Below are 1153433 nucleotides of genomic sequence, written 5' to 3'. Positions count from 1 at the left end.
CTAGTGCTTCTGAGTACATGTAAGCCATTACTTCTATGCATTATGTTTTGTGTCACCACGACTGTGACTGTAATACGTGGGTGAGTTAAAAGAAAACCTTAAATATCTTTTTAAATATTATATAATGTGCAGAAGTGGTACAAAACTCTATCACTTTTCAATATAACCTCCCCCACGCTCAATGCAAGTTCTCCAGCGCTTACAAAGTGCATAAACTCATTTAGAAAAAAATTCTTTTGGTAGTCCGCGCAACTACTCATGCACCGCGTGGCGTACCTCTTCATCAGAACGGAACTTCTTTCCTCCCATTGCGTCTTTGAGAGGTCCAAACATATGGAAATCATTTGGGGCAATGTCTGGTAAGTATTGTGGATGAGGAAGACACTCAAAACGCAGGTCTGTGATTGTTGCAACTGTTGTTCGGGCAGTGTGGGACCTTGCATTTTCATGCTGCAAATGGACACCTGCTGACAGCAATCCACGTCGCTTTGATTTGATTGCAGGCCGCAGATGATTTTTTAGGAGATCTGTGTTTGATGCACGGGTGACAGTGTTCCCTCTAGGCACGTGATGCTCCAAAATGACGCCTTCTTCGTCCCAAAAGAGAGTCAACATAACTTTCCCTGCTGAAAGTTCTGTTCGAAATTTCTTTGGTTTTGGTGATGAGGAATGGCGCCATTCCTTGCTCGCTCTCTTCGTTTCCGGTTGGTGGAAGTGAACCCAGGTTTTGTTCCCGGTAACGATTCTTGCAAGGAAGCCATCACCTTCTCATTCAAAGCGCCGAAGAAGTTCTTCACAAGCGTCAACACGTCGTTCTCTCATTTCAGGAGACAGCTGCTGTGGCACCCATCTTGCAGACACTTTGTGGAACTGGAGCACATCATGCACAATGTGGTGTGCTGACCAATGACTAATCTGTAAACATGCTGCAATGTCATTCAGTGTCACTCGGTGGTTTTCCTTCACTATGGCTTCAACTGCTGAAATGTTCTGTGGAGTCACAACTCGTTGTACCTGACCTGGACGAGGAGCATCTTCCACTTAAGTCACACCATCTGCGAACTTCCTAATCCATTCGTAGACTTGCCGCTGTGACAAACATGCATCGCGTTACTGAACCTTCATTCGTCGATGAATTTCAATAGGTTTCACACCTTCACTACGCAAAAGCCGAATAACAGAATGCTGTTCTTCCCTGGTGTAAGTCGCAAGTGGGGCGGCCATCTTTATACTGATACTGCGACGGTATGTGTGTATCTGCACTATACTGCCACCTACAAGCCACTCTGCACTCTGTTTGTAGCACGCTTACCAACTTACAGGATAACGGCGCGAAATTTCGACTTGTTATTACAAATTTAAGGTTTTCATTTGACTCACCCTCGTATGAGTAAATCGCTATTAGATGCAACACCTGTTACGAGTGTCCATGTACTACTTATCTCTGCAGACGACACTCAGCATAGTAACAGGAATATTCTAGTCACTATCGATGATGCAGACCTCTACGACCATCTTTGGCTCTACCAGTAGACAGTGACCAGCTATCCAGTCGCCCCTGTGTGGTATGAATCTGCTAATGTCGATTACAGTTGAACATGAATCAGGACACTTTCTAACACAGTTTTTTAAAGCTTGACAACGTAATTTATATTACGATCAGGTATCTCCTTACAAATTTAATGCTATGTGGTTTTCGCGATGAGCTACATCACTGTGTTATGGTGTACGTTTATTTTCAGTGTTTATTCATGGTTTTATCACCTGACGATAACGATTTCATATTTCATCTGCCATGACGCTGTGAATGCGTTTTTGTGAGTAACTGACATTCCATTACGTGTGTGTTGTTGTTGTTGACATTTACATCAGTTAACAGATTACTGACATTTTCCAAATATGAAGGAGGCGTGAGACACGAACTCCTGAAAAAATATATGTGTTTCAGACTGTTTACAGCTTTTCACCAAGTTAATGTCCCAAGAGAGAAATATGAAGAGGTTCGGTGATGATTTCCGCAACCGTATCGTGCTATTCCATGCACCGCCCTGTTTCTCTGCAAGGTCGCGCTGCTGCCACAGATAATGCGACGACCTTGGGTGATGAAGTCCATGCTATGGTACAACGTTTATTTCACGAGGGTGATGCTGTGTTCCCAGACGACAGATATAAAGCCCCTGTTCTTGTTTGTAATGTATTTTCTTGGTTATTTTTGCGGATTTAGGACTGTCGGACTAAAGTATGGTAGCTGTATGTACAGAGATTACGCTTCGTTACGAAATAAAACTGACCACGTATCTAATAGAAATGCGTATCTCTTATACTTTTCAAACATTAACGTTGTTCAGTTAAAGAATGGAAATTTACACTTTGAAGTAATAACTTTGTTTCAATGTCCTTCTAGCACCTAACAAATTCAAATGGCTCTGAGCACTATGGGACTTAACATCTGTGGTCATCAGTCCCGTGGAACTTAGAACTACTTAAACCTAACTAACCTAAGGACATCACACAAATCCATGCCCGAGGCAGGATTCGAACCTGCGACCGTAGCGGTCACGCGGTTCCAGATTGAAGCGCCCAGCACGTAACACATTTCTCCAACAACACCTACGCTCATCCAGTCTAGTATTAACAATTATGTTTCTTATACAGCTACACTGAAGTACCCATTGCTGCGTTGCGTTTCCACATTAATTATGCGGGTAATCACTGATCTGTAAACCTTTTCATTTACATTCTAATATCAATGTGTTGCTCCCCGACAGTTAATGGTTGACAAACACGTCACCGTTTGTACCGTAACTCTCTTAAATAAGCCCGCGCGCCTTTCTGCAAAGTACCAGAATTACTAAAATACTTTTCTTCTACAAACCGATGTAACACTATCAACTATTAATTCCTCTCTCTACCAGAATCTTGCCATTCTTATCCTCGATGCGGCTGTGTGCGGTCGCCACGTACTGGAGTCCACTCCAATTCTGCTTACGTACACCGTTGGGGCATTATTGTCACTATACAGCAAGATAATGCTCCCTCAGAGAGATGTCGCGCTCGGCTCCGAATAGTTCATAACACCGAAGGTCCTGTTCAAACAGCTCACATCGTCCAGCACTGGTTTTGTAAGCACTTTGATGAATTGTCGCATCTTCCGTAGCCACCACAGTAACCATATCTCCATTATTATTGAACCTTGACGGTCTACATTGGAGAGAACAGTGAGTGACCGCTAATCAACTCCATCACCCTTGCCTGAACTTGCCATTATCTTGCCTGGACTATGGTATAAGAGTCCGTTCAGTCATACAGAATCTGTACTTATCCATTCAGAGACAACTGGAAGATGTTTTGAATGCGATCAGTTTCTCCACTACGTGTTAGTCAAGGTAACGTGTTGTGTTATTGGTATTTCCTTATTTTTGTGCACCCACAATTCATCTACATCTACATGGTTACTCAGCAATTCACAAGTAAGTGAATAAGTGCCATACTAATTCTCTACCATCCCACTCTCGAATAGCGCATGGGAAAAAGGAACACCTAAATCTTTCCGTTCGAGCTCTGATTTCTAATATTTTATTATCATGATCATTTCTCCCTACGTAGATGGGTGTCAACAAAGTATTTACCCATTCGGAAGAGAAAGTTGGTGATTGAAATTTCGTAAATATACCTCGCCGCAAGGAAACCCGCCTTTGTTTCAGTGACTGCCACCCCAACTCGCGCATCATATCAGTGACACTCTCACCCCTATTGCGCGATAACACGAAACGAGCTGCCCTTCTTTGCACCTTTTCGATGTCCTCCGTCAATCCTACCTGGTAAGGATCCCATACCGCGCAGCAATATTCCAGCAGAGGACGGACAAGTGTAATGTAGGCTGTCTCTTGAGTGGGTTTGTCGCATCTTCTAAGTGTTCTGCCAACAAAGCGCAGTCTTTGTTTCACCTTCCCCACAATATTATCTATGTGGTCTTTCCAATTTAAGTTGCTCATAATTGTAATTCCTAGGTATTTAGTCGAATTGACAGCCCTTAGATTTGTGCGATTTATCGTATACCACAAATTTATCGGATTCCTTTTAGTACCCAAGTGGATGACCTCGCACTTTTCTTTGTTTAGTGCTAAATGTCACTTTTCGCACCACAAAGAAATTCTCTTTAGATAATTTTGTAATTGGAATTCATCGTCAGATGATTTTACTAGACGGTAAATTACACAGTCATCTGCAAACAATCTAAGGGGGCTTGTAACCTCCCCCTCACTTCCGAGTAATCTCAAGGAGTCCATTAATACTATCACAGTGGATAACTCAACACTGTCCATCATCACACGCATGTACTAGCCTGAAACTTAAAACAGCGTCTAAGTACATCGGCAATGACTAGTGAAACACACATTCATGAAATCTTACAGCTAGTTACACAATCATATTTACATTGCTTCATCTACTGTGACTCAGCTGAAAACTTAACCTAGCAGCTTGGATTTTTCAAGTGATTAATAATCAGTTACTCTTAAATCATTTAATCAAAATTAATTACTTATTAATTACAACTTCTTTAATGACCTCTTGGTCCGGCAAAGCATGGCAACATTTGCAAATTCTTAAATCTTACACTCTGTATTTACATACGTTTGACACACCGTCTACAATACTTTCCAATTCACTTTCTACACTATTGTCAATGCCGAGATTCCTCACATTACAGTAGTTCAAATTCATACCTACGTCAATAGCATCTGGCCAGTTAACAATGTGTATAGGCTGGTATTGCCTATGCACACCGTCTCATGCCTCGTCAAAACTAACTACTATTGTTTTATCTTGTGACGTACATGTCAAAATTTTGCTTTCGCAATTAATCACTGCACGGTACTTTAATAGCCAATCTAACCCGATAATTACTTCCGTAGTTAAATCTGGCACGACGACAAACTCTTGTTCAAATCGTGCCCCACATATCTCGAAGTTGACAAAAATTTATTTTGTGACCGGTTTACTGGCCTTCCCAGTAGCCCCGATAATTTTCACTCCTGTTACTGGCATAACTACGATACTAGGTCTGTCTTTCAATGACTGAAACATTTTCCCAAATACAGCACTCAATTCTGCACCGGTGTCAATCAAAACGTTTAATTGTATGCCGTGCATATTAACGGACACTATTATCTGTCTACACTTATCCTCGACTGTTTATTTATTTTCCCACAATTAATCCTCGTCTATATCCAGGTCATTCCAGAAAAAACCATCCGGCTTTGATCCTAAATCCGGCTTATCTGGCGCCATTTTCAGCCTCTGTTCACATACAGTTTTAATTTCAACACGTTTGTCCTGAGGCTTAGTCTGTAGCTTCGCCTCAAATACAGAAATCTTTCCCTGTAATTCGTCAACTAGTGAGTGTTGCTTTGCTATCAATTCACTAATTGTCACCATCGTTGATTCCTCTTTGGTGAGATTGATCTCATCTGCCTATCTACCTGGAGGAATGTGCCCTGTAGTATCTGCAATTACTTCCTCTGGATCTGCGCAACCCACACTGCTACCGTCTGACCGTATAACGTCAGCTCTAACCTCATACACGCTGTAATCTACGTGCCTTTCTATCAATCGTGTCCGGCTATCACTAAAATTTTCGTAAGCTTTCTCCTTAATTCTCTCCCAATGTTTAAACTGGAGGTTTGCGTCGGATGGGTGGGCTACTTCTACCACTATAACTTTCGGTAAGGTCTGCCGGTTAGGGCCAGAACTTTCCGTTACTAATTTAACATCCAACTCCTGCGGGACGAAACACGACGAATCTTGTTCGTGCTCCCCATTAACATCAACTATTTCTGGTAAAGTCTGCCGGTTAGGGCCAGAACTTTCTCTCACTTCACAAACACTATCTTCCTGCGGGGCGAGACGCGAAAAATCCTGCCCGCGCTCCCCATAAACACTTCTCCCGTACAGGCCCCTATAATCTCTTAGTTCGTCGTATAAGCGACCGAACTGCCTTAACCAGACCTTATCCCTCTCTGCATCCCCTCGCTCGATGACAGACGTGTTATCCGACATCCAATCTTCTCTCAACAATTGCGAACCATTCTTAAACTCAATTTCCTGTTCCGCTGTGGGTGTTACAGCTGCCACTTTATAATCGATTTCCGGAACACTACTTAAATTGTTCTCACTGACAGTGAATGTATTTTCTACTGCCGTGTCTACAGCTGATCTGCTACTTGTGGGCGCACTCCTTTCTCCTAACACTGGCACACTCTCCCGCCGTTGAACATTCCATACGGAATTTTCATAACGACGACACCTCGGTTTTCTACTGTTATTGGGCCGCCAAAATTTCTCCACGCCCGGTCGGCCCCTCAACCGGCACGGCTAATGGTTTCCCTGTCTCATCCCAGCAGATAGGCTCCCCGGATGCCGCTGAGGCGGCTGATCACACCCTCTGGCGTTATTACTATTCTGCGAAGCCCGTATCACGCTAGTATGATACTGGTTTCCGTCATTCCGGTTATTATTTGCATTGTACCGATTGTTATTACGGTCCGAACCATTATTGTTATTGCTGCCATGGTTGCGGTATGCATTATTCCCATGGTTATCGTTGGTGTGGTTGCTGTGGTACCCGTTGTTGTTACCACGGCCTCTACCACTGTCGCGATTATTGCGCCAATTGTCCTCATACTCCACTCTTTCCAGGAAATCATTTATTGTTCTGTAATTGCTTCCTACGTATCGTTTTGTATCACCTGGAAGCTTCTTGTAGAGTTCCCAGACTACTTCGGATTCCGTGCGGCGATCATGCAAATATTCCAACTTGCGGATCCAGCCCTCACAAAACTCCTTCATCGAGCCAAGCGAATTCGCATCGAAAGGCCTCGATACGACAAATTCGCGCCAAACACTTTGTTGTTTTTGCTCTGACCAGTATTCAGCCAGAAACAAATTTTTAAACTCGTCAAAAGTCAGGTTCGTAATGTTGAAGTTTAGGTCCCAGCGCTTGGCATCACCAGCCAATACGTCAATAACCGCATTAATTTTTCTCTCATTAGTCCATGATCTGGGTAAAACTCTTTCACAATTTTTAATGAAATCCGCCGTGTGTATACCGCCTTATTTTCAAGAGGTTGAACCGCTCCTCTTTCGTCAACAATTCCGAACTATGTGCACAGATTGGCACATAGTCTGTTTTTCGTCAAGTTTCTTTTCTAATTCCGACACTCGCGTAATTACTTGGCAACTGGTTGTCGCAAGCGTTTCCACTTCCCTCTTTTCCTCTTCGCAGGTATTAGTCTGCTTCCTCACTTTAATATCTACTTCGGACACTAAAGCCTTTAAAGTTTCCACCTTCTGTTGCTCCTCTTTTTTCACTAATTGAATTTGTTCCGTCACCTTATTCTCGATTATCGGAGCAACTGCTTCTCCTACACTTTTCTCGATTCTCCTAATTTCGGAATTACAACGAGTATTTGTGCTCGCAATTTCCGTCTGAACGCCTATCATTTCCTGTTTAAGATTACGGATTTCGGTACTAATTACAACAATATCTTCTTTCATTTTATCAACTTTTGTGTTAACAACTCCAACATTGTTGTTAACAACATTAATAGCTTTGTTCTGATTGTCTAGCTTCCTGTCAATTTTTTCAGACTGAGCTTCTTGCTTGGCAGACTGAGCTTCTTGCTTGGCTGCCTGAGCTTTAATTTATGCCGAGTGAGTTTCTATCTTGCTAGACTGAGCCTTCATTTCGTTAATCAAAACATTCAATAAATCAGCTAAAATCCCGGAAACCAGCGGTTTTACTTCCGTAGCTGGTGCCTCTTTAATTGTCCCTCCGTATTCGTCATCAAGGGGTTCAGATTTGATTATCACTTTCGATTCTGAAACATTTTCTAAAGTTTGGAATTCCGTTTCTGCTCTTTGTTGCGTTTCGGCGGTCGCGTCTTTCATGCTAGCCGCCTGCCCCTGAACAATGCGTACCGCGGTGCGCGTTTCCCACTGTTCGACCGATTGTTCCGTATCCAAGTCTACCAAATTTTGGTAATTGTTGCCTTCACTCATTTTAATAATTTTCAATATAAATGACAAATTTCAAATATAATTAGGATTACTCCCACTACTTATTCTCGCTGACGTAACGGCCTGTTCGTAACAGGTACTTTGTTACGAGATTTGCACAATGCAAAATTCGTGTCCAGAAAAATCTCAAATCTGAAGATTGTCCTGTCAGCAGGTCGCCACGTGTAACCTCCCCCTCACTTATCGACCTTAATGACAGTGAAAAATTAAACCGCGTGTACCTAATGGAAATTTGGGAAAAGCAATCGTCACCGAAGTTAATCTGTCGGTAAAGAGCGAGGAAAGGGTTACATCTAAATGAAAGGAAAAATGCAAATGAAATTGGCGGAAATCAATTTTGAGAAAAGGGTAAAATTAATAAAGAAAGTAAATGTACGGTCGTCACGTTAACAGTTAATTGGCGTTAATTAGATATTTGAGATTTGGGGAAAATTACGGTCGTCAGTCCTATGGACAACTACTATAATAACTGAAAAAGAAAGGTTATTGCACATATAATTAGCGCTAAAAGCGTGGCAACTGAAGGTTGACACGTGCTGTGTGAAAACTGAAAGTTTGTCAGAAGTAATAAATTTCACTACACTCTGAGTTAATTTAGCAAAATAATTAATAAAACCGGAAAATTGAAAGTTAATTTAGTGACTGAAATTAATAGTTAGATTTGTTTCTGAAGCACTACGAAATTCAGTAAAATAAGGTTAGTCTTGGGCTACTTCAACAATCATTTCAAAATCTACTTGATCTACGCAATTTAGAAATAAGATATTTAACTTTGAACTTGAATTAAATGATTCTGGACAATTAACAATAGTAACATTTAGTACGTACCAAGCTGAGCTGCAGTCACAGGTAAGCTAAAATATGCTAACAAAACTCGCACTCTTAATTTGTTCTTGTGTAATCTAAATATTGTAGCCAGCTATGAATACTTTAACTGAATTTTGAAATTAAAGCAGCGAAATGGAATGATATTACTTTAATGCTGGCGTCTGAATTTCAACGACACTCGGGTTCATTCTGGAAAAGGAAGGGACCCTGCTTGGTAAAGCAATTGGGACAATGAGCAACAAAGGTTCATGCTAAGTTGCTGTAATTTTGTGAATGGAACAATTTTAAAAGCTGAGGTTCTAAAACTTCACGTGCTTCCGGTCTTCCTTGTTGGTTGATTGAAGGTTTGAAGCCGTCGATCGAGGAGGTGGCGACAGTCACTCATTGTCGGCCGTCGCTGTTGCAGAAGCTGGATGTTGGCGCGCCTTCTTCTCGACACCGTCACCAGGCGAGACGGGCTCTTGATGTACGACAGCTAATGCTTCCCATCCACGACACCGTGTCAGAAACTATCATAGCAAGTCGAGCACAATTACATGCTGCCAAACCGCCAAAGCGCGGCAACTCGCGGGAGCGTCACTCAGCACACCTGCTCCACCGCCCTCCTCCAGCCAGACTCTGTCTGCTCTCGCTCCATGTGGCAGAGTTAACACTACCAAAGATCCTAAACACTTTGGTTCTCCACACGACCTATCGATGTAATCGTTGGATAGCATAGTTTTCCCTAGGCAAGACCCAGCGTAAAAATACAAATAATATTTACCAAACAAACCCATTACACATCGACATAAATGCAATTACAATATATAAAGACACAGAAATGTCATATCTTCCGGTAACAAAATAAGGAAAAAAATTATAGTACAATAGATGGAAATAGGAGGATATGCATTTCCGGCGTTACAGGCTGCTGTTCAGATTATCACGTAGATCATTTATGTAAATCAGGAACAGTAGAGGGCCTATGACACTACCTTGCGGAACGCCAGATATCACTTCTGTTCTACTTGATTATTTATCGTCTATCACTACGTACTGTGACCTCTCTGAGAGGAAATCACGAATCCAGTTACATAACTGAGACGATACTCCATATGTATGCAATTTGATTAATAGTCGCTTGTGAGGAACGGTATCAAAGGCCTTCTGGAAATCTAGGAATATGGAATCGATCTGAGATCCCATGTCGACAGCACTCATTACTTCATGGGAATAAAAAGCTAGCTGTGTTGCACAAGAACGATGTTTTCTGAATCCGTGTTGGTTACGTATCAATAAGCCATTTTCTTCAAGCGATAGAGGTGACGATTATCGTTCAAACAACAGGTTTTCAGTGAAACCGGTTCTTTTCGGCAATAGTTTAACCTGACTGTTGAAACCGCTCAAAATAACTGGTTTCTGAAATAACTGATTTTCTGTTTGTTATTGCTCCTACGACCGTTACAAACGTCGACTTCGCATAAAGATTAAAAAACTGTAATGTGGTTAAAGGTGTAAGAGATCGCAACCGATGTGGGGGTTGAGGCTGGGGCAGAAATCGGACTCACTGTCTCTACATCAAAAGATTCCGAAGCCGATGGAAGACTGGCTCGACGTCAGAGCGAGTGAAAGATGACAAGTTGATGACTTCCGGCCGTCGTCACTTCTGGATGGTATCAGTTTTCACCCTTCAGCAACCAGAAAATTAAGGTTCCAGTTACCAGCCACGCCAATAAAATTACAGCCATATCAATGAAACTTATCTTCTCTAACAAGGAACATTTCGGATATATTCTCCTTATATGATGTCTCTAGTTTGTTCTGCCTCCTCCCGTTTCTTTTTATATTTTAAAGCAAATGGAGCATTATACTTCTTTGTTACCTGACTGCGTAAAATGCTTCCAAACTGGGAATGGTATCATCCTGCAAAAACAGCCGAATTGCGAGGATGACAAAGAGAAAGTGTCGATAATGCAGGCGGTGGCAAGTCTTGCGCACTGTGCACGCATGTTGTCTAATAGGCGACGCAACACAGCAACACATACATTCTTGCTAGTGCGAAACTCAGCTTTCCCTTTTCTCAAATGATATACTGCGGATTACGGAAGAAGAGGAACATGCAGATTCGTTTTTTCTAGATTTCCGGAAAGCGTTTTACAAGGTGCACAGTTGCGGGCTATTAAAGAGGCAACGAGTGTATGGAATAGGTTCGAAGATATGTGATTGGCTCGAAGACTTCTTAAGCTATAGAACCCGGTTTGTTGTCCTCGACGGCGAGTGTTCATAAGAGACAAGGGTATCGTCAGGAGTGGCCCAGGCAATGTGATAGCACCGCTGTTGTTCTCTGTATACGTCAATGATTTGGCCGACAGGGTGGACAGCAGTCTGTGGTTGTTTGCGGATGTTGTTGTGTACGCTAGGGCTTCGCAGTTGATCAACTGTAGGTGGATTCAAGACAACTTCGACAAAATTTCTTGTTGATGTGATGAATGGCAGGTAGCTCTAAATTTAGAGAAATGTAAGTAAATGCTGAGGGAATTAGATTAAGAAATGACAAAGTAGTAGATGAGTCTTGCTGTTTGGGAAGCAAAATAACTGATGATGGTAGAAATAGAGAGGATATAAAATGTAGACTGGCAATGGCAAGGAAAGCGTTTCTGAAGAAGAGAAATTTGTTAACATCGAATATAGATTTAAGTGTCAGGAAGTCGCTTCTGAAACTGTTTACATGGAGTGTAGCCATATATGGAAGTGAAACATGGACGATAAATAGTTTGGGCAAGAAGAGAATACAAGCTTTCGAAACGTGGTGCTACAGAAGAATGCTGAAGATTAGATGGGTAGATCACATAACTAATGAGGAAGTATTGAATAGGATTGGGGAGAAGAGAAGTTTGTGGCACAACTTGACTAGAAGAAGGGATCGGTTGGTAGGACATGTTCTGAGGCATCAAGGGATCACCAATTTAGTATTAGAGGGCAGTGTGGAGGGTAAAAATCGGAGACCAAGAGATTAATACACTAAGCGATTCAGAAGGACGTAGGTTGCAGGAGGTACTGGGAGATGAAGAAGCTTGCACAGGATAGAGTAGCATGAAGAGCTGCATCAAACCAGACTCTGGACTGAAGACCACAACAATGACAACACTTAATGCGGATGAGTAGGAAAAACAAACATGTAATGTTCGTCCTGCTTGACACGTTCACGTAGTTTAAGTATCTGGATGTAACGCTGCAAAGTGAGATGAAATGGAGTGAGCATGTGAGGATTGTAGCACGGAAGGCCAATGGTAGACGTCGGCTTATTGGGACAATTCTGGGAAAGTGTGGTTCCTCTGTAAAGGAGACCGTATATAGAACGCTATTGACCTATTCTTGGTGTCTGCTCGAGTATTTGGGATCCATACTAGGTCGGATTGAAGTAAGACATCGAAGCAATTCCGATTAGGTTTGGTTCAAATGGCTCTGAGCACTATGGGACTTAACTTCTGAGGTCATCAGTCCCCTAGAACTTAGAACCATTTAAACCTAACTAACCTAAGGACATCACAAATACCCACGCCCGAGGAAAGATTCGAACCTGCGACCGTAGCAGTCGCGCGGTTCCAGATTGTAGCGCCTAGAACCGCTCGGCCACTCCGGCCGGCTCAGATTCTGGCTGCTAGGTTTGTTACTGGTAGCTTTGGACAACACGTAAGTATTCAAATGGGAATCCCCGATTTGCACAAGACACTCTTTTCGAGGAACACCATGCAGTAAATTTAGAGAACCGGCATTTGGAGCGGACTGCAGAACGATTCTGCTGTCTGCAACATAAATTACATGTAATGACTGCGAAGATAAGATACGAGAAATTTGGGGTTATACTAAAAAGAAAAAAAATTGAAAACCGCCCGAACAGGCCATGAAGGCCCAATGGTACCGACCGGCCGCCGTGTTATCCTCAGCCCTGGGGAGTCACCAGATGAGGGTAAGGAGGGCATGTGGTCAGCACACAGCTACCCAGACGTTGTCAGTTTTCGTCACCCCTGCCGCTGCTTCTCAATCAAGTAGCTCCCCAATTGCCCTACCAAGGGCTGAGTGCACCCCGCTTGCCAACAACGCTCGGCAGACCAGGATGCTGATCCATCCAAGTGTTAGCCTAGGCCGACAGGGCTTAACTTCAGTGACCCGACGTGATCCGGCGTTGTCATTGCGGCAAGGCCGTTGGCTAATTAGGGCTTATAAGGAGGCGTATAGACAGTTTTTTTCCCTCGTTCTATTTACGAGCGAAACAGGTACCCGCCGCCAAGAGCCATAGAATGGACTGTGGAGTATCGATGTAGATTTGGATCTAGATTGTCTCAGCAGTGCTGTAGCTTATATCATTCATATGTTACTAGTTTCTAAGCCTAGGCGTTGTTATTAAAATGGCTGTGATAACCTTTCTCTATTTGTTTGATAATCCATTGTTTCAAAGCAATGAATGTTTTATGAATAAAACAATAAGTTATAGCCCTGCTGCTATGTCAAATGGACTTGCCAGCTTTTTAGTCAACTATTAGCAAACAAAAAAACAAAACAAAAAAGTGGAAAAACCTGTTATAGCCACGCGGGTTCAGCCGAGCGGTCTAAGGGGGCTGCAGTCATGGACTGTGCGGCTGGTCCCGGCGGATGTTCGAGTCCTCCCTCGGGCATGGGTGTGTGTGTTTGTCCTTAGGATAATTTAGATTAAGTAGTGTGTAAGCTTAGAGACTGATGACCTAAGCAGTTAAGTCCCATAAGATTCCACATACATTTGAACAAACCTGTTATAACTGTGACCAAACAAATACCGAAAAATGCCGTTATTCAGTACTACAATACCGGTGTTGATAAGTAAAAAATTAAAAACACCTGTTATACGTGAGACCAAGCAAATACCGGAAAACAGCGATTATTCACAGCCGCGATACTGGTATTGCTTTTAACCAGTCGGTTTTACCCGTCCCTATGCAGCGCTGAATGGATTGTTGATGACAGGAGGAGGTAGACTCAGGTTTCCATTACAACTGTCGCCGGCTGCAGCAGACGTGTACGGGCTGCCGCCACACGCTGCCTGCTCCACAGACGGCGGCTCCTGGAGCGAGCATCTACAGAGCGGAAACACTCTCTCTGGGGCGTCGCGCGCGCCAGGTGGCGAGGCGTCGGACGGCCGCCGACTCGGCGGTCGGGCTCGCCGCTCTGGCCCACCGGATTAACGGCTAGCCGGCCAGTCGCGTCCGGCAGAGTCGACTGAGCCCAATCGATAGTATTTATCCTGGGCCGTGGGCGGCCGGCGCAGCGCCCGCCGTAATCCGCTTAGCCGAAATGAGAATCGCGGCGCGGCGCGGCGCGGCGGCTAGCGCAGTCTGCCGGCCGCTGGCGGAACCACTACTGTAGCTCTTGCTCCTCATCACCACCACACCGACCAGGCGGCCAGAGGCCTCGCAGCGAGAGCAACCCGAGGCATGCCAGGCTTCAGGTGCCGCCGCACCTACACAGGCGAGGCTGTTACTGTGGCGCACCTCCGACTATCAGTCTTAGCCAACCACTGGACTGCCTCGTTTGTTACCAGGCCACGTCGGAATAAAAGGCATATCTTTCTCCTTTCGTTGGGACGCATTTTCTCGCTCATCACAAAAGGAGTGGATGCTGACATCCAGGTTAATACAGTGATGTGACAATATTTACTGGATAGCGATAGACACATGTACAGTGGGATTCACGAAGGTATCCAAATGTATACTGTTATTCTACAAGTAAAACTAAAGAAAAAAGTCTCGATCCCTGAGTCAACAGATGGGGACGTTTGCAAGGCAACAACTTAGGTCCACAAATGTTTAGTTACGGAGTTACGGCTAATAAACGATTTACCCTGAAATTCAGCAACTTCACTAATACGAAGCCATCGCAAAACTGTACAAGGTTATAGTAAAGTACGATTTCCATTTATTTTGTTGTTATAGATCTGGTAAATCTAAACACACTACTGGCCATTAAAATTGCTACACCACGAAGAAGACGTGCTACAGTTGCGAAATTTAACCGACAGGAAGAAGATGCTGTGCTACGCAAATGATCAGCTTTTCAGAGCAGTGACACAAGGTTGGCGTCAGTGGCGACACCTACAACGCCCTGACATGAGGAAAGTTTCCAACCGATTTCTCATACACAAACAGCAGTTGACTGGCGTCGCCTGGTGAAACGTTGTTGTGATGCCTCGTGTAAGGAGGAGAAATGCGTACCATCACGTATCCGACTTTGATAAAGGTCGGATTGTAGCCTATCACGATTGCGGTTTATCGTATCGTGACATTCCTGCTCGCGTTGGTCGAGATCCAATGACTGTTAGCAGAATATGGAATCGGTGGGTTCAGGAGGGCAACGCGGAACGCCGTGCTGGATACCAACGGCCTCGTATCACTAGCAGTGGAGATGACAGGCATCTTATCCGCGTGGCTGTAACGGATCATGCAGCCACGTCTCGATCCCTGAGTCAACAGATGGGGACGCTTGCAAGACAACAACCATCTGCACGAACAGTTCAACGACGTTTGCAGCAGCATGGACTATCAGCTCGGAGACCATGGCTGCGGTTACCCTTGACGCTGCATCATAGACAGGAGCGCCTGCGATGGTGTACTCAAAGACGAACCTGGGTGCACGAATGGCAAAACGTCATTTTTTAGGATGAATCCAAGTTCTGTTTACAGCATCATGATGGTCGCATCTGTGTTTGGTGACATCGCAGTGAACGCACATTGGAAGCGTGTATTTGCCATCACCATACTGGCGTATCACCCGGCTTGATGGTATGGAGTGCCATTGGTTACACGTCTCGGTCACCTCTTGTTCGCATTGACGGCACTTTGAATAGTGGACGTTACATTTCAAATGTGTTACGACCCGTGGCTCTACCCTTCATTCGATGCCTGCGAAGCACTATATTTCAGCAGGATAATGCACGACCGCATGTTGCAGGTCCTGTACGGGCCTTTCTGGATACAGAAAATGTTTGACTGCTGCCCTGGCCAGCACATTCTCCAGATCTCTTCCCAATTGAAAACGTCTGGTCAATGGTGGCCGAGCAACTGGCTCGTCACAATACGCCAGTCACTACTCTCGATGAACTGTGGTATCGTGTTGAAGCTGCATGGGCAGCTGTACCCGTACACGACATCAAAGCTCTGTTTGACTCAATGGCCAGGCGTATAAAGGCCGTTATTACGGCCAGAGGTGGTTGTTCTCGGTACTGATTTCTCAGGATCTATGCACCCCAGTTGCGTGAAAATGTAATCACATGTCAGTTCTAGTTTAATATATTTATCCAATGAATACCCGTTTATCATCTGTGTTTCCTCTTGGTGTAGCAATTTTAATGGCCAGTAGCGTATATATTGTTATTCTACAAGTAAAACTAAAGAAAAAAGTTCACGTAAACATAGCTCCGCAAATGTTTAGTTACGGAGTTACGGCTAATAAAAAATTTTGCCCGAAATTTAGCAACTTCGCTAATTTGAAGCCATCGCAAAACTGTACGAGATGAAAGTAAAGCACGATTTCCATTTATTTTGTTGTTATGGATCTGGTGAATCTAAATTACATGTCCCTGCAGTATGTGCAGTAGTTTTCCAGAATCACACAGAGTAGCAAACACATAATTACGTAAAATTTTTACATTATTAACTACTTGGTCCAATTTCTTTTTTTTTTTTTATATATTCCAGACAATTGCACAAAACTTTCAACAGAAGTTGTAGAGAATTTAATTTTGGAATAATGATGGTAATAACGTTAACTGAAACTGTGTGAATGTGTCAGATAAGCTGCTTTTATTAATACCACACACACGTGAATCCATGTTAAACCGGAAAAACCAAAGCTCAGTGCTAAGGAAGTTGCACAGTGTACATACAATTTCACAATACATTCACAATATGAATGTTCAGACATGTCTCCACCGAGTTCAGTGTATGAACAGATCTTGTTGCTCTTTTCGGTTTCACAGGGTCATTTTTAATTTCGTCGGAATTATCCGAGTTGGATAACGTACGCGATATTCGTTAACTGCAGCCGTAGCTTTACCCTCACATTTGCCATAAACACCGTATCGGCGTATTCCTCTGTCGTAAATTTGAAAAGAATCCCTATTTCATAAATAATATAGAAACTACAACAGTGTTATGTGGTTTCACTTAAATACACTGTTGTTATTATGTTCTTTCACTGAGCAATGCAGAAAACTGACTCGTTTCAAGATTAGGATACGGCAGAAACAACTCACTAGCGGTTGCCAACAATGACATGATCGTTTCTACATTCTTCATGGAAAGTAAACTAATTTACTTGTATAATAAGCTTTGCTTCTCTGGATGTTCTGGAAAACTACTGCAGATACACATCTGGAACATGTTTTATTAGATTCATCAGACGAATAACAACAAAATAAACGGAATTCGTGCTTTACTTTAACCTCGTACAGTTTTGCCACGGGCTTAATATTACCGAAGTTGCTAAATTTCAGGCAAAATCTTTTATTAGCCGTAACTCCGTAACTAAACATTTGCGGACGTATGTTTACGTGAACTTTTTTCTTCAGTTTTACTTGTAGAGTAACATATTGAAATATTTGCGTATCTTCGTCAATCACCATGCTTAGGGTATGGGGCTAAATCGCATACACAAGGTAAAAAAGGCCGTGCAGTGGCGGAGCTGTTATTTGGTCTCAGGTGTTTCATGTGTGTTTGGAACCGTACGGCGGGACTTAACAGACTCTGAACGCCGAATAGTAGCTGGAACTAGGTGCATGGCACATTCCATTTCGGAAATCGTTAGGGAATTCAATATTCCGAGATCCACAGTGTTAAGAGCGTACCGAGCATACCACATTTCAGGCATTACTTCTCACCACGCACTATGCGGTGGCCGACGGCCTTCATTTTACCACCGAGACTAGCGGCGTTTACCTAGAGCTGTCAGTACTAACAGAGAAGGAACACTGTGTGAAGTAACCGTAGAAAACAGTTTGGGACGTACGACGAACGTGTCCGCTTGGACAGTGCAGCGAAATTTTGTGTGAACGGGCTATCGCAGCAGACGACCGAAGCGAGTGTGTCTGCTGACAGTACAACATCGCCTCAGCGTCTCTCCTGGGCTCGTGGCCATATCGGTTGGACCCTAGACGTAGAAAACCCTGGCCTGGTGGCCTGGTCAGTTAAGTCCCAATTTCACTTGGTAAGAGCTGATGGTAGTGTTCAATTGTGGCGCAGACACCACGAAACCATGGACCCAGGTTGCCAAAACGGCACTGTCCAAGATTTCGGTGCGTTCATAACGATGTGGATTTCGTTTACATAGACAGGTCTGGCCTAACTGAACCGTTCATTCACTGCAAATAGTTATATTCTGTTGCTCGTAGACAATTTGCAGCCATTCATGGTCTTCACGTTCCCAAATAGCGATGACATTTTTACAGATCCCAATGCGCCATCTTACAGGGGAAGAATTGTTCGCCATTGGTTTGAAGAACATTCTGGGCAATTCGAGCGAATCATTTGGCTATCCACATCACCTGGCAGGAATCCGATTGAACACTTACCAGACGAAATCGAGTATTCAGTTCGTGCACAAAATCGTACACTGGCAGCACTTAAACAGTTACGGATGGCTAGATAGGCAGTATGTCTCAGTATTTCTGCAAGGGACTTCCAGCGACTTCGACGTTAACTTGCCGCCTACGCCGGGTAAAAGGTGGTCCGACGCGAAATTAGGAAGTATCTCATGACTTTTGACTCCTCATCGTATTTCCATGCCCCCACGCGGCATCCAACACCCAATATAAATTCACAGGACGAAACGTTATTTACTTCACTGAAGACAGTACACACGTCACTTTAAAGCAGAGCAAAACTACAGGGTGATTGTAATTAAACATTCAAGCCGCTGTAGAAATAACAGAACTGGTCAAAATAACGTCAAATTGGAACGTAATATTATCGGAGAAGAGGGATAACGTATGCCCCCATGCGGCATCCAATATCCAGTATAAATTCACAGGACGAAACGTTATCCACTTCACTGAAACAGTACACACGTCACTTTACAGCGGAGCAAAAGTACAGGGTGATTGTAATTAAACATTTAAACTGCTGTAGAAATAACACCACGGGTCAGAATAACGTCAAATTGCAACGAAAATTATCGGAGAAGGGGGAAAAGGTATGGCAGAAGCAAAATAAATAGTTACGAAATAGCTGTAAGCATCATAATTTAATAGTGGTCGACTACAACTGGCAAATGAATCATACAACAATTTCTAAGGTGTACGTTTGATGGTAAACAAACTGTACTACTCAGTATGCATGGGTGTACAGGTGTGATACTGTCAGTTACGTAAGCCCATCCACCACGGCAAGGTCATATCACATCGGATGGGAAAAATCGGTTTTTCATTGTCCTGAGGCTAAAAACCGCATAAAAAGCGTCAATCATATCGGCTTTCATTTGTCCTGAGGCCAAAAACCGCATTAAAACGTCAATCATATCGGTTTTCAGTGGTCCTAAGGCAAAAAACCACATAAAAATCATAAATCACATCGGTTTTCAATTGCCCTGAGGCCAAAAACCGCATAAAAAGCATCAGTCAAAATCAAATAGGATTATTAATTTCCATGTGACTGGCCCAAAACATATTCAATAAGCTGTCCACCGTTTTCTGCGACAAGTTGAAATCGAGAAACAGCTTGTTCCACAACTGATCGAAGTGTTTCCGGGTTCATGTTCACAATGTGTAGCTCAATGCGAGCCTTCAATGCAGCTAACTTTGCATTCGAAGCACTGAAGACAACATCTTTCAGATAGCCGCACAGACAGAAGTCATACGAATTAAGATCAGCTGATAGGGACGACCAGGCTGTACGTAAATGGCGGCTGGCAATTCTAGCATTTCCAAAATGGTGCTTCAGCAGATGCTTATCTGGAATTGCAACGTGCGGAAGTGGGCCATCTTGCATAAAAATGATCCCATCCATACATCCACGCTGCTGGAGAGCTGAATGACGTTGTTGCGCAAAAGACACTCATAGCGCTTACCAGTGACGGTACAGGTAACAGGACCGGAAGCACCTGTCTCTTCCAAAAATATGGCCCTACGATAAATGATGCCGTAAACCCGCACCTCACAGTGACCTTTAAGGACGAATTGGTGCTGGGGGATTTGCGTGTGGATTTTCCGTTGTCCATATTCGACAATTCTGTGTGTTGACATATCCTGTCAGTTCGAAGTAGGCTTCATTTGTCCACAGAATCTTTCAAGCCAATCAGTGTCCACTTCCATGCGAGCGAGAAATTCTAAAGCAAAGGTCTTGCTGGCAGGTCAACAAGAGGCAACTCGTGCACATGGGTAACTTCGAATGGATAGCGCAGTAGGATGTTTCGTAGGATTTTACGCACCGGGCTCACCGGTATGTCCAATGTTCGGGCAATTCTCCGTGCACTACACGTTTGCACACCACCAGTCGTCCTGCATTGCTGTGACCACTGCCTCCACTGACGTCGAATCAATTCGTTTCCTCCCTCTACCAGGTTACACACCAAAAGAACCAAGTATTTTCGAATTTCCGAATCGTTTTCTCCAGACCCACGGCAGTCATCGGACCAACGCCTTTTTATCAAACCCTTCAGTGTCCGGAACGTCTGCAGAGCGATGTGTGCACAGTCATAATTCTTGTAATACAGCTTTACAAACAGAGTGCCATCCTGTATTGAGACGGTAATGGCGATCGCCGCAGACACGAAAGAAGGAAAAGCCTTGTACCCAGCGTGTTTATACCAACTTCAATGGGTCATGCGCATGACAGGTGTTTTCATTTACGTATTCTGGCACATACCTCACCGTCTAGTGACCAATTTTCACACTATTTTTTTTCTTCTGCCGTACGTTTTCCCCCTTCTCCGATTATATTCCGTTGCAATTTGACGTCATTCTTACTAGTGGGGTTATTTCTACAGAGATTTAAAAGTTTAATTTTAATTATAGTCGCCTTGTATCACCAAGCGATCACGTGACCTTCCATCAAAGACGTAAGTCACGACATTGCATTGGTGTATAAGATTACATACCAGTATGATACAGTATCGTACCAGTAACACCAAGAGGAGCCTACTGGCATCAAACATATTCCTCAATTTGAGCTAGAAATTTCTGAGAATGTGCGTTTGGAGCACAGCACTGAACGGAAGTGAATCATGGCAGTGGGAACAGAAGAGAACTGAATCATCTGAAATGTGGCGCAACACAAGAATGTTGGGAAGTAGGTGAACTGACGAAGTATAGAATGAGGAAGTTCCCCACAGAATCGGCGAAGAAAGGAACATATACGGAAAACACTGACAAGAAGGAACAGGACGATAGGACATGTGTTACGACACCAGGGGAAAAGCTCTATCCTGTTAGAGGGAGCTCTAGAGGGTAAAAATTTAAAGGAAGACTGAGATTAGAATACATCCAGCAAATAATTTAATATTTTGTGTTTAAGTGCCCAAGTACTACTCTGAGACCAAGAGGTTAACGCAGAATAGGAATTTGTGGCGGGCTGCATCAAACCAGTCGGAAGACTAAAGACTTAGAGTGCAGGTTTGTCTGACTGGCAAAATGGAGCTTCGTGTTTTGGCCTGCTGGTGATCGTGCCATGAGTGAAGTTACCGAATTTGTTGGTGTATCAACGTGAAATGTCTAATACGTCCACGAGGAACGGTGTATCATTCACACCCACGTAATACGGTCTAAGAAACGTGGTCGCTGAAATTTCCTAACCAGCAGGAGCCAGAGGCGAATGCCACGCGTTGTCAACGACAACTGATTTGAAACCCGACAGCAATGCTGCAGTCAGTGAATGTAAGTCCATGACAACTAGTTTCCGATAGAGCATTGGGAAGAGAACTGCATGCAACGGAGTCATGCACCTTGGAAAAGGCCATTACTCACAGTGTCTTCAGTGAGGCTAATAACACTGGTCCTGGACATTAACTGATTGCTGCGTGTAGCGAGCCGACGAGTCGCAAATTTGCACCTTTCCAACAGATGCAAGATGACCCAATGAGGAGTTCAACCCATCGCGTGTGGATGGTGTGTTTCAGGTGAGCGGTGGTTCTGTGATATTGTGGAGGAGCGTTCTGTACGGTGGTTTTTGCACACTCATTCAGATTACGTGAACCACTCTAAGTGACCAGTTGTTGCCCTTGCCTATCCTTATTGATAGTGTATGTGCTATGGACAGTCGTGTCTTCCAAGATGACAACAACTATGTTCACAGGGCATACATTCCTGGTCTGGCGAATACCGAGCCATCTTATCTCGCTTCGACTGGTGAGCTAGGTCAGCCTATGTTAATCCTACATCAAAGTCTGTGACTACTTGAAGAAGCAGCTAAAATGTAGAAATCGACATGTCCGCAATTTGGTAGCTCACCAGAATTTAGACCACCAATCAGTATTTTCAGCTGGATATTTATCAAAGATAGAGGTCGTTTTAAGCTTCTTGTCTCCTAGGAATCACTAACTTTTCATGCTGTGTTTATTTAGAGTAGGTTATACAGAGGGCATCACAAGGTTGAACTACAGGGCTATTACAAATGATTGAAGCGATTTCATAAATTTACTGTAGCTCCATTCATTGACATATGGTCACGACACACTACAGATACGTAGAAAAACTCATAAAGTTTTGTTCGGCTGAAGCCGCACTTCAGATATCTGCCGCCAGAGCGCTCGAGAGCGCAGTGAGACAAAATGGCGACAGGAGCCGAGAAAGCGTATGTCGTGCTTGAAATGCACTCACATCAGTCAGTCATAACAGTGCAACGACACTTCAGGACGAAGTTCAACAAAGATCCACCAACTGCTAACTCCATTCGGCGATGGTATGCGCAGTTTAAAGCTTCTGGATGTCTCTGTAAGGAGAAATCAACGGGTCGGCTTGCAGTGAGCGAAGAAACGGTTGAACGCGTGCGGGCAAGTTTCACGCGTAGACCGCGGAAGTCGACGAATAAATCAAGCAGGGAGCTAAGCGTACCACAGCCGACGGTTTGGAAAATCTTACGGAAAAGGCTAAAGCAGAAGCCTTACCGTTTACAATTGCTACAAGCCCTGACACCCGATGACAAAGTCAAACGGTTTGAATTTTCGGCGCGGTTGCAACAGCTCACGGAAGAGGATGCGTTCAGTACGAAACTTGTTTTCAGTGATGAAGCAACATTTTTTCTTAATGGTGGAGTGAAAAGTGAACAGACACAATGTGCGAATCTGGGCGGTAGAGAATCCTCACGCATTCGTGCAGCAAATTCGCAATTCACCAAAAGTTAACGTGTTTTGTGCAATCTCACGGTTTAAAGTTTACGGCCCCTTTTTCTTCTGCGGAAAAAACGTTACAGGACACGTGTATCTGGACATTCTGGAAAATTGGCTCATGCCACAACTGGAGACCGACAGCGCCGACTTCATCTTTCAACAGGATGGTGCTCCACCGCACTTCCATCATGATGTTCGGCTTTTGTTAAACAGGAGATTGGAAAACCGATGGATTGGTCGTGGTGGAGATCATGATCAGCAATTCATGTCATTGCCTCCACGCTCTCCCGACTTAACCCCATGCGATTTCTTTCTGTAGGGTTGTGTGAAAGATTCAGTGTTTAAACCTCCTCTACCAAGAAACGTGCCAGAACTGCGAGCTCACATCAACGATGCTTTCGAACTCATTGATGGGGACATGCTGCGCCGAGTGTGGGAGGAACTTGATTATCGGCTTGATGTCTGCCGAATCACTAAAGGGGCACATATCGAACATTTGTGAATGCCTAAAAAAATTTTTGAGTTTTTGTATGTGTGTGCAAAGCATTGTGAAAATATCTCAAATAACAAAGTTACTGTAGAGCTGTGAAATCGCTTCAATCATTTGTAATAACCCTGTATTTAGGTGACATCTTCACTGGATCTATCCAGGAGCAGTAAATGAAATATTTTATATCAGGTGTTTGATAGACTAAATTTTTTATTCTCAACGAAATCTATATCAGCCCACGTCGAAGTGACAGGTGACGTACCCACATTCAAATATTTGAAGGAAATCTAATCATTCCTGGTTAAGACAAATTACTGTGGGAAATTTACGAGTATATCGAATGTTTTTCAAATATCACATTCTCCTCAGTTATCTGCGAAAATTGGCTGTCAAATGCGTTGCTCCACGACTTGTCAGGCAGCGTTCTAGAAGTTAAAAATGTTCATTGCCATCTGTCTCTTGGTTGATCACACGCCAGGAAGTACTTTAGTCCTGTCGACAGATGCTTCACGATTCAGGATCGGCGTTGCTCTGTCGATCAACTCCACCAATAAAATGGAACTATCAATCGCGTGCAGACCTAAGATACTAACAGTAGTACACCTGAATTACAACCAAGCAGAAGAGGATTTTTCATGGTTTAATCCGAATCCGTGAGCGCACTTACCTTGTCAGTGGCTACTGATAACGATTTGTATTTACGTGCATGAAATTTAAATGAATTCTATGAGTAGTTTGTATTTTCTTACTTATATTTTCTTTTATTTTAATTACGAACATAAAGGGACCTGCTTGTGTAGATTAACGTACGCTGCAGTAGTTTGCGAGACATGGCGCTGTCCCAAACCCGGATCAGTCCCTTGTGGAAGATTAAAACCGTAGCTTTTGGACGATTTCCGAGGCTCGTTTAGGCAAATTCTGGACTGGACCCCAAATTTCACATCAGGAATACGATACGCTAACAGTTTAAATACGATAACAAACAGAATAGAAGTTTACGCGATTCACAGACAGGTGGCACACACGACTATCCTCCCTTGAGTTACGTTGAAGAGTGTGGTGTCCGGACAGGCCGACGACAGCAGATTTAAATAATAAAATAAAATTTGCCAAATCCTGGAACAGGGGACCTCCTACTAGAAGGGTTAAACCGTAGGAAGACGAAAGAAGGAGAATTTACGAATATAAGCAGTACTACAGTAACTCTTAAGGATTTTATTCGACTATCGAGTTGTCTAACGCTTATGGGAACTACGAACCACTGTACTTAATCTGTGACTGCCCACCTTCTTCTACTGATGCGTCGCTGTGCTACACATTCCGCTAAGTCGTCCTGCTGAGGTCATTTCTTAAAGTTTAGTCGTACCAAGCATTGGCTGTTCTTGGATCATCTGTATTTAATAAAGGTGCAGTGTCTCACTTAATTAACGTGCACCGACGGAAAAGAATGGCACCAACAAGAAGGGGTTGTGCGACATAAATGAAAGTTGGTAGGCGTGTTTCTACGTCTTAAAAATGATGTGTATTCAAATTTCGCGCCAGTCGCTTAAGAATGGTGCTAATGGCGCCAGTACGAGAATACAAACCAGGTTTGCTTTAAATACATTCCGTAATGATCGTGAGCGTTAGCCGCCTTCGAGACTGGACGTCGTGAACTGATGTTAGTCAAGAATCCAGTTAAGGTGACAAAGACGCCATTATCAACACATCATTGAGGTTGTGTAACAGGGCTACGAGAAGCTGGATATTGCTTGTACGATATCGCAGACAGACTTCGCAGGAATGTAGCCACTGTACGTAATTGTTGGCAGCGGTAATCATAAGAAAGTGCGGTCGCAAGCAGACCGGGCTCCGCTTGGCTACGTGGCAGTACCGAGAGGGAAGAACGTAGGGCTCTCGTTCATCGTAGTGCATCTGCAGTAGCAATCTGAGCAGCAGTTGGACCCATTGAGAAAAAAGGAGCTGAGGAACTATTGTACATCAATTACTTCAAGGGGAGCTCCGAGCCAGGCGCCGTGTAGCTTGCGTCCCACTAACCCAAAGTACCGCCACTGACGACTTCATTGGTGCCAAGCGAGAGCTCGTTGGGGGGCAGGGTGGAGGTCTGTTGTGTTTTCTGATGAAAGCTGGCTCTGCCTCGCTGCCAGTGACGGCCGTTTGTTTCTCAGGAGGACGCCATTTGGGGACCTGTAACCAACTTGTTTGCTTGTTAGTCACACTATACCTAACCGGGAGCCATAGTCTGGGGTACGTTTTCGTTTCACAACAGGAACACTCTCGTGGTTATCCCACGCATCCTGACTGCAAATTTGTACGTCAGTCGTGTGATTCGGCCTGTTTTGCTGATATTCATGAACAGCATTCCATTAGGTATTTTCCAACAGCATATCGCTCGCCCCCATACAGCTGTTGTAACCCAACATGCTTTATAAAGTGTTGATATGTTGCCTTGGCCTGCTCGGTCGACGACAGTTCCAGTGTCATCCGCATTCAGTATTAACCTTCTCTATATCGACAGATCAAGTGAAACAGACATGGACTCCAAATCCACAAACAGATATCCGGCACCTGTACAACATAATGCATGTACATTTCCATACTTGCATTCAACATTCTGGCTACTACACCGGTTACTAGTCTATCAGCATTCCACATTTGCAATAGCTCATCTTGCTCTTACATTGACCTACGATCGTGCAGTATGACTTAAATAAGTTGCCTAGACAAATGTATTCCCGAAATTTAATTAGTCTACTTTCTTGTGTGTGGCGAATTTTTTACATCAGTGTATTTATGCAGTGCCACTTTTCTTTAGTAATATTCTTCTACCGACATGACTCTACCCAGCATTGAATAATCCCATCACGAAGTTAGTGGCTGAATTGACAGATTACAAATGAATAACTTCCGTATACTACTATATTATCATCATTATTGCAAATAAATGTACGACTTTTAAGTCCAGAAGTTTTTATACTTTGTCCAGGAGTATTTTATACTTTACCTTTGGAGAATAAACTGTCACATACCGTGAGTTTTCGTTTATTTGTATGCTGCAAAATTAACCACTATTTTAGCACATTGTTTGACTTTTCTACATAAATCGTATGTTGCCTCATCATATATTATCATTCGCCTTGTCGAGTTCTCATCGTATTGAGCAATGGCCTTAAAATATCACAACACGAAAGAGGCAATATGGATTCCACTAAATGTAAACAATTGAAGACAACACTGCTGTCCGTCACCAACGCTGTATTTCCACCATCTTGGATTTGAATGATAATAATGACAACAAGAGAACATATACAGACAATTACAGTAAAACAATAAAAATTTTGCACAAAATTGACTTCAAAAATTGCAAAGAAACGTTTTTGAGACAACTGATCCGAATAAATTTACGAAATGAAACGGGGTTTGGCGGGAAAGCTGGATTTTAAATGAGCACAGCACCTGAATGTCAGAAAATGCTCTACGGTAGCAGGGTTTTCGCAAACACAAAGGATTCTACTCACTTTCTGTTGTCTTGAAACAGCGACTCGCAACTACAACTACGGCCTCCAGTTGTATTTTACCGTTCTGTTGGTAGTCACCAGAATATTTTCCACGTCAGTCTTTTCCAGAAAATTTCCATCTCCGGCCCCACATGAAACTAAAAACAAGAGCATTAGCTATGATTTTGATTCAAGTCCCTGTTCGGGCGTCACATCTGATGTCAGGAAATATTATTATTATTATTAAGCATCGGATTGAGAAGGGGAAGCAACATATACTTGCGTGGCTCCCTTTCCCGTTTAGAAAGTGCCGCGTACCATTGTGGAACAGTGAGGCTTTGTGCGAGCGATGTAAGATTTGAGAAGTGAAGTGTGCTAAGAAATTCCCGGACGTTACTCGCACTGAAAATGTACCTAAGGGACAGTTTAAAACTGACTTTGAAGAATATTAGAAGGGGGGAATATAAGTAGTATGTTAACGTCGGCCTTGAATGTTCTTTCCACACAATGACACGTCCGACACGGTTGGCTCTGTGAAAAAAACTTGGCACATAGAAAGTAAATGATAAGATTGTCCAACTACCAAAGCAAACACAAATTTAGAGTAATTGACACTATAATTACGAGCTTGGATTTAAAATACATATAACATGTTAACACTTACGTCAATAATAATGACAGATCCTGAGAGGCTTGAGAAGTTTAGAAATCACGTAGAAATATTCATTCATTAACCACTCTGCTTTTTTCACACATACTAGTCTCACATGCAACAAAATAACAGTGTATCTCTGTAGATTTAAAAAAATTACAAATCTTATAGTGACGCCTATGTAATGGTGCGCCCGTATTATACAGGAGATAAAAAGAGAGTGATATCGTCCGGCAGTGGACGACTGGTTGCGCGCTTTTTTTTCTTTTCTTTTTTTTTAATATTCAAATGTCTTCAGAGTCTGTCTTTAATGTCGATGTTTTTACATGCGCGTTGAATCAGTCTATAGTTTCTCAGGCGCGTCAGTGGCGCTGGATTCATTTCCCATTGTAAATCGTCAAAATACATCACTACAATGCGTAGTTAAAATATTATACATTGGCAAATAAAATGGCTTTTGGTCTCTTTCATTACTCAAATCAGTGTTTTACGTGACGAGATGTGGCCGTGTGGAAATACAACATTTCAGATTCCACCGACCACCTTAATCGGGAATCAGTGCTAACGTTATACCTCGGCGAGGAATTTTTGGGAAGTTTTGACGGTGAGATAACCTAATGGAAACAGAACAATCAAATTGGGACTCGTTTCCAAAACACTTCAGCAAAGAATAAACAACAATAAACGGTGGGGCAGGAACAGACGTTCTCCCAGCACAAAAGTCGCCAGCCTAATTAGGTATTCTTGCGTCAAGCAAAATGATAAAGCAGAAGGCAGTGCCAAGACTAACCTAAACTTCCGTGACACACACGCACACACTAAACTCTTTTCTTATATCTGTTACTACTACAACACATAACCTAACCTTGCAAATAAATGTGCTACTAACAAACAAATGGCCAATGAGACAGTAAACAGTAAATATATCTCTCAACAACATATACCTTAAATGAACTAAGTGTAACAGTTTGTAAACCAATTAGCGACTCACATGAAACTAGTGACAATACTGAATACGGAAAAGCTTGAAATGATTCTGAATTTAAATCAGGGGGTCTGCTAATGATCATAATAACTTCATTGGTTAGTACAGGGTCTCTATGCCTGCGCATTAGCCAAGTTGCATTAGAATAGACAACACAGTTAATAGATCCTTTTTAAACTCGGTTTGTGCTACTAAACAGAATGGTAATCTAGCTACACTGAGTCTGAGGGAGCCTTTACATTGCTTCAGTAAATAACTAGCTTAGTACATGAGGGCCCTTAACTTTCACGGTTTGAAGAACCATGCTCTTTAACAAAACTACAGCCGTATTTATGAGAAATGGTAAGAATTATTACCATTAATTATTAATTAAGTACAGCACAAAAAACTATAACTCTTTAAATAGCAAATGTTCCTTCATGAGCAGTCTTTTGACCTTCTTAGAAATTTAATTGGCTGTACAATGACAACATAACATTAAATTCAAGTTCAACCCACTTTCTCATAATAAAGTAGGACACGCGGAATTAAATTCACTAAGATAAGATTCCTGTCCAGGTTTGTGATTTGGGTTAATCAAGGGCGTAAGACAGAGATTTTAGCAACACCACGATTATTATTAAAATCAACCAAATTTCACAGATACCTGGTCCATTTACAGAGTGCCAAATGTAAACAATATAGTGGAAGACTGGTGGTACTGGTGGCGCAATTTGCAGTGGTTATTACCCTGGCGGCGATGCAGTTATAGCAATACTATTGGCCTCACCCTTTTGCATATCTCCTTGTCGTCAGAATTATACTTTTGTAGGGCCAAAACCATGCCATGGTAATGGTATCACCAGATGCAGCATCCGAAGCCCATAAATACTCCTCTTAAGCTCTTCTGGCCTCAGAACTCCAGGAATATGAGCCACAATGATCCGCTACTGGTAGCGAGATGTTAACCACTGCACTGCTCAGCCCAGACTCCTCACACATCGCAAAGGACGAGTCGCCACTTGCGCGCCAACCACACCTTTTCCACTCCGCCAGGCCACTTCCGTAGCTGCGGGGCTTCCCCACATCTTTTACATTTAACCCTACGTTCCCTAATTGTGGACCAAGGCATTTATAGTACATTACATAACAATCATTTCAGTAGTTATTTAAATTCAGAAGCATAATTTAAACAACGTCGTGCAAAAGTTCACAAAACTGAAATGTGTATACATAGTCAAAGAATTTCCACGACAGATACAACGTTTTATATAAGCAACACTACAAAATGACACAGAAATATTGATACAGATACAAAATAGGCCGAAAATAGGTGTTACACTGTGATTGGCGTGGACTTCTTGTCTATCTTGGCTTCTATAATGCGTTCAATATGTTGTTCATAGTAGCTTACCCGCATTCCTGTATTTTTTATTTATGATTAAACCGGCTCCTTCATACCTCCTTCTGACTTTGTATTTATGACCCTGTATTCACCTGACCAGACGTCCCTGTCATCCTGCCACCGAACTTCACTAATTCCCACTTTATCTAACTCAACTTATCTATTTCCGTTTTAAAATTTTATAACCTACCTGCCCAATTAAGGGATCCGTAGTATGCCGGTTTTGTTTCTCCTGATGAAGACATCTTCCAGAGTAGTCCCCGCTGGCAGATCCAGATGGGGGACTATTTTACCTCCGGAATATTTTACCCAAGAGGACGCCATCATCATTTAACCCTATAGTAAAGCTGCATGTCCTCAGGAATAATTACGGCTGTAATTTCCCCTTGGTCTCAGACGTTCGCAGTAGCAGCACTTCAAGGCCGTTTTGGTTGATGTTACAAGACGAGATCAGTTAATCATTCAGACTGTTGCCCTTGCAACTACTAAAATGGCTGCTGCTCCTCTTCAGGAACCAAACGTTTGTCTGGTCTCTCAGCAGATACCCCTCCGTTGTGGTTGCACCTACTGTACGGCTGTCTGTATTGCTAAGGCACGCAAACATCCCCACCCAAGGAAAAGTCCATTATTCATTGCGGGGGAGGGGTTAACGAATTAAAATAGTTTAATCCAATCTGCAATTATATTAACGCTTATTTTATAAATGTACTTTGTCTTTATAGTTATTGTAGGTATTATTTAAGAAGCTAAGACTTGACACGGGAGCACCTAATACTTGTCATATGTGGACGGTAGAACAGTGCAGCTGAAGGTATTAAAATTGTAGAAGCTAATTACTAAATGTAAATCTGTCAACAGCACACGACGCGGATAAAATTCAACGCCGGTAAAATTCATGAGCCTAACAATTCCTTAGAAGATAAAACATAATTTGTGTCGCAAGACATGCAGGAAGAGAAAATATCACATTTTTAAATTGTTATTGTCAGTAAATGAGAACAATTGAAGGTATGTGTACGTCTCATACTAAGGGTTTCCACTTAACTAAGACATGTAGCCCACTAGAGAGCATAGAAATAAAAGAAAAGATTTAAAAAGTTCATGTAAATTGAAAAATACTCTTGTCACGTATTTTCAGAAATAAATAACCTTTTTATCTCTTTTCGTCAGTGGAACTGCGTCTCTGGTACATGATTCATTGACCACGAATGATTTCAACGACCCTTTTTAGAACCACTATGGATGAATGAAAGGATCTTCTGTCCAAAATTACGTGAAAAACAACTCTTGTAGTTTTACACTTAGATTGCATACATTTCTGCTGATGGAGCACATACTTAAAGTTTAAGGACAGAGAAATCATGTACGAAAATATTCTTTGAATATTAGTATAATGGAACATGTAGTCATCTCTTTTTTGACCTTAACAGAGTGCTCGTCGTTTTGCTAGAAGATGATTTCAGGTCCGAGCTCCTTTTACTGACAAAATGAAGACACTTCAGTACGATATCTAAACATGTTTTATTTCACATTGTAACTTGTCACAAAAAAATCAGCTTTTAGCAGAAAGAGAGCTTTTTAGTCGCCACTTTGTGAGAAAAGAGCATTCTTTAGTGGTTCTGAAATAAAAGCTAGTGTGCATACTGGCTTCAATTACTGACTGACTATCAAGTGCGTATTCACTTCAATACATTAAAAAGCTGTATTTTTTAAAAATAATTATTATAATGACATCCGGTGTTAGAATCATTAACAATTTTATGTGAACTTTCCAAAAATTCAAAGGAAAACAATAACGAAAAATGATGGTTATAAAGTTGCAAAATAGTGATTCAGAGTTTCTAAAATATACCACGTGTAAATGACAATACTTATTTAGCTTTCATAAAATATTGAGCTATTTATATAAAAGTTAAGTGTATTTTTAGAAAATAATACCTTCCTGTTTAATGAAATATAAATTTCCATGAAATATCACGCAATTCCATGTGGAAAAATATTCGAACCCTCTGAAATTTGTTATATCGCATGTAAAGTGAAATATGTGAGATAACTGTCTTTTATGACCAAAAATTTTTAACTGAAGTATACAAATAGTGTCTGAATATGTTGCAAAATAAATTGAAAAACTGTAGAAGTTTCGTAAATGTTTTAGTGTAACGTGTTAATCCATAGACATGAATCTTGTACTTCATGACTACAGTTTGAATTAGCGTTACACAAAAAAAAAAGGGATAGGATCGCTATTTCCGGTATACTAATGATGCCATCACAAACTATACCTGACATAGGAATTCCGTAATTATGGTTTGTTATATGGCATAACTTTGATCTTTCACGATAATTTACTTTTCTCTCGAAGTACGAAGCGTGTGAAAAGTAATGAGATTGATTGTCTCTGTACCAAAGTATTATTTTTATTTTTTCGAACGATAATATTGATCGCTTCAAAGTAGTTCCCTTCTGCTGCTGTCACCGGCGGAGTGGTTGTTCCCACTCTTGGCAGCAGACTTCAACTGGTAGGGCCTTTAACATTCGGTCAAGTTCTTTTGAATGTTCTCCAGAGCCAAAAAATCACGTCTTTTTAAGACATTTTTAAATTTTAGGAAAAGAAAAAAGTCACAAGAGCTCACCTCTGGTGAATAGGGTGTCTATGGAACCACAGCAATGCCTTTCGACGTCAAAAATTCCGTGATGAAAGTGGCTGTGTGCCACGGTGCGTTGTCACGATGCGGCATCCACTTGTCTGCAGTGTGCAACACTTTGGTCAAAATTTTACGTACGGTGAAATTGTTTTAAGCTTAAAGGTCACCTGTGATTCTTATTGCTGAACGTTGTTCCTATCTCACAAGAGGACTGTTTTTGAAGTTGAAGTTCTCCATTGAGCGAAATTCATCTTCAACGTGTTCTCGACCTACCAAACTTGATTCCTGCCATCAAAAAACGTGTGTTCTTGATAGGGAATGTTCCCCATACGACTGTTTCAACTTCTGAAAGGTCACACTCGCGGATTCGGCAAGTTTAAGGCGGAACTTGATGGCATTCCGTAGCTCTAAATTCCACTATTCCATTTTCCTAACAGACAACAAAAACATCGCTGATTGCACTCTCAACTGTCACATGATCGGTCTACGGACTGAACATCCGGAAGGTTTGAGCACGTTGGTCTGCACAATTTGAAGAAGACAGTGTTTCAAGATCGCTCGCAGTGTTATTAAGTTTCTCAAATACCTCTTATACTTGATAAGAATTAATTAATCGTAACCGCCATTAGCTGGAGAATAATCACCCAAAATGCAATGCTGACTTAGATGAAAGGCTTCCTGTATGAATAAACAGATCAAAGTGTCCTCATTTGATGGCAGAGGTGCGTTTCGATCTGAGCTGTACTTCTGCAATGGCGCTTTACAGCACTCTTCCCCGGACGTAATAGTCCTTACGGCGCTGATGAGTGCGGGGTGGTGCCCACGCTTCCGTCTGCTGGCTCACGCGAGCGGTGAGCCGGCAGTGACGATTCCGAGAACTCTTTGCAGGCGGTCCGCGACAACGCGGAAGGCGACGCGACGCCGCGCTGTGTGCCTAGGGCGTTGCTTGCGCCCCGCGCCCACAATTAGCGATATTGGCTGGCGGCGAGCAGGCATTAAGCCAATGACCGACGCGCGGGCCCACACCTGCGTGCGGCGCCGCTCCGACACCCCGCGCGCAGTCCTTCCCTGCAGCATAAAGAGGCAGGGAAGCAAAATTACTGAGGTCAGACCGAGGGAAAGGGTACTCTGTCCCGCGTAATCGCTGTCACCACACGTTAGGTGTGGCCGCTACTCCTGCCACGAACACTGTGACGACGAGAAAAGTTCGACACTCCACTCCGTTCTGATCTCGTTACCTGAGCACATCTTTTATACTAGGCGTCCTTCAGGCGCCATTTATTATTCTACAGTGCCGCCTTTGTGGATCAGACTTGTGTTTTACTCGAAATACGCAAATACGAGATTTTCCCAGTAAGTAATGTACCACAATTTTTTCCTCAACCGAAAACAATGCTACGAATGCGAAACGTTACGCATGTATTATTTGAAGTGTTCTGAGTGAGCGCGCCAAGTTTCCGTCACTTCCGACAGATAGCGTAGTTGCAGAACAGTTTCAAAATGGCGTCTGTAAGTGGTGTACGTTATAAGCAACGTGCCGTCATTGAATTTCTCACTTCCGAGAGAGAAATTGAGGGAAACGTTCACAAGCACTTGTGCAAAGATGAGCATCTGGTGTCATCAGAAGTACAATTAGTGGCTGGGCACGGGAGGTGAGATCATCAGAAGGCGGTTCGGCCGAGCTCCACGATTTGCATCGCACCGGAAGACCATCCACGGCTGTCAAATCTGACACACCTAACATAGTCCCCTCGGACTCCCACTTGGTTGGGCCATTAAAGGATTGGATTGGATTGGATTGGTTGGGGGAGGAGACCAGACAGCGAGGTCATCGGTCTCAACGGATTAGGGAAGGAAGCCGGCCGTGCCCTTTCAAAGGAACCATCCCGGCATTTGCCTGGAGCGATTTAGGGAAATCACGGAAAACCTAAATCAGGATGGCCGGACGCGGGATTGAACCGTCGTCCTCCCGAATGCGAGTCCATTGTGCTAGCCACTGCGCCACCTCGCTCGGTCGGCCATTACAGGATGTCATTCATTTTGAGGACAATGAGGAGGTGATACACACAGTGAAGTACCGGCTCCGCCACCAGGACAAGGATTGGTACCGACAGGGCGTACACGCCCTTGTTTCGCGCTGGAGGAAGGCCGTAGAACAGGATGGAGATTACGTGGAAGAATACGGTGTGTAGATAAAACACCATTCCTTCGCGTGTGTAAGTCTCGTTATGTTCAATAAAGAATTTTTGAAAAAAATGCGGTACATTAATTTTTGGGCAGCCCTCGTAGTACACAAATCTCTTGTTCCCTTGCGGCTGTTTCGTAGCTGTTACAAATGCTAGTTCCTGAATGGATCATTCCACCCCTTTGCTTTCATTACAGACTCATTCAGAATTGATTATTTAACTACGTGCGCGTACACAGTTTCATGGGAAATTTCACGACTGGTATTTGAAGATCCTAGCATACAGTGCGTTCTTCCAGCTTTACATTCCGTTCGGTAAAGTTTTTGTATCTTAACACTGATCACAGCTTCAGTGTATTTTCCAGAGAGGTATACGAGTATCTTCATAGATCCATAGCTCCAAAGATCTGCAAGAGTTAAGGACGAGCTAGATAATGTAACATAAGACATTAACTGCACGGTGGAAATGAATGAAAGTGCGAGAGCATGTTTTCAGAGGTCTGCCAGTCGTGCGCCGAAACTTGGACAACGCATGAACTGAAATCAGCGTGACTGCAGGGCCAGATGGCGCTGGCCGCACACTGCTGGGCTGTTTAAGGAACAGGAAAAGACGGTGTGTGTCAGTCAGTGAGCAGTGACCGTCACTGTGGTTGTGCTCCTCATTACATATCTTGGAGACATTTGGACAACCTCACACGGGGAAGCATCACCGAGAGATCGGAAGAAGGACGATGTGTGACGACTGTAGCCCGGGAGTATGGTAGTATTCGTAGGATTGTTTTACGTGCATGGGGAGCCTTCCTAACCCGAGGAACTGCTGCCCCAAGGAGAGAATGTGACCGACCACGGTCAACTGCAGCAGCAGATGTAACAGGCAAGTAGGGACGAACGTAAAACAGCGGCTGCAGTTGCAACCATATATAACAGGACTGCAAGGCGCGAAATTTCACACTCCACAGTGTCACGGCGACTCCATGGGGGTGGGTATGGTCTCTCTGTCCAACGACGAGTACATTGTGTTTCGTTGTCACCCGGATGTCGGTGCACGGTTTTGGGATGGTGCCTAGAGCATAGGGACTCGACCAAAAGATGAGACCAGATTTCGTGTGAGTAGTATTTCTGGTATTGAATAGAATTGGGGAGAAGCGGAGCATGTGGCACAACTTGACTAGAAGAAGGGATCGGTTGGTAGGACATGTTCTGAGACATCGAGGGATCACCAATATAGTATTAGAGGGCAGCGTGGAGGGTAAAAATAGTAGAAGGAGACCAAGAGATCAATACAGTAAGCAGATTCAGAAGGATGTAGGCTGCAGTAGGTATTGGGAGATGAAGAAGCTTGCACAGGATAGAGTAGCATGGAGAGCTGCATCAAACCAGTCTCAGGACTGAAGACCACAACAACAACAACAAGTATTTCTGGAGGTACCCTCATATAGTGAGAAATGAGAACACGTAATCCTCCCAGGAACATTGTCGATCACGCTCTTTTTCTGTCTCCGGGTGTTACGGTATGAAAAGGCATAATGTTGCACCGGCGTACTGACCTCCAAATCTCTGAACTCGGTACAGTCACCGATCCACGATATTGTGATATCGTTCTCCTTCCCAAAGCACATATTTTCAGGGGTGCCTTCTGCCCTGACTTCATTTTTATTGATGACAACGTGCAACCGTACCGAACTGCGCAGGCTGAAGATCCCATTGAACTAGAGGATTTTCGGCGAATGGAGAGGCCTGCTCATTGCCCTGACTTAAATCCCATCGAGCACGTGTGGGATGTGTTGGGGAAATGTATTGGAGCATATCCACATGCACCAGCGACCATGAAGCAGTCACCAACGGCACTGATGGAGGAATGAAACGTCCTACCAAAGGGACTTTTTACAAACTTTGTGGCCAGAATGTCTGCAGAGAATGATTTGCTTTCCTTGATGATCATATATATACCCTACTAAGAACAATTTCCCGCCTTTTTTAACGTCCAGGGACTACATCTACATCTACATCTATACTCCGCGAGCCACCTTACGGTCTGTGGCGGAGGGTACTTATTGTACCACTATCTGATCCCCCCTTCCTGTTCCATTCACGAATTGTGCGTGGGAAGAACGACTGCTTGTAAGTCTCCGTATTTGCTCTAATTTCTCGGATCTTTTCGTTGTGATCATTACGCGAGATATATGTGGGCGGTAGTAATATGTTGCCCATCTCTTCCCGGAATGTGCTCTCTCGTAATTTCGATAATAAACCTCTCCGTATTGCGTAACGCCTTTCTTGAAGTGTCCGCCACTGGAGCTTGTTCAGCATCTCCGTAACGCTCTCGCGCTGACTAAATGTCCCCATGACGAATCGCGCTGCTTTTCGCTGGATCATGTCTATCTCTTCTATTAATCCAACCTGGTAAGGGTCCCATACTGATGAGCAATACTCAAGAATCGGACGAACAAGCGTTTTGTAAGCTACTTCTTTCGTCGATGAGTCACATTTTCTTAGAATTCTTCCTATGAATCTCAACCTGGCGCCTGCTTTTCCCACTATTTGTTTTATGTGATCATTCCACTTCAGATCGCTCCGGATAGTAACTCCTAAGTATTTTACGGTCGTTACCGCTTCCAATGATTTACCACCTATGGCATAATCGTACTGGAATGGATTTCTGCCCCTATGTATGCGCATTATATTACATTTATCTACGTTTAAGGAAAGCTGCCAGCTGTCGCACCATGCATTAATCCTCTGCAGGTCCTCCTGGAGTACGTACGAGTCTTCTGATGTTGCTACTTTCTTGTAGACAACCGTGTCATCTGCAAATAGCCTCACGGAGCTACCGATGTTGTCAACTAAGTCATTTATGTATATTGCAAACAATAAAGGTCCTATCACGCTTCCCTGCGGTACTCCCGAAATTACCTCTACATCTGCAGATTTTGAACCGTTAAGAATGACATGTTGTGTTCTTTCTTCTAGGAAATCCTGAATCCAATCACAAACCTGGTCCGATATTCCGTAAGCTCGTATTTTTTTCACTAAACGTAAGTGCGGAACCGTATCAAATGCCTTCCTGAAGTCCAGGAATACGGCATCAATCTGCTCGCCAGTGTCTACGGCACTGTGAATTTCTTGGGCAAATAGGGCGAGCTGAGTTTCACATGATCTCTGTTTGCGGAATCCATGTTGGTTATGATGAAGGGGATTTGTATTATCTAAGAACGTCATAATACGAGAACACAAAACATGTTCCATTATTCTACAACAGATTGACGTAAGCGAAATAGGCCTATAATTATTCGCATCTGATTTATGACCCTTCTTGAAAATGGGAACGACCTGCGCTTTCTTCCAGTCGCTAGGTACTTTACGTTCTTCCAGCGATCTACGATAAATTGCTGATAGAAAGGGGGCAAGTTCTTTAGCATAATCACTGTAGAATCTTAAGGGTATCTCGTCTGGTCCGGATGCTTTTCCGTTACTAAGTGATAGCAGTTGTTTTTCAATTCCGATATCGTTTATTTCAATATTTTCCATTTTGGCGTCCGTGCGACGGCTGAAGTCAGGGACCGTGTTACGATTTTCCGCAGTGAAACAGTTTCGGAACACTGAATTCAGTATTTCTGCCTTTCTTCGGTCGTCCTCTGTTTCGGTGCCATTGTGGTCAACGAGTGACTGAATAGGGGATTTAGATCCGCTTACCGATTTTACATATGACCAAAACTTTTTAGGGTTCTTGTTTAGATTGTTTGCCAATGTTTTATGTTCGAATTCGTTGAATGCTTCTCTCATTGCTCTCTTTACGCTCTTTTTCGCTTCGTTCAGCTTTTCCTTATCAGCTATGATTCGACTACTCTTAAACCTATGATGAAGCTTTCTTTGTTTCCGTAGTACCTTTCGTACATGATTGTTATACCACGGTGGATCTTTCCCCTCGCTTTGGACCTTAGTCGGTACGAACTTATCTAAGGCGTACCGGACGATGTTTCAGAATTTTTTCCATTTTTGTTCCACATCCTCTTCCTCAGAAATGAACGTTTGATGGTGGTCACTCAGATATTCTGCGATTTGTGCCCTATCACTCTTGTTAAGCAAATATATTTTCCTTCCTTTCTTGGCATTTCTTATTACACTTGTAGTCATTGATGCAACCACTGACGTATGATCACTGATACCCTCTTCTACATTCACGGAGTCGAAAAGTTCCGGTCTATTTGTTGCTATGAGGTCTAAAACGTTAGCTTCACGAGTTGGTTCTCTAACTATCTGCTCGAAGTAATTCTCGGACAAGGCAGTCAGGATAATGTCACAAGAGTCTCTGTCCCTGGCTCCAGTTCTGATTGTGTGACTATCCCATTCTATACCTGGTAGATTGAAGTCTCCCCCTATTACAATAGTAGGATCTCGAAACTTCTTCACGACGTTCTGCAGGTTCTCTCTGAGGCGCTCAACTACTACGGTTGCTGATGCAGGTGGTCTATAGAAGCATCCGACTATCATATCTGACCCACCTTTGATACTTAACTTAACCCAGATTATTTCACATTCGCATTCGCTAATAACTTCACTGGATATTATTGAATTCTTTACTGCTATAAATACTCCTCCACCATTGGCGTTTATCCTATCCTTGCGGTATATATTCCATTCTGTGTCTAGGATTTCGTTACTGTTCACTTCCGGTTTTAACCAACTTTCCGTTCCTAATACTATATGCGCACTATTTCCTTCAATAAGAGATACTAATTCAGGAACCTTGCCCTGGATACTCCTGCAGTTTACCAATATTACGTTAACTTTTCCTGTTTTTGGTCTCTGAGGACGGACGTTCTTTATCAACGATGATAATGTCCTCTCTGGTAAGCCGTCAGGTATTTTATCGTTTCGCCCAAGGGGGGGGGGGTCCCTCTAACCTAAAAAACCCCCGTGTGCACGCCACACGTACTCTGCTACCCTAGTAGCTGCTTCCGGTGTGTAGTGCACGCCTGACCTGTCTAGGGGGGCCCTACAGTTCTCCACCCAATAACGGAGGTCGATGAATTTGCAACCATTATAGTCGCAGAGTCGTCTGAGCCTCTGGTTTAGACCCTCCACACGGCTCCAAACCAGAGGACCGCGATCGACTCTGGGCACTATGCTACAGATATTAAGCTCAGCTTGCACTCCGCGTGCGATGCTGGTTGTCTTCACCAAATCAGCCAGCCGCCGGAAGGAACCAAGGATGGCCTCAGAACCCAAGCGGCAGGCGTCATTCGTTCCGACATGTGCTACTATCTGCAGCCGGTCACACCCAGTGCGTTCAATAGCTGCCGGAAGGGCCTCCTCCACATTACGGACGAGACCCCCCGGCAAGCACACCGAGTGCACACTGGCATTCTTCCCCGACCTACCCGCTATTTTCCTGAGGGGCTCCATAACCCGCCTAACGTTGGAGCTCCCTATAACTAATAGGCCCGCCCTCTGTGACTGTCGGGACTTTGCCGGAGAATCGGCCACTGGCCCAACAGGCGAGGCATCCTGTGGTGGCTCGGAAACGATGTCATCACCACTAGGAAGCACCCCGTACCTGTTGGAAAGGCAGCTGCCACGCGGCCAGATCCCACCTTTGCCTTTCGGCCAGGCACGCGCGAGCCCACCACTGTCCGCCATTCACCCTGGAGTGATGGCTGACCGGTAAGATGCTCACTGCCGGAAGACGCAGCGACATCAGCGACTATCTTAAATCTCCGCGACCTCAGCCTAACCACTATCTGTGACTAAAAGTAACGTATTTCTTTCAGTTGCTATTCATTGGTCACGCGATGACGTTAGCAATCCGCAGAAAACTTGAGATTCTCACTTTCTCTCTCTTTCTCCCTGCTTCTCTTTTCCTCTGTCTTTTACTGGTTTTGTCAAAGAACAGACGCGCCACTGATTCCGTCCCGCTATTGGGCCTAGTATATCAGTTTTGAACCTTACGCGTTGCTAAAATATTATTTGTTGTTGCTCCTATTGTAGAACTTTGATAAACTTTAGAAATGACATAACGTAACACCTCAAACGAGAGTTCAAATTATGCTTTAATGCGCCACCGATATCCGTCATTTCGACCATCCAGCACCTGTTATACAAAACTCAGGAACACAGAAAAATTTTAAATGCAATGAATGTTGAAACATTCTTTTCAACTGAAATTTTTCTCTTTTCATGACGTTTGTACACCAGGTGCTGTATATTCGAGTTGACCGAAACCGGTCGCACATTAAAGAATAATTTAAATTGATGTTCGCCGTGTTATGTGTTATTTCATAAGTTACTACGAACTACAAGGTAGGCTGAAGTGAGGGTGGCTAACGGGCATAAAAACCTTTTAGTTGAGCGTTCATGTTCGCTGGTCCCAGATAAATGGCAAGATTGAAGATAGGCTATCGGATGTAAGCGGATTCCTTCACCATTTCTATTTTATCCATGGCCGGCGTTCACACCATTTTGCCATTCCTTAACTGCCCCACCAACACCTGAACCTGTTAATTAGCTACAATCTGACACGTTTATCCTCTTATACACTGTCCGTCCAGAAGGTTCCGAGACCTGTTTTATTTCTGGCGTATAGGAGACGCCTGCGCAGTAACTATGGCGATAGCTTGAACAAACAACAGATATGCGATGGAGATCAGTTGTGAACAGGCAGTGTTAGGTAGTGAACGTGCAGCTGCAGTGTGGCAACGTTGTTGGGTAACAAAACACAAAGAAGCAACAGGTATGAATCCAGTCTGCAAAACGTTCTCCACAATGTTTTGAAAATGAGAAGTGTGCGCAAAGTTTCGTTCTCACACCTTTACTAATGAACAGAACGACGCATGGACGACAGCCGCTACTTTGAAACTCCTTTGTGTTTACTGAAACTGCTGAGTGCAACTGAACTTACAGTCCTGTTACTAATTTTTATCATTTCAACACTGACCTACGGAATTTTCCCTGAGAAAGACAAAACAAAACTTAACCTATTAATTTATTACCCACAATATACGAGCCCAACGCAATCTGACTGCTGTAAAATGGCAACATGAATTTAAATAGTTAACACAAGAGAATGGCCCTGAGTTGGATAAAATCCTAACAGTAACCCATACTTAAGTCTCTCACCTCACAGAAAATCTTCAGAACTCGAACTCCAGCAATTACAGCAAGCAGCAACTACAGCCAGCTAAATAAAAGGATTCTAGCTACTATAGGCTCTAACTACTAGGAGGCATATGGTTAGCAAAAGAAAGATTTTGTTGAACAGCAAACAATGTGTTTAGCTTATTTTACCCTATTCATGTGACATCGAGTTCCAAAAATTATATAGTCATCAATAATTTCACTACCCAAACATTAACAACTACATCCATAATCATTTTACAACGCATGTCCTACCAACACTGAGTCTCCACGAAGGACACGTGTCCAAGCCGTCCGCTCGCAAACTCCTAACTGCTAGTCCGTCCAACCATAGAGTCACTTAACCGAGGGTGCAGAGCGCTGTCAGCGATATTAATTACAGTCTATAGCGCTGCCAGCATTTAAAGATATAAACACGCTACATACAGCTTGACTTAAATCCAAAACGTAGGCGATTCTTCTCTGCAAGAAGTCTTCACACATGACGATGACATGACTTGGTGTTAACAATACGGACCCGTGTTTTACTGCGAGAGAAGCAACGGACTGTGTTTTGAATCCTGGAGTACTTAAAATTTTTTTCTGTTTTAGGATGTTAACCTCGTATTAACATATTCCACCTCTGCTCAGACACTGGGTACTAATGCAGCATTTGCCTAGGCGATTGTGAAAAATCGCCATGTCACACAATCTTGCACGCTGAGCGTAAAAGAACATAAGGAGAAACTCATCCATGCAGCTTTACGACATATTAACTCGTTTTTAAGTTAGTCTCTTACATTTATATTGTGCTGTCACTGGCCCCCACAATAGTAGACGGACAAATGGAAAATCAGTACTGGAAATCTTGTGGCCCTGTGCAATGTAAGTTTGCAATTGTCGTTAGTTCGAATATTAGTCATTGTGATTACATGTTTGTTACGAATTTCTGTTTATAGTTGCGAGGATCAGTGATTGCAAAATCCAATTTCAGGCTGTCAATTATTTATATGTGGTAGAGAAAACTTGGTATCTTATGTGTTCTCCATCTGAGGAACAGCTGTTTATACCTAGGCGTAGAAAGATAAAGATTAGAACACTATGCTACTTCAAAATACCTAGGAATCACGCTGGGTCGCATCTTACGTTTTGACATCGCTGTGTGAACACTGCTCTGTAAGTGGCTGCCAGAAATAATGTTCCCCAATTAAAAAGATCAACGTGAATAGCACAGCTAAAAACTCTGAGGACTTATACACTTGCTCTGTTCTTCGCTACGCATGCTCCGTGTAGTTCGCATCACACCATTTCTGTACAGTGGATATGTCGCAGCGTTACTTGGCGTCTATGACCCGCCTCTCTGTAGAAGCTACATCTATTTCCGAAATTGCTCATTCTTACATTCGATGAGAATTACTAGCCGGAGGAACAGAAACAACCGATGCTCATCCTCTGTTCAATTAGAGGGGATACGTTCCAGACTAAAGCCGAATAAGAGACTCCTTACGACAGCTGAGACTCAGTACGCAATGACACGGCAAATCTGAGGCGCTGCCACACAACTGATTTTGCTTTCGCTTCTTTCTCTGTTAATTCTGTAATTTACTTTGAAACAATTCAGTACTAGAGGTTCCATGGTGAGTGAGTCATGTTTAAAACAGAGATAAAACACTCTCTTCTTTTACAAACTGCACCCTGGTACACCAAGAAACTTCAACACATGGAGTGCCACCAGAAATATCATTGTAATGAAGACCATTCAGTAATGTAAAGACATTACTTTGAAAGTACTTCTTGCGTGGTGACTTAACCATTCCCCGCAAAATGACGACACCATTCTGTGAAAGTCCCAGCTCCAGGAGATCTACCCCAGTACGAAAGACAGGAGCACTTAATTATTAGAAAGGTACAGGTGGGGTGGGGGAGGGGGGGGGATGGGGCGAGGAGCTGGTTTATATAGTCGTCATTTGGGTCACGAAGGGGGCGCGGATGGCTCAGACGTTAAGAACACTGCCAAGGACACCCCAAAATCTGAGTTCTAAGCACTGTCAAGCAGCTAGTTCTAATTTCGCAATTGGTTTAAGTATGGTTGCTCTTTTACAGTCCAACTGGCCAGTCTCATCCGGGTAGGGCATTGTGTGATCCCTTTGAATGTGTGTGCCGATTGGTCTGTTTTCATTTCCTACTCTTTGATGATGCAGGGCTACAATAGCCTAGCAATTTAGCAGTTATGAAATGCACCTCAATGTATTGCACATTTGCATTGTTTGTTACAAGCTAGTTATTAACCCTCAAATTAAAATGTCTTTGAGATTTTATTACTTATTTTACATCTGTGAAGAGCATTCCATGTGAGATCCGTGACTGTAACTTTAAAAATGGTTCAAATCGCTCTGAGCACTATGCGACTTAACTTCTGAGGTCATCAGTCGCCTAGAACTTAGAACTAATTAAACCTAACTAACCTAAGGACATCAGACACATCCATGCCCGAGGCAGGATTCGAACCTGCGACCGTAGCGGTCGCTCGGCTCCAGACTGTGGTGCCTAGAACCGCACAGCCACTCCGGCCGGCTGTAACTTTAAAATATCTCATTTTTTGCTAATATGTATGTGTAACCTTGTTTTATGACATCATCATCATGCCTGAGGATCTGTTCAGTGTGGATCAATAAAAGAAAAAGTAAATCTATTCTAATCTTAACTAAAGGCATTTAAGTCTTGACATCTAGAGCGATACCACTTTTCACATGTCCAGTCTATACTTCTTTCGCCGTAAAAATGCCGTATGGCTAGGGCCTCCCGTCGGGTAGACCATTCGACTGGTGGAAGTCTTTCGAGTTCACGCCTCGTCGGTGACTTGAGTGTCGATGGGGATGAAATGACTATGATTAGGGCAATACAACACCCAGTCCCTCAGCAGAGAAAATCTCTGACCCAGCCGGGAATCGAACCCGGCCCGTTAGATACGACAGTCCGTCGCGCTGACCACTCAGCTACCAGGGGCGGACTTCTTTGGTTGTCACGTCTTACCACTCATTATCAATGATATATCACTCAAAACATTTCATAAGCTTTGCTTAGGTCAGTAATAATTCTCTTATTCATTCATGGTAATATTTGCTACACTTTGGTATTGATCAACCATTTTACGCTACCTTGCTTGTCAGTCTAGTATCTAGGAAGCCTGCATACTCGGATTGCTGGACAAACAATCAAATCAGTCGTATTTATGAGTTTTATTACTAAAATAATATTACAATACCTAGATTTTGCAATTACACAGATGTAACTCAAGCAAAGGGCGACATACAAAATAATCAATCTTCTTCAGTACAGACAATCCCAAGTCTGTGCTACATAGAGACAACAAGTGAAGTGAATAGAATTGACGCTACTATACAAATGCCTAATCTTGAAGCTGCTATACAAATGGGCCATCACTAGTCGGACGCGGCGGTTATGTCCTCTTCACACTGGGGCCGCTGCTGTTGCGTTGTCGTCCTGAAGGGAGGTCCGGGTCGTGTGCAGTTGGCTGACTTCTTCTCACAGCCTTCTCTTCCCTGTCGTTCCCGACTGGCGTGCCGGCGCTTAACTTTAAGCTGTAACAGTGAGACTCTTCTTTTGCCTTTTGCCATGTAACTATGTTTTGCTTTCGGTGTTGAAGTTCATTGCGATTTTCTTTTCCCTGACAAGTTCCTTACCAAGCTTACAGCATATTCTACTTTAATTTCAACATTTTTCTGACTGTTTCTATCCGGCCGGCCACAAATTTCTGTCTTGTGTCCACCTCTTTATCTCTGAGTAGCATTTGTACCCTACGTCTCGAGTCATTTGCTGTATGTATTCCAATATCTATCTTCCATTTTAGTATTTACCCTCGACAGCTCCCTCTAGTGCCATCCAAGTTATCGTCTGGTGTCTTAACACTTAGCATCCTCCCTCTACTTTTGTTTTCCCTATCCTCCTTTCCTCGTCGATTCTGCAGGGAACCTCCTCCTTCCTCATCCAGTCAGTGCACCTAACTTTCAACATCCTGTGATAGACCCACATCTGAAACACTTCGATTCTCCTCTGTTCCAGTTTTCCCATAGCCCATGACTCGCCACTGTACAATGTAGTGCTCCAAACGTTCCTTCTCAGAAATATATTATTCGATTAGGGCCGATTTTTGATACTAGCAAATTTCTTTTAGCCAGGAACGTCGTCATTGCCTGTGCTAATGCACTTTTTCATGTTCCCTTTTCTTCTTTCGTCATGTGTTTTTCAGCTTCCAAAGTAGAATCCGTTAACTTCTTCTACGTCGTAGTCTCCAATATTGAAGTTAAGTTTGTTGCTAATCAGATTTCTGTTATTCTCAACAGCTTCGTCTTTCTTCGTTTAACTGTCAGTTCATGTCCTGTACTCATTAGACTGGTCGTTCCATTCACACGCCGTGCAATCCTTCTCCACTTTCATTTAGTATAGCAATATCATTAGCCAATCTGCGACTCACGTGCGTTCACCCTGAATTTCAATCACGCTCTTGTCTCATCCTTTTTCTTACGATCGCCACTTCTATGTTTCAAACTTGAGCGAATCGGTTCAAACTTTGTAAGAAGGTAGACTGTTGTTGTTGTTGTGGTCTTCAGTCCTGAGACTGGTTTTATGCATCTCTCCATGCTACTCTATCCTGTGCAAGCTTCTTCATCTCCCAGTACCTACTGCAACCTACATCCTTCTGAATCTGCTTAGTGTATTGATCTCTTGGTCTCCCTCTACGATTTTTACCCTCCGCGCTACCCTCCAATGCTAAATTGGTGATCCCTTGATGCCTCAAAACATGTCCTACCAACCGATCCCTTCTTTTAGTCCAGTTGTGCCACAATCTTCTCTTCTCCCCAATCCTATTCAATACCTCCTCATTAGTTACGTGATCTACCCACCTCATCTTCAGCATTCTTCTGTAGCACCACATTTCGAAAGCTTCTATTCTCTTCTTGTCCAAACTATTTATCGTCCATGTTTCACTTCCATACATGGCTACACTCCATACAAATACTTTCAGAAACAACTTCCTGACACTTAAATCTATACTCGATGTTAACAAATTTCTCTTCTTCAGAAACGATTTCCTTGCCATTGCCAGTCTACATTTTATATCTTCTCTACTTCGACCATCATCAGTTATTTTACTCCCTAAATAGCAAAACTCCTTTACTACTTTAAGTGTCTCATTTCCTAATCTAATTCCCTCAGCATCACCCGATTTAATTTGACTACATTCCATTATCCTCGTTTTGCTTTTGTTGATGTTCATCTTATATCCTCCTTTCAAGACGCCGTCCATTCCGTTCAACTGCTCTTCCAAGTTCTTTGCTGTCTCTGACAGAATTACATTGTCATCGGCGAACCTCAAAGTTTTTACTTCTTCTCCATGAATTTTAATACCTACTCCGAATTTTTCTTTTGTTTCCTTTACTGCTTGCTCAATATACAGATTGAATAACATCGGGGACAGGCTACAACCCTGTCTCACTCCTTTCCCAACCACTGCTTCCCTTTCATGCCCCTCGACTCTTATAACTGCCATCTGGTTTCTGTACAAATTGTAAATAGCCTCTCGCTCCTTGTATTTTACCCGTGCCACCTTCAGAATTTGAAAGAGAGTATTCCAGTTAACGTTGTCAAAAGCTTTCTCTAAGTCTACAAATGCTAGAAACGTAGGTTTGCCTTTTCTTAATCTTTCTTCTAAGATAAGTCGTAAGGTTAGTATTGCCTCACGTGTTCCAACATTTCTACGAAATCCAAACTGATCTTCCCCGAGGTCGGCTTCTACCAGTTTTTCCATTCGTCTGTAAAGAATTCGCGTTAGTATTTTGCAGCTGTGACTTATTAAACTGATAGTTCGGTAATTTTCACATCTGTCAACACCTGATTTCTTTGGGATTAGAATTATTATATTCTTCTTGAAGTCTGTGGGTATTTCGCCTGTCTCATACATCTTGCTCACCAGATGGTAGAGTTTTGTCATGACTGGCTCTCCCAAGGCCATCAGTAGTTCTAAAGGAATGTTGTCTACTCCCGGGGCCTTGTTTCGACTCAGGTCTTTCAGTGCAAGCTCTTCACGCAGTATCTTATCTCCCATTTCATCTTCATCTACATCCTCTTTCATTTTTATAATATTGTCCTCAAGTACATCGCCCTTGTATAAACCATCTATATACTCCTTTCACCTTTCTGCCTTCCCATCTTTGCTTAGAACTGGGTTGCCATCTGAGCTCTTGATATTCATACAAGTGGTTCTCTTCTCTCCAAAGGTCCCTTTAATTTTCCTGTAGGCAGTATCTATCTTACCCCTAGTGAGACAAGCCTCTACATCCTTACATTTGTCCTCTAGCCATCCCTGCTTAGCCATTTTGCACTTCCTGTCGATCTTATTTTTGAGACGTTTGTATTCCTTTTTGCCTGCTTCATTTACTGCATTTTTATATTTTCCCCTTTCATCAGTTAAATTATATATTTTATTCTGTTACCCAAGGATTTCTATTAGCCCTCGTCTTTTTACCTACTTGATCCTCTGCTGCCTTCGCTACTCCATCCCTCAGAGCTACCCGTCCTTCTTCTACTGTATTTCTTTACCCCATTCCTGTCAATTGTTCCCTTATGCTCTCCCTGAAACTCTCTACAACCTCTGGTTTTTTCAGTTTATCCAGGTCCCATCTCCTTACATTCCCACCTTTTTGCAGTTTCTTCAGTTTCAATCTGCAGTTCATAACCAATAGATTGTGATCAGAATCCACATCTGCCCCTGGAAATGTCTTACAATTTAAAACCTGGTTCCTAAATCTCTGTCTTACCATTATATAATCTATCTGATACCTTTTAGTATCTCCAGGATTCTTCCAGGTATACAACCTTCTTTTATGATTCTTGAACCAAGTGTTAGCTATGATTAAGTTATGCTCTGTGCAAAATTCTACAAGGCGGCTTCTTCTTTCATTTCTTCCCCCCAATCCATATTCACCTACTATGTTTCCTTCTCTCCCTTTTCCCACTGACGAATTCCAGTCACCCATGACTATTAAATTTTCGTCTCCCTTCACTGCCTGAATAATTTCTTTTATCTCGTCATACATTTCATCAATTTCTTCATCATCTGCAGAGCTAGTTGGCAATAAACTTGTACTACTGTAGTAGGCATGGGCTTTGTGTCTATCTTGGCCACAATAATGCGTTCACTATGCTGTTTGTAGTAGCTAACCCGCACTCGTATTTTATTTATTCATTATTAAACCTACTCCTGCATTACCCCTATTTGATTTTGAATTTATAACCCTGTAATCACCTGACCATAAGTCTTGTTCCTCCTGCCACCGAACTTCACTAATTCCCACTATATCTAACTTTAACCTATCCATTTCCCTTTTTAAATTTTCTAACCTACCTGCCCGATTAAGGGATCTGACATTCCACGCTCCGATCCGTAGAATGCCAGTTTTCTTTCTCCTGATAACGATGTCCTCTTGAGTAGTCCCCGCCCGGAGATCCGAATGGGGGACTATTTTACCTCCGGAATATTTTACCCAAGAGGACGCCATCATCATTTAATCATACAGTAAAGCTGCATGTCCTCGGGAAAAAAGGTAGGCTAATACATGTAATTTATGGACGACCTGTTGTTTTGGCAAAGCTCTATCCATTTCTACGAAGTAAGCCACATGGTTGGAAAGACAATAATAAAACCTATACCGAATCAGCCGCTGCCGAACAAGAATTTACAGTGGTTGTCAAGCAATGGCGGTGTAACGGCAATGTTATGGTAGAACAGAAGATGGGCACAGAATGAAAAATACTCGCGTGAAAGCACAGAAAGAGCCAAATATGATCCGAGTAGGGTCATGGGACGGCGATATTCACTTATAGACATGGCGGTAATATCGCGTACACATGGTATAAAATGGCAGCGCATTGGCGGAGGTGTATTAAGGCGATTCACGTGGAAACGTGTCAGACGTGATTAGTGGCGCACGACGGGAATGAACAGACTTACAGCGTGGAATGGTAGTTGGAGCTGGACGCATGGAACGTTCACTTTCGGATATGGTTAAGGAATTCAATATTTCGAGATCCACGGTGTCAACACTATGTCGAGAATACCAGATTTCAGGCATTACCTCTCACCACGAAGAACGATCGTGAGCAGCGATATTTACGTGGAGTTGTTAGTGCTAACTGACAAGCTACATTGCGCGAAATAACGTCTGAAATCAGTGTGGAACGTACCCTTTAGGACAGTGCGGTGGAGTATGGCGTTAATGAGCTACGGCAGCAGACGACCGAAGCGAGTGCCTTTGCTAACAACACATCGCCTGCAGCACCACCCTTGGGCTTGTGACCGTATCGGTTGGACTCTAGACGACTGGAAAATCGTGTTCTGGAGAGAAGAATCTCGATTTGAGTTGTTAAGAGCTGATTGTAGTGTTCCAGTGTGGCTCAGACCGCACGAAGCCATGAACTCAGGTGGCTCCATAATGGTGTGGACTGTGTTTACATGGAATGGGCTGGCTCCTCTGGTCCGATTGAACCGATCATTGGCTGGAGAACGTTATGTTCGTTTGCTTTGAGACCAATGCTAGCTATTCATGGACTTCATGTTTCGAAGCAACGATGGAATTTTTCGGATGACTATGTGGCATGTCACAGTTATTTGAAGAACGTTCTGGGGAATGCGAGCGAATGATTTGGTCACCCAGATCGACCTACATGTATCCCCTACTGGACATCTATAGGACGTAATTGAGAGATCAGTTAGTGCACAAAATCCTGCATCGGTAACATTTTCTCAGTGATGGACGGTTGTAGGCTCAATATTTCAACAGGCGCTCCCAATCACTTGTTGAGTTCATGCAACATCGAGTTGCAGTAAAGGAAGTCCGACACAATATTAGGAGGTATCTCACGACTTATGTCACCGCAATGTATCTGGCACCTTCAAAGACATTTAAAGGAAAACAACTTGACATCTTAACGTTTCACACGAGTTAACGCTACCTTCGTGGTGCAATGAGCTCTCTTTTAACCAGCCCCATTACATCGTTACAGGCATGTGCTGTTGAACTGATTGTGCGATAGTTATTGCACCTACATGCTCCTCTTATCATGGGGGCTGTGTGGGTAACATTTTTCCCAAAGTCTTATGGTATATCTCCAGACTAATTGATTCACCCCTGGCAACCTGAATAGTCATTTGAATGCTATTTCCTCCAATAATTTCAAGAAATGCGAAGAAATGTTATCTGTTCGTTCTGCCTTATTTGATCACAAGTCCTTCAAAGCTCTACTGAATTCTGACTCTAATACTGGATCCCCTGTGCCTTCCACATCGGTTCCCATTTCTTCCTCAATCACTTCGTAAGATAACACCTTCCCCTCTCCCTTCTGCGTTTACCAAGGGAAATCCCATTGCACTCTTGATGTTGACACTACTTCAACCATATTTCAATGGTTGCCTGAGTGCTAACTGTTGTGTCGGGTACTGTGCGAGTCAGCACTGACACAAATAAGGAAGGAGAGAAGTTGCAATAACAAACAGCAGGAATCCAAAATGATCTATACAAAACAGTTGAGTATTAATTGAGCACAATATTTCTACAAAAATGAGAACCATTACTTAACTTACTGTATGTGCTACTGTGCCTCATACGCGCAGTTACTTATGCAGACCATTACTACTCGCAGAACACGGGCCAAGTATCGTCTTCCTAATAATACTGATGCTCCCTAAGTCTGCGACCGTACTCAACCGACAAGTGATGGGTGGCTGGTTCAATCAGTATTGGGAGGACGCGCTGAACTCTGTCTTCCTGGAGCTTTGGCGCTGCCTGCTGTTTCCATTGCCTTGCAGTCAGCGCCTTCTTGATACCGTTTCGTGTTGCTGCTCTGGTCGGCGTGCAGTCTATTTTTAGGACATTACACTAACCTCACCTGCTTGTCGTAATGTAATACTTCTACTCTCGCCTTGAATTGCCTTCCTACTCCTTTTCATTTTTTGTTTGACACGTAATTTCATCAGTACGAATTGTTAAGAGACATTCTACCTGACTGCACCCCAACTTTTCTAATAGCTTTATTACATTATGTTACATTAACCCTTGTTCTATAGAACATGAATATGACATTTGGTAATGATGTGGAACGTTTCAGTTTAACATAACGTTTGTTTACACCATGTATTTTAATAATTACTAGTACATACTTAAAAATTCATCTGTTGAGCAGAAGGAGTTGTAATTCACAAATCCCTTTAATTTGTTTTTAACTTCTTCTTCTTCTGCTCCTGCTTATCCATTAATGGATGTTAGAGATCACATGTTGTATCTTTGTTCTGTGAACTGCAGTATGTAATAGCTGGTCTACACCTCACAGTCCTGTCCATTGCTTCATATTGTCCAACCAGGATGTTCTCCTTCGCCTGTGTCTTATTTTTCCTTCAATCTTCCCTTCTACTATTAACTGCAGAAGCATATATTTTGTGTTTCGTACTATATGTCCTAGGTATGCAGATTTTCTTCTTTTAAGAACTGTCATCATTTCTCGCTGCTTGTTCATTTGTTCCAATACTTCGGTTTTGGTTATTCTTGCAGTCCATGTTATTTTACGCACTCTGCTATAAATCCACGTTTCAAAGGCTTCTAACTTCTTCGTTGTTGTCATATTTAGTGTCTATCCTTCAGAGCTATCTAGATGCACGGACCAGATGTAGAATTTTACAAATCGGACTCTAAGGTTGAGATCTAGGTCTGTGCTTGTAAGAATATTCTTAAATGTTATGAAGGCGTTTCAGGAGTTCTCTATTCGATATTTTATTTCCAAGTCTGTTCACCTGTCTTCACAAAGCCAGGTTCTGAGGTGTTTAAACTTGTTGACTCTTTGTATTACAGACCTTTGAAATCGTAGATTTGCATCTTTAAATGAGTCGGGCTCTCGTGTGACAATCATAAAATTAGTCGTTTTGATGTTAATAATCAGACCTATAGTATTGCTGTAATTTCCTACTATGCTGACGAGTTGTTGAAGGTCATCTAAATTATCGGCTATCTATACTGTGTCATCACCATAGTATATGTTGTTAATGTACACTCTGTTAACCTTTATGCCTCTTTCTACATCTTCAAATGCCTCCTGAAAAATATGTGTTAAATAACTGCGGTGAAAGTATGCCTCCTTGTCGGACTCCTCTACATATATTGACCAAATCTGTGACCTCATTATCAAATTTCACCTGCTTTGTCTGATTCCAATATAAAATCTCAATATAGTGGACATCTTTCTCATCTATATCTATTGTTTTGAGAATTTCCATGAATTTATGATGTTCTACTCTATCGAATGCTTTTTTGTAGTCAATAAAACAGAGGCCTACATTTTTATTTTGGTCATAGCAGTTTTGTACTAGAACTTGTAGTGCGACTTTTGCCTCTCTTGTACCTAAACCTTTCCTAAATCCAAACTGTGTCTTACCAATGAATTTCTCGCATTTTACGTATAGTCTTTGATGGATGACTGCCAGAAATATTTTCAGAGAATGGCTAATAAAACTAATGAGTATATGATCTTCACATCTTCTTAGAATGCTCTTCTTTCGTAAGGTAATGAAAGTTGATAATAGCCTTTTGGCAGGGTAATGACCAGTGTCGTAAATGTTGTCAAGTAGTTTGTGTAGGACTTTGTTACCTTCTGAATCAAGGAGTTTAATACGTTCTATTGGAATTTCATCAGACCCTGTGACTTTATTGGTTTTTTTTATGGCTTCCTCGATTTCTTCTTTCATGATTGGAGGTCCTGGTAAACTGTTGTTCCTACAAATCTCAACATTTGATCTATCATCTGAAAAGAGGTTCTTAATGCAGTCTTCCCATATCTCTTTCTTCTCAATGGTATCTAGAACTGTTTTATTATTTTTATTGGTTAATAAGGAGATGTTTTTTCTTCTATACATCCCAGCAGTTTCTTTTAACTTTTTATGTAAATTAAAATCGTCATGTGAAGCTTGCAAGCTTTCAATTTCTTCACAATCATTTTGTAGCCATTCATTTTTTGCTGCTCTAATCTTTGGTCTGGATGTTATTGTACTTAGTTTGATCTAACTGGGCTTTATACCTTCGCTGTTCATCCATCAATGAAAGTATTTCATCAGCCATCCATTTCTGTTTTCGATCTGTTGTTTTATATCATATTTTTTCTCAAGCAGTGATTAGCATAATATTTTTTATCTCTTTCCATACTCTGGTACTGTTTCCTTCGTCAATCGGAAGTTTCATTGTCACTGTTTTATTGTTGATGTCCTTGCTAACTTTTCTTCTTAGTTCAGGCTGTTTGAGTTTTTCATAAGCCGTCTTTCATGTTGAGATGGTTTTTTGTCTTATACAAGTTTTGTTTTAGTGAAGCTACTAGTAGTATATGGTCAGATGGAACATCTGCTCCAGGATAAGTGGATGCTACTGTAACTGAAGCTCCAAAACGCTTATTAATTAAAATATAGTCCATCTTGTTACGGACTATGTTGTTTCTGTTGTCAGCTGGAGATTTCCATGTATAAAGTAGTCGTCATGGTAATTTGAAACATGTATTAGTGAGTTTAATGTTTCCTTCTTGGCAGAATCGTAGCAGACGATCGGCCTCTCTTGTTTCGTGTTCCTAAACCAAAAGGACCTACGAGGTCCTCCTATCTGCCATTTTCCAGCTTGGCACTGAAATCTCCCATTATTAAATTAATTTCGTGATGTTTTGTAAGGGAAAACAGTCCTTTGACTTGCTCATAGAAAGTGTCCACTTCGTGTTCATCTGCCTCTGCAGTTGGTGCATATACTTGAATAATATTGAGGTTAACTGGTTTGGAACTGAGTTTTAACAAGGCAAATCTATCGGGAAGTGGCACAAAATCCGTGACGCTCTTGGAATAGCGCTCTGAGACAACAACGTCCACTCCTATGACTTCTGTCCTGAATCTCAGAACAAAACAGTGTACATCCATTTGGAGAACACATTCCACTGTCAGTCCACCAAGTTTCTGCTATACCAAGCATATCAATACTTAGTCGTGTCATTTCTTGGATAATGTTTACTAATTTTCCTGAATTCCAGGTTCCAATATTAATTTTCTTCCTTGTGTTCATCTTCAACGTGGATCCATTCAGAACTGCTCCCCCTGGAGGTCTGACTGGAAAACTATTTAACACTCCGGAACATTTAGAAATGAATGTATCCACCCATGATATTCTCTAAGAATTCTGTGGGGGGGATCCCATTGCCATTCCCCAAAACGTCAGCCACTCCTAACATGGAGAGAGACACTGTTAGCAGCCGCCCACAGACGCTGCTGAGCATGTTGGTCCGTGAGAGGTGTTTGTTTTCCCTCCTACCACCCATATCTTGGAGGCATTCCCCTATCCACCGCCTGGGGACGTGCTGTCTACGGGTTACAGGGTCCCCCATTTTTAAATTAGGCTTGGCTATTTGCCAGACTTTTAATGCTATTTGGCAAATGGCCTAAGACTTCTGTGCTGAAGTCACATTTAACCCACAATAGTGAGGATAAGCCTTTCTTCTAGGATTGAAGCTATGCACTTATCTCTGACTTTTGAATTGTGATGGGTTATTAACAACAAATTCCATGAGTGAAAATATACATGTTGTGAACGTATTGTGAATATCGCTAGTTCCTTAAATAAATGTCAGTAAAGTGATCGTGGGTGGGCCTCAGGTATTATACTGATTACATACACTTTTGTGCAAAAAACAAATTTTTCCTTAATGATGAATTACCCCAAAATATGATGCAGTATGAAAGCAGTGAATGAAAATGGGCACAATTGGCTGATTGATGGATACATATATCACCAAAATCTGTAATAACCCTAATAGTATAAGTAGCTGCACTCAAACGTTTCAGCAGATGATCAATGTGTTTCTTCTAATCCAATCTCTCATCAATGTACACACTCAAAATGTTGGAACATTCTGCCTTAGCTACTGACCTCTGTGAAACTCTGTATTTATTAACAGTGTTGCGGCATTTACTGTACAGAACTGTGTATACTGTGTTTTCTCAAAAGTTTGCGAGAGTCCATTTGCAGAGAACCACTTTATAATTTTCTGAAAGATATTGTTTACTATTTCTTTAGCTAATTCTTGTTTGTTGTGTGTGATTACTGTACTTGCATCATCAGCAAAAATAACTAGCCTTGTATCATTAGGATAATAGAGTGGAAAGTCATTAATATATATCAAGAACAATAAGGGACCCAAGACTGAAATCTGAGGGACACCATTCTGGATACCTGTTGACTTTTGCAGACTATCTGTGCTGTTAATTACAACCTTCTGCATTCTTCCAGCTGAATATGAAGTGAACCATTTACGCACTGTCCTATGCATACAACAAGACTTAAAGTAATTAGGAAGATTTTTAATGATTCACACAGTGTAAACCTTCGAGAGATCACAAAAAATTCCATTGTGCAACGTTCGGTTATTCAGAGCATTTAATATTTGATCACTGAAACCATATATAGCATTTTCTGTACAAAAGCCTTTCCAAAGACCCAACTGACATTTTGTTAGTATTTCATTTTTAGAAATATGTGAAGTTACTCTTGAATACATAACTCTTTGTAAACGTTTTTATAAAGCTGTCAGAAGTGAGATTGGGCAGTAGTTGTTAGCATTAGACCCCTCGCCCTTTTTCCCTGTTTCAGTGAGCTAAGCTTTTAGCACTCTGTTGGAAATGTCATCAGTTCCATACCAATCTTTACTTTTGACTGAATTTATTGTTTTTCTAATTTCAGTAGGAGAGATTCATTGAATTTCAATTTTATCAAATTGTATAGTATTCCATCTTCCATATACAGCCTCGCTTTTTCTAATGAACAGACGGCTCCTATTTTCTGTACAAAACTTATAAATTGACTAATAATGATACTTTCTACTTCTTACTTTCTGTTATAGCACTTTTCACTGAATTTCATAGAAATACAATCTTCCTATGTTCTCAGGTGTCCTGGTTCCCTTTTAACAATATTCCAAATTGTTTTACTTTCATCATCAGGCTTGCCAATATCAGACACAATACACGTACTTCTGGACTTTTAAATAATTTTTCTTAATACAGTGCATCAGGTTTTGTAAGTTTTGACTTTTACTGGATCATTGCTCTGTTAGTTATATGATACATTTTCCTTTTCTGTTTGCAAGATATTTTTGTCCCTTTAGTAAGCCACAGCTTTTTAGATGGTCTCTTGCAGTAATGTTTCGCTGTTTTCTTAGAGAAACTGTTTTCAAATTTAGTCTTTAAGGTATTGTGAAATAGGCTAAAATTCAAATTAGCATCAGGTTCCCTGTACACCTCATCTCAGTCTAACTGTTGCAAGCTTTTCCTAAAATCTGCAATTTTTACATTGTTAAATGAACACATTATTTTGCAGGAGTGTTTCGGATTTCTGTATGGAGATACGTCATATACTGTATCTAGCTCTGCATCATGATCAGAAAGACCATCAAATTTATTGTGGTCTACTAAAAGATTTTCTATCAGTGCACTGCCATCCTGTAATACCCAAGTAGGAAAATCAGTAACTCGTGTCAAACTGAGAGAACCAAGTAATACTTTAAGGTCATTCTTTCTATCAGAGTCTTTCAAAACATCTACAGTGAAATCCCCAAAAATAATAATTTTGCTTCCATCTGTCTGACAGATAGCACAACAAAGAATCTAAGTTTTTTTCAGAAATAACTGAATATTTCCCAATGGGAGCCTATACACAGCTGAAATTGTAAAGGTACTATTATTTAGTTCAAACTCACAGACCCCTGCTTCTATATGTCGCTCTACACAAAATTTTTCAGTTTTTAAATTTTTTACACTATGATAAATTCTTGTATATTCAATTATGGCAGCTCCTCCTCTCTCCATAGTGTCTATACTTACATATGCTGAAAGCATATATCCAACTATATTTACCTCATCTATATCAGTGACTATATGATATTCAGACAGGCATAATACATCTATTCCACCCGTAGTTTCTAAATCTTCTATTCGAACAAGAAGCTCGTCTACATTGTTTTTTAATCTCCTGATATTCTGATACAAGATGCAAACATTATTTTTCACTGTATTTTTATGAGAATCTTTTTTTCATTGTAATTTTATGAGATTCTTGTGATATTTTAAGATCTCTACTGCTTGCCTGCTTGACTGTCTCATTGGGCTTAATTTCATTCACTGTCGAATCATTGGTCACCGATCATAGGCTGAAAAAGGGGACTCCCATAGGTTTTAGTGTCATCTCCCTTAAAGTTCTTGCTATCATAAAGGGTAATATACCCTTTCCTTTCCTAATGAGATGCAGGCAATGCTTTGTGAAATCCCAAATACTGATATTATCGACAGAAACCAAACCTATGCTCAACAAAGTTGCCATTCGAAGCACCTAGTCTAACTCCATATTCACCCTCCTAACAGCCCTGTTCAGTTAGGGCCGACCATACTCCATGAAAGCAGGAGCCCAGCCAACATTTGTATGGTTCATTGCAGATGCTATTTTTACCAGGTCACTCAGTATTGTAGTCTTGATCCCAGCAATTCTGTTTCCTGCTCCACCCACTATCACAACATTCCTGCTTTGTAAAACACTTCCACAATTATCTGACGTCCTCAATAACTTCGCTTGATAAAACTTGTGAAACGATACCAGTCACTTTATTTTTCCTGCAGTATCTGGCCCACTCCTCTTCCATGGCTACTAACTATCAACAGAACATTTTTTCTGCTCTGTACTTTTACTGATGCAGTGTTTTTTCTACTGAAAGTCTGTGGCGTATTAATACCACTTACATCTGTTTGAGCCTCTTCCGTAGGTAACTGAAGTAGCAAGGCAAGTCTGTTATTTGTGCCAATGATGAAACTGTCACATATCGTTCTCTTTTGTGGCTCCTGTTCCTTGATAGCACTTCCCATTTGATTTCACCCTTCTCCCCCAATAACCTTACCAGCTCCTCCCTAGCACTACCCAGTAAAGCCTTAAGGACACATCCTGAATATTAATAGGCTGCATTTAATTTCACTATCATTATTTCAACTACATTAATATTTCCTTCACTTTAATGGACATCTATTATTCTACAATTGTTTCCAGATATTTCCTAAATCTCATAATGGTTTCAATAATCCAACGAGATTTCATATTTTTTATTACTCTTTTATTGCTCTCTCACATTTCTACTACCACTAAAACGTGTTACTGGATACATAAGTACTAACATTACCTGCTTGACTTAATGTCATACTTCTATACTCAGCATGAATGGTCTTTGAAACCCAATTAATTTCTTCACTGACATGTAACTTATTAAGTCCGATTTATCAGCTGCCATTCTGCATGCAGCTTAGCTTTTCTAGCACCATATATTACTCACACACACGTAGATTGTGAATATTACTGAGCTGCATTTAGTTCCACTATCATCGTAATTACAATTGTATTACTACGTTTTTCACTTTACAAGCATGTCTAGTACTCCTCAGTTTTTTTTTTCAAATGCTTCCTAAATCTCATAATGAGTATAATGATATGACGACACTTGTTTTCCTTATCACTTGATTTTCATTGTTCTTTCACATTTTTATCGCAGCGATTTCTTCCACATAAATTTCTCTGTCCTGTTGCATTATTCTGTTCCAAAAATTTTCCAACTTTATTGCATTCTACTCTCCGTCAGTAGATGGCAGCACTTTCGTCACTCTGGCTTACCAATTTTCTTCCTTTTTCACATCCGCTTCTCTCTGTTCTGCGCTCGTAGGTAGTACACCGCGCCTAATACACGTCCACCGCGGCCCTCTTGGGCCACAGCACATTGTATGTGTCCTGGTATTATTTGTATATTTCCATACCCAGACAGTCGTCCGCAGTACTGTCTGGTGTCACTTTCGCATTGACGTAGGTTTCAGAGCACCTAGTCCGACCGGCGGTTTCGAAATGTTTTTTCAAAACTTTTAAGACGATTTTATGATTTTTTTAAAATATGTGTTGCGGTGCGTGAAAATTATCTCTCGCCTCTTGCTATTTCCAGTGCGGCAGCTGAGGATGGGCTTAGGACAGCCCGAAACCGGTCGTGTTAACGAAATAAATTTACAACTGATGCGGTATTTTCAACCACTGGTCATTGCATTTCGATGTATACGTTGCTTATACCTACTCTTTACTCCATTATTAACACTTATTTCCCATATGTGTCTTGCAGGTTAACACATTTTACAAATGTGAAATTCTTTTAACACTTCGGTAATTCGACGTATTGTAGCTATCAGTTTCAAAGATACCAGCAGCTACAAACAGTACGTAGCTGTTAATTATCACACTAGGTGAGTAAGTTGTTGGTGCCCTTACCCGCATATATAAAATCTGTACCTGAGAATACATTTAAACGAAATGCTCAGTCATTGGGGAAATAAATAATTCGTGTCTAGACGCTGTGGTAGGTTGCCACCGTAGAACATTGTAACCAACAGGCACGTACTAGCGTATAAAGCCAGCTTGATACCAACCCTGAGAACAGCAACGTTACTAGGATCACGAGGGTTAGGAAGAGAGCGAAAGCAACTGTTGACCTAGCAGTCCCTACTCCGGGGAGCCCGCGGGGCGGGGCTAAATGACGTACAACAATAATGTTGCAAGCCTTATTTGGCAGAGCAGCTACGTTTAGCTTTCAGCTGAACAATGTTAATACCATATACGGACTTAGTGCAACTGCATTAACATCCCCGCCTTAGGAGCAGTAGAGGGGACCTAACTAAACAGTGATTGGCAAGTGCCTGGAAGCGACCTGCGGGACTGGCTGGGTGGCTTTAAGTGGGAAATACAGTGCCCCCACACGAGTCTTTAAAACCCCTAGATTCCGCATTTTGGCGGAGTTCTCAGTCAGACGATCTGGGCGACGAATCCGCGTCCCTCGCCTCCAGCCTCGGTCCAGCTCCACGTAAGTCTGCGCTCTCACTTGGTGCGCCTCATTGAACAGTGTGACATTCAATATGTTTTGTTTTGCAACTAAGTTGTTGCTTTAAGATGCTGCTAGTGTTTGCAACTGTGGTTAGTATCCATTCCTGGAACTTCTGCACTGGCTTCTGTTGTGACAGTGTTATTCATGCTTTTTCTAACCCTAGAACTAGCCTCCAGTGTATTAGTTACTCTCGTCTAGAATAAGCAAATATTTCAGAACCCTGCCGGCCGCGCTGGCCGAGCGGTTCTAGGCGCTTCAGTCCGGAAGCGCGCGACTGCCACGGTCGCAGGTTCGAATCCTGCCTCGGGCATGGAGGTGTATGATGTCTTTAGGTTAGTTAGGTTTAAGTAGTTCTAAGTTCTAGGGGACTGATAACTTTAGATGTTAAGCCCCATAGTTCTCGGATCCATTTGGACCAAATTTTCAGTACCCTGTTTGTCCAGCAGTCTGCAGAAGGAGTTCCCTACCAAGTCTCACCACCTGCATTTCTAGTAAATGCCTGTACCAGAGTTGGCTCAGATAGAAGAAAACAATCAAATGCTTTCACTCTGAATTGTCCTTCTGCCTTCTGCTCTGTACCGCTCGGGAGCGCAGACTTACCAGTAACACCTTTTCTCCCACTCCCACCTATGTCAGGACACGACAGAGTAGAGGAAAACTACGGGATGTGGAAGTTGGGGACGACGGGTGGGAAGGGACGGGGAGACACGACCAGGAAACATCCTGGCGGGACAAATTACAGTGGAGTTCAACGTTATGTCAATAAACGAGAATGAAAGCGAGTGAAGTTATTTATAATACTTAATTACATGATTATCAGGCTACTATGAATAAAAAAGATATATTACGTTTAAAATCCATTAACCTTATTGACAGGTATTTAGTATGCCTGGTTTGGAAAGCTGATTACGTAATGATAGATTTATTGCGTTATTTAGACCGAACATTAATCGTACATACGAACGGCCTCTAGATGGTGCAATGGAATTGAGGCACAACTAGTCTTTTACAATCTACCCTTTCGTATTATTAAAAGTCGTCGGTAGTTTCTTCATCGTCAGTGTTTAAAGAAATAATGCTCTGAAAAAACTGATATGATACATTTAAATATCGTAGGTTGATGTTAATTTTCGGCAGTTTTTACAATGGCTTAATTCCCCAACAGTGTATCGAGTCGCTTCAATCAACTGTTGGTGATGTACTACCTTCAGGAAACGCTCTTTGCATGTGATCTGAAGAATGTCGTCTTTCTTGTGATTCCAACAGTCATGAAATCGCTGGACTGAGATCGAGCGAACTTTCTCGCTATGGCATCTCTGTATGAAACATTCTCGGTTTGCTTGACGCGTCAAGCTCGCGTAAAATCCCAAGCTTTCGACGAAATCCTAAATCTTCTTCGTCAGCAAAAAAAGACTTTGGTGCCTGCTGTTGTCGTGACCATCCCACTGACGGCTGCCAGATATTGTGTTTGTCTCTGCAATGCCGGCCGGAGTGGCCGTGCGGTTCTAGGTTCTGGAACCGCGAGACCGCTACGGTCGCAGGTTCGAATCCTGCCTCGGGCATGGATGTGTGTGATGTCCTTAGGTTAGTTAGGTTTAATTAGTTCTAAGTTCTAGTGGACTGATGACCTCAGAAGTCGAGTCCCATAGTTCTCAAAGCCATTTGACCCATTTTTTCTCTGCAATGGCGTCGCCAGCCACGGACGTGTAGTAAGAGGGACTGTCATGACGCCACGAAGCTCTTCAGAGGTTCACGATGTTAGTTTAAGTGCTCGTTTTTCCGCGCGCCTTTCGAGAGTGGAACGGTAAGGAGACAGCTTGAAGGTGGTTCATTGAACCCTCTGCCAGGCACTTTATTGTGAATACCAGAGTAATCATGTAAATGTAGATGTTAGTAGACCAAAACATTAGTTTCTGGTGCAAACCAACTTTCCTCATTTCATTCATAAGTGGCCTCTTTCAAGTGATGATTTCTTTTGTGTGTGCGAATTTAGACCGTACTTATACTACAGTGGTTTTATTTCTGTCGTTTGTTTTTATACTTCCTGTCCGTCCAATTCTGAAAGGTCTGTGGTTGAGCGCTGTGAGAAGGACTGTATGGAAATCGGCCAAACTTAGTAAAACATGTTCTCACTATTTTCGGGAAGAGAAGTGAGCCAGTTCGGTGTTGGCTGGATCTCGAATACGATAGCTCCTTTTGGTTTTACGTGTGCTGTCCATCGCCTAATGTCGGCAGCGGCCGCTATGGTGGAGTCGTCGAGGGTTTTGGTAACGCTTCTTCTAGCACTGAACTGAGGCGCTCCCGGGGAGTCGGCCCAGAGAGTGAAACAGTGAACTTCTGCCCCATGGCTGCGACTTGTCGTCATCAGTCGATGTCTGTCTGTGGAGCTGAGTCTGCTAGGTGCCAGGGGCAAAGAGCTAAGTCATTTGTTGAGGTCGAACGTATTCGATTATTTTGGGACGAGGTGTGACATGGTATCCTCCACAGTATGGTGGCCGCAGATGAGGGCGTCGCTTGCGGAAACTGTTGACCCAAACCGCTGGACACATCGATTGGCAGGAAGCCAAACCATCAAGTGTGTTCGGTGCTTGAGCTGTTCACCTGAAAACGAGCTGTTAGTATGGGCCACTTTCTCCGAGTGTCATTATCCTAAGGATTCACCTTGAGTAACATTTCTATATTCTACTGTGGTTTTAATTATCAGTTACTGATGACAATTTCTTCTCTTCTTAAATTGTAAATTGAACACTAATTAGCATGCAACTACGCTGTTATGCGGCGGCTCGTTTCGGCCCATTCAACATCTGTCCATCAAGTGTAACGAGCGAGTAACGGAGTTTACATTTCATACCTGCCACAGCAAATTTGTGTCCATGGGGTCTCTATTCTAATTCGAACGTTTTACTTACGCTATACGTATTCGTTTCGGAATGTCGTTTCTACGTCTTCCGTTAACTATACGTGGTAAACATTATGAAGACAATTAATAACATTTGTGAAATACAACTTTATTTGCGGAAAACATAATGATGTTTGAAGTCGCCAGTTTTTCCACGACAAACGACTTTCAACAACTTATTATATGCATAATTGTTGCTAACTGATTGCCGGGAATTGTATATATATATATATATATATATATATATATATATGTGTGTGTGTGTGTGTTGCATGGCGCGAGATTCGATCCAGCGACCTTCGGATAACAAACCCGAGCGCTTACCGCTGCGCCACGACGCTGTAGAAAACTATTAATCGTAGAGAGTATTTCACCGCAACGGTTTCTTTTAACTTGATTTTCTCGACAACGGCTGAGAAGTGCATCTTGGTGCTTTGCCACACTACACCTCTGGCCATGAGCTTTTATTATGCGCAGTATGAATCGAATCTGAATTTCACAATTGGCGGCCTCCCCTTGTAAGTCCGTTCTCTGACTAAAAGCACAATCAAGCATTCTAACTCGTCGCGAAAGGACCAGTGTCGGGTGAGCGCTTACAAAACTCGTGCGCGGTACCTTTTCAGTGGCCGTCAGCCCGATTCACTGTCTCTACCTAAAAAACGGAAGCGACAACAATAATGCAAAAGCGAGCAGCGAGAACAGAGAGGCGATGAATCCCGATAAGCCAGGTCTAATTAAGCAACGCGGAGGCTCAGGCACGCTACGACAGATTCATTGTTCTCGCATTAAGGAAGGCTTGGCGAAAAGGGCACTGCACCGCCATTTTCGGCGCATGTGCTGTCCCGTGTCGCGTGTTAGATGTGCTCCGTAATGATTTTATATGACAAATCTCTTAGTGACGGAGTCAGTCTGTCACTGGAAGCATATCTATGTTCTTACTCGCTTGAAACCCTTTGGGCGTTCTCTAAAGTTAACGTGGTCCTGCAAACTGAAAACTTTCTGTTGTTACGTGGCATCATTGCTCGCGAATATAACTAAATAATTTATTTTACTGAAATAATTCTTGAAAATGTTGCACTAAGTATATTACTGGTGGACATGCGTTACCTGTCATTTACTACCATTCTTAACTATGATATGTCTTTGAATTGTTTTTCAAAAATAAAAACCAGTAAAGATAGTAAATAAATGTTTGTAGACTCTACGACTATTGTCGTGGATTAAACAGGTCGACCTAATACAGTTTTGTAGTTGATAACAATCTACATGTTTTACTCTACATGTTCTTAACGCAATAGACGGATTTTTATGTGTGATTTCCACCCAGTTTCGTTTCATATTTGATCCTCATATCTTGGTATTGATCTACATGTGTATTTCATGTTCAGGTGCATGAAATTATTTTCATTTTCCATTATTTATTAATACAAAAATGCAAAAATACACAAATGCAGCAAGTGAAGCATTCAAAAAGAAATACAAACGTCTCAAAAATGAGATCGACAGGAAGTGCAAAATGGCTAAGCAGGGATGGCTAGAGGACAAATGTAGGGATATAGAGGCTTATCTCATGAGGGGTAATATAGATACTGCCTACAGGAAAACTAAAGAGGCCTTTGGAGAAAAGAGAACCACTTGCATGAATATCAAGAGCTTAAATGGAAACCCAGTTCTAAGCAAAGAAGGGAAAGCAGAAAGGTGGAAGGAGTGTACAGAGGGTCTATACAGGGACGATGTTCTTGAGGACAATATTATGGAAATGGAAGAGGAGGTAGATGAAGATGAAATGGGAGATATGATACTGCGTGAAGAGTTTGACAGAGCACTGAAAGATCAAAGTCGAAACAAGGCCCCGGGAGTTGACAACATTCCATTAGAACTACTGGCAGCCTTGAGAGAGCCTGTCCTGACAAAACTCTACCACCTGGTGATCAAGATGTATGAGACAGCCGAAATTACCTCAGACTTCCAGAAGAACATAATAATTCCAATCCCAAAAAAAGGAGGTGTTGACAGATGTGAAAATTACTGAGCTATCAGTTTAGTAAGTCACAGCTGCAAAATATTAACGCGAATTTTTTACAGACAAATGGAAAAACTGGTAGAAGCCGACCTCGGGGAAGATCAGTTTGGATTCCGTAGAAATGTTGGAACACGTGAGGCAATACTGACCCTACGACGTATCTTAGAAGAAAGTTTAAGGAAAGGCAATCCTACGTTTCCAGCATTTGTAGACTTAGAGAAAGCTTTTGACAATGTTGACTGGAAAACTCTCTTTCATATTCTGAAGGTGGCAGGGGTAAAATACAGGGAGTGAAAGGCTATTTACAATTTGCACAGAAATCAGATGGCAGTTATAAGAGTCGGGGAACACGTAATGGAAGCAGTGGTTGGGAAGGGAGTGAGACAGGGTTGTAGCCTCTCTCCGATGCTGTTCAGTCTGTACGAGGTACATTCAAGTTCTAAGGCCTCCGATTTTTTTTCTAATTAACTACTCACCCGAAATCGATGAAACTGGCTTTACTTCTCGACCTAATCGCTCTGCAGACGTACACATTTTTCACAACGCTGACGCCATGATTCCATGGCAGCGGCGAAGGCTTCTTTAGGAGTCTGTTTTGACCTCTGGAAAATCGCTGAGGCAACAGCAGCACGGCTGGTGAATGTGCGGCCATGGAGAGTGTCTTTCATTGTTGGAAAAAGCCAAAAGTCACTAGGAGCTAGGTCAGGTGAGGAGGGAGCATGAGGAATCACTTCAAAGTTGTCATCACGAAGAAACTGTTGCGTAACGTTAGCTCGATGTGCGGGTGCGTTGTCTTGCTGAAACAGCACACGCGCAGCCCTTCCCGGACGTTTTTGTTGCAGTGCAGGAAAGAATTTGTTCTTCAAAACAATTTCGTAGGATGCACCTGTTACCGCAGTGCCCTTTGGAACGCAGTGGGTAAGGATTACGTCCTCGCTGTCCCAGAACATTGACACTATAGTTTTTTCACCACTGGCGGTTACCCGAAATTTTTTTGGTGGCGGTGAATCTGTCTGCTTCCATTGAGCTGACTGGCGCTTTGTTTCTGGATTGAAAAATGACATCCACGTCTCAAAGAAAGTCCCATTCATGCTGTCATTGCGCGTCAACATTGCTTGGCAACATGTCACACGGCAGCCATGTGGTCGTCCGTCAGCATTCGTGGCACCCACCTGGATGACACTTTTCCCATTTTTAGGTCGTCATGCAGGATTCACAGAAATGCCAACTCTGGAGGCGATCTGTTCAACAGTCATTCGGCGATCCCCCAAAACATTTCTCTCCACTTTCTCGATCATGTCGTCAGACCGGCTTGTGCGAGCCCAAGTTCGTTTCGGTTTGTTGTCACACGATGTTCTGGCTTCATTAACCTGTAGCACCCACGAACGCACTTTTGACACAACCATAATTCCATCACCACATGTCTCCTTCAACTGTCGATGAATTTCACTTGGTTTCACACCACGCAAATTCAGAAAACGGATGATTGCACATCGTTAAAGTAAGGAAAACGTCGCCATTTTAAGTATTTAAAACAGTTCTCATTCTCGTCGCTGGCGGTAAAATTCCATCTGCCGTACGGTGCTGCCATCTCTGGGACGTATTGACAATGAACGCAGCCTCATTTTAAAACAATGCGCATGTTTCTATCTCTTTCCAGTCCGGAGAAAAAAAATCGGAGGCCTTAGAACCTGAATGCACCTCATATATTGAGCAAGTAATAAAGGAAACAAAAGAAAAGTTCGGAGTAGGTATTAAAATCCATGGAGAAGAAATAAAGTCTTTAAGGTTCGCTGATGACATTGTAATTCTGTCAGAGACACAAAGGACTTCGAAGAGCAGTTGAACAGAATGGACATTGTCTGGAAAGAAGGACCAGGTTTGTGATTGGATTCAGGATTTCCTAGAAGAAAGAACACAACATGTCATTCTTAACGGTTCAAAATCTGCAGATGTAGAGGTAATTTCGGGAGTACCGCAGGGAAGCGTGATAGGACCTTTATTGTTTACAATATACATAAATGACTTAGTTGACAACATCGGTAGCTCCGTGAGGCTATTTGCAGATGACACGGTTGTCTACAAGAAAGTAGCAACATCAGAAGACTCGTACGTACTCCAGGAGGACCTGCAGAGGATTAATGCATGGTGCGACAGCTGGCAGCTTTCCCTAAACGTAGATAAATGTAATATAATGCGCATACATAGGGGCAGAAATCCATTCCAGTACGATTATGCCATAGGTGGTAAATCATTGGAAGCGGTAACGATCGTAAAATACTTAGGAGTTACTATCCGGAGCGATCTGAAGTGGAATGATCACATAAAACAAATAGTGGGAAAAGCAGGCGCCAGTTTGAGATTCATAGGAAGAATTCTAAGAAAATGTGACTCATCGACGAAAGAAGTGGCTTACAAAACGCTTGTTCGTCCGATTCTTGAGTATTGCTCATCAGTATGGGACCCTTACCAGGTTGGATTAATAGAAGAGATAGACATGATCCAGCGAAAAGCAGCGCGATTCGTCATGGGGACATTTAGTCAGCGCGAGAGCGTTACGGAGATGCTGAACAAGCTCCAGTGGCGGACACTTCAAGAAAGGCGTTACGCAATACGGAGAGGTTTATTATCGAAATTACGAGAGAGCACATTCCGGGAAGAGATGGGCAACATATTACTACCGCCCACATATATCTCGCGTAATGATCACAACGAAAAGATACGAGAAATTGGAGCACATACGGAGACTTACAAGCAGTCGTTCTTCCCACGCACAATTCGTGAATGGAACAGGGAAGGGGGGATCAGATAGTGGTACAATAAGTACCCTCCGCCACACACCGAAAGGTGGCTCGCGGAGTATAGATGTAGATGTAGATGTAGATGTATAAGATGAACATCAACATAAGCAAAACGAGGATAATGGATTGTAGTAGAATTAAGTCGGGTGATGCTGAGGGAATTAGATCAGGAAATGAGACACTTCAAGTAGTAAACGAGTTTTGCTATTTGGGGAGCAAAATAACTGATGATGGTCGAAGTAGAGAGGATATAAAATGTAGACTGGCAATGGCAAAGAAAGCGTTTCTGAAGAAGAGAAATTTGTTAACATCGAGTATAGACTTAAGTGTCAGGAAGTCGTTTCTGAAAGTATTAGTATGGAGTTTAGCCATGTATGGAAGTGAAACATGGACGATAAATAGTTTACACAAGAAGACAATAGAAGCTTTCGAAATGTGGTGCTACAGAAGAATGCTGAAGATTAGATTGGTAGCTCACATTGTAACACCCCATCCGTCACTTATCTGGTTTTTGCGTGTGTTCACCCCAGGTAATTGACCAACGGATCAACAGAGAGTGCAAAACTGCTGCAATATCGGATAAGGCAAAGAAAGTAATAAGGCCCTGTGACTCCTGATTGAACTGTGGGCGCAGTGTTGACATTAATTGATTTGATCAATTTTAATTAAACAGGGGTGCACATTGATGATATATTCAGCTATTGAACACCAGATTGAAAAGTCGAACATAAAATTAATTAAGAAAGGGACCTGGGATTTCAACTACTTGATTGAAAACAGATGCAGTCGATTAGCACAAATTTATTTTAACTCATAACCTTCATTCATCACATTACATGACTCTCCTAACAGGCAGTGGTAATAAATTGCGTTTGCGTGGAGTAAAGTGCGATAAGTCAAAAGTAGTTCCTATCGACTGACCCAGGTGTAATGCAAAGTGCGAGAAGAATTCTACAATACACGGCCCATGAAACCCTCGTGGAAACTTTTCCAATGTGATCCAACAAATTAATCAGTGGCCTGAGCGCAATAGCTCCGAATACAGCATGGCAGAGCGTCGTTGTGCAGATGTCGGCCTACCTCGTGGTGCTGCAATACTGCGCTCGTTTATTCACTCCTAGCTATCTTGCTCAGCACATAGCTGAACGAAAACTTCCTATCAACAAGATCAATCGTTCCATTTGCTAAGTTCTAAACAGCAGAGATGCTCACTCTTTCTCAGGCAAGCTGAGTAAAGAACACCACATCCGCACTCTAGGCAATCTGGGACTGGGAGACCACTATGGAGACTTCTCGTAGTCCGGTCTTCATCCCGCTTTCCCCTCCAGCAAAATCACTTACGCCAATTGCAGCACAAGTCGCGTTAATTGTGCGTCGCTTCCCAGCACCGAACAATGCCTGCTCTTGGAAGTGAACAAATTCCCACAAAATTTCCCTTCCTCTCAACTTCTGCTATTTAGCTCCTCCCAGGCCACTGATCAAGGTTAGCGTCTGCACAAACATCAATTTTTCCGGAATTCTGACTCCCAGGAGAGTACTTCAAATTCCTTGGTCCTCCGATCCTGTCGGAGGCCGGCGTCTTTCATTCTGTCGCTCTTCACCTGATTTACTTCAGACTCTGTGGACCGTGAATTCAGCGTGAAGTTGCTATAGTCACGAACACACATATTTTGACCTATGTTGAATGCTCCACCATAGCTTTGCGCGGCTTTCTCGCATGTTTCACTGAAGACGGGATGACGGATATTTATCAACAGGCATACAAGTTCTCCGTCTGCTTCTCGGTACACCAGCATGGGGTCAACCACCCACTCACTGTCACTCATCTTACGGCAGCTGGAGGCCGCGCCCCGTCACTGCTTTCTCAGAGCTTGACCCGCCCTAAGCTGCCAATTGTTGCTTCCCTTCGCCGCTCGCCTGCCAGCCACGGTCAATTCTGAATACTTCCCTGGAATAAACTAGCCTCCAGGAAATCGATACGTTTCCACAAAGTTTTCATGTTGTTTGAATTACTTTAAAACCATCACCCGACATTAATTTTTCCAATATGTCCATACTACACTCTCTACAAGGTGCATTGTGCCTTGTCAGTCATTTTCGTTCAGCCCTACTGTTCGCTCAATGTGAGTTAGGTGATCTTTAATGACTTCATGTAAGGGGCATAGTTCTTGCCATCTTACAAATCAAGTTTGTAGTACAGGTGATGATTCGTATGGTGTTACCATCTGTGGTACATAGTTAATATCTCCATAACTGGTATTTTTAATCCGTTCGCGTGATTTGTTATGGGCGATTGAGTACCACCTCCTCCTCTCTTATGCAAACTCCCACTCATTCCTAGGATACCTGCCTTCAGTGACTGGATTTACTGGTAAAGACGTGGTCATTATTTAGTCTTAATTTTACTTTAATCTCTGCCGATTCCTGAGACAATTATTGGTCAGAGTACTCAAAAGAAAACTACAATTATATTACAAGGACACACGTTGGAAAGGGCAAATACAAATGTTTAAGCACCTCTATGCTTGTCATGTGAATGGCAAGACCCGCAATTATAACTTAAGGTCCATTCACTCTCATTTATCCATCCCTCCTTGACTTAAATTACTGAAAACATACATGAACAATATTCGTGTAACATTTTGTGAAGTTGATAGTGGTTGCTCTCATTCATTATATATGAATGCCCATTTGACATTTTATAAATAAAGGTTTCTTTTGTGTCTCACTGTCTCTGGATGTTTATATTGTGCATGGTGTAAGTGTCATCTTTACACAATTCAACAAGGTCTGGCCCAGTCCAGTATCTGGATTTTGTACACACATGTACCTTATATATATATATATCTCAAAAAAACACAACCAAAATGACAAGAATCATTGCCTATTGAGCAACCACTGTTGTGTATTTGTAACAAGGTATAAGTATGAAATCTTATTCTAACACAAAGAGACGTGGCATGACAAATATATGACGTTTTAACAAGTGGAAATTTATAAAATCATAACCTACTTATAAAGTAATTCATAAACAGAACAAATGAGTACTTTACGTTCGTTGAGGTGCATGTTATTCATTTCAATCCACACTGATACACTCGCACACACGGCACAAGTTTCTTGCAGGAACGGAAGTGACATTAGTTCTGACTAGCAAGTTGAGGGATGGCTAACGGCTGAGAAGAGAGCAACGTCGATTACTGAGATGGCGCCACAGGCACCCGCATCTTCTTAAGGCAGGATGGCTCTCACCTAAGAGCTCGTTGTTGACATCTTGTCCGACAGGCCCAAGATTCCATCGGTGCATCTATGATTGGTGGCCTCTCGCAGCTCAGCCTCAGGTCATTGCTCCTTCTATAGACGCTTTAGGGCAAGGGAGGGACCGTGATCAGACGAGAGTCTATTTTTAGCTAAGGTCCTCAAAGTTGGTGTCATTAGGCAGAAAAGGTCAACTGGTCTGTCGCTCCACCTGACGTGGTGAGCAACAACTATAGAAATCTTCTTGGACCTTTTCATTGCGGCCCCCGATCCGCACTGTGTACAGAGATCAGAACCGACCTCTTTGTTGTACACAGAGGTGATGGACCTCACCTCTCCTTGGCTGCTTAGTTGACCACCGCCCCCGTCGATTCAGGGAGTGATCTCCATGCCATCATCATCGTCAGCTGTCGTCCTCGTTCCTTGTCAGCTCGTATGTGGTGTGCCAGGTGTCGTAGCTTCAACTCCCTCTCGCTCAGTTACGCCACCTTAACAAACTAAGACAACTAATTTTAGTACATGGGAAGTGCTGATGTTTAACCATCAGTACCACACTTTGTATTTTTTTTGAAGACAATGAAATTGTCTCATTACAAAAGGAATGATTTTCTTGTTTGTAAATCAACTTCAGGATGAATTAAAATTGAAATGTAACAGAACTTGTTTTTTATATATAAAAATAAAAAATTTACAAGACAACTTGCTTCACAGTCATTCACACACACACACACAATCAAGGGATAGGGAATCAAGATTATCTGGACAGGTTCCCATCACCATTTTGTAAGGTGTCAGGCAAATCCAATACCTTCCATGAAAACCCTGACATGATAAGCAAATCCAGTTGTACGTCACATAGCTGCGAATAAATCGGGACATTAAATTAACCAAAGTAATATGAGTAACGAGTGAGCAAATGGAATACCACAGACTAACACAAGAATGCCTAAATGCATGTCATACCTTCCCACCGTGAGAAAGACGCAGTTCCGAGGGGAGAAACGAGAACAGAAGCCGAGAACAGAACCGTGTTAAGCGAGAAGGCCCTACGATAAGGGACGGACGGACACCCACGTCGCCAGCTAACTGCTAGGACCACACCACCCGCAAGTTTAGCGTGAGACTTTTTCGCATGTCTGTTACGTCAAGACCACCCCCAGCCCATGTTAAAAGCTAGAGCCCTCCAGAAGAACAGCATAGATTTTACGATAACACAAAGAGGGCTACACCACCCGCAAGCTTTAGCGTGAGACCTTTTTTGCGTCTCTGTTACGTTAGGACCACCCCCCCAGCCCATGTTAAAAGATAGAACCCCCCAGAAGAACAGTATAGATCTTACGATAACGCTAAAAGGACAACACCAGCTGCAGGTATTAGCGTGAGACTTTTCCGCTTCTCTGTTACATTGCAAACTTAAAAACATTGCCCTACCACGAAATGTATAACGTTTCTTATTGGATAGACAGAATTTATGTAGGCGGAGCTTACGGTTAACATTGAGACCCTGATTGGTCAGACGAAAACACAGCCAGATAGTTTTATTTTAAACCAACTTCGGTAAATTGTAGTAAGGAGAAGTTAGGGCGGAGAGTTGTTTCCGAGAGGGCGAGCTGGACGGAGCTGCGCCGGTCGCCGCCTCCTGACAAACACCGACAAGGTAATGAAAGCACGCAATGCCGCATTTTTGAGCGCATGAGGCTTCACTCAGAACTGCAGAAGTCTCATCTGTTACATCCCCTTTACGTAATACTAGTGTCGATCGTCAATTAAAGCTCATGGTGTTCACATTTGCCACTTGAAGTAAAAATCTGAAACGCGATGATTTTTCCGTTAAATAGTTATTGAGAAGCCACATCAGCCACTGTAATTTACGACAAGTTAGATAAGTAATTAAACATAATTGATGGTCACTGTAGACCATTTTCATAGTTTTCTCTCTTGTGAAACTTAATTTAAACATAGATTATAGATGTGATCTGGCATAGGTCGTCCTTCGATCCATTGTAGAACTTGGAAACTCATTCAGGAAATATTCGTTCACATTTTTGTTGAACGCAGTTGGTTTTTACCATCCTGCATTAAAACATTTCCTTTTATCAATAGTGCAATTTATAAACGATGTTTTGTGACTAGAATAAAATTTCCAATGGTAAACTTAACTGCTTTCTCGACGTTATTTTACCAGCTAACTAAAAATAGGAAAGCCTTGAACCCCTAGCACTAAATTTACTTAGTGTTAAGATTCCTTCACAGGGAGTGTAGTGGAGCTGACGCTGAAATCAAAAGTATTTGGTCATATCATCGCTAGTCTCACTGAACTCTTCTGAATTCTACATGTCATGTGTGGTCTGACGTCTCCTTACCAGCAACAGGTCCCAGGTTCAAACTAGTCAAGTCCCTAAAAAACACGCTCAGAGTGTCGTTGCGCGAAAGCGGTAGGGAGACACGATATAGAACAAACAGACACCACGCAGAATGTGTAGAATTTCTAACTACCAGTTCCTACGACTAACACGGTGTTGGCCAACCCGACTACATATCTACTATTTACTACTTTTTATTTCTAATCTTGTTTTTTCTTCTGAATTCCCTATGTGGGAGACGTCCCTCTTATTGTGCCTGCAAACATGTATAAAATACAACAAACTTAGACATGTGTCAGTCTTACCAAGATTTTTGTTGGAAGTTCGGATAGCGTCCTTTATCGTGTTCTATTCCGACACCTCTTCTCTCCTCTGTTTTCTTGCCGTTTTTTCCTTTTGTCACGAATGGTTTTATAAGGCCTGTGAACATGTTTCGGATTAGCAATGTCACAATGGCACAACACAAATATAGCTCACTGCTCACTCTCGCAGTTGTTACACTGTCTTGGTATCAACAAGTACTTCTGGCGTATTAATTACGCCTGACTCATGTAGTACTATCACCGTCAGAGGGTGGTACGGGACTACAAGTCCCACCGCCACACCTCCAAAGTGAATTGCAGTGACGTAGTCACTGCCCTGTGGAAATTTACTGCCTCACCAACAAAGTTAGACCGCAATAGACCGGTGATGCTGTATTGTAACATATCACCCCGGACTACAAGTCCATTACAAAAAAAAAAAAAAAAAAAAAAAAAATTACTTCCAGTTCATTTTAACATCACTGGGTGCGCTAATTCACGTAACTGCGCGTAGCTCTCCACCTCCTACGTATTCAGGAGCATACGAGATGCATCGGTGCGTCCTCGTAACGACCTACGGGACTGGCCACCTTAAATATGTTCTATAATGACGGAGATACATTTATAGTGAACCTTCCTGTAATTTACAGAGTTCCTAATCTATCTTGTGCTAGAGGTACGCCCAGAAATACTTGATTTCCATTCTTTAATCATGTGTTTTTATAATGTAGTGCACTTCACTTTCTCAACATCGACAGGCGAGATATCATTATTAATAACAAAAACACAAAATATAGGCACATATGAACGAGACATTCTATCACTAGGATCAGTACATACACAAACAAACAAGACTTTCTAAAAAATCCTTATTCTAAACCTATATTTACTACGTCCGCGCTCTGGTCTAGTCATTCGTAATCCTGCGCGTTAAGGTGGGATGGACCAGGCTTCGGAGGGCGGACTTCGGTCTCATCCTGGTTGTTATTTTGGTAACCATTATTCCTGTTCCTTCCCGATTGCTGATTACCACCCCAAATCCTTTGTGATTTATTATATTGCACCGGAGAGTGTCGCTCTTCTTCCGTGTGCCTTCTTTTCGAGTTGCCATTACTCTTATCTTGATTGTGGCCGTTGAAGTTCGGTACTGGCCTACTATCCCTCTGGGGTCCGTTATTGCGACGGTTGTTATTTTGTTCACGCTGTCGGCGTTTCTCTCGCGCCTGTTGCTCTTGAAATGCGAATTCCAGTTCGCGCAGAATGCCCTTAAATACCTCAGTATCGCTACCACAACGACCGGCAAGTGATTGCTGATACGAGATGGGAAGTTTCATGTAGCATAATCTGATGATTTCCGCACCGCTACATCGGTTGTCTAGGTACTGGTTCCTTTTCGTCATATTTTCAAAAAATTTGACCGGACTCCGGTACCCTGCCCCTTCCATATCTCTGGACATCATAATATTTTGTTTGATCCTTTCTTGGGTTTCTTTAGACCAATACATGCCCAAGAAGGCATTTTTGAATTCTTCGAACGAGACGCTCGTCTTCGCTACATTTCTCATGTACTCAGCGGTCGCGCCCTCCATATGGGAGCACACAAAATCCAGCTGGTACATTAATGGCCAGTGTGGGGCAAAGATAACTCGAATTGTCGCATAAAAGTTTTTGGATGCAACCTATTACCTTCGTCTTTGTAGTGATGGAACTTTCGGACTGATACAAAATGCCTGTAGTCAAACTGGTCATCATTCCAGTTATCATTTCGCCCGTTCTTACGATTCGTATGAACTTCGGGACGTGGACTAATTCGTTCCGACACGCTAACGTCATCTCTCTCCCTGTGTATGTTCGACAGTTGTACGGTACATCTAATCAGCCGGCAGCAATTGTGCTCACTGGACTGCAGCGCGCCGTCCGTGTTTACCACGGTCGTTGCCTCAGAGCTGTGAATCAAGGCCTGGCTCCCGTTGCTTATAGTGTCAACTTTGTCACACCGTGAAGCGGTTATCTGTGTTCCGACAACTGACGGTTCAGTCGACGCAGTAATTACACCCTTCTCCTTTCCTGATGTCTCTCTAATGAGACGTTTTACGTCGTCCTCTAAATTTCTTTTTAACATCGCCACCTCCTCTTTCAACATGTCGTTAGGCCCTATGTCCGGTTGCTCTTGCTGCTTTTCTTCGATATCTTTTATCCGGCTTTGTAGCCTTGATAACACGACCCTTCCTGCTTTTGCCGTGCTTTGCGTGGAGTCCCGAGTTTCTCTCGCTATTTTCCTTGCACCTTTCGCAATTAATTTGGCCTCAATTGCCGTTCGTTTGATGATGGCAATCTCTTTCTCTATTTTGACGCCGAGATTCTTTACCTCCTCTTTTACTTGCTCTTTCAACTCCGAATTCGCCTTTTTAATTTCGGCATTAAGGTTGGCGCTCTGCTCTTTCAGCTCCGAATTCGCCTTTTTAATTTCAGCATTAGGGTTGGCGCTCTGCTCTAAGTTCACCGTTTGCATCTGTTGTAACAGGTCCGTAACATTTTTAAGAGTAGGCGCACTTTGATCTTCGTTCTGTTGTGGTTGAAAATGCGACTCTTCTCCTCTGTTCTGAGGAACCCTTCGATATCTAGACAAGTACCGTCTCTGCGCCCCCGTTGGATCACTTGTGAATGAATCGTTTGATAATGGTCGGACACCGTTTTGTTCCAACACACTCTGGCTTCTTAGGCTGGATCTTCCGTACCTATGGATTAATTCTGTACTGCCTGCGTCCCCCGAGCCCTCAGTATCACTGCCTGAATCAACGTCCTTGCTATTCAGCGAACTAAACCAGTCGTGAGACCCAGTTTCACGAAGTTGCTGCTCGCGTTCGTCACGCTCATCGGTAGAGCTTTCCCTACTATCACCCATGTTCATGTAACAATCTGATTATATTCTGCTGTTGTCTTGGCTTTTCCCCTCGTTATCATTTGCACTTTTATGTTACACTAAAACTCAAAACCCAGGTCCGCCTTACTCTCAATAATTAGATAACGCAAAACATATATCAGGACACAAATTGGTACACTGGGTGTGAGCAGTGACACGACAAACAGTTCATGAAGCATTCCCCCAAAAAGGCAAAAAAGGCTAGTACCATGATTGTGTTCTGTGTGCTCAGCATCGGCTGATTATGGCACTGCACATCGTAAGTACTCCAACAAATCACAAATACAATGAACAGGCACCTGTAACTGCCAGTTTCAAAGGACAGCACATGAAGAAGACAATATAACTTATTGTAACTAATGCTACCCGTTTTTCAATTAAAACTGGCTAAGTAAGGCAAAAAGACTAGTACCAACGATTGTGTTCTGTGTGCTCAGCATCGGCTGATTACGGCACTGTACATCATAAGTACTCCAACAAATCACCAATAAAATGCACAGGCCCTTGTCAATTTGACAGGACAGCACATGAAGAAGACAATGTAACTTATTGTAACTAATGCTACCCGTTTTTTCAATTAAAAATGGCTAAGCACTGGATCACAGGGAAATATTTCCTTTTTCAAGACTACTTCCTAGCAAATCCCAAAGTATCGTATCCTGGCAGGGTCGCCAAATGTAACACCCCACCCATCACTTATCTGGTCTTTGCATGTGTTCACCCTAGGTAATTGTCTAACAGATCAACAGAGAGTGCAAAACTGCCGCAATATTGGATAACGCAAAGAAAGTAATAAAGCCCTATGACTCCTGATTGAACTGCGGTGGCAGTGTTGACATTAATTGATTCAGAATTGATCTATTTTAATTGAAAATGGGTGCACATTGATGTTATATTCAGCTATTGAACATCAGATTGAAATGTTGAACATAAAATAAATTAAGAAATGGACCTGGGATTTCAACTACTTGATTGAAAACATATGCAGTCCATTAGCACAAATTTATTTTAACTCACGATCTTCAATCATCACATTACATGACTCTCCTAACAGGCAGTGGTAATAAATTGCGTTTGCGTGGAGTAAAGCGCGATAAGTCAAAAGTAGTTCCTATCAACTGACCCAGGTATAATGGGAAGTCCGAGAAGAATTCTACAATACACAGCCCATGAAACCCTCGTGGAAATTTTTCCAATGTGATCCAACAAATTAATCAGTGGCCTGAGTGGGCGCAATATCACCGAATACAGCATGCGGAGCGTCGTTGTGCAGACGTCGGCCTACCTCATGGTGCTGGAAGGCTGCGCTCGTCTATTCACTCCTACCTATCTTGCTCAGCACATAGCTGAACGAAAACTTCCTATCTCCAAGCTCAATTGTTCCATTTGCTAAACTGCAGAGATGCTCACTCTTTCTCAGGCAAGCTGAGTAAAGAACACCATGTCAGCACTCTAGGCAATCTGGGAACAGAAGACCACTACGGAGACTTCTCCCAGTCCACTCTTCGCCTCGATTTCCCCTCCAGCAAAATCACTTACGCCAATTTCAGTGCAAGTCGCGTTAATTATGCGTTGCTTCCTAGCGCCGACCAATGCCTGCTCTTGGAAGTGAACAAATTCCCACAAAATTTCCCTTCCTCTCAACTTCTGCTACTTAGCTTCTCCCAGGCCACCAATCAAAGTCAGCATCTGCACAAACACCAATGTTTCGGGAATTCTGACTCCCAGGAGAGTACTTCAAATTCCTTGGTCCTATGTTCCCATCGGAAGCCGGCGTATTTCATTCTGTCGCTCTTCACCTGGATCCTTTATTGTATAATTATGTGATAGAGGAACAAACACTGGTAGCAGTTATTCTGTAAAATATCTGGGAGTATGTGTGTGGAACGATTTGAAGTGGAATGATCATATAAAATTAATTGTTGGTAAGGTAGGTACCAGGTTGAGATACATTGGGAGAGTCCTTAGAAAATGTAGTCCATCAACAAAGGAGGTGGCTTACAAAACACCCGTTCGACCTATATCTGAGTATTGCTAATCAGTGTGGGATCTGTACCAGATCGAGTTGACGGAGGAGATAGAGAAGATCCAAAAAAAAGCGGCGCATTTCGTCACAGGGTTATTTGGTAACCGTGATAGCGTTATGGAGATGTTTAACAAACACAAGTGGCAGACTCTGCAAGAGAGGCGCTCTGCATCGTGGTGTGGCTTGCTCGCCATGTTTCTAGAGGGTGCATTTCTGGATGACGTATCGAATATATTGATTCCCCCTACTTATACCTCCCAAGGAGATCACGAATGTAAAATTTGAGAGATTCGAGCGCGCACGGAGGCTTTCCAACAGTCCCCCACGAACCATACACGACTGGAATAGAAAAGGGAGGTAATGACAGTGGCAAGTAAAGTGCCCTCTGCCACACACCATTGGGTGGTTTGTGGAGTATAAATGTAGATGTAAATGTAGATTTGCTTCAGACTCTGCAGACCTTGGATTCTGCGTGAAGTTGCTATAGTCATGAACACACATATTTTGACCTCTGTTGACCGCTCCACAGTAGCTTTGCGCGGCTTTCTCGCATGTTTCACTGAAAACCGGTCGACAGACATTTATCAACAGGCATACAAGTTCTCCGTCTGCTTCCCAGTACACCAACATGGGGTCAACCACCCACTCACTGTCACTCATCTTAAGGCTGCTGGAGGCCGCGCCCCATTATCACTTTCTCAGAGCTTGAGCCGCCCTAAGCAGCCTATTGTCGCTTCCCTTCGCCGCTCCCCCGCCAGCCATAGTCAATTATGACTACTTCCCTGAAATAAACTAGCCTCCAGTAAATCGACGAATTTCCACTAAGTATTCATGTTGTGTGAATTACTTTAAAATCATCACCCGACATTAATTATTCCAATATGTCCATACTATACCCTCTACAAGAAACATTGTGCCTTGTCAGTCATTTTCGTTCAGCCCTACTGCTCGCTCAACGTGAGTTAGGTGATCTTTAATGACTTCATGTAAGGGGCTTAGTTATTGCCATCTTACAACATAACTAATGAGGAGGTATTGAATAGAATTCGGGAGAAGAGGAGTTTGTGGCACAACATGACTAGAAGAAGGGATCGGTTGGTAGGACGTGTTCTGAGGCATGAAGGGATCACTAATTTAGTATTGGAGGGTAGTATAGTGGGGAAAAATCGTAGAGGGAGACCAAAAGATGAATACACTAAGCAGATTCAGAAAGATGTAGGCTGCAGCAGGTACTGGGAGATGAAGAGGCTTCCACAGGATAGAGTAGCACAGATAGCTGCATCAAACCAGTCTCACAACTGAAGACCACAACGACATCATTATATAACTGAGTACCCTGCGTTGTCTGGGTATTTGTGTATTCCAATTCTATTAGTCCATCTCGTCCTTCCCCCTGTCTCTGTCCATCTACTCCTTCTCAGTCTGTCTCATCTTGCTTCTCTCACTCTGTCTCGTCAGCTGCATCAGTTTCCACTGCCCATCTCCTCCTCCCCCCTCTCTGTCCAACTCCATCTGAAGCTGTCTCAATGTATCTCCTCCTCCCCCCTCTGTATATCTCCACTTCCTTCCTTCCTCTTTTCATCTCCTCCTTGTCTTCTCTCTGTCTATATCCTCCTTGTCCCTTTCTCTGTTCATCTTGACCCTCTCTCACTCTGTTCATCTGCACCTGCCCCTCAATAAATCCCCTCCTCCCCCTCAGTCCATTTCCTCCTCCTCCCTTTTTCTTTCCATCTTCTCCCCCTCCCTCTATCTCTGTCCATCTCCTTCTTCCCCTTTCACTGTCGATTTCCACCTCCCTCCCTTTCTGTCCACCTGCCCCTCTCTCAAGCAATCTTCTCCTTCCTCCTCTATCCATTTGCTCTTCTCTCCTTTCTCTTTGCATCTTCTCCTCCCCCATCTCTCCTTCCATCTACTCCTTGTTCCTCTCTCTGCCCATCTCTCCTAGACCCCCTCCCTGTCAAACAGCCTCCTCTTCCTTTCTCTGTCCATCTCCTCTTTCCTTTCTATTTCCATCTCCTCCTCTTTCCTTTCTCTTTCCATCTCCTCCCAACCCCTCTCTCTGCCCATCTCCACTTCCCCCAGTATCTGTGTCCATCTCATCCTCCCCCATTTCTCTCCAAGTTATCATTCGCAGTCCAATAGGAGATTGTTGGTTCCTATCACCACAGTAATTCTTACCAGATACGAAGTAATATGTGTACAAAGTTTGTTTGAAACTATTTAGGGGTTTAGAAGGAGCTGTCTACTTGCAGATTTTCCCTCGTACTCATGTCACATATTTCACATCCATATGTAACATAAGAAATAAATGACCGAGATTAAGCTGCGCCGGCCGAGGTGGCCGAGCGGTTCTAGACGCTACAGTCTGGAACCGCGCGACCGCTACGGTCGCAGGTTCGAATCCTGCCTCGGGCATGGGTGTGTGTGATGTCCTTAGGTTAGTCGGGTTTAAGTAGTTCTAAGCTCTAAGGGACTGATGACCATAGATGTTAAGTCCCATAGTGCTCAGAGCCGTTTGAACCGGGAGCCGAATCCGGGTTTCCCTCTTTACGCGAGCGGCCGCCTTAACCGGCACGGCTATCTAAGCATATCACCCGTCCGACCCAGATATCGATATGCTGCACGCTGCAGGGCAGCACTCCCTGCCCATTAATCCACTTGCTCGCAGCCTAACTGTACTCCCGCCAGTGTTCGGATACTTTTGGGTACCCACCCAGACGACGTTACGATATTTCAATGCGAATGTACAACGGTACCCGAACCACTGCGGGGATACGCTAAGAGCAAGGGGATTAAGGGGAACGACATGGTGACGGTAATAAAACTCGAAATGCTTTTTATTACGGAATTCGAATGTATATACATTGAAGAATTATTCCCCAAAATGTTATGCACGAACTCTAAAAAATTAACGACTCTGTGAGCGTTTGAAGCCGAGCGTGCACAATAGAAAACGCCATTGTCACGAGTCGTTTTGATCCCCGAATTGTCCTAAAAGAAAGGGCGGTAGATGGAGGCCTCTGAACTGCCTCTTGTTTTAACTATTTACCTTTTATAATTTACATAATTATCTTGAAACTTGGTACAGTTTCATTGTTACATATAATGAGTATAGTCTATCATCTTGACTTTGTAGCTTAATAACGAAGATTCATCAATATAACTCGTTTCACTGAATTTAAGTACGAAAGTCAGTGTATCCATAATAATTCAGAAAGCAGATGAAGTTTGTTCATGTAGATTTCTACCTTACGTTTTTGTGTTAAGCCGAACCTAATTCCAGAAGTAGAACTGTGTGACTTGAGTATTATACACTTGGAGTATTTATAAAAATTAACTAAATAAGAATTAAAAGAGGTAGCTTTCTGGAAACTTCTGTCTTTTGTTTCTACGATAAACTGCATCTAATTCCAAAAGTGGATGTTTCTGGCTTCAATACTACTTACAATTTTACAAAAAATGGATATTTTAAGTAACTGATTGGGGAACCATGTTTAGATCCAGAATATTAACCTTTTCATAGCCTCACAAGTTTTGAAACAATATTTCAGTATTTAATTTTATATAAGTGTGCTGTGTAACATCTTTGTTAGTGTGTCACACTATACACGAGGCACTCTGACTGACCTTGGCCAAACGACAGGGGAAAAAATTGATACTTTATTCACTTCACTAGAGCCAGCTTGCTTCCCCATAGTCAGATTGAAGAAAGACATCGAAGCATTTCAGAGGCGGGCTGCTAGATTTGTTACTAGTAGTTTCGAACAACAGGCAAGTGTTGGAGAGATCATCTATGAACTCAAACTGGAATCTCTGAAAGGAAGGCGACCTTCTTTTCTAGGAACACTACTGAGCAAATTTAGAAAACAGGCATTTCAAGCTAACTGCAGAACAATTCTATTGCGCCAATATATATTTCATGAAAGGACTACGAAGATGAGATACGAGAACTTAGTGCTGATACAGAGGCATACAGACAGTCGTTTTTCCCTCTCTCTATTTGCGAGTGGAGCAGGGAAGGAAGTGACTAGTAGTGGTACGGGGCACCCCCCACCGCGCACCTTACAGTGGCCCGTGGAGTATGTTTGTAGATCAAGGTGTAGGTGTAGACCCGTTGCCGGTGTGGGATGAAGGTACAAGAAAAAGTAATAATAAGTGATCGTCAAGCTCAACTGTTTCGTGCAGTGGCGCACTCTAGGTTATATGTGCTGCGAGCTCGTGCATTCGCTCTCCTTTCTACAATCTTACAATATACTTGGTCTTATAAGAAAATAAAGTGACGAGTTTTCGGTTATACGGGCTGCAGTGGAGCCTGGACAGTCGAGTCTCAGGGCAGTCAGAGACGGTGTGTTTGTAGATGATATCACACGACCCCGCTAGCGAGCTTAAAGCGAGTAAACAGACCTCATTTCTGATAGCTAGAGACCTCTCTACCATATGCCGCAGCGGGGTTTGTGGCAATAGTCTAGTTAATGATTCAAAATAGACGAAATATGGACGATATCTCGAAAAACAAAGACCTCTGGTCGATCGTCGTAACAGGCGGTGCGGGAAAGGCAGCGCTGATCCGCCAGTATTTTCGAGCCATACGTTACTCGCTGGAAACAGGATTTAATCATAACAGTAAATTATCAGGGAGCAAATTCGGTTATTATTTCGTAGTGGGCGGGACCCACCCCCAGCGTTTATTAACAAAGCGGCAATATCGCATTCAGTGCGGCCGCGGCAATCACCGCGCTTTGTCACAATGTTATATTAGCAATAACATTACCGACACTTCATTATATTCTGAAATGTGATGTCGCGCTGGGCGTATCGAATCCGTCCACGCCCGCCGCGCGGACACACTCGGGTGCGCTTCACGGACCACATCCTAGCCGGTTTTCACAACGCAAACCGCAGAACTTATCCGCACAAGTCTCACTTAACTCTGTTAAGGTATGACAGATTTCTTGGAATTAATGGGATTTCCGCACACACAACGGTGAATTTTTCCATCTCTTGGAGAGGTAACGGTGTTACAGAACGTAAATGTCTTCAGGCCTGTCATTCACTGTTTTATCTCAGACTGATTAAATTCGTTTTACATTAGTCACGTCAGAACTTTTACTTTTTACACTGTGACTGGAAACACCCTGTGGACAAATGTTGACGGATTGATAAGAGTTGTTACCCAACTCTTTTTACATACTACACCCGTTCTCCCTAGAAGTTCGTTAACATGGATGCAGAAAAACAGATATTGTGCAGTTGTAAAGCATCAATTGCACACGGACCAGATCAGCGCAGCGTCTCGAAATGGCATGAAGAAGGCGCTGACCCGCACACCAATGGAAAGAGCGGGCAGTGCCATACCTCCAGGAAAACAGAGTGGAGCGCCCACTGTCGACACTGATTTAACCGGCCGCCCATCACTGGTCGGCCCAGATCGGTCGCAGACGTGACAGCATCAGTACTGAGTAGTAGGAACATGACACTTGGACTGTGTCCTGCGAGTAGTAATGATGTAAAGTAATTGCATGTAGGATGCACAGGAAGCAACTCAAGTTATGTTTATTTTCCTTCTAGAAGTAAAGTGTTATATTAAAGTTTCATGTACAGATCATTTTGGATTTCTGTCACTGGATATCACTCCGTCTCTCCTTTCTTGATTGTGTCGGCGCTGACTCCCACAGTGGCCGACACAACAGATTTTCCGTTTCATGACCGAATATATCTACATCTACACCTATATCTATACTCCGCAAGCCACCTGACGGTGTGAAGCGGATGGTACCTGGAGTACCTCTAACGGTTCTCCCATCTATTCCAGTCTCGTATTGTTCGCGGGAAGAAAGATTGTCGGTATACCTCTGTGTGGGCTCTAATCTCTCTGATTTTATCCCCATGGTCTCTTCGCGAGATATACGTAGGAGGGAGCAATATACTGCTTGACTCCTCGATGAAGGTATGTTCCCGAAACTTCAACAAGAGCCCGTACGGAGCTACTGAGCGTCTCTCTTGCAGAGTGTTCCACTGGAGTTTATCTATAATCTCCGTAACGCTTTCGCGATTACTAAATGATCCTGTAACGAAGCGCGCTGCTCTCCGTTGGATCTTCTCTATCCTTTCTATCAGCCCTATTTGGTACGGATCCCACACCGGCGAACAGTATTCAAGCAGTGGGCGAACAAGTCTACTGTAACCTACTTCCCTTGTTTACGGACTGCATTTGCTTAGGATTCTGCCAATGAATCTCAGTCTGCCATCTGCTTTAGCGACGATTAATTTTATATGGCCATTCCATTTTAGATCACTCCTAAAACCTACTCCCAGATAATTTATGGAATTAACTGCTTCCAGTTGCTGAGCTGCTGTATTGTAGCTACATGATAAAGGATCTTTCTTTCTATGTATTCGCAGTACATTAAACTTGTCTACATTGAGATTCAATTGCCATTCCCAGCACACTGCGTCAATTCTTTGCAGATCCTCCTGCATTTCAGTACAATTTTCCATTGTTACAACCTCTTGATATACTACAGCACCATCCGCAAAATGCCTCAGTCAACTTCCGATTTTAGAAACGGTCCTACGACACTCCCCTGTGGCACACCTGAAGTCACTCTTACTTCGGAAGACTTCCCTCCATTGAGAATGACATGCTGCGTTCTGTTATCTAAGAACTCTTCAATCCAATCACACAATTAGTCTGATAATCCATATGCTCTTACGTTGTTCATTAAACGACTGTGGGGAACTATATCAAACGCCTTGCGAAAGTCAATAAACACTTCATCTACCTGGTTACGCGTGTCTATGGCCCTCTGAGTCTCGTGGACGAATAGCGCGAGCTGGGTATCCCACGATCATCTTTTTCGAAGCCCATGCTGATTCCTACCGAGTAAATTTATAGTTTCCAGAAAAGTCATTATACTCGAACATAATTCGTGTTCCAAAATTCTACAACTGATGGACGTTAGAGATATAGGTCTATAGTTCTGCACATCTGTTCGACGTCCTTTCCTGAAAACGGGGATGACCTGCGCCCTTTTCCAATCTTTTGGAATGCTACGCTCTTCTGGAGACCTACGGTACACCGCTGCAAGAAGGGGGGCAAGTTCCTTAGCGAACTTGTATCCCATCAGGCCCAGTGGCCTTTCGTTTTGTGAGCGATTGGAATTGTTTTTCTATCCTTCTGTCATCTATTTCGATATCTACCATTTTGTTATCTGTGCGACAATCTAGAGAAGGAACTACAGTGCGGTCTTCCTCTGTGAAACAGCTTTGGAAAAAGACATTTAGTATTTTGGCCTTTATGTGATGTCTCAGGATACCGTGACCACTTTTAATGTAACGAAACGAGACAGACGCTGTCTGGATCCATTCTTTTTTTTTTTTTGGATTCGTTTGTTACAAGTCGTCTTCAGATTCAGTATCTAACAAAAGAAGAGAAAGTGTTACGACAGTACAAAGTATGTGATACTATTTTTAACTGTATATTTCCACTGACTGAATTTTTATGTCACATTACTATCAGCTGCCGTATCCCTTTCTTCTTTCCTGATTAGAAACTGATTGTGAAGGTGACTTGAAATAAACGCCAAAATCAGTAATCCCAATGAACACACTAAGTGACCTAGACGTTGCCACCCTTTCTTCATTAGATTCCACATTCCTAGTTATACTTAAAGCATTTGATAGGGTACAGAACTTCAGACTGTTAGCGAAGGACTCATCATAGGCAATACATTACTCAAATAAGTGCAAATCCTTAAGTTATTTTGAGCGACAGCACCCAGTACAAATGTTGTCTGAGAACCAAAGCTTGAAGCCACTAAATATTTCCGGCACGACATCATGTTCCCTCACAAACAGCGTACCAGTTCGATTTATTCTATTTGCCAACACCTAGTCAACATTCGCGATAAGCCCATTGTCAACAATAAGACGAGAAAATGTGTAAAATAACGATATATATATATATATATATATATATATATATATATATATATATATATATATATATATAAACGTCTGGTAGACCGCTATGATTTGAGTCCATGCGATCAGAATGTTATAACCCAGAAGATGTTAACTAAAATCAAATGAAATCATATTGCACTTACGGCTCATTGCAATGAGAAGGAAACAATTACTTTTGAATGTGCTAAAACACTAGGATGAATACCGAATCCAAGCCTCAGAAACTTATATAAACACGTAATATTATGCGCCCGTTGTGAGTTCCATTACAGTACCTCTGGGTGTACTACTGAGTCATGTTAGGAAGTACATAAAAAGCTAAAATTCAAAAATACTCCACGTTTCGCCTCTGTTGCATTGGTGTATACTACTACTAGAGGAAAACTGTAGTAATATGTCATAAAGGTCGACTATTTTAGCTTTTTAAGCTTTTTGTAAGAAGACACAGCTGTACACACAAAAGGAATTTATCGAACAGAAACTATATTCCTCAATGAAGTTAAGGACCGTTCCAAATGATATCGATAGTGAGCCGTATCGTGTCGATAGGTCGCGCTACGTTGTCCGCACGCCACCTCTGCCTCTGTCGGTGGGCCAGCCGTTGCGACGTAAACAAGTGACAGTGCGAGAAGTGAGTCGGACGGCGGATGGCGGCGGAGGAGGATGCGCTCTTCAGATACGCCGTGTTGTGATTCGAGCAGTGCGATTTCTCTGTCGGACGACTGCACTTTGGTTTTCCACCTGGGGCCGCGGGTCCGACAATAAGTTTTCATCCTGGCGGCTCCGGAGAACGTGAGGCAGCCGGCGTTATTCCTACTGCGGAAGTCTGTGGTTGCAAAATGGTTCAAATGGCTCTGAGCACTATGGGACTTAACATCTGTGGTCATCAGTCCCCTAGAACTACTTAAACCTAACCAACCTAAGGACATCACACACATCCATGCCCGAGGCAGGATTCGAACCTGCGACCGTAGCAGTCGCGCGGTTCCGGACTGAGCGCCTTAACCGCTAGACCACCGCGGCCGGCGTGGTTGCAAAATCTTGGTCTTAGAACACTGGTGAGGTACCTTAGTTCTGTTGAGTGAATTTGGGGACAGTGTTTGGTTCTGAAAAAGTTACATTCTATTGTCTTCCCGAGTGCGTCGCCTTCGCCTTCACGGCTATTAGAACCCTAAAAATACCGCCTCAATCTTCGCGCTTCCTTAATCCTCCGTCATGGGTACGTTGGGTGTGAGTTCAAGAGGTCTGCAAGTGACTGCACCATCTACTTGTTGTACCAACCTAAACGTTGACGTCTGTAATTAAGTATGGCTGTGTTTTTAGCTTCTTACATATAATAGCTTTGTGGAATTTGGATTAAGTCAACTCATTTATTGCTTCGACTGTCTTTAATACTTGCTAGTTAGATTGTTAATTCTGGGAGAGTAGGATTCCTGCCAATTGCTTTCTTCCAACGTAATCGAAGTTCGTTTGCAACGGTGTCTATCCACAGAAATCATATTGGTTTTCCATCCGGCGTTGCGGCCCTTTCTAACATTAGGCCTTCGGACGTTGTTTTGAAACTGAATTCCGGTTAGTGGACGAATCTTCTTACGTCCTTGTTGAAGTTTTGGTGTGTGCTCAGTAATAAGTCCCGATTGTTTTCATGCTATTAATTCTGCAGGGCTCGGTTTTTGCCCCTTTATTGATAGTGGGTGTGCAATTACGCTCGTAGTCATATTGTGCTCAGTTTCGTGATTGAGGGGTTAACGGTCATTTATGATGTAATTATTTGTTCAACTTAAAGACAATTTTTTCTTGACTGGTAATACTAGCAGTTACTAGCACCATGCGCAGAATTGTCTCGATAGTCCGGGAGGTGTCTGTATCTGATTTACGCCGAGTAACTCCCTGGGGGTATGTAGTCGGTTGGATTCTGAGGTCGCGCGTGTTGCGCTGCCTCTTGATCAACAGCACTCGCGTGGGCCAAAGAACAAAACAAAAAATTCGTAATTATCTGTTTTTTGAAATTTGTGTGTCCTTTAGGGAAACAATGTCAATTTCTAGCTCATTGTTTTTGTAAGTTTTTGTGCCTTTGGTGAGTGGTGTTGTGGAATATTCTGTGATACCAAGCAAATTCTAAATCAGTAAGCTGGCTGTGAGAAAATACGATAAGGTGAATTGTTAAATTGTTTATCAGACAGATTCTTCTGGTGTTGAAGCACAGACACCTTGTTACATATTTGCGTCGTTCTTCTGTCACATACGCGTGTACCAAAATTGTTTGGTGTCCTAATAGTTACATGGTGTCTGATTATAGGAACTGAAACTTAGTGCTAAAAGACTAATTCTCGATGAACTGCTACAAAGTTACATGCCTCTGTGATGTACGTTGTTGAATGTATTTGTTTCCTTACTGTGATAGTTAAGTGCTGAGCGTATTTGTAGTCTATGAACACAGATATTTTCATTACCATACACAACATTTTGGGTTTTCTATCTTTTTAATAGTATAATGTGTCTCAAAGTGACAGTGTATTAAAGTCTTACTCGATGCAACGTAACACTACAACACTTATTCTGGGATGTGCATATTTATTAAACGTAATCGCTTTTGAGACTTGTTTTTGTTAAAAGGTATTATTAACGTGCTTTTAAATTAAATGTTGAAAGCTTACAAGTAAATTTTCCTTAACTGGTGTGATTTATTTTTTAAACACACCATCTTCAATAAATATTTTTCTCACGAATGATGTTCAACCCTCACTTGTGCTTAGTCTTCCACTTCCTAGACAATCCCATACAGTAGCTGTGTATCACACATGTAGCAGAAAAATATTGTGTGTCTGTATGTATGTACCACATTTCCTCCTAAACCATGCATCGATTTCAGCCTAACTTGGTACACACATCACTTACTGTCTGGAAAGAAAAACCACCTACTTCTCAAAGGGGTGGTGATCGGTTATTCTCTGTTTGTCGTTCGCGAGGGCCGGTTTTTACTTTGCCCCACACCGGGTTCTCCTGCTATCACAGCGGTAAGACGCTACCACCTGATACATTCCGCACAGCAGTATGCGTAGTGCCGCCACTAATCGTGTTAGCAGTGACAATTTTTATTGTCAAATGGTTCAAATGGCTCTGAGCACTATGGGACTCAACTGCTGAGGTCATTAGTCCCCTAGAACTTAGAACTAGTTAAACCTAACTAACCTAAGGACATCACAAACATCCATGCCCGAGGCAGGATTCGAACCTGCGACCGTAGCGGTCTTGCGGTTCCAGACTGCAGCGCCTTTAACCGCATGGCCACTTCGGCCGGCTTTTATTGTCAATCCGGCCAGATTACAAACTTTTAGCGCCCTCTCCCCAAACCATATTTTTCATTTTAGATTGGAGAGAGATCTGCAGAATGTGCTGGCCAGGGCAGCAGTCGAACATTTTCTGTATCCAGAAAGGCTCGTACAGGACCTTCAAGATGCGGTCGAGCATTATCCTGCTGAAATGTAGGGTTTCGCAGGGATTGAATGAAGGGTAGAGCCACGGGTCGTAACACATCTGAAATGTAACGTCCACTGTTCAAAGTGCCCTCAATGCGAACAAGAGGTGACCGAGACGTGTAACCAATGGCACCCCATACCATCACGCCGGGTGATACGCCAGTATGGCGAAGACGAATACACGCTTCCAATGTGCGTTCACCGTGATGTTGCCAAACACGGATGCGACCATTATGATGCTGTAAACAGAACCTGGATTCATCCGAAAAAATGACGTTTTGCTTTTCGTGCACCCAGGTCCGTCGTTGAGTACACCATCGCAGGCGCTCCTGTCTGTGATGCAGCGTCAAGGGTAACTGTAGCCATGGTCTCCTATCTGATAGTCCATGCTGCTGCAAACGTCGTCGAACTGTTCGTTCAGATGGCTGTTGTCTTGCAAACGTCCCCATCTATTGACTTAGGGATCGAGATGTGGCTGCACGATCCGTTACAGCCATGCGGATAAGATGCCTGTCATTTCGACTGCTAGTGTACGAGGCCGTTGGGATCCAGCACGGCGTTCCGTATTACACTCCTGAACCCGCCGATTCCATATTCTGCTAGCAGTCATTGGATCTCGACCAACGCGAGCAGCACTGTCGCGACACGATAAACGGCAATCGCAATAGGCTACAATCCGACCTTTATCAAAGTCGGAAACGTGAGGATGCGCATTTCTCCTCGTTACACGAGGCATCACAACAACGTTTCACAAGGCAACGCCGGTCAACTGCTGTTTATGTATGAGAAATCGGTTCGAAACTTTCCTGATGTCAGCACGTTGTAGGTCTCACCACCGGCGCCAACCTTGTGTGAATTCTCTGGAAACCTAATCATTTGCATATCACAGCATCTTCTTCCTGTCGGTTAAATTTCGCGTCTGTAGCACACCATCTTCGTGGTGTAACAATTTTAATGGCTAGTAGTGTATGTTCCGAATAGCACACCAAGCTCAGACACTCTGGTCCTTATTATTCATGTATTAAATCAGTATAAAATTAGACCACAAAAATGAGGTAGGTTCCTCTATTTTATCCCTATGAAGTAATCCTCATCGGTTAAATTTCGCGTCTGTAGCACGTCATCTTCGTGGTGAAGCAATTTTAATGGCCTGTAGTGTAATAACAGCACAGTGGTACTGTTTGGACGCATTTGGTAATAACGCAATCGTATTTCACGTTTCCGTAGTTACCGCACGCATATTGGAAAGACATAAATGACACACTCATCCTTTACCTACGTATCAGTGCTTATATACCCGCATCGGAGCCGTGCTACGCTGAAGCAATGGCCTCAAACAGAAACTTGTCGATTGCCCCTTACATAAACCGGTAAAACATTTTCGAGCCCAATCTTCCTTACCTGAGGAGGCTTAAAACCTCTTACGCAGAAGCCCTCAAAATTCCAGAAGCAATATGGTGATGTTACGGAATTCCGCAAGCATACTAAAGAACATAGAAAACAGAAATGGAACAAAATGTATCGCCTATAATTACAGCCTTTTGTTACAGAACTCGTAACAAATAAGCAAATAGGAATAGTAACAAATTTATTGTGGCTTCCAGGGCACAGTTACATCTTTCATAATCATGTTTAATTTCTTCACGAGTGGTTTCTAATGTTGTTATGAATCGATATTTTAGCATATCCAAATCTTTTTATAATTAGCTAAGTGCATAGTAGAATAACCATTTAGAATGATACTATGAAAATGTTAGATGACTGTATGGCGATGGCTAAGTGTCAATAAATAAAAGAAAAAATCGGTTCTGCAGTTGCCATAAGGACAACAATCAACTGCACTTACGTTCACCATCTGTCTACTATTTCCTTGTCATCATACTTTATGATTTATTTGCATTGTACAATATGTTCGACACACTGAGATCAACTGTAAAATCGAAAGAACTGGCAAGTGTTGCAAACATTGGATTCACAATTTGGAGGGCCAGAGTTCAAATCCCTGTCCTACTATACAGAGTTAACTATGCCGCAATTTCCCATATTCAGTTAAGGCCAAGGCAGTAATGTTTGCATTACAAAGAACCCATCAGATCTTTGGCTAATCCTTGTCGAACGTTAAGATGTGTTCTATCGCTAATTACATTACCATTGACAGATGTTAAACATTTCTTTCATGCTATATGTACAGAATGAAGAAAGGCAGACTTACATATCCAGCACTGGCAGGTTTAGAGAAAATTTCTGACATACTAAAGTCTGGAATACCCTCTTTGAAATTCTGATGGTAGCTGTGATAGAATATACAGGGAAAAAGATTACCTACAATGCATACAGAAACCAGATACCAGTTATAAAAGTCGAAGGACATGAAATGGAAGCGGAAGTTGAGAACGGAATGAGGTAGGGTTGCAGCGCATTCATTACGGTTTTGTTTCTATCTGCTGATAAAGCTGTGAAATGCAGGAGGTTGAAGTGTGACTCCTACAGCGGCTGGTCAATTGGGCTGCTGGTCTGTCAGGATGTAATATGAGTCATGTCTGCATTGGTGGTGGTGGCTGGTATCAAATGGTAGCAAATCAAATAAACGTCTCTTTTTCAGAAAGTCTTTCTTCATAACAGTTAAGGTGATGACATCAGACCTGGTGAGACATTAGTTGGCCTTTGTGACATAGGTGGCCACGGCCACTGAAGCGTGCCAGTGAAAGCACTTGTCCACAAGGAGGGCAGGTAGCACTCTGATGGTTGCTGCGGCGTCGTGCTGTAACCAACACAGCAGCAGAATGCTGATGCAAGGCAGCGGAAGCTACTGGTGGTGGGTGTCAGCATGCAGCCTTGGCTGCAGGACTGCTTTTCTAACTTGGCCAAAACTGCATCATGGCTCATGAAAGTGGCCTGAGTCCACTTAAGGCTATGAACAATAACAATGTACACCCGCTCGTAGTAGTGATGACTAGGCAGCTAGATGAACCAGAGTCAACGCCACAATCTACTGGAGAGGCAGCAATGGTCAGATTGTAGTCACCCTGCGGGTGCTGCGATGGTGTGACAGTGCCGAGCACAAGGCGTACAGACTCAACTCAGGCAGAGACCAGCAGCTATTGACAGCCAAATCTGATGGTGGCGGTTAGCTGCTTCATCTCAGAAGGCAAGCGGAGTTCTTCTCGTGACTATCACCTGGTGGTTACCGCTTAACTGGATATACTGTGTCCAGCTGGACGCTACTTAGATGAGTGTCTAAATTGGTTGATATATGTAAGTCTGCAGGCTTTCGTGGCCGTTGTCACAGAAGTTAAAATCTTCTGGGTTATTAGGCCGCGTCTTGTTTCTTCTAAAATATTTGACGTTTCGACCCCTCTGCTCGGATCTTCGTCAGGATCTTTTGGTGTCCGCTACTGCTACTAATAACCCAGAAGATTTTAACTTTAATTGATATATATCTGAATCAGTCAGGCTAGCACTTCTTAAACAGCGATGTTCGCTGTCTGGTCAGCTCCAGAATTAGGTGATACCCATATGAGCTGGGTAGCACTCCTGGTACGTAAGTCACAGCAGGCTGGGATGGCCAGACGTCGTTGTAGAGAAACTAAGACTTTGTTTGCATTGGTTTTCCTGTTGATGTTGTGAGGTGTCAAACCGCAAACTTCAGAGCCACTTGCTGTCGTCTTCTGCATTGTCAGCATGGTCAATATGTGTTCTTCCATACTGAATATGCAGTCTTGTGTCCTGGCACCTAGTTATCAGGCTGATGTGTGCTACTCTCCTTACGATGTTACCCTGCTAGACTGATGAATATGCCATTCCTTTTTTCTGATATACAAACACGTTGTGATACTTTTCTCGGAAAATGCTCTCGAAATTTCAATGGTAAACGTTTCCCTGTTGCACAAATACGTTGTGGCACTTTTATCAGAATATGCTCTCGAAATTTCAATGTTAAACTTTTCCCTGATGCACAACGCCTCTTCCCATGAATCTGAGTCCGACATCTGCTTTTCCCGTCACTTGCTTTATGGTCATTCGACATAAGGTCACCCTGGCTAGTTACTCCTAGATATTGTCTTCAGCGGTTTGTCATCAGTAGCGTAGCTGTACAGTAACGGGTCTCTTTTCCTATGTATGCTCAATATGTAACATTTATTTACGTTCACTGCCAACCGCCAGAGCCTGCACCATTCATCTGCTCTCTGGAGGCCATTCTGCAAAATCTTTTTATCTTCTGGCGTTGCTACTTTGTTATAGACAACTGCATCATTTGTGAAAAGTCCTAAAGTGAGTCCGACGCTTTCTACGAGATCATTTACGTATACTGTAAACAGTAACGGTCATATCACGCTTTCTTGGGGTACTCCGGAAATTATTTTTACATCTGTCCATATTGTTACGTTAAGAGCGACGTGTTGCGTTCTGTCTGCAAGAAAGTATTGAATCGGCTCCGATACTTGATGAACTCGTATTTTTTCCATAAACGGCAGTGCGGGACGGTGTCAAAGCATTTCTGAAGTCAAAGAACACATCAACCTGAGAGCTATTGTCTACGGCGCTGTGGATCTCCTGGAAGAACAGAGCGAGCTGCAGTTTCGCAGAATCTCTGTTTGCGGAATCCATGTTGATATTTATAGAGAGATTTTGGTTCTCCAAAAACAGCATAATTCTTGAGCATAAAACATGTTCCATTATGCTGCAACAGACTGGCGTCAACGATGTAGGTCTATAACTGTGTGCATCTTCTTAAAAACGGGAATGACCTACGCTTTCTTCGAGTCGCTAGGTACCGTTCGTTGCTCAAGCGATATACGATATATTACTGCCAGAATGGGAGCAAGTTCTTTAGCGTTATCTTCTTAGAATCTTGTGGGTATTGCGGCGGCGCGATTCCTTTCGTCCTTTTCACCAGCACCTACCTGTGAACTTACTGCAGCAGATCGCCGGTAGGAAAGCCGGGCAGAAACCTACCGTACAGCAACTCGCACCAGGCTGCATACAACGTAATTGTTCTAAGAATCGGGAAAAGGTCTTAATTTTTAATGAAAGGTGAAAAAACTGACAAAACATCGGTATATTCTGAAATCGAGAGTTAAAAGTTCACTGCCAAGCCCGTGCTAATCATAACACAGTCATGCATAAACCCTTTATTCACGGTAGCAATTTTATGGTAACGTGTTTCCCGAAATCTGAACAGCTGCTAAGAACGGATCGTTCTTAAATGAAAATGCTTGCCACACTATTAAGTTTATCGGTGTCTAATGCACTCAAGATTTTGATCACCGATCTGCTTAATATGCCAAGCCGAATTACTGTCTTTGCTCATATACCAAGTTACTTAAAAAATCCGCACTTTCTAAAAGACACACCAAAATCAATATGCCTTCACTTTAAAGCACTTTTTGGGCATGCAGCACAACTGAATCCGGCAAACTATAACTTCCTTCGGAGCTCGTACTACACAGGACCGTCACATTGAAAGGCTGGGCTCCGATTCCTTAGACTGCTGTAAGCATTCTCTGTCTCCAAGAGAAAGGTGTGCCAAGAATACTCCGGCCTGATTGGTCAGTTTTCTTTAAGGCTCATAAAAAAAAATTCTCCAGCGCCAGTCCGCGCTTTTCATGACTAACCAAACAACAAATAACACAATTTTGAACTGTATTTTTTCCCTAAATAAGTATTTAACATTCTGATATTTTGTTTAAATTTTATGTTATTAACTATTTTCATTTGCACTCGAATCAGCTTTCCTTTTACCACAAACGTACTTAAGATATTATGATACAAAATTGCCCGTCGTCTGCATTCACACTGTCTTAAAACTTTCTCACACTACAGCGCTCATTAGTAGAACAATGATCTACATATTTACTTTAGACGACACTCACGCATCATTCACACTACTAAAAACTAACTGAAATCTCCTGCATCTCCCGGCCATTTCCGCCATTATTGGCTGCAATTTATTGTAGCACTCAATTATTCTCTCTCCTCTCTCATTCGTAGTACCAAGCCCATATTCTCCCGTAATCCGTTCTTCTACTCCTTCCCCTATGACTGTGTTCCTGCCCCCATGTCTATTAGAACTTGATCTCCTTTTACATACTGAATTACCCGTTCACTTTCCCTATCTCTTCACCTTCAGCTTGCGACGTCGGTATGTATAATCGCTGACGGTGTTGGTTTCCCGACGATTATGATAAGAACGAGCCTATCACTGAACTGTTCATAGAGACTCACTCTCTTCCCTGCCTTCCTATTCATGACGTATCCAACTCTCATTACACAATTTTCTATTACTATTGATACTACCCTACACTCACCTAAGAAGAAATCTTTGTCTTCTATTTCACTCTGCTGACCCCCACTACATCTAAATTGAGCCTTAGCATTTCCCTTTTGAGGTTTTCTAACTTCCCCACCATATACCAAATTCTAACATTCCACTCCTCAACTCGTAGAATGTTATTCCTCCGTTGGTTACTCAATCTATTTCTCATGTTAATCTCGCCATTGGCAGTCCCCTCCCCCGTTGGCAGTCTGCGGTAGTATGTTGACTACTGGTCTTTACAGCACTGGCTGCAGTGACTTGTAGTACAGATAACTGACGTGTAACAGAAAAAGATTATTCCAGCATTAAGTTCGTAAAATAGATTAACATTTTAAAGTCTTATACTGCAGCAAAATAAAGTAATTTAATTATTTCGGTAATAACCAGTGGTCGCTCAGGTGTGGTGATAAGTGAAAAGACTAAAGCACTATCACACTAATGACTGCATATTTCACAAGTAGTGTTGAGTAGTTATTATCGTATCAGAGCATTTCACTGTAAGAAAAGTAAGAGGGAAAATAAAGAGAGAATAAAACTGGGTTCACCTCTTTCGTTCGGAAGCCTAGCCTAGGGATAATAACTCGAGTAAGCCGCTTAAAGGAGCTGCCAAGTTTTCAGTCATTAAAGCCCGGACCTCAATCTCTTCATTCAGATTCGCGTCATGCGCCGCTCATGGGGCCGCGCTTGTTTGTGTTGACTTTACGCAGCGATCCCTCGGGTTTGGAGGGGATGGGTAGGGTTGGGGGGACGCAGAAGTGGAAGTGGAGACACGGTTCCTCAAGCAGCAAGGCGGGCGGCCCAAGTTTCCTGCACCGTGCTCCTTGTCTGCCGAGAGCGTCCGATCGCAAATTTCATGCAATTCGTTCCTAATAACAATCAGTATTTAACATTTTTGAAATGTTAAGGATAATAAGTTGCCGTCTCCTCATCTAAGAATAGATGATGAATGCAGCTAGCCGCTGACTTTGTGTAATGTCTTGTCTGTATAGACGTGTATCTGTTGCCTTTAAGATCCCTTCACCTTCACACATAAATCTATACAGTAAAGTAAGGGCCTCCCATTTGTTGGCTGATCCGTGATAAGACAGGCGAAAAGTTAGACTAATGGAGGATTATTAGTATTATCTCTATTTTCATTCGCTCTCTCTCTTTCTCTAGCCGGCCGGAGTGGCCTTGCGGTTCTAGGCGCTACAGTCTGGAACCGCGTGACCGCTACGGTCGCAGGTTCGAATCCTGCCTCGGGCATGGATGTGTGTGATGTCCTTAGGTTAGTTAGGTTTAAGTAGTTCTGAGTTCTAGGGGACTGATGACCACAGCAGTTAAGTCCCATAGTGCTCAGAGCCATTTGAACCATTCTCTTTCTCTCCTTTATCTATGTACAGTTTTTAATATAATATTTCATTACGTGAAATCAGCCAAATAGTATCTTTGGTGGAGTCCTTCGTCTTGGTAATCAGCGGCTGGGTTCCTGTAAGAGATCTTTACATTTATTATTACTGTTAAACACTGCATTCAGTTGAGAGAATCAATCGTGTGGACAATTTGTTCCTTTTACGAAAGATTGCGAATTCCAGATGTGTACGAAGCGTTTTTGGACGATTTAACACAGACTCAGTGATTGCAGGCTCTCTTCGACACAGCTGAAACTTCCCCACTAATTACAGGGCCAACGTGACCATCAAATAATTCAGAAAAAACTCATTCGTTCATTCACTCCAGAACAAAAAAAGTCACAAACCTTATTTATGAAAGAAATTGTGTATTAAATCCATCTCCATTGCATGTCCAGATCTCCGGTGATTCCACGTCTTAATTATTTTCCGTTTACAGTCTCTTTCTCTTCAAACAAACCGCTAGCGGCACAAATGTTAATTGACTCGCTTTAGCGAGAAGAAAAGCGAAATATGTGTCTCTCAGAAACACGTCAATCTCTCAACCGATACTCCAGAAGCTGACCTAGTTACCACTCCAAAAATCATGGAGAATGCATATATGCATCTCTGTTATTTCAAAGAATAAACGCACTAGAAAATACTTTGGCGTCGTCGAGCTGTCGCCTCATATGTTACGAGAAAATCAGATCAGATACTTTTCCAAAGTGAATGAATGTGGATGGTTTGATTGACAATGATTAATTGGTGCGTGGTAGAGGGTATTTTCTGTGGGGACATTACAAGTGCTCTTTCTCGTGGACAGTGAAACATTTTCTAAGATAATTACGTTCACCCGAAAAATTCGGCTGCGACCGCTGTAATAGGTACACTCTTTGACATAAAACTTGACCGGCGGCCGGCCGCTTCAGAGGCTAAGTCCGCGCCGATCGCGACATGGGACAAAAAAACTGGCCAACTCGCTAATTCTCTAAGTCCGGTTATCTGCACAATCTGGCAACACTGTAGACTGCGGCACTTCCTGGAGGAAAACTTGTCCCACGATAGAGAAACTCTAGGCTGGTTACGCCTGTGGTCTAGCGATAGCGTGCGTTGTTTCTGTTCATAAAGTCAGTGGATCGAGAGCATCTGGCATAAAATATTTTTATAGCCTCTTCTGTCTGAATGCTGAAGACGTGAATGTAATGGTAGCGCAGACTCAGTCTATTTCGCTTTGTGACACACCGATATCAAAATTTTATGCAGTAACGATTTTGCGGCAGATTTCCTGCAGACTGTCCTCCTCTGGACGCTGTATGCGGCAAAGCTCCGGGATCCATTTGCTGGCTACTGGCAGCGGCCGTGGCGACAGCAGCGGCGCTGCACTCCCCCGTTCTTTATCGAAAGCGCCTGCTACCGCTCATCGCTTTTGATGATTTAAAACGCTTTATTATTAAATGTTGCTCCACAGAAAATTTCTACAATTTCCATTCACGCTCAAAAGCAACGGAGACAGACGCCCTGATTAGTAGGCGGGTATTATATTACATTAATCGGCAAGAGCTGAGTATGGCCCGAAATTAATTTTATAGACTGGGACGAAATGAAACCACCTCACTACATTCGATGAATTTATAAATGCTTCATACCTCGTTTCTTTTCCTTTCAAACTCAATTATTGGTGCAACTTTTGGTCAATGTTTGGATGTTTTCGTCAAGCCAGAGTGAGCGTCTGTGGTGTAAAGTGTATTACAGTTCATGTTTCATTCCTTATGGTAAGTCTATGCGATAAACTGTGTGAATACCTTGCAATGCATGCTCTGTAGCAGTGCAGGAACACTGCACATTTGGAGTTCATGAAGTATTTATTGTTGATCGGAAGTGATAGTTAAGGTCATCAGATTTAAGCCAGAAAAATTTGTCGTTTTGAAGGTTTCAGAGAACGGAAAGGAATTGCTAACGCCGGTGTTAGAAAACGTCTACAGTTAAATGCTATTGCAAAAATTTAGAAGAAGGGAACTGTATTAATGAACATGTGCACTTCATAAACAACCTTCTGACATGTGAGACCTATACGACGAACAAAGCTCAAATTTATATCGTTGACAGTCGGTTTGAATCTTTTCAGGGTCTATTTTACAGTGAAGCACCTTGGAATTTGTAAAGCAGAAATCCATGATATTAACTTAATTTACTAAGTCGAAATCGGACGAAGATTGATGTTTAAAGGCATTCTTCAGATTTCGCATAAGAAATTTTTACTAGCAGTTTGCAACTCCATTAATTAAAATGGAAAATAAAAGGTTGTAGTCAGCGGCTTCTACCGTGATTCGAACTGCTATGTCTTATAGTACAAGCACTGCAACGCACAAGGGAACCTCTGAGCTAACGACACACTGGCTGCCAAAGCCGGAATATAGTCACTGCGATGTTGCCTGAGCCTCAAAACGCAACCTTAAACACACGAACAGAGGAGGTGGAGATTACTGTTTTAACGTCCCGTCGACAACGATGTCATTAGAGACGGAGCACAAGCTCGGATTAGGGAAGGATGGGGAAGGAAATCGGCCGTGCCCTCCCTAAGGAACCATCCCGGCATTTGCCTGAAGCGATTTAGGGAAATCATTGAAAACCTAAATCAGGATGGCCGGGCGCGGGATTGCACCGTCGTCCTCCCGAATGCACACACAAACAGGTGTTACTTATGTGAAGAACGCCGTTCTTGGAGTCCAGAAATTAAATATACTTTCTAATTGTGTCATCTTGCAGTGGATTATATCCTACGAGTCTTCGATGTGGAAAACGAATGTCAAGAGAATTTAGCGAGGTAACGCCGACCTACACCCGGAAGTAAATGCACTATCAGAGTGTTGACAAATACTTGCTACGACGCTGCCATTTCTAGGCTCTCTGACGAGGCAGCTCTTCAGCGAAATGCTTGCCGTGATTCTCCGATACGGTTCTTCAGAGTGGAGACGCGCGCGCACGTTTGGTTTTTATGCGGCGTTCTCCCCTGATGGTTTCTGACGTCGCCTTGTGGGCTATGTATACATATGAGACATTCAATTATCATTAATCCAGAATCATACAAGTTTCAGCTTCCGGCGTGGAAGAAGGCTGTTGACGCCGACATTATATCATTTCAACGTAGGGAAAGCAAAACGGATCATTCAATGTTTCTCATTCAACATAAAGCATGTGAGATAATTTTCCGTAACGTTCATAATCATCTAAAAATACAAACGAAGTAAAAATACACCGGAAGCTTATTCGAATTGAATATAACGCTTTGCACCTCGATGTCGAATTTGTCCACTTGCAATCTTTTGCAGCATACACATAGAATGTCATGATTACCACGAGAATGAAGAAATATGTTGGTAAGGATGGAATCAAGAAGAGACGCAGTCAACAAATATTCTATTCCTCATGGCATTCATTTCATTTGACACGTAAGAAGAGGTAAAGCGGGAATTTACTTTCGTTAACACGAAAGATATGCCGCACATACTGATAACGAGGAAGTCTGCGTCTTCATACGTTTCCTCCTTGAAATCTGTATGCTCTATTATATACTAAGTAGCCCGATCATTGTTTCAGTAATGTTACCCTCTTGTTTGACCCCGTAACGATGAACAGATTCCAAATGCATGTCTCCCTTCCTGGGTTGTTTTTTGTGTTTTATTGCTTGGAATCCCTGAAGCAGACCACTGTGCCTTCTCCCCTCGTGGGTTAGGTCTCAAAACTAAACCGCTTTGTATCCAATGGCATAATTTATTCAGACAGCATCAGCGTAAGACTATCAAACAAAGCCTTCCATTTACAGTTGCAGCACTCTAACCAGCACTGACCAAAGTGTAATCCACGGTCATGGTCCTAAATTACCAGCTGTCTGCTACTGTGGCAAAGTCCGTACTACACATTCGATTCCGCAGCACCATTTTATCTGGTAACACTGTGTAGTTGCACAGTTGTGCTACCAGGTCTGTCCTCACACTGTCAACTTTATGTATCTCACTTCTCCTGTAGCGTAGATCACGAGGAGCCGAAGTAAATGAGTGTATTCTGCATGACGTAACATTGAGTATTCCCTTCTTTCATAGCCACTCTTCATGTGCATCGATACCAAATAGGAATGCGAAAACTCTTGCGAGTGAGAGAATGACAATAACAATCGTAACAAGAACAAGCAAATAATGAATGATGTTTATTCCAACGCAGAACGAGAATGGCTTTAAATATAAAAATCTGTATCTATATCTATATCCATATCTATTGATCTTTGAGTTGGCACAATGCAAATATATTCTTAGCATTTAGTTACTGAATTTAGTTCTGGATGTTTGCAGAGAAAAGGAAAAGTCGGTACTTCTCGCTAGTGTAATATAATGTGAACCAGCAACTACCCTTTCCTTAGAACACGACTCAAGCAGGTCCTCAAGTAGGTAGCAAGGCACTGCTGCATTCTGTTCCCTGACATTGCTCTGATGACGGTTAATGCAGATAGTTCCGATTATGAAATACAAAACGTATTGCAGGTTAGTTCCTAGGATAGTAACATTAAATTTGCGTTGTAGACGGCACATGAACGTGACGACTATCCATATTACTCATCAATATGAAAAGACAATATTTTGGGAATTTAGCAGGATTACTCAAACTGAATTCTGAAATTGGGTGACTGACTGCACAGGTGCTAAACGTCGTCAAGAGTATACGATGTCCTAATCGCATAAGGAATATGAAGATCGTCTTCGACAGCTCGCAACTTTCACATTGCTATCTCCACCCTACTCCAGACAGCCCTCGGTGGAGTTGCACTACGTTGCCGATGTTATGGAAGGCCTTCAAACCGACAACAGACCACATATTGAAAAATACAAGCGAATTCTCTTGCAGCGTAAGCTTATTGTAACTAATCTAAAAATTATTGGAGAGGAACATTGTCCTATTCAAAAAAAGTAAAATGTTAAACACTGTTGACGTCAAACGGACATTATCTATGTCCTGTCTTGTGTCCTACTCATCTATAATATCAAGTGTACTATGAAAATGATTGTATATAATGGATGATAGGGTAATGCATTGATACCAGATGGTGGGGGCCGGCCGGTGTGGCCGTGCGGTTCTAGGTGCTTCAGTCTGGAACCGCGTGACCGCTACGGTCGCAGGTTCGAATCCTGCCTCGGGCATGGATGTGAGTGATGTCCTTAGGTTAGTTAGGTTTAAGTAGTTCTAAGTTCTAGGGGACTGATGACCTTAGAAGTTAAGTCCCATAGTGCTCAGAGCCATTTGAACCATTTGAACTATTTAACACAAAATGACATTAAAAATTAAAGTTATTCACGAGCAGCTAGTTGAGAATATGTATGAACATTAAATGACACGACGAACTGAAATAATATGACGAAGAGTTCAGCGCTCACTGGGAATAGAGCCCCACACATATCGTTGTTGACTACACACAAAGAGACGTCAGCTACCGAATTTTTCTCCACCAGCTGCTCAGAATAGCATCTTGAACTTACAGTCATCTCGCAAATAGTTCTGTGTCTCACTGGGAGTTAAAAGCGTCAGATATCGTTAGTGTTGACAACGAATGAAAATACATTAAAAATCAAAATTATTATCCACCAGCAGATAGGTGTTCTCCTGATAGAGCTTGATAATACATAATTAAATCTTTAGTGCCGGGCCAGGATTCGATCCCATTCACGCGTAATATGTGAAGGTGTTGAGGAATCTGCAGTTTTGAACAAACAACAAATTGTAGCCGAGCTGTATTGCCACGAAGGGATCAAATTCCGCGTTAAGGGCGGTCTGAGTTGCATTCCCAGTTTAGAACCAATTTTATCGACATACAGAAGCTCAAATAAAAGATGGAATAAGTGTCCTGTGACCATACATAGCGTTTGTGTCGTCACTTGAAATAAATAACTAGTATAAGAAAGGTTACTGGTGATAGAGTTTCTACATGTCGCCACTCCAGACTATATTGTGGTTCAACCTACCGTCTACGTGGTAAAGAAGGAATATCATCTTTAATGTGAATTTTCAGACCACGCAGCCATTATATCTCCTTCACTTGGTGTAGCCAGGAGAGAATGGAATCTGTCTCTCCCTATCTAAAATCATTGACGGAAGTGGGAATCGAACCCAGACCATAGGTATAACAACCTACCATCCGTCCAACAGACCACGAAATCCTCTTCTCTGCGAGTCATTTTTCTATCGTAACGCAGTTGCGCCACACTGGATGAGAATTCTGACACACAGGCTCCCTGTAGTAATTTGCAGCATGTTCAGTAAATTCATTTACTTGGTTGACCGAATCACCATGAACTAGCTGCCTCGGCTACCCAGTGCATACATTCGACTATTTTGTAATCACAGAAATAAAATCACATAACTGCCACCTACACACAACTGCCAACAGTGTAGGATGCAGAAGTTTAAATAGGAAGTGTTCCTTTCCACTTGAGCTATTCTATTGCGCTATCTGTTACTAGAAAACGTCGTTCAGTCCAAAAGAAAAGCTGTAACTGTTTGTCTCTCAGAAGTCAAGACCTGGCCATATGCATAATCTCACAGTGCTGTGGAATCCAAAAGTTCTGGGGGAGTAGTTGCCGAGCTCTGGAGCTTATGTAGCTACGTGTCGGCTTGTAGCATAGATAAGATGTCGCGAGTTCGAATACATTCAGTGCTACATTTTTTAAAACGCAATTCTGCTCTCTGCTGAAGGTATCAATCTAATGGAACTTTGAACATAATTCCCTTCACTTCTCAACCCAAACTAGTCGCATGTGGAAAAAGGGCTAACTACTGTGACATTTTGTTCTATTCAGGTTTAATAGACAGCAGGCAGCAGATGCATCTCGAAGATGTGCAGGGAGAGCGCATCGTGCCATAATATGTCAGAAAAGTATTTTCTACATTAGCCGTCGTGTGGTAGTGATATTTTATTCTTCTTCAAACTTTGTTTGACAGCTTTAACTCAGAACAAGTTTTCTACATGCATGTAATCAATAAACTGCATGTGCTTTGTCAGACTGTCATAGGTAACATCAGAGAATTCGCATATATCGTTGATGATTAATTTCTCTCTCATGTTTACTATTGTTTTAACAACACTAAAGGAAACCTTACGAAAATTGTGCACTGTATTATAAGAAATGAAATAAAACTAACCATGATAACCTTACGACGAAAGTATCTGTACACAAGCATGCCTCTATCGACACGAATTAGTAAAATACTACTCACTTAGATTTTGATTGGGTCTGTGTTTAATTGGTATGCTGTGTCATACTCAAGAGGTATGCAAATGTGGCAATTCATAAATATAGTTACGTATTCCTAGAAACCCAAAATTCGCTTGGCAGCAGCGGAAGTAGGCCTTACCTGTTGTGCAGCATTGTAAGTTTTCCAACATTGCACTATGAGCTGAAAGCATTTTCTTGCGATTTCCTTATTGATGTTTGATCTGACTGCTTGTAGCTCTTTCACAGAAGGGATAAAAACGTTACAGTCAGTGAGACTGGAACTGCGAACCGTAACAGACGCTTTTTCACAGGTCAGCACGTTACCACAGAGCTGGCGAGGAGGTATGGGTCTGAGCTTCCTATTACGAGGGCAATAGGAGCTCGAATTCGTAAACCGCTATTTGAAGGTCGAGATTAGTTGCGGTTTCCACCTGCAACGACTTTCCTGGGCTGAAAACCGTAAATTTTCAATCTTTTGTTACCCTTCAAGCGATAATAACTCAGATTATTCAATGGAAATGACAGGTAAAATCAAGTGAACTTTGAGGCTTAATTCCGTGCACACCAGGAAGTAACTCGTCGATCACAGAGTTGCCAAACATACGTTGCCTTGTTGCCAAATCTCAGTTACAGTACCAGCAGGAAGAAGACGAACCGATGTGATCCTACAGCGGTCTGGGAAGTGACCATAGCTGGTGTCTCCAAGTCGCGGCTGCTACGGCCTGGAATACGTAATGCGTCTGATTCGCTTTGTGTAACTAGGTTTAGGGACTGGAGCGTAGTTACTAATAATACTCAGAACTGACTGCAAACTGAGCATCATAAATCAGTAACTCTCATTGTTGTTGTTATATTTCTTTCGTAAGTGTACTCAAAACTAAGAAAGTCATTCACAGGCGTTTTCGTGCCTCGCCGATGGTCGAGCACAACATACAAATAAAAATAAATAAGAAAGTGTGTGTGTGTGTGTGTGTGTGTTTGTGAGAGAGAGAGAAGGAGAGAGAGAGAGAGAGAGAGAGATAAATAAAAAGCAATGAGAGAGAGTGTAAAAAATTGTTGTAAAGAAATTGAATCATGGTATTTAAAGAAATCTTTCATTAAAATGACACGTTCCACATCATTACGAAATTTCGTATTCATGATCTATGGGACAAGAGTTAATCTAATCTAATCTAATCCAATCTAATCACATCATATTGATGATTAGCCATGAAGAGTCATGAATTACCGAAATTTTGGCCCATACCAGTAACCAAATCTAAACTTGAAAATAAAAGACGACAATTTTTGTAATAAACCGTGACTCCTATCAAGACCCTTTCGTCCCTGTTATCTAACCACGAAAGATGTCTGATATACCTCCATTCTGAAGTAACAAAGTGTGCGTGCATTTAAAGATGAAGTGCATGATGTGAAGTTCTGTGACGGAGATACGAACCCAACACGTAATCCGATTGTTAACTAAGAAAAATCAAATGTTACGTATCGGTTTTTCTTACGAGCCGCTAGGTGTCTGAATCTAAAATAAGGATACAAACTTTTGTGCCTAAGCGGCAATCGAACTGCACACCTACCGTGCATCCACGAATATAGCTTAAGTATCAGTTGCTTACTCATGAACAGTAAGATGTGTGCGTGTTTGACCAGAAATAACGACACCTGTTGCGATTGTTGGAAACACATGAACAGACATTGAAATTGCGCGTTAATTTTCACTAGCAGGTGGGTGGGCACTTGATAAAGCTAGAAATGAAATTATGAATATTTTTGTACTGGATCAGGTTTCAGACCCACATACTTACCTTTGGAGGAGACCTAGAGAAGATTGCAGTCTTGGGAAAAGGAACGAAATGACTGAACTATACTGTTCCGAGAGATTCAGATCCTCGAAAGAGGAGATACGAGTTCGAATCACAGTCCAGCACCAAATTTTTAAACGTCTCTAGTTCAATCAAGTACAAGTAAAATAAGAGCCCTGTCCCTTTAAATGGCTATCGGTTCATCAAATAAAATAAAATTTTCTAATGTAAGTAAGCTTACTGGCGACTGTATTTCTGTTTACCATGACTTCCGCTGTGTCATTTCCCAACGTAAACCGGCTCTGGCCAGTTGGTAATGAAGGAACATGATGTTTAATGCGGATTCTGGATTATAACGTCTTTCTCTTGAGCTTACCACAGGTAAAATAAATCTGTTTGTGCCTCTTAAAAGTAAATGCCTGAACCCACGCATTGCACCTGTGATAGCTCGTTCCACCATACCATTGTGGCCACATTACCCAGCCCCAAGAGTGTGCTGTAACGGATGATGTGCTTAGCTTACAAAATTAGTCACGGTGGAAAAAATGCGAGTCTATTAAATGGTCAAGTAGAAGCAAGCTTCTGACGCAGAGATTATGCTATTCTCATGTCGGCAGGATGTAAAGACTCTTCTAGGCATCATAGGCAAATATTGCGAAAATTTTGTACTTGGACAGCTTAGAATGAAAATACTTCTGTTTATTTCAAAGGGAAACAATAGATTTTCTAAAACACTGCCTGTCATACACAACTTGAAACAGGTCATGTCGACCAAATCATGTGGAAGAACTAACAGCAACGTATATCGGAAGGCAGTAAGATCTCTTGCCTTTTGGTTCGTCAGTACTCGATAGCCGTTTCTAGGCAAAAGTAAATGAAGAAAGGCAGTGCGTTTTTGTTACCAAGTAACGTCTTCGTCAATTACTTTAGTTTTAAAGTAATCTACGAGTAATTGCTGGTGTTTGATATTAACATGAAAAGGATTCCGTAGACAGGGAAAGAACCTGTTCTTGGGAAACTACATCTATAGTGACCAAAAGGCATTAAATGATGTTCAAGCACTTGTGTTCCAGCAGCGGTATGAATAAAATGATAGTAATAATAACAGTAATAATCGAATTATCCGGCAACTTCACACTTCACAGTGGATTTTCTCGAACTAAGAAATTTGCTGAATTTGTGAAAAATCAAAATGGCTTCACATCCAGCCTATGATGCCTAGAAGAGTCTTTACATCCTGCTGACATGAGAATAGCATAATCTCTGCGTCAGAAGCTTGCTTCTACTTTACCATTTTATAGACTCGCATTTTTTCCACCGTGACTAATTTTGAAAGCTAAGCACATCATCCGTTACAGCACACTCTTGGGGCTGGGTAATGTGGCAACAATGGTATGGTGGAACGAGCTATCACAGGTGCAATGCGTGGGTTCAGGCATTTACTTTTAAGAGGCACAAACAGATTTATTTTACCTGTGGTAAGCTCAAGAGAAAGACGTTATAATCCAGAATCCGCATTAAACATCATGTTCCTTCATTACCAACTGGCCAGAGCCGGTTTACGTTGGGAAATGACACAGCGGAAGTCATGGTAAACAGAAATACAGTCGCCAGTAAGCTTACTTACATTAGAAAATTTTATTTTATTTGATGAACCGATAGCCATTTAAAGGGACAGGGCTCTTATTTTACTTGTACTTGATTGAACTAGAGACGTTTAAAAATTTGGTGCTGGACTGTGATTCGAACTCGTATCTCCTCTTTCGAGGATCTGAATCTCTCGGAACAGTATAGTTCAGTCATTTCGTTCCTTTTCCCAAGACTGCAATCTTCTCTAGGTCTCCTCCAAAGGTAAGTATGTGGGTCTGAAACCTGATCCAGTACAAAAATATTCATAATTTCATTTCTAGCTTTATCAAGTGCCCACCCACCTGCTAGTGAAAATTAACGCGCAATTTCAATGTCTGTTCATGTGTTTCCAACAATCGCAACAGGTGTCGTTATTTCTGGTCAAACACGCACACATCTTACTGTTCATGAGTAAGCAACTGATATTTAAGCTATATTCGTGGATGCACGGTAGGTGTGCAGTTCGATTGTCGCTTAGGCACAAAAGTTTGTATCCTTATTTTAGATTCAGACACCTAGCAGCTCGTAAGAAAAACCGATACGTAACATTTGATTTTTCTTAGTTAACAATCGGATTACGTGTTGGGTTCGTATCTCCGTCACAGAACTTCACATCATGCACTTCATCTTTAAATGCACGCACACTTTGTTACTTCAGAATGGAGGTATATCAGACATCTTTCGTGGTTAGATAACAGGGACGAAAGGGTCTTGATAGGAGTCACGGTTTATTACAAAAATTGTCGTCTTTTATTTTCAAGTTTAGATTTGGTTACTGGTATGGGCCAAAATTTCGGTAATTCATGACTCTTCATGGCTAATCATCAATATGATGTGATTAGATTGGATTAGATTAGATTAGATTAACTCTTGTCCCATAGATCATGAATACGAAATTTCGTAATGATGTGGAACGTGTCATTTTAATGAAAGATTTCTTTAAATACCATGATTCAATTTCTTTACAACAATTTTTTACACTCTCTCTCATTGCTTTTTATTTATCTCTCTCTCTCTCTCTCTCTCTCCTTCTCTCTCTCTCACAAACACACACACACACACACACACACTTTCTTATTTATTTTTATTTGTATGTTGTGCTCGACCATCGGCGAGGCACGAAAACGCCTGTGAATGACTTTCTTAGTTTTGAGTACACTTACGAAAGAAATATAACAACAACAATGAGAGTTACTGATTTATGATGCTCAGTTTGCAGTCAGTTCTGAGTATTATTAGTAACTACGCTCCAGTCCCTAAACCTAGTTACACAAAGCGAATCAGACGCATTACGTATTCCAGGCCGTAGCAGCCGCGACTTGGAGACACCAGCTATGGTCACTTCCCAGACCGCTGTAGGATCACATCGGTTCGTCTTCTTCCTGCTGGTACTGTAACTGAGATTTGGCAACAAGGCAACGTATGTTTGGCAACTCTGTGATCGACGAGTTACTTCCTGGTGTGCACGGAATTAAGCCTCAAAGTTCACTTGATTTTACCTGTCATTTCCATTGAATAATCTGAGTTATTATCGCTTGAAGGGTAACAAAAGATTGAAAATTTACGGTTTTCAGCCCAGGAAAGTCGTTGCAGGTGGAAACCGCAACTAATCTCGACCTTCAAATAGCGGTTTACGAATACGAGCTCCTATTGCCCTCGTAATAGGAAGCTCAGACCCATACCTCCTCGCCAGCTCTGTGGTAACGTGCTGACCTGTGAAAAAGCGTCTGTTACGGTTCGCAGTTCCAGTCTCACTGACTGTAACGTTTTTATCCCTTCTGTGAAAGAGCTACAAGCAGTCAGATCAAACATCAATAAGGAAATCGCAAGAAAATGCTTTCAGCTCATAGTGCAATGTTGGAAAACTTACAATGCTGCACAACAGGTAAGGCCTACTTCCGCTGCTGCCAAGCGAATTTTGGGTTTCTAGGAATACGTAACTATATTTATGAATTGCCACATTTGCATACCTCTTGAGTATGACACAGCATACCAATTAAACACAGACCCAATCAAAATCTAAGTGAGTAGTATTTTACTAATTCGTGTCGATAGAGGCATGCTTGTGTACAGATACTTTCGTCGTAAGGTTATCATGGTTAGTTTTATTTCATTTCTTATAATACAGTGCACAATTTTCGTAAGGTTTCCTTTAGTGTTGTTAAAACAATAGTAAACATGAGAGAGAAATTAATCATCAACGATATATGCGAATTCTCTGATGTTACCTATGACAGTCTGACAAAGCACATGCAGTTTATTGATTACATGCATGTAGAAAACTTGTTCTGAGTTAAAGCTGTCAAACAAAGTTTGAAGAAGAATAAAATATCACTACCACACGACGGCTAATGTAGAAAATACTTTTCTGACATATTATGGCACGATGCGCTCTCCCTGCACATCTTCGAGATGCATCTGCTGCCTGCTGTCTATTAAACCTGAATAGAACAAAATGTCACAGTAGTTAGCCCTTTTTCCACATGCGACTAGTTTGGGTTGAGAAGTGAAGGGAATTATGTTCAAAGTTCCATTAGATTGATACCTTCAGCAGAGAGCAGAATTGCGTTTTAAAAAATGTAGCACTGAATGTATTCGAACTCGCGACATCTTATCTATGCTACAAGCTGACACGTAGCTACATAAGCTCCAGAGCTCGGCAACTATTCCCCCAGAACTTTTGGATTCCACAGCACTGTGAGATTATGCATATGGCCAGGTCTTGACTTCTGAGAGACAAACAGTTACAGCTTTTCTTTTGGACTGAACGACGTTTTCTAGTAACAGATAGCGCAATAGAATAGCTCAATTGGAAAGGAACACTTCCTATTTAAACTTCTGCATCCTACACTGTTGGCAGTTGTGTGTAGGTGGCAGTAATGTGATTTTATTTCTGTGATTACAAAATAGTCGAATGTATGCACTGGGTAGCCGAGGCAGCTAGTTCATGGTGATTCGGTCAACCAAGTAAATGAATTTACTGAACATGCTGCAAATTACTACAGGGAGCCTGTGTGTCAGAATTCTCATCCAGTGTGGCGCAACTGCGTTACGATAGAAAAATGACTCGCAGAGAAGAGGATTTCGTGGTCTGTTGGACGGATGGTAGGTTGTTATACCTATGGTCTGGGTTCGATTCCCACTTCCGTCAATGATTTTAGATAGGGAGAGACAGATTCCATTCTCTCCTGGCTACACCAAGTGAAGGAGATATAATGGCTGCGTGGTCTGAAAATTCACATTAAAGATGATATTCCTTCTTTACCACGTAGACGGTAGGTTGAACCACAATATAGTCTGGAGTGGCGACATGTAGAAACTCTATCACCAGTAACCTTTCTTATACTAGTTATTTATTTCAAGTGACGACACAAACGCTATGTATGGTCACAGGACACTTATTCCATCTTTTATTTGAGCTTCTGTATGTCGATAAAATTGGTTCTAAACTGGGAATGCAACTCAGACCGCCCTTAACGCGGAATTTGATCCCTTCGTGGCAATACAGCTCGGCTACAATTTGTTGTTTGTTCAAAACTGCAGATTCCTCAACACCTTCACATATTACGCGTGAATGGGATCGAATCCTGGCCCGGCACTAAAGATTTAATTATGTATTATCAAGCTCTATCAGGAGAACACCTATCTGCTGGTGGATAATAATTTTGATTTTTAATGTATTTTCATTCGTTGTCAACACTAACGATATCTGACGCTTTTAACTCCCAGTGAGACACAGAACTATTTGCGAGATGACTGTAAGTTCAAGATGCTATTCTGAGCAGCTGGTGGAGAAAAATTCGGTAGCTGACGTCTCTTTGTGTGTAGTCAACAACGATATGTGTGGGGCTCTATTCCCAGTGAGCGCTGAACTCTTCGTCATATTATTTCAGTTCGTCGTGTCATTTAATGTTCATACATATTCTCAACTAGCTGCTCGTGAATAACTTTAATTTTTAATGTCATTTTGTGTTAAATAGTTCAAATGGTTCAAATGGCTCTGAGCACTATGGGACTTAACTTCTAAGGTCATCAGTCCCCTAGAACTTAGAACTACTTAAACCTAACTAACCTAAGGACATCACTCACATCCATGCCCGAGGCAGGATTCGAACCTGCGACCGTAGCGGTCACGCGGTTCCAGACTGAAGCACCTAGAACCGCACGGCCACACCGGCCGGCCCCCACCATCTGGTATCAATGCATTACCCTATCATCCATTATATACAATCATTTTCATAGTACACTTGATATTATAGATGAGTAGGACACAAGACAGGACATAGATAATGTCCGTTTGACGTCAACAGTGTTTAACATTTTACTTTTTTTGAATAGGACAATGTTCCTCTCCAATAATTTTTAGATTAGTTACAATAAGCTTACGCTGCAAGAGAATTCGCTTGTATTTTTCAATATGTGGTCTGTTGTCGGTTTGAAGGCCTTCCATAACATCGGCAACGTAGTGCAACTCCACCGAGGGCTGTCTGGAGTAGGGTGGAGATAGCAATGTGAAAGTTGCGAGCTGTCGAAGACGATCTTCATATTCCTTATGCGATTAGGACATCGTATACTCTTGACGACGTTTAGCACCTGTGCAGTCAGTCACCCAATTTCAGAATTCATTTTGAGTAATCCTGCTAAATTCCCAAAATATTGTCTTTTCATATTGATGAGTAATATGGATAGTCGTCACGTTCATGTGCCGTCTACAACGCAAATTTAATGTTACTATCCTAGGAGCTAACCTGCAATACGTTTTGTATTTCATAATCGGAACTATCTGCATTAACCGTCATCAGAGCAATGTCAGGGAACAGAATGCAGCAGTGCCTTGCTACCTACTTGAGGACCTGCTTGAGTCGTGTTCTAAGGAAAGGGTAGTTGCTGGTTCACATTATATTACACTAGCGAGAAGTACCGACTTTTCCTTTTCTCTGCAAACATCCAGAACTAAATTCAGTAACTAAATGCTAAGAATATATTTGCATTGTGCCAACTCAAAGATCAATAGATATGGATATAGATATAGATACAGATTTTTATATTTAAAGCCATTCTCGTTCTGCGTTGGAATAAACATCATTCATTATTTGCTTGTTCTTGTTACGATTGTTATTGTCATTCTCTCACTCGCAAGAGTTTTCGCATTCCTATTTGGTATCGATGCACATGAAGAGTGGCTATGAAAGAAGGGAATACTCAATGTTACGTCATGCAGAATACACTCATTTACTTCGGCTCCTCGTGATCTACGCTACAGGAGAAGTGAGATACATAAAGTTGACAGTGTGAGGACAGACCTGGTAGCACAACTGTGCAACTACACAGTGTTACCAGATAAAATGGTGCTGCGGAATCGAATGTGTAGTACGGACTTTGCCACAGTAGCAGACAGCTGGTAATTTAGGACCATGACCGTGGATTACACTTTGATCAGTGCTGGTTAGAGTGCTGCAACTGTAAATGGAAGGCTTTGTTTGATAGTCTTACGCTGATGCTGTCTGAATAAATTATGCCATTGGATACAAAGCGGTTTAGTTTTGAGACCTAACCCACGAGGGGAGAAGGCACAGTGGTCTGCTTCAGGGATTCCAAGCAATAAAACACAAAAAACAACCCAGGAAGGGAGACATGCATTTGGAATCTGTTCATCGTTACGGGGTCAAACAAGAGGGTAACATTACTGAAACAATGATCGGGCTACTTAGTATATAATAGAGCATACAGATTTCAAGGAGGAAACGTATGAAGACGCAGACTTCCTCGTTATCAATATGTGCGGCATATCTTTCGTGTTAACGAAAGTAAATTCCCGCTTTACCTCTTCTTACGTGTCAAATGAAATGAATGCCATGAGGAATAGAATATTTGTTGACTGCGTCTCTTCTTGATTCCATCCTTACCAACATATTTCTTCATTCTCGTGGTAATCATGACATTCTATGTGTATGCTGCAAAAGATTGCAAGTGGACAAATTCGACATCGAGGTGCAAAGCGTTATATTCAATTCGAATAAGCTTCCGGTGTATTTTTACTTCGTTTGTATTTTTAGATGATTATGAACGTTACGGAAAATTATCTCACATGCTTTATGTTGAATGAGAAACATTGAATGATCCGTTTTGCTTTCCCTACGTTGAAATGATATAATGTCGGCGTCAACAGCCTTCTTCCACGCCGGAAGCTGAAACTTGTATGATTCTGGATTAATGATAATTGAATGTCTCATATGTATACATAGCCCACAAGGCGACGTCAGAAACCATCAGGGGAGAACGCCGCATAAAAACCAAACGTGCGCGCGCGTCTCCACTCTGAAGAACCGTATCGGAGAATCACGGCAAGCATTTCGCTGAAGAGCTGCCTCGTCAGAGAGCCTAGAAATGGCAGCGTCGTAGCAAGTATTTGTCAACACTCTGATAGTGCATTTACTTCCGGGTGTAGGTCGGCGTTACCTCGCTAAATTCTCTTGACATTCGTTTTCCACATCGAAGACTCGTAGGATATAATCCACTGCAAGATGACACAATTAGAAAGTATATTTAATTTCTGGACTCCAAGAACGGCGTTCTTCACATAAGTAACACCTGTTTGTGTGTGCATTCGGGAGGACGACGGTGCAATCCCGCGCCCGGCCATCCTGATTTAGGTTTTCAATGATTTCCCTAAATCGCTTCAGGCAAATGCCGGGATGGTTCCTTAGGGAGGGCACGGCCGATTTCCTTCCCCATCCTTCCCTAATCCGAGCTTGTGCTCCGTCTCTAATGACATCGTTGTCGACGGGACGTTAAAACAGTAATCTCCACCTCCTCTGTTCGTGTGTTTAAGGTTGCGTTTTGAGGCTCAGGCAACATCGCAGTGACTATATTCCGGCTTTGGCAGCCAGTGTGTCGTTAGCTCAGAGGTTCCCTTGTGCGTTGCAGTGCTTGTACTATAAGACATAGCAGTTCGAATCACGGTAGAAGCCGCTGACTACAACCTTTTATTTTCCATTTTAATTAATGGAGTTGCAAACTGCTAGTAAAAATTTCTTATGCGAAATCTGAAGAATGCCTTTAAACATCAATCTTCGTCCGATTTCGACTTAGTAAATTAAGTTAATATCATGGATTTCTGCTTTACAAATTCCAAGGTGCTTCACTGTAAAATAGACCCTGAAAAGATTCAAACCGACTGTCAACGATATAAATTTGAGCTTTGTTCGTCGTATAGGTCTCACATGTCAGAAGGTTGTTTATGAAGTGCACATGTTCATTAATACAGTTCCCTTCTTCTAAATTTTTGCAATAGCATTTAACTGTAGACGTTTTCTAACACCGGCGTTAGCAATTCCTTTCCGTTCTCTGAAACCTTCAAAACGACAAATTTTTCTGGCTTAAATCTGATGACCTTAACTATCACTTCCGATCAACAATAAATACTTCATGAACTCCAAATGTGCAGTGTTCCTGCACTGCTACAGAGCATGCATTGCAAGGTATTCACACAGTTTATCGCATAGACTTACCATAAGGAATGAAACATGAACTGTAATACACTTTACACCACAGACGCTCACTCTGGCTTGACGAAAACATCCAAACATTGACCAAAAGTTGCACCAATAATTGAGTTTGAAAGGAAAAGAAACGAGGTATGAAGCATTTATAAATTCATCGAATGTAGTGAGGTGGTTTCATTTCGTCCCAGTCTATAAAATTAATTTCGGGCCATTCTCAGCTCTTGCCGATTAATGTAATATAATACCCGCCTACTAATCAGGGCGTCTGTCTCCGTTGCTTTTGAGCGTGAATGGAAATTGTAGAAATTTTCTGTGGAGCAACATTTAATAATAAAGCGTTTTAAATCATCAAAAGCGATGAGCGGTAGCAGGCGCTTTCGATAAAGAACGGGGGAGTGCAGCGCCGCTGCTGTCGCCACGGCCGCTGCCAGTAGCCAGCAAATGGATCCCGGAGCTTTGCCGCATACAGCGTCCAGAGGAGGACAGTCTGCAGGAAATCTGCCGCAAAATCGTTACTGCATAAAATTTTGATATCGGTGTGTCACAAAGCGCAATAGATTGAATCTGCGCTACCGTTACATTCACGTCTTCAGCATTCAGACAGAAGAGGCTATAAAAATATTTTATGTCAGCTACTCTCGATCCACTGACTTTATAAACAGAAACAACGCACGCTACCCCTAGACCACAGGCGTAATCAACCTAGAGTTTCTCTATCGTGGGACAAGTTTTCCTCCAGGAAGTGCCGCAGTCTACAGTGTTGCCAGATTGTGCAGATAACCGGACTTAGAGAATTAGCGAGTTGGCCAGTTTTTTTGTCCCATGTCGCGATCGGCGCGGACTTAGCCTCTGAAGCGGCCGGCCGCCGGTCAAGTTTTATGTCAAAGAGTGTACGTAAGAGAACAGATGGTGAGTGGAGAGACAAACTGGTCGGTCCCAAGCAGGGCGAGATCGCGCGTTTCAATAATACTTGTCATCTGATAAAGTGATCTGACTGCCCAGTACTTACAAGATTCTACTGCAATCGATTCTGAGGTACAATTCCTTTATTTGGATTCCCTCTCAAGAAGACACGATAACTGGCACCAAATGAATTAAGACATGCCTTGGTAGGATTGTAATAGGTCGGGATAGCACATACGCTAACACAAATGGGAAACCTTGGAAGAATCATGACATACTTCTGGCGAGACCCTGTTGGGTAAATTTAGAGAATCTATGTTCTAACAATACTGTGCGACCATCTCTGCGCCACGATCGCTCACCTCGCTTAAGTCTCATGACTTAAGTGACACTAGAGCTCTTACAGAGGCATATAGGCAGTCATTTATCCCTCACTGCCTGCTCCCTTAGCCGACTGGTCTACGCGTCTGACTGCCATGCGGAAGGCCCAGGTTCGATTCCATGCTGGGTCGGAGATCTTCTCCTCCTGGGGACTGAGTGTTGTGTTGCCATTATCATTTCATCATCACTCACACGCAAGTCGCCCGGTGTGGCCTCAAATGACAGGGTTTGCAACGCGGCAGTCCAACGCCCCCAGGTGGGGGTGACCATCAGTTCCATACGATCATTTCGTTTCATGGAGTGGGACAGAAAATCGATAATATTGGTAAGATGTATCCTCCTTCAGGCACTGAACAGTGGTTTGTCAAATATATATACTGGGTGTCCCATGGGGAACCGTTAGTATTCATGGAGATGACAGTAACGACCATTCGGAGCAAAAAAACTCCAGTAAACATGAGCTTCATACTGTGAAACAAATCTCTTCTACTGTAATGTTCCATGTTTTGAGAGGTGGTAGTATGGACCAAAACAAGAAAAAAGAATCCAGTCAACAAGGAGCGAGAATGAAGTGCTCCGTTTAAAATAGGTTTAACACAGGGGTGTACTCCTTAGCTCTACTTTTCAGCCTATGCACAGAAGAAGCAGTGACAGAAGTAAAAGAAAGGTTCAGGAGTAGGATTAAAATTCAGGGTGGGAGGCTGTCAATAATTAGTTTTGATGATGACATTGCTATCATCACTGACAAAGAATCAGGCAAAATTAAGGAATTATGCTAGCTTGACAGAAAAGTAACACCTCGTAAACCAAACAATTCAAATGGCTCGGAGCACTATGGGACTTAACTTCTGAGGTCATCAGTCCGCTAGAACTTAGAACTACTTAAACCTAACTAACCTAAGGACATCACGGACATCCATGCCTGAGGCAGGATTCGAACCTGCGACCGTAGCGGTCGCGCGGTTCCAGACTGAAGTGCCCAGAGCCGCTCGGTCTCTCCGGCCGGCTCGTAAACGAAGCAAGGAGGACATAAAAAACAGATTAAAGCATGCAAAGAGGGAATTTCCGGGAAAAATAGGTCTGCCAATATCAAACGTAGCATTTAACTCGAGAAATAAATTTCTTTGAATTCACGTGTGGAGCAGAGGGCTTTATCGCAGTATATTATGGCTGAGGAGAACCAGAAAAATGAATATCGAGATTTGGTGCTATAGGAGGACGTTAAAAGGTAGACAGACTGATAAGGAATGAATAGGTTCTCCGTAGAATCGTCCTCGGAAGCAACATTTGGACAACAGTCACAAGAAGCAAAGCCAGGTGTTATCATGGAATAACTTTCATGGTACTAGATGGAGTTATAGAGGGTATAAACTGTGGAGGAAGACAGAGATTGCAATGCATCCAACCGAAATTCAGTATACACGAAGTGATAATTACACAGAAACGCGATAAGACAGTAATTCGGTCACTAATCTGCAAATTCCATATTCAGCAGAGTTTTAGCAAACCAAGATATCAGGGAGATAAAAGACACATTTTCTGATTTCGTCTGAAGGCCCCTATTTATTACGTAAAGTAGTTCCTCGCAGTTATTTGGGGACTTACGCTGTAGTATGTTACTTATTTGTTGGAATAACCACCACAAGACTCTATTCTTCTATTCTTTTTAGCAGCAATTGTGCGCTGTGTGGATCCAATCAAGTAGCTTTGGCTCAGATATTCCAGAGAATCTAAGTGAAAGTGAAAATAAGTAGTACAAAGTGAACTGGTACTTACCATCCAAGACAAAAATAAATGAAAAAGAAAAAGAAAACCAAACACAACGATTGAATTATCCCAATGAGACGTAAATCGGTAGCTGTGATGATCATGTACTAACAAATAAATCATTACAGTTTCTAAAATATTTGCTGATTTTTTCAAGATAAAGAGCTTCGTAAATTGAACAAGTCAATAACGCATTGATCCACCTCTGGCCGTTATAAAAGCAGTTATTCGGTTTGGTACTGAGTGACAGAATTGATGGATGTCCTCCTGAGGAATACCGTGCCACGTTCTGTCCAATTGGCGCATTAAATCGTCAAAATCCCTAGCTGGTTGGAGGGCCGTGCCCATAACACTCCAAACGTTCTCATCTGGGGAGACATCCGGCGACCATACTGGACAAACTCGAAGACAAGCAGTAGAATCTCTTGCAGTGTGTGAGTAGGCATTATCTTGCTGGAATGTAATCCCAGGATGACATGCCGTGAAGGGCAACAAAACATGGCGCAGAACATCGTCGACGTACCGCTGTGCTGTAAGGGTGCCGCGGATGTCAATCAAAGGGACTCTGCTATGAAAAGAAATGGCCCACCAGACCATAACCCCTGACTGTTAAGCCGTATGATGGGCGATGATCAGGTTGGCATCCCTTCGGTATGTGGGACATGACTGGAGTAGAACTGTGTTCAGTGATGAGTCCTGGTTCGAACTGAGCTCCAACGAACAGCGAAGACGTGTGTGCAGACGCCCCAGACCGTGATGCTGGAGGCCACAGTTTAACCCCACCTGCTCCAGTGTCTTTTTGACTGCCGCCTCCACTTTGGCAGCCGAAACCCGCAGCGCTACAAGTAGTGTGTTGCGGACAGTGTTATTTTGTATTTATTTATTTCTTTTATTTATTTATTTTTTTACTTATTAGGTGACGACAAGTCATGTGTCTTCCGCCAGATGTTTAACTGCTTTGTATGCTCAGTGTGAGAAAAGTAAACATCTATATTGTTCGAAAGCGTGTAAAAAATTTATATTAGTTTGCAGCATGTGGAAACTGCAATGTATTTTATCATAAGCCAGGAGTATGCATCATTGTTGTGAAATATGTAAAGTTGTAAGTATAATCATTCAGTGAGAGGCTGCAGTAAGACATGTCATGTTAGTGTTATATCAAAGTGTTCTTGTCGCTCTGTTTTGTTGTCTTGTTCGCTGTTTTCTGCGTAACTGGTAGAGGGTCAAACATGACAGTGTCGTCGATACCTCAGTGGGCTACCCTGGACAAAGCACTGTTACTTTTAGTAGCTCAAGTAGGCAAGTTACAACCAGATAGTGCAAATATATCTTAGGAAATAAACGCTGTGAAAGAGAGCAGGGCTTAACTCAGCTCAGTTAATGCTGAGTATGAGGAGAAGAGGCAGGAAGATTTTGGTGGACCAAAGCAAGTACAAGTATCTTTCTCCAGCGTTATGGAATAGTAGGTGTTTGGTGAGGCTTGAGAACTTAGATAGGTGTACAGAAAACAAGGGGAAAGAAGTTAACAGTTTGAGTTTAATTGGTCCACAAGGTAGCAACGTTATAAAAGATGAGGAAAATAACGTGGGTTCATCAGCTTCAATTCGTTGTGGAAATGTGGTACATGAATCATCTGTAGTACCAGACGAATTAAAAGTGTGCTGTAGTGAAGTGAACGAGTTTGTGAGTAGCAACATGGGTGATAATGATTTAAGTGTAGTAGCAATTGATGATCATGGATGTCAGGTAGAGGTCGTGGAGCCTGAGATTTCCAAACTGATCCTGCCCGAGGTCGGCTTCTCGCAGTTTTTCCATTCGTCTGTAAAAAATTCGTGTTAGTATTTTGCAGCCGTGGCTTATTAAACTGATAGTTCGGTAATGGTCACATCTGTCAGCAACTGCTTTCTTTGGGATTGGAGTTATTATATTCTTCTTGAAGTCTGAGGGTATATCACCTTTCTCATACATCTTGCTCACTAGATGGTAGAGTTTTGTTAGGCCTGGCTCTCCCTAGGCTGTCAGTAGTTCTAATGGAATGTTGCCGACACCTGGGGCCTTGTTTCGACTTAGGCCTTTCAGTGCTCTGTCAAACTCTTCACGCAGTATCATATCCCCTATTTCATCTTCATCTACGTTCTCATCAATTTCTATAATATTGTCCTCAAGAACATCGCCCTTGTACAGACTCTCTATGTTCTCCTTCCACCTTTCTGCTTTCGCTTCTTTGCTTAGAACTGGGTTTCCATCTGAGCTCTTGATATTCATGCAATTAGTTCTCTTTTCTTCAAACGTCTCTTTAATTTTCCTGTAGGCAGTAACTATCTTACCCCTCTTGAGATGAGCCTGCACATCCTTACATTTGTCCTCTAGCCATCACTTCTTAGCCATTTTGCACTTCCTGTCGATCTCATTTTTGAGACGTTTGTATTCCTTTTTGCCTGCTTCATTTACTGCATTTTAGTATTTTCTCCTTTCATTAGTTAAATTCAGTATCTCTTCTGTTACCCAAGGATTTCTATTAGCCTTCGTCTTTTTACCTATTTGATCCTCTGCTACTTTCACTACTTCATCTCCCAAGCTACCCATTCTTCTTCTACTGTATTTCTTTCCCCCATTCTTGTCAATCGTTCCCTAATGCTCTCCATGAAACTCTCTACAACCTCTGGTTCTTTCAATTTATCCAGGTCCCATCTCCTTAAATTCCCACCTTTCTGCAATTTCTTCAGTTTTAATCTACAGTTCATAACCAATAGATTGTGGTCAGAGTCCACATCTGCCCCTGGAAATGTCATACAATTTAAAACCTGGTTCCTAAATCTCTGTCTTACTATTATATAATCTGTTTGACACCTTCCAGTATCTCCAGGCTTCTTCCATATTTTATGATTCTTGAACCAAGTGTTAGCTATGATTAAGTTATCCTCTGTGCAAAATTCTACCAGGCAGCTTCCTCTTTCATTCCTTAACCCCAGTCCATATTCACATACTACGTTTCCTTCTCTTCCTTTTCCTACTATCGAATTCCAGTCACCCATTACTATGAAATTTTCGTCTCCCTTCACTATCTGAATAATTTCTTTTATCTCATCATGGATTTTATCAATCTCTTCGTCATCTGCGGAGCTAATTGGCATATAAACTTGTACCACTGTGGTAGGCATGGGTTTCGTATCTATCTTGGCCACAATAATGCGTTCACTATGCTGTTTGTAGTAGCTTACCCGTACTCCTATTTTTTTATTCATTATTAAACCTCCTCCTGCACTACCCCTGTTTGATTTTGTATTTATAACCCTGTATTCACCTGACTAGAAGTCTTGTTCTTCCTGCAACCGTACTTCACTAATTCCCACTATATCTAACTTGAACCTATCCATTTCCCTTTTTAAATTTTCTAACATACCTGCCCGATTAAGGAATCTGACATTCCACGCTCCGATCCGTAGAACGCCAGATTTCTTTCTCCCGATAACGACGTCCTCCTGAGTATTCCCCGCCCGGAGATCCGAGTGGGGGACTGTTTTACCTCCGGAATATGTTACCCAAGGGGACGCCATCATCATTTAACCATAAAGGAAAGCTGCATGACCTCTTGGAAAATTACGGCTGTAGTTTCCCTTGCTTTCAGCTGTTCGCAGTACCAGCACAGCAAGGCCGTTTTGGTTAGTGCCACAAGGCCAGATCAGTCAATCATCCAGACTGTTGCTCCTGCAACTACTGTACAGGCTGCTGCCCCTCTTAAGGAACCACACTTTTGTCTGGCCTCTCAACAGATACCCCTCCGTTGTGGTTGCACCTACGGTTCGACTATCTGTATCGCTGAGGCATGCAAGCCTCCCCACCAACGGCAAGGTCCATGGTTCATGGGGGGGGAGGGCTTACTACAGAATTATAAATGCGACCATATGACCAATTTATTTCCTCTTAGGATGATATTAATGTGGTAGGACTCAAACCGGGCAACAGTTTGCAGTACTGGATGGATCGTTATAAAGAATCTGCCCAAATAGTACAACCACTTGTACTTCTAAAACACATAAGTAAAATATAGTTAACAAACACACAGTAACTAAACACTGGACTTGCATTCGGAAGGACGATGGTTGAATCCCGTGTCCGGCCATCCTGATTTAGGTTTTCCGTGATTTCCCTAAATCACTCCAGGCAAATGCCGGGATGGTTCCTTTGAAAGGACACGGCCGACTTCCTTCCCCATTCTTCCCTAATCCTATGAGACCGATAACCTCGCTGTTTGGTCTCTTCCCCCAAACAACCAACCAACCAACAGTAACTAATTACATCAAAGCGACAGCTCTCTTAAGTTTCCGAAGTTACACTTTACGTTATCCATGGCCAGAACGACATTTAAAAAAAACATTCAAGATACTAATAAATAATTTAAACCTTCAAATAAGAACAAGAGTAACTTAACACAATACTTCTTGTATCTGGCTGCAGTAGCTCTTAACTTGTGAATAGTTAAACAACAACAGCAAGTTCTGGTAAATCTTGAACAAGCGTAATACAGTTAGACGGAAATTTGCAGTAAACAGTTCTGGAGAGTAAAGACCAAACAAATAGAATCAGGCAAAGGTAAAGCTTCAGTTAAGAAGAGTTACAAGGAACCAAACTAAGGAAAAGAAACAAACCGTAAAATCAGATACACTCATTAAGTAGGCTGATAACAGCTGTACCACACAAAACTGTTCTCCTGTTTCAGCATGGAACACAAACTAATAAATGAACAATTTAAACCATCAGGCAAAAACATTTAATCCCGATCCGTGATCACAAAAACAAGCGAATGACTATAAGCCATTTAATGTGAAACCATAACCAATCCACACTTTCAAGCCTATCAGGAACAGTAACTAATGCCAAGTAGAGACCAATTGCATCTCGATAGGGTACTAGGTATGGCAGACAGAGCTGAACATGTTGTGTATGTATGTTAAAGACATTTTTGGGGCAGAATCTCACACCAACAGACCATGTTCTGAAATGTTCTCACTAAATTCAGTTCTTTCAGTTCAGAACGCGCTGTCCCATGTGGCCACTAGCACACCAGTCGCAGAGATGTAAAGCTTCCACCTCGCCTCCAGCACGCACGTTAGAACATGCCCCGACATCAACGTCATATACTCGGCCACACACTGCTCTAAAGGTGCCCACTTTGCTAGTCCGCATGGAGTGGAGCTTGGGCCCGAATTGCCAGCTGGAATATTGGTACCTGACTGTTAGAAAAATAATGGTTCAAATGGCTCTGAGCACTATGGGACTCAACTGCTGTGGTTATCAGTCCCCTAGAACTTAGAACTACTTAAACCTAACTAACCTAAGGACATCACACACATCCATGCCCGAGGCAGGATTCGAACCTGCGACTGTAGCAGCAGCGCGGCTCCGGACTGGAGTGCCTAGAACCGCACGACCACCGCGGCCGGCTGACTGTTAGACGAAGACTCTTAAGCGAACCTGGTGCGTGTCTGAAGGCTCGGAACTCGCTTCGCACGATCTCTGGGTGCCAGGTGCGTAGCCGCTGCTTGATAAGAGTGGAAGAGCATACCCACACGAAATATCGATAGAAACTGACACGGCTCACTGCTATTACTCTAAATAGCTCCAGGCAGATGCCGCTATGGTTCCCTTGCAAAAGGCATGGCCGGCTTCCCCAACCTTGAAACAATCCGAGCTTGTGCTTCATCTCTCATGACCTCGTTGTTAAACCTTAATCTCCCTTCTGACGCACACAACCTGTGTCTACCTCTTGAAACGTCCCCTTAGAACAATTATACACGACTGTCCTTAAACTGACACACAATATTTTGTTAGCGCAACGCAATCTGACTTTCAATAATCCCTACAAAAGAATGGGCCCTGACTAACATTAAACTATGCCGTTGACAAATCGCTTACCTCACAAAAACCTTTGTTACTCGAACTACTGCAATACAGCAAGCGCCACTACTGCCAGCTAAATAAAAGATTCAAACTATGGAAGGCACTAACTACTGATAGGGATAGTTAGCAAATGAAAGATATTGATAGAGAACAAACAATGTATTTACCTCAATAGTCATAATATATATAGCAGTTCATGACAAATTACAAAACTCCGCCATCTCTCTCCCCACATCCACCACTGCTGGCGGCTCACTTCCAACTGCGCAACGCTACACGCTGTTGACATCCAGCTGCCGCTGCCCAACACTACAATGGCGAGTATTACAACAATGCAAAGCAGCCACAGACTGCACACAGCACAGCCAGTGATTTTCATACAGAGGTGGCGTTACCAATAAAAAAAACCTAAACAGCCTAGTTACATAGCCCCCATGCTCCCCACAAAAAATTTTACAAATTGTTTTGGACAGTGGCCAATAATTATTTGATAAACATTTTTTTATAATTACAATAACAAAGAAATCAATTGCACACACTTATTGATACAATGTTGGTCAAAAGCTAAACTTTCTCATAGTCCATAAAGACAGTCCTAATCGTTTATCACAGTAAAATGGCCGTGTTTTTCTCAAAGTTTGAGCAGGAACAGAAAATGCACACGGAAGTAGTGGATTTCCATGCAGTTTTGAAGAAGTAGCGTTGTCCTTCCAACGGAAAGACAGTGCTGACTCTCGACATGCAGACATGTCATGGGCCACAACAGAGCAAACCCACAGCGGAGTCAGTCGAAGTTTTGAAGAGTATTGGTGGGTAGGTCATCACAGAGCAGACCCACTGTAGTCCTGGTAGAGATTACGGTATTGGTGGGCCACCAGAGGTGCAGACCCACTGCAGTCCTTGTAGAAATAATGGTATTGGTGAGTCAGCAAGGGTGTAGACCCACTGTAGTCCTTGTAGAAATAATGGTATTGGTGAGTCATCAAAGATGCAGACCCACTGTAGTCATTGTAGAGATGGTGAGCAGCCATCTGTTGTGACTGTGCAGGTGCACAATCACCATTGAAGAGTCTTGCGGATAATATAGCAAGTCCATAATCACCACTTGTGCATTCACAAAGTTTTTGGAATTGTCCTTAGAATCAGCAATGCTGTTATCCAGTCCCTTGCTGAATTATTAACACACGTGCAAACACTAACACTCCCTACTTCTCACATATTGTCCATATACTATGACCAACAGAAACGTGTGCAGTGAAATGTAACTTACAAGTTAATAATATGATGAACTGGTATCAATTACAATTTTATAACATAAGAATACAATAACAAAGGTACAAAATACATCATTAAAAACATAATAATACAGATAACATTTGTAGTACAAGCTTTACAAAAGAATAGAAATAACATATACATCAGTGTTACAGGAATTATGACATAAGTAAATACATAAAAGATCAGAATAACTTTTGAAACATCAACTTCACACATGAGCATTAAAACAGAACAGAATAAATAATGTCTAAACATCTTTACAATGAAAATAACATAGTATTTGAAAAATTCTACAACATAAATCTTATTAGCTAAACACATAAAGACAGGAAAAAGACAAATAAACAAGGATACATAAACACATAGCGGAATAATACGAAAGGAAAGACAGGGTTCGTTTTCAGGGTAACATTTGGTACTGCTGTCCAACCCAAAACTTCATTCCACAGATCTTTCGCCTTATTTCAACATTTGTTTCCACCAAAAAAAATCCTATCCAAGCATGCTTTCTGTATTTATATGTTCACATATTTCTTACCTCATTATTTATTTTCCATTATCTTACATCAACATTTATTTCCAAGAAAATCCTACCTAAACCTGTTGTCACTAAACCCTACTTTTTTGTTCATATCCTCTTTCAAAATAGTCTTTCTCCACTGTACACTACCTTTTTTTTTTTTTTTGGCCAAACCATTTTCTTATATCTTCTCAATGCATTTCTTCCAATTCATCATAGTTAGTTTCTTATATAGTCTACCCCCTCTTAAGCTAACTTAAATCTACTGAGATCAGATGCTAAACTAAGGGACGAGGCAATGCCGCAGTACAAAACAATTAACACAAACAGCAATGACAAAATACTCAAATTGGCCAAGCAAGCAGCAATATTACAACTAATATTACGCAATGAGCAGCAAACAAGAAAAATAAATCAGTAGTAAAACTTTCTTAACAGCGTAATACAAAGTCAAATTCAGTAACATTATGCCTGGCAAACAGCAGCAGTAAATGCTATAATGTATACCTAAGCATGACATAGCTCAAGCAGAAAAAATAGTACACTAAAGATAACAATGCAGATAAGGGAAATGTATAATCACATCTAAATATCTAAGTAATTAAAGTGGTGCACCACAAGAAGTTACTCTACCAAAAAAGTTACCAAGTACTTGAAAAGAAAATGATATATGCAGTTACTGTTATTAGTCCCTTCTTATTGTTCTTTCCATTCCAAGAGCTCCTTTTTCGAAGAATGTGGGTCATAAAATAATTATTTAATAGATCTGTTGACAGAAAGTGTTCACATTAGCAAATGCATTTAATTTTATTTTCTGAAACCAATGCTGCAAGACAGCTGGAAACCAGATATCAAATGATATAAGCAACTATGTACAAAGTAAAGCATAAAATAATCATTCAGTAGTCATGATTCATTTCACAAGTTAGTAGAAATTCTCTCAAATCTCGTAGATAGACACTTGTCCTAATCAGGTGTGCAGATGTAAGAATGTTTCCAAGTTATGAGCGTGTCGTATTTGCGATGCTTTCTACAAAGGAATGTCAATAGCGAGGTTAATAGCCTCCCCTTTTTTTTTCACCTGTACCTCTGAAAGGCACACGCTAATGGCTTTTTTTTTCAGGCGACTGTCGCCCAGCTGGGTGCCCACGACGCATTACGTGCAGGTGGTCACTTAACATTTTGTGGCTTTTCCGTATTTCTAAGTTCCTCTTCCCGTGTTGGAGCGTGAGTGTCCTCTGAAATATGAAATTTTTGTATTACTTGTGCCAACTGATTTTGTACTTCCCGGATTTCTCTTTTGTATTGCGTATTAATTTGATTCTGATTTTGTTTGAATTTCTTAATTTGTTCATACTCTTCTGAGTCAGTGATGGCTACAGGTTTTGTGTCATTCAGATCATCATCTACCTTTTCAGATAAGTTAGTGAACTGATCCGAAAGTTCGGCTACTTTCTCCGATAGTGTACTTATTTCCTCATTGTGTTTTTCTGAACCAAGTTTCAGAGTGTCCATTTGTGTTGAGATCGTATCTACTGTGTCCTTTAAGTTTTCTTGAGTTTTTGCAAGTTGTGTAACCGAATCGGTAGATGCAACTGAGTCAATTTTAGCTTGCAAGGTGTCGTGATTTTCATGAACAATAGTTTGCAGTTCTTTTATGGCTGCTTTGTGATTCTGTAATGCATTTTCATGACGCGAAAAAATATGTTGGAAATGCTCACAAGTTTGTGTTTTTACGTCATTACAGACTTTTTGACATTTCGATTCGATTTTATGTAACTCAGTAGTTAAATCTTCACGTGTTTGTTCAAGTGTGGTGTCTAACTTTTGAAGATTTTGTTCCATTGCGTCTAACTTTTGAAGATTTTGTTCCATTGTGTCTAACTTTTGAAGCTTTTGCTGTGTTTGTCTCTGATTTTGTTCCATTGTGTCTAACTTTTGAAGTTTTTGCTGTGTTTGTCTCTGATTTTGTTCCATTTGTTGCATTAGCTGTAATAACAATGCATTAGTGTCTGGAATCTGTTCCTCTACGCTTTTCGGCAGTGCATTTGCACCGGCAACATTCACATTTCTTCTCGGCTTCCCTTCACTTCCTACTGATTTCATTCATATGTATCTTTCATAGCAGTATTTCTGAATTTACCTGAATATTTTTGTATTTCCTTCTTTTGTCGAACAGCTGAGGTATATGTTCTGTTACCCTAGGTTTCTTTGTAGTTACATTTCTTCAACCTATATTTGTCTGGTCAACAACTGGAGATGTCGTTTTTAGAGGTATTGATTACTCCTCATATAAACAGCCTTGGAAAACTACAAAAGTTCTTATTATTCCTCAGTATTTAAATATCCCACTTCTTTGCCTAGCGATTCTTCCAAACAGTAGTGGGGATGTTCTAGTTCTTAACCACTGCGCTTTGTTGACAGATTTCCTACGACTTAATGGATGGTGTAACTAAACATCATTGCCAGATTTCCCCTCCTCAATCGCTCTCACATACTAGACCAGTTGGCATTAGGTGTAAAATGACAGGAAAATTTTAAAAAACTCATGGTAAGTTCAAAGTTTTTCCCCGTTCCTATGCCAGTATAGCTAAGTGCCCAATTATTTTACATGTAAAATGGCGGGAGTATAAAAAATCCAAGATGGGCAAATGTGCTGAGTAGAGAATCCAAGATGGCTTAGCAACTGATAATGGCACAGCCTGCATAATAGACAAGATTAGTATCCATTATAGGAGGAATGGAGCTACTTGTGCAGCTTGCATGGGTGGCCAGTTTCATGTATTCTCAGTTTAGAATTCTGTACTAAGTATAAATTGGAGGATATTCCAAAATTAATATTTCCTAAGTTTAAATGTCATGTTTAAACAATCTCCTCCCACCCATCTGATGTCACAGTTTACTGACAAAGCTTGCATGTTAAAAAAAAATTTCCCTATCCAGTTGCCAGCCTGTGCTGTTGTCTATCACTGCTGGGACTGTGATCCTAAACAGCATGAGAAGATGGATGGCAGCAGTGGTGTCATGTGAAGGTAGTGCTCATAAATACAAATCCACCGTTGGAGGGGACATGTAGCATGGCACTGTCTGGAGCCTTACTGCTGGCGAACTTTGCCACTGGTGTGTCTAAAGGCACTGTGAGCAGCCTCCACTCTTGTTTAAGTAAAGACATAACAACTCATATCTTAACACAATGGTGAGGGGCAGCAGCAAGAGCACAATATGGCTGGCAATGGCTGAAGCAAAATTCATTAAATATGCCATCTGTGTCGGTAATTTGTTACTTCACAGGGATGGTGCAGAATTTTACTTCACAGGGATGGTGCAGAATTTAACACCTAAGGCAAGTGGATATTTGAATTTCCTGCTCCTTTATGCTTAAGATTGGATTCTGAACATAGAAACCATAAAATCTGACAGCCATTCACGTGGATTCTAATCTCAGCACTAAAAGCTGGCAACTATGCAGGGTAGCTAGCATCCACAGAGAAGCCATCTGAGCCACTGATATCATTGGCTGGGAAAATACAGTGACATTCTTGGATTCTGTACATAACTGAGCCAAGCTGCGGCTCACGTTGGTACGGTTTGTAGGTTTCCGCCCTCTGTTGGAGGCCAGACACTATCGTTTAGTTGGCATGGTTGTGGCTGTTTGTCTTCTTCTCGTGTTGACTGGCGCCACGCGGTTTCGCAAGCGTTGTCTGCCTAGTGGTAGCAGCGGCGGTTATCGATATGTTGTAACTGTTGCCCTATCTTTGGGGCAACGTCGTTGTTTTTTCCGGGTCATCAGAGTAGCCCACTTTGATTGGGAACTCAGGAGGACCCAAGTCCGCTCAGTGCCAGAACACTCAGTGACCGCTGGCGGCGCTCATGGACTGCTGGTTGGAAGGGCTGTGGTCACGAGGGTGCACGACCTCGTCATAAGCCAGATCTAGAAAGCTGTAAGTTGAGTGTATTTCAATCCAAGTAGAGAAACCTCCACAATTGTGATATCACGCTATTCTACAGTGACTTGGGTTCGTGTTGCTGCTCGTAGTGTCGCCGAAGTGAAGAGTAGCGAGTGTAGTGCTTTGGGAAGGCAGATCTGATTAGCCTTCCTCGACTTCTTATTACTATTTACTGCGTTCAACTTATTACTATTTGTGTAGTTCAACCAGTGGCCGGCTGATGGTTCTTGTACTCTGGTGGTAGTGATATCTTTCGCGTTCCAGGCACTCTAAATACAGTATTCTGGGGATAAAGTGTAGACTGCCGGTTCCGCCTTTGGTATATTGTTCCATCGTTGCATTTAGTTTATCAGACGTCAGGTAGCTTCAGCAAGATTATCATTAGTCATTCGTTAGATTGCCACTGGTCTGAGCTACCATCTTGTGAAGTGAATGCAACTCTTGGCTGCCTATCTCATCGCTCAAGAAAGTGTTTGTTGCCAGACCTTCTCAGAGATAGATTCCTGGAGCACCGTCTGGATCATTTGCTTGTTTTTTTTAATTAATTTTTGCTATTGTATTTGCTGTTTTACAGCAGATTTCTGTTTTTTTATATTATTGACTTTCCTGGCGTGTAATGCCTTCAGCTGTGTTTGTGGTCGTTTGCCTTAAAATTCTAATTTGTATTTGCATTTCCGCAGTAAGCCTTTGAAACCTTATTTAGTGCCATTCGTGGCGTCTGATGCCGTCTCCTGTGTTTGTGGCGACTTGCCTTTAATATTTCAATACCTGTAATTTGTAAGTTGCAGCAAGTTTTAAATAATTCTTAATTTATCGTCATTCCTGGCGTGTAAGGCCTTTAAAACATTATCTTTTATATTTGTATTTAATGGTGATTTGATAAACTGTAACTCACTGAAAACAGTATTATTTACACTTTTCTATTCCTTCATTAATAACGTGTGGTATTTTTTTTATTTATTGTTGAAACTGGCATTACTGATTTAAAATAAATTGTGTGTAACTGTAAATGACAACCAATAGTAACTGATTACTGCCCGATCCACAATCGGAACCAAATCGTGCCTTCCCTTGACCAACAGGTTTCAATTGGTAGCAGAGCGTGGTTACGATTGTAATATCGCCCTTAAAGTTACTGTTGGTTTGATTTCTCAAAGTCTGTTAGTGTTGTACGATTTCTGCCTTTGGTACTGTGTTCCGTTTTAGGTGATCAACTCTGTAATGCAGGTCAGGCAATGCCCCGGGATCAGCCTATTGAGAGGGGACCACCTCACTTGTGAGCTGGCGATAAGACGTCAGCCTATTGAGGATAGTGTTCCGGACTTAGCAGGCTGCTTGCGTGCTACCATTCTTTAGCCAGTTGACGTCAGGCCGGATGTGGTGGGTGAGACAAAGGCAGCCAATGAGTTTTGCTTTAAAGCTGTTAGGACTCACGAGGACTAGATCAGCTTTTTAGAGGGCACTCAACCTAGTGGCAGTCAGACAGGGTGCGGGCACAGTTGATGCATTTATCCAACCGGATATCTGATTTAAGGACAGTAAAGTTAGAGGATCGTGATAAGGAATCAACTGCTGAATTGGGGTCCTTGGTTAATAAATGGCAGTTTAAGATCGCATGTTTAGAGCATGATGGGACGAGGACGGGGGAGCAGGGTTTGTTATCTTCCGGGCAGTGTGCTAGCGAGCCCGGGAATAACGCCTTTATGTCCTCCGAGGGGTTAGCCCGGGCGTTTGCTAAATTGCCTAATCCCCTGGTGCATCTGTTTCAAGATATCACTGAATTAGCTGTAGACCGACTAGAGCAAATTGAAAGGTTGTTATGGAGCACGTTTGGTATTTGGTGTTTTGCATTAGGTAATTTTGTATCTATCACATCCTTTAACTAGAGGCGAATTGAGGACTCTGGTATTCAGGGCCATGGCAGAAAGGTTTCCATTGCAGCAGTTGAGGGAGCTTGTGATCAGCGAAAGATTGACCACGGGGGTTCGTAAACAGTTCGAGTGTCGCTATGTCAGGCAGATGAAGCAAGATAGGGAGGAGTTGCATCAATACGTGGAAAGGTCTAAGACGGCCTGTTTGGCCTTGTTAGTCAGCTTGCCAGAATGGGAGTTAGTCTCAGTTGTCCTGAGGGGAATGCGAGCAGTAGATAGGTCACATTTTGTTTTTCATGGTCGTCCCTACAACCGGGAAGAGCTTCGTGTTACCGTTGTAGCGATTTCCGTATTGCTGCTCTCGGACGATAGGCACCGTGAAGTTAAAATTCAGCCCGTGGGCGTCACTGAGGAGAGATTCCGGATTACCAACATCAGCTGAGTCTGCTAAAGGGGAATCGTGGCGTTGTTTCAGGTGCGTACTTACGTTAGCTGCGGACGCCCAGAGGCAATAAATGCCGCCCGACTGGGCAGCGACCCATGGGGCGAGCCTTTAAACCCTGGTGTCCCCGTGTCGCTGCTCGCTCATCACACCCACAGCTTTATATATGTTCTCGATTTAGTGATGAACCTATTTGTGCCCTTTTGGAATCTGGTAGCTTCTTTTCGTTGTTGAGCTTGGAATGGTTTCTCGAATTTGGTCATCTTGCGAGGCTTACGGTGGTCCCTTCTTTGGTGCAGTGATGTCGGGTTGCCAATGGGCAGATGTTGCCTCTGCATGGTTGGATCCGAGGGAGTATCTCGGTTGGGGATTTCTAGTGGCCCATGTCTTTGGCCTTGGTTAAGGAGCTGCCGATCGAGTTGATTTTGGGATGTGATTTTATCAGTAAAACTGGTCTTGCCTTGGATTATTTGGGGTGCACCTTTTTCTTTAAGTTCGCTTCTCCTGAGAAATTGGGTTCTGTGAGTAATAAACGTAATGTGTATCGAGATGCAGGAATGCTGGTTGTTGATGCTAAGGTTGGTGAGTGTGATCCCGCCCATCTTTCCTCCCAGCAGGCCTCTGAACTAGGGGATTTGTTGGAGAGGTTCCCATAGCTTGGGGTTAATAATGTTCTTGGCTACCATATTCATCTCTCTGACAATATTTCCATCAGGCAGTCCCCATACCGTCTCTCACCCCTAAGATGACAATACTAAGGGGAAAGATCTCCAAAATGCTTGAGCAAGGAGTTATTAGGCCATCTACATCCGCTTATCCCTCCCCTATATTCCTCGTCCCTAAGGATCAGGGGTGGGATTTTCAGCATGTTGTAGACTACCGTCACCTAAATAAAAAGCTTGTCCTCGAATCGGTTCCTTTACCTGATCTTCATACCTCTTTTATTTGAGTTGCCGGCCTTAATTTCAAACGAGGATAATGGAATGTAGTCGAATTAAGTCGGGTGATGCTGAGGGAATTAGATTAGGAAATGAGACACTTAAAGTAGTAAAGGAGTTTTGCTATTTGGGGAGCAAAATAACTGATGATGGTCGGAGTAGGGAGGATATAAAATGTATACTGGCAATGGCAAGGAAAGCATTTCTGAAGAAGAGAAATGTCAGGAAATCGTTTCTGAAAGTATTTGTATGGAGTGTAGCCATGTATGGAAGTGAAACATGGACGATAAATATTTTGGGCAAGAAGAGAATAGAATCTTTCGAAATGTGGTACTACAGAAGAATGCTGAAGATTAGATGGGTAGATCACATAACTAATGAGGAAGTGTTGAATAGGATTGGGGAGAAGAGAAGTTTGTGGCATAGCTTGACTAGAGGAAGGGATCGGTTGGTAGGACATGTTATGAGGCATCAAGGGATCACCAGTTTAGTATTGGAGGGCAGTATGGAGGGTAAAAATCGTAGGGAAGACAAAGATACTAATACACTAAGCAGATTCAGAAGGATGTAGTTTGCAGTAGATACTGGGAGATGAAGAGGCTTGCACAGGATAGAGTAGCATGGAGAGCTGCATCAAACCAGTCTCAGGACTGAAGACCACAGCAACAACAACAATTGGTTCACTGTGCTCGACCTGAATCAAGCCTATTATCAGATTCCCTTAGCCAATGAATGTAAACACGTTGCAGTATTTTGTGCTGACTGGAATCTGTTTGAGTTTTATAGGGTCCCCTTTGGTTTGGCTATTGGCGCAGCCGTCCTTATTCGTTTTCTGGATAATATTCTTGGAGACTTGAAATTAGTCTGTGTTTACAATTACCTGGATGACTTGGTAGTTTATAGTCGTTCGTTTCAAGAGCATTTGGAACATATCCAGCAAGTTTTTGCTAGGTTGCAGGGGCCGGTTTGACTTTTAAACCCAATAAGATGACATTAACCAGGCAGCAGTTATCCTTCGTAGGTCACCTAGTATCAGGCGAGAGTATTCGCATTGATCAGGAGCGGACTAAGAACTTGAGAGGCCTTCTGCCACCCACTGATAAGCGTGAGATTGCCAGGTTCATTGGGATGTCGAATTATTTTAAGCGTTTTATCCCTGATTTTGCTCAGTTGGCGGCACCTTTAAATGAACTGTGCCGAAAAGGGGTGCGTTTTCAGTGGGGACCTGCTCATGAGGCCGTGTTTGAGCACATTAAGGCGACTATAGCCAATCCTTCGGTTCTCGGAGTGCCTGATTTTAATACGAAATTTACTGCCCAAACCGATGCATCTAATGCGGGAATTTCGGCAGTCTTCCTCCAGGAGATCGAGGGTCAAAGGCAGCCATTAGAATACGCGTCTCGTCGGTTAACCAGCGCCGAGCTTAAATATTCTGTATATGAATATGAGGCATTGGCCGTCTTGTTCGCGCTGGATAGGTTCAAATGGCTCTGAGCACTATGGGACTTGACATCTGAGGTCATCAGTCCCCTAGAACTAGAACAACTTAAACCTAACTAACCTAAGGACACCGCACACATTCATGCCCGAGGCAGGATTCGAACCTGCGACCGTAGTGGTCGCGCGGTTGCAGACTGAAGCACCTAGAACCGCTAGGTCACAGCGGCCGGCGCGCTGGATAAGTACCGGTTTTGTCTCAAACATAGAGTATTTCAGCTAGAGATTGACAATCAAGCCTTAAGCTGGGTGCTACCCAGGCCGCGTAAAACTGGCCGTATTGTGAGGTGGGCGGTACACTTTTCGGCATTTCAGTTCGAGGTTAACCACATTAGACACACTGTGAATGTGCTCGCGGACGTCCTCAGCCGTATGTTTACTGAACAACCATCTAGTGGGGGCGCTCAAGAAGCTTCAGAAGACAATCTTAGTTGTGTCGTGTTAGGCGGTATTCATCATTTGTTTAGTGACATTGACGACCACCGGATCAGGATCCCACTTGGGGACCCGTTAAGAAACGGCTTTCGGCGGAGGAGCGTTTGGATGAATAAATTATCAGGAAATGCATTTTGTGTAAAAGGGTGGGATGTACCAAGGAGATTAAGATCTGTCTACAAGGCACCCTAGTACGCCCCATTTTCCATTATGTTCTCAACTCACATATAGGAACCTGTAAGACCTTGCAGATGATTAAGGAGCATCTGACTTAACCGTCTATTGACCGAGACGTTAGATAAGTGGTTTGTCGGTGTCAGTTGTGTTGTGTGGCCAAACCGAATAACGCGCTTCAACAGGGGTTCCTTAGTTCTGAGTGTGAAGCTTGCAGCGTGGACAAACTCTATATCGATTATGTGGTGCCGTTACTTCGCACCAAAAAAGGCCATCGGTATGTGTTAGTTGTTATTGACGCGTTTTCGATCTTTACCTGGCTTCTTCTGAGTCTTAATGTGACTGCTGCCACCACCATTTCGCATTTAAATAACGTATTTAGTTTTTTTGGACCTCCCAAGCAAATCGTTATTGATAATGCACCGGCCTTTCTTTCGGCTCCCTTCAAGGCCTTCTGTTTTCAAAGCGGTGTTAAGTATGGAACTGCCACTCCGTATTATCTACAGGGGTCTTTTGCGGAAAGGATCAATTGTAACATTAAATCTGCACTGATTAATTTTCATCAGAAGTCTCCCAGTAAGAGGGATTCTAGTCTACCTTGGCTAAGCTTTGCCTTCAATACCGCCAGCCATGAGGCTTTGAAGGCTACTCCGGTTTTCTTGATGTTTGCTTATCCTCTTAATTCCCCCCTTTCCAACTTATGGGGCATTCAAGATCTAATTCCTGCGGAGATCACCCCTCAGGTTGTCAAAGAAAGCTGGAATCGTGCGAAGCGCAACATTCTCAGGGCCCACAACAGACAAGCTGGTCGTTATAACTGTAATCGACGAGCCTTCATGGGTAATCCGGGTAGCTCAGGTGCATGCCTGTAATTTTCCCGAGAGGGAGGCGCTTGTTGGTGACCTTGGTAAGTTTACACGCCGTTTTCCGGGTCCATGTGCGATTATACGGATTTAAGGCCCAGTTAACCTTCTGGTTAAGGACAACTGTACCGGTAAGCAATACCGAATCCACCTTAATCAAATTACGTTTATATATATGAAGATGGTATCAGTTCTTTTGGACAAACAGTGCCGTAACTCTTACGGGAATCGGCAGAAAGCCGTGAGCAATAATGGGCATGGGCACTATGAATATAGTGTGGGCCAATAAGCTGGGAATGTGAGACTCACAGGAGGCGTGCCGGAGATAAGTCCCTGCAGTCGCACTATCCTCTGTTGTCCTTGGTGGCTCAGATGGATAGAGCATCTGCCATGTAAGTAGAAGATCCTGGTTTCGAGTCTCGCTTGGGGCATATATTTTCAACTATCCGTGTTGACCTATATAAACGCCTGTTTTCAGGTAGGGGTATTCATTTCATTGCAAAGTTTGTTTAGGCTGCTAGCTGGGTCTCCAAACATGACCCCCCTCCCCCTCACAGGTTTGTCCATGAGAGGGGGAGGTTGAGAAATGCTGCGGCTCGTGTTGGTGAGGTTGGTAGGCTTCCACCCTCTGTTGGAGGCCAGACGGTATCGTTTAGTTGGCATGGTTGCGGTTGTTTGTCTTCTTCTCGTGTTGACTGGCGCCACTTTGGTTTGCAAGCATTGCTGTGTGCTAGTGGCAGCAGCAGCAGTTATCGATATGTAGTTACTGTTGCCTATTTTTGGGGCGGTGTCGTTTTTTCCGGGTCGCGTGACTAGGCCAGTTTGGTTAGGACCACAGAACGAACCAGTTCCGTTCAGTGCGCGAACTCGCCAGGACCGCTGGAGGCACACATGGACTGCCGGATGGAAGGCCTGTGGTCACGAGGGTGCACGACATCGTCGTAAACCGGATCCAGCAACCTTTAAATTGAGTGCATTTCAATCCAAGGAGAGAAACCTTCGCCATTGCGTTATCTCTCGATTCTCCAGTGGCTTGGATTAGTGTTGCTGTCCGTAGTGTCGCCGAGGTGAAGAGCAGCGAGTTTAGTACTTGGGGAAGGCAGACCTGATTAGCCTTCCTCGTCTTCTTACTACTATTTACTGCATTACACTTGTTACAATTTTGTAAGTAGGCTGTTTATGTTTTCTTATTGGCAACGTTACTTATCAGTCTGTGGCTGCTTTGCATTGTTGTAATACTCGCCATAGGCTGTTTATGTTTTCTTATTGGCAACGTTATGTATCAGTCTGTGGCTGCTTTGCATTGTTGTAATACTCGCCATTGTAGTGTTAGGCAGCTGGATGTGAACAGCGCGTAGCGTTGCGCAGTTGGAGGTGAGCCGCCAGCAGTGGTGGATGTGGGGAGAGAGATGGCGGAGTTTTGAAATTTGTCATGAACTGCTATATTTATATATGATGATATCAAGGTAAATACATTATTGTTTGTTCTCTATTAATATCTTTCATTTGCTAACTATCCCTATCAGTAGTTAGTGCCTTCCATAGTTTGAATCATTTAGTTAGCTGGCAGTAGTGGCGCTTGCTGTATTGCAGTAGCTTGAGCAGCGAAGATTTTTGTGAGGTAAGTGATTTGTGAAAGGTATAGTTTAATGTTAGTCAGGGCCATTCTTTTGTAGGGAATTTTGAAAGTCAGATTGCGTTGCGCTAACAAAATATTGTGTGTCAGTTTAAGCACAGTCTTGTATAAGTTTTTCTAAGGGGACGTTTCATATGGCGACCCTGCCAGGATACCTCACGGGAATCTTCTGATTTTTTTCTGTAGTTTGTGTAATTAGTGTAGATTTTGTTTATTGCTAGTGTGTAATTGTAGAGAAAATCTCGTTTGTAGTTGCAGACTTTCATTGTTGTACAGTAAAACAGTTGTGGCATGCATGTAGATTTGCACCAAGTATTTCGCAGCTGCAATTAACTAGATATTATTTTCAGTGCTATGTTAATGTGTTCTCTTATTTTTGCTCTTCAAATTGTGCTTTTCTGTGTTATCGTGTGAAATATTGTGGCAATAATGGCGTGTGAAAAACGTAACACTAGGCTCTAAAGTAAACTGAGAAATAATAGTGACGACGAGCATAGCTTATCAGCGCCGCCGAGTAATGAATTTACTAATGTTCAAAGTAGTAATTTGGTAACTGTGCATAGGGAAATGGAGTGGGCGGCAAATAATGGTGTAGACAGTGAAACAGGTAGTGAACAGGGAAGCATTATCGATCGATCGGTCGGCAACAGCTCGCCTCGGGAATCGGGAATGACAGAACACAATATTGCAAATACTGTAGACTCAGGTTTTGGGTTCTCACCGTTTTCTCAAATGAGTCAAGACACATTTTCCGCTTGTCAAAAAGTGAATGTTGCCGGTGCAAATTCACTGCCGAAAAGCACTGAGGAACATGTTTCAGACACCAATGCATTGTTATTACAATTAATACAACAAATGGGACAAACACAGCAAAAGCTTCAGAAGTTAGACACAATGGAACAAAATCAGAGACAAACACAGCAAAAGCTTCAAAAGTTAGACACAATGGAACAACACCAGAGACAAACACAGCAACAGTTAGACGCAATGGAACAAAATCTTCACACCACGCTTGAACAAACACGTGAAGATTTAACTACTGAGTTACATAACATCGAATCGAAATGTCAAAAAGTCTGTAATGACGTAAAAACACAAATTTGTGAGCATTTCCAACCTATTTTTTCGCCTCATGAAAATGCGTACAGAATCATGAAGCAGCCATAAAAGAACTGCAAACTATTGTTCATGAAAATCACAACACTTTGCAAGCTAAAATTAACTCAGTTGCATCTACCGATTCGGTTACGCAACTTGCAAAAACTCAAGAAAACTTAAAGGACACAGTAGATACGATTTCAACGCAAATGGACACTCTGAAACTTGGTTCAGAAAAACACACTGAGGAGATGTGTTCACTATCGGAGAAAGTAGCCGAACTTTCGGATAAGGTCACTAACTTATCCACAAAGGTAGATGATGATCTGAATGACACAAGACCTGTAGCCTTCACTGACACAGAAGAGTATGAACAAATTAGAAAATTCAAACAGAGTCAAAATCAAATCAATACACAGTACAAAAGAGAAATCCGGGAAGTACAAGATCAGCTGACACAGGTAATACAAGAATTACGTATTTCAGAGGATACTCGCGCCCCAATACGGGAAGAGGGACCCAGAAATACGGAACAGCCACAAAATAATAACACAGGGCATTTCGGAAGTTATGAAAGAAATTGGCAATGTGCACCGAATTTTGATATGGAACGGCCGACACGACCTAACAATGACCGATATGCGACTCGCCGACATGATGATTTTGACTATAAGCTGTTCATTACTACACGTAAATTCAAAACATTTAAGAATTCTGGCAACGACATTCATCCACAAGCATGGCTCCATCAATTCCCGCATTGTTTTCCTCCCAACTGGTCGTTAGAACACAGATTAGAATTTATGTGTGGCTACTTGGAGAATGAACCAGCTGTAAGAATGCGATCGGTAATTCACGATTGCCATAGTGAAGGAGAGTTTCACCATGCCTTCCTCTCAGCATATTGGTCTCAAGCCACACAAGACCGAGTAAAACATAGCATCATATTGATGAAACGTTTCGAACAATCTGAATTTTCCAGTCTTATGAAATATTTTGAAGACATGTTGCATAAGAATCAGTATCTTTCAAACCCATACAGCCCCTCAGAACTCATCCGCATTGGCTTAATCAAACTGCCTGAACATTTACGACATATTATCCTGGCAGGACGTTGCAAAGACTACATTGAAGCATTTCAGGGACTCTTACAAGAATTAGAAATTGACACAGGTAGTCGCGGGATGCGAAAACAGGAAAACAATCACTACAGGTCACATCCGTCACAATTCCGTGACGACAGAAGCAATAACTGGACGCGACAAGCCTATTCTTACATCGTAAATCGTGACAAAAACAGACACCACCCGTATGACAACCACTGGCAGAGTAATAATTACAGGGAAAGATCACCTCTCCGCGGTAATGACTATCACAGAGACAATCAGAGAAACAGACAACATGGGAACCAAAATAATTATTATTACGGGAGACAGAATAACTTTAGACGCAATGGTCCAGCGCGCAGTTACGACTCAGGGAGAAATTCTCCACCACGTGACCGACAAGAAAGAAACTATGGAATCTACCGACATGACGACAGACGGTATGATCGTAATGACAGACCTGAACTGCATCAGAACTGGCGGGATTTAAACAGGGCAGGGCCCTCTCGTCACGGTGAATTTGTAGAAGTTAGGTCTCCAAATCCCAATAACGGCGCGCGCCAACAAAGAGACAGACAATGACTCGCACAGCAGGCAGCCGCGTGCGCCTGCTGGCTCAGAGAAAAATAACACAGACGCTAACCTTGAGAAAAATTTTAGCCTTCTTTACCGATGTATAAAACATGATAATTGCTTTGAAGTTGAAACTCTGCGTACTAGGAAGAGTAAAGGTTTACACCACATTTCACACGTAAAACCGTTTATTGAAAGATAATCTGCTTTTTAACTTTGTCATTGCCATAAAACGTTTCACTTCACGTTACTAGTGTGCTTCAGAAACTGTTACCATGCAACAATGTTTGAAGTTAAATATCCAGTCAAGAACCAAGAGAACTTATTTAAACAGAAATTACGAATGCATTGTTATTGCGAACAGACGACACAGTGTAATTGTGTGTGTACATTCTTGCTTGTTAGTTGCACGATTAGAACATTTACCAGTACTGCTAATGAGATTTTAATGCAACATTTTGGTTTACTTGAAAATACATTCTGGATTTAAAGTGCTTTCTGTGGAATTAATGATGACTTAGCATTTGGTTTCTTTGACAGATACACAATTATATCAGGACGCTACTAATGAGTGACAATTTACAATGTTGCTTTTGCGGTGTATCTGTTTTATATCCGCACAGTTTTTCTGAATTCTTCTGGAAAGCAAAACATGTTTTAGTAGTAAGCTACAATGTGAGGGCCTTTTTCGTAGCACAACAATACTTTACAGTATAGTATTTTCTTGGTCACAGTAATGTACATAATAATTATGATATCTATACACAAAGCATTTCACTTTCGTTTATGATGGGGTAAGTACATTGACTTCTGCAGAACTTAGCTTTCGGAGGACGATAATTACGACACTTCCACAGAATTATCTTACAGCAAGACGCACATTTAGCGCTACAGGACACGCATTTGAGTGATTAATTTTGTACTTAAAACATTTATTTTTAAAGATATTTGAAGTACAATGATACAAAGTTTATCCATGATACATTTCATTCTATTGCTGTAATCTGTAACACCTGAGGGTATAATTACATTAATCCTCAGGGGGGTACATGCTTACTTTGTGTACCATGTGTGTGGCAACCACAAGGAACCCTAGCTAATATGGTATTTGCTTATACAACTTTACACATCGGTACCATATTTCTCTAACACACAAATTACACAGCTATCTGATCATTTAACTGAGAGATAAACATTTTTTTACTACATCAGTGTCACATGTTTACGCAATACACAGTTGGGTAACTTCACACTTATGAAACTGTATTTTGTCTGTACTTTGTAAACTGTTCATATTTTTTCGGAACCATTGTGATATTATGAGAGCTTTGAATGATGTATTTGGTATGAGATCATGATTTTTAAAGTACGTTTGAGGCAGATGACACTATTGAAATGAGCAGAGAATATTTTTTATGGTTTGAAATTATTGCAGAAAGCTACGACGTTTTTGAGATTTGACTGAGGTGTTATGATGTTATTTTTATGACGACGATGTGTATTATGTTGTTGAGGTATGTTTATGATCAATAAGCTGATGCTATATGAGGAATTTGGTTATGTTATGTATTTATTATGATGAAATATTGAAGTGTCGTCGCAAGATTGACGTGTCGACGAATATATATGTGTGTAATAAGGTAAGGAGTAATGAATAGTGATTAGGGACTCTGACTTATGGAAAAGGATGTTGGAAACCAAGAATCATACTTTAGAATTATGAAATGTGTGTACGTGTGTGAATCATGTGTGAATGTATCACAATGCCACTGAAATTTTTTTGGACACTGTTATATTCATAGGATTTTGTTTCTACACATTTGCAACGTAAATTCTCGACCTGTGAAATTTTGTATATGTGACTGTCACTGTAGCGGAAACTGCTGTCGTAAATATTTCCGTAAGAAAGTTAAGTGACCACCTGCACGTAATGCGTCGCGGGCACCCACCTGGGCGACAGCCGCCTGAAAAAAAGCCATTAGCCTTTCAGTGGCACAGGTAGAAAAAAAGAAAGGGGAGGCCATTGTCCTCGCTATTGAAATTTCCTTGTTGAAAGCATACTGTGGAGCTCGTAATTTATGATATTTACTAAAATGCCTAATGATATGATTAGAATCATTTTACATCTATTGTCTTTGTAGTTAAGAGATTGCTCATTTTGTTTAATATCTGGTTTCCAGCTGTGTTGCAGCATTGGTTTCATAAAATAAAATTAAATGCATTTGCTAATGTGAACACTTTCTGTCAACAGATCTATTAAATAATAATTTTGTGATCCACATTCTTTAAAAAAAGGAGCACTTGGAAAGGAAAGAACAATAAGAAGGGACTAGTAACAGTAACTGGACACATAATTTTCTTTTCAAGTACATGGTAATATTTTTTTTACAATAAGTTGTTGTGGTGCACCATTTTAATTGCATAGTCATTAAGATGTGAATATACATTTCCCTTATCTGCATTGTTGTTTTTACTGTAATATTTTTTCTGCTTGAGCTATGTCATGTTTAGATATAAGCTGCTGTTTGCCAGGCATAGTGCTACTGAACTTTAATTTGTGTTACTCTGCTAAGCCAGATTTATTTTTTTGTTTGCTGCACATTGCCTCATATTAGTTGTAATGTTGAATTGCTTGGTAATTTAGATTTACTGTAGCTTGCTTTGACAATTTCCATTTTTTTATTGCTGTTTATATTAATTGTTTTATGTGCTGCTGCATTGCCTCGTCCCTTAGTTAACATCTGAGCTCAGTAGATTTAAGTTAGCTTAAGAGGGGGTAGACTATATAAGAAACTGACTATGGAGAATAGGTAAAGAATGCATTGCGAAGTTATATGAAAAAGATTTGGGCCCAAATGAGTATTGTACAATCAGAAATAATTATTTTGAAAGAAATATGAACAGAATACAGAAAGCAGGCTTAGATAGGACTTTTTGGGAATAATGATGAACAAAGGGAGATCTCCATGCAAAATACTGCAGTAAAACAAACCCTGTCCTTTCCCTTTTGTGTTATCCCACTATATGTTTGTGTACCCTTGTGTATTTGTTTTCTTTCTGTCTCTGTGTACTGTTTCATAGAACTTTTTTCTCTTCTAATACTAAGTTACATTCACTATGATGAGGAATACTGTTATCCTCAAATACAATTGGCATTAATAATGTGTTATTTACTTTGTACAGATGTTTAGACATTATTTATTCCGTTTTGTGTTAATGCTCATGTGTGAAGTTGATGTTTCGAAAGTTATTCTGATCTTTTATGTATTTACTTATGTCATAATTCCTGTAACACTGATGTATATGTTAGTTCGATTCTTTTGTAAAGCCTGTACCACGCATGTTATCTGTATTGTTACGTTCTTTAATGATGTATTTTGTACCTTTGTAATTGTATTCTTATGTTATAAAATTGTAATTGACACCAGTTCATCAAATTAAGTAACTTGTAAGCTACATTTCACTGCACACTTTTCAGTTGGTCATAGTATATGGACAATATGTGGGAAGTAGGGACTGTTAGTGTTTGCACGTGTGTTAATAATTCAGCAAGGGACTGGATAACAGCATTGTTGGTTCTAAGGACAGTTCCGGAAACTTTGTGAGTGCACAAGTGGTGGTTTATGGACTTGCTATATTATCCGCAAGACTCTTCAATGGTGATTGTGCACCTGCACAGTCACAACAGATGGCTGCTGGCTATCTCTACAAGGACTACAGTGGGTCTACATCTTTGATGATCCATCAATACCATTATTTCTACAAAGACTGCAGTGGGTCTGCACCTCTGGTGGCCCACCAATACCGTAATCTCTACCAGGACTACAGTGGGTCTGCTCTGTGATGACCTACCTACCAATACTCTTCAAAATTTCGACTGACTCTGAAGTGGGTTTGCTCTGTTGTGGCCCATTACCTGTATGCATGTCAAGAGTCAGCACTGTCTTTCCGTTGGAAGGACAACACTACTTCTTCAAGACTGCATGGAAATCCACTACTTCTGTGTGCATTTTCTTTTACTGCTCAGACTTTGAGAAAAACTCTGCATTTTTACTGTGATGAACAATCTGGACTGTCTTCATGGACTGTGAGAAATTTTTAGCTTTTGACCAACATTGTATCAATAAGTGTGTGCATTTGATTTCTTTGTTATTGTAATTATGAAAATTTTTTTTCAAATCTGTATTGGCCACTGCCCAATCCAACTTGTAGAATTTTTTGTGGGGACCATGGGGGCTATGTAAGTAGGCTGTTTAGGTTTTCTTATTGGCAACGTTACGTATCAGTCTGTGGCTGCTTTGCATTGTTGTAATACTCGCCATAGGCTGTTTATGTTTTCTTATTGGCAACGTTATGTATCAGTCTGTGGCTGCTTTGCATTGTTGTAATACTCGCCATTGTAGTGTTAGGCAGCTGGATGTGAACAGCGCGTAGCATTGCGCAGTTGGAGGTGAGCCGCCAGCAGTGGTGGATGTGGGGAGAGAGATGGCGGAGTTTTGAAATTTGTCATGAACTGCTATATTTATATATGATGATATCAAGGTAAATACATTGTTTGTTCTCTATTAATATCTTTCATTTGCTAACTATCCCTATCAGTAGTTAGTGCCTTCCATAGTTTGAATCATTTAGTTAGCTGGCAGTAGTGGCGCTTGCTGTATTGCAGTAGCTTGAGCAGCGAAGATTTTTGTGAGGTAAGTGATTTGTGAAAGGTATAGTTTAATGTTAGTCAGGGCCATTCTTTTGTAGGGAATTTTGAAAGTCAGATTGCGTTGCGCTAACAAAATATTGTGTGTCAGTTTAAGCACAGTCTTGTATAAGTTTTTCTAAGGGGACGTTTCAATTTGTCAAGTTCAACCAGTGGCCAGCTACTGATTCTTCTGGTCTGGTGCTAGTGATTCCTTTCTCGCTCCAGGCGCTCTAAACACAGTATTCTGGGGACGAAGTGCAGACCGCCGGTTGTGGCTTTGGCGTATTGTTCCATCGTTAAATTTGGTTTATTGGACGTCACGTAGCTTCAGCAAGATTATCATTAGACATTCGTTGGGCTGCCACTAGTCTCAATTACCATCTTGTGAAGTGAATGCAACTCTTGGCTGCATATCTCATCGCTCAAGAAAGTGTTTGTTGCCAGACCTTCTCAGAGGTCGATTCATGGAGCACTGTCTGGATCATTTGCTTATTTTTAAATTAACTTTTGCTATTGTATTTGCTGTTTTACAGCAGGTTTCAATTTTTTTATATTATTGCCTTTCCTGGCTTATAAGGCCTTCAGCTGTGTTAGCGGAAAGCCTTAGAACCTTATTCACTGCCATTCCTGGCGTCTGATGCCTTCTGCTGTGTTTGTGGAGACTTACCTTAATATTTCCATAGTTATAAGTTGTAAATTGCAGCGAGTTCCTAAACAATTATTAATTCGTTGCCATTCTTGGCGTGTAAGGCCTTCAGCCGTGATTGTGGTCGCCTGTCTTAAAATTCTGATTTGGTATTTGTATTTAGCAGTAAGACTTTATTTAGTGCCATTCCTGGCGTTTGATGCCATCTGCTGTGTTTGTGGCGACTTGCCTTTAATATTTCAATACCTGTAAGATGTAAGTGGCAGCAAGTTTTAAATAATTCTTAATTTATTGCCATTCCTGACGTGTAAGGCCTTCTGCCCAGATCACATTGGCTTGCTTTTAAAACAGTATCTGTTGTAAATGTATTTAATGGTGGTTTGCTAAATTGTGACTCACTGAAAACATTATTATTTACCCTTGTTTACTCTTCATTAATAATGTGTGGTATTTTTTAAATTATTGTTGAGTCTGGAATTACTGATTTAAAATAAATTATGTGTAACTGTAAAAGGCAACCAATAGTAACTGATTACGGCCCCATCCACAGTCGGAACCAAATCCTGCCCTTCCTTGACTGATAGGTTTCTATAACAGAAAAGGACTACTTCTCCAATTTTGGATTTCCATCAATGGGACAGTTGCCAGTCTCTGATTTTGCTACCATTTTACAGTTAAGACTATTTGCCTCTTATCTGTGAAATTAACGTTTAGGGGAAAACCCTGTACTGCAATTGGGTATTTTGAATTTCCCACAGACTTTTTAATTTCCCAGAACTTTCCCCATTTACCGCCATTTTATATATGGGTAAACTGTTATATGATATGAGAAGAGTGGAATGATGGGGATGTGGAAATATGGCAGTTCTGCAGGTGGATGACATCGATGATTTCATCTGAAATATGAGAACAATGCAGAGTGGGTCAGAACTGTTACAGCTCCACTACTGACAAGTATCTCAATCTTCAGTGATGTTATTGCAGTGATTACATAATCGAATCTAAACTATCAAGTATACAGCAGCAATGAACCACTCATCAGAGTGATGCCAACCTGGGGATGCAAGTCCTGACACAGCTGGGAATGGCATTATGCCAGTTTATCCTCTCCTGATGCTAGTTCGCCCACAACTGTTTTAACTGGTCCTTAATATAGAGGGTACTGCAGATGAGCATTATCAAAAATGGTTCAAATGGCTCTGAGCACTATGGGTCGTCAGTCCCCTAGAACTTACAACTACTTAAACCTAGTTAACCTAAGAACATCACACACATCCATGCCCGAGGCATGCCACTCTGGCTGGCTGAGTGTTATCCTGTTGAAAAATGGCGCCATAGTATTGTTGCACGATACATAACACTTGATGACACATAGTGTTTGTGACTTACTGTTGTGCCATATAGTATTCAGTCAGTCACTACCAGTCGTGACCTGAAGTCATACCTAATGACTCCTCACACCATGATATTATATGGGTCACCACCATCCCTCTCCAAAACATTGGAAGAATGTGGATGTGGATAAACGTGTGTTGAGAGCCCTGTAGTATGTTTGAAGGGTAGCATTTTGAAGCAGGAAGTAGAGGCTGGCTTCTTACAAGTCTTTGTGCAGTCTGAGCTGAAATCAGAGGCTGGCATTTTTCATGTTTGTACAGGATTCCAAATTATTTCATTATCTGATCACAACAGTGGTGTTAATCCCTTAAATGTTGTGTAGGGGAAGGATAATTCTGTTGAGAATCCTTAGGAATTAGACAGAACAGAACTGTTTCAGATGTCATAGTCGTCTTCGTAATGCTCTATATCCAATTTCAGTTGTTCATAATACAACGGTATAACTGAAATGATGTTAGAGCCATAAATAACTGAATCTGCATTCAGTTTCAATAACAATCTCTCTGATGGTGTGGAAAAGAGATGGTTGTCATGAATTCGAGGGAGTGTAACACAATCATTTTGATAAAAGTGAAGTAACCGAAAGATTTCAAGTTTTAGTGTAGAAATTACATGACGTAAAAGTGTTGTCTGCCGTAGCTACTTATGAAAAAATTGATTTACATGTAGAGACCTGCAAATACACTGCGTTTCTATGTTTCAGTATCAGCGATCAGCTTTGAAACTCTTGCTCGTTTTAAATGTGTCTTCTGCTGCTTTCTTTCGCAGATTTTACTTTTTGGTTACTTAAAGAGGTTACTTTGTATGTTGGTGATATTATTATGGATGAAAAATCTTTGTCACCATTGGTGCCTTTGTCATAGAGATAAGTTCTTTCGAGATATTGGCACCGCAAATGGAATTAACGTTAGTCTAGAGAAAGACATATCATCGATTTTGCTGATCTGACACCTAAAAGACATTTCAGAGCGACTTTAGGGCTTATGAATCTTTATAAGAAATTTATTAATCTAATTAGGATGTCTGCTGTAGACTTTAGCAATTACTTGGAAAACGTGCATTGAGAAATATGGGGTGAAGAAGCGCAAAGTGGTTCTCCATGTAAGAAGAATTCACTGCTTGTTGTTCCTCTCTTATCCCATCCTAAAGTATCCACAGACTTTTATGTTCCAAGTGATAACTCCAAAACTAGACTGGGCATGGAATTGTATCAATCGTAATGTTGGTCCAGAGATGATTAGATCTGATGAAAGGGTGATGTGAAAGTGTGACAGAAACTACACGGCAGACCTGAAAATTTTTGCTATGGCGCAGACTTCTTCTAAGTTCTATTATTTCTTAGTTGGATGAACTTCAAATCTATACAGACTGATCACCATACATTCCAATTTTTGGTTTCTGGTAAGGTAACACACTTTTGTCTGCCATTCTATTGCAAGCGTTTTTGGTTTTGCTGTTATGTATTTTACTAGAAAGCTTGTTATTGTTGATGATGCTTTGTTGTTGGCTCTCAGTGATTTAATTTGATGTACAGACGATGGTCCTTCCACAAATAAATTCAGTCTTTTTACGTGATAAGAATTACTTGGGAAAACGTAACTGCTACCGTTCCCAAAGATACTGTATACAAGATACTAAATTACTAGAAGTGAAAGCAAAGTGGACTGACAAATCCGAGAATACTATCTAATGCACAATGATATTTTGTTAAAATATAGAAAATCTGGTAATTCTACATAAGTAATATGTGTAATAAAACTGACTAACAGACTGGCTTGGCACAGTTGTTTGAGATATGGTCGTTTTGGTCCTAGAAAGTGTTCTCAGATGCTTTTCAAAATTTGATATTTCACTAACACGGAAAAAAATATCAAAGTTGATTTTGTCATGCAACTCGTTTTCCCTTATTTCTATCATTTTTGCTCTGCTTTTGTCACTGATCAGCAGACATCGAAATGTGTTTCTCCCTACCAATGACAAAGGACTTCAAGAAAATCGGAGTCAGCTGCTTTTGTAATGTATTTCTTACATGAAGCTGTCCAAATACACTGCCAAAAAAAAGAGTGTGTGATAATAAATTCAGACCAACTGAATCACGCGTCGCAGTAAAGTGTCAATACGCGGCATATCCCCATATCCCCCTCTGATGGCAACTCAGCGGTGTGTTCTCGGTTGCAAAGAATCATAAAGTTGCCGAATGGAATACCGCGACAGATTATCCCAAGTTTCTAGTGCTTTCCGTTGCAATTCGCTATTGGTTCTTGCAGGCCCTGAAGAATGAGTAAGCTCACGCTACACCATTTCTGGCACGTGTTTAGTTTGCGAGAGCCCTGGTTACCTTGCTGCCCAAGGCAATTGTTGTACACCATGAAGAGCAAGTTCAGTTGCAGCAACCTTATGTGGACGTGCATTGTCCTACTGAAGAACCACATCAAATTCTTCTCAAAGAAGTGGCAGTAGCACGGGAAAAGCAGCCTGTTCAACATACCGAGCACTGATTTCATTAACCTGCAGAAACACCAAATGTGACTATGAGCTGCAACTGATCGCCCCCCCCCTCCTCCCTCCCCCCTCCCCCCCCCCACACACACTATTAAGTCTGGGACGGGATTCTGAAACCCGAAACTCACCAGGTCTGTATATGTCTATGTATGTCAATCACTCACGTACAGGCAGGACGTACTCTCATCATTGTCACACAACACAGCACCATTCCTTTCTCCAGTTAACTGTTTTATCAGACAAGAGTAGTGTTTTGGTGTCAGTGGCAGCCTGGCCAGAGGCACATGTGATCCTAATCCAGCTGGAAGTAGACGGTTTCCAATAACTGCTGACGGCAAAGCAGTTTCAATATGTCCCTGGGTCGTGTCCTGGATGATTTTTGATTGGTCACCGGCGTTTCCACATTGCTTCAACATTGACGTGCACTGTAACACACAGACGTCCATAGCCTGTTGTACAGATATGGGAATGTTATACACTTTGCTGGTACGTGGTCCCCAACATGTGCTGTGATCTGTCAATAGATCTATCCAGCTTCCTGCAGGTCACAATGTAATCCCATACGAATCACTGAAGCTGTTCAGCATGAATACATATACGTCAGTGGGGCATCCTCATACTAAAGAATGAATACAGCAACTACTGTTCACCTCCAAACTCAGTACAGTTACTACCTACATAGTCAAGACAGAGGGTCACAGACAGACCTAATGAGCGCCATTTGGTTGCTGATGTGCATGACAAATGAATTACTACCACTACTCACCCCCAGTATGCACTGACTACAGTCGGTGAGACTGTTGTAATTTTCTTTTTTTTTGCATCAGTGGAGGTGACGTCATTTCTCAGTTTTGTTGACGAGATTAGAGAAGAAATCTGAATCAGCAGGCAGTAGTCTCGCTGTAGGCGAGACGGCACGAGGGACTTGGCTGCAGCCAGCGTCACGAGGCTGCAGCCGGAGCGACTGAATGGAGCCTTGAAGGGAGCACTGGAACAAGCTGGACTACGGGGTAGAGTCCCTGCAGTATACCGTGGCCAGCAGATGCGCAGACGGCGGTGCATGTGTGGGGAGAGAGTAGTGGTGGGGGTTACAGGCAAGCATTGTAGGGGAAATGCAGAGCGCTATAGGGGAAGCGCCATTCTAAACTAAACCTATGCTCACAATTTTTGTAAATATTAAGTGGTGCCCCTTCACGCCCACTTTTTTGTGGTGACCATTAAAAAAAGATCTACCGTCACGTGAGCTTAGGTTAGTATCTAAAAAGAATTCCGCCGAAAATGCAGCTATTTGTTTCTTGCATAGCTTGTTAATCGTTTGTAACTTTCACAGAAGCGTTGTGAGTGGTGAATTTGGAATAAAACTGACACACTTCTCTGCTTGCCATATTAAAATTTGCTTCTTTTGTCAAAACGCAGTGGAGTCTACGCAATATCACCTCATTAACATGTTGCAGATCCAATTGCGAGAGAATTCTGAAGCTATGGTTTATTAAGTTTATCAAGTGACAAACTGAGGAAAAGTAATGTCAGCAGTTTATGAAAAAGTACATCCCCGGTAAAAATAAAAACGCATAATGTCTTCACTTATGTTGTTCAAAAACAGATCTCATTTCTTGTTTCACCAGCTATCGATGGCCCTTGAAAATTACATTCTTTCATGGAAAAGGTTTGTACTTAGTGAAATAACACGGTAGATAATGAACTTTTGCATAATAATGATATGGTAAAATACTTTCGTCTTTCATGCCACCATTTGCCTAAATCTCATTCTGATGAAAAATGGCCGTTTATGAAATATCAGCAATATTGTGGATATTTCACTCTGGCTTTATCGCTGCCGCGGCGCGATCATAAATGAGTAGGCTGCATCAGATTAGTTTTCTCGAGATTGGTGACAGACACCTCCGCCCACGTTTAAAGAAAAATTCAATTTGCTGGCTAAATTTCATACTGAGCAACATATTAAGTAATATGCACCAAACGCAAAATCATAGCGACCTCTGTTTTTCATTGCTAACTCTTTCGAATTTCGTGCAATGCGTTACTTCCACGTAAATATTACAGTAACTATGACCATTACCGAAATTATGGGTACATCATCAGAAACGTGACATATAAAGTCACAAGTTAAGCAAAAATGATTTTTTTACCGAATGTTTTCTGTAAAATCGTTTGAGAAATACTTGCAGGGCGCGTGCCTCGATTCTTTCGTCGCCTATTGGCCGAAAGGCTCCAAACACTTGTCGGCTTTTCCTTCCAAACAAACGAATGGACTAGTCCAGCGCTTTGGATGAAAATTGTTTACTGCGCATCGGCCACTGTATCCTGCGCAGACTCTACCTGGGCATCAGGAGGAGGGAGGGGAAGGAAGGGGAAGACACTTGGCTGCTGGCGGCGCATGGTGAGCATGAGTGAACACCAGGGTTGTAGGGCGGCTATCGAGTTAGGAGCATAGCAGTGAGCAGGCGGCTCCAAATGCAGAGCGGACTGCCTGCGGCCGACTTCCACTGGGTTCTGTTCCCGATGTCTGGAAATTCTTATGGTCGGAGTGCACAGGCAGTGATTGTGCCTTGGTACAGTGTGGCCTGTAAATAAGATTCACCAAGTGACGCACTCCAGCTTAGTTGACACTCCTCCAATTTATCAAAGGTTACTTAGATTTAGCCAAAAGAGCCATACGACTGTGGTTAAGGTTGAGTGCAAGTATCTCTTGTTTTACTTATTAGCGAGTGGACGGAAAGTAACTTCCGATTTTGAATTTTGAATTTCTGTTGATGATACTTACAGTATAAAGTTGTGGATATTTGTAGGAAAATTAATATCGTTAAATGGAATAATTGTGTACAGTGTATATGCAATAGTATGAGATCCAGTATACCGAAAAATGTAGTCAAACTGTATAGCATTGGACTTCAGTGGTCCAGTATATAACAAGACGTCAACCTTGCAGGTGGTAGAGGGTAGAAATAACTTTAAAGGCAGTCGACTTTGTGCAGTGTTAGTGTGTGCGTACGTATCTTTACTGCTGATAGGAAACAAACACCAGTAGTGATAGTATGTGACATGTACTTTAACCACGATTGTGAAAAGCTAGTGGGAAAGAAGTTGAACCGTTCAAGTACAGTGATCGATAACTTCGTGAGATTGGATGGAAGATACGGACAGAACGGAAAATATGGGCAAAGTAGACAGTCATCTGAGCCGTAGATGTCAGAATAGAATAATCCTCAGTAGTGAGCAGAAGTTTAATTTAGATGGGCTGGATGGATTTAGTTTTATTGGCATGATATGAAACAGACCAGCAGATAAGAATGAGCAGAAATTTCGCATTGTAAGTGTCATAATTTGGACAGCCGTGTGCACTTTAGGTAAATCATACATTGCTTGGCTCAATACTAGAATGAGCTATAACGTGTACTCTGAGATGCTGTAGACAGAGCTACTTAGAATATATGAGGACCTAGGGGACGAAAGTCTAATATTTCAACAAGATAATGCATATATGCCTGTTACTGCTACAACCAAAAACTGGTTTGAAGATAAAGGACTGCATGCAGCCTTGATCTGAAATCCGTGTAAAACATTTGAGAAATGTTTACATGGCTTGTTTATCGCACAGAAGGCAATTTTAGGTCATATGCCAGCTGAAAAGACCGATACGACGAGATCTGCGACAATTTCACAGCAAAAACTACAAAGCTTTACAGAATCAATACCGAAGAGAAATTTGAGGTAGTTAGGTAGAACGAAGGTTGAACAAAGTACTGAGAGTAGAATAACAAAACAGGACAGTGAGTGCCTTTTTACCAATTTTCATATTGGATATGCAAACGCCTCATTTTGTTACTCGTATTATGAAAGAAACTACGTGATTCCGTTATCATTGTTTATGTCTTTTGTGTATCTGCTAGTTTCATAACAAATTCGATAGTATATACTTCAGACATTGCATTATTACTTTCGTCGTAACCCTGCCTTTATACTGAATTCCGCTGCTATGTCAGTATGCACACGGAGCGATCTGAATTGGAGCTACCACAAAAAAACTAATCGTGGATAAGACAGGAGCCAGACTGCGATTCTTTCGAAGAACCTCCGAAATTGTGGTCCATCGGTAGAATATGTACTGTAAACCGCGTGTAATTTGACCGATTTTCAGACTGAAATGTCATTATTCTGGCTGTTTCTCAAGTTCTGTGATATTAAAGTTAGTGAACGTAGGGGCTCTTAGGAAAGTATTACGTAGCGGTTAGTGCAATATATTTTTTTTTAAATTCAGAGGAATTAATGGAAAAAAAATGTGGGGGCTCAAAATTAGCGTCTGTTTGGGGATACATTGACTGGCCTAAACTTCCACCACAACTGTCAACTTGCATTTTAATTGTGGTCAGTATTTCAAAAACACAGTGAAATTCAGAACACTCACAAATAAATGCACTGATTTAAAGTTTTATTAAGTGTTTCATTAAGTCTCATAAAAGAAAAACCTATTACGTTTGTCATCCATCATCAAAATTATAAATGTAGTGAAAGTTACTAAGATAGAGGACCAGAAATGCAACTACAAACTTAAATGAATGTAATACATTAAGTTTCATCCATCTTAGACCTAATTCCTCGTTTCAAAACATCCATTGCAGTTAGAATTAATGTTATCTGTTCTTCATTTATAGAAATCATATCTCGCACTTGTGGCCAAATAAACTTCATTCACCGAGCGAGGTGGCGCAGTGGTTCGACACTGGACTCGCATTCGGGAGGACGACGGTTCAATCCCGCGTCCGGCCATCCTGATTTAGGTTTTCCGTGATTTCCCTAAATCACTCCAGGCAAATGCCGGGATGGTTCCTCTGAAAGGGCACGGCCGACTTCCTTCCCCATCCTTCCCTAATCCGATGAGACCGATGACCACGCTGTCTGGTCTCCTTCCCCAAAACCAACCAACCAACCAACCAAACTTCATTCCCTGTTTCCATAGGTACCTGACATTATATGGTGTATCTGAATCAATCCCTAAACCACAACAACTTGCATTTTGAATAGTATGTGAGTGGCAGTTTTCTTAGTGGTAGGCACGTCGATTATTACAAACGATCTTTCATGTATATAGCGATGGATAATGTATGTATTCCTTAGTTCCACACCATCGTTGGCATCGATATTGTTTAATAAGTTTTGTATCATTAACCCCAAACAAAGAAATCATGCACATGACCTTAGATATCGTAATACAGCGGCAGATATATACATGTGAACAAAAAACTAATCGGTCGTTTATTTTGAGAATTAATCGAGTAACATACATGATGTACCTGCAAACAAGGTTCTGTTTACAGTTTAATGATATCGGCGAATGCTGCGCAACCTGATTATAACACACTTTCTTCGTGTACAATCTTAAATCGCTGTAGGTTCACCAACTACTGTGCAAGAAAATGGGGACTACATGGCGCCATCTAGTGTATATGCATGGAATTTTACCACAAACAGTATATACTGAACGTCCATCTGAGAGTCAGCATAGAATTGAAAAACTTTTGATTCTCAAAGCATAACCGGTTTACAGTAGCATACACCTCATTAGTCTGGAATTCGCAGCATGAAGGGTTGACAGAGGAAATAGAGAAGATCCAAAGAAGAGCTGCACGCTTCGTTACAGGTTCATTCAGCAACCGCGAAAGCGTCACCGACATACTCAGTCAGCTCCAGTGGCAGGAGCTGCAAGAGGCGTTCTGCATCATGGTATGGTCTTCTGTTAAAATACTGAGAGTGTAAATTCCTAGAAGAGTCAACCAATATATTGTTTCCTCCTACGAATATCTCGTTGAAACACCAAGAAGATGAAATGAAAGAGATTCAAACCCGCATAGATTAACAGCAACCTTCCTTTGAACCACACAGGAAAAGTTGGTAGTGATAATGGTCTGAGGAGGACACTCCGCTGTACACTATTAGGTGGATTTTGGAGCATGGATGGAGATGTCACCTGAAAACATTCACTGATACGCAAGAAACATACGTTTTGCACGTTTCATGCCCATAGAAGAAACTGCATTGCAAGTTCTCCGTTTTACCTTTTCTCATTTAACTCTTTCTGCCTACCTCTCTGCCTCCCTGCACCTTCAGTGTTTTTTGGAGAATGCTCGCACTCCTGAACGAGTAGTGGTGGGGAGCCATTAAGCAGCTTTGCCCCGCAGCTGCTCAGGGGCCGCGCTGCGCGTCTACAAAGCTGCTTCCTCCCCTCCCCCCCCCCCCCCCCCCCCCACCGCCGCGTGACGACACCACTTCCCGGCCACGTCTCGTAATCACCCCGCCCGCCCGTCTCATCAGTATCGCTGCATCGTTTATGGCTTGTGTATCAAGGCTAATGGAAGGGAAAGGAAGCGTTCTGGCTTATTAATAAGGACTTCTCCTCGGGTATCCCCAGTTCAGACAGCTCTTCCGGTGACAACTGAGCGCCCTTTCTGGTGCTTTCCAGTAAAGACGTTAATGACAAATGAAGCCGTCTCCTCTCTGAGCCGTGAGTGTCCTCCATATTATCTAGACGACATTGTATGCTAAGCCGGTCACAGACGTCAGCAACGTTATGGTCCTTCCGATAATGGCGTATTCAGGGAAGGCCGAAGAAAAACGGAATCATACAAACATGCAGGGTCACAGTTATTGAACTATATGAAAAAAAACGTAAATTACAATAATACTCATAAATTAAGGATAATTTCAGAATGTTAAAGTGGCGCTAATAGGATAAGCACGTATGGAACACACACGACACAGATCTGTAAGTCTACGGTATTGGTGATAAGATGAGAAAACAGTCCAGAAACACTTCTCCTACAAAACGCCACTGTTTCCTGCGCATGTACCCCGTCATCAATGTGGCATATGATCACCATGCACATGTACAGAGGCCGCGCAACGGTTTGGCATACTTTGAATCAGGTGGTCGAGCAGCTGCTGGGGTATAGCCTCCCATTCTTGCACCAGTGCCTGTCGGATCTCCTGAAAGTAGCTAAGGGTTTGAAGACGTGCAACGATACATTGACCGAGAGCATATCAGACGCCCTCGATGGGGTTTAGGTCTGGAGAACAGGCAGGCCACTCCATTCGCCTGATATCTTCGGTTTCAAGGTATTCTTTCCACGATGGCAGCTCGGTGGGTCCGTGCGTTATCATCCATCAGGAGGAAGGTGGGACCCACTGCGTCCTTGAAAAGGTGGACATACTGGTGCAAAATGACGTCCCGATACACCTGACCTGTTACAGTTCCTCTGTCAAAGACATGCAGGGGTGTACGTGCACCAATCATAATCCCACCCATCAAACCACGACCTCCATACAGGTCCCTTTCAAGGACATTAAGGGGTTGGTATCTGGTTCCTGGTTAACACCAGATGAAAACCCGGCGAGAATCACTGTTCAGACTATACCTGGACTCGTCCATGAACATAATCTGGGGCCACTGTTCCAATGACCAAATACTGCGTTCTTGACACCAGGCTTTATGGGGTCTCCTGTGACCAGGGGTCAGTGGAATGCGACTTGCAGGTCTCCGGGCAAAAAACCATGTCTGTGTGTCTGGAGACAACTGTTCCAGTGGCTGTGGTAAAGTCCCGAGCAATGCTACCTGCAGTACTCCGTGGCCGTTGCGAGTACTGATGGTGAGATATCGGTATTCTTGTGGTGTTGTACAATGTGGACGTCCCGTAATGTAGCTTAGGGACACATTTTCTGTCTGCTGGAATCGTTGCCATAATCTTGAGATAACACCTTGTGGCACACGGAGGGCCCGTGCGACGATCGGCTGTGTTTGACCAGCCTCCAGTCGCCTAGTATTCTCCCCCTCATCACGTCATCAATGTGTGTTCTTTGAGCCATTTTCAACACACAGTCTCTATTAGCACGTCTGAAAACGTCTGCTCACTTACTCGCTGCACCGTGCTCTGACATGCACCAAAACACCTCTGCATATATGGACTGCTGCCAGCGCCACTGTGCTACGGCTGCAGGTCAAATGCACCGCATGGTCATACCCCGAGGTGATTTAAACCCGCAAACCGCCCACCAGAGCGTTGTTTCACCATGTATCAGCATTATCCTTAATTTATGAGCATGAGTGTAGATACAAAATAAGGCATGCACACACTTTGCTCAGCATATAAACGTCACTATAGATATTTGGATTTAGGTTATGACATTCTCAAAATGCCTTCCATAATTGGCGGTCATGTGGCGCAGACAAATAGCGAAATTCTGCGTGACACGCCGAAGTGTCAGAACATCAATTGTGTCGATGACCTCCTAAGTGTCTGTTTTCATCTCAGCAATGGCTGTGGGGTTATTGTTGTACACCTTCTCTTTCATATACACCCACAAAACGGAATCGCCTGTGTTCAGATCCGGAGAATGTGGCGGACAATGGAGGCCCACACCAGTGGCCTCTGGGTACCCCAGAGCCAGAAGGCGGTCCCTAAAGTGTTCCTCCAGGACATTAGTCTCCCCCTTTGATCATCATGGATGAACTACGTCTTGTCTAAATCAGGGTGACTTTGGATAATGGGAATGAAATCATCTTCCAAAACCTTAACGTACCATTCGGTAGTCATCGTGCAATCAAGGAATATCGCACCATTATTCCGTGACTGGACACTGCACACCACACAGTCACCCGTTGTGGATGAAGAGACTTCTTGATCGTGAAATGCGGATCTTCAGTCTCCCAAATGCCACAATTGTGCTTACTGACGAAGCCATCCAAATGAAAGTGGGCTTCGTAGCCAAACCATGCATTGGCATACTAATTCCCATCATGCCCCAACAGTGCAGGTTGAGCGTCGTAACACAAAAAATTCGGAAGTTATGACGATTTTATTTCATATAGGTCAGTAATTGCCATCCTGTACCTCGCATCCTATCCCGTCAAATAGACAGAGGTATCTTTTCGGTATCACTCTGAAGAAACCCACAACATGTAAAGGATACTGAGCAACAGCAACTGAGCCAAGAGCTATTCGTCGTGAAATGTCAGTCATTCCGTGGTTCAACTAACTTGAGCTCTGCCGCCACCCTCCACCCTCCCCATCCTCTTCCAAGCTTCCAGCTTAGATCCTGGGGATCCTTGTTACTATACTGTACAGCTCGTTCGTACTAGTTTCATCCGTTGCAAATATTATCTTACAACTAAGGCCGAGCGGCGATGAGAAATTTGTTTTCAGACAGGCATTTCACTCTTTACTCCTTCTCCTTTACTCGCCTACTTGTCCACAATTCGTGTCGTGTTCCGTTTACCAGTAGTACCACTGTTGAAAATTACTCACTGACGTACTTATAAGTTCGTTGTCACTCATAATACGATCGTACGTAATATTGAAGATGAAATAAGCTGAACTACAACCACAAGGATCTAACAGCATACTGTGCTAAACCAGCTGATAAGGCGACCGTTATCATTGTATTTTCGATTAAGTAACTTGTGAAGGCACATACAAAAGACCCTGCAGGGTGCATGGACAGGAAGAGGAGACGCCCCACCGCCGACTTCCTTCCCTAATCCTCGCTTCTGCTCTATCCCTAAAGACACTGCCGTCAACGAGATGCTCAACCATAAACTTCTTTCATTCATCTAGGAGAATTACGATTTACCGAGATCATAGGTTTTACAGCGTATACAGGGTGAGTAAACTGCCCCTATTACGGTCGTTTTAGGGAACCTGCAATGAAATATGGGGCCACGAACAACCATGCACGTGATTTTTATATTTTCTCGCTCACTACGCGCGAACTATTAGCCCTACAGACAAAACGAAAATGAACAGGACCCTTTTGTAGGAAATATGAAGTAATCAAATTTTGTACGGCGATACGTTTTCGCTGGAGGCCACGGTTTTCGATTTATTGAATAAAACCTTTCTAATGTGACCTTTAAACGCACCTCCACCCCCATGCTCGTCCCTCGCTACTCAGGCTTTCTAGTGCTTTATTCGTGGCAGTCCTTCCTTCACCCTGCTAAAGTTTCGAAGTACACTAACTATTCATAAAATTTTACCTTTTTTGGTCTCTATTGATTGGGCAGCTATGCCACCAGCATATAGAGCTATTTTGTTAACATTATTAATTTGAACGTGGCCGTGAGGGCAATGAAAGATAAAAGAGTTCTGTAGACGATACGCTAATACTAATTACGTTGACAATCCAAACTTAAATCTTACAATCACAGTACTTCCGTAGCCAGAAGGCCAGACGAATACAGCGACGTAACTGATTAGTTTATGGTGTTATAATTCATAAAAATGTTAGGTAAAATTTACAAAAACGTCGGTTTTACAATTTGTAAATTCTCGACTAAGCCGGTGGCGCAATAAGATCTGTCAATGAACATAAAAAGTCGAATTTGGGAAACGATTCGTACCATCGCAAATTTTTGTGCGGTTGTAGGAGAGAGCCCCATGAACAACATCCTAAAGTTGCTGACCATTGGGGGTGGTGAATTTGGAGTTGGGAAGTGTTTGATGGCCCCATATGTACGTTTTTCTTGAAGAATTCGAAAACAGCTATCTCAAGCGAAACCATGTCACGGCACAAAATTTAACTAAACCAAGTTAATCAGAAATAAAAGTCTTACATTTTTCTTGGGCATAGTGAGCGAGACAATATGAAAATCTCACGTGCGGTTTTTGAAAGCCAGATATAATTCTGCGGACTGCGTAAAATGACAGAGGTAAGTACAGCTGAATTACCCTGCACAAACGATGAAATACAGTTACTTGAAATTCAAAACCAACTCCAATCTGCTTAGGAGTCACACCCCTGTCCACCTAAATCCAGGGTAGTAACCCAAGTCACTTGATTTCACAGTTTTTTTATGTATAGGATGTTTCAAAATTGCACCGATAAACTTCGACGGGAGGTAGAAGATATCTTCAGGAAGAAATTGAGGACAGGAACCCGTGTACGGAAACGTTATCCGACGACGCTAAAGAACGTCGAAGGTACAGGCACCGGCGTTTATATACCTCATCTATATCAACCTTTGTTTACTTCCCCATTTTTTAAGGAGGTTGTATAGACCAAGATAAGACAATACTGTCCAGTAAACATGATATCTAAAATACATAATTTAATGGCTATGAACACTTATTCAATAGAGGAAATGTGATTCACAGTAGCAAAGATGAACAAGTCCCATAGCTTCTCAGGTACGCATTTTAGAACCCATGTTTACTATTTTTTTTCTTGTTTTGGTCCAAAATACCACCTCTGAAAGCTGCCTACCCTACCGTCTTAACAATAACAGTACCGGCACATTATTCACTGTCAAGAGATATCAAACCGAGTTTTGCTAATAACTTTCTCTCGATTGTTTCTGGAACAAAGTCCGGTACCTCAAATTGCTACTTTTGTCCTTCTCCATCAGCCCTGAAAATTTATATCAACATCATGGAAACACCCTTTATATACATACATTTACTGTGGCCGGCGTCTGTACATTCGACATTCTGTAGCGTCCACGGATGACGTTTTCAGAGGCGAGTTCCTATCCTCACTTTATTCTTCAAGACACCTTCTACATTCGCACGAAGTTCGTCGGTGCATATAATGAAATTTATTTCCACTTAGTTTTATACTGTATAGCCCCCAGAGGAAGTTCCATGTGTAACATATTAGTTTCCAATTATTTCGTAATAAGTTGTTACAGATCGTTAGTTTCGTATATTGGTGCAACAGGACTTAGTATTTCGCTATCAATATGTTTTTGGCACAAAGTTGGCCATTGCCATTTATAAGTACGTTAACTTAAAGCACATCTAGCCTTTTGGATGGCATTGCCAATAACGTTTTTGAGAGGTGACATAGGAAGACGTTCTACAGTGTGTGTGTGTGTGTGTGTGCGTGTGTGTGTGTGTGTGCGTATTCTGAAGTAGGTGGTATGCGCTGACGCTCAGGAAGCTGTAAGACTTTTCTTAGTGGCTCTGAAACCCTGCCGAATGCGTTTCCACTCAGGTGAGCGTGTCATCCGTTGCTCTTTGCTCGCTTGTTGTTGCAGGCAAAGTCTAGCACGTACACATTACAGGCTGCCTAAAAATTATGCGTCAACATATGAATTAGTTAGTACATTTGTCTTAGTCCAATCAGTATGAAACTTTGTAGGGCTTTTCGAAATAGCAGAAGTTAAATGTATTACGAGTCTCAGTTTCATATTTGAGGTAATTTCGGTAGTATTTAAAGGTACATCAAAACCCAAAATTTATCAACTTCCGTTAAATACAACAATCAGACATCCAACAATGTTTTTGGAAGTCGATCAGGCAATGACTTAAGCTCAGTAGACTATCACCAAGGGGCATTTCATTTTTTCATGAAGACATTTACCCTATTGTCCGACGGTGGGATAAAAGTATTAAATGTTATGGCGATTACTTTTGAAGTAATAAACTCTCAACTTACTTTTTCCCAACTGTCTCGTTTTCATTTTATTGCCCAAGCGTTTAAACAATAATTTGTTTAACACAGTAAATTACTTAATATTAGCAGCTTGCAAAAAGTGCTGTTTGTGTGTTACATGTTATTATTTTGGTCTGTTATGATGTCTGAATGAAGGGAAGAAAGTGGCCCGTATGTGAAACAGGAATGATTGAAACTGTGAGTAACTAAGTGTGAGTGAGGGTGGGAATCTGACTGTGGAGCCTTGATGTGAGTCACATACTTGAGGTATGATGTATTGTACAAATAAAAAATATACATCCGTCCTTCAGACGATTAAAGATGGGGTGACGTTTTTACTTGCTTTTCTGGGAATGCGTTATCATGTAATTTCAACCGAACTGATTTCAGAGAGGGGTTGGTGCGAAGAGGGGAGAGTACTGCATTACGTGATCTGAAATATGAAGCTAATTAGCTGCTGGGTTATTTGGCCAATCAGAAAATAGATCTATCGTCCGTTTTTGTACTGGGAGAGGAATTTCGTGCGTGAGTTGAAAAGTCTGTGTTTAGGTCTCGTGACGTAACGTAACGTGGCCTGAAGCTTTGAACATTTTCGTTGAAACATGGTAGGAGGAATTTTTCTAAGAATTTGGGTTATCGGTAAAAGTTTCGTTTAGTAACGGAATACATCTAGGAAAACTGTTAACGGTTTTGGAGGATATGAATTCCACGTGGTGTGCTGTGAAGCAATAACTGCAAATTATCGCATCCAGAAGTGATTATCTGAATAGAACTTGAGGGAGCATCCAAACTATGAGGTACTGTGTGTTACCACAAACTTTTCATTACGAGGGGCGTGCAATAAGTAATGCAGCTCTTTTTTCCTGAACTGAGGCTGGTTTTATTGAGGATTGGACGTGGTGAGTTAATGCTATTCAAGAATGCCTTCAAGGGACAAAGACCTTTACAGCGAGCACTTGACGCAAGCAACGTGATTACATCTTCGTAGTGGTTCTGCTAGCGTCTATCTTATACGACTGGTGTGAAATTTTAATGGATACCATGTTTCATATGTACCAAGACGCCTACCAACTTTCGCACAACTCATACTTGGTTTTGTGTTTATTTTCTGTCAGTGTATCTATACACCTTGTTGAAATGTGTAATGGAGCAAACTTTCTATTATGATTTTTTAACTCGTGAATTAAGTCCCATAGTGCTCAGAGCCATTTAACTCGTGAACGTTACACATCATTTTAGGTTAGGCTGTGGGTCTGAAGACATCACTAAAGTGTGTACTTTCCATTAGTACGAAGGCAGATCAGGGAACCATACCGTCGCACGTATAAATTTGCAGTCAGATTGCGTGGCTTAACCACTAGAGTGCTCCAAATCGCACCCCAACAAAATGGTTCAGATGGCTCTGAGCACTATGGGACTCAACTGCTGTGGTCATTAGTCCCCTAGAACGTAGAACTACTTAAACCTAACTAACCTAAGGACATCACACACACCCATGCCCGAGGCAGGATTCGAACCTGCGACCGTAGCAGCAGCGCGGCTCCGGACTGGACCGCCTAGAACTGCACGGCCACCGCGGCCGGCTATCGCACTCCAGACCTTGACTCCAGGCGAAGATCCAGTTCGTCCAGCATGGAAACTGGCTTTCTTATAACCAACACACAGTCACCACAGACACCGTCGCCGAACCACCTTTCATCAGGAAACACAGTATACATCCACCCTGCCCTCCAATGAGCTTTCTCTGGACATTGGTTTGGTGTCAGCGGAATGCACGTTATAAGGCGTGTGGCTCGGAGCTGTCCTTGAACTAACCGATTTGTGACTGTTCGCTGTGTTACTGTGGTGTCAACTGCCGCAGACACAGCACGATCCGCCACACTCACATGGCTGTCTGGAACAAGGTCTTCCTGCGGCGGTACGTTCTCATGACCAGCGCTGCCAGCAATCATATTCAGTGGCTAGATTCCTGACAAATACTTCTGCAGTATCGCAGAAGGAACATCCAGCTTCTAGTAGCCCTATTACAAGACCTCGTTCAAACTCACTGAGTTGTTGTCATAGCGTCTAGACAATGGATAAAAGACCGTTTTTATTAGATTAGTTCAAAATTCTTTGGGAAAAGCCAGATCGTGGAAGATTGCTACATCTAAGCTGTATGATAAACTCGAAAAATTTAAGGAATAATTTTTTCGGGAATATTGACGTCCACGGAAGCAAATGAAACTATAAAATAATTTCAAGTTCGAGAAAATTTTTACTACTGGAAAAGATTGTGTAAATAAGTTTACTTTAAAATGGGACGAATATATCTTATCTAAATAACACAATGAGCCCGGAGAAAATTATCATGGATTTCGATGGGAAGCTGTATATGAACTGGAGAAACGAAATCATAGCATTTCTATGAGATGAAGTTATCAAATGTATTAATTATTCGGAAAAGGTAGAAAAATTAATTCAAGAAGAGAAGCAGACGAACTGTAATTTTAAGAAGCATATAATAGGTAAAATCTTAACTTCAGTAGAACATGTACTACAACAAACATAATAACCGGGAAACAAGACGTTGACCCTTGATGAACTAATCGAGAGCAAGGACTTCGTTATAGATCACCCTCACCAAAGTATGTCAATGCATATCTACATTCTGGGCAACAGGTGTGGATATTAATTGAAAGTGATGCAGGAAAAGACAATACAGGAAACAAAACCTAGTCTGTAAAGTTGCTAGCGCTTACAGAATGGGAAGCAGTAACTTGAATCTTATAGCTACTCCTTCTGAGCTGAGAACAGGAACTTTAGGAGAAGAGTATGCAAAAGTGAATAAAAAAAGAAAAGAAAAACACGAATGTGGCAAGCAAAACAAGTGATGTTAAAATATACATGATTAATGGTGCCTTGGGATACTTTTTGATTACAAATGACCCAAGTAAACACTGCAGTAGAGAGTCAGTGTTGTTTGTGTTCATATAACAAAACGAAGACCCAGATAAATTGGAAACTGTGCGCAGTGGAACAGATGAGAAATCTTGTCAGGAAGAAGAGGAGAGAAACGTGGCACGATGGAGAAGACAACGTAGAGGACGTATAGGAGTTGGTATAGGTAAATTTATTTGTGTTAGACGAAAATTTGAAAGAGGATGATGATAACAGGGTCTAGTTATTGTTTGGAGACATGAAAAAGGATAAGCGGAAGATGAATCTGTAGAAGTTCAGATAGAGCATTCAGATTTAATAAGCGACTTTGATTTGTCATTGGTGGACTGAATGAATATTATCGAGGGGGGGGGGGGCGGGGTTGGAAAAGCAGTTCTACAGGTATATGTGTAATATGGAGAAAGTTTTGAGAGGAGCTTTGCATTATGTACTGGAAGAATCTGAAGTTAATAGCTGTCTGGGTAGGACAGGTCAGCCAGTTATTTTGTTGGTATAGAGAAAAGGGTACAGGGAAAAGGGTTCAGGATAAAGGGTACAGGAAAAAGGGTACGGGAAAAAGCGGTGCAGTATTCAACTGGCAGTCCAGCTGATCTATGTGCAGTGAGTCAGAATTGTATAGAAGCTCTACCTGATAAGAAATCATTAATAATAATGCCTGTATCTGGGATTCAAATAATTGTTGCCACAGGGCAAGTAAAGAAATCCGTTAATCAAGAAGTAATGCTGCCTTTAAAAACAATTTGTGTACATTTGCACTGTACGTTCCTCATAATGGCTGGGTGAAGTGTTACCATATTCATAGGTGTAGATAAAAGGATTTTGATGAGGATTCTTTGATTTTGGTTGTAGACAGGATAAAATTAGTTGTACAATTTTCAGGGAAAGAGAAATCGACACCTGAGGAATAGGGTTGTTGTTGTGGTCTTCAGTCCTGAGACTGGTTGGATGCAGCTCTCCGTGCTACTCTATCCTTTACAAGCTTCTTCATCTCCCAGTACCTACTGCAGCCTACATCCTTCTGAATCTGCTTAGTGTATTCATCTCTTGGTCTCCCTCTACGATTTTTACCCTCCACGCTGCCCTGCAGTACTAAATTAGTGATCCCATGATGCCTCAGAACATGTCCTACCAACCGATCCCTTCTTCTAGTCAAGGGTGGAATTCCAATAACATACTTCAGGAAAAAGGAAGTTATTAAAGGATACAATCACTGACAGTATTGGATCCAAAGGAATTAAAACGGTCCATAAAGAAGTAGATAGGAAAATGTGTACACCAGGAATAGAAGATATGGATGATGCCCTCTGGTGTCTTACTTCCTTTCCAATATCAAGTTATTAATGATAACCAGGTGCCTAAGTAACTAGGAAAACTACTTTACTTTCTTTTCATGTTGTAAATCTTACTCTTCTGCAGTTCTGAACTGTACCTGTTGTCTTTAACATTCTTCAGTATTGGGAGGCAGAAGATAACACTTTAGAGAAACGTAATGGATTTAATTAAAAAATTGTGAATATGTATCTAGAGGGAAGTTTTCGATAGTGAAGTACATAAAAGTGTGATTCCCTTAAATTAAGTTTTTGTGCAGAACTGTATTAACGTGAGCTGGTTAAAAAACAATGGAATATAATTTCTTCAGCAACCTAGGTTTTAGTTGTTTATATTCTTACTCAGAGATTAATATTTTCAAGTGACTCCAGCTGTGTGTGCCACTTGAGAGCACAAGAAAATGAAATCCTCTGCTATTTCATTTTCCTTTGAAAAAAATTAAAAGAACTTTAGAGGAAGGGTGTTGTTAACCTTTATTTTACAGGTTGTGTAGCAACAGCTTTGTATTTAACGGAGGAATGCGTAAGAAAACAAGAGCCGCTGTTGTCGATGAAAAGTATTATGGTTATCTTGCAAATGAGATACATGAACGTTATGCAGCAGAAAGGGAATGTTATTTTGCCAAATAACCAAGAACTCCCAAGCAGTTAATACTGTTTCTAGAGAGGGAAGGACGCGATGGAAGTACGCTTCAAATGTATGCAGGCGCTCCAAACGGTGACGAGATCGTCAGAAAAGTTTCAGAGACTTAGGAATACCTGTACCTGAAGCAATAAAGGAGTGAACTACATGAAAACTTGGGCAGAGAAGGTAAGTTAATAGTTTTAACATAAATACGTAAACTTTCCTTGTAAGGAAATTTTGTGTGTCGAGGTCCCAAGTCTGGCAGTATAGATTCTGGTTGAAAAAAGGTTTTTTACATTTGGCGTCCTCCGTATTTTACGAAAATCCTAGAAGTTGCTGCGGAAATTTAGAATGACAGAGGAGGAGCGTGGCGTAGAGATAAGCATTGACGCTTAGGAAGCTGCTAGATTCGTCTCAGTGGCTTTGATGGCCTGTCGATTGCTTTCCCACTCTGAGAAACATGCCACCTGTCGTTCTGCACTCTTACTAACGCGGACCAAGCCTTGTGCGTGTACGTTGCAGACTGTCTGAATAAAACATCAAGTGCGGAGTTAATAAAGGAATTTCTTAAGCACCAGTCGACATGAAGTTTTATACAGCCTTTCAAGATAAAAACAGTTAACTCTCTTGCGGATCTCAGTTTCATATCTGGTGTAATATCGGGATTATTTAGTAGGATCTAAAAACGGAAATTTACGACGTCCCATTACACTCAACGTCCAGACACTTTCATATGTTTTTGGAAGTACATAAAATACTGACTTAAATTCAATAGTTTGATACCAAAATAGTTAATTATGTAATGGTTTTGGCTTACAAGAAATAATAACTTTCTATTGTGTTTGATACTGATTTTCTTTGTTTGCTTTGCTCTCTGAAAAAACGAGGAATTCAATGTGGCATGTACATCAAGTAGGAATCGTAGAGGCTGCGAATAACTAAGTGTGGATGAGCGTGGAAATCTGTTTGCGCAGCCTAGTTGTAAGTCATACTCATGGTGGTGGTGGGAGGAGTGACTAGGGGGGGGGGGGGCAGGGTGGGATGCTGATATTGTAGAGCAGCCAGTTCGTGGTGTTTTACAAGTAAGAAAAACTTACATTAGAGCTTCAGACAGTTAAAGACGTGGTTAATTTTTTTTTTCTTGTGTAATTTCATCTGAGCTGATTTTGGGACGGAGATTGATCCAAAGTGGGAGAGTAATACGAATGGGAAATATGAAACTGTTTGGCCATTGTGTAATCCAGCAAATCAGTACTGGTACTGGGTTAGTTGGAGATGAATTGTACGAATGGAGTTGGGAAGAAAGACTTTCCTTTAAAACTGAGTTATACGTATTATTAATTGGGGCGTCGTTAAAAGTTTATGTTTAATAGTCAACGACTTCTACGAAAATTTGGACTTTTTAATGAGAATTGAGACTTTCTTTTCCAGTTGAAATAAAATACCGCATGCTGTGTTGCGCAGTCATAACCACGAATTTCCAGAGTGAAATATTGATCGTCTACATAATACCTCAGGGTGCACTCAGAACTATGAACCAGTGTGTGTTTTTAGAAACTACTTGCATACTGATGGGAAGTGCAATTCTTTCAGCATCGGGTCTCAGTGAAACCATGTATTGGATATCGAAGAGCCGGCTGCTGTAGCCGAGCGGCTCTAGGCGCTCCAGCCTGGAAACGCGCGACCGCTACGGTCGCAGGTTCGAATGCTGCCTCTTGCATGGATGTGTTAGATGTCCTCAGGTTAGTTAGGTTTAAGTAGTTCTAAGTTCTAGGCTACTGATGAGCTCAAATGATAAGTCCCATAGTGCTACGAGCCATTTATTTGATATCGGAGAGTGTGATATAAATGTGTTTACTTGTGTATTTTCTTTTCTGATGTGTGTACTAGGATGGACTTAATAGCAAATGTGTGTGTATGAATAAGACAATACAGAACATATGGCTCAATGCAAGGACTTCACTGCATTCGCCAATTATAAGCGGACCTGGTAAACTAACATTGAAGTTTTAATACAGTCTAAGACGCCTATGTGTCCCGTTGGCACTTGTAAGGCAACTAATTTGTTATAGCTTTCTTTACCTTGGCGGCAATATTCTTCGCTAGGGAGCAGGTAAGTAATTTACGTAAGTCGGAAGGCAGACCAATAAAGCCGCCTCTGCAGTAAGTATGTGCGTGTGTATATGAAAATCAAGATTTCAATATTGTCTGCCCGCACAACAAAGTTATTATAACCCCCACCATATCGCAATTTTTCATACAGGCTAAGCCCTTTGTTGAGATATAATTTCCAAATGTCTTGTCATTATAAAAGGGCAACGTGCTTTGTAAAACACCATTCTTATATTTTCATTAAAAAAGCTCTATGTGAAGAGAAACCTGTTCTTCACACAGTATGAATGATTTCAAACTATTGTATTGTTGTAAAACTGTTTGAATGAACTCCATTGATATGTTTCACAGAACGCTGAACACATCCCAATAGTTTTCTGCACATCGAGACAAGAGTGTGCAACTTGGTGGCATTCATTCTCGTTTCTAACTCCTACCGAACATTCAGTAATACATGATTTACTCCTCTCACATGATGGTTGTACCGGAAAATTAGGTTTTCAGTTCAGATGAAATCAAAACCATAATTTACCTCGTGAAACAAGCAGTCCCTCGGCGCATGTCGGACCAATCAGGCACTAGCAGAACTGGTGCTGCACCACAAGGCGCGGGGGGTGGGGATTTGAGGGGGGGGGGGGTGTCCGCGGGTGGCGGGTTCTGGCGTCTCAGTTCTCGGTGCGGCCTGTTTACTCCATCAGCTGCCACTTCCCTGCCTCCATCCTTGCGCTCTCGTCGTATTCTTGCTAATGCTGTGTCCCAAACAGTGCTGATTTGGAAGCCGCTATCTCGGTTGACCAGGTTACCATTGACTCGTAATCCACAGCCTCTTTAACAATAGAGTTCCAGAAACCGTTAGCTCTACACAACATCTTACTTTGTTCGAACTGAAACGTGTGTTTTTCGCTGAGTCTGTGCTCCGCTACCACGGATTTTTCCTTTTGTCCAAGGCGAACTCTTCTCACGTGTTCAGAGAAGCGTTGTGTGATGCAACAGTGCGTCTGTCCGATATATTGTTTTCCACATTCACAGGAAATACTGTAGACACCTGGTGTTCTTAAACCCAAGTTGTCCTTCATTGACCCCAACATAGTCCCGATTTTTGCTGGTGGACGGAAGACGATTTTGATCTTGTTCTTCTCCAGTATCCTGGGAATCTTTGCCGTTGACGGCCCCACATGTGGGGGAAAGCCCGGTCCTTGTTGTCCTCTTCTTCCTGATCTCCCACCTTCTTGCTCATCTCGAGACCGCTTCTCATCTGCGTTTCAGTGTAGCCATTCTTCTGGAAGGTTTTCTTCAGGTACTGCATCTCAGTAGGCAGACTGTCCTTGTCGCATACGTCATACTCTGCGACAAGGGTAGTAAGAACGGGTTTCCGTTGTACTGTGTGATGGCAGCTGTTGCCATTGAAGTTCAGGGCCGGGTTTGTTTTCTTCAGGTAGACTGTGTGTTCCAGTGTGCGGTCCGTTTTCTTCTCTATTGGGATATCGAGGAAGGGTAGGCATCAATTTTCTTCTACTTTCATTGCGAAAACGTCCTCAATTTTCTTTGCCATTCCTCTTTACATACGCCGTGACCCAGCGGTTCTAGGCGCTTCAGTCCGGAACCGCGCTGCTGCTACGCTCGCAGGTTCGAATCCTGCATGGGGCATGGCTGTTTGTGATGTCCTTAGGTTAGTTAGCTTTAAGTAGTCCTAAGTTCTAAGGGACTGATGACCTCAGATGTTAAGTCCCATAGTGCTTGGAGCCATTCGAACCTCTCTACATTATTCTTGTCAGCAATTTGGATGCATGAGTTGTTGAGTTGGTTGTGTCATAACTTCGCATTTGTCAGCTTTTACAACCTTCTTAGTTGTGTGGATGATATTTTTTCAAAAGTCAGACGGTATGTTGACTGACTCATACTTCCTGCACACCAACGTGAGTATTCGGTTTGCCGCCAGTTTCTCCAGTGGTTTTAGGAATTCTGATGGAATGTTATTTGTCCTTTCTGCTTTATTCGATCTGAGGTCTTCCAAAGCTATTTTAAATTCTGATTCAAATATTGGATCCCCCATCTCTTCTATATAAACCCGTATTTCGTGTTCTGTCACGTCATCAGGTAAGTCTTCTCCGTCATAGAGGCCTCCATTATACTCTTTCCACCTGCTCGCTCCCTTATCTGCATTTAATAGTAGAATTCCCGTTGTACTCTTGATGTTATCTCAATTGCTTTTAATGTCACGGATGGTTGTTTTGACTTTTCTATATGCGAGTCAGCCCTTCAGACAATCACTTCCTTTTCGATTTCTTCACTTTTTTCACGCAACCATTCTGTCTTAGTTTCCCTGCAGTTCATATTTATTTCCTTCTTTAGCGACTTGTCTTTCTCTATTCCCGAATTTCTCTCAACATTTTAGTACTTTCTTCTTCCATCGATCAGCTGAAGTATTTCTTCAGTAGCTCGCGCTTTCTTCGTAGTTACCTTCTTTGTAACTATGTTTTTCTTTCCAGCGTCTGTGATTGCCCTTTTTAGAGACGTCCATTCCTCTTCAATTGAACTGCATGCTGAAATATTCCTTATCACAGTGTCTGTACCCTCAGCGAACTTCAAGGGTATCTCTTTAGTCCTTAGTTCATTCGTTCCCACGTCTTTGCACACTGATTCTGCAAAACTTGTCTCATAAAATCGATCCTGGTCTTCAGAACTACTCAAGTGTTATCTGAGTCTCTATTTGCTCCTCGGTATCCTTTACAATTCAGTGACCGATTTCAGATTACTGCCTGACCATGAAACAATTTAACTGACGTCTTCCCGTATCTCCCGGTCATTTGCAAGTTTACCTCGTCCTCCTGCGATTCCTAACCAGAGTGTTTACTATTAACAAAAAAATGTTTCAAATGGCCCTGAGTACTATGGGACTTAACATCTGAGGTTATCGGTCCCCTATAACTAAGAACTACTTAAACCTAACTAACCTAAGGACATCACACACGTCCATGCCTGAGGCAGGATTCGAACCTGCGACAGTAGCAGTCGCGCGGTTTCGGACTGAAGCGCCTAGAAATGCTCGGCCATCGCGGCCGGCTTACTATTAACAGCTGAAATTTATTGCAGTACTCAATTAGTATTTCGATCTCTCATTCCTTGTACCAAGCTCATATTCTTCCGTAACCCTCTCTTCTAGTCGTTTCCCTACAACGGCATTCCAGTCCCCTTTGACTATTAGGTGTTCATCTCCCTTTAACTACCTAATTACCAGTTCAGCATCCTCATATACTTTCTCTGTCTCTTCTTCTTCGGCTTGCAACGTCGGCATGTATACTTGAATTATCGGTGTCGGTGTCGCTTTGCTGCCGATTATGATGAACACAACCCTGTCACTGAACAAATCCTACTGCACTTACATCGTTTTCTGCTGTTGTTACCGTATACTCAACTTGCTAGAAACCTTTGTCTTCTTTCCATTTCACTTTATTGACCCCCACTATACAGGGTGTTACAAAAAGGTATGGCCAAACTTTCAGGAAACATTCCTCACACACAAATAGAGAAAAGATATTATGTGGACATGTGTCCGGATACGCTTAATTTCCATGTTAGAGCTCATTTTAGTTTCGTCAGTATGTACTGTACTTCCTCGATTCACCGCCATGATTTCATACGGGATACTCTACCTGTGCCGCTAGAACACGTGCCTTTACAAGTACGACACAACATTTGGTTCATGCACGATGGAGCTCCTGCACATTTCAGTCGAAGTGTTCGTACGCTTCTCAACAACAGATTCGGTGACCGATGGATTGGTAGAGGCTGACCAATTCCATGGCCTCTCCACGCTCTCCTGACCTCAACCCTCTTGACTTTCATTTATGGTGGCATTTGAAAGCTCTTGTGTACGCAACCCCGGTACCAAATGTAGAGACTCTTCGTGCTCGTGTTGTGGACGGCTGTGATACAATACGCCATTCTCCAAGGCTGCATCAGCGTATCAGGGATTCCATGCGACGGGGGGTGGATGCATGTATCCTCGCTAAGGAGGACATTTTGAACATTTCCTGTAACAAAATGTATGAAGTCACGCTGGTACGTTCTGTTGCTATGTGTTTCCGTTCCATGATTAATGTGATTTGAAGAGAAGTAATAAAATGAGCTCTAACATGGAAAGTAAGCGTTTCCGGACACATGTCCACATAACATATTTTCTTTCTTTGTGTGTGAGGAATGTTTCCAGAAAGTTTGGCCGTACCTTTTTGTAACACCCTGTATATAGATTGAGCTTTAGCAATTCCCTTTTCAGATTTTCTAGTTCTCCTTACAGATTCAAACTTACGACATTCCCCGACTCGTAGAATGTTGTCCTCTTGCTGGTTACTCGATCTTTTTATCAAAATCTCCTCTAGCTTCGCAGTCTCCTCCCAGATTTACCCATGAGGGGCTATTCCGGAATCTTTCGCCAGCGGAGAGACCATCAAGATAATTTTTGAGTTAAATGCCGCATGTCCTGTGGATGCTCATTACCTGCCTTTAATGCAGCGGTTTCCATAGCCTTCTGCTGTTTCTTCCGCCTTTAGGGGCAGTTCCCGACCCAAAGGGTAAGACAGTGCCCTGAATCCCTGTCCGCATCTCCGCCTTCTTTGACATGGCCATTGGCAGAATGAGGGTAACTTTTAATGCTGGAAGTATTCGGCAGGCATTGCTGATAATTTTTATTCTAAATCGATGCGGTGACGGGATTCGAACCCGGGACCGAGGACGCCTTGATTACCAATCAAATACGCTACCTGTGGACCACTATAGCAGTAGATAACATGTCTGCTATAGCGGGTGTTTGAGCTGAATTGACAGTGGCGAGTTAAAGTCATAATTGTTAACGATTTATCGCCAGCTATCACTACTGAGTGCGTTACAGGCACACATTTGGTGAGAGGTGGGACACGTAATGCACCCAGGAACATTGTCGAACAAGACAGTGTTATTGGTCGTTGTGTTATAGTGTTGGGAGACATCAGGTTGCATGGACTTACTGCCATCCAGATCTTTGAATACAGTGCACTCTACGGACAACGTTGTCCTGTCACTGTATTTCTTCCCCGTGAGCGTCGTTTCAGTGGTGCATTCTGCCCGGATTTAATTTTTATGGTTGACAGTGTGCGCAAACATCGAACTGTGCAGGTGGTGCAACTCTTGGAACGACAGGATATTCAGCGAATGGGGTGGCCCGCCCGTTCCCCCGATTAAATTCCATTGAGCACGTATCGTGTGCATTGGCAGGAGGGGGGGGGGAGGGGTTAGGGAGGGGGAGTGGACTGCCCAATGACATGCAGTGGAACGTCCGACCACAGGAACTCTTTACCAACTTCGTGGGCAGCATTTGAGCACGTTGCGAACCAAGTAATGCTGTCCGTGATGATCACACACCATCAAGAATCATGTCTCGATCTTTCTAATGTTCAGGGGGACCATCATGAGTCACGGTGATTGCAGTGTAATTACTGTCTTTGAGTTAAGGTGTCATTTCTTTTCGTCTCATTGTGCAATTCTTTCAGTTACATTGTGTAGTATACTGCAGCATTTCTTACTGTGTATGGTCTGAGCTTCGTCGAGCTATGTCACTTGGCAATGACATATCATGCAAAAGTTACTTTCGTCCTTATGTTTTGTACAACAGTGTAGATGGTAAGTCGTATAGTAGCATGACTGTGTTGTTCACTGACTTGAAACTAGGGTCCTACGTGACCTGTGACAGCCGTTTTTGGTGTATTATGCGTTGAATAAAGCCTAGCAATTTCGACAAATATGTCATTATATTGCGACGTAGAAGAAGGTGTATAGATGAGTGACGAACACTAACTTCACTTACCGAAGGTTCATTCAGCACTTGTACATACAAGGGCGCGTAGCGAACTGTCTCCGGCTAAAACACATACAGTGTATGTACAGCTACAGAACATTCCAGTCCAATGATTCTTTACATTTGTGGATGCTTCTAGAATGTACTCCAACCGAATATAGAAAGTAGGTGAATTTTGAATTCACGATCTTCCATGCAACAGCTTAGCATCATAACTACTACGCCACGGTGCTATTCAACTTCTGCTGCGACATTATTGTTGATGTTGTGCACAACCGGATGAAATTGTCCTTAACGATTCAGGTTGTTGAAGTTTTGCTTGATTCCTTGTTGAGCATCTATCGATCTGCGTAAGGCATGATCCTGAAAATCTTGTTTCGGAACGTCTGCTATGTTTATAATTAACAACTGAGCATACACCTAATGGTCATATAGCTGACATTTACGTCAAGATGTCTGCCTTGTATATATGTCGAAGGACCTGATATTCTCAATACTTACGCTGTTTTCTTCTAGAAAATGGTCACAGTTACTTTATAAAGTAATGAATAATGGGTTTCCGTTACCTGATTAGTCATTCATACGCAGATACAAAAATTTTTCTTGAAATGGAATAGCGCTGTATTTCGACTCAGAGTAAAAGTTTCCAAAAAAGAAAAAAGAAATCACTGATGGAAGCGTTCGTAAATGGAAAATGAACTGATAGTATGCTACTACAATAAAATTTAGATTTTGAGTAATTATCGCGTTGTTTGAAGTAAAGTACCACTGAGAAAGTTAAGACTATTCTCAGCACTATGACACATCGCTATTAAATAACTAATTATTCTAAAGTCTGCAACTGTTTTGACTGGTGATAATATGCTAGACATACCGTCAGGTGACAAAGAATGCCATCATTGTGCATCACGTGATGCTAAATTGATTGTAAAATGGTTCACTTAGCGTCGTCTTGGTACTGGCAAAATGCTTATGAAAACGACGTTTTCCCTTGTAAAATACAATCGAACTGGTTACGTTATTGAAAAAGCAGTAAAAGGAACCCTTCTTTCAATTGCTCCATTGAACCTGCTTACCAGTTCCAGTCAACTACTTTGAAAACGACATAGGCCCACTATAAACGTATTTTGGCAAACCTTCCCCGCCGGAGCACGGATCCGATTCGCGTTTACATTGGATCCATTGCACGTCACGCACTCGGAACAGCAGTACACAATTAGTCAAGTATTTCTTTTCTGGTCGAAAAATTTTACGATTTAGAGTAACATAAACATATTAGTGGTGAGTCATTATTCTCACTGAAAGGACAACAAATAATCTAAATTATGTTTACTTCTTGTTTTGACCTTATAGCTGCACAATACCTATCATGTGTGGTGAAGTATCTAGCGAAAAGGTTTAATGATGGGGAATTGCAGGAACTATCTAGCTAAACGAAAATTATTTCATTTGGAAATTTCTAATGAAAGGAACGTTGAACATTCACAGTATTAAATGGAACTAACCTCGTCGCTGGAATGGTCACTCTCAGTGACTACACCTTATATGTGTAGAATGTGTTCACGTTATCTCAATGCACGCAACAAGGAACTTTCCTTCCAAACGAATCCCTTAATTAGGCACTAATAATGTCTTACCTGCAACGGACGCTCGGTTCTGTTCTGTATCCGTGAAGCTGCCAGTGACAATGCTGGAACCTGAAAGACAATAGCGCTGCGCTGAGCTGCGTGCTATAATTGACAACTTGTCAGGAAAGACTTGTCGTTCTGTTCATCTGCGAACAATGCTCTTAGTACTCATTGCATTCTAAAAGTATTCAAAATGTGTGCCATTCAACAAATGGAAGAGGATGATTTGTGTTTGAGGGAGCCCGGGGTCTACAAGATTCCTTACCATAGCGGGAAAGCCTGTAATGGAAAATGATTCGTACGGTACAGGATCGATGCGTGGAGCACCATCGCCACACGCGTTTATTTCACCCAGAAAACTCTACAGTGGAGGAACATCGTCTTACTGAAGGACATAAAATGTTGTGCGACAAGTGGTTGCCCGTGCGTCGCAGTACTGGGACTGTGTAGTGAAGAAGCCATTGAAATCCGGCTATCAGACAAAATTATAAACAGAGATAAGGGGTATCCTTGAAGTGAGGGTTGGAACACTGTTATGTTTGACATTAAGAAGCAACGGTGATTGCTTCGATCATCAAAAGCTCTCAATGGTGTTTGATCTCGATTTATCGTTTCTGTGAGCTTTCCCCACCGGAGCGCTGTTGTGCCTTGCGCTAGAGGGCAGTTATTTTCGCGCAAGCTCGGTGGACCGACGGTCGGTGTATAGAGGAGACGCCGCGGCGTTTTGGTTACCAGTTCCGGCGAGTTAGTGCGATGGCCTACTCACCTGAAGATGGCGTCCAGGAGGACGCCGGAATATTGTGTCCAGATGACGATGTGTTACGGCGGGAGATCCGACATGAATAGCATAAATTACTACGCGCAGAAAGTTTACGAAGCCAACTGAGTAGGTTGCAGGTGCTCCTCTCAGATGAGAAGGTTGACACTGGAGAGGAATTCCAGGCAGGCCGTATAAAACCAGTCAAAAGACTGATGGCTGAAAAAAAGAAAATGGAAATATCGGGAATACATTCGTCTAGGTAACCTACAGGGCTATTACAAATGATTGAAGCGATTTCATAAATTCACTGTAGCTCCATTCATTGACATATGATCACGACACACTGCAGATACGTAGAAAAACTCATAAAGTTTTGTTCGGCTGAAGCCGCACTTCAGGTTTCTGCCGCCAGAGCACTCGAGAGCGCAGTGAGACAAAATGGCGACAGGAGCCGAGAAAGCGTATGCCGTGCTTGAAATGCACTCACATCAGTCAGTCATAACAGTGCAACGACACTTCAGGACGAAGTTCAACAAAGATCCACCAACTGCTAACTCCATTCTGCGATGGTATGCGCAGTTTAAAGCTTCTGGATGCCTCTGTAAGGAGAAATCAACGGGTCGGCCTGCAGTGAGCGAAGAAACGGTTGAACGCGTGCGGGCAAGTTTCACGCGTAGCCCGCGGAAGTCGACGAATAAAGCAAGCAGGGAGCTAAACGTACCACAGCCGACGGTTTGGAAAATCTTACGGAAAAGGCTAAAGCAGAAGCCTTACCGTTTACAATTGCTACAAGCCGAGACACCCGATGACAAAGTCAAACGCTTTGAATTTTCGGCGCGGTTGCAACAGCTCATGAAAGAGGATGCGTTCAGTGCGAAACTTGTTTTCAGTGATGAAGCAACATTTTTTCTTAATGGTGAAGTGAACAGACACAATGTGCGAATCTGGGCGGTAGAGAATCCTCACGCATTCGTGCAGCAAATTCGCAATTCACCAAAAATTAACGTGTTTTGTGCAATCTCACGGTTTAAAGTTTACGGCCCCTTTTTCTTCTGCGAAAAAAACATTACAGAACACGTGTATCTGGACATGCTGGAAAATTGGCTCATGCCACAACTGGAGACCAACAGCGCTGACTTCATCTTTCAACAGGATGGTGCTCCACCGCACTTCCATCATGATGTTCGGCTTTCTTAAACAGGAGATTGGAAAACCGATGGATCGGTCGTGGTGGAGATCATGATCAGAAATTCATGTCATGACCTCCACGCTCTCCCAACTTAACCCCATGTGATTTCTTTCTGTGCGGTTATGTGAAAGATTCAGTGTTTAAACCACCTCTACCAAGAAACGTGCCAGAACTGCGAGCTCGCATCAACGATGCTTTCGAACTCATTGATGGTGACATGCTGCGCCGAGTGTGGGAGGAACTTGACTATCGGCTTGATGTCTGCTGAATCACTAAAGGGACACATATCGAACATTTGTGAATGCCTAAAAAAACTTTTTGAGTTTTTGTATGTGTGTGCAAAGCATTGTGAAAATATCTCAAATAATAAAGTTATTGTAGAGCTGTGAAATCGCTTCAAGTATTTGTAATAACCCTGTATTTAAGAGATTAACGCTGCAAGGTTGCAAGTAATGTATGCCCGAGGTATACCATTGAAAATGTGAAATTCCGGTACATAAATAACCGGTGTATGCGCCAGAATGTTGAATAGAAGCATGCAAACGTGCACGAATTGTGCTTCACAGGTGCCAGATGTCAGATTATGGTATGGAGTGCCATGTCTTTTGAACGTGGTCGGTCAATACAGGAACGGTTAATGCTGTTTGTGGATGACGTTAGAGTTACAGTCCGTTGATGTACCATCTGAGATCGATTGGAGACAGATCTGGTGAGGGAGTAGGCCAAAGCAACATGTTGACAATGTGTAGAGCATGTCGGGTTACCAACTGGAAAACACCGCCGGGAATGCTGTTCATGAATGGCAGTAGAATGAGTCACCAGACTGAATTAGAATACTGCAGTCAGGGTGCGTAGGATAACCACGAGAGTTCTCCTGCTGAAATATAAGATCGCACCCGAGACGATAATTCCAGGTGTGGGTCAGTGAGTCTAGCACGCAGAAAGGTTGGTTGGAGGCCCTCAACTAGCCCTATACTGACCGACACATGGCGATCACTGCCACCAAGCCCGAACTGGCTTTCATCAGAAAGCACAACATACCTCACTTCTGCCCTGAAACTCTCGCTTGATACCACTGAAGTCGCCAATGCCGGTGTTTTGGAGTCAGTGGAATGCGCGCTAGATGGTGTCAGACTCGGAGCTGTCCTTCAAGTAAACGATTTGTAATAGTTCGTTGTGCCACTCTGCTTCCAATGGCTGCGCACATCGCTCCCGCAGATACAGCGCGATGCGAGCGTACCTTCTCGTAACAATCGCTGTCTGCCTTCCGTGTACCGTGGCTACATACCTGCGAAGTGTCTCTGCGTAATCGCAGAAGGAACATTCAGCTTCTAGTAGCCCTGTTTCACGACCTCGTTCAAACTCAGTGAAATGTTTGCAATGGTGTGTCTGTCGCTTTAAAGGCGTACCTGACTATCATCAGCTCCCTTTTGGCGGTCTCACAGGTAATTAACGACCGCGACCGCTACAGCGATACTAGCGCCACTCTTTGCGGCTGGTGCGAAATTTGAATACTCATCATCTTTCAGGTGTAGAAACACGCCTACCAACATTCTTTTACGCCGCAGAACTCCTTCTCGATATTTCGAATAATGGAAAATTTAAAATAAATGATGACTAACTGAAACCCTCAGCTGCCGACAGGTGTTGTTGATATACCTCTATGTGGGTGCCCCGACCGGGACTCGAACCCGGGATCTCCTGCTTACATGGAAGACGCTCTATCCATCTGAGCCACCGAGGACACAGTTCTATAGCTCGACTGCAGGGACTTATCCGATGCACGCTTTGTGTGAGACTCACATTCCCAACTGTCCACAATTCTACATATATAATGTACCTTATAGGCATTTGCCCATTCACTCATTACTCGCAATGGGCAAATGCCTATAAGGTACATTATATATGTAGAATTGTGGACAGTTGGGAATGTGAGTCTCATATATAGAAAATTTAAAAATTTACGGAAGTACAAAGAGATACACAGATGAATTAGTCAGCTGAACATAATTTCTTTAGCATTTTTGATGGTATATCATAAGTCTAAATAAGGCAGTGGAAGTGAGTTTGTGACATACCCAACGTTTAAGCGCCACATTGTACTTCGAATGTGTACTTCGCATACATCACTTAACGGGTATCTCATACGGCAGTCATTTAATATTTCATCGTATACTGCATTAATTTGAAGCTTGGTCAACAAAAACCATCAGGAGTTGCGGATATAACAGATTCCGTCTCATCGCTTAGCCATAATACTAAATATGACCTCAGACTCGGCCCAGCTATTTGATTATCGCTTTCCTACTTGCTTAAACGCCCTCGTTTAAATTAAATCTTAACGCGCAGCATGTGTTACAGACATCCTCCATGCTTAAGGCCAGCTCCTTCGCTCGCGTAAACTGTATGACCTGCAGAGACTTTTTGTTTTCATTTAACGGAATTTTTATGTTCTTCACAAACTGCGACAACTTCTAAACTTTTGACGCTCCTTAAGACCATTAGCACGGTATTTTCCGAATGTACTGCTGACCAAAAAGCGATCCTGGTACATGGAGTCCAAAGTTTTTGTTAATCATGCCTTTTGCGTACTTGTGGAGAAATTTCCACAGCAGCTTTTCTCACGAATATTTCTTTATATCTAACAGAGAAGTGAAATACCAATTTTCATAAATTTAGCTTTATATTTTTTTGGTGTAATGTAACACTTTCTTAAAATTTTCATGACCTAATGCACTCCCTTAGGGATTGAACTTACAGAAACAGCGAAACACGTATTGTTTTGTCTCTAAGCGAGAAGCCAAACATCAATTTTCAAATACATAGCTTTAAAAATGCTATCGAGATGAAATATTTTTGCAAAGTGTTTCGCCCGTAAGTCACACCCTTATGTGTTGAATTTCCAACAACAGTTACATTCGTATGCTTTATTTCTAACAGAGAAGCCAAATACAGATGTTCATACATTTAGCTCCAAAACTTGTTGCACAATGAAATATTCCCGTAACAACTTTCATCCCCCATTTCACCACCCTTAGGGGTAGAATTTCCAAAAATAGTGAAATACATAAATACATATTTTTTATTTGTAACTGAGAAGCCAAATTTATATTTTCATAGGTTTAGCTTTAAAAATGATTTCATAATAATTCATAAAAAATCTCATCCCCCATTTCACACCCTTAGGGGATCAGTTGTCAGAAACATTGAAACACACATTTAAAAAAAAAAAAAATTGTAACCGAGAAATCAAATACCAATATTCATACATTTAGCTTTAAAAATACTTCAGTAGTTCTTTCGTAATGATATATCATCAAAAAAAGCTTTCGCCTACTGTTTCACCCAACAGGGTTAAATTTCCAGAAATGCAGAAACACGTACTATTTATTTATTTCTGACCGAGAAACCAAATACCAATTTTCGTAAGTCTAGCTTCAAAATTGCCTCATTGCGGACATTTTTCGTAAAAAAGCTTCATCCCTTATTTCACAACCTTAGCATTGGAAATTTGAAAAAAAAAATCTTGTTCAACGACGCCTACAGTACAAGTACCTTCCCCAAATTTCAAGTTTCTGTCCTTAGCGGTTTGGGCTGGGCCGTAATGAGTCAGTCTGTCAGTCGGTCAGTCAGTCAGTCAGGACATTGTCATTTACATGTAAAGATTTACATACGCACTGTTATGACCCATTCATACCTTTAATTTTTTGTAGCCATCTACGTTACTTTTTGTAGTATATATAATTTCAGATGACTCTGTAATAGACACCGCGCACGCAATAATGCTTGCATCTGAATTACACGATTTTAGAAGTAAGTTCAGCCCAGCGTAGTTTCTGTGTACGCCCTACGCCTCTCCGTTTTCATGGGCGGTACTACGCAGGGGTCTTACAGGTCTGGCCGGTTCAGCATAAGCGCTCGCATCAGTACGGTTTTCTTTTCACGGCACTAACTTTGTTAATTAAAAATCTAAGAAATTTTTTAATTTTTTAAATTATTTTTTTGTTGTCTCCCTGTCAATAAGCACACACGAGGCAACTACTACAGATTTTTTGTAGGCAGCGTAAGCCGAAGGTAATTTTGTATGTTTGGTTAGATGGCTTTCCTACTTCTATTGAGCGTTTTGAAAAATCCACTTTTACTTCAGGTGCAGCACAATTCATTGCTCGTAACTACAGCCTGTGATCATTTAACTTGTACTACAGACGCCATCCATCAGCGAGAAAGGTAGAGCCTCTGCCACCTCTATGTCAACACTTCGCTGGCAGCGTAGTAGTGCTGTGCGGAAAGCATGGAAGAGTCATCTTCGCTGCCATTATGCGTGGATGGCGGGACGATCCCATTAACTCCGTGCATTTCATCAACTGTGTGCGTTTTGTCAACTTCTGCTTTTATCACCTGTGTGCATTTCATCAGCCATGTCATGTTCATCAAATGGGGTTTTGTCAAGATATGTAGACGTGTGAAGTGCCATTTAGGCTTTGATATCATGGAATACAACATGACAGTTTTATAACACGTTCCGTAAGGTATGTGGTAATTCATATTTCAGAAAATCGGCGAAAGTAGTTGTATGGTCCCTCCCTGTAATTATCTTTTTGTTTTCCTCTTCGATTAGATGAAGGGAACGTAAGACTGTTGAGACCAGTCATCTTGGAGCAATAAAAGTGTCTACAGTGCGATCGCGGCTTATGAGGTGTGTGCTTCATTTCCAACCACATCGATCGTCACACAGCATAGCATGTACACCTTACAAAGGAGAATATAAGATGAACATCAAAAAAGGGAAAACAAGTATAATGGAATATAGTCGAATTAAATCAGATGATGCTGAGAGAATTAGATTAGGAAACGAGATATTTAAAACAGTAAGTTGAATTTTTTCTATTTTGACAGCAGAATAATTGATGACGGCCGAAGTTGAGAGTACATAAAATGTAGACTGGCAATTGAAAGCAAAGCATTTCAAAAAAAGAGAAATTTGTTAACATCGAATATAGATTGAAGTGTTGCGTTAAGCCTTCCAAAAAAGTATTTGTATGGAGTGTAATCATGTATCGAAGTGAAACATGGAGGATAAGCAGTTTAGACAAGAAGAGAGGACACGATCTGAGAGATCAATTGATACCAATTTAGTATTGGAAGAAGTAAATTTGTAGAAGGAGACCAAGAGATAATACTGTAAGCAGGTTCAAAAGAATATGATAACAAGAACCTAACATCCCAAATTATGTCGTAGTAGACAAAAAATCTATCAGCCCGAAACTAGTCATAATAGACAAAAGATCTATCAACTCAAACGTGTCGTAGTAGACAAAATATTTCTAACATCTATTTTTCTCCCCCAGTATATGACAGATAGGCTCCATTGAAGCCCAGAAAAGTAAAAAATGAAAGCTACACCTTGGCCAACTGAAGAACTAAAGCGGTTCAAGAACCTCATAGAAGCTGTATATAAGGCAAAAAAACAGTACCCCACGCCTGAAAAACTTATTTCTTACGAGTAGACGCGCAACTACGTCAGTCAAGCTGTGAGAAATGCTGAAGCATGCTCATACGTTAATTGCTAACGGAAATACACCAGCTGCCCTATGGAAAAACCTATATGGTCATGGTATAAGCAAAGTGAAAGCTACACCTGATACCATTTACACCAGCCGAAGTACCGAACCGCTATTTTACATACCCTACACACTTTACATACCACAGACGAAACAAAAATTCACTAATCATTTCGTGAGGGCAAACGACTTTAGCCACAAAAACTCTATCTAATGCATGTTACTTGCAATACCGTAAAAAAAAAGAAAAAAAGAGTTCATGTCAGATCAGCATCTACTGTGCACGTTGCCATCACAGTGCAGGTGATGGAGTTTATTGGCCTACTACTTCCCACTATAACAATATTTTCAACCACACCTCAACGACAACTGTTTCATCTGAGGCCTGAAAAGAAGGACTAGTTAAGCCACTATCTAAAAAGAACTTTGGCACAGCACACTCTGATTATCGACATATTATCAGTCTTACTGCACTATCCAAGGGCTCAGAAAATATAGTCCGCGATCTACTAACAAGTTACCCAACCAACTAGACGAATACCAATCATGTTCCCACAAACGTTGCAGCATAGGTTCTGTTTTAATGAAAGTAACAGATGACACGTAGCTTGCCACAGATGCACAACAGATGACTATTTCATGCTTCTTAGACTTCAACAAAGTCTTTGACACTGTCGACGTGGACGTTTTACTTGCCGAACTTAGCAGCAAGCAATGCGTGATGACAGGCAACACAAAGACACAATGGAAGCAAGTAGTATCACGCATCTCGGCATTAGGTCCTATAATCTTTTCATTGTGTGTCAATAATGTGTCATCGCTTCCTTCCTACTGCAAATACCACAGGACACTGATGAACTTCACTCGTATGTAAGTGCAAAACCAAAAAATCTGAAGATAGCTGTCGAGAATCTCGCTACTGACTTGTGTTCACTACCAAAATGGGCGCAAGATATAGGATTAAAACTTAATAGTCCGAATTATCGGGAATACCTACCATCTTTAACCTTAAATGTGACGAACATCAACTCCTCTCTTTCAGCAAAGAATACCGGAGCAGCAGCAAATGAAAATCTAAGTTGGACTGAGCACGTAACTGCAACGTGCAAGAAGGGATCAGCGTATCTCCATTGCTTACCAATATATGAAAAGCTCTTCCCTCATGCTCTGTAAAGAGGATGTTGTACAAACACTTATATTCATTGATTACAGCGATGTTATCTTTTCTCAGGAAAAGTCTTTGGCGCGTAGAACTGGTTATGAAAGTTTGTGTTCGTTATATCTGTGATGTTCTACGCTTTTAGTATGGTTCACCATCATATGTGCAGCTACCCGGGCTGCCTGCCAACAAGTGCAGAGATTTTCACACTTTCCGTCTTCTGTGTTATCAACGTACACTGTACCCCATACCTATCCTCGATCTCAGTGCTCTTGTCTGAACAACATAGCAGAAATACCCGGTCTTCTCAGAGGAAAATTCTTTCTGTCCCACTACAATGTTCAGCCACTTTTTCGAAGTCCTTCTTAATGGAAGAAGGAACATTAGTCGGGAATAATATTCTGCGCTATATTAGACAACTGAATAACATGTCCAGTTTCAGGATACAGTTAATAATATATTTACTAAAACAACAATGATGATTACCAACGTCCCTGTAGACACTCATTACCTTTTACATTCTTCTTCAGAACCAGGTATTCCTCATTTTCCATTATTCTTAGCTCGTATACACTCCTTAAATTTCCTTTCTCTAGGCTTACAATATCGGAAAACATCTATTTTGTACACCAATAAACCATTTTGTCTCTTCCACTATCATTATTGTTGTTATTATCATTATTACTGTCATTATTGTAATTATTATTACCATCATCACCACAAGTGTCGGGAGTAGCAGTAATATTAGTACTTCCACTATCAGATTTATTATTTCGTAGTCAGTATTGTGACTAGAGATTCTCAAATTATTTTAATAGCATTTAACATATTATAATTGCTTTTTTTTGTTAGGTAACTACGACGTAGAAAAGGGTGCTGCATGTGTGAAGCCCTTTTCTGATATAAGAGAGGGCCTGATGATTCTTCTCAAATCAGGTTAATTAAATAAATAAATAAAGGAAACCAAAGAAAAACATGGAGACGTGATTAAAGTTCAAGGAGAAGAAACAAATCGTTAAGGTTTCCCGATGACATTCTAATTCTGTCAGAGACAGCGACGTACTTGGAATAACAGTTGACAAAACGGACAGTACCTAGAAAGGAGGATATAAGATAAACATTAGCAAAAGCAAATCAACTCTAATGGAATGTAGTGGAATTAAATCAGGTGATGCTGAGGGAACTAGGTCAGATAGCGAGACACTAAAAATAGTAAATGATTTTTTGCTATTTGAGCAGTTAAGTAACTAATGAGAGCCGAAGTAGAGAAGATGTGAAATGTGGACTGGCAATGTCAAGAAATCTTTTCTGAAGAAGACAAATTCGCTTACATAAAATATAGATTTAAGTGTTGGGAATTATTTTCTGATGATATTTTTTTGGAGTGTAGCCTTGTACGGACATGAAACGTGGACGCTAAACAGTTCAGAAAAGAAGAGAATAGAAGCTTTCGAAATGCGGGACTTCAGAAGAATGCTGAAGCTCAGATGGATAGATCACGTAACTAATGGGGAGGTACTGAACAGAACTGGGGGGAAAAGAAATGTGTGGCACAACCTGACTAGAGAAATGGATCGGTTGATAGGACTCATCTGAGACATGAAGTAATTACCAGTTCAGTATTTGACGGAAGTTTGGAGGATGAAAACTGTAGACAAGACCAGGAGATGACTTCAGCAAGAAAATTCAAAAGGATATAAGTTGCAGCAGTCACTCGGAGGTGTAGACGCTTGCAAAAGATAGGATAGGGTGAAGAGTTGCATCAAACAATCTTCGGACCAAAGATCACAACAACAAACGCTACTAAATAAAGTGATAGGCTATGCACGAAGAGAAACACATGAAATGGAAACCATATGCATCACGATAGTCAGTGTTTCAGCGCATGAAGGATCTAACAGCGTGCAGCACAACGGTATGTTTCATGTACTTACGGAAATGTTTAGTTCTGATGTTTATTGTAATGCTACGTTTTAATTTACAACTTTCCATATTAAGTAACAGGTACATAGTGTGATAAATGAACGTTATCAGTAATTCTCACATCAGGGTCGTAAGTTATGTTGCTGAAATTCTTGTTGTGTTTCTTTGATGAAGCATGAACATTCGATACTGCTCGTTTTGGGAACCGTGAATCACATTGATTCATACTTACCTGTATATTTCCTGCTCAGTGCAAGCTTTCCGCCTCCTTCTGGTACGACCACCTAGATTTTGAATGTTTATGTGGCATCGTTTCCTTGATAAAATGAGCAGATCTATTCTCTTGTGTTACAGAGCATTAATTTACTATGACTCTGAAGTAAAATATTCAGTGCATAGTCGTGTCAATATTGTTTTGTATTTTATCACTGGTTATTCTTTTTTCTTAAAGAAGAGTGTGTGAAACACTTTCATAAGAGTGATACCCTTTAAATGTGAAAGTGGGACAAATACACATCGTCTTCCGCATATCAACGAATGCAACAATGAACAGCATAGTACTAAAAACATAACATAGAACATTTGTGTTCCTGTAAGCTCTAGTCATTGTTTTATTTTTCACAATTTTTTGGATACATTTATAACGTAACATTATAAATAGTCGACATACATATATAATATATCTGGTTATTACTTTTTTGTTGACCTGAACAACGGTTAAGCAACGTTATCTTCCATTTCCCTGTTAATATATTAATATATTTTTGTTATAGTAAAGTAACTGCGTTGGGGTTAGAGGTGTTAACCAGAGAACAATACAGCAGTCACAATCGCTCTCTCAACTGTGTGTCTGAAAACACACACACACACACACACACACACACACACACGCACAGATGCACTACACGCACACAGCCTGCGCGAAAAATTTTGTGGCTCAGCAAACATCACGAAAAATACATCTTATAAAGGTCAACTTCACAGTCTTTGACATTCAGTTGTCCACTGTTTCTGGCTCTGTTTATCAGAAAATACATACAGTGAGTCGTTTTAGTATCTGCCATCAATAACACTATACAGTTTTGTTACATAATATTAGGCTTAAGACGCTTTAGTATACGAGGAGCACATTCATTGTAATTTTTCTTCAGTGAATCTGAATTATTTACCTACATTGTGAGCTGTGTAAGCATAACTTTACAACATAGCAGGGCATCGACGTTTGTGCAGTGAGCCGACACATTTGGGAGAAAAGTCTTTGGCACGATTATCTAAACCTCTTTGTTCACACACACACACACACACACACACACACACACACACACAAGCACATACAAACATTATAACTTCATTTAATCTCTTCCTGAACAGCACTGTTATAATTTTATAGCAGAACTATACCGGACAGTGGAGTATGTTGCTCGTTTTTCACGAGTTTCTTGGTGTTGTTGCTGTAGATGCCTATTTACTTTAGCACTATATGTACTGTTTCCAGAACTGTTTGTTGTATAGACTTAACAGCAACAAATACAAGTAAATCATGTTAGTTTGTAGATACAACTAAATTCGTATTCTGGTAGATCTAGTTAGAGCTCGTCCTCAACTTGAATTCCTTAGTCCCTCCAGGACTCCCTCATGTCCATTCGGTTCGGCCTGCTGTCAGATGTGCATCGGGTATTTTTCTAGGGGGGGGGGGGAGGGGTCAAGGCAGCAGGGCGATGGGCTCACCACCATCCCCCCCCCCCCCCCCCCCCCCCCTCTAGAAGTGCCACGGCTGCACTCTACTTGCACAGGTCAGAAGCCCTTTACCGGCTACGTGCCACTCACCTCTACTTTTAAAAATAACTCATGAAATAATCTACAAAAATATATGCAGAGGACCAATATTTCGAGCAGTAAATAATTTGTTTTAGATTACACTTTGCGGAAGCGTTGTCCAGAAAGGAGTTTCCTTCACTTTTTCTCGGGTCCAGAATACTAACCGCAGCTGTGGACACTTCATTTTTACTATATAACAGTATGACTTGTTGGTACTTTAATACACATTCAATACTCCGTCTGATATTTATCAAATAATGATGCCAATAATAATTTAGGTATAGCCTGGGAAGACAGAGGGTTAATAAATGAAATGAATACAAAGCAAAAAGGGACAGTTAGAACTGAGAATGTGGAGGCCTAAGAGATGAGCGCTGAAAATGGTGTAAGCAAGGATGCCCACTGTCAGCGAATCTCTTCAACATCTATGGAAAACAACTGATAGGTAGGACCATAGAGATTGCAAGACGCATTGTAATTGGAGGAGTAAGGACAGACTATAAAATACCCCGAAGACCAAGCAGTGCTAGCGTAATCAGAAAGGGAGCTACAGAAGATGTTGAAGAGTATAACAGGAAGAGGCAAGAAGTATGCAATGAATTTAAGTACAGCAACGACAAAAGTGATGAGAATAAGCAAGAAGCTCCAGTTGACATATTCCTTAAAAAAAAAAAAAAAACAAAAAAAAAAAAAAAAAAAACAGAGCAAGTAAAGTCCATTCTGTACGTGAGAAGTTGAATGACATGCAATGGATGCCGTACAGAAGAAATAAGATAAGGAAGAGTATACTAATGGGAGATAAGCATCTGTGAAGGTGAAGCCGTTACTACCATCCGGGAGAATTCCAATGGAGCCGAGGAAAAGATTGCTAAATGTTGTGTCTGGAGTGTAGGGTTATACAGCAGTTAATCATGGAAAGCTAAGAAGAAAGAAGAAATGTGTCTATTAAGTTTAGAATTGTGGTTATGGAAAAGAATGGTTGAGGCAAAGTGGACTGTCAGAGTTAAGGACGAGGATCTACGGGGTGACAGAGTTAAAAACGAGAATCTAATAAAGAAAATAAGGTAAGGAAGAAGCTTGATGGAAGTTATCATAAAGAACAAAATACTTAAGCTGGGATGCATACCGCCTGGGAACTATTTCCAACAAAGAATTAGAGGAAGAGGTAGGAAGAGATCTGGAAGAATGGATGACATCAGAGAAGGAAGAACATACAGACAGATGTAGGAAGATACTCAAAACAGGACGCAGTGAAGAGACTTCAATTGAAACCTGTCATAAGACGGGTATACTAAAGAAGAAGAAGAAAAAGAAGAAGATGACGAAGATATAGAAGAAGAAGAAAAAATAAGAAGATATCCCTCTACGGGTTCTTTCAAGGAATATGAATAATGTGATGAAGATTTCGAAATGATAACTGAAACGTACTATTCTGTACATCAGGTTTGGTTAAAAAGAAAGTGTAGCTTGTTTTATTAATTTAAAATACTTGTAATAGAATTATCATTGTGCATGTTTCGCAGGTAGACGGATCGAAGGATTAATTTCTATCTATTCCTAAAGGTCATACGACGAGGCCTAAGCAGCAACTGGTTAACAGGGATCTTTCATCCCTTTAACTGTCAACTGCCCTGCTTTAAGGACATCTTCCACATTTTGGACGTAGGTCTTTACTTAAACGATACGAATCATACACAAAACTTGTTGACAACCAACTCTGCATTAAAGCGGTTTCTATAAGCAGTAAAAATAAAAATTGTTTAACATGTGCGTACCTACAAACTGTCTTGCATTAATTTAATATCATTGCTATTGTTACTAACAAGTAATATTCAGTGTCTTTGACGTCCCATATAATGAATCTCACACAGAATTTAGCATTTTCAGCAATCATTTGGAACTATTACGACCAAAAAAATTTTTAATTTCTGCAATCATTAAATCAGATCCCATTATCAACGCCAGATATATGTCAGTGCATCTCATAAAATTAATTAGGTCAAAATATGCTATCGAAATCTTTAAATACAGATGCGACTGGGGGAATTGTCATGTTTTATGTCTCTACTAAAGTAACATAGACAGAGTCGTCAGATTTTACTAGTACAGGATTGCCTGTGTTATTTTCTTTGAATGGTATCATGTTTTCCCGTTATTTCTTATGCCTCGAGACATTGCAGTTCCCCCTCCCCCCTCCCCCATATACTCTCCCCACCACTCCACCCACGCCTCTTTTGGTTTCTACATCCATTTCGAATGATCACATTTTTCTCACTTTCATAAAGTTACACATCTGTCATTCATATCTGTGATAGAGATATGCATAATGAGAAATACAAGTGGCTATTTCCAGTTCTGAAATATACGAAATGATATTTGTAGAAGATCATCTGCAGGTGACGAGTGAAAAAGCTGAACAGCGCAACAACGTGTTACCTTCTATCTTCGTCATGCCCTTACGTAAGTTTTACGTGGGAAAGACTTCCTACGAGTAGGCCATGTGGTATAGTGGACATCGGACTTACGCGTCTGTTTGTGAACCTACATAATTGCTTAACGGGAAAAGAATGATTTTCAGAGGCAATGATACAGAAGTGATGATACAGGCGTTGATCTTGTGGTCATGTGGGTGTATTTGATTTAAGAGGACCAACCGCTTTTGTGTTCCTGTATACTACAAGCACAATTAAAGTGATGTAAGGTAATCATGTATACGCTTTTATTAAAATGTGATTGAGGTATCACTGGTGCAGCGTTTCTTTCTGTTTTCCGAAGTATGTTTCCCGTGGCGTAATAGAAGGTAGCAAAGATAACGTGGTAATGAGAGATTGCCACCAGCGAGAGTGAGTTGGCTATGTTCATCAGAGATCCTCACTGTGCAACAAACTTTCGTTAATTCGACATCCGGCAGGCACAGTATTAGACTGTAATGAGTCCAGCGCTCATAATTTAATTGGCAAATTCTTCCCTCTGGCAAATTTATTTTAGTTTCGAAATGTTACCCCGCAGCAGCCTGAAGCCATTAGCCACCAATTCTGGCAGCGAGGATTTGCTTACACAAAGAAAGTGATTTACACTGTAGTAAAATAAGGTGTAGCACACACGACAACAGAAGTACGGAACCAACAATTCACGACTGCTACAATGACGGTATAATGGGAATTGCTACATCAACGCGTAATGTCCTAAAGTCATCAGAAAAGACGGCTTTTATTAAAGCATTTAGAAAACTTATCATACTGAAACGGGAACAAGCGTAGCAGACATAGTTACAACTATTGAGACAACAATTTATGGTTCATTAAGGTAGGCCATTCGTTGGAAACATTTAAAAGACACTAAAATCGCGTAAATATTATACTTAATTGCTGAGAATGATTTATCTATAGCTATCATACTGCAGCGTCTCCAAAAAGCAGTATTATAGTCGTTCAGTAATGACTTCCAACCAGTCACTAACACTGCCAAATGTGATGCCAGTTTACCAATTAACATACATACATTGATAGTTGTTTGAAGCACTGCCTTGTAAATCTTGTCAGGGAAACAGATTGCTCTTTGTTCAACCTTCACAGCTGGGAATTTTTTCGTAGACGTTGGATATTTGCAATGAGATTACTTGCCAATAGTGTAAGTCATTATGTGTTTCTTCCACCATAAAATATAACCATCGAACTCCAGTAGGTTTTGGTAGGTAGTGGATAGTTTGTGTGACATGAAATCTTTCTAGTAACTGAAGCGCCACTAAATGTGCGTAGACTGTACGCCTAGACATAATAGTTCCAGAAGATACAGTCACTGTAGCAGCCAAAGTTCGTTTTAAATGGCAGGGAGATAGGGTCCGGAGTGCCGGCAAGGAAGCATCTGTGTAGCCGAAAGGACAGGGAACGAATTTTGGCATTACTCTCAGCCGCGTACACGCGGAATCCTACAAAGCAGAGGAGCAATACGGGGCACACAAACACAGCTACGTAGGGTCCAAACGTCTGGGCAATGAGCAACACAGGCCACAAGTTCCAGGAGACACAGCCGGGTTGATATCCAGCTTCGTCACGCGGTCTTCTGCATCCTGCGTACGTCGTCACTGTAGGACATGCGTCACCACTGCTAACGTCACGGGGTTGTGGGGATGGGGGTTGGGGGTGGCTGGTGTGAGAGAGTTTAGTCCTGAGTTGATGATTCCGGCGCTACTCTCGGAGAAGCTCGATCAGTCTTGTTGCTGCTGTCGTGGTTCCCAGTTCTCGTGTAGTTTTCACGCTGTCCGTTACTGTTAACTGCAAAATCCACCAGTGGGGGTGCTGTTCTGAGGCTGGTCTTCCTTATCTGTGCAGGGCGAACGCTGCGACGGAAGCGGCCGCCGCTGCCACCACCAGCAACACGGCACCGTTCGCCGCGCTGCTACCAGCTGCGAACAGAAAAGCGGGCATGACGTCACATGGCGCGCTCTTACGGAAATTATGCAGTACACGTGGAACATTACAGCACTGGTGGAGCTAGAAGTTGGCATTTGTGCATATTTATACATTGAAGCCCCTAAGAAACTGGTAAAGGCACGCTTATTCAAATGCAGAGATATGTAAACAGGCAGAATACGGCGCTGCGGTCGGCAACGCCTGTATAAGACAACAAGTGTCTGGCGCAGTTATTAGATCGGTTACTGCTGCTATAATGGCAGGTTATCAGTACTTTGTTTGAACGTGCTGTTATAGTCGGTGCACGAGTGATGGGATATAGCATGTCTGAGGTAGCGATGAAGTGGGGATTTTACCGTACGAATATTTCGAGAGTGTACCGTGAATATCAGGAATCTGGTAAAACATCATATCTCCGACATCGTTGCGGACGAAAAGTTCCTGCAATGACAGGACCAACAATGACTGAAGAGAATGGTTCAACGTAACAGAAATTCTACCCTTCCTTAAACCGCTGCAGATTTCGATGCTGGGACATCGATGAGTGTCACCGTGCGAACCATTCAATGAAAAATCATCGATATGGGCTCTCGTAACCGAAGGCCCACTTTCCGATGTTCCGTAGATCATTTTCCCGATAATTTTATAGATATGATGTGGAACAAGTCCACTTACAAGATATACAGGGTGTTACAAAAAGGTACGGCCAAACTTTCAGGAAACATTCCTCACACACAAACAAAGAAACGATGTTATGTGGACTTGTGTCCGGAAACGCTTAATTTCCATGTTAGAGCTCATTTTAGTTTCGTCAGTATATACCGTACTTCTCGGTTCACTGCCAGTTGGCCCAATTGAAGGAAGGTAATGTTGACTTCGGTGCTTGTGTTGATATGCGACTCATTGCTCTACAGTACTAGCATCAAGCACATCAGTACGTAGCATCAACAGGTTATTGTTCATCACGAACGTGGTTTTGCAGTCAGTGCAATGTTTACAAATGCGGAGTTGGCAGATGACCATTCGATGTATGGATTAGCACAGGGCAATAGCCGTGGCGCGGTACGTTTGTATCGAGACAGATTTCCAGAACGAAGGTGTCCCGACAGGAAGACGTTCGAGGCAATTGATCGGCGTCTTAGGGAGCACGTAACATTCCAGCCTATGACTCGCGACTGGGAAAGACCTAGAACGACGAGGACACCAGCAATGGACGAGGAAATTCTTCGTGCAGTTGACGATAACCCTAATGTCAGCGTCAGAGAAGTTGCTGCTGTACAAGGTAACGTTGACCACGTGACTGTATGGAGAGTGCTACGGGAGAACCAGTCGTTTCCGTACCATGTACAGCGTGTGCAGGCACTATCAGCAGCTGATTGGCCTCCACGGGTACACTTCTGCGAATAGTTCATCCAACAATGTGTCAATCCTCATTTCAGTGCAAATGTTCTCTTGACGGATGAGGCTTCATTCCAACGTGATCAAATTGTAAATTTTCACAATCAACATGTGTGGACTGACGAGAATCCGTACGCAATTGTGCAATTACGTCATCAAAACGGATTTTCTGTGAACGTTTGGGCAGGCATTGTTGGTGATGTCATGATTGGGCCCCATGTTCTTCCACCTACGCTCAATGGAGCACGTTATCATGATTTCATACGGGATACTCAACCTATGCTGCTAGAGCATGTGCCTCTACAAGTACGACACAACATGTGGTTCATGCACGATGGAGCTCCTACACATTTCAGTCCAAGTGTTCGTGCGCTTCTGAACAAGAGATTCGGTGACCGATGGATTGGTAGAGGCGGACCAATTTCATGGCCTCCACGCTCTCCTGACCTCAACCCTCTTGACTTTCATTTATGGGGGCATTTGAAAGCTCTTGTCTACGCAACCCCGGTACCTAATGTAGAGACTGTTCGTGCTCTTATTGTGGACGGCTGTGATACAATACGCCATTCTCCAGGGCTGCATCAGCGCATCAGGGATTCCATGTGATGGAGGGTGGATACATGTATCCTCGCTAACGGAGGACATTTTGAACATTTCCTGTAACAAAGTGTTTGAAGTCACGCTGGTACGTTCTGTTGCTGTGTGTTTCCATTCCATGATTATTGTGATTTGAAGAGAAGTAATAAAATGAGCTCTAACATGGAAAGTAAGCGTTTCCGGACACATGTTCACGTAACATATTTTCTTTCTTTGTGCGTGAGGAATGTTTCCTGAAAGTATGGCCGTACCTTTTTGTAACACCCTGTATATACACACATGAATAGTGCTACTATATTACTGAAATTTTTTAGTTCTACAAATGCAACTTCATTTTGAGGTACCTTTTGTTTACTAGTTCTGAAATAGAAACTCGTCCATGGAATAGAAGGAGTTCTCCAAAAGGAATGATTTTAAGCTAGGTTTAAAACTTGATCAGCTACCTGCCAGACACCTCATGTTGTTGGGAAAATGATCAAAGATTTTTGTTGCTGAATAACGTACTCCTTTTTGAGCAATGGACAGCATCAATAACGGATAGGAAAGTTCAAAAAATGGTTCAAATGGCTCTGAGCACTATGGGACTTAACTTCTGAGGTCATCAGTCCCCTAAAACATAGAACATCTTAAACCTAACTAACCTGAGGACATCACACACATCCATGCCCAAGGCAGGATTCGAACTTGCGACCGTAGCGGTCGTGCGTTTCCAGACTGTAGCGCCTAGAACCGTTCGGTCACTCCGGCAGGCGATCAGTCTGGCATTTGTGCATCTTTGTACACTGAAGCGCCGAAGAAACTGGTATAATACCGAGATATGTAAACAGGCAGAATACCGCGCTGCGGTCGGCAACGCATGTGTAAGACAACAAGTGTCTGGCGCAATTGTTAGATCGGTTACTGCTGCTTATCAATATGTGAGTTTGAACGTGCTGTTATAGCTGGTGCACGATCGACGTGATACGGCATGACTGAGGTAGCGATGAAGTGGGGATTTTCCCGTACGAACATTACGCGAGTGTTCCGTGAATAGCCGGCCGCTGTGGCCAAGCGGTTCTAGGCGCTTCAGTCCGGAACCGCACTGCTGCTACGATCGCAGGTTCAAATCCCGCCTCGGGCGTGGCTGTGTGCGATGTCCTTAGGTTAGTTAGGTTTAAGTAGTTCTAAGTCTAGGGGACTGATGACCTCAGATGTTAAATCCCATAGTGCTTAGAGCCATTTGAACCATTTGTACCGTGAATATCAGGAATCCGGTAAAACATCAAATCTCCGACGTCAATGCGGACGAAAAACTGCAATAACAAGACCAGCGACGACTCAAGAGAATCGTTGAACGTGACAAAAGTGCAACCCTTCCTCACATTGTTGCAGATTTCAATGCTGGACCATCAACAAGTGTCAGCGTGTGAACCGTTCAATGAGACATCATCGATATGGGCTCTCGTAGCCGAAGGCCCACGTGTGTACCCTTGATGACTGCACAACACAAAGCTTTACGCCTAACCTGGGACCGTCAGCATCTACATCTACATCTACATTTATACTCCGCAAGCCACCCAACGGTGTGTGGCGGAGGGCACTTTACGTGCCACTGTCATTACCTCCCTTACCTGTTCCAATCGCGTATGGTTCGCGGGAAGAACGACTGCCGGAAAGCCTCCGTGTGTTCTCGAATCTATCTAATTTTACATTCGTGATCTCCTCGGGAGGTGTAAGTAGGGGGAAGCAACCCTCTCAAAACCTGGACAGCAAGCTACACCGCGATGCAGAGCGCCTCTCTTGCAGAGTCTGCCACTTGAGTTTGCTAAACATCTCCGTAACGCTATCACGCTTACCAAATAACCGTGTGACGAAACGCGCCACTCTTCTTTGGATCTTCTCTATCTTCTCTGTCAACCTCTGTCAAGCCTCCCACACTGATGAGCAGTACTCAAGTATAGGTCGGACGAGTATTTTGTAAGCCAATTCCTTTGTTGATGGACTACATTTTCTAAGGACTCTCCCAATGAATCTCAACCTGGCACTCGCCTTACTAACAATTAATTTTTTATGATCATTCCACTTCAAATCGTTCCGTACGCATACACCCAGATATTTTACAGAAGTAACTGCTACCAGTGTTTGTTCCGCTATCATATAATCATACAATAAAGGATCCTTCTATCTATGTCTTCGCAATACATTACATTTGTATATGTTAAGTGTCAGTTGCCTCTCCCTGCAACAAGTGCCTATCCGCTGCAGATCTTCCTGCTTTTCGCTGTAATTTTCTAATGCTAAAACTTCCCTGTATACTACAGAATCATCCGCGAAAAGCCGCATGGAACTTCCGACACATTAGACTATTTATGACTGAAAACATGTTGCCTGGTAGGACGAGTCTCGTGTCAAATTGTATCGAGTGGATGGACGTGTAACGGTATGGAGACAACCTCACGAATCCATGTTCGCTTCGTGTCAGCAGGGGACTGTTCAGCCTGGCGGAGGCTCAATAATGGTGTGGGGCGTGTCTGGTTGGAGGGATGAGACCCCTTATACGTTTATATACGACTCTGACAGGTACCACGCACATAATCTTCCTGTCTGATCACCTGCATCCATTCATGTCCACTGTGCATTCCGACGGATTTTGGCCATTTCCAGCAGGACAATGCGACACCCCACACGTCGAGAAGTGCTACAGAGTGGCTCCAGGAACACTCCTCTGAGTTTAAAGACTTCCGCTGGCCACCGAGCTCCTCAGACACGAACATTATTGAGCATATCTGGGATGCCTTGCAACATGCTGTTCAGAAGAGATCTCCACCCCTTCGTACTCTTACGGTTTTATGGAGAGCGCTGCAGGATTCATGGTGTCAGTACCCTCCAGCACTACTTCAGTCATTAGTCGAGTCCATGCCACGTCGTGTTGTGGCACTTCTGCGTGCTAGCGGGGGCCTTACACGATATTATGCAGGTGTACCGGTTTCTTTTATGCATTTCAGCGTCTCTTGCGCCATATTACCTGTTCCATTACTTTTCTGACTCGCTGAGTCACAAGATATCCCATTATTTAACTGGTATTTCGGCTAGACAGCTTTCGGTCATCTTCCAAGTAGACTGAAGCTGCAGTCTCTTCAAGTTGCATCAAAACGTCGAAATTCGAGCTTTGACTTCAAAATTCCGCGACTCGGTGGTCAAGGAAGGAGCAGGAAATCGGTTAGTGAAGAACTGAATTAATACAGAAATTAGTCCTTGTCTAAACGAAGCAGGGCTCTCTTCGATCACCTAGCAATGACATCGCTACAGTGCCGGAGACTGACGCATCGACGTCTCAGCGGAGATCGAGAGTCTAACGGCACTTGTACTTCAGACAAATCTCTTTCCCGTGGGACACCTTTTCAGGTCTCTGCTTATCTGTGCCCTCAAACGCAGTGACCAGGGTGTCGTGTTTGAAGTAACGGCTGACAGTGTTCCAGTCCGTCTGCTTACTCGAAAGATGCCCGAAAAGTATATGGCCAACAAATCAGTCGAAGAACAGGAATTTCTGCGGCTACTCGCTTGAAATCTAATGGATCATTTTGACTGTTGTATAAAAAGAAAATGGCTTCACTTTAGCTGTTTAATGATCTTTAAGGAGCCAGTCAAGTCAGACATGTTTCAGGCACCGCGTCGATTGTCAACAATCTTCGCAAAGCCAGCACAGCGGTCGTAACATTGCAGTAAGAGCCGGCTTCCAAATAATGTCATGAGATACATTCAATATCTGAGACCTACAACTGATATGACTATCAGTTGGCGCTGCACGCTCACAAAAGGCTTACTACTCCACAGTTCAGACAATCTCTTCCACTCTTAATCTTACACAGTACAAAAATTACCATTTCTTCTGCTACAAAGATTTTTAGGAAACATCCTAGCCCATCACCTAGGCTTGGCTGAACACACAACTGCAGTCTGTAAGGTGGTCTAAGTATCACTTCATTCACTACCGAAATATAAAAAAATACTTCCACTCGAATATAAAAAGACGCTTGTAGAGTCACCAATACTCCCCATCCTTGATTATGGGTATCCTGTCCTCCAAGGACTTTCGTATGAGAACTTACGTCGGCTGGAACTGGCGATGAATGCTTGCCTGCGAATCATTTGTGATGTACGCTATTTCGACCGTACCAATCCTGTCTATCAAAATGTATCATGGCTACTTGCCGATAAGCGTAGAGTTATCATACTCTGTGTTTATCGTATCATCTTCTTAATCGTCGCACTCTTCCCTATTTATCTTCAACCCTTACATTACTATCTGAACAACACAGAGTAAATACTCGTTCCCAACAAAGTGGAATCCTCTCTGTACCACTGCATAACTCTGTCATGTTTGTAACAACAACTGTACATATAATAATTTTTTCTTCTGATTTTCGATAAATTAGTGTAAGCAACGTTTTGATTTCATTTCTTTTTCTTTTCGTGTCATTATGTTAAAGCAACTGTAAGCAACTTTCGATGTGAATATTAATATTTATGTCAAATTTCAAGCAATGCTATAACAGAATTGAAGTGTAACCCATGTTGAATCTATTGTAACATGTTTAAAATTGTAATTGTGCGCCTGGTCCATACGTAGGCAATGTATTAGGATATGTGGAATGTAAAACCTTTGGTGAATACCCTGTCTGTAGGGGAGCGGTAAAAGGTGGATGGCAGGCGAGCGCGGGAAAATGCACACGGCCGCTGCACGGCATAACGGGCTCAGCAGAGTTAGTCGGAGTTGGGCATCGGTTTGAGAAACACGCTCTGGATCGAGGAGGCTCTCCTGGAAAACGTGATTTCATTGAGCCTCGGATGTGCTGTTTCCGACGACTATACAGCATGGCTATATTCCATAGGCACTAAATGGAAAAGTATTGCGACGATAAGAAGAAGCAAAGTGCCATAGCTATGATTGTATGTGTGCTTTGCGCCTCGCCATGTCGCCGCCCGCCAACCGCCGTATCGACACGAACAGGTTGAAACATTTAGTACTGTATTCGTGTGGACCAGTGTTACTTTTGTTCCCGACTGTTCAATAACAACTTAACTTTTACCAGAATTGTCCTATCATTTAATTATCCTCATCACTAACCTAGACAGGGTCCTTTCCACATGTTGTGCAATCCGAGTGTCCCGAAATGAAGATTTAAAGTATATGTTAATAATAATTACCTGCAGACCTATCCATGTTAGTATGATGTTTAAAGAACTTTATGGTTAATTAATCTATAAATAAAGCACAGAGGTCTGACAAAGTTGGAAGATAATGTTGAAATTGGTTTAGTAATGAAGTATAATTAATTTGAGACAAAAATAATGGTAGTTAAATAAGCAAGAAATAAGACAAAAAGAGTAGTAATTCATATATCGGAAACCTTGAGTGCTTAATGAGTTCAATAGTAAAAGAATTTCAATACAGTGACAATTACAGTTTCAGGGTCCCCCCCCTCCACCCCCCCTTTTCTTTTCTATTCATTTAAATTCTGAAGTGTACTGAACTGATTTGACCAGCAAAGTTAAAGTCAATATAAAACCTAAATTTATCAGTGTTTTACACTTCTTAAAATTGACATTGTATGTGTGTTTCAAAAGTGCTATTTCTAGGGTAACCTATGCCCGATTTCAGTCGGATCAATAGACAAAACGCAGTTTGTAGTAATCATTATAGTGTAACGTTGTGTATTTATAGCTTGTCCAAATTAGTACAGAAAGGGAAAATATTAGTTCAGTAGATTTTTCTGGTTCTAAAATTTACCATATAATGCAATATTACTACGTGTTGTTATGCTTGTACGTACATCCACTTGTACAAGGAAAACCTCACTTAATGCCTAATTAGGCTGGCGACCGTATTATTAACAATTGGTAGCATCTGCTGTGTATGTTTCTTGCCCGTCCTAACGTGTAGTTGCACTTTAGACTTGCTTGACGTATCATTGTTGTTACTGAGTGGGTGTAAGTCTGATTTCGCCTCCATTCAGGTACACGCGGTCAACATATTTACTAAAATCCTTTCTTATAAGGTGAAGCCCGTCAACTTACCATAGTACAGGCTTTAAAGAGTTAACGTACGCCCGAGCGTAGACGTCACAAGTGGCTTCCCGGTGACAGGACATCCAATTGTTATCGGTCATAAATTAATGTGAATACCGAGCAGTGGATGTTCAGTGGCACGAATTGCAATATTATTTAGTAAAATAAATAACAGTGGACGTCAAATACGATAGTGTAGTGCAATTTACATTCAGTATGGACGGGAGAGTAGACAGAGTAGATGTGCCGAGCGTAATGGAAGAGGCGCATGGCAATAGCAGGAGTTTACGCGGCCAGATAACAGATGGCGTTAGCGAAAGGCAATTGGCGTATATACGATATCAAGAACATGTTAATGAACAGATTGAAATGTCGAGATTGCCTCGAACACAGCAAGAGATAAAACAAGAAGTAGGGGATGACTTTGTAGACGATAGTGGGTACGTGAACGAATCCACTGACATGTTTGATTCTTCACAGATAAAGAAAGAACCGAAAGAAACTTTTGATGTAGGATCGGAACACACTGATTCCGTAGAACAAAACAGTACGAAAATTTTAAGCATGAACGATTTATTTGAACAATTAACCAAACAAATTGTAGGACAGAGTGATCAGCTTCAAAAACAAGTCAGTAATCAGGTTAGTCAGCTCAAAACACAGAATGATCAACTTAAAACACACGTTGCAGAGCAGCTCAAAACACAGAATGATCAGCTTAAAACACAGGTTAGTCAGCTTAAAACACACATTGACGAGCAGCTTAAAACACAAAGTAATCAGATTAAAGCACAGGTCGAAGAACAAGGAATTAAAATTAGTAAACAAATAGAACAGGTAGAACAATAAGTGGGTAATTTAAGTTCTGTGGTAAATACTATGAAATTTGAAATTGACACAATTAACAAAAATATGGATACTATGCAGGGAGAAATTGACAACATTAACAGTAGGTTTGATGTTGAAATTCTCAACATCCAAGAGAAAGTAGAGCCTCTAGTTGAAACGAAAGTAGACGAAAAAGTGTTCGGTCTTAAAACTGAGATCGTAAACGAATGTCAACACGGAATATCACAGTTGAAAAAGGCAGTTTCAGACACTGAAAGAGAGTTAGGCGAAAAGGTGACCGGATGTGTACTAAAGTGTGAACAAAATACATCGAAAATTCAAGGCAAAATTTTCGATCTTGAGGGTAAAATTAAAGATGGGCCTGGTGTTGTCTGTAATGGCACACCACTTACGAAGCTATTGGAAGGTGAGGAACGCTTTGATCCCGCCAAGAAACATAACGGATGGCATCCGTTAGATTTCATCAAAAATTGCGAGAGAATATTTCCTGAACACTTGTCTGATCAGGAAAAGATAAACGTAGTAATTAGCGCCTTAGCAGGCGACGCTAAGCGCTGGGGAATTAATTTGAATACGGAACGAACGACGTTCGAAGAATTTAAGCAAAAGTTTATGGAAGAATATTGGTCCGAACAAAAACAGGATCATTTGTGGCGCGAGTTTATCATGGCCAAACTTCATGAAAACAGGGACAGGAATTCTTTAAAAGATTTCTGCGAATATTGGTACCGGATGTTGACGCATTTAAGAGGAAGAAGATCCGATTCTGAAATAATATGGGAGTTATATAAAAAGCTTCCAGAAGATTCGAAGAGATACGTGGGAAGCAATCATCGTAGCTTCCAAGCGTTTCTCGAAAGGGTCGAAGACGAAGACCACTGGCGCGAAAGTCGTGCCAATTATCAAAATATTGGTAGCAGGAATAATCGTAATAATGACGAGAGAAATGACGGCGAAGGGTTTCGCGTCAACGTGATACAGAGAGGAAGAGGCAGAGGAAGAGCAAGGGGAAGTTATCTAGGTCGCGGTAGAGGGTATACCGCGCAAGATAATAATGACGCGGGAAACTGATTTCCGCGAACGTTGCGGGCCAAACGGAAGCGGACAGTACATACCGGCCCCGATTTAAGAAATGTTACCGGACCGACAGTAAAGTTATGAGACAGGTTAGAGACAGGCGTGGAGCGACGCAACGTGTTGTTGCGAAACAAGCGTCAGGTGCGGGCATAAATGAGTCATCGTTGCCGCGCAGAGCGCTACATGTTAACAGGCGAGTGGAGCATCAGAGGGCAACGGCCCAGCCTAGCAAAACAGCTGTGCAGAGAGAAGCCGATAGCAATGCGGCAGCATTAGATACTAGCACTGCCGTAAGTACTGGTGCATACATTACGAGTGGTAATTCTGTGGCGAAGGAATTAGTAGATGAAACGGTGGAGACACAGAGAGGCGCGGTTAGCAGTGTTAGCAAAAAAGTAAATGGCGAGAATGATCTAGCAGAAGTAACTGATTGGTGTGTGCAGATCGACGATCTGACCAGGGCCTAAAGCAATGTGAGTGGGAGGATTTTAAGAAGGAGTATGAGGCAAGGAAGTCGATTAGTGAAAAAGGAGATAATAGGGACGTCGATAAGGTGACGTGGCCCAAAGTTGAAGAGGAGAGAGTAAACAGCGCCGCGCTGAGTACGCGTGCTGCCGATAGGACGATGATTAAAGATAGGAAGGAATTGGAGGATGAAATACTAAGCATTGACGAGGAAGTAACTTCTGTTAACGATCCGCCAACAGTACGAGCTGTTACCGAAAAGCACCGTGAGGAAGGAGCAGGTAATTACCTGAAAGTAATTGAAGTCCACGAGGATTACACGAAATATGAATTAACAGTAGATGTGAGTAAAGCTGATAATGAGGACGTTTTGCCGAAAGATGATACTGAGTTAAAATCTAAACCTGACGAAAACGCAGAGGAAGAACTTAGTGCCTGTCTCAGAAAAGCTTTTATGTTAGAACCTGAAAGCGATCCAGAATGGTCGGATTCGGACGATAGTTCAGATGACGAATATTTCGGTACTGGTGAAAATAATGGGGATGCAGCTAATTGCGATATTGTACCTAATGATGACGAAGTTTCAAAACAAAATCCAGATGTTGAGACTGAACAAAGAAAGAAAGAGCCACCGGATGACTCAGTGTTTATTTTGCAACGAGTTCAAGTAAGTAAAGACTTTGAACTCCAGAAACCGAAAAAGCCACCAGATGGAAATGATTCACAGGTCAGGAACGTATCTTGGGACGATGTCACAGTCGACCAAGGTGCGTTGCGGAAAAAGCAGGAAGGGGCATGATTTAGAGTCTGGGGCAGATTTATATCGGATTTTGAGAATATCATGAACACCTTACATCATGAATCTACTCGGTTCCCACCGGAAGAAATTTTGTTAGGCAGCAGAAGTAAAAGTTTAATTGAGGAAAAACTAGAGTTTCCGCCTTGTACAAGCTTGGGGTTGAGTCAAAAGAAAGAATTAGTCAGAAATAGGGCAAAACAAAAAGCTGAATCTAGATCTAAAAGACATGATAAAAATCTGAAAGTGTCAAAATTTAAAATTGGAGATTATGTTCTTTTAAAAACCCACGAAAAATCTAGTGAACTGAACCATGAAATTTCCAAATTTAAATATATTTATAATGGACCGTATGTAATACAGAACATTCTACACGATAATGCTTACTACCTGATCTACCCAAAATCTAAAAGACCTTTAGGTGTAAGAAATGTTGTGGACCTGAAACTGTATGTTCCTAGAAGTGAGTGAACTAAGTACAATCAGAAAACAATTTACAGTAAATATGCTGTATATTATGCTGAAGCTAATTTATGCCAAATGTAACAAACCTTTGTAACTTAGGTAGACCAATATCAGTGTACTAATGTAATTATGTGAGTTTCAGATTACCAATTGTACTATAAATGTAAAAAGGTATGGAGAAAAAGGGCTGAAAAGAAAGGATGAATGCTACCAGCCAGATAAAAGATGGGACTGTCAAAAATGAAAATGGGCAGTGTATGAGCTATAATATAAAGGACTGCCAAACACCAAAGAGGACAGATAAATAGTCAAAGGAGAATTGTAAGTGTGATACAGGAGATGTGACAATATGAGGTGAAAAGGACTGCCCAAATCTGAATAATAGGCAGCAAATTTGTGTAGTAATTTTCTAAATATTATTGTGTGTTTTTTTTAGTAAATAAGGAAATGGACTGCCATTCAATGCAAGCAGCAACAAATTGTCTTATAGTGTAAATAGATATTTGTGTTTGCTTTTGTAGTTAAGTGGTTGTGTTCCAGATTTTGAAATTATTTCTTTGAGAAATTTAGTAAAAATGAGTAATTTGCTATTTAAATAATGTTGTGATAGGAGAGTGGACTGTGCCAAAGGCACTTAAGTAAATGATAAGTAAATGTTCTTGATATGTTAAAAAGTGTAGAACTATATAATGTCAGTGAAAGGAAACTTGTGGTATAATTTTTTTTTTTTTTTTTTTTTGATGGGAAATTCACATAAAGATTCAGAACCACTGTATAAATGTAAAATTTAGTGTTCCCATCAAATTTGTACTTAGTAAATTTTACTGGAAACAGGGGCATGTGTAACAACAACTGTACATATAATAATTTTATCTTCTGATTTTCGATAAATTAGTGTAAGCAATGTTTTGATTTCATTTCTTTTTCTTTTCGTGTCATTATGTTAAAGAAACTGTAAGCAACTTTCGATGTGAATATTAATATTTATGTTACATTTCAAGCAATGCTATAACAGAATTGAAGTGTAACCCATGTTGAATCTATTGTAACATGTTTAAAATTGTAATTGTGCGCCTGGTCCATACGTAGGCAATGTATTAGGATATGTGGAATGTAAAACCTTTGGTGAATACCCTGTCTGTAGGGGAGCGGTAAAAGGTGGATGGCAGGTGAGCGCGGGAAAATGCACACGGGCGCTGCACGGCATAACGGGCTCAGCAGAGTTAGTCGGAGTTGGGCATCGGTCTGAGAAACACGCTCTGGATCGAGGAGGCTCTCCTGGAAAACGTGATTTCATTGAGCCTCGGATGTGCTGTTTCCGACGACTATACAGCATGGCTATATTCCATAGGCACTAAATGGAAAAATATTGCGACGCTAAGAAGAAGCAAAGTGCCGATACATCAAGAGCCATAGCTGTGATTGTAAGTGTGCTTTGCGCCTCACCATCTCGCCGCCCGCCAACCGCCGTATCGACACGAACAGGTTGAAACATTTAGTACTGTATTCGTGTGGACCAGTGTTACTTTTGTTCCCGACTGTTCAATAAGAACTTAACTTTTACCAGAATTGTCCTATCATTTAATTATCCTCATCACTAACCTAGACAGGGTCCTTTCCACATGTTGTGCAATCCGAGTGTCCCGAAATGAAGATTTAAAGTATATGTTAATAATAATTACCTGCAGACCTATCCATGTTAGTATGATGTTTAAAGAACTTTATGGTTAATTAATCTATAAATAAAGCACAGAGGTCTGACAAAGTTGGAAGATAATGTTGAAATTGGTTTAGTAATGTAGTATCATTAATTTGAGACAAAAATAATGGTAGTTAAATAAGCAAGAAATAAGACAAAAAGAGTAGTAATTCATATATTGGAAACCTTGAGTGCTTAATGAGTTCAATAGTCAAAGAATTTCAATACAGTGACAATTACAGTTTCAGGGTCCCCCCCCCCCACCCCCCTTTTCTTTTCTATTCATTTAAATTCTGAAGTGTACTGAACTGATTTGACCAGCAAAGTTAAAGTCAATATAAAACCTAAATTTATCAGTGTTTTACCCTTCTTAAAATTGACATTGTATGTGTGTTTCAAAAGTGCTATTTCTAGGGTAACCTATGCCCGATTTCAGTCGGATCAATAGACAAAACGCAGTTTGTAGTAATCATTATAGTGTAATGTTGTGTATTTATAGCTTCTCCAAATTAGTACAGAAAGGGAAAATATTAGTTCAGTAGATTTTTCTGGTTCTAAAATTTACCATATAATGCAGTATTACTACGTGTTGTTATGCTTGTACGTACATCCACTTGTACAAGGAAAAAACTCACTCAATGCCTAATTAGGCTGGCGACCGTATTATTAACAATTGGTAGCATCTGCTGTGTATGTTTCTTGCCCGTCCTAACGTGTAGTTGCACTTTAGACTTGCTTGACGTATCATTGTTGTTACTGAGTGGGTGTAAGTGTGATTTTGCCTCCATTCAGGTACACGCGATCAACATATTTACTAAAATCCTTTCTTATAAGGTGAAGCCCGTCAACTTACCATAGTACAGGCTTTAAAGAGTTAACGTACGCCGGACGTAGACGTTACATGTTCTCTAAATCATTTCCTGTATCAGGAACCCTACTTCGTAACAATCTAACTCAAAATATTAGAGAAATCAAAACCCTTCCAAACTTCAAAAGACAGCTAATGGACCATCTTCTATAACAATAGCTATCTCTTCTTGCAACTCGCTATCATCAAACCTCCCACCCCTACCGCTTTTCTCTCTCCTTGTTTACAAACTTCATTGAAAGTCTCTTCTTCGCTAGAAGCCATTGTAACTTTTATTTCAATCCCAACGTATTTCATTATCCATTCCACTTCTTCTAATAGTAAACAAGGCTTGAAGTGTGTTAAAATTAAAATCATTCTTAGTGACTCCATTATTTTATTAGTATTATTACTGTTACTAATGTTATTATTGGAAATTATTACTTTTGTTAATAATGCAAATTATTGTTATTGAGTTTCTTTTGTAAGTAATAACTATTACAATCTTAATTCTTCCATTATTTTATCGTCATCATCATCATCGTCACCATCATCATTTTATTATTTTTATTATTGTAGTTGTTGCTAATTACTTTTTATTAATCCTGCAAATGAATATTACTATTAGTTATATAATATTTTCTGTGTATGTTCCTCTAGGGGCCGATGTAAGAAAGGGCCTAAATGCTCTAATGGTAAGGCTAAGTACGCAAGAAATCAATAAATTTGTTTGACTTACGGGAGAGCGACACAGAACTGCTGAAAAAACTTGAATTGTGAGACGGTTGGAGGCAGACACCAACCATCCAGTGAAATCTCGTTTCAAGAACTAGTATTCAGCGAAGAATATAGAGATATTGTTCAGCGAAGTACGTATCTCTCTCACAAAGACCACGAAGGTAAGGTCAGGCTAACCAGTAGGCGCACAGTGACATATAAGCAGTCATCTTTTGCACGCTCCGCAAACAATTGAAACGGAAAGAAACACAAACATATGGTACAGTACTAAACATCCTTTTTCACTCATTTCACAGTGGTTTGCAGAGTACGGTTGTGGATGGTGAGGCACAGGTAGATTTAAAAGGCGAAACACGTGTTCTTGCGGGTCCCATTGCACGTATCTCTTCAAGTGTTGTGGTGCGGGTACCTGGCCGTTTCAGCGTAAACATTTCGAAAAACTACTAATAAAGATAGTTGAATGAAGCAGCAAGTTCACCGTTACCAGTCACTATTTATTGCCATAACCTTTTTCAAAAGTTTAAACCGCCGCCATCACGTGCATTTGCTTGTATTAGTGTGGCATAGTGTTGTGTTACAACTCTGGTGTAACCTGTGGCACTGTCTAGTATAGAAGACTGGACGTAAACGTAAACGTAGAAGTGTAAAAACTAAAGTAAATAAAATAAAACACCTCCAGTAGTTACAGTTAAAGGCTCCTTTCTCTGTCGTAATACATCGCATATAATCCGTCAAATTTTGTAAATAAAGATGGTCTCTAGAAACTAGTACGTGCAAAGAACATATAGTAAAACAGAAACAGCATTTCTAGCTGCTATTTGTACTCACTAGTTTCTAGAGACCATCTTTGTTTATGGGGTGTGACAGTCATATGCTACGTATTACAACAGGGAAAGGAGCTACTGACCACTGGAGGTTTAAACTTCCGGAACGGGTTGTGAAATAAAACAGTGACTGGTAATATTAAATTCGTTGTTCAAATCGATATCAGTAACAGTCACGGTAAAGCCTAACATAAAATGTTCGCATATATAGCAAAGATGATGAGATATTAGTTTAACTCCGTGTTTGACAACACTGGAGATATGACCGGTTGTTTTACGAATATTATCAAAAAAATGGTTCAAATGGCTCTGAGCACTATGGGACTCAACTGCTGAGGTCATTAGTCCCCTAGAACTTAGAACTAGTTAAACCTAACTAACCTAAGGGCATCACAAACATCCATGCCCAAGGCAGGATTCGAACCTGCGACCGTAGCGGTCTTGCGGTTCCAGACTGCAGCGCCTTTAACCGCACGGCCACTTCGGCCGGCTATGAATATTATCCTATGATTGATGTTTTATTTGACAGTGCCTGGAGGTACAGAAACCAGCTGTGTCGATCACATTACGTACGTGCAGCTGTTACGGTGAATGTGCTTCCGAATTGACGTGATGCCTGAAACATGTCACTTTTGACAGAGTATTATGGGAAATTGAACGGGCGAAATGGAGTGCTTTGCTTTACATGCTAACGACACAGCTGTGCCATCACATGATGGACTCTATTACGCTTATATTTCATTACTGTATATTGTGTGCATTAGGATTAATAAAAAGGAGAATTGAAGATCTGATTTGCCTTCAGAGAAAAAAATAATGGAACCTCATAATCACTCTTATATTAAGTTTAGTAATTGCACGAAAAATTATATAAAAATTACTGCAGTTTCACGGAATTTGTGGACGTAAAGGTTCTTCCAGTATTGTAATGTAGGATAAGCTGTTTGAAATCTTGAGAATAATTACAGATACAACAATATCTATGATAGGTAGAGACATTAACAACGATATAAAGATAGTAAATCGAGAAAGATGAATTATTGTAAAAAAAAAAATCTATGTTACACTTTCAGTTTATTGGCGCTCTTCTTTCATTTGTGGGAGTAACAGGGTATTAAAAGTTAATATTTGAGCACGTTATTAGAACACAAATAAAATATCACATTAACGCATGCAATATCAGTGTTTCAAGGCCTATAATCTTTAGGGTTGAATGTTGGAAGAAACTGGAAAAATTTTTATATGGGACGAGTGGAATTTACTGATGGAGAATAAATAAACCTAAGATGAGATTTTCGTAATGCAGAACGGCAACATACTGATGAATAATATTAGGTGACATTCAGTGGCAGAAGATTAAAAAATTATCACAATTAGGAGGCAAGAGAGAAGTGAGAGACACAGTGGTGAAGTTAGAGGACACCGCTCCGCTTCCACGAAACAAGGGTCACTTTGTCTGCAGGTTTTCGTGGCCGTTGTCACTGAAGTTTAATATTCTGGGTTATTAGGCGGCGTCATATTTCGTCTAAAAAGTTCGATGATTCGACCCCTCTGCTGGGATCTTCGTCAGGATCTTTTGGTGTCCACTACTGCTAGAAAAGCATTATTCAATTTTAGAAAAGTTTTAGAGACGTCCACTAAACACAAAAGACCAGCTTATCTTTGTTTTATTGATTTACAGAAGTCTTGCGATAGGATTGAGTCAACAGATGTGGTGCACTTGCTCTACAATCGGGGAATTCCTTCCAACTTAATAAAAGCAATTGAAGACATTTGCTCCAACAACGGCGTCCAGGGGAAAATTGGTTCTAGGTTAACTAGCTGCATATCAGTTAATTGTGACACCAGACAAAGTGACTCTTTGCTACTTTTTAATATAGCCATGGACGAAGTGATAACAAGGGTATTGCATGGCAGTGGTTAGAAATTGGGAGGTGAAGAAATAAAAATTATTTGTTATGCTGACAAAGCAGTTTTTGTGGCAAACAGACAATATAAACGGCAGAAACATTCACATATATTTAACATTGTAGCCAAAAACCTAAATGTGGTCTTATCCATTCAAAATACCTAATGTATGATCACATGTATGGAACCAATTAGATGCAAACTGGGAAGTATATGGAAAAATTATTCAACAGGTAATTACATTTAAATAGCTTGGTATTGAACTGTACAACACTGTAAATGTCCGGAAGGAAGTCAGAGAATGAGTAGCAAAGCAAATAAAGTGGCTGGGAGTTTAAATGATAGTATCTGGAAAAACAAGCATATAGGAAAAGATGTAAATCGAAGAATATGGAAAACGATAATGAGACCATTTACGACACACACAGCTGAGACAAGGCCGGATGAAAAACAAAAACACTTTTGGAAACATCGGAAATGAAAATTCTATAGACATTTACAGGGAGGACGCTGAGAGATAGAGAGAGAATTGAAACCATTAGTTAAGGATGTAAAGAGGACTTCATTAATGAGTGGATACAAAAGAAAAACACTATTGGAACAAAGACATAGACAGGATGAATGAATGGAAGGTTGTGTAAATCGAAAGAAAGAAATTACCAGCTGATAAATACTGGCCGTCAAAGAAAAAAATGGCGCAACAACCTGAGGGTAGACTGAGGGGTACTGAAGAAAACAGGTTTTTGCCTAGGAAGAAAAGAAGGAGAAGAAGATACTTTACTTCCCTATAGCAAATTTATTTATTTACTAGTTGAGTACCAGGCAATTCCCGAGTATGTATTTATTCCAGTCATCTATTAGTCAGTTTCCTCCTTCCTCTTCTCTCTATCCTTTTCCATCCTCCATCTCTCGGCCTCCTCCACCCCCTCCTCACCACCCATTCCCTCCTTCCTGCCCCGCTCCTTCTCTCTCTGTTCATCTCCTCCCCTTTCCCTTCTGGGTCCATCTCCTCCCCTTTCCTTTCCGTGTCCATTGCTTCCCCTCCCCTCTTTCAATCCATCTCCTCCTCTTTCCTTTCTCTGTCCATTTTCCCCTCCCCTTCCATCTGTTCATCTCGTCCTTCATCATCTTTCTGCCTGTCTCCTCCTTGCCCCATCTCTACGCTATTCCTCCTCTTTCTTTCTCTGTCCATCTCCTCCTCTTATCAATCTGTCCATTTGCACCTACCCTACCTCTGTCGATCTCCTCCTCCTTCTATCTGTGCCTATCTCCTCGTTCCCCCTTGATGTCTGTCAGTCTCCTTATCCTACCCTCTCTCTCCACGTTATCACACTCACCCCAATAAGTAGTCGGATCTAACTACTGCGTTATTTCTTTCCGAATTGTAACTAATGTGTGTGCCAAATTAGACTGAAATCGTTCCAGGGGTTTAGAATGGGCTTTCTGCCTGTGGCTTTGCCCTCATCTACAATTTATTTCACACATATTTAACATTTTAACATATGTCAAGCGTACTGTGCACATATTTCGCCTGTATGTCTAGCGAATTTCACCCTGCGACTTCATTTTCACGCAGTTCAATATTTGCGACAATGTATCCTCTAAACTGTGTGTTTCACAATGACTTAATGTTTCAGGTACATCCACTTATATATATGGCTACTGTCTGCGAAATATATAGTGAATAGAAATAATAGTAAAGGAATAATAAATTAAAGTATGCATGATGCGTCACTTTCTCACGCATCTCAGAGTTTATGACGTCATATCTACTGAACTATGTGTCGTAAAATTAGTTTTTTTGATAGGTATATTCACCTACAGATGCGGATTATGCCTGCGAAAAGTGTTGCGAACAAAGTTACTAGCAATCAAGTAATAAATTTGAACGTCTTGCATGATTCCGTGGTTTTTTACTCAATCTCAGAGTTTGTGACGTCATATCTCCTAAACTAAGTCTTGTACAATGATACAATTTTTCTTGTACATTCAGTTGTACATATAAATACTAGTTGCAAAATTTGTCGCGAATACAGTTAATAGTAAAGACATAATAAATTAATATGCCTTGTTACAAGCCGCAATTTTACCGCACTAAGATCGAAAATATGGCAAGCGATAAACTTTTTCCATGTCATCATTTTGTGTTGGCTGTCAGAGGGAAACAGTTTCGTATCGATTTGAAATTATTTGTAAAGTTTATTGCGAATCACTAGGCGCTCTCATTCTCAAATACGGGACGACTGAAATATGGATAGTCAGTCTCGCGTCGTGGGCTGCATTTCTTTTTCACTCAACACCCACCGTCCACCGCGGTTTGATAGGATATTTGCAGCCGTAAATGATACGTGTACCAATTTCGGTGAACATCGGTCAAGTGGTTTAGGAGATGGTGTGCAACACACATACGTAGATCCATTCTTAAAATTTCTATGTACTTGGCGTTGTATACATGGAAGAACCCTGGAAATACTAAAAGGTTTCAGATAGATTATATAATGCTAAGACAGAGATTTAGGAACCAGATTTTAAATTGTAAGTCATTTCCAGGGACAAATGTGGACTCTGACCACAATCTATTGGTTATGAATTGCAGATTAAAAGTGAAGAAACTGCAAAAAGGTGGGAATTTAAGGAGATGGGACCTGGATAAACTGAAAGAACCAGAGGTTATTCAGAGTTTCAGGGAGAGCATAAGGGAACAATTGACAGGAATGTGGGAAAGAAATACAGTAGCAGAACGATGGGTGGCTTTGAGGAATGAAATAGTGAAGGCAGCAGAGGATCAAGTAGGTAAAAAGACGAGGGCTAGTGGAAATCCTTGGGTAACTGAAGAGATAATGAATTTAATTGATGAAAGGAGAAAATACAAAAATGCAGCAAATGAAGCAGGCAAAAAGGAATACAAACGTCTCAAAAATGAGATCGTCAGGAAGTGCAAAATGGCTAAGCAGGGATGTAGATGCTTATGTAGATGCTTATCACATGAGGGGTAAGATAGATACTGCCTACAAGAAAATTAAAGAGACCTTTGGAGACAAGAGAACCGCTTGCAATAATATCAAGAGCTCAGATGGAAACCCAGTTCTAAGCAAAGAAGGGAAAGCAGAAATGTGGAAGAAGTATATAGTGGGTCTATAAAGGGGCGATGTTCTTGAGAACAATATTACGGAAATGGAAGAGGAGGTAGATGAAGATGAAATAGGAGTTTGACAGAGCACTGAAAGACCTAAGTCGAAACAAGGCCCCGGGAGTAGACAACATTCCATTAGAACTACTGACGGCCTTGGGAGAGCCAGTCCTGACAAAACTCTACCATCTGGTGAGCAAGATGTATGAGACAGGCGAAATTCCCTCAGACTTCAAGAAGAATATAACAATTCCAATTCCAAAGGAAGCAGGTGCTGACAGATGTGAAAATTACCGAACTATCAGTTTAATAAGTCACAGCTGCAAAATACTAACGCGAATTCTTTACAGACGAATAGAAAAACTGGTAGAAGTCGACCTCGGGGAAGATCAGTTTGGATTCCGCAGAAATGTTGGAACACGAGAGGCAATACTGAACCTACGACTTATCTTAGAAGAAAGATTAAGGAAAGGCAAATCTACGTTTCTTGCATTTGTAGACTTAGAGAAAGCTTTTGATAATGTCGACTGGAATACTGTCTTTCAAATACTGAAGGTGGCAGGGGTATAATTCACGTAGCGAAAGGCTATTTACAATTTGTACAGAAAGCAGATGGCAGTTATAAGAGGCGATGACATTGTAATTCTGTCAGGGGCAGCAAAGGACTTGGAAGAGCAGTTGAACGGAATGGACAGTGTCTTGAAAGGTGGATGTAAGATGAACATCAACAAAAGCAAAACGAGGATAACGGAATGCAGTCGAATTAAGTCGGGTGTTGCTGAGGGAATTAGATTAGGGAATGAGACACTTAAAGTAGCAAAGGAGTTTTGCTATTTGGAGAGCAAAATAACTGATTATGGTCAAAGTAGAGTGGATATAAAATGTAGACTGGCAATGGCAAGGAAGGCGTTTCTGAAGAATAGAAATTTGTTAGCATCGAGTATTGATTTAAGTGTCAGGAAGTCGTTTCTGAAAGTATTTGTACGGAGTGTAGCCATGTATGGAAGTGAAACATGGACAATAAATAGTTTAGACAAGAAGAGTATAGAAGCTCCCGAAATGTGGTGTTACAGAAGAATGCTGAAGATTATATGGGTAGATCACATCACTAATGGAGGAGGGATTGAAGTGAATTGGGGAGAAGAGGAGTTTGTGGCACAACTTGACTAGAAGAACGAATCGGTTGGTAGGACATGTTCTGATGGAACGAGGCATCACCAACTTAGTATTGGAGTGCAGCGTGGAGGTAAAAATCGTAGAGGGAGACCAAGAGATGAATCCACTAAGCAGATTCCGAAGGATGTAGGCTGCAGTAGGTACTGGGAGATGAAGAGGCTTGCACAGGATAGAGTAACATGGCGAGCTGCATCAAACCATTCTCAGGACTAAAGGCCACAACAACAACGTATTTGGAAGGTTCCGCGGGGCCATGCGAGACCTATCCACTAAGGCACGGAATGTGTCAATACATAGTCACAGTTCGCTGATTAGAATTAATAAAACAGTAACAACTGGTGAGAGTGTGTACGAAGTAAGAATGTATCACAGATCAAAGTTCTAGACTACTGCAGGAATTCCTGTACGGAACTGTAGTGTGCCACGAGGAAACCTTTCGACATGCGAGTAGATTTGAATACTGGTGGTTTATCACTGAGTTTCTTTCAGTTTTTCTAGAAACTTTTTGAAAAATAAATGTGGCGAATGGTGCATTCCTTTCTATACAATTTTTAACGAAATGTTACCCATGTGCAAATAACTTTTCTCCGTCTGTTATTCACAGATTGAATGTTGCAATTTCTTCAGATTGTGTCTGTACAGCCAACAACTAATCCTGTGATGGAGACAAGATGGAAATAGAATTCCGAAGCATCTGAAGAGCGGCCTACAAGACATTTGCGAACTGACTATAAGTATCTGCCTAACTGCCCTTCTCAAGACTAAGAATGGCATTGCTGAGTGCACAGAGTTTCCCCAAAATAGGATACAGTAGGGTGAAAGTAAGCGAAGTAAAAAAGAAAACTGTCACGTTTCACTGCCACAGACAATGGTGATTATTTTTACAGTGAATATAGCAGCATTCATTTTCTGCGCGTGATCTTGAACATTATACTTACAAGAAAGCTGTTCTTCTTCGCTTAATCTTAGAAATTTAAAACTGTCAACTTCCCTAACTGTTCGACCGCCTTTTAAAGCTGAAATTTCGCTTTTCCAAGAGATCCGCGTTTGCGGTTTGCAGTTTATTCTGTCCTCTGAGATTCACGTGACGACTTTTCCGACTACCCTATTGGCTAAATTATTTACTTAGATTCTACGTATTTCACAGTAACACTTATGTTCAGTGCAAAGAGAAAATCTTTTTGATAATCTGTCATGTTTGGTGGCAGATCGTTAATACACAAGGTGAACCATATCTCCACCGACAAACTTTCAGAAGTTTTAGTATGGACCAAAACAGAAAAACCTTTCTAGCCAACATTGGCTATGAAACGCGTAGGTCCAAGAGCTATGTTTACCAGCTCATCTTCGTTACCGTAAACACATTACATTTACTGGACAAGCGATCATAGCTCTTAAGGATGATTTTCGAACCTATATGTTCAATAGGCTTTTTTCTTGTTTTAGTCCATGCTGCCACCTCTGACAGTATGGCGATGGTGTCATTCTTCACCGTCTGTGTAGTGTGAAAAATACTAATACAGGTAAGTGTCGAAATTGTGCTACGAGCGTTTTCTCTTTCAGAGTAATTTAAGCACTGTGGCCACTGTAGATCTGCATGAGTCGAGAAAAAAACTGTTATTCCGTTTAGTTTCTTATTGGTGCCAACAGACGAAGTACCCCCTCCCCCCACTATGTCCAGATGTAATTGCACACAGAATGGTGTAGCCTGTAAGGGCACTGGGGCTCACCGTAATGCAATTCGCTGCTATTCCAGTTTATTGTTCCAGTCAGAGTTGAGTCCTTTGTGAAAATGACACTGAACCTTCCTCTTCATCAAAAAACAGGAAGGAGAAGCAAAATAGAAGGATAGAACACGAGTTATCATTGGAAAACCAATCAAAATTTTAATCAAAATTACTGCCTTTGACAGTACTTTAACCAAAAATGAGTTATTATTGCTAGGCCTCCCCGAAAACTAAAAGGTTTCAGTTACTGCAAGATGGGGCTTCTTGGATTTTCTCAGAGCCTCAAGAAAATACATACATGGTGATGCAGCTGACCCTGCCTATGGATTTTATGCAATCCACAACGCCATCAAAACCCGTCTGTGAGATTGTGATATTCTCTCACTTGCTGTGTGCAAACTATTAGTCCTACAGAAAAAATTAATACTATCTTTTTGTAGGAAATGTAATTAAATTTTGTACAGAGATACGTTTTCATTGTTGGGCCGATTTTCGACTTATTTCAAGAAAAACGCGTTTGAAGGTCATTTTTGTACTTCCTTCTTGAATAATTCAAAAACTACTGCGGTTAGCGAAAACGTATCCTAGTACCAAATTTAACTACGTTAAATTGCTTCAAAAAGGTGCCGTTCATTTTTCCTGTAGGCCTAATAGTTTGCGTGCAGGGAGAGAGGCAATGGACAAATCTTGCTCGTTGTACTTAAGGGCGCTGCAGGTTGCATAAAACCCATAAATATGGGCAGCTGAATCACGCTGTGTATACGTCGAAGCTTGAGTGGCACACATCACGACTGTGAATCTGAAAACAAGATCCAGGAGTTGTTTGCTACAGGATAAGCCACGCTCAACTTCTTTCGGTGGGAGAAGCGGTTTATTCTGATGAGAGCAATCACAGTCCATCATATGAGAGTGGCAAAACTTCCATGCTTGTCCGATGCAGTACATTTTAGTGAGACAAAAAAATGACATTCGTACTGTTCTTCGACAATGTGGGAAGAAAACAAGGAGTTTTGTGACAGTATTTCAAGTCGTTAACAATTTATTTAAAGATTTGAGTTAGGTCGCAATGCGTAACTCAGAATGGATGCAGATCATTTTAAGTTTCAAAAATTCTAAAAATACTTTGCATCTGGTTTTCTTACACTTGTTGTTGTAGGTCTACTTGAAAGGATTCATTGTTGTTAGCAGGTAACAAAAGAGTAAATAAAAGTCTTGCTGGAATTCTTATTGCCATACAATATTTTCATTCACCTGGGAAAAAATATTTTTGGCACTATAAAATATTTTCATTCCTCTGGGAAAAAATGTTTTTGCCACTTAAATCTATTGACCGTTCGACTCTGCAAGTACACTGTACCACATGTGACATTCGAAGCAAATATAGATTACGAATTTAATACGTAGATGCAAGATACACAAATGGAACTTGTAAGACCCACATCCACGCACGAGGCGAGCGTCGAAGTTACTACCTCCGCTTTGGGTTGTTTCCCCACCAACTTACACCCACGGAAGTCGGGACTCTATAGTGTCTCTCTCTCTGTCTGTCTCTCTCTCTCTCACTCTCTCCCTCCGTGACGGCCATCCGAACAACACGATCCTCATAAACTAATCGCCCTTCCGCCTCGGAGCTCCATCGGGCAAGGGAGTAGCGGCACTGGAGCCAAAAGATCGATCACTGCTGACTCTGTCTTACGACATTCCGAAAACATTGAATTCCAGCTGGGATTCAGATATTGGGGAACTTCATCTCGGCCGGAGATCAGGGTCATATAAATCAGCGGAAGGAAGGAAACTGGCAACGGAGAAAACGGTACCGGGCAACACGAGACGGTGGCGCGAAGGGAAATGTATTCTTTTTTTTTGTGCACTTCCGCCGAATCCCTTTTCTCCCGGTTGCGTTGGCATCACTGCTTCTCACCAGCCAGTATCTCCCGGTGTATTCTGTTTCGGTCCCTTACGGCCATGTCATCAGGACAGCTAGTAGGTAACTCTATATCTTATTTTTCTGGCATGAGGAGTGGAGATACTGCACCTCGGAGCTGCGGACGGACGAGAGGGCGATAAAGGGGGGGGGGGGGGGGGGAGAAAACAGAAAAAGGAATAAGAAGAATGAGATGGCAGAGAAGTATAGGGACGGACTCTCTCTTCCCCCATTGCGCCGGCGAGTTCTCGCCCCTTGCTGGAACCTCCCGACTAGCTGCGCCTTTTGAAGGGACTAGAAATGAAAACCTTCCCTGTTTTCCATCACAATACTGGACGCGAAATTATTTGGATTCTGATTCGCATCAATTTGGCGAGGGGAGCGGCATATGACGTTGGCGTCTCCATTCGTTTCCTATTCCACGCAGCGTGCCTCCGTATAAGAGGCAAACACACACGCATATGCACAACACATCGTACCTTAAGCCACACTACCATGTACAATAAGTGCCTATGTCGCCGACGAGAACGTTAACTGCATTGTTAAGAACACGATTGGGAAGAGAAAGGTGTTTGAACACACGAACTTCCATAATAAACTACGAATGTGTCTTTCATGTCTCTGAATAAAATAAACTGATTATCTACTCTCTACAGAATTTACTGATTACTAAAAATTAACTCACTGAATCTAATAAATAAGAGGATACAAGATGCCGATGAAATGTCGGAATCTGATTTACAGCGAAACGCAGTGCGTTTTACAGACAATAAACATTGGAAAGAAGAGACTATTTTCTTACCTTATTCTCCAATTTTACTTTGTTATACGAGGCGCTGTGGCTAATTTTAAAGAGAAGTTTCAATCTCTTACTCGTAACTTGAGCGTAGATCGGAATTATGTGACTAAGAAGTAAATGTTCATAACCAGATGGAATATAAATATGGAGTTTCCTGATCAAACAAAAAAGAAACAGAACGTGCGTGTTACACTTCCCTTTCGGAACGGTGCAGCACCTCAGCATGTAGAACCAGCATTTCACTTATTGCAAAATATTTCATGCTCAAGAAGTGTCTACTAAGATTATTGTCGATCGTTATCAGCTGAAAATTGTCTCTAATATTGTCGAGCACTTATTTCTTGAAGTGGTTTTATTCATATTAAGTATATCGCCCAGGATTTTAATTGTGCCGCCGTAAAGAATTAATAGGCTGTCAGATAATGAATCTGATTTGCGTTATTCGTCAGCGCTCAAACGGAGATAAGTCTGGGACGAATGAGAGAAGCTTTTAACGTCTGACTGTGGGCGGTAGTTGGTTGCGGACAGTGAGGAGACAAGGAATGATTGAAATTGCAGAAGGAAGGATGTTTTTAAACAACAATTTCCCTTCGACACTACTGTCATTTTTTTGGAAAATTCAGCTCATTAATACCCGTAGACACTGAGATGCAGTTGGCACAGAGAACTGTAGGGAGTGAGTTGTTCTACAAAGTGGGTGGAACTGTATTAAAGCTAATCATAGTGCCACAGGGATAATATGGGGTGACCTACTTCGAAGAATATTACAAAGAGCTGTGAAATGCTACCGATGAAAGAGGAATTATTTGCGTAGCCGCTATCTCGTTCACTATTTTTCCGATAAGCGACTGCACAGGGGATCTTAAATCTTAAGAATTCCATTTACATGAAACAATGAAATATAAAACTATAAATATGAAGACTCATATGAATGTATCAAGTATACTAGGAAAAGAGGATGTACCTTCAAGTCAAATGATTTGAAACCGTACTGATGCAGTTAAGAATATGTCAGCGATACTACATTCTTGAATTTCCCGATACAGTGATCGTGATATGCATCACAGTTTAGTAACATGCTTCTATTCGAGTTTAAAAATAAGCCCCAACTGATGATATCCATTATCGTTGTTTTTAATTTCTATGAAAACAGAGGAATCATAGAGAAAAAAGTTGTATTTATTGCATATATTTCATAACATAAATAAAGCTTATGATGACGGTACCAAATACTAATTTCAGCTTAAGAGCTCGTTATTTCTGACACAGGAAGCCGCAAAGAATTAGTCTGTAACTCTGTATGAGAGTACGAGAGTCCGTGGTTCTGTTTCTTCTTCTTCTTTCGCAAATACACAATTCATTCTTTCTTTTGAGCGGAGTTCCCATTGAAATGAGTAATCTAGAATAAATAATTACGTGCGCTGGACTGAGCATCGATCGTGAATCTTAACAGGAGATAATGTAGTTTTCGAGTCCCACTCCAGCGCACATTTTCTTCTTGTCACAAATGTTGTTGTTGTTGTCTTCAGTCCTGAGACTGGTTTGATGCAGCTCTCCATGCTACTCTATCCTGTGCAAGCTTCTTCATCTCTACCTACTGCAACCTACATCTTTCTGAATGTGCTTGATGTATTCATCTCTTGGTATCCCTCTACGATTTTTACCCTCCACGCTGCTCTCCTATACAAAATTGGTGATCCCTTGATGCCTCAGAACATGTCCTACCAACCGATCCCTTCTTCTCGTCAAGTTGTGCCACAAAGTTCTCTTCTCCCCAATCCTATTCAACACCTCCTCATTATTTATGTGATCTACCCATCTAATCTTCAGCATTCTTTTGTAACACCACATTTCGAAAGCTTCTATTCTCTTCTTGTCTAAACTATTTATCGACAATGTTTCACTTCCATACATGGCTACACGCCATACAAATACTTTCAGAAACGACTTCCTGACGCTTAAATCTACCCTCGATGTTAACAAATTTCTCTTCTTCAGAAACGCATTCCTTCTCATTGCCAGTCTACATTTTATATCCTCTCTACTTCGACCATCATCAGTTATTTTGCTCCCAAAATAGCAAAACTCCTTTACTACTTTAAGTGTCTCATTTCCTAATCTAATACCCTCAGCATCACCCGACTTAATTCCAATACATTCCATTATCTTAGTTTTGCTTTTGTTGATGTTCATCTTATATCCTCCTTTCAAGACACTATCCATTCCGTTCAGCTGCTCTTCCAAGTCCTTTGCTGTCTCTGACAGAATTAAAATGGCATCGGCGAACCTCAAAGTTTTTATTACTTCTCCTTGGATTTTAATACCTACTCCGAATTTTTCTTTTGTTTCCTTCACTGCTTGCTCAATATACAGATAGAATAACATCGGGAAGAGGCTACAACCCTGTCTCACTCCCTTCCCAACGACTGCTTCCCTTTCATGCCCCTCGGCTCTTATAACTAACTTCTGTTTTCTATACAAATTGTAAATAGCCTTTCGCTCCCTATATTTTACCCCTGCAACCTTCAGAATTTGGAATAGAGTATTCCGATCAACATTGTCAAAAGCTTTCTCTAAGTCCACAAATGCTAGAAACGTAGGTTTGCCTTTCCTTAATCTAGCTTCTAAGACAAGTCGTAGGGTCAGTATTGCCTTACGTGTTCCAATATTTCTACGGAATCCAAACTGATCTTCCCCAAAGTCGGCCTCTACTGGTTTTTCCATTCGTCTGTAAACAATTTGTGTTAGTATTTTGCAGCCGTGACTTATTAAACTGATAGTTCGGTAATTTTCGCATCTGTCAACACCTGCTTTCTTTGGGATTGGAATTATTATATTCTTCTTGAAGTCTGAGCGTATTTCGCCTGTCTCATACATCTTGCTCACCAGATGGTAGCGTTTTGTCAGGACTGGATCTCCCAAGGCCGTCAGTAGTTCCAATGGAATGTTGTCTACTCCTGGGGCCTTGTTTCGACTTAGGTATTTCAGTTCTCTGTCAAACTCTTCACTCAGTAACATATTTCCCATTTCATCTTCATCTACATCCTCTTCCATTTCTAAAACATTGTCCTCAAGTACATCGCCCTTGTATAGACCCTCTGTATACTCCTTCCACCTTTCTGCTTTCCCTTCTTTGCTTAGAGTTGGGTTTCCATCTGAGATCTTAATATTGATACAAGTGGTTCTCTTTTCTCCAATGGTCTCTTTAATTTTCCTGTAGGCAGTATCTATCTTACCCCTAGTGAGATAAGCTTCTACATCCTTACATTTATCCTCTAGCCACCCATGCTTAGCCATTTTGCACTTCCTGTCGATCTCATTTTTGAGACGTTTGTATTCCCTTTTGCCTGCTTCATTTACTGCATTTTTATAATTTCTCCTTTCATCAATTAAATTTAATATATCTTCTGTTACCCAAGGATTTTTACTAGCCCTCATCTTTTTACCGAATTGATCCTCTGCTGCCTACACTACCTCATCCCTCAAAACTACGTATTCTTCTTCTACTGTATTTCATTCCCCCATTCCTGCCATTTCTTTCCTTAGGCTCTCTCTGAAACTTTGTACAACCTCTGCTTTAGTCAGTTTATCCAGGTCCCATCTCCTTAAATTCTCACCTTTTTGAAGTATCTTCAGTTTTAATCTACAGTTCATAACCAATAGATTGTGGTCAGAGTCCACATCTGCCCATGGAAATGTCTTACAATTTAAAACCTGGTTCCTAAATCTCTGTCTTACCATTATATAACCTATCTGAAATCTGTCAGCATCTCCAGGCTTCTTCCATGTGTACAACCTTATTTTATGATTCTTGAACCAAGTGTTAGCTATGATTAGGTTGTGGTCTGTGCCAAATTCTACCAGGCGGCTTCCTCTTTCATTTCTTAGCCCCAATCCATATTCACCCACTACGTTTCCTTCTCTCCCTTTTCCTACTACCAAATTCCAGTCACCCATGACTATTAAATTTTTGTCTCCCTTCACTATCTGAATAATTTCTTTTATTTCGTCATACATTTCTTCAATTTATTCGTCATCTGCAGAGCTAGTTGGCATATAAACTTGTACTACTGTAGTAGGCGTGGGCTTCGTGTCTATCTTGGCCACAAAAATGCGTTCACTATGCTGTTTTTAGTAGCTTACCCGCATTCGTATTTTTTTTATTCATTATTAAACCTACTCCTGCATTACCCCTATTTGACGTTGTATTTATAACCCTGTATTGGCCTGACCAAAAGTCTTGTTCCTCCTGCCACCGAACTTCACTAATTCCCACTATATCTAACTTTAACCTGTCCATTTCCCTTTTTAAATTTTCTAACCTACCTGCTCGATTAAGGGATCTGACATTCCACGCTCCGATCCGTAGAACGCCAGTTTTATTTCTCCTGTTAACGTTACAAATATCCAATGATATTTTTGTTCAGTTAGCAGTCGGTTAGTACTTTAAATGAATCGGAAATCAACGGAGTTACGCACCTGCAGTGAGCTCCGGCTTCAACCAGTCGCGGTGCATCCCTTTGCCAGACGCCTCAGGAGGTGACTTCTGTTCCGACTTATCGATCTCGTTGAGATTCGACTGGTACTTGGAGCCTATAAAAATGCGAAGATACAGGAAATACATTTGATATTAGTGATCCATAAAGACTATTTATGCACAGATTGCAAGTTTTTGTGGTACTATTTCTATATTTAAAATTGGATGACTAATTGCTGCTAATAAGGAAGTGTTAAGGCACTTAGGAAGTCGTAGTTTCATTACAGTTTCATAGAGTTACAGGTATTAGTTTCAAAATTTTAAATTCTAAAAATATTTATGTATATCTCTAAAGAATAGACTATAATCGTATAAAATACAAGCTGACGGCAGTGAAATTAAGTACCTTAGATACATTATCCCGACATCTAGCAGTATAAAACAGTGAATACATTGCTATTAGAATAATGAAGTAAGCTAGTTTACATACCTTCTGTGATTCTGTGGCATAAATCATGGGTAGGATATTGGCAACACTCCTGTTACTTTATTTCGAATTAAGTAACATGTTCTGGATTGTTTTCTTGAACTACAAACTCTGTAAATTATTTCATTGTGATTCATGTTCGCTAGAGGTTGTAACTTAATATAAATGTTCGTCAGTTTCCTTTTTTCGATACACCGACAGCCAAGAGCTGACAGAGACTACTCTAAAATATTACTTGTACAATTGATTTTTTTTACAACTTTTTTCAGTCTATATACGTGTGTGAAATATCTTACCTGTTTACTCTGGAATTTATGTTACACTACTGGCCATTGAAATTGCTACACCACAAAGATGACGTGCTACAGACGCGATATTTAACCCACAGGAAGAAGATATTGCGATATGCAAATGATTAACTTTCCAGAGCCTTCACACAAGGTTGGCGCCGGTGGCGACACCTACAACGTGCTGACATGAGGAAAGTTTCCAACCGAATTCTCATACATAAACAGCAGTTGACCGGCGTTGCCTGGTGAAACGTTGTTGTGATGCCTAGTGTAAGGAGGTGAAATGCGTACCATCACGTTTCCGACTTTGATAAAGATCGGATTGTAGCCTACCGCGATTGCGGTTTATCCTATCGCGACATTGCTGCTCGCGTTGGTCGAGATCCAATGACTGTTAACAGAATATGGAATCCATGGGTTCAGTAGGGTAATACGAAACGCCGTGCTGGATCCCAACGGCCGACATCACTAGCAGTCGAGATGACGGGTATCTTATCCGCATGGCTGTAACGGATCGTGCAGCCACGTCTCGATCCCTGAGGCAACAGATGGGGACGTTTGCAGCACAAAAATCATCTGCACGAACAGTTCGCCGAAGTTTGCATCAGCATGGACTATCAGCTCGGAGACCATGGATGCGGTTACACTTGACGCTGCATCACTGACATGAGCGCCTGCGATGGTGTACCCAACGACGAATCTGGGTGCACGAAAGGCAAAACGTCATTTTTTCGGATGAATCCAGGTTCTGTTTGTAGCATCATGATGGTCGCATCCGTGTCTGGCGACATCGCGGTGAACGCACATTGGAAGCGTGTATTCGTCATCGCCATACTGGCGTATCACCCGGCGTGATGGTATGGGATGCCATTGGTTACACGTCTCGGTCACCTCTTGTTCGCATTGTCGGCACTTTGAACAGCGGACGTTACATTTCAGATGTGTTACGACCCGTGGCTCTACCCTTCATTCGATCCCTGCGAAACCCTACATTTCAACAAGATAATGCACGACCGCATGTTGCAGGTCCTGTAGGGGCCTTTCTGGATACAGAAAATGTTCGACCGCTGCCCTGGCCAGCACATTCTCCAGATCTCTCACCAACTGAAAACGTCTGGTCAATGGTGGGCGAGCAACTGGCTCGTCACAATACGCCATCACTACTCTTGATGAACTGTGGTATCGTGTTGAAGCTGCATGGGCAGCTGTACCTGTACACGCCATCCAAGCTCTGTTTGACTCAATGCCTAGGAGTGTCAAGGCCGTTATTACGGCTAGAGGTGATTGTTCTGGGTACTGATTTTATAGGATCTATGCAACCAAATTGCGTGAAAATGTAATCACATGTCAGTTCTAGAATAAGATATTTGTCCAATGAATACCCGTTTGTCATCTACATTTCTTCTTGGTGTAGCAATTTTAATGGGTAGTAGTGTATTTGAAAACGGATACCACTTACTAGTGATAGAGCTTATTGAGATGATCTAAAGCTTAACAAGGCATGTCGTTAGCCGCTCAAATATAAGGGGCACTCAAACAAAAATCGAACAACCGCCACAATGGGACCATGGAATCGTTCCATTCAAAAACAATGACCACAAGCGTTAATACATACATCCCATTGGGAGACAAGACACTCAATTACTTTTTCGTAGAACGGGGTCGGCCGCAGACGAATCCACAACCTCACCCACTCCGGCACTTCCTAAGCCGACTGGAACCAAAGCCCACGCATGTCTTTCTTCAGGTCGACAACGATCTAAAAGCCATACAATAAAGGATTTGTGTTGTACGGGGGATGCTGCGGTGTTTTCCAACCAAATCTCAGAAAATATTTGATTGACAATGTGGGGGCGTGCGACATCGTGCAATAGAATAATTCCGGCCGACAACATTTCTGGGCGTTTGGACTCAATGGCGCGCAGCATTTCCTGCAACGTCTTCATAGCGCTGCACATTGATTTTGGTTCCACGCTTGAGGAACTCGACGAGCAGAGGGGTCCTTGCAGTAGAAGAAGGAGGTCATGATGACCTTACCGGAATTTGTGGGAACAGCTTTAGATTTCTTTGGCAGGGTAGATGTGGGCTGTCGGAATGCTGTCAGATGGGATCATCCTGTTGCACGATTGTGCCCGCCTCCACACTTACAATTGGACGAAGGCTACACTTCAGCAATTTGTTTGGGAAACACTGCAACATCCATCATTGGCCAGGATCTTCCACCATGTGGTTTGCACATGATTGGTGGCATGAAGGAAGACACACCTGGAGGTCGGTTTCATTCGCACGAGAAAGTGCAGGAGTGAGTACCGTTGTGAATCTGTCAGCAGGAGACCGCGTCTACCAAACAGAAATTGGTCATTGCGTCTCCCTGTGTAATAAATGTCTTAACCCGCATACTAACTTCTTTTGGTTGGAACCATTCCATGGTCCAGTTGTTATGGGAGATTGGTTTTCATTTCACTGCCACTTATAGTAAGGGCGAATGCATCATGTAGATGCAGAATGAGATTTTCACTCTGCAGCGGAGTGTGCGCTGATATGAAACTTCCTGGCAGATTAAAACTGTGTGCCGGACTGAGACTCGAACTCGGCTCTTTTGCCTTTCGTGGGCAAGTGCTCTACCTTACCTTGGTAAAGCACTTGCCCGCGAAAGGCAAAGGTCCCGAGTTCGAGTCTCGGTCCGGCACACAGTTTTAATCTGCCAGGAAGTTTCGCATCATGTAGATGTTCAGTCAAGGCCAGTGGCAGACGCTGTAAAAGAAGAATTCTTCATCAGGGTCTGGTTTCGTTTTAGAATTCCAATGCATATGTTCCTGAAAGAGCCAGCAAATGTATTGTTTTCTCAAGTGGTTCAACTGGCTCTAAGCACTACGGGACTAAACATCTGAGGTCATCAGTCCCCTAGACTTAGTACTACTTAAACCTAACTAACCTAAGGACATCATACTCATCCATGCCCAAGGCAGGATTCTCACCTGCGAGCGTAACAGCAGCGCGGTTCCGGACTGAAGCGCCTAGAACCGCTCGGCCACAATGGCCGGCTATTGTTTTCTCCTACGTATATTTCGGAAGATGGACACGGACGTAAAATTAGAGAGATTCCAGCCCGCACGGAGGCCTACCAACACTCATTCTTCCTACGAACCATTGATGACTCTAACAGGAAAGGGGGCAAGTGACAGTGTTAAAAAAGTACCCTCTGTCACACACCGTAAGATACAGATGTAGTTGTAGAAGTACGATAGGTGCATGTCATTCTGCATTAATGTCTTGTCGAGTAGTCCTGGTTGTAACCTGAATCCTTCTGGAGGTGACACTGATGGCCATGAAGTTTTGGTGAAGTTTTAGTAATATTAATCCACATCTTGTGACGAGGAGTGAGCGTGGTGTAAATGCTGTTAACAACATGTTAATATCGCGAAATATGAAGTTATGTATTCAGGGAAAGGTAAACTATGTATGTTTATCGATGAAGTACGGTATGTATCTACAGAGAAGGGCGGTGGGGATCAGAGTAAAATCAAATCAAATGTTCAAATGTGTGTGAAATCTTATGGGACTTAACTGCTAAGGTCACCAGTCCCTAAGCTTACGCACTACTTAACCTAAATTACCGTAAGGACGAACACACACACCCACGCCCCAAGGAGGACCCGAACCTCTGCCGGGATCGACCACACAGTCCATCACTGCAGGGCCTTAGACCGCAGAATAAAATCAAATAGCTCGCCAAAGATGCTGTTTTATACAGGAAGTTAATGTTGTTGGGCAATTGCAAGAGAATGCTGAGAAACTAGGGGAAGAAAGGGTTCAAATGGCTCTGAGCACTATGGGACTTAACATCTGAGGTCATCGGTCCCCTAGACTTAGAACTACTTAAACCTAACTAACCTAAGGACATCACACACGTCCATTCCCGAGGCAGGATTCGAACCTGCGACCGTAGCGATCGCGCGGTTCCATGCTGAAGCTCCCAGAACCTCTCGGCCACAGTGGCCGGCCTAGGGAAAGATTTTGATCTTAGTGTGATGAATGTCAACTCTCTTTAAATCTATATAAAGCAAGCATCAGGTTATGAGGTCAGTGGCGAATATCTGGAGCACGTCATATCATAGACAAATCTATAGGCGTTGTGAAGAAGTGGTACGAAATGTGAGGAATGCAAAAATTTGTAGTTGGGGAGATGACTGGAAGGCTTCGACTTGTTGGTAGGGTTATGGAGGAGTGTGCAGTACATCTGCAAAGATGGTCCCAAACGAGATTCTTAGTCCACTAACGATGAAGAGCAGCTCCAACGTTAGTTCTTAATAAGTAGACGGAATAGCAGAAACCGAACGAATTCAGTTACACCTTGGTAGACTCGTTACGGCACGCTGTAGCACATGTGAAAGCGTAATTCGGGTTATAGGGTACATTTAACTGCGATCTTCGGAAGAATGGCGTTTTAGGCAACTTACTGAACTTGTGTGCATGGAAGACTGAGCCACAGTTCTGTTAACACCTTTGCTTATCAGCTGTGGAGACGATGAAAGTAACATTAGAGCAATTATTCTGCGTGAAATGTCAAATACACTGTTACTTTTCCGCCACTCAGATACTCGAAAGGAATTGTAAATAAACTGCTAATATTTGTTCGAAGTACCCTCCACCACCCGCAGTACTGGCGTTCCAAATCCACGAATATTCTTACTCTGTATTAATAGCAATTCTTTTGATCAAACTCTTAATATGTTTATTCCACAAGTAGTTTAGTAAAAAATGGTTCAAATGGCTCTGAGCACTATGGGTTCAAAAATGGTTCAAATGGCTCTGAGCACTATGGGACTCAACTGCTGAGGTCATTAGTCCCCTAGAACTCAGAACTAGTTAAATCTAACTAACCTAAGGACATCACAAACATCCATGCCCGAGGCAGGATTCGAACCTGCGACCGTAGCGGTCTTGCAGTTCCAGACTGCAGCGCCTTTAACCGCACGGCCACTTCGGCCGGCACTATGGGACTTAACATCTGAGGTCATGAGTTCCCTAGAACTTAGAACTACTTAAACCTAACTAACCAAAAGATATAACACACATCCATGCCCGAGACAGGATCGGAACCTGCGACCGTAGCAGCAGCGCGGTTCCAGACTGAAGCGCCTGGAACCGCTCGGCCACACCGGCCGGTTTGTAGTTTAGTACTTCAGGTATTCGGCATATTGTAACTTTAAATTGTTATCCTTCCGTAGAAAAGCCTTTATAAAGGGCAAAGTAGAGACTTGCGGGTATTTATTTAGTGACCAGTCTTCATTATCCAGTACGACGGAATAGGATGGGGAAATAAACGACCAGCATGAAGATGTTAGCCCGCTGGAGCGTTTTGCTCAAGATTCTAGATTGTGAAATATCTCTAGAAAGGTCGTTTCTACGCAGGTCATACCTCGGAAAGCACAACATGTGGTTCGAAATAGTGCCATCTGTCTCTTCGTATTACGGTACGATCCTCATGAAAACCACATATTTCTGGATCTGCTAAAGATGGCCCCCGCTCACTGGAGGCTTCGAATACACTATTAAATGTTGAAAAGTTGTAGAGAGAAAAGAATGTGAACGTAAAAAAGGGCCAGAGAGGCTGCTGAAGCCTCGATCCCGACAGACAGAGAGGAGAAAGAGAAGGGCTTCCAGAGTATTAGGAAAGATGAACTTTAAATTTTCAACGGACAGTTCTTGGAGGACGTGGGCAGTATCGGGCAAAACTTCTCAGACTGTTCTAGGAAGGAAGAATTATTAGGATTTAAGGCACCGTGTACGGAGAAGTCACCGGAGACGAACCGTAATCTCGGAACTGGAGAGTGATGGGGGTCGGAAACTATCAGTCGTCTATTTTAAAGTACCATCGCAGAAGTAGTGATGTCATTCAGAGTAACTCTGAAAAGCCAAAATAATGCTAGTGTGTCATCAGCGTAGTAGATGCTATTCAGCTTGTCTCTATTCAAGACGATTCCTTTTCCGGCATTTTCAAGAGTTTCTTTGATGTGTATTTCGAATAAGGATTAAATGTCACTGGTGACAAAACAGAGCCCTGCCTCATTCCGCGGCATATTTTCAATCTATTTCCCAACTTTTACTGTTTTAGCAGCATATTGATTCAACTAGAGATAAATTATGATCCGGAGGTCTCTGTCATCTGTCCCACTGTTTTTAGCACGCCGGCCATATTTTAATGCTTTTTGATTATGAAAACAGCAGGCATGGACGATAGGGCTTATGTTTCTACACCTCTGGCGTAAGACTTGGAAGCAGACTAAAGCTTCTTGCGTACGGACAGCATTTCTGAAGCCGAACTGTGTAGGTGTCATTCGTTCTTCAGAAACATTTGTGAATAACTTTTATGATGTTTTACACCTTATGACTCATCAAACATACTGTTACAAAATCACTACATTTTTAGCTCATCCTTCTGGCAAGATTACAGATTCTGAATCAGCTATAGGAGAATAGTACACGAATAATATAGTTAATTGAATAGTTTTGTCTATTTATCGAATTTTTCATCATCAAACAACTTAAGGAATTCAGATTTCATCCCATTTTTTGTCGGCTGTACTGCTGATCTAATTACTTCTACTATAATACACTCCTGGAAATGGAAAAAAGAACACATTGACACCGGTGTGTCAGACCCACCATACTTGCTCCGGACACTGCGAGAGGGCTGTACAAGCAATGATCACACACCCGGCACAGCGGACACACCAGGAACCGCGGTGGTGGCCGTCGAATGGCGCTAGCTGCGCAGCATTTGTGCACCGCCGCCGTCAGTGTCAGCCAGTTTGCCGTGGCATACGGAGCTCCATCGCAGTCTTTAACACTGGTAGCATGCCGCGACAGCGTGGACGTGAACCGTATGTGCAGTTGACGGACTTTGAGCGAGGGCGTATAGTGGGCATGCGGGAGGCCGGGTGGACGTACCGCCGAATTTCTCAACACGTGGAGCGTGAGGTCTCCACAGTACATCGATGTTGTCGCCAGTGGTCGGCGGAAGGTGCACGTGCCCGTCGACCTGGGACCGGGCCGCAGCGACGCACGGATGCACGCCAAGACCGTAGGATCCTACGCAGTGCCGTAGGGGACCGCAACGCCACTTCCCAGCAAATTAGGGACACTGTTGCTCCTGGGGTATCGGCGAGGACCATTCGCAACCGTCTCCATGAAGCTGGGCTACGGTCCCGCACACCGTTAGGCCGTCTTCCGCTCACGCCCCAACATCGTGCAGCCCGCCTCCAGTGGTGTCGCGACAGGTGTGAATGGAGGGAAGAATGGAGACGTGTCGTCTTCAGCGATGAGAGTCGCTTCTGCCTTGGTGCCAATGATGGTCGTACGCGTGTTTGGCGCCGTGCAGGTGAGCGCCACAATCAGGACTGCATACGACCGAGGCACACAGGGCCAACACCTGGCCTCATGGTGTGGGGAGCGATCTCCTACACTGGCCGTACACCACTGGTGATCGTCGAGGGGACACTGAATAGTGCACGGTACATCCAAACCGTCATCGAACCCATCGTTCTACCATTCCTAGACCGGCAAGAGAACAGGCTGTTCCAACAGGACAATGCACGTCCGCATGTATACCGTGCCACCCAACGTGCTCTAGAAGGTGTAAGTCAACTACCCTGGCCAGCAAGATCTCCGGATCTGTCCCCCATTGAGCATGTTTGGGACTGGATGAAGCGTCGTCTCACGCGGTCTGCACGTCCAGCACGAACGCTGGTCCAACTGAGGCGCCAGGTGGAAATGGCATGGCAAGCCGTTCCACAGGACTACATCCAGCATCTCTACGATCGTCTCCATGGGAGAATAGCAGCCTGCATTGCTGCGAAAGGTGGATATACACTGTACTAGTGCCGACATTGTGCATGCTCTGTTGCTTGTGTCTATGTGCCTGTGGTTCTGTCAGTGTGATCATGTGATGTATCTGACCCCAGGAATGTGTCAATAAAGTTTCCCCTTCCTGGGACAATGAATTCACGGTGTTCTTATTTAAATTTCCAGGAGTGTATGTCGTCCTATAGCCACAGAGACTCCAGGTGGAGCTGGCCTATCGCCAAGAAAAAGTTCCTTCACATATTTCTTCCAAGCATGTATTCTTCGATTTTTGTCGATGGTCATCTTACCATCATTGCATACTAATGTAGATGACGGTCTTGCACGGAAGCTTCCAGTCATTTCTTTACTTTCTTGTAAACTTTGGGGTTGTCATATTTACTTTGTTAACTCTCTCTCTGAGCATTTTGGTTTCACTTTTTCTCCTTTTCCATCTGTGGTAATTTGTTCAGTCTTTTACGTTCACCTGAATTTGATTTGCACCTACTTCTTTGATGTATTAGTTGTAATATTTCGTCATTTTTCTTGTTTCAGATATAAGATTTCTCTTTTGATGTTTTCGACTCTTCCACTTAAATTGTTAATTATTTACCCTCACAAAATTACATGGTTCTCTGAGATTTTCATTAAGTTTGAGTTTCACCTCACTTTTTACCAACGGTTACTTCGGTTTTCTTAGATCATATTTTACTGTCACTTTTTTTATTCTTTTTAGTTTCACATTGCAAACTCGAACCAAGGGATTGCAGCCTGATTCTAGGTCAGTTCCAGCTTAGTGGGGTCATTAAGAATCAGCTTACTGTTGAGTACTGCCCTAGTGAGCCGATCGATTTCATATTCGCATCAGAAATGGGAGTTCAGATTGAGAAAGCCACTGTGTAATCTATCCTTATATGCAGAATGTGGATGTCTTTACACGTACCTACTTTGCGAGTTTGGTGGACGTGCTTATAATTGGCATATCCAGACATGTAGAATAGATCATGCCAATGTGACGTCTGTTACATGTCACTTTCATGGCGTTAAAATTTCGATGGCCAATAACGTGAATAAACTTTCTGACGACGGCAAGATGTAAATAGATGAAGGATTGTCAAGTGTTGCAAGAGGAGGTGACTACCAGATGTCACCCCACCTCATTTCCTTTCTGGCAGCCCTACCTTACTGCCATGTGGCTTTTCAGGGTAAGCGTTTTGCGCTATTCCTGCGTTTTCTCAACTTGTCTACTTTGGCGTCTCGGTTTTATATGTCCTCTCTTCTTTAGAATTTACATTTTTGCATACTGGTGTACTGAATCTCTTGTTCGCGGAATTTACTCACGGAGGAGGTCTGGTCACCTCGTATCCTGTGACGGTGCCTTTGATTTGTCAGAGACACTATGAGCCTGTTTTCAGACTGCCTCGACAATTCGTAGAAAACTCGGGCAGTCTGTCTGAATTGATCGCGTAAGTACGGATACCAAACCGTTCATGGAATGCGCACGTCGGACAATCTCTCGCCTGATGCAGATAGTCTGAGGACGCTGCCCTGCAGCCATTATAACCGTTGTGTTTGACAGTCGGTGGCTTTCCCCCACACTACGGCCGCTTAATCCACCACTGGACGTATCAGGACTGGGTATTCCGTTATGCCACAGTGTGAATGAATAGTCGATACTGTGTTTAAAAGAGAGTACAGCGCTTTCAGGCGACCTAACGCTTTCCCTTTGACCTCTTCTATATGTAGCGTTCGTGGAAAGTACTACGGCAAGGTACTTTCCTGCTTCCAATGGGACCTTGCATGAATCGCACCGGTAAAGTATACACAGTCATTCTTTTTTTTTTTTTTATTCATCACTTTCCTGACTGGCTTGATGCGGCCCGCCATGAATTCCTCTCCTGTGCCAACCTCTTTATCAAAGACGAGCACTTCTTGCAGCCAACATACTTAATTATTTGCTGGACGTATTCCAATCTCTGTGTTCCTCTACAGCTTTTGCTCTGTACACCTCCCTCTTGTACCAAGGGAGTGATTCCTTGACGTGTTAACAGATGTCCTACCACTCTGTTTGTTCCCCCGTTAGTGTTTCCCACATATTCCTTTCCTTTACTCTCCGATTCTGCACAGAACCTCCTCGTTCCTTACCTTATCAATCCACCTAATTTTCAACATTAGTCTGTAACACTACATCTCTGATAGTTATATTGCCTTCTGTGCCGAATTTCACACCATATTTCAGGACCATAAAACTTTGTGCTCCAAACGTAATTGCTCAGAAACTTCTCCCTCAAATTAAGGTCTATGTTTGATACTGGTAGACTTCTCTTGGCTAAGACTGCCCTTTTTTTCCAGTGCTAGAGTGCTTCTCCTCCTTACTTCGTCCGTCATTGGTTATTTTACTGCCTAGTAGTAGAATTCCTTAACTTCACCTACTTCGTGACCATCAATCCTGTTGTCAAGATTCTCGCTGCTCTCATTTGTGTTACTTCTCGTTACTTTCATATTTCTTCAATTTACTCTCAGTCCCTACTCTGTTCTAGTTAGACTGTTCACTCGATTCACAAGATAATGTAATTCTCCTTCACTTTCACCCACGATTGCACTGTATCAGCGATTCGTGTCATTGATATCCTTTCAACTTGAGTTTTAATTCCACTGATGAAGCTTTCAGTCACTCTACGCCGCATGTAATCACTATCTGGCTTTTAAGACGCCACTTGGTCGTGCATGCTCCTAAAGTGCCACGGGCCAGTTGTAAGCGCCACCGCAACACAACTCGCAGGCAGCGTGCACGGAGCGCTGTATCATCTGGGTAAAGCATTAGATGGACCTTCTCCCTGTTGGAGACGTCCGTAGAAAAGTGTGAGTACAGCAGGGGCCCAAGGATGGATCCCTGTGGCGCAGTCGCCATTATTGCCCTAGCTGTGCAGATACCATGGCCGGCACGGACATGAAAAGGCCTATTTTCCATATAAGACGCAAGGAGCCGCACGCTTGAGTCGGTAAGACCAGCAGAAAAAGGTTGTAAAGGAGGCCCTCATGCCACACGCTGCCTTATTTCTATTGGCAATAGAAACCAAAACATTGCATTGAAACAAGCGTCCAGTTCATAGTGCTGTGAAATGTGGGGAAAAAACCGAAAATTGGCATTCATTAGAAGAAGAACCACACCAAAAATGCAACAGGAACGTAATATGTAAGAAATTATCCACGCAGCCTGCCACTGATGATGCCTTGCAGAAAATAAAGGCGAAACGCGTATGGCACTAAAATTCAGTTGCTGTCAGACGGTCCATAAGTAAAAATTATCAATATACCGTAACAATACACGCAACTGAGGAAGACAGGACTACAAAAGTTGAAGATGTCTCCCAAACCTGTTTGATATAATCATCAACCTGGCGATTTATCACTTCGCAGCGAACAGTCCGTGTGAACAAAGTTCTTGTGCCGAGTTGTAAGGGTACTTGTTGGGGGATGTTTAGTGTACTTGGTGCGAAATTTACGTCAAACAATTGTTGCAGAGCTCGTGTCATGAAACCATAACACAAAGTGAGCAGGCTCCGCACCAGTGAAAGTAGCCATTGTCACTGAGCACTACGCTGGCGCTCCTGGTGGCGGAATGGGGTATTGATGCACCACATGAATCAGACTTGAGGGTGTTGGCTAAGAAATGACATATCTACTGATTATGTAGGTTATCCCAATCAATTTCTGTATCATTCCAAAGTTGTGTAGTCCGTTTTGACTCACCGTGCAGTTTTGTGGGAGACGTGCATCCCTCCACTGTTTGGGAATGGTAGTTACTTCTGCATGTTTCCATGCCACTGGTTAGTCGCCAGTTCTGAATATATGGTTCAAAATATCAGTGACAATCTCCCGACTCCGTATCCCCAAGCTCCTTTCCGGCCGTATGTGGGGTCTGGACCCATCCACCATACTCCACAGCTATAAATCCCTCATCCGCCCTATCCTTTGCTACTCCCATCCTGCCTGGATCTCCGCCCCTCCCCCTACCTTTTACAAATCCCTTCACATCCTTGAACGCCATGCTCTCCGCCTCACCTATCGCATCTGTCTCCCCTCCCCCACGCGGATCCTGTACGGCCACATTCCATTCCCCACCTCCTCCTTTTCCTTGAACGGATATGGATATTGTACACCTCCCAAAAACTCGATCCTCCTCACCCGCTTGTCTCCCCCATCCTCTCCCACCCCCGCCCGCTGCCGCGCCTGTATTCCCATGTCCCACTCGGTCTCCATCTCTCCACCTTCCTTACCCTCTCCCAAGGTGGCTTCCGCCAGCTCCCTCTCCCTGATGATGCCCTCCTCCCCTCCATCTACCCCTTCTACCAACTTTGACCCTCCCTCCCTCTTCCTGTGTTTGCTCCTTTGGGCACCCTCCCTCCCTTCTCTCCCCCTTCCCTCCCTCCTCCATTTCTCCCCACTCCTACCCCAGGCTTCCCCTCCCCTGTCCCTCTACTCCTCCTCCCATCTCCTCTGCCATTGGCATCTTTGTTCTCCCCTCTCCCCCCGTCACCCTTCTACCCCTCTTGGCAGGTCCCCGGACTCACACACGCTACGTGGACATTCGCGCGCCGGAGATCATCGCCATCAGTGTGCCGTCGTGTTCAGTGTTCAGTGTTCACCGTCGCACTCCATCGTTCACCTGTGCCATCGACATCTTCAGTGTTTGTGCGTCGTGACAACAGTTTGTAGTGTGGATTATCGTCGAGTGTGCACGGCTCCGTGTTTGTTTTTATGTGTCTACTGTTTTACTACCCACCGTTATGTAACTTCTGTGTATTCTTTCTGTCTATTCTTTCTTTGTCTATTCTATGGCTGAAGAGCAGCGTCACATGCTGCTGACAGCCTGCCTGTTTGTACGGGTTTAAAAATAACAATAAAGAAAAAAAAAGAAACAGTGACAATCTGGTATCAGATGGGAGCTGCCTTAGCATAGTATTCTCGATCTGGCCGTAGTCTTCAACTTTAGTACTGTTGAGATGAGTTTGTTGTTGTTTAACCTCCTCTGTGCTGATTATATCAAGAAAGTGTCAGTACAGAGGATGGTAGCAGGTCGCTAACGACGCCGTTCCCCTCAGCTCCTGGCAGTGCAGGGCCAGCTCCCCGCAAAGTGGCAGCTTCTGCCACGCCGCCCCGCCGCCTTCTAGCCAGTGGGCCATGGTCTCCTTCCGCGGTCCCGGCGCGTCTTACCGACCCACCCACCCCGTACCCCTACACCACCCCAGCCACCCCCCCCCCCTTCCTCCAACCACCACCACCATCCGCACCCCGCACCCACGCCGCGGCTGGGCCCTGTAATCTGAACCGCCGGTAATTAAATCATAAGGCGATTACTGCGTATTTCTGGGCGCCGCGCGGATCGCGTCTTCTGCCGCGGTCGGATCGTGTTTTATTCCTCCGCCAAAAGAGCCGGGCCGAAAGTAATATTTCCTTAATTAATTTCCAGAGTCGCAATTAACCGGAACAATTTAATTTCGGAAGCATTTTCCGTTTACAGGCTGGAATGAATTACAACGGCGAGGCGTCCTTGTTAGGGGTGTACACTTTCTATGAAGAAAGCTGGTTAACATCTGAATGAAGAATCACAGAAAACGTAATAAAAGGAAAAAACATGGATTATTACTTCCTTTTATTAGATCCTTATAATGGGCTGTATACTGTAATTGTGTACCTATTGCTATTTGATTAAAAACTTTATGAGTGTACTGCCACGTCATCTTATGTAAAATAGTGAAACAATAAAATTCAGAACACAGAATTTGAAAGGTTCTACTGAGGATGCACTGAAGCCCCCAACAACGAATATGTATAGAAATATACATTGTGAGTACGTTGCTGCCTACATTGGGGAAACCCATGGCCTGTTACAACCTACGTAGAGGAGCAGCACAATAGATCGGCATTCGTGGAGAACCATCGCGGTTGTCGAAGCCTATAAGATTCCGGGAAGCCTGAGTACTTTCGAGGTAACAGGGCAGACGCAAACTCAAAATATGAGATTCAGCTGTAATTTAGACGCAGGTTAAGAGCCACACCGGAGAAGGTGCCTACAGGCTCCCAGTGTCATGGTTGGCCGACCTAAGTGGCCGAGCGGTTCTAGGCGCTACAGTCCGGAACCGCATGAACGCTACGGTCGCAGGTTCGAATCCTGCCTTGGGCATGGATGTGTGTGATGTCCTTAGCTTAGTTAGGTTTAAGAAGCTTTAAGTTCTAGGGGACTGATGACCTCAGAAGTTAAGTCCCATAGTGCTCAGAGCCATTTGAACCATTTGTCACGGTTGCCGGAAACTCTCAGACGACGGTCCGTGTGTGACAACCGGACAACGATGTCTCTGAACAACACACACTCCAAGCACCAGCTGGAAAAACAGTGCACACGTAACTGGTGCCGATTCTCCGTGACAAACAGCACGTGGCCAACGCGTGCTTGTCACCGTTTTGCAGTGAGTTAACAGTTACCAGTAAGCCAGGTAACAAACGAACAGTCTGCCATATGTTCGGTCCTCTTCTAATGTCACCAACAAGTGGTATTTTAGAGCCAATTAAATATAATTTGACATCAGCGGTTTCGTGACACTGTTAAGAATGTATTATATTAACGCACTCAAGGCCCAGATAAATCAGTCTAGTCGCTAAGAAAGGCCGCTGCAACAAAGCTGAAATGGATACTTTAGTATTTTGACATGTATTTCACAAAATTACGTGGCAGTACATCCAGTAGGGTATTTAATCATATTAACACAGACTTCGACGGAAGTCTATACATGACGGTGTTTTCAATGGAATGAAAGAAGTGGTTCAGTCTCTAATTCCGGGAGGTTGCCGTCTATTCGCCATATATATATATATATATATATATATATATATATATATAGAGAGAGAGAGAGAGAGAGAGAGAGAGAGAGAGAGAGATGTGGGGTGGAGGGGGCAGAGGGAAAGGAGATGCTGTGTCTTCAGAACACATTACATGCAGCGCGTTACTAAAAGAATCGTGATCCAATTGGACGTTGAACACGTTATCTTTACAAATTGTTCTTCTTCGATGATTCCTGTTTTTGATTCTGTATACCAAATAAATACTAAACAAAGAAACCTCTCGTATTTCGCTGAACTAATGAAACTTCTTTCCAACCTTTAACAAACTTTTCGACCCATAAAACGCAGTCAGCATCGTAAAATGACTAAAGATATTTGAAATCTTCACAAAAAGTACGTCTACGCTGTAGCGAGGATACATCTACATCTATGTGATTTACTCTGCTGTTCACAATAAAGTGCCTGGCAGAGGGTTCAATGAACCACCTTCAAGCTGTCTCTCTACCGTTCCAGTCTCGAACGGCACGCGGGAAAACGAGCTCTTAAATTTTTCTGTGTAAGCCCTGATTTCTCTTATTTTCTCGTGATGATCATTTCTCCCTATGTAGGTGGGTGCCATCAGAATATTTTCGCAATCGGAGGAGAAAACTGGCGATTGAAATTTCATGAGAAGATCCCGTCGCAACGAAAAGCGCCTTTGTTTTAATGATTGCCACTCCAATTGACGTATCATGTCTGTGACACTATATCCCCTATTTCGCGATAATACAAAAACGAGCTGCCCTTCTTTGTACTTTTTCGATATCATTCGTCAGTCCCACCTGATGCGGATCCCATACCGCTCAGCAATACTCCAGAATAGGGCGGACAAGCGTGGTGTAAGCAGTCTCTTTAGTAGACCTGTTGCACCTTCTGAGGGTTCTGCCAATGAATCGCAGTCTTTGGTTTGCTCTACCCACAATATTATCTATGTGATCGTTCCAGTTTAGGTTATTTGTAATTGTGGTCCCTAGGCATTTGACTGAATTTACAACCTTCAGATTTGTGTGACTAAGCGTAATCGAAATTGAGCTGATTTCTTTCAGTACTCATGTGAATAACTTCACAATTATCCTTACTCAAGGTAAATTGCCACTTTTCGCACCATACAGATATCTTACCTAAATCATTTTGCAAGTCGTTTTGATCATCTGATGACATTACAAGACGGTAAATGACAGCATCATCTGCAAACAATCTGAGACGGCTACTCAGATTGTCTCCTATGTCGTTAATATACCGGTAGATCAGGAACAATAGAGGGCCTATAACACTTCCTTGGGAAACGCCGGCTATTACCTCTGTTTTACTCAATGACTTTCCGCCTATTGCTACGAACTGTGACATTTCTGACAGGAAATCACGAATCCAGTCGCACAACTGAGGCGATACTCCGTAGGCACGAAGTTTGGTTAGAAGAGGCTTGTGAGGAACGGTGTCGAAAACCGTCTGGAAATCTAAAAATATGGATAAGTGGTTGAAATGCTAAAAGAAAGCAAACCAGGAGGGAACAGTAAAAATGGAAGATCAAGACAGAAGTGCTAAGATTAAAAAGGGCGTGAGACTAAGATTCAGAGCTTCTCCTCTACTGCACAATATGTATATGGAATCAGCAACGAAGGAATTGAAAAAAGGTTGGGAAGTGGGATTAAAATTCAGGATTAACGGATATCAAAATGATATTGCTGACCTATGTGTAAGTGAAAAAGAATTATATGACTTGGTGAATGGGACTGTTGGCTGATTACAGAATATGGATTGAGAGTAATGTAGAGAAATACGGAAGTATTGAGGAGTAACAGAAAAGATAATTATGACGGTCTGACGACCTTGTATTTGACAAAGTGAAGCAATTATGTTAACTTGGAAGCAAAATAAAGCATGAAGGACTAGGGAAGCTAATATACATCATACTGTCAACTAGTATCAATCATAGGCCTCAACCTCATAATAAAATTTCTAACCATGTACGTCTCTAATACAACATTGTATGGAAGTGAATAGTGGATTGTGGGATAATCGGAAAAAAGAAGTCTTGTTGCAGGATGATGCAGATAATCAGGTGGAATAATAAGTAAACCAGCATGGAAAGCAATATGTGGAAAACACTAACTAAAAGAAAGGAAAGGCTTTCAGGCTATGTGGTAAGGCATTAGGAAATGGGCGCAGAGGGTAGAGAACGAGTGGAATACCAACGACAAGAAATTGAAGACGTTTGCTGTAGGTGCTACTTTCCTTCAGTAATGTCAATGATCAGTGCGTAGCATGTTAACATAAAATGTAATATGCCAGGAAAATTCAGAAAGAAGATTTATTATTTTAAACATAGCTGCGTAACAGCAACTGTTCCACGTAATTAGATTTAGTTATGCCACTGCATCACATGCTCAAAACCAACATGACTCGATTGTGGCATAAGGAGATAGCAGACAGGAGATGACAACGACTAATTGAAAAATCCTTCGCTTACCAAATCCAACGCGGAATTTGTAATACAGAAAAAGTTAAAATCCTGAGAAGCTACCAAACAAGTGTCGCGAAGAGTACGGGTTTCTGAACGCGTAATTACGCTCCTGAAAGCATATTTGCAGTACAGTAACTTCATGGTCAGATCGTGACAGTCACTTTTCGGATCTTGCATTGTAGCCAGCCCTTTAGCATCGTACATTTTTTATCTTCCTGTGAGAGATCTTTAGAGTACAACTTTCAGTAACTCGTGCAACCATATCACTTTAGCAGGAGACGATGCAGAAATGATACGTCCCTGGATATGCCATCACAGTGGGATATTTCCAACGATGTAAGTAACTGCTTGTTACTACAGGGTCACACCTCTTTCTCACAAATGATGTGGCTTCTTTGCTCTCTTTTATGCAATAGCGCTAGTACTTACCAAACATAGCCTTTAACTGGGTAACGTCAGCAGTAAGATATATAAATTGTATACTTGACTTTTACTCACGTTTCTGTTATAAAAAGATAACTGCAATGGATTTCCAATTTCTGAGAAGAGTAAAGGCCTTCAAAGAACACTAACGAATGATATCTCATAAAAATGGTGTAAATAACCAATAGCCCGATTACCAATTGGGAGAAACTAAGACAAAATTCCTAGATTGTAACCTGCAATTCGATTGAGTGCTGATGCATAAACTAAAAGTTAAAGACCTTGTTTTATCTACTTATTCAAGGAGATATTTTGATTTCCGGGAGCACTAGTAAAGTCTACGTGAAAGAGAAGTAAAGGAAATGTCCGAATCTTGCTTTTTAGGGTATTTTATATGTCACTTTAAGGAGTTTGAGGAAATACAGCCTAAGATAAGGGACTACAGTCTGAAAATCATAAAGCTACAAAGAGTCAGCAAGTCTGATATCGTGTACAAATTATTCGTAGCTAGATACTGAAAAGTAAAATGTGCCGGGTAGATAAAATGCCGTTGATAGAAGGACATCCTTAAATGGTGGAATGTTGTTGTTATGTCAGAGGAATACAGAGTATAATACGGTTACCAATCCCAACGGCCGAAGAAAATATTTGAATCGATTGTAGAATCCGATGACATTTCGCCTAAGAATGATCAGCATCATATAGAAGCTAGGATGACGTGATAATACAAATTGTAATATTTGTTTATTAAATGAACGTAGCAGGGAGACTCCGCAGCACCTATTACATGTAACGATTTCTCAAACGACTTGAATCAATTTAGTAGAGCCTTCTTTTCTTATTTCAGTATGTATAACAATCGAAGCTGAAATGTGAACTACGTCATTCGGAAAGTTATTCTCTCTGCAGAAAAAAGAATGTTGCTGTAGATGACGCATGAAAAACTAATATCGTTTATTACTTCATAGGATTTTGTTTACAAATTATATGCTACTGAGGTGCAAGATGAGACTGAAAATATCCGCTTCATTTGTGACTTTATTTTATTATAATCACGAGCGATTTTGGTAAAATTATATTCGTAATTTAGGTGTACAAATTTACTGAAGCAAGGGAGAAATATAGCTTAAGTCGGTATAGTACATATGAAAACGTAAATAAGTAACTAACGACGGTAATTCACTTACAAACATAACCGAGGAAATGCGATTGGGTTGTCTCTTTTATAAACTGACTAACATGATCGGATTTTCTCTGCTATGTTTGTAAGGCAATTACCCACGGTAGTTAGTTTTTTACATTTTCAAATGTACTACACGGAATAATACTATATTCCTCTCTAGTTCCAGTAAATCTGTTCACTTGAAGAGGGGAATATAATTTTCCCGAAACCGGCCATGTTTATAATAAACAAACTCTCACCATTTATCATTTCACTAAAACACGACCTCTGTTAGTCAACTATAGAGAAAAAAGTTCTATAACCGAGGGAAGCTGGGGTGAGTGTACTGTCACAACCAATATCTGAACCAGTGAATTTTCTGCGAGGCGTCTGCAGGTATCTCTTACTTCGCTCTCCAAAGAACAGACCACCTCGTAGCTAAGCACGCTGAGTACCTATTGTAATCAGCAGTTTTCAGCAGGAGTCTTACACGGGTTGAGAGGAGCGAAGGATCTGGCACCGGCTCTGTCGATACCAACCACTGCGAGCTGAGCTCCCTTTCGAGATATCGATATGCAGATTGGCCGCTCCCTTAGGCCCTCTTCCTCCGTCTGCGCCCACTCCACTCTTCCGTGGTACGGACCAGCCTCGCCACGAAGGGCTGTTTGCCTTTCTGATTTCGTAATCAGTCCGCCTTTTGTCAGTGGAGGGGCTGACGGGGTGGTATGGGCTGGGACGAAGGGAGGGGGAATGGTGGTGGAAGTCTGGGAGGGATGTGCTCGCTATCGCAGCAAGCAGCCCTGGAAGGGTGAGATGCGGGAGGTGGCGAAGTTCTGCCCCAGACTGTGCACAAGGACAGGAGAGATGTGTCTAAGGAACATTGGTAAATACATCTTTCACGACAAATAAGAGGTACATGCCGGTGAAATATTACCTTGGCTCCATGCGCAGAAAAATCTATACAGTACAGACCGCTCAGTACAACATCTTAGAGGAAAATCACTAAATAGGCGACCAGTAAATTTCAGAATATTTCGGAGTCAATAGTCTCAAGTGTTTAACTGGTCACCGTAATGGCAGGATAACATTATATTAAGTAGACATCCTTCCGCAACGTTTTTGACAGACATTGATCCCTTTAAATAGTAGATAATGTGCGACAGATCAAGAAGGGTTGCACTACTGAGGTCAGAGAATAAGACAGCGTTCTGCTGTGTACAAACATATTTTCCACGCTGTTTTTGTGTCTTAAGCGTGCCGACCGGTGGGGCCGAGCGGTTCTAGGCGCTTCAGTCTGGAACCGCGCGACCGCTACGGTCGCAGGTTCGAATCCTTCCTCGGGCATGGATGTGTGTGATGACCATAGGTTAGTTAGGTTCAAGTAGTTCCAAGTTCTACGAGACTGATGACCTCAGATGTTAAGTCCCATAGTGCTCAGAGCCAATTGACTTAAGCGATCTGTGCTCTTTACAGATTTCAGTACAAAACTAGCAGATAAAATTACTCTGAGGATCTTGAATCACCATTTCATTATTACTATTATTATTATTATTCACGTAAGGCCCCAATAGGTTCACGCGAGGTATAATCAATCAATATCGCTTTTGATGGTTGGCTTTCCCTTGTGTCCATATTTCTTTCATCCTTTCAGAATGAAGTCTCTTTCTTTCATCAGACCACTGTGTTTCAGTCTGTTTTCTAGTTTCCCTCTGCCTAACTTTCCAATCAATTACCATTTCCCTGAATTTTTCTATCTGTAACGTCTGCCTGAGTTACACCGGCTACTTTAAGATCCTCCTTAACAACAGCGATCCATTTAATTGGCTCAGGTTTAGCCTCGCTTCTGTTTTCCTAGAATTCTGTTATTGGTTTTGTCAACCTAGTGGGTGCCATTCTTTTAATGTGCCCATAATACTTGTCTTCGTTTACTCATGTCACCGTGCACGTCTACGTCTGTTTATTCTACTATTTCCTTATTGTTTCTCAGCCTCTAAGTTTCTACTAAGCTATTTAGGGGCCTAACATTTTCCGACTAATCTTTCCTTCTTTCTTTAGAATTTCGTCATTATCCCTCTTTCTAATTAGAATTAAAATTTCTGGTCCATAAAGACATTCAGGTTTGATTACAGTGCTGTAATGCCTAAGTTTACAGAATTTAGAAAGTGATTTTTTTATTACAAATATTTCACGTTATTCTGAATGCAATTGTCATTTTTTGACAGCGAACTTCGTTTGCAGCTTTTCCCAGACCGTATTCTTCTATGACTGCCCTCAAGTATTAAAACTGAGAAACCCTTTTTATTTTTTCATATTTCGTGTTCAAAAACTTTGGTGCTTGTTTGTTGCATTTCATACATTCCGTTTTCCCGAATGATATTTGTAGTCCTACTTTTTCCGCAGCTTCTTTAAGAATTTCGATTTGTTTTTGAGCTGTGGTCATATCCCTAGTTAAAATTTCCAGATTATCTACATCTACATCTACATTGATACTCCGCAAGCCACCCAACGGTGTGTGGTGGAGGGCACTTTACGTGCCACTGTCATTACCTCCCTTTCCTGTTCCAGTCGCGTATGGTTCGCGGGAAGAACGACTGTCTGAAAGCCTCCGTGCGTGCTCTAATCTCTCTAATTTTACATTCGTGATCTCCTCGGGAGGTATAAGTAGGGGGAAGCAATATATTCGATACCTCATCCAGAAACGCACCCTCTCGAAACCTGGCGAGCAAGCTACACCGCGATGCAGAGCGCCTCTCTTGCAGAGTCTGCCACTTGAGTTTATTAAACATCTCCGTAACGCTATCACGGTTACCAAATAACCCTGTGACGAAACGCGCCGCTCTTCTTTGGATCTTCTCTATCTCCTCCGTCAGACCGATCTGGTATGGATCCCACACTGATGAGCAATACTCAAGTATAGGTCGAACGAGTGTTTTGTAAGCCACCTCCTTTGTTGATGGACTACATTTTCTAAGCACTCTCCCAATGAATCTGAACCTGGTACCCGCCTTACCAACAATTAATTTTATATGATCATTCCACTTCAAATCGTTCCGCACGCATACTCTCAGATATTTTACAGAAGTAACTTCTACCAGTGTTTGTTCCGCTATCATATAATCATACAATAAAGGATCCTTCTTTCTATGTATTCGCAATACATTACATTTGTCTATGTTAAGGGTCAGTTGCCACTCCCTGCACCAAGTGCCTATCCGCTGCAGATCTTCCTGCATTTCTCTACAATTTTCTAATGCTGCAACTTCTCTGTATACTACAGCATCATCCGCGAAAAGCCGCATGGAACTTCCGACACTATCTACTAAGTCATTTATATATATTGTGAAAAGCAATGGTCCCATAACACTCCCCTGTGGCACGCCAGAGGTTACTTTAACGTCTGTAGACGTCTCTCCATTGATAACAACATGCTGTGTTCTGTTTGCTAAAAACTCTTCAATGCAGCCACACAGCTGGTCTGATATTCCGTAGGCTCTTACTTTGTTTATCAGGCGACAGTGCGGAACTGTATCGAACGTCTTCCGGAAGTCAAGAAAAATAGCATCTACCTGGGAGCCTGTATCTAATATTTTCTGGGTCTCATGAACAAATAAGGCGAGTTGGGTCTCACACGATCGCTGTTTCCGGAATCCATGTTGATTCCTACATAGTAGATTCTGGGTTTCCAGAAATGACATGATACGCGAGCAAAAAATATGTTCTAAAATTCCACAAGAGATCGACGTAAGAGATATAGGTCTATAGTTTTGCGCATCTGCTCGACGACCCTTCTTGAAGACTGGGACTATCTGTGCTCTTTTCCAATCATTTGGAACTCTCCGTTCCTCTAGAGACTTGCGGTACACGGCTGTTAGAAGGGGGGCAAGTTCTTTCGCGTACTCTGTGTAGAATCGAATTGGTATCCCGTCAGGTCCAGTGGACTTTCCTGTATTGAGTGATTCCAGTTGCTTTTCTATTCCTTGTGCACTTATTTCGATGTCAGCCATTTTTTCGTTTGTGCGAGGATTTAGAGAAGGAACTGCAGTGCGGTCTTCCTCTGTGAAACAGCTTTGGAAAAAGGTGTTTAGTATTTCAGCTTTACGCGTGTCATCCTCTGTTTCAATGCCATCATCATCCCGTAGAGTCTGGATATGCTGTTTCGAGCCACTTACTGATTTAACGTAAGGCGAGGCAATCTACTCTAACATTACTTCTACCGAGCTTGATTGATTGATCTATGACTCGACTTTTGCTGACCCCATTCTGTAATTACTTTTTCCAAAAACAGTTAAACAGTAATGGGGAGAGTCCATCACACTGTGTAACACCAGTATTAATATCAAATGGTTCAGAAATTTGTCCCATGAATTTAACTTTATAGCCATTGTCGGTTAACGTTTCTTCAGCCAGTGTTAGAGCTGTATTATCTAGCCAATGTTCCTTTATAATTTGAAGAGAGATTCGTGATCAACTGCGTCGTAGGCTTTTTTAGAATCAACAAATGTACATACAATATTGTTACTAGAAATCCTTTAGTGCCTAAGGACTAGTTTTAAATTAAGAACTTGTTCCGGACTGGATCTGTTTGTTCGTTTCCTTGTATGTTTATTTCTATTCCTTGAACTGCCTTGTACACTGAATATGTGATGAATTCCGACACGAAACCTTATCACAGACAAACTGAGTTTCCTCTAAAGTTATGTAAATGTTTGTGTGCTGGCAGCAGCTGACGTACGCGATTTATATTTGAAGAAGAATAGTTTAGGTTGTAGCATAAAAAGTTCTCGGTTTACTTGCCGCGTCAAATTTGGATAAAATCCCAAGCTTTCGATGACTACCTCCGTCATCTTCGTCAGGGGTAAAACTGACTGTCGTGGACCGGTGAGGCTTCCGCTTTTATAAGCAGTGGACGGCTTCTCATTGGCTGGATGACGTCACGGTGAAACCGATGCGTACTGAGGTGGCGGCCTCTATATCCATAGATTTTGTTTGCGCGCTTTATCCAGCGTTGCTTGCAGCGCCATCCATCGCAACAGGCGGAGAACTGCGAGGAATGTAAGAAGTCTCCCTCTGTGCTCTTTCTATATCAATTGCGCGCTTCCATGCATTGCTGAGTGCATAACCGGAATCTCTGTTGAAATTATTTTCACAGAGTCTAATTTCAACTGCTTCCCTGATGACAGAGTCCCAATAGTTTGAAGCGTGAGCAAGTAGTCTTGTTTCATCGAATAAAATCTTATGTTTATTTAACAAACTGTGCTCAGCCACCGCTGATTTTTCTAGATACCTGTATTTCAGGTGACGCTGATGTTCCACACAGCGATCGGCAACAGTTCTTATAGACTGGCCCACATAACTTTTTCCACACTCGCAAGGAATGCTGTAAATTCCCGGTACTCTCAGGCCAAGATTATCTTTCACGGGTCGCAGCATTTCCTTAATCTTCCTGGGTGGCCGGAAGACTGGTCTGATTCCCTGCCGGCTCAGGACTCTGCCGATCTTGCTGGTCGTTGTACCGCAGAATGGTAGCCGCGCGATGTGTTGGTCCTCTTGATCTGTTCGAACAGCGTCCTTTCTTGGTTTCTTCGCCAGAGTAGATCTGATATCACGAACAGAATAACCATTTTTTACAAATACCGTCGTCAGATGGTTAATCTCGGAGCCGATATGATCCTTGTCCGAAATAGTCCTTGCTCTGTGTACCAAGGTGTTCAGCATAGCTCTCTTCTGAGCTGGGTGGTGAAAACTACGCGCGTTTAGATATAAATCTGTATGCGTCGGTTTTCTGTGCACAGAATGTCCGAGACGTCCATCTGATTTTCGCTCCACCAGTACATCTAAGAAGGGTAACTTTCCATCCTTCTCCACCTCCACTGTAAATCTTATGTTCTGATGTATACCATTCAAATGTTCAACAAACTGCTGCAGTGCCTCATTGCCATGTGGCCAGATTAAAAATGTATCATCAACATACCTGAAGAAGCAGGATGGACGTAAGGGAGCACTGTTCAACGCTCGTTCTTCGAAATCCTCCATGAAGAAGTTAGCTATGGCTGGTGACAGTGGCGAACCCATGGCTGTTCCGTCAATCATTTCATAATATTTTCCACCATACAAAAAATAGGTGGTCGTCAAAGTGTGTCGAAATAACTTCAGTATTTTAGGAGAGAAATGAGCAGCCAACATTTTTAACGTATCTTCCACTGGAACCTTTGTAAACAAAGAGACCACATCTAGGCTGATCATGATGTCATTCGGACCTATCCTCATCTGCTTTATAATGTCAACAAACATTTTTGAGTTAGTAATATGATGGCTACAGTGGCCGACTATAGGTGCTTAACCAAATTATTAGCACCTATAGTCGGCCACTGTAGCCATCATATTACTAACTCAAAAATGTTTGTTGACATTATAAAGCAGATGAGGATAGGTCCGAATGACATCATGATCAGCCTAGATGTGGTCTCTTTGTTTACAAAGGTTCCAGTGGAAGATACGTTAAAAATGTTGGCTGCTCATTTCTCTCCTAAAATACTGAAGTTATTTCGACACACTTTGACGACCACCTATTTTTTGTATGGTGGAAAATATTATGAAATGATTGACGGAACAGCCATGGGTTCGCCACTGTCACCAGCCATAGCTAACTTCTTCATGGAGGATTTCGAAGAACGAGCGTTGAACAGTGCTCCCTTACGTCCATCCTGCTTCTTCAGGTATGTTGATGATACATTTTTAATCTGGCCACATGGCAATGAGGCACTGCAGCAGTTTGTTGAACATTTGAATGGTATACATCAGAACATAAGATTTACAGTGGAGGTGGAGAAGGATGGAAAGTTACCCTTCTTAGATGTACTGGTGGAGCGAAAATCAGATGGACGTCTCGGACATTCTGTGCACAGAAAACCGACGCATACAGATTTATATCTAAACGCGCGTAGTTTTCACCACCCAGCTCAGAAGAGAGCTATGCTGAACACCTTGGTACACAGAGCAAGGACTATTTCGGACAAGGATCATATCGGCTCCGAGATTAACCATCTGACGACGGTATTTGTAAAAAATGGTTATTCTGTTCGTGATATCAGATCTACTCTGGCGAAGAAACCAAGAAAGGACGCTGTTCGAACAGATCAAGAGGACCAACACATCGCGCGGCTACCATTCTGCGGTACAACGACCAGCAAGATCGGCAGAGTCCTGAGCCGGCAGGGAATCAGACCAGTCTTCCGGCCACCCAGGAAGATTAAGGAAATGCTGCGACCCGTGAAAGATAATCTTGGCCTGAGAGTACCGGGAATTTACAGCATTCCTTGCGAGTGTGGAAAAAGTTATGTGGGCCAGTCTATAAGAACTGTTGCCGATCGCTGTGTGGAACATCAGCGTCACCTGAAATACAGGTATCTAGAAAAATCAGCGGTGGCTGAGCACAGTTTGTTAAATAAACATAAGATTTTATTCGATGAAACAAGACTACTTGCTCACGCTTCAAACTATTGGGACTCTGTCATCAGGGAAGCAGTTGAAATTAGACTCTGTGAAAATAATTTCAACAGAGATTCCGGTTATGCACTCAGCAATGCATGGAAGCGCGCAATTGATATAGAAAGAGCACAGAGGGAGACTTCTTACATTCCTCGCAGTTCTCCGCCTGTTGCGATGGATGGCGCTGCAAGCAACGCTGGATAAAGCGCGCAAACAAAATCTATGGATATAGAGGCCGCCACCTCAGTACGCATCGGTTTCACCGTGACGTCATCCAGCCAATGAGAAGCCGTCCACTGCTTATAAAAGCGGAAGCCTCACCGGTCCACGACAGTCAGTTTTACCCCTGACGAAGATGACGGAGGTAGTCATCGAAAGCTTGGGATTTTATCCAAATTTGACGCGGCAAGTAAACCGAGAACTTTTTATGCAAGGACTCCGTCGCGAAAGACTTCGTAGTCAGTTTAGGTTGTACTTTGTTCTCCCCAGTCTAGCCTTGCCTACGTAACTTTACGTTAGTGTCGTGTTAAGTTCAGTATTCCTCTATTATTTCTTTCGATTATCCTCTCCAATGAACCTGCTGCAGACGTAATTTTATGGAACTCGGGAGTATTTGCTCATGAAGAGGTCAAATACACACATCAAAAAAAGTTTTGCATCACCCCGGTTCCTAGAACACCTGAAGATAGACATTGACTGTGGATATTCTATCACAAACAAAGTCCCTTTGACTGTTCAGAGATGTCACTAATCCCGCCCAAAGATGTAAACAACAATGCATGAGCAGCGCCTTTAAGACGGAGGAGGTCCGACAGCCGGTCTGTTCCAGTCATTCCACCAGGAAGGAGTTACAGGGCTCGTGTTGTCTGTAGTTCAACCATGCCTAGACAGTCAATACCGCGGTTCGATCGCGTCTGCATTGTTCCTTTGTGCCACGAAGGGCTCTCAACAAGGGAAGTGTCCAGGCGTCTCGGAGTGAACCAAAGCGATGTTGTTCGGACATGGAGGAGGTACAGAGAGACAGGAACTGTCGATGAAATGCCTCGCTCAGACCATCCAAGGGCTGCTATTGCAGTGGATGACCGCTACCTACGGATTATGGCTCGGAGTAACCGTGACAGCAACGTCACCATGTTCAATAATGCTTTTCGTGCAGCCACAGCAAGTCGTGTTACAAATCAAACGTTGCGCAATAGGCTGCGTGATGCGCAACGTCACTCCCGACGTCCATGACGAGGTCCAGCGCGTTACAGATGGGCCCAACAACATACCGAATGGACCGCTAAGGATTGACATCACGTTCTCTTCATGTTTCAACCAGACAATCGTCGGAGACGTCTTTGGAGGCATCACGGTCAGGCTCAACGCCTTATTCACACTGTCCAACGAGTGCAGGAAGGTGAAGGTTCCCTGTTGTTTTTGGGTGGCATTATGTGGGGCCGGCGTACGCCGCTGGTGGTCATGGAAGCTGCCGTAATGGCTGTACGATACGTGAATGCCATCCTCCTACCGATAGTGCAACCGTACCGGCAGCATATTCTTCTTGGACGACAATTCGCTCTCCCATCGTGTACATCTTGTGAATGAGCTCCTTCAAGATAACGACATCGCTCGACTGGAGTGGTCAGAATGTTCTCCAGACATGAACCCTAGCGAACATGCCTGGGATAGATTGAAAAGGGCTGTTTATGGACGACGTGACCCATCAACTACTCTGAGGGATCCAAGCTGAATCGCCGTTGAGGAGTGGGACAATCTGGATCAACAGTGCCTTGATAAACTTGTCGATAGTATGCCACGACGAATACAGGCATGCATCAGTGCAAGAGGACGTGCTACTGGTATTAGAGGTACCGGTGTGTACACCAGTCTCGACCACCGCCCCTGAAAATCTCGCTGTATGGTAGTACGACGTGCAATGTGTGGTTTTCATAAGCAACAAAAACGGCGGAGAAGGTCTTTATTTCCTGTACATGTTCCGGCCCTATCGAAACCTAGGTGATACAACACTTTTATTGATGTGTGTAGTTGCTTGTACGACAGCGTGCTGAAAACTAATGTCTCTGTATTTTTACGTGAAAATTCTTGTACTTTGAACTAATGTAAACTTCATTACTTTATAATATTTGAAACCAAGACTTTCTGATGTGAAACAGTTTATTTCATGACCAGTTTCGACAGTAAGTAGCTGCCATCGTCAGATTCTCAGGTCTCCCAGAAACCCTATTACACATTAGTCTCGTCCACATACTCAGACTGGCTGATCTAAAAATGACAGCTAGTTACTGTCGAAACTGATGATGAAATAAATTATTCACCTTAAGTGATCTTGGCTTCTGATATTGTAAACTACCAATAAAAAAAGGGTTTCCTGCCGATATTCTAGAACTGTTTAAGTGTTGTTTGACGAACACATACTTCAAGTGGAATGAACAGTTTTATGAGCAAACGGATGGCGTGGCTATGGGAAGCCCCCTAAGTCCCGTAATTGCTAACTTCTTTATGGAGAAATTCGAAGAACAGGCCTTAGGTACTGCCAGCAAGAAACCAAATGTATGGTTCCGATACGTGGATGACACGTTTGTGCTGTGGAGACATGGTAGGGAGGAACTAAGCCGGTTCCACGAACATCTGAACAGTATAAACTCGAGAATTCAGTTTACAGTGGAGGAGGAGGTAGACGGCAAATTACATTTTCTCGATGTGCTTGTTTTTAGAAACGAAAATGGTAATTTGGGCCACTCAGTGTACCACAAACCCACGCACACGGACCGTTATTTGCACCGGGATTCGAACCACCACCCACAACAGAAGCGCGGTGTTATCAAGACGTTAGCGGACAGAGCTAGAAATATTTGTGAACCTGAGTTGCTCGACGCTGAGATGGAACATCTCCACAATGCGCTAATGAAGAACGGATATTCGTCCGCCGAAATAAAACGTGCTTTGAGGCAGCCACGCAGAAATCATGCTGACGTATAGGGTACTGCGAAATCTAAGGTTTTCCTGCCGTTTGTTAAAAATGTAACGGAAAGAATAGGGAGGATCTTGACGAAGCGGAATATTACTGTAATTTACAAGCCCACCAGGAAGATACAGGAATACCTTAAGCCTGCCAAGGACGCTCGCAAACCATTGGAAAAATCAGGAGTGTATAGGATCCCATGCAGCTGTGGTGATGTTTATGTGAGTACCACTAAAAGAACTGTTTCTAAACGTTTGGAAGAGCACAAGGGAAATTGTAGAAGAGGAGAAACGGAACGATCAGCTGTTGCGGAGCATGCTTTCCAGCCAGGGAACCACAATATTCGTTTCGAGGAGACGCAATTACTAGCGGCCACGAGCGGATATTGCGAAAGGCTCTACAGGTAGTCAATCGAAATCGCTAAACACCCAAATAATTTCAACCGGAAGGAGGAGGGCGTCAAATTAAATGGTATATGGATGCCGGTGTTAAAGAAGATGTGTACCACCCGTCCACTACTGAGTGATGGCAACGGCGATCGACGGCGACGGACAGCGGCCAATTGCACTGACGTTTTCAAAACACGTGACGACACGCCGCGGCGCGGGGGCGCGCGGACACGGAATTTAGCGGCAGTCAGTAGCGAGCCAGTGTGTGTGTTGGACATTCCATCGAGCTACGAACCCCCTTGAAGATGTCTTCCGCAGTCGGAGACGAAACGTTGGGAATCACCACAGAATTCATCAACCGACCACGGCATAACAGCCCGGATAATTATAATGGACATATACAATACCTCCACATCCTTTGCGACTTTTGAAGAAATTAACGAATTTCGGATTGGAAATTGTGTAAATCAAGGTGACTATATCTCCAAAACTATTATCTGTAGTCCTAGAAAAAGCTACGTCTGAACTGAATAGGAAAACAAAGAGAGTCCACGATCTGGGAGAAATGTCAAAAAACATCATATTTGCTCATGATATTGTGCTATCTACCAATCGTACAGAGGACATTCAGATACTAGTTAGAGAATTTCTCCGAAGTCAGTCTTAAAATGAAATGTGGTGATACCAATATCATTATGAATGTCTACAATTTGTCTTCTTCAGGGCCAGCAGCGTAATATATGTCTGTAACGACATTAGTGGAACGACGTGAGTGGAACTGTCAGACTACTGTCACGTCGTAATTAATATTTAATTTTAACATCTTGACATCTTTTACGATCTTATTAAAGTAGTGACAGTTACGAAATAGTCCACTAACGACGCAACATGGACGTCACATCAATCTAGACCTACTTGAAAATGGCCGTTAAGCCGAAACAGTCTGTCGTAAACAAAGATTACTTACTATAAGCTACTGTTTGGTGTATCTACTCTAATAATCATGATGAATGAATGGGCACCAGATGTCAGTGCATGTGTTGGAAGTACACAACTGCAAAGGATCACGGAATACATCTGAGTCAATTTGTAAATATGAAAACAGACTTGATATCAGAAACATCTCGACGTACTAAACTGGGGTGGCAAGCTTACGCGAGATAATCTTCAGTTTTTAAGTATAAGATGTCAGCTGAGCCTAAGAGAATTGTTTTTGACGAATGTGTGGTGCACGTAATAACTTATGAATGTGATATAAGAATTAATGGAGTTCCCTGACAGAAAGCTCATAGCAGCTGACACAGGAGTGGAGAGATCATTGTTGGGCTGCAAAAAAAAGTAAATACTGTTCTGTAATCGAAACAAGGAGAGCAGAGTATATTACACGAAGAGGAAAGTTCAGTGACAAAACTACTCTGAACTGGCGGTAGGTTGCTCAATTCACTCGAAGGAAGAATGGCAAATGATCAAAACTATTATTAGATAGACAGGAGCCCAATTTACCGAAACGAGGGAAGACCAGTGGGCAGGAGGAAAGAGACTTCGAAAGACAGATGGATTCAGTTGGCGACGGACAGCTCAAGATCGACAGAAATGAAAAAAATCTACTCGGGTCCTATGGTGCACGCCGACTCAAAGAAGCCACATCATCAAGAGATTGAACTGGCTAGTGATAATGATCACTAATCATGAATATTTCAGGCATTTACGACCAATAATATTCATTTACAACGTTAATACATCCGAAGTTGTCAAACACAGGGAGTGGACATAAGTATGGAAAGAAGGCAAACAGACTGCAATTTAGGAAAACCGTTGGCATCGGAAACAGCTTCGACTCATATCAGAAAATCAACAGAATCTTATACGTCTGTTCAAATGGTTCAAATGGCTCTGAGCACTATGGGACTTAACTGCTGTGGTCATCAGTCCCCTAGAACTTAGAACTAGTTAAACCTAACTAACCTAAGGACATCACACACATCCATGCCCGAGGCAGGATTCGAACCTGCGACCGTAGCAGTCGCGCGGTTCCAGTCTGTAGCGCCTAGAACCGCTCGGCCACTCCGGCAGGCTATACGTCTGTTCCTGTGGCAAGTTCAGGTACCAGCATTGGAGGTAGGTAGCGATCACACGCCTTCCAGAGTTTGCCGGTTTAAATACTTTTCTCCCTGTATATGCGGTACAAACCTTCGATACAGAGCCTCTTGAAACATCGAATACTTACGTCATATTGGTTACGGAAGATGGTTCAAATGGCTCTGAGCACTATGCGACTTAACTTCTGAGGTCATAAGCCGCCTAGAACTTAGAACTAATTAAACCTAACTAACCTAAGGACATCACACACAACCATGCCCGAGGCAGGATTCGAAGCTGCGACCGCAGCGGGCGTTTGGTTCCAGACTGTAGCGCCCAGAACCGCACGGCCACTCCGGCCGGCGGTTACAGAAGTACCCACTGTACAAGAGCCAACAATATTATTTCACGTTCCAATTCACTTATCTACGACATAATGCACTCCAACTACACAGAACACTCTTCGGACGACGACTGACACTTGCAATGTATTGAGGAAATTTTACAACAAAATAAATAAATAAATAAATGTTCAAATGTGTGTGAAATCCTATGGGACTTAACTGCTAAGGTCATCGGTCCCTAAGCTTACACACTACTTAACCTAAATTATCCTAAGGACAAACACACACACTCATGTCCGAGGGATGACTCGAAATTCCACCGGGACCAGTCTCACAGTCCATGACTGCAGCGCCTCAGACCGCTCCTCTAATCCCCCCGCGGCGAAATTTTACAGGTGCCGTTCGTGGTGATGTACAACAGAGAAACCGGCAGGCTTGGCTAGCACCTACACTAATGTTCAAGCACACGTTTGTCGCGGTGATTCCATATTTTTGTTTAAACCCTGCATCTATCATGTAACAAGCAGTGAATTCTGCAGTATCTCTACCAAGATCGCAATTCAAATTTATACAAAAAACTAAATACGGACCTGGAATCGAGCTCTTGGACTGGAGTGTTCTAACGCAAAACTTTACGCACCGCTGTAGTTGAACACCAAAGCTACAAGGTACTGCATGACTATGCTTGTCATTCACGCGATTACGGTGTTGCCAAATTGCTATTCATAGACGCCAATTTTCTAAAGAAAATATGTGCGGGACGAGGATTTTCTGCCGAAATTTTTGCACTGTTAGTATGCAAGAAATCATATATATATATATATATATATATATATATATATATATATATATATATATATATATATCTCCAAGGACCATTCCCAAAATAAGGTCCGGTCGCGAAATGGAGACCACTGAAAATCAAAAATGTTTTATTTCCTACAGATAGCTACACCTTCCAGCTACTTCTATACATACTCGCCACTCCAACAGACATTTGTCCTAGCATTGTACCGCCTTTCCAGTACCCTCGTCATAGTAGGAGGCAGCCGTCTGTGCTTTCCACTAAGTATCTACGCTTGTCTACAGCTCGTTGACAGAGCCAAAATGTTGTCTTCAAAGCCAGCGGTTCATGTCAGCAGAGATGAAACTCAGGAGCATCTAGTTACGGGGCTTCATTGCTCCTGCGGAATTTCTCACTTGGGCCTCATACTTTGAGGGGGACACTGTGTAGCTGGGCATCTTTATGTGCTCGCTGTGCGCTCAGAAATGATAAGAGCGATGTGACGCGATCGATGGGCGTACTAGAGACACTTCCCAACACATCTGTGCAAAGCCTTATCGGATTTTCACAGTAGCTTTCATTTTGTGACCGATCGGACCTTACTTTCCGAATAGCACTCGTATATTAATCTCACGTCTTTGATACGATGTCCAGCTTCGTTGGGAAGCTTCGGTTTTGTTCCCGTTACAGAAGAAATGGTTATTAAAATTGAGTTTTACGTGCTCATTCAATACAGCTGCTAGAGCCGGCCGATGTGGCCGAGCGGTTCTAGGCACTTCAGTCCGGAACCGTGCGACCGCTACGGTCGCAGGTTCGAACCCTGCCTCGGGAATGGATGTGTGTGATGTCTTTAGGTTAGTTAGGTTTAAGCAGTTCTAAGTTCTAGGGGACTGATGAGCTCAGATGTTAAGTCCCATAGTGCTCAGAGCCATTTGAACTATTTTGAACAGCTGTCAGAAATTAGGCTAGAGTTTTATCGATATGTATGAACAGCGACATTAAATGACGAAGAATAAACTGCTTTGGAGCGGCGAATGAGCAGCGCTGCTGCAGGGCTGTAGCAGTTAGCGCCGCCCTGGAAGGTGATGTCACATCTGAATTATTGGGTATTCTTGTTGTTTTATTCTGCCTGTCCACACACATCGATAAAGCGAATATCGCACTAGACTAATTTGGGACAGCTGAATTGAATGACCACCTAAACGTCACGTTTAAAAATCATTGCGTTTGCAACGCGAAACAAACGGACGCTTTCCGTCGGCACTGAACGTCGCATGAAAGACGTGATGAGCAGTATGTGTTTGGCCTGACAACAGATGCTGGACTGCTTTTTTCTTGGTTTGGTCCAGACCAGCTCTTTCCATAATGTGGAAAGCCAACTCGTTGCTTTAGAAGAGACACGTTTCATTCTATCGAAGATGAAAAAGTGTTCATCGCCCTTAAGGTATGCAGTTTAGAGTCTACGTTACTACAAGAGTTGCCCTGAAAGTAATGCACCGAATTTTATTTCTCAGCCGATAACAATGCTACGAATAGTACTATTTTAAGTCATCTGAGTGATCGCGCCAAGTTTCCGTCACTTCCGACAGATAGCGTAGCTGCAGGACAGTTTCAAAATAGGGTCTGTAGGTGATGTACGTTACAAGCTACGTGTCGTCATTGAGTTTCTCACTGCACAGAAAGAAACTGTGGGGAATATTCGCAAGCGCTTGTGCAAAGTGAATGGAGCATCTGCCTCCGGCAGAAGTACAGTTATTCTCTGGGCACGGAGAGCGAGGACACCTGATGGCAGTTCGGCGGAGATTCACTATTTGCAGCGGTCGGGCAAACCATCCACGGTTGTCACACCTGACATGTTGCAGCGGGCTGATGTCATACGCGAGGATAGACGCATTACGACTTGGTAGCTGGCGCTGCGTCTGTCAATCGGCAAAGGAAGTGTGGATGCAATTATCCGCACTCTTGGATATTCAAACGTTTGTGCAACATGGTCCCGCGGTATCTAACGGTGTGTAACAAATCGCACAGAAAAAAACATTTGTCTTGATTTGTTGCAATGTATCGAAGCTGAGGGAGAGGTCTTTTTGTCCCACACTGTGACAGATGATGAAACCTGGGTTAACCATTTTGAGCCTGAAACGAAACGACAGTCGATGGAATGGCGTCATTCCCACTCCTCACAGAAGAAAATATTCAAAGCAACTGCATCCGCCGGTAAGGTCAAGATCACCGTGTTCTGGAACTGTAAAGGCGTGAATCTCATTGATGTGTTGGCAAGAGGCGGTTCCACTAATGTATAAGCATATGTCAACACATTAACAAAACTCAAGACGCCCTTACGGTGACTTCGGAGCCACAGCAACCCAGGAGATGTTTTGCTGCATCACGATAAAGCTCGGCTCCACGCAAGTCTGAGGACTGCTGAACACGTCGCAAAACAGGGCTGCACAGTGTTACCCTATCCACCCTGCAGCCCTTACCTAACCCCCTCGGACTTCCACTTCAAAAATGGCTCTGAGCACTATGGGACTTACCATCTGAGGTCATGAGCCGCCTAGAACTTAGAACTAATTAAACCTAACTAACCTAAGGACATCACACACATCCATGCCCGAGGCAGGATTCGAACCTGCGACCGTAGTGGTTGCGCGATTCCAGACTGAAGCGCCTAGAACCGCTCTGCCACTCCGGCCGGCGACTTCCACTTGTTTGGGCCATTGAAGAATGCCATTTTGAGGACGATGAGAAGATGATTCACACAGTGAAGTACTGGCTCCACCACCAAGACAAGGATTCGGCATACACGCCGTTGTTTCGCACTCAAGGAAGGCTAAAGAACTTGATGGACATTATGTGGAGAAATAAGGTGTGTAGATAAAACACCATTCCTTTGTGTGTGGAAGTCTCATTACGTTCCATAAGGAATTGTTGACGAAAATAAAAATGTGGTGCATTACTTTCTGGGCGTCCACCCCCGGTAGCTGAGTGGTCAGCGCGACAGGAGGACGATACTACGTGCCCGGGTTCGATTCCCGACTGGGTCGTAGATTTTCTCCGCTCAGGGAGTGGTTGTCGTGTTGTCCTAATCATCATCATTTCATACAAATCGGCGGGCAAGTCGCCGAAGTGGCGTCACATCGAAAGACTTGCACCCGGCGAACGGTTTACCCGACGGGAGGCCCTATCCACACGATATTTACATTTACTTTCTGGGCAACTCTTGTAGGCATGCTTTTGGTTGTTTGGCTTACGTAACTGTCTCTTAAGTTTGTCGGTGCTTTTTGGGACGTCTTGTATAAATTTATGGAAATAAATTATGGTTGGAGTGTGTGTTCAAGCATCCCCTGTGGATGTGTAGGTAGATGTGGCACGGTAGAAGAGGGGACAAGTCACGGGAGACAAGTCACAGGAGCTGTTCTGCTCAGTGACTCAATTACTCGTACTATCAGCGTGTCCGGAGAACGTGCCTCACGTGAAGTGGGTCGACCGTAGTAGTGGGGCGGGGGCGGTGGGGGGGGGGGGGGGCAGGGTGAGTGGGCGGGCGGCGAGCGAGCGACGGCAGTTGTCGGTCGCGGAGATTTCTTCGCCGCCACTCTGCGAGCTGCAAGCTGGCGCGGCACGGCCCCCGAGGGAGCGCTGCCAGGGAAGAGGGACACAAGGGCAGGGGGAAAAAAAAATGTGGAACGCGGGAGGGAGAGGAAGAAGGAGACGGAGAAGTCGGGACAGGGGGAGAGGCAGAGAGAGCAAGTGCGACTCGCAGGGAGGGGGACTCCAAATGAACATTCGCAATTAATGCTAAGTGGCGCGCAGCCGGGGTCGCCCGCCGGCTGGAGGAACTTTTCATTAAAGCCTCCGGCGTGCAAGGAGGGCGCGCGGTCTTCTCGTGTCAGCAGGCTGCAGGCTCCGCCAAATGTAGCGCCAGACGCTGCCGCGGAGAGCGGCGGCCGGCACAAAAGTCGGGAAGCGGGGGCGGTTCGGCCGATAAGTCATGCATAAAATTAGAATGTAATGGGTCGCCCTTCCACGCCCGCCTGCAGGAGGAGACGGATGCCCGGCCGGTTGATCCGCCGAGGTTCCTCCGCGGCGCCGGATTGTCGCCTTTCCAGATTACTGCGCTTCCGCCGGGGGGAAGTAATCTCTCCCTACCTTCCGGGGAGGGGACGCGCACTCACTGCACGAGTCTGCGGAATTAATAGCGAGGGCTGAGGAAAGCTAGCCTTGTTATGTTCGAGATTGTACACGTATTATTTCGTCTCCCATCGAGGGATCCGTGCTACTCAGATAACGGCGTGAAGTAAACTTAACTAGCGCTATTCTTCCTTCCCTCCACCCTTCTCAGGCCTCCTCACAAAAATGAGAATCTCTTCCTTTCAATTGTATAACTTTGGTATTTTTAAATGTGTTTCTGTTTTGGTTGGCTTGTGGTTACGGGCTATTAGGTGGTCAGAAAATGAGCTACGGGGGCTGTTACTTTTAAGAGCTCTGACTTGTGCTGCATATCTTATTTTCAATTCCATGCATGTTTGTCCCATGTATTCTGACTATGTGTTGAATGCCGGTTGACACAACAAAATTGCTTTTAGAAACAGAGTGATGTGTTAATTCGCCAACCAAATTCATATTAACATCAGTTGATTCCACATAACAAGCTACGAGAGTGATGCTGTACAAGTGCCATATAAACGTATACATATCTCTATACAAGTGTACAATATTTAACACCTTATAGAACTTTAAAGGTAACACAAACAACTAAGAAGCAAGCTCGTCTACACACACACACACACACACACACACAAGGAGGGGGGAGAGAGAGAGAGAGAGAGAGAGAGAGAGAGGTTGGACAGAGAGAGAGAGAGAGAGAGAGAGAGAGAGAGAGAGAGAGAAGATACTGGTGGAGGGGGGGGGGGGGAGGGCGGATAAATAAAATTCAACTTCGGCACAGAATACATTTGAGAACAACTGAACACCGACTAGGATGGGACAAAAATTGACACTGTGACACTGCGTGTTGGTCAAGTGAAAAGAGTTTGTTACAAATAAATTCTCCAAAATATGTGTATTACTTGTGTTTGGTTTTAAATAACTCATGAGTACTCAGAAGACAAAGGACCAGCAGTAGAAACAATAACAGAAAATAAATGCCCGAAATATTTTGACACAACAAAATTACATTTGATTATAGAGTGATGTGTTGACTCGCCACCAAATTCACATTAACATCATTTTGTTGCTTATGAGAAGCTACCAGTGCCTGATAATGTGCAAGTGGTCCTGCATAGCAGCAAAATTTAAAGGAAAGGTAATGTCAGAAAAAAGAAAAACCGCCTGTAAGCGTAATTTTGCATACATCAGCTATCGCTTACAATGCGTTTACATTTCACAAATCTGAATAAAGAAAACCCACTTATGATGCTACAGAAGTGCTGAAACATGTTTGGGTCACATGGAAAAGCAGCGTTTCGTATAACAGGAGGACATTGTACCCAATAATCCTAACCCAGTGCTTATTGACTGATAAGATCATACCAGACAAATCGCATAACATTGACTGAGAAAAGGTTCCACTACCTCTTAAAATGGAGAGGGGAAGAGGATTTGATAATTTAAACAGTGATGCACAAGAATATTGCTGAAAATCTCTATGGCAAGGAATTAAAGGTAAATATATTTCAGACAATACACCTCCTGATAGCGAAAGGCGAATAGTGAGATGTGTGGCAAAGACAGAGGATGTCAGACGGAGTTTGGTACAGTTTGCACTTAAAAGAATCACACCTTCTAACTATTGGGAACGAATCATTAGCTTCGCTGTAAAGTGTGTGGAGTTCTTAAATTTCCTGTAATACATCGTAGACCAATCCTGAACCTCCGTTTCCTCAGGGAAATTCTCTTCCCGAATGAGCTACCCACAGCTCCTCTCCCTGCCACCTCTGCCTTATAATGGATAATCCAAATACCTGAAATGCATGAAACTACGAGGAAAATTATATTCAAGGTAAGAGTCACCACATTCATCACCACCACCACCACCACCACCACCACCACCATCACCATCATCATCATCTGTATCATCACCGGCATCATCGTTATCATTTCCTCTCGACATTTCTATGCATCTCATCTTCAGTTAGGGCATCGTCACGGTCTTTCGTTAGCACCTGCAATCCAGCGAAGATCTTGGTGGGGTCACCTACCAGTCATTTGCCTGGCTACATTTTCCATCCACTTCATTTTAAACAGAGTTCTCCAATTTGTTTGTTATTCCGCACCCTGTAGTGATGCATGGCATGAATTTCGCTTCTGCTATCTGTAAAATTCTCAGTTTCCTTATTTGCGTTACAGGTCCATGTCTCATTACTAAAAGTCGGAGTCAGTAATACTTGCTGATAATAGACTTCCGATTTTAGACACACCGGAAAATTTGTACTGCAAATTCCATTGAATTTGAAAAAAAGTTCTCTAAGCCCTTTTTACTTACTTTCATTGCCTTTTGGTTTCCTAAACTTCATTTTAGCTTACTTTCAAACATTTCTTATAAAGAATTTCGAGTATCTTTCGAAATTCATTTTCGCTGTAGACCAAGAATACCCCAAAAACAGCATACAAGAAATACATCAGATAAATTCACTAACACATTCTTCTTTCTCGTTTACGGATGTGAAAACTTTCTGTGGGGTTGCCAGTAAAATTTTAATCATTTGTAATCTGCTTACCAAACCCCTCTTTCAAGTCTAAATTACCTATTTGGCTTACAATGTTAACTGTAACACTGATATGTACCAAAATGCCCCACAAAGTCCCAGGCACGTGTTGGCCGATTATGTAACGTAACCGGTTGTGAAAATTAAAACATTTTTATACAGGAGCGAAGATAGTGACTGATATACAAATTAATTTGTCAAGTATAGTTTACGTTCTTTCACTCTACAGAAGATACGATAGTTAAATGTTTTTTGGTTCTTTTAATGACCTATTTTGAGTATGTAGTGGAGTGTAATCTATTAATCCTTAGTAGAGTCAGCCTCTCATCACAGGATTTAGTGGATCTCCTGATCCCGTGTCACGTGACAAAAAGCGTATTTGGTGTTGAAGAACACAGTTTCCTGTGACCGAGGCAGGAAGTGTGTGCGAGTGTGCTCCAGATCAATAATTGTTACGGCAGGTTATGGAAGGTCTCTTGAGGCTATTAGCGGGCCAGACAAACTCCGTGCCACAACTTTCTCTCAGTATGACGCTTAGCACAAATAATGTGTGGAATTATTTTTTTTCATTTGATACGACGAGTAATGATAACACAAATAAAAAACCTCCCGTTACTGGCCTGCATAGCATAATTTGTGGAAAATAAATTTGCAGTCGAAAGTGTATTGCAAATATCAGCGTATTACGGTGTGCGTACACTTTAATCAATCATCATTATTTACGAGCGACTTCTTTCAATTTGTTTCAGGTATTACCATAACACCCACTACCAGCGACTGGCTTATGAAATCTAAACTGGTCAGATTGTGGGAGTAAACATTAAAGTCGTGCCGCTCTAGCTACGAATCCAACGTTGAAAGTTTTTGTACGCTAATTTCTCATGAGGTCAGGGAACGTAAACTGTTATAACGCCCCAAGGAATATTATTACAGTTCTCGCAACGGACCATTACAACATAACAACATAAGAAAACAATGAAAGCGATGCCGGTGTTTCGGTTTTTTTATTTTTACCAAAGCTGTTACATGTGTAGCTGTGGAAGTAACTGCTGAAAAGTTTCTCGTCGATCATTTAAAAATACACTTTCTTCTGAACTACAGTTTACATAACAACATGAAATGTACTTACCAGTGGGCGCTGAGACACCTGTTTAGCTGCTGGATCTTCTACACTACAATGAATATGTATATAACAATGCACAAATCGAAATACCAGAGATGCTCTATCTAGGATTATCACATACATTTTACAAGTCATTCATCACGGCTATAAAATATACATAACCTAACGTTAACATAATAGTCATGTTAAATGCTAACTGTACAGTATGCAAAGAACAACAGCGACAGAACAGAAGATAGGTTGGTGGGGAGGCATTGTTTGTTTCAAAGCGAAGCTCTTTGTCTAGCTAGCTCTAATGTTGTTTCTGTAATGTCTCGTTTTGTTTGTTTCTGTAGATGTTGTTCTGTTAATGGAACTTTCCCTCGGTACCCAGTCTGATCTGCTCAACCAAATCCAAAGACAACGTAAACTAGAAAGTGAAAGACAATCACTTGTGCAGGCGAGATTAACAAACAGTGAAGAGCAGTTTTTTATCTGCTGTGGTATTATTCACATCATGATTTTAGTGATTTGTACACAGTACACTCGGTCGAGACCAACCCACACAGAACGCCAGAGACTGGCTGGTGAAACTGATAGTAGCGGAGCTGCTATGACGTGGTACCGAGGGGACGTCCGCGGGTGCCCATGCAAGCGGTCGGTTTACCTTTGTCCGAGTAATGCCCGCTGAGGGAGCTGTACACTGAGTTGTTCACGTCATTGCCGGATGGGTCCAACCCGTCATCTGCGAACACAGTCGTACCGTCCACGTCGGTATAAGCGCTGCCTTGCTAACAACGAGCAGAAGACCCGACCGAGACCGCACACCTAGGTTTCCACCTCACATCTTTTATAATGTTCTCTCCGATTAACATTTCAAGCCAGAAATACATAAACAACCAGAGACTGATGCTGCAATCAAGCCTCGTTAGTGATTACTCTACCTACACTACAAATTGGCCAAAAATCGTACAGGGATGTTTCCTGACCAGTTAGTGCAGCAGGTGCAGCGCGCTGTAACCTGATCCGCCAGTTCGTTAAAACGCTGGTTCGTTGAGTATGTCGGGGATTAATCCATTGGACTGTCCTGGATCGCCCTCTGCATCAGTACTGCGTTAAGCAACATTGTGACACGTAGGTAGCAATAGAGAATTATTTATTCTCATACCTCCACGGGCCATTACTTCCTCGTTCGAAAAATGATTACTGGGTTCAATAAGCACAGTACAGCAGTGCGAAATAATGGAAATGAATCCAGGATAGAAACTACTTTCAGAAATTTCTCGTAGTTCCACATACCCCATTGTCTTATGTTAACAGTTAAATTCTGATCTTATGTCATTCGCAGGTGGTGCCAAATAGCTTATCAGTATTTTAAGACAAAAATTTCAGAGCCACCAAGAGCTGCTAATGAAAAAAGTCTTTATTAATTATAGTTCGAGTTAATTTGTAATTTTTGGGTGTCAAAATTGTTTACAATATAATTTATTTGCTAGATCGCAGATTCATACAATGCTATGACCGGTTTCGATTGTGCTAACAGTGTCTTTCCGTCCTTCCATACTTTGCATTTTATCTGTTACATTTTTTCGTAATTTATTGACGTACAGTGAAGTCATCGACGACACAACATCTGTTGCACCTAGTATTTTGATTGTTAAATTTGCTTGTAATATAGTGACATTCCCATACCAGTTAGTAGCCCGTTCATTAGAATAGTTGGTTTATCCACTCACATATTGTCCCAATATTTTACTCTTATTACTTGTGGACCTCTTTCACTACCCTAAATCAAATTATCAGATTCTTTTTCTAGTATTTTATTTTTACACGTAATTTTCGTTACATAATTGTGCATATAGTGGTCTCCTCTAGCAGAAGAACGTTTGTCTCTATCTTAAGCAGTACCATCATCGAAGACAAAGTAGTTTTAATGACTCAGTACTTGACTGTATAATATATCCCGAGCTACACACGGTAGCGATAGTGTCACTTTGTTTCCATTTTATATTGTAATTACTGTAAGTAGAATTTTATATGAACAGGATTTTTTCTTCTGTTTTAAATTTGTAAATTTTTACTGACACAATCGAAACTGGCGATAACATTGTATAAATTTGCGATCTAGGTAAATAAAGAAAAATATTGAAAAGAAAGATAACTGTTCCAAATGTTTGACCATTGACTTACAAAATTATTTACAGCTGGGATTGTTCTTCCAGAGGGATCAAATAAAATATAAACCATTCTGCATCATTACCACCGGTAGTAAAATGCAATGTTTTAATTTCAGTCATCATAATCAATGTCTTTCGGAAGCCTGCGACCACGTCGTTAATCTTTCCAATAATACAGCTCAGAACCAACTAAGTGTTCCCATGCATGGCAGAACGCATTTCAGGAAATGGGAATGAATTCCTGAAACGTTTCACGCTGTGCATGAAAAAGCGTAGCTGGTGCCGTGTTTCATTACTTGAATCAAAATCCAGCAATATACAGTCAATAGTAAAATGCATTGTTGCAATTGATTTATCATTCGACACTATCATAATCAGATTCTGTATGAAGGACACCACAGAAAGAACATTGCATTGTGCCTGCGGTACATAATTTTATGACACCTGTAGATGATCATCTGATCTAAGCAAGTAATACATAAAAAATTATTTCATCAGCAGCTGTTGGTTATGAAATTTGATTTATCTCATCTCATCTTCGCCGTATTTTCTGCTAAGTTATGACGTGTATTTTGAAGGCCGTAAATGTAGAAATTAGTTCTGATTTAAAGCCTAACGGATCTAGATCTTCTTGCTGAAAATTTTTCCTGATTTTATAGCAAGAAAACGATCCCATCATCAAAGCTTATTGAAGCAAGGTAGGTCTTGTCACATCTAAGGAATAAGTTAGTAAAAACAGAAAAAATAAATACTGCCTAAATGGCCTTTACAAGTTAAAAATATGTTCTTCGGTTGAAAACTGATACATTGTTATTCCTAACAGCGCCGAAAATTGCATGTCTCAATAGAAAATCTGACATAAATGTCATCAGACGTTTTCTTTACCTACGTTTTAAATTGAACACCTTATGCAGTAAATACGAACGTTAAGGATCCTCACTGTGGGAACCAATCTCAAAAGCTTCTGTGGCAGTAGTCGGGTCTTCTGCGTGATACAAATGAGAACTGTTTGTAATGACACAATCTCGCTACAAGCAAACCACAGTCACTTTGCAACACGTCTCTCTGGTCTGAACAGAGTCCAGTCGCGGTCGACAGCTCCTCCAGCGCTTCGCGGGTCGTGGGTGACAGGCGCTACTCAGTGCAGGTGCAAGACAAGGCGAGGGCAGTCAGGCGTGCTCGTATCCGTGGGCGGCCGGTGGGCCCGAGGTGGGGGTGGAGCTCCAAGTGCGTGCAGTGGGCGTGGTCAGGCAGAGCAAGCGTCTCATGCCCAGCTACGGTCCTAACACTCTCTCTAGGCTATCTACGTCTGGCGGCGATCAAAAAGCGGAGTACGAAATTTACTATTCCTCATTAATCCTTAGCAGCGATGTTCAACATTTCCGAATACACAATACGAGATTTTACAGCAAATGTTATACACCAACTGTAAGTCGCTTAACTTTCTGTATGCTGATTTGATCTAATTTTTTTTGACAAAGACATACGAAAGCCATACATCTTTCGTATTAACAGGAGACATGGAACTCAATAACACACAATGAGCCATCCGATTTCGAAAGACTATGTCTTATACGTGAATGAAGACAGAATCTTGGGGTGAATATTAAATTACCCACTGAAAATGTAAGTTTACCTTGGCGCCAGTTGTAAGCTGCCAATTCGTGTGGACGTGAGCAGGGGTACCCATGGTGCAGTCAGCTTGCACTCTCGCTCTTTCATTACCCAATCTGCATCGAGTAATGATGGCAATAACACAGCAAGAAAAGCTGTTTTATATCATAAATTTCAACAGGAGTACTAGCTGTGGGACCAGAGTTTGCTCGAGAGTACGGCAGTGCACTTCCTACTTTGTTAGGTGAGGGTCTCATTGAGGCGATACAATATGTGATACGACACACTGTAGTAAGGCTTGTCCAATGCTACAGTTACTCGTGCGACGCTCATGTTCCTACAGGTGACAAGCAACAAGTTACAGTAGGTGGCAATGGCCTCGTGTGTGGCATGCTGCTGGCAGTCTTATGGCTTTCCTTCCAGCCTTAAAAATAATTTCGTCATGTTAGCTGCATTTCGTACACAGCACTGTGTGACCTAAAATGCAACAAATGTAAACTAGTCAGCGACTACGTTTTTCACAGCAAACATTTTACTTAATTCAGAAGTATAAGAATAACTATGGGCAATAGAAAACAGAAAATAACCTCGTTAACAAGCTGGTAATCAGGCTGTAAGATGAATGGGAAAAATTGCATGTCACAGAACTTGTGCAATTCCCAAAACAGCGGTTTTTAATGCTTTATGTGAAAAGTAGAAGTTTTACTGAGAAAATAACTGCAGAAATGGATGAATTATTGCTTCACATGCACTAAACAATTTTTTTAGGCTCATTGGATGATCTGAAATATCCCTCCCAATCTACTGAACGACACATTTGCATGGAGCAACCAGCACTCCACGTTGCGCCAACCAGTACGACAGAGAATCGTGTTGGTGTTTGTATCGCTGTCGTTCCACTGCGGACCAGTTCAGTCACTTCAACCATGCTTCTGCGGGGTACACCAGTGCGGGTTGGTTCTACAACGTATCATGAGTTGCATCACTTGTCGCATCGCATATCATATCTTATCAACTCTGTGAGAACCACACCTAAGGCAGTACAGAATACACCATTTGAGTCCAAGAACGTCTTATCTCACGGTATCTACTTTTTTGTGGAGGTTTGTGAAAAACTGCATCTATGCGTCTCCCCTTCCAACAAGTTTCGGTGAATCGCTTCAATGTGTAGCAACAGCAGTGAATGCAGTGTTTCTACTCAGAAATGATCACAAAAGTGTGGGATGAGTTTGACTATTGTGTGGACGCTTGTCGCACGTCCAGTGGAAAGCATATTGATCATTTGGAAAGTTAAACGACAATGATAACCCTGAATATAATTGTAAAACCTACCTCAAGATTGTACATCTATGTGTGTAAGAGATGTAGCGTTGTAAGCCCACATGTCTCTTTTGAAAATAAGTTAAAATTTACCCCAATTTTCTCTCTTGTCATGTAAAACATATAGTACTGGGAATTCAATGAATAGATTTGAACGACACTGTGCCTGATTCACAGTGGTGTGCTGGAAATTGTCTTTAGCAAGTTCTATGACTGACGACCGACATGGCTGGAAATCGAGGAAATTAGTTAATTTCGAAATATTTTTCGGTATATACATATGGTTGTCTCTAACGCAAGATATCACTAATTTATGTCGTGTTTTTTTGCACAATAGCCCTTGCTCCGGGAACTATCAAACACCTACTCATGTGCCAAATAGCCAGTTGGGGCTGTTGTAGTAATGCAAAAAGCCACTTAGGATTGCTGTAGGTGTGACATCAGTTAGAACGTCATGGAAACAGGCCGACAGCTCCTCTTTTTTGTAACGAAGGTTATGGCATGATCGTATTTCACATGTGGGTACTGTCTGCCCAACAGATATTGAAAGTCCGCTTATTGAGCAGTTTAAGTGGAGTGGAATAGGAATTTTAGAGTTATGTTCTTAATGAATCAGGGACACTATGAAAAAATAACGTGTATATTAGTTATCAAATACTGCACTGTTTCAGTATTACGCATTTAATATAAACTCAAATCAATAACAGTTAAAAAATTGTCAATAAATTATGGCAGTCAATAATTAGTGTTTTTGAATGAACACTCTCGAAATTAGACAGATGCAGAATTACGTCAGCTGAGATGAAATTTCTCAGAATAGGCAGCAGTCTGTGACAGATATGACGACGGAGTACGATGCTGATACAGGCACAGGTGCTCTGGAGCATACCGTTCGCAGACCATTACTAAATATGGAGCTCCACATCACACGACCCCTACATGTTCCTCTGTTGACGTAACGACATCGTCAGTTACGACTGCGGTGAGCACAGCATCACCGAGTTTTCACCGTGGATTAATAGAAACGTGTCGAACGAATGGCATTTCTTGTTACACCAGGTCAGTGTTAGGGGCTTTACACGCCTTCATCCAGGCGAATGGTTTCTTGAAACGTCCACCGCGCCACAGACGCAGGCTGGTGAGGCCAGAATTACGCTATGGGTCACACTGAGCTGGGCTGGCCTTTTATGGAACTTACGGTAGCACTCGAAGACACCATAACAGCAGTGAACTACGTGAACATTGCTGCGGATGGCCGGCATCCCTTCACGGTTGAAGTCTTCTCTGATGGCGATTACATTTTCCAGCTGGATATCTCTCCGCAATACAAGGACAGAATCGTGTTGCAGTGTTTCGAGGAGCCTGATAGTGAACTCATATTGATGTCCTATCTAGGAAATACCCCTGGTCCGCACCAATTGGAACACATACCGGGCGCCAGCTGCGTGCCCACAAACCACCGTCGCGTAATTTGCGGGAAATTAGTGACCTGCGAGTAGGTACCTGGTGACACATACTTATGGATATCTGTCAAGGACTTGTAGAATCCAAGCAGAATTGCTGTTGTACTGTGTTTGAAAAGCAGACCAACACGCTATTAAAACGGTGTATACTCCTAGAAAAGCGCACGTACCCGCAGTAGCAGAACGGCGGAATACCGCCTGTGTGTCGCGGGCAGCGGTTGCTGCAGGGGCGGGTCGGCAGGTGACAAGTAGGGAGCGCGCGGGCAGCGGTGATGCGCGCCGCCGCTGTTGAGCGTTATCTGGCGGCGCCGGGCACCGGGCGCCGGCCAGCGGCTGAGTTATTGGCCTTGTAAGCCCGTGGCGGCGCGGCGCGAGCGTGGATTACTCGCGGCGACGCGATTATCGACAGCGCCCGCGGCCACGCGCTCGTTGTTGTGGCCTGTATCGCTTTCGCCTGTGTGTTCCTCCTCCCCCCTTCCACACGCGCTCTGATTTACTGCCTAGTCCCGCCTGCGCATCTCCGAACGTCCTCCTCCCGTCTTTCTCTCTTGCAAGGCTGGTGGACGTGTAGTGCAAGGTGAGTGTGATTCGCTTGTCTGTGTTCTCCCAATTTGACAACATTTTCAATATAATTATGGTAATTTGTGTTGGATGTAGGTGTTAAATAAGTACAAATGCACACATCGTTAGACAGCTGTACTAGCTCTGACACTTTTCCTGTTACATTTTCACTATTCCACAACGATTCCAGATGTGTTGCAGTGACAATTAACCATGAATAGCAGATTACATGGCTATCTCGTATGGTACCGGAGAGTTGTATTCATTTCTGTTGGACGCGGTAATGCAGCAATACAGCTGCTGAATTTCTTTCCACTATATTTGGTAGACTTGAAAAAGACACTTAGTACTGTTTATAACTGCATTGGAATGAGGTGTGCAAATATAATTCTCTGAATGGTGACAGTAAAATTGGATTATAATGAACATTAATTCAGTAGTCACTAAAATGACGCAGCACTTCTAAGATGTGTCAACCAAGTAGTAACTGTTATTTCACACGAGTGGAGTAGTAAAAAATATTTCAATGAGAAACTGAGATAAAAAGAAACAGAAAACAGTGCAATGGTAATTGAAGTAAATGTTCTCCTATTTTTCCGGTACCTCGAAAATCGAAATATTTCTGATTCACTAACAATGTGCATATTTGAAACCAACATTATTATGATATTAATGTAAGGAAATACTTAAAAATTATCTACCGTTTTGTCTAAATGCAACACCATGAAGAAAACGTGAGTCTTCGTGAACATACTTTTTTTTCATATCATATTTTCTTCTTGTACATCTATGTGTGAATGTTCAATAAGAGAGCGCATTGGAAACAAAACATCATCTCAGAAGTCAATCCACTTTTTCCACGACTTCCAAAATTGACATCAGCAATCCACATAAACGTTTTCTCAAATTCGCAACTCATTTACTCCCCATATTGATTTAGTGCTCTGGTTATTTACATGTTCACTGGACGTCAAACTCGACGTCTCGTGTTTCGTATTGCAGTTCCCGAGAAATGTTTGCTCTTTGTCTTCCCATACAGTTCACCCAAGCTAGACTATGTGCCAGGATTCCTTTGCAAAGGACGTAACCTGCTTCGACAGTGCTCTCGTCTACATCGAACAGGTTTTGCTGAAGACGCTGCTTTGCAAGTTGGGTATAAGTAACTATTCGAAAGGAAGATTTAGAGTTTAATGTGACGTCAACAACGAGGCCCTTAAAGACATAGCACTAATTCGGATTAGGAAAACTGAGAAGCAATGGCAAAGAAGTCGACCACGTCTTCTTCAAAAGAACCACCCTGGGATTTTCCTGAAGCGATACAGGGAAGCCACCCAAAACATGAATCTCAATAACAAAGCAGGGTTTTAGCCTTCGTTACCAGAATAGGTATCCACTTCGCCACCTCTTTCGGTCTTGGTGCATTAGCACGTGTGAAACATTAGTGATTTGCGTCCCAACGCCGAGACTTTATTATCCACAACATAGCTGAACCATGTTTGCATATGGGCCTCTGCGCACCAGTTGGTAGAATGGATCATTTTTCAGGCTCTTTATTGTAGATATGAGGGGCAGTCTAATGAAAACAAGGCAGATGGAAGGGAAGTAGGTAAACTATTTATTATTTCGAAAATAATCACCTTAACATTTAATACATGTGTCTCACTGTGAAACAAGTTGGTCAATGACTTCGAAGAAAAATATTTGCGATGGCCTACGGAACCTTGATAGTATCCAGACGTGCATCCCTTCGTTCGAAGCAAACAAACGGCACTAATATCATTCTGAAGAATGGCGTTCGTGGCCGCCGGTTTGCTTCGAACGATGGGATGCACTCCAAAGCTATGGAGAGGAATCCGGGCTATATGAAGCATGTCTAATGGTTTCCCAGTGAATCTTCTGCGGCGAACACTAAACGATCTTGGGGGATATGTGGAACCGCCTGGGTACACTCATGGCTCTCTAGGCAACCGCAGCAAATATTTTTCCGCGAAGGCGCTGACCGTCCTTTCTCACAGTGGCATAAATGTGTTCCCAGCTATGGTGATTACTTTTGAAATAATGAAAAATTTGCTTTTTTCTTCAAGTGTCACGCGTATATTTAACTCGTAATTATAGTTTACACAGCGATTTGTAATATCACAGAGCTGATACCGATACTGCAAAAAGTTTCTGAAACTGCATTTCGGGAGCATGTGTGCATTCGTTCACAAGCTGTAGGGAATGCTATTCTTCTACGTGTTCTCTCACTTCACACGAGTCGTGACTCATTCCAAACCTTGATGAACTTCGTCCGTAAGTTACTTAGCCATGGCGCTAGTCTTGCAAGTAAAGAAGTTGACCGTATTTGGAAGATCGAAACTCCGTGCAGGGACAAGGTTGAAACTTGGATATATCTCTTTCCTTACAGTGCTGTATCAACTGAAACACCCGAGAAGGGGTCACGAAGTATCGCAACTTTAATCCGCCACAGCGTTGGTACGTCTGCATTGTGTAAGGCATGCATGTCACAGGTTAGACTTATGGTCTAGCATCTGTTTTGTCAGAGTCCATGTCTCATGGCGTGTAGCACAAATTCAGTGCCCTGTAGATGTATAAGTTCCTTTTTTCCCCTACAGTGATATGAAAAATATCCTTCTTTCTAATCCCATGATTTCTTTATGGTGATGCGTGTTTTACAAACAGTAGCACAGCTGCAAACGAACTGGCGCTTGTCGTTGCTGGTTTGTTTTGAATTACATATTAATGTTGTTCCGAAACTCAGCTCACTTAAAAGAATATTTTTTCTAGAATTCTGAAATAAGTGTAATTAAAATAAAATCTGAGAACATGAAATACTTCCTCCCATCCTATTTACTTTGTATGAAAGCAGCGACCTGACGTAGCTTCAGCTGCCAAGTTACTTCTAGATTTGGATGTAAGCTATCACGATACAACACCTGCAGTTTTGGCTTATCAGGTGTAGTAATTTGTTAGTTTTGATAATTGAATTATATATTGGAATCATAATCGTATTTATGACCAGAAAGTGATTCTCGGGTATGCTTTATTTTGTACAAAACATAACATTAGAGGTTTATCAAAGGATTTGTCATTCATGGCATGACTATTATTAGCGTTCGCATTCTGTTAAACCAATTTCATGACTAAATCGTAGGACTCGGTTGGGAATAAAATATTAGTATTAATTTTCGGATGGAGAACGTATGAGGCTCTGTATTCTTCCTTTGTTCTAAAAACCGTGAGTGTAGATAGCAATTGTCTATAAATCGAAAAGTACAGGAAAGAATTGGCTTATTCGTACGATTAGGGAGAAAGCTAAATGCTTTAGTTATCTTGCTCATAATAATTTTGCATTTCTCTGGGCGATTAACGTTGTGTTCACACAGTGCATCCACTGTAGAACAAATGCGGTTTCGGCCCTGCTGCAGGTGCTGCGCTGAGAGTGTTGTGTTGGGGGCCTGCGCCGGCTGTGTAGCAGTGTGTCGTTGTCGATGTCGTTGTTGTTGTTGTTGTGGCTATACCTGGGTGCCGCCGCGACGCCGCCGCATCGGTCGTGCTCGGCCCGGGCGTTGTCGACGGCGGCGCGGATGCTGGCAGAAAAAAGAGAGAAAGAAGACAAGAAAGAAGGGAAACATGTGAGGTACAGAGAGACAGAAAGTCGTGCAGAGCCGAGTGGGCAAAGAGCTGGAGACCAGCGAAACAGAGCAGCAGCAGCTAATGTTTGCAAGCAATGTACACATTTACCTTATGCTATGTACAACATTGTATGTGCTGCTATAAGATCAACATCATCACAACACTACTATCTATCATACACATTCTTAGCATTCAGCAGAGAGACTGCCAGTTATGAGATAAATCTATGACACTTGTTGCATGCAGTGTTATGCTAGTGTCTCAGAATTTTCTTTATAGAATGTTATTTACATAGTAATGTTCACAAAGTATAACTAGAAAAAAATACTGTATAAGTAACCTTCCAATCTCCACTTATATATTAAATTATGCGAAACGTATTTAGAAAGGATTTACTTACTTAATAACTGATTATTTACATTAACATATGGGTATTAGTTACGGATAATATCGGTCACTTATATATGCCCTCTACCAAAAGTCCATAAGTCATTGAATTCAATGGGTAATCACTCAATCAACACATTTTGTTGTTATAATATTTATCAGTGTCGACATCCCAGCTATAAAGTGCGAAACAACTGCATGGCAAAGAAGTATCACAATTTATTAATGAGAAATGCAACGACTGGGGAAACTTTGCGTGTAACAGCCTCACCAGATACACATCAAGAAGGAAAGTTTATTTCCGCTCCGCGCTCCTGTGGTGTTACGAACCGACTATAATTCTTACACTCTGTTAGGAAGTATACAGCCTTTCTACCTTCCGGTGGAGCCATAAGCTTCAGCAGCGTGTCATGAGGTGTCACCAGCACTCGAGACGAACCACTGTAGAGGCCAGCCAGAGGAAAAATGTCATGTGATCAGATCACATGAAACACTCAGTCAGCTACAGAATGTGACAGACCTGTCTTCTTTAGATTGAGTGTGATCAGCTCATTTGTATCTGCTTCCTCCCTGGAAAACGTGAACGCAGCTGTCCCTCTCCGTTAATCCCACCCTCCGTCCCTGTCCCCATCTCTCTCTCTCTCTCTCTGTCTATGTATCTATCTGTCTCTATCTAACGTACATAATACTCGCTTCTTCTATTCTTCATTGTCACATGTGTTGACATAAATCTACCTCTTCGAGGCAACAATTACCAGAAACCACAACTAGAAGTAGTATATGGACACTCAAATCTTTTTAATCTTATTTGTCATATTAAAATTGTTATATTTTAGGTAACTATGATGTAAAATTGTACTGTATGTGTAAAACACTGCTCCACTGTAAAAGAGGGCCTGATGGCACAAATCAGATCACATTAAATAATTAAATAAAATAACTAGTCCCATAATTCTATTAGAAAGCACACTGCCTTGACGGGTCATGTGTCAAATCTACGGAAGCTCTGTATGATTGACCGCAATGTGGAAGATTGTATCAGAAAATGGACATGGGTTACTAAAATACTTTTTAGTCCGAATGTGTGATCGTAAATTATAATGAAGTGTCCGGAAACGGAACAGCAGAAATGTCCGCAGCCTAGGCCAGACATAATAAGAGCAACACAGTGAAGTGTTCCACGACCGAAGCCACCAACTGACGTTCATTCCATTTTACTGAGATACCGTGGACGAAAGCGAGAGAGTACAACTGTAATTGGTCTCCCAAAAAGCAAAATTATACAAAACTTGCAGCCAATTTTTCAGCTCCTCGCCTTTATGAACGTGTTATTAGGACACGTTTTGTGTTACCAGCACGACTCTATAAACCCTTGCTCTTACGAATCGCGAATTTAATGAACAGTAGCACAATCAACTTGTTGACGTCTTCATGAGAGGTGAAACCGACACAGTCTCACATTTCTTCGCAGTACAATATGGAATCTTCATGAGGGCGTAGGTTGCTGAACGTGTTAATTATCTCGTCATCCAAAACGACTTTTCGAAACGAAAAGATTTAGTTACAATATCTTCTGACCTTCTATTCTGGTATATATTGACATCAGCGATCCTTTCTTGTCTATGGATGATATACCTTGTGTTCACGGACCTAACTTGATCGATCGCTTGATTCATAATGAAACTATACGCTACATTAGCGTAAATTGATGATGATCAGAATATCAAATAGTGTTTACAGAAGCCCCAAATGATACTTATACTGAGTTCGTTTTCCAACGTATGAATATTTGAGTATTATTGCGTTAAACATTGGCGTATTCTAAGTTCCTAAAGACATTTTCGAGAATAAATGCGTATAAAAAGGAACGTATTATCATAGATTGACCAATATTAAATAATGTGCAACTGTAGGCCGGTTCCTTCTGCATGAATCGTGGAATGTGTTTAGCAAATAGCCGGCCGCGGTGGCCGTGCGGTTCTAGGCGCTTCAGTCCGGAACCACGCGACTGCTACGGTTGCAGGTTCGAATCCTGCCTCGGGCACGGATGTGTGTGATGTCCTTAGGTTGGTTAGGTTTAAGTAGTTCTAAGTTCTAGGGGACTGAGACCTCAGATGTTAAGTCCCATAGTGCTCAGAACCATTTCTTTTGTTTAGCAAATATTCGAAATCGCAGATGAGTAGTCAATGACCAGTTAATCACACCGCAATTTGCAGGAACGATTGAATAATCTGCCCAGACTCCTTATTCTTCGAATTACATTCAGATTGCCAGTGTCTTCAAATAGCTTCGCAGTGACATAGCGATCCGTCGTGAAATAGACGGGAAAGGATTAATACAAGAGAGATGTTTGAGCATTCAGAGGGCAAACTGAAGTGGAAATAAAACGGGCCGCGGTTATTTCCGAATTTTAAACGACGTTTGGCGGGGATACCCCCGCCTGCCCCCACCTACCAGCCCGCAGCCCAGCCGCAGCGCAGCAGAATGTCCGCTGCGCAAATCTCGTTTGCATTCAAGAGCGGCTGGCGAGCCAACAGCTTTGTCGCCGGAATTAAGGCGGAAATTCTCTCTGTCTGGCGCTGCTCAAAGGGCCGACGAGCGGGCTGCGGGCAATCTCATAACAAAAACAAAACTTTCTTGCAAAAAAAGCACGAAAATTATGCACGAACAGCAGTCGCGCTCCTCCCTGCGAAGCAATGCAAACGTTCAGATCAAAGGTTGGCTTAAGTGTGTATGGTTCCATTATTATACCAGATTTTAAATCAATAGGCCCTCAATGACTGGTTTTACAGTGGCTGTAGTCCCTGTTTCCTCGTTCTAGTTACTCATTCATCTAATACTGCTAAGGAAATCTTTGTGACTTAGTAAACTATTAAGCGTTCATCAGGTTAAAAGTATGTAATAATGAATGCTCTCGAGGCGACAGCCTTGTTACACCGAGCTGAGACCGTCCCAGACGCCGAAAATCTACAGAAGGAACTGAGCCACTTACGTAAAGTTTTCAAGGAAAACGGTTTCGACAACTGACAAATTTCGCAAGCAATTTCATCTAAGCCACGAAAGCAGAAGGCCTCCGAAGAAGGCAGTAAGAAGATGGCGTTTTTACCATTCTGTCATTGAATAACATGGAAGATTAGCCTGCTCATGAAGAGACATAAAATCTACACGGTCTTCAAGAGAACCAGCAAGCATCCGGCAAATAATGAAACTTAGGTCTCAGAACACGTCGAATATACGAACTACCGTGTGGCTGTGGTCAACTTTATGTCCTCGGACAGTCCGCACTATTGAAAACTGACGCATCATAGTGAAGGTGTTTACGTCTTCACCATCATGAAAAATAAGCTGCAGTGGAACATGCACTGGAAAATGAAGACCGAATTGCATTCGACGAGACTTCTGTTATCAAACGGATCAATGGCTTTAGGTATAGCGTGACAAACGAAGGAACAGAGGTCAAAATATCGTATAACACCCTCAGTAAAGACAGTGGATTGCAGCTGAATACAGCCTGGGAACCTAAGACTACAGAGTTGAAGCGGGCGCGCCACCAAAACATTATCATATACGGTGCAGGACTGAGCACCGGCGACGTCACTGGCGAAGTATGACAGCGACATCCACACAACAGTCAACCACTTGACAATGGCAGAGGAGATCTCTGCCAGAAACTCGTGAGCAGTTGACCACTTAATGGAGCTTGAAACCCGAAAGTATTTTATTGACCTGAAAGAATGTTTGATCTCCACCATGCTCTACTAGGGATGGTCCTTATCAGCGTCAGCATGGTGTTACCTTTAAAGTATTTGCGCGGCCAGTTATATGGAGATATACAATTTAACGCGGTCTCCTAACCACGATTTAGTTTGCTATTTTCCACACTAACAAATCATTGTTCTCTGTTAAAGCGCACCGAAATGTGGCACGTGCTTACTTGCAGAACAAAAATAGCTCAGAGCACTATGGTACTTAACTTCTGAGGTCATCAGTCCCCTAGAACTTAGAACTACTTAAACCTAACTAACCTAAGGACATCACACACTTGCAGAACAGTGCTTAGAAAAAAATGGCTCTGAGCACTATGGGACTCAACTGCTGAGGTCATTAGTCCCCTAGAACTTAGAACTAGTTAAACCTAACTAACCTAAGGACATCACACACATCCATGCCCGAGGCAGGATTCGAACCTGCGACCGTAGCGGTCTTGCGGTTCCAGACTGCAGCGCCTTTAACCGCATGGCCACTTCGGCCGGCCAGTGCTTAGAAGACGTACGTCATAAAATCTAATTTTATTCAGTAAAGGTGGGTGGTTTAGGCTTCCATCACACAAAATAGTAGCGGTGATCAATGGTACTACACAGAATATTAACACATCTGGCTTTGGGGGAATATGGTTTCCTTTGGGAATATACAAATATGTCACTCGGACAGGATCTTTTAATGTATTCAGATTTTGTACTATGAAGTTGCAAATAACAAACCAGAACTTTCGATAAAAAAAGATTTTCATAATAATAACAACCTATTTCATGAACAAGAGTATTGTCATTATTCATAAGACTGCTCAAGTTAATAAATATTAGAACTGTTACATGACCTGCCCTTCAACTTTTGCTTTCTGTTTAGCAGAATTGGAAAGAATATACAAGATAAATTACTCTACGAATAGGGGCTTAGTCTCATAAAAATTAAAGGTATCTAAAAACCTCTCCTGATATTTTCATTAGTACTGGTTGACAAAATAAATAAAATGTAAGATGTATTGGTAGGTCTTACAGGCCTAGCCTGTGTCATTGACCTAAATCGATCTTTGGATGGTGGAAGATAGAGCAGGATGTTAGAAATCATGAAGATAATGGAGAAGCGTAAAATTACTGTGTTAGTGCTATCAAAGTGCGCATTGGCTACCTGGTCCATTTGCTGTCTATGTTGTTATGACAACAGTACAGAGAAATGAAATCTTAAATATTCATGAACGTGATTCAAGGCCAAAAGTAAAAGAAATAACTCCTAAGTCAAGTAGAGGCAGCTCTCATGTGTATAAAGTCAGCAGATCATTTACATACTGAATTAATAGCGTTATTTATAAATGAATGATGTATTCCGTGAACAGGAAAGATTTTTCGATGAATAAACAAATAAATAGTGCTTCGAAAGCGAATCAGGTAGTAACGGAGATAGCAATCCGGCAGCTCCACGAGCCTTTAACTATCAATGCGTCGTTTCTCATCATAACACTGTTCTGATGACGACTCACACTTGAGAATGATACAAACATGAATTTTCTGGTCAAATATAATGGCGCAAAGTGCAGGCGCGGCTAGCATCTGCTTTACTTTGCAGTATGCAGTTCTCGCAGCATTTCCATACTTCTCTCCAACTGCTGTTATGTGTAAGGCGCAAGTGATAATATAAAGACCGCCAAATACGGGCTACCACTGCAAACTAGTTAATCCATTATGGTGTCTCTTAAGTTCTGCTCGCTGTTTAGAAACCGGTCTTGTATCTCAAAGGCTACGTTACTCTACACGAAGCAACAGTTTAACGTGCCCGCTTCTGAATTCGGCGCTCGAGAATGCTCGACAACGTGTAAATCCACGCTGTAACGTCACAAAGCTCGTCTAGTTTCACGTCCGTGCTCGCTTTCACGCCCCGTGTGAGGAAAGCTTCAGACCGGGAAACGGTCTCCGCAGCAGCGCGCTAGGCCCGGGTAGGCTGAGGCTGCAACCCGCAGCGCAGCCGGCGCGGCGGCGGCAGCGAGTTTGCGGTAACGACTTGCGGGGGCGGGCAAGGAGGGCCGCGGTCTCCGTGGCAACCGCACGTGCGGCGCCCGGCGCGCATCGCGCACGCCGGTCACGCTTTGCGCCGCGCCGCCCAGTGGGGCAGGCGTCCCCCCCACCCCAGCCACACCCCGCGCCGCTCGCGTACGTCGGCGCGCAGTTACGGATTAGAAACACGCGTCGCGCCTTCCATAATGTATCAGCGGCGACGGCGACAACAGCACCCCGGCGTGCTTCGCGGCTGCGGCCGCGCCGGGGGATTTTCGGCAGGATACGCACACGCGCGTCCGTCCGGAATACACTGCCGGCCCTTCCGACAGGGCTCCAGGGAGAGGAAAGCCGTCACGTGAAGACAGTCCACTGGAGCGGCCACCTTTCGCAGCCGGACTGCAAACCTGACTGCGAGTCGCGACACACGCTGCTACTGGTCCAGAGGGCACAGAGCGACAGCTGCGTGAAAGATACCTTCCGTCAGCCGCCACGTAACACCACCAGACTTGTACGTTGTGCGGAATTACAGAGTTCCTTCACGACGGCAAGTATTATTAGAAGCTTATATTGACACGCCAACGGCCTTGCCGCAATGGTAACAACGGTTCCCGTCCGATCACGGAAGTTAAGCACTATCGGGCTGAGCTAGCACTTGGATGGATGCCGAGTGCTGTTGTCAGGCGGTGTGTGGTCAGCCCCCGTGAGGCCGATTGAGGAGCTACTCGACTGAGAAGCTGCGACACCGGTCACGAAAATTGAGAGAGCTGTGCTGACCACATGCCCCTACATACCCGTATCAGGTGTTGCCTAAGGGCCAAGGATGAGATGGCGGCCGGTCGATGTGGTTGGGCCTTCAAGGCCTGTTCGGATGGTGTTTAGTTTTATGCATAAATTCTCATTTTTATCTTTAATATTTTAACTAACGTGGTTCAGAGATTGATGCTTGTGTTCAATCATTTCTAGCCGACGCCGTACGGCACAAAACGGGATGCCTTGCCGGTCGGACACTCAACTAGCGCCGTGAAAATGGCTGTTTAAACCACTGTGAGGCCTTCCAGCCTTACAATGGAACTGTCCAATCCAATATGACGAAATCTATCCCGAACATTTTCAAGCAGGAAAGGAACACCGAAAGAAAAGCCCTGTCAAAATTTTAGCTGATAACGTGTACAGCAAGTATTTTTTTTAAAATGAAAGCTGAAAACTGCCAAACACTTATCTCGCCAGACGATTGGAGAACTCTACATCCTTGCCATAGCTTTAGCACGCAGCGCATACGCAATACGGCAGGCACATTTCCTTGACTGACGGCACATCGGTAAACAGATAACACAGCGCAGCTTGATCGCAATTTGTAAAACAAATTTCAGTTTCCGTTAACAATTCCTCTGACACAATTGTTCACAGTTAATATTAGCTGGAATTCGCACCTTACTTAATAGACACAATAATTAGCAGCTGCCTTTGTGGTATCACGGTTAAGAGTGAAGATAAAACACAGTTAAACTTTTTCGTGATTTTTTCGTATTGTTTGCAAACATCATCTGTCTTTCGTGAAGTTTCCAGAGTCTCAAAGTAATTTGAAATCCAGCTAATGTTTTCTACCTTGCAAAGACGGGATATGAAGAACATGGTATGCAGCTGATATCATCTACTTCTCCTGAAGACCTACATATGTTTTATAAATTAGTTAGTTCCTTGGACATTCTTTTGAATGGAGTCGAAACAATAGAAGAAATGAGAAATAGCTCAGAAAATATCCTGAAACATGGTTCAAACGATGATTGTTGTACTAATTTAAGTACAGAATAACAACAGAGTTCCTTCCAAGCCCAAAAAAACATTTGCAGTAATAGCTTCCAGTGACAAAGAAAAGAGAGTAAATTTTTAGTTAAACGAAGGAGGGCGATATCTATTAAATTTAAGCAGTGTGCAAAACCAATTTTAATTCGTAAAATATGAACATGAACTGTATGGATGGATGAAACATTTACACTAAGTGCTAAGTATGCACCAAAATGAACCTCGCGAAAGTGTGTAGGAAAAATTATTCGAAAAAGTTAAAACTGCTTGTCAGAGTCAGTGCACCGTTACTGAGGGAGATGTACAAGACTGGGCGCTCTGAATTTGCAAGTGAGATGAACATTACTGATTATCAGTCTTCTTTATCTGGTTGAAAAGGTTCATGAGATTATACGGAAACGGAATTCGCTAAACTACGAACTTTACATCAAGTAAACAGGTAGAGAACATGTCTTTAATGGACAATACTGTAGAGGTGACGAAGGTTATTGTGATCCTCTAAAATGCTGTGTTTGAAGAAATTAGTCAGGTTTCAAGCAAGAACCACGTGCAAACCACCCTTTATCATTTTGAGAGAAAAAAAGATGGTCGCTAGTCCAGTCAATGAATGCTATGACACAGTCTCATACAACAATACCAGTGGTAACTATCAACGCAATACCGTTTTCTCAGGTTTATATCTGTCTTCAGGAACCTCATGGCAAATAATAATCAAAAATTGTAAAAAAAGGACTATTGACTTGTAAAAATCCTGTCATCGACGCAGCAAAATCTGGAACAATCGGAGATAATGATTTTCAGTGTTATATCCGAAAGGTCTTCTGAAAATTTGCCTCATTTTTGAGCTCTTCCCCTGGACATCATGACACCACTGTCTTTAGGAGAACGTCGGAAACATTGCTAATATAATTCTGATTGCACTCGTAACAAATAGTGTGATTCAGACTCTCGCTAAAAGAATTTTTAACAGTGTAAAACACTTTTCAGAAAATTAACGGACAATATAGTTTCCGGCAGCTCTTTGTTATTTCTGTTTTATCAGTACCACGGTATTGCTCAACTTCACTGTTTTCTGTACTGTTAGTTCCCGTCACACCCTTTTACGAATTTCATCAAGTATACCTGGCACGTAGCAAAATATACAGATCAACGGCCCTTACCGTTTCTTACGCCAGCCAACTTCTGTCTCATTAAATTAATAATTGCTGTATAGTGCCTAAATGGATTAATTTTTCTTCTGTCAGGTGTCTAATGAGAATGTTTATTTTCCTCATATGTAACACGCTTCGCGGTTTTATGACGACTCCAAGGAATAAACAAAGACCTGTTTGATTTGTATCAAAATATGCTTGTTCAAAGATGTTAAGGACTGTTCTACAGGAACGGTCCATGTTGTCCCAATGGATGGAAGTCGTCTGTAATGTAACATCGGACATTGCGTTGATTTTCTTTCACTTGTTAGTTGCTTGTGTAACAATTGCATCTGCAGTAGCTCACCTGTTGATATGAACTCCACGTTGCTCAAAAAGTTAATGATCTGAGCCACTGTCGCTATGGTTTAAGCGCTTAAAAAACGCGTGTGTGCACTTCGAAATTCGCGGTACGTGCCGCTACGTTCTCTCGTCCCAGCCCTGTCTGCTTATTCGCATTATAGGCAGGAAGGTCTGTTGAAACTGCTGTTATAAGTGGTTCTTCGTCTGGCGAAAAATAAGTAACTTTAACATAGAAAATACTTGCAGTACGCTTATTTTATTTTATTTTATTTATTTAATTTTTTTTTTTGAGTCATCAGTCATCCGACTGGTTTGATGTAGCCCGCCACGATTTCCTTTCCCGTGCCAACCTCTTCATCTCAGATAAGCACTTGCAACCTACGTCCTCAATTATTTGCTGGATGTATTCCAATCTCTGTTTTCCTATACAACTTTTATCCTCTATAGCTCCCTCTAATACCATCCAACTTATTCTGTGATGCCCTATCACCTTGTCTCATCTTTCCGGTGTTTTCCACGTATTCCTTTCCTCTCCGATTCCGCGCAAAATCCCCTTACCTTGCCAGTCCACCAGATATATCAACGTGCGTCTGTTGCTCCACATCTCAAATGCTTCGATTCTATTCTGTTTTCCCACCGGACCATTTTTAATTACCATATAATTATGTGTTCCAAAAGTACATTCTCAGAAATTTCTTCCTCAAATTAAGGCCTACGATTGATACTAGTAGACTTTCCTTAGTGAGGAATGTCGTTTTTTCCAGTGCTAGTCTGCTTCTTATGTCCTCCTTGCACCGTCTGTCATTGGTTATTTTACTGCCTAGGTAGCAGAACTCCTTAGAGTCATCTACTTTGTGACCATAAATCCTGATGTTAACTTTCTCGCTGTTCACACTGCTGTTACTTCTCTTTACTTTCGTGTTTCTTCGATTTACTCTCAATCCGTATTCTGTAATCATTAGACTGTTCATTCCATTTAGTAATCCCCTAATTCTTCTTCACTTTCATTGAGGATAGCACTGTCATCGGCGAATTGTTTCATTGATATCCTTTCATCTTGAGTTTTAGTTCCACTCCAGAACCTTTCTTTTATTTCCATCACTGCTCCTTCGATGTACAGACTGAACAATAGCGACCGAAGGCTATATCCCTGTCTTACACCATTCTTAATCCGAGCACTTCGTTCTCGATCTTCCATTATTGTTCCCTCTTGGCTCCTGCACATGTTGTATATTAGCTGTTTCTCCTGATAGCTTACCCCTATTTTTCTCAGAATTTCAAGCATGTTTCCCCATCTGACATTGTCTAACGCTTTTTCGATGTCGATAAATCCAGAGCGACTTAGAAGCAAAAATTTTGACAATGCATTTCTTTCGGTGTATTCTTCCTGTGTGTAAAATCTTAGGGCAAGTTTTGACATGTAGGATTGGACCATTCCTTTGTTAGTTGGAGGGGAAATTCCGATTTATGCCAGATAATTTTTGATTTGACTTTTTTTTTCAAACTTGTTTCAGCACCTTCTCTGCCGCCTGAAGTGGATTTTATTTATTGTTCTTTCTTTTTAGACACCATTAATTATTTACGTCGATAGTTCTACAGCTTGCTTGCTGATTACCGAGACTGAAGATGACATCAGACTGGATTCTCCAAGTTGCAGCCAACAGGTTCAGATTACAACCTGAAATAGTGTGTAGACGTAATTGCAGTGGTGGCATTTTATGCCATGCACCCAGTAATATCAAATTAGCATCAATGACAAAATAATCGAGTAAGTTAAATATTTTATAATATGATATGGTGAGATCACTTGCTTGATATAAAGCAATTAATTTCATGACCTGTTTCGACAGTAACCAGCTGTCATCCTCAGATTTTCAGATCTCGCAGAAATAAAATTCAACATCAGTGTCGTCGACATGTTGAGAACATGATCCAATTACTAACACAACTCCACACTGATATATTAGGCATATATCAGACGTAAAACGTCCATAGATAAACAGCTACATCAGCAAAGATGATGCGTCGATAACAGCTCAGGAATACAAAATCCGTGCGAACAGAATATCAGACCAGCTTTGAGATGAAATATTCCTCGCATAGAGAATACAGCATGTGTATATCAAAGGAGAGAAATCATCTGAGTGAAAGAAAATTAGAGTGTACCTTAAGGAAGTGTTATGGAAGCATTATTGCCTACCATGTATATAAATTGCCTAGTAGATAATGTCGGAAGCACAAACATGCTGTTAGCGGATGATGATGTTGAATACAGAGCAGTCGAAATGCTAATAAATTCTAATGAAGTGCAGAAGTTCGACGATGGTGCAGGGATATCAGTTGATTCTAACATAAAGGCCGTATTGCGCATAAACAGGCCCATTATTTTACGATGACACGGTTGCCAAACAATCTCTGGAAGCAGTCACACCCACTGAATATCTGGGAGCCAGCATTATGAAGCATTTAAAATGCAAGAAACAGATAAAACCAACCGTAGGAAAGGCTGATACCAGATGGGGGTACAGTTGAAGAATCCTCATTTCCACCAAAACTTTGAGCAACACTCTTCGTCAAAACGTTCGTCCATTCAATGCGAAAGCGTCGCGCAAGTTTAGTGGCAGGCGCTACAGCGGAGGAAGACTAGAGAGATTCGAGTTAACACGCAGGCTTACCAAGAATCATTCTTCCCGCTCACAATTTGCAACTGGAACAGAAAACGGGGAAGTGGCAGTGCTGCGCAATGTACCACGCAGGGCGCACGGTAAGTGTTCTGTAGACGTAGATGCAGGGCTGAAGTGGCTGCAGCCTTCAGCATCGAGTTTATGTGCAAACAACTTTATATCAAATGATATAGATCATTATATTCGTAGGTAAGTCATTATGTCAATTGCAGTATTTTAGTTTTTCAAACAAAACACAGAAACATGCATCTTCGTCTTATAGACCTGATTTTTCGGCTATACGAAATAAATATCTGCATTCGTAGCTGAGCGGTCTCTACTCCTTCCACAAGGAGCGCTTGGGTCCAAAGTACTTTTGCCCTGAATGGATTGGGATGGTGTCCACACAGCCTTGGGGGGACATACGAGAAGAAAAAAGCTCTGTTTCTGAAAACTGACATTGACGGCGAGGAAGCAGGAGGGCAAACCACATACCGCTTAAAATCTCATACCTGATGACTGATGGTCCATCGGACACACATTGAAACATTTGATGGTTCACTGCACATAAATACCAAGCTGTTGCTTTTCTGTTTCAGTGTGTTTCTTAATTTCGATTGGAAGATCTCTGTCCGCTGCGACCCGAAACATTAGTTGTTGTTGTTGTGGTCATCAGTCCGGAGACTGGTTTGATGCAGCTCTCCATGCTACTCTATCCTGTGCAAGCTTTTTCATCTCCCAGTACCTACTACAACCTACATCCTTCTGAATCTGCTTAGTGTATTCATCTCTTGGTCTCCCTCTACGATTTTTACTCTCCACGCTGCCCTCCAGTACTAAATTGGTGATCCCTTGATGCCTCAGAACATGTCCTACCAACCGATCCCTTCTTCTGGTCAAGTTGTGCCACAAACTTCTCTTCTCCCCAATCCTATTCAATACTGCCTCATTAGTTATGTGATCTACCCATCTAATCTTCAGCATTCTTCTGTAGCACCACATTTCGAAAGCTTCTATTCTCTCCTTGTCCAAACTATTTATCGTCCATGTTTCACTTCCATACATGGCTACACCCCATACAAATACTTTCAGAAATGACTTCCTGACACTTAAATCTATACTCGATGCTAACAAATTTCTCTTCTTCAGAAACGCTTTCCTTGCCATTGCCAGTCTACATTTTATATCTTCTCTACTTCGACCATCATCAGTTATTTTTCTCCCCAAATAGCAAAACTCCTTTACTACTTTAAGTGTCTCATTTCCTAATCTAATTTCCTCAGCATCACCCGACTTAACTCGACTACATTCCATTATCCTTGTTTTGCTTTTGTTGATGTTCATCTTATATCCTCCTTTCAAGACACTGTCCATTCCATTCAACTGCTCTTCCAAGTCCTTTGCTGTCTCTGACAGAATTACAATGTCATCGGCGAACCTCAAAGTTTTTATTTCTTCTCTATGAATTTTAATACATACTCCGAATTTTTCTTTTGTTTCCTTTACTGCTTGCTCAGTATACAGATTGAACAACATCGGGGAGAGGCTACAACCCTGTCTTACTCCCTTTCCAACCACTGCTTCCCTTTCATGTCCCTCGACTCTTATAACTGCCATCTGGTTTCTGTACAAATGGTAAATAGCCTTTCGCTCACAGTGTTTTACCCCTGTTACCTTTAGAATTTGAAAGAAAGTATTCCAGTCAACATTGTCAAACGCTTTCTCTAAGTCTACAAATGCTAGAAACGTAGGTTTGCCTTTCCTTAGTCGTAAGGTCAGTATTGCCTCACATGTTCCAGTGTTTCTACGGAATCCAAACTGATCTTCCCCGAGGTTGGCTTCTACTAGTTTTTCCATTCGTTTGTAAAGAATTCGTGTTAGTATTTTGCAGCTGTGACTTATTAAACTGATAGTTCGGTAATTTTCACATCTGTCAACACCTGGTTTCTTTGGGATTGGAATTATTACATTCTTCTTGAAGTCTGAGGGTATTTCGCCTGTTTCATACATCTTGCTCACCAGATGGTAGAGTTTTGTCAGGACTGGCTCTCCCAAGGCCGTCAGTAGTTCCAATGGAATGTTGTCTACTCCGGGGGCCTTGTTTCGACTCGGGTCTTTCAGTGCTCTGTCGAACTCTTCACGCAGTATCATATCTCCCATTTCATCTTCATCTACATCCTCTTCCATTTCCATAATATTGTCCTCAAGTACATCGCCCTTGTATAGACCCTCTATATACTCCTTCCACCTTTCTGCTTTCCCTTCTTTGCTTAGAACTGGGTTTCCATCTGAGCTCTTGATATTCATACAAGTCGTACTCTTATCTCCAAAGGTGTCTTTAATTTTCCTGTAGGCAGTATCTATCTTACCCCTAGTGAGATAGGCCTCTACATTCTTACATTTGTCCTCTAGCCATCCCTGCTTAGCCATTTTGCACTTACTGTCGATCTCATTTTTGAGGCGTTTGTATTCCTTTTTGCCTGCTTCATTTACTGCATTTTTATATTTTCTCCTTTCATCAATTTAATTCAATATTTCTTCTGTTAGCCAAGGATTTCTACTAGCCCTCGTCTTTTACCTACTTGATCCTCTGCTGCCTTCACTACTTCATCCCTCAAAGCCACCCATTCTTCTTCTACTGTATTTCTTTTCCCCATTCCTGTCAATTGTTCCCTTATACTCTCCCTGAAACTCTGTACAACCTCTGGTTCTTTCAGTTTATCCAGGTCCCATCTCCTTAAATTCCCACCTTTTTGCAGTTTCTTCAGTTTTAGTCTACAGGTCATAACTAATAGATTGTGGTCAGAGTCCACATCTGCCCCTGGAAATGTCTTACAATTTAAAACATGGTTCCTAAATCTCTGTCTTACCATTATATAATCTATCTAATACCTTTTAGTATCTCCAGGGTTCTTCCATGTATACAACCTTCTTTCATGATTCTTAAACCAAGTGATAGCTATGATTATGTTGTGCTCTGTGCAAAATTCTACCAGGCGGCTTCCTCTTTCATTTCTTAGCCCCAATCCATATTCACCTACTATGTTTCCTTCTCTCCCTTTTCCTACGCTCGAATTCCAGTCACCCATGACTATTAAATTTTCGTCTCCCTTCACAATCTGAATAATTTCTTTTATTTCATCATACATTTCTTCAATTTCTTCGTCATCTACAGAGCTAGTTGGCATATAAACTTGTACTACTGTAGTTGGTGTGGGCTTCGTATCTATCTTGGCCACAATAATGCGTTCACTTTGCTGTTTGTAGTAGCTTACCCGCATTCCTATTTTCCTATTCATTATTAAACCAACTCCTGCATTACCCCTATTTGATTTTGTGTTTATAACCCTGTAATCACCTGACCAGAAGTCTTGTTCCTCCTGCCACCGAAATTCACTAATTCCCACTATATCTAACTTCAACCTATCCATTTCCCTTTTTAAATTTTCTAACCTACCTGCCCGATTAAGGGATCTGACATTCGACTCTCCGATCCGTAGAACGCCAGTTTTCTTTCTCCTGATAACGACATCCTCTTGAGTAGTCCCCGGCCGGAGATCCGAATGGGGAACTATTTTACCTCCGGAATATTTTACCCAAGAGGACGCGATCATCATTTAATCATACAGTAAAGCTGCATGCCCTCGGGAAAAATTACGGCTGTAGTTTTCCCTTGCTTTCAGCCGTTCGCAGTACCAGCACAGCAAGGCCGTTTTGGTTATTGTTACAAGGCCAGATCAGTCAATCATCCAGACTGTTGCCCTTGCAACTACTGAAAAGGCTGCTGCCCCTCTTCAGGAACCACACGTTTGTCTAGCCTCTCAACAGATACCCCTCCGTTGTGGTTGCACCTACGGTACGTCTATCTGTATCGCTGAGGCACGCAAGCCTCCCCACCAACGGCAAGGTACCCTTTTTGAAATGATATTGTGTTTCACATCCGTGAAAGCTTGGAACTTTGTGGTAAGGTCTTACGGGACAAAACCCCTGATGTCATCAGTCCCTAAGCCTACACACTACGTAATCTATCTTTAAGTAACTCACGCTATGGACAACACACGCCAATGACCGTGGTAGGACTCTAGCCTCCGACAGTGGGGGAGCCGCACGGACCGTGACAACTCGCCTTAGACCGCCGTGGAAGCTTCTTGCGCACACAAATTATATACCACTGTCTTTCCATCAGCTCTAAAAGGACACGTTTTTCTTATCTTTCATTCTGTTACCTATACTCGGCTAACTGAAGATACTGAACACTTCTCGCTTGTCTCTATTATTTACTGTACGTGCATCTCTACAGTGGTTTTTCCTGGTAGGCATTGGCGCTGCTGTCAGTTATGGTTATGGACCCTTTTATGTCCCCGAGTATGCAGTTCTGCTCACTGTGGATGTATACTGCAGAGCACTAGTACGTTATGCAGCACATACTAACGACAGCCCACAGTAAACTATTCCATACGGGTGAACATGGAGACTAAACTCCTCAGCTAACAAATGCATCTACAAGAAACTTATCTCTCTGATTCTCATTTAATAAAATGTTGCTCGGATCTCTCTTAGGACTTCCCATTCACTCCGAATTCTAGATTGCCATGGACTTCGCCTCACTTTAAGTATCCCTTCATCCTCCACCACCCGTTTCTTGTACCAGCTTATACACTTCCTGCAGCACCTCAGACTCTTGCAATATCTTTGACAGCCTTCTGTATCACACAAATACGAACCCCAGCACTCCTGTGTAGCCGTGCCCTTAAGAAATCTGGTATCCGACTGCCTCTGTAGCGTCACTTCCCACCTTCCTTACATCTGCCAAACTAATCTGAACTGCCTACTCCTCCTCCCAGAGCGTGGAACCATTCTTGAGATCTACGTAACCTTTCAAAGACTACTTTCGTTTCTAAATGAAGTCTTCAATCCGACATTGCACAAATGCAATCCTACTGTACTTCTATCACCTAACTTCTGCCTCTCGATCCCTGACGATACTCGTCCCGCAACTTTTCGCATATCACTCCGTCTCTTCTTTGACGTGCATCCAAATCCGTCAACCAAGAAATGACACTGGGGCACACAACTTCCAAAGCCGTACATACTACCATGACGATTATGGTCACTGGTTTCACCCTTGTAACTGAACGTTTCTGTACATAACTGCTTTAATCAAACGTTGAAGAGCGGGAAATTATCCACTGCCAGCGCACTTCCTCTATGGTGGAGGAGGGTGATGCATAATTATAAATGTAGGTTAGGTTGCCGTTCGTGCCTTTAAATGTCGATGTATCGACACTTTTGATGAATTTGCCTTGCTATATTTAGAAGAGCGATTCGAATCTTTTAATCGAAGTTTGCGAATGGTCAGTGCAGATTAAATAGTGGTAATAAAATTTACTAAAGTCTACATTCAAACGAAATATTTGACAATATTCATAATCGTGTCATGGTATAAAATTCTACAAACGTTTTATTATTCTTCCCTAGAAACAAATGTGAATGGGTACATGAATGGGTACTCTAATATATTGTATAATATATTGTATAAACATTATGAAAAGTTTGTAAAGAAACGTGGCCATTCTGGAAACATGGCCACAGTTCTCTTCGAAAGTTAATTAAAAAAGAGTCTTCATCGATGCAGTTGAAAGTTTGCTTTCGTTTGTTGAAGTGTTCATTTTATGCTATTCAGCGCAGATTTAGTGTGTACAGAGGAAATAGTTAAGTACTAAAAGGAAAAAGCAAAATAACGGTCAGTTTGTGGAGAACACGTGTTTTAAAGTACAGTGAAGTAACTGCATGAGAACAAGTAATTAAAATTCAAAAGCTTGTCCTGATAATAATACATCCAGCCATACAATAACATACATATTGCCTAGACGTAATTTGACTTAAATGGTCAAGAATTCTGACTAGACAGTTACCAATTACGAGAGCATATGTTCTGTGCCTTATTGTTAGTGTTTCTCGTCGTAGTAAAATTCACGGCGTCAGCTAGTTAGAGGTTGCGCATATAAATGTTCTGGATGAAGTTATCGCTAATCGAAGAATCGCATTTGGTTGCATTTCTGTTACTGTTTTAAATATTTTCGTATGGCAGAATGTTAATTACGTGGATTCATTAGCTGATGGAACGCTCGAAATAATTTTCAGGAAAGCCGACCAGATGAGTCTTCGCTTTTTCGCTTCTTAGGCTGCAATGCAGAAACTGCAGGGCTTCTTCCAAAATATCCCATCCACAGCGTATCAGCATGAGATAGGACAAGAAACATTTGCCTTCAACCGCACTTTGCAATGGAAATTCAATGGTGTCAGTTAACTGGCAGTTCATGTCCCACGTCTCCAGTAGACTTACCATGGTTGTAACGCAAATGTCGAAAAATGAAACTCTACCCCGGCATTGCCAATTTTGGCTCCCGCTCCCCTAGCAGCATCTCACCTGACATTTGTCTAAAAGTGGATCGTCATTCGAACAGCCCGCTCGACATACAGAACGAAAAGCCCTAAAAGTAAATAAAGAAGAACGCCCCTCCCATTCAGTGTTCTACCACGGTCCGCCAAATTCTCATGATTAGGGAATGACAGTTGATAAAGAAATGTGTAAATATGTTCCCAATTGGGACTCCCTCTGCCTCCCCCCCCCTCCCCCCTACCAGCTCGATTGATAAATTGCTGTAAGGAACAACTACTGGAAACCTGATTTGTTCTCAAACAGCCTGCGCTGCACTTCGGAGTGGAGAAAGGGAAGTAGAACGTCCTGTGGGTGGTAGAGTTCCTAGACAGTAGCTAACCAAAATCTTCTTCGAAGAGGGCCTAGTCGCATGTCATACCGAAAGGAAATACGTGATCTGCCCCAGAGGACCTCAACATCCCAGTCGACTGCCGTGACGCCATTAGTCATAAGGCGCTATTCCACTAGCTACCGTATGGTGGGTGGCGAAGCGTACGCTGTACAACTACCACACATTTCCTTTCCTGTTCTATTCGCAAACAGAGCGAGGTAGATGTGACTGCACTCGGATGCCTCCGTATGAGTCCTAATTTCTCGTATCTTATCATCTTGGTCCTTACTTGGAATGTATGCTGGCGGCGGTAAAATCGTTGTGCAGTCAGCTGCAAATGCCGCTTCTCTAAATTTTCTCTATGGCATTCATCGATACGAACGTTGCCTTCCTTTCGGGGATTCTCGTTTGAGTTTTCGAAGTATCTCCGTAACACTTGCTTGTTGTTCGAACCCATTGGTAACAGATCTAGCAGCTGGCCTCTGAATTGCCTCGATGTTTTCCTTTAATCCTATCCGATACGGATCCCAGACACTCGTTAGTACTCAATAGGTCGCACTAGCGTCCTATACGTTGTCTCCTTCACAAATGAACTAACATTCCCAAAACTCTCCCAACAAATCGAAGTCAACCCTTCACCTTCCTTATCTCAAACCTCACAATCTCGTTCCGTTTCATATCGCTTTTCAATGTACGCCCATATATTTAAACTGACTGTATCTGGCAATACACGACTAATCTTGTATCCCAATAGCAGAGGTTTGTTTTTCCTAATCATCTGCATTAACTTACATTTTCCCAACCACAAAATTTTGTCTAAGACATATCGTATCCTTCTAGTTACTTAATTCCGACACGTTCCCATACACCGCAGCATCATCGGCGAAGAATGACAGATTTCTGTCCATCCTCACCGCCAGATCATATGCGTTTGTAGAAAATTACAGCTGGGCACTCCAGATCATACCCTTGTCTCTGATAAACACTCGCCGTCGACGAAAACATACTTGATACTATTACTTAAGAAGTCTTCTAGCTACTGGGAACGTATTCCCTTTTGCTTGTACCTTCTTTAATAGTCTGCAGTGGGACACAGTGTCAAATGCAGTTCGGAAATATGAAATCTACCTGTTGTCATTCATTCATAGTGTGCAGTATATTACGTGAGAAAATGTTAAACTGAGTTTCGCATCTAGCGACCCTTTCTACAACCAAACTGATTCGTGGACATAAATTTCTCGGTCTCAAGAAAATTCATTATATTCAGACTGAGTATATGTTCAAGGATTCTGCAGCAAATCGATCTGAACTGTAATATTGCACGCCCGTTCTTTCGTTCTTCTTATATACGGGAGTCACGTGCGCTTTTTTCCAGTTGCTGGGGAGTTTGACCTGGGAGAGAGGTTCGCAGCACATACAAGGCAGGTAAGAAGTGAATGCCTTAGAGTACTATCCATAAAACCGATGCGATGTGGAGGGGCATGCAGTCATTACATCGCTCTCCCGGCCGTTATCTGATTTCGAGAGTTTAGAGCTGCTAGTTCTCATTCCAGTAGCAGCTCAGTCGGCATTACGAGACCGAATGATCCCCATTCCAGTCCTCACACGAAGGAAATTCCCTGGCAGTACAGGGAAATGAACCCAAAGCCTCTGCGTGGGAACCAAACACGCCGATCATTCACCTATGGAAACGAGGAATAGTCGTTAGGAATGTTCGTAAAGAAGCACGCACAATATTATCAGTACACATTACTATTGTTTAACACACAAGCAGTTCATTGTCTTGTAGTTTATAGGACAGCGAATAAATTTTAATTAGGATGCTATATCAAAACAATTATATGTGGGGGAGTTTTAGTCAGCTTGTATTTTTCGAGAGTTTTCTATAGTTTTGAGCGTTGTCGACTATTCTGTCAGGAGCTGTTGAAATCCTACATTAATTGTTTCTGTGTTTATGTTGTGTCAAAGCCTGAACTGCAGTACGGGTTTGATGTAGACAAAAAGTAACGAAACGGAGCGAATTTGAAGTATAGGAATGTGGATGGAAAAATCATTAGAAACGCAACATAACTCGCATGGGAGAAGGATGTACAAGAAGATTGGTTTTGTCATTTTGAGTGAAAGTATTGTAGATTCGCCTTGAGCAGTTTCAACAAATCACAGCAAACCTAACTCAGAATGGCCTGGGGAGAGAGGATGGGGGTGTGTGAAGGCAAATCTAAGAACCTGATCTCTCAAATATCAAATCGAGCATAACATACTGAATAAACGCCTTCTAGCATCACAACTTCACCAAACACACTGTATTGCATTGTTTACGTAATACACTGCCAGAAAAAAACAGAGGTTTCCAATTCACTCGGGATATATTGTTGCAACAGCGCATATTGAGTAAATAAATTGATCACATTTACTGACCAATAGCACTAACGGTTCTGTGACACCAGATTTTGGCCCATTCTGAAACATCCATAGTAGTTTGTGGTGTAATACCCACAGGCAACAATGCAGGCGCTAACTTTGGCATCCAGTCGATCGTACAGATGGCGAATACCGTCCTTTGGGATGTTGTGCCACGCCTGCTAGAACTATTCACGTAGCTGTGTAAACGTCGTTAGTTGTTAGTCACACGAATCACTTCTCATCCCGTCATATCCAACACTCGTTAGATTGAAAACAAGTCCGGGGATCATGCTGGCCGCCTAAGTTGCCGCACGTCTTGTAGAGGAAGTTGAGTTTCAAGGGCAGTGTGTGAGCAAGTATTATCCTGTTGGAACAACTCATCACCTTTCTGTTGCAAGAACGGCAAAAGAACGTGTAACAACGTTCCGCATGTACTGAGCGCTGGTTAGCGTCCCCTCCAGAAGTACCAAAGGTGAACGAAATTTGTGTCTTATCGCATCCCAGTCCGCAAATCCTCGGATGCGTCCAGTGTGTCTTGGACGAATGCACTCTGAGAGACAGTGGTCACCATATCTACGTCGTACGCGCAAATGACAATCGCTTGCATGCAGGCAGAATGTGCTTTCATTGCTGAGAACCACAGCGCGCCATCCCATCTTCCAACTGATCCACTGACAACACCGGTCGAGCTGTGCACTTCGACGCTGTCGCGTCAGCGGAGGACGGCTAGAGGTGTGCGTGACCGTAGTCCCTGTGCTAATAACCCGTTCGCAACAGTTCACATTGACACGTCTGGACTCACGAGGCCTCTTATCTATGCTGTGGTAGTTGTATGATCTGCCACTGCTGCCCTTACAATTCGATGATCCTGGAGAGCGTCTGTGCTGCGTGAACGTACAGAAATTCGTCTATGGGAGTGAGAATGTTCATGTGACCATTAATACTAGCGTCGTTGCATAACTGACGCAGCACATCCAGCTCGTGTAGCAGTCCTCCGAAAGAACTATCCCGCCACTCGGAAGTCCACAATCTGACCCCTTCCAAAATCGCTCAGTTGGCTGTAAGAAGCACGATTGCATTTCTGTAGCATGGGTGCTGCTTGCTTCACACATCCGCACCTCACGGAGCCTTCTGGCTTCATGAGAATTCCCTATTAAAGTGTACACACAGATGGCGCTCTGGTAGATATGCCACTGCCCTATCTATTGGCGGAAGATGTTAAAACCATTATCACTACATCCACTAACCCTCGAGTGGCATATGTCACAGCTCGTGGTCTAGTGACAAGCGTTGCTGTCCCTGGATCATGGAGTCCCGGCTTCGATTCCCGATCAACTTGGGGAATTTCTCTCCCCGGGGACTGGGTGTTAGTTTTGCACTCAACATTTCATCATCATCATCCCATGATCATCATTCGTCGTGACAGTGGCTAGATTGGACTGTGTAAGAAACTGGAACGTGACAAAGATTGGGACTTTGTACGTGCGCTGATGACAGCGCAGTTGAGCGCCCCACAAACTAAAACATAATCATCATCATCATCACCTCAAGTGGCATATGCCGTCATCGGATTAAAATCGACGTCGCCTTACCCGGTGCACCAACTCAGTGTATTAGTTAAGTATCTTACGATGCAGATATCGACTCAGTCGATGAATTGGAGATCCCAAAGGTGTCCGAGTCGACGGCATACGATCCTCAGTGTGTGCGGCGGTCGCAGCGGTTCAGATGTTCACGCAGGGTTCCCCGGTAATATCGAAAAGTGCGCGACCTCGACGGCAGTCGTGTGAAGTTAGCACTCGTTTTTCGAGAAATATAAATTTTTTTCACAGTTCTCGTTAGATTTGCCATAGTTCTAGAGTTCTTTGCACAAAATTTTAATAGTTCTGCAGAATGTAACGAAGAAAACAACAATACTCGAAAAACTTTTCGTATCGAAAATATTCTTTGTCAGTTTCCGCATAATTTAAATAAGTGCAAGAGTTCCGAGCACAGTTCTGAACAGAACTCCAAGAGTTCTATAGAAAATCCAAGCAACATATTTTTGTGCAGCTAATAGTTTACGAGATAATTGCAATTTAAGGAGAAAATCTTTTCACTTACTGTAAAGTTGCCACCATTTTTTTCAGATATGTATATTTTTTTTCAGAGTTCTTGATAGATATGAAATAGCTCTAGAGTTCTTTGTACAAAATTTCAATAGTTCTGCAGAATTTAGCGAAGAAAACAACAATACTCGAAAAGATTTTCGTAACGAAAAAGTTCTTTGTCTATTTTCGCAAAAAGTAAATTCGTATAACAGTTCTGAGGACAGTTCAGAACAGAACGCCAAGAGTACTATCGAATATCCAAATAACATTTTTTTGTGCAGCTAATAGTTTGCGAGATAATTGCAATTTAAGGAGAAAATCTTTTCACTTACTGTGAAGTTGGCACCTTTTTCTTCAGGAATGTATATTTTTTTCAGAGTGCTTGATAGATATGCCATAATTCTAGAGTTCTTTGTACAAAATTTGAATACTTCTGCAGAATATAGATAAGAAAACAACAATGTATAACATAGCTGATTCAGGATCCCTTTCCTTCTGGTACAATTCTTACTGTTGCCACAATAAATCACTTGTGCATATATTCCAACCGTATTGATCATTACAAAAATATAACCATTGACCAATGGTCCACATTTCTTGCAGCGTTGTACGTAGTATTCAGCTTCTCCGCTGTGAAAATACCACACTTAACGCTATTGTAAGATTTACGATGGATGGCTTCCATTTATCTACAGCGTCAGCATCTATCGAATTATCTTCACGCAAACGTGATGTCAGGGACACACGCTTCCCCTTTTCAGGTACTGAGGAAACTAGAGTTCAGTCTTGTGGAAGCCAAAAAAGGAACTGTGGGCAGCCCTTCTTTTACTGATAGCAAACTCTAGAGAAATCTCACGCTTGTTTTTCTTCATCGTGCCAACAAAATAAAAATTGTCCCTTCATAGCTCTATTATCATTCCAATACTAGTAAACCAGTTGTCCGCTTTCGCATTTCGACCTGACTAATATATAGGTTACACAGTCACAGAACAACTTCAAAACGTTTATTGCTCAGTTGGTAAATCCTTCTGTTTGCAACACAGCGTATATTTCCAAATTGTACAGGTAAAATAGTTAAGAATTCACAAAAGCATAGATTTGAAATCCTTACTTGTTTGTTTTGATAGGTATATATTGGCGAAAACTGCACCTTCCACAGAATCCTTTCAGCTTTTTGTCTACTGTAACATTTTCTCCGAGGGTATAAGATTTATGGTAGTTGCGTACAAACACAGTAAATATTTCCCGAATTGCTGTTAGCTTGTCTAATTGTCTCCTTTCATCACGAATAGCGCGACTGTAAAATCTAAGGCACTCCACAATTAATTTGAAGCGTTTTATGTTCAATTGCGAGGTGAAATTTTTCAGTCCCATCCCCATCAATTCCACACAGATCTTGCAGGCTTAATCTGTTACTTTTGTTATCAACAATTAGAAACAAGAGACAGATGAAGGCTCTCAATTCAATAACATCTATTGATTTTACCCCTCTCTCACGCTGAAATGAAGCTTTGACTCTCTAAAAATGCTGAATGGAATACAAAACTACAATAGACAAATATCGTCATCTATGAGGCAATTACAGCATCACAAAGACTGCTTTGGCTGCGCCTATTGGTCCAGGTAAATTTCGAATAATATTATCCTCTTCGAATAATATGCTTTGGATTTCTTCAACATGATCTAGTACATCCCACTTAAAATAATAAAATTCCTATAAAATAACGCAACCAGGTGCAGTGTATTAATTTGATATTTGACGTTGAGACAGCGGACACTAACGATTAAACAGTTCAAACAGAATTTAAGTGCATTTTACATTATGGATTAGCTTTGTACTACTTACTACGTTGATAAACAAATTAATTAATTGCTAAAATGAAATACGAAAGGGCACAGTGGATAAAAACGAGCCATCGGCTCATATCTCATCAAGAGACCATTAGGGTCGATACTGAATCATACAACAATGAAAAGGATACACAGAAAGGAAGATATAGCGAGAAGGCGCCAGTGCTGCCTATTGTTGACAAGTAATTTACAGAATCACACAACAATGAAAAGCATACGGAGAAGGGAAGCTATTAACGAGAAGGCGTCAATACCACAAATTGTTGAAAAGTAATTTACAGAAAATTTCGACATGTATCAATCTGAACATCTGCGCCCGATGGAAGTATGCGAATAATCATTATGCTCGTTCAGTCTGAGCTCTTGTGCAGTCGGTGCCTGTTGTGCAGTCCGTGCTGTTGTGTAAGTGATATTTATGAACCGTACTACCAACAAATATTTAAAGTAATCGATGATAGAGGCATTCAATTCACTCCACTCATCCTGTCTTCCAAAAACTGTCTGATGCCATGGCCGACATCGGCTCGAAAATGTCTTCAAAACATATTTACACAACAATTAAAGATGATCTGCTTACTTTTGTTAGAAACACCTTCAGGCTGGAATATTTCGTTGAAGAACAAAACGACGACAGCAAAGATGAATCGTGGAATGTTTTTGGTTCTTCGTGCAACAAGCACATGACAATGCAATTTGACTTACTACTGTCAGCAGAAAAATGGTCTACCGTAAAACCAACAAAGAGGAAACTTGGAAAGCCTTCAAGACTGGAAATAGGGAAATAGACCGATTTGATGACTGATAAAATTTATGAACATCACAAATTCCATGTGCCTTTTCTTTCAAATATGCGAAAGTGTGTGAAAGTTCAAGTTCAAAGTACTTCTTGAAGATCAAAGGAAGATGTAAAGAATGCGGAGCCACTTTCGAAGGGATTGCTCTGAAGAAGCCAAAAAAGGACAACGATATTATTCTGAACTGCAGACTTTCAAACTTTTCAAACGATAGTAATCACCTGAAAAGAACGTGGCACAAGAAGGCAACAGGTAGCTGCTAAATTGGTTGATAACAGGATGCCTGCAGCTGTTTGGCGAAATGATGAAGCAAAAAGTATGTCTTTCGGAGTTATGATTCCTGCAAATTTACCAAATGCTGATGTCTTGGGAAAGGCTAAAGAAGAGGAAAGGGACAAACGATTTGGTATAACAACTGGTAAGCCTATTGAAAACCTACAGATCGCAAAACATACTACCCATCGGGACGAAATTCACGCAATCGGATTGGACCCATTCCTCTGTTATATATATAGGCTGAAAGATCAAAGTCTGTTGCACTAATATTGTCATCAAATTAATAGCAGTGTGTACGATTAAGTAGATGCTACAGGTGGCGTTGCATATCGAGTTATTTCACGATTTGGGATCTGTCAAACAGGGCTGACTGTGTGGAAATTAAGTCATAGTACATATACCTATATCAGTACATGTGCATCTGCAAAGTAAACGTCACTGGTAAAGATCCAAATATCGTCAATCGATCTTCTATCAGTTGCCCAACTTATCAGATGCTATCCTCAAGGCATGACGCATCATTCTTGTCACTTTTCTTTATTGAAATCGTCAGATCTGGAGCTCCCAGACCAAAAGTCATGGTAACTGATTTTGGTAAGGCTTTGTTGGTTGCCATATATACGAGTAGAACAATAGCCAATTGCTTGGACTTATTTGAATAGGTGCCATAGTCATATGGTTTTGCATGAAAGAGTAATTCTAGCCTCGTGTTGTTTGAGAATAGATTTAAACCATTTTGTGATCATGATTTCGAGGTGGAAATGCTTCTCAAGAGGTAAATCACAAGTCAAACAACTTTATGTTCGAGTTTTGGCCCATATTTACATGATGACAGATTTTCGTGATATTGAAAGTGCTTTGCGCTCACTTTTGGTTGTTGCGTTGAGTGAACATCTTGGTACTGATGAGTGCGGTCAAGAACATTCATCAATGGAACATCAGCGCCACCTTGATAACATTATCAGAGATGGTCCATGTCGTTCACATATTGACGAAAGAGAGATGATGACAAGAAAACTGATGATGTTGAAAACAATGGTGACTGTCTTTTGGAATCAATTTGGAACTCTAAGGAATCTACTGCAAACGCGTGGATTGATAGGGTAAGACGTGTCTACAATGAAGCTGAAGTTATCGCGAATCAGACTAAGGATGACAATCTCTTTGATTTGAATCTGTACAACATTCCTAATGCTGCATAGATGCTGAAAGAGTTGATGTATTATATACCACTGTGGACAGCTGTGATGTATCCTTCTTTCCATATTCCTTTATCTACTCGTTTGTCAGCAGAGACGAAAGGACAATTTTCAAAATTAAAGACAAGGGACTTTGACAAGCTGCCTTTATGAGTAGACAAATTAATTTTTCAACATTAGAAGTGGCTGCGTGAGGAAACAAAACTGTTAGCGCCACTTATGATGGAAAACCAATATTCAAAGCAAGCTGTGAAGCACAAACGAACTGAAGCATCATTGCCTTACAATGAAGAGGAAAACTGCTGAGGAAAAAATAAGAAGCTGAAGATAACAAACCCCAATCATATACTCGATAATTCTAAGAGCACACTGAACAATATCTTACGAAGTGAGACCCAACACGAAGATGGCAATGAGAGAGAGTTAGACAAAATTTTTATTAGTTTTGAATACCGTTTTCCCTTACTTCGAGCTCACTTGTTATGAATGCGGAGAACAACAGTGTCTCAGTCAAGAGTGATAGTGTGTGTTTTCAGCGCTCTTCAGATAATAATTTACTGCCGAATTTGGACTCTAAAGAGATATTTCATTCCAAAAAAGGTTATCGAGAATCATACTTCACCAGCGATGTCACTGAGGTTTCACCCTGTGTTTCGAAAACAGAAGAAAACCGAGAGACCTTTAACAATAAAATGGAGGAGAGTGCAATGTTGAAAAAGCTTCAAAATGAAATCATTGTCGCATCGAGCATGCAAACTAAGAGCAAGAAAAACTACTTAGATGATTGGCCAAACTGGAATTCGACTAAGAAATTAATAGACATTAATTCGCCACTTTTCCCAAACGGGTCCTCAAGCAAATTCAAATCTGCTACCTACAACTTGAAAGGAACGTGCGGTTTCGATTCTTTGATGACCTTATTCATGCAAGCAATATCACTCAGTGATGATATCGAAAGTACCATTCAAATGGTGAGCCATCCATTTTTGGATCTGGCTTTGGATGTTTTGGACAAAAAAATTATAAACTCCCAGCATTTTAAGCAGAGATTTGATATTTTGTATCTGATACCGTTTCTAAAAAAAGGAGTAATCTCTCGACAAATATTGTCTGTGAATGCAGAGTCGAATGTTGGGGAATTATACGAGACAATATTAAAACATATCCAATTTGCAACAAAAAGATATCGTGTGTGACGTGCCTAAATTCAAGCTATGTGAAACCACATTATATTTCCGTTTATAAGTATGTGCTTTGCAGACTTCGTTATAAATTCATGCAAGAGGCTATAGATACAACAAATGGAGGTCTAAAGACTATCATAAAATGCAAGAAATGTAAAGGAGAAGCTGTCGAAGAAAAGAAATTCGGATGCTACCAGAGGATGGATACTAGTATAACCACTTGTCCACTAACTGAAGATCAGTTCCCTCCGAATCAAAGGAAGAAATATGTTTTGAGCAGGGAAATTTAGAACTATTGCATACATATCAAGAACTATGAAAAAAATGTATATTTCTCGTAAAAGGGGTGCAAACTTCACGGGAAATGCTCATAAGCATTCCTTATTAAATGCAGTTACTACGTAAACAATTACCTGCACAGAATACGTTAATAGTATTTTCGATAGAACTCTCAAATTGCTATCCAGAGTTGTCATCAGAACGTACGAATAGACATATTTTTTTTGTAGAGTAAGTGAGCCCCACAATTAATCAATTATGTTACAAACTATTATAACGACAAAAAATATTGCTATGATTATCGATAGAAGTCTTGTTATCCAGAACTGCTCATCAAAACTGTTGTACTAATTTACGTTTTTCTGTGGAGACAGTGAGTCTAACATCAAAGCAGTTACCGTATAAACTATCATCGCCACAGAAAGATGTTATTAGGATTTTCGATAGAGCTCTTGGTGTTCTGTTCAGAACTGTTGTACGAATTTACTTTTTGCGAAAATTTACAAGGAATGTTTTAGATACGAAAATTTTTTCGAATATTGCTGTTTTCTTCGCTAAATTCTGCAGAACTATTGAAATTTTGTACAAAGAACTCTAGAACTATGGCATATGTATCAAGAACTCTGAAAAAAATATACATTTCTGAAAAAAATGGTGCCAACTTCACAGTAAGTGAAAAGATTTAAATTGCAATTATCTCGTAAATAATTACCAGCACAAAAAAGTGTTATTTGGATTTTCGATAGAACTATTGGGGCTCTATTCAGAACTGTCCTCAGAACTGTCGTACGAATTAACTTTTTGCGAAAATCGACAAAAGATCGTTTCGATACCACAATTTTTACGAATATTGTTGTTTCCTTCGCTAAATTCTGCAGAACTATTGAAATTTTGTACAAAGAACTCTAGAACTATGGCTTATCTATTAAGAACTCTGAAAAAAATAAAAATTTCTGGAAAAAAGGTTGACAACTTCACAGTAAGTGAAAAGATTATCTCCTTAAATTGCAATTATCTCGTAAACTATTAGCTGCACAAAAAAATGTTATTCGGATTTTCGATAGAACTATTGGGGCTCTATTCACAACTGTCCTCAGAACTGTTGTACGAATTTATTTTTTGCGAGAATCGACAAAAAATCATTTCGATACCACAATTTTTACGAGTACTGTTGTTTTCTTCGCTAAATTCTGCAGAACTGTAGACATCTTGTACAAAGAACTCTAGAACTATGGCTTATCTATCAAGACCTCTGAAAAAATATATATTTCTGAAAAAAAAGGGTGCCAGCTTCACAGTGGGAGCTCTTAAGGAGTTCTTAATTAACCCACAATTACCTCTTAGACTATTACCTGCACAAAAAAATGCTACTAGGATTTTCGATAGAACTCTTCACGTGGTGTCCAGAACTGTCATCAGAATTGTTGTACGAATATATTTATATTTTCTGTAGAGAAAGTGTGTCCCACATTAAATCAATTTATCTCATAAACTATTATCGCCATAGAAAAATGTTATTGGGATTTTCGATAGAGCTCTTGGGGTTCTGTTCAGAACTGTCCTCAGAACTGTTGTACGAGTTTCATTTTTGCGAAAATTGGCAAAGAATGTTTTCGATCAGAAAATTTTTTCGAGCATTGTAGCTTTCTTCGCTAAATTCTGGAGAACTATTGAAATTTTGTACAAAGGAACTCTAGAATTATGGCATATCTTTCAAGAACTCTGAAAAAATATACATTTCTGAAAAAAGGGTGCCAAATTCACAGTAAGTGAAAAGATTTAAATTGCAACTATCTCGTAAACTATTAGCAGCACAAAAAAATCTTATTTGGATTTTCGATAAAACTATTGGGGCTCTATTCAGAACTCTCCTCAGAACTGTTGTACGAATTAACTTTTTGCGAATATCGACAAAAGGTCGTTTCGATACCATAATTTTTACGAATATTGTTGTTTTCTTCGCTAAATTCTGCAGAACTATTGAAATTTTGTGCAAAGAACTCTAGAACTATGGCTTATCTATTAAGAACTCCGAAAAAATATACATTTCTGAAGAAAGGGTGCCAACTTCACAGTAAGTGAAAAGATTTTCTCCTTAAATTGCACTTATCTCGTAAACCATTAGCTGCACAAAAATATGTTGCTTGGATTTTCGATAGAACTCTTGAAGCTCTGTTCAGAACTATGCTCAGAACTCTTGTACTTACTTACATTTTGCGGAAATTAGAAAGAATGTTTTCGATGCGAAAATTTTTTCGAGTATTATTGTTTTCTTCGTTAAATTATGCAGAACTCTTCAAATTTTGTAGAAGGAACTCTAGAACTATGACACAATTATCAGGAACTATGAAAAAAATTTATATTTCTCGTAAAAGGGGTGCTAACTTCACACGACTCACGACGGCCAATCGGTCGCTCTACAATAACGTGTGAAGCTAGATGTCCCCTGCCATTCACAGTATCTTGGACCGATCCAGCTACGACTCACTGTCTTGCTTTGGACTAGAACTTTGCATATACCACATTTGGCTGACGACGTGTTTTCATCTACATCTACATCTACATTTACATGGATAATCTGCAAATCTTATTTAAGTGCTTGGTGGGGGGTTCATCGAACCACCTTCATAATTCCCTGTTATTGCAATGTCGTATAGCGTACGGAAAGAACGAACACCTATATCTTTCCATACGAGCTTTGATTTCCCTTATTTTATCGTGGTGATTGTTTCTCTCTATGTACGTCTGTGTCAACAAAACATTTTCGCATTCGGAGGAGAAAGATGATGATTGAAATTTTGTGAGAAGATTCCGTCGCAACGAAAAACTCCTTTCTTTGAATGACGTCCAGCCCAAATCCTGTATCATTTCAGTGACACTCTCGCCCATATTTCGCAATAATACAAAACATGCTGCCCTTCTTTGAAGTTTTTCGATGTACTTCGTCAGTCCTATCTGGTAAGGATCCTACACCGCGCAGGAGTATTCTAAAAGACGACGGACAAGCGTAGTGGAGGCAGTCTCCTAGTAGATCTGTTACATGTTCTAAGTGTCCTGCCAATAATACGCAGTATTTGGTTAGCCTTCCCCACAACATTTTATATGTGTTCCTTCCATTTTAAATTGTTCGTAATTGTAATTCGTACGTATTTCGTTGAATTTGCGGCTCTTATTTGAATGATTTATAGTGTACCCGAAGATTAACGAATTCCTTTTATCACTCATGTGGATGGCCTCACACCTTTCGTTATTTAGGGTCAACTGCCAACTCTTGGACCATTCAGATATCTTTTCTAAACCGTTTTACAATTTGTATTGATCTTCCTATCACTTTATTAGTCGATAAACGACAGCGTCATGTGCAAACAACCGAAGACGGCTTCTCGGATTGTCTCCCAAATCGTTTATGTAAGTAAGGAAGAGGAAAGGACCAATAACACTATCTTGAGGAACGCTAGAAATCACTTCTGTTTTACTCGATGAGTTTCCGTCAGTTACTATGAACTGTGACCTCTCTGACAAGAAATCAGGCATCCAGTCACATAACTGAGACGATGTTCCATAAGCACGCAATTTCACTACAAGCCACTTGTGTGGTACAGTGTCAATAGCCTTCCGGAAATCCAGAAATACTGAATCGACCTGAAATCCCTCGTCAGTGCCACCCAACACTTCATGCGAATAAAGAGCTAGTTGTGTTTCACAGGAACGATGTTTCCTAAACCAGTGTTGACTGTGTGTCAATGGACCGTTTTCTTCGAGGTAATTCATAATGTTCGAACACAATATATGTTCCAAAATCCTGTTGCATATCGACGTTCAAGATATAGGCCTGTAACTTAGTGGATTACTCCTACGACATTTCTTGAATATTGGTGTGACCTGTGCAACTTTCCAGACGAGCGAACGGTTGTATATGACTCTTAAGTATGGAGTTAATGCTTCAGCATACTCTGAAAGGAACCTAATTGGTATACTGTCTGGTCCAGAGGCCTTTCTTTTATTAAGTGAATTAAGTTGCTTCACTACTCTGAGGATATTTATTACATTACTCATGTTGGCAGCTGTTCTTGATTCGAATTCTGGAATATATATTCCGTCTTTTTTTGTGAAGGCATTTCGTAAGGTTTGATTCGCGACAGGAAACAAGACTCGAATCACAAACCAGTATGGATCAAGACAACGAAACAAACATGCCAAAGTTAAACAGACGCAAAATCACTTTGGTTTTTCTGCCAGGGTTCGAGACAAACTGTTATAAGCATCTTGCATTGAAGGCCGCGCTAAATTTCGAGCATCTGTAAAAGATCGCCTATCTTGGGGATTTTGCGTCTGTTTAACTTTGGCATGTTTGTTTCGTTGTCTTGATCCATACTGGTTTGTGATTCGAGTCTTGTTTCCTGTCGCGAATCAAAGCATCGGTCTGGCAACAGCAGCTGTCGGTGGTGATCTCTTTGGCAGAATACAGCTCTCTTTCCTGTGTGCCGGCCGGTGTGGCCGTGCGGTTAAAGGCGCTTCAGTCTGGAACCGCGTGACCGCTACGGTCGCAGGTTCGAATCCTGCCTCGGGCATGGATGTGTGTGATGTCCTTAGGTTAGTTAGGTTTAAGTAGTTCTAAGTTCTAGGCGACTGATGACCTCAGAAGTTAAGTCGCATAGTGCTCAGAGCCGTTTTTATTTCCTGTGTACGGTATCGCCGCTATGCCCAGTGCGTCATCTGCAGTGTAGTGGAGTAAGTAACGTAGGTTAGCATCTCAGGTTTAATAAAAAATCCATCATCAAATGAATTAGCCTTCCAGTAGAGAAGGAACGTAATTAGTGTATCGTTTGGCTACAGATTTTCTGTGAACTGCCATAACCACTGACCACTACGATGGTTAGAGTGCAACGTTTGGATGTGATTGGCGAGTGAGGAGAGGATTTTTAGTTCTTGATCTTGTACTCGTCTCCCGAGTAAAATTCCAAATCATGTTTCTGAAGTCACCATTTTGTGCCACTACTTTCGAATTTTGTGTCCGTTCATAGAAGTATTTTGTGCCACACAATATAATATTCATTTTCGTGATGTTATCTGGCACTTGCTGACTCACATACATACGTACACACACACGCGCTGACACAACGAAAACAGCTGTAGTGAGGAAAGCAGTTGAAAGTGCTGCCGTTATCGTCATAAACATGTTGACTAAAGTCTAAATCACTAATACAGTACATACGCTATGAGGGAACGACCTTTTTTAATATGAATGGATAGAAAAGTGCAATATTCAGTGCAGGGACGTTTCTCAACTTATTCTCCTACGTAGAGACCATAATAAGTCGACAGTAACTTTGAATGAGTAAAGAAAACGGTTTTACAGTCCAAACAGCCTTTGCTTTGTCTGATGGATCCAGAACTCATGACCGGTGACACGATCATCGGATGGTAACGTTCAACTCACCGCCTTCCCTCTCTCCACCGCCACCAACGACACAAACAGGACGAATGCAATCATCACAGTCTCACTCACTAACGAGTTTGCTAAGAGACGCGATAGCCTGATTTAGAAAGAGCAAGAAAATCAAATTACTCGAAGAAATTCAGCCACCAGCCACCTTTCATACATTTTTATTCATGGCGTTTCGAGCTACCACTATTCTAAAACTGGTGACTACACACATATCTTCGTCGATAAATCTTTTTTATCGATTGCATTTTTAACGCTACAACTGCCTTCTATTCTATAGCTCCTTTTTCCGTTTTTATGCGCATAGCGTAAGAATTTCACTCAAACACAGTGGCGGTGCAGAATTCGCCATGTGGCTCTATAGACCTCTTCCTAGTGGAGGAAGACAAAAACATTCGCGTCCAGGATCGAGGCAGAATCGTCTGTCTCTACTTTAGGCCTTCCACTAGCCTGCAGTCCAGAATCGGTACTGGGTACAGTGCTGGAAATAGGAGCTGTACTTCCACCTTGCGTGTCTTCATCAAGTTAGCCATCCATATAAGAGAACCGAGAATGGCCTCGGCAGCCAGTGGGTAACAGCATTCCACACCAACATGAGCTACCATTTGAAACCGGTAGCACCCAGGGCGCTCAGCAACCACCGATAGAGCCTCATCCACGTCTCGGAAGAGACTTACCGTCAAACATGCCGAGTGCACACTGACTGCCTTTCTTTCTAGATTTGCCTATTTCTCTGATGGACCCCATTACCCATCCTCTTTGCCTCTCTGGAACTATAGTTAAATCATCCACTAACCTGAGATATGAGGCATCACATCCTGGCTCAGGTATATAAGCAGTGTGCAGCACCTTGAACTTGTTGGTAAGGCCTAAGGGAACAATAGTGCTGCCAGTTCACACTTTCACCTTCCCCACAAACCCACCATTCTCTGCCACTCATCCTCGAATGATGATGTCGCACCTCAGGGGACACAATGACAGCTATATTTCCGGATGAATACGAGGGCACCAATGGTGTCGGCTCTGGTGCCCCCTTGTCGCTGCAGCAAAGGGCAGCTGCCTGCAGTCTGTCAACCGTGGCCATTACAGCTCCCAGCTGTTTCCTCACAAACTCAAACATAACTCCTACCCATCTCTGACTCCTAAAAAAGGGAAATAAAAAGTGGCTGGGGCGTCTTTTAGTAGGCACGTTGAGCAAGCTTACAGAATACCCACAGATACAAACTGCACCATTATGTATGTACTTCCATTACACGACAGCTAGTTAGCCAGGAGACCACAGAAATGTGTGGAGTTAATCTGATTTTTCACAACTAATACCTGTTATGCTACAAAATGCAATTGTTAAATCAAGTTAGGTTAAGATACGATTCCAGCTGAACTGCACAAAACTAGGCAAACTTAAATTCCTTTCAAAGGCTGGTTACGTTAGGAGCGTCTGCAGAGCCAAGTCTAGTAGTTGCGCTCCTGGTTCTAGATCGCTAGGTCTCGAGTTAGATTCCCGGCTGCGTCAGAGAATTTTCTCGCTCGGGATTTGAATCTTGTGTTTCTCTTATCATTTTATCTCATCTTCATCACAGAGACGTACAAGTCGCCGAAGTGGTGCGAGATAGACTTGCATCTGCCGGTCGAATAACCCTAGAGGGTGTATGGCGCTGAATAACGTGATACGATCATTTGATTTTATTTTACGTTAGACATGCAGATCCTGTCTTAGTTACTGGGAAAAGTTTGACTAATAACTCAACAGTCGTACAGTGTCGTAATGCCTTTAATATGGTAAGCTGTGCCGCAGAAACAACACTTTAGTAAGATACGCAACGTCAAACACTCTGAAGTGCAATGCTATTAACAGTGAAGCCTGAAGTACGAATGCTTTAATTTTTGGTAATGTTATTGAGAAGTAGACCAGTAAATTTTTATGGAGATAATACTGAGTTATAGAATACTTAGCGAATTTTAAACAAACTTTTTTTTTCTGAAATCGCTTTTTTATGGTGTGAACCGTCTGTCCAAAAAGTTCTGGACAGATTTTATTCCTGGAGTATAAGTAACGTCAGCTCAGTACCCACGATAGCAGTTTGAACTAACAACTACAGACAACATATGCTCATTTGACCAGTCAGCTGTTAGCAGGCAGTCTTATGTAGTTGACGTGTGGCTGTAGGGTGCGAATGTTGTTGGGTCACAAATCGTAATAGAGCAACGAAGTGACCATCACTAAGTCAAGTGTTGAAGACGTTCTGGAGAATGTTTTGAGGAAGGGGAAGACTGTGTGCAAATTGTGTCCCACAGACCTTGACTCCTGAACAAACACACTGATATCTGGACATCTGCCGAAGAAAAAACGCCGAGAGTTGTTGCCCAGTAAAAGTCGTAGTGGTTGATGATACAAACATATCGTTAAACGACAAAGTGCGCAATGGGTACCTGATAGTTCGCCAACGGAGATGGTGCGAATGTGAGATGCAAGTTAAACAACATAAAAAATAAGGGGTTTTCTGCCAGTTTCTCGTGGGTATATGAACGTTCTGTGCGTTGCACTTAATAGGGGAGCGGGTGGGGAGGGCAGGTGGTGTACAACACCTGAAGCTTTAAAACCACAACCTTAACTTTTCTCTTCCTCTATTGGCCCAGTGTAGAAAGTTTTTGGACTGACCCGGGCATGCTCGTGAACTCCAACATCGCTACGAAGTTGACATTGTCAAAGCACTATCTTCAAAATTCCTTCATATTACGAATAATAGTCTTATGAATAGATTTCCAAGAGTTTCGACATGCGTCCTCTCATTGCTGGTTTCCTGCCGTTTTATGGTCGTAGGTCCGCGATGGTGCATTTACGACGCACGTCTATTTTCAATTATTTTGCTCTGTTGGACGTATTCTACACTGCTCTCACAATATTGTCAATTTGTTGTTCTTCACGCTGTATGCACGTACGCAATTCCGCACGCTTATCGACCAAAAGGTTCTTGAATGGTCTTGCATCAAGCGTCAATATAATCGCCTGAAGAAGACCAACATGTGCATCCTTGAAATAGTTTGAACAATCACCAAGATCCGTGCCAGCTTTTATTCGTAGAGAAAAAACTGAGCAACCCCTCTGGTAATATTAACGGGATGTCGTGGCATCTGCCAGGGCCGCACAGTAGTTCTCAGAGGGTCCCCGGGAGCATCGCAGGCGGACGATCCCGCGGGACGTGGCGGCCGGTGTGGATAATGTCGCGGGCATTGTCCGCCGGGACGCGACTGGAATGCGGAGGTGGGGGCTGCGGGGGCGGCATCTGGCGGACAGGCGAGGCCGGCCCTGGGTGATTCACGCCCAGCCGCGGCCCCGCGCCGCGCGTGACGAGAATGGCGACCGTGACAGGAGCGCCAGCTGGCGCTAAAGCGGCCCGGGACCAGCCGCTGCCGGTGGCCGGCCTCCAGGATGGTATGATAAGCTCCTAGTCGTTCAACTGCCGACTGTTTCTTTCAAACTCCAAGTACGTCAACTTATTCACGCTTAAAAACCATACAGGGATTTTTCTTTGCACTTTCACATACATGAATATGCAGTACCAGAAAGGAAAACGTGGTATGTCCATGTTGTTTTTGTGGTCATGTGAAGATCGGTTTGATGCAGCTCTCCAGGCTGGTCTGCCCTCTGCAAGCCTATTCATCCTTGTATAACCACTACAACTGCATCCATCTGAAGAGGTTTTATCCATCCTACAGTCCAATCCATTACCAATTAACGATTCTTAGATGACACGAGATCTGTCCTACAGACTGAGCCCTTTTTCTAACTCAAGCTCTGCCCTAAATTTCCTGGCTCTCCAATTCGCTTCATACCTCCTCACTGACTATCAAATCTACCTGTCTAACCTTCAACATTCTTTAGTACCAACACATTTCAAAAGCTTCTGTTGTCTTTTTGTCTGCACTGTTCATCGCCCACCTTTCACTTGAACACAAGGTATCAATCCACTCAAATCCCTTCATAAATGACTTTCTAACACTTAAATAGGTATTAGGAGTCGTCAGATGAGTCTTTTTCTTGCTAATGCAAGTCTGTATCTTGTATGTTCCTTACTGCAGCAAATGGCTGTTATTTTGCCGCTTGTATAACAAAACTCATGTGCTAATTTTTCTAGCACCACTCTCAGGCTAATACTCTTAGTATCGCCTGGTTTAATTCGACTACATTCCACTACCCTCGTTTTACATTGTAATGTAAATAAGAACCAACTCTATAAAGGTAAATTTATTGTGTCACTATCGATTTCATTCAGTGAACGTCATCAAGCGTAATAGAAAAAAAAGTAAGCTAAGTGTCACAGTAATTCACATGCGATAAGTGGTATGTAACTCATACTGTGAACAGCCTTCGTTACAAAATATAATCTTATTTTAGGTATTGCAACTTAAGGTTTATGTTTCTTGATACCAAATACCCAATGAGCTACAAAAGTAAACTTATTCCAGCCCTCACGTTCTGGTTTGTAAATTGTTCTTCAGAGCTCTATGTACACTTGTGCATTCTCTATCCGTTTTGAATTAAAGTTCACCTTACCATAGTTATGCGTCCTTTCCCAACACATCTCAACAAATTTAAAACAGATAGACTTTAATTTTGTTATTACTGTACAATGAAACAATTCAATTTATTTATTTAAACTGTTTTACATCTTCAAGGACTGTACGATTTTTGTTATGAATTATGATTTGCATTGCGTTGTACATAATTGCTACTGATCTACTTTTTCTGATAATGAGACGATTAAACCCGTCAAATTGGGCAGTTCAGATGTCTTAAATATGTAATGGTTACACGGCATTTTGTTATCTCGGATTCTTAATATACAAGAATGCGATTGTTTCGTGTATTCAGTAACTTACTAATTTCACCGGCTGCTAGACTACAATACGACAGAAATATCTGGAATCACTGGCGTTTGTTCTTCTGTTATTGTACGTAACTATTTTGTTCTAATTTTTGTTGGAATACATTTTTGAAAATTTCTTAAATTACTGTATGGTATCTTTCGGACTGGAATACTATCTCTTTAATTCAAGTTATTGCCTTTACTTTTAACTGCTCTTGGGTCCTGCAATCGATATACCGAAATCGACAGATGCCGATCATGATGTTCACGTGTCTACCTCTGTCGTTGAGCGGCCCCTGCCTGCACAGCACAGCGCGTGCAGTACGCAGTGTTCCGTGCACCCAGTGCTCGCTGTGCTTCCGCCAGACGGTCAGCGAATGGACGCGGGCTCTTCACCTTCGAAAATGTGCCTTCAACGTTACGTAAGGCGATTAGACTTCTTAACTCTTGATGTTGGCACATTTCTGCCGGAATTTGCTATGAAGACTGTTGCATTGCAAATTGTACAGGGTGGGGCAAATAAAAGTGATCCAGACAAGTGGATACTATTTGTGGCAGCATTAATGGGGGAGGAAAAGACCTACAGTACCCTGGAACTCTGTTCACCAGGCCTCTTATGTGTCGCACTTTGTGTAAGGTTTATTACGCATGGCAAGGAAATCGTTTCTGGGGAAGAGAAATTTGTTAACATAGAGTATCGATTTAAGTGTTAGGAAGTCGTTACTGAAAGTATTTGTATGGAGTGTAGCCATGTATGGAAGTGAAACATGGATGATAGATAGTTTGGACAAGAAGAGAATAGAAGCTTTCGAAATGTGGTGCTACAGAAGAATGCTGAAGATTAGATGGGTAGATCACATATCTAATGAGGAGGTATTGAATAGGACTGGGGAAAAGTTTTTGGCACAACTTCACTAGAAGAAAGGCTCGGCTGGTAGGACATGTTCTGAGGCATCAAGGAGTCACCAATTTAGTATTGGAGGGCAGCGTGGAGGTTAAAAATCGTAGAGGGAGACCAAGAGATGAATACACTAAGCAGATTCAGAAGGATGTAGTTTGCAGTAGATACTGGGAGATGAAGAAGCTTCCACACGATAGAGTAGCGTGGAGAGCTGCAGCAAACCATTCTCAGGACTGAAGACCACAAGAACAACAACGTGTGGATAACTGTACCTTTTAATCTAATTCTCGTTTTCTTCAATTGCAGTCACCCGATAACGTTCATTGATCGAAAGAAATGAATGTAATTTAATACAGCTGTTGTGATTGTTACTAATTTCATCATGAATCAGCAGTGGAGTCCAAGATGACTCCTCGATTTGTTGATGTTCTACCTACTCGCCGAATTGACTGCTACAGTTTTCCTATCCCAGGCGACCTGTATGAAAAGAGCTTGCACCAGTTAGCGGGTCAGATAAATACTGATAGCCCATCCGGATCTCATAGTATTATTCTACCCATAATCAGGCGGGGAAAGGTATGGAATTACGACCCTACTTGCAGGGAGCCACTTATTTGTATTGATAAGGGGGAAATGTGGTAGAAATCGCAACACAAATAAAAGATTTACTTAGCACAAAGAAATATATTCAGAAATTAGCACCTAATAAGGTAGTCTTAATCGAGGACAGACTTCAGAATCATAGACATATTCATAGAACGACACATAGAAACAGCATTGAATTACAACCACCATAGTTTAACTCGAGAGTAGGTAGGAGAGGACCTATCAAAAAGACGCGGTCGCGGACGATACGGTCTCTGGTGGACCATCCAAGAAGATGTTGTAGAATAGGCCGGAGCGGCAATGCTGGGGTGTTTCGTTAGCTGATTGGCACCTCACACTATGGTGGCTACGACTGGAATAAATATACTTTTGGCGCCAACTTGCCAGGTGGTCAAACGGCTAACTGTCACCTGCTGGACCATAGTAGTGGCTGCTTCGTTTTTGCCACAGAGGCTTCATAACTTGTCGCAGTCTCGGCCGTTAAAACGGCAAGATTTTCGGCATTCTTACAGACCTGAAGGCCAAAGAGACACTCCGTTTACACATGAATCTCTTTAACAGCCACCGCTATATTCAACAATTCATTAATTCTCTCGAAATGACAGCATCCGAACACTGTCACATGACTTCATATTTGTTAATGACTTTTCGACAGATTCTTTGTTTATGGTCTCGTGCGGCCGCCCGGGCATTCTTGGGATGGTTCGTAACACGATGTACACTGAAGCGCCAAAGAAACCGGTGTAGGCATGCGAATTCAGACACAGAGATATGTAAACAGACAGAACACGGCGCTGCGGTCGGCAACGCCTATTGAAGACAACAAGTGTCTGGCGCAGTTGTTAGATCGGTTACTGCTCCTACAATGGCAGGTTATCAAGATTTAAGTGAGTTTGAACATAGTGTTACTGAATGGGCGATGAGGCACAGCATCTCCGAGGTAGCGACGAAGTGGGGATTTTCTCGTACGACCATTTCGCGAGTGTACCATGAATATCAGGAATCCGGAAAAACATCAAATCTCCGACATCGCTGCGGCCGGAAAAAGATCCTGGAAGAATGAGACCAACGACAATTGAAGAGAATCGTTCAGCGTGACAGAAGCGCAACTCTTCCGCAAATTGGTGCTGATTTCAATTCTGGATCATGAACAAGTGTCAGCGTGTGAACCATGCAGCTAAATATTTTTTTCGGGGCCGAAGGTCCACTAGTCTACCCTTGATGACTGCAGGACACGAAGCTCTACGGCTCGGCTTGGCCCGTCAACATCGACACTGGACTGTTGATAGCTGGAAACATGTTGCCTGGTCAGACGAGTCTCATTTCAAATTGTATCGAACTGATGGACGTGCGCCGTTATTGAGGCAACCTCGTGAATTCATGAACCCTGCTTGTCAGGAGGAGACTGTTCAAGCTGGTGGGGCACTGTAACAATGTTGGGCGTGTCCAGTTGTGGCGAAACAAGCGCTGTATATCATTTGAGGGATACAGAGGCGAGCGAGTGTGCCGGTACTTACCCCAGTTCACTAGCACCACGTCATCGTAACGCGCCTGTGCGTAACATACAAGTATAGCGCCATAATTTAGAATGAAATAAAAATTAATGTTGCTTTCCCAAACTTTGTCAACATGTTCTTCAGTATATTAAAGTTTAAACTGTCAAATCTCAGAATGATCAGATGAATATCTATCCCTAAATACACCGTTTTAAGAAAAAAATAAGAGGCCCCAAATGATAAAGCTAGAAATCCAAAAATTGGTCAGAATGTACAAATGTATGTCAAAATTAACTGTTACAACTTTGAAATTTTGGTCAGAATCCACGTTTATGAGATAAATGGAAGGAGCTAAATATTAAAGACTTACGAAGATGAAAATGCATTTGAAGCATCAGTTTGATATAAAAAAACCTTACCTGTGTGACTCCATTGAGCTACCTCGAACAGTTTTTGAATAATTTACTAAAATCTAAATTTGGAACAAAAACGTCCTTATTTGTAGTAGATTGAGTATCTGTTTTATTAATGATTGACAGTTCCGACTACAGCACGTGATTAAACACATTAAATAATAAAGAAGTAACAAGTTCCAAGACTTTGATGTAAATAACAATTAATACAAGGTCTTTAAAAGACATAGCTCAGAGATCATGTTCTACTGTGGATTCCGTTCTAAAAATTCTAGACGGCAGAGTTTTATGTAGGCGAGCTACATCTTTTTCTGTGATTGTAGCCAACTTCATTACAATCATATAAAAATTACAGAGATTCTAAATTGATACACAACAGTGTTACAAAATATTATGTGTCCGAGAAAGTGGCCATTTAGATGTTGCCATTTGGGGATTTAGCGGATGACGGCAGGTGTTTCCGCCGGCGGTCCACTGCGCCCGTATATAAATACGGCCTGAGAGGGAACGATGGGACTTAGCTTCGCATCCAGCTATCGTACGGTCCGCGCCTGTCAAACGCCAGCTTACGTGCTGTCTCGGCTGACGTCACAGCTATGCAGCTGCTAAACGCATGTTTTCGGTACATATAGGAAGTGAACTCACGAGGAGTGTACGCCGTCCTGGATCGCTTAGATTTCGCGGAAGTAACTGTTTGCGTGCCGCCCGCAATGATAACAAAACCGAGTGGCAAGTGGTGACAATTATTTTCCACTTTTGTGGCGAGCAATTAACTTTGAATGTCAGAAGTCAGGGCGAAGGACCATTTAGTGGGACCTTAACCTAGAGATCGCCTCTAAGCTGTTCATGGTTCTGTTTATGATAGAGATGTATTTCAAAATGGTTCAAATGGCTCTGAGCACTATGGGACTCAACTGCTGTGGTCATCAGTCCCCTAGAACTTAGAACTACTTAAACCTAACTAACCTAAGGACATCACACACCCCCATGCCCGAGGCAGGATTCGAACCTGCAACCGTAGCAGCAGCGCGGCTCCGGACTGGAGCGCCTAGAACCGCACGGCCACCGAGGCCGGCAGAGATGTATTTATTTTTAGTATTAATATTATGAATATTAACACAGTTTTAATGTGCCAGGAGGTTTCATATCAGCGCACACTCCGCTGCAGAGTGAAAATCTCATTCTATTAATATTATTATTATTATCTGAAATATTACTATGTTGTGCGTGTGGAAGTTTATGAAATATATATCTATCAATTCGAATTCAAAATCTTCATTTATAATCATAGTTCCTGATCTCACTAAGTAAATAGAGAACAATAAAATTTCTTTCAGTGGGCTAGAGAAGAATGTGGACTTTCAGACTGGAAACTATAGTGATTACGTTAGCCATCCCTTTCCGGCCTACCATAAAAGTAGTTTTCAGGCTCTCGTAAGAGACGGCGAACCACGTATTACTTATTTCTTATTATTAACCCGCCGCCGCATACAGCTGCAGTGTAATGGGACCCCTGATAGTCTGGATACGACCCTGACAGGTGACACGTACGTAACCATCCTCTCTGATCACCAGCATCCAATCATGTCCACTGCGCATTCCGACGAACTTGAGCAATTCCAGCACGACAATGCGACAACCCACAAGTGCAGAACTGCTAGAGAGTTCTGAGTTTAAACACTTCTGCTGGCTACCAAACTCCCCAGACATGAACATTATTGAGCATATCTGGAATACCTTTCAACGTGTTGTTCAGAAGAGATCTCCACCCCCTCGTACGCTTACGCATTTATGGACATCCCTGCAGGATTTATGGTGTCAGTTCCCTCCAACACTACTTCAGACACTAGTCGAGTCCATTCCGTGTCGTGTTGCAGAACTTCTGCGTGCTCGTGGGTGCCCTACACTATGTTAGGCAGGTGTACCAATTTCTTTGGCTCTTCAGTGTATAATTTTTATATCATACTTCCTTTTGAAGACATTTTTGTTTGTACCTCCATCATTACACAGAAATTCCCACACCCGCAACACATCATGAACACCGTTTACTTTATTATGTTACGATTTAACGTAAATAACCTAAGGTTATGGAAAAACGACACCCGACCACGAGTAGTAGTAGAATAAAAACACGCAGACGTCACATCCAATAGTGAAGTGAAACCCCACAGGAGTGGCAGTAAATTCCCGATGCGCGCCCTGCAGTGAAGTAGTCGATTATTTACAACACCCAAAAGATAACTGGAGGGGGTGTATGGTTGTGAAAACGTGCCAAGTCCTTTCGGAGGCTGTACGTATTACAGCGAAAGTGTCATATTCAAACGCAGATTGAAATACAGAGTACCTTTGCTCCAGGCGTTGCAGCTACTGTTTTTCTTGGGTTTACGTGTGATTTTGAATCATTAAGAAGATTAAAGTGGCGGAAGTTTACTCCGTTCCTGCTCAGGAGGAATTGCGTTCTGCTGTTGCGTACGTCGGCAGTCACTGCGGACATTGCAACATTTCATTTTTACTTCTAGCGCAGGTCGACAGCTTTAGCGTCATCCCGTGAAATACGACGTGCTCCCGTCGTCGTTACCGCGCCTTAACGTTCCGCCAGTCCCCCGGTTCCGGATTTATATTCTGAACCACTTCCAGGTTCCTACGTGGCGGCGGCTGCCGAGACATGCAAATCCCCAGCTTCCGTCTTACTAAGGCGCGACTTCTGAATAGGTTTGCGGCTAATTTTAGCCATCCTTTCCCATAACGTCGACACTGGTTTAGTGATCTTGTAGACATTGAAAATGACGTTGTTACTTCACCACCAAATGTTGCCATCAGTTTCATCAACCAGCTGTCTACTCCAGTGACGTCTCCCCCGGCATACACACAACACACACACAGGTCCGCGGTGGTGCATTTACGATGCACGAGTGTTTTAATTATTTTGCTCTGTTCAGCGTCTTCTACACTGCTCTGACAAGTCTCTGGGGGACTTCAATCAGCATGATTTCCTTCGTTGTAGCTTTGTTTTTCAGAAAGATATGAACAGCGGTATACCTTTTTTAAATGGCACCCTGTATTTTTTATTCGGTAATTCATTTCCTCTCCTAAAGACCATTCAAAAATGTATCGTAGTGTACCATTCACTGAAACATAGCGTTATTAATTACGTAACACAACACTTACTTTGAGCCATGGATCACAAACTCGTCCATTTACTGGAATTGTCAGAAAATAAATGAAAACCATGTAAAAACGTAACACAAAATTGACTCTGACTCTCCTGTAGCATTGCCCAGGAGTAGTACATTCAACGGTGCTCAAAGTGGTGACCGTGGACACCGATACACTCGTGGACACATTGAATGAAAATATTATTTAGTGCCTCCAGTGTTGCCTGTCGAAGAGAATTACAAGCAAGCACGATACTTTCCTACATGTCCTCTGGAGTTGTTGGAATATCATGACAGACAACGTCTTTATTGCATCCCCAAAGAAAAAAGTCCAGAGAATTTAAATCAAGAGACCTAGCAGCAGGCCGCGGTGGCCGTGCGGTTCTAGGCGCTGCAGTCCGGAACCGCGGGACTGCTACGGTCACAGGTTCGAATCCTGCCTCGGGCATGGATGTGTGTGATGTCCTTAGGTTAGTCAGGTTTAAGTAGTTGTAAGTTCTAGGGGACTTATGACCTAAGATGTTGAGTCCCATAGTGCTCAGAGCCAGCCAGACCTAGCAGGCCAAGTAACTGTTCCTCCTCGACCAATCCATCTGGCAGGATACCTACGGTTCAGAACACGACATGCACGCAAGGCATTATGTGCTGGATATCCATCGCGTTGATACCACATAAGCATTCTGGTTCTTTGCGGCACTTCATCCAGAAGAGAAGGAAGAATTCGTCTGAGGAAGTTGGCATACGCTGTGCCGTTTAAACTACCATTGATGAAATAAGGGCCAATAATTGTAGTACCAAGCATCCCACACCAGAGGTTAACTCTCCACTGACGCTGATATTCCACCTGTCTAAGCCATCGGTGGGATGTCTCTGGACCAATAATGGATGTTCCTTGACCTGTCCTTTGATTGAGAAGGAACATTTATGGGTAAATAGAACATAGGAGAAGAAGCTCGGGTTGACGAGGATTTGCTGCTGTGCCCACTGACAGAAATGTGCACGATTCTGGAAACCATTAAAATGCAATTCTTGATGTAGGTCTACATGGTATGGATGGAACTAGTGACGTGTAAGAATACGATGTACATTTGTCTTAGGAATGAGAATCTCGAGTTCAAGCTGTCGTGTGCTCACACGTGGATTCATAGCAACGGAAGCGAGAACAGCAACTTCGGCAGCTTCGTCTGTGCGAGTGCTACGATGATTGCGTTGTCCTGGGTTAAAATTTCGTGTTTCCTGAAGCATCGCAACAAGACGAAAAGCCGACCAGAGTGGCCGAGCGGTTCTAGGAGCTACAGTCTGGAACCGCGCGACCACTACGGTCGCAGGTTCGAATCCTGCCTCGGGCATGGATGTGTGTGATGTCCTTAGGTTAGTTAGATTTACGTAGTTCTAAGATCTAGGGGACTGATGACCTCAGATGTTAAGTCCCATAGTGCTCGGAGCCATTTGAACCATTTGAACAAGACGAAAAAACATCCGTCGGGAAGGTGGGGTCTTGTCAGGATATCGTAATCTGTGCAGTTCGGCTGCCTGCGTAGCATTTCGCCTACCTTCGACAACAACAATAAAAGGAACGTAATGCCGATGTAGTTCGTAGGAAGGACAGCCTTTACTGTATACCTACTCTACACGACAGTATTTAAAAGGGCTATACTATTGTACTAAATGTACCAGTACATAAGAAAACATTATTGCAGTTACAGTTCTGCTAACTTACATTCCACATATATGAGTAGCATTTCTACCTTCTCTTCGTTGGTGTACATTTGCTCACACAACTCTTCAACTGACGATGGTTGGCGGGATAACGGGTGGGCATTCTACTTATATCTACGTTTGTCCTCTGTCAATGTCAGCACGTGGAGGTGTCCCATTACCTCGAGTACCTGCACTAAGTGCTGGAGCGTCAAAGTCAGTGTTGTGTTATGTAATTAATAACGTTCTGTTTCAGTGAATGGTACACTGTGATGCATTTTTGAATAGGTCTTTAGGCGAGGAAATGATTTACCAAATAAAAGAGTGCTATTTAAAAAAGTCATATCGCTGTTCATATCTTTGTAAAAAACAAACTTACAACGAAATCAATCATGCTCATTGATGTACCCCTGACGGCTAAAGAAGATTTGCTTGAAATATTTTGTAATTTGCGTCTGGACAAACAGTTATTTAGGGTGGTCAAGATAAATGGGACACCCTGTATATACTCCTTAGTCACCACCCACTGAAACGGAAATAATGATAATTACGATTGCTGATACCAGTCACAAAAATCGTACAGTGGGAGCACAAAAAAATGATTAACACAAGTGTACAAGTTTGTCCGCACAGAATTTGTTACAAAGGACCTTCAATATCGATATGGCCTTGTGTAAATTTTTTTTTTTTATTTTTTTATTTTTTTTATTTTTTTATACTGGCATTGTAGACTGTTGATACAGTCTAGTCTCTAAACATTTCCTTTCTTTCTTGGGGCCTTGGTCCTGCGTCACGCGGAGTCGGCTGTGTTACTATTGATTTGGCGTGTTAGTAGAAGCGGGTAGCCGAATGTCCTTCCTACCGACACCCCGAACCCCCCAGGACGGAATTAGTGTATCCCAGCTGTCTGTGTCTAGTGTAAGCCATGGAATAGTGCGTACGTTTTCAAATGTCTGCGAACAATGTAGCTAATGCGGAACGTGGGGACCAGCCCGGTATTCACCTAGCGGGATCGGAAAACCGCCTAAAAACCACATCCAGGTTGGCCAGCATACCGGCCGTCGTCGTTAATCCGCCATGGGGAATCGATCCGGGGCCCGTGCGCCTACCCGAGTCCAGTTAGCAGCGCATTAGCGCTCTCGGCTACCCTGGCGGGTAAGTTATTTAAATAGTCAATAAATTTTGGGACTGGTAGCGGTATTTGTAAATCATTTCCATATTTTTCAGACATACACTGTCAGTTAACAGTCAATATGGTTCTAAAAAATGATTTACTCTGTCTTACCCAAGATCTTGTAGATTATAGCACGCAACACTGTTTCTTTACTGTCCGCAGCCCGTGGTCTAGCGGCTAACGTTGCTGCCTGTGGATCACGGGGTCCCGGGTTCGTTTACCGGCCAGGCTGGAAATATTCTCTGCCTGGGGACTGGGTGTTTGTGTTGTACTCATCATTTCATCACATCATCATCATTCGTGAAAGTGGCTTGACTGGACTGTGAGAAAAATTGGACTATGAAAAAATCGGGCGCTGATGACTGCGCAGTTGTGCGCCCCCACGAACCAAGCATCATCAGCAAAGATCATGTTTATGTACTGTAAATCATCAACCGTCGGAGCGGTCTGGAGAGACTGCATTTTTGGACTACTATTTATCTAATGACTGTATCCATTATAGTGGAGGAAGTGAAGGTATTGTGATAATTTTGTAGTGGTGATGATTTAGTTTGAGGGGCGCTCGAGGGCGTGGCTATCAGCGCCTGTAAAAATTCCTAAAGTTTCCACATATCCATCTCATCGAATTCGTGAATGATGATGAGATGATGAGGAAAACACAAACACCCAGTCCCCAGGTGGAGGAAATCCCAGATCCGGCAAGGTATTGTAGCCGGGACCCCGTGATCCATGGGGAGCAACGCTAGCCACTAAACCGAGCTGCACACTGTTACTTCTGAAGCAAAATAACTTATGACGGACAAAGACAAGAGAACATAAGAAGGAGACTAGTATAGGCGAAGAGAGAGTTTCGAGCCCAAAGAAATCCATTAGAGTCAGTGATGTGCCTGAAAAGCAGGAGGAAAATCCTGAGGATGTACGTCTGGAGCAGAACATTGTATGGTAGTGACTCACTGACTATGGGCAAACAGGAAAATATGAGAGTCCAAGCATTCAAAAGGTTGAAGGACACTGAAAAATAACTGAATAGTCAACCGTAGACTCGGTGAGTAAAGAAATATAAAAAATGGCTCTGAGCACTACGGGACTTAACATCTGAGGTCATCAGTCCCCTAGAACTTAGAACTACTTAAACCTAACTAACCTAAGGACAACACACACATCCATGCCCGAGGCAGGATTCGAACCTGCGACCGTAGCCGTCATGCGGCTCCAGACTGAAGCGCCTAGAACCGCTCGGCAACATCGGCCGGCAGCAAAGAAATACACTGCTGGCCACCGTAAATGCAACACCCTGAAGGAAGCATCCGAATCAAGTGAAATTTACATCATGGGTTTGCAGCGATGAGATATGCAACTGATTAGAATTTCAGCGCAGACGCACATCACGCGCGCCTGTGGCGCAACCTCATAGCGCCATTTAAGGCTTGGCGATTTCGACGAGTGTACGTTCGGCACGTGTGTTTACCTTGTGGTTGTTTCATAAGACGATCAGTTATGCCTCGTAGACAACAGCGAACATCGTTTCATCAAGTATCCGAGTTCGACAGAGGAAGGATAGTAGCTTACCGAGATTGTGGATTATCATACAGAGAAATCGCTAGTCGTCTTGGACGAAACCGAACAACTGTAATGCGGATATGTGACCGTTGGATGCATGAGGGTACGACGGACCGACGTGGTCGATCGCATTCACCTCGGTGCACCACTGCACGTGCTGATAGGCAAATTGTGCGCATGGCAGTGACGGATCGCTCAGTGACATCCCGAACCATAGCACAGCACATTGCGTCTGTAACGCATCATCCAGTGTCTGCGCGTACCATTCGACGCCGTTTACAGCAGGGTGGCCTGCCCGCAAGACGTCCATTGCTTCGTCTACCATTGACGCAGAACCACAGACGTCTCCGTCGCCAATGATGTGATGACAGACGGATGTGGACGGCAGAATGGAATGACGTTGTCTTTACTGACGAGGCACGCTTCTGTCTGCAGCACCACGATGGTCGGATTCGAGTGTGGAGACACCGTGGAAAGAGGATGCTGGACAGATGCATTATGCACCGCCACACTGGTCTTGCACCGGGTATTATGGTATGCGGCGGTATTGGATATTACTCTCGCAGGCCTCTAGTACGCATTGCCGGTACTTTAAACAGCCGGCGCTACATATCCGAGGTGTTGGAGCCAGTTGTCCTTCCTTACCTTCAGGGATCGGCCACAGCCATATTTCAACAGGATAATGCGCGACCACACGTGGCACGCATTGTCCAAAGGTTCTTCGTCAATACCCAGATTGAAGTGGTTCCCTGGCCGGCTGGCTTTCCGGATCTTTCGCCGATAGAAAACATGTGGTACATGGTTGCTCAACGGGTGACCCAGATTACATCCCCAGCTGCCACACGAGATGATCTTTGGCAACGTGTGGAAGCTGCTTGGGCTGCTGTACCCCAGGAACACATCCAACGTCTCTGACTCAATGCCGAGACGTGTGGCAACGGTGATCTCCAACAATGGCGGCTACTCTGGCTACTGATTCTGGCAGGAACCACATGTCACAGACGTCTGTAAACGTAATCATTTGATACTTGGTCAACATGTTATCTACAAAATAAATTTTGTTGTGCTACCTCTTGTCTTTCTTGGTGTTGCATTTACGGTGGCCAGCAGTGTATATGGAAACGCTAACAAGAAGAATCGACGGTGTGTTAGGTGAGTTAAGACAAAATGGGAAAATTGCATTACAATAGAGGAACTCATAGAGGGCCATATGCAGGTAACAAGAATTCTGCTCATTCACAGCCTTAGTCCCTTAATAATGTTATAAAATACGTTTCCCCTGAACGTAATTTAATCGAAATACGCGACTCATGAACTGCTACTGAAAGTTCCGGGTAGTTCGTCTCGTCATACCTGTGAAGTCTATCAAAAGCAGGTATTCGTTTGTCTTCACCGACTTCCATGTTGACATGGTTGTGAGAAAAAATCAGAAAAGTCTCTGCCTTCCCTGTTCATGAAGGCAACTGAATTGCAGATATTTCTAATATCGTGTACAATGTGGCTTCACTTTGACGGACAATAATATTTCGTAAAAGAAAGTTAGGGGTTTACGTCCCGTCACTGACAAGGCTATTAAGACTGAGATGTGGCTCGGATAGGACGAGGACGGGTTAAGGACTTCGGCTGTGCCTGTTTGGAGGACACGTGGAAGAACATTTCTTACGTAAGTCAGAGAATACCTAAATTAGGATGGCCAGACGGGAATTGCAACCTCACTCTTGGCAATACGAGTCATATTAAACACTGAGCAACTTCGATCCGTGAATATACAAGTACACGGAGAAAGGATGGTGCCTTTGTTCTTCGGTTTATGTTTGCTCGCTTATAATAAACAATAAAAGGTTACAGCTTGCGGTAATTTCTAGTTAGTGGACTATTTATGTAGCAGCAATAAATAAACAAATGCCGTCTCTCGTATTACTCGTTAAGGCGAACTGGCTACCCAGCTGTAGCGGGAACAAACGTGGTCACAGACAAGTTCAAATTGAAAGCAGCGTGTGTTGTTTGCTCTCAGTGCGGGCGGGAGAACTGGTTGCGGAAAGTACCTCCGCAGGAAGCCGCGACAACTTCCTGTTAGCGTCGTTAATTTTACTGACGGCAGCGACAAAGGTGTGAAAGTGCCAACGGAAAAGGAGGGTACATGAGGTTGGGATGGAAAGGTTAAGTAAATCAAATGTGTGCCAAGTGTGGCAGGAGACATATGATGCCGAGTCGAGCAGGATTCAAGTATTGCCCCGAAGCAAAATGAGTTAATTACGCACAGTAAATATGTCACGGATGATGCAGAAAAGATGTTATTAGACGGTAGTTTCTGCGATATCATGGAAAACACCGTCTTTGTAAAACATTACAAAGTGCTCATGGAGGATAGTAAAGGAAATGTGAGTGGAAAAAAATTGGTTCAAATGGCTCTGAGCACTATGGGACTTAACGTCTGAGGTCATCAGTCCCTTAGAACTCAGAACTACTTAAACCTAACTAACCTAAGGACATCACACACATCCATGCCCGAGGCAGGATTGGAACCTGCGACCTTAGCGGTCGCGCGGTTCCAGACTGAAGTGCCTAGAACCGCTCGGCCACCCCGGCCGGCAAATGTGAGTGCAGAGTTTTGTTTTCGATTCAAATTCTCCATCATGTCCACTAGAACAGCAATTCGGACTCTAATCTAGAAATGGATAGCAAAAATTAAAAATACGCACAGACAAGGAGAGCCGAACTTTCGGCATTAAAAATAAGCACCAAATTTCTCGTCGCAGTTCTGTTCTGATGACATTCCTGGCAAAAACAAGCCTAGTAGTATCAAACATCTGATCTAATTTGTGGAAAAAATTTCTGATGATGTAAGTTTCGAGCACGTTATTGTACGAAGTGAAACACGGACGATGACAAAGAAGAGATCGATTACTTTCAGACGTAGAGCTATTGAAGGATGTTGAACATTGGGTAGATTGATTATTGAGATAAGAAATGAGATGTTTTTCTGCATAAACAGAGCAGAGTGTAACACGTGGAAAACAATGACAAGATGAAAGTGTCGAGATGGCAGTACATGTGTCAGAAATAAGAGAATAACTATCGTGGTACTACAGGGAGCCTTAAAGAGTAGGATCCGGAATGTAACCATCAAACAATTGACGACGGTGAGTTGGTACAGGAGAGGAACTCGTGGCCGGCGGCGTGAAACTGGTCGGAATACTGAAAAAGAAAATATTGGCCATTTGTGAATGGAGGACTATGCTTACCCAGCCATTCCAAGCGTCATGTCGTGAGAAAACTGCACAACAGGTCTCCTGGTAGATGGTTACGACACCGTGGCCTATACGGAGGCCCAGTTTAACACCAGCAGATAAGACACAAACAGCATAACTCATGGAATAAAAATGTAAAAAAGCGAAACTGTTTACAAAACAGGCCTGCACAATTGGTACTACACCAAAAGAAATGAACACACTATGAGTTTTAAACTAGAAAGGTGGAAAACATAAGAAACAATAAGAGCAGTCAAAAGGAAGTATGAAAGAATTCAGCTATCACTAATTTAGGAAAAATTACCAAAGAACAATGCTAGGAACTTCTACAAGACTCTGAAACCTTCCCTTGGAATAATTATGAATGGCTGTGCTATTAAACTCCTTAAGTTATTTGATTTTCAAACACCTGAGCAGAACTGGACGTACTCAGACATTTCTGTCTTTACTTATTCTGATCATCACTAAACTGACACACAATATTTTTAACGCAACGCAATGTGACTTGCAATAATCCCTACAAAAGAATGGCCATGTCTAACAGTAACCTATACCTTTCATGAATCACCTACCTCACAATAATCGTCGTTACTCGAACTACTGCAATACAGTGTGCGCCAATGCTGCCAGCTAAATAAAAGATTCTAATTACTGAAGGCACTAATTACTGATAGACATAGTTACAAAATGAAAGATTTTGACATAGAACAAACAATGTATTTACCCTTAATAAAGTTAAAAAGTCATTATATACAGGGTGTTACAAAAAGGTACGGCCAAACTTTCAGGAAACATTCCTCACACACAAAGAAAGAAAATATGTTATGTGGACATGTGCCCGGAAACGCTTACTTTCCATGTTAGAGCTCATTTTATTACTTCTCTTCAAATCACATTAATCATGGAATGGAAACACACAGCAACAGAACGTACCAGCATGACTTCAAACACTTTGTTACAGGAAATGTTCAAAATGTCCTCCGATAGCGAGGATACATGCATCTACCCTCCTTCGCATGGAATCCCTGATGCGTGATGCAGCCCTGGAGAATGGTGTATTGTATCACAGCCGTCCACAATACGAGCACGAAGAGTCTCTACATTTGGTACCGGGGTTTCGTAGACAAGAGCTTTCAAATGCCCCCGTAAATGAAAGTCAAGAGGGTTGAGGTCAGGAGTGCGTGGAGGCCATGGAATTGGTCCGCCTCTACCAATCCATCGGTCACCGAATCTGTTGCTGAGAAGGGTACGAACACTTCGACTGAAATGTGCAGGAGCTCCATCGTGCATGAACCACATATTGCGTCGTACTTGTAAAGGCACATGTTCTAGCAACACAGGTAGAGTTGTTGTTGTTGTTGTGGTCTTCAGTCCTGAGACTGGTTTGATGCAGCTCTCCATGCTACTCTATCCTGTGCAAGCTTCTTCATCTCCCAGTACCTACTGCAACGTACATCCTTCTGAATCTTATTCATCTCTTGGTCTCCCTCTACGATTTTTATCCTCCACGCTGCACTCCAATGCTAAATTTGTGATCCCTTGATGCCTCAAAACATGTCCTACCAGCCGATCCCTTCTTCTAGTCAAGTTGTGCCATCAGCATTCTTCTGTAGCACCACATTTCGAAAGCTTCTATTCTCTTCTTGTCCAAACTGGTTATCGTCCACGTTTCACTTCCATACATGGCTACACTCCATACAAATACTTTCAGAAACGACTTCCTGACACTTAAATCTATACTCGATGTTAACAAATTTCTCTTCTTCAGAAACGATTTCCTTGCCAGGTAGAGTATCCCGTATGAAATCATGGCGGTGAATCAAGGAAGTACAGTACATACTGACCAAACTAAAATGAGCTCTAACATGGAAATTAAGCGCTTCCGGACACATGTCCACATAACATCTTTTCTTTATTTGTGTGTGAGGAAAGTTTCCTGAAAGTTTGGCCGAACCTTTTTGTAACACCCTGTATAATATATATATATATATATATATATATATATATATATATATATATATATATATATATATATATATATATATATCAGTTCATGACATCCAGTCCTACGACTTTTAAACAGACACTCCACACTAACCAAACAACCAACTTCTGCTTCAAAATCAAGATGGAAAATTATCCCTAAACAACCAAAACCAAAAGAGCTGTGAAATATTAGCAAGCTGTTTCAAGAAGCTGTAAATTGTGATGAACCAAGACCAAAATTTTCAGAACAGAATCCAGAATGCACTTACACAAACTCAAATCCCCAGCATGGATGGAATTCTAAATATAATTAGACTCTTGGAGAATGGCAAGGCCCCCGTGCAACATTCACTAACTGCTGAGATGCGGAAAATTGCAGATGACGGAACAGTCAAATAGGTAGACGGAGACTTTCCAGAAGTCTTGGAAATTGAAGCTGTACCAGTAAACTGGAAAACAACATTAATTCACAATAAAAGATAAAACTGACACCGACAACTGCGAAGGAGTTTTCCTTGTTCCAGTGACCTGTAATTTATTCTTCCAAACACATTACCAAACAGGCTGGAACCCTAACTGGATCAGGAGTTAGGAGAGTACCAAGGAGGATTAGAGGAAAGAACGATCATCAGCGGCAAAAATTTCAAATCTGAAATTTATAATCAGTTATAGTTAAATGAGAGCCCAAAATAAAGAAGCATATGATTCGACTGACAGCGATACATTATTCAACAACATAAAAGATTTGGGCGTTAACAATAAATCACCGACAATCATAAAAGACACAACAACAAATACGAAATAAAAAATTAAATTCTTAGTTGAAACCTCAAAAACAATTGAGATCAAAACTGGCGCAAGGCAAAGAAATAGATCGTCCATATAGCTGTTCAGTTGTGTAGCAAAAAATATAATCAGGGAATGGAAGAAGAGAATGGAAGAAGGAATTGAAAAATATAATCGAGAGAAATGGAGATAACCCGAGAATTCAATGTTTTGCCTTTGCAGACGATCTACATCTACATTGCCGTCTTAGCTGAATCTATAGAAAAAGGGAAAATGCAGATAAATCTCCTGCAAGAGAGAGCGTCAAAACCAGGTGTAAGTATATATTTCGAAAAAACGGATTATGGAAAATTTTTAGAAACTACCTAATTGACATATAAGGGTGGAATGGTACAACGAAGTGCTATGGACCAGGAAGCCAACTTAGCAAGTGCCAGCAATACGGCAGTGGCTTATCAGTTAACAAAAAACTTGTGTAACAGAACTATGTATCTATAAATGACCCTGGAACTGCAACGCTGTGGTTAGACCAGAATGCCTTTATGCGTCAGAAAGTGTCTCGATAAATACAGCAACAATTGGGTGAAACTGAAAAGAAGGAAAGGAAAATAATCAGAAAAACTTGGGACGAAAATATGACAATGAGGAATGAATATTAAGAAGAACCAAAGCTGTTTATGAAAGAACAGAATGATTGCTTGACAATACGAGGAAGAGAAGACTGGTATTCTATGGACGTCTAAAGGGGCTGGATCAAAAAAGACTAACATAAGGAATTTTTTACTTTGTAGAGAGGAACCCAAAATAATGGATGAAAGATGTTAAAGCAGATCTTTGGGAAATGGAAATAATGGAGGAATAAATAGGAGAAAGAGAAAGGCTGAGAACGAAAGTAAAAAGTTTCAAGGGCTTGCAGGAGAAAAGAAAGAAAAAGACAGGCGTAATATGGACAGAAGGAAGAAGAGAAAAAAAAGGGAAATGATAGAAACTACTGAAAAAAAAGAAAGGAGAAAGGAAATAAGAAATGATTTATTTCATCTGCTCCATTGTAGGCCAAACCATTGCAAATATTATATCGTTATTATTTATAAAATATTAGGCACCGATGACTCGTTTAATGTGGCTGCGGCAGTTCAAACTGTGTCGCCCACAGCCTCCAAATCAGAACTCTACATCAGCGCCTCTCAAGAGGGTCACTACAGCAGAGTAGATGAGAGAGGAGAGGAGCACGAACCATATTTACTTCTTACGTGTAGATAACGCCCACAGTGAAAAATGAAGATTACATGACTTTGGTGCAGCCCCATGCGGCTCCAGAGCACTGGCCAACCCTGGTGAGACGCGTCCATCGCAGTCTGTACAAGAGCGACCGCACACCACGCGGACAACTTCCACCAGCAGCAGCAGCCGCTATCTGCGGATTGCACGCTCGCTCGGCCTGCACAAGTTGCGGTGGATTGGATCCCCCCTCCCCCCCCCCCCCCCCCCATCTTTCGACCGCTCTCCACAGGGAAGCTCTCTGCGACGTAAACAAGCGAGGAATCGCACCGACTTGTCCACCACGAATGAGGCTCTCTTACTTCTCTAAGGACCTAGTTTTATTTTGTAGCGAAGATTCTTCAGACGTCATAAGAACTTTTCCAAAGACCACACCTTATTCATACTAGACACAAGCCTTTTAGCTAAAATATAAATCATTCCGTTAAAAGAGTTCACTCATCGCTCTGTATTGCTAGGCGCTGTAGGACTGTTACCTTGACACGGTTCAGCGTTGACACAAGTCAAGGCAGTGAAACATATGTGCCAGTCAGCCGTATGGAAACAGCGCAGATGCTTACGACGTGGAGGTGTGACAGAACGCCATTCAGGAAGTATTGTGTTTGGACGTGCCCGTGACCACACCGTGACAGAAATTCCCATTTTTTGGTTCACCAGCACTCACTGTCCAAAGATTCAACATAGAATTTTGTACGAATCGCAGTCATGTGACACGGCGTAAGAGCTATGTCCGTAAAAAGATCGTAACCGACAGGGATCGGAGACGAGTTACTCTCCTGGTCAATGGTAATCTGTCTTAAGCACTACAGGAAATGCTGCCGTCACTGAATGTACATCCATCTCAACCTGTTTCCGAGCCAAACAGAGCCAAGGAAACGGTACAAGGAAACGGTATGTAGCGGGCGCTTGGAGGCAAGGACTTAGCAAAAGACAAGTAGTGATGTACACAGCGTGGTAAACAGAGCAGCAACTAGACAACAGCCGACTACAGGCGTGAATTCTGCTGCCACGAGTAGCGATTTCGCTTTTTTTTTTTTTTTTTGTTAAGCGATGCCAGGTAACCCAATTGGCCCAAAGAGGTGTTTCGCCAGCATATTGTGGGAATGGGGCTCAGGCTGGATGTTGTTCATTGTATGATGACTCACAGGTTACCGTGAACATGAACCTGGTTGTTTATTTCAGCATTTTTGGCGGGCAAGTCTTGCTCTTCCTTCCACATATTGATGACAAATACAGTAAGGACACTCCCATCTTAGCCGCGCGGGATTAGCGGAGCGGTCTCGGGCGCTGCAGTCATGGACTGTGCGGCTGGTCGCGGCAGAGGTTCGAGTCCTCCCTCGGGCATGGGTGTGTGTGTTTGTCCTTAGGTTAATTTAGGTTAAGAAGTGTGTAAGCTTAGGGACTGAAGACCTTAGCAGTTAAGTCCCATAAGATTTCACACACATTTCAACTTTTGAACACTCCCATGTTAGGGCTGTAAGCGTATTGGTTTGACGAACACAAATGAAACCTATCGTACCACGACCGGCGTGCTAAATTATTTGATCGTAATCCTATAGTAAACTGTTTGGGACTACTGAGAACATTAAGTGAATCTCTGCAATCACTATCCACATGACAGAATTTTGGTAGTACTCCCTCTCTTTGCAAGCTGTCAGCTTTATGCGAACCAGCGCAGTTGTTCCTCATTGGTTTGAGAATCATTCAGAAGCAATTTGTAAAATAGAAAAAAAAGAACCACCTCACCACCTCTTTGCATGAATCTCTATACAGGAACAGCGTTTGCACTAGATTGAAACAGGTGTTGATGGGCCCACAACTGATTATACTGAGAAATGGAACCAGTGATCGGCAATGTATATTTATTATGTTATGGACACAAACAGCGAATACCGCGTAACAACAACGTAGTTCATGGTAACTGTACAAAGCGTTTCAACACGACGTTGCACCAGCCCACTTCGATGTTAATGTCCGCGAGTACCTGAAAAACCCGTTCCCTTACCTTTGGATTTGAAGGGGAGGTCCTGTCCCTTCTCCAGCGTAATCGCCAGATCTCACAATATGGAGTTTTCTCTCTGACGTTAAGACACTGTTGTATGAAAACGTGCCGGCCGCGGTGGTTAAGCGGTTCTATGCGCTTCAGTCCGGAACTGCGCGACTGCTACGGTCGCAGGTTCGAATCCTGCCTCGGGCATGGATGTGGGTGATGTCCTTAGGTTGGTTAGGTTTAAGTAGTTCTAAGTTCTAGGGGACTGATGACCTTAGAAGTTAAGTCCCATAGTGCTCAGAGCCATTTGAACCTTTTTTTTATGAAAACGTCGTATAAATGGATTGCTAGGGTCCAAGCAGCCTCACTCTTAGTAGAACAAACACCAGAGAGTTATGAGAGAGAGTGGTAGAACTTCATGCGCCTATACTACACATGGACTGAGACTGGCGCTCGTCACTCTGAAAATTTCCTATGAGCTACGTTGTTGTTATGCGTTCGCTGTGTATGTCTATAACACGGTAAAAATGCGTTTCAGAACATTGATTCCCTATCTCTATGTAAACGGTTGCGGACCCACTATCGCCTACCTCAATTTGGCCCAAAAGGTTTGAGACACCTGGATAACACTAAGTATACATTACTGCTTACCGGTATGATAAGGAGCTTGTTTACATTATATCTGAAAATAGGAAATAGTAACAAAAGTTATTATATTAATTCCTTCAGTGATGTTAACTAATCCATTGGCTGAAAATGGATATCAATATGATGTGAGACACATGAAAATCAGTAACTGTTCTAGAACAACTGTCATACGATACTCAACTCGTCCTCCACAAAAATGATTCCCTCTTTCCCAAAGGTAAAGGGAACGATGAGAATTTCGTCTTTCTAGGTTTTATAAATTGTGTTATTCATTAGTATAGCTGCGAAAAGCCAGAGAAAATACCTTCCTATGGAGTATCAATTTGTGACTGTGTTTAAAATTTGGTGACAGTCAGGGCACAGTACATTATCCTAGATTGAGAGACATTTACAGACATTAAGTCATATCTGGTCTGTTCCAGTGGAGTTTGGTAAGACCATTGCTGTTCATGTTATAAGATAGGACTATAGAAAATAAGTTAACATTATTTTGGGAGGCCAAATCCCTCTTATTGAATGCTGAACTATACCTCAAAGTGACACAAATGCAGGACGTTGCGTTTCAAAATAGTCGCTGAGTCTCTGTAAACAATGGTTCGAACGTTCTACAAATCGTTCCATCCCTCTACGATGTAAATCCACTCCTTGGTCATGAGACCATTCTAAAACCGCTCTATGAACGCTTAGACGTTGTAAAAAAAATCTCTTTCTTCTCAGATGTTCTTATTAGAGGCCTGGACATCGTTGTTCGTGGTCCATGTCTATAGACTTCCTTCTGAATCAGGACCACCCTCGTCCATGCCGCCTAGGTCAAATTGTTGGCGCAGTTTCATTACTGCTGGACGCGACTCTCCTTTTCGTCCATGTAGCGGCAGAATTTCACGGTGAATCTCTGTGGAATTTTGGCGTTTCAGCCATAATAATTGTACCTTCCCCCGTACTTCAACTTTGGTGTACGTTTCCTGTTGCCGCGCCATTTAATCCGCACACTGAGGCACCCGAGGCCTGTACCGCAGCAGCTATGGGTCTGCAGGAGATTCGGGACACATACTTTCTTCTCACAATGTGCCACTCTTGATGAGCAGTGGTCTTAGCTAGAGATGTCATGTGTTACTTACTTTATAAAATACCAACGAACATTAATAATTTAAGCGTAGAGACTCTCATACCCTATGCTTGCTCTATCGTCTTCTCAATCACTGCACTCCCTATTATCTACCGCCAATTTTTTCGCTACTATCTGAACAGCACAAAATGTAAGACAAACCAAATCCCTTCTAAACTTGAAAAGAAACCTAATCGCCCACTTTCTATCACAATAGCCATCTATCCCATACTCGGTTCCGCAGCTTAGTCTCGCAAATCCCTTCTACCCCATAGCAGCCCCCCCCCCCCCCCCCACCCACAATCTTGTCAGCAAGTGCTCTACTTTTATATTATTGTTTCCTATCTTCTACTGTCACTATCATTTCAGTATTCTCCTTCAGCTACATTTTTTTCACTCCTAATAACTCTAATCGTACACTCAAATGTATCAGAATAATTTATAGAATTCCTTATACCATTCACTATAATTATTATTATTATTAGTGTGAGCTATTACTAATATTACAACTATCATTGTTAACATTATCAGACTATTATTACAGTGAACTTTTTGCGAAATGTTTGGTATGTGTTGTTCCTGTTCTGGTGTAAGAGAGGACCGTAGGGCTAAATAAGCAAAAAATTAATCATAATAATTAATAAATTAATGTATAATATTAGGTGCAAATCTTATCAATTTCGCAGTAATTCAGTTATCTGTGAGGGAAATATCTCTGGCAAAAATTGTGTAAGTTTCGATTTAAATACGACGAAATATCAGCCTGGTATAATGGTTGCAATTAGCTGTTACCAGAAAGAAACACAAGGTTGAGCACTTTGCGAAACGTGAAATGATGATATGCGCTGACTCTTTGGTTAAAAGGGCACACAACTAGTGTTTCACTCATACAACTCCCTGGGAAGAACAGTGTATAGAGATATGTAGTGGAACGACGCCACAGGCTCAGTTCTATATAAAACAAACTGTAGCTTGCGATCCACTGATTGGATACTGGGAAATTACGAGAGAGCTCGCCTACAAGAACTGTATCTGAGCTCTGAAGCGTGCTGGACTCATATCTGGTTCGACTGACAGGAAGCACGAAGCATATACAAAGAATGGATGTGCGAATGGTTGTGAGCTTGACTGTGAGGTTGTGTAAGAGATATCGTCAAAAATCTTAACTCATAGAGACTCGAACAAAGTCGCTGTGTATCTCTTGGCAAAATTGTCAAAAAATGACAGTTAGCGTTTTTCTGGATAAAAATTACGAAAATTCTTTGGTCTCCTACGCATACGCCTTACACCCATCGATCAGAGAAAGATAAGTCAACAACAGCTCACACAGAGGCAAACAAGCGCTCCCTCTTCTCACACTCCCCACATCAGTGGATCACAATGAAATCTTAGTATGCTGTACTCCATCCAAGGACTGATTTGATGCAACAGTCCACTGTACAAACTAATTGTGACTTTGGCAGTGTTAACTTACGTTACAAGGCCAGATCAGTCTTCTGACTGTTGTTCCAGAAACTAATAGAAAAAGCTGTTAGTTGCGACTTTCTACGTGTCGCTGTTTTTGCATCTGTTGTGCGGCTGTATATATCGTGTAAGGTATTTGTGTATTTTAGAGGCACGCAAGCCGCTCAACCGCAGAATGTCCATTGTAAGACAACTGCCCTATGGAACGACTTGAGAGTGTCTAAGGTAGATGAAGATGTAGGTTATTTATACAACAGCCTCATCCATGTTCTTCCTAATCTTTCTCTGATGAGTTTCTGGGAAGAAAACGTGAACTCTTCCAGTTAGCTAGGAACTATTCGGGCAGCCTGGAATGTCACATTCAACTCAATACAGGATAATCATTATGACCTAAGAACTGAAGTCAATGAATGCTGGCAACGCTGTACCTGTCAACCAGGAGGTAGGCAGGCTACCAAACGAAGTGGAGAGAATTTAACACACTGCAATCGTGTTCTGAACGAACGCAGTTGAAAATTCGTAGTTTCGCTAGAAGATTTCTAACCAGTGCAGGAAGGTTCCTAGCCGTTCCATCCCGCACCCCGCGCTTAATGACCAATTATCTAATGAACTAACTGTCAACGAGGCATTATATTTCTCTTATGCGTTTACTGACAATGTCTAGCGAGGATGCAAGACAGAGATATAATATCTACATACATCTAAGTAACTACTCCGCAAAGGTACTTGGCTGAGTATTGATCGAACCACCTTCAAGTTACATCTCTACCACTCCACTCGCGCTGGAAATAACGCTATAATCTCCTCGTGCAAGTTCTGATATCCCTCATTTTACTACAATGATCATTTCTTCTTATGTAGGCTGGTGTCACTAAAATATTTTCGCATTCAGAGGAGAACGTTGGAGATTTAAATTTCGTGAAAACATCTCGTCGCAACTAAAAGCACCTTTGTTTCAATTATTGCTGTCCCAACTCACGTCTATGCCACTGAAACTCTCTCTCCTATTTCGTGTTAATACAAAACGACATGCTCTCCGTCACTCCTATCTGGTACAGGTGTCATAGTTAGTTAGTTAGTTACTTACTTACGTGTTCCATTGATCAGTCTCACGGCAATCCTTATGGTGTGGAACGTATCAAGTGCATAACAAATGCACAAATGTATGAATTTTTTTTTTAAGCTAAAACTTTTGTTACCTTCAAATGGTTCAAATGGCTCTGAGCACTATGGGACTTAACTTTTGAGGTCATCAGTCCCCTAGAACTTAGAACTACTTAAACCTAACTAACCTAAGGACATCACACACATCCATGCCCGAGGCAGGATTCGAACCTGCGACCGTAGCGGTGGCGCGGATCCAGACTGTAGCGTCTAAAACCTCTCGGCCACTTCGGCCGGCTTTTGTTAACTTCCCCATGCTCTTAAATGGCATAAATTACATATGTTATACCTATAGATTTATTTATTCCTATTAAAGAATTCATTTGTAGTATAGAAGGAGTTGTCAAGAAGACATGATTTCAATTTATTTTTAAAGCTGTTACTGCTGTCTGTCAGACATTTTATTTCGTGTCATAATTTATCTAAGAGTCTTACTTCAGCAAATTTTTCCCCTTTCTGTGCCATAGATAGGTCAAGTAGAGGATAGTGTAAGTCTTTCTTTCTTCTGGTATTATAATCATGAATGTCACTGTTGCTTTTAAACTGGCCCATGTTGTTGAGAACAAATTTCATTACTGAGCATATGTACTGTGAGGCTGTTGTAAAGATTCCTAACCTTTTAAAGAGATGCCTAGAAGATGTGCGACTATGAGCCCCAGACATTATTCTAACCACTTTCTTTTGAGCAGTGAATACTTTCTGCCTATGCGTTGAGTTACCCCAAAATATTATTCGGTATGACATCAGAGAGAGAAAGTATGTGAAGTATGTTAGCTTGCTAATTTTTATATCCTCAAAATTAGCAATTACTTTGATTGCAAAGGTTGCTGAACCTGGTCGCTTTAGGAGATCCAAAATATGAATTTTCCAATTAAGATTCTCATCTGTACATAACCCTAAAACTTAGTATGCTCTACCATGACTACTGACTTCTGTTGATGTGTTATATTTATTGAAGGAACTATACTCTCTACAGTAGAAAATTCTATTTACTGTGTTTTTTCAAAGTTCAGAGCAAGCCCATTCGCAGAAAACCAATCATAAACTTTTCCAAAACCAATATTTGTATAATTTTCTATTGGAGTATCTTTCACTGAATTAATAATAATGCTTTTATCATCAGCAAACAGTGTCAGTTTAGCTTATCGTTTCAGATAAGAAGGGAGGTCATTCACAAATGTCAAGAACAAAAGGGGACCCATGATCTAACCCTGTGCAAGACCCGTTGTAATTTCACCCAGTTAGATGAAGTGGGAAACTTCCTTAAATCACTTAAACCATATAAAGAAACGTTTTGCTTCCTGTTCTGTAGATATGATATAAACCACTCATATTCTGTTTCATTTATAGATTAGAATTGTGATTCCTGTAACATAATGTCATGGTTCACACAATCAAACACTTTCGATAAGTCACAGAAAATTCGTATCTGTAACATTTTACTATTTAAGGACTCTATTACGTGACCAGTGAAATTGTATATTGCTGTCTCACTGGAACAGAATTTTTCAAATACAAACTGTGATTTACTCAGTATCCAATTACTGTTGAGATGGCTAACCACTCTTGAGTACATCACTTTATCGACAATTTTTGAACATGCTGTGAGCAAAGATACTGGTCGGTAAATATTGATATCTGTGGTGTCCCCTTTCCTGTAGAGAGGCTTGACAATGGCATATTTTAACCTGTCTGGGAAAATACCTTGAGTTAGTGATGCATTACAGATGTGACTCACAACATCAGCTGTCACTGCTTCACATTGTTTTAATATTTTGTTAATCATGTCATCTAATCCAATAGGACATTTATTATTCAAAGATTTAATGATTTTACTTATTTCACAAGAGGTTGTTAGATGAAAATTAATCTGGCTAGGATATCTCAAAACTGACTCCTCTATGCACTACATGGCCTTTTCTTTTGAACTATTCTCACCAATTTTTTCCTCTGCACTTCAGAAACGGTTGTTAAATACATTAGCTAATTGTGTACTCTTGGTTAATATGGTCTCATTCTCTTTAATAGTAATATTACCGGCCCCAGTGGTTATTTTTTCTGTCTCCCTTCTAACAACATTCCATAAAGATTTGATTTTATTGCCAGAGTTGTTAATTTCATCTCTAGCATACATATTTTTGATTTTCTGACAACTTTCCTAGGTATATTACAACAATTTTACTACTTCTGAGTCTTTACTAATTTTTTCAGTCTCATGCAATTTTCATTTCCTTTCTGACGACACTTTAATACCTACAATGATCCAAGGTTTCTTTGAAAACTGTTTAGTGTTACATTTAGTAATTTTCTCGGGGTAACAGTGTTCAAAAAGGGGTATAAATTTATCAAAAAATATGTTGCATTTATCATTGGCATTTAGCTCATTACATACATCTCCCCAATCAACATTTCTTAAACTTTCTCGGAATTGCTCTATAGATACAGGGTTGACCAGCTGTACACTTTTGCTTAATGGTTTCTGAAGTGGACACCCTGCTAAGCTTTGTAAGTTAAACTGTTATGCATCATGGTCTGATAATCCATTTATCATAGGGAAAGCATGTGTTAGTTTTACATCCTCTTACTGCAAAAATACATTATCTATTAGAGAGCTACCTTTTTGAGCTACACATGTAGGGAAACTGATCACTGATTCTAAGTTATATGCCATTACTAACACTTCTAGTTCACTTTTACTATTAGAATTCCTCAGAAAGTTTACATTGAAATCACTACAGATTAATAACTTCTTCTTTTTGTCTGACAGACGGCATAATATGAAGTCAAACTTTTATATTAATAGCTGCCAATCTCCTAATGGGGACCTGTACACCGTTGCTAATATCAACACTACATTAGCTAGCTATAGTTCACATGCATAAACTTCAACTATCGATCGACACAAAATTTTCTTACTTCTACTGTTTTGTACTTATACCCTCGTTTTGTGCAAATGGCAACTCCACCTTTATCCATGCTAGACCTGCTAGTGAAAGATACCAAATTATACCCATTTATACTGACACTTTCCATCCCCACAATTACATGGTGTTCAGACACACAAATTATATCAGTGTCATTCTTATTTTTGAGGTCATCTAAACACATTAACAGCTCATCTACTTTATTTTTTATTCCCCTGATATTTTGATGAAGTAAATTGTTACTACCCTTAGATTTATCCATATTTACTGTACAAGACGCTTCCTTATTCCATTTTTCTTGATTGTTACCTGTCTGGACTTTCGCTTTAACCTAACAAATCTGTCTGCCTGGTCCCACTAACCACAGGGATCATCCCTTGTATTACTTAGGCCCCCCTTACAGTATCTGCTAGTACAGAAGCTAACTTATTTCCCGCCTTCCTGTTTAGGTGTAGGCCTTGTGTAGTGTAGCTCCACCTAACAATAGCATCAACTGGAACAACACTCATGTGATATTCTGCTGGTGTCTGGAGCTTCCTGTTCAGCTCAATGTTAACCTGCCTCACAGCAGTGTTTACCCAGGATCGATCATGCAGCTGAAAGACCTCCACAGACCCCACATTTGTGTGCCCAGTTTCTGCTCCTAATTTTTTCAGGTCACTTCTAATACTATATCTTGAACTCATAGCGAAGCTGTTTCCTGCTCTCCCATCTATAATAACCTGATTTTTCTTCTCAAAGTCCCTGCATAGCTGATCTAAGTTTTATGTCACCTGCTTAAGGCCAGCAATTGGTTTCACAAAAATTGTGTCCTGGTACCCTTCACTTAATTTCTCCTTAAGCTGCTGGCCTGCACCCCTCCAATGACTGCTGCCTAAAAGCAGAATTCTTCTTTTCCTATTCTGATTTGGTGCCGACCTGTCTTTTCTCTTTAAGCTACTAATTTTCTTCAACCTACATTCAGCTACATCTGGATGCGGCCCTTCCTCCTCTTGATAGCAAGCCAATCTGATTTATTAACGGAATTTCTTAAGTTTATTTCAACAGTTTCCCTTTTTCGCCCTTTGCTTGCTACCTTTTCCGAGTACCACATCGCTTTTTCCTCCCTTGGGCTAATTAATTACAAATTCGCATTTTCTAATTCAGCCTTAAGGGCACAAATCTTTGCCTCCGGTTCAACGATTTTTCTGTCCTTTCTACATAACCTACATTTCCATGGAAGAGATTCATGATCTACCCCCGGTTCCTCGCCGCTACATTCGCCCCAATGAAACCATAACGCGCAGTCTTCACAGAAAAGCCCCTTTTTCAGATTTGTACGGCGACCCCCACATGATTGAAAAATTTACACAAAAATGTTCACAAAATCAGAGAATAACTTGGCATAAGATCAGTGTTGTTTCGTAGCCTTTACTAATACGTAACTAAACGCTAATTTAAACAAATTTTTATACTTACTTTCGAAAGTTTTAACTAACTACATAATGTCTATGTGGCAGACACGAATTAATTTAACTTTGCACCGCTAATTCTAGTCAAAAAATAAAGATCTACAAACTTCCGAATTTTATGCCTAAAATATAAACAAAATTGACGACTATCGGAATTTACGAAACACTTTCTTTTCGATCTAAACACTCTCAGAAAATCGAAACCTTCAATAGATAGCCTAGCGAGAAGTAAATGGTCTAAAATGTAATATTAACTAAATTAGCTCTTATTTCAATGTTAAGCATTTAACTTAGCGAGAGCCTCGTGGACGTGCGTGTTCCAGAGATATTAGCACATACAGACACACACCATTACTGTAGCAGAAAGCGGTGTGCGAAGTAAGTCTCTTTGGTAGATCTGTTACACCTTATAAGTGTTCTGTCAATACAGCGTAGTTTTGGGTTCGGTTTCAACACAACATTATACACTCCTGGAAATTGAAATAAGAACACCGTGAATTCATTGTCCCAGGAAGGGGAAACTTTATTGACACATTCCTGGGGTCAGATACATCACATGATCACACTGACAGAACCACAGGCACATAGACACAGGCAACAGAGCATGCACAATGTCGGCACTAGTACAGTGTATATCCACCTTTCGCAGCAATGCAGGCTGCTATTCTCCCATGGAGACGATCGTAGAGATGCTGGATGTAGTCCTGTGGAACGGCTTGCCATGCCATTTCCACGTGGCGCCTCAGTTGGACCAGCGTTCGTGCTGGACGTGCAGACCGCGTGAGACGACGCTTCATCCCGTCCCAAACATGCTCAATGGGGGACAGATCCGGAGATCTTGCTGGCCAGGGTAGTTGACTTACACCTTCTAGACCACGTTGGGTGGCACGGGATACATGCGGACGTGCATTGTCCTGTTGGAACAGCAAGTTCCCTTGCCGGTCTAGGAATGGTAGAACGATGGGTTCGATGACGGTTTGGATGTACCGTGCACTATTCAGTGTCACCTCGACGATCACCAGTGGTGTACGGCCAGTGTAGGAGATCGTTCCCCACACCATGATGCCGGGTGTTGGCCCTGTGTGCCTCGGTCGTATGCAGTCCTGATTGTGGCGCTCACCCGCACGGTGCCAAACACGCATACGACCATCATTGGCACCAAGGCAGAAGCGACTCTCATCGCTGAAGACAACACGTCTCCATTCGTCCCTCCATTCACGCCTGTCGCGACACCACTGGAGGCGGGCTGCACGATGTTGGGGCGTGAGCGGAAGACGGCTTAACGGTGTGCGGGACCGTAGCCCAGCTTCATGGAGACGGTTGCGAATGGTCCTCGCCGATACCCCAGGAGCAATAGTGTCCCTAATTAGCTGGGAAGTGGCGGTGCGGTCCCCTACGGCACTGCGTAGGATCCTACGGTCTTGGCGTGCATCCGTGCGTGGCTGCGGTCCGGTCCCAGGTCGATGGGCACGTGCACCTTCCGCCGACCACTGGCGACAACATCGATGTACTGTGGAGACCTCACGCCCCACGTGTTGAGCAATTCGGCGGTACGTCCACCCGGCCTCCCGCATGCCCACTATACGCCCCCGCTCAAAGTCCGTCAACTCCACATACGGTTCACGTCCACGCTGTCGCGGCATGCTACCAGTGTTAAAGACTGCGACGGAGCTCCGTATGCCACGGTAAACTGGCTGACACTGACGGCGGCGGTGCACAAATGCTGCGCAGCTAGCGCCATGCGACGGCCAACACCGCGGTTCCTGGTGTGTCCGCTGTGCCGTGCGTGTGATCATTGCTTGTACAGCCCTCTCGTAGTGTCCGGAGCAAGTATGGTGGGTCTGACACACCGGTGTCAATGTGTTCTTTTTTCCATTTCCAGGAGTGTATATTTGACTGTTGCAATTTAAGCTATTCATAATCGTAATTCGTAAGTATTTAGTTAAATTGGCAACTTTTATATTTGTGTAATTTATCTTGAAACCGAAGAGTAATGGATTCCTTTCAGTACTCATGAGTATGACTTCACATTTTTCGTTATTTACAGTCAATTGCCATATTTTTTGCACTACAAAGAAATTTCATCTAATTTATTTTCCACCGGCTTTTGATCTTCTGTGACTTTACTGGTCCTTAGGTAACAGCATCATCTCCAAACAGTCTAAGATGGCTACTCAAATTGTCTCCCAAATCGTTTTATGCAGATTAAGAACAGCAGAGGGCCTGCAACACATCGTTGGGGAACGCCAGATATCAGTCGTGTTGTATGCGAAGACTTTATGTCTCCTGCTACGAAGAGGAAATCACAAATCTAGTCGTACAACTTAAATGACGCTCCATAGGCAGCCATTATGATCAGAAGCCGCAACTAAGGGACGGTATCAAAAATTGCCTGTCACAAGAATAATATTTTCGAAAGCCGTGCTGACTGTGTGTCAACAGACCTTCTTCCTCGAGGCACTTCATTATGTTCGAACACAGCATACGTTCCAAAATTCTACTGCAAATCGGCGACAGTGAAATGAGTCTGTAATTAATCGGATTACTATTACTTGCTTTCATGAATATTGGTGTGACTTGCGCAAGTTTCCTGTCTTCAAGTACGGATGTTTTGTGGAGCATTCTGTTGTATATGGCTGTTAACTACGGAGTTATTGTATCAACATAGTCTGAAAGGAACCTGACTGATATATAACCCAGACCTGCATTTGTTAATTGATTTAAGTTCCTTTGCCACCCCGAGGATATCTACTAAGTTCCTCACGCTGGCAGCAGTCTTGATTCGAAATCTGGTATGTTTACTTCGTCTTCTTTGATGAAGAAATTTCGGAAAACCGTATTTGGTAACTCTGCTTAGTTGCACTGTCATCGGTAACAGTACCATTTCTTTCCTGCTGTGAAGGTACTGATTGTGTCTTGCCGCTGGTCTACTGAATCTCTTTGGATTTTCTGTCAGATTTCGTTATGGCAATTATTAAAAGCGTCTTGCATTGAAGTTCGCGCTAAATTTAGAGCTTGTGTAAAGCTTCGACAATCTTGGGGATTTGATGTATTTCAAATTTGGCACGCTTTCTCGTCGTCTCACAAGAACTGGGTGCAAAATGTGGGGGAAGAGGGAGAAGGCAGCCTGACACGAGGTCATTATAGATAGAGCATCAGTTTGTACAGTACGTAGAATGAACTAAGTCCTAGCTTCTTTTAGGGTTCCCATTTCGATTCTTACACAAAGCACTGATTATTTTCGCGCGTCTTTAAACTACTTTCTACCTCTTTGTCTGTAACAGCACTGTCCTAGAAAGTTAACGCTTCTGTATATTCCTTAGGCCAGTGTTCTTCACTGCAAGCGTTGAAGACGAGTATCTCATCGGTGACGATGTTTTCGTCTGTTCTTCTCAACAAGTGCCAAATCAAGTCCAGTATCGATACCAATATTTGCTGTTCAATTATTTTATTCGTTTAGCTGTTGAACTGTCTAAAATAAGGAGGTAATGTTGGCTGTAGTTAGCTGGCATGGCTCCGAATGTAGTTTAACAGTGCGTTTGTGGCTCTGAACGGACCATCGAACGCAGTATGTGATATCCACATATCCCATGCTACTAGCTCTTCTGGGTAGACCAACTCTGCAGCATAGTAGCGTTCAGTGTAGCATATACGATGGTGTGGCCACGACCATCGTGTGCTCCAGTGGCTGTTCACAGAGGCCCCCCATAGCGGCCAGTGTACTTCGCCACGCCAAACACCGGTGCCGACCAAAAACAACAATGACGTCATTACGCTTGGAGAGCAGATGGGTGATAATTGCGTGATGCCCACTGGCAGCAACAAATAAACTGAATTCGATGTAGTAGTCTGTGCACTGATACAGCCCACGGCTAGTCACTCTGAAAAACAGTCTAAAAGTTTCAAATGGCTCTAAGCACTATGGGACTTAACATCTGAGGTCATCAGTTCTCTGGACTTAGAACTACTTAAACCTAATTAACCTAAGGACAGCACACACATCCATGCCCGAGGCAGGATTCGAACCTGTGACCGTTGCAGCAGCGCAGTTCCATACTGAAGCGTCTAGAACCGCTCGGCCACAATAGCCGGCTGCAGAACAGTCTTCAGCGAGCAGTTTCAGTCACTAGTCTTTAGGCTTTAGCGAGAGCGGGCTATAGTGAACAGTCAATTATCGTCTATACAGTCAATTCGCCGAGATCGCTTGGAATTAGCAGCCGCCACAATGGAATACTCCATCAGCGTAAACAGCCGGTAAGGACCGGAACCATTCCCAGCCATAATGCAGTAACGTCGTTACGGACTTAATCTCTAGGCAGGTGATCACTACAGGCAGTGACTATCAGTTCCGGAAACAGCGATCGTGTGAGACCCAACTGGCTTTATTTTGTTCATGAGACCCAGAAAATATTAGATACAGGCTCCCAGGTAGATACCCTTTTCCTTGACTTCCGGAAGGCTTTCGATACAGTTCCGCACTGTCAGCTGAAAACAAAGTAAGAGCCTACGGAATATCAGACCAGCTGTGTGACTGGATTGAAGAGTTTTTAGCAAACAGAACACAGCATGTTGTTCTCAACGAAGAGACGTCTACAGACGTTAAAGTAACCTCTGGCGTGCCAAAGGAGAGTGTTACGGGACCATTGCTCTTCACAATATATATATACGACCTAGTAGATAGTGTCGGAAGTTCCATGCGACTTTTCGCGGATGATGCTGCAGTATACAGCAAAGTTACAGCATTAGAAAATTGCAGCGAAATGCAGGAAGATCTGCAGCGGATAGGCACTTGGTGCTGGGAGTGGCAACTGACCCTTAACATAGAAAAATTTAATGTATTGCGAATACATAGAAAGAAGGATCCTTTATTGTATGATTATATGATAGCCGAACAAACACTGGTAGCAATTAGTTTTGTAAAATATCTGGGAGTATGCGTGCGGAACGATTTGAAGTGGAATGATCATATAAAATTAATTGTTGGTAAGGCGAGTGCCAGGCTGAGATTCATTGGGAGAGTCCTTAGAAAATGTAGTCCATCAACAAAGTAGGTGGCTTACAAAACACTCGTTCGACCTATACTTGAGTATTGCTCATCAGTGTGGGGTCCGTACCAGGTCGGGTTGACAGAGAGGATAGAGAAGATCAAAAGAAGAGCGGCGCGTTTCGTCACAGGGTTATTTGGTAAGCGCGGTAGCGTTACGGAGTTGTTTAGCAAACTCAAGTGGCAGACTCTGCAAGAGAGGCGCTCTCCATCGCGGTGTAACTTGCTGTCCAGGTTTCGAGAGGGTGCGTTTCTGGATGAGGTATCGAATATATTCCTTCCCCCTACTTATACCTCCCGAGGAGATCACGAATGTAAAATTAGAGAGATTCGAGCGCGCACGGATGCTTTCCGGCAGTCGTTCTTCCCGCGAACCATACGCGACTGGTATAGGAAAGGGAGGTAATGACAGTGGCTCGTAAAGTGCCATCCGCCACACACCGTTGGGTGGCTTGCGGAGTATAAATGTAGATGTAGATGTAGAACTCAGTTTTCAGTCTGTACGTATCAAATGTGTAACGAGCGTTGGATGTGTAGCGGATACGGAGCGCCTACATTGACGCAGCTTCTGGTAGCCAACGACATCTGCGGTACGATCGATAGTGTGAACGTAACAACTTGTATCATAGCTGTATATTACAACGATAAGAATACATTTGAGAAGGTAGCTCTTAACTAAGGTGACACAGATAGTAAAATGTATTGTAGAATGTCGTAAGGGACATACGTACTGGAGTCAGTACTGCTCACAAGCCGAAGAAATTAACGTGAACATGTACGTAGATAAATAAATGTTTATATATGGTACTTTTATTCCTACGAAAGCCCACAGGAGCCTCTTAGTGTGGTTATCCGCCATTCTTACGCGTCCTTCAGCTCTCCTTTTCAGACTCACGAACTCGTGCGAACACAACTCGCTGTCAGAGGATTTGTTCACTTGCACTCCCGCAATGCGTACATCTTGTCGATGGGTCGGGTATAAGCCTGTGCCTTTATATGTTCCCATAGAAAGCTAAGCGGTGAAGGATAACACAAATGTTTTTATTAGGCCCTGTCCTACAAGGTGTATACAGTGGGGCAGTGGACAGGTACTCCACTGTACATAAACCACATTTGTTGTCGTTCGGAAATTGTGACATTCTCTAGTAGCACGAGTTATTTGTCGCACGTAAATTGACGATAGACAGCGCTTGTTAATATTCCCGGCAAAGTGTATTGTCTTATGAGTTTCTTATCCACAACTTTCGAACACTCAGTGATGTTAAAACGAACCTGATCCCTGCCTGGCCTCTTTCACTGATCGAGGGTTTGTATCTGCCCACAAAGGGTTGTTTTAGTGATTCATTACTCCAATCTGCAGAAATCTTTTCTTATCCGTAGGGCTAAATATAATGCAAGGTATGAGCTGCAAAAAGTCGGAATTCTGTCTTAGAATCCTGGGATAAAAATGTAATCCCTGATGTTCGTCTTGTGGCTGAGACGCGCAGTGACAAAGTACTAGAATCAATAAAATGTAATATCCGGAAATGATAATGAGTGCCTGATGCAAATTTCCTAGAAGGATTGATTTGTGGACGAGTTATTGAACTTAATTTCGATCTCTTTCACATCTGTTGTTGCGATACTATTCATATCAGGTGTGTCACGTAATCCGTAGTGGAACATCTGCGGGGTTTACGTTTGATTTCCGCACGCACATAAAAGTAGCCAATTGTCTGACTTTGATCATACAATGTAAGGTTTCACGGGCGGTATTGTCTTCACTTAAAACTTCCGGGCTGATAGGCCGTGGTCGAAGTATAAAACCCTCTCCTGACGTTTCGTCTTCGAATGCGGGAGACATCCTCAGAGGTAAAGCCCCTTTACCTCTGAGGATGTCTCCCTCAGTCGGAGACGAAACGTCAGGAGAGAGTTTTATACTTCGACCACGGCCTATCAGCCCGGAAGTTTTAAGTGTCTGACTTTGTTTGAGTGGTGGTAGTCTCGCAGAGCCTACGTCACTTCGCATCAAATGCTGAACGCTCATGACGGATTACACAAACACGTGCGAAACATTATTAGATGAGAAATCCAAATCACTGCTATGTTTAAAGTATTTGGTGCTTTATTGGTTGATGGTAGGCCTAATTCGGTTACAGTGCATTTTCTAGCTGCCTGCCAATACTACATGGTTTCGTTAACCTCTTTTTATGTTCTTATGAGTAACTATTGACAATATCGTGTGATTACGAAATGATACTTGCGTCGATCTGTTTTTTGCGTCCGTAAAATGTCGATTGGTGCTGTCACGGTCTAATGATTTTGTTGTTATACCGTGTAGGTAGCGTGATTATATGATGGTGGCAGTTACATAGATATATTACGAACGTGACGGGATTTTTTTTATTGGCTACTGCCCTTTTCTTCTGTTGACTGGTTTTTGTGCTTTAGACAGCTTTATTTGAGAGGACACCAGGATTCCTGATATTCGCGGTACACTCATGAAATGGTCGTGTAGGAAAATACAAAATCTCTAAGTCTCCGCTACCTCGCAGATTCTGTGTCCCTTCGCTCGTTCTCCGACTGTAACACCACGTTCAAACTCATCTCAATAACCTGCCATTGCACCAGCAGTAACCGATCTAAAAAACTGTGCCAGATACTTGTTGTCTTATATTTTGCTGTCCGCAGCGTCGTATTTCGCCTGTTTACATATATCTGTATTTGAATACACAAGCCTATACCAGTTTCTTTGGTGCTTCAGCGTAAATAGGAGAAACCTTTCTCTATGGATGTAACGTCCACGGCAGGAAAGTATTCTTGCACTGTAGTGAGAGGGTAACAAAGACAATAAAAGAGAGGGGAAGGGCAAAGTGCCGCAGCAGCAGGCTGTGGGGCGCTTCATACTGGTTTATGCACCCCAAGTCGCAGCAAGTGTCGCCACGGTTCCTCGTTCCTTGTATCGGGCTGACGCGGAAAACTGGCTATTTCCTTTATTCCGCGCGACGTCCTTCCGCCGCCGGCTGCGTTCCATTTCATGAGGGCGTTTATCAGCTTTACGCCGCCGCGCTGGCAAGACTCTCCTCGGCGGACGGCGCTCCTCCGGGCCGGAGATGGCATGGAGAGCAGTAACAGCTGCGTCCACCCTGCACATGCACCGACACTCGCTCCCGAGGAGGCTGCAATCGCCCTTTATAGATTTCGTGCAGTCGCCTCTTGCCTTAATGCTCTCTTCCGCTGCTCCTACAGCACAACTTGTTTTTCTCTTTACAAATACCGTGTTGTGGAAAAGTAATTTTACAGTTCTGTTGAAGGCTATATGTCATTATGAAATGGATGGGTACATCTACATCTGTAGTCAATAGATCCAGAATGGTGTATGGCGGATTGTACGTGTTATCTGATATCAGCTGCTTATCTTCTGATGTTTAAGGTCCAAACTTGCGAGGTAGGTGCAGCAAGTATAATAAAACCTCGGTAAATCGAAGTAACAGCGAATAATCTATTCGAGAATCACAAGAGGAGAAAGTATACTTCGAAAAGACAGGATGACAGGGAAAGATTTCATTTAGATTACATCGCGGTCAGACAGAGATTCCGAAAACAGATACTGGGTTCTAAGGCGTACCCAGGAGCGGATATAGACTCAGATCACACTGTAGTGGTGATGAAGAGTAGGCTGAAGTTCGAGAGGTTAAGCAGGAAGAATCAGTACGCAAAGAAAAAAAAAAGGTTCAAATGGCTCTGAGCACTATGGGACTTAACTTCCCCTAGAACTTAGAACTACTTAAACCTAACTAACCTAAGGACATCACACACATCCATGCCCGAGGCAGGATTCGAACCTGCGACCGTAGCGGTCGCGCGGTTCAAGCCTGTAGCGCCTAGAACCGCTCGGCCATTCCGGCCGGCAGTACGCAAAGAAGTGGGATACAGAACTACTAAGGGATGACGAAACATGCTTGAAGTTCTCTAGGACTATAGACAGAGCAGTAAGGAATAGCTCAGTAGGCAGTACAGTTGAAGAGGAATGGACATCTCTAAAGAGGGCAATCACAGAAGCTGGAAAGAAAACCGTAGGTACAAAGAAGTTAACTTCGAAGGAACCATGTTTAACAAGGGAATACTTTGGTTGATCGATAAATGAAGAAAGTACAAGAATGTTCAGGGAAATTCAGGAACACAGAAATGCAAGTCCCTAAGGAAGGAAATAAATAGGAAGTGCAGGGAAGCTAAGACGAAATGGGCACTCCGTCGTCAGACCACGAGTGGCCTACCGGGACCATCCGACCGCCGTGTCATCCTGAGGGGACGATGTGGATAGGAGGGGCGTGGGGTCAGCACACCGCTCTCCCGGCGGTTATGATGATATTCTTGGCCGAAGCCGCTACTATTCAGTCCGGTAGCTCCTCAATTGGCATCACGAGGCTGAGTGCACCCCGAAAAATGGCAACTGCGCTTGGCGGCTGGATGGTCACCCATCCAAGTGCCGGCCACGCCCAACAGCGCTTAACTTCGGTGATCTCACGGGGACCGGAGTATCCACTGCGACAATGCCGTTGCCTAAGACGAAATAGCTACATGAAAAATGTGAATAAATCGGAAAAGAAATGATTGTCGGAAGGACTGAATCAGCGTACAGGAAAATCAACCTTCGGTGACACAAAAAGAAAGGGTGGTAACATCACGAGTTCAAAAGGAATTCCACTGTTAAATGCAGAGGAGAGAGCGGATAGTTGGAAAGCATACACTGAAAGCCTCTATGAGAGGAAAGATTTGTCTGATGTGATACAAGAAGAAACAGGAGTCGATATAGAAGAGATAGCGGATCCAGTATTAAGCTCAGAACATAGCATTGTGGCAATATGAGAGATAATTAGTATACATTTAAAATGTAAAACATAGAAAAGTAAATGCATAAAGTTTTATAAGACTGTCAATATCATGACATTGTTGCACAAAAGTAAGTAAGACACGACACCGTAAACCTATACACAGGAGCACCACCGGTACGTATTAGTCTGGCGGAGAAATTTTGGCAGCTCCTACGGCAATATACGAAGCTAATGTAATGATGGAGCCGGCCGCTGTTGCCGAGTGGTCCTAGGCACTTCAGTCCGGAGCCGCGCGGTTGCTACGGTCGCACGTTCGAATCCTGCCTCGGGTGTAGATGTGTGTGTTGTCATTAGGTTAGTTAGGTTTAAGTAGTTCTAAGTGTAGGGGACTGATGACCTCAGATGTTAAGTCCCATAGTGCTTGGAGCCATTTTTGAATTTGTAATGATGGACGAGGAAGCAACGCAACAGTTGACCTTAAGAATTCAATGAAAAATCTGCAGCTGGACCACATCTTTCAAAGCAAAGCGTCCCATTAATTATCAAATTAGGATCTGACAAAAGCCACGAATGAGAACTGTATACAAACAAAGATCAGAAACCCAACACATAAAAAGGTATTATCCATCCCATAGAAACAATCTAGTCTTGCATTATCTGTAGCGGAAATTAGAACGGAGAGTAAAGAGACGTATATTAACAATTAAACGTAATAATGCTGTACCAGCAGCCGCTGTTTTGATACTGTTTTTTAGGCAACCAGTTTCGACGTTCCAATCACGTCATCTTCAAGCCTGTAGCACAAATGACACCAAATACTGCACGTCATGCGACAGACCTGAAGATGTCGTTACGGAAAATTCGAAACTCGTTGCCTAATAAAACAATATCAAATTAACGGCTGTTAGTGCAGTATTATTACATTTATCCGACCAGCCGCGGTCACAAGCTCCTGCACCAGAATGTAGTTACATTTACATTAACAACTGGCCTCTAATTGTCTTTCGAATCACTACTTTAACTGTTCATCATCTACAATTGAGAAGCTTGTCATGAAATCACATTCGTTGCCTCCAGGAATCAATAACCGAACTATCTCCATCCAAGCAAACCTAGACCTGGAGCAGCGCTGCTGATCACACTGCCACCACAACCTTCTCGACAAATTAACTGCTGGCAATATAAATTGCAACACCATGAAGGCGGCATGTAGAAAACGTCGTATGGGCATGAAGTGTACCTTATTCTTCGATTAGAAAATAATTACCACTTCAGCGCAACAGCGCACAGTTGCTTGGTGAACCTCATTTACATTTTTTTTTTTTTTTTAGGACGGAGGGATTACCCAGCAGGTTTCTAATTCAGAAATTGTATTTGAATGCTGGTTATTTGTGAGACGCTCGTGTTATGAGTCGTGTAAGGAAAATAAATCTTTAACAGTCCACGTCGACAGCAGTAGGCTCCTGGCTTTCCGGAAATTCATTTTATCGTTCCTCAATACCCCTGACATGTTGCTCGTGATCCCACGACAATCACACGAAAGTGGCTCAGTGGGTTCAGGAGCGCAATACTCAACCCATGCAGGACCTAAACGGCGCCACACGACTAGGGCTCGAGAGGACATATCGATCTTTCGGTACTGATGGACTGTAGAGCCACGTCCGGAAGTAGGCTTCTTTGCAACAAGAAAAATATCAACACGTCGTAAAGACGTGTTGGGCACCTCGACGATTGTTACGGTTTCCCTTGACGTGCCGACATCCGTCCGCCCAATGACAACACCGGACTCGGGAGAGGTACCACCCCGTTTCCTCAGCCAAGTCCCATCACGACAAGCGCATCCGTGTCTGAAGGATACACACAGAACGATCGTTGGCAGACTGCATTCGTCACAGTCATGCGGACCCACCACCTGAAGTTTTGGTATGGGGTACCATTGGCTAAACAACACGGTCACCTCTGTATCGCATGGCGGAAAATTTTGACAGCACCCGTTGCGCTTCTGAACTGCTAACGCCTGTAACTGCGCCTCTTGCTCGAGGTCTCAGTGATGTTGTCTTCCAAAAAGGTCACGCAAGACCAAGAATTTCCCGCGCTCTCCTGAGATACCTCCATACATAAGGTGTGAGGCTGTCGCCCTAGCGAGCACGTTCTCCGGATCTCTCACCCACTGAAAACATCTGGTCACGGGTTACCGAGAGAGCCTGGTGCTCTACCAGCCGCCATTCATTACGACAGACGAAATTATACTAGCCGGCCGCTGTAGCCGAGCTGTTCTAGGCGCTTCAGTCTGGAACCGCGTGACCGCTACGGTCGCAGGTTCGAATCCTACCTCGGGCATGGATGTGTGTGATGTCCTTAGGTTAGTTAGGTTTAAGTAGGTCTAAGTTCTAGGGGACTGATGACCTCAGATGTTAAGTCCCATAGTGCTCAGAGCCATTTGAACCGTCTGAATTATGCTACAGAGTTGAAACAGTGCAGGATGAGGTACCTATATGTGTCATGCAAGCTCAAGTCGACCAAATATCAAGTGTGATAAGAGCCATTGTTGTTGCTCGAGATAGCAGCTCTGTGTACTAATTTCCACATCCAGTATGCTTCAAAATCCCCTAAAAAGTTGATGATGTATTCCTCCTACAGTGTTGTATGCATATAATAAGTAAAATTTCATTATTTGTTAGGATTCCACTACAATGATTAGCAGAGCAATTAGAAAAGATGACGATAGAGCTGTGGCGTTTGCAGTTTAAGCCCCCTTTTCAAGTTCCATCGTAACTACAAATAATTTGCGAAAGATGTTGAATGATTTCGATTTCGTCGCTCAGAATGCATCGCCTTCTTTCTCGCCACAGACTGCTTACTTAAAGTGACCCTCATTCTGACTTGGTGAAACTCATTAGATTCCAACCTATGTCCTATAGGGCCAAAGTGTTGTCCAGCTTATCCTACCCCGCGTTATACTTCAGACCAAGGACATGACGCGTGGGGTAGCCGTGTAGGTCTGCGGCGCCTTGTCACGATTCATGCGGCTCCCCCAGTCGGAAGTTCGAGTCCTCCCTGGGGCATGGGTGTGTGTGTTGTCCTTAGCGTAAGTTAGATTAAGTAGTAGTGTGTACGCCTAGGGACCGATGACCTCAGCATTTTGGTCCCATCGACCTTATCACAAATTTTCAAAATAACAATGACACTTACAGAGTGTAGAAACTTAGTCCCGTTAAAATTACTCGACACTTGACACTTCACTCGTTGGAGCTGGTTTCCACCAATCAGAGTTCTCAAAGCCACGCCATAACTGTTCGTCGTAACCATCTTCCACAGCAGTTGTCAGTTCGCATCAAATTCCTTGTCTGGCTTTCTGTCTTAATGTATCCGGATACCGAATCCTGAATCTGGCTATTTTATTTCGTATTTCGTCACACACGATAACCACATCAAAAAAGTACACACACACACACACACACACACACACACACACACACACACACACACACACGCACACAACGATGCTGACGATATACACACCTTTGATACATAGCACTAATCAAACACCAATGCATCCTTCCGCACAAGACGCAAATTAGCCTCACATATACAGTTATTATAATCACGACTTTCATTATATAAGCTTAGTACGACATTGCGTAAAGCCGAATTTTTGAAATCTGCATCCCCTCCTTGTGGCTGGGTCATCAGACTCATAAATTAAACAATATTCCACAGATAAGTTAGGTAGCACTGCGGTTAACGTACAAACCTGCCATAGGTTTAAATCTCGTCAAATGCAACGACATTTTTTAACTTCTAAATCTAATCAAATAACATTGCTTATTACTTTTATTCAGTTAATTGATTTTTTTTAATTTCTAACACCTTGACGCGTCATTTTCATAATCGCATTGACACTTTTGTTTGCTCTTATTTTTCTTCCGATGTTTCTGTTTTCGTTTGTAATATGCGTGTGTCGCCTATAATGTGCAAATAACTGCCAAAACCAGGACTGCTCATCGTTTGGTAACACAGCAGCTCTTGTAGCCAGTATTAGGATAGTTCCAGGTAACCAGTGATAGCGAGATAGTTTGCCTTTAACACTGAAAGTGAAATTTTTCTGTCGTGAGTTTGTTCGTACAGGTTAGCTTTAATCACCGTGAACAAAGTAATCCTGAATTTAGTTCTGCCGCACGCCGTTTTTCGCATACATTGCACATCACGAGGTTTCGCTTACGTTAGAACACGAGTTTAACTTCAGGGCTATAAAACGCGACATCTGCCGCAGTTCAGTTGTTGATCACTTGAAATGAGCTGTCTACATCGCATGTTGATTTCCATTATACCTCGCGGCGGCCGCTTCCAACATTGTTCCGCGTTATACACTACTGAACATTAAAATTGCTACACCATGAAGATGACGTGCTACAGACGCGAAATTTAACGGACAGGTAGAACGTGCTGTCATATGCTAATGATTAGCTTTTCAGAGCATTCACACAAGGTTGGCGCCGGTGGTGAGACCTACAACGTGCTGGCATGAGCAAAGTTTCCAACTGATTTCTCATATGCAAACAGCGGTTGACCGGTGTTGCCTGGTGAAACTTTACTGTGATGCCTCGTCTAAGGAGGAGAAATGCGTACCATCACATTTCCGACTCTGATAGATGTTGGATTGTAGCCTATCGCGATTGCGGTTTATCGTGAGATGACAGGCATCTTATCAGCGTGGCTGTAACGGATCGTGTAGCCACGTCTCGATCGCTGAGTCAGCATATGGGGACGTTTGCAAGACAACAATCATCTGCACGAACAGTTCGACGACGTTTGCAGCAGCATGGACTATCAGCTCGGAGACCATGGCTGCGGTTACCCTTGACGCTGCATCACAGACAGGAGCGCCTGCGATTTTGTACTCAACAACGAACCTGGGTGCACGAATAGCAAAACGTCATTTTTTCGGACGAATCCAGGTTCTATTTACAGCATCATGATGGTTGCTTCCGTGTTTGGCAACATCGCGGTGAACGCACATTGGAAGCGTGTATTCGTCGTCGCCATACTGGCGTATCACCTGGCGTGATGGTATTGGGTGCCATTGGTTACACGTCTCGGTCACCTCTTGTTCGCATTGACGGCACTTTGAACAGTGGATGTTACATTTCAGATGTGTTACTACCCGTGGCTCTACCCTTCACTCGATCCCTGCGAAACCCTACATTTCAGCAAGATAATGCACGACCGCATGTTGCAGGTCCTGTAGGGGCCTTTCTGGATACAGAAAATGTTCGACCGCTGCCCTGGCCAGCTCGTTCTCCAGATCTCTCACCAACTGAAAACGTCTGGTCAATGGTGGGCGAGCAACTGGCTCGTCACAATACGCCATCACTACTCTTGATGAACTGTGGTATCGTGTTGAAGCTGCATGGGCAGCTGTACCTGTACACGCCATCCAAGCTTTGTTTGACTCAATGCCTAGGCGTATCAAGGCCGTTATTACGGCCAGAGGCGGTTGTTCTGGGTACTGATTTCTCGGGATCTATGCACTCAAATTGCGTGAAAATGTAATCACATATCAGTTCTAGTATAATATATTTGTCCAATAAATACCCGTTTATCGTCTGCATTTCTTCTTGGTGTAGCATTATTAATGCCCAGTATTGTACTTTAACAGTGTTTGTGACGTGGGACGTCGTGTTTGTGTGTCGCCTAGAACCAAACGGTAGCCGGAATCCAATGTGGCAACACTGTGGCGGCAAATGACAGACGTCAGTTGTCACGTAATTTTAATCCGACTGTAGCTAATAATCAGTACAATAGGACAGTTGTAATCCACGGTTCTCACAATGCAAAGCTTCGTCCTGCAAAAATACTACAAACAGTGTAAGAAGGAAGTGAAAATTTAGAGAATAAATGACATGTTTCTCAATCAGTTTAACGGTTTAGCGAGAAACAACTTGGTAAAGTAAAGTAAACAATAGCATTCGTAATCTGCTACAAGTTTTGTAAGGTAAATGAGAAAGAAGAATGGGGAGTTCATAAAGGAGACTGTTAAGTGGAAAAGAGGAATAGTGTCCAAGAAATGAAACCAATAACTCAACAGTCCACTCGATAAGTTATCTCCTTATCATACAGTCCGGGACGGGATCGAAGGCAACATCGGAAGACAGTCATTACGCAGACGTCCTTACGTCACGAATAGCGAGTCATGGTAGGTTTCTGCGAAGTTTTGCTGCGTCTTTGTGAGGTTAGCTCGGAGTGAAAGACACTCCCCCTGTTCGGAGAGGGGTCGTAGCCCTGGCCGTTGTTTACAAGGGGCGCGGCTGCTACCTGCCGTGACGTATCCGCCCTCCTTCCGTCCCATTACACTAATCGGGACCGTCCGCAGCCTACGGCTCGCTGCCTCACGACTTCGAGCAAGTTCGGAGACATTCGGCATTGTCCGCCTTAAATCTCCTCCGGACGCGGTGGCGCCACGGCGAATCTGGCGCCAGGCAGCCAGACGCCCCCTCTGCAAACGTGTGCGCGAGGACTGCCGTCTTCCGATTCGTTGAGCCAACTGCACCGCTATAAAGGGAACGAACAACAGCGTTTAATAATTAGATTTGGAAGTCCCCTTCTAAAATAATATTTTCGCTCTCCAGTGTTCCGTCTCCGGATGCCGCTCTCGAATTTCTGTTCCGTCCGTGCACTGAATATCAGCTTCATGCTGCAGAAGCACTATCCAACCTGTGGTTCTCTTCTCTACCCTTTCATCTTCTCGGCTCTTGCCGGCATGCTCCCGTCTTCTGTCTTCCGCTCCCTGTGTTGTGTCCGTTTTGCGACATCGATCATTCGAAATGTTGAAAGTGAAGGGGAGGGAAAGGGGTGTGGTAAGACTTACCGCACACCTTCACTTCGAGAAGAATGGTACGCAGCCGACTTTCTCACTGCTAAGTTGAAAGGTAAAGTTTTAATACTCTGACTCTGATTGCTGAATATAGACCAAGGGAAAAGTTTTAAAAAGGCAATGAAAAGGGAGGAAGTTGCTTCGTCGTTCTCTTTGATGGAATAAAATGTTGATTTGGTGGAGAATATTTTGTTCGTTTGTCGGTCTTATTTCCTCTCCGCTCTTTTAAGTAATTGTGCTTTATTGTTCAATCCAGAGAACGGTTTTTGAAGTGTTTTGCGGCTGGCTGTTCTCCTTAAGAAAAGAAAACTTCGGCGGTGGTCCTTTATATTCCATAACATGTTAAGAATTTCAACACTGTGAACCTCCAAAATCTTTATTTAATTTAAATAAAGTCATTCAGTCGTTGGGAGTATGTTGTGAACGTAACAAATTGCAGATCGCTATAGAAATTATGACGATGCATACTCCAGTCTCCAAGCGACTCATCACTATGAATGCCTTCTTGCTACTACTGTATCGAATGCTGTCTTTGTGGGGAAAATAATATTGGCAAAACTTCAGTGAATATCAGGACATCAAAATCTTTCTGAGCTTACCTTCACGTCTAAGAAATTATACTCTGTGGCGCTCGGAAGGACATTTTCCTATTCAATAATAAGCAAGTTTTTTGTTTCGATATTAATCGTTTTCTGAAGTGATCAACATCTTCCTCTCCCTTGAATGATAGTTATGAACATACAAGCGAGTTAACGCGAGATTACTGCTTCCGATTTTTTTATTTGTAATTTTCAGGAATAGTTCAGAAGCAACCTGTTTCAGCTGTACAAATGTGTACTGTGATCCTGGCTTGTGCAGCCCCTGTACAATCTTAGGATTCAGTCTTCAGCTCCCTGCAGTTTAGCTTTACTTTTCCTTCTAAGTACTCAAACTTCAAATTTCCATTTTATGACAGGAATTGACAATATTATACAGTTTTAAACTTATTTCTGCCCTTCACTTACGTATCAAGTGTTTTCATGTACATTGCATAGATACTAATTGATCAGCGTTGTTGTTTACATACCAGTAAATATTTAGCGACATTATAGCCCATAAAATTAAAACACCATACTCGATAAAGTATCGAGTTGCCGATCGCTATCTTACTTCCCAGTGGATCTTTTCAAGAATATGACATCATTTTTGTTTTGTTAGACTCCACACATTTCGACTTAACAGGTCACTTCCACTGTTAACTGTGTTTTCGTTTAGTGGCTTTACTACATGCACATTAAACACAGTGAATACTGGTAGTAAGTTGTTAAACAGAAAATTGTTTGTAAAACATCGGAAATCGGACAGCACGGGTACGCAGAACAACCACGTCCAACTCGAGGATGCTATATATTTATTAGCCTGGTTACAAATCACCACTGAAGATGTTTCACAAACAAAAAGAAGCCAAACACATATGACACAATACAAATGCGTGAATCATATTCGCATTAGAGAATATGTATAAACTTTCGCTGCACTATGGATTCATGAGAATCAAAACCTGTGAGAGTCAGAACCTAGATCTTCCACTTGACACGACCGGTTGCCTCGACCGCCTCGGCTACTCGAGCCTCGACCCGAACTTCCGTTTGTAGGAACTTGGAACACCTAAAACCGTCCTTCTGAAGTCATTTATTCTATGGCTACCAGTTTCGGTACTCCATTGTACCATCTTGAGGGCTTAGATGAAGCTGAAGGGATTAACACCATCTGTGTACACGATGCATAAGTTGCCAATATCTATAACTGGTTTACGCAGACTATCTGTTCAAATGGTTCAAATGGCTCTGAGCACTATGAGACTTAACATCTGAGGTCATCAGTCCCCTAGAACTTAGAACTACTTAAACCTAACTAACCTAAGGACGTCACACGCGTCCATGCCCGAGGCAGGATTCGAACCTGCGACCGCAGCAGTCCCGCAGACTATCTGTCTCCGGGATATTGTCTCTCCGGCCATCAACTATCAACTGATGCATCGTGTATACGGATGTTCGTTAATACCTTAGGCACCAACTAAGGGCTGAAGATGGTGCATTGAAGCACCGAAACTGGTAGTCATACAATAAACGATATCATAAGGAGGGTTGTAGGTATTTTAGTTTCTTACAATAGTGAACGGCCGAAGTCTCCCAGACCTCGTCACAAGGATGGCCTTACACAATTTCTGTGTGTTACCGCTTTCGTCTACATCTAACGGTCGCACAGATAGTGCGTGTCCCGTACAGAAAGAAACGTGTGATTAAAATCGGAGCCCAGTTGCCTGTATTATTCTAATATACTTTGCAACGTCCTCCAGAGACGCAAGCATGCATGGGACTCCCAGTATCTCTGCGAGTATAGGATGTACATGATAGCAGTGATACATGGGAGTGACCTCCCATGTTAGGTAGAAGATGCGGGTTCCAGTCCTGGCCCAGCAGAGGTTTTCATTGTCACCAAAGCATACACAGCCAGCAATCGATCACTGCGGTATTTGTTCCTTCAGACATACATACAAAGCTGAAAGATGTAGGAAAGTACATCAGAACAACACAGGCACTGCAGTTTAGAACGATACAAACAGCCTTTCGTTTAGTCCCATTACACGAGCATTAGACGATCTCCAGGAAGATAAATAATAACTTTTACCCTGAAAGTAATTGTAAAATGATTCTATGACCACAAACAAAAAGGTAAAAGGTACAACATTGGAAAATCGGATATTGCTTTTGAAAAGAAAAATTTTGTAGTTCTCTTCATTAATAAAAAATGACCCCAGGTTTCCATCTTCGTTGAAATAGAAGATACGCTGTCTCGAAACCGTAACAATCCTTTTGAAATGGCCTGTTATTCAACTGATGGCATCACGATTTAACCCTCAACTGTTCCAGTACGAGATGCCGATGCCATTTCAGCTCGGCTCGGGATGTGAAGCCGACGCCACCAGTCGTTAATGCACTCTCGCGATCGCTGATCGTGCAGCGTGGGTAGGCAGCGGCCGGGTTGGAGCCGATCTCAGAGGACCCGGGCGGGGACAGCTACCACCAGCGCGCAGCCAAATGCGGGCGCTTTCTCGCCCGACTGCGGGGAGAGTCAGACTAATGTCGGCGTTCAGGAGAGACAGCGCGACGGATGCGCGCGCATTTGCGCGCCGCGCTAACTGCCAGTTAGGCGGGAGAGGGGGTTCCCCGCGGGCCGTGCCTCGCCGCGCCGCCACGGGCCTTATCGTTTTCGGCGCAGCCACCCCACCCCTCCCCCACGCCTGTCGCCTACCGGCCCGTGTCGCGCACCCATCCACCGGAAGCACCGTTATCCGTCTACTTTGCGTGCGCGCTTACCGGCAGCGGGCGCTACGGTCGATCCAGCCGAATGACTACGTCCCCCCGACTCCCCGCTACACTTACTTCGCACCGAGGTCCTGGAGAGGTAGAAAGAGATAGTAGACAGCGCCAAAGCTGCGTTGGTACTAGGGGGCTAATTACATTACAATCTGAATTAGTTGGCATCTTCTCAAATACGTTACTTGCTCGAGGAATGTTCGACTAATATGCGACATTAAGTTATAATGGACGGCGAATATTCCACAGAAGTGGAAGCAAAATTATGTGTGCTCCTAGAAAGCGTAATACCACCTATATGGTTTTCCATGCACACACCACAAGAAAAGTTTGGAATGTCATAGAGTTCACTACAATGACTTCTTATAGTCCACCTTTCAGGTCTGTAGACTGCATTATAAATAAAATAAACACAGTTCCTTAGAAAGATTTTGCCCAGTTACAAAAAAGAAATATTACAAAACAACGCTGGCTCTCTCCGAAGTGTACTTATTGAAGACAAAGACAGTGAACATATTTGTCTCATGACGATGATCATCAGTCTTTAGTAGTGAGTATGTCCTCTACACAGACGTATCACTTCCACTCTGCGAGGCATGCAGTGGATGAGACCAACAAGTTTATTTTGGGGGTATGAGGTTCCACTCCTCAACGGCAGCTTCAGTGAGGTCCTGAAGATTGTCAGGTAGATTTCGGACGCTGTGCAGTTGCCACCTTCAACAGGTCCCATGCGTGCTCAATTGGATTTACGTCTGTGCTGGCCAATGCTTTTAGTTGATGCTGCACCTTTGAATATACTGAGACACTGCTAGAGTACGGTGCGGTCTTGCATTCTCATCGACCAAGGTGAAATTGTCACCGACTTCACATCTGTAAGTCCCTACAATCGCTTGTGGACCTCATGGAGGTATTGGGGACCAGTCAATTTGCCGTGGATGGGAATTAGAGGGGTCTGCTGTCCCATAATTATTGCCGCCCAGAACATTTCATTCCACCAGCAAACTGATGCTCTTGCAGAACGTATCTGCGTTCCTTGTGTCGTCTAGCACTTCCCCAGGCATCAACCCGGTCGCTAACCAATCCATGTCTTGTCAGTAAACATGGCATTACTCTATTCTACATGGTCCAGTGATGGCGTGCAAGAGCCCAGGTCCTTCAACAGCGTCGGTTCCGTCGGTTCAGTGCAAAACTTCTCATTGGTTTTCTGGAATGAAAACGACCCTAGTGAAACCTTCTACGCGCCGTTTGGTCTGAGATATGAATTCCCGTTGCCTGGAAGAAGTCATTTCCAATATTTCTGCCAATTGATGTTGGTGCCCGCTAGCCGACAGGTGTAGGAAATGATCCGGCATTGGTATTGTCATACCGGGATGACTGCTGCGAGGTCTCTGGTTGACATTTCCCGTCTCTCTGTACTTTCTCCACACCTTAGATGTACTATTTTGAGTACAATGTAACTCACCGGCAATATCTTGCTGTGTATGACGTGCTGAAAGTAAGGCCACTATCCTGACACCATCAAGGTGCTGCATGCCTGTACGTGGCACGCTGCTGCGGTGCTGAACGCAAACTGGACCGCTCGCGGTCTGCCGCTGCGACTGGGAAACGGCCACAAAACATGCCAGCAGTAAACATCTTCCAGTATACAGACTATAAATGGACTCCAACTGGATAGTGAATGAAATGCCTTGGTCAATGAGAACCCTAGAATCGCACACTACATTTTATGATAGTATTCGAAACTTTTGTGGAGTATGTACATGAACTATTTACCAGATAGTATCAGCAGTACTACAAAATTCTTTGACGAGGATACTGTTGTGTGCAGGAAAGTGTTGTCGTTGGACGGTCTCAAGGAATTACGGATAGACTTGGACAACGTTTCCACTTGGTAGGATCAATGGCAGCTCTCATTCAAAGTTGATGGATGTACGATAATGCCTTTGAAATTCACAAAGAACTGTGTCATACCTAATTACAAGGTTGGTGGTGAACGTCTAAAGCAGGTCAGTGTTTGCTGGCAATACTAAGAAGTGATCTGGGATGAGGTGATCGCAGCAGTGTCAAAGAAGCCAGTCGAAGATCTGTAAAGAAAATCGAATAGAAAACACAACTCCGACCAGTTCTGGAATATTGTTTTGCTCGCTGCAGATGAAGTAAACACGACAACAGTCGTCGAACGCACTCACAGCCGTGCTTTTAGGATCGTAACTGGCCTGTGTACCTTTTGCGAATGCTCTGTGGACTTGAACAGGGACATTTCTTGATGTGAAACCACCACAGAGATTCTAAAATTTTGTTATTTTAACTAGTACCGGCACAATTGTTATTTCTCGTTTTCAAGAAGGATTGCCGAACAGCTGCACAGAACTATGGGGCTATTCGTCTGACATCTGTGTGACGTACAATTTTGAAGCACGTTTTATGTTCGCGTATTGTGACGTACGTGGAGGTCAAAACTTTCCTCTATACGAATCACACTGGATTCCGGAAACAACAATCTTGGGAAACCCAGCTGACTACCTCCGTCGAAGAGGCCCAGAAAAAAGTAGATTCAGGCGTCCAGATAGATCCGTGTTCCTTGGATTCCGGAAACAACAATCTTGGGAAACCCAGCTCACTACCTTCGTCGAAGAGGCCCAGAAAACAGTAGATACAGGCGTCCAAATAGATCCGTGTTCCTTGGATTCCGGAAGGTATTCCATACAGTTGCGAACCGCACCTTAATGAATAAAATACAAAGTGTGTGGAATATGAGATGAACTGTGTGACTAGACTAAAGAGTTCGTAGCCAGCAGAATACAGCACGTCGTTCTTAATGGAAAGAAGTCTTCAGACGTAAATGCTACGGGCGTACCACAGGGGAGTGTTACAAGACGAATACTTTTCGCAATATACAGGGTAACCACCTAACTTTGCCACCTCACAATTTCTTAAATGAAACACTATGTGAAAAAAGCAGTTGGCCAAGGATGCACATATATAAGGGGCTCACACAACGGGTGGGAGTTCACAGTCACTAGAAGTAAACAAACGTCACTTTCAACACAAAGTTACGTTCCTTTTTTAATGGTACACGTATGTTTCTGCTACTGAAATGAAAAGTACAGGAGGAGTTAATGATGGTAGATTTGGTTTCACAGCACTAAATCTTATATCTTTTGGAAACCTTATAATTTAAGTAATGGAACTGTGCAACAGTTCCTTCCGTAATGCTGTAATGCCGTATTCCGGGTTGCCTGCACTGATATGAAGCCTGCTCTAGGCAACCATAGTTCTGCGCATTACAGCAGAAACTGTTGCGCCATCATTTAAAGTCGACTGTATTTCAGAAGAAATCAGGTTTAGAACAGTGAAAATAACTGTACCACTAGTTTATATTTCCTTAGAAAAAACCTTAGTTATGTAAGAAAAGTTATTTGAAAGTGAAGTTTGTTTATTTTATGGCTTGCGCAATCCTGCCCATTGTATGAGCCCCTGACGTAGGGCATCGATGGCCATTTGCATTACTAACACTTTTTTCGTTTTGGAAATACAAGGAGTTGCAGCGTCAGGTGGGCCGCCCTGTATGTAAATGCCCAGTTAGGCAACATTGGAAGGTCCATGCGGCTCCTCGCGGATGATGCTGTTTTACAAAGAGGAGTCCCAACACTTCAAAACTGTTCTGAAATACAGAAACAACTGCAGAGGATCGACCCTTGCAGCAGGGAGAAGCAACTGAACTTCAGCATAATCAAATATAACTTACTGCACATATGTAGACAGGAAGACCCATTATTGTGTGATTACACGATACCTGAACAGTCACAGGAAGCAGTTACTTCGGCAAAATATCTAGGACTATGTGTATACAGCGATTTGAATTGTAACGACCTCATGAATTAAATCGCGGGTGAGGCAAATGCCACATTGATTCATTGGAAGAATCTGTAGGAAATTTAGTCTATCACCAATGGAGGCAGCTTACAAAACACTTGTTCTACCAATACTAGAATATTGCACTCCTGGGATCAGTAACAGATCCGATGGATAGAGGAAACGGAGAAGATCCAAAGAAGAGCAACACGTTTTGTTGCACGTTCATTTCATAGCCGTGAAAACGTCACGGAGATGCTCAAGTGACAGACGCTGCAAGAAACGCGTTCTGCATCACTCTGTGGTTTTCTGTTAAAGTACCGGGAGCGTACGTCCCTGCAACAGTCAACCAATATATTGTTGTTTTCTCCTGCGTAAATCTTGCTAAAAGACTATAATGATAACATTAGAGAGATTCGAACTCACATAGAGGATTACCAGCAACCGTTCTTCCCTCGAGACAATCACGACAGGAAGATGAAAAGGGGGCCAGTGACAGCGGCACACAAAGAACGCTCCGCCACACACCGCAAGGTTAAGAAATGGTTCAAATGGCTCTGAGCACTATGGGACTTAACATCTGAGGTCATCAGTCCCCTAGACTTAGAACTACTTAAACCTAACAGCACACACATCCATGTAGGATTCGAACCTGCGACCGTAGCAGCAGCGCGGTTCCGGACTGAAGCTCCTAGAATCGCTCGGCTACAAAGGCCGGCACATCGTAAGGTGGCTTGTGGAGTATAGATGCAGAAGTATCATGGTAAACTACGGGACCACACGGAAACACGTGACGTACACTGTCTGATAAAAAATATTCAGACACGTATTAGTGAACATTGATGTGAGGTGTGTCCATCCTTGGCGTTTATGACAGCTCGAGCTCTGCTCGGGCACTAAGAATGATGTGTCGCAGTGCCTGTGGAGAAACTGCAGCCCATTCTTCCTCAAGAGGTGAAACCAGAGAAGGTGTGAATGTGGGGTGGTGGAGTCCGTGGCAAAGTCAACGTTATACCTCGTGGCAAAGGTGTTACGTTAGGGTTTCAGATCGAGACTGAGGGCAGGCCAGTCCGTTGCAGGAATGCTACTGTCTTTAAACCATTGCCTTAAAGGTGCTAATCCATGACAGTGTGGATTGTCGTGCTGATACGATCAACGCCTCTTAACTGTTACTCTACTGTACGCAGTACACGATGCTGTAAGGAAACTGCTCATATCATTCCGCATTTAGGATATTCTTAAGCACCACCTTCTTCTTATTTCACAGTTGCCGGCCGGAGTGGCCGAGCGGTTCTAGGCGCTACAGTCTGAAACCACGCGGCTGCTATGGTCGCAGGTTCGAATCCTGCCTCGGGCATGGATGTGTGTGGTGTCCTTAGGTTAGTTAGGTTTAAGTAGTTCTAAGTTCTAGGGGACTGATGACCTTAGAAGTTTAGTCCCATAGTGCTCAGAGCCATTTTTTTACTTCACAGTTGGCACTGGACGTGATGGCAGGTAATGTCCTCCAGGCAGTAGACCTTCCATCGGATTGCGACCGGGTGTAGCTTGATTCAAGGCTCCAAGTCACTCGTCCCCATTCACCCACCGGCCAGTGGCTTCGCTCTTTACACCACCTCAAGCTCTGCTTAGAACTGACAACAGAAATGTGTGCCTTATGAGGGGCTGCTCGACCATTTTAGCCCATTCTTTTTGACTTCCTACGCAGAGTAATTGTGCTGGATGGACTTTAGAATTCGCGAATGATTCCTTCGGCTGATTTCATTGGATTTTTTTTTACGAGCACTCCCCGTGGTCCCCGTCCGTGTGAGTACATGATGCTTGCGTGGTCTTGTATTAGCCAAAGTTGTTCCTCCGCGTTTCCACTTCGCAATCGCATCACCAACAGAGGAGTTGGACGGCTTTAGAAGGTTAGAGTTATTAATTGGAGAAAACGACCGGTTTTGAAAATTAAATTTGCTTTTTCAGATGCTTCAAGTCAAAAGGCAACAGCGACGCTCCCTCCCCAGGCTATCTACAATGGAGATTTGGGATGGCCTTAGCCCCAATACACTTGTTCATAGACGCTCGCACAAAGCAGAAGTATTATGCGGCACTCCCCAAGGAAGTGTTATAGGCCCTCTATTGTTCCTGATCTATATTAACGACATAGGAGGCAATCTGACTAGACGCCTTAGACTGCTTTCAGATGATCTGTCGTTTACTGTCTTATAAAGTTATCAGATGATCGAAACGACTAGCAAAATGATATAGATAATATATCTGTATGGTGCGAAAAGTGGCAATTGACCCTGAACAGGCCGGCCGGTGTGGCCGAGCGGTTCTAGGCGCTACAGTCGGGAACCGCGTGACCGCTACGATCGCAGCTTCGAATCCTGCCTAGGGCATGGATGTGTGTGATGTCCTTAGGTTAGTTAGGTTTAAGTAGTTCTTAGTTCTAGGGGACTGATAACCTCAGAAGTTAAGTCCCATAGTGCTCAGAGCCATTTGACCCAATTTGACCCTGAATAAGGAAAAGTGTGAAGTTATTCACATGAGTACTAAAATAAATCAGCTAAATTTCGATTACGCGATGGCTGTAAATTCAACTAAATACTTAGGGATTACAGTTACAAATAACCTAAATTGGATCGATCACATAGATAATATTGTGGGTAGAGCAAACCAAAGACTGCGATTTTATTGACAGAACACTTAGAAGGTGCAACAGGTCTACTAAAGAGACTGCTTACACTACGCTTGTCCGCCCTATTCTGGAAAACTGCTGTGCGGTGTGGGATCTGCATCAGGTGGGACTGACGGATGACATCGAAAAAGTACAAAGAAGGGCAGCTCGTTTTGTACTAACGCGAAATAGGGGAGATAGTGTCACAGACATGATACGTGAATTGGAGTGGCAATCATTAAAAGAAAGGCGTTTTTCGTTGCGACAGGATCTTCTCGTGAAATTTCAATCACCAGTTTTCTCCTCCGATTGCGAAAACATTCTGTTGGCACCCACCTACAGAGGGTTAAATTATCATCACGATAAAATAAGAGAAATCAGCGCTCGCACAGAAAAATTTAAGTGCTCGTTTTTCCCGCGTGTCGTTCGAGAGTGGAATGGTAGAGAGACAGCTTGAAGGTGGTTCATTGAACCCTCGCCCAGGCACTTTATTGTGAATAGCAGAGTAATCACGTAGATGTTGATGTAGATTCGTGAGTTGCAAGTTTTAAATAGCTGGACGTAAATGTTAGGTATGGCTTTATCCGGTTTAAATAGAATCTTTAATCATTTGACTTGAAGCACATGAAGATGCAAAATTAATCTGCGAAACTGGTGGTGCACCCCAATAAGCAATTGCAACAATCGCAGCGGTCTCGTTTGCTGAAATCAGGGAATAATTGGGCTGTGGTAGCCCTAAATATTAAATAACTTTAGAAGAGTTGAGATCTCCCTTATTGATTTGTTACTCGAGTGATGTACAGTAACTAATCTACTTTGGAAGTCACTGAGTTCTCTAGAAACCGGCATTCTGTTGTTACTACTTCTCTACTGACATCACAATACTCCCCTCCTCCTTTCATACTGGTGGGTCCCCCTCTCATCAAATGTAGCGATCGGTTTCACATCACATGAACGAGTCCGGATACTTTCGATCAGATAACGTACATACATTACGTGATCAAAGGTATCTGGACACCTGGCTGAAAATGACTTACAAGTTCGTGGCGCCCTCCATCGGTAATGCTGAATTCAGTATGGTGTTGTACCACACTTAACCATGATGACTGTTTCCACTCTCGCAGGCATACGTTCAATCAGGTGCTGGAAGGTTTATTGGGCAATGGCAGCCCATTCTTCACGGAGTGCTGCACTGAGCAGAGGTATCGATGTCCATCGGTGAGGCCTGGCACGAAGTCGGCGTTCCAAAACGTCCCAAAGGTGTTCTATAGGATTCAGGTCAGGACTCACTGCAGGCCAGTCCATTACAGGGATGTTATTGTCTTGTAACCACTCCTCCACAGGCCGTCCATTATGAACAGGTGCTCGATCGTGTTGAAAGATGCAATTGCCATCCCCGAATTGCTCTTCAACAGTGGGAAGTAAGAAGATACTTAAAACGTGAATGTAGGCCTGTGTTGTGATAGTGCCACGCAAAGCAACAAGGAATGCAAGCCCCCTCCATGAAACCCACGACCACACTATAACACAACCGCTTCCGAATTTTACTGTTGGCACTACACACGCTGGCAGATGACGTTCACCGGGAATTCGCCATATGTACACCCTGCCATCGGATCGCCACGTTGCGAACCGTGATTAGTCACTGCACACAACGGTTTTACACTGGTCAATCGCCAATGTTTACGCTTCTTACACGAAGTGGGGCGTCGTTCGGCATTTACCGGCGTGATGTGTGGGCTATGAGCAGCCGCTCGACCATGAAATCCAAGTTTTCTCGCGTCACGCGTAACCGTCATAGTACTTGCAGTTGGATCCTAATGCAGTTTGGAAATCCTGTGGGATGGTGTGGGTAGATGTCTGCCTATTACACATTACGAACCCCTTCAACCGTCGGCGGTCTCTGCCAGTCAACAGACGAGGTCAGCCTGTACGCTTTTGTGCCGTACGTGTCCCTTCACGTTTCCACTTCACTATGACATCGGGAACAGTGGGCCTAGGGATGCTTAGGAGTGCTGAAATCTCCTGTACAGACGTGTGACACAAGTCCTGACGGCGGCCTGGTGCCTCATGAAACATGGCACAAGTGCCGTTTCGTTTCGAGGCACCAGGCCGCCGGGTCACTGGGTCCCAAGGTCGCCGTGGCGGGCATGGCTGTCCCTGCAAGATAGTTGTCTTTCAGACACTATCTCGGCAAGCACGCACGCCAGCCAAAAGTTGACGTCAGGAAAAGCTTTTATCTTTGCAGCCATTAGCGCCGCGACCAAATGTGTTTTAATACGTATATAAAGACAGTGTGAAGTAAAGGTTATTTAGTCAGAAATACGTCGTGGGTAAATCAGTATATAAGCACGGGACAACATGGTTCAATACAGTACGAAGGAGGAACTTTATATCCAGGACCAGTGGAGGACATTGAAATGACGGAGAGGGGAAATACATTTAATGTCAATCGAAGCAATAGTATAAGGACGATAGGTAGAGAAGATGCTGCAAACGAAATTAGATATGGTAACAATGCGAAATATAATGATTTAGATGAAGGAAAAGTTGTCTAATTTGAATTAGATCCTATGCCAACAGAAGAGGCACCCATATCATTACAACGAACAAGGTCATACAGCAATTTAAATAGAGCCAACTGACACTACGCCACTGTTATCGGAAACTGACGGTGCAGCATTAAGCACATAGTGTAACGTGCCATTGCGGAACTGCTTCTGTATGTTTGGCTACAGATATACCTGTCGTCATCTTGACTGCGTTTTGTGTGCATTTGGATCATATCTTTCGAGTCCTTGAGAAACTGGGCATGACCGTTAGCCAATATATAGATGCAAATGAATCTTTCTCTGTGGTACGGAGTGTGCACTGCTTTCAAACTTCCTGAGAAACTAAAGCTGTGTGCCGTGCTGGGACAGCGCAGTCGGTAACAGTATTGCCTCCAGAAGGCAAGGTTTCGTGTCCAAGCCCGGGCACTCACCGCAGTTTTAGTATGCTAGTACCTTTCGTATTTGAATGACTGACTACACACATAGCTGGGTTATTGGGCGACTAAATGTCTTTCGGCGAAGTAAACGTGTAGTTCAGTGTTGTCTGTAGGTTTATATTAACGGGGCGGAGAAGATTCCAGGAATAAGTAAAGTTTCAGAAGCAGTCCGGGAAAGAACTACGTTTAACAGCGTAGCGCCAGGGCAATATTCAGCTCACGGTACGTTTCCGAGCACACGCCCGCTGACAAACCGCTCATCATCGTCTTCAGGAGATGGCCCTGTATGCTCTACGACACATCAGATATATTTTCCCCACATAGGGTAACCTAGCGAATATTCGGATGCTGTGCCTCACCCAGAATTGGCAGACGCAGGAATAGTGTGATAGTATCTCGTTCACAGATAATTGGTTTTCGCCATACGCCCACCTGGGGCGCAACTGAGATACATTACTGTACTGTCTGTACTGAGGAGACAGCCCAATATGGTGGCGTCAGCGTTCTGATTTTGGGATTTATTATGTTGCGAAGACGTGCAATGGTGGAAGTGTTTCTTACGTGGGCTGTGAGTGCGGCAGTCAACAGGGTGAAATCCTGGAATTATGTGTGAGCATTTTCTTGTGCTACATATTTACGTTGGTTACGCTGGAAGTATAATGATATCACCACACAGAGACGCTCTGGTGGAAGAGTAGTATCAACATGAAGTCATCATTTCTAGAATAGCGAGTTCACTCCTGAGACTTAGAATGGATTATGCCGATCATAGAGACGATGAAAGGATTAATGAAAAGCTGTTTTTTGAGCACTGTTGTGCGAAAAATGGACAGTTCTAAACACAGAAATGAAACAAACAGAGGACTCTGAAATACGGTCTCACAGGAGGCTATCGAGGATGATCAAGTAAGGAATGAAGTCATTTTGCTACGAGTGCGCGGAAGGAGAAAAAAGAAGTCGACACTATGCTCATTAGAGACGGAGCAGAAGCTCAGAAACAGGAAGGATGGGAAGGAAAATCAGCCGTATCTTTTCCAAACGAAGCGTCCATCATTTACCTGAAACGACTTACGGAAATCACAGAGAATCTAAACCTGGATGGTCGGACGAGGATTTCAACCACCTTCCTCTCGAATGCAAGTCCAGCTTCTTGCCACTGTACCACCGCGATCGGTGGGTCAACGAGGAAAAAAGTTCTAGTAAGGAAGATAATGAAAGGAAGAATCATTGGATACATGTTACGACACGAGCTACTGTTGAGAATTGTAGTCTAAGTGACGGTAGAAAGAGAGAGAGAGAGAGAGAGAGAGAGAGAGAGAGAGAGAGAGAGTCGCTGGGGGAGACCTATACGGAGTGTTTCACACTCATTACAACAAACTTCTCAGGGTGATATAAGGGAGAATCAAAAAGTTTTCGTTTGAGGGCGTTGCTGCAGGGTATATGCAATGTAGAGCGATTCCGGGACGGTTACGTAGCCCCCGACGTATACGATCAGTGAGGCATTCGCGTCTTTCTGTCGTGGTGCGGTAAATGGGGAATCGTGTACTATGGCAGAGTTATTATCAAATATTTGTGAACAGGACCACCGAGCTGTTATTCATTTCTCGGTTGCTGAAAGACATCCATTGGATATGAAGAATATCATGATTCCCTCAGCGCTCACGGTGATTTTGCCTGATTAACATACCACTCTGGAGTGTACAGTCCTCTTTTGGAAAACTTTTTGTTAGGTTCTTGTACATGACGTCATGGAGAACAACTTTTGTAAGAGAATAAATGTTTGCTTACGCTTTCCAGCGACACCACGAGCTGTTTCATTGAATGTGCCGACCGTGGGACGACGAGACCATGCCGAACTAGGAGAGGCTGCTAAGTAGGTGTGCTTCATCTGTGCACTATCTGCCACAGTAAACTGATAGAATGATTTTCAGCAAGAATTCTTGAGAACGAGTGTCTCGAAGCGGAGAAAGGTAGTTGAAAAGCTCGGTCTACCATCTTTCAGGGGGAGCAGGTGATTGGCTTATAGGCAACACACACTGCGCATGAACGCCCCACAGCGGCTACATGCTAATCCCTATCTCAGGGACTAGTTATTAAATACGTCCAAAATCGAAGAAAAGCATCGGCAAACATTTTGTCCGTAACAAAAGTTGCTCCTCGCGTTACGATCTCCACCCCAAATTATGAGTACATGAAATATTAATTTACGGAACAGGTGCCTGATTATATAGGAGAAGCAGTGAATGACATGAAGGGGATACCCGACCAGGTACAGGAATGGAGAATTACATTAGTTCAGCTCAGCTTTAGGACTGATGACCCTTACAGCGTTGTAGGCAAACCTTACCCACCGCCAGCAATCTTTCCAGACACCGAGATAGAAATCTTTATTGCAAACAAAGCTGGATCGCCTGATCCATAGCACACGATTTTATATTATTAATTATAAAACGAGGGTATTGTACTCCATGTTGGCGTTCTGTATCCAGTTCGAATAACGCACGAGGTAAGGAGTCACGTGGCCTATGAGAAGGTTTTGGTGAACTGTGTATCACGAAGTTTCCAGGACATCTTTTGGTGCACTTACACGCGAACTGCCATATGTTTCGTGTTACCTATGGACATAAATGTGAGTGTAAACCTGATATCTAACAGCGATTCGTTATTGTATTTATTTTAACTTCAGTGAGGTGATTTCTTCCATGAGTGGATGTTGAACAAGTTTCTTCACTACTTTTGCTGTACTGTAGAACTCAATATTAAGTGTGAGAAGTGCGATGCATAAGCTATTAATCTTTTCTTGCGTTAACAGTGAAGCTTTGAGTTATAAGTAGGCTAATTATTATAAAATATTGTCAGATGGGTAGGAAAGAGGGATACAAGATTTGACGTCTTTGGATAGCTGCCATGTAGTTGGTTAATCCTAGCTTAGTGTGCGAAAAGATAACTGCACGTAACTTAACCTTCGAAGAGCTACGTTTGGAATGTAGTACGGAGAACAACATTGCGTTGTGTGCCCTAAACTCGTATCACAGGAAAAAATCTGATATATTCCTTTACATTACTCATTCGTCAGGTATGTAATTTCCAAGTGAGAACACGACACCATGTACTCATGGTAAACAAATATAGAATTTAGACAGAAGAACACGATATAAGAACTACTGATAAAACTACTGTGCGAAAATGTGCAACAGGAAGCTGTAAAATATGAAATGAGCATTAAAACTGATTCTTCTACTGAACTGGGCACTAACGAGGGAAAGTGATACACTGATGGACTATGAATTAGAAAATGTAAAGTATAAAACGTTTGACTGTTTAAAAGGATCATGTTCTTAGTCTTGAGGACTGTATTAGCGCTCTTAGTTACACCTACGGAATCTCACACCCATTATAGTTTCAGAACTTGTGAGGATAAATGTTTCGCGACAGGAGTTACGTTGTTCCATCAGCAACTTCTTGAAGTTGGGTTCAGCAGGTATCATCGTTCACTCGTAATAGCCCAACAGCTTTCGGTCTAAGCTTGCAGCGCTGCATTAAATTAGCAGATTCGTGTTTCTCTCCATCAGTACAACCGCCATAATTGAGATTCAGTAATTAGAGGACTTACGTAACATGAAACTTCACCGTCTGCAAACACGCGTCTCGCTTGTTTCCCTTTGTTGTAGTGTTAGGCGACGAACATTACAGATATATGGAGAGACGGAAACGGAAAGGAGACAATACAGATACGCAGTAAACTGTTCATGGCTGACGGGAAGAAAGGGTGAAGCCAAATTACTTCAGATTACGGCGACATGAAATACGCAAAAAGTCGTTTCTGAAAGTATTTGTAAGGAGTGTAGCCATGTATGGAAGTAAAACATCGACGATAAATAGATTGGACGAGAACAGAATATCAGCTTTCGAAATGTGGTGCTACAGAAGAATGCTGAAGATTAGATTGGTAGACCACATAACTGATGAGTAGGTATTAAACAGAATTGGGGAGAAGAGAAATTTGTGGCAGAACTTGACTAGAAGAAGGGATAGCTTGGTAGGACACATTTTGAGGCAATTTAGCATTGGAGGGCAGCGTGGAGGGTAAAAATCGTAGAGGGAGGCCAAGAGATGAATACACTAAACAGATTCAGAAGGATGTAGGTTGCAGTAGGTACTGAGAGATGAAGAAGCTTACACAGGATTGAGTAGCATGGAGAGCTGCATCAGACCAGGCTCTGGACTGAAGATCACATCATCATCAACAACAACAAACGTCTGATAGGGTATAGTTAATAGTAACTACGTACGATGTTATACATTAAAGGGAAATAAACGCAGCACCAAGTATCTTAATGTTAAGGCGAGCATAAGTAGCTCTCCACATGAGTACTTATTCAAATTACAAATCTTTTCGGAGAAGGTTAGGGTATACCAAGGAAACAAAAAAAAAATTGCGAAAAAAGAAAACAAAGAAGAAACATTTGGAACGAAATCTGCAAAATGAAACGTTTTTCTTGGAAACTACGAAATATACTAACAGTACCGAAGACCTGACTATGATATGGAGTCATGAACTGCATTTTACTCCTCTGTACATTCCTACTATCATAAGTACACCCAAAGGCACTCTTAGATCAATCAAATTCGGCGTCGAAAATGGGCTAAAATTCAAGTCAATAGGTAAGCTCAAGTGGCTTATGAACTGTTAGTCGGCGGTCACAGAATTACCAGACATATTTAATGATTGACATATCAAGGAACCTGGTAGGCCACGAAATCCGATGGCGCTGACGTGCTGAGAAGACATCATGACTAGTCTATTACTTGCGCCAAATGGACGAAAGTTAATTTCAAGAACATGTTGGAGTAAGCATATCATTTTCATCTCTGCATTTTCTCATGAGATTTAGAGCTTACAAAACAGATCATGATATTACATAGAGATCAGGACAAACCGCCAGTCGTTTGTCGATTCTGATAGCGGATACTGCACTTTAACAGATACGTTTGGCACATCTACTCCTCAAGATGTTACGCAAAATGTGTTATTACACACTTAGCTACGCCACAATCGTAAAGGAAGCGGCAAGAAGTCGTTACCTTCGACGTATCTCGTGTAAGTTTTGGTGACTTGATCTACCACCTAGTTGTACTTTTCGCAGTACAAGATGCATGATTCTGTCATTCAAGGCGGGAACAGCGTTAACATTCCCGCAACGATGTGACTCGCCAAAAACTTAATGTCGCTCACTGAAAATAATGGCATCGCATACAGATTTGCATTGCCTCCTACGCATAAGAAAGGATCTTTCCCATGTTGGATTGAGGCCAGGTCAATGTATACATCTACATCATACTCCACAAACCACCTAATAGTGTGTGGAGAAGGTTACTTCTGGTAGCACTAACTGATTTGGATTGTTTGGGGGAGGAGACCAGACAGCGAGGTCATTAGTCTCATCGGATTAGGGAGGGACGGGGAAGGAAGTCAGCCGTGCCCTTTCAAAGGAACCATCCCGGCATTTGCCTGGAGCGATTTAGGGAAATCACGGAAAACCTAAATCAGGATGGCCGGACGCGGGATTGAACCGTTGTCCTCCCGAATGCGAGTCCACTGCGCCACCTCGCTCGGTACACTAACTGATCCGCCTCACCCTGTTCCATAAGAAAATGGCGCTTCGGAAGCATGATTGTCGGTAAGCTTCTATATTTTCTTTAATTTTTCGAGTTTTCTCTTCGTGGTCACTACGCGAGCTTTATGTGAGAGGAAGTAATACGTTACCCGAGCCTTTCCGGAAAACTGTCTCTCGAAATTTCAATAGTAAATTTCTCCATGATGCACAACGCCTCTCTTGTAACGACTGACAATGCAGTTTGATCAGCATATCTGCAACGCTCAAGCACCGACCAAACAATCCCGTGACGAAACGTGTCGCTCTTCGTTTGATCTTCTCTATCTCATCTATCAGCCCTTCGTGATAAGGATTCCCATATTGATGATCAACCCTTAACAACAGATCGAACAAAAGCTTTGTAAGCCACTTGCTTTGTCGATGAGCTACATTCCCTTAAGATTCTTCCTTTGAATCTCAGTGTGGCATTTGTTCTTCCCGCTATTTGCTTTACGTGGTCGTTCCACTTAAGGCCGCTCTAGATACAGTTTCCAACAGTTTATCGTCAATAATGCAGTTGTACGGTAGTGGATTTCTTTTGCTATGTGTGCACAACATGTTCCATCTATTTATGTACAGGGTCAACTGCACCCTTCATCAATTCTCTGTATGTCATTCTGTGAATCGATACTGTCTGCTGGCGTTACTACTTTGTCGTATACAACCACATCGTCTGCAAATAGTCTTGAAGATCATCCGTCGCTTTCTGCTAGGTCATTTACATATATTGTAAAAGCTAGCGATCCTACGCCACTTCCTTGGGGTACACCGGAAATTACCTTTACATCTTTCACTTTTGTTCCAGTAAGAGCGACTTGTTGAGCTCTATATGCAAAGAAGTCTGGAATCTTTGAATACGAACGAGCACCTGTTCATAATGCATGGCCTATGGCGGAGTGGGTACATGACAATAACATCCCTGTAGTGGACTAGCCTGCACAGAGTCCTGACCTGAAACCAATAGGAAACCTTAGGAATGTTTTGGAACGCCGACTTGTGCCAGGTCTCACCAACCGACATCGATACCTCTCCTCAGTGCAGCACTCCGTGAAGAATGGGCTGCCATGCCCCAAGGAATCTTCCAGTACCTGAACGTATGCCTGAGAGAGTGAGAGCTGTCATCAAGGCTAAGGGTCGGCCAACGCCATATTGAATTCCAGCGTTACCGATGGAGGGCGCTACGAACTTGTAAGTCATTTTCAGCCACGTGTCCGGATACTTTTGATCACATAGTGTAGCTTGTACTGGAGCATCTAAGACATTGATTTATTACGGTCTCGTAATCATGGGAACGATTGCTACTAGAATGCCATTGACCCTAATGATGGATTGAGGACGAGAGCTGGAAAGCTGGAGTATTTAAAGGTAGCTGGCGTGAGGCTATGTCCCAACGCTCAGTTTGTAATGAGCGCATGTGTCCTCCTTATTCTGCTGTATTCAGTTAACAGGTTGTTAGGTGCTGCGTCGTTCCTTTGCTGTGTGCTCCTATTAAAGAGCTAGAGTTTCTTGCAACATGTCTTACGAGCTACCGAATATACCTGTCACGATTCCTTTGGTTTCGTGTCACAGTCCCCTTTCTGCTGAATGTGTATCCCCACTCTGCAGACAGTGTCGTAAAGTGTCGACGACCTCACCCACATCTGACATACTGGCTCGCTTCCTGCCTCTGTCTCTGCCATGACTTGTTTTGGCCTGTGGCAATCTGAGTAGGTGTTCATAATTTTTTTTTTCAATTTCTACCCCCTTTCTATTGTGTACCACAGAAGTAGGAACAGCATATCTTGCGAAAGCGGGATTACGGGATAGATTCGACATCAAACACACATAGTGTAATAAGTCACATACCTTGGTCGCTTGGCTTGTTTCGTTAAAACAAAGAGATATCACTTCAGAAAGGTAAACTGGTTTCTAAAAGCTTTCCATTATAACTTTAAGATAAATTAGTTTACAGACGAATGGAAAAACTGGTGGAAGACGGCCTCGGTGAAGATCAGTTAGGATTCCGTAGAAATATTGGAAAACGTGAGGCTGTACGGACCCTACGACTTTTCGTAGAAGGTAGGTTAAGGGAAGGCAAACCTACGTTTCTAGAATTTGTAGACTTAGAAGAAGCTTTTGACTATCTTGAATGGAACACACTCTTTCAAATTCTGACTGTGGCAGGGGTAAAATACAGGGAGCGTAAGGCTATTTACAATTTCTACAGAAACCAGATGGCAGTTATAAGAGTCGAGGGGCATGAAAGGGAAGCAGTGGTAGGGAAGGGAGTGAGACAGGGTTGTAGCCTATCCCCGATGTTATTCAATCTATATATTGAGCAAGCAGTAAACTAAACAGAAGGAAAATTGGGGTACGAATTAAAATCCATGGAGAAGAAATAAAATCTTTGAGGTTTGCCGATGACGCTGTAATTCTGTCAGAGACAGCAAAGGACCTGGAATAGGAGTTGAACTGAAAGGACAGGGTCTTGAAAGGAGGATATAAGAAGGACGTCAACAGAAGAAAAAAGAGGATAACGAAATGTAGTTGAATTAAATCAGGTGATGGTTTGGGAAATAGGTTAGGAGATGAGACACTTAAAGTAAAAGATGAGTTTTGCTATTTGGGGGGCAAAATAACTGAAGATGGTTGAAGTAGAGAAGATATAAAATGTAGACTGGCAATGGCAAGGAAAGCGTTTCTGAAGAAGAGAGGTTTGTTAACATCAAGAATAGAATGAAGTGTCAGTAAGTCTTATCTGAAATTATTTGTATGGAGTGTAGCCATGTATGGAAGTAAAATGTGGACGATAAATAGCTTAGACAAGAAGAGAACAGAAGCTTTCGAAATGTGGTGCTACAGAAGGATGCTGAAGATTAGATGGGTAAATCATGTAACTAATGAGGAGGTACTGAATAGAATTGGGGAGAAGGGGAATTTGTGGCACAACTTCAGTAGAAGGAGGGATCGATTGGTAGGACATGTTCTGAGGCATCAAGGGATCACCAGTTTAGTATTGGAGGCCAGCGTGGAGGATAAAAATCTTAGAGGGAGAGCAAGAGTAGAATACACTAAGCAGATTCAGAAGGATGTACGTTGCAGTAGGTACTTGGAGATGAAGAAGCTTGCACATTATAGAGTAGCAAGAAGAGCTGCATCAAACCAGTCTCTGGACTGAAGACCACAACACAACAACAGTTTTGGATCCCCATTACGTTCACCGAAATCACTTGTCTTTGAAGAGATAAATGCACACTAAAATATATTCACATATCATGCCACTCTTTTGAAAAACAGAGTACACCGGTTAATAACGAATAACGCGGAATGAAATAAACATTTAAGGGAAACAGTAACATGGTCGAAATGAACTCAAAGTAGTAGAGGGAAAGAGACTGGAAGGAACAGTGCTCCCCCATCAGAGGCGTGCCCTCCGCAGAGCTACGGCCCGCAGGCTGTCCTGCGAGTGGGTCGAGTAGCTGGCGGCTACGTTCTCAGCGCTCTTGTTCAAACTGCAGCTACCGTAGCAAATGTAATTGGCTCTCAGTCAATTGCTTTCCGATTAACGAGTCGTGACAATGGCAGCGAGCCAATGCCGCACACTCACGCTCCACAGAATTCGCCCTAGATTCCCGTTGAACCAAATTCGTTTCACACTTTTATCACCACTTCCAAATCATCGACGTAGAATTAGCGCGCCATAGATTCGTTGACGTTTCTTTCTCATAATCTTATTGTAGCGATGCTGGACATAGCGTATCACTAGCATTACCAAGCTCTTAGACTGGTCTGTGGTTTCCGTTTATGTCATAGAAGATAATTTTATAGATGGCATTGTGAGGTACTACAGGAAAGCGACGACTGACACAGGGTGACAATTATTGAACTATATGAAAAAAACGTAAATTACTTTAAAGCTATTGCATACTCACCCTTTGATGATGATGATGTTTGGTTTGTAGGGCGCTCAACTGCGCAGTTATCAGTGCCCGTACAGATCCCCAACTTTTGTTCACTCCACTCTCGCCAGTTTCATGAATGATGATGAAATGATGAGGACACCACAAACACCCACTCATCTCGAGGCAAGTGAAAATCCCTGACCCCGCCGGAAATCGAACCCGGGACCCCGAGCTCGGCAACCGAGAAAGCGACCGCGGGACCAATAGCTGCGGACTGCACACCCTTTATCCAACATGTCGGATATTCATGTCAGATATTCGGGTTTAGGTTACGACATATTCAGTATGCCTGCCATCATTGGTGAAGATGTGGCGCCGACGAACAGCGATAATCTGCATGACCCGCTGAATTGTCGATGACCTCCTGAATGGCTGTTTTCAGTTCAGCAATGGTTTTGGGGTTATTGCTGTACACCTTGTCTTTAATATAGCCCCATAAAAAGGAATCGCATGTGTTCAGATGCACAGAATACTGCGGCCAATCGAGGCCCATGCCAGTGGCCTCTGCGCACCCCAGAGAAACAATGCGGTCCCCATAGTCCTGCTTCGATGGGGTCGAGCTCCGTCTTGCGTGAACCACTTCTTGTCAAAATCAGCGTCACTTTGGATAATGTGAATTAAATCATCTTCCAAAATCTTCACGTACCGCGGCGTCAAGGAATATCGCACCGAGGCGCTTTATTCCAGGACGACAGAGCTCGTGTTCACACTGCTCTCACCGTCCAGGACTGGTTTACTGAGCACGAGGATGAACTGCCGCATCTCGCCTGTCCGCCGCGGTTTCCAGATCTCATTATTGTTGATCCCTTGCATTGTACTTTGGAAAGAGGAAAGCGTGATCGCTATCCAACTCCATCGTCGTTACTTGAACTTGACATAATTTTGCAGGAAGAATGGTATAAGATTCATTTTAAAACCACACGGGGCATATATTTAGCTATTCCGACATCACTGGAAGCTACGAGGGTGGGTCAAATGAAAACCTTAAATTTGTGATAACAAATCGAAATTTCGCGCCTTTATCCTGTAAGTTGGTAAGCGTGCTACAAACTGAGTGCAGAATGGCCTGTAGGTGGCAGCATAGTGCAGATACACACATACCGTCGCAGTATCAGCATAAAGACGGCTGCCCCACTTGCGCCTTGCACCTGGGAAGAACAGAGTTCTGTTATTCGGTTTTTGCCTAGTGAAGGTGGGAAACTGTGGTGTCACCGCCAGACACCACACTTGCTAGGTGGTAGCCTTTAAATCGGCCGCGGTCCGTTAGTATACGTCGGACCCGCGTGTCACCACTGTCAGTGATTGCAGATCGAGCGCCACCACACTGCAGGTCTAGAGAGACTTACTAGCACTCGCCCCAGTTGTACAGCCGACGTTAATAGCAATGGTTCACTGACAAATATGCTCTCATCTGCCGAGACGATAGTTAGCACAGCCTTCAGCTACGTCATTTGCTACGACCTAGCAAGGCGCCATTACCAGTTAATATTGAAATTATAAAACATGTACCGTCAAGAGCGATGTTCTCCAATCATGGGTTAAAGTTAAGTATTATATCAACTACGTACTTTATTTGCTACTATTAATTCCCTTAACTGTTCCAGACCTCGCGCCAGCCTGCGTGAGCCTAAGCGCGTGCCTTTCGGCTTCCTCTCATAGTGACTTGGCTGTCTTGCCAAGTCACAACAGAAACCTACTGAAATTCATCGACGAGTGAAGGTTCAGCACGGTGATGCATGCTTGTCACAGCAAGAAGTCTACGAATGAAGTGGGAAGTTAGCAAATGGTGTGACTTCAGTGGAAGATGGTCTTCGTCCAGGTCAGGCACAACGAGTTGTGACTCCACAGAACATTGCAGCAGTTGAAGCCATAGTGAAGGAAAACCGCCGAGTGACACTGAATGACATTGCAGCATGTTTACAGTCAGCACATTGTGCATGATGTCCTCCAGTTTCACAAAGTGTCTGCAAGGTAGGTGCCACGGCAGCTGACTCCTGAAATGAGAGAACGACGTGTTGATGCTTGTGAAGAACTTCGTCGCCGCTTTGAGCGAGAAGGTGATGGCTTCCTTGTAAGAATCGTTACTGGGGACGAAACCTGGGTTCACTTCCACCAACCGGAAACGAAGAGAGCGAACGAGGAAAGGGGCCATTAACCATCACCAAAGCTAAACAAGTTTCGAACTGAACCATCAGCAGGGAAGGTTATGCTGACTCTCTTTTGGGACGAAAAAGGCGTCATTTTGGAGCATAATATACCTAGAGGGACCACTGTCACAGGCGCATCATACACAGATCTCCTAAAAAATCATGTGCGGCCTGCAATCAAATCAAAGCGACGTGGACAGCTATGAGCAGGTGTCCTTTTGCAACATGACAATGCAAGGCCCCACACTGCCTGTACAACAGTTGCAACAATCACAGACCTGCATTTTGAGCGTCTTCCTCATCCACCATACTCACCAGACCTTGCACCAAGTGATTTCCATAGATTTGGACCACTCAGAGACGCAATAGGATGAAAGAAGTTCCGTTCTGATGAAGAGGTACGCCACGCGGTGCATGAGTGGTTGCGCGGACTACCAAAAGAATTTTTTTAAAGTAATTTATGCACTTTGTAGGCGCTGGAGGACTTGCATTGAGCGTGGGGGAGATTATGTTGAAAAGTGATACAGCTTTGTACCACTTCTGCACAATAAATAATATTTAAAAAATATTTTAGGTTTTCATTTGACTCACAATCGTATCTTGAAAGTCAGTGATTATCCTACTCCACGTTAGGAATTGTAGTGTGTTCTGTTTTTTTGGTTTCCATATTTTTGGGTACGCCCTGTACGTACACAATACCCGTGAAGATAAAAATCAATATTTTGACGATTATTACCACTGATCTCACCGTCAGAAGATCAAATTCTGACTGGCATTATGTAGTCTGTAGATCACCACCTATCCATAAAAGCCATAACTGACGTTGTTGGATATTGTACAGCTGAAAATCGTAACGATTTCTATAAGGAATTTGAACTATGGTGAGTCAGTAACTGCTGGCGGAAGATCCGATTGGCCTTTGATCAGAGTTCGTACCTGCGAGGCGCCAAGGTATTTATACTGTCTGCGACCTCTCTCACGGGACTCTTCATTTCGTACTGGAGGAATATCCGCCGTCTGTGTTGAAATTTCCAAAAACCTTTAAGGCTTCCTAGACAACCGTCACTAACTTGCTATTTTGCGAAGGATGCAGTAGGGTTTTTTGTGTACGTTGGTTCCGCTACAGGCGATGTCACGGACAGTACCATTTTTATAAGACCGAAGTACCACAAGTAGCATTCACTATTACGGTTGCTTTGGTCTCCGTAATCTGCACCACATATTCACGGGATGCTGTGGACAGTGGGATTATGGTGCGTGGATCGTTTTTCACTAGGTGTAATTTTCTTTTTCACTATGCGTAATTTCTACACTTTTTTCTGTTATAGGAAAGACTCACCGTTGTGCAATAGCCGTGTCGCGAAACTGCTCCGTAGGGTAAGAGAGCAGCACCTCAGATTCAGGAGAAACAAAAACCTAGCTGAAAAACAGAAGTAGAAAGATGCGAAAATGAGCGTAAGGAGACCAATGAAAGAAGCGTCCAGTGATGCTGAAAGCAAAATTTGCTCATTTCGTCTAAGTAGAAACCCTAACATGTTTTGGTCTTATGTACAATCAGTAAGCGCTTCGAAACCATCTGTTCATTCACTCAGAGACCATAATGGCACCGAAATGGAAGATAACAGACAAAAGGCCTAAACACTGTTCACCACAAAAGATTGTAGAACAGTCCCTTCTTTCGATCATCGTTCGAAATAGAACATACTGACATAATCGATAGTGGAACAGAAAGGTAGCTACAGTCGCTTAGTAGTGGAAAGTAATCTTGGCCGCATGAGATACCTATAAGATTCTACATAGGTTATGCATAAGTATTTGCTTTTCTTCTAGCAGAGTTTATCGTAGGTAGCTAGAGCAACGTAAAGTACCTAGCGATTGGAAAAAAGGGCAGATCATTCCTGTTTCCAAGAAGGCCCTCAGAACTGAACTCTTACAATGTTTTACTACCGTCATAGATACTTCACAAGTTCCCAACAGCTATCGTGACTTCACACAGAGGTGTCTCCGCTCGGCCTTCGGTATTACTGAGCCATAAAACTTTGTATTTTTCCTTTCAACATCCTGATGTCTTTGTTTCCGCCCCCTTGATCACTTTTGGGCCATCAAATTTTCCTACTGATTTGATAACAACTATAATTTACACACAATCTTACACAAATACTTCCATTTCCTCATTATTACTACACGTAACATTTTGGACAATCAGTTTTGCAAGTGAAATATTTAATACAGTGATAGCTTTGAATTTGCAATGAAATGAATAACCCTAGCTGCATACAGGCGTTGTTATAAGTCAACGGGGACAGCTGAAAATGTGTGCCCCGACTGGGACTCGAACCCGAGATCTCCTGCTTACATGGCAGACGCTCTATCCATTTTTTTCTGCCGGCAAGGTAGCTCAACGTGCTCGGTCAGAGAGCTGGCTGATCTCTGTAATAAAAAAACTGAGTCAATGGACCAACAAACGAACTTCAACGGATGTCGTGTGGCGTCCGCTACGACCAAATACAACGAATAGATAACAAAAAAAAATCATCTGAGCCACCGAGGACACAGAGAATAGTGCGACTGCAGAGACTTATCTCTGGCACACCTCCCGTGAGACCCACATTCCCAACTGATTGTCCCGCACTATATTCATAGTGCCCCTGCCCATTACTCGCGGCTTTTTGCCGATTCCCGTAAGAGTTCGGGCACTGTTTGTGCATCCGCACAGAAGAAGATGGTCAAATGGCCGGAGAGCCTTGACTATATATATATATATATATATATATATATATATATATATATATATATATATATATATATATATATGTTCTTTCGGACATAAGTATATAGTTCTGGCAATTGTAATTTCATTCTGAGCTGCCTGGTCGCCGATGGTACCAGTTCTTTCGTACATGTCCGAAAGAACAGACGCCATCTTCATATAGTGATAACTTTTACTTTTCCCAGCACCAATATTCATATTTCCACTAACCTGTACTCATATTTTTTTCTATTGTAACCTACACTTGTGTTTCCTCCCTTACATCAAGTAGAACATTTTCATTTCATACTCGAAGGGGAAACTTAATTCTTAATGAATGCATGTAACAGAGTTCATTTCAAAGTTTGTGGAAAAACATAATTCTTAATACGTGAATGTAACAGTCACTCACTTCTTTAGAAGATTTCCTAGCTCCTTGTTAAGATTCCAGAAAAAATACTGTGATTCAGCTGTGTAGGATGCCAGCATGAAAGGAATATTCCTCTAAATGATACGTGATAACCACTCAACAGACACTTGGAAGTGTGACGTTTCTGGTTTGAAAGCTGACATTCATAGTCGGGAAGTAGTTCTGTTTCTCAGTCTCGCTTGAGGGAGGGAGCAGCACACAGTCGGCGGAGTGATTTCTCACAAGTACGGTTGGGTCATGACTTCTGTCCATTAAAGAGATACAATTAAAATCGCTCAAAAGAGGAAAGGCCGCTGGACCCGATGGGATACCAGATCGATTTTACACAGAGTACGCGAAGGAACTTGCCCCCCCTTCTTGCAGCGGTGTACCGTAGGATTCTAGAAGAGCGTATCGTTCCAAAGGATTGGAAAAGGGCACAGGTCATCCCCGTTTTCAAGAAGGGACGTCGAACAGATGTGCAGAACTATAGACCTATATCTCTAACGTCGATCAGTTGTAGAATTTTGGAACACGTGTTATGTTCAAATATAATGACTTTTCTGGAGACTAGAAATCTACTCTGTAGGCATCAGCAAGAGTTTCGAAATAGACGGTCGTGTGAAACCCAGCTCGCGCTATTCGTCCACGAGGCTCAGAGGGCCATAGACACGGGTTCACAGGTAGATGCCGTGTTTCTTGACTTCCGCAAGGCGTTCGATACAGTTCCCCACAGTCGTTTAATGAACAAAGTAAGAGCATATGGACTATCAGACCAATTGTGTGATTGGATTGAAGAGTTCCTAGATAACAGAAGGCAGCATGTCATTCTCAAAAGAGAGAAGTCATCCGAAGTAAGAGTGATTTCAGGTGTGCCGCAGGGGAGTGTCATAGGACCGTTGCTATTCACAATATATACACTCCTGGAAATTGAAATAAGACCACCGTGAATTCATTGTCCCAGGAAGGGGAAACTTTATTGACACATTCCTGGGGTCAGATACATCACATGATCACACTGACAGAACCACAGGCACATAGACACAGGCAACAGAGCATGCACAATGTCGGCACTAGTACAGTGTATATCCACCTTTCGCAGCAATGCAGGCTGCTATTCTCCCATGGAGACGATCGTAGAGATGCTGGATGTAGTCCTGTGGAACGGCTTGCCATGCCATTTCCACCTGGCGCCTCAGTTGGACCAGCGTTCGTGCTGGACGTGCAGACCGCGTGAGACGACGCTTCATCCAGTCCCAAACATGCTCAATGGGGGACAGATCCGGAGATCTTGCTGGCCAGGGTAGTTGACTTACACCTTCTAGAGCACGTTGGGTGGCACGGGATACATGCGGACGTGCATTGTCCTGTTGGAACAGCAAGTTCCCTTGCCGGTCTAGGAATGGTAGAACGATGGGTTCGATGACGGTTTAGATGTACCGTGCACTATTCAGTGTCCCCTCGACGATCACCAGTGGTGTACGGCCAGTGTAGGAGATCGCTCCCACACCATGATGCCGGGTGTTGGCCCTGTGTGCCTCGGTCGTATGCAGTCCTGATTGTGGCGCTCACCTGCACGGCGCCAAACACGCATACGACCATCATTGGCACCAAGGCAGAAGCGACTCTCATCGCTGAAGACGACACGTCTCCATTCGTCCCTCCATTCACGCCTGTCGCGACACCACTGGAGGCGGGCTGCACGATGTTGGGGCGTGAGCGGAAGACGGCCTAACGGTGTGCGGGACCGTGGCCCAGCTTCATGGAGACGGTTGCGAATGGTCCTCGCCGATACCCAAGGAGCAACAGTGTCCCTAATTTGCTGGGAAGTGGTGGTGCGGTCCCCTACGGCACTGCGTAGGATCCTACGGTCTTGGCGTGCATCCGTGCGTCGCTGCGGTCCGGTCCCAGGTCGACGGGCACGTGCATCTTCCGCCGACCACTGGCGACAACATCGATGTACTGTGGAGACCTCACGCCCCACGTGTTGAGCAATTCGGCGGTACGTCCACCCGGCCTCCCGCATGCCCACTATACGCCCTCGCTCAAAGTCCGTCAACTGCACATACGGTTCACGTCCACGCTGTCGCGGCATACTACCAGTGTTAAAGACTGCGATGGAGCTCCGTATGCCACGGCAAACTGGCTGACACTGACGGCGGCGGTGCACAAATGCTGCGCAGCTAGCGCCATTCGACGGCCAACACCGCGGTTCCAGGTGTGTCCGCTGTGCCGTGCGTGTGATCATTGCTTGTACAGCCCTCCCGCAGTGTCCGGAGCAAGTATGGTGGGTCTGACACACCGGTGTCAATGTGTTCTTTTTTCCATTTCCAGGAGTGTATATATATGACCTCGTGGATAACATAGGAAGTTCACTGAGGCTTTTTGCAGATGATGCTGTGGTGTATCGAGAGGTTGTAGCAATGGAAAATTGTACTGAAATGCCGGAGGATCTGCAGCGAATTGACGCATGGTGCACGGATTGGCAATTCAATCTCAATGTAGACAAGTGTAATGTGCTGCGAATACATAGAAAGATAGATCCCTTATCATTTAGCTACAAAATAGCAGGTCGGCAACTGGAAGCAGTTAATTGCATAAATTATCTGGGAGTACTCATTAGGAGTGATTTAAAATCGAATGATCATATAAAGTTGATCGTCGGTAAAGCAGATGCCAGACTGAGATTCATTGGAAGAATCCGAAGGAAATGCAATCCGAAAGCAAAGGAAGTAGGTTACAGTACGCTTGTTCGCCCACTGCTTGAACACTGCTCAGCAGTGTGGGATCCGCACCAGATAGGGTTGATAGAAGAGATAGAGAAGATCCAACGGAGAGCCGCGCGATTCGTTACAGGATCATTTAGTAATCGCGAAAGCGTTACGGAGATGATAGATAAACTCCAGTGGAAGACTCTGCAGGAGAGACGCTCAGTAGCTCGGTACGGGCTTTTGTTAAAATTTCGAGAACATACCTTCAGCGAAGAGTCAAGCAGTATATTGCTCCCTCCTGCGTATTTCTCGCGAAGAGACCATGAGGATAAAATCAGAGAGATTAGAGCCCGCACAGAAGCATACCGACAATCCTTCTTTCCACGAACAATACGAGACTGGAATAGAAGGGAGAACCGATAGAGGTACTCAGGGTACCCTCCGCCACACACCGTCAGGTGGCTTGCGGAGTATGGATGTAGATGTAAATGTAGATGTAGAAACTGGCTATGGAATGTGCTTTCGTTATTAGTCAGTAACCAAATCAAAATTTAGTTCTAGTTCGGTGAATAGTTTTAGAGACATTAGAAATATTACGAAACACCGTCGCGATAAATATTGTGACCGGCACTGGTAACAGTGGCCAGTGTGGAAAACAATGCTTGGATATAGCACAGGTGTCTTACCATTGTTTACTTATTTGTAGTATATAGATTTTCGTAAAACGATTGTTGTTCCATTTGACATAGTCCTTACGTTAGGGAGTTTCCCATGACATCAGTGACGTATATGGCAGCATTAAGCAATGATATGTAAATACAGTAAAAGGAGGAAGCACGAATGAGAATCGGTGTTACCGGATGAACACCGGAACTCATATACCAATTAACTGAATGTGTAACATTGTTTAGCTAAGTGAAAGGGTGGGCTTCCTGCACAGGAATAAGAGCAGGTACAGACAAAGAGAAAGGTTAGGGTCCAAAGAGAAATGTTAGGGTCTAACGTCCAGTCACAGAGTAGGTGCAGTACGGTGTTATCTTGTGACGACAGCCCAGTGTTACCGCGGATACTATGGACCTGCTGGTAGCCTGGGCCACTTGGTGTTTCCCGGACTTGTCACAAAGCAGAGGACGCACGCTGTGCTTGGAACAAAGGGCAGACATCACTTCACCATTTGCTAGAACTTGAGCGATGTACCTCTTGACTCTATGTTACAAGTATATTTTGCTTTTTTTCCAGTGTCGAAACTGATGAACGATGTAATTTTCAACACCAGCATTTATTTTTGATGGTAACATGTAATATTGTCATACTAGTATTAATATTTAAGTAGTCTACTCTAGAATTCACACTAGCGAAAATGAACGAGTGCTCATAGTCCTTGAGGTATGCACTTCAAAGCTCATGATTACTCGACATTTTTTTTCCTACTCTAGGTCCATGCTACCACCATTCATGGAAAGCAAAGAGCTTGCACTAGAAGAGAATTGTTTCACGCTATCTAAGATGAAGAATCACTCATTGCTCTTAAGGAATGCATTTTAGAGCTCATGGGCCTAGGCTGATTTGTCTTACCTTAAAGAACAAAGGGACTATTTCGAATAACATACAAGTAATTTTGCGAAGGTTGTGGGTAACCTGATGATTTGGGCCTTACCCTAAAATAAATTCATGTATGGGATACTAAGTACATAGAGATGCTCTTTTAAGGATCACCGGCCTCCCTTTTCCCTATTCACTAGCCTCTGTTTCTTCACCACAGTACTCAAGGCAAGAAGATTAGTGTACAAAGACCTGTCATTAAAGACAACACTGTAGTGAAATGCTCTAATCAGACAGCAGACTGCATGTGATGCACCGGCTGCTGTCTCCAGATAACAGCCTTCATTCTCCAATCGGAATATCAGCTTCTCGATGTCGTCTTCAGTCTGAAGACTGGTCTGATGCAGCTCTCCACGCTACTCTATCTCCGGGTAACCAGTGCAACCTACAACCCTTTTGCCGTGCTTACGCTATTCGTCTCTTTGTCTCCCTTCACAACTTTACCCCCACACTTCCCACCACTACTAAACTGGTAATCCCTTGACGTCTCAGAATGTGTCCTATCAGCTGACCCTTGTTGTAGGGCCACAAATTTCTTGTCTCCTCAATAGTTATGTGATCTACCCATCTAATCCCCAGCATTATTCGGTAAGACTACATTTCAAAAGCTTGTATTCTCTTCTTGTCTGAACCGTTCATAGCCTACGTTTTACTTCCGTACACGGCTGCTTCAGAAAATACTTCCTAACTCTTAAATCTACATTCGATGTCAACAACTTTATTTTCTTCATAAACGGTTTCCTTGCCATTTCCAGTCAACAGTGTAATACCCTCCCGGCATAAGCCACCATCGGCTATTTTACTGTTCAAATAGAAAAACGCGTCTACATCTTTTAGTGTCACGTTTCCTCATCACCTGATTTAATTCGAATACATTTCATTAAACTTGTTTTGCTGCTGTTGTTGGAAATCTCATATTCTCCTTCCAAGACACTGTCCACTTCGTTGTAAGCGCTTCAGTCTGGAACCGCGCGACGCTACGGTCGCAGGTTCGAATCCTTCCTCGGGCATGGATGTGTGTGATGCCCTTAGGTTAATTACGTTTAAGTAGTTCTAAGTTCTAGGGGACTGATGACCTCAGATGTTAAGTCCCATAGTGCTCAGAGCCATTTGAACCATCCACTTCGTTCAACTGCTCATATAGCTCCTTTACTGTCGGCAATAGAGTTGCAGTGTCATCGGAACACCGCAAAGTTTTTAATTCTGCTCATCGAACTTTAATTGCTTCTCCAAATTTCTCTTAATTTTCCTTCGTTGCCTGCTAAGTGTACGGAGAGAATACCATCGGGGAAAGCCTGCAGTCCTGTCTCGTTTCGTTCTAAACCATTGCTTCCATTTCATACCCTTCGATTCTTGTGATTCTGTTTGGTTTCTGTACCATTAGTGTTCAAGCTTTAGCTCCCTATATTTTATCCCTGCTCCAGTCAGAATTTCGATGAGTGTGTTCCAGTCGACACTTTCAAAAGCTTTCTTCAAACCTTTCTTTCAAAATTATAACATTACGTTTTTCTTTCCTTGATCTATATTCTAACGTAATCCTAGGGTCAGTATTACCTTGCCTGTTCCTAATAAAGCTAATAAAAGTGATGGATAAAAGTACCAGAAGTGAGGTGAAAGTTCTTCCATATACTGGCAATTGAAATTTGGATTTATTAGACTGTGAGCAAATAAGAAATTCAAGAAGGTGGTAGGCATTGCTCCTCTTGTGAATCACATGATGAACTACACCATGCCTGTCTATGACATTATCATCATCAAGTGCCACGCTACAGTTCTCCCCTCACCCTCACCTTTACACCCCGTTCCATTCCAGCCAATAAGAACATAGTGATAAAATGAATTAGCCACTAAAACGAAATACTCAACGTAGCTCCGGAGCAATCATCCTGGCTGTGCCAAAAATTTTCAGAACAGTCACAATTTTTTGGCTGTATGTTCAAATGTATTTATACATAAAATTACGTAAAAGAAAATGGTTCAAATGGCTCTGAGCACTATGGGAATTGACATCTCAGGTCATCAGTCCTCTAGAACTTAGAACTACTGAAACCTAACTAACCTAAGGACGTCACACACATCCATGCCCGAGGCAGGATTCGAACCTGCGACCGTAGCGCTCGCTCGGTTCCAGACTGAAGCGCCTAGAACCGCTCGGCCACCATCGGCCGGCTAAGTAAAAGATCTAACTTGCAGTATTCCATGTATAAAACACACACACACACACACACACACACGCACACACACACACACACACATGTCTATGCTGTGAATTTACAGATTAATTAGCTCCAGGTAATTTTCAAAGTTCGATCACTGTACCATACGTGGTGTAAGGAAAACACACCTGAGTCTGAAATTAATTTTTTTCTACGTGTAACTTATTCTATGCCGTTTATCAAGCGCCCCAGTGTTCTTTTCACACCTGAAATGTCTACAAAAATACGTCAGCGACGTAAAAATGCTATGTTTACATCAAGAGTCACAATCATTTTTACACACACACACACACACACACACACACACACACACACACACAATACAATCGCAAATTACTCTCTAAAACATGATTTGTACTCTCAGTTTAAGTGCCCAAATTCTATTTTCACGCCCAAACGCATGTGGTTTAAAAATAGCAAGCTGAACGAGCATTTAAACTTCACATTTTATCCAGTATGAGATGATGTACTAACCTAACCCAACCAAGATTATAACTGCAGAAAACACGTGGTTAGTTAAAATACCATGGAAATCAGGCAAGCCCACAAACAAATAGGCAGCCCACATTAGTGCCATATACTGAAAGAATGTAGTTAATTCAATGCTTTAAGGCTACACTTGGTGTAAAGGACAATGAAGCATCAAATGAAATATTTCCACACCTTAACTGTTCTATGACACTTGTCAAGTGTTAAAATGGTATTACCACGTCTAAAATATGTAAAGGCTGTCGTTCTTTGAAACTGAGGCTATGTTTTTGGTGGATTACAGATCAAACTATCACCACCTGACGGCTTTATAAGTTTCTCAGTACTGTTTTAACTTAGGAAGGACCATTTCAAGAGTGGAAGAAGATAATGTATCTTGATCTACGCGAGAACTATATATATTCGATGTTATTAAATGGCTAGTATTGCATTTGAGCTAGATGTACAAGAAGTTATGTACAAAACGAACTTTCGAAAAATTCTGCAATATTTACTGACTGGAAGTATGGTGCCAAGGCACTCTAAAACGTTTGAGGCTATGTTTTCGATATTTAACTACTAAATAATACCAGAACTACGTGATGTAAAAACACAGAGCAAAAGTAAAAGACAAATTTATTGACCAAATACATTTTTGGAAGGAAGGACTGAAGAAAGTATTTTGACTATTTCTTTATACCAATGTATCACTTACCTGCAATTAACGTAATACACAAGTATAACTTCTTCACAGAAAATGTTTACTTTCAGCGCAATATGACTAAGGATAGTAGAGCTAAAAGATGTCCAAAGATAATGGGGGAACAAGATAAGAGTTAAAAATCGGTAACTCAAAAATACCGTCTTTGCCACGGAATTACAATTATTTATCAAAATAAGCAACGATTTTGGGTACAGAACACGTGCTTGATTCTTACTGTAATGTGCAAGTATAGTTACAGTATTCTGTTGGCAAACAAACCTGAAACCTCTGCTAAAATGAAATCTTTCTACTTTTCAGAATATGTAAGATTTCGATCACAAAATACACATGGTGCTAATATCGTAACTGTTGTACAGTATTAAGAGAAAATACATATGGCCGGCATATTGCTATTATTGATAAACGTCAATGAAAAAGCATTCACAATACTAATATACATTTCTGTGATAAGAAATGAGGTTTGCTACCCTTCCAACTACCCACTTTCAAATTCAGTCAATCATTAGAGTGAGACCGTACGAGGTATTAACTGCATCTTGCAGTTTAAAATGTTGTCACATTCAGCTGTCACACAGGAAAAACTAAATGGGACTTCAGTTTAATGACATACTGAATAGCAGCACTACACATTTGTATATATAAGAAACAAGGTTTGCTCTGCTGTCAGAGTCATTCAAACATTGAAGCAAGTCTGTTCTATGGTATTAATATTATCTTACAATACAAAACGTTTGCTGTCTTCTGAAGATGACACTAAATCATGCTGTCACATGGTGGAAATTATATGACACTTTGATGAAATAGCATAATGAACTGTAGATGATGTTCACATTACCCCTGTCATTATGTCTGCATGTCCCCTTGAATGCACGGGGAAAACTATTTGGACTAATGAGGGATGGTTGACATGGTGTCTGCCATTACCATGATTATAGTGGCCACCATTATGCACCGTGCAGTGTAGGTGCCATAATCTGACAGTAAGCGTAAACTACTGGATTTCAAGTAATATTCCAACATCAGAAGCTGACAGTGCATGTGTCACAACGTTATAGCAAGTTCTGGTAGTTCTGATGCTGACAGTGTGTATGTTCAGTGAGTGTCCATTACTAGATCTTAAATAATATTCCACCAACACTAGCACTGTATATGTGAAGTGGGTTTCAGCAACTGGGGAGTCACTACTGGGGTGTCAGCTAGAATATGAAACAGGAAACGTTTCCTGAAACTACCAAATTGACACAAAAATGTGAGAAATTGTTCTGGAACTGTAACAACTTGATAGAAAAAAATTGCAATTTGGCCTGAATGTGTAACCACTTGCCCCAAAACGCTGAAGTTATTTTGAAACTGTGTCATAATAGCCACAGCTTACCCTGCACCTGTCACAAGTTTCCCCAGAACTGTCACAAGTTGCCCAATGTTACATTTACAGCAAAACTGTAACAAGTTGCCTCTCATGTTAAAGTGAAACCATAATAAGTTGCTCCATCTTACAACAGAACTGTTCACAGCTATGGGATCTTAAATAGTATTTCACAAGCCGAATCTTTTAGTGTGTACGTGCAGGGGGTAGCAGCTACTGCAGGTGCCAGCTACTGGAGGTTGTTAGTTGCCACAGGTTTTCAGCTACTGGGGGTGTTAACTGCTGGGTAGAGGGAGGGGCTTAGCTATTATGTGTATGTGAGTGTCAGCTACAGCAGCTGTCAACCACTGGATACTAAAATTGTATTGTATCACCAAACTGGCGCACCCCAATACAGGACGTCCTCTAGTAGTTGACACCGTTCTAGCAGCTGACACCTCCAAGTATCTAAAAACCCCAGTAGCTGACACTGCACTACTTCACACCTGCTGCATATACACACTGTCAGTTTCTGGTGATAGGTTACTATTTAAGATCCAGTAGCTGTCCACAGACTCGCTGTAACTTAAGATGTGGCATAAAGCGGTGCAGGGAGCTTGTGACCATGATTTAAACTTGAGGCGACTTACATCGAAGCTGAATTGGCCACTAGGAATGACCTGGTGACTTGATGTTCAAAAATGTTTTTATCTAGACACATTTTTGGTGCAGCACACCTTCAGAATGTTAAATTCAATGGCCTTCATACAAAGTACAGAATCATATGTGTCATATATGAGACTCTATACTTCGTATGAACACTATTTTATTTGATGTTCTATAGTTGGGCTGTGCCTGAAATGCTTCAGCAGTAATTGTTTCTTACTAAAAGTCACTAGTTAATTTCTGGCAACTTTTTCAGCATTGACAGAACCAGTGTCAGATTCGCTGTGACGTGAGGCTGTATGTTACAATTTCCCTTTAAGATAGATGGAGCAATTTGTTACAGTTTTTCTGTAACATGGGACAACTTGTTCCAGTCCCAGGGAAAGTTGTTGCAGTTTCAGAGCTACTAGCTACAGTTTCACAACAATGTATTAGCGTTTTGGGGCAAGCCCTTACTGTTTACAGACAACTAGTTACAATTTCAGAACAAGTTGTTACAGCTGCAGGGCAAGTTGTTACAGATTGGGAGCAAGTTATTACAGTCCACTGAAATGTGGAGGAAGTCGTTAAACTTTCATGATAACATATTGGAACATGTTACAACTTGTACAACCTGGTCTCAACCTGATTTATCAATGGAATAATTATGTTAGCTGACAATAGCACTTCCACATTGATACAGTTTCAAAGCAGGTCATGTTTTGTAGAAAGAAGATAAATGCATTTGATAGGTTTTAACAGTGTTAGAGTGCTATTTAAGACCCAGTAGCTATCAGCCACCGTCAGGTAATGGCATATACACTGTGCCCATGTATTCCGTGTAAAGCAGTCTCAAAAATATGTAGTAATGGCAGTCGCCATTTCAACTGATTCTCATTATTGCCAATATCACCCACCATGCAACTGTAATATAGGGAACTTAATAATTTTGCTGCAATCTCCAGGGCAATTTGTTACAGTTTTGCTATAAATTGGGGCGACATGTTACAGTGGGGAAATGTGCCAAAAGCAAGTCTCAACTTTCTTAGACAACATCATGAGTAGACTTACTGAGATCTGTACATGCACACTGATGTAATCTTCAGGCATGTCATATTTCATTGAGTCATAATAACGATGTTAACTGAACCTAACTGGCCAAACCAATAATATGTACATGGTTTACACTGGAAATCCATGTAACATATGGCATGCTGCTGTTTCACCATAATATAGAAGGAACATGTTTCAGTTTTGTTGCAACACTGGAGCAAGTTCCTATTGGTTGTTACAACAGGGAGTTCAGCGTTTTATATTTTTACAATGTAAGGAGTGAGGGGCAACTTGCTACAGTTTTGCTGTAACATAGGGCCAAATTTTAGAGTTCTGCTATAATTTGGGGCTAAATGTTACACTTTTGGAGCAAGCTTTTCCAGTTTGCAGGGACAAGTTCTTATAGTTTCAGGAGCCTAACTGTTGAAGTCTTATGACAAGTTCTTACAGTTTTTGGGCAATTTCTTACTGTTTTGGGACAAGTTGTTGGAGTTTTTCTGTAACATGGTGTCATTTGTCGAGTGTCGAGGTAACTTGCAATAGTTTTGCTGTAATGGGGGAGAAAAGTTGGAAGAAGTTGCAACTTTCTGGTACAGATCTCAGCTTGATTAGACAACTTCATCATTTACTTTGGTGCCACTTGCAGATGCTTAATGAATCAATCTCTATGTACATAATATCTTTCCAAGTTGAAATAAATGCTCATGTGAGGTAGGGCAGTCACCAAGATCCAGTACCTAACATCCCAGTAAGTTATGCCCACAGCACACAAACACTGTCAGTTATAGGTGTTATAATACAGTTTTAAGATCTAATAGCAGACACCCATAGTCAAGTTATAGTAGATACACTGTCAAGTTGTGATACTTGCTGTATCATGATAATGCGACCAGTCAGATGTAGTGAGAACTATGTAGAACTATTCAGGACTGTTCAGAGTTTGCTGTCCAGTTACATAGAGTAAAAATGGTAGTAAGCTTAAGGGTAAGATGGGTAACACACAGTGTGTACTAGAACAAAGAGCGAACTGTAATATTGAACACCAGTAATGTAGTCTTTCGCCCCTCTTATTCGATCCACACATCTAAGAAGCAATGACAGAAATATAAGGAAGTTTCAAGAGTGTGCTTAAAATTCGAGGTGAAAAGATATCAATAGTAAGATTCATTGATGACACTGCTACCCATTCTGAAAGTGGAGAAGAATTTTGGGATCTGTTGAATGGAATGAACAGTCTAATGACTACAGAACATGTGCTGAGGATAAATAGAAGAAAGACAAAAGTAATTAGAATTAGCAGAAATGAGGACAGCAAGAAACTTAACATCGGAACTGGTGATCGCCCAGTAGATGAAGTTAAGGAATTTTGCAACCTACGCAGCAAAATAAAACATGATGGGTGGAGCAAGTAGGACATAAAAAGAGACTAGCACAGGCAAAATGGGCGTTCCTGGCCAAGAAAAGGTTTCTGCTATCAAACATAGGCTTTTATGTGGGAACGAAATTTGGAGCATAGTACTGCAGATCAGTGAACCAAGGACTGTGGTTAAACTGGAACACAAGAGAATTGCAAAATTTGAGGTATGATGCTACAGAAAGATGTGGAAAAATTTGTTGACCAATAAGGTATGGACTGGAGGTTCTTTCCACAATCGATGAAGAAAGTAATATAAGGAAATCACTGACAAGAGAAGGAATACAATGATGGGACATCTGTAAGTCATCACAGAATAATTTCCACTGTACTAGAGGCAGCTGCAGAGGGTAAAAACTGTGGGGGAAGACAGAGATTGGCATACATTCGGCAAATAATTGAAGACATACAACGTGCATCAAATCTGTCAGAAGACTCATGACAAAAAAAAAATGACTGTCAGCTTATGGTGTTATAATACTATCTGACATCCAGTAGCTTACACCTACTGTGAAATTATAGCACTTATACTGTTTCCACGCATTTAGATAAGAGTAGCCATCATAAATGTGGTACTGGCATTCATCTAATGAACTGACCAACATTATTCCCACTAGTATCCACCATGCAGCTGCAACATTGGGGATAATGTGTTACACTTTTCCTATAACACAGAGGGTAGACTGATGTAGTTTCATTTAACATGAGGCATTTGTCACAGTGAGTAATGTGTCACAACAAGCGTCAACTTGCTGTCAGTACCGCAATTACACTTGCTGGTTTCTGTACATGTGCTTTGAAGCTGTCTCGAAGAACTTTGCTTATTCAAGATAAATATATTTGTGCCGTTAAGAAAGTTACCATGGCAACTAAACATTATTGTTCAACCCAGTAGTATCTAAAGCAGTTACACTGGAAACTGCTGTAATGTGGTGTCAATTTGTTATAGTTTTGTTGTAACATAGGGTCAATTTGCTACATTTTGCTGCTACATAGATGGAACCCCTGTGCCTGACAACCCAATAGCTGACACCCCCAGCCAATATCCCTAGTGGGCGACTCCCCCAGCAGTTGACACTTTGTGCACATACACTGTCACTTATAGTGTGGAAATAAAGTCCTGTGGTACACTAACTGATCCCCACTGCTAAGTTTTGGCACACAAACCCTCAAGTTAAGTTGCATACACTGTGGGCCTCCGGTTTTTGAATACTATTTCAGATGTGAATGCCTGTTTCTTTTTGTCAACTACCACTTCCTTGCCTGCTTAGGAATATCAGCATACGATGACAAATGTTTTGAACTGCAAGATAAAATTGATACCTCACCATGAAGTCCGTGCAATGTTTTGGCAACTTTGAAAGCACATCAACACATTGATCACAAATATGAATGTATTGAGAATATATATCTACTGCACAATAGGCCACTCTATCAGTGTCACGTAATTTCCACTGCGTGACAACAGAAGATTCCAACCATTTTGAATTAAAAGACAGAATTAATATCCCAGCATGGGGTTACTGCAATGATTGGCTGATTTTGACATCAGTTTCAGAGATAAGTTCTTGATGAATTTAGACATGGGAACAACATTGTTTACTTTAGTTAATCTCATCAACATCTATCCTCTGCCTGTTAATTCAGCAATAGAGCTCAATTGTATTTTATAGTGCTATACAATGAATTTTTCCGAATTTTGATTAATTTCGTGAGTGACATTCATGCACAGTACAAAAATCAAACTACCCTGATCAGTGAACATATATTTCAGAAGTGCCAATAAGCAAGTTCTGTATATTTAAAAAAAAGTAATATGGATATTTTGATGTGGAAGCATTTAATTGGAAGGTCCATAGTGCTTGCAAAGTGTGGTAAACAATAAAACATTCACCGTAAACAAGTGCTGCTTGAGCTTTACGTTCTATAGCAGTGCCACCACGCAAGGTGTGTGTATTTATTTTACTGTTATAGAACAATTAAGTCATGACAGTAGTGCCATACATGTTTTGTGCTCAAAGTTTTATATTTTGAGAGTAATAGAATATTATTTTGATTCAAAGTTGGAATTCTTGTTCGAAATCAGTAATCCTTGTGAATTACAATATGCAACCAGTGTTTTCGTGTGTAAAACGTAAAATATTATTATAAACAATTTTATTTCAATGACAAACATGGTATTTTCAATGTATATACATTTCACCTCTGTCTTACTCCACCATTATCTTTCGACACATTCAGCTCTGTCTTATTCGGATACTGTCTTTGGTCGTGGTGTGTAGTTTGTAAGAAAATTCGTATTAGGATGTTCTGTTTGTGTAGTACGACAATATTCAGTTTCAGTGTCGTATCACAATAAAAATCTCGACAAAGAACTTTCTTCCTTTCTTCCTAAAATGGTTTCTGGTCAAATTGTTTGTCCTTTTTCTGTGTTGTGTGTTTCTTACATTGCATACTTTGATGTGATTTTTGTGCTATTTTGTAGCTGCCTGTGGGAAATTCAGTCTGAATGTTGTAGAGAGCCTTGGGTCCATACTTGCATAGATCTAGTTCAGATGCAGGATTCGTCTATTAATAACATTGATTCCAGTTTCCTCGTGTATCTTCTCTCTCCCTAAACTGATGCTTGCTAGGATAAAACATTACTGAGTAACTTGAAATAACGTCAGGTGACGACAGGTCGTTCTATGAAACACCTATAAGATCCCTCAGGTTGAAATAACATTCTCCCTCATATATATTAGACGTGCCAATAACATTTTAAAATTTGACAAACATCATACATATATTTAGTTGTTGGCTTCATTATGTCCTGCATCAAGTGTAGGTCAAAAAAACTCAGTTAATTACATTGTAACAGGAGCAGAGACTGCCTATTTGTTTGTATACTTATCCGCTTGGCGCAGTATTTTAATCAAAATGTGTTTTCCGAACTTATAATTGTGGTCAGGTTAGTGTCGTTACATGACTTCATACGGGCCAAAACGTGTAGTTTAATTGCCTGTTTAACATGTCAATTTTTGGCCGCATGTTTACAGACGTAAGTAGCATTTGGGCAAATAATTTGAGAGTTCACAATAATTTTATAGGCACCACTCCCGAGGGATATGTATGTCTATGGAGAATATCGTTGTGACACTTGATGTAACTATTCTGTTTTTTACGTTCCTGACAATACTTTTACAGACGTTTCAGATGTGGAAAGAACATCTTTGCCACTTGAGAAGATACGTAGAAAAGTTAACAAGTAAGAAATATTTAATATTGTAGTCAGTTGCGTCTTACACATCGTATGGCAGAAAGATCGAACTCTGCAAGATCACTTGTGCTCCTTCACCTACAAGTTGATATAGACATTTTCTATGTGTTTCTTTTGGGTATTGCCGATGTATTTTAAATGTGGAAACACTTCAAGTTATACCCTCTGTGTAAGTTTTTGGGTTAATACTTTTGAGCAAGACGCAAAAAAAAAACCTTTTGAATCTGATACTTCAGATAAGGTGACATGTCACGTGATTGTGATTTCATTTAAATGTCCACTGAAATACTGCGCTGTAACTGTCTGCTTTATTTTGAGATTGCACTAAATTTTGCTCGAGAGTGGAGGAGGAGAAGGAGGGGGAGGATTAGTGGGAGCAGAGAGGAGGCAGGCCGATGGCAGTGTTGTATTGACTTACGTGATGATGTCGTCACTGATGTGGAGACCGTGGCTTACCGCCATCTTGGATTGTGTTGTCATTACCGCTGCATCTAGGCAACATGCATTATGAGTTGCAGTTGACTCCTGTGATCTGCCAAGATAAAATACCGCATTAAACGCAAAGTGCGCATGTGTGGACACCGATATACTACTTATACTGCTTTCCGCTAATAAATATTCTCCCCTTTGATGTTCGTATATGTTTAATATTGTTATTCTATCTTTCCAGTCTAGCTGTGTATCGTTCAATATCCTGGATGGTATCTTGCAGACAATTCTGTAAAATACCTCTTCAAGTCAATAACTGCTTTATAATTATTCTTTTTATTTCAAAAATTCTATCTAGTGGCCTCTTCAATGTTGTGATAGATTCTCTAGTTTCAATTTTTGGTCAATAATGAAACTGATCCTTTTCACATTATACTTGTATCTTGCATTTTATTCTCCTTTTTTAAAATGCGTATGTGCAGCATATGACATTGCTTTTCTTGGTCTGTAAAAGAAGTCATTTCTTGTATCTCTAATTTATGAGCGAGTATTGCCTTACGCTCTGCAGAATAACCTGGGAGAGACTCATGATAATAAAAATAGTTTATAATTTTGAATAGTTCATCTTTAATTTTTTTTCCATAGCTCTGTTAGTACCCATCTCGCAATTCATATGAACATAAAGCTTTGTTTGGTCTATTTTGTATCAGGGCTGGTTCGTATTCCATATGTTGTGATGCTACATTATCTGCTAGTATTTCTAATTCATCAGAGTATTCGTCTTTGATGGTGTTGTCTTTTGGTTTGTAAAATTCTCAGAAATATTATATTCATTCGTTGGCTATTTCATCAGCTTGATCTGTCTTTTATCATGACTGATCCTTTTCTTATCTTAAACTATAATTCTAAACGTTTCTGTATATGTTATCCCTCATTCCTTATCTTAGTCTATTTCTATATCGCATTCATTATTCCTTATGCTGTCTGTACTTTTCTGTGATGGTGTTCTAAATGACCCTGTACCTATCTTAACCTTGACTTATACTTGTTCCTTCTCTTAGTCAAGTCAGGTTTTAGGGAATCTCCCTAACTCGCTTAAGGCAAATTGTTGAATTGGGTGTGACTTAATGTCCAGGTTCTCAATTGGACGCCAGTTTGTCGCAATGCTGCGATTTTCGGCATTCCTCCACGTTCTTCTCTCATTCCAATTTTTTGCTCGGTCACTAATGACTTCCTCATTATGGGACATTAAACTCTAACTTTCCTACCTTCTTTCCCTGTTTATAAGTCCAATTTATTATACAGAGTAGTTCAGCTTCCCATACCTATGGGTTTTGTGCTATCTGCAACAATTTCAGATACCATGTGCACGATTTTCATGTTCTCTTGCTCGCTACATCCAGAGTATTAGTTTCACAAAAATGAATATTACCTTTTTGTAGGAAATCTAATGTAGTTAAATTTTTTATAGAGACATGTTTCTGCTAGAGATTGTAGTTGGCAACTTATTCGGAGAAAACTTACGAAAGTGACCTTCAAGCACGCTTTTCTTGAATAATTCGAAAACTGTGGCCTCCAGTGTGTAAGTATTTCAGTACAAAATTTGAATGCATTGAATTTGCTATAAAAGGTGCTGCCCATTTCTTCTGTGGGAGTAATAGTTTGTGCATAGCGAGCGAGAGAATATGAAAATCTCGCACATCGTATTTCAAGGCGATGTGGGTTGCATAAAGGCCTTTGGAAGGGCAGCTGGATCAGGCTGTGTAGTGTCAGGCATAATACACTACTGGCCATTAAAATTGCTACACCACGAAGATAACGTGCTACACACACGAAATTTAACGGACAGGAAGAAGATGCTATGATATGCAATTGATTAGCTTTTCAGAGCATTCACACAAGGTTGGCGCCGGCGGTAACACCAACAACGTGCTGACATGAGGAAAGTTTCCAACCGATTTCTCATACACAAACAGCAGTTGACCGGCGTTGCCTGGTGAAACGTTGTTTTGATGCCTCGTGTAAGGAGGAGAAATGCGTACCATCACGTTTCCGACTTTGGTAAAGGTCAGATTGTAGCCTATCGCGATTGCGGTTTATCGTATCGCGACATTCCTGCTCGCGTTGGTCGAAATCCAATGACTGTTAGCAGAATATGGAATCGGTGGGTTCTGGAGGGTAGTACGGAACGCCGTGCTGGATACCAACGGCCTCGTATCACTAGCAGTCAAGGTGACAGGCATCTTATCCGCATGGCTCTAACGGATCGTGCAGCCATGTCTCGATCCCTGAGTCAACAGATGGAGACGTTTGCAAGACAACAACCATCTGCACGAACAGTTCGACGACGTTTGCAACAGCATGTACTATCAGATCGGAGACCATGGCTGCGGTTACCCTTGACGCTGCATCACAGACAGGAGAGCCTGCGACGGTGTACTCAACGACGAACCTGGGTGCACGAATGGCAAAACATAATTTTCTCGAATGAATCCAGGTTCTGTTTACAGCATCATGATGGTCGCATCCGTGTTTGGCGACATCGCGTAGAACGCACACTAGAAGCGTGTATTCGTCATCGCCATACTGGCGCATCACCCAGCGTGATGGTCTGGGGTGATATTGTGTACACGTGTCGGTCACCTCTTGTTCGCATTGACGGCACTTTGAACAGTGGGCGTTACATTTCAGATGCGTTACGACCCGTGGCTCTACCCTTCATTCGATCCCTGCAAAACCCTACATTTCAGCAGGATAATGCACGACCGCATTTTGCAGGTACTGTACGGGCCTTTCTGGATACAGAAAATATTCGACTGCTGCCCTGGCCAGCACATTCTCCAGATCTCTCACCAACTGAAAACGTATGGTGAATGGTGGCCGAGAAACTGGCTCGCCCCAATACGCCAGTCACTACTCTTGATGAACTGTGGTATCGTGTTGAAGCTGCATGGGCAGCTGTATCTGTACACGCCATCCAAGCTCTGTTTGAATCAATGTCCAGGCGTATCAAGGCCGTTATTACGGCCAGAGGTGGTTGTTCTGGGTACTGATTTTTCAGGATCTATGCACCCAAATTGCGTGAAAATGTAATCACATGTCAGTTCCAGTATAATATATTTGTCCAATGAATACCCATTTATCATCTGCATTTCTTCTTGGTGTAGCAATTTTAATGGCCAGTAGTGTATCCTACGTTCCGTTTGTTATATACTAGTGCTTCGTTTGCCGGTTTCGTTATAATTCCTTTCACTTTATTCCACGAATTAGAGGTATTGCTACTACTGGTTAGGATGTATGTCCTCGTAGCACATTCCCTGCTTACTGCTCTTGGCCCTCGGAAGTGGGCTGCTTTCGCCAGTAAGACGGCTACGTTTGGGGTGCGGTCACGCATGGCCGCCTCGCAGAATTCCCCGAGCATAAACACGTTTGGCTGGGGAATAGAGGGCCTTTCAGCGCGGCGACGCACCGCCCCCCCCCCCCCACCCTCCACTTCATTCCTCCCGGCAGCTCTTTTATTGAGGATAGGAGGCGCCGCGGCGTTCTGACGTTGGCGGGAATCGGCGAGGCGTGCGCCCCGCGAGGCCGGCCCGCCGGGCCTGCGGCTTTGGCTTTCAGCGGCGCGCGGGCTGTGTGTGCAGCCGCCCTCCCCAGGGAGCCGGCAGCCGCTGCGCGCCGCCTCACTCTCCTATCGCCACCTGCCTGCCGCCTGCCGCCTGCCGACGGCCTGCTTTACACCTGTTGGCCCGCCGATCTGGCAGGCGGAAATAGCCGCGCCGGAGCGCCGGAACGGCTCCGCTGAGCTCTGCCGCCGACAGCGGGTGGGCGCAGCACGTGCTGGTGCCAGCAGAACGCGGCCAAACACACAGTTGCTCTGTAGCTTTTAAAGAAAGACACCTACCCGACTAGCACTTAAGTTATTTAATGGTATAGAGATAGTGGCAAAATCGAACTCTGAAATACGAGAAGCGTTCAAAAATGGTTCAAATGGCTCTGAGCACTGTAGGACTTAACATCTCAGGTCATCAGTCCCCTAGAACTTAGAACTACTTACACCTAACTAACCTAAGGACATCACACACTTCCATGCCCGAGGCAGGATTCGAACCTGCGACCGTAGCGGTCGCGCGGTTCCAGACTGAAGCGCCTAAAACAGCTCGGCCACCAACGGCCGGCGAGAAGCGTTCAATAAGTGACACAGCACATCTTTCTTTTCTGAAATCAGGTTCGTTTTAATCAGGATTCCGATGCACCATACCATTCCCCGAACCATTTGGCTACAAAACTCTGTTTTTCAATATAATGTCTGATCATTGTGACGGCCATAAGCTACCTGGCTGCAAGGACCTGCCGGCCAAGGTGGCCAAGCGGTTCTAGGCGCTTGAGTCCGGAACCACGCGACTGCTGCGGTCGCAGGTTCGTACCTTGCCTCGGGCTTGGATGTGTGTGATGTCCTTAGGTTAGTTACGCGTAAGTTGTTCTACGTTCTAAGGCACTGATGACCTGAAATGTTAAGTCCCACAGTGCTCAGAGCCATTTGAACCATTTTTGCAAGGGCCTGTATGCTGATGGTCGACGTTGGAGCCAACGTCTCGCTGCATCAATAACCTCCGCATCATCCTCGTACTGCTCCCCACGGAGTGGATCCTTCGTTGCGCCGAACAGGTGGAATTCGGACGGTGCGAGCTTCGGGCTTGAGGATGGATCAGGGGGAACAGCCGAATGAAGTTTTGTGAGCTCCTCTCGGGTGCGCAGACTTGTGTGAGGCCTTGTGTTCTCATGGAGAAGGGGAAGTTCGCTTGTATTTTTGTGGTAATGAACACGCTGAAGTCGTTTCTCCAGTTTCCTGAGGGTAGCACAATACGCCTCATTATAGGTTGTTGCAGCATGAGAGAGGACATCAAACATAGTAACCCATCCATGGCCCGGAAGCCTGTTGCCATGACTTTACCGGCCGAGAATGCCACTTTGAACTTGTTCCATGTGAGACCGTACAGTACTGCCCGACATAGAATATATGTACAACTTCATACTTCGTTATTATTGTCCGAATAGCATTTTTTGTATAATAACACTATTTTATTAATACACCGAGGCCGGATACCAACGTAGGAAAGAATGACAAGTTATTTATTTAGTTATTCAGATGTGCCCTTCCTTAAAATAGATCCCTATATCCAGTCCGGTGATGTTTGTGAATTGAATGAATGTCTGGTCGTCTGCTGACCACAGATAGTGGAGATAGATTCTACAGTCATCTTTGAGATAGTCCTCTGAACAGCTTTGACCGAACCAAAGAGAGGAAAAGAGGAAGTATACCACAGCACTAGAGGGCCTGGGATGTGGCTGACCAATACGGTGGCAAGGTCCTCACCCACTTCTGTGGAATCGCGGGATAACCGGATGAACGGCCAGGTTTCAGCACTGTCGCTGATTACTGTGGTGTGAAGACGCGTTTTATGTGTGCTCCATAAAAACAAATTTAAATTAAAATGGTATGCACGTGGAATATGTAAGAGTAGACAAAAATAATGGTTTCTCTTTTCAGAAACTTTTGGTGGGAGGCTCATGTGAATTGTTTGAAAAAGGTAGGCAGATAAAACTCATGGGGAACATAGGATTCTTCGGAAGTAACCAACGGTCACAGTGAAACCACATGTTGCAATTATAAGATGAAATACTTGCGTGCGGTAATATTAAGATGAAGTACTTGCATGTATAAATCTAAGTTGAAAATATTTAAGAACTGCGTCTGTAGAACTTGAATTAGAGACAAGCACTTCAACGTGGTGAGTACGGTGTGAGTCTCAAAACCTGACTATGAGACAATTAAAAAAACTATATAAGTGCTTGTCCAAGCTTTCAGTTGAGAGTCCGTGTGTGAGATAATTAAGATACCAAAAATTTTCATTATGAGATATATCCTTGTGATGCTAGCTTGATATTGTGGTACTCTGAGAGAGTATTAAGGTGAGTCAGCCATCTACCCGGCAACACCATGTGGGACGCATTGTACAGTGAGATGTGCATAAATCCTCCAGAGTTTGTGGTTGGGAAATTTATTACGTGGGTCAGTGACATCTGAATCTGGGATGACTATTGATTGATGTGGGAACGTAGAACAAGTAGATAACCAAACATTTTGTTTTTGAGATGTGTTTTATATTGCCAATGTGATTTATTTTGTATATTTAATCTGTATGATTGGCATGAGACAGTAGGGAATTAGTTTCAAATACGGTGGGTCAAGCATGATTTTTCTTAGTACAGCCCGATACTCAGTAAATTCATTATGTCGCTAATGAATGAGCTTATGAGAGTATGGGAGAGGATGAAGTAGCGAAAGATTCCTTACTAATCCAGAAAGTGCACAGTAGCAATAAACAGAAACATTACGAGACCATAGAATAGTAAAATGCTTATGTAATGTCATTCCCATTGGGTAGAGAATCCCTTGTTTAACTACTGTGTTTAAGTGTAATGTAAGAAATTACGCAACATTAACATGAAAGAATTCATTGTAATAAAAGAGGAGATATATGAAAGAAGTCGTGGTCTTGATTATTGAGTTGTGGGTAGCCATTTTGTTGAGGCATTATACCATAAGCTCCATGTTTTGCTAATATGCCCTAGCTTAGATTAAAATGTATGCCACAGAAAGGAAATGTGGTCTTGCCAGGGTGGAGTGAGTCCATCAGAAACGTGCACAAGCTATTAGTCAGATGCGTTATCCATTCCGTTGCGTTAAGAGGTAAAGGCGAGAATAAATTATAGCTTAACTGATAGGTGCTAGGGCTCTAATTTCAAGCATAGTTGCAGTGGGTATGATAAATTACGAAAATATTTCTGATGTACAAATAATGAAAGCACTCGCTTGACACACCACTCATCTAGTAAGGCTGACTACAAGATGCTACAGATGAGGGTAACCTCCCATATGGATGGCCGTTTTGTTTCCTGTTCGTAGTGATGAACCCATATTTGATCATCTGTCATGACGTTAGACAATAATCTGTCACCATAAGCTTCGTAACGTGCAAGCAATTCCACACAGTTGCTCCATATTGTGTTCTGTTAAGCATCAACGAACCCAAGAGGCACACACCTCTGAGTACCCCTAGTGCTCGAAGTGACTGTTGACACTACCTACAGAGACGCCCAGTTGAGCAGAGAGGTGTCCGTGATCCGTCGATCACCTCGAAAGAGAGTGTCCCCCCGTTCCAACACTGCATGAGTCACAGCTGTATGCGTTCAGCCGGCACGCGGGGGATCGTGCAGGTGTGCGCAACATCGTTGTTATGATGATAGACGCCTTGCCCAACGACTCACCGTGCTTTTTGTTCACTGTCATGTCTCAGTAGACCTTCTGCAAGCACTATAAACGTCTACGATGCTCTGGTTTTCCGAAAAAAGAAGCTCAAAGAAAAGTCTCTGCTTGGGACGCACGTTCGCTACACGCGCCATTTTGAAGGATATAGCGTCGCCACCGATCGGAACTTCACGAAACTACAGGAATTGACGTGGGAGTATTCCTCAGCGTACCGCAACAAATTATGCATTTTTGCAAACGAAACTGGCAAACTGAACTTCCCTCGTTAACGTTTTTCTTTTTGTTTTATATTGGCTGGTTTTGAAAAGGCTATGGATCGGCAGAGAGAGATTCCCTGCTGAAAACCTTGAAAAAATTATCAGTAGATACTAACACTCAGAAAATAATAAAACAAACTATTAAAAACAACTATTAAAGTCCCCTCCATATTGTGACAGGAGTCAAACAAGGAGATAGTTTGTCACTAATATTATTCAATTGCGTGCTGGGAAAAGGTATAAGGCCGGCCGGAGTGGTCGTGCGGTTCGAGGCGCTACAGTCTGGAACTGAGCGACCGCTACGGTCGCAGGTTCGAATCCTGTCTCGGGCATGGATGTGTGTGATATCCTTAGGTGAGTTAGGTTTAAGTAGTTCTAAGTTCTAGGGGACTGATGACCTCAGAAGTTAAGTCGCATATTGCTCAGAGCCATTTTTAAAAGGTATAAGAGAATGGAAAATGGAGGAAGAAAATCCCAAAGCTAATCAATAACTCCAGCTGGGTTGCTCGAAAGAAGCAATAAACTGTTTGCCCTTTGCAGATGATCTCTTAACAGTGGATGGAAACTTAGGGAATGCAAAGAAAAGACAAGAACTTCCGAAGGAGAACTTCCGAAGGAGACAGCTGAGAACGTAGGTCTATAAATATTGCTTGAAAAGATACAATTGTATAGACAACCCAGTGAAAGCAATTCACCAAGAATTTTAAAAACCAATTATGGTGAGCAAAGAAAACAGGTATCCTTGAATATTTTGGCGAAGATACAAGTAAAAGAAGAGAAAAATATAGGCAGTTAAAATTATAAGTGGGAAAATGAAAACAGAGACAATCAAAAATATATACAATAGAAAAGCTATTTTTATGGATGTCAAATTAAAGTGTGATAAAATACTATCATTTTCTAGTTTTGATGAATTATGGATCGGTCCACCTTTTCGCCAGTATACAAATTATTTTGAAAGAAAATAAACCCCATTGGCGGTAGAATACTTTTTATTAAAAGTCACGACTCGTTTCGCGCCACCGGAAGACTCATCCTTAAGTGATAAAAGATTCCTTTTTAACAGGTCACTGTCGAAAAGAAACTGTCTATGAGCCGCTCTTCATCATTCGCATCATGTTGTTAACAAATCGCGCGCTAAACGCGGTAGTCCTTATTTAAAATGAAGTGGGTTGCAGAACCGCATCACAAGCAGGGAGGTGGCTGGGCGGCAGCAGGAAAAATAACATACACAAACTATTGTTTTGATTTATCGCGCGAACATGCTTCACAAAGATTGTGGCACCCTCATTGGTTTCTTTATTGTTTGATTAATAGAACAACCCTCTGACAATTCCACAACTGTGATGAAACATGTTTGGGTGATGAATCAAAACAATAATTTGTGTATTTGCAAAAGGGCGGACTCACCCTTAATTTATTATTACTATAAAATATAATTGTCACACCAAAGTTCACTATTTGTCCGAAGAACTAATTTTATCTCCATGCAAAATAGCGTCAGAAGATTTATAAAAGATAAGAAAAAGGATCTTGCGAAAAACATTAGCTAGAGTCATGAACAAATACAGCAGTATGGTTTTTAAATACACACATGAAGAAAAGCTGTGGATATTATATCTCAGGCACAGTCCCTTTGACTGTTCGGAGATGTCACTAAACCCGCCCAGAGATGTAAACAACCATGCAGGACCAGCGCCTATTAGACGGAGGGGTTTGACCAGTCGATCAGTTCCAGTCGGCTCGCGTTGTGTGTAGTTCAACCATACCTAGACGGTCAATACTGCGGTTCGATCGCGTCCGCATTGTTACTTTGTGTCAGGAAGGGATCTCAACAAGGAAAGTGTCCAGGAGTCTTGGAGTGAACCAAAGCGATGTTGTTCGGACATGGAGGAGACACAGAGGGAGAGGAACTGTCGATGACATGCCTCGTTCAGGCCGCCCAAGGGCTACGACTGCAATGGGTGACCGCTACCTACTGATTATGGCTGGGAGGAACATGACAGCAACGCCACCATGTTGAATAATGCTTTTCGTTTAGCCACAGGACGTCGTGTTACGACTAAAACTGTGCGCAATTGGCTGCATAATGAGTAACTTCACTCCCGACGTCCATGGCGAGGTCCAGCTTTGCAAGCGCGACATCATGCACCACGGTACAGATGGACCCAACAACATACCGAATGGACCGCTCAGGATTGGCATCACGTTCTCTTCACACGTACGCCGCTGGTGGTCATAGAAGGTGCCGTAACGGCTGTAAGATAGGTGAATGCCAGCCTCCGACCGATAGTGCAACTATATCGGCAGCATATTGGCGAGGCTTTAGCCTTCAAGGACGACAATTGGCGCCCCCATCGTGCACATCTTCACAGAAGTTCTCATTCATTCTTTGTGGGACCAGCAGTCGTGGAAGAAAGGATAACGCGGAGGACTGCTGCAGCGAATGCGTTGTTCCGAAACCTCCTGACAGCTTAAAAATCTATGCTGGGTCGGCACTCGAACTCGGGGAATTCGATAGCCGAGAAGTAATCGAGGCAAAGTTACGGATTAGTGTTAGAGTCCAGCGCACAGTTTTATTTTGTCTTGAAGATCTAAGCGATTATTACTTTTATATTACGTCCGTGCTCGTGTCAGAATAGTCCGCCATCAAGGACAATACGCACCTGGTTACACACTCAACGCTCCCGTAGACAAACCACTTGTAGATATGTCACAAGTGGAGACTTCAAAAGTGTCGTCCCACCCTCTAAGATCATAATGCAACAAAGGTGTCGGAATACAAAATATGTTCTGGGATGTCTGCGGACACCTCTCTGCTGCGGTGAGGGTAACAGTTCCATCCGTAAACTGCGAGTCAAATGCCGCGGCAACTTCAAACATACTCGAAAGTTCAACTACACGTGACAGTACGATGCTTGTGGACAAAACGTCTAAACTGCGCACAGATTCACCGTAAAATTCCTTCAGAATTTGTACCAAATGCCATTTCATGTTCGGGTATAGTGACATTTTGCAAACCATTTGACCAAGAGAGCAGATACTGGGGTGATGTTGATGGGGATGGAAGACAATCGACCACAGACGAAAACATCCAGGCAGTCCAGGAACTGATTCGCAGCGACGCAGAGTTTCCAACTAGGAAAACGTTCACAAGCGGTTCTCGAATGGCTCTGTGACCAAGAAGGGAACCTCCCCCCCTCCCCACCTATTATTTATTTTATATTGACATATGGTTTGAGTTGTGCTTAGTACCTCTACTGGCTATAGGCATAGTATGGCAATGTAAGAAATTTTGAAGTTTTTTAAAAAAAATTATGAAATATTTTAGTGTTAAGGTATACGGAAGTACAATACTATTCCGATTTCTAGTCGTAATTACACCCTGTTAGAAGTTATATGCTTAGTATATTATTATTAAATTACATGTGAACGCATGGAGGAGGAGGAGGTTAGTGTTTAACGTCCCGTCGACAACGAGGTCATTAGAGACGGAGCGCAAGCTCGGGTTAGGGAAGGATGGGGAAGGAAATCGGCCGTGCCCTTTCAAAGGAACCATCCCGGCATTTGCCTGAAACGATTTAGGGAAATCACGGAAAACCTAAATCAGGATGGCTGGAGACGGGATTGAACCGTCGTCCTCCCGAATACGAGTCCAGTGTGCTAACCACTGCGCCACCTCGCTCGGTGAACGCATGGAGCACATGACCATGCCGTCCCCTCTATCGAGGGCGCTTCGCCGCTAGTTGACTTGTTTAGCGTCAGTACACGCTCTGCTTCAAGACTGCTCGTGCCGCAGTCATATGTTATTCGACACTTTCTTCGAGTTGTCATGGCTGTACGCCTGGTTGGTTAGGAAGGAATTGAAGTTTGTGGTATGTACTCATATGACCAAACCTCATTTTCTGTAACGTTGAGACTTGTTGAGTATGCTGTTCACTTATGTTTTGTACTTTTTTGTAACAGATATCTGAAGATGGGTGTAGTCCCGAAACGCGTAATATGTTCTAAAAAAAGAGTCAATTGAACATCTCACGACTTCATTGCGACTGTACAGCACATGTTGAGGATTATTAACAAGAGGTGGTGACGAGTTCCGAGCGGCCGCAACCACGAGCTGCGCAAGGAGGGCCTGCGCGGGGCGAAGATACCGGAGTACTTCACCGGGGTCAGCGTCGACATACCGTCGGTTGGTTGGCAACACTCGTGTCGGACGAACGCTCGTGGCCTGGCTTCTCTCTTCTACCTGGCTTTCATCGTCACCACTCAGTAACCGCTGCGACGCACCGTGGATCCATGGAATTGCTTGCTGATAAAGGGGAGTAACATTTTGTATTCCTCTCGGTCATTTGTTTCATTTTCTACGTGCCCTCCTTATTATTTCCTGGTTTGTTGGTTTGTACCCGACCCTCAGAGTTTTACTCGGTCGGCTCTTTGGTCGTTAATATACTCAACAGTGTTGTACTGAGACACTAGTTGTCGTTTGAAAATTTGTCCCTCTATTATATTGTCTTTCATTTCTGGTTTGTACCCGATCTTTAATGTTCTAATTAATCAGCTCTTTGTCGTAAATACAGCCACAGCAGTTGTACTAAGGCACAGGTTGCCGTTAAACAAAAGAGGGACCTTGTGGTTAGATTTAGCTGTTAACCGTTTCAGTTCTTCGATTGTAATTGCATTTCTCAGTCGTTAGTTACAATCTGAACGAACTGTTGTTATAAGCTGGCTGTTTCTGTGTTTGAAAGACCGGGTCATTATTGGTGTATTTCAGTTGGATCTTGTGGTTCCACCTAGTGAGTTCTCTGGAAGCAAGTGTTCGCAAGTAGTGTTTTAAGACGTTCCTACAGAGCGGTCTTAATGATTGACAATCTGTTTAACTATGAAAATATTAAGAGACAACTGCCACCAGGGCTTTAGTGAAAATAAAACTGTCAGAAGGGACGGATTGGGATCCAGTCGCACCTTGGTTGCAGATTGAAATTAAGAGGTTGGTTGCTTTGAAGTAATCCTTATCATTGTCATATTGTTTGCCAATCTGTGTAACCTTTAAGCACAGGTGCGTATCTTAAACCCGAACCTTTCGACATACAGCTTTCCAATTAAAATTTAAGTCATATGTTTTGAGTAATTGAATCACTCTTGTTATCAATGGTGCTTATATAGTTTTTATGTGTTGCAGAAGGGCATTTATTAAGACAGACTGTGTCCAGCACGGCAGTAAACACCGCTGTTTCACACAACCGGACCTGCAGCACGCCCGTCTTGTTATCATTGGCATATATTTTGCTGTTTTGCAGTACAGCACTTCAGGTTTCTATTGCGAAGATTAAAATATTATTCAAGTTAAAGTTTAAGGTCAAAAGAATTTTATAAATTTGTTCATTTTGTTAAAGAAAATTTTGTCGTTAAATGCTTCGATTATCTGTAAAACAAAGTTAATATATATTGTTAAATAAACAGGTTGTGTGAAAAGAGAGTTATATTGGTGGGTCCTCCCTTCCACGTTTTCCTTAATTCCAGTAAGTATTATAACGTATCTGTAAGTAACGTAAAAATTGGAAAGTTTACACATAGGGACTCGAACCCACGGCCCTCGGCTTACTGTTCGGTACTGTTACCGCTGCACCAACCGTAGCCTGGAGACTACGTTAATCTAAATAGCTCATCCCTCTCCCGACCCGTGCCGAAGATGTTATTTTTTTCTAAACGCTTGTGCAACTGCAGCTCTCACCTTCGTGTTTCTCATTTCTGGCCAATGGCTGCACACAAAATACGTGTGGACGAAACCGATGTTGAAGAGTAGGTGTGGTCGCCTTAAGAGTGGTGAAAATCCGTGGCGAGGGATTGAATGTTACCCTGGTCGTCGGCTGGTGAGGCCTATGTGGTGCATTTGCTTGCGTACAATCTTGGTAGCAATGGGTCCGTGACGCTCCACTTTCAGATTTCCGTCGATGTGATTCACAGCAGATCATGTGATGACCGTTCCTTAGACAACAGTGCTCGTCCTGCGCGGTGATTTACCGCGTGCGAACGTCGTGTCTCTACGAGAATAGAGACACTGTTAACCTTGGCAGCCACATTTCTCGTGTAATCCCACCTAATTATGTCCCATACGGCTTGCACCAGTTATCAACCCAAGTCCAAAGCCAGTTAGTTCGCGACGTGCCGCCCTGTTATTTATTCACCTGCCTGTACCACACTGGTCACATATGGTGTCTACATTCGCACCATAAGCTACATGTAGCAACAACTTCCGGGAGTCATACGCCGGGTAACGTTAGGTGTGACGGCCCTGGCGGTGACTTCTGGCCACGCACAAGGGGAACTTCATTCTTATAACATCTGGAGTTCAACAACCTAACACAAATCTCCGTAAAGCAGTAGGACACAAGTGTTAAAGAAACTCGCAAAAGTGATCTATGGAGGTCAGAAGATTTACGAGCGCTTTTAAGTGCAAAACATTTCCATCGCTCATAGAGAATCGCCGGGAGCTCAATGTATGGCGTAAAAATCCGGTAATTCTATATTTATTATCAAAGAGAAATGTTAATTAACGAATACTGAATAATCTTTTTTTTTAAATTAAAATAACATATTTATAGTTTTTATTACTAACCACTTGAAAATAAATTAACATTTTATACAGATATGTCGAACGCTTATTTTTACGAATCTAATTACGCACATAAATAACACCGTTCAGTCTGTGGACATAAAAGAAACATTTTATTTCCTATTTCACGTTTAGCACCAAATTGTAATTAATTGTCAATATATGCACTTTCATGCGATTCATAATTTTGAAATGTCTTATTAAAACATTATGATTCAATATTTGTTATTTGATGTTTTCATTTTATAGTACAGAAATTAAATAAAAGTGGACATAAGCTGTGAGAGAAAATCGAACCAGAGATTTCGCAGACGAAAGACTATCACGCCACTTAGCTATCGACAAATATATCGGTTGATGGAGACGTTTTTTGCTTAAGACCTGTAGTAATTTTTCTGATCTCCTAAGGAAATGTTCTCGAGTGTTTATGAGAAATGTGTCGTGCAGCTTTAGCGAAATGATGTCTGGGCGCTGACTTTCGAATTCTGTAAGTAGATATTATGAAAATCGAGGACGGCCAGTCCGCGTGATCTCCCTGAGAGTTTAGTTTTACTGACTGCTATTGTGCAAATCATTTGACTTGTCTCACCAGAAATCGTTAAGTACGCTGCAGAAATACCGTGCTGCCTGCTTTTATGACAACTATGCTATAAGAAACCAGTTTTATTGCAGTTTTATAGGACAATCTAAAATTAACATGTAACGTGAAATATGCCTACGCTTGACACTCTACTTCAATTAACTCTTACCATTGCAGTTACTTTTAATCATATAGATAAGAAAAAGATCAGTCTTTTGCAACCGAATATTTTATTTGTGTCTACCAGAAGTCTTCCCCATTTCCATATTAAAAATTTTCAGTGGTCTATAATAAAAAGAAGATCACGAGAACTGAAACTTTAATAGTGACAACTATTTATTCACAACTTATGCAAAATAGAGGCTTTTTTTTCAAAGATTTTACTGTCGTTCAGAGTAGTCATCAATACTGTTGATAAGCTGTTGACAGCGATTTGGAAGTCGTAGGTTACTCTCAGCAGCGCCAGTTGTGTTGGTGGTTCGGGTGGAGTGACCTACCGGCCAACGAATGTCTGTAACGGCTTTGAATCGAATGCTCCTTTCATCTTAGGAATCAAGTTGAAGTCATAGGGTTTATGTCCGAGAATCTGGTGAAGGGTACAGCAGTGTGACACTTTCTGCACTACACAACCGTCATTTTGCAGGACTAAACTCTGGCACGTATGGCACAAGCTGTGAATGATTTGTTCATTCGATGGGACTATACCCTTCTGTATGTGGCGAGTTTAGTCATACAAAATGACTGGTGGGTCGTGCAGAAAGTGTCACCACTTGTTTCTGTAAGCTGTTAGTTTTTTCAGCATACACTGCGAACAGTTTAGAGAAAGGAGCGGAGAAACGTTTTGCAGGACTTACCCATAATTGTGCAAAACTGTGCTCGGATGAATATGAGGCAGATTGTGACTGACACGTTCGATGGCGGGGGTGGGGATGTGATGTACCACCTACCACACGGAACGGACTTGAGCCCTTGTGACTTCAACGTGATTAATAATTGCACGAAGGACTTCATAGCATCCGCTGCAGAACTGTTACAGAGATTCGTCGGGCACTAGAACGCTCCACTTGAACCATTGTCGCAAATGACGAAACTAAAGGTATCAACCGACTTCAGAATCGCTGGCAACGTTTTAAATAAACTGAAGTGTCACAGAAAGTGGTGTAGGCTCGCGTATCCAAATGCAGAGATACGTTAACAGGCAGAATAGGGCGCTGCTGCCGGCAACGCCTATATAAGACAATAACTATCTGGTGCAGTCGTTAGATCGATTACTGCTGCTACAATGACAGGTTATCAAGATTTAAGTGAGTTTGAATGTGGTGTTATAGTCGGCGCACGAGCGATGGGACACAGCATCTCCGAGGTAGCGATGACGTGGTGATTTTCCCGTACGACCATTTCACGAGTGAACCGTGAATATCAGGAATCGGGTAAAACATCAAATCTCCGACACCGCTGTGGCCGGAAAAAGATCCCGTCAACACCGACACTGGACTGTTGATGAGTGGAAACATGTTGCCTGGTCGGACGAGTCTCGTTTCAAATTGTTTCGAGCTGATCGCCATGTAGGGGTAAGGAGACAATCTCATGAATCTATGGACCCTGCATGTCAGTAAAGGACTGTTCAAGCTAGTGGAGGCTCTGTCGTGGTGTGGGGCGTGTGCAGTTGGGTGAAGGGGACCCCTGATACGTCTAGATACGACTCTGACAGGTGACATGTACGTAAGCATTCTTCTGACCACCTGGATCCATTCGTGTCCATTGTGCATTCCGACAGATTTGATCAATTCCAGCAGGACAATGCGACACCATATACGTCCAGAATTGCTACAGAGTGGCTCTTCTGAGTTTAAAAACGTCTGCCGGCCACCAAGCTCTCCAGTCATGAACACTATAGAGCATATATGGGATGCCTTGCAATGTGCTATTCAGAAGAGATCTCCAGATCTCCATCGCCTCTTACTCTTGTTGATTTATGGACGGCCCTGTAGGATTCATGGTGTCAGTTCCCCCTACCACTACTTCAGACATTAGTCGACTACTTGCCACATCCTGTTGCCGCACTTTAGCTTGCTCGCGGGGCCCGTACAGGATATTAGGCAGCTGTACCAGTTTCTTTGGCTCTTCAGTGTATAATGCTGGTGAGTATTAAGAGAAGCAGTGAAACTTGCACCTAGCCTTATAAGTTGTACAAAAATGATTTTAATTACTCATATTTTTATAGGAGATCTGTAGAATTTTGGCAGCTCACTTAATTTACCTAGCTTTTTAAAAAGATAAGATTGCGTGCTTCTTACATTTACGGTCATTTTATACACTTTCATGTTTCCACATGTTTTCTGTATGCACTAGATGCACGTAGTACAGGTTTCTTCCACTTAGTAGGTCGGATTTCAACTTTTCACTGTACATAACCTTCACTGTTGCATACTACATATGCGTTCGCTCACGAACTTTGGAGCTGACTGAGTAATCGTGGGAGCTCTAATGGATGAGAGCAGACTGCGAGTATTGGCTGTAAATATTAACAATAATTTACCCACTGCACTGAGACTGAACGTTAGACTGTACTGAATGAAGATATTTGTCGCGCACGTCTTAACAGTATTGCAAAATGGTATTATTTGATGTATATTTTGTAGCGAAAATATGTCAAGCATGAAATTGTATTACAGATGGCTTTTGTAGTGTTAATATGCTGCAAATGAAAATATGAAGTCTGGGAGCGAGAATTCATGTCCACCCGCTGGATATGTATTCTCATACATAAAAAACGACGCACCACGAACGAATTACACGAATGGAACAGAAATCGGTAGGTATGATGTATACGTACAGACAAACCAAAAATTATAATTTCAGAAAAATTGTACTATTTATTCAAGAGAAATAGCTCAGCAAATTGAGCAAGTCGCTAACGCGTTGCTGCACCTCTGGTTCTAATGCAAGCAGTTATTCGGTTTGCCATTGATTGACAGAGTTGTTGAATTTAATACTGAGGAACATCCTGTTAAATTGTGTCTAATTGGCGCATTAGGTCGTCAAAATTCTGATTTGGTTGGACGTTGGTGCCCGTCCTGCGGGCGGATGGTTCAAATGGCTCTGAGCACTATGGGACTTAACATCTATGGTCATCAGCCCCCTAGAACTTAGAACTACTTAAACCTAACTAACCTCAGGACATCACACAACACCCAGTCATCACGAGGCAGAGAAAATCCCTGACATCGCTGGGAATCGAACCCGGGAACCCGAGCGCGGGAAGCGAGAACGCTACCGCACGACCACGAGCTGTCTGCGGGCGGACTTTATCTTGCTGAAATGTAAACCCATGATGGCTTCCCATTAAGAGCAACAGAAAGGGGCGTAGAATAACATCGACGTACTGCTGTACTGTAAGGTTTCCGCAGCTGGCAACCAAAGGGGTGACACTATGAAATTAAATGACACGTCAAACCATCAGTCCTGGTTGTCCGGTAGTATAGCGGACGACAGCTAGCTTGGTATTACTGCTGTCTGGGGACTTTCCAAACACGTCTTCGACCTAGAGTCTCATTGACTGGAGTACAATGGTCTCCAGTGATGAGCCGTGATGACCAGTATAGACGTGTGTGAAGACGCCTCATACAGTGGTGAGGAAGCTGCCCGACTGTCTGTCGCCATACGACCAAATAAGGAGGAGTGATGCTCATAGCAGGATCGCTTTAGTTGTTATCCGTGACACCCCTAGAGCATATGGGCAGTCCGACGACGTACTGTGCCCCTTTTTGTTGCCCTTCATGGAAAGCCGTCCTAGCTTTATATTTCAGCAAGATAATGCCCGTTCACACGTGGCGAGAGCCTTCTGCTGCTGATCTTCGGGCGTGCCAGTCACCATCTTGGCCAACAACGTCGCTGGGTCTCTCCTCAGTTGAGAATGCTTGGAACATTACGGCCTGGAACTCTAAGCAGCTCGGGATTTCGAGGATGAGGGCCACAGGTGGATCCTCGTACGACGAAATGCATACAACCTCCTCCTCGGCCTCAACGTCCGACGTGTCCGACGCCACCTCCTCCTTCATTTGTAAACAATGAATTATGTGGCAGTCAGCGTGCACAACATTTAAACGTGATATTAATGCCTCATCACCAATAGTAAATTCATTAGACGCAAATACAACAAGCCCTCTGTGTTTTATAACCATTCCTGGCTTATTTTTAACATTGACGGTTACTGGACGTCCTTCAACAATACGTTTCAAAATAGACGCGTAAGGACGCCACCTTTGCCACTCAAATTCCTCGAACACAATAACATTATGGACACGAGGATCATAACCACCAAAGCCAAATTCTGAGCAAAGAGGCGTAATGAAACGTTTCTAATCATAGTTGATTCTTTCTCTGTTGGTGGTAAACAGCATGTTATCAATACAGTGTTGGCTATTTGGAACGTTATTGAATATTGTTTATCAGAGGAACCTTTCGCAAGAGGTAATTCGTCACATATACATGCATATTTAAAGCTTGCCGAGGGTAAACTTTTGTCTGAGGTTAGAAGTGGACTTGAATTTATGTTTGGAAGTATAAATGGTGTTTTTGATGTGCAGAAGTGTAGGAGTAGGAAAACGGCTCTAATATATATTACTAAATCAGATGCAGAACCAATATCAAATTGTAATGACTCAGCCTTATCATTTAATGTACGTCTTCGTAGATGGGCAGAACGCACGAATTACATTGATTACACTGATTCATTTTTAGTTAATAACTGGTCACGTGTGAGGTTTATAGAAAAATATTTTGAATCATTTCAGGCGAAGAAATTTGTTTTCCGTGCACTTAGCGAGTGTCTTTGAAGTACAATGGCTGGGCGGGGCGTGTGGTCCGTTGGTACAATGAGGCCTTTCGGTCCCAAATGGTTCGTAAAAAACAGTGTGTTATCCACTTGCTGAATTTGTGGAGCTCATTTCTCTTTAATAAATCATTCAAATTATTTGAAATTGTAATCATTTGTCTGTCTGTTCATCTAGCAATCTCCGTGCCATTTGGATTATTGGTTCATGGTACACCTTATTTTTGCCTTACAGTGTAAATACTTTTCAGGTGGAAATAACCTGTTACAACTCTCCCTCCGTGTTGAAGTAATTGTGAAGCTGTTACACTGCAAGTATAAGGAGAGGCCCCCTCGCGTTGCTCTGGTCCTGGTGGAGGTAAGCGTGGCGAGAGCGCGAGCTTTGGCTGGAGCACGGCGCAGCAGCGCCCACTCACTGTATAGCCGGATGGTGCCGTCCGTCTCGCCGCGAGGGTTCTTGGCGACGCACTTGTACGTGCCGTAGTCGGCCTCGCGGATGTTCATGATGGAGAGCCGCATGTGCGTCTTGTAGGCGGGCGACCCGGCCGTGTTGGAGATGCTGTACTTGCCCGCCGAGTCGTGGATCATGTTGCCGTCCTCGCGAGTCCAGTAGTTGAGCGAGGTGGGGTGCGCCTCGGTGAAGCACTCCAGCGTCACGCTGTAGCCCAGGGGCGCGCCCACCAGCTGGTGCGGGATCCATAGCATCGGCGGGACTGCAACACACGACACACATATTAACAAATGGTTCAAATGGCTCTGAGCACTATAGGACTTAACTTCTGAGGTCATCAGTCCCCTAGAACTTAGAACTACTTAAACCTAACTAATCTAAGGACATCACACACATCCATGCCCGAGGCAGGATTCGAACCTGCGACCGTAGCGGTCGTGCGGTTCCAGACTGTAGCGCCTAGAACCGCTCGGCCACCACGGCCGGCGGAGGCATCAACAACTAGGCCTCATATCATGAGGAGGAAGAGGCCAACTTGCAAGATAATAGCCCGAAAACTCTCTAGGTCAACAGTCGAGATCGCAATAATATTTATTTATGTACGAGTTTCCTTATGTTAAAAGCATCTTCAGTATTTTTGGCCCCCTATGACTGGTGCTGGCGGCTCCTCCGTCTCGCCACCCAGTGTGCGATCACGGTATCAGGAGAAAACCGAGGACCCGCCAGCACCAGCCATTCGGGACCAAACGCTCTATAGATGATCATTTTGATGTTGAAGCTCTTTGGTCTGTGAAACTTGCTGGCAGATTAAAACTGTGTGCCGGACCGAGACTCGAACTCGGGACCTTTGCCTTTCGCGGGCAAGTGCTCTACCAACTGAGCTACCCAAGCACGACTCACGTCCCGTCCTCCCAGCTTTACTTCTGCCAGTACCTCGTCTCCTACCTTCCATACTTTGCCCGCGAAAGCCAAAGGTCCCGAGTTCGAGTCTCGGTCCGGCACACAGTTTTAAGCTGCCAGCAAGTTTCATATCAGCGCACACTTCGCTGCAGAGTGAAAATCTCATTCTTTTGTCTGTGTTTGCTTTAACAGTAACATATATTCTTTGAGTGGGGTCCGTCTTTAGCAAAACACAATTTTGTTTTTCGTCCCAGACATGTTTCATTTCTGCAACTGCAGTAAAACTTGTCTAGGACAAAAAGCAAAATTGAGTTTTGCTACAGGCGGACCCTACTCAAAGAACATAAGTTATTCTGAAGATGGTTTTAACATAAGCCGAGACTAGTAAATAAATAAATATTATTTCGATTTCAACTGCTAATTTTAACCTAAATATAGTACCAGATCGCTGCAGTGCACAGACAATGCTGTCCAAATTTATTTATAGCCTCAGCAATGGGTCCTGCACGAAAGTTTGGGCACAATTTTTATTGTACAGAGTTTTGACCTTTTTAAAGTAAAGCTTTTAAACTTGTGCGCACTCTCCTCCTCCCACCCCCCCACCCCCCTCCACACACACAATGTAGCCGCTTATGACACCAACTACCGTGCGCAGTAAGAGGTTTATGAAATACGGTTTGACAGTGGTAACATGCTTTGTTCACTGAGACAAGGTGTGCGGTTTTTAATGAGTAGCTGCAGCCAGCGATCTCCTTGCTTTGAATACTTTTATTTTGCGATTCACAAATGCAGTGCAAATGAATGAAACTAATGAGTGTGTCGTTAAGCAGGTAGCGTAGAACTTTATATTTATCGATATCGCTGCTGTACGTTATTTTCTTTGGATTTTAAAGCTAGCGCTGCTAAAGTGAAGGTACGTTTGCAGGAGATGCACTAGTTAGTTTCGCGTTCCATGGGTCATTTTTCACGATAAATCTAAGTGTTGTAGAACGAGACATTTTACATTCACATCACAAATTAATTAGGAAATGTGGCTGCATGTTGACATTTATAATTTAAAAAAAATACGGATGTGAGTTAATTCTTGCGCATCAGCTTTTACACATTCAAGTAATAGAAATTCTTCTACGAAGTATGACTGGTCAATGAGAAACATTCTCAGTTTGTTTTCAAATTTTAATTTGCTGTTTGTGAGATATTTTATAACACTGAGAAAGTGATCAACAGTTTTACTTTCTGTTTTGTGTACGCCTTTTTGTGTTAAAGATAACCTTAATCTGTGTGATATTTTATAACACTGAGAAAGTGATCAACAGTTTTACTTTCTGTTTTGTGTACGCCTTTTTGTGTTAATGATAACCTTAATTCGGAGTAATGAATGACTTTTCCCTTTTAGTTGTGTCATTACGAGCAGGTCCATCATTGTCCCTTTACAACTGTAATCGACTGTTTACAACAAACTTCATGAGGGACTAAATATGCTGTGAGGCAGTAGTCAGAATCCCCATCTCTTTGAACAGATATCCACAACATGATCGTGATAGAGCACCACACGTTATTCTTACAGCACGTTTTTGAGCAATGAAGACTTCCCTTCTTGAAGGTGAGTTACCACAGGGCATTAATCCATATGAGATTACTGAGTGGAAGTATGTAACATATGTCAACTTACTGATTTGTCTCTTCCGAAGATTTCCCATCATTCTAACTGCAAATGCGGCTGAACTAAGTTGTTCTGGGGATTCCAAAATGTAAAATATCCAGTTTAAATCGTCATCACCATGAAAACGTAAGGAATTCGATGTTCTAATCCTATTTATTACTTCCTCACGATTTGTTACACTTATGACTGATGTAGTACCTTTACATGTGCAGCACTAAATACGTTGTGTCTTTTAAAACTGAGTGTGAGTCAATTCCCAGAAAACCAGTCAATGGTACTACGGAGAACATGTTGACCATTTCTTCTATTTCTGTATGTATGCTCAGACTGATTACAATACTAGTGTCATGTTCAAAAATAAGTAAGTCTGCTTGTTGTGCATCGGTCGGAAGGTTATTTAAATATATGAGGAACAATAGTGGACCTAACATTGAGCCCTGTAAAACCTCATTGTCAAGTAGAGAAATTCTTCTGAAACCCAACCTGTGATTTGCTGTGGATATTATTCTTGCTTATGTGAGATACTACTCCTTCTCAAAAAGTTTGGAAAATGATACAAGCAGTGTAAGATGGTTGGTTGGTTTTTTGGGGGAAGAGACCAAACAGCGAGGTCATCGGTCTCATCGGATTAGGGAAGGACAGGGTAGGAAGTCGGCCGCGCCCTTTCAGAGGAACCATTCCAGCATTTGCCTGGAGCGATTTAGGGAAATCACGGAAAACCTAAATCAGGATGGCCGGACGCGGGGTTGAACCGTCGTCCTCCCGAATGCGAGTCCAGTGTCAAGCAGTGTAAGAGCTCGGTCGTCGTTGGCATCTCTCTTATAATCTATCTTAAACAGGGGTTTGACAACGGCATACTTCTGCCTCTCTGGAAAAACGCCTTGAATTATTTTTCAACGCCTTGAGTTTTTCTCCAACGAGATTGGCACGATTATATTGTAAATCAAAAATTGTTGACTTAATTTTATAATAAATCTGCACTGCCTGTGTTTATTCGTCGGGCATCAGGCAGCTGCAGTAAGGTACACAGAATTAGAAACAACTGGTACACGTGAAGTTAAACAGCTGTACTCTCAAATGGACATAATTGTTTGCTATCAGAATTACGGCCCAAACTTTCTAACGGGATCGATTGCCGGAACTGATATAATGCAAGTGTACTTTCTTCTCCTTAAAATATAAGGTTTAGTTGATGTTTCCTTGTGAGATTGTAACAAAGCATTTGGATTCCTTCCAGATATTATGTTTTTCTTCTCCCAAAATAATGTTTCTTTTTTGCAGATATCTTCGACATGACCATTTATAAAGCATGCGTACATTACCAAAAATCATAAATATATTAACTTAAGGCTTAGCCAATCTAACCTTATTATCTGCTACATTATTTTGGTTAATTATAATCCATTGGCGTGACTAGTTTACGTAACAACTGTGATAATTACAAAATACCAGTTATTTTAGATGTCATCGTGCTGTATCCCATTACTGTCTTCCTGAGAAAGTATATTTTATATGCAAGTTAAGTATCACTACAAGTAATGACGAAAACATTTAGTTTCAGGATAATTAACATCCTAAGTAAAAATATTGTTACTGAAACAGAATTCTCCATTTAGGTGAACTAGCCAGCGTATTTCAGGAGAAACTGTTATTTTTCCTCAGAGTACTAGTTAAAACGATTATCTCTCACTATTCAGTTACTCAGAAAAGTATATCGTTAATTGTGAGTTTTGGAAATACCATAAGCAACAACAGTTTAACATAGCTATAATTACAGTAATCGTATAAAAGGAACTCATCAGAAGCCATTTTAAGTGAGTTTTCGGTGAGTTTGAAAGGGGCAACATCTGTGTCCGCCAAACGAAGAAATATGCAGCAGATATGTTAGCACAGATGACAAGTCGAAAAATATGCCAAGTTTCATCTAAATTTCGCAGTCAGAAAATCATTCTTTTAATTCTTAAACGATTTACTGGACAATGAATGTCTAATTATTATTATAGATTATTCCAAACTCCAATAATGCAAACTGTGTCAATGGGATTGGACTGTGAAGTTTATACTTACTGTGCACAGTGCGTTTGTTTCGATATGACTGTCTACTTGGAAGGACAGTGATTTAAGAACTTTAACCAGTGACTGTGTTTGTCACACGTGAAGAACTTTTGTGTTATTTTTGTGTTAGGTTACTACACTCGAACAATCATATTATAGGGCATCAACTGAGTGTAGTCTGTGGCTAACTGTTTATCTGTGCATATATTATGACGGATGAGACTCGATCTGGCCATAGACTGTCGGTTATTCAAGATTAATGTGCGATTAAAGTGTGTGAGCTGTAAATCTCTTGTAGACCACATTATTTAAACTAGCCTACTTCTATATAACAAACTTACAGCCAGATTCGACGAAGGTGCAGCAACCGAAGGCAGATTATTACAGGTGAAATGGTTACATTACAGAATGTAATGAAACTGAGAAGCAGCGACTGAGATGTGGGGAAACTACAATTCAGCGAGACTCATATCCATGGTTGCTGAACTATAGCGACACTGAGAGACAGCAAAATTTATTCTGAGATAAAATGGCACTCAAAAGTTAATCGCCAATCTTATTAATACACGAAACATATACGAGGTGCATTCAAGTTCTGAGGCCTCCGATTTTTTTTTTTCTCTGGACTGGAAAGAGATAGAAACATGCGCATTGTTTTAAAATGAGGCCGCCGCGTTCATTGTCAATACGTCACAGAGATGGCAGCACCGTACGGCAGATGGAATTTTACTGCCAGCGGCGAGAATGAGAACTGTTTTAAATACTTAAAATGGCGACGTTTTCCTTACTTGAACAGTGTGCATTCGTTCGTTTTCTGAATTTGCGTGGTGTGAAACCAATTGAAACTCATCGACAGTTGAAGGAGACATGTGGTGATGCAGTTATGGATGTGTCGAAAGTGCATCCGTGGGTGCGACAGTTTAATGAAGGCAGAACATCGTGTGACAACAAACCGAAACAACCTCAGGCTCGCACAAGCTGGTCTGACGACATAGATCGAGAAAGTGGAGAGAATTGGTTTGGGGGATCGCCGAATGACTGTTCAACAGATCGCCTCCAGAGTTGGCATTTCTGTGGATTCTGTGCACACAATCCTGCATGACGACCAGAAAATGCGAAAAGTGTCATCCAGGTGGGTGCCACGAATGCTGACGGACGACCACATGGCTGCCCATGTGGTATGTTGCCAACCAATGTTGACGCGCAACGACAGCATCAATGGGACTTTCTTTTCGTCGGTTGTGACAATGGATGAGATGTGGATGCCATTTTTCAATCCAGAAACAGAGCGCCACTCAGCTCAATGGAAGCACACAGATTCACCGCCACCAAAAAAATTTCGGGTAACCGCCAGTGCTGAAAAATTGATGGTGTCCATGTTCTGGGACAGCGAGGGCGTAATCCTTACCCATTGCGTTCCAAAGGGCAGTACGGTAACAGGTGCATCCTACGAAAATGTTTTGAAGAACAAATTCCATCCTGCACTGCAACAAAAACGTCCGGGAAGGGCTGCGCGTGTGCTGTTTCACCAAGACAACGCACCCGCACATCGAGCTAACCTTACGCAACAGTTTCTTCGTGATACAACTTTGAAGTGATTCCTCATGCTCCCTACTCACCTGACCTGGCTCCTAGTGACTTTTGGCTTTTTCCAACAATGAAAGACACTCTCTGTGGCCGCACATTCACCAGCCGTGCTGCTATTGCCTCAGTGATTTTCCAGTGGTCAAAACAGACTCCTAAAGAAGCCTTCGCCGCTGCCATGGAATCATGGCGTCAGCGTTGTGAAAAATGTGTACGTCTGCAGGGCGATTACGTCGAGAAGTAACGCCAGTTTCGTCGATTTCAGGTGAGTAGTTAATTAGAAAAAAAAATCGGAGGCCTTAGAACATGAATGCACCTCATACAAAAATGTGAATAATGAGATCTTTGCGCATAACACTGCCTGCAGATGAAAGTGTTTTACCTACAGTGCACCTCAAAATTAAGCACACAGCGGACAACTGTTTCATTTCGAAATTCAAAAAATGTGTTCAACACCTGCTTCTACTTTATACCGAGATAAATCGAAAAATCATTTCAAAATGCGTTAGCAGTTGTCACCAACCATCGATCGTCATTAGACTGTCTGTAAATATCTAAGATGATGCTACATCAATCGTTATAGAACCCGTGACAAGTAACTATCTGTATTATATTATCAAAAGTTTCCGAATACCCCTACGTACTGAATTATTGACAGCGAGACGTCACAAAATGCGGACGCGAAAGTATAAAACGACTTGGGGAAGGAATCACTCCTCAGTTGCAAAGTGCTACCAACAGTCCAGCGGGGCTCAATGACTGTGAAAAAAGAGTGAAAAATAAGCGAGTACAGTGTTCGAGCAGTTTCTCATTAGCCTTACATATCTATAATCGTTGCAATGTGATGCTTGAGGTAGCATAAATATGGATGCCACTGGACAGTCTATGGCTGGAAACCAGTGACTTTGAGTGACAATTTACTCTGTATCCTGTGACAGTCTGATGGATGCGTCTCGGTTAGGATAATGTTACCTGCCATCATTAAAGTATGGAGGAGTGGGTGTTACGGTACGGGGAGCGGCGGGGGGGGGGGGGGGGTTTCTAGTGGCTAGAGTACAGTCCCCTTAACAGCTTAATAAGACGCTACATCCGGAAGGATATCAACATATTTTCAGCATTGTGTGCGGCATACATTAGACGAACAATACGCAGACGATGCCGATCAGCATGACAATGCGCTCGGCCACAATGCGGAATCTGTGAGGCAACAGGTTGGGCACAATAACGTCCCTGAAGCGGACTGGCCTGCCCAGAGTCGCGACCTCAACCCTCTGTAATTTCTTCGCTCCAGATACCGGCGTCCTGCATTCAAATCTTCTCGCATTTCGGCTCATGATGAAGAATGAGCTGCCGTGTCGAAACCAGTAACTGTGTATGGAAATTTTTTTATTATTGTCGTAAGAAAATGAAAGAAGATAGTTAGTCCGGTACTTACTCTCCTCCAATCAGACTAATATAATTTCGTGTCTGGTCTAGTGTCAAAACCGTCACTGCAGATTGTTATGTACCGTGAGTTCCAAGTGTACGAGAAGGCAGACTAGCAGCCACGTGTCTCCTTCATTGCTGTGAGTGGCATCATTGCGTCACCTTCTTTAGCAGACCTACTCACATTCACTTACATTTGATGAATAAAAATTTGGACAATTCTGTGTAGTGCTGACCAGGTGGGCGCTGTGAGAGAGGGAGAGAGTGGCCGATTGGTGATAGCATCGCTGATTGGCTAAGAGCCGAGGACGCCATGTTTTTACCAAACTGACGCTGACTTGGTACTAGTATAAGTAAATACTGTGTGTGATTCTGTACCATTTGTTTTCTTCAACGCTTCGAACACCAATTCCATTGTACAATTATGTGCAGGCTGTAATACGGTAATATTGAAGGACTTTTGCATGTTCTCTGCCGGTTATATTTACGTAAATTACCTTACAGTCACTCTGTTGATCGGATTTATTACGATACTTTTAGAATTTCAGAGCAAATTTAGAGGCAATATTTTTATTTAAAGTGATCTACTGAGCGTCACTGATAATATGAATTACAAAATCATCAAGGACAGTCAAGAGGAATGCCTGGTTGCTCCGCTGTTGGGTGCCAAAACCGAAGTGCAGATGCTCGTTTTCTCAAGAAGTGAAGAAACTGTTAGAAAGCGCGTTTGGTTTCTTTGTGTGTCGAACAATCAGCTTCTTTCTATGTGCTTATAAAGCCTACAAAACGAAATTAAAAAATTACAGAACAATCTTTTTTACAACGCCTCCATGAAAGTAAAAGTATATGAATACTACAGTAATACTATCGTGGCTTTGTAAGACATGGGTAGAGTTTTAACTTTGTAATTGAAAGGTCGTGAGACCGAATGCGGCGCGATCCAGGTTTTTTTGAACGTTATTTTCTAGAATTTTAATGGTTCTAGAGTGACAATTCATGCAAGACGGCGTGTTTTAACATGTATGCGGAACCCTAAGTCTACGTACTTCCTACTGGCGACTCGCACTTGGCTCTGTAGTCTTGGCTGCTCACATTCCTGTAAATTGTAATTATGGTGTGGATATTCAGTTACCTATTTTGAATTACTTTCTGCTGTTTCAGGAGAGTACCCAAGTATTGATATTTTCCGACTTTCTGAGGTATAGAGTTCCTAAAATTGTGTACAGAATGACATGTTATGTTATAAGATCGACACACACTTAAAGTGCATCACGTGGGGACGGAAAGAGACAAGAGTTTACCAATTTCAGCGATGAATATCCACACGGAAAAATCTGAAATAGCATCATGTACTCTGAGATACATTAAATGAAACTTCTTTTTCCCATTAATCAGTTGTCAATGTTTATATAGCATCATAAAATACAGCTTTTGAAATTCGGCAGACATACACACTGCTTCATGATACTTCCATCTGCTCACATATTTATTAGGCCTATATAAATATAGACGAATGGCATTTGTTTTAATCATGTACCGAGTATTAAGCTAGAAGATCAGCTTCGGTCTCATGCATCAAACACCTGCCTTATTTTACTCGTGATGTGGCTAGCTTTCTGCTTGCGTCGCTACCTAATTGCACATCCCGCGCGCAGTCTGGTAAAAACATGGCGGCTCTCCCTATATAGGCTCTCTAGGCGCTGTAATTCCCAATCCTACTCTCCCCTGCGTTTCTTTGACGTGAGTGTGATCGCCAATGACTGTTTGGCCCTACTGCTACATATTTATGTTTTCATAGTTATTTGGTAACACCTGGAGATGAAGCATTAAGCTTCAAAACTAGTCGTGGAATAAATTTAAAAAACAGTAGCAACTGAAGCGGATTTTCATTCTGTAAATCAGTGGTTACGTAAGGCAATGAAGTAAAATTACGAGGATTCAGGGTTTAAATCCTCATCTGACCAATGACACTTTGGTTCTCCGTGTCTTAAGGCAAACGGCAGGACAGTTTTCTTGAAAGGAGAATGTTTATTTACATCTTCATTCTCCATCAATACAAGCTTATGCTTGGTTTCTCATGACGTCGCCCCTGGCTGGACGTTAATCCCTAATCTACACTTTCATTTCTGCACTTGGTGTATAATATGACTAATAAACAGACAGAATCACCTGCTCTAGCATTCCTATCGGTCAGGACTCTGTCCTTTTATAGGTAAGATCGTATCGCTTCCCCAGTTGCACAGTCGATGAATGTTTCGTCTTGTTTTTTTGGTTTAAGAGGGTAGGAAGGAAGTTTCTCTGCCTCGAACAGAGGTGATATTGACACCAATGACCTTATTTTATCTGTTTACCTACATCTTGGCTTTTAAATGTCATCATGTTGTGTGTTTCGTTGAAAGGTGTAAACTGAAATATCAGTGCTCTCTAAACTTCTCTCACATGGGTTGTATGTCACCGAGAGAAATGCGATCAAATTTGGTGAACGTGTATCAGGAATCTGCTGCTTCATTTTGAACAGTGAAGAAATTGGTGTCGAAAGCCAAACGTGGCCTTAGCTCCCTATCGAATAACACATACTGAAATTCCTAGAAACTGCAGAATACAGTGTTTCAGGCTGTAGGCCACAGTCATACAACAACAAATAAATATGGTTTCCATTTTATGTAGTGCATGAAATTACTTCAGGTGGAGACTGTCTTTGTTAAATGCAGAAACAGATGCCTCAACTATATCCAGAGATCATTTGTGTTTCTGCGAGTTCAAAAAATGGTTCAGATGGCGCTAAGCACTATGGAACTTAACATCTGAGGTCATCAGTCCCCTAGAAATTAGAACTACTTAAACCTAACTAACCTAAGGACATCACACACATCCATGCTCGAGGCAGGATTCGAACCTGCGACCATAGCAGCAGCGCGGTTCCGGACTGAAGCGCCTAGAACCACTCGATCACAGCGGCCGGCTGTGTTTCTGCGAGTAAGACAGACGTCCAAAACCTGACATCAGTGACGTACCAGCAGCGAAAGTAATGGGTAAAAAAAGGAAAACAAACGAAAACAAATCGTTGGTCTCCATCTTTTGAAAATTTCCTCCTGCACCGAGAGGCTGTGTGCGTGGGTCGTGAGTCGTGATGGCAGTTCACTAAGTGAGGGCATCATCGCGTACAGCAAGACTGCGGTTCGCCGCGCGGGATTAGCTGAGCGGTCGAAGGCGCTGCAGTCATGGACTATGCGGTTGGTCCCGGAGGAGGCTCGAGTCCTCCCTCGGGCATGGGTGTGTGTTTTTGTCCTTAGGATAATTTAGGTTAAGTAGTGTGTAAACTTTGGGACTGACGGCCTTAGCAGTTAAGTTCCATAAGATTTCACACACATTTGAACATTTGACTGCTGTTAGGGTCTCACTTCGGCATGCAATTTTAATCTGTGAGGAAGTTTCAAAGGCGAAGTTGTTTTCGTCTATCGGGAAGCTCATGGCTATTTATTTCCGTCATATATCAGGGATACTTCTGATTTTACTACGTTGCAAAGTGTGTAACAAAAAACTATTGATTGCTTTGCATTTACAGAGACTACGCATACTGCATCGGCCATCTGGTAAAAATATTATGATGTATTTTTTTACTAAATATTTTAATTACATGTTTTACACGACAGCCCTGTTTAGGCTCACTGTAATTATCAAGTGACCTGAGAAAATAACATTGGTAAGTTTATCCTTACGTAAATTGTGGATTTTTTATGTTCACATTTGCTTTGGTACTTACGTCTAGTTGGAAATGGCGACCATAGTGCATCTGTAGTAAATTATTTCTATCATATTATGTTAAGTATTATATTTTTTGTAATTACGAAATCTAAAAGTACATTTTTGACAAATGTTTTGACAGTTCAGTATTTTGACAGTTCTTTACTACGATGTTTAGAATTTCGTGTGGATGAACATGAACCCTGTCTCGAAAACTTTGTTAACATAATACGACAATACGAAAAGCGACCATAGATAAAAATCAAAGTAAAACAATAACAATGAAGTGCAACATCACCTCTAATAAGCTATATATACTTTGTTAACGCCTACGATCATAGTACAGAACCGTTAAAATACTGCACTGTTAAAATGTGTGTCAAATCCGAATTTTTTCGTTTCATAACTACAAAAAATATTATTCTGTCATTATATATAGCATTACATCACTTGATGGCCTGAGGTTGAAATGTACATTAATAACGATGAAAACTATGAACTGAAATGCAATGAGAAAAAATTGAATGAGTTAATGAGGATGAAAGCAATGAAGATACAACGAGTTGAATAATATGGCTGCAAGCCCTACAGGAAAGCTGAACTTGCAACATAGTAAATATGTAGTGACAACTGAAGGTACGTGACACATCATGAATCGAGCCTCGTGACGGTGAAGGTCGGTGTCAGTGCTGGAGAGGTGCTCAGGTGTTCTATTTGTTAAGGCGATTGACCGAGATAAGCATGAAGTTCGGGTCCAAGCCCCGGTTAAGCACGAATTTAGACTATGCAAGCGGAGAGAGATAGTGAGAAGGGTCCGGGATAAGGAAAGAACATAAAGTGATATTTCATCAGGACAGTCCATCTGGTCACAAATCTATCTGACGTGAAATAGCAATTGTAAAAAGCACTTCTGCTATACAGTAAATAACTGTTCCACAGCTACACAATATTTCTTTATGCCAAGAATAACTCCGAAAGTATGATAGAAGCTGAAAAGTTTGTGGGACAACAAAAAACCAACGTCATATTATGGCCTCCGTTGTCCCATGCAACATTTGTCCCACAAACATTTCAGCTACGATCATACTTTCGGAGTTATTCTAGGTGGCAATAGTTAGTGACTCACCCTGTATATTTAGTCACAACTGGTTTCACGGCCGAGGTGCCTCTGTCAAGGGTTCAATCAGCCTTCTCTAGGAGTCAGGAAACACAATACGAGCTTAGGTCTTGGTACAAGGAGAATAAGCAACTGATAATGGGGCTTCAGCCTTAAAGCTAGTTGTAACTTAATAAATAAACAAATACAGTGTAGCTGTGGAAGATTTATTTCCTAAAATGCTATGAGTTAGAGCCCCCCCCCCCCCCCCACAAAATTCTCTATTAAAAACCTGAGGTGATGGCACCCATACACATAATGCTATTTCCAAATGCAACGCAATTTGTTGCTAGGAGATATTTGGAATCCAATGATGACTTTGTGAAAGCTGTAGGTGGATATTTGGGTGACCTAGCAGCTGTAGGCTTTACACCTTAATTTTTGTATGCAATGAAAGAGAATCTATTTTCATTGGATATATCACACTTCATACCTTAACGATGGATATTTTTCAAACAAAGTCTTCAATACTCCAAATGTTACTTCACACGGTCCTGCGCACAAACAGTGCGATCTTCGGTTTGAGTCGCATTGTCATTCCCAGCGAGAATTCAGAATGAAGTGAGTGCGAGAGTCAGGTGTTAGTCAAGCTACTGAGAAGTTGTAAACATAATTTTGTAAAGACAAAATTGAGAATTGCGAAGATTTTCAGGTAATGTCACTTCTAACGCCCCCTATCGCTGCCTCCTGGTACTTCCACGACCAGCGAAGGTGTAATGTCCTTTTTCTATGCCCAGCCGTTATAATTCACCTCGTCGAGATACGTGAAAGCCAGGCGACACAATTCTATCTTTCACTGCAGTCAGTAAGTTTAAATTCTAATTATTACCATCAGCTAGCGGCGTTGTTTATCGGTTGCTGCCAAACATGCACATTAACAGTTACTAGCCGGCCGCTTCGTGTTTCATAACGAATTGATATCTTTGATTTTGCGTAGCACACGTACACCGATTTAATTCCTTTAGAGGTCACAGTGTTAATTCAACGCAGTTTATTTGATATAATTTACTATGAAGGATGTTCATACTTGGGACCGATAAAAAATGTCCAAATTGAAAGTCAAAGAAATTTACTTTTAATTAACCCTGTTTAAGTGAGGTTAACTATTTCATGCAGTGGCGGATGAAAGTAAGAGTCGGGAATATTCAAAACAACTTGGACACTAAAATCTCGAACACAAAGACACCCAGCTGCCAAAGATTCACAAATAGAGGAGACTAACAGACGCGAAATATGTTAAAAATACGTGCGGTGTGTTAATATAATAATTATTAAACAACACGGACGTTCGTTAGAACCTCTTTGAATAAAGCGCCTTGATACTTTGCGTATAATTCTATATTCCATTGGCTCTTACTATTCTCTTATTTAATTTTTGTGCTTTAAAAAGGGAATTAGTGATTTATATGAAATGTTGGAATTGTCCATGGCCAGTTCGAATAAATTTTAGCTTTCTTTCTTTCTTTTTGTTTAAATAAAAGAGGAAACATATATGTAAAGTTGCACGTTTCATTGCTTGCTTGTGCGTAATTCATAATGTGTTTAAAAAAATCCTAATTTTAGCATTTATCTTTATTGCTTCGGGTTAGTTAGCTGGACCGTTGAATCGTGACGAAGCAAAATTATCTGTTCACGTGACTTGCATTCAGAAGCTACAACTTTACCAATCCTTTACCTTTTTCGTAACCTAATTTCTTGGCAGAGTAATATTTTTTTTAATAAGAAGTGATTTTTGTAAAGACGATTGTAATTGTTAAGGCACCCGAATTTTATACTATAGGTTTTGTAGTCTCTTTTCAGTCAGTCAATAAATGCAGTACCTCCCACCGTCTTGTCACGAAAATTTTGTTCCGTAATTATGTGATGCTGCATTGCACTTCGCCGAACACAGTGGCGAAAAGTAAAGCATAATCTGCTCTGCATAGGTTCACCTGTTTGCATTATAGTTGTGCAAGGCTTCCTTTTCTTTAGTTGGTTTGCTCCTGCGCTACATTTTAAAGCCCACCACTTTAGAGCAGTACCAAGTTTTCATTGCCACAGGTAACCTCATTCCCACAGAACAACGTTACATTCGTACGTGCGTGCATGTGTATGTGTGTGTGTGTGTGTGTGTGTGTGTGTGTGTCGTTTAGTGTTTAGAACTTTAGACAGTTTGCATACGCAAATTTACACGGCGGTTTCAATGGAAGCATTTTGGACATCTATTCTTCCAAAATGCAGTTTGTAATTTTATGAAGAATTTTTATTCTGTTAGCTTTGTGTATTGGAACTAAAAGTCAAGCACTCTGTTGCCACTTATTGTAGCACTGTTCACTGCAGTACACAATACAGAATTTCACGGGACAGCTTATTTAGTATTGCTTTTTTAGGTTTTCTATTTCATTTGGAAAAAGCCATTTCAAATATAGTTGTACAATTTCAGATTCATTCGGCGAATTTTTTAACACACAGTGTTTACGTAATCAAAACCATTACATTGTTCAGGATCACAATAGAGACACACACGAAGTTAGAATACGAAGCCAGTTTCAGTCCAGTCCAGTTTAGCCTGAAAAAAACCAACAAGCTGCACGGAGCAACGGTGGTCATAACTTTTTAATTATCGACTCCAAAAACTAGTTACCTAGTTAAATTTAAACTTATTTGGAGTTATATGTCTGCAGTCACGATGCACAAAGACGTCACCGCACAACAGTACCGTCACACGCCGCTAGAAAGAAGGATTCTTTATTGTATGATTATATGATAGCGGAACAAACACTGGTAGCAGTTACTTCTGTAAAATATCTGGGAGTATGCGTATGGAACGATTTGAAGTGGAATGATCATATAAAATTAATTGTTTGTAAGGCGGGTACCAGGTTGAGATTCATTAGGAGAGTGCTTAGAAAATGTAGTCCATCAACAAAGGAGGTGGCTTACAAAACACTCGTTCGACCTATACTTGAGTATTGCTCATCAGTGTGGGATCCGTACCAGATCGGTTTGACGGAGGAGATAGAGAAGATCCAAGGAAGAGCGGCGCGTTTCGTCACAGGGTTATTTGGTAACCGTGATAGCGTTACGGAGATGTTTAACAAACTCAAGTGGCAGACTCTGCAAGAGAGGCGCTCTGCATCGCGGTGTAGATTGCTCGCCAGGTTTCGAGAGGGTGCGTTTCTGGATGAGGTATCGAATATATTGCTTCCCCCTACTTATACCTCCCGAGGAGATCACGAATGTAAAATTAGAGAGATTAGAGCGCGCACGGAGGCTTTCAGACAGTCGTTCTTCCCGCGAACCATACGCGACTGGAACAGGAAAGGGAGGTAATGATAGTGGCACGTAAAGTGCCCTCCGGCACACACCGTTGGGTGGCTTGCGGAGTATAAATGTAAATGTAAATGTAAAGCCAAACGAAAGTAGTGCAAAACTTTGATGCGGTGGGGTGCCGTGTGGTAACTGGTTTCCTGCATTTGAAGAGGAACAGCGCTACAACAGTCGCTGCGTAGTTGCTGGAAATGACCGGCAAAAATTTACCCTAATAAAACACAGTTGCTAGGTGGCGTAGTGTGCTCAAACTACTTTGATGAGAAGAACGAAATGGCGGCTCGTCTCACTGCAAGAAGTACGGAATCGTAAGGGATGTAGAAGCTCCGGTGTTCGAAAACAAGTGTCTCACAATTGAGGCGGCAGTGGACAAGATGTAAGTCAGTAACGTATGAGTTTTGAACATCTTGCACGTCATTTTGACCGTAACGAAAGTCGCCACTCGCCATGTTCCAAGAATGCTAGCTACCTCTCACAGTCATGCACGGGATATCGTCACACACGTAGCTTCCGTGGGCTACCAAATTTTGCCTTGTCCCACTCATTCCCGAACATAGTGTCCAGTGACTTCTTCCTCTTTCTTGGGATGAAAAAACCATTGCGTAGCAGTGATTTCCAGAATGGTGACGATATAATTTTCAGGTTGGAACGTTTCCGGAACTGCCAGAATGCAGATTTCTGTAACCAAGTTGACAATCAAATCATTCATGGTTTCGAGTGGTACACTGTAAGACCAAAAAGAGGCATCACGAAGTAATTATAGGATGTAAATCGGTATATGTGCTGTACATGTACAGCCAAATGAAGGATCACAATTTCAGAAAAACTGGATGATTCATTCATGAGTAAGGTGTACAGGAAGTCCGAAGACTGATTTGATGCAGCTTCCCATGCTACTCTATCCTGTGCAAGCATATTCATCTACGAATTACTACTACACCTACACTGTTGTGCATCTCCTTACTCTATTGATCCCTTGGCCTCCCTCTCTTAGTTTTACTCCTCACACTTTACTCTAACACTAAATTGCTGATCCTTTGTTGTCTCAGATATGTCCTATGAACTGATCCCTTCTTTTAGTCGAGTTGTGGTACAAACGTCTTATCTCCCCCATTCTGTTCAATACCTCATCACTATCTGTCTAACTAGTAACTAACACGAAAAGTGTTCACAAATAAGATTTAGAAGCCTTTAATTGCACATTTAAAGGGAGAGTAGACTTTAGTTAAACTAGTAACAGTCTTGTTACACTATTAAGAAAATTTTAACAGAATTTTCGATGTTTGTAACACGTAAAATTTCTGCCTACGTTGCTGCTGTCGAGATTTCTCGTAGATTTCTCTTTTTCCAAAAACCACTGGCTTTTACGAATGCCGAATATTCTATTTCGTGGGAAGAATGAGCATAAAAAACAAAATAAATTTAAACTGAGCACTATTTACTGTTAAATAACTATTCTTTGTGATAGAGATATACCTCTGTATCACACTCGGCGCCCATCTCGGATCTTGTGTTCGCTTCGCCAGTGTGTATAAACTCCTTGATGTCCTCGAATTTATCCTCATATGTTTCCTGTACATGTCGGGAGCAACGACATGGTGTATAGTCTTCCTGAAAGTACTGGGTTATTCAAAAAGATAGACCCATATAACGTAATTTTTATTTCTTGTAATGTAAAGTAGATATGAATATCTCTTCATTACTTATGTGAGCTACCCATCCATTCTTCAGCATTCTTCTGTATCACCACGTTCCAATGCTTTCATTCTCTTCTCGTCTAACATGTTTATCGTCCATGTTTCTCTTCCATACATGTCTATACTCCATACAAATACTTTTAGAAAAGACTTAGTAACAGGTGAGTCTATGTTCGACATTAACAAATCTTTTCTTTCCATTATCAGTTTTCATTTTATATTTTCTCTACTTCGACCATCACAATTTGTTTTGCGATCCTAATACCAAAACCATCGACTAATCTGCCTCGTTTCCTAATCTAATCACCTTATTTTATTCGACTACATTCCTTTATTCCTGTTCTGCTTTTACCGATATTCATCTTATATCATCCTTTCAAGACACTGTCTATTCTGTTCAACTGCTCTTCCAAGTCTTTTGCTATCTGTGGCAGAATTAAAATGTCATCGGCATGCTTCAAACTTTTTATCTCTTCTCTCTGAACTTCAGTCACTACTCAATGGTTTGTTTTGGTTTGCTTTACTGCTCAGTGTACATATTGATTAACATCGGGGACAGGCTAGAAGCTCGTCTCACTCCATTCTCAACCACCGCTTCCCTTCATGCTCCTCTACTCTTACAACTGCCGTCTGGTTTCCGCAGAAGTTGTAAATAGCCTTTCGCTCCCGGTATCTTACTCCTGCTTCCATCAGAAGTTCAAAGAGAGTATTTCTGTCAACATTGTCAAAAGCTTCTGTAAGTCTGCTAACCAAAGGCTTGCCCCTCTTTAACCCATATTCTAAGATGAGTCGTAGGATCACAAACAGAGCAAGTCAATAACGCGCTGGTCCACCTCATGCCCTTATGCAAGCAGTTATTCGGCTGCGTATTGATTGATAGAGCTGTATGCCCTCCTGATGGACATCATGTCAAATTTTATCCAACTGGCGCTTTAGATCGTCAAAATTCCGAGCTGGTGCGACGGTCCTGCCCATAATGCTCCAAACTTTCTCACTTGGGGAGAGATCCGGCGACCTTGTTGGGCACGGCAGGGTTTTGGAAGCACGGACACAAGCATTAGAAACTCAAGCCGTGAGCGGGTGAGTATTATCTTGCTGAAATGTAAGCTCAGGATGGCTTGCCATGAATGGCAACATACCGAGACGTAGAATGTCGTCGACATATCCCAGTGCTGTAATGGTGCCACGGATGGCAACCAAAGGGGTTCTTGCTATGAAAATAAATGAGACCCTACCCGATTACTCCTAATTGTCGGGCCATATGGCAGGCAACATTCAGGTTGGCGTTCCATCACTGCTCAGGGCGTCTCCAGACACGTCTTCGGCCTGGAATCTCATTGGCTAGAGTATAATTGGCTTCAGTGATGAGTTCCGCTTCAATTGGAACCCCAATGAGCAGCGAATTCTTTTGTGGAGACGTCGCCGACAGCGATGGGATACCAAACTGCATGTCGCCCGTTACACGACCCCAGAGCTAGGACTGATGGTCTGGGGTGCCACTTCTTCTCACAGCAGAAGCCCTTTGGTTCTCATCCACAATACCCTTACAGCGCAGCCGTAAGTCGATGATTTTCTACGCTCCGTTTTCTTGCCATTCATAGTAATCCATCCTCGTCTTACATTTCAGGAAGGTATAGCCCGCCCACACACACGGTGAGAGTTTCTGCTGCTTGTTTTCTGGCTTGCCTGACACTACCTTGGCCAGAAAAGTCGCCGGATCTCTCCCGAATTGAGAAAGTTTGGAGCATCGTGGATAGGGCTCTCCAGCCAGCTCGGTATTTTGACGACCTATTGCACCAATTTGCCTGAATTTGTCACGGTATCTCTGAGGAGGACATTAAACAACTCTATCAATCAATGACAAGCCGAATAACTGTTTGCATAAGGGCCGAATGTGGACCAACGCGTTATTGACTTCCTCAATTTGTGAAGCTCTTTCTGTTGAGTAAATCACCCAGTTTGTCTGAAATTATAGTCATTGGTATCTCTATACACGCACACAGCATCTAGCAATTTTGGTTGCATTCGGATACTTCCTTCGTGGTGCATCGTTTATTTTTGTCTTAGAGGGTATGTCGCATTGAAGGGTGAAAATGGAGAGGTGAACTACTATCAACACTATTTTTCGGGCTCACATCTTGATCTTATCGGCGTGACCATTAAAACTTCATTACTATATAAAATATTTCTATATGTAGAGACATTTACTGCTGAAAGAAATTTCGATCCAATAAAGAAGCTACGGCAGCCATAGGTGTGTATTCGGCAAAGTTTACGGCCTAAACAGAATCAGCTAGAAGTACACTCCTGGAAATTGAAATAAGAACACCGTGAATTCATTGTCCCAGGAAGGGGAAACTTTATTGACACATTCCTGGGGTCAGATACATCACATGATCACACTGACAGAACCACAGGCACATAGACACAGGCAACAGAGCATGCACAATGTCGGCACTAGTACAGTGTACATCCACCTTTTGCAGCAATGCAGGCTGCTATTCTCCCATGGAGACGATCGTAGAGATGCTGGATGTAGTCCTGTGGAACGGCTTGCCATGACATTTCCACCTGGCGCCTCAGTTGGACCAGCGTTCGTGCTGGACGTGCAGACCGCGTGAGACGACGCTTCATCCAGTCCCAAACATGCTCAATGGGGGACAGATCCGGAGATCTTGCTGGCCAGGGTAGTTGACTTACACCTTCTAGAGCACGTTGGGTGGCACGGGATACATGCGGACGTGCATTGTCCTGTTGGAACAGCAAGTTCCCTTGCCGGTCTAGGAATGGTAGAACGATGGGTTCGATGACGGTTTGGATGTACCGTGCACTATTCAGTGTCCCCTCGACGATCACCAGTGGTGTACGGCCAGTGTAGGAGATCGCTCCCCACACCATGATGCCGGGTGTTGGCCCTGTGTGCCTCGGTCGTATGCAGTCCTGATTGTGGCGCTCACCTGCACGGCGCCAAACACGCATACGACCATCATTGGCACCAAGGCAGAAGCGACTCTCATCGCTGAAGACGACACGTCTCCATTCGTCCCTCCATTCACGCCTGTCGCGACACCACTGGAGGCGGGCTGCATGATGTTGGGGCGTGAGCGGAAGACTGCCTAACGGTGTGCAGGACCGTAGCCCAGCTTCATGGAGACGGTTGCGAATGGTCCTCGCCGATACCCCAGGAGCAACAGTGTCCCTAATTTGCTGGGAAGTGGCGGTGTGGTCCCCTACGGCACTGCGTAGGATCCTACGGTCTTGGCGTGCATCCGTGCGTCGCTGCGGTCCGGTCCCAGGTCGACGGGCACGTGCACCTTCCGCCGACCACTGGCGACAACATCGATGTACTGTGGAGACCTCACGCCCCACGTGTTGAGCAATTCGGCGGTACGTCCACCCGGCCTCCCGCATGCCCACTATACGCCCTCGCTCAAAGTCCGTCAACTGCACATACGGTTCACGTCCACGCTGTCGCGGCATGCTACCAGTGTTAAAGACTGCGATGGAGCTCCGTATGCCACGGCAAACTGGCTGACACTGACGGGGGCGGTGCACAAATGCTGCGCAGCTAGCGCCATTCGACGGCCAACACCGCGGTTCCTGGTGTGTCCGCTGTGCCGTGCGTGTGATCATTGCTTGTACAGCCCTCTCGCAGTGTCCGGAGCAAGTATGGTGGGTCTGACACACCGGTGTCAATGTGTTCTTTTTTCCATTTCCAGGAGTGTACATATTTGCTCGGAAGAAAGAAATTAGATTCAGATTCGTACCGTATCCGCCAGTTAACCAGCTCGTACCCCCATACTTCGAAAAGCAACGCTTGCTTGTCAGGGAGGGGCACCGAAATCGGATGGAATCCGCCAGCGGGTTATCGGCAAGGGTTGGTGACCGGTGCGACTGGATGTGGTTTTTAGGTGGTTTCTCCACATCCCACAAGGCGAACACCGGCTTAGTACCCACGACCGCCTCAGTTTCGCGACTGGCGAACTATTAGAAAACTTCCGGTCACTTTCACATGAAGTACACTACACGCACACAGAGTCCACACATTACGGCCAGGAAGCGGGAAGGGAAGGGATGGGGAACTGCATTGGCGAAAGAAAGGTCGTCCGGCCACCCCTTAACCATCCCTTAAACTACACGGAAGAGCCAAAGATACTGGTACACTTGACTAATATCGTGAAGGGTCCAGCGAGCCCGCAGAAATGCTCCACACGGAGTAGCATCGACTCGACTAATGTCCCAAGCAGAGGTGAAGGGAATTGATACTATGAATCCTGCAGGTCTGTCCCTAAATCAATAAGAGTATGAGGGGTTGGAGATCTATTCTGAACAGCACGTTGCAAGGCATCCCAGATATGCACAATAATGTTCATATGTGCAGAGTTTGGTGGCCAGCGGAAGTGTTTAAACTCAGAAGAGTGTTCCTGGAGCCAGCATGTAGCAATTCTGGACGTGTAGAGTGTTACACTGTCCTGCTGGAATTGCCCAAGTCCGTCGGAATGCACAATGGACATGCATGGATGCAGCTGATCAGACAGTATGCTTACGTACGAATCACCCGTCAAACTCATACAGGCGTATAATGGGTCCAATATCACCCAACTGCACACGAACCACACCATGACAGAGCTTCCACCAGTTTGAAGAGTCCCCTGCTGACATGCAGGGTCCAGGGATTCATGAGATTGTTTCGATACCCGTACGTGTCGATCCGCTCGATACAATTTGAAACGAGACTCGTCCAACTAGGCAACATGCTTCCATTCATCAACAGTCCAATGTCGGTGTTGACGGGTCCAGACGAGGCGTAAAGCTTGCTGTCGTGCAGTGATCAAGGTTAACGTGTGGCCTTCTACTCCAGAAGCCCATATGGATGATGTTTGGTTGAATGGTTCGCACGCTGACACTTGTTGATGGCCCAGCATTAAAATCTGCAGCAATCTGCAGGAGAGTTGAATTTTTGTCACCGTGAACGATTCTCTTCAGTCATCGTTGGTCCCGTTCTTGTAGGATCTTTTTCCGATCGCAACAAACTCGAAGATTTGATGGTTTACCGGTTTCGTGATATTCACGATACACTCATGAAATGATCGTACGGGAAAATCCCCACTTCCTCGCTACCTCGGAGATGCTGCGTCCCATCGCTCGGACGCCGACTGAAACACCTCGTTCAATTTCACTTAAATCTTGATAACCTGCCATTGTAGCAGCAGTAACCGATCTAACAACTGCACCAATCACTTATTGTATGACATAGGCGTTGCCGACCGCAGCGCGGTGTTATGTCTGTTTACATCTCTCTGTATTTGAAAACGCATGCATATACCAGATTCTTTGGCGCTTCAGTGTAACTATGCCAAGTCCAATAATGACCATGCCGCCGTTGCGCCGAAGCGTGACAAAGACACACGAAAAAGAACATGATGGGATCCGCAAGTTCCTTATCCAAATCTCGAAGTCTTTTATCCGCATCCAAGTGTATCAAAGTTTTGTAAACCATTTAACTCATTCGTTACTCTAAGCTCTTATGTTAGGACTACCTGTGTTGAAAATGTTCGTCTGCTGAAACCGTACCTCGGAACTGACATTGAGTTGTATTTCTGCTGAAGCATACCAAAAAAAAAAAAAAGGAATTTGGAAATTTTCTGCGGAACATTGTCGCACAGTTGATAAGTCTGCGAAGCCATGGGATACAGAACGCAATCACCTCTGACTGACATAGCCGTTAATTTGCACTTCAGACGATAAAAACAGCACGGTGTCTAAAATTGCACTATTGATATATTTAGTTACAATCACAGATTTTAAAGCGAACATAATTTCCGAGCCGGCCGTTGTGGCCGTGCGGTTCTAGGTGCGTTTCAGTCTCGAACCGTTTGACTGCTACGGCCGCAGATTCTGATCCTGCCTCGGGCATGGATGTCTGTGATGTCCTTAGGTTTGTTAGGTTTAGGTAGTTCTACGTTCTAGGGGACTGATGACTTCAGCTGTTAAGTCCCATAGTGCTCAGAGCCATTTGAACCATAATTTCCGACTTATGTGATGCACAAACTTCAACCGCATCATGAATGTAAGATTCCAATGGATAGACCAACATACAAAAATCTTCAGGGAGTTTCGTGGCAGCTTTCAGTAATTGTATAAGCACGCTCTCTTACATCAAAGTAAATAGGTATACAGATGTACAGTAGCAGCTGGTACGACGGAAAGAGAACGTGCTTGTAATTATGCTTGAAAAGGGGGAGAAGGTTCAAATGGCTCCACTATGGGACTTAACATCTATGATCATCAGTCCCCTAGAACTTAGAACTACTTAAAACTAACTAACCTAAGGGCATCACACAACACCCAGTCACCACGAGGCAGGGAAAATCCCTGACCCCGCCGGGAATCGAACCCGGGAACCCGGGCGCGGGAAGCGAGAACGAGAGGGAGAAGAGCATGTCACCCTCTTCAGTCCTTACAGACGTCAACAAAGCTGTTACCCTCTCCAGGACAGTGAGCATCGAAGCCAGTATCGAATGCTTGTAAAGTAACTTTACGAAATTTGAAATAGTGACGACGTTCTTCAAATTTTATCCACGAACTAATTATTCTTGCAAATTTACGTGGATTTAGAGCTACTTCTACATCGCAAACTCCATGGAATCCATGGCACATTGTACCACTCTTAGTCATTTCATTTGTTGTTCCACTCTTAAGTTGAGAGAGGGGAAAACGACAGTTTAAATTCTTCCGTACCATTCTTGGTTTCTCTTACCTTCTCCAGTTCAAATGGTTAAAATGGCTCTGAGCACTATGCGACTTAACTTCTGAGGTCATCAGTCGCCTAGAACTTAGAACTAATTAAACCTAACTAACCTAAGGACATCACACACATCCATGCCTGAGGCAAGATTTGAACCTGCGACCGTAGCGGTTGCTCGGTTCCAGACTGTAGCGCCTAGAACCGCACGGCCACTCCGGCCGGCCCTTCTCCGGTCCTTAGGCGAGATGTACGTTGAAGACAGCGGATTCGTTTAGCAGTCAGTTGCATGTGCCAGCTATCCAAACTTCATCAATAGCGTTCTTTGAAAACAACGTCTTTATCCCACCAGGGATTCCTGTTTGAGTTCAGTTAGCATTACCGTAATAGTCACATGCTGACCGAACCTACTGGTAACCGAAAGGGCAAGCTTCCGAAATGCTTCGATGTGTTCATATAGTCCGACTGGTTGCTGTCCCCAGCACCTGAGCAGTACTCAAGAATGGGCCGCACTAGAGTCTTTTCCGTCCGGAACCGCGCGACTGCTACCGTCGCAGGTTCGAATCCTGCCTCGGGCATGGATGTGTGTGATGTCCTTAGGTTGGTTAGGTTTAAATAGTTCTAAGTTCTAGGGGACTGATGACCTCAGATGCTAAGTCCCATAGCGCTCAGAGACATTCGAACCATTTGAACTAGAGTCTTCTGTACTAGCCTCCTTTATAGATGAGCTACACTCACTTAAAATTCTCCCAGTAAAGCGAACTCGGCCAGTCGCTTCCTACAACCGACCTTACTTGGTGGTTTTATTCCATATCACTTTGCGGAGTTACGCCTAGATATTTAACCGGCGCCACTGCGTCAAGCAGCATACCACTAACAATAGTCGATTATCCTATTCATCAACATTAAATTGCATTATTTCACATTTAGAGCAAGTTGCCATTCGTCTCACCAAAGGGAAATACTGTCCAAGTCGTCTTGTATCTCCCTATAGTCACTCAAAGACAACACTATACAGTACGCTACAGTCACATCAGCAAACAGTGGTAAATTACTGCTCACCCCATATATCAAATCGCGTAGGTGCACAGGGCACCTCAGGAGGAGCGGTCAGTATTCCGGGATATGACAGGAACGATCATTCGATGCAAAAAAGTCTAGTAGACATGCGCTCTAAGAGGGATACCCAAAGAACTGTGAGCACTTCTTCATCTTCGATAATGTGAAACGAATCTCTTCTACTGCAGGTTCCTTTTTTCCACATCTTGGGAAAAGGTTGTATCGGCCAAGACGAGAAAAAATTGTCTAATAAGCACGAGCTGTCGAATGCATACACTAAGAGCTTTGAGCACTTATTCAGTTGAATGGACTCGCATTCGGGAGAGCGACAGTTCAGACTCAAGTTTGCCATCCAGATTCAGGCTTTTCCGTGATTTTCCTAAATCGCCCAAGGCAAATGCCACGATGGTTTCTTCTAAATGGCACAGCAAATTTCCTTCCCATCCCTGACACAATCAAAGCCTGTGCTCCCTCTCTAATGACCTCGATGTCGACGGGCCGGTAAACCCAATCTTCCTTCCTTCTTTCAGTAGAAGAGATGAGTTTCACAGTAGCGTAAATTAATAAGTGGCCATATCTCTTAAGATATCAATATAAGATCCCATGTGTACTAGACTTCGTTCCTTCGAATGATCACGCCTGTCATATGTCTAAGTGGACAACATGTGCAGATATCAAGACTGGTTCTATTGTACTTCTCTTGGGCGACCCTTACGATACTTTTGTCTCTGATGAACACTTGTCGTCCAGGGCAACGTACTGGTCTTAGAGTCACTCACATATCTGACAAAGTATTCGGTATACTAAGACGTTCGTTAACAATCTGCAATGTGGCGCTGTTGCATATACGCATTCGCTCAAACCTGTAGCTATAGACACACCTGTGGATGACATGCAGTGACAAAAACCGACACTATTTCGGAAAATAAATACACTGTTGACGTAAAATCTAGAAACATTCGCTGTTTGCCGGAGAAACTTTGACGATGCTCTCTTAGTGCCGCTCACTTGGCGCCATTGCCACTGTCGGCCGTGATGCGGCGGCGGTTGCCCGGCGTCTATTACTGCGCTCTGAGGCATTAGCGGGCGGATCGCGCGCGACAATCGATCGCTTGTTTGTCGGCTGCTGTGTGTCACCTGTTGAGCCGGCGGCGGCGGCGGCGGCGTCGGCGGTGGCAGCGGCGCTCGCTTGTTTATCGACCCCGGCGCTACTTGTTAACACGGCCGGCGCATAATGCGAGCCGCCCGCAAGCCGTGTTCCGTGTTCTGCGCGGCTCACCTCGCCTCCCAGACGGGACGCTGCGGCGGGCCACGCCGGGACGGCAGGCGACAAGCTGGCGGCGTCTGTGTCGCGTTGCTGCAGCCGCCGCCGCCGCCGCCGCCGCCGCCGCTGCCGCTGCTCTGCACCCGCGTTTCCTAAATGCAGCCTCGGGAACCTGTTGCCTTGAACAACTAGCTTCCCAGCTTCTGCGTTTTCCCTCCGACTTTGCGATTTCCAAGCCACTGAAGATAAGCCCATTGGACAAGTACTGTGACCTCTGACGGTTAAAGCCCACGTCCAGCCATTCTTGTTTAGGTCTTCCGTGATTTCCCTAAGCCGCTTTAGGAAAATGCTTCCTTTGAAAGGGCACAGCCGACTTCCTTCTCCATCCTTCCCTAATCCGATGGGACCGATGACCTCTCTGTTTGGTACCTCTGTAAGTAGGCTGTTTAGGTTTTTATGTTGGTAACGCCACGTAGGAGTCTGTACGAAAATCACTGAATGTGCTATGTGCAATCTGTGGCTGCTTGGCATTGTTGGAATATTCGCTAATGTAGTGTTGGGCAGCTGGATGTGAAGCGCGTAGCGTTGGGCAGTTGGAGGTGAGCCGCCAGGAGTGGTGGATGTGGGAAGGGAGACAGCAATGGTGGATATGGGGGGAGAGACGGCATAATTTTGAGAGCGGACGATCTGCACGAGTGTCCGTCAGAAAAAGGAAATTTGTAAGACTGGATGTCATACAGGGTGTCCCAGCTATCTTGTCCACCCAAAATATCTCTGGAACAATAACAGCTATTGGAAAACGACTTTCACCGGTATCAATGTAGGGCTGGGGCCCGTTAATGTACATATTTGGAAACATTCTAAAATGAAAGCATTTGTGTTTTTTAACACAAACTTATGTTTATTTAAAAGGACCTCCTATATTTTTTCTTCAGCAATCCTTAGCATGACAAAACACATACACAATGGCGTTGATTGCGTCGCAATATTCCCATTACATCCCGAGATATTAAGACGCGAAGTTGACGCTTGAAACACCCGACATGCGCTGCTAGCGCACGTCCTGAGGCTCAGGCGTGAACCCCATGCTGCCTGTAATCGCGATGTGATTGACATGCGTAATCACACTTCCATACTTATCAAGAGGTCAGAAACGAATAATACGGTCTGCTGCCATCCTGCATTAACGTCGTACATTCCAGCAGGTATTTATCCCATAGGCTAGAGGTGATGCGGTTCTGTAACATATCTGTGTACCGCAACGTTAGTCACAAAGTTAACTTCGCTTATCGTTAATCCGTTACTAAAAAGGTAATGCCGTTCAACGTTAAAACTTTACTTTACTGTAGATCTAGCGCAAGTGACAGTTAATCATTCACTCGTAATAGTAAAATTCATGTTGATGGTTTTAGTGAAACGAGCAAGTGGACTAAAAGTTTTACCGTTGTTTAGGTAAAAATGTTTTGATTTGGGAAGTTCAGGTAGGACATAGAAGATGAATGTAAACATGTTTAACCAATTAGTTTTATTACCACATAATTATCAATGTGATGTTTATCTAATGCGTTAAATGACAAATTGTTGCAAACAAATGTTTCTTAACATCACTGGGTAAAATGGCCCTTTGTAGAAACTTCCACTGTGATAACCAGCACTACATACTAAACATAGCGTTCACATCTCATGCTCAAAGTGATGCCCATTGGCATAGGGTCACTCTGCGGATGAAGGATGCCCTACTTCTTGCTACTGTTTCCTCTTTGATGGCTGTACAAGCATCACTAATGCCTTGCTTCATGTCCTCTGGTTTTGGTGGTTCATGTTGGTAAATAACATCCTTCACCTTTCCCCAAAGAAAATAATCCAGCGGTGTAAGGTCCGGAGATCGGGCAGGCCACCTAACTGGGCCACCTCGTCCAATCCACCTACCAGGGAACTTACGGTTCAGAAGTCGTCGTGCTCGTAAGGCGTTATGTGCAGGGCATCCGTCATGCTGATACCACATGACCATTCTCCGGTTCAGAGGTACGGTGTCCAAGAGAACAGGAAGATTGTATCGTATCAATCTGGAGTATTGTCTGCCATTTTGGATGCCATTTATAAAGAAAGGTCCGATAATGGTATCCCCAATAATCCCACACCAAACATTAACTTTCCAAGGACGTTGATGCTCTACCTGACGGAGCCACTTTTGATTGTCTGCGGACCAATAATGCATATTCCTCATATTGACAATTCCTTTGTTGGAGAATGATGCCTCGTCGGTAAAGAGAACATCTGCAAAAAAATTTGGATTAGTCAGAAGTTTTTGCTGAGCCCACCGACAAAATGTTACCCTATTGCGGAAGTCATTTCCATGAAGATCCTGGTGTAAATGAACATGGTAAGGATGAAATTTATGACGTTTAAGAATACGCTGTGCACTTTCACATACATAGCACACGCCCGTTGGGCATTTTGATCACAACAGCCATACATCAACACGATAGCGACCTTTTCCGCAATTGGTAAACGGTCCATTTTAACACGGGTAATGTATCACGAAGCAAATACCGTCTGCACTGGCGGTATGTTACGTGGTACCACGTACTTATACGTTTGTGACTATTACAGCGTCGTCTATCACAAAGCGAAAAAAGAGGTCTAACTAAAAGATTCATATTTCTTTACGTACTACACGAATATGTAATAAATTTCTATTTAAAAAAAAGCGGTTGATATCCGTTTGACCTATGGCAGCGCCATCTAGCTGTCCAACCATAGCGCCATCAGGATTGCCCCTTCAAGCTAGACGTGTTTAGTTCTTTGTAGTTTTTTCGTTTGATGCTTATTTCGTGAGATATTTGGCCCGGTCACTATTAATGGACCACCCTGTTATTTGAGCGAGTAGGTAACGTCGGAAGCTCCACCAGGAATTTCACAGGAAAAGCTGTTGTGTATGTAAAGCCTTCAGAAGGAAAATCAACCTTGGGCGTGTTCTAAGGTAGTGTTATAGGACCATTGCTTTTCAGAGTATAAAAGGGTGTCCCAGCTATCTTGTCCACCCAAAAGTGCCGTCACTAGATTACTCTGATGCACGACTACACTGGCAAGCGATGTACTGCACGCCAAAGCAACAACAAATGAGATGCTCGGAGGGTGGTGGAGTACAGGAGTTTGCATGGGTTGCAAATCATAAACAACGCGAAATGGTAACCGTGGCAGTAGTGGGAACAACGTTGGACACTTGACTAGGTAGAGCCAGGCCCTGCGCGACAGGCACAATGGGTCATATAACGCATTAGATAAACCTTATTTTGGGTGTGCAGGATGAATAAGACAACCTGACGGGTGTACACCGATCGGTACTGGTTCATATTGTGTACGTAGATACGTAAAACGTGCAAGAGGGAAACCATTACGTGCTTATGAGAGTTGATGGCAGCTGACCGTATTATTCGTTTCGGACCTCTTGATAAGTAAGGAAGTGTGATTACGCATGTCAATCACATCGCGATTACAGGCAGCATGGGGGTCACGCCTGAGCCTCAGGACGTGCGCTAGCAGCGCATGTCGGCTGTTTCAAGCGTCAACTTCACGTCTTAATATCTCGGGATGTTATGGTAATATTGCGATGCAATCAACGCCATTGTGTATGTGCTTTGTCATGCTATGGATTGCTGAAGAAAAAATATAGGAGGTCCATTTAAAAAAACATAAGTTTATGTTAAAAAACACATATGCTTTCGTTTTAGAATGTTTCCAAATATGTACATTCATGGGCCCCAGCCCTACATTGATACCGGTGAAAGTCGTTTTCCAATAGCTGTTATTGTTCCAGAGATATTTTGGGTGGACAAGATAGCTGGGACACCCTGTATATTATGACTTTTGAACACTATTAAGGCAAATATATTCTTTGTTCTCTACCAAAATCTTTCACTTGCTATCTATGCCTATCAGTAGTTAGTGCCTTCCATAGCTAGAATCTTTTTTTAGCTGGCAGTATTGGCGCTCGCTGTATTGCATTAATTAGAGTTACAAAGATTTTTGTGAGGTAAGTGATTCATGAAAGGTATAGATTATTGTTAGTCAGGGCCATTCATTTGTGGGGATTATTGAAAGTCAGATTGCGTTGCGCTAAAAATATTGGGTGTCAGTTTAGTGTTGATCAGAATAAGTAAAGAGAGAAATGTCTGAGTACGTTCAGTTTTGCTCAGCTGTATGAAAGTCAAATAGCGTAGAGTTTTTCCAGCACTGCCATTTATAATTTTTTTTCAAAGGGGATGTTTCACTTTCTCTAAAAACCAACCAGGCATCCAACCACTTATTTTAACTAACTTGGGGTTGTTTTTGGCTTCTCGATAAGTATCGCAATGCGCTACATTAGCAACTGCCGTCAGCAAGCGATATCTGAGGAGTGTCAAAAGGGTTGCCTATCCCGCCGGTAACTGGTAATCGGTGAATGCATGTCCTGCACAGGGACATGTCGTAAGTGCCCAACTGGGTGCGCACCCCTACCCCCTATGCACATACCACATGAGGGCGCGAGAAAGGGGGGATGAGAACACATAAAGACCCTTTTCTGCTTCAGGTCACAATAAAATTTCTTTGAATCGTTTTGAACAGTCCCTCATGGTTTCACACTGTATATCAGAGCATAAATTGCTGTCGCGCTGCACTCCAAATGGATAAGATCACATTCAGCGGTCGTGCAGCCCCACAATGTGCTCAGAGACGGGCTCAATCGTCCAGGTATGTCAGAACTGTTATTAAACGTTGTCGAGGACTAAGTGTTCCATATTACAATGCGAAGTGTTGTTTTCGGACTCGAAATGAGTGCCCGAAGGTTTCATTTACACCCTCTATGACATGTCTTGAAGTCTCTTTGTTTTGTTTCCGAGCAACTGCATGCGGTGTCGTGGATGTGACCTCTGTCGTAGATGAGTCAGAAAAAGTGGCGAGATGTGAATATGGCGAGGCGGGACGACCTTCCCATGGGGTGACATGTCCACGACAGTGTTGAGTAGAATTTTGTGAAATATAGTGCCATTGTTACATCATTAACCGACCTTCCACCTCACATGAATGTCTGACTTCTGGCCTTCTTTTCGTTGTTTGAAGCGTTGCCGAGCCCGAGGCTGACGTCACAGGTGTACATGCTTTTGCACCATTAGACAGGAAGACAGTAGGAAACTTTAGCCAAATTTTGAACTTTCATGTTCCAGTGGGAGAAAATGACGTAGTTTGAAGAAGGTGACGCTTTAATTTTCTTGCTCAGTTTAGTATGGCTGCTGTTTGTGTAAACTTGTACTTGGACTGTTGCAGTATAATGTTGCTGCCTATGTACCATCTCGGAAGGCTGTCTTCACACCACACTGGCTTTAGCAAGCTGTAGTCAGTTTCACCAAGTTCTAGAACGCCAGTAAGAGAGAAAAATCGTCCACTTTTAAGAAAAGTTGCGTACTATATTCAAAGTGTCACTATATAATAAAAGGTATACAGATAAAGCACTGTCCATGCTCTGTTTCCGGTCATACTACCCTTCTTTAACCTCTTGCAATGACATCGGTACTTGAAATCGTTACATAACGTCGTGGTTTGCAGTATGCAAACTACCTTCTCAAGTATTTGCTGAATGTATTCCAATCTCTGTCTTCCTGTACAGTTCTTGCCCTCTACAGCTCCCTCTAGTACCATGGAAGTCATTCCCTGATGTTTTCGCACATGTATTATCATCGTGTCTCTTCTCACTGTCGAAGTTTTAGACACAATCCTTTCCTCTCCGATTCTGCGCAAAACCACTTCATTCCTTACCTTACCAGTCCACATAATTTTCAACATTGTCTTTAGCATCACAAATGGCTCTGAGCACTATGGGACTTAACTTCTAGGGTCATCAGTCCCCTACAACTTAGAACTAGTTCAGCCTAACTAACCTAAGGACATCACACACATCCATGCCCGAGGCAGGATTTGAACCTGCGACCGTAGCGGTCTCGCGGTTCCAGACTGCAGCGCCTAGAACCTCTCGGCCACTCCGGCCGGCTTTAGCATCACATCTCAAATACTTCGATTCTCTTCTGTTCCTGTTTCCCCACAGTCCGCATTTCACTACTATATAATGCTGTGCTCCACATGTAAATTTTCAGAAATTTCTTCGTCAGATTCAGGCCTACGTTGCAGATCAGTAGACATCTCTTTGCCAGAAATGCCCATTTTTGCCAGTCTTAGTCTGCTTTTTATGTCCTCCTTGCTCCATCCGTCACTGCTTGTTTTGCTGCCTAACTAGCAGAATTCCTTAACTTCATCTACTTTGTGACCATCACTCCTGATGTTAAGTTTCTCTCTGTTCTCATCTCTGCTACTTTTCATTATTTTTATCTTTCCTCGATTTACTCGGAATCCATATTCTATGGTCATTGAATTGTTCATTCCATTCAGCATATCATGTAATTCTTCTTCACTTTGACTCAAAAGAGCAAAGGGATACCTGTCTGTAATACAACCGTGCCGTAAAGATGCGAGCCAAAGGCAACATATCATTGCCATAAGTGTAATACTTGCCGCAACATGCTGCTGCAGAATTATGCCACGCTGTCCACCTGAGAGCCACAATATGATCGCTCAACCAATGACTAACGAAGTTACTGTAACCAGGGACGCTTCGGCACTCAGTTTACGTACCATCTTTGGTAGCCACTGTACAATAAACCTGTTGCAGTGCCTATAAATAATGGCCCTCTGTCAAAGCTGGGCATCTAATTAGTGAACATCGAGTCGGTCACTCATCGAGTGGGCATCTTGTACAGTGTGGGCTTCGTCTGACACGTCGACATTGCTCAACCATCATCCTGGCAGGACCAGCTGCATGGGGCTCCAGTCACGTCAGTGACGGTCTGAGGATGGAACAGAGGCCTTGCCATCCACTGAGTTAACGAGCGTCCACCAGATCCAGACGCTGCCAGCCGGACACAGGACCAGGCTTCTTACAAAGATGCCTGCGTCGCCACCTTCCAGGGCTGTCTGCAGGCCAGCTGAGGTAATACATGGAGTGAGTATGAGTAATGTTGTGGGTTACATACTTCACATATAATGGTGGTTCCTGGAATGTCAGTTCTGTACCACCTTCCTTCGTCTTCACTCACCGACCCCTTAGCTGACTGGTTGGCACCGACTCTGAATGCGATTTCAGGCCAGGTCGGAGATTTTCTCCATTCAGGGACTGGGTGTTGTGTTTTCCTCATCACCAACCTCCTGCGGCTCGCCAAATATTGCATCAAATGTAAAGATTTGCAACTCGATGGTTGAACTTCTTCAGAAAGATATGATCATTTAGTTTTCGCCCCTACTGTAGCTCCCTAGATATGAAAAGTCTGAGAATGGTATCACTGCATTCGCTTCCTACTCACTGAGTCTTACTAAAGCATTTAGGTGTGTCAGGCTAGTTGTGACTTAATAGAGAAGTTGAGTGCACAATCTTGCGGTTGTGAAGTAGCAGTGGCAGTGCAAAATGACTGATTGTTCGGATCAAAACGCCTTTAACGAAGCTTTGTTTTGTGAGACGAAAACTGGAAATGGGTTCCTTTAGAGAAAGAGCGATGTCTGGAATAAGTTACATGCTATAATCCATGCTTCAAACAAAATGAAAATTCGTCCATTGCAAACAAAGTAGCCGTATTGTTGTTTATTGCACCTTGGCACTTTTTTACATGGCAGTTAATTCACAAACTGTCCTGTAACCTACTTTATATTTTATATGCAGATTCCCGTAGTCAGTAAAGGAAAATTATTAATGCTGCGTGAAAACTCCATACGATATTCACAGTTTTCATGCTGGTTGTTTTTACATCGCCTTACGCTTTGATACACAAAGAGGATTGTTATTTTGACAGACTTGGGGCTTTTAGCTGGCTCGGAAAGTGAGTCTGTCTTAGAGGAACAGAAGAGTTATAAAGTTGTTTGTTGCTGAAAGCCACATTCGACACAGATAAAGAGCAGGGTAAGGTAGTCAGGGGTATTTGCCCAGCAGGACTGACGAAAAAGCCATGCAGTGTGCAACAAAAATCGCACTGTGCAAGAGGCGAAAAGGAATCCCTTGTTAATTAAGATAAGAATTTGAAGGACAGATGAAACACAAGCTCTCATAGCGTGGTAGCAGCCATTAAGCCCTGGTATAGCCTGCGGGATTGTTTGTTCAAATTCTAGTAAGGGGTTCTCTCGTTAGCTGATAGTAATTATTTTCGTAGAATGGGCGAGTTTTCGTGTATGTGTAAGTGCAGGGCATTTGGTTGTCCGTGACTGAAAATCTGTCATGTAGTGAGAGAGATTCTCTGCCTTGTGCCCCACACCACACATTGGTTAACCATGACGGTATCCACAAGAGTAGAAAATTGTTACTCCTGCATATAAAATTACTGTTCGAAACTCATAAGGTCCGTTAGAATTGGCCAGGAAGATTCTGATGCTGGCGGAAACAGTTACGTTTTATGGGGTAAACTAAGTACTCACTTCTTCAGGTAAATCTAAGAAGGCAGTTAGCCTTAAGCAGCCACAGAAGACACTTGCAGAACGAGATATCTTCGACTAACAGGAAAGTATGGAGGCTGAGCTGAACTTAGAATTTCCAGCCACTACTGGAACCGTCTCCTACACTTACACAGCGTAAGAGCGGTAAGCACGCGCCGTCGTTGCTTCCACTGAGACGACAGGCACGCAAAGTTATTTAATTTGCACCAGGGTTTCATTTTGCAGATGTAATTTTCACAGCCAGCTAGTTGCAGTGATTATGTGCCTAGGCAAGAGTACTTGTGTTTGTTTATGCTTTTCCAGGAAATTCTCTTTAATGCTCGCCCTTTCTGCCATATCATTTATTCATATTGAGAATAAGAGCAGTCCTTTCATACATCTGTGGGGCATACCTGGCGATATCCTTGTCCCATGATGAACAATCTCTCTCGGGGAAAATGTACTGGATTCTATTACTTAAGAAGTGTTCGAACCATTCAAACATGTGAGGAACTGTTCCATATGCTTGCATCCTTGCTAACAGCTCGCAGTGGGGCGCCATGTCGAGCGTTTGCGGAAATCAAGGAGTGCGGAAATTTCATCCATGGTCCGCAGAATATTCTTCGAGAAAAGGGCAATGTGAGTTTTACGCGAGTGATCCATCTGTCGGTGCTGATTTATGTACAGAAGCTTGGCGGTCCCAAGGGAATTTATTATATTCGCACTCAAAATATGTTCAAGATTTCTGCAGCAAGTCGATGTTCAGGATATTACCTGTAACTCTAAGGGATCCGTTAGTTTACCCTTTTCATACACAGGAGTCAACTGAACTTTTTTTCCAGTCACTTGTGATTAGGCAAAAGAGCACGCACACATTCACTCTCTCTCTCTCTCTCTCTCTCTCTCTCTCTCTCTCTCTCTCTCTTTCACTCATACACACACACAGAATATATAAACAGTCTTACCTCGAAATATTCTTAGAAGGAAGCAGGAAGCAATATATAGGTTGATTCATCTAGGAAAGTTAGATTTTTCGGAATTTAATAGCGAGCCATTTCAATGATGATCAAGGCCTCTCTTGTAGTTTCTGCCACTGGAACTGTATCTCCATGAAGCTCTCGCCCTTGTTACATGAAACTGTGACAAAACGCGTTGTGCTTATTTCGACCATCTCTACTTCGCCTACTAAGCCTGTCCGGTGTGGATCCCAGACTGAAGAGCAAAATTGAAGTACTTGTCCAGTGGAGGTTTTGGAAGCTACCTCTTTTGTGGGTAGAATGAATTTCCTGAAGATTCATCGAACGAATCTCAGTATTGCACCTGCAATACCTAAGATCAGTGTTACGTATTTCTTCAACTTTAAGATACTACTTTCGCATACTCCCAGAAACGTAATGGATGTTATTCCTTCCTGTGCTTGTACTGCAATCTTTTAATCATACAGCATGGGGCCTTCCCGTTGATTTTTGTGCAGTAAGGTACATTTGTTTATGCCAATCCCTGAACCAAGCCGGCCGCGGTGGCCGTGCGGTTCTAGGCGCTCCAGTCCGGAGCCGCGCTGCTGCTACGGTCGCAGGTTCGAATCCTGCCTCGGGCATGGATGTGTGTGATGTCCTTAGGTTAGTTAGGTTTAAGTTGTTCTAATTTCTAGGGGACTGATGACCACAGCAGTTGAGTCCCATAGTGCTCAGAGCCATTTGAACCATTTTTGAACCTGAACCAAGCGTTTATCTTCTGCAAGTCTTCTGTGTATAACAACATCAATTACAAACTCTCTGTTGGTCCATTATGGCCAGGGGACATCGGCTGGTAAGTAACTTTAAATGTCAATAAAATTCACCAACAGCCATATACTCTAAGATATTTTGTTTTATTCTGAAAGCAACCAGTTTCGGCATTTCATTTTGCCACCTTCATACCACATATGCCTCTATCTTTGAGTTGCTGTCATGTCGTCATACGAAGCAATTGTATAACGATTGGAATTTACGACAGCCAGTGATTTGTGGCGCTATACGACAAGTTAGTTTATTTGGATAGAAAGGTGTGGGATCTGAAGATCACAAAATGAAATGCTGAAACCGGTTGCGTTCAGAATAAAATTAAATATCTTAAAGTATACGGTTGTTGGTGAATTTTATTGACAGTGAAAATGAATTACAAAAAGTCCTATGAAACTTCCAATGTTATCCAGTATGTCAACTATGTATACTATGAAAATAATATTATTACACTACGCCTGTGTTGTGGTATGGCCGAAGTTATTTTTACGTTTGAGGTTTTTACTCGGTTAGAATGACAAACTACGCAGTAACCGAAAATTTAGAAGGAACGCCCACATCTGAAGCGGATTTCAAACTTTCGACTTCCACTTAACGATGCGATCAACAATAATAAAATGACACGTTTTTTAAATGATACCTTAGCATATAACTCTACAGTAGACGTAATGTTCTTTGCAGACGACCAAATGGTTTTCACTAGCACAGAGGATGGCCTACACCTTGGAACAGCACCTGGTTGTGGAGATAGCAAAGAACATCATTTACAGATTTCGTCGTCGAAAGCAAACTAGAAGACATCTAGAAGATATGAACCAGTTAGGGGCAATGTAATCGTTAATAATCAGACAACAGAGAGAGATTAATACCTTTATCTTGGATGTCAAATACCGTAAATATAAAAATATAACGACGTGAGTAGAAAACTATAGAAATTCAGTCACAAATAAACTTAGTTTCAACGGACGGTGATTAAATTATATAAAGTAAAGGCAGTAAAAACATTCTTAAACGGATGTGAAAGCTGGACGCTTAATAAACTCAGGTCAAAAGGACGCAGAGGGCAAAGGCGATATTATACATCACTTTACTTGATAGGAAGTGCAATAGTCAGGAACGAATTCCGCATTTCCAGTCTGAATTAACACACAAAGAAATTACAGAAATTGGGTGCGAGTGGGCATTGATGTAAATCTATGGGGAAAGTTGGAAATCTTTGCCAGACGGAGATTCCAACCCGGGTCTCGTGCTTACTAAGACAGATGCGCTGACCACTACGCCATCCGAACACAGCGGTCATCGCAACTGCATGGACTATCGTAGCACGCCAACCGTCACACCCAAATTCTCAGCTTATCCATAGTGTACCAATGTAGGGGTCCTTGCCCATTATCACCATTACTGGCGGAAATTATATAATTAAGCCGAGGATGACCAACGATCTCTTCATTGGAGATGCACACCAGGCTCGAACTGTCACGTGACTCGGCGAAATGCCGTGAGTAATGAGGATAAGAGCAAGGGGCACTACATTAGCAGTGTGTGGATAAGTCAAAAATTTGGGTCTGACGGGAGGCGTGCTAAGGTGGTCCGTGCGGTTGCAATGACCACTCTGTCCGGATGGCGTAGTGGTCGCCGAATCTGCCTGGTAAGCAGCAGACTCGGGCTGGAAACTCGGTCCAGTACAACTTTTCAACTTTTCCCATTGATTTAAATCAATGTCCTACTAGCAGTCAATGTCTGTAATTCCTTTGTGTCTTAATTCATAGTGTCTGTTGAATCAAAATGGTTTCTGTTCTTTCAGACATGTCCGAAAGAAAGGACACCACACACGCATTCAGTCTGAATGACGAAGCAGTGAATAACATCGAACGGAAAGAGCGTGTAACAGGAACACAAGAAAACAGAACAATATGGACACTGAGGTATAACATAACGTATGGAAGAAGGAATATCCGTCAATTACAGAAAAAGATTGACAGATTGTAAACACTTGATACCCAGACAAACCAGAGACGGTTCCATCCATGATGATGGTGACGGTGTGCTATAAACTTGGTAGAATCTCATTCTCGTTTCCTATTGCGTTTATAGAACGTTCTCACCATCATCTTGGATAGAACCATCTCTGGTTTCAGAGTGAGATTTTTACTCTCCAGCCGCGTGTGCGCTGATATGAAACTTCCTGACACATTAAGACTGTGTGCCGCAGCGAGATTCGAACTCGGGACCTTTGCGTTTCGCGGGCAAGTGTTCAGCGTTAGAGCACTTGCCCGTGAAAGGCAAACGTCTCGAGTTCGAATCTCGGTCCGGAAATCAGTTTTAATCTGTCAGGAAGTTTCATCTCCGGTTTGTCTGAGTCTCAAGTGTTTACAATCTGTCAATCTTGATCGAACGATCTCCGCTCTTCCATACGTTGTGTTACAATCCAGCAATATCTTTTAGTGTACTGCCTTCTTACATTCCTGTTACATTTCATTCCGTTCGATCTTGTACTCTATGCAAATGCTTTTTACAATGGTATACCCTATGTGGAACAGTGTGTCGGTCTCTGACACGTCGGAAATTTGCTATTACTGTAAGTTAAAAGTTAACTTTCAACGGAGCATTGGCATTGGTTATTGGACTCGGGGTTCTGAAAGACAATATTTAAATCCGTAAAACTCCAAAGCGAAGAAAGGACACTAATAAATGAAATTCGCCTTTCTTTCATTTTGTATTCCTCTTGACATTTCCGTATTTTAAATGCTACTTAATACGTCTGTCTTCAGTAACATATTGCTTATTTTAATGTAACATAAACTTTCATTCATGACACTACAACTGAGCTCCACCCGAACAGACCATCAAGGCCCAACGGTATCGACTTCAGCTCACAGGCGTCACTGGATGCGGATAAGGAGAGGCATGTGGTCAGCACACCGCTCTTCCGGCCGTATGTCAGTTTACGAGACCGTAGGCGTTACTTATCAATCAAGAAGCTCCTCAGTTGGCCTCACAAGGGCTGAGTGCACCCCACTTGCAAACAGCGCTCGGCAGACCGGATGGTCATCCATTGAGGTGATAGCCCAGCCCGACAACGCTACTAGAGAAAAACATTCGTGTGTCCGTAGCTCAGTGGACAGCTAGTCCAGCTAGCATGCGGAAGACCCGAGGTTCGATTCTCGGAACTACAAAGTACTTTTTTTTCTATCTGGGAGGACTTGTAGAGGGTGCACTCAGTCTCGTGATCCCAACTGAGAAGCTAAACGGATGAGAAGCAGAGGGTCATACGTCTAGGAGAACTGTGTGCTGACCCCACTCATTCGAAGGACGCCACTGTCAGACGATGACATGGCGGTCCGCCGCTCTCCGTTGGTCGGTCTGTGTAAGAACGGGAAAAAAAAAAAATATTCGCCGAGGACAGCTCACGCTTCTGGAGACAAAGGAGCTTATTTTATTCAATATATACTGAAAGCAGGGGGCGTGTGTCGAGATATTCAAAAAATTTTTCGCGCTGGCTTATGAATTGAATCGGCCAATGAATGCAAAGGATAATGAAATATCAGAATGTGCTCTTTGACGCCCCCTGCTTTCAGTATATATTGAATAAAATAAGCTCCTTTGTCTCCATAAGCGTGAGCTGATTCATGTCACAAATTGATTTCGGCACAACACACACATATTTAGGAATGTGGCGTCAGAAAATCTTTAGAAACGTCGACTGTGATAGAGGCCAGTCTGGTTCGTGCTGGTAACAGACGTATAAAGACGAATATTTCACTGGAAACATTACCTTTAGTCCTGAATCGACTTTGCAGTTAAGCTAATAAGCACGACTTGAGAATCTGGGAAGTGAAAGGCCAAGACAAACACCAGAACACGTTCGTGATAGCCAAAAGGTTAACGTCTTTTGTGCATCGTGCAACAGCAAAGTTTATGGCCCTTGCTTATTCCAGGAGGGAGAAATCAACACAATAGTGAACTTAGCTCTGCTGCAAAACTTTTTAGTACCACTGACTGACGAGGCTGACAAGAACACATATGACCTGACACCTCATGATATTTTCCTCTTGGGAATTCATCAAGTATACCGTGTTCTAGCAATAATGGACACCGAAACATCCTGCGGAACATCACAGCAGAGGGGTCGAAACGATGATTATTCTAGAAGGAAATATGACGCGGCCTAACAACCCAGAAAATTTTAACTTTAGTGAAACGGCGACGCAGAGTCGTCCAGGAGGAATGATTTTCAGTTATGTTTAAAACTTCATACAGTTACGTTGTTAGGCAGATGGTCAAAAGTTTTGATGCTGCATATGGAACGCCATTCTGAGTCACAGAAAGTTTTAATAATAGACAATGAAGGTCATTTTTCCTCTAGTGTAGTAGGTATGTACATTACTGTTCTTCTCAAATTGTGATGGCTAATTTATGACGAATTGTACTATCGAGTATATGTATTGTGACTGCGCAGTTAAAATGCCTAATTGCTTGAAGAGGTACCTAAAGGCGTCAGTGGGTGAACATCACATATCTTTCTTATCGATCGCTTTTGTGCAATCGATATTTTCTTTCTATTTGACTAGTAACCCCAGATTATTATTTCATAAGGCATTTTTGAGTGGAAATATGCAAAATAAGCTAAGTGGTTGATTGTTTCCAAGATCAGCAATTATACGAAGAGCAAAATTTCGGGAGAGCCCATTTCCTAAAAACTACTTTATAATTCTTTGTAAAATATCCTTTGCCATCTCTTCTGTTGCTTACTCTCTAATGGGATTTATTAGAACACTAGTATCGTCCACAAAGAGTACCAATTCAAATTTTTTGAATGTTGAATGTAAGCTCACTCACGTATAAAAGAAATGGGAGTGTTTGTCTATCTTGCCCATCTCAGTCTGTTATGCAAGCATGCTATATTCTTTTCTGACTTTGATGATCTGCTACATGTTCTTATTTCTTCCTGTGTAGTTCATTTGCCCGAAAAATTTCAGTAGACATGTCCCCGTATTATTATTATTTCGCTGTGGCCATCTACAACCACGTTAATTATTGTTACATTAGCTCTCATTGAAGCTCAGATTTCGCTCATTCTTTGAGAGTAGGGTCACTTACGCCCCTCCGTCCAAGAGGCACCGCGCCTTCATCTCTGTTTCTTGTCTCGGTGTACCACCTTCGTCACTGTCTTCTTGCGGAAAAGATCCCTGTCACAGGCATATTTATAGGAGGTCTTCTGTGTTATTTCTAAGCCAGAGCATTCTTGTTTTGGATTTGAATGAAAAAAGTGAAATATCTTCTAGGTCAGACTGTTACCATCTAGTCGTCTGAGGTACCGAGCCAGGTGGCCCAATGGTTAGTATACTGGACTCACACTCGGGAGGACGACGGGTCAAATCCGATTCCGGCCATTCTGACTTAGGTTTACCATAATTTCCCTAAAGCGCTTTATGCAAATGCGGAGATGGTTCCTTTGAAAGGGCACGGCCGATTTTCTTCCCCTTTCTTGAAAAAATCTCAGCATGTGCTCCGTCTCTAATGACCTCGATGTTGACGGAACGTTAAACTCCATCTTCCTTAGTCGTCTCAGGTGACCGAAAAATCTTAAACGTCGTTTGCGGAATTTGTTAAAATTTCCCTATTTTGCCATAGATGTCACTGCTGGATCTTTTTTGGTGGATCTCAATCTTTTAATTGGATTCCATTATTGGACCCTTCTTCGAAGAGGCCTTGTTGGCATTTAGTGATAGGGCTTTAGTTGCCTATGTAACTGCTGGCTTCAGAACCGTTTGGTAGTAATGTGTCTTAGTGTTCTGTGAAAGACGTTTTTTGTGGTAGGTCGTGCACAACGTTTCGTAAGCTATTGCAAGTTTACATGTTAGTTCCGTAACTCTTTCCTCGTCCATTCCGTTTTTCTTAATGATCTCGTCCAAGTGTTTTAACTTTTCTACTCTGCTGGCGTCTCCATATTTAGTCAGGAGTTTCGGGGTGGTGTTTTTGATGCTAGTCATTACTTCTGGTTTTTCGAATGTGTCGGCAGGGCTCTTGGTTCAGCTATTTCTTTTAATAGTTCGATTTAAATCCTTGCAGTTTCTACGTCGTTTGATAAAATGGCTGTATCATCGGCAAATGCTAGACAGTCTGCCAATTTCTCTTGGGTTTAATTCTCGTTATTTTCAAGATAGACAGATTGTACCAAGTAAGTATATATTTTTTTATAAATATTTCTAGATTTCTCAGCCATCTCATCATTTCTTTTATTCTTTCTCGTCATTCAAATCAACAGCGATCCTTCTTTGTTTGGGCTTTGTGTCCCCTGACAATATGACCTATTCTGGATTCCACACGCACTGTTCACCTAATGATCTAATTTTAAAAAAAGGAAATTTGTACTTGAGCTTCATACTGTTACTAACTCTAAGAAACACCCTTTACTGATTTCTAGGAAACCATTCTGCAGTATTACTTCTAATGATATAATGCTAAGCACAGAACCTAGAATTAGTTATTACTGTTAGTCAGCAAACACAGTTTCCCAGCAATAATTTGCTAATTCGATACGTTTAACACCGACTGAACTGAAGCGCTTCCAAGCATTCCGTCAGCACACAGCAGATAATGCGTTTAGCGCTTAACTACATGACGCTCAGGAATTAGCTTTGTGCTTCAATTAATGCGCCCACATGGAAGCTCTAAAGCGTAATAATCGTCGTCTCGTTAGCGCAATCATATTAATGGAGAATACCATATATTGACATAAATTCCCGGAAAATGTGAGTTACAGCAAGTGAAACAAATTTCATGATGTTAGCACACATTGAACTCAAGGAAATGCGAAGAAGCCATTTGCTTAAAAGAGATGAGTTGCCTAAAAACCGACGCTAAAGATGTCTAGAAAATAAGAATACATACGAAACTGTTCAAAATTAAGAGCTCACATGGAGGCCACTGTCCAGGATTTATTGTCACTTAGGTGTTTGATGCCTTCTTTGTCTTTCCGTCAGGCAGACAAATTCGGAGCTGCTATGCTTTGACCAGTTCTTTCATGGATTCTGATGTAGTAGCTGCGCATTCTTCTGGGGTTACTAAGGAACAGCAGACAGTAGTGGGAACGTCAAGCAACGCTTTCCAACACAGTATCAGAAACGTTATGTATTAATTAGGTAATAGCTTCGAATTCATGAAAGTTACGTACCTAGGTATTTATCAGTTCTCACTCATGAACACTCAACGATCCAAGCAAGCTGAACAGTGATGAGAATACGTGAAATGGTTCAAATGGCTCTGAGCACTATGGGACTTAACAGCTGTGGTCATCAGTCCCCTAGAACTTAGAACTACTTAAACCTAACTAACCTAAGGACAACACACACATCCATGCCCGAGGCAGGATTCGAACCTGCTACCGTAGCGGTCGCGCGGTGTCAGACTGAAGCGCCTAGAGCCGCTCGGCCACCCCGGCCGGCAATACGTGAAATGTATTCGCAGTTGCAAATATGGAAAACTATAAGTTGTATAATGGAATGACGTCAATGGAAATTTGTGCTGGACAGGGGCTGTAAGACGGAATTCCCCCTCACGCGGGCGGTCGCCATACTACAATATTAGGCTGTCCGAGCGCGAGTCACAGCTAGACACAAACTCCCGTATGTCGTCAAACTAAGGCGACCGCTCGCGTTAAGCGGAAAACCCGGCTCTGAGTCCCTGTCAGACAGAAATTTTCACTGTCGTCATTCAGCTATACAGCTGTAGGCCGTCCATATTCGCAACTGCGAATACATTTCATGTATTTCATAACGGCTGAAGTCGCCGCAGTGCCTGTTCGTTCAGACGTGCATGAATCTACGAAGGAATATTGCATCGTAATTTGGGATAACGCAGCCACCACAACATTGTCGACGGTGATAAGAATGTTTGATAACAGTATTAACAGTTGCAGTTGTTCTTGGTCGCAGAAATCTGGATACACTTTTCGAAACAGATGTTTTTAACGTTTTCGTTTTCCTTATATGGAGAGATTAATTCATGGAAGCACCAAAAATTAAGCTACAGTGTTTTGTAGGTGCCATGTACTTAATAATTGTTTTCATGGAGGTCCTCTGATGTCATGAACCGTTTCTGTAAGAGTTTGCAGCGTAACTACACGCAGTAAACCACCTTAGTCGTGGAAAGCAGGTGGAAAAACATCAAAATGCGACCGAATCCAAATAAATCATTTAAGTGAGATAGCGTCACTAATTATGTTTGAAATACTTTCTGTAGCACACTCTAAAGTTTCTAGATATCAGTTATTTAGAATTTGCTATTTATTTGGTACAGTTACTGTCCAAAATTATCATAGTTATATGTTCCAGGATTCATACAATGACTTACTTAACATTAGTGTCCTTCGTAAGATGTAACCAAACTCTTTCTGTAACGGGGAACCTAACAGTTCCTCACGGTATCAATGACTTCAGAGAATCAAACAGTAATTCACCTACAAATCATTTTTACGTCTCCTTAAATGATGCCTAGATGACACAATGATTAACGAACATCTTTAGAGTAGGATAATCTGTTATGAAATCTCCCATGGCAACGTTCTTGTCATCATGTAACCAGTTATTTAACACATTTCACTGCCCTTAGTGAAAACGATGATGTGTGCTCGAAACAGTTTACATGTACACAAGACGTATTGCTTTCTACCACTTCCTCATTAACTACTACTAAATATTGTGTTTTACTGACGATAATACTGCTAAAATTAAATTTTGACGTACCAAGTTTCTATTTGAGTATTTTAAGGAATTGAAAAAAGGATTAATTCAATGAGAAATATTTTTTCAACGTCTTGCACTACGGAAACCAATATATCCTACTTTTAGCGCGCAGCTAGTTACGAGAGAGTACAGAACCTTAAAAATACAGCAATGACTTTTAATGTTTTTTTTTTTCATTAATGACTACACAGAAAGTTTTCTTTGGGCGATTTAAGCATGAGAAAAGAACATTCGAAACAACTTACGACCTAAGTAAAAGGCGTAATAGTGCTTGTTGGTAGACAATTTACGTAAAAGTTATCGTTGTTATTATGTAGCATACAGCACATATATATGAGGAATGCGATCCATAGCTACGCCTTTCGATAGTCAAGCTCCTATCGTATGCCTGTCTGCGTTCAACTCTCGATATACATGCACTTGAAATAGCAGTAAATAACCAAGAAAAGAAATGAAATAAATATATTTGGGCATTAAGGTCTCGTCTTAGTTTAAAATCGCCAGCACCAGACACTCTGTTTTGCTTTTTCATACTGAAGCCCGTTAACCTGAGTGTTCCCTTTTATATAGCGGTTATACCAATCGCATCAGCTGAACATCACGCCAGTTGCATTAAACAACTACTCGCCTACAAGTGACTGCATTCAGCCACCAACTGCTAAACAGTTTTACAGTGTATTCAACATTCAGTCGCGTGCCACATATTTAAATTCGTTACGAATGGGAATCAGATTCTACAATCTATTACCGTCTTCTGTTTAGCCTTTGGGGAAAATCTGTACCTCTGCGTCCAAGACTTCTCAAAACTGTGACACACTAAAAACACATGTAACAAAGAAGTGATTCAGCTTCTAGGTATCTTGATAGAAATTTGCAGATATTCCCCTTGCACTTGAAACTAATTATAGACTTAAGCGCTCGTCGGAATTTCACTTCACTTCAAGCTTCAGTCTCTTCCCCTCTTTAAGTCTAGCATCCATCTGAGATCACACATGGCATAGGATGACTCAACTGCATGGTAGCTTTGATTCCAGTGCAAAACTTTTACTTAGTTCATCTTCGAGCGATTCATCTTCAGGAAAGATAAGTACCTGCGTCCATGTTTGCTTGAACAATAAATAGACTGCCATCAGCAGAACACAATTTCTTATTTTTCCGTTTAGACATACATCTTTTGGTAATACGAGGTCTAACACTGGGCGAAATATTCACCAAAACTATTTTTTGGCAATAAGATGACTACTGTTACAACTTTTATCTTTCACGTATCATTTACGTGATGTCTGGCAGTAAAATAAAGTGAAACCTGTAGATATTCACCCTTCACTCTGCAGTAGCGTGAACGCGATTGTGAAACTGACCGACAGGGTAATACTGTGCCCCGCAATGTAAGAGCAATATCTACTACAGAAAAAGCAGTCTGGGTTCAGAAATAGCCCAATAAATGGCTTTAACCTGACAAAAGAGAAAACTGTTTATACATACACTCCCAGATTGGCTCGGAGACAACAGATAAAATCGCGTTCAAGTGATATCTAGGCGGTCCCTTGGTTGCCGCTGATACTCGTGTTTGTTAGTCTAGAAAACATAGACTAAACTCATAAGTTTCAGGTACTTCATCGTGTGCTTAGGCTCAGAGTTGGGTTCTTGTTAGAGAAAATTATAGTTGTAACAAGAGAACAAAAATACCATCAGCAATTGCAGAGATTCTCCTCCAACGTAGCGTCGTGTTATAGCTCGGAGAGTTCCTCATCCAGCTTCCGTAGTTATTGGCATCTCTCAACCATCAGAGTCGTTGCATCTCGTTGCCAGCTGCACAAGCTGACGTTTAAATTACACTAGCACTGCAAGTCAGTTAGTTGGAATTCCGTCTGACTTCAATGCTCTAGGCTTTAGGCGAGTTGAATTTTCATCGCCGTTCTTTTACTACTTTGCATTTTGTGTTGTGTGCAGGACCGTGAGGTGCACGGTCACTATTATTTATAGAGCACTTCATGACATAGAATCAGCTGAGTGTTATCTCTTCATGCTCTTCTTCTGGGAACGTTCGTTTCGCCTTCCATAACCACTTTGGTTACTATCTTTTCCGTGCGGTGTGTCAGCAGTCAAGAACACAAGGGAAACATTGCATTTAGTCACAAAAAAAAAAAAAAAGACGGGCGAGAAGCCTCCCAAGCTCCATTGTCTCTCAGGAAGGTACAGAGGTTTTCGCGGTACGGTCATTAATAATGGATAACCGACAAAAACAATCCAAAGTAGATATACAGCTACAATAGTTGCCACCAAATAACTCAATTACCTATCAGAGCGTCTGAAATGGGAAGGCTAATAAAGAGTGAAATCACACTCCGCTGATGAAATTTTGGATGTTTTTCTTGGATATTTTATATTTTGCTGCTAGGGACTAACGATTATGGTGGCTTACTACAAGGTAGTAATATTACTATGGTATTTTTCGGTTTCTTACCTCGTTTACATTCATTTGTATGAAAACACTTCGGCAACACCGAAGAAGTCTGTAATATGTAATCACCAGACGATCGAAAAGCTCTGTGCCGTGGTCACCATCCGTACTGGAACATCTGATCATACCGTGCCGTGCCTCTCTTTCAGTGCATTTCAGCCAGTTCCAGGTCAGAAAGCCTTTCTATGCTGCTGTGCATCACTCTTAACACACAACTAACACTGCCTATGAAAGAAATCTCAGTCAGAATTGAACAGTACTGAATTCACCGCTTAAGCATAGAGCGTGAAGTGAGCGTTTCTGTACTGAACAGCTAGTACCGTCGGTAAATGAGACAAGTTTCTTTCCAAACACGATACATGGCCCCTGCCGCCCACATTTGCAATGTTGTGCAGATTTTTCTGTGCAATACAGGTGCAAATATAAATGTTCGTAATAATTCAAACAAAATGCATTTATTTACTCCGTACAAAGTCATCAGAGATCACGGGTCCATTATACTAAAAGACTCAATTTGAGTTTCGTAAACTGTGTTCCACGGAATGGTGATGTTCCACGGAAAGAGAGTAAGTGCTCCGCGGAAAACTGTTAGTAACTCGGCAGATTTTTCTTCGACAATTTGACGGTACAAGTGTTTCATTTTGTTATGATTGCTGTGTCATTAGTCATGATTTACAAATGAAGTAGTCACTGAATAAAACAAGTTCCACTCACTTTTCTAAATTTTATTGACCCGCAAAGCAAACAACGTGTTCCCTCAAAGTGCCAGGTTTCTCAAAGTCCTGCGTCAGGGGAAATGATTTGGAACCTTCGATTCCTGATAATATACCTGAACAAATTGAAAAAGTTAATCGGTAAATTTTGAAGAAATACCCAGGTTAGCATAACGCAGGAGCGGGGGGGGGGGGGGGGAGGAGGAAGGACACACTCTCACTGTGAGGCACCTCTTCTGTTGGCTGTCATGTAAGACTTTGATCATGATTGTATACGTTGACCCAGAACCAAAATCATTTCTGGCAGATACAAAGCGTAGTACAACCATCACCTTCACATAAGTCTCTCTGAAATGTTAACATTTTGTGTACACTTTGCCTCGAGTTACACAGGATCAACTCATTTCCTGTAACCAACCTTGTAACGAAATGCACTGAAGCACCACTGTGAAACACAGTCTTTCAAATTTATATTTGCAAGTAATAACTACAGTGACTCAGGATAATTATTTATACCATAGGTATCGTTTTCATTATCTTACTGTGAGATGAAAGAATATCAACTGTTTTGTCAATAACAACTTTAATCATTTTTGCCGTGATACAGAATATGTACGTTTTCGAATTGAAACTAATTTTGTATATAATATCATTTGACGAAAATGAATATCGCAACTCCATGAGATAACAATTACACAATTAACAGACTTTAGGCAGATGTTTGATACATAGCAGGTACTAAACGATTTAATTTCACTCCATATGGAACACGTTCATCATCAACACTCGTATGAGTTGTTATCAGCACGGGCACGAAGATATTAATATTCTTTGTGACACAGAAATAACCAGCCTCCGAATGTGATCTTTCCAGGCCTAAAGCAAATGCTGTCAGTTTATGAAGGTAGCTGCCTGGATGCACGTATGAAAGTATAAGTCTCACCGTCTCATCCCAGACATACTCTGTAGGTGACTGCTCAAGGGCCTGGCAGCCCAGTCAAGGATCTGTACACTCTTCAAGACGTTTGTGATATGAACTGCATAGTCCTCTTGGAATATGCCGTTTCGTACTCTCGTGATACAAGGTATGACAACAGAGGTTACTGGTTTTGCATTATAATGGTAAGCATTCATTATCTATGCGATTCATTCTGCTGCTGTATCCATCAGCTCCTCACACAATGATACCCAAAACTGAATATCCAGTAGTCAAGAGAATGATGGTGTCCTGCGACCTTCTAGTAAGTGACATTGGCTTCGACCTGACCACCTTAAACGGATGAGGGCTTCTCGCTGAATACCGCAGCGCCCCACAGAATTTCCTGGATGACTGGCGCAACAACATGCAATTTTTTGCTGTCTACAAAAGTGGTTCAAATGGCTCTGAGCACTATGGGACTTAACTTCTGAGGTTATCAGTCCCCTAGAACTTAGAACTACTTAAACCTAACTAACCTAAGAACATCACAAACATCCATGCCCGAGGCAGGATTCGAACCTGCGACCGTAGCGGTCACGCGGTTCCAGACTGTAGCACCTAGAACCGCTCGGCCACCGCGGCCGGCTGCTGTCTACAGTCTGATGACAGCGGTAAATGCATGCCAACACTAGCTCTCAACCCAGCCTCTAGGAGTTTATCCCCAGTAATTCGTGGTCATGCTCTGTTTTTAACCTTCACCTGGATTCCAATTGTTGTATTTCGTCCGTTCATCAGACACAGTAGAACATTCCTGCGATCTTCTATTGGAGCAGTCCTTCTGGAAGCACTTGTGCCTAACCTCCTTGCTGTACGGTCATCTTGAGTCCACATCGTCAGTATTCCTTCGACAGACATACCACTACAGCCAATTATCCACGCAATCTGTCAGGATGGCATTGGGATGATTCCACCTTTCTCAAAGTTCGAGAGGTGAAGCTAGACTACAGATGCACGTCCATTAGTCACCTGAAAATTTAGAGGAACTTCAACTAAAATTAAAGGCCAACATATGCTCTTAACAATCCTCATATGTAGAATTGGCTGTTTTCTGTGCCCAGAGTAAGCTTGCATAACGATGAAATTTTTTAATGAAAATGTCTCTGAGGTGTAGACATTTGGGAGTACCAATTTGGTACCGTTCGGCTAAGGTGTAGAGGTGTAGTACTCTTCGTCAGCATACTACAGATAAGCTGTACATGTATGTGTTCGAATCATGTAGTGCAGAAATGTAGCCCTTCCTCCTTTCTGTGTCCAACTCTTCCACCCCTACATTTCTCTGTCCCCCTCATCCTCCCACCATTATGTGACCATCTCCTCCACCCCATCTCGCTGTCCATCCCCAGCTTGCCCCCTATTTCTGCCCATCTCCTCCCTCTGCCTATCACATTCTTCATGACCCTACTCTCCTTACCTGTCCATTAACTCCTGTCCCCATCTCCCTTAGCTTACCATTTGCAACTCTTCCACTCCAGCTGTCCATATGCCCCTTCACTGTCTATTTACACTTTACCACCCAGCTCCCCTCCACAGTCTATGTCTTGCTTCCCACCTGCATAATACGTTTCCCCTGTCTCTGACCATCCCAAAATCTCTCCTATCTCTTCCCATCTTATCCTCTCCACTATTTGCTCCTGCTCCTTCTACTGTCTATCTGTCTGTCTCTCTTTCCCTCCACCCCTCTCTCTCCATCTTCTTCTTTTTCTTTTCCTTCTTCTCTCTCTATCTCTCTCTCTCTCTCTCTCTTTCTCTCTCTCTCTCTCTTTCTCTCTCTCTCTCCTCCCTCCTCTGTCCATCTCCTTCTGTCCAACTTCCTTGGCACCTCTCTCTGTTCATTTACTTCTCCCTACTTTTCCTTATACATCTCCTCATATCATCCCTCTCTTTGTGCATCCTCTACTCGACCCATCTTAACCTCCTCTTCCCCCTGAGCCCATCCACACATCTAGTAACTGCAAAGACGTTGATAATGATATTACTGCCACAGCACACCTGTCATGCTGAGGAACCTATATGTCAGCAGCTTGAAAACCATTTCTGCCCCTGATGTGCCGGCTGAACTGCAAAGCAAATGGATAAGGCAAGCTGATAGAGCATGCCTGTCGTGCATGGCAGCCTGCATGGGATGGAAAACTATTTCTTGTCCCTAATATGCAGGCTGTCCTGAAAAGCAGCTCTATAAGTCAGGCTGAAACTGCTCCCACACAAAAAATTGTCTTCTAGGCAGCCTACATGTCAGGAGATGGAAATTTTTTTTGCCCATATATCCACTTCTATCAGAGGAAGAGGATACTAAACTCACAGTGATGAAACTTATGAAGTGTGCTGCATGTGTGGCAAATCTGGTAGAAATCGATCCAGTGGTTTGCGAGGAAATCCTATTAAAAGCATAACCAAAAATCTCTTCAGAATCATTCTTGTGGAATTATACTGTTATGGAAACAGTCTTGGGAAGATTCTGCCCTGATGTATATTCAATCTGAAGCGGATGATGCTGTAACAACATGCCACTACATCTGAGATGAAACTAATATAGAAAAAAAGGTGTAAGAGAAAAATCGCAAGAAGAAGAAGGGATGGAAAAAGAAAATTAATGAGAACCAGCACTGGAAACAGGTGAAGAAAATCATCTAAGACAGAGTGTGAGGATGGAACAATCGATAAGAAGAAAGATGTATTTTATTTTGTCTCTCTGCTTCCCATTAGAAGACGTGTACGCATTTAGAAACAGAAAATTAATAGATCTCTTCCACACAGTGACACAGTATAATCGCTATGGGCTCGACCACTGAATGCGACGTGCACGGACGATAAACAATTAAGCGATTGAATATGGCAATGTGTCCCAGAGCTGCAGTGAAAATGCAAATACCGCTGCCATTTCCAGCGGTGCGCATCAAGCGGAACGCGAGGATCAGGACACACATTTTTCAGCTGACAGACCTGGGCGGAAACAGTAGCGGCGTCGGCGCCGCTGTGGCCGGCGCTGTCGCACACAATTACGCGGATAAATATTTATGCCGGCATTTTCACCGCGCGACGGCGCGGCCGCGACTGACCGAGAGCCGCGATATTAATCACACATTCAGTCCCCGGGAAGCACTTTGAACGGGACTTTAATTACTGTTTACTCGGTCGCAATTTGCCGTTGTGTTTGACCGGCGCCGGGGCCCGGCATAAATCAAATTACTCGCCGTTCCAGTCGGGTGCTCGCCGGCCAGCCGCCGGGGACGCCGCCGTTGCGTTGCGTTGTGTTGCGTTGCGCTGCGTTCTGCGCCGCGTCCCGCGCTTTGTTCGCGGTTACGGGCAGCCCGCGGTGTGCCGGAGGCTGTGCCCGATTCAGTCGGACTGTCACGCTGACGTGGCGATGCACTGATGGCCGCGGAGCCGCCAAACAGCTACCTGCCGGCGCACTTTTCTTCAGCCGCGAGAGTACTCCCACACCCTAGCAACGGATGATGCCCTGACAGATCTACCGCGCTTTGTAGCTCGAAGACCCAGTAGAGTTTACTTTTAACTGACTCAGGGATCACACACACATGGTACTACACATACACGGTGATTCAGCCGCCCCTACCGATGGGTTCTATGCAACCCGCATCACCTTCAAATAACATGCGCCAGATTTCCATATTGTCTCGCACGTTACACGTGAACTATTAGCCATACAGAAAAAATGAGCAGGACATTCTTGCAGGAAATTTAATGTACTTAAATTACGTACTGGAATATGTTTCTGCTGGAGGCCACAATTTTCGAGTTATTAAAGAAAAATAAATGTCCTCTGGCAGTTTTTCTTGAATAATTCGAAGACTACGGCCTCTAGAGAAAAAATATCATTGTAGAAAATTTGATTACATTAATTTTCCTACAAAAAGATACTGTTTATTTTTTTTCTATAGGAATAATACTTCACACGTGGCAGACAAGGGAATATGATAAACCTGCACATTGTAACTGAAGGCATTGTGGGTTGCACATAACCCAAAGGTACAGGCAGCTGCATGATCCTTCATACTCTTCGAGACAATGTACAGTAAGGCACAGATCCTGATGAGTGTATGGGAGAGGGGAAATTGTGTCCCGGAGATCACGACCCCACCAAACGACGTTTCAACAACAGTGTTTATACAAACAATCCTGTTGGAAGAACATCCGCAACTGAGCACTATACTAGAGGTTGAAAATACAACTTCAGTTGTAAATTTTTTTTATTATCACGACCGGTTTCGGGCTCTTCTAAGCCCATCCTCAGGTGTCGCAACTGTGCTGTGTCCTCCGAGATCCGCGGTGGACGTGTACTAGGTGCGGTGAGCTCCCTATGAGCGCACTTCAGCCGCAGTTGGAGGAAGCAAGGTAGGATTTGATCAGGGTTAAGAGAGACAGCGGAGAGGATGGTGAATGGGAATTGGCTGTTGGTGGGGAGCAGAGGGAAAGAGAATGTGATCTGATAGTTTTATTATCAACGTTAAAGACAGGTACCTACCACTGCTGGAGTTAAGAGGAAACAGACTCAGGTAGGACAAGGAGCAGGAAATGTGCAGGACACTTCCACTCAGATTGGGAGTCTAAAGATGTGCAAAATATTAGGAAGAAAAAAGGGCTGCTGCTAGGTAACAATCATAGGGATCGGATTGCACGTCCTCACTAACAGGAAAGTTGAGTGGCAGCGTACCAGGCCTCCAGCATTTTCAAATTAAACTCAGGACTAAGCCAAATGAATGAGGATTTAGGATATTTGCGTAAGGATTTTTGAAAAGAGAACAGTGTCGTGATAGTGGATGGGTTGAGAGGCAGTTAAGACAGGGATGAGTCATAAGACACAAGTGGTGAACTGGACAAGATAGCTTTCGTTCATGATGAACACTAACCTGTTGATGCTACGTACTGATGTGCTTGATGCTAGTTCTGTAGAGCAACGAGTCGCATAGTCGCATATCAACACAAGCACCGAGTCAACATTACCTTCCTTCAATTGGGCCAACTGGCGGTGAATCGAGGAAGTACAGTACATACTGACGAAACTAAAATAAGCTGTAACATGGAAATTAAGCGTTTCCGGACACATGTCCACATAACATCTTTTCTTTATTTGTGTGTGAGGAATGTTTCCTCAATGTTTGGCCGTACCTTTTTGTAACACCCTGTATAAGACAAATGTCTGGCGCAGTTATGACATCGGTTACTGCTGCTGCAATGGCAGGTTATCAAGATTTAAGTTAGTTTGAACGTGGTGTTATAGTCGGCCCACGAGTGATGAGACACAACATCTCCGAGACAGTAATTCGCGGCAAGGTCTTATGGGAACAGACTGCTGAGGTCATCGGTCCCTAAGCTTACACACTACTTAATCTAACTTAAACTAACTTACGCTAAAGACAACACTCACACCAATGCCCGAGGGAGGACTCGAACCTCCGACGGGGCGAGCCGCGCGAATCGTGACAACGCGCCCTAGACCGCGCGGCCATCCCGTGCAGTTAGACAGTAATGAAGTGGGGTTTTACGGTATGACCATTTCACGAGTGTACCATGAATATCAGGAATTCACTAAAACATCAAATCTCCGACGTTGCTGCAGCCGGAAAAAGATTCTGCAAGAACGAGACTAAGGACGAATAGATTTCAATGCTGGCCATCAACAAATGTCAGCGTGTGAACGATTCAACGAAACATCATCGACATGGGCTATCGGAGCCGAAGGCCCACTGGTGTACCCTCGATGACAGCCTAACCTGGGCCCGTCAACACCGACGTTGGACTGGAAGCATGTTGCCAGGTTGGACGAGTCTCGCTTCTTACTGTATGGAGCGGATAAACTTGTAAGGGTATGGAGTCAGCCTCATGACTCCATGGATGCTGCATGTCTACAGGGGACTGTTGAAGCTGGCGGAAGATCAGTAATGGTGGGGCGGCGTGTGTAGTTGGAGGTACATGGGGCGCCTAAAAGTCTACATACTACTCTGACAGGTGACACGTACCTAAGCATCCTGTCTGATCATCTGCATCCATTCGTGTCCATTGTGCATTCCGACGAATCTGGGCAGTTCCAGCAGGACAATGCGACACCCCACACGTCCAGAATTGCTACAGAGTAACTCCAGGACACTGTTACGTATTTAAACCCTTCCACTTGCCACCAAACTCCCCAGACATGAACATTATTGAGCATACCTCGGTTGCCTTGCAACATTCTGTTCAGAAGAGATCTCCACCCCCTCGTACTCTTACGGATTTATGGTCAACCCTGCTGGATTCACTGTGTCAATTCCATCCAGCAGTAGTTCAGACATTAGTCGAGTCCATGCCACGTCATGTTGCGGCACTTCTGCGTGATCGCGGGTGCCCTACACGGTATTAGACAGTTGTATCGGTATCTTTGAGACTTCAGTGTAGTAATTACTGTAAATAAATTTACTTCTCTTTCTAATTTTTAAATTAATTTCATTGCGCTAGCAAAGACGTATTTTACTGTGCCCATACCCTCTCACAGCATCGGTAACCTAGCGTCTTTACCACTGTAAGATCTCTGAAAATATTTGCTTTGTTACTCATGCGAAGTTGGGCCACGCTTTGAAAACGTTTATCATGCGGGCAGCGATTAAACATAGAATGGCATGGTTTAAAGGGTTTTTCAGTGAACTGAATAGCACTCACGTAGGGCGCGTCCAAAATGTGTTAATTTTAAAATTTATGACAAAGTCGCGGGACAATTTTATCATCGTAAATTGTACGGCGCTTAAATTTGGAGCTCATTTCAGATTATACAAATCTCAGAACCTTTTCTTAAATTTTTAGATACAGATAAAAACAATCAAATCTCTCGCAAAATTTATCGAATTGTAAACGGAAACTATCTGTCTGGCCCCCTGCAGCAAACCAATAACGATTGCGAAACGAGACTCTAGCACGAAAGTAAGAAAGTAAGAAAACACCCATCTGAAGATAGATTTGCAAAGTATTCGAAATCTGTCATGGCATGAATCAAATAAATCTTTTCAAACCACGCTTGTGGCTGGTTACTCTTTAAATTTATAAAGCTTATACCGACAGAAACTTCCGTGACATGGTGGGAAAAAGCAAGTGGATGCAAAGTAAGAAGTTCAGATTAGATTAGATTAGTTTTTCGTTCCAAAGATCCGTGCTGAGGAGATCCTCGTGGATGTGGAACTTGTCATTTTTTTAAGCTGAAATATAAATACTAGTAGTATGAATATATACAATACATCATTTGTTTCAATTAAAAAATTCGTCAATGGAGTAGAAGGAGTTGGCCACTAGTAAGTCTTTCAGGCTCCTTTTAAACTGATCTTTATTTGTAACTAAATTGTTTATGTTTGCTGGCAAATGATTGAAGGTGAGTGTTCGTGAGTAGTGGACCGCTTTTTGAACAAAAGTAAGTGCTTTTAAGTCCTTGTGCAGATCATTTTTGTTCCTGGTATTGTATGTATGAACTGAGGTGTTTGTTGGAAAAAGAGATATATTATTTAGGACAAATTTCATTAAGGAGTAAATATACTGAGAGGCAGCAGTTAGTACACCCAGTTCTTTGAAGAGGTTTCTACAGGACGTCCGTGAATTTACTCCACAAATAATACGTACTACACGCTTTTGGACTCTGAAAACGTTTGTTTGACTTGAAGAGGTACCCCAAAATATTATAGTAATTGTACCATATGACATTATGGAATGAAAGTAGGCAAAGTATGCAAGCTTTTTCATCTTTATGTCGCCTATGTCTGCTAACACTCGAACTGCAAATACAGATTTGTTAAGGCGTTTCTGCAGTCCTGTGGTGTGCTCCTCCCAACTGAATTTATTATCAAGTTGTAATACCAGGAATTTAAGACTGTCAACCTCTTCTGTCTGCTCTTCTTCATACTTTATGCATATGCTAGGTGGAAACCTCTTACAGCTTCTGAATTGCATATAGTGAGTCTTTCCGAAGTTTAATGTCAGTGAGTTGGGTTTAAACCATTTGTTAAAATCCATGAAAATATCATCAGCAGATCTTTCTAGAACTACACTCGACACACTATATATTGCAATACTTGTGTCATCTGCAAACAAAACGAACTCTGCTCCTGGCAGTGTAACTGATGAGAGATCATTAATTTACACAAGAAAAAGCAATGGCCCTAAGATGGATCCTTATGTATAACGCAACCTGCCCGCAGATAAACAGAGCTGGGTGGGGGGGGGGGGGGCGATATGACGTCAGCTGTTTGCAGAACAGTGACTGGGTTGCGGCTGGGTGTGGTGGTGGGGGGGAGGGGGGGGGGGCGGAATACGACCCGCGAGCTGTGCAGGGCGGAGGAGCCACCTGTTGCTGGGGCAGTGGGCAGCGCAGCAGGCGGCACACAAAGGGGTCCCCGGGCAGGAGCAGCGAGTAGCCAGCAGCCAGAAGGCGGCCACACGGATTCCTGCGGGGCCCGCCACGAGAACAGAAGAGCAGAGCACAGAGGGAGCCACTCCGGCCGGCCGCGCGCTGCCGCAACTTCACTCAGGTTATTTACCGGGAAAAACAGGCTCCTCCCGAGCGGTAGCGACTTAATTCAACCAGCTCTTTTCTGAGGAAGGGTCTGTCAGGATATCTGTGTTTGTCCACACTCTAACTGCAAAACGTTCATGGGTATACTACAAATATGGGCAAGTCCAAAATTGTCATTTTACAGATATAAAAATAAAACTTTCCGCCATTTAAAGTGAAGCATGAAAAGCGTCCAAATGATGTTAATGGCATGTTAAACAGCAATGATGATCTTCCTTAAGTGTCTAGCCTATAGTTTATTCTTAAGGAACATTTTTTTTCTTTGGACATGTCTTGCTTTTGTCGAAAATTTAGAAAAGAGAAGGCTCTAATATTTTTCACTAGACTAATTTCCCGCATTTTCAAAACGTTGTGGGGGAAGTATGTAACAATGAATACGAGACAATACTATTTTCTTTACAACAAACTGAAAATAGAGGTTCATTATTCCTAGTGTTTTCATTATTAGTTGTTGTCATCCTCACACCCATCACTATCATCATCATCATCATCATCATCAACATCAACATCTATATCTATCTCCTCCTCTTCGTTACAATTTTCGTCTGGGATACCATAAAGGAGATTCCTGTACGAGGTTTTGTTTTCTTCTTCCAGCAACTGCGTTAAACTACAGTGATCTCAGGCTTTAGCTGGCTAAATACCTGCATTCATGTCGTACAGCTGATGTAGATCCAAAGTAGTATGCTCCGTAGTAGGACGTCTCTTAACAATCATACGCCTCCTCCCTGGGACAAAGTAAGAGTTTTTCAATGAGACACAAAACATATCTTGCACGTCATTCTAAGTCATTCGTACCTGCTGTTGTTTGAAAGGAAGTTTAGGCGTTTTCAAACAAAATGACTCAGGAGCACGTTTAATATCAACGTGATCATCATGTTTCATTATTTTCAGCTGGAATGGATGAGATAACGCAAGGGTTTCAACAATTTTCCTGAAGTAAGTTTGAGAAAACTCTGCAGTCTTTGTCTTCCGCTTCTTGTGTCTTATCAGTGAGAAGCCTTGATCATTTCGTGAATAGCTTTATCCTCGCACTGGAATCACATGTGTGATTCATTTGTAGACCTTCAAGATGTGCACTTCACTATTCAAGAACTGAACCATAACTTTTTTTTTTTTTGTTCTATCGATTTTCTAATGGAATGGTCTTCATTTAGTTCACACATGAATGGGAATTCATTATGCAAACTGAATCTCACTTATCTGCCAGATTCTGAATCTCAAAAGCATTGTACCATCATTGCATAGGAAATGACATTTGACTACAAGTACGATAGGTGCCAGTTTTTGATTTTATCAAACTGAACAGTTAACCAGCGACTGTGTGTTAGAATATACGTAATTTCATTTCATGCCTACAAAAGCCTCTGCTCTGTTCAGGTGCAATGCCTCCCCTGCTACTAATTGACTCTTCTCAAAATCTTAGTTAAATGAACAAGCGGCTCTGGTATCACTTTTGGTCTGTTGTTCTGGGAATCTTGTTTATTTTTTGGACACTTACCATACATTACAATATCCTTCTGCATCCCGTACGCTCTGTGCTTGGCTATTCCTTGTAGGCTAAGGAATTCTACTTAACAAATTGGAATATCCCTACCTTCAATTCTCAGCTTACAAGAAAATGTAGCTACATAATTACGAGCCTATCTTTGTCTGCAATCTGAGGAAGCATCCTCTGAATATTTTGCTTAGTAATCAGACAGCAAGATGAGAATAGGAAACCTATGAATCCCGTACTTATCCGGCTTTGTAGGAATAACAAAGGGCTATTCTCCTTTTATTAGGAGGCCAGGATTTTCAAATGTATACTTCTTTGAATCCGTGTGGCTTTCGCCTAAACGAATTCCGCCATCAAATACGTGTGGTAACAGAAGAGCAAGACGGTATTAGCTCCTAAAAGTCCGTTTTTGGATTCGTCGAGCTTTTGTACTAAGCTCTGCAGTTAAACTTATTATTACTTGTTGTATAGCTCAGTAAACAGGATCACGATAATGATAGAAAGAAGACCGAGTAAAGCCCTAACACATATTTAAAATAGACTTCAGGATGAAACCCTAATGATGAAGTGTATTGTCTCTCGGAGAAAAAAGAAAAAAAAACATTGAGTAAATAAAGAGCTCTAGTCGAATTATTGGTGACAAGTAAAACTATATTAACGTTATAAAGGCTGAACAACGGTTACAAATAGGATGAACAGTGCTCCATTAATAAAATTCTGATGGAGCTTCCTGCGGGCACAAGCGATCGCTCGGTTCTACGCGTGCGTGTGTAGGTGCGTGCGTGCCTGGATGTGTGTGTGTGAAAGAATGAGGGAGAAAAAAAATTGGTACAACAAAAACCTAAACAGATGCGGGACCAATGTAGAGAAGCCATGTAGTTAATACCAGTAGGGTGATAGCCCACGCACACTTTCTCAGCGGCGTTGCAATGTAACTGATGTTGGTTTATAGACGATAAGTCAAAGGATTACAACAAGGAAGACAAGACAAAGTTACTCTTCTGCCCATTGTACCTGCAACGTCAGAGAGTATGGAAAATTAAATTTTAATTATTACGAGTATTCAGTATAGTAGGCAGAATAGAGAGTTAAATGTGTGCGCCATGTAGGGGCATGCACGCTGCGAAGTTTAATACGCAGTGCTGCCACCAGCGGCGGGGAATCGAGTCAAAATGAGCTCGGTTGACAAATATGGAATATATGATTCCATACTGTTTCATCTTTGCAGAAGCCATCAGTCCTAGTAATGGCGCAACAGTGTGTATAAACCAGGACACAATGCTGACCAAGGCAATAGTCGACCTTGTGTATCGAGGTAGGACAGGAGAGTACGGGAAATAAGCGGTCTTGCGTTATCTTGTTCAAAGAACATGTAACAAAGACTTCGAAGATAGGCTATGTCTCCGGCCTTTTCATGCGATAACTGTAAAACCTTGTGTGAAACGATAACAACGCATATTTAAAATAAATATGAGGATGAAACTCTGACGATGAAACGTATTGACTTTCAGAAAAAGAAGCCCTTGAGTGAATAACGAGCTATAAATCCAATTTAAGAATCAGAGACGGTCAAGTTGTGTATCAAATGACATCCCATAACGTCTCGCCAGTTGTTGGAGCCCTCTGACGAAGATGAATGCAATCTAGCAAAGCACCTTCTCCTTGGAGGCACCACCGATGGGTATATCCATCGTCATGCTGTACATCGAACAGGAACCCATTTAAAAACACGAAGATTCTCTGTACCTTTGTTCTGGAATATAATTAGACCCCATTCTGTGGCCGTGAGAAGGAAACCTGCAAGGATAGCCGCCTTGCTGCGAGTCAGTGGTGCGCGAGACGTCATTGCACTGTGTACGTGGCGGCTTGTCTTCGTCCAAAGAAATCTTTTTGCTTGCGAATGTACATTTTCGTGACCACTGCTTTCAGCAATCACATGACCAGTGTCTACATTCCTGCTAAATTTTTCTGCAATCTCGCAGAAGGAACGTCCAGCTTCTTGTAACCCTATTTCAAGACTATGTGATGGTTCGCCTTAAAGGTATTCTCGACGAACATCAACTCGCGACTTCCAATATCGAAGGTAACAAATGCTCACGACCGTTACAGTGTGTAGTTAAAGCAAATTTACAATGAAATGAATACCCCTAGCTGCATGCAGGCGTTGATATAAGTCAACGGGGACAGTTGAAAATGTTTGCCCCGACCGGGACTCGAAACCGGGATCGCCTGCTTACATGGCAGACGCTCTGTCCATCTGAGCCGCCGAGGACACAGAGAATAGTGCGACTGCAGGGACTTATCTCGGGCACGCCTCCCGTGAGACCCCAGTCGCAGCTTATTGTTCCGCACTACGAGTATATTCATAGTGCCCCTGCCCATTATACTCATTAATCGCGGCTTTATTGCCGATTCCCGTAAGAGTTCGGGCACTATTTGTGCATCCTCATGGAGGCAATAATAGCGCAACTCTTTTGTTGCTGACGCGAAATTTTAATAGACATTATCTCTCAGATGTAGAAACATGCCTAACGTGTGTTTGTGTCGCACAACTCCTTTCTGGTGCTGTGTTTTTTCTTCTCAGTGTAGTAGGACTGATGACCATATAGAAGGAGGTACATCCGCTTCAATAGGACCATATCAAATAAAACTTGTCATTTAAGAAAGAGACCAAGCTGTTTTCATTTAAATATCGCAGAAAACTCAGATATAAAAATGTCATCCAAAATATCAAAATAAAATTTTTTGGCAGACGTGTCTTGCGTTCATAGTTAACAAAGAATTTGAATTATAGTTCTGACAGCTTTATGACACTTGTTTTCACATTTTCTGTTTGGTAATAGTTTTAGACACGCATTTAACTATTTGAAATATTTTGCTTGTTGGCTTGCTGGGGATGTAACACATACAAATTCAATAATCCAGGTTTAGTTTCCTCTTAAACAATAACACCTTTACAGTTCACTGAGCGAATTGCTCTACAGAACAGAAGAATACAACGGAATATAATCGCTAATGGTATTGTACCTAAACTTCAAATCTTCGCGTTGCCGACTACCTTAGTTGTTACTTATATGTGAATATCATATTTAGTTTAAGATCATGTATCTGATTCTTGTGGGTCTGGCCTGAATGATTTCATCGTATAACGATGTCCAAGATATGACGTCCTCTCTAAAGCTGGACTTGATTTTTCTGAATCAATTTGTTAGAGTACAATCCATTCCAGAGATGATTTACAAGAAGTAACTAATTTTTATTAGTTAACGTTTTTGCATTTCCACGCAGTATTATAGACTGGCAATGTTATTGCAGTTTAAAGTTCTGGTAACAGTAGTACAGCTGAAACAAGATATACTTGCATTTTTGTGATTCATTTACAACAATGTCACATAAATAGTTAGTAATGTTTGATTTGCCCCATATTTATAAGGGTCAAACAAATGAAAACGAGATATGGAAAAGAACTGATGTAAACTATTTATTACTTCAAAACCAATCGTCATACTTGTCAATACATTTATCTCACTGTCAGGAAAGATGGTCACTGCCGTCATGGAGAAATGTTCTGCGGTAGCCTTCTGAACCATGATTATGCCTCCAAATAGTCCATATATTCATACCTTTGAAGCCCCGAAGAAAGAAATAGCTACCTTTGATTGGCTTCAGACGAAGAGGTAGACTCCTCGGTACAGTTTTGGTTCCGCAGTCAACTATAAACATTGTTTAATCAAAGCAATGACCGTCATGTCTCACGGTGGGGGACACAGGTTATTATTTTACCAATTGATTATTATCTGAATCAGGGTCCTAGGCCTATTGCAAGTTTCATGTTATCAATGATGAATTTTGTAAGTCATGACAGTTGTCGATGTTGCCAAAATGTAAAAGACGACGAATTTTCTCGACTTGAAAATTCCGAAACAATTAACTCATTACTGATAATGTTGAATTTAACATTTTTTATGTCCCATTTTCTCAGGAATTATCCAAGATAACGAGACAATACCTATCCAGGATATCGAGTCACATAAAATACATTCATTGATCTACTATCAAATATCTAACTTTCTTAGCAATCAACATATAAATTTTTAAAGAAAATTATTTAATTTTTAAAAAAAAGTATATTTTATGATCAAACTAGTTTCTGAGATAAATGAAAACAGTGGCAAAAGTAGTTTTTCGGAGACTGTACTTGAAATGTGAGGGAAAGGGAAACTCACTATTGAATAAGAAGACTGCCTAAAACTCTCCAGCTTTGTAATCTTTGTCTTCTTGAGGGTCAGCCACATATAATCCCTTTCTTTGTCTGAGATATTTTGCTGACCATAATTTATATCTTAGAGACTCGCTGTCTATCTAGTTCTTGTAGGATTGCTTCTGTATTATGGACAGAGTTAATTCTAAATTCAGAACCTTCGTTCTGTCTGCATTTCCGTCATTGAATGTGGTCAGAGCATCAATCCTATTTTCAAGCCCACAAATACATTTTTGGGCTCCCTGCTTCATAAAACATTGTTGAAAGACTCAGTTTCAATTCGAATTTTTCCTGTGGGGTATTTCTTAATGGTTTTTAGTGCACTTAAATCTAGTGCTGAACTGATATCACTGCCACTGGTTTCACTACACTCTTCATTACTGTTTACAGTCTTCTTCCTGGAAACAGTTGGTGGTGAAGAACGCGGTTCGGAACAGCTTGTCCTAACCTCGGTTTCTACACGTAAACTTCCAACGGGACGTGATGTGTGGAATCTGTTTCATTTATTCCTTCTCTTCTTAAATATTCGCTTTGGTGCAGTCATATAAAATAAGCAATTTAATAAGCAACCGGTCCAAATATACCCAACGAAAGATGTAGAGCGCCTTCACAAAACGTGGATTATACCATGCATTATACCACAACCGGGAAGGGATATCACAGCAACCAATGTAGCCAACCTATGCAACAGGATGTTTACTATAAAACAACATGAAACATCGCCTTATAGAAAAAAAAAATTCCCCAAATATATTGAAACTGAACGAGTGCTGACGGAACCTGTAGAAATTACTTGTGTATTAAATAATTTCAAAATAAATTAAAATTGATTTTGTATTTTTAACGTAACTAAATTTTACGATCCCATTATTACAAAATTTGATTGTATCAGAATAGTGACTGACTTTCCCAGTGCGAGATTAGATGTGTCCAATTCTAATCAAAACTAATTGGTTGAAATGCAGGAAGTTCGCTTTACAGCTGCCGAACAGTCTTAACAGATGTGACCGCCTCAGTAATTTTGGTTATGCTATGTTAATACAATAAATCACGACGAAATAAATATCCTATACAATTTTAACAGTAAGAGTGGGCAACAGAAGAACGCTTACAAAAAATGGTTCAAATGGCTCTGAACACTATGGGACTCAACTGCTGAGGTCATTAGTCCCCTAGAACTTAGAACTAGTTAAACCTAACTAACCTAAGGACATCACAAACATCCGTGCCCGAGGCAGGATTCGAACCTGCGACCGTAGCGGTCTTGCGGTTCCAGACTGCAGCGCCTTTAACCGCACGGCCACTTCGGCCGGCAGAACGCATACAAGTATATATAATGATGTATACGCTTTATATAAGTAAAACTAAAATGGTGATCAGTCTCCATCTATTTTATGTACTATGTATTAAAAATAGGTTACGTAAAATATAATAGTGGTACAACGAGGGCACACTCTATGCTTCCTAGCACAGTCACTGGACGGCAACGGCGCTCCACACACACGAAAACAATATCTGTAATCCGTTTACGCACCAAAACGGCTACAAGTAGCATGTAAACAGTAATCTGCCATTACAGTTTAGTGGACAAGTGACTGGTGACGGGCTAACGAACATGAGCGTCGACAGACTATGTTGTTTTATGACTTATGGATATGCGTGCTCGCAATACGTAACAGCGTCACAAATGTATTTAATAGTAATGACAACGACGTATAAATGTATCAGCTCATTTTAAGTTGACATGACGTAAAGCCACAGAAATGTAAGTTACATGATTACGCAATTACATTTTTCATTATGTGTAATCGGCCGAATATCAAGACGCACAACGATTTTGTTAAATAATTTATAAACATTCTGTATTTTTCAGCTGTATTTGATAATGGCCTAAGGCCGAAATTGAAATCGTGAAATAAAGAAAGTGATACAGTCACTTGTGTAAATATGATGTCTTTTATAAAGTCTTAACAGAGTTTCTTACAGTTCCTTTAAGTCTTTGTAAAGGACGTAAAGTGATTTGTACTTTTGGTGATTTGTTTAAAATTTCTCACTCTAATTTGGTGAAAATACATCGGAATTAATGCTTTATCGATACAATGGGGGCACAGGATCATGGTCATTTCAGATAAGTTGAACGAAGTGGGAGGATTAGCGACAGAGGGACGGAAAGGTGTCATAGAGTATATTGCGGCTCTGATGAACGCGGTATTACAGTCTGCAAGCAGTAAAGAAAATGATGGATCAGGGAAGAAAACATCTTTCGTCACAGAAGCCAAAGAGGCACTCTCGTCCGACGTAGCTGGGTCATGTCACGTTGGTCCTGCTGAAGATGATGTCCCAAGGGGCTACGGTCAACGCCAAACGCTGTTCCGGCAGTATGTTGGATCGTCAACAGAATCTTGAAGAACAAGTGTACAGGAAAAGTGTAACCAGCAGTGATTTTGTCACACGACAAGGCAAAGCCGGTACACAGACAACATCACACAGGGCTCTGCATTTTCTCCAATATGAAGTGTTGGATCACACGTCTGAGAGCCCGTATTCATCGCCTTGCCATTACCACGCGTGTGCTCTCCTAAAGTAGGCCATGAAATGTGGTGAATGCCCACCGACGACCAAGTGCTGCTTGGCGCTGTGAAAGACGACGCAGAAAGACTCCTACCGCACTGCGACAGTTCCTAGATGGTTCAAATGGCTCTGAGCACTATGGGACTTAACATCTGAGGTCATCAGTCCCCTAGAACTTAGAACCACTTAAACTTAACTAACCTAAGGACATCACACATATCCATGCCCGAGGCAGGATTCGAACCTGCGACCGTAGCGATCGCGTGCTTTCAGACTGAAGCGCCTAGAACCGCTCGGCCACACTGGCCGAAACAGTTCCTAGAACAGCGGAGGAGGTTATCTGTAGGCATTTAGAAACCTCATTAATGTGTCTGTCGACTGCTGGGCATCTGTAATGTCTCTTAACACTAGACTACCTTTCATTCGAAGGAGTCTTAAATAGGTCATTATTCTAATGGTTAAAGGGTTACTTACAGTAAAAAATGGTTCAAATGTCTCTGAGCACTATGGGACTTAACTTCTGAGGTCATCAGTCCCCTAGAACTTAGAACTACTTGAACCTAACTAAGGATATCACACACATCCATGCCTGAGGCAGGATTCGAACCTGCGACCGTAGCGGCTGCGTCCTTCCAGACTGTAGCACCTAGAACCGCTCGGCCACTCCGGCCGGCCACTTACAGTACATTAAAGCAGCACAAAGATGATGGATTTTCATGTTGTTCCTTGTGTTGTGATGACTGAGAGTGTAACTTACTTGGAATCAATTGCTTAAATTTTTGTGTATTTAATTGATGTTATTATATAATACTTAGCAGTGACAGAATGAGACTTAGGGATCCACCCTTACGTGGCGCCTTGGCTGGAAGAGTACAAAGATAACGCTGGTTTTCATTTGCAATGAAAGTAATATAACATTTTCCGACTACTGCACGAATTTCAGAATGGCGTTGTACAACGTTCGACTTTTGATCTAAAGAATACAGATCGAAACGTCTAAAGTATAAATTTCAGCAATATAATCATTCTACAGGTTGTTACAATTTGGTTAAAACCCTTTACGAAACTTTCTGTATGTGTAAATTAAATACTTTACTTTACTGATTCAAATGGCTCTAAGCACTATGCGACTGAACGTCTGAGGTCATCAGTCGCCTAGAGCTTAGAACTAATTAAACCTAACTAACCTAAGGACATCTTACACATCCATGCCCGAGGCAGGATTCGAACCTGCGACCGTAGCGGTCTCGCGGTTCCAGACTGACGCGCCTAGAACCGCACGGCCACACCGGCCGGCTTTCTTTACTGACTTTTTCTTCCCAAATAAGTAGCGTGGTCAACTGCTACCAATTCTGATCGGTAAGTAGACATTTTAACACCATTGTAAAGGATGAGCCAGACAACAGGGGATTTTACTTTATTTTATGAGCTTTCAAACGGTAACTTCATTATTCCATTACGCCGAAGCCACGGCCGGCAGTGTTAGCTGCCTGTAAATTCTTTCGTCCGACGGTCTAGTAACAGGAAATCAGCACCGAGGAAGGGCATCTTGATCACGCGCCTCCCCCATGTGCTTACGGGGTAACGCCGCCCCAGGTGTCACTTAGTTCCATTGCCGCCCCCGCGGGTTTTTCGATCCCGAACAATCAGGGCGGAGGAAGCCGCGTGGTGCGTCGAATATACCCGGCCGCCCATCACTGGGCCCGCACTCTCTTGTCTTCTCGCTCTCTTGAAAGCGCGCCCTGTAGAAGTGAACATCTCCCGCTTCTCCCAGTGCTGCGCTGCTGGGGACTTAGTTTTCGCACCCAGCATACCGCTCGGACTGGCCCGATTGGCAGACCCCAACTTTCGTTAGCTTCGCAAACTATATTTCACCAAACTCTACACTCTGTCTCACCCTCACCTCCCTAGGCCCATGTGACCCCTTTGTAACATACTTTCGCCAATAAATGGCCTTTGTCTAAATTTTGTCCTATTCATTTCATAACGCCCACCGCCTTCCGAACCGCCCACCCTGTGCAACCAGTAAATGGCATTGGAAAAGGATAAATTTATACAAAATACCGTTAAGCAGATAATACCATTGTTTATGATGGAACATAGGTGTCTTATGTTGATGACTGATGAACTACTACCGGTATGTCACTTAATGTAAGGCAATAATCTGCAGAGATCAGTGTAGACGAACCTGATGTAGGCAACTTGCCACGGTTCGCGCGGCTACGGCCATTGGAGGTATGAGTCTTCCTTCGGGCATGAGTGTGTGTGTGTGTGTGTGTGTGTGTGTTGTCCTTAGCATAAGTTAATTTAAGTTAGGTTAAGTAGTGTGTAAGCCTAGTGACCGATGACCTCAGTAGTTTGGGCCCATAGGAACTTACCAAAAATTACCAAAAATTTTAGGCTAACTTTCATAGGATAACTTTAATGAGGATTTTACTATGTGATAGATAAGAGAGTAGGTAACCGAGCATTAATTTTCAGAGGCGCCTTATTGGACAAGAAAGGAATTAAACTCAATAGAGATGAAATAAGAAGACCAAAATAATGTGCGTTGGAAAGGGGAAATAGGCACACTATATATAACTGTGTGTGTGTGTGTGTGTTTGTGTGTGTGTGTGTGTGTGTGTGTGTGTGTGTGGTGGGGGGGGGGGGGGGAAGAGTGTTGGGGGTAGTGGATGATCCCCTGGTGTCAGTAATGCCCATCTTTAGTGAGAGGGAATACAGTGGGATTTTAATGCACAAGAGCGTGTGTTAAAAACATTTCTGGAGGTTCTACGAAGTTGAGGTGTGCTTTGGAAGTAACTGAGCCAGTGACAGAATTTGACCAAGTAACATAGACAATGACCTCGATGGAACGAATGAATGAAGATGTAACAGCTTGTTTGCTTGTTTGTGTTTTTAGATGACAGTGGCTTTGCTGCTGAGCAGTTGCTAACTAAGGTTTCCGGGTTGGTAATCATTTCACGTACGAGGAAGAAAAGGAGGATTACGGTTTATCGTCGGGACTGTTTGAAACGAAGTGTAGAACAAAACTGGACAAGTATAATCTGGAGGTTTGCTGTTTTCCCCCTTATGGAATCTACCTGAGGATTCTCTTTATTCGATGCAGGAAGTCCATGGAAACCATGTAGGGCACGTTAGGTTCTGGCGACTGCTATCTACTAAAGCATGCACCACGTGCCACAATGACGTCACACGGAACGTTACGTATGAAGATGAAGTCAGATACTTCTATAACACTGTAAATTGCTTTTGCTATCCTAAAGCGTTCGATGAGATCTGCAGAGTTGATCACAAACAAACAAGTTCCCTTTTATACGAACTTTAAAAGTGTTCGAGAACAGCTGAAGCCTATTCTTCCTTTTTTTCGTGGTATCTGACAAAAGCCCGAAATGTGTCCTTATTTAATTTTGTTTTTATAATTTAAATGAAACGGTAAAGGCATATTGAACCTCCTGAAATCTGATTGGAAGAGGCAATCCTGAGTTTACTATAGGTCCTCATAGTTTCATACAAGTTATCTATCTGATGAATAAACAAAATTTTACGTCCACATATTTCTTTTATATCGAGCGATTTCTCGCAATATTTACGGAAATCAATTACGTAACTAACGCACTAAGAACTTTTCAATTCCATTGGGCTGTGTATGATGGAAAGCAGCGTCTGTCTCCTGAATAAACTATACTCTTTACTGTGATAGTTTACATTAAAATCAATAAAAACAATCAACTGTCTGATGTAGGTATTCGTTCTTTAATTCTAATCAATGATTATGACGATGATGATGATGATGATGTTTGTCTTGTGGGGCGCTCAACTGCGCGGTCATCAGCGTCCGTACAAAGTCCCAATCTTTACACAGTCCAATCTCGTCACTTTCACGAATGATGAAATGATGAGGACAACACAAACATCGAGTCCCAGGGCAGAGTAAAATCCAAACCCGACCGGGAATCGAACCCGATTATAAAGACATACTCATCACAGACTCTATTTCTGTCTATAATGATCGTCTGCACAACTGTCAGGAAAAGTGTCAAATTACATCTCGTAAAAAATAAATTACAAAATTATGAAAAAGTACTAAGTTCATTTCCAGGGTGGACAGAATCTGTCTCAAAAGCTTGTAAGGGCGTTCCAGGGTAAGTCGCGCTGAGAAATAATTCTTAAGAAAAAAACTCGACACCTTGCCCCTTTTTCTAGTTAACTAGTACTGAAGTCAGCCAATCAGCCCGTTGGGCGTGTAGGTTCAAGCGACCCACCATGGCCGGTGTCACCAAATGTGTTCTTAGTTTTGTTTCCTAAAACTGAACAGCAGAGCGATACGAAAACTGGGCACATTATGGACCGAAACTAAGCCAAAGGCAGGACAGTTCCGTGCGCAATCATCCACGATTTTGAGAACAACTGACACTAATTGTATCTGGTGGGCCGTTTGAGTATGCGAGCACCATGGCCTGACAGGCCTACTTGAATGCTAATTAACTCAGAATTGGAGCAGTTTATTGATTTTTTATCTTAATAATCACTTCTCAGCACAACCTACCCTGCGAGAAACTTCCAACCTTTTCAGACCGTTTCTGGCCACCCTGTACAAACGATAACCACTTGCGACGATCCACAGTGGTGTAGGGGGAGTCGAAACGAACAATTTGGTATAGGACAATTGTCGTCTATGAAGCCTGTTCAAAATGGTTCAAATGGCTCTGGGAATTATAGGACTTAACTTCTGAGGTCATCAGTCCCCTAGAACGTAGAGCTACTTATACCTAACTAACCTAAGGACATCACACACATCCATACGCGAGGCAAGATTCGAACCTGCGACCGTAGCGTCGTGCGGTTCCAGACTCAAGTGCCTAGAACCACTTGGCCACAGCGGCCGGCTATCAAGCTGGGACACAGCTTCAAATTGGCCTACAACCGCCAACTGAGCTACAGCGCATTTGCAGAGCGCGAGATTCTCAATTCCCAGATTTTCTCTTAGTGGCCTATTTCGTCAAAATTATTAATTTAAGCTTTCCTCTAAGGGTGCTGAAAGAAAACTCATTACAAGCACAGTAGTTTCACAATAAGAAGGCCAGAAAAATTACACAATATAATTACTAATTTTATACTGTCGAATTACACAATACTTTGAGGTAGATTGTACACAAACTTCAAATTTACATTTTGTAAGTTCAAGGACCGGGGAGTTTTAATGTTCTAGGACGATTTTAACCGAAATCGCCTGCAATGCGCAGGCGCTTTTCTTAGGTGGCTTTCGCTGGCCAGTTTGGGACGGTTACCAGGCTTGATGGACCACAGGTGTCCAATATTAATTTGTTCATGTCCACTTTACCTGCACCCATGTTGTACGCTGTAAACAGAGTAACTTTAGATCCTGCACAGAAAACACAAGCTTCAAAGTATGTTGAAAGATAGCTGATAAAAACAAAAGAGGCCTTACATTACACTACTATGATTAAACCAAAGTGGTCTCGACATAATATGAAAACGAAGTTAGGCTAGCATGGTCGAACGGTGTAGCCCAGTCCAGAGCGCAGTGCACTCGTAATTTGAACGGCTTTGCTGTTCGTAGTAAACCAGGATGCCGAAGCGTCGCGAGAAACATGCATGGGATGTTAAGTTGTCGGGTGCCACCACGGTACTCATACACTGTCCAGTCATATTAATGTAACCAGCTGTACAAAGCATGAATAGCCGCTTTCCGCACCGCGGATCGCTGCGAGATGTGTACGACGTGCGGCTAGAAGAAAACATTTATTTACAATTATTTACAATTTCATGTTATCTCCTTCAATGTACTCTCCTCCTCGGTCTCTACACCGCTCCATACGAATTTTCCACTGTTCATAGCAATGCTGCAGATCATTTTCGGTAAGTCCATACATTACTTCCGTCGCTTTTTCTTTTACTGCTTCAGCAGTCTCAAATCTAGTTCCATTCAAAGCTGACTTGACTTTAGGGAAAAGAAAAAAGTCACAGGGGGCCAAATCAGGTGAGTAGGGTGGATGATCTAAGATGGGAATGTTGTGTTTTGCCAAAAACACTTGTGTTCGCGATAAACAATCATCGCCGTACACTTGTTGTAACATTACAAACGTTTCACTTGCAGATTTTCCTAGTTTGAAACAAAATTTGATGTTAACACGCTGTTCTTTCTGTACACTCAACATTTTCCGACGCACAGACAAAACGTCAACTACTTAAAACAGACGCCACGGGCAGACTGAGTGCAGGAGGCAGATGAAACTCGAGCAGTAGGCGGAGCGAGAGTCACGTGACAGGCGACGCGACTTTCAGCCCTATTGCATTCATTTTATTGTTTCACCAGTACTAGTCCGGTTTTTTTCTAGTCACACCTCGTAGGAACAGAGCCACTCAGATTCTCGTAGGTACCAAAAGTGATGAGCAGGCATTCAGGATCCAGTGCTGTGGCCAGCAGTGCTGCGTTTATCTGCTGAGGATTCGTGGCGCTAACAGACCAACTCATGTGATCACACAGATTATCGATTAGGTTTAAATCCGAGGATTTTGGTGGCAACGGGAATAAGGTAAGCTTATTCTCGTGCAACAAACTGCACATGATCGCCAAGGGTAGGTGAATACTTGTGTTGATAAATCGTGCCTTCCAGAATGACGAGATCACCCAGGCAATAACACGAAAACATTCCTCAGACCACAACGCAACCTCCTCCATTTCCTCTAGACGCTTGACGTCGCACTGGCCAATCTGCCATCTGTCTAATTGAGCATAAAATGTGATTCATCTGAGAATGCCACCAGTTGCCATTCAGTGGACGTCCAGTTGTGGTACTGACGTGCTGTTCCAGCCTTCGACGCCGGTGAACAGCAATCAGAATGGGTGCGTGAACCAGACGCCTGCTGCGAGGGCTTATACGAGCAGCCGGCCGAAGTGGCCGTGCGGTTAAAGGCGCTGCAGTCTGGAACCGCAAGACCGCTACGGTCGCAGGTTCGAATCCTGCCTCGGGCATGGATGTTTGTGATGTCCTTAGGTTAGTTAGGTTTAACTAGTTCTAAGTTCTAGGGGACTAATGACCTCAGCAATTGAGTCCCATAGTGCTGAAAGCCATTTTTTTTTATACGAGCAACGCTCGCTGCACGGTCGTTGAGGCCACACTGTTGGTAGTCCCTTGGCTCATCTAGGCTATCAGTTGTTAACAATTGGACGTCTATTATCCCACTATCGTTCACCCTTGTCATCTATGGTGCGGGATGTACAATAGTTGCCTGCCAGACTTTAATAACGGCGACACGCGAACAGTTAACAAACTTACCCGTCGCGGTAATGCTTCCATCCTTGGACGGAAAGCCAATGATCACGCCCTTTTGAACGTCAGATAAATCACTCCATTTTCGCATAACGACAAAGACGTCACTGCTTTCCACGTCCCCTTGGCACTTTTTATGTACCCTCCAAAGCCGGTGTTGCCACCTGTCGTCTACGAGTGGTTATTACATGTTGACGTCGCACATAGTTGGAAGTCACATTACTGAAACTGGACCGTGTATCTTACGAATATATACACTACTCGCCATTAAAATTGCTACACCAAGAAGAAATGCAGATGATAAACGGGTATTTATTGGAGAAATATATTATACTACAACTGAATGTGATTACATTTTCACTCAATTTGGGTGCATAGGTCCTGAGAAATCAGTACCCAGAACAACCATTGACCAGACGTTTTCAGTTGGTGAGAGATCTCGAGAATATGCTGGCCAGGACAGCAGTCGAACATTTTCTCTATCCAAAAAGGCCCGTACAGGACCTGCAACATGCGGACGTGCATTATCCTGCTGAAATGTAGGGTTTCGCAGTGATCGAATGGAGGGTAGAGCCATGGGTCGTAACATATGTGAAATGTAAGGTCCACTGTTCAAAGTGCCGTCAATGTGAACAAGAGGTGACCGAGACGTGTAACCAGTGGCACCCCATACCATCACGCCGGGTGATACGCCAGTATGGCGATGACGAATACACGCTTCCAATGTGCGTTCACCACGATGTCACCAAACACGGATGCGACCATCACGATACTGTAAACAGAACCTGGATTCATCCGAAAAAATGTCGTTTTTGCCATCCGTGCACCAAGGTTCGTCGTTGAGTACACCATCGCAGGCGCTCCTGTCTGTGATGCAGCGTCAAGGGTAACCGCAGCCATGGTCTCCGAGCTGATAGTCCATGCTGCTGCAAACGTCGTTGAACTGTTCGTGCAGATGGTTGTTGTCTTGCAAACGTCCCATCTGTTGACTCAGGGATCGATATGTGGCTGCTCGGTCCTTCACAGCCATGCGGATACGATGCCTGTCATTTCGACTGCTAGTGATACGAGGCCGTTGGGATCCGGCACAGCGTTCCGTATTACCCTCCTGAACCCACCGATTCCATATTCTGTTAACAGTCATTGGTTCTCGACCAACGCGAGCAGCAATGTCGCGATACGATAAACCGCAATCACGATAGGCTACAATCCGACCTTTATCAAAGTCGGAAACGTGATGGTACGCATTTATCCTCCTTACACGAGGCATCACAACAACGTTTCACCCGCCGGTCGACTGCTGATCGTGTATGAAAAATCGGTTGGAAAATTTCCTCATGTCAGCACGTTGTAGGTGTCGCCATCGGCGCTAACCTTGTGTGAATGCTCTGTAAAGCTAATCATTTGCATATCACAGCATCTTCTTCCTGTCGCTTTATTTCTCGTCTGTAGCACGTCATCTTCGTGGCGTAGCAATTTTAATGGGCAGTAGTGTATATGTGTACAACTATGAAACAAACATGGGATTACGTAAAAAAAAATTCTGGAAATAAGTGTTATAATTTGTTAGAGTAATACATTGTGTTACAAAAACGTACGGCCAAACTTTCTGGAAACATTGCTCACACACAAATGAAGGAAAGATGTTATGTGGACATGTGTCCGGAAACGTTTAATTTCCATGTTAGAGCTCATTATAGTTTCGTCAATATGTACTGTACTTCCTCGATTCACCGCCAGTTGGCCCAATTGAAGGAAGGTAATGTTGACTTCTGTGCTTGTGTTGACATGCGACTCATTGCTCTACAGTACTAGCATCAAGCACATCAGTACGTAGCATCAACAGGTTAGTGTTCATCACGAACGTGGTTTTGCAGTCAGTTCAATGTTTACAAATGCGGAGTTGGCAGATGCCCATTCGATGTATGGATTAGCAAGGGGCAATAGCCGTGGCGCGGTACGTTTGTATCGAGACGATTTCCAGAACGAAGGTGTCGCGACAGGAAGACGTTCGAAGCAATTGATCGGCGTCTTAGGGAGCACGGAACATTCCAGCCTATGACTCGCGACTGGGGAAGACCTAGAACGACGAGGACACCTGCAATGCACGAGGCAATTCTTCGTGCAGTTGACGATAACCCTAATGTCAGCGTCAGAGAAGTTGCTGCTGTAGAAGGTAAGGTTGACCACGTCACTGTATGGAGAATGCTACGGGAGAACCAGTTGTTTTCGTACCATATACAGCGTGTGCAGGCACTATCAGCAGCGGATTGGCCTCCACGGGTACACTTCTGCGAATGGTTCATCCAACAATGTGTCAATCCTCATTTCAGGGCAAATGTTCTCTTTACGGATGAGGTTTCATTCCAACGTGATTAAACTGTAAATTTTCACAATCAACATGTGTGGGCTGACGAGAATCCGCAAGCAATTGTGCAATCACATCATCAACACAGATTTTCTGTGAACGTTTGGGCAGGCATTGTTGGTGATGTCTTGATTGGGCCCCATGTTCTTCCACCTACACTTAATGGAGCACGTTATCATGATTTCATACGGGATACCCTACCTGTGCTGCTAAAACGTATGCCGTTACAAGTAGGACACAACATGTGGTCCATGCACGATGGAGCTCCTGCACATTTCAGTGGAAGTGTTCGTACGCTTCTCAACAACAGATTCGGTGACCGATGGATTGGTAGAGGCGGGCCAATTCCATGGCCTCCACGCTCGCCTGACCTCAACCCTCTTGACTTTCATTTATGGGGGCATTTGAAAGCTCTTGTCTACGCAACCCCGGTACCAAATGTAGAGACTGTTCGTGCTCGTATTGTGGACGGCTGTGATACAATACGCCATTCTCCAGGGCTGCATCAGCGCATCAGGGATTCCATGCGACGAAGGGTGGATGCATGTATCCTCGCTAACGGAGGACATTTTGAACATTTCCTGTAACAAAGTGTTTGAAGTCACGCTGGTACGTTCTGTTGCTGTGTGTATCCATTCCATGATTAATGTGATTCGAAGAGAAGTAATAAAATTAGCTCTAACATGGAAAGTAAGCGTTTCCGGACACATATCCACATAACATATTTTCTCTCTTTGTATGTGAGGAATGTTTCCTGAAAGTTTGGCCGAACCTTTTTGTAACACCCTGTACAGGTACAACTATGAAACAAACGTAAGATTACGTAAAAAAAATTCTGTGAATAAAAAGTGTTATAATTTGTTGGAGTACTATAACTGAGTCTATCAGAGAGGGGAAAGGAAATTTGTAATTTAAGATTATTATTAAGAAAATGGGTGAACCACCATATGCGATGCTGAAAATGTATGACAGTAGCTTCGGTAACAGTAATGTATCAAGTTTAAGGAGCTGAGAAATTACATAACTACGACAAAAATGTGTAATGCAATTTTATCATATGATGATATGGTGGGAGACCGTGGCTGTTATTTGTAGACGGATGTTGATGGTGCAACGATAAGAATGCATTAGGAATGTATTCACATCTGTTGGACGAATGTAATGAAAACAAACACTTCAAACCGAAATTTCACGTCAGTCACATCCAATGAAAATCTGTAACGCAACCATCTATGTGGCGTGCTTGTAATTATGTATTATTTATATTTTACGACAGTTAATCTGTAAAAAATAACGTTGTAATGAATGCATGAAAACCGTCTGAAGATGAATCATAACGATTCGAAATCGGTAACGGTACACTTTGAATAAAGTAATTGAAAATAAATTTGTGGCTGGTTGCTGTCTCAACAGCATAAAAAATGAGTAAAACATTGGAGTAGGTAACCTGCAACCTTTGTTCACTTAGCCATCGGAATGCGGTAAAGGCTAGTACCTCCCGGAAGAACACATCCTCCAGAGGACTCCTCGTAGCTCACGATACATCGAATAAAGAAAAGCATTGCAAAACATCGCGCCAGTTTATTAATAATATCAGACAGCCTATGAAGTACGTATTGAAACGGGGCAGAGACAATAAAATATCAAGGTAACACGAGCAGCATAATTAAAAAAGTTAAAAGAGTGATCAGCTTGACCGATAGCGTACTGATTACTATTATTATATCCCAGAGCCATGAAATTTATCATATCCACATTCTGAGCTTTGCACTGAAGTAGTTCGCTACTCGAATATAACGGTAAACTTCTACTTGTGAAGTTTGTTGAAAAGTTAGAGTCTGTACTGCATTTGTTTGTCGCAGGTCTCATTTTGCTGCGGGCTCCCTCGGCCTCAAACACCGGCAGTAACGCTGTTTTGAATTTCTCCGGAGCTAAATTGGGCGGTGCAGCGGCGCGCCGGACCCTCGAGGGCCCGCTTTTACATAACTTATACAAATCTCTCGGCCCTTGGCCCGCCAGCCAGTGTTCTCCTTTGACTGTGGCTTTACGAAATGGCCCAACTGTCTGTAAAAGTCTCATAAAAAGTTTATCGTCCTCCGGAGGAGAGGGCTCCGGCAAAGTAAGTCGGCCCCCGACTACCGCCGAGAGCCGCTGATGGCAGTCGTTTGAAGGAGAAACGCATCCTAGACGCTGGACGCAAATTCCGCGTGCAGTCTGTCACCAGGTACGTCGTCAGGGATGCGGAGCGATGAGAATTCTCACCGCAGGGCTTCGTAGAGCTATGGACTTCCACCACTCATAATGTTATGCACTTCTGCAGCAGATTGGTAGGTGTTGTTGGGAAACACTGCATGCGGCTCAATAGCCGATTTATAATGTAGTGGTACAATACAATGTTGATGATTAAGTGGCCACCTAGAGCACATAATGATTTATTAAAAATGATTGGCCAGAATGCGTCTTTACGGAATACTTACCATGTTTTTGTATGTCCATCCTTTTAGCAGAAGGTCTCTGGGACGACGGCCGTTTACTATCGTGACAAAAAATAGAAACACCTACAGCCATTCTTATGATTTTATTTTATTTTTACCAGTTTCGACGCTTCATTGCGTCATCTTAAGGCTGTTTTATTTCGATAAGGGTTGAAACGATCCCCATGTATAACCCATCACTTGCCAGCATTACTGGATTCGCAGATAATGTGTCAGCACTGACAGTTGATGGTTGATGGTTGGAGTGCTGACACATTATCTGCGAAGCCAGTAATGCTGGCAACTGATGGGTTATGCATGGGGACCGTATCAACCTGTACCGCATCAAAACAGCCTGAAGATGATGTAATGAAGGTTCGAAACTGGTAACAATATAAGAAAACCATAAAGACGGCTGTAGGTGTTTTTATTTTTTGTTTTTATTTTTTCATTTTACTTACCATGTGGTTAGCGCAATATAATGTAAATTTACAAATAATTGTGAAGACGAAACGTTATAGGCGCAGTATATTATTCAAACATTTAAATGTTATAAGCTAAAATGTCTTATACGCGATGTAACAGAATAACGTCTGAAAAATCTGACAGATCGAGAAGCAAATTTTGAACTTTTTGATATAAGAAACACTTAGCTGGAAATAAGAAATAAAGTTTCTACAGTACTATGCACTTTCTACGCCAAAATACTATAGTTTCGAAAGCATTTATTGACATTAGATTATAAATACCATAAACCGAATCTGTGGCTTCACTAATACACGGTAAATAAATAATGTAACGACCATAAACTTCGTTACGTAATGTGCAACGACGAATCATGTTCTCTCTAGTTCTCTGCGAGATTTTGTGCTCACCTCTCATGGTATCAAATACTGTAAAGATACGAGGGCGCCGGCCGGGGTGTCCGAGCGGTTCTAGGCGTGTGACCGCTACGGTCGCAGGATCGAATCCTGCCTCGGGCATGGATGTGTGTGATGTCCTTAGGTTAGTTAGGTTTAAGTAGTTCTAAGTTATAGGGGACTGACGACCTCAGAAGTTAAGTCCCGTAGTGCTCAGAGCCATTTGAACCATTTGATACGAGGGCTGTTCAATATAGAGTGATCATAATTTTTTTATGGTCACAATTTCTCGCTCTAAAATTTAATCTTATGATTTTGTGTTAGCTTAATGTGCAACAAACACGCCGTAGTGGTTTCATTGTTGGGAGTCCTGGTTCCCGCCTCTGAGAGGCAGGCATGGTCAGACATGTTCAGTATCGCCTACCGCTGCAGTGGAGGTATCACACGAGGAACAATATGTGGCTTTGAAATTCTGCTTTCGTCTCAACAAACCTTCAGCTGAGGCCTGTACAATGTCTCAGGAGGCCTGTGGAGAATCTATTCTTCCCTACAACACAGCTCGAAGGTGGTTTAAAATATTTAAAGAGGGAGACAATCAATTTCAAAGAAAAGTGGAACCAGTTCTCCAGTTACTGTTCTTACTGAAGAAAACATCAACACTGCTGCTGTCATTGTAACAGAGGATCGACGAATTGCCTTAAGATCACTTTCAGAAATAATGAACATTTCACTGGGTGCAACGCACACGTTGGTGACAGAAAAATCACAGATGACACGTATTTATGCGCAGTGGGTTCCCGAACAAAGGGACATTAGCGTGCAGGTCTGCATGCAATTGACGTTGATGTTATAGGAAGAGCCGGAGTTTCTTTCAAATATAATCACTGCTGATGAAACTTGGCTACATCATTTTGATCCTGAGAGCAAACAGCAAAGCTCAGTGTGGAAATCTCCTCCGTCACCAACCCCCAAAAGAGCAAAAGTGGTTGCTTCTTCTAGGAAAGTTATGGTCATCTCGTTCTTTGATACTCATGGTATGGTTTATCAGCATGTTGTACCAGCACACACATGAGTAATTGGACAATACTACAGGGATGTCTTCAAAACATTGCAAGTAAATATCAGGTGCAAAAGACCACATTTCCGTGGACCAGGCAGGATGCTGGTCCACGATAATGCCCGGCCGCATATTGCCAAAATTTTTGCTGGATATCTTCTAAAAATCAATGTGAAGCGCATCTCTCATCCTCCCGTGCATCGCATTCATGGGAGACTACTTTGAGAGTGACCATCAAAATAATGAGGAAGAGTAAAGGTGTGTTGTTAAAAAAATATATGGTCATTCTTCATTGAACAGTCTTCGTACATTTAATAAGCTTAGGTACTATTCCTACTGTCGTTGAGCACACAAAGGGCTTTACAGAATCCCAGCGAAAAAACTCGAGAGGGGTGAGGTCATCGGAAGGCACAGAACGACGGACTGGGCATCCCCTTCCAATTAGTCTGTGCCTGATGTTGTCTGTGTGAGATACCCTGGCCCAACGATCAAAGTGCGCTGCACAAAGTATTGCGTTACCAAGAGGACGCCCTCGAGAAGCTTGGGAAGGCATTGTCCAGAAGGTTTAGATGCCACGCACCATTCAAACGATCTGTTTGGTCTAGTGTGATCTCTAAGTATTACATCCCAAATGATCACTGAGAATCTTTCCTGGTAGCCTCTCATACGGGTAGAGCATGGAATTTCAAAAGTGCAGTGGTGGCTGTTGGAACTTTATTTCATGCTTCCGACTGTAGGATTCTTATATTGAATAGTTAACAGTTTCGTCCTTTACAATCTCCTAAATTTGTGAAACTTTATGTATAACGTTCACACAAATGCATGGTGATACCGTGGTGATGCTACAAACTTTCACGGATGATGGAGAACCATAAATGTATCAATTTGAGGTAACGGATCTTGGTTCAGAAGCGACCGATTCGAAAATTACATGCAAAAGGCGTTCTGATATTTCTGACAGGCACAAATGTTGGTGGTATTGTAGGGAAGGCAACTATCAGAGGTGGTAGTACGGGCCTAAACAAGAAAGAAAGAAAGTCTAGGAAACATGGGCTGTAAAATGCATATCTTAAGAGCTGTGAACACTTGTTCATTTTCGCTACTGCGGCACACATTTCTACTGAACGAGTGCTCACAGCTCTTAAGCTATGGGTTTTAGAGTCTATACTTAATAAACTTTTATTTCGTGTTTCAGTCCATACTACCATCTTTGAAAGTTGCTTACCCCACAGTTTTCACAAAAATAGTAACAGTGCATGCTTTCCACTGTCAAGGTATCACAACAACTTTCGCACTCAACTCAGTAGTTTGTGGAGCAGGGTTCCTTACCTCTACTTGATACGTTAAACCTTGTCCATCACCCAAGTCTGTAACATCATCACGGAATCACTCTGCAGGAAGGTGGTAAGATACAAAGGAGGGGACTAAACTCTTGACTCTTTCCTATATGGTGTTAATTTATTCTTCGGAAGGCTGGTGTAGGTTGAAGGCAGCACACTGGTCGGCAAAGACGTAGCACGAAGATCTATAGTGGGCGCTCGACCAAGCATGCCTATCGCGAGAGAGACCAGAGACAGACTTGCAAGCAACATTACGCCAACGCCTTCTTGACCGCAAGTACTTAGGCCGCCACCTCTGAGCTCACACTCCAGTTGGCGTCTATCTGACACACATCACAGGATGTACATAGCATCGGCCAGCTGGGATGGCCGAGCGGTACTAGGCGCTACAGTCTGGAACCCGGCGACCGCTACGGTCACAGGTTCGAATCCTTCCTCGGGCATGGATGTGTGTGATGTCCTTAGGTTAGTTAGGTTTAAGTAGTTCTAAGTTATAGGGGACTGATGACACAGCAGTTAATTCCCATAGTGTTCAGAGCCATTTGAACCATTTGTACATAGTATCAGATTATAGCAGGATTGCCGATATTTTCTGCAAGAGAACTATTATGAATGAGCTTGTACCACAACACACGGACTCTATTAAAGTTACGTATCCAGGTCATGTAAATAAAGACCCATATTAATCAGCCTGTGCATTTACGTTGTAGACAGAGAATACCGGCCACCTACATCAACATCCTCTCCCTCGCTTCCTGCGGTAGAAGACTCCACATTCTCTATCCAGTTGTGGTGAGCACTTACGCCTCACGAATATCGCAATTTCTACATTTCTGCAGATGATTTCCAGTCCATCACATCGCCGTTTTTTACCTGAGATGCAAGGAAAGGTGAAGAGCTTCAACTGTCCTCCAGACGTGTTATTTTTGTTCTGTATGTGGATCAGTTCCGTTTCTGTGTTCGAACTGGGAAACAATGTAGGGGACATACTCAATCTGATCGGTGCATTATAACGATTGTCATGGATTCGAAAAGTGTATGGCTCACCTCACTGTCCCGTATGCTACATCTTCGCCTGTAAACCAAGACAGAGAGAGCATTGTGTGCTCAGCATTCACATTCCCCCTCTATTACTTCGTTTGACAGTATGGTACAGGAGGAACAACTCTTGGTAAAGCTGCAACAGGACTCAAATTTTTCTTACTTCAGAGACATGGTCATTTTGTGAGATACGTATGAGAACAAGTAACATGTTGATTGGCTCTATTTAAAATTGAATCAGTAAATCTCTCCTTGTCGTAGAGCACAGCTCTTGCAGGAATAGACCCAGCAGATAACTACGTGATGCGCTAATGCCTTCTAAATGAAACCGTGGGAAGTCAGCTGCTCTTCTTTATGTCTTCTCTTATCTAAGCTTCACGATGCCAAAATGACTGGATAAAACATAGCACTACTGTTCGTTTTCTTAAGTGAACCACATGCGACGTCGCAAATGGACCGAACGGAGCAGAGAAAGTAAAGATTGTGCAAACGATCGACTTGTACATGAGACATAGTGGGCAATTCACATTCTAAATCCCTTCTTATTACATTGTATTTCCGCGCATATTTCGCAGACTTTACAACTTCAATGAATGATCCAATCACATTTCAGTCGCCTGAAGTTTCTGCGGCTCCAGAACTGAATGTGGTAAAGGTGGCCCTACTGAAGTCGACTGCGACTTGCGACCGACCGACGGATCGATCGATCGCGGAGTCGAGAGGGTGAAGTACGTGACAGGCGGGGCGCCGTTAGCAAATCACCTGTCAGCGCGCCTCAGCCCCGATCCCTCCCCCATTCGCCCCCACTTCCCCCACCGCTGATCCACCAGCCCTGGAAAAATCTTTCGTCTTCGGGCCTTCTTCGCAGTGGATGCCTGCTTTCCCTCCGAAAGCTCCGTCTCCTTTTTCGAGATATCTCAGAAAGCACGACGTAAGGTTTCACAGGAAAAATTTCAGGGTCAGGCAGCTCTAACCAAAACAAAGTAGCAGGTGATACGTATTATCGTTATTATCTTGGACTTGTGGTCCGGCGTTGCAAATAAATTATTTGTTTTCCCTTATTTAGGGAACATCTGAGGTCACCCTTAATAGACGTTTGTCACAGTAAAAGTAATAAGTAGTGCATTCTGGTCACTCATAGACGGGCCAACTGGCCCAGATCGACCACCGTGTGTCCTTTTCACCTTTCTTAACAATTGTTAAGACTTCTTTCGTTTGCTCAAGTTGTGGACATCTTTCTTTGATTTTTTTAGGTCACCACTAATTTTCTGCAAATCGCCTAGGTGCTCCGAATTTTCCTCAGACAATTTACGTTTTTTGTTTTGCTTTCAACTGTTTCAGTATCAGCATTTGGACACTTCCTTTTCTTGACTGGCCGTGAACGATTACTATCATCATCTTCATCCTTAGGGTCATTACGTAGTAGGTCCTCATCAAATCCCTCCTCTTCAAATCCAATCATATCTTCTCCTGCTTACCGGAGTTCTTCTTGCTGCTCGGTACTACTGGAACGATCTGTGGATCCTTTGGTTTCTTAAACCCAAGTGTATACTTCATTCGAAAGCGTCACAGATTGTGATGCCTCCCTTTGTTTCACATTAACAGCCTTCTGCATTTGTGACTTAAGTAACTAAGCAATTTCAACAGCAGTAAAGTCTATAATTGGCAAAAGTATACAATATAGCGTCAATAAGCTTCTCTCCTGTCACTGAAGCAGAAATTTCATTTTCACCATTTTCTTCATCTGGTTCGTCATCTTCACTATCACTGACGTCCACTGGTACGATGTCACGCAAACTGCTCCCTGGAAATCCAGTCTGCTTCCACGCCTCAAACTTTTCTTGAAATTCAATACCAGGTAGGGACTGCTGAAGCAAGTGATGAAACACCCTTTCTGAAACATGCCGTAGAAACCGGCAATTTTTACTGCAAGCAATTAGTGCTGCGAAGAGCAAGAGAACTAAGTGAAGACCCTTTTCAGGGCTTTCCACTTTTCCAGTTATTCGAGTATTACGTCAGCCACATGAAATAAAAAATCCACCGATGGAGATGATTCGACAGAAGATGTAATGCCCCGTTCCAACAAGCCCGAGACACTATCACAAGTTTCACTGGGTCACAAGTGCGACGGGCAGTATAATAACAGTTGACGTATGCCTCGACGAATGAGCATCAAGAATTTATCCAAATGGTGTTGGTGAATTACAAACCATTCCCTCCTCAATGTTAGAAGGAAGCATTCAGCATAAAGTCATCTCTGTTCCAATTTCTTGAAACAGTGAATTAAATTTGCAATTCGTTCTGATAACTACTCCTGGTACAACGGTCTGTCGAGTACCCAAATGCAGTAAAATAAATATTTTCGTGTAGTCATCAAATCCTGCTCGGTCAATTCTGATTTGCTACCCGACCTTGCAACTATCCGTCTGCTTAATCTTTTAATACCTTTGTCACGTATTGATTTATCATTTCATACTTGTTGAGCTGTTAATAAAAATTTCTTGCCGAGCTTTTTCCGATAGTGCCATGTTGCACGCGTTTGGAAACTGTCTTCAAATTCTATACCTGTTAAATACCTAACCGAAAGAAGAGACACTACGAGTTCGTATGACATAACATTCATGCAGTCTACCAACTGCGTTACTGCATGCAATATTGATGCGCATGTATCCAGCACACAGCTCTCCCAGTCGCGTTTCTTGACCATGGAACCGGTATTAACTGGTAGAATTGATGTTCAGCTGGTCTCACAAGGCTACATGCATCCCATTCCAGTCCTCCCACCAAATAAAAATTCCTGGCAGTGCCGGGAATCGAACCAGAGCCCCAGTATGGGACTCAGCCGTACTGCTCACTCTTTCCTATTTTTTTTTACAATTTATACGTCATTTTAACTGACTGAACATCAAATTACACCGAATGATGTTCATCGTTAAATACTTAATTCCGGTCTTTTATCATAGAGAGCAGCCAGCACTCTGACCGAACACGGTGAGCTACCGTGCCGGCAATTTTAAGCAGTGGCGATGTTCGAACCCAGGACTCAGGACGGTTTGGTTACTAGTCAAAGGCAATAAATACCCCGAGACCATGGGTAATCCTCACCACGAAGCTCCGGAGGTCGACACATCTTAGCCTTATGCATGAAATAAAATTGGTGCGTAATGTTTAAAACATGGATATGGACTTCCAACATGGCACAGGAAATGAAAATTATTAGAATGACCAATCCCAACAGAAAGCTTCTAACATCAAAATAAAGCTTGTACGTACAGTGAGCCCTTCCAGTGAACAAGGAAGTAATAAATTACAAAATTAATCTAAGTAACAACTCACTCATCATGCTAATCACTAAAACAATAACAAACCAAGACGTAGAACACTCCCAGATTAAAAGTCAGTTTATACTATCTCCCAAGCACTGACACTGGCATTATTACTGAACTGGCATTTGGGAGGACAACGGTTCAAATCCACGTTTCGGCCATCCTGATTTACATTTCGCTTAGTTTTCCTACAATCGCTTTAGTCAAATTCCGGGATGGTTCCCTTCAAAGGGCACGGCAAATTCCCTTTCCCACCCTTCCCATATCCGAGCTTAAGCTCCTTCTCTAATGATGTAGTTGTCGACGGAGCGTTAAACATTCGTCTCCACCTCCTCCTCCTCCTCCGACATTGGAGATAATAAAACTATGTGTTCCTGTGCATTCAAATTCCCTTTTTTCTCACAGCAAGCCAAACCACACGCCCTCTGAATAACAAACGAACGCACGTCAGACTTCATACACACACACCAGAACGTAAATTAAAGGCAATGGAAAAAGGCAAAACTACTTTTGGCAACACTTTAAGCAGCAAACAAACACAACCAACGCACTCTTTTAGAGAGAGAGAGAGAGAGAGAGAGAGAGAGAGAGAGAGGTGGGAGGAGATAGAGAGAGAATAGCAGTAAAAATTAAGTCTTCATTCAAAATAACCACACAGACGCCGATAATCGTATACCCGGGTGTACGCAGGACAACCAGGTACAATTTCAATGCGACACATCTGCGGTAAAAAATCATCCCAAAAATCGTAAGGCGGACCGAGCTCTGACCTAATCTTCGAAACCTGCGCTCCAAAAACATTTTTTTACTTAACAATAAGAGAATAAAGAAAAACTATTGTACGTTAATACATCTGTATACATTAATAATACTAATGACAGAAACAATAACAACAATAATATTACTTATTCTTATTATTGTTTAGAAATAACTAAGGAACGACAGGAATCACAAAAATGATGAAACGACAGGCCATTTTATGTCCGGTTACCGTCATTTCTTTTTTAATTTTCTTAAAAAAATGCTTTGTACGTCAACGACAAAACTCAAGTAAATCGAAAGTGTGCCTCAAGTAATGTCAGTACTCATGTTGTTGATGAAACAATTAGCACTAACACATTTCCATCATACCATTTAGTGGCCGAAGTCTACGGTGTCAGTTCAGTGCATAGTCGAGGACAGTAAGATAATGCATGAAAAAAAAACCTAGATGGTAACACGAAGATTAATGATGAAAGGAATGACACAACAAATGGCTGAATAGAAACACGATTTTACATAAACTTGATTCGTCGATGCTGCGTCACCAGCAGCGACATTGATTGCCAAAAAGTGAATTTGAATGACAATGATGTTACGAGTCTTTAAAAAATAAGTATTTACTACTTGCTAACAAAAGCTGCATGTGTGAGAAACTTTAGGAGTAAAATCATATATAAGGTAGAGAAACCGAAACTCAGTGCTTTTGGAGGAGGATGTAATGGTTGGAAGAGAATATTTAGTTACTTATTGTCGTAATCAACTGAAATATTCCAGAAGGAAGTAAAGCTCATAATAAGTATTCACAACGACGACCGTCAGTTTCAACTCATCAACGGCAACAGTGTATTTATAGCCTGTCAAATGTAATGATGAACATAGTCTGCTTCGCACACAATCTATTCCTGAAAATTTTTATTTCCTTGTTCCCAGAAGGCTCACACATCGTCTTCAGATCAAAAACTAGTCTCTTTATATACATAACGTCCATGTGATGTACACACAGAGGAAAGAAGGAAAACAAACATGTATATAGGGTAGTCAGAAAGAGTCTGAAATGCTTGCAAGGACGTTGCTGGGTCGGTTGTGCTGAGAAACTTCGGTTACACGATAAATCAGTCTACTCTAAAAGCTGTAAATTCAACTAAATACCTAGGTATTACAATTACGAACAATTTAAATTTGAAGGAACACGCAGAAAATGTTGTGGGGAAGGCTAACCAAAGACTGCGTTTTATTGGCAGGACACTTCGAAAATGTAACAGACCTACTAAGGAGACTGCCTATATTACGCTTGTCCGTCCACTTTTAGAATACTGTTGCGCGGTATGGGATCCTTACCAGATCGGACTGACTGAGTACATCGAAAAAGTTCAAAGAAAGGCAGCACGTTTTGTATTATCGCGAAATATGGGTGAGAGTATCAGGGAAGTGATACAGGATTTCGGACGGACATCATCAAAAGAAAGGCGTTTTTCGTTGTGACGGAATAGTCTCACGAAATTCCAATCACGAACTTTCTCCTCCGAATGCGAAAATATTTTGTTGACACCGAATTACATAGGGAGGGACGATCAGCAAGATAAAATAAGAGAAACCAGAGCTCGTACGGAAAGATATAGGTATTCATTATTCCCGCTCGCTATTCGAGATTGGAATAATAGAGAATTGTGAAGGTGGTTCGATAAACCCTCTGCCACGTACTGAAATGTGATTCGCAGAGTACCCATGTAAATGATGTAGAAACTACTGTTAAGAAAAACATTGAATTGATTGCGCCATTACTGAGTTAATTAGCACTCTAGTTAGCCAATCAGGCCGTTACGCGCGGAAGTTCAAGTGGTCTGACAGACATAATTGTATATACAAAACCCAGTTGGGCAGCTGAATCACCAGTTGCCTCTAAAACCGGGTTTTATGGAGCCCAAAACGGCTTCAAAGATCATGTGCAATATTTTCACATTCTCCCATTCATTACGCTTGAACTATCAATTCTACAGAAAAAATGAACAGGACTATTTTTGTTGGAAATTTTGTTTAGTTAATTTTAGTATTTGGATGCGTTTTCTCTGAAGGTAATGGTTCTCGAGTTGTTAAAAAAATATGGCTGAAGGTCACTTGTGTCCATTTCTTTTAATAATGTGGCCTTTTTAATAATATGGCCTCCAGCGAAAAAGCATCTCAATGCCCAATTTAACTACATTAAATTTTCTACAAGATGGGCCTGTCCATTTTTTCGTTAGGACTAATAGTTTTCACATAGAGAGCGAGAGAATATGAAATTCTTGTACGTGGTCTTTGAATGTGATTTGGGTTGCATAAAACCCAGTGGTAGGGGCAGCTGTATCACCCTGTATATACTAGTAAAACCGAGAAATGCGGAGGCTTCTTTTCAGTATTCTTCTGCACCTGCATAAGCCAAAATGAAAGAGCAGTGAGACTGTTTATCTTTCAAATGTAGTAGTGGTTTGCGTTGCTGATCAAAAATCAACACATGGGGCCTCATTTGCCTGCAGCTTTGAATGGAAGCCAATGTAAACGTACGTTTCTCCATCTCTTTTTCCTTCAAAAGGTACTAATCGCGACTAAACTGACAACTGGAAAGTAATTTGAAAAGAAACTGACTTGTATGTAGGTGCTTATTATTGCAATAGTTAGCACAATGGATCCACATTCAGGAGGACGACATTTCAAACCTGCTTCTGGTTATCCAGATTTAGTTCTTTGATGATTTCTCTAAGTTGGTGAGGCTAATATAGGATGATTCCTTTGAAAGGGCACGACCAATTTCCTTCTCCACCCTTAAATAAATCGGAAGTTGTGCCATGTCTCTGATTACCACGTTGGCGAAAGGGACATTGAACCCTAATCTTGCCTGCTTTCTTTGTATGTATTATTATTTTTGTGACAGCTGACCCGCACTGTCCGCTACCACGGACCCTACTTTATGCTGACGACGTGATGCTGGCAGCAGAAAACAAGCTTGATCTGCGGAGCCTAGCCGGCTGTTGGGGCCGAGCGGTTCTAGGCGCTTCAGTCCGGAACCATGCGGCTGCTACGGTGGCAGGTTCGGATCCCACCTCGGGCATGGATGTGTATGATGTCCTTCGGTTAGTTAGGTTTAAGTAGTTCTAAGTCTAGGGGACTGATGACCTCAGATGTTAGGTCCCATAGTGCTTAGGGCCATTTGAACCATTTTTGCAGAGCCTAACTCAAGAATGGAGTGACCTGTTGGTGCAACACGGTTTGCGCCTTAATTTGAAGAAAACCGAGTACATGACATCAGACAGACATGAAATGGGAATCAACACGATTAATGGTAGAGATCTGACTCTTGTGATTACGTTTAAGTACCTTGGTTCCACGACCACCGTTGACGGCTAATTCACAGAAGAGGTTAACACCAGAACTCAGGCAGCCTGGCTGAAGTGGCGAACAACAATCGGAGTCACTTGCGACCGCAGGATGAAAGATAGTGTAAAATCAAAAATGCGTCGCACTGTCATCCGACCAGTCGCCTTGTATGGTTGTCAGTGCTGGCCGACTACAGTTGATCAGAACGCCGCCTATCTGTAACGGAAACGAAGATACTAAGGTAGACAGCGGGCCTCACTAAGTTAGATCACGTTTCTAATGACAGCATTAGGAAACAGTTTGGTGTCGCACCGATCCAAGATAAGATGCGTGAGAGTCGTCTTTGATGGTATGGGCATGTTTTACGGGCCGGTGATGACTCTATTGCCAAGGGTGGTTACACACTTGAAGTCGTCGGCAGTTGACCCAAAGGACGACCTAAGCAACGTTGGGCTGATACAAATCAAAAAGACCTTAAATGCGTGAACATCCACACTGATGCAGCTCGTGATAGAGCGAAATGGAAACAACGGACCCATGGAACTGACCTCGCAGGCACGCGGGACGAACGCTGAAGGAAATGAAGAACATTATTTTGTTTATTATTAGCTGTATTTAGATTTAAAGAACGGGCACAAAAAATCGCAACAGAAAATACAAATGCTGGGTTACGTCTCACTTAAATAAATGGAATACAGTACAAAATATCAGTCGCCTTTGCGTTTCTTAATTATGTCTCGAAATATCGGTCATCACGTGGTTGTCAGAATTCGTCTCTTCGCAGACACTTTTATTGAATACGATCAACAACATCCGTGTCCATTCGTGTAGTATCACAAATGGTTCAAATGGCTCTAAACACTATGGGACTTAACATCTGAGGTCATCAGTCCCCTAGCCTTAGAACTACTTAAACCTAACTAACCTAAGGACATCACACACATCCATACCCAAGGCAGGATTCGAACCTGCGACCGTAGCAGCCGCGTGGTTCCGGACTGAAGCGCCAAGAACCGCTCGGCCACAGCGGCCGGCTGTAGTATCACAGGCATGCTGTGTTCTCCGTCGCAGGTTGATGAGTTCAGAAATGTGTCCTGTATAGATTACAGACTTTAGATCGTCTAAAGAAAGAAACAAAGTGGATTAAAGTCTTTCGATATAGCTGGTCGTGCTATAGAGGCTCCACGACCAACAAATTCTGAAGGATAGGATTTGTTCAAATCGTGTCTCGCTGAAGCGCAGAAGTAAGCGGCAGTAGCATAAAGTGTGAACCACGCATTCGTATGATATTTTAGATATTATTCAAGAATAATACAGGAAACTCAAACAGTGCTCTTTCGTTGCTCTAGATTGTAGCACCTATCAGGTAAAGATCGATATTAGCAAAAAATATATCGACGTTACATCTAGAGGGCTGTGATGTTTTTCTTCCGTCCAGTCATGCATACTATGAGCATTAACTACACCTTCCCTTGTGAAATTACTTCATCTGTGAAAGGGTTGTTCTGAAAAAATTCTTGTCTTGAATTTTATGATTTACAGTGAAGTTGCGTAAGTCAAATGTTAGCAGGAATCCTCTCAGAGAGAACGCTTACATCTTTTGCATGCAACAGGAATCGGGAAGGTGTCTGCGCAGTACTCGGACAAGGGAAGAATAACTTGTGACATCACAAACGCTGCTGTGTAACACCTGCTGTTTGCTGTTCGGTTCTCAATAAAAATGTGTGTAAAAATTCATTTAGTCCTAAATACTGTAAGAAAATCATAGAGAGGTGCCAAAATGCATCATAATCACTCAAGCGTTTATCCCGTGAGGAATGTGTTCTGGATACAACTGATTTGCAATTTATGCTCTTCCATCAGCTAGCCCATCGATGAGGTGCGTTTGCGCTTACTCCTCGTTTGCCGAGACAGCCTTGGAAGTCACATGGCGAAGCGCCTCTTAATAGTTGTTGGCGCGGCGCATATCGTCACAAACAGGTGTGATGGTGTTATTGTATAACAGCACGTGCACATCGCGTTGCTCCTCGATCCGTCGGCCGCTCTGCCCGATCAGGTGATGCAAGACAACACACACTGACACTCTCGGCAGCGTGAGGTTCACGAGTTCTTATACGACTGCTGGTACGCCACGCTGGGATGAGTTTTCTAGCGAATCCTCCCAAGACGTATCTTCAGGAGATCGACATGTCCAGATTCTTCAGTATCTCCTTAGAAGAACAACATTTATTTATTTATTTCGTTCGTTCATCCACGAAGGCCATATATATCGACGCGTAGGTTGATCTGATGTTTATTAACTTCCGTAAGTCCACACTTCCGCCGAATGAGCGAAATACGAACGTAGGAATATCAGGCCAAATATGTGACTGGTTTGAGGAGTATGTAGCACCCGGCTGCTGTGGCCGAGCGATTCTAGACGCTTCAGTCCGGAACCGCGCTGCTGCTACGGTCGCAGGTTCGAATGCTGTCTCGGGCATCGATGTGTGTGATGTCCTTAGGTTGGTTAGGTTTAAGTAGTTTCTAAGTCTAGGGGACTGATGACCTCCGATGTTAAGTCGCATAGTGTTTAGAGCCATTTGAACCATTTAGTATGTAGCAAACAGAGCACAGCATGTCATTCTCAGCGGATAGTAGTCTTAAGGCCGTAAAACTAGCTTCGGACTTAACCTAAGGGTGCGTTAAAGGACTATTACTTTTTAAAATTTATATAAATGACCTAGGGGACAAAACCGGATGTAGAAGTACACGTTTATGCCAATGTCTACATCCACATGACGAATGAAGCACATCTTGGAACCTTCTCACTTCGAAATACATAGTGCAACCAAACGTCCTCCACATATTGTGGATTTTAACAACTGACTAACATCAAAGGAGAGCTACATATGTAGCTATGGCAAGCTGTGTATATTTTTAAATGTGACCAAACTAATTTTAGTTTTGACAAATCTGTGTGGGATGTGCAAAAAAAATTTGGCATCACCCCGGTTCCCACAACTCCTGAAGATAGACGTTGACTGTGGATATTGTATTTGACTGTTCAGAGGTGTCACTAAACGCGCCCATAGATGTAAACAACCATGCATGAGCAGGGCCTATTAGGCGGAGACGGTCCAACAGCCGATCAGTTCCAGTCATTCCAACAGAAAGGAGGTACACGGCTCTTGTCACCTGTGGTTCAACCATGCCCAGACGGTCAATACTGCGGTTCGATCTCGTCGGCACTGTTACTTTGTGCCAGGAAGGACTCTCAAAATGCCGACCGGAGTGGCCATGCGGTTCTAGGCGCTACAGTCTGGAACAGCGAGACTGCTACGGTCGCAGGTTCGAATCGTGCCTCGGACATGAATGTGTGTGATGTCCTTAGGTTAGTTAGGTTTACGTAGTTCTACGTTCTAGGGGACTGGTGACCTAAGACGTTAAGTCCCATAGTGCTCAGAGCCATTTGAACCATTTGAACTCACAAAATGGGAAGTGTCAACGCCTCGGACATGGAGGAGATACAGAGAGACAAGAACTGTCGATGACATGCCTCGCTCAGGCCGCCCAGGGGCTATTACTGACAACAACGCCACAACGTTGACTAATGCTTTCCGTGTAACCACAGGACGTCGCGTTAGGACTCAAACTGTGCGCAACAGGCTGCATGATGAGCAATTTCACTCCCGATGTCCATGGCGAGGTCCATCTTTGCAAACACGACACCATGCAGCGCGTTACAGATGGGCCCAACAACATGCCGAATGGACCGCTCAAGATTGGCATCACGTTTTCTTCACCGATGAGTGTCGCATATGCCTTCAACCAGACAAACGTCGGAGACGTGTTTGGAGGCAACCCGGTCACACTGTCCAATGAGTGCAGCAAAGTGAAGGTTCCCTGCTGTTTTTGAGTGGCTTTATGTGCGGCCGACGTACGCCGCTGGTGGTCATGGAAGGCGCCGTAACGGCTGTAAGATTCGTGAATGCAATCTTCCGACCGATAGTGCAACCAAATCGGCAGCATATTGGCGAGGCATTCGTCTTCATGGATGACAATTCGCACCTCCATTGTGCACATCTCTTGAACGACTTCCTTCAGGATAACGACATCGCTTGACTAGAGGGGCCAGCATTTTCTCCACACAGGAACCCTATCGAACGTGCCTGGAATGGATTGAAAAGGGCTGTTTACGGACGACGTGACCCACCAACGACTCTGTAGGATCTCCGCCGAATCGCCGTTGAGGAGTGGGACAATCTGGACCAAAAGTGCCTTGAAGAATTTGTGGATACCATGCCACGAGTAATACAGGCATGTATCAATGCCGGAAGACGTAATACTGGGTGTTAGAGGTACAGGTGTGTACAGCAATCTGGATCAGCACCTCTGAAGGTCTCGCTTCATGGTGGTACAACATGCAATGATCTCAGTTCCAATTTTCTGTACAGGTTCCGGGACTCTCAGAACCGAGGTGATGCAAAACTTTTTTTCGATGGGTGTACTTCACTAAAACTTTAATATGGCATGAGTAATAAACAAACAATGGAACATGACGTAAGACCAAGAACGTTCTGAAGATGACAGTCTTATCTGTCGAAATCAGTGAATAAAAATCCGTTTTGAATGTGATCTTGGATATAAAAAGTATTTAAAGTAGACACAGATCGCTCCTTCACATTTCTCATTATCAGAAACTTCAGTGGAGTATTCTGAAGATAAAATAAATTAAATGCTAGTAGGTCCGAATGTGGGCATGACACAAACTTATATTTTTCAGAACATACTAATTACACTGCAGTTTACACATATCTGTATGGATTTCAATGATTTCACTTAATGTCACTACATACAATGTATTTCAACCCCACTGATTCTATTAATTTCATTCCAATGAGCACTAAGTTCGGTTATTGTTTGTCTTACGAAGAATACACAAAACTGGTGAACACTACACAAGATTTTGGGACCTGCTGTATGAAAACTTTTGTGTGTGTAGTGAACCACTGAAGGAGTTCCACACCCGTGAGTCGAAACATTACGACCACATGCTCATTAGCTTGTTTGTCCGTATTTGGAACGAAATACATCACTTATTCTGCTTATCAGCGATCCGACAGTTTGTTGGTAGATTTGTGGAGGTACGTGGAATTAGATGTCCATGCACACGTCAAGTAATTTGCTTCAATCATAGGCCGCTGATTTGCGTATGCTATGATGGCACCCCTTAGCGACCCACGTGGGTTCCATAGAATTTACATCAGGCGAATTTAGTAGCCAAGACGTCAACGTGAGTTCACTATAATGCTCCTAAAACCACAGTAGCACGGTTGTGGTCCCAGACACGGACAACTGTACTGGTGAAAGATTACACCGCCGTCGGGGAAGACATTAAGTCTGAAGAGCTGCATATGATTCACAGCTATGGGCATGTCTTCGGTTTCTACCAAAGGTCCCATAAGAGAACAGGAGAATGTCTCCCATAGCATTATACTGCTCGCACCAGATTGCGTCCGAGGAGCGCTGCAAGTTTCGAGCCGCCGTTCACCTCGAAGACGGTGTTCGTGGAGACGACTAGCGACCCAGTGCAGCAAAAGTGTGATTCACTCGAAGAGCCGACCCGTGTCCATTGTCTGAAGGTCGAGTCTCGGTGGTCCAGTGCCCACTGCAAACGTAATTGACAGTGTCATTGGGTCAACATGTGAACACATAGGGGTGCTCTGCTGCGGAGCTCCGTGTTCAACAATGTACGATGAACGGTGTGCTCCGAAACACTTGCACGTGCACAGGCATTGTGTTCTTTCGGCAGAGATGCCACAGTAGTAGTTTAGAGAGCAGGCAAACCTCCGAATCACACATTCTGTGAAGAGTCATGGACGTCCAACCATTTAGCGCCTAATAGTATCACTGTCCTTCTACCTCTTTCCTTAGATGGTCACGACAGTAGCTCGTGAACATTGGAATAGTTTCGCCTCTCCGAGATACTTGCTCACAGGCCTTGAGTAATAACAACCTGACGTTGTCAAAGTCGCTTATGTCAATGGATTTCCCCGTTTGCGACTCATATCTTTTCTATGGTGGTGCCCCATCAATGTCACGTTCCTACAACGCCACAAGATGGCATCGAAAAGCGAGGTGAACAGTGTTCATAATGCATTGGCTTAAAAGTGTAGATGAGCAGACACAAACACTGAAAAGCTCAGGGTAGCACAGTCATAGTTAACTGCAGAGAAATCTGGTGTTGGAACTTTCCGATCAAGACCAGTGCATAATATGTGTACTAACACCAAAGTCAAAGCATAGTAAGTTGCTAAGAAGCGTTCTTACGGTGGGCGAGACGGGTAGCGTCCTTGCACGCTCCTGGCTGCCCTTGGCCCCTGATATGATCCTTCTGCTAAATGTCTCTATCAGCCCTGTAATTTTTCCTTGTTCATCGTTTATTTCGGTCCACGTTTTTCATATACTTTTTGTGTACGGTATCAAAGCAAAATGGACAACTGCTGGTGAAACACGTGTCCACTCACCACATCCCACTGTAAGCTCTAAACAGACGAAAAAATCGTTTCATTGGCGATGGGTTAACTGTACGATACAAACTGTGCATCCCAACAAGGAAACATATTTCATTACTATCATAAACTACTGATGCAGCAGTGGCTAAAGCGCCTGCCACACGGAATGTAAAGCCCATCTAAAGTTTTCTAGGTGTCAAGCTTGACTGTTGGGTAGCAAGGAGACTGATCGGCTAGCTAGCAGGCTGAACCAGTCACACGTTTTAATGTATGCTGCAAGTTATACGTTGGCAAAATATTCGCTCCAGGTACTGATGTTCGTTAGAGTAACTGAGAGTTTTGTCAGCATCTAGGACGAGTCTTCCCCAAACGCATCCGTTGAAGCAACATTGCTCTCTGTCCTCCTCTCTGGAGACATCCATGCAAAGTAAGAGGCACTTCGAGGTTAAATTCCAGTGGAGACCCCCCTTGGCTTGACTGCACTTGGTGTGGGGACCCGCCTTCTGGGCTGTGATGCAAAATGCCAAGAATACTACTGATTGGCCGGCGCAAGTAACATTCGGAGAGGTAGTGATGGAGCTGTAGAGTTACATATGTTGTGACTCTTATTCCGGATATGTCCGAAAGAACAGACACCACATATACCGCTACGGTCGCAGGTTCGAATACTGCATCGGGCATAGACGTGTGTGTTGTCCTTAGGTTAGCTAGGTTTAAGTAGTTCTAAATTCTAGGGGATTGATGACCTCAGCAGTTGAGTCCCATAGTGCTCAGAGCCACTTGAACCATTTTGAACCACATATAGATGGTATTTCCATAAGAACGTGCAAAAATGTAACAGGACATAGAGAACGCTCCATTGCACAATTTGAGGTAGTGAATCTGGGGTCGGAGAAGCCAAATTAAGGAGGTATGGAAGTGAACTTGTCTACCGCTTTGTCTAGCATTACTGTTGTCCACCTTATTTACAACTAAAATGCGGCCCGCATCTCCTGGTCGTGCAGTAGCGTTCTCGCTTCCCACGCCCGGGTTCCCGGGTTCGATTCCCGGCGGGGTCAGGGATTTTCTCTGCCTCGTGATGGCTGGGTGTTGTGTGCTGTCCTTAGGTTAATTAGGTTTAAGTACTTCTAAGTTCTAGGGGACTGATGACCATAGATGTTAAGTCCCATAGTGCTCAGAGCCATTTTTTTAACAACTAAAATGCGTACAAATTCACACGTACTGTGCAGGCTGTTTAAATGTAGATTTTTTTACTTCCGGCAAGCAAACTAGGACGACGAGCCTGATTACTAGGAAGTCATGATGCAGGTTTTGTTTGCTATACTCGTCCATAAGGTAGCTCTGTTGTAACGTATTTACACTGTCCCATGACAGAACGTGCAACGAATCAACGACAGACCCATTCTTTACTCTTTCAGAGACTTAACAGTGCCGTGTGATGGAGCAGTACAGGTACAGTTTCGCAGAACTCACTGACATGCACGCTGTGTTTGGGGAAGTCCCTTGCAGTGCTCTCAATGCTGAAAGGGTGTACAGACAACGATTTCATAGCAGGCATCATCTGTCATGACGAATGTTTATTTCTTTCGATCAACGAATGCGCGAGACTGGTTCATTGGAAAGAAGAAACGAGAGACCTGGCAACGTGACGACCACTCGCACACCCGATTGTGAAGAGGGGGTGCTGCAAAGTGTTGCAGCGAATTCGTCGTATTGCACATGAAACGGACGCTGCGCATACTAGCGTGTGGCGAGCACACCACGAACAACAGTTACTCCCATATCATCCACAACGGGTCCATGCAAAGCTTGTCGTCGACTTCGCATTGGTTGCTCCAAAAGTGGATTCGTCGACCAGATTTCTTCCAAATTGTGCTGTTTACTGACGGGGCCTCATTTGATCGTGGTGGCATTTTGGACATCAGGAATAGCCGTGTGAGAAAATGGATACAACATGACGGTGCATCGCCTGACTTCAGTGTGGACATCCGCAATTATCTCAATGTTGTGTTTCCTGGTCGCTGGATTGGAAGGGGAGGTCCTACTCCGTGGCCTGCGATATCACCTGACCTGAATCCTCTTGATTATTTCCTACGGAGATATCTAAAGTTGCTTGGTTATGAGAGCACTGTGGATAACTAGACGGAATTAGTTGTTAGAATTGTAGTTGCCTGTGACGCGATTCGAAAAACGCCAGGGATATTTGTCAGGGTGCGTCAGAATCTTGTTGGCCGATGTCATGCTTGCATTGAGGCTGGTGGCCGTCAGTTTCAGCACTTTTATAAGATACAATACAAATGGTACATTCATTGCGTAAATGACTGTATTTGCAGTTAACTAATATAAATAAAAATAGTACACATTAATGTGATTTTATTCCTATTATCTCGTTAAGCTGGCTTTCCCAATCCCAGTTCCCTACCTCATATTATTCAGTGGAAAATTATCTATGGCCTGTTAAATTTTTGCACGCTTTTACGGAAACTCCCTGTATAATAATACAGATATGCCTCGATGGACATACGGCTATTTCAACACTGATACCTGCCATCGTTCGTCCTCTTATGGGACTATAGTTAGGTTGAGAGAAATGATGAACATGTACGGGATAATATCAGTGGTGAGCAGCACTTGGGAATCTGGATAAGACGTGAAGCGTGTTCGAATGGCCGAGGCGGGTACGGCAACCATTCTAGAGAGGCGGAGTATCCAGATCTGAGTTCCAGTCTGGCACAAATTTTCAATAGCCGCTGTTCAGATATTTCAACCCACGAAGCATCTATGTCCTATCGATTTCCCTGAAGTACTGGAGCTGTCATGTGGAAACACACAAAGCTTCATGCAGGCAGAAAGCTTAGGAGTCAATAATGATATCACGGAGCCGTCGCGCGAGATAGCAATAAAATTTACAGTGAACTTTATTCCGTGTGCAGTGGTCTTAAGATCTGCCGTAAGTTTAATTGACAGCTCACGCGACGGCCATTTAGCTAACCTAGGGTGAAACTTGCTCCGTGTGGAAAGAGCTTGATTACGTGTACACAGAAACGATGAATTTTACTGCTGTGATCCCAGAAGTATTGAAGTGCTGAAGGCGAGAGGCAATTTAATATAGTTACGTCATTCAAAACCTCGTTACTCCATCCACAGTTACGACGTGGATGTAGCCGCATGCATAAAACTGTTTGTATACCGGCGTGTACCGTTGTGCTCTACACTGTGTCACCTGGCTCGCTGACGCATTCGTGCTGAGCGCATGTCTCAGCAACGGACGGTAAATAGCATCCGAGTAGTTCTAGAGTAACGAATCCGCGTAAAGATCAGATTAACTGTTCTGGAGAGTAGCTGATGAAATTCACGGTGAAGAGAATTCTGACTGAAGGAGACAGAGATGACTCCTACACAGCCGAAGGGTGTGACGAGACATGAGCACCACACTCCGCAGCAGCTGGAGTCTTACAGTGGAGGTGCGAGAATAGCTGCCAGTCACACCGCTCTACCACCAATCAACCATGACAAGTGATATGCAATATGAAAGGAAAATATCTTCATGTAACGAAAGAATGCTTCTGCCTACAAAGCTACTTTGGCAGTGGGAAAACAGATTTGAAAGCTAAATTGCGTCCCTTCTCGCAAGACTGCCATCCTCTGGTAGTCACGTCTACATAGATCCAAAAATACCCGTTGTGGAAAATACTTTTCAGTTGAATGAAGACGTTACGGTACACGTAAATTGATGTTTTGGTGGCTCCCAGGAGTGGAAATTCAGCGATAGAATCAAATAACGGTATAAACGTTGGACAATGTGGACTGACCCAAAAAAGCATCTAAACTGAGGGAAAGGTTATATTATTATCACAAGAATACAATTCATTCCTACTGGGAACATCCCTTGTTGTCCTCAGATAGCCCAACAAACGAAATGCAAGCTTAGGCGACTACAACATCATATGCATGCACTGTGATATGGAAGGAAGCACTGAATTAAAGACCAAAATCGCTGCCGTCGGGCCGCTGCAGTTACCTAGAGAATGTTCCAAACTGAAACACTATAACGTTCCCTGAGGAAAGTGAGCTGCTGTAGAAGCATCAGAACGGATTCAGTAAAAGCCATTCATCTGAAACACGGAAGTACAGAAGTACTCCGCAAATACACTGTCAGAAAAATGGTGCAGCAACCTCAAGGACCACGTTCAGTAACACCAGGGCATAAAATGATAATACTGACGGGTATGCGATTGATCTGTTACTATCGTAGGCGGTAATATTGGTCTCAAGAGATCCGTCTGTGTCTGCACGTGTTGGGCAAAATGCTTTCTGCACTGTCTGTCGAACACTCCCACTACTGTAAACCAGATTCTGGACGTCCACGTAGTGCAGACGTACGTCAAGATCGACGGCATTGTGCGAGCAGCGGTGGCCAACCGAGCGTAATACGGAGAAGAAATTCGGGAACATGTTGTAGCTGCTGTGTGACCAGAGACCATTGGGAACTTCATGTTTGCAGCAGGAAGAATGTGACGTTTGCCTCTGGCCACACTACCACTGACACAACTCCGTCTAGAGTGGCTACTCTAGTGTCGTGAAGCAGTTGACTGATGAGTAGAATGGCGCTCTTTGTCTTCAGTATTAAGAGTAGGTTTGGTCTCTATGCGAGTGATGGACGTACAAGTGCATGGTGTAGGCCTAGACAGCTGTCTGTTCCAGAGTCCAACCGCCCAGGAGACACAGGTGCCGTCGAAGGCTTCGTGGCGTGCGGGGGCCATCAGTTACAACTGGCGGTCACATTTGATATTTCTACGGGTTAAAGCAACCAACACCCGCCACATAGCACGGGCTATTATCCACGCGCCACTTCTTCGACAGGAGGATCACTTGCTATTTCAGAATGACAGTGCACGTCAACATACGACTGCTGCGACATAACGTATTCTTGTGGTGTCCAGCAGTTGCCCTCGCCAGCGAGATTACCAGATCTATCTCTAACTAAAAATGTATTGGCCGTATTGAGGCGAGAACGTACTCGTTCTGCATGGCCTGCAAGAGCACTTCCCGAACATCAATCAAAGGTTCAAGATGGTTGGGAGTATCTATATCGTTGGACGCTGTTCGGCACCATTACGACAGTTTTCATGGGAGAATACACGCCTGCATTGACGCTGGGAGGGGTGCTCTGTGGACTGATACGATTGTTGGGGCACCCAGTTCTTTGAGATGTGTGTTTTATTTGGTCACAACATTTTTAGCGCATATTGCTACAATGACGACTTACCTGTCACCCCACTTACTAATAAAATGACCATGCTCATGGGGGTAATGCATTTCTTTTACCCGGTGTATGTCATTGTCGAGGAATGTTCGACTAGCAGAATTCACTTACGTTACACTGGATAGGTTTTAGCACGCATAAACGATTTGTCACACTGGATCAGCAACGCTATAAGAGCGTTCATTGACGACGCTGTTGGTATTGTTGTCTGAACGATCTTAGGGTTTTACAGCAAAACTTCGACACAGTGTTCACTTATAATTAGTGTTACAAATATTAGCGCTCTTTCAATATGAATAAATGTATGATAACACATGTAACAAACAAAAAGGACCTTAAAGAATCTCATCACATGATTAGTGGTGAGCATCTAGAGCATATCATATCGTGTAAATATTGAACTATAATACTATGAAAGTGTATCAGATACGACGATGACGCAATATCAGTGCTAGAGAAGGCGAATGGAAGACTTAAATTTGTCGGAAGGGTTATGGGGAAATGTGTAGCATTTTTACAGCGAACTGCAGACAAGACGCTAGTGCGACCAGTTCTAGAATATTACTCCAATATTTGGAGTCCTTGTTAAATAGACATTGCAATAGGCGTAAAACGAAAGCAGAGGCACGGTGTTAGAACGTAACAGGTCGGTGTGAACGATACGCAAGTGTAACGGAAATGTTCGGGAAAATGAAACGGGAACCAAAAAAGAAAAACGACACTCTCTCGAGATAATTAGGAGAACTCGTAATAGAAGAATGCTGTACGACTATTATGCTGCCATCATTGTGCAGGGTGGCCCAAAAGCCCGTTAACGTTTAAAAATGCACTGATTCAGGGTATCATTCAGGTAGAGTGGTAAAGACTGACACACATGTCTGAATTAACATGGAGTTTTATTGAAACCAAAAGCTAGTGCAATACTGGCGAAAAAATGGCGATGGATAGCAACACGTCGGCGATGACGCATGATAATCGTGCATGAAAAGAGCTTAAGTGACAGAGTAAGTCAGGTCACCTCTAACCTGCCTGATAAATACCTGCTGTACGATTTGTGTACCGGATGGCGCTGCATCCCTTATAGCTGCAAGTGTGAAAGATCTGTTCTCGACATCGTTTGGCGAGGATCACGTGCTGAGGCGCCGCTTCCGTCATGCTTTGACCTCCCAGGTCACCAGACTTCAATTAATGTGATTATTGGTTTGTGAGGTTACTAGGATTTGCAGGTCCAACGCGGACGTCTGACCTCATTAGGGATGTTAAATGGCAACATCCGACGGCAGTTGCTCACCATACCTACTGAAATGTTGGACAGTGCTGGCCGCAACATTGTGTCTGGACTACAGATACTTTTGATTAATGACGGCCGACATGTTAAGCATTTGGTATAAAGAACACTGACGTCGCTAAAAATCGGTTTTTACGTAATATATTGCTTTTGTACCATACGAAGCGCCATCAGTTCATCATTTTGTGCACCCCATGTCATTTAACGCATGTATGTCAATTTTTACCTTTCTGTCTACGTTAATCCTTGAAATAATAAATTTCCAAATGTTAGCGGACTTCTGGGTCAGCCTGTATTGCTCGCGCGTGGTTATAGAGATAAGATAAGAGAAAGGTATATAGAATGTAAATTTATCCAACGTTCAGTGTGGAATAGGAAAGAAATAAGGCAATGTAGCTAATGGCAGCGGTGTACAGTGGTTTGCGGAATACATATGTAAATGTAGAGGCAGGTGGTGTTACCTGTACACTCTGCGCAAATTAGCTGTAATTACTTGGAGCTATTAAGTTCTTGCTAGTAAATACTAGTCATCTGCAACGATGACGAAGGAAACCGCTGAAAGCTTGTGTTCCATCATGTCTTTGAAACTGTCTAGCCAATGATAAGATTCTGCTCACGCCAGTGTCATTATTGCCCTTACTGTAGCTGCCCCTGGTAGAGTAGTCGGTTCAAAGCTCAGCTGATGGTACGTGGAGGGGAAAGCCGGTGGTACAGAGCGACCGCCTCCTACTTGCCTGTAGCAAGCGGGGGAAGGGGGGGGGGGGGGTGCGCGGTGTAGTGTGGAGGAGGGTGGACTCGGACCCGGCATGCAGTTTGCATGGCAGACAGGGGCGCTGGGCCGGCGCGTGTAGCGCGGGCAGCCGCCCACCGGGCTCGCAGGACATCCGCAGTGGGGCAGGCCGGCACTCCGTAAACACGCAGCCGCGGCTGTGACACGGCCGGCACGACTACCGGCCCCAACACGGCGAATCCTGTGTACCGCTAAGCAGCAGCTAACTGCGACTATTATTAACTGCTTCCGTCTTAGGGCCTGTACGTTTTCTTCTGTGAACGTACTCCTAACTTTCAAAATCAACACTATCGATACGCAAATTATTAGCCCGGAACCACACGAAGTGGGCAGGAGTATTGCCATCTACAGCGTGATTCAGCTGTCCCAACCTGTGGGTTTCATGCAACCCGCAACACCTTCAAATATCTCAAGTGAAATCTCATACTCTCTCCCTCGCAACATGTCAACTATTAGCCCCACAGAAAAAAAAAATGAGCAGAACTTTTTTGTAGAAAATTTAAGATAATTATAATTTGTACTGGGATACGATTTCGCCAGAGGCAGCACTTTTCCAGTTATTCAAGAAAAACTCACAAGAGTGACTTTGAAATACGTTTTTCTTTAATAACTTGAAAATTGTAGTCTCTAGCTAAAATTTATCTCTATACAATCCCGCTGAGGCTTTCTAAAGGTGTAGCGGGTCGCGTAAGACCAGTATGTACAAATTCAAATGGCTCTGAGCACTATGGGACTTAACATCTGATGCCACCAGTCCCCTAGACTTAGAACTACTTGAACCTAACTAACCTAAGGACATCACACACATTCATGCCCGAGGCAGGATTCCAGACTGAAACGCCTAGAACCGTCACAGCGGCCGGGACTAGTATGTAGGGGGATCCGACTGACCTGTACAGTCTGTGTGCATGGAAAGATAACGTATTTGACAGCAGTAGGATGATGTTCCATCGAAACTATGGTAATACTTCTGCTCGCACACGTCAGAACGTCATGACTGTCTTGCGATTATGCAGTCATTGGAATCAATAAGGACATACTCCCCTACCCAAGATCTCAGCATCTACTCGCCTAGTGCCTAAGAGGACTATTATTGGAAACTTCCTGGAAGATTGAAGCTATCGGCCAGACTTGGACTCGAACCCGGGATCTTTGCCTTTCATGGACTGCACTTTGTTGAAAAGAAAGTCCAGGATGGCTTGCCATGAGGGGAAACGTTATGGGCCATAGAATACCCTGGAGATCGTTTGCAGACATTCATGGACTTCATTTTACCAAACAACGATGCTCCATGTTACCTACACACATGACTGTGATGTAAGGATGCCACTGATGAAAACCTAACGGATTCTACTATGAGACGAAATGGCATACCAGGGCATCACTCCTGGTTGTTGGGCCATACAGAGGCCGACAGTCAAGTTGGTATCCTACTGCGGTCCCTGGCTTCTCCAAAAACGTCTTCGCTGGTCACCGAGGTTCAGTTCGAAACAGTACTTATCACTGAAGACATATCTGCTCAGTCAATGCGATTTCACGTCGAAGTAGTGTCTGAGGACGCCCCAGACAGTGGTGTTATACCAACCTGAATGTACCCTGCTGTACGTCCCGACAGCCAAGAATGATGGTCCTCACAAGCGACTTCTAATCAAGCTGCGGGCCTACGGGGTAGCGTCTCAGTTGTGCGACTGGATTCGTGATTTCCTGTCAGGAAGGTCGCAGTTCGTAGTAATAGACGGCAAATCATCGAGTAAAAGTGAAGTGATATCAGGTGTTACCCAGGGAAGCGTCCTGGGACCTCTGCTGTTCCTGATATGTATAAATGACCTGGGTGACAATCTGAGCAGTTCTCTTAGGTTGTTTGCAGATGATGCTGTAATTTACCGTCTAGTAAGGTCATCCGAAGACCAGTATCAGTTGCAAACCGATTTAGAAAAAGATTGCTGTATGGTGTGGCAGGTGACAGTTGACGCTAAATAACGAAAAGTGTGAGCTGATCCACATGAGTTCCAAAAGAAATCCGTTCGAATTCGATTACTCGATAAATAGTACAATTCTCAAGGCTGTCAATTCAACTAAGTACCTGGGTGTTAAAATTACGAACAACTTCAGTTGGAAAGACCACATAGAAAATATTGTGGGGAAGGCGAGCCAAAGGTTGCGTTTCATTGGCAGGACACTTAGAAGATGTAACAAGTCCACTAAAGAGACAGCTTACACTACACTCGTTCATCCTCTGTTGGAATATTGCTGCGCGGTGTGGGATCCTTACCAGGTGGGATTGACGGAGGACATCGATAGGTTGCAAAAAAGGGCAGCTCGATTTGTATTATCACGTAGTAGGGGATAGGGATGGAAGCCATTAAAGCAAAGACGTTTTTCGTCGCGGCGAGATTTATTTACGAAATTTCATTCACCAACTTTCTCTTCCGAATGCGAAAATATTTTGTTGAGCCCAGCCTACATAGGTAGGAATGATCATCAAAATAAAATAAGAGAAATCAGAGTTCGAACAGAAAGGTTTAGGTGTTCGTTTTTCCACCCTGTTCGGGAGTGGGATGGTAGAGAGATAGTATGATTGTGGTTCGATGAACCCTCTGCCAAGCACTTAAATGTGAATTGCAGAGTAATCATGTAGATGTAGATGTAGAGGTACCATTTCTTTTCATACCATGACCAGTTTCATTGTCGTCCGTGGCACTCTTACAGCAAAGAGGCACGCTGACGATGCTATATCATTCTTCGGTTGCCCTTCATGACAAGTCATGCTGGGCTTACATTTCAGCAAGATGGTGCCCACACGCACACGGCGATTGTTTTGACTGTCTTCGAGTTTGCCAGCTTTTCACTGTCCAGCAACGTCACCATATCTCTCCCTATTGAGAATGTTTGGAACGTTAATGATCGAAGCAGACGAACTTTATTGCCAGTGCACTGCAACAAGCTTGGGGTTTGACAATGTAATGCACCAATTGGAGAAATCTTGGCACGATATCGGTCAATCAGTGCGAAGCCAAGTGATCACTTGCATAAGGGCTAGAGGTGTATCAACGCTTTATTGACTTGCTCAGTTTGCGAATATCTTCCTCTTGAATAAATCATGCAATTTTTCTGAAATTGTAATAATTTGTTTGCCTGTACATGTACATCACACCTACCTATTTCCATCCCATTCGGCTCATTGTTTCTTTTGTTTTTTAGAATGTATATGGCGCCAGGGAGGGCATCTGACCCCCTCTTAAACAAAACCTGCCAAACTTGTTAATAGCAGTGACTACCCTGCGCCGATCTAGTTCAAAGGCACAACAAACAGAAGAACAAATTGAGGGTATAACTATACAAATACGTGTTTTATGAAAGTTACCACTGTAAGATTTTGACTTGGCTATTGAAGATGTGTGACAAACGGCCCATATCTCGTCCTGCAACAGTCATTTTCGATCCTAGAATGCCAACAAGGTATGTCGTGATACTGCAATCCGGTGCCTTGTGTTATTAGTGCAGTACCCATACGGAAAATAGTTTCAATAACATAACTAAACCAGAATACGTTACCGACTAGCCCAACTTAACAATTTCTCTTGATTACTGCGCGGTACATAGCTTCTTACGCCTGCATCTACGTTTACATGACCACTCTACCATTCCCATTTAAGTGCCTGGCACAGTGTTCTGTGAACGACTTTCAGACTGTTTTTCTACCTTTCCAGTCTCTAAAAGCGCCTGGGAGAAATAAATACATACTTAAATCTCTCTCTTTCAGCTCTGATTTATCTTATTTTCACATTGAGAGGAGGAAACTGGTTATGGAAATTTCGTGAATAGATCTTGCCGCAATGAAAAGCGCCTTCGTTTTAATGATTACCATTCCAAATCGCTTATCATATCCGTGACATTTTCAGCCGTATTTCACGGTAACACAAAACAAGCTGCTCTTCTTTGTACTTTTTCAGCGTCCCCTGTCAATGTTTTCCGGTAAGGATCCCATACGGCAAGCAATAACCAAGCAGAGGACGAACAAGTGTTGTCTAGGAAGACCCTATATTAACATCTTATAAACTCTCGTATCAAATCCGTGACATTGTCTTCTCTGTTTCATGAAAATACAAAACGAGTTGTCCTTCTATTAACTTTTCAAATCCTCCGTCAATCTTATCTAGTAAGGATGAAGGCAGTCTCTTCGGCAGACCTGGTGCATCTTCTAAATGTTTTGCCAATGAAACGTAGTCTTTGGTTTATCTTCCACAAAACGTTATGTATGCGACCGTTTCAACTTAAGTTGTTCCTAACTGTAATTCTTAGGTATTTAGTCCAATTGAAAGCCTTTATAATTCTGTGATTTATTATGTGAACGAAATTTAACCGATTTCTTTTTGTATTCATGTGGATGACCTAATTATTTCCCTTATTGAGAGGCAGCAGTCACTTTTCGCAAAATTCAGATATCGTGACCAAGCCATTTTTCATTTGGCCTGATCTTCTGATTACCTTACTAGACAATAAATGACATCATCTTTTGCAAACGATCTAAGGGGTCTTCTCAGATTGTCTCCTGAGCCGTTTATCTATGTTAAGGGCAGCAGAGGGCCTATAAGACTTCCTTGGGATCGCCTGATATTACAAGTGTTTTCTCATTGATTTACCGTCGATTATTACGTCTGTACCTTTTTGCAAGGAAATTTTCGGATCCAACGGATCCAGTCGCACAACTGAAACGATACTCCATAGGCACTTAATTTGATTAAATTGCGCTTGTGAGGAACGATGCCCAAAAGCCCTCTGAAAATCTAGAAATATGGAATCAATTTGAAAGCTCCTGTCGATAGCACTCATTACTTGGTGCGAATAAACACCTAGTTGTATTTCACAATTAATCCTATTTCCATTCTTGAATATTGGTGCGACCTATGTAACTTTGCAGTCTTTCGGTACGGACATTTCGTCTAGCGATCGGTTGTATAAGATTGCTAAATATGAGGCTTCTGACTCAGCGTACTCTGAAAGGAACCTTACTAGTATGCTATCTGGACTGTTACATTGGCAGTTATTCTCGATTAGAATTCTGGAATGCTTCGTCTTCTTTGGTGAAGTGCTAAACGCACATTCTCTAGCAAAAGAGGCGGAGTGTTCTCCAAGGTTTCCACAAGCGTGTCTCCGTTGAAGTAAAATGGTAAACCAAATGGTCAAAGTAGATGCTCATTATTTGTCAATATATCGATTTCTTCGAGATAATTCACTATGTCCGAAGACAGAATATGTTCCAAAATCCTACTGCAGATCAACGCTACGGATATGGGTATGTAATTGAGCGTGTTACTCCTATTCCGTTCTTGAATATTGGTGTGGCCTGTGCAACTTTTTAGTCTTTTGTAACGGATATTTCGTCTAGCAATCGGTTGTATATGATTGCTAAGTATGAGGCTTCTGACTGAGCATAATCTGAAAGGAACCTTACTGGCGTGCTCTCTGCCCTGTTATATTGGCAGTTATTCTCGATTAGAATTCTGGAATGCTTTATCTTCTTTGGTGAAGTATCACCACCTACTTGGATCATTTGGTTTGCCGTTTTACTTTAACAGACACTCGCGTGTGGAAGCCATGCAGAACACTGTCTCTTTTGCTGGAGAATGCCAATTTAGTGTAATTGTAAAAAAGGTAATATAGCTGATGGATGATAGAGCAGCAGCCCACTTCGATATCAACGTTCGTCAACACCTCAAAGCATATTCTTCGGGGTGTGGATAGGACGAGGACGCCCTTATGCCTGGGCACTTCGATCACCGTATATTAACACCCTTGAGATTTACTGGTGAAAGCATCTGGAATGTTATTTGTGTGCTGAACCAGTTTCTGACGTGCAGACCCTCTAACATTGTGTGCTTGTAGCCTGCGACGCTATTGGGCTACAGCCTGTCACATTTTAAAGCTTGAGGCAATCTATGATGCAAACACTTGCACTGGAGAGCACGGCGGCAGCTTTGAACATCTTTTGTAATATAAAATAAATTAATACAATGTAAAGTGTAACGTAATGTGCCAATAGGAACTGCTTAACTGTAGACTCACCCTCAATTTCAGGACAGAGGTTGAGAAGAACTTTTGTGTCAATTTTCCTGTCAGGACTCATCTCCAATAGTTTCCCTCTTTCTTAATATTCACCCTGTGTAACCTCAGCTGCCCTCAACTTGAAAAATGGTTCAAATGGCTCTGAGCACTATGGGACTCAACTGCTGAGGTCATTAGTCCCCTAAAACTTAGAACTAGTTAAACCTAACTAACCTAAGGACATCACAAACATCCATGCCCGAGGCAGGATTCGAACCTGCGACCGTAGCGGTCTTGCGGTCCCAGACTGCAGCGCCTTTAACCGTACGGACACTTCGGCCGGCCCCTCAACTTGAACATTGGTTTGGAATGCACTTCGCTTTGGTGCGTGTGTTATTGTTGGATGTGGTGTGTCATTTCCTTCTTCCAACTGACATACCTACCCTATTACAGGATGGCATACATTAAAGTGGACTGCTAACGACGGCGCAGCTTTGGAGTTTTCCAATTAACAAATCATCCCAGAAGTAAAACAAGTGGAAGGTTACAGAAAAAGTGATCGATTGATGATCTAATCCCAGTGCTTTGAATTGGTAATATGATACAAACCCACTCAGCATCCAAGCAACAGTCTATAATGGAGGTAAGAGAAGGGAAACTAATCAAGTACAATATTGCAGTATGCATCTTTCCCGCGGAAGCAGGGATGTTTCTGGAACTTACTGACAAATTATAACTGTGAGCTGTATCAGGACTGTAAGCAAGAACTCCGAATTTAACGGGAGATGGTAAGAACATTACTTCGCTAATGCTTGGTTCCGGGTTCATGACACAATCCTGGTCAGATTTTAAATATATTAGGAAAACTCCGTCGGAACAGGTCTCGAAATGGGCAACGGTACCGACCGACCGTCGTGTCATCCTTAGGCGATAGACGTCACTGGATGCGAATATGGAGGCTTATTGGCCGCTGTGTGCTTTCATGACCGGAGCCGATACTCCTCAGACAAGTATCTCCTCACTTGCCCGCAGAAGATCTAAGTGCACCCCGCTAGCCAACAGCGCTCGGCACGCCCGGACGGTCACTCATCCAAATCCTATCGAAGCCCGACAGCGCTTAACTTCGGTGATTTGACGGGAACTACTGCGATAGGGCCGTTGGCCAGTAAATTGGGAAGCTAAGTAAGAAAACGCTATTTCTCACAAAAAGCGTTATCAGTGCTATTGTATTCTTAGTGCTCTGTTGCACGTTCCTAATCTTCTTCCGAGTGTCAAATCACGGGGCAAATATTTCAAATATCCAAGTCCTCTTCCATTTAGTTTTTCATGATATTCCTGGGAAGAATGGGACTGTCTGAAGAGACAACACACAAACTTTTCTGACAGGACGCAGCTTACTAATCTGCGACAGAGATTTAGCAGTTACGGAGAAACGAAGGGAAGGTAAGCAAGGCCTTCGTTCCGCAAGATTTACACAAGAATTTCGGGTCAGCTCAAGCTACGAACTCGTTCCATATAATTTCAGTGCGTATAGCTGACTTCTGTTGTCAATTCAGCTGTGTAAGATGTGCAAATGCAGTGTGATCGAAGCGTGTCATACACAGCCATGCTAAATAGCCATCGAAAATTCTTAATCTGATGCAAAAGAATGAAAAAAATGTGAATGGCTTTAAGAGAGGCATGACCGTGGCTAATGTCTGCCATCTCGTTCTTCACCTGAAAGACCAGCCACGTCTTTGCAAACAAGGGAAAGAGCGGCTTACGATGTTGTAGTTCTCTTCTCAACATCAAAGTGAGTTCCGTAGCGAACTTAGCAATATTTGATCCCAAGAATTGAGTTTTTTAAGAAACAGATGTCAATATTAATAGTTTTTTTCTTCAATTACTTTTTTACACGCTTGTACAAAATCTGAAATGTATGAGAAATGATTCTTGTTGACTACAGTTCTACTAGATATAATTTTACTGTTGTACCAAAGGAAGTATATCAGTGTTTTTTAGTTCCTCTTAGAACTAGCCTGTCCCCTGGAAATTCTGTCTTATTACTTTTTGTAGTTATGAGCATACCATTACAGTTTTGTGGTATCAGAAAACCTTCTCAGCTTTTGGGACAGAAGGAAGTTATCTTCAAAAAGATGCACATCGTTTTGTGATAACAGTTAACAGTGCTTGACATTTTGTCTTTTCACATACAAGGTGATTCCATGATAAAGTTACAAGCATTCAGCAATGATGGAGAACGGTAAACTTATCAATCTAAAGGTAAGGGACCCTATCCAGATACAAACGACCCCAATGCTGTAAGTGAAAATGGTGCTGATACCTCTGAATGTGAAATAAACGTACCGACCCTGTTCTTGCTATGACTGTAGGGTAGGCAACCCTGACGAGCACTTGGGTATAGAGGATGGGATATTAACTTAATTACTCCAATGCAGGCGGCATACTGTGCACTGATACGAGCCGTGCTGGTGTACAATTTCTGTACTGTAGCAGACTGCAGTCTGTGCTTAGAAGATGAAGAACTAACGTCGATCAGCCCTAACCAAATGGTCTTACAGCCAGTGATGGAATTTGCAGGCGTGATTTTCGTGTATGGCGAGGCAAATGGATGCAGCAGAAAATTTGAAAGGTCCGCGTAGAAGATATCCGGCTCACAACATGTTTTCAAGATTGTTCCAACGATAGAGTGAAGAAGGGTAACCGATACTACAGTGCAACGACCGAAGAGGATGACAAACCTCACAGACTCTCGAGACTTACAAGATCCAGTGCTTGCTCGACCGGATGATACACCTGCAATCAGCACTCTGTGGGTCCCACCTGAAATGAACGTTTCGCAGAGTACTGTGTGACCAGTATTACGGGAAATGAAGCTACAACTCTACCATCCACAGAAAGTGCATGCTTTGACATCTGCTGACTTCGGACCCCGTGTTGTGTTGAGCCAATGGTTCTTGCAGAGCCTTGCAACCGACCTCGCTTGCATACATATGCACATACGTATGCGGATGATGCGTGTTTCACAAGAGACGATGAAAGTTTCCCGGAACAGTTGTGAAGAGCCACCAACAAAGATTATCAGTCAACAAATGGGCATGCATAGTCAATGATCACGTATGAGGCCCGTTTCTTCTTCCTCCCCGCTTAACTGCACCAGTGTAACCATCTTATGTGAGAGACATGCTACCCAGATTTCTGGAATACATCGCAATTATTATCGGTCAACGGGTGTGATTCCAACATGATGGAACTCGCATCCCACTTTGTACTGAGGGTTCGTGTGCACCTGAATCAGACACTGCCTGAAAAGTGAAGAGACAGAGGTAGTCCTGTTTCGTGGCCAGCAACTGCACCTGATCTCACCCGACTTCCTTTCTTCTTGTGGAGTCATGAGAGAAGCATTGTATTCGGTACGCCTGTCGAGGCTGAAGAGGATCAGGCAAGAATTCTCGTTGCCTGTGACCACAGTCAACTGGTGCAAATTTTACCCAAGTGCTACACTATTACAAAAAAAACGGGAAAGAAATTCACAAAAACATATTGAAATAAATAGTAGTAATCACTCAGTAACGGAAAATGATGTTCATACGTCGCTTTTTCCTGCCGCAAAATTTTGTGTATAACTTTGGTGTTGAAACGCCCAACATTGGTCTTCTACCTAATCACAACCTCAGAATTCACGACATATTCGGAAGAGAACGGCGAACTAATTATGGTAAGGAAGAATACAAATGTCACTGCTGATCCCAAAATCTGTTACAAACAAGAAGGAACAGAAAAATGTATTAGCCTACAAAGCGATGGATCCTACTTCCTTGATTTCCATGCCTCGACGTCTTAAACCATACGACCACGCTGAATACAAGCATTTAACAATATAATTATTTATTTTAGCAACTCCTGAAGGCTTTTAGTGACATTTAATTAAAATAAATCGTGTAGAGGGGAATGTGTTTCTGATACACGTCCAATGCGCCAAAAACAAAGTTAGTAATACAAACCTGTAAGTGAGTGAAAAACAGCGCTTCTTTTTTGATTGGCCACCCAATTTTGACTTCGCAGTAGTTGCTTGGCTAGAGCTCAGATGGCCTGGTTTTGACGTTACTAGACCACGTGCTACTTTCATTCCAGCCTCTACTGGCGTGAGCTGCAAATATTGCTCTAATATTAGTGTCGTCAGAGATGACGTCACATTAGAGTATGTGCAGCTGAACAGAGACTGCTGCATCCCTTTCCTCTGTCGACAAAAACGCCACTAAAATCATTTCAGTACTCGACAACGTGGTTTGTGGTATTTCTGGCTCACATTCGTATAGAAATAGCATAATTTTAGTGCGATATTCACAGGTGTTGTAGAATATTAGCACATGATCACCAGCTGCCACTGTCTGCAACACCCATGAAAGGACGCTGGAGATGTTAGAAAGGGAAGGACACACTTATGCTTGCTGCTGCCGCTCGCGCATTGACGCTAGGGGGAAACTATTTAAACCCTTTTGAACAACTGTCGTAAATGTAGTTGTGGAGGTACGTTGGAATTTATTATTACTGTAGTGTATACTTACAACTTTGGGTCTTTCTGACATCAAGTTATGTGCGCTGTTGAAGTCCATCAACAGGTGAAATTATCTGAGGGTACTGGCGACTATTCAGCGGGAATTCCGTACGTCGTGATGAGGATTTTGAAGGCGTGGCCCTCAGCTCGAGTGCAGCATGAAGCTGAGGCTCAACGTGAGTAGATTTTCCCATGTACCTTTGGACTCGCTTGTTTCTGGACTAGGGAGCCTTGTATCAAATTTATACATATATCATAAATACCTGACATAATTGGCTGGAGAGTGATAATGCACCCAGTCTCAAGAAAGTTCGAGATGTGAATTTTTTACTGCCTTGATCGCATGTAGGTACACTACTTGCAGTTTCGGCAGGACTAATCTGCCTTCTTCAGATCCTCAGTGTACGGGTTATGAAATCGTGCTGTGCGATAAACAGTACATTTGTGTTTGTACTATCGTTGTCGAGTCATGATGAAAAGGGGATAAAGCGTTAAAAAATATAACAACGCCCTCGTGGCAACAGAGAGTCATTCAGGTGTAGCACATCAAAACTTGGTGCACGTCTCTCGCATGATTATATACACAGGGTGTTTCCGTAAGAGCGTGCGAAAACTCAGCAGCCCATAGAGGATGTTCCACTGAACAACTTGAAGTAGGTGACCTGGGGTCGGGAAAGCCAGTTTAACGAGATAATAGGAATAAAATAACACTACTATGCACTTTTTTATTTACATTAGTTAATGCCAAATACCCTCATTGATACAATGAATGTACCATTTGCACCGTATCTTATAAAGGTGCTGAAAGTGACGGCCACCAGCCTCAATGCAGGCAGGACATCGGCAAACAAGATTCTGACGCACCCTGACAAATATCTCTGGTGTGTTTCGAATCACATCTTAGGCAGCTACAGTTCTGGCAACTAATTCCGTCTACTCATCCACTGGGGTCTCATACAAAAGTGTCTTTAGAATCCCCATAGGAAATAATCAAGGGGATTCAGGTCCATGGAATAGAAGCTTCCCTTCCAGTCTAGCGGCCAGGAAATACAGGTTGCTGACATCGACACCGACATGAGGCGGTACACCGTCATGTTATATACACATCCTCTCACTAACAGCCAAGGGTACTGTTCTCCAACAACTCAGGTGGAATACTGCACGAGCCACAAGTACAGGTGGCCCTTCAGACAGCCAGGTAGAAGGTATGGCCGCGATGACATTGTCGCCTACAATGCCTGTGCAAATGTGCACAGCAAAACGTACTTGATGTTGTGACTCTACTACAGCTTGAGGGTTTTCCTCACGTAGGGCTATTCCTGCTGTTAGAAATACCATCATTATCAGAGGATGCCTTTTCAGTAAGCAGCACGATTTGGAGGAAATGCGGTCGACCAATCCATTGTTGGAGCAACCACTGACACAGTGCGATCCTTGGTGCAAAGTCGGTCATAAGCATTGCACGTGTATAAGGGTGTAATCGTTGTTCACGGAGTACTCGACACACGCTGGTTGTAGGCAGCACTCATTTCACGTGGAGTACGACAAGTGCTTGTAGTGGGGTTCGCTGCAACAATTTCCAGCACCTCCTCTTCAAAATAAGGTGTAAGAGTTGTCCTTGTTTCTTCTTTCCAGCGAACCAGTCTCAGGCAAGCGGTTAAAGGCGCTACAGTCTGAAACCGCACGACCGCTACTGTCGCAGGTTCGAATCCTGCCTCGGGCATGGATGAGTGTGATGTCCTTAGGTTAGTTAGGTTTAAGTAGTTCTAAGTTCTAGGGGACTGATGGCCTTACACGGTAAGTCTCATAGTGCTCAGAGCCATTTGAACCAATTTCGCATTCGTCGAACGAAAGAATTAAATATTCTTCGTGACGGGTGATACCTGTTAGGAAATCGTTCCCTGTACAGAATTTCAGCAGCGAGAGCGTTGCGACGTACTTCCCCACACGCAAGGTGCACGTCAGTGAGTTCTGCGAAACTGTACAGTCACTGTTCCGTCGTATTTTACTGTACGTCTCTGAAAAGCACTGGGAAATGAATGGGTCTGTCGTTGATTCATAGCGCGTTCTGTTGGGGGCAATCTAAACACGATACAACAGAGCCACCTTATGAACAAGTAAAGTAAACGAAACCTGCATAGTGACTTCCTAGTTATCAGGCTCGTCGTCCGTGTTTAGATGCAGGAAATAAGGAATGCACGTGTAAATAAACAGCACATAACGTGTAAACTTATTCTCATGCTAGTTGTAAATAAGCTGGAAACTGTAATGCTAGACAAAGCGTAGACAAGTTTACTTCCATATCTCCTTAAGCTGGCTTCTCCGACCCTAGGTTCCATACCTCAAATCGTTCAGTGGAGCATTCTCTATGTCTTGTTACATTTTTGCATGCTCTTTCGGAAACACAGAGAACCGTTCAGGTGTGACACATCAAGAACTGCCGCATTTGTCGATGTTGACTACGTACATAGCCGGCAGTCAATTGATACTCATGCGGCACATCTTGATGTGCGACACCTGTACGACTGTCTGCTGTCATGAGGACACTGTTTTCAACGCGATTCAGTTACGATGGCACAAAAACAAACATGCAGCTTATCGCATGGAGTCATTTCATAATCTGTACACAGAGGATAGCAAGATGGCTGCTTAGCCCTGCAGGAAGTAGTAATCCACTGTACGTACGTGCGACTAAGGCAATAAAAACGTCGAGTAAAATCGTCACAGAGTGACCTTGCACGTTGGAATATTTGTTGCATCGGTACAGTAAGGCTCTGAAGTGATATCAGGTGTTCCCCAGGAAAGCGTCCTCGGACCTCTGCTGTTCCTGATCTATATAAATGACCTGGGTGACAATCTGAGCAGTTCTCTTAGGTTGTTCGCAGATGATGCTGTAATTTACCGTCTAGTAAGGTCATCCGAAGACCACTATAAGTTGCAAAGCTATTTAGAAAAGATTGCTGTATGGTGTGGCAGGTGGCAGTTGACGCTAAATAACGAAAAGTGTGAGGTGATCCACATGAGTTCCAAAAGAAATCCGTTCGAATTCGATTACTCGATAAGTAGTACAATTCTCAAGGCTGTCAAGTCAACTAAGTACCTGGGTGTTAAAATTACGAACAACTTCAGTTGGAAAGATAATATTGTGGGGGAGGCGAGCCAAAGGTTACATTTCATTGGCAGGACACTTAGAAGATGCAACACGTCCACTAAAGAGACAGCTTACACTACACTCGTTTGTCCTCTGTTAGAATATTGCTGCGCGGTGTGGGATCCTTACCAGGTGGGATTGACGGAGGACATCCAAAGGGTTCATAATAGGGCAGCTCGATTTGTATTATCACGTAATAGGGGAGAGAGTGTGGCAGATATGATACGCGAGTTGGGATGGAAGCAAAGACGTTTTTCGTCGCGGCGAGATTTATTCACGAAATTTCAGTCACCAACTTTCTCTTCCGAATGCGAAAATATTTTGTTGAGCATACCTACATAGGTACGAATGATCATCAAAATAAAATAAGAGAAAATAGAGCTCGAAGAGAAAGGTTTAGGTGTTCGTTTTTCCAGTGCGCTGTTCGGGAGTGGAATGGTAGAGAGATAATATGATTGTGTTTCCATGAACCCTTTGCCGAGCACTTAAATGTGAATTGCAAGGTAATCATGTGGATGTAGATGTCCCCACAACGATGATATGGCGACGTGATTAACGCCCGAATTGAACAGCGGAATAGCGGAGCTGAGGACATTTATAAACGGCCTGGTGGAATGAAAATAGCTGCCTTCCAGTTGGGGGGCCCACCGGCGAGGCGCCGGCGGCGGGGGCAGGCTCCGCCCTTGCGCCTTGCAGGCAGGCAGCCGGTGTCGCGGCCGCTGCTGTGTTGCCTGCAACTTTGATGCAGTGAGTGCGCGCTCGTGTCGCGCCCGCTGCATCTTGCATGGCCAGCAGCGGCGCGCCGCGGCGCGCTGCCCGCCGCACAGTAGTCGCGTCGCGTTCCGGCGCGGGGCCCCGCACAACCCAGCACGGACTGGCGACGCGACGGGACGGGACGGCTGCCCGGCACATACGCCCGTCACAGCAGCGCCGGCTTGACCGCAGGCACGCCGACGTCACGTGCGCCAGCTCACCGGCCGGCCGCATAAATAACTCCCGTATACGAGGCTCACGCCGGCCAGACTTCTCTACTGGGCACTCCAGTGGCCAGTGATATCACACCCAGTGCTTTCATTACCCGTCCCCACTTTCTTCCGCCACAACCTGTTCCAGGGGCTGAAAAGCCTCAGCAGTTTTTTTCTGTGATTCTTGAGTTTCTCCCGGCGTATTTGATAATTAAAATATCCACGGGTGTACTGACGGTATACAGTGTCCAACGGGCACAATATTTCGGCGATCATACATGTCGCCATCATCAGGTGAACTGACGGACTGAGCTCCTGTGAACGTGCCGGTGCGGAGATCTGTACGCTATGGCTGCTCAGGGATACCTGGGTTCGACCGCGGCGGCGGCCGATTTAAATACCCTCCGCCCGCGGTGCACTCCCTCCGCCGTCCGCACCCCCGCCACGGTCACGCGGTGGAACAGATTTACGACGGAGTCTGAGTTCAAAAATTCTAGTACATAGGGCGCTCACTATCTCTGACGCAGAGAGTCTACCCCAGGAATTGGAACATCTGTGAACTGTATTTCGAAAAAATGGGTACTCAGAGTGGCAGATTCAACGTGCTCTCCGCCAAACCACTACAGCACAACCTGTGGAGATGGATGAAATCACGAGGGAGGAGGTACGCACTGCGTTTATTCCATATACAGGCGCACTCTCGGGGAAAATCTCCTGCATTTTCAAGAAACACAGGGACGGAACTGTGTTTTGTCATCCGAATAAAACTCGTGCATTTGGTGGGGAGCGCCAAAGATGACCTCGGTTTGAGGAAGGCCGGCGTGTACCAGATGGCAAGTCGTATATTGGTCAGAAGATGCGTACCGTCGAGCATCGATGCCGTGAACACCAGAGGCACACTCGACTGATGTATCCGAGCAAGTCGGCGGTCGCTGAACATTGTTTGTCGGAAAATCACGCTATGGAGTATGAACGCACGAGGATTCTGGTACATACGTCGAGATACTGGGACAGCGTTGTTAGAGAGGCCATCAAAATTCGCACCAATGACGACCTCATAAACCGCGACTGTGGCTATAATCTTAGTAAGGCTTGGGAACCAGCGATTGGGTTAATCAAGAGTAAATCGAGCAAACGTATAGTTGTGACGACCACGGCGGACAGAGTCATCACACCGACGTCATCTCAGACGCCGTCGCAATCTGTTCCATCGCGCGACCGAGGCGCGGGGCGCTGACAGCGGAGGGAGTGCGCCGCGGGCGGAGGGTATTTAAATCGCCCACCGCCGCGACCGAACCCAGTTCCCCCAGAGCAGCCGTAGCGTACGGATCTCCGTGCCGGCACGTTCACAGGAGCTCAGTCCGTTAGTTCACCTGATGATGGTGTTATTTTGATTCGTTTCTCCAGTCGTCGTAGTCCCTATGCCTCTGGAGCAAGATTACAAAGCTGTCAGGGACAGCGTGACTGCTGTTCTGCAGGAACGTTTGCACGTTAAAAACATACACACACAGGCGTCCTTTGGAGGACGATACCATCAACCCAGTACAGAAAATCCCTGCGGTGATAGGAAGGTTGCGACTGGAGTAGGACCGCGTAATCTGGAAGTTCTTAGTGACAAACCGTCACGTATGCGGCATTCGTGTGATCGCCGTTTTAGTCGAGGAGGCTGCAAAGTAACAGGTGTGCTGCCCTTGTGACTGAGCAGACCTATTGAGGATCCACCCTCTTCACCCCACATGAGGAAGGGACTTGGAAAGGTGTCCTAAACATAGCGTATGCAACCAGCTACCTGACTGGATGGCCGGGTCCATAGGGTACACCATATGCGATCGAAATTCTACAATGCCGTTATCATGCTGTAACCTCCCTCTTACTAATCGGCCTATCCTGCTTGTGATATAAAATATGACCGTGGATCACGTGTACGCCTAATGGATTTATCCAAATTGTATAAGGCTACCCTTCCCGAAGAAGTGATACCGAGAAGTAGGAGGAAAGCGTACAACCGACCATTCTGATGTAAAGTCTACTAAAATTAAAAGTACTTAAACCGAACAGGGCTATAATTTGGAAAATGAAAGTTATTTTGTGCATTCACTCACAGACAACACTGGACGAAAAAGGGATACCACTGATCATGAATTAAAAAGTTACACTAATGAACGAAAAGGAAATACTTAACGGTCGCCAGCCCATTAGGGCAATTTACATCCAAAATCCCGTACAAGATGATGGGAAAGAGAAACATGCATTATTAAACACTGACGTGGCAACTGAAGGTTGTCACGTTTTTTTTAACACTAATTTTAAGTATATAATGATAAAGAAAACTGAGAAGTCACTGTTAGGTTATTTTTGGCATTACGTTTTGGACAAGGCAATCGAATAATGATTTGAAAATATGCAATTCAACTCTATGTTAGTACTGAACTTCATTACGTGAACAACGACTTTTACTGACCTCAGCATAACGTCATCACAGAAATTTAGAAAAAAAAAGCAAGCGCATTTTACTTTGCCCTACTTAGTTTGCAAACTGGGATTTCATATTATTGTCTGAACAACTGAGCCTTTTTTACTGACTTAAACAGAATTAAATACTAGAATACGTACCAAACGAAACAGCAATGTGCTCCAAGCTATATGTAAAATAAATAGAATTTCTGCACTCTTAACTTGTGCATTTCTTTAGATTTGGATTTTTTTCAATGATTGATTCTCAAACTTGAAAAATGAAATTGCTTTACTGTAGTCATACACTGAAGCCTTTGCTGTACAACAGTTAATTGAAAGTAGACTGAGGCTAAAATTATTAAAAGAGAATTTATTCATTAAGAAACTGGCTGTAACTATTCAGTATGTTTCTTATGGCTCTCAGTTAGCATATTAGGAAAAAAAGGAACACGGATCCTGCTTGTTAATAATGTCTGGGGCAATGAGGACACAATTGCCCCGAGTTTAAGTGATTGTTATTTAAACAAATCTTATCAATCAAATCACATTCAGTTGTGCGGCTGGGTTAGCCGTTAATACTTTCTACCAAGGACAGTCTTACTTCAGTGCTGTGCATACGACGAAACTCGGAGCCGACGACGAAACTGTGTTGCTGGAACTGCTGCTGTTGTTGAAGACAGTAGCATATTGTGTAGCCATGGCTAATTATAGGAACGGGCAATCGTAATTAACACAGCCTCTTCCGCCCTTCCGCTGTCCGTACTCCTGCTCTAGACATCTGGCCGGCGCGCGTACATGAGGCCGCCGAAAATGGTACTCTCTACTGCGAGAGCGTTAACACCACACTTCCGCGCACTACAAGCGCAGGAACCCGTCTATCGCTCTCTCCGCGCGCTCTGCACAACAACTCCCTACCCAAAGATTTTACAACGCACAAGCACTGTTATTATCGTTGCAAGTTGATATAAATAACAATTCGTTTGGCTTTTTCCAGAGCTTATAAGTTTCACAGTAAAACACAGATAAATACAAAGAAACGTCAACAGACTTCTACCTAAATGTACACATGCAACGAAGCAATGTTCTTACTTATTAAAAGAAAGCATTTAAATTACAAATATTTACATGCAATTCAAAAAAGAAATTATACATCGGTAGCAGGTGCAATGCATCCTGCATTTTCGGTGTTACAATGGCTACACTTCTTTACGAATGTGAAACCTGGATCACCTACAGGCGTCACTTGAAGTTCTTCGAAAATTACCACCAACACTGCCTAGGTTGAATACTGAAAGTAAAGTGGCAGGATCTCGAAGAAACCAACTCCACCTCCATTGAAGCAAAATTTGTCAGCCACCAACTTCGCTGCACTGGTCATATCATTCACATGTCAAATCCCGTCTCCCAAAGCGAATCATCATCTGCCAATTGTATAGTGGCCAGTGCAATTGGGAAGGGCAAACAAAACGATATAAAGATGTCCTCAAATCAAATATGACAAAATGTCAAATAAACGCAAACGATTGGGAAACTACAGCACTAGGTAGATCCAAATGGCAATCGGGAAGGGCAAACAAAACGATATAAAGATGTCCTCAAATCAAATATGACAAAATGTCAAATAAACGCCAACGATTGGGAAACTACAGCACTAGGTAGATCCAAATGGCGACAAATGGTTCACCAAGGAATACTTAATGTTGAAAAGGTGAGACAATTGCAGGAGAATAGGAACAGAGATCGCAGAAGAGAACAGGAGCTCTTGAGAGGAACAAACCAGTTACACTATTCAGTCAACACCAACTAGGTATGCCATTACAGCCGGAGAATCTGTGGCTCCAGAATAGGAATCCACAGATAACACTACAAAAAGACATTCCGTACTCGTTAACGAGTAAATTCCTATGAGTGGGTATGACCCAGCATTGGATACCTCAGTTGCAGCATCGACCAGAACTGGCCTCCAGAGCGTCTGTAACTTTCTGTTTTCAGGGTTGTGTATCCCAATCAGTAAAAACGGAGCCCTTATAGGGCCGCAGGTATCTCATCGGTGTCTCCTCTGCCAGACACGTGCAACAAAACAGACACCGCTCGTGAATACGCACCTGATGCATACATTTCTATGAAACAGTGAAGGGGGAAAGAAATGGAAGGGATGGATTGGAATTCATTACTTCCAGCCACTTAGAGCAGTGTGGTAATCCAATGGCGAAAATTGAAAATTTGTGCCAGACCGGATCTCGAACGCCGTATTTAGCGCTTTCATTAAGTGGTTGCCTTAACCGCTTTGCCCATCTCTGGACACTGTCTCTGCCCGACTCAAATTTCCAATTGTCGCAAACTGCTATGCAGCGTACCTGATCCATTGATCCCCCACTTGCTAATTAATGATTCCCATAACAGTTCAAACGATATTAGTGCCCCCGCAGACTTTTGCAAGAAGACTGCAGCATGGGGAGGATATCATCGAGTTTCTGGAAAGTTAGCGGATGGCTTCCTATCTGGGTATCTATGGATTCCCAACAGACATTCCAAATGGCATGAGACTATTCATGGACAACTTTTGGACAGAGACTAGAATGGAGTGAATGGGGACGAGATAGTGTGTAGGATTACGTGAGGAGGGCAGGCAGGTGGTCACTTCCAACTGGATCAAGGAATTCTACAGTGAGGCATCCAAGGAGTTTGGGGGCATATGGCATGGCTTGCTTTCTAGATGGGTGTTCTGTGGGATGAGTAAAATATGATGTTGGAGGGAGTCTGTAAACTGATGCCACTGACAGAGTTCTGCAGGAGATCTACTACAGATGTTGATGTCAGCGGCAATAATATAAGCCGAAAAGTATAGTTGATGAATTTGAGGAGCATTATCTGTACTATCTATACATACATATCTTATTTAATGTCCACCAATTTCTTTCTGTTTGTGTTTGGAGGTTACAGAAATTACTGATAGGGATTTTGATACAGTTCTCACCAATAGACAGATATACTGATTCACGAGGAATGATTGTGTAGGTAATTACTAATTATAATGATGATGAATGTGTAATATATGTGTTGTTATCTATTCCATATTTAATTTGTCTTGTTGGCTGACATATAAGTGATGGGACGGATGTACTGGTCAGCAATATCTGTCGGGAGAACCAGTAAAGTAAACAGCCACCGCTACTACAGAGACCAGCGAAGCTTGATCATAGCTCAACACATTCGTCCCATACACATTATATAGTACCTATCGCGTTTCTCTGTTTGTATGTCAAGGACACATCTCACAAATCGTTTAGCGGTTTTGATACCGTTTTCACTAAAAGGTACACCCGTTGTCATGGAAGGTCTGTGGATATAATTCATTACTACTACATCAGACGTGTGGATGCCCATAGATATTTAGTGCTGTTACTTGTGTGAAGTTGAGGGGGCGGGTTAGAGGCGGCGCTAATAATGTATTAACTAAGGCCTTACCTCAGGCAGGCAAAATGTGTGATAGAATTCATGGTATGGTAATGTAAGACTGCCAAGTAAAAATTCGTGGGATTGCTGAGACTGTAGGCATCTCAAATGAAAGGGTACACACAGAATTGGATATGAAGAAGCTGTGTGTGAGGTTGCTGCCGCGATTGTTGACAGTCGATCAAAAGGATATCCGGTACAACCATTCAACACCATCTCTGGCGGTGATTAATCGCAGTCCGGAAGACTTTTTTCGCCGATCTGTGATTGGCAACGAAACCTGGATCCATCATTACACACCAGATCCAAAACGGCTGTCAAGACAATGGACGAAGGCTGGTGAATGTACACCGAAGAAGGACCATTCTGTAAGCTGGTGAGGTGGTGGCCCAAGTTTCTCTGGTTTCCTAAGGAATAATCCTGATAGTTTATTTGGAAATAGGCAGAACCATAATTGGCCCCCATTATCTTCATTGTTGAATCGCTTGAAACTAGCGTTGGCTGAAGTAATCCCAAGATTCGCACGCATAAAAGTGCTCTTTGACCAGGATAATGCTCTATCCCACACACCAGCGATAGCAATGGTCAAAGTATATGAATGTGGCTTTGAACTGGTTCCTGATCCACCACGTTCTCCAGATGTATTCCCGAGGTGACTTCTTCCTGTTCGCTAACTTTAAACTTTGACTTGCTGGGAAGAAACTTTCATCAAATGAGAAAGTGACAGTTGCCGTCAGTGGCTATTTTACAGGGCTTGACAGGATCTGTTTCTTCGATGGGATAAGAAAGGTCGAGGATCGCTGGACAAAGGACGTGTATATCCCTCGAACGAGATTATATCGGGAAGTAATGCGAGTTTCTTAGAAATAATGTGTTGTTGGTTGGTTGGTTTGGAGGAGGTGACCAATCAGCGAGGTCACCCATCCCACTCGATTAGGGAAGGAAGTTGACTGTGCGCTTTCAAAGGAACCATTTGCCTGAAATAATAAGGTTGTTTACGAAACAAATGTTTTATCTTTCTTTTTTACCATACTTATCGAACTACCTTCGTATGATATACCGAATAAAGTTTTTATTGTTGTTAGTCCACCTGGGTGCCCAGTCTTGCTTATGGAGCCCTTGTCAGGTCACTGCAAGTTGCAAACTCGTATTCTAGTACTTCTAGAGTCTTTCTGTGTGCTGCAGTCTGGAACCGCGAGACCGCTACGGTCGCAGGTTCGAATCCTGCCTCGGGCATGGATGTGTGTGATGTCCTTAGGTTAGTTAGGTTTAACTAGTTCTAAGTTCTAGGGGACTAATGACCTCAGCAGTTGAGTCCCATAGTTCTCAGAGCCATTTTTTTTTTCTGTGTGCACTGAAGAGCTCACACGAACAGTCTAAGAGGTAATAAAAAAAAATACACACACACACACACACACACACACACACACACACGCGCGCGCGCGCGCGCGCGCGCGCACGCGCACAGTAAAAGAGAGAGAGAGAGAGACAGCTAAAGGAAACAAGGGAGAGAGAGAGAGAGAGAGAGAGAGAACGAACATACACGCAAGCGTACATACAGATATACGGGCGCAGGCAGTCAGAGCACACATGTAAGCACGGACATATACAGACGTGCACGCACACGCAGCATTACCGTGCTTGAGTAGGGAGGAAGGCGAAACCACGACAGAGGAAGCGGTGCCACGACGGGAATTTTATTATTTGCGGCGCAGCGCAGTGCAGGGCATGGCGTGTTTTTGGGGCTGTCTGCAGGCCCCAGGCGGCGAGATGAGTTGCCTCCAGAGGAAGGTGGAAGGGTGGGGGGGGGGGGGGGGGAAGGAGACGGCGCTGAGTAATTCACTCTTCCCGCCAGACTCTATTACGGCGCTTCTGCTTTTTGTCGGCCGCCTTACACGTTTAGGGCCTAATAATTTTTCGAATGTTTCGCCACCTGCAAATTTACTGCTTCCTAGTTCTTGTGACTTAATAGTTACTTTGTAGCAGTATGTCACCTCTGGCTTGTTGTCGTAGTCGTGTATGTACATAAACAGCACCAGCTTTTTCCCTTCATCCATATGCGACAGGCTCATTAGTGAGACTGACTAATACATATCAAATGTCTCTCTATCAGGCACAGTGACTTTCACAAACCGTTAGATGTCAAATGTGAATTCCATATGTAAGTAGGCTGCTTAGGGTTTTTTTTATTGGTAACGCCATGTAGCGCTCTGTATGAAAATCACTGGCTCTGCTGTGTGCAGTCTGTGGCTGGTTTGCATTGTTGTTTGCTATTGTAGTGTTAGGCAGCTGGAAGTTAACAGCGCGTAGCGTTGCGCAGTTGGAGTTGAGCCGCCAGCAGTGGTGGATGTGGGGAGTGAAATGGCGGAGTTTTGAGAGCGGATGATCTGGACAGAGAGAGTAAATTTGTAACACTGGATGCCATGAACTGATTATATATATATATATATATATATATATATATATATATATATATATATATATATATTTGCTAACTATGCCTATCAGTAGTTAGTGCCTTCAGTAGCTACAACCTTTTATTAAATGGCAGTATTGGCACTCGCTGTATTGCAGTAGTTCGAATAACGAAGATTTTTGTGAGGTAAGAATTCATGAAAGGTATAGGTTATTGTTAGTCAGGGCCATTATTTTGTAGGGATTACTGACAGCCAGATTGCGTTGCGCTAAAAATATTGTGTGTCAGTTTAAGCACAGTCAATTATAATTTTTCCAAGGGGACGTTCCACATATACAGAACAAACAGTTATGATGCACATGTTGGCAGGATGTGTAACAACGATTTTCGGAATATGACAGATGAAAGCTCATGTGAGTAACAGTAATTCTCCCCCTTTAGCAGATTCGTTTAACCTATTACATGCAAAAATATCATTTACGTGTTTACCTATTTTGTACACACTGTACTAGTTTATCCACTGTAAGAAAAAAAAAGAAAACAAGATGCACCACGGAGGAATTATGAAAATTGATAACAAACTTATATTCATACAAGTATCGACGGAAATGCAGAATTGTACCGCTGGATGAATGTGTTACGCTGCAGCACAGTTCCACCGTCCAGCTGGCGAGGACAGTAAAAGGGTGACACGTCGATTCCAGAACATAACGCCCTTTCGAATTTCATTCCGTTTACTCAGCTGGAGAATAGCTAAGCCTCACAGACAAGCGAGTAAGTAATGTACGCAGGTACTAGCTTTTGAGAGAGGACGTGTAGTTGGGCTCAAAGAAGCCGGCTGGAGTATTCGGTGAATCGCTCGACATTTAAGTAGGAGCGATGCTACTATTCGACGTTCGTGGTGCCGGTGTATGAACCATGGCCTCAAGAAGGAAGCTGTCGCCCTAGAGAAGCGGCGGAACGTGGGGACAGAGCGATCATCAGAGAGGCTCTCAGAGTCCCTGATTCAGCATTATCATCGATCCGCCGTGCAGCTGACGCTTCAGTGACCAAAAGGACAATAAATAGGCGGGTCAGTGAAAGGGGGCTGAGCTCGCGACACGGCCCAGTCCTTGTTCGTGCTTCACATTTGATGTTTTTTCTGTGCGCCGCTGAAGTATCGAACCTTTCTGGAAGATAGCAGAGCCGTAGTACTAATGTGAACGTAGGAGGCTTTTCGGGGAATTTTTTGACGAATATATCCGAACGAGGTGGCGCAGTGGTTAGCACACTGGCCTCACATTCGGGAGGTCTACGGTTCAGACCTGGATTTAGGTTTCCCGACTTCCTTAAATCGCTCCTGGAAACTGTTGGGATGACTCCTTTCAAACGCCCGATTTCTTTCCCCATCCTAGTCATAATCCGAACTTGTTTCGGTGTGTAATGATCTCGATGTCGACAGGCGTTAAACCCTGTCTTCCTTCCTTCTTCTACTTCCGTCCTTTGGCCTCATATAAAAGTCTAAAGACACAGGTATGATTGAAATTAAAGCTTTTGTTAGATTTGACCTGATTTTACCACTCTGGACATATTTATGTAATGGACCTAAGGGATTCATATGGTTTTAGGGTTAAGGTACTTGACCCTATGATGAGTTTGTACTGGTTCCTGTTCGGATGCATATCGTTTGATGACACTGAAAGCAGTCAAGGGAAAAATAAAGTAGTGGCTGGCTGAATACACCACATAGGATGACCAGTTCGTCACCTTCAGAGGAAAGTGAAGTTTTCGCCGGTATATGCCAAGCAAACCATCAAAGTATGGTATGAAAATTGTTACGCTCTGTAATGCGAGGACTCGGTACGCTATTCCCACGGGGATACAGGTCGGAAACCAGCCACGTGGACCATAAAACGTTTCAAACTCGCCGAAAGATGTGATATACCGCATGAGCAGACACGTGAAGGAAATGGTCATAATACAATGGCAGACAGTTAGTCTACTATTGGTAGCTTGTCTAAAGAGCTGCTGACGAAGCGACTTACTTTGATTGGAACTGTTGTTAAAAACAGAGCTGAACTTCCTTCTGAATTAGTAAATGTTGAGCAACTTGAAATAAACAGTAGCTTATATGAATTTGAAAAGGATTTGATAATCGTCTCGCATGTGCCAAAAAAGAGCAAGCATGTGATACTACTTTCGTCTACACACGTCGATAACAAAGAACCATAGCACTCTGTCACAATACCAAACCTCCAAATTTACCAAACAGGGTTCTCGAGGTCAGGAATGTCTTTCTTCCAGTTGTCATCGTTCCAGTCCCACGATGCTCTGTGTTACACTTTCGACTGAGCAATGCCGACTTGCTGTGTACGTAGCAGGGTATTCCTAAATTACGTCTAACTTCTTTCGTAGGCTGAAATAAACAGAAGTCGCACTACTGAGAAGCAGTCTTGAATATATCGGGCTAAAGTATTTATAATGACGGGAAAAAATCGCAACACCAAGAAGGAGTTGTGCGACATTTATGAAAGTTGATACACATGTTCTTACATTGGGGAGGATGATGTGTACTCAAATTTTGCACCAGTTGCATAATATCGTTGTGGTTTTAATGCAGCCACATATAGAATGTTGCAGGCTTCAAATAGAATCTAGGATCCTATATGTAAAGTCAAAGGGATACTGAGTTCATTGAAAATCTTTGTGTGATAAACACAACACTGGAAGAGAAACTAAATTTACTGAGAAATTTTAGTGGTTTGTAAACAGTAATACACACGGCCATAACAGGAAAAGCTATTGGCGAGATTGGTGCGTGTCTACACAAAAACTAATAACAGCACAATGAATATTGTACAAACGAAACATTCATGGTGAGACTGTTATCGTAATATGGCCATTCTATAACTTGCTACACCAAGATACCCTCACCTTCTACTATTTACTTTATTTAATTACGGACAATTGGCCAGTTTAGGTCTTATAGCCAGTTATGAAGGTCTTTAGTTGTCAAGTGTCGTAACACACAGACGGAAAAAATCGCAACACCAGTAAATAATTAATACAGAATAATGAAATTTTGGGAATACATTTGTCTACGTGATATATTTAAGTGATTAACATTGAAAGGTCACAGATTAATGTAAGCACGAGATAACTCATTACAAATGTGAAATGCTGGTACACTAATAACCGGTTCAATCGGTGGAATGGTGAGTGCCATCTTGCAAACGTTTATGCATTGTGATGCACAGCGGACGGATGCCAGTTTTTCGGCCAATACTGGGTATGCTAATTCTGGTTGTGGATGACGCTGGAATTGTCGTATGATGATGTCCCATATGTGCTCGATTGGAGACAGAGCTGGTGATCGAGCATGCCAAGGTAACATTTCGACACTGTAGAGCATGTTGGGTTACAACAGCAGTATGTGGGCGAGCGTTATCCTGTTAGAAAACTTCCGCAGGAGTGCTGTTCATAAATGGCAGCACAACAGATCAGATCACCAGATCGAAGTACTAATCTGCAGCTGGACGCATGGGATAACCACGAGTGCACTCCTGCTGTCATATGAAATCGCACCCCAGACCATAACTCCACGTGTAGGTACAGTGTGCCTTGCACACCGACAGGCTGATCTACATCTACATAGATACTCCACAAGGGGAGAGTACCCTGTTCCACTACTTGTCATTTCCTTTCCTGTTCGACTCGCAAATAGAGCGAAGGAAAAACGACTATCTATATGCCTCCTTATGAGCCCTAATTTCTCGTATCTTATCCCGTCGCTATTATGCGCAATGTATGTCGGCGGCAATAGAATCGTTCGGCAGTCAGATTCAAATGCCGGTTCTCTAAATTTTCTCTGTAGTGTTTCTCGAAAAGAGCGTCGCCTACCCTCCGGCGATTTCCATTTCAATTCCCGAAGCGTTTCCGTTACACTTACGTGTTCGAATCTACACGTAACACATCTGGCAGCCCGCCTCTGAATTTCTTTGATATGTTTCTTCAATCCGACCTGGTACGGACCCCAAACAGTACTTAAGAATGAGTCGCACCAGTTTCCTATCTACCATCTCCTTTAAAAGTGAACCACTCTTTCCTTAAACTCTCCCAATAAACCGAAGTCGACGATTCGTCTTCCTCGCCACAGTTCTCACATGCTCGTTCCATCTCATACCGTCATGCAACGTTACGCCCGGGCATTTAAACGAGCTGACTGTGTCAAGCACGACATTAAAGGTTTGATGTACATACTCATCCGCATTAAGTTACATTTTGCCACATTTAGTGCTGGTTGGCACTCGTCACACCAAATGGAAATTTTGACTAGGCCCTCTTGTACCTTCCTACAGTCACTCAACTTCGACACCTTACCGTACACCACGGCATCGTCAGCAAACGGCTGAAAATTCCTGCCCACCCTGTCAGCAAAATCATTTATGTATATGGAGAACATCAGCGGTCCTATCACACAACCCTGGGGGACTCCCTTGCCTCTGATGAACACTCGCCGTCGACGACAACGTACTGGGTTCTGTTATTTAAGAAATCCTTGGGCCAGTCACGTATCTGTGAACTAATTTCATATTCTCGTATTTTCGTCAACAGCATGCAATGGTGCATCGTGTCAAACGCTTTCCGGAATCTAGAAATACGGAATCTGCCTGTGCTCAGTTGGTTGCAGGTTCGCCCTTGCCCCTTTATAATCGACACTCGGCCATCCCTGACACCGAGGTACAACCAACCTTCATCAGAAAATGCAAGAGACCTCCACCCAGCCCTCTAATGAGCTCTCGCTTGACACCACTGAAATCGCAAATGGTGGTGGTTTGGGGTCAGTGGAGTGCGTGCGACAAGGCGTCTGGCTTGGAGCTATCCTTGAAGTAACGGATTTGTAACAGTTAACTGTGTCAATGTGGTTCCCATTGCTGGACACATTGCAGCTACAAATGAAGTAAGATACGCCAATCATACACCGATAACGATGGTCTTGTCTTTCGATAGTGCCACATGACCGTCCGGAGCACAGCCTTCTTGCGACCGTATATTCAAGTGACCACCATCGCCAGCAATCGTGTACAGTGGCTACATTCCTGCCAAGTCTTTCTGCAGTATCACAGAAGGAACATTCAGCTTCTAGTAGTCCTATTACAGGACCTCGTTAAAACTCGGTGATGGGTTGATATTGGCGTCTTTGCTGCTTAAAGGCGTAATTGACTAACAGCTCATCACGTGCAAACTCAAAAGTTACTGAGGCTGACGATCGTTGCAGTGTGCATTTAAAGTGTTGTGTACTTAGTTCCGCGTAGTCAGCGCGTACACAACTTTCCCACTAGAGTGCGCCCCGCTAAGCACAACAGCACAGGCGCAGCGCTCGTCCGTCTCCGCACTACGAGATGGCGCTGCCATAGAGACGGACCGAATTCTGCTTCCGCCGATCCGTGTATTAATATGTAACGCAGCCAATGACATTGCTGCTAATGTAGAACCTTTTCTCCCCGCGGATCACACTCGCGCAGTGATACCTGAACGCGCGAGGCATTATAACGAGTGTACAGACCTCCGGTTAGTCAGTCTGCATTTGTCTGTACCAGTCTGCATTAGTCTGTACCAGTCTATAGTCAAGTTTCAGTCTGCGCCTAATAAGATTACCATGTTCCTCTACATAGCCATGAAGATAAATGAATAGACATTTTGTCAAGTATCAGAGATATGTGAGAATAAGATTAACGTACCAAGACCAAAGGAACTTCAGATTGTCAATTTTGGTCACCCTCAATCTGCTATTCTAATCGTGCAAGTGGCATTTCTATCGTCTGACCTAACGGCAGAAGATAAACACGCCACGATAAGACCACGAGACATATTGTTGACACTCGCCTACTTCATTAGAGCGACAAGTCAAATAATCTGATGGTGTGTGTACCGACGGTCTTACAATACGCACACGACATAAAGGAAACCCGATTTGCATCCTCATAGTGCCTTTACTAGCCCCACTCTTATGCGACTGACGCGAAATGTAGAGAGGTATCAGATTTGAGGCGTAGAATAACGCCTGTCACCTTTAGTTTATGTCTCACACCTCCTTCTTGATGTTCCGAATATTTTCCGTCAGTGTATTAGGTTTCAAGTCATCATTGCTCATGATAAAGTCCTTTGGCGATAGTGGATACGCTTTTTATTCTCCCGAAAGACCTCCACCTGTATGTTGACATGTAGAGGATTGATATTTATTGCGTCATAATACTTGTTATGGATGCATATGCGACGACGTTTGAAGACATGACGTCAGCGAGCGTGCCCAGCAGTGACATCTGCTGCGGCCGCTCTCAGAGTCGGAGCGGACCAGTCGCCGGTGCACCTAAAATTACCCCGGGAAGAGCCGGAGCCGAGGGGAGCCGCTTCATTACAATTATAAGTTTGCGCGACTTCCGCCGCCGGCTACAAGTAGTCTCGTTACGCTGCTCTGGCCGGTTCCGCCCGCCGACGGTGGATATTGTGCGGCGCCGGCTGCGGCGAGGTACACGGCTGCTCGCGGAAGAAACGGCTGGAGGGTTAGTGCGGGGGTGGGGGAGGGATGGAAGGGGGGGACAGGGTACCGCCAACCCACCACGGTGTCGTACCGCCGCCGGCCGGGTTCTCGTCTCAATTCCGAATTGTGGCGGCGTGCGCGTGACAGAACGATATTAGTGCACCCATTTCCCACTTGGAGACGGCACGCAGAATAGGATCTCCACGACGCCGCTGGCTAGATTCCTACTTTGGAGTGACAATGTCAACTGCTGACACTGCCAATATGTCATTAGACGCAAGCAGTTCAAACAGATGTTATGAGTAACAGCAACAACAACACTCAGCAACCGTCCGCACCTCCGCGTTTGCTGCCTCTGGATCACGGAGTCCCGGGTTCGATACCCGGCAAGTTTGGGGATTTTCTCTGACTGGGGACTGGGTGTTTGCGTTGTCCTCATCATTTCATCATCATCATCATCATTCGTGGCAGTGGCTACACCGGACTGAATAAAAAACTGGACTATGTAAAAAATTGGACTTTGTACGGGCTCTGGTGACCGCACAGTTGATCGTCCGCAAACCAAACATCGTTATCATCAACACGCAGCAATCAATAACCATTCAAATTATCATAAAATTTATAAGAGTTAAAGGGTCACGAATGAAGAGGTGTGTCCAAAAGTCGTGCAGCTGTGTGAAAGTGCTTTATACGCAACTACCCGTTTCACGTCACTATAGACGCATCTTCGGTTTAGAATGGTCATATTTCCATTATGTGGTTGGACAGTTACGGAATGCCGGTATTCGACAACTTATCCAAATTAAGAATCAAACCAGACTCGTAGGCTATCACAATAAAATCTAGTACACACAAAAGATCCTTGTCAAAATCTATAAAGAATAACGACTGAATGAGCCTCGCTAACTGGTGTCTACCGTATCTTACAATATAACCTATGGGTGTTATCTGTCCTCAGTCATTCAGCAGTCACGCTTTGCACATTTTGGCAACCCACCATTCTGATTTGATTCATAACGCGGATTACTTCCCTCAAGCTGACACTCCGTAATTGTCCATCTACATTGTTTTTGTTGTTGTTGTTGTTGTTATGGTCTTCATTCCTGAGACTGGTTTGGTGCAGCTCTCCATGATACTCTATCCTGTGCAAGCTTAGCATCTCCCAGTACTTACTGCAATCTACATCCTTCTCAATCTGCTTAGTGTATTCATCTCTTGGTCTCCCTCTACGATTTTTATCCTCCACGCTGTCCTCCAATGCTAAATTTGTGATCCCTTGATGCCTCAGAACATGTCCTACCAACCGGTCCCTTCTTCTTGTCAAGATGTGCCACAAACTCCTCTTATCCCCAATTCTATTCAGTACCTCCTCATTAGTTATGTGATCTCCGCATCTAATCATCAGCACTCTTGTGTAGCACCACATTTCGAAAGCTTCTATTCTCTTCTTGTCCAAACTATTTATCGTCCACGTTTCACTTCCATACATGGCTTTACTCCATACAAATACTTTCAGAAGCGACTTCCTGACACTTAAATCTATACTCGATGTTAACAAATTTCTCTTCTTCAGAAACGCTTTCCTTTCCATTGCCAGTCTACACCTTATATCCTCTCAACTTCGACCATCATCAGTTACTTTGCTCGCTAAATAGCAAAACTCATTTACTACTTTAAGCGTCTGGCTCAAATAGCTCTGAGCACTATGGGACTTAAAGTCTATGGTCATCAGTCCCCTAGAACTGAGAACTACTTAAACCTAACTAACCTAAGTACAGCACACAACACCCAGTCATCACGAGGCAGAGAAAATCCCTGACCCCGCCGGGAATTTAAGCGTCTGATTTCCTAATCTAGTTCCCGCAGTATCACCCGATTTAGTTCGACTACGTTACATTATCCTCGTTCTGCTTTTGTCTGACGTTCATCTTATACCATCCTTTCGAGACACTGTCCATTCCGTTCATCAGCTCTTCCAGGTCCTTTTCTGTCTCTGACAGAATTACAATGTCATCGGTGAACCTCAAAGTTTTTATTTCTTCTTCATGGATTTTAATTCCTACTCCGAATTTTTTTCATAAAATTTATGGCAGCTAATATGTCTAGAATGATGAGGTGTGTCCAAAAGCCGCACAGCTGTATGAAAGTGCTTTATACGCAACTACCCGTCTAACGTCACCATAGAGGCATCCTCAGTTTAGAATGCTCATATTTCCATGATGTTGTTGGACATTTACGGAATGCCGGATTTCGACAACTTTTCCAAATCAAGAATCAAACCAGAATGGTGGGCTATCATAATAAAATCTAGTACACGCAAAAGATGTTTGTCAAAATGTATAAAGGATAACAGCTGAATCAACCACGCTAACTGGTGTCTACCGTATCTTACAATATATCCAATGGGTGCTATCCGTCCTGAGTCATTCAGCAGTCACGCTTTACACATTTTGACAAGCACCTTTGAGTGTACCCAATTTCATTGTCACAACCCACCATTCTGATTTGATTCATAGCGTGGATTATTTCCGCAAGGTGATACTCGGTAATTGTCCATCTTCATTATGGAAATATAACCATTAAAAACCTGAAGCTGCGTCTATACGGACGTGAAACCGGTAGTTTAGTCCCACGAATAGGTCAGCTGCGAAATATACTTGCCATTTCATTCGTCTTTGTGAAATCCAACTTTAAAGGATGTCTTTAATATTTCATTATGTGTGTATATAATTAGATTTTATGTTAAATTTTCGTGGTTTTTATTGTAATAGTGCATTCTGACTAAGGTATCCTCATCTCGTTTAATTATGTTTTTATTTTTTAATGAAAACTGACCAATGTTCTGTTTATTTCATTACGTGTAATAACTGTATCTGGCGTAATGCGCTCTGCCTGAAACCAAATAAAATAAAATGAAGTACCGCTTTTCAGTCGCCATCAGCTATAAAACTCAGAAAATAGAAACAAAAGCGTACCACAAATGCGCCAAACAAAAATGGGTATTAAATGTGAGATAAAAGAAACATGTTAACTAAACTTTACTAGTGATATGAAGACGTGTAGTCGATACATAAAATAACAATAACTTCTTGTACATTATAGACTGAATGATGTCTAGAGTGTGACAATCATCATAAACTTTATTTCATCTATATACATGCATTCCCTCCTATTGTTCTTCCATATATTGAGCATGCATCAACATGCTGCTGCTGAAGATTAGGTTACTTGCTCCTTTTGTTTGCACTTTTGACTCCTATTCCTGTTTAGTAAATCTATTGGTAAGGTTTTGTTTACATTTTCTCAGTTTCTAACTCTCACTGTCGCTGAAAACCAAAAATGGTAACCAGTTTAGATGGAATATTACGCGATCAAGACTTCTAACTTTGTAATATAATGCTTGCTGCGCTGGCGTTGAAAACTTTCGCAAAAGTACAGTAGAATTATGCCTAAGCATGGGGCAAAGCGAATGGAATAGGCAGTATTGGGGATTTGTGAACCCCTGGGGGTCATAAATCAAGTAGCATAACAACAGGTTAAGGGGAGGGGGTCATAAATTAATAAGTTTTCCACTCAATGTATGCAACTTGCAATAACAATATATGCCACAATGAAGGTTGCGCCGTTACTATCAGCTATAGATGCCTAAATTCCCGCAAGTGGGGCACTCATGCTGGGCTCAGTCGTTACACTGTGTGTAGCTAGTAGCTCGCCATACGCTATTAAAATGAAACCTATTTTCTCTTGCCCCTACTGTATACGACACAGGTACAGAATTGGGCAAGAATCTTGTAAAATGAATTGTGTATTAACTTCTAGCAAGTCAGTAGAGGATTAGGAAATGTATTTCAAATGCTTGTTCATACTCATGTTCATGTGAGCAGTACCATAGAAACAAACAGCTGAAAGTATTGGTACAATGGCAGCACCTGGGATCAGAACCTCAACTGGTGGAATTTACACCGCAGTTGTCAATTCCCGAAGCCTTCCGTTTCAATTTTAGAATTTCTTTCGGATATTGTGAGTTAAAACTTAGAAAGTCAACACTGACATATGTCATAAAACTATACTTCTGTTTTCATCATCGTTCCATTAAAAAAAAAAAGAATTTGTCTTAAAAGCTTTGTCAAAGAACACTACCAGCCACGAACTGTTTTTGACTTACCTTAAATTATAAAAAAAACCAACGTGTTTCGAGCTACAAACCTTACCTTGAGACTACAATGGCAACGCCAAAAACCTTTAACATAACTACACACATATACTGAAGTTGTTCTCCACTTTCTTGGCATCTGCTGTGCCGCCGTTTGTCGTATGAAACGGCTGTCCTCGTGTGATGTGGTAAGATGGATCCATTGCTATGGCTCCTTGGATTTTGCTAATCACTTTTTATAAAGTCGTAAAGGAAATTTAAGACTCGTCATCGCAATCGAATCAACTTTTCTGTAGAAACAAGACGACAACCACATGAAGAAACATGACCACAGCACATGCCAATACGTTGAAGAACGACTTCAGTAATCTACGTGCACTTTCGTTAAACATTCTTTGTACTGGCATTATAATCTCAAGAATACGTTTTTGCCTCGAAACATTTTGATTAAGTGACACAAAAAGTTGTGACTGGTTGCGGTTTCTGAAACACTTTTCGAATTTTTGAAACAGTCAAACTTGGTCTATGTAGCTTTATATAATTACTTCCTTGAATATCTCAAGTCACACAAGAGTTAAGAGTATTAGTCACAGAAGCAAATCATGTCGCGTTACGTTCCGCTCTACCTACTACCACTTGCTGGAAACCTTGAGAGGTTCATGTGCACGATTTACCTAATGCACGCTGTATGAGGTGTTGCATCCCGTACAACAGTATGTGAAATACATCACTGGGTTCATATTCGGGTGAAATATATTCGTTTTATAATACGACTACGTTCTCTAGTTGTCAATGAATATTTCAGATAAATTAAAACGCTAGCTGATACAGCAGTATGAAACGCAAAAGTCCGTATTTACCTAAGGGACGGGATAAAACCGAGCAGTTAAAACCGATACCGGTACTTCAGTTCTGAGTAACCAGTATTTGTCAATATTTGTTCGGTCACGGTTGTAACAGGTTCTTCTCATATTTTACTAATAACCGGGTAAAGTAGCAGGCATATCAGTTTTCCATAGCAGTAGTGATAAAGTTTTTGTTTTAAAACATTTTTTTAAAAAACGAGTAAATTTTTTTCTTAAGATTTCCAGTGCTTTGAAATATTGGACTACTACAGAAAGTGAGAAATGCGACCAGTGATGTTTTAATTACAATGCCATCTGTTAAAAACGAGGGACAAACATGACATAAGAATCAATACAGCATTGCTGAGAAAATTCTGTACGTCTTTCCGTGGCGTGGCTTATTTGAAGATAAGTGTGTATGCATAGTATCGAAGACTTGTCACCACCTAGTCTATACTTTAGTTTTCCTCAGACATCACCTGTATTGGAGAATGACACCTGCCTAGTTCAGAAGTACCTCACGAACTGGTTTATCAACGAAACAGTGCTCAATTTGCATTGAACGATTTAAACGGAAGGGGTGCAACAGCCTTGCGACATAATATATAAAGTATCGACAATGTTCTTTGGAAGAGAGGGTAAATTTGATTGTTACACCTATTATTTTATTAATACCTTATCAGTTTGGAATAATAACGAATTTCTTAATTTTGTGGTAGCATCAGAGGGAGACATTGATACTATCCAAAAGTGAGGATGCAGGGGAGGCATCAACTTGCCTACGCCGTCATCGCTCCTGTCTCCTTCATCTTTGCTGGAGACAATGAAACAGACTTCCGCCACAGCCTCAATTTCCTCTCAATCAATATCTCCTAGGAGAAGGAGAATTTTTCAATCTTTGTTCGAATTCTACGTTTATTTCTGGAAACAATAGCAATAAAAATCCGAAAGTTGGTTATTTCAGAAACCGGTTATTTCAGAAGCCGGTCATTTACAGCGGTTTTAACTTATGGTTATTCTGGAGACGAAAAAAAAGGGTCTAACCGAAAACCGCCATCCATAATTTACCTACAAACTAACCCTAGTGTATCTTATAGTTACGAAAGCTGACTTCAGTCAACAAACTTCCTCGCTGCCTTCCTCGAATACTGCCCTCCTCGGTCTGTAGAGTTACCCGATGCGTCTGGCTCAGCGGCGGTACTCACAGTCCACGCTGACTTTGATCCTCTTGCTGACGGTGGGCGGCACGCCGTTGGACGCGATACACAGGTAGGCGCCCATGTCCAGGCGGGAGATGCGCGTCAGCTCCAGCACCTCCCCCTCCCATTCCAGCACTGGAACACGGAGGCCAGCGGTTTGCTTCAGAACACTGCTTCACTTCCAAAGTAATACACTAAACAACTACATCAACCACGTGTAATTTAGCGATCTCCCACAGAATAAATGAAAGCGACATTTATGAATATAAGCGGGGGTTAACAATAGTCAGCACTTCTACATACACACTAACTACTGAAACTTTTTGGCAGATTAAAACTACTTGCCGGACCGAGACTCGAACTCGGAACCTTTGCTTTACGCGCGCAAGTGCTCTATCAACTGAGCCACCTAAAGTACTGGAGCTGTGAGGACGGGTCGTGAGTCGTGAGCATTTGCATTTGGTGACCATTTGCCCGCGAAAGACAAAGGTCCCGATTTCGAGTCTCGGTCTGGCACGCAGTTTTAATATGCCAGGAAGTTTCATGTCAGCGCACACTTCGCTGCAGAGTGAATATTTGATTCTGGACACTAATTACTAATACACACACTTCCGATGGATCTGCATATACAAGGTGTAACAAAACTGTACGGCACAAACTACAGGACAAATTCCTCACAGGTAGACAAAGACCCTGTGTTATACAAACATAGGTCTGGAAACCCTCATTTTCTCCAACCCAGCAATCGTGAGAAATACACGCGAATAGGACGCACCAGCATACTACGTGCAACTCTTTCTCAAAGGAGACTGGACTCTGATACATGCATCAACCCGCTGTTGTAGTGAATCTCTGATGCGCTGATGTACCCCTGGAGAATTGCGTATGGTTTTGCAGCCTCCCATACAACGGACACGGAGACTCTGAACATCTTAAACTGAGGTCCCATTTGTAGGAGCTTTTCTTGGCCCACAAATAAAACTCCAGTGAGTTTAGGTCCAGAGAACGTGGAGACCAGGCAACTGGTCCATCTCTATCCAACCATCTTACACTGACGTTACGGTTATCATCAACTTTAAGAAGAATTTCCGCCTCCTTTTGCGGTGTCCTATTCCTTTTAGGCCTCTCAGGCTTAAATGTCTCATGTTCAATGGCTTAAAAACGTTTTTTATGTCGGTACACCTTCAAATGGTTCATATGGCTCTGAGCACTATGGGACATAACTTCTGAGATCATCAGTCCCCTAGAACTTAGAACCACTTAAACCTAACTAACCTAAGGACATCACACACATCCATGCCCGGAGCAGAATTCGAACCTGCGACCGTAGCGGTTGCGCGGTTCCAGACTGTAGCGCCCAGAACCGCTCGGTACACCTTCGTCCTGTAAATCTCTCCCGGTACAAATGTTGAGCGCGAGCGACATTGCCGTCAGCTAATCCATACATCACATGGGGGTCTACCATATCCGCATTTGTGTACACTACCACTGCTCTAGTCAAGTCTATGATTAACTCTGCGCAGGAACGCGGGTGCTTGTAGCGGTCATACAGATCGCTGGAACAGTAGACGTTACCTGTAAACAAGCAATGACGTACGTCGCATAGCAACAAAGGCATGTAAAACAACACACTCGCGATGCACAACGTAACCACACATTACCAAGAGTGCATGTTCGCCATGATTCTAACATTCTGTTTGTGTGCGTGAGTTGTAACTTGGAAACAATGCGTTTCCAGACCCAAGTTCATATTAAATTATTTCTTCAGCTACGTGTCAAGAACGTGTCCTGCAATTTGTGTCGTACATTTTTGTTAAGCCCTGTGTTTACTTTGGAGAATACTTTCAAATAACTTCTGGGAATTCAGCCAGGTAACACTTTCAGCGACCGCCGATATTTCGGCGGGAGAACACCCCGCCATTTTCAAGGCAAACTGGCGGGGTGTTCTCCCGCCGAAACATCGGCGGTCGCTGAAAGTGTTACCTGGCTGAATTCCCGGAAGTTATTTGAAAGTTGTTTACGCCAGGAGAAACTCAGGTCTCACATTGGAGAATACTGTTCCGCCAAGAAATTAAAGTGTTTGTAAGAACTAACATTGTCAGGAATGAAGCAGGTTGTCTTTACGTAATTTATTAAAACTAAAAAAGTAATTACAAAAATCTTTCAGTACCTACACGATATCTGCATAAGAAAATGAAAATAAGGTGACTGGACAGTAACAACTAATTTCAGATCTGAAAACAATCAAAAAATATCGGAAATCGCCTTAGAAAAACATCTTAACATATTAATACAAGGTATACACTACTACTCTGCTAAAATGCAACTTAACAGTGATGGTAAAAACTATCATATAAAAAAGAACATACATCTCAGTCGACTTTGTGATATTACTCGACAGTAATTTTATGCTCTGAACCTATTAATACCAAACTATTTTCCATATTGTGTACCCCAAAAGTGGGGAAGGGTGGGCACTTCAAGCCCACCACAGATTTTTTTTAACATAGAAATTTGTTAATTGTAATTAAATCCTTTTACAACACGCTTTTCAAATGGGCGCTGAAGTGTAATTAGTGTTCAGAAGCGAAAAATGTTTTTTAGAACAATGTCACCACTACAAAATCGTTTTCCTTAACCAAGGGCTATACTTTATGACAACCGCAAACAAATTTTAAAGAATACACATTTCGTTAACTGTCTTTGATCTACACTCCTGGAAATGGAAAAAAGAACACATTGACACCGGTGTGTCAGACCCACCATACTTGCTCCGGACACTGCGAGAGGGCTGTACAAGCAATGATCACACGCACGGCACAGCGGACACACCAGGAACCGCGGTGTTGGCCGTCGAATGGCGCTAGCTGCGCAGCATTTGTGCACCGCCGCCGTCAGTGTCAGCCAGTTTGCCGTGGCATACGGAGCTCCATCGCCGTCTTTAACACTGGTAGCATGCCGCGACAGCGTGGACGTTAACCGTATGTGCAGTTGACGGACTTTGAGCGAGGGCGTATTGTGGGCATGCGGGAGGCCGGGTGGACGTACCGCCGAATTGCTCAACACGTGGGGCGTGAGGTCTCCACAGTACATCCATGTTGTCGCCAGTGGTCGGCGGAAGGTGCACGTGCCCGTCGACCAGGGACCGGACCGCAGCGACGCACGGATGCACGCCAAGACCGTAGGATCCAACGCAGTGCCGTAGGGGACCGCACCGCCACTTCCCAGCAAATAAGGGACACTGTTGCTCCTGGGGTATCGGCGAGGACCATTCGCAACCGTCTCCATGAAGCTGGGCTACGGTCCCGCACACTGTTAGGCCGTCTTCCGCTGACGCCCCAACATCGTGCAGCCCGCCTCCAGTGGTGTAGCAACAGGCGTGAATGGAGGGACGAATGGAGACGTGTCGTCTTCAGCGATGAGAGTCGCTTCTGCCTTGGTGCCAATGATGGTCGTATGCGTGTTTGGCGCCGTGCAGGTGAGCGCCACAATCAGGACTGCATACGACCGAGGCACACAGGGCCAACACCCGGCATCATGGTGTGGGGAGCGATCTCCTACACTGGCCGTACACCACTGGTGATCGTCGAGGGGACACTGAATAGTGCACGGTACATCCAAACCGTCATCGAACCCATCGTTCTACCATTCCTAGACCGGCAAGGGAACTTGCTGTTCCAACAGGACAATGCACGTCCGCATGTATCCCATGCCACCCAACGTGCTCTAGAAGGTGTAAGTCAACTACCCTGGCCAGCAAGATCTCCGGATCTGTCCCCCATTGAGCATGTTTGGGACTGGATGAAGCGTCGTCTCACGCGGTCTGCACGTGCAGCACGAACGCTGGTCCAACTGAGGCGCCAGGTGGAAATGGCATGGCAAGCCGTTCCACAGGACTACATCCAGCATCTCTACGATCGTCTCCATGGGAGAATAGCAGCCTGCATTGCTGTGAAAGGTGGATATACACTGTACTAGTGCCGACATTGTGCATGCTCTGTTGCCTGTGTCTATGTGCCTGTGGTTCTGTCAGTGTGATCATGTGATGTATCCGACCCCAGGAATGTGTCAATAAAGTTTCCCCTTCCTGGGACAATGAATTCACGGTGTTCTTATTTCAATTTCCAGGAGTGTATATTCATCACGTACTTTTCAAGGATATACTGATGTGTAAGGAGGGCATCGGACCTCAGAATATGAATATCACATTGCTTGGGAAAAGTCACAGCCACTGCTAGGTGATTAACTTTTAGGTTAAGTTTTACTCATAATTTAAAACAGTTGCGGAAAGTAATACAGGAAATCATTAAAATCAATAACAAGCTTTTTCAAAATTCTGAAATATAAGGTACGTGGCTAGATAACGAAGTTTTCGAACGCTGGGTATATATTACCCCAACTCCCGCTTGCTATTGTGAGGGCTAAAGTAAGAAACTATGCGTAAACAAAATGCGGCTTGAGCGCGAACTGGGTATAGCAGTAGTAACCATCATGCTGTGACATTCGTGCGTGTAGAAAACAACACGAGGAAGAAAAATTTCTGAGCAGCAAAATACTATGTACCTGTAGAATTACGCAAACACAAATATCTTAGCAACAAAAATCTTTTCGCTTTACTAGATAATCTTTAAAAAATTAAAATATATGTAGGAGACAACGAAAAGTTAGGAACCTGTCATTCACACTAAAACTTCAACATGTCACACATGGAATAAATATACTACATAAAATGTGTTTAATAAATGAACGCAAGGTTTCAGTGTTACACTGAAACCTTTTTTAATAACATACCATAGTTCTACGAGACGCAGATTGTACAAACACGTTTTATCAGAAAAATCATATGAATCCTTAACTTACAACTCTATGAAAGGCAAGTTCTGCGAAGAAAGGCTACTATGCAACGATACAAAAACAAAGAAAACATCAACACCTGTTCGAAATGAGCGAACAAAAATATAATAAATAGTCCAAAATCAGGTCTAAAATTATTGATCTGATTTGTACCGATACAACCGATTTTCACATCCTGCGTCTCGTAAGAATATGATACGTTGTTAAATTTTTTGGTGTAACACTGCAATCTTGTGTTCCTTCCACATGACTGTTTCATTGGACATTTGTTCGATACGTAAAATGTTGGCGTTTTGCTACGGATGATAGTTTCTTAACTTACGACTCCTTTTATTTCAAAATGTTTAAGATTATTTAGTATGTGAAAAAAAATTAATGCTGAGATTTTTTTATTTCTGCAGGTTTAAGACCTGGCTGAGTTTAGAACTCCCAGTTTTTTACTTTCGCACTTAACCAACCACATTAGCAAATGAAATGTGAAAAGAAGTGCTTTTTTTGAAAATATATGTTCCTAAAATCGTTTTATTGCAACTCTAAGAAGTAGCAGTATCTTCCTCTCATGTAACAGTATACACTTTTTCTTTAGGCTTTCCTCAATAAGTGGTTTCTGAAGTTTGGAAACTGCCTTGTTTTTGGAATCAGCTTAGGTACATTTTTTCTTATCAGCTTCAGAGATTATTACATTACTTGGAACGAGGTTAATATTTGCAGGTAATTTGTGGATAATTATCTTCAGATTCTGTTAATACATTCTACAGCAACATTTATATGTATACTCCGCAAGCCACCTTGGGGTGTGTAGCAGATGGTACTTACTGACTTCTGTCACTACCCCCCTTTCCTTTTCCAGTCGTCAATAATCTGCGGAAGAGCAGTTCCTGTTAAGCCTCTTTGTAAGCTGAAATCTAATTTTATTTACAAGGCCTTTCCGGAAGATATACACAGGAGGAAGCAATGTATTGGCTGGCTCTTCCAGAAACGTACCCTTTTGGAACTTTACCAGAAAACCACGCCGCGATGCAGAAAGCCTCTCTTGTAGCGTGTGTCGCTGGAGCTGCCGGAGCGTCTTCGTGACACTCCCGCGCTTACTAAATGAACCCGTAACAAACACACCGTCCTTTTTTGGCTTTCCTCTATTTCTTGTTTTGATCCTATCTGGTACGAATCGGAGTCTGACGAGCAATGTTCACCTCACATGAGTGTGGACTGCATTTCCTGAAGATTCTAACAATGAATCGTAGTTTGACAACTCCCTTACCTGCGATTACTTTTACCTGGCCGTTTCACTCAAAACCGCTTCGTACATATACTACTTCATATTTAATGTATGTGACTCCCTCCAGTGCTTGTTCTGGAATGGCGTAATCGTACCATATCTGTCTCCCTGCCTATTCATGCGCAGTACGTAACATATGGTTATGTTAAGGGTTATTACAACATACCATAACATCGCAAACAGAAAATGGCACTGACTGACTAACTGCCTAACTACTACTTTACTGCTGCGTTTTTCTTCTTGGTTCACTTGCTGGTGACATCAGCAAGTCAAAAATTTTTCTACATAATTTCTGCATTTCAAATAATTTTAGTTACACACAGTGCTTCAGTATAATGCATCTTGGAAGTTGTGGACTGAGGTATTACTTTACCACTTCGTGATGCACATTATGAACAATTACCCGGCAAAGATGGTACTGAAAAGTAACTAAACTCATTAACAGTGTAGGGGAAAATAATTGGAATAACTCTTGCAAAACTGGAAACAAAAATAAATTGCTCATATAAAGGAGGTAACTAGTGACGGGCAGGGGAATACATCCCCCCCCCCCCCCCCCCCCGCACACTCCACCATCCCACCACCCTTCCTACATGTGGAAAATGATATTGGGACCTTCTCGAATAGAACCCGTAATTTTCCCCACTGTTCCTGTGCGCATGTCAGAAGGAATCCTGAACATGAACTAGTAACAAATACACTCAGAGCCATTTGTTCCGAAATCTCAAAACCATTACGTTCACCACCACAATTGAAAATGTCAGACAGGTCTGGATTTTAGAATGTTCCAGCACCATTGTGCCTTATAAGGGCGATTTTATTACCAGACAATGTCAAAAATTACTCAAATGTGAACGCAGAAATTTTTCATGTCTATGCAAACGTTGTCTTCCTGAGAGCAACACATCATGTACATTTCACAAATCAAATACATGCCCTCAGTTAATTACGTCGCAGGTGGTTTATTATAAAGTGGCAGCACTAGTTTGTTTGGTAATCAATAAACACAGCTTTGAGTATTATTTTGTAAAAAAAATGCACGTAGTTTCACCAGTCCCTCAGCTTCTACTAAATTAATTTGGACGTCCCCTCCGTTTTCCCAGCTCAGTTCATGGATTCGCGCGTTTGACGTTTTCGGAACCAATTCACTTAAATCATCTACTTTCCTCTGTAATTCGCATTTAACGCGAGTGATCTTGTTTTTCTTATTTTATTACGATGATCGTTTCTCTCCGTGTAGGTGGGAGTCAACAACTTATTGTCGTATTCAGAGGAGACAGTTCGTTGTCGAAACTACGTAAAAAAAATTCTATTCAAAGCAAAACGCCGTTGTTTAGGTGACAGATTCACCAGTTCGCTTATCATATCCGAGGCGCTGCGTCCCCTGTTTCGCGATTATACAAAACGACCTGTCCTTCTTTGTACAATGTAGACGCTCTCCATCAGTCCTACTTAGCAATGATCCCCAACCACGCAGCTATACTTCTGAAGAGAACGGACAAACATAGTGTAGCCAGTCTCTTCAGCAGATATGTTACATCTGCTAACTGCTGTACTGTCAATAACAGACAAGCAGAATGGTATTGTACTTTCTGGACCGCAGAGGGTGTTTTTCCAACATTGAAAACAAATCACTAGTGATTTGGCTGATATTAAGAGGAGAAACATCGCCAATACAAGGCACAATGGTACCGAAACATTCTAAAATCCAGAGCTGTCTGACATTTTCAAATGCGGTGGTGACCAACGTAATGGTTTTGAGACTTCGCAGCAAATGTCTCTGAGTGTATTTGTCAGCCCTGCCTCTGGATTTAGGTAACACAGGTGTTTAGGGTTCGTCTACGCTCTATAAAACACATGGTTATCCTTCTAAAGCAGTCTGAGATTCGTCTTCCCCAAGGTATGTGTCAGTACGAGTCCACATCTATAGTCTCATAGTATTTCTATGTGGTAGTTCGATATTTAGTTGTTTGTAATTGTAGTCTCTGCATACTTAGTAGAATCCGTAGTCTTTAAGTTAGCACAACTCATCATGTAACCAAAGCTAAACTCAATTTGTTTAGTATTCATATGGAGGGGCTGCAACTTTTATTGTTTATGGTCAATTGACTCCTTTCACACCTTGAAGATATCTTGTCTAAATAATTTTGGAAGTAGTTTTTGCCTTGTGGTGATTTGATAAGATACTAAGCAACAGCATCACATTCAAACAATCTTAGACGGCTGCTCAGAATTCTTGTAAATTGTTTGTGTGTATTAGGAACACCAGAGGTCCTGTAACTCTTTTTCGAGGATCCCAAATATCACTTCGGTATGACGATTGTACCTCCCGCCGCTTACTACGAACCGTGACCTTAATAACCGGAAATGACGAACCGCCTCATACAGCTGAGACGATTGTCCATAGGCACGCAATTTAATTAGAAGCTGCTGGTGAAGAACTGTGCCAAAAGCCTTCTGGAAATCTACAGATATGGAACCAACTAGAGATGTCCTATCGGCAACACTCACTACCTCGTGTGACTAAAGAGCCCGTCGTATTCCTCAAGAACGAGTTTTTCCGCGGCCATGCTGGCCATGTATTAACAAAGAATCAGTGGCGTATTTCTTAAGCTAAACGCGGATATTATACGTATCTAAACGCTAAATCACAGTAAGACTTCGTTTTTACAGTTTGTAACACAAAATTCAACAAAACCCGACTTTTTAATTTCACAGAATTGGCATATGATAAGTGAAACTGAACAATTCAAATTTCTAGGTGTTAAGGTAGATGGTGAACTGTCGTGGAAAGCCTACGTTCAAGACCTTGTTCACAGACTTAATGCAGCTTTTTTCACTATTAGAACGAAATCTGAAGTAAGCTTAAGCTTATTTTCATTCGCTTATGTCGCATGGTCTTATATTTTGGGGTAACTCTTCCCATTCTCAAAGGGTAGTTTTGACTAAGAAAAGGGCAATAAGTGGTGTAAGGTCACGAACCCCTTGACGACCCCTGTTCAATAGCCTCTCAAATCTATATATATATTTCTTTTTGAGAGGCTATTGAACAGGGGTCGTCAAGGGGTTCGTGACCTTACACCACTTATATATATATAATATGACTGTCATTTCTTGTTAAGAATATCAGCATATTCCCAAGAATTAGCAGCTTTCAGTCAGTTAATAATAGGGAGAAGTCCAATCTGCATTTGGATCGGACTTCCTTGACTCTTGTGCAGAAAGGTGTGAGCGTACTACTGCACCCAATTTCAGTAAGCTACTACAAGAATTAAAAAATCTTAGTAATATCCACTCGCTTTCAAATCGAAGCTGAAGGGTTTCCTCATGGGTCCTTGTTTCCATTCCGTCAACGAATTCATTGAAAAATTAAGCTGATTCCTATGTTATATTGTTGATTGCGTTTTATTAAACTTATGGCTTAACTTTGTTTGGGTTCATAAACATTTTATGTTAGGTGTTACTTTACGTTGTGATTTCATGTACTGATACGTTCCGTGATGTTGGATATTTGCTCCTCAATTTGGTCCTACGGAGCTAGATATGTAAATAAATAAAATAAAAAGCAAGCGACCACGCAAGTTGTGACCTAATCATTGTTCTGGATATGAGTGATGCAGATATACAAGCACCTGCCTAAATGCAGGTGTTAGAATCTTGTTGTTGTTGTTGTGGTCTTCAGTCCTGAGACTGGTTTGATGCAGCTCTCCACGATACTCTATCCTGTGCAAGCGTCATCATCTTCCAGTACGTGCTGCAGCCTACATCGTTCTGAATCTGCTTAGTGTATTCATCTCTTGGCCTCCCTCTACGATTTTTACCCTCCACGCTGCCCTCCAGTACTAAATTGATGATCCCTTGATGTCTCAGAACATGTACTACCAACCGATCCCTTTTTCTGGTCAAGTTCTGCCACAAACTCCTCTTCTCCCCAATTCCATTCTGTACCTCCTCATCAGTTATGTGATCTACCCGTATAATCTTCAGCGTTCTTCTGTAGCACCACATTTCGAAAGCCTCTATTCTCTTCATGTCTAAACTATTTACCGTCCATGTTTCACTTCCATACATGGCTACACTCCATACAAGTACTTTCAGAAACGACTTCCAAACTCTTAAATCTATACTCGATGATAACAAATTTCTCTTCTTCAGAAACGCTTTCCCTTCCATTGCCAGTCTACATTTTATATCCTTTCTACTTCGACCATCATCAGTTATTTTACTCCCCAAATAGCAAAACTCCTATACTACTTTTAAGTGTCTCATTTCCTAATCTACACTCCTGGAAATTGAAATAAGAACACCGTGAATTCATTGTCCCAGGAAGGGGAAACTTTATTGACACATTCCTGGGGTCAGATACATCACATGATCACACTGACAGAACCACAGGCACATAGACACAGGCAACAGAGCATGCACAATGTCGGCACTAGTACAGTGTATATCCACCTTTCGCAGCAATGCAGGCTGCTATTCTCCCATGGAGACGATCGTAGAGATGCTGGATGTAGTCCTGTGGAACGGCTTGCCATGCCATTTACACCTGGCGCCTCAGTTGGACCAGCGTTCGTGCTGGACGTGCAGACCGCGTGAGACGACGCTTCATCCAGTCCCAAACATGCTCAATGGGGGACAGATCCGGAGATCTTGCTGGCCAGGGTAGTTGACTTACACCTTCTAGAGCACGTTGGGTGGCACGGGATACATGCGGACGTGCATTGTCCTGTTGGAACAGCAAGTTCCCTTGCCGGTCTCGGAATGGTAGAACGATGGGTCCGATGACGGTTTGCATGTACCGTGCACTATTCAGTGTCCCCTCGACGATCACCAGTGGTGTACGGCCAGTGTAGGAGATCGCTCCCCACACCATGATGCCGGGTGTTGGCCCTGTGTGCCTCGGTCGTATGCAGTACTGATTGTGGCGCTCACCTGCACAACGCCAAACACGCATACGACCATCATTGGCACCAAGGCAGAAGCGACTCTCATCGCTGAAGACGACACGTCTCCATTCGTCCCTCCATTCACGCCTGTCGCGACACCACTGGAGGCGGGCTGCACGATGTTGGGGCGTGAGCGGAAGACGGCCTAACGGTGTGCGGGACCGTAGCCCAGCTTCATGGAGACGGTTGCGAATGGTCCTCGCCGATACCCCAGGAGCAACAGTGTCCCTAATTTGCTGGGCAGTGGCGGTGCGGTCCCCTACGGCACTGCGTAGGATCCTACGGTCTTGGCGTGCATCCGTGAGTCGCTGCGGTCCGGTCCCAGGTCGACGGGCACGTGCACCTTCCGCCGACCACTGTCGACTACATCGATGTACTGTGGAGACCTCACGCCCCACGTGTTGAGCAATTCGGCGGTACGTCCACCCGGCCTCCCGCATGCCCCCTATACGCCCTCGCTCAAAGTCCGTCAACTGCACATACGGTTCACGTCCACGCTGTCGCGGCATGCTACCAGTGTTAAAGACTGCGATGGAGCTCCGTATGCCACGGCAAACTGGCTGACACTGACGGCGGCGGTGCACAAATGCTGCGCAGCTAGCGCCATTCGACGGCCAACACCGCGGTTCCTGGTGTGTCCGCTGTGCCGTGCGTGTGATCATTGCTTGTACAGCCCTCTCGCAGTGTCCGGAGCAAGTATGGTGGGTCTGACACACCGGTGTAAATGTGTTCTTTTTTCCATTTCCCGGAGTGTAATTACCTCAGCATCACCCGACTTAATTCGACTACATACCATTATCCTTGTTTTGCTTTTGTTGATGTTCATCTAATACCCACCTTTCAAGACACGATCCATTCCATTCAACTGCTCTTCCAAGTCCTTTGCTGTCTCTGACAGAATTACAATGACATCGGCGAACCGTAAAGTTTTTATTTCGTCTCCATGCATTTTAATACCTACTCCGAACTTTTCTTTTTTTTCCTTTACTGCTTGCTCAATATACAGATTGAATATGATCTGGGAGAGGCTACAAACCTGTCTAACTCCCTTCCCAACCACTGCTTCCCTTTCATGTTCTTCGACTCATAACTGCCATCCGCTTTCTGTACAAATTGTAAATAGCCTTTCGCTCCCTGTATTTTACCCCTGCCACCTTCAGAATTTGAAAGAGAGTTTTCCAATCAACATTGTCAAAAGCTTTCTCTAAGTCTACAAATGCTAGAAACGTAGGTTAGCCTTTCCTTAATCTTTCTTCTAAGATACGTCGTAAGGTCAGCATTGCCTCACGTGTTCCAACATTTCTACGGAATGCAAACTCATCTTCCCCGAGGTCGGCTTCTACCAGTTTTTCCATTCGTCTGTAAAGAATTCGCGTTAATATTTTGCAGCTGTGACTTACTAAACTGGTAGTTCTGTAATTTTCACATCTGTCAGCACCTACTTTCTTTAGGATTGGAATTATTATATTATTCTTGAAGTCTCAGGGAATTTCGCCTGTCTCATACATCTTGCTCACCAGATGGTAGAGTTTTGTCAGGACTGGCTCTCCCAAGGCTGTCAGTAGCTCTAATGGAATGTTGTCTACTGCCGGGGCCTTGTTTCGACTTACGTCTTTCAGTGCTCTGTCAAACTCATCACGCAGTGTCATATCTCCCATTTCATCTTCTTCTACCTCCTCTTCCATGTCCATAATATTTTCCTCAAGATCATCGGCCCTGTATAGACCCTCTATATACTCCTTTCACCATTCTGCTTTCCCTTCTTTGCATATAACTGGGTTTCCATCTGAGCTGTTGATATTCATGCAAGTGGTTTTTTTTTTCTCCAAAGGTCTCTTTCATTTTCCTGTAGGCAGTATCTATCTTACCCCTCGTGAGATAAGCCTCAACATACTTACATTTGTCCTCCAGCCATCCCTATCTAGCCATTTTGCACTTCCTTTCGGTCTCATTTTTGAGACATTTGTATTCCTTTTTGCCTGCTTCACTTACTGCATTTCTGTATTTTCTCCTTTCATCAATTAAATTCAGTATCTCTTCTGTTACCCAAGGATTTCTACTAGCCCTCGTCTTTTTACCTACTTGATCCTCTGCTGCCTTCACTATTTCATTCCTCAAAGCTACCCATACTTCTTCTACTGTATTTCTTTCCCCCATTTCTGTCAATTGTTCCCTTATGCTCTCCCTGAAACTCTGTACAACCTCTGGTTTAATCAGTTTATCCAGGTCCCATCTCCTTAAATTCCCACCTTTTTGCAGTTTTTTCAGTTTTAATCTACACTTCATAACTAATACATTGCGGTCAGAGTCCACATCTGCCCCTGGAAATGTCTTAAAAGTTAAAATCTGGTTCCTAAATCTCTGTCTTTCCATTATATAATCTATCGGAAACCTTCTAGTATCTCCCGGGTTCTTCCATGTATACAACCTTCTTTCATGATTCTTGAACCAAGTGTTAGCTATGATTAAGTTATGCTCTGTGCAAAATTCTACCAGGCGGCTTCCTCTTGCATTTCTTAGCCCCAATCCATATTCGCTTACTACGTTTCATTCTCTTCCTTTTCCTACTGTTGAATTCCAGTCACCCATGACTATTAAATTTTCGTCTCCCCTCACTACCTGAATAATTTCTTTTGTCTCATCATACATTTCATCAATTTCTTCATGTCTGAAGAGCTAGTCGGCATATAAACTAGTGCTACTGTAGTAGGCGTAGGCTTCGTGTCTATCTTGGCCACAATAATGCGTTCACTATGCTGTTCGTAGTAGCTTACCCGCACTCCTATTTTTTTATTCATTATTAAACCTACTCCTGCATTATCCCTATTTGATTTTGTATTTATAACCCTGTATTCACCTGACCAAATGTCTTGTTCCTCCTGCCACCGAACTTCACTAATTCTCACTATATCTAACTTTAACCTATCAATTTCCCTTTTTAAATTTTCTAACCCACCTGCCCGATTAAGGGGTCTGACATTCCACACTCCGATTCGTAGAACGCCAGTTTTCTTTCTTCTGATAATGACGTCCTCTTCAGTAGTCCCCGTCCGGAGATCCGAATGGCGGACTATTTCACCTCCGGAATATTTTGCCCAAGAGGATGCCATCATCATTTAATCATACAGTAAAGCTGCATGCCATCGGGAAAAATTACGGCTGTAGTTTCCCCTTGCTTTCAGCCGTTCGCAGTACCAGCACAGCAAGGCCGTTTTGGTTAGTGTTACAAGCCAGGTCAGTCAATCATCCAGACCGTTGCCCCTGCAACTACTTAAAAGGCTGCCGCCCCTCTTCAGGAACCACACGTTTGTCTGGCCTCTCAACAGATACCCCTCAGTTGTGGTTGCACCTAGGGTACGGCTATCTGTATCGCTGAGACACGCAAGCCTCCCCACCAACGGAGAGGTCCATGGTTCTCCGCGTTGGAAGAACGTAATGCCACGTAGCACTTGACAGTGAAACGACTGACGAAAACCTTCCTCATAGAAAATATGTATTACTTACCTAGCTACTTCAACTACATATGCATGTGTTCACTGCAGTGTAGTAGAATTAATAAATCAGGATACAGTACAGAAGTAACAGGTTGGGTGGCGGCAGGGTGGAGGGGAACAGGTAGACTGCTAGCGAAGGGATTACAGCAATATGGTAAGAGGGGGTGGATGTGTTTGCACGGGCAGGGCGCGGTCCTCACCGGAGAGCGACTTGTTGATGGCGATCTTGGAGCCGTCGTCGCGCTTCCACTTGACGCTGGGCGGCGGCGACCCGCTGGCGTGGCACGTCAGAGTGACGTCAGCGCCCTCCCGGACGATCACGTCAGAGCTGCTCAGCGAGTCGTCGATGTTGGGCGGCACTGCAACACCACCAGCCACGATCACCACTAACAGGCCAAGAGGTCACCACTCCACATATCTACGTCTACGTCATGGCAGAGTGCACTTCTTACTACCGCTAATTTTTTCCCTCTCTTGTTTCATTTACAAACCGGGCAAGGGGAAAAGAGTGTCAGTATGTCTCAGTAAGAGTCCAAGTCTGTCTTCTCACAGAGAATTTGATTTTTACAGGAGCCGGTAGATGGATGGTGTAAATAAATCTTACAACAAATAAATGACGAAAAATAGCACAAAAAAGGTGTGTATAACAATGCAGTTCATTTAGCGATATAATTTTAAGGTGAGCGTCTAAACAAAACAAAGCAAAATTGCACATATTGTAAATCTTAGGCCTAGAACAGTTAAATTAATATAAATTTCATGCTGTTGTACTTTACATAACCAAAAATTTTACCCACAGAAGATCACACATAGGTGTCGAAACCTGGTGAAATACAAAAATTATAAAAAAATATATTTGCATAGGGCTGCTTTTCAAAACAACCGAATTTTAAATCGCAAACAGGTAAGAACATCAAGAGGAGCTTCAAACCTTAGTAAAGCGAGTAGCAATCTATCTACGTTTAAACTCTCTCAGCAGCATTTGTGTTAAAGCATTATAACCTTATATCAGTGTGATACATCACTGACTGGCAATTGTGGTAGTTCCTATTCAGGCTGGTCCGTTAACATATTTGAGGATTACACTTTATGTATTTTTTTATAACGTTACAGATACATTTTATTCCGATAATATTATATGCGGCTCACATTCATAAGTTATAGCAACCCTTTTGTCCCTCCTCCCCGCCCCCCCCCCCCACCCCCAGGACAAATTAGAGATTATGTGTGATACTATTTAATAGGGTAGCTTAGCGATTATTCAAACTCGTCTGTTATCATGTGTTTATACGATCCGTTTGTATTTCTTAATAATTTTAATGTTAGATTTTATTTTGAAACCATTATAAAAGATTCATAATGGTTAGATTCATTATCTCTTCTTGTCGTCCGTAAAACATGAGATGTTACATGTATAAGGCAACGAGCGAGGCGTCGCAGTGGTTAGCACACTGGATTCGCATTCAGGACGACGACGATTCAAACCCGCGTCCAGCCATCCTGATTTAGCTTTTCCGTGATTTCCCCAAATCGCTCCAGGCAAATGCTGCGATGGTTCCTTTGAAAGAGCACGGCCGAATTCCGTCCCCATTCCTCCCTAATCCGATGGGACAGATGACCTCGCTGTGTGGTCCATTCCCCCAAGTCAACCGACCAATTAATACTATTTAACACGACTGCTTTGTGAAGATTGTACGGGTCATTGCAGTCAAAGTATTTTTACCGAAATAGATGACAGAGGGATAGAAAAAAAATTAAAATCGCTTAAAAGAGGAAAGGTCGCTGGACCAGAAGGGACACCAGTTCGCGAAGGAGCTTGCCCGCCTTCTTGCAGCGATGTACCCTAGGTCTCTAGAAGGGGGTAGCGATCCAAAAGATTGGTAAAGGGTACAGGTCGTTCCGTTTTCAAGAAGGGACGTTGAACAGATGTGCAGAACTATAGACCTATATCTCTAACGTCGTTCAGTTGTAGAATATTGGAACACGTATTATGTTCGAGTGTAATCACTTTTCTGGAGACTAGAAATCTGCTCTGTAGGAATCAGCATGGGTTTCGAAAAAGACGATCGCGTGAAACCCAGCTCGCGCTATTCGTCCACGAGGCTCAGAGGGCCATAGACACGGGTTCCCAGGTAGATGCCGCGTTTCTTGACTTCCGCAAGGCGTTTGATAGTGTTCCCCACAGTCGTTTAATGAACAAAGTAAGAGCATATGGACTATCAGACCAATTGTGTGATTGGATTGAAGAGTTCATAGGTAACAGAACGCAGCATGTCATTCTCAATGGAGAGACGTCTTCCGAAGTAAGAGAGATTTCAGGTGTGCCGCAGGGGAGTGTCGTAGGACTGTTGCTATTCACGATATATATAAATGACCTTGTGGATAACATCGGAAATTCACTAAGGCTTTTTGCGGATGATGCTGTAGTAGTATATCGAGAGGTTGTAACAATGGAAAATTGTACTGAAATGCAGGACGATCTGCAACGAATTGATGTATGGTGCAGGGAATGGCAATTGAATCTCAATGCAGACAAGGGTAATGTGCTGCGAATACATAGAAAGAATGCTCCTTTATCATTTAGCTACAATATAGCAGGTCAGCAACTGAAAGCAGTTAATTCCATAAATTATCTGGGAGTAGGCATTAGGGGTGATTTAAAATGCAATGACCATATAAAATTATTCGTAAAGCAGATGCCAGACTGAGATTCATTGGAAGAATACTAAGGAAACGCAGTCCGAAAACAAAGGAAGTAGGTTACAGTACACTTGTTCGTCCACTGCTGGTATACTGCTCACCGGTGTGGGATCCGCACCGGATGAGATTGATAGAGGAGATAGAGAAGATCCTACGCAGAGCAGCGCGCTTCGTTGCAGGAACATTTAGTAATGGCGAAAGCGTTACGGAGATGATAGATAAACTCCAGTGGAAGACTCTGCAAGAGAGGCGCTCAGTAACTCGGTACGGGCTATTGTTGAAGTTTCTAGAACATACCTTCACCGAGGAGTCAAGCAGTATATTGCTCCCTCCTATGTATATCTCGCGAAGAGACCATGAGGATTATGTCAGAGAGATTAGAGCCCACACAGAGGCATACCGATAGCCTTTCTTTCCACGAACAATACGAGGCTGGAATAGAAGGGAGAACCGATAGAGGTACTCAAGGTACCCTCCGCCACACACCTTCAGGTGGCTTGCGGAGAATGGATGTGGATGTTGATATCTCTTATGTGATTGTTTCTCATGATCGAGCATGATCGTTGCACAACACAGTCTGTCGGTTAGTTTAGAGTTTTAACGAGGTGAAATGGCTGAAAATTCCCACGAAATCCAGTACTTAAGGTATCCATTCTTTGCTCACATGTTTCTTCCCACTCAGTACAACATTTAGTTACCTAAACCAGATGTATCTGATTGTCTCCTGCTTTTTGAATAACTTTAATAAGTTCATTTGCTGTTTGCCTAATGTTCCATTGTGATTTAACACATTTTTACACTGTGAACTGATGGCTCTTTAGAAATGTATTCCATGCAAGTCTCGTTTGGAAACAAGTCAGACGTCGTGTGCTATGTTATTTTAGCCACACATACGGGCTTAGAGAAATGCTTTTATTGATAGGTCTTCTGCATACTACACTGAAATACCCCTTATTAGGCAAATGAGTTTAAACACAGTGTTCCTTGTATTTAGGTAAGTTTTTTCTTACATCGAAGGTTATATAGCTTCTTAGTAATGTACTAGGAACCTAGATCTTTTTGTATCATTATTTATTTCTATTGGCTGTGCTTGTGGTATTATCCTTGAGGCTACAAGTACTTTGGCTCTGCAGCGCGGAGTGGCCGCACGGTTTGAGGCACCATGTCACGGATTGCGCGGCCCCTCGCGACGGTGGTTCGAGTCGTCCTTCGGGCATGGGTGTGGGTTTTGTGTTCTTAGCATAAGTTAGTTTAAGTAGTTTGTAAGTCTAGGGACTTATGACCTCAGCAGTTTGGTCCCTTAGGAATTCACACAAATTTGAACATTTTAGTACTTTGGCTACTTGCGCTAAGTCTACAAATGTCCAGTTTCCTGTTCTGTGTGCATGGATAAGGTTGCATATGTGGAAAAATTACTGTTCGTCTGTATTACTATTCGTGAATTTGACAACTAGCGTTAATTTATGTTTCTACATGATTGACATGTGACTTACGTTAGCCAATACTTCGTAACTTATGTTTAGTATTTCCGTGCCTTCGTGGCGTTTTGTACATTGAGATTTTGATGTCATTTCTGTTTCTTAAGGTTCATTCAGGTGGCAGATGAATCCGGTAGAAGATTAATAAATTGTTCTAAGGCAGCTGTATGTCGTGAGTTTCGTTAAACATATATCCGCTGCTGACAGTTGCCTGAGGAAAACATTTTTCCCAATAATGTTATGCGAAAAGAGCACCTTATTCCCTACAAGGATTCCAATTTACTCTCACCTGAAATTCTCGTTACAGGTTTTTATCAGTCCAATCGCTCAGTAGCGAAAATAGCACCAGTTTTCCGTTCTTTGGAAGACTTTGTTTAATTCGATCCGACAGGTTTGACAGAGATCCCAGACATACATTTAGTACTCGGGAGACGGTCGCACAAACGTTCTTTACGCCGACTGTTTTATTGCTCTCGCTACATTTATCACTCATACGCCCAAGCCCCTGACAAGAAGTATATACAGAAAAACGGAAAGGAAATTAGAGGAACTGATAGATGATGATAAATTTGACTTTTATGGTGGAAACAAGACATGAGAAAACTGAAGACATGTTCACAATAATTGTCAACATAAAAAAAGCGTTCAACAATGTAGAAAATGTGTAAGATGTTCGAAATTTCGAGAAAATTACGAGTAAGCTACAGGGAAAGGTATGATGTACAATATGTACAAGAAGTACGCAACAACGAAAATGACATTCTAAATGAAATGCTCAGATTAAAAAGGCGTAAGATAAGGATGCAGTATTACACCTCAACTGTTCAAGGTAAACATCGAAGAAAGAATGACGGAAATAAAGGAAACGTGAAACAGTGGCATTTAGATTCAGGTTGAAAGGATAATAGCGATAAGATTTAATGATGAAATGATGATGTAAATACTCTCAGTGAAAGTGACGAAGATTTACAGGACATTGTGAGCTCAGTGAACAGCACATCGAGAACGCATTACAGAGAGAGTAAATCGAAGGAGAACGAATGTAATGAGAAGTAGTAGAAATGAGATTAGTGATAAACTTAACATCAAAATAGGTGACCACGGAAGTAGTCGAAGTGATGGAATTCTGCTAACTTGGAAAAAAATAAAGATGGAAACAAGACTAGAACTGGAAAAGAGGACATTTATCACCAGATGTCTGCCAATATCAAACACTGACCTCAGTTTGAAGTAGAAATTTCTGAGAATCTACGTTTGTAGCACGACATTGTACGGCAGTTAATCATGCACTGTGAGGAAACCAGAAAAGAAAAGAATAGCTACGATGCTGCAGAAAGATGTTGACAGGTAGATCGACCTGATAAGGTAGGGAATGAGGAGGTTCTCTGCACAATCGGTGATTAAAGGTACTTAGGTACAAGACTGACAAGAAGAAGAGAAAGGACATGTGTTTAGACATGAGGAAATATCTTCCATGTTACTGTCGAGTTGTAGCGAGTAAAACTTCTGGTAGAAGCAGTGATTGGAATACATCCAGCAACAAATACATAAATAAATAAATTCTCCATAATTTCCCTTATCAGTCGAAGTCAACAATTCGCTTGTGCGCAACTGAACTGATGTGCTCGTTCCATTCATGTCGTTTCACAACGTTATAACTAGGTATTTAATCGTTGTGGCTGAGTCAACCAAAACACCATTAATATTGTATTCGACATAACACAAGGGCTCTTCTTAACCAATAGCACTAACTAACATTTATCCTCACTCAATGTAAGCTACCATTCGGTACACCAAACATTGTTTCTTTCTACGATATCCTGAATCCTCCAACAGTCGCTCAACGATGACATGTTTTCTTAACACACCATCGTTATTAACAAACAATTACAGACTGCTAATCACCGTATCTTAACATATCGTTCATCGATATCAAGAACGGAATCTTCAGGTCTATCACAATGTGTTAGCTTTATATCATTATTATTAGTTTTGGGTTGCCAGTCATCTAACTGGTTTGGTGTGGCCTGCCACAACTTGTTCTTCTGTGTCAATCTTTTGGCCAGAAATGTCCATTTTGGTTCTGCTAGTCTGTTCTTATGTCCTCGTTACTTCATTCGTCATACGTCACTTTGGTTCCAAAGTAGAATTCCTTCGTTTCCTTTATTTCGCGCTCCCTAATTTTGATGTCAAATTTATCAATGATCTCATTTCTGCTACTTCTCATTACTTCGGTCTTTGTTCTGTTTACTTTTAATACATGCGCTGTGCGCATTAGACTGTTCGTTCCATTCAGCAGGTCATGTAATTCTTCCTCGCTTTCATTGAGTTGTCACGTCGTCAGCGAATCCTATCTTTGATATATTTTCACCATGAATTTTAATCCCACTTCTGAACTCTTTTTTATTTCCCTCATTGCTCCTTTTACATTTAAATTGAATAGTAGAGGGAAAGACGGCATCCCTGTATTCCACCCCTTTTAATTCGAGCAGTTCGTCCTTGGTCTTCCATTCTTGTTTTTACTTCTTTGTTCTTAACACTCCCTACAGTTTACAACTATTTTCCTAAGAATTTCCAACATCTGGCACCACCTTACATTTTCGAATACATTTTATAGGTAAACAAATACCATGAATATGTGACGATTTTCTCAAGTCTTGCTTCCATTATCAAATATAACATAAGAGTCGTCCCTCTGGTGCCTTCACCTGTAGTAAAGTCAAACTGTTCATCACGGAAGAGGTCCTTCATTTTCTTCTCGATTCTTCTGCGTACTATTTGGTCAGTCACTTACGTGCAACAGATGTTAAGCTGACACAGCGATAGCTCTCGCATTTATGTGCCATCGCTATCTTCGGGTTGTATCGATGATATTCTTCCGAGACTCTGACTCTAAATCCCTAGTCTCTTATATTGGACACATCAACTTGAATAGCCATTTGGTTGTCATTCGCCCCAATTATTTCAGGAATTCGGAAGGAATGTTATCTGTGCTTTCTACCTTATTTGATCTCAAGTCTTCCAAATCTCTGTCAAACCCTGATTGTAATCTGGGTCCAGCATGTCTATCACACGGATATTTCTGTCGTATCAGCAGACAATTCCTCCCCCTCTAGAGGCATTCAGTATATTCTTATCATAAACTCGCTCTCATCTCTATGTCTGAAAGCGGAATTCCTTCGTTACTCTTACTGTTTACATCTTTCCTTTCATTTTCACAGAACTTTCTTTTTCGATTCCTTCCTATTATTCATGCAGCCATTTATCTGTACCTTCCCTGCACTTCCTATTTATTTTATCTGTAAGTGACCTATATTACACTAGCCCTCTTCAGCTGCATAGCCTGGTATTCAGTAACGGAGCATGTATAGCCACAGAGAACTTCAAATGCATACCATCACCCCACACTGACTCGTCTGGACCTACACTTCATCAATATTAACTTGTGACCAAAGTGTATATCTGCTCCTGCGTATGCCATAAAATCCAACATCTGATTTCTGAATCTCTGTCTCACCGTGATGCTGCTGTTACCCTCCCATGTCTCCAGGCCGTTTCCGAGTATCCCTCCTCCTCTCATGATTTCGGAAGATGGTTCTCCCTTTTAAAATTTGAAGTTTATTGCAGAAATCTCTCAGTATATCTCCTCTACCAGTCCTACTTCTTAGTCCATAGTCCGCCATACCATGGTCTGTAGTTCCTTCCCCTGCCACAGTGTTTTAATCCCTCATGATTATTAATTTATTATCTCACTTTAAGTACTGAGTTACCTGGTCACTGACGTCCTACACTGTACCTTCTCACCTTCTGTCTGTGATATCAGCACATATACCTGAATTATTGTCGTTGGCATTGCTTTGCTGTTGATTTTGATGACAAAAATTCTTCCACTCAATTGCTCATGTAAACTCCCTCTCTGGCCTTCCTTCCTCTTCATAACGAATCGCACTCTATTGTCATATGCTGCTGCTGATATTACCCTATATCCGTAGGACAGAAACCCTTGTCTCATTTTCAGTTCAGTTCACTCATCCCTTCTATACATAGAATGAGGTTTTACATTACCTCTATCAGATCTACTAACTTCCCTACAGTATTTAGTGACACAACTATCATTCCATGTTCCGAGTCATACCTTTCCGATAGTTATTGAAAGGTTTTCTCATGGCTGACTATCCATTGGCAGTCCCCTCCACAGATCTTAAAGGAGAACTAACCCGAAATATTTAGCACTGGAAATATCATCATCACACTGTTTCACTTAGAGGGCGCATGTGCTACGGATACGCATTATGTGTCTTTAACAAAGCGGTTTCAATTGCCTGTTGCGTCACCATGTAGTTGATAGTTGCTGATTCCTCCGCCTTTTAGGGGCAGTTTCCCACCCCAAGGACATGATGGTGCCCTGAACCTCTGGCCTTCCCTACACCATTTCTGAGGTCATTGGTATAACGAGGGTGACTCCTTGTAGTGGTAATCTTCTACCACTGTAGCTGATCATTCTCATTCAAAATTTATGCTATGGCAGGGTCGAACCAAGGAACTAGGCACATTTTCATTTTTACTGTTTTTTCGGCCAGTTTGATTGCTGTAATCATTGGTGATTGTTCTTCCACGCTTAGAGTATCTTCACTTGAAAACAATATTGTTAAGTTTTGTTAAAACCAATAACTTCTTTTTAATGGAAGTGTGCCTTTTCACAACATGTTAATCTGTGTAGAAAGTACATGAATAAATAATTAAATAATATTAAACTGAAATCATCCTGCTTGGTTAAATGATTCAAGCAGATTGCATATAAGAACAGAAAATTAGGTAATAAATAACAATCATGAAGACATATTTTACAGAGTGACGAAGGTGTTACTTGGCAGTCAGTTTCGAATGCTTCTTCCATTTAATTTGTCACTGGTTGTTTAATTAGAGGATGAACAGCGGGGATTGCATTGAGAATACTTTTATTAAAGATCTCAGACCACAGCAAATGGCAGTACTGTGCTGTATATAGCTTCATTTCCCTTCCTTAACATGGTAACGAACCGACTGGTTTCCGAATACTTTTTGCGTTTGTGAGAAGACACATTGTATTGGAGCTGATAGGGGGTAAACGGAAAATGCTGCAGAAAACGTCACTTTTCTGGGAGCGGAGCCCGAAGGTACAGGTAGTCTGGAAAAAACGGCCTGCCGAGTCGTCCCAGGGAGTGGCAAACCACTGTCCAGCTTTACAACCTGGCCCAGCCTTGCGCCCGCCCTGGGACGGAGCGGGAGTCGGGGGCTGCGACCTCATGTTTTGCGCACCGCTTTGCAGACAGCCACTGGCCGCTTTAGAAAACACGAGTGGCAGAAAAACAATGTGCTAGCTTCATCAACTGACGCTCCTAAATTCAGAAGCCCTCTGATGATAGACTATTGCCACAGGCACAGAAACGCGCGGTTGGCACAGTAGAGTGGTGACGTCACGGGTACAGAGCTGGAGAGTTTGTAATGTCCCCTTAGAAAAATTAATGAATTACTCTGCTGGTAAGCCCCTACGTTATTTGATTTTCAAACAGCTGAGCAGAACTGAACGTACTCAGACATTTCGCATTTCGCTCTTTACCAATTCTGATCAACACTAAAATGACACACAATATTTTTAGCGCAACGCAATCTGACTTTCAATAATCCCTACAAGAGAATGGCCCTGACTAAATTAACCTATACGTTTCACAAATCACTTACCTCACAAAAATCTTCGTTACTCGAACTACTCAATACAGCGAGCGCCACTACTGTCAGCCAAATAAAAGATTCAAACTACTGAAGGCACTAACTACTGATAGGCATAGTTAGCAAGTGATAGATTTTGATAGAGAAAAAACAATGTATTTACCTTAATATTATTCAAAAGTCATATTATATATATATCAGTTCATGACATCTAGTCTTACAAATTTACTGTCTCTGTCCAGATAATCCGCTCTCAAAACTCCGCCATCTCACTCCCCACATCCACCACTGCTGGCGGCTCACCTCCAACTGCGCAACGCTACGCGCTGTTAACAGCCAACTGCCCAACACTACAATAGCGAATGTTACAAGTTTTTCTACATCATTGGTGCCTGATCGCAGCCCACCTACCTGCCACCATTTTCTCGTGATTCTCTATACTGGAGGGGAACCTCGCTGTTGGACAAACCGTTTTGTATTTTCGCTAATGGTGACACCCACAATTTAGCGCAAAAAGAAGAGCCGAGCGTAAGATAGAGACAAAAATAAAGGTCTCCCGGTCGAGACGCGTTGGAGGCCGTATCGATCTCCAGCTGAGACATGGTGCTGGCCAGAGCGACTACCGGGTCAGAAGACGTCCGGGGAACGGTGTTCCAGCTGTAGCAACGCACCCTCCTCTTCTCGAGAGAGTCTGCAAGACAGCGTCGTTCGTCTCGGCGTATGTCAATTATATTACAGTAATGTCTCATGGCAGCATCAACGAGTTACGTCATTTTTGTTCCGCACTTCTGCAATTATATACGATAGCCTGTCTCAGGTTCAACACAAATGGGTGCAGTGTATGAACTTTTTAATCAGTCACCAAGCTTTCTGTCACTGTTCTTCGTCAAGAAATAGCGAGTTTTGAAACTGAGTTTCACACCATTTTTAGTTAACAGGATGTAATTTCTCATGCTGCCAAGTATCACTGCTATCCATATAATCACTAATCAGAACTTTCATAGAGACAACAATAGTCATCTGCGATTGTTGATCATTCATAAGTTTTGATCATCTTTATCTCTCCGTGACACTGAATTATTGCCTTAATTGTAAAGATCAGTGTCTATGAATAGGGCCTAAAAATCACGTTGTCCTTTAGAAGTTTTCGTATGAAATTCATAGGATAGTTCTTAAAGAAGAGGCCTGTCCGCAGTTGGTTTTCTGTGTTAGGGACACTGTCCAAGAAGAGCGGATCTCGCACAGGTTGTTTGGTATTGCTATGGAATGACATGTAAACAAACAGAATACAGTGAAGAAAGAATCAGTTTATAATCGATCACCATGGACCTAAGATCGTCAATTTTTTTAAAGGCTGTTGATATCTAGCGCCGTTTTCAGATGCCCATTGTGCTACATGTACAGTGTTCGTAACTTCATATGTTATCAATAGTCCCATGTTAATCAGCTGAATAATCTACCTTTATAGTTTTAAGATCTAATAACCCTTTGTCTAACCAGTATAAGAGGACTCAATGGCCCCCTTTTTTGGTCGCACCAAAAACTTTTCACATTACACAACTTAAAATCTTATTACGAGACGATAAACGGACCACAGCTTTAATATATATTTTATCGTCATGAGAACATTACACCTTGTCACTTATTTTTCGTGTAGCAAACTATTTCTGTTAGCTTTTGAAATAATGGCAATCTTGTGTTTTACTCTGTTGTAAATTTTTTACCAGATGCATGATGTGGCATTTACAGCCACAAGTAGCGCTTTTTACGTAAGACAACCTCAGGTCTATGTTGCTAGATTATAAACTGATTATTGCTTCATTATACACTCCTGGAAATTGAAATAAGAACACCGTGAATTCATTGTCCCAGGAAGGGGAAACTTTATTGACACATTCCTGGGGTCAGATACATCACATGATCACACTGACAGAACCACAGGCACATAGACACAGGCAACAGAGCATGCACAATGTCGGCACTAGTACAGTGTATATCCACCTTTCGCAGCAATGCAGGCTGCTATTCTCCCATGGAGACGATCGTAGAGATGCTGGATGTAGTCCTGTGGAACGGCTTGCCATGCCATTTCCACCTGGCGCCTCAGTTGGACCAGCGTTCGTGCTGGACGTGCAGACCGCGTGAGACGACGCTTCATCCAGTCCCAAACATGCTCAATGGGGCACAGATCCGGAGATCTTGCTGGCCAGGGTAGTTGACTTACACCTTCTAGAGCACGTTGGGTGGCACGGGATACATGCGGACGTGCATTGTCCTGTTGGAACAGCAAGTTCCCTTGCCGGTCTAGGAATGGTAGAACGATGGGTTCGATGACGGTTTGCATGTACCGTGCACTATTCAGTGTCCCCTCGACGATCACCAGTGGTGTACGGCCAGTGTAGCAGATCGCTCCCCACACCATGATGCCGGGTGTTGGCCCTGTGTGCCTCGGTCGTATGCAGTCCTGATTGTGGCGCTCACCTGCACGGCGCCAAACACGCATACGACCATCATTGGCACCAAGGCAGAAGCGACTCTCATCGCTGAAGACGACACGTCTCCATTCGTCCCTCCATTCACGCCTGTCGCGACACCACTGGAGGCGGGCTGCACGATGTTGGGGCGTGAGCGGAAGACGGCCTAACGGTGTGCGGGACCGCAGCCCAGCTTCATGGAGACGGTTGCGAATGGTCCTCGCCGATACCCCAGGAGCAACAGAGTCCCTAATTTGCTGGGAAGTGGCGGTGCGGTCCCCTACGGCACTGCGTAGGATCCTACGGTCTTGGCGTGCATCCATGCGTCGCTGCGGTCCGGTCCCAGGTCGACGGGCACGTGCACCTTCCGCCGACCACTGGCGACAACATCGATGTACTGTGGAGACCTCACGCCCCACGTGTTGAGCAATTCGGCGGTACGTCCACCCGGCCTCCCGCATGCCCACTATACGCCCTCGCTCAAAGTCCGTCAACTGCACATACGGTTCGCGTCCACGCTGTCGCGGCATGCTACCAGTGTTAAAGACTGCGATGGAGCTCCGTATGCCACGGCAAACTGGCTGACACTGACGGCGGCGGTGCACAAATGCTGCGCAGCTAGCGCCATTCGACGGCCAACACCGCGGTTCCTGGTGTGTCCGCTGTGCCGTGCGTGTGATCATTGCTTGTACAGCCCTCTCGCAGTGTCCGGAGCAAGTATGGTGGGTCTGACACACCGGTGTCAATGTGTTCTTTTTTCCATTTCCAGGAGTGTATACTTGGTTTTTTCCATGTCATTCTGTAGCTAAGCCAAACGACTGTTGTCACTTTTTTAAGTATGTCTTCATGCTTCTTACGTATTACGCAGGTTTTTTTTACGTTTATATGTCATCTGGCATGGCCATGTATCACAATAACTATTTGAATGCAGGCTGCCTTCAGCCGTTATGTATATGTAGTCTCTTGCTTCTGTTCTTTGTGTTCATGTACAGCCTGTAAGAGTTATATTTCAATTATTTTACCTCCAAAATGCTATGAAGTACTCTTTTACCGTTTCTCTAAATTTTACCAAGTTTTCCTCTCGCAAACTATTCGTACTGAAATTGTTTGTAAAATTTCGACCTTATAATAAGCCTATAATAACTTAGGTATGGTACGCAGATGTCAGTGACACATTTCTCGATCTGTGAACACATTCACCTAAATTGTTGTATCAGTTGGTGGTAAACAATAAAAGCGAGCACATACGGTGAAGCGACAAAAGTCATGGGATACCTCTTAGGTTCATGTCGGGTCTCCTCTTTCCAACAGCAACTCGACGTCGCGTAGACTCAAGTAGCTGGACTTCTCCTGTAGGAATATTGAGCCACCCTGCCTCTGCTGCCATTCATTATCTCCAAAGTGTTGTCAGTGCAGAATTTCGTGCACGAACTGATCTCTCGATTACGTCCCGTAATTGCTTGACTGGGTTCACGTCGGGCGAACTGGGTGGTTCGAATTTTCCAGCGTCTTCTTCAAACCAATAGAGAACAATTGGGGCCCTGTGACATGTCGCATAATCGTATTATCATCCATAAAATTTCCATCTCTTTTCGGGAACATGAAGTCCATGAATGGCTGCAAGTGCTCTCCAAGTAGCCGAACATAACCGAGGGCCCAGTCCATTCAACGTAAACACAACAGACACCATTGTGGAGAAACCATCAACTTGCAGAGTAACAACATGGGTCCACGGATTCGTGGGGTCTGCGTCACCCTCTAATCTTACCATCAGCTCTTACCAACTGAAATCGGGGCTCGTCTGACCAGCCACGGTTTTCCAATCGTCTAGTGTCCAACCGATATGGTCACGAGGCGCTGCAGGCGATGTCGTGCTGTTAATAAAGGCACTCGCATCGTATTCTGCTTCCATCGCCCGTTAACTACAAGTTTCGAGATACTGACCTAACGGATAAGTTCGTCGTACGTCCCACATAGATTTATGCGGTCATGTGACTGAGTGTTGCGAGTCTGTTTGCACCGGCAACTCTACGCAAACGCTGCTGCTCTCGTTCGTTAAGTGAAGGCCGTCGGCTACTGCGTTGTCCGTGTTGAGAGGTAATGTCTCACATTTTGTATTCTCGTCACACTCTTTACACTCTGGATCTCAGAATACTGAATTTCCTGACGATTTCCGAAAGTGAGTGTCTAGCTCCAATTACCATCCCCCGTTCAAAGTGTTTTAACTCTCGTCGTGCTGCTATAATCACGTCGTAAACATTTCCACGTGAAACAGCTGAGTACAAATGGCTGCCTTTCACACCTTATGTAAGCGATAATACCGCCATTTATGTATGGGCATATCGCTATCTGTTGACGTTTGTCATCTCAGTGTACAGTGGCCTATAAAGCGGCAATAGTTATGAAGATCACTATTACTCTACGTAGTAAACATTCTGTTTTCGATTTCGACGGGCGCACGTTCTTGCTAGCTTTCGGAAGGTATACTAAACAGACTGCTTAAACTACGCGTCTCGGCCCCCTTCTGGAGTACTGCTGTGCGGGGTGGAATCCGCATCAGACAGGATCGACGGAAGGCATTGAAAAAGTTCAAATAAGGGCAGCTCGTTTTGTACTATCGCGAAATGTGGGAGAGTGTGTCTCAGATTTGGTACGTGTAATGGGGTGACAATCATTAAAATACGGGCATTTTACGTTCTGGCAGGATGTTCTTGTGAAATTTTGATCACCAACTTTCTTGTCAGAGTGTGGAAACATTTTATTGACGGCTGCCTACATAAGAACAAATGATCATCGTAATAAAATAAGGTAAATCAGAGCTCGCATGGAAAGATTTAAGTGTTCGTTCTTTCAGCGCGCTTCGAGAGTGGTACGGTAGAGAAACAGCTTGAAGGTGGTTCGATGAACCGTCTACCAGGCACTCGACTGTGAAGCGCAGAGTAATTATCTAGATGTAGATGTATTAATTTTTAATCTGTCCTTTACAAATTTTTTTGTATGTAAGTAAGCCAAACATAAACATGCTGTATCTTTGTTCTGTTTTTTGTAGGCTGCACTTGCAAATGGCCTGTAAGGCCGTTGTTGGTCAGTTGTGCGAGTTAAGTTTGTTATAAAGGGAATATGTGTAAGCAATAGTCGAAGTGCAAACTGCAGCATGTATTTCAACAAATTTACGTCTGTGGTACTCCACATGAAGCAAATAATAACGTGGTGGACTTTCAGTTGAGTATCAGAACTTTCCAGTAGCACTGAAGAGACGCTCTAACTGAATTAGTGCAGGATATATCAAAAGTGCTATAAGCTGTGAACTTGGGGAGAGCCACGCCTGAAATAGAAGCTTAACATGTTTTCTCAATTAATTTTTAACGGAAGGCATGCACTTTCCATGTGCTGCAGTCTTTTCGTCAATATATAAAAGTAAGGAATTTCCAGATGTGCAGACGCGTTCCAAGGTACAACATGGCCATGTATCCAGTAACAAATATTCGACTGAGATTTAAAAGTGTTGCAGTCGAGAAAATCTTGTCAAAAAGTCTTTTTAATAGTACGTCTATTACACTAGACAAAGTAAACCAAATTAAGGAGAAGTATTACAAAAAGTCGGTTACAAGTTAAACACACTTTTAAATAGAAGGTTTTGGAAAGTAACACTAATTTACACTAAAGAACTTAGTTCATCTGCAAATATCACATGTCCCATGGTGAAAGACGTGTTTCCGTTTTAAGGTAAAACACGGGACGCTATCGACGTAATATGGCTTAATTGTCCATGCGTTATATAAACAGTTCCAAAATGTAAATCATTTTATTGGTCATAAAATATTGTACATGAATAAATGGCTCTGAGCACTATGGGACTTAACTTCTAGGGTCAACAGTCCCCTAGAACTTAGAACTAATTAAACCTAACTAACCTAAGGACATCACACACATCCATGCCCGAGGCAGGATTCGAACCTGCGACCGTAGCGGTCGCGCGGTTCCGGACTGTAGCGACTAGAACCGCTCGGCCACTCCGGCCGGCGTACCTGAATAAATGAATAATTTATTCCAAACAACTTTAATACTGTAAAGCACTTAAATGTGCAGAATGAGAAATATTTACAAATACTATGCAAAACACAACATCATGTCTGACAACAACAAAAACTGTAGAAAATGGCGGAAAATGCTTGTGGTGCTCTCTAGTGCGCGTTCCTTAATGTGATCCTAAAATCAATCACTAGACCGAAGTTCTGAGCAAAAACTATCGTGTGTTCCTACCTACACTTCCTTCTAGGTCCAGCACTTTCCGGTATAATATCTTATAACGTTGGTTGTTGTAGTCCTCAGTCCAGAGACTAATTTGATGCCGTTCCCCGTGCTACTCTACCCTGTGCAAGTTTCTTCGTCTCCGAGTAACTACTGCAACCTCCATCCTTCTGAATATGCTTAGTGTATACATCCCTTAGTCTCCCTCTACGATTTTTACCCTCCACGCTTACCTCCAATACTAAATTGGTGATCCCTTGATGCATCAAACCTGTCCAACCAACCGGTCCCTTCTTCTAGTCAAAGTTGTGCCACAAATTCCTCTTCTGCCCAATTCTATTCCGTACCTCCTCATTAGCTACGTGATCTGCCCATCCAGTTTTAAGCATTCTTCTGTAGCACCACTTTTCGAAAGCTCCTTTTCTCTTCTTGTCTAAACTAATTATTGTCCATGTTTCACTTCCATACATGGCTACACTCCATACAAATACTTTCAGGAAAGACTTCCTGACTCTTAAATCTATACTCGATGTTAACAAATTTCTCTTCTCCAGAAACGCTTTCCTTGTCATCGCCAGTCTACATTTTATGTAATCTCTACTTTGACCACCATAATTTATTTTACTCCCCAAATAGCAAAACTCATCTACTACTTTAAGTTTCTCATTTCCTAATCTAATACTCTCAGCATCACCTGATTTATTTCGGCGACATTCTATTATACTCGTTTTCCTTTTTTCGATGTTCATCTTATATCCTCCTTTCGAGAGACTGTCCATTCCGTTCAGCTTCTCTTCCAGGTCCTCTGATGCCTCTGACTGAATTACTATGTCATCGGTAAAACTCAAAGTTTTTATTTCTACACCATGGATTTTAATTCCAATTTCAAACTTTTCTTTTGTTTCCTTTACTACTTGCTCACTATATAGATTGAATAACACCGGGGATGGGCTATAACCCTGTCTCACTCTCTGTCCAACTACTGCTTCCCTTTCAGGAGCCTCTATTCTTTATGATGTTAAGTCATTTTATTACATTGAGCTTGAATAGAAGTTGCAGCTGACAGTTTCCCAAATCCCAGATACCGTCGCTGAGGGATACGGGAAAGAAGATTCATTTATCGCAGTCATTCATCACGGGGTTCACGGAGTTTACTTCTGGTACTTTAAACGACCTCTACGTCTCGCACAGTTTACTTATATTCAGTTTCATTCTGCTTTAAATGTATTTCACAGTATAAGTGACGATCGAATCGCTCCGCTTGGCGCAGGAAGATGAAATACGCTACCGCCCGTAAACCATTTCCAGTAAAATACCTCGTTCATCTCGTCAAGTTCTGGGTGACTATTGGTTCACATTTTTCCTTTTCTTTTAACTGTAATCATAGCAATGTTGAAATTATTTCAACTTAAAAGAAGAGTTTACATACTTCTTAAAACATTCACTCTGTTTGTTTCTCTGTAAAGAAAATATCTGATTAACTCAATTATATTGGCTAAAAAGGTACAAGTCACAAAGTGGTGACATGATTATATATATATATATATATACCTACGACTCCCTTATATAGCAGTGGAACTAAGTTTCTTTAACATCATATCTTGTAGACGTTAGTACTAAGATATGAGGAAAAGTTTACGTTCTCAGTTGATCCCTTTTTCACTACTAAATCAACAACAGTAATAGTTGTAGCAAATAGACATAACTAACAACGAGTAACGAAGAATAATTGAACAACATCAATGTGTGTGTTTCTGTTAGTCGTATAGTATATGCTCTGTGCTTAACCTAGGAACATATCCGCTTCATCCCATCCCACACGAACTAAATGCTCATCTGAGCCACCCCTAGTGACTGAGGAGAACGCACAAGATACTTCACACAAGCCTGCTGCCGAACATTCAGTTTCTACCTACATGTGTTAAGACTATAAGCTGTTCTCTAATTAGACGCAGCTTTGCATAAGCAGCTTATTCTCGTTAGCTGATGCACTACAGTGTCTGAATACTACCGTCAAAAGTTATCAGTGGGTGTAATGCATCTAACACCCGAAACACTAGGGTGTTACAATCAGCCTCCGGTTCGACAAATGTTTCATTTTAATACCAATTGAATGAATTGTAAGAAACAAGGTTCGGAGCTCTCGTCAAATGTTTATATTTGACGGATATATCTGATAAATAGATGGTCAAATTATACAGATTGTTTCAAAAAACGAACATGCGTGTACTGTGAGAGCCAAGTTTAAAATAATAATATTTCTCTTGTCACCTAAATCAACACGAAATGGCTACTGAAGTAGACCGCTGCGTCTGATACACTTGGGTGGACATTAGGCGACAGTTCATCACTGTACATTGTGAGGCTGTGGGTATTTTTATGAATATTAAGCTTCTTCGGCGTTATGTTTGAAAATGGATCATCTGTAAAAAAAGTTAGGTCGAAATTAATATGTCTTCTTTGTCTTTTATATACAAAATGAGAAGCAGTGACCATATCACATTTCCTTAGGCACAGAGAAATTTGCTTTGTTTGCTGTCTAATCTTTGTCTAGGTTAATACGAAGAGTATAAGCTCTAAAGAAACCCCCACTCCAATCCCTAGACTAGGTAGATATTCCGCATGAACGAATATATTTTAATATACGTACACGCAGTTCTTTTCGAAAGTCACACAGCATCGTATACATAGACACATCATTCTTAGATCATACGAGAAGAGAGAGTGAGAGATTTCGTGTGGTCGATGTTTTCGAATGAATATATTGTTACCATGAAAAGAATACTTTGTTCGTGAAACGTTGTTATATTTAAGCTCTGATAATGTTAGAATATGCATTAGAGATGAGGACAAGTGAATCATTTTTTCTGCCTTTTCTGACTTGCGTTCTCCCATCAGTCAGGAATTTCTAAATCTCAATTTCTCCTGACTGGCTGGATTGCTGTTGACATTTCGGTTGTATACAGAACAGACACGTTTAACATAATTCTACGTCAACTTTTACTGCGGAGAGCAGCTACTGGGTAGTTAGAATGAAAGTGCAGCTACTCACAGAGGTAAAATTGGACTTGCAATTATTGTATGGCATCGAAACTTGGCAGATATGCTAATGCGTTAGCGCGGAACCGATTTAAGCTGAAAAAAATTAGTTCAAATTTTGGCCACCAGGCGTAAATCTAGCGCTGTGCATGCGAGAAAAACGCATATACATATTTCCGTATGTATCGGATTAGGAACTTGACGTGGGCAGACAAAGTCAAACAAGTGAGGAAGGCATCGTTTTTATTTTATTCTTAACTGTCGCTTACACAATTTGATCCAGTAAATATTCGCCGAATAAGGGACATCCATCTAACGTGCCATTGGAACGTAAACACCATTCGACGGGTTTGGAATACAACACGGTAAGACTAGTATCGTCGAATCAAGCGAATGTGAATGACGTATTCCTTCGAAGAACAAGTCGATATGCTTCTCAATGCCAATGCCAATGAAGTGCCAATGAAGAATGCCAATGAAGTGAGAGCTAGAAACTTATACGCGGGAGATATCCTCAACGTACTCACCGTACACGTCGTACATTTATATATGTGTATGATAAACTAAGAACAACTGGATCTTTAACGCATCGGAAACATATCCGTCAAAGGAAAGTTACTAGCGAGGAAACGGAAATTGGTACTCTTGCCACTGTAGTTCGAGATCCTTGTGTTAGTTCGCGTCAAATCGCAAGGAAATTTGGCATGAGCCAGAGCAGTGTTGTTCGTGTTCTGCACCGAAATAAATATCATACTTACCATATCAGTCTCCACCAAGAATTAAATGGTACGGATTGTATGCGTCGCATTGAATTCTGCCGAGACTACATTCACGAACCATGGAAATGTTTATTTGCATAACATGCATTATTGAGAAACTGAAACTCCATGTTGGATGCGGCAAGTTGCACACCAAAAACCGGGGTCAGTGAATGTATGGTGTGGGATTCGGGCGGACACAATTATAGGTCCTACTTCATCAAAGGAAATCTTAGTGGTAGGAAGTACACCACATCCCTGTAAGAAACATTAGGTCTGTTACTGGAAGAAATAGCTTTAGAAACAAGGAACAGAATGTGGTATCAACACGATGGGTGTCCAGCACATTTTTTTCTGATGGCTAGAAATGAGTTGCACAGAAAATTCACAGATCGTTGGATTGGACGCGGAGGAGATGTGTCACTGCCGGCTCGTTCGCCAGACTTGACGCTGCTGGAATTTTTCTTGAGGGGTTTCGTAAAAGACATTGTTTCTAAAGACATTCCAACTACATCTGAACATATGCGAGAGAGAATTGTCACAGCATGTGCTTCGATAATTGCGGATGTATACCACTCAATCCATGATGATAAGATTGCTGTACTGCACTGTACAAATGGTCATCACTTCGAACTCCTTCTGTAAACGGACGTTCATGCCACATTTGTGACCTTCGTTGATCTTCGAAGACCTTACTGTTACACATCACTGGATTCGTCTCGATAGCCGCTGTCAGAAAATAAGTACCAAATTACAGCATCCAATTAAAAAAAAAAAGTTGACCTTCATACCTCTCAAGCGACCCTACCTAGCACCAAAAACTAACGTCATGTTATGACCCTCGTTGTCCCATGGAACTTTTGTCCCTCAAACTTTTCAGCTCCCATCATACTTTCTGAGTTATTCTAGGTGGCAGAAGTTAGCGACTCACCCTGTATATAAGCACTGGAAACATCGACGTGCAGCTGCATACGTAAAACGATGCGATCAACAGTAGTTCGCAGCAGTTCCACTGGAGTCCGAGCACTGTGCTCCTGAGTACGGGCCTTCAGATCAGATGGAGATCGAACGTGTCCCAGGCAAACGCGTGCTTTCACATATCCCCAGAGCCAAAAGTTAGGTGGACTCGAATCAGGTGATCTTGCAGGCCATGTGTCTGGAGAACCTCTGCAGATAACACGTTCGTGTAAGATTACATTAAGCAGTCTTCCAGTGGGCGAAAAACATGAGGTGTTGCGGTACCTTGCATGGAAACAACAGTTTCTACACAGTTGCGTTCTTCTAAAGGAGGAATCACATACTGCACAAGGGTGTCTGGATAAAGTGCAGACGTCCCGGTACGCTAGAAAGTACCTCTGGGTGTATTCTCTTCAAAGAAGAACTGACCGAGAATAATGGTGCTTGTGAATGCACACCACACAATCACATACTGCGAGTTCAATAGGACTTTGTGCACTTAAAATTAGCGTTAGAGAATAAAAGGAGCTGCAAGAAAGCTAAACAAAAGCTTATGATTGGTAAAAACGAAATCATAGCAATTGACGGTGATAATGGGCGCATAACGGAAAGGAAGAAATTCTAAAGCATGTAAAGAATTTCTACAGCAAATTATATGAAAGAACACATGAGCCACTAGGAAAATCTTACGCATATGATGATGAAGTCGCCAAAATCCTCCCAGAAGAAATACGAAGAGCTATAAACGAGATGCAGAATGGCAAAGCAGGGGGTCATGATGGTCTCTCAATTGACGTACTGAAGTTTGCAGGGGAGGAAACAGAAAAACATCTGGCCAAAGTCTTTGCTTCGTGTATACAGAATGGCAGCATCCCAACCTGCTGGAACAAAGCAAACATAATCTTACTATTTAAGAAGCGAAGTATTCACGATCTGAACAACTAACGCCCCATTAGGCTACTTTCTCTTGTATATAAAGTGTTCACTAAAGTCCTGTAAAGTCGCATTAAAATGGTAGTGGAGACTGCACAGCCCATAGAACAAGCTGGATTCCGCAGTGGATTCAGTACAATTGACCATATAAACACACTGCGTGAGGTAATTAGTCGAGCCAATGAGTATGAAATGCCACTATGCATAGCCTTCATTGACTTCGAAAAAGCCTTTGATTCTGTCAGCCACACTGCAATCATACAAGCACTGGCCGAGCAAAGAGTGGAAACAAAATATATAAACATATTGTGCAACATTTAAGACACGTCTGTAGCATCTATCAACACAGGAAAAAACAAGTGCGAATTTCCCATTGAAAAATTAGTAAAGCAGGGCGATCCCATATCCCCGAACTTATTTGCAGCATCTATCGAGATGTCTATGTCGAAAATTATTTGGAACAACAGAGGAATAAGGATAAATGGTAAAAGGCTCACATATCTGAGATTTGCTGACGATGTAGTGGTCCTAGCTAACAGTAACACGGAAATGCAGTCCTCTCTAAATGACTTAACAGATCGTTGTCAGGAAGTTGGACTTCAAATAAATCACTCTAAAACTAAGGTAATGCATAATAAGTGGGTAGCTGCACGACGAGTAACTCTGAACGGCAAAATCCCAAACAATGTTAAAGAATTCGTTTATCAGGGGCAATTAATTGACACAAAAGCGGTTTTGAAACCTTAAATTTTTCGTCGAATTAAACTGGGTTGGAGGGCTTACGGAAGGAATGCAACAGTTCTCAAATCTAACATGCCAGTCTACTTAAATAAGACAGTTTTTGATCATAGTGTCTTACCGGTTTTAACGTACGGGTGTGAAACTTGGACTTTGAATTTTTCAAAAGGAAACTTAGAACTGCTCAGAGAGCTACGGGAAGGTCAATGTTAGGTCTCACTAAGAAAGATCGACAGAAACGTGAAGACATTCGAGCAATAACAGGAGTAAAAGATATTATAGAACGGGTTAATACTCTAAAATGGCAGTGGGCAGGACATGTTGCACGAACGAAGGATGAAAGGTGGGCAAAATCAGTTTTAGAGTGGAGTCCCAGAGAACAACGAAGACCACCAGGGCGACCACCTGATCGCTGGGATAAGGAACTCAGGAAAGTTGCAGGCTTCAACTGGCAGAAGACAGCAGTGGACAGAGATGCATTGAAAAACCTCTTAAAATGTATTTAACAACCTAAAGAGACTACATCTTGTATAGATTGAATTAGGTGAGCAATAAATAAATAAATAAATAAATGCGATTTACAGTAAGGCAAATTCGGCAGTTCTGCGTATTCACTGTAGAGAAAAATGTGCCTCGTCACTCGTCATAATACTAATCACCCACATGTCAACGTCAGTAGTAACCGAAACAGACGAGTACATTCAGAAGGGTGCTGCGGATCGCCAGGTTTCAGTTGCTGTACCGTCTGGATCGTGTATGGTACCAGTGTAAGACCGCTAAAGTTTCCGTATAGTTGGTAATAGGATCGGCGATTCTCGAGACACTTCAGTGGCACGTACTACGTGGTCAGTTAAAACAACAGCAACCTCATCAGTAACCTCCACAGGGATAAGGTGCCTTCCTCTTCCAGGTGCCACACCAAGCTTATCCGTGCTTTCGAATTTCATTATCATCTTCTTTAAACCGTTGAACGAGGTGGGGCGACCTTTCAGTTTGAGGTACTCTCTCAATGGAACGCTGTAATTGTTGCCGTTCACATAAAACAGCTTCACTAACAGCACACGATCTCGATAGTCAGGCTGATCACTCACGTTATGGCTTGTCATGTGACAGCGTTGATGTAATCCCGTCACACTAACAGTGTACAGCGCCAAATTTGAAACAGATGGCCAAAACTGAAACAATTTTTTTCCAGATTCAATCGGCTCCACATTAAAGCATTGGCATGTCTACTAAGTTTCCCTTCAGTTGTAACGCTCACCATTTCTTGCATTTCACAGGTTCTGTCGGTTTATATTTAGCTAGTAGTAAATGGTGAGGTTAGCAGCCCAGTGGCATCTTTCTCTGAGTATTCGCTTGTTGTGCAGTCGCTAGTGATTGATCCCTTTACATGAAGGATTTACTTCGTTCGTGAATGTAATTCCTTATCCTTCTAATCGAGAGCGAAAATTCATAATTAGGAAGTGATTACCACCGTTTCCATATCTTAATACTACTGGATACAATGTGTATGTTGTTTTGACATGGCTGACAGGGACATTTGGCTGTATAATTATGAAGCACAATTATCCGTCTTTTATAGTAGATTAATGTCTGAAGATGGCCTTGTAAGCCGAAAACCGGTTAACAATAAAAGTAATATTGTAGAACAAAGGCAAACTGGTGCTTTTCATTTATTATAATGTTGTTCTACCAAGAACCGACGGAAGATTCTGTTAATATGAATTATTAAGCAGCTCAGTCCGTCACTATTGCTGAGGTATTGTTTACTTCTAGGTTTTACGACGGCTCTTGAAGGTAAATAAAATGGCACTCAGCTGATAGTGGTATAGCTTACAAAACAGTTTCTTTTATGCTCTACGAAACCATTGTGTGTACAAACATGGCCAACTGATTGAAAAAATGGTTCAAATGCCTCTAATCACTATGGGACTTAACATCTGAGGTCATCAGTGCCCTAGACTTAGAAACTACTTAAACCTAACTAACCTAAGGACATCACACACATCCATGCCCGAGGCAGGATTCGAACCTGTGACCGTAGCAGCAGCGCGGTTCCGGACTGAAGCGCCTAGAACCGATCGGCCACATCGGCCGGCCAACTGATTCGAGCAGAGGGTATAATTAAGATAACTTCTCTTTTAGCGATATCGTCAACCCAATTATTCGTACGCAGAGGTGCACTTCACTACAGAGGGTATCTAGGCGTGACGAAATGGGCAACTTTACTGGCTTTATAATACAATATGACTGTGCGTCTTCACGCAACGGTCATATCGTAAAGCCGTCGAATCGTTTGTTAAGTTCGCGGAGTTGCGCCAACGTATGTTACAGAACTTGTAGTGAGGAAGAGTTGGCGCTGCTTGCTCCATTTGACACTAAGCACCACACCGCCTCTAATTTCAGTCCTCCTCCTTATTTGTTAAAGTTGTTTTTCTGCTTTTTAATTTCTACGACCTGTGTCTACATCGTAGCAAAGTACTGATTGGTCCTCAATAAAATTATAGTAGCGGACAAATGAATTGAACATGCGCGCCTAGCATAACGTCAGTCCGGATAGAATTTGCGTTATGGATCAACGGCAGTGGGCTCCTATATTGGTCAGCGTAACAATTGCTTTTAGGCGGTTTACCACGCTCAGTTAGGTAAAAGCTGGGCTGGACCCCAAAATCCGCTGCACAGAATACGAAACGCTGTCAGAATACGATAACACAAAGCACAAACTTTACCACGATTCACAGACATATGGCGCGTTATTTTGACGTCAGTGGTGTCAGAAACGGCATACAAGCACGAAGTTAAATAACAAATTAAAATTTACCAAATGCTGAAACGCCGACCCCGCTCTAAACTGGACGAACACAAGGGAAGAAAAGAAGCGGAGAAACAAATTTTGTGGTATCCTAGTCTTCTAGTGCCGATTTATCCCTGTTTCCCATACGGAAATTTGCCCTTTTGTTCTTTCATCCAGATGTTAATGCTTGTTTCAGTAACTGATACATACACTTGACCTCATATTCAAAACATTTAATAGGGTGTAGTAAATTTTTTATATTTGTGCTGTGGCGAGCGTCTGGCGTAGGTTTCTCCTGAGTGTTCAAATACTCTTGTTGGTTTAAACACTCTGTGATGCGATCTGTGACTTCTCTTGCGAAAGGGAGGAAAGTTTTAGCTTTATATGGCCCCTTTTCACTAACAGCTTCAGAGCGTTAAGGCTGCAGTGTCTTATTCATCTATTTGTTAGAGTAGCCATTTCTTCTGAATGTTATTCTTAAGTGAATGAGCTTTTCCTGCATAAACCGTAGCTCTCCCCGAGGCTTTACCCCCAAACCTCCCACCATAACCAAATTAACTATTGCTTGGTATATCACGATGTGATCTATCAGCCTATCCCTTCTTTTAGATACTTGATCCGCCAATCCAGTCTTCAGCATTATAGTGTAAATGCGCTTTTTTATTCTCTGCGTATCCGTACTTCATTCTATGTGATCAGTATCCTCCGTTAGTCCTATTTTGCATGAATAACTTCCACTCAAATAGTATACTTTGATTGAGGCTGGGAATAAATTTGCCTTCGACTGCAAAAATTTCTTTTTATTGTTCACGAGGCCCATCCTCAGATGCACCTCCTATATATACATCTAATCGATAAGAGGTATTTTTTCCTGGTATCATGACACAATAAGAAGAAATAGGAAATCATTCCTGCAGTCAGACAAAATTTATACCTATCCCGAATTACCACATGAATGCGTTCCCGATTTCCACCGTGAAGGAAAGCTTAAACATATTCTTGGATTTTTCACACTAGTGACTTGTAAGCAATCTCTTTTGTAGGCTGACTGCATTTTACCAGTATCTTCAAAACACATCAAAATATGGCTTTTGCCCCACCTATGCCTGCGCCTGTCTGACCACTGTGTTTCGTATTCCTACAGACCGCTACACCCTGCTATGAATACATGTTGAGCGCAAAGTTATTTATTTGTCACATCGACACTAAACTGTCGTGCTGCCTTAGTTACAAATAATGATATAAAGCTATAAGCCCCACTATAATGCTGCTTCCGTCAGCACAAGTATGTCGTCTAGCGTCTGACAGAGCAGTCAAACTGTTCAGAAGTGAGAAATTATGATTCGACTGTTGGTTTTGGGTCGGAAATAAATAAACGTATAGATATAAATGTTGTGCGAGAATTTTTGTTGTGTAACATTACAGTTGGCTGACAAAAATATTGCAGTGTATTGGAATTCATGGGAGTTTAAAAAATGAATTGGTTTCGACAGATGAAAAAAATGACAGTGCATCGAGGCGAGACCTTATGTAGATCTTTGGTGCCATTACAACAGAGAAACAGACTCTTTGACGCCGTAACTGAACTTTTTATATTATTCGATTTCCGACAGAAACTGCTCAGTTGAATGTGTCACAGAGAATTAAAAAATGGTTCAAATGACTCTAAGTACTATGGGACTTAACATCAGAGGTCATCAGTCCCCTAGACTTAGAACTACTTAAACCTAACAAACCTAAGGACATCACACACAATTATGGCCGAGGCAGGATTCGAACCTGCGACCGTAACAGCAGCGTGGTTTCGGACTGAAGCGCCTAGAACCGCTCGGCCACAGCAGCACAGAGAATCGCCATGAAAATTCTGCAGCTAACATCATGAGAACATTTTGTTCTTGAAGGAAACTTGTCGACCTTTAACGCGAGTACGGTTACATTGTACAATTTAGAATCACACGTACTTGAGTACCAAGAAGCATCTATTTGCGTAGAAAGTATGAGAGATAGAGTAGCCGTTTATCTATTTGAAATAATTTATTTCACAATTCGACGTACCGATATTAATAATTCGACGCCTCACTTATTACTTTTCAGTTATTAGTACGAAAAAGTAATGTGAATTGACATAAAACATTATAGATCTATAATATGTGATGCTTTTAATGGCTGGTATGTGGTTCGTGGTTACGGTGGTTTGCTGTTGCTTTACTGGTCAAACGCTGGAGCAGAGTGGAAACAAAGACTACGTATAAACTGCACAGTGGATTCTTGTCTCAATTTTCATAGACGAATGAATAGTGTGAAAGGAACAAATGAGATGTCAAATTGAACAGTGTCAGGTAATTTTTTCTTTAAAATAAAGGTTTGTTTGCTTGAAAGCAATGACGATAGTTAAGAAACATTGAATTATTGATTTGAGATAAAAATTTTTACGAATTTTCGTAGAGAGGTGGAACTGGACAAAAGGGGTATCAAGCTGACGAATAGCAGATCTAGTTTTGCAGAAAAGGGTTTAACTGCTTGGAAGCGGTCAGGATAACTAAAGACATTTAATTAGTGGTTTGAGAGAAAATTATTGTGAACACTTTCACAACCAAACGAAGAGTGGGAAATTGACAGATGGGGTATAAATATTGGATTGAAACTCGTTGGCAGATTAACATGAGTGCTACACCGAAAATTTAACCTGTGACCTTTGCCTTTCGTGGGTAAGCGGTCTATCGACTGTGCTATCCAAGTACGACACAGGAGGCGTCCTCACAGTTTTAACTCACCTTCTTACCTTCTGGACTTCACAGAAGTACTACTGCATACCTTGCGGGACAAGCACTGTTCGACGGTACTGGTAGAAGTAAGACTATGAGGACAGGTCCTTGGATAGTTCAGTCGGTAGAGCACCTGAACACCGAAGACAATGGCGCTAGGGTCGATTCCTACTCAAGCGCACAGTTTTAATATGGCATGAAGTTTCAGCTCAGTGGATCATCTGCTGCACAGCGAAAATTCAGTCTGAAAAATATTAAATGCTTGAAAACAATCAGGGTAATTAAGAAAAATCCACCAGAGTAATATTCTCTGGTACTGTTTAAAGCTGTAAGTTCAGCACTGAACTCTAAGTCGGTACCGCACTTCCTTTCTCTGGATTTATACACTCGTAAGCATTATAGAATACCGATCGATATTTAAACATATTACATTGCATGCTTTCTGGATGACGTCCTCCTCCCCTCCATCTACCCCTCCTATCAACTTTGACCCTGCCCCACCACCCACTTCCGGTGTCCTTTCCTTTAGGCACCCTCCCTCCCTCCCTTCTCTTCCCTTCCCTCCCCTTCTCTTTCCTTTTCCCCCGTCCCCTCCCTCCACCACTCTTCCCCCCCCGGGCTTCCCCTCCCCCTTCCTCCCTCCCCCCTTTCTCCCCTGCCCGTGGCATCTCCGCTCTCTCCTCTCCCTCTCCCGCTCCCCTTCCTCCTCCTCCTCTCTTGGCAGGTCCCCGGACTCGCACACGCATGGTGAACATTCGCGCGCCGGAGATCATCGCCGTCAGTGTCTAGTGTGTGTGCTTCGTTTTGTGTTTCGTGCAGTTACAACTCCACTGTTCACATGTGCCGTCGCAGCTCTCCGTGTTTTGTGCGCCGTGTCAACAAGTGTTAGTGTTTTTTTTCGTCCAACGTGAACGGCTTCTTGTTTTTTTGTTTTTTTGTAACTACTTTCTTTGCCCGCCATTTTTTGTCTTTTCTGTGTCACCTATCTCATATTATTGTACCACATACGGCTGAAGAGCGGCGTATTAAGCTGCTGCCAGCCCGCCTTGTATGAGGTGCTGAAAATTACAATAAAGGAAAAAAAACATGCTTTCTGGACAAAACATGAAAATAAACAAAATGAAAGAAGTGGTCAAATGTTTTTTGAAACTATTTTCCCAAGGTACGGAATAAAATACAAGAAGATTACTGATTAAGGCTGAAAGCAAGGGGAAACTACAACCGTAACTTTTTCCGATGACATGCAGCTTTACCGTATGGTTAAATGATGATAGCTTCGTCTTGGGTAAAACATTTCTGAGGTAAAATAGTCCCCCATTCGTGTTCTGGTCGGAGACTACTGAGGAGGACGTCGTAATCAGGGGAAAAAAAACCTCGCGTTCTACGGATCGGGGCGTGGAATGTCAGATGCCTTAGTCGGGCAGGTAAGTTAGAAAATTTAAAAAGGTAAATGTATAGGTTAAAGTTAGATATAGTGGGAATTGGTGAAGTTCAGTGGCAGGAGGAACAAGACTTCTGGTCAGATGAATACAGGGTTACAAATAAAAAGTAAAATAACAGTAATGCGGGGTGAGTTTAATAATGAATAAAAAATAGGAACGCGGATAAGCTACTACGAACAGCGTATGGAACGCAGTGTTGTAGCCAAGATAGACACAAAGCCCACCACAGTAATTCAAGTTAAAATGCTAATTAGCTCCGCACATGATGAAGAGAGTGAAGAAATGTATTATGCGATAAAAGAAATTATTCAGATAGTGAAAGGAGACGAAAATTGCGGAAAATTGCCGGAAAAAAGAAGGAAAAGTAGTAGTTGAATATGGACTGGGGGTAAGGAATGAAAGGGGAAGCCGCGTGGTAGAATTTTGCAGGAGCATAGCTTAATCATTGCTAATACTTGGTTTAAGAATCATGAAAGAAGGTTGTATTCGTATAACAGGCCTTGATACACTGGACGGTTTCAAATAGATTATATAATGGTGATACAGAAATTTAGGAACGGGGTTTTAAAATGTAAGACATTTACAGGGGCAAAAATGGTTCAAATGGCTCTGAGCACTATGGGACTTCACATCTGAGGTCATCAGTCCCCTAGAACTTAGAACTACTTAGCCTAACTAACCTAAGGATATCACGCACATCCATGCCCTAGGCAGGATTCGAACCTGCGCCGTAGCAGTCGCGCGTTTCCGGACTGAAGCGCCTAGAACCGCTCGGCCACCGGGCTGGCTGTACAGGGGCAGATGTGGACTCTGGCCACAATTTATCGGCTATGAACTGTAGATTAAAACCGAAGAAACTGCAAAAAGGGAGGAATTTAAGGACATGGGGCCTGGATAAAACGAAAGAACCAAAGGTTGTAGAGAGTTTCGGAGAGAGCATTAGCGAACGATTTACAAGAAAAAGGGAAAGAAATACAGTAGAAGAAGAATGGGTAGATTTGAGAGATGAAATAGTGAAGGCAGCAGATGATCAAGTACGTACAACGACGAGGGCTAGAAGAAATCCTTGGGTAACAGAAGAGATACTGAATTTAATTGAGGAAAGGAAAAAATATAAAATGCAGTAAATGAATCAGGCGAAAAGGAATACAGACGTCTCAAAAAAAAAGATCTACAGGAAGTGCAAAGTGTCTAAGGTTAGAGCACAATTGTACAGATGTAGGAGCATGGCATGTATCACTAGTTGTAAGATATATACTGTCTACAGGAAAATTAAAGTAACGTCTGGAGAAATGTATGAGTTTCAACAGCAAAGAAAGGAAGGCATAAAGGTGGAAAGAGTATATATAGCGGGTGCATTACAAGGGCGATGTACTTGTGGGCAATATTCCGGAAATGGAAGAGGACGCAGATGAAGATGAAATGAAGGTAAGATTCTATGTGAAAAATTTGAGAGAGCAGTGGAAGACCTAAGTCGAAACAAGATCCTCGAAATAGACAACATTCTATTTGAGCTACTGACAGCCTTGGGAGAGCCAGCCGTGACAAAACTCTTTCATTTGGTGAGCAATATTTGTGAGAGACACGAAATACCCTCAGACTTCAAGGAAAATATAGTAATTCCAATCCAAAAGAAAGCACGTGTTGACAGGGGTGAAAATTACCGAACTATCAGTTTAATAAGTCATGGATGCAAATTACTAACACGTATTCTTTATCGGCGAAGGGAAAGTCTGGTAGAAGCCGACCTCGGGGAAGATCAGTTTGGTTTCCGTAGAAATGTTGAAACAAGCTAGGCAAGAAGATAGATTAACGAAAGTGAACCTACGTTTCTAGCATTTGTAGACTTACAATTTGTGCATATATAAGATAGCAGCTAAAAGAATCGAGGGACATCAAAGGGAAGCGGTTGCTGAGAAGGGAGTGAGACAGGGCTGTAGCTTTTCCTGGATGTTATTCAATCTGTATACTAAGCAAGCAGTAAAGGAAGCAAAGGAAAAATTTGGAGTAGAATTTAAAATCCATGGAGAAGAAATAATAACTTTGAGGTTTGCCGACGACATTGAAATTGTGACAAAGACAGCAAAGAACCTGGAAGAGCAGGTTAACGGAATGGACAGCGTCTTTAAAGCAGGATATAAAATGAAAACAACAAAAGCAAAACGATGATAACGGAATGTATTCAGGTAATGCCGAAAATATTAGATAAGAAGATGAGACACTTAAAGCAGCAAATGAGTTTTACAATTTGGGGAGTAAAATAACTGATGATGGCCAAAGTAGAGAGGACATAAATTGGAGAATGTATGGCAAGGAAAGCGTTTCTGAAGAAGAGAAATTTGTTAACATCGAGTATAGATTTAAGTGTCAGGAAGCCTTTTCTGAAAGTATTTGTACGTAGTGTAGTCATATATGGAAGTGAAATATGGACAATACTTAATTCAGACAAGAAGAGAATAGAAGGTTTCGAAATGAGGTGCTACAACAGAATGCTGAAGATTAGATGCTTAGATCATGTAACTCTTGTGGAGGTACTGAAAAGAAATGGGGAAAAGAGGAATTTGTGTCACAACTCGACTAGAAGAAGGGATCGGTTGGTAGGACACCTTCTGAGCTATCAAGGGACCGCCAATTTAGTAATGGTGGGCAGCGTGAAGGGTAAAAATCGTAGAGGGAGATCAGGAAATGAATACGGTACGCAGATTCAGAAGAATTTAGGTTACAGTAGTTATTCGGAGATGACGAGGCTTGCACAGGATGGAGTAGCATGGAGAGCTGCATCAAACCAGTCTCTGTAGTGAAGATCACAACAACAACAGATTGCAGAAACATTTGACACGCTTTTGATTTATGTTATGAATCACGACAGAATGGTGTAGCGTGGCACAACGGGACGGTGCTGTTTTATAAATGGAGAGTGCTGCAAGGGTAGCGACATGTAATACTTGTCTAAATGGGTGGGAAGATACGACAGCCCGTTTAACTTGGTTTGGAGTGGAACATGTAAGTGAACGGTTGTCGTTCATGTTTCTAGTAGTGTTTTCGTAACTTTCCATTCACTGTACATTAGTTATAGAATACGTTTAAATCTGGCAGTTATTATGGTCTGCAGAAGTTGTTGACCTGAAATGAACTCTTGGTGCGAAAATAGACTGGGCAGAATTTGATATTGTCTTGTTCTGCACTGTCATTTTGTAATATAACTACATTTCAGTGCATATATGTCCTTTTTCCTTAGCTTTTCCAGATGGTGTGACCTTACAACAGAAAGACTGATAAATAGTAACAGGGCATTAAATCAACTGACATGGCAGTTTCAGCCATTTTATGTTATCAAATTAGGGCTTTAAAAACATTTAAGAACTTCAACGTACCCAAATCAATGTTGGAAAGATACGTTCCTAAAGAAAAGAATGATCCCAAGTAGAGAGTTGACAAATCAAATGGGAAATTTAAAAGAGTTTTCACTGAACAACAAAAGAACGTACTGATAGCATACCTGAAGTAAATGGAGAGCACACTCCAACGGTGAAACATTTTATTTTCAGATCATCAGCATATCAAATAGCAGACAGAAACGGCTCACAACACAGGTTTGACAAAGATACTTGTCTGGCTGCGCGTGACTGGGTCATAGGATTTATTACTAGGCTTCCTACATTCTCTGTTCTCCAACCAGGAGAGACAGATGGTGCACGAGTGATGGGTTCAATAAAGCAACAGGAACAGTAACAACGTATTAAGCATCAAAATAATTATTTATTTTTCTAGATGACTTTAAAATACTTCGTTATTGTCAACGATTCATTTCTGCTGTTGTGTTACCGTGTCATATTTCCATCATTTATGCCAGAAGGTGTACAAGACGTTCAGTCACAAATTTTTTTTGTAGGGAAACCTTCTGATACCAGGAAAGAGACAGCAAGAAGCAGTATCTCCCTTGCAAATACTGTCGACATTATTGTTCTTGCTCTCTCGCTTTACCTGACAAGAAATTAAAATAAAGGAAATGAAAATAAATTGGAACCGCAAACCAGAGACCAGTTCCAAATGAACGTCGGATTCTGGTTGGTGCTCTTTGTATATAACTAACATATGGGCGCCCCAGCTGCTACGGTTCTTTGTTAATGACTTTCAATGTTTCAATACTCGATTTTGAAAAGCAGTGTCAACCACATTCTTGCGTCAATCTTGGGATTGCTGTACATGATTTCGAGTACCATGCAGAGGTGCGTGAAATGATTCTCTAACGTATTTTATAGTTTTCATAAAGTTATTTTGTTATACAATCCCAAGAGAAACAGATCAAGAAATGACTGATGGTAATACCACACACAGCAGTTGGATTAACATAAAGGAAAGACATAACCGAGAGGATATATCTTGTAGATACAGATTTCCTTTCCTTAGATTATAACTGGCCTGTAGTTGATATCATAGAATAACCTACGAAGTTAAGTGGTTGAACAACACTGATTCGTTGTTTGCTGCTAAGAAGTAGCCTAGGCGGTGTCACTGGTCATATGATACGCTAGGGTGTACTTCAGTTACTTACGAAATGGGTTCCTAGTATGACCGGTCGTGTGCTGTTGTGCGTAGTTTTTTACTACTGACACTGCCAAAAGACTGTTCCTGATTCCAATAGGCGAAATCAATCCTTTCACTCGTAAAATTTACGAGAGCGTAATTTTGGTTTTGTTAACTAGTTAACTACCCTCAGTATAAAAACTGGCATGTACTGCAAATGGTGTCAGATTTGTGTTGGTTGGACATGGTGTAACAACAACGACTGCGTACTATTGTACATATAAGTACTACTTTTCATTTGATTTTACGACAAACTTATGTAATTGATGTTCTGATTTCATTTCTTTTTGTTTCTTGCCATTATGTTAATAAAACTATAAATAAGTTTTAATGTGAATACTAATGTTTGCGTCAAATGTCAAGTAATATTGTAATACAATTGAAATGTAACAAATGTTGAAATTGTTGTAAGATGTTTAAAAGTGTAACTGTGCGTCTGGTCCATACGTAGGCAACGTGTTAGGATATGTAGAATGCAAAACCTCGGGCGAATACCCGGTCTGTCAGGGAGCGGTAAAAGGTGGATGGCAGGCGAGCGCGGGAAAACGCGCGACGGCACTGCACGGCACAACGGGCACAATAGTAGTTGGAGCTTGGCACTGATTTGAGCAACACCTTCTGGAGCGAGGAGGCTCTCCTGGAAGACATAGCTTCACTGAGTCTCGGGTATGGCGTTCCAACGCCCACACAACTTGGCAAAATTCCAAAGGCACTAAATGGAAAAGTATTGCGACGCCAACTGCCGCATCGATACTAGCAGGCTGAAACTTTAGTACTGTATTCGTATGGATCAGAGAGTGAACTGTGTTTGTTTGGTGCAATAATAACCTAAGTTTTACCAGAACTTTTCCATCATTTAATTATCCTCACAACTAACCTAGACAGGGTCCTTTCCAAACGTTGTGCAATCCGAGTGTCCCGAAATGGAAATTAAAAATTGTGTTAATAATAATAATTTGCAGAACTAGCTATTTAGAATGGTGTTTAAAGAAATATTTAGTTATTGAACCAGTAAATGAATAGCGAAGGTCTAAAGAAGTCGAAAGATAACTTTAGTATTGGTATAGTAATGAAGTTTATTATTTCGAGACAGATTTAAAGGCATTTAAATCTGCAGTAAATAAGGTGAAAAGAGTAGTAACTTATCTACTGGAAATCTTGAATGAATAATAAATTCACTAATATTTTTTTAAAAAATACAGCATCAAAACAGTTTCAGGGTACCCCCCCCCCCCTCATTCATTTGAATTCTGAAGTTTTCTAAATTGGTTTGACCAGCAAAAGTTAAAGTCAATATAAAAGTCAAAATTTATCAGTGTTTTATCTTTATAAAAATTGACGCTTTGTGTGTGGCATGAAAGTACAATTTCTAGGGTAGCCTACCCCCGATTTTAATCAGGTTAATAGACAGTATAAAGTTTTGTAGTAAACATTAGAGTGTAGTGTTATGTATTCACGATTTTCCATATCAGTACAGAACGTGAAACTATAAGTTCAATAGATTTTCTGGTTCTAAAATTCTACTACATCATGCAGTGTTACAACTTGTTGTTTTGCATGAATATATACCAACTTGTACAGGGAAGAAACTCAGTTAATGCCTAATTAGGCTGGCGACCGTATTATTGCCACATTGGTAGCATCTTCTGATTTGCTTTTGATCCATCCTGACGTGTGATTGCATTTCCAACTAACTTGACGGATCATTGTTATTACAGAGTGGATGTAAGTCTGATTTGCCACCATTCAGGTGCACGCGGTAGATATCTATGCGAAAATCCTTTCTCATAAGGTGAATCCCGCTCACTTACCATGCCACAGGCTTTAACGAGTACTGTGTCAGGGATTACAGTGGTACCGAGCATGTGATGTCTCTACTTTAAAGTGGCGTAACAGTCGTCATAATTCTGTGACTATTGCTTATCTCAGTACTAACAGACACACAAATGTGTTATCCACTGCAGACACACTTAATTAATATTGATATCAAAATCAACTTGGCCCACCCAACACTGAATTTAACTGACAACGCTGTCATAGACTTCGGCGATTCCGATTTGTAAGACGGATAAGCCTCTCATCACCCATTCTGTACGATGGGGCGCGACTTCCAGTGTCTTGTCGACCATTTTTAGCAATATTTTACAAGGATAATGGTTGTATTCACAGCAATTAATCCACACCCAGCTTATAAATGCGTTCACCGCCAAACTTATAGTTCTGGATAAATAATCACAGAACGTGAAACTGAGTGTTTATTAAATGGGCACATGATTTATGATCGATGCTTGAATTTTTAGTAACTTTTGCATTTAACTTGGGCGCACTGCAATTCCTGCAAAGGAACGAAATGCTTTCAGTACAGGTTATATGCTGCAAAAGGATAAAAGGAGATTTCGAGAAGCATTCAGTTTCATATATTAAGCTCAATGTTTGCTTAGCAACTCTATAGCTTTCTTACGAGTACGTTATCTGGTTTTCATTGTATAGGTTCATGTAGGTATCAACGATAATTTTGGAAAACATACCCGCGCGGAGTGGCCGCGCGGTTGAGGCGACATGCCACGGATTGCGGGGCCTCTCCCGCCGGGGGTTCTAGTCCTCCCTCAGGCACGGGTGCGCGTGTTGTACTTAGTGTAAGTTAGTTTAAGTAGTGTGTAAGTCTAGGGACCGATGACCTAAGCAGTTTCGTCCCTTAGGAATTCACACACACTTTAACAGTTTGGAAACATAAAAGACGATTTATATGGAAATTCCGAAAGAGTTTCCTAAATCAGCGAGCAGTATGCCGTTAGCAGAAGTGGAGTCGAGGTACCTACAAACAAACAATAAGGATAAGAGGTAATGCGTTTCTTGAAGAAATATATGTGAAGCTTCCATTGAATTAGACGGTCGAGTCGTTTGCAGCAATCTATGATAGAATCTCAAGAGAATTTAATCGAGTGTCAGATCAATAATAGGTATTAAAGACTGGTAGCTTATTTACACTTTACTGTGAAGAGGGATCGAAAACAACTGAGTCGAAGGACAACGCTCCTGCATTAACCTGAAGGAACTCGTAACAGAAATTTCAAAGTACTTGAGTAATCACCTACAAGTCTGTGCTAGATAAACTTATTCCCGGAGGAGAACGGCTTTGCCTGTCTTTACAAAGGCTGTTACATAACAATCGCCGGCCGAAGTGGCCGTGCGGTTAAAGGGGCTGCAGCCTGGAACCGCAAGACCGCTACGGTCGCAGGTTCGAATCCTGCCTCGGGCATGGATGTTTGTGATGTCCTTAGGTTAGTTAGGTTTAACTAGTTCTAAGTTCTAGGGGACTAATGACCTCAGCAGTTGAGTCCCATAGTGCTCAGAGCTATTTGAACCGTTTTTGAACATAACAATCTATGGAAAGACAAGTAAAACTCATTGCACACAGACTGTTCCACTGAAAGCGGATGCCCTTTAGCGGTTAAAAATAAGTAAACGAAGTGTTCGAGAAGATACAGCGATTGGTCAAAATATCGAAACGCAGAAAGAAATGCGTGCTTGAACACAAATGCAGACGATGGCCAAGCTTGCAGGATGCGCTGTTGTATTTTACCACGAAGGGCACCTTTGCAACGTCCCCAATACATTGCAAGTGTCAGCCGTGGTCAGAACAAAGTTCTATGTAGTTGTGAGTGCACTATGTCGGACCTAAGTGAATCCGATCGTGCAGAGATGCTGGTGCTTCGTATCGTGAGTGCTTCCGTAACCAAGGTACCCGAAGAGGATGGTGTTCTCAAACCACCGTATCGAGTATTAATTTATCATACAGAGATATATATAAATGACCTAGTAGATAGTGTCGGAAGTTCCATGCGGCTTTTCGCTGATGATGCTGTAGTATACAGAGAAGTTGCAGCATTAGAAAATTGCAGCGAAATGCGGCGCAAGATCTGCAGTGGATAGGCACTTCGGCAGGGAGTGGCGAATGACCCTTAACATAGGCAAATGTAATGTATTGCGAATTCATAGAAAGAAGGATCCATTATTGTATGATTGTATGATAGCGGAACAAACACTGGTATCAGTTACTTCTGTAAAATAACTGGGAGTATGGGTACGGAACGATTTGAAGTGGAATGATCATATAAAATTAATTTTTGGTAAGGCGAGTGCCAGGTTGAGATTCATTGGGAGAGTTCTTAGAAAATGTAGTCCATCAACAAAGGAGGTGGCTTACAAAATACAGTGTTATTTGGTAAGCGTGCTAGCGTTACGGAGATGTTTAGCATGCTCAAGTGGCAGACTCTGCAAGAGAGGCGCTCTGCATCGCGGTGTAGCTTGCTCGCCAGGTTTCGAGAGGGTGCGTGTCTGGATGAGGTATCGAATATATTGCTCCCCCCTACTTATACCTCCAGAGGAGATCACGAATGTACAATTAGAGAGATTCGAGCGCGCACGGAGACTTTCCAGCAGTCGTTCTTCCCGCGAACCATATTCGACTGGAACAGGAAAGGGAGGTAATGACAGTGGGACGTAAAGTGCCCTCGGCCACACACCGTTGGGTGGCTTGCGGAGTATAAATGTAGATGTAGATGTAGACAGTGGAAAACATCATCCGCTGAGTGACAACGCGGACGAAAGTGTGTATTGAGTGATCGTGATAGACGGTTATTGAAGACGATTGTGACGAAAAATAAGAGAACAACAGTTGAAACATTCACTGCAGCACTGAATGTCACACTCGCGAATCCTGTCAGCACGAAAACAGCACGAAGGGAGTTCCATAGGCAGCGAATTGCAGGCCGTCCTGGAATTCCAAAGCCAGACATAAGAAATGTAAATGGCAGTGAAAGGAAAACGTGGTGTCTAAACCATAAAACCTGGACGATGGAGTAACTGAAGCATGTCATTTGGCCGGATAAGTTTTGTTTTATACTGTTTCCAACTTCTGGCCGAGTTTACATCCAAAGAGTGAATTGTGGCTGGGTTTCGGTGATGATCTGGTCAGACATATGATGAATTCTCGTGGGTCCCATGGTGAGCCTGCTAGGTTGCGTTCCTGCTAAAGATTATGTTACCATTTTGGCCGATCAGGTCCATCCCATGATACAGTGTTTCTTCCCCAATGGTGGCGCTGTGGTACAAGACGGCAGGGCCATTGTCCACACAAGTCGTATCGTCCGGGACTGGTTTTATGAGCACGAGGATGGATTGTTGCATTTACCTTGGCCAGCACACTCACTACATCTCCTCAATGTTATAGAACCTTTGTGGTCTACATCAGTCTACGTCCTTACCTGAAAGTGCCACTGTTTTGCAGGGGCCGGCGGGAGTGGCCGAGCGGTTCTAGGTGCTACAGTCTGGAACCTCGCAACCCCTACGGTCGCAGGTTCAACTCCTGCCTCGAGCATGGATGTGTGTGTTGTCCATAGGTTAGTTAGGTTTAAGTAGTTCTAAGTTCTAGGGGACTGATGACCTCAGCAGTTAAATCCCATAGTGCTCAGAGCCATTTATTGTTTTGCAAGAAGAATAGTATAGGATTCCCAAAAAAAACAAGCAGGACCTGTGTTTATACAGAATAAGGTGAGTGGAAGCTGTTTTGAACGCCAACAGCGAATTAGGCACGGTAATGTGTTTTGTTTTTGGTGTTTCTGCATTTTTTCTGCACTCTGTACGATAGGGTCCCTATTTTACTGTAAAATCTATAGTTGCATCTCTGATGTACTACAATATTGATGCTTTTAAAACACAATTTGGTGTTGTTTAAGAGTTTAGTGATATGACTCATTTTATCATTTACGGCCAACCTTTTTGAAAGAAAATGTAGAGAACGTGCTATTTATAAAGCGATGTATCAGTATATTTTTCTATACATAGATGTCTCTACTGGCGTTAAAATATTTACTGGTACGCGTAATTTTCTGAAAATTAGTTTCTGAATTGATATTCAAACGTGATCCGATTATACTCTTTGGCTCACTGTTTCAACAACCACAGAGCTTAAAAACTGAGCACACTGTATTTAAAAACTGGTGTTACACTTTCACATAGTGTTCCCGTAGAGTGATATCTACATCTACATCTAAATCTACATAGATAATTCGCAGCCACCGTACATTGCGTGGCGGAGGGTATCCTACACTACTACTTGTCATTTTATTTCCTATTCCACTCGTAAACAGAGAGAGGGAATGACGACTGTTTGTATGCCTCTGTATGAGCCCTATTTCTCGTATCTTATCTTCGTGGTGCTTACGCGCAGACCAAACTGCTAAGTTCATCGAACCCTAGCCTTACACACTACTTAAGCTAATTTATTCTAAGAACAACACACACACCCATGCCCGAGGGAGGACTCGAACCTCCAGCGGCAGGGGCCGCACAATCCGTGAAATGGCGCCTCAAACCGCACGGCCAGTCCGCGCGGTGCTGTGGATTTCCATTTTTAAGTCGTCAGTGAGATGACCAGGAATACATCAAGGCAAACATCGATGGTAGTTTGCAACTCCCACGAGAACAGAGCTTCGGAGCCAGTCAAGCATTATACACTCTTGGAAATTGAAATAAGAACACCGTGAATTCATTGTCCCATTCCTGGGGTCAGATACATCACATGATCACACTGACAGAACCACAGGCACATAGACACAGGCAACAGAGCATGCACAATGTCGGCACTAGTACAGTGTATATCCACCTTTCGCAGCAATGCAGGCTGCTATTCTCCCATGGAGACGATCGTAGGGATGCTGGATGTAGTCCTGTGGAACGGCTTGCCATGCCATTTCCACCTGGCGCCTCAGTTGGACCAGCGTTCGTGCTGGACGTGCAGACCGCGTGAAATGACGCTTCATCCAGTCCCAAACATGCTCAATGGGGGACAGATCCGGAGATCTTGCTGGCCAGGGTAGTTGACTTACACCTTCTAGAGCACGTTGGGTGGCACGGGATACATGCTGACGTGCATTGTCCTGTTGGAACAGCAAGTTTCCTTGCCGGTCTAGGAATGGTAGAACGATGGGTTCGATGACGGTTTGGATGTACCGTGCACTATTCAGTGTCCCCTCGACGATCACCAGTGGTGTACGGCCAGTGTAGGAGATCGCTCCCCACACCATGATGCCGGGTGTTGGCCCTGTGTGCCTCGGTCGTATGCAGTCCTGATTGTGGCGCTCACCTGCACGGCGCCAAACACGCATACGACCATCATTGGCACCAAGGCAGAAGCGACTCTCATCGCTGAAGACGACACGTTGTAACGCCGGAAATGCATATCCTCCTATTTTCATCTATTGTACTATTATTTTTTTCCTTGTTTTGTTACCTCAAGATATGACATTTCTGTCTCTTTATATATTGTAATTGTTTCACTGTTTGTATATATATATTTATGCACTTATGTCGATGTATAATTGGTTTGTTTCGTAAATATTATTTGTATTTTTACGCTGGGTCTTGCCTAGGGAAAACTGCTATCGAACGATTACATCGATGGGTCGTGTGAAGACTCAAAGTGTGTAGGATCTTTGGTAGTGTGGTCTCTGCCGCGTGGGGCGCGGGCAGTGAGGGTCTGGCGGGAGTAGCGAGTGGAGCAGGTGTGTTGTGTGACGCTCCCGCGAGTTGCCGCGCTTTCGGGGTTTGGCAGCATGTAATTACGCTCGACTCGCGATGATAGTTTCTGACATGGTGTCGCGGACGGGAAGCATTAGCTGGCGCACATCAAGAGCCCGTTTCGCCTGGTGACCGTGTCGAGAAGAAGGCGCGCCAACATCCAGCTTCTGCAACAGCGACGGCCGACAATGAGTGACTGTCGCCACCTCCTCGATCGACGGCTTCGAACCTTCAATCAACCAACAAGGAAGACTGGAAGCACGTAAAGTTTTAGAACTGTATGGCAGACCTCAGCTTTTAATCTTGTTCCATTTGCCTCGCAAAATTACAGCAGCTTAGCATGAACCTTTGTTGCTCATTGTCCCAATTGCATTACCAAGCAGGGTCCCTTCCTTTTCCGGAATGAACCCGAGTGTCGTTGAAATTCAGACGCCAGCATTAAAGTAACATCATTTCACTGCTTTAATCTCAAAGGTATTCATAGCTGGCTTCAATATTCAGATTACACAAGCACAAATTAAGAGTGCGAGTTTTGTTATCGTATTTTAGCTTACCTGTGACTGCAGCTCAGCTTGGTACGTACTAAATTTTACTATTGTTAATTGTTCAGAATCATTTAATTCAAGTTCAAAGTTAAATCTCTTATTTCTAAATTGCGTAGATTCAAGTAGTTTTTGAAATGATTGTTGAGGTAGTCCAAGACTAACCGTATTTTACTGGATTTCGATGTGCTTCAGAAAGAAAGCTCACTATTAACTTCAGTCACTAAATTAACTTTCGATTTTTCGGTTTTATTAATTCTTTTGCTAAATTAAGTCAGAGTGTAGCGAAATTTATTACTTCTGACAAACTTTCAGTTTTCACACTACACGTGTCAACCTTCAGTTGCCACGCTTCTAGTGCTAATTATATGTGTAATAACCTTTCTTTTTCAGTTACTATAGTAATTGTCCTTAGGACTGGCGACCGTGATTTCCCCCAAATCTCAAATATCTAATTACCGCTAGTTAATTGTTAACGTAACGGCCGCACATTTACTTTCTTTATTAACTTTACCCCTTTTCAAAATTAATTTCCACCAGTTTCATTTGCATTTTTCCTTTCATTTAGATGTAACCCTTTCCTCCCTCTTTACCGATAGATTAACTTCGGTGACGATTGCTTTTCCAAAACTCCCATTAGGTACACGCGGTTTCATTTTTCACTGTCATTAAGGTCGATAAGTGAGGGGGGAGGTTACACGTGGCGACCTGGTGACAGGACAATCTTCAAATTTGAGGTTGTTCTGGACACGAATTTTGCATTGTGCAAATCTCGTAACAAAGTACTGGTTACGTACAGGCCGTTACGTCAGCGAGTAATCCTAATTATATTTGAGATTTGTCATTTATATTGAAAATTATTAAAATGAGTGAAGGCAACAATTACCAAAATTTGGTAGACTTGGATACGGAACAATCGGTCGAACAGTGGGAAACGCGCACGGCGGTTCCCATTGTTCAGGGGCAGGCGGCTAGCATGAAAGACGCGACCGCCGAAACGCCACAAAGAGCAGAAATGGAATTCCAAACTTTAGAAAATGTTTCGGAATCGGAAGCGAAAATCAAATCTGTACCCCTTGATGATGAATACGGGGGAACATATATAGAGGAACCAGCTACGGAAGTAAAACCGGTAGTCTCCGGGAATTTAACTGATTTATTGAATGTTTTGATTAATGAAATCAAGAGTCAATCGGCAGAAATTATAGCTCTGTCTGCCAAGCAAGAAGCTCAGTCTGAAAAAATTGAACGAAAGCTAGACAATCAGAACAAAGCTATTAATGTTGTTAATAACAATGTTGGAGTTGTTAATACAAAAGTTGATAAAATCAAAGAAGATATTGTTGTAATTAATACCGAAATCGGTAATCTTAAACAGGAAATGATAGGCGTTCAGGCGGAAATTGCGAGCATAAATACTCGTTTTGATTCCGAAATTAGCAGAATCGAGAAAAGTGTAGGAGAAGCAGTTGCTCCGATCATCGAGAATAAGGTGACGGAAGAAATTCAATTAGTGAAAAAAGAGGATCAACAGAAGGTGGAAACTTTAAAGGCTTTAGCGTCCGAAGTAGACACTAAAGTGAGGGAGCAGGCTAATACCTGCGAAGAGAAAAAGAGGGAAGTGGAAACGCTTGCGACAACCACTTGCCAAGTAATTATGAGAGTGTCGGAATTAGAAAAGAAACTTGACGAAAAACAGAGCTATGTGCCAATCTGTGCACATAGTTCGGAATTGTTGACGAAAGAGGAGCGGTTCGACCCCTTGAAAAAAGGCGGTATACACGCGACGGATTTCATTAAAAATTGTGAAAGAGTTTTACCCAGATCATGGACTAATGAGAGAAAAATTAATGCGGTTATTGATGTGCTGGCTGGTGATGCCAAGCGTTGGGGCTTAAACCTCAACATTACGAACCTGACTTTTGACGAGTTTAAAAATTTGTTTCTGGCTGAATACTGGTCAGAGCAAAAACAGCAAAGTGTCTGGCGCGAATTTGTCGTATCGAGGCCTTTCGATGCGAATTCGCGCGGTTCGATGAGGGAGTTTTGTGAGGGCTGGATCCGCAAGTTGGAATATTTGCGTGATCGCCGCACGGAATCCGAAATAGTCTGGGAACTCTACAAAAAGCTTCCAGATGATACAAAACGCTACGTAGGAAGCAATTACAGGACAATAAATGATTTCCTGGAAAGAGTGGAGGACGAGGACAATTGGCGCAATAATCGCGACAGTGGCAGAGGCCGTGGTAACAACAACGGGTACCACAGCAACCACAACAACGATAACCACCGGAATAATGCATACCGCAACCATGGCAGCAATAACAATAATGGTTCGGACCGTAATAACAATCGGTACAATGCAAATAATAACAGGAATGACGGAAACCAGTATCATACAAACGTGATACGGGCTTCAGAGAATAGTAATAACGCCAGAGGGTGTGATCAGCCGCCTCAGCAGCATCCAGGGAGCGTATCTGCTGGGACGAGACAGGGAAACCATTAGCCGCGCCGGTGAGGGGCCGACCAGGCGTGGAGAAATTTTGGCGGCCCAATAACAGGAGAAAACCCAGGGGTCGTCGTTATGAAAATTCCGTGTGGAATAATCAACGGCGGGAGAGTGTGCCAGTGTTAGGAGAAAGGAGTGCGCCCACAAGTAGTAGATCAACTGTATACACGGCAGTAGGTAGTACATTCACTGTCAGTGAGAACAATTTAAGTAGTGTTCCGGAAATCGATTATAAAGTGGCAGCTGTAATACCCACAGCGGAACTGGAGATTGAGTTTAAGAATGATTCGCAAGTGTTGAAAGAAGATCAGATGTCGGATAAAACGTCCGTCATCGAGCGAGGAGATGCAGAGAGGGATGAGGTCTGGTTAAGGCAGTTCGGTCGCTTATACGACGAACTAAGAGATTATAGGGGCCTGTACGGGAGAAGTGTTTATGGGGAGCGCGGGCAGGATTTGCCGCGTCTCGTCCCGCAGGAAGATAGTGATTGTGAAGTGATAGAAAGTTCTGGCCCTAACCGGCAGACTTTACTAGAAATAGTTGATGTTAATGGGGAACACGAGCAAGATTCGTCGTGTTTCGTCCCGCAGGAGTTGAATGTTGAAGTAGTAACGGAAAGTTCTGGCCCTAACCGGCAGACTTTACCGAAAGTTGTAGTGGTAGAAGTAGCCGACCCATCCGACGCGAACATCCAGTTTAAACATTGCGAGAGTATTAAGGAGAAAGATTACGAAAATTTTAGTGATAGCCGGACACGATTGGTAGAAAAGCACATAGATTACAGCGTGCATGAGGTTAGAGCTGACATTATACAGTCAGACGATAGCAGTGTGGGTTGCGCAGATCCAGAGGAAGTAATTTCAGATGCTACTGGGCACATTCCTCCAGGTAGATTGGCAGATGAGATCAATCTGACCAAAGTGGAATCAACGAAGGTGACAAATAGTGAATTGATAGCAAAGCAACACTCACTAGTTGACGAGTTACAGGAAAAGGTTTCGGTATTGGAGGCGAAGCTAGAGACTAAGCCTCAGGACAAACGTGTTGAAATTAAAACTTTATGTGAACAGAGACTGAAAAAGCCGCCAGATAAACCGGATTTAGGATCAAAGCCGGATGGTTTTTTCTGGAATGACCTGGATATAGACGAGGATTTACTGTGGGAAAATAAAGAAACAGTCGAGGACAAGTGTAGACAGATAGTAGTGTCTGTTAATATGCACGACCTACAACTAAACGTGTTGATTGACACCGGTGCAGAATTGAGTGCTGTATCTGGGAAAATATTTGAGTTACTGAAAGACAGACCTGGCATCGTAGTTATGCCAGTAACAGGAGTGAAAATTATCGGTGCTACTGGGAAGGCCAGTAAACCGGTCACAAAACAGATTTTTGTCAACTTCGAGATATGTGGGGCACGATTTGAACAAGAGTTTGTCGTCGTGCCAGCCTTAACTACGGAAGTAATTATCGGGTTAGATTGGCTATTAAAGTACCGTGCAGTGATTAACTGCGAAAGCAAAACTTTGACATGTATGTCACTAGATAAAACGATAGTAGTTAGCTTTGACGAGGCAGGAGACGGTGTGCATAGGCAATACCAGCCTATACACATTGTTAACTGGCCGAATGGTATTGACGTAGGTATGAATTTGAACTACTGTAATGTGAGGAATCTCGGCACTGACAATAGTGTAGAAACTGAATTGGAAAGTATTGTAGACGGTATGTCAAACGTAACACACGAACAAAGACGAGGCCTGTATGAAGTGATGATGAGGAATAAGAGTGTGTTTTCAGACAAACCGGGTCTTGTGGAAGGATATAAATGCAAGTTGCATGTAATTCCGCACGAACCATTCTTCGTGAGACCGTATGCTATACCGCTGTCCAAAAAGGAAGCAGTGCAACGGGAGATAGATAAGATGATCGAATGGGGAGTGACTGAAAGAAGTACAAGTCCATACAATAACGGTTTGGTCATTGTAGCAAAACGGGATGGTAGTGTGCGTATTGTGATTGACGCACGCACGTTGAATAGGGTCGTTCAACGTGAAACAGACAGACCAGAGAGTATGGAGGAGATTTTGCAACGTTTTCATGACGTTAAGTTCATGACTAGCCTCGATCTGACGGCTAGTTACTGGCAAATAGAACTCGAAGAAGAATCTAGGCCATACACCGCCTTCTTGTTTGCGGGCAGGTGTTATCAGTATAGAGTACTGCCGTTTGGACTTAATATATCTGTGTCCGTATTCATCAGGGCCCTAGATAAAGTGCTAGGACCGGCTTTGAGTTCAAGATTAACTGTATATGTTGACGACCTATTGTTGGCCAATGCCACTTGGCATGACCATTGTGACCTGTTAGATGAAGTTTTTAGAGCATTGCGCCGTGGCGGAATGACTCTAAAGCTAAAGAAATGCGAATTTGTGAAGCAGGAACTGAAATTTTTAGGGCATGTAATTACCACTGCTGGTATTACGAAAGACCCAGAGAAACTAGAGGCAATAAGGAATTGTCCTCCACCCAAGTCTAGGAAACAGTTAAAAAGTTTTCTAGGGCTCACAGGATTTTACCGTAAATTTGTAAAAGGACAAGTATTTAATGATGAAAATTTGAATAACCTCTTACGCAAAAATGTTCCGTTTGTGTGGACTGACGGGTGTCAGACCGCTTTCGAGAGATTAAAAGACGAGTTGTTAAGATCTAACATACTATTTCATCCTGATTTATCGCTACCCTTCCATCTGGGAACGGATTCGTCGAATTACGGGGTGGGGGTAGAATTGTTCCAAGAAGTTGGTAAAGGAGAGGATAAGGAACACCGGACGATAGCGTTCGCGAGTCGAACTTTATCAAAAAGTGAGCGAAATTACACGATTTCTGAGAAAGAATGTCTCGCTATCGTGTGGGGATTCAAGAAGTTCAAGGGTTACCTATGGGACCGTAAGGTGATTATTCATACGGACCATAAGGCGCTCACTTATCTGAAGGATTGTAAACTACTTCACGAAAGACTAACTAGGTGGTCGCTGTATTTACAGCAATTTAACTATGACATCTGTTACGTAAAAGGGACCGACAATTGCGTAGCGGATGCGCTGTCGCGGTTGCCCGAGTCTAATCAAGGTCTATTGAAAGATGAGGCAGATGGAGTGGTCAAATTGTACTATTTTAAAGAAGTTGAGGGACGTAAATTAATAATGAACATTTGTAAGAATCTACGTCGTCATCAGAACGAGGATGGTTGTTTAAATATGGTGAAAACCCGATATGATGAAAAGAGTCCAGAAGGAGAGAAATTAAGGAAGTATTACGAGATATACGATCATATCTTGTACATACGTAAGGGTGAAGATAGTAATATTTGGCGGGTATGCTGGCCCAGCAAATACGTCACGGAAATAATAGACTACTACCATTTGGCGTATGGTCACTGTGGACCAAAGAAATGTACGGAAAAGCTGAGTGAAGTAGTGCATTTCAACAACATGTTAAAACGAGTTACTGACAGAGTGAAAACTTGCGATTTATGTCAGAAGGTGAAGGTTACCAACTGTACGAGTCGTAGTCCTATGCAAAGTATAAGGCCTAACGACACCTTTGAGTTACTGTGCGTGGACTTGTACGGACCTTTGCCCAAGTCATCAGGAAACTTTGCCTACATTTTAGTAGTGCTAGAAGCTTTTTCCAAGTTCATCAAACTATACCCGATTAGGAAAGCTACAGCAAAAGCGGTCTATAGCAAGCTGGTGAACGATTATTTTGTTCATATTGGTAAGCCCAAGGCGATTCTATCAGACAATGGGGCACAATTTACTTCTAAGTTGTGGAATGAAGGCATGGAAAGTAATGGGGTCGAGGTGATCCATATTTCAGCTTATTGTCCGGCTGGGAATCCCGCTGAGAGGTATATGCGCGAGCTAGGCCGACTGTGCCGTACCTATTGCCATCACAACCATAGGGCATGGGGCAAATATGTAGCAGTATTTGAGAGAATTATGAACACCTTGAGACATGAATCTACGGGATTTTCTCCAGAGGAAATCCTGTTGGATGACAGAAGTAAAAGTTTAGTGGAAGAGATAATCAAATTCCCTCCACGGATTGACATTAGTATTGGTGTGAAAAAAGATCGTTTGCGGGAAGTAATGAAGCTTAAAGCCGATGCTCGCATACGTCGTCATGACGCTAAAGCGCGTTTTGCTAAGTTTGCGATCGGAGACTTAGTACTTGTAAAAGCTCATGAGAAATCGAGCGAGATAGACAATGAAATCTCTAAATTTAAGTTTGTTTATAATGGACCATATAAAGTCATTGGTATACCTCACACAAATGCTTATTGCTTAGAGTATCCAAGCTCTGGAAACCGATTAGGTATACGGAATATAGTAGACTTGAAATTGTACCAACCTAGGATCGATTAATACCACACAATGGGTAATTTGTACAATATGTAAATATAGAGTGTAAGATTTAAGGTTTGCTAGATTGCCATGCTTTTGACTGACCAAGGTCATTAAAGAAGTTGTAATTAATAAGTAATTAATTTTGATTAATCAATTTAATTTTAATCAATTTAATCATGATCTAATCAACTGAAAAATCCAAGCTGCTAGTTAAGTTTTCAGCTGAGTCACAGTAGATTAAGGAATGTAAATATGATTTTGTAAATAGCTGTAAGATTCCATAAAGATGTGATTTACTAGTCATTGCCGATGTACTTAGACGCTGTTTTAAGTTTCAGGCTAGTACATGCGTGTGATGATGGACAGTGTTGAGTTATCCACTGTGATAGTGTTAATGGACTCCTTGAGATTACTCGGGAGTGAGTTTTTCCCAAAGAATTCAGTGAAGCGGACGTTCTGGAAATGCCGTTGGACAGGCGAGTGAGATCAAGCGTGCCGCACAGGCGGGCGCAACAATACTGACGAGGCGGGGCCGCTGTCGGCTCTTGTGCCGCCGTAGGCTCTCCGTGCCGTTCTCGGCATTCTTTGTACTTGCGAGTACCTTCCTGGACAGCTGAAAGAATTCTGCTGTCAATATTTATGTTTTTTTCGATCTACTGAATATTATTTTCTTGTTTAGCGTTAAGTAGATTCTCGTGACGAGAATATTAATTATGAAAAGGTTATATAAAATGTGTAGTCTATTTAATTATTTATTTGCGTATTTTGATCTACCTGTTTTTATGACCATGCAATCTAATTAATTTTGCAAATAGTATTCCATTTCTCATAGTGTTACGAATTTTAATGATTTTGGAATAGCTAAACCATTTTCTATATTTTCTACGAATTTTAATATGTTGTCAACCTGTTTTATTTTGTGCAAGGTGACAGAGTGTAATAAGTTTAGGAGTGTCTCCACTCAATTATTATGGTCTAAAAATTGATTTATGGTTAATTAGAAGAATACTAACTTTTGTTGATGTTTTGAGCATATGCATTTCCGCTATTTCTTTTTTGGGACATTTTCTGAGTCTGTTTACGTTACACGAACATCCTCAGACAATGTGGGGCACGTGTAACGCCGGAAATGCATATCCTCCTATTTTCATCTATTGTACTATTATTTTTTTCCTTGTTTTGTTACCTCAAGATATGACATTTCTGTCTCTTTATATATTGTAATTGTTTCACTGTTTGTATATATATATTTATGCACTTATGTCGATGTATAATTGGTCTGTTTCGTAAATATTATTTGTATTTTTACGCTGGGTCTTGCCTAGGGAAAACTGCTATCGAACGATTAGATCGATGGGTCGTGTGAAGACTCAAAGTGTGTAGGATCTTTGGTAGTGTGGTCTCTGCCGCGTGGGGCGCGGGCAGTGAGGGTCTGGCGGGAGTAGCGAGTGGAGCAGGTGTGTTGTGTGACGCTCCCGCGAGTTGCCGCGCTTTCGGGGTTTGGCAGCATGTAATTGCGCTCGACTCGCGATGATAGTTTCTGACATGGTGTCGCGGACGGGAAGCATTAGCTGGCGCACATCAAGAGCCCGTTTCGCCTGGTGACCGTGTCGAGAAGAAGGCGCGCCAACATCCAGCTTCTGCAACAGCGACGGCCGACAATGAGTGACTGTCGCCACCTCCTCGATCGACGGCTTCGAACCTTCAATCAACCAACAAGGAAGACTGGAAGCACGTAAAGTTTTAGAACTGTATGGCAGACCTCAGCTTTTAATCTTGTTCCATTTGCCTCGCAAAATTACAGCAGCTTAGCATGAACCTTTGTTGCTCATTGTCCCAATTGCATTACCAAGCAGGGTCCCTTCCTTTTCCGGAATGAACCCGAGTGTCGTTGAAATTCAGACGCCAGCATTAAAGTAACATCATTTCACTGCTTTAATCTCAAAGGTATTCGTAGCTGGCTTCAATATTCAGATTACACAAGCACAAATTAAGAGTGCGAGTTTTGTTATCGTATTTTAGCTTACCTGTGACTGCAGCTCAGCTTGGTACGTACTAAATTTTACTATTGTTAATTGTTCAGAATCATTTAATTCAAGTTCAAAGTTAAATCTCTTATTTCTAAATTGCGTAGATTCAAGTAGTTTTTGAAATGATTGTTGAGGTAGTCCAAGACTAACCGTATTTTACTGGATTTCGATGTGCTTCAGAAAGAAAGCTCACTATTAACTTCAGTCACTAAATTAACGTTCGATTTTCCGGTTTTATTAATTCTTTTGCTAAATTAAGTCAGAGTGTAGCGAAATTTATTACTTCTGACAAACTTTCAGTTTTCACACTACACGGGTCAACCTTCAGTTGCCACGCTTCTAGTGCTAATTATATGTGTAATAACCTTTCTTTTTCAGTTACTATAGTAATTGTCCTTAGGACTGGCGACCGTGATTTCCCCCAAATCTCAAATATCTAATTACCGCTAGTTAATTGTTAACGTAACGGCCGCACATTTACTTTCTTTATTAACTTTACCCCTTTTCAAAATTAATTTCCACCAGTTTCATTTACATTTTTCCTTTCATTTAGATGTAACCCTTTCCTCCCTCTTTACCGATAGATTAACTTCGGTGACGATTGCTTTTCCAAAACTCCCATTAGGTACACGCGGTTTCATTTTTCACTGTCATTAAGGTTGATAAGTGAGGGGGGAGGTTACAACGTCTCCATTCGTCCCTCCATTCACGCCTGTCGCGACACCACTGGAGGCTGGCTGCACGATGTTGGGGCGTGAGCGGAAGACGGCCTAACGGTGTGCGGGACCATAGCCCAGCATCATGGAGACGGTTGCGAATGGTCCTCGCCGATACCCCAGGAGCAACAGTGTCCCTAATTTGCTGGGAAGTGGCGGTGCGGTCCCCTACGGCACTGCGTAGGATCCTACGGCCTTGGCGTGCATCCGTCCGTCGCTGCGGTCCGGTCCCAGGTCGACGGGCACGTGCACCTTCCGCCGACCACTGGCGACAACATCGATGTACTGTGGAGACCTCACGCCCCACGTGTTGAGCAATTCGGCGGTACGTCCACCCGGCCTCCCGCATGCCCACTATACGCCCTCGCTCAAAGTCCGTCAACTGCACATACGGTTCACGTCCACGCTGTCGCGGCATGCTATCAGTGTTAAAGACTGCGATGGAGCTCCGTATGTCACGGCAAACTGGCTGACACTGACGGCGGCGGTGCACAAATGCTGCGCAGCTAGCGCCATTCGACGGCCAACACCGCGTTTCCTGGTGTGTCCGCTGTGCCGTGCGTGTGATCATTGCTTGTACAGCCCTCTCGTAGTGTCCGGAGCAAGTATGGTGGGTCTGACACACCGGTGTCAATGTGTTCTTTTTTCAATTTCCAGGAGTGTAGTTTCAGGCATCCATCCCTTCTCTTGATTTCGAACAATGAAGTCATTAGGAAACAGCTGTCCCTGCACCCAGCTTCTGTGATTTTCAACTTTACAGCTATGCGCCGTGTTTCACACCCCGATGTTTTGATGGTAACGTCTTTTGACCCCTTATCATTAATAGTGTAATTACGGGGCACGATAACCGATTCCCATCGAAAACTTCTTCTCTTCCTGAAGTGTGATAAGATGCCGCTGAAGTTCATGGCATTTCTTCTCAAAATCCTGTGGAAGCTTTTGACATACTCTTGCTCGGTGTCACAGAGATAAGCCCAACCGTTTCTTAACGAGATCATCCCATCCACTGTTAGCCTTAATTTCTTGCCTCAGTGTATTAATTTCAGTTACCTTTTTGGTTTCGTTTCTTATGGTAACACAAGTTACAGGTTGCGCATTCTTCCTCCTTTCAAAGACGAATTCAAAATTCATCCTAGCGTAGAAGATAAATTGCGAGGGGCGATGAATTTCTTTCTAGCAGCGGTAGTTGTAAATAACGGCAATATCTGTTTCTTCCATAAGCGAACGTTACTCTCATTTACATTGAACTCTCGTTCCACCCTCCTTTTGCCATGTTTGTCAACATAAAGAATTACTTTACCCTTGAAAATAGCATCATACGATGTTCTTGTCTCCTTCCGTTACGAGACTACCTAACGCAAACACACTGCTCAGTAATGGGCCAACAAAAAATTTTCAAATGAGTTTGAAATCTTATGGGACTTAACTGCTAAGGTCCTCAGTCCCTAAGCTTACACACTACTTAAGCTAAATTATCCTAAGGACACACACACACACACACACACACACACACATGGCCGAGGGAGGACTCGAACCTCCGCCGGGACCAGCCGCACAGTCCATTACTGCAGCGCCCTAGGCCGCTCGGCTAATCCCGCGCTGCAATGGGCAAACAATAACGTACCGAAGTTGAGAATAACAACAGTGCATTTTGATGTAAGAAACGACACTTAAATTTCAGTGATGTTACCGGCTAGCGACAGATTCAAGTTTGCACTCGAATGAAATGCGTTAGCGTCTCTAATGCTCAACCCAATTTTGAATACTGCATACAATTAAGAAAATGCACATTAGTGTCGCGTAAGTGCGGTATTATTATAGTTTCTATTATTATTACTGCTATTATTATTTGTTAAATGCTGTAAGCTGCGAACAATCAGTTCTCCTTCTATAACAAAAATTATTTTGAAGGGAATGTTATTTTCTGTGGGTAAATCCACCAGTATGCTCCATTTCCTAGTTAACCTGTTGTCACAAGCGTTATAGTAATCTTCGAATACTTAGTGGAACTTCAATTTGTTACATCGTTCATTGAAGGGATACCAATACATTAGTTGCTGTTAAATTTAATATACTGTATAATATTTCGCGTAATACTGTACCTCATCTAGTTTTGATTTAATCACTACATACCCTGTGCGTTATATTACTAATTTAGAAAACATTTCTGCAATTCGGATTTTAATAACTGCAATTGGGGCTCGCCCCAATTAGTTCGAATTATGGAGATTCCACTGTGCAGATATTTCCTGACTCGGAGATGACTCGGCACGACACGACGTCAGTTTGCGCCACAGCTCATTACACTTGCTGAAAATGTTATGTTTTTGCTTTCCATTGCTTTCCTTCACCGCTATTAAACAGCAGCCGCTGGAATGGTTGTTGCGAGCGTAATAAGTACCATTGCTCGGTAATTGTGGCATGACGCGTGTCGCGTTGCACGCGTGATCACAAAAACGCGTACAGCTGGGTGCGCACGTATTTGTGCCCACACACCAATTCACCATCACCCACGAACATGCTTCCAGTCACAGGAAGCTAGAACGTGCGAGAGCAAAGCCGCAATGTCCAGTAATTAATCCCCGTGCGGAAGTGCGAAATTTGCCGGTGATTCCTTTTTTTCCCCTTCTTTTCCTCCCCTCTTCGGCCTTTTTTTTTTTTGTTTTCTGCGCGCCCCTCTGGTCCCGGCAACACTGTTCTAGAGCTGCGAACGTTTGTTTTCAGAGCCGCTTGCATCGCGATCGCGCGGTGGAGTTCGCATGCGTGCGCGCGTGCATGACGGTCAATTTGTTGCCAGGCTCGCAGCCGTGGAAATCCACCCCATCCCTCCCTCGCTCACTCCACCACCACACACCTCCGCCCCTGCGTCAGGCGGACAGCGGCCCGCTTTGCATTGCAATATCTGTAAAGCCATTAACACCCCCATTGTTGTCGCTATTAATGCGCTGCTAAGGGGGTTACAATGCGGCCGCAAAACACGACCCTGCGCTGTCGGCTGCGCGGCGCGAATCACTGCCCCGATTGTTTCCGATGTGGCGTAATGTGGTGCGTGGCGTGGCCTCGGCTGCGCCGATGCAGGTCTTTCTCGCTGGCTGCCCCGGCAGAGGCGCTCACCGATACGCCGCCGCAGTCATTTTACTGATAATCACATCGCAGCTGCAACAGGGCGTCTAATTTAGAGCGTGATTGCATGTGAACACAATCGTGCGCTACCAAAAACAGGTAGTGTCACGAAAACTTAGGACAGACAAGTGGAACAGGGAAGTCGATTGCATCCCACTCGACTGACTGTACAAGGGTCGAGTGTCGGACGTACAGAAACACTCACACGTTCGCATTCAGAGCATTAAACGCTTCCCCTCCGCCCATACACAAATATGGTACTACGTTGGTACGTGAAATCGTAGCGATTTTGATTTACATTTTGGTATTCCGGTTGGTGTAAGTTTATTTATCGATTGTAATTCTTTATTTGTAGTTCACTGTTGCTATTTGAGTTTACATATTGTCATCTTGTCCTTTGGATATAGCAAGTGGATCTGTGGGCGCTAGAAAATGGAGTGCCAAGTGGCGAAATCGGAACATCTCCGACATACTCTTCTCTTTCAGTTCAGTAGAGGCAAGACAGCAGTTGCAGCAGCCAGTAACATTTCCGCCTTGTAGGGGGAAAGTGCCATTGGACAGAGCACGGTTAGATCTTTTAGACATTAGTGACTTTTAATGTTCAAGTTTTTGACAATCTTGACTGGAATACTCTCTTTCCAATTCTAAAGGTGGCAGGGGTAAAATACAGGGAGCGAATGCTGTTTACAATTTGTACAGAAACCAAATGGCAGTTATAAGAGTCGAGGGAAATGAAAGGGAAGCAGTGGTTGGGAAGGGAGTGAGACAGGGTTGTAGCCTCTGCCAGATGTTTTTCAATCTGTATATTGAGCAGGCAGTAAAGGATACAAAAGAAAAATTCGGAGTAGGTATTAAAACCGATTAAGAAGAAATAAAAACTTTGAGGTTCGCCGATGACATTGTAATTCTGTCAGAGACAGCAAAGGACTTGGAAGAGCAGCTGAACGGAATGGACAGTGCCTTGAAAGGAGGATATGAGATGAACATCAACAAAAGCAAAGCGAGGATAATGGAATGTAATCGAATTAAATCGGGTGATGCTGCGGGAAATAGATTAGGAAATGTGACACTTAAAGTAGTAAAGCAGTTTTGCTATTTGGGGAGCAAAATAACTGATAATGGTCGAATTAGAGAGGATATAAAATGTAGACTGGCAATGGCAAGGAAAGCGGTTCTGAAGAAGAGAAATTTGATTAACATCGGGTATAGCTTTGTCAGGAAGCCGTTTCTGAAAGTATATGTACAGAGTGTAGCCATGTATGGAAGTGAAACATGGACAATAAATGATTTGGATAAGAAGAGAATAGAAGCTTCCGAAATATGGTGCTACAGAAGCATGCTGAAGATTAGATGGTTAGATCACATAACTAATGAGGAGGTATTGAATAGAATTGGGGAGAAGAGGAGTTTGTGGCACAACTTGACTAGAAGAAGGGATCGGTTGGTAGTACTTGTTCTGAGGCATCACGGGATCGCCAATTTAGTATTGGAGGGCAGCGTGGAGCGTAAAAATCGTAGAGGGAGACCAAGAGATGAATACACTAAGCAGATTCAGAAGGAAGTAGGTTGCAGCAGGTACTGGGAGATGAAGAAGCTTGCACAGGATAGACTAGCATGGAGAGCTGCATCGAACCAGTCTCAGGACTGAAGACAACAACAACAACAACGTTCAAGTAGACATTCGTGGATTGATGAAGATCGTTTGAACGCATAAATCCACAATGACCCATGTCAGCGTACCCAATGTCTGGTAAAAATGGTGAACTATGATCGTTCCACCATTTTTTACGTTTGCATGCAGTGGGAAAGGTTCAAAAATCGCGTGTATGAGTACCGTATACCCTAAGCGAAATTCGCACAAATCAGCGGATGGCCATAAGCGCATCTGTGCTTGCTTATCAATTGACTTGTGAACAACGCCAAGCATTCCCACCCTGCAACGTTACTGGTGACGAGAAAAAATGTCTTTATGCGAACAGAAGTTAAAGAAAAGAGTGTTTGAACCCAACCAAAGCAGTAACTCACCTTACAAAGACCTACACGCGTCCACGAAACATAATGTTGTGTGTATGGTGGAACAGCGACAGTGTGGTGTACTACGAATAGCTTCCCCGAGATCTAACAACCACTGCTGACATTTATTGTCAAAAACTTCGAAGTCTTGTAAACGAAATCCAAGAACAGCGACAAGAAAGAATCCGTGAAGTGATGCTACTACACGATGACGCTCGCCCGCATTACGTCCTCTAACAGATAACGTAATAACAATTTGTCCATTTTATTTGGACTGTTGAGCTCCATGGCCATGGATAATGATATTTCACTGTAAAAATACAGCCTGATGCAGCATCCAAACTACTGTCGAGATTACACTACTGTAGAAACTGAAGATCCTTGTAATTTGCCAGCTGAAGATGAGCGCAAACCCGAAATGCATATTGGCATAAATAAAACGCATTAAAAAGTGGCTGGTTGCTGTATTTTTACAGTGAGATAACGTAATGCTCACAGGTAAGTATTACACAATTAGCCATTAAAATTGCTACACCAAGAAGAAATGTAGATGATAAACGGGTATTCATTGGACAAATATATTATACTATAATTGACATGTAATTACATTTTCACGCAATTTCGGTGCATAGATCCTGAGAAAGCAGTACCCAGAACAACCACCTCTGACCGTAATGACGGCTTGATACGCCTGCGCATTGAGTCAAACAGAGCTTGGAAGGCGTGTACAGGTACAGCTGCCCATGCAGCTTCAACACGATACCACAGTTCATCAAGACTAGTGACTGGCGTATTGTGACGAGCCACTTGCTCGGCCACCATTGACCAGACGTTTTCAATTGGCGAGAGATCTGGAGAATGTGCTGGCCAGGGCAGCAGTCGAACATTTTCTGTATCCAGAACAACGTGCAACATGCGGTCGTGCATTATCCTGCTGAAATGTAGGATTTCGCAGGGATCGAATGAAAAGTAGAGCCACGGGTCGTTACACATCTGAAAAGTAACGTCCACTGTTCAAAGTGCCGTCAATGCGAACAAGAGGTGACCGAGACGTGTAACCAATGGCACCGCATACCATCACTCCAGGTGATACGCCAGTATGGCGATGAAGGGCGCTGATGACCTCGATGTTGAGCGCCCATAAACCCCAACACACACACACATATATGGCGATGACGAATACACGCTTCCAATGTGCGTTCACCGCGATGTCGCCAAACACGGATGTGACCATAATGATGCTGTAAACAGAATCTGGATTCATCCGAGAAAATGACATTTTGCCATTCGTGCACCCAGGTTCGTCGTTGAGTACACCACCGCAGGCGTTCCTGTCTGTGATGTAGCGCCAAGGGTAACCGCAGTCATTGTCTCCCAGCTGATAGTCCATGCTGCCGCAAACGGCGTCGAAGCGTTCGTGCAGATGGTTGTTGTCTGGCAAACGTCCCCATATGTTGACTCAGTGATCGAGACGTGGCTGCACGATCCGTTACAGTCATGCGAATAAGATGCCTGTCACCTCGACTGCTAGTGATACGAGGCTGTTGGGATCCAGCACGGCGTTCCGTATTACCCTCCTGAACCCACCGATTCCATATTCTGCTAACAGTCATTGGATCTCGACCAACGCGAGCAGCAATGTCGCGATGTGATAAACCACAATCGCGATAGGCTACAATCCCGCCTTTATCAAAGTCAGAAACGTGATGGTACGTATTCTCCTCCTTACACGAGGCATCAAAACAACGTTTCACCAGGCAGCGCCGGTCAACTGTTGTTTGTGTATGAGAAATCGGTTGGAAACTTTCCTTACGTCAGCACGTTGTAATTGTCGCCAGCGGCGCGAACCTTGTGTGAATACTCTTAAAAGCTAATCATTTGCATATCACAGCTTCTTGTTCTTGTCGGTTAAATTATGCGTCTATAGCACGTCATCTTCGTGCTGTAGCAGTTTTAATGGCCAGTAGTGTACATTAAAGAAAAGTGTTTGTTTCGGTCTTCCGTACAACCTCCCAGACTTTGTCGGTATAATAATTTTCACCCTGTAGATAGACTAAACCACGAGGAATGTTTGTGTATATAATTTATTACTACCACACAGGACAAGTCGCCTGGCCATCGATGCGAATCCGAGGGGTGAGTGGATGGGAGGGGTGGGGAGATGGTGCGGGGGGGCGAGGAGGCATCGTTAGTTTCAGTGTAAAGCTAAGGCACTGTGGAATGTCAGCTGTACTCAAAATTTTTTGGATGTTAATCTTGACCCGATTGGAGGAGCGGCTGTTCACGCTTTTTGAGGAGTCTGTCGAACAGGGCTACTGAAAATAAAAATAAGAAGTGCCTCTACGTACGTACGGAATTTTCTGAATATTTCTGAGATACCTGCTTTCCACGCTGATATGTGAGGCACGTCTAGTTTGCATTGTGAAACAATGTCTGCTTGTGACACTAATCTGTTTATTCTTTTTAATTGCCTATGTGTGTGAAAATTATAACCATTACAAATAATAGTTGTACACCAGGACAAAAATACTGTCCACAATGAAAACCGGCCCGTCTGTTTCTGAAAGGATCACGTCGATAAGCTGATCATACTACAACGTCTTAAAAGAGGCAAGTCATTTACTCAGTTTTCCTGACTTGTATTTACGTCGCTTCGATTTTGTGCTATTCATGAATAGATTTACGAGGAATAATATAAGTTGTATCCCGAAAACAGATTTACGAAAGCTCGTTCTTCCCGTAGTTTACGACCACCAGCATCTACTGAAGTACAACGATGCCACGTGGTGCTAGAATCTCAAGAATTGGCAATAGTCAGCAAGGGTATGATATAGACAAGTGACTAAATACATAATATGGTGCAATATCGCTGTAGTTATACGCCCTTAGCATTCCCTGTATCAGCGTTCAAGGTACGTCGCCCTCCACGAGGAGGATGCGCAAGTTCAAGAATAGTTTTACTGAATCGCTCTCAGTTAGCTAGAAAGAAATGGTGTTCTCCCAGATATAACCGACGTTTCTCAACAAACTGAAGGTATAGCTGTTATTTGTGCTGGACGTTTTTCACTATTTTGCTTAGCCTTTATATGTTGTTGTTAGATTTTTACTGTCTGTATTCTTAAGTCCGAAGATGGGTTTCATGTTTCTCTCCAAGCTACTCAAGTCTCTTCATCTTCTTGTAACTATTGCACTCAACATTCACTTGAACCTGTTAAATGTAGCCAAACCTTGGTCACCGTGTACAACTTTAATCCATCTCATTTCTTTCCTTCATACTTCAGCTTGTGTCTTTAAAATCTTCCCCTCTTTCAGTGAAGTTATGACATAAATTTCTTTTCTTCCAGATTCGATTCAGTACTACTTTATTACTTATTCTATCTACTCACCTAATCTTAGAATTCTTCTGTAACACAACATTGCTATCTATTGTCTACGTTCCACCTATTCAAGGAGATCCTCATTAACGTTTAAAAACCCCGAAGCTACTTGAATGACGCTGAAACAAGTAATTTAATATGAGGCACACGGGGTTGCAAGTGTAAGGAAATACCTCAAAAGTAGATGACAAATGTTGAACATGTGACGTCACCAGATGATGTACCTCGACGCATGTGCAACAGTTGAACCTTCCAGTGTGTCACACCCGACCATTCCAACCAAATCGAGTGTTCACGTCGGTGTGGGTCCGGACCTAAATGGAGGACTTAAGCGCGTCCGGCCTATGGTTTGAGCCTTATGTGTGGCAGGCTGTAATTCTTTGCATTGCCGTAAACAATGATGTGTTTGTATTGAGGTGAGACTTACTGCTTTATACACCGGTCTCGCCGTCTCCACATGTCTATTGCAGAGTACAGTACAGCAAAAGCCTAGCGTATAGCGTCGCAAGTTGATGACTATAAACTTTCGAACTGCGTCGCTACCTGTAAATGACCTACATCTTCTTTACTAAATAGAGTCCGAAATCAAAAAAGAAGGGGCAAAAGGAAGAAACACATAATAAGAACGCCTGTTGTTTGGTTACCTCAAGGACACTAATTTTGTGATTTGTTTACAACAGGACACATTTACAAAAGGTGTCCGAAAAGTAAACTAGCGGAGCGATGTGTAGCACTGTCTGCTCCCCTACTGGTGAGGGTAGGACTGACAAGCCCAAGCGCTGGCACTTCATCTAGTGACGTCACATGTTTAACATTTGTCATCTACTTTTGGGGTGTTTCCTGACATCTGCGATACCATATCGGATTGCCTGTTAACCGATTTCCAGCGAAGTACAGCCCACCTTATTCGCCTAACATAGCACCATGTGACTTTTATTTATTCTTAAAGGTAAAATCTGAATTAAAAGGAACAAGATTTCAGTCCGCTGAAGCAGTGAAAGGAAAAACGGCAAGCATCATCAAGGAACTCTCAGAGGAAGACTTTCAGTATTGTTTCCATCAATGGAATGTTCACATGACACGTTGCAGGCATAGAGGAAGGCAGTGTGTTGAGGCCTACAATAATTAAATATGTATGTTTTTGAAATAAGTGTTTCGGAGCAACAGCCCGTCATTTTATACCCACACGTCGTACGCACTTTACTTACTTTTCAATATGATACCGTATGGAAGGTGACCACCTCGTTCCGTGTATTCTTCGAGGTGACGAACAAAAGCTTCCATCATTCTATTCAGCAAGTTCAGTGATTCAGAGAGATGTCCTCCACAGCTGTAGGTATCCTTTCCTTGAGGTCATCCACAGTATGAGGATGTGTAGTCTACATTTGGCTGTTAGCTATCCGCACAAATAGAAGTCAGGGGCGGTCAAATCGGGCAACCATGCGGGTTCAAAAATGGCACTGAGCACTATGGGACTTAACATCTGAGGTCATCAGTCCCCGAACTACTTAACCCTAACCAACCTAAGGACAGCACACACATCCATGCCCGAGGGAGGATTCGTACCTGCGACCGTAGCGGTCGCGCGGTTCCAGACTGAAGCGCCTAGAACCGGTCGGCCACACCGGCCGGCGACCATGCTGGATAATGAATGTCTCGAAATTTGGAAACGAATTAACGCCGAAAATGACGCCACAAGATCTTAATGGACTGGAGTGCCATATGTCGTTGTTCAACTTTGGAAGGAGGAAGACATTCAATATTTGGACATAGCGATCACAACTAACTGTTAGTGCACCGCCATCAAGATCCCCCAAACTATATGTACTGATCATGCCAAACAAAGAGAATCTAAGACGAGAATCTATAGCACAGTGATATGCCCAGTTGTCATTTACGGTTCAGCAGTCTGGGGCATGACAAATTGCGAGAAGGGAAAACCGTTAATATTTGAAAATAGTCATGAGAAAGATACGGAGACCAATTTTAGATAAACCAGAATGCAGAAGGAGGAAGAATGGGGAAATACATCTCTCGATGCAACAACCAACAATACTAAAAAAGCTGAAGAGCAAAAGAACTCAGTGGGCCGGCCATGTAGCCCTTATACCAGAAAAAAGACAGATGTAGAAAGCATTTGAGGTGAAACCGAACACCATGTGCCCCACAGGACAACCAAGGCAGCTCTGGACGGACGACCTTGCGAAGGACCTGGCAACCCTGGAGATTGATGACACCTGGAGGAACTGAGCACAAAACAGAAAAAAAGGAGGCAGTTTGTGAAAGCAGTGCGTAGTCTGCAGAGCCTATGGCCGCTGGACATGTATGTATGATGCCAAATAAAGCCAAGTCACACCACACAGTCACACACTCATGCTGAAAGGCTTTCTCATACAGCGTACAAGGACTGCCCTGATTACGAGGTGCCCAGTACCTGCAATTCTGCTTGTTTACACAGTCGTCTGGATGAAAACTGGCCTCATTCGATATCAGTGTCTTGTTTTTCATCTGAGTGTCGACTGCTATAAGTTGCGGAAGCGCAAGATGAAAGTTCGTTTGGCAACTTTACCTTGTTTTTTAGTTCCTGTAGCACTTGCAATTTGTATGGGCGGAAGCGCAGGTTATCACTGATGATGTACCAGAGGGAAACGGTTTGACAGTATTAGCGCCAAGACATGTCTGGAGCAGAGTGGAGAGGACCTAGAATCAGTGTTCCTCTACTCGCTGCTTGGTCTGTTGTATCCTTCGTCGGCCTCGAGTTTTCTTTGCACAAGATGCAGTAATCCTCAGTTGTTGCTGCCACCGTACAATCATCTGATGGTAAGGGACTTTATCACTTACTTTCGACTAGAAACGGAGCAGACAGAGTCGCTGGATTGTCATGGAAGACGCCTTAGTTATGAAATACTTCTCAAAGGCGAATATGCGATGCTCAGAATTCCCCAAGGTCGTAATTATAAATAGTCACCCTTTGCAGCGCGTGTGAAGTTTTTTCGTGCTGGAGCAACAGCAACGTCATATTACACGACTGGAGTCCTACTTTTCATTCTGCCATACCCTGTATCAGTAGACGATGTGTTGCCAATCTTTTCTCGACGTGCTGGTAGTCTGCAAATCTCCTTGCGTGTCGTAATTTGTTTCTCACTGTATGACCTTTTGTATAGTTACGACGAGGAGAAAACGGCGAGCGCTACAATCCAGTTCCCAAGAAACTTCGCTCATTGGAAGAGGAGTCAGAATAAACGAACGTGTCTCTCGGCTTATCCGTATATATTCGACCTTTCCTGAGAAAACGACGATCAAAGTTTTCGAGGTATTTTAGATGCCCGTCAGTGCGCCATAATCTCAGTTGAAATCGTGGTGCGGTGACTAACGTCGAGCAGGATCACTTTTGCTCGCCGTATTTGAATCCCGATTTACTTCTGTTATTTATTTTCTTCATTTGTCTACCCATTTACGTAGAATGTTATTACAATTACATTTCGTATAATGTTAAGGGATACAAACACGTCATATTAATTGTGAAATTACAACTGAGTTTCAAATTAAGTGTCATAGATTTATTATACTGGGTGGTCCATTGATCGTGACCGGGCCAAATATCTCACGAAATAAGCATCAAACGAAAAAACTACTAAGAACGAAGCTTGTCTAGTTTGAAGGGGGAAACCAGATGGTGCTATGGTTGGCCCGCTAGACGGCGCTGCGGTCGGTCAAACGGATATCAGCTGCGTTTCTTTAAATAGGAACTTCCATTTTTTATTACATATTTGTGTACTACATAAGGAAATATGAATGTTTTAGTTGGACCACTTCCTTCGGTTTGTGATAGACAGCACTGTAGTGATCACAAAAACATGGCTCACAATTTGAGACGAGCAGTTGGTAACAAGTAGGTTTTTTTAAATCAAAATACAGAACGTAGGTACGTTTGAACATTTTATTTTGGTTGTTCAAATGTGATACATGTACCTTTGTGAACTTATCATTTCTGAACACATGCTGTTACATCGTGATTACCTGTAAATACCACATTAATGCAATAAATGCTCAAAATTATGTCCGTCAACCTCCATGCATTTGGCAATACCTGTAACGACATTCTTCTCAACAGCGAGTAGTTTGCCTTCCGCAATGTTCGCACATGAATTGACAATGTGCTGACGCATGTTGTCAGGCGTTGTCAGTGGATCACGATAGCAAATATCCTTCATCTTTCCCCACAGAAAGAAATCCGGGGACGTCAGATCCGGTGAACGCGCGGGCCATGGTTTGGTTCTTGGACGACCAATGCACCTGTCATGAAATATGCTATTCAATACAGCTTCAACCGCACGCGAGATATGTGCCGGACATTCATCATATTGGAAGTACATCGCCATTCTGTGATGGAGTGAAACATCTTGTAGTAATATCGGTAGAACATTACGTAGGATATCAGCATATATTGCACCATTTAGATTGCCATCGATGAAATGGAGGCCAATTATCCTTCCTCCCTTAATTCCGCACCATACATTAACCGGCGAAGGTCGCTGATGTTCCACTTGTCGCAGCCCTCGTGGATTTTCCGTTGCCCAATAGTGCATATTATGCCGGTTTACGTTACCGCTGTTGGTGAATGACGCTTCGTCGCTAAATAGAACGCGTGCAAAAAATCTGTCATCGTCCCGTAATTTCTCTTGTGCCCAGTGGCAGAACTGTACACGACGTTCAAAGTCGTCGCCATTCAATTCCTGGTGCATAGACATATGGTACGGGTGCAATCGATGTTGATGTAGCATTCTCAACACCGACGTTTTTAAGATTCCAGGTTCTCCCGGAATTTGTCTGCTAATGATGTGCGGAATAACCGCGACAACAGCTAAACGCCTACTTGGGCATCGTCATTTGTTGCAGGTCGTGGTTGACGTTTCACATGTGGCTGAACACTTCCTGTTTCCTTAAATAATTTCACTATGCGGCGAACGGTTCGGATACTTGGATGATGTCATCCAGGATACCAAGCAGCATACATAGCACACGCCCGTTGAGCATTTTGATCACAATGGCCATACATCAACAGGATATCGACATTTACCGCAATTGGTAAACGGTCGATTATAACACGGGTAATGTATCACGAAGCAAATACCGTCCGCACTGGCGGAATGTTACGTGATACCAAGTACTTATACGTTTGTGACTATTACATCGCCGTCTATCACAAAGCGAAAAAAGTGGTCCAACTAAAACATTCATATTTCTTTACGTACTATACGAATATGAAATAAAAATGGAGTTTCCTATTTGAAAAAACGCAGTTGATATCCGTATGACCTATGGCAGCGCCATCTAGTGGCCAACCATAGCGCCATCTGGTTTCCCACTTTAAGCTAGACAAGTTTAGTTCTCTGTAGTTCTTTCGTTTGGCGCTTATTAGTGAGATATTTGGCCCGATCACGTCTATATATATGTGTGTCTGGTATGTTTAATTGTTCCAATTACTTTTAAATTCTCGTTTTCTCATATGTCATTCTTACATCAATTGTTATATTAAGTTTTAAATTTTATTCTTATTTTTAGTTTGGAGGGAGATTTTGTGCACTCCCGTGATATCGATCGTAGAAACGTCCGAAACATAGAAATTCCGAACATCATGACCATCGCGTGGAGGCAGGATTGCCACAGTGACATTTCTTCGTATGAACGTAACTCCGGAAAGAACAGACTTTAACCCCACTGAAAATTTCACGCGTTGGTAACACTTTCACGGCAAACCACGCGTAACGGTTCAGTTTATCAAACACTAGCGGTTGCAACTGATTATAAATCAAGACACACTATAGGAATTTCACCGAAAACGATATCAAATAATTTTCTGATTCATCTATTATTTTGTTTTTTAATTCATTCACGAGTCAGAGAGCAAGTAGATGAATAAGGAAACGTTATTTCGTTATACACTGGAAAACACTCACCTAGTAATTTTCTTCGGACATCTCTGAAAACAATTTCAAATATTTTTCTCATTCATTTATTTAAAAATTCATTCACCAGACATACTGTTAGTAGACGAATTATTATTATTATTATTATTATTATTATTATTCTCATGTTAGAAACATACAGGTACATGTACATACATTTTACACAGTTATGATTAAATTTCTTTTGACCAAAACTTGCCCACTTTCAGTGCATTTTCCGTTGCTTGTTGAAAGACTGTACAGGGGACTGGACACAATCGACTCCGAAGCATGTTCAAACGGTTCAAATGCCTCTGAGCACTATGGGACTTAACATCTGTGGTCATCAGTCCCCTAGAACTTAGAACTACTTAAACCTAACTAACCTAAGGACATCACACACATCTATGCCCGAGGCAGGATTTGAACCTGCGTCCGTAGCAGTCGCGCGGTTCCTGACTGAGTGCCTAGAACCGCTAGACCACCGCGGCCGGCCCGAAGCATGTGCCGGGCTGTCTGTTCTTCTCCACCGTCACGCCGAATATCATTTGGATCAGTGTATCCCCATTTTTCCAGGTTAACTTTTTACCTTCCAACTCCGGACCTCAGTCTATTCAGGGACTTCCAAGTTGTCCATTGTAGACGAATAAGGACAACGTTATTTCAACGTACAATGGGAAAACTCGTGTAGTTATCCTCTACGGACACTGGTAGATAAATGAAGAACCAAATTAAAAATAACAATCAGGTTTCGAACACGGGGCATAAAATTGTGAAGCTGCCACCGTTTCGGTGGAACTATTTACTCGCTAGAAGGCTCATAACGTACCTCGAAAGCTTTGACAGTCGTCTTCTCTGAAACGGTCGTATATCTACGGGTAAACCGAGACATGTGTTCACTTATTTTGACCCCTTTTCCACTGAGCGAAGTTTCAGAAAAATCAGTTTATGGCACTTGCCGTGTTCTCCGCGTCAGTCGTATGTGAACTGTTCCAGGGCGTAAGCAGTATGAGTTCGGACGGGGCGGCACCTCAGTACCGCCACTGTCCAGGCGTGGCTACAGAGAGGGTGCGGCGTGCAGCGGGCAGCAGGCAGCAGGCAGATACGTGCAGCCGCGCGGCCGGAGGCGTTGCTGTAGCTGTTTGGCGACGCGTCAGGCCGGACTCTTGAGCGTCGCGTCACATCGCAGGGCCGGCTGGCCTTTAATCTCGATGCTCTTTGAGCGCAGTTAATGCCTGGAGGAAATCCCGGGCAAAATTTCGGCCGCTCTGCAGTCGTGCATAATGCATGCCCAGCTGCTGCCTCTTCCGGCGCCAGACTGGCGCTGCGTCGGTGTAGCGCGTGTAGCGAGCATGCAGGACACGTGTCGCTGCTCCACTCTGTTTGCTGTTCCAGTGCTTTGCAGACGGTGGCCACATACTCTCTCCCGATGTCGTGCGTTTACTGAGGGTCCACTATTTGACGGAGAACATATTTGAAGGCAGTAAAAGTCCCTAATGACTTTGTTATATCATACAGCCACGGGTACAATCACATTTAACTAGAAATTATTACAGCTTGATTTTCAGCAGGACATTAATAACACAACAAGAACAACAAAGGTCCCAATACGCATCGCTGGGGCAAGCGTGAAGTTGCATCTACTTGTGCAGGTGACTCTCCATCCAAGATTACTTGCTGCACCCTCTACCACGAAATCCTCAAACCTGTCACAAGTTTTGTTAAATACCCCTAATATCGTACTGTTGTTCATAGAAGATGGTCTGGTACCGAATGAAACGTTTTATACAGTCAAGAAATACCAAATCTGGATGGTATGTCAAAAATGATTCACGTCTCATTTGGCTTGTCATGTTTGTAAACACAGAGCGATAAGAGGTTGCGTAACGACCAAGGTCAATCGCTCACACAGTGTACGTCGCATGTGGATGATGCAATGTTGTAATAATATTTTGTGGTAAGGAATAAGGAAGGGACAGATTTTATTTAATTTCTATAATAATGAGTAAGATCACAGACGCGTTTAATTTTTTTACAATTGTCAGCATCTTTAACCCACACTGACACAGACTCGGATTCATTTATTTTACGATGATTCTTGGTCCTCAGAACGAATGGCATCGACGGCAGGTAATATAGTCTACCCATGTCTCTATTGTAGTCCTCTGCGACGTGAAACGTCCGGTATGCGATGCCGTCACGGCTGTTAAAACTTTCAAGCGCAGCGTCTTTCTCGACTTCAGGTCTACGGACGAGGGCTACGGTTGCCCATCCGTTTCCTTACTGCAAGGCATCATTGTTTGTAATAGTAGAGTTGAGAACTCCACCACAAAACACTGATAGACTATGCAGGACGACTTGTGCACCAACGTAGTTAGAGGTATTAATAGCAATATTGTCTGCCGGCCGGAGTGGCCGAGGGGTTCTAGGCGCTACAGTCTGGAACCGCGCGACCGCTACGGACGCAGGTTCGAATCCTGCCTCGGGAATGGATGTGTGTGATGTCCTTAGGTTAGTTAGGTTTAAGTAGTTCTAAGTCTAGGGGACTGACGACCTCACAAGTTAAGTCCCATAGTGCTCAGAGCCTTTTGAACCATTTGAAATTCAAGAACAGTTTATTTGTAAGGAAATTTATTTATCTGTACATGTCTTGTACCTCTGTACTAAGGGCAAGCATGTATGTAAATAGTCCACTCGGCTCCACACGCTAGGGCACAACTGAAGGCTTAACATCCCCACAGTATACCACATCAGTGAAAGAAGTGTTAATGTAACTGTTAGGAAGTGAAGATATTTGTTTTGTTTTGAAGTGTGTTTGCAACGGGCCAAGTGAACATAGAATGGACACTTTGCCATGGATTTCAACTTTCCGTATCAGAAGCTTCATAGCCATGACTAGGAGATGTGTAATACGGCCGACTGCAGATACTTTCGCCAAGTCGCCGCGAGCGGCCGTGGAGGCGGAAGGAGCCGGACTCCCTGGGGTGAGTCTCCGGCTGCAGTCATCCTGCAAGCACACAGCGGAAAGCCAGGCCGATGTCCTCGCCTCGGTCAAGACGGGAGCCGATGCGAAGGGCCCGTCTGACGACGAGAAGCGTGCCGTGAGCTGATGGACACCTGCAGCCGTATTAGGACGTAACGCCAAGGATGTAGGCGCGAAAGCATCTGAGTTTTTCTGGCCTTGCGGCAGTCATTTTACCTGCCTTAGAATAAATAGAGCGATATGCCGACAATTCCAGCACCCCACGGGCACAGATCAGAGCGTGCAAAAAGCGCGGCGAATTGGCGTAGTTGTTTTCCTCGACAGCAAGGACATTCCTTGTAAATGACGGATGCCGGCGGATTTTGAGATGGAGCCCAGACATGATTCTGTCCAGGGCTCACGCAGAGAGAGTGGTTACAAAGAAATGTTATGTAGCTGCTCTCCCGACAGCCTCGGAATGCAGGAAAACATCTTAAGAATGTGAAATCAAGAGAAAGATGCCAATTCACGTGGCACGCGGCAGCCCATGCCAGATAGAAAATTTCCACCCTGCACGGAGAGGCGTGGCAAGGAAGCGACGATCTGTCACTGGGCAACATCGAAAATTTCGTCTTCCAGTGACAACGTTATAATGTTTAGAAGAGGAGCTGAGCTAAAGGATGAGAAGAGAAAGAGGGAGTCGTGGAAACACCGCCGAAGCGAGAAGACGTGGGCGCTCTTCCACCCATCGCCAACATCCGCCTTCCGACACGGTGATAGCACAACTTCGGCCACGCAACCGACGACGGGTAGACAACGTGGAGATCGTACGTGAGCCCCGCGTCAAAGCCGCGATTGCTGATGAGGGCAGCCAACTCGCGCCGCACAGCTCCGAGGCGACGCGCCGTACCGACGCAGCGCCTGCCTCCGACAGCATTACACCACGAACGATAATGAATAATGGTGAGACGATTCGTCCCCTCCTACTTCCCCTTAACAACTGAGTCGTGTCTACACCCAGTCAGATCGGCCCTGTGATTTATAATTTTGTTTCGTTTTCTGTAAACAGCACGAAAATAAATACAGTTCTTTCATTTTCAAATAACTTCCGGGAATTCAGCCAGGTAACACTTTCAGCGACTTCCGATGTTTCGGCGGGAGAGCACCCAGCCACTTTCAAGTCAAACTGCATTGAAAATGGCGGGGTGTTCTCCCGCCGAAATATCGGCGGTCGCTGAAAGTGTTACCTGGCTGAATTCCAGGAAGTTATTTGAAAGTTGTGTACGCCAGGAGAAACTCAGGTCTCACACAGTTCTTTCATGTTTCGAACAAATAAGTAATCTTCTATAGTCATACAACGAACTCCTTAATTTTGTACCTTTTGTGTTTGATTTCATTTAATTTCTCGAATTCACTACAGGTTTACCGCCCAACATGGGGCGACCGGTATCTGATGTCACAAAATAATTTCCCGATCAGATCACTACAATGTTTACATCTCATGAAGCCTGGCCCATCAGTCAATAATCAACACCTGGTGCACAGAAATACAAAATAACAGTCGGCAGGTAAGTAAAAATTTTTATGGGGACACGAATGCAATCTCACAGTGTGGAATACAATTTTCGTGCAAGCTTACAAAATAGCTTTTTAATGCTGCATAATGGCTTAAAGTGGGTGTTGTATTTCCAAGGAATTACAGACAACACACACAATGTAGAAGACAGATAGAGTAAGCATTAGATTCAATGCGCTGCAACTTCACTTTTTAAAAATGTTGCAAGTTAACAATTTTTTAACGGATCAGCCTTGTGCTCGCCTTGGTAGGGAACTTCGATAGAAAGATGATGATGATAATGATGATGATGTTTGGTTTGTGGGGCGCTCAACTGCGCGGTTATAAGCGCTCGTACAAATTCCCAGCCTTTGCTCAGTCCAGTCTCGCCACTTTCACGAATGATGATGAAATGATGAGGACAACACAAACACCAAGTCATCTCGAGGCAGGTGAAAAATCCCTAGCCCCGCCGGGAATTGAACCCGGACCTCATCCGATGGAAAGAGGGCACGCAGCTTCAGCTGTGATTTGAGCCCCACTGTTACTGATTATGACTCCAAAACTGAATATAATAATGATGCAGCAATGTTTCCCATAAAATAGAAGTGATTCTTAAAACTGTTGCTCTTGTTCACTTTTAGATTTGCATGACGGCCAGTCATTAATCCCCAGAATGGCTTATTGTTCTCTGTCACAATAGTGTTCAAAGAATGTAATATTTTTGCCGACGTCTTGTACCTAAGAGTGATTAGGGAGTACAGCTCAAAAAATGGTTCAAATGGGTCTTAGCACTATGTGACATAACTTCTGAGACCATCAGTCGTCTAGAACTTAGAACTAATTAACCTAACTAACCTAAGGACATCACACACATCCATGCCCGAGGCAGGATTCGAACCTGTGACCGTAGTGGGCACTCGGTTCCAGACTGTAGCGCCTCGAACCGCACGGCCACTCCGGCCGGCTAGAGTACAGCTACTGTCCATCATACACATAGCTATTCAGTACCCTATACAGCTCATTGTTTCTTCTTAATCTCACTTTGGTGTCCTGAATGAGCAACGAAACCCGCCAAATCGTGTTATCTTGCCAGTACAGTCAAATATTGATGTTAAGAGTTCGTCTGTACGTTGAAAAACCAGATTTGTGTTACGATTTGCGACCTCTAATGTCTCTTATTTCGTACACTATTGTTTAGACGATCATTGCGCGTATCACGATTCAACGTAACATGATAAACATGTGGGCAAATTTGTTTCTAGTTCGGTGTAAAGTGCACATTAAGCGATTTGAGTCTTTGTTCGATTGCTACTCTCATTGCAGTTTACTTATCTTCCGTATAAAAATCAAGTAGTCAGAGCTGTGTAATCGGTCCATCGTTTGCCGTGAAAGGAGGCCGACTTCCGTATGAATAGGTCACAGGTACATTATGGACAACTGCACAGATACCTTCAAATTGAACTGTTAGTATTTGGTATCTTCAGCGGACGTCTCACCCAAATTATGATGTTCTTTTAATTAAGTTGTCGAAATCACACGACCAAGCAACTGTTTCAGTAGCCTACACAGAGTTGCGTTGAGGTAAGCTACTGATAACTCTATAATATGTTTTGATTTTGATTTAATTTGCCGAGCGGAGTGGCCGCGCGGATTGAGGCGCCATGTCGCGGATTACAAGTTAGTTTAAGTAGTGTGTAAGTCTAGGGACCGACGACCTCAGCAGTTTGGTCCCTTAAGAATTCAGACATATTTGATTTACTTTCTGAAGTTTTTCTCTTAGCCTACGGTATTTAGACATGCATTGTCGGTCTTCGTAACTTTCAGTTAAAAGATGAAATTCAGTGAAAACGTTCCTGTTGCGAATACCCTTCTGGAAACTAACTTCGTAAACCGGAAGACTCAGAGGAACAGTGAGTTGGTTTACAAGGTACTCTCGCGTTACTCCGACATGTAGATTGTCTCATTCGACCAGTTTAACGCGTAATCCATATTCATTGAGAGAGTGACAGCAATACGATGGCTCGCATACATGGCAGACATGTCCAGAACCTGCTCAGCTCATTGCCCTCCAACTGTAACAAATTCCACTGCAATACAGAAAAACGTTCCTAATTGAACTGTAAGATTCTGTAACTTACGAGGGAAATAACTCACAACAAAAACAGAGGAAAGGGAACACCTTCGTATTAGTTCCGAAACACATAGGTCTTAATGAGGAAGGATGATTAACCTAGTTAGCGGAATTTTCCGTCTTAGGAACTTTAATGGGTGGAGGTCTTGTTTTGTTGTTGTTGTCTTTAGTCCTGAGACTGGTTTGATGCAACTCTCCATGCTACCCTATCCTGTGCAAGCTTCTTCATCTCCCAGTACTTACTGCAACCTACATCCTCCTGAATATGCTTAGTGTATTCATCTCTTGGTCTCCCTCAACGATTTTTACCCACCACGCTGCCCTTCATGCTAAATGTGTGATTCCTTGATGCCTCAGAACATGTCCTACCAATCGGTCCCTTCTTCTTGTCAAGTTGTGCCACAAACTCCTCTTCTCCCCAATTCTATTCAATACCTCCTCGTTAGTTACGTGATCTACCCATCTAATCTTCAGCATCCTTCTGTAGCACCACATTTCAAAAGCTTCTATTCTCTTCTTGTCCAAACTATTTATCGTCCATGTTTCACTTCCATACATAGCTACACTCCAGACAAATACTTTCAGAAAAGACTTCCTGACACTTAAATCTATAGTCGATGCTAACAAATTTCTCTTCTTCAGAAACGCTTTCCTTGCCATTTCCAGTCTACATTTTATATCCTCTCTAATCTAATTCCCTCAGCATCACCCGACTTAATTCGACTACATTCCATTATCCTCGTTTTGCTTTTGTAGATGTACATCTCATATGCTCCTTTCAAGCCACTGTCCATTCCGTTCAACTGCTCTTCCAATTCATTTGCTGTCTCTGACAGAATTATACTGCCATCGGTGAACCTCAAAGATTTTAATTCTTCTCCATGGATTTTAATACCTACTCCGAATTTTTCTATTGTTTCCTTTACTGCTTACTCAGTATACAGATTGGATAACATTGGGGAGAGGCTACAACCCTGTCTCACCCCCTTCCCAACCGCTGCTTCCCATCATGCCCCTCGACTCTTATAACTCCCATCCGGTTTCTGTACAAATTGTAAATAGCTTTTAGCTCCCTGTATTTTACACCTGCCACCTTTAGAATTTGAAAGAGTGTATTCCAGTCAACATTGTAAAAAGCTTTCTTTAAGTCTACAAGTGCTAGAAACGTGGGTTTGCCTTTCCTTAATCTTTCTTCTAAGATAAGTCGTAAGGTCAGTATTGCCTCACGTGTTCCAACATTTCTACGGAATCCAAACTAATCTTCCTCGAGGTTGGCTTCTACCAGTTTTTCCATTCGTCTGTAAAGAATTCGTGTTAGTATCTTGCAGCTGTGACTTATTAAACTGATAGTTCGGTAATTTTCACATATGTCAACCCCTGCTTTGTTTGGGATTGTAATTATTATATTCCTCTTGAAATCTGAGGGTATTTCGTCTGTCTCATACATCTTGCTCACGAGATGGTAGAGTTTAGTCAGGACTGGCTCTCCCAAGGCCGTCAGTAGTTCCAATGTAATGTTGTCTATTCCCGGGGCCTTGTTTCGACTGAGGTCTTTCAGTGCTCTGTCAAACTCTTCACGCAGTATCGCATCTCCCATATCATCTTCATCTACATCCCCTTGTATTGACCCTCTATACACTCCTTCCACCTTTCTGCTTTCCCTTCTTTGCTTAGAAATGGGTTTCCATCTGAGCTCTTGATATTCATTCAAGTGGCTCTCTTTTCTCCAAAGGTCTCTTTAATTTTCCTGTACGCAGTACCTATCTTACCCCTAGTGAGATAAGCCTCTACATCGTTACATTTGTCCTCTAGCCATCCCTGCTTAGCCACTTTGCACTTCCTGTCGATCTCATTTTTGAGACGTTTGGATTCCTTTTTGCCTGCTTCATTTACTACGTTTTTATATTTTCTCCTTTCATCATTGAAATTCAATATTTCTTCTGTTACCCAGTGATTTCTACTAGCCCTTTTCTTTTTACCTACTTGATCGTCTGCCACCTTCACTACTTCATTCTTCAGAGCTACCCATTCTTCTTCTGCTGTATTTCTTTCCCCCATTCCTGTCAATTGTTCCCTTATGCTCTCCCTGAAACTCTGTACAACCTCTGGCTTTGTCAGTTTATCCAGGCCCCATCTCTTTAAATTCCCACCTTTTTGCAGTTTCTTCAGTTTTAATCTACATTTCATAACCAATAGATTGTGGTCAGAGCCTACATCTGCCCCTGGAAATGTCTTACAATTTAAAACCTGGTTCCTAAATCTCTGTCTTACCATTATATAATCTGTATGATACCCTCTAGTATCTCCAGGATTCTTCCTTATATACAACCTTCTTTTATGATTCTTGAACCAAGTGTTAGCTATCATTAAGTTATGCTCTGTGCAAAATTCTATCAGACGGCTTCCTCTTTCAATTCTCTCCCCCAATCCATATTCACCCACTATGTTTCCTTTTCTCCCTTTTCCTACTCTCGAATTCCAGTCACCCATGACTATTAAATTTTCGTCTCCCTTCACTACATGAATAATTTCTTTCATCTCATCATACATTTCATCAATTTATTCATCATCTGCAGAGCCAGTTGGCATATAAACTTGTACTTCTGTAGTAGGCATGGGCTTCGTGTCTATCTTGGCCGCAATTAAGCGTTCACTATGCTGTTTGTAGTAGATTACTCGCACTCCTATTTTTTTTATTCATTATTAAACCTACTCCTGCATTACCCCTATTTGATTTTGTATTTATAACCCTGTATTCACCTGACCAAAAGTCTTGTTCCTCCTGCCACCGAACTTCACTAATTCCCACTATATCTAACTTTAACCTGTCCATTTCCCTTTTTAAATTTTCTAACCTACCTGCCTGATTAAGGGATATGACATTCCACGCTCCGATATGTAGAACGCCAGTTTTCTTTCTCCTGATAAAGACATCCTCTTGAGTAGTCTCTGCCCAGAGATCCGAATGGGGGACTATTTTACCCAAGAGGACGCCATCATCGTTTAACCATACAGTAAAGCTGGATGCCCGGGAAAATTTACGGCTATAGTTTCCCCTTGCTTTCAGCCGTTCGCAGTACCAGCACAGCAAGGCCGTTTTGGTTAGTGTTAAAAGGCCAGATCAGTCAATCATCCAGACTGTTGCCCCTGCAACTACTGAGAAGGCTGCTGCCCCTCTTCAGGAACCACACGTTTGTGTGGCTTCTCAACAGATACCCCTCCGTTGTGGTTGCACCTAGGGTACGGCTATCTGTATCGCTGAGACACGCAAGTCTCCCCACCAACGGCAAGGTCCATGGTTCTCCGCGTTGGAAGAACGTAATGCCACGTAGCACTTGACAGTGAAACGACTGACGAAAACCTTCGTCATAGAAAATATGCATTACTTAGCTAGCTACTTCAACTACATATGCATGTGTTCACTGCAGTGTAGTACAATTAATAAATCAGGATACAGTACAGAAGTAACAGGTTGGGTGGCGGCAGGGGGGAGGGGAACAGGTAGACTGCTAGCGAAGGGATTACAGCAATATGGTAGGTTGTTGCACCTACGGTACGGCCATCTGTATCGCTGAGACACGCAAGCCTCCCCAGCAACGGCAAGGTCCATGGTTCATGGGGGTAGGGGTCTTCTTTTAGATAGTTTAAACAAAGCAGGATCGATAAGAATCTGCACCAAACTTGAAAAAGAACCTTCCCCACAACCTGTTGCAGCCAAGGACAATCCGCTTCTCAGATGTCTAGGCGAATGAAGTTTGAGGAGTATGCCAACACCTGGTCGCTCTGCTCTTTTTTTAATAAAAAAATGAAATGGGTTTTGTAAAAAAAAAAAATTCTACTGATAGAAGATGTTTCACCAACAAGCATTCCCTTTCATAATGAATTTCATTTATAGGAAATACGTCAAAAGCAACTAACTGTGTGCTACATGTGACAAGATCATAATTTTTTTTACTGCTATATTTCGCTTGTGTCTGTATTTTTTCTTATACAGAACTGTTGTATCGCTTCGTATTCCCGAACTAAAAAAGATATCTAATGGTAATAATAATAATAATAATAGTAATAATGTAAAATGAAAATGTGTAATTTAAAAACGCGACAAACCAGGAACTTTGAAATCACATGAAATAGCGTCAAGTCCCTTATGAAATCATAAGAACTAAACATAGTCAAACTATAAATTTGAAGTTTCGTAGTTTCGGAATCAGCAGCTGCGAATATTTATCATTTATATTCCTGAAGTCAGCTGGCTTATGTACACAGATTACTGAATGGTTTGTACGTTTCTAACGACTATTTGATCTCAGAGTTAGAGAGGACTAGTTGCCTTCAGATCACAGATCCACGAATAACTGCCCATACTGAAGCTGTTCGTCAACTAAGAACAAAAATGAATATGTCCAAGATTTCCCACCCACATTTATCATCGAGGGTACTAGAATTTTACGTCCAAATATAAACCATTGTTTTTTTCTACTTTTTTATCAGATGCAGTACATGTCCTTCAATAAGAAATGTATATGTAACAAAGAAACTGTGGGCATACAAAACTTAGGTTACAATTTTTGATTTTCCTTAAAGTTTAATAATTTTATTTAACATTTGTAGTGCAAGTAGTAATTTTGACAGATAGCATATTAACTAGCTACCTAGGACCAATTTGCGACACGTCGACATTACTCAAGTTATTACTCTATTAAAAGTCCGCCATACCCGTGTAAGTGGTTCGTTGAGATTTTAAGTTTAGTATGATATTTGCATGACAAAATTAGCTTCTTGAGAGCATAAGAATTTGTTTATTAGTTATGAGGAATCTGTTTCATATTTATTTGGAACGGTTTATTGTTTTTTAAGTACCTGTTTCGTTAAAGATGTTACTGAAATTTGCCGGCCGAAGTGGCCGTGCGGTTAAAGGCGCTGCAGTCTGGAACCGCAAGACCGCTACGGTCGCAGGTTCGAATCCTGCCTCGGGCATGGATGTTTGTGATGTCCTTAGGTTAGTTAGGTTTAATTAGTTCTAAGTTCTAGGGGACTAATGACCTCAGCAGTTGAGTCCCATAGTGCTCAGAACCATTTTTTGTTACTGAAATTTATTTATCGTTACAACACGGAAGTACTATAGCGAATATGTATGAAAAGGCTGCGCGCTGGATCGCGGCCTGGGAGGGGTTTTCGGTGCTGGGTCCCTATTTGAGCTGGGAGCACGGGGTGAGACGTTTTTGGTTTATCCCGGACCATCGTCTACTTGTACAGACATTCTAACATTTGTTGCAGTGTAGCTGTTACAATATATTAAGCAAGGTTTCGACGAAGAATCGAAGTTGGCCCCCAAGGAAATTCTGCGAAACGATTAATTCCTTTTGCTAAAGACCTGAACTGGTCTGAGATTAATGCTCAGCTAATGGCACTATTTATATATGCAACGGTAGGATTAAAACAGGCACCCCTGTTCGGTTTCTACGTACAAAAAACACATTTTCAGGAAGGCTTTTGAAGCACGTCACTTCTATACTTTAAACTTCTTAATCAGTTCAAACTTTGCACGAAAGTAGATAAATGAATAAAGTCAAAACGAATTTTTTTATGCAACAATCCTTATCTATTGTCGAGATAATATGACTTGAAGTCCATCTAAGCTAATCACGTAAAGTTCGTTCTCACGTGAACTGAATGCGCTGGCAAGGTTTAAGGTGTTTCAGGTAAATAACAGTTCATTCTAACAATAAAATTGAAAATATAATTCCAAAAATCTAGTTTCATTTGGATTTTACGAAAAAAAAACACGGCTTTTGTGAGTTTTTGTAACTGTTATTACGCGCCTGATCTCTTTGTTTCAGGATTGTGCGAATCGGTTCGACTTTCCAAGAAGGTAGACAAATACATGTAATTAATGGTCATCCTGTCGTTTTGTGAAGGATTTATGCGTTTCCATATAAACAACATGGTTCTAAAGGCAATAAAAAATACCTGCACCGGATCAGTCCTCGCACGAGACAGCAAAAATAGACATCGGTTGGCAAGCTCCGGCGGTCTAATGTCAAAAGTGTGGTGGAGCAAAAGTTGGGAACAAGAATGAAAAATGATTGTATCATAGCGCAATAAACGCGAATATGTTCTGGGCAGAATTAGGTCTGTGATAGAAGGGAACTAGGTTTTCGACTCATCTGGCAGCTTCAGAGACATTTAAATCAAAACATCCTGACATATTCGCACTTTTTTAAGAGTTAACACTTCTTTGCCAGCAGAGCGAGCTCTCTTAATTGCAAGGTGTTTGGACACCGACATCTTGCAGTTTGTAGGTTAAAGTCTCGGATCCTGTGTTCAAAAACAAGAAGATTCGCCAGCCATAGCAAACATTAAAAAATGCCATATGTCAGATATACATAATAGTTAAAAAATTCTTGGTGGTGTTGGAAGGAGGGGGGGGGGGGGCGATAAAATTTCTGGAGGTGGATTTGTTCCTTTGGAGGTGACATCATGTTTCATGTTACTTTACTTCACACGATGTGTTACATTAAAAGACATGGATTGCAATACTAACTACTAACGAAGTGCGAATGTATAAAGATATTTTGATTTAATAGTCTTAGAAATTGCCAGATAAGTCGAAAAGCTGCTTCCTTTCTTTTATTTCCGCAACGCTGCCCAGAATACATTCATCTTTTCTTGTAGTACGGTAGGAGCATTCAATCTTGTTTATCAAATGTGATAAAACGTGCAAACAGAGATTACTTAGACGCACTGTGTTTCTCAGTAGAATCACCGCACACACCTTTACTAGGATTTCAGTTGACGTTGCCGGCCGCGGTGGCCGTGGGGTTCTAGGCGCTCCAGTCCGGAGCCGCGCTGCTGCTACGGTCGCAGGTTCGAATCCTGCCTCGGGCGTGGGTGTGTGTGATGTCCTTAGGTTAGTTAGGTTTAAGTAGTTCTAAGTTCTAGGGGACTAATGACCACAGCAGTTGAGTCCCATAGTGCTCAGAGCCATTTGAACCATTTGAATCAGTTGACGTTAACAGATGTGTTTCCTTGCAGTGCACTGGAATGCCCGAATGGGGCGGAAGTCGGTAGATATGATGTACGTGTACAGACAAACAAATAATAAAAATTTCAAATGGTTCTGAGCCCTATGGGACTTAACATCTGAGATCATCATTCCCCTAGACTTAGAACTACTTAAACGTTACTAACCTCAGGACATCACGCACATCCATGCCCGAGGCAGGGTTCGAACCTTCGACCGTAGCAGCAGCGCGGTGCCGGACTGAAGGGCATAGAACCGCTCGGCCACAGCGGCCGGTGATAATTAGAGAAAAAATAGATTAGTTAGTGAAGAGGAAGACCTTCACAAGTAGAGCAAGTGAATAACGTGTTCGTTCATCTCTGGCTCTTATGCAAGCAATTACTCGACCTGGCACTGACTGATAGATTTGTTGTACGTCTTCCCGAGTGGCTGCGTGCCAAATTATGTACAATTATCGAGTTAGATAGTCAAAACTCGAGCTGACTGATAATGCTCCAAACGTTCTCAGTTATGCAGAGTTCCAGGTTTAGCAAGCACGAAGACGAGCAGTGGGAATTCTCGCCATGTGCGGGCTGTCACTACTTTGCTGAAATTTAAGCCCAGAAATGCCTTCCAATGAAGGTCAACGAAACGGAGCCTAGAATACCGTCGACATACCACTGTGCTGCAATGGTGCTGCGCGTGACAACCAGAGGTGTCGTGCTACGAAAATAAATGGCACCACCGACCACCAATCCTTGCTATCGAGCCTTATGGCGGTCGGCAGTCGGGTTGGTATCCCACCGCTGTCCGGGGCGTCTCCAGAAACGTCATCCGTCTGGAATCTCATTGAATGCAATGGAGTATTCTCCAGTGATGACTCCGCTTCCAACTGAGCCCCGATGACCGGTGGACTGAGGAAACAGGGGACAGTGAAGTACAAGAAGCTGTGGAGAACAGTTTATGTGACTGCAATAGAAAAACGCAGACAAGTAATGTTACTTCAGAATGCAAGAAATGTAGTTTCGTGTGTAATGTAGTTTCAGAAATAAATCGAGAGTCGAAGATGACTGTTAGGTGTCGAAACATGTTTGGGTAAACAGAAGACGAAATGGGTTGTGTTTTGCAGAAGGCGGACTTCAAAAACCGAAAGAGGATGGAAAACTAAAACTGCCAAAAGTGGCCGCTCGGTCACTAAGAAACGACCAGACTATACCGCACGCTGGCCGCGGTGATCTAGCGTTTCTAGGCACTCAATCCGGAGCCGCGCGACTGCTACGGTCGCAGGTTCGAATCCAGCCTCGGGCATGGATGTGTGTGATGTCCTTAGGTTAGTTAGGTTTAAGTAGTTCTAGGGGACTAATGACCATAGATGTTAAGTCCCATAGTGCTCAGAGCCATTTGAACCATATACCGTACGATAGTAAAGAAACACTATAAAGTAAATAGATACATAGGCAACAAAATTCGTACGCCGTTTTCGTTAAGTGATCTTCGTGCTTCACTGAAAGATGTGTTGGTATCTTCCAGTTGTGTTCTCTGAAATACGGTTTGCTTCACTGCTTACCGAGCTATCTGTCTTGAATAGTATGCTTACCCTATACGTATTTGCAATACGCCACCTTTTCATATTTTTCGCTTTTAGCTGGTAAGTTACAGACTTGTACGCGGAATCCTCTTATCTGTATATGAGAAGTTGTTTATTCGAATCGATGTATTTTTTTCCGAGATTGCCGGAGCATCTGTTGCGTTAATAAGGTAAATACTCGTAGCCGATTGCAAACCCTAGCTTTCTAGCAGTGCTCTTCGGACTGAGACAACCATGTACGCTCAGAGTGGAGCTTCACGTAGGACCTTACCATGTGAGCCTATTGACACCTGGCGAGTGGATTACAGCGTTAAAGCTCTAGATGTAATAATTTTACTCCAGTGTTCTGTGGACCCGGAAATAATTCGAAAGGAGCTAGCAGGAAGTTGAAGTTTCTTGTCAGCTGGGGTATTATACTAGTAAACTGCCAAAGAAACAGGTGTGTCCAAATTCGAGCCCCAGTCCGAAACGACACTTTAAGTTGTCTCTTATGTTCAGCGAAAATGTATAACAAACAACTTTCGTACAGACAACTGTACTCTCAGGAGAGCGACGCTCTGTTATTTTTACTTGAAGGCAGGCGCCCATCACTTGAAGAAGTGATGAGAAGTTACGAATGAGGGGAGAGGTGTTACGTTTTAACTTCTCGTCAACAAACAGGTCAGTAGAGAAGCTGCATAACAACGGATTATGAATGATGGTAAAGAAAACGGGCGGTGCTAATTCAAATTAAGCATTCTGGCTTTTTACGTTACGTGACTAAAGCGACAGACGGAAAATTTAAATTTGTGTGGCTGGATTGGGATTTTTCAACCGTCTTCCTCCCGTAAATGCGTCAAGTGTCTTAGCACTGTCGCACCTCACTCACTGGGAATTTACGAGGTGCATTCAAGTTCTAAGGCCTCCAATTTTTTTTCCCGCACTGGAAAGAGATAGAAACATGCGCATTGTTTTTAATATGAGGCCGCGTTCATTGTCAATACGTCCCAGAGATGGCAGCACCGTACGGCAGATGGAATTTTACTGGCAGTGGCGAGAATGAGAACTGTTTTAAATACTTAAAATGGCGACGTTTTCCTTACTTGAACAGCGTGCAATCATTCATTTTCTGAATTTGCGTGGTGTGAAACCAATTGAAATTCAGCAACAGTTCAAGGAGACATGTGGTGATGGAGTTATGGATATGTCGAAAGTGCGTTCGTGGGTGCGACAGTTTAATGAATGCAGAACATCGTGTGACAACAAACCGAAACAACCTCAGGCTCGCACAAGCCAGTCTGAAGACATGATCGAGAAAGTGCAGAGAATTATTTTGGGGGATCGCCGAATCACTGTTGAACAGATCGCCTCCAGAGTTGGCATTTCTGTGGGTTCTGTGCACGCAATCCTGCATGATGACCTGAAAATGCGAAAAGTGTCATCCAGGTGGGTGCCACGAATGCTTACAGACGACCACATGGCTGCCCGTGTGGCATGTTGCCAAGCAATGTTGACGCGCAACGACAGCATGAATGGGACTTTCTTATCGTCGTTGTGACAATGGATGAGACGTGGATGCCATTTTTCAATCCAGAAACAAAGCTCCAGTCAGCTCAATGGAAGCACACAGATTCACCGCCACCAAAAAAATTTCGGGTAACCGCCAGTGCTGAAAAAATGATGGTGTCCATGTTCTGGGACAGCGAGGGCGTAATCCTTACCCATTGCGTTCCAAAGAACACTACAGTAACAGGTGCATCCTTCGAAAATGTTTTGAAGAACAAATTCCTTCCTGCACTGCAACAAAAACTTCCGGGAAGGGCTGCGCGTGTGCTGTTTCACCAAGACAACGTACCCGCACATCGAGCTAACGTTACGCAACAGTTTCTTCGTGATAACAACTTTGAAGTGATTCCTTATGCTCCCTACTCACCTGACCTGGCTCCTAGTGACTTTTGGCTTTTTCCAACAATGAAAGACACTCTCCGTGGCCGCTCATTCACCAGCCGTGCTGCTATTGCCTCAGCAATTTTCCAGTGGTCAAAACAGACTCCTAAAGAAGCCTTCGCCGCTGCCATGGAATCATGGCGTCAGCGTTGTGAAAAATGTGTACGTCTGCAGGGCGATTACGTCGAGAAGTGACGCCAGTTTCATCGATTTCGGGTGAGTAGTTGATTAGAAAAAAAATCGGAGGCCTTAGAACTTGAATGCACCTCGTAGTAGATACTCCAACCATACGGGATTATTCGTAAGTTCGTCTGGGTTTTCAGAAGGCAACTGCGCGGAAACTACCACTCATACAGAACATAAACACATGCGACTGGATATAGCATCTCTCCAAATTTCGATTCGTGGCGTAGTTGCAGCAGGGGGCACCCATTCAGAACACGTAAATAAATCATCGGCTCCATATTATCGCATCGAATTAGTTCGCGCCTGCAGATAGGAAGTCCAATGGACAGATGTCGAAACCGGGCTGCAGTCGATAATAATCCAACGAACTGCATACACACGCTCTCATACCTGCGTTTGCAGTTGTGGGAAACGTTTCTGTACTGAGTTCCTGTAACGTGAACTACATACCACTACTGGTCATTTCCTTTTCTGTTCGACTCGAAAATAGAACGAGGGAAAAACGACTATCTATATGGCCCCGCACGAGCCCTAACCTCTCTGATCGTTGCCCTACCGAGCGAGGTGGCGCAGTGGCTTCCACACTGGACTCTCATTCGGGAGGACGATGTTTCAAACGCGCTTCCGGCCATTCTGATTTAGGTTTTCCGTCATTTCCCTAAATCGCTTCAGGCAACTGCCACCACAATTCCTTTGAAGGAGCACGGCCTTCTTCCTGCCCCACCATTTCCTAATTTGATGGGACTGGTGACTTCGCTGTTTGGTCCCCTCCACCAAATTCAACCAACCAGTCTATCTAAACTTGTCTTCAAGATTCTTAAGCGCAATGTACGCTGGTGGCAGCAGAATCGCTGCGAACAAGCCTCAAACGCCGATTCTCTTACTTTTTACTCGATAGTGCTCCTCGAAAAGGACGTCGGCTTCACTCCGGTGATTCCAATTAGAGTGTTGTTCGAACCTACCGCTACCGCCTCTGAATTGCTTCGATGTCTTCCTCTAATTCGATATGGTACGGATCCCAGACACTCGAACACCACTCAACAATGGGTCACACTAGTTTCTCCCTTACGGATGAACCACACTGTCCTAAAATTCTGCCAATAAACCGAAGTCGACAATTCGCCCTTCCTACTACAGCCTTACACGCTCATTCCATTTCATACTGCTTTGCAACGTTACGCCTACATATTAAATCGACTCCACTGTATCAAGCAGCACGCCACTAATATTTAATTCGAACATTATGTGTTTTTTTTCTACTCATCTCCGTTACTCATATTTTTCCACACTTAGAGCTAGCTTCCATTCATCAGACGAACTAGAAATTTTGTCCAAGTCATCTCGCATCCTCCCACAGTCACTCAACGACGACACCTTCTCGTATGCCACAGCACCATCAGCAAACAGCCACAGATTGCTGCTTACCCTATTCGCCATCATAATGACAGCGGTCTTATCACACATTCTTGGTGTACTCCTGATTATATCTTTGCCTCTAATGAGCAATCGCCGTCAATGACATCACACTGGGCTTTGTTACTGACGAAGTCCTGAAGCTACAAACGTAACTGCGAGTCTGTTCCGTGTACTCGTACCTTCGTTAAAAGTCGGCACAGTGACGCCGTGTCAAATGCTATGCGGAATTCTAGGAACTGGAACCCGCCTGTTGTCCTTCATCCATCGCTCGCAGGATCTGATGTGAGGAAAGGGTAAACTGAGTTCCGAACGAGCGATACTTTCTAAACCTGATCTGATTTGTGGACATGAACTTTTTCCTCTCAAGGAAATTAATTGTATTCGAACTGGGAATATGTTCAGGTATTCGGCAACAAACGGATGTTAAAAATATTGGCCAGTAATTTTTCTGGTCCGTTTCCTCACCAAACTAGTATACAGGAGTCACATGACCCATTTTCCAGTCGCTTGGGACTTTGAAACTGGCAGGAAATTCGTCATAAAATGCAAGCTGGGACTGGCTCTGAGCGCTATGGGACTTAACATCTATGGTCATCAGTCCCCTAGAACTTAGAACTACTTAAGCCTAACTAACCTAAGGACAGCACACAACACCCAGCCATCACGAGGCAGAGAAAATCTCTGACCCTGCCGGGAATCGAACCCGGGAACCCGGGCGTGGGAAGCGAGAACGCTACCGCACGACCACGAGATGCGGGCAAGCTGGGACTCCATCCGGGACTGGCGACTTATTTATTCAAGTTCGTTCATTTGTTTTTCCTACACCAGCAATCCTTATAACTACATCTTCCACACGTGAGTCCGTGTGATGATCAAACGACGGTATGTCCGTATGATTCTCTTGCTTTCACGATTCCTTGAATGCGAAATTTAAAACTTCGGCTTCATTTTTACTATGTTCTACTGCCACGCCAGACTGGTCAACGAGTGACTGGGTAGAAGCCTCAGCCCGCGATTTTAGAAAGGATGAGAATTTTCTCGAGTTCTCGGCAAGATCTGTTGCTGAAGCTATAACGGTAGTAAGCTTCACGCATCGATTTTTTTTTTTTTTTGCGCACATACGAATTTCTGTTAACGTTTGCCGGCGTTATTTGCGGAAAAAATGTTCAAATGTGTGTGAAATCGTATTGGACTTAACCGCTAAGGTCATCAATCCCTAAGCTTACACACTACTTAACTTAAATTATCCTAAGGACAAACACACACACCCATGCCCGAGGGAGGACTCAAACCTCCGCCGGGAGCAGCCGCACAGTCCATGACTGCAGCGCCTGAGACCGCTCGGCTTATTTGCGCATTCTCTTTTGAACCGAGACTGCAACAGCCTTTGCATCCTCAGTATTTTTCCAATTTGTTTGTTAATCCACGGTGTGTTTTTTTCCGGATTTACTCTTTGGACCGTTGTTCTGTCCAATGATGTGTGTTTATTTTCTGTAAGTTTTGTTCTTTTCTTACAGTGTTGTTCTAAACTCCGCAGGTACTTATGAATAACATTCTATCACGTGCAAGTAACTGACTCTGTAAAAAACGTTGTGGATGTCATTTTGTTGGGAAATCTCGCTTCGGGGAACGTATGTTTGATTGCCCATCGAATCGGGCATGCCGAGTGGTCGTTATTGTGAAACATTTCCGGTGGACCAGTGATACATCTATCGCAGTCCCGACCAGGCGCGCTTCATTTGTGTGATCAAATTATAAGCTATTTTGCAATGCTATTATTCCTCTACAAAAGTTTTCCTGATGGTCTGGGCACCGCACCCGAAATGGGACACTTCCCCGCAGCTACTGAAACAATCAACAAAGCGCCCTCTTTCTTTTTCCCCGATTCCGGCGTCCATTTTTTGCGCAGACTAATGGTTGCACCCAAACCGGCTTAGGTAAAATCAGAACGTAAGCCGATTCCGCGGAGGCCCGGAAATCCGTCAAACGCTCGAGGTTGGCGGCTGTCTTTGTGCCTTAATTCGCAAACACGGCTCCCGCTAAACCGCTCAATATCCGTCACGCGTGTATTTTCCCTGCTGACGCATAACTGATGGCGCTCATGAGGTTGCGTTTTGTTTATCGAGGAGACGCGTTGCCAACGCGACTACTCTCACATAACGTTGTTTTTCTCATTTGTTTTAATACAGCAACGAGATCGCAATGACTACTAACTTACCCTCCCGTTCTGTATGACACTATTTGACTTCCCTTCTTTTTTAAAGTTCCCTTCAACGGGAATAGACAGCGGTACTGGAGAGGTTCGGGGACCGATACTGGAAACCCTAATTTTAATACTCATGAGTTCCCTGTGCAACAGTCGAAATCACGATGACATTTGTTTATTATGACCGGTTTCGGTTTCTGTTAAAGCCATTCACAGGTATTTTGGGACCCTGTAAGAGTAGGAACAACAAACAGTACTACTATAAATGGCGTTAAAAGAAAATAGAGGAAAACTGTAGCGTCACCCATAAGGCTGGAGCTGGTGCCTTCTCGGTTTTCCACGTAATACCATGATCGTACAAAGTGACTGATGGCAGTGGAGCCACGGGCTAAATAGTGTGCAGTTCCCGCGCCGACTATGGATCACGTCGTTGCCGGCCAATGGCAAATGCTTCACAAGAATTGAAATGTCGTTGCTGTGCGAAACTTGCAAAGTAAGTTCTCGTAAACCACGTACGATTGCACAACAAGTTAAAACACCAAGAAACGTCGGGCAAGTAGTAATTTATGTTAAACGCGCGAGAGAAGAAGCAGTCTCATTTAGTGGCAACCACATCGTTCTCACTAATATTTTGTCGATTGACGAATAAATTAGAGAGCAGTAATTATATGCACATACATATATCACGTAAAGACATAATAGCAGGCAAAAGGATATAACCATTAAAATATATCCGCGTCGTTTTATATTTACTATGCAGTGCCCTCTGGTAAGAATTCAAACCGACTCCATTGTCTAGGAAACGTAAAGGCTAAGATGGCCGCCATGAAATCACACAAGCGTATACTGAAAGGGACGTAGTTGTCATGGCAACTTGACAGCCGAAGTGGCAGCTAAGAAACCAAAGAAGTACAAAAGGGGACGATGAATGTGATAAAGGTATTTTTCCACGTCGATATCTTCAAGGACGTTTGCTGCGAAAACTGAAAAACATCGCTGCCTTATGATGGCGCGTACCCCATACTTGGCGCAATATCACGCGAAAATTTTAATAACAAACTAGGTATGGAAATGGAAGCGACCACATTACAAACACTGTAGAAAGGTTACTTAGTACCCTACAGTGCCATTAGTGCGACCACTTGGATTGTGTTGATGTGTCACCGTATTTGGTCTCACTAATGACCTATACACCTACCATCGCGATACCAAGCGCTGTCTCTCACGAGTTTTGCTTCTAGATGTAATGAAATTCCTACTGTACTAATCCACTTCTATATGGCCTTGCATTTATTTCCCCCAGTACGTGGGAGGATGACAAACATTAGCGTAATTCATTTTGTTCAACCACCATCATTTCTGATTGCAGTTGTACGGTGGCAATAATTTCCCACCTTACATGCACTCATCTACATGCTTTGCCGTGATTTACAACGGGAATTAGGTGTGATTTGACAGGTTGTACGTCATATATATGAATATTTAAGAAGACTGACATTGTCACATATACCTGGTTAATAATTGTTACAGCTTACAGCATGGAAGGTGGTGGAGTGTCTTTATTATCAAAATGGCGTAATGAATGATAGCCTATACTAGTAGAGGTTAGAATGCCAGTGGAAATGAAAAGGCAGGCGTAACTCAAGCCCTGGGTGGAAAAGTCTGCACAGGTGTGTTGGTCCTGCTTCACAAAGGAAGTGGATCCTGAACACTGAAGCACAATACAGGGGCGGCTGGCGGCTTTTGTAGCGGGGCCGGAAGGATAACCGGATAATACTTCGGAAACTCCGAATATCTTGGACGCATCAGAGAAGAACGAGGAAGCATTACTTCGGAAATCAGGCAGGCTGGGTTATTTTCAAGGATTTTTACTCTGAAAAGCGTACCATTGTATGTATTCCTAATTAACAAGGATAGGTATTTCCTCGTAAACTTTCCGCACTGGACGACAAAAGGCTAAAATATGGTTGGTTGGCATTCGGAAGGATCTGTAGAGAGGTAGAACATCCCGTGGTTTCGAGAATATGATTCGCCATCTGCGAGCTTTGCTGGGAAGCCAGTGGTGGAGAGAAAAAGTCTTCCGTTTTAAGCACCCATGTTTGACGGTCGCTTTGTATCAGCTTTTGCTGGTACAGACGGACTTGCTGTCTTTGCCCTCAGGAGATTTTACAGTTAGAACGGTTAGGCACTGTGCTGTTGCGAACGTATACAATTCTGGACTTTGCCTTCTGGTAGGGAGTCGTCATTGATTACGCAGCGTTCAGCGATTGAGAGCATTTTTTTTTGTCTATACTCACATTGAGACATTATCTGAATTCCGTCCTTGTGGTTGGGAGTTCGCGTTTCTCGTCTGTAGAACGCAGAAAGAAGAACACACTATTAGATTATATTAGTCAGAGGACCATCTTATGCCATGCTAGTGTTTGAATGAGGTTTTTTAAATATTTTGTGGCTCGATTTCTTCCGTCGTCACAGACGTACGAGAACCATCACTCTGACGCACCAGACGCAGTACATACGGTGATACTGCTGATTTTTTCAGCTTATTAGGGCTATAAAGCTAAAGAGCTTTGTTCACGTAAATTTTATTTCCACTGAAGTTGCACACCACTGTAGATCATTGTTGAAACTAGTGTTTAGTACATAGATGATATCAGTCATTTCGCGTTATTTATATTAGATCGCGTAGCCATGAAAAGGGTCATATTTGGTCATTTAATCAATCGTATTGGTTAGGGAATTCATTTGTATTTCTTTATGTCCATTGGACATTGATATATAAACATTTGTAACATTTAAAGGGGTTTTAATCTACAGTAAATGTATAAGCAGAAAAAGCATTTATCATTATGTAGTTGCTAGTTCCCTTAATCATTCATTTATGTTTATGTTGTGATTTATATGTTAAAGAGCAAGAAGAAGGAGATAATAACTCCAATAAGAGATACTAAAATCTGCTTCAGAGGGTAGTCAAACAGAGCCCAACCTTCATTTCCGCGTTCAGTATTTTCCGTTGCGCACATTCATTTTACACCCGCCTGGAGTAGCATCTTGGACAATAATATGTTCGTTCGATATGCTAATAGAACTGTAACTTACGATTCACATTGCCACTTTTGTTTAATTTTCATCGAAACTAATAGCTGTGACCTCGTTCTCGAGCTGTATTACGTTACGTTGGAGTCGACATGACAGAATTCATCTTCGTCGTCAACACTATTGACGCTACTGCCATCTATCACTAACCACACTGACCAGTTTCCAATATATCCTATAATCACTTACGGCAAATGCAGGAGTTGTTATTTCTACAAAGAATCTTTCTCGACATTTTGAATTATCTTATTATCTTTCATGATCTGGATTATCAAGGACTCACTTCTAATTAAGCATTTTCTATACGCTGCAGCCGTGTATCTGAAACGTCATCTTTGTAAAGCCTGATAACTCAGATCGAAGACTGAGAAATAATCCGTTTGGACTGTAGTTAACCATCCGAGTGGAGATAAATTGTCAGTTAGGACAGCCACTGCAGCGTAGTGGAAATATACAAGTTTATTACTCACCAGCGGTATTCTGTTAACACCTGCTTGAAATATTCAGGAGAGTCGTGATCCCAGGTTGCCAACTCGTGAAGGTAGTGCCCACTGCGGCCAGCTGCTCTAGTGGGTGAATTTTCCACAGTTATAAACCTGAAAAGCGCCGCCTATCCGAGCAGATTTTGAGATCTGAGTCCTATACGATACGTTTGGGACTCCTTGGTCTAGACGAAGAGCAGCTACCCGCCGTCAGTAAATCTCCGTAACAACCTCGTCGTCGACGTGACTTTAAATCACAACCTTGTATTCTTTCGTCTTTCATTTTCCACTTACAGAAAACATACAAAAGTCGCTGCCAGTAATGGGTAACAGCCTCGACCGTCCATTGTCTTGAAAGGAGGACACAGGGTGCGGTGCTTAGATCCGGACAAATTTCAATTTGAATTTCCCTCTTTCTCATAGTTCCACCGGAGGCAGCGTTTGACGTTCTGCAAAGCCATGGGCCCCTAATAAACAGGCAGAACCTCAAAATGGTCGAGATGTTACGGACAAACGCGGAGTAACAATCAAGAACCGTGATTGTCGAAAGTATTCGCGCTGGGGATTCGCCCACTGAAATACTTTGATTCTTCGGGTACCCGAGATCAACTGTTTACGGTATTGTGGCCAAGTATAATGCGTCGCAGAGGTCTGGGGAGGATTCCGCTAACCCGGAAAGGAAACCTCGGAAGAGGAAACGCGTGTCACGAACTGCGGCAGTCATCGAAAATGCTCAGACGCTGATTTCGGAGGATGTGGGCAATCGCTGAGGAAGATGGCGTCAGTATCGAATGTCAGCGAGCGAACAACGCGTCAAATGGCAGAGCACGACTTCTGTCGATGCATTTAGTCTGAAACTGGCCCTGGGATAACGTTGATGTGTTCAAGTCAAAGGAGTTCTGGCCCCCGAACAGCCCGGATTTGAACCTCCTCGACTACTATACTTGGAGCATAATCGAAAGAGTTTTGATATGACGAGGCACCCTAATGTCGCATCTCCACCCGCTGCTATCGAAGCAGCACTCGCGAATATGGACAGAGCCGTTTTAAAGAGAGCGTGCGATCGCTTCAATACAAGATTGGAGGCGGTCATTGCTGGTGAAGGGGCTTACATAAAGTAATATTACTCTTGAAAGATATCACAACTTATATGGAAAAGGCCATCCTATATAGCATGAAAGTCAACAAAAGCAGAACAACGGTACTGGAATGCAGTCGAATTAAGTCAGCTGACGCTGAGGGAATTAGATTGGGAAGTGAAACACTAAAAGTATTGGATGTGTTTTGCAGCCGCCCGGTGTGGCCGAGCAGCTCTAGGCGCTTCAGTCTAGAACCGCGCGACCGCTCCGGTCGCAGGTTCGAATCCTGCCTCGGGCATGGTTGTGTGTGATGTCATTAGGTTAGTTAGGTTTAAGTAGTTCTAACTTCTACGGGACTGATGACCTCAGATGTTAAGTCCCATAGTGCTCAGAGCCATTTGAACCATTTCTTTGGCAATTTCGGCAATAAAATGAATGATGGCCGAAATAGAGGAAAGATAAAAGGTGATCTGGTAACGGAAGGAAAAGCGTTTCTGAAGAAGAAAAATTTGTTAACATCAGTCGTAAATTTCAGTGTTAGGAAGTCTTTTCTGAAGTTATTTTTCTGGAGTGTAGCCTTGTACGGAATTGTAACGTTGACGATAAGCAGTTCAGAAAACAATAGAATAGAATACTTTGAAATGTGCTCCTAAGGAAGAATTCTGAAGATTAGATGGTTAGATCACGTGTCTAATGAGGAAGTACTGAATACAACTGGCGAAGAAACAAATTTGAAACAAATTTGTGACCTAATTTGACGAAAAGAAGGATTGATTAATAGAACACACTCTGACACATCAAGTAATCACCAGTTTAGATTTGGAGGGAAGTGCCTGGGGGTAAAAATTGTAGGGGAAGGCCATAAGGTGAATACAGTAAATAGTTTCAAAAGGATGTAGGTTGCAGTAGTTATCCGAAGGTGAAGAGGGCTGCACAGACAAGAGCTGCATCGGAGCAGTCCTTGGATTGAAGACAACAACAACATTTTCTCTTATTTTATTTTCTTGCATGCAGGTTTCTTACTCTTATGTACAGCGAAGGAGTTGTGATTAACTTTTCCTTTCCCTGTCATAGAAGTAGACAGTAACTGATTATGCTTTGCTACTGGGTAGTAGTGCTACAACAGATTTGCTATTCCTGGTAGACGAAGAGAACTTCTTCCTTGTAGTCTTCCAGTTCCGTATGTCTTCCAAACGTCACATCACCTCCGCATGTTGTTAGAGTGGAAACAGATACCGAGAATTAGTATCGATTCACTGTCAGACAGCGGACAGTAACGGCCATCCAATTTCATTCAATTTTTTTCAGTCGTTCATCTGGTTGACAACAACGTGTGCTTATATATTCTGGACGATCAAAAAGATTTCCTGTCTGTCTAGTGGAGCGTGTGGCGTTGCGACCTGCCCCCCTCCCCCCCCCCTCCCTTCTTCCTCCTACACGTCTCTCTCTCTCCACCCTCCACCAGCCACACTTGTTTCCCCTGCTCTCTCTTTCTCCCGGCGCGTGACAAAGTGGTAGGGACCTGTGTCGTTGGCCAGAGCTAATTCGCCAGCCATTCCATCCCGCGCGCCGCTCTGCCCTGTTTCGTTTCGTTTCATTCTGTTTCATCTGATTGCATTGCGTGCCATTTCATTTTTTGTGTCGTAGCAGTCGGACAACAAAGAGCGCGGCCAGACCACGCCGCTGCGGTGGTACGGGTCTGCACACGCCTGCCCTGGGATGGGATGGGATGGGATGGGATGGGACGGGACGGGATGTGGCGCTACGGTCCGGCCTGGAGACTTAGCGAGGCCCGTGTTTTTGCGCCGGGCCCGCAACAGGGATTGCTCATTTGCCGGCCGTGCTCTTTTAATAGGATTTATCCCCAGATATCCGCATTAGCGCGGCCCGCACGGGGCCAGGGGCGGTCGATCGGCGCCTCTCCGCCCCCGGCAGCGGCGGCCGCGCACTCCGACCGCCCCCAGTGACGCGCGACCACCTAATGCCCCATCCATTACTCTCCGCACTTTTTCAGCCCGACGACATTGTACTCCACAGGAGATAGACGAAACAACAGTGTCACGCGTCTGATGTGTTGAGTAGGAATCTACTTGACCGATGCTCGTAATTGCTACATGTTGGGCTACAAGATTTCGTAAAGTTGATGTAACTGGCCAGGATGATCGCCAGATGTCGACTGACAGTGTTACTCTCTGAACGACGTACTGGTTCTCATGCTGATTCGATAAAGTAGAAACCGCGTGGTTCTCATAGGAATCCACCAAATGAGATCGAGACATTTGTTAATAACTGAGGTGACAAAAGTAATGGGATACCTGCTAATATTGTGTCAGACCTGCTTTTGCTCGGCGCAGTGCAGCAACTCGATGTGGCGTTTAAATGGCTCTGAGCACTATGGGACTCAACTGCTGTGGTCATAAGTCCCCTAGAACTCAGAACTACCTAAACCTAACTAACCTAAGGACATCACACACATCCATGCCCGAGGCAGGATTCGAACCTGCGACCGTAGCAGCCGCACGGTTCCGGACTGCGCGCCTAGAACCGCGAGACCACCGCGGTCGGCTCGACGTGGCGTGGACTCAACGAGTCCCCTGCAGAAACAGTGAGCCAAGCTGCCTCTACAGCCGTGCATAACTGCGAAAGAGTTGCCAGTGTAGGATTTTGTGCACGAATTGACTTCTCGGTTACGTTCCACATATGTACGGTGGGAAACACGTTGGGCAGTCCGTTCGAACTGTCTACATGTTTCTCTAAACCAGTCGCGAACAACTGTAGCTCAGAGACATGGCGTACTGTCGTCAACGTTGTTTGCTAAACATGAAGTGCATGGACGGTTGTATATGATGTCCAAGTAGACGAACATAACAATATCCGGTCAATGAACAGCTCACTTGGGCCAAAGGCTCCAGTCCATTCGAAGTAAACACAGCTCACATCATCAAACGGCAAAGTGCCTCGTTGAAAACCCAGGTTTATGGCTTCATGTGGTCTGTGCCACACTAGAATACGGTCATCCGTTCTTACCAACTGATACCTGGACTCACCTGACCAGACCACAGTTTTCCACTCGACTAGACTCCAACCGATGTGGACACGAGCCCACGACAGACGGTGCAAGCGATTTCGTGCTGTTAGCAAAGGCACTCGCCTCCGATGTCTTCTTCCATCGCTACACTGTCCTAACGGATATGTTCGTCGTACGTCCCACACTGATTTTTGAGGTTACTTCACGCAGCGTTGCTTGTCTGTTAGTACTGGCAACTCTACGCAAACGCTGATGCTCCCGGTCGTTAACTGAAGGACGTCAGCCACTGCGTTGTCCGTGGCGAGAGGTAATGCCTGGAGCTTGGTATCCTCGGCGCATCATTGGTACTGTAGAGCTCGCAATATTGAATTCCCTTACGACTTCCTCAATCGAATATCCAACGAGTGTAGCCACAACTACCCTCGTTCAAAGTCTGTTAATTCCCGTCTTGCGGCCATAATCACATGGGAAACCTTTTGTCATGAAGCACCTGAGCACAAAGGACAGCTCCGCCAATGCACTGCCCTTTGATAACTTGTGTGCGCGATACTACCGCCATCTGTGAATGTCCATATCGCTCTTCCATCACTTTTGCTAGTTCGGTGTACAGGGTTATTACAAATGATTGATGCGATTTCATAAATTCACTATAACTCCATTCATTGACACATGGTCACGACACACTACAGATACGTAGAAAAACTCATAAAGTTTTGTTCAGCTGAAGCCGCACTTCAGGTTTCTGCCGTCAGAGCGCTCGAGAGCGCAGTGAGACAAATTGGCGACAGGAGCCAAGAAAGCGTATGTCGTGCTTGAAATGCACTCACATCAGTCAGTCATAACAGTGCAACGACACTTCAGCACGAAGTTCAACAAAGATCCACCAACTACTAACTCCATTCGGCGATGGTATGCGTAGTTTAAAGCTTCTGGATGCCTCTGTAAGGGGAAATCAACGGGTCGGCCTGCAGTGAGCGAAGAAACGGTTGAACGCGTGCGGGCAAGTTTCATGCGTAGCCCGCGGAAGTCGACGAATAAAGCAAGCAGGGAGCTAAAGGTACCACAGCCGACGGTTTGGAAAATCTTACGGAAAAGGCTAAAGCAGAAGCATTTCTTAAACAGGAGATTGGAAAACCGATGGATCGGTCGTGGTGGAGATCATGATCAACAATTCATGTCATGGCCTCCACGCTCTCCCGACTTAACCCCATGCGATTTCTTTCTGTGCGGTTATGTGAAAGATTCAGTGTTTAAACCTCCTCTACCAAGAAACGTGCCAGAACTGCGAGCTCGCATCAACGATGCTTTCGAACTCATTGATGGGGACATGCTGCGCCGAGTGTGGGAGGAACTTGATTATCGGCTTGATGTCTGCCGAATCAGTAAAGTGGCACATATCGAACATTTGTGAATGCCTAAAAAAACTTTTTGAGTTTTTGTATGTGTGTGCAAAGCATTGTGAAAATATCTCAAATAATAAAGTTATTGTAGAGCTGTGAAATCGCTTCAATCATTTGTAATAACCCTGTACATTTGGTTACCTTTCGACGTAGTCTCCGTTCTACCAGCTGTCTGTGAATATCAGCCGAGATTACATGTTTGGTCCAAAGAAATCGAAGAATTGAGGGGTTTCTTCGCAAGAGCAGTTTTCCAAATGAGTCGCCATTAATGTTTACTTACAACCAGTGCTATACATGACAAGTGGCTGATATTCTGCACAGCTGCAAACTGCGTGTATCGGAATTAATGCAAATTACTATTATCTTTAGAAGAGACGAAACTACAGGAAAATCGGTCTTGTAACCTTAGTTTCTGATCAAACATCGTATCAATTCGTCTCTCACAAGAAAACTCAGCGAATTCTCGACTTTTCTCAGTACAACCTACAAATGTCTGACAATATTCCATTATGGCGATTTTAGAGCCAGTGAAAGATAACTCATGAGTGCAGGAATAAAATAGTTCTATTCGAAACCTTTAATACCTTGTTGTAGGAACCACAATATGACTCGGGCAGAAATCAGTGTGTAATGGCAGTTAAATTCAATACTCTTTTTTCAGTTCATTCTTGAATGAACTGTGACAGAAGCCCGAACAACGGGGGATTGAGGTACTAGGACACGCATTAAAACTCTGAAATTCTGCATCGATAATCGCTAGTTGTTAGCCGCAATCTAGATTTTCGCCTGTAATAAAGCCTGGTAGGAAAGGACGACTAATTGCTGTTCTCCAGAATTTTGAAAGACGTATCACAGTCGTTGAGTGCATTCCACATTCCTCGCGGAAGGTAACTGGATAAACAAAATGAAATTTTAACACTCTTTTTACCTCAGATGACATTTTCCGCAGCAGATGCCCGAAACCCGTGATCCAGTTTCGCTACAAAATTGAGGCCGTCAAAGAAATAATTGGCGCGTTCTCTCGAAAATTCATGGCATTTAGTGAATAATTGTGATGGCCTCCAATGATTCTTGCGACCACCCCTCCACTCTCCACCTCCGTGAGCACACCGCCGATTGGCTGCCGTGTTGTGGTGGTAGCTCCACAATAGTGAAGTTCGTATGAAACGTTATGTGACACATTTTGTTCGATTCGACGGCCTGTTCTAACTGCTATATTGCTGCACACACACACACACACACACACACACACACACACACAAACACGCACTGAATAACTAGTGAAACCCCACAGGCGATTCTACATGCCGTCTTCACCAAAATTAGCGTGTGACCGACAACAGGGTAAATCGCAACAAGAACATTTACTGACTGGGAGTACAGTGCTTTGTATACTTTCCACTTCTTTTGTTTTCCAACAAAGTGACACGCTCACGGGTTTGTAAAAGTTCTGGGTGCGCTCGCGAATAAATAGCGTGTTCGATTTGAGACAGCAAACAGGGAATGCTTGGGACAAGCAGGACTGGCCGGATGAACGATTCTGCCACACGGGTGGTGGATTCTTAGAACGACCGTCTTGAGGGGCAGAAAGCCATTGTCCACCTACACTAAAGAGCCCAAGAAACTGGTACGCCTGCCTTGTATCGTGTAGGGCCCCCACGAATACGCAGAAGTGCCGCAGCACGACGCGTCACGGACTCGACTAATGTCTGAAGTAGTGCTGAAGACATCATGAGTCATCTTGGGCTGTCCATAAATGGGTAAGAGTGCGAGGGGGTGGAGATCTCTTCTGAACAGCACGTTGCAAGGCATCCCAGATATGCTCAGTAATGTTCATGTCTCAGGAGGTTGGTGGCCAGCACAAAAGAGTGTTCCTAGGCCCACTCTGTAGCAATTCTGGACCTGTTGGGTGTCCCATTCTACTGTTGGAATTGGCCAAGTCCGTCGGAACGCACATTGGACATGAATGAATTCAGGTGATTAGACAGGATGCTCACGAACGTGTCACGTGTCAGAGTCGTTTCTAGACGTGTTAGGGATCCCATATCACTGCAACGGCACACGCCCCACACCATTACAAAGCCTCCACCAGCTTGAACAGTCCCCTGCAGGTTCCATACATTCATGAGGTTGTCTCCATTCCCTTATACGTCCATCCGTTCGATACAATTTGAAACGAGACTTGTGCTACTGGGAAACATGTTTCCAGTCGTTGATAGTCCAATGTCGGTGTTGACGGGCTCAGACGGGGCGTAAAGCTTTGTGTCGTGCAGTCATCAAGGGTAAACGAGACTTCGGCTCGGAAAGCCAATATCGATGATGTTTCGTTGAATGGTTTGCACACTGATACTTGTTGATGACCCACTTCTGTCACGCTGAACGGTTCTCTTCAGTCGTCGTTGGTCCCGTTCTTGCCGGTTCTGTTTGCGGCCGCTGCGATCTCGGAGATGATGTTTTACCAGATTCCTGACATTTAGTCTAATCGTAAATGGTAGAACGAGAAAATCCTCACTTCATCGCTACCGCAGATGTGCTGTATTCCATCGTTCATGCCCCGGCTATAACACCACGTTCAAGCTCACTTAAATCTTGATAACCTGCCATTGTAGCAGCAGTAACCAATCTAACAGCTGCGCCAGACACTTGTCGTCTAACATAGGCGTTGCTAACCGCAGCGTCGTATTCTGCCTGTTCATATATCTCTGTATTTGAATACGCATGCTTAAACCAGTTTCTTTGGCGCTTCAGTGTATACGACTGCGGAGCCAGATGTCCAGTGGAGAGTAATGCGGCTTCTAATGCAGGCGGCAGGAGCGCCTTTTTCGTGTTTAGCGGGTCTCCTTTGAAGATAACCATCCACCGCTTGTAGAAAGACTGGCCTACAGGAGACGAATTCTAGCCTCGTAGCGGTTCTTTCTTTATTTCTCGAGCCGACCGCGGTGGTCTCGCGGTTCTAGGCGCGCAGTCCGGAACCGTGCGACTATTACGGTCGCAGGTTCGAATCCTGCCTCGGGCATGGATGTGTGTGATTTCCTTAGGTTAGTTAGGTTTAAGTAGTTCTAAGTTCTAGGGGACTGATGACCACAGCAGTTGAGTCCCATAGTGTTCAGAGCCATTTGAACCATTTTATTTCTCGATCCCTCAGTTGCGAGGCTAAGGGATAGACGTGACAACACGCGAATTTCATAATACGAAGGTCGTTCCGAAAGTAATGCTCTCTTCTTCTTTTGTGGTGACTTCGGGCAACGCAGGTGTGGTGCTAATACTTGAAAATTCCTCTTTTGTATGCAGGTGTTTCCGTTGTTCTGCGGTAGTTGGCGCCAGCAGAGGAGTGTTCCAAAATGGAGTCACATAAGGACGCGAGTATAGAACAGATATGTGTGATTGATTTCCTCACTGCTGAAGAAATTTCGCCGATTGAAATCTGTCAACGCCTGCTAAATGTGTGTGGAGACGATACAACAGACGTGAGCAATGTTAGGCAATTGGTGGGGCATTTTCGAGGTGGTGAAACGGGTGTGCATGACAAGCCACTGCCCGCTGGACCCTGCACAGCTGCCAACTCTTGCAATGAAGAGCGTCTTGATCAACCCATCCGTGCTGATCGGCGGATAACGACCAGATAGATAATTGTTTGCAAAGCAGAATGTCGGCTGCAATGCCTTGGAAACAGTGCTGGAACACCTCGGTTATTGCAAAGTCTCTGCGCGATGGGTCCTGCGGTTGCTTACAGAGGAATAAAAAACTCATCGAATGGAAATTTGTCGTGACCTGAAGGACCAATATGCAGCTGAAGGTGACAACTATTCTGATAAGCATCTTCACCAGAAATGAGACGTGGTGTCACTACTAAGAGTCGAGAACCAAAAGACAGTCCATGTAATGGCAACATGCGAGTTCTCTGTCAAAGAAGAAATTCGTGACGCAGCCGTCTGCAGACAAAGTGATGTGGACTGTCTTCTGGGATAGCGAGGGTGTGTTTCCTTTGGATATCCTGGAACTTGGACAAACTGTGAATTCAGCATGCTACAGGACGACACTGACTAAAATGAAAGCCCAAATTTTCAGGGTAAGGCCAACGAAGAAGACCAGCTTTCACCTGCAACATGATAACGCCAGGCCCCACACCAGTTTTCCGACGACTCAGCTCATCGCAAAATTCGACTGGACTGTCTTAGTATATCCACTGTACAGTCCCGATTTGCCGCAAACAGACTTCTATCTCTTTGGGCCTCCGAAAGATGGACTACGTAGCGAACATTTTCAAGACTCGGATGCTGTTGTCAAAGCCGTAAGGAAGAGTTGAGCCTCAGCTGGTTCCAATTTTTACAAGAGCGCCATGCAGGACCTGGTTCACCGTTGGCAAAAGTGCATAACAAATGATGGTGGCAACGTGGAAAAACAGCAGTCTGTAGTTGAAATATTGCTCTACTTAGCTGTGCTGTCGTGAGTTATGTATCTTCGGTAGTTTCGATGAATAAAAATGGGAGGCATTACTTTCGGAACGACCCTCGTGGTGTGTGACGTAAAGAGCGCAGTGCTGAAATCAGTGTTCTTTGGTAGTAGGGGAGATTTTCCTCTTGTTATTGGCGTCTGAAGGAGACGAACTATTCTCGCACAACTCTGAGGGGAACCCCTGTAGCTGGGCGGCAGTACTTCTTAATTTTGTAATTGGCAACTAGCAGTGTTTGGCAGGAGGGAGTTAGTAGTGTTTAAGGGAGCTCCGCCAGAGGGGCACTTCGAGGTCGGTCAGGAAGGTGACTGCATCAGTTTGTGGTTCGCTCGCAGTGGTATCTTAATCGACTTTGTGGAGAGTATCAATAGCAGACGAATCGATGTAGCGTTGAATATCGCTGTTGAATCATCAAACATCTTCGAGCTATGAAACGGTGCTGATGAGATCGTCTTCATGAAGGGTTCAACACTTATGGAGTGTACAGCTGGTTGCAACACTGTCAGATTTACGGTGAGCGTAACTCGCAGTACTGGCAGACTATTTCAGTTAGACTTTGAACTTGTGGAATCAAAGAAGATCGCCTGATTCAAGTTCATCGCACTTGTACTCAGTGTGTGAACAACTGGGGATAACAATCAACATTCGGTCACTGTTTCGGTCAGTAATTTGTGAGATTATATGCGCTGGTGTCCAAAATTAAAGCATCCAACAAAAATATTGCAAGGTAGCTTTTATTTTGCGACGAAATAGTATAAACATGCGATAGTAAAGTAGGAACAATGCAAATGATTCAAAACGTAAACAACTGCAACAAACATAATGGTAGAAAAAGTGTTCTTCGTTTTTATCAACTTAACGGATTTGCACCCAAATTCCGATAACTGGTTAATTTGCTCAGTATGGACGTGACACCCTCTGGCAGCAATGAGGTATGCTGTGAATGATATCATCAGTCTCATGTTGAAGCAGTGACGCCCATTCTTCCTGCAGAGCTGCTCGCAGTCTTCGAGACTGGTTGGTGGCTGTTGACGTGATGCAATCCATCTCCCTACTGTATCCCAGACATGCTCTAATGGATTCAAATCGGGAGAGCGAGCAGGCCACACCATTCTTGCACTATCTTCCATTTACAAGAAAACGTTAACCACCCGAACTCTATAAGGTCGAGCATAGTCTTCCATCAATACGAAATCTGGGCCCCTCAGCACCTCGCAACAACTGCAAATGATGTCCCAAGACCTTGTCACGATACCTGACCGCAGTTAAGCCTTGCCGATTCACCTGTACAATTTCATGAATTGGGTTTCGAGTGGTAAACATATTCCCTCCCCACACCACTATGGACTTTTCTCAATATCTGTCTCTTTCTACAACGTTTGCCGCGCGGAGTAGCCGTGCAGCCCAAGGCACCTTGTCGCGATTCGTGCGGCTCCCCCCGTCGGAGGTTCGAGTCCTACCCCGGGCATGAGTGTGTGTGTTGCCCTTAGCGTAAGAAGTCAGTTTAAGTTAGATTAAGAAGTGTGTAAGCTTAGTGACCGTTGACCTCAGCAGTTTGATCCCATCAGACATAATCACAAATTTTCTAGAATGATTGGGTCCAGAAATACGAGTACCACGTTCCCTCCAGATGGGAATCCATCGAGAATCACTCTCCAGACTAACTTGGGACTCATCTTTGTAAACAACACTGGCCGACTCTTCGACCGCCCAGGTATCAAATTGATGACCCCGCTCTAAACGTTCCATTCTTTGAAGATGCGTCAGAAGTAGACGTACAGCAGGTCTCCGACAGTAAAGACCACTCTTCCGAAACCTTCTGCACCCGTTTGCCCCGATGCAACACGTTCAGTGGATGCTGCGAGGTCAGATTCCAGTTGCAATGCAGTACTAAAGCGGTACTGTCGTGCACTTGTAGCCAAATGACGGTCTTCTCTTTGGAAGTCACTAGTGATAAACCCTGTCCTGGCCTTCGGGATACAGTTTCGGTCTCTATAAACTGCCGCCACATCCGAGAAATAACAGAACGATCCACATTAAGCCATCAGGCGAAATCACTTTGCGACCGTCCTACTTCGGTTTTTTGTATGGCCCTTCACCGCAGAGTGTCTGGTAGGCGTCTTCTCTGTGCCATACTGCACCGAGTGTCACTGTATACACAGCGACTGTGGGTGTGGGGCTACCCAGCAAACACTACACCGTTTCATTGGTGCCCTGACGTCATCATTGACTGAAATGCCATCTTCCGTGCAGAACAAGATCGTATGGATATCGGGTTGACAGTTGGTATGAATATATAATGAATTAGACACAGGACGGGGAAATAACGGTGTGTTGCTTTAATTTTGGACACCAGTGTAGTTTGCAAACATGTTTGTGCTTCATTAAAGACTGAATTTACAAGTGTACAAGCAGTAAATTCTTATATCGACAAGTAATACTTCCGCTTTCTTACACTTACACCTGAGTTTGGAAACAGAATTATCGAAATTTTCTTAGTAGAATGTGTGTGTTGTTTGATAGATGTGTTTCTAAAAATACACTGCTGGCCACCGTAAATGCAACACCAAGAAAGACAAGAGGTAGCACAACAAAATTTATTTTGTAGATAACATGTTGACCAAGTATCAAATGATTACGTTTACAGACGCCTGTGACATGTGGTTCCTGCCAGAATCAGTAGTCAGAGTAGCCGCCATTGTTGGAGATCACCGCTGCCACACGTCTCGGCATTGAGTCAAAGAGACGTTGGATGTGTTCCTGGGGTACAGCAGCCCAAGCAGCTTCCACACGTTGCCAAAGATCATCTGGTGTGGCAGCTGGGGATGTAATCTGGGTCACTCGTTGAGGAACCATGGACCAAATGTTTTCTATCGGCGAAAGATCCGGAGAGCGAGCCGGCCAGGGAAGCACTTCAATCTGGTTATTGACGAAGAACCTTTGGACAATGCGTGCCACGTGTGGTCGCGCATTATCCTGTTGAAATATGGTTGTGGCCGAGCCCTGAAGGTAAGGAAGGACAACTGGCTCCAGCACCTCGGATATGTAGCACCGGCTATTTAAAGTACCGGCAATGTGTACTAGAGGCGTGCGAGAGTAATATCCAATACCATCCCATACCATAATACCCGGTGCAAGACCAGTGTGGCGATGCATAATGCAGCTGTCCAGCATCGTCTCTCCACGGTGTCTCCACATTCGAATCCGACCATCGTGGTGCTGCAGACAGAAGCGTGCCTCGTCAGTAAAGACAACGTCATTCCATTCTGCCGTCCACATCCGTCTGTCATCACACCATTGGCGACGGAGACGTCTGTGGTTCTGCGTCAATGGTAGACGAAGCAATGGACGTCTTGCGGACAGACCACTCTGCTGTAAACGGCGTCGAATGGTACGCGCAGACACTGGATGATGCGTTACAGACGCAATGTGCTGTGCTATGGTTCGGGATGTCACTGAGCGATTCGTCACTGCCATGCGCACAATTTGCCTATCAGCACGTGCAGTGGTGCACCGAGGTGAATGCGATCGACCATGTCGGTCCGTCGTACCCTCCTGCATCCAACGGTCACATATCCGCATTACAGTTGTTTGGTTTCGTCCAACACGACTAGTGATTTCTCTGTACGATAATCCACAATCTCGGTAAGCCACTATCCTTCCTCTGTCGAACTCGGATACTTGATCAAACGATGTTGGCTGTTGTCTACGAGGCATAACTGATCGTCTTGTGAAACAACCACAAGGCCGAACGTACACTCGTCGAAATCGCCAAGCCTTAAATGGCGCTATGAGGTGGCGCCACAGGCGCGCGTGATGTGCGTCTGCACTGAAATTCTAATCAGTTGCATATCTCATCGCTGCAAACCCATGGTGTAAATTTCACTTGATTCGGATGCTTCCTTCAGGGTGTTGCATTTACGGTGGCCAGCAGTGTAATATTTAACTAATCTGTTCCTGCTCATGGACTTTCACTACGTTATACTAGATGCAGTGAACCAGTACTTAGGGAGATGCTATCACTCATAGTAAACTGTACACATATGAATACTGTCCTGATAGCATAGCGTCCATCACATTCGGATTTATGCAAATTACCCACTTTAATGTCTATGCCGAGGGCTGTAATTTTGCGTTATTCACTTAGCTTTGCACTCAATTGAAATTTAAAGGGTAGATCTACAATAAGAGGCCTGATAACAATAAATTTTGAGGGGTCGGGAATACATCCGCCACCAGGTTTTTGCACTGTGATTGCTACACGCTGGCCGTGGCCTCTCTGAGAAGCTGCGCCCGTATTCGCGGTTCACATTACGGCCCACGCCCCTGGTCTAAGTTTCTCGTGGCGGGACCGGCAGTTATTGTCACCGGCTACAATAGCGGCCGCGACCAAGTTTATACGGCCGGCCGTGCGCGTCCCGAATTGGTGAGAGCCAACCTACCTCCCTCTCAGCGACCCACCTCGATCGGTTCCCGGCCTCTGTCCCGGCGAAGAAAACTCGTAATCGCCGGCGATGCCATTAATTTCAGCGAACAAATCCTCAGAAATTCTGCAACTATCCCACCGGGTTTGCGGGAGCTATCGCCACGAGTTTGCGGGACAGCGCGGCGCGAGCCAGTTGTTCGGAGGCCGCGCCGGGGCTGCTCCAGCGGTCAGGAGAACCGCCGGCAGAGCCTGCAGGAATGGCCACTTCTCAAGACGCATGGCCGCTGGCAATAGCGGCGACGGCGGCCCTGGCTTCCCCCCGGTCCCGGCCTGCGCGGTCCGCCATTGTCGGCGATGCGAGCCAAGTTGTTCCTCGGCGGTGCCGCCCCCCCCGCCGCCGCCGCATTCGCACTCGCCTGATTGAAAAGTTATTCCGGCCCGGCGGGGACCGTACCTCCTCTCTCGTTAACGGCGGACTAACTCGGCAGAGGTGAGGTGCGTGCGTCGCCTACCTGATTGCCACCGCCCGCGCCCCTTGCGGCAGTCCGCCGGTTACTGTTTTCGGTGGAGTGGCCGCCTCCAAACCGGAGAGGTGCTAATCGCATTTACTGCGAGCGTCTCAACTTCTCTACGCTACCGTCGCCGCCGTGTTGCCCGTACGCTAGGTAGAGTACGAAAGAGCGCTGTCGTACCAACTCATCTATATTATCCTCCTTACGGTTTCGTACCTCAACCGGTAAAAACGGAATCCTTACAGGACCGCTTTATTGTCCGTCACTCTGTTTGTCCGACTGTTCAAAACTCTTTCCTAAGAAGGGATAAATGTATCAAGGTGAAATCTTATCACACATTAAGATGCACGACCCTTTCACGATGTAAACAAATTGAAGCTTCTAAATCAATGCAGTCAAAAGATACGGCCATTTAGGTAACATATTTGTATGCACCTACATGGTACTTTCCGTTGGGCGAGAATCATCAAACCTATCACGAAGCAGAGTTTCACACTACAACAAAAGGAAAAAAATCCGAAAATCTATAATTTCTAATTGCATCACAAGAAAAGAAAAAAATCGTCACTTATCAGATTGTCTGATGTCCGTCAGTCCTTTAAAGACATACTTTCTCGGCTACGCGTTGATACTTGTTATATACTAAGGTCTCTGATTCCTAGGCGATGTAATAAACGGTAGCTTCTAATTCAATGTAGTCAAAAGGTGCGGCCATTTACGTCACATGTTTTCGTACACGAAAACTCACTCATCAGAACCTGTAGGGTGCTTCGCCTTGACGTAGAATCATTTGGCAAGAAGCAAGGTTTCGATGTACAAGTTGTAAGTTGGCTGTTTATGTTTTTATGTTGGTAACGCCACGTAGCGCTCTGTGTGAAAATCACTGACTGTGTTGTGTGCAGTTTGTGACTGGTTGGACTCATTGTAGGAATTTTCGATTGTCTGGCGTTGGGCAGTTGGAGGTGACCCGCCAGAAGTGGTGGATGTGGAGAGAGAGATGCCAGAGTTTTAAGAGGTTACTGTAAGCGGACGATCTGGATGTGTGTCCTCCAGAAGAAGGAAATTTGTAAAGACGGATGTCATGCATTGACAGATGTATATATGATGAATGGCTAAATGGCTCTGAGCACTATGGGACTTAACATCTCTGGTCATCAGTCACCTAGAACTTAGAACTACTTAAACCTAAGTAAACCTAAGGACATCACACAACACCCAGTCATCTCGAGGCAGAGAAAATCACTGACCCCGCTGGGAATTATATATGATGACCTTTGAACGTTATTAAGGTAAATACATTGTTTGTTCTCTATCAAAATTTTTCACTTGCTAACTATGCCTACCAGTAGTTAGTGCCGCCAGTAGTTGGAATCTTTTATTTAGCTGGCAGTACTGGCACTCGCTGTATTGCAGTAGTTCGAGTAACGAAGATTTTTGTGAGGTAAGTGATTCATGAAAGGTATAGGTTATTGTTTGTCAGGGCCATTCTTTTCTAGGGATCATTGAAAGATTGCTTTGCGCTAAAAGTATTGTGTGTCAGTTTAGTGATGGTCAGATTAAGTAGACAGAGAACTGTCTGAGTATGTCCAGTTTTACTCACCCGTCTCTGTATCAAATAACATAGGAGTTTACCAGCCAGTAATTCATAATTTTTCTAAGGGGACGTTTCAAAGTGAAGGAAAAACTCTGAGAACTGTGAATCTGGAAATACAACACGCAAAAATTCTTTTTTCTCATTTGTCATCTCTCCGTCCGTCCTTCCATCTGTTAAGCCCGATTTTTTCACGAATGCGTAAACATTTCAAGTTGAAATTTACTTTACGTACTGAGGTCTGTAGTAGCTTCCTGGTGTAAAAATGTTAAGCTTCTAAATCAGTGCAATCGAAAGGAACGGCTATTTAAGTAATATATTTTGGTACTCGCCAACACTCATTAGTCTTTAGGGTACTTCCCCTTGACATAGAACCATGAATTTCTGCAAGAAAAAGATTCCACAGTAAAAATGAACAAAAATTTGTAATTATTTCACATGAAAAAAATTTCCTTTGTCATTTGCTTTCCTACTTCAATGTCGAAATTAGAACATCCTCGAAAATCTTGGAATTCCTGCAACCCATGTCTTACGATTGTCAATGTCGATAATAACAAAAAATAGTCGACGTCCTCGAATCAGGGAATGTATGAACTTTCTATACACATAATTGAATTTGTGTAGCACACTCAGAGCTTTAGTCTTACTCGTATTTGGCCAAGCCATTTTTTTGTTTTCTTGTTTTCCTTGGAAAAACTTTCGGCGAGATGACGACGGCGTAAAAAAAAAAAAAAAAAAAAAAGGAGGTAACAAAAACGTGGAAGGGCGACTATCAGTAACGCTATTTATTAGGACGCTGTATTTTTATTTCAAAATACGGAATATCAGACTCAATGCATGGTCGGCATGAAGAGACTTTCTAGCAAACAGAACACAGCATGTAATTATGGACGGAGAGAAGTCTTCAGATGTAAAAGTGACGTCAAGGATGCGGCAGTGGAGCGTCATACAGCCATTACTTTTCACAATACAGATAAACGACATGAGTATGCGGCGATTCCCGGGTATGTTTTTATTCCAGTTTTCTGTTAATCCAGCTACTTATTCCCCCTCCCTCAGGCCACCTCATTCTTAACTCCTCCTCTGTCCAGCTCGTCCCCTCCCTTCTCACTGTACATCTCCTTCTCCCCTATCTCCCTTTTCATGTCCTACTCTTTTCTTTCTCTGTCCATCTCCTTCTCTCCCCTTGTTCTGTGCATCTCCTCTTACCAATCTCTGTGTATTTAATTTTCTCTCTCTCTCTTTGTTCATCAACTCCTTGTCCCTTTGTCTGTCTGCCTTTCCTTTCCCCTGTCTCGGTCCATGTCTTTCTCTTTCTTTTCTCTGTCCACCTCCTCCTCTCTCCTCTCTCTGTCTATTTGGCCCTCCTCCTCTCTCTGCCAACCTTTACCTCCTCTCTACCTGTGTCTGTCTCATCCTTACCCTTCCCTTACCGTTCAGCCTTCTCTCCTCACGATATCATGCCTACCCCAATAGAACGCTGAAGGTTCTTACTTCCACAGTATTTATTTCCAGATCATTAGTAATACGAGTTGCAAATTTGGCTGACATCGTTCCAGCCGTTTAGGATGAGCTGTTCATCCGTGGCGTGCCCGTTACGAATATGAGATATATATATTTCACGTATATTTAACATATGTTGTACGTATTTGTACATATATTTCACCTATATCTGTAGCAAAATGTCACCTAGTAGTTGCATTTCCAAGCAACTTAGTGTTTATGACGTCCTATCTCCTGAACTATGTACTGTACAATGATTTAATTTAACAGGTGGTTTCAGTGATATATGTAAACACAGGGTTATTACAAATGATTGAAGCGATTTCACAGCTCGACAATAACTTTATTATTTGAGATATTTTCGCAATGCTTTGCACACACATACAAAAACTCAAAAAGTTTTTTTAGGCATTCACAAATGTTCGATATGTGCCCCATTAGTGATTCGGCAGACATCACGCCGATAATCAAGTTCCTCCCACACTCGGCGCAGCATGTCCCCATCAATGAGTTCGAAATGGTAAGGCTTCTGCTTTAGCCTTTTCCGTAAGATTTTCCAAACCGTCGGCTGTGGTACGTTTAGCTCCCTGCTTTCTTTATTCGTCGACTTCCGCGGGCTACGCATGAAACTTGCCCGCACGCGTTCAACCGTTTCTTCGCTCACTGCAGGCCGACCCGTTGATTTCCCCTTACAGAGGCATCCAGAAGCTTTAAACTGCGCATACCATCGCCGAATGGAGTTAGCAGTTGGTGGATCTTTATTGAACTTCGTGCTGAAGTGTCGTTGCACTGTTATGAGTGACTGATGTGAGTGCATTTCAAGCACGACATACGCTTTCTCGGCTCCTGTCGCCATTTTGTCTCATTGCGCTCTCGAGCGCTCTGGAGGCAGAAACCTGAAGTGCGGCTTCAGCCGAACAAAACTTTATGAGTTTTTCTACGTATCTGTAGTGTGTCGTGACCATATGTCAATGAATGGAGCTACAGTGAATTTATGAAATCGCTTCAATCATTTGTAATAGCCCTGTACTGTCTGCAAAATGTGTTGTGAATAGAGTTAGTACTAAACAAGTAATAAACTAAAAGGAAAAATTTCATGCGGGACTTTTACTGCGTGAACAGTGAAAATATATTAAGCGATAAATGTTTTTCCTTTCATCATTTTGTTGGACGTGTCAGCTAGAAGAAGTTACATAAAAGGGCCGCGTGGACTGGCCGTGCGGTTTGAGGCGCCCTGTCACGGATTGCGCGGCCCCTCCCGCCGGAGGTTCGAGTCCATCCACGAGCATGGGTGTGTGTGTTGTTCTTAGCGTAAGTTAGTTCACGTTAATTTAGTTGCGTGTACGTCTAGGTATCGATGACCTCAGCAGTTTGGTCCCTCAGGAATTCACACAAGCACATTACATAAAGGTTTGAAATTATGTGTAAACTTGGTTTCAAGTGATTAAATGGTCTCATACTCAAATACTGGATGACTAAAGTTCGGATATTTGCGTGTCGCGGCTTACGCTGCTTCTTCATCCGCAACCTCACCCCCACGTCTTTGATAGGTAGGTGGTTCGCACCCCCACACTGATAATTTACAGAAAGTAAGTTATATGTGTACCATCTTTGGTTGAAATTGCTCCAGTGGCTTAGGAGGAAATGTGTAATATACATACATACACCCACTTTTATAATAAGTATGAGAGACGTACTAGATAAGGAGAGAAGTTACATGAGGCTTTTCGCGCATGCCCCTGCTGTATACAGAGAAGTCCCAACGCTAGAAAATTATAGCGAACAGCAGGGAGGTCTGCAAAGGTTCGACGCTTTCTGCAGACAGTGGCAACTGACCCACAACATCATCTAATGCAGAGTATTACAAATACATAGACAGCAAGTTCTTTTATTGTTAGAATTCACGGTTGCAGAACAATCACTGGAAGCAGTTACTTCTGCAAAATGTCTAGGAGAGTGCACAGGGAGCGATCTGAAGTGGAACGACCGCATAAAATTAATCGCTGGTAGGACAGGTAATGCAGTGACATTTACTGGAAGAATCCTGAAGAAATGTAGTCCGTCAGCTAAGGAAGTCGATACTCGAATACCGATACCCGTACCGCTCGTCATTCCGGAGACAGAACCGGATAGGACTGATAGAGCAAATAGAGAAGTTCCAAAGAAGAGCAGCACGTTTCGTTCATTTACTACGCGCCAAAGCGTCACAGCGACGCCCAGTCAACTTCAGTGGCAGACGCTGTAAGAGAGACGCTCTGTATCATGGTGTGGTCCGTTGTTAAAATTCCGAGAGCCTACGTTCCTTGAGCAGTCAACCGATATATTGCTTTCTCCTATGGATATATCGCTTAAAGAGCTTCAGGATAAGATCAGAGGTATTCAAGCACACACAGAGGCTTACCAGCAATCGTTCTTCCCGCGAACGATACGCAACTAGGTCAGGAAATGGGGGAAGTGGTACTGGTACAGAAAGTATCTCTCTGCCACACATTGTAAGGTGGCTTGCGGAGTGCAGACGAGGACGCAGGTCGTTCGTCTCCTGACCGTTGAACACGACGAGAAACGCCCCCTCTCAGACTCGTACCTACACCTAACGCCCTCTGTTATTTGTTGGATACCTTCTCAGCTATGTCTTTCCCGCGGGTTTTACGGTTTCACCTAGTATGGACGTTATGCACTGAAATCTTAGTCTCTTAATAACGGAATAAATTTTTACGTGAAAGAGAAAATCAAAAATCGCATCTTGTAACCAGTGATGAAGTGTTACACAGTACTTACGCTTATGTCTCAGACGTGTTTTACCCGTCAGGTACAATAGGGTACGTCACATGTTTGGGACAACAGGCATCTATTCAGTAAAATATTTTTGTTTAAGATTTTGACGATACATTGATAGGATTTATAGGTTCAAAAATGAAAAATACGCCGTGGTATGGTGGCATACATTTTAAATAACTGCCGGCCGGTGTGGCCGAGAGGTTCTAGGCGCTACAGTCTTGAACCGCGCGACCACTACGGTCGCAGGTTAGAATCCTGCCTCGAGTAAGGATGTGTGTGATGTACTTAGGCTAGTTAGGTTTAATTAGTTCTAAGGTCTAGGGGACTGATGACCTCAGATGTTAAGTCCCATGGTGCTCAGAACCATTTGAGCCATTTAAATAACAATACAATATAGCGTCAGACGTGAAATTCTCAGAAACGGTTTATTCTCTTGTGTGGACACAGGTGAACTTTATACTTACTTCACGCCCGCATCTCGTGGTCGTCGGTAGCGTTCTCGCTTCCCACGCCCGGGTTCCCGGGTTCGATTCCCGGCGGGGTCAGGGATTTTCTCTGCCTCGTGATGGCTGGGTGTTGCGTGCTGTCCTTAGGTTAGTTAGGTTTAAGTAGTTCTAAGTTCTAGGGGACTTATGACCACAGCAGTTGAGTCCCATAGTGCTCAGAGCCATTATACTTACTTCACACACGGGATGACAGCTATTGAACTATATTAAAGAAAAAATAACGTAAATTACTTACAAACTACGGCGTACACACACTTTATTCAACACGTAAACGTCACGACAGATATTCGGATTTAGGTTATGGCATTTACATATGCCTACTATTATTGGCTATGTGGCGCAGAGGAATAGCGAATTTCTGCATGACCATCTCAAATGCCGGAACATCGACGCTGACGATGACTGACTCAGTGGCTGTTCTCACCTCATCAATGGCTCTGGGGTTATTGTTGTACACTTTGTCTTTAATACAGCCCCGCAAAAAGGAGTCGCATGTGTTCCAATGCGGACAATGTGGTGGCCACTTGAGGCCCATGCCAGTGGCCTCTGGGTACTCCAGAGCCGGAATGCGGTCTTCAAAGTGCGTGAACCACATCTTGTCGAAATCACGATCACTTTGGATGATGGGGATGAACTCATCTTCCTATACCTTCACCTACCGTTCGCAGTCACCGAGCCGTCAAGGAATATCGCACCGACTATTCCGTGACTGGACACTGCACACCACACACTCACCCGCTGAGGACGAAGAGGCTTCTCGATCGCGAAATGCGGTTTGTTAGTCCCTCAAATGCACCATTTTTGCTTATCGACGAACGCATCCAGTGAAGGTGGGATTCGTCGCTAAACCAAACCTTGCATGTGCATACTATTTCCCATCGTGCTCCGCAACCAACCGTGCTGTTTGAGCATCCTAACGCAAATCGTTCGGAAGTTATGACGTTTTTCTTTCATACAGTTCAATATTTGTCACCTTGTAAACTCTGTCTTTCGTTAACAGTTTGGTCTTTTACAGCTTTATCATGGTTCTATATCCTGAGGCCAATAACCCACTGCACCTGTTCGGGTAAACGTATCTGGTACCGGTTTCGTGGGACCCTGATGTTTCTTGCACAGTAGTTCAGCCTCTCGGCTGACTGGAGGCCTATCCGTCATTTTATTTGTCATGTCTTTTCCCTGCTTGCAGAGAACGTCTCTTACTCTGGATTTCATTCGTAGCAGGTCATTTTGTTTATTACGGAGAAACAAACTCCAGAAAGAGCCGGCAGGCAGCAGCACTTTACACATGTACTCTGAGCGTCAGCAGGAAATGGCCAATCACAATGACTACTTTCTGCTCTGGAGGTTGATTGGCCGAAAGGTCATATGAATACAAAGTCGTGGAGCTGTAGTCAGCTCGCGAAATCGAGAAGTTGATCGGTGACCTGGTAGTATGCAGGACGCGAGTTTGAACCTTCTGGGACAGAGGTTTGTGGAGCCGTATTTCGGAACTTTGTTGTGAGCAATCAGTAAAGTCGTTCGGTATGTGAGGATTGTTCAGAACGTGCTCGGAAGTACTTCTCATTAGTGATCGTAGAAAACGTCTTGTTCTATTGGCTCTTTTCGAGGTGGGTGTTGCTAGTAAGCGTGTGTAGACTGGCTATTTAGTAAGAGAGCACCTAATAGAGCGTGGAGCTACTGGTTAACTGGAGGTGTTGTCTACCGGACGAAACGGGCTGGGCCGGAGACATTAGAGGTGAATAAACAACTTTTTGCTTCAGTGGAAATTAGGACTGTGCATATCTTGTTTAAGTCATTATCCTCTTTAACTTTAGACTGACATCCTGTGTGGTTTACAGGGGAGATTGTAGAAACGAGTTGGTGACAGTGCAGAGACTGTTTGCAGTATTTGTAGTTCAATCCCGTGGTCAGCTTCGTAGACTTTTGAGATTAGTCAGGTTTCTGCACGACTTGAAGAAGTGGTATAGTGGAAATGACTAATTTAACCTTGTCTCGCTATTCAAAGCGACGCTGGCGACCCTGTATTTTTACCTTAATAGCATATGTGTTGCGGCTCATAGAACTTATCTAGGCCGCCAAGAAATGTTTCGGAGGAAGTCCAGGGAGCAGTACAACGTATGATTAGTCTCGTCTGCCCTGCGATCCTAACTGTAAGAGTTCATGGACTCTGTCTGCGGTTGCGGCTACCTGATGGTGTAGTAGCTCCGAGTTCACGGACTAGGGGGATCGTTGTTAACTGAATCTCAGTTGTTGTCGTCACTCAACATACTGCAAAAGTCACATGAACACAGGGCCGAAGAGCAGACCGTGTGCCAAAGTCCAACGTACTTGGTTTCCCCGAAGTTGTGAGTTAAAGATTTAGACCTGCAAAGTTAATTAATTGTCGAGGGTTGAGGAGACACTCGCTCAAGGTGATCCACGTTTGACTGGCAAGATCCTAGTATATTATGATTGCCAAACCCTTTAAATTTTGGAGCTGCACTGTTCGCTACCAGTACATTGATAACTGATCTGGCATTTCAGCCACATCGTTCATTGAGATGTAACGAACTCTATTGTCGAAACATAAAACACTCGATTGAGATACTTGGAGCACAACCACAAAATCCGGTACTAAACAGGCCCTCATACGTGCAGAAGAGTGATACAGTTCCGGAAATTCGGATTAATCCGTTCTCGTGCCGTTACAGTTATTTCACGAGCGTACGTGCAACCGATCGCAACGCGGCTGTTTGAAGGTTCAGTGGTACAATATCCGCACGAAACGAAAATTATCACCGCTCGTGATATATACGTAGACAAACCAATTATATGACCGACTGTCTGTCTGTCTTCTGTCTCTCTCTCTCTATCTTCCTGTTAGTGTTCACACAGGTAATTGTCCCGTAATCGTCCGGACACGATAGTATTCTTATTTTCCCGAAACGACACACGATCTCGCAAGTGTTGTTCTCAAACAAATTACCAATACTGAACGATAAACACTGACATGCAATACACAATTTCCGCGGCAAGACTTTTATGTACTTTGAAAAGTTTAGTGTAACTAGTGTTCTGGAGTCGCGCGATCGACACTGCATGATACACACACCATGGAAGTTAAACCAACACACTAAAATCGCACTCTGCGCTCGTCAGACAAGCTACTATCGACATACGCTTGCGAGATGGGCAGAGGTACTACAATAGGCTACATTATTGCAGGCGATGGTGAGAATACTCCTGCAGACGTCTTTCGCTATCTACAGCTAAAATATCGTTCGCACAAACATACAATGTAGCATTTCAAGGCCGGCGTCTTTTTCAGTTAAAACTTCCAGGGCTGAGAGGCCGCGATCAGTCTACAAACCTGATTCCTGCCGTTTCGCCACTAGATGTGGCATACATCTTCCAAAGCAAAACGGCTAGTGCCACTAAGATCTCAGAGGCTCCCACATTTATCGAGCGCATTGAAGGCACCACCATATGCCACGTGATATTGACTGTTTGCCTCTGGAAGTCGTAATCTTTCTCGATTAAAAGTAATCGATCGTCATTCTGTTGGTTGCAAGGCTGCATCTATATTTCATCTTATTTCAAGTCTTCTTGGTTTCTATTAAATTTATTACGGTGTTTATGAATCTCTGTTGTTTCTCTATGTATGCGTGCATGATAATGCGATGTTCTTGTTAAAACACTCGTATCACTGAATTTAATTTAGTGGTTCCCATGTCGAAAAACATGTTCTTCTACGGCCGAATTTTCGCTATGTCCCAGACGACAGTTCCTTTCGTGTTCGGCTATGCGGGTGTTGACACTTCTTTTCGTAGTTCCAATATACACTTGTCCGCAACTGCACGGAATTTTATATACCCCAGTTATTGCTACAGGCTGTGGTGCATCTTTTGCCGATCTTAAATATTCATTCATCTTCTTGGTGGGTCTAAAGATCTCTTTGACTCCGTAGTTGGCCAAAACTTACCCTATGCGATCCGTAATTTTATTAATTACGAGGCGTATTCCGAAATTAAGGTCCGATTAGGCGCGAAATGGAAATCATTGCGGAAGTCCTATGGCACTTTGCACACACATGTTGGGCAGTGTCTTTAGTGCGCCTGTTGATCGATTCACGTCGCTCTTCAAAGTTCAGAGTACAAAGTGATCACGTAGAAATTCCCAAACTACAGTGTCTCCCCCCAAATATGTGGACCTGGTGAGAGATTTCGCCTGAAGACCTGTGGCCCACATAACATAAATGTCATGCGTTTCTTTCTTCAAGACAATTTTCAGCCGCATTCTGCAGGAGCAATGAACACCGTCCTGCAGCGTTTTCGATGGCAAGTGTTTGATCACCCACAATACATCCTGTAATTGGCTCCCTCCGTTTTTCAACTCTAGTCACATGACTACAAAGGCTACAAAGACAACATTTTGGCACAAACAACGAAAGGCAGACCAGCGTAGAGAATTGGCGGAAAGTATAGGTGGCTGCTTTCTGCGACGAAGGTACTGGATTGTTTGTACAACGCCACGACAAATGTCTAAGTCGGAGGGGCGACTATTTAGGGAGGTAGCTGGAACGTGTGGCTAACTGTTGCAGATAAAAGATTTTTGATTTTCTCTGGGGTTTTCATTTCGCAACCGATCGGCTCTGAGCAATATGGGACTCAACTGCTGAGGTCATTAGTCCCCTAGAACTTAGAACTAGTTAAACCTAACTAACCTAAGGACATCACACACATCCATGCCCGAGGCAGGATTCGAACCTGGGACCGTAGCGGTCTCGCGGTTCCAGACTGCAGCGCCAGAACCGCGCGGCCACTTCGGCCGCAACCGATCGGACCTTACTTTCCGAACAGCCCCCGTACTAAGGCAGACGTGAATCATCAGTCGCTAACAGCTCTCGATCGGTTAATAACTTGTCTGGGAGAGGATTAAGCAAGGAAGAATGTTCACTTCTACCAAAAGGGGATAGTTTTGCAGTGACACCACTAAAGGTTCCCACGCGTGATTTCATAGCAAATGTCGAGGAAGGAATCCATCTGTTATAACCACAATCTGCTGATTAAATTTAGACAGAAATGGCCAGAATATTACGGAAAGCGGGGTCACCTAACAGTAATTTGTCTCAAACTAAAAGGAAGGCGCTGAGGGAGCTTAATCTGGATAAGAGCGTCATCGTACTTACAGCTGATAAACATTTGGATGAAGCGAAGATTACCAGTAAAAGATGAGTGACCTTTTGGGCCCCACTTCTTATAAAAAGCTGTAGAAAGATCCTAGAACGAAAGTTTTGATAACTACAAATCAATGGTAAAACAGTATTCTTTGTCTTCGGACGACAAAAAGCAACTGTGCAGAACAGGATATTGTTCATCGAGACTATATGGCCTACCAAGGGTGCATAAGCCCAAACTTCCTCTGAGAACCATTTTGAGTGCCATAGGATCTCCCACCTATGAGGTGGTCCGATGTCTCGCCACCTAGCTGCACCCGCATATTACTAGAACAGACATTTACATTATAAAACCCTGTGAATTTTATTTAAAAACTGAAGGACACTAATGTCATCCCAACTTATGTCTCTGTCAGTTTCCATGTAGTATCTCCGTTTACTATGGTTCCTGTGTAGCTCGAGACCTGTTTGAATGTGTAGAGAGGGACTGAAGACCCCCTAGTTAGGTTCCTTTGCTCCCCAAACCAACCAACCAAACCCTGAAAAAATATACTACTGCATATCCAGTTCAGAACTTGTAAAACGTTTCCTGCCACTATACGCCTAAAATATGACGACAAGCAGACAGGAGAAATTGACGGTGCTAAATTCTTAGGATACCAGCTTGTAATAAATTTAAATGGGAAGAGAACTGCTGAAGCGTCTAGACAAATCTCTATTTGTCATGGGAATGTTGTCAGACAAAGGTGATTTAAAAATGAAAATGATAGCGTAATCTGCTTACTTTCATTCCATAATAACATACGCGATTACTTTGGGGGGTAACTCATCTAGCCAAGCTAAAGGTTTTCCAGCACAAAAAGTGCAATACGAATTATTTGCGATGTGAACTCAAGAACGTCCTGCATACGTCTGTTTAACGATATTGGGTGACTAATTACTGTTTCAAAATATATTTGTTCGGTAATGAATATATAAATAAGTACAGAGCTCAGTTCATGGAATCAATATTAGAAACAGGAATAACTTTCAGAAAGATCTGAAGTAGCTTTCTTCGCTTCAGAGAAGTATGCACTACACAGAAATATATATTTTCAACGACATTATCCTTCTACGCCATTGATGAATACCTTAACAAAACCTACTGACGCGTTTATGTCATGAATAACACCACAAAATGTGAATATTGTGTACCATCCGACTTATGCACACATTTTGTGCTGAAAATGTTGTTGTTGTTGCGGTATTCAGTCCAGAGACTGGTTTGATGCAGTTCTCAATGTTACTCTATCCTGTGCAAGATTCTTCGTCTCCAAGTTACTACTGCAGCCTACATCCGTCTTAATCTGCTTAGTGTATTCATCTCTCGGTCTCCCTCTATGATTTTTACCCTCCACTGGCGATCCTTCGATGCCTCAGATCATGTCCTGCCAACAGATCCTTTCTTCTAGTCAATTTGTGCCACAAATTCCTCTTCTCCCCAATTCTATTCAGTACCTCCTCATTAGTTTCGTGATTTACCCATATAATCTTCAGGGTTCTTCTGCACCATCACATTTCGAAAGCTTCTGTTCTCTTCTTGTCCAGACTACTTATCGTCCATGTTTCACACCTATACATGGCTACACTCCATACAAAAGTGCTGTATAATGTTTTTTTTAACGTGATGATGCATGGCTGCAATTGCTTAAGAAATATCATATACACCTAACTGTACTGATCATTTAATATTGTATGCCAAGTTTTACATCTTTTTAAATGTGAATATGGTAAAGATTTTGTTTTATTGACCGATTCGACATGCACAAGGGCTATTTTATTTCTGATCTGTGGAAGATACAGTAGCATATCGGTTCTTATTTTGCAACTATTTATTGTGTATTCTTGTTTTCTGAGATGTTTCACATCCCAGAGGATTTCCTCACTGTGGATCAATTGGAACATCTAATCTGATCCTGCATGCCACAGAAACACATTCACACACGCACGCAGATACACACACACACACACACACACACACTTACACACGTACGCTCCCGGGCGCGCGGAGAGAGAGGGAGGAGGAGATAGAGAGAGAGAGAGAGAGAGAGAGAGAGAGAGAGAGGGAGGGAGGGAGGGATAGCATGCAGACACATTGCTACTTCAAATGTGGGTTTTTCTGTGTAGGTCCATATTTCACAGCGTTTTTATGCACGAAGTAATGGATGTATGAGGTTGTGCCTGGCGGCCTGCAGTGACAGCGCTGCGCCAGACGTCGGTCGGCCGCGGCGACAGGTCGGCGCCGAGTTCGACTCGCGGGCTGCGCCGGTTGCGCCCGCCGGCCTACCGCTATCCATCTCACGCCGCGCGCCGCTGTCGCCGGCCATGACAAACTACAGTATGGCGGCCGCTCTCCGCTCTAATGAAATTGGCCCTCCAGCGGCCGAATTGTCCATTTCGCAAGGCGATTATTTATGGTTGGCGTCCCATCCGACTCGGGAGGGGACCGTTCCCCCTCCGACTGTCCAGTTTCTCTGTCCAGTTCACGGGCCTCTGTTTGGGCGCGTAACGATTCCTGCACCGATGGCAGCTGCTTCCGGAAACCAGGAACGCCTTCCGAGCCGCTTCATTTGCCGCATAAGGCAGGGCCTACTAGAAGTACGGAGCGCCCGATGCATCTTATTTGACCGATCACAAGACCATAAGACAGTAAAGGCTGGACGCAAAATGTGATCGCCGCAGGTCGCATGCTACTTTCTTTACCACTACGAGGCACCATCAATAAGTAATGCAACACATTTTCATTTCTCGGTCGATTTCGCCTGAAAATAGGCGGGATTATTCGTGGCACATCGAGTAATATTCCAGCTTCAACCATTATAACTTCATGAAGTCCCGAAAGCTTGCGGCGCTACATGTAGCCTTCAAGATGTCATCTGTAACGGAGATGCGTTGCAAGCAGAGAGCTGTGACTGAGTTTCCCTTGGCGGAAAATCAGAGCATCGAAGATATTCGTAGCTGCTTGCAGAAAGTCTACGGAGACCTGGCAGTCAACAAAAGCTCGGTGAGTCGTTGGACAAGGCGTCCGTCATCACCGCAACAAGGTTGCGTAAACCGGTCCGATCTCCCGCGTGCAAGCCTGTCGTACACTGTTGTGACTCCTGCGGTGGTACAACGTGCAGACACTCTCATTCGAGGTGATCGGCAGATCACGGTCAAACATTTCGCTGCAGAATTAGACGTCTCTGTTGGTAGTACTGAACATTCATCCTCTATCTGGCGTACCAGCTGGGTTACTCGAACGCCATACGGAGGACCGTAAAGAGCAACGAAGGATCATCTGTGAGGAATTTCTTGCGATTTACGAGACTGATCGCGATAATTATGCGCCGAACATTGTCACAGTTGACGAAACATGAGTTCATCATGTCGAACCGGAAACAAAACTTTAATCCATGGAGTGGCGCCACATCACCTCTCCTCCAAAAAAGAATTTCAAAGCCGTTCCTTCAGCCGGTAAAATCATGGACGGTCTTATGGGATTTTGAAAGGGCTATTCTGTTTGAGGTCTGCCCTCACGGTTCAATGATCAGCTGCAAAGCGTATTGTGCTACGTTCAAAAAATTGAAGGAATCACTTCAGCGTGTTATTCGCCTCAAAAACGCAACCGAAGGTCTCCTATTCCATGACAATGCAAGGTCTCACACAAGTGTTCGCACCCGAGCCGATCTCACACAATTTAATTCGACTGTTCTTCCTCATCCACTCTACAACCATAATGTCGCACCTTCCGACTTCGGTCTGTCTGGCCCAGTGAATGACGCACGCCGTGGGAAGCAGAACGTGGATGCTGAGGTCATTCATGCAGCAAGAAGTTTGCTCCGAGATCAACCAACGGAGTGGTTCTAGGCGGACTTACAGGCCCTCTCAGTGAGGTGGTGTAAGGCCACGGAAGCGAACCGAGGTCATGTTGAAAACTAGGTGCTTGTATACAAAAGAATGGAAAATGAAATGGTGTATTTGAATGCTGAATGAAACCAACCTACTTTCAGAAAAAAAGTGTTGCATTTCTTCTTGAACGCCCCTCATGGTTTCCGTTACAGAGGAGAGACTCTTCAGGCATTCATGCTCTGTAGTTTATCACTTCTAGGCCGTTCCCGGTGGCTGGTGTTGGTAGCCATCGTGAACGGGACTGTGGCTCTTCCTCAGCCTGGAGATAAATGTCGGGGTCCTAACAAACTTCTGACTACGTTAGCAGACAGTAGCACCTTCGTCGCGCGGGATTAGCCGAGCGGTCAAAGGCGCTGCAGTCATGGACTGTGTTGCTGGTCCCGGCGGAGGTTCGAGTCCTCCCCCAGGTATGGGTCTGTGCGTTTGTCCTTAGGATAATTTATGTTAAGTAGTGTGTAAGTTTAGGGACTGATGACCTTAGCAGTTAAGTCCCATATGATTTCACACACAAGTAGCACCTTCCAGCGATAGTACTTAGAGCGGTAACAGGAAATTATCAATCGAAAAGTCCGCATTCTGCTCTGGAGGTCTTAGTATGAAAATAATTTCGTGGAGCGGTTGGGAGCTGGCAAAATCGAGGAGTCAACCAGCAGGCGTCGTCGGCTGCAGCAGGCTAATTTTGAGCCTCCTGGGGAGGATGTGGTATGGTGGTGTTTGTGTGGAAGTCAGTACTCAGGGACCACAAAGTTGTTCTCCACATCCCCTTTGACTTCACTCTGTGATCCTGTGTTTTTCACAGTGGAGATGGCAGAAAGCGGGTGGTGACGATATAGTGACTGATTGGCGTGTTGGCTGTCCAATGCAGCGTTAAGATTTGGGAAGTTTCTAACAGTGGATTGTTACAGCTCTTTGATTAGTGCTATAGAAGACGTGACTATTTTAACCCTGTCTCGCTGGTGAAAGCGATAATTTCTACCCTTATTTAGCTTGACATTATGCACGAAGCAGTGGATGTAAATTATCCAGGTCTGCCGACAAATATTTTGGAGGAAGCCTGGAGCAACAAGCCTTGTAATTTTTCTCGTGCAATGGACCCAGGAAGAGTGCATCGGAATTTACAAACATCCGTGGTCAGGACGAGAGCAACAAGTCGACTTCAACATGGTCATCAGGACAATAAGTTCGTGAAGAGGCCCTCGTTGAAAGAGTGAAACTAGTTATGAAGCAAATAACACTCGACCTGTGACGCTTTATCTATATACTAATTCCTGATAAACGCTATATCAGAATATTGGCGTTAATGAAAGACCCGATCCCTAACTGTACGGCCGGCCGTTGTGGCTGAGCGGTTCTAGGTGCTTCAGTCTGGAACCGCGCTGCTGCTACTGTCGCAGGTTCGAATCCTGCCTCGGGCATGGATGTGTGTGCTGTCCTTAGGTTAGTTAGGTTTAAGTAGTTCTAAGTCTAGGGGACTGATGACCTCAGATGTCGAGTCCCTTAGTACTCAGAGCCATTTTGAACACTACCTGTACAAGCAAACTAATGCTGAAGCGAAGTAATACAAATTCTGATTAAATATTTATACCGACGTTCCAAAGTTGCTAATGGTCAGTACCACGAGTCGATTGGAAATTAAGAGTCACGTCTAGCATTTTCACTTTTTACGTGAACGCACTACTTTAGTACGATACAATTTATTTGTTAATTTGATTTGTCTTTTCTTTGTACATCGAAGAGAGGAGCAGTACTGCAGGTTTCGTGTTTCTTTCTACACACATTCTGTAACTGCCATCTGCGGACTTGTTATTTTCCATTTTATGCTGTTATGTGCTTAAAATATTACTACCTACATAAAGTTGTATATAAATCTAAATGTGTAATTTAGCTTACAAGTTTAAAATACTGTAATAATCGATGCTGTATTCTATGGGAGATGAGCTTTGAAATGTATCGAGTGCGTGAGCAACGGAATAGCGCGCGTACGTGCGTGTGTGTTTGTGTGTGCGTGTGTGCGTATGCGTGTGTGTGTGTGTGTGTGTGTGTGTGTGTGTGTGTGTGTGTGTGTGTGTGTATTATTGGTTTCGTACTGTCTTTTCAGTTAATAATGGTGATTGGTTTCGATAAATATCGTGTACTGCGAAGTTAAAATATATTACATTAGAGTACTTTATGCCGTGGATTGCCATCTCACTAAGTAAACTTGAAAATTACGAAGTGCGGACAGTGGAGCAACTTGTTTGGAGAGTGGATTGTTGTCGACGTGTACTGCGTAATGTGAAGAGGCTGTTTTACGAAGTGGACTGGTTTCAGCGTACAGCACGACTGTGACGTTAAAGAGCAAATAAGCTTCTTGTCACGGACAAACGTTTCGCAAAATAATAATCTAAGAGCTACGATGTCTGCTTAGTGGAGTTACGTGTTTGCCAAATGAACTGTGATCCAATCATGATGCGGATTGTGAAATATAGATGTACTAATTGGCTTCTCGCCATAAACTAATATGTAAGAAAGAAATACAAAAATTGCAACTGGTGAGATATATTTAATGAGTTCAGTGACGCCGGTAAACATCACGTTTCTCCTGATTGAAGAACGTTTGGCCTACATTAGGGATGATGCAGTCAGTGAGGAGATTAAGTAACGTACATTTTGAAGAGGTCCATTACAGCGTCACGTCTTATTAAAGATCGCGCTAATGGAGTTTATGGGTCGACAACGTGGGATGACGACACGACCACTGCTAAGCGTTTCTTCATAGGATATTACGAGTGTTATGAAACTTTCCTCTCGTAAACTTGCTTCAAAACGACCTACGTAATAAACATACAAGTTTTACTTAGGCTTCATTTACGACTCCTCATTGCTTTTTACGTGTCTCACTCATATCAAATCCCAGTTATACATTTACTAATTTAAAAAGCTTAAACTGGCATTAGTTTCTGTTATTAGATGCTCTTTCATAGCAAGATATATTTTTGCGAATACTTTCTCTTTCGACATCGCCTTCATTCTTATTGCCTTTGCGCGTGCTGTCGGCAGCTCGTGGTCTAGTGGCTGCCGGTACGGTAGCTCAGCGTGTTCAGTCAGAGGATTAGCTACCCTCTGAAAAAAAAAAAAAAAAGAAAAAAAAACTGAGTGAACGGATCGACGAAGAACCTGAACGGGTGTCATCGGACGTCCGCCCCGAACCAATTCAACGAACAATATGAGATCAACTTAAAAAAGGAAGTGGCTAGCGTTGCTGCCTGTGGATCACGGGGTCCCGGATTCGATGCCCGCCCGGGTTGGGGACTTTCTCTGCCCGGGACTGGGTGTTTGTGTTGTCCTCATCATTTCATCTTAATCATCATTCGTGACAGGGACAAAATTGGACTTTGAAAAAATTGGGACTTTGTACGGGTGCTGATGACCGCGCAGTTAAGTGCTCCACATACCAAACATCATTATAATTTACACGTGCTATACACCCATTCGCAGTCATAAAAAATTTACGTTTGTGTGACTTCTATGTTTTGTATGTGTGTCCATGTTGCATATCGAATGCAGTGTGCCAGTAAAATACGTGCATCCCACAGTCACCACCATCAAGCCAGTTGGCTACGGCCAATCAGGAAAGAACTGGTGTATTTTCATTCATGAAACTTTTACACAACGTGGAAACCTTGCATCGTTAGATTATGTCTAACAGTTTATGAGTTCTGGGAATAGTCAAAATTTTATGTTTTTATCTATTCAAAGCTAGATGCATGATATATTTTACTCATTTCGTTAGAAACATATCAAGTTTGTCCACATTTTGTATGTTTTTCGGCCAAACCCTGCACCAGTCTTAAACATCAATTACAGTATTTGTAGTGAGAAATTTTTTTATGGGAAGGGAGCTATTTGTGGTTTAAATAAAAATAGAAAAAAAATGGTTCAAATGGCTCTGAGCACTATGCGACTCAACTTCTGTGGTTATCAGTCGCCTAGAACTTAGAACTAATTAAACCTAACTAACCTAAGGACGTCACACACATCCATGCCCGAGGCAGGATTCGAACCTGCGACCGTAGCGGTCGCTCGGTTCCAGACTGTAGCGCCCTGAACCGCACGGCCACAAAATAGAAAGATTGCTATTTCGTTACAAATGCAGTGCAGTTACAGCAGCTATTAGGGCTACAACTGGAATGAATTACTATACATGCAACCACAACAGACGAAGGGCACTTTTATCAGATTATTAAAACACTCATATCAACCTGTGGAACTTTGCTGTTCTCATATGAAGTCAAACTTCACTACTTTTCGCATTCAGTTTAATTTTTAATTTTGTCATTTAAACCGCTAAAAACATTTTGTACCACTTGCAATACCTTCGAACGTGTAAGGGATTAGATTCAAGGAGAATCTGGAATGAAAGAATAAGCCTTATAAAATATGTGTCTTTACTGTGAAACAAAAACAAAACAACATACTGAAGTAGTCTTATTGACTGTGCAGATCTATGAAACAAAAATGAGCTGCAGAGCAACTTTTCAAAACCACGTTGATGCACGCCGTGCATTGTAGCATGTTTCGAACCTCCTTAGAAAATACTGCAGTGACGGAAGTCATGAGATACTCTATATTCTGTCGCAACAACTTTTTTCCGGCGTCAAGCAGCAACTCTACGTGACATGGACACGACAAGTCGCTGAAAGCCACTGCAGGAATACCGAGCCGTGCTGCTTCTGTGGCCGTCCATAAACGCGGAAGTGTTGCCGGTGAAGGATTTTGTGTACAAACTGACCTCTCGGTTATGTCCCATAAATGTTCGATGGGACACAAGTCGGGTGATCTGGATCGCCAGATCATTCGCTCGAAATGTCCAGTGTGTTCTTCAAAACAATTATGACCAGTTGTAGCCTGGTGACAAGTCCATCATTGTATGGGAGCATGAAGTTCATGAATGCTGCAAATGGTCTCCCAGTAGCCCAATATAACCGTTTCCAGTCAATGACTGATTCGCCTCGACCAGATGACCCAATCCATACCATGTAAACAAAGCCAACACCATTATGGAGCCAACGCCATCTTCCACAGTGTCTTAAAGACAACTTGGGTCCGTTTCTTCGTGTGCTCTGCGTCACACTCGAACTGTACACCATCAGATCTTACCAACTGAAATCGGGACTCATCTGACCAGGCCACGGTTTTTCTGTCGTCTAGGGGTCCAACCGATGTGGCCACGAGCTCAGGAAAGGCGCTGCAGGCGACGTTGTGGTGTTAGCAAAGACACTAGCCAACTAACGCCAATTTCGCCGTACTGTCCCAAAGGATACGTTTGTGGTACGTCCCACATTGATTTCTGAGGTTATTTCACGCAGCGTTCATATTCTGTTGGCACTGACAACTCTAAGGAAACACAGCTGCTCTCTGTTGTGGTCGAAGGTAATGCTTGAAATTTGGTGTTCTCGGCACGCTCTTGATATAGCTCTCAGACTACATTCGATAGCCCAGAATGAACTCGCGAACTGCGATTATGGTTCCACGTCAGCTGTAGAATATTTCAGAACAAATGAAATTTGTGCCACACTGGGACTCGAAACCAGAATTCCTGCTTGTCGTGAGCAGTCGCTTTAACCACTTCGGCTATCCGAACACACTCCCAAGAGCGGTCCAAATCTCAGTTACTTCTGGTTTCGTTCGTTCTGAAATATTCTATAGCTGATACGGAACCATAATGACAATTCGCGAGTGCATTCTGAACTGAATGCAGCTATTGACCGTCAGCGCAGTGTCTCAGGCAATGCAGTGTAGTACACCATATCACAGCAAGGCAATGACGAGAAAAAACAGTGTCTCACCGTGTGGGGGACACACGGTTTTGTGACGGCTCCCAAAACCAAGGTCCTCGGCGGTATATTTGGGGCAGCCACCACAAATTGTATAAAGCGTGGGTAGTGACCAGGATGTAGCTATGTCTGTTTGTCGAAAAATAGTTAATGACAAAAACTGCGCCAACTAGAATGAAGAGATAACTTTATTTCTCACGAAACGTTCACCAGCAATACAAGTCCAAGTAATATCCAAGAGTAATACGTGTACTGAGCCTAGTCGAATACAATAACAATTATTACACCGCAATGGCTCCGCTATAAACCCCACGAAAGGCTAGCAATAGACAATCGACAATAGACTGTCCGTCTCGGGGCCAGCGCTCCTCCTTATATGCAATAGGCAGATGGCGCTGCGTACCTGAGATCAGCCATGGCGCGACTTCTTCCGTCGTCGGTAACGCCCTGAGACGCCGACGGCCGCGACAGAAACTCTGGCCAGCGATGTCACGGACAGGGCGCGCGTGCGCGCATTGGATGGTTGGTTATTTGGGTCCGTGGATACAACAAACGGTAATATAATGCCAGCACATGGGAGAGTCAAGTGGACATCAGGAGAGGTGGAGATTTGAGGCGTTATTGGAACTTATATTCGAGATCTTGGTCACCAGGAAATATTCCTGGTGCATGTGTCAGTAGAATAGCTGTCTAATTTTTGGGCCACTTTGTAACACAGTCTGCACAGAAAAGAGTCAGTTCTTGCTGTTGTTGTTGTTGCTATGATCTACAATCCAGAGACTGGTATGATGCTGTTCTCCATTATATTCTATACTGTACAAGTTTCTTCATCTCCGAGTAACTACTGCAACCTACATTCTTCTGAATCTGCTTAGTGTATTCATCTCTTAATCTCCCTCTACGAATTTTAGCCACCACGCTTCCCTACAGTACAAGATTGATGATCCCTTGAAGTCTCATAACGTGTCCTCCCAACCGATTATTTCTCCCAGTCAAGTTGTGCCACAAATTCAGTACCTCCTCATTAGTTACGTGATCTACCCCCATGAACCATGGACCTTGCCGTTGGTGGGGAGGCTTGCGTGCCTCAGCGATACAGATAGCTGTACCGTAGGTGCAACCACAACGGAGGGGTATCTGTTGAGAGGCCAGACAAACGTGTGGTTCCTGAAGAGGGGCAGCAGCCTTTTCAGTAGTTGCAAGGGCAACAGTCTGGATGATTGACTGATCTGGCCTTGTAACAATAACCAAAACGGCCTTGCTGTGCTGGTACTGCGAACGGCTGAAAGCAAGGGGAAACTACAGCCGTAATTTTTCCCGAGGGCATACAGCTTTGCTGTATGATTCAATGATGATGGCGTCCTCTTGGGTAAAATATTCCGGAGGTAAAATAGTCCCCCATTCGGATCTCCGGGCGGGGAGTACTCAAGAGGATGTCATTATCAGGAGAAAGAAAACTGGCGTTCTACGGATCGGAGCGTGGAATGTCAGATCCCTTAATCGGGCAGGTAGGTTAGAAAATTTAAAAAGGGAAATGGATAGGTTGAAGTTAGATATAGTGGGAATTAGTGAAGTTCGGTGGCAGGAGGAACAAGACTTCTGGTCAGGTTAATACAGGGTTATAAACACAAAATCAAATAGGGGTAATGCGGGATTAGGTTTAATAATGAATAGGAAAATAGGAATGCGGGTAAGCTACTAAAAACAACATAGTGAACGCATTATTGTGGCCAAGATAGATACGAGGCCCACACCTACTACAGTAGTACAAGTTTATATACCAAATAGCTCTGCAGATGAAGAAGAAATTGAAGAAATGTATGATGAAATAAAAGAAATTATTCAGATTGTGAAGGGAGATGAAAATTTAATAGTCATGGGTGACTGGAATTCGAGTGTAGGAAAAGGGAGAGAAGGAAACATAGTAGGTGAATATGGATTGGGGCTAAGAAATGAAAGAGGAAGCCGTCTGGTAGAATTTTGCACAGAGCACAACATAATCATAGCTAACACTTGGTTTAAGAATCATGAAAGAAGGTTGTATACATGGAAGAACCCAGGAGATACTAAAAGGTATCAGATAGATTATATAATGGTAAGACAGAGATTTAGGAACCAGGTTTTAAGTTGTAAGACATTTCCAGGGGCAGATGTGGACTCTGAAACTGCAAAAAGGTGGGAATTTAAGGAGATGGGACCTGGATAAACTGAAAGAACCAGAGGTTGTACTGAGTTTCAGGGAGAGCATAAGGGAACACCTGACAGGAATGGGGGAAAGAAATACAGTAGAAGAAGAATGGGTAGCTTTGAGGGCTGAAGTAGCGAAGGCAGCAGAGGATCAAGTGGGTAAAAAGACGAGGTCTAGTAGAAATCCTTGGGGAACAGAAGAAATATTGAATTTAATTGATGAAAGGTGAAAATATAAAAATACAGTAAATGAAGCAGGCAAAAAGGAATACAAACGTCTCAAAAATGAGATCGACAGGAAGCGCAAAATGGCTAAGCAGGGATGGCTAGAGGACAAATGTAAGGATGTAGAGGCCTATCTCACTAGGGGTAAGATAGATACTGCCTACAGGAAAATTAGAGAGACCTATGGGGATAAGAGAACAACTTGTATGAATATGAAGAGCTCAGATGGAAACCCAGTTCTAAGCAAAGAAGGGAAAGCAGAAAGGTGGAAGGAGTATATAGAGGGTCTATACACGGGCGATGTACTTGAGGATAATATTATGGAAATGGAAGAGGATGTAGATGAAGATGAAATGGGAGATACGATACTGCGTGAAGAGTTTGACAGAGCACTGAAAGACCTGAGTCGAAACAAGGCCCCCGGAGTAGACAACATTCCACTGGGACTACTGACGGTCTTGGGAGAGCCAGTGCTCACAAAACTCTACCATCTGGTGAGCAAGATGTATGAAACAGGCGAAATAGCCTCAGACTTCAAGAAGAATATAATAATTCCAATCCCAAAGAAAGCAGGTGTTGACAGATGTGAAAATTACCGAACTATCAGTTTAATAAGTCACAGCTGCAAAATACTAACACGAATTCTTTACAGACGAATGGAAAAACTAATAGAAGCCGACCTCGGGGAAGATCAGTTTGGATTCCGTAGAAACACTGGAACACGTGAGGCAATACTCATCTTACGACTAATCTTAGAAGAAAGATTAAGGAAAGGCAAATCTACGTTTCTAGCATTTGTAGACTTAGAGAAAGCTTTTGACAATGTTGACTGGAATACTCTCTTTAAAATTCTAAAGGTGGCATGGGTAAAATACAGGGAGCGAAAGGCTATTTACAATTTGAACAGAAACCAGATGGCAGTTATAAGAGTCGAGGGACATGAAAGGGAAGCAGTGGTTGGGAAGGGAGTAAGACAGGGTTGTAGCCTCTCCCCGATGTTGTTCAATCTGTATATTGAGCAAGCAGTAAAAGAAACAAAAGAAATATTTGGAGTAGGTATTAAAATTCATGGAGAAGAAATAAAAACTTTGAGGTTCGCCGATGACATTGTAATTCTGTCAGAGACAGCCAAGGACTTGGAAGAGCAGTTGAATGGAATGGATAGTGTCTTCAAAGGAGGGTATAAGATGAACATCAAGAAAAGCAAAACAAAGTTAATGAAATGTAATCTAATTAAGGCGGGTGATGCTGAGGGAATTAGATTAGGAAATGAGACACTTAAAGTAGTAAAGGAGTTTTGCTATTTGGGGAGGAAAATAACTGATGATGGTCGAAGTAGAGAGGATATAAACTGTAGACTGGCAATGGCAAGGAAAGCGTTTCTGAAGAAGAGAAATTTGTTAACATCGAGTATAGATTTAAGTGTCAGGAAGTCATTTCTGAAAGTATTTGTATGGAGTGTAGCCATGTATGGAAGTGAAACATGGACGGTAGATAGTTTGGACAAGAAGAGAATAGAAGCTTTCGAAATGTGGTGCTACAGAAGAATGCTGAAGATTAGATGGGTAGATCATATAACTAATGAGGAAGTATTGAATTGGATTGGGGAGAAGAGAAGTTTGTGGCACAACTTGACCAGAAGAAGGGATCGGTTGGTAGGACATGTTCTGAGGCATCAAGGAATCACAAATATGGTATTGGAGGTCAGCGTGGAGGGTAAAAATCGTAGAGGGAGACCAAGAGATGAATACACTAAGCAGATTCAGAAGGATGTAGGTTGCAGTAGGTACCTGGAGATGAAAAAGCTTGCACAGGATAGAGGAGAATGGAGAGCTGCATCAAACCAGTCTCAGGACTGAAGACCACAACAACAACAACCCATCTAATCTTCAGCATTCTCCTGTAGCACCACATTTCGAAAGCTTCAATTCTCTTCTTGTCAAATCTATTTATCGTCCACGTTTCACATCCATACATGACTGCACTCCATATAAATAATTTCAGAAAAGACTTCCTGACACTTAGATATATACTCGATGTTATCAAATTTATCTTCTTCAGAAACGCTTTCCTTGCCCTTGCCAGTCTACATTTTAGGCTTCAACCATCATCAGTTATTTTGCTGCCCAAATTGCAAAACTCATATCCTACTTTAAGTGTTTTTATTTCCCATTGTAATTCTCTCAGCATCAACTGATTCAATTTCACTACATTCCATTATTCTTCTTTTACTTTTGTAGATGTTCATCTTATATACTTATTACAAGACACCGTCCATTCCGTTCAACTGCTCTTGCAAGTCCTTTGCTGCCTCTGACAGAATTACAATGTCATAGGCATACCTCAAGTTTTTATTTCTTCTCCATGCATTTAAATTTAAATTTTTCTTTTATTTCCGTTATTGTTTGCTCAATATACAGGTTGAATAACATTGGGGATAAGCTAAAACCCTGCCTCACTCCCTTTCCAACCATTCCTTCCATTTCATGCCCTCCGACACTTATAACTGCCATCTGGTTTCTGTACAGACTGTAAACTGTCTTTCGCTCCCTATATTTGACCCCTGCCACGTTCAGAATATGAAAGAGAGTAAGCCATCTAATGCTGACAAAAGGTTTTTCTAAGATTACAAAAGGTAGAAACGTAGGTTTATCTTTCATTAACGTATCTTCTATGAGAAGTCGTAGGTTCAGTATTGCCTCGCGGGATCTAACATTTCTACGAAATCCAAACTGATCTTTCCGAGGATTGGCTTCTACCAGTTTTTCCTTTTGTCTGTTACAATTTGTGTTAGTATTTTGCAACCATGGCGTAATAAACTATTAGTTCGGTAATTTTCACATCTGTCAGCATCTACTGTCTTCGGGATTGGAATTATGTTCTTCTTGAAGTCTGAGGGTTTTCGCCTGTCTGATACATTTTGCTCACCAGATGGAAGAGTTTCGTCATGGTTGGCTCTCCCATGCTACCATTAATTCTAGTGGAATGGTGTCTACTCCTGGGGCCTTGTTTCGATTTAGGTCTTTCAGTGCTCTGTCAAATTCTTCACGCGGTATCATATCTCCCATTTCATATTCGTCTACGTCCTCTTCTATATACATAATATTGCCGTCAAGTACGTCGCCCTTTTATCTATATACTCCTTCCTTCTTTCAGCTTTCCCTTCTTTGCTTAGAATTGGTTTTCCATCTGTGCTCTTGATATTCATACAAGTCGTTTTCTTTTCTCCAAAGGTCTTTTAAATGTTCCTGTAGGCAGTGTCTGTCTTACCCTTACTGGTATATGCCTCCACATTCTTACATTTGCTCTCCAGCCATACCCGTTTAGCTATTTTGCACTTCCTGTCGATCTCATTTTTGAGATGTTTGTATTCCTTTTCGCCTGCTTCATTACTGCATTTTTATATTTTCTCCCTTCATCAATTAAATTCGATATCTCTTCTGTTACCCAAGAATTTCTACTACCCCTCGTCTTTCTACCTACTTGATCCTCTGCTGCCTTCACTATTTCATCTCTTAAAGCTACCAATTCTTCTTCTCTGTATTTCTTTTCCCCGTTCTTGTCAGTCGTTCCCTAATGCTCTCTCTGAAGCTCTCTACAACCTCCGGAATATTTTACCCAAGAGGAAGTCATCATCATTTCACCATACAGTAAAGCTCAGTTGTTCTTGAAAGATTTAAAATAGATTGTAGTCTCTGGCAGAAACCGGCTAGAGAGATAAAATGAAAAAACTATCTAATCGAATGAAACACCTAAAAAATTTAGGAAAAGCGTCGGACAAATGATTTACGAAACTATTTGTCAAAAAGAAAGAAATGAAATTGATTAGACAATCATTTGACGTCATTTGACGTGTATTTCGAAGCATGGTCTAAACCATGTTGAGCATATGAGGTGGCGATTGAGAATTTAGCGTTCAGTGTTTAACGTAGAATTTTAAACAGTACTAGACGAATCCCAGTCTTCACATCATTTGCCGCACATGCTTCTCTGATCTGTTTTATTTTCTGTTTCTAGACGAGTCATTTCATAAAACGTTTGACTGTTCTTTTCCATTTTCTATTTTAAAACTTTTTCTGTTTTCCTGTTTTGCAAAACTAGACCTCACGCTGGTCAGTTTGATACCACATTTGTCCATTTCCCACTCTTCGTTGGGCTATGAAAAATCGGACATAAATTCATTGCGTTATTTCTAAGGAGTCTTTTTTCCGCTGCATTCAAACATTTCACTAAAAAAGTACAAAGACGCAAATGATGTGAAACTAGATCGATTACCTTATAACCACACTCCACACCCCCGCCCCCTCGCAACTCCCATCTTCCGCGGACAGTGATATGGTAACATATGACAGAAAGAAACTACATCTATATTGGAAGTCAAACAATCGAAAATGCAGGTTAGAGAACGACAATATTATAAAAAGCATAGATTTCATATCGTAGTATCTGGTATAGTGCCGGTGGTTCAAGTCCTCTGGAAACGATATTCCGACGACGTAACTCGACATTTTCATCGCGCTCTCTTAAGAAACACTTGATGAGTACGCCTAGTTACAACGTCGGAATGTCGTGTTGGGAAGTTATGGACCACCAACCGTACACCCGATTGTACGAGATGACAACGAATCGTTGGGAATGTCTAAGAAACTGCATTAAGGGGAGGTTTACTATCTTTTGGTGCAAAATATCGATTTTTTTTTAAATTGTATTTTTGGATCCATAAAAGTGTTTGGAATCCACCCCTTAAACGGTTTTTCCGAATACGGAACGGAAATGTTTGTTATTCGCGGTTGAACAAAAAAATGCACCTCCCTGAAATCGGCCTTTTTCAAGCACCAGTCTTTTTCTTTCAAAGGACGAGTTATTGTACCGGTGCTTGGGAGGAAACATACAAAATTCAAATGAAAGTTAGCCCCCAAGCATTTGCATTCTGGTACGAAGACTGTGGAGATTGCGACTTTCCTGGCAGTGAGTAGCTTCAAAGAATGGTATTCAGCAATTATGAAGACCATGACAATGACGTACGTCACCCTGGGACTCTATTCGACGCAGTTCGCCAAGCATTCGCACCACCACCGGATTCAAGTGGCCGAAAATCGCTTGTCACCGGCCGTACGAGCGGCTCTGGAGCAGCGCAGGATTGGCCAGATCGAGCAGGACTTGTTAATGAACCCGGAATGGCAGAGTCAAGGTACGTTGCATACTATTGCATTTATATGTAGTCAAAACTTCATACGCGTTTCCCTCGAAGTAACCTTTTTTTTCGCGGTATGGCAACTTCAAATCTACTAAACCGATTGGCAAGATTCTTTGTTTCCGACGAAGCTAACTGAATTTTCTAGGAGTTGTACCATTTTTATTCCGATCCATCAACTATAAATACTTTTACTTGGCTGAAGAAGTCGACAAATCGATGAAAAAAAACCCAATTTTTTTCAAATGGCCGCCATTATGTTTCGTATGGTCCAAATAACTTAAGCGAGGTACATCTCCTAACGAATCGTATACACTTCGCTGACGTCGACTCAATTTTGATTTCAGACGAGCCAGCTGACCTGTGACATACCGCGCGTGGAGGTCTACATCGACATTTCGCTTCGTTCCGACGGTACTTCCGCCTTTGCTCTTCGACATTTCCGGTCGAAAAAAATCCAGTTTGTAGAGGAAATATCAACAAACATTTTGACCGGATTTGACATTGTTATCTATAACACATCCCGAGAAAACAATTCTCAAAAAAACACGCTTTTTTCGGGCCAAAGATAATAAATCTCTCCTTAACAGGATATGTTGTAATGAGTGTGTGTGTGTGTATTGTCAGATTCATGTTGGGATGATGAAAGGAAGGCAGAGGGCGAATCCCTGTACCGGCACGTAGCCTGCTTCTCCCGAGCGTGATCTCCTCATTCGATGGTTGGATCACCATCAACAGTGTCGCGTGTCTTCACCTCAGGAGACACTGAGGAGAGGTTTGGAAGAGAACCCACGACATTTGACGCAAAGACCGGTGATCAGGGACTTCACGCCAGCACCCCTTCTGTACTCCCGACCGTAAAGGCAAAGGGGAAAATAAAATTTCAACATCGGGTGGCGTAGCTGGACCGTCGACGGTGCTTAACTTCGGCGATGTGAGAGCAACCGGTGTATCCACCTCGTCACGGCCGTTGACTTTCTGCTTAATAAGAAGGCCTCTTGGCCAAAAGCTTAAATGCACAGCAGTCTTTTGTTGTTCCTGTCTCCGACTCAACGTCTCCTCTATATAATAGGTCAAATCAAAACACCTTCAGAAGTCTAAATTTACAGTTTCATTTTACTTCTGAAACCAATTTCAGCGTTACATTACGTTATCTTCAGGCCCCCTGACCGTTTTGCAGCATGAATACGACCTTTCGTACAATCAAAAGTTGGGTCAGCGTATAGTCACTCGTATCCGTTGAAGTCTCTTAACAAAGGGAACCCCTCGATCATCATCTGCAGACTGTTCGAGAAACATTTATTGTACAAGAAGTGAAGCTCTTCCTACGTGTCAGTCATGGAGCCTGAGGATGGTGTAAAGTAACGCTGAAACTGGTAGCAAAAGTAAAGTAAAGTGGAGATTTAGACAGCTGAAGGTATTTTGATGTGGTATATCTTCTTCTTCTTCTTCTTCTTCTTCTTCTAGCATTACGGCCTCTGTAGGACCACGGGTAACCCCTTCGTGGACTGCATTTTCCTCTTCTTCTCCGAGAACCTCTTCATTCTTTCTTTTCTTCTCTCCCGCTCTTCTTCCGAGATCTTCAGTGTCTGTTTCTCCTGTCGGCTCCACTGGCGACACTCTAATCTTATCCTGTATTCTTCTCTGTCATTGGTCTCCGGCATATTGGTCGGTGTATATTCGTTCCTCCAATTTTCCTTTCCTTAGACCTTGATCCCCAATTCCAACCAGACTTTCTGAAGTTCAACAACCCACTTGGTTCCTGTGTTTCCTCTTGTCCTCCCTGTTGTTTCCCACCCTCTCTTCGTCATTCTGTCCATACTCATCCCAACTACATGTCCAGCAAACCTAGCCCTTTTGATTCTGATTTCCCCGGATATTGTTCTCATGTTCCGGTACAATTCTTCCCTAGGTCTTCGCATCCATCTCTCTCCGCCTCTTTTGGGACCTAGTATTTTTCTCAGTATTTTTGTCTCTTCTTTCTCTAGTTGTTCTGCCCCATTTCTTCCTAGTGTGATAGTCTCAGCAGCTTATAATACCGCATTCCTCACCGTTGCCTTCTAGTGGCTTATCTTTGCCTCTGTGGACATATTCTTTTTATTGTATATCTCTCTTGTCATGCAGAAGGCTGACCTTATCTTCTTTATCCTCTCTGTTACTCTCTCCTTGCTCCAGTTCCTTCCTGTTATAAATTCTCCCAGGTATTTAAATTTGTGCCCCATTTACACAGTGACTTCCGGTGTTTCCAGTCTGCAGAGGTATTTAATGTCTTTGTCTTGTTATAGGTGATCCACAGACCCACATTTCTGGCTACCTTACTTAGCTTGTCGAGTTATGTCTTTGCGTCTTCTTCCGACTCACTTATTATTCAAATGGCTCTGAGCACTATGGGACTTAACTTCCGAGGTCATCAGTCCCCTAGAACTTAGAACTACTTAAACCTAACTAACCTAAGGACATCACACATATCCATGCCCGAGGCACGATTCGAACCTGCGACCGTAGCGGTCGCGCGGTTCGAGACTGTAGCGCCGAGAACCGCTCGGACACTCTCTTACTATTACTATATGGTAAATGCTGTACAACCGAGGTTTCACAACCATCCAGTTCGAAGATGGACTTACAGAGTCTCCACTGTATGGTAAGTAGCACTATATCCTTTTCAGAATACTGTCGTCAAAATGGAAGTCGATCCCACGTAATCACTGGTAATCACGTGATCGCGACCTAAGAAATTCGGTCTTAAAATGCACTGCTGTCGTTCGGACTGGAGCGCGGGTACCCCACTGGCCGCAACTGTGGCAGGGAGTAGCGCCGCTCCTGCCCGTCTGGCTGTCGCCGTCGCATCTGCCCCCCTCCCCCTCCCCCCTGACCGTCCTCCCTCCTTCACACAGAGCGGCGGGCGCGACGTGTGCCGCATGCCGGCGCACAGCAGATTCCGCACAGTGGGTCGCCCCAGCGCCGCCGCCGCCAGCGCTACCACCACACTACCAGCAGCGGCCCGTAATGAAGATTGCGCGCGTCGCGCTGCGCTCGTCAGCAATCAGGCCACCGCGGCGCCGGCGAAACCAGCGCGGCGCGCGGCGTTAGCATTCTGCGCGCACCCGCCGTGACGACCAGACGCCGGCTCACTCGCGTGTCCCCGCCCTTTGTTCCTGATGCGATAGACCGGGCAAAGGAAATGCGCTTTGCGGATCGCTGAATAGTCCTCTGGCAGATCGAGCAGCGCGTCGTCGTCAGCATCCGGCACACGCGCCGGTCACGCGGAGCCAAGTCACGCATTACCTCAGACAGGGCGGGCTAACATCGATGAAGCATCAAGATACGGCAAAGATTAATATTGTCACACGGGATGCTCCTTCTCCACGACCTACACACCACCCTCCTTCCGTTTGCCCCTTCCAATTGCTTCTAATACCACTCGTAGATCCCACTAATCTTCTACCTCCACTCCTACTCTGTCTCCCAGTCTTTAGTATCATCCACCCTCCGACTCTCACCCACGTAAGTGACACGTTAAACGTAGCCACAGTAAACGAGCTAACATATACAAGATTTTGAACATGGCTACGCTACAGCAACTGTGCATGCAAGAGCTTCAATGCATTCGAAGTAACAGCCAACCAGTTGCAAAATACAGCTTTTGTAAACCATGACCATGGTTTCGACGGTTTTAACCTGCCTTCTTCAGAAGATGTAGGACATAAAATCGCATTGTCTGTAGCCAAAGTGGAAGTTGTTGACTCGGTCTGGTACCTGTCATGCATTTAATCATCACGAAAATACATTACATAAAAGTAGTGGCGTCTGTTGTAGCGCTTTGTGTTAAAACTTTTAAAAAGCCTTGTAACAGAGGGCTACACCTTTCATAGAATGTATTTACAGGATGATTAACTGGATGACAGGTGCTAGACAGAGTGAACGATTTTCAATTTGATTATACACAATTCGATCTTACGTCCTACATCTTCTCAAGATGACGGTTTCAAAACCGTCAGAATCATGGTCAAGGTTTAATAAACCTGGATTTTGCAACTCGTTGACTGTTATTACGAATGCCTTCAAGATGTATAACTACATCTAAATTTATATGATTACTCTGCTATTCTCACTCAAGTGTTTGGCAGAGGGCTCATGAAACCATATCCAGATCATTTCTCGACCGTACCAACCTAGAATAACACACGGGAAAAATGAGCACTTAAATTTTTCCCTGCGAACTTTGGTTTCTCTTATTTTCTTACGATACACGTGGCCATCAACAAAATATTCCCGGATTCCGGCGAGAAGGTTAGCAATTAAAATTTAGTGGAATGCCTCACCATAACGAAAAATGCGTGTCTTAAAGACTGACACCCCAAAGACCCTTATCATATCCGTGGCACTCTCTCCCAAAATTCGCGATAGTACAAAAAGAGCTGCCTTCTTTGAACTGTTTTCGATGTCTTCTATCAACACTGTCTGGTAAGGAACCCATACCGCACAGCAGTACTCTAGCAGTTGGGATAGAAGCTTAGTCAACGCCGTCTCTTCGATACACCAGTTACCTCTTCTAAGTGTTCTGCCAGTAAAATGTAGCCTTTGATTTCCCTTCTCCACAATATGTTCTGTATAATGGTTCCACCTTAAGCTGTTTGTAATTGTAATAACTAGGTACTACATGAACCTCCAACCCAGTATTTGGAAAAAAAGCACAGGAAACACTTGTTTACAAGCAGGTGGCAGAAGTGATCCACAAAATTACCTACAATGTAATTTTTGTACGTCAGTCACATAACTCTTCAACAGATTGTGAGCTCCAACATAATAAGGCATCTCTAACAGAATGACGTCCTCCTTGCCAACCGGCAGGGATTTCGAAACATCAATCTTTCGAAACAGGACTGCACTTTTCTAACATCATGTAATGAAAGCCACGGCAGGGACATATAGTATTTACTGACTTCGGCAAAGCATACTTTCACACTGTTAATTTACAAATACGCGATTATACGTGGTATGAGACACAATTGGTGACTTTTTTCAGTGTTTGTTGATAAAAAAGTGCAGCGTGTAATCTTGGATGGAGATCATCGACAGAAGTAGAAGTAATTTCAGGCATGCCCCAGCGAAGCGTCTTAGGATCCTACTTGTCCTTGCTGACTATTAATGACGTGGAACACAACAGTCACCTCAATCGTTTCGCGACAGAAGCTTTTATCTATACTGCACTAGTGTCTGAAAAGGAATACACAAATATTCGATAAGATTTTAGTAAGATTTCAAAGAGGTGGTAGATCAGTCACATGCCTAAAATGTATAACTTGTTAAATTACGCACCTGAGAAAACGAAAAAATCTAGCGTCATATGACTACAACATCAGTGATTCACAATTAGAGGCAGTAAACTTAAATACCTGGGTGGAAAAATGTGTAGGGGTGCGAAATGTAATGGTCACACAGGCTCAGTCGTACGTAAGGCAAATATGAGACATCTCTTCACTGGCGGAACACTGGGTAAATGCACCTAGTCTACAAAGCAGGCAGCAGAGAAATCACTTGTACGACCCATCTTACAATATCACTCAGTTTTGTGGGACTCATACCAGATAGGACTAACCAGAGGATATTAAAAATGTACAATGGTCACAGGTTTGTTTGCCGGGATAGAGTCGCGAAAACGTTGAAATCCTGGATTGGAACACGCTGTAAGACAATTGTCCCGGGAAAGCTTACTTACAAATACAGTATTAAACGAAAAATCTGGAAATGTTGTTCAACCCACCACGTTCCACTCCAGTAGGGATCTCGAAGGTGAGGTTAGACTAGCTACAACAAGCACTTAGGCAGTCACCCTTCTCGCGCTCCATGTATAGTAACCTCTTGCCACGCACTCGCAGTAGTTTGCAGAGACAAGAATATAGATATAACGCAAAAAATGCTGGCTTGAATATAAATGCAGATGATAGCCAAGTCAGGGGTTGCACAAGAGCGACGTCTGTGATATGACTGTAACCGCAAGTGCAGCATGTCGAAGCTAACTGGATTCGAACTAGGGAAGCTGTCGGTGTTCGTAGGCCGAGTGCCTCGTAATAGAGATGGGCAAACTGAAACACGTAACTGTTTCGAAACAAATGAAACAGTACAATGTAATGTTTCGATACGCTGTTTCGAAACAGTGAAACAGTTAGAGGTGGGTCGAACTCGTTCATTCCCGTGAACTACTTCATTCACATCACTCTTTGCCGTGAAGCGTTCAAATGAAGTAGTTCATTCGTGAAGTACGGAAGCCTAGCGAAGTCGCCCAGTTCGCCGCTCAGCCGCTGCTACGCTCGATTCGCCTCGCTCGTACAATAAAGCTTCGTAATACTTCACAATTTTACCAACAGATGGCGGAACTATGGAGTAACGTGCACCCAACGTTTTACGCTCTTACAGCATCTGAGTTATCTTAAATACAGCATGGTCGAAGGGGACAAAGGGCATTTCTGTCTGTGTCCAAGTGTCTGAACAATTTCATCTTGAACTTTACGCCTGTGAACGGCACCTTGTATTTTAAAATGTGTTTGGCTCCGTTTATATGTCCGCCATCGTTTTTCTCTAATTGTCTTCATTTCTATCTTTTGTGTTTCTCTGCGGCCAAAGAGCGGCGTAGTATGCTGCTGCAGGCCTGCCTGTATACAGGTTTCAAAATGACAATAAAGAAAAAAAAAGGGGGACAAAGGAAAGTTAAACAGAGAAAGCTGTCACATATAAAGAAGGCACTACATTTAATCTTGCTCGACATTTTCTCATGAAGCGCCCAAAAAAGTCTTTATCTCCCAAATGAAACATAGTTTGTTGTATTCATGAACTGAAAAATAGGGCTACCAACGAAATGCAGTCCAATTTTATGTTCCTTTTAAAATTTAATCCAAAATAGAATGAGTATGTTTAACACTGTCACAAAGTCTATATACCTACGTTAAGTAATTATTCAGAAGTTTTCCTGTAGATTTTATTTTTGTTGACAATAATAACCCGCTAGATTCAAAACGTAAACTGTCACCTGTAGTCACTGGTACGATTTCAGGTAAAATCCCTCTTTCAGTGCTATTAACAAACCTTTTATTTTCATGTTTGCTGTGCGTGCTCACACAGATAGCCACTTCGTTTCTATCTTTAATATTCATTTGTCTTCAAGCGCTGCCAACGGTAGGCTACCCGTAACGCGAAGTTTAACTGCACAAATAGTCACGGGTAATGATGTCAGCACTGCAGGTAGCAGCTGACGCTGCCTTCTCCTCACCCCTCACCTCCTCGCCCCGTCCTAAACCCATCGTTCCCCACTAACACCGCGTGATTCGTTGACAGGCAGGACAGGGAGGAGTGAAGTGATGGGAGGAGGAGTGACGTGAGTGAGGGAGAGGGGAAGAGAGTGAGTGAACTAGAAAAAAGTGTGGAGTGTGCCATCTGTGAAGAGTTTGAAGTACCAGTTCATTGAAATTGAGTGGTTAGTTCACACTTCACAGGAGTGAAGCGTTCATTTGAACGACTCATTCACGAGCTCCCCATCACTAGAAACAGTTTGTGTTTTGTAATCTAATAAACCTAGACATTTTATCATCTTGAATGTCTACTGTATAGGTATGTCCATATAAACACAAATGAGGTGCGAGAGCGCTAATCATATCGCAGAGAGTATGAAACTATCACTTAGGCGTCTTGGCAGTTTTGTATTTCATGCAGCAAATGCGCTGCTTTCGTGTCGTGTGACTTTCATACTTTTCAATTGGCTGAGGACAGCCTTAGCTGAAGACAGAAGAACCACCACGAACGGAACTGGAGGTGGGAGCGAACTGCAGAAACAACGGATATGGTACTGGGATTCCCACATTCCGCTAGTATGGGAATATACCCATCCTGCTAATTCCCATGCACACAAAGGGAATCATTGTGGATAATAGGCACAGTGACTGTAGACTCACAAATAATGCCAAATAATTCGAATAAATAACAAAATATAACACAAAATTTTTTGTCTTTCAAGGTGTTTCGAACCGTAACTATAAATTCACCATGCTTCCCAGCCCTTCCCGTTCACCATTACACTATCAGTGATTTGTCAAACAGATTGCTTGCAATTATACCTACATCAAATTTATGTATATGTATAATAACTGTCACTCTACGCCTTTTTTTTTATTCAAAATGCTCTAGGCTTACTTGCGTTTCTTAATATGATTACTGTACTTGAACAGAGAAACGTATGTTATAAAAAAAAGTGTAATTTAACTGAATGATTTTCACATATTTATTATTTTGAATGTGAATAGTATGCGTTGTTTTATTGTTTGGTTAATGTTTATAAAGCAAATGTTACGCCATTTCGGAATAGGACAGTCATCTAGAAACGAAGCTTTATTTTCGGATATCTTAAGCTTCATGCTACTGCTTGTCAAAACGATTTCGGCACTCTTGAAAGTGTTTCACGAAGTGGTATGTTGTGTTTCAGTACCTGTGCCGAGCCCGAATCTCGTCCGACACAGAGCGGAATGAAACGTCACTGTTTCGATATAATCAGTCCGTTCCACGCACAGGTGGACTGAAACAGCTTTATTTTGAAACAACGATACAGTTTCTGTGCCTGGCTCGAGATCGAATCTGGTCCGGATATCCGAGACAGGGGCGGAATGAAACACCACTGTTTCGAAACAGTGAACCACAGCCGTTCCGAAACGCTGAAACAGTTCCACGTATCGATACACTGTATCGAAACATAGAAACAGTGGCCAAGTCTACTTCGTAACCAGGTTAGCCGAAGTGTTGGGTGTTTCAAGAGGGGCAGTATAGAAAATTTATGTCGCATACAGGAAAAGTAGAAAAAACATCGTCCGCTAAGTCACGAAATGGAAGGAAGTGTGTGGTGAATGACAGTGAATTGACGGTCACTGAAGAGACTGTGACAAAAAGGTAAGAGGACGGCACCTGCAAAAGTCACTGTAGAACTCAAGGTGGCACTTGAGAACTCCTGTCAACACCAAAACGATACGCAGAGAGCTCCATAAACAGGGAACTACAGGGAGAGTTTAAATTCCAAAACCACTCATCAGTGATACATATGTCTCAAAGAGGAAAATGTGCTGCCAGAGCGGTAAAAGCTGGACTGGGAGCAAATGAAGAAATTCATCTGGCCGGATCAATCTGCTTCACACTGTTTCCAACTTCTGACCGAATTCACGTCTGTGTACGCTGTGCCAAGTCCACGATACAGACTGCCCTTTCTTTAATAGTGAATCATGGCGTGGGCTCGGTGATGATTTGGGCAGCCATAAAGTGGTATTCCATAGACCCCTTGGTTACTCTGCAAGGCCGCATTACAGCCAAAGATTATTGTTGTTGTTGTTGTGGTCTTCAGTCCTGAGACTGGTTTGATGCAGCTCTCCATGCTACTCTATCCTGTCCAAGCTTCTTCATCTCCCAGTAACTACTGCAACCTACATCTTTCTGAATCTGCTGAGTCTATTCATCTCTTGGTCTCCCTCTACGAATTTTACCCTCCACGCTCCCCTTCAATACTAAATTGCTGATCCCTAGATGCCTCAGAACCTGTCCTACCAACCGATTCCTTCTTCTTGTCAAGTTATGCTACAAACTCACCTTATCCCCAATTCTGCTCAATACCTCCTCATTAGTTATGTGATCTACCCATCTAATCTTCAGCATTCTTCTGTAGCATCACATTTCGAAAGCTTCTATTCTCTTCTTGTCCAAACTATTTATCGTCCATTTTTCACTTCCATACATGGCTACACTCCATACAAACACTTTCAGAAACGACCTCCTGACACTTAAATCTATACTCGATGTTTACAAATTTCTATTCCGCAGAAACGCTTTCCTTGCCATTGGCAGTCTACATTTTATATCCTCTCTACTTCGACCATCATCAGTTATTTTGCTCCCCAAATAGCAAAACTCCTTTACTACTTTAAGTGTCTCATTTCCTAACCTAATTCCCTCAGCATCACCCGACTTAATTCGACTACATTCCATTATCCTCGTTTTGCTTTTGTTGATGTTCATCTTATATCCTCCTTTGAAGACACTATCCATTCCGTTCAACTGCTCTTCCAAGTCCTTTGCTGTCTCTGACAGAATTACGATGTCATCGGTGAACCTCAAAGTTTTTATTCCTTCTTCATGGATTTTAATACCTACTCCGAATTTTTCTTTTGTTTCCTTCACTGCTTGCTCAATATACAGATTTTCCCAACCACTGCTTCCCTTTCATGCCCCTCGACTCTTATTACTGCCATCTGGTTTCTGTACAAATTGTAAATAGCCTTTCGCTCGCTGCCAAAGATTATGCGAGCATTTTATCTGATTAGGTCCATCGCATGGTACAGTGTTTGTTATCCAGTGGCGATGCTGTGCTCCGAGACGACAGACCTCTGTTCACACAGCACGTATCTTCCAGAACTCGGTTTGCGAGCATGAAGATGAATTGTTGCGTCTCCCGTGAGTCACTACAGCAACCTGATCTCATTATTACTGTGTCTTTTTGGGCTATTCTGTAAGAGAAGGACGCGTGAACGCTATCCACCTCCATCTTCGCTACCTGAGATTTTCACTATTTTGCTGGATAACTGTATAAGATTCTCTTGAACACTACACTGAACCTGTATTTTTCCATTCCGAGACTACTGGAAGCTGTTTGGAAGACCAACGAGTTTACTAACCGCATTATGCACGACAATGTGCTGTGTTTTAGTTTTTTTCCATATTTCTCTCGAACCACTGTATGTAGATGCATATGTGGATAGGGATGTAGTATGCAACGGCTGAACTCGCTGTCAGTAAAGTAACCATTCAGGTTCTCCGTCAAGAAAGAAATCCTTGTCCGAACCGTTGAATAGATGCCGTCTCTCCTCATACCGCCAGTGCATTTCCGTCGATTAGGCTACATGGAACACTATAACCGCGTCACGTGACGACGTGTGCTCCCCAGCACAGCCACCTCACCTTCATTCTTTGCCATCCTTCCCTCCCCTCCCCATACCCCCAGGCCCTTTATACACCGCATTTACGTCTTATTCACATTTTCTCTCTCACCCGTCTCCACGTATAAAAGCTCCTCAGACTTTCGCAACCAAGTTTCCGTTATGTAAACTCAATTTCCAGCAGTTGAATAACATTTCTTTTGTGAGTGTAATCAGTTCCGAGACCTCATCTAAGTGGTCGCTACGACCATAATGGAAAAGGGATGTTTAAGGAGTAAACGTATTTCTTCGGACGGAAAGAAAAGCGAGAAACGGGGGGGTGCGGGACTAAGGGGACAGAACAAGTTTATTCGACTGCAAAGCGCGAGCCGACTAAATAATGCGGAACGTTTCGTTACGTAAACCGATACGGAAAGCTCGCCTTTAGTCCGGAGGAAACCATTTCTGCGCGTAAATTCAAATTGTGCAACACCCTACTACAAAGGGTCAGTTCATGACGTAAGAAGCTTTTAAAGCTTTCCCTAAACTTTCGCTTATGAGACCATGTACTGCTCACTTACGTCCGAGAAAGAACCTAAGTATTTGTCGTAGAAAGTAATCTGATTCTCTCTCTTAAAAAAAAATGACTGTTTTTTTTCGGTCTCTTTTGCCACTGTCGGAGTTACAGAAGTAATAGATCTTACACACCGCCTTTTCCGGCCGTAATAAAAGTCGTATTTACACCTGGTGTAAATAACCTATATTGCTTGTAGATGTCATTGGTTCAATAATTTCATGCACAACAGACCACTTTCTACAAATACCATAGAAACAAAGAAACCTTTTTTCATTACGAAAGACAAATCCACTACAAATGTGTATTTAAAAAAAAACCATTACCATCGAATAATGTCTCCCAGTGTTTTAAATTAATTTCATGAATGAACCCGCCTATTTCGGTCCAGATGGGTTCATTCAGATCAGCTGACAAATATTTTGCATTCACCGTAGATTACGTGTAACAATCGCCTTTCCGTAATATCAGTAATATAGATGCACAACCTCCGTGTTTTGCTAAATGCAGTTGTTACCTGTAAACGTTCTTCACTACAATCAAACTGAGAAGTCCTGGATATGTCGAGTGCTCATCTACGACGTGTTAATTGTTTATTTTGGATTGACGCAAGGTACAGCGTGCTTCATTATCTTTCTTATGTCCAGGTAAAAGCTAACATTGGTAAACTCTTCGATCTATGCAGATCGCATTTTACTTGTGGAAGTCTGTGCTGTACATATCACATTCTGATTAATGAAAATCTCTCTCAAGTGTGACGCATTTAGTGGAGAGAGAAAGAACAAATTTTTCTAAATATCATCCCAAAATTATGACCCACAGTTCATTGCACGCCGCAGTCGGCCTGTAATTAGGTCAGCAGACCAAACAGTCTGATGCTTAAAAGTAAGCAGATAGATGTACCGGATTACGAGAGTGAAAAACTTCTTTGCAGAACGTTGTCCGAACCCTCATATTTAAATTACTATTTTGTCTTATTTTTCAATCATTACCTTCCTGTCGGGTCGTAGACTATTCATGGAGTAATCTTCCCACAATATGCCACTAATCGTGCCTTACAATAAGACAACTGGCTCTCACACCACTCTTCACACGCTAAATCCAATATATCCGCCACCTCCACTCAACAGCGCATTGTCCGAACCCTCATATTTAAATTACTATTTTGTCTTATTTTTCAATCATTACCTTCCTGTCGGGTCGTAGACTATTCATGGAGTAATCTTCCCACAATATGCCACTAATCGTGCCTTGCAATAAGACAACTGGCTCTCACACCACTCTTCACACGCTAAATCCAATATATCCGCCACCTCTACTCAACAGCGCACCTTCCTGTCGGGTCGTAGACTATTCATGGAGTAATCTTCCCACAATATGCCACTAATCGTGCCTTGCAATAAGACAACTGGCTTCACACCACTCTTCACACGCTAAATCCAATATATCCGCCACCTCCACTCAACAGCGCACCTTCCTGTCGGGTCGTAGGCCATTCATGGAGTAATCTTCCCACAATATGCCACTAATCGTGCCTTGCAATAAGACAACTGGCTCTCACACCACTCTTCACACGCTAAATCCAATATATCCGCCACCTCCACTCAACAGCGCAGTAATATTATAGTTCTTCCGAGCGTAACTTATTGGTCCGCTGTTTCATAAGTAGCGGGAACCGAAGTGCCTGCGAGAGACGTTGTTAGCGTTACCTCATAACGCAAAGTGACGGTTGTCAGAGAGCCACGTTACTCACAGGTAAGCATATGAAATGTTGTCGAATTAAATCTGGTGATGCTGAGGGATTAGTTTAGGAAATTAGAAACTTAAAGTAGTAGATGAGTTTTGCTATTTGGGTAGAAAAATAACTGATGATGGTTGAAGTAGAGACGACATAAAATGTAGGCTTGCAATGGCCAGGAAAGCGTTTCTGTAGAACAGGAATTTGTTAACATCGATTATAGATATAAATCTCAGGAACTCATTTCTGAAACTATTTTTGTGGAGTGTAGCCATCTATGGGAGTGAAACACGGACGATAAATAGTTTAGACAAGGAGAGAATAGAAGCTTCCGAATTGTGGTGCTACAGAAGAATGCTGAAGATTAGATGGGTAGATCACATAACTAACGAGGAGGTACTGAATAGAAATGGAGAGAAGAGGACTGTGGCACAACTTGACTAGGGGATGGGAACGGTTGGTAGGACTGAGGCATCAAGGGATCTCCAATTGGAGGAAAATGTGGAGGGTAAAATTCGTAGAGGGAAACCAAGAGATGAATACACTAAGCAGACTCAGAAGGATGTAGGTTGCAGTAGTTATTCGGAGATGAAGAGGCTTGCACATGATAGCGCAGCATGGAAAGCTGCATCAAACAAGTTTCTGGACTGGAGACCACAACAACAATAACTAACAAGCATATTTTAATCACAGAGGTCGACGAGAGGTTCAAGGATCGATTCAAAGCACCGAGACTGTCAGCGATTGTTACTGTTCCTCAATCAGTGAGAAGTTGCCTCCCAGGAAAACGAATTATACCGAACTGCAACAATTATTTTTACCAAGAAGTAATTTCAAAAGCGGGATGGCGATATTGCGGGTTCGCGTCTCCCGCGATGGCCAATTATTTGCGGTAAAGGGTATCGTGTGCAGATTGTTACAATATCGTGTGATGATATTTCGATACATTTTACCTGTATCGTAATTAGCCGTAAATACGTGTATATTGATTATATTACTGACTATCTCCATTGTTTTTAGCGAGAATACATACCTTTATGCAAAGCAATATTTCGCGATCTTCATTAATGCAAAAATGTTGCTTGAATGTAGCATCACTGATCAGCCAGTAATCTGACTGAAACAACTCCCGCAGCAGTCAAAGCAGTTACCTGTTATCCATTAAGTCACGATACTTTGAAATGAAGATTAGGTTGCTACATTATTCGACTGCTAATAGCTAATTTAGTCAGGTGTGTTTCAGCTATAGCTCCCCAATCGTGAATGCTGGTAGAAACGGTGGATCACTACGGAGCTTCTGCCTCTACCGGATCAAAATCTGTCGTTTTAATTTAAGATAAAATGGAATTGCACATCATACTTGCAGGATAGTCCTTGTCACTGTTCACACTACCTGTCAAAAAGAGAAAAGCACCGTGTACGGGAGGAATAAATGATATGAAACTCCAGGGGTTGAGACAGGGTCGGCCAAAGGAGGATGCCAGTGGGGGCAGTTGCCCCCAGCGAGAATTCATTAAGTGTACAATATGACGGCGTAAGACTTCCGGCGGAAGAAACCAACCTCGCTCTCTCAGTGGCCTTGTCAATGAAGGCGGATGACCAGTTTTTGGACAACCCTTCTGTTCTTGGGGTGGAAAACTGGAACCAACCAAGGGCGAAAGAACAAACATCGTAGCCAATGAATTAAAGACGTACCTGTAACTGCATGGTCCGGATTTTATTACCAGAAATACGTAGAAAATTACTAAAGGGGCCTGAAACTATTCTCGTGAGATGCGGTGCAGGCATAGTGGTGTAGTAAGTAGCGTCGTTAGCTGGTGTACTGCAGAATGCCCGTTTACGAGGTCTGTTCAAAAAATTCCGGAACATCCGTAATTTCTCGCCAATGGTGTGTTGGAACGAAAAGCGGTAGGCGTCCCTGAACGCGCCTGTGTTTGATGTATAATTGCCGCAAGTTTCATTGGCGTCTGTCTGTTAGTTATTGTTCAGTGCTGTGTCGAGGAGAACGTTGTGTCACACAGTTTGTGAACGTAGAGATGGCAGAGTTAGACGAGCAATGCGTCTGCACTATAATAAATGAAAAGCACCAGTTTGCTTTTGTTCTACAATATTACTTTTATTGTGTTAACCGATTTTCGGATTACAAGGCCATTTCAGACATTTACTAAGTACTGTCACCAAAGAAGTTACAATGTTTGCAAACAACACTAAAAAATGGCTCTGAGCACTATGGGACTCAACCGCTGAGGTCATTAGTCCCCTAGAACTTAGAACTAGTTAAACCTAACTAACCTAAGGACATTACAAACATCCATGCCCGAGGCAGGATTCGAACCTGCGACCGTAGCGGTCTTGCGGTTCCAGACTGCAGCGCCTTTAACCGCACGGCCACTTCGGCCGGCGCATACAACACTGGGAAAGAACAAATACGTCTAGACTGAAGTAGAAAAATACAGCGTCGTGATAGTGCAATGAGAAAGTAAAAATTGATCAGTACATAAATAACAATGGAGTAAACCGGAAAACTTTTAACACAAAATACGAATAGCATGTCTACATAACAGTTTCTATTAATAAACGAAACTAATAAAATAAAATAAAATCAGTACTAGACAAGGCTACATCAGGAGGTATGAAACATGGAGAGTGATACACAAACCATTTAAAAGAAGAGACAATTATCAGTGTAACTGTAGAATACGTAAGGAACATAAGCAATATCAATAAACAGAAGTAAATAAATGCAGGAAAATGGAGGCGTTTGAGGGAAATTACAGTAAATGCGATCTTTGAGAGTGTCGTGGTACTGCATTTTAACATTAACATTATAATAAAAACAGTGGCTATGTAACAATTTGGATTAAATAAATGAACAAAATAAAATGTGAACAATATTTGATGAGACGACTACAAGGGGTGTTAAACATGGACAGTAACACAAATACCAGTTAAAAGAAAGCCTTAACTATTGAAACTACAGCCTATATGGAATACAAAGACAACTTTAACAAAACAAAAGAACTTAATGATTACAGGAAAATGGGAATATGTAGGAAGAGACAGTGTGGGAAGTAATGAACAACAGAGATGATTGTATGAAATTTAGGAGGGGGAAGTGTGGAGCTATGTCTGGTCATTTAGGATTAGATCAGGAATATGAGCTAGATGTTTGTTAATTTCCAGGGCTTCCAGCAGGTTGAGTTTATGGCCTTTGTTTGCTAGGTGAAGTACACGGGACACTGGTTGGTAGTTGTGACCCTCACTCAGTACATACTCAGCAAATGGAGAGTCAGAATCTGCAACCTCCAGCAGCGTTGTTGCTATATCTCTGCCTGACTGTCCAATGAATTAAATTTTGCGTGAAAATGAAGAAAACCCTTACAGTTCACATGGTTTAAAAATGGCCGGACGGAACTTAACGATACTATACCTTTTGCTGTTCGTCAAATGTCGAAATGAAAAGCAAAATAGTGCGAGGAGGGGGCTTAGAAAAAAATAACTCCTTCGGCAGATCTGTGTACATCGTTATAAACGTCCATTAAAAACGTTATGCTTTTCGTTTGAATATTTCTTATATCTGTTACTGACTCAACAGTATTTATTCAAAAATATGAAATAATTATAAAAAATCCACCTCGATTGCACAAAGTACCTGGTGTTTATCTAGGTTTCAGTGTGGGTAACCACGCCTTCTTCAGAACAATTTTATAAAACATTTTGCCTAAATGGGCATAGTCAAAAGCTAAAATAACCACCTACAGGGGCAAGAGCACATATTTTTTTTATTTTTTTTACGAATACACGGTACATATGTACCAAGTCAATAATATTACTTATCTCTGTGTGTGCTGCCTCACCGCAGCCAACGTACGTAAAACGTATTTATAAAAAAATTTTATGGGGTGTTGCCTCTGTAGGTGTTTATTTTAGCCTTTGACTATGCCCATTTAGGCAAGCTGTTTTATAAAATTGTTCTGAAGAAGGCGTGGTTACCCACGCTGAAACCTAGGTAAACACCAGGTATTTTGTGCAATCGAGGCGGATTTTTTATAATTATTTCGATACTTACGTTTGCTGACGCGCAGCAATGCTGAAAGTTTCAATTTTTTCGAGGGGTCCTCTTTTTTTTTTTTTTTAAAAATCTGTCTCTTATTTTGCTCTTCACTGCAACATATTCACAGCCGATCAAAATGGAAGGGTATCCTTCGGATAGGTTTACTTGTAATTCGCTGCTGACTTGCTGTTTATTATTCGTATTTTACTGTTCCTTTTAATACATACACTCCTGGAAATTGAAATAAGAACACCGTGAATTCATTGTCCCAGGAAGGGGAAACTTTATTGACACATTCCTGGGGTCAGATACATCACATGATCACACTGACAGAACCACAGGCACATGGACACAGGCAACAGAGCATGCACAATGTCGGCACTAGTACAGTGTATATCCACCTTTCGCAGCAATGCAGGCTGCTATTCTCCCATGGAGACGATCGTAGAGATGCTGGATGTAGTCCTGTGGAACGGCTTGCCATGCCATTTCCACCTGGCGCCTCAGTTGGACCAGCGTTCGTGCTGGACGTGCAGACCGCGTGAGACGACGCTTCATCCAGTCCCAAACATGCTCAATGGGGGACAGATCCGGAGATCTTGTTGGCCAGGGTAGTTGACTTACACCTTCTAGAGCACGTTGGGTGGCACGGGATACATGCGGACGTGCATTGTCCTGTTGGAACAGCAAGTTTCCTTGCCGGTCTAGGAATGGTAGAACGATGGGTTCGATGACGGTTTGGATGTACCGTGCACTATTCAGTGTCCCCTCGACGATCACCAGTGGTGTACGGCCAGTGTAGGAGATCGCTCCCCACACCATGATGCCGGGTGTTGGCCCTGTGTGCCACGGTCGTATGCAGTCCTGATTGTGGCGCTCACCTGCACGGCGCCAAACACGCATACGACCATCATTGGCACCAAGGCAGAAGCGACTCTCATCGCTGAAGACGACACGTCTCCATTCGTCCCTCCATTCACGCCTGTCGCGACACCACTGGAGGCGGGCTGCACGATGTTGGGGCGTGAGCGGAAGACGGCCTAACGGTGTGCGGGACCGTAGCCCAGCTTCATGGAGACGGTTGCGAATGGTCCTCGCCGATACCCCAGGAGCAACAGCGTCCCTAATTTGCTGGGAAGTGGCGGTGCGGTCCCCTACGGCACTGCGTAGGATCCTACGGTCTTGGCGTGCATCCGTGCGTCGCTGCGGTCTGGTCCCAGGTCGACGGGCACATGCACCTTCCGCCGACCACTGGCGACAACATCGATGTACTGTGGAGACCTCACGCCACATGTGTTGAGCAATTCGGCGGTACGTCCACCCGGCCTCTCGCATGCCCACTATACGCCCTCGCTCAAAGTCCGTCAACTGCACATACGGTTCACGTCCACGCTGTCGCGGCATGCTGCCAGTGTTAAAGACTGCGATGGAGCTTCGTATGCCACGGCAAACTGGCTGACACTGACGGCGGCGGTGCACAAATGCTGCGCAGCTAGCGCCATTCGACGGCCAACGCCGCGGTTCCTGGTGTGTCCGCTGTGCCGTGCGTGTGATCATTGCTTGTACAGCCCTCTCGCAGTGTCCGGAGCAAGTATGGTGGGTCTGACACACCGGTGTCAATGTGTTCTTTTTCCATTTCCAGGAGTGTATAAGGAAAACGAATGTCTGACTAGGCTGCATTTGGAGAGCTCTGTCGAATGGACATACAAAATCAGTATTTAAAAATCATTCTGTTTATAATGGAAAACAATCAGGTTCTTTATGTTGACACTGTGCGTCGTGTGAAAGACACGACGAGCAGCAATTGTCTTGGCTGATTCCAGCTGCAGGGGGCAAAACTAAATTGTTGATATCTACCGAACGGCCAGACAAAATGGTCCTGACGACTTTCAGGAGAGGCACCCGATATGTACATGATGATGAGCAGATGGCACTGTACTCAGGATTTATAAATCGCATTTGTAGAGAAAATGTTATGCGCCTACTGTCATGAAAACCTGTGAGCGTCACTGCCTACAACTTCTGTATCTTGTCTGGAGCAGCGTGGGCGCCTGGGACACGTGGACTCCAAAATGCTGCGATATAACATCAAACATTCACTCGAAGCTACTACACAACACAATGATGGAATACTATTGTTAGGAGCATGCAATAAAGTCCAGCGACCCCCCCCCCCCCTCCCCAAGCTTCCCCAGTGAATGTCAATTAGAACAACTTTGAAGAGTTAAATCTAATGATCTGCTTCTTTTCCAATCGTTAGTTCAAAACCATTTGTGTTCACTGCATGAGCGACGAGTGCTCAAACAATTTTTGATGACAGGAAAACAGTTTATTGATAGAATAAGGCTGATGATGGGACCTACAGAAAATAATGTAAATAGTAGGGAAACATTAGATAAAATATCCTCAAAATTTCGAAATCATAGGTAAGGAGGGAAACATTTTTGCCCCTGTTTGCATGAAAACCGACTGGCCCCCCTCGGTTGGCGTGTGTTTCAGAGATGACAAACTTGAGTTACATTTACAATGAGGTTGTCAATATAGGCCACTTATTAGGACGACGCTGCACTCCTCTGGCCCGGATGCATGCATTGATTCGGTTGGGAAGGGTGTCAGGAGGCCGTTGAATCCTCTCCTGGGGCAAGATGGCCCACGACTGTTGTGCGATTTCCTTAATACTGGCATTGGAATGGAGTTGAATTCACAGCTGTCCCACACGCGTTCCACTGGGGGCAGATCTGAGGATCTTGCTGGCGACGGCAGTATCTCAGCATGAGGCATGGAGTTCAAAGCCATACGTGGCAAGTGGATGAGCGTTCTGATGTTGAAAATGGCATCACAATACTGTCAAATCCGAGTTGACACATGAGAATGCACAATGCCCGTGTAATACCGTTGCGCTGTCAGAGTTTCTCCGTTCACTAACACCAGTGACCTGTCACATCGTCCGCAGCTCGTGGTCGTGCGGTAGCGTTCTCGCTTCCCGAGTTCGATTCCCGACGGGGTCAGGGATTTTCTCTGCCTCGTGATGACTGGGTGTTGTGTGGTGTCCTTAGGTTAGTTAGGTTTAAGTAGTTCTAAGTTCTAGGGGACTGATGACCATGGCTGTTAAGTCCCATAGTGCTCAGAGCCATTTGAACCATTTTGAACCTGTCACACCCAGCAGCTACTCACATAATGACGCCGGGAGTAGCACCGCTCTGCGTCTCTGAAACATTGGCAGTATGTAAAGCCTTTCCAGGTCGCCACCTTCCACGCCGTGAAGGGACACGTAGAGCACAAAGGTGTACAGAACGACCTCGTCTGTTGACTGAGAGAGACCGCCGACGCTTCAAAAGGGTCATAATGTGTAATAGGCAGACATCTGTCCAGAGCTTCATACTGGGATTACAAACTGCATCATGATCCACTGAAAATACTATGACAGTCTGGGGGGGAAGTGTGAAAACTTGCATTACATGGCCGAGCGGCTGCTCACAAGCAACACACTACGGCGGTAAATGCCAAACGACGCCTCGCTCGGTATAAGGAGCGTAAACAATGTACGATTCAACAGTGGAAAAGCGTTGTGTGGCGTGACGATTTACGGTACACAATGTGGCAATCCGATGGCAGGGCGTGGGTATGGCGAATGCCCGGTGAACGTCATCTGCCATCGTGTGCAGTGCCAACATTATAATTCGGAGGCGGTGGTGTTATGGTGTGGTCATGTTTTTCGTGGAGGGGGCTTGCACCCGTTGTTGTTTTGCGTGGCACTGTCACAGCACAGGCCTACATTGATGTTTTAAGCACCTTTTTGCTTCCCACTGTTGAAGAGCAATTCGGGGATGGCGACTGCATCTTTCAACACGATCCAGCACCTGTTCATAACCCACGGCCCCTGGTGGAGCGGTTACACGACAATAACATCCCTGTAATGTACTGGCCCGCACAGAGTCCTGACCTGAATTCTGTAAAAGACATTTGGGATGTTTTGGAATTCCGACTTCGTATCAGGCCTCACCGGCTGACATCGATACCTCGCCTCGAAGCAGCACTCCATGTAGAATGGGCTGGCATTCCCCAAGAAACCTTTCAGCACCTGATTTAACGTATGCCTGCGAAAGTGGAAGCTGTCATCAAGGCTAAGGGTAGGCCAACACCATACTGAATTGCAGCATTACCAATGGATGGAGCCACGGACTTGTAAGTAATTTTCAGCCAGGTGTCTGCATACTTTTGATCACATAGTGTATCTCTATATCTGACCCTATTACCATGCCTTATGTACCCTACCAGACCTCGTAAAACCTCAAAACGAGCTCGAGAAACACTAATGCACTCCGGTGGTTGTCCTGGCTGTCACAGAATAGTGCAACTCTATAACCGTTTACATTCCTACAGACGGTATGTACGTGTACAAAGTTACATTGAGATCCGATTATCTCTTCCGTGTGCCCCACTTTTTTTCTCACGCGCTGTCTAAAAGTCAAATTTCAATCCCTTGTCTTACAAGACAGTCCCAGTGATGAGACGTGAATCAACCAGTTGCTTACTGAAACCTTACGGCTGATTACAACTGTGTGCCGCATCAGTGCATTTCGCGGGCAAGATCTCTACCATGTGAGCTAACCAAGCACGACTCACGACCCGTCCGCACAGCTTTGCTTCCGTCAGTAACTCGACTCCTACCTTCCAGACCTCACATATGTTCTTCTGCGAGCCTTGCATGACTGGAAGCAAGGATATTGTGGAGACGTGGCTGTAGCTATGTGTGGGGGAATGATTGGTAGACAACAGCAACTGGGCTGGGGAGGGCCGGATTGTGTGAGTACATAAGAACCCACCAACTCACCTAGCTCATAGTGCAATGTTGTTGTTCACGAGAACTTTTTAGTTGAGCGACCGCGGTTCACAACGTGTTAATATCGGCATCTCACCTGACACTGATTTGTGGCAGCTGGTAGTTGAAACAGTGAATCTGGTACGTCTTAGGAACATCTAGCTCACGCAAAAACACTTTTGTCGTTTGGGCGACAGACTGTTGTACATTGAGAGTCAATTAACCGACGTGTTCAGGTCAAATATCGTCAACGCTGACATCAATTATTTCGCCAGTAGTGAGTGTCATAGTGCCTTAGCAGAAAGTCTTTCACTTAAACTTTTGGATCGTTTGATGATCCTTACGAGCAAAAACCGATTAATCGTTTTAATAGTCCTTTTTTTAAATATACTGTACTGTAGACTTGTTTTAGGTCCCCATGTTGTTTAGACGCAGAGTTGCGTGTTTAACGCATTTCTGACCTAAGTCAATAAAAACGGTTTCTTGTTCTTCTACCTGAATTGATGTTTTACTTCCACTCCCAGCTCAAAAGTAACTATTGCTTTGTTTTAGTACATAGAAGCTGAAGCACCTAGCACGTCAGGACTCCAGAAAGTAATAATTAACTAAAAATGTAAGTTCCAATACTCAATAACGTAGCTGCCTCCAACGAGACACCGTGATGTAGTATATTACTGTTTTGCTCTTTGCTTGTCTTTAACTGAGAGTACTGTTTGCAAACTGCTGCCTCCACTGGTGCATCCCGCTGTCCTGCCTCTGACAGATGCACCAAAGACTAACAGACCACGGGAAAAAATAGTTTTGATCAGCAAGCCTTGGAACATTTGTTAAAATGAGTGCTTAAGTCAAAAGTTCACCCGAGTAATGTTCGTCTAATACATTCTACATCTTTACTTCCTTGTTTTCACGGTACCATAAGCCCTTGAAATTTCTTTCCCCGCCGGCCGGAGCGGCCGAGTGGTTGTAGGTGCTTCAGTCTGGAACCACGCGACCGCTACGGTCGCAGGTTCGAATCCTGCATCGGGCATGGATGTGTGTGATGTCGTTAGGTTAGTTAGTTTCAAGTAGTTCTAAGTTCTAGGGGGCTGATGACCTCAGATGTTAAGTCCCATAGTGCTCAGAGCCATTTGTCTTTCCCAATCTTCTTGTGAAATTGGGTTTATGTTGACGGTATCCATCTTCGTCTTTCCTTCCTGTATAAGTTATTGTTTGCGTGTCATGTAGGTCGTCCTCGATGTTACTAATATGATTATACCATACTTCAAGTTTAGCTTCTCTTGAAATCCTATGTTTCTCTTTGTGTTATTGTACTGTAACCTACTGTCATATATCAGAGTATGAACTATGTCTAAGCTCTTATGTTCTGAGTCAAATTGGATGTGAAGAAATACATGAGAGATTCTGCATGGCACACAAAAGCTCATGAAAACGGCATGACATAGTTCCCAGTTAATTACCACGAGTACAAGGTTTGTCGCAAGCTGTGTTTCTATTGTTACTCTTGACAGAGCTGCTCCATTTTTAATATTCTTCGATAGCCACACATTTTAGATGTTTTCAATTCCTCCTCCTCCTCATTTCCATTGGTGGGCACTTCACTTCCTTAGAATCATAAGAAGTACTTCCTTTCCATCCATATCTGTGCCTAACAGTTGTAGAGCAGTATTACTTGAGTAGATTTAGCCACCTTGTTAAAGTCAAACCACGTTACTGTATCCCCTGTTTCCTCTACATCATCTCCCTCTGTCTCTTTTGATCACGCTTCGGAACATTTCCTCTCCGTCTTACAGGACTTCAGTACACTTCTGTTATCTGTGTCACCTTTGTTCTGTTCGTACATCATGTTAATTTCATTCCAAGTGATCCACATTATTAACTGTCGTTCTCATTGTAAACATTCTTACAATTTCTTCATCCAACTATAAGCTGGACCATTTCGTGTCTCATTGATTCTCCATAGCCACTTTTTGCTTAGTTCATAAGTTGTCCTGTTCTGCCGTAATTATTTCCTTCTTTAGTTCATTTCACTCCTATCGTACCTCTTCGCCTAATCATAACTACTACAACCTGCAAGGACTTGAACCTCCTCGCAATACAGTGCTCATGCCTTGTGCTTTTGCCTCCGCTTTCCAGCAATAAGAATGTCTCATGATGTCTCCTATCGATATAATCATATTATTAATCATATTATTAATAGAGACAAAGGTTTTCCTTTAAGAAAGACATGGAATCCTATTTTATCACAGATAAAACAATAACGGTCTGGTTTCCGACCGGCTGCATTTTAATTTTGCGATTCCTCGCTTTTGACAGTTTTCACCGCTGGCGCCGCTGCAATTCTTCGCCTCACAGAGGGCAGCTCCTCCGTTACTCGCCCACGCGCAACGGTCAGTACCCGCGGTATAAAGGAGCCGCCGAATCTGAGGTCTCTTCAGTTCCGGCATGATTGTGCACTCAATCTCACCTGAAATGGCGGCCATATGGTCCGCCGAAATATCGTGTTGTCGTCAGGACGATGGAACCCGGCTGCAAACCCGTAAAAATCATCAATCTAATCCTTCGTTTAATCAAGATGGACCATAAATTTATTTTCTCCCCATTTCGTTTCAGTACCTCTTCATAAGTTATTCGTTCAACCCATCTTATCTTCAGCATTCTTCTGTAACACTATTTTTCAAAAGCTTCTATTGTCTTCTTGTCTGAACGATTTATATTCCAGTTTTCAGTGTACAAGGCTACACTACAAACGAATACTTTCGGAAAAGAGTTGCTAAAACTTTAATTTATATCCAACGATAATAAATTTCTCGTTTCCGTAAATATCGTAGATGTTATTGCCAGTCTGAATTTTATATCGTCCCCATTCAGTATTCATCAGTTACTTTACTGCCCAACCAGCAAAACACTTAACTGTGCCGGCAGGAGTGGCCGAGCGGTTCTAGGCGCTACAGTCTGGAGCCGCGCGACCGCTACGGTCGCAGGTTCGAATCCTGCCTCGGGCATGGATGTGTGTGGTGTCCTTAGGTTGGTTAGGTTTAAGTAGTTCTAAGTTCTAGGGGACTGATGACCACAGGAGTTAAGTCCCATAGTGCTCAGAGCCATTTGAACTTAACTGTGCCTCGTAAAGTAGGGCACCCTCTGTTATGCTACACATATAGCTCGATTAAGAAAATGTCACAAAATCAAAACCGTTAAACATAACGTTTATTGGGACCTCAGTCGGAAAATGAAATTCTGTGGGGTCTAGACTAATCTTACTGAACTCTAACGATATAAAATCATATTTTACAGGTTTACATGAAAACAGGTGTTGTTGCCCCCCACCCCCTTCACCCCTAATTTGATGCACAGGACCATCCATAAAAAAACAGTTTGATGCTACGTTGCCAAGGAATTTCTGGAGAAAGTGATTCTTTCTCGCATCTGAAAATAGCTTTATGTTAGATTTGTGAATATATAAACACATACATAAAAAAAAGTTTTGCATCACTTCGGTTCCGAGAGTTCTGAAACCTGTCCAGCAAATTGGAATAGAGATCAACATAAACATCATTTCCGCCCCTTTTATTGACAACACGAGCCGTGTACTTCCTTCCTGTAACCTGACAGGAACTGATCGGCTGTCGAACCCTCTCCATCTAATAGGCGCTGCTCATGCATGGTTGTTTACATCTTTTGGCGGGTTTAGTGACATCTCTGAACAGTCAAAGGGACTATGTCTGTGGAACAATATCCACAGTCAACGTCTGTTTTCAGTTCTGGGAATCGGGTTGACGCAAACCTTCTTTTGATGTGTATATATACATCTCGTAGCAGTCGTCAACATAATTCCTGTTGCTCTCGTAGATTTATTGAACGTTCTTGAAACGTCACATTTCACTGAACAGTACATTAATGCAGTAGATATCGAGCATGTTAGAATCGTTGTTTTCCAAAAATAGCGCCTATGTTTGATGAACCATCACGCATTAAGTTATTTGTACGTTTTTGCCTACATGTGGAAATTTCATAATGAACAAAGACAGAAATGATAATCGCGCATTCTTCTGATGCGGCTGTCCAATAGTCTTTTCCATTCTCCTTCTGCTGTTGCTATATCTGCATCTTTTCAGTAACAAATATGCTAGCGAATGGCACTATTTAATGATCCGGGATGGTAACGGTATCTACGTTAATATGCTGACACTCATTAAATTCTGTCTTAATTTATTTGTCTTCGCATAATGAGCTCACCTCTTCAGCATGTGATTACTTCGCATGGTACTCATCTTTTTGGCTATTCATTTTATTGCTTTACTCTATATTTTAAAAACCTTTTCGTGTGAATGTGAATCCATTATAACAGGCCTTAAACAACTGTACGATCAGAGACCATATCATCACCTCACTACAGACCTCACTGTTATCGTCAGCTATAGTCACCAGGGCCTCCAATTTGCAAGAAGATTCTCGTTTGCCTCGTTAGGCTAAACGGAACCGTTGCTACTGTTACAGAGAAATAATCTCCGATGGAACCCAAGTTAAATGTGTGACATACCATACAACTACAAAGAAATATTTTTATTTTTTACTCTGTGGGATTCGTTCAGTAAATTTACCAAAGTACATGTTAATTTTCACTGTGCTCACCAGCCTCATTTGAGACGCAAGAAAATGTAAATACGAAAACTTCCTGCACGATTTCGGATAGGAGCAATACGCAGTACCTTTTCAACCGTTTTTGCAGTTATTAGTCATCTGGTGTTGCTAGACGAATTTGGAAAACACGTAGTGATCCTGTCAGAACGACTTCATTCATAGGAACCTGTTAATAGGTTCCAATCAGAGGAACCTACCCCATGACTGATAATACACGATTGACTCTACTTCATTTATTTGTATGAATATCTCCTTTATCAAAGAAGATATTAGGATTCGTACACTCTTAAAGACAGTTTTTATTCTGGTCCACATTGGGATAACACTTTCACGTCTACGTTGCAAGATTCACCTAAATGAAACCATGAAAACAGACCAGAAATTTAATCTATTCAATTGCCTACTTGTAAAAGATTGGGGGTGCTGATTTCTATTTTCTGTTTCTATTTTACATTCTTGTTTACATAACTTTACTTTCTGGACAACTCATACTGGCCTTGGAATCTATTCTTCAGGGCATAAAAATAAAGAAATGACATTGTATATTTCACTACTATTTAAAAAATAATTTTCTCTGCGCTACAACACAATGCCGAAACAAAACGTAAAAATGGCCGCAGCAAAGTTAAATAACGAAGTTACCAGCCGAATAGACAGATCAGTGTGCAGCGACGTTTCGCCAAGTCTCTTACTTGCCATCCTTTGCCACCGAAATGATCTGACAACGTAGTTCCGTTTCGTTCTGAAATGCGCTTAAGCACTTTCTGCTTCCTATATCTATGTATACAATTTTCGTCAGCTTCACATTAATGCTATCTACTTAAACAAGCAGAGCAGAAATGGTGACCTAGACAATTACAGTTTATATATTACAGATGGCACAAGTTCTTTCATACCTACGAGTAAGCTGTAAGAGCGCATATCGTGGAGGCACACACTGATATTTCAGTAATATTCAGAACAGAACTCACGTGACCGAACATTGGCTTAAGACGGTACAGTTACAATGAAAGTGGCATAACGGTAACCATCATTTACATCTTTGGTTAGCAGAGCGAGTGAGACCGCGCAACACTGCTCTGCGCTGGACTGTCCCGCCGTCAGATCTAACGTAAACAAAATATTCTACTTTAAAATTAATTTTATGTAAGTATTTTTTGTTATACTTTGAGCTACAATTTTTTGTATCCCTTTTCAGAGTTTAGAAATCGGTTCCTTAGTATGCTGTTTTGTATATAATAATTTTAACTGACCAAGTTTGAAAACTTTTTAAAATAGAATTAAGGTTATAAAGCTCTTTAATTCTTACAGTCAACATTGTTAAAGAAGACAATTAACATTTTACACGTTTTTCTTTTTCGAGGAAACGATTTTGTCTAGGCTTGGTACAATATTCCGTGAGACTGCTAGCGTCGAGGAATTGGTCAAATTTTTATCGCCAAGGAATGAACGGTTCTTAGTTCAAATGGTTCAAATGGCTCTGAGCACTATGGGACTTAACATCTTAGGTCATCAGTCCCCTAGAACTTAGAACTACTTAAACCTAACTAACCTAAGGACATCACACACATCCATGCCCGAGGCAGGATTCGAACCTGCGACCGTAGCAGTCTCGCGGTTCCGGACTGCATTGCCTAGAACCGCACGACCACCGTGGCCGCCAGGTTCTTAGTTCTAGCAAGCTTGAAAAATGAGAAAAAGCGCTCACAAATATACGTGGGACGAAACATTGAGAGAACTTTGGCCGCGTGCTTGTGCAAAAGAGGATATTTCTCTCGTGGACGACAGCTGTAAAAGTCATCCAAAGTTGTACACATAAGAAAGCGGTCTTTCAGGCGGATATGGCACTGTACGTCAGTCAGTTATCTGCCGGCTGGCGCTCAGGCAGTCCGCAGGGCCAGCTAAGCGGCACGGCTTGGCCACTGCAGCAACATACGAATTCGCCCGGGGCGCTGGCCGCGGGCGATCGCAGGCGCTAGTGCCCCAGGGGCACAGTTTGGACGAGCCTGTGTTATGAGCTCATTACACGGTAGTCAACACGTTCTCACAGTCTTGTTGCGCAAAGAAATGAAGACATCAGTGTCGTGATTTTCCGTTCATTTCTGACTGAATTACAAGCTTGCAACGTTCCCATGGTACTGAAACTTCATAGATACACCCAAAGACAAAAAGAAGAAGAAGAAGTGATGCATCTCGAAGGAATTATTCTAATAGGAAAGAAATCGGTAGATGTGATATATATTGTAGCAGCTCCTCAGTTTGAGATAGGAAAGTTACATTCAGTCCAACACTTCTCAGCACACAAGTTACAGCCAGGCATGGGCATCTTGACAGTAAGTTATGTCGACCAGCGGTTGTGAAGTAGAATGGAAGCCACATGGGCCGTCGAACCACAGAAAGAGTAAGCGCAGTGGTATGCATGGCGCAAGTTATAGGCAGAAGAGGCCCACTGGCGCAACCCAGGTGTTGTGCGTACGTGACTCGGAGCAGTGCATTAGCAAAACAGAGGCGCTCAGTCATGTATAAATGGGTGCCAGTTTTCTAACAACTGACAGCTCTCTTGGACGGCGAGGCGTGTCACACCACCAGCTACTCGCAGCAGCAGATGGTGCGCCAGCATTCCAGTCCCTGGTGGGTCGCTGGTTCACCCTCTGAGGCCACTGTGGGGCATTCAAGTGCCGCACCTCTCCTGGATGGTGGGGCGTGTCACACGCAGCAGCATATGGGGCGCCAGCATTCCAGTCCACAGCGGGTCGCTGGTTCTACGCTCTGAGTCTGACGCGGGGTCCATAGTCAGCCAGTAGTGGGACACTCCACGATGCGCTACCGCAGGCAGTCTTCTTAGCTCCCAACGCATGCTGGAGGCATCCTGAGGCAAGGGCCGCAGATTCGGACACAGATTCGTGGGCACTTGTGGTCACTGCGATCTCAGCTATGCCAGTGAGGAAGGAAGCAGTGGGCCGCTCGGCGGCACAGCCTTAATGACATGGTCCTATAAGGCCGACACACAGGAGTGCGTTGCACTGGGTCGCTGGGGCGGTGGCCTCAGCATTGTGGGAACCTGTGAGACGGACCAAGGTGAATGGGTCACTGTAGTGGAAATAAATAAATCATTTGGAAAGCTGAGATGAGTCTTAATACGGTGCCTTCTACCTCTTCCCACTACATTTGGTCATCCTCATACTTTTGGTGTCAGGAACCTCCTGGCACCATCCAATAAGCATGTACAGGCAAAAAAATGATTAAAGTTGGAGAAAACGTGGATGATTCGTTCAGGAGAAAGAGTTTCACAAATTGATCAAGTCAAAAACGCTTTGGTCCACTTGTGGCGCTTATGCATGCAGCCGTTTGGCTTGAAATTGATTAATAGAGTTGTTTGATGTCCTCCTGAGGGGTATTGGACAAAAGTCTGTCCAATTAGCGCGTTAGATAGTCAAAATAGTTAGCTGGCTGGCGACTTCGCTGTCAAAGGTGAGGTTTGGTACGCACGAAGACAAGACGGACATTGTCTTACTTAAATGTAAGCCCAGGATGGCTAGTCATGAATGGCAACAAAAGAGGGCGTAGAACTGTGTCAACGTACCACTGTGCTGCATTGCTGCAACGAATGACAAACAAAGGGATCCTGCTATAAGAAAAAATGGACCTCCTGGCTCTTGGGCCATATGGCGGGGGAGTCAGGTTTGTGTCCCACCGCTGCTTGGGGTCTGTCCAGACATGTCTTTGCTGGTCACTTCGGCTCATATCATAGTGGGAATCATCACTGAAGAAAGGTCTACCCCAGTCAATGAGATGCCAGTCTCAATGTGCTCGACACCACTGCAAACTAGCTTCTCGGTATACAGAGGTCATTGGTAGTTGGCACAAGGGATGCCAAGAGCTCGGCCCCCTTTCTGTGAGCCGCCTATTAATTGTCCTTGTGGTCACTAAAGCTCAAGTCGCAAGTTGGGACGATGATAATAATGAATCCGGGGCTTTGAGTGTGTCTCTGACGACTGCTCAGTCCTCATGTTCCGTCGTCCCTCTAGCTCGACCACTTCCTTCTTAACACTGATTCAGCAATGGTTGATCCACTCCTGCCAACATCCGCTCTTGGTCAAATGTCGAGCGATTTGCCTATTACTCCAACCAGCTTCTGTCAGCCCAACTAGAGGTACCGTCTCAAACTCTGACATCGGCTTATACTGTTAAAGCGCCTGTCTGTGAGGCATAGTTACTGTCCACCTGAGTACGCGGAATGAAATTCGAAATACTTTATCCATATGTCCCCTGCTTACTATCGTTACAAGCGGCAGGGTTGACTGCTCTGAAGCGTCGCGCATTCGTCCATCGGCAATGTTAAGTTTACAATTTTGTATTTTCCTGTGATACCTGTATGAATATTAGTTTGTGACCAGTTCGCGTAATTCCGTCTTGGCGTGTGGTTTCTTATCTATACTTTTTTTGTGCAATTTCTGTGTCTAGGGATGAGTCTGTGGAAATCTGATACAGACGATGTGTAGTACGACTGGTGCAGCTTAAGGCTGCTCGATCTTATTCACCCTTTACTGTAAGTCTGAAGCCAACCCTTCCTTCGATTGCCTTAGTGAATCGGCGCATAGGACATCTTCCCAGCCTTTCTGTGTCTTGTTTTTGCATCCGTTGTAGCAGATCGAGTTACAACCTTACTGGGCCAACTGTTACTCACCCACTTGAAAGAGCACGCTGGTCGCTTTGGAGCGGCGTTGACGGTGCGAAAGTGGTACCAATCGGTCACGTCACCACCCATCACTGGCGTAAATCATGGCAGTGAAAATGAGTGGAAGTGCCCGTCCGTTGTATGGATTCAACGCCTTGAAATGGATCGACGTGTTAACGTGAGAAAATGATAGAAGGGATCAATCGTGTTCCGACGAGCTCACGAGGGGAACGGGATGCAGTGGACCTTTGGAGACGGATACCTCGCAAAGCGCTTCTGCCAAAAGCAACAACGGGGCTACAGTTCTTCACTGGGTAAAACTGCGCAGATACTGGACTGTAATGGCTTGGAGGCATATAGTGTAGTCTGATGACTCACAGTTGTGTCAGTTTACAGATGATGCGAGGTGTCGACGGCCCATAGAGGCGTTCAGTCGCAGTTCGTGGAGGGTGCTGTCAACGCCAGAGGTGGTGATTACCTGACGTTTGGAATGTGTTTTACGTACCATGACATTAGTAAATTCGTTCAGGTCACCGTGAACGTCAGGCATTGCAGCATTCTCGTTGACAAAGTGTTACCCTTTCTTCTATATCTTAGTGATAGGTAAACTATGGCATAACACGCATGCGTTCCTGATTTGATGAACAGTCCGGCACTCCCACGCATCTAGACTGGCCAGCTAAATCATCGTATCTTAATCCAATAGCAAATGCCAGGAGGTATTTGGAACAGCGGGTGAAATGTATGCAATGTTCCCGTCATTACGTTGATCTACTAAATATAATCACCTGTGTATGGGATCAGCTAGATATGGCAGATTGGAATAAAGTTGTGGACTGTCTTCCTTAATGAAATTAAGCCTTAATGAACGCTACAGGCAGTATTGCGCAGCTTTGAAATGATGCCTCTTGGGAGCTACCATCAGAAACTTTTTGTGCCACCTTCTCGTTTATACCTGCCAAGAAATTTCATTTATGGGATATTTATCAGCAAAATGCTTTGCTAAAATCAGAGGTAAGTGTTACGTTGTATACTCTCGTTCTTAGAAATTAAAAATTGTACATAACAACTACTGCAGAGGTATTCCCGACGTCACAGAAGCACGATGGGCAAATTTCAATGATCCTCTCCTTTCCTTCCCAAGCGAAGAATATGTTTGAACCTAAGTATTTATGAGGTAGAAATATCAGGAGCTTCCTCTTTTATTTATGGAAATGAAGAATTTAAAATTCTTTCTAGCATCATATCCATACCAATTGTAAAAATAGGTGTATATACTTATGTATGATCCGTTTCTCCCCCTACCCCACTGGATCCATTTCAATCAAACGTGATACACTTAGTACTTAGTGTCGGCATGTGATCACGGTGAGAGTAAGAATCACCCACTTATCAAAGAGGTGGGGGTGGGGATGAAAACGCGGTGAAACCCACGACACACGAAAACCGATAATTTAGTCATCCAGTTTTTGAGAATGGGAGCGTTTAGGGACTTGCAACTTACTTTACACATCATATCAAACTTTGGAGAATCTTTTTGTCGCTGACGACGCCCGAAAAATATGCAAGGGCAAACGTTTATCCCCTATTAAATTTTCGATGTTAATGCAGTAGAGCCGTCGCGTGAAGCATCACGTTATCATTTGTTGCTTATTTGCTGCTAACTCTATTCACAACACTTTCACAGACAGAAGACACATATAATACTGGGTGTAGCAACAAAATTATGTCACTGTACAGCACATGGTTCAGGGGATACCACGTCATAAACATTCAGCTGCCTGAAATTGAAAGTGCAGAGTTAAATTTACTAGACGTCGAGGTGAAAGATGTGTACATGTAGGAGTGAAATGCGTTAAATATATGTGAAATATATTTGACTTGCGCGCATGCAGACAAAGTCATAGGTAAAAACGTCATCCTCAACCTCTGGAACGATTTCACTCTAATTTGGTACACATATTAGTTGCAATCTTGAACGAAATGCTGTTGGGTTAAGAACTACCAACCTTGTGAGCCAGCCGGTGGTGCAGTGCGGCTCTAGGCGCTTCAGTATGGAACCGCGTGACCGCTATGGTTGCAGGTTCGATCCTGCCTCGGGCATGGATTGTGTGTGTTGTCCTTAGGTTGGTTAGGTTTAAGTAGTTCTAAGTTTTAGGGGACTGATGACCACAGTGTGGTGTCACCGCCAGACACCACACTTGCTAGGTGGTAGCTTAAATCGGCCGCGGTCCATTTAGTACATGTCGGACCCGCGTGTCGCCACTGTGTGATCACAGACCTAGTGCCACCACAAGGCAGGTCTCGAGATACGATATAGCACTCACCCCAGTTGTACGGACGACATTGCTAGCGACAATACGGACGAAGCCTTCCTTTCATTTGCCGAGAGACAGTTAGAATAGCCTTCTGCTAAGTCCATGACTACGACCTAGCAAGGCGCCATTAGCCTTACCTACTTTGAGAGTTATCGTAAAAATGTCTCACGAAGAACGTTGTAAACAAACCAAGATTAAAAGTTAAGTATAGAGCAGCTACGTACTTTTCTTGCTACCATTCAATACTATTCTGTTCCAGAATTCACGCCAGTCGGCGTGTGTGTACGCGTGCCTTTCTTTCGGCTCCCTTCCCAGTGTGGCGTAGCAGGCTTGTTACGCTACAACACACAGATGTTAAGTCCCATAGTGCTCACAGCCATTTTAGCCTCCTTGTGAGGTGAGTGTGATAACGTAGAGAAAAAAGTGGAGGAGAGATGGACTGTGATTAGGGGAGGGGAAAATGGACAGAGACAGTGGAGAGGAGATGAAGGAAAGAGAAAAAAAAGAGGTGGAGATGGATAGCGGAAGTGGCAGGAACAGATTAGCAGAGAGGGGGCAGGAGGGGATGAACAGAAAGGGGAATAGGAAGTGGACATAGAAAGGGCAGAGGAGGACTAGGACAGTTAGAAGGGAGAGCAGGGGACTGACACAGAAAGGAAAGGGTTGGAAATGATTAGGGAGAGGTGGGAGACGAAGCTGGACAGAGAGAGAGAGAGAGAGGGCTGAGGAAATGGACAGAGACAGGGAGAGGTGGTGGTGAAATTAGAGAGGGGAGAAGGAGATTGGCAGAGGGTGCAGGAGCAGATGGACTGAGGAAGGAGGAGCAAGTTGACTGAGGTAAGGGGAGGAGTAGATGGATAGAGAGAGGGGTGGGAGGAGATGGGCAGATAGTGGGGGATATAGGAAACAGAGAGAGAGAGAGAGAGAGAGAGATAGGGGAGGGGGGGGGGGAGAGACGGGGAAGAAGGAGGTGGACCGACAGCAGATAACAATAAACACGTACCCGAGCAACGCCGGATACACAGCCAATTGAACAATGAGTGTGGCGCTGAATTGGTGCTGACAGTGACGCCAACTCTCGGTTATGGAAACAGAATAAAGGGTGACGAAAAGTGTACGGGCGTGCAAGGAGGTAGCTTGTAGATTGACGCGCTGCGAAACGTTTGGGTGTTTGGAGTTACTCTGAAGCCAGCAGAATGGGAATCCGCAGTTGGCAGCAGCGCTCAGTACGGCAGCCGAGCCGCAGCGGATGACACGTGAGCAGGCGGTGGGCCGGCGCGGGAGAGAGGCGCAGAAAGCCGCCACGTGGCGCGCCCCAAATCCCCGCCCCATTCTGCCCTGCCTGGCTGGCGCCGCGCTGCCAGAGGGCTGCGGATTAGCGGGACTTTGAGTTCCACCGGCCGCTAACTCTGCTTTAAAACAATTCCCAGGCGCAGGCGGCCGCCCGCCTCTGCTCTGCCTGCTAACACGGCCCCGACTACCCCTCCACTCAGCCACCCGCCGTACGCGCTCAGCAGGATGCGTGCACTGCAGTGGGTAGACTGGTCAGTCCTTTAAAAAGCTACAAGTGTTTCGTTGGCACGACTATAGTGCTGGGCATCAGAATTCCAAAACTCTGAAGGCGGCATGCAGCAAACGTCTAATTGGCATAAAGTGTAGAACATGCTCGGGAATACATCTGATCAGCATTCTTGGAGCTCCACGCACTGCAGGTAGTGGAAAATGCTTCAAATGGTTCTGAGCACTATGGGACTTACATTCTGAGGTCATCAGTCCCCTAGAACTTAGAACTACTTAAACTTAACTAACCTAAGAACATCACACACATCCAGAATGAAATTTTAACTCTACAGCGGAGTGTGCGCTGATATGAGACTTCCTGGCAGATTAAAAGTGTGTGCCGAGCCGAGACTCGAACTCGGGACCTATTGCCTTTCGGGGGCAAGTGCTCTACCAACTGATCATATCAGCGCACATTCCGCTGTAGAGTGAAAATTTCATTCTAGAAACATCCCCCAGGCTGTGGCTAAGCCAGGTCTCCGCAATATCCTTTCTTTCAGGAGTGCTAGTTCTGCAAGGTTCGCAGGAGGGCTTCTGTAAGGTTTGGAAGACAGGAGACGAGGTACTGGCAGAAGTAAAGCTGTGATGACTGAGCGTGCTTGGGTAGCTCAGTTGGTAGAGCAATTGCACGCGAAAGGCAAAAAGTCCCGAGTTCGAGTCTCGGCCCGGCATACAGTTTTAATGTGCCAGGAAGTTTCATCACACACATCCATGCCCGAGGCAGGATTCGAACCTGCGATTGTAGCGGTCACGCGGTTCCAGACTGTAGCGCCTAGAACCGCTCGGCCAAGCAGGTAGCAAAATGGTTGAAATGGCTCTGGGCACTATGCGACTTAACTTCTGAGGTCATCAGTCGCCTAGAACTTATAACTAATTAAAAGTAACTAACCTAAGGACATCACACACATTCATGCCCGAGGCAGGATTCGAACCTGCGACCGTAGCGGTCGCTCGGTTCCAGACTGGAGCGCCTAGAACCGCACGGCCACTCCGGCCGGCAAGCAGGTAGCAGTCCCACCATTTAATTCTGTACGTACAGGAAGACTACGCCGCCGGTTTCTCATCCTGAAGTTAAGGTGGTGGTTTTGGAGAAGGTCGTGTTATATCTGGTCTACAAAGGAGAAACTTCTATGTCTACATCTACGTCGGAATTCGATAGCAGCAGGATCGTTCCAGCTTCTCGTTCTGTGATACCGTCCCTCTTGTCGATCGGGATCCTACGACTGTCATGTGACTATGGAATCGATGAGTTCAGGAGGGCCACACTCAATGCACTGCTGGAGAGCAACGGCCCCATGCGTCTAGCGCCCGAGAGGACATGTGGTTTGATTGCAGTACGGGATCGTACCGTAACGTCAGTAAATGGGCTTGTCTGCTGCGAGACAGCTATCCACATGGACAGTGAGACGAAATCTGGTGAATCGTGGACTGTCGTCACGGTGACGATTGTTACAGATTCCTTTCCTGCAGGAGCAGTGGTATGCTCCACGGCCACACTGGACACGGGTGGGGCAGCAACTCGTCTTGTTAAATAGAATCGTGATCCTACGTATGATATCATGGCTGATGCTGGCATATGAAAAGATTCCGAGGAAAATGAACGTTGCTAGTTGTCATCATCGTTCAGACTTATTAGCTGGGATGATTGTACCCATTAGCTGTGCAGCCCTATCACATTTGGTTGTAGGGCCTGGTGGTCCAGTGGTAAAGCGCGAGCCTAGATACCGGGGGATCGCGGGATCGAATCTCTGTCTAGACCAAGGGAATCTTCAGTCTGCCTCTAATGAAGCCTTCACTTTTCAACAACGTAAGGAGTCAGCAGGAACGACATGCGATTAGGTTTACACTTGAAACTATAGAGCCACTTTCCTCGGTTCTATAACTGTAGTTAAATGCAAGTCAGCAAAGTGGCGTCCAATTGAAAGACATGCTCCGGACCAGTGATTTACACGAAATTATAATTATTGCCTCTGGTTCTCGTAGCTGGTAATATAGACAGCAACCATTATAGTTTTGATGTCTTATGGCCGATGGTGTATCCTGTATTAGATGCATTTGTGGTCTGACGTCTTACGAAGATATCGCCAGATCGCGATGTTGCCTCTGGTGCTTGACTTCCTCGGTATAGCCAGTGGTGAACCGTCTCCGTGGCCAGCACATCCCTCACTCTCCCCACCAATACAAAAAATGTTGTTGCCGAGAGATTCCCAGTAAGCCGCCATTCGCCCGTTCCTCCCACTGGTGAAGACTAACGTTGACTGGAAGCAGCATGGAGTATCGTACCCGCACCCATCAAGCAACTTTAGTTACAATTGAAGTCAACCCGGGTTGGAGACATGAGATGGCCGGTATGAGTACTAAATTTCACATCTTATGTATTTTCAAATTACCTAACAATTTCATCGAGCATCCCTCATACCTCTTTTGTACTGCCAATTCATATTATCCAACATGTGCAACAATTTGGCGATCACAAATGTCTCCACCGTCATTCACTGACGCAGTTATCTCCTGAGCAAGATCCAGTTAGACTACATAGCAACTTGTGAAGTAAAATGGAGAGAGAGGACGAAAATTTCTAGTCAGATGGATAGAGGCTATAATATATAACCATTTAATGGTATGACAGGTGCTGGCTTCGTTATGATAGGAAACGACCTGAGTTGCATCAAGTACATACCAATGTAATACGGCTTTATAAAAACATAAAAAAGTTTTGCATCACTCCAGTTCGCAGAACTCCGAAAGATAGACTTTGACTGTGGATATTGTATCACAGGCACAGTCCCTTTGAATTTTCAGAGATGTAACTAAACCGGCTCAGAGATGTAAACAACCATGTATGAGCAGCACCTATTAGACGGAGGGGATCCGACAGCCTATCAGTTCCTGTCATTACACCAGGAAGGGGGTACACGGCTCGTGTTGCCAGTACTTCAACCATGCCTAGACGGTCAATACCGCGGTTCGATCGCGTCCGCATTGCTACTTTGTGCCAGGAAAGGCCCTCAACCAAGGAAGTATCGAGGCGTCTCGGAGTGAACCAAAGCGATGTTGTTCGCTCATGGAGGAGATACAGAGACAGAGGAACTGTCGATGACATGCCTCGCTCAGGCTACCCAAAGGCTACTACTGCAGTGGATGACCGCTACCTACGGATTATGGCTCGGAAGAGTCCAGAAAGCATCGCCACCATGCTGAATAATTCTTTTCGTGCAGCCAAAGGACGTCGTGTTACGACTGAAACTGTGCGCAGTTAGGCTGCATTATGCGGAATTTCACTCTCTACGACCATGGCGTGGTACATCTTTGCAACCACGACACCAGGCAGCGCGGTACAGATGGGCCCAACAACATGCCGAATGAACCGCTCAGGACTGGCATCAAGTTCTCTTCACCGATGAGTGTCGCATATGGCTTCAGCCAGACAATCGTCGGAGACGTGTTTGGAGGAAACCCGATCAGGCTGAACGCCTCACAAACACCATCCAGCGAGTGCAGCAAGGTGGAGGTTTCCTGCTGTTTTGGGGTGGCGTTATGTGGGGCCGATGTACGCCGCTGGTGGTCATGGAAAGCGCCGTGACGGCTGTACGGTACGTGAATGACATTCTCCGACCGATAGTGAAACCACATCGGCAGCATATTATCGAGGCGTTCGTCTTCATGAACGACAGTTCGCGCCCACATCGTGCACATCTTGTGAATGACTATCTTCTGGATAACGACATCATTCGACTAGAGTGGCCAGCATGTTCTCCAGAATCCTATTGAACATGCCTGGGATAGATTGAAAAGAGCTGTTTATGGACGACATGACTCACCAACCACTCTGAGGGATCTACACCGAATTGCCGTTGAGGACTGGGACAATCTGTACCAACTGTGTCTTGATGAACTTGGGGACAGTATGCCACGACGAATATAGGCATGCGTCAATGCAAAAGGACGTGCTACTGGGTATTAGAGGTACCGGTGTGTACAGAAATCTGGACCACCACATTTGAAGGTCTCGCTTTATGGTGGTAGAACATGCAATGTGTGGTTTTCATGAGCAATAAAAAGAGCGGAAATAGTGTTTATGTTGATCTCTTTTACAATTTTCTGTAAGGGTTCCGGAACTCTCGGAACCGAAGTGATGCAAAACTTTTTTGATGTGTGTATAACGAGGATACATACAGAACTAAATACTATTAAACTCTTTTGTTACGAGCCACTGCTCTCCACATTTCTTCAGATATTTCTTATTATTCAAATGTGAGGAAAGGTACATATTTTATCTTATAGTGGTAATATATGGTAGCAGCCGTCATCAATGAAGAGCAGTTGGATTTCTGGAGAAAAATAGTAGTGCACAAGACCGTATGACTTGAAGTAATACTTCATCTTAAAATATAGAGTGAACGGTCTATACATTCAGAGAAATCCTTTAAAAATGCTGAATCTAATATGTTCTTTGAAATGTTGAAGATACAAACGGGAAGCGAAAGGTTAACTACAACGTGTACAGAAACCAGACTGCGGTTGTAAGAGTCAAAGCACATGAAAGGAAAATAGTAGTTGAGAAGAGAGGGAGACAGTGTTATATGAGCTAGCAGTAATGGGAATGAAAGAGACGTTTGGAACATGAATGACTTCAAGAAGCAGGTACAAAACGCTTAGGTTGCTGTTGACGCTGTCATTCTCTCAGAGGCGGCCATTAATATTGAACATCAGTCGAACAGAATGGAAGTATCCTGAAAAGAAGCTTTTGAATTCCACAAAAGTCAATGAAGGGTAGTGGAATGTAATTACATCAAGTAAACCTAAAGGAATTACATTAAGAAACGCGGAACTAAAAGTAGAAAATAACTGACGAAGGACGAAGTAAACCAGATACAAAATTCAGACTAGCAACAGAATTACAGGAAAAGCAGTGGACAGTTAAACAGAACATTGAAAATTATTCGGGTAACGAGATGCAGTGGAAATTCTCTGAGGCAATGGCCAAAGGTATACGTGAAAATTGTAGAGAGTTGATCTGTAGTACTGGAATGGAATTAAGAAGGAAATAACTACGGCAGGACAGGACAGGACAACCTAGGTGCTGAGTGAACAGCGGCGGCGGAGGATTGATGAGTCAGGCAGTGGTCGGGCTTAGAGTTAGGTGAAGAAATACAGTCAGTACTGTGGGTAAATTGGATTGAGATTATCATGAGGTACAAATAGAACAACGGCCATAAAAATGACGGGAGTACACCGAAGTCATGTACGACGGACAGAAAATGTCGTGAAGTGTGTTAAAAAGGTCAGAGGATCTTGATGTGGAGCAAACAGGTTATCCATTAAGCTGGTTAGATTTTGACAAAAGCTCTGAATGATGAGGGGAACCTTCTTGAATAATAGTGCCCTACTACTATTAGGCAACGATAGGGAAAAAAGGAAGTAGTTCCTAGTGAAGTAGTTCCTTGTGTTCTAAGAAAGCAAAGTGTGGACAATGAAAATCAGGAGGACTAACTGGAAGCATCTAAAATTTTTGGCTGTTGAAAAATGTAAAAAATGATGCAGCTCTGCAAAGAATAAAAATAGAAACATTGCCTGCGGAAAGCCTTGCTATCGTGTCAGTTAATTGAGGACTATGTCGTGACGTTTTCATGAGCTTTTGTGAGCAAATCTTGTGACTTTAACAACGATAAATATTCAATACCGTTGTATCACTGACTAGCACGTTGATTCCTCTGTAATAACGCTGGGAAACAGACGGATAAAAGTTTCAAGAAGTGAGTGGATTGCGTTTTGCTTCTTTTAGAATTACCTTCAGTGTTTAAGCTGTCTGCAATGGCCAGTGTTCACAAATTCGTAAAAGTAAAGTAACGATATTGTCCATTAACAAAGCAGTAAGCTCGGTCTTCTGCTTAGCCTGCCGCAAACAGACATCGTGACTACTACAGAGGCAGATAGTGCCTTAAACAAGACGTGCTACTGTACGAGTATGGCAGCGCAATACTGCGGCCGTGGAGACTCACCGACGACGTGCAGGTAGCCGAACTGCGTCTTGGCGGTGACGGTGTTGATCTGGCACATGTAGCGGCCCTTGTCCTCCTCCTGCACGTTGCTGATGTGCAGGAACCACGTGCGGTGCTTGTCGTGCGTCACCGAGATGCGGGGGTTCCTCGTGATCACGTGGTTGTGCACCGTCAGGATCGCCGATTGCTCGAAGTGCATCCACGCCACCTGCGTCAACACAAAAGACACGCCTCGAGTAAACGTCTCAGTCGGTGTGTGAAGTAGTTTCAGGCAGTTCCGTACTGGCAGAAGAGTACAAGACATAATGCATTTTCAGCGTGAAGTAATGGAAATGATATGGTCTTTCGGATTTTCTTGCTATTCTCGCATCCTCCTACACAAGGTATGTCAATTTATTCGGCTATTGTAGACAAGAGCACACACTGTTAAAAGTGAACACGATGCTTGAAATTATAAATACCAAATCTGTATACTGTTCGAGTGACTGCATAGGAGTGTTTTAATAAGTGAAACACGGAAACATTCCTTAGAGTATCCTATTCAACAAATTACTTCAATTTTTCGACATAGTCCAGAGAAATGGTTACAGTTTTTACAACGACGAACAAGTTTCATGAAGCCATCACGGAAGATGCTTCTCTTTCAGTAACCAGGTTCTCACCTTTCATTTCAGGCGTGAGCATCTGTAAGATCCATAATCGTAGAGCTGACGATAGCCAAGTGAAGTACGGATGTGAGTCATACTATGTTACGAAATTTAGAGCCCATCTATAATTTCCCGCTGAGTGATGCCCAATACACTTGAATCAGCTTTTTATGTGTTTTCATTTAACTGGCTTTTGGCCTACAAGCCACAAATTCTTCTAAACAGTTTTCGAAGATGACTGCCAACTGTCGTTAAGTAATGTATAAAATACGCATTTAAACCATCAGCTGTTTTTATTTTAAATTCAAATTCTACCAGTTTCGTTCTTGGACCATCATCACGGATGAAGGGTTCAAATGGTTTGAGCCGCGATACTGCGTTAGCTGATGTTCTGCACTGCTCTGCGTACAATTCGTATTTGGATGTTTGCTTCTAAGGTCTTGTATCACATGTTTATATTCATGAAACGCAATGCACATTTTAAGTAATGACTAACGCAATATGGCGGCTTAAACCATTTTAACCCTTCATCCGTGAAGATAGTCCGAGACCTAAACCGGTAAAATTTGAGTTTAAGAAAAAACACCTGGTGGTTTGAATATGCATTTTATACAAATTCATCACTAACTGTTACTGTTTTAGGTATTTTCTATGACTAACATTTATTGAACATTTTTTAAATTATTTTTAAAATTGATATATTATTTGCTGAAGGGAATTTCCCATGTTGGTGGTTAATGGTTAGTGACATCCTTTAAGTGTATTGGTATTAGTTTTTTTTTACTTTCTTAGTGACGAGCTGTCTGGCACTTCGGTGACAAAACTGCATTCACCACGCACACATAACACTCATGCATATAGCCACATTGGACACCTGTAAAATTTACAGAATATAATGAAAATATATGGGCAGAGAGATGTTTTGAAGCCTCAGACATTTATGATGTATATATGCAGACTGAAGCGACGAATATAACAACTTTTCTTCTCTACTCTTATTTATCCCCTATTTGAATAACTTTTTCCAGTATTCTGGGAATCTGGCAAAGGAGCTCACCATTTGGAATTATTGGACGTGGCCTTACTTTTTGTGCATTAACCAGATAACGAAGGGAAACCTCTCGATCCTTTGTCAGAGATGGGTTTGGAACTATTATGTGAGGGGTGTTAGGAAGGAAAGGTACGACACAACACTCTGAATATGAATGAAATCCTTATTCCTAAGTAATCACCAGAGGCTCAGGAGCACAACTACCCCACTGTTTCAAGAGCCAAAATATACCCCCCCCCCCACTTAAAAAAAACTGGACCAAGCATATGGACGTTGGAGGGCCACATGTCAGGGCTGTAGGGCGGATGCTCGTCCGCTCCGACTTGAACTTGATCATTGCACTTGGTGTGACATTAGGCACGCGTGGACGCACGTTATCGTGGAGTAGAGTCACCTCCTACATGAGCAGCGCAGGCCGTTTTCTCTTGGTGGATTTGCACAGGTTACAGAGAGTATCACTGCAGACGTCAATGTCTATATAGCAGAAATAAATTCTGAAGGAATGGAGGAATATCTAGGAGGAATTAATATTTTCTAATTTCTTAGAATTTATGATTTTGACCCGTATTTGATGGCAGCGCCCAATATATATAATAGTGAGGCGAATTTCATAATCACTAAAACGGTCCTCTGAGATCATTAAACGTTTGGAGAATGCCAACAATTGTCATCAACTATAATCGCACGTTCTTTATTCAAGTTTAATACACCTTCTTCATTAAATGTGAGTTCAGATTCTCATTTTCCTTCATTGTCCAGGAAATCTCGCGCCGTTGCCTTTTTTCTTCCCCTCCTCCTTCAGCTTCCAATGTGTTTCTTGTTTATATATATAACAAGTAATCAGATGGCCCTAACCTTTTAAATAACTATAAAAATACTGTAAAATATTGAACAAAGTTATTCAGAAACCAAAAAGTATGTATCTGTGCTCAAAAATTAATAACTCCACTAATAAAATCAAAACTATGTGGGAATGATACGAAATCAGACTGGTGCAAATTACCCCAACAAGACCCAAAATATTGCTCTTAACAATGAAGGTAAGCTAGTTCAAAATCAAGATATTGTAGCTAAAACCTTTAATGAGCACCTTATAACTGTTGCTGAGAAAACAGCATGCAAAGGCTCTTCAGAAGAGCCAATAAAAACTCTGAAAGAACTTTTCCCTAACTCTATAGACATGATAGGTATGGCCCCCATAACTGTGCAAGAAGTAAGAAAAACCATAGTTTCTCTAAAAACTAAAAATTCATAGGGGGTAGACAATATTTCCAGCAAACTGCTAAAAGCCAGCTGTAATCAGATCTCTAAAGTTCTAACTCATATATTCAATGCCTCTCTAAATCTAGGTATGTTCCGTGACAGAATGAAGTATCTTACTTGAAGCACATCTACAAAAAAGGTGATCCACAGATGTCTCCAACAATCATCCTATCTCTCTTGTAACGGCATTTTCTAAAGTCTTTGAAAAATTAATATATGTCAGGATTATCAATCACCTCGAAAAATTTGCACTAATTAGTATCCCACGCGCGGGTTCCCGGGTTCGATTCCCGGCGGGGTCAGGGATTCTCTCTGCCTCGTGATGGCTGGGTGTTGTGTGCTGTCCTTAGGTTAGTTAGGTTTAAGTAGTTCTAAGTTCTAGGGGACTGATGACCATAGATGTTAAGTCCCATAGTGCTCACAGCCACTAATTAGTAAACAACAATTTGGTTTCAGATCAGGTATATCTACAACCGAAGCAATTTAAACACTTACAGATAACTTTTTAGAATGCCTTGACAAGAAAAAATTACCTGTTGGCATATTGTGTGAAGCGACTAAGGTTTTTGATTGCATCGATCACTGAATACTTTTATTAAAAGCAGCCCAATATGGAATCCGTGGACAAATAGGTAACTGGCTCAGATCATAACTAGAAGACAGACAACAAAAAACAGTATTAGGTGTTAACAATCTACAAGTAGGACAGGTAGAGTCTGACAGGGGAACAGTACACAATGGAGTTCCACAAGGGTCAGTCCTTGGTCCCCTCCTGTTTAATATATATAGTAATGACCTACCCCTGTCCTTGAACAGAGCTAACAATATCACAATTTTTGCAGATGATGGAAGTATAGTGACAGCCAGCAAAACCTCCACTGACGTAGAGTTAAATGCCAACCAAGCACTTGCAAATGCTCAGAACTGGTTCACAGCAAATTCTCTAGCAACAGACCTCAGCATAACAAATTACATGCAGTTCCAATCCAGTTACATAAGCCCAGAAGAGATTAACGTTGCACACTAGAGCCGACAGTTACAAAGCGTTCAGTGCAAAAAGTTCCTAGGCGTTCACATAGATAACCGGCTCAACTGGGAATTCCACATACAGCAAACACTAAAAAAGCTTAGCTCAGCAACATTTGCCATCCGAATAATCTCCAAAATTGGAGACATCAACGTATCAAGTCTGCATATTTGGGTTCTTTCATTCAGTGATGTGCTATGGAATAAACTTTTGGGGCAGCTTACTACCTTAAAAAAAACTGGTATGCCAGAAAAAAGTAGTCCGAATTATTTGTAGAGTTCCTCCAAGAACCTCATGTCGCAATCTTTTTAAACAGTCAGGTTTATTAACCACTACCTCACAATAGTTCCTCTCACTCATGGCTTTTACACTTCTCAATTGCTCTTAATATGAAACACATGAGGCATACCATCATTATAACACAAGTACACTGTGAGCGGAAAAATCTGTCTCTGATACAAAAACGAGTAAAGTACACAAGTATAAAAATCGTTAACTGACTCCTGAGTAATATAAAGTGTCTACAAGAAAAGAAAATGCTATTCAAAAAAATGTAAAGGAATTCCAACGGGAAAATTTTTTTTACTCTTTAGATGAATTCTTCAGCAGATATAAATAATTTGACTAGTAATTCAGATTATTTCCTTTGTCATTGTATCTGTATTGTTTTTTATCACTACTGTATTTTTGTATTGTATTGTTTATTATCTCTATTATATTATTATATTGTACCAGTTTTGAATCATCATCTACCATATGTAAAATACCAGTATGTATTGTATTGCATGACATTTATATTGTATCTGCTTTGACTCGTTCCACACCTATGCGTAATCATGCCATACTGGATCTATGGAATATGTATCGCAAATAAAAAAATAAAAATAAAATAAACCTAGACGTGGCGAGGGACTCAGTACTCAATGATCCAGATGACCAGTGTGGGACAGTCTATTCTTGATATCTGGTCGCCTGGTAAGTGGAGAGAGGAAGTAAATTGGTCAGCAATGTGGGAGTTTAGATGAAGAAGATCTTCTGAGGCAAAGAAGGCGGACGAGTCATTTTCTCCGATACCTGAACGGTAGTAAAGGCGGAAAGGAAGGACCTCAGTACGGTGGATCTAGCGGAAGAGGCAACCCACCAAGCAGAACAAAAGTCCACGTCGCTCCTGGCTTGCAACAAGCGGCTATGTGGTCAGCGTCTCTCTACACGTTGATGGCGGCTGCAGAAATCGGTAGCGTCTGTTACCAAAGTGGTCGGGAACGATAGGCGTCTGTTCCCAAATTCGGCGGCCTCTTGAGACCCATCTGACGATTCGATCACAGATGTAACATCCCACGAAGGGGTAACACCCCTTCCTGATTTACTTTCATCCAAGATATGATGATAAACACTGAACAGAAAAGTACCCCAGGAGGTAAACAATCCTTCATAGCTGGAAACAGTGATGCAACTAGGCCCTCTTATTCTGGGGAGCCTAGTACATCGAGTACGGAAGAATCGGAACTTCCTAGAAATTCTCACATACAGCCTAAGAAGAAACATCTGCTAGGCACATTGAACATCAACGCCCTAATAAAGATTGGGAAACTTAATTAAGAGATGCGTTAAAAAGACGCAACATACTCATACTATCACTTCAGGAAACCAAATACTGTGTTTAAAACACATTTGAATCAAAGGGCTACAGGATCTATAAAGGAAAACCGACCATAAGGAATGAATAGAAAGTCAGCATGATTCGAACAGTTTTCATGGTCAATCGAAATCTAACAAAATCCATAACGAATTATGCTTCCCCATCGGAGCGAATATCACTTCTCTCGTTCAGATTAGCAAACAGGGGCTACTCCATCATAAATGCACATGCACCTACCAACAACGACAATAGTAAAATCCAGAAAAACTCGAACAAATTCGGGAGACACTACCAAATGAGACATCAAAAATACCAAAGCATCACGTAAAATTACTCCTAGGAGACTTCAGCCCACAGATCGACAGAGAAGAGAATTGCAAGGCAATAGTAGGATAATATCCTTCACACAAACGCACCAATGAGAATGGAGAAGGGCTCATCAACTTATACAGGCATTTTGACTTAAAGCTAATGTCAACCTTTTTCAGGGAATTACCAAGGAGAAAGAACACCTGGTATTCTCCGAATACACATTTAGGCTTATACCAACTGGATGATGTGGCACTAACTAAACAAAAGCATAGAGAAATCATGAACGTAGTGGTCATAAGAGTACTAGGCACACGTTTGGACCATTTTTAACAGAAACCAAAGCCAAATTTAAACCTAAAAGATCAAACTTAAACACCTAAACACCACGGGAAAAGAGAAAAGAATCTTAGCAGAAAACACCAAAACACCATACATAGCATAGAATGTTTCAGGCTATTGATCAATACTGAAAAATTTACTGTCAACAACGAAATTCGCAACCAAGGAGGGTGATGTCTAGTGAATAGAGGCAGGTCATCAGCCAATGTATGAAGAAGTTCAGGGAAGTTAAAAAGAAATACAGATTGTGGATTTGTCTTAGGTTCTAATCGGTCTATAGCTGGCCACATCCTGTAATAGAAAAGATATATACCAATCTCTCTGTGAATAGTGCTTACACAATAGAAAATATGTGCAGTATTTTGTGTGTAAGTCTACATATGTCATATAACGTAGATGGAATAAATTAAATAAAAAGAAACAATAAATAAATAACCAAAGAAAATTCAGTCAAAATCTGATTAACCGTTATAAGAAATAAGTTTGTGTGTTGCGTACAAGAGAAGGAACGGTTAGTCCATCACATTCACAATAAGGCTTATTTCGTCCCTACATGGAGTGCAGGTGCGTGAAGATCGATCCAGAATATTTCTTGCGAAATACAGTGATTGTTGTCATAGAACAGTACCATTTTTAATTACCACACAGTTCTATTGTCCCAAGTTTACATTCATTCATCTAACTCTTCACTCTGCTAACAACAGCACAAGCCCTAATTCTGCGCTAAATTTCACCTGGAGCAACGTGTCCGTCTGCTAGGAACTCGGCGCTAGAACGCTGCTTAAAGAGATCACCTACGCAACTTGTTACTAAAACACCTTGTAGCTGACTGCACCTGCCTCAGGCAAGCACGTAGTATGCCGCAACCGTCTATACGCCAGTGCTGCTATCTGTTCAGCGTTAAGCTACATGGAGACATTACTTATCGTTAAGTCCCGTAATACGTCATTTGTAAAATTTTTATACTTATTGTCCTTGGGGCAGTGTTAACTGTCACGTGGGAGAATCGGCTGTTCGCATCAGTGACTCACATGAGCCTCATCGAACTGGCCGTCGCTTATTAAACGGTACGTCAGTAAAGACAGTTGTAATTATGTGGAAAATTCGGTTGGACTTAGTTTTACTTATTTTTCATTCATTATTCATTCAGCAAAACTTTCCTAGCCTCTCTGCTGGACTAAATTATGGAATCGACATAGCTTCTAGAGGAGGAAGCTTTTTTGCATGCGTACCAGTCAGGAACTACGCCAAGTGCTGCGATCAGGTCACAGCGTGGCGCTGTGGGCCAACAGTGACGCGGGGAGTAATCGAAACGCGTCGCCGGACAGTGTAAAAACGCGTTGGAGACATACGTAACTAATCTTCCGTCGGTTCTTTAATTGTAGTAAGCACGGCAATGCAGTCACAGTTCTTCCTTCTGGGATCCTCCTTGACAGAAATGAATCCTTATATAGTAACTAATTTACAAAATTTGTACGACACTTGTTTATATTTGACTCACTGCACACGTATATGGCTGTCATTATCATACACTGGGCAGCTATTAATTGTTAATTAGAATTTATATTTAAACTTCCCTCAGCGTATCTCTGTCCTCATACAATGTAATCAACTAGATTGTGCAGGTAGGTTAGTAACTGATGTTATTGTCGAAGAACAATAGTTTAACCAGCCATCTACAGGTTGGTGCGAAACCCTACCTTAAACCTAACGCCAGCTGTTGTTGATAGTTGTTTCAACTGAAATTGAATTCCTCTGTGTTTATCATTAGTTACGTCTCCATTTATTTTATTTATCTTCTGGTTTATATTGCTGTAATTCACACTAAGGTAATTACATGGTAGAATTTGTTCAATCTATGTGCTCATTAATACTCGCAGCCTATAACATAAAAAATATAAACGATGTTTTTGTTACATCGTACTTTTGTCGCCTTCTCAGGGATTTCAGCCATCATGTATCACTGTTTCAGTCTACTGGCATTATACATACGGATATACACTGATGGAAAACAAAACCGCCACGCCAAAAAATAATTAAAGTAGACTAATAAAATTTGGGTGTTGACTAATAAAATTTCGTAAATATATATGTCTAGGTAACATATATAAGTGATTAACGCTGCGAGATCACAGGATAATGGAAGCGCAAGATAAGGCATTGCAAATGTGAAATGCTGGTGCATTAATAGCCGGTGTTACCGCCAGATCGCTGAACGCAAGCGTGCAAACGTATATGCATTATACTTTAGAGATGCGGGACGACAGTTTGTTGGATGGAGGTCTATGCCTGTTTGTCTTGCTCGGTCAATACAGGGATTGTTAATGCTGTTTGTGGATGTAGATAGAGTTGTCCGATGATGTGCCACATGTGCTCTATTGGGGACAGGTTTGGTCATCGAGTAGACCAAGGCAACATGTCGATACTCTGTAGAGCATGTTGGGTTACATTAGCGATATGTGTGCGAGCGTTATTCTGTTGGAAAACACGACTTGGTATGCTCATCATGAATAACAACGCAACTAGTCGAACCATCAGATTGACCTACAGATTTGCAGTCAGGCTGTGTGGGACAACTACGAGAGTGCTCGTGTTGTCATATGAAATCACACTCCAGACCATAACTCCAGGTGTAGGTCCAGTGTGTCTAGCACGCAGACGGGTTTGTAGCAAGCCCTCTACTGGCCTCATTCTAATCACTGCCGGCACCGAGGCAGAAGCAGCTTTCATCAGAAAACACAACCTCCACCCTGCTGTCCAATTACTGTAAGTCTCGGTTGACACCACTGAAGCTGCAAACGTTGCTGATTTGCGGTCAGTGGAATGCACGCTACAGAGCGTCTGCCTCGGGGTTATACTTGAAGAAACCGATTTCTAACACTTCGTTGTATTACTGAGATGCAAAGTGCTTTTAATTCCTACAAACAACAATTATGACACTGTGACTATGAACTGAATTTCTACGCTGACTCTTCAAAACTTTCAAGTTGTCTCTTTCTAGCAGCGTTGTAGTTATGTTTCCATCATTTTGTGATTTGTGTGAGGTAAATTATTGATAGCAGCTTTTGTATATTAGCGGGTAGGTAGGGCAGCCCTGCAAACTGTCGGTACTCGTAATAAAAGTATCAGTTCAATTTCGATAAACCCTTGTTACTTTAACATTATTCTCTGTCATTCACAAGTTAATTACTACTCACCAGCCATTTATCGAGAAGCATCGTGTACACTGACGCAGCAATAAATAACATGTACACGATGTGTACCTTGGGTACACTCAATCTCCAACATTCGACTGAAGAAAGTACTAGGTGTTCCATAGGTGTAGACCACCATTCTTTAAGCAAAAAACGTCTGCAATCTTAAATTTAAAGTCAAATAATATGAAAGAGAAGAAAGTGAAAACCGATGTGTCCACGTTTCCAACATGGTTACCATTTAGGAAGCCGCCAATCGGACACAACTAAATTTTCAAATGGACACTGTGTCTTGTGACACATCAGAGACGCAAAGAATTAGAAGAGGGAAACAACGGTGCCCTTCATTTGAGCTTAGCTTTTATCGTTCTCGAGTTTATTCCTCGCAGATGACGTGAAATCTGATGGCAGTACCTCAAGCTGAACGCATTCGCATCGTGTTACATCATGAGAGAAGAGCAACCTTGCTATAGCAGAGGATTTCCACGAAAGCCACCTAAACAGACCACTCATTACGCACAGTGCGGTGGGGAGCGTCTCCCAAAATTCAGTGAAACTGACTGTTTCTCCGGCAAACCGAAAGTTGCTCGACTGGAAACGGCTTTAGATGAATCAGTACAATCGACGTTTGGGCACCGTTTGGTAAACGTGAAAGGCAGTACTCAGCTCTGCAGCAACACCTCAGAGAGCGAAGTGTTGACGCTTGTACTCGTATTGCAGTACTAATCTCGGTTAAAATCTATGAGGAATGGGGCAAGAACTTTCCGACGTGCTGGATCAAGTCAAGCACATCTTGTAACCAGCTCTTACCTTGTTCTGTACAAAATGCGACGTAACGTGAGACCCACAGAGATGTGCTCTAATGAAATACACAAGTTTTTTTATTTCGTGTAATTTTCTACCTGTTTGATGTATTACATGACTCTATTTCCGTTTGAAAATTAGTAGTGGTTTCAGAATGGCCGCTTTTTGTTGATAACATAGACTCACAGATTCTCTCCCTCACACATCTCGTGCCACATTATTTTAAATTTCTGTTTATCCACCTGTTCTTGTCTTTGCAGGTCAGCCTGGATGTGAGTTTTAGGTGGTTTTCCAATTCCGACTAGGTGAATATTGGGGACTGGTACCCAAGTCCTGCCTCCGTTAAACGATCTGTAAACATTTAGAAAACGTTCGTACAGTTTCACGTAGGATAACAATACAGACAGACTGTTATGACATGACGAAACTACCATCTTCCAGTCACGAGTGTGGGTTTTCAATAGCTCTGGGAGATGGATGATCGGAACTACAACATATCAAACATTAGTTCGCTTAATGACAGAAATGACGAAAACATTTACTCAATTTTATACAATCCATTGCCACAGGAAGGTGTAGAATATTTACAGCTGTTTTTGAACAGTAAACCATCGCTTGACGCACTCAATTACGATCTCATCTCTTGACGTGCAAGTTCATCATTTACAAAAGTACAGTTTCATCTTGGCTTTGAATAGTACTGGCGTCCTAACTAGATGATGCTGACTCCTTCATTGGAGGTTACGAACTCGGGCTGAGCGAGTCCGTGCCCAGCTCTATATCAACCTCTGTGCGACGGCGCTTTGGGGCTGAGAGAAAAGAGGAGTATCCGCTTCAGCCTTCCTCATTCGTTATTGCGGATTGGAGTTAGACATCGCTGATGTGTCTGGTATCGATGCACGTTGCAGACTGTGATGTGGCACCGCGATCTCAGGACTATACCACAGAGACAGGTGCGATACACAAACTACTTCACAAGGGGTGAGCAGGAGGGCGCAGTGGTGGCGACAGGAAAACCATCTCGCCACCCTCTACCACTAACATTAACATGTCGACCGCCTGGAGGGACGGAATAAGGCCATAACAAGAGGGAGCAGGAGTGCCCCTGCACAGTGGAGGAAGGGCCCCAGCAGGCGTAGGACGCAACCCGGCGAGCGCTGCGGTGCTGCGTGCGGCCGTCGCCGGCGGCGCACTGGAGGCGGCTGGGAGCCGCATTGGCAGTCGCCGCTCCCAGCTGCCGCCCCCGCTGCCACCACCAGTTCCCGGCTCTCGTATTTGCTGCCGCGCCGCGACCGACTTCTGGCTGTATTGTGTCGGGCCTCCCGCAGCTCCAGGGAGCGTCAAATATTCACGAGCCCATTGTGACGCTATTCCAACAAATTTCCGAAACGGAACGTCGCCTCGCGTCTTTGTTCCTTTGCATACTGAGTGAGCGGGTGCGAGTGTTGCTCGGCAGAATTCTGTCCCCCACGGCGGCCGTGCTTCCGTACTCTTGATCTCGCGTCGAGCATTTGTTAGCCCCTCAAATGAGACCTCAAATATAAATTGTTCCTTTGGCTCTGTCCGCAACAGTCCCGATGCCAATAAAAGCGGTGTGACGCGTTTAGGATGCAGCGAAAACATTTTGCGCTGATGTTTACAACCTCTTGAGAACGTAGACGTACTAACTGCTGGCCACCTATTGCAATTTTCGCAGTTCGTTCGACCAGCTACAATGGCCGATCCACTGCACTTTGTCACATACTGCCGTTCTTAACACAAAGTATGCATCAAATATGAGTCTTTTATTAATGAACAATGTAGGAAAAGCCAGACTGCTACTTACCGTAAAGAAGACACAACCAGCATCCAGTAAACGGATGGACACACACCATTCACATATACAAGCAAGCACACCTCATGCATACATGACCGCCAACTCCAGAATCTCGGTAGGGCATGAAGGCTGTCGCTGAAAGCCTTATGTAAGTGTATTGTACTTGTGCGTGTCTGCAACTTAATATGTCTTCTTTACAGTAAGTTTCCTGCAATGTTAATATTCCTGCCTGGAGTTTCCATTGTTTTCTTTTATTAATGAAATGTCTCTCACGCTTTTCATCAAGTGCTCTTATAAATTTCTATCAACTAAGACATGAATGTTCTTTTATTGTATATGGTTCTAAGTGTGTAAAAGCCATTTTCCATGAAATCGATCTTAGAAGGTACAGTTCACTGGAATGAAAAGAAATATGTAAACAACGTCGCTATTACAATAAAATACTAAGGGGCACTCGCTTTTGACTTACTTTAACTTCTTCTATTATAAAACTTTGGCATCAGTGTTGTTTTTGACGAAGAAAGACAGTCGAGACAATAATAATACCACCGAGGGCTTCAAAAATCTGCGCCGATTCCTAATATGTCCTGGCTCTCATTCCCTCTCTCTCTCTCTCTCTCTCTCTCTCTCTCTCTCTCTCTCTCTCTCAATGTTTGCTATCGCAGAGTTAGAGAACTCTCTCATAGATGACACACAGGAAAATCCATCGAGGTAATGCACGAAACATAGCCGTGAGCAGCTCGTCTTACCTTTAGTCGCTCCACGCTTAATGCTTTCCGGTATCTTTACATTCCATTATCCTTGTTCAGTGGATCGCTCGGGGACTGAAATCAGGGATGCCTATAAAAGTCAGAGATTTACATTTTATTTCAGGGCGATACACTGAAATGAGTCCGAGATGGTGTTACAAACTTTTAAAGATGACGGTAAAGCACATATCTACAAATATGGGGTAAAGGAACCTGGTCCGGAAATGACCGAGTCGAAAGTTACAAGCGAAAATCGTTCTGATACCTCTGACAGTGGAATGCGTACACCAGTACTATCGTTTCTAAGATCGGAGGGTAGGCTTCTTTCAGAGTTAGCAGTATGGACCAAAGGAAACAGAAATGTTTAGTACATGGACTCTAAAACGCATACGTTAAGAGCTATGAACACTTCCTCGTCTTCGACACTGTGAAAAAATTCTTACCTACTGTAAGCTCTCTGGTTTCCATGTTTTTGGAAGATGTAGTAATGGACCATAATAAGAACAAAATGTCGCATAAATATAAGCAGCCGCGCGGGATTTGCCGAGCGGTCTAAGGCGCTGCAGTCAGAAACTGTGCGGCTGATCCCTGCGGAGGTTCGAGCCTTCCTAGAGCATGAGTGTGTGTGTGTTTGTCCTTAGGATAATTTAGGTTAAGTAGTGTGTAAGCTTATGGACTGATGACATTCGCAGACAAGTCCCATAAGATTTCACACACATTTGAACATTTTTGAAATATAAGCTCTAAAATGCATACCTGAAGAGCTATTGACACTTGCTCAGTAGAAAAAATATGTTTCACAGCAACGAAAATGGACACGTGATCATAGCTTCTTGTGGTGTGCATTTCAGACCTCAAGTTACTAGATCTTTTCTTCCTGTTATGGACTATTACCACCTCTGAAAGTTGCGTACCCTACAATGTTAGCACAATAGCAACAACACTACCGGTAAATGTTTTCCACTGTCAGAGGTATCAGAAGGAGTTTCGGTTATAACTTTCGACTTGGCCGTTTCCGAACCAGGATTCCGTACCTCAGACTGATACATTTACCCATCTCCATAATCGATGACAGTTTGTAACATCAGCACGGAATCACCCTGTATGTGGCTTTTAATTTTCTCTAATAGGTGGTCGTGTACATTTCTACCCACTTATCTGACTTTAGTCTCTACTAATGTTCATCCGATGAAGTCTTCGTAAAGTTTGTTCTTGATCCTGCTATATTAATGCTTTTCAGATTTTTGGCAAAAGAACGAAATTTCTAATCACAAAGGACATTAGTGTACGTATACGCCCATTACGAAGAGGTCTCCACAGTATGTTCTAGAATAATCATTAGATATCACTCTTGAACTATGCTTCTGCATTCTGAAAATACTATTCCCGTGTGCTGAGGTTCGCCGGAAATTGACTGCATAAACCGTTAGTGAATTGAAATATGCAGAATAAACTGGCTCTACAATGAGTTCTGCCAAAACGGGTTAGCTAAGTACTTTATTAATTCTAGGATCGTGACTGATGGTCTGATGATAAAGCGCGTCCCTGGAACCGAAACCCAGTTGGGCAGTGGAATATTTCAGTCTCCCTTTAACATTATCATCGCCTGTCATTGATGTGAGGATTCACCAGGAACGAGACATTGTTCGGAATCTACTTTAAACTCTAAGTACTTTTTTCCTGGTGAGATTACTAAGATACGTTAGGCACACTCAAGTCACCGAAGTGGAATGGAACTGAAAGTCTTGCACCTGGTTCTTGAGGAACACGACATTGTTATTATTAATGCTAGAGAGTGCACTTTCCAATTAAGGTCCTGATGTATCTGTATGCCCAAAATCTTGATGCTTCTAAATCTTGTATTGCATTGTTGAAGAAATCTATTTCAGTAGCTTGTGGAATTCTATGACAAACACCATGTTTCATGCACCGTCTTTTAAAAATGCTAATCCGTTTGCCTCAAAGTGCCTGTGAGTTTTTTCGAATATGTCATATGCTGCTTTTTCGTTAAAGTGATTGGTATTACTTTTTCTTCCTATACTTTGACTGGTTTGATGCGTCCCTCCACGAATTCCTCCCTTGCACCAAACTCGTCGAATTAGAGAAGTACTTACACCATACGTCCTCAATTATTTGTTTGGCGTATTTCAGTCTCTATCTTCTCCCAGTTTTTACCATCTGCAGCTCCCTCTGGTACCATGAAAGTCATTCCCATATGCCTTAACGTAAGTCCTATCATCCAATACCCTCTTGTCAGTGTTTCTCGTATATTGCTTTCCTCGTCGATTCTGCCGAGAATCTCCTCGCATGTCATGTGATCATTCCACCTGATTTTCAACATTTTTTTCTGTAGCACCACATATCAAACGCTTCGGGTCCCTTCGGTTCCGATGTTTTCACTGTTCATGATGCACTACCATACAGTGCCGTGGTCTGTACGTACATTCTCAAAAACATCTTCCTCTAAGGCCTATGTTTGACACCAGTAAAGCTATAGTGGACAGGGATGCCCTCAATGCTTGGGCTGGTATGCTTTTCATGTCCTCTTCCCTCCTTGTTTCGTTCGTCATGGACTATTTTGCTTCCAAGAAGCAGCATTATTTAACTTCGTCTACTTCGTAACCACCAATTTTGATGTTATGCTCTCGATGTTCTCATTTCTGCTGCTTCTCATTACTTTGGCCATTTTCTGGTTTCCCCTCAATCCATATTCTCTGCTCACTGAACTGTTCATTACATTGAACAGATCCTGTAATTTTTCTTCATTTTCAGTGGGGTAACAATGTCATCAGCGAATATTATCTTTGAAATTTTTTGACCATGAATTTTAATCCTACTCTTGAATTTTTCTTTTATTTCCGTCATTGATTCCTCAATGTATCGATTGAACAGTAGCGGTGAAAGATTTTATCTGTGTTTTACACAATTATTACGGGCACTTCGTTCTTGACCTTTCAGTTCTCTTGTTCCGTCTTCGTTGTTGTACATTCCGTATATTACCTGTCTTTCCCTATAGCTTATTCCTATTTTTTTCAGAGTTTCGAACATATTTCATCATTTTACATCGTCGAACGCTTTTTCTAGATCGACATATCCAATGAACATGTCTTTACCTTTCCTGTTTCCAAACTGATCGTCATTTCACAGATCCTCAGTTTTCTTTCCTTACACTTGTATCATCTGAAGAAACCCCGAAGTATTCATCTTCTGAAACTGGAATTGTCTGATCATTTATATACGTCACAAAGCTCGTACACAAGGCCCTATAGCTGTTGTTGATGTTTGGCTCTTAAAAGTGCCGTTATGGGGTCACTGCATGTCGTTTTGGTCGTGAGAGATCTAGTTCGGCCTACATTTGTGTATACTTTTAGCCGTCCAGCTCTTACAATCCTTTGCCCAGGGTGCACCATCTTGGAAGTTGTCTACACGTCTGTGTCCATGACAAAACTAGCAAGTCATATAAACTTAATAACGGTCTACCACAAGGATCTGTCCTGGCCCCACTATTGTTCATCCTGTACGTACGTGGCATGTCAGAAATTATATCTAGGAAGTTTTGATACGCTGACGATACCTCCACTGCGTATCAAAGCAAGCACCTAGAGAGGAGAGAAAATGTGCTCACACAAGGCTTTACAGCCCTTGATGACTATTACAGAAATTGGAGATTGTACCCTAACCCAACAAAAACTGAAGTGGCAGCTTTCCACTTCAACAACCGATTACTAAACCAGCCACTAAGCGTCACCTTCTGAAACAAATAAATTAAAAAGCAACTCTCGTCCTTCGTATCTTGGAATCACATTGGACCGATCACGTACGTACAGAAGTCACGTCCAATCACTGGTAGAAAACGTTATCCTGGGGTGCACAAGCTGAAACTCTCCGTACAGTGACCTTATCTCTCGTATTTCCTGTGGCTAAATATTGCGCACCTGTCTGTTACAGTAGTGTGATTGCCAATAAGGTTGACGTTCAGCTGGGGGCACCATGAGAATTGGAATGGGCACCCTGAGACCAACCCCACTACTTTGGCTCTCTGCTCTCCGGAGTATCACCCCACCACATTTGATACGACAAGAAGGAGCGGCCCTCAAACGGGGAAAAGATTAATAACGTAAAGCTTTTCCAAAGGCTACCCGCCCAGTAAATACTGCTCAATCCACCCTGCATGCGTCTCAAATGAAGAAAACCATTCTGGACAGCTCGAGAACCGGAAGCATTCAAGACTGTAGATGTGTGGAAGGAGAAATGGAAAAACGCCACCAGCATACTTCGCCGTGGCCTCGAACACCCTACATGAATACCAGGCTTCCAGCTACCTAGAAGAACCTGGTGTGTGCTCAACACAACCCGATGTGGACATGGAAGAACTAAGTCCTTCACGAATAATTGGGCCTCTCAGACTGCCCGATGTGCGACTGTGGAGCAGCAGAACAGTCTGTTGAACACATTGTAGAGGAATGTTCCAATAAATGTTTCAGTGGAGGCATGGAACGATATAATCAACGCCTTGCCAACAGCTCTGGATTGTATAGACTCTCTGGATATCAGTTTGTGACGTAATTAGTGACCATAACTCTTGTACATTCCTTAGTTATGTGTAAATATTTCTTTTGTATTGTGTAAATATCGCTGTAAATTGCATGTGTATTTCCATACAATACATAATAATAATAATAATAATAATATATTACAAACAACAGAGGTGCAGACAAGGACGAGTCTTTTGAGCGCGAGTGTATCGCTATAGGTTTGCACACATCTATTTGGATGTACGATTATTTCATCATCACTGGATCAGTACCAGCTTTATTAATGACACTATAATCAGACAGTTCCTTCCAAGCCATAAAGTTGCCATTGCATATTCACTTAGTCTCCTCTTAGCATGAGGTCTTTGGCACAATGACCTTAGGTATAGTGATGTTTAGTTAAGACGTAAGTTTTAGTCTGACACCTGTAGAATCTGAAGGCAAGAATATTGTCAGCCGAGAAATCGTACTTCGCTGCTGGCACAAGATTATTTTATTTAGAATCCTTAATCCGCGACTCAGGAAGTTGGCAAGTCTGCCGAGCGAGGGGTGGAGTTGAGGGAAAGGGCGGGAGACAAGGGGTTGGGATGTGGAAGGAGGATGGGGAAGGGGGAGGGGGGGAGGGATGCGGGAAAATCTCGGCTGGGTCGCAGGCGCAGTTTGGAGAACTCAGGTACAGGAAAGCAAATCAGCCTAATTGAAGGGGCGAAGGAACCGACTTCGTTCTCGTCGAGCGCGACGGAAACTTAATTCTGGCGAATCGCATCGCGATAAAAACGGCTTCCCGCCGCCGAGTTTGCCCGCCGTGACGCCGGGGTCGGGCTTACGCTCGCCGCTTTAAAGGGGACACCTGCCTGCCTACCGGGCGGTCCTGTAGCAGCGTTGCTCCGCATTTAAATACCGACCCTGTGTTGTGGGAAAGGCGCGACTGGAGGCCAGTTCGCTACATGGACGGCGAACAGAAAAGCGGTCGCGGGGGCGGGGGGGGGGGGGGGAGGGTGAAAGCAAGAAAGTAGACAGCCAAGAAAAGTATTAATTAATTAATCAAAGGATATTGTCTGATATTAGTGATATCAACCAATTTTTTCTTGTCAAACCTCAGGATCGGTAGTGAGCTTACCTTTATTCAGATGGAAGATAATTATTTAACTTTTTGTTGGCAAGGATGTTTGGTTATTAAAATTACATTCCTGTTTGTGGCATGTTTTCCCCTGCTTCGGTTCGCCATAAACATAGCTTGTTGACGTGTTCTCCAAGTATTTTTTGACAATTCAGATGTAAGTAGGCTATTTAGGTTTTTATGATGGTAATGCCACGTAGCGCTCTGTATGAAAATCACTGACTGTGCTGTGTGCAGTCTGGGGCTGGTTGGCATTGTTGGAATATTCGCTATTGTAATGTTGGGCGGTTGGATGGGAACAGCGTGTAGCGTTGTGCAGTTGGAGGTGAGCCGCCAGCAGTGGTGGATGTGGAGAGAGAGATTTGAGAAGTTACTATAAGCGAATGATCTGGACGTGTGTAAAGATGGACGTCCTGAATTGATAGATATACATATGACGACTTTTGAACACTATTAAGGTAAATACATTGTTTGTTCTCAATCAAAATCTTTCATTTGCTACCTATGCCTATCAGTAGTTAAAGCCTTCAGTATTTAGAATCTTTTATTTGGCTGGCAGTATGGGCACTCGCTGTATTGCAGTAGTTCGAGTAACGGAAAGTTTTGTGAGGTAAGTGACTCACGAAAGGTATAGGTTATTGTTAGTCAGGACCATTATTTTGTAGGAATCATTGAAAGATTGCGTTGCGCTAAAAATATTGTGTGTTATTTTAGTGATGATCAGAATAAGTAAAGAGAAAATTGTTTCAGTACGTTGAGTTTTGCTCAGCTGTTTGAAAATCAAATAACATATTAGTTTACCAGCACAGTCATTTATAATTTTTCAAAGGGGGCGTTTCACAGATCACAGAAATAGAAACTTTTATCCATTCTCTATACTCCCTCCGCTACTCGTCCCAACGTTTTCAGGAAGTATTGTACAGTCCAATGCTAGCGCAGGTAATCCATCAGTTATAGGGTTTCCTACTATGTGAGCAACAGCACAGCCCAATGTATTTTCAACAGCAAATATAAGATCCAATTCGAGCATAAAAATACAAAATTACTTGTCCTGATGGTAGTAAGTTCTGTATTGATCAGTCAGGCAAAGACATGGTGACTAGGCCTCATGGACATGAACGTTGCAGAATTATGACTCCACATTTTCTGGGCAAGTACTGAGTGAGGGCTATTGCTAGCAGCCCACTGTACTGTGTCCTCCACAGAGGCCATAAACTCAATCTGTTGGACGCTCTGAAAACCAACGAATATACGGCTCACACTCTTGACTTCATAATAAAAGAGCAGAGCGGCGAGGCGCCATGTCATGGATTCTGCGGCCTCTCCCGCCGGAGGTTTGAGTCCTCCATTGGTCATGGGTGAGTGTGTTGTTTTTAGCGTAAGTCAGTTTAAATAGTGTGTAAGTCTAGGGACCGGTGACCTCAAAAGTTTGGCTCCTTAGGACTCCACACATTTTCATATTAAGTGAGCAAACACAGCTCAATACTTCCTGCCCATTAAACTTCACTCAATCCTCACAATTTTTTAACGCTTCCCATAATGTTTGGTCCTTTCCGTTCCTCTTCTTTAATTAAATTATTTATTTTATTGTGACAGCCAATGCACAGCATATATTCTGTTCTAATAATGTCAACTCTATCTTTTGCTCAGTTTCTGTATTACTTCCCATATGTAATAACCCTTAATACTATTCTTCAGTACTCTTGTTAACCACAAATTGATTTTAGTGGGATTATTAATTTAATTTGACTTGTACAGTGATAATATTTTTCCTGGTGTTTGATTTACATTTATTTACTGTTCAACTTTTAACCTTTTTAACTGAATTGCCACTGCAATGTCAAAGATGACATTTACCCTGCGTTTGCGGCTCACTCTAGTGAGTGATTAATATCTTTGACAATGTTGTTAAAATATTGTACCTGCTTTGATCACGATATTCAGTTACAGTCGAACCCAAATCGTTTAACTAAATAATGTAATACTGTAGAGCATATACAACATTGTGTTTTTCATTTACAATTATGTTATTCTACCAAGAAGGGACGGAAGTATCAGTCAACAAAATATATTTTTCCAACAAACCACCTCCGTCAAAAGACGAGGGTAGGGCTGCGTTTAGTTGCAGTATAATGACCGGAGTCCGACAAGACCAAGAATGACCCGCGGGCCTGCAGGGCCTGGCTGATCGGCAGAGGACGCCGACAATGACTCGCCGAAAGTAAACAGAAGGACGACAACAGAGAGGGAGAAACAACGGTGACCATAAGGCGGACGGCTAGTCTCGGCGGAAGTTCGAGTTCTCCCTCGGGCATGGGTGTGTGTGTTTGTCCTTAGGGTAATTTAGGTTAAGTAGTGTGTAAGCTTAGGGACTGAAGACCTTAGCAGTTGAGTCCCATGAGATTTCACACACATTTGAACATTTTTGAACATATGGCGGAAGAATAAGTCCAGCGAGTGAACCAAGATCAAAAATTAAGACGTAGTGAGATTAGAACTATAGCGCAGTGAAATCATCACTGACTGGCTGAGATTTTTTCTTTGTTGTCATTTCAGTTCCCCACAGTGGGGGGACAGTTGGCAGCAGATTAAAACCTCTCTTCTGCTAAAGGTTACATAAACTGTATTTAAAATATGGTTAAAATATATGAAGAGATGACCATGACAGACGGCTTTTGCAAAACAAAACACATTGGTGGATTTACATAAAAACAAATGACAATCAAGGAGGTTTTTGAAAAATACACTCGGATGGTAATATTAATGGTTTTTAAAACTAGTTTCACGATTTTTTATTTTAGGTGACATATAATAACTAATGAATACAAATGACACCAAAAGGTGTAATGTTGATGCTAGGTGACACATGAAAATAATTGTTACTATGAGGATGCAATGATGCGTATGACTGTGAGGCCTTGTAGAATGGCAGGTAGCAACTAGAGATCTGCAAGGTGGATGAGGGGTAAAGAGAAAAAGGAAGGATAGTTCGAATTGGAGCGGCGTTGTGATTGGGTATGGAGATAGGGGTATATCTCCGAAGGATTTCATTGTAATGGAGTAGGATCTGGTCAAAATTCTGGGACTGAAGACGAATAATGTAACAAGGCGCATGAAAGGTGAAATATAGAAGTAGTGGCACTCATGGTACCTGGATTGGTCATTAGTTTTTGCAACTGTTATATCGGAACCGAAGGTGCTCTACGAAGAGAGGAAGGTGTGGTAAGTGGATTAGTTTCTACAGGATGCCAGTTGGGGAAGGTAGGCGAATGCGGAAAGCGATGCCGAATGCATGTATTTCCGGGATGTATAGGGATTTATAGGATTTAGGTGAGGCAGAGTCCCAGGCAACGTTGGCGTAGACTACGAGGGGGTGGATGAAGGTTTTATGTTGTTGTTTTTGTGGTCTTCAGTCCTGAGACTGGTTTGATGCAGCTCTCCATGCTACTCTATCCTGTGCAAGCTTCTTCATCTCCCAGTACCTACTGCAGCCTACATCCTTCTGAATCTGCTTAGCGTATTCATCTCTTGGCCTCCCTCTACAATTTTTACCCTCCACGCTGCCCTCCAATACCAAATTGGTGATCACTTGATGCCTCAGAATATGTCCTACCAACCGATCTCTTCTTCTAGCCAAGTTGTGCCACAAACTTCTCTTCTCCCCAATCCTATTCAATACCTTCTCATTAGTTACACGATCTACCCATCTAATCTTCAGCATTCTTCTGTAGCACCACATTTCGAAAGCTTCTATTCTCTTCTGGTCCAAACTAGTTATCGTCCATGTTTCACTTCCATACATGGCTACACTCCATACAAATACTTTCAGAAACGACTTCCTGACATTTAATTCAATACTCGATGTTAACAAATTTTTCTTCTTCAGAAACGCTTTCCTTGCCATTGCCAGTCTACATTTTATATCCTCTCTACTTCGATCATCATCAGTTATTTTGCTCCCCAAATAGCAAAACTCCTTTACTACTTTAAGTGTCTCATTTCCTAATCGGATACCCTCAGCATCACCCGACATAATTCGGCTACACCCCATTATCCTCGTTTTGCTTTTGTTGATGTTCATCTTATACCCTTCTTTCGAGACACTGTCCATTCCATTCTACTGCTCTTCCAAGTCCTTTGCTGTCTCTGACAGAATTACAATGTCATCGGCGAACCTCATAGTTTTTATTTCTTTTCCATGGATTTTAATACCTACTCTGAATTTTTCTTTTGTTTCCTTCACTGCTTGCTCAATATACAGATTGAATAGCTTCGGTGAGAAGCTACAACCCTGTCTCACTCCCTTCCGAACCACTGCTTCCCTTTCATGCCCCCCGACTCTTATAACTGCCATCTCGTTTCTGTACAAATTGTAAATAGCCTTTCGCTCCCTGTATATTACCCCTGCCACCTTCAGAATATGAAACAGAGTATTCCAGTCAACATTGTCAAAAGCTTTCTCTAAGTCTACAAACGCTAGAAACGTAGGTCTGCCTTTCCTTAGTCTAGTTTCTAAGATAAGTCGTAGGGTTAGTATTGCCTCACGTGTTCCTATTTTTCTACGGAAACCAAACGGATCTTCCCCGAGGTCGGCTTCTACCAGTTTTTCCATTCGTCTGTAAAGCATTCGCGTTAGTATTTTGCATCCGTGACTTATTAAACTGAGTGTTCGGTAATTTTCACATCTGTCAGCACCTGCTTTCTTTGGGATTGGAATTATTTTCTTCTTGAAGTCTGAGGGTATTTCGCCTGTTTCATGCATCTTGCTCACCAGATGGTAGAGTTTTGTCAGGACTAGCTCTCCCAAGGCCGTCAGTTGTTCTAATGGAATGTTGTCTAATCCTGAGACCTTGTTTCGACTCAGGTCTTCCAGTGCTCTGTGCTTTGTCAAACTCTTCACGCAATGTCGTATCTCCCATTTCATCTTCATCGACATCCTCTTCCATTTCCATAATAATGTCCTCAAGTCCATCGCCTTTATATAGACCCTCTATATACTCCTTCCACCTTTCTGCTTTCCCTTCTTTGCTTAGAACTGGGTTTCCATCTGAGCTCTTGATATTCAAACAAGTGGTTCTCTTTTCTCCAAAGGTCTCTTTAATTTTCCAGTAGGCAGTATCTATCTTACCCCTAGTGAGATAAGCCATTACATCCTTACATCTGTCCTCTAGCCATCCCTGCTTAGCCATTTTACACTTCCTGTCGATCTCATTTTGGAGACGTTTGTATTCCTTTTTGCCTGCTTAATTTACTGCACTTTTATATTTTCTCCTTTCATCAGTTAAATTCGGTATTTCTTCTGTTACCTAAGGATTTCTTCAGTTTCAATCTACAGTTCATTACCAATAGATTGTGGTCAGAGTCCACATCTGCCCCTGGAAATGTTTTATAGGTAAGTATAATGGCAGATGGCTGTAGACCCCACGTGAGGCCTGTTGGTAGTTTTAGTCTGTTTCGGGCTTTGTATTTGACGGTAAGGAGATGTGAGTTCCATATTAGTATTCTGTCGAGAGTTAGTCCTAAATATTTTGCTGTGTTAGTCAGAAAGATGAATTGGTTGTAGATGGACAGTTGAAAATCAGGACGACGAAGACATTGAGTGGTGCGACCAAAGATGATGGCTTGGCTTTTCTGTGGATTTACTTTATGTTCCCACGTATTACACCACTCGACCAGAGATAGAGGTGGCGTTGGAGGGAAGGATGAGGAAGTTGTAGGGTGTGATGGGTGGCTAGGTAGGCGGTGTCGTCAGCATATTGCAGGAGGTATGTTGGGAGTGGCGGTTTGGGAATTTCTACAGTTTACAGGGTGTAAAGAAAGGGTGAGAGGACAGAGCCTCGAGACGCCCCTGCTGTAGGGTGAAATATGATGGAATACGTGTGGTTGATTGTGACGAAGGCTGAAATTTTCAAGCCAGTATCGCAACTGGACGTTCACTGAATGCCGACAGGTGGCATTTTCAGACGAACCACGTTTACTCTACATCAGGCAGACAGCAGTTGGCTTGTCGGCGTGAAACGTCAGAAAGCAAACACCTACAACCAGTAGGGAGCGATAAGGGCTGGGATTCGTTTCCCTGGCTAGTCTCGTATTACTGGAAAGCTCAATGGATCAACACAATTATGCATCTGTTCTTGTGGAAGATGGCCAACACTACATGCAGTTTGCTGTCCCTCGGCACAATGGCATCTACCAGCAGGACAATGCAGCGTCTCTCACAGCTCGCCATGTGAGTTTACCATATTGCCTTGGCCACCAGACTCGCCGGATTTAAGTCCCATCGAAAGTCTCTGGGACCATCTCGATCTCGCAGTTCGGGCCATGGATTTTCAACGAAGAATCCAAGCGCAAACGGCCACGGCGTTGGAATCGACATGGCTCGAACTTCAATGACCCTCTTCTTAAAGTCATGTTCTGCAAAATGTGGTTATTCAGATTTGTAGCTGGTGGTTACATTAATGTGACTGGACAGTGCATTTATTTCGAGAGTGCGAGGTAATAATGGTAACGCAAATAAGATATGAGATATGCGTTACACTTGTCTTGCTGGCAGGTATAACGAAAACGCTACTAAAACGTTGTGGTATACAGGCGTATCTGAATACCGCAAAAACATTTCGTATTGAGTTAAAAATAGAAAATGATTCGTCACCGGTGCGGGGACCAGCTATTAAAATATATTATTTTTTGAATAGTTTTACTAATAGTCAACTGCTGCAGCCTATCTTTCTCAGTACAATTACCGATATGTTTTTACGTATCCCTGGCTGTATATTTTACATGGTATCTGAAGATGGTTGGAATACGGCCGAAGTTGTTGAAAGCAACGAGAAAGATATTTTCCCATCGTTTATTGTAAATAAAATAGTTCTGCCATATAGTGTGAGAACAAATAAAGGAAATGAAGAAAAGGAAAGAAACATTTCTGAGGAGACTACATTTCTGGAACACAAAATTTAAAACATTCAAGTTAACTATGAGTAGGAACAAGACAGTGGCCATGAAGATGAGCAGGACACCCACACCTTGTCACATCATACTGGAGGGGGAGAAGGTTGAATGTGTGAAAAGCTTCAATTATCTGTGTAGCAACGTATGACGCGACGGATATCCGAACTAGAAGTCTTAAACGGAATAACAAAAGGATCTAGCTTCATCCACCAAGTACGAAATCTAATCTGGGACAAGGAAGTCCCCCAGAGAGCCAAACACACCATGTATAAAACTTATCTCCTGCCAATCATGATGTATAGTCTAGAGGCCTGTGTCATAAATAAGAAAGAAGAGAGTCAAACGAAAGCATGTGAAATGATGTTCCTGAGGTCAGCTGTAAAAAATCTCGGAGAGACACAGTCAGGAATGATTATGTAAGGAGAGACCTGCAGGTGACATTGACTACAGAGGAAAGGATAAGTGCTTTGAGACTGAAGTGGTTCGCTCATGTGAGGCGAATGCACCCAACTTCACGCTCGAACTCCACGCCAGTATTTGCAGATGGAGGTACCAGAAAGAAGACCAGTTGGGCGGCCTAGAAAGAGATGGACAGACCAGGTTACGGGAGATCCAATAAGAGAGGAGTGACATGGGATGTAGTGGAGAGGAAAAAGCTATACCAGGACAGAAACCAATGGAGCCATGTCGTTCACTAAGTTCCTACCCGGCTCGCTGGAAGAAAATCCTGATGGTGATGATGAAGAAAAGAAAGGGCGGAGAGTACTGTAACAGTAGCGGTTTTACCGAGGAAATTATTTATTGCAGAAACCACGAAACCACTTACACATATTGACTAAGTCTGCCTTCGCTACTTGGTAAGGCAATATAATTATAAAAGAATAGAAAAATATTGTATGTAGAACATACACAACATGTGGTATTCGTTCATTATATTAAATCAGGTTGGCCGAAAAGGGCCTGAACCCAACTGCTCGACAGTGCCCGAAGTATGTTTTAGCCACGACCTTATATTACTTACTTAAATGTATACATGATACGGGAACCACAGTGAAGGAATTGACGTTAAGGGCACAAGTATACAAGATGGCCTTGGAGGGAAGGACAGTATTCAGTGATATGACAGAAACGATCACTAGAAACAAATAAGTGCAGTAAACAGGGGCTCTAAAATGCGTACCTCAAGAGCTTTGAGCACTTCTTCGTCTTCGATTCTCTGGAACAAATCTCTTCTACAGAACGTTCTTTGCTTTCCATATTTTGAGACATGGTAGTTTGGGCCAAAACAAGAAAAAAAAATATCCAGTAAACGTGGGCTCTTACGTGTATACCTTACGGACTATGATCACTTGTTCATCTTTCGTAGTGGCAACAAGTGCTGACAGCTGTCATAGCTGCTAAGTTACGCATTGTGGAGCCCACGCTTACTGTACAATTTTGCTTCGAATCCCTGAATATTTGTTATTCCTCTTGGGACACGGTGTACATTCGTAGAATAGAACAGAATAGATCTGGGTACAGAGTGAGGATGGGTGAGTCTCATAGGCGTTCGAACGCAGAACGTCACGAACTAGAATGGTTTGCGTAATGTCGAGGTGAATAACGAAAAATGGTCTTTGAGTACTGATACAAACAAACACGGAGGTAATGGCACAAACAGTTGACAATCGATGAAATTCCGCCGGCACTTAAGGTTTGGGAACAGAAAACTAAGTGTACATTGATTCAGTAATGCGTCGGTCATGTTTAGAGATAAATATTTAGACAGTGTTAAAAGCGATGGCGGTCGGGGAAAGGCCAGCTAATTTAAGATATTTCCGCACCGGCAATCACGCTCAACCAACCGTGCCATTGCACTGTCTGTCAGCTCGTCCGTGCGTCACTTAGCCACTGTTGACTCGGGCCAGCAAAAGGCTAATGAGTGCGCAGTTTACCGGGCCCCGGTTGGCGCAGCGGGAATGTTCGCCCGACGCCGGCAGCTAAGCCGAGCCGAGCACGGCCGAAGCCGCGCGCCGGCGGCAAGTCAAGTTTGCGGCGCAGCGCCGGCCGCGCGGTTGCCGCCGCTGCAGCAGCCGCCGCCCGCCCGCCCTTCATTATGCATGCCGGCCGGCAGAGGCGCTGGTGTAGCCAGCAGCCAACATGGCGCCGCGGCCTGCTCGTATTTATGAATTCATGCGCGAGCAGATGTCGCCGGCAGGGCCCGCTGCCCGGACGGACGGACAGGCGGGCGGCGGCCGGCCGGGCACGCCCACGCGGTGCGATCCCCCCCCCCCCCCCCCCTCAACCTCCCTCACCTCCCAACCCTTCCCCGTGGCACGATGATGGACAGATGGCGCCAGTGAATCTCATTGGATCCCAGCACGCCGGCGGAGATGAAATTTGGATGGAACCCCACGTACTTGTAAAGTAGAACACTGAACGAATCGCTGATATGAGATAGTGCTGTTTGCGGCGGGACACATAGATGAGGCTTATGACAAACAAAACTTGTTTCATGCTATGTTGTTATATTACATTTAGTGCCACCATGATCTGCGAAACAGACTTTTTTGTTCGACATATATAAAATATAGTAGTTGTGTCTAGCGAGTATATTGATTATAGTCTGTGAAGAGACAGTTTCGAAAAGTTCAGAAATGTGGTGCTACTCTGAAAATTGACTCTCGATCCTTTGAACTGTACCTCCCTCTTTTTAAGCTCCCTATGCATTATTTGTTGTTGTTTTATCAATATTTAGCATCAGACTGATTGACGAGAAGTGAGATCTTATTCATAGATCACATTTGTTGGTAACAGTGACCTTGTACCTTAACAAATACGATAACGATCAGATCTCTTGTTTTGTATAACATACTCCCAATCCAAGAAAATGTGGCATCAGTACATTGTTAATGTGCTGTCTGCCATCTGGTTCCCCTAAATGGCAGGCAGCACCGCATAACAGCCACGCTATGAGGGAAATAAACCAATAGCCAAACAAGCGAAGACATGAGGTAAACACGCCGAAGATTCCAGTCGATTAATAGGAACCTTTCCTTGCAGAGGTCGCAGCGACATATCCGGCAACGGATTCCTACGCCAGGTTTCTATTGGCTCCAGCTCACTATACAGACCCGGCCGGTCGAAGGCTCAGTCTTCGTCCGCTGCCAATGGCAACCGCTATAGCAGAGTCTCCGAGAAGATATCACCGAAGCCGCTGTACTGCACCGCCGATCGAAGTACCAGCCGACCGAGAGGGACCACATCTCCGGCTAGATCGACGGATGTCTACATGTATTGTACAGCCAGCTATTGTATTGTAGAAGAAGTTACGTTCAATAAACTGTTGGAGAACACAACAGTTAACATCGAATTTTATTAGCCAATTACTGTGCTGATATAGACATCTATGACTTCTGATTTTCGATTCGGCCCACCATGAATTCCTCTTCCATGCCTACAGTTTCATCTCAAGCTAGCTCTTGCAAACTATATCCTCAATTATTTGCAGCATGTATCAATCTCCGTTTTCCTCTACAGTTTTCAATCTCTACATCGCTCTGTAGTATCATGGAAGTTATTCCCTTTTGTCTTAGCAGATGTCTGTCCCTTTTGCCAGTGTTTTCCTTTCCTCGCTGACCCTGCAGAAAACCTCCTCACGTCTCACCTTTTTAGTCGACTTAATTTTCACAATTTTTCTATAGAACCACATGGAAAAGGCCTCGATTGTCTTCTGTTCCGTTTTTCCCGCAGTCGGTGCTTCACTATCATTCAGTGCAAACCTACAAACTCAGAAAATTCTTTCTCACGTTAAGCCCTGTGTTTGATGCTAGTAGATTTATCTTAGCTAGGAATTCCCTCTTTCCCAGCGATAGTTTGTTTTAATGTCTTCCTTTCTCCGTCCAACCTGGATTATTTTGCTGTCTTGGTATCAGCATTCCTTTCACTTCGTCTACTTCGTGATTCCTAATTCTGATGATGAGCTTCTCCCTGTTCTCATTTCTGGCACTTTTCATTACTTTCGTCTTTCATCGATTTACTCTCAATCCGTATTTTACACTAATTGGAGTATTCATTCCATTTAGCGAATCCTGTAGTTCCCTTCACTATGACTGAGAATATGACCTTCAGTTCCGAACCATACAAGTCGAGTCAAGGTATTGCAATTCAACCCTGCTATGTCAGTATTTTTTAGATGAGATGCGAGGTTGTTAGCCCTACCATTGTCAATTTCAAGTGTGTTGGGTTTGATACTCAGATCACTCGCAGTCACAAAACTTTATACTCGGTGTTTTATGTTTATTCAAAAACCACCACACAGTCGTCCCACGCGTGTGCTGGTCGACAAGAAATTCCAACTAAATTCAGAATATCTCTACCTAAGCTAAGTAATATATGTGCAGTACTTTTCATCTGTTTCGATACGGATCGAACTGAAATAGTTACAAATATAAACCTTTACAGAATATCAAATCATGCCAGTAATACTCGTCATTTCTTGCACAACTACTGTAAACAACAACCGTAATCTGTGAAAACATTTGGACTACTGCTCTATCGCAAACTCACGCATAACATTCCTAAACGATATTGTCGTTTCACGACAGCAATGGGGCAGCTCAAAGATCACCATCGGCGGAAGAAAGACTTCACCCCGGACTAGAGGGATAGTACACGTTACATGTACAAGTGAGAGGAATTTTACGAACCGAATAGTTTCACAAATTGCGACATGATCGTGGATTAAAACAGTGGTCCAAGGAAGTGTAGAACGAATTTCTTTCATTTCCAACGATGATCACGAAACGTTTGGTCCGTAGACTACCTGTTCCTGTTAGCGTTGACAATCTTCAGATATGCAGCAACACAAAGTAAATGAAATACAGGTAGTGAACAAATTACACATTAGAGCAATAAAATATGCTGCAACGAAAATTTGTTGCTTTCAGGGACATGAAAACATGCGCCCAAAATATGTTTTACAACACGCCCTAAAATAATAAAGCCGTAGTGGCACTAAGTGCAAGAAGAGTAGGGTACAATAGGTAAAACTTCAAGTGAGTTTTCCACTTTAGGTTTTATCGTCTGTACTCTTCACTTAACGCATACTCTAAAATTCTTGTAATTGATGAATGTGGGAAGACTTACAGTAGCGACACCTAACCAGCTTATGGCTCAAATATACGCTGTGAGTACTGTATTGCCGTTCCTCAGTAAAGTTCTTCTGTGCTGTCAACAGTACTGTAAATATATTAAATAGTCCGACGTTTCGGCCACAATTGCAAGTGTCCTTCCTCAGGGCATTGTACTGATCGCAGCAAAAAGCCCTTAGGAACGCCACTTGCAATAATGCCCGAACGTCGGACAATTTTGTAGATTTACAATGCAGTCAACAGTCGAGAAGAATTTTATTGACAGCGACAACGGCCGCGGAAGCCAACGCTTACATGTATTGAAGTTTGTTACGACTAGTGGCGGTGGACACAGTATGACTCTGCCAGAACTGTGGTCTACTTTACAACATATTTTAAAGATGTGCGACGATGCTATGCTAATTTTGTATTTTGTGACGGTGGCAACATGGGTTTATTATTTTGGGGCATGTTATAAAACAGGAATGCCTCGTCGTATTTTAAGCGCATGTTTTCACATCCGTTAAATTAATAGCTTTTCGTTATAGCATATTTTACTGTTCTAAGTGGTACTCGGTTTAGTAGCTGTATTCCATTTCCCAATGCTGCATATCTACAGACGGTTATTGCTGAACGAAACCGGTAGTCCAGGCCGCGGGTACTTACCACAAATTTTTAAACAATCCGTCCGCTCCATTAGCTGAACGGTCATCGCGCTGGAATGCCACGCAGGGTGGCTTGGGTTCGATTCCCGGTTGGGGTGGGAGATTTTCTCCCCTCAGGGACTGGGTATTGTGCTGTCCTCATCATCATTTCATCCTCATTGTCGACGCGAAAGTCGCCGAACGTGGTGTCGCACTCTATAAGACGAGGACTTGTCGGCCAAACTTCCTGCCTGGGAACTCCCGGCCACTGACGCCATACCATCGTTTTCCATTTTCTATTTTCCGATAGTCCAAAGACCAAAAGTTTTGTGAACATTGGCGAAAATAAAAGAAATTCATTCTGAACCAAATAGTGTTTCTGAAGATCTTGTTGTGGACGATATGTTATGCTTAAATAGTGCGTTCCCTGTCCCGGTACAAATATTGTAACTGTCTGTTCGACAGTTTTCAGAAAGCTGTCAAAGTTAACTTTCTGACCAAGCCTCCGTTAGAAACGGACGAAGAGCAAATTAAGCGCAATTTCAGTTCGGTGTCCTAATAGTTTTGTTGGCATGGTCTTTCTCTTTCTTTCTCTTTCTCTCTCTCTCTCTCTCTCTCTCTCTCTCTATCTATCTATCTGTCTATCTACCTCTTCCTCCCTTTCTGTCACTGACACTCATACAAAGACACAAGCACGCACACACACACATACACACACACACACACACACACACACACACACACACACACACACACGACAAGATGAATCCACACAAGCCATGTTTTATAGAAATAAAAGGGGCTAATGCGAATATCCCAGCGGTTCTGTGAACTGAATTTTTAAATGTTCATTGTCAAGTGCTTGAGCGTTACGAATATTACGCTGCTTTGTCTATGCGCAACGGTGCACTACTCACGGCTGAATTTTCCAACTGTGGAGATGTGAGTTCGCTCACGGGCCTTTTGTCTAGCACAGCACGAAGGTAACGACCGTTTCTGTCCTCCCATTGTAGGTCGACACGGACGAATTTCATGAGAATGGCATGCTCACACTGAAGTAGTACATATAAAATTCTATATATCTTAAACAATAGTGGGTAAAACAGTGGAACGGCGTCACCACGCGTGAGCGAATTCTGTATATACACTAAGAAAAAAGATAAGTGAGTGGCCCTGGAAGGTAAATTCTACGCTGTTACAACTGAAAAACTTTATCAATACACAATATTCTTCAAGTACTGCACCAGTAAATAAATACTACAGTTCATACACAACATCACTGGTTGATGTGACAATACTGCTTCATGGACAGCGAAAACAACTTGTCCAGAAACGGTAGAATCCCGTAATTCAGTTTAATTTCGGTAAGTGCTGCATAGTTGATAGTTATGACAAGCGCTTTGATTGTCATGGAAAAAGTTCAATAAAAATGCCAAAGATTTCCTTAAAGCTGTTGTACGACTGTATGCTGGTTTATAATAGGCTGCTTATTTCGAGTCCATAATCATTTCTTGATAAAGGAGTTGTTAATAAGAAACTGCTTTAATTTGAATTTGATAATACTTATTTTATTTTCGAGTGTAGCCGTTTTAAGGCTTTTTGCTTCACTACAGCCTCTCAGAAGGTTAGATGAGGTTTCTTTTTGCTATTTTTGAATATCTTAAATTGCCAAAATTCAAAAATCGCAAAAAATTCGTCAGTTAGTAAATGTAGTGTGTTGGCGTTGTTAATACATAAAAAGCATTAACAGACACTCATAGGACGTTAATGTTTGATTTTCATGCGTAATTGTAGTTGTTTCTTGTGTAATGAATAGTTCTTGTCCTTGAAGGGTAATGCCACAATATTATCTCATACACTATGAGTTAAACAGAGCATGTAAATTATTTCTGGATACTGCTTTGAATGCCGACAATGGCGGTAAGTTTTCCGCTGGAAAGACCTAACACTTTATCACGTCAGTCCTATCGACTTTCTAGTAAGGATTTCATCGACATCCACAGTTATATGCTCCACCCGGTTTGTTACTTTCTGTCGAAGCGTAACATTAAATGAAGAGCGGTATTTTTTAAGGTATAGTCTTAATGTAAGTTGCTTTACGGCATTTGAAACTATGGTATTTGGTGGAAAATCATTTAACAACACAGAAAAAACTTCAATATATTTCAATCGTCCCACTTCTTTCAGAGTTATTTTAGTCTTCCTTGAAAAATTAGTGAACACTGCGGAAAATGATTACAACAGATTGGAGACTGTGTTACAGCTTAATGAGAAACTGTAACAAATTAGTCATTCGTAGCCTAACAATAACACTTGTACCGCATGTAGAATGAACTAATTCTACTTCCTGATTGAAGTAAAATAGTGTGTCACTAACGTAGAACAAGAACAGCAATTGGTCCATACTCATAGCGGTATCCCCACTCTTTGAGTTATTTGAAAATTATTCTCAGCATATTAATTCTTAAACAGGGATAAGACACATTTATGCTGAAATATGTATTAAATAAAAAAACGATTTACATACGTAACAGAGTTTATAACGAAGACAGTCAAAATACTCAGAAGTTCACAAAAGGCTTCGAGTTTAAGAAGATTATGGAGTGGTCATAGAAAATATAAATACGAATAACTTTTTGAGTAGCGCACCTCTCCTGAAAGTGACATTGCGTCTGTCTAAGTATCGTACTATTCAGCCAGAAGTGATAACCACTGAGCACACTACACTCTCAAAAAGTTCATAAAATTCAAATACAGAGTGATAGTTATTCACGTCTGTGGAATCGTCTTTCGTGAGGGGAATCTTAGCAATTAATTGGTTTAATCAAAGCGGGAGATTCATTCATATTTAATGGAAATACTTAATTTCAAATGACGGTAGTGTTAAGGCTTCAGCGTAGACATTGAAAAAATAGTGATGGCTAGAAAAGAATAATTATGACACGATAAATCCTTTTTCAAATATCTTGTCATAGAAATCAGTGAAGCAGGACCTTAATTGACTGAAATGTTTATTCGAGCTCTTCGAAAATCACAAAAAATCGCAGTTTCTTACACTGATTCTCCGTTTTAAGCTCCTCTGAATTCCTGGGTATAAATCTGGAGCTTTTAATGCTCTCATTTATTAGTGTACCGAGCGCCAGCTCTCTCCTTCGTATAATATAGTTTCATTGCGACGTAAGAACTGTTTATGTATTTTATGGATCGATGGGTGCTTCTGCCAAAGGATGTTGTTCTGTAACGGACAATGTGTTCATTGGCCTTCGTACTAGTTTACAAATAAATAGCAACTACATTCCAACAATTTTGCTTTTTTACAAAAAACTGTATACCAACTGTTGGACCACGAACGATGCCAGAGAAAAACTTCTGAATGGTAGAGAAGTTAGAACGTAATATGGAAGTTTTGCTTGTGACGAAAAAATTCTTTACTTTACGTCAACAGCTGTATTGAAATACACTCCTGGAAATTGAAATAAGAACACCGTGAATTCATTGTCCCAGGAAGGGGAAACTTTATTGACACATTCCTGGGGTCAGATACATCACATGATCACACTGACAGAACCACAGGCACATAGAGACAGGCAACAGAGCATGCACAATGTCGGCACTAGTACAGTGTATATCCACCTTTCGCAGCAATGTAGGCTGCTATTCTCCCATGGAGACGATCGTAGAGATGCTGGATGTAGTCCTGTGGAACAGCTTGCCATGTCATTTCCACCTGGCGCTTCAGTTGGACCAGCGTTCGTGCTGGACGTGCAGACCGCGTGAGACGACGCTTCATCCAGTCCCAAACATGCTCAATGGGGGAAAGATCCGGAGATCTTGCTGGCCAGGGTAGTTGACTTACACCTTCTAGAGCACGTTGGGTGGCACGGGATACATGCGGACGTGCATTGTCCTGTTGGAACAGCAAGTTCCCTTGCCGGTCTAGGAATGGTAGAACGATGGGTTCGATGACGGTTTGGATGTACCGTGCACTATTCAGTGTCCCCCCGACGATCACCAGTGGTGTACGGCCAGTGTAGGAGATCGCTCCCCACACCATGATGCCGGGTGTTGGCCCTGTGTGCCTCGGTCGTATGCAGTCCTGATTGTGGCGCTCACCTGCACGGCGCCAAACACGCGTACGACCATCATTGGCACCAAGGCAGAAGCGACTCTCATCGCTGAAGACGACACGTCTCCATTCGTCCCTCCATTCACGCCTGTCGCGACACCACTGGAGGCGGGCTGCACGATGTTGGGGCGTGAGCGGAAGACGGCCTAACGGTGTGCGGGACCGTAGCCCAGCTTCATGGAGACGGTTGCGAATGGTCCTCGCCGATACCCCAGGAGCAACAGTGTCCCTAATTTGCTGGGAAGTGGCGGTGTGGTCCCCTACGGCACTGCGTAGAATCCTACGGTCTTGGCGTGCATCCGTGCGTCGCTGCGGTCCGGTCCCAGGTCGACGGGCACGTGCACCTTCCGCCGACCACTGGCGACAACATCGATGTACTGTGGAGACCTCACGCCCCACGTGTTGAGCAATTCGGCGGTACGTCCACCCGGCCTCCCGCATGCCCACTATACGCCCTCGCTCAAAGTCCGTCAACTGCTCATACGGTTCACGTCCACGCTGTCGCGGCATGCTACCAGTGTCAAAGACTGCGATGGAGCTCCGTATGCCACGGCAAACTGGCTGACACTGACGGCGGCGGTGCACAAATGCTGCGCAGCTAGCGCCGTTCGACGGCCAACACCGCGGTCCCTGGTGTGTCCGCTGTGCCGTGCGTGTGATCATTGCTTGTACAGCCCTCTCGCAGTGTCCGGAGCAAGTATGGTGGGTCTGACACACCGGTGTCCATGTGTTCTTTTTTCCATTTCCAGGAGTGTATGTAGCTTTACATCAATCGCGAAATAGTGTAGAACTCGACAGCCACAGTGAGTGCGCTTAAGATTTAGGTACAGTAACTAGAAAACTGTGTCGAGATGTGTCGTGAAAGGATAATTTACATATGAGGCAAACCCTGGAAGCTAGCTGACAACAAAGATAAACATAAGGTAATAACTGGAAAGATGACCAAAGGCACGATATTATTTGAAATGATAGTGTTCGGCTCTAAGATGCAGCAGTGTAAGCTGCCATGAAATCTTATGGAAAGTGTCTTTCTCGGCCAGCCCATGTCTCACAGAAGTTGTCTCTGTACGTTTCAAACTTCTGTTAAGCTGCTACCGAGTGAGGTGGCGCCGTAGATAAATGTTTCCCATGATTTCCCTAAACTGATTAAGGCGAATGCGGGGGCACTCCGCTGGTAAAGGCAGCATATCCCATCTTCATCAATCCGAACCTGTGTTCGGTCTATAATGACTGCATTATCGGCGGGACGCTAAACCCTAACTTGTCTTTCTTTCTTTTGGTTATGCTGTTGGACTAGGTGCGAAGAAATGGATGTATACGGCACGTTAAGACGGTAAGCTGAAGCTCTGAGGCTGCCTGTTAAGGGTAGAGATTTGGGTTCGAGTCCCGGTCGGACACACTGTTGTGATTGTCACGAATATACAGGTAATTTGTATTATAAAAGTTATCGGTTAAAATCCCGCGAGCTATTAACATACCGGGCAGGTAGGTTAGAAAATTTAAAAAGGGAAACGGATAGGTTAAAGTTAGATATAGTGGGAATTAGTGATGTTCAGTGGCAGGAGGAACAAGACTGTTGGATAGGTGAATACAGGACTATAAATACAAAATCAAATGGGGGTAATGCAGGAGTAGGTTTAATAATGAATAAAAAAAAGTGCGGGTAAGCTACTACAAACAGCATAGTGAACGCATTATTGTGGCCAAGATAGACACGAAGCCCATGCCTATTACAGTAGTACAAGTTTATATGCAAACTAGCTCTGAAGATGATGAAGAAATTGATGAAATGTATGATGAGATAAGAGAAATTATTCAGATAGTGAAGGCAGACGAAAATTTAATAGTCATGGGTGACTGGAATTCGACAGTAGGAAAACGAAGAGAAGGAAACGTAGTGATGAATATGGATTGTGGAAAAGACATGAAAGAGGAAGCTGCCTGGTAGAACTTTGCACAGAGCATAACCTAATCACAGCTAGCACGTGGTTCAAGAATCATGAAAGAAGGTTGTATACCTGCAAGAACCCTGGAGATACTAAAAGGTCTCAGATAGATAATATAATGGTAAGACAGAGATTCAGGAACCAGATTTTAAGTTGTAAGACATTACCAGGGGCAGATGTGGACTCTGACCACAATCTATTGGTTATGAACTGTAAATTAAAACTGAAGAAACTGCAAAATGGTGGGAATCTAAGGAGATGGGACCTGGATAAACTGAAAGAACCAAAGGTTGTACAGAGTTTCGGGGAGAGCATAGGGGAACAATTGACAGGAATGGGAGAAAGAAATACAGTAGAAGAAGAATGAGTAGCTTTGAGGAATGAAAGAGGGAAGGCAGCAGAGGATCAAGTAGGTAAAAAGACGGGGGCTAGTAGAAATCCTTGGGTAACAGAAGAGATACTGAATTTAATTGATGAAAGGAGAAAATACAAAAATGCTGTAAATGAAGCAGGCAAAAAGGAATACACACGTCTCAAAAATTAGATCGACAGGAAGTGCAAAATGGCTACGAAGAGATGGCTAAAGGACAAATGTAAGGATGTAGTGGCTTATCTCATGAGGGGTAAGATAGATACTGCCTACAGGAAAATGAAAGAGACCTTTGAAGAAAAGAAAACCACTTGCATGAATATCAAGAGCTCAGATGGAAACCCAGTTCTAAGCAAAGAAGGGAAAGCAGAAAGGTGAAAAGAGTATATAGAGGGTCTATACAGGGCCGATGTTCTTGAGGACAGTATTATGGAAATGGAAGAGGTGCTAGATGAAGGTAAAACGGGAGATATGAAACTGCAAGAAGAGATTGACAGAGCACTGAAAGACCTGAGTCGAAACAAGGCCCAGGGAGTAGACAACATTCCATTAGAACTACTGACAGCCTTGGGGGAGCCTGGCCTAACAAAACTCTACCATCTGGTGAGCAAGGCGTATGAGACAGGCGAAATTCCCTCAGACTTCAAGGAGAATATAGTAATTCCAATCCCAAAGATAGCAGGTGTTGACAGATGTGAAAATTACCGAACTATCAGTCTAGTATGTCACAGCTGCAAAGTACTAACGCGAATTCTTTACAGACGAATGGAAAAACTGTTAGAAGCTGACCTCGGGGAAGAACAGTTTGGATTCCGTAGAAATGTTTGAACACGTGAGGCAAAACTGACCCTACGACTTACCTTAGAAGAAAGATTAATGAAAGACAAATCTACGTTTCTAGGATTTGTAGACTTAGAGAAAGCTTTTGACAATGTTGACTGGAATACTCTCTGTCAAATTCTGAAGGTGGCAGGGTTAAAATACAGGGAGCGAAAGGCTATTTACAATTTGTACAGAAACCAAATGGCGGTTATAAAAGTCGAGGAACATGAAAGGGAAGCAGTGGTTGGGAAAGGAGTGAGACAGGGTTGTAGCCACTACTCGATGCTATTCAATCTGTATATTGAGTAAGCAGTAAAGGAAACAAAAGAAAAGTTCGGAGTAGCTAGTAAAATCCATGGAGAAGAAATAAAAACTTTGAGGTTCGCCGATGACATTGTAATTCTGTCAGAGGCAGCAAAGGACTTGACAGAGCAGTTGAACGGAATGGACAGTGTCTTGAATGGAGGGTATAAGATGAACGTCAACAAAAGCAAAACGAGGATAATGGAATGTAGTCGAATTAAATCGGGTGATGCTGAGGGAATTATATTACGCTTAAAGTAGTAAAGGAGTTTTGCTATTTGGGGAGCAAAATAACTGATGATGGTCGAAGTAGACAGGATATAAAATGTAGACTGGCAATGGCAAGGAAAGCGTTTCTGAAGAAGAGAAATTTGTTAACAGCGAGTATTGATTTGAGCGTCAGGAAGTTGTTTCTCAGAGTATTTGTATGGAGTGTAGCCATGTATGGAAGTGAAACATGGACGATAAATAGTTTAAACAAGAAGAGAATAGAAGCTTTCTAAATGTGGTGCTACAGAAGAATGCTGAAGACAGGATCGGTAGATCACATAACAAATGAGGAGGTATTGAATAGAATTGGAGAGAAGAGGAGTTTGTGGCACAACTTGACTAGAAGAAGGGATCGGTTGGTGGGACATGTTCTGAGGCATCAAGGGATCACCAATTTGGTAGTGGAGGGCAGCGTGGAGAGTAAAAATCGCAGAGGGTGACCAAGAGATGAATACACTAAGCTGATTCAGAAGGATGTAGTCTGCAGTAGGTACTGGGAGATGAAGAAGCTTGCACAGGATAGAGCAGCATGGAGAGCTGCATCAAACCAGTCTCAGGACTGAATACCACAACAACTACAATATTCAGATAAGACCCACAAGGACTCAGTCGCTAAAATCTGCTCACTCAGCTATTCATCAGTCAACTTCGAAATATTAGTAGCCTCCTTCATCTAGCACTCCGTCTTCAGGCTACGAGTGGCCTACCGGGACCATCCGACCGCCGTGTAATCCTCCGAGGAGGATGCAGATAGGAGGTGCGTGGGGTTATCACACCGCTCTCACTGTCGTTATGATGGTATTCTTGACCAAAGCCGCTACTATTCGGTCCAGTAGCTCCTTAATTGCCATCACGAGGCTGAGTGCACCCCGGGAAATTGCAACAGCGAATGGCGGCTGGATGGTTACCTATCCAAGTGCCGTCCACGCCCAACTGCGCTTAACTTCGGTAATCTCACGGGTACCGGTGTATCCACTGCGGCACGCCTCCTTCATAGGAGGTAAAAGGTGTTCATCTGGACCGAATTAAGGTGGAATAATCACATCAATGTACAGAGACTAGGCAAAAATTTAGAAACACCAAAACCACAACACATTATCATGCTCAACACGGTGTACGAAACACGTTGACAATCAAGGCAGGTTCTAGTCGTCTAGAAATCGATAAATACGTGTCCTGTATAGTTTTCAATGGAAAGTTGTACCATTCTCCCTAGAAAACAGTGGAAAGTTCAGGTAACGGTGATGGAGATGGAAGCACACTCCTCTTCAAAGCAGATCACATAGGCTGAATAATACTGAGGTCTACTGACTGATTCCAACAGGTACAACGACAGTTCATCCTCGTGCCAACGAAACCAGTTCTGAATGATGTTACCTGTGTGAGAAGGAATTCTTATCCTCTTGAAACTCAGAATCAACATTACTGAACAAGCATTGTGCCTTGGGACGATCTGATCATTCAACATGGTCACGTGCTACAGACGCGAAAATTAACCGACAGGAAGAAGATGCTGTGATATGCAAATGATAAGCTTTTCAGAGCATTCACACAAGGTTGGCGCCATTGGCGACACCTACAACGTGCTGACATAAGGAAACTTTTTCATACACAAACAGCAGTTGACGGGCGTTGCTTTGTGAAACGTTGTTGTGATGCCTCGTGTAAGGAGGAGAAATTCGTACCATTACGTTTCCGACTTTGATAAAGGTCGGATTGTAGCCATCGCGATTGCGGTTTATCGTATCGCGACATTGCTGCTCGCGTTGGTCGAGATCCAATGACTGTTAGCAAAATATGGAATCGGTTGGTTCAGAAGGGTATTACGGAACGCCGTGCTGGATCAGAACGGCCTTGTGTCCCTAGCAGTCGAGATGACAGGCATCTTATTTGCATGGCTGTGATGGATCGTGCTGCCACATCTCGATCCCTGAGTCAACTGGTGGGGACGTTCGCAAGACAACAACCATCTGCACGAACAGTTCGACGACATTTGCAGCAGCATGGACTATCAGCTCGGAGACCATGGCTGCGGTTACCCTTGACGCTGCATCACAGACAGGAGCGCCTGCGATGGTGTACTCAACGACGAACCTGGGTGCACGAATTGCAAAACGTCATTTTTCGGATAAATCCAGTTTCTGTTTACAGCATCATGATTGTCGCATCCGTGTTTGGCGACATCGCGGTGAACGCACATTGGAAGCGTGTATTCGTCCGCCATGGTGGTATGGGGTGCCATTGGTTACACGTCTCGGTCACCTCTTGTTCGCATTGACGGCACTTTGAACAGTGGACGTTACATTTCAGATGTGTTACGACTCATAGCTCAACCCTATATTCGATCCTTGCTAAATCCCACATTTCAGCAGGATAATGCACGACCGCATGCTGTAGGTCCTGTACGGGCCTTTCTGGATACAGAAAATGTTCGACTGCTGCCCTGGCCAGCACATTCTCCAGATCTCTCACCAATTGAAAACGTCTGGTCAATGGTGGTCGAGCAACTGGCTCGTCACAATACGCCAGTCACTACTCGTGACGAACTGTGGTATCGTGTTGAAGCTGCATGGGCAGCTGTACCTGTACACGCCATCCAAGCTCTGTTTGACTCAATGCCCAGGCGTATCAAGGCCGTTATTACGGCCAGAGGTGGTTGTTCTGGGTACTGATTTCTCATGATCTATGCACCCAAATTGCGTGAAAATGTAATCACATGTGAGTTCTAGTATAATATATTTGTCCAATGAATACCCGTTTATCACCTGCATTTCTTCTTCGTGTAGCAGTTTTAATGGCCAGTAGTGTATAATCCTTGGCAGTAATGCGACTTTCCACGGGTGTCACAGAACACCACAATATGACTGCCTAAATCATCACCGACACCCCCCATCTATCACCCTTGGGACATAAACTCGGCCACAAGTTATGAATAGTGTGATACATGATTCATCCGACCAAATGACGTTTTCCTGTTGCACCGTACTCCAGGTGTTGCGGCTTCGGGACCATGTTGTCTTGTTAGGACCATTTAAATCAGTGATGAGTGGTTTTGGACTTCCAGCTCGACCTTCAGTTCCCATTTCTGGAGCTCCCTTCGTGTGGTATTGGTGCTGACACTGTAGGCGAGTGCGATATTCACATCTGGAGTGACTTTTGAAGCTGCCTTGCTGTTATTTTCCAGCAGAATCATCTTCAACGACCGTGCGCCAAGATCAGTCAACGCACACTTTTTTCCGCCTTATGACTTCGTGCATGATGTTTTTCCGCTTTCTCTACTTGCCATATAAATTTATTATACGGTGTCTCATGAAAAAGCAGACGCTCCAGCTCTCAGTTGCGGACACATTCGGACCCAAGTGGTCAACAAGGCACTATCTAAGCTAGTGTTGGCTCCATAGTGGTGTTCGCTGTGTTTACATGAAATGGAGTGATTCCTCTGGTTCAACTAAACCTATTGTTGACTGGAATTGGCTACGTTCGGCCACTTGGAGGCCATTTGCAGCCAATAATGGACTTCGTACTCCCAAACAACTATGTAACCTTTATGGATGACAATGCGCCACGTCACCGGGCCACAGATGGTCGCGATTGGTTTGAAGAACTTTCTAGAGAATTCGAGCAAATGTATTTGGCCACCTGGATTATCTGACGTGAATCCCATCCAACATTCACGGGACGTAACAGAGAGGTCAGTTCGTGGACAAAATCTTGCACCGGCAACACTTTCGAAATTATGGATGTCTCGAGAGGCAGCACGGCTCAGTTTTTCTGCAGGGGACTTCCTTCGACACTTGTTGAGTCCATGCCACACCCAGTTGCTGCTCTGTTCCGGGCAAAAATAGGACAGACACGATAGTAGGAGATATCTCATGACCTTTGTCGCCTTAGTTTATCGCGATCTACAGTTGAATTTGTACTCCGAATAACGATGAACTTGGAGCCTCAGAGCTTAGGATTTGTAGTGAGACGTCCACTGGGCCACCAAGCCACACACTGTGTAACATTAAGTTCGAAAGATCAAGCGAATTCTATATATATATATATATATATATATATATATATATATATATATATATATATATATATATATATATATTAAGTAGGTTGTTTAGGTTTTTATGTTGGTAACACCACGTAGTGCTCTGTATGAAAATCACTGACTGTGCTGTGTGCAGTCTGTGGCTGGTTGGCATTGTTGCAATATTCGCTATTGTAGCGGTGGGCAGTTGGATGTGACAGTGCATAGCTAGCGCAGTTGGAGGTGAGCCGCCAGCAGTGTTGGATGTGGGGAGAGAGATGGCGGAGTTTTGAGAGCGGATGATCTGGACGTGTGTCCATCAGAAAGAGTAAATTTGTAAGACTGGATGTCATGAACTGATATATATATATTGATTTTTGAACACTATCAAGGTAAATACATTGTTTGTTCTCTATCAAAATCTTTCATTTGCTAAGTATGCCTATTAGTAGTTAGCGCCTTCAGTAGTTATAATCTTTTATTTAGCTGGCAGTAGTGGCGCTCGCTGTATTGCAGTAGTTTGAGAACGAAGATTTTTGTGAGGTAAGTGATTCATGAAAGGTATAGGTTATTGTTAGTCAGTGCCATTCTTTTGTAGGGATTTTTGAAAATCTGACCGCGTTGTGCTAAAAATATTATGTGTCAGTTTAGTGTTGATCAGAATAGGTAAAGAGCGAAATGTCTGAGTACGTTCAGTTTTGTTCAGCTGTTTGAAAATCAAATAACGTAAGGGGTTTATCAGCACAATCATTCATAAATTTTTGTTAGTGGAGGTTTCATATGTCGACCCTTAGCCGAAGATACCTCACTGGAATCTTCTGATTTTTATTGCTAGCCCGTAATTGTAGAGAGAATTTCCTTTGTAGTTGTAGTTTTTCATTGTTGTGCAGTAAAACAGTTGTGGCATGCATGTAGATTTGCACCAAGTATTTCGCACCTGCGCTTGCAGTTAACTAGATGTTATTTCCAGTACTACGTTAATGTGTTTTCTTATTTTTGCTCTTCAAACTGTGCTTTTCTTGTTACCGTGTGAAATACGTGATAGTAATGGCGTGTGAAAAACGTAACACTAGGCTCCAAAGTAATTTGGGAAATGATAGTGACGACGAATGTAGCTTATCAGCGCCACCATGTAATGAATTAACAGACATTCAACGTAGTAATTTGGTAATTGTGCATAGGGAAATGGTGCGGGCGGCAAATAATGGTGTAGACAGTGAAACAATTAGTGAACAGGGAAGCATTATCGATCAATTGGTCGGCAACATCTCGCCTGAGGAATCCTATATGACAGGACACACTTTTGCAAATACTGTAGATTAAGGTTCTGGGTCCTCTTCGATTCCTTAAATAATTATACACATAATAAAACACATTTTCTGCCTGTCAAAATGTGAATGTTGCCGGTGCAAATGAACTGCCGAAAAGCATAGAGGAACAGATTCCAGACCCTAATACATTATTATTGCAATTAATGCAACAAATGAAACAATATCAGAGACAAACACAGCAACACTTAGACACAATGGAACAAAATCTTCAAAAGTTAGACACAGTGGAACAAAAATCTTCGTTCTCAAACTACTGCAATACAGCGAACACCAATACTTCCAGCTAAATAATAGATACTAACTACTGAAGGCACTAACTACTGATAGGCATACATATGCGCAGTCACTTCCAGCTGCCCACCACTACAATAGTGAATATTTCAACAATGCCAACCAGCCACAGATTGCACACAGTCAGTGATTTTCATACACAGCACCACGTGGTGTTACCAACATAAAAAGCTAAACAGCATATATATATATATATATATATATATATATATATATATATATATATATATATATATATAAAATTTAATGGTTTCGCCACCAAGTAAAGATGCAATCAGTCCGAGGACTGGTTTCATCAGCACAGGGCTTTAGTAGGCGCAGTCGTGTTGCAGTTAACATACCATTGCCTTCCTTCAACTTCTCAAGTGATTAACCCAGCCAATTACAGCGGGACCTACTGTTGAACATGGGCTCCGTCGCACGATACAACTCGGCACTTTTTGTTGACATTTGAAGATATTTACTACCCGATATTCACACTTTTATTTTCGAACGTAATAATTTATGGATGATGTAGCACTCACCGCGGTTGGTCGGAGATATGGCAAGCTACAGCCTAGAAGATAGTTTCGAGAACGAATGTCACACTCCGCTGCGGAGTGCGTGCTTTAATGAGACTTAATGGTCAAACCCCTCTCCCCATCCCCATAAACCATGGACCTTGCCGTTGGTGAGGAGAATTGCGTGCCTCAGCGATACAGATAGCCGCACTGTAGGTGCAACTACAACAGACGGGTATCTGTGAGAGGCAAGACAAACATGTGGTTCCTGAAGAGGGGCAGCAGCCTTTTCAATAGTTTCAGGGACAAAAGTCTGGATGATTGACTGATCTGGCCTTGTAACACTAACCAAAACTATTTGTATGGAGTATAGCCATGTTGTTATTGATGTGGTCTTCAGTCCTGAGATTTGTTTGATGCAGCTCTCCATGTTGCTCTATCCAGTGCAAGCTTTTTCATCTCCCAGTACTCACTGCGGCCTACATCCTTCTGAATCTGTTCAGTGTATTCACCTCTTGGTCTCCCACTACGACTTTTACCCTCCACGCTGACGTCCAGTGCTAAATTTGCCTCCGAACATGTCCTACCAACCGGCCACTTCTTCTTCTCAAGTTGAGCCACAAACTCCTCTTCTCCCAAATTCTATTCAACACCTCCTCATTAGTTATGTGATATACCCATCTAATCTTCAGCATTCTTCTGAAGCACCAGATTTAGAAAGCTTATATTCTATTCTTGTCCAAACTAGCTATCGTCCATGTTTCACTTCCATACATGGCTACACTCCATACAAATCCTTTCAGAAACGACTTCCTGACACTTAAATCTATACTCGATGTTAACACATTTCTTTTCTTCGAAAACGCTTTACTTTCCATTGCCAGTCTACATTTTATATCCTGTCTACTTCGACCATCATCAGTTATTTTGCTCCCCAAATAGCAAAACTCCTTTACTACTTTAAGCGTAATATAATTCCCTCAGCATCACCCGATTTAATTCGACTACATTCCATTATCCTCGTTTTGCTTTTGTTGACGTTCATCTTATACCCTCCATTCAAGACACTGTCCATTCCGTTCAACTGCTCTGTCAAGTCCTTTGCTGCCTCTGACAGAATTACAATGTCATCGGCGAACCTCAAAGTTTTTATTTCTTCTCCATGGATTTTAATACCTACTCCGTATTTTTCTTTTGTTTCCTTTACTGCTTGCTCAATATACAGATTGAATAACATCGGGGAGAGGCTATAACCCTGTATCGCTCCCTTCCCAACCACTGCTTCCCTACCGTGCCCCTCGACTCTTATAAGTGCTATCTGGTTTCTGTATAAATTGTAAATAGCCCTTAGCTCCCTGTATTTTACCCCTGCCACCTTTAGAATTTGAAGGAGAGTATTCCAGTCAACCTTGTCAAAAGCTTTCTTTAAATCTACAATTGCTAGAAATGTAGGTTGCCTTTCCCTAGTCTTACTTCTAAGTTAAGTCGCAAGGTCTATATTGCTTCATATGTTCCAACATTTCTACGGAATCACCAAGATCGGCTTCTACTAGATTTTCCATTCGTCTGTAAATAATTCTTGGTAGTAATTTGCAGCTGTGACTTATTAAACTGATAGTTCGGTAATTTTCACATCTGTCAGCACCTGCTTTCTTTGGGATTGGAATTATTATATTCTTCTTGAAGTCAGATGGTATTTGGCCTGTCTCATACATCTTGCTCACCAGATGGTAGAGTTTTGTTAGGCCAGGCTCCCCCAAGGCTGTCAGTAGTTCTAATGGAATGTTGTCTACTCCCTGGGCCTTGTTTCGACTCAGGTCTTTCAGTGCTCTGTCAATCTCTTCTTGCAGTTTCATATCTCCCGTTTTACCTTCATCTAGCACCTCTTCCATTTCCATAATACTGTCCTCAAGAACATCGGCCCTGTATAGACCCTCTATATACTCCTTCCACCTTTCTGCTTTCCCTTCTTTGCTTAGAACTGGGTTTCCATCTGAGCTCTTGATATTCATGCAAGTGCTTCTCTTTCCTCCAAAGGTCTCTTTAACTTTCCAGTAGGCAGTATCTATGTTACCCCTAGTGATATGTGCCTCTATATGCTTACATTTGTCCACTAGCCATCCCTGCTTCGCCATTTTGCACTTCCTGTCGATGTCATTTTTGAGACGTTTGTATTCCTTTTTGCCTGCTTCATTTACTGCATTTTTATATTTTCTCCTTTCATCAATTAAATTCAGTATTTCTTCTGTTACCCAATGATTTCTACTACCCCTCGTCTTTTACCTACTTTATCCTCTGCTGCCTTCACTACTTCATCCCTCAGAGCTATCCATTCTTTTTCTACTGTATTTCTTTCCCACATTCTTGTCAATTGTTCCCTTATGCTCTCCCAGAAACTCTGTACAACCTCTGGTTTAGGCACTTTATCTAGGTACCATCTCCCTAAATTGCCACCTTGTTGCAGTTTCTTCAGTTTTAATCCACAGTTCATAACCAATAGATTGTGGTGTGAGTCCACATCTGCCCCTGGAAATGTCTTACAAGTTTAAACCTGTTTCCTAAATCTCTGTCTTACCATTATATAATCTATCTGATACCTTCTAGTATCTCCAGGATTCTTCCATGTATACAACCTTCTTTTATGATTCTTGAACCAAGTGTTAGCTATGATTAAGTTATGCCCTGTGCAAAATTCTAACAGACAGCTTAGTCTTTCATTTCTTTTCCCCAATCCTTATTTACCTACTATGTTTCTTTCTCTCCCTTTTCTTACTCTCGAATTCCAGTCAGCCATGAGTATTAAATTTTTGTCTCCCTTCACTACCCGAATAATTTCTTTTATCTCATCATACATTTCATCAATTTCTTCATCATCTGCTGAGCTAGTTGGCATATAAACTTGTACTACTGTAATAGGCATGGGCTTCGTGTCTATCGTGGCCACAATAATGCGTTCACTATGCTGTTTGTAGTAGCTTACCCGCACTCCTATTTTTTATTCATTATTAAACCTACTCCTGCATTACCTCTGCTTGATTTTGTATTGATAACCCTGTATTCACCTGACCAAAAGTCTCGTTCCTCCTGCCAAATGGTTCAAATGGCTCTGAGCACTATGGGACTCAACTGCTGAGGTCATTAGTCCCCTAGAACTTAGAACTAGTTAAACCTAACTAACCTAAGGACATCACAAACATCCATGCCCGAGGCAGGATTCGAACCTGCGACCGTAGCGGTCTTGCGGTTCCAGGCTGCAGTGCCTTTAACCACACGGCCACTTCGGCCGGCTGGTCCTCCTGCCACCGAACTTCACTAATTCCCACTATATCTAACTTTAACATATCCATTTCCCTTTTCAAATTTTCTAACCAACCAGGCTGATTAAGGGATCTGACATTCCACGCTCAGATCCGTAGAACGCCAGTTTTCTTTCTCCTGATAGCGACGTCTTCTTGAGTAGTCCCCACCCGGAGATCTGAATGGGGGACTGTTTTTCCTCCAGAATATTTTACCCAAGTGGATGCCATCATTATTTAACCATACAGTAAAGCTGCATGCCCTCGGGAAAAATTAACCCTGTAGTTTCCTGCCGGCCGGTGGGGCCAAGCGGTTCTAGGCGCTTCAGTCGGGAACCGCGCGACCGCTACAGTCGCAGGTTCGAATGCTGCCTCGGGCATGGATGTGTGTGATGTCCTTAGGTTAGTTAGGTTTAAGTAGTTCTAAGTTCTAGGGAACTGATGACCTCAGGTGTTGAATCCCGTAGTGCTCAGAGCCATTTGAACCATTTTTTGTAGTTTCCCCTTGCTTCAACCGTTCTCAGTACCAGCATAGCAAGGCCGTTTTGTTTAATGTTACAAGGCCAAATTAGTGAATTATCCAGACTGTTGCCTGTGCAACTGCTGAAAAGGCTGTTGCCCATCTTCAGGAACCATACATTTGTCTGGCCTCTCAACAGATACCCCTCCGTTGTGGCTGCACCTACGGTACGGCCATCTGTATCGCTGAGACCATGTATGGAAGTGAAACATGGACGAAAAATAGTTTGGACAAGAAGAGAATAGAAGCTTTCGAAATGTGGTGGTTCAGAAGAATGCGGAAAATTGGATGGGTAGATCACATAACTACTGAGGAGGTATTGAAGGGAATTGGAGAGAAGAGAAATTTGGGGCACAACTTGACTAGAAGAAGGGATCGGTTGGTAGGGCATATTCTGAGGCATTAAGGGATCACCAATGTAGTATTGGAAGGTAGCGTGGAGGGTAAGAATCGTAGAGGGAGACGAAGGGATGAATACACTAAACAGATTCAGAAGGATGTGGGTTGCAGTAGGTACCAGGAGATGAAGAAGCTTGCGCAGGATAGAGTAGCGTAGAGAGCTGCATCAAACCAGTCTGTGGACTGAAGACCACAACAACAACACCGTGGCCGGTATTGGAGCCCAGACTCTGGAGCAGGTTTCCGTCTCCCTCATCACTACAGGAGTTAGAAGAAGTTCTGATCCAAGAGTGGCATAACATTCCAGTGGTATTTCAAGAAGTATCGCAGCTGTGTTACAAGCGAATGGGGGTTGATAAACCATTCCCAGGTAAGTACAGGTGTTCACATTACTTTGCCTATCTCCTGTGGCTCTTTAACGCATCAACGTCCATTGGAGGGTAGAAAGTAGCATATCTAGGACTGTCTGCTTTCATAGTTCACCTCTTCAGTTAGTCTTGCTAGGATGGATAGGATGTATGCATGCTGTGGCTGGAAGCAAGAGCTGGCTGCAGTTCGCGAACAGCTGAACGTGGTGTTGGCTACAGTTAGTCAGCTTCATGCTGCTGCCTTTGGGTGTAGAGGTGGCGGAGAATCTGACACGTCGTATGGGACGACTCAGGAGTCACTTATTTTGCTCTCAGGATCTGCTTCCGAGGCACCTCCTAATGCACCCGACGCGTTGGATCCATGCTCATAACAGGGTGGGTGGCGGGCGGTAACGCGTACGCATCGGTCGAGGAGGAGGGCGAAAGTGGAGACTGGCCGCCTCTCCTCGCCCGTTCACCCTGAGAGTGGACAGGTGTCCGCTCCTTCAACGGGGTCTGAAAAGTCACACGGAGAGAGGGATTTACCGGTTATTGGGAGCTCCAATGTTTGATGCGTTATGGAGCCCGTTAGGCAATGTTCAGGGCTGGAACGAAAGCCTATGTGCAACAGGGATGTCTGCCAGGTGGGATGATTGTCCGAGATGTGGAGGCGTCCTTCACAAAGGTGAAGGGCGGACACACCGCCTATAAATATCCGATAATACGTGTCTAGAGACTTTTGATCAGGTAGGAGAACTTGCGTCAAGTTTAGAAAATGTGACTGAGGTGCGGTACGAGCTAAAGTACAACTGTGAAGACAGGTAGTTAGTCATGCATGCACAAGTCAGTCGGTAAGAAGACTGCCGACCAAACTTAAGGTTCTGTGTTCGAGTCGAGGGTCGAAGCACAGTTTTAATGTTCCAGGATGCTTCTTAACTACGCACACCCCTGCTCAATGTGAAAGATTCCTCCTACGATTACGACCTTCGGGAAATGTACTATAGCATGAAAACAAAGCTCTACCAAGCACATGATGATGTGACATATTTTCTTCCTCGACTTGCAAGGAATATGATTTGAACATTATTAAAACTTAGAAATTATACAGCCAACCGTTAGCAAATGACTGTTTGGCACAATGAACTTTGTTTCGTCAGCTACTAAGGATGTGTCCGTCAGAATGAAATTTGTAGTCTGATTTTGATCATGGCTAGGCATAGATGACAAGGCTGGAACGTGTCTTATTTTATTTCTGACTTAAGCGTAGATGCTCTACATTCTGACCATTGCTTCCTCGCAATTTAATTTTACTTTTCTGGAATTTTATTCTGATGAAGACACACTTAGTAGGTGTCGAAACCTAGGTGAATGTACCAAACAGTTATTTGAGACCGGTTGGCTGTTTATAATTCCTGTGTTTGAATAAATTACATACAGCCATGTTTAAAACTCTGATGATTTAGCTGTAGCTTTTTGTTTATCACTGCATGTTTTCCAGAATGTATGCACATAACAAAGTGTGCTCCACTTCCGTCTCTATGAGTACTAGAACATGACTTTTGAACTTGTTGAAATCCTTTACGTGCCTATACAACAAAGTGCCGAAGTTGCGTGCTTTGCTTGTGATATGTGTTCCATTGTCATGCTTTCCATGTAGTACCGTACATTATTCCCGCCGCGAAGCTTTCCGGAGAAGAAATCACCCAGTCGTTACCAGAACAGCTGTCGACAGTCACGTTCATCTCAAGAGTGGATGACGCAGCGGAGGTTAAGGGCGTCATCCGACGGATCGGCGTGTAGCAGCGCCGTCGCAGACGCTAAGCAAGACGGATGGCCGGCGGTAGGCGGGAGGCAGCCACTTTCGCGTCCGCACCGCTGGCTTATAAACATAAACGCTGCCGTGTTACCAACTTGAGCCCTGTACTTTCCCCTAAACAAGGCGGCCGCCCGCGGAGCCGCCTCTTCTGGGTATAAACTAGGCAAGTTTGCCTACCACCCGTGGAAACATCTCTCTGCTCTCCCTTTCCTTCCGAACACACAGGCAAACACACATACACGTGTGCCGGAGCACCCACCTCTCCGACACTCGGTATGCAGAGATGTGTAGCCGCCTCGTAGGTAGACGCGTATGTGTGCGTGCGTGTGCCCAGGACGGTGACTGCAGCGACGGGCGTAGCTGCGGGCAGGGTTAAGCGGCGGGGAGCTAAATCTCCCGCACAAAGGCTATGCAAATAGCGCGTCGGCTTAGCCTTCCGCGGGAAGGCGCCGCGCCGCAAAGTGGCCCCGCTTGTTGTGTGTACAGGCGGCGCGGCACGCATGCACGCACGTGTGTCTGCGTCTGTGCCCGCGGCCGCTAAGTCTCTCCAGAGCGGGGGGCCGCCCGCCGCTGCGACGTCGTGTTCGTCTCTGTCTTAATGGCTGCGCTCGCTTCACGGTAAACTGCTGCGGTTAAACAACACTCCAGCAGCCGCTGGCGAAATATGGCTCTCCTCAGCCGTTTACATAAAGTGTCTCTCATCAATTAGTGTACTCTAAGTAGGTGGAACTTGTAAACGGTCATCCTCCTCTACCATTACCTTTTCTCAACACTAATAGTCGATACCAGTAACATTTTACGAATTTTGGACTGCTCAGTGTTATGACAGCTGCTATTCTGAAAAATGTCATGTAATTTTGTACACAATATGTTATACTCCAAGCTAAAATTTATGAGAGGGAATTACTTTAATTTCGTTGGTACAATCGATATGTACTACTTCTGAATGTACAATTAATTTTCTTTAGAAACATTTCCAATTACGAAACATTTGGCACACTTAAAATTTCTATTATTATTTATGGAATCTAGTTGTGGTGTGCGTACTGTAAGACCATCAATTCACACACCATCAGATTATATAACATGTCGCTCTAACGAAGTAGGCGAGGGTCAGCAATATGTCTCGTGGTCTTATCGTGGCGTGTTTATCTTCTGCCGTTAGGTCAGACGATACAAATGCCACTTGCACGATTAGAGTAGCAGATTGACGGTGACCAAAATTGACAATCTTAAGTTCCTTTGGTATTGGTACGTTAATCTTATTCTCACACATATCTCTGATACTTGACAAAAGTGTCTATACATTTATCTTCATGGCTATGTACAGGAATATTAGTAATCTTATTAGGCGCAGACAGAAACTTGACTATAGACTGGTACAGACAAATGTAGAACTAGTACAGACTGGTACAGACTAATGCAGACTGGTACAGATTGGTGCAGACAAATGCAGACTCACTAATTGGAGGTCTGTACACTCGTTATAATACCTCGCGCGTCCATGTATCACTGCACGAGAGAGATCAGCGAGGAGAAAAGGTTCTACATTAGCAGCAATCTCATTGGCTGCGTTACATATTAATACGTGGATCGGCGGAAACAGAATGTGGTCCGTCTCTATGGCAGCGCCACCTCATAGTGTGGAGACGGACGAGCGCTGCGCCTGCGCTGTTGTGCTTAGCGGGACACGCTCTAGTGGGAAAGCTGTGTACGCGCTGACTATGTGGAACTATGTACACAACACTAGTACTGTTTATTGTGTTTACTTCTGGATTCATTTATGAAATAATAATCGAACTTAATAAAAATTCATTTGTCAAGAAAAACTCTAAACACTTTGTAATATTTTTATTACTGGAGAGTGAAGTACAAGTGAACATGCCTGTGATACGATCAGACGTATTTTTATGTTTTCGGCGAACAATGTAATTTTTGTCTTTGTTAATCTGAAATTTCAAAAGACTGTGATGTAGTAAAATGTGACACAATAAATTAACGTAAAAACGAAAATTCTGCAACGACAGTTTTCAAAATTATTTAGATCGATTGAACCATGAGAAACTAAAACGTGAGAACTGCAGCTTCAAGAATCAGACCCTAGAAATGAAGAACTGAAGACAACTCTGCAAGAAAAGATGAGTACACTAAAAAGTTTATTGTAATCTTACTCCTGTCAAATCATGAGAAAAAACTTTGCACATTGGTGAACAATAGCAGCAACTAGGAATGAGAGGGTAGCTTACAAACTACACGTTATTTGACCTGAACGTTGTGAAAAGAAAAAAAAAATTCTAAGCAATCAAATCTTATTTTATACAGGATGTCTCGTCAGGAATGGCCAGTATTTAGGAATATGACAGGAACGCCCAACTGAAGCAAAAAAACTTCTTGTGGACGTATGCCCTATTCCTAATGGCTTCAGAGACAGAACACATTTAACGAAAATAAGTTTCTTCTAATATGGGACCACAGCTTTAGTAGATTATTGTGAAGGATTTCATCTCGCTTTCAGCTGCTAGAATTTCGTTTTATAATTGCAGTTTCAGAATTAAGCCAATTTCAGGCATCTAAAAATAAAATACAGCGTAATGAGAACAATTTACAGTGCGCTTAACAGTGGATACACCAAGTTTTGTAGTTTTATTAACATTTACGTACCGCACTTACAAGATTTTGACATATTGGTTTATGTTAGGCTCAGATAACAACGTAATGTGCGCAGTTGCACGTCAAAGACAAACTATGTGGCGGTACTAGTCAGTATTCCATTCTACTTGCTGACCTTTTGAGTGGACTGTATAAACCTTCTGGTCAGGAGCATACAGGGCTATAAATACAAAATCAAACAGGCGTAATGGACGAGTAGATTTAATAATGCATAAAAACATAGGAACACGGATAAGCTACTATGAACTACATAGTGATCGCATTATTGTAGCCAAGACAGACACGAAGCCCATAAGCACCACAGTAATACATACAAGCTTATATGCCAACTAGCTCCGCAATGAGGAGATTGAGGAAATGTATGATGAGATAAAAGAAACTATTCAGATAGTCAAGGAAGACGAAAATTTAATAGTCACTGGGCCCTGGAATTCGATAGTAGGAAAAGGAAGAGAAGAAAAAGTAGTCGGTGAATGTGGACTGGGGGAAGGAATGAAAGAGTAAGCCGCCCGGTAAAATTCTGCAAAGAGCATGAATTAATCATAGCGAACACTTGGTTTAAGAATCATGAAAAAAAGTTATATACGTGGAAGAGATCTGGAGACATCGGAAAGTTTCATACCGATTATATAAGGATAAGACAGAGATTTAGGAACCAGGTTTTAAACTGTAAGGCATATCTAGGTGCAGATGTGGACCCTGACAGAATTTATTGGTTATGAACTACGGAATGAAACTGAAGAAACAGAAAAAGGCCAGGAATTTAAGGAGATGGGACGTAGATATACTGAAAGAACCAAAGGTTGTAGAGAACGACGGACAAGAACAGGGGAAAGGAATAGAGTAGAAGAAGAAGGGTAACTCTGACAAAAGCAAAACGAGGATAATAGAATGTAGTCGAATTAAATCAGGTGGTGATGAGGGAATTAGATTAGGAAATGAGACACTTAAAGTAGCAGAAGAGTTTTGCTACTTGCAAAATAGTTGATGACGGTCGAAGTAGGGAGGGTATAAAAGGTAGACTGGCAATGGCAAGAAAAGCGTTTCTGAAGAAGAGAAATTTGTTAACGTAGAGCATAGACCTAAGAGTCAGGAAGTCTTTTCTGAAAGTATTTGTATTGAGTGTAGCCATGGACGATAAAGTTTAGAAAAGAAGAGAATACCCTCAGACTTCTAGAAGACTATAATAAGTCAAATTCCAAAGAAAGCAGCTGACAACAGATGTGAAAATTATCGAACTACTAGTTTAAAAGTCATGGTTGAAAATTACTAACAGTCATTCGTTACTGACGAATTGAAAAGCTGGTAGAAGCCGAACTCGGGGATGATCAGTTTGGATTACATGCAAACGTAGGAACACGAGAGGCAATACTGGCCCCACGACTTATTTTCTAAAATAGGTTAAGGAAAGGCCAACCTACGTTTCTAGCATTTGTAGACTTACAAAAAGCTTTTGACAATGTTGACTGGAGTACACATTCTGAAGGTGGCGGGCGTAAAATACAGGGAGCAAAAGGTTATTTGCAATTCGTTCAGATACCAGGTGGCAGTTACAAGAGTCGAGGGACACGAGAGAGAAGCAGAGGTTAAGAAGGGAGTGAGGCAGGATTATAGCCTATTCCCGATGTTATTCAATCTCTATACTAAACAAGCAGGAAAGGAAGTAAAAGAAAAGTTTGGATTAGGAATTAAAATCCAAGGAGAAGAAATAAAAGCCTTGAGGTTTGCCGATGGCATTGTAATTTTGTGAGAGACAGCCAAGGACTTGCCACAGTAGTTAAACGGAATGGACAGTGTTTTGAAAGAAGGATATAAGATGAACACCAACAAAAGCCAACCGAGGATAATGGAGTGTAGTCGAATTGAATCAGTTGATGCTGAGGCAATTGCATTAGGACATGAAACACTTAATGTAGTAGATGAGTCGAAGTAGAGAAGATATAAAATGTAGACTGACGATGACAAGGAAAGTGTTTCTGAAGAAGAGAAATTTGTTAATGTGGAGTATAGATTTAAGTGTCAGGAAGTATTTTTTGGAAGTATTTATATGGAGTGTAGCCATGTTTGGAAGTGAAACATGGATGATAAGAACTTTAGACAAGAAGAGAATAGAAACTTTTGAAATGTGGTGGTACAAACAATTGGAAATTGGTGGAACGGCTTATGGGACCAAACTGCTGAGGTCATCGGGCCCTAAGCCTACACACTACTTAATCTAACTTACGCTGTAGATAACACACACACTCATGCCAAGGGAGGACTCGAACGTCCAACGAGGGGAGCCGTACGGACCGTGACAAGGCGCCACAGACCGCGAGGCTACCCCGCGCTGCTTTGGTGCTACAGATGAATGTCGAAGATTAGATGAGTAGATCACCCAACTAATTAAGATGTTATGAATAGAAATGGGGGAGAAGAGGAATTAGTGGCACAACTTGAGTACAACAAGTAATCAGTTGCAAGGACACTTTCTGAGACATCAAGGGATCGCCAGTTTAGTAATGGAGGGAAGCGCTGAGACTAAAACTCATAGAGGGAGATGGAGAGATGAATATACGAAGCGGATAATGCAGGATGTAGGTTGCAGTAGTTACTCGGAGATGAAGAGGCTTGGACCGGATATAGTAGCATGGAGAGCTGCATCAAACCAGTCTTTGGACTGAAGACCACAACAACAATACCATCGTTATGTTTGTGGTACGACCCTTCTTGTTTTCCTAATTCCCGAAAGTATTGATTAATCGATGTTGAAATTGGTTGCCTGATTCACATGCGCAAGTGGGATAGAGCCAGGTGCATCCTGTGCCACACGGTACGGTATCACCTTTATTGGTGTGCCCTTGCTGGAGAGATAGCACCAGACCATAATATGTCAGAAGTAGTACCAGAAGTTATCCCACGAAGTATTCTCGTACCATTAATTGCATTTCAGTGCATTTAATTCACTCCATATACATTCCTTTCGGCAAGGAATGTAACGCTCTTTCATAGACACCGTTCCAGCGGTGTTATGCTATTCTCACACACCTCGCGGTAGCATTCGGAAATCACAAGTGGAGACATCAGTGACAATAAATGTTTGATTCAGGTATGTAGGCGTGCTCTGTTAGCCTAATTGGTATGAGGGAAACCTGCGGTATGCAGTAAATCCTAGTCTGAATTCTGGTCTAACACAAATGTTCATTTCTTACTAGACAGTCACATTATGTCGATGTGGTAGACAGCTCTCTCATCTTTACATAAGGAATGTGATCAAAAATTATTACTTATTACGCCGATGCAGTGAGTAACATAAGTTTTCGAACAGCCTATCGCTTGGAATGTCAGCTTCTGAAGTACAGAATCCATTCAAGTCGCTGGATATCAGTCCATTGGCTGCGACTTTAGTCGTTTTCAGCACAAGTTTAGCCATATGCAGGACTGGTTTTCTATATGATTGAATAGTGATGATTGTTACCCCATTAATTATCAAAAAATGGCTCTAAGCACTATGGGACTTATCTTCTGAGGTCATGAGTCCCCTAGAACTTAGAAGTACTTAAACTAACCTAAGGACATCACACACATCCATGCCCGAGGCAGGATTCGAACCTGCGACCGTAGCGTTCGCGCGGCTCTAGACTGTAGCGCCTAGAACCGTTCGGCCACCCCGGCCGGACATTAATTATCATTATAGACTTTCAAGTGATATCAGATCAAGCAGAGGATATCCCGATCGTGTTTTTCTTTTACAATCATTTCATTGCTTGTCTACTATGGAAAAATTATCGAAATTTTGTTCGGGATACCTATTAAACGCACACACACAAAAAAAATACACGTAATGTATTTTCTAAGTAGGACGGTCATTATCTGATTTAACACCGCGGCACTCGGAAGGTATTGTCTGGAGATTTATTAAACTCGAAATATGACTTTCTATGAATGACACGGCAGAGCCGAAGCAGACGTCAGCTATAGGAGCCAGCGGGAGGAGGCGAAGAAGAGATGCGGATCTATTGTAATGGGCGCTCCGCATTTTCTCTCGCTGTCTGCTTCTGTTTGGAGAGAGTCAAGCGTCAGTTGTCGGTGTGCCGGATCATCTTCATCTCCGCTGAAAAGAGGATATCTCGGTCACTTCCACAGAAATACACACAGCCAGCCTTCCCCGCTATTCGCTTTTCTGCCTTCACCACGGCAGGATGAGCCGCTAAGCCCGCCCGTCGGCTGCGGCCGCGATCGCGTGTGTATGTGGGCCGAGCATACTGAAAGGGAAGTCTGGCTGGGGGAGGGAGCGGGGTAGTGAGAGAAAGAGAGAGTGCGTGAGAGAGAGAGAGAGGGGGGGGGGGGGGGGAGAGACCTGCTGGGCATTGCGGAGGATGGGGGTGGCAGCAGAAACGGATAAAAAATATATATAGCCAGGGACAAAAACTGAATTGGACTGACGTGTATCTGTGCGCGATTTTGAAAGGCTGCGGCGATTTGCATATCGGAACAATGGTATTCCATCTGTGGCAGGCACGGCGGGAGGAAATCCGCCAGAGAGAGAGAGACAGAGAGAGAGAGAGAGAGAGAGAGGTTGTGGCGGTTGTGCTCGGTGTGCGGCGGGCAGTGGGCAGTGGCCACTGTGCGGTCGGCGCGCGCGCTGAAAGCCGCGCAGACCGGGCGCGCCGGCGGCTCACCGGCTGGCTAATTCAAAGTGGCGGCGTCGACCGAACGCGGCACTTCAAAGCGTCGCTGCCGCCTGCGGCGCAGGCAGCCCCGGCGGGCGCGAAGGCGCAAACACGAGATTACAGGCGGCGACTAAATTACGCGCCAGCGTCTCCTTATTACGGGCCCGGCGTAACCTGTGGAGAGCTGCGGATGGCATAAGCGTAAGGGGCGCCCCTAGCTGAGATTCTGCTTGCTGGCACTGCTTGGCGGGGACGGACTATGCAGTGAGACGAATGGGCGCGGGGAACGGCACTTGTTGCGGATACGGAAGCCTCATGCTGTGAAGGTTAAACAGCGGTGTCGATCTCCATTTCAGGTCAATACATCAGCAGAACTTCTTCATTTCAAAGTGGATAAAGGATATTACCAAATTTTTCAAAGAAACTTCCTAATTATGCGAATTCAGTTCCACCTGTTATACAGACAACTGTAAAACGTAATCTTTCACTGCCGGAAGTGACACATTTCGTAAAGTGTTCCTGGGTATCACGCCGAAATCGAATGGGTTACTCATTTGAACTCAATGTACGGAAGACAATTTCAAAGGAAATCTTAGCTTCTCTGAGGGTCCGATTCACACCTTGGCTTGCTATTGACTGCAGTAAATTTCCTTTTACGCGTGCCTCCGCGCAGTAGAGTGACGTCATATGTTTTGAATATGTAAAGGTACATTTAAGGACAGCCACGTAACGGCCACGTCCCTCCCGTATCACGGACGTCACGTTATGTAATGGTGCCGTCGTGTCTTACCAGTGATGTCATCAGACGTCGTCATGGCTTCTCCGTCTGCGTATATGGGATTATTGATAGGTATTTTTTATCGACGTAAAACTTCCAGTTCAGTCATTGTCAGCTTGCTTTCGTTGTTACATCGTGTTTTGCTGCGCTGATAACATATTTTTAGCCGAACGGCTGGTTCATTTCCGCGTAGATTGTTAAATATGGGCATATGAAGTCGTTGTTCAGTCCTCTTTCTTGACAGTGATTCCACTTCTAAGTCGCGTAAGCCTCATTATAAATCGCTTCGTCACACAACGTCATTGGACGTCACACGTAAAGGAATGAAATGATCGTGACATGCCTGTGCTTGAAAAAACTTACTGCTCAATTTTTTAAAAAAAGCTTCATCCGATTTCACAAGATCTTATCAGACAGATAGTTGGGGTAGATTTCAAGTTACTCATTTGGCTACAAAGTATTGACCTTGAAAAGATTCGGTTTTACAATGGAATGCCTATTGCGCGTACGCAGAGAATACTTTGATTCGCATTTTACAATAGCTTCTAAGATCGGAGTTACCATTTAATTTTGACGGCTGTCGAAGGTGCCGTCCAAAGCACGCGTCACAAACATCCAGTCGATAGTCAAACTCGTCTCATACTCTTGCATATCTGGTTGTATTGCTTTCACTGTTGTTGCTTTGCGCCGTCCTCTGTCTCTGATCATCCATCCCGGCTGTAAGGGGAGGTACATGAACGTTGTACTTAAAAACCCACACAAACAGAATCACATACCGCGAAAGTACAGGGGATAGGCAAAATAATGTGAACAGTGGTAGCAATGGGATGGTTATGTTTGACGATGAAACAACGCAGGTAAGGCACGTGTCGCGCTGGACTGTGCGCTTTCAGTAGGAACTACGCATCAGTGAAGGTTGCTTACGAGTAGTGTACACTTCGTATTTGCATTCAGAGGCTGTGGTCGACGTGAAATGAAGGACCTAATAGAGTTCCATAGAGGGCAGATTGTGGGGCCCGATTATTTACAGCATCAGTAACCAAGACAGTCAAGTTATTGTATGTTTCAAGAGCAACTGTTCAACAGTCATAACAGCCTAAACAAAACATGGAAAAACATCATCGTGTAAACGTAATAGTGGGCGTGAATCACAACTAAATGTCAGAGATAATCGTATGCTAACACAAATTGTGTCAAAACAGCACAAAACTACGGGGCTAAAGTGACTGCAGATCTCAATAACCATCGTCGAGACCTCGTATCTATCGACACTGTCCGCGGAGAACTCCATAAATCGAATATTCATGGACGAGCCGCTATACCGACACCATTAAAGACGACAACCAACGCAAAGGAGCTTTAAACATGATGTCTACGGTCCGACGAGTCAACGTGTTCATTATTTCCAACATCGGGCCGGGTTTACGTCTGGAAAACTCCAGAGGAAGCCTGCAGTCCTCGTTGCTCGATTCCAGCGGTTAAGCACTGGGGTGGAGGTGTGACAGTGTGGGTAGCCAAATCATGGCACTCTGTTGGTCCCATCATTATTCTTAAAGGCTGAGTTACAGCCAACGATTACGTGAACATTTTAGGTTATCAGGTGCACACCATGAGCTAAATGAGCTAAATGGCCGCATCGTTTGATGTCACTACACGCTTCAATTCTTGTACTGAGCCAAGGGACTATAGGCCGTAGTATGCGAGATACGTTTCAACTTGATACGTCTACCATTTCATGAGAAAAAGATTTTTTTAGCTGTCGGGCAGAGAAACAGACAGACAGGCAAGGAAGTGTTCCTATAACGGTTCCGTCTGTGCCGGCTGCGATATGGAATCCTAAATAGGGATACGGCGGAAAATACATCTAGCCCATACGAATAATCAATTTACCAAACTCTCACGTTGTTGTTTACCACCACTATGAAGGGCTTGTAGCTTTTTGTCCATTGTGGTTTAGTACGCAAACTTCGCCGCAAACATGGCAGTCAGAAACATGAGGAATGACTGATTTTGGGCTGACGCGACCAGTATACTTCTCCGCACTACACTGTTTGGACGAAAATGCAGAGACACTTGAAGTACAACGCATTAACATACCAAATACGGTGTAGGAAAAGCTTTGGCATCCAAAACAGCTTCCAGTCGTCTCTAAATGGCTAAATGCTGGCTGTGTATGGTTTTAAAGGGAACTTGAGACCAATCTTCCCGCAAAATAGTGGCACGTTGAGATAACGATGATGGTGGTGGATGGAGATGACACACGTTTTCCTCTAAGGTAAACCACAGTGGCTCAATAATAATGACATCTAGTGACTGTAGTTGCCAGAGAGACGCGAAGTGCATTTTGGTGGTCACAGAACTAGTCCTGGACGATGAGAGCCATGTAAACAGGGCATCCGTTGTCTTGGAAGACAGCATCACTTTTGGGGATCAAACACTGGACCATGGGATGAACTTGATCCTTCAACCTGGTTAATAGCCTAGGCAGTAATGCAACCTAGCAGAGTAACCACGGGGTTCATTGGACAGAACGATACGGCTGCCCAAGTCATGAAAGAGACACACCATGTTTCACTCTAGAGAGGTAAACTGGACCAGAAGTTGGGAACAGTCTCCAACAACACTCATCCGACGAAATGACTTTCTTACATTGTTCGATACTCTAGGTTTTATGTCTTCGTCACCGCATTCTCCTGTTACCAGCATTTGCAGCACTGATGAGTTGTTTTGGAATTCCAGCTCGTCCTGGAGTTTCTTCCTTGTAGAGCTCGCTTCGTGTTGTTTTCGTGCTGACAGGGTTCGCGCGTGTGATTTCGGTTCTGCGGTAACCTCTGCAGTTGCAGTCCTGTTATTTTTCTTTACAATTCTTTCCAATGGCCGTCCATCTGAATCATTCAACATACACCTTTGCCCGCGTTGTAACTTAGCAGATGATGTTTCTCCACTTTCTATGTATGTGGAAATATATTCGATAGGGTGCCTTTGGAAGCACCAAACACTTCGGCTACCTTGGTAACGCAAACACGCACTCCACGTGCACCAACTCGCCCCTGTTGACATTAACTGAGCTCCCACATAATGTAGCCGCAACTACACAGCACACTGTTCTTACCACTTATGACGCCTTCCGCTGTGACCGAGAGGTTCTAGGTGCTTCAGTCCGGAACCTCGCTGCTGCTACGGTCGCAGGTTCGAATCCTGCCTCGGGCATGGATGGGTGTGATGTCCGTAAGTTAGTTAGGTTTCAGTAGTTCTAAGTCTAGGGGACTGATGACCTCAGCTGTTAAGTCCCATAGTGCTCAGAGCCATTTAAACCATTTACCGCTTATGACACTTGCAAAGTCTTAAAGGGATTTCATAGATGCTATTCATGGTGAAATACAACAGTGGAACGTTCAGGCTTTGCTAGCAGCTACATTTATGTTCGAGCACGCGTGTTAGCCATGTTTCCACGTGAAACTGTAGATCGAATCGCTTTCTGCTATGAGTTGTGGAGTTGCGGAGCTGTACTCTCGAAGAAAATCACACCGCACAGCGTTAAATCAAATGGCTCTGAGCACTATGGGACTTAACTTCTGAGTTTATCACTCCCCTATAACTTAGAACCATTTAAACCTAACTAGCTTAAGGACATCACAAACATCCATGCCCGATGCAGGATTCGAACCTGCGAACGTAGCGGTCGCGCGTCTCCAGACTGTAGCTCCTAGAACCGCTCGGCCACTCCGGCCGGCAGCGTTAAACCAACTGCGCCTGTTGGAGCGGAGAACGTAAGAGAATTATTGTTGCTGTGTTACCGACATTTAGAACTGAGGTACGGTGGGTAGTGACTCATAAGCGACCAGGTGACCAATACCACGGAGACCGTAACCTGCAGCTTGCAACTGTCGCCTAACACATTTTCTACTTTCAGTGCGTAAATTAATATTCACCCCAAGTTCCTATCTTCGTCAATAAAAAAGATGTAGCCCTATACACTTTTGTGAAATAGGCTGAGTCTTTTTGCAAAACACTACATTATAGCTCATTCCCTGTACTGAGTAACGAGAATAGGAAAACAAGGGGCAATTTGGAAACAGAATTAAAATTAAGTGAGGGAAAATAAATAGGTTCAGGTTTGTAGATGACAATTACTTGTTTCATAGACGACAGAAGAATTGAGTCATGAATTGAACGAAATGGGAAGTGTTTTGACAACAGATTATGTAATGAACATTGATCATTTGGATATTGCTTTGACAGCAGATTAGGTAATGAACACTAATCATTTGGATAGTGCTTTGACAACAGATTATATGATGAACACTTATCACTACGAACATGCTACGCTGTCGTAGCAAGCGGAGAATGATACTCCGGCGTGGCGTATACCATGTGGCCCATTGGGGAGTCCTCACCGGCTTGTCGACGGACTTGAGCGAAATAAAACAGCTCTTGCGGACCAATCACACAACAAAATCAACGGTTAACAGTCGTAATTGTAACTCCGAGCTTGCTCCATACAAGGCTGATCAGTTTTAAAAGTCAAATATGGAAGGAAATCTTTCAGCAAAGCAGAGAACGAAGAGGAGAAAGAAGACCACTAACCAAAATAAAAGAACGGTAAATAAGTGTAGTCGAGTTAAGTCAGATGAAGAGCGAATTAGATCAGGTATGAGATCCTGAATGTAGTGGACGAGTTTTGCTGTACGGGATAAAATAACTGACAAATGTGGAAGTGAGTAAAATACAAAACGTAGACTGGCAATGGAAAGAAAATTTCCCCTGAAAAATAGAGATATGCTAGCGTAGAATACAAATTTAGTTGTTAAAGGTCTTTCTCAGTCTATCTTTATTCGGAAGTGAAACTCGGATGATGAAGGCTATAGACAAGAAAATTTGGTGTTAAAAAAATGGTTCAAATGGCTCTGAGCACTATGGGACTCAACATCTTAGGTCATAAGTCCCCTAGAACTTAGAACTACTTAAACCTAACTAACCTAAGGACATCACACACACCCATGCCCGAGGCAGGATTCGAACCTGCGACCGTAGCAGTCCCGCGGTTCCGGACTGCAGCGCCAGAACCGCTAGTCCACCGCGGCCGGCCAAATTCGGTGTCACATAGGTGTGCAGAAGATTGATTATGGAATCAACGATGCACAGGTACTGAGTATAGTCGGGAAGAGAACGACTCCGTACAACAACTCGAATAAAAGAAGAGATAGGTTGATTAAGAGGCATCAAGTAGTAGTTAATTTGGTGAAGGAGTGACGCACGTGTCGTAGTGGGATACCAAGGTTTAAATGCAGTAAAGACAGCTAAATGAGTCCACGTTGTAGTGGTTATACGGAAACGATGAGCCTTGCAAAGGAGAGACAAGCGCGGGGTGCTACGTGAAACAAATCTTCGGATTGAAGACTGCAACAACTCCACAACAACAACTGCTAAATAAACGCAATAGCAGAAAAAATCTAACTATTAATGACTTAAATGAATATTTGAGGAATATCGGAAATATTGAAGACATACCCAAAAAGGATTCAGTAAAATCAGCCATGAAAAACTGGTTCATTATTGACGTCCATCCTCCTGCTAGAAGTAACGAGACACAACTACAAGAAGAAGGTGAAGTCGCTTACAATTGTAGGTTGCTCAGACTACAACACTGCGTGGTGTCAATGTTGTTCAGCAAACGTTGACAGTCATGAACATGGTAAAAGAGCTCCGCTGCCAGAAGTGCGTATCCTGGTTATAAGTTACAGCAGCCACTGGACACCCAGTCACAAAAAGTACAAGCACGGGATAACTAATGGCAACACTGGGAAAGAGAATTACCTCTTCCATACGCTCAAAATGATGAGAAAGGTTTTGAAAAATTTTATATCTATATACAGTTATTCTTTGTAATTTTTATAACTTTTCAACGCACACAGATATTTACAAGGTTAACAAGTGTAAGAGAAAACGCGTGAAATATGCAGTCATTGTGTTTCGCAGTGTAAAGTATTCCTGTTTCTACTATTTTCAACTTATAATGGCACCAGGTGCATTTTTTGGTAGAAACAGTCATTAACTGTATAAATCATCACTATAGCACGGATTTTCATGCACTGTCAGATCGTAAAACATCCATGCATTCATGCACCAACGTATCATCAACTCTGCAACAAGACAATAAAAACATTCGATATCAAAATTCAGATCTATATTTATTTCTATTTTCTTCTAAAACCGTATGTGGCCATCAATTTCTCCAAATTTTCATCACTCCGTGTCACGCGTTTATCATAAGAAACATTTACGTAATATAAAATGGCCTTCTTACGTCACAAGGTGCATACTTAAGTGAAGAAATTTCCGACAAATTCATGTCAAGCCGAAAGTATTTTACACCTGTCGCCACGAAATATTTTCTGTCAACTTCAGAAATTTAAAATCCTGATTTGATCTGATAACTTAGTTCCTCTCATCTTCTCCTGCAACATCCACTTCTACATTTTTAACCCTTCCAATAACAGTCAGAAATTCCACCAGTTACCTGTATCTACCAATTTCGTTATTGTTGAAGACCAATGCGCGAAGTTTGATGTGATTAAAATCAGGTGTGGCTTCAAATCTGTTCTGTTGAGAGCCAGTTCTGCACCATTAATGCAAGGTGCATTAGTGGCTTCGAAAGTGTCTACGACCCAAAGCTGAGAAAAAAAGTTATGGGCAAAAACCTAAGACTTTTCAATAGAATGAAGCAAACACACGGCAACTTCAATAAATTTGCAGCATTTTACCGTGTCTAACAGACTTAACTTACTTATTAAAATTTATTATAAAAATTATCACGATAAAAGACAGCATCATTTATGCAGGCACTCGATCTGTTCGAAATCGGTTTTGGTGGCAGTGCAAAATCTAGCAGTACTTTTCTAAATGTGGTTGTTTCAAGAATACCTTTAGTAACAGTAATGTTAGCATATGAGTTAATAAATGCTGTGAGCATTATCAAACCTTTTTGTTCTATGCGTCTATTTCCCTTGTTTGTAACGGATATCAGCGTATTCACATTTTCATATTTTAGACGACCTATTTTAGCTACAATATGTATTACATGGGCTAAACATGTAACGTTCTTTAGTTACGGGTAAAATATTATAATTGCTTTCCCGGACGTCGTCACATATTTGCAGCTTCTTGTCATAACAATAGGAACTTTTTTTATTTAAATTTATTGGCACGAAATATATTGATTTCTACCCACATCTACCAAGCCAGAAACAAGGCGCCGAGCCCTCTGCGATGTTTAATTGCCGTAACATAACTCGCAAAACTACTCATGCTCTGCTGGTGTTCTGCGGCAAATTGGAAAACAGAGCAACCCAGTCAGCTACGTTGTTATTTGGTACTTATCACAAAGCAAAATCGGCAACCGCATCTTTCTGTCTTTCTGTTGGAGGTAATCTCGGAACGAACAGGGTCGATTTCAACACAGTTCTCGCTGTCGTGCAGCTGGGTTCTTCGGAATGATGAAGTATTCATACTGTGTGAAATGCCCATGTTCAGTATTTTGCATGCTTACTTTTATGTGCAGAAAGAAACCAAACAGGACGTACAAGATATTATTATGCAACCAAATGAAATTTAGCTGCCTCAAGCATTACCTAAATCAACGCCTGGCCAGAACATGTATAGGCTTAAAGTTGTGGTACTGAATCTAAGCTCAGCAGCTTGCTGTTAGCACACGATGCTGGCATTCCGACAGGTAAAGCAACATAAAGAACTATAGCATTAAGGAAAGACATTCAACGGGAAAGAAACATACTGAAGAGAAAGATCAGGGCAGTCGAAGGATAGAAAAAAGGTTTGATTAAAAAAAACGAAAGCTTGAAATTATTGAAAGTAAATCCGACTCTTCGACAGTAGCTCTTAAAATTCCAGGTGGAATCGGTCAATCTAAAGCGGAAGAAAATCAATACTGTTAATTTGAAGTCATAAAGGAGACTGCAGGTTTCGATGGTGCAAGTGATGGTCGACGTCGCATTGAAATTATGAGGTTCTGCGAAACACTAGACGACTTACAAGCCGAACTATGTAACCAGGGCTATGCTATCAGTGAAGCTTGGTTGTATTGAAGACACCAATACAGAGCAAGGGAAAAAAAAGACACGTGGTATCCGTTGCTGTTAAACTGTGCAAGCCAGACTCTACCGTTCATGTGAGGTATAAAGATGGAAACTTCTATACAGCCGCTATAAGAAACCCTGAATCTTTAGTTTCAACTTTGGGCCCTAAGCAAGGCATTCTTTTTATCTAAGGATGACAAAGCACGCGTGCCATTAGGTATTACAGCAGCAATTGCTCAATCGCGAAAATTAATGCACCTTGAGAACCGTGTGAAATTACTGTACGGGGCGTGTGGTAGCCACGCCGTCTAGGGCGCCTTGCCAGGGCTCCACCCCCCACCCCCCCGTCGGAGGTTTGAGTCCTCCCTCGGGCATGTGTGTGTGTGTGTGTGTTGTCCTTAGCGTAAATTAGTGTAAGTTAGATTAAGTACTGTGTAAGCCTAGAGACCGATGACCTCAGCAGTTTCGTCCCACGGGAACATACCACAAATTTCCAAAATTACTGGAAAATAATTTCGTGGTCGCTGAAAACAATAAACTTGTTCCCTCTGTTTATGCAAGCATTGTAATAAAGAAAGATCGTGAAGGGAAACCTGGAACTGTGATGCACTTTACGCCTATTTTCGCAGCGATTCGTAGGGCAAAAAATATTCGTCCTCTAAGGTTAAAACTCACCCCAAAGACGTACATAAACTTTCTGGATTACCCGCTTTCGAAACATTAATGAGAATACAAGAAGCTTTTGTGAAACACGTGTTTATTCTCACTTCTGATGGTTCTCACGAAGACACTTCCGATGGTTGTTCCGACGAGAATCCACGATACTTGCGACTTATAGTTTCAGCATTTCCACATTTCATTGATTTTGACTTGGATGCTATTAAAATTATCACAAATGCTCCAGAAAGAAGTGCATTTAACAGAATGGAGCGACGAACGTTGCCTCTTACTTGGCAAACTTGCTGGTACTGTGTTAAAACATGACACTCGCGGTTCATTTCTTGATTTCAGTAATCGAACCGCTAACTTGGAGTTAGAAAAGCTGAACCTTGAGAGTGCAGGCATCGAGCTGGCTAATATTTGGAGCCAACTGGTCACTGACGATTTCTCTGTGACTTCCGAATACATTGCGCCACCAGATACCAGCCTGGATATCGTTCAGGCTAGGACACTGAAAAATGATGATACTGGGTACGCAAATCATGTGCGTCAGTCACAATATTTTTTTACAAATTGTAAAAATGCGAAGTTTCGCATATTACAGTGTGTGAATATCTAGCCTGTGGCGTTTATTTCGAGAGGAGTTTTTACCATCAGCAGTTTTGATCAAACAGGCTTCAGACGGGTATGTACCCGTAGAAAATAATGACTCCGAAGGTAAATTTGGTCCGCTGTTACTACAGCTATCTCTGGATCTCAGAACGTCATCACACACGAAGCAAGTTCAGTACGATGGGTGTTACCCCAGCATCGAGGCACAGTTATCTAAAGATCGTGTGGCGTCTGTGGCCTATATCATTTTTCATCATACAAAGCCACTAACGGACACATACAATCACATAAGCGCCAACAAGAAAAAATAAATAAAAATTCAAATGTGTGTGAAATCCTATGGGACTCAACTGCTAAGGTCATCGGTCCCTAAGTTACACACTACCTAACCTAAATTATCCTAAGGAGAAACACACACACCCATGCCCGAGGGAGGACTCGAACCTCCGCCGGGACCAGCCGCACAGTCCATGACTGCAGCGCCTCTGACCGCTCGGCTAATCTCGCACGACAGCCAACAAGAGGTTTTGCCCATTCTCAAATAATTGCAGCTAGACTTACGACGGAAGTTCTTTGTTTGGTAAACGATGACATTGGTATCTGTTTGGACGAAGATGATGCTGGCACATCCAATGTTCCTAAGTTTATCCAAATCGATAGTGAAATGATTGCTCTGCCACTCCCAAAAAGTAATGAGGAATGGGTTAAAATTCCTTGGACACAAGATGATTAAATTTTGTATTATTCATTTGATTCGATATGTTTTGTAAATTTTCCAAAAATTTGATTTATCCTTGATTTTATGTAAAAGAGGTTTTATACAAAAATATATAAATAATTTTGAAATCATTGTTTTAATTTGATAGTTTCTAAGTTCAATAACGCAAAATTTATTTCGTTACTCCAGGGGAGGGGTTCGCGTATTTGTCACCACCTGCAACAAGAAGCAGGGGGTGGTTCCAAAAATCATGCAATTCGGATTATCCCAAACCAAGATCAAAGTTCCCCTTCAAGTTGAGCCCGACTGTGGCGGGGAACAGCCTGCAGTTTGATTGCAAATTGACGTTTTCACCATTCATATACGAATTTCGTACCAGTTCTAAAGAATTGTTTTCCTGAAGACGAATGAGGGTTCAGATAAGGTTTCAGGAGGGAATTTATTCACTTATACGGAGAGCAGTGTCGGTGCTGACGAACACCTGCTTGATAGCAGGTGATTGGGAACAGAGTTGCGGTTTGGGAGGCCGGGACCAAAGAGACCGCAGTGGCAAGGTCAGGAGCGGGTCCGTCCTGTCGCCACGTCGCTCATTTCCAGTACAAAGCGCCGCCGCCGACCTCAGAGTTTGTGCTGCGGAAGCCGCCGGTTTGGCGAAATGCATCCCGCGCGGCGGCGCGGCGAGCAACAAGTTATACAAACATTTGAGCAGCGCCCGGGGACGCGCAAGCCGCAAGCGCACCGGCTCAAAGGGCAGGCGGCCCCGTGTAGCGGCGTGCCGGCCGGCCCCACACAGTGTGTGCCTTTCGCGAGTGCAGGTGCGATTAGCATCGCAGCATTGTCTACACTGGCGGGGGCCGCCAAACTAAAGCGCACGTGTGTCGATGCCGGGGGGGGGGGGGGGGGGGGGGGGGAGGGGGGGGCAACTGGAAGCAGTTAATACGATACTGCGAAGACCGAAGGGAAGTCAGTATGGAAAGGCACGGACAGATAACTGCATGTCTAAATGTTTGCTTCGCACTGCACAGCAGAGGGCACTTCGTACCGCTTTACTCATTCCCTTTCCTAATTCCACTATACATGCGGCGACAGAAAAATTATCCACTTTATGGCTCTGTATCTCTGTGATCTTCGGTTGGAACGCTTGTTTGACACCGTTGTCCACCGTATTCTATGCTCTACAACCTTCATTACCTCTGCTTAGCTTCTGCAACCTACATCAATTTGAAATTGCACAGCAGAAACCTGTTCTCCTTACGCAGAAAGACTTCCTCACAGCCCCATCGTGACGTGATTCAGTTGACGTTCCCCGTCAGTTTAAAATACACTACTGGCCATTAAAATTGCTACACCAAGAAAAAATGAAGATGATAACGTGTATCCATTGGACAAATATATTATACTAGAACTGACATGATATCACATTTTCACGCAATTTGGGTGCTTAGATCATGAGAAATCAGTACCCAGAACAACCACCTCTGGCCGTAATAACGGCCTTGATACGCCTGGGCATTGAGTCAAACAGAGCTTGGATGGCGTGTGCAGGTTCAGCTGCCCATGCAGCTTCAACAGGATACCACAGTTCATCAATAGTAGTGATTGGCGTATTGTGACGAGCTAGTTGCTCGGCCACCATTGACCAGACGTTTTCAGTTAGTGAGAGATCTGGAGAATGTGCTGGCCAGGGCAGCAGTTGAACATCTTCTGTATCCAGAGAGGCCCGTACATGACATGCAACATGCGGTCGTGCATTACCCTGTTGAAATGTAGGGTTTTGCACGGATCGAATGAATGGTAGAGTCACGGGTTGTAACACATCTCAAATGTAACATCCACTGTTCAAAGTGCCGTCAGTGCGAACAAGTGGTGACCGAGACGTGTAACCAATGGCACCCCATACCATCACGCCGGTTGGTACGCCAGTATGGCGATGACGATTACACGTTTCCAATATCCGTTCACCGCGATATCGCCAAACACGGATGCGACCATCATGATGCTGTAAACAGAACCTGGATTCATCCGCAAAAATGACGTTTTGCCCTTCGTGCACCCAGGTTCGTCGTTGAGTACACCATCGCAGGCGCTCCTGTCTGTGATGCAGCATCAAGGGTAACCGCAGCCATGGTCTCCGAGCCGATAGTCCATGCTGCTGCAAACGTCGTCGAACTGTTCGTGCAGATGGTTGTTGTCTTGCAAACGTCCCTACCTGTTGACTCAGGGATATAGACGTTTCTGCACGATCCGTTACAGCCATGCAGATAAGGTGCCTGTGATCTCGACTGCTAGTTATACGAGGACGTTGGGATCCAGCACGGCATTTCGTATTACCTTCCTGAACCCACCGATTCCATATTCTGCTAACAGTCATTGGATCTCGACCAACGCGAGCAGCAATGTCGCGATGCGATAAACCGCATTTCTCCTCCTTACTCGAAGCATCACAACAATGTTTCACCAGGCAACGCCGGTTAACTGCTGTTTGTGTATGAGAAATCGGTTGGAAACTTTCCTCGTGTCAGCACGGCGCCAACCTTGTGTGAATGCTCTGGAAAGGTAATCATTTGCATATTACAGCATCTACTTCCTGTCGGTTAAATTTCGCGTCTATAGCACGTCATCTTCGTGGTGTAGCAATTTTAATGGCCACCAGTGTAGTTCCTGGGCTAGCTGCGACCTCTGGTGAAGCTGTTCTGCAGGATCCGCGAACGGGTAGCAGTCCCTGGCGGCCGTTGGTGGAGATCTGTTGTGGTGTTGTGTTGTGGCCGCCGGTAAATATTTGTGTTGACAGAACGAACGATATAGGTTTTCCTGGTGCGTATACACCCTGTGATGCAGGCATCCCTTGTTGGTTGTACGTAAAGTGTGATGCCGATGCGTTAGGCGCTACAATGTGTGAAGTGGGCGGCCACAGCACAGTGGACCTCTGTAAATTGAATCCCTAACGATTTCCATAATGTAATGTTCCTTGTCTGTAGCTCCAGCTTCCATTTCGCGTTCAAAGTCTGTCGATTCCCGTCGTGCAGCCATAATCGCATTGGAAACATATGACAGCTCCACCAGGTCACTGCCCTTTTATACTGTGTGTATGTGATACTACAGCCATCTGTATACGTGCATATCGCTACCCACTGTCACCTCTGTGTATAGCTTGTTGGTGGAGAACTGTTTTCCCAGTTCCCCAAGTTTGGTTGTCGTCTAATAACAAGGTCTGTCTGAGAGTTGCTTTAAGGAAATATCTAACAAACGCTGCAGTGACTACTGCACTGTTTGCTATTTACGTGTTATTCAGAGGTCGCTAGAAACTGGCCTAGCATCTAGAACAAATACTGGATCACACAGATGATCCGCAGATAACTTAAAATAGTAGTTTTAGTACACCTGATGTTCTACATAATCATTCTCCACTTGAGTACAGGGAGTAGAACGTTCATACAGCCATTTAAAACTGTTAGAAAGCTTCTTTGGGTTGTTGTTTACCCCACGTGTCACATTAGATTGATGGTCGCTTAAGTCGTCAAAGCACTGAAACATCATGCAAGTTTCTGCCACTTATCTTTTTTGTGGTAGGGCCATACTGATAGCGCTAAGTCTTGTCAACGGTGAATATTTATTTCAAGAAAAAGATGGTTCAAATGTCTCTGAGCACTATGGGACTTAACATCTCAGGTCATCAGTCCCCTAGAACTTAGAACTACTTAAACCTGACTAATCTAAGGACATCACACACATCCATGCCCGAGGCGGGATTCGAACCTGCGACCGTAGCGGTCGCGCGGTTCCAGACTGAAGCGCCTAGAGCCGCTCGGCCATCAGCGGCCGGCTTTCAAGAGAAGATTTGTCTGGAACCTGCATTTGAATCAAGTTACAGCAGGCGTCCATTCGTCACCTTCGTCACTTTCGGGAGTCAAGTTGCGCGGGACATACTTTGCACACACTTTTGTCTTCTTCAGAACATTCACGAGGAGATCTTGAACACTTGAAATGTTGCTTCATTGCGATTTCTCACAAGCGTTGCCACACTATGATCCTACGTCCGATACTTAACAGTGCCTGCTCGTAACTGACTGGTCGACTGCGCGTATGTTGTTTACAGTTGTTAGTTCCAGCTACCACCGCCTTTACTGAGTTGACGTACATAACACTACAGGAATGAAATCAGTATTGGAGCTTTCTGGACGGACGCTACAATATCGCTGTAAGATGTTGGCGAGACTCTAACGAGTTATAATCTCCTTAGAACGATTAGCCCAAACGCTGGAATGTTTTCAGTACAGAATCATGCCAGATATGTGAAAGGTAGTTTCGATCATCATATGTTTCTTGAACGTCTCTGGCATGAGTCTGTACCGATCGTTTATCCAACCTGTATGGGCGGAAAATTAGTCCACGTTCCAAGTACGAACTATGATTGCTATAATAAACTGTGTTACATATCAATAACTGTGAATGATCTTCTTCAGCTTTTATTAAATAAAGCAATAGTGGCGAGTCCATCATTTAAATAAATTTCTGAATTATTTAAACAGAACATACGTAATGCAACCGTAAACCTGATTTGTCATTACACAAATGTCATAGCGACATATTTGTTACAGTCCCGATGGGTGAAAAAAAGGGAAGAGAAAGAGATGTAACAACACTTCCCTTCATTAAAAATTGACGATTCTTTGATGCCTTCACTCTGTGCCATAAATTTATTTTTCGCGAATTCTATTCAGTGCTTCCTTAGTATTCAAAGAACTGTGACTGACGCCCGAACAACGGGGACTTACATGCATTGAGAATAGAAAATAGCAGATTGAGAATGGCTAGCTACTAGCCGAAATCTGGATTTGCATGATAAAATCTAAAAAGGACAACTGATTGCTGCACTTTATAATTTATAAATACTAGTTATGCGATCTAGCCAGCTAATTTTCACCATTACATTTAGAAAGCTGCTGATCTTGTTTGAACACTTTATTGTTTTGGTGGTCGTCGAGTCGAAGACTGGCTTAATGCAGTTCTCCATGCTGTTATATTCTGTGCGAGCCTTTTCGTCCCTGAATAACTACTGCAACCTGCATCCTTCTGAATCTGCTTAATGTATTCACCTCTCGCTCTCCCTCTACGATTTTTACCCCCCACATTTCCCTCCAATACTAAATTGGTGATCCATTGCCATCCGAGAACGTGTCCCATCAACCGATCCCCTCTTTTGGTCTAGTTGTGCTACAAATTTCTTGTATTCCGAATTCTGTTCAGTACCTCCTCGTTAGTTACGCGATATACCCATCTAATCATTAGCATTCTTTTGAAGCACCACACTTCAGATGCTTCTATTCTCTTCTTGTCATGTTTCACTTCCATGCATGGCTGCACCTCATACTAGTACTTTCAGAAAAAACTTCCTAACACTTAAATCTGTATTAGATCTTAATACATTTCTCAACACTAGAAACGCTTTTCTCACGATTTGCTGTTTGAGTTTTATGTCCTCTCTACTTCGGCCATCATCTTTTTTTTATTTTACTGCCAAAAGAGCAAAAATCACCTACTTCTTTAATGTCTCGTTTCCTAATCTAATTTACTCAGCATCACTTGATTTAATTCGACTAAATTCCATCATTCTTGTCTTGCTTTTGTTGACGTTCATCTTGAAAACGCTGTCCATTTCCTGTCTCTGACAGAATTACAATGTCATCAGCACTACTCAATTTTTTTTTTATTTCTTCTCCTTGAACATTAATTCATACTCCAAATTTGTCTTAGGTTTCTTTATTAATTGCTCAAAGTACAGATTGAATAACATCGGGGATAGACCACAACTCTGTCTCACTCCTTTCTCGGTCACTCTTTCTTATTCATGCCTCTAGACTATTATGGGGACAGTTTGGTTTCTGTACAAGTTGTGAAAAGACTCCCGCTCCCAGTATTTTACCACTGCTACGATCAGAATTCCAAAGACAGTATTGCGGTTAACATGGCAAAAAGCTTTCTCTAAGTGTAAAAATGCTGTAAACGTAGGTTTCCCTTTCCTTAACGTATCTCCTAAGATAAGTCGTTGGATCAGTACGGCCCCGCGAGTGCCAGCGTTTCTACGGAATCTAAACAGATATCCCCCAAAGTCGGTTCTACCAGCTTTTCCATTCTTTTGTAAAGAATTCATGCTAGTATTTGGCAACCATGACTTATTAAAGTGATACTTAGGCAATATTTACACCTGTCAGCATCTGCTTCTTTGGAACTCGAATGACTACATTCTTCTTAAGCCTGAGGATATGCCTCCCCTCTCATAACCACTGCCCACCGCGACGCTGGATGACGACTGATGGCGTTGTGGGCACGTGACAAGATAACAAAAGTATGTAAGCGAAACGGACACGGTCGGGGGATCACTCTACCGAAGATATGTCCTGAAAATTGTCAAATCCACTGAGATAAGCCACTTTGCTGATAGGCAAATTATTATTACCTAGAGTCTGTGAATGAGTATCTCGAAAACGGCGAAGCTAGTCGAATTTTCACGAGCAACTGTCTCGAGCATGTATGGAAAGAGGTAGGAGGCCAGTGAATTTACTACTACGAGCTAAATGGTTGGGTGTCCACGACTCTACACAAAAACAACGTGGGATTCGAAGGCTTGTCTGCTCTGTAAAGTAGGAGAGATGGTGATCTGTGACATCTCAGCCGAAAGATCACAATGCTGGTGCACGCACAAGCGTTTCGGAGCACACCGTTCATTGCACATTGTTGAACATGGAGCTCCGCAGCAGACCACTCCTAAGTGTTCACACGTTGACCCAACGACATCGTCAGTTATGACTGCAGTGAGCACGGGACCACAGGGATTCGACCGTCCACCAATCGAAACGTGTCGGCTCTTCGGGTTGTAACACCATAGCTCTAATGCTGTACTGATTTATTTTGCTTTTGTTTCATTTAATGTTACATTGTTGTGCTTCTGTAAATGTGTGTGATTGAATCGATAACATAAAATTGTATACTGCTTTCTTTATACTAACTCTGATGTCATGGTTTGGTTCTATGCTGTGTAGCATATCTTTCATTTAAACTCTTTGTCCCATTTGGAGGGAACAAAACTTACTGTATATAATTGTAATTTTGTGTGAATAATTTTTTGTAGAAATGTCAATATGATTTAATGCATTTGGTTGCTGTTATGTAAATTGCTGATCCTCACTTAGGGTTCTTAGTTAGTTTGTATGTAAATGGTGCAGTGGTTCCCCTCGGGAACGGAACTGTGTAGCGCGCGCAAATTGTGGCTGGCCTAGGTAGGAAAGGTGGAACTGATAGTCAGTCGGGGACGAGCTACGAGTCGGGGACGAGCTACCAAACTGTGCACTGCCATGTAAAGTGTGCATATAGTGCTGGTTCCGAGAGAGGCTTTCTTCTGCTTCTTTCCAAGGCCTCGGATGGATGGATAAATAGCTGGAACTATTCTGGAATTTGTATCTATCATCGCCACCAAGCAATGACAGAGTCCAGCAATTCTGCCTGCAATTCCACCTACCAACATGCAATTGCCACCACATTGCGCAATCATTGCAACGTAGTACTATAATGACGTGCAGTGAAGGATCAGCTTAATGGATGTGCTAATGTGCTGAAATATAAGGTAATTTATATCTGAATTTATGTACCTACCTTGATTTTTCTCCTCATCATAACACCTCTCAGGGTCCTTTCCGTTTGAACTAAAGTGATTACCGAGTGTCCTTAATGAAAGTACATTAAAACCCAGTATTCTGATTAATGCCTCTTGAACATAGTAAAGAGAAAGTTAAAGTTAATGTGGCAAGAGAGTGAGTTAAAGTTAATGATGCTAGCTGAAATGATTTTCTTAGTAAAACTGCTTATTAATGTGTTGTTGCCAACTTCAAATTAAAATTTCTCAAGACTGAGGCTTATAAAGTTTTGCTTAGTAAATGATCACATTACTGCTTGTTGATAACCGCAGAAAGTGAGTCAGTATCTTACATAAATGTTAATTTTATGTCTCACGGTAGTAAAAGTGGAAAATTGCATAGTAGGAAATTACATGTTCATGAGTACTAAGTGTTTGTCTCTCTAGTGTATTATTAGTGCATATTAACAGTATAACAGGATCCACAGTTTGTCTAGTGTCCTAATGCTAGGTAGCAAATAACGGAAAGATCTCTATTTATGAAAACCATAATCTATTTATTAGAAAGACAGTGATAAGTAATCTGTCAGTGAATTTCAACTAACTTTCACTTTAAATAGTAAAGTATTTAACTGAGAGAGACTTAACCTAAACCTATGTCTAATTTTATGATACTAGAGAGAACGTTAATGGTAGTGTTATAAAGGCCATTCAGTTTGAACAAGCCCTGAAAGTAATACTGTGTTTCGTCATCTATTATAATAGCACAAATAGTTTGTGCTGCTCTAGCTGTTTGTTCCAACCTTAACGTTAACATACGTATGCGTCAGAGTTCATTGCACTCGCGTGTGTCAAACTATAGGTTGTGTTTATTCGTTAAAATTATTAATAACTATTTTCTTAAACGAGAATGTTAATCATTCCCTTGCCTAGTTAGGCTGGCGACCGTTTTCTTTATCAGTTGAACAGTGTTGATAGGCAAAATTTTGTTCGTACTGTTCAAATATTTACGTAATTCCGACTTTCACTTCCGATAAGCCACCTCCGTTAGGTACAACACGGTCAACATAACAAAATTCCTCTCAGAGGGTAACACTGCTCTGTTGCTTTATACCATTATCACTCTAACAAAATAATTCTGTTCCGCAAACTGCCTCCAGTTTCGAGGTTATGGTATAGCAGTAGCAGACAGGAGTGTTATACGTGGCTTTTCCGTGACAGGACTAGTTTGTTCTGTTGGGGCATAATACGTAATAAACCAAATTTGGTAATTGATTACATAGGCTACGTAAATGCTGTTGAAGTGTTATAGGGTGAATAACATTTCTGCTACATTAGCTTACTGGTCGTCTTCACAAACACCACCATGGACGTGAACGGCGGCTCGAAACGTGCAGCTCGGCACGTTCGCTAGTTGGTGGGAGCAGTTTTATTCTATGGGAGACATTGTCCTGTGCTTGCGTAGGACCTGTGGTAGCAATCAAAGACACGCTGGGAACCACATGCATCAGGTTATGTTTGATGTCTTCCGCCATGTCGATGGCGATGTCGCTTTTCAGCGGTATAAATGCCTATGTTCCGGAGCCAGAGCCGTACTACGTGGTTTGAGGAGCATTATAGTGTACTCAGGTTGATAACTCTGCGTTCATATTCACCTGATGTGAAGCGTATAGAAATCAGCAGTCGGTTATTTACGCGAAATACGTGACCTACGCGTAGACATCTAATGCCACATACCTCCATAAGCCTACCAACAAACTGTCGGGTCCCTGATACGCAGAATCAGTGATGTTTTTCTTTCCAAAATTGGCGTATAAGATATTAAACAGGTGGTCATAATGTTCTGGGTCTTCAGGTGTATGTTGTACACCAGATGGGAGTGTTTTTTCGTACGTGGGTCTCCTTAGGGTACCAGTAGATTTGACGGAATGTCGTCTAATCCGGTGTCCCTGTTTCAACCTAGGTCTGTCAGCGCTCTGTCAAATCCCTATTGCCATCCACGCCGAACTGACACTCTCATTCTGGTCGAAGTGATCAGTAACAAATTCAGCAGTAAATGTCTGAATTCCTTCGATTTGACCCTTTAATTCGACCTAATGGGAATCCCAAACACTCGAATAGTACTAAAGAATGGGTCGTACAAGCTTGCTGTAAGAGATTTCTTACAGATGCTCTACATTTTCATACAAGTTTCTCAAAAATCGAAGTCGTCCAACCACCTTCCCTACAACTGACATGATATACTCCTTCCATTTCATGTTCCTTCCAAATCTAGATGTGCTATCATAGTGACTGCATGCAACGTACTGTTAAAAATGTATCGAAACACTGCAGTAATTTCTCTTCTGTTCATCAGCATTATTTACATTTACCCACAATTAGAGTCAGCTGCAATCAGAACCAGCCTCACTTCATCGCAAGTAATATAAATTCTCACAAAGTCATCTTGAGTCTCTCTACCGTATCTGAACGACCGCAATTTCCCTAACAAAACAGGTTCATATGAAACAGCTTCAGACTTTTGCCGATATTATTTGACATATAATCTTCTTAAATGGAGAACACTTGTGGTACAACCATACCCCCCTGGGACATTCGTTGTTTCCTCTCAACACTCTCCGTCCAGCACCAACGTACTGGATTCTGTCACTCAGGGAGACTTCAAGCCATTCATACTTTTGAGAATTAATTCCGAGTAATTGATGACTGCAGTGTGGTATAGTAATGCTCGTGTTTCGGAATTCTAGCAATATGAAATCTACCAATTGGCCTGTTCGCAGGATAACGTACTGTAATAAATCCGTGCTGGTTTATTTGGACAGAATCCTTCCGCGCCTTGGGAAACTCATTACATTCGACGTTGAAATGTGACCATGAATCCTTCAACAGACCGATACTAAAGGAAATGGTCTGTACCATTTCACATTTGTTACATTGCCCTTTTATGTATGAGAGTAACCACACGTTAGTCCAAACACTTTGATCTTGGGTTCCTATTTCGAGGTCGTTTACTTTGACGGCCATGCTATGTGTAATTGTAAATGGCTCGTGATTTTCATTTTAAACTACTTACAATGATGATGTATAGACATATACAATACACTTGGAAACGAGCACATGTTTGAAACCAGCAAGTAGAGATACACAAAGTATTAATTTAAAAGAAAATATTTAGAGGAAACATCCTCGCTCTCTAACTTTATCGATGCTTTGGTGACCACCGAGAAGAAGTCAGTAATAAACGTAGTTACTCTATTCTTGATCAGTCGTCCACAGGCTGAGGTACGTTTGTTTCTGTTCAAAGTAGGCTCTTGCGCGAACGTATGTAGGTATTCCGAAGTTTTGAGAAATTTATCCTTTGTGATTCACAACATGATTCTTTATATGGTCGCTTATGTTTCCTCTGCATTCTCTGTTAACAGAGTCATTCTCGCTGTTGTACCAAATTGTTGTTCACGTTTTATACACAATATTTGTGATTTACGCAACATCGGTAAGGGCTCTGAAAAGTAAAAGTAATGGGCGTCGGGAATCAAATTCGGCTATAAACAGCGGCGCGATAGCATAAAACTTTATTGTCTGGTTGGAGTGGAGACGCCGAGTACACATAATGGCGAAAATCGCAGTATCTGGAGAAGACGCCTTCGTCAGCTGGCGATACACAGGGTGGTTTTGTCCACCGTGTACCAACTCTAGGAATAGATCGTTGAGAGGATACGGAACAAAAAAGGTGTAATTAATGTATGTCTGCAAATACACGGTTTCCATGCAAGAGACCATTATTCAAAAATGGTTCATATGGCTCTAAGCACAATAGGACTTAACTTCTGAGGTCATCAGTCCCCTAGATCTTAGAACTACTTAAACCTAACTTAAAGACATCACACACATCCATGCCCGAGGCAGGATTCGAACCAGTGACAGTAGCGGTCACGCGGTTCCAGACTGTAGCGCCTAGAACCGCTCGGCCACACGGACCGGCACCATTATTCAAACATACTTTGTTACAGAGAGTGCCGTCTAATACCCACTTTACCATGGAGTCACGGTTACAGTATTCATTGTTTCCTCCTAGAGGGTGGTACTGTTCCTCATGCGTCATGCCCTGGCGCCCTCTGCTGCCATAGTAATTGGTAATGTTATGTCCAATTCACTTCTCTTGCTGACTCACCTTGTAAATGGCTCTGAGCACTATGGGACTCAACTGCTGAGGTCATTAGTCCCCTAGAACTTAGAACTAGTTAAACCTAACTAACCTAAGGACATCACAAACATCCATGCCCGAGGCAGGATTCGAACCTGCGACCGTAGCGGTCTTGCGGTTCCAGACTGCAGCGCCTTTAACCGCACGGCCACTTCGGCCGGCGACCCACCTTGTAGTGGATGTGATATAGCGTTGTTCGTATTCGAATCGAGAGCATGCCGACGTGGTGTTCACTTACAGAAAGACAAATGGCCACGGGTGGCGGGCAGCAAGGTTGTATCAGGAGACCTATCCCCGCCGACAACAACCACAGCATTTAATGAAATTACATAGAAATCCAGACCATAAGATGCTTGAAGGCGTTCATAAATATCAACTAGGAGAGTTGAAAATGTGTGCCCCGACCGGGACTCGCACCCGGGATCTCTTGCTTACATGGCAGACGCGCTATCCGACTGAACCATCGAGGTCACTGAGGATAACGCGACTGCAGGGCCGTATCTCTGGCAAGCTCCCAGTGGGACCCAAATTTCCAACTTATTGTCCACTGTGTCCTCGATGGCTCAGTCGGACAGAGCGTGTGCCATGTAAGTATCCCGGGTTCGAGTCCCAGTTAGGGCACACATTGTCAACTGTCCCCACTGATATTTATCAACACTTGTAAGCAGATGATGGTCTGGATATCACTGTTATTTTTTTCTTCGAGAGCTGCTAGATCACCAATGGTATCTGTTCTTTCGGACGTGTCCTAAAGAACAGATATCATCTTCATATAGATAAGACATACCGGCCAAGGATCTCCTTCAGTGCAGATGCACTCAAATTGTTCAAACTGTTACGGGAATCGGTAGACTGAGTGCCTCGAGTAACGAGTATAGTGGGCAGGGGCACTATAAATGTAGTGTGTGGACACTAAGTTGGAAGTGTGGGTCTCCTGGGGAGCGTGCCAAAGATAAGTTCCTGCAGCTCCACTGTGTCCTCGATGGCCCAGTCGGATAGGGCGTCCGCCATGTAAGCAGGAGATACCAGGTTTGAGTCCCGTTAAGGGCACACGTTTTCAACGTCCCCGTTGACATTTATCAACTTCTGTAAGCAGCTAAAGGTCTGGAATTCGTTGCAATTTCGTTCTTCGAAATCTGCATGATCTCCAATGGTATCTGCTCCTTCAGACATGTCTGAAAGAACAGATACCATCTTCACACAGTAATTAATGGTTACAACAGTGTTTCGCCGTTTATCTGAGACATGGTCGTTTCAGGAAGCAGGATATCATGAAGAGCCTACACGAAATGTTGTGACAGCAGAGTTGGAGGATTATGTGATTAACCGTGTGGAAGGCGACCGCCGTGTCAGTAACAGGCAGTTGGCCCGCCAGTACAGGGTAAGCCAAATGACCATGCGGAACATTCTCCATGACAATTGCTACTACTATTATCATTTACAGAGCTAACTAGCTACAGACTTTCCACATCAGGTGCAGTTTTTGTCTCTGGTTTCTTCACCAGGCAACCACGATTCCGGGATTTGTGTCATCCAGGCTGTTCACAGATGAGGCCACCTTTACGCGAAGTGGTAGTTTAAACTTCCATAACAGTCATCTGTGAGATAGTATGGAGAACCTGCATGGTATGGTGACAGCAAATCATCAGCGTCTGTGGGGCCGGAATGTGTGGGCCGGGATAATTGCTGACCGCATTTTGGGACCAGTCTTCCTTCCACTAGCCTAACAGGCTGGAACTGTCGGGACTTCTCGCGGATGCTTTTGCCTCCCGTGCTAGAAGAAGTGCCACTGATGATTCGAATGGTTATGCGGCTGCTACTTGATGGTGCTCCAGCCCACTTCGCCGTACTGCGCACCAAATGAAAACAGCTCTGCGGAACACACGGAAGCACATTGCTTTATCATACCACGTTATCAAAGACCATGTTAATGAGGATACACCTACACCTGACAGACCACCAAAGTTAAGCCCCTTCGGGCTTGGCCATCATTTGGATGGGGGCCGTCCGGATGCTTCGCGTGGTGTTGATAATTTTCCCTTCGACTTTACGGAAGGGGAACAGGAGGAGTGGTAAATATCCTGGATTAAATTCGTAACCTCTCTCCAGTGTCTTATTTAAGTGAGAGCAAGCGGTACTGTTAATAGTGACGCGTCTGCCAGATGTGACGTTACGTTTCTCGGTCGCCTTGGCGCATTTAGAAATGAGCAGGCGTGCCACAATTACCTGGTATCGCTATGCACACACTCTCAGTTTCGCAAAGGAAAGGTGCCTGCAGGCGCGAAGGACAGCGAAAACATTCCAAATTAGATGTATGGACCTGCCCTCCGGGGTCTTCTAGTCATTCATGCAATACGACATTTTTTACTTTGTCGCATTAGGTGGATGGACATGTGTTAAACTATCGCTTCTATTAAAGTAACGGCTGGCCAAGCATACAAGGTTCGTTTGAACCTTCATCTGCCACTGGTAAGTATCTCGAGTCGAGGTAGGAAATTGGAAATTTACGGTAATGTCTTATGGGACCAAACTGCTGAGGTCATCGCTCCCGGAGATTACGCACTACTTAATCAACTTGAACTAACTTAACTCTAGGGTCAACATAGACACCCATGCCCGAGGGAGGACTCGAACCTCCGACAGGGGCACCCGCGCGGCTACCCCGCGACGCCGTCGAGGAAGGATTCAGCCGGTGTATGCGATTACCTGAGTAGCATAATTCAATCACTGGTTTCAGGTAGTTTATTTAGGACAAGTAAATGGCTCTGAGCACTATGGGACTCAACATCTTAGGTCATAAGTCCCCTAGAACTTAGAACTACTTAAACCTAACTAACCTAAGGACATCACAGACACCCATGCCCGAGGCAGGATTCGAACCTGCGACCGTAGCAGCCTCGCGGTTCCGGACTGCAGCGCCAGAACCGCACGGCCACCGCGGCCGGCTAGGACAAGTAACGGAAATGAGCAACACGTAACGACAAAAAATTCAAGGACTGAATTCTTTCGTTATGGTGGTTGAAATTCCGTAGGAATAAAGCTGCAGCATTCTTCGTTCTAACTTAGCTTTCCAACCTACTATATTTGTTCGTACGACTGCCGTTCCATCGCACAACACAAATACACGAATATAAATAGCACGTCGCGATGGAGTACTAACCACAAAGCTAAGTCGCCTTTTTACGCAAACGTCGAAGGTAAACGATACAACTCCCAGTAGAATAATAACGATATTCACTGACCGACCGTAAACTGCCGTTAGCGGCATTCGCGGGCTCAATGTTTCATAGTTTGTTCTTCAAACAACTAGCCTCCCTCGTCGCGCATGCTTACAGTGTCGGCGGTTTTCTGCCCGGTGAAAAGTGACGGTTGCGGCACGAGAGGGGTGGAGTCGGGGTGGAGGGCGACGTCACGAGCGGAATGCTTAAATAGGCGGCAGCCAATCGCGCGCGCCCGAACGCCTTTTATTTGACGCGAACACAGGCCGCTGCCGGAGACTGAATAACAGCCGTGCCCGGCGACAAACGTTGCGGCAGATCGCCGCGGGCCGCCTGCCGGTCGCGGCGGTGTAACATTAACGAGTGTTTGTACAACATTCCGGGCGGAGGCGAGCGCCGCCGCGGCGACACAGTTTGCGCAAACTGCTTGGCCGCCCGCGGGCGTCGCACAATGGCCGGGGTTTCCGACGCGGGCGCCGCGGCGGCGGCAGCGATTAAAAAGAGAAGGGGCCGGCGTCGGTGGGACGCGACAGCGCCGCCGGATAATTGCGCTTAAAAAGCTCGCCGTCGCCGAATGACGTGGTCGTGCCGGCCCCGGGTGGGGAGGGGGACGCGGCGCCTGACAAAGTGCCATTGGCAGTGGACGTCCGCAAACAAAGTCCGGCGATGCGTTGTCGTGCAGCAGTGGGGCGGCTCCGGTGAAACCACTGGCTGTCATCTTTGTGCAAATCTACACGATTATGTATTGTTTTTCCTTAAGAATTCCGCTCGCCACAGCTACAGATCTGTCGGCCGGAGTGGCCGAGCGGTTCTAGGCGCTACAGTGTGGAACCGCGCGACCGCTACGGTCGCAGGTTCGAATCCTGCCTCGGGCATGGATGTGGGTGATGCCCATAGCTTAGTTAGGTTTAAGTACGAGGGCAGTTCAATAAGTAATGAAACACATTTTTTTCTGAAACAGGGGTTGTTTTATGCAGCATTGAAATACACCAGGCTATTCCCCAATCTTTTAGCTACACAACACTATTTTTCAACATAATCTCCATTCAATGCTACGGCCTTACGCCACCTTGAAATGTGGGCCTGTATGCCTGCACGGTACCATTCCACTGGTCGATGTCGGAGCCAACGTCGTACTGCATCAATAACTTCTTCATCATCAGCGTAGTGCCTCCCACGGATTGCGTCCTTCATTGGGCCAAACATACGGAAATCCGACGGTGCGAGATCGGGGCTGTAGGGTCCATGAGGAAGAACAGTCCACTGAAGTATTGTGAGCTCCTCTCGGGTGCGAAGACTTGTGTGAAGTCTTGCGTTGTCATGAAGAAGGAGAAGTTCGTTCAAATTTTTGTGCCTACAAACACGCTGAAGTTGTTTCTTCAATTTCTGAAGAGTAGCACAATACACTTCAGAGTTAATCGTTTGACCATGGGGAAGGATATCGAACAGAATAACCCCTTCAGCGTCCCAGAAGACTGTAACCATGACTTTACCGGCTGAGGGTATGGCTTTAAACTTTTTCTTGGTAGGGCAGTGGGTGTGACGCCACTCCATTGATTGCCGTTTTGTTTCAGGTTCGAAATGATGAACCCATGTTTCATCGCCTGTAACAATCTTTGACAAGAAATTGTCACCCTCAGCCACATGACGAACAAGCAATTCCGCACAGATGGTTCTCCTTTGCTCTTTATGGTGTTCGGTTAGACAACGAGGGACCCAGCGGGAACAAACCTTTGAATATCCCAACTAGTGAACAATTGTCACAGCACTAACAACAGACATGTCAAGTTGAGCAATGAGTTGTTTGATGGTGATCCGTCGATCATCTCGAAGAGTGTGTTCGCACGCTCCGCCATTGCAGGAGTCACAGCTGTGCACGGCCGGCCCGCACGCGGGAGATCAGACAGTCTTGCTTGACCTTGCGGCGATGATGACACACGCTTTGCCAAACGAATCACCGTGCTTTTGTCCACTGCCAGATCGCCGTAGACATTCTGCAAGCGCCTATGAATATCTGAGATGCCCTGGTTTTCCGCCAAAAGAAACTCGATAACTGCCCGTTGTTTGCAACTCTCATCCGTTACAGACGCCATTTTAACAGCTCCGTACAGCGCTGCCACCTGTCGGAAGTCAATGAAACTATCCGAGATGAAGCGGGAATGTTTGAAAATATTCCACAAGAAATATCCGGTTTTTTCAACCAAAATTGGCCGAGAAAAAAAATGTGTTGCATTACTTATTGAACTGCCCTCGTAGTTCTAAGTTCTAGGGAACTGATGACCTCAGAAGTTAAGTCCCATAGCGCTCAGAGCCATTTGAACCATTTAGCTACAGATCTCCTGTAATGGCAGATCACGTCTACACGTAGGTACCATCACGTAATGGATTTACGGATTCAATAAAGTACTGATGGTTAACTGGCTAAGCGCAACGTAGCTGCGACCTTCCGCTCCCTCCACAAGTGAGACACAATTTTACCGCTGTCAGTGTCAGTCTGTCTATAGTTTCCAGGTAGATTCCCTTAAGCGGAAGTTTTGTTGTTCAGTTAAATTACTCCATTTCGATCGTGGGATTCACCTACACCGTACTCACGGCGCATCGTCGTCATATGTTATCGTCTAAAATTCGTAAGGTGCAGACTGTGAGTTTAAGTCACACAGGAGCATTTGTCTGGGTTTTGATTTTTGCCGTTACTGCTAACACAAGGGCTAAATTAGAGGAAAACAGTAGTGTAGTTCTCGAAAGACTGATAAACTGGTGCCTAGAAAACAAACTAACGATAGCAGGGCACAAAGCAATCTGTGTGTTATTAAAAGGAACAGTGTACAGAACGAGAAATTCCATAAGCAGAACAAATGGCCAACCTATGAAGAGAAAAGAAGTATGTAAGAGACCCAGTAATAAAAAAGAGACTTGCACAAAAATTGCTCAAAAATGGTTCCAATGGCTCTGAGCACTATGGGACTTAACTCCTGAGGTCACCAGTGCCCTAGAAGTTAGAACTACTAAAACCAAACTAACCTAAGGACATCACATACATCCCTGCCCGGGGCAGGATTCGAACCTGCGACCGTAGCGGTCTCGCGGTTCCAGACTGTAGCGCCTAGAACCGCTCGGACACTCGGGACGGCAATGTTGGCTCAGAAAGTGGGAATATGATAAGGTAAAGGAAATACTGGGTGCAAGACCGTATCGAATGAAGTAATAGAAGCATCCATTGATAGAGATTTGCTATAAATCTGGGACAGGACAGAGGCAGGGAGGAGAACCTACCAGTTCCTTCCTAACATAAAAGAAAGAACAAAAATGACTTACTTCCTTCCGACCAAGGGAGCTATACAGTACCTGTCGAGACATGGTCCTTACCCCAGCTACTTATTAAAAATAGGACAGTGCACCACAGACTCTGGTGAATGTGAAGCAATCGGTATCTCGGATCATATCGTTTGGGAGTGTGGCGTTAACCAAGATGTTACATACCAGGACTGGAACGCATTTGGAAATTCAACACTCTATGATATAATAAGAAATGAGAAATTGTGGTGTAATCTGAACTCGTTCACAACTAACAGCTTATGAACTGCAGGCCTACATGGCTGAGAGGCAACCAAGAAAAGGCTGTACATCATGATAACGAGACGCACCGCGGCAGAACACGCACCTACTACTACCTTCTGGAAGCAGTGAGGAGACGAGCGTCGTGGAGGACCAGGAAGGACTTCCTGAGACCCTGACAACCGTGTCCCAATCTCTCCACATTGGGTGGCACAGAAGGGCAGCCCCAGTGAATACTGAGTTACACATCAGACAGAGTTGCATCCAGACAAATGAGAGACCCAGGTTGGTTCTGATACCAAGTACGGTGGTGTAGTGTAGCGTTGTGAAGTGTTGTGCTGTGTAGTGTAATGTTGTAGTAGTGTAGTGTAGAATTACAAATTACAAAATTTGTGATCTACCAATGCCGTATAATGTGATAGACCAGTAGTGTGGGCCTTCTGGATTCCAGATGAACGTATATCTGTGCGTCAGATGGCCAAATGGTAGTATCCAGATTTTATCTAATTATTTTTATAATTTTTTGCGTTGATGTAGTAATTATATGTAGAATTTCCCCCCTCAATAGAATAATGGTTATTGCTAACACATGTGAAACCAAGTTAAAGTGTCATGTGCTTTATTCATGCCACTTCATGTGCAGCACTTCGTCTGTTCGTTTAAGTAGATAATTGAGTAAAAGAAAATAGAAAGCAAATAAGTAGGTTGCAAATAGTTTTTTATTGTAAAAACCACTTCTGAAGTAAAATAGACTCGCTATGTCATCCCAATTGACATCTATGTGTTTGGTACGTCTCTTGAGAGAAAAGTCCCAGTTCCGGCCTGCTAGAAGGTATCTACCATCGTACACCCCCCTCCCCCCCGTCCCACACACACACACACACACAAACAACAACCCACCCACCCACCCACCCACGCACCCACCCTCCCACACACCCACACCCAACCACACACACACACACACACACACACACACACACACACACACCGCCTCTACAGCGTGATCATTCACCGACAAGTTGGATTCATGAAGATGTCCGTTCATCCGACCAAAAACGTTCATGTCACTGGGAACTAGATGAGCGCTGTACGGTGAGTATTCCAGCAGCTCGAAAGTAAGATTTTGAATGTGATGGATTTTTCAGTTTCACGGGGGCAGGTGTTATACTCAAGCAAAATCACATCTTATGAAACATACCCTCTCCTCTTCGATTTGAGTTTCGCTTTAACAAACTGCCTGACGACAAAAGTGAAGCATCCAGAAAACAAGGCCGAATGTCAACCTAACTTATCTCACGTACTTACCGAGGCTTCCTCTTAGTGCCTCGTAAAGTTATTAATGTAACTTTGAACTATCTATAAATCTGGCGTCTGCATGGCAACACTTCCGTCAACTTGAAACGACCCCTTAGAAAAATTATAAATGACTGTGCTTAAACTGACACACAATATCTTTAGTGCAACGCAATCTGACTTTGAAATATCCCTACAAAAGAATGGCCCTGACTAACAATAACCTATACCTTTCATGAACCATTTACCTCACAAAAATCTTCATTACTCAAACTACTGCAATACACCGTGCGCCAATACTGCCAGCCGAATAAAAGGTTCTAACTACTTAAGGCACTAACTACTGGTAAGCATAGTTATCAAATGAAAGATTTTGATAGAGATCAAACAATGTATTTACTTTAATAGTGTTCATATATCAGTTCATGACATCCAATCTTACAAATTTACTCTCTCTGATGGACACACGTCCAGATCATCCGCTCGCAAAACTCTGGCATTTCTCTCCCCACATCCACGACTGCTGGTGGCTCACCTCCAACTGCGCAGCGCTACGCGCTGTTAACAGCCAACTGCTCAACTCTACAATAGCAAATTCCAACTATGCAAACCAGCCGCAGACTGCACACAGCACAGTCAGTGATTTTCATACAGACCGCTACATGGCGCTACCAACATAAAAACCTAAACGGCCTACTTACAAACTACACGGAAATAACTAGATTCTTTCTTGCTTGGCGCCTTGGTCCCGCTTTACGCGGGGTCGGCCGCGTTACTGTTGATATGGCAGTGTTAGTTGCAGAGGGTGGCCAGGTGCCCTTCCTGCCGCCAACCCCAACCTCCTCCCCCCATTGGAGGGGGGGGGGGATAGTCTGAAAGTTTTCAGACGTCTGCGAGTCGTGTAACTGAGTCAGAACGTGGGGACCAGTCCAGTATACACCTAGTGGGAAGTGGAAAACCGCCTAAAAACCACATCCAGGCTGGCCGGCATACCGGCCCTCGTCGTTAATCCGCCGGGAGGATTCGATCCGGGACCGGCGCGCTTATCCGAGTCCAGGAAGCGGCGCATTAGCGCTCTCGACTACCCTGACTGGTACAGAAATAACTTAAGATCGCCTGAAAATAAGAGAGGGAGGGGGATACTCTTGACGCTGAAACTCGGGAGTCAAATAAAACTGTTTTAGCCATACTACGATTTCGTGAATCAACAATAATTAGACTTCACTTATCCGTACTTTGCAGCAAAGTCTCGTGTGACCACAGCAGTTTCAACATCCCCCCCCCCCCCCCCCCCATTTCTCCCGTTCGGTTTGATTCTTGGTCCAGATTTTTCCAGGTAAGTTAATACCCCTGCGTCGTTTGTGCGTCACGCACCTCTGGAGTCCGGCAAAGGGGCGGCCGCTGCACGCCGCCGCGGCGCCGCTGTGGACGGCCGGCGCTCGGCGCCCGCACAGTGCTGAGCCCTGCAGCCGGCGCAGGCACACAATAACCGGCTTTCAGCCTGTCGGCGCTCATTAGGCCGCCGCGCGTGGCGGGAGACGGACAGAGAGAAGGCGGCGGCCAGCAGCACAGTGCGACCCCGCCTTCCCGTTTTTCCTCCCTTTTCCAGCTCTTCCTAGCTTCCCCCTGCGAGCCGCCGCTGCTCTCGCCATCCATCCCGCCCCTTCCCCTCCCACCCGTTCCCCCATTTTGCGGAAATAAGCAATAAGAAGGGGCGCCTGGCGTGCGGCGTGCTCTAACGACGTCATCAGACGCGTGCATTCACACGGGCGGGCCTGCCCCGCGCTGCACCGCAGAGATTTCTTTCTCCCTGCGCGGCTGGAAAATACTCTCCGCGCGTGGCTATTCATGCCACTGTGCCCACACCAGCCATTCCCCCGTCCCTTTCCACTCCCTCTGCGCGCCGCTCCTAGCGTGCCCACGCCATCCTTCGTCCGCTGAAATCAGATATTCTGTGTATTTGTCGAGCGTGTAACCCGTATGTGCGGAGCAAAGGGGGGGGGGCGGAGGGGGACGTGAAATCTTCCCCTTCTTCGGTTTCTGTGTGTAGCGTGTTGAACAAGGCCTGCATGTCTATAAGAGAGCGTTGTTCTTCTAGTTTCTCATCAGAACAACGAGCAAACAAACTGTGAACTTACGCACTGTCAGGCTGTTCCGCTATGATCTAAACTTACTCTCTACTTCGTTAACTAAATTCGTGCGTGGTTCACTCTGAACACAAATAATAAGAGAAAGAAGGTATTTGAAATGTGGTACTGGCGAATACTTTAAAAAAGTGATCAAAGAAAGTAAGAAACGGAGAACAGGAATGAATATGGGTAAAGGAAATACATTGAAAGTCCTTACCGGAATATGGGACACGTTTATGGGACATCTTTATGCCATACAGGAATTTACATTTACATTTACATTTACACTCCGCAAGCCACCCAACGGTGTGTGGCGGAGGGCACTTTACGTGCCACTGTCATTACCTCCCTTTCCTGTTCCAGTCGCGTATGGCTCGCGGGATGAACGACTGTCTGAAAGCCTCCGTGCGCGCTCTAATCTCTCTAATTTTACATTCGTGATCTCCTCGGGAGGTATAAGAAGGGGGAAGCAATATATTCGATACCTCATCCAGAAACGCACCCTCTCGAAACCTGGCGAGCAATCTACACCGCGATGCAGAGCGCCTCTCTTGCAGAGTCTGCCACTTGAGTTTATTAAACATCTCCGATCTCCGTAAAGCTATCACGGTTACTAAATAACCCCGTGACGAAACGCGCCGCTCTTCTTTGGATCTTCTCTATCTCCTCCGTCAAACCGATCTGGTACGGATCCCACACTGATGAGCAATACTCAAGTATAGGTCGAACGAGTGTTTTGTAAGCCACCTCCTTTGTTGATGGACTACATTTTCTAAGCACTCTCCCAATGAATCTCAACCTGGTACCCGCCTTACCAACAATTAATTTTATATGATCATTCCACTTCAAATTATTCCGCACGCATACTCCCAGATATTTTACAGAAGTAACTGCTACCAGTGTTTGTTCCGCTATCATATAATCATACAATAAAGGATCCTTCTTTCTATGTATTCGCAATACATTACATTTGTCTATGTTAAGGGACAGTTGCCACTCCCTGCACCAAGTGCCTATCTGCTGCAGATGTTCCTGCATTTCGCTACAATTTTCTAATGGTGCAACTTCTGTGTATACTACAGCATCATCCGCGAAAAGCCGCATGGAACTTCCGACACTATCTACTAGGTTATTTATATATATTGTGAAAAGCAATGGTCCCATAACACTCCCCTGTGGCACACCGTTAGAAGGAACAGTACGAGAGAAAATTGTACAGGTAGATAGCGTATACGGGAGATACCATTCAGGGCACAAAATATACTCAAGGTATAAAGTCGAAATATTAGCAAGAAATATAGGATCGAACACAACGTCGAATCAGTTTACATATTCACGACTGTAGAAGCTCTCTACATGTGCTACAACGTGTAATATCATAGATTAAGGGTCGATCTGCGACAGCAATCGCACAACTTGCGTACGGCCGATAGACGCCGCCGCGAGCGTTAAGACTGCATTGCGATCGCAGGTACGGGTGTTGCGTACGGGCCGCGAGGTGCCGCCACGAGCGCAACCGTATAGAAGTGCCGACGGAGTTCGGCCAACTCTCATTTTGTTGGCATCTCATTTTTGCCTATTCTCTTATTTCCTTAGTTGCTTAGCTCTTCTTCGTTTATGGCTCATGTTATTGTGCTCTCTTTCAGCCCTTCTCATTGTTTTGATTTACTCCAAATTGAGAAGTGCTCAATTTGGCATTGCACTGTTGCATATTTCTCATTTTACTAATAATATGCTCCTTAGCTTTTTACAGTTGAATTGATTAACATAGTCTCATGTACTGTTTATTCATTTCGGCCTGTTCCTATTTTGATGTTCTTTAAATACTGTAATAATTATTGGAAGCATTTCTTCCCTTAAACTTGTGTAAAATATTCTCGATGTAGGATTTGTTCTGTGACACAAGTGTAAGGTTTTGAATATAAATTATATACGAAACCGTGCCTTAAAAGGAATTTACTTTTTTCAGTTTGTACTACATCAGACGACAATTTTGTGATATGAGGGAGAAATTTGAGGGGCGAACACATGGGAATAGTCTTAAGTGATGCCCTTTAAAAATAAAAATGGAATCACACTGTGAAAGGTGCATTATGAATGAAAAATACGCAACACTGGTGTATTCTACAATATTTGTTATTTGTTGCATGAATCGATTTTCAGCTGCTACACGATCATCAGATACAAGGACTAGTATGTGGTGCAGTGAAATTTTGTTGGATCAAATATTGTAAACTAGTGCATGTACGGAGTACTTCCATTTCCAGAGATGAAAATGTTAATGTTAGAACAGGAATAAAACAAGCTGGGTTATTTCAGTGCAAATACTATGTAAAAATATTTAACTAAAATAAAATATGTCACACAGTAACTAATGAATTGTACACAAATTACAACAGTTGCACATAAAAGAATACAATTGAACAAGATGCTTTGGTAACATATTCCAAGGATGTGTCTGAACAAAATAATTTGATCTTTAATAGATCTTAAATTACAAACAAATAAGATTGAACAGTGGTATCAACCTGTCGGGTGACGATGTGATTAAACAAAGTAATTTTTCTAATACTACGAGAGAAATTATAGTAACTGAAATAAAGGAAGTGGAGCATGTGAGTAAGAGGGATAGTTCACAACATGGTGTACATGGGATTATGTGTAGTGTTTGCAGTTAGTGTACTGACCATGAGTTACACGGTATTTTGGGGCAAGATGTACCCTACTTCCGCCATACTTATCCAAGTGTCTCCATTCACACTAGTTTTGGATGTCTCTGTTATTTTATGCTATTTGTAGTAGATAATGTTCCGTAAGTAGTTCACAAGGAAAAAAATGAAATTAATAAAATGGGAGGAGTTGAAGTAACTGCTTTCTGATTATTATCCCAATGAAAATACTACAGTATATGATTCTCCATGTTAACGTGCTACAGTAGTTTCATAAACAAAACCTATACGATAGGTACTTTACCAAGTATTCAGCGATATTTTGACAATGTGCTTCACATTTCCACAGTGAACTGGCCAGCAACATTATTCTGTCATGTTGTCTAGCATAAAACGACATCGGTAGGTGCAGTTGAGTCGTCGTGTGTGCGGAACGCGATCGCTACTACTCGCTGAGGCACTCCTGCCTATACCCTTCTCTCGAATGAAGCCTCTCCGTCCATGGCAACGTACTGGATCCTATAACATAAGCAGTCTTCGAACCACTCCCACATATGAGATCGTATTTCGTGATATCGTAAGTCTGGTAATAGTCTGCAGTGGGGCACTATGCCCATCACTTTCCGGACATTGAGGAATATGGGATCTGCCTGCTGCTTTTCATCCAAGATATCGTGGTATATCGTGTGAGAAAAGAGAAGCTGAGTTTCACAGAACCAATAATTTGTAAATCCCTGCTGGTTTCTGGACAGAAGCATTTCTGTCGCTAAGAAATTTATTACATTCGAATTTAGAATATGATCGAGAGTTCTGCTGGGAATCAATATTGAGGATATTGGTCTGTTCTTTTCGTGTCTGTTATTTTGTCCTCTTTGTGTGTAGGAGTCACTTGCACTTTTCCCATCCTTTTCCAGATTATCTAATTCCTTCTTTATTGACGAGGACTTAAACCTTCATTCCTTCGTGCTAAATAAATAACATGTGAGTAGACTAGCATCTAGCGCGTGATATACGACAGACAGAAGGAAAATGGGAAAGCTGCGTTGATTAGGGAATTGTTCGTGACCATAAAAATTTGAGACTGTGAGGATATGTATAGCTCTCTACAGTTGCGTATTCTCATCCTGCTCAAGCGTATATTACAATGGGACTATTACGGACGGAGCAGCTGTGGCACTTACAGCTCCAGTTGCCGTAGTCTGGCGCTGTCGGTTCCATCATTACCCGACCTGGCGCTGGCGGATCTTCTGACAGCAGCCTGCAAGTTCCGCCAGCTTCTGCTTCCAAAGCCGAGTTGGCCCAGACACCAGGGCAACAGTTGGCAGCATTGAGAGACGCGATTCCAGAACCGTAGCAGAGGCAGCTGCTGCCTTGAGGATTCTGTCGGCCTCATCGCCTCAGCACTAATTCTACAAACACTGCTGTTTTATTATTTTCTAGCACTCTTTGTACCGCTGAATACGTTGAATATTCCTGTTGCAAATTGTCTGCCTAGTCTTCGTCCCAAAGTATCATTTTATCCGCCATCTCGTCTTGCTGTAGCCGAAACTGGTGGTCCTGGTATAAGTAGGCTGTTTAGGTTTTTATGTTGGTAATGCCACGTAGCGCTCTGTTTGAAATTGGCTGACCGCGCTGTGTGCAGTCTGTGGCTTGTTGGACTCATTGTTGGCATTGGTTTGAATATTCGCTAGTGTAGTGCTGGGCTGTTGAATGTGAATAGCGCTTAGCTTTGGGCAGTTGGAGGTGAGCCGCCAGCAGTGGTGGATGTGGGGAGAGAGATGTCAGAATTTCGAGAGGTTACTATGAGCGGACAATCTGGACGTGTGTCCGTCAGAAAAAGGAAATTTGTAAGACTGGATGTCATGTACTGGTATATATATTACGACTTTTGAACACTATTAAGGTAAATACATTGTTTGTTCTCTATCAAAATCTTTCATTTGCTAACTATGTCTATCAGTAGTTAGTGCCTTCAGTAGTTAGAATCTGTTATTTAGCTGGCAGCATTGGCGCTCGCTGTATTGCAGTAGTTCGAGTAACGAAGATTTTTGTGAGGTGAATGATTCATGAAAGGTATAAGTTACTGTTAGTCAGGGCCATTCTTTTATAGGGATTGTTGAAAGTCACATTGCGTTGCGCTAAAAATATTGTGTGTCAGTTTCGTGATGATCAGAATAAGTAAAGAGAGAACTGCCTGAGTACGTTCAGTTTTTCTCAGCTGTTTGAAAATCAAATAACGTAGAATTTTACCAGCACAGTGATCTTTTGACATTGAAAGGGGAAGTTTCACTGGTAGAATTTACGACTGTGTTAAAGATTTATCCTTTGTTGTTTTTGTTTTGGGGGAGAAGAGCAGACAGGGAGATCCTCGGTCTCTAAGCGAAGGAAGTCGGCCGTGCCCTTTCAAAGCAACCATCCCGGCATTTGCCTGGAGCGATTTAGGGAAACCACGGAAAATGTGAATCAGGATGGCCGGATGTGGAATTGAACCGTCATCCTACCGGATGCGAGTCCAGTGCGTTAACCACCGCACCACCTCGCTCGGTTATCATCCGTTTTGGAAAATATAGCCCAAGGATTTATTTGTCAACTAGCCGACAAACCCAGCATTGCCGGGTAAATCACTTTGCCAATTTCCTATCTGAAACGAAAACAAAAAAATGAACTGTGTTTGTTCCGAAGTATCGAAAAAACTTCTTTTCCATGTATCGGTGAAAATCACTTTCAAATTATGAAACAGTCGTAGACAGAAATACGCGTAACGAGCACATCCATGAGTACAGTATACAGATTACGAGTTATGATTCTGGACAGCTTCTGTACTCAGGGCACTGCTGCTTCTTTCCCGCAAAGCCTCGTCGTTAGCTCTATAGACGGCTGTCGTCATCGCCTACAGCCGTTTGCGCTTCGCAGCTGAAAGATGGCAAAAGCTCTGCCAGGTCGGAGGTATTTCCTCAATCTGACTGGACTGTACGAGTGTCTTGGTAGTGAAGAACAAAGGTGTCAAAACTTTACGCACAGTGCGGCATTTCTTCAAGCATCTCAGTGGTCTTTATGACGTCATAACTCACGAGCTTTGCGGCTGTCGTTTTCGCCTACAGCCGTTTGCGCTTCGCAGTTGAAAGATGGCAAAAGCTCTGCCAGGTCGCAGGTATTTCCTCAATCTGACTGGACTGTACGAGTGTCTTGGTAGTGAAGAACAAAGGTGTCAAAACTTTACGCACAGTGGGGCATTTCTTCAAGCATCTCAGTGGTCTTTATGACGTCATAACTCACGAGCTTTGTGCCATATAATGATACAATTTTGTAGTTACACTCAGCTGCAGATATAGATACTTTCTGCAAAATCTGTTTAAATATAGTAGGAAACAGTAATGAATTTAAATGTCATTCAATAGGTGGCTGTTTTACGCGTATCTCATTGTTTGTGACGTCATATTCTCGGAACTATGTGTGGTATAATGATATGCTTTTGTAAGTGAATTTAGCGTCACATGTGGATATTGTCTGCGAAATTTATTTCGAATATAGTTAGTAGCACAGTAGTAATACATTTAAATGTAGTGCATGATGTGAAAGCCTTTCACGCACGTCATTGTTTATGACGTCATTCCTCCTGAACTATTTTAGGTTGGTGGTTCAGAATTCCACAGCGACTGTCGTCTGACAGTGAAGGATATGTGTACTAGGTTTGGTTGACATACGTCCAGTGGATTAGAAGGAGATGTGAAATATACACACCCACATACATACACACACGCACACGCACAAGCACACGCACACACACACACATACACACACACGCATACACACATACACACACACGCATACACACACACACACACACACACACACACACACACACACAGACACACACACACACACACACACACACACACCACTTTTATAAAATGATGGATTTAAACTCAAAACGTTTCGTTTCGTTATTAATATACATATTTTTGCCTGTGAAATATTTTTACTGCGTCAAATATTAGATAAACTCTTCTATTTTTTTTATGATTTTTACATTACACAAGTTTCTATTCTCTCGGTACTATGTTTAAGATATAGCCGATTGCAACTATGCAACTATGCATTTTGTGAAGATTTCGTTACTTTGTTCCAAGTTTATCGTGTATCGATGTTCCCTTGCAATATATGTACTCGTTTCAGACAAAATAATATGAATACAGAGTCATAAACACATCATTTTTTCCTGTTATTTAGCGAAGAGCTGCGATGGTTAATACACACGACTGATTGTCGGGAGAAGGGTGGCTCGAATCCAGGATGACAATTCAGATTTAAGTTTCCTTCTTCTTCCCAAATGGATTAAAGCGAATACCGCGACGATTTCTTTGAGATAGACACGACTGATTTGCTTCTCATCCTTGCCTTATCCGAGTTTCTGCTCCATCTTAGAGATGACCTTGTCTTTTATTGAATAATAAAGACTATTTTCCTTTTTCCTTTCTTCTCTCAGTTTTCTGACATTGATATATGCTTTCCACCGTTCTACAACACAACACATATTATTCTTAGATGCTAGTACGACTGTCTTTGTGCTGATGTGTGGGTCCATAGCAACTGAAACATGCAATTAAGACATATCAATGACCTCTTAGTTGGTAAGTCAACCGAGTCTGGTAAATGAAAAATAGTGGAGAATATATTAAAGGTACTGACAGAGAAACGAAAACTTTCAACAAGAATGTTATCTAGAATCTGGAGTTTCTCACCACGTGAGTGCGTAGGGTAGTATTTATACATTACAAATAGTCCACGGGATAATTTTACAGAAACTGTATAAACAAATCTGTCATGGCATATCTGCTGCAGAACGTGGTCTTCATTCACACTTGCATGTGAACTATGCAGTCACCTTGGAGTGTGTAATGCTGCATTTTGTAAACCCTCGTCGCCAGTTTTGTAAAGGTCTCGTCGCTACTCCTGAGGAGGCCGAGTTGCCGCTCATTCATTCAATTCCGTGTCCTGTCAGCATTTCCAAAAAATAGCAGCTGTGATAGCTTTGTCATTTCCTTCGTAAACATCTTGTATTGTGCACGGCTTGTCCAAGAGGGGGCATACAAGTAGGTGGCTTGGATCTTCTTCAGCCCCGCAGTCGCAAGAGTTGTCTGCGCTCGCTGAAAGGATTCCCCATTTCTTCAGCTTGGTCTTGCATCGTGGACGCCTACTCTTAGGCGGTTGAAGAACCTCCATACAGGGCATTGTAGGTTTGCGCCAGGGGCTAGCTCTTCTCTTGGTGAGAGGTCTACGGGCAGTGAGTTCTTCCATGTTGCAAGACTAATTGCCTCTGGTGCTCCCTTCAGTGGCGCAGTCCTAGCAAGAAAACTCTTGAGGGATTTAATGCGAGATCTTGCTGCCTGATAACCATACAGAGGATGTCGGCGGTCATTTTCCTGCTTTGTTCTCTCATTGTCTGCAGCAGTAGCTCTCAGGATGCTGGATGAGGTTATTCCAACAATCGGATACAATTTCTGAACTGGAGTTAGCTTCAAAGACCCTGAGATGGTACTTGCAGTTTCGTTGACCGCAATGTCGACTTGCTCAGAACGAGCTGAAGTGTTCCACACAAGAGCAGAATACTCAGCGGCTGAAACACAAAGCGGAAGTGCAGAACTCCTTAGGAGGTACGGGTTGGCTCCCCAGCTGCTGCGAATCAGCTTCTTAAGTATCCCATTTCGAGCAATGACTTTCTGTTTCATGTTTAGACATTGCTGCCCTTACGTTAGAGCCCTGTCAAGTGTGCCACCAAGGTAGACTGGTGTTGGGCAATGTTTCAGTTGTTCTCCTCTCCATGTGATGTCCAGCTTTTGCTGCGCTTCCCTGTTTCGTAAGTAGAAGGCATTCACTTGAGTTTTTGGCTTCAGGTGCTTGGCATCATAGTACCTGGAGAGTTCATCCATTGCTAGAGACAGTTTTCCCTCTACTTATTTAAGGGATGGCCCATGAGCCGCTACTGCTGTGTCATCGGCATAGGTGAAGAGCCTAATACTTGCTGGTATTGGCTGATCATTTGTGTAGATTTTGAACAGTGCTGGAGCAAGCACACTGCCTTGGGGAAGACCGTTCTTCTGCGTTCGCCATCTACTCCTCTTACCCTGTAATAAAACTTGGAATCTTCTGTTCTGAAGAAAGGTGCTAGTAAGGGATTTTCCTATGATTCACAGCGCCGAATACTGCTGTTAGATCAATAAAAGCGACTCCAGTAATCTCACCACGCTCAAAACCATCCTCGATGTGATGGGTTAGATTCAAGATTTGAATACAGCATGATTTTTCCAACACGAAAACCTGCTTGTTATGGGATAAACTTCACTTCAAGGGCCACGCGGCTTAGCCACGCGGTCTAGGCGTCTTGTCACGGTGCGCGCGGCTCCCCCCATCGGAGGTTCGAGTCCTCCCTCGGGCCTGGGTGTCTGTGTCGTCCCTAGAGTAAGTTAGTTTAAGTTAGATTATGTACTGCGTAAGCTTAGGGATCGATGACCTCAACAGTTTGGTCCCTTAAGTCCTTGCCATAAAAATTTCCCTTCAAGGGTGGCAGTGATTTGGTTAAGTACCAGCCATTCTAATATGTGAAGCTGTAGCATAAAAGAGAGATAGGTCGAAAAGTTTTAGGATCGTTTGGTTCCTTCCCAGGCATAAGTATTGCAATGACTCGAGACTTCCGCCACATTTTCGGAATGTGTAACTTGGCGACACATGTGCTCATTAGGCTCAATAGCCACTCCATCGTTTTACAGCTGAAATTCTTTTTTCTGTTCAACTGTAAGGCCATCGACACCTGCAACTTGGTAGGCCGAATTTGTGAGTTCGTGGAACGCCATCTGGTGCAGTACACCGCTAAGACAATTTCTCCTTGCCACTATCACACAGCTTAGGTCCAGGGTAAGGTAACAGGATAGGAGAACGAAGGTTCTACAAGACTCCAGCAAATTATTAACAAAGCTACACAAATAAGTTAAACAAGTTTACTTATCTTCATGACTTCTCCAATAACGAAGTCTACAACACTGCTTGTAACATAAAACAAAAAAGGTCCTCAACGCCCAAATGCAAATAACCGTAGGTAAACTTTACAGCACATAGAAAATGCAAATTACATCAACTGTCTGTTCACTTCTAAGAATTCACAAAACGATGTCCCCTGTCCAAGTCAGCCCTGGACGATGATCTATAGCCAAGTGGGCAGAGCTGCTCTTCTGTCTTACGAGTAGGCTTCTGTCCGTTGTCGTCACGTCATTGACGGATTGTACTCGGCCGGCAGTTGGCCGAGGCGAAGACGATATCTTCACCTTCAGCGCCGCCCGTGGCACTGGTGTAATTCGCGCAATTGGCGAGTCTCTGTGGCACCGGCACCAGCTCGCATCTTTGCGCCTGTGGCGCTTTTGCCCTGGCTGTGTCTTGTTCGGACGACGCAGCACTGGATACTTTCAGTACTTGGTCCATTCGCTCATTTCCTGTTCTATTCATGAACGGTGCAGGGGATGAATCCTAAAGACAGGTAAGTTATCCACAAAAGAACTCGCTTGCAAACTCTAGTTCGACTGGTTCTTGAGTACTGTTCGTCAGTCGGGGACCCTTATCGAGTAGGATTAGTGGAAGAAATAAGGAAGATCGTACAAACAGAGGTTCGCTTTGTCACGAGATCGTTTGCTAGCCGCGACAGCGTTGACTAGTTGCTCAACAAACGCCAGTGGCAGAGGTTGAAAGAAAGGCATTGTTTATCCAGAAGAGGTTTACTGTTGAAGTTCGAGAGCATACGTTCAAGTATATAGTAGGGTAACGAATTACTTCCTGTTATACGCGACTCTCTAAATGACCACGAGAAGAAAATCAGACAAGCTAGACGATGTATTGAGCTTTACCTGTAATCAGTCTTCCTATATGACGTTCGCCAATGGAGCAGGTTAAGGGGAAACACTGCGATGGCCGTGGTACCGTCTGCCACACACGCAAAGGTGTCTCGCGAAGTATTTTGATGCAGATTTAGCTGTAGACTTAAAACAGGTGTATTGTCCATCTTGACTGCATTAATTTTCTGAAATGATCGGTTTCTGTTCAACACGAACCATTCCCATAACTGTAGACAACAGTAAAGAAACTAATCAGCAAATACTAAACGATAGTACAAAATCCTATCATGCCACGTCGAAATGGAATATGAATTGCATCAGAACGTACCTGATTGTATCGGTTACAAGAGTAACCCGTAAAACTATCAGCAGAATTGACATGACTGTATCGGTTACAAGAATTCACAACATTTGCATACTAAAAATATAAAATAGTGATTTGGTAGAATCCATGTTACTCATATTACCTACAAGGCTACTGTCATCAGGTGGCGTCTGCCGCATTTGTTATATTTCATAAAACAGGTGCCACAACACTGAGTTATTATTTTCGCTTGTATGGGGAGCATACTGTTTTTGGAGGTACTTAACCGAAAGCATTAGTTTTCCAAGGTTAAAAAGCACTATAAAACATATAAAAATTTATAAACAGAAATGACGGGACGGCGTCGATATCCATGCTGTTGCTGTGGGTGGGTCCTCGTCGTGGCTTTCTGATTCATCTGACAGCAGTCTTAATGCTGTGCCGCGACCAGTGACCACATGAGGCGGCGAGCTGCGAGGACCACAGACCCACAGCAACGCCACCGATGTTGACGTCCCCTGTTTCTCGAATTACCAGACTTCTTATGACGTTTTTTAAAGTCTTTTAATCTTGACAAACCACAGATTTTAGTTATTTATTTATATATTTATTTAACCTGATCAGATTAGGGCCATCAGGCCCTCTCTTACATCGGACCAGTGTTCCACACATGCAGCATTTCACACAGCAGAGTAACATCATGAACATAGTTTAAATGAGAAAATTAGCTTACTCTAGTGACAATATGAATAAAGACTAGTGACTAAGACCTAATAAAGTAAATGCTGGCAGTATTTTTACATCAGGTGCTATACATACAGATTATGGTGAAAGCAATAATAATAACAGTAAAAAAAATCAAATAATAATGACAAACATGAGAAAGATTCGCAATAGTAATGAAGGTTTGTGCAGATGTACATTAATATTTTGGTGTGTAAAGTAGATGTTTACTAGTATAGCGAGTTTTGGGTAAGGGAGGTTTAAGGAGGGGGGGGGGGGGGGAGAGGGAAGTAATGAGGTGAAGTGCACTCATGTACAGAGGAAGGCATTACTGTTGCTTAAGTAGATACGTCATTAATTGTTTTTTGAAGCCGGTCATGTTTTTAAGTTCTCTAACATAACGAGGGAGGTTATTCCAGAGTCGGGTTCCCGCTACTGTAAAGGACTTGGAGAAGGTGACTGAGCGATGCAGTGGAACGGAGAGGATTTTATTATGATGGGAACGTGTGTTTCTGTCATGTTGTTCCGACATGAGTGTTAGGGACGAGGAGAGATATGAGGGACAGTGTACATTTATAAGGCAGTAGATGAGACAGAGTGTATGGAAATCTCTGCGTTTGTCTGCACGCAGCCAGGACAATTTTGCATATGCTGGTGAAATGTGATCGAAAAGTCGAACGTCACAGATATATCGGACGCAGGCATTCATGACCAGTTCTAGACGTCGCGAATTTTCCTGAGAGAGGCCTTGTAGGATAATATCGCTGTAGTCAATGATTGGGAGTATAAGCGTTTGTACTAATTTCTTTTTCAGATCGAAAGGGAAGAGTTTTTTATATTTTTGTAGGACATGAAGGGATGCTGATGCTTTTTTGCACACTGCAGTTACGTGCTCTGTCCAATTTAGATTTTCATCTATTATTACTCCCAAACTCTTTGCTGAGGGCGAGAAGTTAATAATTGTTCCATTTAGGATAAGAGGTGGTACGGATTCCCGATGTTTTGGGCTAATAAGCTTAGAGTGACCAACAAGTACCGCTTGGGTTTTAGATGGGTTTAGTTTTAGACCTATGTCCTGTGGCCATTTTGACAGTGCGTTGAGGTCAGTATTTAAATTTTCAATAGCTTTCTTGAGATTGCTTGGTTTCGCACTTAGATACAACTGAAGGTCATCAGCATACATATGGTATTTGCAATAGGTCAGGACCGATGACACATCATTGACATAAAGAGAGAAGAGTATAGGACCTAATACTGAGCCTTGGGGAACGCCTGACACTACCTGCCGCCATTGTGATTTTATATCCCCAGACAGGACGCGTTGCTGACGAAACGTCATGTATGAGCGAAACCATTGCACTGCGCTTGGTGAGAAATTTAGACCGCTAAGTTTGGCTAGTAAGATGTCGAAGTCGACAGTATCAAATGCTTTGCTGAAATCTAAGAAGCAAATGATAGTCGCTTCTTGTCTGTCCATGGCAAGTTTCAGGTCATCTGTTACCTTTATCAGAGCGGATGTTGTGCTTCGATGTTTACGGAAACCTGATTGGTATTCGTCTAACAGGTTGTTAGTAGTTAGGTAGTTGGTGAGCTGGTCATGAACTATATATTCTAAGGCCTTTGATAGTGCAAGAAGAAGGCAGATGGGGCGGTAGTCAGAGGCTGCTGTGGCGATGCCCTTTTTAGGCAGTGGCTTAATTTGTCCCAGTTTCCAGGCCTCAGGGAAAACACTTGTGATTAATGAATCGTTGAAAATGTCTGTTATAGAGGGCAGTAGTTGGTCAATAATAAGTTTTACCATCTGGATAGTGATACCATCATGTCCAGTAGATGCTGATCTAATTCGCATTATGGCTTTCTTGACAGTACTGCAAGTGACGTGCTGTAGATAGAATTTTTCTTTGCTGCAGTCGTTCATCCCAATGAAGTAATCAATGATTCTTTGTTTTTTTTGCGGATCAATTTTGGTTGCAGGTAATGTGAAGAATCGGTTTAGTTCTTCAGCTGGGACCATGGGATTTTCTGCAACTTTTATTTTGCCTAAACCGAGACTACGGAGATTTTTCCACAGGATAGCTGGTCTACATCTATTGTCAGCTAATGTACGGGCATGTCTGAGCTTAGCGTTTCTCACCGCTTGACTGACTTTGTTTCGTTTCTGCTTGTATACAGCGTGATTTTCAGGTGTAGGGTGTATCTTGTATGCTCGATGTGCAGCATCTCTGAGATTCATGAGCTGTTTTAGATCATCAGTCAGCCAAGGTGCAGGTTGCCTTTTTACTTTTCTGGTCTTTATTGGAGCATATTTGTCATATAGCTGAGTAATTAGGTATCTTCAAGAACAGTATTCTTGGCAAACAAACGAAAATTAATTCTAATCCGGTTTGAATGTGTAAGTTTTAGATACGAAAAACGTACCAGAAGCTACCTATCGCCAGTAGCATTATCCATACATATTACAAAAATGGGAAAAAATGGATGTATGTGTGATGTGTGTGTGTACGTTCCACATGTCCTCCTAAATCACTCGACTGATATCCATCAAATGTAGTGCATTAACGCTTGCTACCAGGCAATAGCCGCTGCAGGGGTAACAACAACCTCCCTATCATAGTCATAAACAATTATATGTGTGAAAAACTGACGCATCATGATTAACGTTTAAACTTATTACTCCTTTGCTACAACGGTATTCGCAACATACTTCGCTGACAGTGTCCACATATCCCGCTGAATATACCTACACAAACATAGTATTGTACAATACATAGTTCAAGAGATATGACGTCATAAACACTGTAATTCACGATAAAATGCCGCAACATGCATGAAACTGTAATGCATTTATTCTTCACTGCTAAAGCACTCCTACAGTCGACTCAACTTCAGGAAATTTCTGAAACCCAGCAGCGCTTTTGACAGCTTTCAACAGCGAATCACAAACTTCTTTAGGAGGAAATGACAGCGGTCGATAGAGCCGTGAGGTGGCGTTGCCATAGAGACGTTTACTAAATCGTGTTGTTTGTAGACATGTGAATCAGAGTGCAGAAACTGTCCGGGATCATGTTTCTTAATGTGGTCTCTGTGCTCATACGTTCGTAGATTATTTATATTTCTTTGTACGACTGCTTAGTAATTTTAAACGCTGAAACGTCCCCTTTGAACAACTATACACGACTGTGCTTAAACTGACACACAATATTTTGTTAGCGCAACGCAATATGACTTTCAAAATTCCCTACAAAAGAATGGCCCTGACTAACATTAAACTATACCTTTCACAAATCACTTACCTCACAAAAATCTTCGCTGCTCAAGCTACTGCAATACAGCGAGCGCCACTACTGCCAGCTAAATAAAAGATTCAAACTACTAAAGGCACTAACTACTGATAGGGATAGTTAGCAAATGAAAGATATTAATAGAGAACAAACAATGTATTTACCTTGATATCATCATATATAAATATAGCAGTTCATGACAAATTTCAAAACTCCGCCATCTCTCTCCCCACATCCACCACTGCTGGCGGCTCACCTCCAACTGCGCAACGCTACGCGCTGTTCACAGCCAGCTGCCTAACACTACAATGGCGAGTATTACAACAATGCAAAGCAGCCACAGACTGCACACAGCACAGCCAGTGATTTTCATACAGAGGTGGCGTTACCAATAAAAAAACCTAAACAGCCTACTTACATAGAGAAAACATAAACAGCCTACTTACATAGAGAAAACATGAACAGCCTACTTACATAGATGTAAGACTTACATAGATGTAAGACTTACATAGATGTAAGACTTACATAGATGTAAGACTTACATAGATGTAAGTAGGCTGTTCATGTTTTCTCTATGTAAGTAGGCTGTTTATGTTTTCTCTATGTAAGTAGGCTGTTTAGGTTTTTTATTGGTAACGCCACCTCTGTATGAAAATCACTGGCTGTGCTGTGTGCAGTCTGTGGCTGCTTTGCATTGTTGTAATACTCGCCACTGTAATGTTAGGCAGCTGGCTGTGAACAGCGCGTAGCGTTGCGTAGTTGGAGGTGAGCCGCCAGCAGTGGTGGATGTGGGGAGAGAGATGGCGGAGTTTTGAAATTTGTCATGAACTGCTATATTTATATATGATGATATCAAGGTAAATACATTGTTTGTTCTCTATTAATATCTTTCATTTGCTAACTATCCCTATCAGTAGTTAGTGCCTTTAGTAGTTTGAATCTTTTATTTAGCTGGCAGTAGTGGCGCTCGCTGTATTGCAGTAGCTTGAGCAGCGAAGATTTTTGTGAGGTAAGTGATTTGTGAAAGGTATAGTTTAATGTTAGTCAGGGCCATTCTTTTGTAGGGAATTTTGAAAGTCAGATTGCGTTGCGCTAACAAAATATTGTGTGTCAGTTTAAGCACAGTCGTGTATAATTCTTCAAAGGGGACGTTTCAAGGCGTACTTACGAATACATGGAAATGAGATTTGTCGATATTTCACAACAAACACCGTTCACTTTTGAATACCTGGACAGTGCAGCTGACGGATTATATTAATAACCGACTTCCATTTTATTTATTTTATAGTATGTAAATTTGTCTGATAGCGGATCGAATTACTTTTGTCACCGATACAAACAGGTAGGTCCTCGTGCATTTTATATTTGAGAATGGCATCGTATAACATTTTCTAATTTCGTACAGTACTTGGTGATGAGTTACTTTACCGTTGACTAAAGATCTGAGGACAGCTTATGTTCAACCGAACTCAGCCATTGTAAAAAGTTAATGCAATCAAGACGGATTATAGGTCTGTTTGAAAATCATCGATGGTGGATTCTGTCTCCAACAGCATAATGTCAATTTCCAGCGAGAATAGTTGTAGACTGTCGGGAATTGCTGCATAACTCTTCTGGGAAGTTCCGCACCCCAAATTTTAACAGAAGACCCGTCTTTGAAGCACGACACCTCTGTCACAGCATCTGCTACTGAAGTTTGATCAGTGTCTCCGTCAAGCTTTGTAAATAAAATAGTGATGAAGCGCGTCGCTTTTCTGTGGACCTTCTCTACCTTTTCTATTAATCTAATTCTAAGACCTCATGCACCCATTTGAAACAAGAAATCGGGAAAATCACAGCAACAGAAAGTGTTAGTAAACGATTATATGGCTTCCTCGAAAGCCACTGTACTAAATAACATGATGCAAGTCTAATGCACCTAAATACGTTGGGTACGATGGACAATATACATCTGCCTTATTTTGTACAATGGTTTTAACTTACGTTAAATCAGTTCTCTCTCTCTCTCTCTCTCTCTCTCTCTATCTCTCTCTTTCTCTCTCTCTCTCTTCCCCTCTCTCTCTCTCTCTCTCTCTCTCTCTCTCTTCCCAGGTCTGATCTTTCTAGAGCCAAGATAACTTCAGAGGTGATTCAGTTCCTGCCTTTTTAATTTCGGTCTCCATAATTTACGCGATTTTTATAGGGACGCCTTCTTGATCATACTTATAACTCTTGGTTCTATCCAATACAGAATGTCTTGTATCCATCCTGTTCTTCTCTAGTTTTCCCATCCCCAGGCCTCACCCTCATACAGTATCAGGTTTCAGAAACATTTTCCTTAATTCCGAGGCAATGTTACTGAAATCAAGCTACCGCGTAAACCTGGGAAACTCGAGTTATGTCATCGAATTTTCGGAAGGAAGTTTAACAAAGACAGATCAATGCACTAATTATCGTACTATCATTGACAGTGCATGTCTCCAATCGGCTAACTAAAACAACGTGCAAAAGGAACGATCTGAGAATTTTGACCTTGGTCTTAGGAAACTACATCAACTACATGTCCCAAAAGCATGCACCTTTACTATGTGGTTAAATGATAGCGGCATCGTATTGGATAAAATATTTCGGATGTCTTTCATTCGCACTTCTGGGTGGGGGTCTACTCTGGAGGACATCATAACAAGAAAAAACAAAACTGGCATTCTGCGAGTCAGAGAGTGGAATGCTGGATCCCTTAAACAGACAGGTACGTTAGAGAATTTAGAAAACAAATCGATGGGGTTAAAGTTACATGTAGCTGAAGTTAGATATAATGCGAATTGATGGAGTGGCGTGGCCGGAAGAACAGGACTTCTGCTCAGGTGAGTACGGGTTTATAAATACAAAATCAAGTAGGGGTAACGCATGGATATGTCTTACAATGAGTAATAAAATAAGAATGCGGGGAATCTTCTAAGAAAAGCATAGTCAAAGCACTATCGTGTCCAGACCAACACGAACCACAATAGGACGGTCTTATATGCCAACTAGCTTCGCAGGTAATAAAGAGATTAAAAGAATGCACGACAGGATTTGTGATGGTGTAAAGAGGAAAGGAAAGTAAGTAGTGAGGGAAAGGAAAGAAAGAGGAAACCGCCTGGTAGAATTTTGAATAGAGTTAATGTAATAGTCACTGATACTAAGTTTAAAAATCATGATAGAAGGTTATTTACATGGAAAAGATCTCGAGAAACAGAAAGGTTTCAAGCATATTACATTATGGCATGACCAGATATTACATTTCATAATGTTCCCAGGTGAAATGTGGAATCTGATCATAATCTATCGGTTACAACTGCAGGATAAAAATGAATGAATGGCAAATATGTATGAAGGATGTGAGATCTGGATAAGCTGAGATAACTAGAGAGTTTTGTAAGTTTCAGAGGGAGCATTAGGCAACTACTGACTGAAACGGTGGTAAAGAACATAATAGTCAATATTGAACGGGTAACCTTGGGAGATGAATTAATGAAATCAGCATGTAACGCCGGAAATGCATATCCTCCTATTTTCATCTATTGTACTATTATTTTTTTCCTTGTTTTGTTACCTCAAGATATGACATTTCTGTCTCTTTATATATTGTAATTGTTTTACTGTTTGTATATATATATTTATGCACTCATGTCGATGTATAATTGGTTTGTTTCGTAAATATTATTTGTATTTTTACGCTGGGTCTTGCCTAGGGAAAACTGCTATCGAACGATTACGTCGATAGGTCGTGTGAAGAATCAAAGTGTGTAGGATCTTTGGTAGTGTTAACTCTGCCGCGTGGAGCGCAGGGCAGTCGGAGTCTGGCTGGAGTAGCGAGTGGAGGAGGTGTTGTGTGACGCTCCCGCGAGTTGCCGCGCTTTCGGGGTTTGGCAGCATGTAATTGCGCTCGACTCGCGATGATAGTTTCTGACATGGTGTCGCGGACGGGAAGCATTAGCTGGCGCACATCAAGAGCCCGTTTCGCCTGGTGACCGTGTCGAGAAGAAGGCGCGCCAACATCCAGCTTCTGCAACAGCGACGGCCGACAATGAGTGACTGTCGCCACCTCCTCGATCGACGGCTTCAAACCTTCAATCAACCAACAAGGAAGACTAAAAGCACGTAAAGTTTCAGAACTGTATGGCAGACCTCAGCTTTTCAAATTGTTCCATTTGCCTCGCAAAATTACAGCAACTTAGCATGAACCTTTGTTGCTCATTGTCCCAATTGCATTGCCAAGCAGGGTCCCTTCCTTTTCCGAAATGAACCCGAGTGTCGTTGAAATTCAAACGCCAGCATTAAAATAATATAATTAGATTTCACTGCTTTAATTTCAAAGTTCAATTATGGCATTAATAGCTGGCTACAATATTCAGATTACACAAGCACGAATTAAGAGTGCGAGCTTTGTTACCGTATTTTAGCTTACCTGTGACTGCAGCTCAGCTTGGTACGTACTACATTTTACTATTGTTAATTGTTCAGAATCATTTAATTCAAGTTCAAAGTAAAATCTCTTGTTTCTAAATTGCGTAGCGTCAAGTTGCTTTTGAAATGATTGTTGAGGTAGTCCAAGACTAACCGTATTTTACTGGATTTCGATGTGCTTCAGAAAGAAAGCTCACTATTAACTTCAGTCACTAAATTAACTTTCGATTTTCCGGTTTTATTAATTCTTTTGCTAAATTAAGTCAGAGTGTAGCGAAATTTATTACTTCTGACAAACTTTCAGTTTTCACACTACACGTGTCAACCTTCAGTTGCCACGCTTCTAGTGTTAATTATATGTGTAATAACCTTTCTTTTTCAGTTACTATAGTAATTGTCCTTAGGACTGGCGACCGTGATTTCCCCCAAATCTCAAATATCTAATTACCGCTAGTTAATTGTTAACGTAACGGCCGCACATTTACTTTCTTTATTAACTTTACCCCTTTTCAAAATTAATTTCCACCAGTTTCATTTGCATTTTTCCTTTCATTTAGATGTAACCCTTTCCTCCCTCTTTACCGATAGATTAACTTCGGTGACGATTGCTTTTCCCAAATTTCCATTAGGTACACGCGGTTTAATTTTTCACTGTCATTAAGGTCGATAAGTGAGGGGGGAGGTTACACGTGGCGACCTGGTGACAGGACAATCTTCAAATTTGAGGTTGTTCTGGACACGAATTTTGCATTGTGCAAATCTCGTAACAAAGTACTGGTTACGAAATGGTCGATACGTCAGCGAGAATATTCGTGTGAGGAATCCTAATTAGAGTTGAGATTTTGCATTTATATTGAAAATTATTAAAATGAGTGAAGGCAACAATTACCAAAATTTGGTAGACTTAGATACGGAACAATCGGTCGAACAATGGGAAACGCGCACAGCGGTACCCATTGTTCCGGGGCAGGCGGCTAGCATGAAAGATGCGACCGCCGAAACGCAACAAAGAGCAGAAATGGAATTCCAGACTTTAGAAAATGTTTCGGAATCGGAAGTGAAAATCAAATCTGAATCCCTTGATGACGAATACGGGGGGACAATGAAAGAGGAAGCCGCTACGGAAGTAAAACCGGTGGTTTCCGGGAGTTTAACTGATTTATTGAATGTTTTGATTAACGAAATCAAGAGTCAATCGGCAGAAATTAAAGATCAGGCTGCCAAGCAAGAAGCTCAGGCTGCCGAGCAAGCAGCTCAGGCTGCCAAGCAAGTAGCTCTGTCTGAAAAAATTGAACGAATGCTAGACAATCAGAACAAAGCTATTGATGTTGTTAACAACAATGTTGAAGTTGTTAACACAAAAGTTGATAAAATCAAAGACGATATTGTCGTGATTAATACCGAAATCTGTAACCTTAAACAGGAAATGATAGGCGTTCAGGCGGAAATTGCGAGCATAAATACTCGTTTTGATTCCGAAATTAGCAGAATCGAGAAAAGTGTAGGAGACGCATTTGCTCCGATCATCGAGAATAAGGTGACGGAACAAATTCAATTAGTGAGAAAAGAGGATCAACAGAAGGTGGAAACTTTAAAGGCTTTAGTATCCGAAGTAGATACCAAAGTGACGAAGCAGGCTAACACCTGCGAAGAGAAAAAGAGGGAAGTGGAAACGCTTGCGACAACCACTTGCCAAGTGATTACGAGGGTGTCGGAATTAGAAAGGAAGTTTGACGAAAAACAGAGCTATGTGCCAATCTGTGCACATAGTTCGGAGTTGTTGACGAAAGAGGAGCGGTTCGACCCCTTGAAAAAAGGCGGTATACACCCGACGGATTTCATTAAAAATTGTGAAAGAGTTTTACCCAGATCATGGACTAATGAGAGAAAAATTAATGCGGTTATTGATGTGTTGGCTGGTGATGCCAAGCGTTGGGGCCTAAACCTCAGCATTACGAACCTGACTTTTGACGAGTTTAAAAATTTGTTTCTGGCTGAATACTGGTCAGAGCAAAAACAGCAAAGTGTCTGGCGCGAATTTGTCGTATCGAGGCCTTTCGATGCGAATTCGCGCGGTTCGATGAGGGAGTTTTGTGAGGGCTGGATCCGCAAGTTGGAATATTTGCGTGATCGCCGCACGGAATCCGAAATAGTCTGGGAACTCTACAAAAAGCTTCCAGATGATACGAAACGCTACGTAGGAAGCAATTACAGGACAATAAATGATTTCCTGGAAAGAGTGGAGGACGAGGACAATTGGCGCAATAATCGCGACAGTGGTAGAGGCCGTGGTAACAACAACGGGTACCACAGCAACCACACCAACGATAACCATGGGAATAATGCATACCGCAACCATGGCAGCAATAACAATAATGGTTCGGACCGTAATAACAATCGGTACAATGCAAATAATAACAGGAATGACGGAAACCAGTATCATACTAACGTGATACGGGCTTCACAGAATAGTAATAACGCCAGAGGGTGTGATCAGCCGCCTCAGCAGCATCCGGGGAGCGTATCTGCTGGGACGAGACAGGGAAACCATTAGCCGCGCCGGTGAGGGGCCGACCGGGCGTGGAGAAATTTTGGCGGCCCAATAGCAGGAGAAAACCCAGGTGTCGTCGGTATGAAAATTCCGTGTGGAATAATCAACGGCGGGAGAGTGTGCCAGTATTAGGAGAAAGGAGTGCGCCCACAAGTAGTAGATCAGCTGTAGACACGGCAGTAGAAAATACATTCACTGTCAGTGAGAACAATTTAAGTAGTGTTCCGGAAATCGATTATAAAGTGGCAGCTGTAATACCCACAGCGGAACTGGAGATTGAGTTTAAGAATGATTCGCAAGTGTTGAAAAAAGATCAGATGTCGGATAAAACGTCCGTCATCGAGCGAGGAGATGCAGAGAGGGATGAGGTCTGGTTAAGGCAGTTCGGTCGCTTATACGACGAACTAAGAGATTATAGGGGTCTGTATGGGAGAAGTGTTTATGGGGAGCGCGTGCAGTATTTGCCGCGTCTCGTCCCACAGGAAGATAGTATTTGTGAAGTGATTGAAAGTTCTGGCCCTAACCGGCAGACTTTACCAGAAATAGTTGATGTTAATGGGGATCACGAGCAAGATTCGTCGTGTTTCGTCCCGCAGGAGTTAGATGTTGAAGGAGTAACGGAAAGTTCTGGCCCTAACCGGCAGACTTTACCGAAAGTTATAGTGGTAGAAGTAGCCGACCCATCCGACGCAAACCTCCAGTTTAAACATTGCGAGAGTATTAAGGGGAAAGATTACGAAAATTTTAGTGATAGCCGGACACAATTGGTAGAAAAGCACATAGATTTCAGCGTGTATGAGGTTAGAGCTGACGTTATGCGGTCAGACGGTAGCAGTGTGGGTTGCGCAGATCCAGAGGAAGTAATTTCAGATGCGACTGGGCACATTCCTCCAGGTAGCTTGGCAGATGAGATCAATCTGATTAAAGAGGAATCAACGAAGGTGACAATTAGTGAATTGATAGCAAAGCAACACTCATTAGTTGACGAGTTACAGGAAAAGGTTTCGGTATTGGAGGCGACGCTACAGACTAAGCCTCAGGACAAACGTGTTGCAATTAAAACTGTATGTGAACAGAGGCTGAAAAAGCCGCCAGATAAACCGGATTTCGGATCAAAGCCGGATGGTTTGTTCTGGAATGACATGGATGTAGAGGAGGATTTACTGTGGGAAAATAAAGAAACAGTCGAGGACAAGTGTAGACAGATAGTAGTGTCTGTTAATATGCACGACCTACAACTAAACGTGTTGATTGACACCGGTGCAGAATTGAGTGCTGTGTCTGGGAAAATATTTGAGTTACTGAAAGACAGACGTGGCATCGTAGTTATGCCAGTAACAGGAGTGAAAATTATCGGTGCTACTGGGAAGGCCAGTAAACCGGTCACAAAACAGATTTTTGTCAACTTCGAGATATGTGGGGCACGATTTGAACAAGAGTTTGTCGTCGTGCCAGACTTAACTACGGAAGTAATTATCGGGTTAGATTGGCTATTAAAGTACCGTGCAGTGATTAACTGCGAAAGCAAAACGTTGACATGTACGTCCCAAGATAAAACAATAGTAGTTAGTTTTGACGAGGCAGGAGACGGTGTGCATAGGCAATACCAGCCTATACACATTGTTAACTGGCCGGACGGTATTGACGTAGGTATGAATCTGAACTACTGTAATGTGAAGAATCTCGGCATTGACAATAATGTAGAAAGTGAATTGGAAAGTATTGTAGACGGTGTGTCAAACGTAACACACGAACAAAGACGAGGCCGACTTTCCCGTACCTATTGCCATCACAACCATAGGGCATGGGGCAAACATGTAGCAGTATTTGAGAGAATTATGAACACCTTGAGACATGAATCTACGGGATTTTCTCCAGAGGAAATCCTGTTGGGTGACAGAAGTACAAGTTTATTGGAAGAGATAATCAAATTCCCTCCACGGATTAACATTAGTATTGGTGTGAAAAAAGATCGTTTGCGAGAAGTAATGAAGCTAAAAGCCGATGCTCGCATGCGTCGTCATGACGCTAAAGTGCGTCTTGCTAAGTTTGCAATCGGAGACTTAGTACTTGTAAAAGCTCATGAGAAATCGAGCGAGATAAACCATGAAAACTCTAAATTTAAGTTTGTTTATAATGGACCATATAAAGTCATTGGTATGCCTCACACAAATGCTTACGGAATATTGTAGACTTGAAATTGTACCAACCTAGGATTGATTAGTACCACAGATAGGGTAATTTGTACAGTATGTAATATAGAGTGTAAGATTTAAGGATGTGCTATGTGGCGATACTTTTGCCTGACCTAGAGGTCATTAAAGAAGTTGTAATTAATAAGTAATTTATGTTGATTAAATGATTTAAGAGTTACTGAATATTAATCAATTTAAAAATCCAAGCTGCTAGTTTAAGTTTTCAGCTGAGTCACAGTAGATTAAGCAATGTAAATATGATTTTGTAACTAGCTTTAAGATTCCATGAATATGTGTTTTACTAGTCATTGCCGATGTACTTAGACGCTGTTTTAAGTTTCAGGCTTGTACATGTGTGATGATGGACAGTGTTGAGTTATCCACTGTGATAGTGTTAATGGACTCCTTGAGATTACTCGGGAGTGAGTTTTACCGAAAGAATTCAGTGAAACGGACGTTCTGGAAATGCCGTTACAAGGGCGAGAGAGATCAAGCGTGCCGCACAGGCGGGCGCAACAATACTGGCGGGGCGGAACCGCTGTCGGCTCTTGTGCCGCTGTCGGCTCTTGTGCCGCTGTCGGCATTCTTTGTACTTGCGAGTACGGAAGGCGGAGTTGTTTTTCTTCCCGGACAGCTGATATGATAGAATTCTGTTGTCAATATTTATGTTTTTGTCGATCTGCTGTATATTATTTTCTTGTTTAGCGTTAAATAGATTCTCATGACGAGAATATTAATTATGAAAAGGTTATATAAAATGTGTATTCTATTTAATTATTTATTTGCGTATTTTGATCCACCTGTTTTTATGACCATGCAATCTGATTAATTTGGTAAATAGTATTCCATTTCTTGATACTGTTAGGAATTTAGATTTTTAGAATAGCTAAACCATTTTCTATGTTTTCTATGAATTTTGATATGTTGTCAACCTGTTTTATTTTGTGCAAGATGACAGAGTGGAATACGATTAGGAGTGTCTCCACTCAATTATTATGGTCTAAAAATTGATTTATGGTTAATTAGACGAATGCTAAATTTTGTTGATGTTTTGAGCATATGCATTTCCGCTGTTTTTTTTTTTTTGGGACATTTTCTGAGTCTGTTTACGTTACACGAACATCCTCAGACAATGTGGGGCACGTGTAACGCCGGAAATGCATATCCTCCTATTTTCATCTATTGTACTATTATTTTTTTCCTTGTTTTGTTACCTCAAGATATGACATTTCTGTCTCTTTATATATTGTAATTGTTTTACTGTTTGTATATATATATTTATGCACTCATGTCGATGTATAATTGGTTTGTTTCGTAAATATTATTTGTATTTTTACGCTGGGTCTTGCCTAGGGAAAACTGCTATCGAACGATTACGTCGATAGGTCGTGTGAAGAATCAAAGTGTGTAGGATCTTTGGTAGTGTTAACTCTGCCGCGTGGAGCGCAGGGCAGTCGGAGTCTGGCTGGAGTAGCGAGTGGAGGAGGTGTTGTGTGACGCTCCCGCGAGTTGCCGCGCTTTCGGGGTTTGGCAGCATGTAATTGCGCTCGACTCGCGATGATAGTTTCTGACATGGTGTCGCGGACGGGAAGCATTAGCTGGCGCACATCAAGAGCCCGTTTCGCCTGGTGACCGTGTCGAGAAGAAGGCGCGCCAACATCCAGCTTCTGCAACAGCGACGGCCGACAATGAGTGACTGTCGCCACCTCCTCGATCGACGGCTTCAAACCTTCAATCAACCAACAAGGAAGACTAAAAGCACGTAAAGTTTCAGAACTGTATGGCAGACCTCAGCTTTTCAAATTGTTCCATTTGCCTCGCAAAATTACAGCAACTTAGCATGAACCTTTGTTGCTCATTGTCCCAATTGCATTGCCAAGCAGGGTCCCTTCCTTTTCCGAAATGAACCCGAGTGTCGTTGAAATTCAAACGCCAGCATTAAAATAATATAATTAGATTTCACTGCTTTAATTTCAAAGTTCAATTATGGCATTAATAGCTGGCTACAATATTCAGATTACACAAGCACGAATTAAGAGTGCGAGCTTTGTTACCGTATTTTAGCTTACCTGTGACTGCAGCTCAGCTTGGTACGTACTACATTTTACTATTGTTAATTGTTCAGAATCATTTAATTCAAGTTCAAAGTAAAATCTCTTGTTTCTAAATTGCGTAGCGTCAAGTTGCTTTTGAAATGATTGTTGAGGTAGTCCAAGACTAACCGTATTTTACTGGATTTCGATGTGCTTCAGAAAGAAAGCTCACTATTAACTTCAGTCACTAAATTAACTTTCGATTTTCCGGTTTTATTAATTCTTTTGCTAAATTAAGTCAGAGTGTAGCGAAATTTATTACTTCTGACAAACTTTCAGTTTTCACACTACACGTGTCAACCTTCAGTTGCCACGCTTCTAGTGTTAATTATATGTGTAATAACCTTTCTTTTTCAGTTACTATAGTAATTGTCCTTAGGACTGGCGACCGTGATTTCCCCCAAATCTCAAATATCTAATTACCGCTAGTTAATTGTTAACGTAACGGCCGCACATTTACTTTCTTTATTAACTTTACCCCTTTTCAAAATTAATTTCCACCAGTTTCATTTGCATTTTTCCTTTCATTTAGATGTAACCCTTTCCTCCCTCTTTACCGATAGATTAACTTCGGTGACGATTGCTTTTCCCAAATTTCCATTAGGTACACGCGGTTTAATTTTTCACTGTCATTAAGGTCGATAAGTGAGGGGGGAGGTTACAAGCAGAGGATGAAAAAGGCAAACCCTTGTAGAAATCTTTAGATAATGCACGAGATACTGAACCTAACGGACGAAGTGAGGAAATAAAAAAAAGAATGCACCAAACGAAGTAGGCAAAAAGAATGCAGACGTCTAAAAATGAGATCTACTGGAAGTGAATAGTGTCAAAACAGGACTGGCTGGTCATGAAAGAATGTAGAAGGATGCACGAGAGGGGGGAAGATACAAAGGGAAAATAAAGAGACTTTCAGAGAAACGAGAAGCAGCTTTCAAATATCAATACCTCAGACAGAATACCAGTATCTATCAGAGGAGGGAATGATGGAAGTTGGAAGCACTATATCGAAGGATTATACAGGCGAAATCAACATGAAAGAAATATTATTGAACGTATAGAGGAAGTAGACGAAGATGAGCTAAGAGATATGATACTGCGAAAAGATTTTTACAGGATACTGAAAGACGTAATTTAAAATAGGGGTCTTGGATAGACGACATTCCCTCTGAACTGTGGATTTCCGTGGGAGACCCAACCATAACGATCCTATTCAGCCTGGTCTGCAAGATGTATGAAACTTGCGACATACCGCCAGACTTTTATGTAATAATGTAACAATTTCAGATCCAAAGAAGGCAGGTACCGACAGATGTGAATATTACCGAACTACCTTTTTAATAAGCCATGCTTGAAAACTACTGACACGAATTATATGCAGATGAATCGAAAGATTGATGGAAGCCAACTTCAAGAAGGATCAGTTTGGGTTCCGGTGAAATGCAGAAACACGTGTGGCAGCAATGATGCTTCGACGTATCTTTGAAGATAAATTTAAGAAAGGCTAACCTACATTTATAGCAATTTTGGATTCAGAGAAAGCATTCCACAATGTTGATTGGAATATATTTTTTTTTTGAAATTCCGAAAGTAGCAGGGATAAAATACAGGGAGCGAAAGATTATTTTCAGTTTGTACAGAATCTGGCAAACAGTAATAAGAGTTTAAGGACAGCAAAGGAAGAAATGCTTCAGAAGGGTTGAGGCCAATCACCGATGTTATTGAACCTTTACATTGAGCAAGAAGTAATGAAAACCAAATAAATATTTGGAGAAGGATTTAAAGTTCTGTGAAAGACTGCAAGGGGCTAAGGAGATTTGTTGAATGGAATAGATAGTGTCTTGAAATAAGGTCACAAAAGGATCATCAATAAAAGCAAGAGAAGGATAATGGAATGTAGTAGAATTATATCAGGTGATGATAAAGAAATTGGTTTATGAAATGAAACACATGCAGTATTACGTAAGTTTTGCTATTTGGACAGAAAAATCATATGACTGAAAGAAGAGAGGATGTAAAATACGGACTGCTTATAAGATGAAAGAAAATTATGCAGAAGAGGAATTTGTTAACATTTAATATCAATATCAGTGCTACGAAGTCTTTTTTGAAAGTATTTGTTTCGAGCGTAGCCTTTCACGGTCGTGAAACGTCGACTACATGCAGGGCAGACAAGAAGACAATAGAAGCTTTTGACATGTGATGCAATGGAAGAGTACTAAGATTATATATGTAGATAGAATAACAAATGACGAGGTAGTGAACAGAATTGGGAGAAAAAAGAAATTTATTGCACAAGGTGACTATAAGATGGGATCGGTTGATAAGACACATTCTGAGGCTTCGCGGAATCGTCAATGAAGGGAAGAGAGGGTGGTAAAATTTGTAATCGAAGACTAAGAGATGACTACAGAAAGTTAAAGTGGATATGGGTTGCTGCAGTAATTCCAACGTGAGAAGATTTGCACAAGATAGTTTAGAATGGACAGGTGCAGCAAAGCAGTCTTCAGACTTAACATCATCACCACCATAACAGCAGCAGCCATAACAACAAAAACAACAAGTTACAGTTAGTTTGAGTCTAATAAAAGTAGAGGTACCAGAGGAACACCTCTAGTATAAACACGTGTACACTACAGTGGAAGGTAAGTAGTACTGAATACTTCAAGAACAGTGATGGAACAACAGAACTGAAAGATGAAGAGAGAAGAGCTCGGTTTCAAAAGTATTACACTGGTTTGTCGAAGAAGCAGTGAAGGAATTAAAAGAAAGACTCAGAACTGTGATTAAAATTCAGCATGAAAAGATATCAGTGATGAAACTTGCTGACAAAATTATTGTACTCTGTGTAAGTGGGGTGGAATCAATTGCCTATTGAGAACAGTTTATGGACTCTGAGCAAATCAGTGACGGATGGAAGTATTGACGAACAGTTGGAATGCGACTGGTAACCAAAATTAAATCAAATTTACGGGCCGCTGGTAAACGAAGTGAAGAAATTAACAACGGACTAGGACATGAGAAATAGATTGATCCAGGAAGAGAATACAATCCAAGTCGAAACAAGTCTCCCAGAGCTAAACATACGATTTCTTTCAGAAAGAGCTCTCGGGGGGACTAAGTCTGTAGCACAGCATTATGCATAACTGAAACATGAACTGTGCGAAACCGTTAAGGGCGTAAACCCAAACGTTTGAGATTTAATGTCACAGAAGGACGTGGAAAGTTAAATACACTGAAAGCGTAAGAAAGGAAGAGGGTCTCTGTAGAATCGTCGAAGAAAGGTATATGTGGGAATGACTCACTAAAAGAAGGGACAGGATGTCGAGATTTTAAGAAATAACTTCAGTGGCACTAGAGGGAGCCGTATAGAGTAAAAACTGCAGGAGAAAATAAATATTGGAGTGTGCGTAACAAGTAATCGAGTATGTTGGTTGTAAGTTGTGTTTTGAGGTTAAGAGATCGGAACAGCAGAGAAAATCGTGACGGGTCACTTCGAAACCAGTGATAAGGCTCAGAATGCAAAAGGGAAGGAATGGACCTAACGTAGCTCTCTCGTTGAGTGAGTGAAACATCCAAATAGTATAGTCCCTCCAACAGCTCCAGTAACGAAACTTCGTGATTACAATACACCAGTTACTTATCGAAGAGTCAATTGTATTGTCATCACCAGACTAAATTTCTTACTTGAAGAAGGCGATCGTTTTTGGCGAAGTATTGTGAACGTGTAGGATGCTACAGTCGCAGTGTTTAAACATGGCTATGCATATTCTGATGCACAGACTGATACGCGTATTCCTAGCGATTTCCTTTGTGTGTAACAGAGGCGAATTCCTTGGTGATACCTGGACAACGCCATGGGCAATGGATTCTTACCTTCCCCTACCCCCGGGTATTTCAGTATGAGGAGGTCAAACATAATGAATAAACTGTCAGTGAAGGAAAATAAATTGATTCGAAAATAATAAGATGTATGGAACTTTTTAAGAGGTTTTCGTATCCTCACACGGAGTTCTGATATCACGTTTTGTTATATTTCTTTCCGTCATTTTCATCTGTGGCGAGCGGCGCCCGGCACTTGTAAGATATTTCTCTGTCAATGTTGGAGAGTGTACCGACATTGCCGCACGCAACTGAAGAGTGAGCGTTAGTAGCGACTGGCAGTACAACACACTATGTTGCGGTCCGTGGAAGTAGTAGAGTCTAGTGTGGCACTAAGTCGCTATGAATGAATCGGTATTGAAGTTTATGTTTTCTAATGTGATTCACATGAGTAAATTCGATAACTTTAAAATCAAAAAAATGCAAGTCCAGCTCATGTCCGGTCATAAAAAAGAAGAACAATAATAACAAGTCGTAAATGGAGCCACGTCCGTTAGCTGTGAAAGGAAATGAAATAATATTCCACTATTCCACTTGTAGTATGGGCTGGTAGCGTTGTAACTCAGTATACAACAAGAAGCACAAAACAGGGAACTCAGAATAATGACAAAGATATATTAAATTTTAGATGAAATATCTTAACTTTAATTTTATTAATGATATGCTTCGGTTATTCACTGGACGTGCACAACGTTAAAAGAAGTGTCTGACCCGAAGATACCGGCCATAAGAAGTATGTTTTCTTTGAACTATAATAACTGTAAAACAGTGTAAGTATTAATGTAGATGCTTCGTCTGCTAATTCGTCCATTTTTGCTGGGCTCATGGATTCGACCATGCGTTATTAACCCTCTGGTCTCTCTATGTGTGTTGCAGATATGGTTTTCACCGTAACCGTCTTCTTTGTTCTACAGGCGAGGTCAGCCCTGTACGGTCCAAAAGCGAGCTACACAGCGATAGAGAGTGAAACGGGAGTTGATCCGGGCCAAACCCAGTGGGAAGCCTGTATCATCTGCAGTTGGCGGAAACGCAACACCCGCGTCGCCATGGCAACGGCGGAGGCAGAATATCGCTTTACGCAGGGGTGCGGTCTGCCTCCGCCGAACAGGCTCCTTCGATGAAGAATGTTTTGAACAAACGTAGAGTGCACGTAGCCGACGGCATCATCCTGATGTATGAGTACCATCTCTGATTATTTACAAGTCCTGTGTTTGGGTAATGAAAGTGGGAGACCGTAGGTCACAACAGCTGCGAGGAAACACGTAGCCCGTCATTCTCTCTCTTCCATTGTAGAGGTAAGTCAATGGAAAGGAATAAACGGCGAGGAGACGCAGTGATGCTGTCTCTATCATTGTAAAGTTGAGCACGAAAGGATGGAGCGAAGCGAATGCTCTGACAGTTGATCCCTGGAACTCATGGTAAACGTCCTAGGAAAAGTTACTGAAAATGTGTTCCGAAATGGAAATATAGTACCTCCGGAGCAGTGTCCGAGTACAAGGTTTTATCTTTCTGAGTCCGAGAATTGTGGCTCGAAAGTTTGGCCTAGCCTTTAGCCAAGGGAGATATCCACAGTATACACACTCCAGGTATATAACTACATCTACATCTACATGGATACTCTGCAAATCACATTCAAATGCCTGGCAGAGGGTTCATCGAACCACCTTCACAATTCTCTATTATTCCAAGCTCGTACAGCGCGCAGAAAGAATGAACGCCTATATCTTTCCGTACGAGCTCTGATTTCCCTTAATTCATTGTGGTGATCGTTCCTCCCTATGCAGGTCGGTGTCAACAAAATATTTTCGCATTCGGAGGAGGAAGTTGGTAATTGGAATTTCATGAGAAGATTCCGTCGCAACGAAAAACGCCTTTCTTTAAATGATTACCAGCCCAAATCCTGTAGCATTTCTGTGACACTCTCTCCCATATTTCGCGATGATACAAAACGTTCTGGCTTCCTTTGAACTTTTTCAATGTACTCCCTCAGTCCTCTCTGGTAAGGATCCCACACCGCGCAACAGTATTCTAAAAGAGGACGGACAAGCGTAGTGTAGGCAGTCTCTGTAGCAGGTCTGTTATATTTTCTAAGTGTCCCGCCAAAAAAACGCAGTCTTTGGTTAGACTTCCCAACAACATTTTCTATGTGTTCCTTCCAATTTAAGTTGTTCGTAATTGTAATACGTAGGTATTTAGTTGAATTTACGGCTTTTAGATTAGACTGATTTATCGTGTAACCGAAGTTTAACGCGTTCCTTTTAGCACTCATGTGGATGACCTCACACTTTTCGTCATTCAAGGTCAAATTCCACTTTTCGCAACATTCCGATATTTCTTCTAAGTAGTTTTGGTTTTTGTTTTGATCTTCTTATGACTTTATCAGTCGATAAACGACAGCGTCATCTGCAAACAACCGAACACGGCTGCTCACATTGTCTCCAAAACATTTATATAGATAAGGAACAGCAAAGAGCCTATAACTCTACCTTGTGGAACGCCATAAATCACTTCTGTTTTACTCGATGACGTTCCGTCAATTACTACGAACTGTGACCTCTATGACAGGAAATCACAAATCCAGTCACATAACTGAGACGATATTCCATAAGCACGCAATTTCACTACGAGCCGCTTGTGTGGTACAGTGTCAAAAGCGTTCCGGAAATCCAGAAATACGGAATCGATCTGAAATCCCTTGTCAATAGTACCCAACACTTCATGTGAATAAAGAGCTATTTGTGTTTTACAGGAACGATGTTTTCTAAACCCATGTTGACTGCGTGTGAATAGACCGTTTTCTTCGAGGTTATTCATAAATTTCGAATACAATGTATGTTCTAAAATCATGCTGCATATCGACGTTAACGATATGGGCCTGTAATTTAGTGGATTACTCTTACTACGATACCTTTCTTGATTATTGGTGTGACCTGTGCAACTGTCCAGTCTTTGGGTACGGATCATTCGTAGAGCGAACGGTTGTATATGATTGTTAAGTATGGAGCTAGTGCATGAGCATACTCCGAAAGGAACCTAATTGGTATACAGTGTGGATCAGAGGACAGGCTTTTATTGATTAACTGTTTTGAGCACAGATGTAATGAAGTTTAGAGATTCGGACAGGGCAGTATTACAGTCCCCGGCAGCCCTCCTGTTTTATGTTCTGTGGGTGAACTAGATCACTTCAGGTCAGTGGCGGAATGCTTTTCACAAGAAATCCACTGTCACCTTTAACTGCTGACTTTCTTTCCATTCCAACAGTCACACTCCCATTGTCAATTTGAAACTGTATAGACTGTCAGGGTTCTAGACACGTATGCGACTTGGAATGTCTTGACTGGAATAGAACTGTCTTCGATGACGAGTCCTGGTTCGAATCAAGCCCCGATGACCAGCGGAAACGTGTCTGGAGACGCACCAGACAGTGGTAGGACGCCAACTGATGGCCTGGGGTGCCATTTCGTTTCATAGCTTGATCCCTTTGCTTGTCAAATGGTTCAAATGGCTCTGAGCACTATGGGACTTAACATCTGAGGTCATCAGTCCCCTAGACTTAGAACTACTTAAACCCAGCTAACTTAAGGACATCACACACATCCATGCCCGAGGCATGATTCGAACCTGCGACCGCAGCAACAGCGCCTGACTGAAGCCCCTAGAACCGCTCGGTCACATCGGCCAGCTCCTTTGGTTGTCAGCCGCGGCAAACTTCCAGCACAAAGGTACGTCTACGATATTCTACAATCTATCCTGTGCTTTCGTTTCAATAAGATAATGGCCGCCTGCACTCGCAGAGAGTGTCTACTGTTTGTCTTCGTACTTGCCAAACCCTGCATCTGCCTGCGAAGGTGCCGGATATCTCGTCAATTGAGAACGTCTGGAGCTTTATGGGCAGGGTCCTCCAATCAACTCGGAGCTTTGGAGAGTGAACGCGCCAAGTGGACGGAATCTGCAATGATATCCCTCAGGAGGACATCCAGCAACTGTCTCAATCACTGCAAAGCCGAATAACTGCTTGCATAGGGACCGAAGGTGGACCAATCCGTTATTAGCTTGCTCAGTTTGTGCAGCTTCTTCTCTTGAGTAAATTATTCATTTTTTTCTGAAGTTCTATTCATTTATTTATCTGTGCATGTGCATCAAATTTACGATTTTTGTCCCATTTACATAATTCCTTATGCTTTGGTCTTAGATTGTTTTTTGTGTTCCCCATGAGTAATTTCTGAATTCCAAGAGTCCGCTATTAAAAAGAGGCCCAGTTTCCGCCGGAAGACGGCCAGAAGCCCGCATGCCAGCGACCGTGCCGGCAGAGATTGGAGCGAGCCGTCGCCGATGCCACGCCGCCCCCGACGCCTGGCGTCCTCCTGCGCTCCGCAAATGAATTACGTGACCGGCGGCGGACGGCCACGCAGCGCCACCGGCGACTGCCAAGACAGCAGTGCAGCGCCAGAGGAGGGCGGCTTCCCGCACAGCACTGCGAGCACAGGTAGCACGACTCCCTGCTGCCACAGCTCAAAAATGGTTCGAATGGCTCTGAGCACTATGGGACTTAACATGTATGGCAATCAGTCCCCTATAACTTAGAACTACTTAAACCTAACTAACCTAAGGACAGCACACAACACCTAGTCATCACGAGGCAGAGAAAATCCCTGACCCCACCGGGAATCGAACCCGGGAACCCGGGCGTGGGAAGCGAGAACGCTACCGCACGACCACGAGCTGCGGACGCTGCCACAGCTGCTAGAAGCACAGTCCCAACGCGGTCTCACACTAACTCAAAGGAGGGTCTGAGTGGCGTTTATAGTGACAGCAGCGCGAACGCAGCAAGTAACGTAAGTTCGATACCGTAGCCTCCGTGCGGTGAACACACGTGTAATGCATCCGCCCACGCTCCATCAGCTCCTAGTTCTATAAAATGGTTACTCCTGGAGAAAGTATACAGAAGCGGAGCAGGCTTCTTCCGGTCCAGCACATACGCCACTGTTTAACTGAAGAGAAAATTTGGTATTACCTTCTCTTATATGCGACCGGATGATGACGTCGATAGCGCTACAGTAAGTATCGACTCTATAGAGTCAAAGAGGACACGGAGGCTCGGCAACTCTGCATCTACATCTACACAGATACGCCGCAAGCCACCGCACGCTAAGTGGTGGAGGATAACCTGTTCCACAACTATTCGTTCCCTTTGCTGTCTCCACTCGCAAACAGTTTTAGCGAAGTCTATCTACAGGGTGGTCCACTAATCGTGACGGGGCCACATATCGCAGGAAATAAGCGTGAAACGAAAAAACTACAAACAACGAAACTTGTCTAGTTTGAAGTGGGAAACCAGACGGCGTTATCGTTGGCCCACTAGATGGCACTGCCATAGGTCAAACGGATATCAACTGCGTTTTTTTTTTTAATAGGAACGCCCATTTTTTGCTACATATTCGTTTAGTACGTAAAGAAATATGAATGTTTTAGTTGGACCACTTTTTTCGCTTTGTGATAGGTGGCGCTGTAATAGTCACAAACATATGGCTCACAATTTTAGACGAACAGTTGGTAACAGGTAGGTTTTTTAAATTAAAATAAAGGACGTAGGTACTTTTGAACATTCTATTTCAGTTGTTCCAATGTGATACATGTACCTTTGTGAACTTATCGTTTCTGAGAACACATGCTGTTACAGCGTGATTACCTGTAAATGCCACATTATTGCAATAAATGCTCAAAATGATGTCCGTCAATCTCAATGCATTTGGCAATATGTGTAACGACATTCCTCTCAACAGCGAGTAGTTCGGCTTCCGTAAAGTTCGCACATGCATTGACAGTGCGCTGACGCATGTTGTCAGGCGTTGTCGGTGGATCACGATAGCAAATATCCTTAAACATTCCCCACAGAAAGAAATCCGGGGACGTCAGATCCGGTGAACGTGCTGGCCGACGACCAATCCACCTGTCATGAAATATGCTATTCAATACCGCTTCAACCGCACGCGAGCTATGTGCCGGACATCATGTTGGAAGTACATCGCCATTCTGTCATACAGTGAAACATCGTGTAGTAACATTGGTAGAACATTACGTTGGAAATCAGCATACACTGCAGCATTTAGATGGCCATCGATAAAATGGGGGCCAATTACCATTCCTCCCATAATGCCGCACCATGCATTAATCCTCCAAGGTCGCTAATGTTCCACTTGTCGCAGCCATCGTGGATATTCCGTTGCCCAATAGTGCATATTATGCCGGTTTACGTTACCGCTGTTGGTGAATGACGCTACGCCGCTAAATAGAACGCGTGCAAAAAATCTGTCATCGTCCCGTAATTTCTTTAGTGCCCAGTGGCAGAACTGTACAAGACGTCCACAGTCGTCGCCATGCAATTCCTGGTGCAAAGAAATATGTTACGGGTGCATTAGATGTTGATGTGGCATTCTCAACACCGAAGTTCTTGAGATTCCCGATTCTTTTGCAATTTGTCTGCTACTGATGTGCGGATTAGCCGCGACAGCAGCTAAAACACCTACTTGGGTATCATCATTTGTTGCAGGTAATTCTTGTGGTTGGTTCTAACTTGTCGGCAACAAATCTAGCAGCCCCGCTTATGAACTGTTTAGATGCCCTCCTTTAATCCGACCTGGTGCGGATAACAAACATTTAAGCAGTACATTACATAGAGAGTCAGGCGGCACTTAGAGTTGACGGTAAATTGAGTTCATGGTTCAGAATAGTTTCAGGGGTAAGACAGGGCTGCAACCTGTCTCCACTGTTGTTCATAATATTTATGGATCATATGTCGAAAACAATAGAGTGGCTGGGTGAGATTAAGATACGTGAACACAAAATAAGCAGTCTCGCATGTGCGGATGACTTAGTTGTGATGGCAGATTCGATTGAAAGTTTGCAAAGTAATATTTCAGAGTTAGCTCAGAAATGTAAAGACTATGGTATGAAGATTAGCATCTCCAAAACGAAAGTAATATCAGTGGGAAAGAGATATAAACGGATTTAGTGCCAAATAGGAGGAACAAAGTTAGAACAGATGGACGGTTTCAAGTACTTACGATGCATATTCTCACAGAACTGGAAGCGAGGTGTAGCAAAGCTAATGCAGTGTGCGCTCAGCTACGATCTACTCTCTTCTTCAAGAAGGAAGTCAGTACCAAGACTAAGTTATCTCTGCTCCGTTCAACCTTTCGACCAACTTTCTTGTATGGGAGCGAAAGCTGGGTGGATTCAGGTTACCTTATCAATAAGGTTGAGGTTACGGTTATGAAAGTAGCTAGGATGATTGCAGGTACTAGTAGATGGGAGCAATGGCAGGAGGGTGTCCACAATGAAGAAATCAAAGAACAACTGGGAATGAACTCTATAGATGTAGCAGTCAGGGCGAACAGGCTTCGATGGTGGGGTCATGTTAAACGCATGGGCGATGCAAGGTTACCCAAGAGACTCTTGGGTTCAGCAGTAGAGGGCAGGCGGAGTCGTGGTAGACCAAGGAGATGGTACCTGGATTCGGTTAAGAATGATTTTGAAGTAATAGGTTTAACATCAGAAGAGGCACCAATGCTAGCACTGAATAGGGGATCATGGAGGAATTTTATAAGGTGGACTATGCTCCTGACTGAATGCTGAAAGGCATAATCAGTCTTAAATGATGATGATGATGAAGATGATGATGAAGCAGTACTCAAGAATAGGTCGCAATAGCATCCTATATATGGTATCCTTTACAGATTAACCACACTTCTCTAAAATTCGCCGCAAAAACCGAAATCGACCATTTCCCTTCGCTGTCACAAACCTCACATGCTTGTTCCATTTCATATCACTCTGCTACATTATGCCCAGATATTCAAACGACGTGACAGTGTCAAGCGCGACCCTATTTGTAATTTAGCCGAGAATTACGGCTTTGTTTCTCCTAGTCATCGGCATTAACTGACATTTCTCTGCATTACGAGCCAGCTGCCTTTCATCACAACAGCTAGAAATTTTGTCTAAGTCATCTTATATCTTCCTATAGCCACTCAACTTTGACACAGTCTCGTATACCGCAGTGTCATTAGCAAACAACAACATCCAGTCAAATGATTGAAATGGCTCGAAGCACTATGGGACTTAACATCTGAGGTCATCAGTCTCCTAGACTTAGAAACTACTTAAGCCTAACTAACCTAAGGACATCACACACATCCATGCCCGAGGCAGGATTTGGAACCTGCGACCGTAGCAGCAGCGCGGTTCCGGACTGAAGCGCCTACAACTGCTCGGCCACAGCGGCCGGCCAACATCCAGTCCATCAGTTCATTTACGTATATCGAAAACAGCAGCGGTCTTATCACACTTCCATGGGGCACTCCTGACAATACCGTAGCCTGTGATGAGCACTTGCCGTCGAGGACAAGGTACTGAGTTCTATTAGTTAAGAAGTCTTTGAGCCACTCACATATCTAGGAACAAATTCCGTGCGCTAGTATCTTTGTTAACGAGTTGCAGTGGAATACCGTGTCAAATGATTTTCGGAAATCTAGGAATATGGGATCAGCCTGTTTCCGCTCATCCATAGTTCGCAGAGTATCATGTGAAGAAAGGGCAAGCTGAGTTACGCACTAGCGATGCTTTCTAAGCCAGTGTTGATCCGTGGACGTAAGCTCTTCGGTCTCAATTAAGTTTATTACATTCGAATACAGAATACATTCTAAAATTCTGCATCAAACCGATGTTAGGGATATTCGCCTGTAATATTGTGGGACCGTTGTTTTACCCTTCTTATATACAGGAGTCAACTGGGCTTCTTTCCAACTGGGCTGTGGACAGGCTGTGGTCCCGGTGATTTGCCTGTTCCCGCAACCTAAACAGAATGCCTTCATGAGCAGCGGCCGGCTGTTGCACTTACACGTCGTTTGCCGAGTTAAGTCTTTTGACGCCATCGTGATAGCGTACCATGTGGTGCGCTCTTCAGGATTGGAGTACGAACTGCTGTACGGACTATTAATTGCTGGGCTGATAACGACTATGTTAGTTACTTAGGTACTTAATTAGTCTATGATTTATCAGATTCACAATAAACGTTATGATGTGAAAGTACAGAAGAAGTTTTTAAGAAGAAACATCTTTAACCTCCATATGAAAACAATTCAGAACTACTCACGGATTTGATTTCCCCAGGTAGATGGCCAAAACGTTTCAGTGGCTGCTCGTTTCATTCCATTCTGTGCCAAAGCTGGGTTCTTTGAAGGTTAATGAAGCCCATTTTCCCATCTAGTGTGGTTACGAATTTTTCATGTGAAAACATTTAAGACTTTTTAAATAAAACAGACATCATAAACATTTATTCTTCATGTCTATATACATGCAGCCCTCTACCACTAGAGGGCTACGAATTGTGGAGTGTAATATGGCGCTGTGTAAAGTAATTATGTCGGTGCGTCAGAAACAGTGTGAAGTAATAGTTTCGAATTCGAAAAGAACTCATTCACATGGAGCGCCCTGTCCTTCTGCATGGCAATTCCAGTTCACACACGAGCGCTGTGTTATCTCCAACGATCCGGCGCCAAGGATTCACCGTCATCGATCATCCATACTGTCCCGACTTGGTCCCATCCGATTATCATTTGTTTCCGAAACTTAAAGATCACCTTCGAGGACTTCACTCTCATAGTGGTAAGCGGTGCAAGCAGAGGTGAGGTCGTGGTTCCATCAACAAAGTCAAAGATTCTACAGTGACAGTATGAACAAACTGGTCTGTCCCTGGGAGAAATATGACCGTCACCAGGGTGCCTAAATTCAGAAGTTGGCGGTGCTAGCTGAGGTGAAGTTGATTACTCCGTCAACGAAGCCAAATATGCTGCATTGGCGGCGTCAACTAATTGGTCTCTCTCTTTGGGAGAAATTTCAGCGTCGTCAGGGTGATAAAGTTCAGAAATAAATACACAAAATGGATAATAAAGATATACAGTGTCAATCAAGTTTGTTTTATTTAAAAATCTTTACGAGTTTTCATATGACAGATTCGTAGGAATTACTTTTCTGTATGTCCTCATAAATGTAGTTTGAAATTGTGGTTAATATTCCCGATCTCTTAAAGAGTTGCCTCCAGGTTTATCCATGTGAACCGCATTCATGAATCTAATTACTTACGTTTTGGGAGTTAGTATTTTTGCCGAATTAAAGCGTTACCTCAGAATATTATACTGTATGAGAACAACGAATGAAAATATGCATAACGTGCTAATTTGCTGATTTCTGTATACCAAGCGGTGGAAATTATTCCTATGACAAAAGTAACTGATCCTAAACAGTTTAGAGGGTCTGCTATATGAACTCGCCATTTTCAATTTTTTATTTAGTTATTTATTGCTTAATCAGCCTGAACGGATTAGGCCTTAAGATCCTGTCTTACACCTGACCAGGAACAACACATACAAAAGATATTTGATAAGACCAGCAATAGTACGTTTTCCATTGTTAGTAATAAAATTGGCCATGTTAATAACAATGGTAACACTAACAATAATAACAAAATAATGGAAGCATTAAGAATAATATTGACTGCTTTAGAACATGTGAAGCTTTGTCTGGTGTTACAAAAAGTGGAAGTGATATGCAAGAGCAGAAGATTGAAATGAAAGTGCCAATGGCCCTTTGGAAAGAAGATAATTTCAATAGAGGAATCTGTTGGCGTGGGAGAGGGAATAGTGGTGGAGGAGAGAGGGTGAACGAGAGTTTTCATCAAGTTGCACACATAAGAACTTACAATTTTCTACCCTGTTTACCACTTGTTGTTGGTATACTAGGTTAATACAAGGTGAGATATCGTTGGCGATGCAAAACTCGAAGATGTGTGTTCTTTGGAATTTCAAAGCTAGCCCATTTGTGCAGAAACAGTCAGTAACGTTCACAAAACCATCTTTTACTATTTTCTCTGTCGCTGCTTGCTTGCTCGACTACACAACAATGCTTGTTTCATCTGTATGTTAAGCATAAATCAAGAACAGTAGTGGGACAATGATTGAACTTTGTGGAACTGTCGTTGTGATATCTCCACACCTAAATGATGTGGCATCCCTCTTTGTTTTACTCGAAGAGCCTAGAGTAACTTTCTACATCCTTTATGTTACATTAATTCTAAAGCAGGTATATGTTGAACTGCGTATTGCATAAAAAGCTAACTTCTCTAATAGAACCTTATGATTCACACAAAGAAGTACATTTGATATGTCACATCAGATCGGAACAGGTGATATTTTATCGTTAAAGCTTTTATTACGTGCTCAGTAAATAGCTGATTCAGTAAAGTGGCATTTTTGAAATCCAGTCTGTGAGTGGATAACTGTCTCTTTAGTATGCCGATGGGTGACAACTATAAAGTACATTAACCTGTCCATTATTTTAGGAAACGATGTAAGGAGGAGAAGGAGGGCACTGAATGGTTGTTATTGTCATCTGTGGTGTCATACAGCGGCCTAACAACGGCATATTTTAATCTGTCCATGGAATGACTAAGCACATTACTGTCATAGGGTCACAGCTTTTTAGTGTCTTGTTGGAGACACTATACATCCCATATGAAGTTTTACTTATTAGAATCATGACGATTTTCCTTATTTCGGATAGGGATATGAGATTAATTTTTATTTCACTGATTGTCTTCTGTATTGCTTCCTCGATGTACTGCTTTGCTTATCTTCTGAACTATTTGCATCAATATGGTTAATCTTATAACTGATTACGTAATTTTAAAAATCGCTCCTATAGATGAACTGTTTGCAATAGAACCAATATTATCTTGTACGGATTTTTCCGCTGTCTCTCCTTTAACTATATTCCGTAGTGATTTTATTTTATTGCGGTCTTTGTGGAGACTTAAGGACATTCTGGTAATGTTCACCTACTAAATTAATTAAGTCATTGCGTTGCTGCATTTGAACTAAATAAGGGTGTTCTAAACCTTTCTGTGTCTCATGGCCTTACACGAAGAAATTACAGTGCATCATAACTAATTAAAATACACGTACATATGTGAAGGTAGAATCCGTATTCCTAGATTTCCAAAAGGATTTCCTCACTGCGCCACACTGTCACCTACAAATCAAGATACTATCACAAGGAATAATATAACATGTGACTAGCTTGTAGACTATTTGAGTAATAGAACCTAGTACTTGATTCCGGGCTGCGGATGTTCCACAGAAGCGAATGTAACATCGAGTTTAGCATAAAGAAGCTTCATAGGAACCCTAATATTTCCCATGTAGGTAGAGGATTTATCAGATAACATCAGCATCACTATGAACGACGTTGTTCGCTGGATAAGCATTTGGGTACAGGAGTGTATCGTCGTTTGGACGTTCGTAAGGAGCTGCAGAAATACTTTGCAACAGGTTCGTTTGGTGTAATAAGTGGTAGCTCTCTTTTAAATTTTGATAAATGTTCGCTAATGCTTATAATACAGAGAAAGAATATGGTAGTATATTAGAATATTAGTGATGAACAGTTCGCAAATGGCACATCGTACAAGTATTCAAGGGTAGTACTAAGAAGTGACACGAACTCCAACGATCACGAAAAGTCAGTATTTGTACTGATGTCAGAATTAGCAAACTGAGCGGATGATTTAGATTTGTTGGAAGTGTTCTGGGAAAATGCAGTGCACCTGTAAAACAAATGGCATATAGTACGTTAGCGTCGTCGATTCTAAAAAGGAGAAGGAAGGAAGGAAAACTAGGTTTAACGTTCCGTCGACATCGGGGTCATTAGAGACGGAGCACCAGCTCGGAATGTGTCAAGGTTATGGGAGGACATCAGACGTGCCATTTCAATGGAACCATCGCGGCGTTGGCCTAGATCAATGTACGGAAATCACGAAAAAGCTAACTTTAGATGCCTGGACGCTGGTTTGAAGCGTCGTCCTCCCGAATGCGAGTCCAGTGTGCTAAAAACTGAGCTATCTCTCTCGGTCCTATTCTAGAATGTTGTTCTGGTCTGTGGAGTCCTTATCACCTATGCACAGTGAATCCGTGATGATGTTACAAGCTCTCAAGGATGACGGAGAATGGTAAATGTATCATTTTGAGGTATGAGAGTCGCGTTGGAAAGCGACAGTGTCGAAAGTTGTAAGTAAAAGTCGTTCTTATGGCTCTGACAATGGAATACATGTACCGGTACTGTTGTTGCTAAGATTGTAGGATAGGCAATCCTGACGAGTACTTTCATGTCGGGGTTGGGATAGTAACTAAATTAATCCAATGCAAAAGGCGTGCTGTGTTTGACATTGTCTGTACTGTAGCAGGCAATGTGTTTACAAGTCCATGTACTAACGTCGATCAGCCCTAACAAAATGGAATTGTATCCTGTGATGGAAGTTGCGAGCAGATGGAAGTAGCAGGCAAGTGAAAAGGTTATACAGCACCAGATTTCCACTTTGAAGATGGCCGGCTTACACCATCTTTCCTAGAATGTTCTAGGATTATGTGAAACAGGGCAATTGATACCACAGTACAATGACCGAGGAGGACGACCAACTACAAGGACGCCCGACGTAGTTGCTCGAGTCGATGACGCACCTGCAGTCAGCACCCAATGAATACACATGAATAAATGTTTCGCGGAGTTCCGTGTTGCGAGTATTACGGGAAATATAGCTACAAACCTAACATCCACAGAAAGTGTATGCTTTGACTTCTGCTGACTTGGGACCTCGTGCTGTGTTCAGCCAATGGTTCTTTCAGAGCCGTAAAGTCGACCTGCAGCGGTATGCGTACATACTTTCCACGGACGAAGGCTTTTTCTCCAGAGATGGTAAGTAGCCTCGGTAGTCATGTTTGGGTCGATTAGAATCCCCACGCCACAGTTGTGAAGAGCCAGCAACACAGATTATCGGTCACCTTGTGAGAAAGCGTAGTCAGTGATTTCTCACTAGGTCCATTTCTTCCTCCTCCTCGCTTAAACGCATCAGGAAATGCAATGTTTATCGGAGACACACTACCTAGGTTCCTGGAACATCTCTCACTTGTTGTTCATCAATGGACGTAGTTCGAACATGATGGAGTGCCAACTTGCTTGGACTGAGCGTCTGTGAGCACTTGGATCAGACACTTCCTGAAAAGTGGTTGACCAGATGAGATCCTGGTTCGTGGTCAACATGTTTATCTGATCTCATCCCTCTTGATTTCTTCTTGTGTGGCCATATGGAGAGTCTCGTGTACGACAGACCTGTCGGGACAGAAGAGGATCTCCTCACAAGAAATCTCGCTGCCTGCGAAACTGTTCAAACGAGACCCGAGTTTTAGAACGAGGACCAGAGAACTTTGTGTGACGATGCCATGCTTGCATTGACACAGGTGGACGCCGTTGTGAACAACTTTTGTAACTGTAGCAGCTTGTGAAACGTGTTGAGGTAAATGTAATTCATTGTTACTCTACTGTAAACTAAGGATTTTCGGTCTCTCTGGGATCAAGCTACATGTGTCGTCACTAGTCCATCAACAGAGAATTTATTGGTTGATATTGGTAAGCATTCAGGTGGAATTCTGTACGTCATCGTCATAGTTCGGAGGTTAGGGTTCGAGGTTTGAGAACAGCGCGAAAGTTGAGTAGATCTACGCTGATACCTCTCGACTCTGTTGTTTCCGGACTAGGGTCCCCTACCCGGAAACTGATACACCTACCATTCTCCATTATCCGTGGAAGTTTTTAACATCATTAGGGAACAATCCTGTACACGATTATAGACAATACGAAAGTGTCTCAGGGGAACTTAAACGGATTTTCTTGGCAGCACGAAGTAGCTCTCGTGAAACCCTGTGGGCTCGATTTAGACAACCCATATTTGAAGCAGACTGTGCGACTATCATATCATCAGCTTATATCTCGTGTGGAGTCCTCGAGAACACGGCGAGAGAGATTAGGCCGCACACGTAGGCATATACGCTGTATATAATGAAGTAATAAAGAAAACTGATACTATCGGTATGATGCACAATACAAAAGACACTGTATAAAGGCTTTCGGCATTTATTTGATGATTAAGATCTCCATGCTCTTATAAATGTGTTTTGAAATGAAAATACTGAATCGCTCAGAGCTGCTCTGCATCTGCTGAGAGAATGAATTCAGAAGTATATGTCGGCACACGTTAGATACTGTAATATCGCAGCCACTTTCGCCAAGTCACCGCGACCGGCCGTGGAAGAGGAAGGGGCTGGACTCCCTGAGGTGAACCCCCGGGTGCAGTCATTCTACACGCACATAACGGGAAGCTGGGCCGACGCCCTAGCCTCGCTCAAGAAGGGACCCGATGCGAAAGGCCCATCTGACAACGAGAAGCGTGCCGAGAGCTGATGGACACCTGCAGCCGTTAGGACGTAACGCCAAGGATGTACACGCGAAAACATCTGAGTTGTTCTGGCCTTGCCTGCCTTAGAAAACTGGGATGTGCCGCCAATTCCAGCACCTCACGGGCACAGGAAGGAGTATGCAAAAGGCGCGGGAAATCGGCGCAGGGAGGCGTGTGAAAGAAGCCAACATTCTTAACAAGATGTTTTCCTCGGCTGTGAGGACATTCCTTGTAAATGACGGACGCCGGCAGAATTTGAGACTGAGCCCAAATATTAGTCTGTCCAGATCTCATGCAGAGAGAGCGGTTATAAAGAAGTGTTGTGTAGCTGCTCTCCCAAAAGCCTTGGAACGCAGGAAAACATCTTAAGAATGTGAAATCGTGAGAAAGATGCCAATTCACGAGGCACACGCCAGCCCACGCCAGACAGAAAATTTCCACCCTGCACGGAGAGGCGTGGCAATGAAACAGCGATATGTCACAGGGCTACATCGAAAATTTCGTCTTCCAATGACAAGGCCGAAAGGAGTAATGTTTAGAAGAGGAGTTGAGCTGAGAGATGGATTAGAAGAGAAAGGAGGAGTCGTGGAGACACCGCCGAAGCGAGAGGACGTGGGCGCTCTTCCTCCCACAGCGAACATCCGCCTTCCAACACGGTGACAGCACAGCTTCAGCCACGCAACCGACGACGGGTAGACAACGCGGAGGTCGTACCTGGGACCCGCCGCAACGCCACGATTCCTGATGAGGGCAGCCGACCCTCGCAGCATACCTCCGAGGCGATGCGCCGCACCGACCCAGCGCCTGCCTCCGACAGCACTACACCACGAAGCATAATGAAGAATGATGAGACGATTCGTTTCCTCCTCCTTCCCCTTAATAACTGGGTCGTGTTGACACCCAGGCAAATCGGCCCAGGGATTTATAATTTTGTTTTGGTTTGTATAAAGAGCACAAGAAACAAATACACTTCTTTCATGCTTTGATCACATCAGCAATCTTTTACATTTATTCATGAACCCCTTCATTTTGTAACCTTTATGTGTGATTTCATTTACTTTCCCGAGTTAACTACAGTTTTTGGCACTCCTTAACTTTGTAGCCATTGTGTGTGATTTCATTTAATTTCTCGAGTTCACTACAACACCCGTCAACTTAATACTGAACTTCTGAAACGGAACTGACCTTCGCCCAAATCTTTTGTGATGAGATAGACTTGTACATTCTTTTTGGGATTACATTGCCTTAATTGCTGCAGAGCTCTTCGGCAACAGCTTCTGAATCGTACCACGATAATGACTGAGTGGTTTCTTGCACGCAACCATTCTTAATCCCCCCTCTCATCACCCCCCTTCCGGCCAGCCATCCTCGTGGCAATATACGAGTTTCTAAGCCCATGTCGCTGTCACGAGAGGCATTAACCTTGGCTTTCTGGGATTGGTGGCTATGGCCTTGGCGCAGTGGATACACCGGTTCCCGTCAGATCATCGAAGTTAAGCACTGTCGGGTGTGGCCGGCACTTGGATGGGTGACCATCCGGGCCGCCACGCGCTGTTGCCATTTTTCGGGGTGCACGCAATCTCGTGACGCCAATTGAGGAGCTACTCGACTTAACAGCAGGGACTCCGGTCAAAGAAAACCATCATAACGACCGGTAGAGTGGTGTGCTGACACATGGCCCTCCTAACTGCATCCTCAGCTAAGGATGAGACGGCGGTCGGATGGTCCCGATGGACCACTTGTCGCCTGAAGACGGAGTGTCAGTAATTTAAAGAAAACGGTCATCTTGTGCGTTTTGGAAATGAAACTCTCTCCAGTTGCTATATAGTTTATCGACTGATATCTTAAATCGATACTTTTCTTTTTTCCTGGCAATTCTAGGAAGAATAACACTAAGCACAATATTAGTATTTGAACCCACTACTTTGCGTGATTTTCGCACACAATAGAAAGTTCTCTACCATAATATCAAGGTGTATTATTGCTGAATGATCTATTACGTTTCAACATAATCCGTGCATTTTCCATTTCATGTATTTTTGTAACAGAATTGCTTGATCGCACAAGCTCAGCTCACCAAGGGGGAAACTAAATTACGGAAAGCACGTGCACTTGTAAACAAAGGCATTTTTCACAGGACCGTGCCTGTGTATCTAAATTGCTGATTATTTTAAACGCTATTTTGCGATGACAGCATCGAAACCAAAGAGTTATCAATCATTATTTGGGAAAATCACATATATTTTCCAAAGTTGCGTGCCAGTATAATATCGTTTTTAAGGAAAATAGCTGCCGTCTGGTTTTAACTTTTTATGAATCCTCAGTAAACCACCCTCATGTTCGAATCTGGTTATTCTCATTTTCGACCCCTGCCTGTGTTACTGTTAATTCGTTCCTGTGAGCAGTTGTGTAACTCAAGGTCAAAACTTCTTCTGTAACCACAGGTAAGGGGCGCGATAAACATAACCTCTAGACAACCAATATGAATTTCTGTCACCTATATCATTTACACCACTCTGGTCACACAAAAATGTGAACCTCGGCAACAGCACTTAGTCAGTTACTAATAACGGCGCCAGCTGGGACGTAAGCATCAGTAAGCCGTTAGAATGTTGTGGTACAAAACTACATGGTCGGTCTCCCCTCTTGTTTTCTTCATCATCAGAAACATGTAACACAGCACAGCGGTATATACACACCATGTCATAAGCACCTTGTGTTTCTGGCAGAGGACTGTAGTCAGCCAGAACGTTGCAAAGTTATGTGCACTGAATTTACCGCGGCCTTACGTCATTGTTTGTTGAAAAAACTTGTATCCAGTTTTCGTCATTGAGTAGCCGGTACAATGGTAGCCGTATGAATGCTAACAGTTTTCTCTTTGCAGTATGTGGAAGATTTGTTTTTCTGATACACATTAATGTTCATTATCATAGCTCGGTAGCCACACATTGTGTTTTCGTGGCGTATTAGCAGTCATGAAAATTGCGCGGCGGTGCACATTTTTTTCTTGTTACCCCTAACATTTCTGCAGGTTCAGTTCCTATATCAGGCGTTCTCTGGTAAATGCGTTTGTAAATATTATTTCCAACAAAAATGCGCAGAATGCAAACGAGAGAGGATTAAATTTAACCTTTGATGGCACGAAGTTGCGACTCGCATAGCTGGAAAATGGATTCCAATAATTTTTCACGTAGCTCACATACAGACGCAGTCAATTTCGCTTTAATGCCGTTATGTGGTCCCAACCGCGCAATGTATACACCGGTATTCAGCAGCATCTTAGTCACCGTGTTTCTACCATCTGTTTGCAGTGTGTGACTCCCAACTGATGTTTCAAACATCACACCTAACATAAGATTTGCTACTCACATAATACAGATAGCCTTATCATAACAACTGTTACTGGAATACGAAACTATGAAAAGTACATAAATGTGTCACCGACATTTTTGTACGAGACATTAAGGAATCTAATAGGGATTACTTTTCTGACTGTGGTAAACCACCTAGGCGCTCGCTGATGGTTCAGTGTAAGTTTTAAGTTCCTCTCCTATTTGCTGTGAAATCTGGATGTGTTATTCTTCATCCTTGGGAAAAATAATATCGATCTCCATAAAACATACTGTAGGTTCGCGTTCGACCTACAAACCCGTTTGTACCATTCTGAGAATCGATGCATGATCCCAAAACCATCCGCCTCATATTGCGTTGATACGACTTTCGAACCCATGTTGTGGGATGAATTCGACAAGTCCTAAGTAGGTTTTTGAAGGTATGTGACATGACATGTCTGGTCATATACTTCCCACAAATTACAGGCCGGTGGCTGATCGGCGTGGTGTTTACGCTCGGCAGCACCTCAGACGTGCTCCATCGCGAACAGATCAGACGAATTTGGTGGCCAAGTCATCACCGTGAATTTACTATCACAATAGCACAATTCTGGTTTCGTAACACGGACAGTTATCCTACTTAAAGATGCTATTGCTGTCAGGGAACATCACCGTGAATTCAGATTTGGTGGCCAAGACATCACCGTTATTTCACTATCTCCATAGTACAAACATGAGGTTGTAACACTGACAGTTATCCTGCTGAAAGATGCTATTGCTGTCAGGGAACATCACCGTGAATTCAGATTTGGTGGCCAAGACATCACCGTTATTTCACTATCTCCATAGTACAAACATGAGGTTGTAACACTGACAGTTATCCTGCTGAAAGATGCTATTGCTGTCAGGGAACATCACCGTGAATTCAGATTTGGTGGCTAAGACATCACCGTTGTTTCACTATCTCCATAGTACAAACATGAGGTTGTAACACTGACAGTTATCCTGCTGAAAGATGCTATTGCTGTCAGGGAACATCACCGTGAATTCAGATTTGGTGGCTAAGACATCACCGTTGTTTCACTATCTCCATAGTACAAACATGAGGTTGTAACACTGACAGTTATCCTGCTGAAAGATGCTATTGCTGTCAGGGAACATCACCGTGAATTCAGATTTGGTCGCCAAGACATCACCGTTATTTCACTATCTCCATAGTACAAACATGAGGTTGTAACACTGACAGTTATCCTGCTGAAAGATGCTATTGCTGTCAGGGAACATCACCGTGAATTCAGATTTGGTGGCCAAGACATCACCGTTATTTTACTATCTCCATAGTACAAACATGGGGTTGTAACACGGACAGTTATGCTGCTGAAATATGCTATAGCTGTCAGGGAAGACATGAAGTATGGAAACCTCCAGGTGTTACATATCAATATTGACGTTCATAGTATGAAGGCTTTCACGACCGGATGACATATCTTCTCGTAAACCTTCCGGGATGTAAGGTCGTGGTCCATGAAACTCTTCAGCTCCTAACGTTTCGTCCAGAGCTGCGCTGGACATCTTCAGAGGGGTGTTTCTTCTCCGGTGAGTCTTGCCGAGTCGGCAAGACTCACCGGAGGACAAACACCCCTCTGAAGATGTCCAGCGCAGCTCTGGACGAAACGTTAGGAGCTGAAGAGTTTCATGGACCACGACCTTACATCCCGGAGGGTTTACCAGAAAATATTCACGTTTTCCGCAGCTCTTACAGAGTCTTCGATTACTACCACAAGTCCAGCGGAAACTGACAGGAATGTACCTATAGCATATCACTGACCCCGCCAGCCTGCGCCCGTGGCGCTTTCTATGTTTCAAGCAGCTGTGCGCCTGTATGACGATGTATCCAGACAGGACCATCGACATAGTGGAACTAACAGTCTCTGGTAACACCGTACCCTCCGATACTGTATTTGACGATATCGTTTGGTCAGCGTGGAAACGCGTGTGTGTCTTCTGCTGTGGAGTCCTACGTTCAAGTACTTGCGGTGTACAGTGTGCTGCAAAATACGACCCTGCAGCCCATCGTCTTATCTAATTCACAGAGCGGCCAACCTCCAACCGTAACGTAAAACGCCTTGCCACTTACCGCGGTTTCATCGTTCTTCAGCTACTTTCTGTAGTCGCTAGCGACAGCAGCACGCTAACGTCCGAAAAGCTTCGTCCTTTCCGTAGTGCCCAGTTATCGTCAGGCTATAACAATGCGCCCTTTACCGATGTCACTTACGTCTATGGATTCCTTTAACCGCCTGTCTCTCTAATTCCTGCAGAGAAGTTAGATTTAGTGCAGTACAAGAGAAGTTGCACTCCTGGATACGATTTTAATACATTGTTTTATGACGTTTTATCTGAGCACCACAACGGTGTAGCTGTATTCACGGATGGGTCTAAACAGGTGGACAACGTTGGCTGCTCTGTTGTTTTCCCTGATCATGTTCTCCAGTTCTGTTTGCCTCAAGACTTTAATAACCTCATCGACGCGGGCACTAGAGCAGATGAGAAGTGTGACGAGTGCTACATTCCACACCTGTTGCGATTCTGTGAGTATCCTTCATTCTTTCCAGAGCAGCAGATAAAAATGTCCAGAATATTCAGGACATTCTCCTCCAACTGCAAAGGCTGCAGAAGGAGGTGTCTTTCTGCAGGGTGCCAGGCCGCATGGGAACTGCGGGGACCGAAGGGGCTGATGTAGCAGCCAGGGTGCCATGTCGTGATCCTCACTTAGTTCAGTGTGCGATCCACAAGCATACTGTCACCTCCCTGTTGAAGAAGAGTGGCTGGAAGTGATAGACAATTAGCTGCGTCTAGTAAACTCCACAACGTGGCCATGGCTTAGCTTCTTATAGTCACGCAGGGGTAATGATATCCTCCGTGACCGTCTTCGCATAGGCCACACCGCTCTGACTCATGGCATCTTACTACGGGGAGAGGACCCTCCAATGTGTGGTGATTGTGGCGTACAGATCATAGTACGCCACATTCTAACAGATTGTATTTTATCCTCGGACCTGAGGGCAGCGGCAGATTTGCCGACTGATGTCCCCCCATTTTAAGTGACGATCAAACGAATGTTACCGAGTGAGGTGGCGCAGTGGTTAAACGCTGGACTCGCATTCGGGAGGACGACGGTTCAATCCCGCGTCCGGCCATCCTGATTTAGGTTTTCCGTGATTTCCCTAAATCGCTCCAGGCAAATGCAGGGATGGTTCCTTTCAAAGGGCACGGCCGACTTCCTTCCCCGTCCTTCCCTAATCCGATAAGACCGATGACCTCGCTGTCTGGTCTCCTTCCCCAAAACAACCCAACCCCAACTCAAACGAATGTTGCCTAAAATTTTAGGCAGTTGTTCTTAATGCGTTAACTGTGTGAGTGGCTAACCCGTGTTTTTTGTACGTTGTGACTTAAATACTCCTACGCCGTAATTTTAGCTACTCAGTCGCTTTACCAACGTTTTAATACCAAATGTAACACCTTTCACCCTTTCTCCGTTGTCTAAAGGCAAGTGACATGGAGTGATTGTGTGCTCAACACGAGTGAGGTGGGAATGACTGTCATTTTGTAGCTTCACTTGTCAATGTTTGAGCATTTTTAGCCATTTGATCCACATTCGTCTTTTTAAATATCTGTAAGGGTGTTGGTAACTTCGCCGTTGAGCACTCATAAACTCCAAGCACTCTCTCTCTCTCTCTCTCTCTCTTACGCACGCACGCACGCACGCACACACACACACACACACACACACACACACACACACACAATTACATGCACGCACACAAATAAGTGGATTCCCCATTTGTCGGCCTTAGTGGTGCTACGACGATTCAAAATTGGTCACAGCTCCGCCGATTCAGTTTCCTTATTCCGTCACGTGTCGCACACGCTGTTCAGCTGGTAGGCATAAATCATTCCAAAGTCTATAAACAACAAGATACAACTGCTGCTCAAAGTCTAACACTCGCAATATTGTTTAAAAATCGGCTCACGGCCAGATCTACCGCAGGAATAACAACTGATGGCCAGATACTGTCGCTCATGAAATGTAAGTTACGGAACAAGCGCGGACAATTCGACAACAGAATACATTTACTAACATTTCTCGTACATGGACGAGTGACTAGCATCAATGTAACACCAGTGTGACGGAACTTTATGTCAAACAGCCTCGAGCCGCATCAGGCTCCAACGTAACCGCCCAATCTTAAGAAGACAACCATTCAAAATTACAGTAATTTAAGCTTATATGTAACATGTTGAGAAGAGTATATCTCTCTTTCAGTCATTTTTCATCCCCACAGGTCGTTCTAACTCATCTCATTCACTATTAAACAATGATACTAAGACTATCACTCATACATGGTAATCATTTTAAATAGTACCAAATAACCTTATAAATATCGGTAAACGTGACCTACATATAACAAGTGTCTTCAGGCGCTCTTTTCAATAGCGCTTCAGGAATTTATATGTACGTTGCATCGAGTTTAAATGATGTGCACTCTTATTGAGGGCCGAACGAAATTGTTAAACACATCTTAAATCTACGAATGTAAGATACGTTGGCAAAAAGAAACTTGCCACTATTATACAGTACAGTATTCGTATTTCGCGCGTATGTTAATTATTCTGCGTTCTGGGACGCCTACATAAAAAGATGCAATTAAAATACGGTTTGATACTCATTGCACTTGAGAAAAGTGTTGACATCGTCAATTGCTGTGTCACACTTTTAGGAAAAAAAGAGAAGACTCTCTATGTATGGAGATATAGCGACTAGTATTGTTCTTTTTCTTGCAACACCATCTTCAGACTAAAGGCACACGTGTCTCTGAATTCATTGTTTATCTAAACCCGTTAAGGTATTGTAAAATGCTCAAAAAACCGTGTAGTAAAAATACAAAACACAAGGAGTATAGTCACATACCTCATTTGTGATTGTGGCTGTTTGCATCCGCATGCAATTAATTTTTTGTTTTATTTTGTATAACTAAAGATTTATGCCCATTGTTGTAACTTTCGTTACTTTCATTGCACAATTATAAAGTAAATGACAAAGAAATTGTCTAATTGACGACAGCTTTTTGGTGTGTTTGGAATTTCTGTTGAATTATTCGAAATCGCGGAACTAGATTTTTGTAACAACTGCGTGTTCCATTTTCAAAAGTTAACACGGCACGGCAATCGGAGGACACAACACTCGTCATGTGGCTTATCCCCCAGAAGCTATGAAATTCGGGGGTTCCTCCAGGTGTCACCTCACACAGATGACCCGTCCCTCCTTGTCAACCAAGGCGACCTGACCGCCATATCCCTTGTTTACCGCTCTCGTCAGCTGGCAGTCAAACAGTGCACTTAAACCTTACAAATCTCTCATGGGAATCCTTATTTCCTACACTGTAGATTGTTTCAAAGCTGCTCTGAAAATGTGCTAAAGAGGCACACACATTTCCATACACACACCGATAATTGTTATTTTCGGAGTGTGCATAGTTCACCTCCGCATTTCGAGCTTTAGATTGTAGGGAAGCAGCCTACTCAAAAAATGGTTCAAATGGCTCTGAGCACTATGGGACTCAACTGCTGAGGTCATTAGTCCCCTAGAACATAGAACTAGTTAAACCTAACTAACCTAAGGACATCACAAACATCCATGCCCGAGGCAGGATTCGAACCTGCGACCGTAGCGGTCCTGCGGTTCCAGACTGCAGCGCCTTTAACCGCACGGCCACTTCGGCCGGCCAGCCTACTCACTCCGTATAAAATTCACATCAGCCTTTCCATTGTGTGCCAGCCTAGTCCGCTGTAACTAGCTCTGACGTCATAAATGTTGCGCAATACTTTAAAAATCAAGTAAATAACCTGAAACGTTTCTAGCATGTCAGGAGTAATACTAAACCAATATGTGCTGAATATCAGTTCAATAACTTTAACCATTTTCGAAATTTCGACGTTTTTCTGTAAAAATCATTGGCGCAACAGAAAGAGCTAGAAACTTAAAAATTTGTATTTAGATTCCTATTGCATAATAATTTAGTTGAAACAGTATTCTGGATCTCACAAATTAAAATTTAAGTTGAAGTTCATGATTTTCTGGTTTTTGTCTTAGAAATTAAGGAAGCAAGGCAGATTAAGTAGGGGAATAAATAAGGCTAGGATGTTTAAGTAGAAGGGAGATCCGCTATAATAATAAAGATGTGAGAAGTTTCAACAGAACAACTATAAAACTATAGCTATAGCGTATCTCCAAAGAGCTAGTTCAGAGCTCGTCTACTGCGTGTAGTGTAATTAAATTAATTCTCTCGCCCAAAATATTTGACTTAGCCACGTCAGACTTTTATTATGATTACTTATCTGTGTGCTGATTGCACATTTAAATTGAGAGCTTCATTGGCCATCAGCAAAGGAAGCAATGATTTTATTCGACAACTTAAAGTGGAGCATTACTAGCCCAGCGGCTAGTCGGGAGAGCAATTTTGATCAGGCGTTCCCTTAGCCGTCCGTACCGCGGCTATATATATAAGAACGCTGCGCGAGAGAAGAAGGCCCCAGTTCTCTCCAGACGCTGAATAGCACACCACCAGTGCCGGGAGTCGTGTCGCATCGGTATCATTGCTATAAACAGCCTCGGATGCCGTAATAAGTTACTCAGGATACGCGTAACCATGAAATCATTTTCGAGTGAAATGTTAATTCTGGGATGACTTTAATGATCTATCTTCAGTTTTCGTATGTCGTATTTTCACGTGCTGCCGCGGGACAGACATTCTACCATTATTTAGCGTGGCGTTTGATGAACATTATCATCAAATTATGGAAAGCATTCACCTAAACATTTGGTTTGAACCGTTATAGTTGTACCAGCGCATTAGACTCTGAACTGCTCTGGTAGTTGGATTGTGTGGATTTTTTTTTGGTCTGTGACTTTCAGAATATAGTGAACATTTTAGAGAGAATGGTTTTTGATTATGAATCGCAGACAATCTCCTAATTCCTCAGAGCTATAAGCTGTAGCTATAAGTGTATTTCTCAGATGAAGTGGGCACTAGGAGTTCTAATTACAGGCTTCAAGTTTTGCTAATCACTTTCTGGTTGCCAATATTGTAGTTAGAGAGCCAGTGTTGAGAACGGCAAACAACAGCATTAAACAAATAATAGGAACATATTATATTAACAATTATTCCACCTGCCGCCCCACATATGTTGCTAATCGGCCGGGAAATGCATCTTTTCTACATTACATTCTACATTATGTATAACAATTACTCCACCCGCCGCCCCACAAGATGTAATGGAATTCGCACAGTACACAGATTCGTTCACAGCAATTTTAAAAATTGGTCTGAGTTTATCACTGGCTAAGACCATAATCGTGTGAGTGAACTGGCACAGATTATTGTACTTGCGGACCGATCGTGATGAAAAGGCTAAGAAGCGCACGGCTGCATTTTCTCAAGTATATGCAGTCAACAGCATGCATCTACTACCATACCTAATGCTCGTTTCATAGAACACTGAAAACATCATTCTGAATGATAATATCTAGTTTGTGGTTGCTGTGCAATAGTGTGAGCCCTGTGCAGTTGGAGACATACGTAACCCCTGATACGTCTCGATACGACTCTGACAAGTAAGCATCCTTTCTGATCGCCTGGATCCATTCGTGTCCATTGCGCGTTGCGACGGATTTGGTCGATTCCAGCAGGACAATGCGCCCCCTCACACGTCCATAATTGCTACATAGTGGCTCCTAGAACACTTTTCTGAGTTTAAGCACTTCCGCTCACCACCAAACTCCCCAGACATGAACATTATTGAGCATATCTCGGATACCTTGCAACGAGCTGCTCAGAAGAGATCTCCATTCCCTCGTACTCTTACGGATTTATGAACAGCCCGCAGGATTCATAGTGTCAATTCTCTCCGCCACTACTTCAGACATTAGTCGAGTGCATGCCACGTCGTGTTGCAGCACCTCCGCATGCTCTTGGGGCCCTAACGGTATGAGGCAGGTGTAACAATATCTTTGACTCGTCAGTGTAGTAGTAATAGTAATAGCAATAGAGGCACGACTACACCTCGTATTTAGGATCAGGCCTATCATCTAGGTTTGCGACTACACCTCATGTTGTTAGACACAAAATTTCTGGAAACCAGCCAGTGGTTCCAGATGACGTTATCACGATCACAGACCGTCGACCTAGCGTGTACCCTACAGCGATCTTCCCATTTGGTCTGTACTGGTACATCCCTAGTGGTTTCCGTGTTGTCGTCCTTTAGGTGAGACTCAGTTCCACATGCACTAGGAAACTGGTACAAAGTGACTAAGGTGCCATCTTTCTATACTGCTGTAGTACTAGTACCCACTGGAACCAACTGTAACATCGTTGCCAAATACATGATACGGCTAAGAATATGAAACGTGGGACCACCATCTCTATCAGTTTTCATTATATAGTCGAAACTTTAACCAGGTAAGGAGATTGCGTGAAACACTCTAGTCTGAATATGAAACATGGGACCGCCATGTCGATCAGTTTGCATTGTATAACCGGAATTTTAACCACCTAAAGAGATTGCGCGAAACACTCTAGTCTGCAACATATACTCCAACTTTTCCGTGGACGGAGCTCATCAGCACAACTCTTGCGGTCAGAGACGACAATCGCCAAGTTACGCAGTACAATTTGTGAAAGGGGAACTTCCGATGCTTCACCTAACGTATATGCCGACTTGAGAATGCTGACAACACACACTACAATGGGATACGGCTGACCACAGGCCACAGAGACTCCTCAAGGCATAGTGGCAGCTATGTGGACATTTTTGCCAGGATCAGACGACGGTCTTAGAACTGGAATTTAGCACGTAAAAATTTCCTTTTCTGCCGGTAAATGCTACCTTGCTCCCGGAATCTTTTCCGTGGTTGTGAAATGACGCGTTTTGCAAAGTTCAAATACCGCTGCATTTGCGCTAACGGCCGCCGACGTTTAATCTGTCAATGATCCGACCAAGCGCAATGTCATATAGGTGTGTTTGCTGTGCAATCCTTCATCTGTGTGACTAGTGTGTGCCAAATAAACACCTACACATCCACCCAGACAAACATGATTATACGGAACTGCTGTACCTGTAATGCCACCATCCACCGCAGGCACCCCATTTCCTGCGTCAGAGTTAAGTCTACACAACAATGCCATGAGTACGTAGTTTACTATGTACAGAGCCCCTCATGCATACTACAACACTCTACTTCATATTTTCAGTTTTCACACTTTCGTTAGTAAATTTCAGATTATAAATGCAATGTTCTATCATTTTACTGTTAATAATAATTATTTGAAATTTTGTGAAACAAACGTATGTCAGTCATTTAAAAATACTGTTGTAAGGGTTAGGAACGTTGACAAAATCAGGGCTCTGCACGGAGGTAAAGAGAGGCGGGAGATGCCGTTGCAGACTTAGGCTCTACGTTGTTTTAAAACTAGAGTGGGCAGGACTTTCCAGGCTCTTAAATAGCCTAAAATATTAGCAGACTGCCGCTTACGATTGTTTCTTGTTCATTATTTCATCCGTATTCACGCAGCAACGGTTTCAAATACTGAAAGTTACATTGCTTACATGAATAACACAGTGTCAGGAAAGCAATTTCGAACTTTTTTCTGTTCTTAAATGCGTATTCGCTCCGGCAATACGACACATTTCGCCTCGTTAGTGTAACTTATATATATATATATATATATATATATATATATATATATATAATTTGAATAATCATTAAAACAAGGAAATGACGTCCAAAGGAGCCTTTGTAATGATATAATTTCACTTTTACTGTTTCTGTGTCGATAGCAAATGAATCTGGAACTCCGAAACTAATGCTTGTTCGCTTACTGGTACTGTTTCTTGCTCGTTACACTTTCTGCTTTCAACTTATAACCAGAGCACTTTTAATGTACACGTTTGCAAAAAAGTTACCTACGTGTTCTTTGCTAGCCCACAAACGTGTGCAATGACGTAAGACACAAGTTATGAAATCACATCTTCTGCATGTCAGCAAACTGAGAGGTGTACCACCATGCAAAATGGAATTCTTGTTTTATCGTCAGTGCAGTAGTTTCACTGTCGTAACTCTTCAGGCTTTCCCGGCGAGATCTTGGCATGTGGAACAATCGGGTCTACTGCCGGATGTTTGTGTCGCTCTGGCACAATATTTCGGCCACGTAACTCGTTGCCTTCTTCAGGTTATACCTGAGACTCAGGTAGCACCTGAAGAAGGCAACGAGTTACGTGGCAGAAATATTGTGCCAGAGCGACAGAAACATTCGGCAGTAGACCCGATTGTTCCACATGTCAGTTTCACAGTCGTTTACAAATCTTCTCACTTTGAAATCTTACTTATGATGCGTCATTCAGCGTGTGACAAGCAATAACAGTTTACAGAGCACAAAAAAATGTATATATAATTTTTAAACGCGTTGAAGCATCAAGCAATACTGTATATATGATGAAAGGAATGGTCTGAAACTCTTAGACTTCTAAAATGGGCATTTTACTTTAACAGGTATGTATGTAACATTTTTTAGTAATGACAGTCTAACATGTGTAACATATAGGTATACCTTTCCAGCAGTAACCTGATTGCTTCTTTTCCCCGTATATTTCTCGCCAGTAACCGTCAATTTTTCAGGAATAACCAGATATATCACAACTGGAATGTACGTTTACTTTGATCATTTGTTTCACTTTACCTCTGAATTTCATTTTGAGGTATTCAAAGTATGTAAGTCTGCACGATTCTTGGTGATATGCCAATAGTCAGTAAGTTAGTTAGTTAGTTTGATGTTCTGTGTATCATTTGCATGATAAATCATAATGATGTGGAACGAGTAATTTTATATTCAGTTTTTTTTTTTTTTTTTTTTTTTTTTTTTTTTTTTGTAAACATTCCACCTTGCTGATCATTTATTAGATCTTTGTTTTTTAGTTAATGACTGACATATGTTAGTCAGTAATTCCTACCCATCACCAATTTACACGTTACGGTAATAGATAGTCTTCTGGGGGCTAGAAGCATTTCTCAAAGATAAATGTTGGTTCGTTGATTTGGGGGGGGGGAGAGAGAACCAAACAGCAAGGTCATCGATCCCATCGGATTAGGGAAGGATGGGGAAGAAAGTCAGTCGTGCCAATTCAAAGGAACTATCCCGGCATTTGCCTGAAGCGATTTAGGAAAATCATGGACAATCTAAATCAGGATGGCCGGACGCGGGTTTGAACCATCGTCCTCCCGAATACGAGTCCCACTGTGCTAACCACGGAGCCACCTCTCTCGGTGGAGGTATTTTTTCACTTTAGTTTCAAGTTTTACTGTGCTGTCTGTTAGGCACTTTATATCACTGGGTAAGTGATCAAAACAATTGGTTGGATACGTGATGAAATCTTTTGGTTGCAGCATTGTGAATCCAGTATGTGCTACAGAAAATGTAATGTGGCGTAATAAATGTCATTTTCTTCTTCTGGTTTTGTAATTATGTACATCATTGTTCCTGTTGAAGTGATCATTTGCAACAAACTTCATGAGGGAATAACTATTCTGTGAAGCGGGTAGATTGCTACTGACACGCCGAGCAGCAGACAATCACGATGAAAAGAGGGTTCACACAAGTTTTCGGCCGAAGCCGTATTCAGAAAGGACGCAAAGCACATACACACATTCATATAATCACACACACAAAACTCACGCACAGATGACCCCTGTCTCCTGCTGCTCTCGCCAGAATCTTTTTGAAAGAGGGAGGAAACGTCAATAATGAGTAATTATTCAATTCAGGGCATGCGATGCTGCTCCAAAAATAAGCGCATTTACGTAGCCGTGTGTTGTACAGGAATGAGTCTGTTGATGCAGTGCATCTCGAATGTCAGAGAATTTGTGGTTTGGAAGGCAACGAGAAACACAGGAGTAAATAAAAGTAAATAGTGCATCCAAAATTCACGTTGACGAAAGAAAACATTGCTTCAGCGTCTCTACTTACGCATGAAATGTGATTGCTTTAAACTTTAAATTACAATCGAATCGACTGGTACATCCGTAAACGATGCAAGCTGTCATTTTGATGAATCAACAGCATCTCCACATAGTCAAAGCACCAGATGAAATACGACCGCAAAAGTCAACAGATATCCCCAACGTTGGAAACAGGGCACGGGTGCTTCAGAGTGACATCACGGGGAAGTATCACCGTGGAGAACCATGGTGGCATAAATGCCGCGAACCTAATGATTTGCACTACATAATATGACGGAAGTCGGCTTCAACTTTGCGACGTAATGACAGCTCCCTTCTTGTTTTAACTCCACGGGGTTTTTTCAGTGTGTAGTAAGAATCTATAACCAAAGATAATTTCGGCAAGGTAATAATATCTTTTATAGGCAAGAGCGTGCACTCTCTCAAACAGTTTCCACTTAACAGCGATGGCTCTGAGCACTATGGTCATCAGTCCCCCAGAACTTAGAACTACTTAAACCTAACTAACCTAAGGACATCACACGACACCCAGTCATCATGAGGTAGAGAAAATCCCTGACCCCGCGGGGAATCGAACCCGGGAACCCGGGTACGGGAAGCGAGAACGCTACCACACGACCACGAGCTGCGGACCAACTTGACAGCGATTGAGACCGGACGTGGGTAATGGCGAAAGCACGTCCGACACGTAGTGTGTGAATTTAGTGGCGATAAAATATTCGGAAAGGCAGAATGAAGATAATGAGCAATAGTATAGGTCACAGTACAATAATTATTTGAGGAGAGTTGAAGAGTGTTTTGGAAAGAAATGTACTACGTGGCCAAACGTACTTGATTTTGCTCGCAGGTGGAATGAGGGGCACGTTGCGCAAACATTGTCGCATTAAATCACCACGCCACGCCTGCAGCAACTCCACTTCTAAGTAAGACTGCATCGTTTCAAGAATAAAGAAACGTAAAACACTCGTCAGCGGTTTAGGATCAGCAGTTGAACATCACATATAAAATATTCACTTTTCTTAGCTAACTGGAAAGTAAAACTTTACACCTCAACTGACAGCGTTGATTAAGTTTTGCAAATTTAACTACTTTCATTACCTTTTTGAAAAAGAGACATTGATCATTTATATCAGTTTGTCTGGCAGAATTATAAAGTAGGATCTATTTCAACACTGTTATGTAACATTATACAGGGTGTTACAGAAAGGTACGGCCAAACATTCAGGAAACATTCCTCATACACAAAGAAAGAAAATATGTTATGTGGACAGGTGTCCGGAACGCTTACTTTACATGTTAGAGCTCATTTTATTACTTCTCTTCAAATCACGTTAATCATGGAATGGAAACACACAGCAACAGAACGTACCAGCGTGACTTCAAACACTTTGTTAAAGGAAATGTTCAAAATGTCCTCCGTTAGCGAGGATACATGCATCCACCCTCCGTCGCATGGAATCCCTGATACGCTGATGCAGCCCTGGAGAATGGCGTATTGTATCACAGCCGTGCACAATACGAGCAAGAAGAGTCTCTACATTTGGTACCGGGGTGGCGTAGACAAGAGCTTTCAAATGCCCCCATAAATGAAAGTGAAGAGGGTTGAGGTCAGGAGAGCGTGGAGGCCATGGAATTGGTCCGCCTCTACCAATCCATCGGTCACCGAATCTGTTATTGAGAAGCGTACGAGCACTTCGACTGAAATGTGCAGGAGCTCCATGGTGCATGAACCACATGTCGTGTCGTACTTTTAAAGGCACATGTTCTAGCAGCACAGGTAGAGTATCACGTATGAAATCATGATAACGTGCTCCATTGAGCGTAGGTGGAAGAACATGGGGCCCAATCAAGACATCACCAAAAATGCCTGCCCAAACGTTCACAGAAAATCTGTGTTAATGACGTTATTGCACAATTGCGTGCGGATTCTCTTCAGCCCACACATGTTGATTGTGAAAATTTACAATTTGATCACGTTGGAATGAAGTCTCATCCGTAAAGAGAAGATTTGAACTGAAATGAGGATTGATACATTGTTGGATGAACCATTCGCAGAAGTGTACCCGTGGAGGCCAATCAGCTGTACATGCACACGCTGTACATGGTACGGTAACAACTGGTTCTCCCGTAGCACTCTCCATACAGTGACGTGGTCAACGCTACCTTGTACGGCAGCAACTTCTCTGACGCTGACATTAGGGTTATCGTCAACTGCACGAAGAATTGCCTCGTCCATTGCAGGTGTCCTCGTCGTTCTAAGTCTTCCCCAGTCGCGAGTCATAGGCTGGAATGTTCCGTGCTCCATAAGACGCCGATCAATTCCTTCGAACGTCTTCCTGTCAGGACATCTTCGTTCTGGAAATCTGTCTCGATACAAACGTACCGCGCCACGGCTATTGCCCCGTGCTAATCCAAACATCAAATGGGCATCTGCCAACTCCGCATTTGTAAACATTGCACTGACTGCAAACCCACGTTCGTGATCAACACTAACCTGTTGACGCCACGTACTGATGTGCTTGATGCTAGTACTGTACAGCAATGAGTCGCATGTCAACACAAGCACCGAAGTCAACATTACCTTCCTTCAATTGGGCCAACTGGCGGTGAATAGAGGAAGTACGGTACATACTGACGAAACAAAAATGAGCTGTAACATGGAAATTAAGCGTTTCCGGACACATATCCACATAACATATTTTATTTATTTGTGTGTGAGGAATGTTTTCTGAAAGTTTGGCCGTACCTTTATGTAACACCCTGTATATTTATGTATATGCTGTGTGATTCCTGGTTTTCGTACTCCGCTGTTACCTGACTCCATTGCTGCTGATTGTGACATGTTCGGCGCACATTTATAAAGATATTTTATTTATTGGAAAGAAATGATTATTAAGCCCAGATGACAGTAAGCGTTATATTGACGACATGTTTGTCTATCATGACCGTGTTTGTGTCAAAATTTGTAAACTACTTTTGATTTTGAATTATTACAAACTGATGACTGTCATGACAATTTTCGAACATTTTGGAGTGTATCACATATTCTCCGAGATGTCGCGAAAGCACTGACCGTTTCTGCATACAGAATTTTCAGTACTTATTACAGTAATTCATATTATATTCCACTCTATCAGTTTCATAACTTTTGCTCAGATACGAGCTGGCAATAATATTATTTCACTAAACAACTTCAGTTTTGCTAAATTTCGGTTCAAAATTTAAAAGTATAAATTTCTTCGTAATAGATGCCTTTTCTGAAAATTACAGACCGTTAGGCACACGTGTCAAGTAATCACCGGATTGTAAGAATCAACAAATTATTTTAGGGTATCAGTGACAGAAACACACACACACACACACACACACACACACACACACACACACACTTACATACGTACATACATACATACTCTGGTGAGCCAAAACAATACGATCATTGACAACTGCACACGTTTTACGTGTTAGTGCGAAAGGACCCTCACATGTAAAAATGTCTTTGCAAATAGACTGTGGAGCTATAGGGTGAACGCTCATCGAGACTTTGCTTAATGCACTAGTCGTATATGTAAGTGCGTGAGATAGTATGCTAGCACGTGTTTGCATAAACTTAAGATATAGCTTCATTAGTCATATTTATTCCGTTTAATTAGAGCTCCATTTATATCCTCTATTTGTTTCACCGTAAGGCCACCATTCACGCGTTTCACTGGTCTGAACGGAAAATAAATGTATCATTTAATTTATGCGCACATTTTCTGTATTGGCTACCATCATTGACCCTCCAGGATTGCAGTCGTTCAACTATTAATCATCATCATCTCGCAAGTAATCTATAGCGGGGAGGGAGGGGGGATGCCGCTTCTCGCATCCAGTTTGCCACTCCTTCTGATGTTACCAGCCTCCTTGTTGTAGTCCTTTGGCATACATCGCGTCCCACACCCTTCGACTACAGCTCCTCCTGGGTCGTCCACTCTCTTCCACTGGCGTACTACTACCGTCCTTCCTTTCTATACGTCCATACATCTGTAGGCTACTCATCTCTATGGTGTCTCTTATTGTTTTACCAACAGCCATACCCTCTCTTATGTTGGTATTTGGTACACGGCCCAGTCTTTAGATGCCACAACTTCGTCTTCCAAAGCAACTTGTTTCCCTGACGATTGTTAAGTGCCAAGGTTTGTGTTCCGTACATAGCGAGGTTTACAACAACTGAACGATATATCACCTGTTTGGTGCTTTTTGTTATTTTGCTACTTCAAAAGACTGAGTTCAGCTCTCGTACAGCCTCCCTGCCGTGCTATGATTACTATTTATGTCATCTGCAAATTTTCCGCTTGATGACATCATAACCCTAAGTACTTAAGACTTACATCGCATGCTCTTACTGTCTTAACCTTCACATCCTCCGTGGTATCGTCACCGACCATCAGATATTCGGTTACTGGCATGCGTATTGTGTGGCCCAGCTTTTCATACTCGTCTTTTAACAACCGAGGCATGTACTCAGCATCATCCTTGTCTCCTGCTACGACGACCCGGTCATCAGCAAAGAAGAACATGTGCAAGATTCCATCATCCTCAGGGAATACCTTGCCTTCATATTTGTTCCTCCAGGCCTTAACTGCTTTCTCGTATAGATTTTAGATAGCGTCGATGCTACAGCACACCCTTAGCGTAACCCCTTTGCAACAGTAAACTCCGATGACAACGAATTACCCACTTTGATGGCGCTCAGACAGTTCGTATATAACTGTTCAACTGCTTTGATGTAAATAGCTGACACTCCTTAATTGTTGTGCACAGACTGTTTTCTGGTACCTTATCACACGTCCTCTGCAAATCCACGAAGGCTAAATGTGTCTCTATCCCTCTAGAAATTCCATTCTCTATTAGATTCCGTAATGTTAATATTCCACGAATACGTCAGCTCCCACGTCTAAAACCATTCTATTCTTAAGATACGACTATTAGAGACTCCATCTCTATTCTTTCTTTTAAAATTCTGCCGTATAATTGCGGTACTGGTGACATCATACTTTTGCCCCGGTAATTTCCAAAGTTCTGCCTATTTCTTTTACTGTATACTGAAATAATAATAGACTCTTCCCATTACTTGGATATCTGGTCCCTTTCCAAACACTTACTATACAACTAAGCCAAGATACGATACACAGCCATAAAAGCTGCCTTTGTTAATTCTGTGTTTATTCCACTAGAACCAGGTGATTTCCGATTTTGCAGATGCTTCACAGCTTCGCAAAATTTACTGCTAGTGGCATGGATGTTTGCCTTCTTCCGTCAAATGTAACGTCACCTGTATAAATTCCTTCCTCTTCTCCGTGAACCGGGCTCTGTAATATTCACCCACTCCTCCAAGCTTATCAGAGAATTCACAGCACGGTCTCTGTTTTCAGTTCTCGTCTTCTCGAGTATCTTCTATGCTGCGCTCGCTTTTGTACCTCTCAGACTTTATACCACACCTCCTTCTTAGCTTGAGTAATGAACCTTTGTGTTTCTTTCCGTTTAGTTCCACATGTTCAAAGGTTCTTCACCAATTTTCGTACTTCCTCATTCCACCGCCGATTCCTCCTTTTTCTCCCCAATTCTGTTTTATTCCCCGGAGCCTCAAAGGCCGCATCATGTATCACTGCTTTAACAGACTGCTACGTGTTATCCACAGTATCATCCTTGATACGTTATGTCTTGTCTTCCAGACTAAGTTGATAGAAGGAGCGTGTTGAATCCTCCTGCAAACTTAACAGATTATACCGGATCTCCGACGACATCACACTTGCCAACTCTTCAGTTACTACTTTTTTTCCGTCTAAATGAAAAGCAGGTTCATGAAACGAGTAAGTAAAGGTTTGATCCTTATTCGGGGCTCCTCTTAGCTCTCACATTCTTAACAGTCTTGTCTTCTTCTCGTATCATGACATAGTCAATTACTGATCTTAACTTACGAGTCAGTTGTTCGTATGTATTGATTATGGCAAAACTTTCCATGCTTTAACTTCATTATCTTCCAATGATTATTTAAATTCGTAAACTTACGACTGTTTAGATTGCACGATCAATTGATAAACGTGTTTTATTGTGTGCTAGAATAGCTGCGGGGCAATTAAGTAAGAGGCTGAGACCCTCCCCTACGTTGAGGATAAGAGCTATTGTAACACAGCACAACTCACTAGCACATCCCTTCTAAATATATTTTAGTTTCTTCTCGTCAGTAAGAGGCGGAGAAGAAGCAAATAGCTGGGAAGTTACAACTAATGTCCTATTTTTCGTTTTTTTTCTTTTCACATTAAAGAAAATTCCCAAAATGTGGGTTTGATATTTCTTTCTAGACACCTTGTGTAACTGCAATCTTTAACTGCTATTGTGTGCTTATCCATTCATTAATATGGTGTTAAAATTTTTTACCAACATAGAATCATTTACCAATCTAAAATTGTACTTACTGTATTAACTTAGGAGATCGACGAGCTTTGAAATGTATCGAAAGGTCTCCATGTCTGTAGAGAGGTAGAGAGACTGATGACTCTCGTCCTTGAGAGAAGGAATGGGGTGTCCTTAGAAGCAGCTTCAGACCGTGTTTTCGGTGTGTAACCCGGACTGTCAAGTTAAATGTAATTATATTTAAGCGCTTGCTGTTGTGGTCTACCTTCCAGCGAGGTAACTTGAAAAGTACGGTGTGCTGACAGTGGAGTAACGTGTTTGCTAATTCGACTGTTTTAGGTACGTAACGCGGACTGTCATTCTCGTTGTAAGCTGTTGTATCACAACGCAAGGACATTAAAGCTACAAAAGCGAAACTGCGAAGGGAGTTGTTTACCGACTTGGCTGCATTCAACGCACAGCACTGATTGTGAAATTAAAGTATCACCGTGCTTCTTGTTGGGACTAATATTTCACAAGGTGACTGAAAGATACCGACGTTCGGACAAAGGAGTAACGCATTTACTAAGTGGGTTGTTTTTGGCCCTGAGCACATGCCGTGAACTATGAAAATAATAGTTGAGTACGTTTCGCCTATATCGTCGACTATAGATTTTTCAATCAACAAACACGACACACTTTCTATTTTCAACTTTTGCTGTACAAGTGGCTATTTCTAAGAAGTTAACCACAACGGCAGTTGTTGATAACGATTACGTTAATGCGGTTTATGAGCCAACAACGTGGAATGACAACGTGCCCAAAGCTAAGATTTTTCTTGTTTTTCATCAGACATTACCAACGTTACAAAGCTCTCTTCTCGCAATTTGTTTGAAAAATAGTTATGTAATCCACACAACTATAAAATGGATAAAGTAGATTTTAGTACAGTTGACTCTATTAGCATCTGTAATATACAGTAAAAATATTAAGGTCCAGCATCAAACAGTTTTTTTTTTAAGAAATGGGTCGTATACTTGCCTAAATTAACATGGCTTAGATAGGCAGGGTGTGGTCCCTTAAGTTATTTGTCCAGTTGAATAGGCTAATAGAGAGAAATGCTTTCCTGCAACCGTTTAAACATGAAAATAAGTGCATTTTTCCTCTTTCGTATTCGGATGATTTCAAGAAATTTTGATATCACTTGCAGAGAACTTGTAAGGACGTTGAAGTGTGAATGTACCCACTCCACGCATGGAGAATATCTAATACAAGGAAATCACTAACACACAGGGATAACAACAGACCTGCTGATCTTATCCCATAGCAACAAAAGAAAGGGAATGCTCATTTTACAGGAAGAATATTTCGTAGAGAAGGCTATAAATGAAGCTGAAAATACGCTCAGTGTCCAAAAGGCACCTATAGAAGAACACTATTCAGACTAATGCATGGTTAACCATAAATAAAAAAATCGTACACTCACACACACCTACACACACTCACACATACACACACACACACACACACACACACACACACACACACACACACACATCACACACCCTTCCTCCACCCTGATCCTAAAACCATTCTCTACTCTCACTGACTGCAACTCCCATCAGCCATCTAAAGCATGTGAACAAGAACTTGCACAACTTGCTGCAGTAGAGACAACTGCAGTGAATGTTTAAATGTGATGTATTATTTGGACAAAACCTGTGCTATATGTATCCAGTACATACAGACGGTCACATGGATAGATGAACAGCTCACAGAAATGAGTGTAAGTGTAAAAAGAAAACGACAGTGTAATTGTAAATATCGAGATAACTAAATGAGCTACCAAGTAGCACTATAGATCTATTATCAATATATGTGTAAGTTGGCATGTCATTCGGTTTATGCATGTCATCGATGTTCACATCAATGGGGGAGAGCAAGTTACGTTACTGTTAAACAATCTTTGGTCTTGTCGCGGCACAGTCTTTACCTCTGAGCAGTCTCATCCATTCGTAGTTGAAGTGTGGTAGGTGATGGACGTATTCAGTAGTGCTGTGTTGACTTGTGATGGTATCTGTTAGATAAAGAATATGTGGTAAAGGGCAGTAAGGACGAGTATGACGTGCATTGAAAAGTGGAAGGAATATATATTTTAGAGAATGTCATTATTTTTGAAGAGAAGAAGTCTGAGGTGAGACTGAGCGGTTCTAGGCCCTTCAGTCCGGAATCGTGCTGCTGCTAGGGTCGCAGGTTAGAATCCCGCGTCGGGCATAGATGTGTGTGATGTACTTGGGTTAGTTAGGTTTAGGTAGTTCTAAGTCTAGGGGACTGATGACCTCAGATGTTAAGTCCCATAGTGCTAAGAGCTATTTGGACCATTTGAGGTACGACTGCAGCGCTGCGCAGCTGGGAATGATTATTGTCAGCTAGTTAATCTGCTCAGAGCTGAGAGAAAGACCAGCCCACTTCCCTGACTCAGGCGTTAACGTACTAACTGATTAAGCTGTTTGCTTTTTATAGAAATTCTGCGTTAACATTGTACCCTCTTAAAATCATTGCTCATTTTGTTAAGATTAGTGTTATTCAGACCCATATTGTGAGTGAAGATAATGCGAAATTTTACTCTGTCGTTTCGAATGTATACTTCATTCTAAAATCTTTGTCTTGGCGTTGGGATATCATTTCGCCAGCCGTTGTGGACGAGCGGTTCTAGGCGCTTCAGTCCGGTTGTTAGGTTTAAGTAGTTCTAGGGGCTGATGATCTCAGATGTTAAGTCCCATAGTGCTCCAAGACATTTGTACCATTTGGATATTATTTCATCTCTCCCCATCCCACTATTTGTCATTATGCATTATCACATGAAACAGCTTGAACAGGTGTCTAGAAACAGAACTCTAGCTTAGCTACTGCCTGCTTGCTGTTTGCTGTTGTGCTTTCGAGAAATCGGCAACAATTTGTCAAGACGTGAGGTAAGTGGACTTTCTGATGAGGGAGAGATAATTGTTTTGGTTCAGCTGCTCAATTAATACAAAGACAAGCTGCATTCAGATCAGTTACAGTTCAGTTCAAATTAGGTTTTGCTTAGTCAAAGGCTAGAATACGAGCTTAGGTTGGATAAATGTTTGTGGTGGCATAGTTTTTGATACTATGTACACTTTTTTGGAGTAGGGCATAAAGTCGGGCTGGATTTCATACAGAAGAAATTGTTGTTGGGAGGTTAGAAATGTATAGTTAACTAATTTTCTTTTTTATTGTAGATCAGTGAGAAAACCTGGTACGAATAGGTGAAAAGCGTTGGCTACACAGAAATAAAATATTCATCTGTAAAAAGACGGAATTTTTTCATGTCTGTCTGATAAAAATTAAATGAAACAGCAACTTGCACAGAAACTTCAACAAATTCTCTCAAATAGTACATATTGTATCTCTCGCATTTGTGCTAGAAGCGTTGACTCCACGAGGTAGTCCGGAGAGGTCTGGGTTTCATAGCAGGACATTACTAGATCTACTAACGGGGGTCGTAGAGGTAAGAAGTATCTGGAAATCGGGACTCACTTGTGGAACATACAGTTCAGAGGAAACTTGGAGGTGGAATGTGTAGTATAAGGGGAATGTAGTCAGGGAAGACGAACCGTGGAATATTTAAAACACATAATAAATACTGCTGGATGTAGTAAGTACCACAGAAAACTACGTCAGCCAGCGTAAAATCGCTAGCAAGATTTGTGGCTTAAAAGAAACTGTCTCAGCATCTATTTACGAGAGACATTTCACCCCACTTTTTCTCCCTTTGCCGGTGGCGAACAAAATACTTCTACACTTAATTCTGCAGCTGTGTTGCCGCCCTTGAGCACTGACTTCGGCTTGCAGAACAAGAAACCACTTCTTCTGAAACACGGGAAGTCGTGGAGAAGTTGACGTTGTGAACGAAAACAGTTCGTCTGCAGAAACATCGACATAATATGACTATGGCGTATGATGGTGTGGAAGAATGAGACAGGCAACATAAAATGAAGTATCATCGAGTAGGATCTCGTTAATTGTCATATAATCATCTGGCGATTGGCAAAAGAAGAAAAAGTTAAATGCACCCAACAAATAGAGACAACTCACGACCTGCTGATGGCTGCTGGAAAGAAGGGCTTTGGAGAACAACAGACGTGAACCAACATGGGAAAGAAAGACAGGAAGGTAGAAGGCATTGGATGACATGCAGCATATAGATCGAGTCTGACTCGAGAAAGCCACATTGCATTGTTACATAGGCCGCCGAGCGAATCTGCTACCTTCGGAAAGGGAAGTTTCTAAGAGAAACGTGAAGCAAGTAATTTTGAGGATGTATCCAACAATCATTCGTTCCGTTCTTCTTGTAACAGTAATAGGGACAACACACACACACACACACACACACACACATACACACAAACAATAGAGCCAACAAGGCACTTCGAGTATCTCACGAACAGGGGCGGGAATAAATGCGGAGTTTGCCAATCATCTGTGAGCAAAGTCGCGTAAAGAAAATGGACTGGTGGTGGGGGAGCTCAGCAGCAGCAGACAGAGGAACAGTCGCGGGGGCCCGCCTGGCCCGGTAGGCAACCAGGCGCACAACGGCGGACGAAAAACGAGATCTGCCGCTGCCACCATCAGTTAAATTAGACCCACCGCAGAGGCGCGCTCCGCCACGAAGTTTCCGCCAAGGAGCAGCCTCCGAACAACAAGTCTACGTTACCGCCGCCGCGAAGCGACTGGCCGGCCGAAAGAATTCCCGCTTCAGTTTCCAGTCGTTTCTTTCCATTTTCAAATAACTGCTCGTTGCTCGAGTCGTATTCTTTATGGCAGGGTGAATCTCTGTCGCTCTCCGCCCGCACAGACTAAGCTTCTGCAGAATTCCTTATTGATCGATCCGCGTGGAGCATTGCTTATTTATGAGGGTAAGAGGTAGAGTAACTTTTACTCAGTTTAACGTTTATCTCAATATAATATTTTTGGTAATTTATTTTTCAGATTTGATAGGTTAGTAAAGAAAAATACAGCTAAGTTTCGATTTCAACAAGCAGTAGCAAACGTGTAAATTATATTTTATTCCAGTCTATTGTGCCGCGGTGGTACAGCAACCTTCTATTATGATTAATATTAAGAGAAGTCCTAGACTGGACAGTGCTCTCAATTCGCTCAAAAGCGACGCGTTTCACCCAGATAGGGCATCATCAGGTTATCTTGTGCAACGTGTGTAACCAGTCATACAACCACAGAGTAAGACCACACTCAAAAACTGTAAATTATATAATTATTTAACAATGAAATTCGCCAACAACCGTGTGATTGAGAGGTTATTTTATTTTGTTTTAAGTACCAGTTTCGGCATTTCCAGCAAAGATAGGCCAATGACACTTTGTTTCGGGGCCATGTTTACAGTTTATCAGCGTGGTCCTACTCTGCGCTGCTCTGAGTGATGACACACACCGCACGAGATAACCTGATGATGCCTTACCCCGGCAAAACTCATCGTCTTTGAGACAATATATAACCTAGGACTTTCTTTGATATTGACATACTAATTGCATTCTTATCAACTCCATCGCGCTGACAACGAATGTCGCAAATAATGTTGCTGCATAGCTGCAATATTGATTATAAAATTATTTTGTGCATCTGCAGTGAGAATTTAGCAAAGTAACTCAAGTTTCACTGTTGGTACTAAGTTACAAGACAGTACGTCTGATACTAGGCATGTGGTACTTGGCTGCACTGCGGAATTTTGGGTAACTTATTTGGATGCCTGCAGAGAAAGTCGCGAGTGTGAATTCTGATTAGTTCGAAATTGATTTTCCCTTGTTAAAAGAAAGAAGGAGAAGATCACACAAACTGAAGCAAGTATTTAGAACCATAGTCAACAAGAAAAGCAATGCAACTTATTCAGCATCGGTTCTTAGTGATAGTTTGTGTACGGTGTAAATGTCCAACATAGCGTGACTACTGACGCACGCTACTTATTAGGTTACTTTGCATTGTAACTATTTCTGATTAAATATTGTCAGTCAGTGGTCTGCTTTTTTTTTTAATGCTGGATGTTATTATTTTAGGGTGGTATAGTTACTGTGGTGGTTAACTATTACTATTCACATTGATTTGTAGGTTACGTATTGGTTATTCAATCACATTGGTTTTCTGAAGAAAGGCGTTGGCTCAGAGGATGTAAGACGGCCATTAGGCATACCTCCTGGGAGTAGCGATCAGCTCACTGATGACTATCCATGAAGCCATACGAAATACGAGATCACACCAGTTCTGAAAATGATAAAATAGAAACTGCACAGTCATCACATTTTTCTGTTAATAACTAACAAAGCGTTGAGACTCAGCAAGTTTCTCGTTGCATTACGCCACAAAACCATCACCATAACAAAAACTGCTGACTGTGTTCACAAACAGTCGCAAAAGACTGGTGAACCTAAAAGTGTGAAAGCCACTAAAAACCTACACTCAAATGAAAGAACGTCTCCGTGACTGAGGAACAAAATAAATTTGAAAGAAACTTAGATTATTGTGACGTGCTAAGACAAATTCAGGCTGTTTTACCATTTGCTTGACCTTAATCAGAAATTCTTCCATCCTTTATAAGGAAGTATTATTGAAGCAGAAACCTTCTTATTGAAGCAGAAATCTTCTGAGCAACGCTTGACTCAAAAACGGTTCAGGATTGAGGTGCTGCAATTTCCTTGTAACATAGAAACATTCAGACAAGGGAGGGTAGGCCAAACAACATAATTCTGAAGCAGCTAGAGACAAGAAGGAAAATGTGTCCCAGGGGTGTTGTTTCCACCACAAGATCTACAAAATGACTCTACCGACCATTGGCCTAAAAGGAATGCCACAATAAATTTACACAAATGTCCTAGATACCGTGGATATATATTGGTGTCTTGCACAAAATGTGATGTATACCTTTCTTTCAATAAAGAGAAGAACTCCTACCCCAATGAAATGTATATCTCTTGATGCTCTACTAATATTTGAGCGATGAAATTGAGACGCGAAGTTCCTAAAACCAACGATGTTCATTATATATTCATGAAATTGTCAGAATAATGATATTCAATGACCAGCACTACGAGAAGACCGCTGGAGTGGTGATGAGAAGCCCGTTGTCTCCTATTTTGGCCAATTTGCTTATGGAGAATTTCGAGGAACGTGCCCTGAACTCAGAGGCTCTGAAACTTTAGTGTTTTTTTTTTCAGTTATGTAAACGATACTGTTGTTGTCTGACCTCATAGCAACGAGAATCTGAACGACTTTTTAGAACATCTGAATTCAGTTCACTCGAATATTTGTGGAAAAGGATGGCTGTCTTCTCTTCCCGGATGTGTTGGTCAGGAGGAATGTTGACGGTACGTTGGGACTTGCCTTTTATAGGAAGCCTACTCACACTGACTTGTACCTGCTGGGTGATAATAGTCACCATCCGACTCAACCTAAAGGCGTACTTGGAACCCTGGTTGACAGAGCCCGTGGCATCTCGGATCCTGAGGGCTTGTCAGCTGAGTTAGCCAACCGAGATGTCACCTTCCGTCAGAGTGGTTACAGTAAAAGCCAGATAGGACATGATTTCTGCTGTCGACCAACTGTGAACCGGGAGAGTGACGATAAACCGAGCAGTTTGTGTACTGAGTATAAGCGGCACACACGCTTTCAACAGCCGAGCAAATCCGGCATTGCAGAACATTGTCTTGGCACCGGTCATCCTATGGAATATAACAACACGGGGAATCTGGCATCCATTACCAACTTTTGGGATAGTGTTGAAATTAAATTAGCAAGTAACCTTATAAATTGAGATGGTGATTTTTGTTTAAATTCTGCATTGAGTCTATAACTCAATCACTACGAAGGTGTTCGAAGTGATTACCGTTGGTATCAATGCAGTGTTGCAATCTTCTAATCATGGACTGAGTGGTATTTCTTATCACATCGGCACTTATCGAAGCACATACTCTGACAATTCTCTCTAGCATATCTTCAGCTGTAGTAGGAAAGTCTTTATTATCTATGTCTTTTACGAATCCCCACACGAAAAAATCCAGAGGCGTCACGTCTGGCGAACGAGCCGGCAACGACACATCTCCTTCGCGTCCAATCCAACGATTTGGGAATTGTCTCTGCAACTCATTTCTAGTCATAAACGAAAAATAACAGACCAAATGTTTCTTGCAGTAATGTGGTGTACTTCCTACCATTAAGATTTCTTTCGATGAAATAGGGGCCTATAATTCTTTCCTCCAGAATCCCACACCATACATTCACCGACCATGGTTTTTAGTGTGCAGCCAACATGGAGTTTCAGTTTCCCAACAATACACGTTATGAAAAGTAACATTTCCATGGTTCGTGAATGTAGCCCCGTCAGTAAATAAAATCAAATTCATAAATGTGTAGACCCTTTCAATCTGAAGTTGAGCCCATCAGCAGAATTAAATGCGACCCATACAGTCCGTACCAGTTAATTCTTGGTGGAGACTTACATGGTAAGGATGATATTTATGGCGATTCAGAACACGAACAACTCTGCTCTGGCTCATGCCAAATCCCTTGCGATTTGACGCGACCTAACACAAGGATCTCGAACCACAGTGGCAAGAGTACCAATTTCTGTTTCCTCGTTAGCAGTTTTTCTTTGCGGGATACGTTTCCGATGCTTTAAAGATTCATTTGTTCTCAATTTATCATACACGTATTTAAATGTACGACGCGTAGGGTGAGTACGTTGAGTTATTCTAGGTGGCAATAGTATGTGACTCACCCTGTATAGCTATTTAAAAAAACTTGTCTATTTGATGGTATAAACCAGGGCTCTTTTCATCATATTGTGTGTAAATGAATGTAGAAATTCAAAATTTAAGTAATTCACAATTCATTGCACAATGTTAGCACGTAATTTGACGGTTTTTGAAAACGTAAACAGCGAAGCCTGAAGTATTTTGTTGTAATTTAAAAAGTTTAATTACAATACACTGCTTTGCTTGTGATCCATGTTTTAACCTCGGTAGACAACGACGCTGCCGGACATCTCGAAGAAATTTACCAACCGAGTCTTATCGAATACCGTGTGTAAGATGATTCACACATCCTCAGTCTCTGAATGCACCTGGAAATGCTCGATGAACTCTCCGGCATTCGTAAGGAATGGAACGACTAGAAGGTAACTACAATAGCTCGCGCGCTAAAGTGGCTTTGGTCACGCACAGCGACCTACTGAAATGCGTTGGTCTGTTAATGTAGTATGCAGGTCTCCGGAAGATGAGAATTGTAGTTCGGAGGTAGTAGGTAGTCATTGTGATGTAAGCTAAAACGGAATTACTGGAACAGATTTTCAGCTCTGCTCCTCCTGAGTTATGCAACAGTATCACTACTACGGCACAACACTTAGTCGGAGGGGCTTGAATACGCACTTAAATACAGGGCTGTTGCTGTTCTAGTTAACGCTGACATGACCATCATGACAGACCCTGTAATATCATGCCTAACACATTAGGATATTTTTTTTTACCCATGTTATACACGTATAATCAAGGAAAAGAAAGCAGTGTAAAGCCAATTGGACGACTGTTTGCTTCGGAGTTCTTAAGGATTTTCCTAAAACTGCAGACGAAATCTACTATTTGCCGTCAATGGGAAACATTTTTCTGCAAAAAGAAATGGCACACAGAAGCCTCACAAAAATGATTTTTCACTTCGATAAGGATAGAAGCAGAAATAATGAATCAGAAATTGTGCGAAGGCTGGGACTTTAACTCAGGTCTTCTGCTTAGTAGGCATATACGCTAACCACTACATCACCACGACATTGTGCTGCACAGATTACCTTGGTTCTGTGCCCTGAATTGAAGTTTGTGTTAGAGAGGGCACTGGAGTAAGGTAATCCATGTAGCTGTCTTAGCCACAGTGCCAGGGTGAGGTACTGGGTAGCACCTCTGCCTACTAAGCGGGGGACCTGAGTTCAAGACCCCCACTTAACATATACTTTAATTCATTACTTGAGCTTCTATCTATATTGAAGGTAAAACTGGGACTCAGTATGTGTCCAGGAAAATGTAATTCAGTCAGATTTTTTTCTTTTTTTTAAATAATTTTTTCTCTGAACCGATTTAGAGCAGGTAATAAAAATTATTGGAACAAATTTCGCAATAATGAATGTCATCATACGATACAAATGACGCACTTTGCAGAAATATTTTGTTGTGTCACATCAATAAACTGTGGCGGCTGCTATGCTAACCAGTAACGTAGTATCTGCCTGACGATTATCTGGATTAATGGTGTAATCAATTAGTGATAAAAGAAAAAGGTAAAGTTCTGCTGTCTGGCCAGGGATAATCGGGCCCGACTGACCGCCGTGTCATCCCTTGTCAATGGCATCGTCCGATGCAGTGCGGAGGGTCATGTGGTCAGCACACCGCTGTCCTGGTCGTTGTCGGGTTTTTTGACCATGGAAACGCTGCTAAGTGGTCGAACAGTTGGCCTCACGAGGCTGCGTACACCAAGTACAAGTCGTCCCAGCGACGAAAAATCTCTGGAAGCAGCGGGAACTCAAGGCTGGTCACCCACATGGCAGTCAGCCGCACTGATCACTCAACTGCGGAGGTGGACTAGTGAAGCAGCAGTGAATCAGTACAGAAAGAACAGAAATTTATAGAATAACTTCGCTCAAAGAAGGAATACACTGCTATAACATATCGTGAAGATTAAAGAAATAGTTACCCTGATACTCAGTGGAGGTACGTGGAATAAAAGACACGTTATTCTTTTCACTGATGGTCCCGTTTGGTCGGGAGTTTGAGTATGGTATTGAATCATGAACCTTTATAGTAAATCCCATAACTGAAAAATTTCGCAAAACCGTAGAATAATTCTGATGTCGATAAAAGCAGAGCAACCAGTTACACGCATCAGTAAAGAGATAATCTTTTAATTATCCTTATTTTAATTACACTGAGGCGACAAAATTCGTGGGATAGCGATATGCACATATACAGATGGCTGCAGTATTGCAAACACGACGTACAAAAGGTCAGTGCATTGGTGGAGCTGTCATTTGCACCCAGGTGATTCATGTGAGAAGATTTCCGACGTGATTATGGGAATTAACACATTTTGTACGCGTGTTGGTAGTTGGAGCTAAACGCATGGGGCATTCCATTTCGAAAATTGTTACGGAATTCAAGTTTTCGACAGCCACAGTGTCAAGAGTGTGTCGAGGTACCATATTTCAGACATTACCTCTCGCCACGGACATCGCACTGGCCGACAGGCTTCACTTAACGACCGAGAACAGCGGCGTTTGCGTAGAATTGTCACTACTAACAGACAAGTAACGCTGTATGAAATAAGCGCAGAAATCAATGTGGGACGTGGGAAGAACATACCCGTTAGGACAGCGGGGCGAAATTTGGAGTTAATGGGCTGTGGCAACGAACAACCGACGCGAGTGCGTTTCCCAACAGCGTGATGCAGCGCCTCACCTTGGCTCGTGACATACGGTAGGACCCTAGACGACTGGAAACCCGTGGTCTGGTCGGATGCGTCCCAATTTCAGTTGGTAAGAGCTGATGGTAGGATGTGACGCAGACTCCTCGAACCCATGGACCCAAATTGCCACCAGGCGTTGTGCAAGCTGGCGGTGGCTCCAAAATGATGTGAGCTGTGGTTTACATGGAATGGACGGGGTCCTCTGGTCCAAGTGAACTGCTTATTGACAGTAAATTTTTACGTTCCGCTGTTTGGACACCATTTACAGTCATTCATGGACTTCACGTTCGCAAACAACGATATGCCATGTGACTGGGCCACAATGTTTCGCTATTGCTTGAAGAACATTCTGGACAACTCGAGTAAATTTGGCCACACAGAGAGCTCGACACAAACCCCAGCCAATGTGTATGGGATATAATCGAGGGGTCAGTTCTTGCACGGAGTCCTGAACCGAGAACACTTTCGCAATTATGGACGGCTAGATAGGCAGCATGGTTCAATATCTCTACAGGGGCCTCCACCGCCTTGTTGAGTCCATTTGACGTCGAGTTGCTACACTACGCCAGGGGAAAGAGATTCGATACGACAGCAGGAGGTATCCTATAACTTTTGTCACTTCAGTGTAAACCTTTGTAGTAAATCCTGCTACTGAAATATTGCGCAACAGATTAGGATAATTCCGATGTCGGTAGAAGTAGAGAACCAGTCACATCTATCAGGCAAGAAAATCTTTCAGTTCTCCTAATTTGATCTGTATCTCACTTTGTACGATTTATCCTTCCAGTGGAGTCCGTACCTACTACGTATGAGCTGGATTGCATCAAGGTGAGGTATTAGAAGAGTCTTGTCGGACTTCCAGACATGAGCTCCTTGGCGTTTCATATGGTGCTCCTAGTGTGTCATTTTGGAAAGTAATAGGCAAGCAGATAGTGACAGCAGGTTCTCTCATGTGGCTATCGATGCCGAAATTTGTAGACACCTAAGAATAGAACGACCAGCGTGCATTTTTATTGGACCACTACCAACACAGTTGATACGCAAGTAAAATCCTTCTCCAGATTTATTAAACGACCATCCACGTTTTCTCAGGCCTGCAATACGATCTCACAAAAATTTCGATAGCACACTGCTTTAGGCAACTACATTTGTATCCTCTGTCAGTGACCGACCTACATCAGTAGCCGAAGCCGCTATCGGACTTTAGTTTAGCTTTACTAGAATTAAATGGTAACCTATTTACCTTCTGAGGGTGCAAGAAATTTTCACCGCCAGAAATTGGGCGGGAAGGGGAAGAGAGACGGCGGTGATGGCATATTTTTGAGCTGTCGACTTTACATCAGTGTGGTGAACTTTATTCAGAAGCAAACAGTATTTTAGCATGGAGTGACGGCACGTGATACTGTAGATTGCTAGGGCCACTACGCACAATCAATAATATCAGATCTGATTATATGTTTGATCAGCAGGTCGAGTAACTAATGAAATGGAAATAAAAAATAGCACCGTGACACAACTTGACTGAAAGGTCCTGTAATTCATCACATGCTGTCTGAGAGGCGAAAGGTTTCTGCCGTTGACAATCCCAACTCTTTATCTCCCTTTCAGCTGTAACAACAACAACACACTACAGTGAATAAGCAGTCATCCACACAACACGATATTCGACGGCTTAACCTGGTAAATACAAAGCTCTTCCTGAAGTGTTACCACTATTGCACTTCTTACAGTAGATTTTCAAATTCTCACACAGTCAGGATGTATTCTCACAACCTGCGTGAGGAAACGATTAGAATGTATACTTTATTGCTGTACCTGTGTTGTCTCTTTCATCACACTTATCTGGGTTTATTGCCAGGAAGGGCACTGATGATCTCGTTGCACAGTGCCCTGAAACATCAACAATCATCTTCATCATTTACACTGAGGAAGCAGTTCTCTGCGGGTCACACTAAGATCTTAATGCATCGGAAACGATCGCAGAGTTCTGGAAGCTGTACCAACATGGCGTATTTTGTCCCAGCACGGGGATGAGAGAGTTCTCGGTTCTTGAACAGTTGCTGCTGTCTGAAATGAAATGAGTGAGACCTGCACGCACAAGTTTAGGCAATCTAAATTTCACTAGGGATGCCAGTTAGGCAGACACCCCTGTTACTGACAAGATGGTCGGCTCACTAGACACTAACAGCACGAATGACCTTCCGGGTCATCGTTCGTGGCCACTCGACAACGCACGATGTCATTCGGACTGTTCGTATTTTTTATTATTTTACAAAAGTTATAGCCACATCACTTTAATAAATGGATGTTAATAAGTTCACTGGAAAGAGTATTTTTACTCTTTAGCAAATTTTTATTTGACGGATTCTTTAATTCATAAGGTGAACTGAAGTTTTCGGTTTTCGCGCGCAAATAGTACCCCATTAACCAGGCAGAACGCAGCATTCAGCACAGGTTAAAGGTTAGCTAAAAGCAGGAGGTTACCAAACATAAGAGGCATGAGCGTTCAAGATCCGTACTTAAAGACTTGAAAGCCGCACAGGACACAGAAATAGTAAAGAATAAAAACAAGAGTAATCCGCTGATTTACATACCTAATCTCTGACGCCGAATTGCAGAAGGATTTAAGAAGATATAATGTGTCCCAACATTATGAATTACCTCGAAGTAAACGGTCTATTGACACACAATCAACACGGATTCAGTAAATGTCGTTCTTGTGGAACAAACTAGCTCTTCATTCTCGAGGAACAATGAGTACCATCGACAGGGGACCTAAGACTGACAGCACATTTCTGGATTTTTAGAAGAGGTTTCTAATGCACTATCATCTCCCATGTTCGACTCGGTTAATGATTTCCTGTGAGAAAGGTCACATTTCGTAGCAATTGACAGAAAATCGTAAAGTAAAATAGAAGCGGTATTTTTCGTTCATCAAAAAAGTATTATAGGCCCTCTGCTTTCCTAGTCAATATTTAATGGTTTAGTAGACGATCTGAGTAGCCCTGTTAGATTGTTGGCAGAAGATGTTGTCATTTACAGCCTAATCAAGTCATCAGAAGATCAAAAACAATTGCAAAGTGATTTAAATAGAGTATCCATATGTTGTGAAAAGTGCCAATTCACTATTAATAATCAAAATTGTGACTTTTTGCTCGAGTACTAAAAGAAATCCATCAAGCCTCTGTTACACAATAAATCAGACGTATCTAAAAGCTGTGAATTCAATTAATAAGTTATTTATTACAATTACGAATTACTTAAATTGGAACAATCACTTAGATAATGACGTGGAGAAAGCGACTCAAAGATTGCAATTTGTTGCAGAACCCTTAGAAGCTCTAACACGTATACTAAAGACATTGCCTAAACTACGCTTATCAGTCCTCTTCTGCAGTATGTTCGATATGATACTCGAGTTCGGATGGCAGTCATTCAAAGCTAAAACCTTTTCTGGTTGCGGTGAGATCTTTTCATGAAACTGCAGTCTCCAACATTCGTCTCCAAATTCGAAAATATTTTATTGACGCTTGTCTGTAGAGGGAGTAATGATCACCGTAATAAAAGAACAGAAATCACACTGCTCGCATGGAAAGACTTAAATGTTCGTTTTTCCCGCACGCTGATAAAGAGTAGAACGGTAGGGACGTGGTTTGAAAGTGTTTCGATGAAACATTGTGCCAGGGAATGAAGTGTGAACTGCATAAAAGTCCTGTAGATACAGACCCAGATGAAACCTACGCATACACAGTTCAGTACTAATTCATTACTTCTGTGTGACGTCAGTTGCCTGCTGTAACACTAATGTTGCTTTGGATGCCAAGAAAGCAATCATGGCTTCCAGAACCAGAAAGGTCACTAGATACATACTTGATGCTTAATAACAGGTCGAAATACGATGGTGACAAACATCTCCAATTCAGAATTCCGCCAACTCCCTAACATTCAAATCACTCATATTCTGAATACTGGACAAACTATGGTCTTTAATCGCTATTGTATGCATACACTGTACACATTTATGACTTCCAGCTCGGTATTTTATGTAAGTGTGCAGGTTTTGATGGGCTTGTCAATCATGATAAAATGTTTTTACTCATTAGAATGTGTCACATTCCTGTTCAGACTTCTTCACTGCTCTGCGCTTCTACCCTTACCCTGCCATCTTCTGCAGTATTCGACACTGTTGAGCCATCCAGACACACCAGTGGAATAGCGAAGAAGATCCCAACCGAGGGATCGACAAACGACTAGGCAGGAGGTCTGAAGAGAAATCTCACATGTCTAAACGACTCAGAAAATTTTCCATGTTTTGATGCTTCTTGTTCATGTCTTTCTTAAGCGGGTTTCTGACTTCAGTAAATTAATTCATTTCCCTCTATGCCCATATTTTACACTAATTATATTACATCAAAATGTCACTTTGCATTTTCGTTTCAGTCGGATGCCTGACATTCGGCGTCAAGTAAACGCTTTTTCAGACGTCTTTGCGTTGCATCAAAGGGACTGTAAGCTCACGGCTGAGGCCCCGGCAGCGGCTGTCGGCGTGGCAGGAGGAGTGGATGGACAAAGCCGACGTAGGCAGTTCGTGTCTTGTGCACGAGGGGACAAAGAAACCGCAGGAAAGAGACAGACGGGTCGCTGTTGCGCTACGGACGTCACGGCCCAGCGGACACGTGACCACTGTAGTGGGCGTGGGTGGGTGGCTGCGGGGCTGGCCGGCTCCCTTTGATGTCCGGAGGCACACGGGCCTTGCCTGTCTTCCTCGCTGTCCGCTGTGAAAGCCAGAGGACTACCTAAACCAACTCCGAAGCTGTAATACGCTCAGCGTACGAGTAACACGATACTGTCAATGGCAACAGAGAGACTATACGCTACAAGTGTCGTGTTGCAGCGTCATGCCACCGGACTAACCGCAGAATTTCCCTTGTCGAAATGTGACCAGTCTACGTACCACAGATACACGGGATACATCACGAATGCCACGGGATTAACCGGAGAATTTCTCTTGTCGAAATGAGACCAGTCTATGTATCACAGACACGAGGGAGAAACGAGGAGTGACGTCTCAGACACAATCCCTTATGTTACAGGATGTGTCACTCAAATATATTTAGTAGATGTAATCCTTAAAACTTGACTAGAACAGAAATTATTTTTCTGCCCATCCACATTAACCTATATTCAAAGCAATCTTTCATTAATTATACGAAATAGATATGCTGTCCAAATTATTCTGAATCTTCCCACAAACATTTGACGGAAAAACCTTCTAATATACATCGGCTTCCTCAACAAACAGCGTCACACTGTTGTTCACGTATCAACAGAAAACGTTTAGATGAATGGAGAACACGAGTGATATTAAAACATTTATATGGGAGACTCCTGACGTTACCTTGCTCTCTCATTAACCCTCGCCGGTGGTTCTTGTGGTAAACGTCTTTCCTTAGCACAACGGCCAAAGTTGGATACTCTGTCATAAAAAATCTCCAGTGAAAGAAAGCACACAATACATCTGCCTTTCATGTTCTGGATGTTAAACTTTCTCCGTAAAGGGATGGAAAGTAAAAATACGTTAATATTCAACTGTTAACTTATTGGTATTTCAATAGAAACCGCCACGTCAGCAATATAACTCACGTTCTTCTCCACTGGGTTCGGTAATTCTGCACTGTGCAAGTGTCTCTTTTTTTTTAATGTTAGAGCACTTTCGCAGGCAGATCAGAAGCAAACTGTTCCTCAACATTCAATTTTTTGCCGATAGAAAATAGACTGTTGCCTTGGTGATCTAACTGGTTGAGTAGTAGACTCCAGCGCTGGAGATCCCAGCTTCAATCCCGGATTAGGATGACGATTTTCCCTCGTTCACGTGCCTTCAGAACGACCGCAGAGCCACTCAGCTGGCTATCAAAACAGCAGTGGGATCCATCCCAAAGGAGTAAAAGGTCGTTGAGGAGAGACGCCTATCAACGTTCCCTCACTAGTAGTGCAGCGAAGATGCTCTGCAATGAAGCTATACTAAGGGTAAAAACCCAGTCCCGGTCTTGCACCACAGGCTTTACTTTTAGAAAATACATTACAATCCCTGACAAGAGCAGGCTACACACATAAAACTCAGCGAAGATGTCGAATTGATTGCTGCAGCAAACACAGCAAGAAAGTGAACAGACACTACTGAAGAGAATGTACACTTAATTTTTTACAAATCGCCCCTCCCCCCCCCCCACCCCAACCCCTGTCAAAGGTGGTGACTTTCTATGGGCTGAACAAGGTAAATTGATTGTGGACAGCGGCTGATTCCCGAATGAATGGGTTACAGGTTCAGACTACACGCTTGGACATAAAACCTGGCCGACGGCTGGCCGCTGCAGACTGCGGCGGATGCGATATGGGACAAATTAACATGCCACGCTGTTATTATTCTAGGGCTGGCTACCTGCCCAATCTGGCAACACTGAAGGCTATGGCAGTTACTGGAGGCAGTCTTGTTTTCTGTTCTACGTCTATGCTCATAGTCTAACGATCAACAGCGAGTCGTCTGAATGCAACGTGTAGCGGTCGAAATCGCTCGTCTCTTAAATTTTTATAGCGCCTTTCGCCTGCATACTGCAGTCCTGAGTGGAATGGTAGCAAAGCTACAATATACAAACATCAAAAAAAGTTTTTCATCACCTCGGATCCGAGAGTTCCGGAACCTGTACAGAAAATTGGAATAGATATCAGCATAAACATAATTTCCGCCCTTGCACTATCAGTCGGAGGATGGCACTGACGTATTTTACAGCCGTAATGACACCTTCCATGACCACCAGCGGCGTACGTCGGCCTCACATTATGCCACCCCAAAACAGCTGTCGCTGGACAGTGTGTCTAAGGAGTTCAGCCTGACCGGGTTGCCTCCAAACACGTCTCTGACGATTTTCTGGTTGACGGCATATGCGACACTTATCGGTGAAGAGAACATGATGCCAATCCTGAGCGGTCCATTCGGCTTATTGTTGGGCCTATCTGTATCGCACTTCATGGTGTCGTAGTTGCAAAGATCGACCTTGCCATGGACTTCAAGAGTAAAATTGAGCATCATGCAGCCAATTGCGCACAGTTTGAGTTATAACACGTCGTCCTGTGGCTGCACGAAAAGCATTATTCAACATGGTGGCGTTCCTGCCAGTGTTCCTCTACGCAATAATATGTAGGTAGTGGTCATGCACTGCAGTAGTAGCCCTTGGGTGGCCTGAGTTAGGCAAGTCAGCGACACTTCCTGTCTCTCTGTATCTCCTTCATGTCCAAACAACATAGTTTTGGTTCACTCCAAGACGCCTGGACATTCCCTTTTTTGAGAGCCCTTCCTGGCACAACATAAGAATGCGGACGCGATCGAATCGCGGTATTGGCCGTCTCGGCGTGGTTGAACTACAGACAACAAGAGCGTGGTGGAATGACTGGAACTGATGGGCTGTCGGACCCCCTCCGTCTAATAGGCGCTGCTCATGCATGGTTGTTTACATCTTTGGGCGGGTTTAGTGACGTCTCTGAACATTCAAAGGGACTGTGTCGGTGATACAATATCCACAGTCAACGTCTAACTTCAGGAGCTCTGGGAACCAAGGTTATGCAAAAATTTTTTTGATGTATGCATTTTACATTCTGACACACTGGTGATAACAGTTCCATACAACAGTGTATTAGGAAATTTAAAAATTTTGAACATAGCTGCTAAGGTTCAGTGACCGTGTCAGAATTATATTGTAACAAATAAGCCCTCGGTCACAATTATTAAGTCAAAATTGACCTGGTTTCGACGCTACTATGTGCGTCGTCTTCAGAATTAGACTAAATGTACTAAAACATTAGGTATATAGTACATTAATAACATATTTAGGAAATAATTTTAGGCAGAACGTCGGCCCTTCACCACGGGATGTGAGAGACCCCTGCCAGACTCACTTGTTAGCACCCAGCACAGACGGCACCACGCTCATTCTGCCTGTGCCTCAAGCGCCAGCTACCGCTCATCGGTCTGAAGAGTATAAAATGCTCTACTGTTCTTGAGTGACACTTCACAGAAAATAATCGTATCTATGATTTGCGTACTAACGGAGGCAGGCGACTAGTTCCTATTGATGAGTACTGTATGACATTAACATGTAAGATGTCAGTGTGGTTCAAAACTAATCTTACAGTGTCTGATACAATCAGAACATCTCGTTACGCGGTTTAATAATATTATTAATGATTTATATCCTGTTTATAATCCTTTCAGAAGCGGTTCATCACGCAACCTTTTCGTAAGGAATTGGAATGTTTTCGTCAAGTCACAGTGAGCTACTGCAGTGCAATGTGTTCCGTTGTCGTTGTTTCATTTATTAAGGTAAATGTATACGGTAAGCTGCGTGAACAGCTTGAAGTGCATCCTCTATAGCAACGCAGGCATACTGTACGTTCTGAGGTCCACGTATGGTTTAACGGAAAACTTAACGCTGATCAAAGGTGATTTACGGTATTGAATTAGATTTAAACCAACAAAATTGCCCGTTTTTGAAGTTACCCAGAGAAGGAAGAAGTTGGTAACGCCATAGAGATCTATGTCCATCACTCACATGAAGACGGAATCAGCAGTCGTCACTGTAGATAACAGAGGGCCTTCCACTCCTGTCAAGTCTCTGACGACACCAGCGGCAGACTCGCTATGGGAATATGTGATAGTAATCCTGTTGCTAGCAGACGATTCCCGATGGTCCCTGAGGACACAGCAGGTGCTACATGAACCCGGGTTTCGCCCCTGCGTTAAACTCTGTCAGCCACCGCTGTTCGCAAAACACATTGTTATTGACGTGCGCCTGTAATAAGATTTTTCGAAGACCTCTGTTTAAAACGATGACTCACCACCGATACATTGTGCCTAAGAGGTGTAGCAGTCCATCTACACATTCATACAACCTTTCGCAGATCCACAATGCAATCCCATTCAAATGGTTGAAGCTGTTCAACAGGAGTACATACTCGTCGGTGGGACGTGGTTGTATTTGTGAATGAATTTCGCAAACACTGTTCACCACTGAACTCAGCACAGTTATTGCCTTGAGAGTCCAAAAAGGGGCTACACAGAAACGCCTACTGAGCACCATCTCACAGCTGATGAATGTGACAAATAAATCACTAACACTACAACCCTTCATGGTGCATATGTTGATGAGACAGGCTTGTATTGAATTAGCTGATTGAACAAAACTGCTTCATTTGATGTAACTTCATTTCAAGTCTTTTTAACGTCTCGTAATGAAATATTGAGAGGATCGTCATTCACAGGTGGACAATAAAACATCTGAGGAGGGATAGCCACTATGCCTGCTGTATAGCCACTACACCTCAACCATCGAGTCCTAAGGTTTCATTCTACCTTAGCACATAACACGAAAAATATTCCCGGTTATGTAGAACTATTCCATAACGGTAATCAGACAATCAGAATTCTGTATTTTGCGTAGCTTCCCAGCACATGTTACTATTGAGTATTTTATTAAGAATGTTTGATCATGCAAGAAGCATAGGAAATGTCCGTAGGTTGGACTTTCCTGGATAGAATGTGGTAGGACGTATGGAAGACTAAACGTTTTAACTGGCTTTGACAGCGTAGTCATTAGAGCTGAAGGTTTAGTTCAGGAGAACAAGAATGCAAAAGTAAATGGGTCAAAGCCACCATCCGAGAAGCATTCGACTGAAGTAATTTACGGAAACCAGGGAAACAAATGCGTATGGAAATCTGAACTTTAGTCATACGGAATGAGAGTCCAGTGTGTTAAACACTGCGCCATCTCACGTGGCGCTACACCAACACGGTAATTGAAGCTTATAGGACTAAATGAATACGAATTACGAATCGGGATGTATTTGAGGTCCATGCATAGAACTCCTCTCCTTGCCATTTCGTTGATCGTCATATTTATAGGAAGAGAGGACCAAAAATTGGAGTTGGATAGGAATGCAATCTTTCATCCATACTGTTCAAACCATAGATTGAGGAAGCAATGATGTAAGTAATACAAATGATCAGTAGTGGGATAAAAATTCAGAGGGAAAGGATATCGATAACCAGATTGGCTGATGACATTGCTACTCTCAATGGAAGTGAGGAAGAACTGTGGGACATACGGAATGGGACGAACAGCCTACTGAACATAGAACATGTACTGAGAATAAACTGAACAAGACCAAAGCGTGGAGGATTAACAGAAATGATATTAACTATAAACATATCATGAAAATTGGAGGGCTGCAAATTAGAAAAAGTGATGGAGCTCTTCCACTTGCGAATCAAAATGACACATGATGGACGAAGATAGGACGACGCCAAAGCAGACTGGCGCAGCAACAGAGAGCATCCTTGGCCAAAAAAAGCCTAACAGCATTAATGATTGACTTTAACTTCACGAAGAAATTTCCGAGAATACAGGCTTGAAGCACAACATTGTAAGAAAGTGAATCACCGACTATGAGAAAACAGCAGAAGAATAGAATCGAAGCGTTTGAGATATGGTGCTGTAGGAGGACACTGAATATTAGGTGGAGTGCGACGGTAAGATATGGGTAGGCTCTACACAGTGGGCGATGAAAGGAATATGCGCAAAGTGCTTCGAAGAAGAAGAAGATGAAGAAGGGACAGGATGATAGGACGTGTAAGTCACCAATGAATAACTTCTATAATACTAGAGCGAGCTGGAGAAGGTGAATACCATAGAGAAAAACACAGATTGGATTATATACCAAGAATAACTGAGAACATTTGGCGTAAGTTGTACTTGCTGATGTTGAGGTTGACACAAGAGAAGGAGAAATGCCCGTAGGCAGTACATCACTGTTGTTAAACCCGAAACGCGTCCTACTGTAGCCAACCTCGTGTTTCATGCTTTTTCACGGTGCAACTTAATTCTTCGACGTTATAAGACAATTATCTCCGTAATTTCTGATTTATATGCAACAGAGAGGTAGCGTCAATTGGAGTGCGTGGTGATTGTGGAAGATTTCCTTTTTCTATTTAATTCTAAGGTGCATGATCAGCCCGTTTCTTTGGTAGTTAGCGGGGAGGAATGAAGGCCCACAGGTTTCCTTCAGTCTCAGCAGGTAAGGAGATTAACCAGACACACCGGCTCACCTTAGCGGCTGAGGATGGCATGAGCTCTTGACCAGATTACAAATTCTCGAGGAAGACGTCGACTGCGTGTTGTGGTTTAGTAGGCACCCTCAGTCCTCACCACAGTGGTGATTTTGAGTATGGATGTTTCCACGAAAGGAACTCGACCACCCACTTAACGGAGCATACCTGATAGAACTAACATGTAACTGATGTGTAGGAGCCACAGGACGCCTCCACATACGAGTCTGGCGCCACATTTGTAAACATTCCAAAGGAAAATTTACAGAATATTTTGGTGCAGCGGATTTTGGTTCGTCGGCCCCGCAAATTTTGAGACAATTTGCCATAGGTCGGCGATCGTGACTCTTTTGAACGGGGAGTTGTCTGTCACACATGGGAGCTCGCAACCTTCCAATACCTGGCACCGAACCTTCGAGAAGAAAATTGGTAACAATCTTGTGACTGGGAGAATAAGGTACGCAGTCTCAGATTGCCTTAATCTACACTTTTCATGGGCACACACCGTGAAGGTTCAGGGAGCACCAGGTTACAGAGAAATTGGTATTCGCAATTTGGTGGGGCAGTTGTCTGGAAGTGGAGAAGACGAGTCGATTGAGATTTAGTATTTCAGAACACAGTCAACAGTTTTCTCCAGAGCAGATGGGTCGTGCCATGCTCCACCTGCAACCTCTCATTCCCTTATCTGAAGCAGGTGATGTAAGTTTCGCAGCGAAATGGTGTACGAAAATCGTACAGCGTGAGAGGCGCAGTGTTTCATATTAATTCTTTTAAGGTGAGTTCTCGGCCACGATTTTGCTCTTACGGATTCTCATTCCTTTACTCACTAACTTTCCAATGCATGCATTAGCATCAATTTAATTTCGCGGTTAACAATCAGCTAACACGGGAGGAGGGTGGGGGCACGTTTCCTACTCATTCAGTTTACTTGTTAGAAGGTTTCCGGTTCCTTCCTTTCCGGTAATCCATAATTATCACGCACTGATGAGCGTATCTGCACCCTTTCTCTCATAAAATGTTTTTGACCTAATTTTGGTTCAGAGCACAATCATTTGAAATAGCAGTCAATCAATGGCTGTGATTTGTAATCCTTGTTTCATTACAGCAGCTGATAGTCCCACACTACTTAGAAATTCTAATGCTTATTAAGGCACTAGTTAGGGCAAACCTATCCTTCTGTTTCTTTGTGCAAAGTTTATTTACGCGCATCTGGATTGTAGTCGGGGACTTGGATCTTGAGCTGGAATAATCGGTGCAAGTCAGTGACAAGTAATACTGAGTGGAGTCTTAAACGCCAGTGGTGTCTTGCAAACAAGAGTATCTTTATTGGCCAGAGACATTCATTTTAAACAAATTTAGAGACACTGAGCAAATACAATACAGAGCAGATTAAGTTATCAGTAAAATTTTATATCCACGAGGGAACGTACAGACTAAATCAAATGTAGAAACTCAAAGTTATAGTAACACTTATTCGGATATGACAAACCTATGCTGAAATGCTGTGGTCATATTAAAAGAATGGAACTGATCAGATTAACGATTAACAAGACATGCCGTGTGATTTCAGAGACATATCACCAAAGTGAAACTTGACACGATGAAATGAATCAGTGCAGTTAAGAAAACGTGATGTAAACTGGAAATAACAATACATGATACTCTACAAAGAAAACTTATTGGATAGAAAGTTCGCTACTGTATGCGTGGATTAGCAGAAAAAATACAACAGAAGCAAAGCAACGTGGTCTCACGAGCGGAAAAAAGTACATTTGTGAGAATAAAAGTAACATGACCACCCAAAAAAATTGGAAAATGACGTTCGCTGTACAGTTCTTGGCCCGGAACAACTCAAACGTGAATAGTAGAATATAGACACCAATAATAATAATAATAATAATAATTTGCATCAACTCGGTATCCAGAACTCGTCAAGACAGACGTTGACCATGAATATTGTGTCACAGACACGGTCCCTTTGACTCTTCAGAGATGTCACTAAATCCGCCCAAATATGTAAACAACCATGCATGAGCAGCGCCTATTAGACAGAGGGGATCCGACAGCCAATCAGTTCCAGTCATTCCACCAGGAACGAGGTACACGGCTCGTGTTGTCTGTAGTTCAACCATGCCTAGACGGTCAATACCGCTGTCCGATTTTGTCGGCAATGTTACTTTGTGCCAGGAAGGCTCTCAGTAAGTGAAGTGTCCACGCGTCTCGGGGGGAAACCAAAGCGATGTTGTTCGGATATGGAGGAGATACAGAGTGACAGGAACTGTCGATTACATGCCTCGCTCAGGCTGCACAAAGACTACTACTGAAGTGTATGACCGCTACCTACGGAATATGGCTCGCACGAATCCTGATGACAATGCCACCATGTTGAATAATGCTTTTGGTGCAGCTACAAGACGTCATGTTACGACTCAAACTTCGCTCAGTATGCAGTATCATGCACAACTTCACTCCCAACGTTCATGGAGAGGTCCATCTTTGCAACCGCGTCACCATACAACGTGTTACAGATGGGCCAAACAACACGCCGTATGGACCGCTCAGGATTGGCATCATGCTCTCTTCACCGATGAGTATCGCATATGGCTTCAACTAGACAATCGTCGTAGACGTGTTTGGAGGCAACCCAGTCAGGCTGAACGCCTAAGACACACTGTCAGCTAATGCAGAAAGGTGGAGGTTCCCTGCTGTTTTGGGGTGGCATTATGTGGGGCCGACGCCCGTCACTGGTGGTCATGGAAGGCGCCGTAACGGCTGTACGACACGTAAATGCCATCCTCCGACGGGTATGACAACCATATCAGCAGCATATTGGCGAGGCATTCGTCTTTATGGAAGACAATTCGCACTCACATCGTGCGCATCTTGTTTATGACTTCCTTCCGGATAACGACATCGCTCGACCATAGTGGTCAGCGTGTTCTCCAGACATGAACCCTATTGAACATGCCTGGGATAGACTGAAAAGGTCTTTTTATGGACGACGTGACCCATCAACCACTCTGAGAGATCTACGCCGAATCGTCGTTGATGAGTGGAACAATCTGGACCAACAGTGCCTGGATGGACTTGTGGATAGTATGCCAGGACGAAAACAGGCATGCGTCAATGCAGAGGACGTGCTATTCGGTATTAGAGGTACCGTTGTGTACGTTAATCTGGACCACCACTTCTGAAGGACTCGCTTTACGTTGGTACAACATGCAGTGTAAGGTTTTCATGATCAATAAAAAGGGTGGAAATGATGTTTATGTTGATCTCTATTTCAATTTTCTGTACAGGTTCCGGAACTCCCGGAACATAGGTGATGGAAAACTTGTTTTAGTTTGTGTATATGTTGATAGCAACATTGTCCTTATTATTAAATAATATTGTTCGGTATTTTGAGGAACTACTTTATTTTCACAGCAGTTTTTATTCTGACATATTTTTTGGACTTATACGTGTACAACATTAATCTGAAGGCGTTTGCCATTCTTAATTTGAAACTGATATACGTCATATAAAATGACACAGATAGTTTTACAATTTCGTAAGTATCACATATGAATGGAGACTGTATAGTTGAATGTTGCTGTTATTGCCTTATCTAAGAGCAGAGTTACCTGGCACAATGGATATTGTGTGAAGATCTAATAAAGCAATGGATGAAAGGACAGCCTATTACAACGATGGCAGTTCTCTGTATTCAAACGTGATGCCTTCGAACCTGGTAACGGTAAACCTGTATCTGCACCCATTTTAATATGTACAGCGAAAGTTCATTTCACCAAGTCTGTCCAATGTGAAGCATAGGTCACGGGGGTCAGCAAAACGTCACGCAATTAAAAAGGATAAAAAATTCCTTTTGATCGCCTGGTTTCTGGTCGAATCGGTGTTAGTCGGTGCGGTACTTTATTATACATTAGGGGGACTGAATTAAGCATACGGTTGCGGGCGGGCAATCAATTCAGCGCGACGTCGAAAAAAGAGGAAAGCGCCACTGTCGTTCTCTGCAGCGTGAGGACACGAGAGCGGAAGGACGATCGGCGAGAAAATACCGGAAGAGGAAGGGAAACGCAAAAATAGCGGCTGAGCGAAAGGGAACGAGCGAATGAGAGAGTGAGTGAGGGAAAAGAGAGAGAGAGAGAGAGAGAGAGAGAGAGAGAGTAGAAGGAGAGGAGAGGGAAGCGAGAGGGTAAAGGATTTGAGGGGACGAGAGTGGACACGAACAGGTCGCTCTAAGTGAATTCCGATTGGCTTATCCGAAGCTTGCGTACATCGACGTTCATAATTAATGCCCACGCTCGGGGAGTCGCGAGAGACTTCTGACGTTCGCTTGTCGGACACGTGCTGCCGCAGTCTGTGTGTGTGTGTGTGCCTCCATGTTTCGCATTCCGTCAGTGCTCGCTGTATCAACCACACAGGTAGCCCAGCGGCAATGAGGACCAGCTCACTGCTGAACTTGCGGGCCCTAGGAGTATAGAGGGGATCGGAGGATGGCCTGAATAATACGTCACTCGCGAACCAGAGATCCAATTGAAATCGCTACTCAGCTCCTCCGCATCTGAGTGGTTAACTCGACTACGTGTAGCAGTACACTGCTTGGTACGTCCTTCATATGCAGGAAAAGGAACCAAGATTTAATCTGTCATCGAAAATAAAGTCGTTAGAGATCGAGCACATATTAAGATTCGCGAAGTAAAAGGCAGGAAATAGGCGATGTTCTTTTCAGAGGAGGCGTTTGAGCATCTGTATTAAGTTGTTTTACTTTCAGCTCCGTTATTCTCCTGTAAGATCTGCTACCAGACAGAACTGACGTTGATTTATTTAAGAGAGTACATTTTCGGGCTTGTCTCCATATTAAGATGGTTATGCAATAATTTGCATGTTCCCACATTGAGTGTTGGAGTTTACTGTTTAAACAGAAGGCAACTTACGTAATGCTGACGCAACAAAAAGAACTGAAAGTGGCGAAGTGACATATGTCGAAAATATTAATCAACTTACATATAGCTCGTTTATCCAAATCGTAATTGCATATTTCTCACATTTTTTTACAAACACATTTACATTTTCGCATATTATCTGCACATCTGTCACCACAGCAATTATTTCAACTGTTATATTACGCTTTTCACACAGTAATGGTGGTTGAGATGTGAATAATTGTGTATAAAACATAAACTCGCAACATCCAAAGTGTTTAAACTGGAATACAGTGGTTATGGTCAATCTCAGATCAAAGGCGCACAGAGATGTTACAGACATAGAAGCGAAGCAGATATTACAGACTGCGAAAATGAAAATTTTCACAGTCCCTGGACTGATGTCACGTTACATCGTTGCGAATAGTATGCCATTTCTGATAAACACGATAGAGAGTGAGCGTTGATACACCAGCAAAAATGGTAACTTCATTCACCTTGAGATGACGGGCACGACCTAAGACGATGGTTATTTTCTACATAATATGAAGGTTGTATCAATGCTACTATGGACGCTATAAAAATATACGCAGTCGCATCCTATGTAGTGGATACTTTCTTTCATTTCTTAATAATTACAGGTTCCGATCTATACATCGTCTCCAGATTAGTCTGAAAAAAAAATCGTAAAGAACCACAAATGACACACAATGCATAATACTAGTTATTGACCACAAAAAACAAATAGGAAGAGCCAAATAAACTGGTGCAGATGGCTAAAATCGTGTAGGGCACCCGCGAGCACGCAGAAGTACCACACCAAGACGTCGCATGGACTCGACTAATGTCTGATGTAGTGCTGGAAGGCACTGACACCATGATTCCTGCAGGGCTGTCCATGAGTCCGTAAGAGTACGTGAGGGTGGAGATCTGTTCTGAACAGCACGTTGAAAACCATCGTAATACCATGTTCATGTCTGGGAAGTTTGGTGGCAAGAGGAAGTGTTTAAACTCAGAAGAGTGTTCCTGGCGCCACTCCTTAGCAATTCTGGACTGTGGGGTGTCGGATTGTCCTGCAGGAATCTCCCAAGTCTGTCGGAATGCACAATGGACATGAATGGATGCAGGTGATAAGACAGGGTGCTTACGTACGTGTCACCTGTCACAGTCGTGTCTAAAAGTTGTCAGGAGTCCCGTATCACTCCAACTGCATACGCCGTACACCATTACAGAACCTCCACCAGGTTGAAGAGTCCCCTGCTCACATGCAGGTTCCATGGATTCTTGAGGTTGTCTCCATATCCGTACATTCCCATCCTCTCGATACTATTTGAAACGAGACTCGTCCGACCAGGCAACATGTTTCCAGTCATCTGCAGTCCATTGTCCATGCTGGCGGGCCCAGGAGAGGCGTAAAGCTTTGTGTCATGCAGTCACCAAGGATACACAAGTGGGCCTTCAGCTCCGAAAGCCCATATCGATGATGTTTCGTTGAATGGTTCGCACGCTGACACTTGTTGATAGCCTAGCACTGGAATCTGCAGTAATTTGTTGACGGGTTGCATTCCTGTCACGTTGAGCGATTCCCTTCAGTCGTCATTGGACCCGTTCTTGGAAGATCTTTCTCAGGCCGCGGTGATGTCGGAGATTTGATGATTTACTGTATTCCTGATATTCGCGGTACACTAGTGAAATGGTCGTAAGGAAAAATCTCCACTTCCTCGCTACCTCGGAGATGCTGTTTCCCGTCTCTTGTGCGCCGACAACAACACTACGTTCAGAATCACTTAAATCTTGATAATCTGCCATTGTAGCATCAGTAACCGATCTAACTGCGCCAGACACTTGTGGTCTTATATAGGTGTTGCCGACAGCAGCACCGTATTCTGCATTTACATGTCTCTGTATTTGAATACGCTTGGCTATACCAGTTACTTTGGCACTTCTGTGTATATTAAAGTGCAATGTGAAAGCATACAAGGGTTTGGGTGAACACGTCCTAAATAGGTATGGAGTCATCCATGTTATACATAAGACACTGAAAACCTGAATCATCATGGCAGTTGCGCAGTTCAGGAAGACAACTAGGTTACCAGATGGCAGTGCTGGTGAGCGTTAATATCTAAGACTTAAACATAATTGCTATAATCACATGAAAATGACGAAGATATGACCCGGTGGTAGTGTATATTTCCAAAACAAATATACTTCATGTCAAACACCGTAGAATAACAATTGTATTGGACACAAAATAAAATCTCATCTGGTAGGGAGGGGAGCAAACAGTGGAGTACCAAGTAAAGGGGGAAGGGACCAGTCCACGGGTTGGTACGACGAATAAACTTTTTATGACAGAACAGTTATTGTTAAAACTGATATGTTAAAACACACCTACATTATTACAGTCAGAGTGTTTGTTCCTCCGCTTCCTGGAAACGTCGACGAGCTTGGACAGCGGATAACATAAGCTGTCGCCACCGTACGTCTAGACTTCCTTACTAGGATTTGTCAGGAAATTGGATACCAATGGGACATTTGTCGTGTTACAAAATGTAGCCACAATGAAAACTTCTAATCAAAACTTGAAGACATACTGCATTCAGTGCTGTATCGAACATTCCTGTAAGTTATTTACTCTTCTAACACACAAAAAATTAGATTTTTTTCCATAACAGAATACTGGGGTAACCCAGTGAATTTACTAACGTATAGTCACGGTTGACAACACCCAGCTAAGGGTATACACGAAATCATTGCAACAAGTCATTTAATTGTTGCTGGCTGCTGTTGCTATTGTTGCACAATATTATGAACTGTTCATAACTGTGTCAGCTTTGCTACTGTGAACCTCAACTCTGAATCTCATGGATGATAAACTGAAATGCTCTAAGGCTGAAAACAACAGATTAACCCATAAAGCGAAAGAAGAGTGTATCAGAAAATTTAGCCTACTGTTGATACAGAATAGGATAATGATTTCAGCGACGAAGATTCTCAGACGAATGGATTCCGAGTAAGGAAGATGCTGCTGCTTCGTTTGTTGAAGATACTATTTGTGCTTGTAGCGGTAATGAAGTTGAAAGAAAGACAACTGATAATATTATTGATGAAAGTGACACAGCAGACGAAAGCAATGAACCATTCTACGAGGTAAAGACGCAACTAAATGATATAAGGAACCTTTTCGGACAAGAAAGTTGCTGAAGCATAATATTTGGCGGGAAAGGTCTGGTCCAACACGTAAAACTAAATTTATTTCTATAAAATACATCTTCAAGAATGTGACATCCAAAGAAATGTGTGGTATAATAGTACAACAGGAAGACAAATCAGATATTTGCAAACTGTAACATCAATTCAGAAAGAGAAGCGAAAGTATGGAAGCCATTGACAACTGAAGTATTTGTTGCATATCTTGGTATACTGATTACAACAAGAGTAAAATTCTCTAACACTGAACTCACAAAGGAAATGTGGAAAACGAATGCATTCGTACTATGTAGTGCAAGGTTATCTTCCAAACAGGGTTGGCAAGTAAGCACATTTATAAGATTTGAAAAGTGACAAAGTTGCTACAATATTCGACATATTTGAAATCCTAAATTCAAACTGTCGTAAAAACTATGCGCCTTCTAATAGCTTCACTATTAATGAACAATTTTTTTCCTTGCAAAGCCAGCCTTGAAGGTTTCGAGGGTTCGTGATTCGCGAAATTCTTAAGCAATAACTGACCAAATTTATGCAGGTAAATTTTCTCCCCGAAGAGAAACTAAACAAGGGGGAGGGTGGTAAAAGATTTATGTCACCATTTGAAAGGTATTGGCAGAAATATAGTCACTGACAATTTTATCACAACACTATCATAGCAAGGCTGTTGTCAACTTCCGATTTTGCCATGGGTGGTACTGTGAAAAGAAACAAGCTCTATATACCGCCATAAATTCAGCCTTCATATTTTTGCCAAGAACTCTCATCTATATTTGTATTCAGTGAAGATAACGTAGCTATGTGTTCGTACGTTCCAAAAAAGAAGACAACAGTTCTTATAGTATCCACAATGCATTATGATGCATTGACTTCTGGCTCTCTTTCAAATCTAGATATTATACATTACAATAACAGCAGAAAATGGGGCGCTGATAATATGGACAAGCTGTGTGCTCATTACAGTGTGAAAAAGAGGACACACAGATGGGTGCTAGAATTTTTTCACAACATTCTGGATATCTCTTGCGTAGCTGCATACTTTATTTACACTGAAAACAAACCTCACGCAAAAAATGTGACACATAGAGCAGACTGTTTCTACTGAATCTGGAAAAACATTTGGCAATGCTTTCCATTATCCCTAGATCATAATATCCTAATTTCGTGAGAAAAATTTCCGTGAATTCTGGTACTGAGCGCACGATAGGAGGATTTCTAATTATAGCTCCTGAACAGGTGGAGGCTCAGCCAAAACGATATTTTTCTGGAAGGCTGAAAATCATTGGTGACTTTTGTACGCAGATCTCAATCAAATAAAGGGAAGAGGAAAACAAAAAAAAGTTTCAAGAAATGCAAAAAAAAAAAAAAAAAATAATTCCCAGTTTATGTTTCCATTATAGCTAGTAGCAAAATTTAGTAGCTGTATAAAGTTACATAATATCCTCTGTCACATATAGTAAAAATTGACGTATTTTGCATAGATTTATGACAGTCTGTTGTATTATTATAAATAAACTGGAAGCAGTGTTGATCGCATAATTTTTTTAAAAATGTGGTGGCCGGTTTCGATCTTATTATAAGCTGGTACACCACCAGCCACAAGCAAGAGGGCTGCCATGCTCCAACGCCTCCGGCAGACATCTATGGTCTGAAGATAATGTTATAATAAGATCGAAACCGGTCAACATTTTTAAAAAAAAATTATGCGATCAAGCTGCTTCCAGGTTATTTATAATAATTATAGACAGCTGTTTCCTATAATACGAACTATGTTCTTTAAAATCTTAACTGCTGTATTAGTAGTCAGTTGTCTAATAAGTAATAAAACTATTAATATGTTAGATATAATAAAGCTTTTCATTTGTCAACTTCACACCTGTTCTCATGGAGATATGTGGTTACCTGGGTAGCCCGAATGCAGATTAGAGATGCGTTATGTTCCTTCCCATTTCAATGCTCTTCTTTGAAAGCATTTAAATTTTGTTTCTATTACGAAATTTATAAAGATGAGTGGTCCTACTGATATGCTGTGTCAGTTCGCTTAGTTCGTATAGGGTGCTGTACAGATATCTTGGAATTGTAGTTCTGTCGTCTCTATAGACATACGCCATCATGGGGTTTGTTGCTGGCTGTACCATCTTATCCAGAAAAAATTGTAACATTTATTCAGCTCATACTAGATGGAAAAACGTTTTGCATTTGGGTAACAGTTTCTTAAATATTCTACAGAAAGCTGTGAGCTATTCATGAGATTTAATTTTCAGTATGTTTCGAGGAAAAAAATAAGTTGTAAGACCAAAGACGTCAAATCGAAGTTGAAAACTTACTTTGTTGCATACTACAGCTATTCTACACGGGAGCTGCTCGTAGTAGTTGAGAACTTTTCTCCTTAATGTTTTATTTACTCGTATAGTGTCTCATAAACAAATCTGCAATCTCGCGTGTTCACCCCACAGGAGAGCAGAAAACAGGAGTATTCAAAAGGCATAAGTACCTATGGCTGCTTCGGTTCTCGTGCAAATTCCGTCTAATGGCACTGAGTGGTCCCTAGTGGTTCCATCCTGTAGACGAGAGAAAATGTTGCGGGTGCGCTGTACTCCAGATGATTGCGACGAGGTTCAGTTGAGATGCAGCCCACAGTGTCCTTAGAAAAAGCTTGAAACGTGCGAGGATGCCAGTTTCAAAGGCCGTCAAGCACATCTCCCTGTTGCTCATCACACTGAGCGACGGTATATCAGAAATATTTTCCTTGGCCACTCGTAAGAAATACGTCTGACGTCAACGCTGGGTGTCGCGGTTCCGAGGTCCATCGGAGGGCCGTCAATAAAAGAGATGAAATGTGGATAATGGTGCTGTGACGACCTTCCCATAGTGTGAAACGTCCACGGTGGCATTTGACAGAATTGTAGTGAAATTTGGTCGCAATAAGAGATCATTAACCCATCTTCAAGCTCACATGAACTTCCAAGCTGTGGCCTTTGCTTCGCATGTGTCGACATCTTGTTACTTAAAGCGTTGCCGAGCCCAAGGGTGAAGACGCAGGGCACCGAGCTTTAGCGCCAATACAGAGAAACGTAATAGGCACCTTTGAGCCAAATTGTAAACCTATGCCTCACAACGGGAGGGACTTACGGGGTGTCGAAAAAGTGATCATTTAATTTTGTTGCGCAACAAATATACTGACTTCTTGGCTTATCCAGTAGCTTCGGATCGCCAGGACCCATGGAACACGATGACTCAGTAAATAAGAATAAATCATTAAATTATTATCTTCCCCCTTCGGACACGCTCCACCAACCTACCTCTTCTCCAATAGCCGGCCGCTGGTGGCCGAGCGGTTCTAGGCGCTTCAATCTGGAACCGCGCGACCGCTACGGTCGCAGGTTCGAATCCTGTCTCAGGCATGGATGTTTGTAATGTCCTTAGGTTAGTTAGGTTTAAGTAGTTCTAAGTTCTAGGGGATTGATGAACTCAAATGTTAATCCCATAGTGCTTAGAGCCATTTGAACCATTTTATTTGAACCTCTCCCCAATATCCTTGTAAACTGTTTAAAATCTTCACACCACCGAACGAGAGGTGACAGGGAATCATGTGACCATATAAGAAACAGCGCATTCCGGAACGACAAGTGTAATAGAAATAAGGTTACCTCACATTAGGGCATCCCGTTTCGGATGTCTGATTTATTGTTGTATGTCTGCATCATCGTTAGAGATAAAACTGTAAATATTGGCATCTGCTTGCAGTTTCATTTTTAAACAATAGCCACTTGAGTATTAACTTACATTTTCTATATATTCTACGATTACTTACATTGTAATTGTTTCATTTTTGCCCTGCGGGTTTCTGGTTTTAAGGGAATTTGCAAACACATTGCGTTCTTGCGTTTGTGTTTCGGTTGATAGTAGCTAATTTGCTGTCTATATGCTAATTGCGAAATCATTTTATTTTCCCCTTAACGCAGGTTGCTTTGAAGCTGTCGTGGTCATTGTTAGCGCTATTCGTTACTTAATTGGTGATCTGTACATCCGGAAAGAGAACCGCACGCAATTTGCTTATAAAAGCTTTCCCTTGTATTCTGCCTTTGCAATTTTCTGGCTGCACTGTGTTGATTGGATTTCGATTGGAGTACCCCGTGACGCGGTGTCTCACGGATAGGCGGTGTACACTGCCGGGAAGAATCGCAAGCAGTCACATCGCCAGCTACCAGATAAGGATACAGGCAGGCCGAACAATTTTCTTGAATCTATCTGAAAACATGGATGACGCATAAAATTGAATTACTTCCTGCCGTAAACGCAATAAATATATACGCAACCTGTTTGTCATCCATACTAACCAAAAATTCTAAAATATCTCTTGAGTGGGATGTGAAGTACACAGAAAAAGTTTATTATGTTTCGCTTTCCTTTATGTTACGAACACATAATTCTTTCAGAGAATCAGTTACTTAAATGTGATCGAGTCTCTGTATTTTGTCGAAAATTACGTACAATTTCTTATCAGACTGTCAAAATTTGTGCTCTAATTTCCAACACAAAAAACTCTGTAAGTCATTCCGTGGAGAGAAAATTACTATATACCGTTAATGGAAATGTTGGAGTTTCTTTTGTTGCTAAATGTAACGAAATGATCTAGTTTTGTCTCTTTTCTCTTGTTAACATGCTAAATGTAACTTAAAGCATTCACCTTATCCTATTGAAGTTCATGGTCGTGTTACTGTCAACTTGTAATGAAAGAGGCATATTCGTTTCATCTGTATCATACTATGTGCTTAATTCATTTAACAGTTATGGGATTTTTGCTGAAGCTATTTTCTGATAAAGAGTAAATTACAATCTAATGATACTCCAATTTACAGTTTAAAGCACAAAACCTATCACATGACTACACAATAAAGTTTTTGATACGTTAATTATATGCTTATACATCTTCAACAGCACAATTTACGTCGGCAAATCTCAAACAAATTGTGTCATTATCAACCTGTTAAAAGCAGGATGAAACCATTTAGCACGCTCCTTGGGTAAAGGACACCTACTTCGAGTAAAAGTGTTTATGAAAGAAAATACCAATGGAATTACGTGAAGTTACATTTAAATGTAGTTCTGAAGCGCTGTGGGACTCACAACTTAGACAAAACTGAAAAAAATTTGGATATACTTTTTATAATTTGGATTAGCTGCCTTTCCATTGGTCGTGTACACAGACGAAAATATTAGATATAAGGTCTGCCTGTTATTCAAAACACTGCCGCTGGAACACGGTTGGATCTGTGCGAAAAAAAACTTGGAATTTACTTTTGCTGTGCACGATGGAATCGAAACGAGAGTACATTTCGAAAAGATTTTGAAACGAGTTGCAAAAAAAGAATATCGTTTCCATTTCCTCAAAAGAGTTTTCGAACACGAAAGAAATACCGGACGAAAATATTACACAACGTTAGTTATGTAGACTATGAAGGGCTTATTTCAATAGTGGTACAAGTACATTTTTGTTCATTTTGAGATACGGAGTCCTAAAGTTAAATGAGCGCTGATAAATCTGCAGTTGAGATACCAGAAATGTTCAACGTAGGGCTTCTTGCCAGAGATGAACCTTTCTTTTTGTTTCTTTGGATCATTAATTTCAGAATCATTTTAGGCAGAAAAGTGGAGATAATAGACTTGTACCACTATTGAAATAAGCTCTACATATAAAGAAACGGAGGTTAGTCGAAGTGATGTCTTGCGTTACTTCCATTTCTATTGCTTTTGAGTCCAGCCTTTTGTTGGAAACTCTACTGACTCTGATTTCATTAGAGCATTAAATACTAACCTTCCTTTCTTTTCCCTACGCAAATGATACCTTTCAATTTTGCCCATTTATTTCTGCTATGCGCTACTCTTTACTAGATTAGTGAGCTTGCGGGAATTGGTAAGCTTACCTTGCAATGTTCCTCTCTCTGCTTACATTCCCCATAGTCAGACAGTGTCTTGGTAATCATACACTAACTACATGAAGAATGAGCTTTTTTTTTGGTAATGTCGACATGATATTCCATTCCGTTTCCTTATTGGCTTGACTTCGTTTGTATGTATCTCCAGTTGCTTTGTTTTATTTTATTTCATTCAATTGTGTTTCTTTGTCAGTAATACAAAAACTCAGAATTTTATCGTATGCCAAACAAACCATTAAAATATTTAAAAATGGGTACTAAAACTTTATTCTGTGAGGTTCCATAACAGAATTAATGTGAAAACAACAACAAAACTACGTGTAGTAATAATAAAGTGTCGTTGAATTATAATTGCTTTGAAATTTTATTAATGAATAGATGTCATAGCTGTCGAGTTATTAATTCGCACAGAGGCTTTAAAAACTGGGAGAAGTGAGCATGGTACTTTCATATTATCTATCCTCTCAATATTTTGTTCTGATTTGAGAATTAAGTGATTGGATCAAGGGATACAGAAAATTGAAAACGCTGAAATGTGGCGCTAAAATGTGAAATAAAGATGAATGGGACATAACAACAAACAAATGATATGAAACGCTTACCATAAGAAGAGACGGATCGACCGGACAGCTGATAAGCATCTAAAAGGAGTCACTGGAAGAAACAACATGTGCGAAAACTTGAGGGTACAAAGAGAATGTTTTTTTGAAAATAAAGAAAAACGGAAAGAAAGAAGATTTATCTTGCTGTACTCGGTGTGTAAAGGCTAATGGAGTAAGAAAGTGGGTAGTGAACTGGTGTCAAACATCTGGAAAGACTGAGGAAGAAATAGCAACATTGAAAGCATTCTATGTTGTCTGACTGTTTCTTTCGTGTGATTTGCTCAGTAAAAATGACCAAGACACGCCATAATACGTCTCAGCTTCACTGGGAAAGCAACACTTAACAAAATACGATTATTGAGAGGAAATGGAAAAAGGACGGATAGCTGCCCGTAAGAATTCCGGCAGTTTAATTAGAGGGAAAATAAAGTGTGGAAAAGCAGCATTTATAACTGCTTTGAATCCTCACCTCGAATCCCTTACTGAATCTCAGTAAAATATTAGCTATTAACAGAGTTTCGCACTTGATATTGCCAGTCGCGAGATGCAATGATATTTCGTAACAAACAGTTTCGTTGGTAGAATTAGAGGCACTTACCAAAAAATTCCCACTGCAAAGTAAATATATAGCTTCGTTAAAAAGAGATATAGACAAAACTTCCTGGAAAACTATTTTTCATGCGCTAAGCTACGAAGGCATGCGTGAGACTGGAGTTAAATGCAGTTCAGTATGGATGTCCCAGTATATGATACGGAGGAATGTCCGTTCCGACCCTACAGCTTCCATCCAAATAATAAAGAAATAAGTAAGAAGCCTACTGCAGCCTCCCATTGCCGGTACAGCTCTTTGCATCGTGAAATTCGCTAACGGGCAAAAGGTACCCAGTAGTCCACAGTTTATAAATATTCATAGAAGATTTTTCTAAAGGCAATGACAACTGCTGAGATGAGTCACTTTATTTTGCTAACAGTTCCATTCGGCTTTATCCTCAATCGTAAAAACCATAACTCTGCCATTTCCATATTATGTAAATACTACTGATGACATAAATTACTATTTCTTATCCAATCAGAAACAATAAAATCAAATCTGCTTCAAGAAATCTTATTTCGGGAAAAGTAAACTAATTGTAACCAAACATAATGATACTATGGCAAGTTGTGTTTGGTAACAAACATTGTTTCTGACAATAAATTTTCTTAAAGTAAGTTTGATTTATTAATAACTAATTCGACACAGAATGATCATTTGTGACATCATGCTTGTTGTGTGACACAGCGAAATGCATAGACGATTAGGATGCTGCTAGACGTGTTTCATTGGCCTCGTATCTGGAGTTCTCATGTCCGAAAACAGAAAGCCAGACTCGGTGTTATACCTAGTCAGTCAGTTCGTCCTAAAAGGCCATCTAGGTGTTACTAGTCTTTTATTAATAATCGATTACAGTCATTTTTTTGCAAAATTACTTTGAACGTGCTTGAACTAAAAAGGGAACAGTCAGTAAACAGCCATAATTTTCAGCCGTTATGCTAAAACTAATTGCTCAGTCTTATAAATCACTCTACCTTCTTGCTAAGATGATCTTACATCAAAATAAAATAAGATTCGCTATGCTTCTTAAATGGAAAAAAGAAAAGATATTCTATAACTCTGGTCATTCGAATCAGACTTATAAAGAAGACGGGTAGGAGCGACCCGTGACTGAAGTGGTGTGGGGCAGGTTGGTGACTTAATTTTACTTCGCATTCTTCGGCCTGCGCGTAGCGTGGCTCCGCCATTGCGTAAATGCTCGTTCGGTCTATGAAGAAAAATAAAGGACACAGATATAAGATTAGCACGAGTTTTGATAGCCAAACAGTGTGTTGAAAGAGTATCGAATATTTTTTGAGATGGTAGTACCCACAAAAACAAGAATAAAACTCCAATAAATATGGGCTATTAGATGCATACCTTAAGGGGTATGAGCACTTCTCCATCTTCGATACTGTGAAAAAAATCTCTTACACTGCAAGCTCGTTGTTTTCCATACTTTGAGAGGCGATGGTATGGAAACAAGAAAAAAGTCCGATAAATATCAACTCTAAGATGCATACCTGAAGATGTGTGAGCACTTGTTCAGTGAAATAGTTTCACAGTAGCAAAGAAGAACAAGTGATCATAGCTCTTAGGGAACGGATCTTAGAGCATATCTTTACTGGACCTTTTTCTTAGTTTGGTCCATAATATTTCCTTCCAAAATATGGAAAGCAAAGAACTTGCTGTAAAAGAGGGGTATAGCACAGTACTGAAAATGAGCAAGTGGTCACAGCTCTTCAGGTATGGACCTTAGGCTCAATGTTTATTGGAAATTTCTCTTGCCTTGGCGGTAACTATGACCTCTCAAAGTAACCGACATGTATTAACACCTTTCATATCCTTATGGTACATCTCCTCGTTATACGGACTATTCGCACATACGTCATTAGCGTGGAACGGACCTTAGTTACGTGTTCTCTCCTAACAAAATCCAGACAAGCAGGGTCTGTATATATTTGGCCGGACACGACGGTAAAAATTCGGACATACCCGGCTAAATCAGAACGCCTGGCAAACTTACCCGTGTTCTGAAAAGAACTTTGCCCCACTGGGTAGTTAAGAAATACTCGTCACTGTGTTCACATATTGCAGGTCCGGTCAAGAGCAGGTACGTTTTGCAAATCGTTCAAATCACACACCGACTTGAAAATTAATAAAGTCATTTACCGCAGGCCAATGGAGACAAAATTTTAAACAGCCTTTCAGGGTAGCAATGGTTAACTGATGTACGAGTATAAGTCCCGTACTTGAAATAATTTCGGAGATATTACGAATCATATAATACATAAATTTTACAATTTCACATTAAATGTAACATCCGGACACACTGACATGGTATTTTCGAAACATTGGAGGACGGCTTCAAATAATCAATTCGCCTGTAAATGGTTAACTGGTGAGTATCTTGTTCATAACAATAACACGTAACTTTTCTGTTTTCAAACAGTAATTACAATATGGCATTGTTATTCTGATTTGTTAGGCTGTCAACGCGTGTGAGGGTGTGAATGCAGCACGTATGTGACTACGAATCTTGAAATTTAATACTCGTGAGTGAGTATGTGAATCATGTCACCGTTCTTTGGACAGTAGGTCGCGGGGTTCATGCTTAAGCTAGCTAGCAGTGAGAGAATGTGCTACGTGCTTGAATGTGGTGGTACACACTTACAGCAAGTACACGTTTTTACGTCGTGAACTGTGTGTTGGCGCGTATCTGATTGCAGTATGTGTATCATTAAAATGAGAGTACAGCTCAGTAAACTTAGACAAGAGTTTGTTTTGTTCAGTAGCCTCCGTCAGATCTGGTATGAAAGCCCTATTTGCAGCAAGAAACAGAATATTTTATGGGAGTTGCTGAGACATATAGTGTAAATTACCTTTACAACTCTTCTAACATGAATCATATTACAGTCAGTTCAGAATTTGCCGTGTTTCTGAGAAACACTCTAGCGTGAGTGAGCAAAGTTATAAAACATATAATCCTCACCGAGTCACTTTAGATGCTATGGTAGAAGTTTCTGTGCCTCCTCTAATATTTTAAAATGTGGAATACTCATATCATTTGAATTCTGTTAAATCTGATAAGTCTTTTCAAAATATATTTTACTTTTGTTACCACTACAATGTTTCAGTATTTTAGTATTATTAATTCGGATGTAATTGTATAGAGGGTGATTCACCTGGCGCTACCTATGGACCAATGGGTTTTATGCAACCCGCAATGCCTTCAAAACCAGCGGGCAAGATTTTCATATTATCTCGCCAGCTAAAAGGAAACATATTAGTCCTACATAAAAAAATGAACAGGACCTTTTTATTGTAAATTTAATGTAGTTAAATTTTCGTGCTAGGACACGTTTTCGCTGGAGGCATCAGTTTTCGAGTTATTCATGAAAAACATGTTTAAAGGTTACTTTTATACGTTTTTCTTGAATAATTCGAAAAGCACGGCCTCTAGCGTAAATATATTCCAGTACAAAATTTTGCTATATTAAATTTCCTACTAAAATAATCTGTTCATTTCTTCTGTAGGACTAATAGTTTGTGCAAAGTGAATAAGACAATATGAAAACTTTATGCATGGTCGGTTGTATAGAACCCATAAGTTGTGGCAGATGAATCACGCTGTCTATATATGTTGTTTTGTTATGACGATCGTCGCTTTCCGTTTCCTATCTTCCATAGTTTCATATCTATTCAGTCTTCTTCCTGAAGGCCCCTTGAATTCATTACCTAGGTGGTCGTCCACATACTCTTCGCTCAGCTGGTATCCATTACTAGATAGTTACTGGCCATTGGTTACCACCCAATCGTTGGAGGTGGCCATACAAACTTAATACTTTGCTATTGCCACATGGAGACTAGCGCCTTTTTCTCCTACAATTTCCCTATTGTGTCATTTCCGCCGTGTTCTAGTATGGAGATGCGACAACTTATTCGCCGAAAAAGGGACAGGAAATAATTACTTTATTTTTTTCCTTTTTGGTTAACTTCCATATTTCAGTATCACATGTGGTGACAGACTCTACGACAGACCTGTACAGCCAGACCTTTGTTCTATTTGCACTTTTGTCGCTCCATAGCAAAGATTTTAGTTGGTCAGTTGCCCTTTTTTCCTTACCCAATTCCACTTGTGATTTCTTGTGTGCTTCTTCCAGTTGGTATAAAGGTGGCGCCAAAGTATTTAAATGAACACACACTGAATTCACGTTGTTAATTAAATAATTAATTAATGTGAAGAGGAGAGAGTCTATAATGTTTGCAAGCCTTCCTTTATGAAGTTCAACGGCATCGTGTATATTGCGTTCTTACCACACACTGAGCCACGTACTTGACACAGAATGTTTATGACAGTCAGTACCACTGTGGAAAGTAATTTTGTTTCTTGTGCACTGTTTATTTTTTCCTACGATTTGCAGCGCAGTCATACAACACTGTTCCGTTTGACCTCTGACTCTTTTTATCGACGCCTTCTGCTGCCGCTGTTTGTTCCGAATCGCCATCTCCTGGAATCGGAGACATCGAGCCGGAACGCTCGAAGGAACATCCGGCTGCTCGGTCTCGAACCGTGGGGGCAGGCAGTGAGCGCGCGGGCCATATCGACAGCTCGCTCCCTTCGGTCGATGTCGGGTCGAGGCTGCAAGTCGACTGCGGCGCGGGGCGGCGTGGGGCGGCGAGCCCCCCAGTAACAGATGCGCAGCCGGCAGGCGGCAGCAGTCACGTCCGTTTAATGGAATTTCAGCAGCTCGTTACGCCAGCGCGGGGAGGGCGCGGCGCGGGGGCGGCGAGGAAATCCAATAAAAGAAAACAGGGAGGCGGCGGCGGTGGCGGCCGCGGAGGAGGCGGCGAGAAGAACGCCGGGGGCGGAAGCAGCGCCGCCGCCGCCGACTGCCAGCCGTGGCCACAGCCACGTCTACTAGCGTCTGTGGGCCACTGCACAGTCTTGCCGCGCGGACAGAATAGACACTCGTTTAACTGTGCAGCGCAGTTTACTTCCTGTGTAGTCTCACTGATCTCGCTTTAGTAGACTACCGTGGACGTCGTGTACCAAGTACCTGACCTGCGGATGAACCGGAAGAGATGGTGAAGCCGTCAAAATACTCTAATCGCACTCGAAGCGTGCAGAGTTCAGACGAGCATCAGTTCTGCTTTTTAACTCTCCTTAATAAGATCTGGGGGAGTTAAATTGACGAAGGGTCTACGGATTTAAGAATACCGGGACACGAAATATTTCTCTATGAGAATAACTGGCTTGGCTTTGTATTTATGCAACCGTTAAAGTGTGAATCATTTCAAGAGCAACAATTTAATTCACACAAGCTTATCGGATTTCTTAATTAAATGAAGAGCAGATCGTAAACAATTACTACAATTCGTAGTTAATTCTGTGAGATGATTGCGTTGGCTTCTACGCAAAATTCGCCCAAGCCCGTTATTTCGGTAACAAAACTTACCCACTTTTCCACTAAGTAATCTGTTAATAACGTACGAGAGAGATTAATACTAAGAAATAACGATACGAAAGTCATTAATGCTAAAAACAGATAATTATTCGCCCCAGTACATTTACAACGACACATACATCTTATCACACTAAGCCTAGGAGGTGGAAAAGTATGGACAGAAGTGACGTAAGAAGAAAGACAAATAATTAACATCACTTCAAAGATACCAGTTCGACTTCTTCTTTTGAAACAGTATGCACTTATGTTTTACAAAAATGTAAATCCTTTCTTTACAATTCATTGCTCATTGTACAATCAATTCACGATATTTCAAAAAGTAATCTTATTAGCACAGGGCCGGCTTGTGTGGCCGAGCGGTTCTAGGCGCTTCAGTCTCGAACTGCACGAACACTACGGTCGCAGGTTCGAATTCTGCTTTGGGCAGGATAGTAAGGTTTAAGCACTTCTAAGTTCTAGGGGACTGATGACCTCAGATGTTAAGTCCCATAGTGCTCAGAGCCATTTGAAAAATTTTTATTAGCACAGGAAAACCAAGAAATATAGTGATACAATTTTATAACTGATGAATAAAACTATAAAAGGAGCTTGCATTCTCAGTTAAACAAGGCGATCACTAGTTTTCTTGCGAATTCCTCTATATTTTATACGATTAATAGTGATATGCGCCCTTTGTTTGTTTGCTCCTTTCAATATTTGGAGCTGAGTCCAGTACAGGCCGGTGGGAAATGTGTACCGCTTGGTCTTTCTCGGGTTTTCCGTTAGAAAGCGGACACCTGCAGTGCTTGGAATAAAGTGCAGACGTGAGTCCCGTCATTTGTTAGAACTTGAGTGATGTAGCAGTTTAATTTTTTTCTGAGAGTCAAAACTGGCGAACAATGTAATTTTCAACATCAGTTTATGCTTTTAAAGTAAAGAAGTAATATCATCATACCAGTATTAATAGTTAACTAGCATAATGTACAGTAGTAAGGCAAATAATAATGACCACTGCACACCTCACCGTTGGATGCCGCTGGTAGCGTACCGGTCACGTCACGTCACACGGTTGTAAGCGGAGCAAACATGGACGGGGGATCATCTTAGCGAAGGTATGGACTGCAAATGGTCAAATCCATTGAGATAAGCGAATCTGACCAAAGGCAGATAATTATTACGCAGAACCTGTCAACGAACATCTGGAAACGGCGAAGACTGGTCGAATGTCCACGTGCTACTGTCGTGAGCATCTACGGAAAGAGATAGGACTACGAAAATACCACTAGGCGCAAAATGTTGGATGTCGACGGCTCTTCACAGAACGTAGTGTTCGTAGTCTTGTCTGCTCGACAAAGTAGAATAGATTGTGATCTGTGGCATCTCAATACTGGTGCAAGCACAAGTGTTTCAGAGCACACCGTTCATCGTACATTGTTGAACATGGAGCTCCGCAGCAGACCACCTCTACGTGTTCACATGTTGGCCCAACGACATGTCAGCTACGACTGCAGTGAGCACGGGACCATCGGGATTCGATTGTTGATCAATGGAAACGTGTCGGCTCTTCGGGAGATCACATTTTTGCTACACTAGGTCGGCGGTAGTTTTTACAAACGCCGTTGTCGAGGTGAACGGCGACTCGAAACGTGAAGCGCGCCACGACCGCAGCCTGGTGGAAGCAGTATTACGCTAAGGGAGACATTCTCCTGCTCTTGCATTGGACCTGTGGTAGTATCTGAAGACACGCTAACAGCTGCGAACCACCAGCATCCCTTCATGCTTGATGCCTTCCACAACAGCGATGTCACATTTCAGCAGCACAACTGCCCTTTTCTCGGAGCCAGATCCGTGCTGCAGCGGTTTGAGGAGCATTATAATAAATTCACGTTGATGTCTCGGCGACCAAATTCGCCTGCTATAAATCCTAAGGTAGCAAGCTGTCGATCAGTTTGCCATAGAAGGGGATACAAAGACTGTGACACCCATGCCAACCGAATCAGTGTGTGCATTCACCCCAGAGGGGGTACAGTTCAAGTGCAAACGCCAAATTCTTTATAAATTAGATTCGGTTTGGTAATCACGTACCCTATCAGCCTGTGGATTTTTTTATTTCATTTCGTCCCCTTCTGAGCGCTTTTTAACCTTAATCTATCAGACAGTGCACCTTTACAAATTTCACCATTTCAACCGTCAGCCCACCCTAAGGCAAGGTAAATGAGTCTTAGTCAAATAGCACGTTTTCTAGTTAATAAGTCATATGCATATCGCGTTTGATTCGAACTGCTCTAGATAATCAAGACATTATTTTATTTCAACACTTCACATTGTTTCCCCTTTACTAGTTTCTTTTCTCTGTACATACGCGCGAAGTCTAGTCGACATATACTACCTGTTCCAGTGTTATGCTTGTGTTTACGTGATGCAATCCTTGCTCTACTATCCGGAGATTACGGTGCTTCTGATATCTCAGCTCACAGTTTTTCCCAGGTAGTAGTTATTTCGGGCTCTTGGTTTGGTTTCAATGGTTCCAAGCTCTGCAGAGTAACAATGGAACAAACAGGGCCACCCACAAACATTCATCTATTTTTAAATACGGCACAAAATCTCATGTTCCACATATGACACAGGTCTCTATCAACCGTCAGCGTGATGTGTTGAGCTACTTCAGTGGCCAGAAAGATCTTCAGATCTGTCCCTGGTAGAATATCTGTGGGACACACTGGTACAAATCAACTCCATCTCAGCTCTAGTATCCAGGATACGAAGGACCAGTTCCACAAAAATGTTTTACGGACGAGAGAAGAACTACGCTCATGGAAGGAAGTTGCTTTTGTGTACGAATATTAGATAATGAATAAAGCGAGGGTAGGGCTTCAGTTAAAGCCAATGGCATGTCAGTCAACTTACTTGTTAACGTCCTGCGTATATTGTTTAACTTTATGGCGTAGGAACCTACTACAGTAAAGTCTGACGAAGTATTCCTGGAGCTGAAGCGTAACGCGTTTGCTGCAAAATAAGTAAATGCACAGCAACAGGTAGCAGTTATTTCTTGAAAGCAATCATTACTCCCTGGTGGCTTTCTGATGGCAAATACCCTCCAAGAACATGTGAGATTGTGACGAGTTTTTTAACCTTCTTGTTAAACTGAGGGGAAGCAGTTGCGGTGGTATAGGAAACGGATTACAACAGATGTAGAGGATACAACTACATACTTGCTTCTACTTCAGTCAAAAAATTTAGATTCTTGTCTTTTAATAAAAGTTGTCGACTTGGGAGCTATGATACATACAGTCTCCACTGTATTATTAAGTATAAATAACTTTAGTTTGTGTACAAAATAAGTTCTCACAAGGAAATCAACACTTTATGGACTCATGTGCATGTAACGTATTTCCTTCCGCTATGTTTGAATAAGTAATCGTGAAAATTTCGCACTACGTCTTCGTTGTATACTGCAATCCTGTTATATGCCTCTGGTAGTCGAATTCTGAGTTTTCAGGGTAACTGTTGGTATACTTCAACAGATTCTATATATATTCTATCCCATACCGGCAAAATAATAATAATAAATAAAATGTAACTGTTCAGGGCTCAAAAAGGAAAAAAAGAACCTCATGCCTTATGCAGCTCACAGCGGATGTAGCCCCGTACAGTCATTTGAATCCCAAATTTATGACGTATACCGTGAAAAAATCCGACAGGAATGTTTGGTATCATGCTGATGTAATGTGCATGAAACTTTAAAACAGAAACGAATATCGATTACGCACAGTCGTGGCATATGACAGTAAATAACTCCTCTGTCTCCGTTTTTCATTTTAATACCTCGTGCAGAATAAAAGTCCTTTGCGTAGTCGTACGTCAGTGTTTAAAGCGACGACAAAAGTAAACACAATGATTGTAGATGACAGGCAGTTATATTAAATGTTTTCCACCGGTATATAGCTGCCAATTTATTTGTTTTTATTTGTATCATGTCCGATTAAAAAACGCAGATGTTGTTTAAGAATTTCAAACACAGTATGTCTTATTACATACTATGGGGCCCTTAGACACTCAGAACTACTTACGATGGGCCGTATCTGTGCAGTTATAAGGCCAAAGTTCTCTTCTGTTTTAGCCGAAGTCTAGCTACGTCTTTAGTTCACGATTTTCGTTTCACACGGGTAGCTAAATTTTATTATTGGAGTTTCTCCACCAGCAGGAAGTCTCCCACTGAATTTGTCTAGTAATTCACAGAAATGGCCACCAAATACCTTCTAAATTCATTAGCTGTCTAGTCTCTGAATGCGGATAGCGTAGTTCTAGTACAGATGAGGAACCGATAACCGACCATTTCGCACTGTATCGTTTCTCACAAGGTTTCCACTGATAGTTTAAATATTAATTAATTTTCAGAGCATGCGAACTCATTATTAATTATATTAGCGTGACGGACCAGTTTGGTACACTGAATAACTTATTCTGCCTAGTAATAAGGTTAAACACAGCAGATTAGTTAATTAATTACATCTTTCTTTATGTTATTCATTGGCTATATTACAATTATTTTCTTTTGGGGTAGAGGTACTATAAAAATTGAAAGCGAGATATGTTTCCTTCACTTATAATTCGATTTGAATAGTATTATGGCACTACGGGCGCTAGTGGAGGGGGGGGGGATGGGCGGGGTCGAGTGTGTGGTATAACGGCAGCAGCTTCCCCCTACAAAAAAGTGGTCTGCACAAAACGAATTCGAGGCCTGCCCCCGACAAACACAGCCAAATGAAATCAGTCTCTGTTTGGAGAAAGACAGGATTTGCAAAGATATTGACTAGTACCAAGTATGCTTAGAAACGATATGACACTTCCTGGCAGATTAAAACTGTGTGCCGGACCGAGACTCGAGCTCGGGACCTTTGCCTTTCGTGGGCAAGTGGTATCCTTTCTTCCAGGAGTGCTAGTTCTGCAAGGTTCGTAGGAGAGCTTCTATGAAGTTTGGAAGGTATGAGAGGAGGTACTGGTGGAATTAGATCTGTGAGGACGGGGCGTGAGTCGTGCTTGGGTAGCTCAGTTGGTAGAGCACTTGACCGCGAAAGGCAATGGGGCCGAGTTCGAGTCTCGGTCCAGCACACGATTTTAATCTGCCAGGAAGTTTCATATCAGCGCACACTCAGCTGTAGTGAAAATTTCATTCTATACCTAGAATCATTTATAGTGAAATCTCAAAGCTACCTTTCCACTTATTTAGTTCATGATGAGGGGTGACATGCACAGACGAGTTTTGGCCTCCGTCCTCTGCCATAGCTCAGATCATGTGTTCGCTCTCAAACAGCATTATGTGAGCAAGTCGGTATGCTCGTGGGTGACATTGAATAACTCTTGACATACATATAGATTATTTTATTGCGTTTCCGTAATAAGTGGTTGTGGAAAACTGTATAGGATAAGAGGTTATCCACCTAAAAGATGGGTTTGGAAATGTCAGTTCTTACTCTACATAGTCTTATCGGAAGTAATGTGTCTTTGTATTACTCCTACCTCTGAAGTGACTAATGTAGCCAGTGACAGTTGCAAATGAGGCAGAAAGTGGCAGAAAATGTCCTACGGACGAATAAGGGCTGAAAGGCAGACCTGTGGGTTCCTAGTCTGGTACAGAACTTTTTAGTGTCTTTTTTTATCCACTTCTTCAATCATTATTCCCTTTAGCATCCAGCCGGCGTTAGTAGTCCTACCCCGTATCAATGTGTACCAACCAGCCCACACTACCTACGAACGCTGACGCTGTCACTAAAGACGGAACATCAAAGTATATGCTTTGATTAAGCGGCGGATAGCAAAGGAAATCGGACACGCCTGTTTCAGTGGAACCATTTAGACGTTTATCTCACGCAATTTAGACAAACCGCAAAATAACCAAATACGGATGAAACTGCTGAATACGAATTTAGCTGCCTCCTGCATAGCAGCAAGGTGATTTTCTTAACCATTAATCACCGACTCAGGAGGGTTACTGATATGACTTCTTTCTCTCTTAAACTTGTGGCGAATGCAAATCGCAGCGAACAGAAAATAACATTTCTTGTGTAACGGCATGGAAGTCATAAACAACGTGTGACCAAAAAAGATTTAGGTGCCTTGCTGAAAGAAATATAATGTATAAATACTTCGATAAAAGCAGAGCTAGTCTCATGAGATGGACCCTTACATTTTGATAAGTAGGCTGGGAGGCAATGGAGCGACATGGTGTAAGTTAGTCAGCAAAGTCTACACATTTAAGTGCTGTGTAATACAGGCATTTTCAAAATGAATGTATAGGTTATAAGGTTTTGAAGCATTTATTATATTGCAACTACAATTATAAATAATACATAAAATGAAAGATCAACCCAAACAACGAGTGAGTTTTTCACCCATAGCCCCAAGAAATCAGTTCGGAAGGCTAGTTGTGTTAGCAGTGCCAGTGACGTCTTTGTGGAGACTTTTAGGAGACGCTTACAGCTACGTCATTATTGTTTGCAGCTTTTACAAGCCCTAAGGCCGACAAACTACGGTTTACGTTCCAACTTAGCAAACGATGTATGTTTTCTGGATCGTGCCGTCTTCAGTGATGAATTGACATTTCACGTAAGTGGAAACGTGGACACACATGATGTAGGCATCTGGGGGTCAGAAAATGCCCCGGAGATGGTACATTGCAACGAGACTCCCGTAAACTGAAGTTTTTTTTCTGCATTGTCCCGGCTGAATGTTCGTGGACCACGCTTTTTTTGTGAAGAAACTGTTTCTTACCTTGACGCACTAGAACTATAGCTTTTTTCTCCACTGGAAGAAGCTGCAGCACAGAACTGTATGTGGCATCAGGAGAATTGCATAATTCAGTACGCAATTGATTCAACGATGTTGTACGTGACTGCTGGATTGACCGCAAGAGGCCGGATGAACGCCGCGTTCCCACACGATGCGACGCCATGCGACTTTTACCTTTGGGGGTTCATCAAAGATCATGTGTATGCGCCTCCGCTACCAGCTGATTTACCCGAGTTTAGAAACAGCTTTTTTGCAACAATGACTCCATACACAGTGATCATGGTTTGGGAAGAGCTCGTCTATCGACTCCATGTGTGACGAAAGGTGCTCACACAGAACACCTGTAAGAAAAACTGTTTGAGTTATTCTTTCATTTGATTAGGCATTTATAATTGTAAATTGTATGTAACAAACTCTACAGAGCAATAAAACCTAAATATTTATTTTGAAATGATATGTATATTACAGCTGTTTGGAATGTATTGTTAGTTCTTCATATACAGAATGTTATTGTGAGTAAGATGCTATATATTTTTACAGTTATCTATACAACACGTGTAAAGTTCAGCCCTACTTAGTGTACCTTGAAACAGAAGAAGTCCTTTTCCCATGGAACACATTATACTTGCAGATGAATTGACTTCCTTCAATGTCTTGACAGTTTTACGCGTCGTCAAGCTGGAAATTTAAGTTACATTCCAGACGCTTTTATTTAAATATATATTTAACTCTCAAGCATTTTTTTAATACTTCTGCTTAATTTGATTTCACTTCCTGATTATTGTTCTGTAGTAGACTAATAATGTAACAGACAGACGAGTAAATAATGTAGTGACGAGATGCTCTCGATTACAACGCTTCGTTCTTAGGACATGACCAAGCTGTACCTTAGGACATGTCTACACATTTGGAAACATTTTAATTTTGATTATTGGTTTGGCTGATACCAGGAAAATACTGTAGGACTTAACATTTTGATGCCATTATTTAAAAATGGAACACGAAAATATATATTAAATTTCCATTAGAGGGCCCGCTAGAAGTGAATATGTGAAAAGTGTATGAAGGTACAAATCTCTTCCCTAATTGATGTAAAGACTGCGATAAAGGCCGCACTCCCTTCAGAACGACCTATGGACAAGTGCGTAGGAGAGAAATATCTGCGCAGCCACCAGGAGCATTATTATTGGGGAAATATAAAGAGCCAAACCGAGCACAAAGTTTAAGGGGGAAACTGAACGCCCTATTTCCTCAATATTAAAACAGCTAATTTGGTGTACTTTTTTTTCTGGAAGTCTTATACTTACAATTCTGAAATTTTGATAGTTATTCTCAACACACATTTTTAGCGCAGTGTACTGGAATAAAGTTTCTGTTTCATTGGTATACTATTTGCGAATGTTTACATTTAAGCCGTTTTTAATTCGGGAAACTTTCTTGTATATCTCCCTGACTCAGAGAATACACCAGTTCTTGACATTAGTATGGTGTAGCGACACCTTTGATCTATTTTTATAGCACTTTGAAAATCTGCATGTCAATGGTTTACTGATTATACGATAACAGTACATATAATACTGAAAAAGTGAACGCTAGAAAATTTCAATTGCAGTAATATCATTATGAAAATTCACAAACACTACATATTTTACCATCAAGAGTGTCCATCACAGTAATCAGGTCAATTTCCGGTTCTTCTTCTTCTTCTTCTTCCTGCTGCTCTAGCTACATTCCAAGCCTTCTTTACTCGCACTTTGTCCACAAGCTGAAGACCTTTGATGGTTTTAATACCAAGAACGATACCAAGCCTTTCCATGTTCTATAATCCACCCAGATGCCCATCACTGAATGATGGAACAGCGTCACTGACTCTCCATTTCAACGTTTTTATCCCAGCAAACGCATTCTTAGGCAAAGGAGTTCATATGAGGTTGTTAAACGATTCTTTTTGATTCTGTGTACAATCATGAAGACATTTTCTGAGACGATCAGCATGCCCCAAGCTCCTTTCATAGCAGACACCGGGACAGAATTTTTCTGCTGGGAGTGCTCCTTCACACTTCCTAACAGTACAAACGTTACAACTTTCGCTATCATCAACAGCAGAACGACTTACATGGAAGGTGTCTGTAAATTGATTCCCGCAGAAATAACGCTTGTTAAATGATGAGTCCCTCCTAAGGATCGTAAAAAGTGTGACACTCAGTGGTAAAAATAACAAGAAGACAGATAACACACTTCAGACGGGGTGCAAGCGGAACTCAAGACTGGATACACTAACTCACAAATGACAAACTGAACTGCAGTCAGAGTTTGTTGCTATGTCCGTGGTACCAAGACAACGATCGAAGTTTTTTACAACGGAAGACAGAATCCCACAACCTTCAGTAGGTAATGTTTTCGTAAATGCGGAGGTGTGAATGGGAACACGTCACAAGTTCGGTAACTTTCCTGGGCACACACACCTAGTTGTGAGGAATGAAATAAAAATAATTCTAATTAATTCTAGAGTTTTTAAAAAATGTTCCACCCACAAAAAAGCCAAAAGGTTTTGACCTACCAAGGAACCTCTGGTGCCGCCTTCAAAAAATTGTTCAAGTGGCACTGAGCACAATGGGACTTAAAATCTATGGTCATCAGTCCCCTAGAACTTAGAACTACTTAAACCTAACTAACCTAAGGACATCACACAACACTCAGTCATCACAAGGCACAGAAAATCCCTGAACCCGCCGGGAATCGAACCCGGGAACCCGGGCGTTGGAAACGAGAACGCTACCGCACGACCACGAGCTGAGGACTGATGCCGCCTCAACGGGTTAAGGACTGGACATGGTTGTTGTAGCTACTTCAGGTACAAAATGGGGCTGGATCAGTTCACAAATGCGTGAATGTAATCAAGAAGAGCAGACAATTAAACATTTAGTCCAACGCTGTCCACTTCATTCATACCCTGGAATTCCCGACGACTTGTTCACTCTCACTCCCAGCTTAATTAATTGGCTGAAAAACACAGACTTGAAGGTTTAATCTGCTCTTATATCATATGTATGTCGTATGAAATCACTTGCCTTGTATCAATTGTATATTGTATAAAATCACTATACGATTAAATTAAATAAACCACTTTAAACAGAAAATGTAAAACTATTGTACACGCTTAAAAACTGAAGAGTGATTTTTTATCATTCTACGTCTACATCTACAGCTACATTTATACTCCGCAAGCCACCCAACGGTGTGTGGTGGAGGGCACTTTACGTGCCACTGTCATTATCTCCCTTTTCTGTTCCAGTCGCGTATGGTTCACTGGAAGAACGACTGTCTGAAAGCTTCCGTGCGCGCTCGAATCTCTCTAATTTTACATTCGTGATCTCCTCGGGAGGTATAAGTAGGGGGAAGCAATATATTCGAACCTTATCCAGAAACGCACCCTCTCGAAACCTGGCGAGCAAGCTACACCGCGACGCAGAGCGCCTCTTTTGCAGAGTCTGCCACTTGAGATAGCTAAACATCGCCGTAACTCTAGCACGCTTACCAAATAACCCTGTGTTTTGTAAGCCACCTCCTTTGTTGGTGGACTACATTTTCTAAGAACTCTCCCAATGAATCTCAACCTGGCACCCGCCTTACCAACAATTAACTTTATATGATCATTCCGCTTCAAATCGTTCCGCACGCATACTCCCAGATATTTTACAGAAGTAACTGCTACCAGTGTTTGTTCCGCTATCAAATAATCATACAATAAAGGATCCTTCAATCTATGTATTCGCAATACATTACATTTGTCTATGTTAAGGGTCAGTTGCCACTCCCTGCACCAAGTGCCTATCCGCTGCAGATCTTCCTGCATTTCGCTACAATTTTCTAATGCTGCAACTTCTCTGTATACTACAGCATCATCCGCGAAAAGCCGCATGGAACTTCCGACCCTATCTACTAGGTCATTTATATATATTGTGAAAAGAAATGGTCCCATAACACGCCCCTGTGGCACGCCAGAGGTTACTTTAACGTCTGTAGACGTCTCTTCATTGATAACAACATATGGCATTTCAAGATTCCTTAACTAAGTTGTATTTTAAATGTCAATGGGAAATAAGACATGGTACTAGTGCACCACGACTGCATGTCGACTGGGAGGAGAGCGAGTGGTGATAGCTGCAGATTTCAGTAAGTGAGGTTCCGAGGTGGCTACATTCGGCCGATTCCTCGCCCTCGCGGCGCCCGTGCTGCCGTTGGCAGGTAGCCGCGCCGAGTGGCCTGGCGGCTTGGCGGACTGTAGGACTGGAGGGCTGGTCGTAATGAGGACGCGTCGGTGCGCCGGGGTGGGATTTTCACGGCTGGCCGGCCGGCGGGCGTCGATCTGTTTGCGGATAATTACGAAGCGGCCTCTACAGGCCGGAATAATTTAAGCGGCCGCCTTTGGCGGGTCGCGCAGTGCGCTCTGCGGACGCCACGAGGGCACACTTTGCTCCGTCGGAGACCTTTTCATATTCGCTGCGCACCTGCTTCACACTGTCTCCGTCGAAACGAGAGGGGTGCCGAGAGAGAAGAAAGGAGATATGCGAAGAGGGGAGGAAGAGATGAAAGACCTACGAGGTGAATTCAAGTTCTAAGGACACCGATTTTTTTTCTAATTAACTACTCACCCGAAATCGATGAAACTGGCGTTACTTCTCGACGTAATCGCCCTGCAGACGTACACATTTTTCACAACGCTGACGCCATGATTCCATGGCAGCGGCGAAGGCTTCTTTAGGAGTCTGTTTTGACCACTGGAAAATCGCTGAAGCAACAGCAGCACGGCTGGTGAATGTGCGGCCACGGAGAGTGTCTTTCATTGTTGGAAAAAGCCAAAAGTCACTAGGAGCCAGGTCAGGTGAGTAGGGAGCATGAGGAATCACTTCAAAGTTGTTATCACGAAGAAACTGCTACGTAACGTTGGCTCGATGTGCGGGTGCGTTGTCTTGGTGAAACAGCACACGTGTAGCCCTTCCCGGACATTTTTGTTGCAGTGCAGGAAGGAACTTGTTCTTCAAAATATTTTCGTGGGATGCACCTGTTACCGTAGTGCCCTTTTGAATACAATGGGTAAGGATTACGCCCTCGCTGTCCCAGAACATGGACACCATCATTTTTTCAGCACTGGCGGTTACCCGAAATTTTTTTGGTGGCGGTGAATCTGTGTGCTTCCATTGAGCTCACTGGGGCTTTGTTTCTGGATTGAAAAATGGCATCCACGTCTCATCCATTGCCACAACCGACGAAAAGAAAGTCCCATTCATGCTGTCGTTGTGCGTCAACATTGCTTGGCAACATGCCACACGGGCAGCCATGTGGTCGTCTGTCAGCATTCGTGGCACCCACCTGGATGACACTTTTCGCATTTTCAGGTCGTCATGCAGGATTGTGTGCACAGAACCCACAGAAATGCCAACTGTGGAGGCAGTCTGTTCAACAGTCATTCGGCGATCCCCCAAAACAATTCTCTCCACTTTCTCGACAATGTCGTCAGACCGCCTTGTGCGAGCCCGAGGTTGTTTCGGTTTGTTGTCACACGATGTTCTGCCTTCATTAAACTGTCGCACCCACGAACGCACTTTCGACACATCCATAACTCCATCACCACATGTCTCCTTCAACTGTCAATGAATTTCAATTGGTTTCACACCGCGCAAATTCAGAAAACGAATGATTGCACGCTGTTCAAGTAAGGAAAACGTCGCCATTTTAAGTATTTAAAACAGTTCTCATTCTCACCGCTGGCGGTAAAATTCCATCTGCCGTACGGTGCTGCCATCTCTGGGACGTATTGACAATGAACGCGGCCTCATTTTAAAACAACGCGCATGTTTCTGTCTCTTTCCAGTCCAGAGAAAAAAAATCGGAGGCCTTAGAACTTGAATGCACCTCGTAAAGTGGTGATGGTTGGGGGCGTGGGGGAGAGGGGGGAGCGAAGTGCCTCAGGAAGGGTTCGAAATGGAAGGCATAACCCCACGAAGGACCAATCCGATAATTGTTGAACTATATGATATAAAATCGTCACAACTTCTGAATGGTTTGCGTTAGAATCTTCGAACTATACAGTTGGCCGCAGGGCATGATGGAAATCAGTATGGTATGATTTAGCGATGAAGCACACTTTCACTTGCATGGGTTCGTGAACAAGCAAAATTGGCGCATTTTGGGGACTGAGAATCCGCATTTCGCAGTCGAGAAATCTCTTCACCAGCAACGAATGACTGCAGTGTCCAGGCACGGAATAATCTGTGTGATATTCCTTGATGGCACAGTGACTACCGTATGGTATGTGAAGGTTTTGGAAGATGAATTCATCCACATTACCCAAAGTCACCTCAATTTCGACAAGTTGTGGTTCATGCAACATGGAGCTCGACCCCATAGAAGCAGGAGAGTATTTTATGCCCTGGAGGAACACTTTGGGGACTGCATTCTGACTGTGGGGTACAAAGAGGCCACTGTCATTGGTCCTCAATTGGCCGCCATATTCTCCGGATCTGAACACATGTGACTCTTTTCGTGTGGGGCTATATTAAAATGAATAACAACAATAACCCCAAGGCCGTTGCTGAGCAAAACAGACGTTCAGGAGACCTTCGACAACATCGATGTTCCGAGACTTCAGGGGTTCATGCGGAATTTCGCTATTCGTCTGCACCACACGATCGCCAATGATGAAGGGCATATCAAACTTGTCATAACCCAAATCCTAATATCTGTAGTGACGTTCACGTGTTGAATAAAGAGTGTACTTTATAACTAATTCAAATTTTTCTTTTATGTAGTTCAATACTTGTCACCCTGTTGGTTGGTTTGGGGAAGGAGACCAGACAGCGTGGTCATCGGTCTCATCGTATTAGGGAAGGATGGGGAAGGAAGTCGGCCGTGCCCTTTCAGAGGAACCATCCCGGCATTTGCCTGGAGTGATTTAGGGAATCACGGAAAACCTAAATCAGGATGGCCGGACGCGGGATTGAACCGTCGTCCTCCCGAATGCGAGTCCAGTGTCTAACCACTGCGTCACCTCGCTCGGTGTCACCCTGTATAAAGTTTATTAAGTGCAAATACACTACTAGCCATTAAAATTGCTACACCACGATGATGACGTGCTACAGACGCGAAATTTAACCCGCAGGAAGACGATGCTGTGATATGCAAATGATTAGCTTTCCGCCGGCCGAAGTGGCCGCGCGGTTAAAGGCGCTGCAGTCTGGAACCGCAAGACCGCTACGGTCGCAGGTTCGAATCCTGCCTCGGGCATGGATGTTTGTGATGTCCTTAGGTTAGTTAGGTTTAACTAGTTCTAAGTTCTAGGGGACTAATGACCTCAGCAGTTGAGTCCCATAGTGCTCAGAGCCATTTGAACCATTTGATTAGCTTTTCAGGGCATTCACACAAGGATGGCGCCGATGCCGACTTCTACAATGTGCTGACATGAGGAAAGTTTCCAACCGATTTCTCATACACAAACAGCAGTTGACCGGCGTTACCTGATGAAACGTTGTTGTGATGCCTTGTGTAAGGAGGAGAAATCCGTACCATCACGTTTCCGACTTTGATAAAGGTCGGATTGTAGCCTATCGCGACTGCGGTTTATCGTATCGCGCCCACATTGCTCATCGCGTTCGTCGAGATCTAGTGACTGTTAGCAGAATATGGAATCGGTGGGTTCAGGAGGGTAATACGGAACGCCGTGCTGGATCACAACGTCCTCGTATCACTAGCAGTCGAGATGACAGGCATCTCATCCGCATGGCTGTAACGGATAGTGCAGCCACGTCTCGATCTCTGAGTCAACATATGGGGACGTTTGCAAGACAACAACCATCTGCACGAACAGTTCGAAGACGTTTGCAGCAGCATGGACTATCAGCTCGGAGACCATGGCTGCGATTACCTTTGACGCTGAATCATAGACAGGAGCGCACGCGATGGTGTACTCAACTACGAACCTGGGTGCACGAATCCAGGATGTGTTTACAGCATCATGATGATCGCATCCGTGTTTGGCGACATCGCGGTGAACGCACATTGGAAGCGTGTGTTCGTCATCGCCATACTGGCGTATAACCCGGCGTGATGGTATGGGGTGCCATTGGTTACACGTCTCGGTCACCTCTTGTTCGCATTGACGGCACTTTGAACAGTGGACGTTACATTTCAGATGTGTTACCACACCTGACTCTACCCATAATTCGATGCCTGCGAGACCATACAGTTCAGCAGGATAATGCACGACCGCATATTTCAGGTCCTGTACGGGCCTTCCTGGATACAGAAAATGTTCGACTGCTGCCCTGGCCAGCACATTCTCCAGATCTCTCATCAATTGAAAACGTCTTGTCAATGGTGGCCGAGCAACTGCCTCGTCACAATACGCCAGTCACTACTCTTGAAGAGCTGTGGTATCGTGTTGAAGCTGCATGGGCAGCTGTACCTCTACATGGTATCCAAGCTCTGTTTGACTCAATTCCCAGGCGCATCAACGCCGTTATTACGGCCAGGGGTGGTTGTTCTGGGTGCTGATTTTTCTGGATCTATGCACCGAAATTGCGTGAGAATGTAATCACATGTCAGTTCTAGTATAATATATTTGTCCAATGAATACCCGTTTATCCTCTGCATTTCTTCTTGGTGTAGCGATTTTAATGGCCAGTAGTGTAATAACTAAAGGTACAGCACAAATTAAGAGTGCGCGATTTCATTTATTCTGTATTTAGCTTAGCGAGTGACTTCTGCTGGCATGGTATGTATTTTATTGTAGCTATTTTAAAAGTAAAACCATTTGCTCATTTGCTTGAAGTAAAATCAGTTCAATCTTTCAATAACCAAAAGCAAATTGCTTGCCTTTTTCTAAATTTTGCATTACGTTGCACTGAGGTTGCTGATGGCTATTTTTCTACATAATGAAGTTTAAGTTAAGCTCAAAAAATGGTTCAAATGGCTCTAAGCACTATGGGACTTAACAGCTGTGGTCATCAGTCCCCTAGACTTAGATGTACGTAAATTTAACTGACCTAAGGGGATCACACACATCCATGCCCGAGGCAGGATTCGAACCTGCGAAAGTAGCAGCAGCGCGGTTCAGGACTGATGCGCCTAGAACAACTCAGCCACAGTGGCCAGCTTGAGTTAAGCCAGTCACTTATTTAACCAGTAATTTCGTTTAACGTTAATTTTAAAATTTAGTATTTCGGAGTGGCTGTACACTCAGTTCTTTCTGATTCATTTGTTTTCTCGTGAACTGTTGTGCTGTGGAAATGCGTGACAACCTTCTTTTCAGCCACGACCGTGAGTATATGCTTAAATACCTTTGCCATTACCTTCCTCAAGATTCTGGAGATTCATTGCCCTAGCGGGCTGGCGACCGTTTAATTATCCCTTCCTTTCAGCTAATAGTGTTATCTTTGTGTTAACAGTGATTTTTGTAGTAAGTATTGCGTGGTAGCCATTCTTCCCCCCTGTGCGGTTCGTGAACGATTGCACTACACTCCACCCATTTCCAAATCATCCTCAGTATTAGGTTAAGTTTAGAATATATTCTTCCTTCAGAAGATTCTGTTGTGCACCTTTGCCAGCTAAACCGGTTATTTTCCTTCGCTAACGGTGGCCTTGTTGTTCTTGTTGTGGTCTTCAGTCCTGAGACTGGTTTGATGGTGCTCTCCATGCTACTCTATCCTGTGCAAGCTTCTTCATCTCCCAGTACCTACTGCAACCTACATCCTTCTGAATCTGTATAGTGTATTCATCTCTTGATCTCCCTCTACGATTTTCACCCTCCACGCTGCCCTCCAGTACTAAATTGGTGATCCCTTGATGCCTCAGAATATGTCCTACCAACCGATCCCTTCTTCTAATCAAGTTGCGCCACAAATTTCCCTCCTCCCCAATTCTATTCAATACCTCCTCATTAGTTATGTGATCTACCCATCTAATCTTCAGCATTCTTCTGTAGCCACACGTTTCGAAAGCTTCTATTCTCATCTTGTCTAAACTATTTATCGTCCATGTTTCACTTAAACACATGGCTAAACTCCATACAAATACTTTCAGAAACGACTTCCTGACATTTAAATCGATACTGGATGTTAACAGATTTCTCTTCTTCAGAAACTCTTTCCTTGTCATTGCCAATCTACATTTTATGTCCTTACTACTTTGACCACCATCAGCTATTTTGCTCCCCAAATAGCAAAAATCATTTACTACTTTAAGCGTCTCATTTCCTAATCTAATTCCCTCAGCATCACTCGACTTAATTCGACTACATTCCATTATCCTCGTTTTGCTTTTGTTGATGTTCATCTTGTATCCTCCTTTCAAGACACAGTCCATTCCGTTCAACTGCTCTTCCAAGTCCTTCGCTGTCTCTGAGAGAATTACAAAGTCGTCGGCGAACCTCAAAGTATTTATTTCTTTTCCATGGATTTTAATTTCTACTCCGAATTTTTCTTCTGTTAACTTTACTGCTTGCTCGATGTACAGATCAAGTAACTTCGGGGATAGGCTGCAACCCTGTCTCACTCCCTTCCCAACCACTGCTTCCCATTCTCGTCCCTCGACTCTCATAACTGCCAACTGCCATCTGGTTTCTGTACAAAATGTAAATAGCCTTTCGCTCCCTGTATTTTACCCCTGCCACCTTCAGAATTTGAAAGAGAGTATTCCATCTAACATTGTCAAAAGCTTTCTCTAAGTCTACAAATGCTAGAAATGTAGGTTTGCCTTTCCTTAATCTATTTTCTAAGATAAGTCGTAGGGTCAGTATTGCCTCACGTGTACCTACATTTCTACGGAATCCAAACTGATCTTCCCCGAGGTCGGCTTCTACCAGTTTTCCATTCGTCTGTAAAGAATTTGTGTTAATATTTTGCAGCCGTGGCTTATTAAACTGATAGTTCGGTAATTTTCACATCTGTCAACACCTGCTTTCTTTGGGATTGGAATTATTATATTCTTCTTGAAGTCTGAGGGTATTTGGTCTGTCTGATACATCTTGCTCACCAGATGTTAGCCTTACTCACTTACTCGTTAGGCATATGTGATCACGGTCTGTTATATCGCAATCCAGTAGGCCGATCAGGAAGGGGGAGGTTGCAACATCACAAATATGCCCGTCAGAAACTTCGACACACACATGCAGCCTCGCGGCTGCTCTGGCGCTGAGGGTTTGGCAACGCCCCTTAGGTGGGGTTCACCTGGCTTCAAGTGCTAGAGAAGCCACTTGGCTGAATGTTTATCGACGTGTACGACAGGCTCACTTGTAACACGCTCAAAAACGGTGGACGGTGGCACCGAGGGTATTGCCAAATTGGTGATCGTAGGAGGACCATTTGCCGTTATATTCACGCACATGTTAATCTTGCATCACCCCATGATCACGACATACCATATCGTCCCTCTCTGTTCTATTAAAGTGTTTCGATTTTTAAGGTAAGATGTGGTCGGTATTGTTGGGATAAAGGTAGAGGATATTTAATACACTGCTGGCGCCGTGTATATTATGCACGCTCGTACATGTGGCTTACATATAGGCCGACGATAATCAAAGTTGCTGCGCAGGCACAAATATTAGTAAAAATGTGTACATTATTGCTTCTAATGGTTTAATTACGTTACCTAAACTCGTGGCTAGCTAGAAGATAGTCAGAAGTAGCATGAAACTATTTCTGTTATCAGCCCTTAACTTAATATTTGCGAAGAGAGGCAATATAACCATGTACGTAGAGAAACGGTTTGATCTGACGATATATAATTTCATTGATATGACGTTGGCTTCATTTTAGGCTAAGCATTTCCTTGACAGAAATAAATTCAATTGCTAACTCAAAGATACCGTAAAGCAAACCTAAGCCATGTCGCCTACTGCATTTCAATGAAATTCAGTAAAAATTCTGGTAAAATAAACTTTGCAAATATTAATATCTGAAAATTATTATCAATGTTCAAAGTATTTGTTACGTTAACTTGAGGGTGGAATGCAATATTTAGTACTTTAATCAAATTCCGCGTTATGGCCGCCTGTGCGTCATTACGGCAAAAGGAAGCCAGAAGGGCAATATTCTACATAACTCACTTTAAATAATTATTTCCACTTTCCACTTAGATATTTCATGGAGGGGGGGGGGGAGAGGGGTCTGAATAAGAACAGGAGAAATTCACTTTTGCCATATATCGTAACAGAAAATATGAACATCTAATACTTAGTGCGTCAGAACAGCTAAGCGACTTAATTCTTCAACAGTAGAGACAGAAGTTGTATTCCATCTTTGAACCAAGTCTTTTTTAACCTTACGGAGATAAAATGTCCGTGTTTACCAAGAGTATCTTTACATTGTGTAGTTACTCTTTGAAACTAAAATACATATTTCGTTAAGACATTTTTAACGCAGAAAATATCAGATTAACGAGTTGTAGATCTTATAGTCATCTGTCGAATTAACTACGGATTTCCCCGACAGAAATACACTGAATTTTATACTTTCTTTACACTTCACATTTACACGTCTGGTATACGCTCAGTTTAAGTTTTATCCCTTAATTGACGAGGTGTGGCCTCTCAGACTGAGCGAAAATTTTCCAACTCGCTCCCCAAGGCCAGTTGTGGTCGAATGCTTCTATACTCTCCGTACCCTCCTTAAATTGCCAAGCCCACCATGTTTTGTTGTCGATTGCGTTATCGCCTTCTGTGTTTATTGCTGACACGTGTTACTGATAGCAGCCGGAGTCTCCTAGACATCACCTCGTGAACAACGAACCTGTTTTCTTCAGTACAGTACCCTCCAGCAAAAAATGTGTTCGCACGAATGTGTCAGTTTTAACTTTGCAGAGTTTGATGAAATTGTTAATCGGTCTATGGAGGAAGGTGTCAGTGATATGGATGAAGAAATAAACGAAAAAGACGACGATTTCACATTAGCCAATGATCACAGTTCTCTATCGAACAGGAAAGACTTCAGGAAAGTTGTGATGGAGATCTGTCTGTTTCTCAATGAAATACTTAAAGTGTCTGTTAAAATCGAATGTTTTCTGAGTGGATATAAGAAAACTGTAGTTCCCAGCAATGATTGTCAATATCACAGACTCTCTTTTTGTACCTATCGCATGGGATTCTTACGCGCAAATTTAAGCCCTGGAAATTAAATTTATTTGGAAATTTATTTGCTACAGAGATCATATAATTTTTTAGACAGTAAAATTCAATACTCTAACAGTACATTTACGTGTACTATGTAAAAGAAACACATAAAATGATTTTGCTTTTGTAAGATAACTAGTAAAATGCTTCAGGCGTTGTTTATTGCAATAAAATATACTAGGTGCATTTAAACAAAACTTAAATAATTGTAAAAATATGTTATATAGAATAAACTGAAAATTTCATAGGATTTTTGCTTTGAATTTCGGTTTAAACATAGAGGTACCAGAGACCCTACCTTGCCGTATACGTTCCAAAAATTCACCTCGCGACTTAAGTGTTACAGTGCATTCCTGGAGACGTCACGAAAAGAGGACGCGAAACAGGAAGGTTGGAAAAGTACCACTGCTTCGAATGACGTTCACAATTCATCGAATGGTTTTAAACTGTCCCTAGTGATTCCAACCTGTACACCGGAGCAAAACTTGAGGTCGCCCCACGGTCCAAAAGGTCAGACCACGTTCTATGGGGTAGCAGCCACACGATATCCTCAGAGTAGGGTTGAAACGTCCTGCAACATAGTCGAATGTTGTAAAGAACTTCTTCCCGTTGATCATTGCACTCTGAACTGTCATTTTCAATTACGAATTGTGTGGGAATCATCGCCCCAAGAGAAGAGTTGGTTTCACTGACACCCTTTGCGCCACACCTGAGGCCTTTTTGTGTTGGTTATGAGTGGCAGTGTGTCTGAAATGCTTACCTGGAGCACACGTAAGAAAACCGCGTGATTTCATTGATGGTTGTCGCTATTATGACCTCCATCACAGAGGCATCAAAAGAAGATGGGTAAGACGGAGTGTGACGACCTTTCCATCTTGTGAAACCTCCAGGGTGACACCATGCAGAATTGTGGTGAAGTTTTGTGTAAACGTCACATCATTAACGCGGCTTATAGCTCACACGAAATTCTGAGCTGTGGCCTTTTTTTTCTGCGTGTATCGATACGTTGCTGTTTGAAGCATTGCCGTGTCCGATAGTAGCATTGTAGGGCGCCACGCTCTAGCGCCGTTACGTAGGAATGCTGTAGCCACTTTTGAGCCAAAGTTGGAAGATATGCGTCGGAATGGAAGACAATTACGAATACTTTAATTTTGTCTGACAGTGTATATTGTAAACTCAGACGCTGATTGAGGTAGCCCTGTCACTGTTATACTTGTCTACTAGCATTTACCAGTGATTTGTTGAGCTGCCTTCCTGGTGTACGCCTTAACGCACATATCAAACATATTAAACGCTCAATAAAACAGTCAGATCGAAAACAAGAACCTAGACAGAGAGAGAGAGAGAGAAAGATATCATTTCAAGAGTTGGACCTCAAAAATGAGAAAAATAATCCGCAAAAATCGAGCGATAGTAGCAGAATCAAGGACAGCATAATCGAGTTCACTGCGATGTTGTTGAACTCGCGATGCCGAATGGGAGCGGCGCATTCACTGGGACTGCTTGATAATAGTTATTGTAGCTGCTGCAATCTTCCGATCACCTAGCATGCTACCCCACTCTTACCTGCTGCATACACACTGCTGCTTCCAAGGTGATGAAAGAGACTGACGTGTTCAAAGGTGGCGCTAACTTCCAACATGCGGCTACTCACAGAGAGACACGTCCTACGTCTTTGAGCATTTGTGTACAGATGAAGCCGGGAGACTGGGACTCCGAACTTCTGTTACTTTGGGCGCCACATCACACCTATGCTTCAGCGGTAGACGAGGAGTTGAGCATTGCCATCTTAATCTGACGGGGAAGGATTAACTGTTTCCGTGTCACTAGTCTGGTGGAGCGGTTCAGCTTTTAAAGTTTATGTTACCAGGCCTGTTTTGTCGCCAGTTCTTGGAATACACGAGAAACTGGTGTCCCAATGTGGTGTTGTGTGGTCTGCGCAGATTGACAGACGACTAAAATTTTACGAAAAGTCTCCACCTTGAGCAATGTAGACAAAAACATCCTTGGTTTTTTTTCCAACTTAACGGATTTGCACACACATTCCGACAACTGATTAATGTGCTCAGTATGTAGTGTGACACCCTCTGGCAGCAATACATACCTGACAGCGACAGGGAATGCTGTGAATGATGCCGTCAGTCTCATGTTCAGGCAGTAACATTCATTCTTCCTGCAGAACTGCTCGCAGTCTTGGAGACTGGTTGGTGGAGGTTGATGTGATGCAAGCTGTCAGTGCAGGGCTTCACAACATACGTGCTAGCGGAGCAAGCTGTGAGCAGCAAGGCGCGAGCATGGAGCACCGCGAGCACGCTACCCCCACTACCGGACCAGAGCGGAGAGTGGGGAGAGTCACGTGGGGTACACAACAGCTGCCGCCAGTCAATGTAAATCCGCGGCCACCTACCGGGATATCATTCACGAATTACGAGGGCTGTCCAGAAAGTAAGTTACGATTGATCGCGAAATGAAAATCACAGTGAAAATCAGAAATGTTTCATTTGTAACAGTTAGCTACACCTTTCAGCTACTTCTCTACGTAGTCGCCGTTCTGACTCAGACATTCGTCGTAGCGTTGTACCAACTTTCCAATACCCTCATCATAGAAGGCAGCCGCCAGTGCTTTCCGCCAATTCTCTACGCTGATCTAAAGCTCGTTGTCTGTGCCAAAATGTTGTCTTCATAGCCAGCGGTTCGTCTGAGCAGAGATGAAACTCAGTGGGAGACAATTATGAGCTGTATTGTGGGTAACAAAACATTTCCAATTGAAACGATGCAGGAACATCTTCATTGCCCCTGCCGAATGAGGCTATGAATTGTCCTGAAGAAGAAACCGCACGACAGTTATGTAATGTTGGTTGCATAGCTTCAGGGGAAAATTCTCACCATGCCCTCGTACCTGGCGGGAGACACTATTTTCTATAACATATTTACGCGCTCACTAAGAGCTCAGGAATGAAAAGAGCGACATAATTCTACCTAGAGTCATACTAGAGACACTGTCCAACACATCTTTGCAAGGATTTATCGGATTTTCGTAGTCGTTTCCATTTCGCGACCGATCGTAACTTACTTTCTGGACAGCCCTCGTATTACTGCGACAAATGAAACAAATAAAGGAGAATGTACACGTGCCACACAATTTTATTAGCTTAGGGTATGTCTCTACATTCGTATTAATTTGTGAACTGTTACACAATAAAAAGTGTCACTGAAGTGTGGGATTCTCGGTTATCTTGTACGTTTTGCCCTTTACAATTGCGTCTATGTTCGGAGTAATTGTTGTTGTGCATTGTAGGCGCAGCGTGCAGTTTAAATTTCGATCAGACAATGCGTTTCTCAGGCGCGTCTTGTTACATTTCATTGCAGAGAACAGTTATTCACAAACTTTCGTGCAACCGAACATTGATATTATTGTAGCCGCCAGTTTGTGCAAACGAGGAAATCTATCCTGAGGGAAGTGTCTGCAGAATTCCAAAATGTTTTTCTTGTTCTGAAATTTCTCTCTGTATTCTCTGTCACACTGCAGGTCAATAATTTCAAGTTGCAGCTCAGGACGAATCTCTTCAATATTCGCTGAATATGGATAGGAGAACAGATCAAAATCACTATCTAGTGCTGTCAGATCTTGAAAGCGTTGATAAAATTCTTTCTTAAGAGCAACTAAACTATGTGAATAACGTTCACAGTGTTTGTGAACGTCTTGCATGGATGATAATTTAGGAAAATGAGCTAAATTTCCTGTTTCCAGCTGACTCACCCAAAGTGTCAATTTCATTTTAAAAACTCGTATTCGATCTATGAAATGAGTAATTAGCAGATCTTAATCTTGTAGTGAAATGTTCAAAGCATTCAGATGGCTAATTAAATCTGCTAAGAACGCGAGATCACATTTCCATGAAGGCTCTTACAATTCGGGAACACACATGTTATTTATTTATATGAACATATTTATCTCATCTAATAGGCAAAAAAATCGATTTAATAATTCGCCACGACTAAGCCAGCGGACCTCGCTGTAATAAGGCAGGCTACCATACTGGTTTTCTACATCCTCAAGAAAGCTTTTAAATCGCCTGTGTTGTAGTCCATGCTTCCATATATAATTGGTTGAACCAACATCACATTTTTTAGAGTGATATTCTTTGCACATAAGTTTTCCTGGTGGATCACACAGTGAACGCCCCTTATTTCATTCGGCTCGGCCAGTTTTTGCATATTCTCCTTCAACAGCGCAACGAAACTCGATTTTTTCCCTGTCATCGCTGGTGCACCGTCTGTAGACACTGAAACTAAAGAATTCCACGACAATCCTGTATTTTCAACAGTTTCTTCAATACTACTCCTCCCTCACCTGAAGATCTCTATTAAAACCTCTAATAAATATGGCAAGCTGCGCTGTTCCAGTGATATCAACACTTTCGTCCAGAGCAAGAGAATACGCCATAAAATCTTTACAGATATTTGAAAGCTGGCTCTGGACGTCGTCTGCCATGTCCTGTATGCGGCGCATAATGGTCATGTTAGATAATGGCTCAATCCGAAACTGTTCAACTTGAGATGGAAACAAATGTTCCGCTGCAACTACCAAACATCCTTTTATTACATCTCCATCAGTGAAGAGGGGCAGGGATTTGGCTAAAAGCAAAGCAATTTTGTAACTCACTCTGAGAGCTGCCTCAGTTGATTTTTCTTCATCGTCCAGATCTTCTTCGGATAGCTTCCTTTTAAGTTTAATAACTTCCTGTGCACGATCTGGCCCATCACATTTTCCGCTTCCGTAGTCTTTCGCGTGGTACGACATATAATGTCGCTGCAAATTAAATTTCCTAAAAGAATTCAGCGTTTTGTGACATACTAAACATTTTGCAACACCATCTTTTTCTGCAAACAGATACAATTCCTCCCAATGGGGGTTGAACTGCGAAAGCATGGTTGGGATTACACAACGGCGACTTGACATGATTCTTAACCAGCGAAGTGACTGTTAGAGCTGATCGTAGTACTTTTAAACGTTACACAGTCGGCGCGAATTCAATAGGCACGCTGCGGCCCTATTCAAACGTGCGCGCGCATTTCCGCTACCTCCCCTCCCTCCCTACTCCGCCACCTTGCACCTGCTCGCGAGCACGTGCCTGAGCAGACGCGAGTACTCGGGCTCAAAACCGGCCGGTTGTTAAGCCCTGCCTTAGTGCATCCCAGACATGCTCTACGCGATTCAAATCGGGAGAGCAAGCAGGCCACGCCATGCGTGCAATATCTTTTCGTTTCCAAGAAAACATCAACTGCCCGTGCTCTATGGGGTCGACCATTATCGTCCATGAGTAAGAAGTCAGGGCCCACAGCATCTGGTAACAATCACAAACGAGGTCCCAAGATCTCGTCACGATACCTGACAGCAGTTAAACCTTGCCGATTCACCGATTCACTCGTACAGTTTCATGAAGAGTGTTTCGGGTGATAAACATTGGTCCATTGTTCGACCATTCAAAGGTTAACGAGAAAAACGTTCAGCTCCCCGCTCCCCAAATCAGATAATCTGCCATGACAGCATGACACCGATGGTGTTTGTTGGCCAGAGAAAATGACATTTTATACGTAAACTGATTAATTTAATTAGTGAGCCTTTTAATTGGACAGCTGATAGGTCTCTGCTTGGTACCAATAAACTCGGTATCTCATCAGGATCATGAACCTTTAATCAGATTATGTGAATTAATTTTATTTCAGTTTCTCTTCGTTTTCTGGTACTGTTAAGGACAGTCTACTTGGCTTCGCCACGTGCTGTGTCTGTCCGCGAAAATTCCATGGGTTACTTGATATTCATTACCAACATCAAAATTAGGAGTGGCATGAAGATTGCTGCTATAAGGCAGGTAGGAAGGTAAAAATGGTTCAAATGGATAACATCTGAGGTCATCAGTCCCCTAGAACTTAGAACTACTTAACCTAACGAACGTAAGGACAACACACACATCCATGCCCGAGGCAGGATTCGAAGCTGCGACCGTAGCAGTCGCGCGATTCCGGACTAAATCACCTAGAACCGCTCGGCCACAGCGGCCGACTAGGAAGGTAAAAGTATTGCTCTTCCCATCACGTAACAATCATGGCCTGCATTTAGTAAGTAAATTCCTTGAGTGATTTCCTGTGTAAACTTCAGTTTGGGGTCTGGCATTATACTGTTGTAATATGCCATACTGATGAGCATGCAGCACTTCTTCACATGTTCGTAAGTCGGACTCCTTGTCACACCAAATAGCTCTCCACGCCATGTTTCCAGTTGCTCCATAGCACGCAGTCCTTTTCGGCTTGTAGTCAACAGAAATCAACGCTTGGCTACTCTAGTTCAGAACCCAAGTTGCAGTAAACTGTTACCGATGATCTATAGCGACATTCTGCCTGTAACTTTAGCTCTGATTTCAGCTGTTGTGACCCACCTATCCGTCTGTGCCAATATAACAATTCTCCGATGATTTCGTAGTGTGGTCGTACAAACATACCGTCGTTTCACCATCGAACAGACCTAGGTATGGACGACATGGTAATATGCATCACTGGCGTAGAGAAAGAACTGAAATATTCGAAACAAAACAAGCCGCCACGTAGGGATGAAATTAAAGTTCCGTTTTACAAAGTGTACTCTACGGCATTGGTCCCTTACTTAACTTGCATTTATCACGAATGTCTCGCCCGGCGCAAAGTTACAAGCGACTGGAAGAAAGAGGAGGTGGCTCTTGTATGTGAGAATGGTAGAGAACAGACACGCAAAATATTATACCAATATCACTAACATAGGTTTACTACAGAATCTTTGAACAAAATGGTTCAAATAGCTCTGAGCACTATGGGAATTAACATCTGAGGTCATCAGTCCCCTAGAACTTAGAACTACTTAAACCTAACTAACCTAAGGACATCACACACATCCATGCCCGAGGCAGAATTCGAACCTGCGACCGTAGCGGTCTTGCGGTTCGAGACTGAAGCGCCGAGAACCGCTCGGCCACACTGGCCGGCTCTTTGAACATTTTCTCAGGTCGAATACAATACATTTTCTTGAGATCGATAGCGTAGCTCGAAAAATCAAGACGGTTTTAAAAAGCATCGCTCGGGCGAAACTGAGCTTGCACTTTTCTCACATTTTACACTGTGAACTATGGAAGAAAGGCACCACGCAATTCGATATCTGCAGACTTCCGGAAAGCATTTGATACGGTTCCGCACTGCATAATGTTAACGCAGGCACGAGCACTTGGAATAGGTTCTCAGATATCCGAGTGGCTCGAAGACTACTGCATAATAGAACTCAGTATGTTGACCTCGGCGACGAGTCTTCACCAGAGACAAAGGTAACGTCAAGAGTGCCCCAGGGAAGTGTGATAGGACCGCTACTATATTCTGTATACATAACTGCTCTGGCAGACGGGTTGAGCAGCAGTCTGTCGCTGTTTGCTGATGATGCTGTGGTGTACGGGAAGAGTCGAAGCTAAGTGAATGTATGAGGATACAAGATGACTGAGACAAATTTCTAGTTGCTGTGGGAATGGCAGGTAGCGCTGAATATAGGGAAATGTAAGTTAATTCGGATGATTAGGAGAAACCAATCCGTAGTGTCCGGATTACAACAGTAGTAGTGTCTTGCTTTACACAATCACGTCGTTTGAATATGTGGACATAACTTTGCAAAGCAGTATGAAATGGAACAAGCATGTGAAGATTGTGGTAGGTTGGCTTAGGTTGGGTTCTTTGGGTGAAGAGACCAAACAGCGAGGTCATCGGTCTCATCGGATTAGGGAAGGACGGGGAAGAAAGTCGACCGTGCCCTTTCCAAGGAGCCATCCCGGCATATGCCTGGAGCGATTTAGGGAAATCACGGAAAACCTAAATCAGGATGGCCATACGCGGGATTGAACCGTCGTCCTCCCGAATGTGAGTCCAGTGTGCTAACCACTGCGCCACATCGATTGTGGTAGGGAAAGCGAATGGTGACTTCGGTTTATTGGAAGAATTTTAGGGGAAGTGTGTTTCGTCTGTATACGAGACCGCATATAGGACGCTAGTGCCAACTCTTCTTGAGAGCTGTTTGAGGGTTTGGGATACGACCCAGATAGGATTAAAGGAAAACGTCGAACAACTAAGAGGTGGTCTACTAGATTTGTTACCGGTGGTTTCGAACAATACGCAAGTGTTACAGATATGCTTCGGGAACTCAAATGTGTATTCCTGGGAGAAAGGCGACCTCCTTTTCCAGGGTCACTATTGAGAAAATTTAGAGAACCGACACTTAAAGCTGACCACAGAACGATTCTCCTGCCGCAAGGAATACATCTTGCTTGAGGATCGGGAAGACAAGAATTAAGAAATAAGGGCTCATAATGAGGCACGTAGACAGTCGTCCTCCTCTTGGTCTATTTGCGAGTGGAACAGAAAAGGGACTGACTAACAGTGGTGTGGGGATCCCTCCGACACCCATTTTGCAGTGCCTTGCTGATTCTCTATGTACATGTAGATGTAGATGCAGATGCAGATGTAGTCCTTCAAGTGGGATCCGCGCGTACCTTTGTGCTTGTCACGCTGTTTTCCTGAGTTCGTCTCTAATCCACCCGTGCTGCAACCATTCGACTTCGGCCATCTGTCTGTGCCGTCCTTCGGTATGACGCTCCCATGTCCCACGTGCCAATATTTCAACCTTTCACAAAGTCCAAGAAATGGCGATCCGCTGCTCCTTAACGCCCTCTGGGCATGCTGTGTTGTGTGACCTGTGCTAGAAAAGTTCCAGTAGCGTTAGTCACATCCAATAGTCATCACACAGGCACATCATTCTTCAGTAGGTATGGCAGTTTTCTGTACTAGAAATAAGAATAGAGAATAACGAAGTTTTAATCAATGTATCTCACAGGCATGGAAATACTCAAGCATCAGTTTAGTGGTGCTCGCCCAAGGTGTTCATTGTGGAAAAGTCTCTATTTCTGACAGTGTCATTAACAACACTGAGGCAAACGCTGTCATAACCAACAATTAAATGTAGTACTACGTAATTATAAGCACAAAGAGTTAATACATGTAGAGGATTCGTAAGTCACTAGAGCATGTACTTGTAAGAATTGAATAACAAGAAGTGGGGCAGTATTTTAGAAAGGAGTGAGATAGAATTGTAGTCTGTTAACCGTGTTATTCCATCTCCACATAGACATACTGTATCAGAAGAGAAGAACTGTAAATTTGGAAAATAAATTAAAGTCAACGAAAATAGATTAACAAATTTAGCTATAAGATATCATGATAACACAATAATTCGGTTACAGGCTACCAAGGTCTCGGAAGATTAACTGAACGAAGTGGAAAGTGTTTGAAGTCATATAAAACGCACATCAGCAAAGTGCAACAAGGGTATTGGAGCGGAGTCGAATTTAGTTGGTTGGTTGGTTGGTTGGTTTGGGGAAGGAGACCAGACAGCGTGGTCATCGGTCTCATCGGATTAGGGAAGGATGGGGAAGGAAGTCGGCCGTGCCCTTTCAGAGGAACCATCCCGGCATTTGCCTGGAGTGATTTAGGGAAATCACGGAAAACCTAAATCAGGATGGGTGGACGCGGGATTGAACCGTCGTCCTTCCGAATGCGAGTCCAGTGTCTAACCACTGCGCCACCTCGCTCGGTCGAATTTAGTAATATGGTAGTAATCGAGTTATATTAAGAAATGAGACACTAAAGGTATTAAACGAGATCGCTATTTGGTTAGCTGTTCTTTATTTTATCAGCATCCAGCCAGGGTTCGGCACGAAGATAGCAGTAAGAAGAACAACAACAATACAGAGTATGCTGCAAAGCAATGTGTGATAGTAAATGAAACGGATGCTTACGTCTGAGCCTTGGCACCGCATATACTTTCATTACCGTCGTAAATCATATACCGCAAAGGATTCAGGTTTTAGAAAAAAAGTAACTTCCTCATTTCACGTGTGGGCTCGCATTTCTTACACTCTCGGCCGATACTCAGAGGCAAATAAACATTCCATGTATGGGACTCTCACAGGTGCTGTCGTACTGCGTCCTAATTTGAGACAGTACTCTCCATATTCTATTGAGCCGCGAGGGGTAGCTGCGTGGTATGAGGCACCTTGCCACGGTTCGGGCGGCTCCACCCATCGGAGGTTCGAGTCCTCCCTTGGGCAGGGGTGCGTGTGTTGTCCTTAGTTAGTTTAAGTTAGATTAAATAGTGTTTAAGCCTAGGAACCGATGACCTCAGCAGTTTGATCCCATGGGAACTTACCACCACCACCACCCATATTCTGTTGACTGTACACAGAGTTCCTCGCGAAATATTATTACATGGAAATGTCTTCGTTCTGATGTTGATGGTTGCGTCATATTCAGTGCCAAACGTTGTTTGTTGGTCATATATGCTCAAATGATTTCAAAGTTTTGGCTTGAAGCTGTCTATATCACACAGGCAGAGTTGCCTGGTTAACATTCTTTACACCTTTTGCTGATTTCATTGTAGGTATTTGGTAAAATATTATTATAATACTCACTGTGTTTTGTGATACGATAGCCAGCATTGACACTGTGTATGTCCGTCTAAAAGATTTATAGACCACAGTGAGAAACTTTTCCTGCTACTGGAGAGGTAGGATATATTGTGCGTGATTGTCTTCACATTCGGTAAATGCAGACAATTTAAATTTGTCCATCTTCTTTGATCATCCCGTCTATTTATTGTGTCCTCCACTAACTACTAAAAAGAACGAGTTCCCACACACCACAACACTAGCTTATGCACATTTAATGAAATCGCCCGACACATCCTTAAAGTATCCAACCATCTGAGCCGCAAAACCTTGAAGAAAGGCTCCCTCCGGAGGCATCTCATACTGTATGGATAACAGTCAATTTGCAGCGAAGAGTTGTCAGGGGACTCAACATTAGCCTGGAAACGTATGGCAACCTGGAAGAGGAAAATACCTGTTGCAGATGCCGTACGCCTTACACAATAGCACACGTGACGTACAGTACTATCTTCTTGCATACCTCTAGACTTAGCCTATGGTAGTATGAAAAGTATTTACAACTTGTTTAATATATACTCTTGATTACCTCTGTTCTAAGGGTAATAGGTGGTTAAGTTTCAGTATGCATCAACGAAATTAACACACATCCTGGCAGGAAATAGAAGCCTCTACATCATTCACAGAACAAACTCATAAACGTTATCCCATGAAAGGCATAAGAACATATGCCTGCAAGCATTAATGTGTGAGCTGGATCGTCACAGTTATAAAAGCCAGTACGCAGGACTTACCTGCATATATTAAAAGAAACATGTAACATATGATGTATTCCTTAAAAAACAATATCAATAGCACAGAAAAATGAGAAAAATGTGAAAATAGAAGAAACAATCACAATTAAATCACGGTAAGACCAGCGGAATGCTAATATAACAAAACGACACTTTCAGGCAAGATTAATGCACTGAAACGTGAGACTGGTTTTAATAATATATCACTTATAAAACTGAGTATCAAATTAGTAAAACACACACACACACACTCTGAGAGAGAGAGAGAGAGAGAGAGAGAGAGAGAGAGACAGCGGCGCGAGTGCGCATCCACGCACGCATGCAGAGGAAGGGAGTGCTGTGGGGAGGGATGGAGGGTGAGAGAAAGAGAGACAGAGAGAGATAGAGAGAGAGAGAGAGAGAGAGAGAGAGAGAGAGAGAGTGAACCTCCTATTCATCCCTCCACCTGTCATCTCTGATACATCCAGGCACAATCTTCCCCATTTCGTGTTGCATGCCGCTGTAGTAGAGGGTTATAATGACACAAAAACAACGTACCAACCTTACACTTGAGGGATATGTATAGATCTGATGACAACGATAACAACGACCACGACACACGACTAAAGACGAGACTAATTTCGAAGTACAATGCACCATTGTGCAACGGAGTCTAAAGCTATTGTAACATAAGTTGCGAAATGGTGACCAGTTCTTGTTCTACACAAACAAATGAACATCCAAAAAACTATAACAAAGAAGCAATAATCAAAACTCTTGGAAAATTACAAACAATTCTAAGTGTCTCTAAGAATCAAAGAAAAGTGTTCTGTACAGAACTTTGGTAGCTGTCACAAAGCATATTACAGGAAAGTCATACCACAGGCCTTCCCGATCTTTTAGGGAGATCGAAAGTGCAAGGTATTTGTGTCTGCACAATAAAACACTGTTTTGACTGAAAGATACAACTTTTATTTTTTGTTACACAGAGCATCGCAGTATTTCCTGCTGCTCACCGTATCCATTTAAGCGCCAAGGCTCAGAGAAGAGAAGGCTATTTCCACTAATTCTGTAGTACGGGAAGAAAGAAGGAAAATTAGAGTTTGACGTCCAGTCGACAACGAGATCATTACAGCAGAACACCAAATCAGATTAGCGAACGATAGGGAAAACTGTAGACGTTCATAGGAACCATCCCGGTATTCACTTTAACCGGTTTACGGAATCCATGAGAAATCTTAGTCTGGATTACTGCAGTGGGACATGAGCCGCCGTCCTCTATAGCGCCGCGCTACTTAGCTGGGTCTGCAACATAAACTTGGAATCTAAGCCATACATTTTCTGGTATTGGCTATTTTTAGAACAACGTTACCGATAGATCTGGTGAAAGTTAAGTTTTGCTTCCCGGCGGAGATTTAGATATATTATAAACCGGAGACTCCAGGTTAATTTTCTTACTAGATATGTATTGGGTGATTGGAAATCAATCTTTTCGTTTTTCGTATCATTCAAAATGTGAGCAGCATAGAATCGTAAGATTAATATCATATGTACCAGAAATTTTCATTATGATAATGCTGAGGAAAGTTGAAAAGAAGGTGGAGGATGTGCTGATGATGATCAGTTTGAATTCAAAAGGAGATTAGGAACAACAGGGGCGATTCTGGAACTGAAGCTTCTTATCCAAAAGCAATTACAGAAAAAGAAACCAATTTTTGTTGATTTTGTAGACCCAGAAAAGGCACTTTATGGAGTTATCCGGTAATAGATGTTCAGAGAGTGGCAGCAGGTCGTAATACAAAGACATACGGATGATATTCAGCATCTGTAAGGTGGAGTGTCTGTGACTAGGATAAAATTAATTTTTATTATAACACGTTTTTAAATCGAACCAAGGAGAGTATAAAATAATTTCTCCTAGTCCTATGCAGATTTCTAACACAACAGAAATACTCCTGCAACCTTGTGCTTGTGAATACTTGTAAGATTTATAACGGAAGACGTAGAGCACATGCAATATGTAATTGCATGTGCGAATAGTTCACCTCCTGTCACCTAACGAATGTGCTCTACATTTTTAGTTTTAAATCATACAAGTATTGTCATAACTATTAAAAGTTCAGAAACACAAAATTCCAGAACTATTTGTATTGGTCTAGGAATCTGTATGGCTCTAGAACAAATTATATTACACTCTTTATTCCGATTTTAAAACGTGTTATACTGGCAGTTTATTTTTAATTAAACAATTATCTTCTGCTTACTGTCGTGTGTAGGAAATTTCTCAATGTATTTTAAACATATTGGTGATATTATGTTTTGTATCTAAGTAGTTATTTATAAACTATCTGACTAACGTAGCACTTTCAGGGTGTTCAATTCATCAATTTTCTATTCGAACCAAAAAATTAACTTTGAAGATGCACTAAAAAAAATTTATTTCCATTCGTCGAAAAACCTTTGAAATTACGAACAGACGAACAAAAAAAAAAAAAAAAAAAAAAAAACATTCGTAATGTGCAGTTTGTAAGTGCAGCATCAAAATTTGGATACATGACCCTGTACAGTTTCAGCTGTTTCGCATGTCTACAAAGTGATTATGTAAACGTCTCTATACCAACACCTCTACGTAGCTCTACAGACGGTTACCGACCTCGTCTACAGTAGTTTGGACATTGCAATAGAAAGGTGTCAAAATCACAGCCAGACATCAAGGATTTACTTAAGTTGACTCGAGTGTAGAAGTGTCCTAAAAGTAAATAATTAATGTAGGAAAACTCCATACATGATGTGCAATTTTTCCACATATCTCACTGTTTATGAGATCATTTCTCCTAAACTGTGATAGGTAGTATTTCTTACCCCACAATGAGCGTTACCTGACAGTAGGGGTATGTGTACAAAGTTTGGATAAAATGGCTCAGATCATTTAGGAAGAGCTATGGAACATACATGCATACACATCCATACAAACCTCTTTTTGTGATGTGTATGGATATGCTAGCTTTTTATCTGTGCCTATGTACATGTATGCGACAAATTTTGCTCAGATCTCGTCCTCCCCTCATCTTGGTTCAAATGGTTCTAATGGCTCTGAGCACTATGGAACTTAACTGCTGTGGTCATCAGTCCCCTAGAACTTAGAACTACTTAAACCTAACTAACCTAAGGACATCACACACACCCATGCCCGAGGCAGGATTCGAACCTGCGACCGTAGCGGTCGCACGGCTCCAGACTGTAGCGCTTAGAACCGCTCGGCCACTCCGGCCGGCCCTCATCTTGGTCCACCTTCTTTTCTACCCCCCCCCCTCTCTTGTCCATCTATTCACATACCACCTGGGAAACATTCTGATGCTGCCCACACAACATACCAGTCCTGCACAGCAGCCAAGGTATCAGGCGTTACTAACATTTCTCTCCCTCACCAGCACCCCTGCCGAACAGGCCGGCAGTAAAACGAGTTAATATTGCATTATCAGGGCAACGTTTTAAACTTCTAGTCTCTATCTCCTCGGGAAGTTAGTATAAATTCGATTGTGACAGACAAACAGACTAAGAACGACCTAATAAAAAATGTTAAAAAGCATGAGACAAGGATATGCTGTCTTTCCTCCTAAATTCAGTGCTTTCCTCCAGAAAACTACCTGGCCAAGTTTGTTGAGGTGAAGATCAAAGCTAATGGATGGAAGATAAACATTCTGTGATATAAAGATGACAATTCTGTGATTACGCAGATGAAAGAAGATCTAAAAGAGGTCTTTGACACAATGGTAAGGATATTCTGTGAGCAGTATTATATCAGAATAAACAAGAGAAATAATAAACTGATCATATGCACCTCTCGGGAATGAGAATTGGAAGAGAGGAATGAGGAGTGGCAGGAATTTACGTTTTGGAAAGCAGATACACAAGAGGTGGCAGAAGCCTAAAAGGGGTAGTGAGCAGACTACAGGAGGCCAAAACTCCATTTAATTTGAGAATGATTCTACTCGCCAGCAAGAACATCAGTCTAGAATTTAGGTATCTTGTTTTAAAAAGCACTTGTCTGGTGTGTGACCCCACATGGGTGTGAAACTTGAGCAATAGGAAAACGAGAAGAAGAGTGACAGGAGCCCTGGAGATTTAGTGCTACAGAAGGATTTTGAAGATCAGCTGGAGAGAGAGAGAGAGAGAGAGAGAGAGACAGACAGAGAGAGAGAGAGAGAGAGAGAGAGAGAGAGAAAGTTACCAACGAAGAGGTGCTGAGAGGAGTGCGGGGAACAAGTTACCCTGGATGCACATACAAACTAGACGGACAAGGTAGCAGGACACAACTTAATACACAAAAGCAATGGATGAAATCTTCTGGGGCGACCAAGAATGTCCTAAAAGCTGCAGATTATAACTAATTTAAGGAGTGTCACGTACTGAGAGATGAACAGGAAGGCAGGGGAAAAACAGAAAAAAAAACTTCAGTGTTGAATCCTGAATAAGAAGAAGAAGACAAATCAACAGCTATGAAGGCTACGCCTCAAGAACAAGCGTTTCTCAGTCCTTCGGAGCAAAATGCCAAATGAACAACGATTATCAGATCCGCTAGTTCGGCAACTGGCTATAAAGTGATCGTGTGGGAAAAGCGGCAGCTGTGAGCAAGGCGAATGCGCCTCTGTAGCGGCAAACGAGTTCTCTTCTGGCCACAGGCAAAGCGCGTGCTTTCGAAGGGCAGGTTTTAATGGTGATTAAAGGGGAAAGGCTGGAACGGTGACCCAGAAAAGCGATACATATGAGAAAGCAATGTACTATAAAACAACTCTAAGTGTTAAAACTGCAAACATAAAAGACACTTATACTATGGTCACATCACTTCCCAAGTACATTATGTTATTAGTGGTCAAATCCTGCTAGAATACACTGAAAATGTTTTAGTCAGTTGTACACTGAATACCAATCATCATTCTAGCTAACCCTTTAACGACATGTCAGAAGGTTTCAGTTGTCATCTCGAAAAGGTCACGAAGATAATTTAGTGTTTGTTTTGCAATTAAGTGTCTGCAGTCCGCGTACACAATGAAATCCTCGGGCTACAGTACCGCAGCACGACGGTAGCGGTACCAAAACAATAATGGGGCAGCTTATTCACACGGTACACAATGTTCGTGTGCTAAGCACATTAACGAATATCAGTTTGCCATTACGCATGAAAGCTTGGTGCAACAATGTGCGCAGCGTCTATACTCGTATTGCACAACACTCTAAACTGAATACTTAACTTTTATATTACTTTAATAAACGATGAAAAACAGATTTCTAAAACACTGCTCTCTTACACAGAATCGAAGACTCACCCAGACAGTGAAATACCGTGTTCATTAGTTATAAGACACACACGCCTTTCGGTACTATGGATTTACGCCAATATTCAAAGTAAAATCAGTTTATACTGACTATATGCCATCATGGAAACCTGATTTTGCATCATCACTATATTGCCAAGCTACAGCTACGATAGCCTCTGTACCGGATGCTAAACGTTTTCCAGCTACAAATTTCTTTAAAGGTGAAAGTACATATAATTTTATTATGCAGTGTCTACTACAGCGCGTTCATTTTTCCACAATTCGTAACATTCTATTGACAAGACATTTTTGTCAGTAGGTGCAAAGCTCCTGAGGAGAGGTGACAAATTCTTCCGTACTCTACGACTCTTTTTCCGTAAGACGGTGTTGAAGAGCGTTGTATTAAACACTGCATACTGTACCAGTTCTTGAAGTATAATCAACATAAATTGTCTCCTACACAATTCGAACAGCACCAGTAATACTCATAGTTCATCCTTATCATACTATATATTTCAGCCCTCCTCGCGATACAAGCTTTTGCATCGACCATTACTCGCCAGATGTGTTTACAGTTTTGAAACGTCTATTATGTGGCCAGCACTGGATTGACTCATCAATCGGTAACAACTGGAAATGAAGAAGCAGATTTCTTATAGACCTGCAACATTCTCCAAAAATAATCAACATTTAATAAATTGTTTATAGCCAAGACCAAGTTCAAAACCGTATCTTATTGACCTGTTTCGACAGACACGACTGTCATCTTCAGATCTGTAACATTATGCATTTACATATAAAAAGTCTTTGAGTATATAGATGCATGATGTTACAGATCTCAAGATGACAGTCTTAGCTGTCGGAATGAGTCAATCAAAAAGAGTTTTGAACACGATCTTGGCTATAAAAAGTTGCTTAAAGTACATACGGATCGCTCCTTCTGTTGTCTCGTTATGAGAATCGTCAATGATAATCAACAGTATTTGAAAGCGCTAACTCAGAAAGTCCATTTCAATAAAACACATGCAAAACAAATACTTCGAGAAACCTAACGAAGAAATGCATTTCGCTTACAAATTGTGAAGTGACCATATTGTTCTAATTAATAACTATTTTTCTTTTCTGCAGCTTTATTTATCTGCTTAAAAATTAGGTGTCAGTGCTTTTAGGATTCCATCCAGCAATCGGTAAAAACAGCACCCTTAAAGGAACACTGGTGTCCGTCTGCTTTTCTCAGGAACGGGTTGAGGCTTCATGTTTAAATTCATGTCAAATACTACGGTCTACGGACCCTTGCTGGTGTGAACAATTAAAGCTTGTAAGTCAATGCAGTGAAATGATATGGCTATTTATGTGACATGTTTCGAGACTCGATAACTCACACATCAAACCGTATAGATGAACAATCTATGTACTCGTGCATGTCAGGCCTCAGCTCAGCTCGCATCCCTCTGTGATAAAAAAAAAAGTAAATGAAAAGACTGAGAAGGGAGCAATCCCAAGACTCAATAAATGATCTTGATGAACTTGGTGGGTGTGTAGAGCAGTCAAAATAGTGAGATATGTTTATACACGTTTATGGCCAGTTTCACTCTGAAGAGGTAGCACACCCCAGAAGGTAATTTTGGCATTTGAGGTTTGGATGGAATTTCTTCGAAACGATGTATAAACATGTTTTTCATATGAAAGTTGATACGTAATTAATGTTATTGAGAACAGTATAATCTACTTCTGTAATAATTTGAAATGTTACGAAATACCCCATGACTTTTAATTAAGTTTCAAAACTGAAAGCTTTTGTTCCAACATGAATGAAAGAAGCTTTTAAGCCACATGCAAAGCTGTGTAATAAAGCTCATTTCTGCAATATCATTTCTGGGAAATAAACTGAACACAGTGTGTTGTTGGAGTGCTTAAAACGCACCTAGTTTAAATAATTAAACATTCGTTTCAATTCTAAGTATTTCTTGTGCTTACATTTGTCTCCTGTTTTAAATAATTATTTGACGTTTTACATTCATGCTCTTTTTTTTAGCTTATCGATTCACATACGCCTATTTTGTTAATTAAAAATACTAGGTATCTCACTATTATAACAGAAACAATTACAATAATTGCAATTTGTAAAGAAATGCTTCAAACATAACTTTTTGTACAACAGGCATATAAAATGAACGAAATCTCTTCACATAATATATACGACGGAGAAGACTATGTAAAACAAAAATCAGCAGGATTTCAAATTGCCATGGGTGATACCCTAAATGTCCTGATTTGTGCCAGGCACATTCCAGTACATTGGTAAGTCTTGACGAAGACAACTGATTTTGTGCTAATCACTGCAGCTTAATCATATTGTTTCTAAAGTGTAGACTGACATCATAAACATTCGACAGAACTGAGTCTGAAAATCTTCTCACTAAGTTCTTACAACATCGATTGCTGCATACGTCCCACGGCTGTTCCTTGACGTCGAGCCCTTTGAGCTCACCAGATGAACAAGTTAATTGTCCTCAAGTACGACGTTCTAAACAGTTCTTTCCCATCGACGACCGAAAGACTCTGATAATAATACACTATTTCTCCTTCACTGCAAAAGAAAACATCTTCCAAATACCTTTTCACTTGGAAAGACGTTTGTTTACCAGTTTTCAATGCTGTCACAAGGACATTTGGGTTTTAAAGAGAGATTCTCGGATTCTCAGCCGAAAACCACCACTAATTTCTTTGAAACTAAGAAAAGGGGGGTGATTAGTGTACAGAAACCTGTTTTGAGCGCCGTACCCGATGAGACGAAACATCTGGTGATCCCAAAGGGCTGAGTATCACAGGTGTGGTCATGGAATATACACGGCTATCGAAGTTGGAAGGAGTTTCAGAGAAGCTTTTCAGAACTAGTTCTTTTGAATGAATATGATGCCAATCTCGACTGGAGAAAAAATGTGATGAAGCACCAGTCACCAATACATAATTAATTGGCGAATGCTTACCAATGTAATGAAATAAGCCTGATACAGATTACTGTATTTACGGGAAACCCCCGTGACAATTTGAAATCCTGTTGAATTTTGTTTTATATTGTCTTTTCCGGCGTTTATATTACGAGAAAGAATTTTGTTCATTTTATGTGCGTGGTGTAAAAGGAAAACCTTTATGTATTAAGCATTTACTTACAGGTTATCATCACTGTAATTATTTTCTATGATAATAATGAATTATTTACTATTTTCAATTAACAAAACACGTACCTGTGAAACGGTAACCTAAAAAATAAAAAAATCCAACAATGTTATATATAATTAACAATTTGAGAAATAAGACAAAATGAAGTAAAATAAACAGTTAGAATTGTAATGAATGTTTAGATAATTTAATTAGGTTTGTTGAAAATACTCCGACAGCACACTGCATACAGCTTATTCTCGAAAAAATAGTATTTCAGAGAGTAGCTTTATTACAAAGTCAGCTATGTGGTTTGAATGCTTCCATGGTTTATGTTGTAACAAAAGTTCATAGTTTTCAAAATGAATGTAGTAGGGTATTTCGCAAAATCTCAAATTGTTACAAAACTTCATTATGTAGTTTTCAAGATGACTAATAAGATATCAACTTTTATATGAAAAACAGTTTTTATACATCATCGTTTCGAAGATATTCCCTCTAAACCTAAAATGTCAGGTTACTTTTCGGTACGAGTCTTATCCCCTAGAAGTGAAACTGGTCACAAACAAAAATATACGTATTTCGCTATTTCGACCCCTCTGCAAAACCGACAAGTTTCATCAAGATTGTTTACTGAAGCTGGTAACGTTCTCTTCTGAATGAAGTATTTAATGAAGAATTTGAAAGTGTTTCATGTGACTTCCACCCAGACCAAATTCCAAGAATAATTGTGAACAAAAAGAAGAAAAATTTGGTAAAGTGTGTGATTGGAAACTGATAGGTCGCGGGATCGAAGGTCGGTCGGACCACGAATTATTTAGTCTTCGTTTTAACCTAGCCTTCACCTGTCTACGATATGAGGAGTCACCAGAAAAATATGTAGTTCGTACTAAACTGTAGATTAGGGACACACAACTCACCGAATTTGTGTCCAATAGAAAGACTTGCAACAGGTCATTTAGACCTGCGAAATTATTAATATTATTATTATGATATATAAACATGTTTTAAGGTGTTACTATCGTCCGCTTTTACAGTCAATTCCATTAATGAGCACTAAATATTTCAATAAATATTTTATTCAACTGATGACCTCTCAGTTTTTCCGATAAATATCAAACTCTTAGAGACTGTCACATAACTTCAAAGTGACACTTGAAAGAAAAGGGACGGAACGTTCAAACGTCCTTAAAAAGTTGTAAAGAAAAGTAACAGTAGAAGTCTAAAGACAGAAGAATAAAGTATAAATATCTAGCAGGTATAAGCCCAACACAGAGAAGTACAATTCTGAGTAAAGTGGTGTATATTATCTAACATCAGCTGTAGTACAAATTATTATCATCTTAAAGACAGTGTAATTACAATGCAACTTTACTTCTACGAAATTTATTCATAGTGTTTCGGGAGAAAGTTTATAGTTCAACTTCATGAAAAACAATTGCTTCTTGTACAACGAATGAACAAATGCACATGTTTATTAATTTTTACGGTTTATGAAGATATTTCTTTCGCGTATTCTTTTCATACTTTTACCAAGACGTTAAGTGTTCGTCGACGCTCATGCGGTATTCTGTTTTTGGCATTATGAAAAGTTTTGTCGGGAAGGTACTGTAGTCCGCATACTATTTCTAGTCAGACAGAAAGTGTAAACTTAGATCAAGGAATGGTACACGTGAACCCATTGTATTAACGCTAGAATTTCTTCGAATGCACATTTTAAAATATGTCGTTAGTACTATCTGGGGATTTAATCTCTAAATTATCGTATCCGTCCGTGATATTATTCATTTCAATAAAGATTACACCATTACGCAACTGCATTTCAGTGGCCTCCACGTATACGGCAGTTACTACAAGATGTAATCCTAATTAGTAGTAACTTTTACTTAATTCCTCCTACGTCACGTCAATGAATGTAAGAAACTACAGATTTGTTCTGTTGTTGGGCTAATGTCCGCAAAGTATCTAATTAAGATGCCAAGTGCATATATATTTTTATTGTCTTTTAATCCATTTTCGCAGTTTCGCAGTACCAAGCTGTTTTGCCCAAAGCCCATATGAGGAATCGCCAATTTTGGACACGCGTTTGGGTCGGAGCTTCATGCACACGTAGGGTGTACCCTTCAAATGCTGCAACCGCTTGTACACCCGCGGCCCATTAATAAACACATTCGGGAGGTTGCATCACAACATTATGTTATTTTAACGTAACTCATCTACCAGTATAAAAGAGGTAAAAAGTAGTTCATGTCAACGACATTTCTGTAGCAGATGGAGAACGTTGTACATTATTCCAGGTAACATCAAACTGAAAATTGTTACTGTACAAGTCTGCTCTGCCATTTTGCACCGAGCGAGGTGGCGCAGTGGCTAGCACACTAGACTCGCATTCGGGAGGACGACGGTCCAATCCCGCGTCCGGACATCCTGATTTAGGTCTTCCGTGATTTCCCTAAATCGCTCCAGGCAAATGCCGGGATGGTTCCTTTGAAAGGGCACGGCTGACATCCTTCCCTAATCCGATGAGACCGATGACCTCGCTGTCTGGTCTCCTCCCCCAAACACCCAACCCCCCATTTTGCCACGTAGCTGAGTAATTATCAGTAAATACGTGGTGTTTGTAGAGATTCAGACGATTTTTTAAGACTATATCCCCTGGAAGTACTGAAATGGTACTTGTGTAAATTTTAACTTATGAATCGTAACTACACTCATGCTGATACATTAAGGATAACGCTGACGTATGACGAAACAACGCTCTGGTGGGCGGTTTGCGGGTTTAAATCACCTCGGGGTATGACCATTCGGTGCATTTGACTTGCAGTCGTCGCACGGTGTCGCTGGCAGCACTCTACATACACAGAGGAGTGTTGATGTATGTCACAGTACGGTGTAGCGAGCAAGTGTGCACACGCTTTCAGACTTGCTAATGGTGACTATGTGTTGAAAATGGCTCAAAGAACACACGTTGATGACGTTATGAGGGGTAGAATACTAGGGCGCCTGGAGACTGGTCAAACACAGCAGGTCGTAGCACGGGCCCTCCGTGTGCCACAAAGTGTGATCTCAAGATTATGGCAACGATTCCAGCAGATAGGAAACGTATCCATGCAGTACAGTACGAGAGGTGCACAGTGTATAACACCACATGACGATCGATATCTCACCATCAGTGTGTGCAGCGTCAAGACGGGCACGGAGTACTGCAGGTAGCCTTGCTCGGGACCTTAATGCAGCCACGGGAACTGTTGTCTCCAGACACACAGTCTACAGACGACGGTGTATTCGCCTGGAGAGCTGCAAGGTCCATTCCACTGACCCCTGCTCACAGGAGAGCCCGTAAAGCCTGGTGTCAAGAACACAGTATATGGTAATTGGAACAATGGTCTCAGGTTATGTTCACGGACGAGTCCAGGTATAGTCTGAACAGTCCTCCTCACCGGGTTTTCATCTGTCGTGAACCAGGAATGATATACCATCTCCTTAATGTACTTGAAAGGGAGCTGTATGGAGGTCGTGGTTTGACGGTGTGGGTTGGGATTATGATTGGTGCACGTACACCCCTACATGTCTTTGACAGAGGAACTGTAACAGGTCAGGTGTATCGGGACGTCGTTTTGCACTAGTGTGACTGCCTTTTCAGGGGTGCAGTGGGTCCCACCTTCCTCCTGATGGATGATAACTCATGGCCCCACCGAGCTGCCATCGTGCAAGGGTACCTTGAAACAGAAGATATTAGGTGAATGGAGTGGCCTGCCTGTTCTCCAGACCTAAATCCCACCGAGCACGTCTGGCATGCCCTCGGTCGACGTATCGCTGCACGTCTTCAAACCCCTACGACACTTCAGGAGTTCCAACAGGCAGTGGTGCAAGAATGGGAGGCTATATCCCAGCAGCTGCTCGACCACCTGATCCAGAGTGTACTACCCGTTGTGCGGCCTGTGTACGTGTGCATGGTGATCATATCCAATATTGATGTCTTGGTACATGTCCAGGAAACAGCGGCGTTTTGTAGCACATGTATTTCTGGACGGTTGTCTCAACTTATCACCAATACCGTGGAGTTACAGAACTGTGTCGTGTGTGTTCCCTATGTGCCTATGCTGTTAGCGCCAGTTTTGAGTAGTGCCACGTTGTGTGGCACCACATTCTACAATTATCCTTAATTTATGAGAATGAGGGTATAAGCTTTCCTTGGTCGGTAGCATTGGTCTTGCTGCTGCAGATAGCTCTCACACTCGGTGCGGGGCTGGTTCATTACCATGCGTATCGAGCCGAGTTGGCGATAACACAGCAACAAAAGTAGTCGTGTGATCGTTCTCCGTTTCAAGAGCTCCAGTTCTGTTGCAAATGTGAGGCGTGATTTTCTTAACAATGAGCTACCTCAAAGATGAGTCAAGAATAAAGAGCGACAAACTTTTCTTCCCTTTGCGGGTGGGTGTTGTGTAGGTTCGGTCTATGTTCCTCCATTTTCGATGAGTCTGAATGCATCTTGACGCTGCGTAGCTACAGCAGCGGATGCAGTTTCTCCACAGATGCGCTCAGACTTGTGGGACAAGTTTGATTATAGTCTGCATATTTGTCGTCTGTCCAGTAGAGAACACAATGAACATTTTTTAAAGATAAATTTAAACCTTGATCGTAAATATAGCAGTAAAATGTACTTCATGATTGTATTCAAATACACGTGAAAGACGTTCACTTGTAAAATCAGGTGAATCTTATGAAAATAAAATTTTTGTAGTCCTATGCGTAAGTTAAAATTCACCCAGGATTTCGATATTCATTCATGTTGAAGTTACTGTCATGTGAAATTCATAGAATCTTTTTGATACACCCTAACTCACACAAATGGTAGTACAGCAAACAGATTTTGGATGTACTTCGTAACTGCCAACCCACTGCAGTTACCAGCAAACAAGTGTATGTGTCGACGAACTTTGTTTCATAATCTCTTAAATACATAGTAGCCTTTTTTGACGTTTATTGTCCATACTTAACTGAAAGTAGTGGGAAAAGATATACTGTAGATTAGAGTTTGAAGCGGTACAACGCAGTTTTTATGTTTATGTTGTGTGTTGTCGATATCTGATATGATTTATTACTGATTACTTAAAGATTATTATGGGGTGACAGATGTTGTTAAACAACTGTAAAAGTTAATTGTGATTAGTAACTGCATATTTATTTCTTTGTTATTTAATTAGGGATTTGTAATATCTGAACCCTACCTGGGGATGGTGATTTTATTATTACGAATGGAAAAATATTCTGTCACAAGAAAGAGGAAGCCATTAGCCCATAGGACTGGCAAGCCTTTTCCCTTATCATTCTGCTTCGCGAACACCTTTTCTACGAGGGAAAATGTGCAGTAGGCTGACCCAGTGTACAGCACCGAGATAGAGTTTACAGGTGTCCATTGTCGTTTACGGTTTTTGAACGCCTGTTTAAGAGTGTACGGCAGAGGGACTGAACTGAGAAACATAACCAACTAACAACGGTTGAGTGAGGTGCACCCTTTAAGATATTAAATATTTTGAGCTAACATGGGTACAACATATGGAAGAAGGCGCTAATTAGAACTTCTGCAACATCGGGTCATCTCATGTAAACTGTAGGCGTACATGTGAGACTTTTGAATGCTAAATATCATGTTTGTAGAATTGCAGCATCTTACTTCAAGAATGCTTCTATGAGGTGGACATTACGGCATCTTTTGTCTATATAATTAAGAAGAGCCATGAAGAAACTTTGGGAGTATGTTTTGCACCACATTCTCAACTGCCTTCTTCTGACAAGGTACGCTATATACAAAATGTTTCATTATTCACGTAAAAGAAATCCAGACTTGAGTTAACAAAAAGTGTTATGTAAAGTGCGTTTGGTTCATTATATTGACAGCAAATTCTAACAAGTGCTACAATCTTATTTAAGAACTTGTCACTACATCTCTTAAATTCAGTCTGACTATTTATTGAGTACAAAGTAACTGAAGCGAATGCAATGTCTATGTGGTCTGTTGCAGTAAGGTAATGGAAACACATAACATCGACGCGTTGCATTGCAACAGTATTTACATAAATTTCATTTTCTTACATTCATCCGCTAAGAGCCTCAAGACTAACGTAACTTGAGTCTAATGACAATGATTCACGTCATCTTTTGACTGCTAAGTTTGTTAAGTAATCTTCGAGAACGAAGTCGCTTAAGAACTTATTAGTTTCATTCTGATACATAATTATTTATTCATTTATGCATTTATTTTACCTGGCAAGATTGGGGCCTTCAGGCCCTCTCTTACACCTAACCAGGCATACTCAGATTGAACGAGTTACAGTTTCTACAGAACATTAAGGACATGTAGCGTATTATACATTTTTGATGTTAAACAAAAAAATAGAGATTATAACAGTAGTACAATGATAATTATAACAATAAAAAAATAATTACAACTATCAAGAATAATAATGATAATAATAATAATAATAATAGTAGTAATGACTATGTATATGAAAGTAAACATACTTTTCTTTTGTGAATGTCAGTCCTATTGTTAGTTGGGAATTTTCTCGTTATTTTCTTGCAGCTTGTGAGTTATTCTCATCGAGCAGAGACATAAGACGATAGAATGGGGTGAAAGAGATATAGAACAGGTAGATAGGTTAGAGGAAGAGAAATAGAATGGTAAAATTCGAAGCTGTGATGGAGAACAGAAAGAAAGAGATGAGAGGGGCACAACAATGGTGGCTATACCGTCCCTAATATGTAAGTTTTGAGTTCCCTCTTGAATGTTGAGTGGTTCTGGATAAGACGCAGATCACAGGGGAGCGCGTTCCATAGTCGTATGGCTGAGATGGAGAATGACAGAGAGAAAGATTTTGTGTTATGTAAAGGTACAGCCAAGATGCTAGACGTATCCGATCTGGTATTGCGGTTGTGGAATAATGATAGGTGTTTAATGTGAGAAGATAAGTATTGGGGGCACCAGTGGCTAAGAAATCGATGAAGTAAGCACATCGTGTGGAGATCGCGTGCCTTATGTGGGCGTATCAACCTTTGCTGGGAGTATGAAGGACTGATATGATCATACAACCGAATATTGCACACGTATCTAACGCAAGCATTCATCACTAGCTCGAAGGATCTAGAATTTTCACTATTTGTGCCGTGTTGAACTACATCACAGTAGTAAAGATTAGGCAAGACTAGTGTTTGGACTAATTTTTGTTTAACATGGGTTGGAAATATTTTTCTAAATTTTTGAATTGCATGTAGGGAGGAGAGCGATTTCTGGCAAGCTGTGAGTGTTTGTTCTTCCCAGTTTAGGTGTTCAACCAAGATTATTCCAAGGTGTTTTACTGTTTTTTGGTATGGTAGTTGGGTACCATTGAGGAGTATTAGAGGGACTGTTTCGCGATATTACGGGCTGATTAACATTGGATGAGATATAAGTATGACCTGGGATTTCTTGGGGTTTAGTTTCAGACCTAGGTTCTGTGCCCATCGAGAAACAGAGCAAAGATCTGCGTTCATACTTGCTACTGCGTCAGCAATGTTCTTGGGGCTTGCACTTATGTACAGTTGGATGTCGTCGGCATATAGATGGTAGTTGCAGGAGTGAATCACTGAAGATATATCATTAATGTACAGTGAGAAGAGTAATGGACCAAGGACAGAGCCTTGGGGAACTCCAGAGCGCACGTTTTTCCATGATGACTTTTCCGATCCACAAACGACTTGTTGACTTCTGTTTTTGAGGTAGCTGTCGAACCAGTGTATTGCGCTGTTTGAGAAATTCAGGTGTTTCATTTTAATTAGTAATATATCAAAGTCAACTGTGTCAAAAGCCTTGCTAAAGTCAAGCAGTGTTAGGATGGTAGCTTCAAGTCTGTCCATAGCATGTTTAATGTCATCAGTTACTCTGATTAATGCAGTTGCTGTACTATGGTGCTTTCGAAAGCCTGACTGACATTCGTCATGGATGTTATGAGTTTTGAGGTAATCTGTCAGCTGTTCATGGACGATGTATTCTAGGGCTTTAGATATTGCAGGTAGTATGCTGATCGGCCTGTAGTCACCTGGCGACTTAGGGTTGTCAGTCTTGGGTATAGGTTGAATTAAACTTTGCTTCCACTCAGTAGGATATGTACTACCGACAAGAGACAGGTTGAAGATGTCTGTGATAACTGGAATAATAGTGTCTACGATGTTCTTAATCATGCCAATGCTCACTCCATCATTTCCTACTGCCTCGGAAGAGATTCTCATAATTGCCTTGTGTACAGTGCCGGTAGTGACATGTTTTAGGAAAAACTTGTCTCTCGAGAGATTGATATCTTGGGGCTGGTAATTTGTCGCTGCGTGGCAATTTACAGCTGTTGAGAAGAAATCGTTTAATTCTTCTGCGGACGGTTGATAAACAGCGTCAGATCTTCGCTTCCCTATACCGAAACCGCGCAGCTTTTTCCACAGTGCAGCAGGTTTTGATATGCCGCATACGACAGAGCGGGCATGTCTGATTTTGGCATTCCTCACGCTTTGCTTGGTTCTGTTTCGGAGTTTCCTATCAGCTTCGTACGCCTCGGGAGTTGGGTTACGCTTGAAGGCCCTATGTGCAGCATCACGTTTATTCATTAACTGGCGTAATGCAGTGGTGAGCCAAGGAGTGGGAGCTCTCTATACCTTGACAGTGCGTTGAGGAGCATGTTTATCATACAGTGCAATAATTTTGTGACATAATTCCCAAATTTTTCCGTCTTATGTCGGTTCATTGCTTATATAATGCCAAGGGACGTCTGAGCAATCCTTTTGAAGAGCGTCATGGTTAGCATTTTTTAAGTTTCTGTAGGTTACCAGGTGCGATTTTTCTTCGGTAGTATGCACTGAGTAATTTAAGAATATCACGTCATGAGGAGAGAGTCCCGGAGCGGATGTCTGATTGGCGCGAATTATTTTATCTGGTCGCTTTGTTGCTATTATATCTATGAGTGTGTGGCTGTGTGGTGTGTGATGAGTTGGGTTCAGCGGTGTTAAACTCATATCATTGGAGTGGAACAGTCGCCTTAGTTTTTCTGCAGAGGAAGATTTTAACTGTAAGTCGATGTTTGTTTCGCCCATAGTGATTATGTGTTCATACTGTGTCACGAGTGAGGACAGGGCAGACTGAAAGGAGGACATGGCACCGACGTTTGGAGGTATATAGATTACTCCAATTAGCAGCTTCTGATTTGATGTATTTATTTCGAAAAACAAGAAGTCTGCTTCTCCTTCGCCCTTTGCATCCGATGTGCATAGTACAGTAGGTGTCAGATCAGAGCGAACATAGGCACCCACACCACCCCCACGTCGTGTTTCACGATCTGCCCTTAGGAGAGAGTAACCAGTGATTCGGATAGCGTCGGAAGAAATGTTTGGTTTCAACCAAGTTTCAGAGACGAGGATAATATGGAACAGCGATTGGCAGAACAGGTCACAGAACTCGTCGAGGTGAACATAAATTCAGTAACTGTTCTATGTTCAGTGAATAGACTTACTTTAAAAATTTATCCTTTCAGGACATGGCAGCCGGAAATAGAGATAGCGATTTTTAGGAGAAAAGTTATTAACATTAGTTAGTACTGATTTCTGGCTCACAGTCAATGGTAAATGCTAACACTACGCTTTAGTGACAAACACTGTTTATCAAACAGATAATTATACTTTGTTTCTGGTTGCAATGACCCCTAGTTTGTCCATTAAACGGTCTGGAAGAAGTGTAATGCCCAATCAATCATTGCAATGCAAGGGCGAGAGGGTAATTTAAGCCTGCCTTTTTGAAAATATTGCTGTCTAGTCAGTTACTTTATATTTTAAAATTTTGTAGGTAATAATTATTGTTTTTAGTGAATTCTTCTACCAGATATCATAAACGTTTTAAATTTGTCTATTAAACTTAACTGAAAAATTTAAGTGCTTCAAGTTGTCAGTTTCTCCATTGAATCTCGTATTCAGTATTCTCAGGTTTGGGACAATAGTTACACATCGGTATCTCTTTAAAAAGGAGATTGTATGTGAAGGTCCACAGTCAACTAAATTTGAATTCCTTATTTCTTAGAGTGTGCATTACGTACCCCCTCTAGTTTGTGCATATTATTGAATGTCTGTTAATATTGCTCAAAGTGTTCTAAAATATATTTTCGTGTTCTGGACACAAATAACACATCAGTACCTCCTTAAAAAGTAATATGTTAATGTAAGCCAAGAACAAATAACGAATTCTATTTTATTTATGTATAAGTACCACTCCATCCTCCTCCTTGTTGAAGTGCATTATGCAAACTGTGTTGGTACTGCTAGGGTTAATAAACAGACATGCATGCAGGCGGTTAACATTGACAAAATAAATCAGGTCATTCTGAAATATTGTTTAGAGTGCTAATATTATTGTTTTTATTGGCAAGTCCGACGTTAGACGTTGCGGAAGACAGACACATTTGTAGCAGAGTCACTGGCAGCCAATCTAAATAAAATATGATAAGAGACCGCTATAGTGTCGAATAGAGTAAATGGCGTTGGGTCGTTATAAGTTAAGCATTCTGACATCAAAGGGAGTAGAAATGGAAGTCAATCAGGGAGAGGCAAATGAGTATTATCCCGTTCCAAGAACCTGTTTTGGTATTCGGCTGAATCTGTATTCACAGAGAGACATCGATAATGGCCGATATGCGGCACAGAGAGACAGTTCTATGTTGCAGCGAGCAACAGCAGCGGTAATTATCTGCCTGTCACCTACCACCCACCAGTCTGGAAGCAACGGAATATCTCCCCCACCACCATCAATTCCAGACTTGAGTGTGAGAGAGAAGGCGTGCTGCGAGGCAGCAACAACATCCTGCCGAAAGCATACTATACTGCGCATGAGATTCGACAGACCCGTTTCCAGCAACTCACAAAGGCACCCTACCTGACCTTGGAACCCAAGGCCGCCCAACTTGGCGTGAAACTCCATTAACGTCGAAGGGTGAGGAAGCGTGTAGTCCGGGGCTGCCTACAGCGTCAGGCGTTCCCCACCTCGTGCCATGTCGGTTCCACTTCGCAAAGCTGTGGTTCGGCGTCCGTGTTTGCAGCAGTCAACAACCGTTAGCGCAATCAGTGACGGTTCTCGATAAAAATGAATGCGTTTTCTGCGATTATGCTAGGCGCATAAAAGTGTTTGCGCGAGGTAAGATAAGAAGATACTCATGTAACAACTGTTCTTAGCCTGTGAATTATTTAGAATTCCACCATTTGATGGGTTTTTTGACTGGGTGGAACTTGTTTCTTTGCGATAAAGATTGTGTGGGTGTGCTAATCTGCTCTTCGTGGCAGTCAATTACGTATAGTGCTACATATTTGTGCTGATATTGTTGGACTATTTTCTCATATTCAAATCCCATATTTTAATTCTTTCATGTAATCCGTTAATAAGTGTATGAAACAAGCGGAGAAGTCCACATGTGGCTGCTTATTAGATGAGATAAAAAGCAATACTTCTGTTATGTGATACGATTGTCACAGGTGCGCCATTTCGGACTAGAGGTCCTTGAATGGATTGAAGCTAGATATCCCTGAGCTCAACTTGCTCAACGTTCATAGTTTAACATGTACAGTAGCCATATCTCGGCTAAGGCAACTCGCGTGTTCCACGATCAACAATCATCTTACAGGACCGTGTAGTCTTCCAAACGTGCTCGACGGAGGACGTTACCATATCTGTCTCTGTGAAATATTTCTAGAAATATTTGCAATGTCTTGGTAGCATTCAGGCAGCTACTGTGGATTTATCACAACGGGACCCCACAATACTTTGACACTGATATCACAGAACATTCATCCAATGTCTTTACCAGCCAACGTTTTTCACAGCCCACATCTTTCCCAGACAATGTCATTCCCAGTTGTTGGACTGGGAGCGTGGCCCGTACTTTATCCCTATGTATGGATTTCCTTTAGTGGAGCGAAATGAAGCGTTTCGAGAATGGAACACCGATAGATATTTCAGAAAAACTGATTTCCCGTTTAGTTCAAGCTGGCGCCATTATTATTATTTGAGCCCGTTAGAAATCTTAAGCTTGCAGATACCAGTTGAGCTTTATTGTAAACGGAAGACATATTTAGCAACATCTCTAAAATAATTTTCATCACAGGGTAGTTGGAATACCATCTCTGAAATAATTAGCGTCAAAACATTGATAGAACTTTTAACGGTAGTGATATTTTGTCACATTGGAAGAGTATTTCTTTTTAGCTCCTCTGACAGTTGTAACCCGACCTCCTTCTGTGCTATTACTTTTCCTCCAAAGAAGCTGTCGATAGCAGTATTATTTTTCAAATTTTGGACAGATCAGTATTATTTCAGTTACTTTTCTGAAAACTTTCATATAATTTTGTACACAGTATGTTATATTTCAAGCTAAAATTCATGAAAAGAAATTACATTATAAAATATTTTAGTTTCGATGTTATAATCGGTAAGTAGTAGCACTAAATGTACAGTTAAAATTATTTTTGTAGAAACATTTGAAATTTACGAATTATTTGCACTCTTAAAATTTCTGTTGTTAATTACACAATGCTCTGCTGTTTACTATGTTTACTTCTTGATTCATTTATGAAATAATAATTGAAATTAATAATGTAATGAAAACTAGTATGAATCAATTTGTTAAGAAAGATTGCAAACCCTTCGGAATATTTTTATTTCCGCAGAGGGAGAATGTCGTAAGCTTGCCTCTGATGTGGTCGGACGTGTTTTTGTATAATAGGTGCGAACAATGTAATTTCGGCTTGGTTAATGTGAAAAATCAATATGCTGTATGATATACTAAAATACGAGAAAATCAGTGTAAAATATATTAACTTAAAAAATTCTGGGACAACAATGTTCCAATTTATTTAGTTCAAACCAAACGTGAGGACCTCATGTTAGTTCTTCAGCTTCAGGAATCTGACCCCTAGAGAGGAACAACTTGAGCCATCTCAACATGACAACTTACGTGAACTTGAAAGTTTATTGTAATCTTTGCTCCTCTCAAATCCTCATAAAACACTGTGCTCACTAATGACTTGGACTGGGCATTGTTTAATGTGGACAATAGATGGAGGAAGAAAGGGTTGGGGAGGTTACACCACTCTAGAATTTTCTACACGTAGTTTCCACACATCCCATGTAAGGGTGCGCTGTAGGGTCAGGCGGCATCTGAACTAGCCCTCGCAGCGAAGAACTGTCTCCAAGTATTTGAAAATTGACAGCCTCCATATTAATTATTCTCTGGAACATTAGTTGTAGGGCTTCCTTTGCAGACATGAACCAATTTGAGACACATTATGCTTAAATTATGTAGATCGTTCTTCATTGATATTCGACTCTAATCTTCACTTCGACTCTCCTATGATGTTCGCTACATCATACGTGTTTGATAGACCATCCAACCTATTCCGCTTTCATCTGTACTGGCAACATCAAGTCACTCTTTAAGTGGATAACTTTCAAGAGAAGAACATTTACATTTGAAATGAGATTTCTAATTCATAGATGTTCTTTATTATGGAGTAATTTCCTTATAAAGGCGTGCCAAGATCAGGCTGAATTTCCCTTGGTGATAATCCATCGAGAAAAAATAATTTTATACAGGGAATGTATTTCATTACATCTTGCCACGGTAAATTTAAGGAACTTCTTTTTACACAATGTGCACTACGAAGATAATGTTTTTGGAGTAGCATGATGAATATAATTGAAATCATAATCAAGACGATTCAATTAAGTTGGTGAACGTTCTTCAGATACCGCACTTTTTAATAGCTAGAAAAATTAAAACAACTTTTTCATCAACAACTCTTTTACTTTCCGACGTGGTCTGAAAAGGGGGGAATAATGTGTGTAAACTGCTATGCAATACAAACACCTCACCCGAATATGTTGGTTACATATAAGAAAAGCACACTATGGAAACTATGTTTGATGTTTCAGGAAATCCTGTACTGTAGAAAGGTTTTCTGAGACACTAGACGACTTCTCATCAGAATGATTCTCGCTAGCTTTCGTCTTTTCTCTTGCTTTCGTCTCCAAATGTTTGTATTACCTCTCAGCCTTCCTGCTCTTTTCATTGTCTATGAAGTCCGAATACTAGTCATTTATTTTCGATAGCACGTTATAATAATATTTGATTTTATTTATGAGGCAGTTGTATTATATACTCCAAAACTCTGCCTACAAATCTTGATACTTGACGCGGATTTTCCCCGAGATACTAGATAGGTGGTGCGAATGCAGCAAACATCAGGAATCGGAGGAAGTTCTTAAACATAGCCATAATCTGTCAACATCCGTTATGGACGCTAATAAACCAATTTTCAGAGACCTGTCTGATACCAAGTTGTTGTTGAAGAGACATCTTCAAAATAGCACAAAAGAGTCAGAGTAAGCGTGTGAACAACGTGAGTAGGACCACAATTTTGCACTGCGTATTGGAGTTGATGCTTCCTCACACACATTCTCAGTAATGCTAGTAGCATTATCCGCAATATCACAAAAAAAGCATTTATTGTTTCTTTAGTTATGAGCACTCTTAACATATCTTATTTTTGAAATCCAAGCCACTGAATCGCGTTAACTAACAATACATTTCAGATTATATCACAAAAAAGCGGTTATTGTTTCTATACTTATGAGCACTCTTAACGTATCTTATTTTTGAAATCCAAGCCACTGAATCGCATTGTTTGCACTTAACTAACAACACATTTCAGATTATTACGATACCGTGACACTAAAGCAATTATCTATAGAACTACGTTAGCCAACTGTGGAAAGATGTTACATAGACATATTATCTGAGGAACTAACCAAAAGTTTAAATAACGTATTCTTTCAGAGAATACGTCAAGACGATCCTGTGAGAGCATATTTTAGAAACAAACGTACGTCATAACCAAGAAGGATCTCTGTGTTTGTTTGGTTCAAGAAACTAAATTTTTGGAATTTTTTTTTTTTTTTTTTTTTGTGTCCTGTTCCCCTTAAAAGAATCAAAAGCAAAACTACTGCGTGGACCAAACTGACACTAATGCTATTGTGCAGCATGTACGGATATAATCAAAACCAAATTTTCTTGATTCGGTGCTCCTTTGAGAGCCTGACTAAAGAGGCTGCTGACAATACGTTCGACCGCCTTCTGCTAGGGTATTACTGTGAGATATGGGGACCTTAGCAGATAGGACTGACATCGCAAAACTTCACAGAATAGCCGCTAGTTTTATATTATCACGAAATAGGGCAGAGTGCGTCATGGATATGATACGCTGAAACTGGGGTGGTAATCATAAAAAAATGGCGGTTTTCGTTGTGGAAAAATCTTTTCAGGAAATTTTAGTTGAAAGATTTCTCCTCTGAATGTGAAAATATTTTGTTGACACCCACCTACATACAGAGAAATGATCATTCCAATAAAATAAGAGAAAGCCGAGTTCATACAGATAGTTCGAAGTGTTCGTCTCTCCACAGCGCTGTTCGAGAGTGGAACGGTAGAGACATAGAGTGAGGTAGTTCGATGAACCCTCTGCCAAGCACTTAAGTGGGAACTGCAGAGTAGTCATGTAGATGTAGATGTAGAGGAATCATTCGAGTTTTCTCGTGCACGTGCAGGAAACGAAATAGCCAATAGTTAATAAGAGAGTCTATCAGAATGTCGTCTGTCTGGCTTCGTTAAAAAAGGCCGCAAAGCTGATTAAGGGACTGTCCGCGTTAGCCAGCGACTCGCAGCTCAGCGAATCCTACCGAAGCAGGTGGCGGCAACCCGGCAGACAGCAGCGCCAGGGGCCGGCCCCCACCGCGCTGCCATCTGGCGGAATGCAGAGCAATCACAGCGCGCGTCTGAGGCCTGCCTCAGCTAATTGAAACAACAACGGCTCTAACTCCGCCCGGGGAATGTGGGTTCCGGAATGTTGCCTGCCTGACTGCCCGCCGACTCAGCCACCAAGCGACATCCGATAATGGCTTGTGAGGCTGCCTTCTCGCCGTTAATTTACTGGACGCCACAAGCGCCTGTGAGAGGTGCTCCGCCGTTGCACGTAATATGCGTGCAGCTCTGCCGACCGCAGGCATTCGAGGGCTGCTCGCGCTGTACTTACCTTTGTCAGGTCTGCTTCAGGATGCCAGGTACCTAATTTTAATTTAAATAATCAACAGCCTCAGTTGCACCGTTTACCTAGAATTTACCTAAGATTCAGTCAGGATAACACGACCTTCTTCAGAATACCAGTAACTACCGTTTGTCCATAGTGGACATCGTCAAGCTAAAACTACAAATCAATAAATTAGCGTCAGACTCTAAATACGTATTGAAATTCTAGGTAAACGGTGTAACTGAGGCTGTTGATTACTAAAATTAATATTTATACAGTTGCTGACAGGGCCGCGAAATGTTGAAGATATTTAAGTTACCTAATTCCTTCTTTGCCTCTCTTCACCACGACTATGTCTACTAGAGAATGGTTTGTGTGTGTGTGCGTGACTAATTGTGTGTGTATGTGTGTGTGTGTTTGAGTACTTATTTTAGAAAAAGGTTATCAGTTCCCATGTACTTCAGTATTTGGGATATTTCAAACATGTTGACCGCGAGCTGCATCGAACATACGGAATTCCAGGGGATTTGACGGTCTTAAAAGTGTTCTGAGCTCGATGTGGTAAGTACTCGGCTAAATTTCTTGTTTTGCTATCCAGATTGATATTTCTCCTGTTTCCCAAAATCACTTCAGGCGAATGATGTATTATCCTGTAAAGGACACTATGCCGGTTTTTCGGAAATTCCTGTACCAATGACTAGGACTTGTAGAGGGAGTGGGTATGTAATATTTTGAATAGGAACCTATGTTATGAAACGTACTGTTACAGTTCTATGATGGTTTTGGTTCGGATATTTAACTCACTCACTTCTGCTTGAGGAACTGAATTAGGCATGACGCAGTATAATTATTAGGTAACAATTTGAAAGAAAACATAACGAAACATCTGTTTATCGCTTAAGCACATTTTTTTGTATTAACACTTAAACATTTCGTATTTACATTATTCCATAACCTAAACGTACGCAACATACTGTAGGTACAGAACAGTACTGATGCATTTCATCATCAACTGACTGTGTCTCGTAGTACACGTCACCTGTCTACCCTACTGCATACCAGCGTCTTCTCTCTTTCGCTCAGAAAACGGGGACGTGTTACACATCTGAACTGAAACCATATAATGGAAGTGGTGCGTTTCTGTAATGCGTTTCTATTCAAAATATTACGTACTCACACCCTTCTACAAGTCCTAGTAGTTTGTACAAGGAATTTCCGAATACCTTCTGTATTCCTGTCCCATCCTAATCGGACTAGAATCTGTGCCCAAGTACAACCTAACAACCTCGCTGAAACCACAACGTTAAAACTTAACCTGTCTTTCATTTTAGTAGGTTAAACGCCGAACTTGTCATGTACTGGATTCACATCCTGGAGGTTCACATAACCTATCCCGGGATCCAGGTTACCATTGTCGTATAACACGAATATTGTGACTGTTACTTAAAAAAAGAAGAAGAAAACAACAGATTTCTTTACCCATCCTCCACAAATCTGAGCTTGTGCTCTGTCTAAAATAACTTATTATTGGACGAAGCATTAAAAATTAATCTTTCTTTGCTGCAGGTTAATAACAAATCACCATTATTTCGAAGTCATCACTGTGGACTCTTTCAGGGCCGTAATCCATTCATGCTTATTTTATACATGGTTCAAACAACTTCTAACAAAAATAAGTGATGAAAATGTCTGCACCGTAAGTTCTGTAACATTGTGATTGAAGCTGCAAAGTATAATTACCTAACTAGTTTACTCTAAAACTTAGATAGTACTTTTCGATTTGTGCTCTTAATTAATTTAAGTGTTTTAGGAAGTATATTACACTATGCTGGAGCTTTCCACGGCCTCTCTCTTCCGTTATTCGTCGAGAAATGAAAATATTACGCACTTTTTTCATCTAGCCCACCGTGGTGAATAGAGAAGAATTCGGCGGAGGTTCGAGTCCTCCCTCGGGCATGGGTGTGTGTGTTTGTCCTTAGGATAATTTTGGTTATGTATTGTGTAAGCTTAGGGACTGATGACCTTAGCAGTTAAGTCCCATAAGATTTCACACACATTTGAACATTTGAAGAGATGAATTCCTGATAAATGTGGCCTACCGTGATGAATCGAGATTAATTCCCGAGGAACAGTTTTCTGTGTTTTGTTGTGTCAAGAAACAAACACAACGTCATTGATTAATAAAACAAACCAAAAACTCTGGACAATCATTTTTTTTTTGTACTTTTTATGTCAAGAAATACACAGAACGCCGTTTACTAAACGAGAAGGCATTCTATTAATTATGTCGTATAACAGCATGAAATACGTACAAAGATAGTAATATCTTGTAATAGCGACGTTTCTGTGACGGTCCCATTCGTACATTACAGACACTACACGGAATTGGAGCTACAGTTAGAGTTCCTCAGGCAAGTTAGAGTCACAAAATTTTTTCGAAATCATTGCTCGAGTACAATCTCAAATCATAATCTGTTGGAAGAGTCACCGTATGCTGTTGAAAGATAAAAGAAAATTAGATCACACACACACATCGTCAACGATATGACAATGTGTTATACGCTCTCTCACGATAGACGATTTTCTACAACGCGTGCGCTCTCAACATACACCTGAACTTATGTTCGATGTTTGTTAACAGACGGCTCCGCTACAAATAGTGGTATGTAATTGAAGTAATGAAGTAATTTAAGTGAGTAATAAGCAAATTAACGCAGACAATCAATACTGTAATTTGAATACTAAAGCAGATTTTAAAAAAATATCTGGAACACGAGCAGACTACAAAAATGTGAACAGTGTTTTACAAAAAACGAATTTACTGTGGTATTCTGTAATTAAAACCACTGTGAAGTTGAACTGAGTGGAAATCTAATGACAAGAAATAAAATTTCCCCGTCCGTAATAGAGCGTTGCAGTGAAGTTGCAGTAAAATATGTTTTGGTTAGGGAATGGTTAAGAGATAATCATGGGTTGTAATTGCATATCTAAAGAGGAAACATAAGTGGCTTTTCTTAAAGTGGAATATACGAAGTGTGTGCAATATCCGCATAGACACCAGACGTAATTTTTCAGCTACGCGTTTTCAATGGCAAGCCTATCACTTTCGCGTTCTAAATTGTATTAATGCGCTAATGTAGTATGAAGTCTGTGTAACGTTCGTTATTAAGAAACGAGATTAAAAAGGATACAAATGCGTATAACTCCCTCATTCTTGATTTATGTAACGTGCTTTGGTGGTTTCGTCCAAATCGTGCACCCAGACAGGAACCAGTTAACAATCGCACTGCAAAGGCCACAGTTCGGAAAGCTACCTTTACTGCATCAACTTAAGGAAAGTTTACTAATTACGTCTTCATCAATTTGATCTGAATAAAATTTTCCCAGAATGAATGACCTTGGGGACAGGGACATGTTGTGGGCAAGGAAGGGATATGAATAAAATAGCACAGAATATTCTCTGTTATCTTCGACCCGTCGGTTGGTTGGTTGACTGACTGGGGTGGGGGTGGAGGGGTGGGGGGGTGGGGGGGGGTTGATGGGGGGGGGGAGACCAAACAGCGAACTCATCGGTTCCTGAAGCGATTTAGGGACAGCAGGGAGAACCTAAATCAGCATTGCTGGAGGGCGAGTTTGAACCGTCGTCCTCCCGAAAACCAGTGTCCTAACCACTGCGCCAGCTAACTCGGTCAGCCCGTTAGTGCTGTAGAAGATATCGAGATTGCTACGCCATCGCCGACTGTCACAAAAAACAGATTAGTTACGTAAACTGACGCTGTTTTTGTAAAAGGCAGTAACTTATCAATCCAGTTCACCGCGAGAATCCACTGTGTCGTACTCCGGAAAAATTTCGTGCATCCTTTGAACACATTCATTTCCATGTTGCTTTCGAGTGCTAATATGGTTATCATTTCTTATATCCGGCCACGAAATAATGCCGGTGCACATCCTTACGTGAAGTAGTACTCCGTATCTGAACACGACTGTCCTATGGGAGTTGCGGTCAATCACTTCCAACAATTTCCTCTGATTTAACCTTTTGGTATACGAAGTACCGTTACTGGCCTACTTTATCATACTGCACTATACAATCGCTGAAAAAGCGTCATTCGGAGTGTGGAGAAGAGAGACTGATATGTATTATAAAATTCTTTTTAATTCATTCTTGACGCAATGACAGAACGTGCTCCTAATCTCAGTCGTTTCCGGCCATAATTTGACCATCTGCAGAAACTTCATTAGGTAGCATATGCTGAACAGAGTGTGCAAAATATTCGTTTGTATACCACGATTCCGAAATTGAGTTACTTGTCACCAGTTGTAAACTAACAAGGGTTAAGATTATGATGGACACCTAGTGACATTCTTGGTAACTGGGGTTTCAGATGAAGAAGTTCTAGTTTCCAAATCTTTTTACGTGCTTAGATTTATATATAAGCTGTTGATAAGGACATTCCTGACGGAGGGGTAAATAAAACAGTATACTACGTGCAGGATACCGATGAAGCTTCTTGGGGGTGTACTTCATGGTGCTCTCCGGTTGCATCCTTCAAAGAAAATTTCGCCTTGTTTCTTGAGCGCGGTGGAAAGGGGAGCAGACAAAGGTTAGCCAAAGACGACAGGCCTAATTGCAGGCAGCTAGGTGCCGACTATAGTTCTGGACTTCACAGGCAGCTGCCGAGCTGAAGCCTTGGGGTTTCAACCTGCTCCAGGCTCCCGAGTGGACTGAAATATTGCCGCTGTTAAGTCTTAAAGTTTCCCAACATTTCTGCCTCGGGAGCTGATTAAATTATCCGCTCCGGAATAAATAGCACGCCTGTGCGCATCAGAGAGAAGATTTCAATTCTTAATAGCTCCCTTAGTTAACTGAATACCTGGCAACAACGTTTATCCGCCTTCCAGGCGATCTCGGGACAGACTCTCGAAACTCCATAAATTCGAGCTCTTGCCTAATAACGCATCTGTGAATTCAGTTACGCTAATGGCTAGCGAGACTATACTCATGTTTACCGCCTGAAGAAGTTATCGTAATTATAATGTGTTTGGAGAGTGTAAGCTGTTAATCAGATCTTATGTCTAACTTTTCGAATCCCAAATCTATCATTTTTAATAAACTTATGTGATTAATTTATTTAACTCCTAAGAAGCCTGTATTATGCTTCACATTTGGTCTCCATGAACTGTCTTAGTTCTGTTATCAGTTACTGGTTGTTGCTATGAACAGTGTGTCTGAAAACCCGCTGCCTTCATGAGATCGTTGCCACAGTGGGCGACTGTCCTATAACTCACTGCTTATTGTTCGACGCGGACAAGTATTGTCCACACGTTTCTACAACGGCAGGCTCCTTTCTGGAGCAGATAAGGTGAAAAATGGAGGCTGCAGGACAGATAATTCCCCCATTGAAACAGTATAGACCTCCAAAACAGAAAGAAGCAGTCCGTTTTATCTTTGACAAAGAAGGTCGTAAATAAAGCAAAATATTTCTATCGTTACTGAATTCGAGGAAACTGCAGTTTGCTGTACCTGGAGGAGACTTACACCTATGAACTGAGAGTAAAAAACTCGGACGTTAAAAACAGATGTTCAGCTGCCAAAAGGTGAAGAGAGATATCTTTACTTGACAACAGCTTCTGTCTGTTAAAAATGGTGTGCATTCTGAGGAGCGATGACATACCACAGATGTTGTTTATTAGAAGATAAATAATATGGACTAAGACTGATGTGTCTGTGGAACAAACTACCTCACCTTCTGGTTATCATAAATTTATAGAGCATTAACCTAATGCAATTAATAACTGGAGGCGTGTACTGTATGTGAATAACAATATTTCTTCGATTTCCTACGTTTCATATCAAGGAAATGCTTAATGATTCAGGTTACTGAAAATAGTAAAATGGTAAGCCTAGCAATTTGCCGAATAGCTGTGACATTCGATTACCACGAAATGATGTCATGTTGACGCCATGAGGAAATCAATGGAAATTGTGAGGGAGGTGGGAGATTTACCACAGTGAAACTTTTAAACCGTAGAGACGTTACTAATCACAAGGCATCTCTCGGTGAATAGAGGCAATTATATGTGCATATGAACTTCACTTAGAAGTGAGCTAATGAGAGAGCATAGGATATTACACAGTTAGTTAAAAGTCTTACTGACATTCTGACATTATTCCCACTAGAGCTTATGACGTGAACCTGGAATTAATGCGCTAGAGACATTCATGTGACTGCTTTATTTCCTACAGCCTCAAACCTTTGAAGTTGGATCCATTGTGCACACATTCCACTCAGCGGCCTCTGAAGTGGGATCGTCGTAGTGCTGACTAGGTAACCTAGGATAAAGGTTCACACACACACACACACACACACACACACACACACATATATCCTAATGTTCGTAGAACGTTAATCAAACCATTTTGATGTAACTGAAGATCGATTAGGCAGGGAATTGTTTACTGACGCTACGAGTCCCCAGCGGAAATCTGTAAAGAATAAATGGATTCATACGGTCAGACAGCAGCATCTTCATCCGTCAGACAGTTCGATACCGCGTCATTTCACACAACTCATGGTCTGAATAGCGTCATGTTGGGAAAAACGACACATGGATTTAGCAAAGTATTTAATACACTGTTATCGGCATGTATAAATGTGTACCGCAACTCGTTAGTCCAAGTAACCTTCTCCTGTAGTTTCAAGGGCTGTTGTATATTGCGCTGCACAGTTGTTAATTTCTGTTCTGTTTGAAGTTTGGTAAAAGATGCTTGCGGCTCCATGGCGTTTTACCGGAAATAAATGTGGTGGTTGTGGATGCTACGGTTGGATCCCATTTACTAATATGCAGCAGTGATTGACGAATTGTGCAGTACATTTCAACCCCTTCTGTCGGCCCTTACAAACCCCTCTGGTCAGTATAATCCCTTGTAGGCAATGCTATCATGAACACGTTTCGCCCGTGACTGTTGCTTCTAGTGACTGCGATTTCCAAGAATCGAAGTTTCACGTGAACCTAGGGTTCCACGGCGAAAAGTCCGGCGTTACTCCGTCTTCAAGAGACGGAGTGTGCCGGCCGCGGTGGTCTCGCGGTTCTAGCGGCTCAGTCCGGAACCGCGCGACTGCTACGGTCGCAGGTTCGAATCCTGCCTCGGGCATGGATGTGTGTGATGTCCTTAGGTTAGTTAGGTTCAAGTAGTGTTAAGTTCTAGGGGACTGATGACCTAACATGTTAAGTCCCATAGTGCTCAGAGCCATTTAGACGGAGTGTTCCGTACTTAAGGCACCCACCATTGAGCAGCACTAAATGCACTGACGTCAAACATCATGTCCATTCTCAATTAGACCATTTTTTGCTGTCGTCATCTTCAGTCCGAAGGCTGATTTGATGCAGCCTTCCATGCTAGTCTATCCTGTGCGGGTTTCTTCAACTCTGAAGAACTACCGCAACATACAGGGGATAGACAAAACACTTAGCTATAGGCATGATGTCAACCCACACTGGCGGCCCATAAACCATATTAGAGTAATCCTTATTAATAATTAGTGCTATAGTTATCCTCTTGAAAACGGCCACTTGTATAGCGAGGCAGCAGAGAATGGTGCGTTATTTACAGTCTACTCGATGATTTAAGTGCATGAGCTGCAGAAAAACAACAAAAGCGCAACACATCACCATGCCAAACACGGTAGTAGAAAACTGTTCGAATTCAAAACTGCTTCCAGTCGTCTCGGAATGTATGAATGCAGGTCATCTGACATCTTCAGTGGAGTCTTACAACTTTCTTCCTGCAAAATATTACCAAGCTCAGGTAACTATGATGGAGATGGAGAGCAGTAACAAACCTTTCTCTCCAAAGTAGACCAACATGGGGCAGTTGATCCGCGTACACACAAAACAGTCCCTGGCCATGAGAGCTTTGTGATCAGGGTCCCTGTCGCCTTGGAACACAGGTACATGATTGGAGAACCAAAATTGTCCCCCTGTACGGACCTGATCAGCGATAATGGTCACATAATGCTAGCCAGTAATGCAACCTTGTAGAGTAATCATTTTGCCTGTGGTACCATGCACAATTGATGGTGCCACACCAAAGTCGTCAGAGAGGATCCATACCACAGACGCTATCGACGGCTCACTGAAATCTACAACAACCAATGGGAGACACTCCAGATGGCAGGGCTTCCTTCTCAGTATAAGAGCGCCCTCAAACTGAGATCAATATAGTGTCGAGAATGCAAGAGTTCTGGCCCAGCTTGAGACTTTAGATGTAGATGTAGCAGAGCAGACATCGTTCAGGATCCATGAGTAAAGTTTCAGATGAACTCTTACTGTTGTTATATTGAACTTTGTAACTCAAGAGAACGATGTAATAATTAGCGCATCACGTGATGCTTCTATAGTCCATGATAATCCAAATTATCAAGCAACCCGGTGCCAAAGAATTCCGTCTAAGTTCAGTAAATCTTTAATCTATTTATATAACAAAGTGAACCAGTGTTTCAAGCGACCTAGTTTGATGCACCACTTCACCGAACAATCAAGATTTCACAGTTATGGCCTGACGAATGTATTTTCTTCTGATCACAACAGAGCCTTCGGAATACCGCGATATAGCTTTCTAAATCATCACGGAACCCCAATCACGTTAAACACTTGGGACGTAAACTTAGTCACAATTTGGAAACAGAGGGATGCAAGACTTTGTTCCCTTGTGGTATAGTCCATGTTATGTAGATTCAGCAGAATGTTTTCCTTGTTTTCCTGTTATGGGGATTTACATCACTGATGCGTGGTTTTGGAAGTGCAGCCTCCCAGCCCGGCAATTTCCCCCCCCCCCCCCCCCCCCCGCATTGACTTTTGCACCTTACGTGCCCGTATTTTTCGTCACAGTCCTCTTCACCGACGATCCGTAACGACGACCCAATACACACTTTCGTCCATATTGTGCCTTAGCCGATGAAGATTTCCACTTTCCCTTGATGCAGTATGAATCTTCGATACAGTGCGTCTTGGAACACCAAATACCTCGGATACGTTGGCTAAGTAAGCACCCTCCATACACAACGTTTCTCTGACCCCTACATACACTTGCAACACGTTGAGGGAATTGTACAGATACTGCTCGTTGTCAAATACAACAGCGCAACCAACAGGCATGGCATTTATGTTCAAGAAAGCATTTCTCGCCGTGTTTCTATATTTTATCCAACCCCTGTACATACACTTTAACCCGCTTCCTGTACTGAAGCCTTTGTCTGTTGCTTCTGCGTCAATTTATCCGTTTTCCGTTTCGAATTCTCTACATTCGTACCCGATTAAGTCTCTAACATATCTCGCTCCGACTTGTAGCAAGCCAGTATTGTTTTCTCTGATGAACATTCCATTCGATATACCTGTCGCATCACACGCTGATCTACTTCCTTGGAACAGAATGTGGCCGACCATCTGATACAGCATTCGGATTTCATTCGTGAGTAGTGAAGTTCAAATGTCCTTTTAGTCTGCTTCATTTAGCGTTTCCATAGTCTCCCTAAATCGTCTAAGGTAAACGCTATGATTGTTGCGCTAGGAATAGGACGGCTAATTTCTATCCAGTCCTAGTTCTCGCTGAACTTCTGCTTCATGTCTAATGACCGCGTCGTCGATGAGAATTTAAATCGTAAAAAGCCATGAAGCGGTCCACCTTCCTTTCATTCCATCTGCCTTGGTGAAAGAGATGCCCTGTCCCCAGTCTGACAGCTATATCTGTTTCGTGTGTGTATCAATTTGTGTACTAACAGAAAGTTGAATGTCAAGAAATCTTCACTTCGGAGTATTGTTTGGGACAGTATCTCTCTTCTAACCGCGTCGAAGGACTCTGTATTTGCTTCCACGAAAACATGCACTGACAGTTTCTTTGAGGCTGCCATATTCTTCCGTTCACTCTCTTATTATGGAATCAGCGTCGAATAAATACAAAGACTCCTGTCAATAGTTAGATACGTGTGAGCAACGTCCGCGCATCCTTACTTGAGCGGCAATTGTTTACTGTCGTAGAATAGAGGGTAATTGAGATTGTAGAACTTTACCATCAAGGGTTGGGTTGTTTTGGGGAAGGAGACCAGACAGCGAGGTCATCGGTCTCATCGGATTAGGGAAAGACGGGGAAGGAAGTCGGCCGTGCCCTTTGAAAGGAACCATCCCGGCAGTTGCCTGGAGCGATTTAGGGAAATCACGGGAAACCTAAATCAGGACGGCCGGACGCGGGATTGAACCGTCGTCCTCCCGAGTCCCGAGTCCAGTGTCCAGTGTTTAACCACTGCGCCACCTCGCTCGGTTTACCATCAAGGCACTATGTGCATACGGTAATAGCTATGTCCATGTTTCACATTAAAAGGAAGAAAAGGTGATTGTTTTGGGGTAGATTTAACATATGAAATGAATCTGGATGAACCTGCACATAAGAAATAGCTTTAAAGCAAATTACGAAATACACGAAGCCCACACCCATCGCAGAAGAAAAAGTTTCTATGCCACCCAGCTTCGCTGAAGATGAAGAGATTAGAGAAACGTGTGATCAGATAAAAGAAAATATTCAGATAGTTAAGGGAGACGAAAATTTGGTAGTGACGGGGAACTGGAATTCGATATTAGGAAAAGAGTATATACAGTATTAATTATATTGGTATTTGATAGTGGTCCTTTTGGGGAAGTTTCTACAAATGATTTATACCTAAACGAACCAGCATATAAGTAGATAATGAAAAATCAGCATTAAATATAAGGGTACGTACAAGATAGTGCAAAACCCCGCAGTATTACGACACTTAGAATATTTTTTCAGATAGTTTAGTAAAGGATTTTTTCTTAATTCTCTTTAGTTTGTGTTCCTAGGGTCAATAATGACAATTTTATCCTGGCAGGTAGTTTTTATTTCCTTAACATATATCAGGTACTTCAAAAGCTACACTCTTATCCATTCAGACAAAAATATAATAATCTTGAAGTCAGTACCCACCAGAGCAGCGCAGGGCACTTTAAAAGCTATTTGTGAATCGAATGAAAATACCGGTTTATTAATGTACTGTATGAAATATGCATGCTTATGAGGAACGTATTACATGGCATTAACTGATCACAGCAAGTGCATTAAATATTTGCATTATAAACCATAGACGATAATTGAGCGCAATTAATAACGGTACGTTGCGAAACTGCATCGATGTGAGAACACATGACAATGCAAAACGACAGCGACGTTTTCGATAAAAAACGTACGTTAACGAGAGGACTGTAACGGCATCTTCTTATGTACACACAGTGACATAACCAATGCTAACATATTCAGTACTTCAATTCATTACTACTATTATCGTAACAATAATATTGTCCGAAACTATTTTATGGGTTCACAACATGGAAGTAAAGCCATTTCGGCCAAAAAATCTTATGACTGACGCTGACTACAACAACTGAAAATTCAAATAAACACGAGTGTATTCCGTGAAAGAGTTGTGATATTTCAAAGGTAGTTACTTACTGTCTCTTAACATAAACAAAAACGAGAAAATGAATGAGGTGCCTATATTTATGTAAATATAAGAAATAACTGATGCTTAAAAAACTGTTACTGAAGTAAGCCTAAGTCAGAAATGTCATTCACAACAATACGGCTTAGGAAAGTTTTAGGAAATATTAATGAAACGCAAGACGGAAAAGAAAAAAAAATATTTAAATAGTTATAAATATTAAAACGTGTCCAGGTACAAAATCTTTCACACACAGGACAAGAAAGTGAGAAAAGTTTAAGAGATGACGGACGTCTTGATGAGATCGAGCCGTAGATAAGAAGTAATTAAAATATTTGAGATGGTCTTAGATTTTTATTACGGCAGCAAAAATAATAATGTTGTTTTAAAATAATGAGAAAATATTAAAATAACGTTTATATTCATGTTACTTGCAATTTGAAAATATTTGAATATAAGGCACGGCAGTGACTCGAAGAACAAACGGTAAAGGCATGGGTCACTAGGAAATATATTGGCTCAACTAGAGAAAAGTTGGGGTTGGGAATGCCAGCCCTTTTCACCTTGTACTTAAACTGAAATAAATCATTGTTGTATATCACCCCCGCCCCCCTTACATGAACCAATGGCCTTGCCGCAGTGGTAAACCGGTTCCCGTCAGTTCACCGAAAATAAACGCTATCGGGGTTGGCTGGCACTTGGATGAGTGACTGTCCGGGTCTACCGAACGCTGTTGGCAAGCGAAGTGCACTCAGCCCTTTTGAGGTCAATCGAGGAGCTTCTTGACTGAGAAAAGGCGGCTCCGGCCACGATAGCTGACAAGCGATGTGCTGACCACATGAATCTCCATATCCGCATTCAGTGACGCCTATCGGCTGAGGATGACACGGCGGTCGGTTTGTTCGGACGGAGAACTCCACTGAAACCAGACTTCCCGTCTAGCTCGGTCAATTTCCATACTGCTAACTGGAGTACCCCCTCGTGGTCTCGCGGTAGCGTTCTAGCTTCCCGAGCATGGGGTTCCGGGTTCGATTCCTGGCGGGGTCACGGATTTTTCCTGCCTCGAGATGACTGGGTGTTGTTGTGCCGTCTTCATCATCATCATTCATCCTTATTACGGTCGGAGGAAGGCAACGGCAAACCACCTCCATTAGGACCTTGCCTAGTAAGGCGGTGCGTGTCTCCCGCATCGTTCCCCTACGCTCTGTAAAGAAGCATGGGACTTCATTTCCATTTCAACTGGAGTACGAAAAGACGTTACCAGTATAACTACCACACCAGTAGAGACGGGAATACTAATAAGTCACAATCATACCTAAAGCCACATTCAGGCATTATCAAACAAGCCTACGGGAAACACTACGCCCTGACGCGAATCCAGAGCAGCAATTAGCGAGGCGAGTATTACGAAGGCGCATCAATGTCGTCTCATAGCCAGATGCAGACGCTGCAGTTTGACTTCATCAAACCTCGGATGAAGGTTGCTTGCCGGCCGCTGTGGCCGAGCGGTTCTAGGCGCTTCAATCCGGAACCGCGCTGCTGCTACGGTCGCAGGTTTGAATCCTGACTCGGGCATGGATATTTGTGATGTCCTTAGGTTCAGTAAGTTTAAGTAGTTATAAGTCTATGGGACTGATGACCTCAGACGTTAAGTCCCATAGTGCTTAGAGCCATTTGAACCATGCCTTTTTTGAAGGTTGGCTGTAACCACGTCAGTTGTTTACGAGGGCACTTTAGAATAGGCAGGCAAAGTCGGAGGCTTCCGTACATGGTAGACGACCAAATCTGCAGTGACGGCAAGGCACCGTAGCGTTAGAAACTCGCTGATATACGCTGAAGCGCCAAAGAAACTGGTATAGCTATGCGTATTCAACTTCAGACACATGTAAACAAGCAGTATTCGGCGCTGCGGTCGGCAACGCCTACATAAGACAACAAGGGTCTGGCGCAATTGTTAGATCGATTACTGCTGATACAGTGGCAGGTTATCAAGACGTAAGTGATGTTGTAGACGGTGCACGAGCGATGGGACACAGCATCTCCGAGATAACGATGAAGTGGGGACTTTCCCGTACGACCATTCCACGAGTGTACAGTGAGTTTGAGGAACCTGGTAAAACATCAAATCTCCGACATCGCTGTGGCCGGAAAAAGTTCCTACAAGAACGATTCAAATGGTTCAAATGGCTGTGAGCACTATGGTTCAAATGGCTCTGAGCACTATGGGACTTAACGTCTATGGTCATCAGTCCCCTAGAACTTAGAACTACTTAAAACTAACTAACCTAAGGACGTCACACAACACCCAGTCATCACGAGGCAGAGAATGAGCACTATGGGACTTTACTTCTGAGGTCATCAGTCCCCTAGAACTTACAACTACTAAGGACATCACACAGATCCATGCCCGAGGCAGGATTCGAACCTGCGTCCGTAGCGGTCGCGCGGTTCCGGACTGTAGCGCCTAGAACCGCTCGGCCACTCCGGCCGGCTACAAGGACGGGACCAACAACGATTGAAGAGAATCGTTCAACGTGACAGGAGTGCAACAATTCAGCAAACTGCTGCAGATTTCAATACTGGGCCAACAACACGTGTCGGCGTGTGAACCATTTAACGAAACAGCATCGATAAGGGCTTTCAGAGCCGGAAGCCCACTCGTGTACCCTCGATGACTGCACGTCACAAAACTTTACGCCTCAACTGGGCCCGTCAGCAACGACATTGGACTATTCTTGACTGTAAACATGTTTCCTGGTCGGGCGAGTCCCGTTTCAAATTTTATCGAGTGAATGGACATGTACGGGTATGGAGACAACCTCATGAATCCACGGATTCTGCATGTCAGCAGAGGATTGTTCAAGCTGGTGGATGCTCTGTAATGGTGTGGGGCTTGTGAAATTGGAATGATATGGGACCCCTGATACGTATAGATCGGACTCTGGTAGGAGACACGTAGGTAAGCATCCAGTCTGATCACCTGCTACCATTCATGTCCATTGTGCATTCCGACGACATGGACAATTCCAGCAGGACAATGTGACATCCTACACGTGCATAATTGTTACAGAATGGCTCCACGAACACTCTTCTGGGTTTAAACATCTCCACTCGCCACTAGACTCCCCAGACATGAACATTATTGAGCATGTCTGGGATGCCTTGCAAAGTGCTGATCAGAAGGAATCTTCATCCCCTCGTACTTTTACGGATTTATGGATAGCCCCATAGGATTCATGGTGTCATTTCCCTCCAACACTGCTTCCGACATTAGTCGAGTCCATGCCAAGTCATGTTGCGGCAGTTCTGTGTGCTCTCAGGGGCCCTGCACGATATTAGGCAGGTGTACCTGTTTCTTTGGCTGTTCAGTGTATATTGAAGGGGCATCAACAAAGAGTTATAGGCAGAAGCAGGCGCTACACATTGACTTCTCCTAGTCTCGGATGAAGATTGGGTGCTCCCGCAGCAGTTGTTTACGAGGGCCCTTTGAAACAGGTAGGCAAAGTGGGTAGCTTTCGTACAGGGGAGACGGCCAAGTCGACAGTGACAGCAACACACTGTAACATCAGAAATCCTTCCATATAAATAGCTAAATACAGGGTGTTTCAAAAATGACCGGTATACTTGAAACGGCAATAAAAACTAAACGAGCAGCGATAGAAATACACCGTTTGTTGCAATATGCTTGGGACAACAGTACATTTTCAGGCAGACAAACTTTCGAAATTACAGTCGTTACAATTGTCAACAACAGATGGCGCTGCGGTCTGGGAAACTCCATAGTACGATATTTTCCACATATCCACCATGCGTAGCAATAATATGGCGTAGTCTCTGAATGAAATTACCCGAAACCTTTGACAACGTGTCTGGCGGAATGGCTTCACATGCAGATGAGATGTACTGCTTCAGCTGTTCAATTGTTTCTGGATTATGGCGGTACACCTGATCTTTCAAGTGTCCCCACAGAAAGAAGTCACAGGGGTTCATGTCTGGCGAATAGGGAGGCCAATCCACGCCGCCTCCTGTATGTTTCGGATAGCCCAAAGCAATCACACGATCATCGAAATATTCATTCAGGAAATTAAAGACGTCGGCAGCGCGATGTGGCCGGGCACCATCTTGCATAAACGACGAGGTGTTCGCAGTGTCGTCTAAGGCAGTTTGTACCGCCACACATTCACGAAGAATGTCCAGATAGCGTGATGCAGTAATCGTTTCGGATCTGAAAAATGGGCCTATGATTCCTTTGGAAGAAATGGCGGCCCAGACCAGTACTTTTTGAGGATGCAGGGACGATGGGACTGCAACATGGGGCTTTTCGGTTCCCCATATGCGCCAGTTCTGTTTATTGACGAAGCCGTCCAGGTAAAAATAAGCTTTGTCAGTAAACCAAATGCTGCCCACATGCATATCGCCGTCATCAATCCTGTGCACTATATCGTTAGCGAATGTCTCTCATGCAGCAATGGTAGCAGCGCTGAGGGGTTGCCGCGTTTGAATTTTGTATGGATAGAGGTGTAAACTCTGGCGCATGAGACGATACGTGGACGTTGGCGTCATTTGGACCGCAGCTGCAACACGGCGAACGGAAACCCGAGGCCGCTGTTGGATCACTTTCTGCAATAGCTGCGCGTTGCCCTCTGTGGTTGCCGTACGCAGTCGCCCTACCTTTCCAGCACGTTCATCCGTCACGTTCCCAGTCCGCTGAAATTTTTCAAACAGATCCTTTATTGTATCGCTTTTCGGTCCTTTGGTTACATTAAACCTCCGTTGAAAACTTCGTCTTGTTGCAACAACACTGTGTTCTAGGCGGTGGAATTCCAACACCAGAAAAATCCTCTGTTCTAAGGAATAAACCATGTTGTCCACAGCACACTTGCACGTTGTGAACAGCACACGCTTACAGCAGAAAGACGACGTACAGAATAGCGCACCCACAGACTGCGTTGTCTTCTATATCTTTCACATCACTTGCAGCGCCATCTGTTGTTGAAAATTGTAACTACTGTAATTTCGAAAGTTTGTCCCCCTGAAAATGTACTGTTGTCCCAAGCATATTGCAACAAACGGTGTATTTCTATCGCTGCTCGTTTAGTTTTTATTGCCGTTTCAAATATACCGGTCATTTTTGAAACACCCTGTAAGTACTGGGTATATAACATTCTTCAGCACTCCGCTCTTATCCGCATGTCTGTTACAAACTTAGTGATCAAAGGTCACGGCAGTGATTGCCCCATTTGAAGATAAGCCGTATATGACGCTTTTATGTAGCAGCTAGATGTGGCGTATGGCGCACCTGTAAGCACGATATGTGGGCTGTTTGTTGCAGTCAGGTCTCGACTGAAACGTCTCTGAACGTCTGACGCAATACGCCTAGTTCATAATATAACTGATATTACGCAAGTGTTCATGTCTCCGAGACGAACAGTGTCTGGCGGGTGGATCGTCAAGAAACCCACAGACAACGTTGTTCCCAAGCTAGTAAATCGCAGCACAGGATGTAACGGATCCAGAGTGATTAACAACTGACATAACAACAAAGTACATTAAAATTTTTCTTTACTGTGTTTTATAGTGTTTTTTCGTTACTTACATTGGTTCATGTTAGTTTCATTTTATGTGCAATGGAATACTGTTAAATATTTAGGAAGACAAACGTGTAGTGATAAGTCAAAGAAAAGATAATGAAATACATAATTTACAATATCACCCCGAGTACTACTTATATTTATGTATTTGTTAATCAGGGAACTACATAACAGTCTGACGACAGTACCTGTGGCAGCTGCCGTGTGAGTGCAGCGGTTGCAACTACAGTGGCACTTGCTCTCTCAAGTCTGTGGCTACTACCAGCGTGAGGCCAGAAGAATATTAGACAGGATGTAATGTGGAAGCTTGTTGGTATAAATACTAGTTATGAGCCTCTAACAGATTATCTAACTAAGATACAGCAAGCGGAGTATAAATGCACGTAATGGCGCTTCGAGAGGATAACATGTATTATTATTAATAATTAAAGTGCAGCTACTCACAGAGGTCCAGTGTGGGTTGTAATTATAGTATGGCAGCGAAATTCGATAGATACTCTAACGCGTTAACGTGAAACCGATTTACGCTGGAAAAAAATAGTTAGTTTAAATTTTGGCCATCAGGCACAAATCTGGCGGTGTGATTGGAAGGAAGACGGACAGAAATATTTCCTCATGTAATGCATTAGAAGTGGGACGTGGACACGAAATATCAAACAAGTTAGAAATGCATAATGTTGATTTCATTATTACCTGCTGTTTACACCGTTTGTTCAGTAGGAACACTTAAGACGTCGATTATATGCAGCGAAGCGCCAATATTTCCACCTGGAGACCAGAACGGGATCGAATTTTTTCGAGTGTAAATTCGTTCCGCTTTGAAGTATTAGCATATCTAACAAGTTATGATGCTATACAAAAATTATAGCCCACATTGCACATCCGTGAGCAGCTGTACTTTTGTTATAACCCACCAGAATCACTATCAGGTTCAAACTGAGCAAATAATTCTTCGACCACGGCCGTCAAAAGGCAAGATCGAAACATAGTAATATTATTTCAGTAACAGGGAGCAGAGTAATAATTTTTGGTAGTTTCGAACAATACGAGACATAAAGAAATTAAGTGTCTGTCAACGGCTACAAATTACTCCGCCAGCCTTTTCACATCATGTAACTTTGTATGTGACTAGAAAGTATTTCATAATTTCCGCTTTAGTAACGAAGTAATATTTAGTATTGCCTCATGCTGCCTGAAATAATGTGGTATTTTCAAAGTGATTATTTACATGTATTAAATGAAGTGTTCAATACACCGATGCCGCAAAAGATCATTAAGGTGAGAAATAACTGTTTTCATACTGTTACTGCATATTTTGATAGCAAGTATAGTAATTAAGACTTTGTTGAGTATATTCGCAAGAAACAGTGTTATTGCCTTACATTCCTTCCGTAATAATAAAAGTGATTTCTTTAATGCTTATTGAAGTTCATGTAAGTAATAAAGGTTTAACAGGTACACTCATTGTCAGCTGAATGACAACGAAAATATAACTGCTGTTTGATTTACGTCTGCGAGCGATTAGCTGATTACATTATTACAGTGGAAGCAAATGAGATATTGCCTGGAATTGCGACAATGTTAGTACACCTATACATCTTACGCTATGACTGTTGCCTTTCTTCGTACACATCAAGCAGTACTGAGTCTCAGCGAATCTATGAAGTTGAAGTGTCTTTTTAGCTTCAAATTATTAGTTTTGTCAGTGAATTTATTGCGTTAGTGGTTTGCTAAACTCTTGCTGACAGAAAACATTCAAGCTTACACAGTATATTAATTGATAGAGTACTGAGTGTAACAAAGAAAACAGTAACTCTAGAATGAGTTTCTTTTATTTCCGCCAATTATGACAGAACCTTTCATCCTTAGAGTACCGGTTTCAGTCAGCTATGGCCATCTTCGAAATGAAATAAAATAACCTCAAGCATACTGCTGTTGTAACGTCTATTGAACTTAAAAATCTCCACATCTATCTTACAAAATGTCCTGAAGATAGTCATTTCTGACCGACGCCGGTATTCTATGGACCAAAAGTTTTGAGATCATTGAAGGAAATAAAAGAAATTTATTCTGCATTTTCTGGATCACTGTTTTAACCTGAGACCATGTCACAACTTGTGAAACAGTAACTCTATCTTCTCATAACAGTTCGTTTACACAAGGTTTATGCTGCTTTTTAAAACTAATGTTTACTACTACAGTCAGACTCTGGCACAATCGAGCTTTTCAAGTTCACGACTTTCAAAAGAGTATTTAGTATCATTAAGCTTTCATGTGGATGAATTAAGGGTAAGTACTGGTTCTGTCTTAGCTGTGTGCACTGCACTGTCACAAACTCTACGAAAGTGGAAGTAGAAGGAGATATGTAATAATGGTGTTTATTAACGACTAATCTGCACTTTTTCATTGTGTCTTCGGACACTTACTGCCTACTTGTTAGCTAGGTCACGGTCTAAGCACACTGTAATAATTTCAGAAGTCAACTGGTTAGCTACTATGCACAAGAGACAGTTCTCATTAATTAATTATTCTTTTAATCTGAAGTAATTAATTACGTTACTTTCCCTTCATTAAACAAAGTGGTTTCCTTAAACCTACTTTGCAAAGGCGGCAGTTTATTTATATTAGCGGGAGTGATTAATTAATTTAATTAGGTGTACATGCTAATTACTGAATCGAGATTCAGCAAGTAAATAAATTCATTGTCTTAGTGAACAGGAGGAAGCGTGTGAGATGGTTAGAATTGGCTCTGAATAACAGGTTAATTAGACAGAAGGGCTTTTATACGTGGCTTTGAGTGACGAGACTAATTCTGAAGTTGGCTCATTAGATTTGACTTTCGTTTATAGGGAAGTTGGGATATAGTCATTAGAAGGTTGGCACAATTGGGGCGATCGAAGATCTTCTGTGAGTCAGTGACTGTACGAACACAAATCCAACGCAGAGGCTTGAGCGACCAAAACGTGTCCCACTGTCTTACCATGACTTTTGAACACTTAGTGTATTTGCTGTCAATTCACTGACATCCAGGTTTAAGTAACCATGCGTACAGACTACGAGAGTTGTAATGCGTGTTCTGAGATCAAGTTTGAGGATAGGACATTATGTCGGTTGGCCACACTTTCCGTTGCAAATGTATGTCTGCCGACAGGCGTTGGTCACTACATTACAACACGGAAAATGTTTTCAGGGCGCTCTAGAAATCCTCAGCAATAACTAGAAAGTTCTCTGTATCATTTTGTTACGCCCTGTGTAAGCTTAGAGCCCGGAGCATACAACTGTGACGCTTTACACTCTACGTCAGATTCAGATTTGTTTCCACGACTTGAAGTTGTAGTAGTGTAACCATGTTTGCCATTTGTTAGCTATGAAAGAAACGAATGATTGGTTGGTTTATTTGGGGAGAGGGGACCAAAAAGCGAGGTCATCGGTCCCATCGGATTAGAGAAGGATGGGGAAGGAAATCGGCCGTACCCTTTCAAAGGAACTATCCAAGCATTTGCCTAAAGTGATTTAGGAAAATGACTGAAAATTTAAATCAGGATGGTCGGACGCGGGTTTGACCCGTCATCCTAAGGAATGCGAGTCCAGTGTGCTAACCACCGCACCAACTCGCTCGGTAAATAGACGGTTGAAGTGTGTTTCTCCTGAACTCAAACGTTTACAAAACATGCAAAACCATAGCGTAGTTCGTATATATGAATGGGTATGTTAAATCAAATCAGTTACTTAATGTAACTTAACGTTTGGCGAGGTCATCGGAAGAGAGTGTTCACCATCACATTCGGAAGAATTAGTTTGGCCACGCTATGTGCTGTTTTATCTAATGTTTAACAAACCGCCTGGACCATTGAAAAGCGCTATGTACTACGTGCATTGTGTTTATGTTCTTCAATTTGAATTTATTAAACATATGAACTGTGCTAGCACTTGGTATTTTCCGATGACGCTCACTTCAGTACACGGAAATTAACATACATTGTTTCAGGTGACACAAGGCTCTGTCCTCTCTGCGCTCCTAACATATCCTTTACACCACTAGTTTGCCAAAAAATCCACCTCCTGTCCTTCTCCTCCAGTACGCTGATGACGACGCTCTTCTAGCTCTCTAGCCTCCTCTCCAGAATCCCAACGCTTTCTGTAGATCCACCTCAAGCAGTTTACATCCTCGCGCAACAAGTACTTCCTCAAGATTAATTCCTCCAAAACCCAGGCAGTAATGATAGGATGAACCACGCAGAGTTTCCACCTCCGTAACTCTCACCTTACCATTTACGACCATTCTATCCAATTAACAAACACTAAAATATCTTAGACTAACATTTGATCGTAAATTAATACTGAATCCACGCCGGCAAACCGCCTAACAAGCAATCCACAACAGACCAAAACTACTAACTGCCGGGACATGAGGTTTGTATCTCTCCACTATCCTCCGGTGTACTCCCTTCCTACAACCACGTCACCTCGACATCCGCCCCACTGATATCGTATCGATCCGTCCAAATCCTAGAACGCCACGCACCTCACCTTGCCTTCTGAATTCATATATCCCCACCCCCCTACATAACTCGTTTACATCTCAAATTATACTATACATCCTAAGCTCGACTGAAAAAACCCCACTTTTTCCCCCAGATCACATATCGTGGTGTGCTACAACGAATCTGTCAAAACATTACTCCCACTCTACACATAGACCCTTCTCCCAGAGCAATTTTAACAGACTCCCACCCCATGACAGTTAAATTTGCCATGACATCTTGAAATGCGGAAGGCATTTTGCATACCGGTTACATAAACAGTTACAATCTTTTTATCATTCTGGCACTGACGACAGAGAAAATCGGTGTAAAAATGTTATTGATACAATAAAACATGGTGTCTGACAATAGGATGCCCTGTATAGTTTGCAAGTCTCTCTTTATTGGTCTAGTGACTGTTTTTATTGGATCGTTAATGGTTCTGTAGCACGTGCAGAGCGGTAGACTTGAGACAGAGCAACGAGAAAAGTTTCGGTCAAGCAGTTCGGTGACGGATGGACGGGACCAACTCCTGGTTGGCGTAAGATTCTTGGACGTGACATCGACCCAGAACCGACAAGGAACAGCAGGTATTATCCTCCCACACGAATACTTGCCAAGTGTGCTGTAATCTGGACGCCTTTCCATGTTTCCTGTCTTCTTCTGAAGATCAGCATCTGCCGCTCGTAGAAAGCGCAGGTCTCAGATAACAAACTCTAGCCACGTAGCGCCCGTCTCTGAATCTCTCGAACCAAGATGCGATCCTACGAACATTCGCAGGAGAACATGTGGTTGGCATAAAGATGTGTGACGTCAGATCGCAGCGTTGAAATGAATGCTTTTTGGTAGTGGAGGATTTTCTTGTTGTCATTGGAGGTTTGGAAGAGAAGAGCTATTTTTGGCGGATTTCTCTGTTGAAGTGAATCCTCATGCCTGGACTGCAGTGTTTCGTAATTTTGCGATGGGCGACTGGCATCTTTTGGCGGCAAAGAACACGCAGGGCGTAACTGAGCGCTGCAAGTGAAGCACTTTGCGGCAGGAAGCGAAAGTATCTGGTTCGACTAGGCGGTAACAGGCGACAGTGCCCAGTTCTACATTCCAGCAGAACGCAAGGGCGTCCTGGTCGACTAGGCGTACAGGCGCCGTAGAGGCTGCCACATCATGGAGCATCGCAAAGCGGCTGACGTCTCCGTCTTTCCAAAGAGGCCAGCGTGTCTGCAGCGCATAGCTCACAGTACTACAGTTTCGCTAGTGGTGAGTATACTTCGCAGCAACGGAAGAGTAGTTCAATTTGATTCCACACTGGTGGAATGCAGAACGATCACTTGTCTTATCTCGTTTGCAAGTCACTGTTCCGATCGAGAATTGCGAGATTCAATAGTTGTCAGTCATCGTCAGGCATCGGCAGAGTAAATTCTTAAGAGGGGAAGCATTAATTTAAATGATATGCGAGTGACTCTGCTTTCCATTTAATCTTGAGGTAGATTTGAATATATATAACTGCGAAAGGTTTTTGATTATTCATTTTCTACGTTCATCCCGTAAATGTGTTTACACATACATATATATGTGTAGTATGGAATGTAATCATTGTCTCTGTTCGAGTCCTACTTTACGTGGACTCTTCAATTTGTGTCCAGGAAGATACTAAAAACAAGGTCAAGACGATAACCATCACACTACTGCAGTCAGTTTGTGTTTGTAAGATTGAAATTTTGTGCCAATTTTCCACTTTAAGAGCTATGTTTAGGGCCGTAATTTTGGTATTATCCCATTAGCTTTGTGCACAAGTATTTAAAGGATACTTCTTAAAGAGGTGGCCTATCGACCAAAAATTTTTGTGGATTAAGGGATATTCTGCAACCTAGGGGTTCTGCTATCTCCCCTTTATATCAGATTTAACACGCTCCACCCAGCACCTTTCCGGTTTCAGGGTTCCTCTCCCTCCCCATCCATTCATTTTCTTTCCTCCTTTTGACCTTGGCGTGGCCCAACTTCCAACTATCCCTCCCCCGATTCCTATGTTTTTCTACAAAATATTTTCCCGCGTTATACCTATCCCAAAAACACAATCCTCGTAAACCCCGTTGCAGCACAAACACTTCAACTGCCTCAAGGAACCTATCCACCTGCCCTATGCCCATTAGCTTAAGTCCGTGACGATCAACCCGTGAATCGACTCCTGGTCTGACAGCAGGTACAGTGCAGACTTCCATTCGCCGCGGCATTAGGAGGGGAGGTTCGTGACCTCATTGTCCTGGCCTCCATATTCCACGAGGAAAGAACCCGGCACTCTATTTAATAGCAAGCCGAGTGGACCCGTAGCCATCCAACGGGTGTCTAGCCATACCACCCCCCCCCCCCCCCAATTACTCCTCCTTTAAACTGTCGTCAATGAAAACTGTCCTTTTACGTATGCCAATCTTCAGATCGAAAATAACTTCGACATGGATGTATGATTTCCAAGTAACATAACTCGATGACACTTGGGCCATACACAGAAACAACTGTCACTGTATAGTACAAGTGACTGAAAGAAATTAGCAACGAAACGAATATAAATGATACTGTTATTCACAGACAGTAATTACAATGAAGTCACCGCAGATAATGTGCTACTTTGGACATTACAAAAGCGAGACGTGGTTCCCAATAGGATGTGTTATCAGCACAATCAGCACCGCATGTTCTGCAACGTGCTCCCATGCTCCCCACAATGTTGGTAAGGAGTTATGGTGGTAGGGCGCTCCAGTGCTCCAGTAGCGCCCATTGACAACTGCCGGATGGTCGTTAAGTCTCCCCAACATATCCCACACGTGATGAATTGGATTTAAATTGGAGGAACGAGCAGGTCAGTTCATTGGTCAGCCTCCCGTTCCAACAGCTGGTGCAGTTGGGCCGTTCTATGCCGCCGCGCGCGGCTGTCATTGAGAAAGGTGGAGTCAGGGCCGAATGCACCCGTACCTGGGGAACGAGCACAGTGTCACAATAATCTTGACAGATGAGAGCCCCGTGTTTAAAGATTTGGAGGTCAGTGCACCCACGCAACATTAAGCCTCCCCATGCGGTAATACTTGGACCAGTAAAACAATCGGTTTGGACAACAACATTCCTGGCTGCATTAGGTGTTGCCACCGTTCGCTATATGAGGATACGTCCATCACCATCGAACATGATCATTTTGCCCATCCAGGTGTTATGGGGTCTACAGACCTCAAAATCGTTGAACTCGTTACTCTCACTGGTCAACGTCAGTGTGACACTGTACCCATTCCCCACGTGCGTCTTTCCCGGGGAGCATCCGGCCTTGACTTTATTCGTATGGATGAAAATGTGCGACCGCGTTGAGCAGTGCAGGTGAAGGAACTCTTGGAACGAGAGGATATTCTGGGGATAATCTGGCCTGCTCATTCCCCCAAGTTAAATCCAATCGAGCATGTATAAAAGGCGTTGGGAAGACTTTGTGTGGCTCGTGCACAGGCGGTAACGACTATCCCGCAACTGCCAAGCGCGGTGGTCTAGGATCGGGATGCTCTATCACCAGGACGCCTTACAAACATTGTGGCCAGCACTGGAGCACGTCCCCGAGTACCAGTCACCGTCCATGGTTATCGCACACTCTATTAAAAACCATATCCCGCCTTTTGTAATTTCCAGGAGACCATTACAATTCGCTGTGACTTTAATATAGTTGTTTTCTTTGAATAATCGTGTCATTTCTCTGTGCCTCATTACGTGTTTGTGTCTCTGCTACACTGTAGCAGTTCTTTCTATGTATTCTCCAAGTTTCATCGAGCTATATTACTTGGTAATGTCACATCATGAGGCAGTTACTTTCGCGCTCAAGTTCTGAAGCCAGTGCAATTTTAAAACTGTTGTAACCTGGGTCTTATGCCCTCCTGCTATACAGCTATATGTAACGGGTTGTCTACTCGGCAGGTGTCGACTCAGACAGGCGAAGCCAAAGTCGACCCACTGCTTCATTACGGCAGTCACATGTACGAACGGAACATGTGTCCTTCCGCTCGGCTGGTATGTATGAGACCGCACGGCTGCACGATAGCCCATTGATTTGTGATCTCAGTTGAAGTGAGCTCAAGAACTTAATAATGTGAACTAAAATGAAGTGAAGCATCCACCAGTTACTTCCAATTTTAAGAGCAGTTACCCATAATTTACCAATAATTATTAGTCATCAAGATACTTTCGATCAACTAGACGAAGTCCTGTAAATTAGTCCTTCGAAACAGGACATCGAATCCGAAATGTACAACTTAGTCTTTAGTTTGCGTTTAAGGGATCTTTAGCTAAATTATGAATTCTTTTTATTGAGATTCGGTAGTATCTCGTTTCCAAAACAGGTGCGAAAATACAGCTGTCTTCCTGTCTTCGAAAAGTTATTGTTAAGGTAAGGAAATTAATCGAGCAATTAAATATGTTAAATGTAAATTGCCAGAACAGCTAGTCACACCACTAATCTTTCCCCCACTTCTTCTTTCGCTACATTAGTATAACGTTTATTTGAATAAATTCTTACGTTTCAGTATACTCCCGGTCTGCTTTCGGAACTACTTGGTCCTTTCAGCCAACCGTCGCTTCTGTTGGCACTGGATAACGGAAAACTGGAATCGTTAGCATACAAAACCACAAGTATCCCGTTGTTGTCGCTCACATTGTCTCACTTTTTCGCAGACCTTGGTCGAGTTACTTGATCATCCGCAGGTCGCCTCCGTCGCCAGTGTGCCGACATGAGAACATGTTCCACCGGTGAGCCGTCCCGTGATTACCCCCCCCCCCCTCTCCACCCCCTAAGGTATACCCCATCATCTCCACTCGGCCTAGGCCCATCTTAAAGGGATTCCTAGGGTGACAGTAAAGCAATGTGGCCTAACTAAAGTTTCCTATACGACGTGTGTGTGTGTGTGCACTCCTTTCGTATCACTTCATTCAAGTTCAGAGCACCCTTTAACCACAGCTAAGTGCTAACCTAAAATATATAACTGTATTCTGGTAGTGCGACGATATACTCTTTGCTAAACCCCGAAATAACCTTCTGGAACTGTTTTTCAATGACAGATATACGCTGTCCATTCACACTAAAATCCTGATAATCACCTTCCACAGCGCCGATCGCTGTGTCCCATGCAGGAAGAGCGTAATGAGATTTTGGAAGCTACCGACAGGGATTTGGAGCCACGCTGACTCAAATGCCGTGGCCAGATGTGCTAGCCTTCTCGGTTGATGATCCACGGCGTATATTGGCCGATCGAGTTGGTGCCACAAATTCTAGATTGGGTCTTAAACCGGAGTGTCTGGTGGCCAAGGATGGATGGTAAACTAATCTTCGCTCTCTTCGAACTACGTAAGTACACTGTGGGCCGTGCAGCACGACACATTGTTCTGCTGGTAGATGCCATCATGCGTTCCAGAATGCCGAGATCACCCAGGGAATACCACGTAGATATTCCCAAGACTAAAGTACTCCTCCTTCCACCCTGAACCGTTTGCTTCCAAACGCTTCATGCCTTACACGTCAATTGCCAACTATCCGATGGAGGATAAAACGTGATTCACCTGAAAAGGCCACCTCTCTGCAATCAGTGGCCATCTGTACTACTGGCCATTAAGACTGCTACACCAAAAAGAAATGCAGATGATAATCGGATATTCATTGCACAAATATATTATACTAGAACCGACGTGTGATTACATTTTCACGCAATTAGTGTGCATAGATCCTGAGAAATCAGTACCCAGAACAACCACTTCTGGCCTTAATAACGGCGTTGATACGCCTGGGCATTGAGTCAAATAGAGCTTGGATGGCGTGTACAGGTACAGCTGTCCATGTAGCTTCAACACGATACACAGTTCATCAAGAGTAGTGACTGGCGTATTGTGACGAGCCAGTTGCTCGGCCAGCATTGCGCAGACGTTTTCAGTTTGTGAGAGATCTGGAGAACGTTCTGGCCAGGGGAGCAGTCGAACATTTTCTGTATCCAGAAAGGCCCGTACAGGAACTGCAACATGCGGTCGTGCATTATCCTGCTGAAATGTAGGGTTTCCTCCTGAACCCACCGATTCCATATTCTGCTAACAGTCATTGGATCTCGAACAACACGAGCAGCAATGCCGCGATACGATAAACCGCAATCGCGATAGGCTACAATCCGACCTTTATCAAAGTCGGAAACGTGATGGTACGCATTTCTCCTCCGTACACGAGGCATCTCAACACCGTTTCACCAGGCAACACCGGTCAAGTGCTGTTTGTGTATGAGAAATCGGTTGGAAACTTTCCTCATGTCAGCACGTTGTAGGTGTCGCCACCGGCGCCAACCTTGTGTGAATGCTCTGAAAACCTAATCATTTGCATATCACAGCATCTTCTTCCTGTCGGTTAAATGTCGCGTCTGTAGCACGTCATCTTCGTGGTGTAGCAATTTTAATGGCCAGTAGTGTAGTTGCGGTTTGGAGTGTAAACAGCAACCTGTCGCTGTACAGCAGTCAGCATGAGTGCGTGAGCCTGGCATCCAACCTTCGTTCCAGGTGTACAGCAGTCAGCATGAGAGCATGAACGAGGCCATTTTGCGTATGCGCATACACAGCTACGCTCTCTGGCCGGTGGTCGAGGTCACACTGCTCGTAGTCCGATCGTTAATCTAGACGGTAAGTTTCTCAACAGTTGCACGTCTATTCGCCCTACACGTCTCAGCAGCTGTCGATCATCTGCCATGTAATGTCCGTGAAGCACCACAGTTTCCTCAGTGTCAATTCTGAATAGCGCCATTTTGCCATTCATGACCTACAGGGTGGCAATTTCTTAACTACATGAAATAAAATCGTTATAACTTCTGAACGGTTTGCGTTAGGACGTTCGAAACTGGACGGTTGGCCGCGGCGCACGATGGGAAGTAGTATGCGAACGCGCTTCTTTTGGTTTAGCGCTGAAGCCCACTTTCAATTGGATGGGTATGTCAGTTAGCAAAATTGGCACCTTTGGGAGACTGAGAACCCGCATGTCCGATCGAGAAGTCTCTTCACCCTCAACAAGTGACTGTAGTGTGTAATGTCCAGTCACGGAATAATCGGTGCGATATTCCTTGATGGCAGGGCGACTACCGAACGGCACGTGAAAGTTTTGGAAGAAGATTTCATCCCCATTATCCAAAGTGACCCTGATTTCGACATGTTGGGGTTCATGCAAGACGGAGCTCGACCTCACCCGACCTGGAGAGTGTTTTATGCCCTGGTGGGGCACTTTTGGGACCGCATTCTGGCTCTGGGGTACCCACAGGCCACTGGCATGGACTTCGATTGGCCACCATATTCTCCGGATCTGAACACATTCGACTCCTTTTTGTGAGGCTGTATTAAAGGGAAGGTGTACAGAATAGCCCAAGAACCATTGCTGAACTGAAAACAGCTATTTAGGTTGTAATCGACAGCATCGATGTTCCGAAACTTCAGCGGGTCATGCCAACGATGTAAGGCATATCGAACATGTCATAACCTAAATCAGAATACCTGTAGTGACGTTTACATGTTGAATAAAGTGTGTGACCGCTGTAGTTTGTAACTAATTTTATTTTATTTTGTCATATAGTTAAATATAGAGGTAGCTAGGTTAGAGGAAGAGAAATAGAATGGCAACACGCGAATAGTTCACAGACTTAGCTGTTTACACTTCCACCGTTGGCTCAAAAGACCATAATTATATGTTTATTCATTTATTTATTTATGCATTTATTCTACCTGGCAAGATTAGGGCCTTCAGGCCCTCTCTTACACCTAACCAGGCATACTCAGATTGAACAAAATTCAGTTTGTACAGATCATTATGGACATACCACGTGTTATAGTGTATCAATGTTAAAGAAAAAAATAGAGTTTATGACAGTAGTACAATGATAATTACAACAATCAAAAAATAATTATAACAATCAATAATAATAATAATAATAATAATAGTAATGACTATGTATATGAAATTAAACATATTTTTTTCTTTTATGAATGTCAGTCCTACTGCTAGTTGGGAATTTTCTCTTTATGTTCTTGCAGCTTGTGAGTTATTCACATCGAGCAGAGACATAAGACGAAAGATTGGGGTGAAAGAGACATAGAAGAGGTAGCTAGGTTAGAGGAAGAGAAATAGAATGGCAAAATTCGAAGCTATGATGGAGAAGAGAAAGAAAGAAATGCGAGGGGCACAACAATGGTGGCTATACCGTCCCTAATATTTAAGGTTTGAGTTCCGTTTTGAATGTTGAGTGGTTCTGGATAATACGCAGATCAGAGGGGAGCGCGTTCCATAGTCGTACGGCTGAGATGGAGAATGACACGGAGGAAGATTTTGTGTTATGTAAAGGTACACCCAAGATGCTTGACGTATCCGATCTGGTATTGTAGTTGTGGAATGATGATAGGTGTTTAATGTGAGAAGATAAGTATTGGGGGCACCAGTGACTAAGAAATCGATGACGTAAGCACATCGTGTGGAGATCGCGTATCCAACCTAGCTGGGAGTATGAAGGACTGATACGATCATAAAACTATATATTGCACATGTATCTAACGCAAGCATTCAACACTATCTCAAGGCATTTCGAATTTTCACTATTTGTGCCGTGTTGGAACTACATCACAGTAGTAAAGATTAGGCAAGACTAGTGTTTGGACTAATTTTTGTTTAACATGGGTTGGAAATATTTTTCTAAATTTTTGGATTGCATGTAGGGAGGAGAGCGATTTTCGGCAAGCTGTGATTTTTGTTCTTCCCAGTTTAGGTGTTCATCCAAGATTATTCCAAGGTATTTTACTGTTTTTTGGTATGGTAGCTGGGCACCATTGAGGAGTACTTGAGGGACTGTTTCGAGAGAGTACCGGCTGATTAACTTTGGATGAGATATAAGAATGACCTGGGATTTCTTGGGGTTTAGTTTCAGACCTAGATTCTGTGCCCATCGAGAAACAGAGCAAAGATCTGCGTTAATACTCGCTACTGCGTCATGCGTCTTCAATGTTCTTGGGGCTTGCACTTATGTACAGTTGGATGTCGTCGGTATATAGATGGTAGTTGCAGGAGTAAATCACTGAAGAAATATCATTAATGTACAGTGAGAAGAGTAATGGACCAAGGACAGAGCCTTGGAGAACTCCAGAGCGCAAGTTTTTCCATGGACATCAGATAAATCGCTCCGTTTCCGCATTACGACAACAACTGCATTGTGTTCCTCATCCTTCTTACATCCTGTAATACCCTCCACTGCTAGTACTGCCACCTCACGTCTCTGAGGGGCTATTGCACGTTGTCAGTGGCTACATTAATGTTACTGGACCATGTATCTTCTTATTGTAGGCGATAGGGAGTAGCCACGTCATTAACACTACAATTACAGGACACGAACCTCTTGTGTAAGTAGGAAAAGAAATCAACATTGCCTGTGCATTACATAAATTACTTCATCATATTAGTTGCCTGTCAATTGTGCTTACACAACATTTTTACCAGCACCGTCCACATAATCGATTCCTCTTTCCTCCTCCCACCTCCGTGCTACTGAACTCTTCACCAGAGTACTGCAGATACTGTGCCTTTATTAATAGTGGTGACTTTTTCACTTCTGGCAGTTGTCTAGTCACCTTGATACACTGACATTTAATCTGCAAGACTGCTCTCGGTAACGACAATCGCAAAAAAAAAAAAAAAAAAATCTGCATAGAGGGTGTCCCAGAAGAAATGTTCAGTGTTGATTGACATGTTAGGCCACAGAATAATTTACATGCTTAAACCTCGTTGAAATCCTGCCCTGTGAGCTCAGAGCCGAGGAGGCTATCTCGGGGCCAGTGTGCGAATCAGAATGTCATCATGGTGCACCGCCAATGTGGTGGACGGCAGGGCACCAGGCACGTATTGGCACACCAACTCAGTGAGGTAAGAAAAAGCGCAAACGCCGCGGCGGTACCTAACAGGGTAATATGAAGTAACCCCCAGTAACTTAAGTGACAGGGCGCTACTACAGTATTCAAACGATGGAGAAAAAGCACAGCTCGGAGAACCACAATAGTTATTCTATTACCACAGCGAGGCAAGAAGCACTGACAAGACACGTCATACATGCAGGCTCGGCCCTTTAAATAACGGGGCTCTCACAGCTCAAGTGCAGATCCAGTCATCAGTGAAACCGACGTTGGTCTGCTTGCTATCCACTTGCTAACTCTAACGCCGAGATGCAGCGAACCTGATGCGAGCTGTCGTCTCCACAACGAGCAGGTGCGGCGCACTCTCGCAGCAGATTAGCTGTTGCAGTCTTGGTCGATCTATGGTGGACGACCAGGTCCTGGCCTTCATGAAAACCAGTATCGTGGAGCTCATAGTTGGCTCTTCTCGCCTGAGCACGCGACAGGCTGTCCGCGGGAGCACTGAAGTTGAGCCGTATGCACAGCAGATCGTCCAGCTGGGCGATGAATTCCCGTTTCAGAACACCAGTCTGTAATTCGCTGACCTCTGTCTTCGAAATCACGATTCGCCGATGAGCCTTCAGCACAACTTCACGGCTGGCGCTTACGCTGCTGTCTGATACACTGAGATGCTTCATAACTTCGTAAATTCAACCTGGAAGATAAATGTCATTACAGACACAGCTGTGTCACTAAACCCTATGGACGTACACTCTCTCGCAGCCTGTGCCCCGCCTCCTACACATGACGCGACACCAGCCTTCCGTATTGCAACACAGATTCGAGAACAACTTCATGTAGGGTACTGCGAAATAAATCTCTTCTTCCATGCTTTTCGTATTTTGAGGGTTGGTAGTACGGACCAAGACAAGAAAAAAGTGTCCAGTAAGTATGGGCCATGAAGTGCGTATATTAGGAACTACGAGTACTTGTTCAACTTCACTTCCCGCAAAATACGTTTCTTCTACTAAACAAGTGCTCATGGCTCTTAAGGTAAGCATTTTATGGTCCATATTGAGTAGACTTTCCTGCTCGAAATAATCATTTCCATAATATACCTAAACATTGACCCTTCCTCCAAGGACAATATGTGTAGTTAAAACTGGTCTTGTGCATGGCTGCCGCCCTTGTGAGGCAAACTGAGAAGCTACTTGTCTGAGAAGTAGCAGTTCCGGTTTCGTAAACTGACATACGACCGGGAGAGCGGTTTGCTTACTACATGCCCTTCCGTATCCGCATCTATTGACGCTTGTGGGCTGAGGATGACACGGCGGCCGGTCGGTACATTCTGAGCCTTCATGGCCTGTTCGAGCGGAGTTTAATTTAATATTGTACATGGCTGCCATTACCTGTGCACTAGCTAAAATTATGTGGTTTTATAGAAGTTATCACCCGTGCCTAGAAATTTGTAGGTGGAATTTCCAAACTTTTTCTGGTTTATTGAACTATCTACTTTAAATATAAAAATTTTGGCGTTGCTGGTGATAATCTGTATTCACAGATAAAATTTCAGTTTAATAGCAGAGGTTGAACATACCGCTTCAGTTGTAAGGTTCTTTTCATTTAAAAGACGAACAGTTTCGAACTCTTATACGAGTAGGCCCATCATCAGATGTTGTAACTTTGTGCTGTGACCGCGAGCGCTGCGGTGGACGAGTACAGGACGCGGTGTATAACCAGCGAGCGTAGAGCATGGAGTTTCTGCTTTAAATATACACATTTTGGTCGGTGCGCTCGCTGGTGGTACGCCGCGCCCTGTACTCGTCCATCACGGCGCTCGGGGTCACAGTACAAGGTTTGAACACCTGATGATGGGCATATAAGAGCCCCGAAACAGGTCGTGTTTTAATCGAAAAGAACCTTACAATTGAAGCGGTATTTTCAAGCGCCGCTATAGTGGTCAGTTGCTGATGTTCCTTGAAGTTCTATTTAACAGTAATAATCGAAAATTATTGAAGCCCGCATCTCGTGGTCGTGCGGTAGAGTTCTCGCTTCCCACGCCCGGGTTCCCGGGTTCGATTCCCGGCGGGGTCAGGGATTTTCTCTGCCTCGTGATGGCTGGGTGTTGTGTGCTGTCCTTAGGTTAGTTCGGTTTAAATACTTCTAAGTTCTAGGGGACTTATGATCACAGCAGTTGAGTCCCATAGCGCTCAGAGCCATTTGAACCATTTTTTTTTGAATTATTGAAAAGGTGTTCTTGGATTCATGTATACACCCCGGCAGACAAACAAGTGTTCTTTCTGTTTGACTTTCTCTTAGAGCCAATTTGAATAAATAAAAACAAAGACATACAGGACATAGAACAAAGTAAAATTCAGCGTTCATAGTGGAGCATAGTGTATTACGAATTCAAACATTGTGAGATACATTGTCGAAATTTACGATCACGCATTCAGATCCTCGCATTAATTTCCTGATTTACGTGCAGGAAAGTAGTTCATGGCAACATAACATGCGAAAATAATACGATAGACGTGTATTTCATTCTCATCATCTGCAGAATCGTCAACGACTTCGTAAATTATCTGGTCCAGTTATTTCTGCTCTTCACTGCTCGTGGGGGACCGGGGTGTCTGGTAGCTGCCCCGGGTAGCGGTTTCAGACTGCGCCATTCCTGTTGGTCTTTAAACATTGTTTAACATATTCTAAGCTGATTTTTTAACGAATCATAAGGTTATTTTTGAATGCGTGCAGAGTATACGTAATGCCTCTACCAGGGTAATCCCCGTCGCATCCAGAATTAAAAAGCTTTCCCGCAGACAAAAGGGGAGGGACTACACGAGATGAGTCGAATAAACCCAAACGGGTGAATATCAAGCGCTTTTTCTTCATGTGGTGAACTGGGTGTGCGAATGATCAACATTGTTGTTCTTACTAGCGAAATCCATAGACTAAGACTACCAGAGTGGAAATAAACGACTAACAGGAATAATAGGTCAGAAAGAATACATATTATCTTCTCGGTTTATCCAAAAAAAGGAAACTTTGACAGAACATTTTTTGCCAGCTCGCTGCACTACTAAGTGACTGTTGTACAGACCCCAGTTAGCAGCCACTTAAGTTTTATTCTCGGAATGGTATGGAAAACACGTTGTACTTATACGTAATAACGTCTAACAGGAGAATAAAGGTGGGGTAATTCAACCGGTGTTTCTGGCATGGTTAGTTAAGTTCATTAGACAATAACTGTTGACAGTTGCAGGAGTAGTCACAGAGGTAGTAATGACAAGATTGTTTGTGAGAACGCGGACAGAGAAGAAACGGGGACATCACAAAATTTATATGGAAGAGTATGACAATCCCAACTTTATACTAAAATTTCGTACTACTAATTTTTCGATCTCATGCTTGAGAAACTTGAGCATATGTATGAAACATGAAACTATTTCCTCATATAAAACATTTTGATTTAGTAGGTCTACTGAGCATTTCATATTGGTACTTTGTGAATTATATTCTATAGTCTTATCTATGTAAATGAAGTAGATAAAAATGAACATATGCGCCAAAACAGTCTCTCTTATTTGCTGTGTGTTAGAACTGCTGCAGTATTAGAAAGGCCTATTTGTTTTACCTAGCAGACAATGACAAAATAGACTTGATCAAATGGAGAAACCACACCAGTCTTGGGTCCTATCTCTGTTAATAGTTTTTCCAGTATAAGACAGCGACATTTTGATTTTACATGTGGCAAAACGTTTGATAAACTTTGTTGAGGTAATGGACCATTTCACAGAAAGGAAAGCACACCGTGTAAAGCTATAGCATGATTAGAGAGAAAAAAGTGCTGGACCGAAAAATTGAAGAAATTTGTACTGTCCAGCTTGTCTCTTGCCTTTACTGGTTTCAAGTTATCTATGTTTTATTTTATTTCACACAAAAGAGAGCGTTATTAGCTAATAGGCCACAAAGAGTGTAAATTTTCTGAAGAGTTTTCTTATTCTCCTAGTTAGAAACAGCGCCACTCAGTACTGATTGCGACTTTTTTTAAATGGGTGTAGGATGTCAAACTGGTTGACAGGGAGCAGGAGAGGCACCGCAGGACATTTTTAATTTCAATTATCCTGAATATAAATGTGATGGCTTCCATTACATAAAACACACGTCTTAATTTCACAGAGCGAACTACAATCACATGCGATAAAAGAATGCTGTGTGAAGAAGCGTGACAGTGGATTATGGCACACTTAAGACTAAATGATATGTATTACAAATGGTTCAGATGGCTCTGAGCACTATGCGACTTAACTTCTGAGGTCATCAGTCGCCTTAGAACTAATTAAACCTAACTAAGCTAAGGACATCACACACATCCATGCCCGTGGCAGAATTCGAACCTGCGACCGTGGCGGTCTCTCGGTTCCAGACTGTAGCGCCTAGAACCGCACGGATACTTCTTACATTTCTACACGTTTTATTTATCAAACTCTTCAGAAAGACGTGTGCTACAACATGAACATATTTCGGAAAAATCAATTTCTATTAAATTTTTTACGTCCTACCTCAAACGCTCAATGAAAGTAGTGTGTGTGTGTGTGTGTGTGTGTGTGTGTGTGTGTGTGTGTGTGTGGCGGAGAGGGGGGGGGAGAGAGCGGTTCGGAAATATCGAAGATCCGTGGCTGAAAAAGCAAGAAACAGAGAGAAAAATCAACGTCAGCTAATGGTTTCGGAAAGAGACACTGTAATAAAGCTTTCAAAAGTAACGAATTTTCCAACGATACCGTTGCTACCATCTAGCAGAAACTACGAAGCCTGGAGGCTTGACAGACTTTTCAGGAAGCCGTAAATACACGTCCGATCGCCGGCCGAAGTGGCCGAGCGGTTCTACGCGCTACAGTCTGGAGCCGCGCGACCGCTACGGTCTCAGGTTCGAATCCAGCCTCGGGCATGGATGTGTGTGATGTTCTTAGGTTAGTTAGGTTTAAGTAGTTCTCAGTTCTAGGGGACTGATGACCAAAGAAGTTATGTCCCATAGTGCTCAGAGCCATTTGAACCATTTGAACGCGTCCGATCCCGCGAGAAATCGTCGTTATTGGCGTGACGTAATATTACGTCCGTCGCACATTCCCATTTGCCGCAAGCGCCGTAAAATTACCTCATCCACACGCTAAGTGAAAATCCTTTACAAACTTTATTACATCTTTCGAGGTTTTTAAGGCACGAGTATTGTTCCGCTAGCAGCTCACCCCCGCCCTTCGACTGACACTGGGTGGTGTTGACCGGCAGCAGAGCGCCTGGGTGAAGGGGGCGGGGGGGGGGGGGGCACGGTGGCGCCACCGCCTCCGCTTAATCGCCGCTGCAGCGCGCGCCCCGCTGCCGGCGCTGCCCCTTTAAGCGGCCCGGCGGATCATCCCGCGCGCCGTAACCCGCTTACCCTCGTTACGCTAACGACGCGCTACGCCGCGCCCTACGCGTGCCGCGACGTGACGTCATGAGCGCGCCCGCCGCCCACCTCGCCGCGGGCACACGCCGTGGCGCTCGCGTCGCCGTTGCTTTGCCTCGGTCACCGCGCACGCACCGTGTTTTCGAGAACTCGCATTAGTGCTCGAATCCTCCACCTTGTTACATTACGGAATCCGCGATGCCTACCTGAGGCTCCTCCAGAATAGGCTGAAAATGGAAACTCAACAGAAATTCCGCCGTGCGATCACGCTGTAGGCAATGAGCAGACACGAGGCCGTTTTATGAGAACGATGTCTTTCGCGACGGCACTGTCGTATAAAACATTCTTGGACTTCTTGGCGAGGAAAGACCTCGAGCTTTCAATTACCTCCATCGTCTTTATCAACTGGGTCAGTTGCTCCTGACGCAGACGATGGGTGTACTTGTCGACAGCCCGAGGTTTTCCTCTCAAGTGACGCGCTAAGAAGCCCGACTACGTTTTATACAAGCAGGCGTTTTTCAGGACCCCGCGATGAATAGCCATGCAACTTTAAGTGACTCCTGCACAAAATAACGCTGTCGAGTTTTTGTTCGTTTATATTTACTCGTCTGCAGCCCTGGCACTCACAGAAATCCCAGCGCCACTGTACCGTAGATGTCGGTAGAGGATCAACAGCAGATTGCTGAAGTGCGTTACAAATGGTTCAAATGGCTCTGAGCACTATGGGACTGAGGTCATCAGTCCCCTACAACTTAGAACTACTTAAACCTAACTAAACTAAGGTCATCACACACATCTATGCCTGAGGCAGGGTTCGAACCTGTGGCCGTAGCAGTCGCTCGGTTCACGACTGAAGCGTCTAGAATAATTCGGCCACAGCGGCCGGCCGAAGTGCAGTACAGTGCGGTAATTTGTGTTTTTAGTCTAAAGCGGAGTAACGCTGCAACGTTCTTGCATGCTGAAAGTGTACTGCAATAAACTGCTAAATGGCACAGGGAGCGGCGAGGAAACTTCCACTGAAGGGAAAACTCCGGATAACGAAGAACGAAGATCCCAGGCTATCTGTCGATGCTTAGCTGGTGAAACTGTGCTCCGACAAGGCACCACATAACGCAGTAAGGTGCGCGAACCCTTTCTCTGTACGAAAATGTATGAATGACGAATAACCTTCTGACTGTGGAGAACTGGGAATCGCAGTAAGTGGAAGTCCGGATGCTTGAACACCGGCGTTTCACAATTGACAAGGGAGGAAATAGTATAAAAAGTGAAAAATCAGTCGCGGGACAGTTTTCTTCTTCTTGCACGAAGTGCTAAAAGTTCCACAACTGTTCACCTCCACTCAGAAGGCAGGCGAAACGAGGTAGCGTGTGACAGAGCAGGTTGACGCCCACCTTCCTACTTTGTATGCACACCTATTTCACGTGTTAAGGTCTATATAGAATTTTCGTTAATTTGTTTTCAACATTCCGATGTTAAACTACGCACACAAAGAACATTTCATGCAAATTATCACAGTTGTTGAAACAAATCCCCCCGCCCAAAGTACTTTACTATGCAGATCGCTCAGTTTATTTTCGTCCTTGCGAGCTGGCGACAATCAAAAGATTTAAAATTTCGTACATCTAGCCATATGCAAAATATTCTGAGCTAATAGGTAAATTCTGGAAGACAGACCACTTCCAGACTAACGAGCTTTTTTTCCTGTTTTCGATAACGTATTTACATTAGCGGAATAACTAATTAAGTTTAAAAGATATGGTTCGTTAAATATTTCTCCTGGCACAAAATTTCAGCCTTGGTTATAGCTTAACTACAGTAAATTTCCAGGATTGGTTAATATACATTTGGTTGCATGATTTTTATGAATCCAGTGGTATTCATAGTGATGAGCACGAGTCACTAATTAAAAATTACTGAATTTTCAGTAGCTAAATCTTAACATACGAGATGGATCCCATGGTTATCAACCTGGAATTACCAAGTGCGTAAACATTAATTAGTACCGCATATTTCAATAGATGCAGTTCATGAGAAATAATATATAAACAAAATATTATAGTAACATTGTCAGCGACTGAAAGTCAACATTTATAAAATATTATAAATTAAAGAAGATGAAGAATATCCTGGAGCGAGCCCAATACTGGCGCCGTTTCAGATAGTCTGCTTTTAGTCTTCAGTTAGCATTCCGTTAGTTTCGCTCAGGATTGTAACCGGCTGCATACAGGGCTAATCATTGCTTTGTCTTTGTTCATTTTAGCCTCGGGAAACGTTAATGCTAAAATGTAGATTTGTTTAATCAAGACTGAGTGGGTGTACTTGACAGCAGAGCTGTATCCGTTAAAACGAGTGGTATCCAGCAGGTGAGGAATGCAGATGGTTACATTAACTCTTGTGTGCCGTATCCATTAAGCTGCGTGTGCAGCAACTTTTGATCACTTCATCTTTACTTTGTGTTCTTTTATTTCCTAAAGAGATGAGGACTATTAATCTCCGCATATATCCGTACTAACTACCTTTTTGTAAACGTTACAGAGAATAAGAGACCTGGGCATCAACAGCAGTATCTGAAGGACGCAGTTAAAGACTGGCAAACTTCCAACATTGAATTTAAAAAAGAAACCTGTGGCTATTCAGTTTAAGGATAGGTACTGCATCAGTATTTTCAAGTGGTAATCCAGCGAAATTGCGCAGCTACCAAGGCTTATTCGGTAACACATGGGATAATTACGTGACAAGCGGACGAAATGTTGCAGCGTGTCGGACAATTCCAGATGACGTCATCATCCGAATGCTGTAGTGATGGGTTCATTATCATGACTCCGAGTCACAGGAGCAAAGCAGGCAGCTAATACAAGCGGATTTACTACCGCAGAAAATGTGAAGAGAGGACCATCATCGAGAAAAGTGATGCCTAGTGCTTCTGTCGGACTACCTTTCCATGGTGCTAACAGATTGTACTCGCAATGGGGTAACCGCCACAGGAGTGCACCACCGAAATCTCATTGCGTCGTTGCGGGATGTTGTACGACGAGGCCTCACGGGACGCTCTTCAATATACTAGTTTCCCTCAGCGACGAAGCCACAGTTCGTTTTGCAGAGGACAGTGGCTTCTTCGGGGCCTCGGCCTTTGCCTTATCCGCATATTCTCCTGACAGGGTGGCCTATGACTTTTTCCTCTCTCCTCGGGCGAAAAAGCCATTGCCTTGCAGACTTTCCCAATATGACGACCAAGCTATCTTCGAGGTCAAACGCTTCAGATACAGCCCAAAATGCAGACTTCTGCAACCAAATGTTCCACAACGCCAGCCGCACTAAAAGGAACGACCTGGTGTGGGTAGGACTCGGTTCCGTACAAACTTGACTACGTATACAGGCAGTTCATGCATTCCGGGAATTGAGGATCCGAACTATTTTTGTCTCTTATCGACACTGATACTGGCAAGCTATCGGTCTCAATCATCACAAGACTTTACAGAATGTAATTTCAAGTTTGAAGTCAGATAACAATGAACAAATTTTTTTTTCGTGTGATATAATGACAAATTTGGAATACTGAAGTTTTTTACTTTGGTATAATGTGAAACCTTGCTTGTTGCTAAATTTCGTGATTCTATGTCAACAGGAAGTTACGGCAAGTTGGAAAAGAGACAGAGTGGAGAGAGGGTTGATATATATGTGCGTGTCATAGGTCCCTTCCCACAAAAATATTTCTCTTCTTCATACTTCCTCTGTGTTACCAGAGATGACGTGTCACTGATCTCACTTGTACTAAGACTGCACTACACGCGAGTTGCCTATTTGCTTCCATCACCCTGAGTGGAATGAGTAAGTTCTAATAAATCTTCAACAACCTGCAGTCTTCAATATTTTTTGTCCTCAGCTCACAAAACAGCACGTAGGTCGTGAATTCGTAATCTTCAGGCTGTAAGAAACTGTTAGCGAGAAACTGTTGTTTTAGAAATGACTGAATTTCCAATCAGTTTGTTTATACGGGATGTCACTCGATTTTTTATTGACATAACACGAGAAACTGAAAAATTACTTTACTTTTTAGCGTCACAAATGATTTTTATTCTTCAACAGATGAATGCGCTGCATATTTCTGTAATTAGTATCACACTGATGTCAACTATATGTCCAAATAACCATGTATTGCTAATAAAGTCTTAACTAATACTGACCGCGTAAGAGTACATGTCTGTCTTCCGACACTACCGAACCAGATCCGATTTACACACTAGGCATTGCTAACTAAGTCTTAACTGATACCGCGGCAGACAACATGTCTGTTCTCCGACATTCCCGAAACAGCTCTGATCTTACTGCCTAATAATTTCACCCGCCATCTACGTTAGGCGCGATCCGAAGATCACCGAAGTGCTTCGTCTGCTTTTTCGTTTTGCAGTTGTTTATTATTCTGGTGTCTATTAATACTTACGAAATAATGACAGTACAGTACGCTATGAAGATATTCTTTATTTTGAAATTCAAGTAAATATGCAGTTTAGTTTATCTAATATTAATAATAGAAGAGTACCAATTTGGCGCGCAACTTCTGAACGCAACAACCAATCGCGGAGAAGGACCACAATGTAGGTGGACTGCCTCACGATAACCGTACCGAACAAATCATCTGTCATCGGTTCATCAGACCACATTACGTCATCTTGCTACAGCTGCCTTCTCAATTGCTCTAAACAGAGCAGCCGAATATGATTACTGCAAGGCCAGAAATACTACAAAGTACCATGTAGGTTTTGATGAGTGAGTTTCCAATTGCCGGCCGTGGTGGCCGAGGGCTTCTAGGCGCTCAGTCCGGAACCACGCGACTGCTACGGTCGCTGGTTCGAATCCTGCCTCGGGCATGGATGTGTGTGGTATCCTTAGGTTAGTTAGGTTTAAGTAGTTCTAAGTTCTAGGGGACTGTTGACCACAGATGTTAAGTCTCATAGTGCTCAGAGCCATTTGAACCATCTGAGCTTGCAATTGTATGTAGAGAAGAACCAACACAATCTTTATCGTCGAAGCTGGAATTTATTGAGGCGGCAATTGAAATGTTATGACCATCTGTAACCAGCGAAGCGCTCTTAAACACACAGACCCATACAAATTCGGCAACACCGAGGACGAACAAAATTGTGAGTATAATTGCACTGCGATTCAGTGCTACATACATACTGTAGCCGGAAATGTGTAGAGGGCAGGTATGGTAAGATACCGTAACAAGGTCTGCAGTTGCGTTATACGTACTCCGCAGAGGAAAGATCCAGAAAGGATCTCCACAATCAGGAAAAGGAGATGAAGAATATGAGAGTGAATGCGGGGCGCAGGGAACATGGCAGAAGTGATAAGCGCCTGCGTGTTTGCGCGTTTTCTTTAAGATTTAGGAACGACTAAAATGCACCACATCAGTCTTAGTCAGAACAACATACACCATAACAACGGACAAAACCGCTATCAAGATCTACTGCTGCACATTTACAAACGTGTAATCTACCCCCTCCTCTCCACCTGCAGCTATTATATGTCCACATTAGTCTTTGATGAGGATTAGAGAGGAGAGCGCTTACAGTAAACTTTTTAGTTTACTTAGCTTTTCTCGTAGAGTTCGATCCAGTTCTTCTTGTAGGGGTCTGATTCTCAGAGATGAAATTTTCAAATTTTAAGTCCTCATGGTTGAATTGATCTAAATAAATTTGAAGATTATTCCTAAAGAATTTTTGTTGTTACGGTAATACATGCTGTCACATTTTAGTACATCATAAAGTCTTTAGAGTTTTCGCATCAACAAATCCGAAATCACATTGCTCGCACAAAGTACAGAAATACGTCCAATCCCATCAGAGGCATGCTAACTGTATCACTCAGTGGAAATAACAATATTCCAAAGGGTTTACAATTTTTTTGAAAAATGAATTTCAATTAGTTTCTGTTATCATCTCATAAATGAATCCAGAAATAAACCGTACTAGATTGCTTAATTAACAATAGAAATTTAAAGTGTGGCGAATAATTCGTAATTTCAAATGTTTCTAAGAAAAATTATTTTAACTGTACATTCAGAGCTACTACTTGTCGATTATAACATCCGAAATAAAGTAATTCCTTCTCATAAATTTTAGCATGAAATATAACAAACAGTGTATAAAATTATATGACAGCTTTCAGAAAAACAGCTGAGATAATACTGACCTGTCCAAAATTGTAAAAATAATACTGGTATCGACAGTTGCTGTTGAGGAAAAGTTATGCTAAAGGAGGATGTCCCGTTACAAACAACAGGCATACAACTGTGACATTGAGGTGTGGTGCGCAGAAACTCCGAACATGTTTACTTTTCTGCTGCCGGCACGATTTGAATGTATATCACAGCATACTTTCGTGCTTTGAAAAGGATTTACAAATACCATTATCAGTCACAAAATTTGTTGGCTGTTTATATTATTTAATCAGATTATAAGTCGAGATAATAATAATGTCAAATATCAGCACACACTCCGCTGCAGAGTGAAAATGTCATTCTGGAATAATAATGTCGTGTGACGAGGGCCTCCCGTCGGGTAGACTGTTCGCCTTGTGCAAGTCTTTCGACTTGACGCCACTTCGGCGACTTGCGCGTCGATGGAGATGAAATGATGGTGATTAGGGCAACACAACACCCAGTCCCTGAGCGGAGAAAACATCCGACCCATCTGGAAATCAAATCCGGACCCTTTGGATTGACATTCTGTCGCGCTGATCAGTCAGCTATCGGGGGTGGACATAATTCGACGTTAGACCTCATTATCAGGCTGGAGTGGCAGGACAATAACGTTTAACACAAGTGCACATTAATATTAAAGTTACTTTGAGTAGTTTGGTATATGTTGCGTTCATCCTGTGGAGAAAGAGGAGGATGACCTAATAAGAGGCAATATTATTTTGGATGTTCGTCTGCTGTCCACATGAAAATTTTTTAAATGATCACTCTCTGTTTTCTTGAGGCTTGTCAGTACTCTTGTTAGCCATTCTTCACAAACTTCTACGGATAACTTAAAACACGACATCACAAACATACAGTACCATCAGTACAGAAGAACAAGATGGCTGTCGAAACGAAGCCTGTTTCGATTTAACTCTCAATGCGGCGAACTTGGGATTGTGGGAATCCTGCAATGTATGACACAGGTGGCTACGATCGAGTGACAGCAGAGACCTTGAAAACACCTATCTTCATTTCATCTCTTTAATTAATCTTGATGTGTACGTAATACAGTACGTTGAACTATTAAGGTGGAAGTGAATCAGAAAGATATTTTAATAGCGAAGTTTTCTGAGTATCGTACCGCTTCATCGATCACGGCTACAGTTGCCTTCTTCTGGTCATCAGCAGACTCAGAATAAGGTTACTGCAGACATACCAGAAACACTGGTTTCTCCAGTATAGTTTATTATACTGTGACGCGGTACGATACTCAGACACTTTTATGTCAATTGACTGTGGCCGCAGATGCCTACGCAATTACAAAGACTTCTTGTTTCTGGACTGTGAGTTGTTGTCCTTCATAATATCGAGCGACATTCGTGTACAGTTCTAAGCGATATACATTTCTGGTATCAGTAGTACATCCGTTGATCATAAACTTCACATATCTGGCTTAAACAGATTTCTTTACCAATGGCGGTACTGAGAGTGGTGGATAGAAGTCATTCTCCAGTCCTTCGCAAATACCACCTCTTCTGGACTCATACCTGCCACATGTTATGATGTACGTGATACACACGACAAACGGTTTTCTCCATGCGACTCCAGAATCAACAGGGAAGACTCACATGTGTGACTTCCATAATGCTAGATAACAAAGCGAAATACAAACATAGAATATAATGTAACGTCAAATGGATCGTTCAGAACTACACAATCTTTCTCCAGGAACACAGGCGTATGAACATGCTTACAACAATAACAAAGTTAATGAAGACAAATTCATTATTAAAAGGAAATTGTTTTCGGAAACGAGCGAAGTATGTTGCCTTTATGAACAAACTCCTGTTTTGTTTACATGGCGTTCCATATGGAATACACTCTGATATTATGAAGGTAGCATAGATAAAATACAAGGAACTAATGGTTTTTACCACTTGTAAAGAAATCGGAAAACACATATAAAAGATGAAGGACATGAAAAGGAAGCAGTGATTGAGATGCGAGTAAGACAGGGTTGTAGCCAGTCTCCGACGTTATTAGATCTGTACACTGAGCAAGCACTGAAGGAAACCAAGCAGAAATGTAGAGAGCAAATCAAAGATGAGGGAGAAAGAATCAAATACCTTGAAATTAGCCGATGACACTGTAGTTCCTTCAAAGACAGGTAAGAACTGCGAAAAGTATTTGGACTAAACGCATAGCGTCTAGAAAATAAATTATAAGACCGATATCAACGAAAGTAAAACAAGGAAAATGGAATATAAACGAATAAATTAGGGCTACGCAGAGGGACTTAGATTACGTAATGAGACTGTAAAAGTAGCACGTGAGTTTTCCTATTTCGGCAGTAAAATAGCTGATGAGTGCCGAAGTAGAGAGGATTTAAAACGCAGACTCGCTGGAGCAAGAAAAGCATTTCTGAAAAAGCGTAATTAGTGAGCCGCGCGTTGTTGCCGCGCAGTTTGAGGCACTATGTCACGGAACACGCGGCCCCTCCAGCCGGAGGCTCGAGTCCTCCCTCGGGCATGGGTGTTTGTGTTGTTCTTAGCATCAGTTAGTGTAAGTAGTGTGTATGTCTAGGGACAGATGACCTCAGCAGTTTGGTCCATTAGGACTTCACACACATTTGAACATTTTTGTAATTTGTTATATCTAATACAAATTATATTCATGGAGTGTAGCTTACATGGAAGTGAAATATGGAAGGTAAGCAATTCAGATAAAAAGACCATATATGTATTTGAAATGTGCTGCTACAGAAGAACGCTGAGGATTAAATGGGGAGATCGAATACGAAATGAGGCGGTACAGAATCGAAAGGAGATAAAAAATTTTGTGGTACAATTTGACTAAAAGTGGAGACGTGTATGTACGACACATCATGAGGGATAAAGCAATCATCAGTTTAATAAGGAAGGGAAGTGATGAAGTAAAAACTATAGAGGGAGACCAAGGGATCTATGCATTAGGCAGATTGAATTTCATGTATGTTTCAATAGTTATTTACAGATAAAGAGGCTTGCACAGGATAGAATGGAGTGATCAACTGCACCAAACTAGCCAGCGGACTGAAGCCCTCAAATACAACAACACGAATCAATATCATTTTAATTAATTTCACGGATAACGTTGTGAATGACAAAGCAACGGTCGTTAAATCGGATCATTTAATACACAACCACAGTAGTCGAACAGAATATGTTTGAATTACACAAATATGTCTCCTTCTCTTGTTGCGAGTACAAGTACGTAATGTTTAGCATTTAAAGACTAGAAAGTTCCTTAACTGGCCTTGTGAAATCACGGGGAGCAATACGTGTAATTTGTGTACGTTCCGAATCAGTGGCGTGTTTATTTAAGGAATATCACCATAGGATCCTCTCGCGATAATACATACTCACTGATATTCCTGGTAGCAGATTTGTTGTGGATTCTTCAGTCTACCAAACCGAGTGTTTAGGAGCTACAAAGACTGTTAGTGCGATATAATGCACAATTCCAAAGTTTAGTTTGTGGTAGTGATTGTTACTACATTTCTCATTTGCTTAAACTGATTTACTTTGTTCCCAAATAATTCCGGACAATTTATTTGTTTAGTGTCAACAACTACAAAACCTCTCTTGCAAGATCATCTGAAGCTTGCCTTGGTTCGACAAAGAAAACGGAACTCCATATAATGATCGTATAAGGGACAACACCGAACGATTTTAGATGTCAAATTACTTCACTGTCGCCAAGTTCTCAACCGCCATATTTTACTTTGCAACCAGATTCAGCGTTTTACTACGCCCTCATCAGGCCCCTGACCGACCTGTAGGAAGAATCTACCTCGACTGTGATCAAAACAGGGGCCAGCAGTACTGTGTAATGGTTCTTTATTTACGTGACCATTATGGCACTCGAACCCCAGTTCTCGATACCAGTAATATTAATAGTAACAGAAATATTTTTGTGACAATATTCACATTTGGTTTTATTAATGTATAGGTACTCCGATGTATCGATATATTACAGTGATATGGTTCTTGTGTGTATTCATTTCTGTGAGACTGTTATAATCTTTGACTTACGTGTAACCTTTTTGGAGCGAATGCGCACAGACCAGTCTTTGTTTCACTTTGCAGAAGTTAAGTTGTTATTTCGCTTTGTAAAAGAACAGTCAAGTCTTGTGTTTGGTTAAAGTGGAAATTAAATATATGAAGATTGATACAAAACTGTTTTCTGGATGATGTGACAATTAAGAAGAAGTATATGTGAATTTACAAGAATTTTAATAAAACTATGGATCGTTAATACCAAGTCAAAAATTATTTCTACCATACCATTGTTCTTATCTGGGATTGTTTGATCATTAAGAATTTCCTGAAAAACGCATTTGTTAGGTCTTCAAATATTGCTAAAATACAGATCTGGATCTTCTAGCAATCGAAGTGGAATCACCCTAGAAACAACAAGATGAGCCATAACAACTTAGACGAAATCTACGTGGGAATCCATTCAAGATAAGTGCCAAAATTAATGACTTTTTTACAGTGACTTCATTATTTCCATTCTGACGATAGCATACACACTCAATAACTTTGTTGTTGCCCGATAAAGCGAACATATGCTACGTGAGCAACATAACTAATCTGATTTCTAACCTACTCTGCACGTGGTGGTATTGTTAGAACTGGTATTAGCAGATTTTTGCTGTAGTGACTACTATATCAAAAATCTACTAATATCAGTATTGCTGGCCCCTGTTTTCATCACAATCGAGGCAGATTCTCCCTACACTTCGATCAGGGTCCTAGAACGGCGTAGTAAAACGCTTATACTGGTTGACAAATAAAATAAGGTGGTTGAAAACTTGACGGCTGAAAAGTGTTTAATTTACATCCTCTATCGAACAGCCGAGTCCCGCAACCATCTCTATAGACATACAGAGACTGAACGATTTTGGTCTCCTTATCTGCTGTCTATGTTTCACACCATCATCTTGTCGTTACCTTCTGCCCGTCACAGTCGTACAACACTAGCCGCTCTCTTAATTCCTCTCACCCTACACACACACACACACACACACACACACACACACACACACCGAGAGAGAGAGAGAGAGAGAGAGAGAGAGAGAGAGAGATGCAGCATCCCGCAGCATCTCTGCTTGAAGAGATAAGTATGTGAAGGGAAAAGAGGAGGCAGCAAGCAGCGCAGATTTATGGCTGTTTATTTCTTCCCTCGCTTGGATTACGCCGGGCGACTGCATCTTTTCGTTGTCGCCCATGACGCGATGCGACCTCCATCATTTGTCACAGTTGCCCTTTTGCCAGCACGTATCTTTTTGCCGAGGCTTTATTCGCACAGAAGTGGACGCCCGTGCAGGCAGGCTACACATGCCTTTCCGGCTCGTGTCTCCTACTCGCATGTTTCGTAACGGGATAGGCTATTCACTGTCCACCTTTAAGCAGGAACCTCCAGCTCCAAGGCAGAAATCATTTGCTTGACGCCCATTTTAATCTTCTGTCCCCTCCCTGGTATCAATAGTTGCCTTCCGGCATGAAACCAGGTTATCGATCCGGCCTCATCCATTTTGACGCTATATATATATATATATATATATATATATATATATATATATATATATATATATATATACTAGTAACTTGGCAGTATCGTTATATGCAGCTAAATATTAGCTTCCAGGACAGGGGAGCCCTGCGACACTCCCGTACTTTTACAGTTTTAAATACCTATAGTAATTGGAGTAATAGTAGCCGTCGGGATGAGGATAGTTGTGGGAATGCAGAGAAAATGTCTTTAGAGGTGGAATAATAATCATGAATATATGATGCACTCTGATATATACATTTCCAAGTGTCCAAAAACGTGTTTTATATTTGGAATGTTTGTTCCGGCTTGTACGAAGGGCAGAGATCAGAGGCTGTCATTAGGACCACATAACGTATCCTCTTCAGACCCAAGAAAAATTTTTCTACTGTTTCAGTTATTTGTTGATAAGGGTGTAACTTACGGATATCATAAATAAGTATTGTAATAGTAGTTCTATAGAACTGCTCATCCGGACAGAGATTTTCCTATATCCAGCTGGCTGGACACTGGGACTCAAAGCGACTATTCGTGACATACGGCCATGAAAGTAATAATATGTTGCTGAATATTTATTTAACATTTAGATACATCATTTACAGAGTATTACAAAAGTATGACACAAGAAGAGCAGTTTCGGTATCAATATTTCTGAAATTCTGGTGGTACATCGCAATCACTTTTCAGTTGTTGAAGTCAAAGAAACATCTTCTCTCATTAGTGACACTCAGATATACTTGGCATTCGTAGCATGTGAAGTTGGTTCTAGTTTCGCAGCCCTTGTTTCGGTATCTCATCCGTTTATTGTTGGCTGTAATTGGGCAGAGAGGCATATGTCTACTCCCGCTTTCCCTAACACCTCTGTTTGAAAGCTGAATTACCTTTGCGCGTTTTCTAGGAGCTGCTCCACAATATTCAGATTTAGATTCTGAAGAGTAAAGGTCCTGTCGTGCTGCAGTTGCAGCTGAAGTCAGGGATTCATCAATATAAATATTAAAATCTAATAAATCCGTGATTGATTTTTTGCTAGCACGTAATGCCGCCTGATCCTTTGTGTTCTCAATCGGCAAGTCACTTAAATGGAAGAAAACTCTTACATGCCACTTCTTTGCGCCCTGTAACACAGTTAGCGGCAGATCTCAGTGTAACAACAGTAGAAACCAAATATCACCGAAAAAAAATTCCAGAGGTCACTAAAATGTCCACTGCACTGGACAAATGATTATGTAGAAGAAACTGTGATTGCACTCATAGAAAAACAGAGAAGTGACGTCCAGCTGGCTGGACGCGCGGACTGAGGAGGGTATAACATTAACTCGACGAACATTTTCAGTTACAGTAAGCAAGTTAGGCCGTGGGAGTAATAGGTAAATTACAGTCCATGGCGACCACGACATATATGTTTGTCGTTCCGAAAAATATGGTCATTTAGGAAAATGAACTTATTTGACGGGCAGAGTAAATGACCTATCTTAGTGGTTGCGATTACTGTTGATGACAATGCTGCATACAAATTATCCAATTAATAAGTACTAAAATGAAAGAAAATGATATTTGTAATAAGATGATGTGAAAAAGTAGTCTCTTATTCGTGATTAACACGTTAGCTCAATAAAATATTGGTACGAAGCTGGGCATCCACGATTCCGTTTTGTCTATAATATTAAAAGTCTCTTTGACGTCAAACGTTTCCATAAATAGAAAGTTTTAGCGCATAATCGGTATGTAAGGTTAGAATCCGGTTAAAGAAACCTTTCTAACGATACCTCATTCATCCCTGTACGATTAGTATGCGTTGAGAAAAACGGATGTTGATTTGAGGAATAATAAATATGAATTATAGCTTACCAATCAAGGCCTGAGACGAAACCCAAACAGTAAATGGTAGACTACAGCTATTCAATTCCCTCAATTTACCAGTGTTGTATTACCAGCAAATGTGAACCAACAGTACTCTTTGACTCAAGGTATTAAAATACTTTCATGCCTGCCGCGAAGCTGATGTGTTCATGGGGTATTTTTGTTTCCTCGACTTCTTAAACACAGCTATAAACTCATCAAAAGTCGAGAACAGTGTTAGCAATGGTGCGCACTTAGAGGGCGAAATGACATTAGGCAATCGAACTGCGTTTCTACATTGAGTACAGCAGTAAATCTACAACTATATCTACATCCATACTTCTCAAGCCACCTGACAGTGTGTGGAGGAGAGTACCTTGAGTACCTCTATCAGTTCTCCCTTCAATTCCAGTATCGCATTGTACGCGGAAAGAAAGATTGTCGGTATGCCTCTGTGTGGGCTCTAATCTCTCTCATTTTATCCTCATGGTCTCTTCGTCAGATATACGTAGGAGGGAGCAATATACTGCTTGACTCGTCAGTGAAGATATGTCCTAGATACTTCAACAAAAGCCCGTACCGAGCTATTGAGCGTCTCTCTTGCAGAGTCCTCCACTGGAGTTTGTCTATCATCTCCGTAACGCTTTCGCGATTACTAAATGATCCTGTAACGAAGCGCGCTGCTCTCCGTTGGATCTTCTCTATCTCTTCTTTCAACCCTATCTGCTACGGATCCCACACCAGTGAGGAGTATTAAAGCAGTGGGTGAACAAGTGTACTGTAACATGCTTCCTTTGTATTCGGACTGCATTTCATTAGGATTCTTCCAATGAATCTCAGTCTGGCATCAGCTTTATCGACGATTAATTTTATACGGCCATTCCATTTTAAATCATTCCTAATGCCTACTCCCAGATAATTTGTGGAATTAACTGCTTCCAGTTCCTGACCTGCTATAATGTAGCTAAATGATAAATGATCTTCCTTTCTATGTATTCGCAGCGCATTACACTTGTCTACATTGAGATTCAATTGCCATTCCCTGCACCATGCGTCAATTCGTTGCAGATCCTCCTGCATTTCAGTAAAATTTTCCATTGTTACAACTTCTCGATATCCTACAGCATCATCCGCAAAAAGCCTTAGCGAATTTCCGATGTTACCCACAAGGTCATTTATATATATTGTGAATAGCAACGGTCCTACGACACTCCCCTGCGGCACACCTGAAATCACTCTTACTTCGGAAGATTTCTCTCCATTGAGAATGACATGCTGCGTTATCTAGGAACTCTTCAATCCAATCACACAATTGGTCTGATAGTCGTACGCTCTTACTATGTTCATTAAACGACTATGGGGAACTGTATCGAACGCGTTGTGAAGTCAAGAAACACGACATCTACCTGGGAACCCGTGCCTATGGCCCTCTCAGTCTCGTGGACGAATAGCACGAGCTGGGTTTCACGCGATCGTCTTTTTCGAAACCCATGCTGTTTGCTACAGAGTAGATTTGTAGTCTCCAGAAAAGTCATTATACTGGAACATAATACGCGTTCCAAAATTCTACAACTGATCGACGTTAGAGATATAGATCTATAGTTCTGCACATCTGTTCGACGTCCCATCTAGAAAACGGGGATGACCTGTGCCCTTTCCCAATCTTTTGGAACGCTACGCTCTTCTAGAGCCCTACGCTACAAAGCTGCAAGAGGGGCGGCAAGTTCCTTCGCACACTCTGTGTGAAATCGAACTGGTATCCCATCAGGTCCAACGGCCTTTCCTCATTTGAGCGATTTAATTGTTTTTCCATCCCTCTGTCATCTATTTCGATATCTACCATTTTGTCATCTGTACCACAATCTAGAAAAGGTACTACCGCGCATTCTTCCTCTGTGAAACAGCTTTGGAAAAGGACATTTAGTATTTCGGCCTTTAATCTGTCATCCTCTGTTTCAGTACCAGTTTGGTCACAGAGTGTCAGGACATTTTGTTTTGATCCACCTACCGCTTTGACATAACAACACAATTACTTAGGATTTTCTGCGAAATCAGTACATAGATCTTTACTTTCGAATTCGTTGAACGCCTGTCGCTTAGCCTTCCTTACTCTACATTTCGCTTCGTGTAATTTTTGTTTGTCTGCAGGCCTTTGGCTGTGTTTATGTTTGCTGTGAAGTTCCCTTTGCTTCCTTAGCAGTTTTCTAACTCGGTTCTTGAACCACGGTGGCTCTTTTCCATCTCTTACGTTCTTGCTTGGCACATACTCATCTAAAGCATATTGTACGATGATTTTGAACTTTGTCCACTGATCCTCAACACTATCTGTACTTGAGATAAAACTTTTGTGTTGAACCGTCAAGTACTCTGAAATCTGCTTTTTGTCGCTTTTGATAAACAGAAAAATCTTCCTATCTTTTTCTAATATTTCTATTTACGGCTGAAATCACCGATGCTGTAACCGCTTTATGATCGCTGATTCCCTGTTCTGCGTTAACTGTTTAAAACAGTTGGGGTCTGTTTGTCACCAGAATGTCTAATATGTTATCGCCACGAGTCGGGTCTCTGTTTAACTGCTCAAGATAGATTTCAGATAATGCACTTAAAAAAATTTCACTGGATTCTTTGTCTCTTCCACCCGTTATAAGCGTTTGAGTCTTCCAGTCTACATCTGGTAAATTAAAATCTCCACCGAAAACCATAACATTGTAGGGAAATCTAATCAAAATATTTTCCAAATTTTCCTTCAAGTGCTGTGCCACAACAGCTGCTGAGCCAGGGGGCCTATAGAGACATCCTATTACCATGTTTGAGCCTGCTTTAACCGTGACATTCAACCAAATAATTTCACATTTCAGATCCCCGTCAATTTCCTTCCACGCTATTGCACTTTTTCTCGCTATAAACGCGCCTCCCCCTTCACTGTCCAGCCTGTCTCTGAGGTATGCACTCCAATCTGAGTTTGTAATTTCATTACTGGTTACATCTGGTTTCAGTCAACTTTCCGTTCCTAGTACTACGTGGACACTGTGACCTTTTATTAATGAGAGCAGTTCTGTGATCTTTCTACAGACTCTCCTGCAGTCTACTATTAGCACATTAATATTGTCATGCCCTGTTGCGTTTTGCCTATTGCAACCTTGGCGAATCTCAGGAGGCGTCTTGTCCGGCGTATGGAGAGAATTCTCTAACATGTGCACCCCACACGTGCTCCGCTACCCTTGTATCGGCTTCCTGCGTGTAGCGCACGCCTGACCTCTTCAGGGGGACCATACATTTCTCCACCCGATAGCGGAGGTCGAAAAATTTGCACCCCCGATCTCCGCAGAATCGTCTGAGCCTCTGGTTTAAGCCTTCCACTCGGCTCCAAACCAGAGGACCGCGATCGGTTCTGGGAACGATACTACAAATAGTTAGCTCTGATTCCATCCCGCGAGCGAGGCTTTCCGCCTTCACTAATTCCGCCAACCGCCTGTACGAACTGAGGATGACCTCTGAACCCAGACGGCAGGAGTCATTGGTGCCGACATGAGCAACAATTTGCAGTCGGGCGAACCCAGTGCTCTCTACCGCCACCGGCAGGGCCACCTCCAAATCTCGGATGAGATTCCCCGGCAAGCAGACAGAGTGAACACTGGTCTTCTTCGCCGACCTTTCCGCTATTTCCCTAAGGGTGTCCATCATCCGCCTAGCATTGGAGCTCCCAATCACTAATAAACCCCTCCCCCAGTGTGCCTGCTCGGATCTTGCTGAAGGAGCAGCCACATGTCCACTCACAGGCAGAGCGGGCGATGCCACACAGCCAGCCTCCACATTGACCCTCCGCCTCGTGCGACGCGATCGCCGTTGAACCCGCCACTCCCCTTGGGGGGAGGGTGGCCCAACCGATCTCCCGATACCCGCGAAGATGTCTCGACAGCAGGGACCGTGGGTGAAGCATGCAACACCTGGAGTGCACTATGCGACACACCAGACTCCCCACTGCCGCTACACTCCGAGGCAGCAACCTGAAGACGGTTGACCGCAGCCATCAGCACGTTCAGCTGTTCGCAAACAGTCGCCAGCTCCTGCTGCGTCCGTACACAGAAGTTACACATCCTATCCATCATAAGAAATCAACAATTTATTGCACAGAGTTAAGTAATCAACTTTTAACTAGACTGCTAATTCACTAAAGACGGCTGATAGCCGACTAAATTGTGGTTACTAGACTCTTCTTGTTGTAAACAATGAAAATAAACGCTAACTGTGGTGTCACCGCCAGACACCACACTTGCTAGGTGGTAGCTTTAAATCGTAAATCGGCCGCGGTCCATTAGTACATGTCGGACCCGCGTGTCGCCACTGTCAGGGATCGCAGACCGAGCGCCACCACAAGGCAGGTCTCGAGAGACTGACTAGCACTCGCCCCAGTTGTACGGACGACGTAGCTAGCGACTACACTGACGAAGCCTCGCTCACTTGCAGAGCAGATAGTTAGAATAGCCTTCAGCTAAGTCAATGGCTACGACCTAGCAAGGCGCCATTAGTAACATTGCATGTATGTAAAGAGTCTCACTTGTATCGCCACAATCTCCAGATGTACCAAAAGGATGGATTAAAGTTAATTATTCCAGAAGCTACGTACTTTTCTTTATAGTATTCATTACGTATCCTGTTTCAGACCTCACGCCATCCTGCTTTGGCTTGGCGCGTGCCTTTCGGCTTCCTCTCATTGTGTCTAGGCTGTCTTGTCTAGACACAACACTAACAGTGTCTGCACTGTATTCAAAACAAACACGAAATCTATGGAACACTATTACTTGTACTCGAAAATTAAAGATTCCTAAAAGCAAAAACACATGGAAAAAGAAGTGACAAGTAAGAAAAACACAGTTAATACTTAAATTTACGTAGCTTGCTGCACAGGAGATGTGAAGCAGACGGCAGTTACGACTTACGTGCTTTACGTCGCTGTGGTGTTGGAATGGGGTGAATGTATGCAGCGCCAGTGAGGTCGAAGCACAGTGTATGAAAGTAAAAGTCTTAGCACCTTCGAGAAGAAACCTATTAAATTCCTGATGATCAGGTTACGTACCAGAAGATCATTATTGACTGAAGTGTAATTGTGTAAGTCTTCCAGTCGTCGGAGAAGTGGAATGGCGCAAACTACAGTTGGTTGGGACTTGATATGCCACTAGGTTGCTACGATGGTCGGGAAGGTCGTAGGGGAAACTTGAAAAATGAAGAAGGGCTGATGGAGTTCTAGTGAAGACCTCGACGACAAGAACATCAGAGAAAACGGTCTTGACAATGTGGTTGGGAGGGGAGGGAGCTGGCGGAGGCGGGGGTGGGGGGGGGGGGCACCTTAATCGTAGCCTTGGGGAGAAGAGGAATCTTTAATGGCTAACGGACCTAACTATGACAGAAATTCGTCAGCCTGAAGGCATAGAGGTGGTAGAAGCACCAGATGGTTCATCCCGGTCAGTGTTCGTAGCGCTGCTGGGCGCCATTTCATCTGCTGGCAGACCTCTCAATAAAGCCTCGGATAACGGGGCAACCAACAACAATGACAATTGGAAACAGAAGAGGGTCAAGACGTTCCGTATAAAATATCGCCTTAAAATTATGGTGTGGACTGTCAGAAGTATAATGAATAATACTGAAGGTATACTAATAATAGTGGACGAAATATAGATTGATATTACTTTAATTACAGAGATAAAAAAGAAACGAAAAGGATCTACGGTGTTAAGAATACTGAACTCCCCTTACGTTGGTAAGTACATGCCCTGGCGTCTAGTTGTGATAATTCGACCATACACGTGAGAACTGTGTTCGTACAGGCACAGATCCGTCGCACCTCCCCAAGAGTATCTACAGAGGCCTCACACCTACTCGTGCCATCCTCTACAAACGAAGTCCCTTTCGCAGCAGTTGCTAGCAGCACGTAGCGGACTAGTTGAGATGTCAGTGTAATGTTATGAGAACATAATGAGTCACGGATGAAGTGACATCAGTCTGAGCATTTAATGTAAATTTTAGCGCTTCCAGCTTTAATTACTTTCTGCAAGTAGTGCTGTAGCAATGTGTCGAAACAATTTACAATCACTTATGTCACATAGCACGCAGGATAATACGCAGTGATTCTAGATCATCACATTCGCGTCATATTTGTCAATTACGATTGTCAAAACTCCCCCTACCGGTCCTGCTGCCTGTTGTCCATGATATTGATTTTAGTTGACAATAACTAAGACACTACGCAATATTTAGTGCGATCCGTGACCGATATGCCGTGTTTGCTGCCGCCAACGTTGCGAAAGTCCGCAAGCTGTGACATTGGCGCTACTGGCGTCGAAGTGTGCTGATGTATGTCTCGGCTAGGAAGGATGTTATTCTCAAGTGGGTGACTCAATAACATGTGAAAAAACTGCCTCGCTGGCATCTTTACGTCGTCAAAACGCTACGTTACCTTTCTCTCCAGACTGAAGGTCTTCTGTAGTATTGCACCACTTAACATAAATGTTGCAAGAGAATAATCTATCATATAAAGTAGCGCCCAGGAAGAAGACAGAGTCTCAGTAAGACTATCCATAATACTAAATGATAAATGGAAAAGTAGGACACACACATACACATGCGTGAGTGGAAGGATGGTATTCATTTCGATCTGTGCACGACAGTGCACGGTACCAATGCGTTACAAAAAGCTGCGAGAAAAAATTTGATTTTTCGGGTGATCATATCACGTGGTCTACTGATCACAGGGATAAGGGATCGAGTGTTTTGGATAGCCTTTTATATATATATACATCCGAGGACGCGCTACAGAAGCTACCTTACAGTACAGAGTCAAAATTTATATATTACACACTCCTCCAGCCCAGGCAAATTGAGGAAATCGGTTGGTTCTCTTGCACTAGGTGTGGCGTAGGGCGGCATTTAGGCAGTTTATAAAAGCGTTATTTGTTCATGAGCACGTCCCAAGAAACCTCCGAAAAAGCATGATTTTTGGGTACCAAAAGCACCAGTTGTGAACATATCCACATGTTTTAATTCTGTTCACGGCAAATCGTTGTAGTTATTACCATATGTTCTTAAGATGATTTCCTCATCAAACTTCGAAAAAGATTTCTCTATCTTTATCCGTTACAAAGATTCAGATGTCCAAATTTACGTTACTTATGCAGAAATCACAAAACCGATTTTCAGCTATTTCTGCACGGAGTGCCGCAATTATCTAAATAACTGACAGTTGAGAGTGGCTCAAGCTTTAACTGCACACTGTTTAGTCATTTATTTAGAAACACCAATTTCCAGTTTCCGTAAATCTTTATTCGTTACCAATATACACCCGAGAAACCATGATCTTTGGTTATCTAACGTACCAATTGTGAGGATGACCATTTCCATTGTTTCTATTAATGACATGCCATAAAAATTTGTGCCGTATGTTGTTACGATGTTCTCGGGCGACCTTGAAACTTTTTTCGGTATCATTATAGGTTGCCAAAATCGAGAGTTTCAAAGTTACTGTACTTGTATACGTAAAACATGCACGTAATAGCCAGTCTGAGGCGTCTGGGAGTAAAAATCGTAGAGGTAAACAAAGAGATGAATAAAGTAAACAGATTCAGAAGGATATAAGTTGCAGTAGTTATTCGGAACTGAAGAGGCTTGCAAAAGATAAGGTCGCATAGAGAGCTACACCAAACCAGTCTTCGGACAGAAGATCATAAAAACAAATAATTCGTTTTCAATTCGCCGTGGTTCTTTTACACCTAAATAGGGTTGGATCTTTACACAGTTCAAAGCTGCAATTAAATTAAATTATGAGCAACAAAAACAGCAAAAATGGACGTGTACAACAATAGAACTTCTTTGTAAACCCTTCTGCAACTGAGTTACGTGGAAGTGATTATAAACAGCAAAAATGGACTTGTACAACAACACAATTTCCTTGTAAACTCTTCAGAAACTGAGTTACTTGGAAGTTGTTATGTATTTGATATATTCTAAAGTAGATACTTACTGCCCAATTCGGTACCTTTTCTTTGACGACACACAGAGTATGGTACATCAGCACACAAGACACACAAACACACACAGTCCTCCAATTCATAACGAGCATCCCTCACCATTTACCAACCTAATGCAAGATTTCTTAATGTGATGAACGAAATGAGTTCTACGAATGAAAAATTAAGATCAAGGAGGGAAAACCTGAACACTTAAAATTGTGGACCGAATAACGTTGTTAGTAAATTAAATTAAAGAACAAACTTTTGGGAAGGTCAGCGACTCGATAGAGTCCGGGGAAATATTTGGTGTTATAAGGCAGAGTACAGTTGAAGTACACGCTGGTAGTGGAACACTGTCAATAGTTTACCACTACGTCAGATATGAAACTGGCCGCATTATTTTACGGTAGAAATGGCTAGCCACGAACGATGTTTTTAATAAAACATTTTACGGTATACTGTAGACTGAGCGGTGAGTGCCACCATCGGAAGATAGAATTCTATATACCATATATAAATTCCAATTGCTCTTTAAAAGTAGAAGCTTTCAGGTTTACTTAAGGGACATAAAAATAGATGGGCTTCCACTCAACAAAGCCGTCATACCGGTAAAAAAGACGCTTGTCCGTTGAGTGTAAGAATTTATCAGCTGACGTGAGAAAAATGTCGGCAGTTCCAGATTCAAAATGTATCGAAGGCGACAGCCGACAATGAAGAGGGTCAAGTCCTGCCGGCTGTGCTCAGCAATAATACAGGCCACCCCTAAGCGAACCTCAACGACGACTGGACGGTAATGGCGCGCAGCACGGCAGGCGGGCATTAGTGCGGCCGGGCCTCAATCATTCAGCACCTGTGGCTCGGCACGGCCCGGGTCGCTGTGCCGGCGCGCTGCTCCGCCGTCAACACCGGCCGTCCGGCAGGTCGCGTGCGTGCTGCGGGGCCGTATAACCTCCAGGGGAACCAAAATCGCTTTCTTCTGTAACTTATTTGTGATAGTTCCATATCCTTACAACAAAAGCGATAAACTGACTGGAAATGAAGGAAAAAATTTCCTATGAAGATGTGTCCGGAAATGGACAGTGTGCGTGCAAACGCGACAGATCGTTCCTGGACACAGTACATAGCTGTATCGCATCCAAGTCACAACAGATGTTGAAAGTCGCCCCCGTGGGATTCCACGTGATAGGGATAGTAACGATTGTCATGCGCGATCCACGTAATTGTTCTTTCGCTCACACCAACTTGGCGGGCCACTTGCCTGGAGCTTGTACCCAGGCTCGTCTCAATATCCTGTAGAACCAGGTACTCCAAAACTGGTATACGCACATTCCGCCGCCTCCTTGCACGTTAGTCTGTCTGAAAAGACCCATGATCATGGAAACGCCCAAGAAGGCCTTGAAATGTTGTATGATGTGGTCGATGTCTGTGAGGGTACTTGTTTTGGCATAGCCGTGTCGCCACTCGATTGTTTCGATCTGCTTGGCGTTCGCGACATGAATATCGGACTGTTCTACTGCTTGCAGTCAGTCACACAACATGCAGCACGCAAAGAACAAACTACACATGTTCAGAGGAACTATAATTCGTTAGTGCCATCCACCGTGGTAACGAAGCATTTCCGGACACATGTGCATAGGACTATTTTTCCTCCATTTCCGAACAGCAGTTTGTCAGTTTATTACTTTCCATCCTTATATGCACAAGTTGTTTCTAAAATGAACGTAAGAATGAGAGAGCTGGTAGACTAGTTCGCAACAAGCAACTTTCACGTAGTAACCCACGACCGCATCCCTTAGAATTGGGCGCTAGGCGTTATTTAACTGCGTCACACGCTACCGGAAAGGTAGAATTACAACCCCGGATAGGAGTCGATATCGTAGCATGTCTGCAAGCCAACGTTTTCAGTTTCTTTGTGACATCAAGGCAAAAGAGAATTGTAGTTGGCGTTTTCTGACCTTAATTTGCAAACGGATACAAAAACTGCTCGAAATTAAGCAGCTCTGTTTGAATGCGCACGTTTCAACACTTGGGTGATTGTTGCACTCCTTTTAGACTCCCCTGACCAACTGGGGATTGCATCAGTAGCTGTCGCAACTCTCGTTGTCAGGTCTTCGTCCTTCTCGATACTTGTTTCATTAACAACAAATTTTAAGTGTCGTCAAACTAAAACACCAGGGTCCTGCAGACCATACCACCGTCCCACGGTAAACACCTCATCCAAATGATTTTGCACCGCATGAGCAAAGCGGGCTGATGCACCATCATGTTGGTGCCACACGCACTCTCGTACGTTAAGTGGGACATGTCTGAATAACTGTGGCAGTGTTTACCTTAAGGAGTTTATGTTTGTGATTGCGTTCAGTCGTTGGGGGAGCATGTATGAATCAGCCGTATTACCGTCTGCCAGCCAACCCAGCACAGGTGTTGGTGGCGAAGCACTCCCGATGACCATGAACAAATGGACTAGCTGATTTTCCTCTGCCTTTGTATGTTGATTATGGCTGTTAAATGCAGCTTTCTTTGTAAAGCATGCCTGATCTGTAAAAAGTACTGAGTTTGGGATTTCAGATTGAATGGACACTTCTGCAAAAATCTCTGCCAGATGTCAGTGCGATGCAGAAAATCTGCTGGGTTATGGGCTTAAACTTTCTGAAGACAGTAATGGTACAAATCATCTTCATTGAACGCACCGCAGACTGTGAAATGGGTTGCACTCATTTCTCGAGTCGGTGAGGTTCCTGAGGGCGTGTTTTACACCACTTAGCTACCACCTCCTCTTCAGACTAGGGTGTGTTCACTGTTCGCTGACGTCCGCGTTCGTACCTTTACCACAAAATGAATGCATAAGGTTCTGACGTAGGCCTGGATCTGGCACTCGACGACTCAGATACCGCTGAACGTATAACCACTGAGCAGCGATAGAATTTTCACCCGCCACCCCACATGCACACATCATGTCTGCCCACCCCTCCCAGGAGAAGCAGCCCATTTCCAATCCGCCCTGCACAGTACCAATCAGATGAGTATCTCTGTTTGATGGCACAATGACTCAGGGAAAACCAGGTCTGCAGTGAGCAAAGGTGTCATCCCTTCTAAGACACTGTATGAAACAGGAATTTGCAATGCCGAAAGGAACTATCTTGGATCCCTGCTAATGCGGGAGGAAACTTCGTGCTGTTACCCCACCTAGAATAATGGCTACCATGTCGACGCAGATGGCGGGTTGTATGTCTACCTTGCATTGATATATGAAAGATGCTTGTTATGCCCCCCCACCTTCTTCCACTAGGACAAAATTATAAAAATGCTGGATATATAGATACAGTGATAGTCACCCAACATTACCGATGGAAACACCTCCTAAACCACAACAAACACGGAATAAATAGTTCTGAAGTCCGAAAGTGAGGAGAGGAACTGGTGGAATTTTTTAATACAAACCACTGGTAAATGCACAGAAGTATGATTTTAAACACATACTTACATGTTTTTTATGGAAATCACTTATTATTTTTAGCACAACTCAAAGTAGAATCAAATACTTAATCAATGGAGTTTGTTACATTGTAATATTTCAAGTTCGTGCGAAGTAATTTGTAACGTAAGTTGACGCTTGAAACCTCAGACGTACAGTCGCGTTTGTAACAACCAAGATCTATTGGGTATGTTTACGAAGACTACAATGTTTACCAGTTTGGCTGTCTCAGTGTCGGCATGTAGCAGTTGCTGAATTAGTCCTTGTACTCAGAATAACTGCAGTACACTGTGATACCGGACGTCTGTGATAGTGTACCGTACAAAAGTAAGAACAAAAGTACGCACAGTAGGAACGTGAGAAGGTCGCAAGTACAACGGTGTGTACATTGTTGTAATAACTGTGAAAATTGTTTATTCTAACTCTGAAAAGGCAGAGACGATACTCACCTATGGCGAGTGTAGACAAAATGCAGCTGCAGCCTGCAGGTTGTATGCAGTAAGGTGCCCGGACAAAGATCATCCAACCGCGCCGCGCATTTGAAAACATCTACAAACAATTCTATGCAACAGGTACGGTAGCAAAAAATCCTGTACAGGAGAAGCAAGTGCAGTTAGTGTATTAACTGCTGTTGTCGTGGACTCACACATCAGTTCACGTGACATCACTAGAGGCAGTGCAATGAGGCAGAGTAGTGTAATGCGCATATTTCATCGTCACAAGTTTCACCTGTATCATGTGTCGCTGCATCAGCAATTACATGGAGATGAATTTAATAATCGTTTGAATTTCTGTCAGTGGGCATTAACAGAGAATGCGTTGCTGTTCTACTTGTTTACCGATGAAGCAGGTTTCACAAACCACGGTGCAGTGAATTTACGAAACGTGTTTTACTGGTCCGTGGACAATCCTCGCTGGCTTCGACAGGTAGAGCGACAAAGGCCGTGGAATGTAAATGAAGTGTGCGAAGTAATTGGCGACCATCTCATTGGTCCTCACTTCATTGAAGGCACCCAAAATACAGCAAAATACATCGAGTTTCTACAAAATGATCTGCCAACATTGCTAGAAAATGTCCAGCAGGAAACGCGTAGACCATCCACATGATGGTGCTCCTGCACATTCTGCAATGAACACTAGGGTGACCCTTGACAAAATATGCGATGGGCGTTTCATAGGACGTGGCGGACGCATAAATTGGCCAGCTCATTCTCCTGATCTTACACTTCTTTCCATGGGGTACGTTAAACGAGAAATTGTACCGTAATCTATCTATATTCCCAGAGAATATGAAACATCGTAGTGAGGTACCCTGTGGCAACATTAAACCAGCTGTACGGCGTCGTGTAAGACTTTCATTACGCGGTAGATTGCAAATGTGTGCAGCAAATGATGGGCACCACTTTGAACATCTGTTTGTTGTTGTTGTTGTCTTCAGTCCTGAGACTTGTTTGATGCAGATCTCCATGCTACTCTATCCTGTGCAAGGTTCTTCATCTCCCAGTACCTACTGCAACCTACATCCTTCTGAATCTGCTTAGTGTATTCATCTCTTGGCCTCCCTCTACGATTTTTACCCTCCACGCTGCCCTCCAATACTAAATTGGTGATCCCTTGATGCCTCAGAACATGTCCTACCAACCGATCCCTTCTTCTAGTCAAGTTGTGCCACAAACTTCTCTTCTTCCCAATCCTATTCAATACTTCCTCATTAGTTATGTGATCTACCCATCTAATCTTCAGAATTCTTCTGTAGCACCACATTTCGAAAGCTTCTATTCTCTTCTTGTCCAAACTATTTATCGTGCATGTTTCACTTCCATACATGGCTACACTCCATACAAATACTTTCAGAAAAGACTTCCTGACACTTAAATCTATACTCGATGTTAACAAATTTCTCCTCTTCAGAAACACTTTCCTTGCCATTGCCAGTCTACATTTTATATCCTCTATACTTCGATCATCATCAGTTATATTGCTCCCCAAATAGCAAAACTCCTTTACTACTTTAAGTGTCTCATTTCCTAATCTAATTCCCTCAGCATCACACGACTTAATTCTATTACACTCCATTATCCTCGTTTTGCTTTTGTTGATGTTCATTTTATGTACTCCTCTCAAGACACTGTCCATTCCATTCAACTGCTCTTCCAAGTCCTTTGCTGTCTCTGACAGAATTACAATGTCATCGGCGAACCTCAAAGTTTTTATTTCTTCTCCACGGATTTCAATACCTACTCCGAATTTTCTTTTGTTTCCTTAACTGCTTGCTCAATATACCGATTGAATAACATCGGGGAGAGGCTACAACCCTGTCTTACTCCCTTCTCAACCACTGCTTCCCTTTCATGCCCCTCGACTCTTATAACTGCTATCTGGTTTCTGTACAAATTGTAAATAGCCTTTCGCTCCCTGTATTTTACCCCTGCCACCTTTAGACTTTGAAAGAGAGTATTCCAGTCAACATTGTCAAAAGCTTTCTCTAAGTCTACAAATGCTAGAAACGTAGGTTTGCCTTTCCTTAATGTTTCTTCTAAGGTAAGTCGTAAGGTCAGTATTGCCTCACGTGTTCCAGTATTTCTACGAAATCCAAACTGATCTTCCCCGAGGTCGGCTGCTACTAGTTTTTCCATTCGTCTGTAAAGAATTCGTGTTAGTATTTTGCAGCTGTGGCTTATTAAACTGATTGTTCGGTAATTTTCACATCTGTCAACACCTGCTTTCTTTGGGATTGGAATTATTATATTCTTCTTGAAGTCTGAGGGTATTTCGTCTGTTTCATACGTCTTGCTCAGCAGATGGTAGAGTTTTGTCAGGACTGACTCTCTCAAAGCCGTCAGTTTGTCCTCTAGCCATCCCTGCTTAACCATTTTGCACTTCCTGTCGATCTCATTTTTGAGACGTTTGTATTCCATTTTGCCTGCTTCATTTATTGCATTTTTATATTTTCTCCTTTCATGAATTAAATTCAATATCTCTTCTGTTACCCAAGGATTTCTACTAGCTCTCGTCTTTTTACCTACTTGATCCTCTGCTACCTTCACTACTTCATCTCTTAAAGCTACACATTCTTCTTCTACTGTATGTCTTTCCCCCATTCCTCTTTCATTTCTTAGCCCCAATCCATATCCACCTACTACGTTTCCTTCTCTGCCTTTTCCTACACTCGAATTCCAGTCACCCACGACTATTAGATTTTCATCTCCCTTCACTATCTGTATAATTTCTTTTAATTCATGATACATTTCTTCAATTTCTTCGTCATCTGCAGAGGTAGTTGGCATGTAAAATTGTACTACTGTAGTAGGTGTGGGCTTCGTATCTATCTTGGCCACAATAATGCGTTCACTATGCTGTTTGTAGTAGCTTACCCGCATTCCTATTTTCCTATTCATTATTAAACCTACTCCTGCATTACCCCTATTTGATTTTGTGTTTATAACCCTGTAGTCACCTGACCAGAAGTCTTGTTCCTCCTGCCACCGAACTTCACTAATTCCCACTATATCTAACTTTAACCTATCCATTTCCCTTTTTAAATTTTCTAACCTACCTGCCCGATTAAGGGATCTGACATTCCACGCTCCGATCCGGAGAACGCCAGTTTTCTTTCTCCTGATAACGACATCTTCTTGAGTAGTCCCCGCCCGGAGATCCGAATGGGGGACTATTTTACCTCTGGAATATTTTACCCAAGAGGACGCCATCATCATTTAATCATACAGTAAAGCTGCATGCCCTCGGGAAAAATTACGTCCGTAGTTTCCCCTTGCTTTCAGTCGTTCCCAGTACCAGCACAGCAAGGCCGTTTTGGTTATTGTTACAAGGCCAGATCAGTAAATCATCCAGACTGTTGCCCTTGCAACTACTGAAAAGGCTACTGCCCCTCTTCAGGAACCATACGTTTGTCTGGCCTCTCAACAGATACCCCTCCGTTGTGGTTGTAGCTACGGTACAGCTATCTGTATCGCTGAGGCACGCAAGCCTCCCCACCAACGGCAAGGTCCATGGTCCATGGGCTCGTCTCCTACCTTCTAAACTTCACAGAAGCTCTTCTACGAACCTTGCAGAACTAGCCCACTGGAAGAAAGTAGAGCACTTGCCAGCGAAAGGCAAAGGTCCCGAGTTCGAGTCTCGGTCTGGCACATAGTTTTAATCTGCCGGGAAGTTTCATATCAGCGCACACTCCGCTGCAGAGTGAAAATTTCATTCTAGAATGACGGTAGATTTTTATGCCCGTTTCATGTCCATTGAGCGCTCTTTTATATAGCCATTGTCCTCTTGAGTCGCTCGTGCGTCGTCACGATGAGTTATAACAGTTCTTCTCTTTACACTTCACTCTAACTTAGACGGAACACGTTTTTATACATTTCGTAAAAATTAGATCAGAACGCCACAAATATGCATCCGTCTTACTTAGGAAAAACAGTACAAGTGTTCAGCGCTCAGGGTTTCATTTGTTCTCCAGCGAACAAAATAGTGAAGGATCGCATGCTGGCGGTATCATGATGTCAGGCCATGGGCACACGTTATCTTATTCCTGCTGAAAGTGGAACGTTCCCGGTGGTCCCTAATGATACGGCAGGTGCAAAATGAACCCGGTTCTTGTCCGTCGATAATCTTCCATCCGCCACCACTCCTCGCAGAATACGTCTATCTTTCTGCTCGTCTCTCCTATGTGGACGTACAGGTCATGGTCTACAGGTGTAGGATGTTCCACAGACCAGTGTTGAAAGCAGCGGCACACTACCGATTCAGTGTGTTCAACGTGTGCAGCACACCGTCGATACGTCGCTTCAACTTCCTGCAGGCCTACAAGCAACCCCATTCAAATGGCTGAAGCTGTTGAACTGGAGTACTTACCTACTCGCGCTAAGCGATGGCTATACCCTAGAATGAACTCAGCGCAGTCACTGACTGCCCTGCCAAAACAGCAGGCATACAGGCAGGACTCCTGAGCACTATGTGATCGGCGATGATCATAAAAAAAGAAATATCAGCACTACAACACATCAGTATTCTCAATACACTGGTGCCACTAAAGACAGTCCATGTTAATGTTCATTTTTCTCTTGCAGCAGTGTATATTTACACGGTATAACGGGTGCAAGTGTAGGTATTTTTATATGTGGTATCTTAACATGTATACACTTCAGTGTGTTTGTTGTTTTTCTTCTGCGCTGAACAGTCTTCTCAGAAACAAGTCGCAAAATTTACTATCTGATGTTTTCTGCATGGCCGAACCAGGGCCTCAAAGTGAACGACGCCTGGCAGTGTAGACTAACTGCTTTGCGTCAACGCATCCACACTCCAGTACCTGATGTGGTGCCAAAATTTTGTATTCCATATTACGAATCCTGACATTGTTGCCTTTATTTTTCTAATTCTTGTTTATTCTTTACTGTGGACCTTTCAATGGTTAATTACAACTTGTCTGATTCCAGCCACGGTATCGTTAGCCTACTTACCAGTTGTGAATATTCCATTCAGTTCAAGCAAGCACTTGACGTCTTCCTTCCCCTCTATGGGTGTACCTCCTACTAGGATCGTTTCCCCATCATTTTATGTTGTTTAAGCATTATGGCATCAGTAATGACATTTAATGTCGAGGAGATGATGTAGAAAATTTATCTTAAGACAGTGATAGTGTGATAGTCGCTATTTTTGGCTTCATTAAAACAGCAAATAGTTAACACTTTCAGCCAGAAGGCGAATACTTGTTTATAAAGAATGATTGATGCATAATAAGGCGTCGCATAGCGACGGTGGAATTTCCTAAATAATGTAATTCGTCGTCTAGGGGGGTCAATATAAATAGAAGAATACGTATCGATGTGCGATCCTTCACTATTTTGTTCGCTGGAGAACAAATGAAGCCCTGAGCGCTGAACACTTGTACTGTTTTTCCTAAGTAAGACGGATGCAGATTTGTGGCGTTCTGATCCAGTTTTTACGAAATGTATAAAAACGTGTTCCGTCTAAGTTTGAGTGAAGTGTATAGAGAAGAACTGTTATAACTTATCGTGACGAGGCACGGGCGACTCAAGAGGACAATGGCTATATAAAAGAGCGCTCAATGGACTTGAAACGGGCATAAAAATCTACCGACATTGTAGAATGAACTTTTCACTCTACAGCGGAGTGTGGGCTGATATGAAACTTCCCGACAGATTAAAACTGTGTGCCGGACCGAGACTCGAACTCGGGACCTTTGCCTTTCGCTGGCAAGTGCTCTACTTTCTTCCAGAAGTGCTAGTTCTGCAAGGTTCGTAGGAGAGCTTCTGTGAAGTTTGGAAGGTAGGAGACGAGGTACTGGCGGAATTAAAGCTGTGAGGACGGGGCATGAGTCGTGCTTGGGTAGCTTAGTTGGTAGAACAGTTGCCCGCGAAAGGCAAAGGTCCCGAGTTCGAGTCTCGGTTTAATGTGCCAGGAAGTTTCATCTACCGTCATTGTTTACTAAGCATAAGGCACGATACATGTTTTAGTAATATTACATATCTGTTCTGGAAATAATGGATCATTTAGCAGTGCTCATTCCTATCATCTCCTCAGTATTATTTTCATTTTAATTATGCATTTTGCTAAGATTACAGACACCAAGATCAGCAGTCCATTAAAAAAGAAAACTGTTTTATAGTCTTCTTGTATCAGCTTTAATATTAAATTCCCCTTTCGTGTGATGTTACAATTGTTTTTGCGCCCTTAAGAACTTCTGGTCACTTAGGAAATTGTTTTGTAATAACAATAACTTCACAACCGGGTATGATCGTATATACAATCATGAAGAAATTAGAAAGATGATAATACAAACTCTTAATGAGTAGCACGCTAGCTGTGACTACCTCAAGCCACGCGAAACTGCAAGTAAAGACTATTCACATTTCATAATGCAATAGCTTATGACAATGGTAAATCCATGATTCTTACGCCAATTGTGATTGATAAAACAGTAAACGAAATCTCAAATTCCAATTTTTACATTGAATAACAACATCACTTTTATTTTGTCACATCACACTCAAGCTGGTCCCTACCTCCCACCAGTGGGCGCTCCAGCTTTCATAGTGAGTGCGGTAGGTTATAGGGATTTTAAAAGGTTTGTTAATTTGGTTTCATAAAGTTTTGAAATAAAATAGTTTATAAGCAATTATTATTATGCGCTTTAACTTCCTATAACTCCTCTTTAAAAATATGAGAAAGTAATGTTACATCTGTACTTTATAAATCACTAGCACTGTGAAACCAGTGGGCCGTTAGTGTAACCGGTGGGCGGTTAGAAAATTTTGCTCTTGAAGAGATACAAAACTGGCCGGTAGGTACAAAATCGTTGATTACTCTTGCGTTAAGAGCTACGTGAATCACGTTAATTCTCTCGACTTCTTTCAGTTTCGTTCTGTTTTGGTAGTAGGCCTACTAAGTACATGAAACCAAAGACAAGGAAATTTTAGGGACGCATTTAAAATGAGCGGAAAAATGATGCGATTGCAGAACAAACAATTGTAAGTACGCCCCTGTTTAAAAGTCTCTGACTGAAAAGTGGGGTACCATCAGCCTCATTCTACCTTCCTCAGCACCTTAAAAAAAATTTCCCCAACAATTCTAGCATGCAAACATGTTCGCGCGCTTTTAACATACGATTCACCTTTCACTCCCACCAGCTCTGTAGCTGTAACTCGCTTACATCCCTTAGTCCATCACTGTAAGTCGCTTATATCCATCCACTCCCTCTTGCTCGTTCGAATTCATTCCACCCAGCATTATCATTATCTCTTTTTGTCTCTCCAACTGTCACCGTCTCCTGCCTCACAGCCAGAAACTCCTTCGTTCTGTCTTATCAATACTGTCTCAACTCACTGTCACTGCCTCGCTCTTACTCTCTCGCACTACTATTGCTCTATTCATTCCATCCCACTGTTACTATCTCCTCTCACTGCGAAGTTTCTCTCTTCCTCGTTGTCATTGTCACAGACGCTATCACCCATTGTCGCTGGCTATCACCCACTTGTACCATCCCCTTCTCTTTATTCCCCTCTCATGGGAACTGTCTCCTTCAATCTTTTGCAACCACAGATCTGTCACTGTCAACTGTCTTCCACTGCCACTGTGTCCCTCTCTTTCTCTCACACTACCTTTCAGAACCACAACGACTGTCTACTATCTTCCAGTACTTGTTAGTTTTCCGTCTCTTTTCCAATGCCACTGTTTCCTTCTCACACACTGCCATTGTCTCATTCGCTCTTTCAGTACCACAACGACTGTCGTCTACTATCTTCCAGTATTTACTACTTTTCCGTATCTTTTCCCAAATGCCACTGTTTCTTTCTCTCTCAGCATGAAAATGACAGAGTATGTTTGCGTGGAAGAATGTTTGGGAAAAGTTTTAAAGGTGCTGAGGAAGGTAGAATGACACTTGTAGTACCCCAGTTTCCTTTAAATATAAGAATACTAGTCTTTTCTGTGCTCCCATGGGAGTATTTTTCCGCTGGGTACTTTCTTTTTCCTGCTACAGCAGGGCATGTCTCTCATATAAAAAAAAAAAAACTTTATGGGTCAGTAAAATTCTGATAGATTTTTTAGTGAAACTTCTATAATGCAAAACTATTGTTACTTTTAAAACCATATTTTATATGCATAAAATTCTGCATGTGGCTCAGTACTACAACATGGGGTTTACTTGACTCTTCTGATGATAACGGAGACAGTTAACAGCATGAAACTTCCTGGCAGATTAAAACTGTGTACCGTACCGAGACTCGAACTCGGTACCTTTGCCTTTCACGGGCTACTGCTCTACTAACTGAGCTTCCCAAGCACGACTCACGCCCCGTCCTCACAGCTTCCCTTCTGCCAGTACCTCGTCTCCTACCTTCCAAGCTTTACAGAAGCTCTCCTGCGTACCTGGCAGAACTAGCACTCCTGAAAGAAAGGATATTGCGGAGACATGGCTTAGCCACAACCTGGGGGATGTTTCCAGAGTGAGATTTTCACTCTGCAGCGGAGTGTGCGCTGATATGAAACTTCCTGGCAGATTAAAACTGTGTGCCGGACCGAGACTCGAACTCGGAACCTTATGTAAAGTTTGGAAGGTAGGAAACGAGGTACCGGCAGAAGTGAAGCTGTGAGGACGGGGCGTGAGTCGTGCTTGAGTAGCTCAGTTGGTAGAGAAATTGTCCGCGAAAGGCAAAGGTACCGAGTTCGAGTATCGGTCGGGCACACAGTTTTAATCTACCAGGAAGTTTCATATCAGCGCACACTCCGCTGCAGAGTGAAAATCTCATTCTAGTTAACAGCATACTTCTCCGTATTACATCTCATTATATACTACGTTTTCGCCTGAAACCGTGATTACGCACGTATTTTACATCTACGAGTAGGGTAACTTTGAACCTCTGTATTCGGAAAGGAATAATAATAACAAGTAAATTTCGAGACCTTAGGGATATATCGTAAAAACCACAGCCATCTTCCGTACATATTCGTCTTCGGATCCGCGTGTCGGTTTTAGCACACAAAAACCATGTTTTCGGGATGTTCCTCGCTAACGGACAAGATTTTTGAAAACGGAAAGAGGCATTTATTGAGAATACACCGTTCAAATTTGATGAATTTGCTATGGTTAGAGATTAAGGCTTCCGCTGCTGACGGCGGAAAAATGTTATAAATCGCGTTTTTCAGGTTTTCTCAGGAACCGCCGATGAACTAAACGCCCACTAAGACATACCCTAGTACGAACCTAATATAAAAAGAGCAAACCGATTTGATTCAGTTGGCTAAGGTTGAGGAAGGAATCCTGTACTGTTGGATAGTTACAGTAGGATGATTCTTCCGCTGGATATAAAAATTGTCCCCAGCAGAAGGGATATCGAAAACACTTGACGCTGCGTGTTCATCGCTAATAGAATACGCGGTACGAGCCCCGGAAAACTCCGTTTTTATGCGCGTTCTTTTCGAATGTTTTGGTAGCGTATGCTGTCGCATGTGTACCGATTTCAACGTTACGCAGACGACAGGAAGCTCCTATATGTGTAAAACGATTCTGTGTAGTGAATGATGAAACGGATGGCAGGAATAGTTCTCGTGCGTATACCATGTTCCGTCCGTCCTCTCTCATTTTCTATTCAACGGCACGGTCGCCGTCACCGCACAATATTCCTGATTTCTGTTCGTGCCGCAGCTGAAGATCAATTTCACCGCTTGAGTGTTCTAAATTACAGACTAAACGTCCTATTGATCATGATTTCTGTTTTCTTGGAGTCATTAGACGATGAACTTGTTGATTAATCTTTAGCTTTTGACAGATCGTGAAGTCTTCTTAACTGGTTGCTACCTTTTTGATTGTATTTGCAATCTGTTTTCGCTGTGGCCTACAGCAAGTAACTACAACGTTATGGCAATAGGTTAACAGACGTCACTACGTGTGTGGCAAGGCGGAACATGCAGTTCGTCATGTGTCGGATTTTACTACCACATGGTGTGCGACAGTGGTAGACAGCAAACATGTCCATACACATGACTCTGAATTCCCACAGGCTACGAGGAATTCGAGCTGCGAGCAGTCACTGTACGATACTAAAGCTACGTCCGATAGGACTGATATCTAACAAAACTCAGGACGAAGATAACTAAAATTGATCGTCTTCCTAAAACCGCTTACGGTGTGAACTATCGCCTCGTCGTTACACAGAACGTCTTGCCGCAAGATATCAATCAGAAGAAACATTGTCGCAAACGACAGGTTACATGGATCCTTTCCTAACGAATGTTGTTGACAAACTTATCGGGTCATTAATATGTAGAGTGCCATACATTTGTCTAACAATATGCTACGCAGGGCATGTAAACCATTATAGCTTTTAATAGTTTTCACCTGTCAGCTGCGTGAAAAGTCAGCTTCTCCTTTAGTACATCTCCCTCGTAGGATAGGCGAGCCTCCAATTCCCACATGGACATGTGCCTCTAAGAGATGGTCGAGTGCGACGCCTTGGGGTCTGCTAGCTATTTTATGATCAACTATAAATTTCAGGTAGAGAGTAAGGTTGCAAGCATGAGTTACTCGATGCACCACGCGATGTCTATAATACACGTTTGCAGCCAACTGTAGATCGTGGTTCGTGAAACCTGTTTCCCGACCATAAACTAAAGGAGGGTACCAGGAGGATGACGTGTTAGGTATAAATCCTATATTATGAAAAGTGAATCACGAAAACCTAAATTTCGACGTCTGGTGGAAGGATCTAAAAGGCGATAGTCGTGAATACTACTCCGTTTTGCTGACCACTGTGCCACCTTGTCTTACGCAAGATATTCCAGTGAAGCAAATAACTACAATCCAGAAACCTGTATAGAACTAATATCTTTACACGACGCAAAAGCCAGTCAAATAAGCAAAACGAACATCTACATTGGTGCTGAGATTGAAACCTGCCTTTTAGAAAGAATTTATAGAAACAAAACGTACCATGTAGAAAGTAAGAAGGCAAAGAAAAGAAAGATGAAGGAATTGAATACAAATCAAAAAAGTTCCCTTTTACAAGCATCAGTGGCATTGGTACAGTAATAATAAAGAAAAAGAGAAAAACACACACCAAAAAAAAAAAAACAAAAAAACGCACAACACCTAGGAAGTATCCGAATGGGAAGGAAGTCTATGGAGACGATGAGCATGTAGAGACAAAGTGATAATTCCAATTTCAGATAAAAATTGAATAATTCATTCAGGAGACAGAGCTCACAAACTGAGAAAGTCAGTAGCAGGTTAGTCCTAATCTGGCCTTTATGCAAACAGTTATTCGGCTTGTAATTGATTAATATGGTTGTTAGATGTCCTCCTGAGGGATATAGTGCCAAATTCTGTACAGCTGGCGCGCTAGATCGTCTAAATCCCTAGATTTGTGAGTCCTATTCATTCTGAGTGTGGGAGAGATCCGGTGACCTTGCTGGCCAAGTTAGGATTTGGCAAGCACGAAGAAAAGTGGAAGATAATCTCACCGTGTGAAGGCGGGTATTGTCTTGGTTAAAATGTAAACTCAGGATGGCTTACCGTAAAGGGAAACAAACCAGGGCGTAGAGTGTCGTCGATGTACCATTGTGCCGTGAGCATGGCGCGGGTGGCAACCAAATGGGTCTTGCTACGAAAAGAAATTACAGCTCAGACCATCGCTCTTGACTGTCAGGCTGTATGGTTGGGGCAATCAGTTTGGTATCACACTGCTGTTCGAGGCGTCTTCAGACAAGTCTTCGCTCTTTATCGGGGCTCCGTTCGAAGATGGGCTCATCACCGAAGACAGCTAAGCTTCCAGGCCGAATGTGCTCTGCACCACTGCAAAATGGCTTGTTGGTGTACAGAGGCCAAAGGTAGACGGCGGAAGGGGCGCCGTGATCTCAGTCCTCTTTCCTTGAATCACCTGTTGACGTGATTCTTGTTGTCACTGATGGACCAGTTGCACGTCGGATCGATGATGACGATGAATCCGGGACTTGAGTGCCTCTCTGACGATTGCTCATTCCTCACCTTTTGCGGTCTCTCTAGGTCGACCTGCTTCATTCTTGACGCTGTTTTCAGCCATGGTTCACCCACTTCTGCCAAAATCGTCGGTTAGTGGCATCGTTCCTATTCAGATGTCGAGCGATTTGCCAGTTACTCCAATCGACAGAAGCCGACCATAACTGCTCGTCCTCTCTCAAACGCTAACATACGCGGACACTGTTCACGTGTCTGTCAGCTAAACATACTTAATATTCAACTGAGTGCATGGATTGAAATTTGCAAAGCACTTTTTGTCCTGCTGTCGGTATGTCCATCGCTCACTATCCTTGCCAGCTGTATGGTGAAATTGCGCTGCAGCGCCTCACATTCATCCATTTGCCACCAAAGTCTACAATTTTGCATTTCGATACCTGTTTGAATATCACTTAATGACTAATTTGTGTAACTCGTTCGTGGTGGTCGTGTTTTTGTCTTACATTGTACAGTAATGAACCAACACATTGTAACCCTTATACCATTATTAATAGCGTTGCTGTCCCCCTATGGAACACAACACATGGAGCATGAAGGGATACAGATGGTACACAATAATTTTCAAGTGGAACGCAGCTGTCTTTGTTTCTTCGAAGGTATAAGCCATTCACAGAGTAATCTAACTTCGCCGGCTTGCATCCGCGCACAGTTCATATATTGAGAAATCGTTCACCTCAGTGAATTTTCTGGACATAACCAACATCATGGTGTAACAAGAAATGTGAGTCATCCGAAAACATAATGCTTTTCCAGTCTTGTTGATCCTTTAGACACTGGAATCGTAACTGAGGATGCCGCTGAGTCAACATGGGAGCAGTCTGCTGCAGAACTCCATGTTCAACAACGTCTTTTGAACGGCGTGCTCCGAAACACTTGTGCCTGTACCAGCACTGTAATCAGTCGTCAAATCTATCGCAGATCGCTGACTACTCTGCTTTAAAGAGCGGACTAGTACGTTCTGCACGTTTTGTGAAAAGCCGTGTACGTCCAACACCTTTCAGCCTACACGTGGTTTCACTGTCTCTCAAAAACTTCCCCTGGATGCTCACGACAGCAACACTGGACCAGTAGTGCACCTTTGACGTTACCGCTCCTTCCCAGGCGGCTGATCATAACTACCTTCCGTTTGTCAACGTCGCTTATGTCAGTGAATTTTCCTGTTTTCGGACAGTATCATCGCTCGAACGATTCTCTATTCGTCTCTTCTGTGTTTATATGCACACATTTTTACCAGCAACTACACAAAGGGGAATCCAAACTGGTGTTCTGGTGGTTGTAGTGGTTACAATCTTTTAGCTGGTCAGTGTACACGAATGTTGCATACGTAAATTTTCTGAAAGACTGTAGCTTACGTTCAAAGTTTACTCGCCATTCAGTTTTAGACATTTAATCTTATGAATTTCAAGGAGTGACATGAAAGCCTAGCATTGGCATTGTCTGATAATAGAGAACTTAGGTTAGTTTGTTGTCTTACTAGAAAGAGAAACCTCAAAATCCTTGAATGATTCAGGGTGCTTTTTTTAACTAGAAAACGCTTTTCCAGTCAAATGTTTGTGGATGTGATGTCTATTTCTACATCTACACGGATACTTCGCAAATCGCATTTAAATGCCTGACAGAGCGTTCATCGAACCACCTCAACAATTCTGTATTATTTCAATCTCGTATAGCGCATGGAAAGAACGAGCACCTATATCTTTCCGTACGAGATCTGATTTCCCTTATTTTGTAATGGTGATCGTTGCTCCCTATGTAGGTCGGTGTCAGCAAAATATTTTCGCATTCGTAGGAGAAAGTTGGTGACTGGAATTTCTTGAGAAGTTTCCGTCTCAACGAGAAACGCCTTTGTTTTAATGACGTCCACCCCAAATCTTGTACCATTTCAGTGACACTCTCTTCCCTATTTCGCGATAATATAAAACGTACTGGCCTTGTTTGAACTTTTTCGGTGTACTCCGTCAATCCTTGTTTTAGTTAGTGTAGCTCAGTGTCGTTTAAACCGTTAGTGAGAGAGCACTTCGAATTCCTGCTGCTAATAAGCCGACTACACCGTTCGTTTGTTGTAGCAACAGGGAAGTAACTACTTTTGTGACATTTACGAATTCCTAACCAGGAGCGAATTTTATTATATCATATGTGTGCTTTAATAGTTTAATTTCTTGAGTTTCTGCGTGTATATTTAATATCTAATAGCCACTATTGTCACGTTTTCGTTTGAATCGGGAAATAAACCGATTTTGTGACATATTACAAGTTCCTAACCAGGGGCGAATTATTTAGTTTCACTTGAGTGCTTCGGTAGTTAGGTTTTTGAATATCTGCATATTATTAAGCACAGTTCCTGCGTCTTCGTCAGGGTCTACAGTAGAGTTGCGCAGGACGTGCTGATAGTCCGTTTATAAGCATAGTTTAGTGTTCCACGGTATTTAGTATGGACAGGGACTACGATTCTTGTGTGTGGATGCGAGTCGAGTTGGTGACACTTTGTTCTCAGCTTCAGGATGTGATGGATTTGGTTACACAGCTTGAGGCTGCAGTGGATGGGCACCACTGTTATGGGCCGGCAATGAGGATCGAACGTACGTCCAGCACGTCCGAGTACTCCGATCGGTCCTCACCTTTGGCCAACCCAGTCACTGCTCGCACTGAGGCTGACCCCTCACCTGTGACCGAGTGGGAGGTCGCCCTGGGGCGAAGCAGGCGGCGAAAGACTTCCCAAGCGGCCGCACGTAAGGCCGCCCCGGTTTGTCTGACAGTCTCCAGGTGCTGTCTGTGGCTGACACTGTCACTGTGCCAGATGCTGTCACCTGTCCTGTTTCAGAGGAAACCACTCAGCCTGCAAGATCCGAGCAATCGCAGAGGGTGGTATTAATGGTAGCTGGGAGCTGCAACGTTAGGCGCATTATGGGGCCCATTAGGGACTTCGCTGACAAGATGGGTAAGGAAACCAACGTACACTCCGTGGGCATACCGGGTGGAGTCAGTCCAGAAGTGGAAAGGGTCCTCCCGGATGCCATGAAGAGCACAGGGTGCAGCCAACTACAGGTGGCTGCTCACGTCGGTACCAATGATGTGTGTCACATTCTCTATGGTTTCGAGCGGCTAATAGAAGTGGTAAAGGCTGCCAGTCTTGCTTGCAAGAAGAAAGCAGTGGTGTCAATTTGTAGCATAGTCGACAGGACCGATTGCGGACCTCTGGTACAGAGCCGGGTGGGGGGTAGTTTATCTTCTCGCGAAATTGAAGCAGATACTTCCTTTGAGTTAGTGTGGGGAGAGGTCATTGTTGTGGGATAAAATAATCATTGGATCCTTTTACCGACCTCCCAATTCAGATGATAAAGTTGCTGAAAGGTTCAAAGGAAACTTGGGTTTGTTTTCAAACACGTACCCGACTCATACGATTATAGTTTCAGGTGACTTTAATTTACGCTAGATATGTTGGCGAAAGTACATGTTTAATTCCCGAGGTACGCATAAAACATCATCCGAAATTGTGCTAGACGAATTCTTTGAAAATTATTTTGAATAGTTAGTTCATGAGTCCACGCGAATAATAAATGGTTGTGGAAACACACTTGACATCTTAGCAACAAATAATCCTGAGCTAATAACGAGCATCTTAGAGTGGTCGTAGCGAAACTGTATATTTCCACCTCCAAATCCTCCAAAAATAAACTAAAAATTTACCTATTCAAAAATGCAGATAAACATTGACATGACGCCTTCCTGAGAGACAATCTCCACTCATTCCAAATTAATAATGTAAGTGTAGACCAGATGTGGATTAAATTCAAAGAAATAGTATCGGCAGCAGTTGTGAGATCTATATCAAATAAATTAACAAACGACGGAGCTGATCTTCCTTGGTACACAAAACGGGTTAGAACACTGTTGCAGAAACAACGAAACAAACATGCAAAATTTAAACAGACGCAAAATGCCCATGATTGGCGATCTTTTACAGAAGCTCGAAATTTAGGGCGGACTTCAATGTGACATGCTTGTAACAGCTTCCACAACGAAACTATGTCTCGAAACCTTCAGAAGACCAAACCGAATTGCAAAATGATTTACATAAGATATCTGCATGGTGCGAAAAGTGGCAATTGACCCTGAATAAATAAAAGTGTGAAGTTATTCACATGAGTACTAAAAGAAATCCACTAAATTTCGATTATGCTAAAAGTGATACAAATCTGAAGGCTGTAAATTCAACTAATATTTAGGGATTGCAATTACAAATACGCTAATTTGGAACTATCAAATACAATGTTGTGGGTAGAGCCTACCAAAGGCTGCGATTCATTGGTAGAACACTCAGAAGGTGGAACAGGTCTACTCAAGAGATTGCTTGCACTACGCTTGACCGCCCTATTCTGGAGTACTGCAGTGCGCTGCGGGATCCACATCAGATGGGACTGACGAATGAAATCGAAAAAGTACAAAGAAGGGCATCTCGTTTTGTATAATCGCGAAGTAGGGGAGATAGTACCACAGGCATGGTATGTGAATTGGGGTGTCAATCATTAAAACCAATTCGTTTTTCGTTGGGTCGTGATCTTCTCATGAAATTTCAATCACCAGTTTTCTCCTCCGTTTGCGAAAACATTCTTTTGGCACCCACCTACTTAGGGAGAAATGATCATCTCAATATAATAAGAGAAATCAGGGCTCGCACAGAAAAAATTAAGTGCTCGTTTTTCCCGCGCGCCGTTCGAGAGTGGAACGGTACAGAGACAGCTTGAAGGTCGTTATTTGAACCCTCTGCCAGACACTTTATTGTGAATAGAAGAGTAATCAGTAGGTGTAGATCTAAGGATCCCACACTGTGCAGCAGTATTCTAAAAGAGGGCGGGAAGAGTAGTGTAGGGAGTCCCCTCAGCAGATTTGTTATATTTTCTAAGTGTACTGTCATTAAAACGCCGTCTTTGGTTAGCCTTCCCCACAACATTTTATATATTTACTTCCAATTTAAGTTGTTCGCAATTGGTTCGTTATACAACAGGATGCGTTTGTGTTTTGGAAAGAGTGAAAGCGATTTACTTGTTGGATATTGTTAATATTAACTTTGTGGTTTAAGAGTTACCGACTCTATATTGTCACTTAATTAACTACAGGCTACAGTTCCAATAATCCAAGAGCACATATTTCTACACTTGGTGGATCGCTATGGGCCGCTTCAGTTGACGAGTTGCTATGTAACGTATGCCACTATGTATAGAAATTTGATTTTTAATATGGTCATCGAAGATTACAAAGTCGCTCTATTGATTTCTTTTAAAATATTTCATCTGATAATGATCTGGTAACGAGTCGAAACTGGTGTATATACCATATCGAAACCTGAAACTGTGTGTGTGTACTGCTGGAAAATCTGCAACATCATTAAAGACAATATCATTTTATTGACTAGTGAAGTGCCAGGTAGTTCAGCACTGTAGGTGTATATGATGGCAAATCCAGACCAAAGGAAACTTACAAGTCCAAGTTACAGCAAATGGTGACTTAGCGGTCGCAAAATACAGTGTCCCTGCCTCTGGCAGCAACTCAGGCGTGTATTCCCTCATGCAAACGATCATAATGGTATGGAATGTCCCAAGCATCGTCCGCCTTTTCTTGTATTTGGGCAATCGTTCTTGCGGGCCCTGGAGAGCTAGTAAGCTCCCGTTTCATCATGTCTCATAGTCTTCAATTGGCGCGATATGTGGTGACCTTGCTGGCCAGGTAAGTGTTGTACACCAGGGTCAGCCGTATGTGAACGTGTAGAAACTAGAAGGGTGTACGTCCTTCACTGGCATAGCGAGAGAACCTATCCACACCCGTTGAAGACTACAGAGAGCCATTCAGCCCTCTGGTCAACTCCTTCACGATACCAGAATAGTCATACCTGGCGGTGTCGTGTGTCAGCGACAGTCTGGCCAGAGGCACACGTGATCTTAATCGTGCTGCAAGCAAACGGTTCCCAAAGGTGACACAGCGAGTGAAACTTCTGCCCATAACTGCTCGCTCAATGAGTTCATTTTGAAACTCGTCTGTTCTACGTGGACGTCTAGAACCTGGCCTACAGGTTTGGGAGTGTTCCACAGACCACCGTTAGGAGCAGCGAAACATAGAAACATAACCAGTACGAGGTGCCCAATATCTGTAGCAACCCATTGATAAGTCCCTCCACCCTCCGACATGCCAACAATACGGTCGCGTTGAAATGGATAAAACTCCAAAGGGGGTACATACTCGTCGGTGGAGCATGGTTGTACCCTAGAATCAATGTTGCAATCACTGTTCACTTCTCAACTCAGCAGAGGAACTACCTGCAGAGTCACAACAGAGGGTACACAGATAGCCCTCCTGAGCTCCATCTCATCGGCGATGATCGTGGCAAATTAATCATTAACACCACAACTCCTCAGTATGTACACTTTATACCCTGGTGCCAATGAACACTGTCCATGCTGGTGTTGCATTCCTTTATTCTGGCAATATATATATTTCACATTACACAGTTCATATGATGCAGCAAGTCACTGAGATAAGCCATTCATACTGAAGGAAAAAAAATGGTTCAAATGGCTCTGAGCCCTATGGGACTTAACTTCTGAGGTCATCAGTCCCCTAGAACTGAGAACTACTTAAACCTAACGAACCTAAAGACATCACACACATCCATGTCCGAGGCAGGATTCGAACCTGCGACCGTAGAGGCCACGCGATTCCAGACTGTAGCGCCTAGAATCGCACGGCCACTCCGGCCGGCCATACTGAAGGAAAATGCAGTGTTACTGTGAGCATGGAAGAAGTAAGGCACGGTGATGATGGTACTTAAATTGTAAATTCCCTTACAGTAACACCTTTCATAAGGCGCATGTACAAAACACATTGACGGTAAGGTAATGAGAATGCACAAATGAAGCACATGCAACTATGCATTTGAGCAATACCAAGCGCACGATTACGAGACAAAATCGTTCAAATGGCTCTGAGCACTATGGGACTTAACTGCTGAGGTCATCAGTCCCCTAGAACTTACAACTACTTAAACCTAAATAACCTAAGGACATCACACACATCCACTCCCGAGGCAGGATTCGAACCTGCGACCGTAGCGGTCGCGCGGCTACAGACTGTAGCGCCTAGAACCGCTCGGCCACTCCAGCCGGCCTTACGAGACAAAAAAAATAATTATTTCTTGCTTAATGTCATGAGAGTAGCAAAATCATAGATCTCATGAGACTCCCTACAGGAAGGAAAACACAATCGGTGAAAGATACTGACTGGTGAAAGAATCATTATCACAATTTTAAATATATGGTGCTTCAGTGTAAGCCAGTGGTACCACGGGTTAAAATTTTAGTACTCAACTGTGCACAGATGTTCTGTGCAGAGAGCACGGGTAGGAAAACGGTCAGACCTTCTTTGCAAAATGAGGAGGTTTGGAGGCTCATCATTAACCGCCCCACACCTCCATCAATGGCGCCGTTCATCCAGACCGATCCCGCACCAACCGACAGGATCGTTAGCCGGCCCGGATCTTGGGAAGCGCTATTAATACGCACACCCTTGGGACTAAAGTGGATTTTCGGAAGAGCGGCCGCACAACAGGTTGCTGGCGCCAGCTGGTGCTAATCCAATAGACCGCAGGTAATTTGCGTAATTTCCTCTTTAGAGGCCGCCGCAACTTCCTGTGGGGCCGACCTGCTGTCCGCTATCAAAAGCATGTGCGTGCATGCGTGCGCGAATATGAGGAATCCACTCACGCAACGTGCTCGTTCCTCAAACGTCCATACTGGACAAGTATTTTAATTTCATGGTTTTCAAGCAAGAAGAAAAAGATTTTTCTCTTGCTCTATAGCGATGCTTCTCGTAACAATGAATACTGCCAAAATATTAGCGTTGTTAAATTAAAGTAAAGTAAACATTTATGAGATCGTGCAGCTTCCAGCAACCAACATGTTCTTTAATCACCGTGCTGTCCCATTTAATCGGTCCATTCATAAGTAAATACATGGTAATATACCATACAACAGCCTTGTTACATCTCTCCAGCAGTCAATTTTTTTTGTATATGCCTACTTCAAGATTCCATTTCTGAACAGACCAAGTACAAAACCACTTTTGTGAAAAGCGTAAGCATACTCCAACAACGCCTACATAAATAAACCTGCTTCATAAGTGTAATAGGATGATGATTAATCTGGAAGTAACCATTCCCAGTCTTAGCGCTGGAAAACATTTTCTTCGCTGCTATGTGCTCACTAGTAAGATGCGATTTTCAACAACATTAACTTCTTTCTGACACTATCACAGTATTCTGAATTCAACTAGAAACTTTTCCGCTGCGATTTATGAAATGAAGCCATGACATCATGTTCATGACACAGAATGCAATTCGCTCGCAGATCGCAACCGATTTCACATTTCTAAATATTGTTGGTCATCAGTTGCCAGTAACACCATAGGATTGTAACACGAAGACTATACTTTCAAGAGACAATCCTGACACATAGAAATAGGAAAAAGTGTAAAATGGGCATGATTTTCGAAACACATTATTTAGGTGTCAGAGCTCCTTTTCTATATCTCTTTATGGTTCATTTATCATGTCAAATACACAATAACAGAGCGTACCAACGTACCGTAAGAAAATCTGTCTCAGAAATGTTCAGAACGTTCTCTTGGTAGTGCCTGATATTTTGTAATTCTTATGCTCACTGCCTGTGTTAAGAGTCCCTCTTCACGGAGTGTAATGTTGAGATATGGCACATGTCACTTAGCCATACGTAGTATCAACTATCTGATCAATCACTGTAAACTCAGAGAGCATGGAACTGTTTCGTATTGGATATCACAGACTTGGGATCCTGTACGGTGCATTACAAGGGTAAAAAAAAAAAAAAAAAAAAAAAAAAAAAGTACAACACGATGTACAAATGCTATCATTTCAAACATATACATTATCTGATCAAAAGTTTCCACGTACCTATTCGTGGACATTTGTCGTGTTCTGGAGAAACAAGCGCTCTATCATTTGAGACATGTCCGCCCCCGGTAGCTGAGTGGTCAGCGCGACAGACTGTCAACCCAAAGCGCCCGGGTTCGATTCCCGGCTGGGTCGGAGATTTTCTCTGCTCAGGGGCTGGGTGTTGTGTTGTCCTTATCATCATCATTTCATCCCCATCGACGAGCAAGTCGCTGAAGTGGCGTCAAATCGAAAGACTTGCACCAGGCGAGCGGTCTACCCGACGGGAGGCCCCCGTCACACAACATTTCATTTCATTTTCATTGGAGAGATACAGAGGTGGGTGTGACTGCCGGGACGTACCATAGTTCACTGTTACCAGCGCCACGTCATCACAAGGCGCCTGTGCTTAGCATAGAGTATTGCGACATAATATAAGGACGAAATTAAAAGTTACAATAGCATTTCCAAACTTTGTCAGCATATCCTTACGTATATTAATGTAAAAACAGTTAACATCAGCATCATTTGTTGAATATGTTTCACTAAATACATTGTTTTAATCAAAAAACTAGTGACGCCAAATAATAAAGCTATAAACCCAAAAATTCGTCAGAATGTGTAACTGTACGTTGTAATCAATTGCTACAAGTCTGAACTTGATCGGAGCAATATTTTGGAAAAAATCGGTGGTTTTACGAAAAATTGAAGGGCTAAATATTTGAATAGAGGTACGAAAATTCGTATGAAGTTCCAGTTTGATATCGAAACATTAACTATGTGACCCCATTAAGCTCTCTCTAATAGTCTGTAAGTAATTTACTAAAAAGTAAATTTGGAACAAAATCTTCCTTATTTGTAATGCACTCATGCTCGTAAATTAGGGATAATGCTTATACATGATGTAACAACGCACTGGTGGGCGGTTTTCGGGGTTAAATCGCCTCAGGGTATGACCATGTGGTGGATCTGACCTGCAGTCGTCGCACTGTGGCGCTGGCAGCAGTCCACATACGCAGAGGTGTGTTGGTACATGTCAGAATACATCGCAGCGAGTAAGTGTGCAGACGTTTTCAGACGTACTAATGGTGATTGTGTGTTGAAAATTGCTCAAAGAACACATATTGATGACGTTATGACGGGTAGAATACTAGGATTTGAGGCTGGTCAAACACAGCAGGTCGTAGCACGGGCCATTTGTGTGCCACAAAGTGTGATCTCAAGATTATGGCAACGATTCCAGCAGACAGGAAACGTGTCCGGACGCTACAGTACGGGACGTCCACAGTGTACAACGCCACAAGACGACCGATATCAGACCATCAGTGCCCGCAGACGGTCACAGAGTACTGCAGGTAGCCTTGCTCGCGACGTTACCGCAGCCACTGGAAAAGTTTTCTCCAGACACTCAGTCTGCAGACGACTGAACAGACGTCGTTTATTCACCCAGAGACCTGCAAGGTGCATTCCACTGACCCCTCGTCACAGGAGAGCCCGTAAAGCTTGGTGTCAAGAACACAGTACATGGTCATAGGAACAATGGTCCCAGGTTATGTTCACAGACGAGTCCAGGTATAGTCTCAACAGTCCTTCTCACCGGGTTTTCATCTGTCGTGAACCAGGAATCATATACTAACCCCTTAATGTCCTTGATAGGGACCTGCATGGAGGTCGTGGTTTTATGGTGTTGGGTGGGATTATGATTGGTGCATGTACACCAATGCATGTCTTTGACAGTGGAACTGTAACAGGTTAGGTGTATCTGGACGTCATTTTGCACCAGTATGTCCGCCTTTTAAGGGGTGCAGTGGGTCCCACCTTCCTCTTGATGGATGATAACGCACGGCCCCACCGAGCTGCCATCGTCGAGGAGTACCTTGAAACAGAAGATATCACGCGAATGGAGTGGCTTGCCTGTTCTCCAGACCTGAACCCCATCGAGAAAGTCTGGGATGCTCTCGGTCGACGTATCGCTGAACGTCTTATAACCCATACGACACTTTGTCAGCTCCGATATGCAGTGGTGCAAGAATGGGAGGCTATATCCCATCAGCTGCTCGACCAACTGATCCAGAGTATGCCAACCCGTTGTGCGGCCTGTGTACGAGTGCATGGTAATCATATCCCATATTGATATCGAGGTAAATGCGGAGGGAACAGTGGCGTTTTGTAGCACATATGTTTCGGGACGGTTTTCTCAACTTATCACCAATACCGTGGACTTACAGATCTGTGTCGTGTGTGTTCCCTATGAGCCTATGCTATTAGCGCCAGTTTTGTGTAGTGCCACGTTGTATTGCACCACATTCTGCAATTATCCTTAATTTATGAGCATGAGAGTAGATTAAGTATTATTAATATTAATGACAGAAAGTTCTTATTATATCACTTCATTGCATCCAGTAAATAATAAAGATGTAACAAGTTTAAAGACTTTGAAGTAAATAACAATCAGTACAGGGACTCTTAAAGAAGTACTTCAAAGGTCATGTTCTACTGTCAGTTTCGTTCTAAAAATTGTAGCTTGCAAAGGTTAAATGCAGTTGACCTACAATTTCTTTCTGTGATTAGAGCCAAATCAACTCGATTCACATAAAAATTACGAGGACTGTAAATTGATACACAACAGTGTTATAATATGTATCCGAGAACGCGGCCATTTAGTTGCTGCTATCATCTAGGCGTAGAGCGGATGACGGCAGATTTTCCGTTCGGCCGTCCGCTGATCCCATATATAAATACCGTCTGAGAGGCAGTGACAGACTCACATCGCACCCAGGTATCAATCGGTTCGCTTCGGTCAAATGCTGGCTTACGCGCTGCCTCGGATAACGTCACAGGCAGGCTGCTGCTAAACGCACGTTTTCGGTAGAAATAGGTAGTGAACTCACGACGTGTACGCCCTCCTAGAACGCTTAGATTTCAAGAAGTAACTGTTTGTGTACCGCCCGTAATGTTGACAAAACGGCGTGGAAAGTCATGAGATTATTTTCCACTTTTGTGGGGAGCAATTAGCTTTGATGTCTATAAGCCAAGGTGAAAGACCATTTTAACTGGAACTTACTGTAGAGGTCGGCTCTAAACTGCTGAAGTAGTTGTTTGTGATAAGGACTTTATTATATTTATTATTATCAGGAGTATTACTAGGTTTGTGCATGTAAGGTTTTACTGAATATATGAATCAGTTGCCGAGCGGTTGTAGGCGCTTTAGTCCGGAACTGAGCTGCTGCTACGGTCGCAGGTTCGAATCCTGCCTCGGGCATGGATGTGTGTGATGTCCTTAGGTTAGCTAGGTTTAAGTAGTTCTAAGTCTATGGGGACTGATAACCTCAGATGTTAAGTCCCATAGTGCGTAGAACCAATGTGAACCAGTTCGAACTAAAAGCTTTTGTTTGTAATCACAGTTCCTGATCCCACTGAGTAAATAGCAAGTAAAGGCGTTTCTATCAGTGAGTACAAGAAGAATCCGGACTTTCAAACCGGAAATTATGGTTGGTATGTTCTCCATCGCTTTCTGGATGACCGAGAAAAAGTTTCCAGGCTCTTGTAAAAGATGGCGAAGTTCTCTTATTATCCACCCGCCGTCCCACAGTGTGTCCAACCTTCGCTTTTATGGTGACTTGGACTCTAGTAGGGACATTCTCAATGAGATGCCTGAACGTGTAAGGAGGAACCGCAGTCCATTCTTACTCAGGAACCGAAACCTGAGAATGCACTGATGCTGGACACAGGGGTCCGGAGCGAACTCGACGTCCTAGCTCCCCCCAGAGGTGTTCCATTGGGTTTAGGTCGGAACTCTTGGCAAGCCACTCCATTTCAGGAATGTTGACTGTCAAAGAAACAGTTCCTTCACAGATGCTGCCTTTCGACAAGATGCATTGTTATGCTGATAGGAACAATTATCGCCTCCCAACTGTTCCTCTGCTGTATGCGTTACACATACACAACGCCGTAAAATATGTTCACATCCTTCCGCATTTATCATTTTCTTAAGCGCAATATGGGATCACGCCCTAACCAGGTAAATAATCCACACACCTTAACTCGTCTTCCTCATTACTTCACAGTTGGCGCAACAAACGGTGCCAGGGAACATTATCCACATATTAAGAATTATATCCCTTTTTTTTAATGTCCAGGGGACAATAATGAATCCCAGACACTTCAGAGTAATTATTGCCATTGAATAAAAGCGTCATTTCTGCTTCTCTCATTGCGTGTTCCTTGACGCTACCTTCTGTACTTTAATGCAGAAGTTCTTTCTATTTATGGTCCACATTTTATCGAGCTACGTTACCTGACAGTGACCAATCTTGCGGAAGTTACTTCAATCTTTAAGTTTTGCACACCAGTGTAGCTTACATTAGAAGACACTAAGGTCTACTCACCGACCAATTCTGTTGTTACTGCTGCTCTACTGACAACACAATACCACTCCTCTTACACTGTCTGCTCCGACTCTCGCGACGCCTAGAGATCAATTCCGCATTACGTAGGGGTGTCCAGATACCTTTGATCAAATAGTGTTTTATCTTATAGTAATGTTTATCGCCGGCCGGAGTGGCCCGATCGCTTCTAGGCGCTTCAGTCTGTAACCGTGCGACCGCTACGATCGCAGGTTCGAATCCTGCCTCGGGCATGGATGTGTGTGATGTCCTTAGGTTAGATAGGTTTAAGTAGTTCTAAGTTGTAGGGGACTGATGACCTCAGATGTTAAGTCCCATAGTGCTCAGAGCCATTTGAACCATTTAATGTTTATCCTTTAGTAATGTTACCTGAGAGATTTCCAGACAGAATGTGGCTTCACAGGAGGCCGTCATAAGTGAATGATCGTCATCTTACTGGGCGTGGGAAGCTTACGTCTGCTACTTGCGACCGTGGAAGCAATGAAACGAAGAGGGGTCCGCGACTAGGGAAGCCAATCATAAATGTAGTTGACTTCGACAATAACGTCATCTGCCAGGCAAATGCAGCAAGTAATGTTGACCACATAACTGGCGATTGTTTCATAACTTTCAGTATCGGTACAATTTAATAAGTGAACAGGAACTTAAAGGTCGGATACCCCTTTGTGAAAAGTGTATACAGCAACGTCTCAACCCTTGTTTTAGTGCAGGTGTGTTTTCGAGGCTGTCACGTCATTTCTACCTATTCAGACTGTAACATTTCACAGTCATAACAGACAGGTTGACGTAAAGCGTCTCTCAATTCATTAACAAAGATTTTCTATCAATATGTCGACTGTAATGGTTGGCGATTGTTTGCTACTGCTTCTTAATCTTTCACTAGGGCACAAGATGTGAACTTGCAATGCTCACTGAAAGAACAGTCTAGCTGATCTCTTAGAACACCTGCCTTTTTCGTAACAATGGAACACGTACTTCATGCACAATGACGATTATCTTGTAACACACATCGTCTCATAAACAACAAATTCAGCAAAAGACGAATGGGAAGAGTTGGATCATACTCCTTACCTTCTCACTCTCCGAACCTAAACGCACTAGACTTCTATTTGTGTGACTCTAGGAAACCGCGTTCTATCGAAACCCCACACAATGTACAATGTGGCCGCAGTCTGGAAGACTCAGAAACCATGCGAACACTTAACAGACCGATCACAGCATCAGGAATTCACTGTAACGGCGGATGCTGCGCTTGTCAAAACTAGCACAGGACGCTCTGAACTTTTTATGAAAGAAGTAGTTTCGTCAGATCCTCTGATACGTTCAGTTCCTTTATCTTTCCCATGATTAGTGTACTATGAGTAGTTGCACAAAACAGGTTCTAAGACAGAAATAAAGGCATTCCATTGCCACTCCCATACGTTTTCATCTTTTATGGGTGAAATATGCATCTTCAACAGGTGGGCGTACCGTTTAGTTGCGCTCTGTTTTTTGGTGATTTTGGGCGTGATGCCTCTGTACACAACAAGATATACACATTACATTAAGCCGCTCGCAGTCATGCGGTATACGTGGTTACGTCGACTTGCGTTTTACTGGAAGAAAATGCGACGAGCACACAAATTTCTACCACTGTATTGCCATCAAAGCTCACAATCAGGATACGCTGACGTATCTATGCTCAAGCGCAGATGCTCACGGTCTAAGGGAGTCGGTGCAAGGGAACTGATCAAGAAATTTTTAACGGCGTTTATATACGTTTTTAGAGTTTACCTTTACACTGTTGTGATACTGCTGTGGAAATTTTGCATGGATGAGTTTGTTGAAGAATATTCTGATGATCAAAGCACATACCTTTTAAAGCACTAAATTAATGCTTTTCATTGTCTATGATTGAGCTACAGTTAGCTTTGACTGTTACATCAGCCATATTTTGTATTTCTTCCAGAAATAGCGTACCCAAGATCTAAGTTAAGAAGGGGCAAATCATGTCATGTCTCGTTTGAACGGAATCGCGCTGTTGCTACGGACACAGGTTCGAATCCTGCCTCGGGCTTGGATGTGTGTGCTGTCCTTAGGTTTGTTAGGTTTAAGTAGTAGTAAGTCTAGGGGGCTGATGACCTCAGATGTTGAGTACTATAGTGCTCAGAGCCATTTTTGAACCGTCTGAACGACGAAATACTGTAAACGAAACCTGTATAATGTTACTATCTCAATAACCAGTTGAATCGTCCTAGTAGTTATTGACAGGTTGAAAGAATACTATGTGGCCACACTGCCTTACATACAAGCCCGAAAACCTGAAACCTTGGTACACTAATGCGCGTTTCCACACACCTCAGTTCAATTCCACTCCTGGCCCACACGAAGGTCCGCACTGCACACTGTCACAGCTCACTGAAGTTACTTTACCAAAGCTGAAAGTTTCCAAAATATAAACATCGCTTTACTGCAGCAGCGGGCTCTAGAGCAGAGGGGATTGCACGATAAATTGAAGTCCTTTTTCGGGATACCCAGTGCCTGCATGAGCTTTTAAGATGGTTTCCGTTAACAGATAAAGAGGAGATGTTACTACGATTCCGAGAAAATTTTTCATGAGCTGTAGATTAATTTACGCATCTACATTTATTTCAAAATGAACTCACTCTTGGAGTTACTGCTGGAGCTCACAGCAACCAGCAAAGGGAATCATCAGCCCACTGACCAAATCCTGAGTATAAACAACAACCAAAAATCAGTCTTTGGTAGGAAAATTGCAAAGAAAAGCATTACGAAAACCTACATCATCAACAGGTCTCTAATATTAGTCCCTAGCAAAAGTATTGGGTGGTATACGAATAGGAAGGAAGGAAAATGGTCGACAACGAGTTAATTACAGAGGAAGCTCGGATTGTTTCAAAGAAGGGGAAGGGAATCGGCCACGCTCTGTCAAAGGAAACCTCTCACCATTTAGCTGCAACGACTTAATAAAATAACATAAAACCTAAATCTGGATGGCCAGACGCAGATACGAACCGCTTTCCTCCAGAATGAGTCCGATGCGCTAGTTACCTCACCTTCTAGATCGTTTGGTGTACAAAAGGAAACAATACAAACGATCTCCCAGCACAGCATTATCGTCAAAAACGTAGACGTTATCCTCGCAAAATATCGTTTGTGAAGGATAATTCACACTCATTTCAATTTGAAAGAGGCAGGTTAGACTAAACAGAGATGTTGATGGGAAAATATTGAATAAATACACACGCCCATGTGACCCCCTAGTCCTAATCAGTTCACAGAATTTAAAAATGCCTATTTGATACAAAATTGCGATCGTTACTAAGTAATACATAAAGATAAACCGCACAAAACCACTGGAATAAAGAAGCCAGTTAGGAAAGACAGATTCTTGAGTTCTCCAATGTATTTCATGCACAAAGCATGATTACATCGCCGCAGGGAAAACCACAGATGAGGTGATCTAGAGTTTGCGTCCGTCTTCCTCGGGCTCCGGAACAGAACTCTGTTATTTAAATGTTTTTTTTTTCCATTGCGATCCGTGCTTCCTCTCTGTGATGTCAAAGAATTGGTGAGCCGACAGCCGGCCGCTTGTCGATTCGAAGAGGTCTGGACACCGTGGGATCTATACCTAACACATATATCTTTGGGATGTCGTTTGCCAACAAATTCGTCTGAGGAACAGTTTTATCGCAATAATGAAGCAATGCTGGAAACCAAATTTCAGTTTCTGAGATTTCACCTCTCCTGTCTCTAAATACACTTGCTGCTCCTCAGTACACATAAAATCATGGAACATGTATCATGCTGAAGATTTATGACGTTTTCGAGAACGAAAATATCCTCCATAAAAATCAACATGGATAACGCAAGCAGAGATCCCGCGAAACTCAGCTCCCTCTGTCACTTCATGAGACCAACAGCTCCGTAGAAGACTGCTCTCAGGTTGCTGTCGTGTTCATTGACTTCAGGAAGGCATCTGACACCGTCCCGCACTGCCGTTTAGTGAATAAAACAAGTGCTTATCGAGTATTGAAGCAGATTTGCCACTAGATTCTACGCTTCCTTACAGCTAGAACTCAAAACGCCCTCATTTACGGAACAAAACTGACAGACGTGTCATAAGATCATTACTGTTTACATTATACATAGATGATGTAATACAAGCGTCGGACGCTCTTTAAAGCTGTTTGCATATGGTATGGTTCTCTATAACAAAGTTGCAACCCCAGAAGATAGTAACAATTTGCATAACAACCTTCAGAGAATTGACGAATGACGCAGGCTCTGGCAGCTAAGCCTCAACATAAATGAATGTAACATGTTGTGCATACATAGTAAAAGAAATCCACTACTGTAAAGGTACGGTATTGATGGCGATTGGCTGGAAACAGCATCTACAGTAAAATATTTTGGAGTAACTAGCAAGAATGACCTTAAGTGGAATGACCACATAAAACAAACAATGGGGAAGAAGACGCCAGACTCAGATTCATAACAAGGATCTTAAGGAAATTTAACTCATCCACGGAAGAAGTAGCTCACTGGATCTTGTTCGACTGATGCTTGAGTCTTGTTCATGTACCATGGATCCCTACTAGGTAGGACTCATAGAAGAGATACAGCAGATACAGTGAAGAGCAGCGCGTGTCGTCACCAAAGCGTTACGGAGATGCGCAACAAACTCCACTGGCAGACGTTACAAGAGAAGCGTTGTGCATCACGGAAAGATTTATTTTTGACATTTCGAGACAATAAATTCCGGAAAGAGTCGGGACATGGTACTTCCCCCTTCATACGTCTCGCGTAATGTCCACTAGGGAAAATACGGAGGCTTACCGACAATCATTCACCCCACGAGCTATTCGCTTGTGGAACATGGTTGGAGGGCCTCAGTTAGTAGTACAAAAAGTACCGTCCACGGCGAACCGTTAGGTGGCTTGCAGAGTATGATGTAGATGTTCCAGCTTTTTTTCAAATTACTGCACATCCCTGATTAAAACGGATTTGTCTGTCTGCCTGGTAAGGCAGGCATGAGAAGCCAAATTTTTAGTTATTTTGTTGGGAAGAGACAATACGAGTAGCATAATGTAATCACTGATGAAATATTAGACTACATGCAATGACTTAAAAGAGTCGCTGTCAAACAATAAATGTATACGAGCCCTAATAATATACTTTCACGGCTAACAACTTGCCCTGGTAATTCTGGGAGGTAAATAATATTTCCTGTTGAACGATACATCATTAAAAAATTTGGAAATTGGAAAGAGACCTATCTTATATGTAAACGGTGGTTATTTCAATACTTCTTGGCCACTCACACGAAATACAAGGTTGGACAGATGATGGTCAGGTCATGGAGAAAGTGTCATCACATCTGTCTCTAAGCTGGTCGTAGGTTGTGTTCCAAAAATGAAAGGCATAGAGACGGAAGTGATGACATTTTCTGCAGGAACTGACCATCGTTTTGCAGGACAATGCTCAACCACATACAGTGAAAGCTGTTACTGATTTGTTTGACTGATGGGGCTGCTAAGTGCTGTACCACGTACTGCACTCCCCTGACGTAAGCCCTCGTAAGTTTAATTCGATTTCTAAACTGAAGGAAACACTTCACGGAATTCACTTCACAACTGCTACAAATTCGTCGGGCAATAGATCGCGCTGCTCGAACTATTAACACAACTGGCACTGCTAAGAGTATCCTACGACTTCCACATCGCTGGCAACGGGCTATACACAATGACGGCGACTACTTTGAAGGTCAGCAACACTTTGAAACACGTATCTGTTTTGTACGAGCTGTAAATAAATAGTTTCCCTACTAAAGTTCCAACCCTCGTACTTATGACTGATATGAGAGCCTGCGTAACGTTGTGGGCGCGCCGTGTACGGTGCGCGGGTTGCCTCCCTAGCAGGCGCCGGCGTGTCGCGGCGCCTCGAGTTGTGCGGGCTGCGGGGTGCGGCGGGGCGTATCGGCCATCAATCTGAGTGGCAGTCAGAGGAGAGCGGTGGTTTTTACCGGCGCCGCCCAGTCACGGCTCGTTGGCGCGCTAACCGATCTGATGGCCTGTCGTTCCACCACAGAAAGACGACGAGGGAAAACCTCCAAACGATTCCTGTTCCCTCGTAACGGCTTCTCGCGGCGTTCAGGAATCTGATACAGAACCCCTTAAGTGATAGTACATGCCAGACAAGGCGGATTTAGTGGACCGATAAGGCAACTAAAGAATCTTTAACAGATATCGGTCTGTTTCTCTCACAACTTGTTTAGTGAAATTATTTCAGTCTACGGGTGATGATCGCAGTTTTGTTAAGAGTGTGAAGGTCACATTCGAAGCCCAACAACATATGAATGCGTCAAAAATGGAACGGAATAGCAAGATCCTTAAGATTTTCCATTTCTGAGTGCTTTGATAACGAACTAAAATCAAGCGAATCATCTAAAGATGGAACTAAACGTAACAAAGGATTTGTAATTTATAAGTATAAAAATTAATAACTAGTTGTGGATTTTCTCGTTGTTTTAAAAAATTTAAACATGTAGTAATTGCCAGAGGTCCTTACAAAAATTGTTATTGTAGGCTTTCGTATCCCACTGTCATAGCTGTAGTATAAGAAGAAACGAGTATCGAACAAAATGTGTGTGTGACTTCCTAAGAGACGAAACTGCTGAGGTCATCGGTTGCTAGAGTTACACACTACTTAAACTAACTTATATTAAGAACAACACACACACACACCCATGCCCCAGGGAGGACTCTAAACTCTGGTGGGGAGCTCCGCGTAATCCGTGACATGACGCCTCAAACAGCGCGGCCACTCCGCAGGGCGAGTACCTAACACATTTTCTGTACTTGACAGAGTGACTGGCTATGTACAAATTTATTGGATGCATAAAGAGAACAGTAAACTCATCAAGTTTGTATTTGGCATTCTTCTGCAAAGAACTTAGGGTTCATTCTAGACTATCAAGCAGACTGGACTGTTCACGCAACTGCAGTCAGTAAGAAGGTGCCATTTTTGCCGCTTCCATTACAGAAATATAAAGAAGTATTTCATTTCAAGCTTAAAAAGAAGTTCGTAGAGGCACTGACATTTCCCATACAACACTGTGATGATGATGCTCACCAAACACTGTCGTATGAAAGCTCACACAAGTTAGAACTATCTATGACTGATAGTGTGGGATATATCTGTGACGAACGCTATTTTGACCATCACTACTGCCTACGAAAAACTATCTTGGCTGCATGCTGATAAGCGTAGAAACTGCCACACCCTGTGTTTGCTCCTTATTGTCTTCTCAATCATTGCACTCGCTTCTAGTTATCTTCAACTGTTACTCTACTATCTGAACTGCACGGCAGATCTACTCGTTCTCAACAAAGTAAAATCCTCTCTCTACCAACACATAACACTGCCATCTCTCTTAAACATTTTATGTATCAGGAACCCGACATTCGAAGTCTTTCTCAAAAAATCAGAGAAACGAAATGCATTCCAAACTTCAAAAGACAGTTAATGGCCCCCCTTCTATCACAATAGCCGTCCCTCTCGTACACTAGTGTCCAGCTCACTCTCGTCAATCCCCTTCCCCTAAACTTGAACTTCCCACAATTCGGTAAAGTTCTTTATTTAAACCCCGTTCTGTCCTAACTGCCACTGGCGCTGTCATCCTGTCTTCCCCACTTTCTTTCCCTTTCTGCTACTGTAATACTAAATATGTATGCAACTGTGCTAATCTAATCTATATCACACTTAATGCCCCGTACTGTTATCACTGTTGTTATTAGTGACAAATATTATTCTCATTATTACTATGATTGAAAATTATTATTATAATAATAATGGAACAAAACCATTATTACAGATAAAACAACACCACATAACAAACCTGACATCATACTCACCAACAAAAAGAAGAAATTAACACAACTAATCGATATATCCATACCCAATACAACAAATATACAGAAGAAAACAGGAGAAAAAATTGAAAAATACATACAACTGGCTGAGGAAGTCAAGGACATGTGGCATCAGGATAAAGTTGACATTATACCAATTATACTATCAACTACAGGAGTCATACCACACAATATCCACGAATACATCAACGCAATAAAGCTACATCCAAACATATATATACAACTACAGAAATCTGTAATTTTTGATACATGTTCAATTACCCGAAAGTTCCTAAATGCAATGTAACATATACCGTATAGTTAAAAGGAAGTCACGCTTGATCAAGGTCCGCGTCACTTTTCATTTTTAACCAGACATAACATCTGAGAAAGGTTCTCTCATAATAATAATAATTGTTATTATTATAACTCTGAATGTTTTTGTAATATCTTTGGTACACGTTGTTCCTGGTCACATGTAAGAGAGGGCTTTACAACTATAATCTGGTCAGGTTAAATAAGCAATAAGTACATAATAAATAAATTGAAATGTTCTGTGTGTGCCCCTCTATTCTCACGACACTTGTTCTAGCGTTAGTCAAATTCGTTGCATACTTTATGTAGTAACACCATGCAAATGGTTATCACAGCGTCACTGATGCTTTCTCCGAGTTGTTCCACTGTTCTTGGCCATGAAGGTACGTAAACAGCGTCCCTAATATACCCTCCAAGGAAAAAGTCACAAGACTTTTGGTGAGGCGTACCAGAGGTCGCATTATGTTCACCTCTACACTCCGTTCAGCGATGTGGAAGTTCATCGTTTAGGCACGACGAATACTTATACTTCGGGGAGGACGTACTCCATCTTATTGAGAGATGAAAATCTCGGAATCTGCAGTCGGTTGTGGGAACAACAACTACTACAACATATCAAAGTAAGAGGTACTTCTCACAGTCTTCCTACAGCAGAAAAACGGCCAAACAGCTCCGTTTGTGACACTTCACAGAAAACATCAACCTGCGGCGAATCTCGTTCATGAGATCCAATTTCATGAGGATTTTCAGTTTCTCACGCTCTTACAATGTGGAAGTTAACATTCCCAGATAAATAAAAGGTTGGTTCCTAGCTGAAATCTATCTTGGAGGCGAAATGGGCATCCTCAAGTGCGTCCTGCATTGTGATGCAAAAGTGAAGGTGCCGGCCATAATCATACGGTTGGAATTGATGCAGGAGATGCAGACGCTGCGCTTTGAAATGTAACCACCATACCAAAATCTTCCACAAAATTTCTTGCTGTACTCGCAGTTTGTGGCACGTGCAGCCAATTGATTTTTTTTGGACTTTGTGCGAAAATTTCTGTCGCCCTTTTCGCGGTTGCATCTGGTACATTTGATCGACTGATACTTTTCTGTTCATAGAGACAACCAGCGTACCTACATTGTTGATACCAATGCACAGTTCTCTGTTTACACGGTGTTTTTTCCCAAAGATCCGTCAAAATGCACACTGCGATGTTGTAACAGATAAACGTCAAGCAACAACTAAAACTCTCTTCGTGATTTGTCGCCCTTTCGTCAAGTCAGTGCACTCGTTACACCAGTTGCTGGGCAGAATGCAAAATCGGCGATTTTACGTTTCTGCTCAGCATCAATCATATTAGTAGTTGTAATATTGAGAGAAATAGAAATTTGAAAACGAATGGAGCCTTCATAGTAGTCCTCAATCAATATGAGAGTGCCGAAACACGTCATAGGACACGGCGGTAAGTAGAAGAAATAACGAGTTCAAGAAATCAGTAAAGTGTAGTGAAGACAAAAACGATATAGAGCATTTTGCGGTTCATATATTTATGTTACAGTAGGAAGTCTGCAACAGACAGCGGTTGCGACCTGCATCATCACAATACCACATTGCAAAAAAATTATATTTTGAACATATTTGCCTGAAATACACCGATTAGTTAGAGTATCTTAGAAGACCATATCAAACCCTTTAAAGAGAAAAAGTTATTGTTAGTGGCTCTAAGAGCTCGTAACTAACAGAACAGAGTACATTGTCCTCGACAGCGAGAGTTCAACAGTGGCAAGGGTATCGTCGGAAACAACCCAGGGGAGACCGGTAAAATAAAAGGAAATGCCGTGTGGCCAGGACCTCCCGTCTGGTAGACCGTTCACCTGGTGCAAGTCTTTCGAGTTGACGCCACTTCGGCAACTTGTGTGTAGAAGGAAGACTGGTAGGACGGCTATTATTTTCTCTATACTCGCATACAAATGATCTAGCGGACAGTGTGGGCAGGAACCTGTGGTTGATTGCTGATGATTCTGTAGAGCACGGGAAGGAGTCGTCGTTGAGTTGCTGTACGAAGATTTAGAGAAAATTGCTAGTCGGTGTAATAAATGGCAGCTAGCTCTAAGTGTGGCAAAAATGTAAGTTAATGCAGATGAGGAGGAAAAACAAAACTATAGCATTCTAGTACAACATTAGTAGTGTGCCGATTGAAACAGTGACGTCGGTTAACTATCTAGGCGTATCGTTTCAAAGTAATATGAATGGAATGAGCATATAAGGATTGTAGTAGAGAAGGCGACGGCTGACTCCGTTTTATTGGGAGAATTTTGGGAAAGAGTGGTTGATCTGCAAAGGTTACGCCATATAGAACACTAGTGCGACCCATTGTTGACTACTGTTCGGGTGTTTGGGGTCCGCACCAGATCGGGTTACAGGAAGACATCGATGACATTCGGATGCGGACTGCTAGATATATTAAGGGTAGGTTCGAACAACATGCAAGGGGAAGCTAGAGGAACTCAAATGGGAATTACTGTGGAGAGGGTGGCGTTCTTTTCGGAGAGTGCTATGGGCAAAGTTTAGAGAAATGTCATTCGAAGCTGACCTCATGACAATTCTACTGGAGCCGAAATATATTTCGCGTAAGGACTACGAAGGCCAGGTCGGAGACATTAGGGCTCATACAGAAGGATCTAAACACTCGCTTTTCCTCGCAGGATATGCGAGTATAACAGAAAAGAAAATGGCAATTGGTGGTATTGTGCACCCTTCGCCAACCACCGTAGGGTGGTTTGCCAAGTGTGTATGCAGATGTAGATGCTTGGAATTATATTTTAACTCCTAACACCGCAATGATGTTTGGTCAGGAGTTAAATGAGAATAAATTTTTCTCTTCACAAAGTCACGCAGTGGAGCTATGTTCGCATGTGTTAATTACTAGCTCGTCACTATCTACAAAACACCACAGCAAAGGTTTCCTATAGGAGTAGCTACAAACACATTGAGAAATATCTCTTCATAGGAGTAGGTGATTCCAAAGAATTACACCCGTACTGTACACCATCATTTGTACAAACAATAACGCAATAAGAAATATTCTCATTTCGTAGAAGACAGCACAGCAAAACCTTGTAACTGCGCTATTTATTTTTCACAGCTCACTGACAACAACAGAAGTCTCTCTCGGGAATCACTTGGCAATCATTCAAGAACTTACTGTTCGATACATCACTATGAGATGCCGAAAATACTGCACCCTATGGTAACAGTAATACTTGCTGCAAGTTACTCGACAGTTGATACTTGACAGTTCGGTATCAGTGTAAAGCTAATTGGAATTTAAAACCATTAGCAGAGATGGCTCTAGAAAAGAAACTATAATTTGGGACTGACCTTGTAGGTGCCGAGGTTCTTGACGGAGCACGCCAGCTTCACGTTTCGGCCCGCCGGCACTGTGATGTTCTCGATCTGCTCTGTGAACTCCGGGTCTTCCGTTGGCGCTGCAACAAAGGTATAGAGATTAGCATGCCGCAGATTTTACGTAAGGCTGAAAGACACTTAACGCCACTTACTCTCAGGTGACAAAATTCAAGGGATAGCGATACGCACATATACAGATGGTGGTAGCATCACGTACACGACGTATAGAAGGGCAGTGCATTGACGGAGCTGTCATTTTCACACAGCTGATTCATGCGAAAGGTTTTCCGACGTGATTATGTCCGCAAGACGAAAAATAACAGACCTTCAAGGCGGAGGGGTACACGCAGCTGGATGAATAGGACATTCCAATGCAGAAATCGTTTGACAATTCAGTATTCCGAGATTCACAGTTTCAAGAGTGTGCCGACTATACCAGATTTCCAGCATTACCTTCAACCACGAACAACTCAGTGACCATCGGTCTTCAGTTAACGACCGAGAGCAGCCGTGTTTGCGTATAGTTGTCAGTGCTAACAGATAAGCAACAATGCGTGAAATAACCACAGAAATCAAAATAGGACGTACGGCGAACGTATCCATTAGGACAATGCGGCGAAAGTTAGCGTTAATGGGCTACGGCAGAAGACGACAGACGCAAGTGACTTTGCTAACGGCACGACAAGGCCTGCAGCGCAACGACAAGGGATTGTGCCGGCTAGTCGTGGCTCAATAACGTTGTAGAATGTGTTTACATAGAGCGGACTGGGTCCTCTTGTGCAACTGAACCGATCACTGACTGGAAGTTGTTATGTTCGGCTACTTGGAGACGATTTGCAGCCATTCATGGTCGTTATGTTCCCAAATAGGTGAAAAGACGCCATGTCACCGAGCTACAATTGTTCCTGACTGGTTTGAGGAACACTCTGCGCGATCCGAGCGAATGATTTGGCGATTGAGATCGCCCGACATGAATCCCATGGAACATATATGGGACATGATCGAGAGGTCAGTTCGTTGAACAAAATCCGGGACGAACAACACTTTCACAGTTATGGACGAGTTGCTGCAATACGCCGCGACAAAGGATGTCCGCCACGATATTAGAAGGTACCTCATGACTTTCGTCACCTCAGTATATGTAAGACTAGTTTTACATTTTTAATAATATCTCCATCTACATGGGTACTCTGTAAATCACATTTAAGTTCCTGACACACGGTTCATCGATCCACCTTCACAATTCTCTGTTATTCCAATCTCGTACAGCGCGCGGAAAAAACGAACACCTATATCTTTCCGTACGAGCTCTGATTCCCCTTATTTTGTCGTGGTGATCGTCTTTCCCTATATAGGTCGGTGTCAAAAAAACCTTTTCACATTCGGAGGAGTAAGTTGGTGATTAGAATTTCGTGAGAAGATTCCGTCGCAACGAAAAACACCTTTCTTTTAATGATGTCCAGCCCAAACCCTGTATCATTTCTGTGACACTCTCTACCATATTTCACGATAATACAAAACGCGCTGCCCTTCTTTGAACTTCTCGATGTACTCCGTCAGTCCTATCTAGAAAGGATCCCACACCGCGCAGCGGTATTCTAAAAGAGGACGGACAAGCGTAGTTTAGGCAGTCTCCTTAGTAGATTGTTGCATTTTCTAAGTGTCCTGCCAATAAAGCGCAGTATTTGGGTAGACTCCCCCACAACGTTTTTCTCTGTGTTCCTTCCAATTTAAGTTGTTCGTAATTGTAATACCTAGGTTTATAGATGAATTTGCGGCGTTTAGATTAGACTGATTTATCGTGTAACCGTAGTTTAACGAATTCCTTGTAGCACTCATATGGATGACCTCACACTTTTCGTTATTTAGTGTCAACTGCCAATTTTCGCACCATTCAGATATCTTTTCTAAATCTTTTTGCAATTTGTTTTGATGTTCTTATGAGTTTATTAGTTGATAAACGACAGCATCGTCTGCAAACAACCTAAGACGGCTGCTCAGACTGTCTCCTAAATCGTTTATATAGATAAGAAACAGCAAATGGCCTATAACACGACCTCGGGGAACGCCAGAAATCATTTCTATTTTACTCGATGACTTTCCGTCAATTACTACGAACTGAGCCCTCTCTGACAGGAAGTCACAAATCCGGTCACATAACTGAGACGATATTCCATAAGCACGCAATTTTAACACAAGCCCGTTCTCTGGTAGTGTCAAAAGCCTTTCGGAAGTCCAGAAATACGGAATCGATCTAAAATAGGCAGTCAATAGCACTGGACACTTCACGTGAATAAAGAGCTAGTTGTGTTTCACGAGAACGATGTTTTCTAGACCCATGTTTACTGTCAGTCAATAGATAGTTTTCGTTGAGGTAATTCAAAATGTTTGAACACAATATATGTTCCAAAATCTCGCTGCATGCCGACGTTAACGATATGGACCTGTAATTTAGTGGATTACTCCTACTACCTTTATTGAATATTGGTGTGACCTGTGCAACTTTCCAGTCTGCGGGTACGGATCTGTCGTCGAGCGAACTGGAGTCAACAATCTGCGTAAAATTATCAAGTCCCATGAGTTTTACTGTATATGGTTGTACTGAATAAATGATGTTGGGTCAGCCCTTGAAAAGTGAAAGTTTTGTTATGTTGTAGTACTTTCTGTTCCCTTGTTTAATGGCAAGTTAACGCACCTCGTATCATCAAATCTTCGCTGTATATTGTGTCATATTCAGGTCAACGTAATTTATTTTTATTTTCATGTTAATGCTTGAATGTAAATTATATAACTGTGAGACAATGTCAATGAACGACCTATTAAATTGCTAACACTATAATTTTACGCCCTGTTTTACTGCTTCCTGTCATCGCCACACCGAATGTTATTACGCGGAATTTAAAATGCGCAGTGGATAATATGGATGCGTTAATAAGGGTGGAAGTAAGTAGTCGACAGCCGGCCGGTGTGACCGAGCGGTTCTAGGCGCTACAGTCTGGAACCGCGCTACCGCTAAGGTCGCAGGTTCGAATCCTGCCTCAGGAATGAATGTGTGTGATGTCCTTAGGTTAGTTAGGTTTAGGTAGTTCTCAGTTCTAGGGGACTGATGACCTCAGAAGTTAAGTCCCATAGTGCTCATAGCCATTTGCCAAAGTAGTCGACATTTAACACACGTATTGATAACAGAACGGTAGTTCGTACCTAACACCGACGTCATGCTTAAAGTTTTCTCTGAAGTTGATAAGACATCGATATAAGGATATATTAGAAGAAGTTGAGATTCTTAAGCACACAACGAGAAATCTATTGAGCAAGTCGAATTAAACGATTAAGGATTTGTTGAGGAATTAGTGATGTCCTCAAAGGGTTACTGATTTTCTGTTTCTTCAGTTGTTTCTCCCAATAATGCACACACAGTTCGCTACTTCATATTTTCTCATAATTTTTTTATATCTTAAATATACCTTTATTTCTACGATTCAGTTACAACTCTCCCTGGTCCCTGGAGATTTTATATTCATTAACCTGTTTCCTTTGTAAGGACTTCCCATTTTTTAAAAACATCTTGTCCTCTTACAGTTAGGTTTGTGACGTAGAATGTACAGCTAGAGATATTTTATTTATTGTTATGCATTTGTCTAGTGCTACTCTGAATTTAATACACAGCCGATCATTGTGTTATCTGAACGTTTGTTGGGTTATCGACCAATGTAAGATGTACATTATCACACAGTAATATTGTTAGATGTGCTTTCAGGATATGACCCATCACAGTACGATCGTATGTTCAACTGTGTAGGACGCTTCTGGTGGTTAATTTCGGTTACTATACGCTGGCAGACGACGTCTGATTTAAGTAGAATATCTGAGGCATATACGGCAATATTTCCCTTATCAGTATCCTGTTAAATGTTCACAACGTCGTACGTATCCTGTTGAAAGTCTACAACATCGTCTGCAGATGTAATGTGTGTATATGTTTGGCTGGCTTTCGTGTTATGATTCATTACCTGAATGTCTTTGACACTGCAGAGTCATTGCAGCTGGACTCCTTGTTTAAACGCAATCAGACCAGTGGCCGACACGTTAGGCAGACCAGCTTCTGCGCCGTCATTTGCTTTTGGTGACACCACAGTGTGCAAATACGTAAGTTAACAAACGTGACCACGTTTTCTCTTCACGACAATATGTGTTTTAAGATTTCTGACTAATGTAACATTTATTACGCGTGTTTGCTGTTATGATGAATGTCTTAATTTTGACGCAGGGAATGTTTTTAACAACGTTTCAGTTAATATTAAAATATTAGACTCAATACGGTCTTCTGACCGAAACTGGTCTCAACGATAAATAAAACATCCTTGCAGCATGAATTTTGTTTTTATTAATAATGTTCTTCATGTATGCAGAAGCTATTATGAGCTAAATTAGGAACCCGCTGCTCTTTAATTGTGTTCTAGAAAAAGTAAAAAAGAAATAAAAAATGACAATACAAAAAAAGCAAACGATTGAGGTAGTTGATTATGTTACAAAAGCGACAACCGACAAATAGACTGTTAGGGTTTGCGAATGACTTCTCTACATTTTCGAAGTCGATGGAAACAGTCTTCCAGGGAAATAGAATTGCATAAATCAGAAGATCAAAAATTAGGCTTGTAAATCTGCTTTCAGAAAACCAAATTTTTGGGAAACATTGAGACAGATCCTAACATAATAAAAACTAAATATGGGAAAACGAAGAGAACTAATAATTTCAGGTATCTAGGAGAAATATCAGAACATAACATTTCGGATAAAAAAGCCAAAAAAGCAAGAGTTAATTCGACTAAAACACCGTAAGACCTCACTTGGGATTTGTATGATAAGAAATCAATATCCATAAGCTTACACACTTCTCCACAGTAACTAGCCCAGAAACACTTTATGCTACAGAATGTTTAAGGCAGCGACAGAAGCACCAGATATTCTAGACAGAAAAAGAAAAAGAAAAATGTTGGGACTATTTAAAGATTTTCACCCGGAAAAGCACTGCTGAGATTCTCCCCATCCTATTTGCTACAGCGCACTGAAGTAATTCCAACTATCTAGGGCAGTGGTTCCCAACAGGTGGTCCGCAGACTTCCAGGGGTCCGCGAGCTATGCCAGAGGGGTCCGCAAGATGCTATTGGAATAAAAAAATAAATTAAATATATTTCGTATGATACTCAATTGCTACTTTTTTAAGGAGTCTATTATACTAAACACCCAGTTTTGAAGACAAAGATTTCGAGCAAAAATCAAAAATTTAACAATAAAAACGATGGCTGAATTGAAAAAGTTTTAAGCTCAATATTTTTTCAATAATAAATATGCCAATTTTTTTCTATGTACCAAAAATAGAAAACGTATAAAAAGACTTTTAATTTGGCTTTTTAGGTACTTGGTACTGTGATATGACAAGGCACCAATCATGTTTGATGAGGGGGTCCTCGAGAAAATTTTGTTATGAACCCCTGATCTAGAGCTTCTCCATTAAAACTGACTCGGATGCCTCCGTGACAGGGCCTACAATGACACAGTCATCTGATGGATACATACATCATAATCAAGCAGTTATTAGAAGTGAATCAACATTAATTATGAATTGACAAATGTGGTTTAAGTAGTTTTTCACTGTAGTAGGATCTTACATTATATGGATAAGATCACTTGGACATGTTTTAACAAAAACTTTAAATCGGGTTCCATCTAGCTAAGGACAGACGATATTCCAAAACGTTCATCAAACTATCGATTTATGCACAGCTCCAAGAGCAGAATAACAATTAATATTTTCGGAGAACTCTTTCATCTAATCTGAATATCAAATCACAAATCAGTAGCTCATGGGATCGGAGATTTTCAGATACTTCACAGTGAAACGAATTATTTATCAACTTACCTCGAATACAATCGTTAATATCAGAAACGAAAGAAACCGCATAGACAGTAGTTACTGGTGGCCTGATCCAGTGATATGTTTGTGGCTGCTGCAAAGTTTATTTCCATTTTGTTCTAACAAGGATTTCAAAATTCAATTCCCGCTTGCCCTTTGCTTCAGAATTTCCTGTTTGAACAACATCAAAGCTCTCATCTCTTGGTAAATACTGGATGAAGAATGTTGGCAAACTTCGGTGCAGAGGGAAGTTTTTTAAAGCTTCTCTCGTTCTCGTGGGGGGTTGACTTTGCTGGGTAAACTCACGGCAGTCTTTCTCTCTTAACCTCTGAATACAAATACGTTTATAATTTTAATTTTATAATCAGCTTCATTTTCGGTACCGTCCACTAACTAATGATAATGTTTACTTGCATCCTTTCACTTCACGGTCCTTTGAACGACAGTATAACGTAATATTCGACGTTATTTAAGGATTAATCGTTAATAAGATTAATAACGTGAAAGATAAATAATGCTGGAAAATTCCATTTGATTCTTGCTTGCTTCTGAAATTATATTCTACGAATTAAGCTTCAGGTCCTACTTGCAAGCAATTTGCAAACATGTCTGGTCACAGAAATAACGAAAGAACCCAGTTTTGCACATTCGTAAAAGATCGTTTTCCCAGAGTCAGTTTCTTAATTATTTCTAGTCAACAAATAACTTGCAAGCACTTTTTTTGTTATTCCGTAAGAAAATAAAAATATTTGGTATACGAATTTCACATCATGTATTATACCAACGATCATTACGGTAGTTGCTGTCTCTATGTAAATGAACTTCGCAAAAACGTCAGTTATCGTGACGGTGAATTCGTCGGACACTATTTGCGGTGAACACAAGTTGCGCGACAACAGCTCCAACTCCGACCCAGGACTGAAAGCTGTCAACTTACATTCTTTTTAAGACGGCCGTCACTCATATCCATGCCTGAGGCAGAATTCGAACTTGCGACCGTAGCAGCCGCGCGCTTCCGGACTGAAGCGCCTAGAACGAATCGACCACAACGGCCGTCTTCAAGATGGTGACACCATGTTTCGTCAACTGTGATAGTACGCCACAGAAAGCTCTAATCCTCCTCAGGATAACGTTGCAGATGTCTCAAAGACACGCCATTCTAGTATAGCGTTGTTCGGCGGTCAGTCGGCGGGGAATACATTGCGCACACTGAGTTTGAATAAGACACTACACCAGACTGTAATTTTTAAACTTTTAATTTCTCATACAGTTCCTCTTTTATAAGAAATTAACAATTTACCATACAAGAAGAAGTAGTGTAAAGTAATGGTAACGACTTTATTAACTCAAAAATGTAGTTATACGCAGTGCAAATACTCAAAAATGGTCGCCAAAACTGTTGGCACAGTATCCCATTGCGACACTAGTCGGGCGAATCCATCCTTGTAGAAGCTAGTAGGCTGCCGCCGTTCCATTCCTGGACCCAGGCACATACTTCGTCGTTCGTTGCGAATCGATGTCCGCGAATAGCTTGTTTTAGAGGTCCAAACACATGAAAGTCACACGGTCAAAGGTCGGGACTGTACGGGGGATGTTCCAGCGCTTCCCAACGAAAGTGCTGCAATGTCGCTTTCGCCGCATTGCCCGTGTGTGGGCGGGCATTATCATGCAGAAGGATAGCGCCATTGGACAACATGCCTCGGCGTTTCGACTTGATTGCTCGTCTGAGGTTCAGTAAAGCGGCTTGATAACGCTGGGCACTGATGGTGGTTCCACATTCCAGGAAATCGACAAGCAGTGGGCCCTTGTGTTCAAAAATGACCGTACCAGAACTGGTGTGCTCGGCCTCTGATTTCCTTGGCGGAATTGAGGTCGCATGTTTCCACTGCTTGCTCTGACACGTGATTTCTGGTTCAAAATGGTCAAAAATGCCTCTAAGCACCATGGGACGTAACATCTGAGGACATCAGTCCCCTAGACTTAGACCTACTTAAACCTAACTAACCTAAGGACATCACACATACCCATGCCCGAGGCAGAATTCGAACCTGCGACCGTAGCAGCCACGCGCTTCGGGACTGAAGCGCCTAGAGCGAATCGACCACAGCGACCGTCTTCAAAATGGTGACACCATGTTTCGTCAACAGTGACAACACGCCACAGATAGCCGTGTTCCTCCTCAGGATAACGTTGCAGATGACTCAACGACACGCCATTCTAGTATAGCGTTGTTCGGCGGTCAGTTATTGGGGAACCCATTGGGTATAGATTTTTCGAAAGTTCAAGTGATGATGCATTATGCGGTGACTACGCTAATACCCAGTAACCGATGGATCTCGTCCACGGTGATTCTGCGGTTGTCCAAGACTAAATCATTCACTTCTACAACCATTTTTCCGCTGTGATGACACGATGGGCCTGTCCAGGACGAGCATCGTCTTCCAGTGATTTGCGCCCCCCCCCCCCCCCCCCAAGGAATCGTTTACGTCACTCCACAACACTTGAACGACTCAGACTGTACTCACCGTGCACAGCCTTCGTCCGTCGTTACATTTCAGGGCCCCCAACTCCCTCCGCTGCCAAAAATCGAATCGCTCCTCGTTGTTCCTGCTTACTCGCCTGAATGTTCGGTACCGGACGATAACTTGTGTGTGACCACCTTCGTTCGGCGTGTAACCACACTGGCGATATTCAACATCAAACGGTGCGCACGCGTCACTCTCTCTAACAATAGATGGCGCCACCATACCAACAGTTACGTGGTGCCACCATACCAACAGTTACGTGGTGCCACCATACCAGCAGTTACGTGGTGCCACCTTACGTGTAAGGCAAAGGTAGACGCACTGATCAGATTTCATTTGAATGAACCTCATAACTTATATATAAATAGAGTTCATAGTGCAAAGCTAGTGTATTTTCTATATATATATATATATATTGGACTCCACTGTGACAAGAGATCCTACCAATCTTAATTTCATTTTATCTCCTTCCAGTTCAAATCACAGATTTAGCGAAAGACCAAAGAATTATACGTTCGTATGTTGCACATGTATGGATGAAGCATAGAGGGTGGGGATGTTGGGCTGACCGGAATTTCCCTTTTCTTTAAATACAGCTTTTCTGATCTTGACCGAGCGAGGTGGCGCAGTGGTTAGCACACTGGACTCGCATTCGGGAGGACGACGGTTCAATCCCGTCTCCGGCCATCCTGATTTAGGTTTTCCGTGATTTCCCTAAATCGCTTCAGGCAAATGCCGGGATGGTTCCTTTGAAAGGGCACGGCCGATTTCCTTCCCCATCCTTCCCTCACCCGAGCTAGCGCTCCGTCTCTAATGACCTCGTTGTCGACGGGACGTTAAACACTAATCTCCTCCTCCTCCTCTGATCTTGAAGAGCGGACTTTTACATCATGTAACATCTAACGTCTCACATGAGACGTTATTTACTAATGGTCTAGGACAGCCTGAAAGAAATTTGCCAAGTTATTTGTTGGATATTCTCATTCTTTCAGTCGCTGATACGCTTCCAGTGAAGACTAGCTCTCATAATTTTCAATGCGATAGGGTCCGCAGCTGCGATGAGTATTTTGAATGATTTCTTGAAGCCTTCAGCTGCCATTCTCTTTATTTTCTGTTCTGTTGTACAATTTCAACCTTAGGCCATTTTCAAGTATTTTATGGATGAATTTTTAGTAACAGATTATGTCATATACGTCGTTGCTCCTATGACGTCATGTTATGCTCATAAATTGATAAGTAACGTGCCCCTAAAATAGCGTGAACTCCTCGAACTAATTTTTGAGCGTAACATGATGTTACAGGAGCAATGACATATATGACATAATGTTACTAAAACATCATCCATAAAATACTTGAAAATGCCCTAAGGCAGAAATTGTACTATCGTACAGAAAATAAAGAGAATGGCAACTGAAGGTTCCAGAAATCATTCAAAAAAGACGAGACCCCAGAGGTCTTTTTATTCCTAGCCTGCGCTTCACACCGTGTCTACTTTACTACATCCATCTTCTGTTCCGCCCCTTCCAATTAGTCGGATGTTCAGCGTCAAGATGCACAACACCATTGGCTGATTCGACTAGTAAAAGGTGTTCTAAAACTCATCTTCGTTTCCATGTAATTAGCCATTGTCCGCAGCTAGTGGTCCTGCGGTAGCGTTATCGCTTCCCACGCCCAGGTTCCCGGGTTCGATTCCCGGCGGGGTCAGGGATTTTCTCTGCCTCGTGATGAATGGGTGTTGTGTGTAGTCCTTAGGTTAGTTAGGTTTACGTAGTTCTAAGTTCTAGGGGACTGATGACAATAGATGTTAAGTCCCATATTGTTCAGAGCCATTTTTTAATTAGCCACTATCGTCTGCACGACGCATCATTTTCATGCGGTCAGTAACTATTATTCACCTGTCGTAGACATCTCGGAGTTGTTTCGTTGTTTTTCCATTGTACAGGTTCAGTAACAGTTTCTTCGACGTCCAAATAAGGTATCCTGTAGACTTTCATCTTCTTACTTCTCCACGCAATGGTACATAATCCTTGTTGATATATTTTAAGCACGTGATATGTGACTACCAATTGCGTACCATCCCTCGAGTGACTTTGGAAATTTGCGGGAAGGTCTTATGGCACCCAACTGCGGAGGTCATCAGTCCCTAAGCTTACGCACTACTTAATATAACTTAAACTAATTTACGCTAAAGACGACACACACACACCCCTGCCCAAGGGGGGACTCGAACCTCCGACGGGCGAAGCCGCGCAGACCGTGACAAGACCCCTAAGACCGCTCGGATACCTCGCGCGGCCCGAGTGATTTTACTAACTCTCCACGTACATTACCAGTATCTGGAGCTTCATAGTTTCTCAGCCCTTTTTAAGCTCTGTCCAATTATCCTCCCAGTAATTGTTGATTAAGTTTGTCTTTGACGACCACATTCCTTTTTTTCAGAACATTTTCGCCCAAATCTGTTGAACCACACAGTTCCACTGTATAAATCTTCCACTCTTGTCGTATTGGTCTTTATTATCATTCAGCCTTCTTTGTCTTGTAATCTAGATAAACGCGTTATATCTAGTGCCGCAGGTAATGAGGATAATGAACAGGGGTATTACATCAGTAATGTGTGGATACGTGGAGAATTTGAGGTTGACAGGAGGCGTGCTAGGGTAGTCTGGGCATCTGCAATCACTACTGTGTTCAAATGGCGTAGTGGTCTGTCTAGTAAGCAAGAGACCCGGGTTTGAAATCCGGTCTGACACAAGTTTTGAGCTTTTCCTATTGATATAAATCAATGCCCACTACCAGTTAAAGTCTTTAATTCCTTTGTGCTTTGAAACCCATAGTGGTTCTTTTAAACTGCCATGTTCGTTCTGTACAGCCTTTTCTGATCTTTCATCAATATCGTACTACTTATTTTGAAGTAATTCTTCCTAGTTACTTGAAAGTAGCTTAAACATTTTATTTCTTTCTCTTACCTGATTCTTTTTTACACAAAGTCTAGTTAACAGCCGTTATCACAAAAAGATGTAGGACCGACTATAGGTGTGTCTCCTTCTTATAGGATGCTTGGAAAAAATGTATTCGGTCTACCGGACTCTATGTTAGCGTTGTTGTACTACACTGAAGTGATAAGAATTCTGTAAGCTTGAAAGATGGTACAAGTACTTGAATAAATACTTTGTCAGAAATACTTTATTTGTGTATTATAAGCCGGCCCATGTGGCCGAGCGGATCTAGGCGCTTCAGCCAAACTTAATAAGAGGTACGGAGTTCAACATTATCCAGTAGGGCTAAGATAATATTAACATTTTATTTGCCAGAAGGCTTTCGATTCACCGTATCCGCCTTTCGGAGAGTGAAGCATACATAACAATAAGGTTAGCATATTTTAATGCACAAAAATTGGAGGAATTTAGATAATGCGATTTATTTAATTTATTTCACATATTTTTCATTTCCTTAGACCTCTCTTAGAATTTGTTTTTACAGATAATTGTGTCATAGCACTGAACACATGTCACATTTTTGATGTTGTACATTGCAACAGCGAGTTTATTCCGCTCATTTTCCGCTGAGCATTTACGAGGTTTAATATTCTCTCTACGCCTGCATTACGAGCAGGTATGGCAAAATAGTTCTGTACTACCACTCATGCATTGGGGCCATACCTCAGCAAAACGTTTCCCCTCAAAATTCTCAGAGTTAATCATGTAGTAAGTCTTAAAGCACTTATTTCAGCAAAGAATTAAGATTCATCATTAACAGCATGAACACCTCTTAAAAATAAATTAGATTTTTCCTCTCTTTGCCTCTCTGGCTCTTTTTCCGGGGTTAATCACTTAAATACAGACATATCAGTGTATTGGGCTGCCCATTTGTAACTAACAGTATAAAAAGCGTACATTTCACTTTCAAAGCTTAAATAAATTTCCGTCATAAGATTTAGTAATGATATCTTTTACTTTCCAAGGGACAAAATGATGCTCGCCAGGTTTCGAGAGGGTGCGTTTCTGGAAGGGGTATCGATTATATTGCTTTCCCCTACTTACACCTCCCGAGGAGATCACGAACGTAAAATTAGAGAGATTCGAGCGCGCACGGAGGCTTTCAGACAGTCGTTTTTCCCGCGAACCATACGCGACTGGAACAGAAAAGGGAGGTAATGACAGTGGCACGTAAAGTGCCCTCCGCCACACACCGTTGGGTGGCTTGCGGAGTACAAATGTAGATGTAGATGGTTAACGTGGTGTGTCTTTTGTTTACCGCGTCTTCACAAAACCGAAGATAAAAGAAAGAGTAAAGCGATACGATGTCCTAAACTTTAAGCAGAGTTCAGCAAAGACCCGACGGAAAGCAAATAAATCATAGCACAATAGAATTACAAAACAACTGCTAAAAATACGATAAACTTACTGAATGACTGTTGCCAGATCCAGGACTGAAAATAAATTGAAGTGATATAGCAGTAAAATATTGTTATTGCATAATAAAATACGGTTGGTGCTGCAAAATATTTCAAAACTGTGTGAGGGGTGGCTCCCAGCAAAAGCCGGTAATACGTTAGCCCTACATTAGAGTGCGTGTATGGTTGTCACTGGTGCAAGGAGGCTGACTGCTGCGCGATGCAAACTTCCACTTCACGTCCCCTCCTCGACCCTCCTCCCTCTTTATGAGATCAACACTATTTTACAGTGAGATGAAAGACAAATATTTGAATAATTCTCTTCGTTAAGGTAAATTTTAAAAATGCAACGACACAGAGTATCTGGGAGTAGGCATTACGAGTGATTTAAAATGGAATGACCATATAAAATTAATCGTCGGTAAAGCAGATGCCAGACAGATTCGTTCGAAGTATCCTAAGGAAATGCAATCCGAAAACAAAGGAAGTAGGTTACAGTACACTTGTTCGCCCACTGCTTGAATACTGCTCACTGGTGTGGGATCCGTACCAGACAGGATTGGTAGAAGAGATAGACAAGATCCAACGGAGAGCAGCGCGCTTCGTTACAGGTTCATTTAGTAATCGCGAAAGCGTCACGGAGATTATAGATAAACTCCAGGGGAAGACTATGCAAGAGAGACGCTCAGTAGCTCGGTGCGGGCTTTTGTTGAAGTTTAGAGAACATACCTTCACCGAGGAGTCAAGCAATATATTACTCCCTCCTACGTTTATCTCGCGAAGAGACGATGAGGATAAAATCAGAGAGATTAGAGCCCACACAGAGACATACCCACAATCATTCTTTCCACGAACAATACGAGACTGGAATGGAAGGGAGAACCGATAGAGGTACTCAAGGTACCCTCCGCCACACACAGTCAGGTGGCTTGCGGAGTATGAATGTAGATGTGGACGTAGAGTATAGGGTAGGACTGCTTGCGCAATAATGCGATATCTATTTCTCTATTATATTACCAATCAATGCGAAGTTGTAACAAAAAGAACAAAATAAATGGCTCTGAGCACTATGGGACTTAACTTCTAAGGTCATCAGTCCCCTAGAACTTAGAACTACTTAAACCTAACTAACCTAAGGACATCACACACATCAATGCCCGAGGCAGGATTCGAACCTGCGACCGTAGCGGTCACGCGGTTCCAGACTGTAGCGCCTTTAACCGCTTGGCCACACCGGCCGGCAACAAAAAGAACAGCAAACTAAAAACGTACTACTTAGATTTTCGTTGCGTTGCCTCACTTAGCACTTAACGCAGCTCCATCTATTTGTTCGCAGAGATGGGTGTCATCGAAATGTTGGCCAATACCGTAAATTCGAATTTTCTCATAACTTCCTTTCACTTATTTCAGCCCCTTTCTCCTTATAGCGCTGTCTAATTCTATCCTTTCCTCCTTCTTCTTCTTCTTCTTCTTCTTCTTCTACTTCTTCACCTTCCCTCTTAGCCCAACCTCTTCCCTTTTTCTACATTTTTCACATTTTTCACCTGCCAGAAAAGTTCACCTCCGCGGAAATAGCGCCCCGGGCACGCGTTCCTGTTAATTAGAGCACGAGATTATTACAGCGCGAATTTTTCTGTCCTCACGGCTTCTATAATAGCTTTTTAATGTTTTGTCTTAAATTCTCGGTGGAACTATGTTTCATTCAGGATTCTAAACGGATATGGTATCGGATTTCCACCACCTCTATGGATGCTACCAGTTCACGTCATAGCACTACTATAGACTCCAAACTCACGTAATATGCAATTAGCAGTGCACGAGATACGTAAAGCTTGTTCTGTAGCCATCACTTCAAGCTAAGCAGGGGACAGAAAAACGATCTGCGAGACGCGCAATAAGGACAGGAATCACACTTTACGCCTAACTCCTCGCCGGGAACTACTACGCTTTCATTGCCGGCCCCTCGCTTAGCGCTCTGACTGTTTGGGTAAGCACGCCGAGCGTTACCTGCGAGCTCCCCTCTCCCCGCACTCGCTGCTGGCTCCGTGGGGCCGCCGACCCGGAATGGCTTTGTTTACGGCGACAGCGGGTGTCCAGACGGAGCGCAACTTCGCCGACGTAAACCGCTCGGTCCGGGCGAGGCGAGGCAGAAGCCGCCGCAGGCCCCTTCCCCCAACCACACTACCTTTTTCTGTTTTTCCGTTCCCTTTTTTACTGCCGTGTTTCTGTCGCTGTCCCCCTCCCACTCCCTCTCACAAACGCGCCTTCTCTCCGTACCCGTGCCGCCAACCGGGCCGGACAGGACATCTACATCGGCAAATCTGATTAGTCGAAATGCGCTCACACGCGCATCCCCGCGCCGTGAAAACTTTTACGGTCCACCCTCGGACGAAAAGTAGAAGCGTCCGGTAGTGCTACTCGGAAGTATATTACGATCCGCTGGAACAACATTCCGCATTCTCCTTCTCTGACAAATTATATTGTAGTAAGAAGCTAACCTCAATAATTAGTTCGGTTATTAATGTTTTCACTGGCTTTTTTACTATCTCCAGCTCATCTGAGTGGTCTGACATTAAAACTTGTCCGGACACTGAGCATCTTTGCACAATTACGGTGTCAGTTCGATATATGTGAAATTTCGTGGAAATGCTAATCACGTACCGAGTATTAAATCTTTATACTGTCGCTCCGTCCAGAATAGACGAGCATCATCATCGGTAATGAGAAGTGACGGCAGCGTACATGAATACACTATTGTGCTCATTGTGACGTAGAAGAAAACAGACCCGAATGTCATCATGATCAGTTTCTTGCCATGTCTAAAACACGTCAGATTCGCCAGCATCCTGACGTGACGTCACGAAAGTTGTTACCAGTTCGCATAAAGAGTCGTGATAATACACATTTGTGCCTGTGGAGCGTACACTGGATTAGAGCGCAACGGGACGATTATTTTCATTGCCAGAGTGACTATGGAAGTGAAGCAGTTAATCACTTAATGAGCCAAGAATGAATCTATTACGTCATTTTACCCTAAGAGTAGTAAGAATATTTATTCTAATTAAGCCGCAGAGAAGATCGACCTCCAATATGAAATTGCTCGTCGAGGTGAATTGAATGAGCTACTCACAAGTTTATTTATGCTCTTAGTTAGCCAATGAGTTGCGTCTGAATCGAATTATTTAGTTAGCCAATGAGTTGCGTCTGAATCTAATAATTAATTACAGTCAGCACAACTAATTACACAAACCAGCTAAACAGACAGCAGAGCAGCGTTTGTTGGAAAATGTAAGCACACATTATGACTAAGAATTAGACTGTACGTTTTCTGTGTTTAACTCCCACTTTTTAAAAATTAATTTCATTTTTCCGTAGTTTCCTCCGTAACTTGAATTTCATCAGAGTTGAATAAATTTTGATGACAACAGTGGAAAGAGCAGCTCATTTCCTATATGACTGATGTGCCACTTCTATATACAACAGGTGTGAGTAAAGTAATGAGACAAATTTTTTATCTACCAAACTTTTTTTTTTCAGGCAATAATATAGCCCCTTCAAGTAATTCCAATCGTCATCTGTACAACCGGCGGAGTCGTTGTCGCCAGTCTTGGTAGCAGATCTGAAAAGTTTCTTCAACTGGTAGGGCCTTTAACATGTCTTTACATTCTTTTGAGTGTTCTCCATAGTTCCAAAATAACGTAGAATTAAAACATTTCTGAATTTCGGGGAAAGAAAAAGACCCAAGGACTCAGACAAGGTGAACTGCGTGGATCTGGAGAACGGGACTGTCCTTGAGGTCAAAAGGCTATCTTTGTAAATCACTTGGTTGTCAATTTGTCCTGGAGGAACAATCTCACAAGAGCACGCACACACTAGACGATTTCGTCGGTTTTCGACGCTGAAAGTTTCCGTGAGTGGGATGCAACTTCAACGTGTCCTCTGCCTTCCAGAATGTTTGTGCCAGTGAAAAATTTGTGCTCTTGATGAGGAATGCTCCCTATAGCCCTTTTTCTACTTTTCAAAGGTCACACTCGCGGATTCTCCCAGTTCAACTCGAAACTTGATTGCACAGCGTTGCTCTAAATTCCGCTGTTCCATTTTTGTAACACACGACAAAAATCTAACTTCACTGAAGGTACTATCAAAAATCACGTGATGGTTGTACGGAGCTGAAAGTCGGACTCAGCATCTGGAAGATAAGAATACATGGGGCTACACAATTAGAACAACACAGTGTTGCAGGTCCGTGAACACTTGGACCACATTTCACTCCGCTGTGAGATGCGCATTTAATTCCGGTTGGGCAGCGCGGGTTTAGGGAATTTTGCGTCTGTGGACACTCGGACTTATTTCGCTGTGAGTCGGTAGGTCCTGAGTTTTTATTGGGTGTAGCTGGTCTGGACTTCGAATTATTCTCCAGTGAGTTAGCACTTTGTCTCTTGCACGGATTTTGGAAATTTGTTGTAAGGTCTTATGGGACCAAACTGCTGAGGTCATCGGTCCCTAAGCCTGCTCAATACTTAAACTAACTTATGCTAAGGACACCACACATACCCATTCCCGAGGGAGGATTCGAACCTCCGACATGGGGAGCCACACGGGCCGTGACAAGATGCCTCAGAACTCGTGGCTACCCCACGCGGCCCTCTTGCACGGCTACAAGCCGATATAGGCAGTATTTCCTTAAATTTGTAGTTTTCTACAAACATGTAAATGGGGTTAAAGTCATATTTAGGTCAAAATAACAATACCTGTTAGATCTTCAGCAGTCCGCTGTTGTGTAGCGTGTTTATCATAGAAGTGCCGTCCGCCCCCGGTAGCTGAATGACCATCGTGACGGATTGTCAGTCCTCTGGGCCCGGGTTCGATTCCCGGCTGGGTTGGGGAATTTTCTCCGCCCAGGCACTGGGTGTTGTGCAGTCCTCATCATCTTCCTATCATCCTCATTGCCTACAGTTCGCCGAAGTGGCGTCAGATTGAAAGACCGGCACCCGGCGAACGGTCTGCCCGGCAAGGGGCCCTAGCCAGACGATTAAATTAAAAAAAAAATTAAGTGCAGCTACTCACGGAGGTCCAGTGTGGGCTGTAACTATACTATTTATACTATGGCAGCGAAAGTTGGTAGATATGCTAATGGGATAATGCGGAACCGACCTACGCTGGAAAAATAATTAGATCCAATTTTGGCCGCCAGGTGCAAATCTGGCGTTGCACAGCATCTCGTCGATGTCTCCGGTGCTCCCATTGAACAATGTGTGTAAGAGGCGGTTAATAATAAAGCCAAAAATCGGCATTTTCGCTGGTTTGAGCTGTTCTGTCCTAGTCCCGTTCCTGATCCATTACATATGGAAACATTTTAGTACGTCTTTCTTGCAGTTAGAGCGCCATATTTGCCCCTGGTGACGAAAATTGGAACTAATTGTTCCCAATGTAAATCAGTTCCGCCTCAACGCATTGGAATATCTACCATACGATAATTACAGCCCACTCTGTACCTCTGCGAGTTGTTATACTTTAACTATAACAACCAGCTATTTTGGGAGTCAGTTAATAAATATTTAAAAAATTTTATATTTAATCTCAATGTTTGATAATCCCATTCACACACCATATCCATAAATCCTGCCCAACAGGTGTCTTTCCTGATTATACACATCACTGGGAATTAATTTTAAATTTATGGCGGAGGACAGACAGCTACAGGACGACTGCCGCTATGACGCAGAGGCAAGACCAAGATATTATCCAGGTGCGGCACTGATGCGTATTTAGTGTATTAACAAACACATGTTTTCTCAGCTTTTGAAGAATGCTGGCTGGAGATGGTATGGAATTATAATCTCCTTTTCGCTCTCCAAATATATTTTATGAATGGCTAGTCAAAGAGGCCAGGCTAGTAAGTCAAGGATCCTTACAATCCTCCAGACATTTACAGTTTAACCTGCAGTTTTTCGCCTTGCATTGTCCTGCTGCAGCATGCCATTTTCTTGGGCTTGAAATGTGCGGCAACGAGGATTACCATTGTCGCTACATACTGGTGATCGTTCAGTCTCCCTTCAATAATTACATCTACATACATTCTCCGGAAGTCATCGTCCTTTTCCGTTCCTCTACCAAATGCAAGGTAAAAAGAATGTCTGTGTACCTCCGTATGAGCCATAAGTTCTCGTACCTTATCGTCATGGTCCTAACGCGAAATGTGTGTTGGTGGCAGTAGGGTCGTTCTGGAGTCACATTCAGATTTCCGTCCTCCTAATTTTCTCAGTAGGATTCCTCGAAATGACGTTGCCTTTCTTCCAGGAACTCCCATCCGACACCCCGAGCCATCTCTGTAATACTTTCGTGTTGCTCTAACCTGTCAGTAACAAATCTAGCAGCCCGCCTCTGAATTGGTTCGATGTCTTCCTATAATCTGACCCAGTGCAGATGCCCCAAAACGTAGGCAGTATTCAAAAATAAGTCGAACTAGCATCCTATATGCAGTCTCCGTTACAGATGCATCATACGTTCTTAAAATTCTCCCAGTAAACAGAAGACGACCATTCGCTTCCCTTATTACAATCCTCAAATGCTCGTTCCATTTCATATCACACTGCAACGTCACGCCTTTTGTTACAGGTTCATTTGTTCCTGTAGTATTTCATATTCAAATACGTAGTCAGATAGCTTATCCAAGTATTAGTTTTAAGTTTATCATGCAATGATCTGTTGAGGGCTTAAATGACAGTGAAACTGACACTCGTACAAAGCGCACACATTGTTATGCAGGTTAGATTTCGATTACTGATAGTTCACGTTGCATATATGTTACTTATTGGTTCCATGTACGTTGCACTTTTCGCAAGCGGGGATTCATCGACAGCACGCTTTGGTTGTAAATGATCTTTTGATTGATAACACAATATATTGAAACGACTAAATTGCAAATCCTTCCAAAGTAAACATTAAGAAATTGAAAATTGTCATCAAAGAAATCGCATAGAGTCACAGTTGTGATAATCATTTCTCTGCCACTACAGTTAACCACTCATACGATCGTCGTTTCATACGAAGCGTACGATTTTATGATTTTTCCTTGCCTACATTGTTTTTGGCTTAGTCTCCCTTTACGATCTTTAAATATATTGCTTCTTTTCTCGACGACCGGGTTCCAACAGTTGGAAAACTTCATTGTTACACCGAGACACCGACCACGTCCATCTTTCTATATGCTCATGCAACGTCAGTAGAAATTTCTTCTACTGACATCCACACGTAGGTCGTTTCAACTTAGGATTTAGTTACAGAGAGTAACACAATTTGCGCAGCTTCCAATTACTGACGAGCATTGCTATAGACAATAACTGAATTAGCTTCGAGCAACTCAAGTCGAATTTTGTGAATTTTTTACACTATATTTTGCTTGAAGACACGCTAATTAAGTTATGAGACACTAGTCCACGTTACAAATCTGTCAATCATCTCTTATTTTTCACAGTAGTGTTCACCGTAATTTATTTGCTTGGAATTTCAGTTGCGGCGCAAAGTTGTAACCCGCCTGTCATCGAACGTGATAACATACGTTTCAGTAATATCTCGTCTCCGTTCAATAACCAACCAATGGGTTATGTAGAATTTCTTTTCGTGTTGAACTCACACGTCAAACTTCGGAATATTGGTCTCTAAACCAACGCCTTTTGTCTCGTGCACCTCACGACGACAAAGTCGAATGTCTTCCATCTTCATGTCCAGAACACTATTCAGTAGTCTACTATCAACTAACTGATTTATTCAGCTATAGCAATAACTTTTACCATTCTAGTTCTGAATATCAGTGTACGACCTTCGATGTTGAACAACCACAATATGTATCAGCCACGCCGGCCCCGTCGAAGATTGCATTACTTAAGAATCATTAAAACTATGGGTAAAAAAAAACACACACACACACACTTATTCTTAAAGCCTTCAATTGCAACTTACGACATTTTCACTTTTATTGTTTCAGTCCGAACACAGTGTTTCCAACCCACAAATCATTAATATTATGATCTTCATACGTTCGAAAGAGACGTCATCAAGCTTTTGATCAGAAGCATCAACTTTTTCACTTTTAATTTTTTTTCCACAATGCAGGACGTTTGCGATACCAACTGCTGAATTTCTTTATGAGTAATAAAGACTGATCTCTTACAGTACAGTATTAATTCAGCTGTGTTTTTTTGTTTATTTTCTACCGATTTTCAAGCAGTTATGGCTTCACGTTCAGGTTATATGACTTCGTGATCTATGTGACACGCCACCTCAAGTACATCCGGATAAGTACTTTACCATCGTCTTGAACCTTATGGTTACTTCACAATAGGATGCTGGAGTATATTATCTCGAAGAACTTTCCATGATATATAAATCGATCACAAAGCCGTACTGCTAAACTTGAAACTACAGTTCCTTGTAAATAGTTACAAAATACATTAAAGCCATAAACGGAGCTGATTGGAATCTATATTGTTTGACAATTGCTTTTACTCTCCATAATGAAAAAAATTCTAGATAACTGGCTTACCAGAGGCTGCAAATGTGGTAATAATTTTCCAATTTTCCACTAGGGTTACAAGCTTCCCAAAAAACATTGTAGTTCTCCATCAACAGCTGTTAATAAGTAGTTCTTTATTACGTTGGATTTCAGATATCTTGTATACCAAGGGGTAGTATTAAATAGCCCAAAATGCATCATAAGTCATCAGTTTCATTACTTTGACTGTCGTGCTTGTATTTCCAGTGACTTATAATAGGTTAGGTGCCATTTAACATCACTGGTTTTTCATCGTCTTGTAAGCTGTGGTAAATGTCTTTAATGGATATGCCACATTTTTCAATGTGATTTTCCGTGAGCGTATACACCTGATATCATTATAATGCTGTTTTAAAAAAATACATTTCATGTGTTCTCTCACTTGATATACAGGATTCCTGAACCGATTGTACTTGTTGTTGTTGTGGTCTTCAGCCCTGAGACTGGTTTGATGCAGCTCTCCAGGCTACTCTATCCTGTGCAAGGTTCTTCATCTCCCAGTACCTACTGCAACCTACATCCTTCTGAATCTGCTTAGTGTATTCATCTCTTGGCCTCCCTCTACGATTTTTACCCTCCACACTGCCCTCCAGTCCTAAATTGGTGATGCTTTGATGCCTCAGAACATGTCCTACCAACCGATCCCTTCTTCTGGTCAAGTTGTGCCACAAACTTCTCTTCTCCCCAATGCTATTCAATACTTCCCATTAGTTATGTGATCTACCCATTTAATCTTCAGCATTCTTCTGTAGCACCACATTTCGAAAGCTCTATTCTCTTCTTGTCCAAACTATTTATCGTCCATGTTTCACTTCCATACAGGGCTACATTCCATACAAATACTTTCAGAAAAGTCTTCCTGACACTTAAATCTATACTCGATGTTAACAAATTTCTCTTCTTCAGAAACGCTTTCCTTGCCATTGCCATCTACATTTTATATCCTCTCTACTTTGACCATAATCAGTTATATTGCTCCCCCAAATAGCAAAACTCCTTTACTACTTTAAGTGTCTCATTTCCTAATCTAATTCCCTCAGCATCACACGACTTAATTCTACTACATTCCATTATCCTCGTTTTACTTTTGTTGATGTTCATTTTATATACTCCTCTCAAGACACTGTCCATTTCATTCAACTGCTCTTCCAAGTCCTTTGCTGTCTCTGACAGAATTTCAATGTCATCGGCGAACCTCAAAGTTTTTATTTCTTCTCCACGGATTTTAATACCTACTCCGAATTTTTCTTTTGTTTCCTTTACTGCTTGCTCAATATACCGATTGAATAACATCGGGGAGAGGCTACAACCCTGTCTTACTCCCTTCCCAACCACTGCTTCCCTTTCATGCCCCTCGACTCTTATAACTGCTATCTGGTTTCTGTACAAATTGTAAATAGCCTTCCGCTCCCTGTATTCTACCCCTGCCACTTTTAGAATTTGAAAGAGAGTATTCCAGTCAACATTGTCAAAAGCTTTCTCTAAGTCTACAAATGCTAGAAACGTAGGTTTGCCTTTCCTTAATCTTTCTTCTAAGATAAGTCGTAAGGTCAGTATTGCATCACGTGTTCCAGTATTTCTACGAAATCCAAACTGATCTTCCCCGAGGTCGGCTTCTACTAGTTTTTCCATTCGTCTGTAAAGAATTCGTGTTAGTATTTTGCAGCTGTGGCTTATTAAACTGATTGTTCGGTAATTTTCACATCTGTCAACACCCGCTTTCTTTGGGATTTGGAATTATTATATTCTTCTTGAAGTCTGAGGGTATTTCGCCTGTTTCATACATCTTGCTCACGAGATGGTACAGTTTTGTCAGGACTGGCTCTCCCAAGGCCGTCAGTAGTTCCAATGGAATGTTGTCTACTCCCGGGGCCTTGTTTCGACTCAGGTCTTTTAGTGCTCTGTGAAACTCTTCACGCAGTATCGTATCACCCATTTCACCTTCATCTACACTCTCTTCCATTTCCATAATATTGTCCTCAAGTACATCGCCCTTGTGTAGATCCTCTATATACTCCTTCCACCTTTCTGCTTTCCCTTCTTAGCTTAGAACTGGGTTTCCATCTGAGCTCTTGATGTTCATACAAGTGGTTCTCTTGTCTCCAAAGGTCTCGTTAATTTTCCTGTAGGCAGTATCTATCTTACCCCTAGTGAGATAAGCCTCTACATCCTTACATTTGTCCTCTAGCCATCCCTGTTTAGCCATTTTGCACTTCCTGTCGATCTCATTTTTGAGACGTTAGTATTCCTTTTTGCCTGCTTCATTTATTGCATTTTTATATTTTCTCCTTTCATCAATTAAATTCAATATTTCTTGTGTTACCCAAGGATTTCTACTAGCCCTCGTCTTTTTACCTACTTTAGCCTCTGCTGCCTTCACTACTTCATCCCTCAAAGCTGCCCATTCTTCTTCTACTGTACTTCGTTCCCCCATTCCTGTCAATTGTTCCCTTATGCTCTCCCTGAAACTCTGTACAACCTCTGGTTCTTTCAGTTTATCCAGGTCCCATCTCCTTAAATTCCCACCTTTTTGCAGTTTCTTCAGTTTTAATCTACAGGTCATAACCAATACAGTAGATTGTGGTCAGAGTCCACATCTGCCCCTGGAAATGTCTTCCAATTTTAAACCTGGTTCCTAAATCTCTGTCTTACCATTATATAATATATCTGAAACCTGTCAGTAACTCCAGGGTTCTTCCATGTATGCAACCTTCTTTCATGATTCTTAAACCAAGTGTAAGCTATGATTAAGTTGTGCTGTGTGCAAAATTCTACCAGGCGGCTTCCTCTTTCATTTCTTCCCCCCAATCCATATCCACCTACTAAGTTTCCTTCTCTCCCTTTTCCTACACTCGAATTCCAGTCACCCATGACTATTAAATTTTAATCTCCCTTCACTATCTGAATAATTTCTTTTATTTCATCATACATTTCTTCAATTTCTTCGTCATCTGCAGAGCTAGTTGGCATATAAACTTGTACTACTGTAGTAGGTGTGGGCTTCGTATCTATCTTGACCACAATAATGCGTTCACTATGCTGTTTGTAGTAGCTTACCCGCATTCCTAGTTTCCTATTCATTATTAAACCTACTCCTGCATTACCCCTATTTGATTTTGTGTTTATAACCCTGTAGTCACCTGACCAGAAGTCTTGTTCCTCCTGCCACCGAACCTCACTAATTCCCACTATATCTAACTTTAACCTATCCATTTCACTTTTTAAATGTTCTGACCTACCTGCCCGATTAAGGGATCTGACATTCCACCCTCCGATCCGTGGAACGCCAGTTTTCTTTCTCCTGATAACGACATCCTCTTGAGTAGTCCCCGCCCGGATTGTACTTTAGAAGTATTTACTAGCGGCCCTTTGTAGAGACATACGACGTTTTGTAAATACTTACAAGCCATGGGGCTCCACCTTCAAAAAATGACATTCTACGCTTTTTTCACTGACGAAAGATGCAAATCATGGCTGCCAAATATTTGCCTTAGAGAGGATATTTTCAGCTGATACGAAGATCATTATCAAATGGAAGCAGGATGCAACTAAACGTGGCGCTATTTCTTGCAAGACCAGTCCAACCAGTCGTGGTTCTAAACAAGGTTCACAGGCTCGGAGTAATCACGACCTCAAGCTTTGACAGAAATCTGAAACTTTATTTGCTTACGGCCAGGTAACACAACCTACGAAGTTTGCACAACTCGTTCCCCGAGCTTCAAATGCACGACGCACCCAGGCGAGGCTCCACCGAGAGCCGTCTGCCGCCACTCCCCACACTGAACCAATTTCCTGCTCTCCTCGAGTCGTCGCGAGCTGCTTAGCCCCGGGGCTGCTCATTAATGCTAAACATCCGGCCGTGTCCCTCGCCAGGCTGACAGAATAATTCAAGACTCGCAGAAACAGTTGAGGCGGGCGCCTGCAGCGCCGCTACCCGCTACCCGCTACCCGCTACACGCCCGTCGTTATGAGTTAATGAGCGCGCGCGCGAGCGAGCGACTCCGGCGCACGCCTTTCGCCGCCGGCTACTTGTTGCGTTCGTTTTTAAACAGCACGACTCGCCCTGGCTGTTGCTTATTTGAATTTAAAAGGTGACGCACACCGCTGTTTCAGCGTGCGAAACACAGCGTATTTACGGTGGAGAGTACTGCCAACATACCATAAGCGTTACATTGTTGTGTCCTAGCTGAAAAGTAAAATAACTCTGCGATCTCAAATTACGTGTAAGGGCGTTACCATGTTTCCGAAAGGAAGGCGTATTTCCTAAAGTAAATATTACCGACATTATATTCTTCTCTACTTTTCCACATGTGTTCACTCATCTACGGTCGACATTATTTTATACCATATTCGCCACTACTTTATGCAGCTTAAATAGACTTTCTAAAATATGAGTTACGCCACATTGCGATTCCAACAGGAAATAATGAACGAGAATACAATGGTGTGCAAAAGAAAAGAGCGAATGTAGCTGTCGCATGGTGTCAAATCCGAGTAGGGAAGCTCGATGAAACTCGTTCCATAAATAGAAAGAACTGCTATGTTGTAGTACAGGAGGTAACTGAAAGAAATACGTAATGAGCCGAATAGAAACGACACTCTTAATGTAAGGCAGTAGGTAAACTGAAGTATTACAAGGCGAGACTTTCTGTGATTTTTAGTAGGGTGTGTGATCACCAAGAAAGGCAGTGCACGCTAAGCAAGGTGTTCCAACTCTGGCCACAAGATTGTTCTTACGGTATGCCCTTCCATTCCTCCACTAGTACGGTTGCCAACTTCTGGATGGTCTGAAACTTCCTGCCAGATTCAAACTGTGTGCTGGACTGTGACTCGAACTCGGGACCTTTGCCTTTCGCGCGCAAGTGCTCTACCAGGAGAGCTTCTGTAAAGTTTGGAATGTAGGAGACGAGGTACTGTCAGAAGTAAAGCTGTGAAGACGGGACGTGAGCTATGCTTGGGTAGCTCAGATGGCAGAACACTTGACCGCGAATGGCAAAGGTCTCGAGTTCGAGTCTCGGTCCGGCACAGAGTTGTAATCTGCCAGGAATTTTGATATCAGCGCGCACTCCGCTGCAGAGTGAAAATCTCATTCTGGATCTGGATGGTCGTTGGTGCATATGGACGGCTACAAAGCGAGTTACCAATGCACCCCGTAAATGTGTTTCCAATACAGCTAGTAGTAAAGACGAAATGGACTGAAATGTCATGCTTCACGCGGCAGTTTTTCACACGTCACAGTATTTTACACCATATCTTCTGAAATGTTTATCGTACAATGATATACACTGTAAAGACAAAAAACTAGCACACCTGCCTAATATCGTGAGGACCCCCGCGGACAATCAGAAATGCAGCAACACGACGTAGCATGGACTCGACTAATGCCTGAAGTTGTGCTGGGGGGAACTGACACCATGAATGCTGCGCAGGGCTGTTAATAAATCATTAAGAGTGTATCCCAGGTATATTCAAAAATGTTCACGTCCACAGTGTTTGGTGGCCAGCGGAGGTGTTTAAACTCAGAACAGTGTTCCAGGAGCAACTCTAAAGCAATTCGTGACGCGTGGGGTGTCGCATTGTCCTGTTATAATTGCCGAAGTTCATATGAATGCACAATGGACATGAATGGAAGCAGGTGATCAGACAGGGTGCTCACGTACGTGTCATCTGTCAGAGCAGTATCTAGACGTATCAGGGGTACCACATCACTCCAACTGCACACTCCCCACGCCATCACAGAACATCCATCAGCTTCAACAGTCCCCTGCTGACATGCAGGGACCATGGTTTTATGAGGTTGTCTCCACACCTGTACACGTCCGTCCGATGGATACAATTTGAAACGAAACTCGTCTGACCAGGCAACATGTTTCCAATCATCAACGGCCCAACGTCGGTGTTGACGGGTCAAGGCGAGCCTTGTATCGTGCAGTCATCAAGCGTACACGAGAGGGCATTCAGCTCCGAAAGCCCATGTCGACGACATTTCGTTGAGTCGTTCGCATGCTGACACTTCTTGATGGCCCTGCATTGAAATCCGCAGCAACTTGTGGAAGGGTTGCACTTCTGTCAAATTAAACGATTCGCTTCAGTCGTCGCTGGACCCGTTCTTGCAGGATGTTTTAGCGGTACACTTGTGGGATGGTCATATGGCAAAATCCCCACTTCATCGCTGCTTCGGACATGCTGTGTCCCATCGCTCATGCACCGACTATAGCACCACGGTCAAACTCACAAAAATCTTGATAACCTGCCATCGTAGCAGCAATAACCGATCTAGCAACTACGCCAGAAACTTTTTGTCTTATTAGGCGCTGCCGACCGCAACGCCGTATTCTGCCTGTTTACACATCTCTGCATTTGAATACGAATGCCTGTAGCACTTTCTTTGGCGCTTGAGTGTATTTTTGTAGGTACGATCAGCATCATATGTGGATACCGTCTGCAAAAAGTGATGTGAATAGAGTTAGTAGCGACAGGCAATAAATTTAAACGTTTTTCAAGGTGCGTCTGTTTTTCACGCATCCAGTGTTTATGACATAAAATTTCCTGAGCTGTAAGTCATGCAATGATATAGTTTTACTGATACATTCAGTGGTATATGTGAAGACTGTTTACAAAATGTGCCGCGAATGCAGTTAGTAGTATAGAAGTAATAAAGTAAAACGTCATGCTTCATTCGGTACTTTGACTGCATGAACAGCAAAAACGTAGTAAGCGATAAACTGTTTTCCATCTATCAATTTTTGGGGCCGTCAACGAGAAATAGTTTCCTAAATGTTTCAAATTATCTGTAAAGTTTGTTACCATTGACTTACTTCTCTCATTCTCTGATACTGGGTGATTAAAATATGGATATTAGCGTGTTGTGGGCTACACTGCTTTTTTCAGCTTGCCCCTGTTCCTCTGAATCGTAGGTAGTCGGCGTCGTACCTACGTAGCGAAGATTCAGATCGAGAGCCCGGCTCACACCTCGACGGGAGACTCGGTACGAGCTGTTTTGCGCCTCCCTAAATACCCCTGCCCCGTAAAGATACTAGAGAAACTAAGTGCGATCACATGACCTGCGAAAGCCAACGAGAGCCGGCGACCTGCTTCAGTATCGGTGCTGCCGCTTGCTGACCAAGTCAGCGAGCGTGACTGAGGTTCTGTCTTCTGCTGACGTAACCCCTTCCGGCGCAGGCTTATCGCATAACACATATATGAGAGGGCTATCCGCAAACAGCAAATATAAAAAATGGCTCTGAGCACTATGGGACTTAACACATATGGTCATCAGTCCCCTAGAATTTAGAACTACTTAAACCTAACTAACCTAAGGACATCACACCACACCCAGTCATCACGAGGCAGAGAAAATCCCTGACCCCGCCGGAAGTCGAACCCGGGAACAGCAAATATAGGCGAGGTTGCTCGTCTGGCGCACGAGCAGTCCATCCTCCGCAGACAGCTGTTGGGGAAACGGGCATAGGTTATGAATTATTCGAGAAAAACCTTCAAAAATGACCTTCTGCCTCGTTTTTCTTGAATAAGTCGTAAACCGAGGCCTCTAGAGGAAACGTATCTCAATACAAAAGTTAACAAAATTAAATTTCCCAAAAAAGTTTGTTAATTTTATACCCTCAACATTGCATTCCAGTCAGCAATCGTGATATTCTAATATATAAGAAACTATCAGCCTCGATTGCGGTAATGAAACCTACCTTTACCTAGGTTTCAGCCCAAAAGAATTCAGCCTTCTTCAGAAGATATACCTGAATCTATAATTTGTGTAATAAGATTTTTTGGCATAAGACAAAAAATTAATCTTGATATTTGTTTTCATTCAGTGCGTGTCAGCATAACAACTAAATCTATATCAACTGATAAAAACACCTACTCGGCCATGTGTGTACAGGTTAAGCGAGATCATTGCATTATGGTGTTTACATACTACAGTTTCGCTGTTTTATGTCCTATGTCATCTTTCATTAATAACGATGGGTGCATTACGCTGCATTCGTTGCGAAAGGGCTGATATATTCTAATCGTGTAATACGGGGTAGTGTGATGTAAAACTACGCAAAGGTTGCTACATTTTATTCATAACCTGGTGCAGAGGCTTTATGTTTAAGATTTTCAACCTTTCTATAAGTTATTTGTTTTAAGATATAACTGCCTTGGTCTTTTATCTTCGACAGTCATTGTCTCAGTTAGACATGCGCAAAGTTCCCCGCCATGCTGATTTGCAGGGTGTCACATTGTCCTACTTAGTTTCACGTGAGCTCCCGAGGCCCACCGCACGGCGTCCATGGAGACGAAGCGCACGCAAGGGCTTAAGTCTTGGTGTTGACTTGGTACTCATGTACCGCATTTTTAAAATGTGACCACGCCTAGTCAGGCTGTTTTAGTTGTATTTCTACACCGTGCCCTCTTACACAAATTATAAAATCAGGTATATCTTCTGAGGAAGGCTCAATTATTTGGATTGAAACCTAGGTAAAGGTTGGTTTCATTACCGCAGTCGATGCTGAGAGTTTCTTATACATTTGTTAATTTTACTTTAGGACTAATAGTTTACGTGTAGTGAGTGAGACAACACGAAATATCGCAGTCGTTTAAGACGGTGTTGCAGGTTACATAAAAGCAATAGGTACGGGCAACTAAATCACCTAGTATACATAGAAAGATCGATACGGAAAGGGACGGATAATAACAAGCAATTTTATGCACTGGCCGAAAGTTGTTATATGTTACACGAGAACTAACTTTTATCACGCGGAAATTAGGCAATGAGGAATAAAATACGAGGCTTATTCCGAAACTAAGGTCCGATCGGTCGCGAAATGGAAACCACAGCGAAAATCAAGAGTATTTTATTTGCAACAGGTAGCCACACCTTCCAGCAACGCCTCAACATAGCCACCACTCCGTCTGAGACATTTTTCGTAGCGTTGTACCAACTTTCCAATATCCTTTTTATAGGAGGCTGCCACCTGCAGTTTTCGACGATTCTCTACGCTGAGCTTCAGTTCGTTGTCTGTGCCAAAACTTGGACTTCATAGCCAGCGGTGCAAGTCAGCAGAGATGAAAATCAGAGGAAGCAAATTCCGGGCTGCTTGGAGGGCGTGCAAACACTTGCCACCGAAAAAAAAAATGGTTCAAATGGCTCTGAGCACTATGGGACTTAACTTCTGAGGTCATTAGTCCCCTAGAACTTAGAACTACTTAAACCTAACTAACCTAAGGACATCACACACATCCATGCCCGAGGAAGGATTCGAACCTGTGACCGTTGCGGTCGCGCGGTTCCAGACTGTAGCGCCTAGAACCGCTCGGCTACTCAGGCCGGCTCCCATCGAAAACACAGTGACTCTGCAGCGTGCGGCCGAGTACTCTTACGAAGAAGGAAATGAATGACTGTTATGTTATGTAGGCTGCGTCGAATCAGGTGAAATCTCTCACGGGTACTCATACTTGGCGAGAGACTGCTTTCTAGGCATCTTCACGTACTCACTGTGCTCTCAGAACTGAAAAGACAGACGTGACGCCATCAACGGGCATACTACAGACACTGTACACTACACCTATGCAAAGCCTTATCAGATTACCACAGTGAGTTACATTTGGTGACCTATCGGACCTTACTTTCGAAAATACATCTCGTAGTCTTCATCGGAAACAATCGACTTGTGAATAGATCGATTGGTCCGGATCGATCCCGGATTGACGAAAAAAACTGCGAGTCGATCGGATTTATGTCACACCTCGGGCGTTTACCTGGCACACACCGGCTGACGTCACTGAAGGTGACGCGAGGCCGCCGACTGTAGCGGAATGTCAACAAAGGTGGACGCGGCCACAAAGCGCGCCGGCGCACAGTGGCGGAATTCCCGCCGGCACATTACTCACGCCGGCCACAATGGCGTCCCCGTGACGTTGCCGGGCAGGCCGGGCCGCGCACAGCCGCGCTGTGCCGGGCCGCCGGAAAGGCGGAGCGGGGGCGGCCGTCGGCGTTAATTACGACATCAACATTCTTCACATAGGCGCCGGCGCCGCCGCCCGCCGTGTAATTGACATAACTGACGTGCCGGCTTGTTCCGCGGTCGGCGCGCATCGCGCGAATTCCGCAAACGGGCCGGAGTCCGGCCGCGCTGTAAATGGCCGCCCGGCGTCGACCACTGTGCGCCGACCACTGTGCGTTACCGGGCGAGGCAGCGCGCGCTGAAGCGGCGGCCCGCGGCGTCCTCAGGGCTGGCCTCTGCGCCGCCTGGCCGGGTCACGTGCCACGTGCGGAACACCTGCGTCTACAACACTCCGCGGGGCTCACCTCAGTGTGTGGCGCAAGGTACTCCGTGCTCTACTGTTGCTTGCTCTCCCTTCCCCTCCGCCCTTCACCGAGCGAGGTGGCGCAGTGGCTAGCACACTGGACTCGCATTTGGGTGGACGGTTCAGTTCCGCGTCCGGCCATCCTGATTTAGGTTTTCCGTGATTTCCTTAAATCTATCCAGGCAAATGCCTGGATGGTTCCGTTGAAAGGGCACGGCTGACTTCCTTCCCCATCCTTCCCTAATCCGATGAGACCGATGACCTCGCTGTTTGGTATCTTCCCCCAAACAACCCATCCCAACCCTCCACCCTTCCTCGCCCTTTCTTGATCCAGCTACGCGGGAAGATTGGCTATTGGTAACCTTCTGTATGAAATTCACCCTGGTTCCACATTTATAGTGTACACTATACTTGCAACCTTCGGTGGGCATTAATATGAGGTGTGTCCACCGTTCGCCTTTATATCTTCTTGCACTCTGGTCGCAGCACTTTCAGGGAAAGGTCTGTGTGCTCTTTGGAGGAATGGCAATCTAATCTTCCTGAATAGACGAAACCATACAAGGTTCAAATGGTTCAAATGGCTCTGAGCACTATGCGACTTAACTTCTGAGGTCATCAGTCGCCTAGAACTTAGAACTAATTAAACCTATCTAACCTAAGGACATCACACACATCCATGCCTGAGGCAGGATTCCAAGCTGTGACCGTAGCGGTCGCCCGGCTCCAGAATGTAATGCCTAGAACCGCACGGCCACTCCGGCCGGCAAAAACCATACAAGGAGGGGAAGTTGGACGCTGGGGTCAGGAGTGAAGCCGACGTTCTAACTCATCCCACTGGTGATGACGTCGGGTCTCTCGGCAGAGCAGTCCATTCTAGGAATGTAACTGTCCTCATACCATTGTCTCGCATATGCTCCTTGATGATCGGTGTGAAGTAGATACAGCTACTGTTTCCTAGCTATTTCTCTATGGCACATGGTATATAGTGCTGTAAAATGTCTCCATATCCTTCCGCATTTATTATTTTCCGAAACGAGAGGACCACAGCTTTACGACGAAAAACACCCCGTACTGTAGCACCACCTCCTCCCCAGTACTTCACTCTTGGCACTATAAATGCTGTGGCACTATAAATGCTGGAAGGTAAATGTCTACAGGCATTCGACAATCCCTAACCTTTCCATCGGATTAACGCCAGTGTAACGTGATTCGTTACTCCAGGTGACTCGGTCTCAATCATGCACTGTCCACTAACGACACATCTTACACCACCTCAAGTGTCACTTGGCACTGCGTACAGAAATATGTGTCATATGTGGATCTGCTCGACGATTCTACCCCGTTCTTTTTAACTCCCTACACACAGTCACTGTGCTAGCTGAACTGCTCCTAGCACTATCCAAATCACGAGTGATTCCTTTCGCTGATTTCATGTGAATTTTTCAGCTACCCTCTGCAATGCTCGACAGTCCCTGTCAATCAGTACGTGACATGTGCAGAGTCTTGGTTCAGCTACGGCTGCTCTTTAGCGTGTCAGTTTCACAATCACATCACCAGCCGTCGACGTGGACAACTGGTAGAAAGGTGAAGCGCCCATATTGCATTTATTACTCAGTTTGTATCTAATGGGTAGCAGACTCCATCGAGCTTTCCTGGCGGTCCATTCTGTTGTCACTGCTTCTCCGTTGAGTACATGATACTCCCAGTTTCCTTTCATACGCGAAGGTCCAATGGTTGTGACATGTAGCGGTCAATTCCGCATTAGTAGGAGTGTCCAGACACTTTTAATCAGAAAATATATCTATTGAAAGTGCACCAACTATGTACGATATCAACTTAAGCGAAATAATTAAACAAATTTTACAAGTTTAGTTGTTTATCTATGACTGTTAGAAGATTTTCTGTTTTTGTTTTATATAAGCATGATTCTACAACTTTGACATTAGAGGAATGAAGAGTTTTGGTTAAAAACAATCTTGGTTGCCATTTTATTTTTTTTATTTTTCAACGACGCGTTTCGCCTTGTTTAGGCATCTTCAGGTTATCAAACTAAGCGTTTCGCCTTATTTAGGCATCTTCAGGTCATCAACCAATACTGTTAAGCACTGGTTTGCTGTTATGCCACATATGGACTGGATGAATGAAGAGTTGTAGTAAGTTTGATGGAAGTGTATAGTTTACGCGATTGTAGTCCTTTGAACGTTTCAGGATTGATTTACATGTAACATACTAAGTTATTTTAACAAATAGTTGAAGTATCAAAAGTTGTGGAGTAGTGACAGGCAACTATATAGAAAATGCAGGATGTCCAGTATCAGGATGTTCTAAAATGAACGATGCTGTCCGACCGTATGATACAGTGCGGAGACCTTAGAAGTCACCAGACGGTTTAGTTTTGAAACTGGGACTCCAAAATCGACTGTGTGGAGCATCCTGGAATACGACCATTCGCTGCGGCCATATAAGATTCACTTCGTTAAATCCCTAATAATGGAGCAGAATCGTCTCGGAGTTAAATGCTGCCAGATCTTAGCTGAGATAACAAAATTTGTAAAGCACTGCTATTCACTGATGAGCTTGTTTTCATACAAGTAGATTTTTTAACCGACATAGCACCGTTCTCGAGACAATGAAAATCATCCTTTAATTTAGAAACACGAACGTGACTCCCCGATATTGAATGTCTGGTAGCCGCCATTGTATTAACAGCGCGTTACTTCTCTGACACTCATTCAGATGAAGACGTCTAATTAACTATGCTGTAAGACAATGCCATTGATAAAATTCGACATCAAATCTTATCTGTGGTCTCCTTATAAAAATATGACGCACCTCGGCTTTATGCCCTCACTGTTGGTGGATTTCGTGACCAAACATTTCCCGTTAGATAGATCGGCCATGGTTTTCCGCTGCGCTTGCCTCAATAACGACCGGAGTTTACATTCTGCGATTTTTGGTTGTGGGATCAATGTTCAAAGAATGTGTGTACAATAACAAAATTAAGAAGATCAATGGAACGAAGGATCACACAGGACAAGTGTTATTATCCATTCAGCGTGAAATGGGTGTACAGGCTTTAAGTGATAACTTTAATACACTTGGTTTTTATGTATTACACATGATGGTGAACAAATTGAGACGACTGTATAAATTACAGCTTATGACATCGTTCATCTAAATTCATTTTAAAACACATTTCATGACCAGGAACGTATCTACCATGTGGGTGCCAACTAGAGTTACAAAACTACCACAGGCTACCGTAGACTATCGTATATAAGCGTAGACTAGGGTAGTTTTCCTAGCACCACTGGTCAGTTAGATCGTAACTGTGTAAGCCGTACGATAGGTGTGTGGCATACCTATCGGGAGTTACATCATTTCGATCGTTTTGTTTGCGTAGGCGATTAGTGTGTTACTAGATTCCCCTAGAAACTGGAAGCAGTGAACTGTCTACAAAAACAGTCAGAATATACAAAGTGTGTCATAACCTAAGTAATATTTTTGTTCTACATAGTTATCCTCCTGTCTATTACTTCAAAATAAAAAGTAACTGCAGAGAACTTGAAATTAGCAATCATTAATTCGGTTTTTATTAGTAAATTGTTTATTTTTAATGTAAAATACACGGATGTTGTAGTCAAAATAAAAAATACAGATTTATGATATAGCGCTATAAAACGAAATTTTCTCAATAAAAAGCAAAATAAAAAAAATCAAAATGAAACTATCGAACATCGCTTCTGTACTTCGTCGAACATGTATGACACGAGTTTCTGTTATTCATAAACAACTTTCGCACCTAAAAATAATGACAAAAATCTGTTGTCTTTGATCAGGATGAACATTCTATTGGGTACAAATTGACAACTTCACTTATTTAGTTTCTTATGTTTGCGCATGTCAACTGTACTTGTATCAAAAGTAATTGCTTTTTTTGCCTGAAAGCACAGGAGTTTCGCGATCAACTTATTTTGATTATTTATGTAATGCAATTTTTTAAGGATGTAAAGTACACAGTGGACTAACACTGATGTTGGACGGTTCTGATTATGTGCTAAATATACAAACGAACAAAAAATAAAGAGAAGTCGTCAACTCCCAGTTTCTCTCTCACACATTCATTTGTGTTTCTTTCCCTTCAAGTGCCACCAATACTACCGGCAACCGTATCATTTACTATGTCATTTATGCACTGTTCATACAATTAAGGCTTTCATGACCGGATGTTTCATTTGTACCAAAACCTTTGAACCATAGTTTCGGTAGAACGCAACTGTAGTTGTAACACAATTTTGAATCAGCCTATATATTAACGAGATACACAGGGCCTGTCATAATGAATGGCAATAAGTGACACGGTTGCAAGTATGAGACAATAGCAGCAGACGCGTTCCAGTAGATAATGGTCCGTAAATGAAACGTTTGTGAGGTAATTGCGAATGCGTGGTTATCACCTACCACTGCCTTCAGTGTGTACTCTTCTCTCAGTTTGTACTAATCTATATGAAACGTAAGCTTTTTGACAATGTCCGCATTCAGTTGGGTTCGAATTTCACAAACAGATGCCTGGTTGGGTTGCACAGTCAGAAAAAAAACAGATTATTACGTCTTTTGTTTTTTAGCCTATAGATCGGCATTTTCATGTATTTAAATATTATAAAAGACAAATAATTAAATTCCCATTTACAAAAATTCCAAGAGGAAAGGATTGATACAAATAAAAAATGACAACAAATAAAAATTCATATGATGATTAATATGTGAAAAGGAATAGAGTATATAATTAGATTCGAATCAATTAATTGAACAAAAACAATGTTCAAAATCATTTTGATGGTGATTAAAAAATGACGCGAATGATCTGATGAGATTCGAACCTGTGACCTTCAGTATGTGAAAGCTTTACTGTGCACTTCTGTATATCATCTCTTTTAACGATATTAGGCGCCACACAAAATTCGAAATTTTTTTCCGTCGGTTATCCGCAAACGAGGGCCTACAAGGGTGATCGGCTGTAGGGTGTGATACATATCACCATATAGAGAGTTTCGAAAAGTCGGTCGCTGGGGGCCTCTCTTTGTAAATTCAGAGCAGCTGCACTCCACGCTATCACTGTAGCACACGCTGCTCAGATATTGCTCAGACACTACCAAACTCACACAAGGGATCATGAACGTCAACAAAATTTACACCTCCACGAACAGTGAGAAAATGTCCCCAACAAATGCTCCTCGCATATTAGAAACTTTTGTCACGTAATGGAGTACTCTGACCAAGTGGGTATCTGCAAGCCACTACCATTCGATTAGGCAAGACCTTTTAATGTTTTCACTATTCCTAATGTATAAATTTTACACGTTTGTCTTACTGCAATTTAATATTATTTCACTACAGTTAGCTATTGGCAAATACTTAAACTGAAGTTACAGTTTAATATACATGGGGTTTCAAAACGAATATATGGGTTGTAAAGCTTTGTAG

The 1153433-nt window shown here is 42.7% G+C and overlaps 1 protein-coding gene across 1 annotated transcript; it reads right to left on the bottom strand.

Annotated features, from left to right (window-relative positions):
- Positions 1–193218: 193218 nt before the first annotated feature.
- LOC124616214 (lachesin-like) lies at positions 193219–1147737 on the bottom strand. The gene is made up of 10 exons (XM_047144518.1): positions 1147533–1147737; positions 1116229–1116335; positions 758555–758762; positions 582215–582373; positions 567448–567576; positions 427280–427576; positions 278439–278507; positions 268450–268527; positions 226377–226490; positions 193219–195423 (listed from the first exon to the last, which is right to left on the bottom strand). Exons 1-10 carry the CDS (start codon positions 1147735–1147737, stop codon positions 195338–195340), a joined length of 1452 nt encoding a protein of 483 aa, XP_047000474.1. The 3' UTR covers positions 193219–195337.
- Between the last annotated feature and the right edge of the window lie 5696 nt (positions 1147738–1153433).

The sequence above is a fragment of the Schistocerca americana genome, chromosome 5, assembly GCF_021461395.2.
Source record: "Schistocerca americana isolate TAMUIC-IGC-003095 chromosome 5, iqSchAmer2.1, whole genome shotgun sequence".
Classification (NCBI taxonomy): Eukaryota; Metazoa; Arthropoda; class Insecta; order Orthoptera; family Acrididae; genus Schistocerca; species Schistocerca americana.
Note: the sequence above shows the minus strand (reverse complement) of the source record. Positions and strands in the feature narration are given on the sequence as shown.

Coding starts and splice junctions, on each gene's coding strand:
- LOC124616214 (XM_047144518.1), bottom strand. CDS start 1,147,737: ATGCGCGCCGACCGCGGAACAAGCCGGCACGTCAGTTATGTCAATTAC. Junction 278,508..427,279: donor CGGCACCATCCGGCTATACA/GTGAGTGGGCGC, acceptor TTTTTCTGCCAG/CATCCGCGCCGCCGTCGACA. Junction 268,528..278,438: donor GGCGTCGCGGCGGCACCCAG/GTATAGCCACAA, acceptor CTGTGTTCGCAG/ATGACGGGTTGGACCCATCC.